Raw genomic sequence first — 1,093,818 nt, forward strand, 5'->3', positions numbered from 1 at the left:
GGAGTGATGAAGGTGAGAAGGGTGAGGAGGAGGAGGAGGTGTGATGAATAATGCGAGCATGGCCTGGGATTGAGGGTTCTTCTAATCCTTCAGAGCCTTCTTTATCCGCATGCCTTCACACAACTACAACACACCAATCATTCTACACAGCTGCCTATTTTCCAGGGACAATCCCAAAGTAAATTGGACGGGCTGATGAGAAGATGGCTGCTCTTAATTTGCACTACAGCTCATTACACTGCACAAGAGTCAAGACGCTTTCATTTGTGCTCTCGTCATTGCAGATGTAGATATTTGTAAGAATAAAAAAGTCATAGAGACCCAATCACTGGATTTGATTCTTGTTATACACAGAAGCAGTTGCGGCATTCTTTTAAGCCATCATATAAATGTATTTAAAAGAAAATATATAATTCTCTAAATGATTAAATCCAGAGATCAACTGAACATGGTAATCAGTACCACACTGAGGTGAGTGTGGCCGAATGTGTAGAATGTTCTGTATGATGAGCGGCTCTGTAGCACAGTTACACACTGTTGCTAAGTTAACTACCAGCGTACAGAGAGGTGAGTGGGCTTGATCTCGTCTTAAAGCGAAGATCTCCTAATGAGAGAGTGGTAATGAGCAAGAAAAAACCCCCACACACTATCATATCAGTCAAAAAAAGTGTTGAAAGGGTCGCTATCTTTTTCTTTTATCTTGCGTGCCAAGTGGAAAATGTCCATCTTTTGCTGGGAGATTTTTATGTCCGTCTTGGCTCACGGTAATGCCCCCAGGGGATCCTCTTTCTTGGCATGTTCATAGTGGTCACCATTTGCTGGAGACGGTGCGGTGGAGGTCAAAGCCATTTGAGAAGGACATAAAACCCAGAGAATGATTTTTGATCACACTACGAAACCGTCCCAGTGTGGTTAAATGATACTCCATGCCACTTAACATCTCTGTGCAGGTTATTGTTATGACAAGTAATTAAAAGTTGGTCTCAGGAAATGAGCCATAGGTGAATATTGAGGATGTTATAATAATGATAATAATAAGTCTATAAGGAGTGAGTTTTGATAACACAACCAAATACTAATAACACAACCAAATACTAATAACACAACCAAATACTCGTAATTGTCTCTTTTAAATAAAGTTGTAAAAAAGAATTCAAATAACAAACAACTGAGTATCCATGCAATTTACAACATGAAGAAGAAAAAATAGGTTAACTAAGCAATAAGACAACTACAGTTTCAACATCACTAACAGACCTTCCATTACAAATGACACACAGGTTGTATATAAACACAGGTAGACTAATCCAGACAGGCACACAGGGGAAACCTTATCAAACATACATTAACATTAACTACCCAAATAAACTATCAACATACACAAATATACAACAAACCAATAGGAAAAAACTTTAAACAATAATAACAAAGTCAAACATAAAGGTTTCATTCTAAATCTACCCCCCCCCCCCTCCACTTCCTGTGGGCAGGGCTTAAAAGGCCACTTCCTGCTGGTTTTGGGCCTTTTGCCAGGGGAGCTCAGCACAAAGTGGTGAGTGTTATTGTAAATTAAGAAAGACAGAATAATTTATAAAAAGACAGGATGTTAGACAGTAGACACCCAACTCAGATAATAAACCGTCAATTAAGTTAAGATGTCCTATGAACAAAGGACTAGTGTTTTTCATGAAATGAAATGTAGCTAGCATGTTATATAGCTAGCTAACATGTCACAACATGTTAGCTAGCTATATAACATGCTAACTTTGTCTTTGCCAGATTAACATTCTCTTTACTTGGGCGTTATTTATCTGAAAAAGTTAGCATGTTTTATAGCTAGCTAATATAAAAGCCTGTTTCTCAGTGAAGTGCATTTCCTCCGAGTGAATTGACAGGCTAATAATAAACACAAGGCTAATGAGGCATGTTGGCCTATTAGAAAATATCAGAATCATTCAATTACAATGTTGAAGTAAGTCAAAACTTTGAGAGAAACTTTAACTTCTAACTTCACGGGTCAACAAACAAGCAGCGTGTTTCCCCTGTATTCATCTTTTTAGTGTCCCTGGGAAATACTCTTCCATTGCACTGTGGGTATTTGGTTGTGTGATTTTGATGTGTTGTGAGTACTTTCAGCAAGTTGTTCATTTACACGTGTGCTGTGTTTATTTGCATACATGTGTTCTCTTAAGTTCTAAGCCTCATGGCCACTGTAGAATTGGCTTCCATGGAGCATCCAGTGGTGCAGGTGATAACATTGTCACCAAAGCTATGACAACATCCTACAGCTCGGGTCGCGGTGTTGCAAGCGGAGGCTATGTGAGTCGAACATCTTGTGACCTTAGCTTTATGATGGAGTAAGTAAGGGGAAAACTGCCAGGACCTTCTCCTCATGAAGACCCAGAGCAAGGGCACTGTCTCCCCAGCCCCATAGATCAGCCAGCCCTGAATGTCAAACCGCACAGCAGCCACTGCAGTGCCAGGAGTCCCCCTCTCGCTCCCTCTCTGGCCCGTGATCTGCTGTCTGGTGACACCACTGTGCTAATGACCCGGTTTGGGAGTTGCTCCGTGGGGCTCCTTGGCTTGGGAAGATGGAAGTTGTGGATATCCAGCTGGAAGGTCACTGTTGATGAGGACCAGTCACTCCGCATTCCCTGTACTTTGTTGACATGCCTTTAGTTTGTCAGGATGTTGAAACAAGATGCCTGCCACTTTCTGTTTTATTTTAACATGCATGTTTTTTACTGACCGGCCTATCAGGGAATACTCCAAGAGTTTTTGTAAATATGTACATGCACTGTTTCTTGGTAGAGAAATAATCAGTGTTTATGCGATCTGCATACATATGAGAGTTTTGTGCTCCAGTGTTTAATTGCTCAACAATTTGGATAACAGTGAAGCTGGAAAGCAGCACTCACGCCTCGCTTGCCAACTCTGAAGCTGTCTGATTGTGAGCTCTCCATGTTGTTTTTGTTCTTTTTTTAATCAGTTTACTGTGAGCGTGCCTCAGTGCTCAGCGAGGGCAATGTTTTCAGTCACTCGCTTTCTTGACTTTTTTTTCTCTCTCTCTCTCAGCCTCAGGAGTTTGGCATGGTGGAGCAGAGTGTAAAGTCCCCGGGGAGCACTCCTCTGGTGATGGGGGCACTGCCTCGACCTCAGTCCTGCCTGGTGTGGGTGGCATCCAACTAGGGAGACGCACGATGGAGAGCAAGACGGAAGACGGTGATGCTTGTGGTGGACTCTCACAGGACTGAGCCTTATTCTCAGGGTCATGCATTCCAGCAATCTCTGTAATTATAAGCAAGTAAGAAAAAAGTTGAATCTTCTGCCTTTCTCAAAATGATCGTGCCCCACTCCTCAAGGGAGACATTCACATCTCTGAGTTCTAGTAGCTGGATGGGTTTTAATGAGGCAAGTCAAGAGTGTGTGCGTGCGTGTGTTTGTGTGTGTGTGGCCGGTGCACATGCATGTCTGCATATCTGCCCTCTTCTAACGAGTGTAATTGACCGACTGTGCTTTTAAGCCGCCATTTTTCACCATTTGTGAGAGCATTCAACTAAATAGCCTTCAGTGATTATTATTTCTACAGGAGACATTGGGATTAAAACTTTCTGAGTTTTAAAGTTCAGTCTCTACTTGTGGTGTGTGTGTCTGTGTGTGTGTGTTTTTATTATTTTATTGTTTGACATTGTGCTGTCGGAGCCAAACAGACAGAGGCCGAGAGGGCCACAGGTCAGGAGGAACATGCCGAAGGATCCCACCACCCAAGGGCCGTCGATTTCACTGGGGAACGGTTCATCCTGCAGAGGAGCAGAGTGAAATCTCTGATGCCGCGGCACACACATACGTGGAAGCATCTAGCTGTCTAAACTAAAAGCTATGGGTGGTGGAAGAAAAATCTCCACACAGCTGCTCAGTTTTACTACAAATACTGAAGTAAGAAGGTGATCTGAAAACAGACTGTGCCTTTCTACCCTTTAAAGCTTTCAAACAGCTTATCTGCTGAATGGAGCAACACGGTTAGAGAGTTGAATAACAAAATAATTAAGTGGCTTAAGTCTGCAATATCATAAAGGTACACGTTGGATAAGAATTTCCAGGCTGGCAGCAATATTTCTGACAAACATGTCACTTTTTTTATTTATTTATCTTTGTTTGATTCCCTTCCCCCCCTCCCCCCTCAGGTGGGACTTGAAACAAAAACCCTTTTTGCTGATTTTCATTGAGCCTATTTGCTCCCCAAAATTTATATTTGATTCTCCTTTCCATATTTATAAGTTTACCCCTGAGGGACAAGCCATGTCAGGCAGTTTTTTTTTCCAGAGCAACATGAGCATCCCTCCTCAGATGAGGCTTCTTCCACTTGAAGAGGGGAGAAAAAAACAACAACTTCTGAGCGAGAGAGTATTGTAACTTAGAGACTGAACTGTGCAAGCACTGAGTCAAGTCAAACCTTTTCCCAGTTACTTTGTCACTAATGAAAGTAGCAGCAAAGAGCCCTGGAGGACTGAAGAGCACTGTTTGTTTGTGTTTGAGAGAGCATTCGAGAGGTGCAGGGGGGGAAGGCGGGTGAGCGAGGTGGTGAAACTTTGGGAGAGCCGTCTGACAGAGTGCTGAGACTGAGAGGGGGAACTTTGGAGCATTGTTAAGATTGAAGTTTTAAGGCAGCTGAGACCTCCTGACAGATTCCAGGCACCGACAAATAGATGTTTCATATGTGTGTGTTTACTAACTTTACTGTAGTTTGAGGGGGGCTTTGAATCTATCAAAGCACATCACGTCAGTCTGTGTCACTCGGCTTCATTGATCTACTTCCACAGGTTTTTATGGCAGCTGGTGGGTGGGAGAAATTATTTGAAAAGCTATGGGCGAAGATTAAATTACAAAGATTGAGCAAACAGAAGTGAATCCTTAACATCAAATGTGAGGTCACATGTCCCCACTTATTATTATTATCACTATTATTATTATTGTTATGTGTAATTCTCACATATGATGCAAAATAACAAAGCATTTTTATGAGAGTCAATAATTGTAGCTCTGAATTTTCTATTATGTCTCTACTACTTTGTGGTAGGTGATTACCTCGGATGTTTCTAACAGAATAAGGCCTCATTATGAACTCCAAAGTAAAATGTACACCCTATAGAATAAGTGCAGCATCGTTATGTACTCACATCATTAACTTTTATGTTTATACTTAACTTTTATAGTGAATTTTCTTTAACAAAGTTAGATTCCGCCACAGTAAAAGGCTATCAAAGGTTGTTGTTAATTTTCTCTTCTCTTGCACCAGCCGGTGTTTGGGAGTTGCCCTATCGTCAGTTTCTCTCCTTCCCTGTAGGTTTGCAGTAGAAATCTCCGTTTCCTCTCCCTTTTGTCTGTGTGAAACAGTCAGAATAGAAATGCATCAAAAATTGGGAAAAGTGGTTTTCGTGACTGTGATTTTTTCTTTCTTTCTTTCTTTCTTTTTTTAAAGGTGGGGGGGCCCTGGCATGAGGCTGTGGAGGAGGGAGAGTGCAGAGTGAGAAGCCCGCTGCAGGGCTCCTCTCTGGATCTCATTTTCACGTAGCAAGGGGTAGGGTCCTGGACATCCGCATGCAGGTGAGGGTGCAAACCAAAGAAGAGAGACAGAAAAAAGGAAAAAAGCGATAGACGGACAGAGGGACACACGGAGATGTGGGTGGGTAGAGAGATGGAGAGATAGGGATAGTGGGATTGATAGATTATGATAGAATAACACTGCATTAAAGGGCTGTGACTATATTTCTTAACACAACCAGGATTACTATTAAAACAGAGAAATAGAGAAATTAATTTTCCTCTGAGTGTGTAGAAAAAGAAGGAAAGAAAGAAAAAGACAATACCATAAATACATAATTTTAAAGATTGGTAAAGGAGCATTTTATGATAAATATGAAATAATGAAGAATAAATCCTTCATAATACCATAAAAGGGTGCAAACTTTGTGTCTTGACACAACCAAAAACTGTATTTGAAACATAGAAAAAAAAAAGAAATCTGCAGGTGATGTTTAAAGAAAAAAAGATAGAAAGAAAGAATATCATACAAACCAAGTTAATAACTTTAAAGATTGGCAAAGCTGCATTTAATGATGCATATGAAATAAGAAAGAATAAATCCATGATAATATCAAAGGGTGCAAGACTTTACTTCTTGACACAACCAAAAATATCATTTAAAACCCCCAGAAATAAAGAAATATCTTTACAAACAGCAACAAAAACCTTGGGATGCATTAGACTGTGCATACAAATACATATATTACAATCACAGTGTATAAATGCAGTGATCCAGTGCCATTGTCGTGACATGTACGTCCCCAGCCCCGCTTCAGAAAAATGGTTCTCTGCTGAACCCTTTCCACCAGAAGGGGGACCAGTCCGTCTGCCGTAGACGGAGAGTGGCCGACGGGCGAGCTGAGGCGGAGGAGACGCCAGGGTGAGCGAGCCGACTCTGGGCGTAGAGTTCGACTCCGGATCCGGGGAAGCAGGCGATCCAGCGCTCCGCATCTTGCCGCGCTCCCTCGGATTTTAATCATGCCTCTCTGTCTGTGTGTGAGTGCAGGCAGGCTGACAATGATTTCCTCAGTGATTACGTACAGAGCGAGTCCCTGCGGGGTAGGGGCCCCCTCTGGAGCCATCCTGATGGCTTTGGGGGCCTTGCTTCCATTTTCCATTATTATGTGGACTACCGGAGCGACAGCGCAGTCCAAGACCTTGCAGGTTTGTGATGAGGAGGGAGCTTCCATCTTCTCTCTGCTTCTTCATCCTCTTTTAAGAGCAATTTAGACGTAGACTTAGATCAGATTCCCGAACCTAATTCATGATTAGCTGACTGGAGTGAGGAAAGGGCTGGAGTCTGTCATAGTTTTCATGCTGTTAGGTGGATATGAAGTGAAAAGTGTATTTATCATTTTTTTTCCTCCTTTTTTTGCTTTTGTTGCCTTTTTGCCTGCACGCTCACAGGACGCGTTCGGCCGGTGTCTTTCTCACTCGGATGCATTTTGAGGCGAGAAAAAGCGAAACATATTCCACTTTTATTTCTGCTCCAACACCATGCCCGCTGCACGCGTGCGTCTGTGCCCGGAGAATGGAAGCGCATGACGGGATATTCTCGCACTTTTCCCCGCCGATACCCGGCTCCACTAAACGGTCTGATTGGATTTTATAACACGGTGCACCTACTCATCACAACCGCAATAATAATAATTCACAGTAACAACTCGTAGCGCGGCGAGAGTTGCATCTGTTTTTCTGTTTTTTTCCTGGTGTGATGGTAAAGACGCAGCCGCGGCTTCGCTCCGTGAAATTTAGACAGACTGCTGCACCTTTACACTGTCCCGTGTGTTCCCCCGCAAATTGTCACACACGCAAACTGAGCAACTTCAGCGGGTTTTTCTCTGTAGGATGTCGCGCCGCAAGCAAGCTAAGCCAAGATCACTGAAAGGTAAGTACGGCTGTGTGTGCTGGCTCTCTCCTCTCTCTCTCTTTCAGAATAATTTCATTTTGAAAGGATGGACAAGTCTCCAGACGGAACTCGTGGCTCCATCGCTCCTTGTTTTATTATCTTTACACATTGCGCATGCATGAGATCCACATGCATCGGCTGCAGCTCATTGTGTTGTGCATCTAGTGATAGTTAAAGTGCAAAAAGGCAAGCAAGTGGAGGGTGTGGGGGGCTTATGTGCATGATTTAAGCGCAAACATCTGGATGTGTTATGGTGGGGGGTGGGGGGGGGGGACAGAAAAAAGACGCTCCTGGTCCTGGAACTTGTCTGATGGAATGGGGTGCAGAGTCACGTGACTCACACCCCCCACCCACCACCCCCTGTCTGAGAAAACTAAGGAGGAAACATTTTATATGTTTGGGGGGGAAAGGGAGGGCACTGGTGTGTGTGTGTGTGTGGAGAGGTGGGATAAGTGTTGAGTGGTAATTGTATATGTTCATTAATAAGTTGGAAACATCTGGATTTAACAGTCATCAGCTGGAAGCCTGGACACTACACAACTTTATGGTGTTTGTTTTTTTGAGTGCAACACAGTTCACAGGAGATTGTGTGTGATTTGTACGTATTTTCTTACCTTTTGGAGAAGTGGTGGTGTATTTGATCGTGAGTGTGCATGTGTGTGTGCGAGCGGGTGAGAGGAGGAGGAGGAGGGAGGGAGAGAAGAAATAGAGACAGAATGAGAGAGCAACATGCATGCACGCATACTCTCTTTCTCCCTTACACACACACACACACACACTCTTATTCATGCACTACTTTCCTCTGTAGCCTTTTGCTTGTAGTGGGGGGAGCTGCTGGGTTTTCGAAGGTTGAGCTCCAGTTCATCTGGCAGGCATTGTATTTTGCTCAGCAAATAATTGTCCACAATTTCACATTCCCAGCTTGTGGTCTGTGGACCCCCTCTCACCCTCTCCCCCTCTCGTTCTCGGAAGTCTTCATCTCAAAGGAAGATTACATGGTCTGCGGTAGTACATTCATGCAGCCACCATTTTAAATCAATACCCGGGAGAGGGTGGAAATGTGAGTGCATGCACATCTTAAAATTGTCACATTCTGTCTCCAGACCTGCAGCGCTCCACTCACAGTAAACAGCTCTATACATAGATTCCCTATTTTCTCGGAGCAGATTGGCATTGACTGTTTTTTTGTTAGTTGGTGTGACATTTGCTATTCTCAAAAGACACATCACTTACATGTAATCGTCTCCTGCCAGCGTGCCTACATGCTACAAGTGTGTGTGGTGCGTGTGCGCGTGCGTGCGTGGGTGCATTCAGGAGAACATCTGTTAAGACGTGTGTAAATCTGCGCGCGGCAGAGAGGCAGCGACAGTGAGCGCATCGCGATGCAAATGAAGTCGGAGTGATGACATTGTTTGTTTTGTTATTGTCACTAAAATTTAAATTGGAAAATTGGAGCTCACAAAACACGCCGACTTTTATGTCTTCATTCCGAGTGCTGGAGCTGGGCTGAAACGCAGATACGTCACAGATATTTCCCTGCTTTGGATCAGACCCAGGGAAGGCCAGGCAGATGTTATTTATTGTTCATTGTCTCTCTCTTCCCTCAGGGACAGAGATACACTTATACAGATGTCCACAATAACTTCACTTGTCATTTCTTTTTAATAGTTGCTCGACACTGCTTCATTCCTGCACTCTTGTTTACAGGAGACAGGAATTGTCTCTGTGACTGTTCAATATTTTTTAACCCCAAAGTGCCTTTTTTTTAAAATGTGTGTCCCTCTGCTGATGTGCGAGTCCGTGTGCGCGTGCACAGTGTGTTTCCGCGAGCTCACCCGGGTTGCAAAGTTCAGGTTTCACTTTTATAGGTTGTCTTGTGCTGACTTGAAGCAGTGGCCAATGTGGACGGGTCGTCTTTTTTTTTTTTTTTTTTGAATGCACAGAAAGAACACTTTGTTCTGCGGACGGGAAAATAAACAGAGGTGCAGATGGAAGAAAGAGGGAAGGTGGAGCGGGCATCATGTGCGGTGTTAGTATGGATACTGTGGACATGGAGTGTGCAGAGATGAGAAAATAACGCTGTGACAGTTGGCACTCCTTTTTTTTTTTTCTTCCTTCTTTCCCCTGTGTACCCCCAACACACACACCCACCTCCTCAGTATTGCCTGCTTGTGGGAGTCAGAGGTTATGTTTTTGGTCCCATCGAGGAAAAGGGCAACATTACAAGTCCCGTTTCAATTAAGTCTGAGAGACAGATCCGGCTACGTTATTGCTTGGGGGAATAAATGGCACAGGACAAGACCATACATCATTCGCTTATATGCAAACACTTCACCCCAGCCACTGACATTTACTCAATCCTGAGCCTTCCACATCTCTCAACTGTAGGCACATTGTAATTTTGTTTTGATGTGCAGATGCTTCTGGGTCAGCACATTGACTCAGTCTGTGGCGAGCAGCAAGGAGGGAGGATCTCGGTCCAGATCCTGCCTGTAGTGTGTGTGTGAGCGTGTGTGTGTGTGTGTGAGTGTGATGACTGCCACGTTGCCTGTCCTCCCAGCACTTCCTGGCTGGGTTGATATTTTCATTTGGAGCACAAATGACACTCTGAAGCTTCGGTCCTGACGTGTTAATTGGCTGAGTTGGAAGTTTCCAGGTCCGTCGTCGTCGGCATATAAAAATACATTTCTTTTCTGAGCCATTTGCTTTCAGCCCAGCGGTTGTGATGGAGTCGTTGCTGTGTCACATATACCTTAAATATTGTATGTTATTTGAAGAGTGGCAATGTGTCGCCTCATGAATGAACTGTGGAGTGTTGTTTTGCTATACATGAAATAACATATTATTTTTACACTTTATCTATTAGCCTCACCGATCAGGTTGATTTATGAAGTGCATATTAAAAACAAAGTTAGTATAATTGTTGGTTTTGCAGTAAAATTCCTGTGCATATTTGACCTGAAATGTTGATCCCCTTAATGTCAGGGACTCAAATTTGACCTGTCATGGAAAACTGAAACAGATATTTATAATTTTTCAATTCTGCAGTTCTTAATTTAAAGCTTTTTGTTTTTTAAGAAAAGAAACTTGACTATGTACTTAATGCCAATAGATGTATAACCACTCCCCTTTCAGTCCCAAGCATAGGCCGGTGTAAGAAAAAAAAATATGGCAGCACCTTTAAGCTTATTTCTCAGAAAGAAAAAACTACTTTCAAAACTCACTCAGCACTTTAAAAAAATGTATACACTGTACATAGGAGGTTTAATGTTGAATGAAAAATACTGAAACATACGATTCATGCACTTGATTTTTCCTCCCCTGTTAAAACGTCTATTAACAGTTGTGTCATTTCAGTTTGTAAGAGGCTGCAGTATTCCAGTCTGTTCACAATTAATGATCTGTGGCATAACACCCATTAACACTTTTCTAATGTGACACAAAAATATGGTTAGTATTATCATTAAGGAAATTATGATGGAGCCGTAGAAAAATCCCATTAGCGCGGCTGTCAGTGCTCTTGACATGCGGCTCAGTGTGTTGGACTGGGGTGTCGCGGGAGCTGGCCGATATCTCTTCTTATTCCAGTGGCATGTGTCTCTCCTGTTGTCATGGATCGTCTGCCACATGGAGGAAGAGTTTTGATTCACAGACAATGATTGATTCCCACCACTGCTGCAAATGAAATCATTACGTCGCCGGGCTTATTTGCATCTGTCTCGTTTGCCTGTATAAATAGCAGATTATTTTTTTTGAGAAGCTAAATTTGCAAATGATTGCTTAACAGAATTATCGCCTCATGACAGTGTTTATACTGCTGCTATGGTGGAACGTAGTTTTTAATAATAGCAATGCAGTTATGATTTGCTTACAGTACTCGGCAATATATGGAGGATTACAAATATTATACAACCTGATTAACATGCTCCTCTATTGCAAATTATTTATGACACTAATCACCAGTTCAAATAATGCTCATTAAGAAAGTTATTCATGTGCAGTGTGTGTCCTCCTCCCTCCCTTCACAGCCCTAATTGAGGAGGGTTGACCTCTTGACCCAAGCTAAATTGAGTTGTAGTCCCTGTGGCGAGCGTCTCCTTCCCGGTCAGTCAGGGCGGATTACACAGCCATTGTGTTCGGCACTGTATCGTCCAAGCTGGCTGTAACCAAGCAGATGAGTCACGCATATCCAGGAACACACTCAGGGTTTTTTTTTTCTTCTTTCTTTCCTTATGCATGAGAAGTGCTGTGAAATACTCTCACACACACACAAGCAGACGCACACAAGTAAGAAGCAATCCTCTTATAAAAAGCACAAAACACACACCTCACACTATTCTCAAATTCATTTGATGCAGTCGGAAAGGGCCAGGCTGCTGAGTCTGTCATGTTTTGCATATTCACGTCTTATAAATCATTAGTTATTGTGATATTTCATTGTCTGCACATTGTCTGTTTTATACCTTTTGCTTTGTTTAGTGTATTTTTGGTTTTTGCTTTGTTTTGTATTTGCTTCTCGTGCAGCTCTCTTATCTGTAGACAATTAATTCATCCTGAAAAACGAAACGTCCTATCTTGGGGATTGTCACTCACAATACAATGACAGTTACTATGTTCATTTTGTGAGTGTGTGTGGCCCGTGTGTTAATTAGTGGCTTTTAATGCTGTGTCACTTGTTGTGGGATTATGGTTTTCCTGCTCTGCATTTTAAAAATCAAAGGAGCACCGCCGAAACGGTCCCATGTGTGTTTGGTATTATATTAACAAAACCTAGCAGCATGATTACAGTTTGTCACCGACTGAGTGATACACTGTACCTTGTCAAACATTAATTAACTGATAGCGGTGACGCATTAACAACAGTCCGGACTGAGTCGCATTCAGTGGAAGTTAAAGTCATTATGAGGTGATCATGAGCTTTAGAGTATGTTAATTAAAAACTCTCCGGCTATTTGTGTTTGGACCGACTGTCGATCAAATGTCGGGCCGGTATGAAAACATCACACACAGTTTGCCCTCACTTGACAGCTCAACCTCCCATGATCACTCCTAGCGAGCTAATTAATTATCTTGTGCGCAAACGAGATAGCGTTTTGCGCTGTGATGGAGGTTGTTTACTTTAAACGACGCAACTTTTAATAAATTCACCGTGGTGAGAAATCATCACAATCCCGCCGTTATGTTTAGGTTCTTATAGGCATTGTGAAATAGAATTTTCTGCCTGAACTCCCTCGTCTCACCAACAGGGATGGTAATCAAAACAAAAACTCCAGCTCCCCACCACTGATCTCTGATAGAACCATGGGGGATTTATTAGGACCCCCTGTCCCTATAGCCCATTTAAGTGATCCTGGATGCAAGGCGCTCCAACAGTGCTGCAGAAACTCATTAAAGTCTCAAGGCGTCAGTCACTGAGGCCTCCTTCTCAGGACGAGGTTTAACGTGTTGGCTGATACACTCTTCGGTGGCTCCGAGGGATATACCTCCATGGTGTCCAACTATGTCTATTCCATCACTTTTAATTGATTTCGCTAATTAATTGGCAGACCCTTGACCATTTGTTTAGCATATTTCCTGCATACATCAATTATAAATGTTACTAAAGGATCATTTTTCCAAGCAGAGAAATACTTATGGATGTTTCTTCTTTCCTCCAGTCAGAATTCCTTTCGGCTGGACAAGGCCCTGACAGCAACACACAGCAGCTCCGTCGTTTTCCATCTTCATAAGAAACACTTTGTCACTTTCCTCTTCATTTTTTCACCGAGGTTTGACACCACGCTTGACACCAACTCTTGCTCCCCCGAGGAAACGGCTTCTGCCACCATAGGATCCTGCCTTAATTATGCAAAGTACAGGATATTTTGTGCGATTTTAAAAGTGCGCCAGTTTCTGCTTTGGCAATCACTGCCACACTCTCCTGCTGGGAGGTCCTGTCAGACTCCCACCTTCCTCTTTGCCCAGAAAATGAAAGGCTAGACAGAAAAGACACAATAGAGAATGCATTTCAACTGCAGGGGTGGAACGCAGAGGCGTAAGAAGTCCTTAGTGAGACCCTCATTTTACATGGAACAGGTGGGAGACTCTTTTGTTTTCGTCCTGCTGTTAAAATCCATTTCAAATTTGGTACTTGACATATCACACGGAATTCTCACAAGTTCGAAAAAGGCTCAGATGTAAGAGGTTCATACCTTTTTCTATACAGAAAATTGTGTTTTTCAAGGCCAGGGCCGTTTACAAAAAAGTCTAAAGTGGACCTAATGAGGGAATGTGAGTGCTGATCGTGCCGTCACTATTTTGTCGACCACTCAAAAATCCAAAATCACTTTGAAACAGCTGTTGCTGTGACACATATGAAATATTTATATCTGTATTTTTTTTGCATATACGTTTTTATAACAGATCTGTTTTCTGAAGGTTCATGTGTGTACCGGCATCTACAAATCGTCTTTTTGATCTTTACCTACCCGAGGCTCTGTACTAATGCAGTCATCAAGGTGTTTTTCACTTGGTCACTGTTGATGTTGGGAGGACGTTTCATGGGAGACGTTCATAATTCATCACGTCATTACCCAGTCCAATATGTTATTTACGTGGGTGTCTGTTTGCCTTGTTGCCAAAACTCATACATATGAAAGGCTTGCGTGGATTCCCAAACCACAGGTTGAGCTGTCGAAAGCTGTTGAAATCTCTTGGAGTTTCCATACAGAAAATCTCAATAGTAAATAATAAAAAAGAGGGAAATCTCAACGTGTCGAACTTGTTTTTCACTGTTAACTGTTTCTCTCCCTCTTTTTCTCCCCCTTCTCTTTTTTTCTGGCAGTAGAAGACAATGTGACAGAGGACCAGCACAGTCCCGGGCAGACTGCCATTCCAAGCGGTAATGCTCCATTTCATATTTCATCATTTTCGGCTGGAAAGTGGATCATGTGTCTGCGTGCTTGCTTGAGTGTGTGTGTGCGCGCCTGTAAAATCTTTGTTGGGCTCAGAATGATATTAAGTCTGTTTTTACTTTTTTTTTTATTTTCATACTGTAAACCGCATGCTTGGTTGCATGCGTCTTTATAAGACAGGGGCCGAGCGTTGCATCTCCTGTTTGCGCGTCTGTGTGCATGCATACGTGCAGCTGAGCTTATATAGCTGTCCTTGTGTTTCGGTGTGTTCCTGACGTTTTTTTTTTGGACTCTTTGTTTCCCAACCTCCTGTATGATGTAGAATAGCGCTACCCAGATGAATGTGTCCTGTCTCCACGTGTGCCATTCACAGTGGCCCTCCAGGAAAATAGCAGTAATTCAGGTCAGGCTAGCAGAGAGCCCCCTATGAATGAAACCTGCTCCTGATGCACCACACTGTATATTTTCATTTCATTTGTCTCTGGTAAAGGTTAAGTCTCAGGTGTGGTTATTTTAAACCCGATATGGATGGTTTTGCCCAGCAGGCTGGGGACCCTGGGTGCTCCTAGGCTGCCACATTAGTCCAGCATTTACCCACAGCTTTCAGAGCTGCATGCACCACTACAATAGAGTCCGGCGTTATGACTAAAAAAGTATGTTTTCATTTATTTGCTGTTATTGTCTTCTTTTTCATGCAGAAGATATTTAGAGCTAGATTTGAGTTTTTTGATCCAGAAAGTGTCATTTCTGACATTCGGTATTCTCAGTTATTTCTCTCCTTTGTTTCCAAATTGTCCGTTATGATATAAATGATCAGAAATGTCAGTGATATAGTTATTTGTTCCATCCCTGGAAAAAGCAGAGCAGCATCTATCTGTCGCTGTGTTAATGCGTATCGACAGGTATTGGTGGGTGGTTCTGTGGAAAGCAACTGCCTCCTTAGCCCATCTAACCCCAGCTCGAGGGATGAAGGACTGGGCATAAGAGGCAGACTTGCCTCGGAGGCCTCCTGTCATCCAGAGCCAAAGCAGAGCTAATGAGTGTGCCTGATTACAACGACCCCCTCAGACACACGAATACCCACCCTCCTCTCCCCGGGCAGCCACCACCTCCATCTCTAGAGTGAGGGGAGACAGCCGCCACATGATCGATGTCTGCCTGTGGAGAAATCAGGAGGGCGCACAAATTAATTTCTCACTTTCCTCATTTGACTATGTCTGACTGATTTATTTTTTAACCCCCGTCTCAGGGATGCAGCTTGACAAATGGTCATTGCAGGATTAGAGTCGTTTGTGGCGGCAAACTTGAGATTTTCGCTCGCTACTTTCCAACTTTTTAAAAACATCTCATCATGGCTTGTGATTTACGTACGTCGCAGCAGTCTTCCATCTATCCATCCTCACGGTTAAACCAATTCCCCCCAACAAGCCCCCTTTATTAACGACGAGCAGCGGAAAAGCTCACCTGCTATAGTTCATGCCTTTGCCACTTTGATGGACACGGCCACAATGGCCTTTACTCCCCTGACAAGCTCAAGGCTTAATCAGACATGGTGTCAAGATCTGCCTTATAAGTAGACCCCCAATCGTGCTCTTCTGTGACTCTGTGAGCGTTCTGCAGGCCCTGCATCCTGCCCCTCATTCATGTTTGATACGTAGCAAAGGCAAAGGAGAAATACTAACAAAAGAGGCATTCTGAAAGATAGACAGTATTATGCATAGTATAGAGAGGCAGGAACAGTGTGATATCTGAGATTTAATGAGGCTGTGCGCTTTTTTACCCAGAGAGTGTCGAGCAGGCTTAAGATCTGCAGCTTGGCTTTACCACTGTGCTGCCTGTGTGTAATTATAACCACATGCCCCTTGCTTTTTATTCTCTCTTATATATACATCCATTTCTCTTTTTTTTCTCTCTTTCTTTTGCTCATGGCTACGTCAGATCGAGGCATTTTTTTCTTTTTGTAAAGAGGGTGTCAGCACGGAGTGGACAGAGGCAAAAGGGAGGCCTACGGAGATCTGAAGGGGCGTCTGGATGGCAAGGTGCCGTAGTGTAGTGTAGTAGTGTATAGCATTGTGGCGCAACGCATGAGATGCCGGCTGAGGTTGAGGCTGCCCACAGATCAATGTACTGCGGGGCTTGCTACAGCAGGAAGAGGAAAGGACTCTTTCACTCCAGCACTTCAGAAAATCATATTCTCTATTATTCATTTCCTTTGATGTTTTACTGCACTAATGGCATAGCAAGGCGCTCAATATTATCACTCCCTGTGAGAGAGCGAGGCAGACAGGCAGAGAGAAGGAGAGAGAGAGGGAGCATTTGGTATGTTCAAATGCTGTTTCTCATTTAACCGCTTTGATTTCAATTCTTCCTTGTAAGCTCACATCTTCTTTTTATTTTTTGTTTTAATGGCGGATGATGGCGTCTGCATACCTGTGATTATATGTGCTACTTCCTTCATGTTCTGTTCTCTGTGTTGTCTCCACTGTTTGTTCTTCCTCCTGTAATTGTTTGGCACGTTTTCTCCGTCTGTGCGACTCTCTTTTTTTTTTTTTTAATCTCAGCATGCATCATAAAATTTTCATAAATTCACTGCATGTTTATTTGTAACATATAACAAGGTGGGAAACGTTTTCTGTCAGCATGTCACTTTAAGAGTTTAAGGGAGATGGTTTTCTACAAACACCCTCTGCCATGTTCGAATTTCAAATACATCATAATTATTAAACAGCAGTTAATCCTTCAATATGAATCTGTGGGGCTTGAAGCAGATAAATCAAATTGCATGTATCCACCATATGAACACAGACGACCCCCCCCACACGCACACACACACACACATGTGCGCCTCCTCCTCCTTACAAATCCTTGACAATCATTAACAATCTGGCAAGTGTCAAACCTGCAGCCGCGTCGTCGGATCATGACGTTCTTTAATGATGGGGGATCAGTGGATGTGACGGCCTAAGTGGATAGCCCCCAAATCCCATCCATACAGAGGAGGATACACTCGGAGGCACATGTGGCATTAGAATGTAGTGTGACCTATATATGGAGGGTGCTCCGCAAAAGTTTTAGATTTTTAAATAATGAGGTGCCGGCAACCGTGTGAAGGTTATTCAATCTTAATGTCCTCCTATTTCTGACAGCCTCCCTCACTCTGATAAAGGAGCGTGCTCACCTTTGATCAAGCCCGCCGACATGTGTCGACAGAAGCTGCTCGCTGGTTAAAATAAATTCTTAATTTGAACTTGGGGGTGGGTGGTTGTAGGGTGGGTTTGCCAGGGAGGGGGCATCATAGGATCAGGGTCTCTGGGAATGATGGGGGGGTAATAATGTTTTCAACACCAAGGTCTTTCATTGCACAAAGAAAGGCTCAGGCTAAACCCTGATGGAGCTTGACGTACTGTATCCACAGGCAAGTAGCAGCATATAGCCCTCAGTTGTTTCATTGCTTTTCGTGCTCCAGTGATTTGGGGCTGGATTTGAATGAATCTTACTTCCACTGACATCCATCACATGTTGCATTTCAGAAATTGCTCAGAACCCAACAACAGCTTTTCTGAGTCTCTTTTCCTTGTCCTCTGCATTCAATATCATTTTTTAATCTTAACGCTTTGGGTTAGACAGTAAGTCTCAAGTGAGGCTAAAGGGTTCATGGAGAGAGTTAACTTTTTAGGAGGAAATTATGAGGAATTCAGACTTTGCAGCATGGCCAGATCCTTTGCTGTGTTCCTCCTTTTTCCATTTCTGTTCTCTTATACCCTTCTTCCTCCTCCTCCTCCTCCTCCTCCTCCTCTTCCTCCTCCTCCTCCTCAACATGGTCAACGTCCCCACCTGTCTCAGTGGGTGGGCCAGACAGTGGGGGGACAAGTGTAGGCTTCCCTGCTAGGGACCACGCGTCCCTGGTGGGGCTAATGGAGCAGAGAAGAGAATATCAATTAAAATGTTATAAATATTTAAGAGCAGAAATATTCAATAATATAAGGGTGGTGGGTCCAGGGGACTCCTCAACTTACAAGATGAAAGTGGCGGCATGATAAATGTCATGCGTTACCAGAGGAGAGCGGAGTGTGTATGATGGATGGACTCAGACTCAGACGGATATTACACGGCTCTAAAGGTGTCAATCACCATTCAGATTTCCACATTTTACTAGTATTGTACTAATGCACTGTTGCCGCCACAAAGACAGAAAAATTCGTCCCTAAAAATCCTTCAGTCAGATCTTCATTATATTCCCCTCATGAATAATTTCTCACACTGAGCTGCGATCGTCTTACTTTGAGCTGACCTTATCACAGTATGGATAAGCTGCGGTCAATGTAGCCTCCCTCTCGTCATCCAAGCCAACATCGTCAAAACTCATTAACAAAATGAAGCAGGGCCATAGTCATGAGGAAGAATTCTTAATATGCCACACATCCTGCCTCCATATTCCACATGTGATTGTCAGCCATTCCAAGCATGTTGCTATCGATCTGCTGTCCAGCCTGTAGAGAGACTGGTAGAAGAAGATGTCCTGATCTGATGGATTACTGTATGAGGCCCAGAGGCGCAGGAACCTCAGTATTGACGTGGTTCTTTAATCCCAGGGTTGGACGTGACCTTGCCATGTCAAGCCCCCATCCCCTCCTTACTCCCGCATCCCCCAACCCGCATCCAAACGTGTAGCAGAATGCACTACCTCAATGTATTGCAGCGGTGCACTGGAGGTCACCCTCGCTCGACCGAGAGCATCGAACCCAACCTGAGTTCACTGGAAGCTGCAGCCAAAACTTGTCACTGGAAACAAGAGCTTGCAAGAGACTGGAAATCAAACTTCATGCATAACGCTTGTCGGGTTTTGCGGTCATAAATTTTCCCAGTTTCTCTGAATCGTTATTTTTTTGTCAGTCGGCCGTTATCATAGATCTATTACCCATGAAACATTGGGAGAAAATCAACTTAACTTGAAAAACAGCATGAAACGCACCACAATTCTGTATTTTTATATCAGATAAAACATAAAATACTTAAATGTAGCTGTAAGTTGTTTCCCTGACAGGACCGAGTTGTAATATTAGAGAAATTAATGATTCATAAAGGAGTCTTAACCTCCTCCACAGGCACCCCGTAAAAAAAGACACGAAGTGTTCACATTTCAGTGCATATTGTGAATTCTGTGTCTCAGTGTGTGTGTGTGTGTGTGTGTGGATGAATCATAAGTCTATATTGTGTGGCTTTTGGCCCCAGTCAGAAGTGTTTCCCCCCAGAGCAAGAAAGGCCTGCATCTGTGAGGATTGGGTTGGGATTTTCATTTTCTTGAAACACCTTCTGTTCTGTTCTGCATGGTCCCACTGGGGACCACGGTGCTGATATTTTTAGAGGGCATGTTCCGAGAGCCTCAGTCGCCAAGAGGGAAGGACAATGGAGGGTGTGATGTTACATCAATACTTGGCGCAAGTGGGGGGAAAGGAAAAATCCTGGGTGGCCTTGATGAGTTCTGGAACGCCTTTCCTCAAGGAATTTCACAGTTTGAGAGCACCCTAAAGAAGGAGGACTTAAAATGGCCGTCTGCGTGTATACACACCCGATATATAAATATATATGTATACACCCACACCTGCACACATCAGTACCCCACGCTTAGTCCTCGGGCCCTGTTAACTGTGTGCTAGGCGAAAAAAAAACAGGCTTCCTCCTGACATCCCCTCTGGAGTTTCAGGACAAGCTGAGGAACACTTGCATCAGTGGGGCTTAAAATGGCTGCCAGTGAAGTGCAAGGGCTCCTCTCCCCCACAAAGCCTTAAACAGGGTGACATGATTGTTTTATTTGAAGAATGGCTTTTTAATCAGTCATATTGTGAAGTGTAATGGTCACAGCGGGGGAGCAAGAGGGCTGCAGGCCACACTGCCTATTCACATGATGCTGTCATGAGCCGGACTCGCTATGCCCCTGAATTAAGATTTTTATTGTACATTGTGAGTCAAGGTCTGATTTGTTGTTGGGATATTTTTTAATCACAGTGTTTACAGTATTTTTTTAAAATCCTAGTCCTGGTCCAGATTAGTCAAGCGCCCACCCCTGGCACTGCTGCAGCACAAAGCCAACAAGAGACAAAACTGCAGATGGATTGAAGAATATTGATGTGCGCGACCCGCGGCTGCCTGCGAGCAAGGCTGAATAATTTAGGGAAGTGTGTGTCGTGACGACAGCCTAACACACACCAATCTCAGTTTTGTATGTTACGCTCCATACATCCACAGTCCTGGCTCGGATGTCTCGATGAAATGGCAACGTCTGTCTCTGTTGATAGACGCTGACTGATGCAATTCAGCACGCACCGGCAGAATTTCATATTTCTTTGGTCCAGCCAAAACTGCAATCCAGGATTTATTGACTACACATATTCCCATCAGTCTAGTTTCATATACTGAAGTTTTGCTTGGGTGAAGCAGGGCAAACACAACGTAAAACCATTTCTAATAACAGAGCTGTGTGTGTGCGCGCGAATGTGTGTTAGATTTGTGTGTGTGTGCGCAGTGTGCCACCCTGTCTGTGTGTGCCTGTATATCTCTCACCCTCACCTGCCCAACGGTTCTGTTATGGCATGAGTGGTTGAGTTACAGAGGCCCAAATTGAACCTGCATTTTTATTACAGCTTTTATTATTGTTTTTATTAAATCCAGAGTCTAGAAATCCATTTTATTGTCACCCAGAGGAAGCCGTGGTACTTCACTGTGCGGGTCACCCCTCTGACTATGTGGTGCTGTCATTTCCTGTGGCTCGACAGATCCAGAGTGCGCCCTCGAGAGGGCGGCGGAGGATGGTGAGACTGGGCGTCTGAGGAAGAGGCTGCTTTCTCCAGAGGAAGGAGAAGAGGGAGAGGAGGAGGACGAGGAGCCGGCGCTGCACAGCTGCGACAGCTGCCGGCAGGTGTTCGAGTCGCTGAGCGATCTCACCGAACACAAGATTAATCAATGCCAGCTGACAGGTAAACAACGTTCAGCCCACCGAGCCTCCCCTCCACTCTGCCACTCAGCTCTTCTCCCACTCCCACACTCACTCTGTGCCTTCACCAGAGAATATGCCACACTATGTGTGTTAGTACACTGCGCCAAGGAGAGCACAACACCAGACTACCAGTTTCCTTGGTGCATATCCAAAAACATAGACACGCACAGGCCTCGCACACATAACACATTATTTATATGTGCTGTACATCAATATCTGCAGACATGACACACAAATAGGCCTCCATGTGTCCTTATAATAGATCACTGTAGGCTACAGTATGTGTATTTATAGTTTGTGCATTGTGTCCTTCCCTGTTTCAGAGTAACACTTTATACAGCACTATACTAATTCTAACATTTCACCAGAGTGTAACGTGCTGCTACGAGGTCCCACAGTAACCAGACCACCAACTGGAAACAGATCCTTGCTCCAGGAAAGTCCCTCAGCTGGTCCCAGTACTCGTGAGCAGCAGTAGTCATACCTAGTGGGACTGAAAGAGAAGGATGCCATTGGCAGACTGTGTCATTGACCTGTTGATGGATGAATAGAGCTATAAATACCCTGACAAGGTGGCAGACAGAACTAATGATGTGAACTGAAGGTTTCCATGTGCTTCTCCTGGACTTGCTGTCCTCCTTTACATGTCCGGATGGGCCCACATTGAGAGAAACGCCATCTGACACACATTTCCCAATGTTCGGGCCCAGACCTCGTCTCTTTCCATTATGTTCAGTAACAGAACACAAACATGCTAAAATGCAATGATGCTGTTTCTGATTTTGCACTGGCGCTACTGTTTATAAATTTCTGAGGGAATTGGATAGAAAGCTTGGGTAATCTATATTTACATTCAAGCACAGTTTAATGTCATATTTTGCAACCGGCAGTCAGCAAACCACAAATTATAGGGTCAGTGTCCCAAGAGTTTTACAAAGATTTTCCATAAACTGTAAGACTCACAAACCTGGTCTTGTGCATGTGTGTGTGCATGTGAGTGTGTGTGTTACAAACTATATAGCACACTTTATAGTGACACGCTATGTGACAGTTAATGAAAACAGGGTTGAGCAATATGACCAAAATCTCACATCCCAATGGACGTGTTTCCAGATTAGTATTGTTACTTTTTAATTGCATGATTGTGTGCGTGTGTGTTTAAACATGAACATGAGGCTATTCTCATGCCCTCATTGGTTTTAATTTAAGCAGAAACACATGCATGTTCCCTGTAGGAGTGACTTTGTATGTGCAGGCGTGCTTGTTTACTTGTATGTGTGCCACAGATGTGCAGGCGTGTGTGCAAATTCAAAAACACCGATGCTCAGTCAACTAAAGGTGTGAAAATCAATGTACTGTTCCCTTTCACATGACTGTCATCCAACAAATGCATTCAGCGCTTCGAGGGAAAAAAAGTTCAGATCCTCCTGTCACCCTTTTTTCAATGTGACACCCAATTCCATCAAGCCAACACAGATTTGTGGTTATTACTGTTTTGGAAACCCGGGAAACAAAAAACTGACATAGGGGGAATGCACTAACCCAGTTTGAATTAAAAATCTTTTTTTAATTGTACTTATGTGAGCTACTGTCACACACGCACTTCAAATATGAACTTTTTTAGACATCACCAGAAAGAACTGAACCCGGAGGAGATGGACACAAAAGTCTGAATCTGTTGAATCGGACATCAAACTGACTTTAGCCTGCCAGCTCTGAGTATAAAGTCTGTGTAATGTCCGATTGAGTCCATGTGTGAGTAGAGCAGGTAACTCTGCGGAGAAGTCATAGCAAGCAGGTGGGAGTGTTGATCTTATTTCTGTCCTGCATCCTCTACCCACCATCCCTCACCTAAAACAAAACAAGCCAACATCCACACAACTATGTTTTAGTTTAAAAATGGCAATTTTAATGTATAATTACTTTTGTCCACTGTAGCTTTTAGCTCAGTTTCAGTTTTAGTCCCTGTACATACCAATGTGCTCCACCAATCCAAAATAGTGTGAAGGCCATATTTATCCAGAGTTGATGTGTTTTCAAATCAAAATGTAGTAAAATGGATGTGGCCTGAGTATTTCCACCTCTCATGTTTGCATCTCCAGTTGTACAGGGCAACTCCTGACAATGTCCAGACCTGATTGTCCAGACAGTAGTCCAGCTCAGTTCATATGTGAAAACAGCTTTGGGAGTGTAATACCCAGGAAACAGTTAGAAATGTTAATAAAAGAGTTGTGTATGGGATTCAGGGGCAGAGCTTTTATGTTCTTACTATTGTAATGTGGTCATGGCTGACTCAGCAATATTTTTCCTATAATTAAGCCCAGCTTTTATAAATGTCAATCTTACGGACAAATAACTCTTAATTGCTCAATGATGAAAAAAACACCGTTTGGATAAGCGCCCCCTTGGAAACCAAACAAAAGAATCTAATTGCCATTAGGGTATTGTGATTGTGCAGAAACACTCTATTAGTATTCAAACACAGTGGGAGAAAAGAAACTTCTAGATGGCATACTAAGTACTTTGAGTGTGTGTGTGTGTGTGTGTGTTTGTGTATTCTCTGGAATATGGGAGGAGATTTCCTATGTGGCATTATGTAGACATCCATGACCAATTAATCTGCCTTACATCAAGTCTCTACTCACAGATGGATCCTTTATTAGAGCCATTTTCTAATCAGCCACCAGCACCTGCTAAACCCTCCATTTTTACAATTTCAAATGTCTTATTTTTGGTAAACAAATTGCATTGCTTGACTGGAACCAATCCACATATGGAGATTTGCTTGCTGTTCCCTAACAGCTCGGCTTTTTCCCCCAGCTGATATCTCATAAGGGTATTACTGTGTAATACCAGAACCAGATATGCACATATACACTCAGCACCTCACATGTTTATTCTGGGCCTTATTATATCATAAGCATCCCTGTTCTGTAGTAAAAAGTTCACAAAAGGAGTGAGATAAAACAGACTAAAATAAGTCGAAACAGATTCGTGCAGCATGTCGACCACGCCCGATGGACAGAGAGAAAGAGAAAGATGTTACATGTCACCGCGATCAATGGCGGCCATTGTCTCCCTCCCGTCTGGCAGAGGTATAACACCTTTCCATGCACTTAAGCCGTAACCACTGCAGTGCGCTAAGGGAGCGCATGGGTATGGATTGCCTCGTGTCCCTGATGCGATCGGTGCTATTGATCGCGCTAATGCTGGACTGCGGAGGAAGGCGAGAGCCTGAGAAAGGGAGCAAGGGAGAAGGAGGGAGATGGGGAGAGAGAAAAAGAGAGAGTGCTGCAGGAATGCATCCCCAGGGAGTCCGTCTTGGGCTGGGGCAGGGCTTCAGGAATGCTCCCCAGGAGATCCCAGTGAAGGCTAGGGCAGGGCTGGAAGAATGCTTCTCTGGAGAGTTAAGCGTGGAGGCTGGCTGGGGCAGGGCTGGAGGAATGTTCTCCCAGAGCACCCCTTTAACTCTGGGGCAGAAGTGGAGGGGCTCCGTGGGGGGAGAGAGAGCGCTCCCCCGTCCCCCCTCCGGCTCCAGGATGGCTGCGGATCAGGTTTCCGTGTGGGGATCAGCATCCTGCCGACAGGGCTTTAGGCTGCCCTGGGGAGGAGACAGGAGGCTGGAGGCATTGCTATTCCACAGGCCTTTCCAAAAACACTTCACAAATGCTTTGTCTCACTGTCTCACTGTACTGTCTATACACCCTTGCATTGTTACTGATCCTTCACAGGGAAGGAGAAACAGTATCTGTAGTTGGATGTTTGTTCTCAGTTGGCACAAGACATGTTCATATGCTCGATATGAGATTGCAGTGGTAGGCAGGGAAACGTGCCTTTAGACCTACTCACCAAAAGAAATACCTCGCTCCTCAGCTCATTTCCTCTTGTGTTTACCAGCCTGCCCACACTGTAAATAAAAATAACACCTCTCGCTCAGAATTTAATTCAAAAGATTGCATTTTCACAAAAGCCTCTCACCGTCAGTTCTCCAATCCTGTCTCTCTGAAGATATTTGAATAGTCTAGTGCACACACGGGCTGTCAGCCTGGTGGCCATTCTTTCATTACGGGTCCAGCTCCCTTGAGCAACACCTTTTCTTGTGTCCTTCACTAGAGGAGGGGCATGGCTGCTCCCCCCAGAGAGATCTGTGCCCTGCTATTTTAACCCTCTGTGAGATGACCTTTTTAATAAGTGTCTTTCTCTGTTTTCCTGCCGGCCACTGTGCGAGCAAACAGAGCATGTCTTCTGCTTCCCTCAGATAAAGGAATCAATCAGAGAGGGTGCAACAGTGAAAGAGAGAGAGATAACTGGGCCATATATGGATTTATATTATGTAGATTTCCTCCTTTACTTCTTCCCTGTAGATATTGCAAAATGCACTCGGCTTCAATAAAATACATTTCAGATTTATGAGAAAAATACAAATGAAATACGAATACTGAGTGAAAAACAATAAGACCCCCCCACATGCACGCACACACAAAGCAGAGGAATGGTAATATAGTAAATAGTTTAGACAAATTTCTAATATGAAATCACTCTTTGCACCGGGTAACCAGGCAAATCTTTAAAACCTGCTGATACATGTTTTCCCCCGCTTCGTTTCTAACCACGACATGTTTGTTTGAAGTGTTTGAATTCATTTACATCAAGTCTTTGGGTCAGCAGCATGGAAACATTCAGTAATACCCTCAAGTACGAACAGGCTCCTGGCAGTGCATGTTTTCTACTAACTGTTTCCAACAGGCTCCGATTGGTTGCACTGTTTCTTTCTGTCTTTTTTTAATTTTTTTTTTCAACTAACTTTGTGTATTGATCCAACAGCTGCTTTGTGGCTGCCAAGAAGAATGTGCCAAACTGCAAAGACTTTATTTGCTTCAAAAGGGCTCACATAAGAGGAAAGCGACATGAGCAAGACCTGATTAGCCGAACTCTGAGCCACTGCCGTTCATCAGAAGTTCTGCTGTGTTTTCGCCCGGGCGTCTTGCGACATCCTGGTACAAAGAGCAGCACACTGATTACAAGCCTTTGAAAGGGAGAGAGGCGGTCAGGGGAGAATAGCTACTTCTGGCACAACGCAGCCACTGAAAAGAGACCTCATGCTAGAGTGAGCTCTCAGAATTGGGCTTGAGTCTTTCCTGTGTGTATGTGTTTGTGTGTGTGTGGGGGGGGGTGCTCTATGTGATTGTCTATGGGAGAGAGAGAAATAGGTAGGGGGAGAAAATGAGATGGAGAAAGAAAGGAAGCATTAAAGTCGATGTTTGACTCCACGGCATAGCGTCCCTGTGCATTTCCTCTTGGTGCGACAGTGCCAGTAACGTTAACAGTAGTGTCATTAGGAATTCAAAGCATATGCCCTCGTGAGGACGCCCTCTCTCTCTCTCCCCTGTGCTTCACACCGCACACATTATGCACTATATAAAGTATTTATTGGTCTTTGTAAGACGACAGTTTTTTTTCTGCAGAGAAACTATCATAATATGAAAGGAAAGGGCTTCGTTTGTGGCCTGAGTTTGTGCGATCAAAGCAGAAATTATAGTGACCAGCACTGCAACTCCTTCACATCCACCCCCCCCCCATCTAACACGCTGTCTCTGATGTATTCGCCTGCTCTATCAGTCATCCGCCTTGGCATGCAAACACACACAGACATATTAGCACGCACATGCGCACACGTGCTCCCTCGTAGCACCTGTGTGCTTGCACTTTGCATTCCAGACGGCACATAATTCATCGGCCAAGACACAAAACACATGCTGTGATCTTATCCAGTTGACCTCTTTCTTAAGTAGGTAGCCACAATAGCAGGGGCTGACGTGTGGACTAACCAGAGATAATCCCACGTACTCACCCAGAGTTCAGCGCACTGAGCGAAAACACCATCTCAACAACACTGTTATTTCCCCCCCTTCACTTTGTAGCATCCCTTTGAAATGACCAACTTCAGTCATGTGACAAGACCTGGCCGTGGAGATGTTGTACTCGGCTTCTCTTACTCTCTTCATCTCTCCCTGGCCTCGGCTCTGCCTGCTCTTTGTTCGCTCCCTTCCTCAGCCTGCAAGTCTTTTTCAGCGGCACAAGCAGAAGAATGGCACATTAAATCTTAATAGGACTGCGTCTGGCCGTGTTGAATTGCAGAGCGTGTTAAGCCGGCGCTTTCCTCCCCCTTGGCACACGCTCGTGGAAGTGGAAAACAATTGAATAAAAGAAACCGCTCCCTCCCTCTGTAGCGCAAGTGACTTCGGCTGATCTGCTGAAGCTATGAGACTGAACTTACGTCGGCTCACAAATGGCTTAAGCCCTTACTGAGAAGCTGTAGCATAAATTACATTAGTGCTTTTTGAAATGCAGGGACATACATGGAAGGTAGACACAGGATTTACCTGACCACCCACGAGGAAGCTGTTGCATAGTCTGCTCTCAGTGACAGTTGGAAAATCCTGCCATAAAACTCACTATTACATATATTCTTCAACTGCAACAAATGACAGAGTAGAGGACAAACTTGCCGGTAAAGACATGTGAAATGTATGCAGGCCAGAGGAAGAAGAGGGAAGTTTAGTGGGAGAAAGGGATAGGTAGAGAACGACGAAGAGACACAAGCAAGGTAGGGGAGAGCCAATCTTAGCAGCAGCAGCAGCGATGTGAGTCCAGGCCTGCTTTGTCAGGCAGTCAGAGGTGGTAATTAGCCAGTGATGAGTTGACTGGTTGTGTGTCCAGTGCACAGCACTGCTGGGTGGGGCTGTGGGAGGTAGATAAGGCCAGCAGTGGGCTTATCTCTGAGAAGGACAGGCACCAGGCCTGCCAGGCAAATCCACCCACAGACCAGCCGCATTTTATTAACACCATCATTAATGCCAGACAGGTTATGTGCGGTGGCTCGGAAGAGAGAGACTGGAAAAAAGTAAAAAAAAACAAATAAAGTCTCAATTCCTGCTTGGACGGCCGGTCTAAAGTACATAGCCATCGGTTGACGTGTTTTGAAAGCAAGGAGCTTGTGGAGATGTTTACCAGGTAGGCAGTCAACGGAAGGGCACAGAGAGCGAGCTTGGATCTTACCTCTGGGTTTTGCTCACTTTCCTCTGGGTCCCCAGAATTCAAATGATTTTCTTTTTTTCTCTTTCAAACGTGTGACTGCTCACTGGAATAGTGATGAGGCAGATACAGAGAAACATAACTAGACACAAAGAAAAGGCAAAAATGTATTTTAAAAACTTTATGGACATCTTGTTTGCCCAGTTTCCCCACAAATGCTTTGTGAAATGTTGATATTTTTTTTATTAGCTTTCTCTGCATAGTATGAACAAGTGGGTAATGTTTGAGTTATTCATAGTATTTGTATTTAAAGAATAATGATAAAGAACATATTCATCATAATATTTAATTAACCGAAGAAATTGTTTTTTTTTTTACTTTTCTTGTTGCCAATTTATTACTTTTGATCAGATGTTACCTAAACAGGTGTTTTATGTGGCAAGTGAGCATTTGCACACTCTGGTTTGATTTTAGAAACAATCGTGTGACGTGCCTTTCAAGAACAAACACTTGGTTTGTAATTAACACTGTGTATTAGCATATCAAATGCCAAAGCACCTCTCAGTGGCATGTTTCTCTGTGATAATTTACACCAGCAGTCGACTGGATGTAACATGGCATTGAGACAAAAACAAGTTCGCCAATCTACATACACCTCATTCAGAGACACCCAAAAAAACATGCATAGCCTTTTTGATTAATGTTAATACTCCCTAATGAAAAGGTCATAGGATTTTGCTTATGTCTGCATGGAAATGTACTGAGCATTGATCCCCAAAGGGCTTTTTCCTTGGATGGCTTTTGCCAAACTCCCCAGTAATGGGAGGAAGGGAAGGAGGGAGATGGAGGGCGGTGGAAAGAGTGACCAGTCCGACAGGTTTATGTCTCCCTGCAGGCTGAGCTCTGTGGAGCGGGCCCACAGGAAGGCGTGGAGCCAGCTGTGACGGCATCCTGCTAGCCACGGCTATGTAGGAACTTTAGGGTTACACTATCACCGACTCAACATTTCCCCCCTCTCCTCTACCCCTCCCAGGGGTTGTTTTTGTTGGCCAGGGGGTAGTGTTTGGGTGGGAGCTGCTATGGGGCTCTGTGGAACAGCCACTCCTATACTTCAGGATATGAGGAGTTCGGTCACCCAAGAGGACAGGGATTCTCAAATATCATATGAAGTAACACATTTGTTCCTTAGTGCTAATTGCCATTTTCGAACTGGAAGGTGGGTTCATAAATTTTGTTTTATGGGCAGGATGGGTGTCGTTTAAGGTCTCCAAGGCCACCAGCTGGACTGTGCTTTGGCAGAGGGAACAGTGTGTGTCGTGACAGAATGTAATGGTTCGACTGTAAAGCCATGCTATCAGGTAATACAAGGATGTCATCTTAACGTTAAGAACAGTGAACATCGGGGGGGGGGTCCAGCGCCACTGAGAAATGTAAAGGTCATCTAATCTATTCCACCTCCAACCTGCCTGGCTGATCAATCATCCTTGAGGAGTCAATCGATTTGATCAGAGAGCCTCTCCTAAGAGATGGCTTTCCAACAAGTCGCCGGGAGTCTGTGGAAGGCTGCAGAGTGCCAGCTTGGGTCGTGTCTCTGCGATAAACCAAGACATTAAAAATCTTAATTAAATAGTTACCCGCCAACTGTGGTGGCCATTCTCTAAATAAGCCACTGATTTAAAGAAGCAAAGAACATCTACTGTTGCTATCACTACATCATTTTATCACCTCATTCTATATGCAATGCATGTGCTCTGAAATCAGATCAACAAAATCCTGCAGGACTGACTGACAGCCAAGAGAGATTGGGCTGTAGTAAACAGAGTGGTAATCTTTATATTAGGACATTATGTGCCCCCAGTCAAAGCATGATGCATCTTTCTCATCATGAACTTGGTTTGTAGAACATACCCCACAAACAAAGTCAACAGACAAAAACCATTGTGTGATTGGATTTTAATCCAGTTGCATTATTATTCAGGCCTCCCATTGGCCATTCATTACTCTCACATGGCGCCTGTGTGGGATGTTATCACCCAATCAGGCTCAAGACTGCATTCTGGAGAGCATGCTTTCGTTTGCATCCTTTAAACCCTGTGAGCCTTCCCTCTCTCCGGGCCCGCCAACGGAATACCTAATTCCAAAGTAAACTGATTGCTCTCTCCAACAAGATTATGCTGTGATGATGTTAGCCAAATGAGACCGCTATTCGGATGCAACCGGGGCAGGCAAGGATGCTTACCCCAAGATGACTGATCAGCATGTTAAGAGAAACGAGTTTGGGAAAAAAAGGAGGAGAAAACGAGGGATAGAAATCAAAAATGTGAGAGAGTTGTGCGCGTGGGGGTAAGCAGAAATGTAATTTGCTTCTCACCTCAGGCGACTGGGCTCTGAGGCCAGTAAATATGCAAACAAGCTGAGCCTGGCCATCAATATGAAGACCCTAGATGATTACTAATCTCCACTGCAGAAGTAGATTGAGGTCTGTACAGCAGCGCCATGCAACATGAGGGAGGGAGGTTAGAGTCCAAATGAGATCTCCATATTGGCCCCTAATACCAGTCTCAACTCGGAGTTACGGATATACTTGACCTTCAGTTGTAGAAGAAATACAATATTTATGATGCATACAAATCAGTAATAGAGCAGAATTACAAATATATGTGTTTTAAATATATATTGCAAACATTTTGAACGGCTTCATTAATCTTACATCACATGTGAATATGATTCAGAAACTAATGCCTTAACTTCTCAGTAACTTTGAACCTTGTTCTCAACTCACCCCGGTCTTTTCATCATGGTGAGCTCCTTGTCTGATATGAGCTCTTAGACGTGAGGCACAGTAGTTTACCAGCCCATTGTCATTCCCCATCCGTAATCCGGGATAAAAAAAACCTATGGGACACGGACCAGGCTGGAGTCATTAGGTGTGTGCGTGGCTTACCCAGACAGCCAGATAAACCAGATGCCTCGGGATGGCCAGGGGTCATCTCTCTGTGAGAATACGTTGTTGATGTCCTTGTTTCTATCTGCCTCTTCTTCGCTCCCTCTCTCGCTCCTCTTCATCATCCCTTTCTTTCTCTCTCTCTTCCTTGATTGCTGTGCACAGTCATCACAAACACAGAGGTCCGCGTTGGCGCTTAGCAGTCGAAGAACCTGTCAGCTAAAGGGAAGAAGGGAAGACAAACAGGGAGTAGTCTGTGGCCCTAGGTTGAATGCCTGAGGGTGTACTACGTGTGGAGGATAGTTAGTGCAGGAGGATGCACTGCAGTCTGCAGGTGAATCCTCTCATTTTGGGGGGACTTAATGCATTTGAATCATCACCTCTGGGGGGTGTGTTATGACTTTCGGATACAGAGGGAACCTTGATATAAAATGCAGCAAAAGTTGTGTCTCTCTATTTTTTATGTCTAAATACAGCAGGAGGGCCATGTAACAGGAATATATATTCAAAAACTATCTTCCCAGTCTTAAACATAATTGAGTATTCCTTGTATTTTAGAGTGTGTTTCCAGCATTGAGCTTTACCCTCTGCAGTGAGTGCACAAGGCTTGAGGATGTTTACCTGGCATGGTGCCTGTTGTAGCTGCCCTCCTGTTGAGGAATTGCAGGTCAGGCTATATCTTTGTGTTTGCTTGTTTGTTTGTGCATGTGAGCGGGTTTTGGGGGTGTGTATGGGTTTGTGAACATGCATGTGTATGGATATGAGTGTGGTATGTGGATACGGAGGAGGATGAGGAGATCACACCGGTGGGTAGGGTCAGAGAGCGCACTATATTCAGCCAGGAAAACCGCAAGACACATCTACCGTGTAAGCATTTATTTTTCAGGAATGGATAGGATGTGCAGGTATGGGGGTGGTGGGTGTTCTCTCAATCCGACTGAACCACCCATCTGCTCAGCCATCAATCTTCCCCCCCTCTCCATCCCTCTGTTCATTTACTCATCCAGCCATTTATCCATCCCCATGACCAAAGGGCCATGTCTTTTTGTGGCCCTGATAATCTGGACCAATTTCCTCTGCAATTTATTTCCCAGCCAACCACCCACCTGGTCAAGCAGCATCAGGCTTCTCAAGGTAGAGCCACTCATCCCAGCAAGCCCCTTCCTACCAATCACATCCTGTTTTTTTTCCTGCTTGAGCCTAAAATCTTTTGGCTTTTGTGTTTTTGTTTTTTTTAAGTTTTAGTTCCACACTGGAGCAATGCAACCTTTCCGTCCTTCCCTTACTGTCATCTCTGACACCACTCAGCAGCTATTGTTTACCCCTAATGCTCTACCACCTCTCCGTCTTTGTGTTCTGTTACCATCTTCCATTTCTATCCATAGATCTCTCTGCTCTATCCCCTCTTTCTCTTTCTTTCTTCCTCCCTCCCTCCCTCCCTCCCTCCATCCTGTCATGGCTCCTCAGTATTCTGCTGCTGTCTTGTGTGGAGTGATTTTGCCCAGACACGTCTGGCTCTGGGTAAAGTGTGGTCCCCAGAGAGTGCGCTCTGCAGCCCCCAGGTCGCCGGCACCATGAATACATTATGATCCCCATTTCCATCCTGTTGCCACGGCAGCACTTTTGGAGCCGCAGGGCGATTAAGACGTGTGCTGTCGATATCCTGATAGGAGCAGAAGTTGGATCTGGATGCTGGCCTTTGATCAGATTCCATCCTCGCGCCTGCTATTGGTGGCTTCGGCACAGGAAGACGAACAGGAGGTCTTGTGGGCTTTTTATTGGTTTGACAGGCTCACCTGCTGTACATAAGCATACCATGCATCTATCCTCCAGCTCTTTTTTCTCACCTCTCTGCTTTATCTCTGTCTTTCCTGCCTGAAACCATTTCCCTCCCTTATTCTCACTTCCGTTGCTCCTCCCCATCGCTGCAGTTCAGCTAAGGCAGCATTATACGCAGTCTCTCTCCACTCTCTGATATTCTGCTTTCCTCACAAAGGAAGCAACTCCCTTACCTTTTATTGTTTCCTTTTTTTCTTTGGGGGATGATGTATAAAACATGGTGCCTCAGGTAGAGGATGTTGGGTAGGAAGCCATGTCCCCCTAAATGGCCAGCCGTGTGCATGCGCCTAACACTTCACTGAGCAATCTGTCAACATGTCAGCAACACATGTTTTGTAAAAAGCCTCTGGTGGGAGCCAGGGGAAAAAAGGCACTCCTGCCAGACCAGAGAGGAAATGTTTTTTTCTCCTCTATGCAGTGGATTTTCTATTGCTGGTGCTCAGTCCCACGGGCCCCCCACCACCATCCTCCCCTCCCCCACGCATACACCCGTTGTCTGCACTTCAGAAATTTGAACTGGGGACCCTCAAGGGGGTTTACTGGGAGGGTGGGGGTAGGCTGAGAGGGAGGGGCTCCCTCTTTTTCAGAGCGTATGAAATTGTGAAGGTATATTGTGGCAGGTCCCCAAGCGGTCTTTTCTAATACCTGAGTTTCTGGCGAAGCTGGAAATTACCAGCGGCTCCCCCGAGGGACGGCTTTATCCACACCAGGAAGGGGAGCAGAACTCAGTGGGGAGGTTACTTAATGCATGGCTGAAATAAAAGAATTTCTGAGAGACAGGCTGAAAAGCTAGCTTTTTTTCTTTTTCAAACCCCCCCTTCCATTCCCTTTGCCTCTCTCTTTTTCTCCCCAGTAGTATAGTTTACTACTCTCTGCCTTCTCTTGAAGGGTTCTAGTTTAATAAACTTTCAGAGGATCCTGCTGGTGCAGACAGCTAGACAAATACCCTTGTGTGTTCTCTTTTGTCGGAGATACAGCTTTTTGTTATGTTCTTGCAAATTTGATTTCTCCCTCTGTCTTTCGTTCTCTCTGCCGCCCTCTGTCTCTCTCCCTTTCTGCATTTGTCTTCATCTCCCTCGTCCTCCTCTCGCTTTCTGTCTTGCTCTTCGATGCACACACGCGCGCACACAACACAGACACACACACAAAGTCAAACTCTGTCTCTTGTGGTTGAGTTTATTGTTTGGTCTGTCTCTCCGTTCTCCCCCTCTGTGCTCCCTTTTGTTTTCTGTATGTTTTGTTGTATTGTGCGGAGAGGCTGAGATGCAGATAGAATGTAGACAGTTTGCCCTGGGTGAAGAGTGCGCAGAAGCACCCTCGGTGTCTATTTAACAAAACACATTCATCTATTTACACATGGCCTAATGTTTAAAACTCTACTTTGTAAGTGCATCTTATAAGATGTTTTTCATCAAAGAGATTTAATGCATAATGTTTTGGGGGCAATTCACTCATCCGTCTGTATGGCCTTATTTTCTGCTTACTGTACGCCCGGATGCCCTTTTCCTTGGTAATCAGCACCTGTATCTAATGTCCATGGATCATTAATCTTGCCTTGTTCATAACCCCCCAAAAAAACAACATAAAAATATCTTCCCTGTAAGAAATGCCTCTCTCTGTGCTCCTTTCTTCCTCTCTCTTCCTCCCCTCTGCTGTTGGTAAATAATTCAACCTTTTCCCTGTAACAAGTGCTGGCCTTAATAGGGAGCAGTACCTGTAGTTGGGATAAACAAGGCAGTCGGCCTCACCAGTGAAACAGAGGGATTTGGGCTTCATGAGGGCAGAGGAATAAGTCGTTTCCTTCAGAAAGGCAGAGTAGACTGACATTAATTAAACCCTATAGGATAAAGGTTATCTGAGGCCTAGCAAAGCGGAGACCGTGCATACATGCGGGATGTTATGTCTGCCGAATTCTAATCAAGACCTCTTATTAAAGCGACACGTGTGGGCTCAGGCATGTAGAATGTGCGTGGCATGTTTTCCACTGTTACAATCTGTGTGTCTGAGGGAGATGCTGATGTAAAGCAGTAACAAGATTTCAGGAAAAAGACAAAGACCTCTTTGGCCCTTCACCTTCAGAAGCAAATAGTCGTCAAAAATATGGAAAACAGTTTAGCGCTCACTTATTCTACATTCAACACGTTCTCGAAACTACAGACTGAAGACTTTCATGTTCCGAAGACATTGCTTTGCCCACCACACTCTGTGCCGATCTTCCCATGGTGCACCTGTGACTTAGTCACCTCACCCGGGCATCAGCGTGGTCGCTCGGGTGCCATGGCTCATGTTTAACAAATTACCCAGGGGGCTTTCCACCACCTCTGTGCCCACATTTCCTCCCTGCTGTATGCATAGTGCGTGGGATTATATTCCCCAACGCCAACTTCTCCCTCAGACAATGAACAGGCGCGGAGATGACAGTCACCTCACTAACCCAAGAAAGCCAAGGAAAATACAAATTAAGAAAGAGAGAGCGCCGCGCCGACCTATTGACTCCCTCTGCTTTTGCTAGATGTACAGTTAGCTAGTGTAAGAAAAAAACAGCATGGATCCTGTGTAGCGTGTAGGACTCTATCTTTATGAGTATGTTGCCATGACTCCAACCATACTATCAGTATATATCTGTTTCTCGCTCTCGACCTGACTCGTCAAATTATTTGCATTTAGAATTTAATTAAAGGTCACCTTATTAGTCATATTCTCTTGATATTTAAAGAAGCTCAGTGAGGTAGCCAGTAGAGCTGTGACACAGGTTTCATTGTATGCTGTTTCTATATTAGTGGTACAGTAATGCTGATAGCATTAATAATAATGTCTTCTCTTTCATAGGCCGATAAAGGCTGATGTCCTCTCGTCTACAACAGTCCAGTGGAAAGTAATTAGCTGATATGGATGTTACTGTCAGTGATAACTGATATTGGGGGACTATTACATTTACTCTCCTGATCATGATCCTTGAAATGGGTTCATCACAGTAAGCTCTGCACTAAGATGGACGTGATATTATCACATATAGGAAGCAAGACTCCTTATTGTTGCATCAGATATGTATATTCCAAGATACTTTTACCACTTTCTTAAAACTGTTGCAGTGTCCTGACTAAACCTGCCTGTTTGGAACAGGCTGTTAGCTCGACCTGTGGTGATGCTGGTTGCAGCTTTGTCTCTGAAACTGTAAATGTGAATTGCAGCTGCGCTGCAGCTGCTGCACAAAGATCTGTTCACCTGTTTATTCAAAGTACGCTCAAGCTCGACTTGACTTTGTCATGAAGGTGCACAATCAGCAACGTCACTTCCATTGATGAGTCCCAGAATCCTCTGCTACAGATCGCTGGTTGTTTATTCAAATTATATTATTAGTATTGAACGTATCATGTGTCTAAATTGCACCAAATTCAACTCTGCACTTAACAATACACATGCCATGTGTGAAGCTGATGAACTGTTCTCAAGATAATGTCAGATAAAGATTTCTGGAATTATTAGACGGATGGATGGATTGATGGATAAATGGATAGATTCTTCTCTTTCTATTGTAACACTTGATTCATTTCTAATATTTGCTTGATTTCCCTCATGTGATTTTCAGATGAAGTCACAATGAGCAATTGAGATTTTCCTTAAATGTACTTTTATTGAAGGGATGATAATTCATGTGGGGCTGTTGGTTGGCAGACATACTGAGTTCCTCTCCTGAGAGAGACACAAATAGCCTCCCAGGTGGTGGTGTGTAACTAAGTAAATGGTTACTAAGCCAAGGAGTGCTGTGCCTATGTAAATAGGGCAAGAAGAAGTATCCAGTGAGGTGGCAGAGTGAGAGGAGGGTATTCAAGGGTAAGATGAACCTCAATAATCTCTTTTAGGGATTTTTCTACAATGACCCTGAAAGTTTTCCAGCCAAATATGTCAGCCTGAAAACTTTTTTGCAAAAACAATCCATTGGCAAAGGTTTTTTCTTTCTTTTCGCCTGATAAATAGATAAACAGGAATAAATCAATGTGAAGTGAGGGATGAATAAATAAAATGCCCCGTAGTCATTTGTCTGGTTGTATTCAGGCCTCATAGTTCAGCCCTGTATTGAAAATGAAGATGAGGTGGAGGGAAGTGAAGGAACTGATTCATCCGTTGAGGCGTTAGCATGTTTGCGAGTGTGTATTTTCTGTGTGTGTGTGTGTGTGTGTTTGTTTATAATGCTTAGTAGTATTAGGATATGATGATGAGCTACTTGGATACCAGCAGAAAACAATAGACAGGGGAAACAAAGCAAACCCCTAAATCTGTCTGCCATTTGTGCTCACATACTGCACTCACATGTCATGAGTATTCTGGCACAGTTACTGGGCCAAAGAAGTGCTGGTCTGGGGCCTGGCCCATTCTCCAGAGACCACCCCCCTGCCTCCTCCCCCTCCGCCCCCTTCCCCCTTCCTGTGCAGTCTGTGGACACAGTCTGAGGCGACAAGGTTGCACAACAGCTCACAAAACCTCCACTTTACAAACATTTTAAAAAACACACACACAGGCTGCCATCAGGAATTTGTTTAAGAAGAAATAATTAGGAGGACTGTGATAATTGTGTCAAGGGGGAAATAGATCAGACGAATTATGTGGAGAACCAGGAAATCTTGCCGTGGCTTTGTTACTTTGCTGTTGGTTCATTTTTCGACATTGATCCACCCTCCCATCTGTCATCTCTTCCCTGCTCCTCTTCTTCAACTCTCCATTTCATTCTCTCTTTCTTTCTTTCTGCCTTTCTTGGATTCGAGAGTGAAGGAGCCTTCTGGCTTGAGCAGAGAGGGGATGAAGATGTTTATTCATCTGGAGGGTATTAGAGCCATGATTAAGGAGAGGAGGGAGTAGTAAGGCTGATGCGACGTCTGCATTGCTCGTTCGTGGGCCGCCTGTGGGATTCTGGCCAACACACCAGGAAAACAAGAATTGAAGGAGAATGGAGAAGAAGAAAAAAAAAAACTTGTAGTGAAATCTGATTCTCTGGGGAAAGGACAGAAGTTGGAATTTTAGCCGTCTCACTCTCGCTCTTATTCTCTGTCTCCCTCTCCCTGTCCTCACTGCTAAGCTAATTATTAATGAATGCGGTTTCTGTTGAACCTTGGAGAGGTGTCAGTGCTGCAGCCACTGAGGGTTAAGAAATCTTGACATTTAAGACAGGGATGCATGAAAATACATCGTCTTGCTTGAGTTGATGCTTGTTTTTCTTCCCCTCCCACTCTCCTCTCCGAGATGCATGTTTTCTTCTCCCTCCTGGGCTGTCTGCAGTTGTTTTACCACTGACAAGCTGGGATGGCGTTGAAGAGGTATCAAATAGAGCCACAGCGTATTAATCAGGGGAACTAAAGGTCATGGGTCGAGAGGCAGGGTCAGGTTTTTTTAGATAAATGCTAAGGCTAAAGCTAACACAGGAGTCCATTGCTTTGGGTTGTTTGTGCATATGCATGTAGTTTTTTGCAGTGAGAAAAAAGAAGATATGACTTTTTATGGGTATTTGGCAGACAAATTACCCCATTCTAAAAAATGCTCCCAATTTTGGAACATAGATCCAAGTTTTTGAAGTTATCCTAAAAAAGTAAAATAATTCTTCTTTGGAAGTCTCACCCAAGTTTTGTGGGTCACCATGAGGTGGTTTGATTAAAAAGAATTTGCCCCCTTTTTCTGAATTCACTGAGTGCTGTGCTTGGTTTTAGGTAATGGATGGCACCCCCTGAAACTTGCAGAGCAAACCCTATTTTAATGAAGCAACCATACAGTAACTCAGCATATTTCTATACACGCAACAATTTTTTTCTTTTCCGGAGATGATCACATAAATCACATTTCCACTAGTAACTAAGAGCCGGGGAAAATAAAAGAGCATCCGAATAAACTCTTGCGCAGTGTGGAAATATTTAGTGGAGTGGTAGCACAGCACAGAGCGCTGCAGCATCTCTCACTGTGGCTGACTGGCTGACTGACTGTCCGCTGGGTCCTGCGCCTGGGCCTGCCGCAGTGTTGAGGGAACAGCACACACACACATGCACGCGGAGGCTCCCCTGCCTATTGAAGCCCAGCCCAGTCCGGTCCCGCCTGGCCCAGCACTCCCCTAGCGCCGGAGCAGTGAGGCAGGCGGTGAAGGGGGCATGCTGGGGGACAGATTGTCATCCTCCTTCCTTCCCCCTGGGAGGCTCACTGTGGCTGCTGGTCCAGCCAAGACCTGGGGAACAGGATCCTTCCTGTTTGTGCTGTAGTCCACCTGAAGTGGTCAACTGTCCTTCCTCTCCACACCACCAGCCGTTCCACAGGAGGTGACACCACCGCCACCAACCTTCTCCCACACACAAACCACTCTACCTGCATTCATACACACACTTCTGACCATCATGCTTTGCAGCACCTTTAGGTCTTATTTCTGACAAGGCTATTTAAAAAAATAAATAGCAGAAAATGCTATTGTAAGCCTCTTTTCCTCTTATACGTAACTATAACTGTTGGACTGTGGGAAAAGCAAAAAGATGAGAACTGCTTCATCCGTATAACTCCATACACGTTTAATGTCAGAATCCAACAATGTGAGACACGTGAACTGTCATCTCACATCATATCACTCCACTGTTTAAACACATTACATGCATTTAAGGTACATAATGTAGTTCAGGATCAGAGGTAAATTAGGGAGCAGAATATAATATGTCTATCTATCTATAATTACCATTAATTAAATTATGTAAACATAAAACATAAATAATACAAAATAATCTCATTTTACAGTATATTTGACTTATTGCCATGATTACATTACCTATGCAATTGTGTGCGATTCATGTTTGATCATTTTAAACAATTCAAATCCAGTAGTGTACTCCCTGTATTCTTCTCCACTCATTAATTACTTTTCAGAATTATTGTATTTTTTAAATCTTTTGAAAAAGGAAGCACAGTTAAATTTCTTATTAATCCCAACTCTGTCACTTTTCCCCTGATGCAACACTTGATCCTGTCACACACAAATAAACAGCAGAACACAGTGTATTTGCCAAATATCACAATGTTAATGAAAGTAAATTAAAAAAAAAAAAATGATCCGGCCCCCTGATCCAGATCCACAGCAAAATCCTTCCACCAGGTTTTGTGGTAATCTGTCCCTGCAATTTTGTGTGTAAGCCTGCTAACAGACGAACAAACAAATCTAACAGAAAACATAACCTCCTTGGCAGAAGTAACAAGACAAACCCCCTGTGCATTGTTTAAAGGTCAATTTATTATAAAGCTTTTTTTCAAATGAAATATTAATAATAGTTAAACTGTTAGATTAATAATTTATAACTCCTTTACAGGCCTGCGTGTGAAAGTGTTGCTGACCTTAGTGACCTCAGTGTGACAGTATACAGTTGTTATGAAGGATAATGTTGTTCCCAGCATTAAGTCATCTCTGACAGGCTTTCACAGTTCAAATTCTGTGGTTATGGATTGTTACGCGATGCTAATTTTCACAGGAAACACAATAAAGCAGATTCTGCACACAGCACAAACATCCTCCTTCATTTTAGAGGCCTGACATTATTTTAAGGAATATTATTGATCGATTATTATCATTAGTGTAGATTTCAGTTTGTCCGTGTTGGTGTAACAGACATCATAGTCGTATGGGACACGTGTTGACGCCCACATAAATAATGGAATTCCACTTCTCATCGTGTCTCACATATTATGGAAACAAAAAGCCCAGTAAAGGATGACTGGCCGCCCTACTTTTTTCTCCCCTCGCCTTCCATTTGTCTAACTTTCCTGGGACACCGCTGGGGCGCTGTGATTTCTGGGACAGTGACCAAGTGCTCCTGTCTAAGCTGGGGGACGTGGGTAATGTGGACAAAGTAGTTGACAGTTTGCCGCTTCCCCATGGTTGAGAGACAGAACTGTGAGGGCCAGAATAATGGACACAGAGTCAGGACAGTGCTTGATGTCCCAGCTCTTTGTGTCAGGCTCTGTGTGTGTGTGTGTGTGCATGTGTGAAAAAAACAAAATCCCCATGGACGGTTGCAGTTTGGTGGTTTGTGCCCTCCGCCTCCGAGTGTAGCTCACTGATGAAACCCCTGGAAGTGAATCCTCATTTCATTCGCCTCGTCCAGTAAGAGATGGCGCCCTCGTTCGCTGCTCCTCTGGTCGTCTTGCCCCTCCCTCTCCCCCTGTAGCGCAGGGAATTTGATTGATCCGTAGCGAGGGGGGGAGAGGGACCTGACATTTCTCGGCGATGTGTAAAAAAAATATTGTGTTTGCTTTGAGAAAAAAAGAGACGAGCTAAGTTTACGCACAAAGCACACAAATAGACAACACTACATTTGAGGCTGAGAACGTAATGATGAATAGCAGCTATTTTAAATACTTCTACCCGTGCTTGTGTGTATTTGCGTCTGCGTGTGTGTTAATCAGCTGGATGCTGCCATGTCTAGCCACCTGGCACTTTTGTTGACAGCCACTGGGAATTATCAGTGTTTCATTTTGACTGGATTTGATGTCTTAAAACAGGGATGTAGCAGGACTATGTGAGTAAAGCCCGGCACCAGGCCTCATCCAACAGTGTCCTCTGAGCTCTGTGTCCCAAAAACCGACTGACTGATTCGCTCATCTGACTGGAATCAGTCCCAGAAATTCAGCATCACCCCCCCCCCCCCCCCCCCTCCACTCTCTCTCTCTTTCTCTCTCTCTGTTGGAGAGTCTTTGCTAATGTAAAAATTTCTCTCGCCACCTCCTCTATTAGATCTTAAATGGTTGTGTCACAAACAGGGCCGTACATGATAGCGCGTTGTTCAGACACACATCGCTATTTGGGCATCAGAACAGGAAAAAGCGTTGAGATGACACATGCGTCGTCTCTCGGGAAGGACTCACTACTTTTCCCAGTAACTGTAAAAAGATCCCCCTTCTCTGAATATGAAGTGGGGTCACGGTGTTACATCAGACAAGTTGTCAGCTTTTTGTTTATTCAATGAATCCCTAATCCCCAATGTGCCACAAACACACTCGCACAAACACATCTCTTATGACAACCACTACGTGCAGATGTCTGGTACAACACACAGGAAGGTTTGGCGGCTGAAAGCGCGGGCATGCATTGCTTCACTGGAATGGCTTTTGTACAAAGTCTAGCTTCACTATAGAGGTGGCAGATGAGTGATAGCAAAAAACACTTTTCTGATGAGATAAGGTCCTGGACATGGATAAGAGTTTGGCTTCCTAAATAGAAGAGGTGTACTATGCTGTCAGGCAGTGATAAGCCATATTGAAGTGCTTCCAGGACCTCGACAAGAAACAGCGAGTTATTCCCAAACCACGGCACCTGAAAGGTTTCAGGAGGTGGAATAACTGGGAAAAAAACAATAGAATCACATATGTCCATTGGCCAAGCATTATTTTAATGAGAGCTTTGGGCAAACAGATCCAATGTCAAATTCTATAATAAATAAGTAAGTAGGAATGTAATTACCTGAATAAAAATTTTTTTTATTAGTCATTAGTGTTTTTTTGCACTTTTCTAAATATGGTTTACAAAGTGTTTCACAATAAAAAAAAAAGTCTATGGATGATCAATAATTAGCTTTACTCTAAAAAACTACAATGCAATTATTATTCATACAATTATACTTGTAGTTTGTGGCAAATAGAAATCTCTGTGTTGCTGATAGTGTTAAATGATATTTCGCAACTCTTTAATAAGGAGGCAGATGTGTCGGGGTTTTGTGTGTGATATATATACAAAATGCAAAAACCCAATTTACGTTTCAATGGCTCCTTACAGTATTTACACCATCAAATGTCTTAGCTATATCCCCTACACATTTGAGTTGAGAATTGTTTTATAATTTTTTTATTATTAATTATTTTGTATATATATTTTGGACACTTTGACCATTGGATTATTTGAAGGAATTCCCTCTGATTTTGCATCACCTCAAACTACGACAAAGCAGTATGTGTTAAAAAAAAGAATTCAGCTGTAGTAATTCTAAGTTTTGATTAACCTTGTAGCATATTGAAAAAAACATTTTTTGCATATATGTATCATACAGTCTAAAGGGAAACAATGTCATCAGAAAAATTAATGACCTGCTCTTTTGCATATTTTGCTAATTCGTTGCTAATTTTATGAATCCAAAAATTGCACAAATAAAAAGCAAACCTCCTTGGAGATTTTGAAAGCTGTACGTCGCCTGCACAGAAAAACCTGTTCCCAGCTTTAAGGATCTTACTTGAACTGAAGTATTTTCTCTGGAAAAGGCTTCTATAAATGAACACAGAGGAAGTGGTGCACAAAGAGTAGATCAGACTGGTTTAGAGGAAACTGAGACCTGCGTGTGAGGGGGATTTTTTTTTTGCGGTTACCTATTCAGTACAAGAAAAAAAAGAAAAACTTAATTATATGGAGCTGTTTCAAATGTCTCTATTAACCTTACAGAAATGTATTCATTGAACTTGACAGGCAACGCTTTTTTTATTTTAAAAAAAGTTTTCGAGTACTGTAGCTCAGAGTTGAGTTTATATCTTAGTAGTAAATGTGGCTATGACACATTTTGCTGCCATTCCCTATAGAAGCACTGCAAATGAGGTTGTTTTGTTCCGTATAGGAGACATTTAAAAGCGATGGAAAGGGGGTAGGGACAGAACTCCCAGAGAGGGACAGGCCTTAAGATGGAGGTCTTCCTCCCAGGACGTGACAGGCTGTTGGCTGGAGGATGCTCAGGAAGGCCTTGGCAGACCAACAAAGACAGCCCTTCAGCTGCAGGGTGTAGTTTTTCAGGCCCCAGCATCCCCTTTGGCAGCAGCACAGAGAGTGCTGGCGTGCACAGGCCCCCGGCCCGAGAGACAGGGAAGTAAGGCCCGTTCTTTTATTTACTCAGGCTGCTGCTGCGGCCTGGGCATTTCTTGTCTGGGTGAAGGAAGGAAAAAAAACAAGTCTCTCTCTCGCTTTCCTCTTGTGGTCTCCTGAGGAAGATTGCTCTTTCATGTACAGTTATTCACACACTTGTTTCGGCCATTGGGTTTGAATCTGTATTTGTGTGTACATGCTCACATGTGTGTGTCACTATGTGGGTCTTGTGAGACAACTGTAATGTACAGTTTCAATGCAGAATGCCCTCTAATATGGTGGGACAAACGGCATTATGACATTATTTAATAAAAGCAGCACTGTGGGTTTTTGCTTCCGCACATACGGAACATATTGCCATCAGGCTGATATGATGATATCTTGACTGCAAGTAATGTTCATGTCAAATGAATTGTATTACTGCGATACGTAATATAATATAACATAATATAAATATCATGGCATTATTTAAATCATATAGCAACTTCTGTAATATTTCACAATGCTAATACTAATACAGCGATTAGATCGTCCAAACATCTATTCTGCCAGTCGAGCAGTGTTGCGACTCCCACATGTCCCCCACAGATACGACTTTATGCATGTGTGGTATTGGAGTGAGGCACTAAATAAATAATATACATCAAGTAAGCAACAACAAAACAAAACATGGGATGAGGTTGTCCTGACAGCTTGGTAGTGTCTCAAGGCAAAGACATCCTCATTTAAGACAGTAGAATTTCATTTAGCCTTGTATACGGGTCCATTTATTTGTTTGTTTTATACGATTGTCTCAAAGCCAATATGTATGACTGTAAGGCATTGGCTGGGGTCATTCTTCTTGCACTGTGTTCTTCTCCTATACCCTGGGAGGCAGCATGAGAGAGGGCAGATCCGCCCCCATCTGTGGAGGAGGGCATAGCACTGAGTCACCCATCCTCCCTCAAACCAGAGAGGGAGAGATAGAGAAAGAAAACACTGAGACACGTATGAGAGATGAAGCAAGTAAATCAGGCAAGGTTTTCTCCTTGAGTGAGATGTGTGTGCAGAGTGGGCGCCTTGCCAGGGGTGGGAGGTTTCCGGGAGGGCCGCGGTGTGGAGGTGGGCTCTCAATGTGCCGCTTTCAGCAGTTTGGAGGGGCAAGGGAATGGCCTCCGACCCCATCTGTTTCCTGAAGATAGGCCCTGATGGGGGTAAGTGCTCCGAGAGGGCATGATATCCTGACAAAGGGCAGATCTCCCAGCAAAAACAACAGAACGGGAGAGAGACTTAGATTTGTCAGCTGAAGGAGAGCACAGAGGTTGGATCCTGGAAAGAGCTTGTGCTTTTCCTTCGTCCCTCTCATAAATCTTAGCAGTTTCCTCTTGTTTTTCCCATTCCAAGTTTTGGCCTTTTGACTCAGTTTTTTTTTTTCTGAAGAGGTTGGGATTACGTTGTTTTATTTAGGTAAGGAAGTCCACAGCACTTAGAATTCAGCAGCGGAAGAAGTGGTCTGTAACCTTTTGAACTTGTGGAAAGTGGTGTGCCGTGTTTTCCATTCATATCACTGTACAGTGAACCAATGGAAAGGAATGTTGGCAACAAAGTGTTTTGAATAGGGACACATTAAAGTATTTGTAAAACCACTGGGCTGTATGGGTGAAAGCTGTATTGTCAGTTGACTGGTGTTCCCTGGTCATTCTCTGCACCTGTTTGTCCTTGAGTGAGATTGTTGGCCACTTGGTTTGTTCTCCCTCTATCTGTTTCCCTTACCCACACTGAACACACAAACACACACACACACACACGCATCAGCACATCCATCTATTCAGTATCAGTTGTCTCACGGCTTATACGACTTAACACAAAGCACATTGACAATTATGATAATAATGCATATTCTATAATTTGATATCTATTGATGTGATGTTCTGAAAGGCCCATATTTCACAAAATCATTTGTTTTGCAATATAAAGGATTCTAAAGGCTGTGCGGTCTAAATTGCACATTTAATCTCCTCTTTAACTCTTATCTGCCCTTATTTCTCTTGTCTTAAGGTCATTTCAAGGACTCTTGTTTTTCACAAATATTCTCGTCATTGTTCGAGAATAATAGAAATGTTCTAATTTACCTCATGCTAGGCTTACAATCTAAAGTACAGCCATTGTCTTGTGTCGGCTTTAAATGTCAGAGAGATTGTATTTTGAGTCACAGTGGGCTAAGCCATTACATGGCCACATACAAGGTTAATTGTAGTAAAAGTATTTCCACTTAGTCTCTCCTCTAATTATACTTAAAATTGCATATTTAAATGTAACTTTTCAGATAACACAAAAGGCAAGGTATTGTTTCAACTGAAGAAAAAATGGACGACGCTGCACAGAATTCTAAATTCATACACGACAACCCTATAATTACTATGACAAATAACACCGTGGTGGCCCACCTTTTTATTTCAAAGAGTGAGACAGATGAGTTTCTAATACACACACATCTCTTACACACTTTTCTTATTCTCTTCTTTGTCTTTCTTCTCCAGACGGTGCTGATCTTGAGGATGACCCATCGTGTTCTTGGCCAGCATCATCTCCCTCCAGTAAGGATCAGACTTCTCCAGGACACTGCGAGGACTATGATTTTGGCGAGGAGGAAGGGGGCCCTGGCCTGCCATACCCGTGTCAGTTCTGTGACAAGTCCTTCAGTCGCCTAAGTTTCCTCAAACGTCACGAACAGAGTCACGGTGATAAACTCCCTTTCAGTTGTACCTTTTGCAGCCGACTGTTCAAGCACAAACGCAGCCGGGATAGACACGTGAAGCTCCACACCGGCGATAAGAAGTATCACTGTGGAGAGTGTGACTCTGCCTTCTCCCGCAGTGATCACCTCAAAATCCACATGAAAACTCACGCCTCCAACAAACCCCACAAGTGCCCTGTGTGCCGCCGAGGCTTCCTTTCCTCCAGCTCTCTCCATGGCCACATGCAAGTACACGAAAGGGGCAAAGACGGCAGCAGCTCCAGCCTTTCTAGAGCTGATGAATGGAAGTTGAAAGAAACACGCAAATGCAGCCGTTGTGAGGAGGGCTTTGATGTCCCAGAAGAACTCCAGAGACACATTGCTGAGTGCCACCCAGAGTGCTCGCCATCAGAGGATGGAGGCCTAGGTGCCACCCTGCAGTGCATCTACTGCCATGAGCCCTTCAGTGATGAGGGCACCTTGCTGACACACATCGATCAGGCCCACAGTCGAGACAGGAAGGGCCACACCTGTGCTATTTGCTCTGACCACTTTCTGTCTGTTGAGGACCTCTATGCTCACATGGACATTCACCAGCTCCCTGAGTCAAGTAACCACAGTAACAGCCCTTCCTTGCTAACAGTGGGTTATACCTCTGTTTCAAGCACTACTCCTGACTCTAACCTCTCTGTCGACAGCTCCACAATGGTGGAGACAGCACCACCCGTACCCAAGACAAGGGGTAGGAGAAAGAGGGCTGCTCAAAATACATCAGACATACGAGGACGTTCCTCCAAACAGCCGAAAGTCTCCTACAGTTGCATCTACTGCAACAGGCAAGTATTCTCCAGTTTGGCTGTGCTTCAAATTCACCTGCGAACCATGCACCTGGACAAGCCAGAGCAGGCTCATACCTGCCAGTTTTGTTTGGAAGTTCTGCCTTCTTTACTAAATCTAAATGAACATCTTAAGCAGGTCCACAATGCAGAAGACCATGCTGCTCTATTAGCCAGCTTACCTGATGCCCTTCTTCAGTGCAACTTCTGCCCTGAGGTGTTGAGTGACCTCAATGCGCTCCAGGAACACATCCGCTGCTCTCATGGCTTTCCTAGTCCTGTGGCCAAAGAGAGCAATGCCTTCTTTTGCCCCCAATGCTTCATGGGGTTCTTGACAGAGGCTACCTTGGAGGAACATGTTCGTCAGACTCACTGTGATGGGGGAAGCTTACGTTTTGACTCCCCCCTGGCTGTAACTCCCAAGGAGCCTATAGTAGAAGTGTACTCTTGTTCTTACTGCACCAATTCCCCCATATTCAACAGTGTTCTGAAGCTCAACAAGCACATCAAGGAGAATCACAAGAACATTCCACTGGCACTGAACTACATCAACAACGGAAAGAAATCTCTGCGAACTCTCAGCCCTTCTTCTCCAATATCTGTGGAAGCTACCATGTTTAAACAAGGCAGCTCGGCCTCACGTACTTCCAGTGAGTTCATATGTAACCAGTGTGGAGCCAAGTATACCAACTTAGACCTTTTCCAGACTCACCTAAAAACTCACCTGGATGTCCTACAGCCTCAGCTGACCTGCCCACAGTGCAACAAAGAGTTCCCAAACCAAGAGTCCCTGCTAAAGCATGTGACGATTCACTTCACTATTACCTCCACTTATTATATCTGTGAGAGCTGTGACAAGCAATTCACTTCAGTGGATGACCTGCAGAAGCACCTACTTGACATGCATACCTTTGTGTTCTTTCGTTGCACTCTATGCCAAGAAGTGTTTGACTCAAAGGTGTCTACCCAGCTCCACCTGGCTGTAAAGCACAGCAATGAGAAGAAGGTGTATCGCTGCACCTCCTGCAACTGGGACTTCAGGCATGAGACTGACCTACAGTTGCATGTAAAACACAGCCATCTGGAAAACCAGGGCCGTGCGCATCGCTGTATTTTTTGTGGCGAATCCTTTGGCACAGAGGTGGAGCTGCAGTGCCACATCACCACGCACAGCAAGAAGTATAACTGTCGCTTCTGCAGCAAGGCCTTCCATGCTATCGTCCTTTTGGAAAAGCATTTGAGAGAGAAACACTGTGTGTTTGAGGGAAAGACACAGAATTGTGGTGCTAATGGCTCTGCTATAAGTGGTGGAGATGGCCAACCTAAAGAGGATGCTGACCTACAAGGTCTCTTAACTAACAGCCATGGCCCAGGGACAGTAGGAGGATCTGTTGTGGAGTCCCATAACAGCCATGATGGGAGTGAGGAAGAGGTGGAAACTGCAGAGCCCATGTATGGCTGTGACATCTGTGGGGCATCTTACACCATGGAGTCACTCCTCACTAACCACCAGTTGAGAGACCACAATATACGCCCTGGTGAGAGTGCCATGGTAAAAAGGAAAGCTGAAATGATCAAGGGCAACCATAAGTGCAATGTCTGCTCCCGCACCTTCTTCTCTGAGCCTGGGCTGAGGGAACATATGCAGACCCATCTTGGGCCTGTCAAACACTACATGTGTCCCATCTGTGGGGAGCGCTTCCCTTCCCTCCTCACCCTGACTGAGCACAAGGTCACCCATAGCAAGAGTCTGGACACAGGAAGCTGCCGCATTTGTAAGATGCCACTGCAAAGTGAGGAGGACTTCCTGGAGCATTGCCAGATGCACCCTGACCTGAGGAACTCCCTGACAGGTTTCCGCTGTGTGGTCTGCATGCAGACAGTCACCTCCACATTGGAGCTCAAGATCCATGGTACATTTCACATGCAAAAAACTGGCACCATGTCCTCCAACCAACCCATGGTCCGAAACAATGCCATCATTCACAACCAGCAGATACACCATCCCCAGAAAATTTTCAAGTGCGCCTCTTGTCTGAAAGATTTCCGGTCCAAGCAAGACCTTGTGAAGTTGGACATCAACGGCCTGCCTTACGGACTCTGTGCGTCGTGTGTGGTAGCAGCTGGTTCTAAAAGCTCCAGCCCAACAGTGAATGGAGGAAGACAACAACAGCAAGGCGGGGCCACCACTCCAGCACCAACTACAGGTGCATGGGTCCAGGGGGAGAGTCTCAGCCCTGGGGACGGGAAAGGCAAAATCGTTTCATCGTCGTCTTCATCCTCTTCCACATCCTCCTCATCTGCTGCCAAGACAAGATGCTCCAGCTGTAATGTGAAGTTTGAGTCAGAAGCAGAGTTGCAAAACCACATCCAGACGGTGCATCGAGAGCAGGCAGGGGACAGCAACAGTGGGCAACTCAAGACCCCTCAGGTGTCCCCCATGCCTAGAGCCAGTCCCTCACAAACTGAAGAGGTATTGTTAATCAGTGTTTTATTGAATACGATTGAATAGCATATAAGATCATGCTGAGGTTCTCAAATACTTTTATATTATGTTAAATCAGTAAAACTAAAAAGTGTTTTCTGTTTTGTAATATTATCTTTTATTTAGAATTGATAATCCCTTTCCTCTCTGTCTTATTTACAGAAGAAGACATACCAGTGCATCAAATGTCAGATGGTCTTCTACAGTGAATGGGACATCCAAGTTCATGTGGCCAATCACATGCTGGGTAGGAGAGATTTTTTTGGTTTCGCTCATTATTGTCTTTGTTGTGCTCCTGCAACAAAAACACAGTGCCTCTGTAGAATGTTTGTAAATGTGTTTTTCTACATTTCCCAAAGTATTTCTACTATAGCGTAAATTTAATCAATGTTAGAGGGAAAGATTTTGTGTTATCGTCATCGATGTAACCTACAAATAATTAAGAAAAAAAATCACCCAAATTCACCACAACTATTTGATCATTTTAAATAAATTTCAGTCTTTTTATACTTAAAAAATGAATCACATGATATATGTAATGAAATATTTGACCCTGTCTCATTCAGGCTTACTTTCTGGATCACATCACCAAATAGGTGGAATTATTTTAATATTTTGACCATCAACTGCATCCCCATTGTTGTGAATTTATAAACCATCCTCTTCATTTCCCCATGCATGTGAATGGTACTGTATACAATAGTACGTGTGCATGTTTGTGGAGCATCTCTCCACTTCAAACCACTCTGTCATGACAGTAGTTTGAAGCAGTGGAAACATACCGTACAGATTATTGAAATATTGAAAAACCCAAACTAATTGTATTCAAACTGGTAAATTTTCGAATCATTTTCCACAGGTTTCAGAAAAACTTCCCATTGCAGGTGTATTTTTTCTTTTCTTTATTTTTTGCTTGTTTATTGTGCCTTTATTGTTTCACTGAAATACCCTGTTCAGATAACTGAGATCTGAATACAACATTTGGTAACATGCTCTCATGCTTTCAGCATCTAAGGACGTCAAATCAACTGAAAAAATGGATGTTTGATTTTATTACTTGGTGTATGACAAAATTATTCAAAATTTCCTTTCATAAGATTCTTAAACAAAGAGTGCTGGTATATCACTAACCTCCACATTTTCAAAATGTCTTTACTTTTGGTTGTCATTTGTATGCAGGCAGAATAATTTGTAGAGAACAGACAATTGGAAAACAGGTTTTCTTGCCTGCAGTAAGTAGGCGTCTGAATTCCGGTCTCACGTTCCTTTATTCATTCATTTATTCAGCTCGTTTGGTGGCTCTTTCATTACACTGCATTATCTGTTGTCTTCAGTGGGGGAGAGACTCATTGATCTGGAACCAAACCGCCTCTCTGTTTGGGACACGCTTCTAGGCGCAGGTGAATTTAAACACGGTGGGCAATTCTATCAGGACCGGTAGGCAATTCTATCAGGGACCCACTGTTTGTGCATAAACAATCAGAAGCATGTGATTTGTGATTTTGATGCTGCAGTGTATTTGCAAAGGAGAGAGACGAGATGAGAGTGTGTAGGTGTGTATTTGGTATTCATCTTTGCGATCTGCTCACCCACTATTCTACTGGGGGTGCCTAATACAGTACCATGCCAGCATTAGTCCTTTCTCTCACGAAGCCAGGCACGGAGCACACTGGGAGGGTAGAAAACAGACCCCCCTACTGGTTATTTTATGTCTTTCAGTGGCACAAGCGCACAGTTCCCTCATCATAGTGGAATTCAGACAGCTTAAGATAACAGGAGGATAGGTGATTGGGTTATTGTTTGATGTTTTACTTCTCTGATATGCCATCGCTTTGTATTCAACACGATAGTGGTTTTCATCAGACTCTTTAAAAGAGTTTCTGTTAGCTGCATTTGTTGATCTGTAAAATATGGAGAACGCAAAACACGTCTTAATGAAAATGCAGTCGAAAAATGAACTTGTCGAGACGTGACTGCATTTTTTTCTAAAGAAACAAAATGGATCAAATAGAAGAAACATAAATAAAATAAAATATGTTTTCTCGAAAAGCTATTAATAAAACACATGCATCAGGTTAGTAATCTAGTGGTTTATGAATGGCTTCTGATGAATCCTTCTTTAATGTAGAATGGGGTTGAATTCAATCCAGACAGTAATAACTGCAAAGCCAATTTGGGCCAAAAACAGAAAAAAAAAATACTAATTTGGAAAAGGTCTAAATACCGTCTCTACTGAAAAAAGGGACACTTTCTCCTTTTAATGGCCATCTGCACAGGAGAGGGGAAACAGGGGGCTGGGGTCATCTCCGCTCAGCTGTCAGCGTTATTAGCGTAGGTAATGGAGCAGACGCTGGATTCATAGGGGTGTTGTTTTCATCCATGCCCCGCTCCATGGTGTCAGTTCACACTGATAACTCTATATATAGTGGTGTGCCATGACATAACCATAGTGCTAAGTGTATGGAACAACAAAACCTGAGCCTGTCTCACCCAGACAAGTCCATATTAGCTGCCTTTGTAATACAATAGTCTCCCTAAACTGCAGTGCACTCAGCCTCCACCCTCGTCTTCCTCCCGTTGGGCCAAAGTGCTCGTGGCTGCCTCTTCTGTACGACTGCCAGCACATTTTGATGCATGGACATTACACTCAGATGATGACGTCCTAGTTCAGACATAAAGCGCGGCTCTGGTGCCCAGCTACTTGACATTTACTGTGATAATGGAGGTAAATGAAAGGGAAGGAGGTGGCCATGGATGCAGAAGGGTTTGTAGCCGGCCAGCCCCAGCCCCAGCCTGTGAACGGCCCCACGTGTCTTAAGATGGAGGCCGCAGCCTGCTAGGGCCCAGATGGATCAGTACACATTTGCTGTACAGCTGGTCGCTCTGTTTGGGGACCTGGTGCGATACTCCTATGGAGAAAAAAATGATATCGCCACCATCCAAGGAGCAATTTAATAGCAGGCCAGAAGACAGCTGGCCACTCTTTAGTTTAGAGTTTTTTTGGCATGGCACACTTACAGAATTGAGGGTGTCCGATTTTTCTCCAGAGACCCACAGATTTATACAGCTTTCAGCTGCTGCAGTCACTATCAAACCTTTTACTGCTATTTTTCTTTGAGATTAGAAAACAAATCTGGCCATCAGTTTGTTTTGCCATCTTGATCTATAGCTACTGCCTCGGAAAAAAAGATTTAAAATCACTGCGCTTTCACAAAGTTCTCTGTTGTTTTGAGAGGATCTTTGAAGGTCTTTCATTGACACAAAAGCCTGTTTGGTTTTATCAGCGTGCTGTCGTGCCACCCCATTGCTTCACTTTGACCCCACTATAAACTATGACATTTGGAGCCTCACGGGGGGGCAAGTTTGGCCTATTTATCGCACTGTTTCAAATGTCTCCATGTGGATTTTCAGAGCTCTGACATGTTTTGAAACATGGGCTCTGTCTTAAAGGGTTTTAAAGGTGAAAAGGGTTTTTGCTTTTCTGTTATATCTGCTTTCGATCCAAATTCTCATCTCACTCCGTCCATTCCAAGCAGCTGCTGCCAAGGTGGCAGTGCTCAGAAGGACAACTGTAAACAAGCAAACCAAACCACATCCCAGAAAAGTGTTTTTGGGGTCACCTCTATGGATTTTTTTGGGCTGGTGACAACACTGAGCTCGAAGCCAAGTCAGGGAGGAGCCTTCTCTCACAGAGAGGAGCCGGTGGCCTGGTCGGCCCAGGCAGAGGGGGGCACAGGAGGGGTGGAAAGGTTCGGGGGCGGAGAGGGAAAGGCACATTTGCTGTACAGCTGGCCGCTCTGTGTGAAGCAGGCACTGTGGGCCGTTACAGAGCTGGAGAGGAGAGCGAGTGAGAGGCCTTTAGCTCTCCCAGAGTTTCTCCTCCTCCTCTCCGCCTCTCTGTCCCCCCTCCTCTGTCCACTATCTCTCCATTTTCACTATTGAGCACTCAAATGTTCATATGAAGCAGGCTCCAAAAGACATACTGTTTGTGGGGGGACAGACAGGAGGCACACTGCAACACTATTTGAAGCTGAAAGCCTTGTTTTGTTTCCGCAAAGGGCCACAAATTATCCTTGACACATATCCTCTTGTCTTTGGCCCCAAGAGCAACTTGGCCAGTGTATGTTGATTACATGGTCTCCATCACTGTCTCTGCCCTGGTGGCAACACATTCACTACTCCATTAAGCATTTTTTCCCCCTGTGCACAAACAGAATATGGTATTTTTATTCTTTGTTTCATTTCCTATAATCCTCTTTGATTAGGTACGTCTGATGGTGTTCCCTCTGTTTCTGGGACTCATTCATAGAGCACATACACATGTAATCTGCTAACAAACATGGCCAAACACTCCTCATTTGACTCCTGGGGGGGGCTGGATCAGAGTCAGAACTCAATAGACAACACGGAACAGGAACAGGATCAATCTTATGAAATAAATAAGAGAACAGGCTTGGACCAGCCAGTGGAAACAAAGGAAACCATGCGTGCCATATACTGAGTGTGATATCTGCCTGCTTTTATTAATTGGTGATTAATAACACCTTTCTGTTCGTTAGCGCAGTCACCTCCCGTGCAGCCAAGTGTGTTGCTGCTAATATGCAATTATGCGCACCTTACTGCTCGTTACATTATACCTCTCCCTGACTAATGTGGCGTCCATGAGGAGAATAGAAAACAGAGTGAGCTGCAAAAAAGAGCTATCAATAAGACTCTCACATTCACTGTGTTAGCTACCTGTCTGGACTGGGGGAGAAAAAAAACAAAGTTTCTTATAAATTCCTCAATGTAACCAGGAGACTGCATTAAAAGTTTTACAGCATTGCAGAGACTGTTTTGCTCTTCCTGGTGTTTTTGTTGTAAAGCAGGGGTAATTGACATCACCATGGGGATGCTCTGTTGCTAGGCCAGACAAGCTCGGTCTGATGTGGTCCTTATCTATTGATTTTCCTGACATTTCCCCACACCTCACAGACTAGGCCAACATGTGAGAAAATATCTGATGCTCTCAGTTCATACAGCCTGTTTGTACAAACTCCGAGTGAGCACTCGCTGCCCCTCACTGCATTGCAATTGGTAGGTTGGTGTCACCATAGTGAAATGGGGCGAATTCTTTTCAGCAACTGGTTAAGCTTTTGCATTTGTCCAGCTAATCACTCTAGAGCATAAGTTACAAACTATATAGAATTGTATAAAGGCTATTTTTTCTAATTTGAAGCAGCAAAGGATTCACTGGTGCACTTTTTTCGAATTCTCCTATGCAAGTCTAGTTGGGAACTTGGGGCGATCTGAATAAAAGTAGGCTCTTCCTGTGCATGTGGCTATGTTTTATTGATATACAGGAGGGATGTCTCCTTTAGAGTGTTAATGCCAACCCTTGTTCTGAAGTGAAGTCCATAAATACTGGATGATCAGAATTAACCTCTGCATTACTCCACCTCCCCATGGTCTCTGAGATGTCACCAAGGCCGTAGGTGCTTGCGCACCCCTGGTCTGATGGGGTTGCTTAGCAGTCTGACTGGAGGGGGGCTTATGGGAGAAGTGCAAACAGACAGTCCTGCCTTACTAAAGGTCAGAGCTGCAACCTACACCTCTCAAATCCCAGTCGGGCCCTGATGGGACTAGGGTTCCAAGCATGCCTAGAGATGCTTGTAGTAAGAGAGAATTACAGTGAGAGTGAAGTGGCACGCTACTGCGGAACTGCGCCACTTTTAGAGGTTGTCAGCACCAATAGTAGTGTGACAGATCTGATCTAACTTTGTGTAGTGGCTTTTACTTGGTGTGTTTTTGGAATGACGGGCATGCTGGGACACCAGTAGCTATCATACGCTACTGGATAGCGGATAATGTTGTGTGTGTGTAGAGAGGTGTGTGTTAGAACACAAGCAGACTCCAGCTACCACGAAAAAGTTTTAGCTCTCTTCACGGAGCACTACGGTGGTTTTCCAAAGTACCATGTAACGAATGACTATCCTCATCGAACTTTGGCTGTGGCAGACAGGGGAGGAGAGGGGAGGGGGGATAGGGTCCTGAAAGGCCCCCCAGCGTCAAAGCCTTAATAATCATGTGAGCAGCGCTGGACTTCATTACCCTCCTGTTCGACAGGCCGAGTGCCAGCCTGGATTGCTGGCTGGCTGTGGCAAGGTCAACGGCGGAGGAAAAACCAGTTACTGTGTTACTCTGGAGCGGAATGGAGAGGGGCGGCCATCTGTCAGCTTAGGCCTGCCATACCCGCAGAGCAAATGGACACGGGCGGCCAGAGGAGAGGCCACAGACACCCATAGAGCTAAACCCAGTGAGCATAACACCGAGGCATGGACACGGATCCAGCCAAAGAGATGGGCCTTGGTACCACTAAAACACATATATACACACACACACACATTGCAGAGAGGATACGGCAATCTCAAAGAAAATTTGGCAGCAGGTTGTGTGTGTTTATGCATGTTTTGCTTTTAGTGTCAGTGCGCTATTGGGCCCCCACTGTTTTAAGTCCAGATGGCAAACCATTTGATAAAAAGTTGATAAAAGTTTTGCTTGGCTTGCCAACAGTAAATGTTTTAATCATAGTGTTCCTTTATGAAGACAAGCTCCTTGTGACTCTTTTCCTGCAGAAAATGTGATCTTTGCCTTTAGACCATATTTTCATGGCGAGTCAAGGATCTGGAAGCAACATGTTTTCTTCCAGAGAACAACACAAGCAACACCACGCATTTTGCGGTATACTCAGGTGTCTCGCTCTTTCATATCCTTACTCTAGTTTTAGTGTTTCACCTTGCTGGCTTTTTGTCTGCGACTGTGCACCAGCCCTCTCTGTGAGGACCTTTACGATGCCCTCTGGCCAAAATGGAAGAACCCCATGGAATGTTCCAAAGCTCTCTAATAGGTTTCAGGTGCTGCGGGCCGCTGGCCAGCCCCCCACCATCACCTCACTCTGTGTCTTGTGTGATAGGACTCCCTGCTTCACAGTCAAAGCGTTGCCATTTCTCCTCTTAAAGAAAGAGGGCAGGTCTTCGAAATGGATCCTCGTCGTTGACTGTAAAACCTTTGCCTGTCTTAGAAATACTTTTTTTTAATCTTTCTTTGGTTTACACTGACACTTTGTGCGTCACCTTTCACTGACATTTAGGAATCCTCTACAGTACTGTGGGGATTAAACAAATTTCCCCTCAATTGTTCAAAAAATCTCACACATACACGTTTTACAAAATATCTAAAATAAGAATAGGCCAGGCCAGTAGGTGGTGATAAAATCAGGTAAAATGTCTGAGACAGACACCTCTGAATGCCTACAATGTATTGCAGTAATGATAAATTTAGCAAACTTCTTATTAGCAGTGGCAATTGATAAAAGAGAAACCATTATACATCCAATTATCGTTGTTTGTGTCTGGTGCATGCTTATTACACAAAGCAACAGTAAGCTGTGATGTCATCACTTCCCAAACAAGCAGGTATATAATAAACACGCAGACAGGCATTAAACGTTGTGTGCGTGTGGACGAGAGGCCAAAACACAGAGGAGAACGTTGTTTTTGCTAAATATCAGTTTGGACAGAGTTAATTAATAGGCAATTTAACAGGTCACATATAATGCTGCGGTTTCTCTCTCACATAACGTCTCTTCCCGTTCCACAACTCAGCACAGAAAAAGCTCTTCCTTGTTTTCCCTCCTCTGCCTGGAGTACCGACCCCCTGGCTTGAGCGTCAACACGCTCCGGAAAACAGGGAGATGGTCCTGGGCGCTTCCACCCCCCCACCCCTCACATTAATGGAAATCACACAGGAACTCCCTGGATGAAAGCTTTATTAGTTATTAAGGTTTAATGTTGATATCAGTGCTTATATGTTTACTGGAGTGCACGGTACTGCTGATGTGGAATTGTCAGAGAGGTGCAGATTTAGTAAGGAATTAGTGTACACCCAGGATTTAATTAAGGGGATCTATTTCCATCTTGTTAGAAAGAGATAATGTGAGTGCTGCATGCATCGTAGGTTACCATATTAAATGTTGCTTCCTGTTACAGCATTAAATCCACTACAGTAGAGCTTGTAGATTACAATATGGAAATAACATCCTACTATATTTAGCTGTAAGAATTGCAATTAAATGTAGATTGAAGCACACAAGCTCTCAAGGTACATGTGTATTTTTCTCTTTTATAATTTGAGAATACATTAGTAAGTGGAAAAAAAACAAGTGACAGTCATTAGAGGTAAAACGGTCACACTTCCACTCTTTTCATATGTCTTGTTCCATTTCCAGCGTGACGGTGGAGTGTGAACAATGAAGCGACATGGCCTCTTTGTCTCTCCATTTGTCCCAACTTCGCCTAGAGACGCAAACCTTAAGCCACTCACTCTCTGATTAATCTTTAACATTTATAATTACTAATTAAGTTAGTAAGAGACTTTTAATGTAGTCCTCCTTCAATGGGGAGCGGAGAGGACAACAGATCATTAGCTTCAATAATGAACGCGGATGAGACAGATAATGGCCTGTGATAGGTGAATACTGACAGTTATATTAAATGAGGCGAGTATATGGGAAATGCTGGAGCACTTTGCAGAACCAAAGGCGTGGGGAGACAAGGTGGTGAAGTATTCGGCTAACTTCAGCCTAAAAGCATGAAAGAGAGTCTGTACTAATTAACACACATTACTGTGATGCAGGCAAGTCTATATTAGCATATGTATCATAGGATGTATATCTGTGGTGGTAACTGTGTCAACCCCAAGTACAGATTTTATTTATTCATTCACACTGGTTTCATTGAGTTTTTTGGTCTCCCTAATGTCTTATCTCTTATCTTGTGTATCTCATTATCACATTATTACATTAGTGTCTGCATTATCCTGGTGGCTGTAAGTTTCTGCCCATTAAAGGAGTCATTTCGTCTTCGTTTTTTTTTTTTGTACCTTAACGACGACGACGCTACCCTGGCACATTCCGCGAGCCTTCCCACTTTGGGGGAAGGTGCTTATGCCATAATGATTATTATCATTAAGAAGATATTAATGTGCTTAGTGTTTGCGACCCAGCTGCTCATCATGGCCTGAGTTCCCTGCCGGGGGGAGGGAAGCAAGCCGCTGCCAAAACGGACAGTGTGCGTCTACGCAACCGCCCACCTGTCCAGAGGTTTCAGGGTCGGTGGAGGTCACACCTACCTGCCTCCGTGCCCTCTGCCGAGCTGGAGGAGGAAATTGGAGGAGATGAATGTGGACTGAAGTTATAAAATCACGACTTGTTTGAATTCAAGGGATTGGAAGTATCTCCCTCTAATGTTAGAGTAGTTTATAATAATTATAGTTATGTTAGCGTGTGGTGAGGGGATGTATGTTTTCCCAGCAGAGATACAGGCCACATAATTATTTCAATGTCATACGAACATGAGCACTCACACTAGTTTTCTGTTTAGTTGTTTTAGGGGGGTTGCATTAAAGTAGAATTAGGTTTTTTTTTAGAATGTTTTTTTTTAGCTTCTATAATTGTGTTATAAATTAATTTGTGACTTTTTGCACCATCCACATATTTTATCTGTCATGGCAGAGGAGGCAGCGGCAGGATACTGTGTGACGACTCCATGTTTTGAAGCATCATATACACAGAGAGACGGCGTGGGGCTGGAGGCTGCCTGGCTCAGCATCCTCCAGTCTCTCAGTTTCAAATTGCTGCTTCATTAGGGCCTGGAAAAGAAACCCATGGTTACATTTAATCAAAATCAGTATGGCAGACCCACATAATCAATCACAATCCTTATCCAATATGCTACATTCTGTAACTACCAAGCTGGCTTGGAGAAAAGTCAATTATGGCCCCTCTCCCTGCTCCTCTGCCGGGCTTGCTGTGATATTATACAGTTTCTGCAGTTGTTTTCATTATGAAAACATGGAGTGTGTGCATCTCACACTTGCAGCTTTTTCCTATTCATACAGTCATTTCCTTTTTTTTTTCCTTTTTATACTGCAAGTTCTTGTATGATACATGGACTAGGGCTTTTGTCTGGGAGAATGACGCGCCATTTCTGGAATAATCAAATTAACTATTAATGATTTTTGCTCTCAAACTAACAACACAAACTTGTGTTACACAGTGGGCTGCAGTCAGTGATGCTGTTCATATTTCATATAACTCGTGTCCATATGGAGCTGTTTTCACTGTCTCTCTCTGCATGATTTCTATGGATGCTCTACTTTCTCATCCCATATCCCTGAGAACATTTATGCGAATGCAAACATGCACACACACTGCAAGCTATGGGCACACGCACACAAACACTGCAAACATGCTCACATACTGTACACACACTCATCACTCAATCCATCAATCATTGTTTTCCTCTTTTCCTCGTCTTGTGTGTTCTCTCTCTCTACCTTTTTCACTTCAGCACTCAGCCTCGCACACAAATCAACGAGCTCCACACAACACACACAAGCTGGGAAATGCACACAGACACAAACACACAAGGTAGCTAGGTTGGTGGGGGCCATGGCTGCAGCTCTTCTGCGCAGTCCCAGAGTGGCTCCCGGGGCTCGGCTGCCAGTTGTTTGCCAGCGTCTCCGGGTGGAATTCATTCAAATTAAAGCGGTGGAATGAGGCCCGAGTCCCAGAATGCCTCGTCCCTCTCCTTCATCAGCATTCCGCCGATGAGAGTAATTAAAGCAGAAATTAATTCTGCTGTAAGCAGAGGAGCCACAGAATAACTGATATTAGAGGCTGGATGATGAATGCTTGGCATCAAGGGAGGTCTCAGGGGAAGAAGGGGAAATTCACAGATCTCTTTTTCTTTCTTTCTTTCTTTCTTTTTTTCCATTCTTTCTTGTTGTCTTTATTTTTCTATCGTTCCACTTTCCCCCTCTTTTGCTCATTTTGCCCACTCCTGTGTTTTTTATTACCTCATGTCTCATGTATGTGCCTGCTCACTACTCGCCCCTCATCTTTACGTTCCTTTCATCCTTCGTGGCAACATTCGTCCTTCCGTGTGCCACCTTGTGATTGCCACCGAGAGCTGAAGCCATTGGCTTTAAGCATGACTGAAGACATCACGGCTAAGCCTCCCCTCTCAGTAACAGTATTTCACATTCTGCACTGGCGCTCTCATTTCAAGTCAACAGGCATATTAGAGTGAACTGATGCTGCAAATGTTAGCACTTTGTTGTTTGTCAACAGAAGCCAAAATGGAGAGTGCTTCCAGGTTAATCTGATAATACCAGGGGCTTACTATTAAGTGCCACAGAATCAAATATATATAATTCAGTGTTATTGTCAGCACTGGTATGAATTAATAATTATTAATTAATAATGATAAATAGCACATTCTGTATATAAAGTAGTTTGAGCTAAACGCTGTGTATTATTTTCACAACAAGCTGCGTTTTTTTTCTCAGGCATAGTTTGAGACTGAACCTTGAAGCTCGCCAGATGATGTGATATTCTACCCAGGATGATTCAATGATCCCCCACGTCCCCTGACGCTTTATTTTTGGAATAGCACATCTTTAGCAAGAGCAGTCACAAGACTGAAAGACAAACACCTGAACTCTTGAAAGACTGAGGCTTCATGAGATTGTCAGTGAGGCTGTTTTCCTCGCTCAGAATCAAATGGAATTGAACAAAGGTTAGCTCTTTGGGGCTTTATGGTAATGTGATATACGATGCTGCCATGGAATTTGCCAATGCATGTCTTAGCACTGTCTGACTCTAAGGAAGGAGTGAATGGTAATTACGCTGACCTCTGCCTCTCCCTCTCTTATTCCGCCCTCTGGGTAAAAAGCCTGAGGAGGTAATAAACAATAGATAGATTTGTCTTGTTTGTCTTGCGGCTGCTGCACTCATAATGACACATGAGATCGGTGTCTATTTTAAAAATTATACTTGCCAAGTTTTTCCAGGTAGTTTTGTTGCATTTTTAATTGGCCTCTGCAAGAATATCTCAATCAGATGTAAATGAATGGAGTCTCAACCTGAGAGTTACTGACTGGTATTAAGAATTTAGCGCGTTGGCACGGAGTCGAAACACGGACCGAATGATTTGAAACCAGAAAGGGCCTAAATGCAGAGGAGATGTAAAACTGTGGACAGAACCAGCCACAGACCTGTTGATGAGGCCATGTTGTGAAGTTAAAAGGTTTGAGGGATAACGTCACTGGCAGCGCCAAATAATCCCTGTTGTTTTATACCCTGGATTTTAACTGCAGATACAAGTGCATGCCACATGTAAAGGAAAGACAAAAGCTTTGTCCCCTTTCATGTGCCACGTTAAATGCAAAGAATCCTAATAAGATGGTCTGGTCTAAGGAAGATTTCCATGATTTGCACTTGTCGCCTAGCAACAGTGCTGCATTTGGACATTGGACTGTAGTTGCTCTTTGGTTTTTAACATGTAAACCTTTAGCAGTAAACCTTGTGCTTACATCTCACATGTTTCGGGTCTCGTCACTTGCCGCCACCATTATCTCTTGGAAGACGGTTGGTCGTGTGAAAAAAGAAGCAGCCTTCGAATTGGGAGGGGTATAGCTACGTCGCTGTGAAGCAATTTGCTACCATTGGGGCAGGGCTGACGTCTCAACATATCTCTAATGTAATTAACTTACATTATACACCAATTAGCCAAAACATTAAAATAGGTAACTGGTTTTAAATGGCTGATGGTGTATAGGGAAAGTGACACAACAATTGAAAAATATAGAAAACATAAATAATAATAAAGTATTTTATACACAACCATGTTATAATATATAAACTAAATAGTAATATATGATGTGCTACATCTTAATGTCAGTGTTAAGTACTGGAGAGAAATGGGTGTGCTCTTACTCTACCCTACAGAGTAAAAGCACAATATTATTCTGTGTCATTTGGCTGTTTCTGTTTCCAGTCTCCCTTTTTCTGTATTCTGTCTTTTGGAAAGATGATATGAAGCGTGAAACAGAAATAGTAATCATAAAGCACAGGCATTTCCTCTAAATTATTTAGTAATAGTGTCTTTTTATAGACACAAGGTTTACCTATGGCCCTTACTAAAAGCTTGGTACTTAGCAGCAGTTTTCAGAGTGTATCTCTGCAGTGGATCATATTGCTGTGGCGCATGATATTTCCCTCCATCATTCAGAGTGGCAATACTGTTATGAACAGGGGGGGCATATCTTGATGTCTGCCGTCCTGGAAATGGTGGCGGCATTGTTTGTTTGTCTGCTTTCATCCCGCACACCAATAAAAATACACTTAAAATGAAGCCTCGGTGTAACAATGACCTTAAACGCAATGACACTCTTTCCCATAACGTTGTCCTGTCCAATAGTCCAGAACTCCCCTAAGAGGCCTTACAGCAGGTCTAGGAGGAACCAAATGAGAGAGAAATCGATTACTTTCCTCTCTCCACTGTCTCTGCCCTGGCTGAATTACTGAAACAAGATGCTGCACTTAGAGGAGTCTTTGGAGAGGCAGAGGGAGAACGAGAGAGAGAGGTGGGGAGAGAGACGCACACTTTTAGGGACATGGGTGCCATTTAGACGAGGACCATCCTCTCTCAGAAAGCCACTAAAAGCAGCGAATGATCCTCTTCCTGTCCCTGGCTGGGAGGTGGTTAGCCTCCTGTGGTTAACTGAATACAGAGCATAAACTCAGGTTTGAGGTCAAAGCAAGATCATTAAAAAGAATATTAATTCCCTGAGTGCAAGCATGACAGTTACACACACACACATACATGATCTGCACCAAAGCTAAGAGTGTCACTGTGACAGCACCTGAGCGGCACCAACTGTATCTGACACCGTTTCCAGACTTCTTCATGTCAAATGGGTTTTGTTTAACATCCGCACCAGAGTTTATTGTCTGAACTATGAGGATGAAAATGAATCCCGCTCGTTTAGTAGACAGAACGTGGTGCTTAAGGGAACCAATTCCTGTAAGTGCCATTAAGTGGAAATTGCCATTCACATATTCCAGTGGTTTGATTAATTACACTCTCTCATGTGTTTTCATAAAGGACCAATGAAATATGGGGAGCAAATTGCATTGTGTTCCTGTATCCTGTTATGTAAAAGCAGTTTAATTATTGACACATGTTTTGCCACCTGGCCGGGGGAAAGGATGGTTGGACATGAATAGAAATCATACAATAGAATATTATGGATGGGTAGTGCTAGCACTTGAGATGCCATGTGTTTCTGTATCTGCAACTCAATTAGTGTCCCCGTCTTCACCTCGCCTCAGATCTCCTGCTGGATCGGAGCGCCGAGCAGTCGAGATCAGCTGGATATGACATAGTTGTGAGGGAAGCGTTTTGTGAAAGCGGCTGCACTTTAGAACCTGTTTGACTTTGTGCGGCAGGACTGCTCTCTGAAAGGTCTCCTCTAATAAATATGTAGTTAAGGAGATATTTTGTGAAGGCTCCGCAGTCTCTCTGGGGGATTTTAAAGATCACTACTGGCTTTGTGTGATATCTTAACATAGCTCCTTTTGATCAGAGCACAGGCTTAGACGCTGCTTAGTTACTCACACACTGCTACTTTGAACCCAAGGAAGCAGCAGACAACAAGCAAATTTGCAGCTTGAGCAGATATGTGATTATTCCTTTTTTCCTCCCCTGGTCTTTGTTCCTGGGCTTCCAGTGCTTTTCAAGAGCAGTGCCCTCTACTGCCACGGAGATTGAATAACATCTCAGTTTCAGGGCAGTGCTCTCCTTCTGCTTTAGCCAGTAGCGCTTAGGCTTTACTCTATTCTGTATTCTACACTGTATGTGGAGGTATTAGCTCGTAAAACCCTCCTACTGTCATATGAACCCACTGCAGTCCCTGAGTTCTATATGAACAGCAGGGCTCTGATACTTAGTCCCAAGCTGTTCCTGTTTGCCCAAAACGATCAGGCCTGGCCTCATGCTCTCTACCTGATCTAGTTGACTGGGCTGTGTAAGTTAGGTAGGCAGTCCCTGTCTCCATCCCCCTCCTCCCTCCCAATATGCACTTGGACCCAGGCTCAGGCTGCACCTTTTGTGTTCCACAGGGATAGGGGGCCAGATGGAGGAATTTGATTAACCAGCAGTGGAGGACCAAATGTTCAATTGGATACAGAACCAGTTGGAAGGTGGGAGGGAGCGAGGGATGAGGAGGGGTAGAGGGAGAAATCTAAAATGGCTGGTCATGTGCGCCGGCCAACACTTTCCAAAGGGGAGCCCAAACAGACACTGAGGTGTAGTAATGCAGAAGCCCTTTCCAAGTACCAGCTGGGCCTTTTAGGAGCCTCTATCCCCACAGCAGACACTCGGCAGCCTCCGAGCAGCTTGACTTTACCATATGTGGAACTTTTTTATGCTCCACCTGGTTTCCCCAGGGGACCCGTGCCGCTGGGACGCCGGAGGCAGGTGAATTGCTCTTAATGCAAGGCATTGAATCACTGGGCCAACAACATGAGGGAAGTGCCTAGGGAGAGGAAATGGATCTGCAGAAAGACTGGCGCGGACTGGCGCGACCTTGGAACTAGTGCCTGCTGAGGAACAGAAAACGAGGCCGCATGACGTGTCATTGTGCCTGTGCTCACAATACGCCTCGACTTCAATAATATCCACACTCGTATTCCTTACACATTGACAAAGATATTTAATGGAACTAAATCAATTTGCAAACTGGGTGCTGACTCTCAGCTCACATTAAGAGCATCTGTGCTATGAGTTTTTCCCTCTCTCTACAATTTTCCTGTAGCTGTTCCTTTCAGTTTCATATAAAATTATTGATATAGATTTTGTAGTATTGGTTTTGTGAATGCAGCGTGACTTTATTCTGAAGTGCAGCACTTTTGTACCAAACTAATATTTCTGATCCCTACCATGCAAATAGTTATTTTCTCAGTAACAGCAGCAGTTGTGCCTCTGGCTGGCAAAATATGTTTTTCTTACATAGTTTGAGTCCACACCATCAGGACAGGTAGGTCAGATGAGGGGGATTTTGGCCTGGGCAGTGGAGGTGTGGTCACTTTCCCGTCTGCACCTGTCTCACTGTGTCTGTGGCACAAAGCCAGAGGTCAGGGGTCACCGCGGGGGGCTGTCAAGGTCAAAGGTTTATCACTCTCCGAGGGGTCCTGGAGCCATCACTCAGACCCTACAGTACACACGATCTGCCCAGGCCAGTTTTTTTTTTTTTTTCTTCTTCCCCCACTTTTTCTAATCCTTCCAAATGGCTCAGGCGAAACTCCTGACAGCAGCAAGAGAAACAAACTGTGGGGTGTGGAGCTCTAAGCCATCAGCTGGAGATTTCACTTTGAAAAGATTCCCTTTTACTCACTGCCCTTTCCACCAATCACAGGGCCCGCCAGAGTCCAGGCACCCAGAGCAGCTGCCCTCTGACCCTGCCAGCGGTTGTTGGTTTATTTTGTTTGGGCATTTTAGAGAGGATGGTGCTGCTTTTGACAGGTCAGGCAGCAGGACTTGGATGAGGTCTTTAGTAAAGACAGCCAGAGAGGGAGAGGGAGAATTTCACAGCTAAAAAAAAAGACTCTACCTTGAACTGTTTCAGTTCCACCGTTTCACTCATATTGCTTGAGAGTTTGTCATATTCATTGGGACATGTGGAAAATGGCCCATTTTGGGGGGAAAAGAGGGGCCATTCATGCAAAGTCAATTCCATCAAGCAGACAGAAATTCCTCGATACCCCTGTTTATGCAGCTGTGCCCTCCGATCAAATTACACCAACCCTTTTACAACACCCACACCTCCTTCTGCCCCTCATGCTGGTCCAATCCAACTTCGTCTGCATGTGCCAGGAGCCTCAGATGGGTATCCGGCTCACTGGGGAGAATGGGAGAAGTAAAGATGCATGAGGGGGCACGTAACCTAGAGTTCCACCTACCCGCAGCAGTAATTGGGGTAATGCCAAAGAGCTTCCAGGGGTCAGTGGAGGGGTCTGTCATGTGAGGGGCACGTACAGGGGTAGGCAAAGGAGGCACATCCCCAGAGAAGAAGTACTAACCGTCATGCTGTAGCACCAACTCTGACAGACCGCAGGGAATGGACCCGCCGCATCGAGCCTGTCAGCTGTTCCAGCAGCGCCGAGCGATCGTGTAGCCCTCCACTGGGACTGTATTACTGAAGGCTTTTCTTCTCCGCCTGTTTTATTTTTTTGGGTGGGGAGGGCAGGACTGTGGGTCTGTATGCGGGGGGGTGTTGAGGGGTATAATTGAGAGCACAGGGGGAGCATCGTCTCTCCATCTTATGATTTGGAGGTGAAGACAAGCGCCCTCGGGGGCCCCCTGTCAGAGCTTTTGGGCGCGTTCAGTGCAGACTTCAATAAAAACACAAAAAAAGAATTCCCCCACAAGGGCGCCCAGCTGAATCGCTGACGCCAATGTAAAAGATTCCGTTTTCTGTGAATCATTTAGTACACGACCCTGAGCTCTCTGCACAACATGACAATAACAGGAAACCCCCCTCTGTCCCCCTTAACGTGAAGAAATGAGAATTGCAACAAACCCGGGGAACGGCAAATTATTTTTTTCACACGTACAATTTCACACATTGATCACCCTCTGCCACTCCTCCATTTTCCTGCTCCCCTCCCACCTCTCACTCCTCCTTTCTTCTCCTTCTCTCACTGTATTTCTGTCATGACAAATGTCAAACAGTCAGTTAGGAGGGTGTTTTGTCTTTTTGGTAACCAAGAGCGTGCCAAGTCGAATGTGCGCTGGGACAAGACTGCTGCGGAAGCATCACGTTGGAGCATCAGCATCAGATATTTCTGTGAAAGTAACAGAAATGTTTGAAGGTGTTGTCACAAGCTCACAGGTTCCTGCTGTTTGTGTGCACCAGAGGGAAATGGCGCCTTCTCAGCCCCTTTGTCTCCTCCCTCCCTATTGTTGTTTTTAAACTTATTCCTCTGTTTAGTTGTTATCACTTTTATTGTGGTTAAGAATCTCAGCATGGCTGTTTTTTGTGGGTTTTGACAGAGGGGCTCAGCGTTGTAGTCAGAGTTAAAATTAGAGGAGTTGCGTTTCTGTGTGACTTGGAGACATGTCATCTTCCAGAAGCGGTGGGGAGTCTGTCAGTCACAGCCGTGGTGTGTTTTAATCATCTCTGTCCCACTTGGAGAAGCGCTGACGGTTAGAGTGAGGGTTCCCTCCCCTGGACAATACCAGTATGCTAGAATCTCATACACTCTGATGTCAGACACAGCAACCAGTTAAGAAATATGAGACGTTTTCTTCCTCAAGTTAATCCTGCAAATTCAATAGGGGAATCAAGCGATGTCTGGTGAATTTGAAGACGTATCACAAGTGTGTTTGAAGGGGTTTTGTGATCTTTCAAACGATATGACAGCTGGAAGGAGATTGGCAACAAAATAGCAGGAGTTTGTCACTATAATAAGAGAATGAAGCTGATAGAATAATCAAAACCCACAACGTCTTAGAAGCTTAATGAGCGAGGGCTCCCCCCAAGCGAGCAATATTAATAGTGTTTTGTAATTCTATAGCCCTTTTAATAATACTCCAAGGGATTTTAAATAGACATTTCTTTGTAAAGCAAAGTAGGTTAGACTGCAAATTATATTTTCCATAATGTTGCAGTGAATCGTCTTTACAGTACGTCGCTGAGACTGAATCTTGGCTGCAGATTCTCTTAACCCTGTGCAGAACTGGCCAGCACACTTCAAGTTCCCTTTAACCCCAGCCCACCCATCTGAGCATGCTCCTCACGGGCCTCTCCAGAGATACAGCCTCTCATTTCTGAGAGCATCTTCTGACAGTCTTAATGGACAAGTGGTCTCCCCGCAAGGCCAGGAGAGCTCTCGCCCCAAAAAGACCACTCTGTGCATGTCTGGAATAAGTACCGCTTCCTCCTCTCATGTCTAAGGTTGTGTTTATGGGCAGAAATTAAACTGAGCTGTCAGGTGGAAACAAACATGGAGGAAGAGGAGGGAGAGGAGAATATTAATCACGATATGGTCCACTATTTAAAGTTCTTTTTTTTTGGTGCTCTCCAGATGTTTTTATACCCTAGATCGTGGACTCATTGCATCCCACAGTGCATTGTGAAAATTTGTTTACAACCGATGCACAGACCGGGCAGGAAGAAAAATGGCGTGGAGACGAGAGAAGAGATTGCAGCACATCTCAGCCTGCTCTCTCTGGTCGATCCCATTTATTTGTTTTTTTTTTAAACTTGAATTTAGCCAAAGTGCTCTACAATCATGTTCAGAGTTATGACATGTGAAAGTAGGAATCTAAGTTATTCTACTAATTGCTCTAATTCCAGTTGGAGTTTGGAGATTTACACACGAGTGAAATATGCCACTAAATTGAGCTTTAAACAGAAGTACTTAGAAAAAATATCCCTACAAGCCCCCAAGCAATTAATCCAGCCGCCTGCCTTTGTCCACCTACCCATTGTGTTCTTTGTGAAAACCGCGCTCTTATACCTCCACTTACTCCATCCTTCGAGACGCCATTGGAAATCCAGGGCTCTGACTTGAACCCACAGTTGGTTTAAGTGTAATGAAATGTATGTCATGTCTCCGGCTCTCTCCCTCTGGCTCCCCCTCACCCCTGGCCCCCTGAAAGCACTGCCTTTGACAGGAAGGCCTCTGTGGCTTCTTCTGCAGTGATCTTTAGCCCCTTCAGGTCCCATTGACTATTTCAGGACGTCCCTGCGATTTGAGGGTGGACTCAACCGTTCACGCGTGCTTCAGAGCATTGACTGAGGAGAGAAATAGACAGAGCGATGGAGTGGAAGCCTTGGACAGCTAAACCGGCCCTCTGGGAAATCCTACCCTGATGCCTGGCCGCATAAAAAAAAAAAGAAGAAAAACAGATAACCTCCTCTCTGTTAGTATTTATTCATGTTGTACAGTATGATTATTGAAAAACAGAAAGTTGGCAGTGCTTATTATGCGACTCATTCTCATTTAATTTCCACTGTTTTCACTGTTAGACTGTAATGTGTGTTCTGTCCTATAGTAATGATAATAGAAACAAACTATGGAAACAGACATCAGGTACCGTTTCTGTAAAAGGACCCAAGCTGAGCCACTGTAGATGATGCACATTTAAATCTGAGCATATATTGACTCAGTTCCTAGTACCTGCTTATTTATCATAGATTCAATCTTTATGCAGATGAAGGTGAACAGATCATGCATGGAACACTTACCTTGCATGTGTGCTCATGAGGCTGTGTATGCGACTCACCTCGAGCTTTTTCTGTCCATGTGCGACTGTATAAGTACGTGTGTTTGTTCCCTTGTGTACATCTGTGCGTGGACATGTGTCTGTGCATGGATATTGCAGCTTGGAGGGAGTGTGCATGTCCACTATATTAGATGGAGCGTACGAGGGGCGCCTCAGCATGTGTGTGTGCTGCTGTCTGTTCAGAGCTCTCTGCACCAGCAGGGTGCGCCATTCCAATTTACCCATCAGCCACAGAGGTAGGGGGTAAAAGTGCGGAGCATCGCTGTCGGAGATTTCACATTCGAGGGACGAGATTACCAGTCAGGAGACCCCTGTGTGGAAGTGATGAGGGAGGGAGTCGGCGGGGGCACAGTGTGGGGGAGTCGGGACTGTTGGGGGACGGTGGAGTGGTGTGAGGGGGGGGAGAACAGCACGACTCAACGCCACCCTGGAATCTGTGGACTCTCTGTTTTCTGGGGAGCTTAGCTGCCAAGCTGCACATCTGTTTGACACCAGGCGCTGTGGTATGGCAGTCAGGGGCTGTCTGTCCTGATTCACATCTCTCCGTTTGTCTAGTTTGTTCTAGGAATCTTAGCGACTGCTGAAGCTCTGTCTCTTCAGAGAAACTGCGTGTTGTAGGTTTCAGCAAAAGACAACAAAAGGGTGCAGCATTCTTACTTTCAGTAGTCTGTTTTTTTTCATGCTACCGGCTCTAACCACATGTAGAGGAAAGATTTGTGGATTCTAAACATCACAACATAATCAATGGCGTAAAAATAATCTTTAATAGTTACCTCACACCCAGAGAGCCAGCCTCATCCTCTGCCGTGTTCACTCAGCCTGTGTTTGAGTGTCGGCCAAGTTAACTATGGCTGCTCCAGAGGCCCTGAAGCCTGTTGGGGAGTCGGGACATTCCAAACAGCATAACTCATTCTTTACACCCTCTCCGCTGCCATTAGTTAATTATATGCAGGTGTTTTTCTTTCTCAGGTTTCTCGCTGTAGATCTTATAAAAAATGTAACCGTAAATACATGAAGCCGGAGAGATGGAGAAAAGGAAGGAGAAACAGTGTGGAGGAAGTGGCTGAATGTGCTGTGTGAAGCAAATTATTGCCCCCATGTAGATTCATCAGTTCTCCCTGCTGGATTAAGGAAGGGCCTTTCTAATGAAGTTCGCCCCGTCAAAATGAAGGGACTAATTCTGATTTAGCTGAGGTAATGAACTTCCCCTCTCCTAGTGAGAGCAGCACCATGGGGCGCGGAGAGAGGGGTGGTTGAGGGCGGGGGCAAAGGAGAGTGGCAGCAGGAGAGAGAGGGAGAGGACGGAGACAAGACAGGAGAGAGACACACGGAGCGAGGACAGGGAGAGATAGAAAAGAGAGAGAGAGAGCTAGGTGGAGAATGAAAAAAAAATTATGCAAAACGCCTGTCTCGTATTTGCTGAGATATATTAAATTTCCAGTGCGGGTGCCTGTGTTATATAAAATTATGCTAATGTCTCGTGGCCCGCTGCGAATGGCGGCTTGCTGGTCCTGAGCATGCGTGGCTGGCCGCTACACAGAGCGCACTCAGTGGGACTCAGCTTTTCTATTAAGGAAAACCTCTAGACACCTGATGATGAATTCTCTCTCACCAAATGTTCCCCCTTTTTTGTGTCGAAAATATGAGCGCTTTTCTAAATGACTTTGGAGAGCCCGGCGTGGCGCTCGGTGGCCTGCGTCGAGCGGGGGGGGCAGGGGGGCGCAGGGCTGTCCCTCTGCAGCAGGCTAAGGGAGTCAATTAAGGCAAGCACTGATAATTATAAGCCAGCAGAACGCAGGGGCTGGCTAATTGTACCGTGTTCCATGCCGCGAGCCCAGCCAAGGGGCCTCTCTGCAATGCTCTCTTTCCCTGTTCCTTTGTGTGGACCACAGACCCCATAGAGCCACATACCTCAGCCTGACAATGCCACAGTGAGGCTAGCAAAAAAAAAAAAAAAAAAGCAAAGCATGTGCCCATAATTAACTTTTTATATTCAGGCCACTCACTCTTTTGAGCCCTGAAAGAGATTCTGGTCCGATTCACACCTCACGTCTTCTCTCCTCTTTGCTAACAAAACCCCTTCTTCCATCTTTGCTGTTTCTTTGCTTTGTTTTGTAATTTTTGCCAAGCATCTTCGAGGTCAGGGCGTAGCCACTTGACCTTTTACTTCCTTCTAACAAGAAAAAGCCCAGCAGTTTAGAATAGGCAAGTGTAGAGTAAATTAGAGCATTTCAGCGTAGAGTGGAGTTTGTGTGGCTGCAGGGGGTCCGGCGCTCCCATGCAATCCATCTCAGCAGCCTGCACTGTTTGTCCCCACCGGACCTCCATACCTGCCTGCAGCTGCGGCGCCTACACATCATTCGTTAACAAGTATTCGACTCTCGCCTTTTGTTGTTGTGGATTTCTCCCTCTGCTATTTTTTTTCTTTTCCTGTTTCTGTGACCTATACACTGCTCATTTGACCGAGTTTTAGCCATTGTGGATTTCAGATGTAAGAATGGGAGGTGAAGTGGTCCAGGCGAAACACAAAATGGCAGAATATCCTTCAAAGTGTACAGCAGATCTTGCTGAAACACATCAGGTTGTACTAGCTTTTTTTCCCTCGTGGCCAACTGGAGGATAATGCATTCAATTCAGTGAATTTTCAAATCTGAAACATTAAATTTCAGAGTACATATCTCGCTTGTGAGGGGCTAACTTCTTATGCACATCTTCTTCATCTTTTACCACAGACTTGAGTCACACTGCCTGTATTCACCTGCTCTAGAGAAATACCACCATTGTAGAATAAGAAACTCAAATACATTATCTAGAAGTATATTATTCAGTGACATGTAACAGGCTACAGCAAAGCCAAAGTTAAAATGTAGAAAGGAAACGATGCCTCTTGCTGCCATGAGACAATAGAGTAAATAAACGTGCTTATACCTAACGCAAGCCATGCATAGATAAACACAAAGCACAGCAGGTTCTTAATAAATACCAGGCTCCATGTAGGAAGTGGCACATGCATTAGTTTAGTGCAACCTATCATTTATACATCTGCCTTCAAAACTTCTATATAAAATGTTTCAAAATAATTTAACCATGATGCAGAGTAAAACTCTCTTTGATGCTGCAATAACAACTACAGGCTTTAGAGTCTGCATCTTCTGCCACACAGTAAAAAAAAAAGCATTGAGGACTGCAAATGCCCGTGCAGTGTGTTTATCTTATGCAGAAGGAGACAGTGTGCTTATGTTTTTTTTGTCCACCACGTTTTTCTGAACTCAAAAGGTGTTCTAGTCGACTAAACCTTTTGTAACCTCCATTCAGGCGTTACGCATGTTTATCTCGACACAAAAACCTGTCAGCTCTGTGTTTTTACCTCTGGCCCAGCAGCCGAGGGAGCTGTGAGGCGGTTAATGTAGGCGCAGAGTGGCTGATCTTAGCAGGAGCCTAGCCCTGCTCTGATTAGCACCTCCAACGAGCTGCCATGCATCAGAGCTGACATTCTCCCAGAGACATGTTCCCCCAGAATCCTTTGCTCTAGCTGTGCGAAGGCGTCGCCAAACCACTGACATGTCACAGCCAACAATCTCACCTCCCCTGTCCTTCTCCCTACGGAGGCTGGAAAGCAGCGTCAGGCGAGCGCTGAACCTGGGACCATGACACAGGGCTGTGGTACCTCACTCAGCTTATCGCTTCCTGTTCTCCTGCACACACAGTATATACGTCTCAGACATGCCCACTCCCCTACAGGCAAACTGGGCTCAAGCTTCTCCTTTCATGCTGAGGTAGTTTTCCAATCTCTTTGATTTTATATGCTCACACTCAAATACATTTCCATCACTGTTCATGTAATACATTAACTCTTTGATAGAATGGGGTGAGTTTTCAAGGTGCTATGATTAAATCTTGTACTTTAATTTCGACATTTTGCACTTGATTCACTCTGTCCTTCTCAAACTGTGGAGGCAGGAAATAGATATTAGTAATGTTCCCCCCGGGCGCCAGTTCTCCAATCAGCTTTGGTCCAGGGGGAGTCCATCCCTTTGCGCGCCCACCTACCACCTCACTTCCCCCATCCGCTGCATTCTCCAAGCCTTAATGGGCCTTGTAGTTGTTCTGAAATGAGTTTGTTTCTCATGAGCAGGGCTTCTACCTCAAGAGAGCACACCACACGGAGGTGGAGTCAATTTGTATTCACCCATAATTCCCTGGGCCTTAATCACTCTGATTTTCCCCCCATTATCTGTTAATGGATAGTTCCCGCGGAGAGAAGAGAGAAGTAAACCCACCTACTGTTTACAGGCCTGAAGCTGTCTACTCTGCTACCATCCACAATCCCGTAGTGGGTTGTATATACAGCAGCGAGTCCGCTGAAAACCAAATCTTCTTGGTTTATTAACATACGACTCCGACATCATGCTGAATAGTGCGAGACAGATGGTAGAACAGTGAGCAAACTCTCGCTAAAGGTGAAATTCATCATAAACAGGATCACTTAAAGCAGCTATCTCCATTTTTATGGAAAGCTTTGGCGGGTCAGAAACACAGTATTTCATCGACCTGATCGTTTGACTGGACCTGCTTTGATAAATTTCACCACTGCGTCTGTGGCTTTGTCGAAAACAGCCCGTTCCTGCCTTTTAAATATTCTCAATTTGTTCTCCCACTTGTTTACTCATTACTTTCAGCAAAGAAGTGCCTTGATTGATGTCCTTAATATCATTTGCTAGAGTGTGCCGCTTTGGCGACACAATCAGCACCGCTCTCTGTAAGAGTCAGCTTCAGAGAGCCATTCGAAATACTCCGGAGGCAAGTGTATATCCAAAAATCAGATTTTTTTTCTCTTCCACAGAAAAATACTAAGATTTAACCTGAGTTCTCTGATTCGAGCCGCTCCTCATCAGAATTGTTAAAATAGAGGAAGGGGCAGCAGCGGTGGGGGTGGTGGAGGGGGGACTAGCGCTGGTGTTGGAACGAATAAGCTGAGGGAGAGTTTTTAATTAAGCAATCGCCTGCGTTATTCTTAACTACACACTATGATCTGAAAGTTAGACTGTCTGGAGTTAGTTTTAGTTTTTTACTCACTGTCAGTCGATGGCTGTGCATTTACACTCTGAAGCCAAGTAAGACATCTCTGTCAAAATCGCAGACACCTTTGCCGCCACCTCAAACTCCCAGAATTTAATATGCTGCAGCTGTGGTGTTGTTACATAAAGAGTTCACTAAACTATGCAAGCCCAAGCTGCAAGCCCCAGCGTCCCAAACAACCTTCAGCAGCATATGAACTTCAGCCCGGATGAAGAAGTAAACAGTGAAAAGAAATAAAGACCATTCTTTCTGAGAGTAGTTTTTCCTCTCTCCCTCTCCTGTCCTCCACATGGGAGAGATATTAAGCGTTTGTGTTTTAAGGAGCTGTGAAATACATAAACCATGAGCCACAGGAACGCGAGGCCCTGTGGATATGCAGATGGGCTTACTTTGCTGGTGTCAGGGATGCTTAGAGGGAGCAGGCACAGGAGCAGTTCTCATCTAAAGGATTTTCTTAGGAGTGCAGAGGGACAGGGTGGTGGCAGCGGAGAACACTCGGGAGACTCAGAAACAGGGAGTGGGAGGAGGATGAGGATAGAGAAAGAGAGCTGACAGTCCCCTGTGGCCCTGTAACTATATCCAGAGTCTGCTCGCTGCATAGAGAGGGGGTGGGGGCTCGCGTAGGGCCCTGCTGATTGGGCAGCCCCAGAGAAGGGCTAGGGGAGCGACAGGAAGTGACCTCAGCCCAATGAGGCAGCTATAGGGGCGAGCGAGCTGACTTCCTCCCCTGGCTCTCACTAAGAAACAGACTGCCAGCCTGATTCAGCCCCTGTTACACTGCTGAAAATTAACGCAGCACTGCACAGGCTGCTCATAACAGAGTCACAGTCAGATCCTCCGCTCTCTCAGTCTGTTTATCTAACTGTATTGATTTGTATGTTGTCTTTCAGTGATGGGTTGTATGTCAACATATGAAACGTATAGTTGAGTATTTTAATGTATATATAATCCAAAATCAACACTGGATTTATCCAACCAGAGGTCAATGATGACCTGGCCTTCTCTGTTGGGATGCTCTTGCTATGGAACAAACTTCCTGAGGAGTTCAGACATGGCTGATTATTTATCCTGTTTGTAATTGCTCTTTTGTTTTTGTGAAAGTGCTTTAAGTTTGTTATTATTTATTAAGACACATTAAAAGTCAGATTTAATTTTACTTATATTTATCTTTTTTTATTATTAACTTTTTGCATTTAAATAAAGTTAAGTTTACATTAGTGTATTGTTTTTAGTGTAACCACAGCCTGGCATAGCTAACGCAAATCAGTAAAATGTTATTTAAAATCAAAGAAAACAAATGATACAATACAAAATATAAAATCAAACTCAACAAATAAAATACAATGAGCCACAACTGGATTAATGGTCCTTATATTATTGTATTAGTCCATGATAAATATACTTTACATCAACTGCGCAATTTACAGCTGTTTTAATAACATTTAGTAAAAGACTTTCCAGCTGTTTCAGGAAATGGCTGAACCTTCTCTCTGACTTGACTTTAAATGTTTGCCTCTTCAATAGGAGTGAGTGGGCTTCCACAGCAGGGCCGAGAAGTAGAGACAGACCCAGCACAGTGGAGGCGCTAATGGATGACATAAAAAAAATGTTTTTTAACAACATCACCCTTATTCTTTATATTTGAAGTATATTTATATCGTTTTGCCATTTTGCTGATGCACCTGCTCACAGACATAAACACACACATGCACACACACGCACAAGGTCAGTCAGGCAGGTGCAGAGTTATCTGCATAATGAAGCAGGCCAGGTCTCCGAAGAGACAATGTTGTGCACCGGGGTCAAATGAGGGCTGCGCATATGGCAGAGTAACAGATCTGTGAACCCTGCAGCAAGCTTGACCTCCGTGTACACCCTCACACAGATAAGCAAACTGAACAGTGATCAAAGAGGGCAGTGATCCTCCTGCACGGCTGCCTGGATGCGCTCGTGCCACCCTCCTCCCCCCCCCCTCTTTTCGCTGACGCCTGCTGCTCACACTCAGTCGCACATGTAGGCTGCGGAATATCTCATCTGTCGAACGCATGATTGCAGAACCCACCATCAACTTTTTCCCCCTTTCAAGCAACGACGAGGTGCTTTGATCAGCCTTTACCTTTTTGCCAGACAGTCGCAGGGGGAACATAGTCTGTGAGTCTGACAACTTATGGTTTGTTTTTAATGCTCCAGACTCCAGCTTATGAAATACACCACCCCATATTTGTATGCTATCAAGAAAAGCTTGAAAGAGAACATGTGTTTATATGTTACAGTAAAAAGTTCAATATATTTACACTTTCTCTAGGTTCACAAGAGATGTTTCCATTCCCTTCTCTTTCTAAAATATCAGAGGTCACTTGGTTTCTTTTATCTCAGTGTCAATCTATTGGTGTAGAAAGTGAGATATAAAAAAAATTCCCCACGTTGCAAGATGTTTTTCAATAATTTCATTGTTTTGAAGTATGATGAAATAAAAATCTGGACTAAGTGAATTTGAATGTTCTTTTATAAGGGGACTGCTGGGCCTTGGAGGAGGTGTACACTCTCCTGAGTTAGTCATGAAATTTCCAAAAATCTTTATCATTACCTTTATTAAGTAATATTTAAACTTAGTTAAACAGCTCCTTTTGCACCAGGTGAACATTTTAATATTCCCAAGAAAAAAAATAGTGTTATTGAGTGAGCAGGGAGGATTCACAAACCACTAGGCAGGTGTCTTATTCACTGAATTGAAGGTTATTGCACCGCACAGTTTCTCAGGACACTTGTTTTGCTGGATTTGCCAGGCACAGCTGGTTGGGTGAATTGTGTATTTGTGATTTTTTTGGGGGGTGTACCCAGAGCCTATGTGGTGGGCGCTGGGCTGCAGAGATCTGGGGATAAACTCCCAAAGAGTCCCCAGTGTATGCACCCCACCTCCCCTCTGCAGTAGCCGGCCATGTCGGGCTTGGCAGGAGTTTGATAAAGCACTAGTCGGGGCCCCGTGGCAGATCGTATGGGCCGTTTATTGATGCGCTGGAGATGGGCAGCTCTCTGGAAGTCTGAGTCAGCAGATCGTTGTGTTGCAAATGAGTTGGGTTCACAGTCTGAACAACTTTCTTTTTTTCACGCTATGTCTGGCCCAGGCTGAGGTAGTCTAATGTCAAGATATATGTGGGGGGAATTCTAATGCCAAGCAGATAAACTGGGACTCTGTCTTGCTATTGAAATACTTGTCGTATCACTGTATTAAAAATGTTGACACGTGAGGTTGTTGTGAGGGAGAGTTGTTTTGGCAGCCATGACAATCGATGAGATGATTCCTTGATATAAAATGGAGGTTTTAGAATATATAATCTGTCCTTGTAAAATAGCAATGCACTGTTTTAAATGAGGCAATTTGCCTGTTTCTGATTTAACGATTTCCAGTTTCCTTCATTTGGGCTTTCTTCAAATCTGCTTTAATTTGAAGACGCTAAAATTTAAATTATTTTCCATGTAACTTAATCAAAAGGGTGACGCTCGCCATGTTCACATATTGCAAGACCTCGTCTGAATGATTAGCACCCTGGCCGGTCATCCAATTTATGCCTGATGGGAGACGATCACCACGTTACATTATTTTTTGTCATTGTCATGAAAATCACAGGCAGGAGTCTTTGCCACAAAATTTGTTGAATTTTAATTTCATGTGTGAGAATAAAGTAGAAAAGAAAAAAAAAAGACAAAGGCAGAGTGAGACCTCTGCTATTCACACTCTTCTTATTTTCATTCTTATGATTGTTTTCTCTGTGTTTTTGTGTTTTCTTCTCTGCAGAGGAAGGATTGAACCATGAATGCAAGCTCTGTAGTCAGTCGTTCGACTCACCAGCGAAGCTTCAGTGCCACCTGATCGAGCACAGCTTTGAGGGCATGGGAGGGACGTTCAAGTGTCCTGTCTGCTTTACAGGTGTGTATTATTATTATGCATGTATTAATGTGTGTGTGTGTGTGTGTGTGTGTGTGTGTGTGTGTGTGTGTGTGTGTCAACCCAGTGAACTGATAGATGCATTAGAAAGTCATGAGTTAGTTTTTGTGTTAACTTTTCAGAGACGTTTACATCCCCACTCTGCAAAGCTTTGCGTTCCAAGCATCTTTTCCTTTTCTTTTTTTCTTTTTGTGAAGTGTGAAAAGGCAAATGGGCTCTAAATGAGTTGGTTAAGGTCAAGCAAGTGGGTCGGCGAAAAGCTGAGAGCAGTTTGCTGCATGTGGCTTTTTTATTTCGTCAAATTGCCTCCAAATCAAGGCCAAAGAAGTGTCATGAGGTGGGGGGTGAGCTGAGGGGAGGTGGGTGGAGGAGTGGGGGTGGGGGGGGTGTGGTGGGGGAGAAGGAGATGTGCTAATTGTGGATGGCAGTGGTGCTGATAGCTGTAATGATCTCATCTGTCTCCGTGCGTGGAGGTGGAAGGACCGGACTCCTCCTGAGAGGATGGTGCCCTCCTTCAGTGTCAACAGGGTTAACTATCTCTATAATGAAATCTGCAAAGTCGTTAACTTCGGCTCTTCACTCTTTCTCCCTCCTCAGCTCTTTACTCTTCCTCACACTTTTTGGTTCCTCAGCTCATTTCCCTTTCTTGGTGCTTCCTGCCCACCCCACCCCCCCTCCTCACGCGTCGCCCAAAAAACTAATTTGTGTCTCCTCCACTTGTTATATCAATTAACATCCTTACCTCGCATTTAACTCGAATAGCTTCTTTTCTCACATTTTTACCTCTTCATACACCTCGCTACTAAAGCTCTTTATTCATCTCCCTCATCTCTTATTTCTCTCCACATACTCCCTCTACTCCGTCCTGCTTCCCCGTCACTGTTTGGGCCTTATCTCTCTTTTAGGAAAAAGCCTATTGATATATCCCCTCCCTCTACCCCTCACAGGGGTCCGAGCATTTAATATACAGAGCATGCCTCCTTCATCTGAGCCTTCATTTTCCACTGCCTGCTTTGACAGACAGGTCCCCCCTCTCCCTCCGCGTCCATATCGATCACAGCACATGAGAGAGAGAGGGATGCTGGGAGGGGAGAGGGGAGGAGGGAGAGACAGAGTGTACCCTCAGGACAGTGGTCTCAGAGCCGACAGACAGATGGGCGAAAGCCTTTGGTAGTGCAGGGAGGCCGGGTACGGACCGAAAGGCCTCCCTCTGTTGGGGATGCAGGGGACAGACAGACTGAAGTCAGTGCACACGGAGGAAGAGGAGGAATTGAGAGATTTGCTGACAGCTGTCCTTAAATATATTTGTTCAAGATCAGTCTGGTGTAAATTAGAGAAAAGGCACTAGTTTTACACCCTAACAGAAACTGACTGACAGCATATTGTTTTAATTAATGTAGTGTTAGAAGTCTCTAATATATACAGTAGGCTTTATCAGTGGCGGGAAAATTATTCTGATCTTTTACTCAAATATCAGGAACAATAAAAGACTCCATATCAAGCCCTTCATTCACATATATAAGTATCTAATGTTAGGTAGTTAAATTAATAACAATGCAGCATATAGACATCTTATAGTTTTCATGTATTTTCTCGTGATACAAAGTAATTAATTAAGACAGTAACAACTATATTAAAGCAACCCATGGGAGCGCTCTTATTTTCTGTATCCAACATGTGTGCAAGGTTGTAGAAACGTCACTGTTTGGTTTTATTTATGCACAAACTTCATCATTAGGTTTAGGAAAATATTTAACGTCCTTTAGGTTAAAGGACCTTTGTTACCTCCACCAAGGAGGTTATGTTTTCACACCCGTATGTTTGTTGCTTTATTTGTTTGTGGACGGACTTACAAATGATGCAGTATGGGTCTGGGAAGAACCCATTCAATTTTGGGATGGATCCAAGAATTGTTTTTGCTTGCTTTCCTGGATTTCTTAGAGAATAAGTCATGGATCTTTAAAAAAAACATCAGTTTAGTGAAGTTAAATTTATGAGTGTGTTTGGTGCTGATCCAAATCCAAATCTGAATTGAGTGACTTTGAATGTGATTTCACAAGGGGACTGTAGGTCCTTGGCGGAGATCTACTATGTGCCATTCAACATGCGGTTTAGATTGTGGATCAGTTTCACGTAGGAAACAGTGTTCTCCTGTGTAGAAAGTGTTTTGCCAACTCTTCCATTCACCACAACCTCCTCTTCACTCTGACTTTGTCGCTCTCCACTACTTCACCTCGCTTCTTCCTTTGCCCCTCTACAGCCGCTAGCTAACAATAAAACTCTGGGTCATAATAAGTTGCTCGGAGGTCGTTTCATCCAGGAGGAACATCATTATTCACAAGGAGGTTCCTTTTGTTTAGCTGGTGTGGATGAGTCATTATGTGCACTATTTCAAAAACTTAATTTACGGTTAAAAGGATCCCTGTTGGTGACATCATGAGTCTGAACGTAAAAAGCAAAACTTTGATCAAACTAGGTGGTGGCAGTGATAGAGGCTGGGTCATTGAGTTCACCAGATTAACAAGGTTACTCTGTGTTTAAAAGATCATCCCCCCTCTCGATGCCCGTGTTTTAGTTTGATCTACCCAGCCATGACCCACAACTCAGTGGGAGGCAGGAAGCGATTTTCATTCTTTGACATACCTGATTATGCTCAATCCACTCCGAAGGGGAACAGAGGGAGGACGAATCATACCATAGAAACCAAACCGGAGGGGGAGGGAGGGGAGGAAAAGTAAGTCATACACAGTATAGATGAGGGAGGGAGACAAAATAGAGGAGAAAAGGAGACAAAACTTGGAGGAAGCTGAGAGAAGGTTGCAACTGGCAAGTTTGGATGAGAGATGAAAGTGGGGGAAGAGGAGGAGGAAAAGAGAGCAGCGTAGGGGAGGGGGGGGGGTAAATGGAGAGAGGTCCATAAGCCCCAGGATGATGAGAGGGAGGCTGACTCTCTCAGGACAGATTTGACAGGTTTCAGAAGTGGGGGAGCCTGCAGCTAGAAGTGTCTGCCTGCACCCTTAGGAGCAGTAGTGAGGGCTGGTGTGGAAATTGTGATTGGGAATATGTGCTTAAGACAAACAAAACAGAAGAAAGTGTGTCTGATGAAAGTCGCAAATGTTTGTGTGAGTGTGTGTGTACGTGTGTGTGTGTGTCTGTGTGTGTGTGTCTGTGTGCACTTTACTTATGTCACAGTACAAACTCGAAAAAACTACAGGATTCACTTGCTTTAAAATCCGCCAGAGTCTGACAAACGCAGTCGCTTAATTAGTTTACTGTTTAGCTGCTGCACACACTCATGCTTGTGCAACGTCCAAATCATAACAGCTTACGTCCCAAAACTTTGACAAAGCTTGGACTCAATATTAGCTGTCATCAGCTTACAGCGGCGAATCATCTCCCACAGCCGACGTGTTTGTGTTGCCTCAGAACGCCTGCATCAGCCTCTGCATTGTGAACCCTTAGATTAAGCAGCAGCCAACACATGTAGGCTAGACAAATAAATAAATGAAAAGGCGAAAGGGGGAAAAAAAAAAGGATAAACTTTTTTTCTCCTCTTCCTCCCTGCACAAACAGCTTAGTATTGGTGCAGTGCAGCCTGCAGAGAGCACCACCCTGCCAAAATAAAGATGAGCTGGGGCCTGTAGTAAAGGAGACGTCTGCCATGGGCGGCCCCTGAGATCTAATCAGAGGGCTTAATATCCCCCACAGCGAGGAGACCTTGGCCCCTCAGCCCCCTCAGCCCTGACACCCCTGACGCCCAACCCGGCTCAGCGCTCTGCTCAGCTCCACTCTGCCTCCACGGCCAACAAACTCCACAAAGTTTTCTTTCTCTCTCTCTCTCCCTCTCTTTCTCTCTCGCCTATTCTCTCTATTCTCAGCAGGGAGAGACACAATGGCCAGCCACTGATCCTGTTTGGATGTGGTTTTGGATTATTTCTTCCCTGTCTCTGTATGTCCTCATTTTAACCCGCGAGGAAGGAGAGCTTCTGTTCCTCGTCTAAATGGGCAGTGCAACAGCATTTTTCACATATGACTCATGCTGCCAAATGCCAATACAGTGTCCCTCCGTTGCCCTATATCCGCTTATCCCTTCATTACAAGTTGCATGCTAATTTGAAGAACAGAGATGCAGACAAAGCATCTGAATTGTAAACTCTCACAAATTATTAAACTGTAACTGGTTAATTTTACAAATGCTGAATTTATGCATTTATCTTATAATGCAAGCCTTTAAATATATATCAGAGCTGAGCCAAAATTAGCAAAAAAATCAGTTGTTCAGCTCTGATTTACAAATTGGTTAATAATCTTGTAGGTGCCATGATCTTATTTTACGCTCGGACACTCATGGCTTTGAATACCAAGCTATAATTTGGCTCATGGTTCTGAATACAGAGGTTTGATCCCAGTCTCCCCCGTGTGTGCCGAAGTGTCCTTGGGCAAGATACTGACCCCATGTTGCTCCTGACAGTAGTGATAGAGAAAGTGCTGCACATAGATGCACTGTATGAATGTGTGGGTGAATCGCTGAACTTTTGACTTTAAAGTGCTTCGACTGGTCATCAAAATGGTAAAAGTGCTGTATTAACAAACCTTTTACCACTTTAAATGCACACAACACACCATGTGTCTCTTACTGGACCTGGACCAGATACACATGTAAACAGGGAGAAACAGCGAACTTGACGTCTCAGTTGTGTTTAGCCCCATTGTACAGTATTTGAAGGCCCCCCAAGTCTCTAATCCATTTTTATTTTTGCTGTATTGACTTTTTCCTCCTCGAGCCAAAGACATAATGAAGGCTTCCTGCAGCTGCTGTGACCTGCTTCTGTTCAGCATATGCAGATAAAACACAGCTAAATAAACAACCTATTGTTCATCATTTATTACCCCACAAACAAAATTGTCATCTCTTTTTTCAGAGCATTACAAACACGCGTTCTGGCCAAGTCCTTAACCTTGAGCTCAAACGTTTTGTAACAGGCTGCGAAACCAGCCGTCGATCTGCAATTATGTTTGTCTTCATATCGCTGTGGTCGTTAGTTTCAGAAATGGACCATGGAGTTGTTGTTTGTTCATTAGAGGAGGTTTGTTCATTTCTGGTTAACACGCTGCCATGTTGCAGAGACAGCTGTCACCCAGGCATTAGCAGTCTGAAGGCGTCACCTCGGTGTGTCTGCCGCTTTGGATCTAAACTTTTCATTTCCCAGGTCAGGAGTGTGACATTCAATGAAGCCGAGTGCGTCTCAAGTGTACGTGGCTCAATAATTAATAACCACTCTCCCAGGTGAGCTCAAATTGGGACACGTTAATGTTGCAGAGCCCCCCCGCCATGGGGCTGCTGCGACCCCAAAGCCATCTCCGACAGACACCTCACCTTTTGAGGCGATGCTTTTTTCCCCTCCTTCTCCTTGTGGCCCCACGGTGCATGCATTAGAAGAAAAGTTATTTTGAGCTGTAAGAAATTCAAATGAAGCCCCCGCATGCTAACTTTTCCAGAGCATCCAGACCTTTGAGATTAGACAGCCATCCTTAAAGCACAAGGGTCTGGGATAACAAACGGCATGTTTGAAGTGCTCCTTGGAGAGTGCAGACACACACACACACACACACACACAGACACACACACAAACACACACACACAGCGCAGACACCCACACATGCAAGACACATGCTCTCAAGACACACACAATCGCATCCCCTTAGCTTTACAGCGTGGACTATGGCTTAAATGTATGGTATATGTTTTAAGTGCCAACGAGTTGTTTGTTTATATGATGGTGAATGTAGCCTGAGTCTGCATGAATAAATAGTGCAACACCATGAATATTTATATTGTCAATATAATTAGCGATGTAGACTAATGGAGGCCATGTTTTCCACTTGAAGCCATGCCAATTTTTTTGTGGTTGTTGTTTATTTTCTGGCTTGTTGTCCCCACAGTAGTGCTAAATAAAGAGCATCATTATTCCCAAAACAGTTCGCTGCCACTCGCTGGGTCTAGTACCATGAATATGACCACTCTAGTTTTACTGTTAACACCTTAATCGTTCTCCTTTGTTTCAATTATACATCTCATAACAATGTTTTTTTCGTTCTGGATCGTGTGTTTATGTGTTTGTAATTAAGTAGTTTAACTTGCCATCTGACATAGTCCTCAGTTTTTATTCAGGCAGATGTGGCTCTTCTCTAATCTTACTGTGCCGTTTGTTGAAACAGAATCTGTACAAGACTCTGAAAGATTTGTACTAACACTTACCCAATTTCTTTTCTGTCCCCGTGTCTCCCTTACACCTGTATGTGAGCAGTGTTTGTCCAGGCCAATAAGCTCCAGCAGCACATCTTCTCTGCCCACGGCCAGGAGGATAAGATCTACGACTGCTCGCAGTGCCCACAGAAGTTCTTCTTCCAGACAGAGTTACAGGTGAGCCTCGGGCTTGGCGGAGCAAAAGGGGCCACCAGCACAAACCGCGACTACTAATCACACATGACAGCTTAACAAACACTAAACACCGTGCTAAAGCTATCCCCTCCATCCCGGGCCGGGGTGAGAGACTCAGAAGGAATTATTTCAGTCCGTTTCCAAAACTCATTTGTGATGTGCAGATATGATTTGATTTGCTTATTAGACCAGCAGAGCACTAAAATATCTGGAATTAGAGGATTAGTGGAATGTTCATTTTTGAAGAGGTAATTACAGACAGTGCAGAGGCAAAAACACAGTTGAGTCAATACGCCTGCATCTCCCTTTCTAATCACAGAGGAGGCCTCATGGCTAAATATGAGCTCCTTCCTCTGGGAGACCGTATCTGCCCTTCAACAAAGTTAGTGGTTGGACTTATGAACTCGCAATGTTAGAGAGATAATCCATTTTCTAGCAATCTCTTTCTCTGGTCCTTGGAGAAGCAGGAAAAAAATTAAACAGACCTTATTATATTATTTCACTGTGGTGGTGTTTTCAAGCAGCACTGTTTTGTTTGGGGGATTCTCCACCGTACACATGGCACACTTCTCATATCCAGATCTTTTTCTATTACCTTCTGAAGCTAAATCATTAAAACATGAGCCGTATATAAGCATCATGTTCAATCCAATCACAGAATATATTCTTAATTTGCCTTAAGCGCAGGATGAAAAACCAGCAGCTCCTGACCACATCCTCTAAGTGCACCTCCCTGAAAGTTGGATTAGCAGTGCTATGTATTAGCAGGTAGCCAGAGGAAGTATCCAGGGCTCGGCTGCCTATTGATCGGCAACGATTTTCATATTGAGATTCAGGTTGTAAACACAGAGGCGTGTGCATGCCAGGAGGAAGGTGAATGTGATCATTATCCGCTGGTCATTTGAGCACCAACTATGAATAAAACACGCCCTGATCCAGCAACATGCAACTCCACCACACAGAAGGTTATTTAACAAGCGTCGTTCTCCTGCAGACAACATGGAGTCTTTTCATTCATGCCAAGGCCTCCTATTTATCACATTTTCATCCCTTATTGGTACGAGCACTCTCTGTATATAGCCAGGGTTGTTGCAGGTACCTGTAAACAATCTCAAATAACCTGGGGATGTTCTCTGAGTTTTTCTTTTCTTTTTTTTTTTACATTTTTTGGAATAAAGTGATCTCCGCCTCCCGGAGGTGTTGTTTCATGCATGATTATATTGTTTTACACTCTGTGTGAAGAGACAAGAGCAGAACATGAAAGACCTATGGCACTTTGTTGTGAAACAGGGGGTTATGAAAGGAGAGCAGGAATGAGCTTGGGGGATAAGACAATCATTATGCTCAACCTTTGCCATGCTGCAGAGGTAGTCCCATGTGAGTGCATGCTCACACTCTCTTAAAGTACTTATAGACACAAGTACATATATTGTTTCCTATCACATGCATATGGAAATAAACAGTGTCAGTTTTCAATTGTGACCAGCTCAAGGCTCTTTATTTATTTTTTTTTTCCATCTTTATTTTAGGATGCAACTTCTAAAGTTTGCAATCTTAGATTTGCCTTTTTCATTGTCTATAGTTAAAGCCTTTGACAAACAGTGTGGGTTGGAGTCTTGTTTTTAGTTGTTGTTTTTTGCGCAGTTGCCATTTCCCATGCATCACACTTCAAAATGTCTCACTGACATGGGGCAGTCGTTTGTCAGTCCGTCTGAAGTGGAGCTGTCTTCCAGCAGCGAGAGGAGAGCAGGCTTTCTCTCTTTGCCGGGTCTTGAGTTTGGAGTTTCTCCCTATTTCTCCCTGACACTCTTGTCCGCTCGACGGCTGCCTGGGCTCCTCATCTCTCACAGTAGTCGGAGGGGTCAAAGGGCCAGTGCAAGCTGGGAGAAGGAGCGGCGAGAGGGAGAGCTGCCACGGCAGGTAAAGGGAAGCAGGAACGATATTTTATTAATTTGCTGCTGAGATCCTGAAACAGACCAAAGGCTGTGACAGGTATCCAGTGCACCGCTCCACTCTCTCCCCCACCGCCTCCCCCCGTGAACTCTACCCTGCGAGGGGCTAGCCAATTTTCGCCAGCCTGTCGAGATGGATGATGGGAGAGCATCCGTCTAATCAGCCCTCCCAGGACCCCCCGCCCAGCCGCCCCCCTCAGACCGGCCAGATTGACTGACTCCTGGGCCTGTGTGCCCCAGAATCCAGATTCCAAAGGAGAATAATCTCTCTCTCTCTCCCTCCATTTCTCTCTTTCCTCTTTCTTCCGCAGACAAAAAAAAATAAGCACTGAGATGCATAGACCACCGTTCCCCTCAAAACTCTCCAGAGGTCTCTTCTCCACCATCACACACTCACACAGCCTCCACCCTGCATACCCCTCTCCCTCACCCCATTAAAATATGGAGCAAGTCTAGATATTTCATGAGGTGCTGATGGGGAGGGCAAGTGGGCTGGCTGTGCGGCGCTCTCTCTGACCCTCAACTGCTGGCCACCCCTTGAGCAACGGCGAGGCAAACCTTCACTATTCACTCTCACCAAATATAAAATCCACCGTCCTCTCGTTTTAACGGCAGCTGTCTCCTTATGAGAAAAGAAAATGTCCCAGGGTTCCAGCAGAGGCCACGTTGCAATGTGAAACTTGATAATAAACTTCCTTCTCCCTCTGCGTTGGCTTCAGATACAGTAGCTTTTCACACTGCGGAGAGAACTGAGCCACTGACAATGCTGCTAGGCTGGATTAATTAACCAGATTCATTAACTGATGAATGCACAGTATTAGCCACAGCTTTAATCTGACATTTCTCTGAGTGCAGTTCATTTGTGAGGAAACGCACAAGTTTGTCTCCTCCGGCGAGGCGGTGCACCGGAGAGCTTCGATCGGAGACGTCTCTCCCACCGATGCCGCAATTCCTCCACAGACGAGACAATGAGATTGAAGTTACACAACAGCAAAGATGACATTATTTTTCCTGCGCGTGATTCCCTCGTCCCTTTTAAGCTGGGCTGTCTTTTATTCCCCTCCATCCACCAATTTCATTATCATTCGTCGGAAGTGACACGAGAATGTAAGTCATGTGTTAAGTCGTGCCGCGATCGACGGAGGAGTGGAGGGACCGGGGTACTCTGTATGACTTCTCCCTCCTCTCAGACGCCCGCAGGACATGTACCTTAATTGGAGTGTCTTTTAAAAGGATTCCTTCAAAGACAATCCAGAGCTGCGCGGCCTTAATGAGTGCTGAAAGTGACAAGAGCACATCTGCATCATGTTCTACTTCCCCACACAAATGAGATTCTCCTCTCCCCGTGTGATAGCCATTATTGCCAAGCTGTGACCAATTCCACTGTTTTAATTAAGCATATTTATAGGCTTCATGGTCACCGGGTCAGAGTAAACAGCTATGTGTGTCATAACGTCTGCCTGAGACGGAGAGAAGGGGAGAGATGGACAGTCTGAGGGAGAGGAGGCAGCGGGAGAGAGAGCAACATAGGAAACAAGGATATGGGTTACGAAATCAGCGTAGTGTCTTTAGTGATGTTATTATAGGCTAATACACTAATTTGCTTTGTTTATTCTATGAAGGATGACTACTCTATATTGTAGGCATTTATTTACCCCAAATAAACAATGTCACTGTTCAGTATGAAGCACAGAGACTTAATTCCCAAGAAGTTTTCCTTTCTCATCTTTTTATTTTTTATTTTTGTGAATTTTAAAACATGCCCCCAAAAACCGCCCCAACTGCCCTGCGCCCCAAACACGTGGTACGCTAAGCAAAGCAAAGCGTGTTTGTCCCTAAGTGGCTCTCAAACGCCCCGTTTCCTCTGAATATCTTGATCTGCCAAGTGTGACAGCTCCTCACGCTTTTGAAAGTCGTATATATATTTATTTCCTTTTATTTGACAACTTGTTTTTTTCTTCATCACCCCAGGTGCTCGCATTTCTGTCACCATTTCAAAAAAGTTGCACTACAAAATAAAAGAACAGTGAATTAGAGAAGAAGAGGAAGAAGAAAAAAAGAGAGGCGCTGTTTGTGAGGCGCCATCATTAATATTTTAGCTTATTTATAATTATGTACAACACTGTACACACACTGCACCGCACTGTAAACGGGGACATAAACACTCTTAGATGACTAGTGATGTTTCACAATAGTAGTGTTCTAGTTTTGTAGGTGGATCAGAATTAGACAGCATGACAGACCTAATGATCCTGGGAGGATATCCTTTTTCTCAGCATGTGTGTGTGTGTGTGTCTGTGTGCACTTCTGTGTGTGTTCTCTATGTATTTGTCTTTGTCTCTGTCTCTCCCGGGGTCTGATATGTGCATGCAAACATATTGTCTGGAGGGAGACATGACAAAAACTCCCAGAAGCCTTTGAGCTGTTCCCTTTTTTTTTTTCTTTTTCCTCTGTTGCACCACTGGGGAAAGTTAAATCCAAACAAAGAGGAGACGCTTGGTTGTACTGTGCTAGAATCCATCACCGGATCTCTCCCTCAAACATGTCTCCTTTACTTTTTGTTAGTTGACTTTTTCAGCAACTTTGATAAAACAAAAACAAACAAAAAAAAACCATTTAAGACGCTTCTTAGGAAATTCACCACAGGTTTAATTTACCGTCTGCAGTGATTTGATTTTTGAAGTGTGTCTTATGCTGCTGTTGTTGTTGTTGTTGAACAGAAAAAGCAGCAGAGGCCAAAATAAACAAGCATTAGAACAATTATTCCCTCTTGAATTTAATATTCACAAACACCATAAGTAATTTAACTCTTCGGTTTTGGGGAAAGGATGAACGACAGCGATTGTCGGTCCATTAAAAGCTCATTTTACGATTGCGCTCCTCCGTTTCAGTGGGATAACATGAGAGTGCAGATCGGCTCTCACTTTCTCACAGAAGCATGGAGGAAATATAGTCCTCAAAAAATATCCACATCCAGCAGCACACGAGAGGGAGGTGGTGGTGTTGGTGGCGGCAGTGGTGGGGCGGGGGGGTTGGGGCTGTAGGATGCTCTGTAGCATCCCTAGTCAAAGTCTGTGCCCGACTGAAGTGGTTAAATGTGAGAGTAATTGTGTTTTGTTTCTGGGACTGACATGTGGAACCCCATGGACCCCATCTCCCTCCCAGTGACAGGCAGAGATCCTCCCCCCTCGCTCTGTCTAATTAGAGGATGTAGCCCAGGGCTCGTGTCCCAGGAAGACCCATCCCCCTCCCAAGATGGCTCCCCAAAGAAAGCCCTTAATTGGGTTCTTTAGTCATAGTCTTCATTTCGGCTGGAAAGGCATCTGTGTGTTGCTATCACCTCAGAATACAGTTTGTATCGCTCTCTTGTGTTTTTTTTTTTCTCTCCTCTTCCTCTCCTTTCTCTCCTCTCCCTCTCGCTGGTCCGCTCTCTATTGCTTTCCCGTCGCTCCCTCTCCCCGTCTCCCACTCTCTCCTCACTTAATGAGGCCCCATAATAACACAGCAGTTGTGCAGTTGTTTTGCTACCTCAGTCAAACAGCAGGATCACTGCATAGTGTGTTTCTAGTACCATTCACTTGTCTACTTAGACAAGGTAATGAGTATCATTTGGAGCTACAAAGCACCAGCCCACAAAAAGGGTGGTCCGTCATCTCCGGTTACACCTCACAAGTACTTGGTCGGGGTAGTTAGACATCTAATCAAAGCGTTTGAAGACTTATGGATTTATGATGTCTTTAACAAGCGTTCAGTGTGGACACACAACAACACACACGCGGAAGACATCGAAATCTATCGCTGTTGTCACCGTATGGCCTGGCGCTGTTACTGTATATGACCACGGCTCCCCTGGTACCTCACTTCAAACAAGACAGTCTGTTACCAAGGAGACGGGGGCCAGTTGTGGCACAACAGTGTTTGGGGTCAACCCTCCCCACGGCCTGATAAGTGATGACTGTGGAGAATGCCAACCACCGTATTATTTATTTATTTGATTGTGTTCCTTCATTGGCTAAACCAGGCAGCAGTAAGCCTGGCCTGAGGTCAGAGCAGGAAAGGATTACTCCCTCAGTGGACCGGTCAACGGTAGGAAATGCACAAAGGGAGGGACTGAGTCAATACCGGGCCGAGTTCAACACACCATTAAAGATCAAGGCAGGATGCGGCGTGCTTCGTCTCTCCTCCGCGGCGGGTTCGAGCGATAAGAAAACACTTTTCACAGTTTTCACTAAAATAACCCAGAGAAGTCCATCATTCCGTCTTTCAATCATCACACAAACATAAATGTAATTTCCTTGCTCGGAGTCACCCGGCAGCTTGGCGCCTCGGAGACAGACCACAGGTTCTTTGTTTTAGCATCATTAGGTGACGTTGTCTTATGCGTTAATTAAATTCCTGAGTGATGACTACGGCTACGCGCAGGTCTCAGTGGTTTTGTGCACACTCCCTCTGCTCCAGATGCAGCTCTCCACACTTATACTGCACATGTCAGGCAGAGAAACTGGGGTCTGACTGATAAAGGCTTTTAATCAGAGCTTAGAGGGGGATGTTTACGATATTCTGACTCCTCTTTTAAATTTTGATTATAGATAAACCAAATCAGACACTTTAGCTGCAGGGGTTAAAATGAGTGTGCTTAACTCTTCTAATTAAATAGTTTCATTAATGACTAATCCTCACTGTAAGTAACACTTACTTGACTCACTTACAGACCTTCATTACAGAATATGACTTTCAACATTTAGTTTGAATTTCTTCTTTTGGCAGCACTAAATAATTGATCATTTCAGTATTTACAGAGAATATCCTAACTTTGTCTTTATGTGTGGTGTTTCCAGTGTTGTTGCTGTTTTACATATTGCATATTACAAACAGAACAAATGTTCTGTTTTGAGTTGTGAAAACGTATAAAATTACAAAATGATGCATTATAACTCCATCATTATCAGTTCTATAGTTGTAGTGATTGTGTCTTACTGGCTTTTTGTAATGCATTAATTACACTTTAGGATAAAGGCAGTGTGTGAAACAACTATTACATTTTGAGTTGTATAGTTTTTTTCTTTGCACTAGCATCCCTTCTTAGTATTCATGGCTTTATTAAGTGTACCAATTTAAATTGTTCTGATAATATACATAATTAGCAGTAGTTTGTTATGATTTTAGGATGCAGCATTAGTACCTGAGGTCCACATAATGCGACACATTCCCACTGGTCGGCTCTAAACTCGTGTAAAAACACACTGTTTGTCTGAGAAACCTTGAAGAGGCCCTGGCCTAAAAAGCTGTTATTGCCCACTCAGCGCTCTAACCGCTCGATAAAGGCTGGGTTTAATGTTACATGCTGGAAAGCACCAGGTGGAGGCGCAGACACGATGTACTTAACATGTGCTCTGCAGGTATTAACATTATGCTAATCAAACATTGTTAGCGTTGCGATTAAGCTTTACATCCTCTCTCTGTTATGTTGGACAATGTGAAGACTGTCTTTAATGCAGCAAGATCAGATGAAAGAGGGGATGTGTCTGCTAGTTCACCAGTATCGCTCTGTGGAGCTGATGTAAGAGGTGCACCTCTGTTGCCTCACTGGAGACCGGGTGCTATCGATGGAGACCGGAGCAATGGGGAACGACATAAAGAATGATTAGTTAATAAATCAACTCCCCAGCCTACTTGCACTTTCCCGCTCTCTGCTCTTCCCCAATCGCTCCCCATTTTTTCCCTCTCGCTGTCTGCGGCGGCGTTAAATTCCTAAGACATATTGCACCTGTTTGCATGGGTACACAAGACCCCTGCTGGGTGTTCTCCCTCCTCTTCCACTACCCCTGAGGGCGTTGCAGTAGGGTGATGTAATCAGATGAAAGTGGTGGTTTAACGGTGGCACAGAGCCGGTGAGAGAACAGGAGAGGAGAGGAAGAGGCTCGCTCCGAGCCAATGCAGCCAGTCTTCATAAGGGAGAAGCGGGTGCGCATTATTGATCAGAGCAAAATTTAATTTAGTGGAGAATTGACTGCTGTGGTTTACCTGAATGCTGCTGGTAACTGGGCCCTGCAGCAGGCCTGTGTGGCCAGCAGGTGGTTGAAAGGATTGAGGAGGAGATTAAGGGTTGGAGAGAAGGGAAGGAAATGGATGACATGGGGAATGGTAGAGTTTCTGGGGGAATTGGATGGCATTGAAGGAGGGAGTTAGGACGAGAGCTAAAAGGCTTAATGGAGGGCATCTAATCCTAAATTGCGGTGATTCTGGTGTGACACCATTAGTGACATCCTTCTAATGGAGAGCCAGACATTTCGGACAATTTCTTGCATTAGGTCTTTCACATCTAATTTGACACTTTTGGTTGTCGGTATTAGACTTATGAAGAGGTGCTTAAAGAATTAAGGACAAAGATCGGAGAGTGAATTTGCACCCCCTCTTTCACACTCGGTACCCACACACAGAACAGTTTATAACCGCTCTGTGGAGTTCACTATCCACAGAGATAAAGGTATCTCTTTCATTTTATTTTAACGTTTTATTCCCCCCCTTCTTTTCCTCTATTTCCCTTTAGTCTGCATGGCTGCCACAGCCACTGAAGTCGTTTAACACCGTCCTTGAGAAAGCCCTCAGTGAGAAAACTCCTGGCATGTTTAAGGAAAAGGTAGAATGCAGTGTGTGTCAGACAGAGCTGGGACATGCAGGCGGGGGGGGGGGCATTCCCCAGAGGGGTTATTTTCCCCTCTAATAGCTGTTACGAGCCCTACATTATATCCAAGGAGCTACGTTCCTTTGGGGTCCACACACACACACACACACACCTCGACGCACTGGCACACTCACACAAAGGCATGCACACTCAGTTGAGAACAAATTTTCTCTCTCTGTTTCTCTCTCTTTCACATACACACATATACAAAGACACACACACGGGCACACACACACTGAGTCCTAGCCGCTTTGCTCTCCCCGTGTCAATATCCTGCCATTTGAAGTCACGTACTGCAGGGGCTTCTGGGAGTCGCCGAGGAGCCAGGCTGACGGGTAATGGGCCGCATTCATTAATAAGGTTGCCGTGCTCCTGTCCCTCCTCAGCAACGCCAAGGATGTCTTCACCGGGGGGTAGGGGGAGGTTGGTGGAGTGCGAGGAGTGGGGAGGAGGTGAGGTGAAGAGAGAGAGAAAGGGAGAGAGAGAGAGAGCGTGCCCCGTGGGGAGTTTCCTCCCAGACTCACTTAAAGGAGCTTTATTTCAGCAAGAGAGGAGAGTGAGGCGGAGGAGCTGTCTGGGGCCGCCTCTTTAAAAAAAAAAAAAAAAAGGGAGAGCAGGGCCCAGGCGAGCCACGCTAACCCTTACAGGGGTCACACTCCTGCTCCCCGTCAAACAGCTTATTACCCCACCTGTCGGGAAGTAATCGCCCTAGCTGAAAGGAAAGCCGTCAAGGTGTTTAAATGCTTTATATGGAAGCAGCTGAAAGGCTAAAGAGGGAAGGAAGGAATGCAAAAAGGGCTAATAGTTATCTCGCTGCACTGCCTGAGGGACCCCGCACCAACACGACTGAAGGTGACTGCTTTGGTAAACCCTCCCACAGAGGTTGCAGTAATCATTTTAGATCGCATCTCTCTCCCAGTTCCATTTTAAAAAACTAGTAAAGCAGTTGAATTTATTTTTTTTCTCGTTCCCTTCATTCTTGCACCTATTTTCAGGACAAAGTGAATGCGTGCACCGAGGTGTGTGTGTATGTGCTCATGCATGCGTGCTGATGACTCTGTGACAGGTGTGTCTAGTCCATGCCAGTTTAGAGAGTCCAAGGCCGTGTTTTAAACAGAGCGCAGCAAGTGGGGCATGTAGTTTGCATTAAAGGGATTAGCAGTCACTTCAAAAGATGACCTGGATTCAGCCCACCAGGGACACCAGTTACACACCCCCTGGTCCACACTCCCTTTAAAGAACCTGGCACAGCTGCCCCACTACAAACACTCTCAATGGTCTGTGTGTGTGCCTGCATAAATTTGGGAGATGCAGCAAAACAGAGCGATGCTGTCAGCTTGTTATCCTGTCAGAGTGAATTTTGCACCTTTACATATTTGCAGACGTGTGGGGGATCAAATCGTCAACAGCCCTGCACCTGCGCCTGAACAACTTTTCTGTTTAGCGCTGTACGTCTGCAGCAGCACGTTCAATACGTTTAAGAGTCAAAGGAAGATGTTTCATCAGGCGTGTCAGTGCCATGTTATGGATTTGTTTCCATGGACACAGGCTTTGATCAGACGGCAGACTGTCTGAGGAGTGGGATGTTATCTATCAGTGGTCTTGTGCTATCCATAATCCCAATGCGAGCAGCCATTGATCCACATGCAGGTCTGATACCTGTGTAATTTAATTGGTTGTGGATAATGAAAACTTAATAATGACGATGTACAAATGTCAAGATAATCAAAAGACATTCCCTGTCAATCGCAGCAACAGCACCGGCGCTGGTACGGAGCGGGAACACTGTCTGCTTTATGAAAGGAAAGAAAAGTGAAGAATGCTCTTGTTATATGTGATCATAATGTTTTCCCCTTTTCTCTTTGTGTCCTCGCAGAACCACACGTTGACTCAGCACAGCAGCTAACATGGCAGAGATCAGCGGCCGGAGAAAAAGGATCACGTGATGCAGAGAATGTCTGACCGCCAATTACCGTCAGTGCAGTTTTCCACAGACTGTCTTGCACTGAACTTTCAATTCAGTTTCACCACAAGGAACCACGCCACAGCAAGAGAAAAAAAAGAAGCAAAGAAAATAAAAGAAAGAGGGGGTAAGAACATAAAAGAGCCCTCTCCGTTCTTTACTGACCATTATTTCAAAAATAAAGAAAAAGCCAACTTGTTTGTACATAGAATTCTTCATGTGTTGCTTAACTACAGCTATATTGCAATCTTATACAGTATTTGCCAATGTACAGTTCAAAATGTTTGTCCAAAAAAGAGAATGGGGGGGGGAGAAAAAAAAAAATATCAATAACATTGTTAATCAGACCAGATGTGACTCAACCAGTTGTTTAAAGGAGAAACAGGGAGCCGCTGAGAGTGTAGGGAACTGTAGGAACCGGACTCTTTTCATCAGCGCCGCTCCTATTGGGCAGTATGTCACTCTGTATCCAGACATGGTCAATCATTACGGGGTAGAAAAACTTGATTCACCAGCAGAGGCTGAGATCTTGTCTGTGTGTCTGTCGTAACACGGCTATACCAGAGGACCAGCTGAGAACGGCGGTGCGACTAATCTGCGCTGCCTGTGCTGGCGTTCAGATGAAAAAGAAGAAGAAAAAAACAAACAGCCAACACAGAGAAGAGAAAAACAGGACAGGATGCTGATATATGCAAACGCAGTGACACAGATTTGGAAAAGGCTAGTTCCTCTGGTTGGCTCGTGAACAGAAGCTCCCATGTGGCTCTCAGAGCATGGGGGAAATCTTCAGCCCACTGACTCAACCTGTACATTTCTGTTGTTAATGTTTACTGCTCTTTGAAGCCTGGAGATTACTGGATTTTTTTTTTCTTTTTGGTTATCTCTACATATTTTTCACAATGGGGGAGTAAATCCATTCGGATTCGGGGTCATGAAGATTGAACGCAATTTCAGTCTGTCTCGGGGATAAACCGTAGTTACAGAACTCGGTCCCTGGCTCTCCTGGAGAGTGCCCGAGTGCTCTTCTCCCCTTTTTTGTTGCAGTATCCCATCATTCTCCACTCAAGCTGGAAGCCACTGTGGCGTTGTGGCACCACACAAAACTTTAAACCATTCTGTTATGTAAATGTTTTGCATTCATTGAACCTGAGATGCACTTTTGTATGAAACTTTAATGTTTTGACATTTTGACTGAGAAATGTTCGTACACAGTTTACAGGAAATCACCATCTCCTGCAGCTAAAGGACAGTTATCTCCGATGTTATTAAAATGTATTGTACAAATATGGAGTTCTGTATTTGGCAGACCTCGTTTTTTTTTTGTGTTGCACATGTGATGGAAATATTAAAAACTGTATGAGGACATGGCTCAGACGTCCCTTTATTATCGATTTAAAAGTGTGCACCAGTCAGTGTGTGTGTGTGTGTGTGTGTGTGTGTGTGTGTGTGTGTGTTTGCGCACAATTAACAGACAAGACCTATGACAGCATAAAAGCGATCATCATCAAAAGCTTACACTGCTTTTTTTTCATTGTCTCAAATTGCATCCTATTTTTCCTCGCTCCCTCGTGGCTCTCGCTAACGAACATCTGAGCATCTTAAGGGAGGTCTGTGTTATTAATGACTCCATTACCCATCACCCTGTGCGGTCCCATTCTACACACCCTTGCGCTAGGTCTATTTAGGGAGCCTCCAGCACTCCGGGGGACCGAGGGAAAGATTCTTCTGCCTTTGCCGGATGGGACAAAACCCATGCAGCAACATCTGTCTGTCTCAGCGAATGATTCATCAGCGGTGACACACGCGCAGCATAACATTTGTTGAAGCTTTCGGTTTTGTTTTGAAAAGGCCCTGCTGCCGCCCGCAGCACTGTAACGTTATACTGTGCGTAACAAATGATTGTAAAAAAAAAAAGCAGATTTTTATTTGGAGTTTTATATGGGAAATACTTTATGTTGTATGCATATTCTAACATAAAAAACAAGTAATATTGTTATATAGCCAATACTGGTGGGATCATATTATAGAGTAAAACATAGCTTTGCTCCCTCTGGATGAGGGATAATATTAAAGCTCATTTATCACTGATCACAGTGTTTTATCAAACATCAGGCGCTCTGAAGTTTGTCTTTCTGAATATTTCAAATGAGCACGTTGCCTGTCATCTGTTAGCTTTTTATTACATTACTATAATGAGGATCAGATGAGGAATGGACCAGGCCCTCGAGCGGCGACAGACTTCCACACTGGAGACGCAACCCCCTCGTCCAAAAGCAGAGATGGTACGGTCCAACATTAACTGTCATACTGAATGCAAGCTGGGCATCCATTAAACAACTTTGCTAGCATCTACCCGTGCCAGGCACTTTTAATAAGCTTCAAGGGCATTTGAACGGGTCCAGAACTTTGCTTTGCCAGAGATGGACTGGCCCACATCATCCATTACATTAAATTGGGTGGCGGCCTCCAGCTCATATTTATGATTTAATTAAATTCACTTGTGAGGCGTATCAGAACCACTGCGGCCTCCCTTTTAAAGCCAGCCTAGGCAGCAAAACACACACACACACACAAGTGCATATACCAGCGTTGTGTTTCTGACACTCGCCCAAGTGTGAGACTTTGTGGGCGCTTTGGCAGGGGCGTTCTCAGGGGCTCATTTAAAGCGATATAATTACTCAGCCCCCAAGTATTCTTCCATCAGAAAGCAGCAGAATAGATGGCTTGTTCGGAGATAACTTAGCCCGGCCGATCCTCTGCGGTGTCGTCGCCTGAGCGTAACCTCGATGCAATTGGCACTGAACGCTGCTGAGAGCCCGGCCAGTCCTCTGTGAAGCTGGACAGCCGGGCCAGATGTTTGGGAGTAACGGAAATGCCATTGTTCTCGTCCAGGTTGTGCGTAAAATGGGATTTTGGTTTTTTTTATTTGGCCGTCTAATACCCATAGTCCTCTGGAGGGAAAGTGGCAGCCTCGTGTTAAGACTTTATTAAAGAATTATGAGATCCCACTGAACCTGCGCAGTATGTTGAAAGCTTAGTGCCACTTTATCCAGTGCGAACATTCAGCCCAAGTATAAGTCTGCGTTCAGTGCTTGTCCCATTGTGTTTGAGTGTCCTTGCTCTTCTTTGGTTGCAAAAATTTAGTTTGGTGAAAACTCCACATTGTTAGGCTGTGCATTCCTCCCACAGAAGGAGACCTCTGAGACCTCTTATGGCATTCAATATGTGCGCCCAAGCATGAGATCCAGATCCATTTGGCCGGGAGATCCGCTGGGAGTGTCTGGGGTAACCCAATCTCTCACACCGGCAATTCACATCCAGAGAGCCATCTTTTCATTTCAGAACTGTGTCAGCAAAATGGACGTCCTAAACATCAGTATGTAGCCCTGCCATTGTGTTTGTAGACAGAGCTCAAGAGTCTTTCTTATTGTCGTTTGTGTATTTTCTGTGTAGTTTTGTGCACATCCCGTTTCTAGGTTTTTAAAGTGTAATTGCAGGAATAATAATAATGAAAAAGTTTTGAAAGTTATGCATCGTCGTCCTCAGAGATAAGTTACTTTAACGATTTTTTTTCTGCCACTGTATCGATGGCAAAGACAGTAATAATTACCGCCTTCTCTGTGTTTGTTAGTTAACAAGAGAACGCAAAAACTCCTGGATTGCATTGTGGGTCAGGGAAGAACCCATTACATATTGGTGCAAGTCCAGATCAGGGGACAGATTTTTCACTTTCAGGGAATAATTAATGCATCTGGATGAAAAAATCAGGCATATAGTTGAAATTGATATATTTTTTAAATGTAATTTATAATAATTTAATGCTGGTTGTTTGAAGTCTGTTGGGCCTCGGTGCCATTATCATTAGAAAAGTGGGCCTGGAGATGTGAATAGCACCATCAGGTCTTTCTCAGAATATCCACCCTCTCCCAAACTTCAAAGTTCATGTACAAAACTAGAACATGTGAATAAATGTATTTTTAAAAATAGAATATTGATTCAGTGCTGACTTGTTTCAGGGTGATGCATTTTTAATTTCCAGCATCCATTTTATAAACTATTTGTCCCTTTCAGGGTCACATGGGGACTAGAGCCAATCCCAGCTCACGATGGATAAGAACCAACCTGGACGAGTTGCCAGTCTATCAGCAAGTTCGCACACATATAGACAAACAAAACGCAATCACACTTTCCCCTCCTCTGCAGCCCCTCCTAATGATCCCCCCTGTCTCCTGAACTGGGAGAGCTGAAGGTGAGTATCCCCCTCCAGTCATCTCCCTCTGCCTCACCAAGACAGACACTTGAAATAGACAAGGCACTATATCTTTTTTTTTTTTTTTTTTGGGGGGACGTGATGGGGGAGGATTTTCAAAAATGTATTAAACACAAAGCAATAAAATATAGACCAGGTGGGGTCAAATTCACTGCAACTCTCCAGGCTCCATAGCCAGTGTGGCTGGTGTGATGAGATGAGGACAAAGGAGGAGAGTCTAACAAGAGGAGAGAAAAAGGGAAAGAAAGTATCAATAATGCAGCGTACACTGTATACAGCTGACAGAGAAATGGAAAACACACTGCCTGAGAGAGGGAGAGAGAGAGAGACAGAGGAGGAGGAGGAGGAGGGTGCTCTGAAATTCTGGACCGAGTCATTTTATATCATAAGTGCCAGAACATGAAATTCATTGGTTAAATAAATTGATTTCATTGTCTGCAGTTCAGGTGGGTCAGTGCGTTGTGTGTGTGTGTGGAAACACGTGCAGGAATTTCAGGGCAGATTTCTGCACTTTAGTCTGTTTAATGTATTTTGCCATATTTTTATAATACCGTTATTTTAATGCTGACATGCAGTTATCTTTACGGACAGACACCTGAGACGAAAAGTCGTCTTCATCTCCTTTTTGATCGTCAGTTTGTTGGCGTTTATTACCTCTGGTTTCATCTGTGTTTGTGTTTTTGTCTGATTGTCTGGACGGATTTCCTCCAAACTTGGTCCAAAGATGCAGTATGGGTCAGGAATAGGACGGATACAGTAATTTATTTTCACCATATTTTTAAAACATTTTCACTGATTTCTCAGAGAAGAATCAAGCATGTTTAGGGGACTGATATTTATGACTGTGCAATTTGTTGCTGATCCAAATAAAGCTCCAGATGTAGTGAATTTAAATGTGGTCTCATAAGGGGACTGTTGGGCCTTGATGGAAAAATTTGCTCTAAGCTCAAAATCATCTGAAACCTTTTTATAAAATGTTATTTGGTTGAGGTTTAAACGTGTGTTAGTTATTTTCAATGTTATTTAAGTCGACAATGCAGCAAATAATCACCGTCCGTGTATGTGAGCGCCCTTTTATTTTTAACAATCTGAGATGTCAGTTAAACGTTGCTTCATGTTTAAAGTTTGTGTTTTCCTCCTTTTTTTGATTATTGGTGACAAACTATAAAATGTTTCAATCTCGCAGTAATCCCCTCGCTCTCTCTTCACTGTCGCCCTCTTTATCTTTTCTTATAATTTCATCTCCTTTATTTATTTTTTTAAATCTGGGGCTTCCCGTTCACTCTCATCTTCCCTCACCCACGTCGGTCCTCGTCGCTCTTGCTCCCCTCCCCTTCTCCCCCCTTTGCATCTCTTGTATTGTAAACAGCTCACAAAAGCATGACAAGGTCTCTGCTCATGTTCCCCCAGCCTCCCTCTCTGTTCTCCCAGCTATTTGTTATTGTCTCCCCGCTATCGAGCGTGTTTGTCTCCATCACGCTTTCTTTAGTCTGTTTTTCCTCTGCGTCAGAAAAGCAAAAGTTAATTAAATATGGAACGAGATGGAGCAGCATCTCTTTAAACCATCATGTCATTAAAATGGCATCCCTGGGAGATCAGCTTAAAAGGAGTCTGAGAACAATGTCTTCCCAGTCAGATATTTATGGGCCTGGTTATGTAAACATGCTCCCTTTATTCTCTATGTATATTTCATGTAATTATCACTTTTTGTAGCGCATCCCCCTTGAGATTCGTAGAGGCAAGAAGTTACTAGGGGAATGTCATTAGAAGAGACTATTGTTACTGCGCTGCTATGATACTGCACGGCTACATTCTCGTCCTGGTGAAACCTTTTATCTATATTTGACTTCATCATATAAAAATCATCAATGTCTTGTTGCAGCTGCAGCTGCGACTCAGAGCTCATGGCCCCACTCGTGCACTCTGCAGCTGCCCGTCATTATTATAACCAAGAAAAACACTGACTGAGGCATTCGACAGTATTTTACCTTGCACTCGCAGTGTGCATGTGATCTGGATGCAAGGAAAATTCAAGGATGATTTACAGGTTATGCAAAGAAAACCTTGACGCCCAGTTGATGCATGAGCTAGAGGAGCTGAAGATGTGGCGTGAACCTGATTCAATGGGCAGCGGCAGAGGCCGGCGACTTGTGCTGGAAGGCCTGGGTGCCAGCTGACGGAAGCTGCTAATTAAGAGGGCTGGAGAGCCAGTGGGGGGGCCTTATGAAACAGGGGCACCTGGGTTTCACAAGAGGGGGCTGGGTATCCATCACAACTCATCTGCGTTGCACGGGAGAAGACGATAGTTTGCTGCAGCCCTGTGCCACGTTGCACTCTTTCACTCAGGCATGATGTCAAATACGGCTCACACAAAAGCCCCCTCCCCTCTCCGCATGTGCCGTCACAGAGGGAGACGTTATTGCATGGCATGATGAAATTGTACATGTCAAGGTGCATTTCATTCAAGCTAAATGCGGCGAAATGCAGATGCAAACAGAAACAGCTGTGTACAGACGCGGTCGAATACACATAACGTAATGTAAAAGAAAAACTCACTGACACTATATCTATACTCCCACGTGCATAAGGTAATGCCCCGCTCATTTCCATTGTTCCCTGAGTCTTCTTCGCTGTCGGGTCAAAATGTCTCCAAGTAATCTAACTAGCTCCGACTTAAGGGACAATACAGGGTCTGCCATGAGTTCTGTCATTACTGTCTTACCCACCAGAGGCAGATACAGCTCTCGACCACCACTGAACCTGCCATATTGCTATCCAACCTGACCCCACAGATGCAGTAAACCTAAGTGAACCATAGTTTCCAAAGTCGACAGCAATAACCACTGCAGAATTGCTTTTAATCAACGTCTGAAATGAGGGTGACTTGAAGCGTCGCCCCATGCTGATTAAATGTAATTGTTTAATTGCCAAGTGCTGGGAACCCATCCTAAGAGGATTCCAATGGAATTATTTAATCTCTAGTCAGGAAGTACACTGCAGGAAAAAAGCAGAGGGGGGAAAAAAAGATGGAGGAACGGAAAAGGCAAAAATTAAGCAGAAAATCTGTTTTTCTATTTCTTTTTGAGTTCGTCCCTCATGAAATATTAACGGTGGTTTACTGCTTGGGAAGTGAAAAACAGCCTATGATGGATACAGAGTATTTTCAAAAGGGAGGTCACAGTTTTAACCTGTATCTGCAGACTGAAGTGGTTTGTTCTTGACTGCAGATTCACTTTTATGTTGCAGTTTTACTCCAGAATACCACAAGTGTAGCATATTGCATACTAAATATTTAAGTCAGACATTCAGTGGCTTCATTACACATCTGTCACCTTTTATCTATTGTGAGGATCAGATCTCTTGCCAGGTTTGAAAACAAGAACCTCCCAGACTGAGTCTCTGCTAATGGGGCTCTTTAAACTTCAGGGGCACAGGTGAGCTCTATTTAGGGTCAGAGCTTTTAGACACTTTGCTTGGGGGTCACAGACATCCAAACCTCCCATGAGCACTTTCACTCAGACACTAAGAGAGGGGGGGCTAGTAGGAGAAGGATTTAAAAGACACAAATTATTATTTCTCATCTGTATTTTTGATGCTGCAACTCCTCCTGGACCAATTTAAGCTGCCATGATCCCCAATACACCCTCAGCTGGTGGCCAATTGCTTTGGCACACCCGCCACGACATTTCAAATCTATCAAGAAAATCAACAGCAGTCGTCCTGATGTAACTGCACAAGGTGCGAGCGCTCCTCACAGTGATAAAGCTCTCGCTGTCGCATTTAGATACATAGGGAGTAAACCCAGGGATTGCCATTCTGCTGATAAATGCAGTTCTGTCATCCCAAGGGAAATGTGCCTGCATCCCTCTGGTCACAAAGTGCCGCTTCTGTCCCCCCACCATGCCACGGGCGGAGAGGGAGCGGGGGGGGGGCCTGCTCCCTGCAGCTGTGCCCTTATTCCCAGCACCTGACCAGGAGCCCAGATGTGCACGCAGGCAGCAGCAACAATTTGAGCAATGTAAGTCCCCTGTGGGACCCAGGCACCTGCAAACGTAACCCTACTATCTAACATGATGGCATAATTACAGGTTTAATAAGTCTGCATCTGGTAAAAGCTCATTTAATCTATCACGTCACACCTATACCCAGACTGGAGAACAATACAAAATACAAAAATGATATTGCACTCTCAGCATTTCATCTGCACATCAACCTACAGCCTCTCTGCACTTGGCTTTGACCCAATTAGCCATCAAGTAGACAGCAAGTACACAGCTTAACGCTACCATTTGTGTGCTACAATAATACATAGATAAAAAATAAAAGTATCACACTATAATAATTTCATATCAATCTAGGCATATCGAGTAAAGGGATGTGTTTATTTTCCAAAGATAAACAGAACAATGAATAATGCATATTTACCAAGTATTCACACAATAAAAGAAAGAGACAACGTTCATGCTATCACTCTAATATTTCATTCACACAAATAGTTACAAAATAGTATAACAAGGCTTAAAGAGTATATAAAACGACTGCTTAAGCATTGGACATATTGAAACCATTGTTTTTTAATTGTATGGGTTACGTACAGTGAAATGATTCACTGTTAGAGAGCAGCATCCAATTTTATAGACCTTTAATTAAAATGTTACATTCTTCTATTACAATTTTGGATCGGTCAACATCTGGGTGCAGCAGCATTTAACTGACAAGTCAAACACAAACTGTAAAGTAAAACAGTTTATGGAAACCCTATTTCTAATAGAGTGTGTTCACTCCATGATGAATCCTCAGTCACTGCACACACTGTGAAGGTTAACGGTGACATCTAGTGGCACAAAGATGCAGTACACATACCCGCTCCTCAATAAAATGGTGTTTTTCATACCGTTGATAAATAAGTCGCTTCTCTCTCTCTAAACGCTTTCTGTACAACAAACGTCTTATTTGATTATATTAAATTGTATTGAATATTCTACACTATGTTGATCAGGGCATAACATTGAAAATGTTATATAAAAATAAGAGATGGTGGTAATGGTATTGCTCCAATAACAATGTGATATAGTTAAATGATACACATTTAAAATATATATATATATATATATATATATATATATTCATGTTTTGTTTGTACTGCTTTTTCTATATTACTGTAAAAAGATCTATGTTTTCAAACATGGGTGTGAAGAATGATCAAAAATGGTTTACTAATGTCATGTAAATAGCCTATTGTTAGGCTTCGGTAAGACGTTTCATTTCACTTACAATGGCACTTGCATTATTAACACTGTATTTCTGTAATAGCAGAAGGAAGATGTCACAGTGAGATCAATATAATGAGTGTAAATTCTAAATAAAAGTAGTTTAACCTTTAATGTTTGATAACATAGCCACAAAATTTCTTATTAGCCTGCAACAGTTATCTTTCATTTCCTAGAGAATATCTGTGGACAATTTATGAGCTAAATAATGAAGAAGTCAGTCAAGGAAATGCATTTCATTTCTATCGACATACACGGTACAGTACATACAACATAACTGACTGATTTCATTGTTAAATTGTCTGCGTGATATTTATCAATAGGCCTTGAACAATGTTTCCGGTTCCATTTTGCTGTTTCTTTGCTCCAATCCAAAGCCAACATAGCACTGATACAGTTCTGACAGTAAGTGAAAACCTGTGGTAATCAGTATCAGTAAATATGTATTAAACTTTTGTAGGCATCATAAGTATTTTTCGCTCTATGAAGAATGCTTGACACATACTTTATATATGAACACAATGACTCAATAACATCATACGGTGCAGCACCAACATTATACATCCAAACACAATGGAGGACCGTTCATTATGGTCTGAATGACACACTGTGTTGCACAGTTTGTAGCTTTGCCACATTATTAGTTCCTGCGCTCGTCATTGGCCAGCACGAGGGACAGAAGATGACTGAGTATTGTGCCGCTTTGCACACAGGATCTTACTGAAGGCCCTGCGGAAGCTGCTGTGGCAGAGCGGGTACAGGAAGGGGTTAATAGCAGAGTTGAGCCACAGGAGCCAGAAGGTGACCTCGTACCAGTGATGCTGGATGCATCGCCCTCTGCAGGCAGCGCGGATGATCATCAGCAGAGTGTATGGTGCCCAGCAGATGGCAAACACGCACACTATGATGGCAAGGGACTTAGCTATTTTCTTATCCCTGGACAGACGGCTAGGCATGGCCACCCTGCTGGTGGAGGGATCCAGTTTACCCAAATTGGGAGAGGAGGTCTGGGAGTGGAAAGAGCCTCTTACAGCCAGTTTCATCCCAAACCCCCAGTTGTGGGAGATGGGGATACCTTCCCCCTGGGTAGAGGCAGGTTCGCTCATTTGAAGGTGTAGCTGCACCTGCCTGCTCTGGAACCTCCTCCTGCGTATGCTGAGGTAAATGCTGAGGTTGAAGAAAGCCACAGAGATGAAGGGAGAGAAAAATTCCAGCATTGAGGCGCTCAGCAGGAAATACCAAGAGTAATAGAACTCCGCGAAGCACTCGTCCTTTGGCACACGGCTTCTGCCCACAGCCAGCTCCCAAAATATGATGGCTGGGCCGTACAGGACAAAGGCCAGGACCCAGACAGCAGTCATCTTGATTATGGCTTGATGAGTCATGCTCTGTCTGGCACGATAACTGACCTGTAGTAAACATAAGCACAAATCATACAGTATATCTGAGTACCATCGCCAGGGTTGAGTCACTCCATTGCTGAATTCTCTATTGTTGCAGAAATACATTCAGGACAAAATAACAACTGAATAAACAATTGCCTGATCAAGCAAGAGGGCAGTCAAAAATAAACACAAGTAAAGTTATATACCATGCAGTACTTAGAATGTAAGGAGATATAAAACATATAAATGGAGTGAAAACTAATATGTACAGTGTGAACATATGTACAGTGTAATAGATTGCACATAAGCCATTGAATTTCACAGACAGAAGTGAATATTGCTCAGTTAAAAAGTGAAGTTAAAGTGCATTAGTCCGTTAAAGTAAACAGCTGCAGGAAGGAACAATCTAGAGATACCTCTCGCTCAGACCCTTAGGGTGGGTCAGTTTGTCACTGAAGGAGCTGCCCAGTGCTGTGATGGTGTCCTGCAGGGGGTGGGACTGGTTGTCCATAAGAGATGACAGCCCAGCCATCATCCCTCTCTGTCCCACCACCTCCACTGCTCCCAGGACCAAGCTGGCCCTCCTCATCAGTCCATCCAGTCCCTTCCTGTCAGCGGTTGAAATGCTGCTGCCCTTGCAAACCACTTCAAAGAAGATGGCTGCTGCCACAACAGAGTCATAAAGGGTCTTCAGGAGCGCCCCCTGTACTCCAAAAGACCGAAGTCTCCAGAGCAGATACAGTCGACTCTGGCCTTTCTTATAAAGTGCAGTGCACGATCAGTCTAGTCCTGTGTACTGCTCAGGTGAACACCCAGCTGCTAATAAAAAAGTCCCTGTCTCAAAGAAAACATGTGGAAGGTTTGATAAAGTTCTGTTACCCTACGTCCTCGAGAGACGCACACGTGACATTTCGGTTGTCCAAATTTCTGTATCTTAGCCTTCCTGTTATTATGCTTGTAAGTTTAGAGTTAAAGACATTGGCTTATTTGTGTTGTTTAATTAGTGTAAGGACTCCACATATCTAAAAATGTTTTGTAAGGTAAGTTTTATGTGTTTTAATGTAATTTCTCATGTGCTCTTTATTTTGTTGTACACATGGGCAGATCCACGGGCAGGGCCAGAGGGGGCACTGGCCCCAGCTGAGATCAGATTCACCTCTGAAGTGCCCCTGTCCTGTCAGTAATATTCAAACTCTTTTACTGACAACACTAACAATATATATGACTAGTTGTTTTTGAAGAACAAAATGTGCTTGAACAAGAAACTATTTTCAAAATGTATTCACTGATTTGTGGTTTTGCTCAAAGCCCTCCAAAGATACTCATGGTCCTATCCTTTCCATTGAATTAATCACAACACAAACATTGCTCGATGCCACCGGTTACATCAGCGTCACATCCTGTGTCCACGTTCTTGTTCAGCGGACACCAGACTTGACGACCTCTGCAGCTGCTTTAAAGATATGACACTGTTCTGAATTAAGATGATGATGACTCGAAATTTCACATTATCTTTTAAAATTTCTCCATTCCTCTCGAGGCCTTGCAGGATGAATCTTAGCGTCATAATCAAACCTATTGACATGATGTGATATTTTCTCTCTATTACTGTGCAGTCAGTGTTTAGCCTACATGATTTGATCTAACTGCCGTGTGTACAAATCTAATCTGAATCCATATTTTCTTTTGGAAAACAAACTTTGTCCTGTGACTGTTGATGATATTCTTTGTCTTTCGATGTTCAGAGAGAGAGATGCTCTTAGGAAAATACTGCTTGGCTGCCGGTGGCCTGCTTCTGCTGATGATTGATCTCTCCAGGTTGGAAGGACCATGGCACGGAGGAGGATCTCTATGATCAAAGCTAGCTAATTAAAGAAGAGGCTCTCTCTCTCTGGTGTTATTTGTATTCATTGCTCTGATGTTAAGTGTTTGCTTGTGAAAGGAAACAGAACACTCTCTTTGTCTTCTAATGCCAAGCCTCATCCCACCTCTGAGTTAATACGAGGCGGATGGGATACAGTCAGCCGGCTAATGCACACACAAGCCTCAACAAAAGAGTCAATGGGGCTAACAGCTGTAAAGGTTTGGAGATACACGCTAAATACCAGATTTGTGCAAACACAGCCAGAAAAAAGGAAATCAACATCAATAACTATGAATCTCAGAGAAATAAATCAGTTGCATGGATGAAGTCTGAATTATTTAAACCTGCTTAAGTATAAATTAAAAAAATATTTGATTAATTCAAGTGTAGTCATAAAATCCTTTCAATTATTGACAGTCGTGAGTTTTTTTCCACTTATTTTCTGAGACCCAAAGTCAAAATGTGGCTTTTTTTTCTCTTCATCATGGGGGAGGACTATAATTAGGGGTGGCACTGTGCCTGAGAGGGTCAGGAATGATTAACCTCTGCAGATGGGCACATTTTGGAGAGTGAGGTGGCACTGCCCCTATCAATGACCTGAGAGACTCACCAGTCAGAAAATGAAGCCACGGACCACAAGCAGTGAGCATTTGACAGTTTGACATTATTCTTCAAGTGCTTCATTCAAATGTGAAAAAGGTTTTTTTTTTTCTCAGAGTACTCTGGCACACCTTAATTTGACAATCTCATTTCTGTTTGTGCCACAATCCCACATTCACATTGATGTCCCTGTGTATTGTTTAGTGGGTGTGAGGTACAGGATGTTCCACTCACTGCTCTGGTGACTGACAGGAAACGGTCGTAGCTGATGAGGACGATGTTGAAGGCAGAGGCAGAACAAAGCAGGTAGTCCATGACCAGCCACAGTTTACACAGCCCTCGGCCCAGCGTCCACCGGCCTGTGAGGATGTACGGGATGTAGACTGGGATGCAGAATGCTCCTGCAGAGACACATATACAGGAGAAAGATCAAAAAGTAAGGTTGGGACTATTATCAATTATCATAATATAATAGCACCAATATCAAAATAACAAATGTTCTATACCTATATATCGCTATATTATTTATACATTGTGTAAGCACGGTGAGAAGGTGTAAACCATAATTTATCTATCACAGAAAGAATAGTTTAAAACCATAACCTTTACCAAGGAGCAAAAAATCGGTGCATAAACTTGAGAGAAATTATAATTTGACATTTATCGCGATAATCATCAATATCAACTGATTAATTATCTTATGTCATCTCATCTTTATCTGCACATTTTCAGCAATGTGACGTAATACACACTTCAGACATGTCCTCCTGTCTGCTCCATTGTGTGTTATAAACTTTTTATTAAATCAGGTTTGTCATCACTAAATAAGGAGGTTGTATGCAAAGTTAACTTTAAAGGAAGGAAGGTGAGTGGAAAAGAAGATCAAGGAAGGTTTACCTGTTGCAAAAGTTAAGCATTAACATTGCAAAGAAAGAAATGCTGCTTAATGTGGTACTGTTGAATTCGGTGGTGCACATCTGGCACAAGCAGAGCAGCATCGGATATCTTTCAGATTTCAGCATCATACAAGATTTAAGACAGAGACAGCACATCCATCATTTGAAATCCACTCTCCATCCACTCTTATTTCAGCGTCTGTAAAAAAAAAAAAGAATCATGTCTGGACTTACCTACGAGGAAATCTGATATTGCCAAATTGAGGAAGTAGTAGTTGCACTGTCTTCTCAAACTCTTATCCACTTTAAAGGCAAATATGACCAGCGCGTTCCCCAAAACTATCACAAGCACCAGAGTCACCATCATCACCATCAAGACGACAAACGTGGCTCCTGAAAACACGAAGCTGCCCTGGAATCTAGTTGAGGCGCCGTCAAAGTGGTGCCAGCTGGAGTTGAGGTCTGTTTGCTCCTCCGACATGGTCCTGGTGGTGAGGCGAGGGGGGGACGAAGCGCTCCGCTCGACCTGCAGCGAGGATTAAAAGCCAGCAACAGGTGCCAGGCGCATGAACGTTACATCCAACAAACAGAAACTGAGCTCAGTGGCCGAGAAAATCCACGAGAGAGCGCACGACACCTCTCACAGAACTGCTGCACACGGTGGATTACGCATTTTACGCACCGTTGAATGAGGATCAATGCTCTAAACCAACGTGGAAGAGAAGCCTATATTTTATTACACATATTAAAGTAAGAGTCAGTGTGATATAAGACTTTTATACTTTACAAAAGTTTGTTTTATTGGTAAGAAATGTGCGTTAACACACATTGGGGATAGGAGATATGATATCCCCACACTTTGGTTAATGCTAAGAGACACAACACACTTTATAATTGTCTGTAAATTGCACTGCAAACTCAAACACGGGGTTAATTCATTTGATTTCGCTTTAACGTAGACTCCACTCATGTCTTATTGTCACTGATGAAATTCATTTATAGAAACTGTATGTTTGATTCACAGGTAGACACAGGCACCCACATCAAGATGCATTTCGTATCTGTATAATATACATAGACACCCATGCATGAATGGAACAGATAATTTATCCAGACAAATATCACCTTTCAGCAATGAACAATAGGGTTAACCCTAACCCCATCCCAAAATACACATGATAACACCTAGAAATAAGATGTGCTTTTTGAATTTTGAGATTAACTGCCCTACAAAAACTAAAAATGTATTTTTACATATTCATATATCTGCTACACACTACCAGTGTAGCATCATATCATATTATTCCACATGTTTTTGCCTATCTCAATAGAACCTTATGCTAATGCACAAATACAGTTTTACACTCTCGTACAATCATACAACTGCACTTGACTTAAATAATGTTTTTTTTATACAAACAATATTTTCCTGTAGTGAAAGGTGTATATAATGTATATATTCTGTTGGGATTTTTTTATGGAATTTTTTATTCTTTTGACTTCTTTTATTTTTAGTCTCTTGTCCATCTCATTCTGACCAAAATTTCCCCAGTGTGGGATCGATTAAGTTTGATCTTATCTAATCTTATCTTATCAATCAAATTTAATTATATATATTTTATAAAGGCAGTTTACCGAGACCTTGAAGAGAAACCCAACTGAGAAAATAAACTGTGGAGAGAAAGGAAACCTCGAGCAGAAGCAGACCCGTGTTTCTCTTGACAGTTTTGACATTTACCATTTTCCCCAAACAACATTTGTATGTTGGGTTACAGACGTATTTTCCAAAAATAATCAGATTTTTTCAACTCTCTCTGTTTTCACCTCCCATCCTGCCAACAGCCAGTGCCTTTTATTGGGACATACTGGAGTTCTCCTACTGAATACCACTGAACAGTTTTACCAGCAGTGATGAAATATGTTTTAGTATTCTCATCTGTGGCTCTTCAAGGTCTAGCATGAACTTGGAATTTGTATATTTCATGTTCCTGGTTTGTGAGTGTGTGTGTGTGTGTACAACCCCCTATAGACACAGACAGTGGGAGAAGCTTCAGGCCTTATTTGCATTCTGACACTATCCTGTCAGTCCCCCAGCTGTGGTCCGAGAGAAATGAGAAAGGCTGCAGAACAGTAGAAGTGACTGAAGGAGCCCAGCTTGAATTACTGTTATTTTCTCACAAATGGGACTCACCACCATCTCTCGGAAGTATAGTCACAGCACAGTTGCAACACAAGAATCCACTGCAGACAGCAGCACATGGCAAGTGTGGGAGTTTTAATGCAGCTTCATTCAGACTCCTGAATAGCATTGTTCACAATAAGCTCAATTAAAGTGAAACGTCTGTCCAAATCATTGTTTTCTAGAAATTTGATCATGGCAGCTTTTGCAGCTTTTCTCAAATTCATTCCTTTGTAATTTATTTGCACCATCATATGTCCCCGTTTCCACTGTCTGGGTGTCAGTTTTGACAAAAGAAGAAGAATTGAGCACTTGGCACTTATGTGAGGAAAGCAATTTGTGCTTGTGTTTTTCACATCGGTGTGACGACTCGGATACATCTTTTTGAATAAAACATAAAACAACAAAAATAAAAGGTGCACACGGTAGGATTTCCGGATTTTTGTGGAATTTGAATTATATACTGAATATGAACATAAAGTATGTATGTGATACGTCTGCCCTCCTTTTACTGTATAGGATGACTGGCAATATAACAAATGACAAGTAAGAATATTCCATATTTCAAATGTCTCAAATCCTGTAAAATTGCAAGTCCTCATATTCATCAAATTATCCCGATAGGACCAAACTAAAATTCAACATTCAGGTCGTTTCTGGCTGCCTGTAAACAAGGCTAATGCTATAGTGAAACACCCGTTAGTTGCAAATGTCAGTTATTCAAATATGCAACAAAAGCACAGAGACATCATGGGAACTGGCATCGTGCCGTCATGGAAACTAATGCACATGTTTTGACACCAGCGCTGCACTATTACTGCACTGTTACACTTTTCACCCCAAAAATTTTTTTCCGTCTGCCATCGTGAAGAGCAAAGCACAAATTGTAACTGAAAAGCTCTCCAGGACAGATAAAACGTTGGCATCGGTTTTGCTCTTGTTTTAGATTTAATCTTATACTGGAAAGGACATCAAATTGAATAAGTGTGTTACATAATGCAGAGATCATACAGGTGAATCAACCCAGCATTGATATTAACTCATCAAAGGTCAGTTGTTCCTGGTAATAAGAGAAAAAATCGAATATTTCAAAAATCATCCCCAAAGCCTGAGGTGTATTTGTTAAATATAATATTATTTTCTCTAAATAAAATCTGTAAAGAGAAAAAAAACTGCACACATTGAGCCAGCAAGGTAAGTGTGTCAGGGAAGCAATCAGTTCAGCAGGTGCACTGTGGCTGGATTTGGAAATTCAAGTGCAGTGACTCATCTGAATATGGAGGGTACTCAGACACAAAGCAGTGTCACAGAGGGTACACACAGGCTGTAGTGTTACCGATTATACTGTGCCCTGCTGTGGCTCTCCATTACTCCAGGACTCAAGTGTTTGTGTTTGGATGCTGGGCTGGAGTACTGATGATGCCATACTGTAACAGTGCATCGATCTAAAGTAATCGCGGCTAAAATTAAACGATAACGATAATCTTTTTGAGGCAATATTCATAATAAAGTGAGTTATGATTTACAAATTAGTACATATCAGCATGCACATTGCAATTCATCATAATTATATTGGAGAATTCCCCACAGTGTATGGTTGATTAGGTTTTATTGTTAGATTTATGTGAAAAAAATAAATAAAGCTAAATGCAACACTGCAAACATGCAAATAAAATTGAGATTTAAAAAAATGCAATGACGGAGTTTTTTTCTATTTCTGACCCTGTAAGAAATTATAAGCTTTCACGTCAAAGTTTAGAAGACGCAGACAAGCCTCTAAAACAGACTTGATTATTTAGGATTTGAAATGAAGGATTCATTGGCACTGGACAAGAATGTGTTATGCTCATGAAATTCATTTGAAATTGAGCAATAATTTCTAGGTTTAGTTGAGATCTAAGTTGAACTTCTTGAATATTTTTTAAATGAAATAAATGACAAAGTGAGCATTTTAAGACCTAACTCGACTGATGGCTGATGGTGACAAGAATGGGCACAAAACAAGATGGACAACCTTTAGGTCAGAGTTTACATTTTTGATCTAAATCCTGTTTATGAGCTATTTTTAAAAATTTTAATAAATATAATTGGGCAGACCTCTACAAAGGAAGTTCCCTTAAATTAAATCAAGCTGCACGAGGTTGCACAAACCCATAGATATCAGACGTTTAAATATGACTGATTCTTTTCATCAAGATCCCTGGGAAATCTGAGAAAATGTCAAAAAAATGTGTCTATATCCCAATGTTAAAGAAAGTCATCAGAAAAATTCAGTTTTTGATCTGGATTTTTAATTAACAAAAACAAGTTGTACAGTTTTAGTATTTGGTCCATCGAGTCCCTTAGATTCTCAGTAACACAAAAAGTTTTGAGATGGATTTATTGCTTTGGGGAAATGGCACAGTCTTGAAGTATCTCTGGCCATTTTGTTAAGTGATGTTTTTGCTTTTGTTAAACAGCAGTATGAATAAAAACATTTTTGGGGGTGAGATTTGCTGCTTAGCAACATTTGAGTTGCGTTGAGTAAAACCTTTTACAGTAATGGACATTCAAACAAAAAGCGGCCTATAATTAACCTATCGGAAAAGTGTCTTTAATTGCTTTGAATGGTATTTTGAATATTTCATTTTCAGCAAAACCTCTACCAACAGCATCTCACTGGAATTGCACCTATGATGTCAGAAGAACAGGATCACGACTTCTCTGCTAACGCTGCATCAATGTGTTGGCGAAGGATAAAATACTGATGAAACATAATGGAAATATCCCCTGGTAGCTTCAGTCTTCACATCACATATGAGCTGCCACATAGTAAATGCTAATCATTAATGAGAGAGCTGAACTCGTAGTTGGATGGCTTCACAGTCTTCACAGTCTGTTTGGCAGAGCCGCCCGTGAGATGAAGGGTGCTGGCATTTACGTTTTCACTCCAGATCCACAGAGGCTCATTGAAATGCTGAGGGTGTGCCTCACCACGACAGTGTTTTTGAATCGTTAAATTTTTCATCTCATTTTCAAAAGTTCCAAGCTGGTTAATCCACGTCTAACTGTGCCCCACCCCCGTAGCAACATTTACTGAGTGAGTCGTCGTTGTAAACATCACCGTGTGGTATAATTATCCCTGTAGAAATTATGCAAGTGTTGAGAAAGAAATCTTGTGTTTTGGTGTGGTCATGTTAGGGATGAGGGAAGGAGGATGAAGGTTTGAGGGTAAAGGGATAAGGGCCTTTGAGTAGCTTCTGTAATTGTGATGTAAATCTGCATTAAAAGGTCACAAAATTAGATTCTCCTGCTAAAGGTGAAAAAGAAATAACTGGAGGTAATCTGTCCTTTAACAATGTCTCATCTGCAGTATTAAAGCAATTATCTTAGAATTATATTCCTCACATGAATCTTAATGCTTCACTGTCTCACACCGTCTTCTCCCATGTGATAATAATAAGACGAACCTGATGATCCACTAAGTTTGATGTCCAAGAGACAATGCTGATGAGACCATTTTATACATGATACAATGAATGTGTGTGGTTGATGAGTCATATCTCAAGTAAGAATGACTTCATAAAGCATTGTACACTCATGGCACCTGGGATCATTTCCATATAAAAAGCAATAACACAGAAAAGAGACGGCAGAAAATAACAAATTACAGTCCCATAAAGCCCCCCCACCGCACCCAGGGTCCACCCACACTGTGAACACTTATGTTGGCTGCCAGACCTCATGAGGAAAGTGAGCGTGTTCACAGCGTGCTTGATGGACAGCTGTTTGACCCTCTTAAACTACAGTCAGAGCAAAATCTGCCAGGAGAAATGTACTTGCACGATGTAGCCAAAAGCAAAGTGGGACAGGAAATAGCGCAGGAGGGTTTTGGGGTTGTAAATATAAACTGAAGGATCCAGTATCGCTGGTGTGCTATTAAAGCACTCCACAAAGATGATGGTTTTACTTTAACACAAGCATCAAGTCATCCTCTGTCACTTGAGCAAAACAGCATTGATCCATCTCTGTTGCTTGTTTTATATTCACTGTGCAATTGTGCCGTTGTCAAATAAAACTCTAAATCACATTTCTCTCAGACTAGAGCCTTTTACATGATTTCATGTGATTTCAAGTTCAGATTTCCACTTTTGTCTGTGTATAAACATTGTGTATAAAGATGGACAGCTTGACGGCTCCCCTAAAGTGAAGCCAAAGTGTCTTAATCACCACCTGGTCCAACCCTCTCCATATTAATGGATGGGATATGGACTAAACTAAAAAGTGAATGTACATGTCAAATACATTTTTCTCAAAGATGGTTTCTGATCATCCATCTTCATATGCAGGCTATGGTCCCTAGATCGAACCTTAACCCTAAACCTGTCGTGTCATAATCTGCCCCTTATCAGACTCGGTTGGGACTTCCTGAGTTTTACATGTCTTCATTTATTCTAAACTTATTTTACCTTGTGGGTCTGTTGTTGCTTTACCTTCTGCCTCTGTCTATCTCCACACTTAATGATAGTCGTCCCTGTGTCCAGTTGTCCCTGCCTCACTCATGCATCCAGCCTCTGTGCTCCCAGTCCTCTTTGTCCGTCCTCTCTGCTTCAGCTTCCTGTTGTTACCTCATGCTGCTATTAAGCCTCCTCATGTTTTTGAGTCAAATTTCCTTTTTCCATCTAACTGCCCGTTCACAAACTGGATCCAATGTAAACCTGATTATTTCACATTAAATCATCTGCATCCATCATGTGATTGCATTTGGGGCTATCAATCTTAATCTGTGACGCAGTTGTGTTGCACCTTTTATTTTTCTTATTGCTTGTTGCAGATAATTCCTCTTCCACGATTTCTGTTTCACTGAATTATAATTGGTCGATCCCGGATGACATGAGCTCATGAAATTGTACTTTGCACCACAGGTAAGCATGCGTGAGGCCACATGTACTCAAGAAGACAGGACTATTGATCTGTGACTATAGCTGAAGGATCTGCCTGAGCTCATGCTGCACATCATGAAATAAACATAAGGGTTTTATTATTGAATATTACCATGTGACAGTTTTTAAAACATTAGAAAATGTGTCAATAGATGAACATCTCCTCAGACCTGTGTTCTTTGCAGCCAATCACTCCACTAAGCATTCAAATTCTGCTCTAAGTGAGGGGAATACGTGCTGTACTTCTCTCTCCCACCTTTCACTGTCTCTCTCTCTTGCTGCCTGTCCCTAAAATGTCCCTGCTGGGGATTCTATCTCTCGGTTCCTTTTGAAGCAGTGGCCTCTTTTTGCCTCCATTATCTTGTAATTTGTGAGGGATTACGCACTGGAGCACACACAGTCCACCCCATTGCTTAAGAACTGTGACAGCTTACAATAATTGCCATGCTAATTAGCAGGAACTAGCCCAGTGTGCTCCTTTCCCTCTCCAGACCTGATTTGATGAATATGCTTTGATTAACGTCTTCAGCCGTGTCTCCATAACTTGGGATGCATTATAATTAACACCGTCACCAATAATGACTGACTGATATGTGTTAACTATTCAAATGTAGTGGGCAATGCTTTTTGAAGGACAAACAGAGAGTCTACATTAAACGGAAAACTGTAATTATTACAATGATCAGAACAAACCGTATTGGACTGTGAAGCCCCCCCAAAAAGATATATTTCCTCTAACAAGTGGCTCAGTAACTCATCTTCATTACAGCATGACCTCACCACCATGTCTGATATTCACATATCTCAGGGGAGATGACTGCTTGAAGTAAGCAGGGCCTTTAAAGCCACACAGAGAACTGACCAATACCTCAAAAAATTTCACTAGCTTTTAGAATAAAAGACACTCAAATGTATTGGATGAATGACACGTAAAGATACAATTAAGGGTAGAGGTTTAATGTGCAGAGTTGTGTGAATGTAACTCATGCATTGTAACTGTCACTCACACAGAAACTTAGAAAATAACCACAGCTCAACTTGCAGACATCACCTGGTGCAGTAAATGCTTCCATCTAGTGTACAAATACAGAATTAGACACTGGTGAGTAATTTGCAGCTCATTAGCACTGGTAAAGTCAGGATAAGGATAATTCAAAGGAACAGCCATTTGGAAATATTGTATGCTGTATGTAGAGATTATTTATTTAATAATCTATTTATAATGTAACTGGCAGACATAATTATTTTAATGTGCCCATGAGGGCAGAGAGGCATACTTGAAAATATTATGACAGTTATATCACACCAGCGTTGAGATCTTAATTCACAAAGACAACAATGTAACCTGGTATAAAGTACATGAAGACAGCTTATGAACAAATCATGTTAACTTGATTATGTAAATAAATGATTTGGAAGTAACTAAAAAGAAATGCACCAGTATTGCCAAAGTATCTATTGCACACGATATGTATAAGAAGAAGTGGAACCAGGAAGTGCAATATATAATAAATAACTATTTATTATTTAACTATTTCATTGTAATCATTGTTTTCACTTCCAAATACTTGACATTAATTTGACAAATGTAGTGATTTGATTTCCACCTTATGATGACTTTTGGGGGGGTTGGATGGGTGGTGTCTGGATTCCATAGCTCCGGCCCTGCTCAGGTCACATGATGGCTGCCAACAGCTGTCAGCTGATTGAGGTGCTCAGATTTCTGCAGTGAGGTTGTGTCACTTCACTCTGAAGCAGAACTGGAAGAAAGTCTGTGTAACACAAGTTTAAAATCCACGTGGACGAGTTACTCAACACTTACAGTTGCGTCAAAGACTCAATTTACGGCAGAAACAGAATTAAACGTCGGGTTAAACGTGTCCTCTGGATTCTCTGGGCCCGCAGGAGAAGTCAGGTACAATGGCGGCGGACTCACCTGAGGAGCAGCTTCTCCTCTTCTCCAAAGAGGGGAGTTGTTCTCACATTCAGAGGCTCCTCCAGTCCAGGATCGAACACAGATCTTCTCTCAACCTCAACTGCAGATGTACGTAGAGGAAATAAACAGATGCCATGACTCAGCAGTGACTTCAGACGGCTCATGTTCTCCATGTGTGTCACTGCAGCTTCAGGTAAAAGCAGCTCAGGGTGGACCCCCCTGCACATGGCCTCTTACTTTGGACACAGAGATGTTGTGGAGGAGCTGCTCAAGGTGAGAGATGATGCACATATTGTTCTGTATGATATATACATGCACTGTGAGGTTTATACTTTATAACATGCAATCCAGTGGCTCATGTACAATCCATTACTCTGTGAATATTATCTTCTATTTTTATATTCCCTTGCGTGTTTACTTATTTATTGCTGAAGTCTATTTTTTTACTGTCCTCTTTTCTGCTGCAAGTTTCCCCTTGGTGGGACTAATAAAGGATTATCTTATTGTATCTTATCTTGTCTGCAGGCAGGTGCTGATGTGAATTTGCAGAATAACATGGGGGACACACCTCTGCACAAAGCGGCCTACACTGGAAGAAAGGTAAACGAATGAAACCCTGCCACTTCATATATTTTATTATAATAATACATGTTTTGTATTTTAACTGGAGATATACTTCACCTTCTTTCTCGTCAGTGGGGACAGATGCAACACTTTGCTATTCTTGCAGTTATTCAAACACTATTTGGATCAGACCAACCAAATCTTTATGTTCAATCTCCACCCACACCATTCAAAGATACATATGTAAGATCATTTGCACTATTTATTTGAATGGAAGAAGTCAGATGTTGCACTCCATCCTTTTGTGTCATCAATTTATTATCACACACACATATTATTTATTTAGTAATATTTATCAGATAACAGTTGTGGACTTTTGTTTATATGTAAAACCTACCCCTCACATGCAAATGTCACAGATGCTATACAATCTCCATATTTCAGTGTGAAACAGAATGAATGGAACAATACACAGTGCAACACATTTTCATAGCAAAACATATTTATTGTATAATATCCAGGTTTAAAAACAGTTTTAAAAGCTTTTTCACTGTACATATCCATGTAGGTTGTTTTGATATTGCTGCTCAGCCATGATAAACAAATGTGTGCTAGCCTGAAACACTGACCTTGATAACCATGTCAGTTAGAAGTCAACCAAACATCAAACTAAGTTTTGATCAATTCATATAAAGGATCATATGACAAAAATGCTGCTCATAAAAAAAATTACATGTCTGACTTGAGTAAGAAATGTGTTGTGTTGTAATGTCCCCAGTCTCCTCTGCTTTTCTACCATCGAAGCTTATGAGTGATGACAAGTTGTGGTCAGATTTTTTTTTTGGTTGTTGTTGTTTTTCACTTTGGACCCTGAAGGAGATTGTTCTGTTGTTGCTGCGGTTCGATGCCTGTGCCGACATAATCAATGGAACAGCTCAAATCCCTCAAGATGTCACAGTGGATGATGAAATCATTACAATGCTGGAGGGTATGAAATGACTGGAATATTCGCTGATGGCTTCTCATTTCTCTAGATAAGCTGTCCTTTCTCTCAAATGGGGATTTTTGTGTGCAGCTGCAGAGAGGAGGGAGACGAGGCGGCGAGAGTCGAGGCTCCTGGAAGCAGCCAGAGAGGGGGATGTCTCAACTCTGTCTAAATTGGTTTGAGCCTTTTCCTGAGCCATGGCAAAATACCTGTATTAGCTAAAGCATCCTTTTCACTTCCCGTTCCCCATTCACTTGATTAATTACAAATGCAACATTATACTTTGCATCATTCTCTGTCCACATCACCAAAGATGACAAGCACAATTTACAGAATTGGTCCAGTACACTATTTGATAAGTAATTTGTGGCTATGAATTGCCTTTATTCCTTATAATCTGTTCCTGACTTTGTGAAACTGTTTTCTCTGGTTTAACTCTCTTTTACTCAGCTCAGTGGAAAGGAAGCACTGAATATTCACTGCAGGGATTCAGTGGGTAACACCCCCTTACACTGTGCAGCCTACAGGGGGCAGAAGCTGTGCATTATAAAGCTGCTCAAGTCTGGAGCCAGCCCCAGTATGAAGAACAACAATGGTACATTATTTACTGTGTTAGCATCACACATCGTCTTTCATTAGTTCAGTACAGTTTAGGATAGTTTTACTAGAATCATCAATTTATTTTATTATTTTTTTTAAATATCCATGTTCCTGGTAAATATTCTGTTTTGCTTATTTCATTGGCACTGTCTAAATGTGCATAGTAATTTGCCTTTATGTAAATGTTACAGAGCAGACAGTGTTGGACCTGGTCCGCAGTGATGAACTGAAACACATAGTAGCAGCCTATCAAGACAAGGTGAGGGCAGATAAGTCATTTTAAAATCTTCCACTCCCTTTGATTGCACATGTCCACAACTGAGTCATCCCACTATGAGCTGTCCTATTGAGACCAGATTTGATTCATGGTCCACAAAGGAAAACTCTTTCCTTTGATTGCTGTGGTGATTCTCTGGCCTTTCCTCCAGTGCCACCATCAGGTTAGAAATTTTATATAAACATTTTAAAATCTGATGAACTGATGTCTTTGAATTTTGCTGACCTTGTGCATTAAACACTCCAATCTCAGCCACTCCCTCCATTCAGGCCCTTAATCACAGATTTGATGTAATTTGCATTTTTCTCTGAATAAAATGGTCTTTGCATTCATGCACCAGGACTAAATATACGTGCACATGATTATGTCCCCTCCATTTTCTCTTTACACATATCTCTGTTCATTTAGGATCAGGCTACTGTGGAAAAGAAGCCTTGCAATTCAGCACTTCTTGCTGGTGTCAGACGCTTGATAAACCTTGTATAGTCATGGTGTAAATTACAGTAAGGTCTAGGCACTAAGCTGTTAAATTAATTAAAAATGTTTACCCTCGGAAATATGCCGCGTTTAGTGTAACACAACATAACTGAGTCAAGTGGTTCTGGTCTCACTCAAAAATCTCTGCACTGTCAATCAGACTCTGTCCACACACAGCCTAAGAATGATTATTTTTCTCCCATAAAGGAGGTGAACAGTGGGGTGCAGAAGATTGAAGGCCCTCTTTGGAAGGTACCCAGATGTTCAAGTGTATTGTTGTTTACTCTTGATAAGTCAGGCAATGTTTTTGTTCAGACTCCTGCACATTTGATGATGTAGACTTTACTTTTTTCCTGTCAGTCAACACACAATAATACTTTTTTTTATTTACAAAATTCCTTTACAACCATATATTTCATTGCATTTAAATGGAATTTCACTATTACAAAATGAGATGAGAATGATGGAGTATTTGGGAAACTTGAAGGGAAAAGACATCAGAGATGACAATAATAAATATTCTAGAATAAAGTCGTTGGCTAATATGACGAGAAAAAGAGCTGCAATATTACGATGAGCATCTTGTGACGTTATGCTTCAGTATAAGTTTCACATGTAAGAAAATACTTCACCTTTTTGGCGCAACATTATCATTGTGTAAGATGCTGTCTATTCAGAAGAAAGAACCACACAGACGGAGAAAATTGCCTCTTTTGTGGAGGAGAAACAGTTTGGTAGTGGTCGCCTGCAGCCACTGGTTATATCTGTGTGTTATCTTGTGGGTTTTTGTGGGGTTTCACAGAAACTATGAGATTGGTAAAGAAGATTTTGGATCTAGAAGTAGTCATTTACATAGTGTTATCTGTTGACTTCATGTTTCTCTGACAGAGTTCGCGGTTTCTTGGATGGCGATCCCACTGGGTGGTAATTGAGAATGGAACTCTCTCCTGGTACCCCAGACAGTGAGATAAATTCATCTGTATACTGTCATCCCAAACTAAGAAATGTAGCATGACATGTATCCTGTATATAATGTCTATACTGTGAGGTCTCTCTTATTCAGTCCTTCTTGGTCACTGTGTGTAAAAATGCCTCGTGTCTGGTAATATTTCTTTTTCTAGGGCTGACGCAGTGGCTGGTGTCAGAAAGCAGGGATGTACATCTCTAACACAAGCCTACTGCATGGTGGGTAGAGAAGGTTAAAGGCTCATTGTAATTGATTTTCCTTCAAGGATGCTCAGTTCTAGATATTTCAACTTCGATCACGTTGCACTAATGACACTGTGATATTTGACATGAAGAGCAGCGAGTGCAGCCATGACTTCATGTTTGTCATTGCAGGTCAAACCATGGGATCATTGCTTCTTCATGCTCCGATGCTTTGACGACACCGTGCATTCTTTTAAGGTCCCCTCAAAGACGGACTCGATGGCAACGAGAAAAGTGAGATGAGATACTTCTACCCCTTCTGACTGATTTGAGTGTTTTCTGCATGGGTCAGAAGATAAATATGTAAATGTTACTGGTATTTTCCCCACTTAGAAATGGTTGGATGCTTTTGAGGCACATTCATCCTATAGCACTCGTCACTGCACGCAAGAACAGATCGTCAGTAATGATGAGGATGGTGACGTGGCAGTGCGGAACCTGACACAAGCAGTTCAGGTAAGACCAAGTATGTTTTTTAAAAGGTCTTATGTCATGTAGGGCAGCGGTTCCATTCAGGGCTTTTTAAAAGAGGTCACCATTTGTTGAGCGGTGAGTTTTCCACTGTAAAAGTGCCTCTGTCCTGTTCTCCTGCAGGTAGCCAGCACTTACCAGCAGAAATTGGAGAGTGAAGTGTCAACATTTCTATCCATGGTGAAGAATGAGGAGAATTTTTGTAAGTGTCCCAGACTTTGTCTCATACCAGTGCAGTTTATACATGTTTTATATTTTGGGACACTGCATCAACTGTATTAATATACTTACACTATTATGAATTATCGCCAGTAATTTTGATTATACATTAGTTATTTGAGTTGTATCTCTTGGAAAAAACGGAACATTTATGGTTAACCACCTCTCAAATGCGAGGATATGTCGCTTTACTCTGCTGCATATCATTGTAAATTGCAAATCTTTTGGTTTTGGACTGTGGATGTGTCATGAGCAGTTTAAGTTTCATATAGTATAGTAAACAATCATTATAAATCAATAATGAAAGAATCACAAAGGATTTTGTGCATTTAAGTTAATCATACATCTGCAATTAAATGTTCTTCCTTTTTAAAGCATTAGCTGCTCCTCTCCTACTAAAAGCCAAAGAGACCAGTGAGCTCTCCAGTGAAACCTGTGCCGCCCTCCAGCTGTGCCTCGAACTGTTGTCAAAACAAGAAGAGGTAGGGATCCACCCTCTCAGGCAAACTAAAACACACAGTACAGTCCAGTTATAATGTCTAAATTCACAACACTTTTCACACTTAATTACATGCGATCAAAACCATAAACATCTGCGAGGGTCCGTCTAATATCCTGATGTGATGTGTGTTATGAAAGTGAAACAGAGTTTGTCATGTGATACAAAATCCTTTCACAGAAAACTGTCTAATTTCATTTAGTAACTGAGAATCTTGATGTAACTGTTTGTGAAGCTACTTTTCCTTTTATATTAGCCTCAGCTCATCGAGCTTCTGTGAATCTACATCTCAGTGATTCTTGTACACTCAACCACATGCTGCGCTCCTATTAGTGGAATAAATCATACTGAATGATTACAAGATCCTCAAGCCCCTCCCCCTTACGTTCACTCCTTCATTGCAATCAGTGTTAAAGTTTGTGTGTGAGTATGTGTGTGTCTGTCCACGTCTGTCCACCTGTCTCAGTGGTTGTGCTGTGCCCTAGGTGGGGAGGAGCAATTGAATAGTGTGGTAATCACTGGCATGTCTGTAGGAAGGACACAGGCCAGATCCTCTTTTATGCTTAGGTCTGCATTCAGCTTGCAGATCAGTGTAAGACACACACACACACACACACACACACACACACACACACACACACACAGTTGGACTTGCAGCCACACTCTCCTGCTCTAGGGAAAGGCTGTGCATTGAGCGAGAGAACTCAAGTGCATGCATATTCACAGGCTCAGCTGGCGATACATGCTTTCAGCCTCGCACAGTGAAAAAACACGCTCGCAGGCACACTTCCACATGCCAGATCATCAGAGCATTTGTCCACAGGACGGAAGACGAGACAGTGACGGCACTTCCATCCAGCATCTGCACAGGTACAAAAATCTGATGTTTTTCTATATTCCCGGCTTTCCGCTCATTGTTTCGTTTTTTTCTGTCGTCAGCTGAATATCTGGCTTTGTTTGCAGTGGGCTGGTCCCAGATGACTTAATGTGAGGTGTTTGAAGTTTGGCATCAACTGGATTCATTCTGATTTTTTTTAGTGTTGATTGGAGGGTAGGACCCGAGCACTGGCATTAACGAGAGAGGTTTATCAATATGTGCAGAATACTGTGGATTTAATTATGTGAAATGTAGTGGTTTGTTTGAACTCTACACTCCTCAGTGATTATTTTAATGAGGTCATCGTATAATGTTATGAATTCAGAGTATGGAGAGGATAGATTCATTTGCATTGAGGATCTATTTGATGTGGTGATACTCAAAGTTAATATTTGAAGATAAAGTTTCCAGGGTACTGTAGCGCATAAATGAAGAATTTAGAGATGCTCCATCGGTCTCCAACCTTGCAGGTAAGAGACTGTGGGGAATGATTGTTGGATATGTACTACTACTCTTATTGCAAAATCACATGTAAAGCAGGATTACAATTCTTCATATAGAAATGCAACTATGCACAACTGTGTTTTTTTGTGTGTGTGTGAATTTGTAGATATCTGAAACGTTTTTGCATCAGATACAATAAAACTCAGCTTTACAAGTCACCTAGCTCACTAACCAGTAGGTCGCTGGTTCAATCCCAGTGTTGAAGTGTCCTTAGGCAAGATACTGAACTGACTTTAGAGTGGTCATCAAGCCGAGAATGGTACTCTATAAATACAGACCTACACATGATATTGCAATGCCCCAGTGTAGCATGTAAACATGTTTGTGCTGAATCTCATTTTTTTTAGTGTGCCTTAGCAACAGCTGCCGTCTTGTGACAAGGAAATAAAAGGGCTGTTGAGGACGTTCATCAGTCTCATCACCCAAGCAGCTCTGGAAACGTCACAACAGTGGACAAGGAATTTATTTCTGAATGAAGATAATTTGCTTATCGTATGTTATAACACCCATGTACAGCTGCTGGTCTCACGCTAAGCTCCTGCTACTACATGCACTAACTGGATTATATTTTCTACAGTGCTGAGGCTGGCTGTATTAATCAGTATTAACTTTAATCCCACATTCCCATTGTCCTGCTACAGATGCCTCTGTTGATGCCACTTACACATTCACCCTCCACAGGACACAACACAAAGTGGCCACTTGTTGTAATTGTGGTTTGACTTCCAGGCAGATGTGTAACAGAGAAACACAATTTATCATCAGAGGGGTTTTGCAGCAGTTACAGTAGATGTGGTCTGACCCATTTCAGCAGCTGCTGCAGAACTAATGAATGCTGATGGGAGTAGCCACATTGACACGGTACATATAGGAGCACACTATATGACTGGTTTTCTTTTACAAGATGTCGTAATGGTGAGTGAGCTGCAAAATAGACAGAAAGTCATGTATAAACCCAGCCTTTCTGGGTGTTTCCCAGGCAGCAGGCGTCCACAACTGTTGGGAAAACAAGCAGAGGCTTATAGCATGAAACCACAGAGAAGCAGATCTTGTATTGTTCTGAGGGCTGGAGATTATTCGTGAAATTTGATGGACGTAGTTTGAGAAAGAAGATCACGTTCAAAACCTTAAAAGTGCAGCTTGTCACGTGTTACCCAGGAGAGAGGCAGCTTTCCTGAGTAATGGTTTAATTTCCGTGGTCTCTGCACTGTCCTTTTTCAGGTGTGTGTATATGCAGCCTAGTCTTTTGAGACTCCAGTGGGTATGTATGGAAAAATACCCAGAACTCTTTCTGTGCGATGGTTACCACACCTCTTGGCAGTTCTCACGTCACGCTCAAGTAAAATATTTTTGAGAGTCTCGGCTCCCTGCCATAACGATTCACGTACAGTTTGATATACAGTTATTACAGACTCCTGTATGGACTTATCATAAATTTCCCTCTGAGATTTGCTCCCTCTTCAGCAGTGAAAGCAAATTTGTGAACAAAGTACAAAGCTGTACCCTTTGGGGTGGTGGCCAAGGAGAAGCATCCCTCCCAGGATCCAGCAACAGCTCCAGCACACACAGCCTCAGCAGGGCTTAAAATAGCGCTGTTTGTGCTCAGGCGAGAGGATGCAGCAGGAGCGAGAGAGCTGCCCAGGATTGTTACACAACAAAGTGTTCTGTTCGTGGATGGGCTCTTTAGCCAAGTGCCTGGTGCAGGGAGTGTTAAAACTGGCGTCCTCACATTGAGCTCAATTACTGTGTGAACAATTAATCTAAAAATATGGTTAATTAATTGAGTCTTTCCAGGTAAATGCTCTTATCGACATGTATTTGATAAGTGTAATTGTTCTTATTAGCTTGTGTCATTATGTGACTTTGCTGCTGTTGACTTGGATGCATGTTGTAGGTCATGTTTGGGAAGATTAACAGATAGTACAGAGAACAAGAAAATGTTTTATCAGTCATTTTAATCTTGATAAGATTTCCTACGTTTATTGAGGAACATGTCTCGAATTCTTGCCAGAAACTATAAAGATTTGCGTTTATCAAATATGAATTTAACAGAAATGGCAAATCGGAAGAAGCAGCTAAGTTCATACTGTGATGACAGCTTAACTGAAAGTGTTTAGTTTGTCCCGGACTGCAGGTGCCAGACGGCTTCTGAACCTCATGTGAAAGAAGCTGTATCGGTCGATATCGAAGTGTGAGTGTGGCTTTTTGGTTACAGAAAATGTGTGTCTTAGAGATGTGTGTGTAGAAATGGGGTAATGTCACAAATCCGATAAACGGTCAAGAAAGTTAATGTAGCGTGGCGTGTTTTGATCGTAGGGTGTGATTGCACTGTCACAGAGTTGGGATCTGCACATTGTTCCACATTAGTCATCCTCGCCTTTTGTAAAAAAAATTAATCTTGCAGAGTCAAATCTGAGGAAACACCGTCTCCATGATGGCTATAGGCACATCTGAGATGGAAACTGTGAGAAGCCCATTAGATGACAGGGTTTTCTGTGTGTTTTTCTGACAGCATTGAATATTTCAGGCAGGAGAAAGAAGAAAAGATATGAATAAGAACTTTTTGTCTTTTGGAGAAGACAGTGGCTTTACTTTGCATCCTCAGATTTATCGTGTGAATTATCAAGCTCCTGTCTATGTGAACAATTAAAGGCAATTCATTTGTAAATTTAGTTTTATTAGGTCATAATCGCTGTCTTTATGATTTCTGGTACCGACTGTCTTCTGTTCAATTAGAAAAAGATGCACAACAGCAGTTTGAGACAATAGGAAACACTGATCTAGTGTATCCCACAGTGCCCTGGCTCAGGTTGCTTAGGGACACAGTCCCGGGCTGCAGAGCTTTTAGAGACCGGGGTGTTTGGTTCCGACTGGAGGAAACTAGATCTTTGGGCAGCGATAGAACAATGAGCTGCCATCAGAAATACTAAGACAGTGAAACCATCAGTCAACCATATTACTTCCCAGTTACACTGTCTATACTGTATCTGCTGTCGCTGTGTTTGCAGGTGTGGAGCCTGAAGTTGGAGCAGGAGGTGGAGAAGAATAAAGCTCTGACAGAAGCTCTGCAAACTTTGGCAACTGAGCACCACGAACTCAAGCAGTCCCTGAGCAAGAGCAGGAGGTGGTCCACCCTCAGTACACTGACTGAAGATGACTTCTATGATGCTGAATCAGGTCAGCAGCCATTACTGTAGATGCTCAGTTAGTCAAGAAGCAAGTGTCTCACTGGGTTTGGCCAAGACCAATAATCCATGTATAGTTCATCTTGTTTTATATTATCAAACGTTAGTTTGAAGTTATAAACTAAACAAATGAAGGCTGCATTATAAAAGGACAGTAGATGCACCAACAAGAAATAAAAGGAGTGCAAGTCTGCTATTATGTGACATTGTCCTCTTCTCTCATACTCAAGGGTAATAGGATAGTGATCAGGTTTACAATTCAAATGATTGATAATAGAGAGGAATTAGACGGTGGTTTCTTAGCAGAATGTTTGCCATGGACTTTATCAGCAAACACTGTGTGTGGTAAAGTATTGTACAAAGTTTGCTTCTCTGTTCACCCAAAAGTGTCACCATGGTGATTATAAACAGAAGACTTCCGTCGACAACATGTTTGTGCACCATGGAGAGATCCTCCTTGGAATCATTGCATTATTCATAGATAGTCCTGAGTTATCTACAGGCCAGAGACACTCTATACACCAAGATTCATTGTATATAAGAGAATAATACCGTGTGTGTTTGTGCTGCATTGTTGTATCTGCTACCTCCGGGTACATGCACGCAGCTGCTGTCAAAACAAATAATATACAGGTACGTGGACTAGCATTCAGTCGTCCATCATAGTGTACAAATACCATGCCATTCTCCTCTCCCTGTAATGTCACTGACGGTGCTGGCTGGGGGAGGAGTAGCGTGCAGCAAACAACGTTGCAGGAAATGAAAGGTGTGCGTTGCCGCTCACTGGAACACAATCCTCAGGTGGGGTTTGGCTGGCTGCATGGCAGGGAGGGGGAGTTTGGGGAGGAACTTGAGCGCAGGCAGTTTTTTTTTCGGACAGTTTACTTTTGCGACGGCAGCTTCCTGGGCCCGGTCGCTCTGAACCTGTGTTTGTTTGTGTGTGTGTGTGTGTGTGTATATGTCTGTGGCATGACCCGGCATCTGCCCCCTGTCATCGTCCCGCAGACTCCGAGTCGGAGCTCTCAGTGAGCGGTTTCCTGTCCGTGGCCAGTTACTCCTGTGAAGAGGACGAAGGGAGAGACGCCCCCCTTCTCAGCAGCCTCCGCCATCCCAGCGCGCTCAGGGGGCCTACCGGAATGTCAGGGGAGTGTAACCACGGCAACCAACCAGCCCAGCACAATGGAGTCAAGAAGCACAGGTGGGACATGCTCCAGTTATGATGTCATGCTTGTTTACTGGCATAACCCATGGTAATGAGACGGGTGGAAATTCAAAGATGTGCATGCTGAGTGTTCACCAGACAATCTTTGCTAAAAGACAATTATCACAGCTGGTTGCAGAGTTAAGCAAATGTTCTTCGTGTGATTGTTAGTGCACACGTCTCATGACAGGTTGCAGACATCCACCAGATAGCGAACAGGCCAGAGTTGGTGTAATGAGATACCACCTTTCCAGTGTGCTCTGTTTTTGTCATAGTGTTTTTGTTTGAGCACCCAACCCCCAGAGAATAGCCTGTTGTGTTTTTTCCGACGGATCCAACTCTCCAAGTGAAGAGTCAGCCTGTCATGGTGCTCTGTGTCTGATGCTTTGTGTCACGGAGGATTTTTCATCTCTTTTATTTCTGCCAATGCTGATTCTGCCTCAGCGTCACTTGTTTAATCCAACAAGTGATCCATGAATAATTAAAGCATGTGCTGGCTCAAAGTAGGAGTTGGAGGAAAGGGGCACTGGCTGGCTTACTGGTTGGCTCTGTCTGCGTGTGTTGTGTATTAAAGATTTATGAGGTGTCTGTTTATTTGAAATTTCTGTCATTTAAAGACACTGGTTGCCTGTAGAAGTTTTTAAATCTAGTTGTTTTCCATTTCCCTCATGTTTTTACTAATTTGATCCAGTATCCTGCATCACATTATTGTAATAAAACCCTTCTATATATAATCTTCTAATAAGTATATTTATTATATAATAATAAATTGTACAACCGCAAAAACAATGCTTTTGCTTAAAACTATATTTTTTCTGAATAGCTGAGTGATTTGACCATAATCAAAGCGAAATAAGTCAAACTGGTAAAAGTAATTGTAAAAGCTCTTGGTGTCAGTACAGTAAAGTACAGTTTACCTCAGAAAACGTAAAACCTCATGTTTCAGTTCAGTCTAATGAAAGAAATCCTCAATTCTGAAATACATTTTGGAGCAGCAGCTACCCCCCACTACTCTCTACCGCTGTTTATTTAGATGAAGTAATGGCTTTTATTTGTGTGGCTGCTTCTGCACTCATTTCCAAACAAGGACACCATCTGCCTCCAGCCAGCATACCTGTAAATCACCCCCCACAACAGCTGTCAGCAAGACTGGAAGATAAACGCTGCTGTGCTGTGACTTAAGATTTAGCGATATTAGAAAAGTGTCTGTGTTTCATATATCACACTTCAATTAACTTTAAAGTTCAGATATTAATTATTAGAAAAGAAAACTTCATTATGTGAGTAGTTTTTCTGTACCAGATTTTATAAGTAGAAAAAAAAAAACATTTAAGGAGCACTTCTCACCACCAGGCTTGAAAACCAACACACATGCAGTTGTAGATCCAGTCATGGATATTACATGAGGCGGGAGCAGCTCATTAGCTTAAAGGTGTCAGATGACTTTGTTTCCAAATGGGGGGTCAAGATCTGTTTCCTGTTCTGCTACTTTTAAATAGAATAAAACTCTCAGCAACAAAATATTGATTAATCAACATAAAAAATAAATGTTTTGTCCAGATCACATGACACAGTGGCAGATTTAAAATCGTTCTAAATCAGGGGCCACAATTTACACAGAGGGGCCAGTTATCTGTCCAACATCCACATGGACAATTCCTGATTCAGTAAGGTGCACATTTCAGCCATTCCTTTTTACTGTTAGAGCTGTAGCTTTGAGAATATACCCTGCAAATTTTTCAGCACATTGTTCACTTCGAAAATAACAATTCTTTGTGAGTGACTAGTAAAAAAAAAACAGAGATTACTGACAGGAAAGTGATTCTTCAAGGGCAAATCAGATCTCAGCTGGGCCCCTGGATCCATCCCTGACAATATCCATCCCTAAAAAAAGATGATTTCCTATGAACAGATGGATGTTGTGGCACATGATTTGGACACAGAGGAAATTCTCATTAATGTTATCCTGTCTTTTTTACTGCTGCCCCACAGAACATGTCTACCGGCTCCCATGTTCTCCAGGAATGACGTCAGCATCTGGAGCATCCTGAAAAAATGCATCGGCATGGTGAGAAGAGAGAGGCTTCAGCAAATTAAACCTTTTGTTTTTTTTAAGTCACTTACTGAAGAAGTGAACTGAAAAGTTTAGTTATAGTGCTTCCTCATTACCTTTTTTAACATTAGTTGTGTTAGTTTTTCTGGAGACCTCGGGGGGTCCAAGTCTTCCTTCCAGACCATATCTGGATTTAATTACATTTAATAATTCCCTAATTAAACATAGATGTACAATACACTGGACAGCCAGATAAACAGTCAATATACAGGCACAGAAGAGATTCTAAAGTCGATGTTTAAAGCTTGTTGAAAGAGCGTGCGCACAGTTGCTGTCTCTAACCACATTTATCAAACTTAAATGTTTCATATGTAGAAGCTTGCAGCTACTCTATGCTGAAAGTCTGTTCCCTCACTGTTTCTTTAATCTTCTCCAACTCTTCTTTCAGGAGCTGTCGAAGATCGCCATGCCCGTGGTATTTAATGAGCCTCTGAGCTTTCTCCAGCGGCTAACGGAGTACATGGAGCACACCTACCTCATCCACCAGGCCAACGTCACAACAGACTCTGTTGAGAGGATGAAGGTATCTGCATCCCATGTTCACCTTCTTCAACAAAAATAATAGAAAATCAAATAAACATACATTTTAACAGTTAATCTTCAAGATAACTTGTCATTATTTATTTGAATCAAGTGCCACCAGTAGCCTTTTGAATCAAATATGTATAAGCTATTGTGGGACTTCATAACATATAGTACATATACACCATCTTGATAAATAATTGAATTAGTCCCTGCTGTATAGTGTGTTGCAGCGTTTGCTGTGTCGGCTGTAGCATCACAGTGGGAGAGAACTGGGAAGCCTTTCAATCCACTACTGGGGGAGACCTTTGAGCTCATCAGGTAAGACCACCTTAAATTCACAGAGTGTGTCATGAGCCTACATTTACATTTAGAGAAGAGTTGCTCTTGTAGTGGGACTCCCTGCAGTCGCAGACATGTCTGTCTCTTCCACCAGAGACGACCTGGGCTTTCGGTGGGTATCAGAGCAAGTGAGCCATCACCCTCCAGTCAGTGCCTTTCATGCTGAGGGCCTCAAAGAGGATTTCGTCTTTCACGGTTCCATTTACCCCAAACTCAAATTTTGGGGAAAGAGCATAGAAGCAGAGCCAAAGGGAATCATCACACTGGAGCTCCCTAAGTGAGTTCATAGTCGAAGGTTGTTCTTTGTGTGTCTGAATTCATTCATTTAGTGGTAGCATCATCTCACATTATTTTTCTCTTTCCCTCTGCAGGTATAATGAAGCCTACACCTGGACAAACCCCACATGCTGCGTCCACAACATCATTGTCGGTCAGCTTTGGATTGAGCAGTACGGCAACGTGGAAGTGATCAATCACAAGTAAAAAAACAAATCTCTTTATGGTCTTCTCTGTTTGTTTTCCTGCAAACGAGCTTGTGTCGTGTATTTGCATGCACAGAGACTTGGGTGCAGGAATATCTTTCTCTGTGCACTGGAGTGTTGATCTACTTTCAGATTCAGCGTATTGATCATGGGAGCAGAACTGGGACAGTTGCCATTAGAATAGAAGAGCGTGAGCAGGATAATTAATGTTTGAAAGTCTCGGCTCGCAGAAGGAGAATAGTGAAAGGGAATCTGTAAGCAGTGTGTCATTCTGTGGCAGGACTGGAGAGAGATGCAGCATGACGTTCAAGCCCTGTGGCCTCTTTGGAAAAGAGCTCCATAAAGTGGAGGGATACATCCTCGATAAAAGGTATCGTCTTTGTTAAGTTAACACTGATTTTATAATTTATGAGATGCCTGACACTATGAGCCAATATGTTATAAATTGCTCCATTTTTGATTTGTCACATGTAAAGTACCAGGACATAGATTTTATAATGGTATTGTCATTGCTCCAATATCAAAGGCATCGAAAACTATTATTTGTCATTTATTGTTATTTATAATTTATGTGCAGCAAAAAGAAGCTCTGTGCGATATACGGCAAATGGACTGAATGCCTGTACACCGTTGACCCCACTACCTTCGATGCCCACAAAAAGTCTGACAAAAAGAATTCAGAAGATAAAAAGGGCAGTAAACGGGTAAAGAAAATTCAAAAGTCACCTTTGTTTTGTGTCCGTTTGGTTTGAGTTAAACTTACTTGTGAGTGTGTCTGTGGGCCTCAGAGCAGTGTGGATGAGGAGCCAGAAGAGATGCCTCTACCTGATGCAGAGACGGTTCAGGTCATCCCAGGCAGCGAGCTCATCTGGAAGATAACGCCTCGACCAGAGAACTCAGCTCAGGTACGATGGAAGAAGAGCAAGAACCATCTTGAAGTTAAAGTAAAATTTTGCAAAATGGCTGTAAACAAGGCAGTTGTGTTTTTTTGCTGCATCTCATGCTTGCTCGTTGTACGGTAGTTGAAAATGCATGATCTTTTTTTTGTGTGTCTGTGGCAGTTCTACGCATTCTCCACATTCGCCATGCAGCTAAACGAGCTGGAGAAAAGCATGGAGGGGGTCGTTCCTCCCACCGACAGTCGCCTCAGACCAGACATCAGCGCCATGGAGAATGGAGATATAGGTGCAGTATACGACCTCAGATGAGTCTGTTTAATGCAACACCAGCCAAGTTCCGTGTTTCTTATTACATTACAGATTTGGCGAGCGCTGAGAAGAAGAGGCTTGAGGAAAAACAGAGGATGGCCCGGAAAAATCGCACCAAGTCAACAGAGGAGTGGAAAACGAGGTTAGTCCCTGAGAAAATGTCGTGTGATGTCATTGCACAGTTGCTGATTATTGGTCTGTTTTGACTAAATGCCTCCTTATTGTTTTGTGTTGTCCACTGTGCCTTCCCCTTTACTATAACTGAGAAGGAACGCTGCACTCGGCCCAAGGTTTGGTTCAAAGCTTTGCTCTTTTCACTGTCTTTGTTTGGGTGTGAAGTGCTGCAGCTCCCTCCTCAGGACAAAATGCACAACTACAACTGTGTGTTTTTTTTAATTTTTATTGAAACACTGGTAAATACACTGGCATTGGAGTTTTCCCAAGAAGACTTGGGACATTTCCCACTTATACACAGTGACACTTTTTCATGAACTAGTGTTGTGCTGTTTGTGTGTTTTGATAATTTCCACACATCTATTTATATTAGACCATTTTGTCTTTATTAAATCTCTGCAGGTGGTTTCAACAAGGACCCAACCCTCACAACAAAGCTCAGGACTGGATCTACTTGAAAGGCTACTGGGACAGAAACTACACTTCGCTGCCTGAGATCTACTAACAAGTAGACACACACATTTAACTACACATGGATATCTACTGTTACTACCTTTTGACTTGATCTGCTGTATTTGGGTTTGTGCTCTGGCTCCCAAAGAAAATATGCTAAAATTATCTTTTTAAAAAAGGCAGCGAAACATCGAATGAACCCAGAGGTGTATATTCTTCAATGTGAGTGTGAATAACAAAGCACAAACTCTTTCTTGCTAATTTATTGTGGTTGTGGACCACTCGAGTAAGGTTTAAGCATATATGGGAAAAACTAGAATGTATATTAGAAATATTTCATGTTAGATGGAGTGTTTGAACAGCAACCTCAGTTTTACTGTTTGTAGTTTGTGCAGAGTTGCGATCGGTTATGAAAACATTTTACTCAACGCAGAGGCAAGAACACGACAATAGTAGCATGATGCGTCCTGATCACTCTCATTAGATGAAGTCTGGTTCTACCAGCAAACTATAATGCAATTCAAAGTATTAAATCTTGCCTGTTTTTTACTCCATATAATGAGTGGTGCAGATGATTAGTGTTTGAAATCTGTCTCTGTGCTTGTTTGCAACGCCCCCTGTAGGCGGTTGTAAATCTGTTTGCAAGTAAAATGTTTCCATATCTAGCCCGTACAGTAGCAGTAAGATTTTACTAATGAAATACTTGTATAAAATATTACTAAGCCCTGAAATGTGTAACTGTATAGATGTGACTACCAGTCGTTGCACACACGTCTACCTGGTTCTGTGGCCACAGTGGCACCTTTTTTTTCTAACTACACTTAAAGCAGGGACACTGGCTCTGCACCTATAGACTTGTGTGTTATATAAAATCTTGCCATAGTTGAGCATAATTATATTCCTAGTGCTACTTGCATTCAAACTCAACTGGAACAATAAATGCATGTGCATCACTGTAACTATGCAAGCCTTACCTCCTTCACAATCAAGCACTGGATATTTGTTCTGTTATGTTGTTGTAGCTGATATTAGTTTAAGTTTTCTTTTGCCACTCTTTGGTTATGAAACTGAATTTCTATTGTTGCTAAATAAAAGCTTAATGTTAATTGAACATCCACTAATTTGTGCTTTTTGTTTTAATGTAAAGAAAACCTGGCAGTTTCCAAAAATGAAAACATTGGTCTGTGCTGTTACTGTACCATGCTGCTGTCTACCCAAACCTGTCTGTGCTCTCCTAGTTTTGTGATTTACCATTTTCCTTTGTTGACGGTTGCGTTTCGTCCACAGAACCCTAAGGGATCAGATAAAATCCTGAATCTAGATGAATTGGTGGATGTATATTTGGAATGCAAATTAATTTGGCATGTTATCTTGGCTTCATTTCTGAATAGAGATGATAAAAGGATAGAAACCTAGAAAGATAAAAACCTTGAAAGCATCAATATCCCCTGATGACTTTGTTGCAACGACCAGTGATATTAGGTAGGTGCATGTGTAAATAACTTCAAATCAAACTAAATTCTAAACTCCAAATACAAAAATGGGAACATGTGCAGCTTGTCCCACATAAACACAACACCTCATTAAATGTACTGGATAAAACAATATTCATTTTATTATCTTAAAACAAACAAGATATAAAGTGGGAACCAGTTTACAGCAGAAAGTGCCACATGATGTTGGCACATTATTAAAACTTGTGAGCAAGACGTATATACATCAAGAATAATTCTGCAAAAAAAAAAAAGGGGGAATATGTTAAAATAATAAAAATAGTCAGTGCTTAGTGGTCATCCCAGTGGAGTAGCAAAGTCTTAACAGCACAAATGTCAACAACAAACACTGTGATGGTAAGAATAGGAGTTTCTCAAAGTCATTAGCTGAGTCATTCATTTTCATTTCTTTGTCAGTTAATACTTTATGTGCCATTTACATGATTGACCTGACTTTTTTTGGTTTTTTAAATGAACAAAATAAACAATAAAAAGATTAAATGTATTGTGCAGGACAGTAACAGATCAGTAAAACTCCTCTTGCAACTGTTCTTCTGTAAAACATCTACATGTACATATTGCACACATTTTAAAATAGATTTGGCTCATATGAAAAATAAATTAAAACAAGTCAAACAGTAGAACCTTAGTGCCCAGATTGGTATTGTGGCTTTTTCAAAGAGACATTCTTCCAGTTCTTTCTGAGGTGCAGGGGTCAAGGCTGAGCTGCAGTTCTCATAGAGGCCAGAGCTGAGTGAATACGGACATGGAGCCTGTTCTCAAAGTCATAGCCAGCATAGTCCTCCTGCACAGACAAGATGAGTGAAATCTGTTATTTAGTATGTGCAATCTATCATGTATGCACTCGTTGCTCAGTGAGCTAGAACCAGCTTAAGCTTGAATCTGTTTAAACTGCATTTGATGAGCTACGCAGAGACGAGCGGTACAGCCACAGCAGGGAGAGCCAGAACTGTACTCTGTCAACGTCAGCTGCACATCCACCAACAAAGTCAATGCTACTGCACCAAACCAGACATCTGCACTGCAACTTAAAGAGGCTACACCCAGTGAACAGCAGGTACTGCAGATACTATTCACTGTGTTAGTGTTGCCTGCTGGAACTAGTTTTGATCTTTGCCAGGATTTGTTGTAACAAAACACATTTCTGCAACTACTTGAAACAGTCGTTCAGCAAACGAAATGGTTTGCTCAAATCTTTAGAGAGCGTAAAACAAAGAAACCTACTGTACCTTGGCCTGAAGCATGAGCATGCGGCCCCTCCCTGCAGACTGGAGAAGGAAAAAAAGAACATCATATTTAGATAACGTGACTTCTCCACCATCTCAGATAAATTAAACCCTGTCACGCACACACAACTTGCCTCTGGGCTGTTCAGCAGCACACAGCCCAGTTCATAGCAGGAGTAGGGCTGAACATAAGAGTTGGTTAGACGACCGACCTCATCCCTCACGGCCAGATGGAAATACTGCAAATAAAAGAACAATTCAGCCAAAACACACCGAACAAAAACAATTGTAGCTGTAATCACCTCAGTATTGATGACTAAATGATGATGAGTATCTGGTTTATCAATAACAAATCATGCAGTGCGTCAGGTGTCCAAGCTCCATACATTGTATTAGAGCCCGACTGATATCAGTTGGCTGATATGAACCTTTGACTGGCAAATCGGATTCAGCGCCTATTTAGTAAAACTTTATTTTACAGAATAAACAAAGCAGAAAAGAAGAATGAAAGACCGTCTGTGGCGGATTAACAACCTCACTGGTGGATTTCTTACCACATTACGTTGGATTGACCAATTTATCGGTATCAGCTCCTAAAGCATTTCATTCAGACTCTAGATTGTATCATTAAGTCGACATTAGCTTACCTGAATAGCATCCTTGGTATTCTGAAGACATTTGTTTATGGCGCCAAGAAGCAGGTTTTTCAGGCCTGTGCACGAGGCCTCATCAATGCCCTGCAGGACTACAACATGGAAACAAAATTTAAAACAAACCTTACACCTTTATCCACGATACCACGAAGTGAGACCTTCTGTTTGTACATGCAAAACACAAAAGGTACTTTTATGTACCCACATAGAAATGACCATTAAAGGAATCTCTTTTACAGTTCAGTACCTTGTGACATTGTCTGCAGCTTAGCAGTGGAGCAGTTGGGCAGAGCCTTCCACAGATAAAGTATCTCAATCACAGACAGGATGCAGAGTTCTTTGGACAGACAGGGACACCTCAGCTTCTCAGCCTGATAGGACACATAACACATGCATGCACATTGACACACTGTATTTTAGGAAAGGTTTGCACTGCACAATCAGCTGGAAACATACTCACCCTCTTCATGGAGAATAACTCTATCTGATTATTCTTGCGCTTAAAAAGTCTTTGAACATCACTGAAAACCTTTATAGCTCCCTCCAGATCGCCCGTGGCTCCTTGGCATACTACGCAACACAGAATAGGATTCAGAAGCAAATACTAAATGCATGTAAAGCCCAAGTCAGCTGCTGTGTCATCACCTCCAGTTAAATAGGCGTAGTAGCACTGTGACCAGCGAGACTCAGTCTTCAGCCGCTCAAAGGCCTTGTAGGCATCTCTGTAGTTCAGCTCGATCATGCTGCACCAACCTAAAACGTTCAACCACCAGAAGTTATGATGCAGACCAGTGCAGAGTAAGGTGGTTTAAAATCTGATGGTGGGGAGGGGGGGGATTGTACCTATTTCATATAAACACACATGTTGAATCTCCCTCTGGTCAGAAGCCAGATCCAAGGCGTTGCTGAAGGACGTCAAGGCGCTACTGATCTGGCACTGGAAAGGGGAACTTTGTGGTGTGAGTTACAGTGAAAACAATATTGAGTTTTGTCATCTTAGCAGAACAATCAGCATCAGATAAAAAAAGGGCAGATTCTTAACATGGATTCACCTCAAGACGTTGGACTCTGCCTTTGAAAAAAGTGAAGAGGGAGGAGTTTGGATAGGTGGCCTCCCGCTGCTGGAGAATGGACTTGGCCTCTGTTAGACCAGCCTGTGTGTCTGTGCCATCCAGAGCGAAGAAGGGCTGCACTACTGTGTGGTACCACAAGAGGGCCAAGCTGTAAGGGGAAGCACAGACAATGTAAAGAGAGCAAATAATATACTGCACTGGAAATATGACACCATCCTGTGCAAACTCAGAACAATATTAATGCTATAAGTAATTGTTTGATGAAAACAGATTAGCCATATTTTAAAAATCTGATTTATTAGATAAAAAAATACAGCAGAGTGTTATCATTAAAAATTGATTTATTGATTTGCCTCTGTGGAAACGTACACTGATGATTTTAAAAACAATCATAGTTGTCCATGTATTGCAGATATAAAGAGGATTTAAAATTAAATATTATGCAGGCAAGGTTGAGCAGCTACAATTATTAAAGCTTTCTACAGCTGAGAGGACCTAATTTATTATTTACTGCTTTTCATTGAGTTACTCAAGACTGAAAATGAGTTAATCATCTTACATTAAAGGAGACACTATTATTAACTAATAACTTGAAAAGGTTTACTTGCTCTAATGTTCAGAAAACATCACTGTCCTCACACTGTCCGTTGCTGCAGCTCCTCTTTTCAACCTCTGACAAACAGTAGCTTTTAGCTCCTGTCTCTTTAAGGCCAAGTCTGCTCTGATTGGCCAGCTCGACCACCTAGGTATGTTTTCTCTTAACTGGTTGGTGTGTCAGAGGTGTTGCCCAATCAGCATCCGCATGGAAATATAAACCCCACCCTATTTGACTACTCATTCACGTACTCACGTAGCTAAGGGCGCCTTCATGTCCTTACTTTCACTGGCATACGTGAGCGCTGACAGGCCCTGGAGACGGTCGCCCGGGAAGCCCAGCAGGTTGACGATCTTGAGCAGGTGCGGCGGCACCATCGAGATACAGAGGTGGAAGAGGCCGTAACCAAAGCTGACCGAACCTTTTAGCCGGTCCAGAGCCTCTGCGGTGATGCCGTCAAGTCTCTGGGAAGGGCTCGGCCCGGGTGAAGATGAGCGTCTGTGCACCGACGGCTCAGAGGACGACGACAGAGAAGGAGACATTTTGTGTTCCGACTCTTTTTTTCTGCTGCTGCCCTCCTGCAGGTGTGTGATGTCACTGTAGCATTTGTTGTACATCTTCCAGGCTTTACGGAGGATCCAGCCTCCTTTAATGTACGCTGTCAGGAGAATTGAAGTCAAGTCATTGAAACAGCGAATGATGTCAATGCGATCACATACTGAATTTGGAAAACAAACATGTTTCTTATTTTCATCTCACACCAGGTAAACGAGCAGTCACTGCAGCTCCTGTACCTGACAGCTCCTGTTTGATGAACGACAGCACTGCAAGGTAAACCTGACAGTCTGCAATGATGATCTGCCTCTGGAGTCTGTCCACCGCAGCAACCCCTGACCTCTGGGAGTCCATCTGCCAACACAAACACCTCACACTTACACAACAATGTGACAAGCAGACATGTTGGCGAGCTAACAAATACCTGGACATTATGGTTTTAAAATGCTCCTTTTCCGGTTAAATAAACTCGATCTATACACATTCGCTTATTAAAGTTGAGACCCGTTCACTCTATTGTGCACAGTTGTGTGTAGATTAAACTTTTCATGGATTGAATACATTTCCATTTTCAAACAATCTACATATCAATAGATATGATGATAAATAAGTATTTTAGTAGGACTATACTTCTATAAAGACTATACATTTCTATATAAGTTAGATTTTTATGTTTAATCAATTTTTTAAAACATATTTTCAATTTGTCAATAGAAATCTACAACAGAATAAACTGCAAAAGTGAAGGGGTCTGAATACTATCTGTTTATAATATAATGAGGTTACTCACACTTCTCTTGATCTTGTTTTTAATTGTTTCAATGACACCGGTGTTTTCGCTCTCACACATTCTCTCTGTCGCTTTCAAGTCCTCGAACGCCATCTGCATTTTTTCCTCTTCAAACGTCATCATGGCGTTCTACAAGAGGTGGCCAGAAGAACAACAACTGTTTAACATTGATATTGAACTAAAGCCACGCTGGAAAGAAAAAAATCGTTATCCTGGGATTAATATCAGATTAACCCCGAAGACCAGAGAGCAAGAAAACAAAACCAAACTGAACTGATCAGTTCCCAAACTGATTTCAAACTATTTACAGTAGGACTCCTGTTTTCCCTCTAACATATTTAAGATCAGCTTGTCACAGCTGAAGAGAACATGCAGCCACCTACATGCAACAACAAACTTAGAAACTGCAAAAATAAACACTTCCAGCCACAGTGAGATAAGTGTGTTTGTTTAACAATGTACATCAATGGCTGACACAGAACTTGATGCTGTCAAAAGGTGAGTGACAAGTGATTTTTAATGACATGACTTGTTTCTGTTATATGTGAATGCACCAGTAATTATAAGTTGCTTTGGACAGAATTTCTAAATGTAATAATTTAAACCGAATCTGGGTGAAATGTGATTAATACAAAATAACATCTCAATGCAAACTGTACTTCAGCAGTTAGTCTCGCTTCTGTTTTTTTTTTTGAGGAATTGCGTCCAGAAAGAAACAAGGGAAATTCTTGAATGTCATTATTTAACAGAACTGGTCTTTTAAAAGAGGAATTCATCCATCATTTTAGTCAGCAGCATGTTGAGGATCCTGCTTCTCCACTCACCAGAAAACTCACGAAACTGGCCCCGAAACTCATCAGCGGACTGTGGTTCCTGAAACAGATGATATCGGAGAAGTGATAAAATAAGTGACATGTTGGTGACGGATTGAGGCGGAGTGACAAAAATGTGTCATGACCGCTCCAGGGATCAAACACTGGACTGATGTACAGACAGCATAGAGTCACAGAGAGAGATGCTCCAATACAAGCATTAGAAATTCTTCTGTCAGCAATCAGGGAGTACAGGAATCTTCGTACTAAATTACACCACATCTTTAAAGTATATTGCAGATAAAACTGCAATTTTCTTTTTGCAGAAATCAATTCTTCTTCAAAAGAGCAGTCGTGCTTGTACTGCCACTGGCAGCTATTATTAGTAGAAGTGAGAAGTGATTTCCGGTTGTGTTTCCATTTTGGAAACATCTCTAGTCATAGTGATATACAGATAAACTGAACCTCCTTGTAACTAATCTCCTTCACCCATAATGCAACACGCTGTTTAACAGTATCAGTAGGAAGTTGGTCAATAAAGTCAACCACATGGCCTATCTCATTCACTGTGTAGGCGTTTTTTTTTTTTTTTTACTTCCCTTCATCTATTTTTTTGTTGCTGATGCAACCAAAACAGGATGACACCAAGGGCTTAACGCAATTAGTGAGAGGTGACATTTCAAGTTTTACTACAGGGGGCCAGGACACATGGGGGCTGCCCTTCTGTGGCATCAATGTTCAAGGTGAGAGCCAATAACAGCACAGCATGAGGAATCCCTGCAACCTGCAAGTGGACTCTGGTTGGTCAGAGTGAGAGAGTTAGAGCTGGGGTTCCCCATGTTATGTTTTCACCCCTGTCTGTTTTTTGGTTGATATTATCTTTAGGGGCTGTATGTGAAAATGTAAATGTCTGTAAATTAATTAATTAATTATTTATCCAGACATTTGGGCACGAAATTACAGCCCCACAACTGCAACATTGAACAAGCTTAAAGGGATAGTTCAGCCAAAAATGAAAATGCACTCATTACCTACTCACCACTATGCCGATGGAGGGGTGGGCCAAGTGTTTGTTTCTGGAGTTTCAGGGGTAAATATTGTTGCAGGCAAATCCAATACAATTGAAGTAAATGGCGACATTCAAATTCAACCGCAAACAGCGTAATTTACACCAACGTTTTTAGCCTAAATGTCTGCTAGTGGAACTAGCGAGGCTACCACACACCCCAGGTGCATCCTTGGGCGAGAGCTTGTGTGTGAACACGGCTCCAGAGAATAAAAGAGGACTTTTAGGCTAAAATGGTGTAAATGACGCCATTTTGAGTGGAACATGAATGTCTGGGCTTACTGACACTTGGATGACACCACAGGAGCAGTATGGAGGCTGTTATGCTTTTTTTTCTGTCGTTTGAAGAACTGGTCACCAGTTACTTCAAATGTATTGGATCTGGTTACAACATTATTTACCCCTGAAACTCCAGAAGTGTTTTGTGGACTCAAACACTTCGCCCACCCTTCCTTCAGCATAGTGGTGAGCAGATAATGAGTGAATGTAGATTTTAGGGTGAACTATCAGGTGCAGGCATCCAAACAGCCTCCAGCTGAGCCAGGATTGGAATTTCGAACCTGTGCAATGCATCTGGAGACGAGAACTGGCCTGACAGGAAGGATCAGCTGCTCAGGGATGTTTTGAACATGTACAGTGAAGGTGGCCATCGTGATCCTGCAGGAGCATCACAGGTCACAGTCAGGATGTGGGTATTTGCTCAGGGAGTTCAAACTAGATCCATGGTGTACTTGTGATCTCATCATAAAGTGCTGCACTAGACAAGCGTGACAGGGATGTTGTTTCCTTCACTGAGATGCGTTAAACACAGAAGCAGAAACACGGTGATGTGTGTGTCTGACACAAACACGGGGGGAGACAGACCTGTATTTTCTGAAGAGCTCGTCACTCTCCTTGAAGCCATTGTTGAGCAGCATGTTGATCCCCTTCAGAGCCAGCTCCGCGTCGTTTATTCGCTCCGTCTTCTCCTTCGACACGCTCCCCGGGGCGGCTTCCGCAGGGTCCGCCATGGAGGCACCGGAGCGCCGGAGTGAACGCGGCCTGAGAGCAGAGCAGGACGGGCGCAAGGTGGGAGGGAGGTCCGGTGAGTTCACTTCCAGGCGGGAGAGTCTCCGCCGGTGGAGCCCGTCAGAGAAACCGCGGTTAAAACCACATTCTTCGCACTAAACAGCGAGCGGGTGCACGGAGCTAACATGACAACATGAACGTAGTGGGTCTCTGTCGGTTGTCACAGCGGTGAAGTCGCTGTTCGATTCCTCCTCGCCCGCCTCTGTCCGCCCGGTGTGTTTGTGCGTTCACACCGGAAACGTGATGCCTTCAAGGAGCCACCGGAATTATCGCGGTGTGTACGGTGGCCCTAAAGTGCACAACACAACCCGCAAATCACCAAACACATCAGCGAGGAAGAAAACACAGCAACTAGTTATACAAATGACAAGAAACAAGTAAGAAAGCACAACAACAAATTATACAAATGACAAGAAACAAGAAGGAAAACACAGCAACACATTAAAAAACACAACAGCAGGTAAGAGAACAGAGTAAGACATTAAAAAACATAGCATTAAATAAGAAAACACAACAAAACAGAGTCTATACCTCTGCCAAAGGCTGCACAATCGCCTTATTTAAACACATTTCACTCCACAAGATATTTGGATCTGCAAATTGCACAAAATGTGATTAGTTGTTTGTCTGATTAGATGAAAAGAAACGACACCGCAGGGGCAATAATCACAGAGATGAGATTATAAAGAGGATGAACGAGTTGCAACCGGTTGCAACACGTGTATTTGCAATTTTCATTTCAGGAGGTCCCAACAAGTCAGTGAAGGCATCACGGGAGTGGGCGTGGTGTTTTTATCTTGTCAGCCAATGAGGTGCGAGGGACACATGTCCGGAGGAGCCTGCTGCATGTGTCAACAGGTTTCTGTAACAACAATAAGAATGGTATGATTCCCTGAGGGACATTAAACCGAGAGACCAACTCCACTTCATCTACAATCATTCTACTTCAGACGTTTACGCAAAAAAAACCCTCCTGCAAAGTAGGCATACGGACAAAAATCAGAGGTAGTTTTCTAAATCAAATATAAGACCCATTCAAATATATTTTAAGTTATATTTATCTATATCTTACAATCACAAGGAAACACACATCGGAACATAGAATAAAGTTTTGTCAAAAGATCTTTTTACTTATGGCACAAAAAAAGTATTTATAACGAATAGATTACAAAATCAGTGGTCACAACAAAGGAATGCACGTACAGTATTACCAATCATCATGCATATTTTTTTTCTCATATCACAAATTTTGGTGTAAATGTACAAGGCAGGTAAGTAAACACTTGATGGAGAATTTACGTATATAAAAATACATATCTAAAATAGCAATATGTATGGTGGCCCATAGACTCAGAAAAGTGCATTAACTGAAAACACAAAAGCGACAACACAACTACAAAAGCCACGCAACATAACATAAACACACAGTGACTACGGCTAAGTGAGATTTTGTTTGTCTGAGCTTGTCAAGCCAGTCACAAACATCCATCGCTGCTCACTTCTGTTGTACTTGTGTTTCTGTTGTGTGACTGTGTTGTGGCTCTTGCAGTTGTGTTGTCACTTTTGTATTTGTGTTGTAGCTTTTGCAGTTGTGTTGTCACTTTAACATTCATTAATGTCCTTGTGTGAGAGAACATGCACCACTAATAAGGGATAAATGGTCCCAAACATTACAGACCAGATTTATGCTACAGTAAATTTGATTTTCAACATAAAGACAAAAACGCTCCACAAAATTCACTAAATGCTTTTTCTGGTGTAACTGACGTAAACAGCAGCACATTGTCATGCTTGCAAAAGGAATGAAAATGAGCTCAAAACAGCAGTAATATGGGAACAAAATGTGTGAAGACAGTGTTCCTACTGAACCTGTTGAAATGCAGAATCCTATCCCTGAAATGTTTCTGAGTTGTGTAAATTTGATTTGAAGTAGGATATAAACAATTGAGTCAAAAAACCAAGCATGACTGTATAAAACACCATCACAAAAGGCATCATTTGTTTGATTTTTCTTAAAGTGCTGGGTTGCTGTCTCTGCAGCCTCGACCTGTCACCAGCATTTACAATAACATTTGATTGTCCACAGAGAATTAATGGACCAACACACCAGAATGTAAAACAAGCTGCTGTGAGGATATGCATTCATGATTTGGAGCCACAAAATAAATACAGACATGTTGAATAAAGAGGCAGTTACTATGAAACTGCTGCTCATATCTCTATTTTACACACACACACACACACATTCACACTCACACTCACAGACACAGACTCCTCATAATATGTACATTCTTACATACAAACACATTCTCTGTCTTGGTTACAGATTGCACATGGTTGACGGTGGATCATGTGGTCCCAAGGTTTGTGTAGTGATGACGCAGTGAGACGCTTGTGTTCAGCCTGGACACTCTTTGAGGTTGATGGGACCGAACGCAGCGGGGAGCCTCTCGAAAGAGACAGAGTCGTCGTTGATCCTCATGTCCTGGATGCATCCGACGAAGGACGACGTGACGGGGAGCACCTGCTGCTTTAACGTCTCTGCAAGAGAACACAGAGTGAACACGTGAGTGATTTTACAAGTTTGTCAAGTATTTATATGATATCAAATCAGAGAACATGTCAACATTTTGCTGTGGTTTTATCATTTGTTTTAGAATCGGAGATTAAGAGATTAACACTGAGATTACAACACTCACCAGGAATGCCACCCACATACAGGGGTTCTTTGGTCGATGGGATAGTGGGGAACGGTGGTCCAATCTTGTAACTGTCCACCGTGTCTACGTGCAGTTGCACAACGTTTTTCCTCTTGATTACTACAAGATACGTGGACAGTGACTAAATGACTTAATTACCATTTAAAACATCCCGCTAATGAGTCCTTAATGCAGGATTTGTTCATCTTGAATGTGAGCGTGTGTATTTTACCTGAAACTTTATGAAACATTCCATCACATAAAGAAGCTTTTGGCTTAACAGACACCATGAAGTTCCCATTTCCATTGTTAACTTGTGCCACCACCTGTGAATTTCAATGGCACAGCAGTTTCTGTTTATTCTTATACATTTAGCAACTTTTATAACATAAAATAGCAGCTTCAAAATCAGTTTGACTTAAGGTTTGATCTCTTGTGAGAAGTGTGTAACTGACTGATGGTTGCAGTTTAAGATGACAGAATCAGGCCCAGCCATTCAACAGTAATCCTGTTAAAAATACTTGAAGAAAAAAGAAATAGTTCAAAACCAAAGTTTATCTCTAATCTTAGGCGAGGAAACTTTTAAAATATGAGTATAGAGTTTGGTGTATTTGTTTGAGCTGCAGCTCTTCTGGATCGGGAAGCCAGGGATCATGGAGAATATCCACCCTTCAGTTGTGTTTCAGTTCTGTGAATGGGACTATAGTCGGAGCTCTGGTCAACAGATTGATTGGCCAGAATTTATCATGATGTGTGGCTGCAGAGGGCGCTGTTGCTCATTCAAAGTTACATAGTGTTACTTTAATATTATGTCGGAGTGAAGACTCTTATTTAACACATTTGTCCTTGGTGTAAGAGCAGACACAAAAATATGTTCTTAATCAAATTTTTATGCTGAGGATTTTTGGAAAATCCATGGCAGCAATATACAGAGGTAGTGCAGTGGAGTCTCACCTCTCCTCTGAGAAGGTAGATACTGAGATAGTGACTCATCGTGGCTCCACTTTGTGTCCTGGTCAAATCACCAACATGTAGCAGGAGTCCAGTCGGACTCCGTGGACGCATGTTAAACAGCAGTTCAAAGCTGGAGCCCACGACAAAGGAGTCATCTTTAAAACAGAAAATATCATGGCTGTCATTGTCACAGATTTAGTTTAGACTTTTAACACAAATTGGAAATCTGAGAAATTGGTTGAAAAAGTGGTTCAAAATGAAATACAGAATTCGTCTTACTGTGTATAGGTGCATATTACTATAATACAAGAAAATAAACATCCACATTGTCTGGGTTAAATAGGTTTCTTTCAGTTACTAAGATTTCTGAGAAATTCCTGTAGATTTATTGACAAAAGTGATTTAACTGTGTTCTTCACAGTTAAATCACTTTTCTGTTTCCATAATCTTAAATAATCCACACACAATCCTTTAAATGAACAATTCCTTAACCTGAACTTTAATCACCTCTTAAAGCTTTGTCTTTAATTGTTTACAGTGTTTGTGTCATGTCTAGGGAGAAACACATTTTGTGGCTTTGTATAATTGCTCCTGATGGAGAATATTTTAGAAATCATTATGATCAAAAGAAATGCTTCTGTGTGCAACTATTATCTGTCCTATTGGTATTGTGGTTAATACTCACTGATTATAACATGTGCTCCGTTCCCTGAGAAATAAGCCCCTCTTTGTGTCAGTCCCTCAAAGCAAGGGCCAGCACCGAGGTTTGTGGCTGGACTGGACATCAGCGCTTCGTTCATTTTAAAACTACGGATGCAGCCAGACACACTCTGTTTTGGAAGGGCCTTCGACTGGAAAAATAAAAACATAAAAACATATAGATTGATAGATAATCTGTAAATCAAGTTGTGTTTACTGGGCTCATAAGTGTGTGTGTGTTGTTTTCTATACCTTTAGATGTTTGTGAAGGGACTCAGGGACACTGCCCAGGTACACAGGAGACACAAATTGTTGTATGGACGTCAGCTCATTGTTTGTCAGCTGACCATCCTGAGCTCTGATCCCATCCACAACCAATCTGAATTTCTTCTTCTCCAAACTGAATATGACCTACAAACAGCATCAACCACAGACATGAAGAATAATAAAGTGTGTAGTTTCATTTACTCATGTGGGTTCAATGGTTCTATGCTATCACTTATGAAATTGTAATGAGTTTGGTTCTGTGTTGAAACACAAAGTGATGAAGTTCACTGACCGAGTGCCACTTTCCATCATTGTACTTCTCCCTGTTGAAGATCTCCTTCTCTTTGCCTGCAGACAGTCTGATCCTGCCCTTGGACATGTATAAAGCAAGATGAGAGCGCCCTCCTCTGGTAGCAGCAAAGAAAAGCAGACCCTCAGGAGATCTTGTCCTGACATCTAGAGAGAAGTGAGGTCTGGGGGTGAAGATAAAGAGAATCATCATCATCGTCGGTGTGTGTGTGTGTGTGTGTTGGCTCTGAGAGACTCTGCACAGCTTCCACTTGGTGTTTCATGTGTGTTGGCTGCTCTCTGACCTGGGCAGCAGCACCTGCAGTGGAAGACTGTAGCTCAGGCTGCTGACAGGGCCTCCCATACGATAAGCATGTTGAACCAGGGCTGGCAGTGCACACGCTGATTCGCTGTCGTTTATGGGCTGCATTGCACCATCCTGAAACAGCATACACAACACACAAGGTGCAGGGTTGGAGCATAAATCTGTGCTTCATCACAGCTTTTTGATGATCTGCGTCGGATGATAACAAGTCACTGACAACTCTGCAAATAAAAGACATTAGAACCTTATTTTTTTCTAATTATAAGGACGTATATGAAGGGATGTTAGGTTTTAACCAAGGATTATTTTCATTATTTGCAAATTCTTATTTTGATTGGCCAATTCTTTTCTAGGTTGTCTAGATTCTATCCTTAGATTAATTTCTTAATTTCTAGATAAAAGTAAAAGTTGACTTTTGACAATTATCAAAATTACTGCAGATACATTTTCTATTTATTGACGGCTATGAGAATTGACTGCTGCTGCCACGCATACCACACAAACACTAGATGTCTCCAACTCCCAGAAATTGTCGAAGAAAATCCTGTAGTCCTAAATTCAACACTTGGTGTTAGAATTGATGACAGGTTGATGACAGGTTGCTCAGTTTGATGTAGGAACCAGTCGATATTTTATTATGAGTTCATTCAGGATTTCAATATCACTGTTTCTGGAGTTAGCACAACCCCCCATAAACTTTTTAAATTGTTGGTTAACTATGAGCAAGAGAATAGTTCCTTATATGATTTGTTTGGTGTCAACTTCATGATTAAAGAGATGAACTTCTAAAACTCTAAAGAGCAGCTGAGGGGCTTAAACCACAAGGTCAACACATCATTTGCTTCTTCACACACTTCATCATGAGAAGTCTGTTTCCCTGCTGGTGATATACACATCTCGACCTTAGTGAACCAGGGTAGTGCACTTCTCTGAACTCATGCAACACTTGTTAATCTATTGTTTAGATCGACTGATGTTGGTCAGAGGTTGATGGAGAACAGACTGTGATTGTGTTATGGCCTCTTTCAATCAGATGATCAGAATCACACAGGGTCAACACAGGGTTTAGTAAATGATGGTGAGCATGCAAGATCCACAATGACTTGTAAAAATACACTGGTAATACTTTTGAAAAGATACAATGAGAGTGATACTTATATGTTTAAGTTCTAGAAGAACTTCCATGTTAACTGTGAGGTCTAAATTTGTTGTATTTCATCACATGAAATTCTTCCATTTCCTATTAATGTTATATCATAAACAGTATTCCTTAGTCTTAATGCCTGGACCCCATTCAAATTTAATATCTAGTAATTTAGTTTTCAGTCCAACAGAGACAAATGTATATATATACACCTTAGTGTTACATTTCTTCATCAGGCTTTTCTGACCCAACAGCAACTAAAAAAGATTTAAAGATTAAGTTTGAACACAAATTTGAGGTCTATCTGGGTTTTTAAAAGCAGAATAACTAACATTCATGTTCAAATGATTGAATTCACATTAATCCTTTGATTGATATTAACTGTCTTCAAAGTCAAAGTTACTGATATCGAGCATCGTGAGTATGAGTTATTTAATGTGATGGTTGAAGTTATTGTTTCTACAATATGATAATGATGATAATCAGGCGTGTTGGTTGATGATTGTGATGCATTAGCTCTGAGATGAGTGGTGAGTTAGAGGGTACGTGCTTGTCATTGACTGTTAGAAAGTGGCTAATGGAAGAAAGAGAAGAGACGTGAAATGATTTCAAGCTTGTTATTCACAAGTCTTTGTCGTTATTGGATTTTTAAATAGAAGAGACAAAGGATACAATACAATTCATAATTCTTATGATGATTACTGGAACATTCATGCAAGTTGCTGTTTCTTTATTAAATTACACTGCAAATGAATGAGCTTGTGCAAAAGCAAATGAACATCGTGGTGCAAATGGCCAGTTTTTCATGTCAGTGTTAGATTCTTGTCAGCGTCAGCAGCTCTTTAGGGCTCCTCCTTCTTCATCTCTGGAAACAAGGCAGCAAAATATAATGTAAACAATGTCAACAACACACAAACATTGAATTTTTCAATTCAAGTGTATGAAAGTTAAAGAAGGGAGAAATAAAGCCGGGTATGACTTACTGCTGATACAATCATCATCAAGTCGCTATGTTCATATGGTACATATTAGTTTTTCAGGTCTACAAATAAAATTCCCCAGTAAAGCTGCATTTCAACAGAAAGTTCCTGGGAATAAAAGTTCCAGGAACCTTTATTCAAGGAATTAAAGGCTCCTGCAGAGCAATATCGGCTTTTTTTCCACCACTGTCTAAAGACCAGGGCAGATTTGGCAAAATACAATGGCATAATGACATAAACAGTAAATATGGAGGAGATTCAAATCTTGCTACAATTGATTGGAAATGACAACCACTGGTAAAGCACATTCAAAACACAAGAAATTAGTTCTCGACCAATCAGTGCAAGCCCCACCCCAAAGGTTTCTGTACCTTTGTCAGTGGTGGATCAAGGATTTCTGTAAATCAGGGGCCAATCATATGTTCTTATTGTTCTTATTGTTAGTAAGTGACTAGATGTTTTTAAGACCTCTGACATGACAGGGGCACTTCAGAGGCCCCGCCCCCTTGGATACGTCCCTGACCTTTGTTAAGTATTACCATGTCTCGAGTTCCTATAAAGATTTATAGTTTCTAAGGAAATGTCCTGCAGTGGAAACATCTTAATTAATTCATTAATTACTAAAGTGGATCACAGAATGTGGGACCCTGTAACTCACCTTCTTAGAAATGCGGTTCAGCATCATTTGAGCGGGTGTGTCAGAGTTACAAACATCAACCAGGACCTCTCCAGAAGCCTTGAAGGTGCTCAAGTCCTCAGCCTTGTACAGATTATCTGGGCTGCAAACAGAATGATAATAAACAGAAACAATTCAACAACGATAATAATTTGGGCAAGATTTTATTTTAAAAATCAAGCATGGGGAGGAAAATATTACCGTCTTGTGTAGAGGTTGGAAATGCAGCCTTTGAACTGTTTATTTCCCAGGATTAGGGAGCCCGCTGTGTCAGGAATGGAAGTGCTGCCGCTCTGCATCTGACCCTTATCGGCATCGTCAATAACAAGTTCGATCCTGTTTGAAAAAGTCAGGTAAATTCCCTTTAGCAAGAGCTGAGTGTTTGCCAGAGTTTGAATTTTTTATTGCATTTAATTTGACAAAAGTTAGATTTCATCCACAGGTATGTCAGTTTATTTTTTCATTCCATCAATATACATATGTCTGAGCATCGGCCCTCACATTAACATATCATATTTAAATGTAGAATCATACCTTTCACCACTTCTCTTCGCAGTCAGGTAATGCCACTGGCCATCATGGTACTGTTTGTTTGATTTCCACATGTTGTTGCTGAAACTGTAAACAATGTACCCATTGTCCAGTGCGAGATTAATCCCATTAGGCTGGAGAGTAAAAAAAACATGTTTTCAAAAGCTGAGTTCTACCTGTGGTCTTGCAGAGATCAGTCACAGATACAAACCCATCCATTACACTGCAAACCTCCCTACACCGCTTAGTCTTTGAGGGTTGTTAGCTGACACTGGGTGAGAGGTGGGGTCTCTAGCTTATCACAGCACCAACATAAACAGACAAACAACTATTCACACCTACGGTCAATTTAGAGTCTAACGAAACCACACTCTTTTGACTGTCGGAGTCAAAGTGGAAGTGCAAACTCCACACGGAGAGAAGCGGGATTCAAACCAACAACCTAATTGTTGTGAAGCGATACAAACATTACATTTTAAAACACACGCAAAGACTTACCAGCTGTTTGTCCTGTAGAATGAGACCCTGATTCTCTGTGCTCTTGAATCCCAGGGACACAGTGACATCGTTGGCCAGGCTAAAGCCTGTGAGGTCAGAGGACAGGGAGCTCCCCATGCTGAACTCTGCCTTACGAGAAATCTAGATGGAAACGTGGACATTATGCATCAGTTAATTCATTCACCGTGGTTCAGGCTGTGATGCGAAACGACAAGTTTTGGATACAAAGGTGTGATGTATTACCAGGGAATCCTTGGGGCAACCACTGCTGATGCCCACTTCCTCATCAATACGTTTAAAGTCTTTATTTAGCTTCAGATTAGACAGGCATCCTTTAAAAGGTTGCATGGTGATGTTGTGTCTGTGAGGAAGGAACAAAAAAAATAAAGTTATTCTCTCAAGTGAGGAAACGCTGTTGGCACATAAAGACGGAAAACCACGTACTTTTCCCTCAGGTCTTGTGGCACACCACCGATATAGAATTCTTTAAATTTGCTGATGGTGAAGACAGCGTTGGCCTTAGCTACTTCTTTATTTTGGGCACGGATTAGCAACCCATCTTTTTTGATAACGATGAGGATATCCACCCAATCGTTGTGCTGTAGAAGGTGAGAGGAGCAAAATGTGGTTTAATAATTGACTTTATTCATCTGTATCATTTGAGTAATCATAAAAAAAAGTTTCTTACCGGGAATAATTTCCCATTGTTTGTTGCTGGTTCTTGAATTGAATTGCTATTTATAAAAATGACGCCTTTCTCAATTGTTATGGTGACGTATTCTTCCTGTGTGGAAGAGAAAACAAATAATAACAATGATTCCAATTCAAAACCATAAAGAAATCAGATTTAAACAGTACCCATTCGATAAATAACTTACCTCGCTTCCTATATATAACAGGAGACCGTTTTCTGACCGCGAGAAGAGGGACATACCGATGATGAGGACTGTTGCTGTCTTACTTATGGCCACTTTGCCATATCCAGTGCCTTCGAAGAAGTTGGATTTCTTCGGTTGTTTATACCTAGACATAGTGGAGAATCAGAATTCATGTTTTCTTTAACTCTGGTTATTTAGACTTGGTAAATACAGAGAGAGCAGCCCGCTCACTGACAGATTTTAACAGAGGCCCAAATGTTCACTGGGACACTGTCATTGTCTCTGAGGGTGCATGTAGCTGTTCCCACTTGCATGTACATGTGTGTATGCAATGGAATATAGTCAAATACATGTATTGTGCATGTATCTGTGGATTTGGGAATTTGTTTGTATTTTCTGCTAGCACGATGCATCTAATGTTGGATGCTTTGTGCTTGTATCCACACAGGCTCTATGTTCATTCTACGTATCTGTGCATCACTTGTAATTACACAAGATGTACTGTGTGTAATATATCATGTAACCCCCCCCCATCACTCACACATTCTGTATCTCAAATTTGAGTTTCTATAAATGCAAATCATGTCAGGAAGTACCTCTTGCACGGAGTCTCCTCACTTTTGTCAATGTTTTGGAAATTGTAGAGACTGATGACTTTGTCGTTGGAGGAGAGGAACTCGATGCAGCCCGAGTATTTGGGTAATTTCAGAGAAGCTGGTGGCTGAGGAGAAGCCAAACAGAGAAGAGTATTCATAAATCTCACTCTAGTGAAATATAAATATATTGTTTTACAATATATGGAATTGCTGTTGCTATCTAATTGTTGCTTACAGTGAAGTTAGCAGGGTAGCCTCCAACATAGAAAACAATGTCACTCGGGCTGAGGTCCAGCAGGTTCTTGCTCGCCTCTCCTTGCCTGCCGGTGAGTATCGGATCACTGGGAGTAGCCGTGATGGCTTTGGTGAGGACGATCTGTGCATCTTGGTAAATCCTGAATCATAAGTTTAAAGTTAAAGTTATTACAGGCAGATCATTTAGTTAAGTCACAGTGGATAAGAGTGGTTAAATATGTGCATTGAACTTCTACGTTAAGTTGTTCAGTTGAAGATGTTAGTTCACCTGTTTAGTTCCACTTTATCAAACGTGGCCGGCTCGGGTGCAGACTTGGTGATGTAGCCGGACTTAATCTGGTACTCGATGTCGTTGAGCTTGTAGACACCGTGCAGTATGTTGTCCTTCAGAAACATACCTATGTAGTTCTTCGAAGACTGCAAAAAAAGAGTTTCGTTGATGCCTTATGTGCAAAATACAAAATAAGTCCTCATGTCATATTCACTTGCTGTTTTGGGATTCACTTACATCTCTATTGCCGAGATACAACACAAACATGTCATCTTTTTCTCTGGTCTGTCTGCGCCTACGCCTGCGGGATCCGTCTCCTCTGCCTTCAGGCCTCTGCAGCATCAGAGACAGCGATGTGTAGGCCTTCAGATCCTCCAGATTGCTGGGTGGACGCAGCTCCACGTGGCCATTGCCTGAGAACTTCATAGGGATCGAAATCTAAAGAGAGGATGTAGAGAATTAGAGCCAATAGAGAGAGATACCACACGGGTGTACTGGTTGGTAAAACTTAGCCTTGGAGGTGTAAACGGGACGTGAGCAGATGTGGGACCTCACCTTGTTGGCTGCGTCCCGCGCCTGTTCGATGAGATCTTTGATTTTCTTGATGTTATCAGATATGTTGCCAATGGTTGAGAGGTCTGACGTCAGCTTCTCAACCTCTGAGATATTACTGGTCAGATATGGGATGGTGTTCAATAAGTCCTTCACTGCAAGAGTCAGAAAAAAACAATGAGTCTAAATACCTGTTCTCTTTATTCTACATATTTCTAATGTAAAAAAATCTATTCTGTATTGTATAAAAGTAAATTTTTTCAAATCTCACCAGATTTGTCCACATTTTCCAACACATTGTTGAGGTTGGAATCCACAGGAGTGACATTGATCTTTTCAATTTCCTTTTTGATGGCGTTCAGTTTGTCCATAGTGTTTCTCGCCGTGTCGTTCGCTGAAGCTGCCTTCTTCTTGGCTTCTTCAATCATACCACCGATGTCATCTGATCGAAAAAACAAAAGGAGGAATAATGAATGAATTCTGGCAACACATTCAGTTTAGCGCTCATCCTTGGATGCCTTGTCTTGTGCTACCTCTCTTGATGTCATCTAATTCGTTTTGTGCATCCAGCAGTTCTGTCTCGAGAGTTTTCTTCTTCTTGTCAGCATTTTTCAGGCGCTCCTTCAGGTCAGTGAGGTCGTCGGTTGCTCCTGTTTGGGAAAAAAGTTAAATTAGTGACTGAGTTTTGGGTGGTGCATTTAAAAGTAAAAAAAGAAAATAAAGAACAGTTTAAAAAAGAGAGCTGAGTACCCTGAAGGTTTTCCTTTGCCTCACGAGCGTCCTGCACCAGGTCTTCACCAGTCTTTTTCAGGCCTTTTGCTTTTTCAGTGAGTTTCTGGTTCTTCACGCTCTAAATTAAGGAAAACAAATTGGTTAAACAGACTCAATATTAAGTGTTTGATTTAAGAGCTTAATGATATTTTATATCATGCCAAAAAGAAGTTACTGTTTCTTACATTCAAGGCTTTGTTCGCTGCATCTTTGGCTTCTTCAGCTGCCGCCTCAGCAGCGTTAATGGCATCTGTTATCTTCTTGTAGGCGCCAATGGCTTTTTTGGCATCCTGTACCTCAGTTTGTCCACTTGCGTTCTTCACAGAACTATCAAACAATATACCAAGGGAAGATAAGAAACCATAGACACACAGAGAATACCAAAACCATACAAATCTCATGTAGTGATGTTAATGCTTGAATAGCACTGAAACCAGGAGGGAAATCTCAGCACAAGCAACAGACAAGGTGGTTTCTGATTAAACCTCAGGTTAAAGTGAGTTATTGTGTCTTTGTTACTTTCACAATAAACTTACTCAACAAGGTCGTTTGCCAGCTTGTTGAGGTACTTGGCGTGGTCCTCCGCAGCCACCACGATGTCCTCCTTGGCTGCTGCTTTGGAAATATCATTCACCCTCTTGGTCAGATCGGTCTTGGCACCGTCCAGCTGTGCAGCCAGCTGTTCGTACTCCTGATGTGAAGAAGGACAGGGATGCAAGTTATTAATAACAGCAGAAAAATTCAGTTTTCCTCACTTCGGTGAACAGTGAGGAAAACAGCGATGGTTATCTGAGGGGAAGGCGTGTTAGGACCTGAGAGCCCACTGGTGCGGGATCGGAGATGAGGTCATTTATTGTAACAAAGCCAAACTGCATCAAAAATGTTTTAGCTTTCATTCAGATGCAATAAAACAGAGGTTATGTGTGTGTTTGATTCTGAGTACAGAGACTTTTTGAGGTGAAGGTAAATGTTTACCGTTTTACTGTCAGTGAGCTCCTTCACCAAATCCTCCGTTTTCTGGAGCTCATCCTCTGCCATGGCCATTTGGTCCTCAACAGTCTTCCGCTCCTTTTTTAGGTTTTCAACACGTTTCTGTAGGAAGCATAGAGAATAAAAAAGGTAAGATATTTATATATCTTTCTCTCATAATAATATTCCGCATTTACTCTTGTAATATTATAACTTTATCTCAATACCTCAGAATTTCTTTCTTTAATGTGGCCCTAATACTAATACATCTTACATTTCAATCACTATGGTATATTTATTTAGACATGATAGAAATCATCATCATCTATATATTTAAAACCCCTGGCAAATTAAGTATTACGTTTTATTTTCACTGTCACATTTATAAAAACTTGCTAACTATCAACCAAGAAACAAACATATTCCTTAAAACTGATTAACTGCCTAACTTGTGAGTTACCTGCAGCTCCTCCATTGCCTGAGCACTGAGTCCATTCTCAGCACTAGCTTTTTTCACCAAGTCCGTCGCCTCCTTCAGAGCCCTGTCCAGGTCCTTCAGCTTCGCATTGTAATCCTCCAGCAGGCCGCGGATTTTCTCTGCCGCAGCCTCGTTCTTATCACACTGCTTACTTACATTGGTCTTGATGTGGTCAAGCACTGGACAAGAGAAGAAAATCAACATCAGGGACAACCTCTTACATTTTTTGGTTTTGGGACAATTCACAGAATGTTCTCCAGTGTCGTACATTTCTTGGCCTCATCCAGCTCTTTCTCGGCAGCCGTCTTCTCAGGGGTGAAGTTCCTGTTCTCCATCTGCTTAACCATGCTCTGCGCATCTTTCAGCATTTTACCCAGGCTTTCATTGGGCACTTTATCGCCGCTGGTGCCCGACTCCTTCAGCTGATCGAGCAGAGCTGCAAACAAAATTTGGACAATTATTATCATGTAAAGTATTTTGAGACAACAAGACGAATAACAAGAGAAGTTGTTCTGCCACTGAATTAAACTTTCTCTTCACCTTGGATTTTCTTGAGCATGCTTTTAATCTCTGTGTCCAGTTCCTTGGCCCTCTTGTGGGTTTTCTCAACGTCTGCCACTGCCTTGTCAGCATCAGCAAACCTTTTATCTGCCTGAATAAAAACACACACACAAAATGTACATTTATACACATGTCCCCACAGTTGTTGTTGAATGGGAATCCTAAGTATTGGCTCCAGCACTCTACCTTTCCTTTGAGGCCTGTGACGTCATCTACCAGAGAGCTTGTGTCTTCCTCCAGCTGGTTGATCCTGGACTTTTGGGTGCTGATGGCAGAGTTGAATTTGTTGACAAGAATCTGTAAAAAAGCACAGCGGCAGAGATGAAACAACAGCTTTATAACAGCAGATTCATCCTTGGTATTTGGTGTACTGAAGCATGAGACTTAGACATCATAACAATACAAAGAATACACAGTCAAATGAAGTGGATCCAACACTGAGATTTTGAGGGGATGAGAAACAACAAGTTCCTGCGATAGACGCTGGCATTCAGTGGTGCAGTCTCTAACTCGTGTTGACACATGGGATGGGGGACAAAATTCCCTGAGATTGCTTATCACCGGGGATTTCATATGTTTGAACAAACACGCCCATCCTGTGCCATACTGTTTGTGTGTATGCGTGAGTGTGTGCATGTGTAAAAAATGGTCCAATGCACTGTGCAAAGATCTCAGAGCTCATGACTGTGGCTCTGATTGTTAGCGTTCGGCATGTGACAACCTGCCTGAGGTTATCAGCCCTGTCTGTGGCTGTCACAGCAAGTGAGCGTGGTTTCAGGAGAATGGCATGTTACCTTGGTGTCGGACACAGCCTTCTCCAGGTTCTTCAGCTGGTCCTGAGAGGAGGCGCTGGCACTGGCGTTGTCCAGCTGACCTTTGATACGTCCCAGCTCGTCGTCCAGCTTCTCCAGGTCTTGTAGTAATGTCTGGGCACAACTGTCACACTCTGAAACACAAAGGACAATTGACAAATAAATACATTGTAAAATGCATGTTGCAGAGTCAAAGGTAACAGCTCTTTAGTTACCTTGGCAGTGCTCATCTGTGTTTGTGTCTCCAGGCTCCAGTGTGTTCTTGCAAACTGTGGAGCAAAAAAATCACCATATTAAACTAAACAAAATGTGGAAAAATTTTATTTTGAATTCATGCAAGGCTGTCTATGATCTAACCTCCAGTCTGAGGATCACAGTTGTTTCCGTTGCCTTGGCAGTTACAGGGTTTACAACTTCCTCCTGGTGTCAGTGGTTCACCATAGTAACCAGGAGCACATCTGTAGATAAAGAGGAATAAGTCAGAACAGGAATTGACAGTATTTCCATTAATCGTCCTTGGAGACGCTCACCTCTCACACTTGTCTCCTGTGTAGCCTGATCTGCAGATACACATGATGTCTCCAAAAACCTCTTTGCACCCTACAGCAAAACTGTGGAGTGACAGCAAAATTACGATTTAATCCATTTCCCCATTCAATTATTACACAGCTGTTTTAAGGAGTGTTCCATTTTTTCTCCCCCACCTGTTTGTGGCCACGCTGAACGGGCACGGGCACACTCTGCATGTCCTCTGAACCGCGTTTCCATAGTAACCTTCTTTGCAGCGTTCACATTGGTCCCCGGCTGTGTTGTACTGACACTTCTGAAAATGATGTTATGTGTTAATTAAAACCGCTCGCAAACAACGTGAAGAGCGAAGGATGTCGCATGGCAAGATATTAGACACTGAATTTTAAAAAAACTAAACTTATGTGTGCACTGCTGCTTATCAACCAGTTTGTCACATTGATGCACAAATGCAAAAAGACATAGGGGCAAAGAGCAGGTTCATTTTCAAACAGTGTGTCTGATGCACTCTGCACAGAGTCTTTTTAGCCACTGCTGTAAGGGTGTTGATCCATGCGTGTGTTGCACACACAGGCCCAGTCATGAGAATCTTGCATAACAATAACACAACAGAGATGGTGGAGATTTAGAAATGCTTAAAGGCTCATCCACCCAACAGGGAGGATAATTAGCGAGTGGGGCTCCATGACAGGAAATCAGGAGGCCATGATAAATAATGTCTCTGATATGGTGATAAAAAATTTCAATTTCTGCCAAAAATCCTTTTCACCTGAATTTTACACACTGGACCTTTAAAGTTACTTGTTTATATTAGAACCGCTACCTAGTAGATTTTATCTGTTATTGTGAAATATTTTAAGTCCTAATTATTCCCTAATTATTATATTTGAAAGTGCTATATAAATAGACTTTGACTTGATTTACACTGGAGTCAGTTGAACTAAAATAATCCCTCTTGGTTGTAGGTATGTGTGGTCGTCTGCACTGTAAACCTGCGGTCACTGACGAGAGATAAAGTTTATCACTTACCAGGCACTTCCCTGTTCGCTCCTCACACTCTTCAGCCAGACCGTTGCACTTACAGGGCACACAGCGGCCCAGGTAAGACCCACTGCCGTCTCTGTAGAAACCAGGAGCACATTTCTGAAAAGAAAAACACAGATATAAAGACACAGTTACAGATTATAAACAGGATAACCCATAAACCCTGGCATACGACTGTGTATTTGACTCAACAATTATGATACTTGGAGTTGATACTACATTTATCGCGTTATATACGTAATGTTAAATGATGATGCTGATGTACAGGATGTTATTAAAAAATATTTTACAGATTCAATTCAAATCCTTTAAATTCTATAAGAGTAAAAACAGTCCTACATTTCAATGTGAACATTGCTCTGTAAATAATTCTCATGAATCTAGTTTCTATCTATCATCTTACCTCACCCTGAGAAATATCCTGTACACATGAATAATAAGGAGACTAAACTTTTTCCTAACATTTTGAGAGCACACAGCCATAAACTTGACCTGAATTGTCATTAAATGCTAACACTGAAGAGCCAAAGTGTGGCCTTTGCCCTCAGAGATAACAGCCTTCAATCACCACCAAACCACAGCTGAAACCCTGCGAGCTGTAGAAAAAAAGAAACAAGATCAGCTCTCCATGGGGTTTTACCTGAATCTGAGAACTGGCATCATCATTAATAGAGGGATACTGAACTCTCTGTCCTCTGTTATGTTCTGAGGGGTAGCGTCCCCCTTCGTCATTTAGGGATGGATACTCCGTCCACTGAGCCCATCTGCCATTATGCCTGGTGTGGCGAGTTCGCTCTCCTCTCTCGTAGGGCCTGTGGCTGCCGCAGCACAGTCCGATCAAAGTCCAACATATCAGTGTCGGCAAAAGAACGTTTGCACGGCGCCGTCTATCCATACAAGTATCTGACATTCCTGGTGTGTAGTCTGTGTGAAATAATGCTCGACTCTGCCCTGCCTCAGCCTCTTAAGCACACACACAGAGGACACACCCCATCTCTCACCTGAGTCAGACTCACAGATCACTATGAGTATATGCAGGCACACAAGCACACACATGCAAGTGTTTACATGCTCTCTCCTTCTCCTTTTCCTGCTGGCATATTGTGTTGCTTGAAAAAAATATCAAGATAGTCAAATGTGCACAAGCACACAACTGACAACACACAGGGGATCCACTATGAGCATTTCTGAATAGAGAAAAGGAAAATTACAGTTTTGAGGGATATAAAATGAAATTGTAAAAAGATAAATCCTCAACCTCAACACTGTATATCCATATTGTCTAATATTCTGTATGTAAACGTGTGTGTGTCTGTGTGGCCCAGGTATTACTCATGCTGTGGGGACCTAAATCACAGTCACATTCCAGGGACATTCATTTTAAGATGAAGACATGTTTAGGTTAGGTTAATTAGTTAGTTTTAGATTAGGTTTAGGTTAAGTTTAGGTTAGGGTTAGGCAAGAGGTAACTAGTATTAGTAAGGTTAGATTAAGTTCCCAGGAAATCAATGTACGTCAATATAATTTCTCTGAAGTCATGGAGACACAACTCACACACAACTGTGTGTGTGTGTGTGTGTGTGTGTGTGTGGTAAGTGACTGAGAGGAAAAGTCAGACATCCTCAGACAACGCAGACAAACTCATCACACTGCTCATACACATAAGAGACAAAACTGGGTGTGTCAGACACACACACACAGTTTTATGAGCAACACAGTGTTGCCAACTGCCCCACCCCATGCGTAAGGGTGAGGTACTTGTCATATCACCTCAGGACACACATAACAGACTTCCTTCAAACACCCCCGAACATACAATGGCTCATGCACACTCAGATTGGAAACCACAATGGCACTCCCATAAATTAAGATCATTTAATTTACTGTTTTTCTCTGCTGATACATGCTCGGCAAAATGTTTCATTAATAGTCTTATTGTGGTTCTGTGAGCCAAACTGCAGCAATCATGTGCACACAATCCAGATCTGAGAAGCACAAACACACTGGGTCCAGTCCGCATTATATAAGGATAAAAAGAATTTGGGTACATTTTTATCCTTAGCAACTACATCATGCCTGTTTGTAAAACGTTCCTGTGAGCTGCAGCCACGCCAGTGATTATATCTGTACAATCACTAACATTATGCCTGCGTGATTGTGCATCATATCCCAGCCCGGGGCTACTCAGTTTTGGCTGCACAGCTCATCGGCCGGTATTTTCCAGTACATTCCACCTAAGGTTCCTCAGCTGACAAACTTTTCCTCTAGGTGAAGGGTGTGGTGCTCGGTTCAGGCGTGTCAGGACAATTAAAAATATGAGGATGAGGTGCTGCTCCTCCATCATTGCTCCACCCTGCTCCTGCTTCAACGTTCAAATAATGCCAAACACCGTCAGACCTGACAAAATGATCCATGGCGCTCCTCACAATATTTTTGTTTTCAGCATTTTCCCTCAGACTGAACAACGAATGCCATGTAGAGATTTTAGCTGTAGGGTTTTTTTCAGTACGGAAGTCAAGTGTCAATGAAACAGCATACCCTCTCAGGCTTTGTCTCCAAAGTTTGGTTGTTGCCTTATAATCATAAACTCTTCTTACATTTATTTAGACTCCTTCAATTATATAAAAAATGAAGACTAGCAATACCAAGTGATAGTTTATGGCCTTTTTAGTGCCTCACCTCACAGGAATCTCCGGTGTACTGAGGTGGACAGGAGCAATGCTCAACAGTGTTTCCAGGACTCCCCGTCCCTGTGTTGGTCGCCTCCTCAAAGCCCACCTCCCCCAGGCTTAGACGCTGGCTCTGGGTGAAGTACAAGGCTCGGATCCTCAGGCCTGCCAGACCAGCTAGGACCATCATGAGGTCCTCTCTGGACACGGGCCTGTTGGTGATAGCATGACGCCAGTTTCCCTGCAGGCGACAGATTTGTTATGTGGGGACTGAGAAATCTGAAGGTGGAGACTCTTCAGTTTTTTCACATTTGATATGATGAAGAAAAAACCTTCTATTTGTCTATTTGTCCAACACTTGTATGTATTAAATTATGGTTTTCTAGTTCATTCCTGCTAAAGCTTTTATTTAATGTGTTTGAATTATTCTTTACCTCCACAAGATGGACCCTGCCCTGATACAGCCTGTCTGGAAGTGGGGCCTGAGGAGCCATGTGGATCAGGGTCATGTCCTGACCCTACAGGGAGAAATAGTGACTTGGGTTAATAAACCGAAAAAAAGAGGAATCAGAGTGAAGAAATGATATGACAATATGGTGAGAATATACACACAGTCAGCACGACATCAGGTCGTCTGTCCATCAGAATCATCCCCTCACTGGGGATCCCGAAGGATTTGGACTGGTAGGTGAGGAAACCGCCATAAGATGTAACCTAAGAGAAAGAGAAATCCATCAAAATGTCAGTTAATCTGTAAAAACTGCATAAACAAATATAATACAGGAAATAGGTTTAAGGAAAACTCTATATCTATACAACCTTTGTTTTATTTCTCAACTAGGATAGTTAGGACCATCATTTCTATCAGTGACTACAATTTACTAGTAGTTCATATAAATTCAGGGACTTTACAGCATTACACAAGGAATAAGTTAAACTCAATTATCTAAACCCAGTGATTCAGATGTGAAAACACACCTTGGAGATGTGAGGCACATTAAACTGTAATTTGTCAGCGTAATAACTAATAACAACATTCAATTCTAGATGAGTCGTTTAAACAAAAGTCAGTGTTTCCTCAGATTTCAACTATTCGTTTTGAAAAAAATCAGAAAAAATACTAAATTTTCTTCAAATATTGACTTTTACTTAACCTTTCTATCAATCCATCTCTCTAATTTATTTTAATCTCTCACTCTGGAGATACCATACAGCATCTATTTACATATTTAATTATTAGAAAACAGTTATTGACAGCAGATCTTGTTGCCTTGATGTTCTTTCCCTCCACTGACTTACTCTGTCTCCCAGGTAGGACTGTGGTGCCACCCAGAGTAGAGTCTGCACTGTAGGAGGAAGCTCCTGGATATCTGCCACCACTGTGTTGCTGGCTGTGTTCAGGACCGAGGGAACCTCCCCCTGGTCGGGTCTTTCCAAACGCCAGCCCCGCATCTCCACAAACTGATCACGGGGAGTATGAGGAGTAACAAGTGAAACATCCATCCTCAAACTGTGTTGAACTGTGTTATTCCAAATATCTGTGACTACATTTTGAACTAGTGTTAGTTAAATACAGTCAGGCAAGCACCTCCAGAGCAGCAAGGTTTGACATGATGACGTCATGATATAATCTTTGAAGTTATGAATATTCATGAGTTAACGTGCCATCGCCATGGCAACGTATGCTGTCTATCATGCCAGTGTATGTCCTTTTCCAGAACAACACCTGTATGAGCCTCTTTCATTAAACACACAACATTTCACCACATACATTAGCTAGCAGAGGGTTTTGTCTGCATTAAATTTGCATTCACAGAAATGCAGGAGCACGAAAAGCAAACACACACCTTCCCCCTGCGTTTGCTGGAGCTCTGACACTGGTCAGTGGCTCCGAAGCAGAAGCAGCTGCTGCAGCCGTGAGGGTTGGAGAGGTCAAAATAGAAGGAACCTTCCCGACAGGTATCGCACCTGACACCGGCTACATTCCTCTACAAACACAGCAGCCATAAGAGAAAGAAGAGGTCAGAGCAAGGAAAGAGAAATAGACAAAAATGAGAAACTAGAAGATTTAATGAAGTGAACTCACCCTGCAGAGGCACCTCCCTGTGTCTGGGTGGCACACGTCAGGGGTGACGGCACCTTGATTACAGTTACAAGGCACACAGTCGGGGAAGCGATAGTAACCTGTAGCGCAGCGGTCACACTTCCGGCCTGCAATCCGAGGCTTGCAACTGCGCAAAATGCAGAATTGTTATCTTCAGTCAAATTTTAAATCCACAAAACAGTCACATGTGCTTAGTTATGTGGATGTCATTACTGTGAAATGTAAGTACTAAACAAATTTTTATTTCATTTTTTAAAATATGAAAATACAGTTTAACCGCATTGGTATATGTTCTGCTCAGTATATAGTAACATATATGTTGCTGCTACTTGTTCATGCATTCCATTGTTTTGTTTTTCAGCAACTGAGTGATGTAAAACCTGCAGGACAGAAAAAGACAACCTATATATCAGCCTGACTGTAAACTAATCACTTTGAGGGGGTTTGGTGTCACGTTTCACTTTCAAGGTAAAAAGCTGCAGGCCGCACATTCCATTTGATATCCCTGAAAAGTTAGTACATGGGAAAGAACATTTATTTAATAAATGCTCTATGTTACACTGAAGGATAAAAGAAAGATAAGTTATAGCAAAAATCTATCAAATCATGTACAATCTATTCATTAAAAACAAACTCTGAGTTCGGAACATTAGATGAAGGTAAATAATTAATAAATTCAAGTTATAAAAAGAGTGTCCCATTGAAATTATATTTAGACAGTCTTCTAGTCTAAGTTACTAAATGTTGTTTTACTTTTTTGTGAAAAACTTTTACTCCAGGTAAAAAGGAAACGTGGCAACATTCCTGGTCGTTAGTATGATACACAATAAATAGCTATATGCATTTTCATTTATCCATCTTGCTAATAAATGCTATAGTCCATACTTTCCCCTCACCTGCACTGTCCCGTGGTGCGTTCACACTCCGGTCCTGCGTTGGCCTTGATGCCATTTGGGGAACACTCGCAGCCCTCGCAGCCCAGCAGAGGGTGATAGTTGAAAGTCTGACTCTGACACACTTCGCAACTCGGTTTAACCGTCTGAGGAGGGCAGATGCAGCGTCCCGTCACCTCGTCACACAGGCGGGATCGACCACACTCACAGGCTGTGACATAACAACAAGTCTGTCAGAGCTGAAACCTGAAGGTACACAACTGCTCCTGGTCTCTCCCCCCCTTTTCTCTCTCATTCCTCTCCCCTCTTTTCCCCATTTTTCTCTGCTTCCAGTTCATGAGGGAGTATATTCTCTCCACAGTTGTCAAAGTGCTGCTCATTGTGGGAACTGTTGGTTTCTCCATCTTATGTGTAAAGTGCCTTGAGATAATGTATATTGTGATTTGGCGCGATACAAATAAATGTTTCCTCACGTCTGCAGTAGGGGAAGCCATAGTATCCGGTGGCACATTTTGTGCACCGTCGACCAATGATGTGCTGCCTGCAGGGACACTGTCCTCCAACTGGATCACAGGCAGCTCCTGTCGAGCCAGACATCTCGCAGTCGCAGGCCAGAGCTCCGTCGTTATAGGCAGCGACGAGTGAGCGGGCTGAGTCACTGCAGAATTTGGAGGAGGTTCTCGGGCTGAAGAAAAAGAGAAATACTTCCTTATGATGCAGATGTGGTTTAATACCAGATAATTACAGCTAGAGGGCACAATTTACAAAAACATGCACTGTACTCTTTTATTTTTTTAAACTGCTACTGCAGGATAAACAGATTACTGCCCTTAAAACAAAGATATTTACTAGATTTGTGTCCAGTTTGTTTTTAATGACATGGTGGATACCTACTCAATATAAAACCCTTTTCCTCGACATTGCTGTACGAAATCTGCAGAGTTATCCTGCGGCTTCTCTTTCAGCAGATCTGGGCTGTAACTGTTGTCAGGAACCAGCAAGATATAATCCTACACAAATTATACAAAGCATAAGAAAAAGACACAATCTCAGCAAAAACATCCACTTCGGTTTGATTTTTTCTTCAAATATATTTATCACTAACATTGAGAAAGAGCTAAATGGATAATCTCTGGGTTTTTAAGTGTTTTAGATTGTTTTTTGTGCTTGATTTAATCTAGAGAAGCAAAAGAAAGCTAGCAAACAACAACAAAAAAGCAAGACCTGCCCCAGAGGTTGGAAGCTTAGCTTTCATAAAGCTGTGTGGGGGCTGCCAGGGTGAACACAGGCCCTTCATTGTGGTTGTTAGGGGTTTGGCATAACACTGAGGAGAGAGGATCTCAGCATGCCAAGTCCTCAACTCAAACACTCAGACTTTACAAAGAAGAAACACTCATCAATGCTTTTTATTATTTTTCTCAATTATTCTTAGAAATGAAGTGGACAAAGATCATCAAAACCCTGCCCGACTTCTCGCATCAACCACTGACCAGAGTAAGGGTCTTCCTAGGTGGCACGATGACAGAAATGGTGGGTGGCCGCCAAACATTTTGGTCCAAGTCGAGGGTAATGCGTCCGTCAGCGATGACAACCTCCCTGCAGCCAGACACCGCAGGGCAGAAGGATGCGTTTATTGAACCTGCAAGAGAAAAGCAGGGTTGAGGCTGAGTGACAGAGGGAGAATACAATATTCAGATTCTCCATTGAAGCCTTATAGGGAAGTGTGTAGAAGTCTTTTAAACATCTTGTCATGAGTCCAGGGATTTAATCTAATCTCAAGGAGGAATCACCCCCCTGACTGAATAAACATGCTTCTAGCCAACAGGAGCGAATGAACTCCTTAATGCTATTTGACCACATGTTAGTCAGCCAGACTTCCTCAAACATACTCACCCCTCCAGTCACGCCCTGCATCCACCCGGACCTCCACAGGGAAGGAGGTATGTTCAGGCTGGCGATAATGTACCACAACCACATACCTGCCCGGGAGGGGCACCCTGGGAGAGAAACTGATCTCCGTCTGGAAAAGAAAAAAAGGCAAGGAAAAATTAAAGCTAGGGTTGGTAATCCTGGAAATATCCTCCCATCAGCCCTCTTGTCTAAGCCACACCCCCAAACACACACGAACGTGAACTGACTGACAACTGCTAGATGCTGACTTTCAGTGCCAAGGTTGCAATAGAAAATAATGTCACTGCAGATGTTGCTTAATAAACATCTTAAACTCACTGCAGCAAATATATTTAAAAGGGTTGGAAAAATGACATGTTGTTTCTTTTTTAATTAATACCTGAGGGAATTTGAGCAGCACCCCAACACCTTGCGGTTCCTGGACAGGGAAAACCGCCGTCTGTCGTCTCCTTCTCAAGTCCTCGTCGTCTTCTTGCTGGGGTGCAACGACTGACAGCAGTCCGTCACGGGCAGCGGAGAAAATCCAGGCTGACGTTGGCTTGTCAAACTGCCTCAGAACACAGTGCCGACTGGAGACAATAAACAGCAACAAGCTTTTGTCAGTTGATTGTGGTGCAAGTGTTTGCACAGGCCGACTGCAGCAGAAAAACGTGACCTGTTAGGAGACCAGTCAGTCACACCTAAAATATCAGTCGTGACATCCTCTGGTTATCAGTCTTTTCTCATCTATACACATAAATTCTGGTATTACACATCAGACTCAAACTGTACCATCAGGTTGCAAAAGAAAATGCAGTTTTATCTTGGTGAAACTAATATACTCTAACGACGTAGTATTGGATCAGTACGTAGATTTGCATACTCGCTGATGCCCGACTCTGCATTTTGGGCAGTATCAGAGGTATTTCTGATGCTCGTATTGGAACTTGGTCAAATGTGCACGTCTCTTTCCAGATTTTGAAACTAAACTGATACAGAAACATTTTCTTGATTCCATGCTTCTTTTTTGTTTTTACACATGTGTAACTGTAACATCTAACCTGCTCATTAGGTTCAGAGAGAGAGTAAATTTAGTGTGAGAGAGAAAGTTTGACCTGAAGTTGAGCCTCAGGTTAATGACCTTGCACAGCAGTAGGAATTTAAACACCTGGAAAACAGATGTGTCTCCACACAACAACGAAAGGACCAGTCTTATATTATTATCTCCAAAATTGCAGCTTCCATTCATGGGTCATGTAGAAGTGTGTTTTTGAAAACATGCAATGAGGTGTATTCTAGGTGACCTACCTGTCTTCACTGAAGCGGCCATGAGTGGAGACACAAAGCACCTTGGGGTCGACATAATCAATGGAGAACTCTTCCACAGGCACTGCATACACTTTGTACTGTCAAGAGAAACGTGTTTATTTAAAAATTGCATTGTTGCCATCTAATTTATGAGCAGCGATGATTTCTTTGGGGAAACATTTCTCTCACCAGCAGGAATGAGGTTGTGGAAGTTTGCAGGAGAAGTTCTGTCTTATGAGAGAGCTGCAACGCTGCCACCTGATTACTGCTGTCCACTGCCACACTCCGGCACAAAAAGCTACAGGGGTTTAAAAGATACTACAGCTACAAACATGTATATTCTACAACTGCGATTCTGAACTTTTCTCACACACTGAAAAGACCAAGACAACATTCTTTTGGAAGCTGGAGCAACAAGTGGAGGACTTACCTGTAGGCACAATTGTAAATATTAGCCCTGGCCGGGATCTGGCCTTCTAGCTGACCATCGATGAGTATGTTGACATTCTGGACAGCATCCACCTCACTGGCGTACTCCAGCACCAGAGCGTATGGGCCAGAGCGAGGCACGCGCAAACTGAGCTGAAGCTGAGACTATAGAACACATGAACAGAACATAAAGTGGACGATTTTGAGAGAATGGAAATTATGAGCAAAGGTCAAAAAGGAAGTTCAGGAAGTTACTTAAAAGATGACAGGTATAGTTTTAGAAAAATCCAATCATCAGCTTTGCGGAACCTTCCTAGTGACATATAGTTTAGTGTTGAACCCTTTTATACTTACATTATACATTGTATAAATACATTGTGTCTGTATTAAGTCATGGCTTCCCACCTGTCTGCCATTGAGATGAGCCATCTCAGGGTGATCTGGGGTGGGACGTCGCACACGAGCCTGCCGCCTCCTGCGCCCACTGCGGCTGGAGAGTCTTCCCTGTGAGCCCAGTGCAGAGCTAAAGCCGTCCATGGCCACATGCTTATACAATAGACAGCTGTGACAGACACGCACAGACATAGTCAGATTCAGCACGAATGATAAGAGATTACTACATCATCATCCTGCTTTAGCTGCTATTTGATGGTTATCAGGTTTTGATTGTCTGCTCAGAGCATTGTGGGATTTCATCTGTAGGCATGATCGATTACTGATGATTGCATATTTAAGATACACAATAGAATTGCTGCCCTGTGGTTGTAAGATTTAGCAAACCAGTGTAGTTTTACTTTAAACACAGGTCAAGTCATCCTTAACAAATGTTTGTGCCAGATGTTATGAAATTCCCTGGGTGTTCCTGATGTATCATGTTTATAAGAAAATGAGTTCCCTGTGATCTTGACCCTTGACTACCAAATTCTATCAATTCAATCATTTGCACCAAATTTGAAGGAATTCCCTAAAGGTGAAATAGACGGACAGACGGACACCATAAACATAATCCGGCCACTAACTGTCATTGACAGAGGCATAATAAACCCTCAACTTCATTATGATTATAATATCTTATGACTTCTGTAGGACCATATTAAATTAAAGATAAATTAATCTAAGATTTAAAAAAAAAAAGGAGAAATAGCTCTGAAAATAAAACCCTCCTATGTCATACATGAGTGGTGAGTATGAATGGACTGAACAGAATCATTAAATGATTACTTTGTGTTCCTGTTTGCAGTGGGCAGGTAAGTGCAGGGCTCGGTGATCGTCTCCTGCAGCAGAGGTGCTTCATAATAATCCCTGGGCAGCAGCACTAAATAGTCCTGAGAAGTGAGAGTGTTAGTGTTTATATTAGGATTTTAGTCTTTCATATATTTGCTATTTTTAATCAAAAGAAAATTGCACAAAATGCACTTTTACACAATAACTTCTACATCAAGGTCCTCCTCACCAGCAGTATCCCCTCGGCCTTTATATGAATGATCCATTTCCCAGGAGTCAAAGCAAAGGGCTCGGCAAAGCCCTCTCCTGGGACGGTGAGGAAGGATGGCGAGCGACTCTCTGGGAATATGACTTCCTTACTCTGGTCTGACCCTGCTGTAAACGAGCAGAAATGTACAGCATTTTACACACTTAACAGAAAATACCACTGCTGGGTGAAAGCTTATATATATCACTGTCAGTAAGGGAATGATATACACTTTTAATGATGGGTTAGATTTGGCAGCTCGTGGAATGAAAAAGCTGATTCACCTGCAGTGCCTCTGTTATTGGTAGCCCTGACACTACCAGTCACACTGGTGCTGCTCGGGTTAATGAATCGCAGAACCACACGGAACAAGTGTTGACTCCCTTCTCTTGGGTCAACATGAACTGTTACTCTGACGTCACTCTGCAGGGGCGAGAGCGACACACAGCTGACTGCTAACGCGCACACAGGTTTGAGTTGACGATGAGGGTATAACAGAAAAGGTTAAAAATCATGTCCGGTGAGCAGAGAAGTTAAACAAACAAGGGGCGGGTTAATCAACAGACAGCAAGCAAGATGACGAGAGGGAAATACGTCCAAAAAGGAAGGCAGGCCCTTCACTTACAGTCACAGCAAGACTGAAAGCCAGCTTCATCCACCACCAAGATCCTTGCTCGCACTCGTTTTCTCCCCCTTTGTTTGGGGGTGGCGTAGCGCATTACAATATGGAAAGGGCCAGGAAAGCCAAGCGTAAGTGTTAGGATCACGTCCGGCTGAAGAGAGATAGGGTTAGTTATAGTGGTAGCTGGTATCCATATTCTTACATCAGCCCTGATAGAAACAGAGGCTTGAGTGTTTAAAGCAGAAATATCAGTGCAGAGGTAAAAGCAAAGAGAATCACAGTGGTATCAAAACAGACCGAAAAACGATAAAATAAGGAAGATACAAAGTTGTTGAAGTGGCAGATCACAAAAGACTTTCCAAGCCATAATGTAGTTTATTACAATAATCACAACTTATTCAAGGCGTTGAGGTACTCATTTGAATGCGTACTCACCTGTGCAGGGGACATTATAGCATAACCTCGCCAGCTGAAATCTGGGAACTCTTGTGGATTATAACCGAAGCGTACCGGTCTGGCATTTGAAGAGGTGCCATCCTCAACTTCAAACTTCAGCTGGTGCAAAGTAGGGAAGTAGTAGCTCGGTGCTGGCCTATTACAAGAGACATGAGAATATTAATCAAAAAAAGTTACGTTATCACAACAGCACAAAATGTAGTTTTGTCCAATTGTAAATTAATTAAAATCTGCTTTGTCTTACTCGGCGCATTTCGGGCCAACTATGTTCTTCCGACATTGACACTTTCCTGATGTCTCATCGCACACCATCCCAATGGCCCCTCCTACATCACACTCACAACCTATCAGGCAAAGAAAAAGGAAATGAAAAATGGTCGACAGTTGATGTTAGTGGGGTGGGATGTGGGGAAAGGTAGGATATCTTTCTTACCCTGACATCCAAAATAATTCTTTTTCTGCTGCATGAAGTATCCGTCCTTACAGGTGTCACAAGAATGTCCACACGAGTAAGGCTTACAGCGACACTGTCCACTTTTCTAGACAAACAGAGCATCAGGAGAAAATGTTATTGTGGCAAAGCAGATCAGTCAGAAGAGCAGCATGTAACTGTGAACTTTAATGTAACTCAATTTGATTAATACCTCTGTATCAGTCACAGGCGGCAGTATTATTGTCACTGCTTGTGTAGTAATACTCACCTGTTCACACTCTCCAACACCACTCAGCGTCCCTTTCAAATCACACCGACACTCTGGTATGAGAGAGGGAGACAGAGCGAGAGGGGTGAAGGATAATGAAAACGTGAAAGGGGGGGGGGGGGTCAACAGTGAATAGACTCCTGATTACAGGATTTTGTCACTTTCATGGGTGAAACGCAACAGCACAAAACCCTCCAATCTGCAGAGATCATACATCAAAAGGTCCAGAGGAGCTTTACTGCCAGGGCTCGCTTTCAACCCAGCAGAAAAATGTCCGGCCACGGTCAAACAGAGGCATTCTTAGGATATTAAAAGCTCCTTCTTTTCTTGAGTCTTCAGGCAGCGTGGTAGTGATAACATTCTTGCTGGCGAGCACAACTGTAACATTAGACAGGTATCCAGACAAAGTCTGAAACTCTTTCCTCAGAGGCTAAACAATTTAGTGGAGTATTTTTTATGTGGTCAAAGGACAAAGCACCACTCCAGAGGTATTACATTTTTTTTAATCTGCCACCAGAAAGTCATTACGGCTCTGTCACAGTTTGAATCCCAGCAGCTCCACACTGGAAGTACACAGCAGGAATTTGCCTGTATTAACGTGTTATTCCTCAGTTCCCCTCTGTGGGACAGGAAGGCAGATCCGGATTGCTGACAGGGGTGTGTTGACATATCCTCTGGGTGAGTCGGGTCGAGACCCATATCAGTACCTTGACAGATTGCTACTGGCGATTTAATACAATGGGAAAAAATGGGGTCAGTGACCAGAACTAATGCGCCTTAATTCTAAGTCAGGTTCAGTTGTCCGTTTTATTTCCAGTCACTTACCTATGCAGCCACGAGGGTTGACGGTAGCCAGATTCCAATAGAGGGGTTTACACTTGTCGCACAGGGTTCCTTTTACGTTTGGTAGGCACAGGCAGGAGCCCTGAATCAACAGATAAGGAGCATAAAGATTACTGGCAGCCACTTGAATGCTAAGTTATATTTGCTTATAAGTTAATTTGAAATCAGAGTATCTGCATATTGTACGATAATGAAAGAAATTGGCTGCTTTTCTTTCTTTCAAACAAGTATATAATATGTGCCGAAAATAAAAGGAAGAATGCAACCAAGGAAGTATCTTTTCCTTGTTTACATTTAAGGGAGAAAAAACACGTCCTTGTTAAATCAGCAGCACAGTTTTCTTTTCAACTAGGACTGTTGGTTATCCACACCCAAAAGGCCAGTGCTGATGTTAGGCTGTAACCTCTTTAGTTTGTTAAAGGTTGGGAAGTGGTAAAAAAAAAAAAAAAAGTTTATTGAGAGTGGCATACCGTTTGAGGATTGGCGACCTCGGTCCCTGCAACATTGCAATGGCTAATGGGGGCTGAAAGTACAAAATGAGACAGAATTAAAGAAAAACATGGGAATCAGTATGTTACATGCTTTTTTTCTGAAGTGCACGGGTTAAATATAGCACAAGGTTGGTCAAATATTTTAAAACACATGCAACAACTTCAAAAAATTAACAAATATAAAATATTTGCTTAAATAATAAATACTGCCCTGCTTCATTGCAAAAAAGACTACAAGTATGGATCCGTGTGGTTACCTGCACATTGAGGGAACCTGAGTCCAGACGCACAGCGGTCACACTGCTGCCCCACCACCCCTGACAAACACAGACACTGACCCGACACTGGGTTGCATGTGTTGCCATGGGAACCTTCGGGTGAACATCGGCAGGCTGGTGACAGGAAACAAATTCGCTAAGAACGTTAGATAATAATAGCTATACTGTAATCAAATTTATTTCCATAAAAGGAAGGAATCCAAATATATCTCGTGTTTAAGTTCATTTAAGTGCCATGCAGATTACATGAATTTGGATGACGCAGTGGGATTTTGTGGGATACTGTGGGAGAGTGAGGACGTTTGCTCCACAGAGTCATGAGAAGAGGCCACATTTAAGTCCAGTGAAACCAGCATCCACATTTTTTCCACCACCGCTCAGATCAGCGGCACCCAGTTGTTTTGTCGATCATAATTAAACTGGTGGGGTATTGAGGGACCTGGACCCCACTCACCAGCACAGTCCGGGTATCCGTAGTAGCCTGGTGCACACTCGTCACACTCCTGCCCCCCGTAATTAAGCAGACAAACACACTGACCCCCGGGACTGCAAACACTGTCTGCCACGCCGGCCCCATCACAGAGACACGCTGAAAGATGAGGAAAAGGACGTCAGCTTTTGCCATTTTGCATTGCATCACAAAAACCAAAATGATCAATATAAGGACCGGTATTGCACACAACTAATTGATTGGTTGATTGATTGATACTTAATCCAGAAGCTAGTGCACATAGTCTCATGCAGTCGAAAATTTTATTGAATACAAAGTTGCTGAATAAACTTATTACTTATAACTTTCCACATTAACTCTTCCGGTCTGCTGCCTTTGTTTAAGTGCACATTATCATTTTTGAAAATAAAGGTCATGTTTCAGACTGACAAGTAACTGATATGAGGTTGTGCTTGTGCGTTTTGTGAAGGCTAATGGGCATGATTCTTCCTCACCCTGGCAGTTGGGGAAAACGTGGTATCCAGGTTGACAGCGGTCGCATCGCTCCCCCTCCACACCCTCACGGCATAGGCAGCGCCCCGAAGCGTTGCACACTGTATGCACAGTCCCTCTGTAGTCACATATACACTCTGTGCACAAACACATTAATAAAGGTTAAAACAAATTTAATCGTGATAAAAATTAAAAGTGATTTTTAGTCCTGAAGCCTGCTTATAAATGAGCCTGAGCTTTTTTCTTTAATGCAGAAGGAATGAAAAATACTTTCAGCACGTGAACTATTCCCATGTTGTGGCACACAATGGTACAGCCACACTGGTGCCTACGTCTTGCCAAGCTTCGCCTGGTATTGGTATGTGAATAGTCTTGGCGCTCATACTGGACAGCCACCAGCCCAGAGATGGCTGGTTTCTCTGTCCCTAAGCTGCTCCAATAAAATTAAAACCAGCTTTTTCAAAGGCTGCGGATAAAGTTCCTTCTCAACCAGCTCTCAGTTACACAGACAGGTTTAAAGACATTGCTTACATTGCTTTACAAATAATAAGCCAGAAAAAGTTTAGAGCCAAAGGTCTTTGTTTTGATAGAGATGCCATATTAATAACAATGAGTTTCCCAGCTTGGAGGAAACCAGAAAAGGGAATTTAGCAGGGGAGTCATAACTAATAATAGCGTGGTCAGCTCTCACTGCAGTCCCAACTGACTAACGCTAACACAGGAACACTTGAACTTAAATCCCCACTGATGGACAACAAAATTTAGGACCGTCGGACTGTTATGTGTAACAACTGCGAGGGCTCATCTGTCAGTGAGCAGAAGATTTAATGAGTCTGACAATGTTGTACCAGTATCTTAACCCTCCCATCAAACCCAGTCATAAAACAGAATACTGATAGTTCTGTTGTCATAAGAGTCTTTCATGACTGACCCCTGTCACATGTTCTTAACATTTAACTCAGTCAGACTCAGTGGTGCCTTAAATGGTCCTCTGAAGTCTTTCTAACAACCTGAGCCAAATGTGACTTTTTAGATACAGGATATACAAATAAAGTTAGCAATAAAAGTAGTAAACACAGCATAACCTTATAAACAACTCTACAGCAGCACAACATATCAGATCTACATATCAGACTCACGCTGACAGGGGGGTGGGCCGAAATAACCCAGAGGACAAACTGTTGGCAAAGAGAATAAAAAGGATGGAAAAAATAAATCAACAAAGAATTTCAACTGAGCATTTTAAATGATTATTATTTTAGAAATTACAAAACCTACTTACCCACAATAGGACCAGCAGGGGATTTGGTGGTCACTGGGTATATGGGATATCCTGATTTCAGGGACAAGTACAAAGTTAAGTTCTCCGCAGATAATAAACTGAGATTCCTTAAAAAACCTTTAGTACTTATCACAGTGAATAATTGCTTTTACTTTAAATACTAAAAAGCACAAAAACCAAGTTGAAGGATTTTCACAAAACTTGAATGCATCAATTTTTGGTGCAGATCCAGATCAGCAGATTCAGGACTATTTTCTTCACTTTCTTTAATATTGTGAGATAATGCTTTTTTCCTCACTATCACCAAATTCCCAAATCAGGCATAATTTGGGGGCTGATATTACATTACCTGTCATTTGGCGGACGACCACTCTACCCCTCAGCCACAGCCGCCCCATATGATATCTGTGAGTGTGTGAAATTTGCTGCAGCTCGACTGAATTTGACGTCTCCTAGCATTTAACATTTCCCATAATTTAGTGGCCATTTACAGCAAAAGTGACAAAATCTTGGTTTAAATGCTAAAATAAACAAGTTGAAGAAATTCTGTACAGCTACAAAAGCAGCAGTGAAGCATCTCCTTAAACACAGACAGCCTCCTAATGACTATCTACATGTTTAGACTAGTCTGTCAGTACAACAGGCTGGAGAAGAGACCCACCGTCTATAAAAACCTCTAGTAATAAATCTACAGCTCATAAAATGTCTGGATTAGTCTGCAACTAATTTCAAGTTTGTATGACAGAAGAAAGGGTACACCTTGGTGCAGATTGCAGATCTGTTAATGTTTATAATGATGCTATAAAACTAATATTAAAGCAAAAAAATGTGAAAAAGAAATGTGATCTTTATTTGGACTATTTTAACTAATTCAGTGAGATTACAGTTAAATTACGATGTAAATCACATCTCTGAGAAAAACAATGAATGTCAGTTAGATGTTTATTCAAAGTCCAGGAACACAGAAGTGGGATGCTGCAAGTTCATGGAGAGAAATCCCAAAAGGCTTAGTCAAAGCCAGGGAGGTAAAAAAAATACTCGAAAATATAACATGAAATACTGGCCATCTTATCTCTATACATCTGGAAGCCTCCTGAGTCAGATCACAATGAGATAAGATTGGGAAACTCTATATGTGTCTAAAATCTTCATGCTCTATATTTGTTTAGATGGAGGTATGGTATGTGGAATGTGCAGTAATGGTTAGTCAGTCCTGCAACATGTATAGACAACCTTCTGCATGAAGCCCTGCAGCATTAAAGGCATACCTCTTTCAAAAAGGCTTTGTCAAAAAAAAAAACTCCCCTCAAGGAGAAAACTGACAACCTGAAACATAAAAGGCTAAAAAAAAAATAAAAAAAACGTAATGAAACTGATTCCACTCATCAGAGGGTGGGTATAGTCTCTCCTGACCCCATATATCTCCACCCTCCGAGCTCCCACACACAGACACAGGATTTTAATAAACATTGAAGTTGTCACTCATCCAAGATTCAGAGGTACAAGGGTAAGACCACCTGCCCCTTTCAGTTTGACAGTGTATTTTACTTGCAGCTACTACAGATGTGATTCTTGCCATATGACTTTCGGGATTTGCACAATAAAATTAAATTTTTAGCACATTCACTCCTATGCTTCCCCCTCAATTTCTCTATATACCAAGTAAGATTAATATTCTAATTCGAAAGATTACTTACGAATGCACTGTGGGTAGTAATAGTGTCCATCAGCACAGCGATCACAGTTTTCTCCAGCAAACTGTGGCTGGCAGATACACCTTCCAGACCCCATTTCACAGCCGGCTGTTGTCCTTTCATCACACCTACAGGCTGGTGGAGATCATGTTTGTATGATGAAATAATACTGCTCAGTTTTGCACAATCCTCACCTTATTCACCTCATTCACCTTGTTTCTGCCTTACTTTTAACATGTTCATATCCTTATTGTATTTTATGTAAATATTGTATTCTAATGTAAATTTTGGTCGGCTGGCATTCCAGAAAGGACAGCACAAGAATTTTATTCCACAGGGAAACGTGTGTTCTCTTGTGAATTTGACAATACAAATCTTTGAATCTTGAATCTTTAAATATGACCACATATTAACAAGTGCATCAGTGTAGACAAATATATACATGTACGCCATACAGAGATTTGTAGGGGGATGAGGGGGATGCCATTCCCTTTAAACCATATGACCAACACATAACCTCTCACAACTGTTATTCCCTCTCAGCCATCCCCCTATCCCCTATGAGAGAGAGTGCTGCATGTGAAGATAGAGAATCCATATGTGCAGGTGAACATTCTACAGTTACACAGGCCTTCAGCAGCACCCGCAGAAATCCTACCTACTTTGCCGGCCGTCAAAACATCCATAAAGATGTTAACGTCTTCAGCAGGAAGCACTAATTCAGCTATTCAACTATTTAACCATGCAGAATCTCAAACTGAAAGATCTCAATAGCAAACAATGATTACTGAACCTTTACTCACTGTTTTTTGCCGAAACTAACACCTTCCGCTGCTGAGCTCACTTAATTCAGTTTTTGGATTCTGAGGTTTACTTAACAAAGTGCTCAGGGCAACAGGTTTAAATCCACTACTTTCTAATGTCTAAACACAACTGGCAGCTATTTATATGGTGAGGAACAGGCATGGGCCATTAAAGTAATGTAAACAAGAGCAGAGCCTGGTTTAGCAATAATACAAGCGGCGGTGCCAGTGGTTGTTCAGTGGTGCCATTTGTGTCTGTCTAGAAAAAGACACTGATGCCTCCCCTTTGAATTGAACACTGTTTTGGCTTCACTAGTTAGTCATGCATTGTAGGTCAAATACCTGCATGGTGAGATATTACTTAGTTCGCAAACAATCTGGTGCTTTTTTATTCTAACAGACAGATTTAAAGGTTCAAGACTTACAAGAAAGTTGAGACAGCATTAAACAATAGATGAAGAAAAAGAAGTGGGAGCAGCTTGTAAGACTACTTACTTTGCCTCCAGTAACATAATCTTTGAGAGACGCTGATTTGCTGCATCCAAACTAGTGTTCAAAACTGTATCTGACATAGATAAGGCTCATAGTAATCTCTTAATAATATAACAGTGGCAACAAAATGATCTAAATGAACAGGTTCATATATTTAGAACAGAGTAGAATTTTGGTTTGGACCTTAGTCTCGACTTTTCAGTGTGAAAGCACTATTATATTCATACAAGACATTTTCTTGAACAAAAAACTCTGAAGATCTGAACTGAAAAATTTATATTTCAGTGTTATGGTTTCAAAGCCACAAACACTAAGGGAGAAAATGACTCACGTATGCATCCACTGGGAGACTCAGGAGGTACTGCATAAGGTCTGTAGAAGCCTTCAATGCATTGCTCACAATTCACTCCAGCAGTGTTGTGCTAAAGAAGAAAACAAAATAATGTGTGAGGCATCAGCCACAAAAAACTGAGAAAGCTGAGGATCATGAGAGTCACTTTTTCACTGCGCATAAGAATCTCTAGTTTATCGTTGCACATCGATCTATTTGCATTCTTGCATGACCTGCATTTGACAGAACATTTTGAAATATGTACTCCACATTTTACTTACAAGACTGAACATAACTTTATTTTGACACAACATTAAATTCTTGGAGTGAATGGAGGAAAGTGTGTAAATGGAAAAAGTATGTTTTGACCTCACAATCCCATGAGACACAGGCAACATGGATTATTTAATTGTTGTGCCTGTTCCACCCCTTCAACCACAAATATGCACACACACAGGAATCAGTTTAGACTTGATATGCATTTCATACCTGGCAGTGGATACACACTCCTCCTCCGTCGTACCTGCCGAAGGTGTCTAAACTTGCTCCCCTCTTTTCCACCTCTGGGTCATAATAACAGTCAAATGCATGGGAGAAACACTGGCAGGCTGAGGAGGAAAACCCCGAGACCCACACACACACACACACACACACACACACACACACACATATAATTATTCTATATGCCTCAGCAAATTAACCCCGACATCCTTGTCTGTGTTTAAGCACCTTAAGCTACTCATTTTCCCAAAAAATACTTAGAAGTGTAGTTGTAAAGAATAAGAGAAACTATAAAATCCAAACCAAACAAGACAGCACATCCTCTTCCTGTATCCCACCCTCTTTATATACAGTCTATGATCCCACCCATGTCTCATTAATGTTTATCAATGGGGCGGATGTCTTTCCACTTCATGGGTGCACTGATTGGATTGCAAGTCTTCTTCATCTTACGCTCTTTTGTGGGGTTGCTACAAGGTCATATGTATTTCACAAAGGGAAAGTAGTCCAAAGCCATTTAATCCCAGCTGATACATGGTCTGCTGGCTAAATGCATGGATCACAGATAAGCTGGCATGGGGGAGGATCTTGTAGGCTGTTGCAGGCCTGGTTAGCTAGCTCACTAGCTGCCCAAGAATACACAAAGCAGTTATCCTGCAGAGCTAGTTGTGCACTGTGCTGTTCATTACACGTGCCATTTTAGGACTGTCTTCTCAACACTACTGAGGCTCTCTACAACACCATATCAGGACATCCACAACAGGGCTTAAATATCATGAGGACAATTCAGTCCACTTGTGTGGGTTGTAATTCAAAGAGCCGGCAACATTAGGTGCAGCAGAGTGTGGTTGTGTTTACACATCAACTGAAGCACTGCACATGCATACTTACGCTGACACTCATTCGGGCTACTGACAGTTGCGGCACGCCATGGTTTCTGGTTAAAACCTGGGCAGCAGCGGTCACATGAATCGCCGCAGGTGTTGTGTTGGCACTCACACTGGAGTCTAAAGGCAGGAGATAAGATTCATGGATTGAGTGTTTAGATTCTCATTTGCGTTGAGTACACACAGATATAAACCTGCATCAATTGATTTTTTAAAACAACTGAGGGGCAGAAAGCTGTAATACAACACAATACTAATGTTGTCACTATATCGTTGAGCAATTCCATACAAAAATATAAAAAATCCATACATCTTTAAAAACTGTTTACTTCAAAAGAGCTTGGAAAATAAACATTCTTTATAAATTGTCATATGTGTTGTTTGGAGTGTTAGTGAGGTGCCCTGATTTATTCTTAAGGACAGGACAAGGAAAATTCAGGGACCAATCAGATTTCCTCTGGGACCCATCCCCCCTCTGATACCACCACTGGGAGAAATCATTCAGATTTCCCAAGTTACCACAAAACCTTTCACTAGAGTGCATATCTCTACCAATGCCCAACAATCCCCATAAATTCAATTAAGCTGCACCTAATTGCACACACTCATAAAAATCTGTCCCCTGAACTGAAATGAAAAGCGAAAATGTTGAAAAACACTCGCAATCTTGGCGTAGGTGAAAAAAAACTTCCTGGAATCACGACAAAATGTTGTAGGTTCTTCCTTGGTTTATGCCTCACCCCTCCACAAAATTCAAATTAGTGTTTGCACAATCCTGCTAACTAACAAACAAATAGATGAAAACATAACCTCCTTGGTGGAGGTAATAAACACAATGAGGGATTCATGAATCTGACATTGCTTTGTTGCTCCAAAACAGAATGTTATCCCTCATCGTTTTGTCTCTGCCGCTGTTAACAAAGTCTGAGTCTGTAATCAGAGTGAGTAAAATAATCTGCTGCTTTTTACAATGGTGATTGATATCAGCGTACAAACATATGAGGGCCTCATTCCTCAGAAACAATTCATTCCCCATCTCTCAATTCAGTGGTAATCTGTGTGGTCTTTGTGGAGCTCACTGCGAACAGCAACTCTGTTAATGAATACATACAAATTAAATGATTATCCAGCTCAAGTCTGACTTAATGATTTACATTTTGAAACACCCATAACAAACCAGTTCAGGAAAGTTTACTAGTTAAAACTTTCCACATGAAAGTTTTGATGTGATGATAAAAACAAAGAAACCTGGAGTGAGGATGATGATGATGATGATAATTAGCATTTCTTACCTGTTTGGGTTGTCAGGGTTACGCTCCCCGCCACACACCTGTGCGTGGCCATGACAAACGCAGCGTCCACCGATGCTGATGTCTTTGACGCTATAGTAGTACTGTCAACAACAAAAAACGTTATCATCACCACGCCATTTTAAAATAGCGGCAGTGTCATCGGCAGCCCAGCAGCATCACCCACAGCTTGTCATTGTGAGGAGAATCGTGCAGGTTGACAAGTACAGACATAAATCATTACCCAAGAGCAGAGGCTAGCTTCCTTGTGGTGAATCAGTGCATGATAAGAACAGAAAAAAATAAGATAATAATCAACAGCTGACATCACTTCACTGATTAAATAAAAATAATCTATCAAGAAAATGACACTCAGTGGAGCACATACCTACGCAAAGGTCCAAAAGTCCCCTTGAATTCAATCAAGCTGCACCAACACACTTATAGATATCAGTATCCTAAATGTGCCAGATTTTTTTTCACCAAGATCCATGCATTATAGGAAAACAGCCACAACAAAATTCAATTCCTTGATGCCCATACTGCATCCTTACACACAAGTTTCATTGAAATCCATTCACCGGTTTTTGTTTAATCTTACAAACAAAAAAACACAGGAGTGAAAATACAACCTCCTGGTTTAGCCAAAACTTTTGTATACAATAAGGACCATAGTCTTCAGTTTCATTCGCTCTGTCACTGCTGGTTTTTACTAACATACAGTTTGTGCTCCTGCTTTAAGGAAAGGTGCCATATTCTGCACCTGCAGCCTATGTGAGCTGTCCAAACCAGTAATCTCAGAGGAATGACTGCGATGATTGGACAGATCTGGCATCGGGCCTCATCGAGGATGAATGTGTGAGCAGAGGAGGGCAGGCCACTGTGTTTGTGTCAGCAGAAAGAAGGCTGGAAGCTGGCTGGTGCAGAGCTGTAAAATGGGCTCCCCAAATGGGAAAATAGCAACTGCCAGAATGACACCTTTTTGTGAAGTCGTGGAGTGTGTGCTCTCACCCTGCGTGTTACAGTGGGGTCTCTCTGGGCCTTGGAGATGAGGTGGCCCAGCAGGGTGCTGGTGCGGAGGAAGTGTAGGCGGATGTTGGTGGCCTTCGTGAAATCTCGCAGCACTGGTGAGTAGGTGAAGTTTTTGGACCCAGGTCGACCATTGACCAGAGACACCACAATCTGGATAAAATGGAATTTATTTCACACAGGTCTTTTTATTTACCGAATAAAATATAACAAATGGGGTTTGATGTGATGTTTAACCTCTCCGTTCTCCAAAGGCACGGTCCGTGAGTACTCTGTGGTGCACAGCTGGTCGTCATCATTTAATACACGAGCATTGGGCTGCTTTCGGAACTTTTCAATACACTCACGTTTGGAATCTGCAAAAACAGAAAATAACAAGGATCACCTCAACTCATTTTCTAACCTTTTGTCATTTTAACATATACTGACATTAATATCAGACAGTTACCCTGAATCCCCAATATACTTGCATGTCCTGGGCATAGTGGACAGTATGATGTGAGTAATAGTCAGGCTAAGAAATATTTGAAGAGCAACTGATATAATGTCTTGTACCCCTTCACCAGTAATTAAAATAGATAAATCTAAAATGGAAAATGATAAATGAGGAAACAAATCCATCAAAAGCAAAACCTAAGGCTAAATATGAATTAACCAAGTCGTCTATGAAGTTAAGTAATGTGTGTGCACAGGTGTCTCCCAGATATTAGACATAACTCAGACATGTTCATTCAAATGTAGAATATTCTACACAGACACACACACAGACAGACACACACACACACACACACACACACACACACTTCATAATTGGCCTTTTTTCACTGCAGACATTTTGACTTGTCTTGGCAGGAGAGGCAGTGTGTAATTAATAATAGTTGGAAACCTAAACAGATCTGAGCCATCATAATTTGTTAAATCCGCGTGGGCAAAAAGTCAAAATGTCTATGAAGAAGGTATATTGTACATGAGTGTGATGATTCTAACAAGAGCAGCTAATAATGATTCAACAGCTACTCATCACTACTTCAATCAATCAATAAATGCAATAAGATTAGATCATTTGTACTATAAGTACAGAATATTTATATATATATATATATATATATTGTTTCAACATTTGATTCATAGCACAAGTAAACAAAGTTTGTTGTGTAAGAGGCGTGGTTTTGTTTTGTTTTTCAGAACATGATAAAAATGAAGGCATTGCCAAATAGAAAAACTACCACAGTGACTTACGTGCAAAATACTGCCAGGGGGTGAAGGTTCTCCCATAGTCCACTGAGCGCTCTAGCACCCACAGGTCAGGACGAGGTGAATTAGCAAACTTGATGAGGATGTACGCCACATGGAAGAGCTGAAAAAAGAACAACACAAAGAACAAGCTAAACAAAAGGCAGTGAATGCTCTGAACGGATTTGGCAAAACGTTGTCGTTTCCTTGCTCTATTAAGTAAGGTCCCAATCTTGGCCAGCAACACTTATTTCCTTCCTTGCAAAAGCCTGGGAACTAATTCAGCTCAGATGCATCTCTGGGAATTTAAACATTACAATTAAATCAAGGTAAGGGCTTCCGGTTTTGAGCTTTTTCATTTATGATGCTTGACAACAGCGGTACGTGCGTTGCTGTACGGCAAAGTACAAACAATAGTTTTCAGCAATAAAAGTGGTGCAGGTGCAGCCAGGTTGGTGAAAAGACATCAGCTAAGCCCACATGATCCACGTCCGTTCTCTGAACTCCCTGTGTCCTACTTCCGTCAGAGTATACAGGGAATATAGTGCATTATTGTTTCGACCAACAGTGAGCTTTCTGTGAGGCTCTGAAGTTCAGAGCAGTTTTCTTTGCAGATCATTAACATCCTCATCAAGCCCTGGACGCGGGCGACTTCAGCTTGATTGAACATTGTTCAATGGAAAGGTAATTTGTGAAAGTCAAAGGTCTCTTTGTTACACCCTGTATGGACATTGTATGGCTTGGAATTCAAACCCTGCACATAACACCTACAGTGTCAACAAAAGGCCTCAACCACAAACCTGACCACCACACCCTGTCTACAACCACAGTTTATTTTATGCAATATCAGAACTGGCATGCACGATGAACTCGCACATGTTGAACTTATTTAACTGTGCAATACATAATTATATTGTTTTGCTTTGTCTAACTTTTTGACTGTCCTCTTTGCTGCTGCAACACATGAAATGTACCCATTGTGGGATTAACAAAGGATTATTTTATTTGATCTTGAGTAACATTAAAAAACATGGCACTAAAGGCATTTTTGCTAAACTTGTGCTAATGCCTCCTGAATACTATTGATTAGATGAGTATTCTTTTTAATTTAAATAAGATATAGAAATAGACATTTTCAGGCCCACACCTGCCTCTCATCCCTTAGAACCTCAATGAAAACCCCAGCGGGCATTCAAGGCATTTTATATTTCTGTCTCTCTTTACATGAGGCAGGGAGCTATGCAAACATATCAAAGCAAAGCAAAGCCTTTGCTGTTAAGTCATGGACTGTGTCAAGAAGAATCCACAAGGATTGGGCCCCTCTCCATCCATCAAGAAGTAATGGCCCCAGGTTCAAGTAGTTCTTAGGTTGACAGATTGTGAGAGAGGTCAGAGGTCAGTTTGGGACTGTCTGGCCTTGTTCACTGAAAACTGTAAACAATCCCTAACTGCAAAACAGCAAAATCATCAGGAACAGTCTTTGACTTGACTGGAGTTTGTGGTCATTGAGCCATACAGTCGGTCTGTGATTTACAGAATAGCTTGAAACACCTCCTCCTGACCTAGTCTTTGAAAAGGGTGTGTTTTGAAATTAATCAGAGTACACTTCCACCCATGGAACAGGATGCTCAAAGAACAATAAAAAAGAGACTAACGGCACACACACACAAACAAGGCGTAGGCTGTTCCGGCTAAAAATAGAAGACACAGGTTTTGCAGTGGCACTGCCTACTATCAATATGCCGGTTCTGCTACAAGACCAGAAGGAAGTTTAGTTCACATGGTTTGCTATGATGTCAAAGGAGGGCCAGGGATTAGGAGGCAGGAGGGTGGTGAGATGGAAGTAGGGGGGGTCTGGCGAGCTAGAGACGTGCTGGCTGGCATGTGGACCCATCTCAGATTCCAAACATAGCGCCACATTCCCCTTCGCTCCGAATACCCCCAAAGCAGAGCATGCGACTGCTTTCAGGAACCTGTCGCTGACAGCAACACACAGTAGTGAAAATCCTCTCCACCACTTGTCATGGACACAGATGAATTTTTTATAGTTTCAAAGAATAGGTATCCTTCATTATCCTTTAAAAAAAACTGCTTATGCTCTGATCTTTAGTGCAGTCGGACACAAAATGTGTGTTCTAAGTTTTTGGGTTTGAGTTTTGGCATTTCTCTACCTTTAGTCTTTCCAAACATGAAAAATAACACAACACTATAAACAGAGGAGGCTGCAAGTCACATGTTCAAGAACATACTCTGTATAAATTGTACTTAAGCTCCTGGTAAACAAGTGAAAAAAGCTGGTTCTGGTGTGCAAATACAATGACTTTGAATCTGACAACAGCATCTCATGACAACCTTAATAGACATTTCAGTATTGAAATACACTAATTTGCAGGTGTAGGACCAATAACTCTATATTCCAGTATTTTGTGTAATGTAGTTATTTAGTTGTTAAAGAGATTCTATCTGAAAGGCTGTGCAATGTTGTGATCAGGATATGAATACAACTAAATTCAAACTTGATTGTTGCTATTTGTAGTTTTAAAATATTCATGCACTGACACAGGCACATACTGTATGTTAAAAAAAGGGGGGGGGGGTTCAACTTTCATAAAAACTGGAATTACCGTCCTGCAGATGTGTTCCTCTGATAACCAGTGCAGTTTTAGTCTACGTAAAAAACATTCTGACTAATTTGAGGTCACTGTGACCTTTGACCACTGCAATCTCAGCAATGAATCTTTGAGTTTAAGTAAGTGAAAATATTTGCATATTCCCTGAACACAGACTTGAGATAACATGTTAAAGAGGAGAAAAACAGGTGAGGTGAATGTCACTTTTACCTTTGACCCTTGAACACCCAAATCTGATCAGTGAATCCATGAGTCTAAGTGAACATCAGCATTCCCTCAAGGATCACAAAAAAAACTTGAAATAATGCCTCTGGCTGTCACTGGCTCGCAGGCATAAAAAACACATCTATCCTAAACAATGTGATGTCATGTGATACTAACTTGATGCCAATAACTAATCCTCTGGAAACAAAAAGCCAGTCAGAGACAGACAGGAGTACAGGGAGGGCCTGTCCTGACATGGCATTATTTAATGTAAGACGTGTCCCTCCAACTGCTGCCCTGCCAGTATAAACACACACTTTTGAAATATGTCAGCTACATATTGTTTGGACAAAGCATAAATTAATATGGCGATGGCATGCTAAGCGTAGCAGCAGAAGATTCCGGTGGTGTAGAAAGACATGAAACAGATTGACAGGCTCGTGGCATAAAGAAGAAAAACACCTGAGCAGAGCCATCATCTGCCCCTCCCTGCAACTGCAGCCTCAGGCTTAAGACAAGGGTGGCATGACACATGAGAGGATGCTGCTGAGTACAGGAGGATGCTGCATGGTGGGTGTAAAAAAGGTCAGGGGTCAAGCTGTGATATGGAGTGTTTGACAACCACCCTCGACACCCCCTCCTCAAATTCCTGACCTTGACCCCCTACAATAGTGTCACATATACAAGGTATAAAGTATCCAGTCCTCCTCTAACCTACCACTTAACACAGCGTGGCAACGGAGCCAAACCACGTCCCTCATGACCAAACACCATTTTAACAGCAACATATTAACATATTTTACACTTGCAGCAACATGACAAATTATTTTGACAAACACACGTGTCAGTCACATCACTTTTAATCTGTTGACACTTTATATGTCATGCTCAAAGTGTGTTTCTGTTTTATTGATAAGTTAATTCCTAGTTTGGGTGTGACGACTAAAGTATGATAAATGTGCACCCTCGAGGGGACAGATTTCAACGAAACTTGGTGGGAGGATGTGGTATGAGTCAGGGAAGAACCTTTTAAAATTTTAATGTGAAGCCGTATTAGGGGGCACATTCTTTTTCCACTTTCATTATATGCAACATAGATCTTTAGAATTTCGAGAACAAAGTCATAATAGTACGAGAATTAAGTTTAATTAGTTTTTTATCTTCAACATGGCCATGATACAAAGTCCTATCAAGGGAATAATTCATGAATCTTGATTTTTTTTTTAATCAGGCAAATTCAGGGGACAGATATATATAAATATATATGAGGGTGGGTAGTTTGGTGCAGATTCAGATTAAAATGTGGATCTAGTGAATTTAAATGTGGTTTCATAGGGGACTGGTTGACATGGGACAGGGATTCACTTTCCTCTACATTTTTATTGATTTCCCAGGCAATAATTCATGGATCTTGATTAAAAACACATTTTGGGAATTGATACTTATGAGTGAGGGAAATTTAGTGCACCTTGATTGAATTTAAGGGGACTACTGGGCCTTTATTTCACCTATTTGATTATTGTGTAGCTCTGATAGGAGATACTATATGCTACCATAATAAAGTATAAACAAATGTGACATGAGAAGCAAGCTAGAAATCTAGCATAATGTATATATGTACATTTTCAAGAGTCAGATAGTGAATATCCTCCTCCCAAAGGGCACAGGAGAGCCGGGCATCTACAGTGAGATCAGAGCACTGACAGATAGAAGCCCTCTGAGTGAGCTCCTGAGAGTTTGACGTGAGATCAGAAGAATGAAACTCAAAGGAGACGAGGCATCTCCTCCTGTTGGAGCGGATCATCCAGACAGACAGTGCATGCTGCTGCCCTGTGGGGTGAAACAGTTGCCCTGTGCTTTGTAACAATGCAATGTACAACTGTTTGTCTGTGCACGACAGGTGGGCGGTGGAAGGGGAGAGGGCTATTCTGGTGTATTTTTCTCTGTCTCCATGACAGAATTAGTTATATGGTATCAAAGCACAGTTGGCTTAAAGTCACAAGAGAATAGTAGTTGTAACAGAAAACATATACAGTACATGCATGTTGCTACTTGTTAGCAATGTTCTCAGTGTAAAAGCCGGAGGTGCAGCAGCACAATATGTAATTTTTTCACTGCCTTCAAGTAGGTTTGCTTCTTTATGAAAGGTTGATATCATAATATAATAAGTTTTATGGTTATATTGTGAAATAGCAAGCCTTTGATAATGACATCTTAAAAATCGTTAATACTTTTTTAATTTGTATCAGAAATTCTTTACTCCCTCATATCGGTATTGGCATTTGCCCGCAAGTTCGAGTGAAAGGTTTATATCGGGCAATGAAAGTATTTTTAGGAAACAGTATTTTTTACTGCATTTAGTTTTATTACAACGTAGATGATGCCATGAAATCGATAAACGAGTGAGAAGTTTTATATTTTGCTATTTCAATTTTTTTAGAGTTAGGTTTTTCACTGCAGGACAAAAAAAATCATCTTTCCCTAAAAACTTTTTAATGCAAGTAAAAGAAACTGTAAGAATGACTGTATGAATGTATATGAAAATATTAAATCTATATAGCCTTTGTTTCCATGTAAATTATGGCCCGCTGTTGAATGTGTGTCAATGGAAGTATGGCTATTCGTGAAACAGCTGTATTTAATGTCTAGGAAAACTCCATTGCATCAAAGCCTGCGTCAGTAAACCTGAAGCCACTAATTACCTTTTCCATGTACGAATTAACGACATGGGCCTTGAAAAGGTGAATAAATCCCATGTTAAACCCCACAATCTTTTCCTCATCGCTGCTCCAGATTTAGGAGATGTGTGATGCACTCGCCAAGCCAGACAGCTACTGCTGCCACACGAGGTGGCTGTGAGTGGAGTAGTAAATATCTGCTGGGTTGGCCTGGCGCCTTAGGCAGTGTGGCTAAAGACAGGCACTTACATCACCTCCGTCGTCACTACAGCAATAGGGATGTGTCTAACAGCCAGTCCTGTCTCTGGGGTCGGCTGCATGTGAGCAAATCTTCATTAACAAACTCAATTATGTAGATAACAGTCATTTCCTTCCATCTTGTTTTTCTGTTGATTTATATAGAAATCACATGGAATATAGGTTCTATTTATAGCCTGCATGATTTTATAGGATGAAGTCCAGCCATGAACACTGGATCTGTACCCACAGGGTCCTCCATGCATTCATTGTTTCGAGCATCATGCTTGGTTGTGTCTGAATGTTTATTCAGTTAGAGAGCTGATGCCGGGGGAAAGTGGAATATCAAGACGTCTGTGTTTGTGTGTGTGTGTGTGTGTGTGTTTTCTGTTTGAGTATTTTCTCACCACCAAATTACACCACCTCTCCATTTCTATATCCATTTATCCAGTGAAAAGAGAAGACCGGGTCATTTTCAGCAAGGTTTAAAGAGAGCTAAACCTTTGTGAGAGTCCGAGAGCACAGAAAGGATGTCACACAATACCGCCTAGAAGGATTCCAACACAAAAGGAGGCGACGGCTGCAAATAAAACATTCAACCCCACTTTGGTGGGAGGTGGACCCCTGAGAGAGGGGATTAGGTTCCAGGGAAATGTCTCTAAAATTGAGTTCTTGGAAGCTTTGTCTGTCGTTGATTGCAAAACTGAGAGCAGAGCCAAAGCCACTGCACTAACCCGAACCAGATCGTTTCTGTCTTCCAGCTTTAGCATTCGAGTTATAGAATCTCGCACTCATTCACAGCCCCCAGGAGAAAAGCATGTACAGTATATGCAACGGCATAGCCTCCTGGGTAAATACACCTATTAATCATAGATAAACAACAAGATGTTCTGCAATCTGAGTCCAGTTAAAGCGACAAAACCACTGCACAAAGCTCCACCATCAACACAACAAACACCTGTCGCCCACAGGAATAATCCACAGCCTTAACATTCGTATAAAAATACCATTCAAGTCCGCTGAACATCTAATCAGAATAATAATGCGCGATGTTTATTTGGTGCCCGACACCCACCAATCAGATGTGGCAATGTCTCATCAGATGGGAGACAGACGGCAGTAAGCTCTCAAACCATGTTTGGCTCACATGGTCCACACTGAGCTCACTCAGGCAGATAAGCACATGTGGTCGGGGCTCCTAAAATACATTCCCCCACAGAAAAGAAGTGACTGGCAGTGTGATAGATGGTGTAAATGTTTACCGGAACAATGGCTTGCCTACTGTGTCCTGTAAATAGTTTCACAGGGGCAAAGGTTCCTGGAAATGTAGCTAGTGTTTTGGGGGAGACGATTAAATAATAACTTTTTTCACCAAGGTACATCAAACGATTATTCATCTGTAAAAAATAATAATTTAAGATTTACCACAGTATTTGACCATGCCATTTGACTTCAACCCCCAAAGTTCAACCCAAGGTTACAGTTGATGATCCCCCTTAAATATCTACTTACAGTTAAAATTATTTTGGAGCAATATCTCTAAAAGCAAACAAGCTGGCTTTATCTGTCAGACAGGAGCCAACTGAAAATCATGGGTCATAGGGCAAAAACAAGGAGTAGCTGGTCTGCTCATGTCAGCAGGTCTAAGACAGAGAGATTATCCATAGGAGGTTTTGATCTGGAGGAGTAAAACAAAAGTGATCATGTCACTGGTGCACTCAGCCTGAAGACTGTTTGATAAAAGTAGCACCAGGATTTGGAAACAGGTTGCTTGAATGAAAACTGGAGTCTCCAACCCTGCTAGGGCCTCTGTACTAAGGCACAGCAGTGCGGCAAATGGTAATATCAGCTTTTTAACCTGCCCACAATGACAATGATGTTTATCAGGGCCCTGTTTCAGAAGATAACTCTGAACCTCAGAGTTTCAGGTTCCAGAGCAGCTGATCTGAGAAACTTCCATCTCAACTCTGAGAATATTAACTCTGAGTTAATTAACCACATGCAGTAAAAAAAGAAAGAAAATTGTCAATGAAGCGTGTCTCTGGCAATTCACCATAGCAACGGGTAAGTAAAGAGAGGAGCTTCCATTTAAAATCCAGTGGAGGTGGGACGAGCTGCTGCAGTGCACTCATTCACCCTGAACAAAAAACAGTGGCAAACAATGTAATTACTTCTAAGTCATAAACCAACGTGTTGGTCAAACCAAACTTAGGACCTGATGATAATGCAATATGAAAAGTCATAAAAATTCTGATTGGGGCATAAATGTCTCTACCAAATAAAATATTAATGACGATCCCTCGTTCGCCTGTCAGGACAAAAACTCAAATCTGTCAACCTCATGGTAGTGAGACCTACTGTAGTATAGGGTAAATGAATGTTAACACTTTAATGTAACTTTTTAAATACAAAATATAATTTACGCTCCTTTTTATGGTGGTTTACTCACATGTTATTTATAGGTGACTGAAGTTTATCCACAGCGTGAGAGAGCTGCCCAAAAATGATTGTTTCTCCACCTTTTTTACCACTACAGCCCTGCACGTAAGTACAACCTGTGGATCATGGATGTAAAAGATTTCCGCACTGTCGATTTATCAGTTTGTGAAACATTGCGGAGCAAAAGAGTTTCCGAGACTAAAAGCCTGAGTTCACTTGTAGTCCGATTATTCTTTATAGTTGTTTAAACAATCTCTCTTTACAGAAAAAGCGGAAGAGGCTGTCAGAAAAAAACCCCTCTCTTTGAACCTCATCGTTTTAACATAAACATCAACTATGCCGCTATCTTATATATCTACTGAGAGCTAACAGCAGACCAGCCACCTGCGTCAGCCTTGAAAGAAACCACAGAAACCATTCAGCTGAGTCTAGCCCACATATTGCATTGAATGCTAGCTTTGTGGATTAAAAGAATAAAATAAAAGAAAAAATCCCCAAAGCTATTAAAGCCTCACATGGAACAGTCAAACAATCTAACAGCTCTGTCTTGGATAAAGCATGAGCGTGCATTTGCAGGGTGGAGGAGAGCAGTAAAGCACAGTGGTGGGGGAAAAAAAACACTTACTTCAACTCAGGGAGACACCTAAAGAAAAAAGACATTTAAATCCAAATGATAATATGGTAAATGCACATATAAGCAGCCATTAAATAATATTTCATTTTGAGAAATCTATTGTCTGTTGGCAGTAAGTGAGAATGCTGAGTTTGCTTGTTTGATACAACAGAGGTTAGGTAAAAGAGTAAATTACAAATCTGTCCCAAACACACCACAATCTCCCATTATCCTTCACAGAACAGGTTAACAAGATTTGAGTTATAACAACCATGCGGCTTAAAATGCAGTGGTGGCAGGTGAGCATTGTTTACAACAGATGCCATCGAAAGAAAATTTGATAAATGGCAAGTGTGTGTTTGAGGGGGGACAGGGTGTTGTGTGGTTGGTCGTCAGATATCCAGCCGGGCTCTTTTTAGCACACCATAACGCAAACCCTGCTCCCAAATAAATTGAGCATTACCACGTATTAAAGCCAGACTTCCCCAAAGGCTGTGCATGTGTCCATCCTCTTGTGAGCTATATTTAGCCATGTAGGATCTCTGCTCAGCTCAGCCCGTCTAAAAACAGAGACAGAAAAGCCCATACCCATTGTCTGACGCAGTGCCCACTGGGAGCCAGAGATGCAAACAGAGAAGCTCTTCACTTGCTCTCGTATTTAAATCTAGCACTAGACATAGTCGAATCCCTGCTCAGACAAGAGGTCGAGGCCTCCACCTGCACTCCTCGAATCTGATTTCACATCCTCCTGATCCCTAGTCCATAGCCAGAATTCCTCTCTTTCCTCACAGTGTATAATTGAGCATGAGGTACGGTTTCATGGGGCCGCGAGCCAAACTCCTGCCAGAGACACAGGTCAAGATGGAAGCATATTCACCAGCCAAAAAGGCGTGAATCTGATTCCTGGAAAGCAGCCAACTGTAGGACAGGATTCACATGATCACTGCCGGCTGAGGTGATGAACTGAAAAACCTTGTCATGTAACACCATTGTCATATTTGTGAATGAAGTGGAATGAAGGACCATGAGTAAGAGAAACTTTCTTCCAAGCATATGTCCAAAAAAAAGCAGCAGCAAAGTACTAAAGAAGAATATGATGTAAAAATGGATTTTCAGCTTCCTCACACACTTGTCAACTCATCTCACAACAGCAGAGTAAGAGGCAGAACACTTTCTTTCTCTCGCCTCTGCAACACCCAGGTGCTCTATTTTACTGAAACCACAGAACAATCATTATACACAGTGCAGGTTGCAGCAGGTTACCAGCTGTTCGTAGCAGATCACGGAAGTATTTCAATCTCACCTGCCCAAGGTCCAGGGTAACGTTCACCTCATTGTACCCCAGCCCCCTGGAGAGAGGAGGGCTCTGCCACCACCGCTCTGTCCCGTCGATGGCGTTGGTCACCGGGTGGGCTTTGTTTGGATCAATGGAGTTGCAGGAATCACAGAACTGACCCTGAATGGTGTCAAATTAATCGAGATTTAGAAACACACACACACACACACTCAAATAACCACAGCAAACTCATGTTTTATAAAGGAGCAATGTCTCAGCAAATTCCTGATGTACACTGAAAAAAAGAAAAATGTTGGACCAACTTAAAATTTTACTTCAGTTGGCAAAACAGCATTAAGTAAGTTTGTTCAAAGTAAAGTTATCGATTTTTTTTTTTACACAACTGATAACTTTCAGTTGAAAAACCAAAACCAATTGAAGTGTTTTTAAGCCAGTAAACCATTTTATTGTGTCAGTGTAGCTTCCTGCAAAACATTGCAAACACAACTAAATATAGAGTTCAGAAAGGCATGTCATTGTCAAACTGTTCTTATACTAAGGTAGCGCCCAACATTAAAACAACTACTGAGGGTACAAGACCACTGTTGAAAGACATTTCCTTCAGAAAACTTGGGACTTCACAATCAATTGTGTACAACTATTTCTGGCACTTGTACAACTTGGTCATGTGGGCAGAATTGTCGAGGTTCCTCTACAGCAGTGGCACAACATGGAACCGGAGGACCGGGTTAATAAAATTAAAATAAAATAGAATTTTACACAACGGTTAAACTTCCTGTTGTGTACCAGTTCAGAATTTGCCCATTACAGGATATATAATGCTGCAATTTCCCTTTTACGCAAGAAGCTGTCCACATTTTTACCTGTATATTTTGAGTAGGAAGTCCAAAGTTTGGTCCTCCGACGAGCTTACAGTATAAATCATGTCTCGGTCTCCCAGCCTCATCCTCGCCGCAGGTTGCTGTGGCAGAGATCCGTGAGCTCTGAGCGAGGTTGAAATACGGAGGACTCAAACTAAAACCTGTCACTGCGTTAACAGACTCTTGACCATTCGCGTCCCCGAAAAGCGCCACCGTCCAAGTAAAGACTGCGGCGAGGAGAAGGTGAGCTCCTCTCATGCTGCTCGCCATGTTCCACGTTTTTCAGAGTTCCCTGTAGATGCTGAGAACGACCCGCAGAGCACAGGTCTTGTCATTTGGAGATCTCCATCAACGGCGCGTAATGGGTGCGCGGCTACAAACGCGCGGGGGCTCTTCCAGTGGGACCACACATCCGCTTGTGCAGAACAAAAGTTTTAGGTTGATGTTCTCTGCTCTCCTGCTGGAGGTGCGCTCTCTTTCTGCCGCATGTTGACAGCAGCGCCAGCTCTGCGTCTTCCTGCACACAAACTGTGCGCCAAGCTTTGGAGCTATCAGGTGTCAGGCTCAGCTCCACGTCTGTCCACATGAGGCCGAAGGTCTCTGCACTTTACACTCATGCAGTCAGCAACACGTCCTCTTAACTTTCAACTTTATATTAAGAAAAGAAACAAACAAACAATCTACCTACAAGATTAAAAGTCTCAACCCACAAGATTGTGTGTACATATAGAAACTTATGTAAAACTATTCTGCCATATTTATGGTATTCTAACAAAACAGAAACCAAAAATATGCAAATGGTTTACAAATGAAAATGTTATATTTTTGTTATATTTTTATAGTTTTAAAAGTATAATGTTTGCTCTTTGGATCACAGGAGCACTTAACATGTTGGTATCCACAAGGAAATCTAACAATGGTCTTGGGGCGACCTCTCGTGGCACAGACCGATATCGCATTACCCAGAGTTGGAGTGGATTTTACTGTCCCACATGATTCCCATTAAAAGTGACTAATTGTGAAATTCTGAATGGGCCACGTTCATCCACACAGGCCAAAACTCTCCTATCACTGTTTATACTGTGTCCAACCGGCAAAACGTTCTCTTTCGTTTAAGTTTTACGATAAAAAATATTTTAAAAATATTTATTTAGTCACTGTGAAAAGTTTGGGGGGATTTCTAAAGCATTTCAACAAAACAAAAAATGATGTTAATAAAAATGGAACCGTATTCAAAGGTTGTTGAAACAGATTGTATTCAAATATATTTTATATTTTTCATAAACTTAATATCCTTCTTCATATATCTATAGTTTTGGTATGACAGTAGAATGTTAGCTCTTGGGATCAAAGGAACCCTACGCCTGTTGACGTCCCACAAGGAAATCTAACACCGATCTTGTGGCGACCTCTAGTGGCACAAACTGACATCACATGACTCAGTGGTGAAGTGGACTTTTGTGTTGTCCCGTCACAAGACTTTCCAGGCACGGACAACACAAACGACTCGTTTTCTGTCTTTTTGTCTTAAATGTCTTCATGTCTTGTATTTCTTGTGTTGTTGAACATGTCCACTGTCCCAGATGATTTCCCATGAACTCATTGTGGAATTCTGGCGGTTCTGTCTCTATTTAGGTCATCACGACTCAGGAAAACCAGTGTTGCCCTCGCAACTTGCTCCACAACATCGTGACTCAGACATTTAGAGACAGACTGGGTTTCATTCCTGAGACTGGGCAGGCAGCTTTCTTGAACGCATGTCAGTGCTGAGGGGAGTGACAATAAACAACCAGGAACTGGCTGTGTGTCGACGGGATAGATGAAACAAGACTGGTGGGGATCCCAGGTCGAGTGTGAGAGTGTTTTTAATCCGCTGCCACATGGATCCAACGAACCTACAGGTAGGATGATGTGTAACTCTCCTTGAAAGTGCAAATATCCAAGTTTGTAACGAGTGTGTTAACTGTGTAGGAACGAAAGTGCGTTCTGACAGGTTTCGTTTTGTCAGAAACTTCAAGTATTTCTAAAGATGGCCCACAGTGTGCTTAAGTTAAACAGTTTACCATACTTGTGTCAATATGTCTGTTCTGCAAGAGCCAACTGAACTTCATCACAGAGTAAAAATACTCACTCACATCGAGTCTGTGGATTCAGCTGAGCTCTGTGAAATTATTCATTAACAGGTTTTATGAAATCACCTACTTATAGTACACACATGCTATGTGATCGTTCTCTTCTTGATAAAAATAGAAGGAACTCGCCTGATGTGTTGATGGAAATGTGGGGGGATTTCATGGTCAGGTAGACTGCACATAAAATAATGTATTAATATTCTGCTGTTTGTGGCTTTTTGGAAAGACAGTTGCCTTACTGTTGAAACTCCAATTCTGAAGCAATTTTTTCTACACTTAAATCCTTTTGGGAACATCAAAAATGTTCACTGAATGTGATTTCTTTTCAAAAAGTTAAATGTAAGCAGCTTAAAAGATGCAATGTGTATGATTTAGGTGAAAGTGAAATTCTTATTAGTGTGTAATAATGTCTGAACTGTTGTTTTCTTTACTCTTGGTCCTTTTATATAGAAATGCTTTATATTTACATCAGGAGCGGGTCCTCTCTACGTAGGCCGCCATGTTTTTTACAGTACTGGACAAACTAACACCTTTATTTTGTAACTTCACCACTGGATAACACTAGATTCTACACACTGAAGCTTTAAGAACTTCCTGAGATCACAGTGAATGGAATTTAAAACCTATATGTCAAGTAGAACAGATACGATGGAACACAAGATTCCCAGAATTGCACTTCCATAGGGGAAGTAGCCAGAATAAACCTTGAAATGTCATATTACCCTGCAGTTACAGGCAGAGACAATCGACAATCAGTTATCAGTTGCACATTGATTTAGGATTTGTTTGTAAGATTTATTTCAGCATGCTAGTTTTAATATTAACATAATTAAAATGTTTGAATTTTAAAGATCCTGCAGAGACCCTGATGTCTGATGTAAAAAGTCCAAACTAACAGTGTTCATGAACAACTATATTGCATTTATGTTGGCTGAACAAGGTATATGCCGTTTATGTGAACTCACTAGTTTGAGGTTCATACACAATTTCACAGAAGTGCAAGATATGAACTAATTCCATTCTCTTTCAGAAAGCTATTGCCATGGCACAGAAGGCCTCAGAAGAGGACGAGGCTGGGAACTACGAGGAGGCCATCCGCTCCTATCAACACGCTGTCAAGTACTTTCTGCACATTTTGAAACGTGCGTCAAAATGATTCTAAACAATGCATCTAATGTCACAACACCATAACTGATGTTTATCAAGTCCTCCTATCTGATCTACCAATTAGCTTCTGCAAGGGAAGTTATGTCAATGCAGAGTCTGTGCATGCAAACCGTTGTATGGTTGTTTGTGTGTGTGCCAATTTAAAATGTAGCCACCCCTATGATGTGTTCACTAGATAGTTTATTGAATGTTATCGCTACAAACGTTAATTACAATATGGGACGGCATCAAATCAATGTTCTCCTTCCCATCATCAGGTGAACCTCAGGGTAAAGATGGCAACCAGAAGATCAGAGATCGGTGCAAACTGTACCTGGACAGAGTGGAGGAACTGCAGAAGTACCTTGAGAATAAAGAGGTTGTTGTTTTAGAGATCTCCACAACAGTAACACTGAAAAACTGTCACAACAAGGTGGATTTGCTGCAGCACAAATAGACTTACTGATGCTGTGTGATATATTATTCAATGTCAGAAACACTATGAATCTGGTAGTGTTTAATTTTGGTAAACCCACCTCATAACAAGCCACATCAACCACAACTCTTATAAATCCTAAATAAAGGTAATGATGGATAGATAGATAAAGTAGCACATGCAAGATTATATTTGTTTACAGGTTTTTAAATCCAAAATGATAACTTGAATTCTTTTTATATACAGTTTATACTTGTATTAAAGCCGTGACTCAGAGGCAACGTCTTGACGTCATCACATTCCGTGTACGCCAGTATCGACTGTTCAATGCGGAAGTTTCCTCCTCGATCAGACTCGGGAGCGATCTGGGGAAACGAAAACAACCTTCGTGAAAACCTCGATTGTCAAAATAACAGAGTATTTGTGAGTTCAACTTGTGGAGCGGAGTGTCCAAGAGTTGCTTAGTGACGGCGTAGTGATATTCGTTTCGGTTACCGGACAAAGTGATCGGCCCCGATGGCTACCAACAATAATTTACAGGTAAGTTGACGACCGACCCGCAGCGGAATAAAACATGTACATGCGAGAACAAAGTTGTCCACGTGTAGAAACAAACATTGAGAGACAATCTAGCTGTTGCTGAGCTAAGAGAGAGGCTGTGGTGTTCGCTGTAAATGCTTCCGAGGGGGTACAACGACGTTTGTGACATTAGCTGCTAAGTAGCATGCTCAGCTAACTTAGCTAACCTGAGCATGAGTGAGGTTTTCCACTTGTCAACAACATTCAGACCACAAACATCGAATGCTGCGACGTGTATGTTTAAAGAAGGTTGTTTCTGTCTTTTGTTGCAGTTTATGCGGGTGTTCGTTTTGCTGGTTAATAGCAGTTAGCTTCTGCTGACCAACATTAACACCGCTAATGAGATTAGCGTTGCTAACCGACTGGTTTTATTGGGCCTCTAAAAAGAATACTCACACCAGAAAGCGAAATTTGTTGACGTTATATCTCCAATTTGTGTTCAGAGTGTGTTGTCGCGATAAGCTTAACTTAGATCTTGTGCATTCCTACCTCACTCTGTTCCATGACATCACGCTGAACAGGTGTAGCTTTGAATCTGCTCATTATATAATGCATTACGGTAAATGTGCACCAATCACAACATTGCACACGGCTGACACGGCTGTCTCTCAAGAACAGTTTTACTTAGTCATTTAAGTTAATTGTACTTTATGTACTTACAGTCATCATTTTGCTCTGATGTCCTGATTGTCTGACAGTTATTGGCTTTCTCCTTCATCTGTTGTCTCTGTCAATGCCAGCATCTATAACTATAACTTGAGTTTCCTGTGTCTCTCTTAATTCTAGAAAGCCATCGATCTTGCCAGCAAGGCGGCTCAGGAGGACAAAGCTCAGAACTATGAGGAGGCTCTGCGTCTCTACCAGGCTGCCGTTCAGTACTTTCTTCATGTGGTGAAATGTAAGACATGAGTACACTGTGAATGCAACCTGATATACACATTGACACTTGTAAAGTTTACGTGGGTGTAGTTAATTGTGGCCAAGGTTATACAGTCTTTATGTTCCTCACTGAATTACATGCAAGAATTGCTTAAAAAAAAAAAAGTAGAAATCATTCTTGTGTAACTTTGTGTAATGCTTTTCTTTCCAACAGATGAAGCACAAGGTGATAAAGCTAAACATAGCATCCGGGCGAAGTGTGCTGAATACCTGGACAGAGCAGAGAAGTTGAAGGAGTATCTAAAGAAGAAAGAGAAAGCTCCTCCTGCTAAGCCTGTCAAAGAATCACAGTCTGATGACAAAGGGTGTGTTTATGGGTGGGGCAGTGGGCCTGCTCATGTGATGCCTCTTAGATATGGGTTACAAAAATCAGTTGTTCTATAATGCTAATATAACTTATATTCTTGACATTTTGCCAATTGAATTCATTTTTTAATATGTTCTGTTTGTGTGTGTAGGAATGAAAGTGATGAAGGTGATGATCCAGAGAAAAAAAAGTTCCAAAATCAGCTCTCAGGTTTGTAATTTGTTAATTTCAAGGACTATCACGCCCTCTGCAGACTTATTGTTGATTTATTTTAAGTTTGTTCCTTGCAATCGTGTCATTAGGGAAGTAATGTTTTTTTACAGGTGCAATTGTTATGGAGAAACCAAACATCCAATGGAGTGACGTTGCTGGTTTAGAAGGAGCCAAGGAAGCACTGAAAGAAGCCGTTATTCTTCCAATCAAATTCCCCCATCTTTTCACTGGTATTTAATGTTACTTAATTGAAAGACCACCTCTTAACTTTGCTCCAAATGAAAACATTTGTGTATATAATATGAGTACTTGTGCCAGATACTGCATAACCTCTGTGTTTGAATAACAGGAAAGAGAACTCCATGGAAGGGGATCTTGCTCTTTGGACCTCCAGGCACAGGAAAGTCCTATCTGGCTAAAGCTGTTGCCACAGAGGCCAACAACTCAACGTTCTTCTCCATCTCCTCGTCCGACCTTGTTTCTAAATGGCTGGGAGAGAGTGAAAAGTGAGTTTATATCAGCAATCCACAGAAGTATGGGTCAACCTTAAGAATATGCTGCATCTCAGACCATGTGCTCCTATTTCATATCCTGAAAGCTTCCATTCTACTTCACAGATTGGTGAAGAATCTTTTTTCCCTTGCGAGGGAGCACAAGCCTTCCATCATCTTCATCGATGAGATTGACTCGCTGTGTGGCTCAAGAAGTGAGAACGAGAGTGAGGCTGCTCGGCGTATTAAGACAGAATTTCTGGTTCAGATGCAGGGTAAGTCTGCTGAGATAAAAAACAACAATTTGTAATTACTGAATGTTGTGATAAAGGGGTTCTTTCGGGCAACCTGCAAGTTTTTTGGGTTGTTGGTTCACATCCCAAATTCAGATTAATGTCTTCTGGTCACCATAGGATTTCACTGTATTCACTTATTACTAACTGAAGTGTGAACAGTTTAAATGACTGACCCTAACCCATTGGGCAGGGAAGTGATAGATACACTCCAGATAGATTCAAACTGTACAGCATGCTGATTCTGGTCATATGTGTTCAACAATTCTCCAAGACCTATTTTTTGCATGTGCAAACTCAATGCATAATAACCATGTGTTCAAAAATCTATTTTGAATCAATGACATTGTAATATAAATACAGACTTGTCTAAAAGCATTAAATATTACATTTTTGTTATGATCCAAATTCACTCTAAAGTATGTCCTACCCTGCATTTGTTATTTTGCAGGTGTGGGGAATAACAACGAGGGAGTGCTAGTACTCGGGGCAACAAACATCCCATGGACCCTAGACTCAGCCATCAGAAGAAGGTTATTGTCATTAGTCTGTAAAAAGTTGTTTTTGAACATGTTGTCATTCGCCTGTGCTGATTTAGCATAAATTCACCTCTCTCAGATTTGAGAAAAGGATCTACATCCCGCTGCCTGAAGAGCACGCCCGATCTTTCATGTTCAAGCTCCACCTGGGATCGACTCCCAACAGCCTCACTGAATCTGACTTTTTCACTGTGGGCAAGAAGACAGATGGGTACTCTGGAGCAGATATAAGTGTCATCGTCAGAGATGCTCTAATGCAGCCAGTTCGTAAGGTCCAGTCAGCAACCCACTTCAAACGGGTATGTCTTCTATTTCACACACTATTCTGTTCTTCACTGTGATGTATTAGAGTTATATTTGTTAAAGTTCCCTTTCTTTTTTCTGATGTTAATTAGGTACGAGGCCCATCCAGGACAGACCCCAACACTATTGTGGACGACCTCTTGACTCCTTGTTCACCTGGTGATCCCAACGCAATTGAAATGTCATGGATGGATGTTCCCGGGGAGAAGCTATTGGAACCTACAGTATGCATGGTATGTAAATAAAAGTGATACATTGTGATATAAACAAATATTAGAGCCACTACTTCATTACAATATAATGTCTTCCTCTTTTCAGTCTGACATGCTGAGGTCTCTGACCAACACAAAGCCAACAGTCAACGAGCAAGATCTGGACAAACTGAAAAAATTCACAGAAGACTTTGGACAGGAAGGCTAGGCGGGATAAATCGGCCAAGTCAAACCAAAGCAAAGGAATTGTGATTGTCTCTCTTTACTGTCCCTGTCCATTCTTTTTGTCTCTCTCTGTATCATCTTAAATATTCACCAGACCGGGTGGTTTCTCATGAATGGCCAAGATTACTCCTCTGTTCTGCCAATCTGATAACCATACAAAAGGCCCTAGTGGCCAAAAAGACCACTTACATCTCCAGCTAATCCGATATAAAAGATAAAAGAATCAATACCTCACTGGGGAATTTAGAGGGTTGTTTGACTTACACACTAAAGGCTAAAGGTATTGATGAGCAGAACACCCAAGCAACTTATGGAAGCCAACAGATGTACACAATGCAATATCCTCTATTTTCAGTTAGGACCATATCCTGCATCTTTGTTTTCTACTCAGTGCATCACACCAGATAAATAAATACTCCTTATATATATATATATCCTCTTTTGTATTAAAATAACAAGCATTTTATAATATATACTGTATTTTTTCGATTATATAAATCTTGGACTGGGAATGTGAAGCTGGGGGCATGAGTTCACAGAATTTGTGTTGGTGAAATACATCATTCTCGTCTCAAGGTGGCAGAGATTACAATGTTTGAAACAGAGATACTCAAGATGACAACTGCATGAGGTTCTGTGGCAGTTTTGGATTGTTAATCAAGTTTCCAAACAAATGACAATTGTATTTGTTAACTCCTTTTGTCATTTGAATCCAACACAGCTATTGGCGTGAATCACCAGTGGTGCCGTACCAAAATTGTTGTACCCTTTTATTCCTTACAGACTCGATAGCTTTGAATTACTTTGTCACTCAGCTCATATGTTTGGTTTTTTTCACTGTCCACAGGCTTTGCTAATTATCCATAATACAAACAGCAAAAAACGAAGCCTTAAAATAGAATCATGTCACATTGCAAATTTCGAGATGTTGAAGCTGGACACTGGTGGCTCAGGTGAAAACGTCATTATCTTGTACACTTAAAAACAGGAGTGCATCTCCAAGCATGGAGTATGTGTAGCCATAAGTGGCAGTGTGCACCACGTGCCTTCCAAAAAAGCTGCGAAAAGGTTTTTTTTTTTTTTTTTAAATTTAGGTTTATTTCTAAATTGGTCATAGTGCTTATGAGTCCTTCATCACTACAACTAAGAAATGTTCAATACTTGCACATTTCATGTAAGCTCTTTTAGAGATTGTACACAGCTGTACTCTTTAGCTCATAAGGTGTGCAAACTTGATGGGAAACATCTCTTATTTTACTGTATATGTCTGAATTTATTGCCAACTCTTCAGTCTTTTCTTTGTGAAGAGGTGCATACGATTTTCTCTTTTTCATTTCCATCATGTAAATAAAGGTTATAGTTATGTCAAGAAAAACAGAGTGGTCATTTGATAAAGGTTTCACACTTAGGTAAAATAGATATTTCCTGTACTAATTATACCAGTTTACTCAACTGGTTACTGGTTTTGCTGGTTTGGAGTTTTTTACTTTATTTGCCAATGTACAAACTTGGCAAATAAAGTGTGTGGACAATACAACCTAATTTTATTTTCAATGCAAGATTAATCAAATGTAATATCAGTCAATTGAAATTAAATATCAGATAAATGAAAACATTTGAAATGAATTATCAAAAAATGAATAAATAAATGAAATATCTAAATATGATGAATATTAACAGGTCAATAACTTTAATCCAGGGTCATAGAAAAGTCACTCTCCGAAGTGTAACGATGAACTCACTATTTTGTTATTGTTTGATGAGTCCATGTTGAAATTGTACAGATTAATTTGAATTACAAATAAAATATTTATTTAGTAAAAAACGAGAGTGGAGCTCAGGCGCGAGCTGCTGACGACGAATAATAAGGAAGCGGAACGTTGCATTGTGGGAGTTGTCGTCAACGTGCTTTAGAGCGCCGCTTTGATCCGGGAGATTCTCCTGGCGTGAGGACTACAAGTCCCGGTGCGCGCCTGAAGCGTCCGTTGACTGTGCACGGTTGGATTTGTTTTGGTTTGTGCAGACTGCGTCTTGTCACGGGGAGCCAAGGTCCGCCACGGAGCTCTCACCTGACCGCCACACACCTCCGAGCCGCCGCCGGGGCCTCCGACAACAACTCCTCCTCCCAGCTCCGTGCTCCTCCGCCCTCTCGGATCCAGGACCGTCGCGCAGCAACGTTATCGGACCTCAGAGGCTGGCCCGCTAGTTAGCAAACAAGCTATCGTTCGTTTGCCAGAGTCCACCCATGTCCTCTGAGGAAGGATTGAGCTCCTCTATCGCGGACTGGCTCTTCGTCAACTCCTGGTGGCTCCTCCTGCCGTTCGTCATGCTTCTTGTGGTCGCTGCCTTCATCGTCGCCTTCGTGTTGCTGTTGTACATGATATCTCCTCTTATTAGCCCCAAACCTCTGAAACTGAACGGGGCCCACGTCGTGGTAAGTGCCCCGGGGCGCTAACGTTTCTTCGCTGGTTACAGGCGGCTAACGTCCACTCAGTCCTGGAGCTATGTAGCTAGCTTCAGTTCTGTTAGAAGTAACAACAACGTCAATAACTAGTCGTAACTGTAAAGATAATAAATGATCGTGTGTCATTTATAAGGAGTGACATGACTTCTTATGAGTCAAGTTACCTTAGAGAACAGTTCATAATATACACTCAGATAAAACTGCTGTTGTTGAGAGGTTTTAATTGAACTGAGTTCATTTTCAGCTTCATTGTAACCTTGCTGAGACCAGATTATATATCAGAAACACCCTCAGTATAATTAGCTGCATCACTACAAACTACTGCCATTACATTCACCTAAAATCCCAAACCTCTCTATATAAGAATTTGAGTCAAAAGTTTTTATTGGATTGTTTTATCAGACTACATTAGTTTTCGTTGAGTTCATCCACCTGTTATCTGTGTGCAGCTATCAGAGATGTTCTGATACCATTTTCACTTCCCAGTACCCATTATGTTGTATTTAGCGTCATCCCTCCGACACTGACGTTTTCCATAGGGTGCACGTCTCTGTTTTACTCATGGGGCTAACACTACTCTCCCAAAAATCACTTCCCCAAAAGAGCTGCAGATCAGTTACCTTATATTTGACCTTTTGATGAATGAACCGCTTAACCTTTGTATTTCCAGGTGACAGGAGGCTCAAGTGGGATTGGGAAATCCATTGCAATCGAGTGCTACAGGCAAGGAGCATTCATCACTTTGGTGGCACGAGACGAGGTCAGCACACACCACAGTCAAACAATCATCCTGCTGTGCCTAGACTAGCTAGAAGTTTTTGTTTGTTGTCATAGTCAGCTTGTGAAACTAATTCAGATGAATTTGCTCTGTATCAGGCCATGGATGTGCTCCACTCACATGTTAAATGTGCTCCACTCACATGTTAAATGTGCTTTGTTTTCCAGTAGACTATTTGCCTTCATATGAGCATTCCTGTTCAGAAGATCTGCCATTTTTACATTTGGTTATTAAAGCTTGGTGATATTTTAAGTGCTTAAACAAGTACATGCTTTTTTTTTTTCTTCAGGCTAAACTCCTTCAAGCAAAAAAAGAGGTGGAGAAATTTGCCATCAATGACAAGCAGGTATGGATTAAGTATTAATTCCAATGGAAAATGCTAATCCTTCGTAGATGGAGTATCACATACAATTTCTGTATTCAGGTTGTGCTCTGCACATCAGTGGATGTCTCCAGTGATTATAGCCAGGTGGAAAGCGTTTTAAAACAGGTACTGTTACCTTTTCCATCTCAGACTCCTTTAATAATTCAGTGCTGAATTACTAAAGTGGTGTTTTCTTATCATCCAGGCACAAGAGAAGCTGGGGCCTGTTGATATGCTTGTGAACTGTGCTGGCACATCCGTCTCTGGAAAGTTTGAGGAAGTGGAAGTGGACCGTTTTAAGGTAAGTACCTGCGAGTGAAACCAAGACTGTTTTGAGACGGGTCATAAGTCAGTAAGCTGGTAACAATATTAAAGCAGTGTTAATGTCATATTCGGTTAAATATGCACTCCTCGTATTTACTCTAGTGTCATAAAAAAGGAGACAGTTTTATATGAGATTTGAAGCAAAGTAGATTTCATTTATTTATATTTCCTACAATAGGAACTTTAAAGCTTTTTCGGAATTTACACAAATGTTATAAAACTAAATGACTTGTGTCCAAGTTACAAAAACAAATCTTGCACAATACTGATATTTGTCTAACTTAAAAAAAATAAGTTATATGCATTAAATATTTAGCAGGAAAAGGCTTTAATTTCTATTTTATTTTGTAGGATGGTTTTGTTGCAGTCAGAGATTCAGGAATTGCATAATGTAGTCCACTGTATCTTTAAGTTGTGAAACTTCTGCAGCTGCATTTATGCAACACATGAATGGACTATCCTATTCTATGTGAACCTTGGCCACATTTCCAACAGAAACTGATGGAGGTGAACTACCTAGGTAGCGTTTACCCAACACGGGCCGTCATAACAACCATGAAGGAGAGAAGAATGGGCCGCATCATGTTTGTGTCCTCCCAGGCGGGCCAGATCGGCCTGTTCGGATACACTGCCTACTCCCCCTCCAAGTTTGCCCTGCGTGGCTTAGCTGAGTCGCTGCAGATGGAGGTGAGTGTTGCCTTCTCGTAAGTGAACACCACTTGCATGGGTTTCCACTGCACACCAAGAAAAGACATTGCAGCCATTTAAAATTGTTTATCATGTATATGATATATTTTACTGTGCTTTTAAATTTTCACAAAGCCATTTTATCTTAAAAAAAGGTGATTAATGCTGCTGTTCTTCTCCAGATAAAGCCGTACAATATCTATGTGACTGTGGCCTTCCCCCCTGACACTGACACTCCGGGATATGCTGAGGAAAATAAGACAAAGGTAAACTTAATAACAATTAACAATAACATAATTTGATATTAATTTCCCACCCATCTAACACAATTTCCTCCTCTATTGTTTTCCCTCCCAGCCTCTAGAAACTAAATTAATCTCTGAAACAGCAGGAGTGTGTCAACCAGACCAGGTGGCCAAAATCATTGTTCGCGATGCAGTTGTAAGCCACAACCACGCTTCTACAGTTATACAGTCAAAACAACTACTTACTGGGGAAACATGGATACTGTGGTGTTAACATATCTCCCTTTTTTCTTTGCTTTTGCAGCAGGGGAACTTCAACAGCTCCGTGGGACCAGACGGTTACATGCTATCAGCCCTCACCTGTGGAATGTCACCCGTCACCTCCATCACAGAAGGTCTTCAACAGGTACGAGCACATTTAGGAAACCGGTCAATGTGTAGCTCCTCCAGGCTGCCATTAATATTGTGAGATTTACAGTTTCTGACCTGTTTGTCTTCTGTACAGATTGTTACCATGGGATTATTTCGGACCATCGCCCTCTTCTACTTGGGGAGCTTCGACAGCATCGTGCGCCGCTGCATGATTCAGAGAGAGCAGTTAAAAGCAGCTGACAAGAGGGAGTAACAGCAGCCATACCTGCTTCACAGCTCATTGCTCCTCTTCTTCCTCCTCCTCTTCCTCTACACCCCCCATCCCTTCATCCAGCTGTTCAAGTGCCCAACCGTAGGTGGGAAATAGGCCAAGCATTTCTGAAAACATAACAGACAAGATGAAAGAAAATGGCAGATGTTTACTCTCTGCTTGTCCTCCATTGACTTCACGGCCATTTTTTTCTATCCTTTCAGAGCATTCCAGTGACTTTTCAGTTTAATGTGTCAGCCTGCTTTTTTTTGTCGGAGCAGCCGTACTTTGTGGGGGGGTGAGGGCAGACTAAACATCCCACAGCCTGGTTTTAAAATACAAATGGGTTTTGTGAGCAACTGTCATTTTACACATCAGGCCTCCCTGCCTCTACTCGCACAGTGTTTATATTTCCCCTCGCAGAGAGGAAAAAACAGCAGATAGCTTGTCTGACCAGTTGTGCCAAATATGGCTTGAAATTCCTTCCCACCGTGGGGCTATAGTAAAAAACCGAATGGTTGCTCTCACCTTTTTGCCATATAGTTGCATGTATTACAAACTGGGCCCACCCCGTAAGAATTGTACTATCTTCAATGAAACAGTTCCTCAATCACAACCTTTGTTGTACCACAAGTCTTTGCAGGCAAAGCACTTTCCCTCTTCAACCAGCGACCGTTGCTGTGGGGTGTTTTTGTGCTCTGCATCTGAACTAAACAAAGATGTGATGACAACAGTACACTTCAGAGAAAGTGAGCAAGAGAGAAAGTGAAAGCATTTGTTGTGTTTGATTGTTTTTAAATATTACTAATGCAAGAACATAATTCCCATTTTAGACGAGGTGTTGGGGCAGAATTCTGGGTAATTTTTTTTGTGTGCGTGTTTGTGTGTTCATGTTTGCTGTGACTGAGCCAACCCCTAGGGAGCGAAAAGCCATTCGATTTTAATGTCTCTGGATTAAATGCACCAAATTATTTGCTGGTCCTCCCATCTTATTTCATTGAGAAAGGAGAGCAGGTACTAGTTGTTGAAGCCATGACGTTAAAAATGGGGGGAAGACATCAGCTCAGGTGATTTAAATTTTCATCTGTGCGTTTGATAGAATTCAGCCCACCTTTTTTTCTTCTTTAATGTGTAAAAGAAAGCGTATCATTTTACATGCAGTCTGGTGTGTCTGTGCACATATTCAGCCGCCACAGTCAAAGATCCGAGTGGGATCCATAAACTGTCGGGTGGTGTAAGTCAGGGCAGGGCACTGAGGGCATGACTCGCTGGTTTGAGTCATGTCCCTTTGAGTCTACTGAGGGCGATAGAGATTTGTTTTACATGAAGGTCAAAATAGTAAAGGGACTAGCATGAAAAGTGTTATCCTCGTCCTTCTGATTTTTGACCCTCCGTCACTCTGTCATGCACAGTTGGGAATTTGTAACTCCCTGAATAACAATATCGATTCCCTCCTGGTTTCTGTCAAACCTTTGGAAAAATCATGTACTTATCACACGACCTTCTTACTATTTTGAAGTAGAGCGTCAACTCTTGCAAGTCTCAATTTGGTCCATCACAAACAGGGAGAATGTACTTTAATACAAACAATACAAATCAGGTTAGGAATATTATTTTTAAATGCACCACTATCTGAATGCCAAAATGTGTTAAGACAATTTTTGTAGATGCAATGCATTTATTTGAGATTTATTTCCATGTTGCTGCTCTGTTGATCTAAGAGTTAGTTTGTGAAAGACGTGGAGCAGTGTGGGGACCCATTCTAAGCCTTAAAGACGTGACTACTGATGAAGCTAAAGCTATAAGGATGGACCTGTCCACAGAACAATGTGGCTTAACCCACATGTGGTGTACCAGTTCATTTAATGACTTTTCAGTGTTTTTTGTGAATATTTTTGTCAACTTCCAGTCTTTGTACGACAAAAAGAAGCCTTGGTGAAATCCAAGATATGAAAGTGAGAATGGATGACCCATGTTTGATGATGTTCTCATTTGACATTGGTTTAAAGGCATACTGTCCTGCACTCAAGAGGTTTTCATAATCTTACATTTATTTTCTTTCAGAAGTTCTCTTTTTCCTTGAGGTAGCAGCACATAGTTGATGGAACATGTAGCCCACGTAAAAGCAGTTTTGTTTAACACCTTTTTAAGCTATGCAAATGAAGCTTATGCTTACGAAATGTTAAAACATTTAGTCCAGATTTCAGTTCTCTAACAGCCTCTCTGTTGTCTCAGTGTCATCATTAGATCATTACTGAGTATTGAACATGAAAGTCATGATGCACTCTTGTTTCATTCTTCTTTCTTACATTTTTTTTTGTTTCTGCCAAAAAAATACCTAACACCTTCACCTTGTGTGCCATTGAAAGAAAATGGGAGAAGTGAACGTGTCTCTGTCTTATTTTCTTACATGATAAACAAAATAAATACCTGTGAAAAAAACCAAAATCTAATTCCTATGTTTTCATCCATGGTTTCGGGTTTGAAATTGATAAATGACAAGAGAGACATCTTCTTAAATTGCATCCAAGCCGTTTGATGCAGCTTCGCTTTAGCTGATTTCAAGTTGAGAACATTTCTGCTGAAAGTCCCAGTTCATTGCGAGTGAGTTGTGTCTTTCAGAAGTTTGATTCAGGGGCTGTTCAGGGAGTGTTGTGGGAATTTAAGTATTCTGTTTGATGTGATGAGATTTTAATCTTCCATGAAGGGACTTTCCAGAGCCGCAGCAACCCTCTCTTAAATTTGCAGCATGCAGGATTTTTTGATGCTTTGTTTGTCCCATTTGAGAATAAGAAGTAGACATGTGGTATAAAAAAAATGGTAAAGGACACTAGAAAGGGCATCAAAGGACGGAGGGAAATCGTATACAGGTACATCAGTTTTGTGCTGCAACACTGGATCCCCTTCCACAAGGGGGTGGCTGGACCACATCAAAGCAGCCCTTCATCAGAACGGGATGGTCCTGTGCTGCTCATGAATCAACCAATATCTTCTAAAGAGCTTTCCTTGGTCTTGTCTGGGTGAGCAGGCGAATGAAGGCTGTCTGGGTGATGTCTTAAAAAATAAATAATATGGTTAAAACATGCATTAATAAGAATATACGCTGTTAATTGTCCTTGGTGCATTTCTTCATCGTGTACTCGGAGTCTCCGAGCTCAGCCAAAGGAATTACTTTGCGTGGCTGACGTCAGGAATACCTCACCAGCGAGAGTGGGCAGGGTGCTGCTGTAGAGGATATGAGGAGAAGCCGTGGAGGAAGAGGACTCCAGTCCGACCTTGTCTGGCTCGCGGTCCCGCGCACGGTTTGTGCGTAAAAACGCTGCTAAAACAGTTGGCGGCGTTTTTATGCCCCTTCAGGCGCGCACAACTCCGGCCTTCATTCATGTCCTTCTGGTTTTTTTATCCACTTCTGGGTAACATCCACTCGAGATCAACACTATACTCCAACCCTCTTCCGCATATTGGATTTCTATGCAAAGAGAAGGTCGCCCATGTCTCTCCAAGGAATCGGGAAATGAATGTTGCTGCTTTCACGGACTCAGTACATTTTTGACTTTTTAAAACGTTTGCTGTACAGTTTTAATCAAAGGATTTTCTCAACTCTTGAAGCGTTATTCGCCTGCTGGCTGGGATTACTCGTTGCATCGCTTACATTTGAATTAACAGAACCGGATTTCGGGACAAGCTTGTGCGTAAGGAGCAGTGTACGGTCCGCACATTCGATCATAATGCATTTGATTTAGGACACCATCTGTCTACACAAAGTGCCAAAATTAAGCTGGGATGGCGAGCGAGAGCAATCGTTATATTGTAGAAAAGTATATCTGCCATAAACTCTCTAAGAGGGGCTACGAGTGGGGGTTCGATGATGTCCGGGACGAGGATGAAGCAGATAACGGGTCGATAGTTGCCCCTCCGCCGACTTTGGTGCGCCGGTGCCGAGAAGCCAGCACCGGGCCCGACAACGAGAGCATCCCCAGCTTGTGCAGACGGCTCCCGCAGTCCGAGCCACACGATGCCATCCACAGGGTCCTGCGAGAGGCTGGGGACGAACTTGAGAGACTGTACCAGCCGGACTTCACGGAGATGTCGCGGCAGCTGTACCTCACTTCCAACACGGCGCAGAGTCGGTTCGCCGAGGTGATAGACGAGCTGTTCCGGGACGGGGTGAACTGGGGCCGGATTATCGCCTTCTTCGAGTTCGGGGGCACGGTGTGCGTAGAGTGCGCGGCCCGGGAGGAGATGACATCGCAGGTGGAGAACATCGCGGAGTGGATGACAGAGTATTTGAATGGACCTCTAAACATCTGGATTAAAGACAACGGGGGATGGGTAGGTGTGATTCCCGTGTAGCTGCAGTTCTGGTGCCACGGTGGCGCAAAAGTGCTCCTTCGCTCTTTTTGCTTTTAATCAGTGAATTTTAGCTGCGTACATGTGTTTGTGTGAGATCAACATGCGCTTGCTGTTTGGGTTAAATGTCACAAAACATTAAAACCACGTCCGATAGTGATCATTAATAAAACCCAGCTCTAGATGTGTCCATTACGCACGACAAGCGCTAGGGAGCGATCGAGATTGACGGCCTCACTCAGACGGCTGCTCCGATTGGACCTTTGTGTGGCTGTTTAAGTCGTTTGACCAATCAGGAAGCATGCTGTGTCACACCTCCCGACGCTGTATCAGGAAAGCCCGCCTTGTCAAGTGGATCGCCAGCAGCAGCCACGCAGACGTCAGACAGAGTGCAGGGTAAAGATCCAGGAGATAATCGAGTTCACAAAATCAGTATTTTCACCGTAGAAAAGGCACGGCACGGCTGCTTCATTCATTTTCATCCTCTGAGGCCTCGTGCTGAGGAGCTCTGGTGCAGCAGTGTGGATGTGACGCAATGAGTCATAATCCCAGCAGAAGGGAGGAGGCCAGACACATGTCAGCAAAGAGAAAACTATTGAATTAATGTGCTCAGGCCTCTGGGCATGGCCGGTTGGGTTGAGCTGACACATGAGCTTCAGGTACGAACGAGGGCAGGCATCTAGAACACACTTCCTGCACAGATGCACAGAGAGAAATTCATTTCTGTTTCACAATTCTCCTGCAGCCTCCTCGTCTGTCTTCTGTGCTCCAGCTATTAATCCAATCTGCCATGAATTAGCCTTTAATTAGCAGCGGTGCCCTTAATGAGAGCATAACATTTGTGCTGCTTGGTTATTTTAGCTGGAAGGTATCAGATTTGGAGATGTGGGGATGTGGGGGGGCGGTCATCAATGATTCATATTGAACATATCTTCTCAAAGGGAAGGACCGTTTAACATTCCCCTTGAGTGTGCCTTGCCCCTGGAGGTGGCAGGTTGTGGCACATATCAAAGGCAGCCACAGAGGGGGGGGGGCCTCCAGGCCTCCAGGAACACAGGGTGCTCATCCCCACAGCCGCATGTGTTTAACATGCACTCCTCTGTGCATTCAGGTTGGAACTCTTTTGTCTGCTTTCTTTTTTCCAGACCTGTGCCTTGAAGCTGGCACAGGCCGGCCTGCTCCATGTCTCTGGAGCCTGTGCCCGCTGCACGATAATGTAGGTCATCATCATCGTCTGTGTTTTCCATCCGGGTGGAGAGGGTTGTATCTCTGCTGCTCTGCATCCGCTGGAGAGTGAAAGCACAGTCTTTTTTTAATCCAAAGGATTATTTAGGATTATTTGGAAGCATATGTCTCCAGTTTGGGTCACTTTGGTGGATTTCTGCTCTCAACAGATCAAAAACCACATCCAAGTGAAGTGGGCTCAAACAAGGCTCTAAAACAATTTAATTCAGTGCACTCTAATCACCCTAAATGTTTTAGAGCTTCAGCATCAGACACTGGTGTTGATTTAGATGTTCATTTGAATGCCATCATCATAGTGGGGAATTTCCTAACGTGTGTGTTTTTGTTGTTACCTGACCTTTAACCGACACTGCAGGCACACACTTTCGTCTGCACTCTGGACTCGGTTTGTGAAATTCAGCTTCTCCTTTTTTCATGGACTTGTTGGCTGGATTTTGAAATATAATGAAGTCATTCAGCTTGTGCCAAATAGGGGTTGTTTTCTCCTTATTCATAGCTGCCCTTGGACAGAAAGGTTCTGTTTTCTACTGACGGTTTGGGATGGTTTTTATGATGTAGTTGGTTGATTCGTCTGACTTCTTCCTCAGTTCTGAATCCACATAACTGGCATGTTGGAGATATTTCCCTTGAGTGATCTCTGAGCTGTGGGCAGAGAAACTTTGATTAACAGTGAATCATTTTTATTCACCCATTCTTTAATTCTTGGTTTAATACACAAAATTATTAGAATCAAACTATTCTTGTGTAATAGTGTTTGGAGTAGAAAAAAACTGAGGACACAACCTCAGTGTCGTCAGTTGTAGCCTGGTTTGGACTGAACAATGGCTGCCACTGCTTGGAAATAATGTTGCAAACATGCTGTTTTATTGTGAAAGCCTCAAGTGGATTGCAATGAAGCACATGCTACATTTCTAAACCCAAGCTGCTCATCATGGACTTCTCCATCCATTTTGGGGTCACACTTATAATGGGTTGTTTCCTTCATTTCATCCATTATCTGCAAGGTAAATGTGAGAAAAGGAATCAGAATAAAGCACATTTCATGTTTCTGTCCCTGAACTGCTGACCAAAACAAGAGACACTATTATTTTTTGGTGGAGTTGACGCAGCTTCCCAACGTTGATGACGCTGAACAAACATGGTTGTGTTCAGACAGGTTGTGTTTATGGTCGCTTATGGTGTCCGCTGTGTTATTGCTCAGGGGTGAATCTTATGTTTTCCACTACTCTATAACAAAGGTGGAAGCTAGTCAACCCATTACTGACATTTTGACACCTAAGAGTGATGTGGAAACAGCCTTCTATCAGCCACCCTCTGTTTCCTGTTGTTTTTGAGACAATTTGTGACGGAAATAGTAGTGCCCACTAATCATTGTTGAGTCTAGGCATCACCAGTGAGTCAAATATAGTTTTAGTTAAATACAGCTATCTGCACATTAGAAATAACAATGCACTTACTGTATTTGCAAAATCCGAAGCTCAGGGTACAATTGCTGCCATTCTGCACTGATTACTTCCCTCGCTCCCGGGTGTGAAACCCTGTTTTTAAACTCAACCTTTGTGGTGAGAGAAATTGCTCTCATCAGGGGACGATTGCATCGAGACCACAGTCTCACCCACAAATGTTTCACCTGTGTTTATTTACTGGTGCTTGCAGTAAATACTAAATGATTGAACAAAGTGACAGAGGTGTTCCACTCCTGAAATGACATTCTTGACCTCTGACATTTAACTGCCTGAGGGGGCAGCACGGAGCAAAATGTGTTGCTGATAAAAGCTTCAGAAAGTGATTGCTGTTTTTTCATCTCCGTACATTTTTAGTCGTGCTCTAGAGAGAGCAATCCACCTCAGTGGTTCTGGACCATCTCAATAACTATAGGATCTGAAATTTTGATGGTCCCCAGAGGATGAACCCTAGTGTGGTTATCCAATGACATTTCCCCTACAGTCATAATGAGGTTAAAAATCATAGTTTTCAGTTCATCTCAACAACTATTGGATATGGAATTTTGTTCAGACAATGATAGTCCCCAGAGGATGAATCTTTTTGAGTTTGGTGATCCCATGACTTTTCCTCTAGCGTCACAATGAGATTACATGTGTTTTATTTTGAAATATCTCAATTATTGGCTGAATTGCCATGAAATCTTCTTCAGACATTGACAGTCCGTTCAGGAGGAACTGTAATAACTTTGGAGAACACCTGGGTTTTCATTTAGTGCCAGCATCAGGTCAAAATATCTAATTCGTCAGTTCATGAATAACGATTAAAAAAAATTCAACTGTCTTAGCTGTTATATGTGACGCGTGCCAAAAGGCAAGTGCTAACATGCAAAACTTTGGGTGGTGAACACTCATTGTACCTGCTTAACACCAGGATGTTAGCATTGTCATTTTGAGCATGTAATCACACAGACGCAAACTTTTAGCTCTGTCGTCTTGGTTTCATGTTGGAGCTGAGGGGCGTAAACCCCTTTTTTGAAGCCTCAAACAGTAGGATTAGGTGTCTGAGGAATGCTGCTAACCAGGTGCCCTATTTCTCTATGTCACAGGTGTGTGTGTGTGTGTGTGAGGACAGGACAATGTAAGTTGGCTTGGTTTGGGTCCAACCTGTGGGGGATTCCCCGAGCACAATCTGCCCATCAACGGGTGGGACCTGCATGTTGCTACGGTGTTGCGGGCATCTGGCTGCACCCCACTACTCCCTTGTTGCGGCTGAGTGGATCTAGTACAGCGAGGAAGTCATTAATCTCCATATAGTTGACATGTCTGTGGGGAGAAGACGAAAGAAAACAACAAACAAAATGAATCATAAAGGAAAGCGCATGCAGCCCATCATGGAAGAGTCTCACTTACATTCAGTATGTATCCTCTTGATTCTAATTCGACAACATACAAAAACAAGCCTCTATTGGTAATGGTGGGAATGCTACATTTGAGGAGACGTGCTTTGTAATAAGCTCTATAAGTCATGGTCGATCCAAGTAGAAATCTTCTCTTTTCACTCTGCACGTTACAGTCAGTTGTTTCCTTTTCCATCTCTTAATTTGATGTTGTTTATCAGTCCGACCTCACAAACTAGAGTGTGGGACCAACTCTGATTTCTTGTTCCCAGCAATCACACAGAGGAACGATTACTCATGCAAATGGCATTCAGGGGTTTTCACTCCCACCCATAATTTCAAAATGGAGAAATAACGACATCATTTCCCCGCTGCAAGAGTAGAACATTCTGCAGCTGAGGCCGAGTTTGGAGATTTCAACGACAATGTTATCTCTTGATGTGGACTCTCGGCTCTGTAATAGAGACAAAAGAGCTTAGTGTGGCGAGAAGCAGCCAAGATTTCCCCCCTGTACTGTACCCCTTTGCTGCGCAGGCCCCAGTCGCTCACCATCTGCCACTGTGTTTACACCCATCAGCCCGGCAACTGTAATCGTAGAAACATTTCCTACAGTCGCAGGCAGCTCTGGGCTGTAACTTTCTGAATCAATCTGACATTTATGCTTTCTTTAAGGAGCAGCCCAGGAGAGATCTCGAGTCTCACTGCTATCTGGGTCTCGGAGTGTTTGGAATACTTAAGGAAGAACGTCTAAACCCTCTTTAGGTGGTGCGGGGAGAATAACAATAAAAAGGCTCCTTCAGTCAGTTCTACTGCTGAGAATTAACTGCCTAAAAGAAAGCAATGGTTGACTGTTTGGTACATATAATGATCTCATTATACTTTTATCTGAACTTATACACTGAAAATGATTTAAATCATTTGTATTTTTATATCTGGCTCTGATATATACAGGAAACTTGGGGTACAATTTACTGAAAAACTGCTACATGTAATGTTACCACCAGGGGCGTTGCAACAGGCAGGCAAAGACCTGAGGCCCTGAGTGGGGCCCCCAAAAACATCTGGTGGTCACAATTTACATCTGATTATGTTCGTCCTCAATAACGAATTTTGTTGGAGCATCTTTTATATTCTATGATTGCTATATACAGGAAACTACAACGACACCATGGTCACATACCCCCTCACAAAACTAAAAGCTTCGTAATTTCAGAGGTTTGGTTAAAGATTAGAACGTCCAAATGGGTAAATAGGTCCCTTCTGCCCAGGGCCCCTATATTCCCTTGAAGCACACCTGGTTACCGCACCTTTTTGTTCCCATTCTCACCAAAAATCATTTTCTTTGTGAAAAAGCAAGACAGGCTTTGCACCATTACTTTACAGACTTTTACTACATACAACAACAAACCAAAGCTTTTGTGGCAGCTGGATACTGTGCCATAAATTATTAATTCAGCTATTTATTCGAAATTTGGGTCGCGATTCTTTTATTTTCTGAAAATAAAATCAAGTTGATCTTCAAACTGCAGTAATGCTGTCGTCCTTAATAACAGAAATACGACATCTGTTCAAAACTAAATTCACCCAAATGAAGATGATTTTTTTCTCTTTCTCTTCACTTGAACGTGAGGTCAGACCTGCACTTTCAGATCTTTTCAGCTTGACATGACACTTGCCTCTATGTTTGCCATTCCATGCATGCCATGAACGTGCCAGAAAATTAGCACCTTTGCTGTGTATGGGAAACAGTCATTTAAAGGAATAGTTCACCCAAAATAAAAAGTTCACTCATTATCTACTCACCACTATGCCGATGGAGAGGTTGTTGAAGTGTTTGAGTCCAATAAATACTTTTGGAGTTTCAGGGGTTGCAGCCAAACCAAATACAATTGAAGAAACTTCTTCAACCATAGAAAAACAAAAGAAAAAATACTCTAAGTCTGTGTTTGCATGTGGATCACAGAGGACATTTAGGCTAAAAACATGGTGTAAATGAAGTAGGTAGAGTAGAATTTGAATATCGGGGCTTACGGACACTTGGACGGCACCACAGGAGCAGTATGGAGGCATTTGATGTTGTTTTTTATGTTTAAAGAAGTCAACATTTACTTTAACGTGATTAGCAGAGAAATACAGTTCTCTTTCAGTTTCTGGAATGTAATTCTGGGGCTTTGAAGCGCTCTGGCGGTTTTGCATGGCCTTGCTTCTCCCTCGAGATGCTCCACCCCGTCCTGTGTGCTTATTTCTGGGCCTCCTCAGGAGAGCCAGAGGAATGTCTGCTAGGGGAACTGCGACTGTAAATAAATAATGGAGATGACCTGGGTGTTTCTTTCCTTAGCGGAGGGCGTGTGCGATTTTGTTCTTTTGTTGGACAGGCTATCATATCAGCTGAGTGCACTCCATTCAGGAACTGAACTGTGTCGGCTGGTGTGCTGATGTGTGCGTGTGGTTTTTGTTTTGTTTATTATGACTCTCTCTTCAGGCTGCAGGAACCCATGTGAGGAGCCTGCAGACTGGTATTTGTGGATTCAGCCATATGATTGCGTTTCCTTTTATTATTTTTGCTTAAATCAGCAATCACACAACCTGCTGTCTTCCTGTTTCATAAGGGACACCGAGCTGTTTAAAAGCACCACTATCCCAGTCAGAACACTCACTGATGAATAATAAATGGAAGAGATAAACTCGGACACTCAATGGATGCTCCTCAAGAAGAATCTCAAAGGCTGTCTGAGCTGCCGTCAGGAGCTTACCTCTTCTAGTTCCCTTTTTTATTCTCATCTCCTTCTGTCTACTTACCCCAGTGCCATAAACACTCATTTATAAACATGCACGTGCCGGGCCTCTCCACAAACAACACGTTAATACCCAGAGACAAGGCTTCCAGTGTCAGGTAACACCTCGGATCCCTGAAAAATGCAGGGACACGTGAGAGGCATCTAAATATAGAAGTGTTACCATCACTGCCCCGGTGTGGTCCATTTATTGTCATGTTACTCGTAAATCCTCGGCCTGTTCGCTTCTGTGCGATCACGACGCTCATCATAAACCCGCTGCCTCTCTGCATGGAAAAAAATGAAGCGTTTGAGATGGCAGATAAAAGTGTTTTCCACCTTTCCTGTCATGGTGGGAGCTGGATAATGAGGAGCCCACTGAGACACCAGTTGACTTTGCCATAGGGCCCACCCTTGCAAGCAGCGCTATATCAATATAGGGCAAGGTTAAATGGTTCCTCCCATTGTCTAGCTTCTGTAGATATTTTTGGGACAAATCCCCCCAAAAGGTTTCTTTTTATTTTATTATTTAACATTCTCAATTAATTTCCAGAGCAACAATAGCTACTGCTATTTAAAAACACAGCTGCAACTATTATGTCTAACTATTGCCTTGTTCATGAAGGGAAAGCATTGTTCATGGAAAGTATAATCTAAATACTAAATCCTACAAACAAGATAATTTTTAATGCTGATAACAAATATATTTCTGTGTTATAGCCTATTAGGATTCTGGTACAAGACTCTGCAGTAGCTAGAGATTACATTTCTTGTTGACACTTGTTTAGCAGAGAGGGGGCAACATGACCATTCATTGGTTCTCATGTGTCCAGCATCCTGTCTAATATTCACTCTCTTTTTAGCTCTGCTTTGGTCTCCACTGAGGAAAAATATCTTGATCTAGAGCCGTTAAATCAGTCCGGTTTGTTCACTGTGTGTTCAAGGTGGTTGTCTGTCAGCTGCTTGATGCTAACGAGGCAGCATAGATGGTTTGGGTTTGGGGCATTTTTGCTTTGTTGCTTGATACAACTAAAATGATACCTGTGACAGTGAAGCAAAACCAAAATAATGAGCTCAAAAAAGGTTCAAATACTCTGTACTGCTGAGGAAACCTGCATCAGATTAAAGTGTTAACTCTCTATTATCATTGCTACAAGCTTCAGCTTCAGCATTACACTGTTAGTCCATTAACTTAATGACTTATTTGGGTGAACTGTCGCTTTTCAAGGTTTTGAAAGTTTATGAATGTACGCACACAGGCGAGCAAACACAAAAGCGGATGTCCTGGTGCAAATCAATTATTTGCAGTCCACAAAATGGCTGTGTACACACTCACGCACATGAATACACACACATACACTGTGGCACAACAGTGTGTACACACAGAAGTGGATGTGGTAGTGTGAATCAATAATGCTGTGTTGTCACAGGGTGACATGTGAGCCATGGCAGGCAGCAGATGGCCCCGGGGTCCCAAGCTTCCTGTTAGCATTGCGCACACACTTGAACACATGCACACACACACACACACACACACACACACACACACACACAGTAGAACCATCTCCACTGGGATTTCCCATTGCAACTAGCCACAGCACTGGCCATTAACAAACAGCATGCCATTATTGGCTCTTCTCTGAAATGCTGAGTACATGCCCTCCCAAAAAATGACAACAGCCAGATAATGGTAAATAGATTTCTCTGCCTCGTCCGTGGAGGTCTGGGGTAAATAACTCTCTGCACCCCCCACCCCCCACAACCAATGTGATTTTTTGGCAGCGCAGCAAACGTCCCACAGGAAATCTGATCTGTTTCAGTGGACGCTGTGAGTGAGGTCAGCCGTTGCTCAGATATCACTTTGACTATGTTGTATTGATTGAGCGTTTCCGATGGGGCTGTGTCGGTATCTCCGAGCAAAGACTCAATTAATTCAGTGAACCGGTGGCTGAGTGTGCAGGTGACCACGGTGAGAAATATTCTCACACTGACAACTGTCACCTGATTGCAGGAAAAAAGCAATACACTCCTAATGTGAGATGAAAGCTTTGCACTGGAACGTTGATGCTGCTGTGTCGTAGGAAGTCGTGGCAGTGAGGATGAGCGTGCCTCTGTGGTGAAGACATTTTGTCACTGTAACAGATAACCCCTATTGCTTTCTGGGTAATACTACTGCTACACTGACCTACCTCCGACAGGAATATCCCAGCAGCACTGTCTGTGACGCTGTTATACGAGTCTACTCCGAACGCAGCCTTAAATTGGTTGTTTCAACTCAAATAATGACAGATACTTCAAAGGCAATAGAGGGAATTGGAAACAGGAGAACTGACAGTGATTCCTTTTCTTCTTTGGTGTTTTGTTGACAGTACAGTGATTTATGTCTGTGTATGTTCTCAGGATGCATCAGATTTAGATTTTTTCTCTTTTCGTTTTTACGATGCCTGGATTCAGTTATGTCAGGCGCCCCTTTCGCTTTATAGAGAAGCATTAATGCTGTGACCTGTCTAGACGAGGCTCGTGTCTGCAAATGTAACCGCAAGTAGTTTAATCAACTCTGCTAATTGACCTGTAAAGTGCTTCATTTATCTTTTACACTTTATGACCACTTGTGGTTTTAAAAAAGAAGAAGGAGTCCAATAACTATCCATTTTCTCTCCATTTAATCTACAGAATTACATTATACCATTTAAAAAAAAAAAAAAAAGGGCTGTGATTGTCACTGTGTCAAATTATCAGCTGGCTGGTTCAAACTCATCTTCTGATGCCACCCAGTCTATCAGGGTGAGGCGCCCAGACTCTTTGACCTTCAATATTCTCATTAATACGAGTCCACATTCCTGCACTCCAGGGAGGCGATGGGCTAGAAAAATATTCCTGGATGAAATGGCTGAACTTCACAAGGAGTCTTTGATCAGTAGGTGAGGCTAACAGGGTTGTAAAGGAGGAGAGCAGGGAGAGGAGGCTTGGAAAGCCATAAACACACAGTCCATACCCTCTGACCGCCACATGTACTGCAGCCAGGTCCAGGCTGACAAGGTGATAGTCGAAAAAAGTAATTGTGGCCTCCACCGCCAAGGTTGAAATACCAAAGCAAAACCAATGTAGCTAGAAGATAAAGCGGGTTTGATCTCATTGGAATGGGCGTGGAAATTTACAGAGCAAACTAAAAACAAGTCTCCTGTTTAAAGTCATCTGACTCAACAATCAGCTGATTCTCAGCTGATCTACCTCCTGACTAGAAAGCACAGGAATGACCACACCGGCGTTAAACAGCACACAATATAAATACAGAAGGAACATTTCAAACTCGTATTTCATATATGTGCAAATTTTCTCCTGTATACAGATAAGATAAACCCACGCCCAGATCCCACGCCAGGAAGATTCATTCGTTACAGCAGCAGAAAGTCAGAATGAGGTAGAGAAGAAAACAAGTATAACACAGAATAGAATGGGCAATAAAATAGATGCCTCTTCAGTCTCTGAATGTAACTAATGACTATTCCAGAGAGACAATGCTATAAAACAACTCCATCATGAACTGACATGTTCCTTATTAGCTTTCTGCACATTTCACACCTCGATGTCACAATAGGCAACTTATTATAATTCATCATGTAGGCTGTTTCTCTTTGGTCTGTGTGTGCAGACTGGGAAGGTCACACAGCTTAGCGTGAGCCAACCTGCACAGATAATTCAAACAATCCTTTTTTTTTAAAAAGCATACAGCTCAGTGCAGCTTCTCCAAGGTCCCTGTGAGTCACACTGAACTCAGTCGAAAGGCAAAGTACAGGACAGGAAGTAAAAGTAAGCTCTTAGCCACCGAATGAAGCTTCATTTACATTCATCTATGTTTGAGAAGGGTGCAGTTCTAGTTATTTTATTACATAATGTAAGTGTTCCTTATGCAGTTGACTTATCTCAGGGCGCATTCCTTCTCATATCAGGCCTCTCGGGTGCACACAGTGCAGTTGTTTGTTTCCACACATCAATGCATTCCTCTCATTCCTTTCCCCCTCAGCCTGGATGAAAATCAGCTGGTTGCCTGAGAGAGGTCATTGAACTTTCCCCCAGTATTCCCAGTCTGAAAGGAGGGGGAAGGAGATGGGGGGAGAACGTCTTGTGCTCATTCTGAGATTTGGAGAGATTTCGTGGCGAAGTTGAAATGTGCGAAGAATAATTATCTCTTCCGCTCCCTCGCCGCTCCTGTTTATAAATGACCTCACTCTCTATGCAGGATATGGGATGTTTGTCACGCATTTCACAATTTTCAGCCCTCAGCCTGTGGTTTAAGCCGCTTTTCTTCCCATATCGAGTTTTGCTCTATCTTCCCACATGTTTTTTAATCGTCTGATGCAAATATGAAAACAGATACCGGTAGAAGTTTTCAGATCTTTTTGCTTTAGTAAAAGTACCATTTATTGTTAATATTATTATTATTTGTATTAGTAGTAGAAGTATTAGCTAGTCTATTTAACCAGTTCAGTCCCATTGTCACACACATAGTTGATGTGGACTCTAACATGAGCTTTAAACTGATTTAATTGTATTATTGTATATCAGAAACTACCTAATAACGTTATCCGCATTGGCCTCCAAGAATCAATAACATTCAGGCTCTATTAAAAAGTACAATATTTGTCTCTACAGTGTTGTAGAGTAGAAGAATAAAGTACATAACTGTGCCGTATTTAGGTAATGCACTTTCCACCACTGGCAGCAGATGCCTTCTCTGACATTATCGGACATCTGAGATCCTTGATCTGCTCTGTTCGCTCACTGTGGCCTCTCACATTTACATGGACACATGGAGAACACAGCTCAACCTGAGAGGCCATGTGTAAACCGCTCTGAAAGCGTCTAAAGTGACAAGCTTTCATTTATCTGCAGAATTTACAAGATGTCTCCGTATGAACAAGGAGACTACGAGCGGCTCTGGCCTGTCAAGCTTTGATGTCCTAATACGTTCTCCTCCGCTAACATGTTTAATTCTCTGTCGGATGATGTTACACTCGACTTGTTTGGCACACTTCCTGAATTACAGGGGTAACTTGGGATGTCATCAAAAGCAAAATCACAACATTGCCGCTTTTTTTTGTGGAAATAAAACCTGGCCTTTTGTCACGGTTTCTCTTTGTTTCACTGGAGGCGAAGATTTAGGAGTCGCTTAATGGTTCAAAACAAATACAAATCTCTTGGTTACAGTGCCTAACCCCCCCACCCCACCCCACCCTTCCTTTCTCCACAGCAGCATTTGTATGACTACATGTTTGGCTGGCTTCATTCTTTCCCTAGTTACCCACACAGAGTGATTCAACCATACTTGGCTCTACCACAGAGAAGCCATAGTCTCAACCTAGACAGTGATGTCATCCCCACAGTGTCCGACACAGAAAGTGACTTCACACAAACTGAACTGTTGAGGTCTTCAACAAAGACTTGGCCAATCGCTGCAGTCTGAGAAGCCCCTCTTTTTGAACATCAGGGTTGTGTAATTCTGTTACATAAGAGCTTGAAAGAGGGAAAAAGCTCAGATTCAAGCGCACAAAACCACAACGGCAGCGACCCTGAATGCTTCATTTGAAGAAAATCCCAAAGCAAATGACATCATGAGTTCAGGGCAATTAGTACGCTGCACATGGCGTTCCCACACATGCCACTCTTTACGCTATATACAGTAGTCCTTCAGATAACGCGGCCTATTATCAGCTTCATTGCGGCTCAGAGAGTGGTTGTGTGGTCTCGAGGTCTGAGGGGGTCAGCGGGCCGGACTTTTAAGAGGCACCGTGCCGCCCCTGTCACAGGAAATGAACCTCTCCCATGGGCTGTGCCTGTCACAGGAGAAGCAACAGGCCACTCGGGAACCCGCTGGTTCCCACGCTCTTTATCAGACGTTTTTTTTATGTGAACCAATCAACCAGAGCAGTCCAGCGACGCAGGCCTCACATGATCCTTTGTTTCACCACAAATAAGTGATGCTTTAGTTCCTGTCCACAGCAGTATACCGCTGATTTAAAGCTGATAAAAAAGCAGTTTAGAATGTGATAGTTTAATGATTAACCTAAAATGTAGTGAATGGGAAACGTGGCCTTGCCTCTTTGTCCGTGGAATTCTTCTGCATGTTTTAAATGCCACGGATAGTTTCCTCCACCAAGTGGCTCTTTATATGACAGCAGCAAAACAACCCAGGATGGACGGTTTCTCACAACCATCTCAGAGGAAAGCACCACAGCTTACTGGCTCTCATGATGCTTACATGGATTTTCGAAGCCACAAATACACGTCACCGGAGCAGCCGATGTTCAGCACGTGGTTTCCTTGGAGACAAAAGATAGATTGATTAGACACCAACATTGCAGACTTCCTGTGCTTTTTTCAAAAAAACACTCAAGCCAGGTTTAATGCACTCCAAACACACCGGCCTCCACAAGTGTGCACAGTGACTCAGCGGCCCTTTTCCATTCTCTGCTCTCGCACGTCATCAGTGGCCTTTTAAACAGGAGAGAGTTGCTTTATTAAAGTGGGCGGCCCTGAAGCAGAGGCAGAGATGAAAACTCTTGATATTTAGTTGTATCACAGCAGCTGCAGCGCCGCTTCTGCCCGGCTCCACTCGTCACTTCCTCCCCCGGATGGGCTCGGTGCAGACGTCCTCAGACGAGGCAAAAATCCCCTTTTTAGCTGCATTGTATCTATTTCAGGAAGCCATTGTGCCAAGTTGTGGTAATTGTAAAGGATCTGTGATGAATGGTTGAGGTTAAAATGAGTTTCAGGGTCAAAACCATAGGAGAGGATTGTTTTAAAGAATAAAAGAGGTTGTCTGATTTATTGTGAGAGAGTCGGAGTGTCCCTCTGTAGCTTTCCCTTTGCTTTGATGTCTCTTCTCTCTGCACAGAGAAGTGACCTATTGTAAATGACTCCCTCTGAGCGTTGGGAAGGTGCAGAGGTGCTGATACACCCAGGAGAGCTGGAGGAGAGGGAGGTGACAGGAGAGCAAAACCCCACTCTGCATCCATCCACTCACCCTCGCTCCTCTGAGCCCGCAATGTCACCTCGTCCTTCATTGCACGTTGGATCAAAGCTGGTCAATAAAAATCAGCGGGCTTGACGAGAACAAACGGCCTGTGAGGATCACACAAGTGCTCAGTCAAGGTTAGGCGAATAGATCGGGGGATGTTTGCCAGTTTGAAATCTCTGCACTCCAAGAAAAACCTCAGAAAACTAGATGCCACTGCACAAATTGGACGGTTTAACTCCAGTGGTTCACCTCCTTCTGCTGCCTCCTTAATGGGATGAAAGAGAAAACAAGTTTACTGAAGCATTATTCATCTCCTAAGAAACCAAAGTCTCATGTGTAAAGATATAGTCCTCATTTATCTGGTGGTTTAGACAATAAATAATGGAGACAATAATAAAAAAAAAAAAACAGAGTCATGAGGAGTGTGGCTGATTTACTGGAGATCACGTTTCATGTTCCAGCGGAGCAGACCCACTCCCACAGGAGAGCGTGCTGTTTTGTAAACACACAAACGCGGCCGCTGACGCAAATTTGAATATTTATGAGGCTTTGGGGTATAGCATCCGACGTCAAGATTGTTTCTCCCTTTACTCTGGAGTCCGATGTAATGACTGTTGAAAGCACACAAGTATGAAACCTGAGTCTTCAATGAAATTCTTGAGGAGGAAAATGAAAAAGGTTTCTCTGTTTCCTTTGTTTGATGTCGGGACACTCTCTTTGATTCTTTTTATTTCCAGACAGACTAAGGTTTCTTCATCTTGTCTGGCTGTTAATGTGCGGGTAGTTGTGAGGCTACTTGTGGAACCAGAGATAAAAAGCCTTTTGTGCTTAATTCCATAACTTTTACCTGCTGATAATCGTGCTTTTTAATGAAAAATTGTTGGGTTTAAAAATTTAAGAAAATCGTCAAACATGTTCATAAGAAGTTCTAAAATAACTTGACACATAGCTTTAAAAATAAGCTAAATAGTAGTTAGACAGACTTATTTGCTTTCGATTGACCGTGTTTAATCATTTAAAAAAAGAAAATGTGTTTATCTGCTCAGCTTCAGAGAGAGCCATGCTAGCTATTCCCTCCTGTTTCCAGGCTGGATGCTAAGCTAATGCTTAGCTGGTCACTTTGTTTTCAACAGATGAGTGAGGTGTCGATTCTCTCCTCTATCTCCGCACTGGAGAAATTTAAATGCAGAATGTCGATAATGCAAAACCGCACATTAATAATTTTCTATTGATCGACAAATCAATAAATTGACTAATTGTTTGACCTCTGTGAGCATGTCTTCAGCCGACAATGCTACATAAACAGTTATTATATCTTTGTTCATCTGAGCTACTAAAGGTTTGTGTAGTGATCGGGAGTCATTTCCAGATTTTAACAAATTCCCCGTCCCTGCTCGTCATCCCTTGGCTGAGGGCGTTTTTTCAAGGTGTTGCAGTATTGTCGCAGATTTGTGAAGGGCTCAGGGTCCTGAGTTCCAAGCTGCTTGCTGGTGCTGACGCAGGGGGATTCACGGGGTAATGAGTATTGCAACAAACTCCCCCGTCATCTCATTTTTGCCAGTCCGGTCGATGGATGACAGTCTCAGTCCGCTGACTTGATCGAAACTGATCTTGCTGCCAGACGAGCGCTCGCCCTCCTGTCACCTTTTGTGTGTGGAGAGAGTTATTATATATTTTCTTTTTGCATGTGTGTGCATTGGTTCATAAAATAACCATATGCACACATGAAAGAGGGGAATATAAGTGTGGTCTATTCTACGATCAAAACAGATAAATTACAAAGGACATTCATGCCTTTCTTGCGTTTTTTTAAAATCTCACATTACTTCCCTGTGGCTCCTGAAATGGGAGTTTAGTTTGACTTTAATTAGCTGCAGAGAAGTCTGCGAGAGGCTCATTAGAAAATCAAAGAGCAGCAGCGTATGCAATATTGTAAGTGTGTTACTGTTTGAATGCTTAGGAAATAAACAGAGCGTGGGGAGCAGCTCGGTTCAGAGGTGGATTTAGCAGCAAAGCCACAACAGGCACTTTAATTACAAGTTGAACTTTAACCCACATCCCCTTTCTCTCGGTCCCGCAATTACCCGTGGAAACGTCCCACAGCAGAGATGACTGCCTAATCAATTTTCTGTTTTGGCAAAGCGCTGCTCTGGGTTTTAACGGAGCTATAGCCAAGTGCACAAGATGACTCATTATCTTGCACACAAGCCGAGGGTTTACCCAACGGAACCTGCAAATGGTTGCTAGGCCCATTTCCTGTTCACATAAGGCCATTGAAGGAAGACGACGTGTCCATGAGAAAGACACAGAGCAAAAACCCAGAGGTCTAAATCATGTGAAAAACAAATCAGAGGTCGAGGACAGGCTGTCTCCTGCTGGTGGGAAAAGCAAATCATGTGTGAAGCTTCCAGCCTGGGTAACAATGACGCTCGGGCAGCAAAGTTGCCACCCCATGGCTGAGTATAGGATCCTCTCAAGTCTTCGCTGCTCAGTCTGAACCTTTACTCCTGTCTGTTTCTCTCCCAGGGATTTATTGTGTGTAGTAAAATAAAAAGAACGAAGGGAAAGGAGTTTGTAAACCTGGCTGGGCCCTTTCCCGCTGGATTCATGGCTTCTGTGGGGCAGCTGTGACCTTTTAAAAGCCATTGATCCAAAAAGTGAATACTGTAGAGAGCTGCAGCCCGGACTTTACTTCCCAGATGCACACCTGCTGCTGGCGGCAGATGGTTTGCTGCAGGGCAAAGATTTTTTTTTGAGGATTATAGTTGTCTTTTGTTGATGTGATGAATGCAGATGTTTTGTCCTTTACTGTCCCGGTCATCCTTCTGTGTCCTCCTGTGCCAGCTGCTTATTATTATTGTCATTATTTTCTTAAAATGCTTCCATTTTCATGATGGTAGTCAACAGAGACGAGAGAGGAGACAGGAATGTGAAAACAGAAAGTGTCAGGGTTTGTTTTTCACACTGCTCACATGGTTGCGGCAGCACCGCTCGCTAACGTGTGGGTGAAAAAGTTCCAGGAGCTGAAATGGAGCATGCCTCAGTCTCATGATATCCACCTGACACCCCTCCTCCCCTCCCGCCTTCCTCTATCCACTTCCCAGCCCCCCCCTGAGTCAGTCTGGAGTTATTACCATCCGTGTCCTTGTGGGAACCTTTCAAACATCCATCACCGCTCTTACGAACCTCTTACTGTAATTGGCCCACTTTTTTTTGTTTCAGACTTAAATAGATGATAATCTATGCCGACTGTCTGGGACATTCCGAGGACACGCATCATGAGTTTGTCATTTAGCCGAGCATGTGCCGGAAGTAGTCGGTCACATGAATTCGATGCAGGATCTGGTGGCTGTTTTATGTAACTGCCTCAATAAACAGTTAATTTTCCAGACTTAGTCAGATAAAGTCAAGAGGTCTCAGCTGGAGGTCTGACTAAAGAGCTTGTTCTATCATAAGTACTTGAATCCAGGAGGCGAGAGAGGGGAGGCAATCATCAGTGATAGGCAGGGCTTGTTCAGCGTCAGTCCACTCTTCTGAAATATCTCACAAACCACTGGATGGACTGGGTGAAATTTTGTCCAGAAATCTGTAGTTCCCAGACAATGAATCCGACTGATTTTGTGTGGATGATCGAGAAATTTGGGACTATAATGAATATTAAGTAGCTCTACATGGAGGTTATGTTTTTGCCCCTGTCCATTGGTTGGTTGGATGGATGATTGGTCAGTTAGTTGATTTGTTTATCAGTCGGTTGGTTGGTTGGTTTAAGTAAAAACTAATGAGGAGGGGGCATGAGCCAAGAAAGAGCCATGAATACCATCTTGACAGGGATTTCTGGAACTATTTGATAGATTATTAGATATACTTTCCCTGCCCTGTTTTCATTGTCTCCAAGAACATATCAGCATTTAGCTCTGGTACAGTCTCACAGAGCTGCTAGCTCTGTCTCTTGTCTTAGCCCTTGATAATTAAAATCGCTCAGCTGCAACAAAGGAAATGCCATGTGGTTCAAGCTATTTCCAGCTGATTTAAGAGAGTAGTGTGTTTTGACACCAGAGGGTCTAAAGCGGGAAGAAACTGCTGATCCTTCCTCCTCTGTGTCACCGACTGGCCCCCAACCTCAAGAATGCCACAGGACGGGAAGGGAGGCGAGGGGGAAACAGGAAATACTTTTGTCTCCCTCACTGCACTTCAGAATGGATGTCTCCTTTTTTAGTCCTGTGTGGGCTTTTTGTTTGATAAAAGGAAACCATACGTTAAAATGTGAAGGAGGGTAAAATGACCCAGTTTTGTTTTGATCAAGGTCGAATGAAATGTGTGTATTCTAATTCGACTTACACAAAACATAATTACAGAAGGTAACCTGAGTTAAAGCAAATGCTTAAAATAGAATAATATATTAACACGTTCCCATGGAGACTGACACAGTAATGTTGTAGGGAAATAAACTCAACTATTCACCATTGTTCACAGATCAGGTTACAAGGAAAAACTCAGCTACAGCTTCAACACGCTGTTATTGATATTCCATTGGAAGCTGTTGTCTCTGAATGACACTCTGTAGTTAGATTTGAGATAATCTACTTTTGTGCATGCACGCATGTGTTAGGTTGGATGGGGGGGGGCTGGCGGCTTAACACCACCACTTCCTGTCCAGCTGTTCCTGCTGTCACCTCTTAAGAGCGGATGTCTGTATTTCCTCGTCTAAGACACACAGCTAAATGCGGCCCAGGCCTCGCTCGTTCTTTCTCAGTGTGTAACAGGCCTCTTAAAAAAAAAAAACCCTGTGAGCAGCAGAAATCATTCATGTTACTCAGAGGGTCCGGGTTACATTAATATATTTATGCTTGAGTACTGCGGCACTCGTGCACTCGCAAAAAAAAGAAAAAGAATATCTGTTGATGTACAATTGCCAATGGGCTCTTTGTGATTCCCATGTTTGTTTACTGTGTGTTGCTGGGCGTGTAGCGTCTGAGGTTGTGCGTAGGAGCGCGTGAGAGAGACGATAAACTGAGGATGGATGGATGGATATTGCAGCCTGGGTGTAATAACTCTATTTACATCTTAATGGATCAGTTGGACCGGGGCCTTTCTGAGTTTCTCCACGTGTCTGCGTGGGTTTTCTCCGGGTGCTCCAGCTTCCTCCCACTCATACAGACTGGGGACTGGAAAACTGGAGACTCTAAACTGATTGTAGGTGTGAATGGGAGAGTGAATGGGTTTGTTTCTGCAATACGCTGGTGACCCGTTCAGGGTGTACCGCAACTCTCGCTGTTGTTAAGCACTTTGTAACATTGTTAAGAAAAGTGTTGTGTAAATAAAGTTTATCAATAATGGCTGGGTGTATAGATCAGATTGGAAAACAACAGATTTAGTTTCCTCTGGTGGTATTTGGTCAGGCAGAGAGTTTGTTGTGTTTTTTAAATCCATACATTTTGACTTTCGAGAAATAATGTTTCTGTTACGCCAAATTATGTACAGGCCTGACTTTCTATTGAAACCTCCCCCGTCTCCATAAAACGACTCCCCGTGAGGTCTGTGAATTATCCTGAGTAAAGAGGACACCGCCTCTGGAAAGAGTTGCTGCTGTTGAATATTTTAAACATAATTCTTAAACATCATTTTTCAGTGCTATGGGCAAGACAAACTAAACTCTATTCACCCCGACTCTGCTGGGAGTGGAGGCAGAAATCTGAAATATTTCATTGGACCGACCCTTACCATCTTCCTTGCACCGATAATAATGAAGTCAAGTCAAATTATTCTTATAATTTGTGTATTCCGAATTATTATCCGAGCAGGGTTTGTCTGTGTAGCCAAGTCCAGATACGTTATCGTACAACATGACGGATCAGCTACTAACCAGAAGATCGGTGGTTCAATTCCCAGAGCTGTGTGAATGTGTGTCTTTTACTGTAATGCACTCTGAGCCACACATTTGCACAGACATGTTGTGTAGACTTTTCTGTGAATATCAATCAGCTGCTGAAAATAATCTACGCAAATGTACTATTTGCTCCTGTTTGAAATAACATTCACCAAAAACTACAGTGGCCACATCAAAACCTCAAGAATGTTCTAGAAAATTCTTGATATTAACTCCATCACATTGAATCAACCGTGCATTTAGATGTATTGTGTCTTCAGTATGAGCGATAGACGTGCCAGCCTTATCTGGTCGTGGTGTTTTCTAGTAGACTGCACCCATCAGATAACCGCCTAATGCAAGAACACAAACGCAGGTAAACACATTTTCTTTTGCAGCCTAATTAACTGTCCCTCCTCTGTTTCCCAGGATGCCTTCGTGGAGCTGTACGACCGACACGGAGAGTCGGTCTTCAGCTGCTCCTGGCCCTCCATCAAGACGGTCTTCGGCCTGGCGGCGCTCGGGGCAGCCAGCCTCACCATCGGAGCATACCTGACGCAGAAGTGAACGAGACCCGTACTCGACTTTATTCCTTGGCATCCTGCTCCTCTTCCTCGTGCCTCTCCTACTTTTTAAAATCCTTTTTTTAAAAGACTCCTCCTGACCCCTCAGAGACAACCTTCAGACTCTACCCAATCTGGCTCTCTTCAAAGGCCTTCGCTCAGAGAACTCCCTCTTCCTCAGACCCCTTCACGTCAAAACAGACACGCATCAAAACAACTGAAAGAGGCCGATGCACGGCCCATACAGAGCGAAGGACGTCTAGAAAAGAGGCAGCTTAGATGTTATCACACTAAGCTGGGCTACAACTAAGGAGAGAGGAGGGATCAGTCGTACGTGTCTAGTTTTTTCTGTTTTTGTTTTGTTCTGCCTGCTTCTGTACTAGTTATAGCATGAACGTCGAGTGTTAGTGTAGCCGCTGCATGTGTCAGAGAGCTCTATTTGAAGGCCTTGATGATGGGCGTGCAGGGACGACCGCGATGATAATGATGACACCCCCCCCCCCCCTAATCGCCGGAGAGGAACGCGGCCTCAGAACCGCCCCCTGCTTGTTAGGACGAAGAACCATGTTTGAACTGTGGACTCCAGTTTGCCCCCTACAGCCGTCCTTCAAAGGACTTCCTCCACAGAACAGCTGCTCAGAATCTATAATGGAAACATCTCGCTAGAACCAGCACGGTGTGTGTGCATGTGTGTGAGTGTGTGTGTGTGTGTTTGTGTGATGTTTTGGCTCCTCGGACGGCTCCAGTGAACACTGTACACACTGCACCATTATACTCTCCCTGGGCGGGACAGTGGAGGACTTGAGCTCTGCTTTTTTTTTTTTTTTTTTTTTTCCAAAGCTCCTTGTTTGCTATTTTTATGTTAATTTGACTTCTTGCATCACACTAAACCCAGCAGAGAAAGAGGGTTTCATTTAAGGAGAGGAAAAACATGCCAGAGAAGCCTGTCAGTGCTGAAAAAATGACACATACTGCAAGAAATGATGAGCACAGCAAAAAAACAGCGAGGTAGACGTGAAATAAACATTGCATTTCGGATTTTAATACGGGAAGAGTGCACTCCTCAAGAGAAGTCAGTGTCAACACTCTACTAAAACATTCCCCCTCAAAACCCCCCAAAACCCCCTCACTGTCGGCACTAAGCGGACCCTGAAAAAGCCGTTAGTTCTTTTGTATTTTCTACCTCTGTTGCAGTTTTCTTCCTCCTTTCACTCAGTCCACCCAGGTTTCAGAGACACGACCCAGCCAACATGTGTCCTGCAGCTGCCGAGGCCCCACAGAAACTCTGTCATCACGCTAAAGAATCCACTCAGACGTTGATGTGGACTGAGAAAACCTCTCTCAGCCACAGGAGACTGTGGGTTCGGGTTTAGCTCGAAGGCGGTGAGTCCCGAGCAGCTGGAACCTGAGATGTCCCTTCTCTGCAGATGCATCCACTCATTGATTTGTTCCTCTCAGCCTAATATTTTATTTCATCGATGTTTGTCTTGTGTTACAGTTGGATAGAAAAGTTTTTTTTGGCTCACACAGAATGTTTTATTGTGAACAATCGTCGGTTATGGAAAAGTGATTTCAAATTTTTTTCTGTCATTAAAAAATCGCCAACTTCTTTGTTGCATGGTTGAAAGATACTGTCGTCACACAATGAATATTATGTGTAACCATATTTATAACAGAGTAGGTTAGAGGATAACAAATAACAACAAAGAAGTTGCGTTTTTCTATTTATTGAGGTACCAGATCACAGATTTTTAACTGTTTTTGTTTATTTTCACTTGTTTTTTTTCTATTCTATGGAATCACACTGTAACTACATTATTTCCTGGCTGCTATTATAACAAGAAAAAGTTTAAAAAGTGAATTTCTGTGTCGTATTAATATCGGCTTAAGGCTGCTATACTGTTGATTTAAACCTTTATTTACAGCTTAAACTGCCACAAATTAACAGTATAGTTCTAGAGAGCTGGAAACCAAAGTTAACTTGTATTAATCTTTAATTGGAAAACGAAACAAAAAAAAAATAATTAAGACAGAAAACAAAAGTAGCTTAACGAGATTTGCGTCGCTTCGCTGGGTTCAGTGAGGCCTTGTGATCTCTCTCTGTGGAGGGTTTGTCTAGTGTTACTGTTCTATATCAGCTAAACCTTTTGTCAACTTTGTGTTCCGACGATAACTCAGTGCTTATCTGTAAAAATGTTCTCCTGCCAGACCGAGAAGACTTCTCTCAGTTATCACTCCAAAACCACCTCCAGCTCCCAGTGTGAGATATTCCAGTGACGTGTCTGTGAGAGGAACAGAGGGTGATCTATGAGCAGGAATAGGAACAGTTTAACAGCAATATACTGTAAGTTTTTTTTATATTCTCTGTGCATATATGAATGTAGGCACTATGGTTGCTGTACTGTTTTATGTCTATAATCGCAAAACCTGTAGCACTTAAAAAAAAGTGAATTGTGTTTCTGTTGTTTACTGCTATATCCACAATAAGCTAGTTGGATCACATTGTTCCTAATAAACCAGATTTCTCAAGCAGCTGCAGTTCATGTTGTTTCTGTTGCTGGAATCTGATTGGCCCCTGAAGTGCCTGTGTCCTGTGACTTCAGAACAAATATGAGACTTGTTGATATGAGAAAGGTTTTTCTCTAAGCTCTATGTCCACAATGTGATTCGACAAGGAACAATTTCCAATGATGTGTGGCTTTTTAGAGCTAATGGTAAACCAGGAAAGACTTAAATATTCACCTTACTGAATCAGTAGTTGTGCCTGGCGTGTAATTGTGGCCTCAAAATTTGGAAATATCAGTTTTTTGTTCTTTTGCTGGTTTGTGAACAAGATCATACAAAAACTACACAATTGATTTGCATCAAACTTGGTGGAAGGATGTAGGATGGATGAGGGAAAGCCCGATTCAATTTTGGTACAGATCCAGATCAGGGGGGTGATCCAGGATTTTTTTTCTTTTCACTTTCTTTAACAGTTTTTCAGTGTTTTCATTCTTAGGGAGAAATCTTTTGGGGACTGATTGAGACTGAGTGTAAACCCATATAAAAATCTGGATCTAGTAAATGAAATGTGGTTTCATCAGGGGCCTGTCGATCCCTGACAGAGGTATGGGCTCTACTGAATGCCCTTCTAGTTTCTATTTCATGGATGTTAATGAAACAGATCAGGCACATTTAGGGCCAATATTTATTTGGCTATTTGGCCTTGGCGATGGTGGTGTGTGCTCTAGAGTCTAGATTTTGTGTTTTAATCAAATCTCAGTTTTATCTCTGCAGAGAGTGTCATCGAGTTAGAAAGAGAAGAAGACACGATTAGGTGGCAGCGGTGTATCAGCACAGCTCTTTTGATTATCTCTTATCCATCCAGAGCTGTGAACTGTGGGTGTATAAAGCCAGCTTGTGTCAACGTGACAGTCTCCTTGTGAAGGACTGTGCAGAAGCAGCCACCGCTGCCGCCGCACCCCGTCAGACATCAAAGCTGTCCCCAAACACTGCACTTGTCAGCCTCCCTCTTCTGCTCCATACGCTGCTAAACACGAGTGCAAAAACCCAAATGCCCTGCGGCCAGGTTTTTTTTTTTTTACACTCCCTGCCTCTGTTCTGATCACACTTGTCTTCAAAGGCTACGGCCCTCGCACTGCTTGGTGGAATTTGTGAAAAGCATGATGCAGTAAAACTAATGTTGAAAGAGTTGAGTGGGTGAAGGAAAATGAGGGAAGAGGAGTAAAGAGAAAAGAGGTGGTGCGTATGTGTGGGGATATATCCCTGAGGAGACCAACAGCGTAGGGAAGTTCATTTGGGCTGGAGCCCCCCCACGCAATCCCTGCTCTCCCTCCCCTGCTCGCCATGCATATAAAATGCATGACACGGTCTGAAGAGGAATTTTAAATCAAGCCCTCCACTTTCAAAAGAGAGTCCAGTGTGGGTGTGGATGTGTGAAGAAAGAGGGCGAGATGGGCAGCAAGGAGAGGGGGAGAGGAGGAGGGTGAGGCCCTCCTGCCTTTTCTGCTTTAGGGCTACAAGGTGTAGAGGAGGCTTTCCCAGCCGTGGCTATCACAGGGGAGATTGTCTGATCAAAGCGGATTGTCTGGGGGTAAGTCTGGTCCACTTTTCTCCCTCATTTGGAAGTCCATCAGATCCATGCACGGTGCGCTTCTGCCTCATTTAGCAGCTTTACCACATTAAAAACTTCCCTCTGAAATCTGCCCATTTCCTTGAAAGAGGTCAAGAAAAGCACAGCATTAATCTCTTATTGGGATTTAAATTTTCAGTGAAGAAGTGGTTAGTACTAATCACCACAAGATGGAGAAAAAAAAAACTGATTGGAAACTGATTTTGGTTTTTAAAGAGTCTGTGGTTCAATGCTCTCCCTGCTTCAACTGTGTGCTACAGTGACACCTTGTGGCTGCTTTGCACAACACAAATGATCCAACAAGAACCAAAAACACCAGCAACCGAGTCTGACAAGCAGCAAGAGTCTCGACAGCTGATTTGCACCAAGCACGTTCATCTTAATATATATAGAGAGGATGAACTTTCAGCTGCTGCAGCGCTTGTTTGAATAAAAAAAAAAAAAACAGCCTTTTCCCCCAGCACGCACTCTGGCACATGGTTGCCTATCCCTGCTCGAAAATATCCTCAGGGCAGGATGCCAGGAGGAGAAAAGGCTCCAGGGCCTAAAGCTCAACAGCTCCCAGCTTTGGTGATAATAACTGCACTGCATGGCCATCTGTGGTCTGATGAGGCATTCAACAGAAATGTTTAAAGAACTGTGCAAGACGTGCATCCAAATCTCCACATCCTCTGGTAATCAGCAGGAGAGCAGGCGTGGGGAGAGAAAAACTACAAATCATGTCTGTGATCCATTGATCAGCATCAAACAGATACAGATTATTTGTTTGAAGCTCCACTGAGGAAATTAAAACAATTTAATGTCAAATACAAACTGACAGTCCAGACATTTAGCACACATACAAACATGAAAAGGCCGGTGTTCATTCTAAACATGGTCAGATTCTAATCTAAATTACAATCATACATCAATGAATGTCTGATGATTTGTTTAAAAGGAAAATTATTGTTTCAGCTCAATTTTAAGATGCATATATCAAGTCAGAACACAAGCGCGCAAGGTTTCTCTTCTGCACTTAGCATGAAAAAATTGTAGAGTACTTAAGTACTCTGTGCCCACTGACATATACTACCATTATTGGCAATACTTCGATCATCATTACAGTTCTTTACTGCTCCCTTCCTCTCTATCAGACATTTTCTTTTTGTTGATGTGCTCTGTTACAGGTGACATCTATTGCTTTTTGTTGCCTCAGTTTCCCACCATGAGTCGTGAGTGGTTGAAAATGAGTCAACAAGAGACAAATAAATCACAAGAGATTCTTAATAGTAATAAATAAATAGCCCACACATAAATGACTGACTGGATCTCCAGGAAAATAACTGAATGTTTGTACCAGATTTGAAGAAATTCCGTCAAGGCGTTCTTTAAATATCACTTCAACAAGAACAGTGGAGAAGCACAAGCCGAAAAACAAAGAGCCTGGCTGTCGTTGAGACATAAGGAAGAGAGAGATGAAACTTCAAACTCCAGGATCATGAATTCTTCCCTTGAAACACACCTCACATCTCCACAGGATGATGTGTCTCTGAAAGAACTGCTGGGTTTGTGTCCACGGTGAAGAAACAGAATGAACGCAGCTTTAAAGTACATTCAGTGTCCATTTATTTTTCTGCAGGCAGAAAAATAGAAAAAGTAAAACAAGGAACATTCATACTGCTGAAGTGTAGGTTTCTCATGCTTGTACATTTACAGTACATGTTGATCAGATACAAATTCTCTTAGAACTGGACATATTGCCACAATATATTTACAAAAATAACATTAAAACTGCAGTCTCTTTAAACATGTTGACACGTTCATAAAAATAAAGCTTTCTGTGACATGTTTCCCCCCCAAAAAAACCAAACAAAACAAAAATCCTATTTACAGTCGTATATGGAGATGAGTCCTGTCGAGCTACAGCTGAGAACACCCGGTCGCTTCGAGTAAAAGATTATCTGAAGCAACAAAACCACGGAAAAGAAATGTTTTAAACATCTAAACAGCACGTTTTCAGTCTCGTCATTTTCAAATATGAACCTTTAAGTCTCAGTGACTCTTAATCGCTACTGATGTGAAAAGAATGAGATGAACTCACTCATCGTTAGCGTACAGCTGAATTTGCCTCTGAACGCTGCATCTGTGTCACAATGACGTAGATTTTATTCCGGATTATTTTCAGAGTAAGGTCTTCGGACATGGTTTTGCGTTTTAGTTTGAAAATGGAAACTTATACAGGAGAGTTTTACTTTGAAAAAGAAGAAGAAGGTATATTTTGCCAACTACTCCTAATATTACACATCTGTACTGCAACCGCTTCTTCTAAATGACAAATCATTGCACCGTTCCGACAACATTAATTGAACCTGTGGGCAGGGCAACCAAAAGGCACAAATAAAGACTGGGCTTCGAGCGCTCCATGTTGGCACGGGCAAATCACTTTCGACCACACTAAAAGCTGCACCTGTGACTGTTAACCTTTCAGCAGTGAAAACACAAAGGGAGAAGAGTGTTTTCCTGCAGAGACGTGTGATTCTGCGTACGAAGCCCTATTTCATGTGAACCTGTCTCGACGTTACCCCGGTAGGAAACCACAATGTATCTCTCTATGTGTAAATGTGTGTGTGTGTGTGTGTGTGTGTGTGTGTGTGTGTGCATCTGATCAGTGTTCAAACCACAAAACTCTGAAAATCAATCGTCAGTGCAGGGAGTCCACTTCACTCAGCTGTCTAGCTCTTTGGTTTCCAAGCCTCTATAGTGCAACAGCTGCAGCAGGCGTCTTTCTCTCTCTCTCACTTTCTCTTTGGGACCTTCAGACCGGCTCCGCTCGGCCACACGCTTCCTCAACCTTCAGACTTATTTACTTCCACCATGTCTCCGCTCCTGCTGACGCTTCCTCCCTCATACACGGTCAGGCTCTCCTCCTTACAGGCATCTGGCAAGATGGAGGGAAGAGCACAAAGTTAGGAAATGACAGAGAAAAAGCAAACTGTGGAATAAGCAGAATTACTTAGTTTATATCTTTTCATCGTTGATGATGCGTATTTCGACCTCTGCTGCAGGATCTCACTGCGGCGTCTCAAACCATCATGTGTCTATTTAGACCTAAGCTGCTTCCAGACATGCACTGAACTCCAGATAACCTCCTGACATTTTCCAGAGTGGTTGTATGTGAGAACGCAAGTATCAGAGTGAGAGGCTTCTCCAGGCCAGACCCCTAGTAAGATCTCTGGAGAATCTCTGGATGAAGAAACAATACTAAAACAAATATCTCAGGATGAAACATCTGTGCCATACATGTAGAAGACACCGGCGAAGATGTCAAGAGAGCTTTTTGGGATTAGGGCCAACAAACACACGTGATTGTACGTCCTGCCTCCTGGATGCTGAGCCACCCCTCACCTGAACGTTCTGGAGATTTCTGTGTTGTGCATGCATCTGAGTGAAGAATCTCCTGCTGCATTGTTCTTGTGTGAAAGGCAAACCCAGGCGAAAGTCTGGACCCAATTCTGCAGACATCCTCCTCTGAAAACGTTTTCATACGTCGTACATTTATTTTCACAAATCTGTTTCTATTAAGTTTTGACGACTTTATTTAACACCTCATCTCTGAGGGGGTACAAGCAGCAGTATCTTAGTCCATGAAAGCAGAAGGAGGCATAATTTTGCCAGCTTTTAATCTGGACGACATGTCAGACATGTAGACGTTTAAATGGAGCTTCCTGCTTTCAAAAACAAGATTTCTCATTCTATTTGAAGCTTTTAACTGCTGCCCCACTGGACTTGGTTTAGAGCCAGTGAGAAGCTGCAGCAGATTCTTTTCCAGAGGTTGTGTTAATGCAAAAATATATAAATCAGGATATAAACATACCATGATAAAAACATGCCAGTGAAAACAGTGTGGACGGTTAACACTTGTGCGTCATGTTTTATTTAGGGCTCTGATGGAGTTACAGTTTGAACACAGCAGCCTCCAACGCTAAAATTCACCAAAATTATGCAAGCATCTGTTTTTTTCTTTTAAATGTTGCTTTCAAGCATATCAACACAAAACATTCACATCAAAGTGAAGCTTGCTACTGGCGAAACAGAGCAGAATGTATAATATGTAAAGCCTCTGCACTTCAGTGCACATTCAAACCTCACATTTATGATTCAAACCACTGTGCAAATATTCTCTATTTTGCAGTTGGTTTAAAGAGCATGATTGTAAGTGAACCTCAAGTGTATTGTGGTAACCATGGACTCATCCTGTGTCATGAACAGAGGTAGGTAACAGGTCATCCCACCATGTCAACAGCTTTTGGGGGCAAATCTAAAGCAAACTAAATTCTCGCTGTTTAAACTTCATCTGACACAATATTCTTTAATTTACCCTCTGATGTTAAAGGATTGCTGAATATGATCTGCACTAACCAGAAGAGGAAATATCCGAGAGCAGACGTTTCACTTGCGCAGAGAAGGAGTGTGAGCTGAGGGGAGCTGAAGCTGGAGCTGAAGCTGGAGCTGAAGCTGGAGCTGAAGCTGGAGCTCAGGAAATCTAAGCGCAAACGGGGGTATGAACGGGGTTCGAGTAAAAGCATTACAAAATCTGAATGTGAAATCTAGTCCTGCTGTCAAATTGAAAGGCTGCAGTTTTAAATAAAGATAAGGAGAATAGCATAGCAAGTGCATGTATCAGCAGGACATCACTACTGTGGCTCCATCCCCTGATCGCTCCTGCCTACCTGACTCTGGTTCCGAATTCACAAAATGGCGGCGTTCAGATCTAGAGAATTAAAAATGTATATTTCTGCACTATATGTGAAAATCTGTTTCTCTCAATCTCATACCAAACTAATCCATTCTATTCTAAGCCACCGTACATTGGAAAAACAACTACCGTGTCCACTTTAAAGTATTTTTCAATGCATCAGGTGGAGATAAATTCGTGACTTTGTTTATAAACTAGCAGCGGATTTCGGTCAGTTAGCCCCGACTCTTCATCTCAAAAAATCCCCACACAGAGGCATCCAGCAGGACGGACACCGTGCCTCCTCACAGGCAGCCGCCAGCAAAACAAGTGCGTTTCCTACCTGGGGCAAAGTTAGAGGGCAGGTTGGGGGGGAGAGAGCTCAGGGTCCAGGACAGAAGGGGGAGGTGGTGCTAGCAATGCTGAGCATCTATACCTGCAGGGCTGAGCACTAGGGCCTGGAGGATGTCCGACAGGGAGACGATGCCCTCGATGCTGGAACGCTCGTCCACCACCACCAACCGATGCACCTAAAAAATACAGATTCAATAAATATTAGTTGTAAAGCGATGGTTGTGTGCCAAAGCAATCCCTCATTCACTCCTCCCTCCTCACTGTGCAGAGGGTTCTATGAAGAGGACTATATAATGAGCTCAGAAATGTTTCTGTGCCATATCAACGTTGGTTGGTTCATAGTAAAGTAAACAAATTTCCCCACATGAATAAATAGAAAGTATTAAATGTCTGCTACAACTGTAAGGCTTCTCTGTACCGCTGCCTTTCTTCTGAGTGACAGCTGAGGCTTTTCATTCAGATTAGAAGCCTTCGCAGGTCCAAAGGTTGATATGACTCATGTACAGGTTTGGATCCATGTTTTATTCACTCAGTCAGGTCTGGGTAGGGTCCCGTTCTATTAACGCAGGTCCTGGGTCTGTTTAACATGTGAAATAACTGAGTGGACCCAGAATAAAAGAGAAAGTCTGGACGTACAGTGTTTTGCAAACTTTCTTGGAGGATGGATTATATGCATCAAGGCACAGGGAAGCAAGCTGCTAATGTTACATTACATAAAACACAAAGTTTGAACTTGTTAAAGGAATCAGATGTGAAATCAGGGCTTAAATCACACGCCCATTTTTCTTTAATCCAGCGCAAAGCATGATGGTAGGTATTGCTCGGTTAGTGATAAGTTGTACACTACTTTTCACAATGCATTGTGGGATACTGTGAATCTACAAATTCTCATTATACAGCTGGAGTGCACTACAAAATGGGTTCTGTAGTGAGTTATTTCAGCCAATTTCCTAATGCATGTACTGCGAGTGTGTCTCACTTCAGCTTTGACTATTCTATCCACAATGGTCTCCAATGTTTCCATTTTATGGCATTTCATGACTCCTTCGAAGTACTGAGAGCGATGTTTCAGAGCCTGCGTCACTGTGATGTCCAGGTTGTTGTACGCCTTCTCAGCAGCCAAGTTCTAAAAACATGAATAAGCATAAGAATAAATAAAAGTAAGACAGTGAATCACAGAGCAGCCTCTAATATTTGGTATTTTGTCTCTAATTGAAAAATGGGAAAATTCAACTCACAATCACATCAAACTTGGAGTAAATATCCACAACTTTGCCTGAAAGAAAACAAAGAATATGAACGTTCATTCAGTATTTATTAATAGAGTATATAGTGTCAGTACATGTGTTTTTGATCTTACCAGAATCATCCACCACAGGCAAAGCAGACACTCGTTTCTCCACGAAGATGTTGAGTGCTTTGATTATGGGCGTGTCCGGGTGGATGAACGCGATTTCATGGTACGTACCGATGCCGAGCTCACCGAGAGTCTGCTTCATGAAAGCTGGCTTTGGCATTTCACACATCTGGGACACGCACAGAAACACAAGGGGACATTGAATGAGATCGCTGTTCTGGTTCATCAGGGTAAAAGGATATTTGAGCAATTCCCACATTGACCACATGGGGGCAAACAGGCATCGAAAGCAGGAAGAGAAATGATGTTTCCTTCAGGAAGTAAAGCATTTTTTTTAAAACAGGCAGAACAGTCCTACTTAGGTGTAACTTCACTGTGATGTTTGTTTGTGGAGGCTTCACACTATTGAACTGCGACTGAGATGAACTCACAAAGAGCTGGAGGAACTTGAGGATCCTCTTGTGTGTGAGAATATAAAGTGCGTTCCCTGTGACGGGGTCGATGACAGGCAGGCGGTGAATTTTGTTTTTGATGAGGGTGTACACTGCATCGAAAAGGCTGCGAACACAACAAAGACAACGGCCGGTTAGAGGCGGCACAATAACAATAAAATCAGCTGACGAAGACAAACCAAAGGCAGATTCCATCATCCGCAGTCAGACACGTACCTTGCATCAGGCGATATGTTGACCAGAGGTTTGAACGTTGCTTGAAGGTAAACCTCTGTGTCACAAGAAAGAAACTTTAGTTTTCTTTTTGTATTTTAAATTCGGTTTTAAAAACACTGATAAAAGACACTTACCTCTCCACGTCTCCAGCTTGTGTTCCTCTAATTCATAAATTTGCACCTGACACACAAAACCAAAACGTTTAAAAAAAAAAACGGAGAAATCCTCGATGTGACAAGAGGCAAATGTGTGAAGAGGACGTACCATTGGTGACTTATAGTATCTGTGTAGTATGATGATGAAATCTGTGATGGTCAGCATTCCTGCAATGGAAACGAGCAGTGAAACACACTTAATCTATACACAACACACACACACAGCGCCATCGTGCCCGCAGGCGTTGTGCAATTGCGTAGAAGAGACAGCGCTTACAAGGGTGTGGTTCAAACAACACATCACTGACCCCCCCCCTCTGCTTTAGCCTCTCGCTGACTGGACATTCATTATTCATCACAGGCCCGACTTGCAATAAACTCCACACAGCACAACAAAGCTAATCCACCGTTGGTTTGGATTTTGACACTAACAGGAGGTTTACTTTTCTGAGAAGCTGCAGAGCTTTTTTTTTTTCCCTCCAACCTGTCTGAGCGAGGGTCAATACAGAGGAGTCATTGCTGTGCCTAATGGTTTATGACAGCTCTAATGACTTCTGCTCAATATAGCATCATGCTCCACTAGCCCATGACCAGCGCCGTTAATACACAGCACTGCCTGTGTTGATTTAGCGATAGTGCGCCTCCACAGCCAGGATATTTTCCATCTCTCAACTAGAGTATTAACCCAGTAATTCTGCCTTTATTAGACTTTAATGGATCAAAATGATGTTGACTGAATTCTGAGATCTAATTATCGTGGAATCTATAGAACAAATAAGAAAACATATAAACATATTCTTGCTTGTAAATTTCCCATTGAATTTTAAACATAAGACATGTAACTTCGGCTGGTAGGGGTCTCTCAATCAAAATAATAAAATAACTAGTTTGATGATGTCGTGAAGCAGCGTGGGATCATGGGAGTTGTTGTCTTAACCACCATTGCTGATGAAAATCTACCTGACGTGACTTGGGTGAAAATCATGTTTATGGAGAAGAGGTAATGGATCATAGTTGTATACACGTTACAAACAACAGAAGGAAAAAACTGCAGACTGGCAAACAGGTTAGCAAAGTGTTTTTCCTTTGTCATGCGTTGTTTGCGTCTGATGTCACAGCAGAGACGGACAAAGTGGATAAGACGAATTTAAAAAGGCGACGAAACTGAAATGAGGATTTCTCTGGGTGTGAACATTGTTGGAAACATTGTAAATATACACAAGTAAACTATATACATAACAAAGGTCTAGTTGTTCGTAGATATTTTAATGAAGAATTGTTACATATTATATCTAATTTGGCCCAAATACTAGTAGTACAAATTTAATTAAGCTAGAAAACTGTTAACCAGGGAAGCATTCCATCCCCACGCTTAAAAATATAGAAACTTCTATAAAACAGTATATTTCCTGTCAGTGTGTGATAGGAAAAGACCTAAAGATCATAAAGTACATTTTCTGGCATTTTTCATGGTTCTTACCCACAAAGCTTTGCTTCTCTGTGTCCCATAGCGGGGCAGCTCGCACACCGTTTGCTACCAAGGCGAAGAACGCTTTCTTAACCTGTCAAGCAACATTTGAAAGGAAACAAAGCTGGATTATACAAAAAACTTGCCCATGTGAGATATTTTAAGATACTCACTGAACAAACAAATTAATGTCTACTCAAAAATAATCTTTAATTGCAGCCATCAACTTTCAATGACGTTCTCTGTTCCCGACTCATTCCCAAGGGTAGAAAATGATCTTTTCTTGAAGTGCAGAGTAAAGTCTGGATGGCTTCACGCTGGTTTTAGTATTTCTTTTACTCTCGACTGTCCAGTGGATTTAGTGGTTGAAGATCTACACATCAAAGCCTTCAGACCACTAATGGATTACTGTTTAACAGATTTATGACAAACTGCTCCCAGGCTGAACAATCCTGCTTATTTTATTTGAGTGTAACATTAACTCAGGTTCTTTCAGTTCTCAAGACAAGCTGCAAACTCAACATCATGTAAGCTTGTTTTTACATTCTTACTTTTAGTCCTTGTTTTCACTGTAAAGGTGAAGGGATCTATTGGCACAAATTGGATATAAAATAATCCTCAAGATGTTTTCACTAGTGTGTTTCATCAAAATTGTATGAATTGTTGTTTTCTTTACCCCAGAAGGGGCCGTTTACATTTAAATAATTTATATTTACATGGGGGGCCATGTTTTTAACAGTAGTTCAGACCGGACAGAGTTTTTATGGAAACTGAAGGTTTACACTGGTTCTCTTTCATAAGAAGGGGAGGGTGAGGTGAGGGGTATTCAGCCACAACACGCACCTTCACCCCTAGATGTCACTAAGTTCTACACACTGTACCTTTAAAGAAAGTGATACAAAATTCCTGGATCTGCCCCCTGATCCAGATCCGCACCAAAGTTATATGACTTCTTCCCTGACCCACACCACATCCTTCCACCGAGTTCTGTTTTAAATCCGTCAAGCAGTTTTTGCATAATCCTGCTTACAATCAAACGGACAATTGCAATTACAAAGACATCAGAACTTACTTGCAGTGCAGTGTCAAACACAACCAGCTTGGAGCTCGTGGGGACAATGTCATAGCACTTGTGGGATTTCATAAAGCGCATGTAAATATCACTCTCAGGTTCAGCAGCTGGGAGAAAGAAAGAAAAGAGGCAGGAAAATACTTTTAGAGGAAGGTGAAATCTCACAAGGAAAATATAATGAGCCGGGAAACAAAACACACTCTCAGAGGCTAAACAACCATTATTGCTCTGAACCACTTACTGCCACTTCACTGTTCCATCTCACTGATAATTATACTCCTCTCTGAGCAACAACAAGCACGGAAACAGTGGAAAAACATGGATGGAAGAAGAAGAACACAGCACTTTGAAGATTACAATCATTTTTCCCACGACGAACGCTGAGCAGATTGATGATTTGTAGAAAGTGAAATGATGATTTAGTTAGTAAATAAAGTAAAAAGAGGAAACTGCTTGTCCAAGGTCAGTGAATGTTAAGATGTGCCACTCTCATTGATTCACATTATAGTAAAAATTCATGATTTGAGAGGCCAGATGCAGGAAAGAAAATAAAAGTTGTTTCACATCTTCGCATCTTATTAAATAACAAGACAGGACATTGTGTTTTTATATTTTACAGACAAATGATGGGTCAAATAATAATTTCATAGGCAAACTGCAATATGTTGATGACCAGGATAAAATGATATCAAGATAAAACATTTTCATAATGATCACGATAGCTATCACAATAAACACCACATTTCAAGTATTTTTAACTCTTGGCAAACAGCAAAACATTTTATAAATCAAATAAATTAAGAAATGTATACACTAACAGCATCGCACATATATAAAACTGAATTATAAATCAATTATGTGTCATACCTGTATCACTGTGCTTGCTAAAGGAATGTATCAATATATTTTTAACTTTGATTAAAATTAAATAGCAATAATTATTGATATTCCATGACTGCCCTGCCAAAACTTTCATTCTCAGTCTCTCCAGCATTACACAGGTTTCTGACCTCATCTTCAACAGGTGTATTATAAGTTCTCATAAGCTTCATGCAACTCATTTCTGTCTCGTGTCACATCTTGAACAGTCCCTTGTCTTTTCACCTGATACAGTACTTTCCTGTACAATTTTAGAAAACGCAGTAGAGGATCACTCACTCACACAGAATGAATCGTTCCATCACACGGTCTTTAAATCTAGATATTTGTCATTTGGATTAAACTGCTGACATCACGCCCATGACACCCTGATCACCCTTTCAAAGCATTTTACAAAGAATTGGAGAAAATGCACGACCCTCATCCACATCTTTATATTGATTTAGAACATATTTCAACTTTTAATCATATATAGTATTATTATTTCCATTCTTACTACACCAGTGGAGGACCAATCTTCTTCTGAAGCCTGTGTCGGTGGAGGCAGTGACAACAAAGAGCAGCAGATGATCGCACTCACCTTCATCATCCAGTTCAAGTTTCTCCAGCATGCCTTCGAATAACCCGGACACCTGAGACAGAGACACAGAGCAGAAGTTTGCGGTGAATCCTCTCGACAACACGCGACTAAAACAAACTTTGCTGTAAATTGTGAGTGAGCACGAGCGTGAGGAGACTTTCCCCCGGCGGCACCGATCACACGGACCGAGGAGGCGAACAACGCAGAGAGTAACCACGGGGACACGCGCACACGTCCCGCGCCCGCAGAGTTTAGCGTGTCACGGAAAAGCGCATCGAGATCGGACACGTGCGAACGAGCGACGAGCCAAAAACACGGAGCTGCAACTTCAGCGACAGGTTGTCGTCAGAGCACACACCCCTTCAAACTGGGAGTGGAACAGTCCTGATCCATTTGCTGCAGTAGAGGGAGATCTGACGCGTGCACGCTGCTCAAACAACCACCACACGCACGTCACCCACTCCAATAAACCACCAACACTCACTGTTTAAACAACAATCCACCGAACAACACTCAGCTGCAGGTAAATAAAGTGTCACATGCAGAACAGGGGCTGGTTTAAACACAAGCAGGAAGCTCCACGCGCTGTGGACACGCCCCTCCATGCAGAGGGGTGCTTCGCCATATTAGGAAATCCCTCTGGTTGCTAAGCAGCAAGAAGCTGGGGATGCCTTGTCACATCTTCACACTTTGTTTCATCTGACAAAACCAGCAACATGGCTGACATCAACACCAGAGTCCCAGCAGCAGCACGAAGAAATGTCGAATGTGCGAGTGTTTTATTTGCATCGCTCAGGCTGCACAGCGTGAAATGTGCTGTGTCATGTTGAGAGATTTGAATACTCAAAGTGCATTTGTTGATATATGATTTTCCTCAGTTCCCACTTTGCTGGTGTGTTCACAACAAAGCCACTGCAGCAGTGTGAGAAAGCCTGCGTACCTGCTCTGGGATGTGAAACAGTCCCTGCGACGGTGACGCAGCACTTCTTTTGCCAAAGAACTACTCCTGCACTTTCATAAATCTCACCGTGCTGCAGCACAGCAGGCGACGCAGTCTGCCGAGGTCCCACAGCAAACTCCAGGGAAGCAGACGTTCACAAATCCATTAAATGGATTGCTTTTGAATTTTAAGATTCGGTATAGAGTAAACCACACGATCAACTTTCTTTATGTGTATGATAAAGGAGGAGGGGGCAGTGACAGGCTGACGTGCGCCGACCTGTCCTAAACCACAATCACAAGTCCTGTGGTGTTAATATCAACAGTATACACTGCTGGTGATGAAATATTGATTTACCTTCTGAGGCTAGAACCCACAATCCCTCAGCAGACAGGTCGAGACAGTGCTGCAGATAATTATTCATTAAATCTGCACGGTCAGTCATGAAGTCATTCCTCACCAACTGCAGGATACCTGCTATCACATCCTGACTCAGATCGCTGAATCCTAATAAACTGTCTTGTGACAAAGACTAGATTTGTTATCAGCTGTGATTTGCAGCTGACTGTGCGGCTGCTTTGCCGACATTTCGCTAGTTGAGATTTTTCCTTGTTGCCGAAACAATATTTACACCTTCGGTCTTGCCGCTGAAGCTCAGAGCAAATGGTGCAAACACAAATCTCTTGACATGACCTCATGCTGAAGTATAGCTTGAATAAAAGAGATTTGCATCATCCATACTTTCTGCTCCTGTGAAATAAACCCTTCTGACTCAGCACTGTAAAACAGCACATGACTCATAGACACATGTTAGGCCACTTTTATGTAGCCACAAAGGAAAAATCCTTTTTTAGCTTCAACATCCCATGACCCAAGTCTGATCATATGTTCAGAAAATGTGCAAAGATTTTTTTTCTTTTTTCAGTAAAAGCTACAAATATTAAAATACTTGGATACATAAGTTATTTCTGAGCTCCAGGACAGTAAAGTCATTACTTGTGAACTCTCCTAAGTGATCTTGTGATGGGGAATCTGGCTACATCATAAACATCGAAAGAAAACTGTGTGAAGCCATGAAGGATGCAATCTAACCTAATCTATCTCTAACCCGAGCAAGAAGTCACATCTTATTAAGACTATGTCACAGCCACAGAGATCACATGCAGCGAATGAGCTGTCCTCACACAAATTCTTAAAATAGAGAGGCGTTGCAATTTAAACAACTTCTTAAAAACAGTGACTTTCTCTTTCGTCATGACTTACTTGTTGTGAGGTAGAGTAAGCTGGCACAGGGCTTGAGGAAGGGATCGGGGGTTTAGCGGAAGGGAGGAAGAGACGCTGTCCTGTGTCTGCAGGTGTGGAGTGGGAGCGGGATCTGGACCTCGGCTCCAGGCGCTCGGGGCTGGGCCCGCTCGCCTGGGCCTCCTGGGTGAACACAGGCTGGCTGGCCACCTGGGTTGGGGTGGTGGGTGGTGTTGAGAGTCCAGAGGCTGTGGACAGAGATAAAAAGATGGAACATGAACACCTCAACTGTTGTTTCTCTCTGGCGCTGGACAGCAGGTACATTTCTTCACAACTGGAATTAAAATGCGTCCTGATTGTGTCCCCTGCGACCACTAGTGATCGGAACTCACTTCCCTGCTGTTTATACAAATAAAGATATCTGATTTGTGTTTGTGAGGACCAAATGATCTCTTCGTTGACGAATGTGTAGTATGACAAAGTGTGAGTGGTCATGAGAGAGGGAGATAGAGAAAGAGAGCGAGCGGAGTCCGGAGAGGTTGAATGAACTGATGCATGCACTCATGAAGGAAGATTTTTACCAATTTAAGAAAAATAATGACATCGACACTGAGAAGTGTAAAAAAATAACAGTGGATCGACCTTGTTAATAGGTGTAGCTGGTGAGGCTGAGGTGCTGAAGTTGTGGCTGCTGCAGATAGCATCAGTGCTGTCACATGCTATAACAGAGAAGGAATGCATATCTGATCCATCAGGGCCTGACGGTCGAAAAACACAGATACCACAGATAAACCCACAGCCTGTCGCTGTGATGCAGTCTGTTAACTGCTAAATTAGCTAACGAATCACATCAGCAGTATGAGTCGCCTTTGAGAGATGTATTAAAGGCATCATATTTAAGTTTTCAAAAGAAAAACATACCCGATACTTCTGTCATTAGTATGAGGCTGTACTACAATAAGCAGTTTCTGTTATTACTTCCTACCCGTGTGTTTGAAAGGCAATCAAAACTTTATCTCAATTGCAAATCTCCACGCGAACAACTTATACACAGGCTGGATTGTGCTGTCGAAGGAATTACAGACTGGTACTTAATAGCAGAGCCTGGATGATGTGGGCTGTCGGGGGCTGATGCAGATATTAGAATTTAAACACTTCTCATATTGACCCATTGGCCGATATATTGCCAGTGATTCCTATAATGATGTTATTATAAATGGTCTGTGTTTATACAGTGCTGTTCTCTTCCTGATGACCACTCAAAGTGCTTTGATACAGTGCATCTATGTGCATCTACTATTATTAATAGTTTAACCATCAGCTTTTCATAACTAAGTATGAATAAAAGAAAATCCAATCAAATATATAAAACTTTAATTAAGATAATAAATAAAATATAAACATAAATGCACATCTTTTCTTGCATTGTTTATTCTGTAAAATAAAAGTTTTTATATCAGCTATCATAGATGCTGTAGTGAAAGACGGGTATCGGTTGATTTTAATCAAAGTCGTTCAGGCTCGAAGTAAAATTTAGATGAAACGTAATGAAGTTCACATATAATCAATGAATATTACATTTAAGTAAGAGGCAAAGTCATTTTAAGTAGTTAAAACACAAAAGTTCAATTAAAAAAGCCCTAAACATCCATGATTCAGTCACACTTATGTTTCCTGTTACCTGACGACTGTGTAGGAATGTAATCACAGCACAGATTCCCCCCTCATCCTGAGCTGAGGTCTAATGAGCCATAAGTGAAATAACTGTGTGGGTGTGCAGAGCCTTTCATTGTTGTTAATCCACTTTTGATTTCCACATTTGCTCTTAGACATTTCGTGCTACGTGATCCTGCAGCCGTTAAGGAAGAGGTGGGTTTATTCCTGTGTGGGATCAGGAGGCAAAGGCCGACCGGTGACAGCTCCTGTTACGTCTCTGCGGGTGGGACCTCATTAAATTTTTAGTGCGACAAATTGGCTGCGTGTTCTGAAAATAAAATATGGATGATAAAGAAGTAGTACATTTTAAAACCCTTGAAAGAAATCACAAGATTACAAAATAGCAAACAGATTCAACAGAAGTTTCCCTATTTTTAAGAAATGCATTAATTAGGTGAGTGATTATATTTAATTGCGAACTCAAGGCTTTAATTTTCCCTGTGGCAGGTTGACATCTGCATCCCTCTGACTGCTTAAATGAAAAATCTATGGAATATTGTCTAAAAATGTGGAAACAGAAAAACGGTTCATCATGCAGTTTATCTTTCCCTCCACAATGAATAGTCCGATTACATCGTGAGCACCATGGTAGCAGTCAGCTGTCTGTGACGCAGCTCGTCCTGTGACATTGTACCAGTGAAGGTGTCGTTCACATGACAGCCACACACACACATACTCTTTCACATCAGATGCCACAATCTTACCCATGATGACTTGACATGCGACACTCACGCTGCCCCTGGCTCCACCTCACTGACATATTTCTAAGGCTGCAGGCAACGAGGGACATGGATGATGTGGAGCAAACGGTTCACATTACAAATCCTCCACCGTCAGAGTTTACTTTTGTCGTATTTAAATGTCCAACACAGTAAAGTCAAAAGTATGTAAATGTCACATGAAGCGTCCTGAATGAAAATACCTCAGACAGTTTCAGTGAATCATCCCACTTGCCTCAGTCATATGTACCAAACTGAGATCATGACTCCTCAGTCCCCATGTCAGTCAGTGCAGTAACATCACCTAATGTCTAGAAATAAACTTTCATAATATAAGTTGTTTTCTTTTTAAATGAAGCCCTGTGTGTTGTGAGACCATGTTCCTTGGCCTGTCCAAGTGCACTCCATATTATCTCTTGACATTTAGTTGGCGTGCACTGGCCCTCTTTGGTGCGCCCCGCTTCCGCCGCGTAGCCTTCTTATTTTAGCCACGCTGTTGTGGCACATTCCACAGGAGGAGATAACAGCAGGACTGGGAGCCCTCTCCTGAGCCTGTTTGATAGGGGGCAGCTATAGACACCACAGAGGAAACAGGAAATGGATGCCTTGCTTTAAGCAGTGCGTCAAACTTTACATGCATTACATTAAAAAAAACCTTTACAGGACCTGATATAACATTTCGGAGTAGAGATGTAACTGCAGTTTCCATACATGCAATGACTCATGTGTCATCAAACTAGCCACAGCAGTAGAGAGGCACACACAGGCCCAAGGAAAGTGTCACCTCTGGTCAGTAGCACAAGATATATTATGATCTGCTTAGAACTTGTGTGTAGATAATGAAGCAATGTGTGATATAGAAACCAGTCAGTGACCCTGAGTAGCAACTAGAATAGCACTGAGAGAGCTCAGAGAGCTCTGCCAAGGCCCAACAGCCCCCTTCTGACATCATGCTAAAATTCACTGGATCCAGATTTTTATTTTGGATCGGCACCAAATTGCACACACTTACACACATAAATAAATATCAGGCCCTAAAACACACCTGATATTTTTCATTGAGACACATAAAATATTCTCTGAGAAATTGAGGAAGATGTTGAAAATCTCACAATGTTCAAAAACATTTTTAAATCCTGGATCTGCACCAAATTTCAAAAGGTTCTTCCTTGATCCACATCCTTACACCAAGTTTCATGGTAATCCATGGCGGAGATAACAAGGGTTTCAGACTGTTGTGCTAGGTGCGCCATAATACAGGCTCTCAGTAAAAACTGGTGACGGTTTAGCACCTCAGGTTCACAAAATCACATACGTGTGCAAACTGGATCGTAGCAAAACATTTGAACGAGCAGTCACAATTCAAAGTGACTTACAGTGTTGCTAAGAAACACACGTGTCCTCTAATTGGCTGAAATACCACATGTGAATGTCAACAACAAAATACAGGGGGGCGTGTCTGTATTTGAAGGGACAGTGAAGACAGATTGGAAATGCAGGGAAGGAGAGCAGAGGAATGACAAGCAGTAAATGGTTCGGGAGTCAAACCAGGGTCTTGTTGCCTAATATCAGCTTCTCTAAAAGTGTGGGAGCAGTATAAGCAACATGGCTGCAGCCTTCGTGGTATACAGAGGCTCTGGATCAGAGGACTGATGATTTAAGCGAAGGTGTCACCTGGCCGTATATTGCTTTACAATAAACCATACATCTTATACAGCCACATATAGACGTGCATCACTATGACAGGACCCTGCTCCTCTCATCTACTCCACCGAGGTCAGAGCAGCTCTAAATCAGGAGCTGTGAAGACTGTGATAAAGTGCCACTTGAACGCCTCACACCGCGTCCCAGCGCTTCACCCATCAAGCCAACACTTTACAATAACCAGTTATTCTGGTGGTTGGGACTTTTCTGTTAGAATCTGTGTTTTCTGTCACTGTTCCTGATAACAGTAATAATAACTTTAAACGACACAAAGTGCTACACAACAGGAAACAAATGGTTAAAATACACAAGGAACTTCATAAATAATAATGGTAATAATAATAGTAGAACAATAATAACCTGGCACCCCAGGTAAATTTAGGAATACACCAGAAAAAGTTTTTAACCTAGACCATATCAGACAGTCTTAATTCCAGGCAGTTCATTCCAGAGCCTTGGGGCCGTGCAAAAGTAAATATGGAATTAAAAGATAAGAGGTATAGTCTTAGGCCAGGCCATGAAGAGCCTTAAAAGTAAATTTAAAAATCAATCCTGAAATAAACAGGGAGGAAATGTAAAAACGATAAAACAAGTGTGATGTAATCATATATCTTAGTTGTAGTGAAAAGCTGAGCTGCTGAATTTTGTACAGACTGCTATCATTTCAGGGTTTTCTGATTAAGACCAGAGAAAAATCTATTGTAATAATCAAGGTGTTAGTGGTTGATCTGGAACGCTTCCTGTCTATTTTAATAAAGTTTTTTTTTTTTTTAAATGGAGCAGCTATTCTGAACAGACTCCCTTTGGATATGGGACAGAATAATGACACTGAACTCACATGTACCAAATCTTGTGGCTATAAATTACTCCAACGTGAGTATTACTACAAAATAAACTAAATGACATGTTCATTCAGATTCTGTATAATGTAACAAGACTAGAATAATACTTTAACTTTGCAGCTACAGCATTTAAATAACTGCAATATTTTATTTTTAAGTGCGATGCATGAAGCACATTGCTTGATATATGCAGTGATTTGAATGCATCTATAGTTATTCATTTAGCAAAGTGATGGCAAACCTCTCATGCAGAGTTTTACCACTTGGCCAGCTGCCTGTCGCCTGTCACTTTACACCAGCCACGTAACCAACACCTAAACTATATGGAGCAGCCGAGGCTACAACAAACATTGATTAACAACAATGAAAGGCTCTGCACGCCCACACAGTTATTTCACTTATGGCTCATTAGACCTCAGCTCAATGTTCAAGATGCCATCCCTTTGTTTGTTGATGAAACCTTTTAAACATAATGTTGTTAAAAAGCTGCACTATCAGACTGCAGAGGGAAAACTGCAGACGTTGCTGTTAAAAGATCTGAACCCCAGATTAACAGGTGATGAATGAAGCAAACTGTCAAGATAAAGGCTAAAAGCACAGCAGGTTACCCGACAGACAAGATGCCTCGGACTGATGCCTCCCTCCTAACCCATCTTGCTCCTTGCGCTTCTTGCTCCTCCTCAGGCTGCCAAACCTCTTCATGGAACACAGCGGGTTGTGCACTCAAAACTGAATCTGACCATCACGAGAAGGGGCACAGAGACGGCTCGAAGGGAGAGTCACTCCATTTCCGAGCGGAGGAAGTTGTTCAGAAATGGCGGTGTGCAGTAAATCCAAAAACTGATGGCTCTTAAGATGAGTCACAAGAATGACAGAGTGGTTTGTCTTTGGCTGTTTGGTCCTTTCAAGAAAGTTGGAAGCTGGCATGTGATTGTCCTTAATTTCACATAAATCCTCAGGAGAAAAAATGATTCGGCTATTCCGTAAACCTTCACTTTTTCTTTGAAACAGCAGTTTTGGTTAGGAACAGAATATGACAACCACTAAGCTTGCATGTTCAGGAAAAAAACCTCCTGCCGGGCCAGAGAGTGCAGAGGCAGCAGGAAGCAGTGTACTGTATGAAAAGACTCTGAGAGAGAATGAAAGCTGTAAATTCCACACAGCCGCAGCAGAGAAATGTCCCGCTCGTGAGTGATCCAAATAACAACTGGGGCAGAGCAGAGCATTTCTTCCCCCCCCCACCCTCTCTCGCTCAGCAGTGTCAGTGCTTTAGACTGTCAGGTGCAGCTGTGGGTGGCATCTCTTTAATATAGCACCCGTGTCAGCAGCCTGTAAAAGGAGGCCAGTCTGTGAAGGTTACGCCAGCGATTGGCTGGGGCTGCACGATTCCCCACCCCCATGTCTTCTGCTGTCCACCCTCTTTTCCCTCCCCCAGAGTAAAAACAGCACAAGCACATCCGTCTCTCTCCGTCTTCACACAATGTAAAATTCAAAGTTTCCCCTGAAAGAATTAATAATTGAAAAAAAAACTCCTCTACTTTCAATTCTTCTTATATTCAGAGCCAAGCCATTATCACGGATTACAAATAAATTGCTGAGGGGTTTTGGCAGTCGTGGCAGGTAATCCTGCAGCTCCGTCATTTGTACAGTCAGCTGTCCGTGACTTTTGGGGGCCTGACCTTTAAGACTGCAGAGGCCAGCCCCCCCCATCAGATGACAGCGAGGGGACATCCCATGTTCTGTCAGCTGATCAGAGAGCTTCCATTCAATACCGCTAGCCTCCCCTGCCCTCAACAGATGGCCCTCTCTGCACTTTGCTGCTCACATTAGCTACAGCATGTCCAGCACAGATCTCAATTAACATGTTATGCAAGTGTTCCCGTCTGCTCAGTGGGTCAATGGCCCAATATGAGTTAGGGGAGTTGAGATATCAGTGACGAAACCGCTCACCTCAAATATCCTGTGATACTCGCCGTGCTTCCATTTGCATTGGTGGTTGCTAGGTTTCAGATCTAAGAGGATTTCAGATACTGTTTAGGGTTACAAAAACACATCCATGTCTTCAAGGTGCGTTTTGTTAAGCTCTGCCCCAGCTTAGACAAAAAATATATATAAAATCACCCTGGCCTTGTATGGACTGCGTCAAAACTGCCCAGTTCCTTTATTTACTGACAACATACAGAACACAGTAGCAACAGAGAGAGGGGGGAAAAAAAAAAAAAACTTGCACGGTTGTGTGAGGAGCTCCTGAGAGTCCGGTCACTTCCAGATAAGGATATGAGAGCTCTACATTCAGCAGAGAGAGACTGACAATGTCCAGGGGATAGGAAAACTCATATTTAGAACAGCTAAACAGCATCCTTATCATATTTGTAGCAAATATAAAGACAAAGAGCCTTTTGTGTCAGGGCTCTTTGGTGTCTCTTTCCCTGAGGAGATCCATCTGGGAAACTCCTTATGCTCTTTTAAATCTCTCTTTAACACACATTTTTGTAGGTGTGCTTTCTCCTAGGACTGATCTCACCGTATAATTCAATCACTTTATAATGTTTTATTTGATCTTGTTTTTAATCTGTTCTCATCTATAACATTTTTCACTTCTGCACATGTGCCCTGTAGCAGTGTTTTAAAAGGTTAGAAATGTAGAATTTAAGTGTATTATTATTTTTGTTATCATGATAGTTATTTATTATTTAATTAGTATAATAATTTGTATTATTGTTGTTGTTGTGAATGCACCTGAGTGAAAATCAATAATCCATGAATAATATGCAAAAGTCAGCTAAAACTCCCCTGTTTACATTAAAAAAGTGAAAATGTAGTTTGTAAAAATATTGAAACCAATTTATTAATCAAGATTATGGTTTCAGCACACCCTTGTGGTGAAACTGGGGTGTCTACAAAAACACCCCACTAATAAAAAATAGAAGGGCTGTTCTCTGTTTCTGTGTGATATTCATTTATAGATTGTTGATGTGATCATTGGCCACCATTCACTTCAGAGCTACATCATTAGTCAGTGAACCACTGGAGAAGACGTTTGGTCCAAAACCACATCAGTCACTAGTAATCCTGAGCAGCTGGCAGCAGAAGGCCGTACACACATTGGTGTGCGTCGGTGTGTTTTACTTTGGTTTCCATCATCTCCAGAGTAGACAGAGTGTGCTGACGCTTGAGGCCTGGCCCTCACAGAGCTATTCCACTAAATACTGCCAAACCGACACTCCACGAGGAAACAGTGAAGAATGAGTGCGTGTACGAGGCCAAAAACATATGACTCATCCTGGTGGAGGCCGGACGGGGCTGTTGCCATGTGGAACAGGCTGGTTTTTGTTGTGTAATGATCATCCACCCAACAATACACGGAGAGCTGAAAATCTGCCTGATTGGCCTGTTCCTGAGAAAACAAGGCCCCTTTTTCTTCCTTGTTTCATTTCCACTTCCTAAAACACAACATTTCTCCTATTATTTTGGAACTGAGTTTTAATAGTGATACGTACTATGGCTGTATGCCCATCTGAGGGACATCGAATCTGTAACTCAATCTATCAAACTGGATCTGCAGTGCAGTGCTCGATGCGAGGAAATGAGCAATGAAAAAAAACCCTCTTCGATTTTTAAAATAAACAAAACCAATCATTTCCTTGTCTCGGATAAAGTTACTCACATCAATAAGTTAAATGATAATGAAGGAACATCTGTCTGCACTCAGCAATCGTCCATCTGTCTGACGTGGATCTAAACCATGTTGGCTTGTAGGAAACCAAAAAATAAAGCAGTGGGTTTACAACGATCAATGTGATCAACTGTAAAAGTTCAACATGATGTGTTGGTATGTGAGCTCTATCAAACGCAGCCATTTATCTGATCTCATAAGCTCAGTCAGGTTTTATACACGTTCCAAATTATTCTTTTTCTAACTAGAATGTGTAAATTGTCAGACAATTGAAGCAGATTCCCTAAATGCTGTTACAGCAGTTTCTCTCTGTTTCCATCGAGCTGAGAGTTCATCATGATTGGGCAGTCAATGCAATGTGATCTTCCACTCACCTCTTCTGGTTCTAGAGAAGATCTTGATGCTTGTAGGTGTTGAGCCGGACGACGAGCGGAAGATACCACTGAAGCTTAAGCGGCGGGGAGACTTGGGCGGGGAGCTCTGGTGGCTGGGGTAGGGGAAGATGGTTCTGGGTGAACCGGAGCTCATCTTCGATTGCACTGGAGCAGACTGAGGGCATGGTGGCAGCGGGGTGCTGGCCGGGCTCCTGGCAGACACTCCTGTGTTGGGGCTCGCTGAGCGAATGAGACGCTCTCCCTGATGGAAAGAGTGAGGAGGCAGATTTAGGCAAACAGATCTATAATGATTCCAAAACATACGGCCTCGCTGAATGAGCAGTTGTTAAGAGATTTATTATGAAATGAAAGCAACTAATTGCACTTTTCATGGATGTGGCTCCTATTCTGTTCACTTCTCCTTTTTCACACGTTTTTTTTTACATTCAGCTACATTGCAACAGAACTGGGAGCAAAGTCAGAGGAGGTTTGTTTATGATCTAGTTTCTAAACAACGAAAGGAGATAAAAGTTACTGAAAAACCAACGATATTGATTCGCTGTCTTTCTTAACCAAAGACGTTTGTGACACAAGAGTTTCCACCTGGGTCATTTCGAGTGAAATCGTCAAATCTTTGTGCTGCACCGCCGCAGGACTCAATGAATCTTAATGACCTTAAAATGATCTTAAAATCTTAATGATCTTAAAGAGCTTTGAAATGATAAGATAACCATTTCTCTACGACCCATATTAAAGGAGATATGATCAAACAAAATCCCAGAATCTTCCCAAAAAGTTCATCCTTCATTGGCCCATATCTCCCTTAACTGTGATCCGAGAGACATGACATTTCAGTTCCACATGTTGCTCATGAGAAATGTGAATTTCATTAAGATCTGTGATAGTGCAGCCAGAAGGTGTGATGATCTGACCCGTTTGGTTTGAAAAAAAAAATATATATATCAACAATTTGTGATGAATTCAGCGTTGAAATGATTCTTTACACAAATTACAAAAACACAAATCCAGCATTTTCCCCTTTCCCTGTAAATAGGATTTCCTCCTATGTTTGTGTGGTGCGTTCATGGGCCACCACGGTGAACAACATCACCTTCAACACAGGTTTTTAACAGTGTACCTAACAGGCAATCAGTGACATTATTTTCTATTATGTCTTTCTGTCTTTTCGAGGTCTGTATCGTGTAAACATGCAGATAAATCCTCCTTTATTGACTGTGCAGATACCAAGAGAGAAAAAACAAAAAAAGTCAGACAATTGAGCTGGAGACACTGAGAGCCTCCTCCCACCACAGCCTGCTCTGATATGCCATCAACAAATCTATTAACTATTTGTGCGCTCTGACACAGTGAAGCATTGTAAATGTCCCCGATCCGTAGCTCAGGGTTCATATTTACCACAAACAGTAAAATGTAACACAAGTGTTTCGGTAACAGTGTCGGCAGGTAAAAGTCTGTATACAGTAATAACTACTCAGCTAAACGCATCAGCTGCAAGTGCAAAAAGAACCATTGTACCTCTAGGAAGGGAAACACATTAATAAATAAATCATCAATGTTACAAAAACAAATGGGAGCATCGTTATGGGTCTTTTTGAATCACTCAGTTTTCCTTTCAGAAACTGGTATTAAAATACGAAACCATTGGCTATTTGATTTTCATTATAAAATCTAGAAATACAAGGTATTTTTTCTTTTCCATTTTCAATACAGGATGAAAATAATTTTAAAAGTTGTTTGATACACTGATGAGGCCCCTATTCCACCCAGGCAGTTCCAGGGCCGATTCGGACCCAGAGCCTAAACTAAAACAAGTTCTTTGTGTTTCACCAGCCACAGAACTGGCTCTCGGGCATAAAAAAACCTGGTTCCAGGGAGGAACCAAGTCTTCGCTGGTTTTGAAGAAAGAGCCGTCTACGTCAGAGGCTGGGAGGAGGATAAACGGGACCAACAACACCAACCATAACCTTGTTGTGACCAAAAACAGTGTGTGTGTGTGATTTTTATAGGTTAGAGGCTGATAAGTTTGGGAACCCCTGATCTAGTAGACAATCATTCTGTTGGTTGCAGCTTATTACCTCATAAAATACCATTTTAACTACAATTAGCTGAGAATTAGGTTGCGGTCGTCTTCTTCATTGATCACAGAGTGAAATCATGACATCGCCCCAGGATGGTATTTGTTTAAGGGCTGGTCCTCCTCCACACGCACATTTTTAAACCAATCCTGTGACAGATCTAAGGGAGTGTGCACACACCCATCTCCTCTGTTTGCCAACAACTCTCACTCTGTCATTGTGCAAGAGCTTGTCAAGGCAAGTGAAGCAACAAGCAGATTTTTGTCTGGATGTCAATCAGCTCTTAAAAAACAAACGTCACAATTGAGTGACCGACTGTCGCCGAGTAAAAGGCGAAGGGTTAATCCTATTTATATGAATTAGAGTAGACAGAAGGAAGAGGCTACTTTCTTTTAGAAAAATCAATTTCCTGTATTCCTGCATGTGATCTCGCTATGTCTGGACACAGTGGGCGTAATGTTACTGCAAGCAACTGAGGCCTGGCAGGAGACGGCCTTGTGTAATATTTTGCTCTCTTAAATCCAAGTCTAAGTGTGCTGAAAGACAAACAGACGAGGTAAATCATGTGTGGGGAGGAAGACAGTATGAGGAAAACAAACAATTAGCAAGTAAATGATGACACAAAAATAATTTCTGTACCGTCTGAGCGCCACTTTTTGTCGAGCTGCTCATCTCCACTTGTGGTGAAGTAAATGCACCAAAGTCCTGCACAGAAAAACAAAGAGCTGGGTGTCAAGGATGAAGATGGCTTCCAGGAAATAGAGCAGAGAAACAAAACGGCAAGCCATAACAGGTAACATGAATGCCAGCTAGCCAAAACACCCCCGAAGACAAAACTGACAATAGTGCTCTTTTTAATCACTTTGAGGGAAAGTTCTGATTGTAATAGTGCTTCTAGTGCTGCCTGCAGATAAACATGTTTCGCCACAGCAGGAACTTTTGAAAGACAATGCAACACACTCCTTCCCCATACCAAGGCTTAGGTGTCTGCAGTCCACTTTAAACACATAGCCGAGAGCGAATCTTGCATTGTGACACTTCAACACAGCTGCTTTAGTGATTCCACCAGGTTGAGGTCGGGGAGGATCACACCCTGGAGGAACACTCCCAACATCCAACATGGGAGGGTTGGCCACAAAATCAGTGTTGCATTCCCAAGCAAGGAAGTCAATACACATTTCAAACAAAAATCTTAGATATTATAATGAACAATGTGAGATCGAATATGAAAGACAGTTCATATGAAGTCAATGTGAGATTAAGCTTCCATAGGTGGATCTGATGTATGCTATCCATAATACACATTACACACACATACAATATATACGAGGGCTGCTATCATGCTACTAGCTGCCACCAAACTGTGCTCACAATACCCATGAGATGTTTTAACCTTGAAAAGCAGGGTGTTTAATAGAGCTTCTTCTGTGCAGTAATACCATTCAGTTCACAAGGCTCGGAGGCTTGTGGAGCAAAGACAAACACAATCCCAGACACAAATTGCCCACATTGATGAATAGAGTCCATTGTAAATCAGAGCTGCAGACTGAAATGAAGTCAAATAAACCAAGATCCTAAGTATAGTGACGGTGATGAATCATGACTCATTGGTTTGGACGAGGTCGTCCCTCTGAAATGTTTTCTTTGGGTCATGTTGTTTGCTTTTTCCTTACAATACGTCAATACATATATATATAAAGAGAGAGAGAACCTTATTTGTTTACTAAAGCTGCAGGGATCTTACTGATTAGTTGGTTAATAATAATTGATAATGTTATGGCAGAAAATGATTTCCTGCTGCTCAAATCAATGAATATCTTGAGGTTTCTGACTGAACAGGTCATATACACAGACTGAGGTGGATAAGTTATGTGTTATACGTCCTCACTGTGCTTGTATAATTAGCATTACATTGATATACAGAGCCTTTTGTTATATTGCTACTGATGAAAATCACATTGCAATAATTAAAATTTTAAAGCCCAGCCCTATTAAGAGCTCACAATGAGAAAATTAGTAAAGTAATGAATAATTATGTCAGTTTCAGCCTCAACAGTCGGGTCAACGATATTGACAATCGCCAACACTACAATGACGTCACATTCAAGGGTTAATGTCGGACATATTGACAATGTTTACAGAAGCTTAGTGTCCACACATACAATTAAACTGGACAGGGTGATAACACTATATCAATAATTATTTGAATCAGTAACAATAGAACAAAAGTCAACAACATATTTTGTGATACTCAACAAACAATTGCTCGACCTCAGATTTATAAAATGTTTTGCTGTTGGTCAAGTGCTTCTCATTCTCTGCTCATAGGAAGAGTTTCAAACCACAACTGAAATAGTAATATCACAACTATCGCGATACTTACCGATATCAACTTATACGAACATTTTTAATCGCGATATTTTCCAGGCCAGAAATACAGTTGACTGTTTTTAGCTTTGTGTTTATTTCCCACAAACATTCTTGTGGGAAATAAACATTTATTGAAGAGACACCTGTCAATCACACACGCCTCTAGTGCGTCACGTGCGAGCACAGGCTACAAACAGCTAAAAGTCGCGGGTCTGATTCCACAAAAAGTTCAACCACAAATCAAGCTTTTTTTTTTTTTTTTTCCGCTTGTTTGTTTTTTAAAACCCAGAAACAGCGAGAAGCTCAACCAGTCGCTACTCCACCTACTCACTGGCATGTTGATCCGCAGACTCCTCCGCTTCTTCTGCGTCTTCTTGGCGCTCTGCTTGTTGGACTCCATCACGGTGCTGCCCATGTTTACTCCAGCCGAGGCTGAACCTTCACACGCCGCGTTAAACTAGCGCCGCTTCTCTCCGCTGAGGCCGCCTGCAGCTTCCCCTCAGCCGCCTGCAGCTTCTGCTCGGCCGCCTTCACTTACTACGACACCACGGAGCAGCGGCCCCGTCCACCAGGAAGTACTGCGCGTTCACGTGGTGTCGGGGTAATCGTAATTTAACTTTTTTTTTTTTTTTTTTTTTAACCAACACAGACTGTATTATTATTAGTGATCATACGTTTAAAATCATTTATATGTTCGTCACGACTGATGCTTTTTTATTTTTTTTAAACTCTAAATAATCACGTAAATATTAAAAAAAGGTGTGACGGTGTTTTTTAAATGCAACAAACGCATAAATAATAATACAATAACATTAACGCGATAGTGCACGAGCACGCGTCTCCAACACGCGCTGTTTACAGTCGCGCCGGAGTCTGTACCCCCTGAGAAATGTGTGTCCCCTCCACCTGATGCAGCGGAACTGCCTCCGTCCTCATCTGTCCTGGTTAAACACCATCAATACTTAAACACGTGTTTGTTCTACGAGGAAGCTGCGTCGTTAATAAAACGTAAGCTACTCGTTTCTTCTGCGTCTTCTCTGTCCCTTCATTTCCGTGTGTGGAGACAGAACCACAGCAGGCAAAGCCGAGGGCACACATCCAGAAAAACACGTTTCTGCAGGGGAAGCCAATTATGCCACAACACCGGGCAGGTCTGACGTTCACAGAGGCTTCACCGACAGATGTCAGTACCACACAGATTTTAACTGGAACAAATACAACGTAAACACAGCAACATTATTATTATTGCTATTGTTATTCTTCTTCTTCTTCTTCTTAGTATTAGTAGTAGTAGTAGCAGGAAAGAAGGAAGGAAGAGCAACTAGGCATTACTTATAAAATAACATAAATACTTAAAATGTAACACTTATATTAAAGGTCCAGTGTGTAAGATTTAGGTGAAAGGGAATTATTGGCAGAAATTTAATGTAGAATAATCCTCATGATGTTTTCACTAGGTTGTTTCATCTGTTTTCTTTAACCCAGAAAAGGCCCTTTATATTTAAATACTGTATATTTACATCGAGGGGGTTCTTTCTATGGAGGCCGCTATATTTTTTATAGTAGTCCAGACTGGACACTGCTACCACAGTTTCTTTTTCATGTTTGGAAGGAGAGGGTGAGTTGAGGGGTGTTCAGCTGCAACATGCAACTTCAACACTAGATATCACTACATTTTACACACTGTACCTGGAAAAGAAGTATATATGACATTTTGTGAAGATTATATATTTTCTAAGCTTTTTTGAAGAACACAATGTGCTCAAACAAGGAAAAATGTTGTGTGACTTTGCTCAAAGCTATAGAGCAAACAGTAAACTGTAATGACTTAAATATGCACCTTACTGAATCAGGTGCTGTGCCTGGACGCTGGACATGTAATTGGCCCCTCTGTGTAGATTGTGATCCCTTTATAGCGTCTGATTTAGAAAAATCCTAGATCTGCCTAACTTAGGTTAGTTTATCATTAGTCGGGAAAAGTGAAGAGGCCCAACTGTATCTTTCCATATATACACATGTATATCTAATGTTTTTCTCCTATGGAATAAAGAATCTAAATGCCAGTTCTGAAAAATAATTTCATTTCATTTTCACTATCATCAGACATTTTGTGGAGCAAATTCAACTGCAACTTGCACCAAGGAGGTTAAGTTTTTATGTGCCACGTGAATGTTAATGTTTTGGTGTGGTTAGATTATGTGGCCTTGGCGGAGGTATGTGCTATTCTATTTACTAACGAAAACAATTTTTAGTTGTAGCTTTATAAAGAGGCCAAAATCAGTAGAAGACACTAAAGCATTTGCTTACACTCCTTAACAATAACATTTACTTTTAAAAACGCTCTGTTAAACATACCTGTTATAAATGTATATATCATTTGTCCTGTAAATAAGTGTCCTTGCCTTGCTTGGCTGTTTCTGTAAGTTATTGATGGATAGATATGTGAGCCATACACACAACATGGTAACATGTAAAATAGTTTATTTTTGTAAATGTTTCTAAATTCAATTCCACAAACTCCATACTCTGTACACTTCAAAAGGCATTTTCAAAAAAAGAAAGAAGGAAAGGAAGAGAGGAAAGAAGGAAGGCAGAAAAAAAAAATCTGACTACTTTACACGACCAAGAAAATGTAGCACAAACACACTGGCAGGATGATGTAATATCATACAAGAGAAGAAAAATATCAAGAAACAATTTTGTTACAACCATTCATTGAGAAAATATATACAATTGAGTCTTCGGAAAGTTAAAAAAATACATGCCATATACATTACAAGTTCTAAGACTGTCTCCAAAATTTTACAGTCGACTTGATATTGTGCACGCAAAAACTCTTCCGTTTCTAAGCATGTGACTTGTGAAGTGTCGGTATAAGAAATATTTCTGATTGAGGAGAATGCCATTTCTGTCCAAAAAAGGCAGAACAAGCCATGGTTCCAAATAAGAGTTCCCCCATTCTTTCTGTCACACACCAATCTCGTCTAATTCAAAACATCATCAGACGTTTGCACCTTGTTTTAAAAGTAAAGTAAAAACAGAAACAGATAAATACATGTTTGTGTTCCTATTCGTGTTAAAAAGTTAAAAAGTTTGCCTTTTTGGGTTTCAAAACCTAATTCACAGTTCTTTAAAATCAAACCTGATTAACAGCAAACAGACCACAATGATCTCTCACTATTTGAAGTCATTTTTTTCTTCTTTGATTCTGTAACTGATAACTTGTTACGTTAGTCAACAAAAATATTTCTTTTTTTGAGTGGTCAAAGTATGTGTAAGTCACAAAACAATACGCTACAATACCTTACTTTTAATACAACAAAAATACTTTGTGAATTATTGTGGTTATATTACAAATTCTGTACAGAATAATCATAATATATACTCTCAAACGGAAATAACGTCCATCTTAAATAAATTTCAATGACAAACAGAAACAATTCAAAAACACCCAAACATCGAGAAGGTTAAGGTAGTATTTGGTCGGTTATTCCTATAGTTTTCTTTATGTACATTTATACAAAAGTAACAGCATGTCTTCTTCAGTCTTCAAAAACAATAGCAATCTAGCCTTCTTCAACTCAATCTCATCATGTTGAGAATAAAATTCATTCACTCAGTAATAAATACAAAACCTCTCATATTCCACACAAATCACATGACAGAGACCTATGATAAAACTGACTCATGGAATCAAGTATTTTAAAAGTTTGTGTGTGTGTGTGTGTTGTTTTTTTGTTTATTTTCTTTTTTTAGTGCAAGTTAATATTCCCTTCGCATTATTCATTGCTGTACATTCCTCATTCAGTGATGTCTACATTTAGTCATACGGTATACATTAACAGTATGAAACAAAAGGGCCTGCCCTTAGTAAGCAATAAGGCCGCACCCTGCACAGTGCTTTCTCATTCGCTGGTGGATTCCGCACCCCATGTACACCGAGCAAACACACAGATACATACAGACAGACAGAGGCCTCTCATACAACAGAGCCCCTCACATATGGCACGAGTCACATCCTGCTACTGTGTTTACGTTTTCCCTTCCTCCACCAATGTTTCCCCCCCATGATCTTAATGAACCGATGTGTAAATTCATTCGTCTCCTCCGAGGGTTCAGGCCTTCTGCTCGTTCATAAAATGATTTCAATGTGAAGCCTTTTCTCTCTCTGTGCAGAGATCACAGCATCCACACACTTTAGTAAGGAATGCATTTAGGTTTTGTCAGTTGTTTTTCTCAGTTAATCCACTTCCTGCATTCAGGAGCTCCACAGTGGCAGGCGATCTTGTGCTGAACCTCCGCGGTGTCAAACTGGTAGTCGAAACAAAGCTGGCGGACACAGAGAGAGACGTCAGTTTTCAGCATCACAGTCACACACTTTATCTTCTATTTAGAAAAGTGACACTCACCTCCTCGCCTTTTTCAACCCTGCGAACGCAGCTGATGATTATTTTGTAACCCCTTTCAAATGTCACCACCTCAGCAACACAGTTCGGAGCACAAGAGTGGTTGATGTATCTGATAGGGAAAAATTTAAGAGATTTATTTAAAAAATATAGAGTTTGCAAAGTATCTGAGCATGAAATAAGCAGATATATTTCATTGTACAGTAAAACTTCTATTTGGTGAACTTCAATCAAGATGTAAATAATTTGTCCATTACATGTGCTGTTTACATTACAATTGAAAACAGCTTCAAAATTCATGCATGCACCACAGATGAGGAATATGGAATCCCACTGTACCTTGCCAGCCCCCCGTTTCGAGTGGCATCAACGATATGTTCACTGTCGATGCGGAACATGAACACTTCTCGGTTCTATAAAAGATAATTTATTTGGTGTTAAAAGTCACTTTAAACAAAAAGGAATTTCAGCATTTGTTTCAGCACAGATAAGATGTATACCTGAGATCTATAGAGCTTCTCCTTCCTGATGGCAACCTCATTACGGAGGATGGTTCCATTGTACTCGATCATCATAGTTTGTTTTTCAATGTCTCTGGCAGCAAACAGCCCCAGACCCTGTGAAAACATGACATGTTCAGCCGTTCATGTTGTCCACCAGAGTTCAGGGGCATTAGTTTCACTCCATCATAGCAAAAACATTAAACTTTATATTTATCATTATTTTGAGACTCACCTGGATGCGGGAGCGGGCAAGATAGACATTGGCTCTCCACTCACTCTTCATCCAGCGGTACTGAGAGGACCTGGGGTGCACTACTGGAGGCTTGCTATGGGGGGCGCCACCTTCTCCTTGGGCCACATTCTGGTTAGACCTGGCGTTGCTGGTGGATACAGCCTGTGCTTGTGGCCTACATTTATTAAAGAGGGAAATCATGAAAACAGCAATGAAAAATGAAATATCACAATATCTTTTTGTAAAAATTATGATTCGGGGAAATGCTGCAAGAGCCTGTGATGACAAATGATTTCAACTTCAACCGAAGGTACCTTATGACCAGAGAAGAGTAGGTGGCGTTTGTCCTTGGCTGGACGCGGGCGCTGCCAGCTGGATTGAACACGAGAGGCAACTCCAGGAGAGGGTTACGTCCGTAACGGAACGAGTACCTGTCACATGCCTCTACTCCTGGGAGCTGATATAAATGAGTAATGAACAAACAATTGGTTATATGCTGCAGTTTCTACAAAATATGGTCTGAACAATTGTTTGAATGTAATTTTTTGAGAATCATAAAAAGCAGCTACGAACCGATTCGGTGATCTTGGTGACTGCAGGGACTGTGAGGCCAAACAGGTCCTCTCCTTTCAGGTAAATAGGGAACAGCTTCAAAGTACCTGATTCAGTTCTTTTCTCAGCAACAGGACCCAGAACCTTGTCCCACACTCCTATTTACAGTGAGACAAGCACACTTGAGGGTTAGAGACGATGCTCTGGAAGCTGAACACACATAAATTTGTGTCAGTGAGAACAAACCTTTAGCAGAGGTGTCAGTCAGGACCAGGTCTTGGTAGCCCTGTTCAATGACTCTGATGGTAAACTCTGGCAGTCCCTGGCTGTCTTCAACAGAGCAGATGTAACGGCAACGGTGGCTGCCATGGCGCATACTCCAATAAATGCGGCAAGCCTCATAGCCGTTTGGAAAGATGGCTGTTGTGGAATGGAAAGCTGCCATTTGTAGAGGAGTAAGTTGACCCATTGCCTGCAACACCAGGCTGCCAACTCTAAAGGTGTAGCCTAACTCGGGATGCTGCACCGCAGTGGCAATCTGACGCACTTCATCTCTTTGGACGTAGACACGTCGAAAGACAGCGAAGCAACGCAGCTCGTGCTCAAGTGCTTGTCCTGCTGTTCCCCGGGGCCTGTGGGCGTGACATAGCATGGTCTTGTCCTTGAAGAAGGTGCACTGAGCTTGCAGGGCACATGTAAAATGGTAGACATTGGTGCAGCGTAGGCGGTGGCAGCCACTAGTGGCTCCTGTCTGCTGGCAGTAAGCGCAGCGGACCGCTTGACCTCGACGCAGTGCAAGCTCCACGTTGATGAGGGCGCCAGCCTGGGTTTCATACACCTCAGTTGACCACAGTGCACAGTTAAGGTGAACCCATACATCGAGATCAAGATTAAGCAGCCTAGCAGGGCCATCGGTGTTCCCATCTCCAAACTGGTGGCAGAAACAGCAACGTCTGTGGTCCTGCAGAGAAGCAGGGGGACGCAGGGAGGCCCCGAGTTTCTTGAGGAGTTCATCAATCTTATCCTCATCTGGGAGTTGGGAATTCCCTCTCGGTATCACTACTTGGACAGTCCACTTCCTCCAGCGGAGTCCTTTCTGTCTTTTTCCCTGGTTCCAGCAGTCATTGGACCTTGGCCGGGCCTTCAGCTTCACTGTCACTTTGATGGCGTCAGACTTAGTCTCCATCTTTGGTGTCTCACCTGCTGTGGGGAAAGGGATAGGGGTAGAAGGGGGAGACTGTTTGGGCTGAAGCTGGGCCAGGCAATGCACGTCCAGCGATGACATTTTATTACTGTACTGGTGCTGAGCTTTAGAAAGGCTCTCGATTTGCTCTGAGGCAGGGAGAAGGGACACAGATTCCTGAAGAAAAGGGGAATGACAACAAGCAAAACAAAGTCAGTCATCATAACTTCATCTTGGATTCCCTGTGGTGCTTGTGTGTGTGTTACACTGATACAAACCTTTGTTTCTGTGGCTGATCTAGACTGCAGTGGTGATGAGGAACAGTAGAGAAGGAAGCAGCTGTGGCTGCAGAACACCAGGTCTTCTTCAGATTTCAAACGGCCTTCAGATTCCTAGTGAGACAAATCCATCTGAGTTTTAACAGGCTGAATAAGGAATGAGGTGTTAAATCAAAGCCTGACCAACGTGAACTTCTTAAGCTCAACTGACGTTAAAGCAAGTTTTGAAATAAACATCAAAAGCATACAAAATTTAAATAACCAAAATATTCTCAAGACTGGCGTCATGGGATATGCTGTTAAATCCATTTCATATCAATTAGTGGGTTAAACTCTGGCAGGCAGAATTTACATAATCAGCGTAGGCTACACGGCAGTATTACTGGTACAGTGTGTGTGTGTGTGTGTGTGTGTAAGAATATATACTGATGTGTCTGTGGCCCTCCAGGCTGAAAGGAGATAATATATCCTTTAGGATAAAGGTCTGGACATGTCATCATAGCTCATGTAGTCCACCCCCACTGGGAAATCAATAATAAAATGATCCATAGCTCTTTGGCAGAGATTAGTTTTTATGAACTTGGACGAGATATATATGTATTGCATCAGCATGTTGCAATTTATACAATCCCAGTTTTGTTGTAAAGCTTATGATATAAGAGCAAATATTGTTGACTGTCTATTTACTGCTACTGTGATCTTTCGGTAGGAAACCGAGGAGTTGATTTCCATCACTACGTTTAACTATCATGGTCTCAATTTCACACTTTCAGCATCCAAGTGCTCTAGTTAAGGGATAGTCTGCCAAATTATTATACCACCCAGCTACACTAATGAGTACTTTGTTTTGTTACCTTCATGTGAGCAGGCATATCTTTGTTAGATTTCTGTACTCCATTTCCCAGAACCACAACCTTACAGTGGCAGCACCACTGGGGTTTACAGCTTGGGCTGGCAGGGGTCCTCTGGTCAGGTCCTCGAGCTACAGCAGCCCCTGATGTAACAGAAAGTGTTTGTTATAACTATATACATTTCAAAAATACATTCTGTGGTTGTAAATCTGCAGAGGCATCACACTTGACGTTAGGCAAAAAAATAAATACTAGCTTAGAAAATAAAAAAATAAAAAAACCTTTCTTATCCACAGTGTTCTATGCCGACATTAACAGTTATTAGACCTGTTACTAGAATTTTGACAGGAATAAGCAGGAGTTTTGTTTTCTAACCAACTTAATTTCATTACCAGAGAATCTATGAAATCCATTATGATGCCTCTCAGCCATATGCAAAACAATAAGCAATTTGTAAAAACTATGAAGAAAGATAATCACTCCTGTGGATGTTTACAGGGAAACAATTACATTTGGAGATTGCGTTGGTGAAGTTGTTATTTTAGGTTTAAATCAGACATGACATTTCTAATTAAAGGCTGTATTGCATGTGAATCACAGATGCTCCTGTTTAATTTAAATTTAATCCCTCACCTGGGCTGTTGGGATGGAAGCGGAAATGGTGAGCATGCTGCTGTTGCATCATCCCCTGCGCTCCACCGGATCTTATCATCTGCCCTGGCCGCCCGTGAAGCCCTCCATTGTCTCCCTGTCCATGGTAGAGCATAGGGGGCCGCTGCTCCATACCATGGGGCCCTCCCCTTGCACCGCTGAACATAGATAGCGGCCCCCTGTCTGGGGTGCTGCTGACCTCATAGCTGCTGGGAATCTTCACACACAGTAGGTCTGAAATGGCTGCCACTACACCTGTGATGTTCTGAGAAAACACACAAACACACAAAAACAGTTATAAGATATTTTATTAACCCTACCCTGAAAATGGACGTCCCGCAGGTGGCGCCCTAACCCCCTACGAAAGACTTGATTGCACGGGTCAGTATAAACGAACCTATAGTTAGAACTTTCATTTGCAGCAGAAAGTCAAGGCCTGTTTTTTACCTCATCACATTGTATGCCTGTGATGATGTCATTACGTTTCATTACAGGCGGTGGAAAATGTGGCACCAGAGTGTGTCAGGAGAGAAGGCCAGATTTTGGCCACTGTTTCAAACTTATAGGACTAGAAAGAAAAACTAAAATAATGTGAGATCATAGTAAACTTTTCTTACCTCAGCTGCAGCTGGTCTCAAAGTGATAGCAACAGACACCAGTCTTTGTTTGGAATCATTAGACACCGAGCCAAAGGGGGAGCCGAAGAACATTGCAGATGGCTCAGTCTTGATATCTTGCAGTTTGACCTCTGACCCTTGAAGACAGAAAAGAATGAAATTCATAAAAAAAAATGCCACACTAACAACCAATGAACTACGATTTGGTTTTTAAATATGGTGGAGTTGTGTATATTTACCTTTCCCATCAGGTGCAGGAAGCATGGGGAGGACAGGAGACAGGCAGGGGGATGGTGGCTCTTCCTTCACCAGAGAGAGGTCTGGGTAGCGACTGATCTCCATGCCAAACACGCTCTCAGGAGATGAGGATGGAACAAAACTGTCAGGCGTGTCCCGGTCCTTACAAGGCTCCTGTCCTCTGTTACTATTAATATTTGGGGAGGAAGACAAAACAGTTAACCACGATGCAGCCAAAATCGATCGCAACATTATCATACAGGTCTAAAAATTGATAAAATTATATTGGAGCTTTAGTTCTTTGAAATAATGAATTTGTTTTTTTCGTTACCTGAGCTCCTCCTGGTTGTTGTGTGGAGGGGTGGGGAGTGAGGCTGGAACATCCACCGTTTTGGGTCCCTGGGCAATGGCCCTGGCTAGTAGATCTTCTTCAGTCTTAAATGGGACATGGAGCGGCTTTGGGACCAGGCCTTTGGACACTAAATGAAACAGGAGCATGATGCAATTTTGAATGTGCACACACACGGCTTCCCTGTTAAGATGGAGATACATCTGCATTCTGTTTTTCTGAACCAATTGTATAATGTGTGACAGTGAAAAAAGGTCACCTTGTCACATAAAAACAAAATGTTGAAAATGTATCCTTACTTGTCATCAGAAATGTGACATTAACAACACCCTCATGTTTTCTTACCCATGGCAGCAGCTTTGCTCGCCAGTTCTTCTGTTGTGGCAAATCCGTTGATCATTTTCTGTCGATTTACGGGAGGAGGGGTGGGAGGAAGAGATGCCGGTGGTGTTGGTGGATTACTCAGGTTACTCTGCGGTGGGAATCAAAACCAGCACAATGTCAGCTGGAATCAACTTCACACAAACCACTCTGTTTAAACCTAGCAAAGTAAGCAGGTACGCACCTTGTAGGCCAGTTGGGAGTAATAGTCAGAGACACCATCAAGTGAAGCGCTGCCAAAAGTACCAGATAAGAGGTTCTCTCCATTGAGCTGGCCGCTGCCATAGGGAGCGAAGTGGGCAAAGTTGACCCCAATCAAGGGCTCCATGAGGGGCAGCAGGGAGAGCTGCTGTGTCAGGAGAAAAAAATACAACAAGAGAGAGAGATAAGTGTAAAATCAGAAAAGAGTGCCACAAATGTTCTAGAACCAAGGAGACACCAAACAATATAACAGAATAGAAAATAAAAACAAAAGTAACAAAAGTAAGATATAGCATCTACTTTATTTCTGATCAACCCGGTAGTCTTGGAAAATAACTTTTTTCAGGTTAACCCCTTTTTGTTTGTTGCCAAAGCTGAACCCAGGACTGACTGACTTTAGTTTGGATTAAAGAGAGGAAAAAAGAATCATCAAAGTCTGATGTAAGATATGGTCCAGTTATCTTCTCCTCTTCAGACTTCAGATCCAGGCAAGTGAATGTGGGTGTTATCTCTCCTTCATCAAAACCAATCTTCATATCACATTTAACTGACAGTGTCTGTGGTGTCCCATGTGACAGTTTCTATATTGTCACATGTGACAGTGTTTATGATTTCATATTTGACCTTGATTGTTAAATTTCATTTATCTGGACTTCAAAGCCATCTACACCAGGTTCAGTGCCTATAAGAGTTCGGGAAGAGACCTTGGGAGGACAACAGCTCCAAAACTAGACCACAGATCCACAAGTCTTCAATACACGCAACCGTCAGAAGACAGATTATACTTCAGTACACCTACACTGTTCCTGTATTTAGCCAACATGCCGAAGAACAAGTCAAAAAGGGTAAGGTTTCTAAGCAGGAAACATGTTTTTTAGTGTTACACTTTACATGATTTCACACTCGTCTCTGTCTTTTCAGGAACTGGCCTTGATGACCGACAAGGACAAGGCAAAGATAGAAAAGGAGCAAAAGAAAGCAAAGAAAGAGGCAGAAAAGAGGCTAAAGAAGGAGCTGAAAGAGAAGAAGAAGCAAGAGAAGAGATAGAAACTAGACAGAGAGAAGGAGGAGAAGAGGCAAAGGAAATGAAAAAAAAAATATGTACCTCTTTTAAAAAATAAATAAAGTTGAAATTTAATCAACATCTCTTGTTTCTTCCTCAATACACCCTGGTGTTCATTTTGTAAGTCATGGTTCCATATACAGTCAAATAAATGATGTGTATATGATATATACTGTATATATAATGTGATTGACAGCTAGTAATGTTCAATGGGTGCAGGTTGCAGGTGGAGGAGGGTGTGCAGTGTCCTCGAGCTCTCAGTCAGGCTCCACTCCTAGCTCCTACTAATGTGGTCACTTCCGATTTAAAAAAACAAGATGGTGCCGGACCAAATAGACGAGAGGCTACAAAGCAGCAGCTCACAAACCGAGCAGGCTCCGTTTCATTGTTGCAATGCTGCATCATCAGATTTGTTCCATCTCGACTGTTCACAAATGATCTGACACAGATTGCAGCCATCAGGAAAAATTAAACAAGCAATCGGTATTTGATGAGTCAGAACTAGTTAAGTTAAATAATCTCATTGTTCAACGTGACTCCTGACTGGACAGATGTTACAGAGATGAAATCAGGAGCTTAGACGATCATGTGAGGATTTCTATAAGTTGTGAAAAAAGGTGAAAAGTGTGTTTGTAACAACTCCGCAGGTTTCCAACACACACACACACAAATAATGTGTATAGATATGAAAACAGACCAAACCTCTGCTGCGTCCATTTATATGGCGAAATCTTAGTGCCCCTTGTGCAAAAAGTCCATTAAAATAGCACTAGTGTGTAGAAGGTGAAGAGAAATGACAGTTTAATATTGTTTGAAAAAGACTTGAAGTGATTATAACATATGTTGGGTAAATAAAGTATATTTGTGCTTTTTGTACTGTTCCAATAGAAATCACACAGTTTGTGGTACTGTGTTTCCAAACTGATCGATCAATCAATAAATACATTTTTTATATACTCCATATTCACTTATAATTTGCTTCATAGGGCTTATATCATGGAAAACTGTTTGTTTATAGTGTGAGAATATACTAAGTATAGTACATGCTCATTAAATTGTTGCTTGTGTTCAATGTGATGATGAGATTATACCAATGTATACTTCTAATAAGCAATTTAGCTTCATAAATTCGGAGTCATAATTAAATTACTGAGGAATGTGCAAGATAAGTTGAAAAATATATGCTAATATGCGAATGTATAATTGAAACAAGTAGCCTACCTTAAAAAAGTCAGGGGCGGGTATGTTGATAGACAGTTTCCACTGAGGCAATAATTAATACTGTAAATGTCAGCATAAGTAAGTGTATGAGAGGGTGATCAAATTAGTCTTACTTGTTTGATTTGGGTTATTACAGAGTCTGGGCCAGAGTGCATCAGTTGCCTCTCATCTCCATCCTTCTTCCTCTTCTTATAGCGAGAGGCAGGTTTCTCTCCTCCTTTTGGTGCCCTCTTGTTCCTCCCTTTCTTTTTCTCCTGTTCAGGGAGCAGAGGTCCAGGAAAGTCAGGGGTGCCGTCTGAGTACGCCTAGGGACGATAAAAAGATGACTTCAAATGACTTGAGAGGCTTTATGGCTTTGAGTTAGGTGTTTTCACACATTACTATGACTCATTCAAGAACTAATGCCAATTTAACTATAATGTGCCACCCATCTGAATCCCAGCCCTTCTATAACTCGATGTTTGTCATCCTCTTAGCACTCTTTAATGGTATGACTAACAACACTGACCCCATTGCTGTCCATGGAGCATTGTCTCAACAGCGCTTTGCAGTCTGCAGGGTCTTCCTCCTCTGACCTCTGCTGGGGCAATCCAGGTGGAGGTGTGCTCTTGTTCTTCAGAAGGTGTTTCAGCAGTTCATTTCCAGCCTCACCCTTGTTTGGACTTTGCCCTGCAGGGAAGGGAGATGTGTTCCCTTTACTACCCTCCTCCTTCACAGAGCTCATTTCTGAGCCGATGGGCCCGTGACAGTCAGTGGCATCAGTCTGCTCCAGCTTTATGTTGTTAAGGATCCGATCATGCTCCAGTGCCTGTGTCCTTGCTGCATCTGATGAGAGACCAGGTTGTCCAGACTGTCCTCCAGAAAGCTGTCTTTCCAGCTCTGAGTGACTGGGAGTGGAAGATCCCAGTAATGGGGACCTTGACAAGTCCTGGTCTCCAAAGAGATGGGTGTTTCTGGTTGGAGTTGAGGAGGTGTCTGAGACACATGGTGTGAGAGGGGCTGTTAGGTCAGAGTGTGGAGTTGAAGGTGTCTTGACTGAATCTGCGTCATCGTCTTTCTTCTTTTTGCGGCTCCTCTTCTTTTTCCCTTTCTCATCTGGGATGATGTTGGAGTAGAGCTGGATAAGAGACTGACCTGAGCCTGGGAAGTTAGATGGTAGAGGTGTAGCAGAGTCAAATGGCAGACTCTCACCTGGCATCTGAAGCATCATTCCTGGTCCACTGAACTGACGAGGCCTTAGCTGACCCTGGGGGAAGTTAGGAGCTTGTAGGGCAATATTATCAGGCCCAAAACCAGGTCCCATATCCCCAGGCATCATACCATTGCCCATCATGGCCCTTCTTTCACCTTGCATGAACGTTCCAGGTGGTGAGCCCATTCCAGGCTGAGTGCCCTGCTGCTGGGGAAACACTGGTCCGAGAGGCTGTTGTTGTAGAGGGGGCCTCTGAGGCTGCATGAAGTCTTGTGGCAGCTCTGCATTAAAAAATGGCATCTGAGCAAGCGGTGCCATGTTTCCATCTGGCCCCATCATCCCTTGTTGCTCCATTTCCATACGATGTTTCAGGGCCCTCTGTCGTTCAACTTCCTGCATGAGCTGCACCCGCTGTCTCTCCTGCTGCTCCCTAAGCCTCTCTCTCCTTTCCCGCTCCTGGAAGCCTTCGCTGAATGGGTTGTTGTCATCAAACTTCACACCGCCCCCCTGCATGGGTTTTACACCACCTGGTGGAGCTGGTGCAGCTTGGGGCTCCACAGGCATTTGTGAGTGCTGAGGCATGTTACCCATTGGCATCTGATGAGGCTGACCTGGATTTCCTACAGGTACCTGGGGGGGTATTATTGGGGGCATGCCTGGTCCGCCCATGGGCATGGGAGCACCTGGATGCCAGCCAGGCGGTGGGTTGGGCATACGTGGAGGTGCATTTCCCTGGCTGGGATGATGTGCCATCTGCATCATGGGGTTCATAGGAGGCTGAACTATGGGTGGTACACTAGCGACCATGCCTGCAGGACCTGGCATTGGGTGCATCCCAGGCATTATGGGTGTCATATTGTTTTGCTGGTGTTTCACTCTGTACTCCTCGATAAGTTCAGCATGCTCCTTCTGCTGCTTGCGGATCTGGAATAAAACACATAGCACATTAACATAATCTGTGACCAAGGTTCTTAAATTATGTTTTGCTTGCAAGTGGTTTTATCACATTTACAAGACTCAAGGGAGAAATGAGTAAATAATTTTGCCTTCAAATAGAAACTGAAGAATTTAACTTTATGCCCACATCAAGAAAATACTATTGTCTAAAAGCTTTTGTATTCCACCACTGTTCTTTTTGCGAGTCAAAGCGGGCTGACAGGTGCAATAGAGTCTATGCTTTAAAATCTGTTGGTTTGGAGCATGAATAAGTAAAAAAGATATTTTCAAAAGCAATAAAAAAAAAAAAGCAAGCTTCCCAATTCATTTTGTATGTTAATCTAGCTTTGGCTTAAAACCTATTGCCTAATTAGGCTTTAACAGTACAGTGTTTTGCTAATATAAAATGGACAATTTCCCTAAAACTCTTTAGTTTGCTCTAAAAGAGGATTTTGGAAAAGGATATTGTATGACTATTGAGATGATACCTTTTACATTTTTGATCATATACAAATATTGATGTTTTCCTCTGCTACACCTCATTGAAACACCACACAGCCCATACTGTGGTTAGAAGAAGCCTGGTGTTTGCTCATATGTTAGGAGAACTAGATCTTGCAGAAAGCCATATTTGATTTACAGACTGCAATTTTCTAATCCTTACTTTAAAGATGAACTCTCAACATAGGAGGAAATAGGGACTATGTTAGGGTGGCCATTGCATGGAAAAGTTAACGCTGTGACAGAATTCAATGGAGGAGCTTGACAGGCTGAGCATTTACCTGCTCCAGTTGCTTCTGCACTACACCCTGTTGCTCTGTGACGTGTTTGAGCTGCTCAGCATCCTCCTCAGGGAATTCCCTCCCTGCCTTCTTAGCTGTTCTCTGCTTAGCAGACAGGGCTTTCTTAGACTTTCTGTGAGCACCGATCTTCTCTTCTAGAAACTTCTGCTGCATTTGAAGTAGTTGCTGCGTCTCCTGGAGCCACTCCTCGTACTGAGCCCTCTGAGCATTGTCTGAAAGGAAAAAAAGTCTCTTTTGTTAGCAATCTGGAAAGCACACAAAAACAAATATATATACTTTTCTGTTCCTGACAAGCCTTCAAACTAAAAAGTTGAAAAGGCACATAAATCTTTACAGAACTTACTGACAAATCCTGGTCCAAAGTTTGGAGGAGTTGGTCTTACTACTTGTGTCAATTTCCCATCCTGAAAGCGAAGTTGACAAGTATGTTGTTATATAATTGCAACTTTAATATTTTACATCACATAACATTAAGTACGATCTAAGAAAAACAAATTCATTACCTGTCCAACAGGTTGTGGAGGAGGTGGTGCACTTTCAGGAGAAGGTGGAACAGGAACGGGAGGGAATCTGTAATACAGCAATACCACAATAACACTATTTAATTAAATCTACCACAGCATACATTGGTATTGCCATTGCTTAAGACCAGTATTGCATTTAAATCATTGAAAAAGTGATCTCTTTACCTGTTCATGACCATCGGGGTCATCCCCATGTTGTTTTGAACCATGACTTTGTTGATGCCTTTTAGGGCAACCATTTTGGCTTTCATGATGGGATCAGTGATGGCATCAAAATCTGTAATAATGATTAGAAATAATCACAAAAAGAGCAATAATCTCAAAAATGAAACTGTGCTGACATACTGAAGTTCTGGTCTAAACCATTTACCAATGTTAGGGAAGAAGGAGTCACTGGAACGCTGTCGTATCATGGCTTGCATCTGCCTTTGCTGCTGCTGCTCCTGCCTCTCCTGGTCTAGGAGGTCCTGCAACAGGAGTGGCTGCTCCTCCAGCAGAAGAGGACGATGTAACTGGCCATGCTGATCCAATTCCTGGCTCAAAATTGCCTGCTGAGTCAGACTGCTCTGGTCCACTCCAGGGGTTAGCCCCACCTGGTGGTCTGCTCCAAAGCCAGTCATAGAAGCTTCTCCTGCAGTGGTGTCGTCGGATATTGTTTGACTCATTGCAAGTCCTGAGGTATGCTGAGTGTCAGTGACTTGGTTCTGCTGGGGTATGAGGTTACCTCCATGACTGACAGATTCAACAATTGGATTTAATGACTGCTCCTCAGGCTGCTGCTTAATGAGTAAACTAGAAAGGACTGGGGCGGAGTCAGAGAGCACTCCCTGCTGATTCGAGGTTAAGGTGTTTCCAGCAGATTGCTGGTCTACCACCTCAGGTGCTTTCTGACAGTCTTTGACCTCTGTTTTAATTTCTTTCCCAGGTGCTAAAGAACCAGAGTCCTGATTCCCTGGGGCTTCCAGTTTGATGTTGGCTGAGGATTGCTCACACAAGGTCTCTGACTTTGCCATTCCAGATGCTGAACTGGACGAAGCCTCAGTTTCACTGCTCGAGCTTTTGTTGAGGTCTGCGGTGTCATCCATAGGATCGCTGAGATCCAGTTCATCATTAAACATGTCCTTCTTGATGTCATCTAGGTCAGGGTCTGTATAAGCAATGATGTCAAATTTCCCAGATGTTAGGAAGTCATCAAGGTGTAGGTCATTAGTCTCCAGATCGAGGTCTTTCCCATCTTCAGGATCCAAATTTAGGTTTTCTAAGTCTGCATCCACTAAATCTTTCACCTCTACGTCCTCAAGATCTTTGACTGCAGATTCCTCTGTATCCAGTTTCTCCTCCACAGCTTCACTGCCGGCCACATGGACAGTCTCAGTCTGACCAGCAGGGGGTGCACTCAGGGTCATTGACGTAGCCATGTTCTGGGTCTCATTTGAAGCAGGCTGGCTCATGGATCTCATCAAAAGAGACTGTTTGATTGCGTTATTTCCTGCCATTTGTGTATGCTGATGAAGATTGTCCATGCTGGCAGACATCTGTACATGGCCAGTCTGACAGGTCATGGGGTCTAACATCCTGGACCCCTGATTTAAGGGGAACCTGGAATCAGGGGCTCCTGGAAAGCCCACTGGCCTTAGAACCTGCATGCTGGGATCGATGTTGCTGCCTTGCATGGCACCTGTTGGAAATGGCATGCGTGACCTGTTGTCTGCAGCTCTGTGTCGCAATTCAATGAAAGGCTGGCCCATTATATTGTGCTGTTGCACTGGCATACCCCGTGGTGGGAAGTGTTGGGGTAGCCCCATGTGGTTGCCTCCCATGCTGTTTGCCATTTCTGCAGATATGGAGCGTCTCATTTGAGGAGGGACATCCTGCATTGGGTGTTGTCCCCGGGGAAAGTACTCTTGAGGTCCATGTGGTCCAATAACCCCAGGTGGAAATGCAAACCTGGATCAGCATAAAAAAACAAAAAGGAAAGATTTTTTGATTGGTGCAGTACTGAGTTCAATAATCAATAAGAGAGCATTCATGCACAAAGTGAAATAAAAACAACAACATTGTAACACAAACCTGGGTCCCTGGTGTCTCAAATTAGGAGGATGTGGGCCCCGAGGCATTTGTCCCTCATTAGGGAAAGAGACACGCTGATCCCCTGGAAAATGTCCAGGAAATCTCATTGGCCCTCTCATGGGTCCTTGTCCAGGATAAGGTGGAGGAGGTCGGTTGAACATTTCCCCCTGCTGCCCAGGGCCCTCCTGAGGCCAGGGTCGTGGCGTTCCTGGAGTTATGCTTCCAGCAGGGTCCTGAGGGCCCCTCTCCTGTCGAATTGCACTCCTCTGTTGCTGCTGCTTTAGGATTAGTTCTCGAATTCGTTGTCTCTGCAAAACATTACAAGTGGAGAGATATTTAAACCTTTTTTAACACAGTCAATTGGCAATGTACACATTATTTTATTTTAACTATGTATTTAACTATATTTTAACTGCTCATTCTACACAGTTAATGTGGAGCAATGCAATTCAACCAAGTCCCTTTTTCCATTAAATGCCTATTTTGAATTCTCCAAACAAAAACTTCTGACCTGCTGTTCAAAATAGATACTGATGTAAAGGTTACAAATCCAACAATTTAGAGCAATGTAAAGGTAAGATAGTTAAGTACAGTAAGCATATTCCTATTCTTAACAGGCACTATATGTAATTATATGAAATAAATTATATTTTATTTCTTGTTTAAACTAGTGACAAGTCTCACTGCATACTCAAAGTTAGCATTTGTTGTTCTGCATTAATATGATTTAATTTCCCAAATTCTTCTGAAGCTGTATCTGAATTGTATGTTTTTTTGGTTTTACTACCAAAACCAACACTTCAGACTTAATGACAAAATTAATAATAATGATAATTGAAAGACATTGTTAAGAAATTATTCAAAATAAATGAAAGACCAGTGGAAAATAACATTTCAACAGACATGTATGGATAAAAAAAAGATTTAGAATAGCATACTGACAACTGTATTCATGTACCTGTCTGAGTCTTTCCTCGCTCTCAGCAAGAGCAACACCCTGAGCCTCAGAAGACACACCAGGCATGTGTGGGTTGTTAGACAGTTGGCCTGGGTCTTGAGGGATAGCTCCATTGTTACCCACACCTGACTGATCTTTCATTTCCATTTTCTCTATTGACTGTGGATGAGGGGTCATGGGGGCTTGTTCAAATGGGTCATGGACAGGTGTCTGATTGAGTCTTCTTGAAGGTGACTGAGTAAATCCATCTTCAGACACACTCAGGTGTTTTGGTGTTAGTGAGCCTGGATGAACAAAGGGCTCTTGAAGCCTGCCTTGGGGTGGTTGAAAAGGGTCCTGGCTTCCCATTGGTCCTGGCCTGGGCCCTTGTCTGCCGAGGCCATCAGGACCAGGCCGCGGGGTACCTGGAGGCTGCGCATAAGGGTCATTCAGCATTGTTCTTGGGACCCCAGGCTGAGGAAACATGTCACTACTTCCTGGTCGTGACGTCCCAGGTGTGCTAGTAAATGGCTCAATTGGCCCCCTTTGGCTGCCTGGTGATTTGGAAAACCTCTCCCCCACTGAGGGCCGTGGAGTACCTGGTGGCTGAGCATAAGGGTCTACTGAGTGGGAAGGTGACATCCTCTGTCCAGGGTGCGACTGGTGAGTGAACTGGTTCATCCCAATGGGTCGTGGGGTAGCAGGAGCCTGTGAATAAGGGTCTGAAGATGGGCTAGAGGTGTTTGATGGCTGACCGTAGTTGTCATGTGGACGTGGGGTGCCGGGGGGCCGGGCATATGGCTCAAAAAATGGACGCGGTTGACCACTGAGGTCATTGATGGATCGTTGGTTAACTGTAGACTGAGAGAAAGGGTCAGCAGCTTGCTTGCTGGGACCAGAGGGTTGGGCAAAGGGGTCATACGTAAAATGGTCAGGCCTTGGAGTGGAAGGTGCATGAGCATAGGGATTTCTAGACATTTGAGTCATTGGTCCTGGCTGAGAAAATGAGTGCCCCTGAGAGTGATGCTGGACCATTCTAGGAGGACTGGTGAAGTTGTCATTCCCAGATGGTCTTGGCGTATTGGTAGGCTGAGAAAAGGGGTCATTCAGCTGATTCTGGGAGAACCTGTCAGAAGGATGAGGACCTGAACGACTGAAGTGATCCTGAGCCTGAGGAGGAGGCATAGGTGTTTTGAATAGAGGGACAGAGCCAGACTCATTACTTCCGGGGATTGGTGTTAGTAATGGTCTTGAATAAGGGTCAGACAAAATCATCCTATTCTGGGCCATGCGCTGATAAGCCTCATTTCTTATCATGGGCCTTGAGTAGGATTCTCTGCCCGGAGAACCCATTGGGGGTCTTCCCTGAGCAGCCTGACTTGCCCTTGGCGGACCCATGGGCTTCAAAAAAGGGTCCATATCCCCAGTTGGCCTTGGGGTGTCAGGAGGTTTGGCATAAGGATCATTGCTCATGGATGTTGGAGAGCCAAAAGATTCATGAGCAGGAGAGGGCCGACCTCTGTCTTGTTGCTCCATCAAGGCAGTGGGGGATTTACCAGATTCCACTGCCATTCTGCGACATGCATTTGGCCCAAGAGTTGGTGGTCTTGGGGTTCCAACCATCTTGGCATATGGGTCCCATGGAGAAGAGGGTCTGGAACCCGAGGAGCTTGGTGAGAATACCTGTGGGGACTGAGGTTGGGAAGAAGGGCCAGATGGAGGGGGAGGAGGGGGTCTTAAGAACACATCTTCCGGAGGGCCTGAAGTAGGTGTCCCTGGTAGCTGTGGCCTGGCAAAGGCATCTTTAGAGTTGAGCTGCTGCATGGGGGACATGCTGCCATTGCTGGGCTGTGAGGCTGGGCTCTGGTTCCCACTGTTGTTGCCGTCTTCCTCTGACTGACTGTTGGTCTGCTGCTGTTGCTGCTGTTGTTGCTGGAGTTGCTCATTCTTAACTTGCTCCAGTTTCTGAGTGGCTTCAATTTTGGCTTGCTGTTTGCTTTTCTGCCTCATTTGCTGTTGGAAGGGCACATGAAAACTGGAATTAGACATCAGAAGGGATGAGAAAAATATCAGTCTTATGCCAAAAATGAACTGGACCTACTAACCACCAATGTCATCAGGGTTAATGTGGAGGATAGTGAAGTTGTTTAGGGAGCTTTACTAAACCAGCACTTCTTAGCTGTCTTAATATAAAGTGGACCTGCCGCTGCATTCCCTGACTTCATTGCATACACTCTTACCTGTCTAAACTTCCACTCTTGTTCATGCTCTGACTCTTTTGGTTTCAAAGGGTCTTTAAACAGCAGTTCTGTGTCTAGTGGTATGTTGGGATCAAACACCTCAGGGGGCTGTTGCTGTGGATGTTGCCTCTTCACCGTCTCATTCGACATCTGGACTTTGTTGATGCGCAGGGCAGCTCGGTTATCTCTTGCCTTTTGCTAAACAGCAAATCAATCACAGTTGCAATAAAAACACATCAGACAAAAATAAAACAAAATATGTAAAAACAAAATATTGCAGAAAAAAGTTACCTGTGTAAGTCTGATTCTTTTACATGTGTGGTAATGGGGCAATCAAATGCATACTACTGCATGAAATACAGTGTATGTAATATTCAATTCACCTTTACAGCATTTGTTTCATCATCTCACTATGATAAGTAGGAACTTAAATATTGTCAGGCAAGGATATATAAAATGATTACAGCAACAGAAGTTATCTCAGATTAAAGCATATCTCAAATGTCAAACTGTTGAAACTTGGTGTGACTTGTAGGTTTTCTAACCTACAACAGGAGCATGCCCATGACCCTTTTTATGGTGTAGAAAAAGGAGCTCATCCTGTTACTCTAAATAAAGTACCTCAATAGTTGCTTGATAATAACTGGGATGTTTTAAGAGAACAAAATTCTACCATGTGAGTTAATGTAAAATATACAAAAAAAAAGACATCTAGTGAACTTAATAACATCATAGTGAGTTCTAACACTGAGCAGGGCTTCCAATGTTAATTGCTTCATCTGTGAATGGCCGGATTTCAAATTGCATTGGCGAGTGGCAATAGGTCAGATGCAATACAGGCGTCTGCTTTATGCATACAAATTTGTCAATACAAATAGCAGTGACAGTTTGATGTCTGGTGTAATTCAAGGTTTTTAGGCTTTTAGACAGCTGAAGAAAATTGGAAAAGTCAACAGTATGATTGATCTTACCACATATGGGGCCCTATCTTGTGAACTAGCTTTCCTCCAAAGTTTTGCAATTTGCTTTACTCTTGTAGACCAATCTGTTGAAAGAGTGAGAAGAGGAGTTGTCATGTCAACAGTCTCAAAGAGCATAGAAGGTAGTTTTTTTTAACAGTCCGAGGCAATGCAGTGGGTGCACCCAAAAAATACAAATGACACAAACACAAAAAAATAAAATAATACGATAATTTCACAATAGAAAAACATAGGGGAGGAATGCACTAAAAATTCAGATCCATGTACAAACCTGGGTATTCCTCTTTGAGGTTGGGGAAATTGACATTGGTATAAAGGACAGGTGCGACAGTGGCTAGCTCTCCAAGTGTTTCCTCCTTCTCCCACTTGAGTGTACTCCTTTGGGCATTTGACATGGCTTCAGTCTCCCCCTCAGGCAGAGGTCCAGGGGTTGTAGGGCCAGGGCAATGGGCAGGGGAGGGCCATTGACTAACTGCCTCTCTAGGCATCTGATTAAATTTTCTATCCCTGTTATAAAAAAGGAAAAGAGGTCATGAGGTCACAATGGTCTTCAAAAAACCCCCAAAAGGCTTGTAATCGTTTAGACAAAAGAAGTGTTACCTTGGATTGTCAGTGAAAGGCATACGGTTAAGGGGAGAGAAATTTTCTGGGATGCAGGGACCTACTCCTGGATTTGCTGGGAAACGTTGGTTTGGTCCCATCATACCATTTATCATTGGCATCCTTGGAAACATTTGATTCCCTACAAACATTTTTTAGAGCTGAATTAGACACATACATTTTCAAAAACAAAAAAAAAACAAAGAAAGAGTTCAGCGCAACATAGTTGACCATGACAAGGGGATTAATAATGATGTACCTGTATTGGGGTGAGGCATGCTAGTGCCAGGGAGGGGCCCTGGACCCTGGGGGTGAGGCACCTGTGGTGGTGGAGGAGGTTGGCTGGTGCTTGGGCTAAGGACTGCAGTGAAGAGATCCTCTACATCCTTACCTTCCAGCTCTGTAACAGAATATGACATCACAATGTTGTGTGTGTTAATATCAGGTTATTATCCATCAATATCCAATGCCAGAATCTTATGCTTCCATGTGCTACAGATAATTAGATGCAAAAAACTGTCATTTTAAATTACATTGGTAAATGGACATATAAGGGTGGTGACTAAAAATGTAAACAAAAAAAACATCAAGCCAAAATCTGGCAAGAATTTAAAGAAGAATGAAACAGCTTCAAAAAGGCAATATATCAATTCAATAATTGATTTTGGCAATTCAATAAATGATAAAGCAAAATCCTAAACCGTGGTCCAAGAGCTGTGCAACATTGCATAGAGTTTGCAGGCAAGTCAGATGAATCATTGTGGGACAAGACTGGATCCAAGTTAAGTTCTACAAAAAATTACAAACCTGGAATTTTGTAAAGTTTGCTGAGAATTGATTCTGAAACAAAGAAAGATACAGAAATGACCATTATTCCTCTTATGTTAAGTTTTAAAAAAACAGTGTTAAATGACTTTTTGGATGTCTGGGCTCCTTCACTGACCATCAGTGACCATCTTGTCTAGTTCTGGGCTGAGAATGCCGTCCAGGGGTTCCTCTGGGAGGGTGCGAGGTGTCCTCCGGCCAGCCTGAGACTGGGTCGCCACTGGGGAACTGTCTGTCAGGGGCCCGATGTCCAGACCAGCTGTGGAAACACACACGCACACAGACATACAAAAACTAATTATAGCACTCGTGCACACACACATTGGCAAATACACGCACGCACAAAGCATACCCAACAAAGAATGTGATCATAATATAGGTGAGGACATGTATGTTAACATTTCAACCAAAACTGAGCAGTATAGGATTACAGCTATTTGGGGTGCCTGAGTTGATTAAAAGGAGTGATTTTAGAAATGTGAGGAGACAGACAGGTCAAAATAATTCTCAGTGAAAATTGAATGTTTTGTAAAGGAAAATATTGCTCTAAATAAAGTAAAGTAAAATCCATTAATCTCTTTTGGAAAAAAGAGAACAAAATTTTTTAAAAGACAGATCCAGTTCATAGAGAGGCTGTTTAAATAATATCAAGTTTGCTGCATTAAACAGTATGACTACCAATGAAAACAACTGTTCCTATACTTTGTCTTTTCTATATGTTCTTCAACTCAAATCAACCAACTTCCGGATGGATGCAACCATTAGTTGGTAAAAATTTATATTAGAATTAATTTTATCAGCCCATGGAGTGTTTAAACTGAACAAATTTGTTTTTACAAAAAAAAAATAAAGGACACGAACGGTAGAACCCCTTTTTCATCCAGCTACAGGCCCATGAATAGAAGACCTTCACCATCTTGAAGAAGTGGAAGAACATTTACCAAGGCCTATGATTCTCTAATTTTCTTGGTTCTAAACTGCTCACTTCTTGAATAACAGAATGTCCTTGTCGGTTTGTTTCTTTGCTATCTTGAAGACATATTCAATTAGGCAGCTGTTAATATGTTCCCCTATTTATTAAAAAAAGTCACAACTGTGAAAGCGTTTAGGAGGCTCATGGACAAAGACAGACACATCTGAGTGCATACTGTGCACTTGGTTAGGTAAAGCACTAAGCAGTTTATGGGTGTTAAAACAATTTGAAATGGTCGAGAAAGGCCAAGTACGAAGCAGCTTGAACACATGCACACTCAAATAGAGAGACAAACACTGTAAGGGAGAAAGGATGCACTAAAGCGAGGGATTAGTAGGCCAGAGCACCCTTACCAAAAGGAGTAGGTGAGCTGTCAACCTGGAAGGAGCAAAAATCAAGACCTACAAGGACCCAAAACCAGATAAAATGGGTGAAAAAATAGTGAAGACAGAACAAGCACAACACGGTTCAGACAATGCAAACAAACAAAAAATGATAAAAACCAAAGATAAACTGAAAAGTATTATTAAAGAATGTGACATTTAAAAAAAATCAGTAAGTGGTGTCTGAGGAAATCTCTGAACCGGCAGGAAAAGAGTTTGTGTACCCATGACTAGGTGCCTATTAATAAATTCTTAGTGCCTGTGAGATATATGACGCACCAGAGTCATTGCTTGGCTTTCCGAGCATTCCCAAGATGTCTGCATCAGTGTTCAGAACATCAGATAGATCAACTAATGGTTCCTCAGACGTCTCTGTAGATGGGAAAAAGGAAGAAACAAAAAAGAAAGAAAACCAAACTGTCACTGAACAAAATCAAAATTGATGGTGATGTTGAATGGATTGGAGTGTTTGATTTGGAACCATTCCTTTTGATGCCATGCTTTGACTCCAGTCTAGATTACACAAAAGAAGAAACTGCACAGTATGTGACACTGAAGTAACCGAAATGTACTTCATTCAATTGATCTTTCCTAAACATTATTCAACTAATTACAGTGACTCCCAGAAAGTTTCTGAAAAAGATATGAACTGTAATATCTGGACAGCACTAGACTAAAACCTGTTGAAGATGCACAACAACAAACTATCTTGAACATCATAGATTCATTCAATGTTGCCGTTCTAGCCTTTGCTTTAGATAACTTTGGGTCATGTGGCCTCAAACTTTGAATCAATAAATACAATAAATGTCCCTATTGCCAAGAGCACAGCTTTTTATTTGTAAACCTAAAAAAAAACATTTTTCAGGGGAGTTTGAGAATTGAAAATTCTGGCCGCTTTCCATTTTCCTTTCCGTAAATTCAGATATTCTGCTTTGAGTGGGAGCACTGACTATTTAAACGCTTTCCCCATCTGTCATTATGAAGAAAAGCTCATAACCTAACCATATTAATTCAGTGTTTCACACTGCTTCGGTTTATCCTACAACAATTTAAAATGTCCATAAAAGAACTCAAAATCAAGTGTTGTCCAAAATGTGTCCCTACTACAACTACTTGAATGTGTGGTACATGGGTTTTCCCTAATAAAAGTTTCATATTAGACTGCACTTTTTGACATTCATGTTGTTTGAGTAATTTTTTTAACACGAAAAGAATTGAAGGGATAAATGTGATTAGGTTTGTTGGAAGGGTTTGGGTATTTTGGCAACTTGAAACAAAAATAGTACCTGCTATTGGACCCTGATTTGATATATACCACACTTTGTGATGCAATACCGTGAATGGGAGGCAATCTAAAAACAAGATATTCCCAGTTTACTATACTTTAGCCAGTTGCAGCATCAAACAATCGTGAAGCAAAAATCTAAACCATTGGTTTGCTGCACAACATCTGTGCTTGATTCAATACAGATGGCAGGTACACTATAGAATCCCATCATAATCACCTGCAGACCACTGTGAAGAGAGGTGTGGATGAAAGTAAGCATTGAGTTCAGCTTTATAAAAAGGTTAAAAAATAGAATCTTTTTACATTACAAAAACAGTTTCCATTTGGTTTCCATGACAGGTAATGTCAAATATGTGTTCACCATTTAGTATTGTTGTTCTGTTTCAGGCATGTGGCATTTTATTGTCCTGCCGCACAACCGCTTATTCAGGTCGGCACTAGGGACATGTGACAATTAATGTAAAATTGAGAGACATCTTGCAAGAGAAAGAGATGGAGTGAGTGGGCAGGCAAGATGGGGCCAGCTTACAAAGAAACTTCACTTTCTTCACAACTTATGAAATGAAACTGTGCGATTGTTTCAGCAGTGATTTTGAATAAAACTGTAGTTGCAGACTCTAATGAGTCAGACCACAGAACAACCTTTGACCTTTGTCTGAAGGGAGAAATGTGTCAGTGGTCTTTCATCACACCCATTTACTACTGTAAGAAAGAGGTAATTTTTCTCATTGGGCGATAACACTTACAGAGACGAGGAAGAAAAAGTAATAGAAAGAAGACACTGTTATGAACCAAAATAAAGATAAACATAAACAATGCTTTTGTGTCAGAGTTTTCACTACTAATATCGATTCCTTTCCACCACTGGTCTAATTCAAGCAATTCTCAGTTATTTGGTCATATTTAATATTTAGCCCAAGGCATGGATTTGAATCAAAATGAGTCATTACATGCCTTGTGATAATGTACCAAAGTAATGTGTATACGTACGTGTTGCTGTGGGTCTGGCAGGAAGGGATGTTGCTGATGCACTGTGCACAGTGTATGATGAAGGGTCCAGGAAGCCGGTGGCGGGGTGCTTCCTCTCCACATGGCTTTGCCCTTCTTCCAGTAAACCTGACTCGACCCCCTGCTGCCTGCTCTGCTTGCTTTTGTCCAGCAGGTCCTTTCCAAAGAATGCCTCCTGAACATGATGACACAAAGCGCTGGTCACTACTTCAGAAACTTCCACTATACAATTTCCGACAGTCACAGAAATCTTCACCATGTCACATAGAACTGACCAAACATAATCTGTTTTTAGACATGAACTGATGTTCACATGCAGCCCTTCTAGATAATGTCAGGAGAAGGTTCAGAGAAGGACCTAACACCAACTAACACTTGCATTCTCACAAACAGACCCTCTGGATAATTTTTTTTTCCAGAGAATTTCCTGTTCAGTGCAAGTCTGAAAGCTTCACCACACAAGTCATCTATCCTCCACAACATGTAACTGCAGCTCCCTGCTGCACCAAGACATTAAAAGCCCAACATGTTGCTATTTCAATAATTAATGAAATGTGCTTCATTGTGTCGGACCTTTAGAAAAGACTGAACCCCCCCTCCCCCCAATGCGTTGGGATAAAGAGCTGCACTGACAGCTGTCAGTGGTTTAATGCACATCACATATCTATGTTTTAGCCAACACAAGGTGACACTGAGACACTGGCTCGAGCCGAGGAGCCTTGTAGTCATCTCCGGTTAGGCTTTCATATGTCAATTCGCAACTCAGACAGGAGCCATTTAAAAAGCATGATCGGAGAGGAATATCCTCTTCTGTGACTTCCTTTAGGCAGTTCCTCTTTCAAAAAAGCCCACAGAAGGGGCACCGCGCACCCAAGTTCTCTAAGTGGTTTCCAGGCAATGTACTTTGAATTCCCCAACTTTCCCAAGGGTGAGATAAAACCCATTTTAGGAAGAAAGGGCATGACAAAACCCGACAATCTGTGCATGTGAATGCCAGGCTTGCCTAACGATAAAATCTGCTAAGATGTTTTTGTGATGAAGGCACCTTTTAGATCATGCAATTTTTAAAATGAAACCATTCGAAAAAATGTGGCATTTATGTTGAGAAAAAAAATAAAATGTATACACGGACATTCTTTTGTACCATCCACCACGGTGTTTATAAAAATTGTTAATAAATCCAAAGTGACAGACCTGCAGATAGGTGGGAAAGGCTTCCTCCAGTTTGGTTTTCTTCTTTCTGTAACGTTTCTTTATTTTTTCTTGGACCTCCGGTCCAGGGGGGATCTCTTCCACAGGAGTGTCAGGCATTGCTTCTGTCCAACCTGAAATACAAAATTATCAGAATAAGCTCCTCTGCTTGTGCGATATACATCTAAACTGTAATTCAGAAAATAAGACAGACAAAAATGTCTATAATGACTGATGTGCAGATACATTATTGGTGTACAAACCCTCGTCCTTTCCAACAGGATTCTCTGACACTGAGCCAGAGGAATCTTTTCTGCAGAGGGAGCGTTTGGCCTTGCCTGGACCTTGGCCTGGACGGCTCCTTTGGCGGACCATGAAACCACCAATGCCTTTTGAGAAGAAATTAAAATTTTTAATATCAATAAATTCTAATATCACAGAGGTGACATGATTTTAAATATATTAAGTTTTGACTGGTTCTATTAGTTGTCCATTGCATTCAGCATGAAAGCTTAGAAACACTAGGTAGAGCCCTCTGTACATCAGAGGCCCAAAGCAAGATGGCAGTGCTTTGCCGGAGCCACGTCGGGCATGCACTGCACCATTTTACGCTTCAGAGGAGCTGTCTCCTTTAATCAGGTGCCCTACCCGGCCGGTACGGTTTCCTCTTCCTCTTCTTGCCGCCGTCGCCCCCCTTGGAGTCATCTTCTGCTGGCTCTCGCTCGGGGCTCGAGTCAGACTTCCCCTCGCAATCTATGAGCTCCGCCTCTGTAAGAGGGAGAGAGCACTGATGATGAGTGACAGCCCTGCAGCAGAGAACACCCTGGCCAGGCCCCTCAACACAGCACCAGGGTCAGTTCTATCTGAACTCCACTCAGTGGCAGGACATTAGACTGATTGAAATTAAGTTGACCAGTTCCATTAAAAAGGACCTTCTATTCCAGAGGGTTTTTCCTGCTCATTACTTTTTTAAATGAAAAGATATGTTTAAATCTTACCTAACTTTGAGAAAGAATTTTAAATGACGTAAATAACGAGTACGCAAGTTCTGTTATTACTAATTAGTAGCATTCCAGAAAAAACTGTCCGCATGTTACAATAACTGTTTCAGGCATTCTGAGGATTATAGTCTATGAAACCGTTTATTAGACTGCATTGCTTTTATTTAGGTTGACCTTTCAAACTGCAAAAAATATATATACTTTCTCATTAAAAGAAATGTGTGATGCAGACTAAAGCAAATTGTTGATATGCAGCAACTCTTTAACATTGAAAAATATAAAAATGGAAAAAAGAAAAGAAAAAAATCCAGCCAAAATGTTTTAAAAAGCCTGTATTAATCTTCAATGTCAGCACTATACTGAAGGTCTCTGATAAATAGTCTTGAGATGAAAGAAGCAGCTTGTGAGAGGAGACAAGTACCTCTGTTGTCCTCCATGTCTTCATCACGAGAATGTTCTGAGAGGGGATCTACAGGAGCTTGAAGCACTGCAACACTGTTTTGGTTTATGATTTTTAGCTTCAGCTTCGGCTTGGGTTTCCTGCGCCGTGAAGCTGTGGCAGACAAGCTCTGCAGCTGACACAGCCCCGACTCTGTCAGGCAAACGCCGTCCTGGGTGTAGGTCCTTGACAGATCTGAAAAGACCCGAAAAGCTACAATGAGTATTCACTTTATGAATTCAAGCAAAAAAAAAAAAACAAGATTCTGTTTTTACTTATAATCGGTCATTTTTAAAGCTGCGAACATACCAATTTCTTTTGCCTTTGTGACAATCTGCGTCATCACTACAGGCTCAATGGCATCTCTGGCCTTGGTCACAACTGCAGCAGCGCAGGGCACATAGAAGCCATTTAACAACAGACAGCAGAAAAAGGAGGATTAAATGTCATGGCTGAGGTTATTCACCCTACTGCAGACAAATACTACCAAAGCATTGTGTAAAAAACACATTTAGAAGAATCACTCCCACCTTTAGTGGTCTTAAAAGTTCGGCACATTGTGCAGTCAAAGCTGCTGTCTGCAGCTTTTTCCACATCGTCCTCTGAATGGAGACCCTGACAAGAGGCGTGAAACCATCTATGGGTTGAGAGAAAAGAGGAAGTTTAGATAAAAGCAAATTACGTTAAAATAATCCATCAAGTTTAGCCATTTTGAACCGACAGGTTTTGTGGAAACGCTGCCCACCTGTCACATTGGCGGCACTGCACGATGACAGTGCCTTCATTGTAGTCCACTAGGCAAATGGGACATGTTAGAAGGCTGGCACAGGGGGCACACCGAGTGTAATTATTCTGCCAGTCACACCTTAGGCCCGGTGTTGTGGCACCACACTGGGTACAGGACACACACCTGCAGGAGACACAAAGGACAGAGGTCATTCTATACAAGTTTTTTAGAGGATAAGAAAGATTAACTGAGCAGCAAAAATCCTGGCTGCTCACTTCACTGTCAACATGCTTCAAAGATGGAATTATTTCCCGTTCATTTGTGATTTTAAATTCACTTAATCCCCTCTACATAAAACAGTTAAGACATGAACTTGAACTGCTTTTATAGAGTTGGCAATATTTTCTCTCATTGCAAATTGAGATGGGTAAGACTTTGTACTATTCTTATTCTTATAAAGAGCAATATTTCTTCATTTGGAAGAAGAGGACTGTCACATAACATTACACAAAGTTAAATAACATGCAACTGTTTCAATCTTTTTGTGAATTTACCACAAATTTAATTCGAAATTAATTTGGTTGAGATTATGACCAAGTTCACCATTTGCACTTCCAGCTCTCCTTGGGTACGTTCTGCAGTGGAGGGTCCAGGCAATAGGTGTGATAGCTGATGTCACAGTCATCACATAGCAACAAGCGGCCAGGATCTGTGGCCTGACCACAGGCCTCGCACACTGTGCACTCCAGACAACGCCAGCCTTTACTCAGCACCACCTTATTGATCTGTAAGAGTAACAATGAGACAGTTTTATGTCAGTCTGTGTTTGATAGGATGATATTTATATTATGTTCTCTAGCATACTCAATGCGTGGAGTACAAAAGAGGGATTGTACCTTTATGCCGACACAGAATGGATGGTAGCACTGGCCACACTGAGCACAGGCAAGAAGACGGCCTTCTGCACCAAGGCCAAAACTCCCACACACCACACACATATCCTAAAATTAAGAAAAAAGATTAGTTTTCATCTCACTGAGGCAGTGAATCCCCTCATATTCTGACTTTTCAGTTAAAAATATTATTTTCGTAATGTGCTTAAAACATTTAATAATTTGTTGCATATGCGTTACCAATGGCATTATAATGTAAAGGTCAGTGTCTATGTTGCTGCTACCCTGAACACTAAGGACAGGAAACTGCTTACTTTAATGTAGACATGCTTGAAGTCATCCTTTACTCTCAAATTTCAATGTAAATAAAGCACCATGAAATGCAAACTAATAGGACCACAGAATTCCTATGGAAACATTGGCCTTTTAAGATGTTTTTTTTCCAACAAGGATAAGTGAAAAAGCACCTTCAGGGCTGAATCACGCTCACATTTGCAGAGAACAGCCCTTTGAACACCAAGTGGTTTCAAGTGAGCCATTCACCTACACGCGTTGACAAGCAGCACCTCAGCTTTATTGATTACCTGCCTAGTTACTTTATATTAACCGTAATAACTACTAACTTTGTTTAACTTAACTTAATTTCTGTCTCTAAAACTTGTGTTTTAGTTCAGGATCAATATACTGAATTTTGAAAGAATTAAGAAACAATAAATTGTATTTCCTGTAGTTGGAAAGGTCTTTAAACACAGATTTAATTTCAGGAGACATATTTAAAATTAAATATATCAACAGCAAACTCATAGGAATTAAAGAAAGAAAGAAAAAAACAAGCAAATACCTGTTTCAGTGTGAAACTGTCATTGCTGGAGAATATGACCACTGTGTTATGCATGGCATTCTCTTCCTCCTCTTTCATTGGGTATGGTGTTTCTATTGTGGTGATCTGCATAACAGAACAAAACAGACAAACTTAATAGTGTGATGGAATAAGCAGTATGATTTAAAATGACTTATCAAGCCAAACATGCTATGAAATATTACTAAATATTATTCACAACTGCTGAGTCATGTTTTGGAGATATTGATGAACCAGCCCCCAGGAAAAGTGCAACCTTCAAAATAAAATGCAACTAGTAGTTTTCTCTTTCATTAACATTAATTAATACATTGTGCATTATCCATGTCATTAGCTGGAGGGAAAGCAAACACTGATTTGAATACAGTTTGATATTTGCTAAAGACGTCAAGATGCCATCCAGCTAAAAGCACATACCCCGGGATTGATGCTGGGACTCACTCCATTCTTGCCTCTGGCCCTGCCGCGTCCAGGTCTACCTGATAGACCAGCCCCTCTGGGCCTCCTCCTCCCTGGGAAGCCCGAACCTCGACCCTGTAAGGAAGAAAACGCATTTGATTAGACAGTGACCAATCCTCATCTAACAAACTAAAACGAGGAGATGCAAGCTTTGGTTGTTTATAAAAGTTTGTTTGCACTTGCACTCTTAAATCGTTCAAGGCAGAGTTTGTTTAGTGGACTTGAAAGATTTGTTCACCACTCCCTGTTCAGTTTTAGAAACGTACTATCATTTTGTGGGGATGTTTGCACAGGGCTGCAGACTAACGTTTTCATTTAGGTGCACCAGCACATAATTTAAGTGCACCCAAAATGTTTCACTGCATCTTTCTGCACCACAATAATGCACCTATTATACCTTTTCTTGTCAGTTCCCATATATATTGGTAATTTCTTAACTATGGCTGGTTATCGCTGCTGATTTCCAAAATCAGCAGGAGTGAGGTAACCCAGACAGGAGACTCTGGCATGGTATAAACCAACCGCTGCTTCTGCTCTGATCCTGAAGCAACGGCACTAATCGAATTACAGTGTTGGTCAATAGTGGAAACCCTGTATTCACACTTTTTGTCACCACTGTTCGACATTTATTGCCTTATTCACAGCCTCTTCTGTCTCCTGTGTGTGTCAGTGTAAACTTTGCAGAGGTGATGTGACGAGGAAGTGACACGACTCACTAAAACACAGAGACTGAATGTAAGGCACACTGGTGCGGTATAGTTCATTAAATTACTCTTATTTGAGATATACATTGCAATTTCTGCCAGATGGCTGGCAAGAGTTGAGAAGAAGCCTCTGGGCAGTTGTTCGAGCTTAGCAAGTTCCACTGTGGCTATGGCAAATTTCTGACAGGAGGTGTTTGCCTAATCATGACTGTGAAACTAAAGTCTAACTGAACCTTCAGCACCTGCCCAAAGATCACTTCCTCTTTTACCCCAAATCTGGCCCTGATCCTAACCTGAGGCCAGACCACGTATTGCACCTCCCCACAGACTCTGTATGATGCTGTTTGGCCGGGGCTTGACCCCTGCAAACAGCATACAAATTAACCCTCACCCAGTTACCATGGCAACTAACTTCTTAAGACTTTTTGCTATGTCAATATCAAGTATGAAGAAAAAAAATCAAATACTTGTTTAAGTAAAACAGACACAAAAGCGCACAGCAGAGCATGGTTGAAAGGAGAACGGGTCACATACATTATTTACAATTACTGCCCTACGGTTGTATACCTTCGCCAACCAGTGCGGTTGCAGTCCCTCCAGGTGTTCTTGACAACTTGCATTTACCATAACATGAGGTCACCATGACTTTTAACCAATGAAATCCAAACAGCTAATCTTTGAATCTAAGTTTGAAGAAACTCCCCAAAAGCAATGTCCAAGAGGCAAAAAATGTGTTTTGTGAGGCCACCGTGATCTTTGACCACCCAAATGAAATCACTTAATCTGTGAGTCTAAGTAAACATTTGTACTAAATTTGAAAGGTTTCCCAAAAGGGTCTTGTGAGGTCACAGTGATCTTTGACGACCAAATTCTAATTTGGTCATCCTTAAGTCCAACTCAACGTTTGAACCAAATTTGATGAATTCCCCCAAGGTGTTCTTGAGGCATCGCGTTCACAAGGAGAGGTACAGCCAGACGGGCCAGGGTACAGATGGACACATGTGAAACATAATGTCTCTGGCGACTGGCTATCACCAACCTGGGAAATACCCAAACGTTGTTGTGGATTATGGAATATCTTACCAAGTTTCCTTGATCTCTAAATTAACCTGCAAAGCCAGCACAACCCATCATCATCAAAGCCACATCTTTAAGTTCCACTTAATAAAGTTAGTAGCTCAACCACTCTCCTTTCACTGTAAGGTGTTGGTAATTGTTAGTGCAGACTACAACACAGATCACAGTGACATTCAGGAACACTCAGGGAGTGTGTGTGTCACTAGGGTAAACAGAGGGCTAACAGAGGGCAGCGGCTGCCCTGCCATCTCTGGTGAGCCACAGTATTTACCACTCTGATGCTCCAGCCGGGGCTGCCAGAGGAATGCCTGGTCTTTAGGACGTCCCACCCCTCTGGCTGGTCTGGCGACCAGGACAAGGGGGAGCTCACACTGCTATGGGGACTCCATGCACCCTAAGGTAAGGGGGGGTGAGAGAGTGAGAGAGAGGGAGGGAGGAGGGCGACAAAATGCAGCAACTTAAAAATAAAGCCAGCGAAAAACAAAACATACAAAGAAAGATGTTAAGAGAGATGTAGTGAGCTTCTAATGGAGCTATTTGGGAACAATTCAATACACATCCATCTATGGAGCGCTACGGTATGAGAGAGCATCATATATGTCTAACTATGAATAGTTAAAGTTATTAGGTCACATTCGATGTTAAAGCCAATCATTACAATTTCATGCAAATTAGTTAGACAGGCACGTTTCTAATAGACTCTCTGTAAAGGCAAAATTACAGAGCACAGTTGTGTTAGTTGCATTTCACATGGCAGAATCTGCCAGGGCATCATGGCACCCTACAGCAGAAAAAGAGGCCCCGTCACCTCTCGCCACGAAAACAGTGTATGTCTGGCATGTTGACAAAACAAGGGGAATTGCATCAGCACAGCAGCACATAAACCCATAAGTCAAAAGCATACTGGACTAAAGAGGAGCAACATTCAAATCTTGTGGAATAGATATCCTAGGGCCTTGTGTAACAAATTAGTTAGAGACATATAATGTTTATTTAAGTGATGGGATAAAAAATACATTTTGCGTACTAAATTAGTCTACCCTCACCAGCATCATTCATAATATATTATAGCCATGGGTGTGATTCACTTCCCCTTATTATTTGTCTGAGAGAGTCTGCAATCGTTGCAAGTGAGAGTCTTATAATAATTCATTTGTTTTACTGATGCTGGAGTTATTTTCACACCACTGCAGTTGAAACGTGGAAATGACTGGGATATGGTCATGATAATGGTCACTTTAATTTGTGACTTGATGAAAGTCCATGCATAATGGGACAATTAAAAGGCACATATTTGTAACATGGATATGAGATGAACATACTGATGGCAATACCACTGAAGTGAAATATGGTGAGGACTGTCAGTAAAATGTGTTTTAGCCATAAAAAGATAACAATTCCAAAGGGAATTAATTAATACCTCAGCTGAATACAGTATGAACCCTGTGACTAACAAATAATGTGGTGCACAAACAACTGAAGACAGCACAGGGAGCTGGGAGGGAGCACCAGTCGCCATGCTGTTCTCCTGCTGTGCTTGGAAAGAGTACTGCAAAGTGCACCTAGACTGAAAAATAAAAACTGAAAAACATCCTAAAAACCGTACAAGCTGTTTCAACCACAGAGAGAAAAACAACAAAAAAATCCACGTTCGTAGCATGGCCCATAGGACATCATTAAAAGGAATTTGCACAAATTATTGGCCTACACGCTATTATCCTCGCTATAATATTTGGGCAGGGACAGTTAAAAAGGATGAGTGATTCTTTTTGATGTGATGTCCTGGTTCCTACCTGTTTAACTCTTGGCCTCCCAGGAGAAAACTTCCTCTTGGTGATAGCTGGCTTTCCCATTCCAATCTTTGGGGTGAGTGGTATGAGTGTGGTGGTGGACATCACGCTGCCGTGGTCACCCAGCGAAGGTAGGATCGGGTCCTGCTGTGGTTCTCTGGGAGAAATCCCGCGAAGCAGAGGGGAGGAGTGGGAGGGAGAGGAAACCATTTCAGCCAACCTCTCCACAGATGTCTTGAGAGGTTTCTCCTCTGAAGACATGCTGGGAAATGAGAGATCAGGCTTGCTTTCTGGTGTGGTGTCCATCTCCTCTGATGTACTAGAGGCTGAGGGCGTAACAGTTTCTGCCAGGTTTCTGTGAAAAATACCCTCCCTCGTCTCCTTATTAATGTCTTTTGGAGCGATTTCCAGAAAAGAAGTCCTGACAACATCCATACTTGAAGGCTGGGGTAGAGAGACTTCCACTGGTTGGTCCGTGAAAGGTACTGATGCAGTACTTGGTTCTTTGGTGGCTGAGATGATGGCCTTAAAATCCTTTGTGCTGGGGTTGGCCATGTCCTGTTCAGGACAGGCCTCTGTCTTTGCTGGTTTGATTTGTAACGTGGTATCCTGTGTTTGTAGTGCCTCCTGAGAGAGCTGGGTGGGAAAAGACTCCGACTCCTGGCAGGGAGAAGATGAAGATGCAGGACTCTCTGGAGATGTGAGCTGGGTTCTTGCTGCTGGTTTTGTTTCTGTTTGAGGAGATACAGAGTAGTCAGAAAAACATGTTAAGTTCAAATTCTACATCATTAAAGGACAAAAGAGAAAACATGGGTAGATGTGTGAACCAATATAATGTTTAAGAGATTTCAAATGATCTAGCATCACTATAGAAAGTGAATGTAATTGACTCCATGTCAATGTCCTTGTTAAACAGTATCCATCAACAGTTCACAGAGCAGTTAAGCAGTGTGAATAAACTGTGAGAATTACATATAATATTAGTTTTACAACAGCAATAATTTACATTAATGCAAATCAATGTGGGTGTTGACAATTCAGATTAAGTACTAAATAAAAAAGCTGTGTGTACAAACCTGGTTTGAATTCTGTGAGGATTTTGTTGACAGAGGGTTCAGTAACCTGCTTTTCAGCTTCTGCTTCCGCTGAGACTTCTAAAGGAAAGAAGATTAATTTAAAAAGAGATAATATATTAAAAACAGAATGTTTGTATGTAAAGAATCTGGAGAAATTGTGAACACATGGTAAGGTAACGTAATCACAAATGGGATGGAATTAATGATTTACTGGCTGATGTTTTCCAAATGTTGTGTTGATTAGACCAAAAAAATCAAATGTCTTAATTTGCAGGAAACCTGCTAATTTGTCAAACCCTTTCCCCATTTCTGCTTGAAAATGAAAACACGATTAATCATAAAGTATTAGTAGTTTACTAGATTATTTGTCTTTTTATTCACTAATTGATTTATAGACTAGTCATTTCATTTCAGTTCAGCCCATTGGTTCCATAAAGGTAAAAAGAGACAAGTTCTGATTTACATTTTAAGTAATGGAAATAATGTGAGCATATTCTCCTTCTAGTTAAAACCACAAAGCATTTTCTGCAAAAAGGCTGAAACATCAAACAATTTGTTGCAGAACAACATTATATTCAGAGCCAATAAATTGACACAAGCATTTTATATATATATATGTAGACTATATTAGTGCCAGGAGAAATATCCCTTTATATCTCCTCCCACGAAATCTTGTATGGGGATGTAACATTAATTTTGATGTACTGACTTAATGAGCTATTGCATGAGCCTTGAAACTGAAGTGACAGAAGTGTTACTAGAGGGGGTGGCTTTCGAGTTACAAGCAGTCACAATGCTGAATAAAAAAAACGAGACAAGCTTGTATCAGGCAACATTTGATATTAATCTAATGACGCCCACCCTCTCTCTCTCTCTTTCCCTTTGTTTTTGTAGTGTCTCCTATCCTCTCTCTCTCCATTTGGTTTTGTATCAAAAGGCATCACTGCATTTGACTAGTCTGGTATGAATAGAAGTAGTCATTCCTGGCTATCAGGCCCCCACACTTCGAGCCAATATTCTGCCAGACTGCCTCTGACAGTACAGATAGCCTAGTATTAACGAGGCACCCTCCATTTCAATCCACAAGTTCCCATGTCACAGTGATCCTGACACACACATGCACCTGCTATGCATCTCTGCCAGGGAAGGGAGTAACCATGACAACCAACATCCCAGGGTCTGTGTGCTCGAAGCTCATGACTGTGCAGCTTGCAGGTGCTCATCCGGTGCCGATGCCAGAAAGTCAATTAGGAGATGGGCTTCCAACTATGTCCTGCCTTCAACTATTGACCAAGCTGAACACACGTTCTCATTCATATTAACACCCCGCTTCCTATACATGTATCTCCTACAGTGAATACAGTGATGGTTTAGATAAATACTCGTTTTTGATTTATACAGCAGAGGTCTTAAGTCAAGTCTAAGCCTGCGCTATATGAGGAAAGGTTAATTGTGCATATATTTCCTGTTTCTTCACAGTCATTATCAAATTGACACTAATTTATCTGAGGGCTGATGATGGCTAACTGAGGTTTAATCTGATTGGTCTATTGGTGTAAATGCATGGCCCATGGATCCAGCGTTGAGGTTGCAGCGGTGAGGCAGCAGTGGTTCTGTGAGGGTGTTAACATAGGTTCTATTAACCATCTTATCAAACAGTACACCTTATCCAGATATGTATTTATTATTATTAGTAGGGAGAGGGTTAGAATAAATTGCTGCGTCACGCTCTAGCTATAAGTTTACAAAACATATCAAGCTAGCAGCTTACAAAAATCTTCAGTTAAGCTTGTTCACTGTAAGATTAATGGTGTAGCTGTGGATGGAAGTAGTTGGAATTCTTGCTTATCTATGTGTTTAAAGCTTGTGGAAGAGGTTATGTGATAATTATGGCCTTTTTTATGCTCTGCTTCAAGTTTAGTTCAAATGTGGATGCGTGTTGTGTGTAAATATATATATTTTTTCTAATGAGTTTCAAGCTGTAGTCTAAGGCTACAACCCACAGAAACTTATTTTGCAAAGCTCCTCTTAAAATCAATACACTGAGGACATGTACACTCTCCTAACAAACAAAACAACATTCCCCCTACAAGTTACATCAGATGATGAGGCGGTTAATGGCCACAAGACAGAGCTAGTAAAATGAGAACACATGTGTATTGTGAGTGGAGCAGGCAAGCTGTGTGAGCAGTCATGAATGAGCCAGTGTAGCTCCAAGGCAGGTTTGCAGACAGGAGATCTGATATCATCACCATCATGCTACTCCAACCTATTTTCTCCTGCCACTGGAGTCTGCTGGCTAGACGAGAGTGGGCAGCCAAGCTTCCACTGGCATCCCTAGCTCACTTTTTATTTCCCTGATACTTCATTCCGCTGCTGGCAGACTTCACATGAACCAGAGTGGAGGTGCAGCCCTGAACTCCAGACAAGCAAGTAGCAGCATCATGTGACTCAATGTGCTGGTAAGGCTTGCAACACGCAGAAACCCAGTGACAGGCAGAAACAGAACTAGATCTGGTGAAGGATGAGTTTACCATGGGGATGGTGTTTCTGCCATATTGCACAGATTTTGACTCAAATTGTTGGGTCTAAGACTAAGTGCGCCAGCAAGCCAAATAGCTGGATAGGTGCATCCTTGCCAAATACTCTCAATCTAGAAATGCTCATACGACAAAAAAAAGAAAAGAAATGACATTCTCAGATTTTACAATCGAGACAATTCTGATTTGAAAACTCCCCAGTTACTTCTAGAAACTTCACTGAAGGCGAGGTTACTTTTAACAACATGTTTCTAGTGTTCAGCCCAGGGTGTTGTCACTGAATCAAAACGGACTGAATCCACTTCAGTCTGAATCTTGCTTTACGCCACTTGTTATGTCTTGATTTACTAAAACACATGTTAAAGGTACACAGCTCTGCAAGATGATTATGATTTTTTTTTTTAAACAGAGCCTTCTCTCCTTAATATCTTATCGTGTCTTATTATGTTTTATTTGTCTGGCCTAATCTCAGAGTCCTCAAATGTTATGTTGAATTAGCGTAGTATGAGCAGCCGACTCGAGTGCCCATTTCTGACCTCAAGATGAACTGTTAAGATTCAATTCAAAACTCAATCATCACATACTACCTTCCCCTGGAGAAAGGAGGGACTAACAAATTACTTTCAGTTTTCAATACACAGAACTACAAAGACAATAGAGTCGCTTTAATCTGTCGCTCGTTGAACACCATCTGCTTATTGGGGAGTCCTCCGAAAAAGGCTTCAAAAAAAAAAAAAAAAAAACGTTCCTCTGGCCCTCCTCCAAACAACTCTCTTCATAATCCTTTCATCAGCAACAACTGCGACTTTCAGAACTTCATCAAAGCCGACACTTCAGCCCAGTTTAGTCTTGTGTAGCCAAAACTTTAAACTGCTTCTGAATGCCTAGAGGCTGAGTCAATGAACCCTCAGCTACAAAGATTGTCTTTCATTTTCAGTCATATCACCTGGTGTTTCTGTGGTTGGTTTCGTATGTATTGAGAAAATTTGATTGCTTGAAATAACGAGACAGATTAAAATGCTGATGAAATGTTTTTGAGCACCAGGTGGGATAAAGAAAAACAAACAAGTCAAGGAAAAATGACAGCAGTTATTTTCCTGTGTATAATCTAACCCTCTTTTGGAACAAAGACCTACCAGGCTTCTGGGCTGACGTAGCCTGCTTCTCCTCCTGGACAGTAGCCTGAGCAGGCTCTGGATCTGAGTGCAATGGAACAGCAAGTAATTCCGGTTTGGGGTCATTGTGCATTTCAGGAGGCTGCTGAGTGCCAGGTTCTAGGTCCGTGTGCTTTTGAGACAGTTGTAGGCTAGTCTCAGAGTCTGTGTGCATGGAGGCAGGCTGGGGACTGAGCTCTGGGCCGGTATCCATATCCTCTGCCTGTAGCGCCTGCTCTGCAGCAGGGGACCTGCAGTTGGAACAGACATAGTCCTCTCTTGGGTGGATATCTGCTTGGCCTGAGTTCTGACGCTCACACTCTAGGTGTAGCCATCTGAAAGAAGTGCAGAGGAATATAACGGATTGTTTGACAGAGATCACTGTACAATCCTGTAATGTCATATTTATTGTTGTGGCTTTCCTAGTGTTGTCCTTAGAGTTACCAGGGAACAGCATAGAAAAATAAACAAATGTTTGTTACCTTTTACAAGTGTGGCAGAACAGTAAGTCTTTGTGATGCTCAGGGTCCAGGATGCAGGTACACGTCGGACAGCACAAAGCAGGGTCCTGGTTTTGGACGCAGTTCTCACACAGCAGGCTGGTGTGGTGCCATTGCCCGCTGGTACGTGTTCCACATTGGATGCAAACTCTGCAGTTCTGAGGAGCAAAGTCAGTCTTCTCAGTACCATGACATTCAAAGTTATCAGATCCAATGCGATATGAACAACAGTGTTTCTGCCATACAGATTTGGCAATTTAGAAACCAAATGGGAAATAAGCATGAAACTGGTCCAGGCCAACAGCGAGTGTGTGCAAATATTTCAGACCATGACTCAATCCAACTAAATTTGAGTCCGAGCAGAGTAGTAACTCTAAAGCAGAATTCTGCCAATCTAAGTTGCAGAAAATATGGTTGCCATCTCCCCTTCTGTTCATGACATATGGTATTAAATAATGAACAGAAAAGTTTTTTCCAAATATTAACATCAAAGTAAATTTTATTTTTAACCTTGTGGATAACAAGTCACCACTTTATCATTTTATCCTGTTTACATTTATGTGCAATTTTGTCATAATTGACATAATAATTCTTTATAACCTTTATTTCTCTTCCACGTCTTCAACATTTTTGGCGCATTTCATTTTCTACCACACTAACAGTGAGCGGCAGCAATCAAAATTTGGCTTTCATCTCAGCAGCATCACTGTTACTTGCAATAACAAATTTACACTTGATCTTCAGTACTTTGCTCAATAAAAAGAGGCTGTTCATTGCTCAAATAAAAAAAAAGTTTCATTCATACCTTTTCAGCTATAAACTGTTTTATCCTTTTTGTATTCTTAAAGTACGGCTACTTTTGAAAAAACATACTCTAAGCAGCTGGAAATCATGCAGGATATAATGAAAACTATGTTATATGTTTACAATTTTTTTGTAAATACTGTATGAGTTTGACATCTCAAATCTCAAATATTCCTTTAATTCCACTGGAAATAAACCTTGTCAATGAAAAGTGTTCCAGCACCATGTATTTCCTTGCAGCAATATATAAACTTAGCTTCTTCTTTTTTTCAGACTGCTATTCTGGAGCTCATACATGACTGTGCAATGACAGCGTAGTGAAACTGGAAAAATGACTAATTTTTCTCTGATCTCCATTTCAGTAAGTTCTCAGAACAAAAACACCACACCGACTCTAAGTGGGGACAGAGGTTGGTAGCGGCTGCTCAGGAAGACGCAAGTACCATGTCTGTATGTGGGACCGTGGGTTGTGTTTCTCCTGTGCTGAGTCAGATATAGAAGCAAAGTGTGGAGACCTTTCATCACCTGCTTCCTCTATTTGCTGTGGCTTCCTGTGACCACTGCAGAAAATTGGGTGGTGGGTTAACCAGCTGCCTAAGTGACAAGCTCGCCATTTACGCTGCTGGAGGGTGAAGGGTGGGGCTGCGCGGAGGGATGTGGGTGATTAATGTGCACACGCATGTACACATGCATACGAACTATGTTATCTTAGGGCACTGAGGCTAAACCGAGGCCTTTAAAGATCAGGCTGTATGAATCACTTCTTGACCACAGGAAGCGTATATATAAACCAACAACTCATATTTATATGGATGGCAAACATACATGTATTACTCATTCAGAGCAAAGATTCATATCTTGAATACTTTAACTTAATTTCATTGTTTATAATTCTCTAACCTATTCTCATGTTTCAAGAACTGCAAATGGAAATTAGCTCGTAGCTAAATTTGGTACAAAGCATTTTACTTTTTGTTCAAGATTAGTGTATATGTATCTAATCATTTGTACATTACCCCAAACATCTTCAGCACTATGTTACAGTTACTGATAGACCAATATCCTATATTTCTAAATTTCTAAATACCAACCAGAGCAACCCTTTTCAATTCAGCATCAGCATGAGGTCTGTCCTACCTTACACCTCCATCCATTGGTGGGAAGAGAGTCCATGGCAGGTTGCAGACAGAAGGTATGGTAGCCTTTGTCACACATGTCACACACCAGCATTTTAGTGTCCTCTCCTGGGTTGCTGCAAAGAGAGAGAGAGAAGGTTGTATTTAAAGAGCCAGCGAAGGACTTAAAGGCACAAAGATATGCAGGATTTAATTTACAATGGTCATAGTTGTGTTGTTTCTCAATTTAGAATTGTCATCGTTGGGTTTCCTTAACATTTTTTCAGTGTATACTCTTTCCTTTGATTTTCCAACCCAGGCTTAAGAACACTGTATATTCTATGAGACGTTATATTGAATAGATCTGTTGTGAAGGCGAGGACATGTAACATGTTTGCTCTGGGGACATCACAGAGGCTCATTTAATTAGTTACGTTCTGTTTATTTGTCACTAATTGTGACAATAATTTTATACATAATGCCTATTCCTAATTACAGAGAAAAGTTGTTATTTAGTAACCTGAGGCTCAGAAGCATTAGTGGGATTTACCTCTAAACCGTGAATGAGTCTATTCTTCAGTTCTGCTGTTTTATGTATGCACCAGTTGAACGTTTTTGTTGGTAAACACAGCTTGTTAGCAGAGTTAATAATGGGTTAATGTCACTTTAATTGTTCTTTATAAGAAAGGGGGGATGGGAAATTGTGGTGCCATGCTTTTAACACAAACAAAGTAATGCTTGCTCCTGCAGAAATGTTAGTATGATAAAATATTAGCCTTGCTGTCATACAGAAGCTCAGGGCATGTAGCTGTGCGTCATGCTGTGTGGGGGTGCTGCTTCTCTAATTGCAGAGTTGGGAATGAGTAATGCTGAGGAATTGGAGGAAATAAAAAGAGAACTTGACGGTAAACACACAAATGGCATTTTCCTGGCCAACACTGGCTGTATCATATTTACCTTTTTCAGATTATTTTTTCACTGCCTATTAATACAGATAATAATTAATATTGGTTTAACCACAATATAAGTTATGTTATGCACAGACAAATATAAAATAATTATGTTATTTATATAATGTTGTTCAGTAATTAGTGTGTTTGAATGAATCTGACAATTTGGAGACAGTCTCTCAATTTCCATCCCATCCATTATAATTTGAGACAATATATAATGAACCACAACTCAATCTTATAAAACACCATCTAGTAATAACATGATGAAACAACAATTACTAGAGTTTCTATGTAAATATGAAACTGAGAGCTCAATAGACAGTCTACCTGAAACAAATTTAAACAAGTTAAGAGGTTATAAGAATGAGCTTCAGGTTGCAACATGAAGTTAGTTCTTCACAAACCTCAGACATTCACAATCTAACAGTGGTAACCATGCCTAGTAGCTATTGAGAAAATTAGTGGAGAGAAAAGAAAGATAGAGAAGGACAAAAATGTTCAGTGCAGGAGGTAATACCGAGTGATGGAGGGTGACTTACTTGCAGGTCTGGCAGATCTTGCACTCGGGACACTGCCAACCTGCCCTCCTTAGAGGGGTCACAGCCATGTCCAGGCACATTCCATGGTAATGCTGACCACAACTGGTGCAGAAGAGCTGGTCCAGTAAGTCCCCTGGACTATCGCAAAGTGCACAATTTACATCATCTACAACTATGGGGAAGAAAATTTAAGAAACACCTTTGAGTCAGGAAAATAAGGGAGGCAAACTTGATAGAGACAGAACAGTTGAGAAAATTACACAAATTAAAATCTCCAAGATACATTAAGCATAATTTTTGAACACAATTTACCCAACTTACATTTGTCAAGGGCCAATTCAATGTGTTCTGGGCAGAGGAGAGAGAGACTCCCGATATCCTGAAATGTCCCAGCTGCCCCTGCACAGGGGTAATGGTAAAGTTGAGCACATCCTTCAGCACAGCACTTAATGGATGCTCCAAGGCGCTTACAGTATGCACAGTGCTGCAGGAACAGAGAAATCACAAAATAAGTCAAACATGTCTGCTCTCAATTCAGATAAATATTTTCCTAATACACCCAAGGATGCCTTGATTGACCCAATCAGGAGTCAATCCAAGTATACCGCGTAGGAAATACACTGAGTTCAAACACTTTGCCGCAGAAGAATAGCGGTCATTGTTCCTTCAGTCTCAGCACAGAGAGGCAGAAATTTGTTAACAGCAACTATGTGCACACAAAGTTTATTAAGCTGCACAGACCTATGATTCTGTTTTAGAGTTATTGTGGAAATGAGTGCATGTGCACAGCTTTCCTTTTGACTCCCACAATTGTGCATACATAGATGTAGATGCTGTCATGTGACTGTTAGGCACAGTTATGGCTATTAAGAGTGCCTGTACCATTAATTCATCACATGCACCTCATTGCAGTTATATCTCAATCATCATTATCAAATATGAATGATCAATTATTAATTATACAGCTCATATCGAAAAATATTTTACAAAATACTTTGCAATTCAGGATCAAATGAAGAGGTGATTAACAGGAAAGTAATGGCTCGAATGTAAATGAATATAACAATAAGGTTTATAATATTACAGAACAGACAAACTGGAGCCACTTAAAAAAAATTCAAAAATAAAAGTATTTACTGTAAATGTTAACACAGTTTGGATGCATTCAACCATTTGTTTGTCTCAATTGCGTATTTGGCGTTTGCAAACAAAATGGGAAAAAAAAATTATTGTTGATTTTACCTGGATAATTAACTTTTGATCATAAACATGTGAAACCTGCCTTAAAAAGTTAACATCAAGCTCCTGTCACACAGTTTTTCAAGTGTGCACAAACAGCCACTCATGAGTTCAAGTGGAAGACTTGCTGATGGGCTACATGACCACTGGGCTGCAAACGCAATTGGAGAGCTGTGAGCTGTGCCACTGCTAACGCTAGGAGCTAAGCTGCCATGAGAGCTCAGCCCTGTTGAGTGGCATGACCTTTTCCATTTCACAGCTGAAAGATCCACGCTGCCGGGCCGACCTTTACCAGCCAGTCTGATCCATCAGCTTTGCTGTGCCTTACTGACGCAGACCCTCCCCTGCCGCCCCAACACATTAAGATGGTGTTAACACCTATTAGTCCATGGATGTTCTTCCCTGACTCACCTTTGTGCTCCCTGAGTCAATGGCTCTGTCCACATTAAGCAGAGATTGTCCCTCGCCCTCACAAACACCTTCGGACCACAAGGCACAACTCTGATGTGCCCAGCATTGCCCTGAAATTTTGATAAAATATGTATTAATTCAAATTAACATATTGAGCACTTTAAGATGACAGATTAATATCTAAATATTAACTCTCCAATAAAAGTGTCACTGTCTTACCTGACTCAAAGACAGACTGGACTTTAAGATCTTGTGGAAGGCCAACATGAGACAATTCATCCCAAAATCGACTGGTTGGGTCTGGTTCTTCCTCACAGCTTTCAGACACACTGGAACAAAGGAAAAAGTTAGCAAGGAAAGCATGCCAGCACAGGTTTTTTTTTAAAAGAGAACAGCTAAAAGATGTGCTATGCAAGATAGAGAGACAGCCTGAATCAACTTAAAAATGAATCGAAAACAGAGACATAAAAGCTAGAGGACGATGTGTTTTTAAAAAGCAAGGAGATGTAGACAGAGAGAATGAGCTGGGGGAAAATGTTAGAGAGCAAATAAAAAGCTGTGGGGGAGGAGGGAGAGGAGGAGGAGGAGGAGGAGGAAGAGGGCCTTCTTGTTTGGTGTGCGCACAAGAGGCTGGCTGTTCTGTCTCATAAAATCTGTTCAAAAGGATGTGTTTCTCTGAGTCCCTGGCTTGAACTAGTGAGCCACATAGCATGCGGAAAATGTGGAGAGGGAGCATTAGCATTTAAAAAGAACCTAAGTTCCAGTAAACAAACCAATGGCCAAAATCAAGACACTGGTTTCTGGAAGCATGATGGTGCAGACATGACAAACAGCCTTGTCAGATTATTGTTTAGAGTCAAACTTTTAACACAGGTTACGAAATGATCTTCTCCCACCTCCTCACATTTCCACAGTTCCCCTCCACCAACGCTGCTACCTGACAAATCAATATACAATTTATCCTCCTGCCCTGGGCTCCCTACTCCCCTGCCTCTGCGTGGCACAACTGAGGGCTGGCCCCAATGACCAATCACACAACTACAACACACACAACAGCTACTGGTTGGGTTTGGCATTGTGCCAGACCCATACCGCTCACACTGTCCATTACATTATTTCACAGGGAACCCAGAGAGCCTCCCAATTGGTTCCAAAGGACCAAAACAAATTAGGCAGCTGACCAAAAAGTGTCCAGGGAGGGTCCTTTGGTGGCATGGCATGCACGCATGTGAATGCTCTCACTCTCACACACGCGCACACGCACGCACGCACACACACACACACGCACACACCTGATGTGGCATCCCTCAGCCTCAGGGCACGGACGGATAATATGGCTTCTAGGCAAATTGATTTAGCCTTCAAAAGACAAATGACAACAATACCTGCTAACTGAGGGGTGCCCTTTGGCTTGTGAGGTCTGTGTATGTGTTTGTGTGCATGGTTCTTTGAGTGTATGGTCGAATGTGTATGTAAAATGTATTGAGTTAATTTTACCCAACACAGAAGTCCAAAGTAAGTTTGACCTACAACAGCATCTATTACTTCCCCACCTACGTTTATCATGTAAAAAGGGTGAGGCCAATGAAATGAGGCAGATTCTTTTTCTATGCAGCTCATTAGCTTTGTACAGCAAATTATCACAGATGAAATTGCAGCTTTGACCAACACTGACATCCAAGCCATTTGTTATAACACTGTCAGCCAGGCCTACTTACTTCGTCTTTTCCCTCTGTCCTGAGGTGGTCTCTCCAGCCATTTTTGGCTGAGTGGTTTTATCACCATCACTGCTATCACTTGTCAAGCCACCTCCACCCTTTTGGCTGAATAGTGCTTCAAGCTGAGGCGTGGTACTGAATACTTGCAGATCCCCCTGACCCAGCAGGCTATGGCCACCGCAGTAACAGAAGGCACAGAGACGCTCACTGAAACAAAGAAAATGGGTGGTAGGGGGGTTTTAATTATATATAAGTACTGTGAGTTAAGACAGTGCCACGTGTGTCACCATTAATTAAGGCCTTCTTTTTCTGGCAATGGGACTGTCTGGGAGCAACATAAATACAAACACATGATGCCTTTGTTCTGAGAAAGGTTCTTAATTTAAACCACAGTAGGTGTTTAATTCAGCATTATTTTTTGCGCAAGACTTATGAGTTGAAAACAAAAAACTGAAGTTGTTATAGAAATGGTTTAGAGTCCATTTTAGAAAGGCATTTTGGAGGACGATAAATAGAAAAAACAAGATAATAGTAGCCAAGAGATTGAAAGTTAAGAAATAAAAAATACGGTAAATATTTATCACATTGTTAAGCAATGAGATGGCCCCGTTAATAAGATCCCTGGAGATGCTGCTGCTCTACCCTCCATCACTAACATCAATAGCAGAGACAGGTCAGAAGATGGATTATAACCTTTAACAGAGTGACGCCTGGGAGGAGAGTGCAGCCTTAACCAGCAGACTTGATCCATCCATGCATGTGCACACAGCAAGGCAAACACAATTGGCACATTGCAGAATACAAATGCACAATTGCACTCAAGTGCATTTACATGTTGACCAGGGCTGTGCCTTAAAACTAATTTCCCCATCAATTCATATTTCAAATTTATATTTGGACTAGGTTAGTAGTATAAATTATAACACTTGGAAAATTATCAAATGCAAATAGGAACACAGCATTTACAGGTGAATTATGTCATATTGGTTTACAGAGTGTTGTTGACATTAGCAGCGTTAGCACAAGTAGCCTTCCTTCCTTGCAGGTTAACCTCTAAATGCCTAAATTTTGTCATGCATCACTCTGGTTGAGGTTATGTGCCATTTTTACAAACCTAGCTTTAAAATGTACAACCATATTTACATTTTCTAGCTCAAAACACTGTCAAACCACATTAGTTTTCTGAGGTGTCATCTGTCCCACTTTTTAAAAACAAGTAAACTAAAAACACAGGATTCTTTATTTCTTACACAACGATGATCCAGGAGAAGTTTAGTGTTTCTAACCTGCTTTTGACTTCTCTACTTCCTGGGACAGATGGTCCTGCTGAATTCTCAGCTGGAGGGCTCTGGGCCAGAGGGCAAGAGGGATCGTCCTTCTCTGGCACCTCACTGGTCACAACTTCCACGGCCTCCACTGGCAGGATTTGTGTTTCTGATGATGACAAACAAATGAAATAATCGGTAACTCATTAAAAAATAAACATACAATATGATACTTGAGTTGGTAGGGGTCTCTCACTCAAAATATTGACAAAAGACCTAGTTTGATGACATAGTAAAGCAACGTGGGATCAAGGAAGCGGTTGTCTTCACCATCATTGCTGGTGAAAAATTACCTAACAATCCATTATGGGTGAATAATACAAACAGGGTAAGGAACTTAATTTAAACTCTCTGTCGTCATACACTGTTTTCCTGGGGAGTTATAACACTTTCTATTGCATTTGTGGGTATTGCTGCCCATGTAACACTCAATTGCTCATTAATTCATTGCCAATTATTACTGTAAAACCAGCATGCACTGTCGGACTAATACAAGCTGTCATGGGGAAACTGACTGCATTCTAGTCAGTTTGCTCCAGGTCAAAAACACAGCCTTTATTGGTGAAATGGATCTTAAAATATGAGGACCATATGCTCAAGCACTGATTACAGTAAACCCACTGGGAACATCAAGCTCCTGTACAGAATACCAACAACAACAGAGGCAGGCAAAAAACAAGAATAATGGCCAAAATGTATCAAGAAGTGGGGTTTAATATTAATAGGGAAAATAGTGCATGAATTACAACCTAGTCCAATTTCGTTGCTATCATGAGGGCTTTTGATCTAAATTACAAAAAAAAGACAAAGTTCACTGTGTCTGTATCACACAAAACGACTCCCAGAAGTACATCTCACTGGGACTTTGGGCCATGGAAATGTTTTATTAACGTAATGTAATTAGGCTAATACCACAATACTTCTGTGTCATCCAATGGAATAACACAAGGACAAATTCAAGCTCATTACCTCCTAACCAAATATAACTGTGAAAGACTTGAGATATGAGTGCATTTAATGATAACTTCTTATTCTGATCAACATTAATGTGTCGTAATGCTACAATTTCAAAGGTAAATGTTTCAGAATGTGGTGAGGAAAGGTGTCAAATATATTTAAAATCTTTATGTTGTCCAAGTGACACAAATCAGAGGTTACAGAATGAAAGAGGATTTTTTAGCTCAGGTCTTGACCTTTTCAGAAAACAGTTGTACCTTGCTTCCCCTCAGCTGCACTCTTATCACTTTACCGTGATGGTATAGAATTGTAGATTTAGTTTTGCCAAAAGCCTAAAGGCACAGAAAGCCACTGAGGTAACCACCAGTCTATAAGTTGAGCAGGGAGGAGACAGGGAGCAAAAACCCAAGAGCATCCTCTGTCCTTTTATTTTAGATTTTAAAATAAAAATTATGTGTTGTTGGTGTAAGGTAAACTACAGCTTATAAAAGAAAGAGTAGCCACTGGCAGAATTAGACCCCCCCAATATCTCCAGCACAGCAACAGAGCAAGCACTGAGATGTATAAGAATGGTAGGCATAGTCACATGATGTGATGTACACACATAGAAATGCACATAAATGGGTCTAGAGAGACTGATGGGATTTTAAAAAGCTTTTAGAGGGCATTAGCCTTGGGCTCTTTCCCACTGCACCTCAATGCCAATCTCGGAGCAGGAGGAGAGATGGAAGCAGTAAGGGGAGAAAAAAATACACACCCACTGCAGCTTCACAGCTCAAGCTAAACCCTTTCAATTATAGCACTGAAGTAGAAGCATGAGGTGCCAAGAAAAAGCTCTCATCCATCCTTCTCCAGGAGAGGTAGAACCCTCTGCCTTTGCTGAAATATGCTCTGAAGCATTCTGCTTGAGGCAGCCTGGATGTTCTAGTCCTACGTCAATACCAACCAACGTGTGTATGATGTATCTGCAAAGTCTCACCTGTGTCCTGAGTGCCTATGGACTCCGTTATCTCAGTCCCGTCCATACTGTCTTCCTCATCTACGGCAAGCCTTCCTCTGGTGCGACCCCTAAGGTGAGGAAAAGACACAAACAAATTAACAAAGGCTGTGAAAAAGCATAAGATAGGAGTGTTCGTGTTCGCCTCAAGAGAGGGGGTGGCGGTATTGTGGTAATGAATTAGTTAAATATAGTCACAGTTATCAATGATTTTCAATGGAGGGACACAAACCGCTGGGCAGGGTAGGATGGGCTGTAGCTTGGGGGTTTTGGGGGGGTGGCTTAACTGGATAACTTTGCTCTGTTAAATTTAGATCAAGAGTGAATCAGAATTAATAAGGAATGTTGGCATTCCCATTCACAAACCAATCTAAATGTACCACTGCTCATACACCAGCATTGTGTGTGTAGGTCTTCAGTGCAACTTTGTCATGTCCCTTGAGGGATGACAACTCATTAGTGTCTAGCTGAACATACTGAAACTGAATTTCAAATTAGAATGCAGACATCATGTATTATGTAATAATTGCTCTGTTATTTAAGACACCACAAATAATCTAATAATGGATGTGCATGAGTCATGTTTGGGATTTTCTACAATCATATCCTTGGGGATATTTGAGCCATTATTAGTGGCTTTGTGTATATATCACATCCAAATACACTGCCATTATTCAGCGAAGCTTTGGACAAAACCAATAATACAGAATAAGCATCAAATAATTAATTCTATACCATTGTTACCTCTGTTGTTTTTGCCCCCGTCCATTTTGTTTCAAGCAGGTTTATGTAAAATATACAGGAATTGCCACGAAACTTAGTGGAGGTTTTTTTTATTTTGACATGATCAGGACAATGGAATGATCCAGAATTTTTTTAATTTCTTTAACATTGCAAGATGGCATTTTTTGACATTTTCACTCATTTCCTAGGGAATAATTGATGAATCATGAAAAACTGATATCTGAGTGTGTAGCAGCCAATTTATCTAAACACTTGAAACCCTGAAAATAAGGCTAGTTTTGTATTCACTTAGTATAAGATATCAAAGCTGGGTATGTATGTACACTAGTGATGAGGTCCCCCGCCTCACCACTATTGTTTTATAGACTATTTCATTCTGGTGGAGCTGATTTAGGTTCAAATCATATAACTTTTTAAAGGAACTTTGGTTTTCTTGTGATAAAAATTTGAAGAAAAACATTTTATTTGAATTTATGCATTGGCAGATGCTGATTATTAAAGAACAAGGAGTAAAGGCCCAAGCAATAAAAACCAATTGGGATAGCCCTTCTCATGTGTCATTAATACTTATTTTCAAGATCCACTCTGTTGAGTGCCGAATTAAATGTCACGTTGGCTCTCCCCTCCCCACTTCCCTCTCATCTCTTTAGAAGATGTCACCACTGCCTTAAAGCAAGATTTTAAAAAAGCCATTATCTTACTGAATATGCTCCGTCAGACATCTAACATATTCAACCATGTACCTGTGTGTCAATATACACACACACCAGCAATTACATTTCTCTTCCACAGAATGGAGAACTCAGGGGGTTGGGCTAAATTTTCATGCCACTTGAGAGAAAAAAATCACAAATGGCTGGATGCCAAATCAACTCCTCCCTCTAAATGACTTCCATGTAAAGATAAGGAGAAACCAAAAAACCACAACAAACTAAAATGACAGTAGAGGCCTCTGAAAACATAAAATTACATGTAAGCTTGAGTCAAACATTAACATCTTAGTAAATTTGGAGCAACCACGTTTTAACAGAGACCTATTTTCATGTTGTTAAGGTCCACATAGTAACTGATGAGCCAGATACAGGCTGTCATACTATACTTTCAAATAACACTGGCATTAGTATCTCACAAAATCTAAACTCACACAAAATCCTCATGAAGAACAGGATTTTGTCCCACAATTAAAAATTATAAATGATGACTGAATGTTTATTAGAGGAACAAACCAAGAGACACAACTACAACAACTAAGATGTTTGTAGCACCTGCACTAACAAGCTAGAGAATCAAAAAACAGCAGTTTCATAATAGTAAATAGTGCATCCAAAATACAATTAGCTTTCTTTGTGCAATGTATGACTGCTTATGAGAGAAGGAGCTGGAACATTCCACAGAAAGAAAGAAAAATACAAGATGGCAATTATATACATTTCCACACTATACTTCATCTGACATGCACAACAAGGTCAGAGACGAGGTCCCGCACAGCTATGTACCAGGAGCAAGCTAAATGTGTAGAATAACAAGCCATTTACATCTTTCAGCCATATGTCGTGCCCAACACCTTCTCTAGCAGTCTTTCACATACACGTTCAGCTCACACTCAACGCAGAAATGAGCTGTGTGGGACATTTTTATCATTGACCACAATCTAGTGTGTACAGACAAACTAGTTGGTGGTGACCTCTTTACATTGCCTACTACACAGGACTAATCTGTAATTATACATAACTGAGCTAAAGGAATCAAATTTCAGCACAAAGGCAGTCAGTTATTTTACTGTCAAATGCTCAAGACTAAAATTCAACCCCATACCATGCACAACTTATCCCCCCCACAGTCCCACCATAGGGAGAGAGAAAAAAAGAGAAAAGGTGAAAATAATGCCATGGCAAGTAGTCCCAGCTAGCAAACTGCTGCCTGGAAAACCAGACACGGATCACTGTCATTCTTACGTGGACTGACTAGCAGATGGAGCGTGGGCAAATCAAGTAAATACTAACAACCGGGTCTACAAGAGTGATTTCTGACATGTCCTCTTTTGTCACAAGGAACCTGGATTTTCCACACTTAACATTTGTAATTGTATTATTTATTTATACATATTGCTTGTATTTGTTAGAAGAGGCAGCCAGTTGGTCTGACCACAAGATTGAGAGAAAATGTGTGGTTGAGCATAGTGGGTCGCTAAAATAGTAGTTTGGTCCCTAATCTTTTAAGACAGGGGCTTTCATTAACCTATTGCTTTTACAAACAATAGTGAGATTACTAATTAGGGTGTTTCAACATGAGGTCCATCCACAAAGCTCTGTCAATTGTTGAGTGAGTTATGGGACTATTGAGTTTTCAGGAGGTTCAGTGTTACAAATTCAGTAAAATCAGATGGATCAATAATGATCTCACAAAAACAACTAAAGTCTAAAATGTGACAGTGACAACAATAAAGACAAGAGCAGAACATTAAGTGCTGATGGTGCGATCTTGACATGTTCATCAACATGAAACAATTCAAGTCTGTCCCAGGTCATCCTTCCAATGTGGCATTAACGCATCATCTGGATGCTTGCAGATTAAACGATCCATTGGGAGCAGGGTATTAAGATTGATTGAGAGGACAGAGTAGGGAGAGAGTTAAGAACCTTGCAGGCATTTTATTACAGAGCAGCTCTAAGCTGCATTATATGTTGCTATGGGAGTAACAAAGAAGACAGACATGTTGTACAATACCTCACTACAAATTTCTCTGGATGTGTTACTCAAAAATGTATGAATATCTTTCATTACGACAGTCATTTTTCTGTTTTCCTCTGCTCGCAGGATTAATTTCCTCATTTCAACACGTTATAACGTGATATCCATTGATTTAAATGATAATGCATATTTATTAGAAAAACACACTACAAATGAGCGATAAGACATGTGGGGGTGTTGTAATTTATTATGAATGTATTTTTTTAAGATTATAGAATTTGTAATGTTTGTATTTCATTTAACCCATCAGACGGTTTAATTCCATAAGAGTTACAAGGGTAACAAAGCCTCTTTGCAATATTGTTGCTTTTAATTAAAATTAAATGTGATGCCTTATGCTGTGGAAAGTGTAACTGGCTTGACACCGGCATGTAGACAAAATAATATTTTAGGAATAATATTGGCCACGCCTCTCACCCAATGTGAGCTGAGATTGGCTCCAGCTGCCCCCCTGTGAGCCTCATAGGATAAGAGGAATACATAATGGATGGATGGATAATGATGTATTAATTCCATATTTTGATCATATCCAATTCAAGTAATCAGAAAAAAACACTACTGTATAAAATGACGAAATTATTAATGGTATGTTGAGGAAAAAACCTACTTCTTTCTGTTCTTCGGTGTGGATGAGGGTGGCGCCTGGGGTAGGATGGCAGCAGCATCCTTGCGTGGCCTGCCACGTGGTCGCTTGTCTGAGTGGGCAGGACTTTCTGTGGACGTGGCCCCTACACTGCTGGAGGGCGGTGAGGGTCCCTGGTCAGAGGGCTCCACAGTCTTATCCTCTGATGACATTCTGAAAAGGATTTTTTTTTTTGAAAAAAGGTAAAAAAAAAAGAAAAAAAAAGATGAGACTATGATGTTTAACAGCAGGTCATCCAAGCTTGGATAACACAACTTTTCACAACTGATGAGTGCCAATTTTCACCTCATTTTAATTCATATTCTCAACAGGCTTTTAAAGAATTAATAGGAAACAGGAGATGACATGAAATAGGAAAATTAAAGCCAGAATGTTAGATGAAGGAACGTGGGAGACTTTCAGATGTCCATATATTTTTAAGCATATTTGATACAGCTATATCTATCCCTCAGACAAACAGGGCTGCAGTGTTGAGTGTGTAGAGAAAGTTCAATAGCTTGTGATGCAATCACGTCTACTCCACTCACTTCTGATAAATATTCACTAAACTTCATCCATTTCTCAGATCTGTTTGATCCTGCACCAATACTTTTTGTCCTTGGGCATCCACTTTGTAATGATACAAACCTACTTCAGACCATATTCTATGGGTTTGAAGTATTCTGCTTGTGGTTTATGTGCCTAAGGTGCATTACCTTTACTCTATCTAAATATTCCTGCATTTTTTGCCAAAACACCCTCTGTATCTAAAACTGAAAAATGATTATCTCTGGGCAAAGACATATTCATCAACTTAGCTTCCATCCTATGTAAGTGGACTGGAGCGGCAGCAATTTCCACATCTTTCTCCAAGCATTCTGCAGTCACTCCACATGCAGCAGCTCCAGGTTTTCTATTTCACTGCAACCCGCCCCCAACAAACCACTCAATGGTAAATATGGTGAATGCTACCTGGTAGTTGCATTCTACAATATGAAGTGAAATTAAGGTGGCTCAAAGTATACTAAAAAACAAAACAAAGGTAAACTGATTTAGATTCCTCTTGGGTTATGTAAACCATGTTTGGACAACAGAAACATGTTGCCTGCCAAAGATATTTCTATTCCACTTATATTGTATATTTCAGTGAGTTAAGAGCATTGTGGGTAATGTTGCAAAATCATTAAATAGGATTGCTTAATGTCGGAATAACACAAAGGCAGAAAATAAATGTCTTGGTGTATTATTTTGTGTAGATACAACTTATTCATGGGATGATGTACAAACTTTCCATTACAGAAAACCGTGCTTCTATGCATCCCTCACATGCTCTTGTATAGGGATGTCACGAGAAGAGATACTGCCAAAATTCTAACGTTACGGTACTCCTTCTAACTGTACCGGAGGTACCGGACAATACCCGCCCACCACTGCAGGATGATTGCCGCACATTGCATGCCCGGTGTCCTTGTACCATGCCGTATTACCCTGCTGCATGTCCTCCCTCTTCACCCTCTCTGCTGACCTGCACTTACTTTGCAGTGCTTGGGGTTTGCTTTGTAAATAACGAGACGTAACATGCTGAGCACAGCCAACACATCAGGGTGAAAATGACCAGAACAATCTGGATTCATGATTTGACATCATTGATTAATAATGGACTAATTAGCGACAGAGATGAGCAGGCAGACACACACATGCACTCTTGCGGGCGGGAGAGAGGTTCTTCCCACAGATTGTGACACAACACGCTTCGTTATTGTAGAAAAAGCAATGCCCCAGTTATCCAGGAACACGGATGTGACATCAGTGGGTTATTGTGGAGAGTAGTAGTAATAATAATAATATTAAGGAAAAGCTTGTACTTTTCAATCCTTCCTGGGTTGACAATGTGACTGTCATGTCTTGCAAATGACATTTAGCATCCAATTGTGTGGCTCAATGATTTACAGAGCTTGAAGTGTTGCTGTTGACCAAATGAGGGATTTCTTTGGTTCAGAAATCAAACACTTATTAAAATCTTATCCTGCATCTCTCATATTTTACCAGTCACTGATTCAATACATGTTGGGGTAATTTAGCTTTCTTTTCAAGACTGGTTTTTCACACTGTACAAACATGGATAATCTCCAACAGTACTAAAACCATACCTTAATGATGACCATTGGCCATTTCCAATTGAAATTAAAAGGAAAAATACATTAACTGTGTTAATAAGGTGTTGGGCCACCAAACGCTGCCATAACAGTTGGCAAAGATTCTAAAAGTCTCTTGAACTTTTATCGCAGACTCATCAAAAAGATGTTCCTTTATTTGGTATTTCTATGAAGTTGCTATGAAATGTGGTTACTGCAAAGGGCACATCGTTTGGAGCTCAAACCATTTGATGACCTCCTTGCCCTGTATGAATGCATCTGTGCAATTTATTTTATATCCTCTATATTTCTTGAGGTTTTTTCCTTTAATATGTCATTTGTTTGAGTTGTGCCAGTATCTTGTTGAATCGTGTTAAGATCCAGCCTCTCTCTCAACAAAGTAGTACAGCTAAGATTTTGACTGTGATGCAGCACAGATAATATTTTGCTCACCACTTAGAGCTTAACTGCTACATAATAAAAAAGTGCATACAGATTCAGATTAGAGCATATTTTTCGTTTTTGGTTGGGATGTACTCCTAAATTGTAAATGGATGTTTCCAGTCAACCAGTACAGAAGACTATGTGCCCAGCCCATCACTTTACGACAAAGGACCAACACTGTGTCTACAGTAGATGCATTTCAACCGTTTTTTTAGTTGACCATCTTATGTGCATCTCTCAGTACAGATTGTTAGCATAGCAGGTCATGAATTGTGCACCACTGTGAGGTGAATCATTTCTCTCTTCTTCTGACTTACATGCATCACAGCTGATCAAATATTTCACTGCCAGTAATGTTAAAACGCCTATTTCACATCAGAACTGCATCTGTACCCGATCTGGACAGTGACAATTGACTACAGATGTAACCATTGGGCTGCTTTCACTACAAGAAATGTAAACAAATATACTCTGATAAATTACTCGTTGGTTAGATGTTTATAACACAGGTATTTTTCACTCATTTGGCTAGCATCTGACGAAGACAGAAAGTAGCCATTTCTCCAAAACATCTCTTTTTGGAAAGCAGACTACCTCTGAACAGCAGAGGAACAATGCCTTCCACATAGATTAAATAATAAAATCCACACATAGAACCTCTTGCTAGATTGTTTTTCTGCGCCAACATGCAACTACATCAGACTACATTATGACTAATATTTTGAATGAGTCATGAGAACGTCAACTTTTTCATTTTCGGTAAAGCAAAACAAATAATGGTTTCGGAACCATGGTCGACCAGATTTGCATTATTTTGCTGTATCCTGTAAAATGTAGCTAATGACACATCTGTATACTTGTTTGTAATTTGTTGATTGGTCCCACATTACATAGACTTGCTCTGTTTTTAAACTGAACTGTTATTTAGAATCAGTGCTATTGTGGGTAGTAATGTGCTGTGGTTTGGGAGGACATAGTATGGCCTTGGCTGATTTCAACATTGTGCATCACTGAGCCAGGAGAGGTCTCATGTTTTTTGCTGTTCGATATTGTGGAACTAATACCATCTTCTGCTGCTGATCTGTGGCCATTCTCCCTTGCTCTTATGTCTATATTGGCCTCCAACAGCCTCCGGGCTCTGGACAGATGGCGGTCGAACAACACCAAACTCCACAAGAAATAGTCATTATAGCAGTTGAATTGTCAGTGCAATTATCCAGACGATATGAGAGTCAGAGCTAACATCTTAAAATCAGGAACAAGGACAGGGGCTAAAGCTGCTCCCAAATCACCACACGGGATAAAATACAGTTGAATAAGGACCATTTGAGAAGCAGGTAAGCCTCACTAGAAAGTGATGAAAAGAGCCACTCGAGGCAGGGAGCTGGTGACTCCCCGGCAGTCACGACCACCGTGGACACAATTGCTAACGTTAGCTTTTGTTAACTCAAGCTTGGGCACAAAGCAGCTGCACACAGCTAACGATAGCTAGCCTGTTGTGTTGAACTCTGTCGCCTTTTCTTTGGCGACCACAGACAAAACAAAGTGCAGTTGACATCGATGGGGCAGAAAAAAAGCACAAAGGAGCAAATCGATCTTTTACAAGACTGTGATCGTGATTTAAACTGGATTCGGGTTTGAGGGACATTTCCCGGTGAACTTTGAAAGAGGCTCCCTCAGCAAACAGGTTACCTATGGATGCAGTTAGTTGGCCAACTCATCGCACTAGCTCGTAACGCCTCCACCAGAAAAAACACCAAACCTTTCTGCTTCTGCCTTCTATTGTCCCGCAGCGGACACTACAGTCCTGTGGGTGATGGTAAACTTTACTTGTAACAATGTCCGTGAGCCCACCTCCCCACTGGATACAAGGCGATGATGGGCATTCGTGCCCAACACACACACACAAAGGCTCGGTCTATTCAACGGAACGGAACTGTTCTGGTGGAACTACAATGCTAGGCTTAAAGTGAAAATGACATGCTATACAATGACGTAAGCTTTATTTCTGCTTTCTGTTTCAAACAAAGGGTGGTTCTGCGGGACTCCTGAGCTCAAATTGTGTTTTAAGCGATTTAAAAAAGTGGCTAGCAGCCCTCTGTTTCTGGCTATACAGCGCCCATGGACCCCTCTATTGAACGTTCCCTTCCATTGAATAGTCTGAGTCATGAGAGCCAAGGCGGCGACAAACCCCCAACATCAGACTGGAGGTGGATAACGTCGGCTCAGCTTCACTTCAAAAAATAAAAGGTGAATCCCACACGAATGTAGCCTGCGTGGGAAGAAATTCAACTCCTCAGCGGGTCTTACCTTCCAGCCCTATGAGTAGCGAATTATCCTCTTCATGTCCAAAATACTGGGAGATGAAACGTCGCACTTATATCACCCCAGCTAGCTAGCAAGCTAACCGCGCTAGCTAGCCTCTCTCCAATGAAGCAACACCGCAGTTCTCAGAAATGCATCACGCATATCATTATATTCCAACGCTGCGATGTTATTCCCAACTTTGCCCATTTGATGGAAGGGCGGCTCATGTAAATCCAACAGAATGGCGCTTCCCTTGCATTCGGAGGTGGTGGGGAGAGATCACTTTCCTTTCTCCAATGACAGCTGTCGTCGCACGAGTTGGGGTTATGTAGCTAGTTGGTGTTAGCCACCCAAGTGTACGGCCAACAATTCTACCATTAACGTGCGGAGGAAACGAAGCCAGGAAAATCCAAGCGGCTGCAACAGTCAGTGAAACGCAACTTTAAACGCGAATCCCCGGTGACCGCGCAGTCAACGCTGGGTTCCGACCGCTTGGTTGGCAACTGGTTCTATTTTCTTCAGCTGCGACCGACGAGCTGCGGGACCAAGCGGCCAGTTAGGAGACTCTCGCGGCCAGCCTGCCACGCAGCACCCGCCGCCCCCCGAGGCATGTAGCAACAAACATTAGCTCGCCAGAAATACCACCCCGCCTGCCACAGGGGCCGAGCCGCGAATTTACCCCGAAAACAAACCACAAAATTAAGTTGAAGATGACGCTCCGGCGGACTCTGTAACGGTGGCCATATCTAATGATAAGTGGCACCGCAGCACAGCCCCTCTAGGCTCCTCAGAAAAGTAGACCCACCTACCTCTGCCAAACACTACCGCACGCGAATCTTTCCCAGCATCGACGCGACTCGTCGACGGAGCGATGTTCGGTGAATCTATCAGCTGATCGATACCGTCGATAACAGCACGTGGGGGAAATAATCCCACGTAAAAAGCGTTTGGCAATTTCTTCAAAATACTCTCTGACCCTGCGGAGGGATACGGGCATTTAGTAAATAAAATAATGGCTGCGGAGAGCTGGAAGAGACGGAGCCTGGAGTCTCAGTGAGGCTGGAGGAGGATTGTGGATCCTCTTGGTTGCTCATGCAAATGTTCGCAGCGACAGCAGCGGCTGGAGTGAGTCCTGCCTCCATCAGCCTCCTCCAGAGAGAAGGGAACACAACACTGGATCAACTTCAACACGCAGGGGTTGGTCCGGAGCCCCCGGGTCACTCCCAGTGTGGAGGACCGACCAAATGCATCCGATCACCTCCCTGCCTCTCCTCTGTCATCCACACTCACCACAGGCCCGAGTGTTCAGCAGCCTGCAAACAGGCAGACATACTGTACATGCAGGGGTTAAATTTCGGAAAAGCCCCCAGGGGTCGGCTTCCAGTGGCTGTGCATAATATGTGGTAGAGCCAGTGAGCAATCGTGTTTGCGTGCATTCTCCTTTCCCCTCTTTTTTGTTGTTGTTGAGCGTTTTACTTTTCAACTTGCTGAGTTCATTCGAGTGAAGCTCAGAGAAAATGAACGTGGAATAAACACAGGCCTGTCCCTTTAAATGCTAAACCATGCTACACCATGGTACCACTTTCCTAGACTGTGAGCTCCCCCTGCTGGACAACACACCACAAGCCACACTACGTGTTTACATTTTTTTTAATCAACATGATTAAAGGGATAGTTCACCCAAAAATGAAAATCCACTCATTATCTACTCACTACTATGCTGAGCGGTGGGTGAAAAGTGTTTGACTCCACAAAACCCTTTTGGAGATTCAGGGGTAAACAGCGTTGCAGCCAAATCAGATACGACTGAAGTAAATCGTGACCACTTCTTCAAATGTAAAACAACAACAAAAAAAGGTAACTTTGGTTTGGATTGTTCATCACAAACTCATCAGCATTGGTTCCTGTTATGGAAAGAGTGTCTATTTGTTTACTATTCAGTTGCATCTGAGTCACTCATCAAAAGAAAGAAGTAGAATGGGACTCATTAAACTCTGACAAGGCCCAACAGTCCCCGTATGAAATCATATCTAAAGTCCCTATATCTGAATTTAGTGTCCTAAGCATAAATATTGAAAAACACCCTTCATCACAGTGTCAAAGAAAGTAAAAAATCTTCACGGGTAAACACAGATGTAATGGGAGCACCGACGTGTGTTTCCATGCACTGAGTCATCTAAAGTCGTAATTTTGGGTCAGTGGTGTTGCCTGATGTCAGTGAAGTGGGAGACGCAGCACTTTCTAAATGATGACCTTTGAGCTGGTGTTTGTTTACACCTCTAACCACCATTGACCTAATTACCTATAGAACCACACCAAGCCGCTGTTAAGTGATGCATCACTGATACTGTTGAGGACCTAGTGTAGACAGTGTAGCTACTAGTCTCCCAAGTCAAGTCACTGCGCTCTTGTCTGATGCAATAAATCCTCTTTATACCAGAACTGATTTTTTTCACTTCGACAAATAAATAAAAGGCATTATTTGTGTTTCCTTTTTGTATTTATTCTTGGATGTAGATTTAAACATCAGTCCTTCCATTCAAAATCACTTTTGACACAACATGATACATATACACTTCACTGTAAGATTTAACAGTATATTTGTATACATGTAAAACAAAGAATAAAGCTGCAGGTTTCTTTTTAAACGACATCAAACATGTTCGTTTGTTCAGGGGTAGGGATGTACTTTGATAAATTTCAGACAGAGGGCAGCATGCCTCTGTTTTATTTAGCACTGGCAATCATAATATGATCAAACTGCCAATTATAATTCAACTTGATAAAATGAGGTCTGACTGTTTTCTGTCTTTTCTGCCAGCGTCCATCTATTTATTCGAGTTATTAAAAGTATTAGTACCTGGTTTGTCGTGAGTTTCTTTTCCTCACTCGAGAGACATTGTCTTAAACCTTCTTTATTGTGAGATATCTGTGTGTCGGAGATGAAATGAGCAGACCAGAGCAGGAGGAGCAACAACAAGCCATGTGTAACGTTACAATAATGTGTCTCATGAAAACACCAAGTTTCACATTTGGTGAATGATTTCCCACCTGAAATCATATATATATTGTATGAAACCTTTTCATGCTCATCCACACCTCCATGTAAATTCATAATGTAGATTTATATAATTATCAGCTGGCAAATGTGCATTAATACACTAAGTCATCCCAGGGAAAATAATACATAATTACATGCTGAATGGATACATGCTCAAGGAGCACTTTCTGGTTGTTAAACTTAATTGATGCCCTTTGGCTATCAGCATTAAGGACTAATTTTTAGGAGAATGCTAAAGCTCTATGACTGGGAGATAAAGTAATCTTCTTTTAAAACTAATGACCTGCGCTTTTCTGGCCATGCAAGTCACAAGTGGGTTAAAGTCTTAAAAAAAAAGCATATACTGTGTGAAAAAATGACTGCTTTCTGTTTGTTCCTTTTTTCCCTCATGGTGATTTGAAATCATGCAACACAAGGATTTTACTGATTGTTGTAAACAAAGTCTGACATTGTATGTGTTGCAAGGCATGCAAAATATATAATTACTGAAACATGATGTTTAACAGAGAGACTCAAAATGGTCTGAAGAAATATCATTATCAATGTAGAGAGAGGAGGCTTTATAGAGGCAAAGCACGATGTTGTTCAGGGTAGGCAAACGGCAGCTGCAGAATAAAAGGACAGACAGCTACCAGGTGAGCAGATGGATCATATTCATATAATGGGAGAGACGAGAAATATGATACCAGATGCTGGGCTCTTTGTCTGCAGAACAGGTATTGCACAATCCAAGCTCATATGAATTCATTGCAGAGCGAGATAATTATTTTTTCCAATAATTACATGCAGCACACATCTCTCTAATATGTTGTAAAAAATTAGGCTCAGTGTGAGGGCTGAAGACCATCGAGAGTACACAAACTTCAAAAGGCTCCGGGATAGGGAATCTGTTTTAATCTTTCATTTCAAAGAGATAAAATGTTTAAATATTTCAGAGACAAATTTGCATCATAATTTCTTCTGACAATGGGGAGTTTAAACTCAGTGTGGGGCGACTGTTGCTTACCTTTAAGAAGAGAGGGGCTGTTCATCACGTCTAATTAAAGAACAAAACTGTGAACTTTTACAAACTAAACTTTGGGTGTTTTGTTTGAATGGGGTTTATTAAGCAGACAGAACCGGATGTGTAGGTGGATGTAAGAGAAAGAGACGGAAGGGGAGAGAGAAAATGTTTCTTCTGGCCGCATCTCAGAAGTCTTTGTAATTTCACTGGTGCCTGAACTGTTAAATTTCCACTGCTTTTAACTCGTCAACACCAAAGACATTGTGCATCAAATGTGCTCAGATGTTATGAAGAAATATTAGTCAGCTGTACGGACATTGGTCTGCTGTGTAGAGCGGGTGCAACCTCCATCTTGAAGGAGTGGTTTCTCAGGTTCCATACAAAACACAACTTCACGTTGAATATTTTATTTCATTAATTTATATCATAACAATGTCTTTTGTATTTTTCTTTTTTGCGATTTGTGTGACTTTGAGGTTGACCTTTCTTAGTTCTTATGAACCATGAGGGAAATTGATTGCGCCCCTGAATAATTTTTGAACCGATAAAATACAGGAAAATGAATCCCAGCTTTGTTGGAAAGATAAAATTTAAATTGAAGCAGAGGAGGTTTTCTATTCTTCTGGCTTTTGCACAAGCTTTAATGTATAAAGGCTTCTGAATGCAGTCCCTACTTGATGAACAATTCTATTGCCCATGGCTGGAGGAGCTAATTAGAATCTATTTATAATCAGAGGGGAATATATATCCAAAGAGCTGAGAGAGGGAGGACAGAGAAAGAGAGAGGGGGCTAAAGGGGAGTGGGTGTCAAGAAATCAGTCTGCATGCTGTGATATCTGAAACCAAGAAGTTCACGTCCAAGGCGCCAGACAAAACCAAATTAACAGGTTCACACGGATAAGACCAGAGTTTCTTTCTTTTCCTCTGGACTGGAGCAGCAGTTTACATTCTTGAGTAACATGAGGACATAATTGTGCTGATGAAGAAGAATCACTTTAAAGTTTCAGAAACTTTCTGACTGCAGCTCATATTGGAGTCATGTGTGAAGCTCTCGTGGGGGACAGCTACAGTCAGAGAGGCCCTTCAGAGAAAGGGAGGGTGCAGAATGTGTTTGCACTCATTATCAAACTATCAGAACTCATTTGCCAAGATGGTATTAAGATACTTCTGCATATCAAATAAGAAAATTGCTATTCCGGTCTCTGCATCTCTTTGACTATAACCTTCATTTGCAATCAGCAGTTTCATCATCAAAGATTCAGACCAGGAACAGGCCGTGCTTCGCTGAGCATGCTGTCGTCTAACTGCAGCCAGCCACTTGTGTTAATGCAGTGATGTGACCCAGAGCCGACATGAAAACCAATGGGTTCAGTGGCCCACCCATCATCCACATACACGAGGCATTAATGGTCGACTTGTGAATCACTAAAACACCCAGTCACATGTGCACAGGCAAAGTGGGACACAAGCATGACAGGTCAATACCCTATGAGCTTATGTCACACTGACAGTGAAGGAAAAAGCCATTGTTTATTTAAGCCTCTGGAATCCATCTATTCATCACCGGACATTTACAGTAACATAACTCTATTAATATATCATCCATATATCAAGTATGTCATTTATATCTATAGACAATAAAACCCTTGAGTGAAATAAATCTTTCATCAATTAGTGTTCTAAGTTATTTACAGGCATACATTCAGGACTATCATTCACCAATACGAGTTGGTATCTAAATAAACAGTATAGTAGTTTTATGTCTTACATATTTATGATTGATTATGGCTAAAGATTTGTTTGTTTCACAGTTGTCTGTGTCATCTTTCTTGTATTCTGGGTTTTTGGCAGCGTTATGCTTCAATGAATTGAAAAAAGAGGTCAGACTAAGTTTAAGCTGAAAAGATGCATGAAAACTTATTTAAAGGTAAGGGTGCAAAAATAGTACGAACTTAACAGAAGCCTCTGATCCACTTTTAATATCCTGGTTTGCTAAAGAAACAATTCACTGATGTAACAGAGTTGAAATATACCAGCACATAAAATGTGAGGTTTTTGTTTGTTGAACAGGTTCTCTAACATACTAAGTCCTCCTCCAATTATTTACAATCTTTATTTTTAAAGCCCTTTTCATAGCATGACATGCAGCTCATTATGTAAAATGCTTTACATAAAACTGAACACCAGTTTAAAAACAGAACATATGGAAAATGGTTCAAATGAGGTCAGATTACAATAAAAGGAAATCTATGATGGAATTAATGAAAAGCAAGATCACTACAATACATTTTGAGCATTTTTTTTTTAAATGTATCGACAGAGGATGCATTTCTAGTTTGTAGGTAGAGTTTATTAGAAATCTTTGGTGCACAGTTACAGAAAGCTGCTTCACAGTATTTTATTTTGCAGTTTGAATATGGAGCGTTCAAGTGACCCCAGCGAGCAGATAGAGATAAGTAAATAAGTGATGCCACTGGTGTGCTATCTTCTCTTTTCCTAGTTTTGGTTCAGATTGTGATTGCAAAATTTTAAAGTTGCACCCAATCAATGTGTTTTTTTAGGGTGTAGCATCCTTGTATGGTCTGACACTTGCAATGTTTCTTAATGACAAAAGGCTCTTTTTGTAATGTTGCAGATAAAACCAAATTCAGAGTCTGAGATGACATCTTTTCTCTTTTCTCTTATTTGAAATGTCCTTCTGCTCTATTGAGGAGTGACTTAGGCCCTGTCCACTTTCACCACCAAAGAGCTGGAAGGCATAGGGATTTCTAGCAGACGCACCCAAGAGGCCTTATTAAAGCCAAGGTTAAACCCCACTCTGCTCTGTCACGCACTTCATACTCGTACCCTCCCCAAGAGTTCTCTAATATCCTGGAATCTCTGCTGCACTTGAAGTCCCCAGAGACGCAGGGGGCAGTGTACAGGATGGTACAGTAATCCTAACGGTGTTACAGTGAGCCGAGGTGAGAAGCTCCTCTGAAAACAATCGGTCATCTCTGGCTTGGGTCAGAGATTATTTCACCAAAATGTCCATTGTCAAAAGTAAAATGAATATGGTGATGACCTTGTAATCCCAGGTGAGCCATCAGCATTGCCACCAATATCTGCATGGAAGAGTAGAACAGAAATCTTCCATGTGGAACTCTTTACTGTAGCATCATTATCTCATATGTCCCAGAAAGTCTCATTTGGTCATATGGCTCCATAAAGCAGCCGCCTCTGACTGCGATAAGGCCTTATGTAATGCCATATGGAATTCTTCAAGCCTGCTGCAGGGTAGAAGAGACAAATTCATAGGGCTCATGTTCCCACATATAAGCCCCAGAGAAAGTCTGTGAGACGCCAGAACTGATGCTCTGTCCTCGAGGTGTATGAGGGAAGTGAATCTGTCGGACAATATTGAGGTGGGCTTTGCCATTAGATCCCAGGCCAATTAATGGCACAGGGCCCTCACTCTCTTGCGTGAGGAGGGGTGATGGTGGGTGTTTTGATGGACAACGTAGAATCCCACCCCATCACCCTTTTAGATGCATAATTGTCATGCATCAATATGTAATAGCCATAGACTGTAAATAAAGATGGCTGACACGACCGCTCCCCAAAAGTGAAGCGGGGATCAATCTCATCTTGCTCTTGGCAAGAAAGTGAAAAAGACTAAAATATGTCCCAGAATGTTGATGAGCGATAGATCAGGAGGTGATCTGTACAGATCAGTAAGAACTTATTTCTTCATTACAATGATTTAATGACCTGAGCTTTACTTTTTGTCTTTGGAGATATTTTCTTGTAGAACATGTCAAGAGTTTGCATCCACAGTAACATACTATTCTGCAGAATGGTAAAATAAATGAAATAGAATATCTGTTATTCTTCTAATAGTGATGGCAGGTTTACACACTGAATCTTTCACAGTTTATGATCATTGATGAAGAACTTCATTATATTCCTAAATTGATTTATTGTTTTTTGGAATTAAACATTTATGTTCACAGACAGTTGATGTGTATAAATAGAAGACACTTGGCTGATCCACTCAATCCACTTTCTGTCTCTTTTAATCCATCTGTTTGTCTTCCATTCTCTTGAGTGAAAGTCTGCACTATTCATGACTACTTGTTCAAAAATGTACATTCCAAACACATTTTTGATAATTTCATTCCATCTAGCCTATTATGACAACCCGAGATGTTTTACTAAATAATCAACATAAATAAGAGGGAAAAAATTGATTTGCTTGTGTTTACGGTGTCTGTTCTCCATGATGATGAGAATCCAAATGCATTGAATATTCTCTACATAGATCTTTGATAAACCCATTGGTACGATGATCACAGCACATTTTACATTTAAGTCAGTGTCAGTGTGCCAAAAAAATGTCTAATCATCCCTCAATTTTCCCGTCCTATTTATTTATTTTCTCTCTCATATGAATCCTGGTAATAAGCTTGTCCTGAAGGGAGAAATCTATGACAGCTTGTCTCATATTGAATACTTGACAGGAAATACAGCTCATACCTTGCGTTATCATGCCGTCTTGGTTATTAAGCTGTTGTTTGTTTACATGGCAATGATGGAGTGTGGGTAATCTTTTGGAAGTGATTTACCGACATTCATATTTGTCCTCGTTGCTTGTCTGAACTGGAGACAGTGTCAGACATAATAGAGAAAAAGATTAATCACTCTTTAAAAAAAAATTATAGGACAAAGAAAAACTGAGGCTTTTAACATAAGTTATTATAAGTTTTACTGATTTCAGTGGAGGAAGTTGAAATATGTCTTTGAAGGACAAGTATCCTGAAAGAACATCCCACATCCATCCAGCCATCTGCTTATGGAGCCTGTCCCAGAACACACTGGGTGAGAGATGGGGTACATGCTGGGCAGGTTGCCAGTCCACCACAGGGCTAACATAGGCCCCAGTAGAGCCAATTAAAGGCTTTGTGTTTCAGTGGTTCACCAAATCTCCACTGAGAGCTTTATAGTCGCTGTATTAAATTTTCCTTCTGGCATTTGAATAATCTGCAATTGTCCACAAAGCTTTAGATTCATTCTGTTACTCAACTAACAGTAAGTTTGGTTGATGCTGAAAAAACAAAAACATGAGCGTATGTATCTGCGGGACCTCGATACCACTGCTCAATCCCTCGATCGCTACTGTGCAGACTCCAGACATCATTGATTCAAGATGGCAGCATTTGTATCCAGGATGTTGCGTCTTCATTTCAGGTTCATCGGAGGAAGTGGAGACGAGTCGACCATCAATATATACAGTCTGTGACTGAGTTACATAAAACAAAGTCACAAAGGAATGCAACGTTTTATGTATGGCTGTTTTCAGACATGAACAAATGACATGTTCGGAAAATTTGTTCCTGACATTTCCTGGAGTTGTAACTTTCACATTTGAAGAATTGCCCGGGTTAGACACGTTCACAACATTCAGAAAATGTCCAGAATATTCAGGTGAGGGTAATCGTTAGAGCATCCAGGACAGGGGCAGGACATGATGCTATGAATTCTGTTTTCGTGCATTGCAAGTCAGCTGTCGATCACGACGTTTCCTGCTGTCAGGACTTTCAAAAGAGGCAATTTGTTTAAATGTATCTGTCATTAATCTCTCTCATAGGAAATTAAGCTTGCAAGTAATTTTTACACTACTCAAGTGTGTGCCCTTCTTGTTCCTGTAGTTGAGCACGTCCTTCAATTCATTCATGATCAAAAATAACTCAACAAGTTTAGTGAATTCCCAGCCAACTATTCTGCAACAGGGAGTAGGTGCTAACCAACCCAGGAATAAGTTTTACTGTTCCTGCACGGTACTACATATAAATCATACATAAGAGTCTGTCTGCTATTTTTTAAGATTAATACCAACATACATCTGTGACAGAAACTGGGAATTATCAGAGAGACTAACTAGGATAACATATAAACTGCCTAAATTAGGTAATTTGGGTCATTTACACAACTGCTACAAAAAACTGACAGAGGTCCAAACACAAAACCCTCGTGTTTTCATGTATTTTTAGAACATTTCTTTGAAAGTCCAGGGGAAGATTCAGTGAAATAACACGAAATGGGTGAAAACTATTCCAAATTCAGGTGCTGGGTCGACTGTGAGGCTGCTGAATAAGTCATGGTGTCCAAGTCCATTAGGGAATTGCCAGAATTTGCTTTGGCACTACCAAGGGATCACTTCAAAGTTTGATGAGGCAGACTGCACGCATCGCAGACCCGACAAGTTTTTTTCGTGTAATTTGAACTTAAGTATCTGAGATGGCAAGTAAATGGTGTAATGATTGTTTTCAGTTCTTTATTTATTGACATATTTACACCTTGCTCTGACTGACAAAGCTGGAGCTTGATCAAAACAGTTTGGGACCTGCGTGCGGCTGTAACACACAGACAGACAGAGATAGACAGAGGAAGAGAAAGGGCTTCTCAGATTTTGCTGCTCAGGTTCTTCATGTTGTCTGGAAAAAAGAGAGGAAAAAAAACTGCCCTGTAGTTTTGCAGATCACGGGCTCTTTGAGATGTTAAATATAATCGCAGACATAAAACAATAAAGGTTTTCTCTAATCCTCAGACAGACAGTGTGGTTATCAGACCAAAAATAGTGCCGGAGCAGTGCAGAAAATAAAGGCTCTGTGGGTGAGATATGTGAAAAACCTCAGGCAGCTGATTCAGATAAAACTTCCTTCAAAAAGGCACAGTTCTACGTTTGAACAGTAGAACAGTGGTTTTCAAACTTTTCCCACTGCATAAAACTAAAATATGTCTGCGGAAATAAAACCCCATACAATTCTCATGATTTTTTGGATATATGTCCGGGTCCAGGTGAGATGGCATCTGGGCCTGGACCTGGATTAGAAGTAATATTAACCTTCCAGCTCTAGCCCCACCATGATGTTCATATTAGAGGTTTGGGATAAAATGTCAATTATTAAGTATTGAATGGACTGTTGTTTCCCTCTAAGGTTAAAGTGTAAGTACTTACTTTGGTTATTGACCAAGTACTTCCAAAGGTAATAGTTCTCATTAGTAAATGTAAGAGATAAGAAACATATCTGCTAAACATCATAATGTTAAAATTATTATGTCTTCCAACCTGAACAACCAAATCACATCTCCTGAAATAATGCTTCTATGGAGGTAGGGCTGTTGGGTGTTTGTTGTCATGGCTACGATAAGAGCTTACGGTTTAGCAAGGTCATGATTTTTAGAAACGTTGGGTTTTGGTTAAACTTAGTAATTGGTTAAGGTTTGAGGATATTTTTTCATCAAAGGTAGCAAAGAAACTATACATACATGAAATATAGGATATTATCCAGGGTGACATACAAATGCAAATAAAAATAAATGATCAGCAGAATAGAAATACTGGCTGCATAGAAATACTGGCATCATACTAGAGTGATTTCAAGACCTCTCCGATTTATCTTGCAAACTCCTCCTGGTAGTTTGATCATGATGGATTTATTGTAACCGGATAAAAGTGAAAAGCCACAGACCTGGTGTGGTGTCAGTGTGGAGTTACAGAGGACCAACCTTTTGAAGAGTGAAACAATTACACATTCAGGTTGGGTTTCTTTTTCAGAGTACAAAGAATCATAAATCATAAACACTGATCACCACCGTCTCAAAGCTAAAGAACTGGCAGCGAAGACTGTGGCTGAATATGCTGAAGTACAGTAGGGGTAAAAAAAAAGAAAAAGAAAATGATGAATGGTCCCCCCTCTTTTTGTCAAAACAACAAAGCCCACAGTAACAAAAGGTTTTGATGATGACTAAGTGTATTTGAGCTGGAATATGACCTTTTTTGTGTGCAGAGTGTTTCTGTTGTTGTGAGATGATTGGCCCACTTTTCCCTTTATAATCCAGCTTCATGGAAACGTATATATAGCTGCCAAGGTGATGCATGAACGTGCATTTCCACAGATTAATGTGATGGAGCTACAGTTTCAGTAGTGGTTTCCTTTCTTGCGTGCAGATCTGTGAGTGTAGCAAACATCTTGGCCCTTCTCGCTCTTATTGAGAGCATTTTAGAGGCATTGTTGCTTCCTCAAATGCTGCACGGTCCTTCCATGACAGCCACTCACTGGGGGGTGCGCGCACATAATGTTTTTGTTTACCTCTTCGGCACAAACCATAATACCACGATCCCACACAAATGTGTCCAAATCAAATCTCTTGCAGGCTTATCTTGTGCACTGTCTGTCTCCTCTCGTCCTCATGTTGACAAATTCGATAATAAAATATGACAGTTTGCACATAGGCCGTGGCGCTTATTGAATTGTTGGCTCATTTTGAAGATTAATCTGGGACAACATATTCCTCGTGGCGTTATGTAACAGCATAACCCCTAATGGCATGATTTGTCCTTCTAATGCAGCCACAACACCGGGTCTGGGTTGGGAATTTCTCGAACCCATGTAAGATTGTCATATTACAAAGTATTTGATGGATGTTTACCACACAGGGCACCCATGAAAGCTCTGGCATAAGCCCATAAATAAATCGTACAAATGGTCACAGTGCATGCAATTGAGCATTCCTAATATCCCCTGGTGGCACAGACACACTTTCACATATGGTTTGTTTTTTCCTGTTTCTTGCATAGATGACAAGTGATTATTTTAACACAGACAGATACACTTTCTCCCAATGGCTCATCTTCTCATCATCTTTGCGACAAACTGCTCAAGAGAAGAGATTTCAATATGTCCATTGAAAGAGAAACATGAAAATGCCCATTTTCAAATTCAATTTACAAACAGCTCCTGTTTACAATATGGGGTCAGTTGTAATCACTCTGTGGATTTTAGTGGAGTGGTAAATAGGAGCTGTGTGGAACGGTGTGGCTGAAACGCAATACGACAAGAAGTCTACATGTTGCTTTTGACCACAACCTGAGATACAGCTGTTGCAACGCTGAGACCTGCCCCTGAAAGACGATGCAGGTCATAGCTCTGTGTAATGCCTTTCCTGTGTGTGCGTGTGTTTGAGAGTTTTAGGGTTAGAGTTACATTGAGAATAAGCATAGAGTAGGAGTTGGTCATTTAAATGTGAAGGTTAAGGTTAGAGGTCGGAGGTTAATTATGTCAATGACTAGTTTCTTTAGTTCTTCATGGGGATTTTGGAAAATACGACCACTTGGTTTCTTGACTGGGAGGAGGTCAGGTTGCATCATCCCCACTGACCAAAGGATTTTGTTATTTGTCTCATTTTGAAAGAGTATTTTGCCTTTAACTTGAACTCCTGACAGTGGTGCAGATCTCTTGTCTTTCTTGTTGTTCTGCTTCTCTTGGAAAGTGACTCACCTAAATTTGCTCACACTATCAGGTGCCACAAATTCATGTTGGAGGCACCACCTGATGTTTGTGGTGTCTGAAATGCTATGTGTAGTCTTCCCTATAAAATAAATGTATCTTTGGGTTCGAGGCCCACAGGTCTTGAGGAATTTGAAGAAAGTCGGAATATATGTTAGGGCATTAGGTCACAGTTTTAAGGGTTACACTAAATTTGAGCTAGTGCCTTCTCTCCCTGTCACTGGACCGATGAGAAGAGCTGGATGAAAACCAGATGTGTTTTCTTTAGATTAACGAAAACAACCCTCCTATATAAATGAGGAGTTGAAGTTGCCCCCTTAGAAGAGATTCACATTGGCCCCGAATCTCTCTCCAAGCAGACTGCAGTGCTTGTATTGATGCTGAACTTTTTTGTAATAAACCTTTTAAACAATCAAGATGGTGTCATCGGAGAGATTCTTTCATCATCTTCACATCATCGCAACCCCAATATACGACACGTTCCTGTGGGCAAATGTGCTAAAATAATTTCAGGCAAAGTGCAGGAGTGAAAATGAATGTCAAAGTCAGAGGTATTGCTACTGCTGCTGTGTGCATTTATTCCAAAGTCAGTCCAACTCATGTCAGCCCTTCAGCAGACCACACGTCATTAAGTGGAGGAGTTTTTTAAGCTGATGCCGCTGCTGAGGTCATTATCACTACAGGGCTTGGCTTTCTACATGCCACCACTGATAATCCCCAAATATTAGACTTCCACACCCTGAGTTCCTCAGGTTCATTAAATCAGTGGTGCTCAGAGCGGAAAGTTATACGTCACCCCACAGCTCATGTGGTCAACCTGTTGATATTCTAAAGAGGACAGGGGAAGGTTCCCTGGGAGGAAAATGGTTTTCCAGCAAGAAGACTATGAATTACTCGGTGTCTAGATCGCTGTTTCAGAAATGACAAGTGAATAATTAAGTCATATTCAAACACATTGATGACTGATTTTGGAAAGCCTAAATGTCTTGAAACTCCACAGGATTAAATCCCCGAATATTGTTAGAGTGTGTTAAAGATTTAGAACTTTTTTCGAGCAGATATGTGATGCATTTGTCACTGCATATTGTTTTTAAACGAATCATCAGAACGACCTAAGTCCTTCTGTGCTATAAGTGTTTCTTTTTCCTAATGTCCGAAGCATATTTAGCTTCACCACAATAAAGAGCTTGTAGACCACAGGGACTGAAACCAGATCTGAAAATGCAGCACAGGATTCACAGCGCTGTCTGACGGGAAATGTCTTTTATTGATAACAGGACCTTGGGAACACTGATACTTTACAATAGTCAGCTGGTTTTCTTTCTTGTAATTCAGTCCAGATAAACATTGAGCTGACATGACGGCACAGGAAGCAAAGAATATGCGGTAATCACTGCCACCAAGGGAGTTATGTTTTCACCCCTGTCCGTTTGTTTGTTAACTAAATGGATTACCATAAAACTTGGTGGAAGGATGCAGTATGGGTCAGGAAAGAAAACTATACATTTTGGTGCCGGTCCAGGGGACCATTAAAGGGTCTTTGGTCGAGGTATGCTCTAGTTATAAATATATCCTAGGGGATATTGGGATTATTATAACTATGGCTTGAAGAACATAACTATAGTTTTTGAAAATTAATCATCAAAATGAATTTGCCAGAGTTTAGAATACTACATTAATGCTGGGCTTTGGTGAATGTGCTCTGAGAGCCGTCTATTATGATAAAACATCACAAAGCTGCTCCATAAAGACAAAGAACAGAGAAGCAACATGTGCCATGATTCTTATGCAGATTTCCTTCATTTAGCCTTCCCCCCTCTATTCCACCTGCTGGATTTCCAATTCGTCTGAGTTCAGGGTATAACTCAGTTCTGAGTCTAAAACCACTCCACTTGAACATTTCCTCTGCGGCATAACAACTGTAATTGGTCTCATGTGGCTTTGGAGTCCCTCGCCTATTCTTCCATTAACACCACCACAGAGCTGGCTGCTGTCCACGGTGGTGATCTGTAAATGATGGCTCTGTGATGGAGGGTGCCTCCATGCTGCTCAGCCCTCTGTCGCACCCACACTTCTTTATACTTTCTCTCATTTCATGCATGACAGGTTTTTTTTTCTGGAATACAAAACCGTGTTATAATAGCATCATGGGATGTCATCCCTTTCTTTTTTAAAACAGATTAAGTGGTATGGTTTTGTGGTGGTAGTGTTTCCAAGTTTGAATAAAACGATACTGTGAAATTTGATTGGCGTTTGGAGGTAACCATTAACATAACGACTGCCGAAAGACAATATCCATCTGTTTCTTTGTTCCCCTTTATTATCTGCCTTAAAGGGGAGGAGATATGAATGTGTTCAGTGTTGCCTTGTTCATATTTTGCCAACACAGGCCAATTGGGAATTGTCATACGTAAATGTGTCTTTGGGCATTATATACTACTGTTCAATTATTAATGTTCCAACACCAGTGCAATGCGGCAAAAATAACTGCAAGAAAGAAAGTTGGGGAATTAAAGCACAGACTTTTTCTCTCGACACTTCCTCAACAGAGAGCAATGCTATGGTCTTTACCAACCACTTGTAATCACTGATGCACCTCAGCTCTGATCTGTGATGGCAACGTCCAACAAGTCTGGGGAAAAATAAAGATTCACATATTTCTCCCTAGATAGATATCAATCATATTTTTCTTGATAATGTAAGAAAACTATCCTTTGTTCCTTCTAATTAGCTGCAGCTGAAGTTGGAGAGAAATTCCCCAGCCCTGGATCATTAGTATTTGCAGAATGCTCCACCTCTTAGCTCCCTGTGGTTTCACTAAATTCACACTTTACTCTCTGTAATGAACTCTTTTGCATCCCACTTCCTCATTAGGCCTATGGAAAAATATTAACCACTGAGGGGCTGCAGGGTGACACATTTCCACCTTTGATCACCCCCCAACCGCTTAAAGCTTCTAATCACATGGCTCGCCATGGAAGTTTCTGCCCTGAAAAGCGGCATACAAAAGATGTGGTGTACAAAAAATACTGGTCTCATTTAGAACATGGTAGGTAGAAAAAAAAATCGGAAAACTGTGCACCCCAGATGTGCCCCTGTCCTGTGAGTAGTCTTATACATTTATATATATGAATTCTTTTTTCGTAAGCGTCTCGTTACACAATGTGCTTGAACAAGGAACATTTTGGATAGATTCAATGATGTGTGACTTTGCTCAAAGCTTTAGAGCTAACAGTACACAAGGAATGATTTCAGTGTGCACCATACTGAATCAGGAGTTGTGTGTGGATGTTGGACATATAATTGGCCCCTCTGTGTAAATTTTGGCCACTTTCTGGCCCCCAGTTTTAAAAAATCCCGGTTTAAATATCTATCCATATTGCCATGATCGCTCAAATAATTAGCCAGTTTCAGTGTTCATAATCAGCCCTCCTTGTGTTTCCTGTCTGGAGTACCACAATGTTATGTTTGTTACTGTGTGCCTCTGTCTGAGTTCCCAGTGCTGTGCCTGCTCACCTCGGTTCTTTGTCTTTTGGACCATTATTGGTGGATTTTGTTTTTAGCCTGCTCCTTTGGATGTGTTTGCTTGTTTGGACTCTTGGTTGTTTGACTCTTGGCTGCCTCAACCCTCCGTAAGCCTCGTCCCTTGTTGTTTTATTGAATCACTAAAAACTGAATAAGTTCTGCCTGGATTTCTGCTTTTGGGTCCTTCCCTTGTGTCAGTTTGTTTTTTGGTTGCCATGCTGTGTGTAAAAAGCAGAGTATGTGTATGTTGTGCCGATGCCTATGGGCATGTATTACTATCTTGATAATGCACTGAGAATAGTGAAATATTGTGCCATTGACTTAAGATCTCAGCTGTCGCAAATCAGATAGTAAGTGCACTCACATGTAGTGTAGTGTGTACACAGCATACTAAATGGCATTGTGGGAATTCCAGACAACAATTTTAGTCTAGAAAGACATCATCCTTCAACATAGTGCCCTAAACCTCTCAAGAAAATCAGAAGCCATACATTCTTGTCTGAAACGTTGGACCTTGCGCCCCACAAAAGTACTCTTAACATGTCACAACCTCATCCTTGAGATGCCCTGACAGACTCGATGTGGAGTGAACATTTCAAAAAGGTGGCCATGAGACTGCCATTCAGCTAAGTGGATTCAGACGGCACAGTTAAATGTGGATTTACTTTTGTGGCTCCACCGGATAGAAGTATTATTAGAAGTGCTCATTGTGAGCAACACAGCTCCACAAAACAACAGAGGAAACTTCAGATGCTATGTTTAAATTGCAGTGATATGTCCTTGTGTGGGGATTTTCTGCTATATCTGTCTACCAAATCCACAAACATTGGTCCGTCTGTCTCTCTGTATTTAGAACGCACATCTCTAATCCATTTCATCGATTTCACAGCTGGTGTGTTTTCCCTTAATGGTCAGAGGAAGTGCAGTGTTGAATTTGGGCTGATTTGAACGGATGGTACACCCAATATTAATAAAATGATAATAAACAGAAAACCAGGGTTCAATACATCATATCAAACTGACACAGATATTCACTGGTGTTGCGGGTGCTGATCTCCATCATGGCAGCCCCATTCACAGACTCACTTCCTCTTGAGCAATTCATCTACAAAGTTTTACACTTTTACAGTTTCAGAAAGTTGCAACTAGCATTACCACAGTTCAAGAAAATAACCCTTTCCAAACAGGCACTTCACCAGTGTGTGTGTGTATATATACTTTCGTCTCACTGCTGCTGCAGGCAGAAAGCTGCAGCCCATATACAGTAGCTATATCTTTGGAGAGAGTCTCACCTATGGCAGTTTTGGACAACTCTTAGAAATTGCTTTACTGCCGAACCTTACTACAGGACTTTACTACAGCAGTATTTTACAACAGTACTTTACCACAGCAGTATTTTACAACAGGACATTACTACAGCAGGACTCAAGGACCTCTCCACAGGACTTTATTTCAGAACGTTTCTTTACATTACTTGTCATTTAGCTGATTCTTTTATCTAACGTCCCTTAGAATTAGCATTCAACATCTATGAGGGACCCTTTTTTGGGGGGGGGGGGGTTTCGGCATGTTGCCCAATGAGCTTCTGACCTTTTGGTTGGAGGACAACTGCTCTACCCCCTCAGCCACAGTAGATTTCACTACAGGACATAACTACAGGTGGAAGAAGTTTCATCTTGCTTCTGGGTGGAAGAGATGGAGCTCCAGCGCGTGGAGTGTTCAGATCTTCGCGCGTGCCAAGCCCCGTGCGTGCATGCGCGTGAGTTAGGGAGAGAGAGAGAGACTGAGGGAGGGAGAGAGGGAGAGCTGAAAGTTGTCTGTTCCGGCGGCTCCAGGTGAACATTGTTCTGCTGCTGCAGACTGTGGCTGTGTGTGGGACCATGAACTCATCAGCAGGTGCAGGAAACTACCGCAGGGGATCCGCCAAGGCAGAGAAGGTAATTCATATTTCTGAATCTGCTATTTTCCACATCCTGTTCACGTTCAGCCGCTGTTAGTTATTTTCTCAGCTTTAAATCAACAAGGTGGCACAGCGTTGCCGGACTACTTTTCCATGCGCACTGATGCGCAGTGAGACGGGTTTATTTCCATTTCTCTGTGGAAAACGATCCGTCATGCTGCGTGTTGTTGAGATGTCAAGTCGCGTCTGTCCTCCGGGTCTATTGTCTTCACATTAACATCATCCACTTTTTTCACATCAGATTAAGAGTTTGTCAAAGTGTCCGTGCCTCATGTTGCACAACCGTTTTCAAGAGCCATCACAACAACATAATTGGCACATTTATTTCCCAGTGTTGTTGGATTTCTATGTGAATGAGTTTCCACCCTCTGTAGGCGAAGACATTCAATTGCAGAAAGTGTCAGGGAATCATTTGAAAGAAGACGGTCTAAAGGGAGTGAGATGTGTTGATCTTTTTTTATTCAGCTCTGACTTATGCTCTGTAGCCCACATCTGCCAGAGTCTGTGCTTGGGTCTGCTCCTTTTTGATGTGCTTCAAGGAAAACATCACAGATCCACAAACACACACACACACAAACACACACACACAAACAAACAGGAAGGGGAAACATATTTTCTTATGTATCTTGTCTGCTCATCCCAGTAACAGCATCCCCAGAATGTCATTTCCCAGAGCAACACACACTCACACAGAAGTTAACTTGAATTACACAGGGGAATGTATTGATTGTGATTTTCAATAAGGGACAAAAATACGTCGAGGCATGAGTCATGTTTCATTTCATGTGTTTGCTTCACAAAGGAGCTGCGAAAATTAGAAATTGTGACAAATCCATCTGCCTCTGGGGGGCACGTCATTCCCAAGAATAATGTTTTCAGATCACAGGCTGTGTTAGATGTTTTCTTGAAGGTGAGTCAAACCTGTAGTAACACATTTTCATTCATTGAACCTGTTTATTTTGGTCCAGGTTTTCACTTTCCACAAGACGTTTATTACAAAACAATAAAGCAACAGGCGACAAAAAAAACCTAATAGAGCAAAACAAACACATGCATGTAAACCAAAAGATGACACAATACCTCATTACACTTCCCATTTATACACAGTTCTTTTGTTTGAGAATATTATTTAAGTTTTCAGACCATAATACAACATTTCACCCGAGTCCCATTGAGTTTCATTTAAACAAAAGGTCTGCATATTGTGTTTTATAATAATGAGGTGTAATTGTGTGCTTTTAAAAAGGGGTTGTTGTTTTGGTGGCCATTCTCCTCTGTCAGTGGTAGATTACATTGACACTCTTTGACTTGACATCCGCTGTGTTCACATCAGCATCAGGCTGGAGTGAGTTTGCCCTCTGCTGGAGACACAAAGTCACACACACACCCCCCCCCACCCCCTCACACACAGACAAGCTTTCCCACTTGCTCGGTGTCTCTGCTGATTTCTCTCTTATTGCATTTCATCACCTTTGTGTGTGTATTGTGTGTGACATTTCTGACCATACCAGATACTGGAGTGCTGGTTATTAGAAACTGCTGATGGAGTTTTAAGTTTCTGAGGCCAAATTCTGACTCTCTAAGGACTCCCAGACACAGCCTATTAAATTCTACCATATTCTGTGGTCAATTTGCATATGAAATCAGTGAAAATATGAGCTTCCTGTACTCTTCCATGAGACGAGAGCAAATACCCCCCCCCCCGAAAAAAGGGAAACTCAGACATTTCTTCATCAAAAAACTAATCACATCTTTGACAAGTGTCAAACGTCTCTGGTGCGTTTCAAGATTTTTAATCTCTTTTAAATCTCTTATTTTATTACATATCACTTGTAATTAAGCCTTTTCAAATAACGACATCTGAAGTTTTCATTTAAATGAAGTTTTTTTCAAATGTATTTATCTGTGACTGACGATGGAGCTGTTGGTGGTGAATGGACAAAGCAGAATATAATAATATAATGATTTCATTTAATATAACATTGTGATTAATGGCTGGTGATCGTGTGGTTGTTGTATAGCTGCCCCAAAGATTTGAAACAGTCTGCTGTTTACAATCAAGCGCTCCCCATCTGTTGACATATTTATAACTAGACTGAAGACTTTTGTTGTCCCAGTCTTTTGAGTATCCTTACATTTTACTTATAATCCACATCATAGCTTTTCTTTTAAATGTTATGTTCTTTTTATTTTATTTTATGCTAGTCTGCTAGTCTATTTAATCACATTTTATTTTCTTGAATTTTGCATCGTTTTTTCTTTTGTTGAACAACACTTTGGTTAACTGCTGTTGTTTTTAGGTGCTATATCAATGAACTTAACTTGACTATCACAACAGGTACGCATGTGCACTGAAAAGCTTGTGTTGAACATGCAAATCACAGCACACTACTGTTGCTTATAAACCACATTGCATTAAGCCTTGTGCAAAGTTTGTCACTGGTTTGGAAGCTGCCCCTGCAGCTGCTGCAGTGCTGAAGTGTTTGTGATGTTGTCTGTGGAGATGGCCATGACTGCTTTCATAATGAAAAGCCTCCCACAAGGACACACACATCCAAACATCCAAAAAAATAAAAAACACTCTGTGGAAACTCGGCTGTCACTTAAACCTGTGTATCGGTGGATTCTGGCACCTTGTCGTATTTTAAGAACAGAAACACATTGTGGTCAGGGCCAACAAGCTGTCACTCACAATTTCAACACAGAATTCAATGTAAATTCTAGACACAAATGCATTTAAATCAAGTAGAAAGGTTACTCTGCATCATTTAATCATATTGAACTGTGGGCCTGATTGAATCATTGGCCTTCATTTGGACTTCAGATGCCACAGAGCTGACATTACACTTCATATTTTGCGTTACGGTGTCTTGTCTGATCTGTGGTGCTGGCTGCCTCTGGTGCTCCCTGACGCCTGACGTTTTCGAGGCCAGACTCTTCCTCCAAAGTCTAGACTTCCATCATTTCCATTTACTGAGGGGCAGTCAGCTGACAGCATTCTTTCTTTGCAGCATGGTTGCTTTTTGTGGTCATGTTGCATGTTGTTCCTCAAGTGTATTTGGTTTTTTGGCAGAGAACATGAACATAACTCTAATCTGTTTGATCAGGTTGGTTTTGAGTGAACTTTTATCAGAACAGTTTGAAAGTGAGCGTCAAAGATTTGCTGGCACCTTGAGCTGAATTTTAACGTTCCCCGGAGTGGGAATCATACAGGCAAACTTTCCCTGGAACAATTTGTATGCAGCAGGAATGTGTACAGATGAAATGCCTTTCAAAAGCATTCTGTATTCATCTAGTGAGCCCTCTGTATTTCTGCATTGAACCATTGCGCTTTGAATTGCCTGCTTAAAATGTTTGTATTGCTGCCCACAGCCACTATTAGCTGTAACAAAATGACTTTCATTTTCTGCACATACACACTCATGCTACGTGCAAGTTTGGATGCTATCTGTTTATTTTATCCAATGACCGTATTGAGAGTGATAATGCAGAGGCAGACAATAGCATATTGTTTGACGAAATGAAATTCGGAGATTGAGAAACAACCAGGGACACTCGGCATCCAGGGACAACACCATTCAACAGCAGTCATTTGTCACCGCTAACTGCTGTGCTGCGGTTTGGCTCTCAGGGGATGGTTTGTTGTAGATGAGAGCCATGTTAATGAAAGCTGCACAGCTTTTTGTGGCTCCTCGCCACCATTGAGCACCTACACCTTCCTCATCCTGGACCCAATCATGCTCTTGCATTGGTCCCTGGGGTGCAGGGTTCATCTGTACCTGTCTCCTGTAACAGATGACCTGATGGAGCTCTGTCCGCTGCAAACCGGCGTGCATAGCGCTGATAAAGACACTCTGTCGGCCCCATATGCACGTATTCTTGGACTCATTCCTATTCTGACAAACAGTGTTGTGTTCTCTATTCATATGCTTGCACCACTGCCCTTCCCTGAGCTCAAAGAAGAGCTGGTCTGAGGAGCATACCAAATACTGCCGTATGCATCTATGGGATCCACAGGGAGGCGTGCTGCTGGAGGATGCTGGGGGCCTTTGAGTCACTTAGCCAGGGATAGGTAGTGTGGTCTGGCTCAAGGTCAAGATCAGAGCGGGGCTAAGGACATAAAGGTTTGGCAGCATCATGGGACACAAAGTTGTTTATACATGCCCGTGTTGCACAGAATCAGATACAAAAACACATCATGAACAGCAGTAATCATTGAAACAAGTTATAAAAAAACAGCACAAAGAGTAAAATGTGTCCAACGGATGAGAAGACAAATTCTGCTCTTCTGCATGAAGAGGGTGTTGAGTGTCTGCTATGATGACCTTTGCCCTCTGAGTGGCTCCAACTTGATAAAATGGTTGAGATCATTCAAATTAGTGCCAATAGGCTTTTGACAAAGTGTATCAGTCTTGACCAGCCTGTTTTTGTTCAGCATGCTAAGGTTGCCAAACCAACAGATCACTGCGAAAGTTAAAATCGACTCAATATAAGATGAATAATTATTTCACCTGCAGATTATCACATAAATCATGTAGAAGTGTCCATTCGGGTTCAAACCTCGGTTCTATAAAGTTTGGGAAAAGCAATAGGAACATGCTCTTAAGGATGATTTGCTCCTTGCAATTCACATTGAGTTGTTTGGAATTTACAAGCATTATTTATTGATCGGTTTATGATTGATCAATTTAATTTAGCAGATACAGACACCATTTAGGCATGACACTCTTAGATAGGCCAAACCTAAACTGATGCTTTCATTATCCCCACAGTATTGAATAATAAATCCAGCTGTCTCTGTGGACATAGACAGCCATGTGTGCTGTAGGCCTTTACTGCTATGACTGAGTTAAAAAGACCAAAATGTACCCTGTTATTTCTGCTATAAGCTAAAACGTCCATTCAATTTGTCCGTGCTCTATCACAGACTTTATTACAGGTTTGGTTTTGACACCAGCTCTTATAATAATTTGACGGCAGCTCACATTCTGCCAAACCAGCGGGTGACAGGTGACAAATGGAGGAAATTAGCAAATGAGTGTAAATGTTGCAGAACAGGAAAGTAAATAAGTAAAGAAACTCAAGCCGTGCATTGTTAATCTGCTGTCAGCACGATGAAACACAGCATCACCTCTGTGCTCCGCAGCAATAACTGCTCTGACCTTTTACACTAATTGCAATTACATTGACTTACTGCGAGCCACAATGTCCATAATCATAGGAGTGTATGTCATGGCTGTAAATGTGACAAAAATGAACGTGGAAGATGACCAATCAGGGACCTGTTTAACGGACCCCTGGGAAATGTCATGGCACAAAATCAGCTTGTTAACAGCAGCGGCTATAACCGCAAGCAGCATGTCTCGCATTAGCTCAAAAGACTTTATTATTCCCGGGTACCGTCACCGGTACAATTATTCTGCCAGATGAAACCTTATCTCCTGTGGTGTGCATGCAAATATGAACTTTACTTCGTCTTTTATCCTGGCATGTATTTAACATGTTGAACACAAAAGAGGCTGACATGTGCAGCTGTTCTTTTATCTCCTTGTGTTGCTCGGGTGGATCTTGTTTTTACCACCTCATGTTTTGTGATTATATTACCCACCTTTAACAAAGTGTTGTTATCAGCGTGGTTTTGTCGCCCGATGTGCAAATCAAAAATGTGAAATATGAGCTGAAGCCCGATGACAAACTGCTGCAGCTGCAAGGAGGAGGTGAAGACTCTTTCTTCAAATGGGTCCATGAGTCATGACTGAAAAAGAAATTCAGCTGACTTTAAATATAAGTATTTATGAAGTGCTGTGAAACCTCAAACCAGCTCCTACCACAGGGTATAAAACACACCGCTGTCCGTGAAATAAGGGGTATAGGCATCTCAACTTTATTTTATTCACTTTCCCCATGAATAATTGGCAAGGTCATATTGAAATCGTGCACATTTTTCCTCATGAATGTTAAATTAAATCCCAGCTTCCAGAGCTGTGAAGTGTAAAACTTGAGGCACTGTTCTGCAATATGATACGATATCATGTGTCTTCCTTACTCACACCATGCGCACGATCTTGATTTCGCACAAACGAAAGCAAAGTGCAGAACAGCAGCTTCTACACCAGCCGTGATTCAGCGCCTGAGTTCATATCTTACTGTGGGTATGTTTGTGCACCGCTTTTAATGATTGAGATTTGAATGCTTGCTGTCTGTGCTGGTCTTCTTAAGTTGTGATGCATCTTTTGTCGTGTTCCCTAGAGCAGATTGGATTAAGCGAGGAGGAATATCACATCTCTGACTTTTCTAAAAGCCATTTCATTGCCCCTTTTCCCGAGACTCTGTGTTGTGCTTCGGTTTAACAGACCGGTTACTCAGTTGTAGCCTTGGGATTCAATACACAAGTCACAAACTCTATAAATAAAGCAGCAGTGTTTGCCCGTGCCAGGCTTCTGTCCCATTAGCCTGGCTTGACGTGTGTGTGAGGAGAGTGGGGGTTGTATTTTATGATGTGGACGACAGGCAGAATAAATATTACTTGTGCTTAATCACAACCGAGCTGCAAAGGCGACTTGAGCTGATCAATTTCTCTGTAATATGTGGGGAAAACACATCTACTTACACACTCACACTGGAAGGGTTGGAAAAAAACGCCTAACGGGCAGTATTGGAACTAATATGCTGAGGAGCAATTTGTTTGTTTGCATTCTTGAACTCCTGTCGAAGAGTTTTAAGAGTGTGTGTTAGAGAGGGAGTATGTGAGCGAGGAAGCAAGCCAGGGAGGGAGGTGGTGCGGACAGGAGAGATAAGTAGTGTTTGGAGCAGCCTGAGTGGAGAAGAGGCAACCCCCCCCCCCCTCCTCTGTCCCTCCCTTCCATCCCACCCTGTCTCCCCCCTGTGGAGGCAATGCCAGTGTCTGTGTGATTGATTCACCCTGCGAGGAGGAGAGAGCGAGTCTCCTGGAGCCCTGGGTCATCCTCTCCCTCAGCCATAGGGGGTGGAGAGGGAGGAGGAGGAGGAGGAAGAGGGCTGGGGGGAGAACTTCTTCAGACACCTCCAGTCGCCCAACTTCACTTGCACAAAGGTGCGAGCACGGCAAAGGGGGGGGAGAAAAGACAAGTGGAGATTTTTCAACCATGTCTGTCCTAATAGCCACCCAGCTGAAGATAGACACCAGCACGCCTTCCAGAAGGGTAAGGGGGCCCCCTGTTTAGCATGCGTGGCGCACTGTGGCGTGGGTGTGTGTGTGTCTGTGTTTATGGGTGAGTCTCCTGCTCCTGACAGAAAAGGCTGCTGGCTGTGTCTGATAGCAGCTGGACAGGCAGGAAGGGAGCGGCGGGTCCCGATATCCTCTCCAAGGATCTTGATGGACAAATATTTTTTTCCATTTAATTTCCTCTCTTAAGTGCTGACTTCCGATGCATGGATGGTAACATATGCTGCGAAGAAGGCTCAGTGGCTCAATGTAATTCTTTGTAATGTGCATTCTAAGGACTTGGCTGTTTGGTGGAAAAAGTTGGAAGTGCGTGTGCATACTTACATGCAGATATTAGAATATTATTTAGAAAATATTTGTTTAGTTTTTAGTTTATTCATATGTGAAGATTCATTGTGTGGCTTTGAGGTCAGCTGACTTAATGCTGATTGCTTGGGTTTGACAAAATGAGCACGACTGTTGACTAACAGAAGTTGTGGAGAACTTTTTCTTTGCTATCGATCAATTAAAGTGATGTAAGATGTAACAACAGGATATTATTATTATTATTGGTATTTGTTTGGATAAAATATGGACCGAATCTATTTTACAGCAGAAAAACAAAAGGTATACAAATGATTTGACATATCTGTAGGACTGGGAGGGTCGATGCTGCATTCCACCTCACATGCATGCGTGTGAATAATGTGTGCAGAGCAGTAAGGAATACCAAATGCCAAAAGGGAGGAGTAGCAGACAAAGCTGTGTACAATAATAAAATAGCGGGACAGGCAGAGTTGGTTTAGAATACTCCTCATGTGATAAACTCCTTCATTTCATTTACTGCAACCACCTTTACAGCCCTTATTTTTCCACACACACTTTCCATTTCCACACATCCGACAGTAATTTTTTGGTGATGCGCTCCCTTGTTCGGTATCTCCCCTCCTTCCTTCCCTCCTTCTCCTCATCATCTGCTGCTGCCGCAATTGTAGTCTGCAGCCACAGTCTTTTCTATCACATCAGCCTGCATCAAACTCCATTTCCTCAGTGAGTTATCCGCTGCCATTTCAATTTCGGATCACTACATAACTTGCCTTCATAATGTAGTAGAAGATTCTGCACTTATTCTCTGTAGAAGGAACAACGTGCTCAGCTAGCTTCAATCACGGGAGCAGTTAAGACCCTTGATTTTACTTCTGTTTCAAAGTGAGTTAAAATTAGAGGGATTTTATAAAAGAAGAATGCACAGAATGTGTTGTCTACATGAGAAACGGTGTGTTTATGCGTCTTGTATTAGCATATTATCTTTTTAATATGACCTGAACTAAATGTGTCTGCCTTGGTGATTTGTGCATCGGGCCCAATTGTAATAAAGCTGGACACAGTAATTGAATTCAACTCTGTTACACAAGTGTTGTAATGTAGTGTAGGTGGAAGTCCATTATAGGGAAGGTATTACTCTGCAGACTCCTTTTGACTCTGGCCCACAGTGAAGAATAATTAAATTTTGATTAACACTGACAGAAGAACATATTTCCTCCCTGTCTGTCTGTCCATCTCTCTGTCCCTCTGTCTGTCTCTCTGTCCATCTCTCTGTCCCTCTGTCTGTCTGTCTGTCTGTCTGTCCAGTAAACAAGTCTAATGTTAATATTATTGTATTTTGTCACTCCACTCCATGTGTGTGTGGTGTCCAGGTATTATTCACGTCGTGGGGACCTCAATCTGTTTACACAGCCACATTATGGGGACTTGTCTTCCTTATTGGCACAAAGATCAATATCCCCATAATGTAAAACATTAAATATTAAGGTGAAGACATGTTTCAAGGTTATGGTTAAGGTTATGGTTAGGTAAGTAGCAACTGTGGTTAGGGTTAGAGTCTCCCAGAAATCGCTTTCAGTCACTCTCTTTCTCAGTCATGTTTTTGGGTTAATGGTTTGGGTTATAAGGAGCCTATTTTTCTATGACTTTATTCTTCTATGACTTTTAAGCACATTTCTTTGCACAATAGGAGATGTTGCCAGACAGTGTGAGTCACACCAAATGCGAAAGTATGTGTATCGTTATTGTGCGTTCTGATTTGACTTAGTTGCGACAGAGAAGAAGTAAGAGTTTGACAAAAAGCGTGGGGAGTCAGACGCTACTGCTTTGAACCAACACCTCCATGAGGTGTGTGTGTCACAGATGCTGGTGCTGGTAATTGAACTGGTAGGTGGGACAAATCAAACTAAAACAATCAACTTCCTTCTGTGTGTCTCTTTCACCTCATGCGGTATCTTTGTCTCACAACTCCTCCCTCTATGTCCCCAATTCAACCCCTTCAACCTCTGTCCTCTGGGGAGAAGGACTTCACAGTTTGAAACCCTCTGATCTACATTGTGTAATTGTGTTATTCCTGCTGAAAGAGCAGTTCTCATAATTGGACAAATTTAATGTAAACAGCTAATTTTAAGTGGATTTATGACGATTTTATTCAATATGAGAGGAAACTACTTACGGCCCAGTAATAAACTGTCTTGAGCTTTGAGATAAAATACACGTCCAGTCAACAGCAAAGCCGGGCGTGTAATCCGGCACAGGCAGCGGGATGATAAAGAAACTTGTTGCCGTGGTCGGCTTGGCACAGCATCAGGGGAAATCATTAGTGCCGGGCTAATACCAAATGGAAAATGGTGCGAAAATGGGATTATGTTGGTCTGTGACTAAATCCATTCAGTTACATGCATGTAGAGAGGTGCAGTCATCGCCTTATTCAGCCGAGTGATGTTTGGAGGAGATCACTGCGCTCCCTCTACACATTGATTGATCTGTTTGCTCTTCCATCCAATTAATGTGTGTGTCATCGGGTTGCAGTGTGTGTAGCGTGTTGATGGAAACAAGTTGACCCGTGGTGGCGTTTCTGTCATTTCAAATCCATAATTCAAGCTACATTTGAGGTCATGAATCATGCAAAGGTATGAATGTAGTGACACTGAACTGCACCTCAAGCTGTTTTACACAAACAACAAAATAACATACAAAGGCTCAACCTGGCTTGTTTCTATAACATCTTGGTTCCAGTTCAGTCTTTGCTGCTAAATGATGATACAAAGTTGCTGTTTCTTTCTACGCAGTCCTCAGAGCCGCTCACATGATCACTGGTATTTTGACATTTTTTTTGTTTCAGCATGGCGAGGGACACGTTAATTGCGCCCACTCGCCTTTATATAATGAAAAAACATCTGTGCATTGTTAGGTTGTAACTCTTCCAGTAACGTGTCTGTGCACACATATCGTGAGAATCAAAAGTAAACTCACCCGATCAAATCACGTCATTCAGATAAAAATGCATTCATTATAATGGCAATGTCCAGTGTTACACCTGAGGTAAGTTTTAGCTTGTGTATGCTCCAGCTCTTCCATTAGCCACACGCAGAGTTATTATGTATGCTCCAACTACCATCATCATTATAGCTGTTATAACAGCCTACAAATTCTTACCACCTATAATGCTTAGCTTGAGTGCTGCAATGTTTGTGAGAGGCGTAGCTCTGCTCGCCTGGTGTATCTGTTAGGGGGCGATATGGGGAGTCAAGCTGAGCCCAGGCTCCCCGGCACAGTCCTGAGGGGAGCGTTAAAGCAGCCAGGCAGTTCACAATGGCTCCCCAACAAGGTGAGAGAGATTGCAAGACATATATCAGAGACGACGGGATGGATGTCAAGCGACTCGGACCTATTTCCCTGGGGGTGCGCAGACCCAGGAAGAGGCATTTATGAATTACAGAAACAAATGATGACAGGGACCAGAGTGAGCCACTGTGGAAGAGGACGCTGCTAGACGCCCAGATGTTCAGCTCCCAACATAAATCTCTGCTGAGACTCCAATTAAAAAACACGCAAATGCATCAAACAAAGTTGTGATTCAATTAATTTATGAGTGATATATTCACAGTCAAAGGAAATTGATTTTAAAATGAAAAGGAAAGAAGAAATAACTTTAATTAGGCAGAGGCAGTAATGCCTTATGTCCTTGTTTTTAAATGAATGGCCAAACCTTTGAAATCAATATTGTGTATTCCAGATACATATCCTATTATAAAGGTTACAAGCCATGAATCAATGAGCCTTAAGGGGTTCTTTCAGAGATGGAGACGACTCACTACTTGGATAAGAAAATTATTAAACTGGCTCTTTGCTCAGCATTGCATTTAGAATGTTTACATTTCTTTTGTTGTTGTCTTTGTGTCCTGATTACTCTTTGCAGTTCATCTTGAATTGGACTTGATTTCACTAAACGGGAGATGCAGAGCGGCGGTACTCGACAGAATATTTAGGGGCTGAATTGAGCCGAGCTTTGGCGCCGCTGCTTTGAAGTTGTTCCCCTGTGAAGATGACCTATTTCCCAGAAATACTGCTTGGGCCCGCTGGAGTGATAGTTTGAGCTGACACGGTGGGAGGCTGAGGGCTGTTCGCCTGTGGCAGTCATGACAGGGGGATGGCAGAAATTTGAACAGTTTGACTCAAGACCCTTACCCCCGCTCTCCACCCCACATAAGCCTATATTCTGCATTTACCAGGGAGCTGCATGGCCGTGGCCTTTATGAGCACTTCAACCATTAAATCACTTGCAATGTAGTGCATGAGCTGAATACCACTATTGTGGGAGCCGACTCAAAGTATACGATAAAGTGAGGGATAGTTGATAAATCTTGGGGAGGAACAGACACAGGGATGGTTTGAATTATTACTGTTAGATGAGATTTAAAGAAAAAGTATTTATGAGTCTTATGATTCAGGAGAGATGAACACCAAAAATGTATGTATTTTATTCTGGTGCGGGGTGGATCTAGGGCGGGACTGTGGGGGATACTTGCCCCATCTGATTGCCATCTGAAGTGCCACCGTTCTGTCCATAAAAAATAAATTAATGAACTAAACTAGTCACTGAAGCCATTTTCAGGCATGGACCCTGGGGAATGTCTGCACATTGGGTTGGACTTTATCTGGAGTTTGCTTTCCACACATGAACAATGCAGCTGAAAATTCTCCGCACAGACATGTTCACAACCACATAGAAATCTCTGTGGTGCTCAGGTGAGGGGTGGTGCAGCAGGTGGAGGCAGAACGTGACGTATCATTTCTTCATGTTTTTGTTTACAGCACATTGTCACTGGTGTCCGGCCTTATTACCAAAAACCCTCTTGACATCTTCATTGGTGACTTTACGCATGTGGTACAGCTTTTTCCTTCTGGGATATTTGTATTGTTGTTGTATTTTTCATATTTCTGTCTGTCACATGTTAGAAACGTCATCAACATTCCCCACTCTCTCACAGTGAATATTTCATCATCTCCTTCAGACATTATATCTGGAGTTTTTTACAATAGGGAGCTGGCCGGAGAAACTCTGGAGAATGTCTCTTACTTGGACATTTGCCCTCTCAGATTCAGCCACTCTGGAGAGTGTGAGGAGATTATAAGGAGTTCAGGGCATGTCTGAAAGCTTTGTGTAAATTGTGGCCCCTTTATGGACCCTTATGTAGAGAAATCAGATATGGCGTTTTGCTGTAGGATTTTGCTGTAATTGTCTCCGGGTGTTTGAGACATATAAGAAGAATTGAAGCTTTGCTGTTGTGTTTCAGGTGTTTATTTGGTTTAATAAACACGAATGTTTGTTGTTGTACAGGAGGAGAGTAGATATGTCTGAAGACCTGCGGTCAGCCTGCTCTAATGCAGCGCGCCACAGAGAGGCACTCGAGATCCGTCCTGGGACCATGTGAGATGATTGGGGAGAAAAATTAATGACTCCATTCATGATAAAAAAAGGAGCAACCTTACATTATAAGAGGTTTTAATTGAAGGCGAATCGAGGTGAAACGCGTCTGGTTGAGGCGAATGTTTGTGCGTAAACGCTACATAAGACAGCGGTGCTCCAGGAGAAGCTGCTCAGTGTTGGTCACTTCTCATGCAGAGCGCGTCTGCGGAGAGTAGCCGGGATCTCTGCGTCTTTCACAATCCTCATGCGTGAGGGCTGTGCGCCAAAAAGCAGAGCCGAAAGTGTGGCAACATTCTCTTTTTTGCCCTTTCTACTGGTTTGCGCACCATCAGCGGGAGTTCGGTGGGGGATCGATCATCTGGCCGGAAACTCGGCGCATCCGCCCGCTGTTCTCGCTGTAAGGAGGCATCTGAAGAGGGGGAGACAACGTGCTGTGAATACAGAAGAGAGCAACTATTGACACCTACAGCCCACCAGTCTGCCGTGCGCCTGGATAAAGCTAAACGGACATCTGATCCAGGATTCGGCTTCACATCAAGCAGTGAGTCACCCACAATCTATAGATGCGTATTTTACAGCTGAGTGTCTTCTCCTCATCTTTTTTTTTTGGCTCCATCCCGGAGGTGAAAACTGGCTGTCTGCCATCGGGTCTCCTCGAAGCGCACAGAAAACCAACAGATCTGCCCAAATAATAACAAAACAAGAAAAGAAATAAATCAGACCGAGCTCCGTCCGTGGCTCTGATATGCTCTAAGTTGTTTTTTTTTATTTTGGACTGGACCTGTATCATGGCTTCGCTGTACCAGAGATTCACCGGGAAGATCAATACCGCCAATTCCTTCCCGCACCCACCTGAGGCCAGCCATCTCCTCGGTGGACAGGTCGCAGACGAGGAGAACGCCGTGAAGAGCCCGCAGCAGCAAGCCGTCGACGGCAGGGCTCACGTGCCGTACCGCAAGAAATGCGTGCGAGAGGATGAGGATGTAAGACACTTCTGTTTTACTTGCCCCCCCCCCCAATTTTCAAAGACACATGCACACAAATACAAACATCTGCACACACGTACAGGCCCACACATGAAGATATAGAAGCTCTCTGGGTGGTTTCACTCTCACAGGCTGTCCCAGAAAGTTTTGAAAGCATGAATGTGTTCCTCCAGAAGCTTGTTGTTGATGTTGTGTTGAAGTGAACTGATTTGCTTCTTTTCTTCTGAAACACCTGAGTGTCTGTCACTGGAGCTGTCTGTGGTGCTGAAATGTTTCTGGTCGCACACTGATGACAGAAACACTGACACTGGCGTCTGCCACATCACTGAGGCTTCACAAACAGATCTCTGGCAGCTCTGACGTGGGTTTGATGCTGGTCACCAGCTTGGCTGTAACTATGCTGGAGCCAGAAGATTTGGTTGAAAAGCTTTTAGTTCAGATTAGAAGTGTGAACATCTTTGAGAACATTTTTTTTTTTAACTCAGAAGCCTTTGTCTTAATACTTCAGGTCACCTTTTATACAAATGAGCTAGATTGGGATAAAATGTTGTAGAAAGCAGCAAAGTGCTGAAGTTTAGGGTTGGAAATCCTGGAAAAGCTAGCACATGAATGTGCACTGCCTGACAACTGCTAGAAGCAGACTTTTCCATTTGCTAGTCGCTAACTTCTGGCTAAATTTGTTGCTATTATGATCACCAGTTATTTCTTAGGCCTGTTTTAAACTAGACGACAAGATTGACAGAAAACAAAGAGACTTCTACCCGAAGGTCTAGGAGACCCAACTACTCTGTGTGTGTCTCACTTCTCTTCCACCTTCTCCAACAAATAACCAACAAAATCACAAAATCAGTTGCTATTTGTGTTTTGGTTTCACTCTTCAAGCTTCAGCCTCCTGTCTCTGTGCCGACCCGCTGCAAAGACTTGTTAATATACGTGTTGCTTGTTGCTGTTGACACCGGTTCAAACCTACAGCGAAAACAAACACACTTCACTGGCCTCTCATCTGTAAATGGCTGCCAACACTGGGATGTTCCCTTGAATTATTGATGCCTGTCACATCGAGCACCAACAGATAAGGTTGGCAACAGGCTGAACGCTGACACTGCACGGGCTGTCAACAGCAGCAACACCAGGGTAAACAGAAGCTTCTCCGTTTCCCCTTATTTCATCCAAAAGCCTCCATGTTGACTATAAGATGTACTTATAGCATATGAAGTACTAAGATGAAAATTCAAATAAATGACTTTCCCTCTCAATTAAACCTCGAGATATTGTGACCAGGGGCGGTTTTGTTCTGCCAGTTTTCCAACATGTGTATTATGTTTGCACCGTTAACCTTGAAGTCACCTTTAGTCCTGATGTCCCCCTGAGCCGTGCTGAAGCATGAAATTGCCTTTTGCCTCAGAAGAAGGGCGGACCACTTCAAGGAGCGATTTCCAACCCCGCCGCCTCCAGTGAAAGTTTGAATGAGCTATTGTTGTTTCCATTTACTTTGCAGAGAGACAGGGTGAGAACTGACTTTGAAATGCCCATGAATTTATTTTCCTTTATCCAGATATTTGCTATTGTTCAGCCTGTTTTTATAAAATGCAGGTTGGATTGTTTGAAGAAGCATTTTGCTCAGAGCTGGTAAAAAAAAGAAGATTTTTGTTTGTTTACTGCGGCTTTCATCTAAGTGCCTGAGCCGACACAATGCAGCCCCTGCATCTTTGTAGGAGAGATGTGTGTGTCGTAGGATTGATTAATTGTTGCTGTGCTCTCCATGCAAGCATCTGTATTTCGTGCTGTAGTTTGAGTCACCTAGGGAGATATCAGCAGTCGTTCTTTCTCCTCCTAGCAAATAGAAACTCCAGTCCAAAATGAATTATTGTTTTTATGTAAAGGTGAAATATGGTGGCATTTTACTTTCAGACTGGCATCTGGGGGCTCCAGCATGACCTCCCCTCTACTGAGTCTTTCTTTAAGAATAGTTTGTTTCGGTTTCTCATTGTAATAATGAAAGATAACACACAGCTCTGCAGGGGTGGTAATCAACACACTGTGCTGTATGTCGAGTGGCAAAATAACATGACAAACATGGCAGCTTCCTCGTGAATATCTGCCAACTTACCACTGAAAGAGTTTGATTCATTACCTCTGCTGATTAAGGAGGTTATGCTATCATCAGCATTTGCTAACTGGCACGACTACCAGAAAACTACTGGGCAGATTTCCACAATTCTTGGTGGAAGGAAACGGTATGGATCAGGAAAGCATCCATTAAATTGTGGTGGAGATCTGGATCTGGGGTAGAATCCAGGAATTTTGGATGTTGATGAAAAAACCTGGCATGTTTAAAGGACTGAAATCTGAGTATTTGGTGCATATCTAATGAAAAATCTCAATTTAGTGAATTTAAATCTGTTTCATAAGGGGTGTGGGCTATTTCAGCAGCTGTATGGGAACAAATAGGGTTAGAAACCAGCAACTTTCACCAATCTGTAGCTGAGAGACATAAAATGGCATTACGGCTTGTTTGATCATTTTACTAATTATAATTCAGAGAAATCACAGATTCCTCCCTCAAGCTATATCTCGAAACTTTTTCAAATCTTCTACACTGTTATTAAACAAATGAAAACAGCGAAATGTTGCTGTGTGTTGTGACGTTTAACTGTAAATTCATTCTGAACGTATAGTCACCAGTGATGAACTCATTTCTCACAGGTCCCCGTAATCTGAGACATGCATGCTGCGCTACAATGCAGTCGTAATTTCCCCCCCTTCCCAGGCTAAAGATTTGTGATTAAAGTGCACTGGAAACGAATCCTAATTTCACCTATGATCAGCTGCTCCGTAAAAAATATATCTCAGCCTGTACAACAAAGCTCTTATAATATAAAGACAGTGTGATATTCTCCCTGAGGAGGCTGGTGGCAAAGAAGGGGTTTTCAAATAGCGAGGTTACACTGCAGGCTTCATCTCTGTGGACGAGCGAGATCTATGAACTCGATGATTTATTTTTGGAGATTACTGCAGTGTTTTTTTTATACTTCAAACATTGATTTTCAGGGTTTATGTCCAGCTGTAAAGTGCCATTATGCCTGCATGTTTGCCATCTATTGATTACTTTAATGTTCATGTTGAAAAACGTGTTAATTCCCATGTCCTTGTCCTGCTTTGGATCACAGGAAAATTTTAAAGGAGTAAATCATAAATCACCCTGGCAGGAGTGTAAAATTCAATTCTTATTGGTCATAGTCTTGCCCAGGGCTGGTACACGCACACACACAGAGAAACAGACACACACACACACACACACACACACACACACACACACACACACACACAACACACACACACACTATCTGTCCTAATATGCACTTAACTGTGCCTTCAACTTTGAGATATTCCAGATGTGAGTGAGACAGTTTGGCCTTTCGTATTAGTTTAGCTCTGAGTTTCCTTCGAGGTCCGTAGCTCAGATAAATCAGGCACACAAAGCTCAACGAGAACCGCCATTAAAGAGGAACAGAGCAGCGAGATGTGATAGGCTGCCCTCATTCTCTGTGCCGCTGCGCTAACTGAATCCTTCTGGTGACGACTGCTCACTGAAGACTTTGTCACCTGCTGCATTCATCCAAAAATGATGATGACGTGTCCCGAGGTGACCCTCTTACACAACACCTGTGGTGTTACAAAAAGCCAGATGTGCGTTTTCGGTGTGTGTGTATGTGACTACTCAGTTATCTGGCTCTGTTATTATCCGTTGTTAGAGTTAGAAGTGGAAAGATTACAGTGGAAAGATTACAGGAAACGAGGAGAGATGGAGAGGGATGAAAATGAACTTGGTAGAAGGATGCAGTAGATATCAGGGAGGAACCTGCTACATTTCAGTGCAGGTCCTGATCAGGGGGTGGATTTCTTACATTATATAATTCATAGAACTCTTTAAAAAAAATCTGGCACATTTTTAACTTATATGTGAGGGTGTGACATTTGGTGCAGCTTGAATTCAAAAGGACTATTGGGCCTTGGTGTACAAAACCACATATAGCAGTGAAAACAAGGCTCAAACTCAACATTGATGTATCAATGAAACTTAGTTTATTAAGAGCCAGTCATCTATTTACATATTCAGCAATTACAAATGTGTATCACTTATTTAGTGTGATTTGTGACCATATATGCTGATAAATCAGTTAATTACTTTTACACTGAGGGAAGTATTTCACTCTTTAGCTTCTAAATGTTGCACATGTTCATCAGCTCATCTCCACCAGTCTGTATACTGACAGTAGATACATTTGTTCATACCATCTGTTTCTGGGCAGGCCGTGTGTAACAGCCTGCTTTGGCTCATGAGTTCTGAGACTTGAGCAAAACAGTAAAACTGAAGGATGGAGACCTGCTTCACTGAGCCACAGGGGACTGCTGAGTCAAGTGATAATTCTCGGTGCTTTCCACGAGGGATTTCTTTCCCATAGTCGTCTGATCCTTAAACGTATTGAACCAAATCTCAAAGCTAATCCCAAAATTTACCGAGTTGGCATGAAATGCAGGATGCAATTGATCCAAGTGCTTCACACAAGGCAAAAAAGCAAAAGAAAAGCAAATATTGAAAAGCTATCTAAAGCCAAATAAAGGACAACTGGATTACACTGAACATAGAATGAGCTGAAAACAAAGATTAAAATTGTAAAATAAGAAATACAGGCAATGTAACGTTGCTGACCAATTAGACCAGTCTGCTGCAAAAGGCACAGGAGGCGAATGTGCTGTCACCCAGTGCCGCCCCTCCCCTCAGGACAGCACAGCATCCTCAGTAGGACCTTTAGCTCACCGTTGCCATGGTTGCAAAGGTGGAGAGAGTGAAGATGTATAAGCTCTGGGAACACACACACACACACACACACACACACACACACACACACACACACTGCTGCTCGTTGGTGGCTCTGACAACCATCTGGAGATGACGCAGGTCTCACATTGCACACTGTGTGTCCTCCCCTTGTGTCATGCAAAATGTTCCGTCCACCATAACCGTTTTGTTTTGTTTTTCACCTCAATCTGAAAGCAGTCGATTCCTCTCTGCCCTAATGAACACGAGTCTCTCCTCCTGTTTCAGTGTCTTGGTCTCTGCTGACTGACGTATTCACTATCGACCAGTGTCCCCCCCCCCCCCCCATTTGTTCCTCTGTTCCCAGCGGGCATCTCAACAGGTCACTCACCCACCCAGCATCTCACTGCTCTGTTCCACACCATCGATCATCCACCCTCTCACCACCTCCCCACCCCCAACAGACCTGTCAACAGCACGTCAGCAGGCCGTCCTGCCTCCGCCGCCTCGCTGTGAGACTGTCCCTCTTCCTCTTGGTGATTTACTGTATTATTACACAAGCTGACAGTGCTATCAGTCAGTGTTTAAATACAGACGGCCCTTATTACCCCGTGATGAGACCAGGATCGGTTGATGCTGCCGGCCTCTGTCATGATAGATTCTAGATCACAAGAAGAAATAAACACATCATCAGCTGTCATTAAATTTTTTATGTTTTATTTCGGGCGGGGAAAAAAATATTCTCAATAATTATTTGTAATATGTTTTTAATCAATAACAATATAACAAAGGTTCAGTATAACACAATGTAACACAGAAATCTTCTTCACTCTGGAGCAAAAATCTGTTCTTATCTTAATTATCATGACAATTATCATTATCGCGATCGAAGATTTATCTTGTTATCATTTTTTGCCATACGGTCCATCCCTGGTTTTATTCAAATTGATCTTTTAAACCTTTTCATTTTTCAATTCAACACATTAAATGTAGTCAATTACATGCAGCATAAAAAGGATGATCAACCCAGTCCTAGATTGTTGATCGTCAGCTCACTACAGAGACATAACTTCACTGTTGATATATAAAAGGTTTCTGCTGCTTTTAAGCGTGAGCAGCTAAATATAATCGTCTTTTAACCCGTCTCTCGTTCCTTTTCTCCTCATGTTTTTTAACTTTTTAACAGGTATTGTTTTCAGTGTTTTCCTTTTCAAAGATTAGCTTCAGTAGTTGGGTGGTAAATAATGAATGCTGCTCCTTTGAAGAGAGCAGGAAAGAGCAAATAGTTGACTTCATTGTCTACTACTTGTTAAAATGACAGTTTTTTATTACTCAGTGCCATCTCATTGAAATAACAATAATATTTTTTTTCATAGCTTTTCCATGCACTGTGTCTATTTAGCCACTAGAGACTGATGTCTTACAATCATTGCACCAACTCTGTACATTGAACTGTACAGATGAATCTGCAGTTCTGTAGGTGAGGCTTTGGTTCTTATGAACCCAGACTCAGACACAGTATTCACAATCAAACAATCAATTAATCAAACAAACACGTTTAATTTGTACAGCCCTCATAGAGCTTAACAAGGTGAAACTCACTGAACATATTCGACAATAGTGGGGAAAAAATACCAAAAAAACCTTTTAGCAGGGAAAAAACCACAGAAACCTCAAGAGAGTTTGGGGTCCCTCTCCTGGGATGGACAGAAAAGCAACAGATGTCATGTGTAGGAGAGCACATGAACAAAATACAAGGATTTACAACATACATGAGTAAAGATAGTGTCTATAAATGCAGAGGCGTATCAATGTTTTTATTTATCCTAAAGAAAATGTCTGACAGAGATGAAAGGAACAGTTATGACTGTCATGGCAATCTAGTTACTGCAACATAACCTAGGATCATATTATTTTATTATTGCAGTAACTACAGTACGATAAGGCCAACAATTCATCACGTGTACAGAAAAAATCAAGTTACTTTCCTACACTGCTTCTAGCCACTCAGCTCCCTCAGCTCAACATGTCTCATTTAGGTCCAAGAAGAAGATAATGTCACCTCTCATTAGGACTGGAAAGGTTTTGTGGTCACCGAGCTGCCGCACCGAGGGATTGCTCTGACGCAAAGACCTTTTACTGACAGAGACATTGCTTGATTGCAATTTAGCTCAAGAAGGGTTACAGATCAAATTCTCATTGGCGGATCCATATCAGCTGTTTGTAACGTGTCCAGGTAAAGGAGCCTTGTCCTCTTTAAACTGTCATCTATGCAGCAGCACTTCATGCTTACAAATGTTAGTTTTTCTTATAAGAGAAGATAAGTACTTGAAATAGATCATCAATAATGAAGACAGAGCTTTAAAGCCAGTAAAGGATATCTCTCCTACAACGTTTCTGTCAGCTGGAGTTAGAGCAGCCGAGTGAAGATACGTTTCTCCCGGGTCCTCTCACAGACGTTTCACGGGCTGAGCTCAGGCAGCAGTAATCTGTTGTGTCACGCCAGCAGATTCTCTTATCGACCCCGCCATGATACAGCAGTGGCACACACAAGCGCACCATTTAACAGGTACAAAAACACATGCAGAATTAGAAAGGAAAGTCTCAATGCAAAGTCAATAGGTCATATTACAGTGGAGCAAATCCTGTAGGGAGCGACAACAGGAAGTTCACCTTTGTACATTTGTTGCAGAGAAAGTCTTGATGCTGCAAATTAGCTTATCGATCATATCACATTGTGTTTTTCTAACATTCATGATCCCAAGAAGTCTAGATGTAGCACTGCTTTATCAGATGATGGGAACAAATCAGAATATTCAAAGGGGAAGTTACACAGTTTTGGAGTTATCTTTGAGAAAGTGAGAAAATCAACTTGCTAGTTCCTCTAAATCTCAGAAGTTAAACATTGTGCAGACGCTCAGAAGCAAAGGCCTCTGAAAGTGCAACTTGTTGTTGTTACACTTAGGTCCTGAATGTCCAGTCCATTTTACAGCAGACAAAAGACATCAATCACCTGGAAAGAATGAGGGACAGACGGTGGTGCAGTGTTTCCCACTGACGCCTCACAGAGGGTTCCATTCACTGCAGTTGTGATGATGAGGGTGAATGGTTGTTTGTCTCTATATGTTGACCCGGTGTTATGCTGGAAACCTGTCCAGGATGTACTCTGCCTTTTGCCCAATGTCAACTGTGATTAGCTCAAACACTTGAATGAACATCAGTGTGATTAGAACCGCCGTAAATGGCAGAAACCATCTTCGAGAAAGATTTATTTGATGTCCCATTCACTAACATGGAGGAGGTTTGTAACCTTTGCTGAAGCCAGCTACCTTAACTTTCAGGGAGCAGTCGTGTCATCCATCTTTATCTTTGACACTCTGACTTTACACTGGATGAAGAGTGGAGCTGTAGCTGAATAACATCTGCGACGGCCATGTTACATTTCATCGTGGCAGTCATCTGTGCCATTAAGACAATTAAAGCAAAGGCAGTCATTGTGAATTGAGTTTGTTGCACCTGCGTTGGAAAAGCCAAAGCGTCTGTGCTGTATCAAAGCTCTGCTGGCGTTGGTCCTCTCCCAAAATGATGCCACGGCTAAGCAGGCCCAGTCCTACCTCCGGGCTCTGGTATAGTCTTCTGTTGAATAACACATGAGGTAGGTTTTCATGTTGCATCCTCGCCAGACCTCGTGTGCATTCCGGTCTGCACATCGGTGACAGGAGAGAAAAGTTCCGTCCCTGCAGCCATGAAGGTGGGTTTGAAGCTTGTTATTTCTCATATAGGAATAAGCTCAGCATGAGTAATAAGAGTAATAAGCTGTTTGCTGCATCTTATCCCTGGATTAGTGGTGTGTTGTGTGCGTTAGTGTGTATATCTGCTCACTTGCCTTTTGTGTGCAGGTGCATGTGGGTCATTGTCACTGTAGAGGGCTTTTTCTGTCGGGCACATTCGATTTGTATGTACTCCAGTCGATATTTCTTTCCTCTTCCTCTTCCTCTGAATGAGACCCAGAGCTCACGGGGGAGGAAGAACAGGTACAGTCTGCCTTTCCCTGAGCTCGGAGTCGAGCGCTGACTTTTGAGATGATGTTCACTGTGGTGCTCGCATGGAGCTGAGAAGAAATTGTGGGGGGGGGGGGAAATGATTGTTTGGTGTGGTGGAGGTGGAGAGAACAGGGAGCGCTATTGAGTGATTCACTATTCTGAAGCTGGCAGCCAGTCAAAATCGTACCTCCACCAAAGATAGGAAAGCCAAACCGTGATGATTGATGTTTCTCTGTTCACTGTATTGGCTGATGCATCATGGGAATACAGAGACTTTATGGCTGGTGGTGTATGAGAGGGCATCCTGCTGTGCTCACATTATGGTTTATGTGCTGAGACGGACAAACAAATGTTGTTAGTTTAGCTGATTCAGACCTGGATGTGAAGATGCTGTTATATTTCTGTTCTCGGGATCTTTAAATTAACATGGGAGGGTTTTTTTTAATCCCAGTTCCTACATGTATGTTCTCTACAGTGAAGAGATTTGGTGTTTGAATGATTGTGAACTGAATTTTTGTCCTTTTGGGGGCAGCACAGGCTATAAAAACAGTGGAATTGTATCACTTTATAAAGTTACATGTAAGCAAACGTTGGCCTATTTGTAAGTTTATCTTTTTAGCTGTTTTGTTCTCCACCAGCTCCTTAAGTGCAGCTTTAAGTTATAACCCTGAAATCTGTAAGTTGGTGCTTACACAGTGTTGCCTGCATTCACAAGTAAAAGAAGCTCAGCAAGGTGGTGAATTCAGCAGCTGTCACACCTGACACTTCATTTGGTATTCGTGCAAAGCCTTGAGGGCACAGATACTAGGTACTGACGCCCTTACAGGTATTAGCTTCACTGGGTCACGGCCTTCGTCCACCCGACCTCCAGAGATTTAAAAGAAATTCGAGCCTGCGTCGGCCTATAGCTGTGTGAGCGGCACTTTTATCAGTCCAGAAATGTAGTGTTGTGTGGGTAAATTGCTCCGGGGAGAGAAAAGTAGAGGAGAGACAGGATAAACAACCCTGGTTAAAAAGCACCATAAAGTGGGCCAGCTCTGCGTGTGGTGTGTAATGCTGATCTGTGCTGAACAGCCAGATGCAGCTAATGGCCCAGGTAAGTGGTTCAGTGCTGATTGTTGTGTGAGGGGCCAATCGTTCCAGCTTCATCCCTCCTCAATCTCCTCCAGGGCTGTTGTGTTTCAGGGATTAATGTCAGACCCCACGTCCTCCGGGATTCTCTCTCAGTGATGTGACCACTGGTGCGATGTAACAATTTACCTAAGTACTGCACTAAAGTACATTTTTCATGTATTTGTACAGTCACTTTTACTTCACTGCATAAAACAGCTTCTGATCCTTCTTTACTTTGTACTTCACTACTTTTGAAAAGTAATAAATAACGTAAAGAGAATAAATCCACTAATTCAATCAGAGCAGGCAGGTCATATTAGACCCCGCCTCCTTCACTGAGACTGCGGAGAGTCAGCCATAAGGATGTAGTAGACTGTTGCTTTTACTTGTAATACTGTAAGTATACTAAAAAGCAAGTAATTATTTAATTTTACTCAAATAGAAAAGTTAATGTGGTAGTTTTACTTTTGATACTTTATCTATATTTAAAGGCAAGCACTTATTTACCTTTACTCAAATAAAAAAAATGTGTGTGGTACTTTACTTAACTTGGGTCTATTTATACTTTTACTTAGGTTAAGTATTTGAGTACTTCCTCTGTCATCTTATCTGATGTGACCTCCTTTGGTTTGACCACAGTGGATATTCTGGGGTCTCCTTGATGACATGCTTTTTTCCTGAGACAACACACACACACACACACACACACAGACACAGACACAGTCACACACACACACACACACACACACACACACACACACACACACACACACACACACACACACACACACACACACACAGACACAGACACAGTCACACACACACACACACAAAAACACACACACCACAGACCCACACTTTGTCTTAATGTGAAGAACTTAGTGCTGAGATGCTGACAGTGGGGTTATTCTTACTGAGCGCTGAGGTGTGTCTCTGTGTTTATGACAGGGTCATCATTCTCTCCATCTCTCTCTCTCTCTCGCTCTCTCTGAGTCCACATCACTCCTCGCTCACTCTCTAACACCGACACTCACATGCAGCTGCTCCGTCCATCCCAATGAAAACACGCAAGTTGTCCCGGGTGGAGAGACTGTGGAAGGTGAGTGTGAGAGATCTTCTCAGATGGACACGTGCGACTCTTGTTTGTTAAATGTGCCACGTGAAACATGTTAGCATCTCTCTCTGTCTTAATTATGACTTTTAATTTGTGGGTTACTGAGCACTTGAAGAACAAGCTGTCTTTTTTTATGGTTGAGGAAGTGTCAGCGTTGGTTATTTATTTATTTAGCTCTCAAACTGTCTGATGATATAATGAGCACTTCAGCTGACACCCACTGTTGTAAATTGTAGTTAGTTTGCTGCAAAAATAACAGTCTTATGTATGAAGTTGACATCTGGTAAACTTCATCACCAGGACGCCTCTAGGGACACGCTGGAGGGCAATTTGGTGTTATCAACATATATTACGCAGAACTGTTACAGTTTTATAGAGTGAATCGAGTGATTTAGTGTCACTATCATTGCTTTTTACTCTGCCTGCACCTCGACCTACGTACAAATAAAATGTAAAATGTTTTTGATATTTTTTCCTGACAAGTAAAATCTAAAACCAGACGAGCAGGATCCAGCGGAGAAATACTTTAATGCACTCTACTCTGAGGCATTAACTGTGGTTAAGCAAAGGTAGCAGTGTAATGCACAGAGTGCTTCCTCATCCCTATCATGCATTATCAGCTGGTTTTTTTAGATACATATTTAATATACAGCCCATTAGACAGAGATGGAGCTCAACAGTACAAACATTTAGTCTGGACCAACTGCTGATAGGATGAAATAATTAGTCTCACTGCAGTTTCTATTAATAATAAACTTTCCTCACTCATTTTGCTGAATGCTAAAGATTCAGTTTCTTACTCTGACCTTTGCTTCTTGTTTAAATACATTTAAGGGAGACCTGCTTTACAAGAAGTTACCTAGTTAACTATAGCTAGTTAGCAGAGGGATGCCTCAACCACACAAGCCTCCAAACTCTCTGTTTGTTCCAGATTTCTCAACCCGGCCTTTCCCTTCATCCATTCACCCTTCTACCTCATCCCTCGCTCTGCTAGTCCATATCTGCATCCATTCATCCTCCTTCCATCATCCGTTCATTCTTCTTTTCTTTATCTCATCTCCCCTCATCCTCCTTCCCTCATTCCTACCCGCATACCTTTATCTTCCTTTCCTCATCCCTACCCATGTCCATTCATCCTTCTCCCCTCGTCCCTTTACCCCCCGCCCCTCATCCTATCCTCATCCCTTCATCCTTCTTTTCCCCAACCTTCTTCCCTCCTTCTTCTTTCGCCCCCGGTCACCAGTTCATCCTCCCAGATCAGCCTATGAGATGCATCTTCACCCCTACACTAAACATGAATTCAATTTACCTCAACATCCAACATATCAATTTCCATTCAAACATTTAATCACGTATTGTTGGGGCGAGGTTCTTGGTTTAAAACGATGACGTGTAATCACAATGTTCCTGGTTTGGACATTGATTCCCCTCCCTTGTCGTTTACTGCCACCACCACCACTTATAATAAAAAAAATGTCACCTTACCTTAAGCTGTTTTTTACGCAGTGTATTTCTGCATTTGTGGAGCATTAAGAAATGTCATCAGGGACATCGTAATTCTCAGCAGGGCAAGATGTTTTCACTTGATGGTATCGGCGTCACACGAGTAGCGGGAGGCAATGAAACAGTGCCTGGCTTCGATAGACTCTGGCAGCAGCTTAGCCGCTGACACTGATCTCACTCAGCGTCCTGGGATTTTGTCCTTGTGGCTGCCGTGATGCCTGAAATATGCATTTGCTTTGACGTGACGCAAGTTTGACACAAACCTCTCAAAACGGGATCCAACTCCCCGGAGACGCTGTGGCAGAGACCTGACAGTGTACAAGCTGTCACAATATTTTCATATTCTATATGTCAATGCTACTGCTAGCCTGTTACTATCACTACTGTTGCTACTACGAATACAACTACTTCTGTGAGGAATACTATAATCTGCATATTTACAGGTCTAGTGGGCCATAGAGATGTTGATGTGATGACGTTTCCTATAACAACTTTAAATGTTTCTGTAAATAGCAATGCAAACTTGTTTATATTTGATTTGGGGTATGTACGAGTTTTTATAATATAAAAATATATATAGCCTTATTATTAGTTATATTTTATTAAAAAACTGGATTCCTTTCGAGATAAATGAGATTATCTTTATTTGGCCCTTTTAAGCAGAGTTGATGACAGCTGAATGACAGTAACAGCTCTAGAGAAGCTTGTGTATTGCTTATTCTGTGTGGGAAGCTTATTCAATTTCTGTCTTTGTCTCTGTGCTTACGTGTGTGTGGGAGAGCGATACAGGCTTGTGTGTGTGTGTGCGTGTAAAACGCCTCATTTAAAGCCTGAGGTAATAATAAAGAGAGACAGAGAAAATAATTAAATGTAAAGTTGATTGGAAATTTTTGCATTGGTCCTTGGAGAAAATGCTGCAGCCTGATAATGAAACCCTTTTAAACGTGCAGTGAATGATGCACCTTTCATTCAGATGCTTTTAATGTGCCTTTAATCACTCCCCTCAGTATCTCTCCTGCATCCTTAAGAAGAATAGAGGAACTGCAGTGAGTTATGAATCATCCTAGTATTCAGAGAATGACACTTTTTACATTTGTGACTTTTCTTTGTGTGAAGATTTATAGCGCCCTGATCTGTATGTGCTGCACGCATCGCTGCTAATTCCTCATTTATTGCCCTTGTGACCGAGCTTTATCTCCAACAAATTTACAGAACTACTGTACTTGCCAAAAGGCAGTGTTGACTTTTTTTCCCTCCCTCTGTTCATTTTATAACCCTCTTGTAAGTCCTTGATGAGCACACATAAAGTTCATGAGGCTCGTAAGTCTGCTTTACAGGGACTGGATCAGCAGATGGGTTAATGCCCTGTGAATGCATTGCTGACTCACCCCGCTCACGTCTACGTCTACACGCCAGCTGCCCATGTGCTGCGCTTTATGAACAACTTTACCGTCTCCTTGTTGACATAACTTTTGCTGCTGTTGTGTTTTTATCATCTGATTTTCAGAACCAGCTCTGAACTTTAGTCCGCTTCTCTTTCAGCTCAGAATCCATGAAGGTGCCTCTGGGTGTTTTTGGTAAATTACTGCGATCTTCAAAAGTTGCTTTGATGAAATGAACTCATGTAAAACATTGGGATGTTTTCTCAGAGTTGCTGTTTACTCTCCACACATTGGTTTTATGATTTGCAGATAAGATGCTGGAGGGTTGTTCTACATTTATTTGTTGAAGTTTGTCTGTGCTAACTTTAAATCTAACACGTACATAAGATTTTACAACATCAAAACCAGTCACGGTTTAACATACAATCTAGAAATGCATTCAGTACAGTGCCTACCTTTACCAAGGCCCAACAGGCTCCTAATGACACTACATTAAAATTCACCAGAATAAGATTTTTTGGATCTGCACCAAATTTCATACAGTCATAAATATCTGTCTCTTTAATAAACCTAATTGTTTTTCATATAACCACAGATTATTCTTTGAGAAATCAAGGAAAATGTTAAAGAAAGGAAAACAAATCTGATCTGGCTCTGCACCAAAATGTATTGGGTTCTCTTCTGACACACATACCAAATCCTTTGACAAAACAAAGCAGCAGATTCAAAGTGCAATACACATTGAGTGCAGTCAAGTGCCCGACTTAAAATGATGTTTGAATGATTTAAAAAACATAGTAGGCATAATAAATGCGATGGTTTTTAAATGTTTAAAAGCAAAGGTGAAGGCTCCAATGCACAAACACACCTCTTGAAGCCAAATAGGTTTTTTGTGGACAACAAACAGAGGTATTTTTCTTCAGTGCATTATGGATAATTAATACCAGCTAGGTATGTTGGTATGTGTGAAATCAGTGATGATGTGTGAGCACTGGCTTCTTTGAGAACATCATCAAAAATGCGGGTGCAGTGAAAAAATATATATTTTCAGAAAAAGTATTTCAAGATCTCTCCCCTCTGAGCCCAAAGACAAATAATTGGTTATCGCATGCGTCCCCATGGTCTCTCACTCTGAGCTCAGAGGCTTGTCTGTCTTCTTTGTTTGATGTTTCTGAGCAGACTCTTGTTCCCCCGAGACATCGAAGTTTGCAGTTTCAAGGAGCCTGCTTTTGTGTGTGGTAAATTAAAATTGGAGCAGATGAGCTTTTAAGTGCACAGGAGCCTAATCTTGAAGTAAATGAAAGGTTGGGACTGAGATCTACGAGACCAAACTGGGATCACAGTGTAAGCCTCCATTATCAGCGACTGTTATACTGTTTCCCACTTATTTTCTCCAGGGGTATATTTTCCCCCTGCTGCTCTTGTCAGATGCTGACCTGTGTGGATCTTTTATTTCTGCTTGAGTTCAATTTCATTCACTGAAAATCTGTCTGGGGGACGAGCTGCATCTTTGTTCTCAGGGGATCGAGAGTCTCGGGTTAAATTGTGTGACATTTTGTGCAGGTGATAGAAACTGGTGGGATCGTGTTGTTCAGGGGAGAAAATGGTTTTGGTGACTGCACATTATGGTGATTATTTTACAGGGACACACAACAACACAGTGTGGAGCATAAAGAAAACTATGAGTCAGTCAGAGAAGGTGGGGGAGAACTGCTGTAATCTAAAGGCAAAAAGGTTTTGTGATGTCTAAAAGAAGTTGTAAATTGAATCTTAAATACATCAAAATATTACGAACTAGGTTTAAATATGTTTTGGTAAGTCTTAAATATTTAAATCTTTTAGAGGATAAATATTTTGTTGGCATGCATAGTTTATAATATCTCTGTGTGTTGCAGTTCTTTCTCAATGACACAGAAACTAACTGATGGTCTAAAAACACCTTGATCAGAATTGATCCCTACACTCAGCTTGTCTCTGGGAAAGACTATGTATACCTTCTGTCTCTGCCTGTAGTTTGTGACGTAATGTGGCGTTTGGAGGATCATTTTCTAATAAGCTACTTCCCCTTCAACTCAATTATGGAGAAGTATAAGTAAGTAAGTAATTCTGAAACTAAAGAATTCCTTCATATCTGACTTACTCGACACAGATCTTATTTCATTTATTATGGTCTTCACAAGTCTTGAATTTAAGCTGCACAAACTCACAAAAAGGAAACAGACAAAGGAAAGTTCTCGAAAACAGGAATCCCCTCACCTGCCACGTAACTCCCTGCAGCCTTGTAAGAGTTGGATGTAGTTTTTTTATCAGGAAGTTGGTGGGAGGAGGAAGTTGCTTCATTCACACTAAACAGAATTCAGTATAAATGTCGGAAATCAACTGGGGAAGAGGAACATGTGTCGGCCTGTGGAGGAAAACAGAGTTGGAGGCGAAAAACAAATAAACAACATAGAAAAGAAATACATCATTAACACATTTAGCAGTGCACTTTCTTTCAATAACAATATCGATTTGATGCTTGTGAACTTGAAATTTGACTGATAGAATGCACATTAATGTAATATAAAAACCCACATTGACTAATGTGAACCAATTGGTGCTGTTGTTATTACTTAACGAGTAAGTCGGCGAGCGGGGCAGCCTTCCCAGAAAAACAGTTAAGTATTGATGATGGTCAAGGAGGGAGGCTCGGAGGATAACGAGTGATACAAAGTTAATGTCATTTTTTATAGCGTGTGTGTGTGTGTGTGTGTACTTATATCTTACTGAGGACCATTTTAAACATAGACCCTACAAAGCGACGACATTTTCACTTTTCAAAGGGCTGTTTGAGGGTTAAGACTTAGGTTAGGGTTAGAATTAGGTTTAGGTTAGGGTTAGGCATTTAGTTTGGAAGGTTAGGGGCTAGGGAATGCAGTATGCTAATGAGTGTCCTCACTAAGACAGAAGTACAAACATGTGTGTGTGTTTGTGCGTGTGTGTGTGTCAACAAGAGAATGGTAGATTAATTGTTTCCCCTGAAAAGTCCTCTCTTGGTAAAAGACCAATAATGAGTCTGATTAAAGTTTTGTGGACTTGTTAATTACCGCTGTGTAATGTCCAGACAGTGAAGAACTGCCTCCGCCTGCTGCAGTCTGGAAAACGTATCTGCCGCTCATCAGGCCGATTCTTTTCCTCTGGGCCACACTGATGACCTTTAAGTACAGTAATGATCGGTGATGAACCGTGGAGTGCACGGCGGCCTCGATACTTCGCCCTACCTCGGATTTATGGCTGCAGCTCAGCTCGAGGAGTGGAGCTGTAAACAGCAGTATTTACAGTGGGTGAGGCAGGTGTGCTTCCAGCTGGGAGGCTGAAGGAGTCACTGCGGGTTGGAGGGCGAAGGGGAGGTGACCGATGATAGAGTTGGCCTGAGGCTGACAGCTGGCAGCACGGCTGAGTGGAAACAGCTTGTTCCTAAATCAGCAGCTTTTGTTGATTGATAGGATTGTATTGGCATTGGAGAACAGTTTGAATTTACAGCCATGATTCTCTATTTTTTATTCTAACAGATGACGAGGGTCACCCCGCATGTGTCAGAGTCAGGTGACCCTCAAAAGAGCTTCATTACTTCAGTGGTGCAAACAGGTCTGCTGTATATTAGACGCCTTTATTTCTCTTCTCACTTGTTTCTGTAACGCTTCTCACTCCGACCTCAGCCACAAGTCAACTGCTCGCCTCCGGCTCATCTGAACTGCTGCAGCACGGCTTTGAACTAGTTCTTGCATCTTCACACTGACTCCCTGTGAAACAAATTTTAAGATCTTTGCATCGTCAGGCTCCATGTTATATTCCTGATTTGTCTATAAATAATGAAACAGTGCAGCCTGAGATCCTCGGGCAGGGGTCTTCTTGCTTTGTGTCCTGAGGTGTTCAGTCCATGCCCCTCCCTTTCTGTTTTATCTCAGGCCACCCACTTCTGTCGCATCTTTTGAAAGCTGATGTTTTCTCCTAGAATTCACTGTTTTATTTTGTATGCTCCTCATTGTTTTACTGTTTTATGACCTCAGCCAAAGAGGTTGTCTGAGGATGTTTCTGTCTGTGTTTTGCAACATTTTTGTTTGTTTTTCTCAGAATTATGTGTGAATGTGAAAGAAATTCATATCAGACATATTTAGGGAGTTGACATCAAAGTAGGTGTTGATAATATCATATGCATCCCTATTCCCCACAGCAGTATGTTGGTCAGAAACCAAAAATAGCCTTTCATTAATGTGGTACAAAGAAAAACCTGGTGGATAAATGGTTTGTTGCCTGGCATTATTTGTTTTAAGAGGCTGTGGCTGTGTGAGGCTTTCTGCTTTCAGCAGATAATGATCAGTCATCAAAAACATCTCTCCTGGCCTTTGTCAGGTGTTCTCTCCTTCTTCCCGCTCTCTCTGAAATGACAGACTGATGAACATGAGTGCAGGTTGTGAGCATCACACTTCTATAATCTGCAAGTTAATGTCTGTATATTAAAACCTGCTGTAAATTGCTGCCTATTTATTTATTCCTGAACAACATACAGATGTCTGACAACCAATGATCACTGGGGGGAGCTAGCATGCAGTTCAAGACTTCCACACTGTTTATTGACAGATGAATAAATGGCTGTTTGTTGGTCCCCAAGACGGAAGAAAAGAAAAAAAAACCCACTGCCAATAACTTCAACAACACTACACCTTTATTGCTCGGTGCAAAGTACTTGTTTAAGAACTCCAGGAGCCAGGATTTATTTGACAGCTGCCGCCTAGAGATGCTGTCTCAGGCAGCACATAAACCATTGAATGATTAAACGGAATATAAATGAAAATTACTGTCAATTAGCTGATAAAAGTGTGGTTTGAAGGAGAGCGTGTGTTGTAAACACGAAGCCCCTGCTGGCATGCTCTGACACACTGCTTCATTTGTGCTCCTCCAATTAAGCCCGGTTGTCCCGTGTAAGGTATTCACTGCCAGAACCTACGTGTAATGTGTAGTGATAATCAGTCGTTGTACTCCTCGCTGTGTTTGGACCTCCCTATGTTTGCCTTTCGTTTAATGCAGCTTTCCTCTTGTAAATACTGTCCTGTTGGCTTTCACCTCTCTCAGGAAACTCATAGTTCTGTGCAGCTAATTGTCAGGAGCTTTCATCCCGTGACAGCAAAATACATTTCATGCTGAGCATCAGTGGAAAGCACATGAGTACGAGTGAAAACAGATAAAAAGGTGAGGAGAGAGAGGCCGTCACACATTCAAAGGATTCCAAAAATCTTCACTTGTGAAATGCAGATTCCTGACACGGTTACACTCGTTTTGTATCTGGATGAGAGGATGTGGGTTTTTTGGCTGTAAGGTAACAAAGGTTCTATGTTCTCGTCTCGGTGGAGCTGTCCACAGCCGTGGTGCTGAAATCAGTCCCGGCAGTGAGCTGGTAATGCTGCTCCCTCAGGCTACATGTGGAACTGCACAACGACTCCTGCTACGCTTTTGTTATTGCTGACATTTTTCATCCTTTGTGGATTACATATATAAAGCAATGCCATGATCCCACATTTTTTCCCCCTGATTCTGATATCTGGACTCTGACTGCAGATCTGAGACCACCGTTCTCTTTCCACAAAATCTGTAAACCTCACTGCAGTGACAAGTGACTTGTATAAGTTTCATGCAATATACCTTACTGTGTGATCAAGATGGTGGAGATCAGCAGCTCTTTGCTGATAACATGAGGAAAGAGGTTGTTAATTATGAAAAAATAATGAGGGTAGCTGATGGGAAACTCAAATTTATTAAAAAACATGAGGCAGTAACTTTATTTAATGTAGATCATCCACAGTGATTCCAGTTTCATTGAATGAGACAGCACTGGTCAGATAAATGTAACTGAGGCCAGACAGGTCTCTGTAGGTGTGACTCTTGAAATGTCACAAATTTGAATTTAATTGGAAATTGGACAACTCTACTTTATGTAAGATTTAAGAGTTATGTGGCCGGAGGATTTTTAAACCTCATGCCAGGTACACGCTACGACCCTAACTGTGATGATGATGATGAACCTTTGACGATTTTCACATTCTCACATTCATTTTCCAAATGATGAGAAACACTTAAAAACTTTAATAAACCTTTTTTTCCCAAGTGTGACCTCAGGTGATGACAGTTACTGGCAGCACCTCATATCCTCATGATGAAAGTAATGAACAAGGATGTAATCTTAGGAAAAGATAGATTTCACAGTTTAATTTCCTGGAGCAATCAAAACTTTTCATGACTCAGTCTACTATTTATTACTATTGCTTGGCACACAATTGAAAATAAATGGACGAATCCTCTTACCTTTTCAATTTGCTCTATTTATTTTTATCAATTTATATATATAGCTCCACAAATGGTGAGAGAATGCAGTCTCATATTGCTCGTCTTTCATAAACAATAATCACCTAGTATATATGATAATAAAGACATTATACACTGAAGACATTATTGCAACAAGACCATCTTTCCTTCATTTTTGCATGCTAAACATATCCTCCTCTCTGCCTGTGACTCACATCACGGACTCTCTGTCGCTCTATCTTTACTCGAAATCTTTCTGTTGCTTTCCCTCCAACAGATGATCGGTTCAAAAGGCCAGGAGTTGTGCAGAAACTGTGCACGACTTCCGACAAAAAATTCTCCTTCCTGCATAGGAGCACTGTGTGTGTGTGTGTGTGAGTGTGTGCGTGCACGCGTGTGTGTGTTTCTGTGCTGCACAAATAGGCAGACAAGCTGTGCTAACAAGAATGTGGATTGTGTGCGCACAGAGATGTGACACGCGGCAAGAGAGGAGCAGCGCAAACAATGTTTTGTTCAGAGCTGGAACTATTTCTGCTCTATGTGGGAGGACGGTAGCACTGCCTCTCAACAGCCAGGCCAGCAGAAAGCTTTTGTTTTATTGGCAGACAATGCAGCCATACTGGCAGACGAGTGCAATGAATGTGATTTTTATGGGTATAGACACACCATGCAAATGTCTTTTTACTGTGAAACCCGCAGTGCACAGAACATTGTCAATCGTTATGATAAAAACTAAGAATCCCTTCTCAGAAGAACTCATATCTGGAAGAATATTTCCATTTCTTGTTTAATGGACTTGCCAGTAATGTGTGCCCACAGTGATCTGATCCAAACTGACAGGTCTCCATATCATCAGCTGCTGCTGCTGCTGCTGTGGGTTGAGCGGTGAAGCCAGCTAAATATAGTTCCAGGTGGAAGGACAAAACCTTGAGCTGTCTTTATGTGGAAAAGGGGAAATAGGTGTGGTAATGAAATAGTGAAGCCTTGCAGTTTCAGACTTTTACACTTCTTGGAGCTTCTAAGTTTTGTTGCCTCTGCTAAGGAGGTTATGATTTCACCCTGTCTGTTAGTTAGCAAGATTACACAAAAACAACATAACATATTTCCATGAAACTTGGTGGAAGGATGCAGTATAGGTCAGGGAGGAAGTAATTGGCTTAGAAGTAGACCTGTCAGTCAAATACTAACAATTAATATGACAAACAATTATTTCTAATCTTTTTTTTTACGGACAAGGAAAATTTTGAAAATATATTCACTGACATGTGGCCTTGAATCAAATAAGGAATGACTTAAATGTGTGAAACGTGTGGCCCCCATGCAGAAAAATTCACAGATGCTGAGAAAAATAACTTCTGACATTTATTCTATAGTTTCCTCTGACATTTATTTTCTCCGCTCAGAGGATATCTCCATTACTTCAAAAGACAATTTCTCTGAATAAATGTGCATAAATAATACAAATAGATAAAATCCTGAGAAGGAATCAGTTGAAGGGAGGTATAGAGTTGAGGTATGGGAGCTGTGTGATGACTGACTCTGTGCGCATCAGCTGCTGAACTGAACTCTGCGCTGTCTGGTCTGACTGCACCCACAGTCTCTTCTTCATTTCTGCAAATAACCGGATACTCTTCAACACTCTGTACATCTCTCTCTCTTGCTCTTTCTCTCTCTCTCTCTCTCTCTCTCTCTGCTCCCCTCTCTCTCTCTCTCTGCCTCGTTATTATTGTGCACCTGTCAGCAGCAGCGGACGCCGGTGCGCGCTCTCTCTCTCTCTCTCTCTCTCTTTCTCTCTCTCCTCTCTCCTCTCCTCTCCTCTCCCTCCTCCTCATCATTCACCATCATGACATCTGCTAAAGACGTAAACGGGCCGGTGAAAGCGGCTCAGCAGCAGGACCAGGTAGGAACTTTACGTTATACGTTGATTCTCGATATCTCTCATGATAACAATAACTGTGCTAGGATGCTCGGCTGCTTGGTACCTGGTACAGCCAGGTTAGATCACCCACACGCATTGTGCTTTCTAGAATGTTTCACTTTTGGGGCCACAGTGTGCAGGATGATGAGCTTTATAAATCAACAGGCTGGTCACCAAAAGTCATTTGTTCTATTATTTGCTATGATGCTACTTGTATTTTTTGCTGCAGCCCAAAACTCTACCAATCTTTATTTTTAACTCAGCCAAGGACCCCCCCAGATATTCCAGGGGTCCCCTCATGTATGTCTCTTGAAATAATTTGACAAAAGCCTTTTGTTCTTATTCTAATTATCATTATTTAACACTTTTGCTTAGTTATGTGAATGAGCATGTGAGAACCACTGGGCTACAGCAGGACATGATAAAGGTGTTTCAATCAAAATTAAAAGCAATTATTAGCAATGTAATAAACACCACAAGTTAATTGAAGCAGCAGAAAACAGGAGCAATCTATCCACAGGTTAACAGAAGCAGAGTATATATAGTCCACACCGTAGACTATATATACTCTCTCCCTATAAAGAGTCTATATATACAGTCTGGCTCTGGGTCCAGCCCTGCAGCTCCCTGTCGCTCTCATTGGCACGGCTCAGCGTACAGGTGAAGGTGCTGTGTGTGCTCAGTGGAAGTGTTGTGTGAAGTGAGTGTGTATCTGCTGGTATCAGCTGAGTCCAGGTTGTGAGGGTTTCAGCTGCTGCGATAAACCTCGAGGGGAGAACATGTCAGTCACCACCTGCACTGCTTAAAGCCAGCTCAACCGTGTCCTACGGCACTGAGGTGCCATTTTAACACGGTTTGAGGTTGTAATGCTTTGGTTTTTACAGGGGGCTGTTTAGTGACGTATAGAATTGGAGAAGGTGAGAGTTTGTCAGTGTTGAAGTTAAAGGCCAATTTATATTTCTTTATGTAAAGGTGGACGACATGACAGCTGCCCAAAAAGTGAATCCAAAGCCTCTTGATCGCCACCAGCTGGCTGGTTGCGGCATATGTCATAAATCCTCATCCTTCATGTTAGTAGAAGGAACATGACCCACACAACATTGTGTGGCGTTGACGCTGTGTCAGTCTTATGCAGAATTATTGTGTGGATATAAGTATTTGCAGAGGCAGTGTGTGCCAGTGTGAACTTCATTCCTGTCAAACTCACAAAAATACAGTAGACAATACTGCTCATTCTTTGCCTGAACTAATCTCTCATAAACAACCCTGTGTAGGAGTAGTTGCATAAACAGTAGACTTTAACAAGATAAACCAGAATACTAGACACAACTGTGCTTTTCCATTTGAGCATTTAATTGCTTTTTAATGCTTTTTGAATCTTTCTGGCTTGAAATGGTGTGGAGTGCTGCTGTGTGCACAAGAACAAACAACTTCTACACCTCCGCCTAAATGTTTAATGAACTCCCACTGTAACCTCAGCCCACAGGTGTAGCCTCTGTGCCGCAACAGCTGGTGCGGTGTCCTGTTTTCATCAACAACTCCACTTGACTTTTGGTTGGGAACCAAAGTCAGGAGTTCGCAGAGCTGTGGTCGTGCCACAAAGGGATTTTCCGCTTAAAAGTGATTATCATTCAGTGGAAAATAGACTTTAATAAGTTGTATGTTGCCACTGAAAGAGATCTAAAATGGTAAAACGGACTGGGTTGATCACAGCGGGGGGCATGAGGTACGATAATGCAGTCATAAAGTTAACTGCAAAAAAAATATTGTTCTACTTTGATGTAAATATAATCTGTAAAATATCATTATATTACCTAACCCCAGTCTGCTTGTATGCAGTCTGTGGGAGGAAGTTGGAGTACCCAGAGAACACGCATGCAGACAGGGGAAGAATATTCCAACTTGTAACAGAGATTTCAACCAGGAACCATTTTGCTGTGAGGCGACACCACTGAACCACCATGCCGCCCTTTAAAAGCTATAAAAGCATCTGTACACATATGAACTGGGCAATACAGCTTTTAAGAGGCTGTACAATCACTTCAATCTGTGTGCGTGTGTGTGTAGAGTGGGTGTTAATTGCTCTGCACTTTTCTGCCATTGTGCTCAGTATAAGGCCGAAGCGAACCGAACACTGTCAGGTGATGTAACGACATAGAAACCCAGTCCACTCCTGAGTTTACATAACTGAGCTCCATGGCACTGATATCATCATTTCAATTGAAATATGCTACAATGAAATAAACTCCTGTTGACAAGACATTTAGTTGCATAACAATTGTTGATATTTGAGGATTTCTTGAGACTTTTCAGAGGCATTTCTGAAAATGTCAGCATTTAAAAAAAAGGTTCCAGCAGTTGAGATAAAGGCTCTCCGCTGAGCATAATCGTTGCAGAGGAAGGATATAATTAACTTTGATATTCGTCAAAGTGGGAGAGTTTTACCTGAAGAACCTGTAGAGCCTCACTTGCATTTGACTGTTTCTCATGTCTTGAAAGCAGCCAGAACCTTTGAATATTTTAAGTGTAAAGTGTTTATTTTTTGTTTCCTGTTCATACATTCATGAAAGCAGGAATGCAGCGCCGACAGCAGCACAGCGGATCTTTAACCGAGTTCAGATCAAGAAAAAGGGGGGGAAGTGTTAAGCTCTTGGGAGGAAATGGGATGTCAGACTTGAAACAGGGGTGAAACACACATCTGATCTGTGCTTCAGTGCAGCACAACACATATTTGTTGAAATGAACATGCACCTTTTGTTTCATCTTTGTCGGTGAACAACAGGATACATTTTTCATTTCGCTCCGAGGGATTTTCAGTCGTGACCGACCTCAACCTCCTTTTGCTCAGTTTGCATAGACAACACAGTTTCCTGTTGGATGAGGAGCGAGGTAAATATATACAACCCTGTCTCTGAATGTCTCTGACCTCGCTCGCTGATAATATTAGTTTGAAATGCATAAGCCGGTGCTTTCACTCTTTACTGATGCAGAGAGAGAGAGGAAGACAAATGAAGATATCATAGCACCGGAAAACACTGTGCAGCTGAGAAGCACATCTGAGATTTGAACTCCAGCCCTCTGGACTGCAACATCACCACTGCTGCTGCCGCTGGAGGGTTTTAATATGTTTGGCCACAGTCATGCAGCTGCTGTATCAAGCTTGAATCTGAACAGAAAGTAAATAAGTGGATGGGAAATTCAAGCTGTCTTATCTTCTTTTCCTTTTGAAACGGAGTCCGTCTTCATTAGTGAAATCATTACAGGCTCAGGAAATGCATCTCCATAGTCTTTATCTGCTGTGCCATCACTGCTGCACATTTCTGTTGAGCACTGTATCAAACAGCACTGTTTACTGATCACGATGCTTTAACGCACCACACGATGCCGTGTTGATCTCGGTTTGCTGTTTATTATCGTAACGTCAACATCGCTGCCCTCGCTGCTTTTCAACCTCTAGTTTTAAATCCAGTTTTTTACTTTATCCCGTTTCCAGCAGCAGGTCGGTTATAGCACTGTCGTTAAAAAACTAAATCCAGATGGAGGGGAACAAAGGTGACTGAGGCAGTAAAGTTAGAAAATGGATGAGATGAGTGCAACTACAGGACACCCGCATTCTTACATTTTCAGCCATGATTAAATCCAGTAGTGGTGTTTGGGGTATTTTTCTTCCAGTGAACTTTCAATCATGCTAGATCTATTCGAGCTGCATGTAATTATTCTGTTAAGATAATAGTTCTCTTTTCTAAAATCCAAAATGGATTTCACTTTTAGGACTATTTTGAGGGTAAAAAATAAGAAAGCATAGAGGTTCACTTTGAACTAATTCATTCTTCAGTTATCCAACTTCAGTCATGTTGTTGTGCGCTTCGGTTCCTCTAATGATTAAAAGATACTGTGCCAGTTTTGTCCAGAGGCAAGCGGTAATTCATATCCTCAGAGAGAAGAGTTCTTTCCTTTTTCCTGTAAATAGTCTGCAGGAGTTAACACCACCTCGTTTTTTCTCTCTTCATTTCCATCCCAGCTTCACACGCTCGGTACGACGTCTAATTTTCACTAAGATGAATGAAGAGCCAAACAAATCCCAGAGAATATCTACACACATTTTCATGTTCCATCTTTTTTTTTTTTACTGTCACAATAACTCACATTGTGAAAGTGGGAAACTTTCATGGATCTCGTCCTTCATATTCTCATGTCTAATCTCTGAAGCCTTCGTGCAAATATTTATTTCCACTGATTGGGTTTGGCTTCTCTACCCATCTGTTTGGTGGATTCTCTCTAACAATTAACTTCAGGAAGGGTCACAGAGGAAATCTACACACTTTCAATTATAGCAACACACTAAGCCTCTGTATAGATACTCTTCAGCAAATACACTTTGCCATGGTTTTTATTGTTATCACAGATGGAGAGTATGTGTCTGTGTGTATGTGTGTGTGTGTGTGTGTGTGTGTGTGTGTGTGTGTGTGTGTGTGTGTTCCTTCCACTCAATATCTTTGGTTTGGAGGTACTTAGCAAACACTAATCACCCTAAACTCAAATTCAAAATAATGATTTGCCCTTTCAAATCACTAGTTTAAACATTTAGGAACTGATTTTCCAACGTACGTGCCCCAGTCTTCACTGCAAGGTTTTAAACTTGTAGAAGAAACTGAAGCACTGGGAGAACAGTGACAAATTTGAAAGCCTGAAAAAATTGTAAATAAGATGCTGCAGGTTTAAGGAATGAAAACTCAAATAGAAAATAATGTTTGCAGAGATTTTAAATCGCCTTTCAAAACATTATGCAAGGCTTCAAAACTCAATTTCAATCATGCAAAACCTTTTAAATTAGATTTCAAGCTTTTAAACTCCTACTCTCAACCTCTCACCATATTTTTAGTTTCAGAATTTAACACGATCTATATCCCACCTGCAAAACATCAACATTAGCCACACAGAGCTTCTGGACTGACTCTGAATCATAAGTTAATAATGACGTTCACGCTGCTGTTTGTTCTGTATGTTGCACTGCACATTGTTATACACACACACACATACACAGATAGAGATGCTTCATAGATCCCTTGGAGTGCCTCCCACTCCGGGCTATAATACATCCATACTGACGATGCGACTCGGGTGCTGCACTTATGCTATTTTTAAATGAGACACGCTGACTGGGTGTAATTTAATGTAAGATTGTCAATATAGAGAATACCGCAGCTAACTGGAAGAATTGAAGTGTCTGAGCCAAGCAATATAAAAAAGCACCTCATGAGATGTTGAATAATTTATTCCCAGGTGAAATAGGATAATGGCATAAAAGGCAGAGGTCTAAATCATTTAATATTATTTTTTGACTCGTTATGAAAGAACAACACAATGCACTTGTCTTCTTTTCACTTACCTCATGGGCCACCACCATCACAACCACTAGAACCATTTATAAAATAACCATGTCCATCAGTAGAGAATACGTATCCGACTTTTAGTGATTGTCGCTTGGCTGTGGTTTCAGGTTCATAGTCAGGTTCTGACAGCTACATTAAGAATCCATAACTTTCCAGTTCCTGTATTCCACCAAGTCAGGTTGTGTTTTCATCTGTTTGTTTGTTGTTTGCAGTATTACACAAAAAGATCCCCACAGATTTTGGTGCAGATCGGGATCAGTTGCTGTCTTTTCTTTTTTTTTTGTCACTTTCTTTATTAAATGCGAAATAGGGCATTTTTTTTCACTTATTTAAATTAAATCTTGATTAAAATAAGAGGCATATTTTAGGGTCTGACTTTTATTTATGTGTGAAATTTGATGCAATTGTTTGGCCTTGCTGCTCTGCTGAGTGTCATACAAATTCTTTCACTGAATCATCATTTATTTTTTTCAGTCTGTCTGTCATGTAATATCTGGTAAGGAAGAGGACACAGCTCAGTGCCTTTGTGCTGAAACTATCTCAAAACCTGTTAAAGCTGAATTATAAAAGATAATTGCATGACTGGTTTTTATCGCAGATTCACTCTTTTAGATTCAAGCACTGCGGGAGGAGTTTATGATTACGTGTCTTAGAGTTTCAAGTTACAATAACATGTTACCAGAAGAGCTCAGTGTGGAGTCACAGCTTCTCTGTAAAGACGACACTGTCTCTTCTCTTCTTAGTCATTTTTCTTCCGTTTCACCATCACAACGACAGACACACGCTCCAAAATCATATTTCACATCTATGCTTTACAGTTCTCTCCCTGTGATTTTGAGATTATGGCTCCTCATCAGAGCTCATCCCAGCCAATATGCCTCCAGGTTAGAATATCTCATCTAAAGAACATGTTTTGTTTTCTGCCTCAGTTGAGTGTAGCCCACACACTCCACATTTTCACAAGTGGACAAAAACAGGCTGGATGGACAGAGACAGGCTGAAGCTCTGTTATCTATGAACCAAAAGCCAGTTGGCATGAATTCTTAATCTCACTCATGAATGCCCATGATTTATTGATGCCGATCCAGAGGAAAAGTTTCCCCCCACATCCGAGGCTTCTGCTTCACTCGAGTTTGACTGCTCTCGGACAGCGACTACATTACAGTTGAGTGATATATCGTATGTCAAGTGTCCGGTGTCTTTAGTGCAGCTGAAGTTTGCTTTCGTTTCAAATGTCTATATGTCTTGTTTTTTGCCGCTCTGAGTTAATATCTTTGGACTCCCACATGGCACACAGCAGTAATAATAGCCCCTGCTGTACTGTACAGCAGCCTGCAACCATTTTCATTGCAAATTCAACTCAAACAGCACTCTTGGTTCCCTTGGAAACCAGGTGCTCTGAGATCAGAAAAGATCCATTTCACACTTCAGCAGCGAGGGGAGAGACAAAGAGATAGTTAGACAAAGGGAAAGTGGGAGGAAGAGCGGATTAGAGAAAGAGAGTTGGAGGGTGGGGGGGGCTTTGCCATCTTCGCCATGTTCAGAGCTCCTCAGGAATCGAGAGAACGCACATGCAGATTTACAGCCACACAAAAACACTCTGAACGACAGGGAAATCAAACCAGAGGTTCCATTTTATGCATACATGTCTCTTCTGGGCTTTCATTTGCCAGAAAGAAGCAGGAGCTGATTATTTTCACAAACTTGAGAGAGAATCCAGCCTGAGTTTGGAGTCACTTTAATCACAGTGGATTGTGCGAGAGAGCAGTTTTGAATTGATTATATTATTTTTACTGAGACAATTAATTTGTCAGTAAGCCCCTACATGAATCTTTATGCTTGGTAGATTGTATAAGAAGAAGATATAACCAGATGAGCTTCCGACTTACTGCACATAAAACCTAAAATGAGGCTTTCATATTCTGTTGTGGCCAAATGATTAAGTATGTGTGAATAAAGACAGCTCCCTGCTTGGATTGAATGTGTTCTACACCACTATTAGACATGTTGACACGTGTTCACAGCAAGAACATTTTCGGAACATGGGTAGTCCATGCAGGAGGCGGTACATGAGGTTTAAATCCTGCTGCGAGAATCATGTCTTTGTTTACAGCACATCAACACTGGTGTTGACCCGTATCAACAAAAGCTCTCTAATCTTGTCTCAAATGACATCTTTGTTGGCGTCTTCTACACGTGGCACCTCTATTTTGTGATGAGATATTTGTATTCTTTTCCAGGTTTACTTCTGCCACACGTTAGAAACATCCAAACATTCTCCAGCTGTATGCTCACACGGGCTCACGCACTCATTTTCTGGACATTTTTATCAGGGGAGCTGCCAAGAGAAGTTCCAAAAAAATGTCTTTCTGGAAAAGGCCGTGGTCGTCCTGAACCTGAACCACCAGCACAGGCAGCCGGCGCTGTGACAGGTGGAGCTGAGCCGTGTCTGAGGAGAGCGATGGTCTGGAGCCGTTTCAACCACTGGTACAGTGGCAGAGGGCCAGGAGAGGATGGCGGACGATGTGATGGTTTAGGGGTTTCATTTCAGCATAGAATTAAAAATTAGAAATAAACGTGATTTTTAAACAGCAGCATTAACGTATTCCATCAAAGAACCCTCAATATTTTTGTTTACAGCTCAATACTAACACATTTAAATGTGTTGAATCTCTTTAATGTGCAGTAGCTTTTATTAATTGTGGTTTGAATTGTCATGTTGAGATGTTCTTCAGGTCTGTTCGCTTAATTTGTCACAGGAAGTACGAGGTGCTTTCTCAAGTCGATGTTTTGTAACCAGGCATGTTGACGGGGAAGGTTAATGGTTGTATCCATTTCAAACTGCATGCTCCTCTGTTGAGGACCTTACAGCGAGAAAAGTCAAACCTCCGACAGTATTTGACTGTCTATTGATCTGAATTTGGAAACGCTCCCTGACCTCTGGTTGAATTACTGGGTGTCTGTTTACAGAAATGCTAAACGCAGGAGAGGGAGCATGTTGTGTTTTCTTCATCCTACATTTCCACAGCCTGAATTAACCCACGAGATTTTAAAAAAGGATGCTGTCGGAAATAACGTTTCCTTCTGCCTCTGGAGCTTCCCATAGAATCCTGGATTTGTCACGGGTGGAGAAAAAAAAAAGACTAGATCTAAATATTTACTGTCTTGCCTCCCAGGCTGGTATCAAAGTGTGGAGAGACACAGTTTCCCTCTGTGATGTGGCACGAATCACATTTATAGATCTGTATCTGTCAAGTCAGGTACAGACCGCACTGAGCCGGATACTGGACAGAGAAGCATTTATCCCCACACTAAATGGTTCACCATTTTCAGCCCAGATATACAGAGGAAAAAAGAACAAGGCTGTTATCTGCATCCCTGTCACAGCGTCTGATTATTTTATTTCTGCCTCGGTCAGACGTCTGAAGGTATCGCTGATATCACAGGCAACTTCCTCATGTCTTTCCTATTAGAGTGTGATAACAGCCAGAGATTAATATCTTATGAATCCAGAACACGGGTCTGTACACCTTTTTTGTGAAAATCCTTACCTCTGCAGCAATAAATCAGCTTATTGATGGACCTGTTGTTTTTCTATGTGTACTCACTGCCTTCAGTATTGATCTGCTTTGTTGTGAGACAAACTGCAGAGGCTCTAAGTGCACAGGTAACATAAATATGCACACACAGCCTCTCTCCAAACATTTAAATGGAAAGTAACTCATGACAGAGCAATTCAAAGTCTTATGCGGTGTAAAAAGGATGAAGATATGAGTCGTCCATTTCTCACATGGACGCACACACGCACACACACACACACACACACACACACACACACCTTCATTACAGTAACTTGTAGCTGGTTCACTGAGCTGCTGCATACTGTGTAGTCCAGGTCTAATTGGTTACAAGGATATCAACAGCTGGACTGATACGGGTGGTTGGAGCTACTCAGTGTCCTCACTGACTGTGACCAGAGAGATTAATGTGGATGCAGCTGTGTGTGTGTGCGCGTGTGTGTGTGTGTGTGCGTCTGTCTGTGTGTGTGTGTGTGTATGTGTGTGTGTGTGTGGATTAATTAGATAGGAATGACATATGACAAGTAAACACTGAATTTTGCCCTCAACCCCATCAACCTTCTTCCAGAGTGCAGTGATTCCTGTCTAGTGGTACACAGTGGTACACAGTTGTAGGGGGTAAACAGTGGTACATAGGGGGTACTCCTGCAGTTACCAGGAAATATGTGGAAAGACTATTTATGGGTTTTTCAACTACTTTTAAAAAGGGAGAAATTATGATTTAGAAAAAACTACGTCCACATACTGAGTAGGTTGTAATACCAGGACTCTAAGTTTGAACTAGAGAAATGATGGCTATCTTAACTAATGAATTAAAGTTCAAATTAGATGTAAATGTAATAGTTGGTGTAGATATTGAATCAAAGGAATGAAATAACCAACAATAATGAATAAACAGTTGAGATAGCTCAGTAAAAGTAATGGATGAACACTTACAGGTAGTGTGAGGTGGAATCGTTAGCTCCCCAGAGGAGCGTATGTTTTCATTAGCATTTCTTTCTTTGTTTATTTCTTTTTTCAAGTGCCAAGTGGAGGCATATCTGAACAGAGCTGAAGGTTTTCAACCTCCATCTACGTTATAGATTCTGTTGCACAATAAAACGCCTCAAGAGCTTTTAGATAAAAAGACATACAAGTGATGTTTTCCAGTAGTAGCAGCTGATTGCGGCCTCCCACACGCCTGTATTCTATGTCCCATGGGTTGTTTTTTGCAGTGTGTGTTTCCGAACAGTGCAGATTAACCATCTACCATCTGCTGGGTTGTGTGTGTGAAGAGCTCATTATTCTGCCTGTTGAATCCGGATTGAAGCTGTCGCTGCACTCCGGCTATCAGACGGAGCTGTGGGAACTCTTCTATACGAGCAGCGGGGTGGCTGCCGGAGGATGCAGCGTTGCTCGCACACGAGTGGCTGAGTTGTCGACATCTGCCTGACAGAGAATGAGCTGTCCTGCAGCCAGTCTCTGCCTCCGACTGTGATAGTACAACATACATCTATCTTATGTGTAATGAGAGGAACTGTAAAACGCTGTGTATCCATTTTGAGATCAAGACTGCAGGAGAGGACATTATGTAATCTGTTACTGCCTCAGACCTGAAACCTTTGATGTGTGTGTGTGTTTGTTTGTACAGCTATCTTTGTGAGGACCAGTTTTACCATTTAACAGGACATTTTTGCCAGTCCTCACTTTGTGACCCCCTTTAATGGACTGTTTGGGGTCGTGACTTGGTTTTAGGGTTAGGGTTAGAATTAGGTTTAGGTTAGGTTATGGGTTAGGTGTGTGTGTGTGTGTGTGTGTGTGCATCAAGTGTAATGTATGCAATGTGTTTGCTCCTCAGGACCTTGTGGGCAGCGCTCCACCTCAGAGGAACTGGAAGGGGATCGCCATCGCCCTGCTCGTCATCCTCATCATTTGTTCCCTGATCGTCACCTCCGTCATCCTGCTGACGCCTCGTATGTACAGCACACACACACACACACACACACACACACACACACACACACACACACACACACACACACACACACACACACACACACACACACACACAGTAAGGGGTTCGAGGTGGTGCATAGGCACCTGATGCAGGCTCTTAACTTGAATGACACCCAAGGCCAAACAATCCTTTGATGAAACCCCTTTTAAATCAGCTCAGTCTGTTTTTTCTTTGAATCTGCACCAAACTACACACACTCACCTGAACACGCCTGATTGTTTCCATTCAGATCAATCTCGCAATGTTAAAGAAACATTTGTCTGGATCCATGCCAAGTTTTTTTTTGGTCCATGTCATAGTTTTTGTGTAAACCTGCTGACAAACAAACAAACCAACGGGTGAAAACCTTGTTGCTCACCATCATATTAAACTAGTGCAGTGCCTGTTTTAAACCTGCCTATTTGAAATGGGCTGTTATACTTGGTCTATGCCAAAGCTTGCTGCAGTTTTTTCTTGAAAATCTGAGTCAAGTGAATTTAAGTCTGGTTTCATAAGGGGACTGGAGGTGTGCACTCCATTGAGAGTCTTTTTTTACAGTGTGAACTCTCTGCTCAGACTTTTTGGCCTCGCCCTCTGCTCAGCGCTCTGGTTATGTTTGTCGAGCCTTAGCTTTCGTAATGATTTCTGATGTTTGGAGCCCAGTTTTTGTCTCCTGTGATTTTGAGTCCTCGCCTTTTAGTTTTCAGACGTGTTTATGTGATTATGCACTAATAGCTGCAGCCATTTGTCAGGATTGGAACAGCATCAGAGATACCATTTGCCTCAGGTGGGGAATTATCCTTTTCTCTCCCCCCTCACTCTGCAGCTTCATGCCTGACAAATACATTTCTCCAATTTTTCATGTCGATAAACACTTCTCGATGTCTGACATGGTATTTATTCACTCAGATCCTTCAACTCAGTCACAGTGTGAAGCCGGCTGAAAAACCTGTCAATGCACTGTTTTGTAGAGTAAGACCCACGCTGTCAGCCGTCGTGACAACTTGTGTGTGACGGTTGTTTACCAAGCACCGTTGCGGTAGATCACACACTCGCTGCGTCATTCCTCACGTGCACACACACACACACTCACACTGACACATTTGCGTTCCCCTGTTGTCTGCTCAACCCGCGGTTCAGCTGTCAGCTTCAGATCTCATCCTGAGTTTTTGGGGATGGCAGGGCCCGCCCCCTGCTAAAAAACGAAAGGGTGGTAGTTGTGATCTGATGCTCTCAGATCAATAAGGGCAGCACCAGGGGTCGCTTTCTTGTTAGCGCCTTGTTCTAAATTTCTCTACCTATGGAGGGTGGGGTGGGGGGTAGCTGTTGGAGGCGATGGAGAAGGAGTCTGCTTTGGTAAGACGGTGTCACTCTCAGGTATGAGGCTGCACCGTCCTTAGCAACTTACTGACAGAAAGGTTAAAAGACTTTCTTCATTTTCTTTTCTCAGAACTTTCTGAAGGACAGCTTCTCAACGTTTTCTGCAAATAGACAGATGTGAGTCTCTGTTCAATCATAAGCAGGTTTTCTGTGTGTGCTCTCCACAGGGGAAGATGACAGCCTTGCCCTTAAAAAGAAAGTGACGATCGAGGATGTTTTCGGTCCGGACCTTCACATCCATGACCCCGAGGCCAAGTGGCTCAGCGGTGAGTGAGCAGATTGCTGTTGTCAGTAACTCATTATATACAGTTGTTTTGATTCATATAAGAAGAAAACACAACCCCTGCAGTGAACAGAGTACAGACAGAAGAGTGAGATTTTTTTTTAAATGTTGATGCCGTTGTCGTGGACGTTGTCGATCCATTGCAACTAAGGAGCGATGATCGGTAGTTTATTGAAAGTTAAATCATATTGCATCGCGTGCCTTAATCACACCAAATACGACGCTGCACTTTCTTGGGTACTTAACAATACACACGCCAAGTGTGAAGCCAATAAGAGGAATGCTTTACCAGATATTCTGGTTCCCACAGTGAGCAAGCTCTTCAGTGACTGTGGAGAGAAGTGGGCGGCCATCTGCTTCCACCAGTTGGGGTGAGCGGAGAAAAATGAAATTGTAGGTAGATGATAACTTCTGTTTCCTCTAGACACCTTATGGTGATGATTGTCCAAGCAACTGACTCAGGATCTGGATTGAAGCCAATTGATTCAAGCTTGAAATGTCCTCTCTCTGAAAATTTAAATGAAGTTGAGATGAGATCTGGTAGAAAACTTTCAGATAAAACTCCACGTTGTCTGCATGGGCTGAAGAAAAAACCCTCTCATGGTGGCAGAGGAGCTGAAACAGAATTTATGGTGATGCGCCGTGTAACTGGGATTACATGGAACCATATGTGCAAAAATAAATCAACATCCGAAATATGCAAAGCAACATCTGGACAATTTGGAAATATTTGCAGAGGACAGATGAAGTTAAAATTTGGCTCTTTGGCCACAGTCAGCAGAGGCGTCTGTTGGAGTTGATGAAAACAACATGTTGGCAGTTGAAGGGTGCGGCTGGTTATTGCACCTGCCTCTTTCTACAGCTAATGATGATGCTGTGCCTGAACTGATATGTTTGACTTAAACCTAATTTTGACAGTGACCTTGGTTTTCTTACTAAAACACACAGTTGTTATGCAGCATGATGTGGATACACATGAGTTGTAGTTTTTCAAATAAATTTACATTTTATTTCTGTCTACACAGACAAAAAATTCCACAGGCTTCCAGCTCATTTGGTTTGTTCTGTTTATTCGTCCTGTCTCTAGTGTTTGGGGTAAGATGGTCTAAATTAAACAGACGTGCAGAGGAGTGAGTTACTGTGTCCTCTGTATCTTTGACATGGACGCTAGTGAGGAAGCTCCTTGGATCAGCTCAGTCAGCGCCCTCTGGTGTTCCACAGGAAAACTACTTCTAATCATTTTCAGGGTCTGCATGAAAAACTCTCTCATTATTAGTTGGATAAGAAGATTTTACTTACTGGTCGTCACCGGATCCAGAGCTGAGGATCTCTGAAGATCGGAACGTTATAAATGAGTTGATTAGATTTTTCTTTGTCAGTCTCACTGGGAACTTTCTCATGAATCACACAACTAGCGGAGGATGGTTTCAATCCATTGACTTCTCGGTTATAGGCCCAACACGCTTCCACTGCATCACTCAGCTCAGTCTATTTTACTTTACAGCTGATATACAACTGTGTGAAGAGTGTGAAGAGTTTGTGTCTAAAGTCCTGTCCATCCCCTGTCTGGGATTTTTACAATAGTGTGTAAAATGGTGTATACAACTCTTAACATCTGGGTTTGACCTTCTCACAACATGCATGATTCACCAAGTATGTTTAATAGCTTCTTCTGGAAATGTAAGAAAACCTTATCTTAAGAATTTGTTTTTGTGTTTCCAAGGTTAAAAATGAAATTAGTTTTTCTTATTAACAACCTGGAAATGTAGTTGTAAAAATGGAATCTAGCAATGAAAACTTCAGGAAAGATAATGTATTAAATACAATGTAACAAATAGTAATATGAATTTATTTGAATAATTCAGTCCCGTCCACAGGAATCGAATCTGCTCAGTGTCAAGATTATTAATAAACTTGAGTTGATTTAAGTTATTTCTTCACACCTGATTTTATAGTTTTTTCATGCTGTAAAAATAAAATATCATGTGGTACCACTGGAGGAGAAAAGTATCCACACATACATCGATATGTGAGTGTGCAGTAATTATGATTATCAATTTATTATGAGAAAATTCTAATATATTTATTAAAATGGACAAAAAAAATGAAATCACTTAGTTCAGCACACATTCAAATGCAAAGAGCTCATGCACTTTCCCACCTGCTGTCTTGAATTTATACTGAACCTGGGTTAATCATATATATAGTGCATATATACTGAAATATTATAGAATTTGAATAGCGCTGGAATACAATATAATTCATATAATATGATATGTCCTCCACATTTTGAAAACTCATCTCCTGCCTGCGCTGACAGACACATCCCGACCTTACATCTGTCCTTTTTGTTCACGCTGCCGACTGCTCCCCTGATTACTCACACTACCGGCTTATTAATGAACGATTAGTGAACTTCCTGTGTGTGCCCTTCATTGACGGCCATGATGAAATCTTCCTCGCCGCCTGACGAAACTCCCGCAATCAATCGTGTGACATTGCATCTCGTAAATTAAGTTAATGCAATCAACTCCCATTTCGTGCTAATGACCTTCTGATAAGACGTCCGTTGGGACGACTTCACACTTCAGCGGTGCTCATCAATATTTCGTGGGCTTCGTTCCCAGCGCTGTGTAATTGATCCCTGTTGCTCTTTGATCACCGCTCGCCTCTGCAGTCTTTGGACTCACCTCTCACACACTTTCCTACTCAGGTCCAAAGACAGAGGAGTCGACCTTCAGACTAATCTTTCACATTCATATTACAGAATATAATATTAACTCCAACAGTGAAAACAAGCCATCAACTGGGAACGTCTGACGCTAAAACTACTCATGAAGCTATGATGTCCCTCATCATCCCTTATACCAACAGTTCCCTATTAAACCACATTTAAATTCACATCATCTAAATTTTCATGTGGATCTGCACCAAGATCTCCTCAGGAAATAGATTAATTGATTCAACTGTTCCTAAGGGTGGCATGGTGGTACAGTGGTTAGCACCGTCACCTCACAGCAACAAGCTTCCCAGTTCCAAATCCGGTTTGGCCAGTGCCTTTTAATGTGGAGTGTTTGCAGGGGTTTTCTCCAGGTACTCTTAGTTTGACCATAGGTGTGAATGTGACAGTAAATGTTTGTCTCCTTATGTTTATCCTGTTATGGGGATCTGCACCCTGTCTCTGACCCAACGTCTGCTAGGATTGCCCCCCCCCCCCCTATGACTTTGATGGTCTCTTTAGTTGTTTTACCATTTCTTTGTTTGGGTGCCTTTGTTTCATCACAAGGCAACAAACTTTTTTTTTTAAAAGCAGAAATCGTGTTCCAGAAAGTTTCGTTTAAAACCCCTGAGGCAAGTTTTAAATTACAGAAAAATCATGCACAACAGAGTTAAATCCTGTGCCTTGATTTTCAAAAACAGTCTTTCTGGTGCTAAGGAAACCAGAGGAAGGAAATCAAGTGTTCAAGATTAGACTCTTTTGGACAGGATGACAAGAAAACCTGCACGGCAAAAAACAGCAGACAAGTGTAGCAGGTCAACAAAGAGCTGCATGTTAGACAAATTTGTGGGAGTCGAAACTGCTCGTTAATGCTGCTTTTGTCCATCTCGATCTCTGGTGGTGGTTTGCCATTTACAGACAATGAGCTGCTGTATCGTACGAGGGACGGGGACGTTGTCAAGATCAACGTTGACACAAAGGAGAGAACAGTTGTTGTGCCCAACCAGTTGTTTGTGAGTATCATCTCATCAGGTGGGAAGAATCTTTCTGTGCTTTACTTTTCTGATAAATTATTACTTTTACTTGCTTCACAAATATCTGTACTTTCTACTCCTTACATTTCCAAAAACATCTTTTTATTTATTTATTTTGCATTATCGAGCGTTGCCTTCCTGACACCAAGACAGATTTCTACCTAAATGGATGGGAGAGTAACTCAGAAAAGAGGATTCCTTGCTTTATATCAATCCGTGCATATCCTGCACAACGAATGTAACGCAACGTAAAAGACGTATCAAGACGAAACAGGCAAGAGGAAGACTCCACCGCAGAGAAGAGGCGTAGTCTTGACAGGAGTAACAATATGGACAAAAGTGAAAAGTCAGCCAACATCACTGATAAAGTATTGTTATTGAAATCAACAACACTAGTTCAAGACATTGTGCATATTTGTTCCAGAAAAGATACATAATGTTAAAGCAAATCTTTTCTTGCTTTAACATCTGTTTTTAATTTATTGTTTTTCATTTAAATGGTTAAAGTTTAACTCAAATTCAGTGAGTTTTAATTTGAAGTCTTCGACATGAGTCTGTTTGCTTTGCACAGATACAGTCGGTAGAGATGGCCTTCAGTCGGGTACTTTTTACTTTTCTACTTTCTATCGTTTCAGAGCCAGTACTTTTATACTTTTATTCAATTAAATAGGTTCAGTCAGTACTTATACTTTTACTTGAGTTGTTTCTAATATAAGTTTCTGTACTAAAGTAAAGAACGTGTGTACGTTTGCCACCTCTTCACCTTGTCCACAAGTATCATTGCTACTGCTCCCGGGTGTGTTACGTCTTTGAGTGTGTTTTGTGTTGTTTTGTTTTATCTCATCCAGGACAGATCCAAAGCTGCCAAGTACCAAGTATCTCCCGACATGCAACACGTGCTGTTTGCCTTTGACGTGAAACCGGTGAGAAAACTCTGAGTGCTCGCTTGCACCAAATCGTTTTTCTAGACGTCGTCCTAATTTGATGCATTTTGTTTTATTTCCACAGATCTACCAACACTCCTACGTGGCCAAGTACATTATTTACAGCCTCGTGACGCAGTAAGAACCACGTCCTGTGTCCATTGTTGGGTTTTTTGTGTGTGTCCTCATCCTCTCACAGATCTCTGACTGGACATTCTACCCTCAGCCTGACCTCACGTCGACAGTCCACTGACGTCAGCCCCCATTTTCCTGCTTTGTCCGCCACTTTGCGGGGGTGCATTTAAGTTCATCTGCTGGGCTGTATTCACCCTGGCCTGTTTTTAGCCTTCCATCCATCTGTGTCTGCTTATTTCCCCCACTGCTCTGTGTTTGTGCCGAGCCAGAGCAAAGTCAGTGCTAAAAAAGTATGCGTATGATTGATGAAGTGAGGGAGCAGGAAGAAACATCTTTGCTCTTACTCTCCATTTGTATTCAGTCACACAGCATTCATTGTGCATGCAGCGTACAGACAGACTAATGCTGAATTTATTCCTTTAACGTGCCGTCTCCACAGGGAAACTTGGCCTCTGAATCCTCCTGAGGTGCATGAGGCCGCCCTGCAGTTTGCCGGATGGGGACCCCGGGGCCAGCAGTTGGTAAGGAGGCCACACCCTTGAGATTACACTCAGTGAATACTGGAAACGCTGGTGGACGTCTCTCAGAAGTAGCTCTCTGTGGTGGAGGAGACTCAGTAGTGATGAATGTAGTGATGAGAGATTTATGTAGGATGTGATGATCACAGCATTAAGGGGTCTTGGGAAAACTTTCATCATTTTCTTTTCTCAGAACTTTCTGAAGGACAGCTTCTCAACGTTTTCTGCAAATAGACAGATGTGAGTCTCTGTTCAATCATAAGCAGGTTAAGCAGGTCAACCTGTGTTTTTTCTAAATGGAGCAAAAAAAACCTCAGGAGCTGTCAGCTGTAAGCGTCACAGTGGCACAACCCGTGGCCTGGACAGTCTGGGGTTTCTGCAGGGGAGCAAACACACAGCCCTGTATGTGTGTGCATGGACATGGCTTCAGGTTTTGAACAGCTGGATTGGACTCAAAGAAGATACTGATTTGACTTCAGTGGTGAAAAGATGCTGAGAGGATGATCTCATGTTACTGTGAATGCAATATGTCAGCCAATGCTGGAGGGACTGAAGCTGCTCTGGTTGGAAGAGGTGTTGATGGTGATTGTAGTTTACAGATAACACTGTACAACCATTTTACAAGAGTTACATCTTCAGCAGATGTCAGTGGGTTTCAGGGCTTTAAGTATTAGACAAAGACAGAATTACGAGACGACTGACACGTTGTTAGTTTTGGTCTTTTCATGGGATTTGCTGACAGGAAGAAAAATCATAATAAGCCTCATCCCTTAATGAGCTTAAAAGCGCCATTGATTGAAACACCCGATAATCTTTTGGTTTATTCTCTCGCATTATCCAAACTGCTGGTTCTTTTTCTACCTCATTGACGTTGAATTCATTTCGGCTTTGATTGCAGTCCTGTGTTTCCACAGTTATTGCTTTAAAGCTTTCTCCACCGCCACAGTTCCTCTTATCGTATCTTTGATTCAATTACAGATGCGTTGCTGTGAGAAAATATGAACATTTCAATTGGCTGACGGGAGTGAAGGGAACAGATGAATGTGCACATGGTGATGCTGTATCAGATCGTTGCTTCTGTGGCTCCACTTTTGATTTGATGACCAGCAGAGGTTAAGCGGGAAAAATGACTCGAGCTCTCGTATTTTGCATCTGACTGACCTGATGATGTTGGACCCGCTTTTTTCCTCCCTCACGGTTTGTGAATACAATGATTTCCCATTAAGTTTATCTGAATTAGTGCGATTTATCATCAAGCGTTTCATTAGTGTGTAAAAATGAGAGGCGTGTGTGAGTGTTTGTGGCAGTGTGGCCCTGTGTGCATCCAAGCATCAGATGTATAGTGAGAGGAGCAGGGAGATGAATCCTGCAGCGCTCCCCTCATTAAACCACAAGCAATTACTCTACCATGACAGAGCAATCAGTCCGGCTGGGTCAACACACACACGCACACACACCTGAGAAAGAGGTGATAGTCACACGAAGGAGGAGAGGAGAGGAAGGTAGATTTACAACAAAATGACACCAACTGAAAGTATTGTTTGACAAAATTGGAAACTATTCAACTAAAAGCACAGACACACTCGAAGATGATGTTACAGTCACACAACAGAAGAGTGGAGAAGAGATTTAAGAGAAAAATGAAACATAATGAAAGTAGTGTTTGGAAACTATTCAACAACCAAACACACACACACAAATACACACACATCACACACAGACAAATACACACACATCACACACAGACAAATACACACACATCACACACACTCGAATACAGTTCTGAAACTCTGCTGTTGGAGCTCCACAGATTTTCAGAGACTTTCATCTCATCACATTTTTCAAATAGCCCTTTTCTTTGCATTTTGCTCATTCCCTCTTTGCCCTCATCTTAATCATTTGAATTCAGTTTAAAAGTAAGAAGAACTTCACGTGCTCTACAGAGGATCCCAGTTTTCTGGGGCCATTCATGACCCTGCAGAGTCACTCATGACTAAACGATGGTTTTCTCTGCTGACAGTGAACGTTTGAGCCTGGAGACTTTCTGTATCTTTGAATTGTTTGGTGTTGATATTGTGAAGCTCAATCAAGGTTCTTAAGGTTGAGTTGTGGGGCAACTTTTTTCTGAGGTGTGAGTGATAATAATTAAAATTCTGAGTTTTTTTATGGAACTCTTTGAAAGCTGCCTGCGAATTTCTTTATGTCCCACGGTGATTTTGAAGCATTCGCCAACCACCACTGGCTTCCTCTGCCCTGCATTGATCTGCTTCCCTCAGATGTTGATCCCACAATATACAACTTTTCAGCAGCAGCCATATATCAGGGTGAAAGGAGCCATGTTTTTCTCGCTTTTTCTTATTCTTTGGTGGCGATTTGGAGGCTTAGATTTAACTGAAGATGTTTCAGCTGACAGCTCAGTCACACCAAACACAGCGAGAGCATCAGATTACCAATCAACACACATCCATCTCCCGTATCCTGGCACCAGCGAAAAACACCAAAGTGAATTGACAGAGGGTTTTAAGTGTCACATCTGCTAGTGGTGGGTTTCAACTCCTGCAGGCGACGCCCTAAATCAACAGCCTGACTCTCAGTTTAGCACAGCCATTGTCCACAACAGAAGACGACTTAATGTCTCAGTAAATACTGGAGGAAAAATGTACTTGTGCTTGTGTGTGTCCTTAATAATGTGCGTGTGTTTGTGTGTGTGTGTGTGTGTGTGTGTGTTTCTGCAGGGCCCCAGTCAGCTCCAACGCTTGATTAGCAACAGAAATGTTTTCATATGCTTTGGAGAGGAACCATAATGAGACAAATTCCCATTAATACAGGGCTCAAGGCAGGTGTTGACTGAGACCATATTAATTTGTAAATGCTATTGAGTCGGGCGCTCAGCTTCAATCTGGATTAAGATTAATTTTGACGGAAAGGTCTCGTTTACAGCAGATAAAGAAAAGCGAGATGCAGAGGACGAGGGAATAAAAATAGACCTTGCTGTGTTCTGCAGGAAATTAAAGTTTAGCTTCAAATCAATGCATCAATACACTCAGTTGGATTATTAAACCCACACTCTACACTTCTCTTTCCAGATCTTCATATTTGAAAACAACATCTACTACAAAACAACAATCGAGAGCCGAGCGCTCCGCCTGGTTTCCACCGGTCAGGAGGGAGTCGTCTTCAATGGCCTCGCTGACTGGCTGTATGAGGGTGAGACAACAACTTACAGTCACACGAAAACAAAACCAAGCCCAGGGTAACATCAAAAAAATGTATATATCCATGTATAATGGATATTCCTCAAAGTGCAAAGATAGGAGGTATAGATTCCTGTCGGATTCAGAATACAACCAAAATGAAGGAAGTTAATGAAGCTGAGAAAATATTGGTCAGAGGTATTTGGGTGTCAGAATTCAGAATTCAGAATGTGATCATTTTACATCTCATTTCATTAATATGCTGCTAACAAAACAGACTCCAAAGAGAATTTGGTCTTCACAACAGTGTTGGAGACGAATGATGTGGCGGACAAGACTCAGAGTCTGCACTTAAATCCATCTCAAAGTTGTGTGGATGAGGTTTGGACCAGTAGAGTTCTTACACACTAGGGAAACTTTGCTTTTTGCACTGGAGCATTATCATGTTTCTTTGAGTTAAAGCAGACAATATAAAACACTGTAGCATCAAAGTTGTAAACACAAAATTAATATGGAGAAGATATTGTCGAACACTCAAGTCACATACCCCAAAGACACTGAACAAGATTTATTTAAATATTGTATTACCAATAAAAATGATTTTGTTCTCCACCCACCCACCATAAATATTAACATGTGGCTTTACTCTGTTCTCTAGTTAGCTTTGCTTGTCTGCCGTTTGGTGCTTAACAGGTCATCGACAACTTGAGCCCTTTTGCAGCAGGAATGAAATTAAAACTAGAAAGACTCTGTAGAGCGCGTATCGATATATAATATCAGTCCTCTAAATATACTGGATTTTTTTAACATCAAGATCTATTAATTATTCATTAGGAAATAAGTGAAAATATAAAAGGAATTATAATAATTTCGAAACGTTAAAGAAGTTACAAAAGAATTTCTGGATCTGCACCAAAATGTGATTGTATTTCTCATTAGTCAGAGGTGTCCACAAACTTTTGGACATGTCAGTATTAGAATGACACCTCCCTGAGGAGCAGTGGGGGTGTTTTCGTACACGCTTCAGTTTGAGAGAGCACATCTGGCTGCGTTTCAGTGCCCCTCCCTCACCAGACTTCCATAGCTCGTCTTCGGGTTCATGCACTTTTAATTAATTCATGTCTGCACTGCTGCATTCTCACCGAGCAGATGTTCAAAATATGCTTGTAACATATTCTGATTATGAGATTACATATTAATTGGAGACGTCTCAGTTAATGGACGCTCCGGATTATTTGAGACCAGTTTTTCCACCGTTCATGCACTTATTATAAAGTTTATAGGCGTCTTGTTATTAAGTGAAGAAAATAAAATTTAAAGATTTTTTTAGTTCTGGATTCTTTCAGAGAGAAGTTTGGGGACAATAATTGCAGAGTGAGTGGATTATATAATTGTGTATTGTCAGTTATTATGAGAGAAATTCTGAGCAGCTTCAGGGTCACTTCTAAAAGCTTTTCCATTAATGGGATTATTTCTTTGTTGTAGGCACAGGACATGATGGCACAAGAAACCCATTTTGTCTCCCACACACACAGCTCATGGAGCATCCTGTATTAACACACTTTACTCACAAGGTTAAGGGAAGATAAACTCTAGTGTGAGCAGCGGGTGACAAAAAACAAAAAAACACTGTCGTTACCAAAATTGAATGGGTTCTTCCTTGGGTCACTCCCCACCCCTCCACAAATTTTGTGGAGACCGGTGAAGTTTTTGTGTAAACCTGCTGATAACAGTACAGCACACAAAAACCTAACCTCCTCGGTGGAAGTAATTTCTTTATCATTTTTAAAAATGATTTATCTCATAATTTACTGTCTTTTATTTCTGTTTCTGTAAAGTTTCCGCTGACAAATCTTTTGGAAAAAAACCCCCTTCATAATCACATTTTAATTGTTGCACCATTGTCTCATTAGGTGATTCATATTTTTCTGAAATAATTTTTTTAATGCTTTGAAGTTGATCAGCGTTAATAATTACTCCTCAGTTGTCAGAATAAAGCAACTTTGATCGAGAGATTAACGACGGCAGAGACGTTCACAAAGTTTCCTTCAGATCCCACTAGATGTGAGGCCTCTGACAACAATAGGTGGAGAGGTGTAGTCCCCAACGTGAAGCTGTCTGGAGCTCTGTTGGGTGTTTTCTGTCTGTGCGTGGGGTCCCTCTCCTGCTGAGGCTGTATGTTCGCCTCTGACAGCTCAGGAGATGGCTTCAAATTTCTGGAGTTGTTACAGGAAACACGAGAGCTTTAGTTTGGTAGGAGCAACAAATTCAATGTGTATCCTGTGGTTACAAGGCAAAAAAAAAACTCTGACCTTCAGAAAATGATGAACAAAATAATTGTTGTCCTCCTAGAATACAACGAATCGTTATTAAAGACACAGCGAAGACTCTTTGTTCTGTGGGCACAGGCCTTGAACATCCTGCAGCAAACTAGTCACAGTTTTTAACTGAAAGCTCCTCGTCTCGTTTGCCCGCTCTGATCCTCTAATAACAAACTCCTCCGTCTGAATGCACCTTGAATAAAACCAAATAATTGAAGCCTTGCATCATCAATGATAACAGAATCTCAACGTCCTTATCAAGGTTGTGCTGATGGTTTTTTGCCTGGAGAAGGCTGCTGTTTGGATCCTCACATGAAGCTGCAGTGAAGTGCTTTTCAATAGAGCTCTTCTGCCCCCTGCAGGATGAACGTCACTCATCAGGAAACCGCAGGAAAAAGAAGACTCATACGTGAATGTCTTTACAATGAAAGACAAAACATTTTTTGGGATTATCTAAAAGTTTTCTTAAACCTCTGGTGACAGTGACAGCAAATGGCCAGAGGCTTTATATTTCTGCTTTGTCTGTCAGTTTCCATTTTTGTCAACGTGATATCTCAAGAACACCTTAAGGGAGTTTCCTCAAATTTGGTGCGAACATTCATTTAAACTCACAGAGGGTCAAAGGGTCAAAGGTCGCAGTCTGCTCAAAAATCCCTGTTTTACCTTATGAACTCGTTATCCGAAGAACGCCTTGGAAAAAATACTTTAAAATTTGGAACAAATGTTCACTTAGAAATTACGGATTATCTGATTAGATCAGGGTGTCAAAGGTCAAGTAATGGTGGCCTCAGTTAAGATGATTTTGGCCTCTTGAACATGATATCTCAAGTCTGTATCTAGAGAATGTACTTGCACTCAAAGTTTAAGTGATTAGATTTCAATGGTTAAAGCAAAAAACACATCTGAATTTCCAGAAATATCTAAAGCTTAAGCTGATGAGAAGAGGAAAGGAAAGGAGAGGGAGAGAGAATTTTGTCTAGTCTGTGTCCCCTACCTGAAAAATAGAAAGGACAATGAAATCCATCAGTTTCATACATTTTTCACAACGTTTGCATTATCCGGTTGTATTTCAGAGGAGATCCTACAGACCCATATCGCCCACTGGTGGTCTCCAGACGGGCTGCGACTGGCCTACATGACCATCAACGACTCACTGGTGCCGAAGATGGAAGTCCCATTTTTCACAGGAATGCCATACCCTGCCAACCTGGAGTATCACTATCCAAAGGCAAGTTGAATCCGACCACAGGAAAGTGGAGGGAGAAGTACTGAGATATTTTATTAAATAAAAGTAGTAACACCGCAAATGGAAAAATGACTGATTACAAGCAAAAGTTCAAAATTCACATGAAATTCAGTCTGAAATATCAAATGTCCTCTTGGCCCCCTGCAGGCCGGGGAAGAAAACCCTGTAGTGCACTTGTCTGTGGTGAGCCTCAACGGACCCCTGCACACGGTGGTGATGAAGAAACCTGACGACCCTCGAATAGGGTGAGTGGCAGCCCGATGGTGCCAAAAAAAAAAAGCGCCTGAGCAATTTCTCAAGAAAGTCGAGCCCGAGGTCATTAGAGATGTTTGGTGACGTTTTCCCACTGTCTGGTTTTTCCAGGAGGGAATATTACATCACCATGGTGAAATGGGCAACCAGCACCAAACTGGCCGTCAACTGGCTGAACAGAGCGCAGAACAACTCGATCCTGACGCTGTGCGAGGCCACAACTGGAGTCTGCATTAAGGTGAAACACGAGGCACATTTTAAAGTGTTGCTTTAAATGTGTCAGAAAAGTCAAGAAGAACCAACGCACTCGTTTTGTGTCTTTTCCTATGATTTGTTGACATGAGTAAAAATAATGAAAACTGACAGATTTATTGTTTTATTTATGCGTTCTGTTCGACTCGGAGACGCTTTGAACTCATCCTCTCTGCTTTGTTTCAGAAACACGAGGATGAGAGTGAGAGCTGGTTGCACAGACAGGTAGGTGATCAAAACAAAAAGCTGTCCTGTTGCTGTGCAGCAGTCGGTTTCCTCTGTGTGTCTGAGCCTGAACAAATAAATAACAGAAGATGGAAAAAGCCCTGCAGGCCTGATGTGGACTCAGACTTCAGATACACTGGCAGCTGATATTGTTCCCTCTCTCCTCACTGCAGAATGAAGCGCCACTCTTTTCCCACGGCGGACACAAGTTCTTCTTCACCCGAGCGATACCTCAGGGTGGGAGAGGAAAGTTTTTCCACATCTCCATGTCTACCTCCTTGGTAGGTAAAGCAAAGGTATCAGGAAAGTTTTATTTGAACAGTACGATGGAGTATCAGGGCTAAAACTACTTTATTCTTTATTCATAAATAAAAGACTAACTGCTACTTTATTATGATTTTATGTATATAGTTGTACAACATTTGTAATAAGCCTATTACATATTTAGTCAAAAAATAACAACTTTACTCTTGTAAAAAATATTGTAATATCAAGCCTTTATTTTCATAAAATTACAACAATATTTTTAATATTAAGACTATTAATACTACAAATTTATTCTTGAAATCTTGTTTTTTCTCATAATATTAGGCCACCTCATAAATCAAAATAGAGCAGATCTAGACTCTACTCATTAATAGTGATATTTACCTTATAATATTTGTCCTGTGCGGCTTGGTACAGAGTATTTACTGGTCCCCTGTGTTATTGCTGCGCAGGCTAACACAAGCACAGACTGGAGTATCCAGTCCCTGACCTCTGGAGACTGGGACATCACCAGAATCTTGGCCTACAATCATGAAAGAAACCTCATGTGAGATGTTTTAATCATTTCTACCACATTTGTAACAGCCAGTGCTGCAGAGTTTATTATTTAATGATGATTTCATTTTTTTCAGATACTTTCTGAGCACAGAGGATGACCCCAAACGACGACACCTTTATAGGTAGGATATCACTGGATGTTTAAAGTGCCTCTTTATTTTCTAAAGTGCTGTTTAAAAGTGATTACTCTCTGCGTCGTCCCACAGCGCTGACACAATCCCCCCATTCAACCGCTGCTGCCTGTCTTGTGAGTTCAAGTGTGGCTACGTGGACGTTTCATTCAGCCACAACATGCAGTACTTCTTACTCAACTGTAAAGGTGAGCGACCTCCAATCTCTCGATTCAAGGCTCTTTTTTTTTTTTTTTAAAGCGGAAAGAGGGTTTCATAGCCCGGTGTTCCTGAGAGAGAAAGGATCTAAATGTTCTGTGGAAACTGAATTAGTGCTTCAAGTCAGGCTGAGAGCTAATATGATAAATATCGACCTGGATATTAGCAGATAACCTCAAACCACTGCTGGATCAGCCACAAGAATAAATGTCTTTGTCCTGAGCTGCCGGCTGTGGTTTCTGATTTTACTGTCTGATAAATGGAAAAGAGATGGAGCCCGGTGGTTTGCATTGTGTTGTTTAGTAGATGTTCTCCTTATGTCCCTCAGAGACATTTCTCTTCTCTTTTTCTTCCAACACTGGGCCACAACAATGGAGTTATAAGGAAGTTGATTTGTTTAGGGGGCTCACTCAGGGGATGAAAAGTGCCAGTGGCTTTCTTCATTAATTGGATCTTTGGAGAGTAACTCCATTGTGAAATGATAAGCTTCTTCCTCATGTGACCAAAGGGGATTATTAACTGTAGCGCTGGCTCAGAGGCCTGTTTCTAAAATGTGTTTTAGATGAGACACAGACGACTCTTTCGCAGAGAATAGTTTTAGTTTCAGGCTCGATCACTGGTGGCTTCTTACAGGATGTTTTATCAACTTTATCACATGTACTTTTATCATTACATTCTTAATTATTTCTCCCTGAATTGCTCTTTACAGGCCCAGATATACCGAGTGTGGCAATCTACAGCACAGAGGACAAAGAGAGTGAGTTTCGTCCCTCTGGTGTTGACCTGTATTCACAGAAAACACATTTTCATTGATGGAATCTAACATAAGAGCTTTTTTTCCTCTTTCGCTGCAGAGGTGTTCGACGTGGAGACAAACGCAAGAGTAAACAACACGTACAACAACATGCAGATGCCCAAGGTGGAGTACAAGACCCTCACCATAGACGACTACAGTACGTGTCCACTTTCACAAGAGAAACCTGCCAGCTTCCCCTCCAGTTATAAGATGTAACATTAACGTCGTCCTGTGTGTTGCAGCCCTGACGATGCAGATCCTGAAGCCAGCTGGATTCGTAGATACCGCCCACTACCCCTTACTGCTGTTGGTGTACGTATTAACACATATGACAGAAACTAAATGCACAGTTATGCTGAGATACAAATCAGTTTCAAAAGATGCTCCTCCATGCAGCCATGTTGGCATCGTTGTTAAGCAATGCATCCACTAGAGGGCTAGAGGTTCTGACAATTACAAACACGATAACGCTGGAGGAGGTTGTGATGATGTTCCTCTGAAGAAAATGTCATGAGCAGCAGTTTTTCCTTTTGCTTGGGTGAAATAGCATCATAGAGATGCCTGTAGTCACTTGCCTACGCTAAAGGTTTTCGAATCTTAACGTCACCTTCCTTGAACTATTGTCTGCACAGCGCTTCTCTTATCCGAAAGCTTTCAGAAGTCGTGCACAAATACAGAAATGAACAAAGAGTACGGAGAGTCCGTTTTCGTATATGTATCTAACGTTTTGCATAAATGATCCTTTAGTTACTTTGATCATAGTTAAAAGTATTTAAAGTCTGTACATAAAGATGGACGACAGAACAGCTCCCCAAAGTGAAGCCAAAGTAGCTGCGCCAAGGGGGCGGGTGCACAAGACGGTGGCGTTTGTATCCGGGATAATTTGGCTTCAATTCTGGATAGAGGGAGGAGGTGCAGATTCTCTCAAAGTTTATCATCCTGCCAATATTTTCCACAGGGACGGTACGCCTGGAGGACAGATGGTGACGGAGCAGTTCCAAGTGGACTGGGACACAGTTCTGGTCAGCAGCTTCAGCACCATCGTCATCCGCTTTGACGGCCACGGCAGCGGCTTTCAGGGCACCAACCTCCTCCACAAAGTGAGGAGGAGGCTGGGGAAGTTAGAGGAGAGGGACCAGCTGGAGGCCCTCAGGTCGGAACCTCCACCAGAACCGTGAGCACGGCTGTAAAAGTGGTTTCTGAGTTTCACTGATTTTCTGTCATTTCCAGGTTCATTTCTAAAGAGCCCTACATCGATAAGAACCGAATTGGAGTTTATGGAAAGGTAAGAACACGTGCTGAAAGAGTGTCCTATCATTTTGACTTCAGTGATCTGCATGCCTTCATTGACATATTTCCACAGAGTAATTAACTTGATGGTGGGTTTCTGTGTCTTTCTTCAGGCGTATGGAGGATATTTAGCCACAATGCTCTTGAGCTCTGAAGAGTTTACCCAACTCAAATGTGGAACGGCAGTCTCGCCCATCACAGATTTTGAGCTTTATGGTATATTCTTCTTCTCCAGACGTCTTGAAGAGATATTGGGACAGTGTGTGAAGACAACTAATCTTTCTAAACCTGTTTTTCTTTTCTTTTTTGAAGCATCTGCATTTTCTGAAAGATACCTCGGCTTAAAGACAGATTCTCGAGTATACACGGTAACTCCTGTGTTTCTTTATCCAAATCGTGCAACAAGATTTTTTGCTAAATTAGACGGAGGTTGGAGCAGAGGGTCATTATTCTGCTTCCTCTTTTCTTCAGATGGCAAATTTAGCACACAGAGCGGGTCAGCTGATGGAAAAACAGTACCTGATAATTCACCCAACTGCCGACGGTAACAGAGACAGTCTCCTTTTATTTTTATAAAACGAATTAAACTGAAATACTAAGTCTCTCCGATCTTGTCCTCACAGAAAAGGTTCACTTTCAGCACACCGCCAAATTCATCAACCATCTAATCAGCGAGAAAGCCAACTACACTCTACAGGTGAGCTGCCGACTGAAGTCACTGCTGCAATGATCATTATTTTTGGTTGCTCTTACAGCCTTTCCTCAGGGTCTAAAAGATTTGAGTCTGAAATATGTTAAAATACTTTGTTCAGGTCCTGCTTATGTTAACTTTCATTTAACACTACAACTGTTGGGCTTTGCAATTAGTTGTTTCAGAGAAAGATTTGGCTTTTTTTGGTCAAATGCATAGTGTGTGTAGTTCTTTCTCAACGATGCATACATTAGTACGATGTAATTAAAAACCACACAACGTGGAACTTACAACCGATGGTCTCTACAAACCCCTTGAGGAGGAAGCTTTTTTATTGTCAACAGTGGCAGAAAACAATGTACTCATCCCTCTAAGACTGAACCAATAAAATGAAAGATGGTAAAAAAGCTCCACTGAGCCAAAGTCAACTGGTTTGATAGACAAGAAGACAAGTTATAGTTATAACCACATGGAGCCAGTTGCACCAGCTGCTCTCTACTAAAGCAGATCTCAGAATGGACTGAACCAAAGTAAAACAGGCCCTTTTTCTAAAAGATGATGATTCTGGTGCTGGTGAGATCAGTCGCTGACAGTATCAATATCAACAGGATGAATAAAAACACAATATTATATTTATTTCTGTTGACAGTTCCCCAGTAAATCCTATAAACTGCTCCTTTTAACAGAATAATATGAACTTCTGCTTCAGGTTGGTCAAATGCGTTTTGTGTTATTATATATTTTATACTTTGGGGTTTCTCATATTACATGACTGGAGTCAAAATTGCGTTTCTCAGGACCCTTGTGTACAAAGTATTAAAGACGAGAGCAGGGCTGATCAAGTGCCTGAGTTAAAATGATTTATAATAATAATAAAAAGACTATCATATCTTAACTAAGCTCCGAGACAATTGTGCAGTTTTATGGCCTGTGAGAAGAAGCTGTTGCCATCTTTTTGCTTTTAACAGCTTGTAAAAGATGAGTTGATCATGAAAGAATTGTAAGTTGCAGCTCTCTCACGTATGAATCCATTTGTGCAGATCTACCCAGACGAAGGACACTTTCTGAACAGTGACGGGACGCAGCAGCACCTGAGCCAGTCTCTGGTCAACTTCTTCGAGGAGTGTTTCCGGGTGCCGGAGGTGCTGACGGAGGACCAGCAGGAGGAGGAAGAAGACGACAGTTAAGCCTGAACCCTCTGAGCACCCACCTTCACCCCAACCCCCACCTCACCCCCTCCCACCCAGACGAGCTACTCCAGCACAATATGCAACATTTCTCTCTCTTGACCCGGTCGACCCTCAACCCCCTGTCCAATTAGACTTTAGCTCGCAGACGCAAGACACAAGCATGTGCAACCCTGGGGGGGGGGGGCTCTCCTCACCTGAGCTGGAAACCAGTCAGACATTGAAATAAATCTCAGATGTGGAAAAAAGATTGGAATAAATGGACTAGTGCTCCCTCTAGTGGACAAACAGAGGATCAACATGATGCCCATGTTTTTTGACATTGATGTGTCTTCAAGTGAGCGCTTTGCAGCACAGAATATTCCCCTCAATGAAAATCCATTTATTATGTTGAGATTTAACTTTTGAGAGGCTGTCACTTTCTCATAACCTTTTGCCAACTGACTTACTGATTCTTGCGTTCATGGGTATGATCACTGCTACTTGTTTCTCAGAATCTCTGTTCAGTGTCTTACAGTAGTACCGTGGATGTCTGGCTGCATCGGTTTTTTAGTTGCTTCACAAAACGAGGGCACGTTTAACGTTAAAAAAAAATGTCCATACAAAAATCTCCCTCACCCTGTACATGTGGATCGAACTCTTGTTTTAGTCACTGTGCCTTAATGTGGGTGAAATGTTCATGATAGGAGCCCACGCGATGCAGAGAATGAGTAAACATGGGCAGGCCTTCATCCAACCTGTGCGTCCTCTCGACAACTCGAACACAGATGGAATATAGCTTGTTGGAAAATGTCAAGTATGATGCATTTTTATCTTAGAACAGGGAAAAAAAGTGAATATGAAATATTGTGTCTGCTTGAAAGATGGAGTTATACCGAAACTATATTTAGTTTGCAGATCTTTACCTCCCAAACTTGCATTCTGGTGAGGTAACTATGCTGAACCTTCATTATTTTGTGAATTTCTTTGACTTGTGTGTTAAATGGCTTGACTCTCTCTCCTCCATGTCTCTTCTGTCAGTATTGTCAGTGGTTTCTAGTCAGCTGATGTACAAAGTGTATAAATCTTATATTGTTTAAGTCTTCATGTTGTATGTGCAACTTGTATATAAAGCATTTTGAAATGTTTGCTGACATCACTCTGGTGTTTCGACAGTTTATCTTAAGATCTTTTTGAGGAAACAAAAACGCATGAACATTTGCCATTGACAAAATTTATTTCCAGTGTCTCAGGACCTCTCGCAGTCAGAGGAACACAGCATTGGTACAAATGGTCCAGCTCAATCAAATGCTTCCTCTCGCTCAACAGAGAAGTACCAAACCGCCCGCAACACCCACACAGGCCTCATGAGTGTCATCTCTCAATACTGTACTTAATCCTGCAATCTGATGGAAATGTCAAGTAAAGCAGCTAGAACATGGCATTTATATGTACATTTAAGTTACTTATTTTACAAGGAATTATTTAAAATTCAAGTTCTGTTAAAATCAAAAAATGAAAAAACAGGAGGAGAAAAAAAAAAAAGTACAAAACATGTTAAGACCAGAGTGGAATGCCTCAGGAATGGAAGCTCGGCATATTGTTTCCTAACCTGTAGAATGACAGTCGACAATAAAAATGTCATTCACAGTAACATCTTCGTGTTTGTCAACAAAGACAGTATGGCACCCTTAACATTTCATTGTGAGGCACTTCCTATTGTGAAGATACATTATTTTATTTTCTGATTCGTTCACCCAGATTCTTTTTCTTCCTCTTTGCAATCTCCTGCCAGTCACCGGCAGATGAGTGAGCCACAGACACTGGAACACAGCAGAACATTTGCATCAGAGGGACGTTGTTCACTGCTCCTAAAACCTCACGACCGGGGTGAAAAACATCTGGCTCCATTTGCATAACTCCAGTGTCTCCTCGTGACCTTTGTACCTTTGGAAAGGCCCCTTTGACAGCAGAGAGCTTGTACGCAGTCCACACACAGGCTGTACCAAAAACAATTCAAGTACACAGAAAAATAGGGATATGTACACTTTAAGAATGAAACAAGCATCTAAAGCTTTTAGTCAGTATTACAGCAAGCATGTCTGTACATTCTTCATTTGGTTACTGAGAGACTCACTGACTTTAAACATAACTTTCTTTACACAAAAATAGCTCCTCTGCAATACTAAAAATCTGTTTTTCACTACTTCCTATTCATCCTAGAAGTCAGGTCATCCTTAAAGCCACTTAGCTAAAACCTTTAAAACAATCTTAACTCTGAGTGTTCACACTTACTCGCACATGCTTCACAGGCTTGTCATTACAAGAGCAACAGGTCCTCTCAATCTTCAGCGTAACAGGGATTTGAATTAGGAGGGAGGGGGGTCCTCCTGCTGACCCATCCCAAAGTCATTTGTCATTAAAAAAAAAAAGAAATTAAGAAGGTATAAACAGTATTTTGTTCCATGCCTTATATATGAGCAAGATCAACAATCCCTGTGTACAGTAATTCTCTTTTCACGAGCACACACACCACGTACAGACGCACACTCCTGACAAGTTTTGTACAACATGCTCATTCACAAACATTGGTCATACAGACATTATATCGACAGACTCCCAAGTAAGTACACATCTCACAGACATAGAACATACACAGTCACACGTGTCCGTCACATCACAGGTACTGATAGAATCGTGAATGAACCACCTGGGAACTGGTGAGTTTATGTGGGTGGGCGGTGGCCGAGAGGCTCAGGTTTTTACTCTGGGGAACGTCCCCGTTCAACACTTCAGCCGGACGATGTGGGAGTTCAGAAGAGGAAGAGGCTCTGAGGTGTTGGCAGTTTGAGCTGCACAAGCCCCCCTGCTGTTCAGAGAAGTCGAGGCTGACCTCGGGATTGCTGGTGCGGTGGCGCTCTCTGGCAATCCAGTCGCCGATGGAGAAGTCTTGAGAGGTGCACTTGGGCTTGAGCCGGTCCACGGCTGACAGCTCCGACCGAGAGCCCGAACAAATGCCAATGTGCTGCGGCCAGTCACCCAAAACGGACAGCTCTGCAAAGTCCCTCTGACCGCCCATGGTGTGTCTGCGTCTGATGTTCTTCTTCTTACTGCGACCCTCTGGGGACCGGCTCCTCTGACTGCCCACGCCAAACATGTCATCCACAGACGTTCGCAGGCGCACCTTCAGTCGGTCAGTGATCTTCAGCTTCCACGCAGGCTCCGTCTTATCCAGCTCACTACGAGACGAGGAGCTGAGGCTGCCGGTTGAACGGCCTTTAGCTGACCCCAAAACACGGGACAGTCTGTTGGAATCTTTATCGCTCCGAGCTCCGTCCAGCGACGACTCACTGTCTGTTTTCTGTTGGGCGGCTTTCTTTCTGGAGAGTGTATCACATTCGATGAGTCTGTGGGAGGCGAGAGGTCGCGGAGCTTCTTGCAGTTCTCTCTGGTCGGTTTTCCCGACAGTAAACACAGACAGGTCGCTCTCGCTGTCCGTCTCCATTGGCCTTCCCTCACTGATGAGCTCACTTCTCTCATCATCTGCATCATCTCCACCCCGGCTTTCGGCCACAGACTGCACCTCAGGACTGAGGGTGCTGAGCTCGGCTCCAGTCAGGAACGTCATGGAGGAGGTGGTGGAGTAGTCGGAGGTGATGGAGCAAACCTCAGCCCCCAGCCCGCTGGGGCCCGCTTCTTGACTCAGTGCCACCGTCCTGCAGCGCCTCACTCTGGGCACCGAGGCCTGAGAGCTGGTGCTGTTCATCGTACCAAGGTCGGACACTGTGTCATCGTAGTTGGAGGGCGGGTCTGACAGAGAGGACTGGTGGGCCATTGGCATCCGGTAGCTGAGGTTTGGGGAATGAGAGGGTGAGGTGTAGGGGGAGCCAGAGCGAATGGTGGAGGAAATGTGCTCTGGATGCAGAGAGAGGGAGGTCTGTGACATCAGGCTGCTGGAGAGAGACTCCTTCCTACTGGTTTTGTCCAGCTGTTCCTCTGAGCTGTGTTTCTCTTTCTCGCTTGTTTCATCCGTCTCCCCCTCCTCCTCGGTCCGGCTGTCTGGGGACCACAGGGGCTGCTGCTGGCTCTCCTCTGGGAGCTCCTTCTTGGGGAACACACCATCCAGGTCGTCGTCTGAGCTGCTAGGATGAATTTTGTCCTTGGGCTTCTTACGTTTACGGCTGGCAAAGAAGGAGGAGCGCAGCATCTCTTTGCTACACTGATCCTTCCCTGACCCCCACAAACCCTGCAAAGACAGAACCGAAAACAGATTTTAAATTATCGTCAATGCACAGATACAATAAAAACAAGGACAAAAAAATGAGGACTTTATGAGAATAAACATGATGAGGACATTACCTTAGCTTTAGAGGAGTCACTACATGCTGAATCTGCATTAAAGAGAAGAGGGTCATTAGTAAACGTTTGTCACCTCTGTGACTTCCTCTAAACAGCCAACGACACAACAGAAGAGAAGAGGCAGGTTAAAGGTTTGCTCAGAGTGACTCTAACAGACATGATGAGAGTAATGAGAGCAGCTTGATGAAAGCAGATGACTTTCTTTTTTTCACTCAGAGAAAAGTGAGAGGACAAATGTCCACACTAAGCAATATATGGAAGAGTGGACAAAGCAGCAGAGGCCTGAGATGAAGGATGAGAGGAAAGGAGGTGAAACCCGGCAGTAGACCAAGACACAAACAGCAGCTCATGCTCATGTATCAATGGGACGACGGCACATCACGGACAAACACGCCAGTCACAGAGCATCACATGTAGCCACCAACCAGCTGTGGGCATTCTTTCCCAACTCAAAGATGTCACAGAGGAGAGGGAGTGATGACTGACTGAGAGGGGCCTGAGCTGAACAGATCAGTAAGTGTGTCGTGGTAGATACAGCTGGCGCAGGCAAGCTTTAGCATAACAGAGATTGCTCTTACTCTGAGCTAGATTAACTCCTCCTTTAACATGTAGCCCGACATTCTCAGCAACATAAAAAGGCAAAACAAAGAGTTAACCAAACGTTCTTTTCTCGCTGTTCAAAAGAAGAAAACATGCAAACTGAAGCTATTCAAAATAAAAGAAATAGTTCCAGGAATTATGGAACTACAGGAACTAAAGTCAGGAACTCAAAGAGCACCTGTGTTTGCATTTTCAAGGCATCCAAAGAAACTATGATGGATTATGACAGCAGTGTTTGATGAAATAAAAAAGGGTTATGTTGTTCATAGTATTTACTGTGCTATGTTTAAATGCTTGTTATGAAGGGAGGAGACTGTTTAATCCACAGAATTTAGTTCCACAGAATTAAATAATCTATGGACGATGGCGTGAGTGCACGAGCAAATGTGACAAATAACGCTGCTCACAGCTAAACAGTGCAGCAGTGAAGAAAAACAACAAGTAAGAGATCTCTCTCTTATCAGGAAATGGACAAAATGTCCAACTAATACTGTTGAGAGTGACATCCAGAGCTTCCTTATCGAGGGGGTTGAAGCTGTCAGCACTGGAAACTTGCTCTGGTTGTTGAAGGGCCATCAGAAAGTACTACTCTTGCCACAGGGACTTTCTTGGTGAAAACAAACTAAATTTAGTTGGTGGCTCCTCTGGTTGACTCGCAGGTAAAATCCCTGCAGTTCCTGAAATAGTTCCTGTGGTGGGAACAATCTAATTTAGGTTCAATATGTGTGTATCTGTGTACAGGCGTGGGCTGTGTAGGGAGACTGTGAATGTTGGTGATTGATGTGGGTGTTTTACATTATGTAACGTATGAGATGAGGAGGTGTCGTATGTGTTTGTGTGTCGATGTGATGTCTTAAATGATGAATAACGACAAAGATTTTGACATTACAGAGAACAACAACAAAAGACACAAGAGGAGGTAGTTGAAATGAAAAAAAGGCAAAAACGATTGTCGCAGGAAATACTAGCACCAAGTTCTCTGCTATGCTGTGGGCATCTGCGTCTCTACATACTTATCGGTCTGAGACGTGTTTGCATGTGTGGCTTTGCTGTTGTGTAAACGCATGTGTGCTGGGGGGAAACATCCAGCTCAGTCCCACCACTACGACCCCACCCTCAGACATCATGACACATTATGCCACATGACCGAGACAGAACCTGAGGTTGACCGTACCATGCTACTTGTCCTTGCGATCAGCTTAAGAAACAACAAGAGACAGCAGAAGGGCTTTCAGAAAAAGTACAGCAGGATCGCTCTGTATCCCCTCAATTTAGGGTATTGGTTTAAATATGAGACGTGCACACCACAGGAAAAATGACAAACATCGACTTCTCTTTCTTTCTTTTTTATCTTTTTTCCTCCTTTCGCCCAAATTTAAAAGAGCTGCGGGTTTCTGCAGACTAGGCAGCTACACTGGGCGCAACACTCGTCCTTCTTCCTACAGTCCCAGCTGTCCATCACTGACAAAACAGAGTCCATCAGTGACATCATCGAGTGATAGACGCCGCCCACTTGGCCTGTGTCAAGATTGGGTAATGTGTGAGTGCTGGACAAGGATAAGGGAGAAAAACAACACACTACACACAGAAGGGCAGAGGTCAGAAGGGTTAAAACTTCCATCGTTTCTTTTAGTTTGTTAGATTTTCTTTGGGAAACATGCCGGGATTATGTGAGAGACGAGGAGGAGGGGAAGAAAAGAACTGAAAGAAAAGGAGTCGTCGTCTCAACACAGGTAAAGCACAGGGAGAAAAAATGACTTGAGCAAGAGAAAACATAAAAAAGTGTAAAGCAAAGAAATTGACAAAAATAAAACTTTTATATTTTGAAGAAAAAAAAGCCAACATCAAAACATAACAGACTTTTATCCAAACATAAATTAATTAATAGAAAAGGCTCGACAAATTGCAAGTATTTTTCAACAATTTTCCAATTGTCAAAAGTGTACTGATTGAAAAAATATTGAAAAAGCTTGTTTTAAAAGAAGCACAAATGAAATTTGGCAGGCTTGGTTATGCTCAAAGAATTTAAAATTAAGGAAAACAGGCACGATGCTCCTCATCTAAGCATAAATGACATAGCTGACATTGTAACATTCCATCTCATAAGTAAATAAGTCTATACAACACATTACAATATAATCTACTTTAAAATTATCAATGAAATACAGAATTTACTATCATGGTAACATATATTTGCTGTGGTGACGGTAGCGCAGTGAGTCCTGAGAAAAAAGTCCCGGTGGGTTACCTGAGACTTCGCCCGGTGATGCTGTGGTTCGTCCAATGTTGGAGAGCAGGTGGTCGATGTTGGGCACAGGCTGAGACTGCACTGTGCTCTCCTGCTCTGCTGTGGTCTGGAGCCACACATGGAGGGAATAACAGAGAGAGCAGAAAGAAGAGAATGACTGAGCGTACGTATATGAGGGGAACATCTGCCAGTTCAGGTTTAGATGCTAAAACAATGAGCTCAGTTGCTCCGTACAGTCTGAGGAGATGGTGGCAGTTCTCTGTGAGTTCATAATTACGACATGGTTTCTTGCATGTTTAAAACATTGTAATTTAAGACTTTGTCAGACATGTTTAATTTAAGACCCTGCCTGTATTAGCATCATTTAAGCTATTGTTTATTACAAAAATTTTGATGAGAGCAAATGTTTGTATATCAAACAGGCAAAGATAGTGTGTGTGTGTATGATAAGTATAATAAAAGATCTGCCACATACAACTGGGTCCTCGTCCCCGTCCTCAGTGAAGAACCAGTCATATTGCTGGATAAGGTTCTCCACTATCTTGCACTGGTCCGGCATGTGATTGACCATGTTGGTCATGTTGTCCTCAGAGGTTCGCACCAGCGTTGGACCAAACACGATGGCCAAGTTACGAGGCTCCATCTAAACAGATTAAGTTCAAGTAAATCAGGTGTAATGAAATAATCCTCAAAGGGCTACGGGATTCACGCAGGAAGAGAAGGTGTTGTGTAATGACATTAACACTGCCAGGCCCTGTTAACTGTCTTACCTTATTCTTTTCACAGTTGTCGGAAACCTTCTTGAGGTGAGCACAGAGGAATCTCAGAGTTTCAAAATGATGATCCGGTAATTCATAGATCTGCAAGAATTGAGAATAACAACCAGTGTTTCATGAGTTAGCGTCTAATTGTCATTAGGGGTGTGAATCTCTAGGCACCTCGTGTTTCGTTTTCCGATTCTGACGGCTACGATTCAATATTGATTCTCGATGCATCAGAGATTTTTGTTTCTATACATGATTTATTTTTTAATGACTGTGTGACTGGAGTTGTGCATCTTAACCAGCCTCCTGCTTTGTGCTTTAAAGACTATATAAGACTTACTATTATTACAAGCGTGCTGTAATTTACTTCAACAGTGAGTCTTTAACAGTGGTCAGTGATCTCCACATTGATTTGACATTCATTCAGTTTAACTTGTGTGCTGCATCTTTAGCCTTTACTGTATCAGGGTGGACCCGCCTCGTCCCCCTTGGCAGCATCGAGGCGCATTACTTCACTTACATCCCACTTTTCTGATCACTCACACCTAGAGCCTCTTTATATGAACTAATAAAAGTTGCATCTAAGAATCAACAAATTCCCCCACCTCCTAATTGTAGTGCTGATCATATAAATACCACAATAGATTTTCACTCACCAGCCTCTTGAGCTCCTTTAACCTCTCCACCGAGTCTTCTGTTCTGTTGGCTTCGATAAAATCACCATATTTCTCTGTCGATCAGAACAGATCATAAGAAATCATTATCCAGGGATTTGTTGGGAATTTTGTTATTATAAATGTTGCAAGGTTATTGTTACATCTACCTACCATTTGTAAACAGAGGTTCTGGAAGTTTTCGGAAAAAGGACTTTAGCAAACTACTGATGACATTGAGGTCCCGCCATTTCTGTCAAGATATAAAAGATGGAGTTGCTGTTATGTTGAAGCAGTCCTTACAGCACACATCAATCACTGCTAAGAGGTCGTTGTCAGTCGAGAAAGTGGAACTCTGTACTGGAACAACCCGACTGTCAGTCACTCACATCTTCCTGGATGTCGATGTCAGTCATGCCTTTGCTGTTGAGCTCCTCCTGCATGCTGGAGATGGCAGCGTTGTTCCCAGGGACCCTGTAGATCCCCGTATACTCCAGACCTCGCTCCTCCACCACGTTACAGCACACCTCCACGATCAGAGGAACGAACTGCACACAGCACAGCAGGAGATATCACAACTTGTTCTCTGTGTCAAATCTAAACAGAAACCTACATACAGTGTGAATAAGAGCTGAAGTGAAGCGTGTGACCTTATGTGTCCTACACGTCAATGTCTCCTACAGTGATTTGGACATTTAAATTAATGTGAATGTAGCAGCAGCATGAATTTGTTGATCATGACAAGGCTTTACCGAACTTTGAATAAACAGGTGCATTCCAGCAGCAGGTCTTTTGTTGCTGTGGCTCAATTACTGCAGGTCATGTTTACAGTTTCAGAAAGCTACAACCAGCATTACCACAGGACAAGCAAAAAGCCAATTCAAAACAGGCAGGTTTACAACGGACACTGCACTAGTAAATAGAGACCGAGACTCACCCTGTTAGTCTGTGCAGGTGGACAGTCGTCCAGCCGCACCCCGAACGTCACCCCAGCAGGAGTCTTTTTTTCAAAGGGCTTCCTCATGATTCCAGCGATACCGATTTTCCAAGCAGCTCTGTCCCTCGGTGGACTGGAGTCATCTACACATTTATATAATATATAAATTAGCCAGATGTGATTAAAAATGTTCTCTCGCTACACCAAAAGGAGTTGTTTACCTTTCAGCGCCCTCCGTTCCTCTCCTGTTTTAGGTGAATGGGGGCTGTGGCTCTTGCCCTCTGTTTTACCTCCCATGAAAGCTTGTTTGATGCTGAGGGACTGGCGGGAGGTTTTGGGGGAAGGTTCAGATCTGCTGCTGGGCGCACTGAACAACACAAATGGCAAAATAATCATATAGATAAAGTCAACATTCAAGTTTTCATATAAATTTCCATGAGCTAGGGGTGGGGGTGGGGGGACATGGATACCTGCTTACCTCATCAAGTTGTATTCTTTGATCTTTCGACTGATCAAGTCCTGGCTTGTGACAGCAGCATTCTGTAATATCATAGAAATGCAGTTAGGAAAGCCTGATACATTAAATATGCAGAAAATAAAACTGTTTCTTCAAACTGAATTTAGTTTATTTTGTCTATTAAATAATAACTTATTGTGCTTGGGGAGATATTAAATATTCACAGATAAAACACAAAAAATGGACAATGATATATTTGGTAACTTGGATCTGAAATGTTTATACTGTTTCATTACTACTACTACTACTCACAGCAGTACCTGATGTTAAGTCTCATTTTCTTCCACATATTAAACTGGCATTCAGATATCCTGCGAAGCACCTTTTATTACCTCTGCCAAGGAGGTTATGTTTTTATCTGCATACATTTGTCTGTCTGTCATAGCAGACTTTCTCATTTGTCCATTTCTTAGAATAATTCATAGATCTTGGCGAAAAACACATTTAGGGACTGATAAATAAAAATTTGGATTGAATGAATTTGAATTTGATTTCCTAAGGCAACTGTTGGGTCTTGGTGGAGGTATGCAACTCTAGTTCAATTCTAGTTTAAATAGACCACAGCTTGGTGGATTTAATGTTTTTAAACCAGCCAACATGGCTTCTGTTGGCAGTTGCATATAACCATTTAACTACATCCGATCCTCCCTGAACATGTGCTGCCAGGCCTCCATCTCAGATACCAGAATACATTTTTGCCAGATGATGTCAGTTAATGGGGTCTGGCTGAAATGCAGCTTTCGTATTGGCTCTCTAAGTAACACAACAATAAGTGCCACCTGTTTTTTGTTCTCCTGGAGTAGAACAAGTTTCCAGTTACACCTTATTTCAGCTTTTGTCATTTTATAAATCAAGGCTGTAATCCTCTCCACCTCACTCTCACATTCATTGTATTTCATTCCCTTTATTGTTAACCTGATGGGTGTGCCTGTTTTTTCTTTCAAATCTATATTGAAATCTGGTTTAAAGTTGCTTGTTTTTCCTGTAACTGACTGCAAGTGCTAAGCTCGGCCCTGACGACCATGATGACATTTTACTGGTTGGAATGATGAAGAATTTAGGACTGTGGTGCAGTGTGGCCATCTTTTCATGGCTGAACAGCACACAAACTTAGGCTTAGTAGAACTCACCTCTTCATCCGGGTTGCTATTTTCCTGAATGACTCTGATCCAGGACAGCATGTCGTCCCTCCCTTCAGCCTGGAACAAATACTCGCAGTCTGAGGTGGTTAGTCGCAGCACGTTCTTACGTCTCGTATCGCTATAGGAGATGTCAATCAGACAGGCCTTGATGCTGATTCGTAGCGGGTCCTCGTCAGATTGTGTCGACATATGAGAGAGCGCATCCTTCCTGTCTTTGTAGAGGGTCAAGTTGTGACCTTGTAAAACAGCATACATCTGCTTCCATGATCTCATTCCTCCACTGACACGCTACAGAGACGAGAGACAGGGGAATATATAAATACTTTCACATCAAAAGAGTAGTGACATGTGTGGCTGTTAAAAAGAAGGTGTGACTGTAAATGCATACCTTGTTTTTATCAGTACTAAACTGCCTTAAGTTAAGCAACCCTTCTTTGGAGGAATCAGCAAAGATATCTGATGAGGAATCCCTTCGAGATCCTGAATCCCCAGATGATTTATGTCCATCCAGAGCCTGTAAATATGAATACATGATGATTTGTCTCTTTAGCTAACAGAAGAAGGTGCCACGAAAAGTGGGGAGGAGAAACAAAGCCGAGTATCACCTAGGGATGTCACGGTTACATGGGCATCAATAGCTATTTATATTGTCTCAAAACGCTTCCCAAGAGGGTAAATTGAGAAAGGTTTAATAAAATTTAGATTGTTTGTAAAATATGAAGAAATATTTGTTTTAGCTGTCTTGTTGTTTGTATATTCACAACCTAGATGCATTTCAATGCCAGGTAAAATAGAGACGCCATCATCACGAACACAAAATAAAACAAAAGGCTAAATAAACATGAATACAGAACTCTATAATGGAATAAGAAAAAGTTGGCATGTTGTGTACAATCTGTTAGTTTCTCACCTTTCTCAGGCCCCTGAAACTGGGCATGTGCTTACTGGAAGATCTCCTAAAGATGTGGAAGAACAACAGAGAGAAGTGATTTCAAGTCAGAGATTGGGCCAGAATGATTAATAACCAAATGACTAATTATTTAAGGTTCAAAAAATATGAGAGAGGGAGCAGAGATTTAATAAAGTATGCCCTCACCCTCTACCCTCCTCTTGGTAGTTATCTAGACCCTCATCGTAGGATTTGGACCGCTCCGTTTTGCTGGCTGTTTCAGATTCCTGCAAAGCACTTCTCAGGGACTCTGTAAAAGAAATTGTAGGGAAAAAAACATATATATAAATGCATAACCCAGGTTATGAGGGTAAATGTGGGTCACAATTAGATATGGTCTACAGGAAAATGTAAGCATTTACTGAGTTTGTGAAGGTCGGCATGCCTCAATAAATGAATTTCAAAATTACATAACAGTTATGTAAGCTACAGCTAAAATTATTAGCTGATTAATTGAGCAATTGTGAAGGTAATCTCAAGGGTGAAAAATAAAACAAACTTCTGCAATTTATCCTGTTTTCTCTCTGCCAAGCCTTTACTCACACCTCTTTCACCCAGCCAAACTAACACTTATTTTTACCTTGGTCATGTGATAGTTGACGTCGAATGGTAGGACAAGGCGAGCCTGGACTGGAGGGACCTGTAGTTATGGATGCTGCGACAGATATCACAGCGGAGGGTGGGATAGGAGTGGCCTCTCGGTCGACACTGGGGCTGACAGGCTCATCTGGTGAAAAGAAAACATTCAGTGTGAGCACAGAGATGATCACCAGCTTGTGTCAAATATGTAACTAGCTGCTTTCAGACATGCACTGAACTCCAGGGATCCTCCGGACATTCTCCGGAGGGGCTGTTCGTGTGAACCCAAATGTCTGAGTGAAAGCCTCCGGATATTCTGCGACCTTTCTACAGCTAATTCCTGAGTATAATAATCTCTGGTAAGGAATCACTACGATGCAAAAATGAAAACACAAACAAACAAAAAGAAAACAAATATGTCAGGATGAAAAAGCAGTCATATACGTGAAAAAAACTCTGACAGGTCAAGAGGACTTTTGGTGATAATGCCAACGCCTTTGTCTATTTGCTATAAACAAAAACATTTGATCTCCTCAGCAGACTTTATGTTGTATCCTGCCTCTGCATGCAGTACCACCCCTCACCTAAACTCACTACAGATTTCTGTGTTGTTCTAAATGCGTCTAAGAGGAGAGTCTCCTGCTGCATTGTACATGTGTGAAAGGCAAACGTCAGCCAAAGTCCGGTCCCAATTCTCCAGACTTCCTCCAGAGGTCCTGTCTCACAACGGCTTAGATTACATTTGTGTGCGGTGGCTTATGGATATGCTGTTTTATCCATCATCATCATCAGTATCGCATTAGGAGAAAGAAACACAGGCCTGTTGGACTAGGACATCGCTATATTAAAAAAAACAACTTCCTCATCTATCCACAATGGGAGAATTTTTAAAACAGCCTTTCTGTGACTCCCATGCCAAAAACAACTGAGAGTGGGAACAAATTATCTTCTGACATGATTCTTTTTTGAGAGAGAAGGAAGTTCTTCACTCTTGAGTACCACCCACTCCTGGCACTTCCAAGTCTGAAAGAACTCAAGAGTATAAAGCTGCTCTCTGCAGCCAAGGGGCTTGTGGAGCTAAATTTAAAAGTAACTGTCCTAGTTGCAGCCTGTACCCAACTTTGAAACGGGGCAAAGAAAAAGGATGTCACCAAATTCCTAAAAGGTCTGATACTAAGTTCTGCTTGTCACTAACTGTTACTTAGTTTTAATGTCTTCCATCTTTATCTATTCTCACCAAAATATAACATGCTCTGTGACTGTAGTCTTCATACATCATAGTCAGTATCACACCCAAAGGATCTGAACTCAAATACTTTTGGACTTCTACATAAATGGAAAAATAGAACAAAAAGAGTGAATCCATCACTACATCAGATATGATCATCTGACTGTATATAGACTGTACAACATTTAATATTCTCATTAAAAAAGAGCTACTATAAGGTTTCACAAAATGAATCTGAACAGTTTTAAAAGTCTGCTCTCACTAATGAGGAACCAAATTCAAGGTGCAGAGTGAAAAATACAACTCATTGCAATCTAAGATGCAAGACAAACGATGTGTGCAAATAAGCTAAATAAAATGATAATTTGGTTTGTATGACCAAATGACCTCACTCAACTAACACCGCAGTGTCCTTTCAAACAGGTCATTGATGGAGGTCCAGCGAACTGCTCAATAAGGGCACTGTTCTCCTGAGCCAGGGCACCAGTCCCAGAATGGTGGTGTTGTGAAGCTGCCACTGTCTGCTTTGTCTGCACCTGGACTATCTTCTACACAGCCAACATTAGACAGACCTCTACCGAACAGCGGAAACACTGTTGGTCACCTCACTGAAACTGGAAGGACTATCCATCCAACTTGAAATCTGTCAAAATGTAAGACCACAAACTTGACCACAAATTTAGCGGTGTTAAGTGGAGGCATCTTTATATGATTTGAGTGAGTATCTCAGTAACTACAGCTATGGCGAGAACTCTTGGGTATCGCAAGAACTTGCGTTTAACTGCAGTTACTGCAGCAGTATCGAAATGATACAACATATGTAAAGATTATCTTACACCGGAACGCTTCAAAGTAGACCTACATTTAATTTACTTCTCTCCCATACTAAAAACTTCCTGTGCTGTCACTGCTTGTGACCTAGTTTCTCCATAAGTCTACCTGCAAATTACAAAATGTTTCCTTTGTCCTTTCCAAAACAAAAGTAGATCAGCTATCAGAGGCAGTTGACTTATTATGAAGAATCAGCCTTATTGTACAGAAGTTACACAGAGACATAAAACAAAAAATAACCAAGAACAGGATATCCATTCTTACAGAGCCCTTGTTTTATGACTGACAGGCACCTAAATGTACCTAATACATATATGAGGAGATGCAGATAGAGAGCGAAAGACACAGAAGATTCAAAAGACATTTTAAGAAATCTAAACGCGCCCATTTATATACCAGTCTAGCCTCCAGCAATGCAACTATAGCAATGTTCTCATCAAGGCACGCCAGTAAACACAGAGTAGCTATAAATTTTAAATATTTTCTCACTGCTGATCTGATTACAACCGATTCTCTAAAACAGGTCTAAAAACAGGACTAAATACTAGGCAGTAAATATTTAAAGCACACTAAGAAATGTGTTTGGTGCCACTTACAAAACCTGATAGTGAACTAAAACATTCTGAAACCCTCTCAAAGTCCACAAGTTAAAGATTTCTTTATATCTGCAAACACTTTTTAACACATGTTAACACGTTAATGGTAAGACAGTAGTTGTTGAGAACAGTTTAATCACCAGGAAATGCATTTCTGCTGAAGTATAATGCAACCGAAGGAAAGAACATACAAGAAAACAAGGTATTAAGAGGAAAAATTTAATTATTGAAAAAAAGGCTTAAGCCATCCTCTCCACCCCAGTTAAGCCAAATATCCTGCCCCTCTCTGAATGCAACAAAAACCTGATTAATATCATCTTCCCAGGAAGATTAATTCATTTGTGAACATCTCCCCAGCTGTATATACATAGAACAATGATACGCTGAATCAGATTATCAATTCAACTACAAAGGTCTGCAGGCTCTGTCATCCTTCTATTTTAAACTGATTTCTATAAGCATCTATGGTTAAAGCCCTTTAATTAGCTACAGTATTAGCTCTGCCTGTCTGCCTCATGTTACTACTGCCTGTGGTCGTCACCATGACAACATGGGCTGCCAAGGCTTACAACTGACAATTCTCTTACCAATGAATGGAATGGAGTCCAGAGACTTGTCCAGGTTGCTGGAACAGGAGGTGTGACATTGTTCCCCAAGGCGACGTATGTGTATTTCTCGGCGTGCATCATTGGGAAGCCAGCATGCCGCCACATCTGCTGTGGAATCTGCTCCTTCATCATTTACAGCCAGAATGTATGAAGGGTGTCGAAGAGGACTGGGGTTCTTTCCAGAGGGGGGCTTCTCCCTCAGAACCACTTCGGCCTCTGTTGGGTTTCGCCCATTGACCTGACTCTGGTGGTCTGGGTGGGGAGGTTTGAGGATGCTAGCCCTCACAGGCATCTGTTTTGGGGTAGAGCATGAAGAAGACCTTATTCCTACCAATGTTGCGTCTCTGCCTCCCTCAACAGGCTGCATGCTTTCAGCCCGTATCCTGCTCGGCCCTTGTTGCGTAGTGTGGCCTGAATGGTTTCCTTTGACTGAAACTCTTTGCTCAGCAAAAGAATGTTCAGCACTTGTACTCTTTCCAAAATGAGAATGTCTGTCTGAGAGCATGGGTGAGGAGCGGGTCTGAAGAGAGTCTGGTCCTTTAGAGTAGAGAGCAGGGTTGGGTGCCCCCCTCATGCCACCACTGTATCCAACAGAAGGCCTGTGGAGCATGGCATGTCTAGGGATTGACTGCCTGCTGGGCCTTGTACCTTGGTCTGCCATTTCATACCCTCCTCTCCTCTCACTGAGTCGAACCAGCTCAGCAGGGTCAACATAGTCTGTGGAGTGTGCACGAGCTTTGTGCACAAGGCCATCTTGGGATACACTTCGAGGGGGCCAGTTCCTGGCATGGCCCATCCTCTCTACACTGCTCACGCGGTCCTGCGAGGCACTGCGTGGGGCAATCTGAAAGTGGGGTGGAGGTCCTTGGTATGACCGTTCATGTGAGGTACTCCTTCTTCTTATCCCCTTAGGGCCCCAGTTTTCTCGGGGAATGTGATGAATAGCACCAAAGCTGGTCTGATTGGCAGCTCGCAAACTGTCAAGTCTCTCCTGGATAGTCCGGCTACCATGGGAATGGATTCCTTTGTTGTCAATGTACTCCCTGTATGTCTGGTAAGTGCGCCAGTCAATGTTTTGATGGTTGCCTGGGTAGTGAGGTACCTGACCTCCATACGGAACCATTCCTGGACCACTGGGATAGACATCAGCCTTTCGGTGTTGAGGATACTGTGCCAGTGACCCGGGCCTCCCTCTGACAAAGACAGGATCCATGAAATCTATCCTGTGAGTTGGACCCTTGCGCCCCATGTGGGCTGCATCAGGAGGAACCACCACGGTCCTCACGCCGTCGTTGCGCATGCAAACGGCCATCTGGCTTTTTGGATAAGATTGAGGAGGAGGAGATGGGGGCACGGTTATCTCCTTGCGGTAACCATGGTCAGGAGGTGCTGTTGGCCCTCGGCAGACCTGCCCCACTGAGTCTGTCGCCTGGGCCATGCCCGTAGGCTTACAGTCTACTCTGGGGTAGCATACTGGGGGTGGGTCAGGAATGTGACAGGCATTTCCGCTGTAGTTGCTTTGGCCGCGGATGTAGGCATCCTGGGAGTAGGCCTAAAGACAGAGCAACAAAGCAGTGTTACAATATAGTACAAACTACATTTGCAAGTGAGTTTAAAATTCAACATTGTGCTACTAGACTTTTGCAGAGAAGCCAAGCGAGATATTACAAATGTTACTGGATGCATGTGTGTGGGCAGTGCGTGTTGCATTATGAGTGTGTGGAGGCGTTAGCAGTTCAGGGGTGTCAGTGGACTTCATCTGCTCCTTATTTAGAGTTCTTATGGTAATGTTCACAGCTGCATGGCAGATGATAGTACACTATATAAACCAAAGTAGAACATATTTTTCACTCAGAGACTTAACATGGTGCTTCATACAAATGTTTGGGTCCAGGCAGTCTTTCTCCCATATTACTACATTTGATCTCCAAACAATTATGTGCTGCAAATCAACAATTGTGATTTTCAATATAAAACATAATTTATAATTAACATTATTTATAAATTTACAATCTATATAAGGTAAATTATATAAGGTTATCAAGTAGTCAGCTATCTAAATATTTTTAAAAACGTGATTAAATAAAACAGTATGTAAAAATGGACCAATGTGGACAGATAATTTGCCCACCTCAGCCCTAATTTAGCCTATCATGGCTAAATACACAACTTGTGTCTTACAACACATAACAGGTGTGTTTGGAGGACACGTTACATTGACCTGCATTACTCATAACATATTGTACCTGTGAGGAAGCGTGAGCCGTGTAAAGGTATGAGGACTTTGATCCTACTACAAGCTGGTGTCAAATTACTAACTCACATAAAACTATGTGTACACCAGCAATCAGTACCAGTTGCTGTTCCTCCCTTTGTAAGCATGAGTGTGCAGGAGAGTTCAGAGGTCACTGGCCTTTATCACACAAATGAAATATGGCGAGGAGGATAAAGAAGGCGAGGTTTTACTGAGATGCCAGCTGGATGCCAGCTCGAGTGCTCAATCTAACAGGTACTGCAGGCACAGTACATCGGCCATTTCTACAGTGTGCACATTTGATTCAGCAACACAGAGATGACAATTAAACATCATCCAAGGAAACTAAAAAGCAATAATGCAAAATCTGAAGACCACATCCTATAATGACGATGCTGTCATGCATGACATATGGAAAATGAGAGCACGACATGTCAACGTGAAGTGGCAGCCCAGTCAGCTGTACGCTTACCAGATTAGTAGAATCCCAAGAAAAAAGGCTACCGATACAGCATGTGAAAACAAGAGCATTAAGAAATCAAGGGAAAGAGGGTGGATGAGAAAAAGATGCCAACAGAGCAAAATGCGCTCAATACATAAGACATGACAGATTTGTAGAGGAGAGAGCGTTGACCAGCCACAGCAATGCCTGTGCTTGACATGCTAAAAATATACTAGAGCTGCAGCAGGAGAGGAGGGATGAAGAAGCAAAGATGTAACAGGGGTTGCCACGTTACGACCTGCCTGTGCCAGTCAGTCCTGGGTGAGGTGGCAGGAGCAGAAGCTCGCCTTTCCTTCTGCTGTTATATCTCCATGGTTCAATCCATCTTCAGCCACACTGTTACGTTAACTGAACAAGGTGCCTCCAGTCTATGTCTCTCTCCCTCCCTCTGCTATTGCTCACATGACAGAAGCAGCAGCTGCTGATTATACATTCAGCTGTGATGGTACAGCTCCCCCTCCCTCCTCCTCTCTTTTTTTTCTCCTCAGCATCAACCTGTTCAAAACACAGGGCGGTCAGCTAATTTTATCTACTGGTTTTATTTCATCCTTCATGCTGTTCCCTCCTCTTTCCCTGCTCAGTATTTTCTCCGCTTTCCTTGTGCACAGTTACCTCCCTTTTCTGCTCCCTGAATGCAGACGCTCTCCGTCTCTTTGCTAAGCAACAGCAGCCTGTCTCCAAGCAGTCGGCGTTTGCTGCCTCCTACAGTGAAAAGTCATCCTGCTTGCATCTTTGATAATCCTGTTGTTCTTACAGCCTTCATTATTCTGCCTGCCTACATTAATAGATATTTTTACGCAGCCTCTGGCCATTTACTGTATCACAATACAATTGTAAGATAAAAATGGATTGGTACAGAGGGGGGAAACTGAGTCACAGAGAGGGTGGACCTAATGGGGAGGAGAGGTGGAGCAACAGTCAATTGGTTATGAGAAAATGATCTCGTATTAGATGTGGAAGTGAATGTTAAAAATATTTGTATTAAAATCTTTATTTAAATTGGCTCATAGCAGAAGGATATATCTAAATAGTGTATAATAATCATTGACACCATGTTTTAAATAACATGCTTGCATATTTTAGATGGAAATGTTTCTAAAACAGAGATTGAAATTACAATTCTGCAGGCCATACTGAATATTTAATTGAATTACCTTTCAAGTTAATTATGAAGATTCAGTGCAGCCATAAAGAGTCCACAAGGGAATGTTTTATGTGAAGCAAACATCTCAGGTCTTTTATTACACAATTCATAAACAGGCCATCAGATAACAAGAAGCCCATGGGAGCAGATTCCTGAGCATCATGCCGAAGCACTTACTGTGATTTACTATATATATGGAAACAGATGAGTGCACCTTCACTTAGTCCTGAATGTGCTGCCAGCTGCCAAAACCTGCCTACAGCATGCATTAATGGTTAATGATTAGCTCTACAGTGACGACAGGTATGAAGACTTATAAGAAATAGTTTTGGGGACATGTTTTATTCACAACATTTTTTTTAGAAGAGGTTTGGATAAGAGAAGACAAAGCTAATATAACAAGCTAATTTAGACTGGGGATATCTGAATTTTCATAATCAGGGATAAAACTAGCTATTTGTAGAAAGTGTTTAATTGTAACATAACTGCGCTAAAATATTTAAGCTTGACTTTATTTCTTACTTTTGTCTTTTTTATTATTTATTTTTCTGATAAATAATCTACAGTCCTTATCTTAATAATTTAACTTCATGTATTATATGTGCACATCTTAAGCTATTTTTAAACTATCTGGGATTTCTATTAAACAATCTACTCAGGTCTAATTCAAACAACAAATGTATTAGCCGACTGCTTCCTTGAACCCAGTCATAGAGCCATAGCATCTCATTCTCGGGATATTTGCAATGCGATTTGATTGGTTGATGCCTGTGCCGTCGCTTTAGAAGTCAAACTTGCTGTATAACTGAGTGCTGCAACAGGAAATGAAGCATCACTAAAAAACGACAAACATTTGTCGAAAGAAAAGAAATCTTTCATCCACTTAATTTCCTGGTTGAGTTTCCATTTGTTTCCTTTTCTGGGATTTCCCCTTTCCTTTAGTATGTCATAAATATTACAAAGGCCTAAGCCAAGGGAGATAATCTCTCCCACTCCAGTTCCTGAAATGCCCAAAACATATTGTCTGCATTGCTGGCATTTTTTTGCATAAAACATCTAAAATATCGAGCAACATAAAAATCTAACTGCTAGTTTGGCTCAAACTGGTGTAAAGCGGATATTGCATCTTGCATTGCAACCAGCTAAACAATCAGAGCAGACTGGGCTGGAACAGCGCGTTTTGGTCAGAGGATGAAAAGAGCAATGTGCTGTATAAGATTTTTTTAAATGCATATTTTGAGCATTACAACGTGTAAAACTATTTGAGTAGAACTCCAAACTAAAATCATGAACTTTTACATGTCTAAAACATGGGCACTTTAACTACACATGTTAAAGGAGGTCAATTTAGGCTGGTTGATCATCCAAACTTATTGTACATCTCTGAAAACACATCAAACACATGCAAATATAGTTGACCGCACAAATCTGACTTCCTTCAAACTGTTTTGCTTCTTTTGATCGTAGTAATCTGCTGCATGTAAAAACCACAGAGCCTCACACATGTTCATCAGCATTTATGGCAGTTATCCATGTTGTCTCAGATGTCATTAAGGACTTGAAAGTACAGCCAAAATAAAGAGCACAAAAACGTTTCTAATATTCAGCTATTAAATGCAGGTCTATTCCACACAGAATTGACTTAGGAGAAAGACTTTTTTTGCATAATACAATACCTTTGTCCCTTTTGCTAGTCATAACATATAACCTTTAAGGATGCGGTTGTGTATATTACATTATGATAGTATGTCTGTGTAATGAAATACAAGAAGTTCTTTCTCCACCGCTCCAGCTAGTCCATTTCAGCAGCAGTGTCAGAATTGGCGGACAGAAACACTTCTCTGGCCTGATTAGGAGGCCTAGATAGTGAGCTCTGATGGGATGACTGCCTGCATCATATGACTACTGTCCTAATATGAACACCCTAAAGTAGAGCAGCTCTCTGAGATAAGACAATTGGGGGCTTGAGAAACAAATCAATTTCAGTTATTTGTTAAAGGACAAACATTTAAAAATGTGGGAGAAAAGACAAATTGAATGGTAAAGAAAAACTCACCAGCTGAAGTATATCCTCATCTTTTGGCATCACGCAAAGTTCAAGAAAGTCACCACTGTTGGGGAATAAAAAGATCAGCTTACCCTCTGGAAAACACATCAACTAATCAAAATTCAAATAAAAAAATGTATATTATATCTCACCTGTCTTGGATTAAGGATATAACCTCACAATAGGCTTTCCCAATTATGCTTGCCCCGTTCACCTTCACTAAACGATCACCTAACAGGCAATAAAAACAAAAGGAGTGACAACAGTGTTATCACAGTTATCTTTACATGCATGTGTAGATTTTCATATATAGAGAGAGATTCTATACTATTAATTGTTAGTTAAATTGTACACTATAATTAATTAATAAAGTCCCCTGCTCTGTTTATCCATTAGAGGATCTACAGGACCTTTATTTTTCAAATGTCATGACCAAGTAATTGCACTCCCAATCAATCTCTCGGACGTCTCGGTGAGTAGAGCAGACTGATTATATCAATCATTGATTATTACCTGTGCAAAGCCCAGCTCCGTGAGCAGGACCACCCTCCTTGACCTGCTTGACGAAAATGGTGTCCATCGGTTCGAGCCTATTCCGCGGTCTCCCTGAGGATAGTAGAGAAAAGTAGAAATGAGTGGACACATAACAGCATATAAATGTGCTTTTTCATCAGGTTTTTCTACTGAGATACAAGCGGTGCTCCACTCTAGGTTCATTTACAAACTCTCGCTCGCATCAAGGCTGAATTTGAAAGGTAAAAAACAACAACTCCCAGAGCCACCACTGAGTAACAGACTGGGCAGTAAATTGCTTCATGACATTTATGTGAGAGAGGAGAATGACTGTGTTTGAGAGTGAGACAGAAAGTGGGCGGTTTCTCTTAAAATTTGGAGGCATGTGAATCAACATTACGAGAGCACAACAGGCTGTGTTCTGACCAGCGTATGCCCACATTTCATGAGCTTTCGAATAGTCGTGATCATTAATTGGTTCAGTGAAAAAAAACACATCTCTAAGGGGGACTTGTGTGGTTTTAGAGAAGTGGATAAAAGCAGCTAAATAGAGGAAAACCTGTTTGCTCATGCTGCTCCAGTCTCCTAGCAGCTGCACGGCTGCAGAAAAGAAGGAGGAGAGAAAAGAACGAGGGAGGGTGTGAGAGAAAGAGAGGCAAAGAGAAGGTAAAGTGACAGTGTGCTCAGCTGCACAACTCCCACCCTTTCCTTATAAAGTGAGAAATAGCTCTGGGTGCAGCCAAAGAGCAGCTGAACTTCTTTCCCGTGTAGTTAACATTCTGGTAGTGAGTCAGTGCACGAACGCTTACAAACTACAATGGCCAGTATGAAAACAGGAGTGACACATCTTGTACAGGTTGTTTTAGCTTGGTCCATAAGAGGTTAAATATTATTTTTGTCACCAAAACGTTTTTTTGCCTAAAAGTGTTGTGTTCGTAATGTGTTGGGACAATAGAAACACGAATGCAGGTGAATTAAATTAATCAAAATGCAAATGATCTCTTCAGCCAATAACTTTGAATTCATTTAACTCAGATACTTCAGCTTTCATTTGTTTCTCTTTCACATTTGAGATTACTCATGCAGAATCACCTTCTGGGGACTCACATTATATAACACTGCAACAGGAGTCCCCAAGATAGACTCCCTCTGGTGGTATACAGTGGGGCTACATCTCCCTTTTCACAATGGAGCTATTTATGAAGTAGTTTGAGCCACCATGAACATTTAAAAGTGTGGTAGACTAAGGCTGGGCAATACAACATTTCAATAATTATCTCAGTATTGATTTCATTAATAGCAATATAACAACGATTAAACATATATTGCTTCAATGCTTATGCATCTGCAAGCGCAGTTAGGAGGAAAACAATAATAATTATTATTATTAATAATAATTTATTAATTGCCCTAAAATGTAAAAAATGCTTTTTATCAAGTGTTTGTCATTCTCTGCTCATAAAGCAAAGCTTAAAACCACAACCTTTACTCAGGAGCAAAAATCTTCAAACTTTAAAGAATTAATGATGTGGTCACTATCGATATCGACTAATGTAGAGTTTATTTTATCTTTGCTTTACATAACTGCTTTAGGCAACAAAAAATATCTTAATTCTTAATACTTTTAAGCACCAAGCAAACAGTAAATCAGCAATAGTATTGTTGACACCCAAGAATTTTTGAACACTCACTAAATTTTAGAAAATGCTTTTTGTTTGCTGTATTACCAAAAGTTTAATGTGTGGATCAATATCAATTTAAACTTTGTTTCTTTAGAACATGTACACACACACGAAAAACATTGCAAGGTTTCATTTGCACTATTTTTAACTACTTGGGAAAAGGAGGAAAAATGCTTGGTAAAGAATGAGAGCTACCTGAAATTTTTTGTTTTAAAGGATATCAAGTCAAAACTACACTTGAAAACAATTCATGTAAACAATGAGCACTTGCACCAAAAGACACACTAAACGAAAGCTGTGATTGAGGGAGGGAACATTAGATCATAATTGGATCCAAACTTGACCCCAGACTTGTGACAGAGGAGCTTTGTCTCAAGAAGCAGCAGACTGTAATAGAATAAGGCAAATGATTGTGGTGTGGCACTATGGAGGGAGAAGAGCAGCACACCCACTGCTGTGATGCAATGTTCAATGCTTTAACTCATGTTTTATCACATATTGCCCTTTTCAAATAAAACCACACCTCATCCGTACGTTTAGTTGTGTCAGTGGGCAATCCTCATAGTGTCGTCATTGATTATTCCAGCAACCAAAGGTCTAAATTTGTTCCCATGACTAAGACTAAAGATTGTTAAATACAGATAGAGCACGGTTGTACAGAGGATAGTGGAAGTTTTTTTTTTTTTTTTTTTTTAAATATCTCAACTATATTTCCAAATTCTTTAAATTGCTTCTAATTTTAGTTATTCCCATACCCAGCTATGAATTTAAAAGAATCCCAACAGTCCGCCTGTGCATAGTATAGGTGCTGCTACTGACTGAATAACCACCTTCACCAACAGATAAAAAACGTTAAGATTACATTTTCAATGTCCTCAATGGCATAAATAATAAATGTCAGTGAATACAGATGTTACTTGAAGCGTATTTTTATTCTGAAAATATTGTATTTGTGTGTCGCACAGCCAGCCTGGACTGAAGTCATCAAGCTCCTACATAGTCCTGTCATATTATTTCTTTGATATGATAGTTATCCTTAATATCTCAATACCAATACTGACACAATACCACCTCACTAACCAAACACACTGGGAAAAGCAATGAAATACTAATGACAGAACATGGAACATAACAAAGAGAAATCTAGTTTGACTCAAAAGAAAACTAGTAAATGCACTCAGCCCTCTGTCAAGGAGGTGTATTGAGTCATTTGTCTTAAGTTTGCTTAAGTGTAAAAAACTGTTGGCTGTAAAATGAGGTGTGGTAGGTTCATTGTTGGCCTATTGCCTTTTTAAGGCAGCATTAAGAGATTGAGCTTTTGACCAACAAAACCCTTGTCTGAAGTTAGTACTGCAGTATTTTAACTATAATACTTTATCAAGATAGTAATATACACAGAATGTGTCCACTAAGCTTGAAACAAATCGAATGATTTGTTCATGCACAACTGAAGCCATATTGTTTTCCCTTTCTATGAGACAAATCTACAAAAATAACAGGAACCTGTCGAGGTGCAAGAACACCTGGCTTTTACAGCGACTGGAAGACAACACTTTTGATTTGCTTACTACATGTCGTGTACAACCCTTTAGAACCACAGGCTTGGCACAGCAACATTTTTGTCTCTGTTGAACTGGCATAAGTGGATTTGGACGCACCCTTAATGCACCTGCCGATCAACACTTGTTTTCATGTTCAATAAAATTGGATTGTTGAAAATTTTTAGATCATGGTGTTATTTAAGCTTTTACATGGTATACACAGTATTCCCAGTCTCCTATAGCTGAGTTTATATGATCATTCAGCTCTAAATGGAAGAGTATTGCAATACTTTGAGTATCAATATATTGTACAACACTGTTCATGCAACTCCCAGGATTCTTTAATATTCTCTTTGCCAACTCAGTCCAAAGCTCCACACTTGAGCTTGAGGTCTCCTACAGTGTTTTTTGGTTGAAGCATAAATCATGACTGGGAGCAGGCTCTTCTATAATTTCATTTGATGTTTGAACATTAAGGAGCAAACTGAGTATGCTTTCCAGCACTTCCCTGTTAGTGCAGATATCACAAAAGGGTTCATAGAAACTGTTCAAATCTGGAACAGAGACTTGATAATATCATATTATATTGTGGTTATGAACAAATGCTGTATAAAACACTAGTCATCTGATTTTTGGAGAAGACTCTATACAGAACAACATCTATGCAGTCATTTTTAACTGCCTGTTTGTGTGTGTCTGTGCAGGTCTACATGATTCATTGTGTAAATACATCACATACAGGCCATTCAGGATTTTAATTGAATGAGAACAACAATTATCATTAGTGCAGGACTGCAAGTTAATTCATGCACATGTCGAGGATATGTGCAGATGCCCACGTGACTATGTATTCTGCCTTCTAATGAATGCTGTCTCCTCGTCACAATACATGATCAGTAACAATAGTCAGATGCCTCTATATGAACATTATATCTGTATATGCTTGCTCATTTTTCTTCCTTGTCAAACTTGTGACTAAGAGATCCTTCCCTTCATAGGTCATCCCACGTTCAGCTGCAGTGGCGGGCCAGTAAGACAAGGAGGCAATTAAAAAGCAAAACTTAGGTTATGTTTCTTTTCTTGTTGTGTTTTGTGGGAATATCAACTAGTGTGCAGACATTTCCTGTCTTCTGGTTATTCGTCTGTCTGGCCACTACTTTTTTTCAAGTTTGTGAACAAAATTCAAAGAGTCAAATTATGATGTTTTGGCATAAGACATGAGACTACAGAGCAGCTCTCTCCATTAAGGGCAAAGCTCTCTGAGGTTCACTCTTGTTTTACCTTTGTTTCTCACGCTCCGTTTTAACCTACTTTGCCTCCTCCAACAACGGGGCCTTTTTCTTTTGCCAAATAGTTTCCAAACTTCCTTTGGTTGTTCCATCGTCCACCATATTCACTGGCTTGCGGAATCTACTGAGTTACTGGGGAAAACAAAAGCACAAGCCTCTTTCTGTTTTGGCTGTGCGGCGGGGGACACATCCTTTATGCTGTAAATCGAACCTTAAATCTCTTTTCTGCAAATGTTATGCCCTGTGGCAGATCAAAATTGCCTATTGAAATCAATGTTGTCATTATTTAAAAGCCATCACAGTGTGCACTCAACATCTACCTCATAATGATAAATCAACTTACTTTACTTCTACCTACAGGATCTTTAAAATATTTTAAGAAACACAACTTTGCTTGTGTTTTTATAAAAAAAAGAGCTAATGATAAAAACATTACTTAATGTCACAGTATGTTAAACAAGTCACAAGAAGCAATGCAATACATTACCATCACTTTGTTTTTAAACAAATCAGCATTAACTTTATGTGGTGTCTACCTTATTAAGTGAGAAAAACAGAACAGCAAGAGTTGAGGCTAACAAGGGGAAATAGGGTCAGACCCACACAACCCAGTAAAACGTTGAGGCCATCTCTTTCTGACAGCCTTTCTATGATGAGACTGAAAACCAGCATGAGCAACAAAGTGAAACAATATGGAGAGGAGGGTCAGTGCAGGACAGAAACAGGTGGTGCTAACCAAACCTTTCATGCCTCCACAAAGGTCAGTGACACACAGGCACTACATTGTTCTCATTGCATAAGGAAGCAAAAAGAACCAAAAGAGTGGCTGGATTAAGAGTCATTAGAAGTCAGAGGCACCGTTCTCACTCAGCAGCATTGAAGGGCAGGCATGAAGAAGAAATGTTTTTCTGCTTACCTCTGCAGCCATAATCTTCTTCCTGTTAACAAAAAACAAAACACAAACACTCAGTTGACTTTGCTGCTTGTGGTCACAGAAATTAGGCATGAGGCTCTTTGTGGACTTAGTGTTATCTTACACGACAGGCAAACAATAGGTCAGGTGTATGAAACTCAAATGCAAACAAATGCAATCCTGAAATTTACCGGGAAGCAGTGCATGGTCGACTCTGGAGGGTAAACAATGAAGTGCCGCAGGGTGAAGCCGAAGCCATGGGAGGTGCGACGTAAACGCACAGTTTTAGGTCTCGGCCATGAGAATGGCTCCTCCTCGGTTGGGTTTTGTGCTGCAGGAGAATCTGCCATGCTTCTCCACTCTGGACCGTCATTCTGCAAATACAAGAAAGATGGTGGATTCATTTTAATTTATTTGACTTGAATACACAGCACAACAATGTCAAGCTGGAGCGTGACCTTTGACAATGTCATCAGTGACATCATCTATGCTGTTCCGTCAGTGTATGAGTATATATATATATATATATATATATATATATATATATATATATATATATATATATATATATATATATATGAGTCATACAGAAGCACTAAATATAAAGAAGTATAGAAGCACTGTATAAATGTGAGTGTGTATGGTTCAATTTGACTCATAGTGTAAAAGACTTTGAGTTGTCATTATGGACAGAGAAGAGCTATATAAGTTGATTATCTATTGGATCAGCAAAGGTTTGTATCTGAAACATGGCCCGGTTATTTTCTCAACATTTCATCCATGAATTTTGAAGTATATCAGCTGATTGTTGTCAAGAAAATCGAAATATGGACAAAAAAGACAGACTCCTTCATTTAAAGATGAAGACATCACACAGATTCCTGCTTAAAAAAAAAAGAAAAGCAGAAAATGTAGCATGAAATAACTAAATGTAAAAAACAGGTGCGGAACACCAAAAACAATGTCACTAACAAAGTACACCAATTTATAAATACCAAAAAAGGAACTTCTAAGAGGAGTAACAGCACATAGAGAGTGTTAATGATTCCTTAAAGCTTGCTTTAGAGGAAAATGACCTTTTAAAAAAAAACACAAGTGGCTGTCCACTGTTTGCATTTGAGTTGTGGTATCTCATTTTCACAGCTGGAGAATAGAGCATGTCGGGCTACAGGGCTTTGGAAACCCGCTGTTGTGTTTACTGGCTATTTATAGCCTCACACCTTTGTGGTGTCATGTGTGCAGCAACATCTTACTCAGACCTCACTGTATCATATTCCCTGTTCCAGTACAAACTTCAGGAAGACCTCTTTTATCCAGTCTTGTATTTCCGCACTAAAAAATGTTTTTTTCCTTCCCGTCTCAAACAACCAACCCCCACCTCCAGCCCCTCCCCCGAAGCATAGACTTTCCCCCCCACAATGTGAGGAATTTGATGAGCATGCATTTGTGCTATCTCTGCCCGGGCACATGTTGAGTAAAATGTCCAAAAATCTGATTTAATTAACTGCACCATGTCACAACCACTAATAAACTATGATGACAAGGTTTTTCCAGGAAAGGGAGTGAAGATAACTCTGACTTATCTGACCAACTTTCATATAAAAAAAGAAACAAATCGGAACACCCCGCTCACCTGATCCAGCTGTTGCAGGGAGTTGTGAATCAGCTAAACCATATTTTAAAAAAACAATCCTGGACAGCATTTTGCTTCAGAGACTGTAAAACCACCACCCTATTCGGTTGTTCAGAGCATTTCACAGTATGAACAGTCAGCCTTTTAGTCATTACCTTTTTGGAAATATATTGCGTGCCCTGGGGTATGTACCAAGTTAAAGCATGTTTCACTGAGCTGTTTGCTGAATATTCTGCTGTTTTTTTAGCAACATGGTTTCTTTGCTTTTCAGCCATATATTTTTGAAATAAACAGTAACATAACCAACTTGATCTAAGCATATTTTAAGTGGCAATCTAAGCTGAGGAACACGTAAGGAGTTTTCGTTGGCTTGGTGTAGAGAATATGGACCCACAGTCCTACTTTGGCTGGCTGGGAAACTGAGCTACAGGTGCAGCTGACACGCATGTATTTTGATGAAACTAGCAAAACAGGTTTTAGCGTGTATAACCAAGCTTCGGCTGTTCTCTGACAGCAGCACTTCCATGTTGAAGTCTGCATCAGTATGAGCCCTCTGTGCCTTCAAGTAAACATGTAAATCTATACCCGGAGAAGCACTTGTGGTGATATGACAATAGATCAACTGGATGTTTGAGATGCCTGCATTGCTCTCCTCATGGCTCCAGGGAAAGCCAATCCCAGTCTACTGGATCTGATTTAGCAGCCAGTGCACGGAGCAGTTTCCCAGCCTCTGATCTTTAGATCTGGACAACAAACGGGGGTGTGGGCCTCCTGACAGACGCATGCCAAGAAATGTTATCATTGCCACATGCATAGTTAATACTGCAGTGACATTCCAGGACAATGAATTCCAGACCCACATTTGCCCTCATGGTTTTTTCTCCTCTTAATAAAATAGCTTCTGAGATCAGACTAAATTGGTGGTGCTCAGGGTGGCATGGCCGTGAGTCATACCATACATACTGAGCCTCAGTGTTGAAATGTCTCTTAATCATGGTGAACACATGCATCGTAGTGTATTTTAAGATGTTCCCTCAAACATCATCCTGCTTCCATAAATATCCACAAGAGCACCAAATATGTGTTAATCCACAGCAGAATATTTATTAAATAAAATTCATTCCCATCAGTTGTTTACATAATCCCAAAGTAAGTGAAATCACATATTCTGCATGAGCATAAAATCAGCACAGAAAGCCGGTCAGTTGTTTCCTTGCTTAACAAATGAAACATTGTTTGTATCAGTGTACATTTGGTCATTTTCTGAAACATTGTGAAGAAAAGCTGCATCATTGATTCCATGACCACAGAGATTAGAGGGGAGGGCAACCATTGCCAGCCACTAACATCAGAAATTTTAGGGGAAGCACTGTACGTACACAGCTGTTTACACACCACAATGCCTAGTGTCTACAGTCTGGCAAAACACCGAAAAAGAAACTGGGATTTCCACCTTGCTCATTTAACTACTATGAAACCACACTGCACGGCATGTACGTTTAAAAACTCTGCTGACATCACCAAATGACACATTACAAGCACCACATGACATCAGCTCTAAGAACGTCAGACAAATACATGGCCTGAAAATGTGAAGAAACCTAATTCTCTGTGGGCTGCCAAATTCTACACCACATCCCATTCAAACCAAGCACTTAACTGTGAAAAGCCTAAGATAATGATACAGATGGCCACTGGTGAGCCATGGGCGTTTCAGCCTTGTAGTGCACGACGAGGTTAGGATTATCATTACTCTATGTAGACACACTGTGTTTTGTGCATGCCACACTTCTGAGTAGTAACATACAGATGGGACACAGTACAGTCTTTTGTTGGATGCATCGACACATTTCAATGTCTGGTTTATGTTCATACACAATAATGACGGCTCCCACTCATACTGAAGACGAGACTTCATTCTGGAAAACCCAAACCATCAAATGTGTGGGAATTCTTTAAACAGAGACCTAATAAAGTCACATGTGTTCATTTTCTCCATAGAAATTGTCTTTCTCTTGCTCTCTCGGGAAGTGGGGGGAGGGAGTATGTAGAAACAGGTGTTTTATGGGTTGCAGTGCTCTTTCGTTCCCTCTCTCGTTGACTGTTCATTTGTGTGGACTCAGAAAAAGACAGTTTTTTTTGCAACCATGAAAAGAGAAAAGAAAGCAGACCAAGACATCAACAAATTAAGTCTGTTATCATCTCTGTGCATCCATGAGTATATAAACATTAAACTATTAAATGTAATATTCATGTTATAGAACAAATAATAATAATGATTATATAATAATACTAACCTTAACTTTATTAATTAATTGAAAAACAAGACAAATATTGTCTTGACTTTGGGTTATTGTTATTTGCTTTGACCATCCTCGCTCACTGAGATCATCGTGTATCAGCACAACCCTATTCTGAACTCCAGGAATTTGGGTGAAGACATTTTCCAATGTTCAGGATTAGACACATTCACAACAAAAAGGAAAATGTCTGGAACGTTCAGGTTAGGGGTTCGACACATCAACACGTGGCCCACTTTGATGTGAATAAGACATTTTGGAGCTGGCAGGAAAAGTTTAGGAAAATGTCAGGAGCAACCTTTGCTTTCTCACAAACAGCCACAAGTTTAGGAAAATGTCCGGTGCATGTCTGAAAGAGCAGATGCTCGTGGCTAGTATGGAAACAGCTTTCCAGAGCATTTGCGAGTATTTAAATGTTTGTTTCAGTCATCGGTAATTAATTTGGTTATTTCTCTCACAAAGCTTTGCCGAAAGGTGAGCAAAATACACACAAAATGTCACAGGCTTCTCCACCTTGGGTGACATGGATCTCTCTACTAAGTACTGCACAGAAACAAGGACAAACGGAATCACATCTCTTTCCCATCTCATGTTCTCCCATGAGTAACTGCAGACATGACCATAAGGCAACAGGAAGCAACAGGCTTCTTCTATCCAATTGAATGTCAATTTTCCCTTCCGATTGCCATCAGTTAGCCATATGATGCCTGTTCGTAGGGTTCTGTAGAAGACAGCCCATTCTAAATGAGATAAACGCTGAGCATTAATGAAGACAGTGGGAACAGGGCGGATCTGTTTGTCAATAGCCCACCTACAGTGCATAGTATGGGTAATGCTTCATCATCAATAATACATTCATAACATTCTAATTTCTGCTTTTCTACTGGGGTATAAATGCAGATATTGTGATTCTTAATCAAAAAAGTGTACTCATAAGAGTTTCAGATCAAACATGTTATAGTTTGATAGAACAAAGACCCTAGGTTTTACAAAATTCCTGCAACAAACAAGATCTAAAATCTCTATGCTATGAAGTCAATATCTAAACAGAGGAATCCAAGTAGAGGAGGGAGACATGAGCCAAGTCTGTTATTGGGATTCAGCTGCAGTGTTTGAATACCATGCTCTATTCAGTTGATAAAGCAGAAAAACACTTCAGTGTGCAAAACCCAAAGACACAAATCTTGATGGAGGAAAAATATTATTTAAATCAAATTATCACCAGCACAATATAAACAAGCATGATCTACTGGACCGTGTGATTCATCAGAAGACAGATAAGAACCATATTCAAAAATAGTATTTTCTGTGATACAGCAAAAGTTGTGAATATTTTAGGATCTCAGTTTATATTAGTAAAGTTTAGGGTAAAGGGTCTTTTAAAGTGCTCCACCCTGCCTGACTGGGACAGTAATCCGTCCTCTTTTTATAATCCCTACTGATTGTTTACAGCAGCAACAGGGGTCACATAATCTGAATAACAATAAAGGCACACCCATTCATCATCGGCATCTCTTTAACCAATCTACATCAACGGAGACCATCTCAAGTTGTTTTAGTGCATATGACACGTTTACAAAAAGATTTTATAATATCCACACAGGGAAAAATTCTGAAGTCACTAAATCTACAGTGTCATCACTTCCAGAAACTCCCAGGACCAGAGACTCCAGGGGGTTTCCGGCTCAAAATTAGCACATGAATTGGTTTGTGTGGAAGCCTTGTGAGGAGCGCTGCTAAAAGAAGGACTTCCACTGACTGCACTTTACCGAGGCTTTTACTCACCCCATACTAACACTATTATCACAATTCTTGAACACAGTGCTAACGCATTATATTAAAAGACTTCTTTTTTGTGTCAGATATAAAAAGTCTTTCAGCAACATTTAACAATAAATACTGAGACCTGTTGAGTTTATTTACAACTGTGAAATTCTGCAACAATATAATTTAAACATGTGTAGACAGTGTATCCTCAAATGACACCAATTAGATTAATGAGAAATCATGTAACATTGTGCCTGTAAAAGGTTAACTGCTCTAATATCTTGTTGTTTTCCAAGGGGTCCTTTACTGCCCAGTGCTTTGTCTTGTGATCTAAAATCTAATGAAATTCTGTACATGCAGCCTGCTAGAGGTGACAGCTTAAGGAGCTTTACAGTCCTCATTCAAAGAGTATTCACACAGAGGCAGGGAAGCTTGAGTAAGGAACAATTATTACATTGAAGATCACAGAGGAAATGAAAGAGAAAAAAAAAAATACACATTCTATACATGAGTGCACCTCAATTTCAAATAGTACATTAATATGAAGGTCTTCGTTCAGGCTACATCCACACTAATTTGTTTAGTTTTAAAATACATCACCTTTGCTAGTTCAGTTTGAAAACTCAAGCAGAAACTGAGTCAAGATTTTTGGAAAATGTGATACAGACTTCCATGTTTGCTTCCAGATTGAATCAGTCATGACTCCACAGAGATGAATGAAACGTGGATAACAATATAACTTTCAGTAATAGTTCCACCTCATTGTCCAAAACAGAAATCCCTGCTCTTTGTTTTTTCCATTGCTGCTCCTTTGTAGAATTTCCTGCAACTAAGCAACCAACAGCAGAGTAGACGGTCAGCTCCATGTTTACATCAGCATGTGCATGACCAGTGTACACAAATGATCATGTGATCTGTATTTTCAGGTGTGTTAGTATGGACAGAGACCATTTCTGATACACACACAAGAGACTGTTTTGGATTTTAAGCATTGCTTGAAAATAAAAATATGTTATTGAGGATGCAGCCTCAGGCACCAAGCTTTCATAGGAGCAGATGGTGCCCAGTCTGGTAATACAGGGGTCACAGCTTGAAAACTAAAAGACTGATCTTGAATAAACTACTTTAATACCATTGTATCATCCCACTTCCACCAGTGAAGAGTTTGATTAAAATTTCAAATCTAATTAAATGCTTCTCTACGACCATCTTCTGAACTACAATATTCAAACCTAGCTCGTAGAAATAAAAGCCCTCTTAGGCAAACTTGTGACATTAATCTAATGGTGGTAATTATCAAAACAACCAAAATAATAAAGCACAGAGTGAGATGAAGGGCAAAACAATTCAGTGAGAGCTGTTACAAGCACAAACAGCTGGGTCAAGGTGTCAAACACATTACTCCCCCGACACCAAACTGAAAGAAGGCAGACACTGAAACCAGAGACAATTGCCAGAGTTTGAAGTAGTTGTGTTTACCTCACAGAAAGAAGCTCTCGCATGTTGTCTCTCCTCATCTTCAAAAGAATTAACCCAACGTGATGCCATCATTCAACTTCACTTAAAATCCTGTTGTCCGTGAACGACCACATCGAAAAAAAAATGCAGCTCCAGCAGGATGCGAGAAAATGTATTAATGTTCCTCGACGTCCAATTTACATCTCCATTTCTGCTTGTCGTCTTACTCCATCTGTTCAAGAGAAGAGGGGGAGATGCAATTACAACATGTCACTATGCTTAATTAGTCACATTTGTGAATGAACAGCTCGGATCTGACGTCTCTCACTGTTCAGAGGTCAGCCAAAAAACATGACTCAATACTTCAGTTGTTGAGGGCTCATAATGGTGGACCATCCGTGTTTAATTTTGGACAGCATTATGCAACAAGTCTCAATCTAATGCTATTTTCTACCTGGTGTTGTTGTGCCTCGTCGTGGCAAAACTCAGATGCTGGAAAAACAAGCTGACTCTGAGCAATAGTACAAGTTAGTAAACAAAGTTTCTATATCATCATGGCCATTTCAGTATTACAATGCCCTACCTTGTGTCCTTCTGAAAAAACAGTGCTCTTCCAAATCTATTTAGATTCTCAATGAGAAATGTTTTGCATTTCACATGAGGGGGTGGTTTAAAAAAAAAAAAAAAAAAAAAGGGATCACAATCTTTACGTGTAATTCTTGTGCACCCTACTGTAGATAACTAATGTGTACACATGACCGAGTAGGTTTCGGGACACGTTGATGTGACACGCCGCATCAACACCGCATTATTCACGCAACAACAATTTGGGCTTGTTGTCATCGGCTCGGAGGACAACATCGTGGCGAGTCAACACACTGCATAATGAATGACCGGCAACAAGTGGACCACAGAGGGGAGGCAGGGCGACATAAATGCCCGTCACATTTGAAATTAAGCTGCAACGACCCCGCAGAACCTGTGTGAGCTCCACGGGATGTGTTTTACTCACAGCCCGCTGGTGGTGCGAGGAGGTCGGAGAGGGTGGAATTAAATGCCCCTTGTTTGAGATCGATGGTCAGCGGAGGCACGAACCGAGCGTGTCGAGCTGTTGTTCTCCAGCCGACCGAGAAAAGTGTCTTTCCCCGCAATTATTCTAAACGCAAAGGTGTCAAAATGGCGATGCGACGCGCTTCGGTCGTGTGTACTTCGCGAAAGCCGCGTGTGAAGCCAGCAAAGTGGGAAAAAGCCTGGGACCGAACTGCGGCAACAGGCTGCTAGCGCCGCGGTTAGCATCCATGCTAACGGAGTTGAAACAAAGTTACCTGTGTAGTTGAGGAGAGTCACTTCGGGCGAGCGGCGGCGGAGACGGTCGTCCATAAAAGTTAGAAGTGAAGACGTGAAGCGGGAGCGGCGATAAACCCGGGTGGAGACATGTTGGAGGAGCTCAGAGTAGTTCCCGGTGGTGGCTCCCGTCGCTCACGGTTGGCGCATGGTGCAGTTTGGTAGCTGGATTTTTTTTTTTTGCTTCCAGCGTCCCGACTGTCTCTGGGAGTCCACCTTCGGAAAACAGGGCCCCCGACAGCCAATCAGAAGCGGCGTTGTATTTGACGGGGCCAATCAGGTGCGGGTTTACAAAAAAAACCCTCCTCCGCTCTGATAAAAGGTGGCGTTGTTTGAACCGTTCCAGCGGAGTTTAAAAAAAAAAAAAAGAGGAGTTTCTCCGGAGGTGAAAACACGCAGATGAACCAGGAGGAGGATTTGAAACTGTGCTCCTGCGCTGGTTTTACGCACTTGAGTTTTACGCACACACACAAAGCTGGAGCTGTGGGGGCGTCACATGTCCCTGGTTCAAATGGAGGTCGGGCAGAGCTGGCATGTGGATGGCAGCGGAGGAGGAATGTGAGTCCACACATTCCAGCCAGCATCTAATCTCTGCTCTCATCGGGCTGCCACCCTCAGAAGATCGTTCAAATGAAGACGCATTAAAGCAACTGAACATTGAAATTCATGTTCATATTCTCAGCCCCCCCTCGCCACCACATGTCCCCTTTATTCCTCCCCAACATAAAGGGACACCTGTTCTTGGGATCGGCAGCTTTTTGTTGCAGAGGTCAGTTCAGGGAGGAGACTTTCACAAAGCTTGGCCCCTCCAGCCACTTCTACTTCCAGTGACTCCACTGTGGCTTTAGAGCTGGGGAAATAAACACAAGTACATTTAACCACTGTACTTATTATTTGTCTGTTTAAAGTTGTGCTACTTAACAGCTTTCCCTGGCTGGAAATAACACAAATGAAATAAAAACACACGATCAGCTCGTGAAATATGATGTAATGTTTAAAATCAAACTACCCAATATTGTTAAAAGTAACTAAAAAGAATCAAATTGAACCAGCTACTACAGTAAACAAGTACAGACAGTGTTAGTTCAGCTTGATAGATAGTGTATATAGATACATAGATAGATGTACTTTACTTATCCAAAACGGGGTAAATTCCTGTATTACAGCTGCATGGCCTCAAGCACATAACACACTAAGCAAGATGTAAATATAGAAGATAAAAGCTTTTCAATATTTAAAGAGTAAATAAACTGTGCATAATATCTACAAACATGAGACAGTAATTGCAATGTACATACTATATGTGTATAATTATAATAGATACTATGGAATTCAGTTTACAGTTCACATATTTCTTTATTTTCCTTTAAGTAATTTTTTTGCAATGTTATAATAGTAACAGCATTCTAGATTTGATAATGTCTTGTCCACTGGCAAAGCATTTTGACCCAAATGCTAATACAACCTTTCAGAGGACTTCATCAAGACATTATTATGTGAGCTAACTTCTGTCAAAAGGTCACAGAGTCAGGTCACTGGGATCCCCAGCAGAGACAAAAATGTTTTTTTGTGGAGCAAATGACTGCAGTCATTTGTCAGGTGTGTACAAAGAGCTCAAGACAGCAAACTTCCCGTTGTTCCTTTTTACTGTTTCATTTTCAGTCACTTCATTTTCTTTCAACCTGACCCTGGTTGGATCCATTTCACGATGTGCGTTAAAATCAGAAAGATGCAATGACAAACCAGTAAACAAAAAGTCAAGTTTCTGAGGGGCAATGAAGGTGTATGAAGAAGCCAGTGCTCTGTACAACATGATCATCAATCTAAAATCCAAACAGCACAATACAATACAATAACCTTTTCTCTTTTGTTTACCACCACTTTAATTTATAAAGATGTGAAGATGCCTTTTGTGAGGGGATAGAGGATGTGAGAGAGAAAAACAATCGCGGAAGAACTTATAGAACCCCCAAATGTTAAAAACACTTTATTTTATGTTAAACCTCAAATACTGAAAGGAGGTAGTTGAGGCACATAATGTACAAGTGAAGAAAAATGTCAATTCTACCACTGATTTCCTTATAAAAAAAAACAACAACTCCCTTTTGTTTTGAAAGAAGACAACACTCAGTTTGCTCTAGTACCTCATCACACACTGACCTAAAAAAGCTTTCACATTCATTCTCACCAAAATGATCAAACTCTTAAAATTGCATCAAAATGAAGTAAGACTAAGACAGTAACAGTGCCGCGGAATGTCCAATGTGAATCAGAGTTGTAAACAAAAAAGATGCTAAAGATAAATCTTGTTTATGTTAAAACTGTTAAACATTAAGAGAAGGAATGTAAAAAAACAAACAAACAGGGATGTTCAAGATCAGATGTCACAGTAGCAGCTGTCAGTGCATGGCATCCCAAGAAAAATGTTCCGGCTTGCTGTGAGATGACATCTGTGTAACAGTCGCCTCCTTTACGGCCCCGCTTCAAACCTTATATTTCACCTTCGCACTTTCGCTGATCACGCAGATATGCTAAAAAATTGAGGAAAAAAACAAAAGGAAAAATGGAGAATGAGAGAAAATTCTACAACATTCAATACAAAACACATATTAATTTAGTGCATGTAATGACATTCAGTGCTCTCAGAAACTCATTTTGAGCTCTTCCTCTAAAAAACTGCTATCAGACATGCACTTTCCTGAATTTTATTATAGGGGCTATATGTGAGAACAAAAACGTCTCAGCCAGTTGCTGCAGATATTTTCCGGAACCTTTCTCATCAACCCCTAAGTAAAATGTCAGTTTAATTCACAACGAGTGAGTGGATGTGTTGAAGACATTTCTATCAAATATCTTAGGATTAAAAAGAGGTGCCATACATGTAGAAAACACTGACAAAGATTAAAGATTGGGGGGAAAAAACGGAATGTCCTGAACATCTTCCCCTTGATGCAAATGTGTATGACGCGGATAATCTCCTGCTGAGTTTTTTATATGTGAAAGACAAAGTCTGGACCCAATTTGTCCTAGTTCAAATCTGAAAGCAGCTTCACAGAGTCACTGGTGTCTTGAGTCGAAAAGGCACAGACTTACATTGAGGTCTCTAAAATACTCATTGTAGTCTAAGGCATAGCCGACCACAAAACGATTGGGGATCTCGAAGCCGACATCTGAAATCAGACAAAGACTGACATTAATTGCAAGTACTTGCACAGCTGACTGACTCATTGACCGACAAACTGCGACAATCATTTTTCGATGTGAAAGAAGAACTGACTCATAAACACATGAAAGGGTTGGTAAAGTACATACAGTCAGGAAGACATGCTGAGTTGAATGGCACTCTCTTCACAAGCAATCTGGGGGAAATAAAAGCAGACATTATCATATGATAACCTCCCCTGCCTGTTGTGCTTTGTGTCAAAAGCCTGTATTAATTTTAAAACAGTGGCACCTAAGACCTGCATTCTCCTCTCTTTGTCTCTCTTTCTCTGTCTAGGCCAGAGGGCGAATTCAAGTGATTCACATAGCAGGAAACTTTTTTTTTTTTTATATGTCTTCCCGGCCTCAACCTTACCCTGCTACTTTGATCAATTTGGGCCTGAAGGCTTCAACGTGCTCCAGGAGAGTTTTCATTGTCTTTCCAGTGCCTACAATGGCCTGTGAGGGAGAGATAGAGAAATTGGATTGAGAAAGCAAGTTGACAAGAAACAGACTTACCTCACACTGAACCACAAAAAAAGAGGAAGATGATCACACTGTACTCATTAAATAACTATTTATGAGAATTCTAAAAAAAAATGTAACCTGCGTCAAAAAAAGGGAAGTAATACTAATACTAAGAGCCTCTGACTTCTTGCAGAGGGAAGAAGTGATGTTGTGGTGGAATGAAACCACAGAGGTATGCTTTGTCAGCCTTTGATGTGTAGATGTAGGTCAACTTGCCCGACATGGAGAGTGGATGGCCCTTAACATTTTTCAATGGGGAATGGATACAGCGTTAAATTAGGTTTAATTTGCCTTTGAGTTTCAGTGTTGTTCGAAATCATTTTTTAGACTTATGTATGGAGCTTTACCATTTTGTTATAGATTTGATATTCTCAACAAGAATGTGGCCACATGCGTCCAGACAGTGATTTGAGTGATCAGATCTCATGTCTGCATTTGCGTTTAAACGTTTACTTAGCGTTGACCCAGTGTGATTAAATCAATGAAGATGGACGTAAAGTAATAAGCTCCACTTATGACTTTATGTTTAAATGACCATTGTTACCAGGATAACGCAAAAACGATTGAACTGATTTTCTTGAACCTTGGAGGAAGAACTACCTAACTTTTGGAGTGGATTGCTTTAACATTGTGACATAGGATGTGCTAATCTTAGCTGAGGCTCCTGCTCTCCAAGGGTCATTGTAGTTATTCATTTGCTTGAAATTGCCAGAAATTTCCATTTGTCATAGTGACAGCAAGAACATTCTCACAAATGTTTGAGCGCTGACTAATGCCACTTTTCCTCTGAGCACCTCTTCCCACTACAGGACTAAATGATTGCACTAACCAGGAAGGTTCATGAAAAACAGCGCTACCATTTCTCAAATATAGGTCAGTCAATTAAAAATGTCCTCATGTTGAACTCAGGTCCAGAGGAAGAAGAAGCAACAACAAACTTTAAATTGCTCCCCTTGACCTGGATGAGCAACCTCGCCATGAAATACACTAGGCCCATTTGGTTGAATAGGAAAACTAGAGAAGCAAAAAAATATGTTTGACTCACCTCCACAATCAGTACGTTCTTATGAGAGTGTGTTGGGGAGGGAAGGGGGGAGAAGAAAGCAGTTATTCTTGGTTGGAAACAGATAACAAAGCTTCAGTGTTGTCTGTTAGACTTCAAATACATATTATAGATTGTGCACAGATGAATGTAAAAAATAAAAGCTCGTCCATGATGTCAATAGAAACAGACTATACACTTTAAGTAAAGACAAAAGTGCAGAATACTTTTTTTTAAATACAGATCAACATATCCTGCGAGAAGAAAATCGAAAAATAATTTTGGAGGTATGTTAAGGGAGGAAGAGGAAACATGCTATCAACTGAGCCATATTTATTATAGCAAGAGCTTTATCAGCAAGGCTTTTATTACATTCAGTTATATCAGTGATTACGCAGGGAAGTGAACAAAGCAGATAAAAACATCAACCTCATCCAGACTAGAAATCTGTGTTCCTTCATTCCTGCATAGAATGTCACACTGGAATAGCTGAGATTCTGCAAATGTTTGTGAAATCAACAGGAGACAACTGGGCACTATTTATATGAGGAGTCGTAATCTGCCCTCCACTTCAGAGTAGACGGGTAGTGTAAAACTTACTGCTCTGTAACTGTATGGAGTTTACTCTACTTTTCAAACAATGGACTCATCCAAGCGTGTGGTCATGCTTTTGTTTAGTCCCAATTATTCATACACATTTATTTAGAGGGCAGGAAACCCAGGAGAAATGTGAAGGTCTGTCTGTGTCTTTATTTCCTTGACAACCACTCAACTTCAAACTTCCTGTGTGTATTTCTGAGAAGTTTCTTTGGATAAGCTAATTTCCAGAAAATACACAGACATAAGTTCCTCCGCTTAATTTCCTCACCCAACAAGGTTTTGTTTTCCCATTTGTTTGTTTGTTAATGCCATTACACAAAAAGATAGATGGAAGGATGCATATGGGTCAGGGAAAACCCTATTCAGTTTTGGTGTGGATTTGGATCAGCGATGATCCAGGAATTTTCAAAAACCTTTTTAAAGGTCCAGTGTGTAAGATTTAGGTGAAAGGGTACTATTGGCAGAAATTTAATGTAGAGGAATCCTCATGATGTTTTCACTAGTTCGTTTCATCTAAATTGTATGAATTGTAGTTTTCCTTACACCAGAAAAGGCCCTTTATATTCAAATACTTTATATTTACATCGAGGGCACCCTCTCTACGGAGGCCGCCATGTTTTTCACATTAGTCCAGACTGGACAAACTAAACACCTTTTGAGTTTTTATGACAATAAAAGGCTACCACAGGTTCTTTTTCATGTTTAGAAGGAGAGGGTGAGGGGTGTTCAACATGTAATTTTAACACTAGATATCATGAAATTCTACACACTGTACCTTTAACATCGCGCGACAGGGCGTTACACTCAAGCCTGACAGGTGCTGTGCTAGTAAATTAAAGTCCTTGAAAGAGAAAGCCACTGTCTGTTGACTGCACAGCAGCGAAGCAAATGCATTACATGAACCAAATATATTCCTTGTCACACAATAATTCACTTCTTCCAGCAAAACATTGAAACATTCAGTTACTAACAGGGAGCTAAATTTAGATGTACATCACAGGGAGCTCGGAGATTTCACACAAACATGTGAAATACTGAGTGGAAAAGCAGCCAACAATGACTCAAGCTCCCTGCCTCATATCCTATTCATGTTTCAGGCATCTATGCCACGCCTGGCTACAGGGCGTATGACTGCGTGAATGTGAGTGTGTTTGACTCAGCACTTTGTGTGTGTATGTGATTGTATCTTCTGCTGATTTATATGACCTGGAAATACACTCACTGACTTATGGCTCCTGTAGTAGCAGAGTAATTCATTCCAGTGTGCACACATAAACACACACATAAATGCACATACACACAGATGTGTGGAGAGAAAAAAATCCGCACTTGGCAAACAGGCTGCAAATAGACACACTCTCACTGATGCAGTTTTGCATAATATCTCTTCACTCGATTAAGACACATCTAATGCTAGCCCAGTTGTATGTGACAGTCATACTCAGAAGAATGTGTACTATGTGCAAAGGCTGCTTTTGTTTACACTTCATTTTTTTTAGTTATTATATTATTTGCTTGGTAGTTTGCAGGACGAAATTTTGTTCAAGGAAGAACACATGTTGGTCCAAATCTGAATCAGGGGGCGGAGCTCAGATTAATTTTTCCCACTTTCTTTAACATTGTGAGATAGGTTTTTCTGTTTTTCAACATTTTGTTGTTTTGTGGATCCTGATAAAAAAATAAATAATCAGGCATGTTTAGGGGACTGATATTTACAGATCTTGGTAATTTGGTGCATATCCAAATAACAATTACATCTAAAATACATTTTTATTGTGACTCCTTAAAACAAAAAGTCTCCTCTCTACTCCACCTTGTCACAGGGTATATATCCAGCTCATATGCACAAACGTTTCAGTTCAGTGAGGCACTGATGTTGATTTGATGATACCAAGACAGGCTGTTGAGCAGTGAGCCTGTAACAACGACAGTCACTCAGTATATCCTACCATTTAAACAGATTTTACAATTTGCCTCCACTTTGATAAAGTTGGGAAGTTATTAACAATCAAATGAGGACGTTTGGTATCTGATCACCGCTGCGTTCGTCTTTGAGCTCCACTGAGGAAGCATGTCATCAGCGTTGAGAGGGGGGCTGGCAGATGAGAGGGAAGGCTGCCCTCTTGAGGTTGCCATCTATCTGTACCCTCCATCTCTGAGCTATTTGTGTGTGATAGTTTTAATGTAAAGAAACTCATGATGAGGTTTTATTGGACTACATGTAGCAGTTTCCAGTGATGCAGATAAGAAGATTATTACCTTTCCAGCCAAAAAAGACAAGTCCTCTGCTCCGACTATGTGAAGATCCTCTGTCGACTGGTCGTTCTGTGAAAACAATGATCCAAGAGAAACGTTTTAATTTTCTCCTTAATGTTTAAAAAAGGATTTGACACAGTTGCAATAATTCAAACTACAGAAACACATTCCAGATTTAAAACAAGTGTTTCCTTCTTTAAAACATCATCTCCTATAGATTATTATTTGATGAGACCACATTATTTTACTTTTCAAAAAGGTCAAAACTTTTATGTGAATCTTCCGTTAATATGAAAGAAACTATGCATTTCAGGTCAAAGGGTATTTTACAGGCACATGATAATCAGATACTATCGTCAGCGTGCTCATTTCAAAGTCTGTGGTATTTTTCTCCTTTGCTGTGGCAACACCATGACTGCACATGTGGGCCAAAGTAACACAAAGACAGTGCTATCATTATGTTGTATAAAATATAAGTCACACATCTTCTGACTAAGTCTTGGGACTCATGAGCCATTTTCAGAAGTGATCTTTTTCCACTGAAGAAATCCTATCTTGTTTACAGCAAATTGACACCAGCATCAGGCCTCATCATCAAATGACCTTAAATCTTATCTTTCCATGTTGACATCCTCGTCTGTCTTCTATGTGTGTGGCACCTCTTTTTCATATATTTATATTCTTTTAGTTTTTCCAATGGGCCCACTCACTCATGATGCATTCCCCGGACATTATCCTGCTGTACTCTCATACTGGCTCTCAGACATTATCAGGAGTTACATTCTCACAAAAAGCCACTCAAGATAATTTCAGGAGATTATCCAGAGTTCAGTGCATGTACGAAAGCAGCTGTAGTGACCGAGTACTTAAGAAAACAGAGGCTCACCAGGTAGCTCTTGAGTCGGATGAAGTGGACCCTCATTGGGATTGTTCGACTGGAGTTGCGGCTGAGAGCCTTGATCCTTTCCACCAGGTCAGCGCAGAACTGGTATCCTCCTTTGAGCACGCACAGCACCACGATGTCATGGTCTCCCAGGTCGTCCATGATGTTTCGAGCGAGGCGTTCTGTCCTGTGAACAATAGGAAATAATAAATTTCATCTTTTAACTGTACTCGGTCCGTCCAGGACAAAAAATGATGTCTACATCTAAAATAAAGTAAACAATGATAGTTTCTACTATTTTTCATTTCATTTTTAGTTTACTACAAATAGCTGAAGAATTACTTGTTACCACTGCCGCATGGCAAAATTCCACTTTCAATAAAATAATATTATCATGTGAATGTTCTGTGTTGTTTTACACAGTAATGTAGGGAATGATTCTGAGTAGACCTGCAAAAAAAAGTTAAATAAGCAACTTTTCTGACTCCTTGATCATCATTTTGTCTTTCAACATAATATGAATCCTATTATTTCATCAATTGTAATATAACAAAGGTTCAATTCATATCAATAACATTCTCGTGCATTGTGTAAGCTGAGTGAGGAGGCATTACACATAATTAATTTGTAAAATGTTTTGCTGTTTATCAAGTGTTTTTATCTTGATGTAGTTTTTTACCACATCACCCTGCCTTGAAATGCATTATGGGAAAACAGCTCACTGCATTGGATCATGTGTGATTTTGCAAACGTCTGTCAGATCGTGACAGGTCACTATAGTATTAATATTAACAGTATTATATATTCCAGTGTTGACACCAAGCCCTTTACTGCACTTGATTGAATTTCAATATTGTCTTTCACTGAGTAATTTGATAGAGATCATGATTAAATCTAATTTACATGATCATTTCTACGACTGTTCTACTATCATAATTACATTCATTACAAGGGACAGTGTGTCAGAACAGTCATAATGTTTTATAATCATCTGTTTGTGAGATGTTGTTTATATTGTGGGGTTGTTAAAGCTTTGCAGTGATGGTTTTTATAGTTTTACAGAGGAAAACCACAGTTATGAGGGTTTAAACCACACCATTGAGTCTGGAACACTTAACATCCCATAAATCTGCTCACAATCTCTCAGATGTGCCAAAAAACAAAACGCAGAAACAACTGGAAAGCACAGGCAGGGTTTCTTTTGGATGGTAAAGAGTCTTTATCAGTTTAGTGTGGGTTATACCTGTCCATTATGACGCCATGTGGAATGATGACACAGTCTAAATCTCCAGAGTAGTGAGCCGGATAACTGAAGAGGTCTAAACTGTAGCCTGGCCAGTCATCGCTAATCTGAGGGGAGGGAAGAGATGCAAACGTTACTTTAAACTGTGTTCTTTGAATGCGTAAAAGCGGGAAAACAGCAGGTTCGACTTTTAAAAAAAACTAATTGCAGGATTATTCTCCAAATCCATCGCATCGAGGCGGTGCGTAAAGTTGCGCAGCCAAAAAAGTAAAACTCCTGCGCCTCCACCAACAAGTAAACTTCTGTCTGCGCAGTTGGACACATGTGCAGCAAATTTCTCTGCCTAATGAATTGAATTACCACGATCCCGTCGCTTCCTCCGTCGGATTGGCCAGAGAGGTCTGCCATGTTGTTTTCCACCGACACGACAGAAAGGCTCTTACCAAAGGAAAAGTGGTGGAAGGAGAAGAAGGGGTTGGTTAGCACAGTGCAAAGAGAGGAGGAGCATCGTATCCATGAGACTTTCATGCTGCTGGCATTCAATGCAACTTCTGCGTCCACTGGGGGCGCTCTAACACAGCAATAAACCATCCCTTTTACTTTTTTTAAATCAACTACAAGTGTGCCATAAACAATAAAAGCACGTCCCAACTGAAATGATGCATGCAACAAGACGGAGCTAGGAAGGCACAGAAAAGAAAAACAACAAGAAGTTCAGTAGAGTACATAGGCCCAACAGTCCTCTTATGAAACCACATTTAAATTCACAACATCCAGATTTTAAATTGGATCTGCACCAAATTGCATCTGTTCTCTAAATATGTCAGATTTGTTTGCATCAAGATCCATGAATTATTTGGTGAAATTGGTGAAAATGTTAGAAAAAAATAAAAATGCCCAATTTTGCTATGTTATTTTTAACAAGAGAAACAAATGCATACGAAACATAAGCAGAGGTAACAATAAAGGCATTAATAATCAAAATGTTAGATAAAAAATATCACCAAGACTGGGCGACTGGTAACAATAGGAAGATTCAAGGTATATAATGCAACACACACAAAACATAAAGAAAAAGCAAATGGACAAAGTGGTCTGGAACTAAAGCGCAAAGATAATCGTGACAATTTTAATAAGTATGATTTGTTTCATACATATTTTCATAAGATAATTAAATTACTTTTCCCATGCTCATCCCTCTGCACCTATATGCTCTGCACAAAGCCGCCCCCATCTTAACTTAATGGATACCTGGGGCACACTAAGGATAATTGATCCTATCTCTATAACAACACATCTTATTTGAGAACAGGATATTTGTTCTTGCGTAATTTGTTTTTACAGACGTCAGTCAGTCATCTTGTTCAGCTGTGTTTTTGAAAGATACGAACTTGTACCAAATTGTGAGAATCAGATGTATCATCATTATCATGAACTCAAACACATGGAAAGAAACAGGAAAGTAAAGCAGAGTGATTATGCTTTGATTGAAAAAGCAGAACAAAACCAGACTAGTTTTCCTTCTGTGCCAATGAAAGTTTGCTTTGCTGCAATCACAGAATTCCCTTTAGCCAATAATTTCCTCTTTAATTTAAATTCCACCTTTAACCATGTGGGTAAACTGAAGGTTTTCAACAAATATGTTAACATCGCCATCTAGTGGAGAGAGGCAAACACTTCTGGCCTGTGCACTGCTTTTGTTCTTGTGAAATCATTGTGTTTGCATCCTTATTTATATATTTTCTTGGACTCTCTCAAATGTTGTCGTGCTGTTCAAAACTGGAGACAAATAGACTTGCAGGCCTTTCATTTAAGAGATGACACACCCAGTTTCACATGCACATTAAAATCTGTGTTTGAGTGACAGTGTGTGAACAAGTGAATTCTAGATGAACCACCCAGGGACTGGTGTGGTCAGTCCGGCCGGCAGCAGCAGCAGCAGCAGCAGGGTCTGGGCTGTCGTGTCACTGCACATTAGAGCAGTCTGCCGGGCTCTGTTGAGAGGGGGAGACAAGGTGTCTGGGCCTCCCACCCCTGCTCCTCCACGGCAGCTGTAATTACAAACAGTGGTACAATGACAGCTGGGGAGGCAGATGTCAACAGCAACATTAGATTTCAATAAGCCTGCACAGTGCCATCACCTCAGAGGAACGAGGAGGTGTCATAACCACACTCTGTGATTTTTTTTCTTTCTCGCTGAAAGCAGCTATCATGGCCATCATTCCCGGTACAACTTATTTCAAAAGCTGTTTTTGTTTCGCATGATAGTGCAGCAGGCTTGATGATCACCGAGCAGTGCCGCTCAGGCCAGAAGATGTTTTCAGATGAAGTCCTGTCAGATTCTTTTTGATGCCGTCTCTGCTGGCGAGAGCAGACTGGCTCTTTCGCTGCCCTCGGGGTGCAGAGGGAAGCAGTCTAGCTTTGGCATTTCACACTCGCTCAACAGTCAAGGCCTGTGAACGTCCACAGACTTTACCGCCAACTGCTTCCTTACACCCTCGTCCCTGTTGTTTGGCCAATTATGAATATTCAGTTGCCATGAAAGTAATTCTGTCAGACATGCAACTGTCCGGCCAGATAATGTCAGCGGTGTTGTTTGCAGTATTTGAGGGGAGAAACTGGCAAGGACATGACCATTCGTCTCCTTCTGTATATTTGGGAGGAAAAATGCTTGAGAAATATGGAAAAAAACCAAAATAAATTGTTTTATCTTTCTTTCTTTTCTCCTCTTTGTATCTTGAATTATTCCTCTGTGTTGGATGGACATCCATTGTGGACTTAAAATTAAAAACACAACACCAAGCCACACTGTCACATTGGGTGACATGTTCCTTCATTACCAAAAATATGCATCATCTTGCTGCCACCAAAACTCACAGACTGTTAGTGCGTTTGAGTAATAGTTAAGAACTTGGTGGAAAGAGGAGGTACAGGTCTGGAAAAAAAACATACATTTTGGTGCAGATTGATTGAATTTAAGCTTTTGGGCCTTGGAGGAGGCATGTGTGCTCTACTGAATGTCAGTCTAGCTGAAATTATTAAGTGTGGGTATTCTGTAAAACTAAAATTATTAAGTGTGGGTATTCTGTAAAACTAAAATTATTAAGTGTGGGTATTCTGTAAAACTGGTCTTGCATTGTGGCATGTTTTGCTAAATTAAATTATTAAGAATATGTAAAGAAACGGCCTCCATTTCAGACAGAGGTCTTTTTTTCTCTTCAAGTGATGGTGATGTTGTTGAAAAGCCATGTCCTGTTTACTGAACATGATTTTAACATGGTGTGCATCAGGGGCAGAACCAGGGGTGGGGACAGGGGGCCACAGTCCCTGACTGAAATCTGACTGGCCCCTGAACTGTCCCTGTCCCTCAAGTTCACAATGTGCTTGAACAAGGAACGATTTTTTAAATGTATTCAATGATATGTGGCTTTGCTCAAAGCTATGGAGCTAACAGTAAACAGGGAATGACTTAAATGTGCACTTTACTGAATCAAGTGTTGAGCATGGATGTTGGACTTAATATTGGCCCCTCTATTGTGGCCCCTTTATGGCCCCTGACCTTGAAAAATCCTAGACTGGTGTGCATGGACATGTCCTTGTACATATACACTGGTTCGCTGGACAGGAGCCAGTATGGAAGGGGCGGACTTGTAAAAGAAGGGATGTCTGTTGGCAGCCACTGACCTTTGTTGACTTTCAGTTATCACTACAGTGACGCTGAGTCTTTGCTCTCTCGTAAACCCCCACAATAAAAAACTGCTGATGTGTGGTCTCGCTGTATGACATATTGTTTTTAATGTGTTGAAAACCCTTTCCAACAAAGCAAGTCAAGCACAATGGTGCACATAAACACATGTTGAAAGTTCATGAGCTAATTCACGAGAGTAGGAAAGCAAAAAGTAATAGCCAACATTAAGCATAACAATAAAAAAAACAACAAAATACAAAAACAAGTAGGCCACACAACATAAAAAAGTGTCTATAAACAATGTTAGACTGCTCAGAAAACACATCATCCGACATTATGACTCGCCCCTTCTTTAGTGCTAAATGGTTAACATTTACAATCTTCATAAATGTCTGATACTGAAACAAAATCAGCCTGATAGTAGCGAGACAAGCAGCATGTCTACATTTGTTTTGGCGTCAGTTCTCGGGTTTCTAAAGTAGTACCAGCAGAGTAATATACTGATTCATGTGTAAATTAGCGCCAAGAAGAGGACACAATCCAAATTGTGTGAAAAAAAGGTGAAACACAACAAAATCTTTTCATCAGCGCCTCCTCAGCTGAGCTGCAGAACAGGTGTATCCAGATGTTTCTTGCAGGACGATGATCAGTGGCTCCAGACCTGCGCTGCGGATTCAGGAGCGAGGAATCACAGAGTAAGCGCGTATAACATAATCTCAAACTCTTATAACATAATGGCTTTGTGCTGAAACACAAACTCGGTTACAGACGTCCGTGACAGACTCTCTTCAGTGCAGGAAGCGATATATTTCTCTCAGGGGGACAGTATTGTTCACTCGATCGTAGCACCAAAGGTAAATTGAAGAAGATGGAGATTTGAATGAGAAGATAAAGAAATGAAGGTGTATACATGTGAGTAAATTATATATTCACACTGGCTTTATGTTGACAAACTTCTCTTGACGGTTTTGTTTTGGTTACGTCAGCAGTTTGGCATCATCAGAAACTTTTTTACTGCAGCGGTGATTTTGGAAAACAATGATGGATTCAAGTAAAAAAAAAATCCTCTTTTTCTAATTGCGTCAGAGAATTTGGCAACTGCCAAGATGCTGCAGAACCAAAAGCAACAGTGCCTAAATGAATGATGTCAAGCTTGTCCGATTTGATGACAAGTATTTCTTTATTGTTTTACAGATAACATACTTCACAGGGTTACCTTAGAGGTAAGATCTCTGCTTTGACTCGTCGGAGACAGAGGGGAAGATGAACATACTTTTTTTATCAAGCACACATTGTAAACAACTGAGCAATATTTAAGTCTAAATGGCGTACCATAGAATAGGTGAGAGACAACAAAATGTAAGTAAGAAGATGTGCCCCTTGCTTGCAAAGACAAAAGTTTCTTTTTACAAAACAAATAATGGTCACTGACAATTTTTTCTACTTTTTTTAAGTGGCTGAGAGGTAGAATGAAGTATTTTCAGTTAAAATCAATGATTTGATTTTCATTACTTAATCATATCATTTCATCATAATGAGTGAAAACATTACGAGTGAAGACGTAACCCCAGCCCTCTGAATATAATGTGAAATCTGTACAAATGTCTCCGTTGTCTGTGGCATTGTTTTCATTTTTATTGTGAAACGTTTGTCTGTATCCCAAATGTCCAACTTTATAAGCAGAGGAAATATTATTTGTTTGTTTTTTTGTCAGGTTTTCACAGTAACTCTCCAAACATTGAGATGTGAATTCCTTTGTTTAACACTGTGAATAGCAAGGTCAGTCCATGTTTGTTTTTTCTTGTGGATGAGGTGTAGAGATGGACATATTCAGTTGGAAGTATCCGAATGAACACTCCCGGGTCCTTCTGTGGGCGATGTCACTGACGAAGGAGTCGGAGCATCTTGCCAGCCACCATTTGTCTGTAGAAATAAGACGGGAAATAGAAATACAGTCAACAGTCTGATACAAAATGCACATATAAGTATCTTTAATGATAACACATTACGAAAAAAACGTACTGGAAAAAATAGCATTCTACTTAGAAGTACATCAGTGTGAGAAGAATTATGTAAAATGACAGAAACCATCTTTGAAAAAAATGTATTCAACGTGTACTTTGACTTTTTAGTTTGGCCCATCTTCCACACACTAGCATACAGTCTATGGTTATGACCAGTGGGCAATCACTTTATCTAACTTTATCTACAGTCTGTGCCTGAATGCAGACATACACACACATATAAAATATATAGATATATATTTTAGAAATTAAGATTAAGTGAGTCCTAAATTGAAAAGCAGTTATGTCCAACAGCTAATCTAAAACTCAACTGTAAAAACTGGCAACTCTTTTCTATGAGGCTCTCCATTCAAAAAAATCTGCTTGCGCCACTTCCCTCATTTCTACCTCCAAACAGCTGAAATAATAATAATGGGAGATAAAAAGAAGAGATGAGACACAGACTACAGGGACCTTTCATATATCTCAGAATATACCCCCTGAGATGCTTGACAAAAGAATAAATTATCACAATAAAAAGTAGCTCTTTAAAATGGAAGCCCTCTCAAATCATGATAAAAGCTCGACTAAAGACCATTACGGACATTAATTGCAATTTCCACGCTATTAGTGAGAGCTGGGAATGTGCTCTGGCAGCCCCTTATTTCCAAACCCTGTTATTTTGCGTAAAGACTGTCTGTCATCTTATTCTTATTCAAACATTTCTCGTCTCCGAGAGAGGCAACACCCACCAGCAATTTGAGGGGTGTAATTGCTGTTCGGTGATCAAGAACGAGAGGTGAATCATGAGAGTTCAGACAGTAGTTCTTAGAAAGAAAAAAAATATCAACGGCACTCAGTGAATGCAACACTAAATTCACAACTCTTTGCAATTTGTGTTTTAAGTGTGCTATTATTATGAAAGCACTATAAGAGCCTCACATCATCAACAACATGCTCTATACTGCTGTTTCTATATTACTTCTTTTATCGTTTATATCAAATTTAATGTAAAATGAAATAAAAGCTATTTATTATTTAGTGGACTGCTGTTCATGAGTCGGCTTTTTCGGAGTTATGATGACCTCCAGGTGTATTTTTGTCTGGATATCCAAAGCAATTCGTAATTGATTCGTAATTCAATAAATAAACACTTAGTTTGGAGCTTAGTGTTTCTTGCTCACTGATAATATTTTATCTGCTTCCGTTATCCCTAATATCCAACGCAGCGATACAAAGCAACCAACACCTATCTCCAGTGGAGCCTGTTGCATGTTTTAACTGGCTTGATGTGTCCGTTCTTATTTTAGCACAGGGGGGTGTTGCAGGCTTGGCTGTCAGTGTCGCTGTTCCTGTGGATGAATGATCTGACCAATGTGCTTGGACTGTTAGCCCAAAGCCGCGCTCTTTCTGTCCCTGTGACTGTCGTATTGATTCTGTTAAGCCCACCGCCGCCTGTCGCTGTGGATCTACATGCGAGCACACCGCCTCCAGTGTCGCCTGTCCCGCCCTGCCCAGCCCAGCAAGGAGACCTAGAAAACTGTGCCCGGCCTCTGACAAGCTAAAGAGTTATTTTAAGAATTAGAAACTGGAAACTTTTTCTTTATTGTGAAGCCATTTTTTGCGGAGGAGGGTATGACCACGTCCTATGGCGCCAATGTGAGAGCAGCATCGGGAGGGAGGCTGACACCTGTGCCCTTGTTCCTGTCGACTGCAGGTGCCTCGCAAACACTAATATCCTCCGACAGACTCGGAGCGAGTCCAGCTACTCAGCCTGGTAGCTGCCTCGCTGCTTGCCACCTAGGGCAACGCTGGAGCAGAGGGAGGGGGAGACAACTGGACAACAGCCCAACCCCGACAAACTCCGCTAAGTGGCATCCCAAAGTACAGACACAGAATGACACAATATAATACACATCCCGCAACAGGGGAATCATCGCAAAGTGAGACGGCGAAGAAGAAGAAGACAGAATGAGATTGTTTACAGGTCTTACGTTGATGCCCTGTGGACTGTACATCTGGCTGGCTGCGAGGCTGTCACTGTATCCGCCGGTCTGGCTGATAACATGGCGAAGGGTATCCACCTGGAACAGTGGGGACACACAGACAAAAGGCCCGGTCAAACAAAAAGCTCTGGATAACAAAGACAGCCATGCACAAAGGAAAGGTCAGTCTGATAGTGAAAGGGTACCATAAACAAGAAAAGGTTACAAACAGTGAATCAGAAGGGTTTGGCTGCTACTACAAGCACGATAACAGACATCACAAAAGGACACAAATATGAAAGGCATGACAAGAACTAACAACTGACAATATGACACTGGAGCAAACGCTTTACATAGAAACACGTTTACCCAACATGGCTGCCAATAAAAATACTTATCAATCAATCTATCAATCTATCAATCTATCTATCTATCTATCTATCTATCTATCTATACATCAATCTATCTATCTATCTCTCTCTCTATCTATCTATCTATCTATACATCAATCTATCTATACATCTATAGATCAATCTACACTTCTAACTATCTATCTATGTATACATCTATAAACCTATCTATCTATCTATTTTTCTATCTATCTATCTATCTATGTATCTATCTATCTATCCATCTATCTATGTATACATCTATAAACCTATCTATCTATCTATCCATCTATCTATGTATACACCTATGAACCTATCTATCTTTCTATCTATCTATCTATCTATGTATCTATCTATCCATCTATCTATGTATACACCTATGAACCTGTCTATGTATCTCTCTATCTATCTATCGATACATCTTGAATTAATTCGTAATAAATGTTATTTTATTGGAATGCAGCCACTATGACGTTCACTGTGGAGGAAGCTGGAGGAGCAGCATGAAAACACACTGTACTGCTGTATGCATTATAACAACCAATCAGACGACTCTACTCACGAGGCTAATTTAGTCAAAGATGTACTTTCTCTTTTCTTTTTTCCCTCTTTTAATTGTTCTCCTCTGGGAGTGCGGCCATGATTGGAAAAATAATCCTTTTAATCTAACATGAGATTCAATAATTTAAAGCCAACCCCGAAGACCTCTTTACCCCCTGTAGTCTTCGTCATTGTCTCTCTTGCATATTCATGAGCGACCTAAAGCATGGAGAGAGCTGATCTGAATGGAAAAGGGGGGATGGCGGGATAAAAGAAATGATGCCAGCAGCATTAAAACTAAATGAAAACATAACTTCGGGTGGTGATTCCTTCATCTACGACGAGAGTTATAATGCTCAGGAACACTGGATTTGGTCAGCGCTGTCTACTGGGGCAAGGTCAGGGAGCGACAGTGCACCAGTGGCTATGTGAACTCTTGTCAGGAGCATTGATGAGTGTTGCACTGTTTCCAAAACTGTCTGCAGTCGTCTGTGGGTTGACAATGGCTTCGACATTAATGCAAAGCTCCGGGCTAAGAGTAACCTCTGTTTGACTGCGTAGGGCAAGTTAGTGCGTGGATCCACACTTACAGACTGGTCAGTGGAGGAAGAAAGTAAGAAGTGAGCTTTCAGTCACTAAACTCACAGAGGCGCCTACCTGGGATTGTATGTTGGCCCCAACCTGCCCCCCTTGGTACGAGTCCCCATTGAGGGACTGCACACTCATGAACAAGTCTCCGGAGTTTGACATGTTAAAAGAGCCAGCAGAACCTGAGAATAGACAGAGGCAGAGGAGGACAAGAAAGAGGGGAGAAGCAGGGAAGAAAATAGAGGGACAGAAAAGGAGTTAAAATGATCATGCATCAGCAAAAGTGCATTAAGTGGGTTAGTTTGGGAGGGCGGCAGGCATCATTCCTAAAACCTGCACGCTACAAGTGCAGTCGGTGCACATTCAAATATCACTGAACCATAATTCAAAAGAAAAAATCAGCCAACAAGAACCACGAGACAGAAAATCATCGTAAAACTGTTTAAGTCCAGTTAAAACCAGGCTTATTGATTGTATGGTTGTTAAATGTCCATGCTGCGAGTGTTTCATTAAGGAAGTAATAATTGATCTGCAGGAAGACCCAAAGAATAGTTGTCGTCCTTTAATGGACCCCAGCTCCCCAGATGTAAAGAGACCATCGCGTAACTTGATTTCAACACCCGGTCCTAATCCAATACAGTTGCGAAAGTCACTATATGACAAAAGACTGCGCTTGCCCTCCGAGCAGCTTAATGGCATGCACGAGGTCAACCGGACAAGAGGCAGGAAAAATTAGCGTCCGCAAGAGCGAGAGGTCAATAACAGAGGGAGGGAGAAAAGGAAAGAAAGAGAGAGAGAAAGAAACAGGCAGACAGCAAAGGCGGAGAAGAAAAAAAAAACATGGAATAAGACGAAGCGAGAGAGCTGTATCATATTACTGGGTTAGTTAGGGAGAAAAGGGGCCTTCTGTTAGTCTGACAGCACCAGAGACTGAATTCTTGAGTTGTTCCTCAAATATGAGACGATTGCTGTGCTCCACATTCTGCTTCTAAAAATAAATCTTCACTGATTCTTCGATCTATAATGGTTCTGGTGATGTAACCGGATGTTTGACGCTCACCTGCTGAGTTGGGAGTTGATGGTGAGTTTGCCTGGCTGCCGTGGGCAGACACACTGGTTGCGTTGACCGCGGTTCTGGCTGCGTACATATTGGCCTCTTCCTGGAATTTGCCGATGTTTTTCTTGTATCGGATTCTCTTGTTACCGAACCAGTTCGATACCTGTCGAGAAATCAGGGACATGATGAAGCAGCTGAATTAGAATAAAGTTTTATCTGTGCAACGGAAACAAACAAAAGACAGACTGTTTTAATAACTTTTCTTGGTGTAATAAATACACAACAGCCAGCATCTGGACTGTTATTCCTATTTTCAGTCCCAATTTATGTGACTATGTTAAATTTGTTCTTTCAAGTAGACATGTGCTTGTCAAACTTTGAATCATTGCTCACTACTGTAGATGAGTAATTATTATAATTATTTGGTATGTACTATAAAAAACTTTGGCTCATTAAAAATGCATTAGTTGACCTGTTGCGTCACGTCCCTGTCATGTTGTTTATATGTGGATAATACGCAGTGATGCTTTTACGCGAATGAAGCTCCTGACAGTGGTTTTAATTTGGATTTTTTTTTTTAACCATCCAAATCAAATGATGACTATCAGAATTTAAGATTATTTTTTTTCCCTAAATGGTCATCAATCTATGTGGAGATCACCCAAATGTGCCTTTTGTCGGTTTTTATCCATTTCCTCTCTGGTTCTCTGATCATACACGCAAAAAAAAGAGTAGGGATTCAAACTAAATAAATAATAATAATAACAGACCAAGCTGAAAAATGCAGATAAAGCACCATGGTTCTGTATCAAGTTAGTTGTTTGCATAATGTTAACTTGTTCATTACTAATAACCCTTAGCATCCGCTGACTCTCACAAGATACTGTAGAGCACAGTGGCCAGATCATCACAACCACAGCATTACTTAGCTATCATATTTAATAAGATTAACTCATTGCATGTTCTTATAATACATAATATCAACCACTGTGAAAAAAACCAAAGATTTTCAAAGTCCAGTTACAGGCACATCTACATAGAGAGATACTGAGACTTAGTTTTCAAAGCTGCTCATACACAGGGTAGACAAATTAACAAAGACACAGGAAGTAATGAACGAAGGACCCTAACCCTCCTTTCAACCAAAATGTATCATTCTGTATTCCGCCACTTACTTATAGGGTGTACGGGTGGTGATATATTTTCTAATTAAACTGGATGTATTGTTATTATGTCCATAAGAAAAATAAATGCATGAGAAACAAATGAGAGATAACTGTAAAATCCTGACGGCCTTCGTTCAGAGAGAAGGTTTCTAATTCATTTTAATTTTGAGATTGTATTTATTCCTGTTACCTGTGACACTGTGATGCTGCATTTCTTGGCCAGTTCCTCTTTGGCCTCCTCGCTGGGGTAGGGATTACTGAGATGGGAGTAGAAGTACTCATTCAGGATCTCTGTCGCCTGTTTGTTGAAGTTCCTCCTCTTTCGTCTGGAAAAGGATTGAAAGGAAATCATTGAAATATACTTCAAAATCAAATGAATGTAATTAAACTTCATTTAAACATGATGGCTTAGCAGTGCTTAATCTGAAATAAGAACAAAAACTCAAAGGTAGGGACACAACTGGAGCTGTTCTTCTAGTATGAGGACAATTTGAAAAGAAAAGAACAAAGCAGAATGCAATAAAACAGAGGGATGAGTTCTGCTGCACGCGGTCGCACAGAGACACACAGACCTGGCATCGAGGAAGCGTGAGCGCAGGATCATGACAGCCTCGCAGGTGCTCTGCTTCAGCTGCATCTGGATGGAGCTGAACTTGCGGTGAATGATGCTGACCATGCGCTCGATCTCTTTGGGCGAGATGGGTCGTGTTCGAGACTGCTCCCTCAGCAGGTTCATCACATGGGTGGTGAACTCATTGCACGCCTGGATGCACAGACAGACAGGATTCATAAAAAGAATAACTATCACCGACGCTCAGCAGCTTCAGACAGAACAAAAGGGTGAAATTGGATTCTGGAGAGGCTGCAACTTTGCCGCTATGGGCCTTGTAGGAGCTGACAGTACAGCATCAGTGTTAGGGGTAATAAGAGCAGTCTGGATTAAAGCAGCAGACGCCACACACTGTTTCACGTCAAACAAACGTGGCAGCGCAGTCTTACAGCGGCAGCAGCAGGACTCGCAGTACTGTGAATATTAAAAAGGCTTCTCTTCAATGGGAGAGAAAATGTGACAAGTGAAGAGAAATTTTAAATGACAGCAAGCTTTCAGTCCCGTTCACATTCAAGAGGTTTAAACCGTCTCACCCTCTGTTCACTCCATCTTTCAGTCTACCTCGTTCCCCCTCTGTCTGAATCAGTCACTGGATATGACTGCATTCAGAGTCAAGGTGTCTGTTGCTTGTCAACACCGAGGTTACGTCAGTCAAAGTGATGCACCGTGCCGCCGTTCTGCTTGCGCACACACGCCAGACACCACTCACTCACACGTGCGCGAGGTGTACGTAGCGCGGTGACACAAAAATGCTCAGGTGTATATTGACTGTGACAGTTAGCGATGACTCGCCTTCCTCGGAGAAGATGACAAACCCACGACGCTTTGACTTCTGAGGGAATGACAAGGAGTTACAGTTTTTGGAAGTGAGTTGGGGTGTGACTGATATAACGGCTGCTTGGCTGCTGAAGATAACATCTCTGAAAGCTCGGATTGTCATGAGTTGGCCTGTGAGAGCTGATTGCAAGAGCATTATACTTATATCTCATCCATCCTTTATGCCATCGTGCTCCTATTAATGTGCACGAGCGCAGATTATTTCAGGATGAATTGACCAAAAGAGAAAAAGAGAAGAGGTGCTGAAAAGAGGCCAGAAACACAACATTCTTCAATTCACCTTAGTTTAAATCATTATTCTGACATTAAACCCAACACACTGGTGCTTTAAGACAGAATTAAATCTTATGTCTTAAAGGACAGTCAAGATAATGATCAGTGCTCTCATCTGCTTTGACCCCGTAAACAAACTAGTTGCAATTGGCTCGATTTGGCTCCTGACCAGACTCAGCGAGAGGCCGCGGAGCAGCGAGAGCACCGATAAGAATTTTCTAGTGGTGTAACGGACCATGGTAGCTCCATACAGATTGACCCCCACTGTTCAGAACACAATGTGATTAAAAGTGTAAAGTGTTGGATTTACTCTCGTTTTAAACTGTTAATTGTGTATTTAGGGATGCAGTTAAATCAGAGCAGTTGTGTTGTGTTTACATGAACTGTTCAGTGTTAAAAGCCTTTGACGGTGAGAAGAAGGAATAATTAAACCTCCCACATCATTTAAGTCACAGTCAGGTAAATATTAAATATTTTAGTTTGAACCTTTATTTAAACATTGAACACCTGGAATGTTAGTAGTTGATGTGGTTTGCATTTGGCCCAAGACCTTTGTTGCACAATTTAATTTACACTCTACTGTTATCTTTGAAATAAAGGCATTAAAATGACTTGGAGTTTTTCACCTTGTTGGCCGAAAAGTGCAACACGCTGTAATTTTACCATAAAATAAATATGTTTATTTATTTATTAAATATATTTATTTCTTTTATATCTGATACAAAAGAAGTGTTCATGGTCCCACCTGTTCGTACTTCTCCAGCTCTGTGTGGTAAATTTGTCGGATCTGTGACAGCTTGGCCCGATAGTCGGAGTGTTCTGCTGAGTTGTCTGCGCCCACGCCGCCAGTGGCCGCTGCGGCAGCTGCTGCGGCTGCCGACCCGCCACCTTTCTCCGGGCCGGCCACGCCCTCTGCCAGCAACATGTTGTCCAATCGCATCAGCTGTGGATCTGGAGGCTCCTCCTCCTGGGCACCTCGGATACTGAGCACTGTGGAGGACAAGAGGTGATGACGTCAACATCACGCCACTGAACAGTCTAATTCGTGTTTTTGATGATTTACATTTAAGGTGAACAAAGTGACTGAATAACAAGGCAGATTAATTTTTACGCTGACTGAAACGCAGGAGAGTTTTTTCTCACTCTGGTCCAGCCGACCAAAGTGAACTTCCTGAAATATGGCCGTCGTTTTAATAGTTCAAGTCTGTGCCATAAAAACCTGCAGCCTCACAGAGGCTGGCAGCTAAGGAAGGTCGTAAAACTATCATTTCATCGATTCTGAATATCATTTCATGTAAAAAATTAACACAGCCTTCCACCACAGTTCATCTTTCATTGCTCTCCTTATGCTCAGACTATGTTCAGTTTCTGGCTTTATTTTATATTCGCCTGATGGCTTTATTATCTCGTCAGATGTTGCCTACAAAGCAAAAAACAAACTAATGACACAAAGTGTGACACAGAGCATTAATGTGAATACAAAGATACGTGTCTCAAATAAATCAGTGCAGAAAATTACAGAGCAGGAGCTAAATCAAGAAACACAAAGATGACGATGCACAAATTAAAAATATAACACTTAGATAGCAAATAATAGAAAAGGTTAAACTTTCATAATTCACTATCCCGTGATTTATAATCATAAGAATTCATTATTTCAGCACATTTTGATGAGAATAAAACACAGAATAAATATAAAGGAGGTTACGTTTTCATCCCTCTCCGTTGGTTGGTAGTTGTTTGAAAGCAAGATTACGACAAAACTACGGGACGGATTTCCACACACCTTGGTGGAAGGATGGGTCAAGGAAGAATTTGGTGCAGATCCCAAAAAAATCTGCTTCTAATTAATTTAAATGTGGTTTTATAAGGGGACTGCTGGGCCTTGGCGGAGTCGTGTGCTCTGAGTGCCATTCTAGTTGGCAAATGAATTACACACAAGATAAAACACAGATAATTCTGAGGTGTGAAGCCGGAAACAGACATCATTTAAGGCCCTAGATTATTTCCATATTAGATATCACTATTCATCTTTTAAATATCACAGTTATCATTAATGCTGCTGCATAGTGACCCCCCTGCCTCATATTCTACCACTATACCTGCAGTCCCAGTATTGCAGTATTCAGTGTCTGGGGTCTTTATTAAAAATGTTAAAGGACTTTTCACAACTGATTCTTTTGTACATTAGTTTTGGGGATTTGAACCAAAACGGGGAGTCTTCAAACACCTACAGGTGATCACTTCTCAGCAGCATGACCAGAGCAAAGACAAACTAATATATATATATATATATATATATATATATATATATATATATACACAGACTCCACTCACACAAAAATAAAACCCTTTATACTGCTGACTCAATAACACTACATTCTGGAGAATAACACTCACAGGTGTTTCAGCATGTTGTTATATTTAGTCTCGGCTGGACTGCCCTGCCTCCCTCTGCCACTAGAAGGCTCCCTCGGTAAAGCAGCAGAGTGGCCTGCTTTTCTCGGAGGTGCTGAAAACAGCCGACCAGGTGCAGCCCTCCATTCCATCCACTGTCTTCAAGGACAAAGACAAAGCTGCCACCACATTTTTCATATAACAAATTTAATCCTTGCATCCATCAAAACCTTTCAGGAGGACGACCCAACGCGACTGTCTCCTCCATGACGACTGTAGACAGTGACGCTAAATGACAGGTTGTGTGACAGAGCAGTAAAAGCCATATTGCAGCCCCGCGCACAGTCTTCAGCCACGGCGACGGCTCCTTTGTAATGAGGATGTAAGGTTGAGTCGCCCTGTGACCTTTCTGGTGAGCGGGGGTCCAGATGGATTCCTGGGGCAGCTTGTGGAGCTTGTCGTCTATCCTCCTGTTTTCAACCCCCCTGCTGCCCTTCCCTTCTTTCCTTCCCTTTTCTTCCTCCAGCAACAACATCATCCATTCCCATCAGCTCCAACACGTGAGCAAGCACAGCTCAAGAGGCAAATGTCAATGGCTATCAGACGGCTGGAAAAGGTCAAGAGTTCAGGTGGGGAGCAGATGCATGGATGTGTGCGCATGTGTGTGTGTGTAGGCGGAGGTGCACATGTGCAGGTAGATGAATCTGTGGATATTTTTCATGTGAATCACACCGGCGGGAAATTACAACACTCGCCAATTTGATTCTGACAAAATAGTGGCACATCCCAACCAGAGGGGGAATCTAATGAGCCTGAGAGTGATTTATTCATTCGCTCCAAGTCCCCGAGTGCACAACTAAAAGCATGAAATGGATTAAATAAATACAATTAATAAGGAAAATCAAACAATTCACTGTGCTGTGGCATAATTACCCTAACCACAGCCATCAGCTTTATTTATTTCTGTTCAGTAATAGCAATGAAATCGATTAGTCCTCAATGCCAGTCAGGCTGCTTGTTGTGAACTCTGCAGCCGTGGACTATGCATTAACATAATCACCTGACAGAGGGAATTGCCCTCTATTACAATACATCACATGCTCCCAACACTTGAACACCAAGATCCTTTTACACACACGTTCAAGTCCATTGTAGCAACAAAGGTATGGAGTCCATACATGCTCCGCCATTCTCTCATTCCACGGACGGCCTCAGATTAGTATCTATAAAAGGAAGATGGCCATCATCTCATCTTGATCATTACCGACAGACTTAATTGAACAATGAGAGGACACAATTCCCCCTCTCCGTCGCCTCCTCCCTCCCTCCCTCCCTCCCTCCCTCCCTCCCTCCCTCCCTCCTTTCCTCTCCTCTTCTCTTCTTTCCTTCCCTTTGTGCACACTCTTGTATAATTCCCTCCCTGAGATGTGGGCCACTAAACCCAAAAAGGCAAGGCATAAAAAATGAATACGTATCATAAACAATTCTCGAGCCGCTTCCTGAATAATAAATGGGACTCTAAGAATAAGCCTTTGTTTTGGTTATTGACAAAATTAATTTCTGCTGCTTTACTTCCTTAAGAGCTGGCTCATGCCCATCGCCAAACTGCCTGTTGTTTGCAGACAACTGCAGTGTAAATAAACATGACGATTAAGCCACCCACTCATACAGGCAGGATAAAGGTGCACACACACACACACACAGGAAAAATACACAGCCGTGCACATTGGCAGTCTACCCTGAGCACCCAGCCTGGCGCCCTGCGAGTGCTTTTAAATGAAAACATGTTTAATTAATGATGTTGAAGTATTCTGTCACAATTAGGGAGATTTACGGTCAAACAAGGCAGCAGTGATGTCCCTGACAGCCATGATGAAAGTTTACCCTCCTTGCCTCTGACTGGCAGCTAGCAGCCAGCAATGGACTGGATCCATTTCCCATCAATACAGTAATGCAATACACTCCGCAGCACTGTGGCGTATATATGAGTGTGTGTGTGTGTGTGTGTGTGTGTGTGTACGTGTGCATCCTAGCTCTCTTCCACATCACATGACCCCAGAGAGAGTCAGGCAGTGGCTGCTCTGTCTATCGATTGTGTGGGCACACGTCATCTAGGGTTTCAGCAGTTAATAAATCAGGCCTGCTCGTGACACAACCGTGGGTGTGTGTGTGTGTGTGTGTGTGTGTGTGTGTGTGTGTGTGTGGGCCTGTCACAGAACAGTCAGCAGGAGTGAAAGCGACAGCCACATGATAATGTAACATCACCACCATTCATCCCTGCCACACAGCATTCTGAGACAAAACAACAACAACCAGGAACCTGAAAAAAAAAAGCAGCGTGATTTACAGCAGACATGACAAGTATCACTAATACAAACCCTCCCCTCGCTGCTCCTTCAAGGAGTTCAGCATCTCGCTCTCATCTGTGTGCGATACGAGTCCAATAAAGCCGTCTCCATAAGACCCGGCGCTGTTCCATATTTCACACTGACCCACACTGCAGGGGTAAAGTACACTACTATAAGCAATGCTATTATCATTACTGAGAACACGGAAGGAAGCATTGCATTATATGCGATTTAGTCAATATGTGGTCATTTCTCCTGAACTGTGTCGGGGCTGTAATAAAGAAAGCACCATCATACTAAGATAGCTAATTGCAGCTCATTTCCAAGTCTTATCCATGAAAACAAATGCACTAGTCTAGATTTTGTATTATTTAAAATTGTCTTGAAATAGTCTTGACTGTCTTTCTACCTAACTCACCGAGGCCAAAAACCCTCTGTCTCCAAATAATGAGAGTACTACATTACCCACAATACAACTTGACCACCATCACAGGCAGAGGCTGGTGAGGTCTCTTTTTTCTAACTCTACAACCTTAAGATTTTCCTTCATTCAAACGCCACCAATCAATGTGGAATATAACCAAACCTTTCTCCATACACATTTCACAAAAATAAATAAATCAAATAAATACAACTTAGATGAGTGCCTATACTGTCAAGGCCCAACAGTCCCCGTAAATTCAATCAAGTCACACACACTCCTAGATATCAATCCTCTTAAATATTCCTGATTTCTTTCATCAAGATCCATGAATTATTCCCTGGTTTCCTGGTCATCCAGACAGTAGGTTTTGTTTAACACTATCAGACACAGATGAAAACCTCCTATGTTGAGGTAACCACTCAGATTTCCATGGTTTCTGTGTTCATAGCTATGATCAGTATTTTAGTCAATACCAAAAACGTACTGGGGTTCAGACCACAGCTTTACCAATGAAACAATCCTCATCATGCAGCACTGTGCCATATTTAATGCTGACCCACACAGAAGGGATAATCTACACTGCTAAACAACACTATTATCATTACACCAAATGAGCATTATGCTGCGTTATATCCAATTCACAGCATATATGGTCATTTCTACTGAATTGATTCTGGGCTTTAATAAAGGAAGCACAATAATTATGAGATTGCTAATCATAGCTCACGATGAAATCTATGCAGCGGAAACTATTATTCTACTTTCGACATTGCGTTGTTTAAATTGTTCTAAAAAACGCTCTGCGCCGTGAGCCGAGAGCTTAGATTTGTGGTCTCGCCGTGAACTCATGGGAAACTTTCTCAGGCCCAAAATGTTCTCTCCATCACCAGATAATAGGAAGCTGTACAGCCTCAGTACACAAGGGCATAGTCATAAAGTAGCTCTAAAACAGCTTTATGTTTTATCAGCCATCTCAAGTATCATGCGCAGAAAAGGGGGCAGGAGCTGGAGTGTTGTATCTGACACTGGGCGGGGGGGCGACGGAGAGTAGTGGGGTGGGGTATGCCAAGGACGAGGAAAAAACACCAAAGAAACACTGGGGGGACAGGCAGAGACGAGGAGATGTGGATCGCACCGCCGAGGAGGGAAGAGAGTGATGGAGGGAGAATGAAAGGCGAAAAATAGAAATGGAATAGGAAAGCGAGGTGTCAATTAAAAAAATGAACCCAAGTGCATTTGGGAGGTGACAGCTGGTGGGAGACGAGCTGACAGGCGTCACATTAGGCGGATTTGGTGGCCGCTCCCCTCATCCCCTCCTCTTTTTTTTTTCCTCCTCTCCCTCTGTCTCTCTCCCTCTCTGGCTTTCTCCACCGGCGATCGGTAGTTTCTCATGCGGTAGCAGCGGCGGCAGCAAGCGAGGCAAGAACTCAGCTTGGTGTTTTTCAGAACAAGTTCCCCCTGCAGCTACTCCTAATAACGGTAATTATCGTCATCATCGGAGGCTTAAGCAGGCCAGTTTGAGGCCTGAGGGGCTGGCCTGATAATGAGGCAGCGAGCGCCAGAGGAGAAGACCATTCAGAGCACCGCCCCGCCACCAATGCAGAGCACTCCCATTTAAAAACCCTTCATTAAAATAATTCATTATTCAAAATAGACAATACAGTAGCCCCCGCAGCTGTCAGTCTTTCTCAAGGTGTCTTAAAATATATATCCTCTTGACTGAATCAAACTCATGCTCAGTCCGTGCAGTTCTAACAGCTCCAGGCTGCAGCGGCTGAATAGCTGAAGAGAAGTCACAAGCTTGTGGAGCAGAGAGCTGCACAGTCTGCAAAGAGACAAAGACATCTCTATTGGGAGAACACTAAGTAAACAAATCACTGATCACACTAACTTTTAGATAAAGTATGAACAAAATACATGAAGGAATCTTTGTCTGTGTGTCTTTTAGTTTCACTGACAACATCCCTTCAGCTTCAAACTTTCCGGGCGTATTCCTGATTGTCGAGGAGCCGCAGAAGTTTAGTTTCAACTGTGAGGAAGCCTCGGACATCGTTTTACTGCCTGTTACTTGACGTGATGAAAAATTATAAAGGGTCATAAATTGCAGTGTCTTATAAACTGTCACATAAACCTGAATGTAAATACAACTCATTTGAACAGGCACCAGTTGCCTCATTGTTCGCTTTAAGTGATGATTTTAACCTTTATTTAGCAGTGGGCAGGTGATCACAAGGATCCCTGGGATTTGAACTGAGGACATGCATTTACATGGTCAGCATATTCAGCAGCTAGAATTCCTCAACAGAACATCAGCGTAAGAGGGGCAGCATCCGACAATGTCAGCAACTGTCTGACCCACTTCTTCACCCATTTTATTTTATTCATTAGTGATGTCAACACTTTTGGTTTATGGCACCACACATCAAATGAACTACTTCTCTTCAAGAATAACCAGAGTGCCAAACTCACAGCTGCTGAATTTTGCACAAGTAGCCAAATAATTTAACAAACAGTAGCCGTGTATTACCACAGCAAAGATATGAGTTAGATCAGAAGATATTTGATGAAAGCATGTGTAACTAAGCATGACGCTCACTCGAGCTCACTTATGAAACCGTATTTTAACTCACTATATTCTGTTTTCATTTGATCTGCACCAACTTGCATACCTCATCAATACCAACCCCCTAAATATGTCTGAATTCAAGATTCATGAATTATTTTCTGAGAAAACAATGAAAATGTGGACACCCCCCCGACAGTAAACAAAGATTCCCCCTCCACACCATAATGTATTGGTTTAAGGGGTTACAATAGAATTTAGTTACGAAATGTAATATATACATACACTGACTTCCTTGATGTGTCTAAACGGTCTAATACTTTCCCTCAAATAAACCCCTGCCTCTAATGAAACAACAGTGTAGTGATGGCGTCCCTGGCAACAGTTGCTGAGGAGATGCCGTGTAAAGCCTCCGGAGTCAGGGAGGAGATGGTGCGTGACAGTTAGCGTCCTGCCCCAAACTGTTAACCTACAAGCCCTCCCAAAGCACCAGGACAAGACAAGAAACAAGAGGTCCAGCAACACAATCCTCCTCAAGTCCCTGCGGTGTGCATTCCTGTGCATGGCACATTTCATAAGGCTCCGCTCTTTGACTGGTGATGAGTTTATGCGAAGGTAATTAACAGTAATTAATCCTTAATTACAGCAATTAGCAGAGTCGCAGTAAATTAAGCCACATCTGGAGGCAGGGAGCAGGGCTCGACAAGTAGGGGTGGGCTCTTTGACAAAGGAGGGGGGTACGCAGAGGACGTGTAATTGTTTAGGTCTACCTGGGTTGTCCATCGGTTCTGTTGGGACCTGTGCAATCTCAGAGGTGGGTGATGGGGCAGGTTCTGACGAAGGCACATGCCTGAGAGAGAGAGGACGTTTGCATCCAAACAAAACTGTCTCATCTCTGGGAGAAAGAGTCCCTTAAGCTACCGCGCAAGGACACCCACCATATGGTCTCTCTTAGACAATAGCGCTTGTGGTTCTGCTTCGCTGTGCTCGTCTTTAACTTGACAACATGTGAACATGCATTTTACACAGCGCTGCTATGAGGAGAGCCCGGCTTGTGTAGTTTGCCTCTCTGGAAGAATAAACCTCCACCCACAACATCCAGAGAACAGAAACACACACGATCATTATCCTGTACAGAGTCACATGCTGGAGTCTGCACTATCCTCTCTACCTTTAAAAAAAGACCCAGAGTGCTTACTTAGATTATCTTGTGATGCATATCGTCTACACTGGGACCAATATCTTCCTTGATGACAATGCTCCTCTTCATAAAGCACAAGTGGTCACTTTGAACGGCATGATAATAATGTTAGCCATATGCCTGTGCCTCCTCTTTAAATAGATATGATCCCATTGTCTCTTCTATGTTTAGATACAATGCGAACTCAGGTCAGGGGAAGGGTTGCATCAGAAAGTACAAACGAGGAATCAGCAGGCAACTTGAACCGTGATAAATGCTGATGCTGGAAGGTTTTATGGGTTAAAATCGTCATCAGCTTTTAGATCTTCTCTCCTGTTTAGTTTTAGTATTCAGTTTCAGAAGCCCTGAAGCTCCCCACAAGTTCAGATCACACTTTCATAAGACTACAGAGGACACTACTGTTGTCTCATGACAAACCGTGGATAAACTAAGACCATCCCGTACATTGTCAGTGCGGCGGGTCTCGAGAATGACATTACACGCCAATAAGAGGGCTGCAAATGCTGACAACTTGGATTATTGATTCATCCAGGACGGCACCTCTCAGACGTCCATTATCCATCAAGCGGCAGATTATTTCCTCAATTGGATAATTGTTACCTCGACCTGTGTTTGTTTGTTTGTTAGCAGGATTACACAGAGTCTATTACCAGATTACCATGGAAATCTGGATCTCTTTAATTTAAATGTTGTGTAAAGGAGGTGTAGGCTTTTTTCAGCTCTACTATATTGTAACAAATAGAGGTAGAAATCTGTAACTACCACCAATGCGCAGCTGAGAAACATAATGTGGCCTTAGCTATACAGCTTTCTTAAATTTAAATTGACTGTTGGGTCCTGGCAGAGATATTCACTCTACTGTAGTGAACTTTAGTTTTGTCTTTAAAATAAAAACATTGATAGAAATACTAGTTTGTACGTATAAAAACCTCTGGGAAATTGTAACCAGGGAATAATTACTCCTTGACAAATCACCAAAACAATGGATTCATCATTTATTAAAATATATGCAGATTAATTTTTATTCCAACAACTCAATGATCAATTGATTTCAGTTTTATGTCTGAGAAAATAGTGAGAAAATAGAAAAATGTCCGCCACAATTTCTCAGAGTTAAAAACATCTGTAAATTGAGTGTTTTGTCTAAACAGAAGTCAAAAGCCCAACGATATTAATTGGATAATATTACATGAGTATACAACAATACATTTACACAAAGTAGCAAAGCAACTAATACCCCATTACCATTTTTATTTGATTAATAACCCAAACTATTAAAAGCTCTACACGCAGTTTTGAACAAGTGATTCTTTATAGTCATTAAAACACAACTCCAGCACAAAGTTGCAGTGCAGAATCTGGCAGGTGGACTGCTGCCATCCAAATGCTTGATGGGCTTCAAGGTGCAATTAACATTGCAACACTTCAGAGATTTGTTCCAGGAATGAAATATACAGTCGTCTCCTGCTGCATTTATCAGGGAACTTCCCATCAAGGCAGAATAAGTCAAAGCGACTTTGTTTTGCTGCGTGTGCACTTTGTTTGGGCGCTGTCATAACTATGGAAATCCCTGGGAGGTTTACTGTTTTGCCAGGCCTAGTGTTCAAAAGACTAGTGATGCTTGGTCTGCCCCCGGCTGTCAGGAGAGAAAAACAATGTGAGGGATCACTGTCCATTAGAGAGTGAGAGAGCAGCTGCGTCTCATACAGAGATATTTCTCTTCATATCTTTGTTAACATCCACTAACAACCTGTTTGTAGCTTCACATATGTGACGTAACAGTGCCAGAATTACAGACACCAGGAATGTCCCAATGCAGAAATGATGCAAATAAAATTTGACTAATGTTTGTGTTGAGAAGCTGCAGCTTCTTGCTCAGAGAGGGCAAGAGCGAAAGCGCGTGAGTTCATGGTGATGCTGCGAGTGTGTGTGCATGTGTGTGTGTGCTGGAGGGGGTCAACTTAGGACAAAGGTTTACAGCTATAACAATGATTATTACGATGCAAGCAGAAAAGGCAGGCAGAAAAGCGAGAGAGTGAGAGTGAGAGTGAGAGTGAGAGAGAGAGAGAGAGAGAGAGAGAGAGAGAGAGAGAGAGAGAGAGTGTGTGTGTGTGTGTGTGTGCGCGTGTTTACAGCAGAGGTAGTGGTCCAGGCAGTCTAAGTGGCCTGGCAGCCAGGACTACCACAACACCAGCGTATAAGTCCTGGTCATTAATCACAAGCCTGTGGGATTGTCCCACTGTAGCAGAATAGTGGGTCAGTGGGAGCTCCTGCTGTCAATCAGCGCTGAAATGTGGAGTGGGACTGTGAGCGGGGGAGTGAGTGCGTTTTTGATGAGAATGTGTCATTTTGCCTCCAGCTACAAAAAGCATATAGCACTGAGGAATTAATGAATTAATGCAAACACCAGCGTGTAAGTGCTAGACGTCGTTTACATGAAAAGCATATCGAGTCATCCTTCGGGAATGAAAGCAACGTTTTCTGCCCTAAAAGCCGAGGCTTGATTTTAAAAACTAAAGACAACACTGCTTCCTGTGAAAGGAGCAACGCGATGTAAAATGCAGACAGCCCTGTGGCGTCAGCAGCACGCGCCAGCAACACTAATATACCATTCAAATGAGAGATAAATGTGCGACATGGGTCTACTGCTGAATGCACGTTGACCTAGTTCTTTTCACAGGTTCATGCATTGACGCCACTGTTCACAAATGCATTGGTCTTTTAGTTGTGGTTCTACTGACTTACTGTAACTTCACATGTTTTAAGGGAAGCAGATCAGAAACTACAGTGGATTTAAACTGGGTCCCTGTGTCTCCTCTGCCAAAGCAAACTACACAAAATACAGAAAATCTTTGAATGGAGAAGTCAGAGGTTGCATACTAGTACGTGTTCATTTAATAATGGCATTTTAAAACAAAAATTATCCCAGTCCACAAATACATTTTAGTTCCATATCAGATTTGATCCCTGTCCATGCTGACACAGCTGAAAACACATTACATGACCCCCTGCTGCAATTCCAATTGAAAGCGCAGTCGTACGGATCCCAGAGAAGGTGCGAAAACTATGAAAAACACAATAACCGCAGCTGCTGAAAACATCTGTCACCACACATGAGAAATACTGGGAACTTCTTCTTCTGCAGCTTGATGTCATTTTCTGCTCTTGTGCAGCACTTGCATTGATGCTGTGGTGAGCTCTGTCAAAATAGTAAAGTGTAGAATCAATGAATGAAAAAGTCAATGAAATGTAAAACCTATAAAACTGCAGCATCGATTGAATTCACCTTAAATCTACTGCTCTATTGTTTTGTAGTCTATTGAATATGTTGTGTTATATTGTCACAATTACCCATTTCCAAACCGTTGCACACTGATGTGAACACAGACTTTAATAGAGCTCAAGAGAGCTCAGACCTCCACCAAGGACAAACCCTTCTAGACTCTTATAATAGAAAAACAAAGAAAAAGGAAGTTGTCTGACAATCACCTACTGAGCCAGAGATGATACGGATCGCAGGTTAAATGAGTCGTCCACTAACAAGAAGGATGGTGGTTCGATCCCTGACTCCTCCAGTCTGCATACCTAACTGTCCTTGGGCAAAATAGTGGACCTTGAATTGCCCGTGACGGCTGTGCAGTGTGTGTGTATGGGGTGTGATAGAAAAAGTGCTAAACAGTAGAACTGTATGACGAGAAAAACTGCAACTTAAATACAGCTCAATTGCTGGTTACCAAATTGAACAATCTGATGCAAGATTACATTATTTTCTCAGAAATATACAAAAACTCACTAACTCACAACAGTATTGAACGCTTTTGTGTGGCCCGCACAAAATGCTCGCCCATGTCCCATCCTGTCACCATCTTTGGAGCAAATTGGTTCAGTGCCTTAATTTTTTCTTGTAATCCTGTTGAAAAATAAACAAACTGGAAACAAACAAACACTGGTGGAAATATGGCCTCCTTGGCAGAGGTAAATATTTGGCACATTTTCATTGAATTTGTTCGAGCTGAAACTCCAAATGATGCCTTCAGTGGCTGAACGTGTGCAGATGGCACAGAGATACTGAAGAGAAGGAGAAGGACTGTTTACTGTTGGAGCCACAGTCAGCAGCTCGGCATCCAACAGTCAGACAGCTGTAACCATGGAAACAGCATCAAACTTTATCTCTGCCACCCATTCAGTTCATTTCAGCCAGTTCAGCCGGCATAACACAAAACTAAAGACTGCAGCGTTATTACAGAAAATATCAAATGTCCCTCTTTGCTACTTATCTTTTTTTTTTACATTTTACATGAGAGTCTACAGAGACAAGAAATGCTCATGGTCATTTTAAAAACATTGTAACACTGTGTTTTAAATAGTGCAAATAAAAAAATTCCTGGCTCAAAAATATCACCTATAAATAGTTTGGAAGTCTTAATTCAACTGTTTTGCAAACTGGGGTGAGAATAAAGTTTTCCTTAGAAATGCTGCCACAGAAATATTTACACATCGCAACACACTATTGTTTTGTCTTTTTCGAGTTTTTCAGTATTATTTTCAGTAGTTCTCCTCTCGTCTGCATCGAGCTGCAACCCCACAGCGTCTCCTGCCTCCGGGCCCCCTGGGTAAGACGGCAGTCGTATTCTGGCGGTCAGCCTCCACACACCTGCATCCCCAGCTGGACCTCTAATCCCCCCCTCCTTCTCTCCCCCCCCCGCTGCCTCCCCCCCCCCCCCCCCCCCCCCCCCCCCCCCCCCCTGCTTTACAATGCTCTCCTCCCAGCTGCCCCGCGCTATTTATAGGCCCCGTTTCATTTCCACACCTGCAGGGAGGCAGAGTTGTCACAGTGGACCCACCGAGCCTCTCTGGAATACTGCATGGGAATGAAAATGCACCTTGCTGATGCAGGAACTTATTCTTGTCACTCACTCCCCGCGGACCCGTATGATACTGTTTTGTTGCGAATGTGCAGTGCCGTGCAAAGATAACGGAGGAAAAAGAGTCTGTGCAGAGAGGATTCCTGTATGAGGAGTGTGAGGTGTAGTGACATGGATAACACTTTTTGATTAACCATGAACACACACACCAGCTGGATATGATGCATTTCCTCACAACAGACCACACGGACATTATTCCTCTATAAACTTCATTAACTGGAGCCAGAGATGTAACGTTAAGTAAGTGCAACAACACATAAAAGTTCCTATTTTCCTCCTACATTCTCGCTTTTTTCCTGTCATGCTTTTCTCTCTGGATTTAGTGGGCTGAGGATCCAGTCAGCGGATTACATTATCAGTCTGACCTAGTTGCCAGCTATCTCCTGAGACCTGAGGAGCCAGGCTTTCTGCACAGCCTTCCGCTGCTACAACACGCACACTGTGTAACTTTAATTTATCAGGGGGAAGAGGAGGGAGAAATGTGACAGGTTGACAGTTCTCTTTGCCTGCCACTCCGAGCACTCCCTCTCCCCGCAGTGTGCCGGTTAAGGGTCCTCACTATAGAACAGTGCATTACCGAGAGTGACTTTTATTCAGCGTGCTGGAAACTCATCAGCGAAGGTTGGAACTGTCTTATTAACGTGAGCGTTTAAGGCAGCAAAGTGCGGAGAATTGTGTGATTCAGGATGTGGGCAAGGAGTTGAATAGCCGTATTTCCCCTTCCTCTGATTTATACATAAATAAAGTGTTATTCATACTATCATCATTCATTCGACTCCAGTGATGGAAAAAGTATTCACATATTTTTCATAAGTGGCAATACCACATTTACAAGCAGCAATTCAAAATTTCACTTTATAAAAGTGAACAAATGTAAGCAACTACTCTTAGTTTGCTTAGAATATCATAAAGCTCTTATTTTGAATTAAATTATTGAATATTTATCATTGTTGCATTACAATATAAACCATACTTAAATGTTGTTTGTCGATATTTGAAATGTAGTAATAAGTACAATATTTGGGTATTAAATTAATAAAGTAGAATAAAAAGGAGGTAAAACAGTACTTTGAAAAAGGCTTCAATACCTGATATCATATTGATCCTAAATATACAACAGTGGGAGTTTTTCATAATTTCCTAAGAATACGACGTCTATCCTGCGCAACTAGTGTTCAGTTAGTTCATAAAATCAATCATGTAGCAATTAGAGGAAAAGCATAATTTCGGCATTCAAAAGGAACAATTCAGGGCTGCTGTTGGAAAAAATCACAAAGCCGTTTTCAGGGGCAGAATTAAAATGAAAGGCAGTACAGTGGCAATACACTCAGAGAACAAAGAACTAATCAACCCACATATTCAAAAAAAAGAAAAACAAAATGGAGTTCACAACTGAGAGGGAGCACTGACGTCCAGAAAAGAACATTTTGAGAAGTGTCGCGCTGATTCTGTACAGGTTGAAAAAATAAAACCTGGACGTAAAAACGAAGACTATCTTCATTTCTGTGTGCGGTGATAGGTGATCAGCCAAAATTAGCTAAACAAAGGCAGAATGAATATTACACCTGTTAACATTCACAATCTCAACCACGTCTTAAATCTGATGTTTTAGGTTCAACGCCAACATTTCACACAATATTCGTGCCGATCGGAAACGTCCACGTGAACGAGAGATGCAGGTGAAGCGCTGAAGTCTTTCTGGGTCAAAAAAGAAAAAGCCAATATGGTTTTTCTGTGGAAATTTCGGGAGGTGGTGGTGGGTGATGGTGGGGAGGCGGGGGCAGAGATGTGCTGCTGCCAGATTAGGCTCCAGCCTGTGCCAAGGTTATAAACAGGCTGTTATCAGGCTTCCAAACAGAATAATCCTCCCTGTATCAGTGCCCAAACATATGGGGCCACACAAAGCAGCAGCAGCCCCTGACAGACACCCCCTTTTAATTACACAGAGGAGGGGGGCAGGACCTTTCTCCCCGCGCCTTTTTCCCCCTTTTCCTGTCGTAGCTTCTCTGCGTCTGGCGGCGTCAGAGAAACACGTTTATTTTCTGAGAAGGAAGCTCATCTGTCACGACACATAAAGCTTAGAGACGAACCTTATAGCGACCTTGTACCAGATTAATATTTCAGATGTTGTAGATCAGAGCTGGAACGACAGGCTAATTCATCTATTGGTTGATTGACAGAAAATATCTGAAGTACTTAATTGTCATTCTTAAGCACAAATGGTCAAATTGATCTGATTCAAGCCCCTAAAATATGGAGATCTGTAGCTTTTGCTTTTATTCACAAAATGAAAATATTATTTTTTCAGACAAAATATAACATTTTAAGTTTGGGCTATTTGTGATGGGTATTTTAACTATTTACTGAAATTTTATGGAGTAAATCATTTAATATCGTTGATAAAAATCCAGACATTTTCCTTTTTCCTTTTATGGCCTCGATTAACAGATCTAAATGTTCAAGCTAAATTATTTTTAGTATACATTGCCATGGTATTAACATTTCGCTATAGGATACAGACAAAGTGTTTTTATATACTTTCTCCACTCCTTTTTACAATTCTTCACATTCAAACAAATTAAAAAAGCACTACATTAATCAGTAATAAAATAAGTTGTCCACTGCAGCTCTAACTTTAATCCTGGGGTGTCATAATGTAAAACCCATTAAACTGACAGTGTTAATGGGAACTTCATTGAAAATTATGATGCACACTTTTCACCATTTTGCACATTTTATTGCCAAAACTGAAAAAAATAAAAACGTTAATCAAGATGAAAATAATTACTAATTTCGAAAATTAAATCTGCAATACAAGGTTTTTAATTTCATTTTACAAAAAAAGATTGTTTCTTTTGTCATTTTTTGAAGTCTCAAAACAGGAAGTGTGATAAGGTCTCAACTGTTGGGGGACTCTCCTCCCATCTGAAAGAAATAAATTCCTCAATCTTTTATATACTGCCTACAGATTTTAAAGTCTTGTTCAATAAAGTTTAAATGTCACAGAGGTGTAATAACAGGGATCATATAAACGCCGGGCTTGGAAAAGCTATGCAAAAATGACGCCGTCCCTTTCCGCTCGTGCCATAAAGTTTTATTTGGCTGAATCGGCCAATAAAAGTGGGCTTTGAAGGTTGTCAATGGGGAGTAATTGGTCCATTTTACAGGAGCGATCATATTTCTCCGAAGCATTTTTTTTCCTTACGCTGAGAACGAGCCCTGACAGCAGCACGAGTGGAATCTTCTTGTTAGAGATGTGACTTCCACACCAACCTTCAGCTGAAACACAAGGGCATGTGAAGACTGCGAGAAAAAAAAAAACACATCTGGAAAACCAAATACAGAGCAGGTAAACAACACGACAAGATGAATATGCAGCTGTGGTCTTATGTACCGCAAACCCCTCTTTGAGACTTCACATGAGCGATGGAGATACACAATAACAGGCCGCGCTGTTGGCAGCAGCAGAGCCCATTTCACAGACCCTCAGACAGCGGAAAGAGTGTGGAGCTTAATGACGTCCAATCTTCTCTGTCACGCCGGGCTGGAGGCTCACCGGGGCAAAAATCGACCGACAGCTCAAAGTGCTGTTAACCGGTTTTGAGGACTCCTCTCTGATGCACAAAGCGCACCTTTATTTCAGGTGGCAAAAAGCATGCCATCACTGTCTTTCCCCACAATTAAAGTTTAGACATTCATGCAGCCATATAGAGAAGCAAACACACGTTCCAAAAATATTCGTGTGGCGTGAAGCCTGAAACAATGGCTTTTCAAAATAAGATGGTTCGTCTGAAGTCACTGTCGCTCTTTTGATAAAAGCTCACAAATGTAATTTGCTGCTGAAAGACTTACATGTAATGATTAACAGAGACCAAACACAATGGTAACCTCGAGGAAAAAATAAAAGGAGGTATCTTTATTTTATTAGACATTCGCTTTGAGAGCTGAAGGCCGTTTTGTCAACACGCTTTTCAAACTCTGCGTCTGAAGAGAATTTCTCTTTTGATTAAGATTTGAGTTTTGAACTATAAAGATATGTGTTGGCGCTGTAGCTTGTAACACATACAATTTAAGAAGACTACTGTGATCTTCCCTAATTGATCAAAGTCAGACATCGCCTTGATGAAACAAAGCAGCTTTCAACCGCATTAACGGTTTTTAATTATTATTTCTTAAAAGCGAAACAACACTTTTGTGCCCAGTAACTGAATTGCTTTTGGTAACGAGAACATCTAGATTCACTAGATCCTGATTCTGCACCAAATTTCACACACTCATAATATCACTTCCTTAAACATGTCTGATTCCTAAATTATTCTCTGAGAAATTAATGCAAATGTCTAATGATTGTAAAGAAAGTGAAACAATTCCTGCATCTGCCCCCTGATGCAGATCAGTACCAAAATCCAATGTGTTCTTTCCTGACCCATATTGCATCCTTCCACCAAGTTTTGTAGAAATCAATCATAATCCTGCTAACAAACAGACAAATGCAGCAATAACTTAACCTTTTTGGCGGAGGTAATTATCAGTTGTATGTCGCAAAGACGAAGACGTTATTTTGTTATTTGACTTGTTTTCGCAGCTTGAGCTTTAGTGAGGAGATATCAGAGTACAGCTGTATGCCACAGTGCCAGCGTCCATCCATCCCAATAAGAAAGGCTCAGAAATAATCAAACATTCTCTCCTCTTTGAAGCAAAGGAACTCCAAAGAAAAACAGACGGACAAACACAATGAGCGTCTCCATATCTATATCCCAGAGTCAGGGTAAACGGACAGCGCGGTGCGGCACGGTGCGGCACGACGGCCCCTAATGATCTCTCCTCTGTTTCAGTGGACTGAGAAAAGCCATTACCTCCTGCCACATTACCCTGCCATCCCTCACATGGTGGATGGCCCCCTCTCTCCCATGAGCACCTTGCTCCAGTCATGGCTGGGAGTGCTCACCTCTTTACCGCCTCCTCCTCAACCCTGTCCACCCTCCTCCCTCTGAAACCCACAGCTCTATACATCACATTTAACACTTTGACACTAACAGTCTATAATGTTTCTATTCTACAAAATCACTCTGCCAAGTCCAGGATCGCAGAGGAGAGTCTGAGGAAAATAAATACCACTCTCAGCCACTGGCAGTAAATTCTAAAAGGAAAAAAGAAAAGTACAAAAAAGAAGCCTCTTATACGCTCTGCCTCTGCGCCCTGCATCTGAGAGGTCCTCTGGCCGATGTGAGGGATAATTTCAATCGATACGCATTACGGCTCCTACTGACAGCGACTGCTCACGAGGATTGTCCGAGCTGCACACACGACCATATTTTCGCAGACGCTCCTTGTGAGCACTTTACAGTTGTATAAAAGAAACATTTCACTGCGTTAAATTATTAAAATCAAAAAGTGGCATGAATAAATAAAAGCGCCCTGAATAAGTGATGTGACAAGACAGACTTGAGGCCTGACCTTTGAAAGTGTCTCAATGTGTCAGCAGACGAAAAGGGAGGGACGTACTTAAAGTATGTGGCAAAAAAAGGAAGGAGGTGTGAAATCATAGAAAAAGAGCAAGGAGCGGAGAATCTTTCAAAAAAAAACATAAATGAAAGATGTCAGGACAGATTAGTGGACTCAAAAACAAAGACGGAACAATAACCATAGAGAGCGCCCTCATTGCATTACAATTTGTTTCTTTTTGTCTCTCTCTTTAATATACGTGTTTACTTGGGCAAAATCCAATCATTTCATTCCCTCGCAGTGTTTTCTCGTGTATATAAACAAACATTTGCTCGACCTCACTGGAGTATTAGCTTTAATGTATCGTCAGCAAGCTTGGCTTTGAGAGGGCATTAATTTCAATTCGCCGATTTAAACACTCCAGTTTGTCGCAATCCTTCATCGCAGTACGCCACCAAGTCAACACACACAATGGGCCTATTTTTCAATCTAATGGCGGAGCTTACTTGCCATTAGTGGGGGGGTGGAAAACTGCTTTTGCCTCAGAACAAGCCACTCAAAACGTAACCCTGCATTTCAAAATGAATTTGAATAATTAATTGCAAGTTAAAACAGATGTGAACCCCAAGAAAGAAATGGGCTGGGGACAGGGAGCTGGGAATTTTTATATTTTTTTGCCCCAAGGCCAGAAGATCTCTCATCTTAGAAAGCTGGAAAATCTAGTCTTTGAGGATGGAGTGTGTAATCTCCAGTGAATCTAATGAAACAAAGTAAAAGATAACGCCACATTTCATCACATCGGAGACGGAGCACTTCCTCTGGCTCGCCCTTGAGGTGGCAGGAATCCATAATCTGAAGAAATCAGTCTTTTTATGTAGTTGAGGTATCACAAGCCCCTGTTTGACCCGACTCTCAAGACAACTGATTTATGAGCAGATCTGAGACTTGAAGCCAAAAAGTCTACACCTCTCCCTGAAATGATTTATTTTTAAAAATAGGGCTTTCTGGGAAAAAGAAAATATTACTGTCAGGAAGCAATTTAAATGGAGTATGGCTGTTCTTTTAATAGATAGTATAAAAATAGTGACACAACAAACCACATATACATAGTATGTTAACCACCGATGTATATTTGATGATAGAATAGACATTTTGGTCGTCAAATTTTACTGCAATATTGCATGTTTACAGCCCTGCTTTCTCATATATGTGAATACGAGACATTTAGAGAAGCTACCTCTCCTCCAGACTTGTCCTTGGACCCATTCCTTTGCAGTGAGCTTGTCTTTATTATTTAATTAAGCCACTACGGCCGTTACATTAATAATTGAGTGTGAGAGGAGACCCAGGGCAGCCGCAGGCTCTGGTGCATTGGGCTTCCTGGTGAGGAGTGTATTAAAAATGTGTGTGTTTATGTCTCCAGGGCGTCTGTCCTGGCTGCATAAAATTGAATTGGTTATATCTAATATATCATCCCCTAAGGGTGGCTGGGTGGGTGGGGAGGAGCAGGTGGGGGGGGAGCTGAGATGGTTGCATCCTGCCAGCAGGGAATGAGTCCGGTCTTAGAGATTCAGAGGGAGACGCATGAGGCTGTGACGTTAATGTCCCTCAGAATCAAATCGATGGCTGTCCGAATCCTCAATGTGCATGGCCTTAAGCTACGAGCACAAGACAAGCCCAGAACCAGATTAAACCCACTCGTTACCGCAGTCTTTGTTCACTTCTGGTGTCTGCTGATGCATTCAGTGCATCAGTGAGGAAGGGTGGAGGATTTCTTATGAAAACGGATTACAACCAGATACCAAACACAGGGAGGAAAAAAGCTTATGGCATTCATATAGATACTAAGAGGATGAATGTTGGTGACAATGTGAGTGTCTGAATGTAGAAGCGGCAAAAAACATCACTCATGATCCCTCCTTTCACAGACCGAGGGGCTGACTGCAAAATACACTCTCCTTCTCTCTGTCTTTCTCCACCTCTCCTCTTATCTGCTTCTCCCACCATCCCCCACTCCACCTCCACATCCAAGCCGTGGCTTTATCCAACCCTGCACCTTTAAGGCCTCCAGACTCCAGAGGAATGAGCGTTTTAACACCACCATTAAGGTCAGGGCCTAAATTATTGATCTGCCACCTCTATCAGCATAACGGTCACGTAGCCAGTATCACAATCTAACCCTGCCGCCCTCGGCCAGCTCGCTGCAGCTCCCTCAATTAGAGAGAGATTCTCATTACAAAGAGAGACAGCGAGAGCGAGAGCGGGAGAGAGAGCAAGGTGGAGGGAGGGAAAGAGAGAGAGAGAGAGAGAGAGAGAGAGAGAGTCCGTTTCAGATGGGAAAATAGGGGGACAGCAGGCATTCTTTACACCCACCCTCCTCCCTCCCGTCCACCTCCTCCTCCCCCATTGAAGTCTCCCATCATCTCTCCAGACAAGACCCAAAGATGACAGGTCTTATCCTCACCAAAATGCGGGTGATAAGGCAGCTGTAAGAGAATAATAAAAGAATAATGCATGGAGGATGAAAGAGGGAGGCAGACAGGGAGCGAGGCAGGGAGAGAGGGGCAGGCCAGGGAGGGGGCAGCAACATAAATAAAGATGCGGCACAGTTGGGCTGGATCTCCTAATGAATTCGGAAGGTCCTGGATCAATAACATCAGCGCACTGACGACACATCACAAATGCCAAAGGAGCCCTCCGCTTTGAGCCCGAGCAGCCAGGAGAAAAAAAAACAGATTCGTGTCCTACGAAAAATGACCGAAGAATGAACGAATGCTTAAAAAAAATCGCCTTTGCGGATTGAGTGGAAAAGGACGAGGAGTGTGCTTGTGTGTGATGCTGCAGCGAGGAGCATCAGGAAGCAGGAAGCAGCCTTGATCCTTGGTAATAGGGATGATTTCCACCTAAGAGATGCCATGATAGTGGCCGTGCTATCAGTGCCATTAGCGATGCTGATGACAGATGGCTTCTTTGTCTCTATTCAGATTTATTTTCACAGCTGTCAGAGGAAAAAAACACACTGAGTACATCATTACCCTGTGCAAATAGCCTGAAACGATACAACCCCTGACATGATGGTCAAACTGTTTGCTGTGCTGAAGATCCACGGGTGAAAAAACTGGAGTCTATGTCTCCGAGAGGTGGATCAAAACAGACATTGACTTGGGTCTCTGAAAACGTGCCCTCTCTCCCCACTCGCTCATACACAATCATGGCCTAATGGCATTCCATTAGCATAATTGCCAACATAACTAGTGTTCCGTGTCTGAGAGCCATTCCCCAACTACACGTAAAAAAACAGAGAGATGAGAGGAGATGAAATTGAGCCAAACTGGGACCATCCCCAAAAACATATTGTGGGTGTTCGAGCTGGCTCCCCCCTCTCCTCCTCCTCCTCCTCCTCGCACGCTTTTCAAAGCTACAGCGATTTGTGGAGACCCCCTGGGAAGGCTCTGGCATCTCAAGGAATGTGATGCCAGAGTGTGTGTGTCTACGTGTGTGTATGTGTGCGCGTGTGAGGGGGAATGTTTGTATGCAGCAGAGATAGCGGATGGAAGAGCAGAGCTTCCTTCACATGTTGGTCGCTGCCTCGCCGCTCAAAGTCTGGGCCTCGACGCACGCTTCACACCAAACACAACCTGCCAGGCAAAATGAAATTCCCATTATTTTTAATTAATCCCTAATTAAAATATATTACTGCGCAGATTCCACAAATCTCTCTTAATATGCAAATGTGGCCAATTCAAGGATATTTACATATCATTAATTAAGGCAGCCACATTCTCTTACTCTAATGAGCTGTGGCCCGGGTCTGCCAGGGAAAACTAAACGCCGGGCTCAGGAGTGAGTAAGCACAACCATGGGGGGGATGCTGGCTCTCTGTTGAGTCAGGACCGTCAAGCGTTGGTGTCAGGGTGAAGTAGACAAGTAGGTGAAGTAGACAAAAACAACTCTGCTGGGCTCACAGTGAAAATCCACCCGGAAACACTTAAACCTAAAAACAAATGGTCACTAGATCTTGCATCTTTGTACTTATTATGGTGTTTTTTTTTATAATTCCTGAGGATGTGACCTCATGCAGAAGTGTTCCTGCAGAGCTCTGGAGGAGTCCGATACGTTATCACTCTCACTGTCACTATCACTCTGTCTGAATGCATGCAGGGAATGCAACAAGTTCATGGCCTCCTCTCCGCAGTCTGTCGCCAGGGTTTGAGGGGACAGACGGAGTGCAAACAAAGTTAGACGAGGTGAGCTGAGGTTAAGCCATATATCTCCCCAAGAACCATTTAATTTCGAAAAGTCACATAAGTCATATGATGTTTTCCTAATAAGAATAAAAACATGGCCGCATCACACCAGTCAAATTGAAATACTCTACTTTTCCTCTACTTTTTCATTTTCCTTTCTCCAAACACTGCCCCTGACACATTTGGTCTCTTTGGAAAGTTTGGGCTCTCCACTGGAATTTAAAATGAAGTTCTCTGGGTTTGAATGATGTCTGGCTTTTTTTTTCTTGTTCGAGATGTTTAGACAAGGAAATAACTCACAACTCATTGAAAGATGCAACACATGTGAAATGGTTCCAGGGATAAACACTGCTCCCCAAAAGTGAAGCCAGAGCGACCTGGTGGCTGGCTGGTCATACATCCTGCCTCCTCCACGTTACTGGATGGGACACGAGCCACCGTAAACAATAACATGTCGAATACATTTTCCTTAAAGATGGTTTCTGACATTGAAAGTAGGTCTTAACACACTGATGCTGTAAAAACTGGGTGAAACGTCATGATTGACAGCTGAATCTGGCTCACAATTGGTCCACGGCTCCATCCCCTGATTGCTACTATGCTGAATCTGGCTCCAAATGTGCAAGATGGCGGCGTTCATATCCATTATATTTTGGCTTCATTTATGATAGTGGTAGGAAGCGGAGACGTGTCGTCCATCTTTATATTCGGTCTATAATATAACCTTTAGTTGCTTTTTCAGCGTGCTCTGTACGAGTTATTAACTGCACTCCCCCCTCCTTAATCATTTAAGTGGACACATGAAGTGCATCCAATTTTTGGCATGGATATAACATGGATACTATTCATGAATATCTTGTTGTAATAGGTTATTTGAAGGAGAGTGAAGAAATGAGGTGGGGTGAGATGTATCTTGCCCACCTCCTTGTTCTCCCCTTTTCCAGCTGCTCTAATTTGACACCTTGAGCATTGGAATGGGGGGGTAGGGTTAACTAGGTGGGGGAGTGCAAAGACACAGTGGAATTCATTAAGAATAGCAGCCCCTCTCTCCCCTCAACCTCCCTCCAACGCTAATGACATCAGAGGTTAGCAGAGAGCAGACTTTAGCTGAGAGATGGGAGGAGAGGAGTGAGAGGGAGAAACCAAGAGAGAGGGGAGATGCATGAAATTATAAATATTTAAAATAACTATATTTTCAGTGGAAGCAAGAAGAGAATGATGAGGTGCAGGTTAATACAGGAGCCGCTCTGACTGAACACACTCACTGAGGCCTTGTCTGGCTGGCTCAGTCCCAGTGTATCTCTGCATCCTTTTAACATTCACTCAAAATGAAAATGGTTTCGAAAACTGCCATTTTGCCTCTGACAGTCTTAATGCACTATGATGACATGCCAGCAACCAACTGCATACCTTCGAAGAACCCATTTATGCCACACTTTGTAGGTTGGATGGACTGCAATCAGACCTTTTTCAACATTGTGATTACCACGTACCGGCACAGTAATCTGTGGCTGAGGAATTGGCTGGCTAATGGCAGTTTCACATCAGCGATCTATAGGGACCTTGAAGACAAGTAAAGTGGTAGTTGCAAGATATTGAAATGGCCAGTGCTGCCTGGGATGAAAGGTCTTTAAAAAAAAAGTATTAAGAACTTTTTTCTCCAGCGGCAGCAGCACTGTGTGTACGCTGAACAGCTTTATCTTTTCAGTCACTTAAAGCATCAAACACCTCGCTTTCCTTCACAGCCACTTGGAAGATGCCACTTGATTTTAGAGCTGGAGGGGAAAAAAAAAAACGATGGAGGGACGAGAGGAAGAAATGTTTTCCAGCTGAGCTGAAATCCTTGCTGAAGCTGTGTCCCGAGACCTTTCAAACGCTCGTTTCCATTCATCTACCGCTGACACTTTTCATGACGTTCCCTCTCTGGCAAACTGTCTGACTCATAAATCCAATTCAAGCCTATTATTGAAGAACCTTTAAAGCTATCCTTCATTAATGTTAATGAGTTTTTTTAGTGGAGGCCAGTGGTGGTTAGGACTACATGGCTGCTTTCCCAAGCTTGTTTAACAGGCCACAGACAGAGATGGATGCTCCTCGAGGTCCGATAGGCTCTCGGAGCCATCTATCACCCACAGGACCCACCCACAGAGCTTGGGCTCCATAACAAAGGCCAGCGAGGAAAGCTCCTGATTGACAGCTTTATGTGTGTGGTGGCTAGTCAGACAGCGGAGAGGAGAAGCGGTATCTGTTTGTGTCCTCCGTGCTGGCCCCCTCTCTGAAAATGAGTTGTGAAGAACAGAACAAAATAATGAGTGAGCGGGGGAATCAATCAATATGCCGACACACGAGATAAATGAGAGAATCAAATACACACAAAAAAAAACCTAATGCTGCTGAGTAGGTACAAAACTAATCAGGCAAATGAAGCTGCCCAAGCAACGTAAACCGTGGTGAGCAGTGTTAAGCATAAACAGTTATTATCATAAAGATTATTACCCTTACACCTCCAGACTTACTAATTAGTGCAATAAACAGCCATATTCCAAAATGTATGGCTGGAGCACGCAATAAAACACGCCGCAACATGTAAATACAGATACTGCGCGTGCAGAGACGCTAATAAAGGGATAACACACTGTTCTGCAGGCACTACATTCCAAAACATTAAAAACATTAAAATCCATAATGATATAAAACTCGCACAAGCATAAACTGCTTTGCTGGTGCCACGACTGTAATCATTTTACGAGAGGCCACAGTTCCTCTCTGGGCCCGTATATATTCTTGAAATGCAGACAAAAAGGAACGAAGGGGGGGGGGGCGGCGGTGTTTCAGAAGAGACACACTAAATTTGGACAGTAAGTAGTATCACCCCGTCGGCGCGGTACACCGCACATTCGCGACACTCTATTTAACCGCACACGGCGCTTCCCTCTACTGCCTTCATTTGCATACTTCAGCGGGGCCCTGACAGATGAAGACGGATGGGGCAAAATCAGCCTCACTGAAACAACTGTTTTATCAAGGTTAAACTATCCAAGAAGCTCTTAACCCCCGCGCCTTTATCACACTACAGCTCTCCCAATATCAATCTATCAATATGATCTTATCAGCAGGGACGGTGGGGGGGGTGAAGACGCTCTTCATAAACTCAAGTAATAGGAACATAAAGGAATTTTATGTGTTTAGGGGAGGAGACTGCTAAACATGGTGCTGAAGGACATGTCTAATAAAAACTGGCTACAAGGTGGTGCCAGCAAGCCAAATAAAATATAATAGAAGAGGAGTCGCTGGTCTCGAGGCATGAGCAGTCGCAGTTCAAATCTTGTGAGAGCATGAATAAACACTAAAACCAGCCAACACGGTGAACTTGAACATGGTCCTGACACACGCTGAGGAAGCATGTGAAGTATCTCATTATCAGCTCGAGGGTCCCATATCTTCACTTTTACAGTGAAAGTTTTAATATCCATGAGAAGATATAAGTGTGTGTGTGTGTGTGTGTGTGTGTGTGTGTGTGTGTGTGTGTGTTTGTGTGAGAAGGGCCCTGAGTCTTTCTTCTGATTGATCTTCTGCCGTTTCTTGGGGAAGGTAAAACATCTGATTATAAATGAAGCATCAGAAATGACCCAGCCTACAAATCAGAGTTTCTTGATATAAAGGGAATTTGCTTGTTTGCTAAAGACCCCAGCAGAAATCTCCTCCTCATCATTTTTATATTTCTTTCTTTGAACATTAAATGTCAAAATTACCATTTCCAGAAATACCTAAAATTGTAAATGCAATACCCGTCACTGTGGTTTTCTTTTAAGAAAAGAATAATCGCTCTTGTTTTTATGTGTTGTTACAATAACACTATACATGCATCTGCCCAACACTTCCGAAACTTTATATGACGCACTTACACAAAACAACAAATAGCTCACACCACACATAAACCCTCATGTATACACAAATCATTAGAGCAAACTACCTCCTAAACTTTTGGTTTTTGAAGGGTAAAAGCTCCGTTAGAAGAAGTAGCTGGGTAATAAATGAACAGAAGTATATAATTTGCTGATAATGCTCGAGTAGAAAAAAAAGAAAATGACAGCAATTAACATAATTTCAGCAGGAGTTAACTGTCCAGAACTAACACCGCCAAAGGCAAGCTGGCAGACAGACGGCACGGTGGAGACCCACAGCTTTCACTCTTTGAGTTGGAATATGGATATCTACAGTACAGTGAAGCAGCAAGGAGGCATCGCTGTCTTATCAATCCTCATCGCTGTTACTGAGGATAACATTGTTTACATTTTGTACCTCGAGTAGACATTTTAAGGTTTGGCTTTTTTCCACGCTAAAATGTCCAGAAATTTATACATTAAGTACACAACAACTAGTTGAACCAGCTGCTTGAAAAAACCTCCATTGTTTCTGATGCAATTTCAGATTCATGAGATTTCTTTACTTTTCACTATTTGATCTGAAATTTGGAATAAGTGAAACCTTCTCATACTAATGTCAGTTTTGACTTTTTAATCATTATACTCTTTGCGTGCACCACTTATATCATTTTTTTAAAATATTTTCTTAATTTAAGCTTTTTCTGCTAATTTTTTTTTTACTTTATACTCTCAATGTATTCCTGTAACAAATTAGTCATCTACAGGCTTCACATAAGATTTCATTGTAATTGTCCAATAAGAAAAAAGATTCCTTGAATCTCTTGAATATTTCTCCTGCATGCAGAGTTTTCTCTTTTTCTTTTTGCGCCTGAAAGAGCCGACACTATTCCAGCAGTCGACTGTAAGTGCCCTTATCTGCCGCACTGAGATGGCCTTTCCACTGCCAGGCAGTCAGGCCGAGTGCTGACCTCGGCTAACACTCGTGCTCTCGCCCACTGTGCTAAATGCTACCTGTGGTGTCACATCTGCCCCGGGAAGTGATCCAAAACTGCAGCACCCCGTGTCTCTTATAGGTCCCACAGAATTAGCAGCAATGATCCCAGGAGACTGCCTGCCTGCTTCCCTGCCTATTTCTGCCCTCCCAACACACACACACACACACACACACAGACACACACACACACAAACACACACACACACACACGCTCACACTCACACAGCAGATACCACACACCACACTGAAGATTGCCAGCATGAGGCTGTTTGATTTTGCAGCCACAAAAAACAACTCTTTGTGTGGCTAAATTTATCATCGCTCCTCACGACAGTATTTGTGTCTTTCTCTACAGTTCAATATCTCTTCTCTCTTTTTCTCTCCCAGTGTGTGTGTGTGTGTGTGTGTGTGTGTGTGTGTGTGTGTGCATTGTTCTTTGTCTGTGCCTCTTCCTTCCTTCCAGTGAAGGTGCCGAGGTTACCAAGGCTCATCTGTGGCCCCTTTGTCTCTCATAGAAACGGCAAGGTTTATTAACATAAATTAGAATAGCTCACCAAGAGAGTACCTTGTCGCTACGCGTTACCCACGGCAACCTCTCCTCCACTCTAAATCCACCTGATCGTGTGTGTGTTTGTGTGTGAAATAAAGAAAAGAGATAGAGCAAAAGAGTGAGAGAGAGTGAGTGAGTGTGTGAGTGAGTGAGAGGGAGACGGAGGGAGAGAGAGAGAGCACTCCCTTGCATCTAAATGTGAAACTACTCTGAGACGGGGGAGACACATCCACACCCATCTCTCCCCTGTCCTGATTAAAATAAATGGTGCTATCTGCACTGCATGACTCACTACACCATGGCATTACTATCAGTAATTGAAACATCCAATCACTACTGAGCCATCAGCCTCGCTGCTCTTCTCCATCTGACTTTGTGGCACCTGATTGAACATCCCACTGTATGGGAAGTAATACAGGATATGGCTATGAGTTTGTATGGAGGAGGAGAGAAGAAGAAAAAATACTGCGTCAACGAGGCTGCAATTTTGTGACAAAGTCTGAACATGTACAGTACATACAGTATGTATTTGTGTGTGTGTGTGTGTGTGTGTGTGTGTGTGTGTGTGTGTGTGTGTGTGTGTTCCACCACCATCTCCAGGGAGAAAGAGGCAGCCTCATTGATTGGTGTTGATTCCATCTGGGCAGCGAGCAGCGACTGACAGTGGATCTAAGCTGCTGCGAAAGGCAACCATTAATCTTGGTCCTGTTTAAGCAGCATGTATTAATTTATGTCATTTTTACTAAGTCAGCCAGGGAAGAGCGCTTGCCATTTTATGTTTGACTGTTCATCGAAGTCAGAGGTTGAAGTGGCGATGGTGGTGGTATGTGTGTGTGTGTGTAAGGGGGGGGGGGCTTTTTTTTGTACAACCACAGCACTCTGCCAACACGCCACTTACATCATAGTGGCGGGGTTCCAAAAAAAAACGAGATCCCACACCTCGAATTAAAGGCTATCAGCCAACCATTGCCATCATGGACCAAAAGCAAGTATGAATGTATATATCTCTGATATAATAAAGGGTGGAGGGGAGATTTAACACCATGAAAAACTAGAAAAACATCCAGTATACCTCCACCAAGGCCCAATACTGCCACATTTAAATTCTCTAAATCCAGATTTTTATTTGGATCTGCATCAAATTACTCACATCCATAAATATCACTCCCCTAAACATGTCTGATTCATTTTCAACAAGATCCATGAATTAGTCTCAGAGAAATCAAGAAAATGTTGAAAACATCCTGTCTCAAAATTTCCTGGAGCCACCTCCTGATCCGGATCCACACCAAAATTTAAGAACACAAACGCAGACAGACACATCACCTGCTTGGCGGGGGGTGATGATACACTAGAACTAAACAGCAGTAATATTCAGACGTATACAGTCGAAGCCCTGTGAACGATTCAGTAATAAGATCTGCAGGTGTTTCAATCCAACAATATGAGGATATACGCGTCCACCGCTCCATACTGCGTGAGGCAATTCCACAAGACTGTGGAAAATCCAATCAAATCCAAACAGCTCCAATAAGAAAAACAATGGCCGGGGCAATTGCAACAGCAATAATGTCACCGGAGCTGTTTTGTAGACAGTAAAAGCTGCTCCAGAGACAAACATCTGATAAAAAGAAACTCCACTCTGCCATAGAGCAAATTTCCTCTCTAAAGCAATTTTATATTTGATAAGTGGGAAGGCATTCTTAGTGTAATGGATCTGAATATGATCTCTGTCAGAAAACTAAGAACACAGCCTTGTATAAAAGCCCCGTGCGCAGAATGGCCAGTGCTGCTGCATCAGATAACTAAATTGAGACGTGCAGGACAGAAACTATAGATAGAGACACAATGCATTCATGTTTCATTTGAATAGATGAACTGATAGATCTCTGATTCTCCATCCTTTCTTTTTTTATCTTTTACCTTCCTGCAGTTACCTTTCACCTTCACGGAAATGTGAAAATGTGTTTATGTGCATTTCATTTCATTAAAGGCAACAAACAGACAAACCTAGCGACCTGTCTGTGCTTTCAAACACACACACTCGTATGCACACACACACTCCCTCGCCATACGTCGTCACACAGAATATGACCATTCTACAGCCAGATATGTTATCACGGCTAATTACTACTCCCACCTCAGATATACAGGGCTGTAATTAGCCTCTTAAAACATGATTAACATGTCTCAATTAAGCCAGTCAACATTTGCATAATATATTAGCTGTCCTAATTGCAAGTGAGTTTATATCAGAGGACAGGGAACAGCAAAAAAAACCTTGCTGTTGCTTCTGAAGTACGCTGATAATGCACTGAATATAAATATGAGTAGAGAGGAAACACCAGTGAATAAAAAGGGAACCTGGTCTATTTACGTAAGATATAACTCACTTGACAAGCAAAGATCAGCGCATGCCGAGCCAGACTACTTATAAAAAAACATATTACAAGTTTATTATTTTTATTATTCACTTAGATGAACATTTCTGGTCAGTGGGGGAACGGCCTCCCATAAACTCGGAAATCAAAGCCTGGCGGCGTTTTTCTCAGGAAAAACTTCGCTCATTTCAAAGTTATTTATCTGAAGTTATTTATGAGCGAACAGACACGGTCCTGTTCAGCCTTATTTCCGTGGAAACTAAAACATGGGGGGGGATAAACTGCTGCTTCGGCACTTCCAAGCCGGGGACAGATATACAGTCTCCCAGCTAGCGCGGGGAAAACCAAGGACATAGCCATTAGTTTCAGGACAGCGCCACATTGGAGACTAATGCCTCCATCTGTCACCGGAGATGAGAGGAGGGTAACAAAGAGAGGCAACACTAACCCCTGAACTCATCATGGACAGCCATGTCAATTAAATACTGAAAAACAGCAGCACTGGGAGCCATTGGGACCAGTCTATACACTGCTTCATGGGAACCTGACCAGTACCTACATGAACGTTTAATGGTAATGGTACGGGAAATAAAACACACCCTTACATTTACTCCAAGCGCACTCAGTAGAGCTGAAATTATTATTTGATCATTTTGATAATACATACATTTTTTCAGATATTTTTATATAAAAATATTCTTATAAAATTCCTCTGCTTCTCAGATATTAGGATTTGCTGCTTTTCTGTGTGTTATATGATTGTAAATTAAATATCTTTTGGTTTTGGATGGTTGGTCGGAGACAAAAAAAGACATTTGAAGAAACTATACTATACTATAGAATTAAGAGTATGCATTTAATGATTTAAAGAAGAAATAAGCAGAGCAGTGAATAATGAAAGGAAGAGTTAGTTGTGTAGCACTGCTTTAAATGCTTTGTGCCGATAAAAACGATACTTTACGAGTCCTGACAGGAAGCTTTAAAGTGACCAGAACAAAACTGTGAAAATGTAAAATACGTGTATATGTCTAATTAGCAGCAGACGGAGGATGGTGTGTGTGTGTGTGTGTGTGTGTGTGTGTGCGTGCAAGGTGGTGCAGTTAGCAGGACCAACTGATTCAGCAGGTCTCCGGCTTTGATGAAGTTCAATACATTATCCGTCTGATCACATTAGTCATGCAGGAGCTCTCCATCTGACCCGAGCCTGCATGGGGGTAATGTGAGGCTGTTGACACAGAGTGGCCTGATGAAAAAACAGTCCCAGGCCCGCCGAGAGAGAGAGAGAGAGAGAGAGAGAGAGAGAGAGAGAGAGTAGGCCTGAAATTTGACACCCAGAAACACTGACTTGGTGTCTGGCTTCTCTTACTTAGTCAACCGGTACGTGCCAGCTTCCCTCGTCGTAATGGTTCCACACAAACAAAGACAGCGTCCAGCTCTCTTAACAGGATGTGAAGCTCGCACAGGAAAACTAATTCTAAGTGCTCTCAGGAACTGTAGAAACAATGATGATAGTTTACAAAAAAAAGTAGCGAGGGGGGCCGGTTGACAGAGAGACACTGGCGGCCAAAAGGAACGTCTGCAAGTGGTAACACAAACCTCCGTCCCTGGTTTTCCATAAGCCGGTGTGCGAACCTGAGCCTGTTTAAGCTTGCTAAATACTCTCCCGCCGTGACACCGGCCCGACCCCGGCGCAAATATACAGGGAGTGGGGTGGGGTGGGGTCATCAGTTAAGGCCTGCTCTCTCCGCTTTTGGCATGCACTCTCGGCTTGTTTGTCGGCTGCTTATCAAATGGACACCTTGGCGTCCCGTATTGCCGCTGTCAACACTCACACGCCACCAACATACCACGAGGAGGGGGCACATGCAACACACACACATGAACAGCCACATGCAACAAATGATATACGATGTAAAGACATGTTTCCTCTGCTCAGTAAGAGGTTGAGAAGAAGCAGTCGAGCTGATCTCCTCCTGCTCCTCGCTCTTCCTCTCAGACACTCAGGCTGCAACAATGTAGGAAAAGCAGGGAGAAGCTGACTCTTTGTAAAGAATATAAAAAAAGACCTGACAAATTACAGGCTGTACTCCACTCGCATACACTGCACTCAGCACATTTGGCTGTAAATGCCATGGTGAAGGTTTGAGTCATTTTCTCTGTCACTGCAGTGAAAGGATTTTCAGTTTCATCTGCACAAACCTCCGATGGGCGAAGATGAGCCGCAGCTCAGCTCTTCAGACGCAGACAGAGAGGACAGAGCCATTAAGTCCTCTCTCACAAATAGTTTGGGTTATTCTTAACTTTTAAACGCTTCTCTGTCTTCATAGAAACACTGCCGTCATTTGCAGCTTGCTGGAGAAACGCTCAATATGCTTTTTAGTAAAAATAATAAGCTGGTTCAATACATTACAAAGAGAAACTGTGTTGAAATATGTTTATTTCCCAACTTGGTACTCAGCAGAGAGGAGGGGAGTTTGCAGGCTGAGGGGAGGCTCTCTCTCGTCAGACGCACTCTGAAACCCTGGTTGCCAAGAACGGTGGGAAGAGAGGAGAGGCAGGGGGAAAAGCCAGGAAAAGGTCCAAGTCACTTTGTTCTTCTTTTTGGAAACGAACTCTAGTTGAACCCAGGGAGACGTCAGACAGTTTACAAAGAGCCAGGCATTACTCTTCCACTTTTCACTTTCCAAGCCTTGCAATTTAGAAACAGGGCCCCAACCTACTATACAGCTTCCTCCTTTCAGAACACACTCTTTAACCTTTATGAATCTGGTGAAAATCCCAAAGTATCTGTTTACTTCTCTTCTTTTTTTTTCTCTTCTTTTTTTCTTCAGGAAAATCCTGTGCCAATATCTGACTCACGAGAGCGAAATGTCAAAGAAAAACATTTCACGTTGCATTAAGGAAAATGGTGTTGCCTCGATACAAGCCCGTGTTTATTTCCAACTGTCTACATGGCTGCAACACGAGCAGACAAAGTGACAAGGCTCTCTCAGTAATCTCAGCCCCCTGCTTCAAAGTTGTGTTCACAGATAAGGTTATATTGGATATTTTGTTTTATTTCCTCCCTTCAAAAAGCGGCGCTCTGCCACATCCCTCAGAGAACATCTGCAGGCTTTCATCATGTGAGCCACTGTTCTTTTAATCTGCCGTTAACTGAGTAATAATTCACACATTCCTTTTCACGACTTTGACCCTTGTTGCAAACATAAACAGAAAATCCCTCTGACCTGCCTCTGCATGTAAAACAGCTCACTTAGCAAACACCATCCAACTCGGCCAAGGAAAACAGACTGAGAGAAGGGGGGGTGGACAGCCCCAGCCCTGCGAAAGGCCCAAATGTCGGCATGAAAACACTCCTGTCCAATGACAGCACCTCGTCTGGGGCCGGAGCTGCTCACATGCATGCTGTGTGACTTCTTGTCAAGAAAAACGTGTCGTAAATCAAAGGGGTAAAAAAATTACATTTATATTTCCAGTGACTCGGGAAAGAAAGGTCTAGATGGCCATGACCTGTTTTGGCTTTGCACATTTTTGTTCCCATAAAAACCATTCAATCATTAAATGAAGCTTTTAGATATTCTCATCAGGATCAGTAGTAAGTGTAAAAAGCGAATACAGATAAAGGATAAAACACAACGTACCTGTTTTCTCTTTTATTTCACACAAGACGTTGAAGAGGGCAGGTTTCATTCTGTGGCAGTTCAGTGCATGTTTCCTACAGAGACGACAGGACATCACTTTCCACATCAATACTCAAACAAGTGGCAACGGCAATAATAAACAAAAGGGGCACCCTGAAATCCCACAAACCCTCATGAAGATTCTGTTTAATTTTCCAGATTTCCCCATGCTGTCAGAGGCAGGTTATTTCCCCAAGAGCCAAGGCTCAGACAAACTGATGTTAATGTTCAGATTGAATCTTTAAATTCAGTGATTGTACACAATGTGAGACTTTTTCTGACAACAAAATACACCTGCATGCCTTTAATGAACTTTGCATCATATTCTGGGTTAGTATTAATAGTGCAGACGGTTACAACTGTACAGAAGAGGATCTGCAACATGTTCCTGTGGTATAAGATTACAATGTAAGCTCCTCTGTGAGAGGGAATGAAACTGAGGTGCCAACTGCTCCAAAGAGAACCTCTACATGGATCATCTTCAATTTAAATCGGCATGCATCAATTATTACTTTTGATTAAACATATTAAAGTTGTTTCTAATAATGAAATCTGAAGTTTTATTCATTTTCAATTTCATTTGGAGGCAGATTGTGTTTTTATCTCCCCTCTCTCTCCATCCCCAACAACACTGCCTGACATTTCCTCTCTTATTGACAAGTGTTTGTCATATATATATATATGTGTGTGTGTGTGTGTGTGTGTGTGTGTGTGTGTGTGTGTGTGTGTGTGTGTGTGTGTGTGTGTGTGTGATGTGTGTGTAGCCTCACCTCGCCTGCGCTTCGTCTAAGCTTTGGTCTGTGATAGTCATGATTTGCTGTAATATGTCTCCGATGTCCTGCTTCCTTCCGTCCCCGTCCGTCCCCGCCGTGCCATCCTGCATATGCTGCGCCAGGCCAGGGTGTCCGGCCATGCCTACCCCGTGGGAGTGCATCAACCGCGGCTGCTCGTCCATCCTTGATCGCGGTCCCTGCTGCCTTTGCCTCCAACTTTTTTTTTTTACGATTATTATTATTTAATTTAAATATCAAGAAGGGTTAAAAAAAATTAAAAAAATATCCTCGGAAATTCCTGTGGATTCCTCTGCGTCTCTCTCAGCCCCGGCACTCCTCCTTCTTCCTTGGTAAGCTTTTCTGGATTTGGGAGGAGGGAGACTGACAATCCCTCTCCCAGCTCTCTCTCTCTCTCTCTCTCTCGGTGTCTCTCCCAGCTGGTTGAGGTGAAATCTGATCTGAATCGCTGCTTTTGGCTGTGGCCACTCCTGCGCCGCTACTGTAGGCAAGACAAGCAGAAGAGCAGGGTTTGAAAATTAAAGGCTCCTAATCTGATTAAAAGTGGAGCGCGTTGTGTTCCCCCCGATGTACGCGGATCGCTTTTACGCGCTAAAATACGCGCCCGGAGGCTCAAGTTGCCGGTGAAGGTTTTGGATAGAAAGTCACCAGCAACTGTTATTGTTTCGCTTATGTCTGGTAACTGACTCATAATCAGAGTATGGATGGGGGGAAAAGCCTCCGCCCCTCGAGCCACGATTGGAGAAGAAGGAGCGCGCAAGTCCCACCTCGGTCCTCTCCGCAAACGTCAATCATCCTGCTCGGGAAGGTGGGACACTATAATAAACATAAAGAGATGGTGACCGGGCCGGGTGGCAATGCAGTGATGGATAGAGACTGAATATGTAGCCTAATAAATAATTGTGAGTGGCAGCGGAACTCTAACCCTACAGGACAGCGTGGTGGTGCTTGGAAAAAGACACTCTGTCACCCACACCATATATTTCCCTGCTGAATATTTACATCCATGTAATCAGTCAAAGGAATAAATAAATCAAGATGAATTTATTAGAACATGCAGGGGTTTGTGGGAAGATTTTTTTTTAGAAGCCTTGTGTTGTACAGCACAACCACAGCAGTCATACATGCTCTAGTGCCTCAGCCTTGTATTTAAATCATTAATTTTCTATTAGGTTTGGATTGATTAAAGGGGAATCACACCAATTTTACACTCGTCTGGTCACAGGTCTTGGGAAGCATGACTGCAAACATTAAAAATGCTGGGAAAAGCGTTTTTTGGCACCAGAGGAGCCAAGGGTTGGTTTGGTGTGGATACCCTACCTGAGCCCGTCGGCACCTGCTGGTTCAGACAAAGATTTTCAGATGATATAAAGGTTTGGGTCAGTTTCAGTCACGTTGGCTGAGCTGTATTTGACAATTTACACTGCACGCCCCTGAAATCAGGGGAAATTTAAGGCTCGGTCAGGTTAAAAAAATAAATGGTTTGGTTTGTTTTCTCTCGAGCTCTGTCCGATTCAGACAAAAAATTGTGGCCTGAGCTGAACTCTATTTGAGTTTGACGGAGAAATGGGTTTAGGACCTGGTCACACATACAGGATGTGAATGCTTCAGTGGCGAACTTCTCGCCTTGCATTCACTTCAAGTCTATGAGAGCGAGGGGGGAATAAAACATTCACTTTGACATGCAAAACTTCTTTTCACATTTACATATGTGCAACAGAGCCCATAGAAAAAAGTGTTTAACAGACCTCTGTAGCCTGATCCTCATCTCCACTTCAGGCACAGAATGTATCTTTTGCTATGTTGCATGGACTCTGATCCTTTTTTAATATAATTATTTGTTGCAGGTGGGGAAAAGTGTAGATTATCTTTCCATTGTTGAGTAATTCTTTAAGCAAAAAGCTAAGATGTACCTGTTCTACTATTTCAAAAGTAAATATTTTTGAGGTTTTCTTGGTCTTTGAAGGAATTAGAATGAATATCTGAGTGTCACTTGGGCTTCTGGGAATTTTTATATGTATTTTTTTTTTTTCTATCATTTGGACCAAATGACTAATCATTTAATCAAAAACTAATCAGCAGATTAATTGATATTGAAAACATTATTTATTTGTAGCACTATATAATGATAATCTACCATAAACATTTAACACTTGTAAAAAAAACAAGTAACATAATGGATGTGCTGCAGTTCTGTCTCTTTGAGTCTGCTCTGTGCTAAATCCAAACGCTTCCTTCCCTCCTTTTACTGGCCGGACAGAAATCGATCAGTCAGTTTTCTCATTATGTGCTGAATAGGGAGGTAGGGCAGTAATTGTCATGAGGGGCAGGGTGAGGTTGAGGGTAGTGGCTGTGATAATGTCTGAAACTCAGGAGCTGCAAGACTGCACAGCACAGCCCTGAAATGAAAGTCTGCAGTCCGACAGCCATCCTGCTTTATTTTATTCCCCTTTTAACTGGGAGATAATGACGGAGGATTATCTTTGTGTTGTAGACCTGACAAAGAAGGTGACGATTCAGCTGTAAACATGCCTGAGTAAAAAACATCAGCAGACATGACATTTTCCCTTTCTTTTGTTATCCAATCGTTTGTCTCCTGAACAGTGAGAATAAAACTACATTCTAATTTGAGGTTGACTCTTCTAGATCTAAACCTCCCACACATCGATCTTCTTATTGTCTGATTTAAAAAGAGCATGTCCTATTTGCTCCAAGTTCAAATGTATTTAACTGTTAACCAATAGACAGGAATGACCTTATTGCTTGGGTATTTTAGGGAAAGTGAACTCTGACTAGAATAAACGAGACCTTGTTTGTGGCACTGATTGCTGCAGAAAAAGCAACATTTGCAGTCTCAATGAAAGAGAGGGGGAAATAATGTAAAATCATATTTTCCCTCTTCTACAAGTTGTTGCAGCATAAATAAACTCACAAAAAGAATAAGTGGGATTTGATTATAATTGCAAATTAAAAATATTCTTATAAATAGCCCATGTTTTTCTCCCGAAGTTGCAGAGTTGTTTTTCAGAGATTTGAAATGTTAATGCCAAACACGTCAGTATATTCCCAACAGAAATGTGAACTAGTTGAATTTGTTGAGTTGAGATGTGTTTACCATCATCCAGTGAGGCTGCTCTGAAAAATATGGAAGTAGACCTTAATCACAGCAGTGTAAGCTCTCATGCAAGGTGAGATAGACTGTAACAGACTGTAAACTTAATATTACAAGCAGAATATACACATCTGATAAATGGTTTATAAGACACTATAACGTTCTTTAATGAAGCTGTGAGGTAATAATATTTTATGTTTAGATTATTTTGTGTTCTTCATAATTGTCGGAGATATTGATTGGCGTTCGCAACAGCCATTGGTGCAGAATGTGCGTCACATGCCAACACCACAGTTGACAGTAACTAGCAGCTCAACATAGAAAGTCACGCTGTCTGTTGTCGCCGACTTCTCACCACCACCGCCGCCTACGCCTGCGGATTCATCGGATGAATTGGTCAGCGTAACTGGCAGAATTTATGGTCGTTCCTTGGTTGAGAAAGCATTATCGCTGGTAGCAAAATTAGTTAATGCCCCTGAGTGCAGGGCGAGTCATCAAACATGTGAAACTGTTGTACAGGGACAGGGATTTTTCTGTAAAATCACCAAGATGGTTGTTTAGAATAAAAGTGTGACCTGATATCTTATAAATAAAACCATGCAAAAAGAAACCTCAGTATTTCAAGCTTCATAACACGCTGACTCCACAGTATAAATGTTCTTCCAGCTGGACCAGGGTCAAACAAGTCCTCCCAGCGAGAGCAGCAGGTCAGAGCAGGGTAAGTTATGTATGAGCTAGGAACACACCAAGGGAGAGAGCGGTAGCTGCATGGCACATCTCTCCAGGAAGTAACCTTGATGAAAAATTCAGTTGTTTGCAGCTCCTGGCGTCCCTCAGGCATGAATAAAGTGAGGCCCAGACTGAGAGAAAAGACCTGGGCTCAGCTTGAAACTACTCACTGGCCCACTGCTGAGGAACACACACACACACACACACACACACACACACAGAGACAGACACTAGCATTAGGAGATGGGCACGAATTAAACTTTAATCACGCCTCAAATAGATTAAGCGACAGGAGCCGAGTCAGCATTTCCAAGCCCTTGCTCTGCCTCAGTTGACCATCCTCCTTTAAACTCCTGCTAAATTAAATACCCACAAGTTACAGTTACCTTGCACCTTTAGATTAGCTCGTAGGCAAGAGAGCTACTTCAAGTAAACCTGAGTTGGAAAACAACACCTGCACAGGAGCTCAGTCAGCAACGAGATATTACACATAAATCATCTCATTATGCGGTTGCTCCAGTGGTTTGTTATTGCATTATCATAAAACTGAGGGACTGAGGAGAGAGAGATATATTTTTAAAAGAATTGTCAAAATCAGCTCAGTAGAATTATCTGGTAAAATTACTTTTTAAACCCCACACGCTATGATATGAATATTGCTTAGATCACTACAAAATGAATGTTAGACCATTACACAGACTCCGACAGTGTTTTTGTAACAAAACATGTGACTATATAGTATATTTCCCTTTAAACACAATCTTATTTTATTTGCCTTCCAGCACAGACTAGGTCATTCAAACAACACATTTTAACTCTTGGAATATCCACTCCACAGATATTGACACAGGAACATCACAGCCCAGCAAATACACAATAATAATGGCAACACCAAGTGAGACTTGAGCGAAATAAATCATTTAACTGGTGTCACAGTCCTACCACAGACCTTCCTGGTCTTGTCATACATTGAGAGCTAAGTCAAACACAGTTTTGTTTGGATAAAGGTTTAGCCTCCTAGCTGAGGTGATAATGTTAGTCAGCTTAAAAATAGTTGTCACGAGCAACATGGCAGACATAATTTAGTCAGTCCTCATTTTCCAAAGGTAAACTATGGAGGTGGAAACTGTAATCATCATAAGGTCCATCAGCAAACAAGTCATGAAGATTTACTCAGCCAGTTTGAGTACTATGTCATTTTTATTTCTAATTCGGTAGTAGGTACCTAATCTGATGCTCAGACATTCAAGTGGTTGGAATGTTCAAATGCCAATCATATGGTAAGTCAAATCCAAATCCTCCCTTCTTTTTCACATTTCTAAAAAAATGCAGGAAGATAGAAATGATGTACCATGTTTAAAAAGACTTTTAGTGGAGAAGAATGTAGGCCCAGCCCAGCCAACGCCCCTGTGTAACGCTCCTTTAATTTAGAGCTGGCAGTGAGCATGATGACAGTTGTCATACTAAACACTTGTTCCCAGCACATTTTCCCTTGTTCCAGTCTCCTATTTTTTTTTTTTTAGAAATGACAGCCAGCCTTTAAGCCAGCCTGAAACTTGATTCCAAGAATCTTGGTAACATTTCTTTCCTGTGCCTTTGTTAAAGAAAATAAGGCTTTAAGGCTCTAGAATAGGAGAGATTTCATTCAGTATTTCCTTGTTACTTGGAATAAACAGATCCACATCTTTTTGGCTGTATCTTGTGGCTAATGATCATTTAGTGTGGAGGAGCTGGATGGGTCTTTGTGCAGCAGAGACTGGGTCAGGGTGAAGGATGACTGATATGAAGGGGTTGACCTGTCACATAGCATTTGACTTACTATCTTTGGAACAGGATAAAAGGGGAGCCAAATGTCAAGTGATACAAGTGACGCATCCTCACATACACATATCCACACAGAGAGGGAAGGGGAGATTAATGTTTTATAATAAAACCTCAAACCCACCAGCTATTCTGTGGATGGCAGGTAAAAACAGTAAGCTTATCATTTTCATAAAAATAATAGTCATTGGTGGCACTCAGGGTGCGTGTCAGCCACAGGATTTCCATGCCCTTTTCCATGAGTGTGTCTGTTCTTGCTGTAGGGCCCCTGTAAGCCCCTAGACCTCTTGGCAAAGCGTGGGTTGTGCCTGGTAGGGGGAGATGTGACGGATGCCTCGAAGCCCACTAGCTGCTCTGTGAATTTTCACAGACTCATTTGCATTCATAAAGAGCCTACTCCTTGTCACAGAGTGTTTTCTTTTTTAGTCTGCCTCCAAAAATCCTGTGCGACTCCTGGTGGGAGTGCGCCGGGAAAATCCAACTGTCAAAGACGACAAGATGAATGAATCCCTGTGTCAGACGTGTGTGGCTTCAACGATGACAGATGGAGGAGAGCTGTCCCTCCGTCGATCGGCAGGCTTCATTTTGGAATAAATAAATCTGAATTTCACCCCCTCCCATAATTACAAGTGGTGCTTTATTTGACAGCTCTCTCTGTTTGTTGATGGGAGTTTGTATGTTTGGTGGGTGGTGGCGCTGACCAGGTGACAGCTTGATTTAATTCGACATGGACATGACTGCATTGTGGTGCAGTGGTTTTCAATTCTTACTTTCATCCCTGCTTTCTAATGAAGCACCAGTGTCCACCTGGAATAGCAAGTGGATGTAAACCTGCAATTAAATATAATTAATTTCCAAATTGTCCTATCTACTCACTCATCTGCTCTGCTGACATGTCCTCGAGCAAATTATTGCCTTCTCCTCAGCATTAGGGATGTTTTTCTGTATTTAACCCTGAACAATGACTTCTGGTGGAAGATGGACAGGGATGTCACAAAGAATTCTGGGGCCCCTGATGGAATATTACCTTAGGTCTCCACTTCCTCAATAAATTCATCCTCAGTAAATCAGAAAAAAGGAACATTATCATCATAAATTTCAAAAGATGCATCACAATTATTTTGAAAGGCTGCTGCATGACGTCTCCTTGCCACTTCTTGAGAGCAGGTTTTGGTCGGTTGTTGTGAGTTTCTGGTCAGCAATGGAGCTCATGGCTCCAAAAACAAACCTATGGCTTCTAATCCAGAGGTGCTGCTTCAGAGTGCTGCCAAAACTGCTTTTATCCTGATAAGGTCAGCGGTATCCAAGACACATGGAACTAATTTTCCACCTTTAAAACATTACTCAATCCTCCACCAGCTCAACCAGACACTCAGACCTCACAGCTGATATCCTTCCCTCCTTATTTACTGAAAAGTTGGCAGCCATCAGTAGCCAATTCTCTTAACTCACAGACAAACAATCTCCCACAGTTAAGCCTCCATGATCAGCCCTCTCACCAAGGTTAGCGCACCAGCAAGCCAAACATGTAGCAATCCTCCGGTCATTAGCATACAACCTCTCTCACTCAGCCATCTAGGGAAGTGCGCTCCAAAAAGCCTAATATGGAGCAATCCTACTACACGCACTATTCTGTTTCCACAGCACAATGGCACATATTGTCTCTCTTTACAATATACATCACTACTATTTATCTAATTACCCAATCACTTGGCTCCTTATATCACTGCCATGCAGACGACATCCAGCTGTACCTGTCACTCCCACCAGATAACTCCATGGTCTCGGTATGGATCTCTAGCCCCATCCAAGTTCACTTGAAATGTTTGATGAGCAGCTTTCCTTTTCTGACCATGTCTCATCTGTCTGCCGGCTGTGCTGCTTTGAACTTTAAGACATGAGAAAAAAAACTACTTACCTGACTCAATATTACACCAGACGTTTAGCACAGGCCACGAATTTTGCTCACCTTGACCACTGCAAAGCCTTACTTGCAGGCCTCTCTTTGTGCACAGTGAAACACTTCTGATAATTCACAATACAGGGACGTGTCTAGTCTTTAACAAGCCTAAAAGGACAGATGTTGCTCATCACCATTCACTGTCGCTGGCTTATGCTCCTTCTCAGCCTCAAGAAACATCCAGTCCAGACGGTGGTGTCCCTATCTATTTCAAGTTCCTCTTGAAGACCCCTCTCTTCCAAGAGCACCTCCTCCCCTAACACCTTCAGTAGTTGCACTTGCCGTGGACTTTTGGTGCACGTTTTAATCTGAGCTCCTGCATTTTGTCTTTTTGAACAGATTTAACTCTGTACTTTCAAGGCTTTAGTCTGTTGTCTCTCATGTGTGAGGAGCTTTGGATAAGAGCTTTTGCCAAATTCACGAATGTCAAAGTAAATATTGTGTAAATGGGAAGGAGATAATTTGTGGATTGTATCCAAAGAAGAGCACTGAAAGAATACAGGCATGGCTGTTTTTGCAATTTTGTAACAAACAAAATACCCCAAATTGTAAATGTTTCATAGCTTTCTTTTCCAACCAATGGTAAAAAGAGAGAAAACTGCTGCTCCTGTATAACCTGAAACATTAATTTCCCTGATTTTTAGTGTAAACATTTTTTTAATCTTGTCGTTTTATGACAAAACAGTAGTAAACAACAAAGTGAGTTCAATGTGAGCGACTTAGATTCTTTAAACCTCAAAGAACAGGGTGCAAGTGTTTGGATGATAAAAAAAGGAGAACATCTGGTGAGCTGAGCTCAGTGCCAGAACAAGACAAAGCCATGTGTCTGGCAAACACTTACCTACACACGTACCTCAACACACACACACACACACACACACACACACACACACACACACACACACACACACACACACACACACACACACACACACACACACATATTTATGCATGCATGCACACTCAAACCTGCCTGCCCCCCAACTTGCAAACAAGCAAAAAAATCCCCCCTACACACACACTTAAAATCACACATGTACATCACATTCATTGTGCCCACACTCACACACAGCAGGGTGCAGTTAGAGAGAGAAAGAAAATGCAAAAGTAGGATGTGATTGGAGAGTCCACTGTGCAGACAAGACTAATCTGCATACACGGAGGCTTAGAAGGGAATATGCATGAGGGAATAAAGCGATATGCCTTGAAGCAGACCACCCGCTCCTTTTGGATTACTGTACCCACCTCCGAGCCTTTTATCTTCTTGTTGGCATGCAATCAAGCTGATTCTGAGTGCGCTGGCTGATGGTTTCACACAATGAATCAGACTTAAGAGATGCTAACCTGTTGAGATTGAAAATAAAAAAAATTCCGTCTGGAAAATCTTGAAAAGGGTCATTTATGTTGTAAATTTCACCAAAATATGAATCCAAATTCGATGATGGAGAAAACAGAGAGAATGAATATTTGGAAGTGCAGTATTAGACACATGAGCTCTGATGACCCATCAAATATTGAAGAAATCACATTTCAGACAGACTTCCTCCAAGTCTGTCCTCACCGATGAATTAATATTTCATTTTCGGAAAATAGAGTGGCCCTAAAAGGCACCATTACCAAACCCTAATGTCAGAAAGAAAACATTCTCCACATTCAGGTGAAAGTTAGGGTGGAATGATAACAGCCGTCCATGCGTAACACAGTCTGATGGGGTGATTAGCATGACTGTATTCGACTGTATGGAGGGTCTGTGTGGGCGGTGGGGTTGGAGCACAAAGGTTTACAATTCATCATCTTGCTCATCTTGTGAAAATAAACAAAAATCAATGACTTCTATTAATTAATCCCTAGAAAATGAAATTCATAACAACCATTTGTAAATTTAGATCTACACTGCTTAAACTAAAATGTTGTTGTCCATCTTACATTTCTTAAAACTGGGGTTTTATTTCAGACTTGTTGGACATGGATCCTTTTTCAATTTGCTTCCCTGTGTTTTTGTCAGTGTGAATTTATAGCTAAGATTTCTCTGCTGTTGAACGTGATTTCTTCCTCAGAGCACATGGTGGTTGCCAAGAGCTTCAGCCATCATTGCGTTTTACAAGACAAGAGGTCAAAGTGCTCCCTGTGCGCAGTCCTAATTCTTCAGGGCAGACCGGATGCTACAGTGTTTTCGAAAAGTTTCGAAGCTGGTCAGCCAGGCCTCGGCTAACTGGTAAGCATCCTGACCTCAGTGAAAGAATGGAAGTGAGAGAGCAACAACATTGGCTATGTTTTCTACCACTAAAGACATTTTTTGGCAAGTAATGAAGTTTGATACTGAATTTCCAGCACTTCTGTGAGATTGGCGAGTTAACAGCTGTTTGCTGGCCACGTAGCTATAACTACAATTCACAAATACCACCTTTAAACAGCCACTGACTCACATACTGCACAGAGTATACCAAGGTGAGTCGATGAGGTCATCACTGAGTCACAACACCTGCAAAAAACCTCTGCTTCTCCTCCACCCTTTAGTTTTCTCTGCAAAGGAGGAAAGACAAAGAAAGCACATGAGCCACAGACAGAGATGTCCGTGGTGTGGAAATAGTTAAAGCCATAAAGACGTACAGTACCTCAGCCCTGACCCCATGCCCCCCCTAGGTATCCCCCTGCGCAGAATTCTTATTCCCTACCAAACTGACAAAGTGTTTTTAATCTTTTCTTTCCCTCTCTCCTGGAGATTGGGGAAACAAAAATCAATAGCTCCTGGCAGGCGATCTAGCAGGCTGGTGAATTACAGGGTCTGCACTGCAACCGGAGCGCTGCATCACAGGGGCCTTGGAATGAGAGACCTTGGAAAAGGCATCAGAGACACGGAGGTTGCAGGGTCACTCTTGGTCCACAGTCTGAGGAGCGGGGTATTTACTGCCTCGGCCAGCTCGCCGCGATGAAAAATAACTGCCACACGGCACAAAGAGAAGGATGGCCGGGGCGAGAAAGATGGTGGCGAGAGAGGCAGACGGTGAGATAAGACAGACACAGAGGCAGAGAGACAGCCAGGTTGGGGGGTGTACACGTGCCGCCAAAGTCTTCGGAGAGTTTGCTGTGATTTGTGTGTACTCCCGCCATGTGCTATGTGCAGTACAGGTATGATGTCAAGCAGAAGACTAATGTTTTTTTTTCCCTCCTCACTCCCAAATGGGAAATGATTCATTAGCGTTTGGTGATTTAGAACGTGGCAGTGCTGACCGATCAATATGCATGGGCCCATCTGTCAATACGTGATTTCTGCTGGTAATTAGCTGATGTGGGCCAGTGGTTGTGAATATTGCCTGGCAACTGACAGCCTGGTTGTTTCTGTCATCACTGGGGGGTGCACAGGTGGTAGTAGCTCACTGCTGATCGATAGAATACATGCGCTTCAAGGCCCAAACCTGGTTGAAGACATTCTCCGTGATAGAATATGCAGTAAAGAGGCAAATATTAAATTTCCATTTGTGAAAGGTTCAGATTTAAGTGAACAAAATCATTCCATCATGAATCATAAACGATAACAATGAAACAGGCATTTCTGTGAACATACATTTGCTTTGTAGAGGTGGAGGCTGCGTGCGTCTCAGGCACCTTTGAGAAAATGTGTCAGATCACTCAATTATAAATGTGGAGACAGCTGGCAGTGAGACAATTAGGAGAGTGGAAATGATAATGATGATTAGGATGAACAAAATGTTTTAATTGCTTCGTTTTCAAAGCAAGCAGATAGCAAGCTTGTGTGCAACCTCTAAGGCTAACGCAAATTTCAGCAATGTTATCTATCTATCTAGTTACTAATTCCAGAAATCACTGTCTGTATGTACGTGGAAGGTATATGGAGAAAACCGATCATCTTAACGGCTTCACACTTGGCATTCATATTTTTTGTGTATTTGCGATTTTAGACACGTGATACGTTCAGAACCTCTTTAGCAGTGGCGGCTGGGACTTATCAAGGCAAGTGTCGATCATTACAACAGTGCATTCACAACAACAGTTGGGTTCACGATAAAGACTACTGATTCATCCATTTCAGGGTTCTGCATACTGAATCAAGCTTCACAAAACTTTGAATAAACAAGTGCAGCAGCAGTGGTGCAGCTTCAGGGTTCTGTGGAATCATGCAGCCGATCTTTACGTGCTAAGAAAGAAAGCTGCAACCAGCATTAGGTCAAGCAAACAGCCCGTTACAAACAGACAGGTTTATAACTGGCACTGGACTTGTTTTAACGATCGTCACTGTCCAAAGAATACATATTAAAAGGTTAAGTATTCCTTCATGGGTTAAGGAGATTATTAATTCTTAAACAAAGCAAACAATTTAAGATGAGAAAAAGTATATGAGCAGGTCTACTAGGAAGATTCTAACGCTTTTATTTCAGAAACTACAGAAACCACAATTATACCAGAAATAATTGAGTTTTTTTGTAGCTCCCTCCCTTTAATCAACTAAATCCTGCTGCCAGTTTATATATATTGACTTTGTTTTGGCTTCTGTTTTCTAGAAGCAGCACTGGGGGTTTTCTTAACTGCACTGTTTCTTGTCAATAAAACATTGCCGTTCATTGATCTCCTGACATTAAATCTGGTTGCCTTTACTCCTAAACTAAATGTCGTCAGTGATACATCTGAGCTGTTTATTAAATATAAACACGTCTTTATATATTCATCAACGTTATCCTCATAATATATGTGTATAGTTCATAAGTTTACTCAGAGAGAGAAGCCAGCGAGCAGAGGTGGTGTAAACCCCTGCAGAAGGATGCCTCACTGTCTCTCATTGGCATTTGCATATTAGAGTGTTTTCTGGGGAAAATGAGCTGTAGAAATTAATTCAGGATTAATTGGTGCCTTTATCTCGTTAGGACAATCTAATTTAGGGGATGATGGAATTGTTTAGACTCCCTTTTGCATAATTGGATTGCGGTGAATGGCTGTCATTACCGTCTTTTTAGCATCGTCTGTGGGCCCCCTCTCTCTCACGCAGGCCCCAGCCTCATAAAGAGCGATCATGTGTTACGCCAGTGTTTTGCTAACCCCTGGAACACACCAGCCATGCTGCAAGAGGCGAGCATGTGGCTAACCGCACAGCAGTGATTAACTCTCTTTTCAGAGCCATTAGCATTAGAGCGAGCAGCACGCCGTTGAGGAGATTCCAAATGAACACATGAGCATGTGGCTAACAACACGGCAATCATCGGCGGGCAGAGACAGCCATTCGTTTTTAGCCTGTCATGCTTTGTGGTTCGTGGTTCTGAGAGCATTACCTGACCCCCTAGAGGGGCTGGACATGACATCTCAAAATCTCTAAGCTCTGTTCCGAGAGGCTTCTCTTTTCTTGTCCAGCACATTTCCGACAAATTTTGCCCCTTTCATTATTTCCACAATATCTCTGAGACAGTTTGCAGCGGGCTGTTTTTTTTTCACTGTGGGATAAAAATCAATAGAAGAGAAGCAAAGCTCATGTTAAAGATCACTCACTGGAATACCTGATCTTCTCACTTCAACAACATTGATGTAACTATGGAAACAAGTTCCCAGGATGAACAGGGATATGCCTATCTCCTGACAAAAGGCTTTTTTATATCTCTTGCAGCCAGTTACCCTACACCACAATGCAGGAGAAGCTTATATCTGCTGCTCCCTCCTATGATACCATCATCATTTTTCTGAAAGCACAAATTGTATAGATATTATTCTGTGGGCCGCTCACTGGTAAACAAGGCAGAGTGAAATCTAATCTATGGTGCTGATACTCAGGCTGTGCCAGGCTAATTGAGTTGATGTAGTCTGTCCCTGGAGGAGCTGGACATACAGTAAAGACAGACTCTATCAAGGCATATAGCTTGTGTACTGTACTTAATGGAAGTGACTCGTGTTTATGGCATTGCAGTTGTCTACAATTGCCATGCACATGAAACTGCTGCTTTTCTATTGAAGTACAATCTGATTATTTGTATGATGTTATGGTGAATAAACTGCAGGAAAGAAACAACATGCTACTCTGTCTTTCCTTGTGTTGGCCGTCATTCTCCACCCTCCCACCCCACCCCACCCTCCCTCCTCCTCTGTGTTAGCGATGCATACTGTGTCATGCTTTTGATGCATTTTAGCCCCCCTCTCCTCGTCTAGTGCCATTTCCATTCTTTGCATAAATGCAGTCTAACAGTATTAAGTATTCATGCATGTTGGGGAAGGTGGTGCCTGTCCTTCAGGGTAAGTGTCAGGCCTGCGTGCGGCACAAGAAAAGCCCCGGGGAGAGGAGAACATTAGGATCCATCAGCCTGACAGACAAATCATTCTCTCATGTAAACATAAATATGAGGGTATGTTTCCACTGCCATCCCACTATCTGTTGCTAGGCTACCTTGCATTAAGCAGTGTAGCTGTCCCTGTTCATTTTGCTCCAGGGATTCCAGCAATACCATCATATAACCTGCTGAGTCTTAATGAGAAGGCCTGCTCATATGAGTGGATATGAACATGGTGAGATGTGAAATTTATTCAAGACAGAAACTCAGCTGTCTGTCAGCGCAGGAGCGGCACAGGAATGTTTATGAATTTGAAGTGTTTTGGAAAAAGAAGCTTTGAGAGGAATATTTCTCCACACAAACACACCTGAGACAGGAAAAGGTCACGATGGATCAAAATGTGCATGCCTGCACGAAAGCAACACACACACACGAACACACACACACAGTAAACAATATGTGATGCTGAGCTCTATAAAGGTCATTTGGTGTTGAGAAATCACTGATCCCCAAATGCATTAACAAAGTCAATTAACCATTCTCCGACAAAGAAGAAAGGAACCTATCTCCAATAAAAATAGAGCGCTGAGCAGCGTCCAAGCACCCCCACAATTACAACGACTACGCGTCCCCAGATAATTATGTGAGCCATACATGGGGAGAGAAAGACAGTGGAAGGCAATGGTCACTGAGAAGAAAGAGTGGGGAGATGAGGGAAAGGAGCGCCAACAGCTGGTTTGAATAGATTGTGTGTGGGATGAATTAAAAAGTTGAACCTTTCCCTGGCCGTATTCAGATGTCTGCCTCTGGGTGATTAATCATGGCCGTCAGAACCTGTAATCCTTTTCAATGGGAAACAAATGCAGCCACTGTCCTCTCTCCTCTCCTCTAAAGCGCCCAGGGCCCAGGGCCACCAGCCCGGCTGCCTGGTCACAATACCTGAACCATAGAGGAGGCACCCTGGGGAGCAAGGATGTGTGGACACACTGTAATCTGCTCCAAACATGATGGGATGAACAAAAAAAGCTGGATTTCAACAAAATTGTATGGCACCCTTTATTGGTTTTGTGCATCCTTTTTGTATTCTGCAGTCAATAGTTGAGGCAAGTGGCCCAGCTGCAGGTCCAACACACACACACACACACACACACTGTGACTGTATTTCAGATGAGTTTCAGAGACTTTTTCTCTCTGGCTGCTATCTGTCCTTTATGCTTGCAGCGGCTTTAGTCAGTGAACTTCATGTCACGTTCTTACACGGTGGTAAACAGCTGATCTAGTTTAGAGAAGACAGTGAGAAAGTCAAGAGCCAGCAACATTCAGAGCCCGGGAGAAGAAAGTGTGTCATCAGCATGAAAATAGAAGCCCGCTAACGAATTCCTAATCATATCCCCCATTTCCTCGAGGGGCCGCGCTAAAGAGGTTAAAACACCAGTCGGTAGATGAGAATATGTGGCGCATTAGCTCTGGAGATGATTTGTTGGCATTCCAAAGGATTTCAGTGTTACTGATTGTTAAATTTGCTGCTGTCTCCCGAGAACTACGGCACATGACGGCTCTCTGTGCAGCCGTGTATCCTTTCTGCAAATGTTAAAAGCTCAACAGAGAGTAATTCCTCCTCTATGTCTCCCTCTATATCAGGGCTGCTTAGCACCTACTCTGTCAGTCAATCGAGTGAAATATCTTAAAAGCAAAATGCACCACTTACACATCAAAACCATCAATCCTGACTTAAGCTTGACTGAATCAAGAACATGTCTGTGTGGTGTTTGGAATGTCCTTGAGAAGAGTGCTTCCATACTGATTCTAATGGTGTATATGACCTCAGACTAATCATCTAAAAAAAGCTTAGTATTAAAAAAATCCTCCGTATCCAACAAAAGACAAATGTCAGTGTTCCCGCTGAGTGAAAGAGCGTAAATGTGTGAAAGGTTATGAGGGTAGTAATTCAGCGCGGCTGCAGGAGAAGGTTGGTGTGTGTTGGCAGCATGGCAGACTGTGGAGAATGGGCCATGGCCAGCCGTTTCCAGAGCCTTTGTGTGTCTCTGTTTGACCAGGCGTCTCCCGGTCCACAGGAGCACAGCTTCGACACATATAGCCAAAGGAACAAAGCGGCCATTATCAGCCCTATCTCATCTCCACCCTGCCTCGACTCTCTGACACGCCGGGACAAACAGTGGCAAGGCCCAGCCGCTGCGCTTTGCTGAGGGACTCTGAAGCGGACACTGAAGCGGACTGGGAGGTCCATTAAACACATAGGCGACACCTTAGCTGTGGACAAACATCAACACAATAGCATGCAGCGCTGGTTGCCACGGAGATGGGGGAAAACACAGTACGCTGCCAGCGGTGACAAAGAAAGGGAGGGGTCAGGCATCATGGGCCACTGGCAAGTGAAAAGCCTCCTCAAACTGCCCTGAGACACACAACACCCTCTGCGTCACACACACTGTATACTTAACGCATCCATTCAGTGACATGGAGAGAATAACATTAGGAGCAAGTCATGCACAGGATCTTAATTATTCTCCAGTAATGTGAGCTGTTAGCTAATAAAAGCAGAGTTGTTTTTTTTTTTTTTAAAGGAACGTAACAAGCATATATGCAGTTCATTAAAAAAAAAAGTTTACTTCTACAATCATCATCGTGGGGAGGTGAAATAAAACCAAAAGATTTCAATTGTAAACGTGTCAGTCTATTTTTCTTGTACTTCAAATATCTATGGTCCCGTATTTGTTAATAAAAATTCCCTCAGTGAATTGAGATCATGCAGACCTGTTGTAAAACTTTGTTTGAATAATAAATCATTCAAGTTAGCTGCAAAACACTAGATGTATATTAATTTATCCTGCAGAGACTATGACCCTCAGTTCTCTTCTGTCTCTACTGATCACAGAAAACCAAGTATCCTCTTATTTATTTCATTAATTTGTTGTTTTGGACAAATTAATGAAATAAATAAGAGGATACTTTTTGTTTTTTTCAGAGCTGATGGCTCTGCTCTCCACATGATGAAAAACTTTGACATCGATGTAAGTTTATTCAGAGGAGGTTAATAGTTTAGATGCTTTAAATATTTTCTCCTTTGTGTGTTGTGAAAATTCTCCCTCTCTCCAGGCTGTTAGACCGTTTCTATCTAAAGAAATGTAATGTTGTCAAAAAACATAAAACAAGGTTGTTTTATCACGAAAAGCTGGCATTCTGGAAATACACAGAACCTGTGACTGAGACTGTATATAGATGGATGACACATATCCACTTCCTCCCACTATTCAGAAATGAAGCCAAAATATCCCTGACACAAATGCCATCTTGCATATTTGGAGCCGGAGTCTGTGCAGTAGCAATAGGGGGATGGAGCCGCAGTTGCTAGGCACTCGACCAATCACGAGTCCATCACAGCTGTCAGTCACAATGTCTGACCTAATTTTAATGGCATCAGATAATTAATTAAAACCAAACTTACAGAGGAAATAAGCACTTGAACCAACATCAGCATAATAAAATGGTCCTTGTCCCATCTGCTAACATGGGAGAGGTGGCGATCAAGACAATTTGCCTTCACTTTCCATCATGTCTGTTTTTAACATGTGTACCATTAGCTGTTGGGTTACGGTAAAGACTGATAGCTGAGGATCAGACGTCTTGTTGCTTGCAAAGAATCTTGGGATAGGTTGACCAAAGAGATCCCACCCATTGGAGCCTTTTGTTTCTCTTGGTTTGAAGGACACGTTGGTTGGCCATGTTTGGAGGAGCCATCAAAATGGGACGGCAAAGTTGCGCCACTTGTGCTGAGGTTTTGCTATCAATCTGTTAACAAGTGTTGGTTTTGTTTATTAATGATGAATGTCTCACTTTGACACAACCGCAAATGGTGTTCAGTCTGTGATGGTGTTTGTGCTTTTATGCGTAAACTGTGAGGGTACAAATGAGTGCGGTGGTGAGAGGGAGGTGAGTGAAACAGTCAAAGTGTGTGCAATCAAGCACACAGTGTAGAGTTTCAGTGTTACCATCAGGGAATTTAGAGGATGTTGATACTCAGATCAATGAATTTTCACAAATTTTGATAGTTAAGAGTTTACATCTCTCCGGTTTTAATTCGGGCAGTGGTGGATCTTGGATTTTTCTACATCAGTGGACATAAAGGGGCCACAGTTTACATAGAGGGGCCAAATATATGACCAACATCCAGGCACAACTCCTGATTTAGTAAGGTGCACATTGAAGTCCTTCCTTGTTTACTGGTTGCTCTATAGCCACACATCATTTCATTTATTTTGACAATTGTTACTTGCTCGAACAAATTGTGTTTTTCAAAAAAGCTTAGAAATTATTTGTTTTAACAAATGTTTTTAACAATTGTTAATGTTGTAAGTAAATTAGTAATTTAATAATTAAAAAAAGACAACAAGGTCAATTCAGTGGCCAATCAGATTTCCGCCCCTGGATCCACCCCTCACTTGGGGTATCTCGTGTCCCATTTCAAATGAATGGAGTTTGAATTTTGCCTTTAGATAATGATTCCAAGTGTAAATCCAGTTTAAACCAGGGTGTGCCAAATTCAATTGGACATATTAGCTGAGAGCACAAATACACTTGAATTTATTGAGGGGATTATGGAAATCAGCCGCACATTCAACAGCTCTTCTTGCTTTGATTCAGTTTTCATTTGGCACAAAACAGAAAGTGGTGATTTATGGCTCTTTTCTGCATCACAGGCTTTCGCTGCTCAAGCCTGCTTTCTGTCTCTTTCTCAGTTATGATTGGCGAATAAAACCTGTCGATACAATCATCCCCTCTGACCTCTGAATCTGACAGCACGTCTGCTAAACACTTCAAATATAAGACTAGGAGAACCAAGTCAGTTTTACCCTCCCTCCCTCTTTCTCCCGGTCTCCTCTCCTCCTGTAGAGCTCGTGTGCACAGCTCTCCCTTCTCTCCACCTGCCTGAGCTGCTGTGGCCTTGTCTGAATCCTCTGAATTCCCAGTCCACTGCAGTGTATCCGCCTGGAAACACCACAGATGCCAGCACGTGGTAAGTTGCAGAAAAAACAAGCAAAGTGATGGGATGAAGATGTCAGTTATGGCAAATAGAACTCTGTCACACTCCCATAACATCTCTGTCACTGATTATCAGACCGGAGAATCAAACACACACACACACAAACAATGTCTGTGTGATAAAGAGAAGCACAAGAAGAGCTGAAGGCCCCAGACAAAACTGATTTAGAAATGAAATGGATGGTTTTACTGAAGAGACAAGGGTGTGGTTGTGAAAGAGAACTGAGGAAATAAGGATTGAACAGCAACAATTAAATGTCCTTGTTTATATACATTTTAAAAACCTAAATGATAAGTAGATGTATGCAGCCATGTGTGGCCCGTGATCCAGACCCCAGGGCAATTCATGAGTGGCAAATCAACAACAGCAATTCCTATTTTAAAAGAAAAGTAGCATTCAGTAGAAGACCAACATCCTTCAGGGTGGTTCTTTCCATGGTTGAATGGTCACGGTGAACCTAACACGCCCTTTTCTGCCATGTATCATGGAGACTGTCGAGAAACTTCCAGCTTAACTAGATGAGCCCCACAGATGTGCTTGGATAAATGCTCTTTGTCAGAGTTTGAGTGCCCAACATGCAGGAGAGTTAACAGCTACGACAACTAAAAGTCATTCAGCAGGAGAATTTGTTGCTCTGACCAAACAAAAGAATATAAAGTATTCAAAAGTGTCTGTCACCACTGCAGAGTGACAAATGAAAAAAACACGCCACAAAAAACATATAATTTCTCCTCCAGACTGGGCCAAACCTGAAAAAAGCAGCTGCTATAGTAGCATCATCATCATTACCATCTGACATCAGTAATTAGAAGAAAAGAAGATTGTGAATCAGGTACAATACTAAACAATACAAAACAACTTCTTTCTGAAGGCAATTTGGTTTAGGGTAATGAAGTGACATCATTTAAGTTTTTTGTGCAGAACTCCCACAACCTGAGATATGTGTTAGCATATTATTTTTCGATACAATGACTTTGAACTTTAAAGTCAACAAAATATTTAATTACATTGTCACAAATAGTTTGACCTTATTTCCAAATGCAGTTCAGTGTCACTTGTTAAGCAGTTCCAGGTCCGATTTCACGCTGCTTAATCACTGCAGCTTTCATTGCACTGTGAATAACTTCATTTAAACATGATTCAGTGCCTTTACGTTTGTGGCTGAAATGTGTTAGAAAACAAAGACCCAGCACTGATTTCATATCTAATTTATTTCGGTCCAGACAGCCGTCTGAGTAAAGGGAGGGTCTCGAGCACTTGGGTTGTTTTTCTTGAGTCCTTTGGGGTGGGAGAGAAGGATCACGGGGTGAGGAGTCAAGGGGAGGACAAGGTGACGGATGGAGCCGAGGCATTAGGTCAGCGTCGGAGAGCTGAATCAAGCCGCACCAAGACCCTTCTCCCAACTAACTATGATCAAATACATCATCCGGCTCTGTCAACATGTGTCCAGCTGGACGCTATATCACTTCCACATGTGCACACGGGCCCGGCTATACAGCAACACACATTAACAGGCTTATCAGCACACAGCTCATAGAGGAGCGCTGACAAAAGCAGCATTACAGCAAAAAAAAATTGATGCTTGAAATCAATCTGCGAGTTTCAAAAGGTCATAATGCGCAAAGGAAAACCATATCATGTGTAGAAGGATCCACAAAAAGATATCCAACAAGAGGACATTAATTGAAAACGGGTGAACACGAGTTAAGTTGTTTTAAAATTCAAAACATGTGTGCTTTACACATTACCCAGATAATTAATGCGGCAATCATCACTAGTCGCCATTGGGGTGAGAATTAATCTACAGCAATTTCAAAGAAATGTATCGCAAAGTACAAGATTCTTTTCAGTATTCATCCAACATTCATCCCCAGTATTTCCAATACAGAATTCAATTATGCAGAACACCTGAACAAACAATATCTCACAGCCAATTATTCAGCGCCTTGGAAACCATTGGCAAACAAATTAGCAATGTTAATGTGAGAGAGTCTTGATATTTTTTGGCTTTGTGTGCTAACAAAGGCAGCAAACCCCCCCATTCCCCACTCTTTAACAGATTGGACTTGATTAGCGAATAAAAAGGAACATTGTAGGTGTCAGTCTGGCTGCTCTCCCTCAGACGAGAGGCGTCTTCAGACTGTGATTGGCGAATCTTCTGCATTGTAAAAAATGATGTTTTTCAGCTTCCGTTTGATCAGCGCCATTCTGGTTGACATTTCAGCTTCCACGCAGAACAATGAAAAGCAACCACGAGATATCTTGGCAAGGCTACTGCCCTGTGTATTGATTGGGCAAAGGCCCAACATCCCCTCACTAAAAAGAGATTAAAATATCAGACTTGTCTAAGACATTTATAGAGTCTGTGACCTCAGCCAATGCTAAAGTGGAGTACATACATCATAGTCCATCTCTGTGAGCTGCACTGAGTCTTGAGCTGCACTGACAGAGAGAGGAAAGAGGCTGAACATGCGACTGCACCTTCACAGGCAGTTGCTGAAGGGATTCAGCTACAAGTCGTGGGTGTAAATCAACTTAGTCGCTGTTTCATTAAAAATTCACACCACGTTGTTGCATGTAAATGTTTAACACTGTGAGTGTTGTCTGGGATGCTTCTCTTACACCTTCCTCTTTTTTTTTGGTTAAAATGGATGAGGTGGATTCTGTGGGAACGGCAGGGAGACAAAAGCGTGAAAGATGTGTGTATCCATTCACAGCTCCAGAGGACCTTCATTACAGAGCGAGCAGGTCCTGTCAACATCTTTTCATTACATGGTCCCATATATCCACCCCTGGTGTCCAAATGGTCCGCTCTGTCGCCTGTCAAGAAAAGGCACTCTCGGGGAAAGTCCTCCTATCTCCCCGATCCCCCTCACCACGCCTGATTCCAGACTGCGAGGCGGGAGAGGCCAGGCAGAAAGGGAGGAATCGTGTTTGCCATCAACAGCTCAAGAGAGTAGCATGGCAGCAAGATTGATGACACTCTCCCTGAAAGTAACAAAAGAACTCCTGTGCACGAGGGCCCGCTTATGGGGCTTGATAGAGTTGTCATCCTCTTAATAAACAGCTCTGATATGTCAGTGGCAGTAGCAGCAGGGACGGCATCAAACTCGCCCACCAAGCCATGGGCAGGACCACCTACTGGCATCACAGCACACGCACCCCGTGGGCGATCTCTCCACACACGCGTGTAGGGTTATTGCCGGAGAAGAATAAAGAAAGACAAAAAGATTTCTTTATAGTTGTGCAAGAATGTAAAAGTGAATTATGCAGCAACATCTGTGGGAAAAAATTCAAATTCAACCTGGTTTTGTTGTGATGGGGTTTTTTGCACTTTATGATTTGAAGCTTTACTCAGGAGGAAGATGTTTTCATTGAAGGGCTGATGTGTGTTTGTGTGTGTGACAATAAAACCCACACATTTTACATTATGTTCATGTAGGAGTGCAAATACTTCATACCTGACAAGAGCAAACTGGAGACTAGAACAACACAGTAGAGCATATACCTCCCCCACAGTCCACTTAGATTTTAGTCCCCTAAATATGCCTGATTTGTTTTTTCATTAAGATCAATGAATCATTCTCTGAGAAAAATCTCACAATGTAAAAAATTCTGCATCGTCTCCCTGTAATGGATCCACACCAAAGTTTAATGGGTTCTTCCCTGACCCATATCACATCCTTCCACTAAGTTTCATGAAAATCTGTCACGCAATTCTTGCAAAATCTTGCTCACAAACACACAAATCACCACCAAACAAACTTCTGCAAGTCCGTTGCAGTTGATTAACTTACAGAGACAAGGATGACGTATGTTATGTTGAAAAGTTTGTGCTAAAGAAACAGAGATAATTCATCTGGGGGAATAATTCCACACTGAGAGAAATACACTTTTTCACTTTCTTGTCAAGAATTAAGAAAATATCAGTATAGATAGGGTTAGCATTAGTGTGATTAGCTAAGCTTAGAATAAAGACCAATAAGAACAGGAGGAATCAAAAAAATCTAGTAAGTTAACAAAAAACAAACAACTTCAGTATATCTACATATTAAACAAACAAAGATATGCGCTAAGCTAACATCTCCTGACTGTTTTGTTCTTCAGTTTTAACCAGCTCATCACGATGGAGTAGTAGGACCATGTTGAATAGTCTAGGATAAAGTCATAGCATTACAAGGATACATTTGAAATTGAGAAAAAACTCACAATATTATGAGAATATTATGAGAAAAAACAAATAATTTAATAAAATAAAAGACTGAATCTAAACTTTCCTGCCATATATTAATATACAAAGTCTTCATATAGGAAAACGAAAAACATTGTTTCCTTCAATTCTTTTCAACATGTTAAGTTAAAAACTATAATAAACCTGACAGAGTATACGGAAAATATCAACTATTGTAAAAATAAAAACTACCATTTCCATTCAAAATTGTGGCTTTTAGGGGCATGGATTGTGTGTTCACAGTTTAATTCAAAAACTGAAAAACAAAACAAAGCGACCAAATTTTATCAGGTGTAAACAGCCCACATAAACCGGAGAGACCTGGATGACAGACACACAAATTCATGCCAAGAAAATGGAGCAAAAGAAATCATTTTATACAGTCCGCCACTTACAATATTCACTTATTTTTCACCAGAAACGTTGTTGTCTCTGTCACGATTCAATCTGCAGCACACTCCCCGCACGCTGTATAATACCTAGTTAAAGCCAGCAGGGTGTGAAATGGTATTTGGAAATAAATGAAACTGACTATGAAACAGTGGAGTTGGGAGATATTGCCATGTCAAGATGACAGACAAGTCCTGGAATGAAGCAAAAAAGTTATTATCCCAAAGAAGAGCATGGCTGGATTAAATATAACCCATGATGCCTCACGCTGCTCTGCCTTCATCCTCACTGGAGAGAGAGAGAGTGTAGACAAAAATCACACAGAGGCCACAATCCCAGCAGCAGCTCGTGCTCCTGCTGATTTTCATTTGAACAATCAATAGTATTTCATACAACTGTGCCAATATGTGTTATTGCAAAGTGTTTGGTTATTGATGCTCCATATAAAGTGTTTTGAAGGAGCTTTAGAGGAAGCCGCTCCCTCGGGGCTCCTACTGGCCTGATTTACAGCTGAACTGATGAGTCACAGAGGACACGCTGGGCATTGAAATAGCGACAAGTATGTTGTCGGCCTTATTAATTTTTAAGGTAGTGTGTGTGTCCTGTGGTTTGCAGAGGACGTGCTGATATATGATGTACGAGGGATTGTGGAGGTTATGGGGCCTAATTGTTAAAAGGTTGAATGGGGTGAAGGCGTAGGATGTGCGGAGGGTTATTCATCAACCTGAATCTGCAAATCAGGAGGTGGGTTTTAAAGTTTGACGTGCAATTTACGCAAAAGCTCTTTTTGAAAATATAGCCCTGTAGAATACAGAGTTGCATATTCAAAAATATCTTTAATTTGTGGGTCTGACTCAAAAGAAATGTCTCAATTCACTATGGTGCAATCGCTACAAAGAAAAAATAGCACCACTGTTCCCTGTGTGTTCAATCGTCTCTGCAGATTCCTCCATTAATTATATTTTGACAACCTGCTCACATTACATCACGTGAGATCTAATTTCCATCAAAGTAAATGTTGGATATTTTGTTTTAAATGAACTGCGGTAAATTGTAAAGATTGTTTTTGTATTTAGTTTCACTGTTGAATGTTGTCCACTAAAGAAATATCTACAGGTTTAGGTTTAAATATCACTCATGTTGCTCTGTGACTGGAAATAGAAACAACAGTTCTGCTGGAGGAAGTCCTGTGTTGGTAGCTGCTGCCCTCTGCTGGAAAATCAAAGACATCTCAGCGCTCTCACTCCCAATGTATGTGTATTGACTGTCATTTGCAAGTCTGATCAAATATTAAGCTGATTTAAAGAATCATGGAGCACAAACTGCAGAACAGATCAACCCTGATACAATTCTGGAGAGACTCATTGTGACATATGTTGTGTTTAATTATTGATCCTCTGTTTTATGAACGGATTATACTCTTGTTTCAATTTCCTAATCTCTATGTTGAGCAATTTGCACCTAAGAGAAAGTAGTATGTGGTATGAATAAAACAATTCTCATTATTATTACTATTATCAGTATATATATATGCTTTGCTCACACGATAATTTATCTAGTACAGTAATATGGATACTGCATAAAATCTAAAACTGTAAACTAGCGGTAAAAACATAATAGTAAATGGCCAGTCTATAAATTGTTTAGTTTCATGTGTTTTCTTTATTTACAAATTCAGATGTTTTCATTTTAAAATCTTAATATAATTTCATTAATGTGTCTTGCTTGAATTCTGTTCCTTTGGGTTTAGACTCCATTTGTCTCTGGCCTTAAACACGCTGCTAATTAAACAAGCTCCCACCTCTGAAGGAAATATGAGCTCCATCACTGTCCAGTCCATCAGTCTCCATCTGAAGAGGCAGGATAGTGTCGCATCATCGTTGGTTTTAAAAAGGAGACATCTGTGCTCTTTGCCTCTGGTAGAGTTACTCATGTGTTTAATCTGTAAGAAAATTATCAGTATGATAAAATGAGAAGAGGACGTGAAATATTAAAGCAGGAAAACTTTGAGTCACTTCAGTTCTATGTTGAAATGTGCAACACTTTATCAAAGTTAGTGATAAAACTTGTGGTCTCTTCTGCATCATCCAGTTGCTGCACTGACGTATTCTTGTTCCAGAATATATAAAATAGATAGTGATGAATATAGAGCCTGGTTATTCATAATGATTTGTCCTGTTGATGTCATGTTTTTACCATTCAGTCTTACAATGGAAGAAAGCATCAGTTTAACTGAGGCACAAGAGAGACTCAAAATACATCAAATTAATCCACAAATAATTCTAATTTATACGTTGTGAAAAAATTGCTTTTCTGTAAGATTTCTTGGACTTTGGAGATTCCTTCTAACTTCTTGAAAAAGTATACTTTGACATTGCTTAAGTAGTATGTGTGGTATTCTGCCTTCATTTTGTTTAAATTTACAATATGGTAATACTGGAGAAATATTCTAATCAAATCAATATATTGAAATTACTCAGCCTTAAGCAGAATACATATATTTTGTTTTAGTACTTTCCTAATGTAAGGAAATCCAGGTCTGTCAGGGGATTCAGGGTTAATATAAGCAGAGTTATCTATTATGATATCAACATATTCTCCCTTATTGTCCTCGAGTCCATCAGATCTTTCACTAAACTGCAAAACTGCAAAGAAACAAACAGAATTGATGATTATGTGATGGAGAAAATATGAGATTTCGAGGCCAAAAACTGTTCGAGCAAAGAACAGGAGATTGAAGGAGATAGGAAATTCACTGTGGACGTTAAAGGACGGAAATATAATCCATGTCAACAAACATTCATACATGAAAGAGCTTGTTAATATTAATACTGTTTATTTCTAAATTTAGTTGACGTGCATCATGCTCACCAGTTTGAATCCGGGGCATCGTTTTGCCGGAGGACCACAGGCTGGTAAGATACATGTTTATGGACGAGGAGCATTTCCGCATGAGCTTCAGTGGGGAAATCTGCCCTCTGCGTTCAGGAGCAGGTTCAAAGAAGTGTCTAGCTGCCATCACAGAACCAGGTGGTGCAGCGTGGAATTTTCACTTTGGGCCCACAACTCCTAATGACAACCTTGAGCCACTGTGTGCAGAGACCACAGCCTGGAGGAGACATGTCCATCATGTACCAGGACAAAGTCTGGTCCTGGGAAAAAGTTGAAGAAGGGGAAAGTAATAATTGACAAAAGATGATACTGTGTAGAGGGATTCAGGGACATTCAGCAGCAGGGGCCATGTTTTTAATGTCCAGTTAATTCATGGGATGTTCACGCCAGTGTCAGTGTTTTCCTATTCAGAGCTGCTCTTGTAATTAGGAGGTTCCATTTGTCAACTGTGTTTGTTTTGTCCATCTGTCTGTTTATTAGCAGGATTATGCAAAAAGCTACAGGACTGTACGAAAAATGTAACCTTGATCATGCACAATGTATTCATGTTCATTTTCCCCATTTTGGTGCAGTTTCAGATAAAAATCTGGATCTACTGAATTTGAATGCGGTTTCATGAGGGGACCTTTGGGCTCTCTGACTGCCTGTCTAGTTACTTTTGTTTTCATATATAACTTCCTCCTGGTTTCATTTAAATATCTGTTTTAGGCTGTTACATTCACATCCCTGTACGATTACTTTGAACTCCAACTAATTCCTGTTTTACTTTGAGATTGTGTCCTAATATTTCATTTGGTAGTTTAACTTCCTGTCTTTCTCTTCCTCTGTTCCCTGGTGTGTTTCATCTGTTCCTAATCACTTCTGTCTCCTGTGTGTATTTAACTCTTTGTTTTTCCCGTCACTCACGTCAGTTTGTGTGTGTGTGTTTCCAGTGTTCTCGCAGTGTGTCTGTTTCCTGTGTTTTTCTTCATTCTCACTTCATGATTTTGTTTTTATTGTGTTTTCCCTTGTGCCAACCTTTGGATTTAGTACCTGCTGTCCTGCCCGCTTGAAATCCAACCTGCCAGTGAGAGTTTTCATTTATTAAAAACCACCTCGCTGCTACAAACCTGTTTTTGTGTCTGCATTTGGGTCCAAAAAACCTCCAAACCTCATCAATATAAACATAGACTCACCAGACATTCCCTTGTTTGATTTGCTGGACTCTCTTGACTTCTTCTCAACTTCCAGCTTGTCTTGTCTAACTTCCAGCTTGTCTTGTCTAACTTCCAGCTTGTCTTGTCTAACTTCCAGCTTGTCTGTCTAACTTCCAGCTTGTCTTCGGCCTGCTAGCTTCAGCGTTAGCCTGTTATTTTGAGCGTCCCAGCTGCGCCACCTTGGTTGTCAGTCCTCACCTCTGGCCTCCTGCCTGACCTCTTGAGCAGTCCAGCCTTTGCTGACACCCACAGTGGTAAGGCCTTTCTTCTTGACCTCGGGGTTGTCGCCTGAGATCTTCTCCCCGTCCATGTTTTGCCCCTGGGACGTCTGCTCAGGGTCTCTTGCCCTGCCCCTCACACAGCACTCTGACCCTCTTGCATTTATTGAAGGCAACCATTTCAACCTATTTTCGCATTTGGGTCAAAAAAACAAAACATTGATAAAAATCCCGACATTTAAATGCAGCAAAGATTGGAGGAAGGGTTGAAAATAATAGATATATTTTTTCTCTTCATTCTCATCCAACTACTCGTTTCCCATTAATCTGGTGACCCTATGTCGGGGCCTAACCCCCAGAGTGGTAACAACTGGACTGACCTAAGTGTGTGGTTAAAACCAGCTTTACTCATTCTAGATTTTCTTTAGAGGGAGGTTATGTTCTCACCTTGTCCGTTAGTTTATTACTTGGTTAGTATGTTTGCTCTTAAGCACTATTACACAAAAACAACTGAAGTGACTTCAATGAACCTTGGTGGAAGGATGTGGGTTCGGGGAAGAACCGATCAGGAGATATCAGATCAGAGAACTTTGGTGCAGCTTGATTGAATTTAGGGACTGCTGGGCCTTGGTCATGTGCTGTTGAGTCCCATTCTGGTTTATTTAACGTCATTGCACAGTTTTATACTTTATGCCTTGCCTGTTAATCTGCTTTGTTATGCACCAAACACCAAAGCAAATATACAATGAAAACATATTTGGTAATCAATCTGATTTAAAAGATAACATGTTTTTTTTCATGCATCACTATAGATGCATTTTACACATAATTTTCTCACTTGGGCATCCAGTGCAAAACCAGTTTGAACCAACACCAGACGATTACTCTTCTTGGGGATTACGTAATTTCCCCCCTGCACAATCTTGCAGTGACTTATTTGCACCACGAGGTGGCGTCGCAGACAAAGAACTACACGTGGGCAGAGTTGTACATTTTGCTCCACGTTGCTGGGTCATGGAAGCACGTTTTATCTTCATATATATTAACAGCAGCTCTGGGTCTGAGGCCAGTCCACACTTTTAATTCCTCATGGATTGATGTTAGGATGAGGAGCACGCACGCGCTCAGAAGAAGGAGTCACGTTACGCATCGTAACACGCACGCGGTCGGTCTCCTGCTCGGGGGGCGTTGCGGCTCCGGGTTTGTCCAACAACTCCGACCAATCAGCGAGCAGCCCCTGTTCTTATAAAAAGGGCCGGACCCGGCTTCACGGTACCGGAGAATGAGAGAAACACTGGCGAGACAACACACGACGAGACACTGGACCCGTCTGTCCTTTAGTTTTTATTTCGACTTCCTCGTTTCTCCAGGTAATTCTTTCACTTTCTCTCTCTCTTCCTCCTTCGGTCTCTCAGACTTTCACAGACTTTCAGACTCTGATCCGTGTGATCCAGCGTGTGTTTGTAGTGTTCTCGTGTTGATCCTGGTGTTAGTTGTGATATTTTCTGTGTGTTGGTGATGGATTACAACCAGGAAGCTTTTGATGTAATGTTGCATCATCGGTCGTTACCCGTGGCAACAGCAAACAACCGCGTGATCCTCACCCTGTTTCCTCCTTATCGTTTATTATTGGAGGTGGAATTGGAATCCGCAGTGTGTTTGTTTTAATTCAGTCTTAATATTCATGCACAAGAGGTGTGGAAGTGTCTTTGTTTTCCAAGTGGAAAGTGAGGAAAATGCCGGAAGAAAGAGACAATGGTGTTTTACGCAACGTGTGATCCAGAACGCAGCAATGGGTCCCATCCTCATCTCGTTTACCAGTATCCCTCCTTCTCCTCCTCAGGTGTGTTATAGTAGGAGAGAAGATGGCCACGTCCGAAAGCGCCAGCTTGAGTAAAGCTGTCAAACAGCAGTACATGGAGCTCCCTCAGGGGGACAAAGTCCAAGCCATGTACATTTGGGTGGATGGGACCGGAGAGGGCCTCCGCTGCAAAACCAGGACCCTGGATTTTGAGCCTAAGAGCATTGAAGGTAAGAAACCTCCTGACTTTTGAAAAACTCATAAAGAGGATGCCCTGAATGTATATAAAATTGCCTCCATCCTCCTCCTCCTGCTGCTGCAGATCTCCCTGAGTGGAACTTTGATGGCTCCAGCACCTACCAGGCCGAGGGCTCCAACAGCGACATGTACCTGGCTCCTGCTGCCATTTTCCGAGACCCATTTCGTAAAGACCCCAACAAGCTTGTCCTGTGTGAAGTGCTGAAGTACAACCACACACCTGCAGGTAACAAACAAGCTCAGATCATGTAAAGTAATATTATAAAGACTCCCAGTGAAATCCTGCTGCTCTCCATTGAATAACATGAGAGTAATATATCGTAACTGAAATAGTAGTTGACGTGAAGCAATGACTCAAGTAATTTGACAGTGTGTGTATGTGTTTGTGTGTGTGGCATTACTTTATAAGGAGAATTATGATGTCCAGCACTTGTTTGGAAAATGTCTTATCATTTCTAGATTTTATCTTGGATAAACAAGCATGTAATGTAATTATGTCATTAGTGTACCTGCTGCTATGACAACTTAATTCTGCCCATGGGGGATTAATAAAGTCATCTATCTATATATGTAATGAGGGACAACTTTGCCAAATGTTCATAATTTGGAATATTTCAGTCCTGGTATGTTGTCTTCAAATGAGGGACACACACACAGTAGCATGCTCACACACACACACACACACACACTCACATTTCATTGACCCTACACAAATGCACACATTTGCACTTGCAGACATCCATTCATTCTTATGCATGAGGTTTGTAGCCCTTCAAAGCAGATTTAGGAAAAATGAGAAACTGAAATGATTCTATAAATGACGAATTGTTTTACAGCTTACATTTGTAACCCTGGTACCCTAAATCTATTTTTTTTTATTGTTGCCTTTTCTGCAGAAACCAACCTTAGAATCACATGTAAGAAAGTGATGGAGATGGTGGAGGAGCAGCATCCTTGGTTTGGCATGGAGCAGGAGTACACCATCCTGGGCACAGACGGACACCCATTTGGCTGGCCATCTAACGGTTTCCCAGGACCACAAGGTCAGAAGAAAGTGTTTCTCTGCATTTCTCCGTTGGGAACATGTCTCAATGGGTGGTTGGTTTAACAATCGTCATATTTGCAGGTCCATATTACTGTGGTGTGGGAGCTGACAAAGCCTATGGTAGAGATATAGTGGAGGCACATTATAGAGCTTGTCTCTATGCTGGAGTTGACATCTGTGGCACAAATGCAGAAGTGATGCCTGCTCAGGTAATGACAGTAAAAATATGCTTTTATGGTTTTAGAATGTCAGTTTGACCTGTAATTTATAATGACATATGATGTGTGTGTGTATTCAGTGGGAGTTCCAGGTTGGCCCTTGTGAAGGGATCAACATGGGTGATCATCTCTGGGTGGCACGTTTCATCCTGCACCGTGTCTGTGAAGATTTTGGCGTTGTTGCCTCATTTGACCCAAAGCCAATCCCTGGTAACTGGAACGGTGCTGGCTGCCATACAAACTTCAGCACAAAGGAGATGAGGGAAGAAGGTGGATTAAAGTGAGTGTCCAAAGCTTTTTTTGTTCTTGCTAATTTTGCATGAATAATTAAATGTTTCTGATGGAGAATCTTGTGATTTCTGCTTTCAGAGCCATTGAAGAGTCCATCGAGAAGCTTGGGAAGAGGCACAGCTATCACATCCGTGCCTATGACCCCAAAGGGGGGCTCGACAATGCCCGTCGTCTCACCGGCCACCATGAAACCTCAAACATCGACGAATTCTCCGCCGGTGTGGCTAACCGCGGAGCCAGCATCCGCATTCCTCGTAACGTCGGCCAGGAGAAGAAAGGCTACTTTGAGGACCGCCGCCCATCTGCCAACTGCGACCCGTACAGTGTGATCGAGGCCCTCATCCGCACCTGTTTGCTGAATGAGGAGGGAGACGAACCTGCGGATTACTAAATCCACATCTCATTGACTGACTACCACTGCCCTCCTGACTTTATCTTTTCTTTTAAGCTAGTACTGTATTTTTTATTTTTTCCTCTCCCTCTGAGATGATTTTAATGCATTTTAATGGCTTAAAGTTGGCTGGTCAACTTAAAATTTGACAAGGTAATAGCAGGGTATGTCTTTCCCCTCCACTTTTGAAGGGATTGGCTTTTGTAACACTGTTTTATAACCCATGTCATTTCCCGTATGTCTGTAACTGAAAGAACTAAAGCACATGAACACTGAAGAGTAGAGCTGCTAAGGCTGGACAGCATGTCGAACTTAATAAATCTGACTAGTTCATGTACTGTTAATGTAAGTTGACCTGCCTTTTCGAGTATCCAGTCTTCGATGTTACTAATTCTTTGATTTTTATGAAGTGTCTATTTTTAAATGGCAACGTTCGATGTCGTCAGATTTTGGCACACTTGATTTTGACAACTTGTAGGTACACTTTGTAGATGTCTATACCCAGACGTATGTTGTTGAAATGTGGTGGATCTGTCTATAATGCCATTTGTAGATTTCCTTAAGGAGTTTTATCCTTTTGTTAACTGCGATATTGTAATGCACCTGATTTGGTAAAACATCAACTTTACTGAAGCTGGTGTTTTTTATTGATACATTTAAAACTTTTATTTTTATCACAACATGGCTGTGTGACTCATGACTTAAAAAAGGAAAAAGATTAAAAGAATAGGTCAACACTTTGGGAAATATGCTTTTTTTTGTTTATCTTACCAAGGTTTGGATGAGAATATTAATGCTGCTCTCATATATGGACAAACAAAGGCCTTTGAAGCTTCGCAGACTTACTTTAACTCTGAATCAAGCCAGGCTAGCTAAGCTAAAGCTAGCAACCTGTTAAAAATGCACCCCTGAATCTGCACTAAGGCCTCTGAAGCTCACTAATTCTTTGGTTGATTAATTTAGTTAACTTGGAATAGAGCCTGGCTAGCTGTTTCTTGTCTTTGCAAATGCTAAACGGTTATTTAAGAAGGCGTGGAGGCATCTAAAGCTCACTAATCAATACTCATGTAGATTAATCTTGTAATGTTGTTTCGAGCCAGGCTAGCTGATTTTATGTTAAGCTAACTGACTGCAGCCAGTGGTGGTATTGATCTTCTCATTTAACTCTTTTACATAACAAAGCTTATTTCTCAGAAGAAAACTAAAACATTAGCTTGTCATTGTTTTTGGTTTGGCGCAGATTGGATCATTCATAAAACTTAAACCAACACTTGACTAATTAAGTGCTAAACTCTCGCAACTGAAAGTTTGATCAACTTGCGAGCACAAATTAATTCAAAATAACTTAACATCTAGTTGACTGAAGGAGCAGCTGAAATTGAACCGTGGCCTGAAATGTGTCTCATATTCAAAAGCTGTTTAAACAGGTGGTGACACAGAAATTCAACAGAAGCAGTAAACAGCTAAAAGTAAAGCAACGTGTACATGAAGGTAAAACTCATAAAAGCCCTACGGCCACTGCTGCTTGTGCCATATGTTGTGATGTTTCAGTCAGGCTGGTGTCTTGGCAGGGGCTGAACAGCTGCTTTGTTCTGGACAGTGTTTTTTTAGGGCCGTGTGGGAAGTAACCGGACACTTGTTCACTCACAAGACAGTTATTAAACTCCACTGCTACAGCCCGAGGCCAGTATACCCAGAAGTGTTGAGTCATAAACAATACAGCAGTACCACAGATTGTTGTGGCTGAGCACTACACTTGCTTTGTCTTGATCCTGTTATTGACAGAGAAAACACAAGCTGGACGAGCATCAGGTCAGAGCTTGGCGGCAGAAAGCACCAAACATAAGTGAAGGATTACTGCTAAGAGTTCATCTAAAGATATCTTTAATACTCCAGCATATTTAAAGTTCCCGCATATGACCAGCTCATAAAGGGCTCATGGCATCAATGAAGTTTCCGAGAGTTTGGAGTCATAACTTCACGGGGGTAAACACAGTGAAGCAATTCTTTGTTTTTGTGTCGACAGAATCAGGAGACATTTCGACCACACTTCACGCGGAATAAACATTTACTTCTGGTGTCCTCTCTCTACAAAGGGGGGAAGGGCAACAGAGTTTGCTTGGAGACCTTTCCCCTACATCCCAGCTGCCCCCACAACAGAACATTAGTCAGGTCATTGATTGGCTTTGCCAGGAACAAGTTGACCAATCGTAAAAGCTGAGGGCAGGTTCAATCCTGCTTCAGAGGGTGTCCTTTGGCCCAAAGCCAACATGTGTACTCTAACTTTGTTTTGGTTAGTCTGAAACTTCTCCGTCCTTTCAAACTCCCTCTCGGTGTTTGAGAGTCATAGATTTGGGGGAAAACTGCTTAAATTGTTTCCTGTAACATCAACACTATGCTACTTTTTATGGTACAAACGTAATTCCAGTGCAGTTGGGGATAATCTGGCACAAAAATATGTCTGCTTCTGTCTGCATTCATGTTGTAGCTGCTGTGCAGAGTAACTAGAAAATAGTGGAGGAATAACAGGGGATAAGTCCCACATGTGCTTTCATTTCTCACCAAGATGACCTTGACCACAAAAAACATCCACCAACTGCCACACAATTACAGGGGAACTAAACTGCATCAAAGCGGAGAATTCCCAGTAACTCCTCGTATTCCCAGTAAAACCTCCATTCCCAGACACAAACAAGAACACTGTGTTCTTTTCCCCAACACATCCCCTAACCCCACCTGTGCCAATATTTTTATAACCCTGTAGACATATGGATAGACAGAACATGGCAAAAAGCTTATGTAGTCACAGAAAACTCAATGGATTTTTTTGAATCCAGCTCGTCACTGGGTATTAACTTCCTCTCATTTATCACTTGAAATGTATCATGGCGTCTCAGGATGTTTACCACCTCGCTACAACGTCTGAAAGCCATCTCCTGCTTTTGTCGTTTCAAAGCTTAATTGCGGGGTTCCATTTGCAAAAACGAATCCAAGCCACCTTCTGCCTGGGAAGCTCACACGGCGGGGGAGACGCTGGACAAAAGATGGAGAGGGATGCTGCCTTGTTGCTATGACAACCACCGGAATGCACAGGCTGGATCGTGGTGGTTCTTGTGTGGCGAGAGGGAGGGGAAACATCCATGTTATGTAAGGAGGGGGGAAAAAAACATGAAATGGGGTCTCATAAATGGGGACGCACAATAGCCCCCTGGCCAAATACGGCTTTAAGATGCTGGTTAGTGAGCTCTCACACATATTAATAAAACTGTGGCTCACATTTTGGTGATCTAACATTTAATAGCACATGGAGGTGCAATAAAAGTAGCATGTGCACTGTGCAACCATCATTTTTAATGGTTGCAGCTTTGCTGTCAGTGTGTGTTCTGTAAGATTGTCCTCACTTTTGCAGTGTTGTTGTGTAACACATCATACTGGCTCAAACCAGTATGAGCTCTTCCTTCCACAATGTGCAACAGAAGAAGGGAAGTCTGCATTAAAGCCACAACTTAGGACCAGAGAGAACTGTGACATTGTCAGAACAACTTGGGAATAAACTGTAGCTTTGTGGTTTTTGTGCAGATTAATGCACAAGACATCTGCAGCAGATGAAGAGGAAATTTCAGTGGAGGACAATATCGGCTCATGGCTCTTTTCTTGGCTTGCAGAAAAAAGAAGGAGGAAAAGAAGCAATATGATGCGTATCAGAACATCTGCAGGGGTTTTGGGTTTTTGGTTTAGATAGAAACACTGACCAACATATAGATGTTTGTATGAACGTAGTTTCATCAGGAGCTAAATCTAGTTTTCTCAGAATAGCTTTAACCGCTCTTGCAGATCCCTCTCTCCTACACATGCACACACATTATTTCCCCTCCCATGCATCTGAACAACCGACTGCACGTGCTCACATGCATTCTCAGAAACACATGTGCGAACACAACCCTGTCTGCAGGGGCAGAGAGTAACAACCCCCTGCATATTTGCTTCCACGGCACATGCACACACATTCACATGGTTTGGTATTTTCACACAGACAGATGCAATGTTCAAGACAAGCAGCATCCTGACTGGCTGAGTGCTGCCATGTGATTGGGCTGTCGCTAGATCTGATGCAGCCCCTCTAGCTTACCTGCACCCTGATTGGTCACGCCGTTATGTATGACACAGTGACACAGTTTTGTACAGCTGCAGCACAGACACTTAGGTCAGTCTTCCTTTAGTTATTGGAAGAAGATTCTGTAGATGTCAACGATCAGCGTTCATCCAGGTGAAATGATGTAAAAAACTTGAGAGGAACATTTCAGTGTGTTAAATCTATTTCCTGCTGAGTTACAATGCTGTAAATGTGGAATAAAGTGCAGATGTCTGCTCACCTATCATGATCCAAAGGAATTTCCACTTTTAAAGCATTTAAGATTATAACTCCCTGTAGCTGTACACTTTGTACGTGGATGTGAACTACTTGGACTGCTGGGCAAAATCCACATTTAAATAGTTTGCACTACAGCAATTTTTCCCCACAATCCCCCTGCTATCCTTTAAAATGCCCCTTTGTTCTACATTGTTGCAAAAAGTGTCGGCCATCAAGTCCTGCTACTTGGACAAACAAGTGATGAACTTATAGTTCAAATGTAGCTTTTAGTTCACAGACTGTCCGTGCAGTCACAGGGAGTTGTACTCAGTGTCCCTGTGGTTCAAACAGTCCACACTTTCATGACTGAATAGCTGGCCGGACTCCAGTACTTTTCCATCTCCAAATACATAAGAAGTTCCTCCCTCCCCCGAAAAATGTCCAACTGATTTATCTGTCCCTTCTTTAACACACACACAATGGCTGACCCCCATACCCCACCTCGAGTCCGCCTTCTGTTTTCCATATTGTGGTGAGAGGTCAAGGAAAAACCCCAAAGGTCCAACAAAAAACTGTAGAGTTATAGGATAGTAGCAAGAGATTCTAAATGTACATTTTCTTTATGTTTTTCCAGAAAATCACGTCATTTTTAAAAACTGACATAGCATGAAATTATATTGGTTTATGAGCCAGACTCCTCCATTGCAGCAGCTGACAGTTCATAAAATGGTCCATTAAAATGAGGAGGTGCAGGATACCTAAAGCTGCAAGGTATGAAAATTGCACATTCACATAATTATACAAATATACATACAAACTAAAAAGGCACTCAGTAGAACTCATACCATCACCAAAGGCCCAACATTCCCCTTACATCCAATCAAGCTGCACCAAAATTCACACACTCACAGATATCAGTTCCCTACCAGTTTCCCTGTTTTCAATGTATTTGTCCCATCTATCAATGCTGCCATAAGAAATGTATTCACCCCCTTGAAAAACCGGCTCTCTGGTGTTTTCTACCCTCCCATCTTTCCACCATAATGCTATCATCCAAATCCAGTCACATGCACCACAGTGGGCCACTTGTAGAGGGCCAAACATATTCTAGTGATCCAGTCTTGTGCAAGAAGGAACCTTGAAAATCTGTGTGGTCATCTTTTTTTTTTTTTAAATGACTCTGTTGGAAAAAGCAATAAAGAAATAAACAATAAAAAAATCCCTTGATCATCCACACTTTGAACCATAAGAATCAGCATTTGGCTTTCAACTCTATCGATGTTTTTGTCAACTTAAACTGACCCAGGTCCATATTTTTGGTCTGTTTCCAGGTTACTATCTGATCAAATGGGATGTGAAGCATGTTTTCTTGTATGCTACACACCCTCTTGGTCTATGTCAGCAAAATGTTCTCAAGAAGCAACTAGTGGTTTTTTTGTGTGACAATGAAATTTGCTTTAGCACTCCCTTGTTTGCTTTCTGCTGTCTGGCGGATCCTGTCTGTCAGCTGCTGAGTAAGTAATAAAAACAACCAGGACCTGACTAATATACTGAAATAGAAATACATGCAGGAGAGAGTGTAGCTTGTTTTGCAGGATGAGGAAATAGTGGATTATGTGGAATATTATACAAGTTGTTTTGTATGAAGGAAAACAGGGTTCGTTTCAGAAACAGCACGAACCACAAATGTAGCATTTGTTTGTTTATTGCTGACTCAATATATCTGCATTTCTCCAGCTATATTTGGCTTCTTTTGTAGAATGACCAAACACGTGCCTGCTCAGCCACAGACTTCTCTCTCTTCGTGTTTAAAGGCGGCCTCATAGACAAGAACTGTCTGAACACACAGAGCAATCTATTGTAAATGTTAGCATTTGTTAATAAGCTGCTAATATATTGACTCTCTCTGGCCCTCCTCGGAACATGTTGCTTCTTCACTATTTTCGCTTTCTCCAAAACTGATTTGTTCTACACAGCTTTTTAATTCATTAAAAACCAAAGCAATGAAAAGAAAGAAGAATTTGGGTCAGTGCAGCAATTAAGAGCAAGATATAAATAACAGAGAGCACATGCACATGTACACGCACACACACACAGGTTTGCGCAGCTTATTAGGACTTGACTCCATTGACTCTATTCATTGTGGACAGCCTCATAGAAACCTTAACCCTTACCCAGGTATTCAAAGAAGTGATGCTTTATTTGGACAGGGCTTTGGGTTTTGGTGGAGCAGTGATTATTTATGCTGAATAAGGTCTTACAGAGCAGATAATACTAATTCATAACACATTACATTATGTTACAATACAGTATAATTTTGAAATGTATTTCAATGCTTTTCAAAATCAGGGGTTACAAGGTGCAATAACAAAAAATGAAAAAATATCGGATTATAAAAAGCTAGATCATAAAAGAAAATCAATAAAACAACTACTTTAAATAATATATGGTCTATTCAGCATATTTTACCACCTTGCCTTCACCACCACCTCATTCGCTCATTCAGTATTTCCTATAAGATTGATAGTTAGTCTATTCCATATTTTACACACCCAGGATGGAGACACTGATAGAACTGCAGACAGGACATGTAGAGTGTGATTTCAGTCTGTGGTCTATAAAAAATGTAGATAATATCACATTCTGTTGTAGTGGTCAGAAACAGTATTTACAAAATGTGCAAATGTAACTTCAGGCAGAAAACAACAGAGCTTCACTGATACTTCCTGAAATGTGACAGTTCTGCTCTTGGCTCATACTTGTGTGATTCCAGCTCCTCCTCATGACTTTTAATGAGGCTGATTGAAGCTTTATGAGGACATAAAACATTACTGTCATTTATAGATACTTCCTAAAAAATAGGTACTTTTTCTTTATGAAGCATTACGTTAGTTCATGCAGGACACGAAGTCATGTGCTCAGCTGTCTTAAGCTGTCAGCTACTGGGTGCTCGTCAGCCACCCACCAATCGTAGCCCATTCTCTCAGCAAAGCAGTCCCTTTGAATACGACCTCAACCTCACTGATCCCTGCTCAGCTACACTGCCACTCACACCTGCAAACCGACAGTTTATCAAGCCACATATGTTAACAGATTGAGTGAAGTTATTATACCTGAAACAGAAGCTATTTACATTCATATCATATTATGAAGATTACACTACATGAAAGCAGAACTATGGAATTCTCTGGACAATGATTTCAAACTTTTCTTACTCAAATTCTATTCAGTTCAAGACAATTAAATATAATTGTACAAAAACTGGAATGAACAAAATAAACTAAATTATACGGTGAAACCAAACTAGAGTATTGTTTCTTTCTTTATGTTCTTTCTGTCTTGAATCATTACTGCTTAAAAAGTTACTACAATCTCTTTTAGTCTGATCATTCTCATGGATTCAGGGTTAGGGTCAGCACTTCTTTCTTGCAGCTTTACAGCATCCACTCCAGTTCGCCCTACACAAACAGACACACACTGCATGTGCTGAGGACATTAAGACAGGCCTGAACTCGATACAAGGCAAACAACCTGGCTAAAGTCCATTGTTGGTGGTGGTGAGCAGGCACTTCCTAATGTCCAGATAATGGCAGTGGTGGGTGAGAGAGTTAAAAACATCCCTGCTTTGTCTTTCTTTGTTCGTAAATCCACGTGGTTCTAGTCCTGACCAGCTAAGACAGGAGAAGCCTGTCTGTCACTCTCCCTATTGAACACCTCTCACTATTGTTTACAGGCATAACAAAGGGAATGCTTATTCTTCCAGGATTCCTGTTGACCTGTTTTTCACCCCCCCCCCCTTTCAGCGCACGCACAAGCATAAACTGCTGCTTCAGTGCTCTCACATATCTCTGTGTTTTGGAAGTCAGCTCATGGGAACAGTAGGGAAACGCCAAAATGTCAAACTGCTTCTTCATTGTTAAGAAAACAAGTAACGTTATCCAACACGTCTGACCGGTGTCTGCATAAGGCACATAGCAGTGATTACACATTGTATCAGTTAAATCTTGATGCTGTTTGTTCTGGCTTTAAGACGTAGATATGACAAAGCGATGACGAGGCAACTGGGCGAGGCAGGGGCGAGTGACATGACTGTAATATTCAGAAGATTAAATGTTCCTCGAGGTAGCAGGTCAAAAAAATGAGCCAGACTGTCGCTTGATGCTTTTTTGGGAACATTTTGTTTGGTTTGTTTTGAAGATGTGTTTTGAAGATGTGAACTATCCTGCATTAAAATGTTTGAAAACAACTGGACTTATGTTATATATGTTGTCAGCTTGTATAGTTACATTATCCAAAATGTTTCCAACAATGTTCATACCAAGGTAACGGCACATTTCATTTGGGTCGACTTTTAATTTCGTCATATCCGGAACAAACCACGTATGACAGGAAAAGAAAACTATGCTAGCCAGTTAGCCAGTTAGCTACAGTTATGTACTAATTGTATTTTCGAAGTTGTTTTCCTCCAAATCTTCTTACCTTTCTTTTAATCAGCTTCTTCACCTTTTTAATGTGCTACGGATTTTTGTTTTTTTCTACTCAGGAGACCATGTTTATTATTTTAAATCTCTTATCCACAGTGGAATTACTCAGTGTTCAGATTTTCATACAGATGGTCAGTTTACCTGATTTGAGAAAGAACTGAACATGTACTTAATAACGTTATGCAGAGGATGTCAGTTCAGTATTTTCTCCTCAACCTGGCATAGAACATATCAGTGTACACACACTGAAAGAATGTGGTTATGTGTGGTGTGAGTGAATCAGATCTCTGTGATCCCCAGTGCATCTTGGATCACAACTGTAGTGCCAGGATTTAGGCCTCAGGAAGGAAAAATACCCCAGTTCAAGTACCTCAAACTCGTACTTAAATATTGCACTTGGTTGTGAATGTACCTCTGCTCCAGAGACACACCCCTAAGGTAAGTGTTTTTCTGTGTAATACACACCTCATTCCCTTGAACACATGACTGACATGGTGGGTTATGAGGGGGTGGAAGTCCTGAGTCATTTCAACCAGCTCAACAAGCTTTACCTTCACAGGTGATCTGAGGATGGACTGCGGAGAGAACAGTTAAAAAACCACAGCTCTCACCTCACATGACCCTGTGGTGTAAACAGGTGATAAAATGATATATGTAACAGTTAGATTAGCAATAATTACAGAAATAACCAGAGCTATTTTGAAACATGTTCTGCTTTACTTTTTGTTGCCCTCCAACAGTGATGTGACCTACCCTGGGATTACATAAGATCCAGGATGTATGCACATGATTGGACATGTAAAACACCCTGACTCTGTGTGTAAAGCTGATTTAAACACAGAAAGACAAAGCTCACATCATGATGGACGATTGCATAATAATTATACTGTGACATAATTAGTTCCTCAGTTATTGTCAAAGTATTTTGAAAACAAGTTAATGATTCACGAAACAAAGCCTCAGTCTGAGACAGTTGGAAGCTTCACCTTTAAAGGGCCATTCCACTAATTTTAAACATAAGCTATTTTGTGACTATAAGGGATGAAATGCTGTGATTGAAAGCTTTGACTGACTCACGATCGGTCGAGGGTCCATCCCCTGATCTCTGCTCTGCAAACTCTGGCTCCACATGCGCAAGATGGAGGCTATTGACTTCAGGATATTTTGGCTTCATTTCTGGATAGTGGCACGAAGCAGAGAGGCATGTTTAAATAATGTCTGTGATTTCACTGGGGGGGGGGGGGGGGGGGGGGTTGTCTTCTGTTATTACTTAAATGTGTATTTTTGCTTATCTTAAGGTTGTTGTTTTTCTTTATTCTATGTATATATTCTTATTCTGCAGTTATACATTGTAGTTGGTGTACAGATACACCAGGCTCAGATTTTAATCTGTCAGATCACAGAAGCAGACTGTTGTTGCATAATTGCCATCAGCATGTCAGGTTTAGCAAGCCATCACAGACTGACAAAATCTCTACACACACACACACAAGTGCAAGTGCTGTATTCATGCCTGTCTCTACATCTCTTGTTGGTTTCTTGTAATCTGAAAAAAATCAATACTGTCTGAAAATGTAAGGATGACGACAATAGCGGCAGATAAATCGCCCGCTGAACACTTAAGGCCTCCTTCTAACCCAGAGATTTAAAAAATAATCACACAAAAGCAGTGCCCTTTCCAACCCCCACACCCCTTTGAGCTCCAGTCAGATTAAAGGCTGATCATGTATCTGATGGTGCCACAGCAAGTTTCTTACTGCTATTAGTCTGCTGTGAAGGCCTAATCCCAGCAAATCCGTTATTTTCCTCAGTACATCCAACACACACTACGGCCAGCCTTAACGGAGCCTTAACAACAAGTCAAGTAAATGAGTGAAGCGGCGAAGAATAAAAAACAGTTGCGTTGCTACTGAAAGGTCTGTCATCACAGCGAATCAGTCTTCTCCTAATCCACGGCCAGTAATCAAAATACAAAATACAGGAATGACGCATTTGGCTGATTTCTTGGTGTCTGTCTGCAACCTGTTCAGACTAACAGGATCACTGCAGCAGAGGGCCAGAGGTTTCAGGGAGGTCATGAAGCAGTGGGGGGGGGGGGGCAGCAGGCTGCTGAGACACTAGTGATTGGTTGGATGCAAGTCCGGTCCTCTTTGAAGACAAAAACAAATGTCCAAGCACACGTGTAAAGAAAGGTGTGGAGAAGGCCACATTCTGCCAAGGTGCGCCGTAACATGGCTGCTTTTTAGCACTGATACATTATCTGTAATCAACAGAGGTGTCATTGATCGCGAGTCAGTCTCAGCCCCCCAGTCAGTAACCAAAATATTAATTAAAACCAAACTTTAACAGAGGAAACATCGGTGGGGTAGTCTGTCTACCTACAAAGACAGAAAGACAATTTATTTATTTAAAAAGAAATTGCAGCGAGACACCAGGGGGCTGATATACATGCAAGATACGAATGTTGTTCTGCTATTTAACAACCGTAGTAAACATCTATTAAATAGGTTTTTGTAGGTTTTATTCATATTTTGATCAGAACTTGGCGACTTTGTGCAGTTAAATAAACATCTATAAAGAATCTGTCGTAATCCTCTTCCTCAGTAGGGCTGTCTTCATTCCTCTTCTTCACGCCGCTCGCTTTGCCTTCAAGTATCACACCGACCTTGAAGGCTCCTCTGGTCGTGTTGTCTTTGCCAACTAAATAAAGAACATTGATATCACATTGATAATCAGCCTCATGGAAAGCCAGGCGGTGCAGCTGTCTCTGTGACACAACTTACATCAGCAGCAAGGTGAAACGGAGATTACAGGCTGCATAGGCAGACTGTAATCTTTCCCACAGATGTTTGACTTTTACCAGCTCAAACACACACGGTCATGCAACTCTACCTTTTGGATTAAAAACATTGTATTTGTTGTGATGTGTTTTGAAGTTATTCTTTGTTAAAGACAAAATGGAGTGCTCATTTTCAATCAGGAGGGACAAAAATGAAGAGTGACGACTTGAATCTTCCCCTTTCTTCCCCAGAGGTGGTTTTGTTTTTGCACCCATTAGCTTATTGCTCTGTCACCATGTCCCCTCAGAAACTTTCCACAACATGTGCAGGACAGATGCTCCTGGTTCTGGGAAACAAAGGCTCATATTTTGGAAGTGATTTGCATTTCCAATATGACTTAAAAGTTTTTTTTTTCCCAGACTGTAAAATGAAATAAACTGAGGAAGACATGAAATAAAACCCATGAAGGCCTGTTTGAATGAATAGAAGGCCTTGCAGATACTGTGATCAATTCACTCACAGTCAGGGTTGTACAACTGCGATAAGTTATCACAATAGTCACATGGAAACACTAGAAATATGTCATTGATGTTACAACGTAATACAACACAAATATGGGTGTATTTTATTGGCTAATGCAGAAACTTGCCAAATTACTTAACAGCAAAAAAACTGAGCTTGTGTCATTTTCTTTCCTGGATGATGGTTGAGCTCCCATAATGCCCCTCCAGACTGGCCTCATCCACATGAATGAGTCAGCGTCATCAATTTGCTCACTTACTGGATATTTTCTTGCTCTGTTCTCACATGGACTCACTATGACATTTTACGGATATTTTACCGGGGACAGGTAGGAGTTCCAGAAAAGCAATTCACTCCAACATTTAAGTTTTCACCTACAGACCCTTTGGAAATCTTCAGGAACAAGTCAGTGCAGTGACTGAGAGCAGCTTTAAATCGAATGTCTGGCTGATAATCTGCGAAATAAAATGTGTCTCAACCCATTTTAGGTCAGAAATGGTTATTTGATGTGCCTATTTGAATGAGAAGTTACTTGTTGGTCAGGAGAAGAGAGTTTGGTTAAAATCGAACACGTGGAATTAATATAAATGACAGCTGCATCAGAGTTTCAGTTTTATTGTACTGTGTGATGCTGTAAACAGCTGTTTGCCACAGCATGCATGAAAAAGCATACCTTGCATGTTTTTTTTTTAATTTAATGATAGCATATTAGTAAAAAAGTTGGTCATCAAATCCTAATTTCTCCCAGTTATTGTCCTGATCAGCGCTCATTGTCATGCAGCAGCGCGAGGTTTAAACACTAAAAACCCAGTGAAAACACTTTAAACTGTTCAGACAAGGATTGCCCTCCAGTGGCCAGAGGAGAAGGGAATATACAGAAAGTGGGGACGACCCCTAAGGCAGCAGTGCTCAGGAATATTATTCATACAGCCCTGCATTTTCATACATCTTCAAATGGAAGCATAATTGATTACATAAGTTCTGACTTTAGCAACAGTTGCAGTTATGTTTGGCATCATTAAGACAGTGATGTACAGTATCTGTTCTGAACCAGATTAGAAATGCACATACAGTGCATTTCTGAAAAAAGAATGTCGGAGAAAGCTTGGAAATGTGTAAATTCTCTCATACAAGAAAACTCCAGCAGTTGTTTGTAAAACTTACACATCGGAATTGTTTCTGTCTAAATTCTCCTTATATCTCCTTTTTGTTCTATTTAATCAAATCATTTTAAAACTCTGGATTAACCAGTCCTGGCTTGATGAAAAATTATGAGATGAAACAAGAGACTGTCTGATTCAGCATGAATAGATTTTCAGATCCTTCCAAAGTTGTGGGAAATTCTTTTGTTGTAAAATACAAAATGCCTGGAGGCATGTGTGGAGAAACACTCCTTCTCTCTTTTTTTCCATGTCTGAGCCAACTTCCCTTGAAGTACTTTCACATCTTCTGCGTCATTTGGCTTCCCCAAAAAAAGTCTTCACTAAAGCACACCAACAGGTCCATTCCAGTCTTTTGAACTACTGACATTTGAGAAAAAGGCTGAATTGTCTCCTCTTCTCTTTTAATCGTGCAGTTTCCAACTTTCTAGGCTGTAAAACAGACACTCAGGTAAAAACAGTGGTGCTGTCTTACACCACTACCCACACAGCCCTGTCCCAGGTTGCTCACCGCATCGTGGGAACCGTTTCTGTGGAGAGCGGAGCATTGTGGCACAGGAGCCGTCATCAGGGACAGTGGGATAAAACAGGGATTGTCCTTCAGCATGGACCCAATTCATCCAGTTTGGCACACAGCAGCCTGTTCGTGTAACAGTGTAACATCACCCGACTCGACCTGAACGGAGTCAGGTCAGAGGCATCTGATTGTTCCTCTCTGGGGTGCAACAGAGACACAGAGTGAAGGCCTTGTTATTCAAGTGCCCTGCTCCATGTGCAGCGCAAGGACGGAGACATTTAGCTGAGCCATCTCAAGGAGGTGATTCTTTTATCTGTGAGTTAACAGCATTACACAAAACTACTGCACAGTTTATCACAAACCTTGGTGGAAGGATGTGGTAAAGGTCAGGGAGGCACTCATTAAATTTTGGTGCTAATTCAAATAAATGGGCAGATCCAGCAACGTTTATCAATTTCTTTATCAATTAACATTTTTTTCAGACATTCTCATTTCTGTTTGCAGTTGAATGCCTCCACCATCCAGTGCAGTTTCATTCTGCATACATTACTTTCCAGACTCATGTGAGCTCACTCTGACTTTTGAAAATCGAATCAGTAAATCTTTGAGTTCAGGTGACAACTGCTTAAACTGTGAAGAAATTATTGATCGGTATTGCAGAAATTTCACATTCACAAGAAAATGAGCTCACTGTGACCTTGACCTTTGACCACCAAATTCTAATGAGTTCATCTTTGAGTCTAAATAAACATTTTTAGTAAAAATGTTTATTTAGACTCAAAGAAGTAAAAAAAATTTTTTTACCAAGTTTAAAGAAATTCTCTCAAGGCGTTCTTAAAATATTGTGTTCACAATGATGGGATGGACAGACAATCTGAAAACATAAGACCTCTAGCCACTGGCAGAACAAATATTTGCGTGTCTCTTGTCTTCTTTCGCAGGGTTTTCTTAAATAAAGTGTTTTAGTGTACTAAGAATTTAACTGCTGCAGTCTCCACAGAATAAAACAGTTTATTATAGGTCGTGCTGGATTTATGTGTATGAAAGCAGCCATGTTTTAGTGTCCTCTTTTTACAGTGACCTCACTTTTCTCAGCACGTTATGGTGATGATAAGATTTATGGAAATGACTTTGAACTTTACGACTGAGAGATCAGTTGCAAAATGTCAGGTTGAAGCCTGGTGATGCAATGAGATCATTCTGTATGTGTGATGGGTGTCATGCAGCGCTGAATAAAACATGGGATATATGAGAGGAGAATTTGGGAATGTGACAAATTGATCATCAAAAATTGTTGTTGACAAACTGATCTACAGTATTAATAAAACCTTAATTTCATTTATATGGTGTTCTTTTTGTTTTCTTTGCTCAATCCAAGTGTTTGAACAACTTGGTTAAATATCTATGTAGAATACCTCAGCCCACCTCAGCCTGTGGTCTAATTCTGGAGCTACCTTTGTACTTAGCCGATCGAGTGCACGCGTGTTGGTGTGTGACAATGTCAAGGAGAGGTTGGGGCTACCCATTAAAAAAAACAACCTAATCAATAACCTCTCTCTTGGACTTCTGGCCTCAGTGCTACCTGCAGAAGCCGGATGAATAACAACCACGTGGTCGTACTGTACGACAGAGCAGGGAGGTGCAGGTACGTGCTGTAAAACCCCTGCGGAAATCGAAAGTGCTTTGAAATCAGATCAATACTTTATAATCCTATTACAGTTGCTTTTTAACACTGAATGAATGAGTGTGCATTCCTCCTTACGGAGCAAATACATTTCCAACTGTGCTGCCAGGATTTGTATCACGCTGCAATTAAAAGAAGGGGAGATGTCACCAAACGTCCATACCCATCATAAGACAAAGTCCAAACCAATTCTGACACCATGAAATTTAACTCGAGAGCCTATTGTTCGTGGCTGTATGATAATTGGAGCTGGCCTTGCTGGCTGTTTATGTAAGAGGGGCTTGTTTATTCATAGCGAGCTCAGTTTGTGCGAAAGCCCGTTCGGATCTCAATGGCTCCATTATTAGAAGAGTGGTTAAAGCCTCTTTCAAACTTCAAACATAAGAAGCCTCCCTCTCAGTGCTCACTGGCTCAGTGATCTGCAAGAACTAAAATGTAATCACTGTGCAAATGCAGCGATGTGCAGAAGAGTGAGAGAATATGTGAAGCCTCTGCTGTCTTGTCCGCAAATGTTATGCAAGTTCTCCTCTGAACGGCCTGGGAAACACCTGAGAACGCCTTGTTCCTGACGTCGTCCGTGAAGTTAATACAAACAGTTTAATCTGTGGCCACGGATGAACGTAAACAGCTGAGGATGCTGCACATTTCCACTGACCTGTTAACAAGAGCTACTTCCCATATGTTCCGCGGCACCAAGCGGGAAAAGGCCCGCACACAGCTGGGTCATTGTTCTTTACAGTGGGTGTGCAGTGTGCAAAGCCTCATTAGGAGCGGATGGCCGTAAGCCTCTTTGACTGTACCCTCTGCACCGGCAGACACTGAACCAGGTAGAGCGCATGCAGCAAGCACAAGCTGCACTGTAAAATCTGAAAATTGCGTGTTTAAATCCCGGTTTAAGGGGAAAATAACAGCTCTGTAAGGACACGACTGAAATCTGTATACAGCGTGAGCTTATGCAAATAGAGAGGTCAACACCTATACACGTCCGTCACTGCAGTGAGGGATTGGGGGATTGGCTCGCTGAGGGAGTTTGGAAATAGAACAAGTGCTCTTCTTCTACCTCAGCTCCTTGTACATCCCTCACTCCCATCCTGCTTCCCTGTGCGCTGCTAGTTCCCAGTAGCGTCAACCACACGAAAAAACAGGACATAATCCTCAGACACTGATCCGCTCAAAAAATCTGTTTCATTTATTTTGCACACAACAACAAGGATAAAGCTTTGTAGTAGCAGATGTATTAACATCTTTCTCATCATGGCTGGTAGAGGTGGGACGTAACAAAGTACATTTACTTCGTTACTCAGCCTTAGTACATTTTTCATGGATATGAGTAGTTTTATTTTCTGGTACTTTTCACTTTTAATTCACTACAAATATCAATAAATATCTGTACTTTATAATCCTCAAATGTTCTGTGTTCACATATATTTTCAAATGTAATCAGTAAGGAGAGGGGATTCAATCTACTGATCCAATCAGAGTGGGCAGGTCACATCAGACACCTCCCCCTTCATTGATGAAGAAGAAACAGGCAAGTACTTACTTTTACTCAAGTAGAGAACTTAATATGGTACTTTTACTTTAACTTGACTACATTTTTGTCTATGTATATATTCTTTTACTGAAGTAAACACTGATGCCTTGTGTAATAAAATCTAATTCTATGATATTGTCAAGTTGTTTGTCAGATCTGGAGAAGCAATAACAGCAGCCACTCATTGGCTGGCCTGTGTGAAAGCAGTGTCTCTTTACTTGTCTCCTGATTACGCTGATCTCACCGTCATGCTGCCTGTGTCACATGGCAAACCGTATGCCAACCACTGGGCGAGCGTCACTGACACTGTGCACAGTTACCACTGCATCTCACAAAGCCTCTGAGCTCAGCAGGGAGGGAACCTTGACTCTAAACAACATGATAGGTGCAGATGAGATTTAAAATGAATTAGAAAAAATGTTTGTGCTTTTTAAACAATGGCATTTACTGACAGAGGGGGTTTTTACATTTACCAAATATGAAATAAAACTTCCTCATACTCATTGTTTCATTTGCGTCCAGCTCTGTGTATGACACGAAATCCAAAATTTAGTACATATATTTGAAGCAGTTTCATATGTCAATCAATCTATACCGTGGTGTGGATTAAAAACTTATGGTATACAGTCCACGACTCATGTCATATTCATCTCACAATTTAATACTTTAAAGTATGCTTTTTCCATTTCAGTTACTTGAATCCCACAATTAAATGCACAATTATAGAGAATACATTGCAAAAAGTGTCATTTTCACAGTCACATTCTCCAGCGTCCACACAGGTGATGTTTAAGATGTTAGAAGTCAAAGAACAAGAGACTTTTAGCTTAAGTAAGTCATTTCTCAATTTCTTCCTTTCGTCCTTTAGGTTTTGGTAGACTTCTTTGCACACTAAACATTTCCACACTCCTACTCCCTTTCTCTTCCTCCTTCGATTACATCTGCATTGCTGTGACACCCACAAACGCATAAGGGTAAAAACCACCTCCTGCAGCGTCTCCACTGTGTCAGACTACAAAGTAAGCGGTATGCGAGCATTATGCAAGGGCGGTGACTTTGCTCTTCATGAGTCAGCTTGTGTCGAGTCTAGTGTCAGTAAAAGTTGAGGAAACAGCTGCTTCCTTGTGACGCCAGACTTTTTTATTTTCCACTGTGAGCCAGTAAACCTGATTGTCCTTTAGTGTGGCTGCAAAACTGAGCAAGCAATTCCTGCCCAATACAGACGTGCCATATACTCTTCCAATAAAACCATGCATCATATTCTTAATTAGTTGGGGGCAGTTGGGTCAACCTAGTGTTACAATGAGTCTTTCAGTCGCCAGCCTCTTAGTCACTCGTTTTATTTTAACACGTCCTTATGTCTGGTTTTTAGTTTCATTTGATTCTTTTTTTTCTTCTTTCTCTCAGTCTTTCTACTGCTCAGACACCAACAGGTGAATACATGTAATCAGATCAGAAGGAGAGGAGGGGTTGTTCAGTTTCAGGTCGGTTAGTGCCAACTGCAGACACCCATTCAAGACGTATCTGAAAAAGAAGGGCAAAATATCTGGTCTTGATTTCACAGCCTGTTGTTCCAGGATAAACGTATCAACTCTCAAGTCCATTGCTTCTTTTAGTCTGTATTGTTTGTGCTTCCTTCGCTTGTTGATGAGAATGAGATAATCATCACTGTCGTAGAAAAACACCCACAAATGATTAAAATGCACATTTGATTGAATGAGTGAGACACATTTCTTTGCACTAAATCAGAAAAGTATTTTTTTTTCCTTCAATATTTAATGTAATGACGCATGACTTGCACACGCTCTATGTATAACTCAGTCATGGAAAAACGTCATTATATTGTAATGATGACACTATATAATGACGTTGTTATGAAGTGGCAGGAGGTTGTCATTATCCTACCCTATGATTGTTGATTACTTTTTCAAGCTTTAGGTTGTTTGTGTACTGTGCATTAGGTAATACCTGACTTCTTTGTGACGTCACTTATCATAAGACATTACATGATGGGAAATAATTTTCTAAATAAACTTCAGATTCTCTCTCTAGCCCTATTATTTGCTTATATATTATATTATACATATTATATTATATAATAATAAATATATAAATAATTAAATATTTCCGATATCTCAGAAAATGTGATTTTTCGGATCATATTTGTATTGTACCATATACCCTGACTGATCAGCTCCAAAGGTTAATTATCTGAAGATACCCTCCCGTGTAATATTTCCACAGAGTTTGGTGCAATAATGTCAATGGGTTGTTGACTTACATTGTACATAAACACACAGATAGGGATGATAACAATATCTTTCAAACACAATTATGTGCAGAGTAATAAACTACGACTAGATGCTTCAAGAGCCTGTATCCAGACATAGCTGAGTATCATGCTCGCAATAACAATTCTAGCGTACTGATGTTTTGTCAGTGTCATGTTTAACATCTGGATTTGACATGCTAGCATCAAACACAGGTACATTTGAGGACTGTCAATAGAGTGAGTAGGTTTTACAAGTACTTAATCATAATGTAAAAGTACAGTACATACGACATAGAGTCCGAGTGCAGGGTGGTGCTATGTGAACTATTTCAAAAGATGTTGCGATATCACTGAGTCACAATTACAGTAAACTGATGTTTTTAATAGCAAAATGAACACATACTCCCATGACTGCTTATAATACACACACCCACAAACACACTCATGTCCCAGTAGGGAGTCACAGCAACTACAGGGACTACATTTTATTACACATGCCATTATTTAATGTAATCCACTTTAACAGGCCGTGTTTTCCGACACACTGATGACAGGACATACAGCACTATTCACTCAGTCATGGCTAAAAATAGCATTGTTATTAATGATAATGTGCCTTTTTATCCTAAATCACTACATGAGCAATTGGAGGAACTGTCAAATCTCAAACCAGGATTTTAACTACGGCAAACACAAAGTATGAGACCCATGAAAGTATTTGATGAATGTATGTACAGTAAATTCTTTTCCTGCTCTTTAAGAGACAAGTTACACAGTCTGAAGGACTGGAAATGTTCTTATTGAAGAATCAAAACCCAGAACATATGTAAACAATATGTACATTTCTCGTTAAAATGGACCATTTAATTCAATGGATTAGATTTGATGAAAACACTGAATTAAGTGGTTTCACTTTTAAAATCTGTGCTTCTCCAACAAAGGATGTCTCGAAGGGCCCTATCATACAAGGCTGCTATGTGTTCAAATGTTCATTTTTCTGGTAAGTTTAGTTTTAATAAGTTATTTGATGCTATTTAAATGAGATACAACTGACTGATTCATAATTGGTCGATCCAAACCTCTGGAAAAAGTTCCTGATGTCATTTTATGATTAAGTTGTTGTGTTAAGCTTTGAAGAATGAATAAATGCTTCTAAATAATGAATGAATGGAGAAATGAATAAGTTTGTTTTACATATAGAGCAACATTTGAATAAAGATCAGAGCAGACACTGACCACAGGCTGCAACATGATAATCGTTTTTCATAAAGTCTCTGGAGATTAAAGTTGGAGAAAGAAACCAACCATGCACAGTTCTCTGCTTCATACAATTCATTGGTTACATAACTGGCTTTAATCAACATTTCTTTGCAGAGCTAGCATGAGGACTTTTGGGTTTCCATTTTGTAAAATTATACTTTATATATGAGGGGGTTTCGCAGCATTACGCTGACAGAGTTAGACTGTGGTGAAACATCAAAATAAACCATGATATGCACTTTTAGAAACTTGTCAACAGAAGATCTAAACAAGAACAAGTACCTGGAAAAGATTGTTATTGAACTGCATGTGACAGAGCACATTGCCTCATCTGTTTGCTTTAAACTGGATCCCCACTGGCTGCTGGGTCAGAGTCTGTTGGGGGAAGTTGATGCACAATCCCTAATTTGGGTTGTGGGGTTGTCTCAACGTGACCATGTGTTGGATGCTGAGGAACAATCAAACCACCAGGATAAGGGTGAGGGGGGTGGTGGTGGTCTGGAGACAATACAGAGGCTGTCCGCTGTAGGCCCCACGCCACATAAAGACCTAATTATTCCCCCCCGTTGGCTGGCTTTGCCGAGTGGACAGACAGTGGACTCAGTATTTCCCTTCCTCTGTTGAGCAGTGGGGACTCTCCTCCAGTCTCGGCCAAGGCAAAGCAATTTAAGGGGAGCTGTTGTTTTGGAGAGGCACTGTGGGAAAGTCATTAAAGTGTAAAGCATCTCTCTTTTATTTCGTTGGAAAGGACTCCTGGAAGAGGCATCCACTCAGGCACTGGATGGTAATGAGCGCTGACACAGGCCGGCCACCCCCGTAGTGTTGTGCTCCGATAGCCGCTACCATGGCAAACTGGTTGTCGGCTAAAAAAACGTCCTGTGGACGTACAGTGAGAAGAGCTTCCTCTCTTCCACAGGTGGCCCGTGTCTACAAGCAAACTACTCAATCAGGTCTTTTCTCTCTGCAGGAAATAGACTTTAACTCACTTTAATGGCTGCTGGTGGTGCGTTTGTGTGGTGGGTTCTCCGTCATCTGCTCTGAACATTATTTATGCAAAGGAGACTTGGTGAATACCTGACATGCAACACGTGGCTCTTAGGGATGCTGAGATCAGGCCTTAAATTTAATCAGTCATTCCTCAACTGTCTCCTCTGACTGATCATATCATTATTATTCCATGCACTGTATATTTAAGTGGTGAACTGCACAGTGTACAGGTGAGTACAAAACTACCTATCATTCTTTCTCCCCTGACATGAGCCATACAGCAAGCTATGATCATGGCATTACAAAACCACAAAAGCAGACATAACAGCAGACTGGGTTAAAGGTGCAATAAGTGGCTATCTGCGCTGCATTGTAATGACTGAAGATTGCCTTTTCTGCAAAAACACATCATGGGAGTTCCCTTTATGTGAGTGAACAAGACAAGTTATAAAGCAATCTGTAAGTTATTCGGTTGCAAATTCATCAGTGATCATCACTGCAGTGCAGTAAGATCATGGCAAACAGAAACAGCTGACATTGCTGTAATGGTGGTTTCCAGTGCGTGACAATCTCCCTTAAATGTGGAGCACAGAAACCAGTCTGAGGCAGCCTGCTGTGGAGAAGAGCTTCTCGTCCATTGTCCCAGAGTTTTTTTCTGAGTAAGGGGGGCCTCTGTTGGAATCCAGTGGTACCACACGTTGTTTACCAAGCCTTATGCACCCCAGGACATCCCAATACAGTATTCATTTTGTTTTGTAAGCACAGCCTGAGCTTAGCATGCAGCTGTCTCATTGAACATAATCTTTAAAAACACTGACTGTACATAACGTCCTGATATGACACCAGGGCCACATATTGTGTAAAGTGAATATTACATCCCTGAAATCAAGTTCTTTGGAGACAGTTCACTACACGTTCTTCTCATAACAAAATGTTGGCTTGCTGGACTTAAATATTTGACCAGTTGTCCCCGTCAAATACCACTGTTCTATTTTGGGCCTGTGTATTGATTAGTTTGCATGTGCATGTGGGTCCACATGCAACAGGATAATATTCCCAGAGCGGGTCAAAGACCCTCAGTCGAGGTGAAGAGAAACAAGTGTAACTGTAAACACTGTGAGTTTGGAAGCGTCACTGAAGCAACCGAAAGCAGCATTGATCGTCTTGGTTAATGGCTGGATATGGGAAAGAGTGAGTGATTGATTTGACCGCTACTGAATTAAAGCCATTCAAACTATGCTGGGCCACTGTTGCAAAGCGTTCTTGCATTTTATATTTCTCTCTCCATGAGGGACTGTGTATGTTTCCTCCTCGCAGGGCCCACATATGGACTTGTGAAAGGCGAGGTTATGCAACAGCCCCAGCCACTTGAAAAAACTGCCATTTACTGTTGGTGAATGGAGGAGTTAAGAATGGCTAGGCTCCCATTGTCGATGCTCATTGGTATGCAGAGCTCCGTGGCATTGCCACCAGGATCCTCGATGAAATCCGATGTATCTTCACCACTGATCTGTGAGGAGCTTTCTTCTCTGTGTCACCCTCAGACTGCTGCTGTCAGAAACAGCAGCAGTCAGAAACAGCACGGCGATCGAAGGTCCCACCCATGCACGGTACATAGAGAACCAAAACACCGCCGTCAACCCTTTGCCAACTTTGATATGTTCCCTGATAAGAAAATCATGTGATCAAACGTCCTCAGAGGCCAATCTTGTGTAAACGCTTCACTGGCAAGGCTATCAAATGGGGATTGAATAATTCTAGTACTATGACATAACAACCAGAGGTGATAAGAAACAAGCATATCTCAAACTTGTTCTCCTGCACAAAATATGTCAGTGCTTTTAATCTGACAAAACCCTCTGCAACCTTCTTGTTAACCTGGAGAGACGATGTTTGAAGGAGAATTTGACTCCCATTGTTCTATGAACCATCCGTACACGCAGATAACCAATGGCCTGGTTCATTTCAGTCTAAACACAAGGATTCACCCCAGTTCAGTAAATCCTCCTCCTTCCCCTCCCTCCCAGTCTGTCTTTGTGAGCTGAGGGAAGTGGGTTAGAGTTATATAACCAGTGCCCGCTCTCATAGATCCTCAGCAGCTCGTCTTCCCCTAATCTTTTCAGCTTGATTATACCCTCCATCCCCCTCCTCCTCTGCCAACTCACTCAACTGAGAGCATTCTCACACACAAACCCATCTAACACTGGAGCACAGGAACCCAGCATCTAGATCCGCCATGCACCGGTTTAGAGCGGATGGAATGGTTGCAGGTGTGTGTGTTTGTGTGTAGAGCTGCAGCAGTGTTTTGTCAGTGTGTATGCGACATCCCGACATTGCTGCACATTGCATCCGATGGTTAGCTGTGCACATTGCGCCTGAAATTTCCAGACCATTCCAGTTGTTCACAGCCCGTCTCAGCATCAGGAACAATCAGTCTCAGTGGGTGCTGCAGCCTGGTAATCTGTGCGAATGACGTGAGAAAGTGCAAAGTTACAATCTGCTCAAAGATGTCAACAGAAAGAAACTGTACTGTGATAATATTTGACATATCGACTGCCTTGTCAGTGGTTTTGTAACATGCGGTGATGCTGAAAGGGGTAGACTGCTGATACTGGTGTGTATATAAGTGTTCCTGCAATTCATCAATATGGATGCAACATGCAAACAGATTTTATGACAGAGTGTCAGCATTTACCGCCGCTTGTTTACAGTGCATCTGTGCCTCTTTGGGTGGTTTTCTTGTTTGCTGCACAACATTCTGGAATCACAGGGTTGATTTGATTGGTGTCGAGGGGAAAAATGGAAAATCAAGTCAAAGGATGAGACAATGTGGCTGAAAGCATTTATCATTACTCACCATCTGGCACGGAGCAGTCACATCAAACAAGAATTTCGATTGAGGCCACTTCCATGTACAGATACTTTACAGAAAAACCTGGTGTCCGCGCTACTTCGATGTTTTATTGCCACTAAAACGCAGAAGTTTGGAAATGCTGTCAGCGCTGGGGTTGCGTTTTAGTCTGGACGGGTAGAAATGGAGATGCTTGGAAACGATGACGCGGCACCCCATGAGACAAATTTGTGAATATAGGCTATACAAATCAAATATGATTGATTCTTTAATAAAACTGATGCCGAGCCAAAGTTAACCTTGATTTTAGTCATAAGGATTTGTGCATGCTCACACTGTGGAACTGCTTTGCTCAAAAGCGAATGGAAAGGCCATGAGAAAATATTATTTTAACACCTAAAGTGCTCATAAAAAAAGATTTTAAAGCCACATGAGGACACAGACAGACACGCAGGTTCAAAGGTCCAGAGATTGATTTCCATTTTGGCCTTTTTTATATCACCAGTAAGTGGAATGCCATGATGTGTCTCCTTTTACCTTTGCTCACCGAAGAGCATAAACGTAGAAATATTCTCCTCGGGCTACAGCTTACCTACAAACCTGCTCACCTCCATCAGGCAGTAAATATCGCTGCCTCCAGCTGACTAAACATTTATTGTGTTTTATGAGCCTCTTCACACAAGGCCAATAGGCAGAAGCAACAGGAAGTTGGCATGTTTGACTAACGCCCCATGGGAAATGTATCATGTACCTCGAAGCTGTTGAAATATGTTTTTGTGTTGTTTCCCCACAATACTAACTGTTCTGGTACAGGCTTGATCACAGAAAATCCCATTATATGCTGCTGATCTATGACAGCGTCAGTGTCTTGGCTGAGTCTCTTCTCTTATCTTTATCCAGCAACAACCTGGACAACCCACCATCTGCTGCTTCAGACTCTTTTGGAAAAAAAAACCTTGATTACTGTAAACTCATGTAAAAATCCATCAGCAAACAGGTCAGACACAATCTTGTGTTTTTATATAATCATTTTATTTATACCGTCAACCAAGACTTGGTGGATTTAAAACTCAGTGCAACACCAAACCTAATATTTAATGAAAAATGTATTAATTGTTGTTGCCTCGAATAGAAAAAAAAAGTTCCTGAGTCCATTTTGTCATCTGTGATCCATCTCAGAAAGTAGGACACCCCAGATCTGTGCGTTCATCATTTCATGAGCACAGCAGACACACAAGGGGGAGCTTTATCACCACTGTGGATAGAGAACGATTTTCTCATAACATGGATGCAATTAGTGCTATCAGCTGAGATTGCCAAACACAACCAAGTGTCGTGTTTTCACCCTGTGATAATAAATCTCTCAGATGTAGGAGAGATAAAAATGAACATTTTAACGTTGCAGACTTCTCAAAACAAAGCTTTGTGACGGGAGCAGACAACGTCAAATATGGGTCTAATTTACACCAACATTTTTTTATGCAGTTTGCAATGTCATCAGAGGCACTTGAGAATAATCTCCTACATGATTCCTTCTGTGACAGGCTGCAAGGGCCATCAGAGAACTTGTTATGATCGACTGACATCTACTGGTTTGATTTGAAATGACATTTTATGTAACTTTATTTAAGGTCATACATGAGGCTCTAGGGCCCTCCAGTGGCAGAGGCTTTAAACTCAAGTAGAAACAGAGCACAGAGCCAGATGGAGCTCATTCCTCACTCAAGGCCATCTTGATAAAATGGGACAACATTTTCTGTTCTTTACACAACGGCCTTTACAAACAGTACATTTTAACCGAAGCGCGACCGTAACTGGGGCTGAAGCGAATCTGTTCAAATGACTAAAAGTATTCATCATTTTTTAAAGGGCGGGGGTTTTTAGTATTTAGAATATTTTCAAGCCAAAATGAAAACAGCTGCTAGTTCTTTTCCACCCACCTCTCCTCTCTCCCCCATTTTTCTCAGCTCATCCCAACCAGTCAAGGCAGATGTCCATCTGCTCTGAGAGAACTTTGAGGTTTCTCTATCATATTGTTCGGTCACACCTACTGTATATAAACAGCCCTGAGATACTGTATGTTGTGAGTTGAACTGAATTTAGCTTCTGTTGGGTTTTAGATAATTTGAAATCACATTATTTGCATTATTATGTGGGTTTGAATGAGTTTTTCAACATGTGTCCACACTGGTATGGCAAAAAGGATATTATACTCAAATATAAACTGTTTATCTGGGATATCATTTACAATGTCATTTTCCTGCAAACTGCCCTGATCTGATCTTTATAGACCAAATGAATTGATTTAAAAACTATTTCATCCCAGAATAAACCTACAAGATCCCACTGAACCTGCTTGATATTATAATATACTACAAATCCAGTCAGACATGTTTTATTCATTTCACTTCATGGTGACACAAAATGCAATGTAGCAAGTACATGGTGTCATGCCACACATACATAATGAGAAAAGTTCACATTGTACTAAAAGGCCCTTTTTATTTATTTATATATAGATATTTTGAGGATTCACATTTGGATTGGGTACTTTCAAAATTAACAAAATGATAGTCTTCACAAAAATACTCTTTCCTTTACATTTTTCAAATGTTTGTATAAGTGCTACATAAACTTTTACACAGAAAACACAAATAGTTCACAACAGGGTGTTTGCGTTTTCCATAATTCAGTTCTCTGAACACAAATGTCACAAATAATGGAGGATAACATTTTATGCTCAGGTCAGTGGCTTTATGTCCAGATAGACATTTCAGAGTTTGAACACTTAGGAGCCATTTGCATGCATTTATTACATCCACAAAAACAAGCTGGTGAGGCTTTTCCAAACAACGTGGAATAGAAATCCAGAGCCAAACAAAGGCTTTTCTGAAGAAAACTGCTGTTGTGCATTTTTATATAGCCCTCATTAGTTTGATCCTGATGTGTCAGTCTAAGGCAACGTTCCTTTCAAAGGAAATCAGGGTTTGAATGTCTTTTTTCTACCAGTCAGGTTTATAACTGACAAAGACATCACAGTGATGGGGAACAAATACTTTTTATGCATTCTGAATATTTAAATTCACGCTTGGCTTTACCATGTATGCTGTGTATGCTCGGTCCAGTGGAACTAAATGTTACACATGGAAAAATGAGAATTAACATGTTGTAATTTGGGTAAGAATGTCGCATTATAATCTTTCTGTGTACAATCACACTATAAATTTATTTTCTTAACTAACTCATCCACATGACACATTACAGTGAGGTTAGTCTCTGTTCCAAATGGCTCATGATCCAAACTGCACTACACTGTATCGAAATCACTGAAAGAATAATGATTAGGTCTCGGCAATCAAACAATATCATCAATATAATCAATGGCAATATAACTCAAAACAGCAAAGGTACAAGACTGTGTAGGAAAAAACTACATCTCCCATAAACCAATGTGAATGGTCCCTTTCCAAGGACGTCCAGGACATAATCATGGTTTCTCTGTGGTAAACATAATGTAACACTGAACCATCCAATCATAGACAACAAGATTTTGGAAGGTGTGGCAAACATTACCATGGTAACAACAGTCTCGACCAATTACAGATGTCACTATTACACCCAGGGATTTTGGTTTGTCTTGTAGCAAATAAAACATGTTTTTCTTAAATCCAAAGTCTACCTTGGATGGGTAAAATATTATGGCTGATAATCAAATTCTCTATTCGGAAAATGAATGGGATTTTTACTTCTAGAACCCCGATGTTGAGCTCTGTTAATCTACCTCAGATTAGTTTCTCTGTCCACAAAGACGAGTTCAAAACCACAACATTCAAAAATCAGACTTTAAGGTAAAAAGAAATAATAATGTGAGATTTATCGTGATAATTCTCAATATCGACTGATGTGAAGGATTTCACCTTGATTACAGTCCTACCTTGAAACTGAGATTTAAGTTACAGTTACCTTCAATAAAAATACAGGTGTGAAATCAGAGGCTGCCAAGATTTTGGTGAGAAACATTATAATCACAGTGTTCTTGTATGTCAAATTACAAGAATGATGCTTTCACAAGCCAACATTGCACACACTTGTAAAAACACTATATGCACTTTGTCTATTTCAAATGTGTTGGTCATGTTGCGCAATCACTTACTGGTGAAAAAGACTGTAAATGCCTAGAATTTGATGGGAGGTGGGACTATATTGCTTTGGGACCCCTGTGACCTGCAATATTTCGTGCCCCAAAAACAAGCTCAGCACTGAGAATGGCATATAAAAATGTCAAAAGTCATCACATACCTGCACAGTTCAACTCTACGGCTTTCACTGCCGACCTTTTTGTTTCAGACCAAATGCACAATCACATTTTTTTTCTCAAATCACAGCTGAGGTTTCCACTAGTAAAAGTATGGTTTCAGACACAACTGTTCATAATGCCCAACGTTAGAAAAACAGAAACAAACACTTGCAGGAAAACAGCACAGGAGAGGTAGGAATTTAAATTCCAAAACCTCTGTTCCACGAATACTTAGGTGTTAATCAACTTTGCATGCTAATCACCAGTGGGCTGCACAGCAAGAGAAATGAAAAGCATACTTTTAAGAAGTTGTCACAACCAGAAATATGGCACGACGTTAACTGGAGGACACAATATCACTCAGCGAGCCCTCGACCCAGAAGGATATTTACACTGCCAGCACTCTGGCCTTGGAACAGTGTCCTCTCTGCTAGGTGACCACTTCTTCACGCGGCAGGTTGAGCCGCACCTCCCCTCCTGCTGCTGTGGAGGCTGAGTAGACTGCAGTGGCGGAAATAGAAGAAGAGCCGTTGGTCTCCATGGTGAAGACCTTGCAGAAGCTTGGCGGGGCTGCATCGGGAGCCTCCCTGTCTGGGCTGGACGCCCGGGACGACCCAGGAGATGATGTGGGGCTGAGCTGCACAGCTGTAGTGTCCTGCAGCGTGTGCTCGCTGGTCTCAATTTCAAAAGCTGCCCCGCCAGTCAGCCCGCCGTGTCCCATCAGTCCCGTGCCTCTGCCGCCCACCTTTGACCTCCGTGAGCTGTTGGGAGGTGGGAGGCGGCTGCAGACACAACAGGCCCCAAAAAAGGAGAAGGCCACCAGCAGTAGGATAGGTCCAATGATGATCGGGGGATTGGCAGAAGGCACCAGTGTACTGAAGGCGAACGCTCCCACCAGAGTGATGTTGAGTCCAGCCAGCATGATGCATAGGCCACAGGCACAGCAGAGGGCCGGAGAGGGCAGGCCATGAGGGCGAGACTTCCTCCTCTTCGTCTTCTTCTGGGACTCCTTTTTAGGTACAGGGGTGCCGTTGGTTCTATCAGTGATGACCATGATTTCTCCCCTGCTCTCGCTTTCTTCCTCTCTTCCTTGGTGTCACTCTATCTCCCAGTGTTTCAGTCCGAACACTGCCCCATGGCAACGTTTAAATGAACTTCTAATCTTTGTCTGCAAATGACAGCACATGATAAATTAGAGCTATTTCTTTCATTAGATGCAAACAGATCCTCACACCACTGTTGTTATGTGCACAAGTATCAGAGGACAACTACCTGATGATCATTGTGGGCAGTGAAGTGTTTATGTGACCCATCAATGAGCTCTGAACATTCATCACTCTGCCATGTTACTCTAAATCTGGAGAGTCCGACATATGACAGTAAAAATCTGATACTTCTACATTACTTAATTTCCCTCCGGGGATGAATAAAGTAATCTATCTTAATAATATCATGCTGTATACTTATGTGAAATCATATATATTTTTGTATTCGTATCATATAGTAACTATACTCAATCAACCATACATATATTTTACATTAATGTCTCATTGTCCACACATATATATATATATATATATATACCCTGACATGTTATGTTGCTCACTGTGACTGTGGCAGGGGAAAAATTAAATAAATGAAAGTAAAGAAGGAGATAATTGAACGACAGGTTAGAGACACTGGTCGGAGCATTAATGGTCACATCTAATCATGAAAGCTAAGCCTGGGTATAGATGAGAAAAAAACTCCTCTTAGACACGATTGATCAGATCCCTTATTTTCTGCCATTTTACTGTAAAATATGTGCTACACCACTGCAGCTGCTTCAGTGCCAGCTACAGGCCACCAGGGACTCATTATCTATTTTTACTATTTTTTATTATTGTGATATGGAATCACATCTGCATTTTCAATGCAGCTCATTCAATTGCAGCTGTAGAAAGAGGATGAGGAGGTTAAATGTGATTTTTCTGTAACTGTAGAAATCTGTGACCCTGGTACAAATAATAACACATTTAGTTGCTCTCTGCACTGACGTGTTGCATTCTTGTAAAAATGTAAATCATCTTACCCTGTGTATCGATACACTCAAGGTCTTCCCATCGTTTAATCAATAGATCGATCGGCCTAATCGCCGCGCGTAATTACGGAGAGGTTGAAAGGACGCGCACGCACCAAAACGAAGGGTTTTCATCCTGACGCGTTCGTGGCTTCACGCTCCTGAGGGCACAAGTCATGACGGTCAGTCAATCACGAGGGGATGAGACCTGCGGGGGAAGGTGAAAGAAAAATAATCCGAGCGGAGGGTGAAGATCACTCAGGTGATTTCTTCTGAGTTGACACCGCTCAGACGCGACATAACCAGGCTGTGCCGCTGCTGCCGCTGTGGAGCGAGACGCAGCACGCAGCACCTGACAGGTCATCATCCTGCTGCGGACCTACGTGGAGGGGGAGCCGCTCATGAAGGCTGCCCGTGAGGAGCGACTGTCCGCCGGCCAGAGAGTGGAGTCTTCACGTCCCTTTACTCCATCCTCCATCAGCCACGTAGATCATCTGGATGTGACTCTGCTGCCTCCTCCTCCTCCTCCTCACTGATCCCTCCTGTAACCACCGTCTCCAACCTGTTCTGTGTGTGTGTGTGAGTGTGTGTTACGTTGTGAGGACATTTTGGTTGGTCCCCACAAATTCACAGGCTTGTTTGAGGGTTAAGACTTGGTTTAAGGGTTAGAATTAGAATTGGGTTAGGGTCAGGCATTTAGTTGGGATGGTTAAGGTTAGGGTAAGGGGCTAGGGAATGCATTATGCCAATGAGTGTCCTCACAACCTGTGTGTGTAGGTTACGGTTTACAATTTCTGTCTGGATAAGCCTAAGACTGTGATGTATATCTTAATGTTATGGTGCTTTTCCAGTCTTGACGATCTCTGTGTGGCTCAGGGGCAACTGGGATAATGTATTTCTGTGATTTTTGTGAACTGACCATTTAAATATCAGTATACAGGCTATTGAAGCTTTTAACAAGTGCATTCTGGTTCATGAATGGATGCTTGGAATATTAAAATTTGGTTATTCTCTCTTGTTCTCACTCTGGCTTTGATTCAGGTCATCTTAATAGAAATATTATGCATAGGCCCATTAATCTGTGTCCTATCACATCAACCCATGCTGGCTGGTGTTCAGTTAATCATGATGTGTCCCTCCAGTATTTAACGTCATGCAGGCACAGATGGGTTGTGATGGGACATTGTGATATAGGGCCTGACAATCAAACTGATTGTCGTCATCAAGGCACCGCAGACTCATCGTGCTCCTGTTGCTGAGGCCCATCGCCATTATTCAGCCTCACAGCGCTTCACACTTTTTGTCGGAGCGCAGCGTTCTTCCCCATGCAGCAACCATTCTGCCTGTGCTCTCCTGAATATCAATGCATTATGTTTCACTGCAGGGGTGCAGCTCACTGTGTGCGTGCAATGGACGTTTGCTATTTGCGTGTATGTGTGTGTGTGTGTGTATACACACTTTAGGGTACTCCCATTTGTTTTGCTCATGTCAAGTACAAGCCAGGGAACTTGAGCCAAATTATGTACGAGTCTCATCATCACATAATGACCATAATAATTTCATAATTGGGGGCTGAGAACATCGTGTGATGATGAGACGAGCAAGTGGGACTAATTTGCTTCCATGAGTCTCAAGAGTGATGGAAAGGCTACAGCAACAATCACTTTGTAATCTTTTAATATGTTTATCAGACCACGTCAGGACAATACCATGAGGTGATCTTAACAAACAGAACAGTTAATTCAAAATATTGTAATCAACATCTCTTGTATTACACTTGGAAGAAATGAAGAAGATGAACAGGGAAGGTTAGTGAGATCATGTGAGGACATCAAGGCAGGTCTTGATCAGAGGGGGATTGTTTCTGTTTCCGCCTAGATAAGACGTCTGGCAGGTCTGAAGACGTCCTGCAACAGAAGACACAAAAGTAATGTGTCCTTCCATTTGTATGTGGGGTAAACATGTCTTCACTTTGCATCAGTCAGTTTACAGAGCGATAAAAAGACTTGGACTCACAGACTTAAACTATCACATGACTGTGAGAATTCGATGCAGTATGTAAACCATGACTGAAACTGGGCCCAGTGTTGACCCCTGGGGGATCCCAAACAGCATTAAAATGGAACATTTGCTGTCAGCTAGACCTACACTAAACCTGCCAGAGAGGCAGGACTGTAATCCATAAAAAACTTCATGCTGGCCTATTCTTTGAGCTCAATACACAGAGTCGGGATCTGTACTGTACCACCATCCACCTCACCACCCTGCTCATCTAAACCTTTTTGGTGCTATATAAGTGTCTGCCTACTTCTTGTTCTTGTATGTAAATCACTATTCCACAACTGCACATGAGCAAGATTCAACAGAGAGAGCCAGGGTTGGTTTCAATCTCATACCCCTCATCTGGGTTGGCCTCTGCCATCGGTCCACCTTCCACAAAGGTTCCCATACGACTCTTACAACGTTCCAGATTTAGTTGACTCTGAGTCCCTGCGAGACCACGAGGGAACACACGGCAAGACACATGAACTGTCAGTATGACGTAACAGCAGTTTGTCAGCAGAAATACACAGAAACTACTCAACAGTAACTTGGTGGAAGGATGAGACATTGGCAAAGTGGAGGGTAGATAATGAGTGCATCTAAATTTTTCAGTGAAATATCCCTTTAAGATTGTGAACTAGGGCCCTTGTCTGAGCTATGAGCTCTACTGAGTGCCATTCAAGTTTATTTATTACGCATAAAGTATTGAATGGATTTCCACAAAACTTGGCCAAGAAGAAAACAGGAGTGGATCCGATCATTTGTTATGAGTTATGTTCGAGTTTTTTTAATTTCACACCAATTTCCCAGGGTAAAACCCGTGGATCTTGATTTTAAAAAATATCATTCTTCAGATACGGAGATTACGTTTTCATGATCTGCATTGCTTTGTTAGTTTAGATTGAATTAAGGGGACAGTTTGGCCTCAGCAGAGGGATGCGTTCTACTGAGTGGCATTCTAGTCTTTTTTCCTTTTCATTAGAGCCCACACATGTAAGTCACATGGACGGCAGATTAGCACTTTGACTTTTAATTATGTTCCATTGCTGTGTGATGCTGACAGACAGAGTGATCAGACACAGACTTGAATGCTCAGTATCAATGTTAGTTGAAAACTATCCCTTTAGATGTTATGTGATAGCTGTGTCGATTAGTGGCTTTTCAGTTTAGGGAAAGACTGACTCCAACACTCACCTTCTCGTCTGAGCGTTTCTATGGGTTGCTCCGGAGCAGGATTGGCAGCCGTGGGGTGCACTCTGAAGTTTCCTGAGAATTTAAAAAAATGTTCTGAACCAAAATTGTTTCTTAGATATGACAAATGTAATTCTGTAATTTTCATCATGAACAAATTGTTGCCATCATAGCTTCTGTAATAAGTAAGACTAAAAAAGCCTTTAAATTTTTATTTTCCAATATTGAATATAAATGTGACAACTTACCAAAGGAAGGAAGAATATGGTTGATGTTCAACCAGGCTTTTACGAAGGGGTATATCGATATGAGAAGGCCTGGAAAACAGATGCCATTTAATAAAGTTGGTAAAGATTTGGTAATGTGCACTTTATGAGACTGGAACCAGGGGTGGAGGAAAATATTGTGTACTGCAGGCTGAGTAAAAGAAAAAGACTATTATAGCATAAATCTAATCACAGTCTAATCACATGTAAATTCTAATTAATGGAAATTTAATATGTGAAATTTTAACAGCCTGTGAGCCATACCTGGGGTTTAAAATAAGAAACTCTTCCAACCTGCTCCATTCGAAGACAGTTATTGATTTCCCCTGTAAGTCAGAAGAGCTGGCATTAAACCCTGGCAGGTCCTGAGGGTGGCTGTGATGCATGTCTGTGTCTAAAATGTCATGAAAGTGCAGGAGTGAAAAGAATCTGCCGGGAACACTCTGTTCATGCTAATTAGTCATGTGTTGGAGGAGGCCTCATGGCACATTAGCCCCAAAACACATAATTAGATGCTACTTAGCAGCACAAGTGCTGCCACGGCTAACATCTCTGTCAAGCTGCCGGCACAGTTATAATTTGCCAAATTCTTGCACACATTAGAAAAATAAATAAATGATTGAGCGCTGATCGAATCATCGGCGAGAGTGTGTTTCACATTAACTATGCATGTTGATGTTGTCTCCCTCGGATCAAAAGCCCTGTCCTTTACTCTCTCTCTCTCCAGGAAAGCCGTTAAGGCAAGTCCTCTGGCTGTCAGCTGGTTCCAGTTACACTGTTGTTTCAGATGGTGATGAGAGATGGTGTGTTTTTCAAGAACAGTGGACGAATAATGTCACAGGCCACAGATTTTGACATTGGTTCGACACACACAATCAGTTTTTTCTTCAAATACAGTTATACAGTTTAAAAGCCAAATATGTAGAAAAGTCATGAAGCAGTCATCTCTTCTTCTGTGACGAACTGTGGGTGCAAATTTGATGACGACACAATATATGAATAATCAATTGTTATTGCACCAAATCAGGAAACAGTTGCTATTTTTCTTTATTGTATGGTCTGTACATTTTGTTTGACCTCTTATGAACAAGAAGAAATTAAAATGAATGAAATTTTAACTGTTTAAAAACTTTTATCAACACCAATTGCAGGATCAGAGCAAAACAGAATATACTTTGTTTAACCAGAATTTACAGCTGGGGTCTTGAAACCAATCTGACAGTTTCTGTAGCAGCTTCCTGAAAACATCGGTCCAAAATCCTGTATAAAGGCAGGTATCAGGAAATGGGATTAGAGCTCAAAGAAGATTATGTGAGAAAACCTGTAATTTAAGCTTAATCAATTAAATGCATTTTCCACAATTCCCCCCCCACAAAAAATCAACAGTCTCTAACATCTACTCACCGAGGCCCCCTGCTCCCAGGAAGATGCCTCCCACAGCATCAGCATCACACTCCCTGGACACACCAATGATGATGCAGCCTGCCACAATGCCGAGCAGGGCCGAGCCCACCCGTAGCCCATGGTACTGCCCAACGCTAACAGGGTTCATTCAGCAGGTGGAGGCCCCCCAACCTGCCCCACACACACACAAACACACAGTCCTGACTCTGTACTCTGCCTCAACTTGGGGCCCCTCACTGCCACTGACAAACTTCCCTGTGAAGTGCATGAGCCGCACCCCTCCCTTGTTATACTGTCACTGACACAGAAACACTTTCTCTGGCTGAGCTTCCACCTCTAGTCTCTGTTGCTCAAGACGTCTCATGCATCTTTAAAGATGGAGCTCTAGTTTCCACTGCCACTGAAAATTAGAAAAGCTCGGGGCGCGGACTCTTATGACAACGATACGTGTGCTACAAATCTGATCACAGCCCTCTCGCTGCCAGCACTGGCATCCAGTATCAGTGCATGCCTGGGGTGAAATTCACAAAGACAGAAAGAACCCTCGCAGGACGAACAGCACAACCTAAAAGGGAGACAATGGTAAGGCTACAAACACGGAGGGGAGGGAGAGGAAGACAGACAGAGTCGGAGTATGTGCTACTTGTGTGATTTGTCTGCGAGCTTGAGGGGAATGTATAATGAAAGGTTCAGAGAGTCCTCTACGGTGGGGGCCTGAGGCCATCCATAAAGGCCCGCAGTTGCCATAGGAATAGCATATCCATGGCAACAAGGGGAAAATGTGGGTAAGCAGGATTAACACCGGTGAAAAGGATAACCAATGAACTTACTGCATTGAGGAGAAACACTGACATATGTTCTGCTCAACTAGTGAACTCCTTCCTTCTTTCTCTAGAGGCACATCTCCATTATTTATAAGTGCTGGTCATGAGGGGCGGGTGTGTGTGTGTGTGTGTGTGTGTGTGTGTGTGTGTGTGTGTGTGTGTGTGTGTGTGTGTGTGTGTGTGTGTGTGTGAGAGTGTGTGTGTGTGTGTGTGTGTGTGTGTGTGTGTGTGTGTGTGTGTCACATACAGTATGCAGCTGCAACTGACTTACAGCCTTTACATATAGTACACATCATACATATAGCAAAGTTAACACACATCCCACAGGTTTTATATTTGTATGAATGTGTCAACATGTTGAATTTCCAGGTTGTGGAAACTCTTCTGTCTTTTTAGCTAATTTAATTAGTTGTGATAAAGTTGTTTTATTATTGGCTTGAAATTGATCATCCAAGGCTTTATGTCATGTTATCATCATCAATGACTTGAATAGATAGATAGATAGCTAGATAGATAGAAAGTTGTGCATGAGACAAACATAGCCTGTAAAATGATGGTATAGCAGATGTTAAAACAGTGTACAAAATAAAACCTAAAAAATAAAGCTAGATTATACATATAGATCTGTGAAGCATTCATAAACAATATTAACCACTAAAAGTGACATTATTTACATCTCACAGAGTTTTTACAAATAGTAAGTGTTAAAGTTAAAAAATTATTTCAAAGCTAAGTTCTGATTTGCACAAAGAAGATGTAATTCTACAGGGAAAAATAAAAAAGACTGCGTTGGCCGGGAATCGAACCCGGGTCAACTGCTTGGAAGGCAGCTATGCTAACCACTATACCACCAACGCTGGGTATTACTGCGGAAAACGACGCTGGATTTTGTTGGAAGAGGGAGTATCATGGAAGACCAGAAGTATAGGAGCGGTGGGAACACATTAACTTATTTCCACATTTATTTATTTCTGTATTTCTGTGTCATATGCAAATGAGTAAGGGCGGTCCTAACCTCAGTCTCATGCAGGTCAATTGAGCAATCCAGACAGAAGCAATCTGTTCCTAGCGAATCTTCGCTCAGAGCTCGTTCATGAAGCAGCAGGTCAGAGACTTAGCTGAAGAACAGTAGAAACAGTGAAACACAGAGTTTCTCTCTGGTCAAAGCTGCTCAGTGATCAGCTGCTTCATGACCAGAGCTGAAGCTGCAGTTGGTTTGTATCGAGCTGGAGTTTCTGATTCCTCCTCCTCTCTAGTAAGCCTTAACTCTCTTAACTTTCCCCATTCATTCTCTATGGTAGTGCTTAACACTACGGATGTAATATATTTTTGGCCACTGAGTGTAATTTGGGGGCGCTGTTGCCTCGTACCGGAAACCGGAACCGGAAATCCTGCTCCTTAACTTTTCTCATTCATTCTCTATGGTAGTCTCTTAACGCTACGGATGTAATATATTTTTGGCCACTGAGTGTAATTTGGGGGCGCTGTTTCCCCGTTTTCGACAGCGGAACCGGAAATCCCTGCTCCTTAACTTTTCTCATTCATTCTCTATGGTAGTCTCTTAACACTACGGATGTAATATATTTTTGGCCACTTGTGTACCAAGCATAGACTGTATATAAAGAGGTACCAAGTGTATTTTATTGGCGCTGTTTCCCCGTTTTCACATCTCTGTATTCAAAGAAGAGCATCGGCGGCAACAGTAAAGTACAGTATCAAGTTTTTTTTTTAGACGTTATCATCAAGTTTGATCAACACAACTCAATTGTAAGTCAAGCTATTTTCTTCAAGTTGTCATTCCATGTTTCTCAGTGGTATTGGTGGAGGTGTCTTAGTACAGTGGTGTTACATACTGTATGTGGGTTTTTACATCCTGACCTCTTGCAGTCTGTACATATCTGGAGGCCTTTTTAGTCTCTCACTGACACTTATCCAGAACCTTTCACTCTTTTCTCTAGATTCACAACTTTTCTTACTGTGTTTTACTGAAGCTGTCAATTGTTTATACCATCATTGTGTGAATTCTTTGCATGAAAGATTTAGGTGGAAATATTTCTGTTTCTTTTGGCAGTGATAGAATATAAGTTATTAAACTGTACTGACTTGTATTGCTGATAGATGGATGGATGTTTACCCAAGTATAAGAATTATTATTTAAAATACCTCAGAATGTATCCTTTGAATTTACATTAGGAGTCTCCTCTCTCGATGCCGGCTACATTTTACAAACACATGTTTTTACAGTAGCCCAAAATGAAAAAAAAAATCATATTTTGAGTTTTTTAAAGCAAACATAGGTTCTTCTACATGTTTAGAAGAGGAGGCTGAGGTGATGGGTATCCAGCTGCACTTTCTGTGCATGTAAATATTTCTTTCAGATTCTTCTCAGATTTCAGATTTTGTCATTACAAAAGTTCAGGTACAGGTAATTCAAATTACTCATCTGCGATGCCTCATATCCCACTTTGTTTCACAGATTTCATTTAATGATGCAGTTGCATAACAATTTTATTGTTACCAGCCTCTAAAGCAGGGCCCTAACAGCCCTCACGTCCACACCTGCTTCCCTGGAGTACAAGGGAAATATATCTACTGCCCCTCCAGAGTTTTCTCTTTCTTCAAGGCACAGGGCATGGTCAAGGAGATGACCTGGAGCGAGTTCCAAGCTTCCCAATGGTTTGAGGCTGAACGAAATAGATGGATGGTGCAAAAAAAATGACAATGACAGTTGTTTATGTTTATGTTTATTTTAATTGTCAATTCTGTATAAAGAATAAAAACTATAAAAGCCAGAACACATTTGACTTTGTGTTTTATTTCAATTTCATTCCAAACTGAGCAATTGATAACTGTTATGTTTAACATTACGCTGCCATTTATATATATTTAGTTTGTGTTTTATTTGTGTTATTATTTTTGTGAGCATGTTAGCCTTGCTTCAGAACTGTATTAAGTATTTAATGAATTAAACAAGTGTACCATAGAATGGAAATGAGCCCAACAAACAGATGAAATAGAATTAAATACCATTTTAATTGTATAAAGTTCAAAACATTTGATCAAATCAAGAAAACATAAACTATATTTGCTTCTAGTGGGAATCAAACCCACTCCCCTGTCTCACAAAGCTTCTGCAGCGCGTTCAGCAGCACCGGAGAGACGGGACACAGCATGCTGCAATCTGATTGGCTGTCAGTCCTCTACGGCTATACGCGACTGGCCCCTCTCTGAGCTGCTCTCACTGTAACTAATAAACTCTCATCACTAGTTATCAGGACCTGATCAGTACATGAAGTAACGTAGTGCTTGTTTGATTCCAGACTTTATTAAACTCATTTAAACATCATGAAAAATGACTCGTCACCATGTTGTGCTCAGTTCAACATGAGAGGAGAGGCTCACAGTCAGGACACTGATAAAATGACCGGAGCGACACGCAGACATGATCAGACACCATGGAATAATAGCTCAACGCATGGTCGTAAATCTGTTTCTAAATCATCCCAATAAAAGATGAACTATGAACTCGAGATTTATTTATTTATTTATACATGTATAAATACTTAAGTCAGTACTGGTCCTGCATTCTTTCTATTATTTAGTGGTCTATACATGATTTCGTTTCATTTTAACAGTGAGGCAATAAAAATAAAAAAAGTTTGACCCCGACGTGATTTGAACACGCAACCTTCTGATCTGGAGTCAGACGCGCTACCGTTGCGCCACGAGGTCTGTCCGTAAGCAGTGAATCATATAATATATAGACCTACAAATATATAGAAATACAGAAATGGTATATTATATGCATTGATACATTGATACATTGATACATTTATAAATTGATACATGTATACATGTATACATTTATACATTTATACATTTATACTTAATTCATGTTGGTCCGCCATACCTCCATACATTTCATCATATCAAATAAAACAAAATCTAAAAATCGCAGTGATGTAATGATGTAGTGATCTCAGGATCGATTATTTTGAAGAATAAGAATATAAATGATAATACTCCTGGAGTAAAAAGAATCACAGAGGGCTCGTCCGGGATTTGAACCCGGGACCTCTCGCACCCTAAGCGAGAATCATACCCCTAGACCAACGAGCCGTTGAGCGCTCAGCGTCAATAATTCTTCACATAGTTGAAACGGCACAAGAGCACGATGTAAATTTATTATGCATAACTACACCAGTGAACAGTGCGTTTTTGAAGCTTTTATACCCATTCAAACCGGGTATAAAGATCTAACTTGATCAGATCTCACTTCACTGCCCTATATGCAAAAATAACACAAAGACTTTTCTGTTCACAAAGACCGAATGATAGTTTTTGGTCAAGTTAAGGAGTTATATGGATCTTGATTTTTTTTTTTAAGAAATCAGCCATGTTTAGGAGACGGATATTTATGAGTTTGTACAATTTGAAATATAGAACAGTTTACAATTGGTCCAGACCCAAATAAAAATCCAGATCTAGTGAATGTCACTGTGGTTTTATAGGGGACTGTTGGGCCTCAGGTATGCACTCTGCTGAGTGCCATTCTAGGTTGCTGGTTGGTGTCGTATTTCCAAGAAACCTGGTAGAAGGATCGGACATGTGCCAAGACACAAAAACTTTTTCACTTTCTTTAACTGTGACACAGGGAGTTTTGTTGACATTTTCACCAATTTTCTTGGGAATAATTCCTGAATGTTAATAATCAAATTTAGCATGTTTAGGAGACTGACATTTATGAGTTTGTGCAACTTGCAGATACAAATACAAAGCTTGTGAATTTAAATGCGGTGTTATAAAGCGGACTGTTGGACTTTGGCGGAGGCGTGTGCTCTACTGAGTGCCATTCTGGTTCATATATGACAACACATTGCAATAAAGAAAACACAAAAGATTGTCAAAGTTCTAAAATTAGTAAAAAGAAAAGAGTATTAACTTAAAAATAGTGGGGTTTATTTGGTTGTATTTCATTCTATTATTCTGAGAGGCATATTCACAGTGTGTAAAGGTGTATTAGAAGCTTACTGTGTACGCTGCAAGCACATTTTTCTTGATTTTTCATAGAATATATTGATACAAAAAAGAAACCAGGCATATTTAGGGGGCTGATATTTCTGAGTGTGTACAATTTGATGCAGATCCAAATAAAAATCCACATCTAGTGAACTCAAGTACATGTGTACATTGTGTTTTTCTCAGGGGGAGGGGGTCCTATATGCAGCCCCTTCTGAATACTTTGGATCATGTGTAAAAACAAAGTAGCACCCGCTTCATTTAGAAAACTTGCCTGACACATCTGACCGCACTGTGCACAGCAGACAGACAGAACGTGACAACGCTCCACTTCTCTCACTCACCTCGCTCTCTGCGAACACGCAGTCAGCAAATCCCACCACGGCAAACTGGTTTTATCAGGAGTCATGTGACCCGCACTCAGCCATCTTGTGGAAAACGGTGAGCGAGGAAGAGTGAGTGAGAGAGATAGAGAGAGAGAGACCAGTGAGAGAGAGAGCCACACAACTCGAATACAAACCTTGTGCTGTCAGAACAAGCAGAGGTAAGACAGCCAAAGTTTAATACACTGCGATAGGTCGGATCGTACAGTTAATTGAGGTGTCATGTCAGAGAGCCATACTCCGATGAGCTCGGCTGCTTAGGACTGTTGTTGCACCACCATGTTTACGTGGCCTCGCAGCACCGGGCTCCAGTGCCCGTGTGTGCTCGTCTGGGTCGCGTGAAGTGTGGGACGGCCCGACGAGGAAATTTTGTTGTGGATCCAGGCTGCTCAGAAGGCCGCGTGTAGCTAGGTAGCTAACCCGTGCTAGCTGCAAGTGTTTGGGGGGGATATGATTAACTCGCATCGGGGGGGGCAGCGTTTGGTTTGTTTGGTAGAATACGTGGCGAGACCTCTGCTCTCGTGGGAAACTTGATTATTGTCAACACGCCTGCGAACATTCGCGTCCCACAGCGGTGCACTGGGAAGAAAGCGCTGCTAGCCAGCATGCTAGTTAGCCTTTGAGCTAACGCGCTGGCAAACCCACACAGTTGGCTGGTCGTTTCGGTGGATGGTGAAAACACCCTGCTGAGGCACCGGCATGTAGCGAATAGCTCCCTAACTACACGTAGGTCGCCACCTTTCAACACAACCGCACATCTGCTGTCAACTTTCCACCGTTGACAAGACAAGTCAAACATGATTCGTGTTTATTTGACGTGTTAGCTTGCCGCGCTAGCTTAACGTAATGCTTCTAACCGTGGATCTTTTCCACCTTAACCTTCCCGAGTGACCATCGCGGATCACAGGCAGCATTGTGAGCAGGGTTTTAGCATGTTTCAGGGATGTAGCCGATGTTAGCTTCGGGCTGTGTCGGCCCGATCACCGTGCTGAGTGCTCCAAAACTCCCCCTGACTACTTTTTACTGAAGCCAACCATCCGGACAACTTCACGAGAACTCAGCGATCGGTCAATTTCTTTTTCTGCCGACCTCAGCTGTAAACCCGCTATCGCGATTTGAATGTTGACATAAGTAAACAGATGGAAGTGGACGTGAACATGTTGTACAGCAAACAACTCAACGTTATGTAAAGTCCACCAGGCGTTTGGCTTCCACCGTATTTTAAAACGTGAGCAGCAGAGGTGTCAGTCATGTCGCTCTCTGTGGTTGCTCTGTGTACCTACACGTGGCTCACTGACTTCCATATGGTCAGTGCTGCTGTGGGTCTGCTGTCGCTTCAGTGCCTGATATGACAAAGTGTCGCTGTTTGAATAGATATTTGCTTTTAGGCCTACATTTCAATAAGTGTCGACAGTTGGGGGCATGTAACAATCGACTGATCTTCTTGACATCCTATTATTAGTTTTGATTTCTTATTTGTGGCTGTAAATACCATCTCCGTTGTCAATTACAGGTGTCTGACAAACCCTCCCTGCAGGAAGGGGGCCTTCCTAAAATAGCCACAGCACAGTGAAACTGTACACTGGTGGTGTGTGCTGGTGGGATAGGTTGTGTATCCAGAGAGGTTTCACCACATTAAAGCCAGTAACAAAACTTTAAAAGGAGTTTAAAAAACCTCTGACCAGCAGAACTGTGTTGTGGTAGTTGTTGCGTCTCTGTGGAATGGAAATAAAATCTTATCTTGTATGATAAATAACTACCTGTCCGGATATAAGTTGATTTCAGATGTTTGAGGCTGTTCAGTCAGACTTTTTGAATGGTTTCATTTAACACAACTGTTTTGTCATCACGATCTGACCTGGAGTTGAAATAACGAATCTGCAACATTTTTGATGTCTTGTTTTAATCCATGCCGTCACTGAAGATGACAAATGTCTCTGGTTCCAGCAAGTGCGATGACTTGCTGTTTCTCCATGTATTACTGTTGATTAAAAAAAATATTTTAACTGGTCATTGTGGTTCAAATTAGAAAAAAAGCCAATAATTGACAATTAAAAGAAAGAGATTAGTAAACATTTCATACACTAAATGGCCCTCATTAGTATTGAGGCTTTCTAAATTGTTCTAATCCCCTTCCTCCCTTTTCATATTTGCAGAACTTCAAGGAAGAATGGCCGAAACCCAGACACTCAACTTTGGACCAGAATGGTAATTGAACAATCATTAATTCACAAGCAATCCGATGATTGATCTGGGGGGAGTAGGTTAAGAAACTGGTTTCCCTTTGAGTCTTGTTCCAGCTTTTTCCATACCTGTTGAGACATGCCAGCTGCCACTTCAGCATCAGTGCTTTCTCCCCCTTGTCTGTCCCTTCCACATTTACAACCCTTTCTCTGTCTGCAGGCTCCGTGCCCTGTCTGGAGGTGGTGGCAGTGGTGGTGGTGCTGGTGGTGGAAGCAGCAACCCTGTTGCCTCTCCACCCCTCTCACCTGTGTTGCCAAAGTATAAACTTGCAGACTATCGCTACGGGAGAGAAGAAATGTTAGCACTTTATGTAAAGGATAACAAGGTGGGTAAATACATTTTTGCTGAATTCTTGCAATCGACATGATATGCATACAAGTTATGGAACTGCTGATTTACATCTCCTTTATTTAGGTTTCATAACAAATTCTGTTAAAGCCTTTCATTGCCTGTGATTGTTAATTCCTCTCCTCCAGATCCCTATAGACCTACACGATAAGGAGTTCCTCCCCATATTGCAAGAGGAGCCCCTGCCGCCTCTGGCACTCGTGTCTTTTACAGAGGAGGAACAGGTAGGAGAACATGTCATATTGCCAGGTTAGAGAGAAATGGTAAAAACAGTTTCTGAATTATGAGGCCAATTGGCTTCCTTTTCTTTATATTTCTTGGAATATACATTACTGTTGGTAAAATAATGAATGGGTGCCAAGAAGAGAGCTGAGAGTTGGCTGTCCGCCCCCTTGCTCCCCTCCCCGTTTGTATTTGCAGAGAAATTTTTCCATGTCTGTAAACAGTGCAGCAGTACTTCGGCTGACAGGCCGAGGGAATGGTCCAATAGTGGGGGCACCAAGAGGCCGAAGTACCTCAAGGGGTAGAGGTAAGAAATAACGCATTGATATACATGGATGTGTCAAGTTTCCTTTCTCAATTTAAGTGGCTGCAGGCATAGTTTACACTGTGGAAGCAAAATAGTGTTTATTTTTTCTAATTAGTTTCTTTTAGCTATTTATATATTCTGTCTGTGCAGAGTCACAACAACTGTAGATAGTTAAGATGCCTTTGGAGAATCCCACCAATATGGGCACAGCTTGAGACAAGGGAGGTAATATTAGCTCTTTGTAAGTGTTGCGCTTACTCAACATACTTTGACCGCAGTTGTCTGAACTCATAATTTAATTTAAGAGAAGGATGTTTTTTTAGGTGTCGTAGGTACAAGAAATCCAATGTTTAAAACAGAGCACAATATTGTTCTTCAAAATCAAGGAGATGGCACATGATGAGGTAAAAAAAACAAAAAAAAACCAAAGGTTTGCACATCTACCAGATGAAAAAAGGTAGGCTACAGCATCATGATTCAGCAGATTATTTGCAGTGGTCGTTTGGTCATTTAAAGTGCTAAGCATTTGAGCTGCCAAATATTAATAAGTCATATTGGGTACCTTCAACCTGCCATTGCTTTCAGGCCGAGGAAGAGGAGATGGAGGGTTTTACCAAAGAAGTTTTGATGATGTGGAAGGTTTTGGTCGCGGAGCGAGGGAGATGCATCGCTCCCAGAGCTGGGAGGAAAGGTATTAAAAGACAATTTAGCATGGTGTTGACCCTGTACAGATATTCAATATGAGCTTTTGCTACACAGCAGTCAAACATTTGACTTTATGTAATGTTTCTTTTGTCACCAGGGGAGATAGAAGGTTTGAAAAGCCAGTTCGAAAAGAGCCAGGTTGGTTTTAAATCTTGTTGCGTAAATAATCAATACATGACATACTCTCTGAGAAATGCACCAGCTCACCTACTGCCACTTGTTCCTCCCTGTGAACCCCACAGATGCTGCTCCTGGACATTTTCAATTGAATCACAGTAAGTTTGTTTAATTATTGATTAAGTGAGTTTTTAATCTGGACTAAACACCACTTATACTAATGTAATGATCATGCATGCACTTTTAATCATACCTCTACCCACTTCTCTTTTTCAGTCCGGGCAAACTACGAGGACGGTGTCACTGGCCTACCGAGGAAGCATGACTTCACGCGTGCAGAGTGTGGGAACTGGCGTTCTTCTCGTGATGATCAGAATGGTGAGGATGATGAGTGGGGCTGGCGACTAGCAGGTTCTCGACGGGACAGTGACTGGTGGTGCCCCCCGAGCCCAGGTGGGCACTGCACTGACCAAATTAAGGATACATTTGTCTTTGATAAATGTATTTGTGGTGAACTGCCGTGTCTGTTGTGGGATAAGTTGTATTTGTTTGTTACAGCCTATAAATGTTTGTGGGGTTTATTTTTTCATTGTAATTCATCGGGCAACAGAATTTGATCATACACCTTGAATTCAGAGTTACATCTGTGAAGATTCCCAGTCATCCAGGCCATGGTATCTTACCAGAGGGACAATTTAGTGATACACTGGTGACTTCATTTCTTAACTTCGCTGTGTTTTTGCCTGGCTCATGTCCAAATATCATTGGCATCTATGGATGTACTTTGTTCAGTTGCAGCCAAAAGATGAGTGTCCATCTTAATAAAGCCAAGTTATATCAGGAGTTAAAGTTTAGTTGGTTAAACCTAACTATTTTCCCTTTTTGTTCAGATGCCCCTCGGTCAGCAGGGTGGCGGGAACACCCAGACCAGCGTCGCCGTTTCCCGTTTGATGCGAGAGAAGAGGAGCGTGGATACAGGAGGCCACGTTCAGGCAGCGGCAGCCTGGAAGACGAGAGAGACAGCCTGCCAGAGTGGTGTCTGGAGGACGCAGATGAGGAGGCAGGCACCTTCGACTCATCAGGCGCCTTTCTCTCACTCAAGGTAAGATGAGACCTGAGGAGAGTTTTGAATAAATCAATGTAATGAAGTATTGGTGTGCCATTTATTTATAAAAATGACTTAATCTCATTAGATAAGGAGCAGATAATTTCTATGGCCTGTTCATTTGGAAACCTTCATAAGATGAGATCATTTTCAAATTTTCTTTAAATCTGTTATCAGAAAGCCTCAAAGGAGCCGATCCTGGAAGAGGCAGAGCTCGACTTTAAGCCCCTGGAAGAGTGCGAAGAGGGCCTGGAGGAGGACGGTCAGCACAAGGAGACCAAAGAAACAGCACTGGAGGCTGATCGAAAAGGTCAGTTACTTCAAGTGACATTGGAAAGAATTTTATTTATATAACAAAGAATTTGAAAGAAGTTTTTTACTGCCACTGGGATTTCAACCATAGTCTCTTAGCTGAATGCTAATGTGTTTTCACTGTGGAATGTGTCAAGTATAAGATTTGTAAGACACATACATTTCTCTTTTGAGAAAAATAAATAATTTGGATATAATCCTGTCTCATTTCTTCAATATTGTGTTGTTTTTTTTGTTTTCCAGAGTTTTCCAGAGTGTCAGAGGACGCTCCACCTGTTGCACCTCCAGTCTCAGAGACTCAAGTCTGTGGCAAGTCTTTGTCCCCAAGCCAGCAGAGCAGAACAGAAGAGGCTGAGAGGCCAGCCGAGCGGCAGCCACCCCTGGAGCTCCCTCCAGAGCCCTGCAAAGTCCCCCTGCACATCCCAATGTCCAACAGCATGCTGGAGTCCCTACCCATGACCCACATTTCTACCACCCTTACAGGTGGGCTTTGGTTCTTGAATGACTCTGGCACTTCGCTCTATCTACCAGGAAATCCTGTTAACATCCGCTTTTTCATTTTCCTGTTGAATGCAGATGTATCTGTTCCATCGCCCAGTGTCCAGCTACCACAGAAAATGACCATGGAGGTTCCTGTGGCCATGAACAATCCTTTGCCTTTCCCTTCGAGTATAATGGCACATATAGGCCGGCCTACTGCTGTGACACACGACACAGATGAAGATGAGGGACTAAAACACTTTGAACAGGTGAGTTATTTGACCTGTGACAGGAAACTCTGCCAGTAGAGTGTAAGGCTGCTGTCCTCAACCACAATTCCTAAAAGATTTCTTCAATGTAAAATCTTTTACTCATTGAATAGAAAAGCATATTGTTAATAGTATGATTCCAGGGCAATGACTACCCTTTTCCTTAAAGGTCACGAAGTCAAAGGATGTCTGTCCACTATCATTCTCGGAGTCCATCAGGTATCACCTGACGATTAATCAGCCTCTAGGGGCAACTGCCAACATTTTAGGCTTCTGGTGTAGACAGCAGATATCCGGGCCAAGATTTTGTCTTCTCTTAACCCGACACTGCTTACAGTCCGACTAGTTTCTGTTATTACAAGAGTGGAAGTTTCTGCACACAAAACACAAACACTGATACGTTTTTGTAGGTATTTTAGGTCCAGGCAACATTTTGGCTAATTCTCTATCAACAGCTTTCTGCATATGAATACTGATGAATTTTGATCAATGTGTTACTCCTCCTTTTCTCTCCAAAATCTTGTCCTTCACCTACAGATTCTGCACATTCACATGCAGAATCTGTTTATTGAAATCCATCTTTAAACCCAAACAATCAGTTGACTATTCAAACCTGTTCTGTTAGGTCATATTGATTTACATTGGGCAGAAATGCATAATATTTCAAAATTCCTCTCCAGGAGGCAGAAAAGATGGTGGCGTACCTACAAGATAGTGATGACAGGCTCGCAGCAAAGACTTCAGAGAAGCCCAAGTCTGCAGGCCTGCCGCTCACCCATGAAGCTGCTCTCAAGTGGTTCTACAAAGATCCCCAGGGGGAGATACAGGGTGAGACTTTAGCATTTTAGGGGCTCAAAATGTGACTTAAATACAAAAATATGTTTTTTAAACTGTTCCTGTTTCCAATGCTGTTTTTGTGCTCACTCAGGTCCATTCAATAACCAGGAGATGACTGAGTGGTTTCAAGCTGGTTACTTCACAGTGTCTCTGTTGGTCAAAAGAGGGTGTGATGAAGTTTTTCAAGCACTGGGAGAGATCATGAAGATTTGGGGGAGGGTACCGTTCACTCCAGGCCCTGCACCTCCACCTTTACAGGCATGTGTTTGCAAAATGGGGCATTTTCTTTCATTTCTTGAAGTTGAGACTGTTTTTTTTAATCTGACATCAGAGCAGCGGATTGTTTGTTTGAATGTTATTTATTGTGACTGTATCTCTGGATGTGATGCAGGGGGAAGGTGACCAAGAGAGGTTGAAGAGGCAGCAGGAGCTCACTGCTCTCAATCTCTACCAGTTACAGCAGCTCCAATATCAATACCTCCTCAGGTATGACATTAACCTCAGAGGCTGAAGAGAGAATTTTTGTAAACATGGGTTGTTCTGTCAGCCCTTTAGAAAAACCTTCATTGAGTTTTGAAACAATTTATTTGGTGCCTTAGGTCTTAGTTGTTAGACAGTGATAGACAGTGATAGACAGTAGACAGTAAAACATTAAATTACATGTTTGTATGATACATGATCTATTCATTCAACCCTAACTTTCCCTCGCCTCTTTTTCTCTTGTTTCTCTTTCTCCCACATGTCTTCTCACTTTCAGGCAGCAGTATGCTCAGGCTCTGGCCCAGCAGAAGGCCGCAGCTCTTAGCTCTGCTCCTGTTCAACAACAGCAGCAACACCAACAGCAGATCAACCTGCTACTACAGCAATACCAGGCACTCAAGATAAGGTTGATAACACCCACATTACTGTTTAGACATGTCAGCTCTACCTAAGATAACACTGTGTTTATGACTCATTTATTTGCTCTTTGTCATTGTAGAGCGTCTGAGAGCCCCCTACCTCCTGTGACTCGGTCCTTGTCAGTAACAGACTCTGGTTCTGTGTGGGAAATGCAGAACCCGTCCTCTCAGGCTTCCTGTACACCAAACCTCCAACAAGCTGCTCCGAGTAGTGAGTGTCAAATTTCAGTTCAGAAAAAAATAACTTCACGTTAAAGCAAGTTTAATTCATTATATTCCATCATTCTCAACAGCATGGGATGGCAGCAGTGTTTGGGATTTACCCATAGACTCCATGGCACAGGCTCCAACCATCGAGCAGATGCAACAGTTAGAAAAGTCAAAGGCTGCAAAGGTAAACATTATTTCTTCCTATTTTTCTGTTTTCTTTATCTTAATGAGAATACTCCCAGCTTACTATAACAAATACATTTACCATGCATTGGCATTGATTTCAGAAAACATTGAATATCCTTAAAATTTAGACCAAGTTTTAGAAATGAGCTTTATCTTTTTCAAACTCAACAGATAATAACATGATTGTATCTTATATGCCTATCATCCACCAGTTGGAGCTAGAGCGGCGTGAGGCAGAGATGAGAGCCAAAAGGGAGGAAGAGGAGAGGAAACGGCTGGAGGAGGCCCTGAGGGCCCGACAGGAGGAGGAACGCAAACGTTTGGCAGAAGAGGAGCTGGCACGGCAAAAACAGGTCAAACATCTGAACTTTACAATCTGAAGCACTTACAACCTTTTGTTGTGAATCACTTTTCTATGATGACACTGAAACTCACCCAGTGTCATAAATCTTTAGGAGGAGGCTTTGAGGCGGCAGCGAGAGCAAGAAGAGGCACAGCGCCGGCAAAAAGAAGACGAGGAGAGACTGGCACAGGAGGAAGCTCTCAGAAGACTAGAGGAGAGGCGGAGAGAAGAAGAGGAGAGAAAGAAACGAGAAGAGTTCCTTCGCAAACAGGCAAGTTTCCTTAGAAAACATGTTCTATGCCTTATAGCAACATTATGCAAAGCTTCAAATTCAATTTAATGGCACTCTGGCTTGTAATCGGTAGATTGGTGCTGCTTTCACCCGCATTCACTCAGAAAACCTGCGTACTTGGGTGAGTGGGTATCTCCCGTGAAAAGTAATGGTCAACTGCTTCCAGATTCAGAATCAGTCCCAAGTTAAAGAATAATGCTCAACTGTAGTAAAAACCAGTTTCAATCTCTGATGTTTTGTAAGGACAAAAGCATCAAGGGAATGTTGGTGTGTTTGTTAAAACAACAGCAGGTTGGAGAGCTGGGAATCATGAAAACTATGTTGTTAAGCTTTGTGGAGAGAAGGGGGCTGCAGGGTGGAAGCTCTGGTGAAGTAATTTTTTTAGAGGGGGGGAGTGTACATGAAAACCACCTAACTTCAGAATGAATCTCCACTTGTGGCTGCAGAGGGCGCCATTGCTCAGCAAAGGTTTAAAAAAGTTGTTTTAACATCCCCTCTGAACTTGTCTTCTTAATTTGCAATGTTCCCCAGGAAGAGGAGCGCAGAAAGCAGGAAGAACTCGAAGCATTGCGAAGGCGAGAGGACGAGAAGCGAGCGGAGGAGGAGGCGGCGGCCGCTGCGGCGGCGGCTGTTCTCGCCCAGCAGCAACAGGAGGAGCAGAAAAGACGAGAGCAGGAGGCGCAAAGACAGCAGGAGCTGCAGAGACAGAGGCAGCAGCAACAAGAGGCCCTCAGGAGACTTCAACAACAGCAACAGCAGCAGCAGCTCGCACAAATGAAGGTCAGGACGATTGTGGCCATAAGAATTCATGATGATAATTATATCACTACATAGAACATTTTTCAAATTCTCTATTAATAATAGGAATAGTGATAATAATGATACTTTTAGTCAAATTTTTCTTCAGGTTCATTTTGTTGTCTTTTTTGGGGGGGACAAAAATTAACAATATATACATCTGAAACTGACAAAACTCTTCACCCTGTTTTGTAGCTTCCATCCTCTTCGAAGTGGGGCCACCAGTCAGCCAACGCCTTAAACCAGACTCAGAACGCCCTGTCACTGGCTGAGATCCAGAAACTGGAAGAGGAGCGCGAACGACAGGCACGGGAGGAGGTAAGGACAAACCATGGTGCCCAAATGGCTTCACACCGATTCATTCCCATCATGCCTTCACTCTTCTTTTTTCTCCTCGACCTGCAGCAGCGACGTCAGCAACAGGAGCTCCTGAAGCTACAGCAGCAACAAGTCCTGCAACAGGCTCAGCAGCCTCAGGCCAAGCTGTCCGGTTGGGGTACTGTGGCCAAACAGCCAGTTGCTACCAAGTCCTTGCTGGAGATTCAGAGGGAGGAAGCCCAGCAGATGAGACAGCGAAAGGATCAGCAGCAGCAGCAGCAGCAGCAGCAGCCGCCGCCGCCACAACAACCACAACCACACCCTGTTGTCACCCAGCAGAGTCGCACGCAAAACAGAACCGTAAGTGACGATGCAAAGTTTTTTACTGGCTGAAAGCTGCGAGGTGCTGCACAGTCGGACATGGATTAAAGCGTTCCAAAGGTTTTGTCATGGAAATAATCCATGTCAATATTATGAAAACATTGTTTCATTGAGATTTCATTTGTGTGAAATATTGTTTTTCATGTTACCTTGTTTTTATCACATTTATCACAAAGATGAACTGAAACAATAAATACATAGTAGAAGTAGTCATTCAAAAGAAAATTAATCAGGAACTGTTCAGACAATCAATTTTAAGTGCAAAAGAGAAAAAGGATTTTCTCTGTATGAAGTGATAATTAACTGATCATCTTCAGGTTTAGAATCGTTCCCTTGGGTTAGTTAGTTTAGGAAATGGTGTTAAGCATTTGTCTCTATTTTCTGACGCTTAATCAACCAAACATCTTCCGAAGGCAACAAAATTAAAGGTAAGTTAATAAATCCTGATGAATTCCATGTCGCTCTCTTCACAGACATCTCTGAGTAACTCAGTGTGGGGGTCTGTCAACACTAGCACCTGCACTAACTGGGGCTCGGACTCCAGCAGCATCTGGGGAGACACCCACAACTCTAACATGGGCTTCTGGGACGAGGCCGTGAAGGAGGCTGTTCAGCAACCTCCTCCAACCAAGAAAGGAAGCACGCAGAAGAATAATAAAGGCAACGCCAACCTCAGGTATTTATTAAATACATCTTTGTCCTCTTATGACGGATGTGATTAATTCACAGCTTTTAATGACTTTTGTCTTCCTCCTGCGTTTGTTTGTGCACATACAGTAACTCTTTGAGTGGGCGAGTCAACAAGAAGGTAGAAGAGGAGGAGAAGCTGCTTAAGTTGTTCCAAGGGGTCAACAAGAGCCAGCAGGACACCTTCATGCAATGGTGTGAGCAAACCCTGCACACCCTCAACACAGCCAACAATCTGGATGGTAGGTCTTTTAAAAATAATGTTCATGTGCAGTGCACCCACAACTATTGATGGAACATTTCCGGAAGCCGAAACTGAGAAATATTCTCCATCTGTTTCCCTGCCAGTTCCTACGTTTGCTTCCTTCCTGAAAGAAGTGGACTCTCCATATGAGGTGCACGACTACGTCAGGGCATATCTGGGGGACACTTCTGAGGCCAAGGACTTTGCCAAGCAGTTCCTGGAACGTCGTGCCAAACAGAACGCGAATCAACAGAAGCAGGCGCCGCAAAACCAACAGCAGGCCCACAAACAGCAGCAGGTGAGTGAGACTGAAGTGGTGCTAGTTATTTAAAGGATCAACATATGGGCACTAAATGCTCTGCTCCTACGTTGCCTTGTGATACATTCCAGAAGAGAGACAGCTGTCCTTTTTTGTTCCACAGGAATAGTTTTCATTGAGGTATTTCTGTCTGGCATGAGTGAACATGGCCGTTAAACTTATTCCACCTTCAGTTGGGAATCTAGCCTGCGTCAGCCTGTATATCACATGACTATTAACTTTATATGGTCATGTGTGTGCTGGTGTAAACAGGAAGCAGATCATCTCCTTTGCAGTTGGTTGGTTGCTTAGTTACAGAAAATACTACGAACAAAAATCAGTGATGGTGAAAAGTAAGAGCGGGGATGAGCAACTGTTACTGACAGCAAGTGTTAGGAACACTTTGCATTGAACACTGGAAGTCGAGTCGTGACAAATAGAAACCAATACGGGACAAATGAGAGCGACTCCCCCAGAGTTTTTTTGATCTATAACGATGTAACCATAGCAACGGTGCCAAAACCCTGACCTGTGGATCTAGTCGCTATCTTCAGCAGTGACCCCGAGCTGCTACTTTTCTTCTCTTCAACCATCAACACTTTCCTTTAGTTTGACACAAAAGAGAAAGAATAGAAATTCTTCCAAGCGTCATTTTATTGGCAAAATAGCTGAACAGTGATGTATTCTTGAAATTTTGCACAAAGACACAGTACAAAGTACTTAAAACTCATAAAAATACAGGTTTTGAGAAATGGATTGTAAGAGCTTCAGTTTTAGTCAAAAAATACTTTGAATCTGATTTGATAATCAATTCATCTTAAAGTTATTTCTTTCCACACATTCTCTGTTTTGATCTACTCGGCTTTAATGAAATTGAAATATTAGGTTTTGGATTTTCGTTTGAACAAACTTATGTGAAGGCATCTTCTCCGTCTCTGGGAACTTGTTATGTTTCACTGTTGACCTGCTCTGTTGTAAAAGACATTCAGTGAAGAAATCCTCACAAGAGTAATCGATCATGATTTTCACCCATATTTTGTAAATATGAGCTAACACGTTGTTACATTATCACTGCTTATAATTGTGAACTAAGCTGCAGATGTGTGTTTGGAAAATAAACCACAACTTCAAATCCACATTTCTCTCTCGCCAAGGATTCTGTATGGGGTGGAACAGGATCGTCGTCGCTCTACCAGTCGTCCAATCATACGAGTGGCCAGCAGCAGCAGCGCTTTGAGACCGTCACCTCAGGGAAGAAGAAAAAGAAGCAGAAGATGGTCCGTGCAGACCCCAGCCTTCTAGGTAAGAGCAAACCCCCTTCAGCCACAACATGTCCCCGCTTCATGAAATCCCATCCACTAATTGTATCTTTGTGCCTCTTTCAATTCTCAGGTTTTTCTGTGAACGCGTCATCTGAGAGATTGAATATGGGAGAGATAGAGACTTTGGAGGAGTTTTAAGGGACTGCAGCCAAGCAAGCGCCACTGACTGTATCCGATTTGAACAGCAGCTGTTTTACCCCAAACTCCTTCCCTGGCCTCCGACTGCTGCCACGACTTTCACCTTTTTATTTACAGTTTCCCATTTATCACACATTCTCTGGTGTTTTCCCCCCATAAATTCTAAATTGTGAACAAACCGGGGATCTCTGAGGCACAGTGTGCGTTTTCCTGTTAGTAACGGACGTGTAATCTGACGAAAAGAGAGAACTGGACTGGAGCAGACTGGCCAGTGGAACATCCCTGTCACCTTGAACTCGTTTGTGGAGAGAATCTGTTTGGCTGCTTCACCTCAAAGCATGTACCTGTTTTAGAAATCCACAGTGATAACATTTCAGATTTGGTCTCAAACAAATGGGATTGTTTCTTTTTAAAGTGGGGAAATATGAACGGGGTTGTGTGGATATTCTGGAAAGGTTAGAGAGATTATATCCATAGTTTTGTTTTATTTATTGAAATTTCCCCCCCTTACAAATTAACCCCCCCCTTCCTCCTTCTCTTTCCCCTCCCCGTTTTCTGCTGGGTGTTCATGGATATAAATGGCAAAGTAGAGCCCAAGGATTCGTACCCACTTATGTCCTGTTTTAAGGGCATGTTCAAAAGTTCCAAGTAGTTATCTATTTCTTGTAAAATACTAGGCTGTTTAAAGAATAAACTTTCAACTCTGCATCTGTATTATAATATATGAAAATGATCTGCTGGACTCATACTTTTTTTATTGCGGTATGGAATAATAAAACAGTCTGATGTGTGGGGCTGTTTACACCCGTGTCTGAACCAACAGTTAATCACATCTGCCAGAGATTCTACGTAGAGTTTTACGATGTATTAATGAAAAAGTATTAAAGGTTCAGTGTGTAAGATTTAGGTGAAAGGGATCTATTGGCAGAAATGAATATAGAATAATCCTGTGAACCCTATATAATAATATGAATAATCAACTAGATTCTACACACTGAGCCTTTAAGAGAACATGAGTGAAACCAGAAATCAGGATTGGTAATATAAATAAACTATTTGTTCGTACAGTAAAACATACTAACTTTGGATCACATGAGCCGGATCATTATCCAGATACACAAGAAGTCACCTCTTCATATATATAAGCACTATACACACTGATTTTATGGTTGAAGTGGCCAATCCTCCTTGGCCCTCTGGTTTGTTTTTGTGAGCAGGATTAAACAAAAACTTTTGGGTTGAGCGGATACAGGGATTTTTTTTTTTTTCAAGATTTTCTGTCATTTAGAGATTCATTCATGGATCTTGATGGACGAAATCAGGCACATTTAGGGGACTGATATTTATGACTGTGTCCAATGCCGAAGGATGATCTGAATCTAGTGAATTTAAATGTGGTTTCATGAGGGGACTGTTGATCCTTGATAGAGATATGTGCTCTACCGAGTCCCACCCTACTTTTCCCTCACTGAAAAATGACAGTACTCCTCCACCAGTGTCATCGTTTCATAGTGAAAATCAATGTTTCTCCAGTTTTTTCTTCCAGGAGTAAAATATCCTGCAGGACCTTTGTGATTCAACCTGGTCAGTGAGGTCAGTGGCTCCTGATTGTTTACACCTCCTCTCCAACTCTGTTGCTGGAGGAATCTGGAGAGGGGTGGTCCCTGTGATGATGTGCTCACAAAGTCCACAGTGTCCAGACCATCCTGTGCACACACCTACAGTCCCACCCCTTCTCTCACCCCTCAGATGCCAACCCCCCCCCCCCCCCTGCTCTCCCCTATACTCTTCTCCTGCTCCTCTGCCGGGCGAGTCATTCGTTTGAAGTCACTGCTCAAGGAGTTTTCAGAGACGTTTTTATTTTACCTGTCGGACAGTCACCACCACAGCCACCATGGTACGCAGCATCAGCTTGTGCAAAGTGTTCCTGCTGATGATCCTCGGCCTCCTGGTCGCCTTCGTTCACACAGGTAAACCTCTGGAGTCTCACTGGTGTGTTTTTTTTATTTTATCTGTGTGTTAGGGTGAAAGATGTGCAGCTTTTTCTGTTTGTACAACAGGATACATGTTACAGATGATGCAAAACCATAGTCTGATTTTTATAAAACACTTAGCTGTCACTCTTAAAATGTAATTGTGAGAGAAAGAGTTGTGTTTTTTTAACAAATACAAACTGGAGCGCTTCTAAATCAAGTTTCTTACATTCTTTTAGGAAAAAGAACAGTTTTTAATTAGTTCGTTTTCAATTTAGCCTACTTCAGTTTGTGGATCGTTAAGGTTTAGCTTTTTACTTTCCAAGAGCTTATAGTTATAGCTGCAGATAATCAGGCAGCTGTTAAGGTATCAAATCTAAGGTGTGTGTGTGTATACGTGTCATTTTCTCACACACAGAACTGGGATTTGTGCAGCCTGATGTAAATGATGCAGTTGTTGGAGCTCAGAGGGCCGTGAAAGCTGCTCTTTGACAAACAGGATGACTCAGTTGCTTTCATGATGTCTGATGTTTGTGCGAAACTGAAAACCGCCTCTCGGACTCTGGCTGAGCTGAAGCGATTCTGTGTCGTCTGGGTATTTGGATTTGAGGCAGTGCACCCGTCCACAGGTGCTGGGTTTGTTTTGTGCACGTGAAGAGAGAGTTTTGGTGCTGGTGGTGGTTTAGTGAGGTGCAGGATGAGATGATAACCCAGAATGGCAACAAACTCACTGGTTCTTATTATACTTTCATCTACTTCTATGTGCATTTATCGGTTCCTCTTCTTCACCCTCTGAAATCATCTCAGGAGCAGCTCTCATGATCAGATGTCAGAGCGGAGGTCCAGATGTGTAATGGGGATAAAACTAGTAAAAAGGCCCTAAAAGCTGCTTCATAATGTCAAACACAGTGTTGCTCTGGTTTCCTAAAAATGCCTATTTCTTCCTCTTCTTGCTCTGGGCGGTACAATTCTAAAGAGGAAACATTTTTTCTGGGCTTTATTTTAGGATTTACAGCTTCCAGAACAGAAACCGAAACAATGAAGTCGTACAGAACCTCCAAACTGGGAAAAAGAAAATACATTTAGAGAGACAAAGGAAAATACATGTAAATAAGTTACTGATTTATACACTGAGTAGTGGTTCTGAATATATGTTATTGACATCATGCATCATCAGATCCAACCAGCTCAAGAACATATTCGATAAAGGCCATTTTTTTAATATTAGAATAGAATAGGCCTTAATTGTGATTGCAAATTGTACCTTGAAATGTGCTGTGCATCTCTGAAACATTCACAGGAAAAGTAATAGCAACAAAGAAACAAATAAAAAGATATAGATTATATTTACACATAAAAAGTAAAAGCTGATAAAACAGTGCTGCATAGTAAAATATGTAGAAACAGTATTGCACCTTAAAATTGTCAGTTTTCAAGTTTATCCAGATGTGTAAACATCATCATGTACAGTTCATGATGTTTAATCAAACTCCCACTTCCCAGTGACAGCGTGACAGGCAGCAACGTCGTGTGACTCATCACAGGGAAACAAACCCAAAGTTGTCAGATAAGTTTTAAGCAACAGCAGTGTGACAATTACTCACATTTGATCTTCTTCAAAATGAAAACATAAACGGGATTCTTCACTGTTTTTTGACCAAGTGTCCACCTCTAAAAATCTTGTAAAAAAAGTTTTCTCCTCTGGCAAATGTGGTCACGACCTGTGGACGTTCAGGGGAGTGAAGCGAGGGAAGGCGACACGACCGATGTCGTGTTAGGGCTGCATCAATTCGTGGTTTCTCTGTGCCTGGCCTGGTTGTTTTTCACATGCACCCGTCTACGCACTTTGTCATCTCTCTAGCTGGTGTGAAATCCTGACCAAAGAGGTCCGAGGAGCAAATAAATGTGTCTTTCAGCGTCTGAAATCGTTCCAGTCTGCCAGGCTATGAATCTGGACTTGTGTTGTGTCAAAGAAGCAGAGGCCTTGATTGACTTCTTGTGCAATGATTCCCAACCACGGCTACATGGAAATGAATAGATATTTAAATAAAACATGCAGAATATATATTTACATATCTGTGTTTAGGACAATAAACAGTCCAACTAAGGAACTAATAGTTTCAAATACAGTGGTGGATCGGGGATTTTTCTGAATGGAGGGTCACAGTTTAGTTTACACAGAGGGGCTGATTATACATCTAATACCCATGAACAATTCCTGATTCAGTAAGGTGCATATTAAAGTCGTTCCTTGTTTACTATAAAATCTACAGCTTTGAGCAGAGCTGAACATCACTAAGAACATTTGGGAAATTGTTTTTTTGTTCAAGCACATTGTTTACTGAGGAGGACACCAGAGCTCATCTCAAAGGCCTGTGAAGCTGCATCACTCACAAGAGGCTTCAGTCACATTAATTCCATTTAACCTGAATTACAAGCTTGAGTAAACCCCTCTTTGTGGAAACAAACACCGTCGGAAAACATGGTGTTATTATTTTTTGCCCTCTTATTAAATCAAGCCGTCCGTAGAGGCACAGCCCTTTACACACAGTGACGATTAAATAAACATGTTTGTTTGACATCCAGTGCCGGGGCCGATGCCTGGTTTGGGCCTGGCCGGTTGCTACTGGTTGCAGCCCGCCGCCCAGCATGACCGCACAAGCTGCCTTTTGTGCCCTCGGCTGAAGGCCTCATTGATGGCTTAGCTGGCCGCAGGCCCGGGCCTCCAGACCTTCAGCGAGCTGCTGGACAGGAAGCGCAGAGTCAACGCTGAAGCATCAGAATACATCAGCAGCACAAAGACTTGAGATTATATCACATAAACTTGATTATTATTAATCCTGTTTTCTACTTGATTTGAGACCCTTGATTTGAGGCCCATTTGATCAGAGACAGGGTGAAGGAGTTCACCGAGGGCGTCAGAGGCTACAAAGTAAATATGTCGCATTAAATATGCAGAGTGTAAATATGTTTGGATTACGGTTTTGTTGGTATGAGCACAGTCAAGGGCAGGAGAAGTGAATCAGTGAGCGTGTGAATGGGTGGGCTTGTTTTATTTCAAGGGGAAGATGAAGTTCAATTTTTTCCCCCGTTCCTCTGGATTTAAAATGAAAAGTTTAGTCACCAGAGAAACGACAGCCACCGCAGTCGCAGAGGCGTTTTTGGTTGTTTCAACCGAGCGTTTTCCAAAGGTTCGTGTCAGGAGACAGAATTGTGGCTTTGTGGAGAGACTCATGTTCTTCTGGCTCCTGCAGAGGTGTGAAAAGTCTCAGGATAACTTCGTGCTCAGATGGGAGAAATGTCAGAGGACAATTTGGGATGGAAGGAGAACAGACGACAGACGAGAGTGCAAAGTGTTGTACAGAAACTCAACAAATCACTGTCCCCCCTAAAGCTGTTTGTACTGCACTGGATTAATCAACCAAACCCGGGTTGAAAGAGTTTTTTTTGGTTGAACTTGTGGAAAAGAGGAGCATGAGGAGAGGCTACCTGTAGCTCAAACGGACAAAATGTCCATCCTCCACAAAGACATCCTTATGCCTCGCTCTGAGCCGTTACCCAGTGAGACAAGAGCGAGGCTGTTGGAGTCACTACAGACAGAACCATGTGTGCAGCCATGCACTGCAGAGCCATTAGCAAAGTCACAAACCTCCATCAGTGAAATTACGGCCTTGAGAAAACATACATACTGCACAGCAGCCAATCATCATCAGTGCAGGGAAAAAGGGATTTTATGTCCATGTGAATCATCAGTACAAGTGGTGAGTCGTTGTTTTTTTTTCTTCTCACTGTGCAGAGACAGTCGCAGACCCGGCCTCAACGACCAGGGACAACCAGGACACCATGTCAGGGGAGCCACCCAGCGACGTCACCACCAGAGACCCCTTCCAGGACATGACAGAGCAGTCCATCACTAACGACTACGAGGACACCACACATCCCCAGGCCATGGACGAGGAGGAGGGTAAAACTGACACAAACAACACAACAACCACTAAATGTTTTCATGTATTCATATGTGTGTATTCATGTGTGTGTGTGTGTGTGTGTGTGTGTGTGTGTGTGTGTGTGTGTGCAGGGGTGCTGGGGCCGGGCGCCATAACCGCCATCGTCATAGCAGTCTTCCTGGGAGCGTCCGTCCTCCTCGCCCTCATCGTCATCACACTGAGGAAGTTCACCGCATCCTAGAGTGAACGCGTCCCATCTTTTGTGTTTGCGTGTGTGTGCATGCATGTGTGTGCATGTGTGTGTGTGTATGGACGTGTGGGTGTTTGTGTGTCTTCTGCCTCTCATCTCAATCTTTAACCTCCTCTCTCTCCTCTGAGCTGCTTCTTTCACTTCACTGTAGATGCTGAACACTGTGGCAGGTCCCTCGACTGAATATTTTAAAGATTTACTCCTGTAAACACTCATACACACACACACACACACACACACACACACACTAACTGTTGCTCAACATGTTCACTTATTCCTGAAGGTATGATGTTAGAAACTGGCTGGCTCTTCCAGTGGAAACTGTAGCACGTCCATGTCATTTTTATTTTTTACGCTCTATAGGCCTTTTAATGTTGAGCATTTAGTTTGTCTTGAGAGTTTGCATGCGTTTGCTTTTGTTTGTACATGAAGTGTGTGTGTGCGCGCGTGTGTGTGTGTGCGTATGTGTGCGTGTGTGTATTTGTGTGTTGCTCGGGTTATTAGTCTTTCAAAGATTTTACCTTCCGCTAAATATCCTTTCTGAAATATTCCCCTTGGTTTCAGCCATGTACACGTTTTGAAGTTTGTGTTGAACCTTGTACAAACATTTGTTGAGTCAGAATAAGAAGAGGGCAGTTTTTAAAAGGCTCCTTCACTGGATGTAAACAGGGTCGTCTGTTTTACCTGCAGAGCAAACATGAAGTCACAGTGAGGGTGAATGTGTGTTGTGCTCTCAAGTGACTGTACTTTTTTGTTGTTATTGTTTTAGTAAAGTAATTTGGACTTTTTCTATTCGCCTCCTACCCTCGGCGGTACAGCTTGATGTTGCCATGGTAATTTCACCACCCGAAGTTTGTTTGTTTTATTTTTTAAATTTAAACAGAATAAGTGAATCCAATAAACCACGTGCCAAATGTCTGGGACTGCTGTGTGCTTCTCTCAACTCTGAGATCACCATATTTTTGTACATTTTCTTTATTATTATATCTCTTTATTCATAGTATTCAATCAATAGTTTGATGCTGTTCAAAGTGCTTCAAGATTTACCTATAAGCAGAGAATAAGATGGAAAAATGTAAATACTGGCAATGAAATACCATAACATTGATTTTAAAAGCTATAATAACTAAAAAAAAGATAAGATACAAAGATACAATGTTTCATTAATGAGCAAATAAATCAACAAATATATGTAAAAGGATCAATGTATCGCAAATAACTACACAACTGAAACGTGCAACCAAACTCACAGAGCAACATATTTGCATTTATCCACAGGGACAGTTTGCCCTGTGCCTCAGTGTACAACAGTAGGTGGCACTGTGGCTTCCAACTTGACTTACCTGCAGAAAAGGCTCCTTTGGTAACATGACATTATTCTACACTTAACCCTTGTAGTTTATTCCAGTTCAGATGTGCAGCTGACCGCAGAGGGTTTATTCAAATGTTGCAGAAAAAACTTTATCTTCGACACATCTTGTTTGTTTGAAAAAGGTAACAAAAGTGTCTTTTTAAGATGAGGTTTAGTCATCATCTGAAACCAGGAAACCACCATCATATCAGTCGATATCTCTCAGCAGCGTCAGACAGAAGTAAAAGAACAAACACTTGAATCGCTTTGGTTTTCAGTCTCTGGAATGGGAAGAGTGATTTCCTTAATCACTGCAGCAGAACTGATTCTGAGTCATCCGCTTCATCAGCACATTTATACTTTGAAGAAGAATTATCTTCTCTGAGTCTTCTTCTTCTTTGAGTCTTTGAAATGAAAGTGTGTTTGTTTTTTATCAAAGTACGTAGTGATGAGCAAAGCCGTGTAATCGTCCCAACATTTCAACACTAACTTTAGTAAACACCAACATTCACAAGATGCAGTGAAGACTCAGACCTGCGTGACTTCATTTCTTTTTTAATACTTCTATGGAAATTCCAGTCAGGAAACCACAATCTAACAAAAACACTCATGAGAGACCTGTGGTGTTAGCCAACGCTGCAGTTTCCTCAATTGCATGTCATTTTACCTTGGTGATTTTTGTGTGTTCAGTCTTTCAAGGGTTGGTGTGTTTTTTGTTGCCATGTTAGCAACATGACGCTACATGTTGGTCAGTGGAGGATCGGTTGGTTTCGCTCTCACCACTCACACGTGAGATGATATTTAAGGTTTTAGAAGAAAGGACAGCGGCTAATAGAGATCCCTTCATTTTTCATCAAGTGTCATTTTTAGGCTTTTAGCTATTTATGCATTTTACTGCTCCAGTACTTTGGTTTATGACAAAATACCTGAAGCCTCTGCTGTCATTAGTTCTAACATAAAATACTAAACAAAAATGTTGAACATAGAAAACATTGCACCTGCTAAACAAACAAGTGAGCTGGGTCACTGTTAGCATGTAGCTCAAAGCACTGCTGTGCAGTACTCAAGTTGAGTCCACATTCTTGATAGAATGGACTTTGTGAGACTTTTCTATTATTATTATTATATTATTATTATTATTAGTTTGCCAATTACAAGATACCATCACAATTTCTCACAACACAGGTGTCTTTCAGTGTCTCCATTTACAATAACATAAGACAGAGGAAAGGAGCAAATCATTTCATTTTGAAACTATGAGTTACTCACTAGAGCGCATACCTCCACCAGGGACGAACAATCCTACACATGACTGTTTCATTCTTATAGTAGAAATATGAAATAAAAAGGTGTGGTTTGATTTTATTTATTTGTCATAAAACATAGGTAATGACAGTGGGGGGAAAAAATCCTGAATCTGTCCTTTAATTTGCATCTACACCAACATTTAATGGGTTCTTCTCAGGCCCAGACTCCATGATCCCATTGGAATCAGTAGTTTTAATGTAATGCAACTCACAACTAAACCAACTGACACGAATGAAAATCTCATTGGCTCACGTAATCAACTGATCATTTAAGCTTGACTGTAGCCTATTTATTATGGTGTGACACAAACAATGCATATGTTTTTTAATTTCCAGCAGCGAACGTCCGTTCAGTTAACTTTAGAAAGCACATAAGATGGATAATAGATCAAACTGCCTGGACAGGTTCACCTCTGCCCTGATCTCAAACGGCTGTGATGCACATCTGAATTCATATGCATGATGTGTGGCATGACTCAGGAAGTGGTGATGAAACAAACGTAGAGAAAGCAGAAGTGCGTCTGGCACAGGGACTGTGCTAGACATTCTCAGCGCTCAGTGGAGAGTCTGGCATCTGTGAGGTAGAGACACAGCTTGATTTCATCATTTTCCCTGCACAGGATTCCTGATATTACGCAGCACCAGGTTAGACTTTTAAAGTGTTTCATTTGAATATTGGTAACAAGGTGAACAGTAGTGTAGATTTTTTGTTATGAGCAAAACCTTTGAAAATATTTAAAACATTTAAATTTCACTGGAGGCGTAAGGAGGCCCCTCTACAGACAGCATGATGTGCAGTATGTCATTTGCAAGCAGTGGATATTAATTTTAACATGCAGCATATTCTGTAGCCTATTTCTAATAATGTAGAACACGGAACTCAAGATATATGTTACTTGATTTTGATTTTACTCTATGAGCGTTAAAATAAATACAGCTGCATTGATATCATGTCAAAATGTATTTTAACATGTGCAGATAATGAAACATGTTGCTGCAGGTGCTTCCTTTCAAGGCTTATTAAATCTTATCAGATTAAAGTCAGAATCATTGACCTATTACTTCTAATTTAAACATGCACTGAGCACAAAGAGCACATCCTTTTTGTCTTTACAGCTCTTAATTGTACCCACACCAATTTTGTTCTGTGGTGGACCGTACATGAGTTTATTTGTAGGAACAAAATGAATAATGACTTTATTTCACAGACATTTTCAAAACTTCAAACTCCGTCTTACTGGAGTGAAACAATGACAGACAACTGCTCCTTCGAAGCGGTGGACAGCCTGATGAGCAAATTGGAGCTGGTCATCTACATTCCCATATTCATCTCTGGTCTGATCCTGAATGTCGTGGCGCTGTTAGTGTTCTGCATCTTTCTGCGAAAATGGACCGAGTCCATGATTTACATGACCAGCTTGGCTCTCATGGACCTGCTGCTCCTCTTTCCTCTTCCCTTCAAAATGCATGCAACTAACAACAAGTGGCCTGGCTCCCTCCAGCCTCTCTGCTCAATCTTGGAGAGCCTGTACTTTGTCGGGATATACGGCAGCATCTACACCATCATGTGTATAGCCGTGGACCGGTGGGTGGCTATCTGTCACCCATTCAAAGCCAAGCAGCTGCGCTCGCCCAAAGCAGCTCTGGGGACCTGCGTGGGGGTTTGGGTGCTGGTGCTGTCAGTGCTCTCTCCAACGATCCATGGCTTCAGGGTGGTTGGGCAGAATGACTTTCACTGCTTCCACGAGTTTTCAACAAATGGCTGGAGCCCTTTGGTGATCATCTGCCTGCTGGTGTTTGGGTTCCTGGGGCCTGCAATGGTGGTGATCTTCTGTTCGGTGCAGACCATCTGCGCTCTTCAGAGATCTGGTCAGAACAGCCCTAAGAGCCGGGCCTGTGTGAAGATCATCTACAGCAGCCTTAGCGCCTTCCTGGTGCCTTTCACCCCGAGCCACCTCGGCATCCTCCTGCAGTTCCTGGTGAGAGAAGCTACAAGTAAACTCAACTCTGAAGCTTAAAGTGAAACAAGTTAAAGTAGGGAACAAACAAAGTTGACACAACTATCCCACCTCAAGGTCCATTTAGTAGCTGTTCAGGAGCTTTTGGTCCTATCATCATATCACATCGTATCGTATCATATATCATAACAGATAGGGTTTTTGTACAGATGTTGGGGAATTGTGAATGTTTAAATTGCCATTTTCCTTTGTGTACTCGAGAGGGAGGCAAGTATAACACAGTTTAATTCCCTATATTATAATGTTAGAGAAATTGAAAGGGCTCTTCCCTGACCCATACCGCATCCTTCCATTAATTTCCATGGTCATCTGTCCAGTAGCTTTTTGTGTAATCCTGCTAACTAACAAAAAAAAAAGGCAGGGGTGAAAACACAATGTCCTTGGCAGAGGAAGTAACTACAACACCGTCTGCTGCGTTATCTCATCTCACTTCCATAAAATTTGAAGAACCATTCTCCTCATACATGCAAAGAGCAGAGTTTACTAAATGCTCCTCTCATCCTTCACTAATCACAGGTGCACCAACAATTCATTCAGGACTGCGACAACAAGATCAGGATCAGCCTGTTCATACAGGTAGCCATGTGTCTGTCCAACATCACCTGCTGCCTGGACGCTCTCTGCTACTACTTCATTGCCCACGAGGTGAGAAACACCAAATACACCTTCAGCATTTCAATGACCAACCTGAGAAGAGCCACGTTCAGCACGTCAGAGGTCTGAACAGGGACAGTTTGAGTTAGAACATAATGGCGTCCTCAGGAGGACAGTGAACACGAGTTCTGGCTTCTTAGGTTTTAGCAGGGCAATGAAAGGAACGAAGAGCCAGTACTTCAAGAGGCTGAAGAAATGGCTGGCAGTGAGTGCAACCTCGATTAAACACAGAGCTGAGAATAATTTTAAGGCTGTCGTGTTAAGAAAAGATCAGATAAAGGACTGTTTTTGCGATTTGGTCCAATGACAGGAAGGGGATAGACTCTTCTGTAACCTCATTGAGCTCTGAAACCTGAAACAGAGAAAACCACAGCACGAGAAATGGCTCAAAACATCATCAGGCTGTTCACACTTACAGTGAGAAACTTTGTGTGGGATAGGATTCATTTAAAGCTGCAAGATATTAAGGAGCATTGTCATTTTATTTTCTCAAGAAGGAAAGTCAGACATACAGGACAGAAAACGCGCTTTTCAAATCGACCACTAAAGAACAGGGTCGATAAAATTTGGATCAATCTGGAATAAAAGATATTAAAACTTCTAAAAAGCGACAGGTAAAAAAATCATCATTTAATGATGTGATTTATTTATATATTTGTAAAAATGCAGATTTACATAAAAATTCTACTTGAAACAAGTAAATAAATTAGACTGAAGCTATTAAATACATTCTTATTAGTAATATTCATTCAAATATTAATTTCCAGATTCATTTATTTAGTATATGAATAACACCATGTTAGTTGTGATCTTGAAACTGAATTGAATGAATAATTATTTATGTTTCATTATTACATAACAACAGATTTTATCAAACTGAAATGATCATTTGTTGACTTTTATAATAAATATAAATAATATAAATAAAATCTAATATAAGTATAATTTCAATTTGTGACAGTTATCAGGGCGTTTACTGTACATGAATGCTTTTTTATGATGGAGTATAATTTGAATTGTTTTCTAAGACATGATCATCATGTTTTTGTTTACATACTTGTTTTCTTACATTATTTTGTGTATTTATATTTGTCCTTTTGCACCTGCCTCCTTTCTGCTCCAGTTTTTGTTTCTTAAATTTCTGTGAATTAAGTGCAAGTGTTGATAATGAATAATGCTTTTTTCATGAAGTCGAGGACTTTATTCAGCTCGACCTGCAGATTTACCTGTGTGCTCTGTAAAATTGAATAATCCAAGATGAAAACCCAATAATGTAAATATGTATTTATCAGAGCTTGACAGGAAGATACTGTAGATGTTTTTGTATTAATCCAAAATAAGCTTCAATTAAAGGTTCAGCGTGTAGTATTTAGTGGTGAAGTTGCATGACGCAGCTGAATGCTTACCTCAGTGTACTCCGATCACTTTCATTGTTTAGTATTTATCTGTGTTCTTACAATCAGTTTTCACAGCCGTTACTTTATCATTTTAGTACATTGCACTTACGCTTGTGCCTTAGAATTAGAAATAAAGTTGTTTTGAATTTGAATTAGATTTAAATACCCCTCACCTCACCCTCCTCTTCCAAACTGAAAGAGAACCTGTGGTAGCCTTCAGTTGTCATAACTAGTTTGTCCAGTTTGTAAAAAAGAAAAACATGGCAACCTCCGTAGAGAGGACCCACTCGAGTTGTATTTAAATGTAAAGGGTCCATTCTAGGGTATAGAAAACAACAATTCTTACGATTATATAGATGAAACAAACTCGTGAAAACAACTCAAGCATTATTTTCTATTCAGTTTCTGTCAATAGATCCCTTTCACCTAAATCTTACACACAGAACCTTTAAATGACTTAACAATCATGTTATGACATGACAGGTGGATCTGTTTGGCCTTTGAAGACAATTACAGAAATGATAACTTAACTTTGAAATCCTCACGGCTTTAATGTAGAAACCAATTTGTCATTTACCATTTTGTACTGACATATAACTAACCACAAAGTATGAATGATGCGTTATTTTTTTACCATGATGAAGCTGCAGGTTTCTGTTCTGTAAAAACGGGGGAGGACAGCAACTGTTTTAAAGCTGATAGGAAGTTCACAAATGAAGATTAAAAACTTGATTTCCCTGTATGAACAATTACTTCCTTTCATATTATTATTCTATTCATGTTGTGTGGAAAGGTTTATGCCTATTTTGTCAATTTGGTTTTATTGTATTTCACTTAGAATGCATTGTCTCTAACCCAGAATGACAGTAAGAGGAAAACTATCGAAATTCATTATCCCATTCATTTGTGATAAAATATGATGTAATAAAAAATATATATATAATAAAAAAATAATAATAATAAAAAATATATATATATATATATATATATATATATATATATATCTGTGAGAGGGCACTGACTTTCTTGAATAGACCATTACTTGGCAAGATGATCCAGATACATTTGTATTGCGACTAGTTCTAATTATTTCTAATTGTCTTGCTATGCTACTTATCCATTCACACAGTGCATCTATATGTGCAGCACTGTCTTTATCACACATCACTCATGTACAGTCATCAGGGGTGATTTGGGGCTCAGTATCTTGCAGTGATTCAGTGAGATTATAATCTGCCTCTTGACAATACATCTGTTAACTTGTTCTTGTCTCAGTGACTTGTCCCTGATGTATTGAGAATAAATACTTCTGCTAAAGAAACCATCATTCCTTCCCCCTGCCAGATTTCCCTCACATTGTATATGTTTTAATGAGTCTGTTGCAGATTATAACGTAAAAGACAAAACTCAAGTTTGATTATTTATTCTTAAAGCAGGAAGATATTACAAGAAAAAACTGTACAGCGAAATCCAAGTTGATGACCTGTGAGCACTTTATCACAGGTCTCAACAGAGACTGATTTGCTCCATGATGCACATTAGAAAGACTCCCCAAATCTTAAATTTTTTCAAACTTGGGACAAATCAAAATTGTGGTGATAATAATGGCAAAATAGGAAGGATTGGGAGCTGGCAAGAGCTGAAAACAACATACAATTCAAATGAAGAGGAGGAAGAGAATTTTAGCCTTTGATATCATCAACAGTAAGTGATCTAGACTATAAAGCATTCTCTCTAAATGTCCTATATAGAACACGAAGCACAGGATCGCTGACTGCAGACTTTGGTTCCTTTTGTCCCTCTGAAGCACTGCTACTAATTACAGTCTAAAGCTTGTAGCCCAGGAGTAGGACGGTGTGACACCAAAGGAAATACAGAGATAAACCATAAAGAAATGAACATTCACAAAACAATCTCAGATAAAAATCTATGCATATGCAACAATATGAAATCCAGAAGAAAAGTCAATTTACAGTAGATATTGCTTAGGAACAATCAAAATTATATACACCATTCATTAATGATAAAAACCAGCAAAGAAACATTTTAACTACATGAGGTATGTTTTGCCGTTTTTCTGACGTTCAAACTAAATAAAAAGACGATAACAGGAAACAGATATTCACAGGAGTGCACGGGGTAAACAGCTTCCAAGCGTCATTACCATTACCCACAGTGCACTGGGTTACTAAATATCGACAAGTCGAAAATGAAAATTTAATCAAATGTCATAAACTGACAACACATGAACTTGTATTGCACAACATGACGAGCTACAGATATATCCAAACACATTTATATTGTCAAATATACAGACTAAACTGACTGAATAAAAAAAAGGACTTAAACATTGTACATGAACAATAAGAGTATTCCAAGTTCAGACAATAGAACAAACATTGAAATTAAAACTGAAACTGTTAGACAAACACTTGCTCTTAAAGTGCAGTTCAAAGACAAAATAATTCAAGAGGTATGATTTGAAATTGCCTTCAGTGTAGGATGGCTTTGATTTCTGCCTCAGATTTACATCCTGCTGCAGATGACTGTCTCGACCACAAACGTATTCTCGAAGTGACGAATGCTGTGGCACTTCTTTGCCTCGCGCCTTTCGATACCTAGAAGAGAAGACGCGTGGAGGAAATCTGATCAGTTCCAAGAATTGAATTACTTGTACAACCATCATGCCCACATTGTCCATTATGCATCAGTGATTCCCTAAAACCACATCCATATATGTCCTCAGGGGAAGAGAAAGAGATATCGCTCACACGCATCACTACCACCTCCACAGTGTGTGGATGTGTCCACGGCAAATACAAGTGAGTCACAGAGCAGGAAGTTCCCAGGCTGTGCCCACACACACACACAGAGAAATGATAATCAGGCTGCAACGCCTTTAAAGGACTGTGAGTGAAGCATTCATTAGGAAGTCCCTTTTTGGTCATTATAGTATTTTTCTGCATGGTCACTCGTTCTCACCTCACTCCCACACGCTTAAACTAAACGCTGGATTCCCTGCACACGTCACATTACTCCACATCTCACACGAGTGGTGTGAAAGAGGCTGATAAATTAACAGTAGTTTACCAGCACTCGTTATTTAGCATCTCATCTCGCAAAGAAAAAGAAATGAATGTGTGTACTCACGTCTGTGCTGGTTGCGGCGTTTGAGGCGGTAGGTTTCTTTGCCGTAGCAGAGTCTGTGGATGAAAGGGCCCAGCTGCCTCATGCTCCTCACCCTCCCCGTCACCACCATCTCCTCCTGGATGATGTAAGTCTGAGGAAGGTACGTCCCCCTCTGTGGCAAAGAGACACACATGAATCACTCAATTGATCTGTCTGTGGGAGGAACGCTGCACCCAGGGAGAGAGCAAGATGCCTTCTCTCTCTCTCTCTCTCTCACTCTCTCACTCTCTCTCTCTCTCTCTCTCTCTCTCTCTCTCTCTCTCTCTCTCTCTCTCTCAACATCCATTAACAGTGAATGTAGCGGTCGAGTGCCTCACCTTCACATTGACAAGCAGCTCCCACAGGTTACGTGGAGGCATCACCAAGGTTGTGTTCAGCTCGGTGATGTAGCATTTGTCCAAAGCAATGTCATGATAAGCTGTGAGTCCCTGGAACAAATAAAAACAGGGTTAAAATCTGTTTAAACACTTAAAAAATGTAACAAGAGGAAACCAGTGAACAAACAGATGCCTAAACCTACCCTCTGAAAGTCGTGGATGATATCGGCGGGATCACTGCCTCCAAAGTGTGGCACGGGTACGCTGATCTGTTCATAGTTGTCGTCAAGGTAGATGCCGACGTTCTCCTCGAGCTCATGCCGGCCCCTCAGAGGAGCGTACACCGAGTCCTCGTAGACAACCCGACAGTGGAACAAGCTGTCCTCTGGGATCTGCTAATGGGATGCGACGGTGATGAGTTAGCATGGGTAAACAGCTTTTTATATATTCTGTGCTGTCGGTGAAAAGAAAGGAGAGGGAGGCAGAGTGAACTGACCTGAGGTATGAAGTAGTAGCGATAGACGTAGACGGAGGCCAGCACCAGTCCTGACATGAAAACCACCAGGCCGAAGGTGAGGCAGCATAGGCCGGTCGGAAACGGCTTCTTGGACCTGACAGGAAGAACCAGCTGCTCCTGTAAAGAAAAGAAAAAGACTGGTTAGAGGACAGATCCGCGTTACCAATGGGAAGTCAGCTAGTTATCCAGGAACTCAACCTGGATATCATTCCAATTATTAATTCTAGAAAAGATCCCAAGTTTTAAAATTAAGAAAAGGATTTGTAGAGTTTTCTATTCGATATAATGATACAGCCACAAAAGACATGTGGCTTAGATTTCTGTGCCATGTCTTAGTGTAAGTGTGATGTAATGAAGCGCTGCCAGAGCACACTGTGAAAATGTGATGTAGTCAACGGAGCACACGCTTTTTCATCCAACTTTAGGAGAAATATTGGCAGCATGAAATGAATCATGTCCACTTCTATGATGGAGCGTCAGCAGAGTTTTACGTCCAGCCGTGCTTTCCTGTACAAGGTCCAAAATTGTAACAGAGTTAATTCTGACGACAGGAGGTTGCCAAGTTGTTAGTCAAGCACGGGGATCTGTTAGACGTAGGAAGGAGTGGAATGAGACATGCCAGATGCCCACCCACAGTCTCTCAGTCAATCTGCCTCTCCCTACTACTGTTGCTATGGAGAGCAGAAGCGGGGAGAGCAGATTGTGCCAGGCACTGACGGAAATGCTGGCACGTGTTCGTCTGGGTCTATTCTTAGAGGCCTACTTCCACACTCCATATTTGCAGTTTTTTCTCTGCTACCCAAAGAGAAAGTCGAAATGGGAGCATCTACGTGGAGCGGGAGTCCCTAAGCAGAGGCGGACGTATTAATAGAGCGACACACGCTGGCTCTGACGCCGGACCTACTGTCGCAGCCAATCAGAACACACGTAGCCTTTGACATCATGCGTGTTGTATTAATGTGGACGTAAGAGGTTAGGAAATAGGTTCGCAGAAGAGATGGATGCGTCATCAAGTGATCTTGGCTCACAGGAAAAGGCTTAGACAGGCGTCCATTGTGTGCCAGATATCTAATTATGTATAATTTCTGGGAGGTAGCCAAGAGGGGAGGATAAGAAAAGGTAGAAAAGGTTACCTGACTTCCTCTATTCAGTCTGTCTATCCCTCTATCTCTCTATCTATCTATCTATCTATCTATCTATCTATCTATCTATCTATCTATCCATCAATCACTGATCTGAAACTAAGGACCTAGAAACGGCCATGTTGCAGATTATGTTCAGGGTATCAGAAGCTCAGTTTCTCTGAAACCTCTGGTCCTTTAACTGATTACAGATCTACTCAATTGGTTTTGTGTGGTAAATGAAGAGTTGGTAAAACTAGTAAAACTGATGCATGAGTCAGTTTTTTTCATGTGGACCTCTGTCTTTTTATGAATGCCAATCCAGAGACAGAATTAAAAAGCTTATCTGTCTTTAGACCACGTTTGCATACAACAGACAGCACAGACAGTAATCCTGGATTTACCATCCTCTCTCATTGGCCCTCTCCAGCGCAACCTGCAGGATTCACGTGATATAACACCCTGTGACGTCACTTGACTGCTGCTGCAGTGGCATCTGACAGCTCTGTTGTTTTCTCATTTCAACAAAGGACAGGGGGGACAAACACTGAGACTAGTCCCACACATGATAAAGAGGACAGGAGAGCGTCTTCCTGTCTATGTGAAAACTGTATAAACCATAGTATAAACCCATTAAAACGATGGTGTCACTTTGTGCTGAGGGCTCACACAGGACTGCACATCTGCTGTGTGCACCTTACAGAGGCGAACAAGGTGACGTAATGTCAACATCCCCAGGCTGAGATGACCCCTTGTTATTGTGATATCACTGCACAGTGACATTTTAAAGATGCACCAAGAGAAAGCAAACAACAACTTGTCTGTGATTTGATTCCCATCTTTTCCCATACATGCAGCTGCATCAAGGTTATAGAAAAAATAAATAAGGTGTTTTTTTTTGCACAAATAAAAGACATGAAGCGATCAAGCGATTATCGGTAAAGATACAAATCAAACATCCCAGGAGAGAGTAAACAGTTAAGCTTTAGCAGAGGCTGCTACACACAAACCAGACACACACAACACGAGATAAAGAAAGACCAAATAAAGTGTGCAAACTCACGTGAGCCTGAGGGACAATGATCTTGTCTTCGTCTGTCTCTTTGTCGGGCTTCTGCGCCGCAACAGTCTGGAAAGTGATCTTCACCATGTCTGATTGTTCGGTGTGTGTGTGTGTGAGTGTAAATGTGTTGTTCTTTTTTTGTTGTTGTTGCTTTGTCTCGTTTGTGGTTCGCTGCGCTGCTTCCCTCTCCACCGGACAGGGCTGGTTCTTATAGCGGCGGAGCAGCGTCGCCCCCGGGACTCAGTGACCTCAGCAGCGCGTCTCCTCTGACGAACGAGCGCTGTGTGGGTCTGGAGGAAAAACCGCCTCGCCGCTGTCAAAATAAGAGTCCTCATCCGGTTGACACGCTTCTATGTAACACGTAACACGGTCCGTTTCCTTTTTGGTAAACGGTCAAATATCCACGTTTGATGTAAAGTTATCTGGAGGGAGAAGTTCGCATTTTATTTCCAGTTTTACGTCTGGTGACATGCCGCACGCTCTTATTGTGAAGGCTAGTGCCAGATATGGTAGTGCTTTCCGTATTTATTTAAAGCTGCATCGCCTTTTTTCTCAACCATGTCAGAGTTCTCAACACTATCATCCGGAAACGTAGGGATGTTCCAACTCTCAGATAACTGCTGCACTGCAACAAAGTTAGCACCAGGTTACTACTACTGACACTAGTGAAGTAATTCATGACTCCGGTACTGACAATAATGTGTCTCAGTTTGAGTGTTTACTGTGTAATATAGCGTTGCAATGACATTTTGTGTGAATAATTTAAAGAAAAAAAAATTCAAATGTATTCATTATCTGCTCACCGCTGTGCTGATGGAGGGGTGGGTGAAAGTGTTTGAGTCCACAAAACACTTCTGGAGTTTCAGGGGTAAACGGGGTTGCAGCCAAATCAAATACAATTGAACTAAATGGTGACCAAATCTTCAAACGTGAAAAAAAACAACAGAAATAGTAGATAAAATGTCTCCATACTGATCCTGTGGTGTCCAATGTCCAAGTGTCCATTCAAATTCGACTTGAAACAAGGTCATTTAAGCCTAAATGTCCTCTCTGATCCACGAACGAATGCGGCTCCAGAAGACGACTATTGAGGAAATTTAGGCCAAAAACATGGTGTAAATTATGCCATTTTGTTTTTATACAACGCTGTTTACCCTGTATTTCCAAAAGTGTATTGTGGACTCAAACACTTCACCCACCCTTCCATCAAAACAGTGGTGAGAAAATATTGAGTGAATGTTAATTTTAGGGTGAACTATCCCTTTAAGTGGTTGTTAAAACTAATACTCTTGTCACTGGCTGTGGTTTGAACGTGGAGTTTCATTTTTATTTTTCTGTAGCTATACTCATTAAAACCGCCTTCCCTCAGGCCCTAACATTCATATGGTAACAGAGAAATAACCACAAACCAACCTACATGTACTCCTGCACATTTCCCTTCCACATGCAAATTGCACAACACATGCAAATTTGCACAGGGATACACACATGCAGCCCTCGTCACCATATGAGAACAGTCATGACAGTGTGTCTGTGTGAATCAGTACGGATATAGCTCACAATGTGTTGAACTTGGACAATACATGTTATTGGAGTTGATGATACAACAATGAAAATAGCTGAAAAGCGCCACTTATAAAGATACTGTAGACAGACAAAATGTGTGAGCGGGGATTATTTGTCTTTTTTGCCACTGCACCAGACTCAGCAGTGTTTTCAGGCCACTTGGGTTCAGACCATTACACACATGAGAGTGAGGTACTTTACAAATAGCTCTCAGTTTCCTTACAAAAGTGGAGCATTAGCCTGGTATTCATTGGAGGACTGATGGCTCACAATCAAGTATGAAACAGGCCTGGCTGACTAATGATGCAATGTGAGAATTGGCAGATACATGGCCCATAGTGGTGAGCACTCTGAGAGGCGTAAGTGCCACTTTGCTGTGTTCAACTATGTTCTCTTCTCAAATTCTGTCTGTAGTGAAAGCAGCACATTGTGTACATAGTTCTATATGTTTAATATTTTATTCCCTATTGTACTTTCAATTGCTATTTTGTCTATAGCTCTTTTTCTGCTGCTGTAACACTTCATTTTTAAATGTTGTTTCGTTTTCACTTTTTTTATTTGTCCTTTTAGTGGAGTACTTTGTATCGGCTGTTTTGAAAGGGGCAACATAAATAAAGTTTGTATTATCTTATCTGGGCATAAAAGGGCAAATACTGACATCTTAGTGTTATTATTTATTCATACTTCATTTGAAAATAGCTGAAATCAATTAAAACACATTTGGACCCTGACATTTTTTGTTTGTTACTGTTATTGTTAAGGTAAGATTAGATCAGATAAAATCTTATTGATCCACAGCCCGGGGACATTCAGTTGTTACAACAGCATATTTTCTGCAAATAGTGCAAACAGTATGAGGAGAGTGACATGAGAAAAAAAACAGTGCAGTATTTTATTCTTAATTTCAGATTGGGGTTGTAGAGTCTGACAGGAGTGGGAATGAAGGACCTGCAGAAGCGTTTTCCTTCTTGTTATTGTTGTGGGTTTTGTATTATTTCCTGTTGTTGTTTATGTTGTTATTGTTGTGGATTTTGTTTAGTTCCTGTTGTTTGTGTTGTTATTGTTGTGGGTTTTGTATCATTTCCTGTTGTTTGTGTTATTGTTGTGGATTTTGTTTATTTCCTGCTGTTGTTTATGTTGTTATTGATGTGGGTTTTGTATTATTTCCTGTTGTATGTGTTATTGATGTGGGTTTTGTATTATTTCCTGTTGTTTGTATTATTGTTGTGGGTTTTGTATTATTTCCTGTTGTATGTGTTATTGTTGTGGGTTTTGTATTATTTCCTGTTGTTTGTGTTGTTATTGTTGTGGGTTTTGTATTATTTCCTGTTGTTTGTGTTGTTATTGTTGTGGGTTTTGTATTATTTCCTGTTGTTTGTGTTGTTATTGTTGTAGGTTTTGTATTATTTCCTGTTGTTTGTGTTGTCATTGTTGTGGATTTTGTATTATTTCCTGTTTGTGTTCTCATTGTTGTGGATTTTGTATTATTTCCTGTTGTTGTTTCATGTGTTGTCTATTTGTTTGTAAATGCAAGAAACAGAAAAATGACTGGGGGTGAAAGGAGCTTTATTACATGTGAACAGTCTGTGTGTCTCAGGGAGATGAGCAGCAGACTTTCATGTGCACGTGCGGATCTTCACACTGGGACAAAAGCTAACATGACCACTGGCGAGTACGAGCGTTGCGCGTCCTCGATGCGTGTCCATCTCGGCCATTCACATGTAAATGAGCGGTGGTATAAACCCAGCTCTCGCCCCCTCGGAGCCGCATTGACGAGCCCAGACTCCCTGCAAGCCCGCGGCCATCTGTCCCCCCACCAACGGGCAGTAACGGCTCTCTGGATTAAACTCCCACCTCCGGTCCTCTGCGGGCTCCTGTGCAGCAGCGTCCGGGTCAAACTCCCCCAACAAACATGGCCCCCATCCGGAGCAACACACACGGTGATGACTGCGGCAGGTCCGACAGGAAGGTAAGGACTCCCGAGGACGCTTTGTAGTGAACTTCTCTGTGTGAACTAAAGTGCTCACTCCTTGTCTCGTGCCGGCAGATGAGGAAGCCTCTGGTGGAGAAGAAGAGGAGAGCGCGCATCAATGAAAGTTTGCAGGAACTCCGAGTTCTCGTCGCGGACACAGACGTAAGACAACGTGGATGTGTTTGGATCACAAGGCGGTGTCCTTGCTGGGACGTCAGCTGAGCTGGTGTGTGGTGGTTCTGTTCGGCTTGTGTTGCTTACTTTGTTTTGTGTTGGCTTCCCGGTGCAGTTGCAATCAAAGATGGAGAACGCGGAGGTGCTGGAGATGACAGTGAAACGGGTGGAGAACATTCTGAAGAACAGGGCTCAAGGTACAAACTTTTTATAGGATCAATTAAAGTTACACTTCACTTAAACCTTAAACTTTTAAATTCAGCATATTTCGAAGAATAATTTGGCTTAAACCTGTGACTTTTAAAATCAGCATACTTCTAATGTATGATTCCTGCACCAAGCATTATAGTTATTTAGTTTGATAAAGTAGTTCTTAACAGTAACAGAGTAATAATATTCTTATGCTACTCCAGCCACAGGTGCTCTTGTGCATCTTCAGCTCAGCCAATCAGAACAAAGACGGAAGTTTGTAACATTTCATTGAATGTTTTTAAGCTTAAATTAAAATTAGAAAATAAAAATACATCTCAGATGCATCATGGTAACTTTTGTTTGAATGGTGGATGTTCTGTGTCTCCTCAGAAGTGGATGCAGTGAACAGGGAGGCCTGCGAGCGGTTTTCAGCGGGCTACATCCAGTGTATGCACGACGTGCACGCCTTCATGTCCAGCTGCCCTGGGATTGACCCAGCAGAGGCTGCAGAGCTGCTGAACCACCTCCTGGAGAGCATGCCCCTGAACGACGAAGACTACCTCCGGGGGATGCTGCCCGACGGCGGCCTGGCGGACTGCCCCCCCGGCAGCAACAGCACTTGGTCCCTGTCCGAGAGCATGTACGCGGCCCTGGTGTCTCCGGCCCCGTCCACCACCTCCACCGACGACCTCTGCTCCGACCTGGATGACACGGATTCCGAGCAAAGCCACATCTCTTCGTCAGAGGAGGCCGACGGCCAGGATGTGTCTTTCACTTACTCCAAGTCAATGTGGAGACCCTGGTAGACCGAGTTTTTAAAAAGGAGCAGCAAAGTGTACTAGATGTTTTTTTTATTGTTTGTGGTAGGATGTGAGTTAGACCTCAGTAGGTAACAAAACACTGCTGACATCTGTGAAACTTGATGGAAGGTATTTTAGAAGCTCTTTGTAAAGTTATTCTACAATTTAACTAAAATGTATTTAAAGTATGTAAGTAAATGTGTTGTAGAGGTCAGGGTCTTCATTTGGAAATGTATAGGCCTTGCCTTCTGTGAAGGGGGTAAATGCATATGTAAATATTTACTTGTTGAATATGAATGGCTGTATAGAAGATAGCTGTCCCATTAGAAATGGATTGTTAGTTGTGTGTAAATAATTCCATATTTAGTATATTTTAAAGGTTTCTATTGTGTCTGTTATTAGGCTACTTCATCTTGATTTTGATTTTCATTAAACATCTTTTTGACAAATCACTTGTTCCCAATCGCATTGGTGCAGCAGCAGCTTTATGAAAGAAAGACACATTTCACACAAAAGGATCCCACCAACCACCCACCCGCAGCTGTTTTCAAGATATTAGTTATTACTCTGCGACTGTAGGCCATTTGTGTGCAGCATCTCTCCAAGACCCCTTAGCACATCGTAGACATTTGTGAGGTGTGAAATGAGTCATCCGCTCGCTCCTTATATAGGCCGCGCCGAGGACTCGACACGTGGGTTTTATAACTTCGGCTTCTCGAGTTTTAAAAATAACTGAGCACAAATAACTTGCTCAGTCATGATTCTGACCACTTTCTTCCTATAAAATATGTAGTATTTTGTCAAAGAGCATTGAATTTATGAAATTTATTAAAAAACTATATATAGAAGTCTGTGTTTATTACCTTATACTAGCTGGAGAAGGCGGCCAAAACAGCCATGCAAATCACAGAGACGCTTTCAAAACCTGCATCTGTAGCTTCTTAGACGTAACCTGTGTGGATGGTTTCAACCACAGACACTGTTCTGCCTCTGCACAATCAGCTCCTACAGCTACAAATGAATAAGAAAAGACACCAATCCGTCTGTAGTGAAATGTCTCGTCTGGTGTTCCTGTGATGTTCACGCCGAGTGTCGTTTCTCTCACCGTCAACAGTCTTAAAACACCCGCAGTGAGAGGGATCTGTGGTGAAACGACAAGAGAGAGAGAAAAGATTAATACAATGAGCCTTGAGGTATTAGACACGACATGTTCCCAGAGACTATACTAAGTACTCTAGTGTTGTATTTAAGCACAATTCCTTAAATGATTGTAGTTAACATATGTTCATTCATTTGTATCCAAAACACAAATATATAGGACATCAAGTAAAGAGGTTCAGCATGTTGTGGTAGTACTTATACTTTATATGTGTATTATATCTTTCTTGACACTAACACCCCACTACAGGAATACTTTCTTCTCTACTCTATTTATCTGTCAGCTACAGTTACAACTTGTTTTTTCCAAACAAGCCTGCTTACAACAAAACAAATATATGACCAGCTTATAAGTTATGATGAGATCTGCCTTGATATTTTACTGTTTTTGTTTTCCATATATTTCTTTATCGCTTATGTGGCCTTTTAGTCAACTGCCCTGTTGGGTTTTTATTCATTAATTTTTTTTATTTTTTTGGGGGGGGGTTACTTCTACCTCTAACATTGTTAAAAGAGTGCGATATAGATAAAGTTTATTATTACTATATACGATCAGCTACAGCATCCTGATACTGGGAAATTCAGTTGCTTCAGCAGCAGATAGTCAAAAAGAGGTAGAAAATAAAAGAGGTAATAAGAAAAATAGCAATTAAAGAAAATTCAGAGAATATGAATAATATAGATATATTGTTTGTAAAGAATTATAAAAAAAAGTATAAGCCATTATCTTTCCTGTTTTTTATACTGTATAGCTTTTATTCAATTCATATTTTTCTATACTTTTTAAATTACTTACACTTATGTATTGAATCTTACTTATTATTTCTTTACTGATATAAATATGATCAAGTATGATGTTATATTTTACTCATTACTTCTCCCTTGATACTTCAGCTAACTTAATGATAAGTGCAATACTTTTAACAGTTCAGTTCCCATTAAGGATTATTATTATCATGATTATTGAAGATATTTAAGAAAGATGTTTCACCAGGGATGATGAACTTGTGTCTTGAATGAGTGTATGCGTGTGTGCGGTGACACCGGATTTGCGGGGTCCCTGGAGGTGTGAAGGGCCGCTGCGGGGGGGGCAGGTTGTAAATGTTCACACATGGAAGGTGTGAACAGGGGCCGCTTTGATCAGGTACTGAGCGTCTGTCTGCCGGGACACACTCATTTACATGGGGAAGGTGAATGTCATGACTTCAGGACAGAGGAGGAGAAAGTCTGCGGACATGGCAGCGACTGTTACTTTGATTCGTGTGTCTCAATCTCGTGGTAGAATTGTGCAAACGTGAAGACGCAGTTTGACCCAGTTCAAGATGTCAAGCATCGATCTGCTGCAAACAGACGATAGTTTCTTGGGTCGTTGACACTTAATAATTGATCATCGACCGGCGATCAGTTTTATTAGCAGTCCATTTTAACCCGTGCGATGTCACATGTCAACAATATGAGCGAAATGAACACATCTACCACTTCACTTCAAACTAGGCAACATTTGATTTATTTATTTTTTAAAAAAAAGGAGAAACAAATAAAGGAAATGCATTTAAAAATAAAAGGTGTATTTGCCGTCAGTGTCTGTTCACATAACAGAAAAGACAAAAGACAAATGAAAAGAGATAAGAGCACTGTTTCTTCTTCTTCCTTTAGTTTAAAGTGACACGGCATCAAAGTGAAGAAGTCTCCACACAGTCACCTGGCATCTGTCTGAGCTGCTTTACACCCGTGCAATAACCCTAAAGTCTGACTTCTGAGGCCACCACACGTTTGTTCTGGCTCCTGGTCGCTCCCACAGGATGCTCCTCTCCATATTTATGAGGGGGCGACATCAGACCAGCTCTCAAGTGTCATGTGGCACACTTTTAAAACTGGGCAGAGCCTCCATATTCCCTCTTTACATTCAACACCCACCATAAACTGCGGCAGTCCAGGCTGGGAAGTGTCCTAATTGCACAAAAAAAAAAGTTGTTACGGTGAATATTCTATTTGTGGCCCTGTCCTCCATCATAACTTAAAAACACATAAATATAACAGAAATGATTTTATGTAAAAATATATATGCATATATATGAGTCATGGAGTGTTACAAACATTTCCATGAGCACTGGAGTAACAGTATAGAACCTGAATGTCAGAGATAGTGAATGCCTCACAGCTGAACACGAATGCCAAATCAGCTGGTAGACTGAAAAGAAAGAACTCCTATAGCCGCACTGCAGGCTGCTCCAAATACCAGAGAGGGAGAGTTTCAATATTAAATGTTGTCATTCAATATTATAAGAAATGATATAACTTACAGAGCTTACAATGCAACATCCTGACCAAGACATTTCTGCACAAATAGTAGTTTTTAAATGTTTTGAATCCATAATTTTTAATAGATTGTCTTTGCATTGTGATTTTACTCCTGTCTGAGCACGTCTCCCACCCCTGCTGAGGATGGAGGTAGTGAAAATCTTCAGAAACTCGTGGATGAGTCCGTGCCTGCGCTCTGTAAGTAAGGAACTGTCATCACAAAATACTGAAATCACACATGATCAGAGCGGCTAATTCACCCCTTCATTTGAGTAAAGCAGCCTTTCACTCAGTGTTTGTTTGACCTCTTCACATTGTCTTCTATCTGCGCATCTGTGCCAAAGTGCTGCGCAGAAACAAATGGAAAAGAACACGCTCTGTCATAGAGCCCAGCAACCCTCGCTAGCACCAACAAAATCCTGCCTGCTGTGGCTTGTAAATATATTAAAATAAAATGTTATTTATTTTCTCTGATATTTTAACAGGTACGACTCTTGAAACAGCAAGACAGAGACAGGAATGAAGATTTTTATGTGAAGTCCATCTTCAAAGTCAATCAAAGTCACTCTGAAAATCTTGAGCAGTTCATTGTCTGGCTGATGTGCGTCTGAGAGCTGGAGACAAGCGACGGGCAGTGGCAGGAAGCAACATCCGTGTTTAACAGCTTTTCTCTGGGCCTCTGCTGGCTGCCGACCTCCCCCGTCTCCGTGTCACTGATGTCCAGGTCTGGCTGATACTCCGACATCGCTGCTGCTGCTGCTGCTGATGATGATGATGATACTGCAGCTGCCTCTGAGGTGCCGTCACAGCAGGAGCACACCTGGAAAACACACACACAGGTTTGCATGAGTAATTAAAGCAAGAGGGTGTCTCACATGTTCATTTGAGAAAAATAAGCTGTTTTCAGACATGAACTTTGGAGAATGACCAGAAAATTGCGTCTGGACATTTTGTCTTTCACGTATAAAGAAGACAGCAGGAGATTGTATGACTCAGGACAACAGGAACATTTCTGGAACATTCAGGTGAAGGGTGGCGTCTTGGTAGAGCAGCAGGAGTCGGTACATAATTTATGAATTACTTTGCTGTTATCACCAAAACAAATTGTCGAATCTTGTCTTTCCGACATTCTTAAAAAATCTAAATTATCCGAAAAACTGCTGAATGTTAAATGAAAATTTAATAGAAATATCAACCAATAAATATATTCATCACATCTATAATTCTCATTCCAATAATGGACTATAAATATTCTACCTTGATGTCTATGGCCTTGGGTAGACTTCCATTCTTTATCCAGGGGTGGACCTCCATCAGCTCCTTCTTCTGCTCCTCTGAGAAGCACGGCTGGTTCTTGTGCATCAGCCGCAGCTTCTCTCTGTCCTCTCTGAGCACTTGCTGGATGTTACTGCACATACAAGCAAACCCACAAACAGCCATTCAGCACACCAGCCAACAGTTGTATCTGACAGCACTTTATGTGGGTCAGGGTGAACTCTGAACACTAGAGGATCACTTCTTCTGACAACAACAAAGAAAAGGTTGGTTTCAAGCTATTTGTCTCCGCCACTTCCTGCAACACTTGAGAAAAATCAGATTCTGCTGCTAATCATCTGCTGAGTCCCATTCACTGTCTGGCTTCTCTTATCTATCAATTGTGCTGATGTAAGGGTGCCATCTGGTGGTTATAACTATCACTACATCCATAGAGGTCCAATGTGAGAAGCTGATTCTTGTTCATCTTTTTGGGCCTTTGTTTTGCCTGTCATGCACAAAGGCACAGAGACAGTAAACCCTGAGGGAAATACAAACAGTTGAAAAAAAAAACAAGCTATAATAGTATGGAGGAGTTATGAAATTGGAGTTAAGACATATTTCTGTATTTAATTCTATTACCTGAAGACAGTAAAATGCAAACAGAGAAACTTAGAAAAAGTTCCAAAGAATTAATTATTAACAATACCACCATCTACTGAATTTCAGCTCTCAGCTCCCAGTGATAAAACTTTGAGATGTGAGCCAAGCCAGGGTGCAGATATGTTATGGTGTAATAACATAAGAGACCTCTAACTTGATTGTATAGCTGTGTGCAGCGCTATTTGTTTGTGCACTCGTGCAGTCGTCCGTAACGCTTTTCTCGTCCACGCAGACAGTGGGACCTCATCGTTTCAGCTGCAGTTTTGCTCCAAGTAGCATACAATGCAGTTCTCTCGCTCATGCAAGAGCCACTAGCCCGTGCCATGAGCAGCCACAGCGGGTCCAACAGTACATACCTAATAAAGTGTTCGCTCTGCTCCATGTCTACGGGCCTTGCGTCGCTGCCGCTCAGATGACCTTTGACCTTCTGGCTGTTCTGGGACGAGTCCACGCTGCCAAAGTATTTACTGCTGTTGTTGCTTCCTGAAAACCAACAGGGGAGTGTCACACGATTTTATTTATCACAAAAACACAGTAACTTTGTCACACCTGAGGAGTCGAGATTGACTTGACTTTACACATAACAGAGCAACACAACAGCAAAAAACTCAAATTACAACAAAGCTGATGTGACTTGTTGTAACTTTGTTCTGCTGATTTCCCCTGAGGTTGTGTTCTTTTTATCTAATGCTGTCCATGAGATGTAGAAAGTTAAGTTCGTACCTGTTCCACTGGCGGAGGTCCCACTAGCCGACACTCCACTGCCTGATGTCCTGCTCTTAGATGTACCGCTGTTGGACGTCCCGCTGGCCGAAGTTCCACAACCGTTGGACCCTGAGCCCATGGACCCTGAGGTGGCCGAACCTGTGCCTGAATAAGAGTCCTCTTGGAGCATAATGTCCAACATGTCACTGGATAAGGAGTTGGCATCGCTGGTGTTCCCGTCGCCATGTGAGCTTGCCTGAAAAAAACCACAAACAGGAAAACAATAGCATTAAAGAGCAGCCTGACTTCAGAGATGGACTGCAGCGCTCTTTGTGATACAGGCAGGCCCAGTGTCATGAGTTGTGTTGGGTCTTGCCTCTGCAAATGAAGACTCCATTGTCAGTAAATATCTTTAAGGAGCATGGAAATGAGTCTGCCTCACCGATAACCAGGTGCACCATAGCACACCATTAAAGGTTGAGCTCAGTTAGCAACATGACAGTGATCTCGATCCATCTCCTGCTGATTTAAAGGAGAATGTAAAATATATTTATGTTCAAGTGAAAAGATCAATTTGTAACAGTGATAGCTGCAAACATACTTTGTGTGTTCCTGGTCATGTCTTAGCACAAAACAACACAGAGAAAACAACAGCATGTCCCCACTGATGCTAAAAATGGTGTTATTAATGTGGTTCAAGCCTCGGATGCCCTGCATGCAAAATCAAAGAGTGGATGAACAATATGTGCATAAAATCATACAGTACTAATGTGATAAACAAAGATGTTCTATTACCGATACCAGCAAAGGAAATGCCTCTGATACAGCTGAAAATGTCGAGTCGGGCATCGGTGAGTACTGATCCGATACCACTTCTTTAAAGTGTGTTAGTTTCACCCAGATAAAACTGCAATTTTCTTTTCCTGGAGAAAACATCTTGATGAAGAAGGGATTTCCGGTAGTGTGTCAGTTAGAGCTACTTAAAATATCAGTAATTTGGCAATATTTCATGAAACGTAGCAACATGAACTGTATGCAGGACTTCAGGTTTAAGGTATTTAAAGGAAGTAATTGTTGTGGTTTCCCCAAGTTTGTTTTCTTTTTCAGTTTTTACTGTCAAACTAGATAATTAAAGGAGTTCTATGGCATTTATGTATGTATTTCTTTTTTGAAGGGTTTAACCTGAGCCAGACCGTACAACAATAACAGCAGCCATCACTTCTGTACAGGGTTAGTAGCATACTACTGTTATAACATATTATATATCTTGTTATATTTTCAAATGTACTGGTACTGGATCAGTACACGAGATCAGAAGATACACAAAGTCCAGGTTTCAGAATCAGCATTGTGAAGGTAAAAATGGTATCGGAACATCTCTAGCTATGATGTTTTGTTTGTTTTAACTTGTTAGACATTTTTTAGCAATTCTGTGAATTCTCGTTTTCTTACGTTTCTCAGTCTCATGCGTTATAATGCTACGTAATATATTTTCTGGAACAGACAAGGGTAGTGCAAATCATAAGTCATGAAGAGGAATACTAAGAGAAACTTTTACAGACATATTTGACATATGGATTCGGGGAGAAATGGGATTTGTGTATAGGTTTTCTGATGAGTCTCCTACCTCATTGCTGTAAGCCCTCAGCCTAGAGAACACTTTATCCCAAGACAAACGCTCACAGGCACAGCACGTGCACTCGCAAAACAACGGTCCAGGTGGACCAAGGAGACTGAGAGACGGCTAAAGGGATAATAACATCAAGTGTTAATACCCTTGGCCACATTTCATCGGAGTAGTCGAGATGGATTTGACTTTACATATGGCAGAGCAATACAACATTAAAATACTGGCACTTTAACTGAGGAATCACTGTGAGGATGGCATTACATCACAGAGGGCTAAGAGATAAAAGATTATTGGGGGACCATGCCACAGCCTCCCTATGGGGGTCCACACAAGCCTCAATGAAAAAGTTCAGTGAGACATTTACATTTTATCCTGACAGTTTAAGGAGAATATCAGTAACACGCTTCGGAAGACATGGGGAGGAAAGCAGAGAGAAAGAAGACAGCAACAGAAAGAGGGTTATTTCCTTGTTTACTGGCTTCGGCTCCCTCACCTTGGCTTGAGTGCCACTTGCTCCCTTGTCCCTTTCAGCGGGGTTCCCTTGTCCTCCAGGTGGCAGCACTGTGTTGTCCAGGAGGTCAACAGACAGCTCCAGCTCCAGCAGATTGAGGGGTGAGCTGCAGCCAGACTGGAACAGAGGTGGGGATGCCTGTCCTCCTCCCAATCCAGACTGGGGCGTCGAGGGGCGAGACTGGGCCTCCACCAGGCCCTTTGGGATTTCCGAGGATAGAGGGAGGTGGTACGATTGGGTAAGGTAACCTGCCTGAGGAGCAAAAAGGTTCTGGGGGCTGAAGGGATTCTGGACACCAAAGGAGGGTTGAACCATGAAGGTGCCCTGGCCTGGAAAGGCAGCCTGACAAAAAGGCTGTGTTTGGGTGGTGAAGCCTCCAGTCTCTGCATGGTACACTGGCTGTGGTGGTTGAGGCCCGGGGGGCATTGCAGAGTACATGTAGTTCGGCAGCATCAAAGCCACAATGGGGGTGACCATGGGGGCAGCGAAGGGAACAGGATGGATGGATGGCTGGCAGGGAGGGGCTTGGGTAGCCTGGTTGTCCCCAAAATTTGCTAGAGGGGGATCTGTGCTAGTCACTATGGAAGCAGGTGTGGGGTAACCCTGGAGTGGGTAGCCTGGCATCATGGCAGGGTAGGCCATGGAATACGGGGACTGCGAGGTGTCAGAGGAGGACCAAGACGTGGGGTTAAGACCATGGATTAGACGAGGTGGCCGCAGATGCTGTTGACTGTGATGGGACACCGTACTGTCCGAGGACACAACCTGCCTCGCTCGCTTCGACTTGGTCTTCTTATTTCGTGTTCCTCGGCGTGTGACGGGCTCTGCAGCCAGTCCAGGCTGTTTGAACGGTCGAGCAGCGGGCACAGCTGGAGGGTAGACAAGAACAAAAGCTGTTGAGTGATTAGTGATTTTGAGATTTTCATTTTTCGTTTGTTCCAAATCATCAACTACTTCTGCCTCTTGCCCCATATGACTTCTCTTAAGTGACGTTGCCACACTCCCAGTTCTTACAAATGACATTGCTGAGCCCAAAATATTAATGCAGATTAAAGTTATAACCATAAATTGTGATGTATGATCGTGATGATATGTCAGTGTGGTGTTCAGTGGTACCATCGCTGGAGGTCTGCTCTCGCTGGCGTTCCAGGTACTCAGAGCAGTTTGCTTTCAGCGTTGTGAGTCTACGGAGCTCTTTGAAGTGATGAAGGAAGGCCTGCTCCTCCTTCTGCGTGTGGGCCGCCAAAACCTGCTTGGTCAGCCCCAGTTTCTTGTAGGACTCCCTCTCCTGACTGGGAGGTGAAACAGCACGAGCAGGAGTCCTAGAGTTCTGGCAGGATTCTGCCATTTCCCCCGCTCCTGGTACATCCTCTATGATCTCTGCGAGGATGACAGAGGGGAAACTACTTTAAACACACAGTCCAGTAATGACAGGTGAAACGTTTGCAGTGAAAATGATAAAAAGCATTGAACAGGCACGGTAGTGGCCTGTAAAATAATGGCTCATTGTAACTGTAGGTGTAGTATTTACTACATCATCAGGTACTCATTGGTTAGTGCCTTCAGAAAGTACTTCTGTTTCATATTTGCCCCAAATTAGAGAGAGATTTCCTCGTTTTCCATTTATCGTTGTCATTAGAGTGGCCATTGAGCAATCTCTACAAACTCAACCTTTAAATCTGGATCCTTTTTTCTTCTGATCTGATATAATAAATATGCAGTAACAGATGACAGTATTTTGAAGATAAAATACTTTTCACTGCACTGTACCTGACTCTGGCTGAGGTTTCTTGTCTCCAACATGCACTATGGTGCTACTGTAGCTACACTGGCTGGTGATGGACACCACACTCTCCGGTTTGTTAGGTACAGGCAGGGGCAGCGAAGTGCCAACTACTGCAGTGGCGGCATCACTGGACTTTTTGTCTCGACCATCCAAAGTAGAAACACCAGACTGATCCTTTAACAAAGCTGGTTCTGCCAAAGAGAACAGAGAAGAAGACATACTGACACTGCATTCTTAATGTAGAGCCTGAGAGAGTTTAAAGAGCAAAGTGTGAAGGGATTAGAAGCTTTATGTGATGATGATGTGACTATAAGTTTCCTTTCAAGTTGTAAACAGAAGCAGTGCCACACCTTCAGACAACTGTATGTCGTTGGCCCCTTTCTGTTTGTCCTCATTTGAGTTAGAGGACGTGGTGTTGGAAGAAGAGTGACACTTCCTCTTCATGTTGATGGGAACATTACAGCTCTCCAAATACCTGCAAGAATCACAACAACACACTGATCAGTTTACCATCTGTCACTGTCAAGTAGTTTTCAGCAAGAATAATGAAACCAGCGGAGAAATATTCGATGTTGGAGTTTTCTGTCAAAACATTTGCTATTTCACTGAAATAGTCCCATACATATAAGGAAGACTGTATATTCAGTGAAGTTCTAAGCAGATGACCTTCTTATTTTTGTCAGAAGACCATTTTTATCATACATATAACATTAAAGTGTACAAGGCTGGATATAAAATCTGTCTTTATATTATATATAGGATATTCAGGGATGACGGATACTAGTCCTCAAAATCATGTCAACTTTGTACCTGACGACGCTGTCCAAACAGCTGATCTGCTGGTAGGAGTAGACAGTCTGGTCGTTGAATGCCAGCTCCTCCTGGAAAGATGTCCGATTCTCCTCCATAGACCACGGCTCCTTCCAGTTGAGAGGGGTGGCCGGTTCTTTGGGCCGCACCACAGCTGAGCTCTTCTGAACAGACTCTACTGGGGAGAGGCCAGTGTTTAGGGGACAGCAGGGCTTACACGGCATATATCATTATTTGCTTACATTTTACACACAAATATGCATCTGCAGCTTATCAGCTGGACTTACTGCTGATGCTTTTCTTGTTGTCTTGTTTGGTTGTCTGCTGCTCCTGACACTTCTGAAGGTGAACGCCTTTGCAGATTTCCTGAAAAGTTCGCTGTGAGATAGAGACAAGACGCTGCGGTCAGAAAAAATCCAATTTATAATATTTTTTTCAATGTTTTGTGTTTTATATTTTATTTAAATTTGGTTGTGGTTCTCATATAAGCATGTATTTTGCATTTATGCGGTGTGGAATAAACTAAACAGAACTATAATATGATTATTGATATCGGCATTTGATTTATCCCAAATGATGATGATCAAATAGATACATTATAAATAGATAAACTATACAACTAACTAAATCAAATCTGTTGTATCAATAATTCTGATAATGTGAATAAGTTAAACTCTGAACACAAAGTGAAAAAATCAGCCTCAACAATCAAGAGTTATGCTTAAGTCAGGACTATGGACCATTATTGTATGATCTTGTCCAGGTATGGCCACCTTGTATATTATTGGTACTCACAGGTCTGGCTTTGCTGCTCAGTTCCTCCTCCTCCCACAGCATCTTGCCCTTGTTAATGCTCTCACTTGACGAGGACATTCCCAGAAGGTGGTCATTGCTGTTCAGACTTCCGTGGCCACTGGACCCACTGTTATGAACCGGCTAATCAGAGACAAAGAGAGGGAAGATTAAAAATGAGAAGATGATGTAGAACTGCCTAAAATAATCTGTCTCTTCGACTCCTCCTGGATTTTATTTAATTTGATTTGTCTTTTGAAAGGATGATGTAGCTCTAATCCCTCAGCTCTGCCTTCGCCACAACGAGCTTCTAGGATTTATCACGGCTAAAAGATTCTGCCTTCTTTCATAATCAATACTTAACATCCTACATTTCCTTTATTTCTCATCCTCCCTCACCTGTAGCAGGAGGCGGTGGATCTGCTCGGTAATCTCCTGGATGTCAGGGTCCATGGTCTTTGTCCCCCCGACAGACAAGGCCGGGGCCACGAAAACATCTTCATTCACGGGGCCCCTGTTGGACAACGATGAACATCAATCGATGAAGATCAGAAACATTCAGACTACCTATCTGTTTAGATATTCACAAGACTGATACTCACATGCGGACTTTGTGTCTCCCGATGACAAAAGAGACCTTGCGGCTCCAGGGGTTGACAAAACTGGACCAGCTGGTGTCGAGGATGATGTACTCTCCGTTCCGTGCACAGAAGCGGATTGATGAGTGGTCAAACGGCTGCCCTGCGTACTGAAGGACTATACACAGAACCCAAAAAACACAAGTTAGAACAGCTTGTGGATAGATTTGCAGAAATTCTTTCTTGATCTTTTCAATTCTGCAGACTCACTCTTTCTGTGGATGGCCATCATGATGGGTCGGTCGTTGGGATGCAGGTGGAGGAGGAATGGTGTGCCAATCAAGTCCTGAGGGAGGTACCCGAGGAGAGGAACAGCCCTGATACAAATAAAAAATGTATCATCTCAGTTAGTTAGTATCGCACTGTCCTTGTGTGACTTGATGCAAATACTCAAAACTATTTTTTAAAAGCATTTCTGTCGTTTCTTACCGCTCATCGACATCCTGGAACACGCAACTGGGAGTGTGTGTGGTGGTGAAGATCCGCTTGTCTGTTGGAATTCTGGGTGCTTTAAAGAAAGAAAATTGGTAACATTGTGAAAAGTGCCTTGTCTAAAATAAAATATAGGAGAAATGGTAAAAATATAATTGATAGAAGGAAGTGTGCCTGGAAAACAAATAGAAATGTGATATTAAATAGTGTTCTTCCCCAAAACCTGCAGTCAGGTACTTACCATCATAACCAGAGTGAACCCTCTCAGCCAGGAGGAGGCAGCAGAACTGGTCCTCAGCGTGGACGGTGTCCTGAACCTTCATCCGATATGGCGTCATGCGGAATGGATAGTACTGTATGTTGCCCTCACGCTCTTTACCACCGCTGTAATTTAAAATGTAGAAGAAGAGCTAAGTTAAACAGGGATGGTCTATTCATAAATACTCTCAATTAAGGTTTATGGATTTCAATTTCCCAAACACATGGGGGCGCTGTGTGGTTATTTTCCATCCATCAACCCAACCATCTCTGTGTACAGTCAATGAGTAAATTAATGTTGTGTGGTTGTGCATGTGTGTTTTAAATGGGCGTGTGCAGAGCGATCTTTAGGCCAAATGGTTAGAGTGAAAGCCAAGTGACTACAACGTTCGATGTTCTACTGTGGCCGTGGACCATGGTTCCCCCCCTCTCTCTCTTCCCCCATGTTTCCTGTTTGCCTCTGTGTACGTGTGTACGTGTGTGTGTGTGTGTGTGTATCTATATGTATGTGGCAATTGCCTGGAAAAAGCATTCAATTACGCTTTACCCGCTTATGATGTCACAAAATAATTGAAAGGCATGTGAAGAACGGAAGCATGAATTAATAACACAGGTCTGAGCAGCAGATGGACCAACGCCCACTCACCTGATACGACAGAAGAAGGATTTCTCCTGCATGCAGTCAGGTGGGGATGACTCTGAAAGGGGTAAAGAAAAATGTTTTAATTCAGAGGTAACATTATCCAGACCGTATGCTGGTGGGGGTCTCGGCTCCTGCAGGCAATCAAGCTTTAATTAGCTCTATAAAAACTAAAACACAATTTAGGAGAACAGCTCTGCACTCAATGCAAAGAATTTACTCCAAATTGAGTTCTTTATTCATTTCCAGGCATACAGGGTTCAAAGCGAAACAGAAAAAGTGCAGCTCTGGGTCTGATGTTTATCAAGTTGTGTTGTTTTTGTACCTGCTCCGGTGCACATGCTCCATGACGGCAGGCGGTACGGCGTTGTGAAGCTGTAAAACACGCTAACATCCTGCGGTGTCAGGAACTCCACAAATTTGGTGTTTTTGAACACGTCTCTTTTGCAGTTGAGGATGGAGGCAGCCTGATCAGAAATGTAGACGATGCGTCCTGTGATCAGAGACACTGCGACTGCAAAAATGTCCTGCGGAACACAAAATACAAATTTGTGGAATGAATAAAAAAAATGCTTGAATGCAGTAACATAACATTTTTTGGGTTCAAACCTTATTCAAGCAAAGTTGACAAAATCATGAATTGTTAGTGTTGTCAAAGCATTTATTGATTTAAGCATCTATAAAGAACATAGATATCAGTATTGTGGTGAAAATAATTACCATAGACTGTTTATACAGATGGATGACAGTATAGATTGTACATCCCACCTCCTTCAAGTAAGTGGAGGGAACCAAGCAAAAAAGTCGAAGTACACGTCAAATAGTAGTTCATCAACAATAACACTTATGTCGGTTCAAGTGTAAACTTTTCTGCTAATTTTAATTCATTTTATATATATATATATATATATATATATATATATGGCCTATGAACTCAGTGATCATTTACTCAGTTACTCACGTTGTTCTTGAGGGTGTACTCAGATGTAATGCTGTCTATTTCCTCTATTGTGTAAGAAGATACATCCAGGTCTGAAGGTTGACCGTCATTGATCATCAGAAGCTGGTAATACTCCTCATTGGCTGCAGAAACAAAGTCAATGTCTGATGAATACATACGTACCGTGAACAGCAGATAATCTACACACTGTAGTCATGTTTTAATGATGACATATTTCTCTGTGTTGCATTAAAATACATACAACTGAATCTGTTCAACTGAACCTCTACCTGCTCATCTCTCTCCACAAAAAAACATCCTTACTGTTCAAACTGTGTCTTTAGTGCTTTCATTGCATTACCATTAGCTGCTTACACGTTCTGATAACCAGCAGCTTTATTTATGCATTGAGTTTTCAAAAAGCGCAGCCTTACCTTGCACCTGTTTGACACAGCGCAGCGCGTACTTCAGCATGTTTAACGTGGAGGACTTGTTATTGCGTCTCTTTTCAGCAGGCAGGTGAAGCTTCAGCTCTTTCAGGGTTTTAATCACCTCCTTCTGCGTCTTGGCTTTGGCGGACTCCTGACTACTGTGGGTTGCACAAAGACACAGTAGCCAATCAGATTTGTAACAAGGAAAAATGTCCCACAAAAGAGATTAAACAATGAAAGTAGAAGATAATTCACAATGCACGATAATTAGAGCCTGTTTGATTAGGGTTAGGCTGATGCCTTTCACAGACACATCAGTATCTGTGCTTATGCCGATATGAAAACTTTTAGGATTCAGTGCCATTTTTTTCTTGAGATATTTAATCAAATATATCAGTATGCTCATTTTTTTACCTCCTAATATCTGTATCGGCATTGCCCCCAAAAATCGGTCGACCTCCAATGATTTTATAAGTCTGATCTAAAAATGAGACTTTAAGGTGATGTGTGTTTTCAGCCTCGGTTACTGAACTTACCTGCAGCCGCTGGTCGAAGGGTTGTCCTGCTCTGAGCTCAGCAGACTGAAGGCGTTTGAACTGCTGGGAGGAGATGGACTGTGGGAGTTGGAGCTGTGGGGGAGATGAGGACAAGTGAACATTAGACAGAAAAATAGAGGAAAACTAAAATGTCACTCAGTGAAGCCCACCCCTCCGCCAAGGCTCCAACAGTCCTCGAGGATATTAAAAAGTACCCCCAGCTTTACAACGTGGGGTGTTGATAAGGTGTGCCAAAAAAAGCTCTGCAGATTTCTGTCTTTGTGGGCGTGAGTGGGGGGGAACAGCCTGTATGCTTGACTTCTCATTTAGGAGCCAGGTAACAGAAGAAATCACACTTTAAATCTGAGGTCAGTCTCACCCCCCTGAGGACCGTAAGTGCATCTAGCACCCGCTGTGCTGCACAGCACTAAAATAGTAAGAGCTGCAGACTGAATACATCTGACAGCAGGGTTGCTGCTGGAAATTCTGGTTCCACTGGAACAGTGAAGGTCTAAAATCCCTTCTTGACTCCAGGTCTCCTACTATGAAAAAGGTCTATTATTATTATTATTGTTATTAATTGCAATTCAAAATGTGAGACATATATAGGACATATAATGGCCCAATTAAGAGGATTCTCGAACATCAAGCAAAATATATTATTATAGATACTATATATTTCATGTGACCGGGACATTACAGGTTGGTTACGAGCAGAAGAGGGAGGGACAGGCTGTATTATAGGTAATGGAGTTCAGTATCAGTGTTTATGGTGGGAGCCAGCTGCCAAGTGTAGGAAGAAGTGTAGTGTAGAAGTAAAGAAGAAGATGAATTACTATCATCATCATTTTGACCACAGTCCGTTTTGCTAATTTTTAAAAAAATAAAAATAAAGTGGAGCTAGTTTAATTCAAGGCCATGAACTGTGAATGTGTGGGAACTGGACTCTTCCACTGAAATGTGTGGGTACGTAGTCCACTGCATTAGCAAGCAAGATTAACCAAAGTCTATTAACTGATTCGTCCATTTGCTGCTATGAATAACCTGCTTACCTGGCTAAGAAAAGAAAAAACCTTCACAAATAGCCTCCCTCAGGCAGGTAAAGCCTCCGGGACCCAAGAATACAACAGCTGGTTTTAGACCGGACATGTATTAGTGTTAGAGGAAGAGGAAGTTCTGTTTTAGATTCGGCTCTCTGCCGCGTGTCTCCTCTCAAGGTGAAGATCAGGGCAAGGTGGCTCCGTTAGAGTCAAAAACTTTCCACTGACAGAAAGAGTGAACGTTTGACGTTCATCCCGTCTCCAGAGGAGACATGAATAACACAGTGACACAGCTGCATGTGAATAAAACAAAGAGGAGCAGCAGAGGGCTAAACGTCTGATGCGTTTTTCCATTCTGTACAACAGCTACAAATGAACTATATGCCTATAAATAATAAAATAAATTTCTGGTTGAGCATTTACAATATGAGGTTTCCAATAGTTTAAATGATAATTGGTGCCGTAGAGAGAGCATGGACATGAAGATTTCTCACCTGACAAAAAAAGAAACCTGTACAATGAGTGTGAAGAGCAGGTTTAAGCAGAGATATGTTTTAGAGTTGGATCAACAGTCTCTTGAGTTGAAAAATGATGATACAAATTCAGCAAGTCTTTGGTCGCTTTGCTCAGGTTTGTGTGTGTGTGTTTTTGTGACCTACTGCATTAGCCTACAAGCTTATCAGCGCACTAATACACTAAAACCAGCAGCTCTCAACAGACTCGGACTGACCTCTCAGATTGTTGGTATAAATAACAGGATTAAGTGACTATGTAAAGACACAGCATTTGCAAATAGCCTCTCCAAGCACAACCAGGTACCTAATTAAACTTGTCTTGTAAATAAAGTTTGTCTGATACATCTGTACAATGACATGTTTAGCTTCTGTTGAGCCGATAAAAACCTGTGTCTACTTCAAAGTCATTTGATGCAGGAGTCAATGCAGAAAAAAAAGTTAGCGGGTGTTAGTGGATATAACTCAGAAAGATTTATTGATATTCTATTATATATAGCATCAACACGTATATGGGTGTGAATGAACTCAAAGTTTCCTTGAACCTTGAGGCTACATTGCCGTTGCAGGAGTGGTTTATAAAAGACAAAGTTTAAATTAGAAGTTTACTGCAGAGAGGGAGTGGTGGGAGACAGTGAAGAGGGTGAGGTAGGAGAGGCAGGGTAGGGAATGAGAGAAAAACGCAGATCTGCTCGTTCCACCCAGTAATAAACAGAGACAAATACCACGTTGCCGTGGCAATACCAAGGAGATGAAAAGTGTGACTCAACCAATCTGGTATTAAGAGGAATCCAGCAAACCAGATGACATCAATCCAATCCTCCGGAAACTAGTTTTTATTAATTTTATATCCACTCTGCACTCCCACTGCATTGTTTTTGTCAAGCTGTATCCATGTCCACACAATTCTTAGTGCGTCATGGAAATATTTTGTCCTAGTGATTAAAGTTAATTCCTACTTCTGTAGTAGAGTATGCTGTAAAGAGAAAACTTAGAGAGCTAGAGCAAATGAGGGGCTACACACGTGGAAAACCCTTTTAGAATGAGAATTCCTGTTGCTGGCCATCACTGATGCCTTGGCTCACTGAGACATTAGTCAACTCAGACAGACACGTTTGGAGATTTTATGAATATGTGAAGATTAACCATGAGGGCAAAAGGAAGAAAAAATGAAGCACTCCGCTCCACGGCCCAATTATCATTAAATCAAACATCACTGACCTTTTGTTGCTTTCAGAAGATTCCAGCAGTGCAGAGTCTTTGCTGTTTCCATTTGAACTGCCCATTGACCCGTGGCCGTGGCTGTCGTTGCCTTGACTCTCGTTGCCGTGACTCTCATTGCTGTGCGATTCGGTCCCGCTCCCACTTGACCCGCTGCTCTTCATCTCCACGTCTTCCACAGGAAGCAAGCGAGAGCGGGTGTTCTTGCGATGGGTGTGCAGCGAGGCGGGAGGGTCCTGGCCGCTGCTGTCGCTGCCCTCTGAGGGGAGGCCGAGGTCGGGCCCACCTTGGTTGTAACCTCCAATCCTGTGCAGCTGTGCCATCGAGCTGCACCCGGACGCCCCTCTCGGCATGGAGCTGCAGGACGTGGATGCTCGGCACAGTGAGGCGACATCCTGGTCCTCCAGAATTGGGAAGTGGTAGGGCTTGGAATCTGAATCTTCAGACATCAGGAAATGTGCTGCCCTGGGCTTGTTCCAGGTCAATTAGTTGGATGAAGAGAGAACAACAATCACCCCATTTTCACAAGGGTCTTGCTGCAAGGAATAGGGGAGGAAGTGGATAGATCTGTTGAGAGAGAGGTGTTTCACATGTCAGTACCCATCATGCACTGCAATTCATTCATAATTTAGATATTGGGAAAACATTAAATACATATATACTTTGGTTTTTAAATGAAAATGTTCTGCTAATTACAAATACAGGCATCCTTTTTACTTTGATAATATAATACAAGGATGTAGTCGTTCATTTGCACGTGCATACAACCAAGAGTGTGGCTCAGGCTGCGATTTTCTGTCTGAACCCGACCAATGAAGAGAGATAACGAACCAAGCTCAACCCAAACCTCACAGACTTTCTGTTTTTTGGGTCCAAACCTGATATTTTCCACGATTACAGGCTCGTGCAGTTTAAAAATTCAATTAGATAGCCAAGCCATTGGGACTGAGCCCGACCCGAACATACATATCAATTCCATGGGCTTGGGTCAGGTATCCACATTCTACACATACATTTAAACACACACAGTTCAAACTGATTCAAAGAGACAAATCAATGCCGCACCAATCCTCCTTCAAGTGTCTTTTTGTCTGGTACAGTACAGAGAACAGAGCAGGGTTTGATCCCTGACCTCTGCAGGTGTTCCTCTGATGTACAAAGTTTGCTGGTCGACAGTTTGGCCTTTGAGAACAGTAGGTCAATCCCATCTGAACCTTCCAACCCTTTCAAATGATCATCCATCGTGGAACACATAAAACACTAGACAGCATGCATCTGAATAACACCACAGGTTAATAAAGGCAAACCTTTACATATATCTAAAAATATCTGTGGCCTTATGGTGCTGGGTTTTACACACCCTGTCTGAACGCCCAATTTCCTTGCAGCATCAACAGGGACGTGTTTAAAATGGAAAGTAACCACGAGCAGAGTACAACTTTGAATAAAAAATATAAATACAACATCGACTGACAATTCAATGATAAACCTAAATTGAAGAACAGAAGACATTTTGAGCAAATATAATCACATAATGTGAAGTTATATGTACTAAAATGGCCAAATGGTTGAGGTAAAAAGTTTGTATGCATTTAGCCTATAATGATACAGAACTATGGAAAAGACACCATAGTGACGTAGTCTAACCCAGTGTTTGTTTTACTCTGTGTGAAGCTCTATTTTATTGTAGTAAACATTGTAACTAAGTGAAAAACTGATCTGGCCTGATAATTAAGCTCAGATCTGAGATTAAGAGAACAAAGAAACTGTAAACACATAATCCTCTTTCTGGGCAACAGGGTACAGTCACATAAAAGCCACGCAGCGTGCAAGTATAACCTCTCTGTCCTGGTTGAGAACTTGACTAAGCGCTGGCATATCTTTCTCTCTGCCCTGCAATGGAAAGAATTGTTCTACCCTACGCTGCTCTGTGTTGTGATAACTTTACCTGCGCTCTACAAAGCTGGAGATGTTTATTGTGTTTATTTAGTTGCCTCACCATGTCAAGCCCTGAGTGTCAAATTCAGGCAAGCACAAAGATATGTTACGTAGGTTGTACAGACTGTGACGCTCACGTTGTCTTTTGTTTTGCTTGTGACCCATTGAAAGACTGTGTACAGCATGTGAAAGGCAGAGAATGCTTCCAAATTATAGGGCTCCAATGGCCACTTTCATTTTGGACTTGCTACCAAGTTCCATGTGTGACAAGTCAAACATTAGAAAGTCAACAAAACAACTGCAAGATGCAATATATACAGGAGGGAAACTCCTGCATGTATGAGTTGAAAAACATAGACTTCTGTATGTAAAGATCAATGACGTGACAGATCCAAGCCAAATGATGTGCATCCTAAATCGCATTGCAATCGTCAACTTTCACGACACCGACAACTGATTCTTCAGTTCAGGGTTCTGTGTACTGAGTCGAGCTTCACTGACCGACAGGTTTATAGGCACTGCACATCTCAAACAGCTGGTCACTCGAAAGAATAGTCACACTTTTGCCAAACCTTTATCGCAAGGTGACTACAGTCAAACATGTCCCTCACTGATCCACTCATACTGTAGGGGGTTTTCGTCTCTGCTGCTGTCTGAATTGGGTCAGTGTGTGCTGACAACATAAGCCCCCCCTCTTGGGAGTGAGCGCGGTACAATAGACAGAGCTGTGAGTTTGGGAATTACCTGCCTTCTGCGCAAAATGCAGCACTTAAGATCAGCTTGGTGATTAAGGCTGTTTTCTGGAGAATCAAATAATCATAACAGGCCTTTGATTACACATAGTGGAAAATCTAACTGGGAGATATTACTCACCATCTGAACTGTTCTGCACAGACTGCTGACCAGGGTCAGTTATTCTTTTTGGCAAGTGCTGCAGCAGAAGTGACTACAACTCAAAGAGTTCATACAAGTTACAACCACTACTGTGCTAAAATCCATTAATTATTCCCTAGGAAATCAATGAAATGTGCATCCACCAGATTTTTACGTAACACTGCAGAAAAACCAACCAACCACAGAAGGACAGGGTGAAAACATGTTCTCCTTGGTGGAGGTAATTAGTATTTAGCGCAGGGCAAATATAGACCTCCTCCATCAATGACATGGTGAGAGTAAGTCAATAATACTTTGTTGTTAAACAAACTCCACATCTCTTAAATGTAGGTCACAAGACTCCAATACATAACTGTCTCAAATCCACTGTGCAGACTGTATAATGGATTTGTTTCTGTTTGCCTGTCCCTAACACTCTTCTGTAGCTTTTGTATAAACACAGGCCTTGACACACATAAATCTCAGGTATGATGCTTTTCCTACCAAAGTGCACAGCGGCCGGCAGCAGGTGAAAGAGGCAGTTACATCAGTAAAGTGGAGGAAAATCGTGGAGCAGTTGGCTAACAAGGTAGATGAGAGAAACACAATCACAGGTTGCGTACATTTTGCTCTACTCGGGCACTGACACCCTTTTTAATGCAATCAAAGAGTCATTCTGGGCCCTTGGGAACATGTTGCTTTGGAAAAAGGAACAGTCCATTCAGACAGGACTTTTAACCATTAAAGCTAAAGTTGTCATCAAGGTTGGAACATTTAAATTTGATCAGGGTTGTTGCTGGCACAAGTGATTACGACAAGAAATGTCCACATATATGTCAAGTGATTCATTCTTTCAAGTATGGGGTTTAATCAGATTTTGCAGTGAAGGTCGTGGTAAACCAATTATATACCTCCTCATTGTGCTTGCACAATGGAAAAGAAGTATCGATATAGTATATATATTGAACAAAAGGAAAAAGAGAAAACATTTTGTTCTTCTGCCAAATTAATTTTAACTTTTGCTTAAGGCAGCATATTGTTAGTACTGACTTAAGAGGCTTTCATTACTGCCAGTAATGGAAAATTCAATACTGAAACATAAACTTAGATCTCATTACACAGACCTGCAGCTTATAACATGTTAGTTTAACAATCATGTGTTCAAGAGGATTGTGATGTTTAAAACAGCTCCGTTTCTGGAGGAGACTCATCACACAAACCAAAGACCTTCACAGAATGCATTCATGCTTTAAGCTGCTACCTCATCATCATCATCTCATGTATTAAACTCTGCACTGTGCTCTGATCAGATTGTGTCATCAGAAGTTATCTTATACAACCACGTGCAGCGGTGCCTGCAGTTTTATAACAGTGGGGAGGCATTCATTCACTTATGTAAGTTTACAACGAGTGAGTCCAGAACGTGCAACACTGCACTGATTTATTCATGGGTGGTGCATGACCCCAAAACAGCAGTCTACAGGGCCAGGGCCACTTTAAGATATTTATGACGTCAAAGCTATGTTAACCTTTAACTGCGCAAACTGCAGCAATGGCTTTTAATCTCTGACTGCAGCAGGATATTAAATCTCAACACCACAAGTAAGCTCTGATACACATTTCATCTGGATTCATTGTGTAACAGGCCATTGTTTGGGAGAAGATAGGACAGCTTGGTTTAATGCAGCTGATCAAAGTGCAGCAGAATCGTCATCAATAAGAAATGAGACTACAGTTTTTATAGGATAAATTACGCAGCCCTGCATGATATTAGACTAAACCAAGTCTCTGAATGGATTCTTAGGTAACTACTCAGACGTAGCTGTTAGTATCTAACCCCTTACAGCAGCAGCAGTAAACTTTCATGTGAAGACATGACTGAACGTTGGTTTACAGCTTGTTTCTGCTTGACCTACATCTATCTTCAGTGACATCTTAGAAAGCTGTGATGGATCTGTTGCACACTACACTCTATGCACTGTACTAAACCCTCCAACACCACCTAAGGCTTTATCAAATTTTCCTCGTGGCTCAGTAAAAAATGTTTAAAGGCGTCCTCTGTGACATGATCTGCTCTGAAGTAGAAAAAAGTGGGCAGGGAAATATGTACCAGAACTCTCAAACAGGTCTACATGACTTCTCCCTCAACAGCTTTACATGTGTCAGTCCAATTTCCTCCTCCCTCTTCTGAGCACAAAGCGAAAGCTGAACATGTTTCTCAACATGTCATAAACAGCACAGTGCTGCACTATAATTCACACAGAGAAACACTGTTGGGTTCTATGTTTCAAATGCTGACATCCTGAATGGTTTTTTTTCTCCATGAGCAGAGAATACAAACAACTGATAAACAGCAAATCTGAGGTTTATCAATTAGGTATTATACCTCCTCCCTGTGCTTGAACAATTTACAGCCCATTCTTATCAAAAGCCCATCAATAAAAAAAAACAAGTATTCCAATGCAGACTAGGATATCAGAAGTAAAAGTGTAATTATCAAAATAAAGTTATTTCATTTGAGTTTAAACTCCAGCAATGCTTACAGTGAGTGAAGGTTGTGATCTTCAACTCCTCCAAACTTGAGAAACAGCAAAAACATTTTATAAATCTGAGGTAAAACATCAAAACCAATTACGTGTTATCCTATGAACTGTGTTGCATAAATATAATATCATTGTATATTGGACTTTTGCTGTATTACTACTGGTGAAAATCAAACAGCATGAATTATTGATATTGATAAAAGGGCTCGTGTCATGAGAACAGCCTCAGATATTCAACATTACAAACATAATCCGATTTTTTTTTACGTGCACTTGATTCTCTTGCCAATTCTCCTGCATTTAAATAGCGATGGAAATGAATTTCATAACCAGACCTGCAAGGAAATACTCGCAACTCACTTGAAGCCACAAACATCAATATTGTGAATGGACGCTTCCATGAGGCAGCGGGTCCTTTATGTAAGTGGTGGTCTTCTTCCGTGGCCGAGACAATAACGCAAACTGGCCTGAAGCAGCATGACAGTCTCATATCTGTGTCTGCTGCTGCTGCTGCACAGGGAGGTTTATGTAAGGAGTCATTTTCATGTGACACACACTGACACCACACGTCCACACACCACACAGAAGCAGCGTTCGCGGTCCACTCCTCAGCACCGTCACCTCAACTACGTGACGCCTTCACTGCCCTTACATAAAAGTGGGCGGGAGTGTGCTGTAGTCTACTGACCGAGTCTGACCCACAAACTGACACAGTTATGCAACTTTCACGCTTCGTCCATTCAAACCGACTCTTCGCACATTCTCACTGCGGCTCGTTCACAGTGTTGTCATCTCCATTAAAGACGTTTTTAAAAAAACAACAACAACGACGCTGAACGCCAGAGCTCGAGCGAACAAATTAAAAACCCACCAACCTCTCAGGAACAGCTGCCGTGTGGCTCCCGGTGCGTCCGTGGGATAAACCCGTGTTCAAATGGAGGTTGTGTGTTGTCGGTTCCGGCTCACGGATGCCTCTGGTTCTGAGTCAGTCAGACACGCCGCGTTCTGCCGCTGAAGTTTCCGCTCAAGCCGGGACTGAGATCTGAATCTCCAGCGGAGCTAGTGACCTCATTCCGTGCTCCGCTCCGAGCTCCGCCTGCCTCCGTACGGCCTATTGGTCCAGAAAGCTGCTCGTCACTACGTCACGGCGCTCTGGACCAATCGGCGCCTCGCGCCTCCACGGGCGCGGTCGAGGCAGTCGCCGGTCCGCGCTGCGATTGGTCAGCGGTGCAGCCACGCCCTTTACATAAGGATGTCACCGCTTTCACGTGGTAACCCACGGCCACCGCCGGCGCGAGGGAGGCGAGAGCAAATCACCGGGAAGCAGCTGCCGGTGAACGGAGCGATGCCGATGGTTGGCTCCGCGCGGCTCCACGCTGTTATCTAAACGGTTATACAAGTGTGGTCGTGGCCGCTGTGGCTCAACTGATTGGTGCGCAGTCATTCAGGCTGCAGAGAAGTCTCTCCTCGACTCTCGTAAAGAAATGTGATATGACATAAGGGGCTTTATATCCTCACTGTTATTTCATATGCGGAGAATTCAGCCTTATATAAAAATGAAGTGGTGTTAGTGCTGATTCTGCAGCTGCACTGCGTCGTATGACGTTCAGAACAACAACAACGCTGAGTGTGTCCCGATGCACAGATGTGTTGTTTATGTCTATACAGCCTATAAATATTACCTATAAATACATCACATTGATTGTACATAGCCTATGTATACATATATTTTTTAACTTTCAGATATCAAAATGTCATATATATGGATGGATAATGTCTATACGTCATACATTTATATAAATATATACATTTAATTAACACACACACACATACATAAATATATATATATATATATACACATATATATGTATGAGCGATAGAATTTGATAATTGACAACTGCATTGGGTCTAACAGAGTCACATTAAATAACAGAAAAACTAGATTTTTATATATTACAAATATATAGCATATTTTTTACATTATATTTAATACATTTGTATATATATATTAACATAATAGTGGTTTTAATTGTATGACACAAACATATATGTATAAATGTGTATATTTATTTATGATAAATAAAGTCAGATGAAATATATCACACACACACACACACACAGACACAGACACACACACAGACAGACACACACACACACACTCCTTGGGTTGTGGATTCTGTTCTTTAAAGTTAGTGACATCTCCCCCTAGTGGCTGGGTCTGGTTTGGACCTCCGCCAGATGCAGGTCAAATCACTTGCCAGTGGTGAATTTACTGACTTTGGCAGTAATGGTTTGTTAACTGATACCAACAATGCAAACAGTTTGTATCTTTAATTACACTGTCTAATAGTATGTGATGGAATTTATGAACTTGATATCCCTCTGATCATCGTTATGTGTGGTTGTATTTATTGACTGCCTGCATTTTGACATTTCTCTCTGACTTTCTGTTTATGTCACGATGAGGGGCTGGAGCATTTTCCAACTCATTTTCCAAGTGGCAGGACCCTGGACAGGTTGCTAGAGTCTATCATAAGTCTAAACTATGTCGACTTCCACGTTACGCCCACCTTTAGGATATTTGGAATCTCCACGTCAGGACTGTGTGAGGAGACAGAGCACGTGGAGGAAACAAACGCAGGGAGACGCTTCCACACCAGTTTAGTCACAGAGAGAATTTTGAATAGCTTATCACCGATCGATTATGCACCACAATAAAATAACAGAAACAGAAAGATGAGACTGTGCACTATAAACAATGAGGTGTAGAGCTAAAGTAAAAGTGTCTCTTGCTTTTATAATATTTATTTCCATCCTGGCACAATAGTGAGGAACTAACCTGCCACACTTATTGACATCCATTCACACATTTAGACGGATGCTGTGTCACTGTCTTGCCATCTGCTCTGGGCAGAGATGCCACAAATAGAGAAGAATAAGTAGTAAGAAGTTATTTCTTGTTTGCATTGATCCGTAAATGGGATTTACCATGTTGTTATAGTTGAAAAAAATCATGACTGTATGGTTAGTGCTTTCAAAATGTATAAAACGTAACAAATGGAAGTAAAAAAAATCCTGATAACATATTGATTATATACAATATAATAACATAGAGAGCAGGTAATAGTCTAATGCTGTGAGTCTTTGTCACTAAAACAAAACAGTGTTCACAAAAAAAGTCGTGCAAAATTGTTGATGTCTTGATTTCTTCATCATCTAATTCCATGCGCAGGTTTACAGATGGAGCATAGTCTGTAGTGTGATTTATACCCATATAGAAAAACAAGTTTCCACATAAGGAACAGATCACCAGATGGCAGGAAGCACTCGCCAGTTCTGACTGGTGCTGGTTGCCTCGTGCTCTGTGGTGGGCTGAGCCATTGCAATAGGAAAAAGGTGAGAGGGCGCATGAAAGTGCCAAGCATGTGTGACCCCAGAAACAACCCCAGCTGCATCCTCCTCCACTCACACGTTCATGTGGGATGAATGTTGTACATGAACAAAATTAGTCAAAATCATACATGCTGCTGTAACACAGGAATTTCCCAGTTATGGATCAGCAAAGTCCATCCATCCATCCATCCCGCTCTCCCTGCCTCCATCGCTCCATCCATCTAAAGCATTTTCACTTTCAAATAGATCCTATAGAAATGATTTGAAGCAGATCTAATATGGAGCTACGTTTGGGGCAGCTACTGCAAAGGCTTGATCGCCTCTGGTTATGAGCACAGTTTTAAGCACATCCAGGAGCAGCTGACTTCAGCCCTCTAACTGGAGAGCTAAGCCTGGCTCCCAACATTTGAAAAACCCACCAACACAACATATTATAGAATGAAGAAGAAATTTACAAACATCCCAATTCACAGTGAAAGAAAAGGAACTGACATTAATTATATGGTAGGTGGCCCAATCTGTGTGTAATCATTAGGCCATGAATAAGTTGATACATAGACGTTGTGAGTACAATAGAACAAAGAACAGTATACTCCCACAGGATAAGACAGTCTGCAGTCATCCTCCCTCCCTGACACGCGCAGGGCAATTTCCACAGTAACAGTAGTTTGAACCACGTCACTGGTACAGATCCAGAGAGGATAAGAGAGGCAGATAATGAGGGATAGTTTCCCACCAGGCAACAGATAATAGCAGCACTGCCCACGCTCCATTATTTTACATTTGAGTGCTTCTCGCACGTGAGGAAAGACGTAGCTGACGGAAACTGTAGATTTGGGACTTGGGTAGTGACTGAAGAAAGAAAAACGACAGATAAGGTGATTTAAGGAATTAAATATATTGCTGGATGTTTTGATGACACTGACATTAATTGATTGATTGTTTATAGGAAAATACAGTATAACAAACCTCCAGTATATTAACAATAGGGAATGTACAGTATAATATACCTTAAGTACATTAATTATAGAGAAAATACAGTTTAACAAAATATTAATTACAGGGAAAATACAGTATACCATATAACCAGTACATTAACAATCAGGAACAGTTCAACACAGAGCTGCTGAAGTCTGTTTGATGTGTTAATACAGGTGAGAATATTCAATAAATCTGTGTTTGTATTGAAGGTGAAACACTCAGTGACGTCCACTCTTTGTGTAGGGGGCCCTTCTGCCCCATTCAACAAGACACCTCAGTGCTTTTGTTTCTGTTTTGTTCATAATTGCCAGCCTAATAAAGGCTTTTAACACTTTTCACACATCATCAAATTTCCATCCCACATTCAATCAGCCGGAAGTGATTCAGTCCCTTCCTCCTGGCTGTGAGAACGGGGCAATCACCCTCACACTGACAGAGCTGTGGAAAAAAGGCCTGAATTAGCTTTTTTCACTGCATTTTTTGCATGTAGGACAGTGATACATGCTGTGCTCCATTATATTTAAGCAGGCATCTGGGTAACTTGCATGACGGGGATTCCATTTATAGGCCCCAGAGCCCATGCAGGCTGCCTATGTCTGTGAACCTGCTCCCCCTCACATGCAGTTTGTCTGACGCGTGGGCGGGTGTCAGTGCTCCTATATGAGAACTCACTCTGCCGCAAACGTGACGTACGCCGCAGATGGCGTTCTCACTTCCTCAGAAGTTATTCTAGCTGTTGCTCATCGCCACCAAACGGCAGTGAGCCAGTGAGAAAATGCACGTGCCAGGTTAGTTTTTCATGCCCAGGTGACAGCATTAGACTATGCAAAGAGGATTATGGAAGTATGAAGCCCAGAATTTACACAGCAGCAAATTACAGCGTAAACACAAACATTAGGGGGTGTTAAACTACTTAGGAGATTAGAAGAACTTTATCTTTACATTTCTGTAGTTTACTACCACCACTCCTGAGCCTGTAAAGTCATACATCTTCACACAAGACATTACTCCAAAGTGATTTTAAAAGGTTATTATATTTGTGATACTTGTTCCCGGTCATTCTTGTAATATCAATCCATTTACATCACATTTCCAGCAAGACCTCGATTCACATATGGTTGATCTGGGGGTCAGGTGACAGGATGTTCCTGATCCTTTTACAGCTCTAGGCAGAAACTAGATATTAGCAGGCTACAAGCACCGTCGCATTACTGGCAACGATGTTTGGCCACTTTTACAAATTAAGTGGATAAGGTGCATTAATGCCATTAAGATTAAATACCATCTCTTCAGCAATAGAATTGAGCTAATTTATTGGCCCATGATAAATATTTATTAGAGATTCTATTAGCAGTCAGTAAAAAAAGCTGGAACATGTCACGGATATAGTCCAACAAAGACAACCTGACTAGGTATTATGACTCAGGTTCAAACCATGGAGAGAATGACATTTTTTGCTAAATCTGCAGTTTAAAAAGGTTTTGCAGTAAAGAGAAAAATGGATTCAGTATGAGTCAGACCGTGACAATTACTGATTCATCAACGTATGAACGGACAAGCAGCAGTTTTCTAAAGAACTAAAACACCAGGTACATTTACCTCATTCACTCCTCTTTCTTCAAACACAAGCCTAGCAGAACACCTCCGTGTCTTTAATATTCATTATGTCTTTCCTCCATCAATAAATCTCCTCCTCTCAGTCCCTCACCAGTCGGAAGTGATTCAGTCCTTCCATCTTTCTACTTGTTGGCTTGGGCGGAAGACGAGCATGGTGCTGAATCTGATGCCAAAAATGGCCCTGACAATTTGAGCAGATCTACCTGCGCGTCATTTTCAAATAATTAGTGTTTGTAAATGAGTAGGGATGAAAATGTTAAACTCCATTTTGTCTGAAATGCCCATATTTCCTCCACAGCCTGTGAACGCAAGATCCCATAATAGTTCTTGGAGCCCAATCTGCCTCCATCTGTGAGCACACTCCCTCCCACATGCAATTTGATTGTGATGTGTAAGTGGGTGTCGTTATTCCTCCGGCACAAGCAGCATTTTTTTCAAATCAAACGTGACATATGCTGCAGATGACGTCGGCTCTTTCAGTAGGAGCAGTCTCACAATTGCCCACCATACACAGTTCCTGTGCCAAATAAAATGTGCGTCATTCAGGTAGTTTTCAGAGCATGATGACCAATACTCCTTCAGGATTATGTCCAAGCTTTTAATATTTACATTCTCACTTTTTCCTTTTTCTTTCAGTCAAAACCCTTCAGATTGTGAGGCCTATGCCAGACAATCATCTTTAAAATACCACATCCAGTTTTCATAAGCTTCTATGTCCTTGGGCCCCTCAACTGAACTCCTCTGGGGTCCCGCTAAACATCACATCAATTTAGATCTTCTGCCATGTCTTTGAACCCTTTCACCACCAGCCTTGTCTGGTCTCCATATAAGGATTTCCTATACAGCTAATGGAATAACTGCTGCTAAATGATTAAACATCTTTTTCATTGTTCACACAAACAAAAATTGTCATTTCTTTTCAAGCATCTCTCTGTAAGCTTCTCTTGCTTAAAATAATTTGTCAAATGAAAAACCAAACGACAGGGGTTATGGTTAGAATATTGTATTTCAATTATGTGCCTAATTGGTGACTTACTTTATTAGTGTGGAGTATCAATAAGTATTTTTTTTATCTCCTTTTGTTAGTGCTTTCTCTTTACTGTGGTCTACCTTACCTTGATAATTGATTGAATGCATGTTACTCACGTGGAACAGTGCGTGCAAGGAACATGCATCATGTGTGAGGAATGAATTGAATTAATGAATTTGTCATTGCCAGAAATGTCATTCTGGTCAGGTATATTAAGACAATCCCACAATTTCTGCTCCTCTGGGGAATAAACAGGAAGCAGCCTCACATCTTTTTGTCTTTTTTTTTTTACACTGTTTACATTCCATTCATATGTTTCCATATTTATTATCCATACACTTAAGTATTGCATGTTACTAATTACTTACTGATGCCTATACTATTGTAAAACAACACATTCCCCCATTGTGGGACTAGTAAATGATCATCTGATCAAGTCTCATTTATTATGGTTACTTTTGTTAAGTTGTGTATTTTAACTTATTATTGCCTCTGCCGAGTGTGTATTTCACTATTCTCTTTTTGATCCTAGGCCGGGCGTTACACAGTAAACTTCACTACAGTGGGACTAATAAAGAACTAATCTTATACTCAACAAATGTTATAGTTCTTTTAAATAATTTTGTACCATTCACGACACACCCTTAAGAGACAACATCTTGTAAACATTACAATCCAAGATTTACATATAAACCTTCAACAGAAAACCTGGGAGTAAAGTACATAATCATCAACTGGCTTAAGCACTGATAATACAGTATACCAGCAGCCCAGTCAAGTAAAGACAGACTTGCTACAACAATAATCCCCATAAAACTAAGCATATATCGCCCTCTGCTGGTAACCAACAGACAAGTCCTGGGTATGACTGCTGAGCAAACTGAATAAATGGATTGAAAGTTTCCTGTTGAATACAGGCGATGAATAAAGAGATGATTACTTACAACTGACTTTAACACTGCTAATTTGTAAATTAAACAGTTGTAAAGAAAAACAAGTAATACAACAATTCAGTCAATTTATTTTTCTAATAAACAAACATACAACACAACAAACAAAGCTCAGTCCCCATGTTTAAACTGTACTTTACAAAATGCAATGGAAAGAAACTAGAGCACAGGACTAATTCTTCAGGAAGGGAAGGAATCGCAAAAACCTTTCCTCCTTTCGCTCCACAAAAAGTGCAAATATTTTATGCAGAGTAATCGCAGAAGTAATCTAATGAAATCCATTTTGTATTGAGTTATTGAATTAAAGGAAAACATATGTGGTTGACGGCTTGAATATCAGGTGAATTAATTGGTGGCAAAAGGCAGTTCCATGGAGGAACGGTGCAGATTTGATGGAGTTGGTAGTAAAAATCTAGAGATCGGTAGTGACCACAGGAGTGACTCCATGAATGAGCAATGTTGGGCCGAGGTCTCGACTCAACAGTTCCACCTGGTGCAGGTAGGCACGGTAACGGTTTATGTCTGCAGGTGGGCGAGGCAAATACAGGAAACGCACAGCAGGTTTAGGGGCTCCGTGTCGGAGAATTAGATTGTTGACGGCACAGATGTATTCATCCGTGAGCTGAGCAGCATTATTGGGGAACATTTCATTGCCATCTTCCTTTTGAGCTCTTTCTTCTTGCTCCATCTTCTCCTCACTCTGCGCAGACTCTGCCAGATTCCCTTTCTCCCGCTCTCCTTGTCTCTGCCAGTGAAGCGCTACCACCTCGTCCCAAGCCACCATCTGCACGTGAGCTGAGATTCTTAGCTTCTTAAGCATCACCCTGAGCTTCGTCTCCTCCTCTACCTGCAGACTGCAACCAGCCTCCACGCACAGGAAGAGGCGGAGTCTTGCCTGGTTCCAGGCACGAGTCTCTTGCAGAACGCAGGCCAGCTGCAGGAGGAACAGTGAGCAGATGTCAACGTAGCCATGGCTGTCTGGTTGAAGCAGATTCAGAGGCCACACATCGACGAAGGGCCCCATCATGCTTTGGTGGCCTGCAATCTTTCTTCCAGAACCCAAGACCTCCTCCCGGTTGAACTGATCAAAGTAACGAGCCAGTGTCACATTCTTCCCCATTTTAACAGCGTCGGCAATCACCGACACGTATTCCTCTTCCTGAAAATCTTTGGTTTGCTCCACGCCCCGCACACTGGGGAAGAAAGGGGACCGCTGCTCCCTGGGGTCTTTGGTTAGACAGACAGTATCCAAACCGTAGCCTGTAGACAGAATAATTTTACCTTGGAGGTTGTCTTGTGGGGTGCAGTCATCATAGAAACCCAGGATAATGGTGTTTGGCCGCATTCCACCTTGACACAGACATAAGTATCAAATTTGCATCTTTGATAATAACTGTAAGGCTTCTTCGTGTGATACATTATCAAAATTCTATCGAAATCAACATTGTACAGCAATAAGGTAAACCTGCCTACCAAATCCTGTAATGAAAAGCAGGTTCTGAACTCCGTGTCGGACAGAGTCAGCTAGGGTGAGGTTGACAAATGCCTTGATGTTTAGATGATCTACTAGAGACAGCCAGGATTCATAACAGCTTTGCAATGGATCAGAGGGCAGCCCGTCTGCAGAGAGAAAAGACAATCATCTCATTCCCTCAAGGGCAACATGTGTTTGTTGTGACAAGCAGGTGTGTGTGCGTGTGTGTGTGTGTGTGTGTGTGGCCCCGCTCAGACCTTGTATTAAAATAAAACAAAAACAAACAAATCAACATATGGACACAGAAGCATAAAAATATGTTTGAATGATTGTAAAACTGTGGCGGGTTAGAAGACATTAGATGAGTAGGCCGTCCTTCATATTTGGATGCATTTGTGGTCACACAGAAAAGAGTGTGACCACATGTCCCGTACCACCTGTGAATGTGGTTTGAGTGTTCAGATCACAGGATGCATTTGGGTGCATTCAGACCTGTTTTACCAATTTGTGATCAGATTACTCAGGACAGATGTTAATACCAGGTCTGAATTATTTCAAATTGTGCGTGTGTGTGACACTTTAACCAGACTATGAAAACTAAAAAATAAGTCATTGAAATTGATACCTCAGTCCTACATTGTTCATATTTAGAGTTACTACCACCTTTAAAAAAAAAAAAAAAAAAAAAGTCAATAGTAAAACCTACAGAACTACTACAATTCTAAAAATATAAATTTTGGAATCAAATGATGTATATTTGCTTCTTACCTAGTAAACCCAGCTTCACATGTCCCAATACATAGAGGCCACTCTTCTTCAAGTCATTAATGAAAGTAATGAGACCCGTACAGCTGCGAGGGTTCGCCACCATCAGCAGGACCTGGGGCCTCCAGAACTTCACGTGGTCTTTACGTACATCCAACATCAACAGGTACTTACGCACCTGAGCCAATCAAAGATGAGAAAGAGAGAAGTGCTGTTGAAGTAGATAATGGAAACTCTAATTAATATTGTTGATGCAGGACAGATGGTTGGTTTGTGACTTTGGACCTGGTGGAAGATGAGAGCCTGGCTGATGTATCCCCAGTTGCTGATGGGGCCAAAGTAGTGGATCAGCATCAAGAGCAGCAGCATAAAGGCAATGCTGGCAAAGGCATAAATGGCACTGATCAGAAACATCATGACCAAGCAGCCAAGGATGCCCAGTGTGCAGGTGTGCCAGGTAAAACAGCGGAATGAGGGTCTAAATCAAAAGAAAAGAGAATGACTGAGTAGGACAATAACCTCTGATCATGTTTTTGAAAATGAAATCCAGAACCGGAAGCTTAGTTCACAACAATATCCTACACTTTACCTGAAGTTTGGTGCAGAAGCCCATTCAAGAGCCAAACAGGCCAGGTTCACAGCAGCATAGACCAACAGGAAGAAGATGGTTACAATACCAGCTATGGTGTTCAATTTACCTGCAAACAGCACCACCTAGTGGCAGAAATAAAGAACATAATTTGCCTTACACTAAATTCAAAGCATCAGTAAAGAAATAGACAGATATGCCACAATGCCAACCTAAATGTTGTTGTTGTGAATTCAGCTTTATTTCATAAATGTGAAAAATGTCTCATCAATAGTTTTGAATAACTTGTTTGTTTTAGTATTTTTTTCCTATTTTGTATATTTACTCTGGATATTTTTGATCTGATTGTATTTGATATAATACCAGTTTTATAAAATACACGATTACTAAAATGATTGATAGCTGCAGCTCTTCACTTACAAATGTTCAGCCAATACAAAGTAGATCAGAGGACCAAAATCTGGTATCTACTTAGATGGTCCACTTTCTAAAGCTTAAAGCTCTGAATATATAATAGAATTTTTAAGAGCTTGTATAAAACCCTGAATGAAATAATTCTGACCTGGCATCACTAATATTTCTTAATGCATAATGGTACAAATTAATTATTACATTATATTTAAATGGTGACTAATTAATTTCACAAGCCAAACTTTTACAACTGGGTCATCAATCAAACAAATGATAAGAGCTACATAAAACAGGAAGTGGTTCCAGATGAGGGCAAGGGAAGTGACATCAGTGTAATAATCTCACCTGTACCAGCAACCAGGAGACAAGCACCGAGGCCCAGGGGTTCCCACTCCGAGATGTTTTCCTGGCCAGAGCCAGAACACCACCTGTACAGATATACAACATTAACAAAATCACAAAAGTCACCCGGTCTGTTATTGCTCATCATCAAATAAACGGCTGAGTCATCCTGTCTTAAGCAAAACCCACAATGAGGGAATTTTTCTTCTGAGAAATCAACACTGCGAGCCATCTGCTGTCAAACGATACTTTCTAAGCTAACATACAGTAGAAAAATGAGACATGATGAAATTAATAACAAGGGTCAGTTTGTCACATTTTAGATGGAAGCCTCTTCAACAGATGGCTGATGATTAAAAAGAGTGACTCAGCTTCGTAGAAGACCAGCTGGAGTTGGATTCGCTGTCATGTACACTGGATCAACCATTTAGTCCTGATCATAACCTGAACAAGCAAGATTAAAATGTAATGCCTCTCACTACAGAAAGGGGCGGAATAATTTCACTTGTCAAAACTACACCTGGCATTCTACTGTTTGAGGAATTTTGACTTCCAAACAAATCCAAGCGCAAAGGTTTTTCCTGCATGCACAGAAACAGCGCGAGGACAAGAGCCGAAGCTGGAACACAAAGCTTGAGCACAAGGAGAGCAAACCTAAGCACAAGTAGGGGCCATTTGAGTTTGAGCGTAGGGTTTTGTGTGAAGCATTTCAAAATCTGAATGTGAAATCTGCAAGTCCTGCTTTCAATCTTAAAGACTGCACTCTTAAATAAAGATTAGAAAAACAACCATTAGACAGCTGGCATTCCGAATATTGTGCAGCTAGACACATGAGCAAGAGTCTCACCAAACAGGTTGTCTTTGGACAATGCATAAAGGATCCTGGAAGCTCCAATCAGATTACTCATGGCAGCAGATATAGTGGAGGAGTAAACACCGACTGTCACCATGGGCGGCCATACATTGATGTCTCCCAGGAAACTGTAGTCTTTTTGGAGCAGGCGACTACGAATGGCAGAAAAAAATAATAAAAGATTCTGAAGATTATCGTGTGTGTGTGTTAATAACAAATTTATTTTAAATAAATATTGATTGTGATCACATTCAAGGTACTTGAACCATTGAGCATAATCTCAAACATCAACTACAATCATCCATCTCTTAAAAAAGTATATTGCAAATATTTAGTTAACACGAAGGTAAATTTAATTACAGATCAGTCTCTGATGCACATTATCAGACACTATTGCACCAATAGAAAGCTTTGAGTTACATTTGATCTTATTTGTGCTCATTCAATTCAAGTATCTTTGACAATGTGTGACTTACCGGTCACAGGACCAAGCAGCCAGAAGACTCAGCACATTGTATGTGATGAAAGTTATAAGGACAGCTGCAAGGGTTCCTCTTGGGATAGAATAGCTGGGGTTTTTCAAGTCACCTGCAAATCACATGACAGGAACGCATCTTTAGTTTTGGCCTCTATACTACCACCATCCCAGCACTAGCACTCAGTTCACTTTGGTGGAAAAGGACTATAGGAGGGTAGATCAGCTGATTGGAAGAGGAGGTACAGATACCAACACAGGCTTTGCTGAATTAAAGAAAAGTTGCAGTCTATTGCAGATATTAACACTCTTACCCGACATGTTGGAGCCTGCCATTATTCCAGTGCAACCATTGAACATGACAGCAAACACTGTGGTAAAACTCATCATGGCACCGGTGGTGTAGTCCACTGTATAATTGGCTGGAGGGAGTGACAGGAGACTTGATCATTTATACATGTCAGAGTTCAGCTGTGCAAATAGGAAGCTACGGCACATTAGATAACAGATGAATGTTGTGAACCAACTAACCCGGGCTGATATTGCATATTTTTTATAAATGTCCAACATTGTTGTAAAATATGCAGCCATTACTTTTGAAACAATAACAGCAACATATTCAACACTTACGCAAGAGGTTACTCTGCAAGGTGTGGAGTTGGAATCCAGTAAAATTGGCTATTGTCAGGCTGGTGCTGTTAACAGAGGTATCAGGCAAAATCACTCCAACAGGCCCAACGATGAAGAAACTGATGAAAATGGACACAAGGACTGTTGTGACTATGATGAAAATTATAAAGGCAGCCTTGGCATAGATGTGGGCTCCCACCTGTGATGACAAACACAATGCATTGAGGTATTAGTGGCAAATATGTAAATATACTTATGACAAAAATGTATCTGCATTTACAAAGATTGAGTATAATGAAAATAATGACAGCTCACCAAGCAGACAAGGAAACACAAAAAGAGCAGGCCAGTGCCATAAAGCACAGACCACAAGTATCCTGAAGGCAGCACCTGATGTGGCCCTGCAGAAGCTGCAGCACCCTCTGAGGGAGGACAAGAAACCAGGGTTATCTAATACATCAATATACTTACATGCCTGACTGTCTCACTACGTCTGATGGACCTCACCTTCTGGGATGCCAAAGACCGACATGATAGCCTCAACCAGACCCAAAACATAGAGAGCACTGCCACACACGTTGGCAAAGAAAAACATGATCCCGATGCTGCCACCAAACTCTGGACCCAGGGCTCGGCTTATCATGTCTGGGGAGCCAAGTTTAGGAGTTTCCCCAGAATCCAGATTCATAAATGTGGAAAAAAAGACTGGACGCCACATCTCACTTAATAAATGGACGAAGATCAACCCCAAGCCAGATTCACAGATATACACACAAGTGAGGCTTTTAAGATTCAGGCAAAGTCTCAACAAAGGATACAGTAGGCACCTCCAGCATCTAAAGCCCCATTGGTGGAGATGGCACACACAGAGAGCACAGTCATGGTGATAATGAAGTAGGCCACCAGGAACATGGCAATAGACTGATAGAGCCCTGCTTGTCCCACAACAAATCCTGTAAGCAGAGGGAGGAAATCTTACATTTATAATGCGATTTATGCATTTAGTACATGTTTTTATAATTTGTAATGAAGCATGTAGCTTTACCATTGTTTAGAAAAGAGTCTGGATTTATTTTTAACTCTAATTGATGATTTAATAAATGTATAACTTCAGTCATTTCGCGAAGAAATAGTTAAAGTATTTGCTTACAACTTTTAGAAATCACATTTGTATCTTATCCAATCAGCTGCAACCATTAGTTGAATGACTAATCATAACCTCCGCTCTAAGAAAGCTAATTTTTTACAAAAACTACAGAAGATATTTGATATTTGATTCACTTCTCAGATATGAATCATGGATCTAGAAAACAAATCATGCATTCATAGAGGATTGATATTTATGAGTGTGTGCAATTTAGCGTAGATCCAATTAAAAATCTGGATCTCGTGAATTTAAATGTGATTTAAACAGAACATCTTCGGGTTGTCAATGTGAGCCGGGATTTTAAGAGTTAACAGATTAAATGATGAACTTATACAGGAAACAACATGCGCATTAAGCTTTAGATGCAGCTCTAAATTCACTGGCTCACCTTTGGCACTACATGAATTGAGTTAATAGCAAACTCTTGTATCTGCTTTGTTTACCTGAGGTAAATTAAGCGAAAGGTTTTTTTTTTAAACTGGACTTAGATTTTTTTTATTCCCGTTAAAATGTTTTGAAGTAGTCGCCTCCTCGTTCTCACCTATTCGCAGAAACACGACGACGCTGAACATGGACAGCAGAGTCGGTGTGACCACTCCGAACAGCACACCGAGCTTTCGGGCGGGCTTCTCCCCGGACCCTCTGCCGTCCCTGCCCACCTTGGCTCTGCCGTGTTTGGAGACGTCTGTCGGCTCATGGCCACTGGCGGTGAGTCGGTAATGTAGCAGGGGAGCCTTCTCTGACATGGCGGCTTTAACGGTGACGCTTCCAGCTAAAACTCTTTCAGCTAGTGGCTACTGTCTGGGAGCTACGGTGCTCAAGCTAGCGTTAGCTTCCCGAGCTACCGCCATTCACCTCCGTCCGACTCACCTGTACAGCTGATGACGTTTAATGAGCTGCAAAATGACGCCACTTCCTGCAATTGGCTGGTGTCGTCACTCACTACTTGATTAGTATCCGCCTCAAGCTAAAAGCCCACCTGTTAGCATTAGCATAACAACAGCACATGCTGAAACCTAACAGGCTAGCAATAAAAGAAGCAAAGAGCTAGCTCACCTTGAATCAAAACACTGTTCTATCTAACTTATCACCCAACACACTAAATAGGTGTGATTACATAATTGGTGTAACACATAATTGTTTATTGCATATTACATCATAAAGGTTTTTGTCATAATAAACAACATTGATATTGATATAGGGTTGCACACGTATTTTTTACATGCAGACATTCACAAAGAAACTATGGTGGATTTGCTGAATCGGAAAAATATACATAGGAACATATACATATATATACAGCAAATCATCACGTTTAAAATAAAAATATAAACAGTTCTATAAGTGCAATAAGGGCAAAAACCAACAGCTTATTAAATTCATACCAGTAGAGTATAGCATTATTTCCCAGTCTTCATTATTCTTAAGTATTAAGTGTTGTTGATAAGTATGATGTGATGTTTTTTCTTTATGTATATTAATTGAAGTGCAATGAAGCAATGTAACCACATTGTATCACTAATTTTATAAGGAGTAAAACAACTCTTTCGTGAAAACATGAACTAAAAATACCAAGAGACTTTCTTTGTTCTGGCCATGTGATAATCCATAAGATTGCTCTCTTAACATTGAACAATCATTTGGATTTCAATACATTTGCAAACAGTGCAGACAAGGGAAAGCTGCCTCCAAGCTACATGTAAAAAGAAAAGCTACTTGCCTTTCAGCAGATTGTAGGCTTGTATTGGTCGTATATGCCTAAAATTCTATTCAACACATCCTTAGCTTTATATAGAATGATACAACAATACCTCCCTCAGATAAGTCCACAATGCTCATCATCGCAGATACATTTCTGCTTTTTGCCCTTAAAATGTGAGTCTGTCAATAACAAGATTTAATAGTATCAGGGTGAGGAGGAAGTCCAGATCAATCCTGCTGTTTTGCGCTGGTGGAATTTATTGACTTGGGGCTCCCAAGTTTAATCCATCCCATCATTTGTGAAGAATAATGGGTCCACCAAAGTTGTTAGTGTGTCACTTGTGAGTGCATCTGTCTTCCAGATTAATCATGAGCTTCTCCAGTTTGCCTGAGATCAGCTGGTTGTATCTCAGGAGGACTGTGCTCAGACTCTGCGACCTCTGAGGAACACAAGACAATGATGGAGTCACCACTGGCCCCTGTTGGTCCAAAAAGAAATCAGAACGATGAAGAATGTTTTAAAATGAACAGACAGAGTGTGGTCAAAATTGTGAAAAGGTGGCTTGACATCAAATCATAACCATAAAAAGTTCAAACTTTAATGCTGTAAAAACTAATTTTTGACAATAGAAAGCAATCAATCAATACAATTTTATTTGTATAGCCTATATTCACAAATCACATCCTCTGCCCTTAACCCTCAACAAAAGTAAGGAAAAACAAAAAAAAAATGTAGAAACCTCAGAGAGAGCAACGTGAGGGATCCCTCGGCTATGACAGACAAAAGTACATAGATGCCACGTGATCCGCAAAATAAGTTTTCAAATTGGAGGTTATTATGTAAAACATTGATTGCAGGACATCCATCTTGCCCATGTAAGACTTTTGGGAATACTGTCTCACTGGGAAAGTATGCGTTGCTATCTTTTTCTTGTCCTGAGGAAGGAAGTGTCGAGGTCAAACAACATAACATCATCAGTCCCATGGCACAGATATTCCAGTGCCATAGTTTATGAGGAATCAGGACAATACTGACTCAGGAAACTGACAATACCTCTGAATCAAATAAAAAACAGTTTTCAGTCACTTTGCACAACATTTTCCTCAACCGCAATGTTTGTTGTAATTTGTTTGAGTGTTAGTGACAATAACATATACAGAACAGTTAGCTTTGATTTGGTCTGACACCTAAACGTTTCATTGATCCTGAAATGTTATTTTAATCTTGTCATGTACTGTACATTTATTTTTTGACCTGTAAATCACCACATCCATGCTTAATAAGAACGCTTTTCTCTTGTCTGCTGATTATGACCATGACAGCTTCTTACACTCAGCTGAAGGTTTGTGAGAATGACCAGGTAGTTGTTGATGTTGTTCTCCAATCTCTGCAGCAGTGAATTGCCACATCCTGGCTGACTCAGGGCCCTCATGACCTTCACACCTTCAATAAGAAGCCTCAAGGATGCAATGATGTCTCCTCTCCTCTCCTGGTACTGCAGTAACACATGCACAGAAAAAGACGACAAAACAGTTTTCAGAGCAAATAATTAAAACAAGAGTAACCACTAGAATCAATAGTAAACATGTAATAAATCCACTATGGTAGAGGATTTTGGATGCAAACATGTGCTAACGTACTGATTTGTTTTCCCAAGATGCTACATGAAGCTCCGTGCAGGGCAGCTGAACCGGTGTGGGAAGGGTCATGATGGCATTGCAGTCACTCTGCCAAGGAGGAGACATGGAAAAGAGGTGACAGTCGCCAGACAAGCGGGTGAGAGACCGACTGATGGGAGACTTCAGGTAACAACAGATAAACAGAACAATACATCAGCCCAGCAGGGCGGAAGAGCCACAGAGGACCGTTGGAAAAGCGTATCTGTCAACTGTAAAAAAGAAAAGAAAAACTCACCAGTGCTCTCTCCATTTCTGCCACAATATTCAAAACCCTTCTGGCGGTTCGATTACACACAAAGTCTATGGGTTTAGTATCAGCATCCCACACCTCAGAGGCTACCATACAGAGCAGCAGGAGTCCTGCACCAACACAGAAACACACGTTGAAGTAGTGGCACCACCTGCAAGCTTATTTAGTTTATAGCACTAATGTCTTCATGAGTAAAACCTCGATTAGTTTAGGCTCACTACTCACTGCTTAAAGCCATGCCCTGCTCAGCCTCTCCCGATGAGTCCACATTTGTTCCATCAAGAGATTTGCCAGGTGGAAAAATGCGTTGGTCCACTGTAGTGTAGGTGCAGTGTGTCCTTTTCGTGTTCGCTTTTGATTTCCCACCTTCTCATTCAGTGCTGGGAAGTGCGAGTGTTATCTGGCCTGAGAGCAGGATGCGCTCCAACTTCCCTGCTGCGCAGCATAACAAAACTATATAGGCTGAGAATGGCATTTCATTGGTATTAGCCCGGATGATTTTGCTTCTCGTCTGGCCAGAGTTGGCTTTCGGAACGTTACGGGGACAGCGTGCTTGCTGACTAAAAGGTTAATGATTTATTATTGTGAAAGACTCAATTTGCTCAGCTGAAACAAAATCCAGTCACTAGCTGGAGGGTATTTACTTTTTGTCAAGGTTTGCCCTGGCCAATAGTGGTTGCATGGGTTAATATAACTCACAAAACTGATGTCAGAGGGAGCCACCCGGCCCACACAACATGTGGGTGTGTGTGTGGCAGGGCTGTGCTTGTGGTGACTAATGCACGTATACAAGTGTATGTGTAATTTGTTTTAGACACTCACAAACCTGTCCTGAAGGTTGTTGGCAAGCTAGATTGTTTCACTTTTTGTTTTTATAAAATCTTAATCTTAACAATAGTTCCATCCTGGATATTTATTTTGGAACCTTTTGTTTTAATAATTAGACTCAAATTTTGAGCAAGCTGTATTGTCTATTTGTCTGGTATAATCCATTAGTGTAATAGCCTTACTGCTTTACCTTATACTATTTATCAACCAGGAGGAGAAGTGAGGATCCATACCCGGATACATGAAATCATCCACGAGGGTGTAATGCCAGGGGGCCGCAGCTGGAGGACGTGGTGACGCACCAATTCAATTGGCATGAGGGGGGGGTTTCAAAGACAAGGAAAAGAGAAAACATAGGGGAATGCAGCATCCATCATCATTTAAGACACACGTGCTCACCTCCATCCCCCAGCCTGGACATGACTGAGCCGCTGCTCTCCTCAATTTGCGCCAAAGCTGTTTACGTGTGCCATGCATGATCAAGACGCATGGCGCCCAATAATAGACCTTAAAGGGTGTGAGTGTGTGTGTCTGTCACATTCAAGGAGAGGGAGAGAAGGGGAGAGATGCAGAGAAACGAGGAGAGCATGAACACTAAACACGTGTTCTGTTTTCTTCCCTCAAAGCCTGCACCTATCTCTGCAGACAATCCCGACCGCCGGTAATTAAGACGAATGCGCGCCGCGGCTCCGCAGATAATGACCGGAGCGCCTGGATTTCTGCACACAAGGAGAAAACTGCGGGCCATGGCACTGACACCATACCCGCATTGCATCACGGACACGACACCCGGTACCCCGCTGTTTCCCTCCCACTTCATCTGGAGCCGATGAGGAGACCGTAGCTTCTCATCTTAGAGTTTCTTCGACTCACAGCCCCATGCAGCTGCGGCAGCTCCCGGTCTCCAACGCTGCCTGCTCCGCTGTGCGCAGCTCCGGAGGCGCGACGCCGGTAATCACGCGCCGTGTTGACAACTTTGGCGCGGTGCTATATGGATTGCGCACCAGCAACAGGCCAGTCTCTGGGATCTACTGAGATTTTCTCTCCCGTAAAGTGAAGTGTTATCTCCGGGAGTCTTCCGTAGCCTGATCACATCATCGTTCAAGAGTGCGAAGCAACCTGTAGCTGCGTGCATCTTTATGTCTGGCATTATCCCGCGAAGGCGCAATGAAGGGACACAGCTGACGGTTTTGAATCTGCAGCCCGAGGAAAAGAGAGGAAATAGAAGATCAGGAAAGTAACCCCAGTGGGAAACGTAAGTATTCTGCGACCTGACAGGATGGTTCACTGTCTCTTTTCTCTATATGAAGTGCCAAATCCATGCGTATCTCCAGAACTTTGTCCAGACCAAGCTCAAGGGCAAACATTAATTGAAGGTCTGATTGGGTTGAGGTTTATTTTGCTTATTATTTTGCTTATTTCCCATAATGTCGAAGTATTTTCTAATGACTTACAATTGAGAAACTTGCCACACAAAACAGGTGGTTGTACATCTTAGGACTCATCAAGGACTCAAGGTCCTTGTAGTTGGCTTATGTGTATAAAGGTATTGTAAAATAGATGTGTGATGAAATGCACACATTTATGTCGATGTCAGATTAAATCATTTGATTATTTATTACTTTTAGGCCCATTATAAAAAGAACTTTCCCAATGATAGAACATTATTGTCTTAAATTATACTCCCCTAATCCAAACCCCTTATAATCACATATTAAGGTCTGGCAAATACATGTGATAATTTTCTCATGCTTTCTTATCCTGCGGACAATGAGCCTTCATAAGACAAACAAACAAATGATCTTTCTCCTCACTGTCCTAACAGGCACATGGAGACATGTTATTTTTCCTCTTGCATGCTGGTACCACACTGACCTCCATACAGATGTGGATGGTGTATGTGAATCCTGTGGAGATGGAGAGATGTGGGTCAGTGGGCTGGTGCTTGGGGCTGCAGAGCACCCAGTTCCTTTGCTGCCGGGGCCACGATACCTCTGTCTGTCTCTCTGTGGCTGCCAGCTATACCTATTCAAATGAAGGTGCACTGTGACATTTTTATTTGGCCCTTACAGGAGAGCGATATGATGTGAGGACAGGTTGTTTCCCCTAGGTGTATATGAACCTGTGGTGCATAATTAATGACCTCTGTGATGGAAAGTGTGTGTTTGCTCCTGCAGTGGTCCCAGAGGTCCCCGTTCACTCTGGTGCCTGGGGTCCAGCACTTTGAACTGGTTGCTGACAGCCAATCAGCTTTGGTCTGTCACAGGACTGTTTTATCTATGAGCCAGTCATGGCGTTGTCTCCTAGAGGAATTGAGTGTTTTATCTGTAAAAGATCAGTTAGTTTGATATTCAAATTTGCTCTGGCCTGTGACCAGTTAAATCCTTCAATGTGATAACATCAGTTTGAATTCATTAGTGACCCACTGTTTAGGTACAGTTCCATAACAGTGCAATAAATCAATCGTTTTGGCCTAAGCAAATCCTGAACACCTGAAAATTTAAACAATCTGAATTTTCCATCCAACTGAAGGTCCATTGGTGGACATGACGGATGTTTGGCTCCTGAAGAAGCAGCAGCGAATCCTTGGAATAGAGTTATCTTTCAGGTGTGAGGCTCACTTGGCAATGCATCTTTCAGTGAAACAGATTTCACTGCCAGTGGATAGCACATCCAAAAAGCCTTTAGTGAAGGCCCAGAGAGGTGAACACACAGTTAAAAGGTATTATTTGAGGAAAGGAAATTATCTGAAAGTGCAACAAACCTTGATGTCGCAACTTTAAAAATAACATTCATTGTCTTAAACTACTTTTTGACATGCAATGAACTCTGTACACTCTCCTGAATTTTCCAGAGGGGCTGTGTATGAGAACGTTTTTCCTGCCAGCCCCCAAGTAAAGAATCTTAAAAAATTGCAGAATGAGACCCTGTGAGAATACAGTAGGAAAATATCTGGAAAATTCACAGTGAACGAGTGGGCATGTCGATTAAGTTTGTAACACACGATGAGCATGAGAGCAGAAGAATACAAATATCTCAGGATGAAATATGCACGTAGATGATGTCGAAGATTATATCAACTTGGAAATACAACTGGATTCAAGAGCTGTTTTGCAGATGAGGGCCAACGCCAGTGTTGATGTGTTGCAAACAAAATGAATGTGAATTACGCAGCGGAATTTGTACATCATGTCTTGCCTCCTGCTGCTCTACCCAGACGCCAACCTTCATCTGAACGCACCAGAGATTTTCCCTGTTGTTGTGACTGTGTCTGACTCAGACAATCCCCTGCTGCGTTCTTCATATGTGAAAGACAAAGCCCGGATCGTGTCTGCAACCAATTATCCAGACATTTTGTGGAGTCCATGTCTGAAAACAGCGTTAGTGAGGTGTTGGACCAGTGAGATGTCCTCTAGATGTTGTCTTCTGCATGGGAGAGGCAAAGAAATTTGTGAAGGTAAAATAGGGGACCTTTGAAGCCTTTACATTTTCTTTAGCTATCCCTCAGCCAAACAGTTCATCACTCAAAAATCACTTATATTTTCCCCTCAAGGCCAGGGTGCGTATTGCCTTCACGCTGGAAAGAATCACAGTGTCACTGTCATTCTTGTTCAGTTTGCATAATTAGGTAAATTCAAGGAGTAAAGGAAGAAAACATTTGTACATTTAGAGGGGTATTGCATATTTTACACTTGAAGTTTAGTCTATTTGTCATGGGGGTGTGTATCCTACATAACCTGTGTCAACAGTTGCATGAACTCCGACTGGAATCTACTTATCCTGTAAAAATAAGTAGTAATGAGCCATTGAATCCACACAATCCAGGCATCTCAACTTCCACTCTCCAGAAATGAAGCTCAGATACCCTTGATATGAACGCTGCCATTTTGCACAATGGCGATCAGGGAATGGAGTCGCTGTAGCAAGGTCATACACTCGTCCAATCACTAGTCAGTCTCAGCTTTCAGTCCAGCTTTTTAACCCTTGTTTTTATAGCAACAAAAAATGAATTAAAGCCTAGTTTACCAGAAAAAGAAATTCCTAGAATGACAGAAACCATCTTTGGGAAAAATGTATCTGATGCACACTCAATTTGTTGTTTGGTCCATGTCCAATCCATTAACATGGAGCAGGTGGGATTTCTGACCTAAACTGCCATCAGCCACCAGGTGGTGATTGAGTTGATTTGACTTTACTTTTGGGAGCTGTAACGTTTAGACACAGACTGTGTAATTGTCATATATGTGCGGAATTATAGATCAATTCTCTTGTACTGTGTTAAAAATCTGAAAAACTTTAAATTAAATTAAATTAATTACAAATAATAATGATAAATATTGTAATATAAGAATAGATTTTGTCTGGACAGTCCTTTCTGCGTGTCTGCACAGGGAACATCAGCAGGTCCAGTACGACTCCAGAGAGACACAGCAGCTCAGTGATTGTGCAGGAGGGAGGCGGTGTTTTGTAGTCAAACTGCAGCAGAGCTGCTGTGAGAGCAACATCCAGCTGTACCTGCTCTCATCTTGCACACACACTCTCACAGAGGCAGCAGCATGCGCTTTGCATCACTCAGGAGAGCTCATGTTAAGGAACCTGTTACTCATGTGATGGCAGCCTGCAGCCATGCTGCATCCTCCTCCACGGATTAATTGGCGAGGCGAGTCTCACATCGGGCAACTTAAATGAGGATATTGCAGCAATGGTGAAGGACAAAGCAGAGAACCGGACGCTCCAGTATCAGCAAACTTTGGTGAGTTTGGTCGTGGATGAGGTTTTCAGTCATGTATGGGGCTGTCATGGATTCCTGCCCGGCCGTAGGATGGAGCTGCAGCTGCTGCTTGCTCAACTGTGTCCTGTATGAGGACAGCAGGAGATTGTGTGTCTGTGCAGCTTGTTAAAGGATATATATAGATCAGTGTAGTGTTTAATGGCTGATTCTCCTGCTCCCTTATAGTTACTGCTATTGAGCATCCCTCCCACCCTTGATCCACAGGTGTTGCATCACTCTAAGCCTCCCATCCCTCATATTTAATTTAGATTTCAGATTTTAAACCATGTCAGATTAATTTGTTCAGCTTGAAAATAAAATGCATGTATCTGCCTATCTGCTGATCAAATTAAGTGGAGTCATTATTAAGACGTTAATATCCTCACCCTGCTTTCTGAGCTCTGTGTATTTTGCTCACGTCCTGTCTTCCTTATCTCCTCTATTTCTCTCGTAGATCTTGTTCCTCCTTATGCCTCCTCATGTATTCCTCTGTCATCCTCCCCTCAGCCCATCCTGTTTTCCAGAGCGGCCTTTACTGAACTTAAAGTGGATCGTTTCTGAACACACATGCTTTGTGCACCAGTTTTCCCCCACTCATGTCATTGCAGAAGTGACAGTGATATCCTGGGGTACTTCACACAGGGATATCTATAGTCAGATATGGACAGGCAGGCAGATAGGCAGGCAGACGGTCAGTCAATGGATTAAAGTGTCCTTCCACCATGATTTGTGTGTGTTTGTGTCTGCACTCTCATCCCCTGTCCTCCGTTCATGTCTTTTTGTGTCCAGGAAAACATGTAGGATGACATGCGCGGTCCGTCACTCAGCTGTGCACATGCAACCGTGTTGGGCCTGTGCGATACAGAGGTGTCTCTCTGCTCATAGTGGTGTGTGACAATCAATGCCGTGCTGTGTGTCTCAGTGTAAAGATCAATAGTAATGTAAAATGGCAGTCGGAGTCTCTGGGGATTGTAACTCCCTGTCTGCCTCCTCCCTCTCCTCTGATCCACTGACCAAAGCTCTCAGATCAATGGCTTTTTCATTCACTCCCTGTGTATCACAGTCCATTACCCAAAAATAGATGCAGTTGTGTATGTGTGTTGAAATGCACATGCAAGAATTAGCAGTGGCAGTGCGATTCATCAAACCCCCCCTCAGGTGAAACAGTACTCCCCTTTCAGAAAACTGAATGACATGAAAAGATTCAGCAGATATCAAACCACAACTTTCTAAAATGAGATAAATGATGGCTTGTGGGGGTTGCAGGTGCATTGCTACAGTCTAAAATTAGATTCCATTGTTGACAAAAAGATCCTCTGTGTTTTGTTTCCCATCAGTAAGATTCAGAGGCTTTTCAGTCAATCGTTTGCTGGGTATTCTTTTGGCAGCGCAGAAACATAGCAGGACCAAGCAGATGACACGGAGTTGATAGAGGAAAAAGTAGAGATCTGTCTGATACCTTCTCCAGGAAGGAGTAACGCAGAAATGATCGTCTCAGCTGTTAAAAATGCAGTGTCCCTCCAGTCTTTGTTCTTTTCTGGCAGCAAGCCTTTTACAGAATCAGCAGCTGATAGACCGTCTCGTTTACTGAGAAAATGGAACAGAAATAACCTGAAAATTTATGGCTGCTTGAGTTTTATAATCAGCTAGCATTGCTGTGAGAATCCATAAACTGAAATGTGGTTGGTATCATAAACGTATCAAACTTAACATCATAAAAGAGCTAACAACTGAATAATTGATATAATTACTTTGCAAATGAAATGATTACATTTCCTACTGTGGAAAATCTCCCCTAAAGAATACAATTCAACGTGCAGATGAGATCCATTCATGTATTGTGTAATGAATGTTTCAAACAGATCTATTGGAGATTTCATAGAAAGCATTTCACAGTGACCTCAGTGAAACAGGGAATAAACAAGCTATTTATAGCCATTGAGACTTTCATGGACAAAGGAGTGTGTATGAACTCAGGACTTAATTATCTCCAGCATGAGGTTATGTTTTCACCTGTCTGTCTGTTTGTTGGTTGTTTGGTTTGTTTGTAACCAGGATTATGCAAAAACAACCAAATAGATTTCCAAGAAACTTGGTGGAAGGATTTTATATGGGCCAGGGTAGAACCCATTCAAATTTGGTCTGTATCCAGATCAAAGGGCAGATGAGGAATGTTTTTTCCCTGAGAATACATGGAACTGGATGTAAGGATGGGGCAGGTAAAGCTTGGATAAGGAGTTTGTCATTGACTGAAAAAAAAAAAAGAGATCGAGGCTGACAGTGTTCGTGGTGACTTGGTGTCAAAGTGCTGCAGCCCTCCATCTGAAGCCTTTCAAAAGCTTTCAGAAGGTGTGGGAGGTCTGGATGTGTCACAGCGTTTGTGTGTGTGCACGTGTTTTCTCTTCTCAGAAGCGTGGGCAAGTTTGCTCCATGGGTCTTGAAAGTGCATTTACATTACTGGTGTGTGTATAATTTCTCATTCAAGTGATCTCAGACTTTTGAACCCCTCTGTATGTGCGTGTAGGAGGGTTTGTACCATACCCACACGTACGTATTGTATCTGCCTACGTGTTAATTGAATGTGTGGAAAGTCTCTGTTAGAGCAGATGTTAGACACAGCATGTTCATGTCCCTCCAGCAGCAGGAGGTTTGAGGGTTTTTTTCTGCCGCTGCTGCAGGGATCGAAGTCACCTGAAGAGGAAAAGCCGCCACCCAACATCTTCCCTCAGCCCACCTTCCACTCCCCCACCATTGGGCACTGCAGCACCGCAGAAACGATCCACAGCACACAACATGCTGCTGGTCTTTCTGGATGAATGCATCTGTGTGTTTTGTTTCTGAGCAACCTGCTGCACTGACGACTAAGACACACCACTGACAAGATCCAATTCTCACTCTTCTGCATCTGTTTCCATATGTCAGCGGTCGATAAATATTTAAAGTCACACCACCGCACCATTTTTATGTAAAGCACAGATACATAAAGTGGTGCAGGGCAAGACAAGGTGTTATATTCATGCAGTGAGATAGTATCTGCTGCTTTGCCCAATTCAAATTTCTCGTATCGATTATAGATTTGCCAGACAACTGAAAAATTGAAGGTAAAAAGACAAAATATCTGCATTTGATTCATTTCTAATTCTGCATTATGAACAAAAGCGGATGCATATTAGTATGTATGATAGAATCAGAGTTGTAAAGCAACATGGAGTGTGCTGTGCAGAATTCAGACAGATTGTCTCCTGAACAACAGTGAACAAGCACCCTGTCCACAGAAACTGGACTCAGCAATGTGAGATCTGCTGCCTCTCTCTTCTCTTTTCTATTGTTTGGTGTATCGTGCCACAGACCAGTTGGGATGGTAAATATGAGCATGCTGTTCGCAGTTTACTTCCACCATGCTTCAGGATTTCTGGAGCTTAAAATTAGACAATGTTATCGTTGCCTCTCGTTGGCATTTGGTGCAGCAGAACCTAGGCTTTAATTCATTGCCTCTACTCCAGGAAGAAAACTCCGATATTTGAATAGAAATTCAATAGCATACATATATATATATCTAGTATCTCAGCATCTTTTATTCCCTCTGTCACTGTTGCGCACACACACACACACACATAAAAGTGCTGTCTCTTCAGGGGGGTCTAGTTCCTCATTGTCAGCAATCTGTCCGTTCCCTGACACAGAGGCTGGCTCGAGTCCATTTCAGATCCTGTCACTTCCAAACACTGCTGTTACCTGCACACCACAGAACAGACCACTGCAGTGATGGCATACAGAAGAATTCTATCTCAATTCATTTGACTCTTAAAATAGACTCTGCTCTCTGTGATGTACAGGGTTCTTTCACAAACTACAGTTGCATTGGTCAAAATGGCAATACACATACATGTAGGGTACCAAATACTTCCAAATTAAATGTCAGTAAAAGCATCACTTTTGCACAGGTCTTCTTGAGAGCATCAAAGGTTTTCAGGTTTGTTTCGCTTTGTGTGTGTGCTTGTGTGTATGTGCACATGTAAGTTCTGAATCATGGAAAAGCTGAAGTGGGATGAGTCAAATTTGTCACTTTCTCCTCTAATTCAATGTTCAACCTTGGATTAGCCCAAATGCGTTAGTCCTTTTGTTATTTCCCCAGTCTCATCAACACACACACTGCATTCACTGCAATAATCACACTGCCACATTAGTACATCCATCATTCTCTCTGCATCAATCAGTCCCTTAACTCTCACACACTTCAGAAAAAGGGGGAGATTAAAATCATTTTATGAATATGCATTAATAAAAATCAGCAAGGATGAAAGTTTTGGATGTTCAAGCCTTCTTCATTATAGCGTCAAATATTTGTCCTTGCTGTCTCTTTACAATGAATAAATTATCCTGCAGTGCCTTGGGAATTGCTGAATAATAGAGAACTTTTTATCTCATCTGTGGTGTTAGGCTTGCACATGGTCTGACTTAGAAAGGTGACAGAGTGAGTGACGAAGCAGTAAAGGGGGGGAGTCGTACGCAGAAGAAAGTTGGTGGACATGTGGCAGTCTCTTCTTGTGAAAAAGTCAGTGGGTGATCCTGCGCAGTAAATACTGCTGTACAGTCAGATATAATTTGTGGTAGAGTAGCTGGTGAATTAAATGTGCTTGTGTTGAAAAAGATGATATGAAATGCAGGATTAAAATTATACATTTGAGCAACATAAGAAAAATGTTTTTACAGAACATTAATTGTAGTCATTTACTGTACATATAATAAAGAGTCTTGAATCTCCAATCTGTTGGACGATTTATCAATATCGGATTTTATTTCACTCCAATTGCCTCCAAAAAAACATTATCTTTTGGCTCAAGGGTTGAAATATCTCTGTGACACAAATGGACTTCAGTAAATACACTTTATTCCATCCGAAAAACTATTTTGCGCTGAGGTGGAACACTGCTCTTTACGGTCTATGAAAAACCAGTCAATAGCAACCAGTGGGAGGCAGGAGTGGAACTGGTTTAAAGGGCGGTGATGTGGGAGGTAAACTGACTAATGCAGATACAGAAGTTGGTCATGTGGGAGGTAAACTGGTTACAGATAATAACATTTAACACATAGGGTCCCACCTGCTGCTCTCGCAGGGGGCCGTGCTCCAGATGGCCAGTGATTGCTTTCACACAGGCCCAAGAAAGAAACACTAACAGGTCCCGTTTGTGCTCCTAGTGGGAGTTTGTCTGGTGCTGGTTGTGGGTTTGCATGAGTATATACTGTATGTGTGGGTGCATGAAAGTTCCTCTGCCAACACATACAGATTCAGGAAAGTTTAGTTATAGTTTCCTTTACCAGTCTTGTGATGATAAAAATGTAGTCCAGTTACCATCATTGCAGTATTTCACTAGTTTGAAATCAGAAGTCCACATATATGGGTCATTTAATGTAGGAAATACTAACATGACCATAATGATTCTCTTTTGATGCAGATGAAGCAGAACTCTCTCCTTCAGTGTTTTCAGATTAAGTTACATTAATGGCAACGCAAATGAACAACACAAAATAGCAAATATTTCAGAGGCACCTGACTTTTGGGGCGATGGAGCAGATAAATTATAAGCAGAAAAAAAAGAAAAGATGGGATCAGCCTCAAGGAATGACGATCTGGTCCTTGTGCTTTTCAAAAAGAAAAAAAAGGATGAAAAATTGTAGAATTGAGAACTTGGTGAGTGTCACTGCTTGGCTCAGGAGCTTAAATTGTACCACAGCCATCTCAGGACATATTTCAGAATGTTTAATGGACAGTTTGATGAACTGCAGCAACAGCTGGCGCAAAGATAATAGGTTTTTCTTGAGCACTTAATATGACGAAGGTCCCATTTGATAGCTCTGCACATTTGGCTCATTCCTTTTCTTCGACAGCTGTGTCACCAGTTTCTTGATCCTACAATCAAATCAGCTACATTACATTATTTAAAAAAAAAAATAACTGAGTGAAAGACAAATGTTTTAAATAAAATACAAATAAACTTTCTATCAGCCTGGACTGAGGGAGAAGTTGCTCTATTACTATTGCTTCAACATGGGATTAAGATTGTAGGCCTTTGTCCCACAAATAAAAGCAGCAATATCACTCAGTGAAATTCCGTCATTGATGTTAAAGCTTGCATTGAGTGGAGACAGGTTCAAAAATAATGTGCAAATTATTTGCACAGTATAAACGTGTGGTGTGCAAATGCGATTAATCTTTATTCAAAGATGATTGAATCTGTAAAATCATTTGTTGCTTGCAATCAAGATTCTGCATGCTCTAGCTCTTTTTCCTTTCCATTAAATAACCTTAAAATCAAGAATTCATTAGGAGTATATTCCACTCTGTTATTGCACATTTGAATGCCCTGCTGACTTTCAGTAATTAGACCGATCATCCTGTTGTGAAGGTCGTGTTGTCTTTGCATCGCACAGTTAAACACTGAAATACTACTTTTTTTTGTCAATACCTTTGATTTTCATAGCCATCTTAAGAATGTAACATACATACACAGAGCAATGGTTCATAACTGCTGTGAAAAGACTTACTTGGAGACGTGGGACAAAGATCTAGTCTCGTAATTGCTGTAGTTGCAGATCACTTCAGTATGAAGGAGAAACAACTTCAGCAAACAAAGTTCAGTGAATTTGCATACTATTGTTTTAATCTATGTGAACCAGCAGAGCACACTTAAACAAAAAGAGGGAAGCTTGTAAAGACCTATCATAAAGTAAAATCTGAATTTTCTGATTTGATACAGAATGTGGTCAAATAACAGATTTGAGGGCTTAGATCAACGTGATTGGTCCAGTTTTATTTTCTGAAACTTTTGTATTACACACATGCAAAATGTCAACTCTGCATCTGTCAGTTTGCTTTGACAGCATTAAATCTGTTTACTTTCCACTCCTGACGTGTTTACCAGTGTCCACACAGCCGCAGCTGTTATGTCCTCACATCTCCTGACAGATCCGGTGTTGCTCAGACTGAGGTAGTGCTGCCTCTTGAATGTGATTATGATCACATCTCTCTTAAAATGCTTCCCTACAGGTTGTAAGTGAAAGGAGACCAGAAAACCTGACTCTTTTTTTTTTTGTTTAAACTGTCTATGAGAACCAAACCCTATATAGCTGCTCCACGCTTCGTCTGCCCTCCTGTTCATGCGAGCAGAAAGAGCGAGTCTGGAGGAGTCGTGATGCCCATCTCAATGAACACGAGGGGGTGGGGGGGTGGACAAAAAGGGAGGTGATGCACAAAGCAGAGGAGAGATATTGCAAGTTGTAGCATCCACAGGGAAACCTAGAGGGACATTTATCAAAAAAGTGAGGGTGAACAGGAAGGAGCCGAGTCTCGAGGAATCGTGACGCTCATCTTAATGTGGCGTGCTAGAAAGATTTCAAGGAGGAAAACTACAGTTTGAATCATGCCCCTGCCACAGCAGTGCTGTAAAGCTGTTGTTGAAGTCATCTCTCAAGAAGCAGGTTTCCTTTTCTCAGCCAATAACCAGGATTAACAAATGTCCTTTTTTTTTTTTTCCCCTTATACATTTCCGCAGAGTACAAACGTAAAGCAGTGCATCCAATTATAATGAAACCGTGGTACTTCTCAAAGTCAAGTGGTTGTGCTGCCTCAGCAGAAAAAAAAATAAAATAAAAGTATAGTGACCTTCAAGTACCATTTCAGATACGAGCCAGTTGTACGTGTGAGCTTCAAACAAGCTTTTATTAAAACTCATGGACACTAGTGGACAGTCATCTTAGATTTGGTACTGGAGCAGATTTTGCCTCCTCAGTCAGAATCACTTCTCTGCTCGAGACGACAGCCCTCTGGTCTGAGGAAACTCTGCTCCCCACAGCTCTCCCTGCAAGAGTAGAAAGGAAATTGCAACCGTCACTTTGGATTTGTGTATCTTTTCAATCATGCTTAAAGATACATTTTATAAAACATTCTGGTTTCAAGGATTTGCTTTCCACTCACTGCCACTATAATCATCTTTACTCACGTTGTCGGTGGCATGGCTGTTCACAAGACTGGGTGCTGCTGGGATAACACACTACCGATGCACAGTGGATAAACACCTAAAAAGCATGAATGTGGCATATTTAAAGCAATAAACCAGGGTTTACAGTGAAGTTACTGATTGATGTTAATGAGTTCAACTGTACCGTTTCTTTCTGTGGGGTATAGGTGTCCTGAGCCACAAATGCAAACATCTGAATAATGAAACGTTTGTAGTGTGATGGGTATTGAAGCCCAGAGGAGCTGTCCACAGGCACCATTGTGGTCAAGTAACGGTCATCATGGTAGGGACACCTGGAGCAAAGAAGATCTCATGTTACAAAACCAAGTTGCTGAAAGGTTTATTAAAATACTAATTTGTTGGAGTTTTAATATACCCATTATTCAGAAGGTCCCATCGTGGCAGACTGTTGGGATTAGGAGTGGAGGTGGCCCAGCAGTGCTCCAGGTTCAAGATGATGTTTGGGTCAGACCGCTCCAGGATGTGCACTTCGACGTACACAGGTTCCCTCAGCACTTTAGTGACAGGATAGTCAGCTGCAGTGTAGAATGAAGTATACGCCACCTTATCTGGAAACAAGCTCAGTTTTAATATAAACAGACAAAAAATTGTATCTGTGTCGCAGGTGTTCTAAAGCTCTACCACTCACCCTCCACACACCCCTTTGAGTAACACTGTCCGTTACCCAGCCTGAGCTCCACTCTTAGGAGTCCAGCAGCAGCCACTGGCACAGGTGGAGGAAGATCATTCACCTCCATGACAAGAGCCTCCACAGCTGAGTCGGAGTAGCGACACTGGAACAACAACCTGTTGGACAGTGTGAGCAATTACCCAACATCTCACACAACCTCACCGCATATATATAATTTATATGAACTCACTCGAAGTGACTGTCCCTGGTGATTGAGCCTCTGGGGCCAACTCCCACTTCATATGAAGATGACATGTGGTTTTCATACACCACGTAACCATCTTCTTCCTGCAGTGGAAAGATAAGTGTAGCAAGGTAGGCAACTAAAACAACTGAGATGTCTTTTGGGTCATTTATCAAGTAAAAATGCCTCTTTTTTCTGCTTTTTGCATTTAATGGAACATGTTTGCGAGGAAGGTTCCACTCCAGTTTTTGTATCTTTAGGTTGTTTGCACCCTTTGGCTGGTTGGTCAGTAGGATTATGCAAAAACTCAGATTTCCACAAAACACTGGTTAAGAAAGAAGCTTAATTTCCTTACTTTAATGGCATCCAATTTTCACAAATTTCTCAGAGAATAATTCATGGATTTTTGATATCTTCTGGGTCTTTGAGCTGCAATCTGAAGCAGCTAAATTCATTTAATGTGACTGTTGGGACTTGGCAGCAGTATGCACTTTACTGAGTAGTTTCATTTGTGCAGGATCTTATACGTAGAACCACCACTGAGAGTCCTAAGGAACTAATCATCTGTTGCATCCCTAAAACATTAGGCCACGGCATCAAATCAATAACCCAACTTCTTCTCCACACACACCATAATTGTAGTACCACATGCAGTCATAGGGAACTGGAAGATGGCAAAGGCAGCAGTGAAGTCTACAGGGTTACAGGATGGGTCGTTATTTTCCAATAGGCTGATTGAATCCACATCTATGTGAGGCAAGGTGGCATCTCGAGCCACCACCACCACAAACTGGCCATCCCTGGTGCACTGCACGGTCACTGGGAAAGAGGAAAATAAGATCCACGTTTATCTTTTAGTGTTTGTTTTTATCTCTCACCATGCCGTGGTTGTATGAGTAACAGAAACTGCACATACCTGCTTTCCCATAGTAGCACTGCCGCCCATTAAAGCAACAGTTTATGTGCTCACACTGCACGGCTTCAATGTCTGGATTCCCACACTGAATCTTCTTACTATCCTCCACCTGGCACTTGTCAGAGGGAGCAGTGTTTGGAGGAACCTTTTGCTGCTGAGGCAGCAGAGACAGAAAATGAGACTGATGCTGCTGCTGAAGTGGTGTCCAGTAACCCTGGGCAGTAACATCCCAAACCAACACAACAACCACACCAAACAGACTCTTGAAAAGCTCCATGTTGGTGTTGACCAGAACTGCAGCAACACGTTCAGACACAGGCTTTTGTACCCGACTGATGAGTGAGGCTTGCTGCCTCTCGTCATTAGGAGCCAATCGTGTGGCAGCCCTGTAGAGCTAATCAGCTGTGGGCTGACAGGTGGAACTCATTGTCTGCTCATCTATCTGAGAAAAGACTGTTGAGTCAAAGCTGTGTTTACAGAAGCTGATTGTCTTTACCTTGACCCAAAACAAACCTGCTGCATTATGTCTTTTGCTGCCTCCCATTCACTGTACCTGTATAGAATCATTCCTTAAATTCTGCTTTTCATTTACACAGATGTATGGGCGGTACACCCAGGAGCTGGGTGTGTATGCCAAGGAGGAAGCTGCCCGCCTGCGGGATGGAGGAGGAGTGCGGGATGGCGGAGGACTGCGGAGGAACACCAGTGTTCGTAGTCGTGCTGCAGATCTGCTGGAGTATGAGAAACACCCCTGTGCTAAGTGCCATTGTAAGTGATGCTCGTGTAACAACCCCTCATCTTTAGTGTACTTGCAGGGTGCAGGTTGTGTGGTGCAGAGACGTGTCCTGAAGGTGAGACCAAAGCTGTGAACAAATCTGGTGTGAGTGTAGTCCTGTAGCAGCAGACTGCAGCGCTCCGGCAAGTGTTAAAGTTGTGTGAAAACACAGCGTCTCTGAAGTACAGCAGACACACGGGAGCAGGAGGGGATGTGAGCAGGATTAAATGTGACTGATGTGAGCAATGACCTCCAGCCAACAGGGCTGTCTCAATGTCAGGCCAAGACAGCCCCCTCTGCTGGCTGCCAGTGGCTCATTGTTTGCATGCCTGTGTGTGTGCAGAGATGTTTGCTTTGCTCTGAGTGCATTTTTGTTTGTGTGAGCAGAACTCTGATCTGAACTGTCAGATTATTTTATGTCTAGTCTTCCCAGATGACGACTGCAGATAAGGGAGTAGCACCAGAAAACAGAGTCCCACTTGAGACTGATGCACTCGACATTAATGGAGTGTAGGATTGTGTGTGTGAGTGTGTGTGTGCACATCCACCATTACTTTATTTTATTCACACTTTGACCTTCATAACCTTCATTAATGCACATTTGAGAAATAAAAACAATTCACAGTGAGCTCTGGGGATGAGTTACAACAATGGTAAAAACAGACATTATTTTTTTATATTTTTGTCAATGTCAATTTTCAAAGCTGTTAGTTCTGCATATTAAGTCCCCCTCACTTCCACTGTATTGATGTGGAAGAAACTTATAAATGGAAATGAAAACCTGATTAATTAAACCCAAATTACTGCCTGGTTATAGAAGACTAGAGAAGAGGAAGAAAATGTGTTGGATTTTGGTTTGAGCTGAATCGTGTTATCCATTTAAGTTTAACAGTTTAACAAAAGTACCAAAAAAAAAGTCTTTCTTTCAGATTTAAGATGATAAATCTGCTTAAAAATCCCAAAAATTATTAAGTTTTTCAATCCTCTCCTCCATCAAAGTAATCCTGTTAGGTTGTCGGTAGGATACATCAGTGGGTACACAGCGCAGACAAGTACTGCTGATAAGTACTTCAGCATACTTCTAAAGGTATAAAGAAATTGAGGCTCAAGTTTTAGCCAAAGTGGCAACAAACCATACAAACACGTTGGTTTGTGAGCTGCTATTTTAAAGCCTCGACTTTGGCATTTTGTCCAGTGCCAACAAGTAACTATATTTGGAGGAGTGGGTGGTGGGGCCTGATTGAGAGCTCGGGGACACTGCACACCCACCTACACCTGCCGTCTGCACCCGGTGGATGGCACAGACGCGATCAGAGCATCCAGGCCCTAATGCACATGGTGCCTCATCTGTCTGACTCTAAATGAGACCATCACTTACAAAATAAAAATCATGCTGTATTGATGAAGACTTGAAACTAAATGTTTACTGACGTTTTCAATCAAGTGAGAAGTATCGGGTCCATTTCTCCTATAAAAATGCTTTTCTTCATCATTGGAGTCGCCAATATATATGTGTATCATGACGTAGAGACACCTCAAACAGTTGACTCTGAAAGTTTGCATTAATGTATCTAAGAACAGTCTAATCCTAATATAATTTAGTTTAGAGTTTAAAAAAACACATTTAAGTGTGTAGTTTCTTTTTAAATACAAAAATCAATACATTACATTAAGAAATGTGACGAGGAGAGAGAAAGACTCTGCCTTTACTTGTTTGTTTTCACACAAGTGAGTAAGCGTGGCGGTTTTCCATTTCTGCCTCCCTGCCCTTGTTAGTAGTGATCTGATTAAAGCTCGATTGCACCACAGGTGAAAGCTACACTATATCAGGTCAGCCTCGCTCGCTGGCGGGCTGTAATGGCAGCCATTTAAAACAATCACTCTCAGATCAGGAGCCAGCCAGAGTGATGTGTTTGCTGCTCGCTGTCTGCCTGCTGCGTGTGCTCGTAGATCAAGAGGTGTTTGTATTTTTAGGCCCGTCTTCAGATTGACGCTCTGGCCGGACAGGTTCTGCTTTTTGTTGTTTGTGTTAGGTAATGTGTGAGGACAGAACCTTTTAGGTTTGGTGGAAGTGGGAGTTTTAGTGTTTTCCTTTCGTGTATCAGTGTGTGGGAACAGCATCTCTGTGGGTGATGGACTACAAGTATGTGCCTCACTTCACGTCAGCAGTTGAAGCTGCAGCGTTCAAACACGGCAGCCTACACATGCAGCTAAAGGCTGTGCTGCCGGTCGTGACTGAGATCTGCGAACTTAAAAACCTGCCGCTGCCTCACTCGTGCTTATTTTGGCTCATGAAGAGAGTCTCTCTGGGATCTCATTACTGACGTTCTCTTGTGTACTCGCACCATCACATGTTATGTTTGTCAGGTGATGCAATGCAGGGCGAGCAGAGGTGAAGAAAATGCCTGGCATTGAAAGTGATTTCATTACGGGATCATGAGGAGACATCTGCGAAAGCCACTGAGCCTGCGGATGTGAACTCGAGCCAAAATGCACACAGAAGTATGCAAGATGCCAGACAAAAAGTGTGTGTGTGTGTGTGTGAAGGATACAATGGGACTTTTCCCAACCTCTCTCACATGGGAATGTCCAGTGAACTTTGAAATAATCATGAAGGCTTTTGGTCTAATTTGAACAGATTTACTTCTAAAAAATAAATCTGTGTCCACTGTGTGAGTGGTTTGTCGGCACGTGCATGTTCTCTGGTGGCAACTTGCCATTCAGCAGGTGGCTTGGCAATTGTGCCCCACTTCTCTCTAGAGACCCAGCATTCTCCCGGACCCTGAATCCTGCAGAAAAACTGCACTGTCTGTCCTTCACACCTCTGCTCCGGCGATAGCCAGTGACAGGAGGCTTTACATTTGTGTGTTGTCCGTTCCTTTTCTTGTGAACATGCTATCTCAAGAACACCTGGAGGCGATTCAACCTTGACCTCTATGTGTCTCACTTTGTATGTATTGGAGGTCTGTTGCACAAGATAATCTATATATGGATTTGGCTACTATGGTAAAACTTACAGTGCTTATGGAATAGTTGACAGGCAGCAGAGTCCGCCTGATGCGTAGTCCTGTCTCTCTCTCTTTCCTGTCCCCTTACCCAGTTGACAGTTTTCTCCATGACGAACGTAAATGAGTTCCAAGCAGGACTATCAAAAAATGATATTCCTATGAAATATGAATCTAGCAAATGTGTTAGTAGCACATTTTTAGCTTCTCTGGGGACTGACACATCTATGACTGCTCTGGATATTGAAGTGAATTCCAGGCAGTTTGGCAGTGTCCGCAGACAGGAGGGAGGAAATGAGTCCAGCGATGCTTCTTTTAGCTGACCCAACTCAGAGTTATGGATTGTAATGTAAGAGTATCATTTATAACTGTGACCCAGCTATGTTTTGTCTCCATATTCTCATATTTGAGGTGGATGATGATAAAGTGATGCTTCTCTCATCATACTCACCACATAATAACCTCCTCTGGCCTCTGCCTGGTAAATACATAATATATCTCTGTGCACGCTGCTCATTGTGTTAATCAACCCCTGATTTACAAAGCAAGAGGATGATTGATTGTTTCCCCGTCTTAATTTGTCCTCATAAATAATTGGGAGGATTCATGCACAATCATGGTGCGGTGGAACAGTGGTTTGCACTGTCTTGGGTTTGAACCGTCCAACTAAGGCCTCTCTGTGTGATGTTTGTATGTTCTCCCCATTTCTTTCCTGGGTTTTCTCTGGTAACTTTGTTTTTCAGTTTGAAGCCATACAAAAAGCTATATATACGTAATAATGAAGAAGATATAATGACTATACTGTTATAATATAATTGAGAAAATATTAATAGATAAAAAGAATTCAGTTTAATATTGATGTAAAAATCATTTGAATCCGGTGTGAAATAAATCGGTCCTGCTCACTGATCTGTGACATTCTGCAATGGTGTAATTAAAGTGAGAGCTATCACAGAATGGTGATTTTATATATATAAATATGAAATGTATTATTAATATACATCAGACAATTTACTCTATATGGTCATATTGCCCCTATCTTGTCTGTCTACATTTTTAATTAAATGTACCATATGTGTTCTCAGATTATGTTTGTGATTGATGTAGTCAATGCATAGCAGTGTGCACATAAAGCACTTTGAATTGCTTATGTGTGTAGTATACTTCTTTGGCCTAAATACTTATGCCCTTCTCCTTCCTCTCTGACACTGCTCGTTCTCTAACGTTTATCTGCCGGCCCATCACATGTTCATGTTTAATTTCTGAAAGTTTTCTCTTTGTTTCCTTCTTCTCCTCTTTCTTGTCTCCATGCCCTCAGTGTGTGCGTCTCGCTGCCAGAAGTTCCTGATCTCCCGGGTGGGGGAGGACTGGATCTTCCTCATTCTGCTGGGGCTGCTCATGGCTCTGGTCAGCTGGGTCATGGACTATGCCATTGCCTTCTGCCAAGAAGGTAAGAGAGAGACAGAGAGCCAGAATGAGAGAACGAGAGCAAGCGAAGGAGGCATTAGTGAGACAGATGGTCTGGATTTCAGACTGTTCTCAAAGAGGCAATGAAGTTGTGAAAGAACAAAGTATTTATCCATGAGAGGCCATGTTCTAAAATGAACATCTAAGAGGCACTGACATGCATTGTATGACTGGCATGCTGCATCAGGATCTTGAATAATAATAATGCAATCAATCAATTCAATTCATAACAGTTTTTATACATGTACCAATTTCAGCAGTGATAATCAATTATCTCTATGCTGAGATTTTGGGTTTTAAAAGCAAATTGTACCTACCTACATTTTTATATTTAAGTTTCAAGTTGTTTTTTTCATCATGGTTATTTGTCTATTTAAAAACAATATTGAGTAATTTCCACTTTTTTCCTAATTCCCAATTTTCTTCACCTTTCTTTCTCCTCTTCCTCTCTTTGATAAAAACGAGTGAACTGCTCGTTATAAACAGGCCTGTTTTGAATGGGCTGTTGTTTCGCCTGTGGTAATGCTGGTTTCAGCTTTCTTTCTGAAACAGTAAAAGTGACCTGCAGTATCTGAGCGGCAAGTACAGGCGACACTTGCACTGATGAATCCCAACCGGTGCTGCTACAGAGTGCTGGTCACCTGTTTATTCTAATTTCATTAACATTGAATGTTTCACGTGTCCAAATCTCAACAATACACATGCACAAGTGTGAAGCACATAAAATGAATGGTACTCAAAGTATGCAAGCCACATACAGACAGACAGACATTTCTGGAATTGACCAAATACTGAATGAGGATAGAGCAGTATGAATAAAGCAGAGAGTACAAAGAAGTGATGGAGAAAATCACGTGAATCTGGCAAATGTGGGAACTGGGAATTAAACTGTAACTGTGTGATGAAGTGACTTAAATGTGTGTATGTGCAGCACAGAAGTGGATGTATGGTGGACTGGACAGTAACATGCTTCTGCAATACATCGCCTGGGTCACCTACCCTGTAGTGCTCATCACTTTCTCCGCGGGGTTCACACAGATCCTCGCGCCTCAGGCTGTGGGTAAGACACACACACACACACACACACACACACAAAATTTATCTGCACAAACATATGTATTCATATCTCTAATTCCTGGTCATATATCTGTGTTTGAATAATGTAATTGGTCCTACATTGCACCATAAGGCTTCCAAGGACATGTGCTGTACGTTTCTTCGGGGTCACGTCTGCAGCAAATCCATAAAATATACCTCTGATGAGATGTGCATACAGACAGCTGCATGAATATCAATCAGCTTTTCCCCTCACACCCCCTCCTGCTCTTCATTTATTCTACTCATCCCTCTCTCTCTTTGTAATTGGTCTTTTTCATCTCTTCTTTTCTCCCCACTCCATCATCGCGCCTGGCATCTCCTTTGTTTCTTCCTCTCGCAGGTTCAGGCATTCCTGAGATGAAGACAATACTGAGGGGGGTGGTCCTGAAGGAGTATCTGACCTTTAAAACGTTTGTGGCCAAAGTCATCGGCCTGACCTGCGCCCTGGGCAGCGGGATGCCCCTGGGGAAGGAGGTAGACTGTTTTTGTCTTTAATCTCCTCCAATATCTCCACAGTCCTCTTGGCTGCACAAATTACATAAGACAGATAGCTTGACAGTTTTGGAAGTTTCCCATCAGGAGGTAATAAAAATCTTCTTGCAACGTTAAAGTCGTAGCGGCAAAAATAAAAAAGTGATTTACTGCTTGCATTTGCCATTTGGGAGCATAGTAAAGTTGTTGGAACTGACTGAGCGGGGTTTAATCTTGCATAGTTTTAGAATAGTGCCGCTGAACTTGAGGTTCACGTAGCACTAAATGTACCTTCAGTCATATCCTGTTAACACTCCGTCCTCCCTCTCAGGGACCCTTCGTTCACGTCGCCAGCCTGTGTGCCGCTCTCCTCAGCAAATTCATGGCCGCTCTTTTCGGAGGGATTTACATGATGAAAATGGTAACCACATTTAAAGGACTCTCAGACACACATGCACAAATTCCAACTTGTTTGAGTTACTGAGCTTTGAGGATATTCACTGATGCACCTGAATGTTCTCTCTCAGATAAATGATGAAATCTTTCTTTTCTTAATGTAAACCGCATTGATTTTTACTATGAATATTGTGCCTCATTTACTTGTGTATTATACTTGTGCCCCTCACATGGCAGAGGTTGTTTTCAGGACCAGTGCTCCCTCTTTCACAAACATCCTCAGTTCATGAGGACGGCCGCAGTTGGATCTGTTGGTCACTGACCAACTGCTCCACTGGACCAGCTGATGGTTAGGGACCACCTCATTAACCATCATTAATGTGAGGATCAACCTGGAGACCTTTCTAATGCTTAGCGCGTCTTTGATCATCAGGCCTTTAATGCATCATGTGCCAAATGATGGTTTTCTAACGATGATTTTACTTGAAGGACTGGAAATCTTAGTGTTAATGAATGGAGATGAGAACATTTCTAAGATCTATGTCAGGTCTGTGTTTTAGAAAAAATAAATCAATAAACAACTAGAATGGCTCTCATTAGAGCACATACCTCTGCCAAGGCCCAACGGTCCCATTAAATTCAAACAAGCCTTACACCTAAGGCCACATTATGTTATCTCAGTATAAGCTGGTGGTAGATACAGGTTTCTAGTCCTATTGATTACCATACAACGACAGAAGGAAAAAAAACTCCCATGAAAACACACTAAAATCCGCTTGATCTGGACTTTTAATTGGTTGTTTCATAAAATCTCTCCAGGACACACTCTCGCCTCCACTCATGTGAAACCCCTCACCGTGGCCTCCTGTCTCTTCCTGCACTGGACTGCGAGCTGCACGTCTCTTAGTTCTCCTTCTCTCCACCATCAGTAACGGAGGCAGACACACTTCAGAGACTTGGAGGAGGAAAAAAAATGTCAGCACAGATAGAAAGACTCTTAATCGTCCAGGGGTCGACAACAGCCATTAAATATGATCAGTCTGGGAGCATGTTAATTTAGTGCACTGTGGAATTAAGACACTGTGTTTGCCTACGCTCATTCGCTGCTTGTTTGATTTTGTGCAGTTTGAATAATGAGCTGGATGGCTTCCAGGAGGAGGATGAATGGGAAAAAAAAAAAAGGTAACCTCTCCACTCGCACAGATGGCACTCACACATATTTCTCTTTTTTTGTGTTTCAATTTTACTGCTAAAGGAAGAGCCCTTTGGGGGAAGCAAGGTACGACTGCATGAATCAGATAGTTTCTTTATTGTCAATTCCATCAGCATTAATAATCCACGCTGCCCATTTCAGATCAGCTGAGAGAAACCGATGCCTTTCCATTTGTCCGCGCTGTGTTTGATCCTGTTCAGTGAACCGCCGCAGCGAGGCATCGATCTGTGTTGCCTTCACTTCAGTGCAAACATCTCATTCCATGATTCTCAATCAGTGTTTTCAATCACGGCCTCCCGTTTTACACCGTTCACGTGTTCACATGTGTGATCTCATCGAAGGTGAAAGGATCTGTGACTTTGACTCTGTTGTATATTTGTCTGTGGCGTTTGCACATGCATACCTGTCGGGATGCATTTGTGTGTATGTGTGCACTTGTACTTATACATTTCTGAGGACCATTTTGAGACTAGACCTTACAGAGTGAGGACATTTTTGGAATTTCAGGACATTTTAGCCTGTGTTAACCTTTAGTTTGCTGCGAGGGGCACGGGAAAATGGGCACCATACGTGACCTTAAAATAAGTTCTGTTGTGTCTGTTCATATCAAGATTAAAACAAACACTCTGGGGTGTTTATAATTTATTACATTAGGCTATGGTCTAGGTTTAGACATTTAGTCGTGATGGTTAAGGTTAGAGGAAAGGGCAGGCTGAGTGTCCTCACTAAGATAGAAGTACAAGAGTGTGTGCACGAACGTGTGTGTGTGTGTGTGTGTGGCTTTTGTTATGCACAGCTCTATTCTGTCTGTATGTGTGTGTGTGTTTGTCTGTGTTTGGACAGAACGAGTTGAGGAACACGGAGATGCTCTCGGCTGCCTGTGCAGTGGGCGTGGGCTGCTGCTTTGCTGCCCCTATTGGAGGTAAGACAACATGGCCAGTGCCACTGATTGAATGGTATCTGATTATGGTAGATAATTATGGGAGCTAATTAGATGAGGAGAATATTTACCCTACCAGCACCAGATGGTGCCAGTCTTCATCAGTGCCTCAGTCTAACGCTGATTCAGAGCAACATACTGTGTAACTATTGGTAAGATTGAAGTAACATTGCACATGAATATTGAGGTCAAAGGATGATTCCCATAGATTTTAGATGATCAGAGTCCACATCAAGGTATCTTAAATCAAATCAATGGTTTTATAAAGACAATGAATCAAATGACAGTGTGAAAATAATGTGTAAGGGGTCCCTGTGGTGTTCAGACACTTTATATATTTTTAACCGTTATGCTCTACAGGGATGTTTTTTAAGATATGTGATCGAATTGTTCTTAAGAAATACTTGTGATTTATGTGTTACAGGGGTGCTGTTCAGTATTGAGGTAACATCAACGTTTTTCGCCGTGAGGAACTACTGGAGGGGCTTCTTCGCTGCCACCTTCAGTGCCTTCATATTCAGAGTGCTGGCCGTGTGGAATCAGGAGGAAGGTAAAACATGGGGAAATACCAGCTGCGTTTATTCAACTTTTTAATGATGTATTGTTGTGTTTGTGACTTTACCTCTGTCACTGTGTGTTTTCTGTTGTTTAAAACAATGACAGTAAAGATCTCATGTTTAGATCCAATACAATTTAGGAAATATTGCATGAAGGAAAATTGTAGTTTCATCACATTTTATATCATCAATTCCTTAAATGGAACAAGAGTCAATATCATATAGTCAATATCACTTCCGTATTATGGCCCCGACAGCGCTCACTGGAACATTCAGAAGCTTAGAAATGCGCCTGTAACCAATGCCATCGTTATGTTTTGCAACAATTAGGTTGTGAAGGTCTTGAGACAGCTCTTTGCTTTTACCCATCATTAGATGTGTCTTGTGTGACACCTTGGCAATGAGACCTTTTTGTAGGCCATCAGTTGGGACTGAACCATCTGATATTAATTTGCACTGACAAGGGGCTGGATTGCTTTTTAATCACTGATAGATTTCAGCTGTTGTCTTGGCTGTCCATGCCTTTTTGAACCCCCCTTTCTTCATGTGTTCAATACTTTTTCCCTGTGTCATTTCACATTATTACACATAACTTGATTCCTGAGCTCATTTGTCTGGGTTTCTTTGTTTGTATGGATTACTTGGGTTGTTACCAACATCTGGTGAAAATGTCAGGTCAATAGCACCAACAGCAATATATTTAGTGAGAAAAATGGTGACATGTTCAATACGTACTTCACCCCCTGTATGTAGAACCACATACCAGAAAAATATAGTAAATGACAAAATATTGTAGAAATTTAAATCCTATTATTATTCAAGAAAACACAATAGGTGATAATTTTGCATGAGCAGGAATGGTTGGTGAATGAGGCCTAATCTTCCTTTTCCTCAGAGACCATCACTGCTCTCTTTAAGACCCGCTTCCGTCTGGACTTCCCGTTCGACCTTCAGGAGCTGCCAGCGTTCGCCATCCTCGGGTGAGTGTGTTTTTCCTATCTGACACAATGTTAAACTGATCCCAGAGCAGTTGGAGCCTCAGTAAACGAGGGAATCTGAGCTCTCACCCGTACCTATTGAGAGACTGAAGGGGGATTTTTGTTCAATGATGTTTTTTCTCTACTGATTATAGGTGGAGCCTGTATACAGATCACCATGTGGCAGATTTGATGTGTGTTATGCCAAAATGCTTTAATAGATTGAACAAGTAAACATCTGTTGGCTTCCTGTCTCAGATGAGTCAAAGCTGAATCTGTGTTTCAGCCCAGGATTCTCTGCGTCTGCTTCACGCTAAACAGACCCAACAGGAGTGTCTTTGTCTGTTTGTAGGATTGCCTGTGGTTTTGGTGGTGCTCTGTTTGTCTACCTGAACCGGCTGATTGTAGAGTGCATGAGGAAACAGAAGACAATTAACAAGTTCTTGCTGAGGAAGTGAGTATCTGATCCCTCACGTTATAATCCTTTACACTTCACTACCAAAACACTTGGCTGAAACTCCTCCACATCACAGGGAGCTGTATTTCGCCTCTTCATCCTCACCAACCAGAAATCAAACATGCACATACAGAGTGACAAGCGCACCCATTAATGACCCTGCAGTCCCTCTCTTCCTGTCAGGCGTCTGGTGTATCCTGCACTTGTCACCCTGCTCATCTCCACACTCACGTTCCCTCCAGGCTTCGGGCAGTTCATGGCTGGACAGGTGAGAATATACTTTCACACTCCTGAGACTATGTCTCTATTGTTGCTGAACGATCGATGTTATCTTTAAATGAAGTGAGTCAGTGTCAGGCTGTGGGTCAGTTTTTTGTTCCTGCTTCCAAAGCTTTCATGTTTTATGATGGGTTATTATAATTAAGACGAAGTTCTCTGCAGAGTGTGTGCAGATCCTGGAGATTCACATGTTTAAAACAAGTTAAAATAAAATGTATCTTAATAGTTTTAACCATAGACTGTATAAGAAGACGTTTCGACTTTCTCCCACAATCCTGAAATTTAAGCTTAAATATTCTGGATTCGAATGCCGCCATCTTGCACATTTGGAGCGAGAGTCTGCGCAGTAGCCGCAGTAACGAGGTCCCATCGATACACATCCTAAACCAATCATGAGTCAGCCTCAGCTTTCAATCGTCACACGTTTCGCCCCATTTTTATAGCATTGAATAACTAACCAAAACTAAAAAAATGAGCAATTGAACCAACACCAGTGTGATAAGAAGTACCCAAAGTGACAGAAACCATCTTTGGAAAAATGTATTTGATGGGCACTTTGACTTTTTGGTATGGCCCATGTCCCATCCCAGGATTTATGACCTGCCACCAGGGGGCGATTGAGATTCTTGGGCATCCATACATGCTTTATATCATGTTAACAATGTGACTGGGATCATGTTAGCACAACAGTGTTAGAATTAAGCTCAGACAAATGCCAGCAGACTGCTAGCATGATTAGCTTTTTTTTTTGCCTGCAAGAGGAAATTACAAATATAAAACCCAACATTATACCAAAGTGATTAGTTAGTAAGTTAGTTTGTTGGTTGAAAATGACAAAGGTCATTCTTACTCATTAAATTCAAGCCATCATATTTTATTCCTCCACAATATTCCACCCAGTATCATAAATACCTTTTCAAGTAAAGAACATTGAGTCAATTTATAAAATGTAAACAATATAAATAACTAGAACTTATTACCAAGTATCAAACATATCAGGTGCACAAGACATTTTTGGCATCAGGGATTTCCAGGAAGATGTGGATCCCACCAGACCAACCAATGTGTGACCAACGGAGCCTCCTACATATGTCAGGTGTGAGGATGTGAGAAACAAACATTTTTCCTCATTGTTGATCGGTCAGCTGACGCAGCACGAGTCTCTGGTGGCACTGTTCGACAACCGCACGTGGTGCCGTCAGGGTGTGGCCGAAGAGTTCGACTACATCAGCCACCACCACGCCTGGAAACACCCACAGGTCAACGTCTTCATCACACTCATCCTCTTCATCATCATGAAGGTAGGCTGTCTGGAACATGTAGCAGTCTGATGATGACGATTTGATTTAGATGGTTTCTCAAACAAACTTTCTTCTCTGTCTGTCTCAGTTCTGGATGTCAGCCGTGGCCACCACCATGCCTGTTCCATGTGGGGCCTTCATGCCCGTTTTTCTTATTGGTGAATAAAGATCTATGATTTCTTCTGCGGCTGTTAGAACCCCTGAAAACTCACTCATTCATTTTTGCTGTGCAATACTCATTCCTATAAGTGAAATTCAATGGTAAATAGTCTAGTACATTATGCTCACACTGTATATATTCTGTTTATATTATATTTATACTATTCATCATGTTATATTTCCTAGTGTTTATATTGCATGTTTACTTATTTATTACTTTTGACATGTTTTATTACTGATGTCTAATTATTGGACAGTCCTCTTTGCTGCTGCAACAAAGCCAATTTCCCTAGACTAATAAAGGATAATTTTATCTTATCTTAAATAATAATGAACTCTATTGATGTAGCACATTTCAAAACACACAAAGCGCTTTCCCAAATATTAATTTAAGAATTGAAGGCAAACAATAGGAAACAAGTAAAAGCAGTTTGAAGATCACACAAAATTAGGGCAGTAATATAGCAACTGATAGACTATAGAAGTGATCAGAGCCTTTGCTGTGTCAATGTGTGACGGACAGGTGCAGCGTTTGGCAGACTTGTTGGAGAGATCATGGCAACCATGTTTCCTGATGGCATACATGCTGACGGCAGCGTGTATCCTATAGTTCCTGGCGGTTATGCTGTAGTTGGTGAGTTGCTTTATAACAGCTTTCTTTGCACACTGTACTTTAGTCCATTTCATGCCTAATTTACCTTCATAACTAATTTTCCCACCACTTTTCACTCTTCCTCTCTTCGGTGTGATTGATATCGCTGCAGCCATTTTTATCACTTCATACCAGCTTATAGAATGTGACTGATGAAAATTGATTCCACTTAGATTGAACATTACATTTTTGACTGAAGTAAAACAGAAAATCGTTTAGAACAAAATGCCGCAGTCGTGACTCGCTGGCTAGTGTGATAGAATGGAGTTAAATGTTATGAATGAGAACGACATCCTGCAGAAAAAAGAGACAAGATGCAAAAAATGATTTTTCTTTGATTCACTTCCCTCCTACACAGGTGCTGCAGCACTGTCTGGAGCAGTCACCCACACTGTATCCACAGCGGTCATAGTGTTTGAGCTGACCGGTCAGATCTCCCACATCCTGCCTGTGATGATCGCCGTCATTCTGGCCAACGCCGTTGCCCAGTCGCTCCAACCATCTCTGTACGACTCCATCATCCGCATCAAAAAACTTCCTTATCTGCCTGAGCTGGGCATGGGACATCACGAGTGAGTCAGCGTGTCCAGCGTGTGTCTTGTTTGAATGCTCAGGGCAGGTTTATTCTTTTCCCAGTGATTTGGTGCCCTTCTTTCTACCTGTCTGGCCTTTCATTTTCTTCCCTCTCTTGTTTCCACTTGCTCCTCCTTCTCATCGCTTGACCTCCATATCCTCCCCCTGCAACTATGTCTCAGGAAATATAATATCCGCGTGGAGGACATCATGGTCAGGGACGTGCGCTTCATCACTTTGAACTCCTGCTATCGGGACCTGCAGGAGATGCTGCTGACAGGTCAACTCAAAACACTGGCCCTGGTTGAAGGCAGAGGTAAGTGCATAAACAATATTTCAACAAGGCAAAAATAAAACCAGGTCAATAAAGAAATAGTTTTCTGAGTTTCTGAGTGTGGACGGACGTGACACTGCCCTGCACAGAATTTGATTTCATATACTCACCTCGTATGAGTCTGGAAAACAATATGTAGACAGAAACTGTACTGGTTGGTAAAGGCATACAACTGCAGGGCAGTCATTTCAGTTGAACTTTTATCTTAACATAATTGATATCACTCTCTCCCTCTCTCTGTCTTTCTCCTTCAGACTCCATGATCCTGCTGGGCTCCATAGAGCGACTACAGCTCCAGTCTCTGCTCTCGCTTCAGCTGGGACGCCAGCGGAGGCTGGAGTACCTCCACCAGCTGGCCCAGGACAACGGCACACACGATCACCTGCCCAGCCTGACAACTGACAGCACCCCCAGCTCACCCTGCGCCCACACTCACGTCAACTCGTCAGGCAGCGCTCGCCAAGGGGTCCGCTTCCTGGTGAGCACCCAACAGGTGTGAGGCGTCCGGGGGCGCCAGGGCTGGGCTGTGGCCAAGTCTGGCTTGGGTTGGGTTGTAGTGATAGAGAAAAAGTGGATGATCAGACACAGCATGTGTGAAGCATGTAGCAGTAGGTAAAGGCACAGATGGAGTTTTTGGACAGCTGTTGTGGTAAGTGTTTATAAACTGAATAAACTTCCCTCATTTCTACTTTTACATTAACACATGTCTTCTGTGTCTCTGTCGTCTGTGCCCTTACCTGTGCTGTCCTGTTTGTTTACGTGCATGTGCTCGTATTTGTCTTTTCAATGTTATCTGTATTGTTTCTATGTGTGTGCACGCTTGTGTCTGGCTTCTTCTGTTAATATTTATTCCATGTAGATCTCCACAGAGGAGTCTTCCTCCTTCAGCCCAGTGGCTTCCAATATTCAGCTTCCTCTGAAATCTGCCTTGAAAACTGTGTCTGCCATCAGTGACACAGAGACGCCAAATAGTACGTACTTTACACACAGTAGGACGCATAGAGGAACAGACTTATTTAAGACTGATTGTTGATTTCTCTCCAAGGTTCTCAGACGCTCTCCTGTGCGGACCAAGAAAAGGAGCTGCTGGAGGTGAGCACATGACAGGATATAAAAAATGCATGTGTGCAAGTGTGCTGTAAGAGTGTGACATGTATATTCAAGGGTGTGCGTGTGCTGTCGGGCAGGATCCACCCACAGGCGGCAGGGCTTCCCGTGCTGGAGTTGTAGCTTTTCCTATAAACCTTGTATGAGTCACTGTACAATACATTCAAGAAAGAGTCTATCCGTAATTTAATGGGAAAAATTTAAGAATATTTCAGAAATAAAGAAAAATGTATTTAAAACACCAAGGTGAACCTGTGCTCACCGGAGTTCCACAAAGAACACTGACACTGTTAATTAAAATAAGCCCATAAGAGACATTTAAGGGGAAACATAGGGGTTAAAACTACTTAACAACAATCCTTAAATATTTGATTCTTAAAAGCCTTTCTTCTGGCAGTTTATCTATCAGCCATTGTTGCATTAACATTTTGCTTTCTCGCTCTTGGCAACATTGTGCTCATGCTCTCAGACTGGGATCCAGTGTTGTGGTGGCACCAAGTTAAAGGTGTAAAACTGTCCAGTGTCACTGATGTTGTGTTAATGTGCTGTGTTGATGCCTTTTCTCCCCGACCCGAAAGAGCCCGGCTGGGCCGGCTCCCCCTGAAAAGAGGAAGCCCAAACGAGTGAGGATCTCCATGGCGGTAAGATTGTCAGCCGTTTTGTGTTTTGTGTTTTATTTTAAGCTGGTTGATTCTCAAAGTTTTTGGTGCTGTCACCAATTTCTGCTCCTTAGAAATTCTACATAAGATATAAATTAAATGTTAGATACAGTTAAATGTTTCATTAGTTTACAGTTGCGTATTCTACCTTCTGCACAAACACAAACACACAGATCATCCCCTTAGACTATATAAACATAAACAACATGACAGCCATCAGTTGCTGGCTGCAGTGTAGGCCATAAATCCTGCCTCCTCCATGTTAGTGGATAGGACCTGGACTGAACCACAAAGTCAAAATCAATTAATTTCAATTCAGTATTTGATTCTATATACTGACAGACGAGATTGGCCCATGATTGGTTGACCGTGCATGTATCATGAGACTTTGATACTGTGGCTACATCCCCGATCCCTGCTGCGTAGATTCTGGATATTTGGAGGCAGTGGAAACGTGTCATCCATCTTTATATACAGTCTGTAGTTGATACTGTTATTGAAAATAAAGGTATGTTCTTTTAGGACTCAACTGAAGTAGACGATTGTATGACTCAATCAGAGGTGAGACTTAACACACACACACATAATTGAGTTTTCAAAAGAACAGTGTTGAAGTTTCAGTGTCTCGTCGTCGTCTTTGTCTCAGATAGCAGAGTGGGAGGAGCAGCAGCTTGATGAACCGGTGGATTTCAAAAACTGCAAGATCGATCCTGCTCCCTTCCAGCTGGTGGAGCAAACATCTCTGCATAAGGTAACATGAAAACAAAGAGCACTGACATCACTGGGAAATTAAATCAACCTTTCAAAGATCTTTTGATGTAATTTTTCTCAACATAAAAGGTCGATTTTTTTATTTATTTTTAACACCAAAAAATAAAATGTCAGGAGATTATCTGGAGTTCAGTCTGAAAGCGACTTTTCCGTCCAATCAGAGCGAGCCGCTCACCAATCGCCAGTGATTGCCACGTCTCACAAGAGCAAGAATTTCAGATGCTACAATCGCCTGGTCTGACACAGTGACCATATCCAGGGGCTAGAATATCATGCTGATCCCAGCGCTACAGTTTTCATAGCACTGATCTGAAACGAAATGAAGCCCCTCTGTATTTGAGTCTGTAACCAGGTAACGACCCATCATCTCTCCTCCTCAGACTCACACCATCTTCTCTCTGCTGGGTCTGGATCACGCCTATGTGACCAGCATGGGACGTCTGGTTGGAGTGGTCTCTCTCAAAGAGGTGTGCATGTGTATTTCCTTCAGTTGTTGAGATCTTATTTTCTGTAAATGATGATTAAAGCTCACCCTCTCTCTCCCTCTTCCCTTTCTTTGCCAACACTCGTTGCGCTCCAGCTGCGTAAGGCCATCGAGGGCTCGGTGACAGTGACTGGAGTAAAAGTGCGCCCTCCGCTGGCCAGTTTCCGTGACAGCGGGAACAGCGCAAACGTATCTGAAGTAACTGAACTACACAAGCTGTGCATCCGCCACAGGGGGCTCTCGTTGCCCCGGGAACCCAACCCCCCTGACGCAGAGGACCAACCAGATCTCCAGTACAAAGAGATCCCCGTCAACTTCTCAGACCAAACCAGTCTGCAGTTTGAAACCAGCCCCGGCGACGTCACAAATCAGTCGTCAGATTTGGTCCTCCAGGAGAGTCCCTCATTCACAGAGGACCAATCAGAGTTCACTTTTGACTGCAGCCCCTCCCACACTGAGGAATCAGAGCTTGCCTGTGACTATGACCCGCCCACCCACACTCCTGAGCCGGATGAAACAGAGCAACAACATGACCCGCCATCTCTGAACATGGACCAATCAGAACTTGAGGGAGAGAGTAGCCCCGCCCACACGGAGGATCAGTCAGAATGATCCGATCCGTCCTGTCGTCTCATGAATGTTGATGTTTCTTACGTTTGTAGAGGTCACACTCTCCGACAAGTCCAGCCTTGATACCCGAGTTTCTAACGTTGTGGTGTGAGTGAGTGTTGTGTTTGTGCAGACGCCTGTTTAAATGATAAATCTGGTTTTATTCTATATTTCTTTACCGTCAACAGATCCTGTGAGAAGACCAAAATCAACAATGCTTTTGTAGGCCTGCTCTGATTTTACATGACATGAGTCGGCGTTGCTTGGATCGGCAGACAACACGTTTGAAAGAGGGATCCTACCAGACCTCTGTTGCCTTTACCCTCTCAGACCAAACTGTAGACTGTAAATACAGGTGGACGAAGTGACTGCCTCCCAAAAGTGAAACCAAATTATCTTCATCGCCACTGCAGGCTGACCATATCCTGTTCCATATTAGAATGGCCCTTAGTAGAGCGCATACTTCCACTGAGGCCCATTACATTGAGACCGTTACATTCAATCAAGCTGCATCAAATTTCACAAACTCATAGAAATTATTTCCCCCAATTTTTTTTTATTTTTTTTGAAGGATTCACAAATTTGTCTATGAGAAATAAACACAAATGTATCCCACAATGTAAAGTGATAAAAAAGAAAATCCTGGACCTGCCCCTTTGTCTGGATGAGCACAAAACTTGAATCAGTTCTGTCTCAGCATATTTTCCATCCCTGATCAAGACACTTTGGCTTCACTTTAGAGGAGGAGCTTTCACGTCGTCCATCTTTATATCCAGTCTGTAATGATGGATCATGTCAACGCTGTAATGTTGTGTTTATGTGTTTTTAATCATCAACAACAACAAAACTCTATTGTTCTGTGGAATAAACTATATTATATATATATATATATATATTAGTATTTATAGAAGTATAGTATATATATGTTATATACTACATAAACTATATTTGGTTACACAGAAAAATACTAGTTGTTGTTTAATACTGGTCTTTTCGTGGGAGTGAGGACAATAAGAAATATTTAATGTTCCCAGGTTTATGTTTTTAATCTTTCTTTTTTCTGTGTGTGTGTGTGAGTGTGAGTGAGAGAGAGAGACACCTTCCTTGCCATGCTCAAATCTGGTCCAGACACGTAATTGGAGCTTCGCCAAACAAAGTTCCTTTAACACATGACATAAGTCACATGCAAATATCGGCGGGCAATGAACGACAGGGGCAACTAACAAGAGGAGAAAGCACAGAAGAACAAAGACGTGGAAAACGATCTTAATGAGCACATGATGGTATGAATATAAACGTCTGCCTATTCACAGCACTGGACTGGTTAACCAAAGGGTTGTTGACCAATAATGTTAATATATATACAGTAATAATGCTGTAAAAGCAAGTGTCATTGTTAGTTTGTTTGCAACAATCTGCAGTCACAACGTCACAGCATTTACTATCTAGTCGTTTTCAGACATGAACTCCGGAGAACGTCCACACAATTGGGTCCAGAGTTTCTCCATTCAGGCGAGGGGGTGGAAGAAGTAGGACGTAACGTTTTAATTCTGCTGCGGAGCTCATGTGTTTTTGTTTACAGCACATCGACTCCGCTCTCTTGACATCTTTGTCGGTGTCCTCTAAGTGTAAGACACCGCTTTTTCATCCTGAGATATTTGTATTTTTTTCATTATGTGACATTTGGTGACATGTTTCCAGAGTTCTGGCCGGGGAAAAGTCTGGAGCCGCTCACTCTGACTTTTGCGTTCTCTCATTCAGCCCCTCCGGAGAATGTGAGGAGATTATCCGGAGTTCAGTGCATGTCTGAAAGCAGCTTAAGATATCAGCCCCAAAAATCCACCATTGGTATCTGTTCACATGACGACAAAGGCAGCTGCTTTCAAAGGTCCACCTCTTTTCATTCAGGGCTCCGATTAAAGCTGAAGCACATTGTAATTATCATGAATATAATTTACTGCACATGTAGCCTTGTCTGTCTCTATAGGGGCTGGTTTGCTAAGGGCACATGTAGACCGTCAGTCAGCTGAACTGTCCATACATGTAATCGCTACATGAATTTAACGTGTTTCTAGCATGATAAAGGAACATCTGTTGAGCTCCATGTGACAGGAAGCTACTGGCTGTTGTACAGAGCACACACACACACACACACTTATATGCACACATGTACTGTATGCGGCCTGTAGATATTTCCCACCATGATATGGTACACATATCTTTATGACAAATTGAATTCAGCCTGGCCTCTAAAGCAGTGATGAGAAACTTAACTGCTGTACGAAGCACAAGTCCAAAAACTGTTGTACGTGTGTGAGTCTGTGTCACGACCTTCAAATGGGTTTTAGCTTCGCACGATGATTTCGAGCCATATTTAAAATGTTACGTGGCAACATCCCGACTCGGGCTCATATTTCCTTTGTCTTGTGTTTGTGCTACGATTCTATTAACGTCTTAACTCTTTAGTTTGCATATGGAATGTGAAGTAGTGCTCGTCATATAAGACAACGTATAAGGATTTAAATGTAGAGAGTGTATAAGCTCATTTGCAGCGTATCTAGTTAAGCAATAAGTCTGTAGTATCTCCCTTTATATGGCACTGGCCTGTATATGCTTTGTACATATGAAAATACACGGATGAGAGCTACATACACGCTCTGTACAGAAGAGAATTATGCATTTGAAATTCCAACAGCCATTGTTACTTTTCAGAGAACATGAAATTGTTTTTTGTACATGAGTGAATGATTAAATTGAAAGAAAAAACACCTTTAAGAGATTAAAGTGTTTGTGTGGGGGGGGGCAAGAATTTTCTGTCAAAAAGAATCATATTTATATTTATTTATATATATATATGTGTACGCAGGACATTCAGACATTCAGTATCAAACATAGCCCGACCCACATGATAGAGCGTGACCCAGAATAAAACAACACTACAAAATATCCATAGAAAATGCAAATAGCAACACATGACTCTTCACAATAAAATGTACAAAACTCATTTTGAACAACAGCTTTACATTCTGGTTCGACCTCTCAGATATACTTTGATGATCACAGCAGTGGTAAACAGTGGAGTGAGATCAGTACATGAGAGGCCCGAAGGCCAAGACAGAAGGCAGTGAGTGGAGGAGGAGGAGGAAGAGGAGGAGGTGGTGAGAGGTTTACAGTGAAAGCAGAATAGATTATGTCATATCCAGAATCAACACGGACTCAAAGAGACATAAAGATGGACAACACATCACATAAAATACTCTTTTTCTTCTTTTTTCTCCTCCACGTCCTCCCTCTCCTCCTCCTCCTCGTCGAACGAGGCCACCCCAGAGGAGGCGCGGTCCGAGAAGAAGCTCCTTGGGCTGCAGTGCCATACCCTCGCCTCGTGGAACACGCTTCCCTCCTCGTCCTCGTCCTCTTCATCCTCCTCTCCAGGAGACTCAGAGTGCGAGGTGGAGTAGCAGGAGTCGAACCTGCCACTCCGGCCCCGAGGCCTCCACTCTGGCTTGTGGTGGATGCAGACCTCACTGCACTGCTCCTGCGAAGGAGTCGGCTGCTCCCCGTGACCACCCATCCTCTCCTCTTCCTCCTGGAACGGACTCATGCGGTCGCTGGGTAAAGTGGGTGAGGTGGTCTGGGATGAATGTGGGTCACTGTGAGATGCAGGCCGATCACAGAGCAGGCTGCTGCTGCTGCTGCTGGAGCCCAGGGGACTGTCGGAGGGTGGCGCCTCACTGCCGCCCCCCTCAGGCTGGCAAGGGGGTGCGGTAATAGGATTGGATGTGGCGGCGTCTGAGAGAGGAGCAAAGAGTCAGAACACCTGGAGGATGGATGGATGATGGGGGGGGAGGGGTGGGAAGATGAGGTGTTTGGTCAGTGATGGCTCACAAAATGAGTGAAATGAGAGGAAATGAGAAAAAACGTATTAGACGGCAGATACCTGAGCTCTGGAAGAAGAAGGAGTGAGTCTGTCCACCGCTGGGGGAATCTTCATCATTGGAGTCTTCCTCGTCGTCGTCATCCATAGACGCCCAAGCTCGCAGCTTAGCCTCAGCGATGGCAAACTGCTCCGCCACCCCTAAAGGAAACACACATCCAATTAATGCAGATGTGTCTACCTGATTTTTACACAACTCTATTTAATGCATTATAACTGAAACACTATCACAGAAACACAATTTAACACATTCAATTAAAACAATTATTCCTCAAAAGAAAATCTAATTTTGCTTCGAAGCTACAACAATGTGGATAAAACAACTCTTCATTTTATATTTCCTGGTTCCTTCACTTCTTGTTGATAAGTCGACTAAGTTTCAGGTCGATATGAAAACATTCAATGAGTCCAAAACAATATGAAGCAGTTTTATTTACTCGTCGAGTCGACATGGCTGTGTGTGACGGCTCTTGTCTTATAGGAACTTGCACGTCAAACTTTTAATAATATCAAACCAGGCTGCAGTTAATGCTGCCAAACGGATTTATATTGCAGAACATTATTATTATTAATATCATTATTATGCATCATGATTTTTCCTCTTGTATGATTTTATGATTCTAACCATAAAAAGTAACAATCTGCCTATGATTTGATGAAATCAGGAAATTGAGAATAATCTATGATTATCTCTAACATCTTCAAGTTGCTGTTTTTGTCCTTGTTCTTTTTCTTTTGCTTTTGAAAAGTGACTCAGACTGAGCGAAAAAAAAAAAAAAAAAAAAAATTCCCGTCAATGTTCTGATGTATGACTCATTGTGTCGGCTCGAGTCCTAAGCTTTTATGAAATCTAGAAAGCAAGAAAACATGTCTTCATTTCAGAGTCGATAAGGGTTTGAGAATAAAAAGATACAGACGTCACAATGTACCCTGCCCCCCCCCCCCACTCTCCCTCCCTCTCCCTTGATCAAACCACGCCGATGTCACTGGCGCCAGAGACGATGAGTCACACCAGAACAACAGGAGCTGCAACCATTGGTGGGCAGTGAAGTGTTTTGGGAGATTGTCTAATAGGCCACCATCTGCTGCCAAGACCAGCCGTCACCCAGGAGACAGCGCAGAGGGCGGGGCGTTGACGGACAGGGGTTTTAGGGGATTAGGTGCATGACAGAAGGTGGGAGCTGAAGATGATGCTGGGGCTAACCCAAGCTTAGTACGACACACATGCCCACACATGTACGTCCTGCGCAGACACCAGCTGTATCTTGCCACATGAAGAGAACGAGGAACATATCCTGAGGGACGGTAGAGGTCACTTGAGTAAATACCTGCAGCAAAGCGGGCCTCCTTCTCTCCTTCAGTCAGATGGCAATAGGAGCTGAACTGGGAGTGGGCGGCCGGCAGGGGGTCCGCGGGTCTGGGCCAACCTTTCCACTCTATGAGGTGGGCAACCCGGCCCTGAGCCAGGGAGGTGGGCTTCGTCACATGGTCCCTCACTGCCTGCGAGATGCCTGGAGGCGACAGAGAGACGCAGAGGCGGACGACAGAAGTTGGAAAGTCAAGATGATAAAAGATTTGTGTTAGAGAATTTTTTTTTTTTAAAAAGGTTGTCACCATTTAAGGAGGATCTGGCGAGAGCTGCAAACTCATGGATGCCGACACTTTTCCGTGAGTCTGCTGGAGATTTTCCGGACTTTGGGATCATTTCACTCTCCTCAAATTTCACCTGCAAGAAAGATTCGATTTTATGCTTTTGCACCAGTGCATGAAAGAAGAAAATAAGCTTTGTTTAATGTCTGTCTGTGATTGTGTCAGAACCACCCGGTCATTTCAGTTTTGCCAATATTCACTGTTTCCCATTTTTCGCAAAAATTCTAATAGCCTTCCGTCTAAATAAAAATCTCAAACTCATATTTACAGTATCTAACTGCTAACTCCACAAATGTCTGTTCGTCTTTATGTCGAATGTATATCTTGGAAATTTTCTCAGATTCACACTTGATCATTTGTTTTCTCTTTTGTTTCACCATATCATACTGTTGCTGCCATGCGACAGTATGATGTCGAGCTGAACTACAAGCTTTTATTTTGAAAGGTTGTGAACTTGGGTCTAAAGATTGTGTGCCTGCTTAGCAGACCTCGGACATAGCTGACATCCAATGTATGAAAAATATCACCAGCTCAGTAAATAATTTAAACTGACATATAAGCCACACACATGAACAGTAATTAAGACAAACATTTGACTATAAAATCTCCACTGCAGATAAACCAGGTAGGATGAACACAAAGTTTTCTAACTTCACTCTGCACCATAGACTGTTTATAAAAAGCTCTGCACACAAACCAAAAAAAAGTGACAGTATGTTGTAGAACTGTTCGAGGAGGACTTATTAATGACAAGGAATCATTCTGAAGTAGCTCCAGAGCTTTAACACGGGCCAAGAGAACAGATCATTCAAGACAGACTCTGTCCTACCTCGTCCTCCCTCGGTCTCTCCCTTCTTTCTCTACTCCTGGACCTCGGCCTCATCGTGGAAGACGCAGAACACTGCACCAACACAACTGACAGTCCCAGCTTCGGTTTACCGGTTTAAACCACCGGGCAGACGGGCAGACAAGCAAACAGCCATGCCCTAAATTTACCGCACAGATGCTAAAGCCACGGTAAGCCGGTGAAACCAGTTAAAATGATCCGGGTGGTTGAAGGTGAGGAGGGCAGTGGTGTGATTCTCAATGCAACCGGGCAAACACATGGCAGGTGACCAGCTCCTGCTAAGCGGCTCGAGCCCGAACTGCCTCAACCCCAAAGCTGCTGATCCTTTATCGGCCAATGTGACACAGATATCGGTATCAGCGTCCATGTTTGCTGACATGAGGCGATATGAAAAGTTTGAATTTACAGAATAAACACTGCAGAAATTATGCACATTTATATGTTTGTATTCTACATAGAATTAGTGTTTTCTTTTTCTTTATAAGTATTTATGATACATATTATGGTTAAACTGTGAAATATCGAGCCTCAATTAAGTTTCTGTCTCATAGAAAGTTAATGTAGGTTTGATAACAACATCTTACCAATGAATGGCTTTTTTAAAATCTATATTTTGATAGTGAAAATGTTTTTAGTAGCCCCAGAAAATCCATATTGATCTGGCTCTATTAAAGGTACAGTGTGTAGAATGTTGTGATATCTAGTGGTGAAGTTGCATGTTGCAGCTGAACAGCCCTCACCTCACCCTCTCCTTCCAAACATGAAAAAGAACCTGTGGTAGCTTCAGTTGTTACAAAAACTCAAAAGGTGTTTAATTTGTCCAGTCTGCACTAATGTAAAAAACATGGCGGCCTCCGTAGAGAGGGTCCCCTCCATGTAAACATAAAGTATTTAAATATAAAGCAACTTTTCTGGGGTAAAGAAAACTACAATTCATACAATTTAGATGAAATGAACGAGTGAAAACATCATAAGGATTATTCTACATTAAATTTCTGCCAATAGTTCCCTTTCACCTAAATCTTACACACTGGACCTTTAAAACATCTTTTGTTTTCAGGGCAGGAGAGTCTTACAACAAGGACGAACTCTGAGCGTGTGCATTACTTGACGATATCCTTAAGCAGATTTGCTCCTAAAGCAGCTAAGAGAGAAGAGGCTCCTGTGATGGAAGGCTTATGATGAAAGTCAAAAACTACAGTGTATGTGTGTCAGAGGCAGAAAGCTGCAGGTAGACGACCAGGGAGGCTGCGATATGAAGGAGTGAACCGAATTTTTGATGCTCTGTCGAGGAGGAGAGCTTCAGGGCTGCACGACACGGGCACGAACAGATGTCACTCATGCTAAACACATGAGTGCAACACGTGTCGAGCATGTGGAGCTCTGCACTCTGCCACACTGACCGCAGCACCACAGATGGTCGCCTTTTAAATTTCTCAGTCACAACCAGGTGAAGGAGACAAGAGTTCTGACTCCTCACAACTGCAACAAATGTGGCCAGAATCAGGTCATAGGTCAGTCAGCAGCAGCAGCGTGGACTCGCCTAACTTTATCTGTCTGTGTCCTCTTTTCTGTAGCAGGAATGTGCTACAGGGCCCCCGCCAGGGTGAGAACCACTGTTCAGAACACAGTATACACAGTAAGCCACAAGTGATTAAAATAATGTTCTGCAAAAAAAAGTGACATGGAAACAGATTAACTCCAAGAAACAAATATATAAAGTATAAAGTCAGGTCGTCAGTCAGATCCAGGGCCGGACCAGGGACCCTGAAGTGCCCCTGTTCTGTCAGTCATTTAAAAAAAAAAATTATAAACATGGTCTCTTATTAAAACACTGATAATAAATAGCAGTAAACAATGTGTTTGAACAAGAATCAATTTTCTAAATACATATTCACTGATGTGTGTCTTTGTTCAAAGCTGCAGATCTAACAGTAAACAATGAAGGACTTAAATGGGAACCTCACTGAATCAGGAACTGTACATGTGGATGTTGGACTAATTGGCCCCTCTGTGTGAATTGTGGCCCCATGATGTTACTGAACATGTCTGACTGGAGTGATGCCTGCTCCTATGACTTCCCCAGAGCTGCAGCTGGGAGGAGGAGACCTTCACCATGCAGGACCAACAAGTGGGAGCGAGTTGAGCCAGTGTGTCGGCAGCCTGAGCCTCATGCATCGGTGTATGGATGTGTGTGAATGGATGGATGGACGTAAAGGTGGATGTTTGGATAGAGAGATGGATGAATGGATGGATGGAGCTTCATCGTTGTTGCGATGAGTTGCTGTTGTTATTTTGGAAATGATGCACTGAAGCAACAGAAGCGGTGGAATGACACATCATCCGGTCATCCAATGGTGAAGGCCTGTGGGCTGCAGTCATTACTGAGGGGAGAATAACGCACGATGCAGCAGCGCGTCTCCTGGCAACCTGTGAAGTCTGCATCTGCATCCCAGCATCGGCTCAACCTCACGCACGACACAACCGTGCACGGCCCCCGTCCTCCCCCCACCACATGCACCCGCGGCTGTAGCCCGATTACGCGCGGCACCTACCTGTAAGCGGGACCGCGGCGGCTCATGATAATGCGCTTAATTCTTTCTCCAATCCGATCAACAGATGACAGCGCGCGGCTCGTGCTCCTGCTGCGGGCTCTGCGGTGCAGCCTCAGCGCCTCTCGTCCATCACATCCTCCGGACTCCAGCATCACATCCACGGCACAGACGCACCATTTGTTGCTTGGTGTATGCGGGTTGTGCACAGACTCGATCCAAATGTCTCCCGATGGCGCGCGTCATCAACGTGAGGCGGTCTCACATCCTCACATCTCCTCCTCCTGCAGTCAACATCTAGATCTCACTGCTGCTCTGAGGAAACACTGCAGCTCCTACACGTCATGTTGGATTTTATTCCACTCATCCCCATCCGCAGATATTTGGAAACACATTTAACAGGACACATGCAGGGCGGCTCATCATCTGCTGTGGTCTGGGGAAAGAGGATAAATCAGAAACAAATCTGAATGTCTGATTCAAAACCTGCAGTCGGTGGCTAATCCAGTTTTTTCTATCAGGGTCCACAATTTACAAAGAGGGGTCAATTATATGTCCCACATCCATCCAACCATCAACCCTGGGTCCCCGGACCTATATGGGGGCCGCTGACGCCACCAAATCCACTGTGTGTGTGGTTCGAGTGTGTGACACTGAGAAAACAGGCACCTGTGCAAAGCGAAATGACGAGGGTATATTTTCTCAAACCGATTCTTCTTTGATATTTCGGTCACTTCGGCATATTTCTATATAAATGACAATAGATGGTAGAGAGCCCTTTGTTTTCTAGGTCAGCACCAAATTGCACACTTGTCAGTCCCCTACACATGCCTGATTTTTATTTATTTTGTGACAAAGGTCCATGAATTATTCTGAGAAATTCGCAAAAAAGGTTGTAGAAAAGAGTTAGTAGAGAAAGTGAAATTTTTTGAGCTGCCACTTTGTCCGGTTCTATTTAAATTTGAAGGGTTCATTCTAGGCCCATGTCACATCCTTCCTAGTTTTTGCGTAATTCTGCAACAAAAAGGTAAATAACTGGGACACATAACATGTTTCAAAAAGACTTGTACAAAACTCTGCTCTGCAACTTAATAAGTCCTTTATTTGCAATGTCCGTTACCTCATCTTTCCAGTTTCAGATGCAAAAGAAGCAATAATTTCTTAAATAAAGAAAGCAAAAAAATATTTACAAAATTCGAATAAAACTAATAATCAATGGATTATCTAAAGCACCTCTGCATCTGGACAACTGCTGTTGGAAAAGAGATACACTGCAATTATATCAGCAATTTATTGTTTCTGAAAAATAAAACTGGAAAAAAAAAAAAAGGTTTATTATTATATATTTACAGAACGCTCCTGAAATTAATTTCCACTTAAAGTAGAAAAGGCTTTCGGATCGTTTCTGTGTTGTTTTTTTTTTCCTTTTAACTTTATATATTTCGTCAAGTCAATTTTCTGTAGATTTCAAGTTTTAATGGTGATTGGGGTCATTAAGTGTCCTTTACGACAGCTCAGGTTTAAGTAGAGAAGAGGTAAAGATGAGGAGTCAGTCAGTGTGGTTCACTACTGGGGATGGGTGAGGATGGCTTAGAGGAAGCATTAAGACCACCCCCTAGTAGTCAAGGTCAAAGGTCAACATCAGTCCTCCATCATTCTGTCCTCTAAGTTCTAGGAAGCAGGAAGAGAAAATAGACAACCTTTGCTTTAAAAACTCCATCCATTAAAGTAAGATTAGTTCAATGTACATTTCGTCTCCTGTATAATTAATAGAAACACACTTCAGTCATGCTGCACACTCCAGTAAGGGACAAAGAGATAGAAGAGCTGTGTTTGGATTGAACACACGTTATGGCAAGATGATACCCATGTATCAGGGAAACCCACTACACCACATGCCCTGCTGTTTATTCTCGAAGATCAGATAGGATGTTAGGCATCAGTATTATCTAGAACCATAGAAAAGCAGCCTGTCTGTTTGTATTATTGTGCCTAAAAAGGTTCGCAGTGATGTGGAATAGTTCACACCGTGTTAACAACCAATCCTGATGAATCAGTTTTCAAGTTTATTTGATTAGGACACTTGCTGTGACAAGCAGGTGAGGAAATAATGAGGAAGCAAGAAGTGGAGGGTAGAGTGAAATGATTGTTTTCCAAGTCCACCCTCCATGAAAAGAAACAAAAATAATAATAAAGATTTATCCTCACTGAGGATTGATTTGAGTCTGCCTCTCTGGCAATATTGTCCACAACTTTCCAGAGCCGCCTGCAGAGCCACCACCTAGCCAAAGGGGGGCGTGGCAGCATTCAGTTCACTCTTTTTTTTATTTTTTTTTTATTCCTTGTCGGACTCCTCCTCCTCTGCCTCGCGGAGCCAGGTGAAGAAGGCGGTGACAGACTTCAAGGCCACACCTTTGCCCGTCTGCTCCGCAGGGTCTTTGCTTGATTCCCACTTATAGAAGGCCTCTTCTTTAATGACGTCCTCATCGTACAAGGCGTCGAAGAACATCCGCAGCAGGTCTGCAGACACACAACACACAGGTCAGTACTGATCACTAGGTCCTTTCACTGTTTCTAAACAAATACATCCCAGTAAGTGTCTTCCTGTCAGAGCAATCACAAGTCATTTTCACTAATGCAGTTTTCAGATGTTTGGCACATTTGTACTTTTCCAGAGAAAGAGACAAGATACACTGGTCAGATAAGAATTAGCCCAAAGCATCAGAAACCAGAGAGGTTGCATGAAATTAATTCTGAGACTAAATCCACATGAAGCTGCTGAAATCTATTAAAAAAAATACAGCTCACCCACTCATACAACTCACACACTGAACTATCACACAACTGTTGCAACAATATTCTGTCTGCTGCCTCCCAACTCCCAGGAAGAAAAGAATGTTGAGTTGTTAAATGAATGAGTGTCCACACACTTTTTAGCATGTGTGTAATAATCTTTGTAATATCAAGGGCGCAGCTTGACATGCAGACTTATCTGCAGCTAGCTACAGCTGGACACCGGTCAGAGATCTTCAATACACAGAGGCCCAAAATATATTTCTCTCCCCTCCACTTGACAAGCCCCACACATCATCAACAGGAAATGGTCACATCCATTGAGAATAACAAACTATAAGCAGCATCAACATCAAGTTAGCTTCCAGAGACAATAGCCTGCTGCGGCCACAGGTGGGCGGTGAAATACTAAATGAATGCAAACAGGAACACTGACACGCCACTGACAGAGAGTAAAGTCAGTGCATTGTGTAGTAGACACAGAACGATTCCCTCTATTAAAAAAACACATTTTAAGTAATGAAACAAATTTAACTTTAAAACTGTAAAGTCACAAACAAGTTTTCAATAATCAATAATAATCAATCAATAATGAGCATTGGATTGAATGATCAGTGACAATAAAAACCATGATCTTCACCAGTTTCTACCTTTTCCGACAAGGCTCATTGAATTGTAAGGTATTGATTATTTTGTGTGCTCGAACACAGACTAAGAGCTGGACACTCACTCGCAGGCTGCTCCATATGCACCATCAGTGCCTGGAGGGCGTAAAGGGCCTGGAGCTCTTTCTGCTCGTCAGACATGTATTTCTGCAGAAGTCTGGCTCTCTCTTTGATCTGATTTGGATCCACCCTGTACGGGTTGTCACCTGAAACGAGGAGGAACAAACAAAAATCAATCCCGATATTGTGATTTGTGTTTCGTCAAGTCGGTTGGGCAGCAGGAGAATTTGCGCTGCTGCCGTTACGTGCTGTTGTCAATCATACTTACATATGATGGCGGACTGGCACACTGCTGTCATCAATGCTCTTACGAACTGGTTGGAAGTCATCTGCTGCTCCTCTAAGTTAGCCTGAAAAACAAAACAAAACTGCTGAACTGGGGGACCTCAATGAACAATATGTTACTTCCGCCACTAGGGGTCTCAATCAAAAACATTGATGAACATTTAAAAGATCACTGCTGGTAATGTATTAAAGTTTTATTCACGTTATGGGGCAGCGAGTAATCACGCATTACGAGAGACCTATACACAGAGTGGAAGTATAACACCTGGTCACCTTGAATAAAATTGTGGATTTCTCTTGTTTGAACATTGTTGGAAACATTTTGGATGATGTAAGTAACCGGTAACTAAATGCTGATTTTAAAAGAATTGTTAAACATTGCGTGATAAAGTTCCTCTTTCTACTTTTATATCTGTGAAAAACCCTGCATGGAAATATTCAAGCATGTAATAAAACCTGCATGGAAAAACATGAGCAGTCACACACCTCAACCCAGTCTTCGATGCGCTGGTTGTTGGCCTTATCCTCGAGGAGTCTGTCCAGCTGTTGACTGAGCTCTTCTCCACTCAGGGCTTTCTTAAGAACCACTTCCAGTGACTCCGTCGTTTCTCCTGTGGTGAAATCCACCTGCTGAAATGCAAAACCAAAAAAGAAAGCTTAAAGATAGATCAAGTTATTGACACAATGACAAACCAGAAGAAATCAGCACCATGAACAAATAAAATCCCTTCATGTATTTTCTTATTTATTTCAACTATAAAGTTAGTTATAGGGAATAAAGCTGTACCTTTTCAAAATGTAAAAAAAAGAAAACAACCAAATTCTCAAAAGGTTCCTGATCAGTATAAATTCCAAGACAATTGTCTTTAAGCATTACAGGCCATTGGAAGTAGTTCATCTTGTAGTCCAGCAGAGGGCCTGGCCTATAGATATCATACTGACCAGTGAGCTGATGAATAAAAAACAGAACAAAAACCTGCATCTATATAAAGTGCATCTCTATTCGTCAAAAAAAGCTTCATCCTCAAACCTTTAACTCAGCATGTAGTGGTTTACAGTCATTCATATTATTCTCTTTATTACACACACTCCTACAAACCTGTTCAGTGACAAACTTGTTGACGTCCTCGTCCTTGGGTAAGAAGTCACTCCAGCTCAGCCCGTCCTCTGTCCACATGGCCCCGACCTTCTTAGGGGTCTAATGAGGAAAAGAGACATTAAATTAATGGGACGAAAGATTTTTATGTGAATTGTTAAAGCAACAGCCGTCTGCGTATTAGTGTGGATGTGAAAATGTCCACGATTTGATTTTTTAGACATGTTGGACTTACCATTCCGTTGCAGAGCAGCTTAAGGATCTGGACCAGCAGCACAGCGGCCTTCCCCAGAGGCAGGAGAGGCTTTGAGATCTCCCTAAAGACACAATTAAAAACTAACTTTTCACTTTCTTTTAAATAACGTGTAAAGCTCCTCTTTTCAACATCTGTAATTTTTTTGAACTTTTGCATCCGCCATGTTAGAAATGTCATCAATCAATGTGGAGCTCACCTGAAGAGCTGTCCCATAGGGATGCCTCCCTCATGGAGCATGGGGGTAATGAGTTCAGCCAGGTAGAGCCATATGTGAGGTATATCTATGGCCATGTCTTCGGCTACCTCCAGGATCTCCTCTAGCCTGCAACCCCAAAAACCACAAAGCACTTAGTGTCACGTTCGACACACACCATAGATCTAAAACAAGGCACTTGCAGTTAAAAAAGAAAAATTCAACAGGTTTTTCCTGTTAGGTGCTCACCCTTTGTAGTACTGCAGTGTGGGCAATGTCCCTGCCTTTATAAGTTGGTGCAGCAAGTGGCCCATGCGCTCTCTAGCGATTGTGCTGCGCTCCAGCGTCGACTCCAAGCCGTTCCGCACAAACACGTACAGCAGCGAGGCACTGTTGAGCTCTGTCACACACTGCAGCGCCTCCTACAGAGTGTGGAGGAGAGACGCAGGCTGTCAGAGCGGAACTTTAAAGCATTTCCTGCTTAACATGCATGTGTTTCAGTTGAATTCAGTGTTGGATGCTGGTGTATATTGTGTCATGGTTGTACCTTCAAGTCATTGATGTGGAGGTATTCTTCAATGATGGCGCTTGACTTCTTCTCCACCTCCTCCTCAGTCAGAGCAGGTTTAGAGAGAGAAGGAGGAGGAGTGGGGGTGCTCTCACGCTTAGCTGCAGAAAAAGGAATCAAGTTGCAGCTCAGTCCTGCGTCCTCTTTCATGGTCATTTCATCAGTATGCATAATTACACTTAAATTCTATTGTATCCTCTTTACCTGTGAGATCTTTGCTCGGAACCCTGTCCCGACTTCCTCTGTCTCTGCTACCTTGGTCTCTGCTTCCCCTGTCCCGGCTTTCTCGGTCTCTGCTTCCTTGGTCTCTGCCTCCCCTGTCCCGACTTCCTCTATCCCGACTTCCTCTGTCCCTGTCGTCAGTCATGCTGGCGACGCGACGCACAGGCTCAGTCGGGGTCCGGGTGTCTCCAACCCTCCCTCCGCGCTCCTGCGACTCTCTGCTGAAGCTTCTCTTCGTGATTTGGTTGCGGGTGCTCCTGTCGTCACGACCTTCCCGTCCCTCATTGCGATCAAATCGGTCAAAGCGATCCTTCTCGCGGTCGCCCCTGTCTCCACCGCGCTCGCGACTGGAGCTTGACCTTAATCGTTGTAAGTAAACAGTTAACTATGCAGTGAAACAGTAAAGAAGGATAGATTTAACAAGGTAAGAATTTTTTTTTATTTTTATTTTTTACACAACTTCACATTACCTCTGAGGAGCTCTGCGATCGGAGTCTGATGAAGACAGAGAACCAGACTGCAGGGCAGAGAATCGGTTGAGGGTGCTAGTAGCTGGACGACCAGCATCTAAAAGAAGCAAAAGGAGAGATTAACAACTAAACAGCTAAAGCTTCGTAAACCATACAATCTTTACGAGGAACGTGTTTTACCTTGCTCTCCACTGGCGGGTTTAGCTCCAGTTCCTCCACTGCTGCCTTTGCCCCAGCTGCCCCACATGCCTTTGCCACCTGGAGCCAACAGTTGGTTGCTGAAGTCCAGAGCACCGGGCTGCAGAGAAAACCCATTCCAACCTTTATAATCCATTTGTGTCCCAAATCACCAGGGTACACTTGAGACAATTTTATTCTTATTGGCTCTTGACTCAACATAAAGAGTGTGGTAGACAGATCAATTTCTTACTGCGTACACAAAACAAAAATGTAGGTAATTGAATAAAAAGCTCAAAGCTGCAGAGACCAAGATTTCAGACATGAATGAAAATGTCCCATACCTTGGTGATCTTGCTAAGGCGGGTGGTGTCGATGGGTCTGTTCTTGGAGATGGGCACCGTGTTCCATCCCTCATCCTGAGGCGGGTTATTCCGGCCACCTCCTGGTGTGTGAGACCCTCGGCCCCCCATGCCCCCTCCTCCTCCTCCCATCCTACCTCCACCTGCCTCTTTCTTGGACATGAGCTGCTGCACTTTGATGTGCTCCCTGTGCTCCTCCATCTCTGCCTCCTTGTGGATTTGGTCAATTGTTTTAGGACCCTGGTCTCCTCTGCGAGGCACCCAGTTGCACTGTGGATCAGAGATGGACGATGGTTATAAAGCAGTCTTGAAATGTTTAACACAGAATAAAAACTAAGGATTGTTTGAAAACAACCACCGAAAACCTGAGGGTTTTCTGAAGAGCTAACACAATTACCAATATTTACAAAAAGTTAAGTTTCTCAGCCTGTGAAGCAGATAGAAAAAATAATAATCATAAGGCTTTCCTTTTAAATCAGTCACTCTGGAGAACTCCCCGAGATCCCCACTTCCTCCTCCTTAAACATGTTTCCTACCCACTTAACTGCTCAACACAGGCTCTTTATTTACAAATTCACCTTTCTGAGGTCCAGGACGTCTTGAAGCATGAAGCGGATTCTGGATGAAGTCTTTCTCTCTTTGATGATCTTGTCCATCTGGTTAAAATACTGATCCATACGAGGCTGAAAGGGACACAGAAGTGGATTTTGAGTCATGGCTGTCAACCATAACCATGTATAGGAAAACAAGACTGAATATTTTCATCCATCTACTCAGTTCCTCAATCCCATCACTAAATCAGTGGCCCAGACATGTGGCACAAAAATAAAAGTCATCACTAAAAACTAAATTTTAAATTCACCCTTCATCCATCTGAGTTCATGCTTTACTTACCTTGGCCTTTTCAAAGTCCAGATCTTTTCCAATAGTGGAGAACAGCCTGCAGAGACACTCCAGAGACTCTTCATCATGATTCTTTAGTAGTTTCACTACGCAGTCGTGCATGATGGCCTCAGTCAGCATCTTCAGCTTGAAGAGCTCGCCTATGAACTTTATGTTTCCCAGTGAGCGCCGGCGGGCCTGGTCTCTGGAATCATTCAGCTCCACCCTCAAGCGTTCACGTTCTTCATCCTGAGTGCAGACACAAGCAAGCATTTGTGTTCAGTGTTGGGGGGGGGTAAAAATGATCAGTTTAGTCTACATAAATATCTGTGGTAGCTGTGATAGTGAGCACGACACATTGCATCTTACATCTTTGGAAGCCTCCAACTCTTTTTGCTTCTTCTCAAAGATCTCATCATCATCCTGGTCCTTCTCAAACTCTTTCTGACAGCGGTTAAGCAGCAGTTTACGGAAGTTGGCAGAAACTCCTGGCTTGTCCGTAGTGGGGACTTTCAGCTGGGGGAGGAAAACATGAGGTACAGTAAGTATTCTTTCATGGATTTACATTTTTCATTTTGAATGACATGCCATAAGCAAAAGCATCATTTAAATGTATAGTGATTTAAGTATGCTCCTTCAGTTCCTCAATACCATCATGAACATTCAGTGGCCCAGACACGTGGCACAAAACAGAAATTATCATTGGAGCAATTAAGACAAGCACAAGATTCAGACACAATCACATGACTTACTCCCATAAGGCAGCGGCACATATTGGCGTAGGCCACAGAGAAGTTGGGCTCTGAGATGGCCTTCTCAAAGATGAGGTCAATGGCTCCCTTCAGCCTCTCCTCCGTATCTATCGCCAGATCTGTCACCTGCTTCATCAGCTCCTGAAACTTCTGAGGAGTCAACTTGTTGAGGATACTGCGCAGACGCTTGAACAGCTCTTTAGTCTTGCCCTGTTCACTGTCATCTGTATCGGTTTCCTCAGCACAGCGGCTGCGAGTGGACTTCTTCACTGAGGGCTTCCAGGCCTTCTCAGCCTTGTTGAGTTGCACGTCATCATTGAGGGACATGCTGCTGATGATGATTTTCCTAGGTTCTTTACGCTGACCCTGCTGGGAGCGACGTGGCCCCGGAGGCTGAAAGGAGGGGAAGGAATAAATATTTGCAAACTTGAGTAAATTTAAACCTTATTCAACAAATTAAATACAAAAAAAGGGACAAGAAGGAACAAATTCACTCACTGGGCCTCTTGGTCCTCCCACTGATCTGCTCCCAAGATTACCCAAATAGGAGGGAGTAAAATCAGGACCAACGTTAATTAGTCGAGCTGGGTCAGCAGGTCGCAGAGGAGTCTTGTTCACCTGGAGATTCAGCAAGGAAACAAATGAGGTGTGGTTACAAACAAATACAAAACACTGTCTGGACAAATTATAATGAGCTGTTTTCTTCTATATTTAGCACAATATACTATAAAATTAATCGTGCAAAAGTCATGAATTCAGTTGAGGGAGATATATATAGTTTATGCCCTTTTCAGCATCAGCCTAATCAATCTCAAGCATTTAAAGCATTCCACATAATGGATGTAAACTTTTTCAGACTGCAGTTAGAAATACAACTGAAGCAGAATTTGTTAGCTTAGCTACCTTGTCCAGGACCACATCACTGATAGTGGGCAGACCCTCAGGTTTGTTCATACTGGCGCTGATGAACTGGAAGCCCAGGAGGAAATCCCTGTCGTACTGCTTCTTCTCCTCTGGGTTTATCGGCTTCCATTGTTCTGAGGGATGTGTGAATGCAGAGGATTAACAGTGATGTGGAAAACATTCTTGATTACATATTACTTATTTTACAGGATCTTGGGAGTTAGATACAGCTTTGTAGCACTATGGACAGGAGGAAGAATTTGTCTGGAGCCTTAACGAGGACACTTGAAGAGGCATGAACCTGTTGCACATTGAGCCAGCCTCTCCATATCTCGCCACTGGTGTTTCACAATGCCAGTGAAAATTTGTATTTTAACCCATTCTGTTAAAAATACAGTTACCTCTACCAAGGAGATTGTCTTTGCTCCTGTCCATTTGTTTGTCAGCCAGATTACACAAAACTGTGCAAGGATGACACATGAGCCAAGACAGAACCCATTATGTTTTTGAGTGGATCAAAGAGGCAGAGAGAGAACATTGTGACATACTGCATTTTTTGACATTTTCACAATTACCCCGGGAATAATTAGCGGATCTTGATGAAAGACCTTGAGCATATTTTGGGGACTGATATCTATGAGTTTGTGAAATTTGGTCCAGCAAGACTGAATGTAAGGAGACTGTTTGGCCTTGGCCGAGGTATGTGCATGCAAATCTATAATTCATAATCACAATCAGTAGCTGTTTTGTTTAAATATACAGAAAATGTAATTCCCTCAGACTCTTATTAATAACTCACCTTCTTTGTACTGGTATTTCTGCTCAGTTGGCTCAGGCGAGGCTTTGGGCCTGTCAGGTTCTGCGTTCTGCTTGTCCTCTTTCTCTTCCCAAGTCTCATCTGCGGCCTCAGCAGGAGGTTCAGCTGGAGCAACAGGGACAGGGTCGGCCGGAGTGGGCAAAGGTTCAGAAGCCGGCTTGGCCTCCTGCTCCTGCAGCAAACATAACAGAAAAGACAGAATGTCATACTTAAAAACTTAATACCCTTGTTCTTTATGGATACAGCCGAAATTAAAATGACTTTAAACAACATCAGGATTGGTACACACATCTGTGAATGCATCCAGGAGGTCTCCAATGGCCTCCTTTTTGTTGAGCTCCTTCATGTTCCTCCTCTTCTTTGGCAGAGACGTAGCAGCTTCAAAGAAAGGACAAAGAGTTGACATTTAAATCAGAATTATAAACTAACGATCTATATGATCTAACTCATAGATGCAAGTGAAAGTCAACTCCACCTTACCTTGCGTAGTAGATTCCTCTGTGGGGCAGCTGATAGGGGTAGGAGGGACATCCTCAATTTTCTCCTTCTCTTCCCCTTTAATCTCCTCCTTCTCCACCTCAATCTCCTCCTCTTCCTCCTCTTCCTGGGTTAGTGCTGCCATTTTAGCTACAGGTGTGGATTCCTGAGATTGAGAGGCATCTGGCTTGTCAAGGGATGTAGTGTCTGAAAGCGTAACATCCTCAGAAAGTTCCTCAATGTTCTGAGGAAGACCGTTGGAGAGGAGAGGCTCTGCTGTTTCAGCCAGAGTGGGTTCGGGTTCAGGGCCAGAGTTCGGAGCAGGGCTCTGGGTCTGTGGAGCAACAAGTTCCTGTTTGGAGGGTGGAGGATGAGACATTTCAGTTGACGTCTTAGTCACTGCTTCTTCTTCTGCCACTTCAACAGGGGTAACTATTGGTGCATCTTCAACTACAGGCTCCAACTTGGAACTAGCCACCTGCTCTTCTTTTTCAACTGTCTTCACTTCTTCTGTTATCTTTTCTTCCTGTTCTGGTGCCTTCTCAGGTGGAGCTGGGGCAGCCTGTGGTTCCTCTATTTTAACAGGTGCCTCTTGTGTTGCTATTGATGCCGAAGGGCCGACAGGAGCATCTACTGTGTCACTGACTTTAGTAACGTCATTATTTTCTGCCTCGGCAGGAGTAGTAGTAGTAGTAGTAGTAGCTGCTACTGCAGGAGGGAGGGAAGAGGGAGACTGCTCATCATTTATCAATGGGGATGGATCCTCAGTAGCAGCTGTGGGGGCTACAGATGGTACATCTGATTCAGCACACACCAACATCTGGCTGTCCACTTCCTGTTTGGCCTCCAGCACAGGCTCTGTGTCTGCTGTGGCAGGAGGCGGCGGGGTTTCAGCGCTTACAGCAGGCTCCATGTTATCATCTGGGCAATGGAAAATATGGAATAAGACTCAGTCAGTCATAAAGGAAAATGTGGAATTAAAGTCGAGAAGCTTGTATTTGTATTTCACCCAAAATGAGACAATGTACTCACCTTGTCTCGTCACTGTAGCGACAGGCTGTACAACTTCACCGTTGGTCTGTGCAGGACTTAAATCTGCTATGGAGGCCTACAATTGCAAAAGTGTCCACTTATTGACCTCCATTTTTCAGATTTTACCTGATTTTTCCCAACTGAGTTTGGGTTAAACATTTATGTTCACAGTTAACTCCATATAAGCAGAGTATATATATACCAATACAAAATCATCACCTGCCATTTCATCCAGTTTTTATTCCAAAACCTGCTAGTTGCAACTAAGCCCAAAAATACAACCACAGCTCTAAACAGCACATATTTGCGTGGAGTTCCTTTCTATTATGTTCAGGGAAACTCTATGCTAGAGTTGAGCTGTGCTGATTTTGACATGGCCTCATAGTGAAGGGAAAACATGCAACTGCTATTGTGAAATACTGGAAAACTGGATGCTTCATACAAACCAACTCAAATATCCATAAATACAAATAAGGAATTATCTCCTAAACTAAATTATTAAATCTTTTTGTCTTTAAATTTTTTTGCTTCAAATTTATGAAAAAAAATGCTGCATTGTCAGATAACAAAAAAAAGCATTTTCCAAAGTAGTAATCTCTAAATGTCGTCAAGCTGAAGTTTCATTTGATAAAAAGTTACATTTTTCCTTTTGTTCATTTAATTTCCAAAACAACAGTGTAGTGCAGAATGGAATAAGCAATTTTCATTTAAAAAATACTTAACATTTAATCTGTGATAAAAAAGTAAGAAACATACATAACCCTATTTACTTAAGAACAGATTCAATAGAGAATGGTATTCCATGATAGCTCTTACCTGTGGGGGAGTCGGTGTGGTGGTGGATCTTCCACCTGACATTATCTCTTCTGTGATATCACGCCCGCCCTGGTTGGGGTCTCGTATTCTTATCTATCAGGAGAAATAGCAAATATTGGTTAAGTATCGAACAATAAATTACAAACAGTTTATAATCATCCTGCCAGCACTCATCTATAGCTGCCACCCATCATAATAATTACTGCTGTTATTTCGAAGTAAAAGGGAAAGTTCCACACGGAACAGACAATACAAACAGTCTCGCTATTCAATTTTTTTTTGAACTCAGACAAGAGATGTGCTGCCCCTTTGTTGTAACACACTACCGGTTTGCGTTCTCTCTTTAGTGGGCCTTGTGCCTGTGCCGGTGGTTGCTGAGGAGGCGGGGCTTGTGGCTGTTGCTGGGTGGGGTTGATCATGACCGGTGCAGGCTGGACCGATGGAGGGTACTGTGGCTGTGCTGGATAATATGCTCCTGCTGGAAGGTTAGAATGAAACAAAAAAGCATAACTGAAAAAAAAATAAAACTCAAGTGCAGTTTCACATTAAAATGATCAGTCACATTATCCTTTGATACCGTGGTTACGAAAAACAATTCTTTGTCTTTTTACTGTTCCAGAAATCATGTGTCTTGTTATTAAACAGGACTTCAAGGTGCAATCACACAAACACTTTTGCTTGTTGTTTGATTTGTCTATAGTTGGAGGTCTTTATAATATTTTGACGTTAACACCCGCACACAATAAAACGCCACATTTTACACCTACAGAGTGGAGAATCCTGTCCGAACACAAAAACTACAGTCTACACCTAGAGCCTATGAGATGTGTGGATTAAGAGGCAAACAAATATAAAAAAACATTTAGACTATTAGGCTGCTTTAGTTGTTGATCACCCCTTCAGATGATGGAAGCCTGCGTGACTGTTATTCAGAGTGAATGACACAAGCTAGTGGAATAATGACCTTCCAGACTGTAGTTCAGATAGAAGATGTATCAATGACAAGGTTATGAATATAAATACAAAAGAAATGCATCGTCATTATACAAGATACATTACTCAATAACAATCTACAACACATGAAATTGCATCGATGGAATTCAGCTAACAAGAGATCTGCCGGTTGGTGCCGGTACTCTCCAGCTTCCAGTTCAGCCTCAGCTCTGTGTAGGCAGGCTGCTCGTAAACAGCAGAAAAAGGAAGTACAAAGATTTCATTGATCAGGGGACGGTAAATTGTGTTTTACACATTTTCTTTATCTTAAAGCTGTACTGTCATTGTTAATTACCCCCACCATGGACATTATTGCATGTTTTCCTCTGCAATTGTCTGTAAGCAGAATTATGCAAAAAACTACTAGGCGCATTACAACAAAACTTGCAAGGATGCTGTATGGGTCAGAACCCATTACATTTTGTAAGTATCCAAATCAAGGGGTGGATTGAGGATTTTTCTTAAATTTTATATTTAACATTACAAGATAGGGTGTTTTACTGAAGGTATGCACTCTCTGAATCACATTCAAGTTTAGCTTTTCACTCAAAATGTTTTTCCTTGTGCTTACAATTTTTATTACAATAATTGTGTGTATGTTGCCTACTCTTACTGCGTTTCACTCACAAGAAAATGCACATTAATATCACTACTAGAGACAGGAAGTGCCACAGAAGCCGGCTGACCAACACACAAGCACACACACTACTCACCGGGGTAGCGCTGGGAGGTGAGAGGAGCACCGTGGAGAGAGAGACGGCCGTTCTCTCGCCCGCCCCCTCTCCCCCCACCACCCCGCCTCTCCCTCGCAGCAAGAGAGGGCTCTGAACCAACGCAGCAAAGGAGAGGAAGAGAGAGGGAGGTAAGGAGAGAGGGCAGGAGGAGACAGATGCAGAATGAGTTAATGAGAGGATCCAGAGGAAGCAGGGTGTTAAGAGGTCCCTTGAAATGAACGATGACTTTGCTGTACTCTTTCTTTGTGTTCCTGGCTACATCTAATTCGTTTAGGCCACAAAAATATCAGATTTTTTTGCATAACATTAAATCCAAATCATACTTTTGAGTTTAAAGTATTTGGGGAGACACAATTATACAAAAGTGCAGTGGTTCCAATCCTGCTTTTTAAGTCTTTTAAACGCAAATTAACTCCCTGTCAATATTAAATTCCACATTCAGTTTTGTGTGGACTGAATATTTAGTACAAGATAAGAAAGGTAGCAGAGGCAACAGTAAAAGTCATTTCATGGAACCTATGAGGCAGTGTCAGGTGAGACTGCAGATAGAAAGAACAGAGACCAAAGCAGAACTAAGCCAGACCACATGCAACTGGCAGATCACCATATACAGCAGGGTTTTGACCCCGAAAAGACATTAAAACACACCAACCAGCCAGGCAAAACCATGACACACCCAACAAAACATTGTGGGCAGAGACAGGTGCACAAATGAATATGGACCAAAAGCAGATGCTTCTCAATCAACACAAATTTCCGTTTTCTGATGCTTACGAAAGATTTGAACTAATTGGAAAAGAGAACCAATTTGTTTTTCGTGTTCATGGTTGTGCTTGGTAGTTGGTTTTGGGCAAAAACCCCTTACCATAAGCGGGGTATTCAGCAGGGCTGGTTCCCGGATAGAAGGCAGCTGTACCGCTGGTCACAGGATACTGCTGAGTTGGAGGCATGTATGGGGCCCGGTACTGAAAATATAAAATAAAAAGTCAGAAACAAACACAAAAGAGTGCTAGAGATATTTTGTCCATTTACACATTTTGATTGGGGGGGGTCTATGTGTGTAGTTGTACATCCTCTGATGTTTGAAAGGTAATGTTTAAAAAATTGTATTTGTCTCATATTGTACTTTGCTGCATCAACTCTTTCACTCATTCTCTGAGGTGCTCGCATTTAGCTCTTGGCCCACTTCCCAAACAGCCCAGTTTGCTGTGACTGGTCAGCCGTCCCGCTCTTTTGTGACTGGTCAACCACTTAGAGCATGTGTTGGAAATGTCTCGCCCCCTACCCAGAGGCTTGATCATGTTAACAATGGCGTCTGTTCTGCCAACTCAATTTGAGCCAATCTAGCCTGAGGGCGTGCAGGTTACTTGGTAACACAGATGCTTTAAGGGAGGAAAAAAAGCCAGGAATGCAAGGCCCTTCAGAGGTGTTTTCTGTGAGAGTGAGGACTGTTATCCACAGATGTTGGCCTTTGTAACTTAGCACATCTCCCACATGCACAACAAGCTATGAAACACTGAAGGAAAGAGAAAAACTCCCACAGTAACCTGCCATACCAACACAAATACAAGATGAACCACCTTGTGCAACACCTGTTTTGGGAAGAAGTGCATCTTTTGTATTTGTGTAGTTTGCCCAAATATGCTTTGTAATGTAGCCAATTCTTCACAATGCCTTTTTAGTCACATGCTCACACACTCCTGTCACACTCTTAACATTTTTCAGACGTTTCTTTAAGCTTCCCATCATGACACGCTTTGCCACCAGTAATTCTGAGCTGCTGGAAAGATGATTTAGTCTTTCTGTTTCACTGAGTAAAGAAATGAAGTCCTTTGTGGCAACAAAACTCATTACATGAGTCATCAGCAAATACAGTTGTTTAAACAGGGATTCTTAATAAATATAGACCTGATGAAGACTAAAAGACACCATGATGAAAAACTCAAGCATGAAGGCTGAAGGCCATAATGCAACACTGCAGTTGTTGAAATGTCTGTGTAATTCCGTGACATCCATTTTTTTTTAAATGTTACCTAAAAAAGTTATATTTGGGCTTATACAGTTATTATAAAGAGCATAGAGAGAGAATTATGTGAGCAGGTTGTTGGACAGGGAAGTTAATATGCATTATATTTTAGCTATTGATGATTATAATGTGAACAAACCTGTCCAGGAGGGGGGATGAAGTAGCCCTGAGGGGATCCAGCAAAAGACAGCTGCTGCTGGGAAATCATCATCATCTGGGAGCTGGGCGGGTAGACATGGGTAGGTCCAACAGGTCTGGGCCCACTACTTGTCTGTACTCTTGGAGCATTGGTTGCCATGGCTGGTCGGTTTGGATAGTAAGTCTGGACAAAAAAGGAAGGGAAAGGAGGATGAAGAAAGTATCTTAGCATGAGCAAACATGTTGCTCGGCATGTGCTTTTAATGTCTTTGCTATGGTAACCCAGGTTTTAGAAATATAGCAGCACCAGGCTGGAGGCAATGCACACACCAACTGCCAATGTGTACAGCAAGTTCAGTTCCTGGGTTACACTGCACCTAAATTGTACTGGATGTCAGTTGTCCCTGTCACACTGGTTAGCCAAAGTTAAAGGGGGGGGGGGGGAAAGAGAAAAGCTGTTACCTGTAATGCTCTGTATCCACCCTTCAGCCGCGCAACACATAAGCAGAGAGCAAGAGAGGGAGTGAGAATAAGGTGAAAATGAGAACAACAGACTATGTGGAGGGTTGAGGTTAAAAGGTGTAAGGGGAAGAGGATGAAATGCAGCATTGCATCTCGCAGTTATGAACAGTAAGCTCCAACAATCCTAGCTGGGCATGCAACTCTGTACAGGTCTGCATATAAACGGGATTCCCTGAAGTCTCGTGGCTTTAAGTTGTCAGACATTTGTTTTAAGGGCCGCTGGCACAAGCCATAATTGATGTTTGAATGCTGCAGGTACTGAATTAGATGTATGTTGGAAAGCAAAAAGCTTCTTAAAACCAAATTCTTGTTATGATTTGAACATAACCATGAAAAGATTTCAATAATTTACACTACACTATACAGTAAGTTATTTTGTCATTGTAATGGCAGGTTTGGAACATTGTAATTTACAGAGAAACATAGGGATTGAAAAATATGCAGTCATGTGCATATAACTTATATAACGAACTCTGCTTTGAAAAGATGATTGCAAAGTGAAACGCCACAGCCCCGGTGTGGGAATGTTTTGGCTCCAAACCGAATGAGCAAGGTGAGGCCATCAACACGGACGAGCCAGTTCAAAAGTGGTGGCAACGAAAAAAGGCAACACAACAAACTTGCATGCCAACCTAAAGCATCACCACCTGACCCAGTGTTCCCAGCTGGGGAAACAAAGTGCCCCTCGAGATGCAGAGCCTTCGTCCCGACAGTCAACACTCACTCGTTTGGTCGACAAAGTAAATATAAACGGAACAGCGCAAAATGGTGTGCGCTCATTGAAAGTGAAGTTTGCAAAAGGTAAAAAACACTGAGAAATAAAAGTTTATTGTCTTTGAAAGGGTGTGTATTATTATGATATATTATCATGTTGACAATATCGTTTATCGGCAATAATTCGTGTGACAATATATCGTCCAGCAAAATTTGTTATCATCCCAGGCCTAGGCTGGGCCGCTAGCATTGGCTACACACACAGAGTGCAGTAAGTGAGCCTCGTGCGGAGCAACGCGAGGACAAAAGATGATTGCAAAGTCAAATGCCACAGCCCCGGTGTGGGAAAATTTCGGCTTCAAACCGAATGAGCAAGGTGAGCCCATCAACACGGATGAGCCAGTATGCCGAATTTGTTCAAAAGGTGTGGCAACAAAAAAAGGCAACACAACAAACTTGCATGCCCACCTAAAGCATAACCACCTGACCCAGTTTTCCCAGTTGGGGAAAAAAACTACACCTTGAGATGCAGAGCCTTCGTCTTGACAGTCAACACTCACTGAGGAGATTGGTCGACAAAGTAAACTGATTAAAGGTGAACTCTCTCTCCAGGACCCGATGACACTGCACTGACAGCCAATGTTAAACGTAACATGTGCAGGGTACTGACTGAAAATACAGTTCACTTGCAATCCAAGTCCTCCTGAGAAAGGCCACTATCTTGGATCCAAGATATCGTGGCACCATGGAGGAGGCAGAGGCATTGGATGATGTCAAACATCAGTTTGTGCAAGAGCTGCTGGACTTAAAATAGCCAGAAGGAAATGGAGAAGGTACCAGTGGTGAGAGCTGCAGCACAGCTGCTGCTAGAGGAAATGAGGATGAACCTCCCGCACCCACAAAGAAGAAGAGGCTGAGTGACCTTCTTCAAAACAGAAGAGCTCACCTCACAAGTCATTACCAGGCTGCAGTTCCAAAAAGAGTGCAGGCTGATGCAGAGTTGACCAAGTTCCTCCAGGAAGATACACTTGATGCATCTTCTGATCCCTTAATGTGGTGGCGTGACAATCAAAGAAGATACCCTTTGATGGCCAAGTTGGCACAAAAATACATGTGCATATGTGCAATGAGCACCAGCTCGGAGAGAATGATTAGCACAGCTGGCAACATTGCTACCCCAGAGAGATCCTGCCTTAAGCCACACAAGGTCAACATGTTGGTTTTCCTTGCTCGGAATCTGCCAAACTAAAGTAGCTACAGATTTGCATATGGCCTGTTAAGACATCTGCTTATATGAAGTGTTTGTGTTGTTACTCTGCACTTTTTGTTTACAAAGGTCATAACTGGATTGGCAGTGTTACCTGTTAAGGAATGTACAACTCTATACCTCTGTGCCTAAATGTTCAATATTTATTGAAGTTCAATTTTGTTTGTCGAGACTTGATAAGCCATTTTATTTATTGTTTTGGTTGTGTGTGGTTTTATATTTGAGTGCTGTTTTTCTTAACAGACACGGGGTCTATTTTTATTGTTTTCAGTTGTGATTTTTATTCAAGTGCAATTTTTGCTAACAGAGACTGAGAGTCCATTTTATTTTTTGTTTATTGTTTGTTTTATTTATTTAGGATATTTAAACGTTCTTGAAATTACAATTACAATGGTAAAAAACACTGAGAAATAAAAGTTTATTGTATTTGAAAGGGTGTGCATTATTATGATATATTATCATGTTGACAATAATATCGTTTATCAGCAATAATTTGTGGGACAATATATCGTCCAGCAAAATTTGTTATCGTCCAAGGCCTAGTCCTACAGACAAATATGCATTTCTAAAAGTAGGTATGGAAGCGTTACTGGATCTCGGGAAAAATTAAGGTTATCTCACAAACAGTACAGCATTCTCATCTAATTCTCCTACGTGTGAAACTGAAAGCATGCATTTCAAAAAGGAGACGGAGCGAATGTAGGGAAAAGAGAGGGGTGTTAGTACCTGTTGGTGTAAAGTACGGGGCCCTGCGGCAAACTGGGAGGACAGCAGAAGAGAGGAAAGAAGTCAAGATTGACATTCAAGGTGAGAGATGGCAAATAGACTATAACAAGCACAGATAAACAGGTTTAGCAAAAGCCTTCAAGCAGGAGAAGCCGTGTCAGAGATCTTCATGAAAAAGCAGCAGCGGGAGGGTTCTCATTCAAGGAAAAACATACCACCATGACTATGAATGCTAAAACCAAGGGACAAATAAAGAAAACATGTGTTGAACAATACCTGTCTTGTCTGGGGTGCAGAGTTCATTTGTGGAGGTGGAGGGGTGGCAAAAACAAGAGAAGGGGGCTGTCCTGGGCCGTAGGCAGCCTTGAGAGGAGAGAATAGAGGATAAATAGATGTTATCAAACTTATCTCAAAACAAAGAAAACTTGAAGTCTATGAGGTCAGTGGCTCTCACCTGTGTCAATCCAGGGGAAGGGGCAGGGTTTGGGACAGAGGTGGGTCCCGTTATAGGCTGTGGTGGCTTGTTCATTTCACGCTCTTTTATGGTTCTGCATTAGGGTGGCGTTGTGTTGCCAGCCTTTCTGATGGATAGAAGAGCAAGAAAGAAAAAAAAAAAGAAAGAAGAAAGAGGTGAGCATCAGAAGTTTCAAAAAGCAATTCAAATGCTTTCAGTTCAAAATGGATTTTAATGATGTTTACACAGGCAGAGGGGTAACACATCTCTTTGACACATAACTGGAGCCATACAGGTCAGATGTCAGAACAGCACAGTGTGAAGACATGAACCATTAGTGTGGTGCCTGCTAACCAAGCAACGAGGGTGTGGTCTGAGGGTTTCGCCTACGATAAGAGCAACTCTTGCAATCTTGTTGCAGGGTTCATACATCTCGTCTTTTGAGCAGTTCAGTTTTCAAATCCATTGTGGATTACTCACTCAAATCAGACTGCAACAGACCAAAAACTGCCTTTTTTGAACAGAAAAAGGTCATGCTATTCAATCTCTATGAAAAAGGGGGGATTTGACATACAGTCCTTAGCAGTCGTTTAAGACTCAGCCACTGAACAGATGGAGCATTGCAAACACATTTCTAAATGATCATGACTTGGCCAGAGAGTGAAAAGCAATAAAAAAAAGGCTGGGGCGGGGGGTGACTTATAGTGGTGAGGATATGTACTCCAAGCTCAAGTGACTGCCAACACACCCCTTGGACTACTCCGATTTGGGGTGAGTTTGAGAAAATGGATACCTAGGGTCAAAGTTCATTTACTGTGTTAACAGTGGCTACTGCCCCCTGGTTGTGCTAGCTACATGTGCAAATCATCAATTCATATAACACCTTTTTAAAAATAAAAAACTGCCAACAGCTGTCTCATCTGGATCGATTGTTATTACACATGCCCGGGGATAATACACACATGCTGGAATAAACGTATGACTAGTACTGGCAGACGTGTCATGCTCCATCCACCTGCTGACACAGGGTACTGTCGTTAGCTGCTAGCTAATGCCATGCCTCTTTGAGACAGGGGCATCGATGTACAAAGATACCATATGGTTCTGAGGAGTAGTGAAGGCTAACAGCCTGAAGAGCCGACATTAAATACGACAGATACACGGGGGAAATATTTCAACTGGGTTTTAGCCAAGTTATAGCACGAAAAGGCGTTTTACCGGCCCGCTAGCGAGGGGAGCGTCCCGACCAGAGCAAGTTAAATCGTTAGCTAGCAGCCGGCTAACGTTACGTGTCCCACTACACCAGACATTTCGCTTAGCTACGCTACGTGGCTTAGCGCTGAGTTCATATTAACCTTTACGTACACAAAGAGCAGAAATGTTTATTACACCAAATTGACGATGTGTCTACGGACAAAACACAGACCACAACAAAAAGCCACGATGGACAAAACAACACTTGGCATCGATTATGTTACACTTGGGCTATTGTTGCTCAACGTTAGCGCTTTAGCCCAGCCCTGTCCTCCGAGGTGTATTTAATTACAGGCCCAACAACCTCATCGGACACGAACCCACCGACCTGACACATCACCGGAGCCAATTTCCCACGAAAAAAACAAACAAGAATTAGATCGGTGCTTATATCAAGTTGTCGCCATGTGTCTGAAACACGGTGGAAATCGCTTTTAGACCACGAATGTGCTATCGTTGGAGCTAGCACACCACTACCTCACGAAGCCTGAGGTGACGACAGTGACCATTAGCCACGAGAGCGAGTAACCCCGGCTGTCACTTCAGCTCACGTTAGCTTAACTTTAGCAAAGCGCCCGTCTCAAAAGATAAAACACAAACCGGATCGACGCTTCGACATCCAGCTTACATCGGCTTGAGCTTTCCTCTGATTCTTGCCACCATTAGCCGGCCAGCCAGCCCAGTGTGCCAAGTGCCAGTCTGACAGCCGCCGGGGCCTGCTAACACTTACTAGCCTGTGTGCCTTTGACAAAATGAAGCCAGGCTCCGGCGCAGCTAGTTTTCACTCTTACCGGGAATCAGTAGTGAATGTGGTGTACGATTTGAAGTCGGGGGATCTGCCTCTGATCAGTCTTCTGTTAGTGAAAGTAGTTGTGTTGTAGTTTCCGTGTCCTTTACTCCAACAGAAAAGTGATGCCCTTTTCTTGGCTACTGACTTAGCGTGCTAGTTAGCTAACCGGCAGCCGGGGTGAGCGCTGCTGCTGTCACTTCGGTTTAAATCCCCGGGCGTGCAAAAGTGCCAGTGCACAAAATCAAACAATATAGTACTTTGGGAGTACTACTGACAACTCCGATGGCCCCGAAAAAAGCCTCTGGACCGTGGGTCCATGATCAGGGCGTCGATGGTGACGGATTGCCGGTTCGTTACGTACACCACTGTCGTGTGTATCGGCTCAGAGCGAGGCCATGGTGCGGTGTTTCTCGTTTGTGGAGCCGGTGCGCCTCCAAGTCGCATGGGTAACTTCCGGGAAAATTAAAATTTAATGCAGTTTCCTTAGTCATGTGACACAGGAGCTTCTGTCACTTCATCCACACAGATCTGATCCAAATCCCTCCATTAACACGAAGAGTGGCTTTATTTTTATTCTTTATTATTGTTTCTGCACACATTTTTTGCACAATGATGTTGTGTTCTGTGTCGTGTGATGTAAAGAATAAAATATGTAGTAATGCACTTTGAAACTGGTAATAAAATGTGTGATTCAAAGGAATACATTTCCACATTACATTTTATAATATAAGATTTACCAAACAAGAGTAAGTGAGTAAATAATCATTCCACAGTGCTGGAGGTGATATTGCAGTAAAATAAGAACCACTCAACTAAACACTGAAAAGCAAAGGGTTTAAAATTATTCAACAAATAAGCTAAAAAAACAAAAAACAGAAGGAGAGTACAAAAGAGCAAAGTACAACATATTAAAAGAGCAGTACAAGGTTCTGCATGGAGACATTGAAGGACACAGTACTGCCATTCCAATCAATATTTTCCCAGAATAATCACCTTCAACAAAGATTGAAATTTAATGCTACATAATTGTTGCCTTTGACTTTGGGTCTGAATTCACCTTTGAACTATTTTTATATCAATTTATTTTCGATCATGTTTTGCTGCATTTAATTGTTTTAATTGTTTGTTTTCAATTCTTCAGTTTTAAATTACACAAAACCTTGTTCATAAGCAAAATGTTAAATAAAGTGAATTAATAATAATGATAATAATATCCAAAAAGATGCATGATTGGCTGAGCTCCAAATACATAAATGGATAAAATATTTATTTTCTACCAGTTAGTTGTGATCTGAAAGATGATTAAGAAAATATATTTTCAGTAAATAATGTCATTATAACAAAATACTGTCACCCTAAACACACAGACAGATACACAAATATAAATTTTGTCTCTAGCTAATGTGTATAAAAAGCCAAAAGTGTCTTTAATAGGAAACTCTATATACTTAAATGTCTGAATATAATTTATCATAGCCGCTTAATAATTTCCTTATTTGTATTAATTATTGTTTTAATGGCTAACATTTCTCTTGTTGTATATTTCAGTTTTTATTATTTTCTTGTTCTTTCCAATAAGTATAATGAGGATTGATGTTCTTCATTGTGCCCAGTGGATAAGTAATTACCTTCTCTGGAGGTATGGTCTTGTTTTAGATATGACTTTACTTACTTAGCACTGGGTTTGTCACTGTATTTATCTTCTGTGTGAAATGGAGTTGCTTTGAAATTAAAAAGTAAAGGTGAAAAGAAAAATGGAAATTATAATTTCATCTGTTTCTGTGACAAATGGGCAAAAACTGCCAGTGCAGAAGTAAGTTCTCTGTGGTGATCTGATACCAAGTAACACCATAAAAAAAATGTCATGTATAGCTGCAATGATTCAAAGAAAATTGCTCTCATCATCGATTGTCTCAAATGTGAGAATTGTAAGTATTGTATATATTAATCAATAAATTAAATATAATTTGTAGATAAGTATATAAATACATAGACTTCGTAATGAAAAAGGCTTTTTCTGTATTTTTAATCTATTTATATATTTATTTCTACATTTATGACATGAAAAGCAGCAAATTACTTCATTTGAGAAGCTGTATCAATAATATGTTTTACAATTTTTTACTTGATAAATGAATTGATTATCAAAAGTTGCTGATTCATCTTCTAGAGATCAGCCCATTGATTGATTTGATCCAGCATCAATTCATCATGATAAATAAGATAAATAAGAAACACCTCAGACACAATACACCAACCAATCGGTTGTTATATAAATAACATATCAATAATTTGTGATAACTTATTTAACTGTGACTATTAACTGATTATTATGTGGGTGATTATTTAGTTTAATCACATGATTTATCTTTTACACTATCAGTTATCATGTCTGTTTTGCTTTGTCACGTTGTTACGGCAAATACACAATGGCTCGTTCTAGTCTGCTATTATTTTCTCTTTCATTTAAAATAGCTATGGGCATTTTTCGAAACACAATCATAAAAAAAACACAGTGTCTCAAAATCAGAATTCAAAAAGGCTTTATTTGAGAAAAGTGAGGCATGGATCAACAAAAGATAATTGATTTAATAATCTTCAATAACATTCTGCTCAAACAGCATGATAATGGCTGCACATAGACATGATTTTTCTGGTCGCTCTTCTCAAAGCAGGTCTACATTTGAAGTCAGTAAGAATATACTCAAAGCATGTTTTGGGTCAAGTATGGGAAGGTGCTTGAATCACTGAGTCCATGATCACCACTAGGTCTGACACATATTGTAAGTGCAAAGCTGTTCCAGATCTGTCAGAAACAGAAAAACACAAAAAAGTCACATGTGAATGCAGAGCATAAATTACATTTTTACAGTTTTAAGTGTCTAGGCTGTTGTTTATCTGTCAAATTACTGTCCCATTAATCTTTAATCAACCTCCAGCAGTACAAACCTGAGGTGGATTCTTTGCAAGTTCTAAGTGAACTCATGACTGTCATGTACTCTTGTCCCAAAAACCCTTTATAGTCCAAATGAGCTGGAATCTCCTGGAGACATTTAGTGGAGTACTTGAAGAGGAGGTTCTCTCCATCTGGCGACGTGAACATTTTGAACGATTCTTCGCTGGCACTGTTTCCAAAATGGCTCTAAAAATACACAGCAAAATTTAGATGTTATCATATCTTTTTAAATTAAGTCATTTATACATGCATACCAGAGTCGAAAATCAAAAGGCAATAAAGTACTGTTGAAAGTTAAAGTGAATTTCAAAACAAATCAATTCACTCATTTCCTGCCACAGTGAAAAAAAACTGTCACTGTCGACATATTAAAGTATTTGACAATATGATTTATTCTGGGTGCAAACAAGGACAAAATTTGACCAAAGAAATAAATAAAACATTAACAAATAAATAGATAAATAAAGCAGCCATTACAGTAAAAAAAAAGAAGAGATAGATTGTGGTATGGTTAAGGACAGAGGATAGTTTTACAGAAGCCAAATTATGATGATCCAACATCGGTTGCTAAAAAAAAATTCTTAACACTAACAATGAAGTGATAAAATGGAAATGTTCTACCTTATAGTCCCAACGAACTTGTCTCTAAACATCTCTAAAGCTAGTCCATACAGTGCAAACAACCAAAAACTAGAAGAAACCTGAAAATGAATCACTGACCTGCTGATTGTTCAGGAAGGTGACCACCTTGGTGCGGATCTCAGGACGGGTCACCACAGCGTGTGCGTTCACTTTAGCCAAGTTGCAGGACATGAAATTCTCGACTGACACTGGGCCTTTGCTAGGGCAGATCAGCTCATAGTCATTGGACAGGAAAGCTTTGGCCCACTCTGGTCCCTGACCTTTGACAAGAGGAGGAGGGATGGAAGAGAAGAAGAAAAGGAAATAGAGGGATGGAAGAACTTGCAGCTTTATCGGAAACAACACTGTCGTAGATGCAAGAGTTGGTCAGCATTAGTTGCTTACCATCTGTGTTTTCTTTGACGATCGAGTGTTTGACAAAGGCTACATCGCCTTTACCTTCTGCAAGACATCTGTAATAACAGGCACAACATATATGGAGAGGATGTTCCCAGGGAGCGGTGGAAGAATAATCAAAGGAAGAGAGAAACATACAGAGTGCCGTACATGATGACGTGGATTAAGGGTAATTTAAGGGATTAGAGAACGTCTACATTCAGGCCAAATTCAAACCCAAACTGCTGCAGTAAGGACTCAGCATTCCTACATGGTATGTGCACTCACCTCCAGTGTTATTCCCCCAGTATCAGGATGATAATTGATACAACAAGACCACACTCCAGTGCTGACTAAATTCTGCCAATCTATGCTTGCAACATTAGTAGTAATACTAGTAAGTATAATCTGTGGTATCAAGTATTCAAACTATTACTTTAATATACAGTACATGTACAGTCGCTGAGAATAACTGCAGTAATGCTTCTTACCTAAAAGCTCCAGCGTAGCCGTAGTACCTCTCTTCATTACTGGCTTTGCACTTGTTTATAGATTCGGCATTGCCAGCACACTGAGCACAGAGCTGAGAGCTGGGGTCGGCTCCAGGGGCACAGCTACTACTGAAAAAAGCAGCTGAGAGTTGTGTTGGTGTTAAATTTAGAGGTCTGCAAAAAAAAACAGCTCAACAATTACATTCATGCACAATAGTTTTTGCCAAATACATTTTGGCTACATCAACAGTTTTGCTTAGTTTTGTGAAAGATGTTTCTTTTTAGACTTAACCAAGTGTTATTAGAATTAGAACTTAAACATAGTTCTTAGCAGTAGAGTCAGCCTAATGGTCTAAGCGGGTGCTTTGCTTGAATAAACCAATGGTTACTCACAGAAGTTGCAGTTTTTAGTTTGTTCATAGATGAGACCCATTGGGATGTTCCAGCCAGCGTTTCTTCCTATGCCTGTGTGGCAGGACCTCTTGTTTCTCAGGTTTTCCCAGGTCACCCCTGAACCTTTCTTTATCACAGCGACAGCATAGTAATAGGAGCCTGCGGCTACAAGAGTGGAGGGATAGAAAGACCTTGATCAGAAAACTACCATAATTAATTAACTAATTTCACCTAAAGCTCACCTTCAGTAAATAGTGCAGTCAACATTTTACCACAGGCAGGTTAAATTAAAAGATCTATGGAGAATAACTTTCTTTGAATTAATATTCACATGGAGATTCACAGGAAATGATTAGGAAATAGATACATTGATTAAAAACCCAATAGTGTTAATAGTTGGATATTTCCTCATGTCTTTGTTTCATTTCAAGTACCGGATGTGTAGAAAGAAGAGAAAGAAACTGGTTTATTACCTCCAGGAGCACTGCACTGTCCTGCGTAGAGACAGACATGCAAATATTACTCAGGTCAATAAATGTGGAGTAAAAACACAGTGTATAAGTTTATTTTCAGTGCGGCCATCTGACCTTGATCATACTGCTCCACCATAGCAGGAACCAGACCACACTTTCCAGCTGTGTACACCTGACCTCCATCCACTGCCATTGCATCGGCCTCTTTATGCTGCGGGCGATTTAGGCAGAACAGAAATTCACTCATGACACAATATGAAGCAAAAATATTGTCAAGTTTTGAAAAGATTTGTATGTTTCAGCCAGGATGGTTTTACCATAATCTTTTTCAGGCAATCATCAACTGTGTTGCCTTTGATGCAATCAATCGTGGTGCCATCTTGAACCAAACTGGCAACGCTCCAACTGTCACACTTGTCGGACTCACTGCGGCCCACAGCACACCATTTCATGGCGTCTGACGTGGTGCTTGGGATATTAACTGGGAAGTGAAGTAAGATGTAATCATAAACCAGTGGCTGCAGTCAATATATGTGCTTCTCTGGTTGTTATGAATGTCAGTCAGTGTGTTTTATCTGCTCGTGTTTAACGTACCTTTCTTAAGGGCTTTGACGCTTTCTAAGTAGTGAGGACCCAGATACATGGTGTGATCTACGTTCAGGGGCAGCTGCACTAATGTTGTTGTTGAGTCCTTGAACATCAGGTTCTTTCCACCGTAGGGTGTCGACGAGAAAAGGTTAAAGTTCTGAAAAAACGCAAACAAACATATGTTCAGGCGTATACCTCACAGTCTTCTTATGATATTCAGTCAAGCTGCAGCAAGTTGCACAAACTTAAACATCAGTTCCCTTAATGTGCCAGATCCATGAATTTTTCTATCGAGAATCGCTGAAAATGTCAAAACAAACAAACAAAAATCCTGGATCCGACCCTTTGTCTCGATCCTCATCAAATTCAATGGTTTCTTTCTTGGCTCATGCCTCATCTTTTCAACGTCCTTGGTGGAGGTAATGAATCACTATCCCGTGAACTTTACAGCTCAGTGTTGGTGCTACGTTACCTTTACTGAGCTGAGGCTTTGCCAGATGAATTGCGCCAGCTCTTCGTTGTCCTTGCGAGTGACAACGGCATGACTTGGAACCTTGGCAAGGTTGCAGTTCTCAAACTGGTCTATGGGCTTCCTGGTGTTATCCTTGCACAACAGCTCATAGTCGTTCTTTTCTTCCTCTGAAAGATTTTAAAAACATTTTTAAATGTTTTTTAATGTCTGTTTAAATCTTACAGTTCCAAATAAACCACAAAACTATCCTCACACTGAGAAGTTTTACTTAGCAAAGGAGTAGTTTGCTCATGTGGATATCAGTTAGGGAGTGAGAATCTTATTTGTGTTTTTGAATCTAAATGTAAATTGAGTTTTTTGCAAAAAGACATTTGACTGTAATAGAACAATTCTTAAATCGTATAATTCAATAATTCATGAAATGTTAGGATGGATGATTGTGTCACACTGACCAGGGACAGTGAGATGCTTCACAAAAGCTACATCTCCTTTTCCGTCTTTCAGACACCTGTTAAACAATAGACATGCATCAGAGTCATCCCAGTAGTGTTGTGTATTTCCACAGAGAGGATAGGGCAGTAAAAGTCAAGTTAACTGGGACAGATCAAAGAAAGAAACTCATACTGACTGGAATGCCCCGTGGTAATTATAATAAGGCTCAGTCTCTGAGGACTTGCTGCAGTCTCCTATGCACAGCTTGCACAGATTTGCGCTGTCTGTTGCCCCTGGAGCACAGCTGGAGTGGAAGAACTCGCCCACCACTGCAAAACAAAATTTTATTAAAACACAGAGTCCCAGCAACTCACCTCCGCCCCTACCCCAAAATAACAGTGTCAGTGTGTCAACATTCTTCTATTATTTGGTATTTACACGACAGCCTTTTCAGTTTTTTTCCTTCTCAAATGAATAACTAAAAATCTGATGGAGGCATATTGCACCTGTAACCGTGTTGTGGTTGTAAAGTGTCTGGGAAACTTTACTGTTTTCTGAGCATTGTGTGAAAACATCAAACTCACCCTCCTCCAACTTTTTGTCATCACTGCCTTTCCACTTAATGAAGTCCATGGACAGCAGAGTTCCTATGGGAATGTTCCAGCCGGCAGATTTCCCCACCCCAGTATGGCAAGATTTCTTCCCCATTAGTTGATGTAAGCCAAATCCTGTGTTTTTCTTCGCCACGGCAACAGCGTAGTAACAGGTGTCTGTAGCTAGAAGCACACCCAACGATTGTGCACAAAAAGTTAAAACACATAGTGCAGACAAAATACAAAACATCCTTGGAATCCTGCTTATTTTGACAGTTAAGAGAGCTGATTGGTAAACATACAGGTGCCGTACTGCTCAGCAATAATGGGATGCAGTTTGTACTCATCCAGTCCAGCAGTGTAGATTTCCCCTCCATCTAAAGTGATGGCATCTGCCTCACCAGCCTATTACAAAAAAAAAGATCTTTACCACCCATGACTGTTTCATTGGTATTCAGTCACTGATCTTTTGTATAATGTTGCATGTATCTTTGCTTGAAAACTCTAATTCGATGTCAATTTACATGTCTCAACTACATTCCAGGAGAAAATATATTTTACAGTTGTTCATAGTTATTTTGCAAAGATTTTAAATCAGTATGAAGTAAAGCAATATCTCCAATTTAACTAATTTTACAGTAGAAATCAAAATGATAATAATAATCGTCATCATCTTTAATAATCATAATAATAACAATAAAACAAATATCAGCCTATATCAGATTTTACATCATCGGGTTACTTTGGTGTCGACTCTTTTACTTAAGGATCTGAATCCTCCATTCACCACTTATTCAGTGAAATGAAATCTGAATTTGGTTGACTGAAATACAATGAAACAGATCATTCACAGTGTGCTGAAGGAAGCAGTGGAGAAATGCTCCGGGCAGCTGCAGTGATGTTGCGGGTGATTTGTGAGTGTTGGCACCTTGATGGCGGTCAGACAGTCCGTGATGCTGGCCCTCGCCACACAGGAGAAGACCGGGGCCGCAGCAGCCAGGTCATTACACTTCAGATTCTCTTTCGTCGACGTGACGCACCACTTCACGGTGTCGATGCAGGAGGCGATGGTGGCTGTCAATGCAGATGATTGAATGAATAAATCAGCAAAAGATGCAATGATGAAAGAGGCGTGTGCACAATAAAAAAAAAAGAAGTCTTTACCGAGGCATCCGAGCAGCGGCAGGAGCAGGAGGGGCTTCATGTCTGGCGGCTGGGTCTCCTGCGGGTCAGCAAAGAGTAGAGCAACAGAGAGGAGGCTCAGGCTTTTTATAGCAAACCTCACTGCAAAAAAAACAAAAAAAAAACACAGTTTGCTCAGGTTTCCTAATGTGTGCACGCGCCTGTGTACTGATGGCAGAAAAAAGAAGTGTCCGAAATGTCCTCACACTGGAAAGGCACTGACGCAAACTGTCAAACAAGCGAGGTTGTATGAACTCATCCAGCAGGACAATAATACACCACGAAGTAAAGCATTTCAACAGATCTATATGCCTATGTGCAGGATCCAAACATTCACGATTTTTCTGATCAAGCATTTGCTGTCAAAGTTGTATTTTAAACCTGCTGTCACACATTTTAGATTTTTATTTTATTTTTACAGTGTTTCCATGTGCTTTGTCTTTTATTCCTTTCTCCTTTCTCCCTCTCTTTTTTTTCCAAATGCTACCTACTCTTCATCTAATGTGCAAGACCCTTATCTTAAAATTACATGATTTCATTATTGTGCTGTCACCAGCTTATTAAAACAGAATAATGCACTTTAGAGGGGATGATGTTTTATCAAAAGTATTTAGAATACTGTATCACTTTTTAAAATCAATTTCGTAAAACCAGTCATGTTTACAGAGTCAATATTGACCAACACAAGAGCTTAAGTTCATGTTGATTTATGAATAGAACCAATTACTCCTACTCTTTTGTTGCCACCTGCTAAATACTGAAATGTTACTATAACTGTATGTTACTGTAACTTTTATGATTGATTTTGTATTTTTCAGCAGACTTTGATCTAAGATGATACTGGAAGACTGGGTGGATTTCACTTCTAGGACAATGGTCCTGTATTTTTACCAAAGAAAGAATAAATACCGATCCACGCTTAAGATAACTGAAATGATTAGTCAGATGTTTTAATTAATTACAGCCCTTAATAAGGACAGCACGATACTGCATCCTAAACCTTTGTGAGTCATAACGGTGATGGCGATGTTCTCCGTGCCAGTAGTTTTCTCTGTGCCCATCTCTTTAACCCTGTTCACTGCACTGTGTTGTACTCTTAGTGCTCATTACCTTGCATTACCCCAGTCTGTGTGCGTGTGTTGCTGGAAATATTCTCCGAGGGTAGTTCAAGGTGGAGCTGATCAGTCAAAGGTCAGTGTCTGGATCAACTCGAGGTGTTGGGTTGATGACACTTCTAACATGGGACAATGTTGCTGCATTGTGCATGTGTGAAAGGCAAATTCTAGGTAAACTCCTGGTTTTACCTGGAGGTCATGTCTGAAAACGGCTTAAGATCCAGACTATCAGAATTAAAAATGTTTAACTCCTAGTAGCTTGAATGTGTTTGCTGCAATGGTAAAAATTAAAAGTTTGCCAACGCAAATCACACAGTCTGGTAATAGCAGCACATTTTTGGGGCTGTATTCAAACATTACAGGTTAGTTGTCTGAAATCGTTTGATCCAATATGATATGACTGGATTTCTTAATCGAGATAACATTATGGCAACAGAGCCTGCTATTCCTCACCCGTCCACCAATTCCTCAATAGCTCATCACCTGACCAGGTCTCCTCGCCTCACATCTGTTTACAATTAGATTCCTCGCACCCATTATTCAAACTCATCAGTCGGCATTTCCTTCTTTATTCGATTTTCCTTTTTGATTGAAATTTTGAAATGAATGACTATGAATTGGGATTGACTGTTTTCTCTGACCATCTGCTTTGTGAATCTATATTTCTGAACAGTCAGAGATTACTGTGCCTTTGTCCATCTGCTGACACTTCAATCAACAGTGTTGGTGTTAGAGACACCGCCTGCTAACACAGTAGGCAATATCATTATCCCGTGTTCATTGCACAAGTTGACATTCACTACATACATTATTTATTCAAATAAAATAATGCTGTTTTCTTTTCTTACAGTGTCATTTAAAAAAAAAAACCCATCTTTCCAGAATAAAACGATTTGTACAACAATTCTGGTTTTGGATTCAAGTTTCTAGTTAATAAGTAAATGAGAATATTTCGCTCATCAATAATTTGAAATAATCTAAACTTTCTTATCAAGCTGTCTGACACAGGTCCATAAGGCCATCCTGACTGGGCTTTATCAAGTAAGCTTATCATCAGTGATTGTTGGCCTGTGACACGCAGAGCAGGGGGTTAAACAAGGCATTATGGATTGGATATACGCATATTCTCAGTCCGTTTTTTCATGAGCTTGTTCTGATTACGTCAGTGTACGTATTTTACATTTGGAAGAAGAAGAAGTCAAATGTACCTCTGGGAGTCTACTGTGACATAATCCTCAGATGGTGATGATCACCTAACATCCATCTATGTCCATCACATCATAATATACATGACCAGGGCCTTTAAAACACACACACATCTGGCTTATGTATGTGCAGCATTTGAGTAATGTTACTTTCTACCACAGCACCTGTCAGGTTCGAGGTGTGTGGAGGGAGGCATGTCCTCAGACTAGACTTTACCAGCCAGACTGATGATTCAACACATTCTCCTTCCACAACCATGCTTCTCTATGGCTCTTGTCATCTGTGTACAGAGGTCTCTAGTGTGGGCAGAAAAGTACAATTCCTACATTTCCCATAGCTAAACTAAATAGCGTCCTGTATTAGACCCTACCCTCAATCGTAAATGCTCCCTTCTTCCAAACACCACACCATATCCAAGCTTCCTATTGCCGCACATTGAGCTCAAAACAAATGAACGAAATAAACATTTTAAATGATTAAATCAACTCAAATGACATGATTAGGGTCCAGATGTTACACAACTGCTTTTAGAGGCTGAGCAAAATTCAGTGGTGTGATGGTGGCTCACTGATCACTCATTAACATCCATTGACTTATTTCTGAGAACTTGCTGCAAAGGACTGACATCCTTCTTATGCAACACACAACCCATCAAACAAACCAGGTCTGAGGCTACTGCCCCAGTTCCCTCATTAACCTTTCAGCACTGGCGAGGAAAAGCAGGATTTAAAAGAGCTCTGAAAATCAGTTGGGTGTATATTATCCATAACTATTGTGAATAATCCACTGAGTTGATATTTTGTTCCTCTGATTTTCTACTAGAACCTGAATTCCAGATGCTACAGTGTAAAAAAAAAAAAAAAACTAGAATGACACTCAGCAGAGTTCAAACTTTGGTCAAGGCCCAACAGTCCACTTATGAAATCACATTTAAATTCATTAGATCCAGTTTTTCATTTGGATCTTCACCAAATTGCAAACACTCAGTTTTTCATCAAGATCCATGAATTATTCTGAGAAATCAATGAAAATGTTGAGGAGGCCTAGCTCACAATGATAATAAAGAAAGTGAAAAGAAATCCTGGATCCGCCCCCTGATCCATATCCATACCAAAGGTTTATGGCTTCTGTCCTGACCTGTACTGCATCCCTTCACCAAGTTTCATGGTAATCCGTCTAGTTGTTTTTGCATTACCCTGCTAATAAACACACACAAAACAATGGCAATGCACCTATTAGTTACATCTCACGTTTAAAGTGTAAATCTTTAAATCACCTAATCAGGGCAAAAGAAGGATGTTATGGGTTAAATGGATGGAAAGGGTTCTGTACTCATTTATTCTTCACTGTCCTTTGCCAGCACATTTACCCACCTTTAGTCTGTTACGCACAAACATACAAAAAAAAAAAAAACTGGTGATGAAGCAATCTGCAGTATCCTCACAGCGAGGGGAGTAGAACAGAGTCAGTGTCCTCATCTGTTTGTTCAGTTGCGTGACTTCTTCTTTCACCTCTGACCGTTGCCCTGTACACACACTGTGACTATTATTAGTAGAGGCCCTCATCTTGAAAAGGGAACACAAAACATGAATTTAATTCCTGTAATCAAACATGTATTTGAATAGCTGACATTTTACCCCATAGCTTATTCTGGCACCAGCAAACTAATGTGGGAGTGCACATCACAGAGAGCTTGAAAATAAACTTTGAAACAGAAAAATATCAGGAGAGGACCCAGCTTCTCAGCAGAGGTGACAACAACTTAGACTTGAGGTTCACTGTGAAAGATGTTGTTGATCAGTACAGTTTGCAGAACAAACTGTACCTGCAGCATTTCCTACCCTGTTTAACATTTAAAAAGCTTATTGAAACATTTTGGAACCTGCATAAGACAGACTCCATATTTGTCACCTTCGAGGCACATTGTCACCACCAACTGTCCATGTGAAGAACTGAGTGTAACTGCGACAGGTTTGAAAAGGTTGATACCTGCAATTCATTACACAACTGAAATCATAACTATGTGCTTCGGACCTTGTCATGGGACCAGATAAAACTAGTTGGCTGATGTGTGGAAATCTCTCCTCCTTATACAGCTATTGTCCTGTTTCATTGAGGAGACACTGGTTATTTTCCTGTGAGATCATGCTCGAAGGTGTTATGAGCAGATCAAATTTTGTTCTGCTGGGATCCATGTTTATAAGTCATATCAACACAGAGAATAATTTTCATTTTACTGCCTCCTAAATCAACAACAACTGAAAAGACAATGGAAAGTTAAAATCTGTGGGGGACAAGACACCTTGTTGAACGATATATTTAATAGCTCTATAGCTAACATGAGACAACAGCTAATGTTAGCATTCAACCGCTACTGGCCAGTACTGAAAATAATGCATGAAAAAATTTGCCATATCAGTGTTTTTACAACATTTCGCAGCTCTTTATAAAAATCTGGATCTTGTGAATATAGATGTGGTTTCATCGGGGGCTTTTTCAGCTGCAGTATGGAAATGAATAGGGCTAGAAACCTGTAACCGTCACCAGTGTGTGGCTTTAAGACGTTTCAGTTTAAGGGGACTGTTGGGCCTTGGTGGAGGTACACGCTCTACTGAACGCCATAGTTTTATTAATGCTTTGGTTTTTTAACGTAAGTGACACTGAAGGTGAGGTTTCTTTCAATAACCAGTTAATTAGAGTAAAGTAAATTAACAAAAGACCAAGCAGAATCTCCCTTTGTTTTGGTGGTTATATTTCAACATCAGCATATTTTCTTGGCAGCATATAAAAAAACAGAAAAGAAACAAAGACTACAGCTAAATACCAGTCTCTCTAAGCCATCTCTGTACAGTGTAGGTCCGACTGATGAGACCACCCTTCATTGATTCCTTTCTGTATCAAAAGTTGAAATCCAAAAAACAATCTACTAGTCTCTAATAGAAACTTGAATAAAAATGTGTAGATCAGCCCGAATCCTCTCAGACCTACACAAGTGTGTCACTGATGGTGGAAAAATGTCTTGGTTTGTAGTTTGTAGACATTTTTTCTGAGTGCCCCTGCTGTCCAAATAATTATAATTGTTCAAACAATGTCCGAGTCAGAGACCAAATTTAGGGACAGAATGAACAACAAATCTCCAGGTACAGGAAATAACAAGCAGAAAATAAACTCTTGACATTTTTTACAAGTCCCTGGTGCCTCATCATAAATTTGAGATCCATTGTTTGGTTTTTTTAAGTTGAATATGAGCTATATTATATATATTCTATCCTGATGTGCCTGAGTGATCATAAAGAACTGCAGCCTGCTTCAGAACAGAATATATCACATTTAAATGCCGGAGTCTGCAACACTTTACTGGCCAGTGGTAGAGCACTACAAAGGGATTAGGCTGTCAGTAGAGATGTCATTATTCAGACTAGTAGAGTGGCGGGGAAAGAAGTCCATCCACTACGAGTTGTCTTGGCAAAAAAAAACAAAAAATAAAAAACAGGGCCTAATTCCAGGAGAACAGAAGGTTACGGGATCAAGGCCAATAACATCGTCCCAGATGATTGGTGAAAGGGTGAGATCTACCAGAGAGATACAGAGGAGCAAAAAGTGAGTGTGTCTGATTAAAGGCTAGTTCCTCTCCTGCACAAATACAGTCTCCTGTGGACAAAGTCCCGCCTCCTGCAGCGTGATGTCATAGTCCAAGTGGGCAAGCTTCCTTCTAGGAAAGTTGGTGACGAGTTCGAAGCGTTCATTAGGGTATCCTTTGGACTGGACGTGTCTTACCAGCGCCTTGAAAAGAGAGTGATAAACCAGGAGTCAAAATCATTTATCATGTGATATACAGAATGATCCCATTTATTTGACTACAATAAATATGAAGCTGAGACAAGCTGTTGTTTACTTAGCTTAGCATAAAGACTGGAAACAGGAGGAACAGCTAGCCTGGTTAAAATAAAGCCCTCTACCAGCAACTCTATGGTACCTTGCTATGGAGGACTGTTTCGTATCTTTATTCAAGAGCATGGTGGTTCAGTTTGAGAGCATGCTCAGGTTTTTTTAATGCTTTCACTCTCAACCTGTGATCTCACTCAAATATACCCTTTCTTGTGCTCCAGCTTCAGCTCTTCTCCATTTTTACTTTTGCTCTTAGATTTTTAAAGCAACATGTCTGTCACATTTCCCCAACCACAGAATGCCAGGTGAAGTGATGATGAATGAAATTGCCAGGGTGTGTTCTCACCAAAAGTTTTGCTTTAGAAGACAAGGAAATTTGCTCTCTCTGTCCATCTGGGTAACGGAGCATCAACCTGGCTTTGGGACCTATGCAGGGAAAAGAGGAGAAAAAAACAAATGACATGAAAAACAACCAAAATTAAGTCTGGAAATTCTAAATTGGAAATTCTAAAAAGGGCATGCTCCAGTTCTTACTGAGTGCTGCTGAATACTTTAGCAGAGGCTGACAGAGCCAAATGCTCTTCTGCACAGAGGATTATCGAGTCCTAGTACGTGTTCGATATTTAAGATGTGCATTTAAAGGGACTCGTATAGTATGAAAAGAACAGTGATGGGGCAAACAAGCAGAGGCCCACAGTAAGCAATGAGAGCGAGCTGACCAGTAGGCGTCATCAACTTGATTGCGCGCATGAGTGTTTTGAACTAAGACTTTTATTTCCTGTACTAGGTGAACGGTAGAACAGGACAACAAACTTGGAGAATTGTAGCAACGGTACGAGTGTTTGTGAAATGTTTCATACAAACAGGATAAAAAACAAACTGGCACAACCAGATGACCATGACAGCCATGTTTGTTTTTATTCTTAAATCACGTCTGATGAAGGAATAGTGTGTGTGTGTGTGTTTGTAACGTATCTGGATTTGAGTCTCAGAATTCCTTTGTTTACATGTGTTAGTGTGAGGTCCTGCATCGTCTAGTGTGTGTGTGTGTGTGTGTTTTCATTATCAAGGGATAAACCATTGGTTAGACTTGTCAGTACGTCTGTGGTCTCCCATATTTTTATTTTTATGAGATGTGATAATCCTCTAGTATGCAGCAGGCTTTAGAAGTTGAGTTCTCATTAATTAACTGTTGACACACATTTTGAGAGGAGTCTGTCTGCAAGCTAAAGACACAGACTGACTTTTTCCACTCTGATACAAACCCACCCTCATACTCATCACAGCTGTATCAGGTTAAGATTTTAGACACTCGTACCATTGTCATCAGGACAGTCCACGTCAGAGGCGTTGGTGGTGCTGGTCTTCGCCACTCCAGCGTTTTCTGCTGCCGAGGGACAGTGGTTGTCCCCTGAATCTGGGCCAGGTTGAGGATGACGAGGACCAGCAGCCGAGGGCTCCAGGTGGTTCTTTTTGCTCTCCTCTTTCTTGTGACTGTGGTTGTTTTCTTTGTATGGAGACTTTCTGTGGGAGGAAGTCGAACTGTCGGGATGTAGACGCTGCTGTGCCACTGTGGCTGAAGGGACCGTAGCATGCTTGCTGGTAGAACTTTTCTCTTCATGGGGTGCTGGCGTTTCACTGTCTGAGCCATCAACAGAGATAGGACCCTCGCTGTCAGAGAAAGGTTCTGCATCCGATTCGTCATCTGATCGAGGGGAATCAGGAACTTCTGGGACATTTGAAGACTCGTAGTGGGTCTCCTGTAGGGAGGCTCGGATTGCTGCCTCCAGCTGACTGTCTTCACTGGCATCTATCAGACTCTCCTAGAAACAAAAAGATAGTGCAGCTGTAGAAAACAAGCTGGGTAATATAAAAGGGGGTGATAAGATGGATGCGAATTCATAGAAATATTAATGACTAAGCAGGTAGACCATGCTGTTAATCTATCCATCTTCTACATGTCATGCATCCATTACTGCCAGCAGGAGAAAATGACAACATATTGATGACCCAAGTCTCAGATGATGGCTCTACAACTGCTAAGAGTTGCCACAGAAGAAGAAACTGTGAAGAAGAAATAAAATGAGGATTAGAGGGGACACAAAGGACGAGAGACCCACAGAGCGAGCCCGTTTGGCAGGAGGTGCGTGGCAGGATGGCCCGTCAAGCTGCCCGTGCTCTGCCAGGAAGCCGGTCACTTGCTCCAAGAACGATGCCACATCTAGCTGGTTCCACTCCACCATTTTTTGTCCTAGAAAGGTCAGTAAATAAATTAATTTAGAGAACATTATACAGGCAAAGAATGAAACTGACAGGTCATGTTTCAAATGCATTAAAATGGAACTAGTTTCCCTATGCTCTGACTTGGCTGCGCGAGCAAGGTATGTTTTCACTCCAGAGTTTGAGTAAGCTGATTGGTCAAAGGTCAAGGTCAACAAAAATATACAGTCAGAGAAAGACTTTTTCCAAGATAAATCCACCAACAATAGGACTAGAAAGACAATAAAGCTTATATTGATCATAGTCAAAATACATTTTTGAGGGTATTTTGCATCCCAAGAACTATGGACACAATCTGAAGCTTAAAAAATCTGGGAATATACTGCTCATGTAGGTTTATGCAGTTCCCCTCAAATATTTTCCATTTGCAGATTAAAACATTCTCAGGTTTAGCATTAGCTGTTTAACTAAGTTTTATTCTGTTTGTACTGTCACACAGATGATAGCAGAGTTTTAAAAAAGTCCTAGCTATTGAGAATAATGATACAAGGATCAAGGACACACATTACTATTGTTACAATGGTGTTGCATCCCACAATTAAATTACTTCCCCATAATGCAACATCTCATCTTCTCAGTTATACAAGCAAGAAATATATGTTGTCAAATTAGAAAAATATACCTGAGAGATCTATCAGAGCAGAGTGTGTGACACTTGTTCTTTAAGCTTTCTAATCAGTCTTCTGTGCATTTACTGACTTCTAAATACCAGGTAGCCCAAATGCAATATCACTGCCTCAATTCACATGAACTCTCTGCTCACCAGTCCGGGGGTCGAGGATGGAAATGTAGGGAAACTTGTTCAGCTTATAAAACTGAATGTATCTTTGTCCCTCTTCACTATCGTGATAAACCTGTAATGACAGAAATAGAAAATTTAATGAAGATACAGAGTAAAAACACAGAGAGACTCACATCTTCTTTTCTGTGATTTACCAACTTTGTCGCCTCATCTTGCAGCACGTAGGATATACTGTCTCTGGGTGATGCACTGTTTCTAATATTCAATGTACCTTTGCTTAAAAGGGCCATATGAAAGTTTTAGTGTATGTTGTTCCGTATCAAACTAGCAATGCAAGCAACTATAGTGAAGAAGTAGTTTTGCTCCAAGGGCCTATTAGATGACCTCTCGTCTTGTTGTGTTTCTATTTGTACTGCTGATTATCCACTTTTTGTGCATGGATCATTAACTTCAATTTGTTTTTATATCACATCGGTTAAATCTTGGAAACCCTGGAGCAAAAAAATGAAAATTAAGAGTTTTAAAACCACATACCTGCCAGAAAATGAAGTGCTCTCTGATTATGGTCTTCACTGCATCGTTACTCCAAACATCTCTGTTCAGGCACTGACAGGCGAAGTCCTGAACATTTTGAATGTTGATCATTAGCCACTTGTTCTCCAGCTGCCCACAGTCTTTTGCCTGTAAACACAAAAGAGAAAATACAGAATGAACAAAACAACACATTTAATTAATTTGATTTTATAAATAGCAAATGGTGAGATTACTAAAGCTGGTCATTTTAAGAACCAAACTGATTTGGAAATTGGGTTGTATCATAAGGTGAAGTTTTTCCTTTGTGGAGAACGGTCATAACCATCGACATCAGTGATCAGTATGTGCTCATTTATCATGGGGGACCATGTCTCTAACAGCTGATTTAACAAATACCAGTGAGTGAATTACACTGTCATTACAAAATTGACAACCTGCATACTCCTGACCTTTCTCCCTGTGATCCTTGTGAAATATCATGAAAAGTTCACACAAGATGAAGAAAGACCTGCAGTGTAATGTGTCCAGTTAGCGACTTCTTACCGTCTCAAAGCTGCCTTTGTGCATGAGCTCAATGGGAGGACGGAAAAGGTCTGCCAGGGTGCTAAGTTTCTTATCCACTGTCCCACCGTTACGCAGCTCCTGTTCCTGGCGGACTAGGAAGAGAAAAACATGCACAGTCATCACAGAAGGTAAAGGCACAGCCATAGAAAGCTTCAGTGAGAAAATACGGATTTTGTCAATTGGTTGTTGTAGGTTGTTATTATGCAACATTCATTTATACCCTGTTCATTACCAATCAGATTCATTAACCTTTTAAAATGGACACTTACTGTTGGCTGTGTTTTGGTTTAATGTACAATATGCAACTTTGGCTGCTAGGGGTACAAACAGTGGAGGGAAAAATAATGGCTTTTTCCTTCATCATGTGTCATTTGCCCTAGAGGTTATAGCAGAGATGGACAAAGCCACGTAATTAAAAGGCGACCAAAATGAAATGTCCTGTTTGCTTGAATAAAATTGTAAGTGAGTCAAGTCCACTTAATATATATCACAAGTCCAGTTGGTTTTAGACATTGTAATGAATTGTTTCATTTCATAAGCTCGGAAAACTGTAATATTACTCACTTGTTTCTGTTTGGAAGTCTCTGAAACCATCAAATATTGATCGAGCAGGTCGTCTTCGCTTTGGCACTGCACATATAACAGACACATCAAAAGTCACACTCATCGGATGATTGAAATAGCAGAGCCAGTAAAAAGAGCAGTTTAGATTCAGATCTATTAACATGAGATGGAATAAGGCAAAGAGCAGTACAATACCTCCAAACAGTGGTTCCGGTTCCACCAATATGTCCTGCTTCTGTGGAATGGGTGCTCGTACTTCACTATGGCAACAAATATGAATCAAAAAAAAGATTAACAATCTAGACCAAACGTTGATGTTAACCTATAATGATACAGTCTCTGATTTGATTTAACCACCCAGCATTATCCAAATCACCCAGTGCCTTGAATGCCAAATTTCCCTCCAACTCTGAAGTAGCAGAGACATTTATGGAGCACTATAAAAAAAGACAGTGTATCTTAAAACTGAAATAAGTTTATGAAGAAAGGTATGAACTTACTCTTCAGGTGGAGCTCTGCTGCTTGAAGCTGCTGAACTGGAGCTGGTGCTGGGCTCCTCTGCTATTGCGCCTCCATCCAGGAACATGGTCACCGCCATCTCCAGGTTGTTGTTGCATGCTTCCAACATATGCTTCCCGACACTCTCTGTGGCTCCTAGAGGAGGACACAGACATGCTGATATTCAGAAACACATGCCCATAAAACTTCACAAGTAAATGTGTCAACATTCACAAGATCCATGTAATTCATTCAGTGCCAGAGTTTAAACATGCAGAACAATGTAGCCCATTGACTACTTTTACTTCTTTATCAAGATGTAAGACTTAAATGTCCAGTGTGTAAGATTTAGGTGAAAGGGACCTATTTAATATAGAATAATCCTCATGATGTTTTCACTACTTTGTTTCATCTAAACTGTATCAATTGTAGTTTTCTTTAGCCCAGAAAAGGCCTTTTATATTTAAATACTTAAATATTTACATCGAGGGGGTCCTCTCTATGATGGCCACTATGTTTTTTACATTAGTCCAGACTGGACAAACTAAACACCCTTTGAGTTATTATGACAACTGAAGGCTAATACAGGTTCTTTTCCATGTTTGGGAGGGGAGGGGAGGGTGAGGGGTGTTCAGCTGCAACATGCAACTTCAACACTAAATATCACACAATTCTACACTCTGTACCTTTAAAATCTACACTGATACAATCACGCTGTGTAAAACAATCAATTGAGAAACTGATTATGGATAAATTCACATAACTGACATCCCCTTACAACCTTGCTTGCACTTTGAGATCCTCTGTCAGGAACAGATTCTCAGCTAAAGACTATGGATAAAATTCCCTGATTTGTCCAAAGTCTATTTTTATTACTGCACACACTGGCACACATTCACTGTTTTTCTGTGTATTTCTACTTATGTGTTTTTCATTTGTGAAGTGCTATATAAATAGAGATAATATTATCACTGTGTTATACAGCAATCCTGTGATAATACATTATTTGCACCACTGCTTCCAACAATCAAACACACTGTAAGTAATAAAAGAAACTGATACAGGTCAGTATAAAAGGTATTAAAAACATCTCTGCCAGCTGACAAATATAAATCATTCCTTGTATTGTTGTTCCCTATTATTATTTGCTTGGTTCTGCATAAGTTTCTAATTCTGAATGTGTTCTCATTATAATTCATTGTTACCTGTCAAGCACACTGAATAGACACAGCCATGACGAATTACACCATTTTCGCCTCAAACCTTTTTCAGCATTCCTCCTACGCATTCTGACTTGTATTGTATTTGACTTTTTTATAGTAAGTTCTTTGTACCATGCTTTTATTTTAATTTAACTATTGCACAGCTGAGCTGACTTGTTTCTTCTTGTCCAACACCTTTCATTGTACTACTGAACTTGTGTAAACTTGAACATGACAGATAAAAACTTGAAACTTGATTTTTAGGTTGTGAAAACTGCCCTTCAATAAAAGGTCCAGGGTCATAACTGTGATCATTTTTGGGTGATTGTTTTTGAGCTGTGAAGCACTCTGAATTGAATTTGATTTGTTTGAAATGTGCTACTTAAATACAGTTTGATTGATGTAAAACTTCTACCAAAACTAAAATGAAAGCAAAACCACTTCCACAAGTGAACACCACGTTAAAAAGGACTACGGTGGGATTTGGTACAAAGAAGGCAAAGTACAGGTCACACGATCTGGAGCGAATAAGAGAAAACATGCTGAAAACAAAAAACAGAATGGCCGTGTAATATATTCAGATTATTAATGCACACAATGGCGGCACAAATGATAAAGTTAAGCAATTGAGAGAACACGATCAGAGGTTGAACTTTCGTTGTGTTTTAACTGAGGAACTGCACAGTCTGACTACAGCGATCCCTCCACTGGCACTGCGCATGTCCGTTACACTTCCCGAGTCTAGTAGCAGCCCCCGACCTGAGGCTCCTGTTTCCTCCGATAAATAACTTCAACCTGAAAATATAAAACCAGACCCGTCCTTTCGAACAGCGTCCACACACACACACAAAAACACACACCAGGTCGTGCGAGCGAGCCGTGAAAGGCGGAGAAACGTGTCCAGTGTGGCTGGCAGCACGGCGAGAGTGGAGGTGACAGTGAAGGCAACGCGAAGCCTGGCTGCCGATGAAGAAGGGAAACGTTCTGAGCCGACGTCCATTCCACATTTATCGAGCAGCCAGAGCGGAAACCCCCACAGAAAAGCAGCTCAGTGCGGGCGAGATAGCGTCTTCAACCACCACCACGCAGGTCATCAGACATTTCTAAGTGACTGTGGTGGATATGATCCCGAGCTCGTGGGTTTCTGCTCCATTTCCCGAGTGTTTCCCCGGAGTTAAGCAGATCGGTGGCTCTGCTTTCCCCCTGTGTGTGGAGCATTGACAGCGCAGCGGCCAGACACTCAACGTGCCTTCTCTCCCCTGCTCGCTGGTTTCCTGTGTTTTCGGGACTCGGGAGCTGCTCCTGCTGCTCAACTCAAAGCTCCTGAGCAGCACCAACCTGAAATGAAATGTTGTTCTCACCTGTTATTGCTGTGAATTGTTGTATTAACCCATTCATCCCCGGAGCTGAGGCGTCTCCGAGCGCCGCCATCTTACCGCCACAAACAACAACATAAATGTGGCGCATGCGCGGCGCCGTCCTTTTCCCCACTTCGCCTGGCGCGGCGCGAGGCCCACGCGTCACCGCGCAGGTCTGCGATGCATTGTGGGTCGCGTAGTTCAAGGGGTCGCTTGACTGTGAAAATGTTATTACATGTTTTAAAGGTCCAGTGTGTGAGATTCACGTGAAAGGAAATTATTGGCAGAAATTTAATTTAGAATAATCCTCATGATGTTTTCACCAGTTTGTTTCATCTAAATTGTATCAATTGTAGTTTTCTTTACCCCAGAAAAGGTCCTTTATATTTAAATACTTTATATTTACATCAAGGGGACCCTCTCTACGGAGGCTGCCATGTTTTTTACATTAGTGCAGACTGGACAAACTAAACACCTTTTGAGTTTTTGTAACAACTGAAGCTACCACAGGTTCTTTTTCATGTTTGGAAGGAGAGGGTGAGGTGAGGGCTGTTCAGCTGCAACATGCAACTTCAACACTAGATATCACAACATTCTACACTCTGAACCTTTAGAGCAGAATCACTGACTTCATTATAAACCTTCTGATTTTGTACAGTACGTTTTTCACACCCATAAATTAGTATTGCAAATAAAAAAAACCTGTCCAAATTCATGATGACATATTTTAATTAATAATTAGCTTTTACCTCTTTCTTTTCCCCCCGTATATTATGTTATATCTCCTTTTTTGACAGAATTTATGTATGTACTGTTTAATTTATTGTATCTTATATTTATCTATATTTATTTAACTGTCCTGTCACTTTAGCTGACTATTTTCTGTGTTGAGTAGATATCTGTGATAGACACTGACATAAATTGGTGGGGTAAATTTCTACATGAATCATGTTGTTAATCATTTTAGGTTAATTTTACATATACAAATGAGAATGGACTGGCACCAAAATAAAAGACATTAAAAAAAACAAATAATCAATTATTTTGAATTCATTTTAAAGTGACTTTTAATGAATCGACTAACCTTTATTGAAATCCCCTGCCTTGTACAAACATGCATTTTCTGTTTCTGAATAATTATGTTTTGATCTCTTTGTTGCAAATGAAGAACGTTAGAAAATGAGTTGATAGTGTCATCTTAAACAATATTTCATCCAGATTGGCTTCGATCAGTCATGACAAATATAACAGTTTATACATTAAAGCTACATAGACTTAAGTTGTGTAATTTTATTATTATTTGCATAATACATTCAGTTTGAAAACAGCATCAACCAAGTCCAAACACTGAAACTCAGTTCTAACAACAGAGAGCTAATAGCAGTTGCTCATTCAATGGCCCCTTAAGGTCAAGTTATTTTTATTACCGTATCTCACACCAATCTGTTGTGCTGCCTGGCGTAAACAAGAAAGAAAAAAGATAACACTTTACAAAGGGAAGGTGATAATGGCACAGACTTTCTACATAACTTGTCCAAACTATATTTACAAATACACAAAGTGACAGCTCCAATCCCACTGGTCAATTGTAAAGTAATTTAAACCCAAATATAAAATGACAGTACATCCATATCGGAGATAATCAGTAAACCATAATGTCCCTTCGTTTTGAATATAATTAATATTTTCAAGGTGAGCTATGGTCCAATTTGCTAACCGTGAAGAATTGGATTTAAAAGGTTTGTAACTGCAATTTCTATTCCATTGAAAAAAGATCTGTTAGCTACTGATATCTCTATAATACCAAGCATTGTTACTTTGATTGAGTATTCACTCAGGCCACTATAAGCTCATTTGCAGGTAATTTAAATTTTTGACCCAGTGCTGTGCTGAAATCAGAGGTTTCTGTATCACTGTTACATGTGACCTTTTTCAACCTGAGATGGGAAATTACTTTCATATAAAAGATGCCTTTTAATTTTAAATAGGAATAAATCAAGTGCACTCAAGCGTTATATACAAGAGAGAATAAATCATTCACTATTGGTTCAACATGGCAAAATGGCCAATCAATATACGTACATCAGTATTCTGTACTTAAGCAACACTGAACACCAACGGAGAATTAATACTGAACATGTCAATGTGGTGTCTAAAGTAAATTTCGAAAAAATTGGATCTGCACACATCATGAAGTTTATCAAACATTGGGAAACATCACTCGTTAGTGTCAACTTCTGCCCTTCACCAGTGAATATACTTCAAAAACAGTCGATATTTTCCTGTGATCACTTCAGATAAAATGTATGACCAAAAGAGAACCAAGGTTGTTATCAGTGATGTATTTAAGGTTACAAAAAACAATACCACTCAGAGCACAAAGGTGAATAAAAATTACTAGATTCACCCCTCTTACATGAACTGCATCAGAATTTCACGGGTTCTTCCCTGGCCTATGACCAATCCCACTACCAAGTGGTAGAAGAATTGCTTCTGCACTTTTTGCATAAACCTGATGACAAACAATCAAAGCAAACCAATGGACACGGGTGAAAAACAAAATGTGGGCAGTGACGTACAGAAGTGGGGCGGGGGTGATGTACCACTGATTACAAACAATCTTTATGAACACATTAAAATGATCTTACATTCTCATGAGCTTTATTTTACTGCACAAGTCCCTCTTGTTGAACAGAAAATCGGCCTCTGAGCTGTTTTGAAGGAATAGACTTCTTCATTAAAATGACTCTTCAGTTTATGCTGATATGTTTGCCTTAGAAAACATGGACGTTACTGAACTGCGTCGGGTTCATTTTAGATGATTCCGTGACAAACATGTTTGTAAATAAGACAATAAGTATGTATTCCGAAGATTAAAATACATAAATTATGTTTTGTCATGGAATCTCCTATTAATGTGTTTAATTGTTGTACGGGGTGAGAACAGTCTCATCCTGTTCAACCAGAAGGAATAAAGTCACAATAAAGTCCTTCAACTATTAACAATGCCACCCTTTTCCTGTCTTATGTTCGCAGTGCAACTTCAACAATGCAGTAAATGAGACTGGTTTCTTATTTTGCTAATGGGCACTGTATGAATGAGGAGGGAGATGTCTCCATACAGTGTCCTACACATGCAAAATAATAAAATAAAAACAAGTGCAGAGGAAATGTGGGGGTGCGATGGGCTTCAGGTACTTTCACAGCTCATATCCAGCTTAATAATTAACTTAGCCTCCTAACAATAGTATAGATCAAGGTGTGAATGAGTGCATACATGCATGCATGCATGTATGTTGAGTGGGCCTGGGGGAGTTTATTGTTGGAATGTATATTTGTGTATGAAGTGACTATAATGATTCAGTGAGGCCAATGTGTTTCTATAGGCAGGGGAGGCAGGGGAGTGAGGTGAGAGGTGAGAGGGGTGAGGGAGGTGAGGGAGGTGAGAGAGGTGAGGGAGAACACTGTGAAGTTGGCAGGTTTGTCGTATACAGCAGTTTAGAAGCGGATGAAGGTTGCATCAATCTGGCGTACACTGGGTAGCGCCAGCATGATCTTTCGTCGATACTGTGGGTCCTTCTGTAGCGGGTTTCTTTCGAGATAGACCGTCTCCAGAGACTTGGCGTTCTTCAGCTCATCGAGGTCTGACCAGTTGTCAATTTGATTATCGTTCATCTGGGGAGAGAATGGGAGAAAATGTAGCCAATGAGAAGACACGGTTAGCATTGTCCTGCATGGCAGAGGACTTTTACAACAAATTCATTTTTGGGAGAGTGTTAAATAATCAACTGTTGTTTAATCAGTCAAAAGGTACGATTAGTAAGACTTTAAATTCTGATCAGGATGTTTATAGACTTAATTATCAGTTCCATGTTTGTAGTTTTATTATCCAGACGATTAACTTTAAAAGACCCTGTGGAAACCCCGTGAAAAAGTCTTAACATTGACAGATTATTTTTGCCACAGGCATCTGGGTCCTGTATAAATAGTGTTGATAAATAGGAAGTGTCAACAAGTAACTGATGGATGACTTATTACATACATATTAATTGATAAGTTGCATTTTAGATGTTATAGCAGAATATGCACTATATATTTAAATGATTAATACCAACTCACTGCTGTTGTGCATACAGTCTAATTGGCATTACTTATTGAGACTTTAAATTAAACAGATATATAAATTACAGATTAAAATCCATAAGTATATAATAAAAAAAGAGTTTAATATTTTTTGTATAATTTCACAAATAATCCATACCCAGAATTCCTGCAGCTCCGTCAGATGACTGATGTTCTCAATGTTTCTTACACGATTGGCTGCAATGTCCAGGGTTGTGAGCTTTTTCTATGCAGGTAAACAAACAATGTGTTACAAAGTACAGAATTAACTTTCTGTATATGTTCTCACATTTAGCAAAACGCATGATGGACAGTTTGTCATCAAGTCCTTTTAGAAATAGTGCAATTAAGATTCTATAACTCACATTGTTCTCCAAGCCCTCGATGACCTCAATGCCATTGTGGCTCAGATAGAGCTCTCTCAGGTTGACAAGGTTCTGCATACCCTCAATTTTAGTAATCCGATTACTCTGAAAATAAATGTACGCAACGTTGTTAACCAACATGTCCATATGCATACATAACTTACATTTTCGGAAACACTCATGAAGTGCTGAAAAACATTTGCATTACCTGAATACTTAAGACAGTCAGGTTGTGCAAACCCTCCAAATTCTGAAACTTAGTTATTTTATTGGTGCCAAGAAACAAACTTTGCAATGATCCGAGAGTATCCAGGTTCTCTATAACCTGTGAACACAACAAGTTAAACAGAAAGAAAATAAGCATGTTAAAATTGAGTCATGATTACTTCACTACTGACCTATGAAGTATTTTTAACACTAACATCACAGCAACACGTTAAGATGTACACAACATCTATAAAAAGGTTTAACCATCTTCAAACATCTCACCCTGATTCGATTGGAACCCAGCTCCAGCATCTCCAGGCCTGTCAAGTGTTCCAAGTTGGAAATGCTGCTAATTTTGTTGTGAAGTAGAAAAAGCTTCTTCAGCTGGGTCAACTGCTCCAAACCCTCCACTTTCCTCAAAACGTTGAAGGACACATCGAGCTGCCTGTTGGTCCATCAAACAAATGTCTCCATTAGAAGTCATTGTAATTAAAATCTGGGTTCTTTGTTCTGTAATATCTGCCATATCAAAAAATATTATACAACTTTATATCTACATTTACCACTTCAGCCCTCTATGGATGCATCATATGTGGAGATAACGGAGAGTTTTTCCAGACTTACTCCAACTGTGTGAGGGTGTGCAGGTTCTCCAGTTTGCGGATCTGATTGTCGTAGAGATCTAGTTCCTGCAGTGACGTCAAACTGTCAAGGTTTTCTAACTTTTTAATGAGGTTTTGTCGTAAGGAGAGTGTCTGTGTGGAGATGAAGAGAACGTGAAGTTACAGAAATATGACTTGATTTTTATCATAGAATGTAAATTAAAGAATGTAAACAGGAGGAAAATAATTGGAACTAAGATAAAAGACCATTCTCAGTAACTGAAGTTACTTACTTTGGCCTTTTGTAGCACCTCCAATCCTTCAATCTTTCCAATACGACAATGAACAAGATCAACATCCTAGAAAGAAGATGGATAACTATAGATTGTCTTTTAGAGAAAAGATACAGCTGCAGTGGTGAAACATTTGGGAAATATATTTATATATTTTCAAAATTAAACATTTTGTGATTTGTATCCCAAGCAACAATAAGTGAACATTCTAAAATACATAAAAGTGTTTAATGATCATCCAACCAAAAGCAGTCATTATAAATATAGGACATTGATATGGATATGGTTAATATCTGCATTTCCCCCCAGGGCCAAATTACTCTACAGTGGTTTCTACAGGTTTTTATCTGTTACAATGGGCAGTGATAGAAATGAGACACCTGGCTGAAGAAATACATTTGGCAAGACAGAGAGGTGAGAGCTTCTCAGCTTTCGTTGCGTTCATGACATCGAATATGATGCACCGGGGGGGGAAAAACAGAAAGGCAAATTCTTCTACTGGCAATCGTTAATGAATCAATCACCTTTTTTGGAAGGTTTACCAGTGTTTAGAAAATCTGTGTATACCCTCTGATTTTGGTGTAAAAGAGGTATACACTGTTAGTGTGAATGATTGTTTGTCTTTGTATGTTTGCCCTGTGGGTGGAATGTCCAGTGTGTACCCTCAATGGATAAGTGGTATAGAGGATGGATAGATCGATGGATGAGTACATCTGAACAGCAGTAGTGTTTTTAGACCCTGTTCTAACCTCTTCCTCAGGGTCCAACGTTATGGTGTCCATGTCAACAGGAGACTCTTCTTTACCTTCAACAAGAAGGAAATTACATCAGATAAAATAACAAAGCTGCATCAAGGAAGGGTATTAATAAAAAGATACAGCCACAAAAAGCTTCTTAAAACAGTCGAGGAGACTGATTGGTGGTTATTTAACACTGCCATGATAGATGGCTAGTTCTTGGTCGTGTCAAATTGATATCAGCTGACAGGCTGGTTTAGAAAACATCTTCCTTTCAACGTGGCAGAGCTGCAGATGTATTGATTTACTTGTGGCAGCGGGCTGATTGGGGTCCACGTCTCCATTGATACTCTTCCTCCTGGTCTCATCATCCCCGGACTCCTCGGACTCACCCCTCCGGTCCACTGCAGTCAGCAGACGAGCACAAGAGAAGCTCATTAGATGAAGATCTAGATTGTCTGGTTGCTATCGATGTAAAATCACGTTCGTGCACCCTGACACACGCGTGGCCCCATCGGGACTACAACTCCCAGTGGACACATCTGACCGTGACTTGCTGTTATTCAGTTTTTAGAGGCAGCTTGCAGGCTAAGGTTAGCTCACTCCCATTAAGACACACGCTGAGCACTGCTAACTATGTTAGCGAGCTAGTTAGCAGACTGGACCACGTTTAAAGCTGAAATTTGCACATGTCACCACGGCGGACATGTCTATGTTAAACATAACATCCACTCTTTATATATTATACGTTTTTTTAAAGGTCAGAGAAAGTGAACTTGTTAATATGTGGATTAGCAAGGCGGGGTGAGTTGACTGAATAGCGTTTCACTAGCGAGTCTTGTTGTTAGCCTGTTAGCTCGCTAGCTAGCCAAGGATGGAGATCTGCTTAGTAACAAGGAGAACGAGTCGCCGGATGTGTTCACATGAAGCCGCCGCTGTTCATCCGCACGAGCACCGGCGCACCCACACGATACAAACATGTCGCGGCTGCATCGTCCCACATTTACCCACCTTCCATTTCTTGAAGCTCTCCAGCAGAAGCCATGTTTCCTGTAAACACTACTGACAACCGCTCAGCCAATCCGGTGGAGGCTCATCCCGCGGCCACACACAAGGGGGCGCTGTGGCACACAGAGAAGGACTGGCTCGTGTCAACGATTGAGTTTACACCTTAAAACCACAGACTGTATATAAAGAGCTTAAGATCTAAATAATACATAATGTGATAATAATCCTGATCATATTTACTGGTATTTTGCTTTGCCACTGTTTCATATGTTTAATGTTTTGTTTCTTTTATTCTTTCTATTTGTGTTTACTTGTATGTAATGCCATCTCCTTTCTGTTATTTATTTGTAATACCTTCTTTCACTTGATGTACATCGAATATAAAACACACATCAGTAGAACTCTCAAGTATTCCGCGTGAAGAAAACATTCATAATATATTTAAATATTATTCTTTTTGCTGTCTATTTAAATTTGTTTTAATATTTACACATATCTGTTAATATAATAATATAATCCCTCTTTCTTTTTTCTTGAATTATTTTTGAATCCTTATAGCTCCTATGTATGTGTGTCTTTGTCTTTTTATTCTCATGTGTTTCTTATTGTTGAAAGTTGCCTTACTTTACCTTGCCTCATGCATTGTGATTTTTCAAATGTATTCTTTTTGTTCACCCCTGTTTACTATTTCATTGGTACGGATCATTGTCCAACAAAAAACTTAGGTCCCTGTTGAAAATTCCCATTGCAGGCTTATGTGGCCTTGCTGCCTTTAATTCTAGGAACTAGAGCATGAAATGAAAGGGAAAGAAATATACTTAAAAAAACAAACAAACAAACCCCCACCCCATGAAAAACGCATCACTTAGAGTGGGCAGGGTCACAAGATTTTAAAACCAAGGTCTAAAAAAAGTGTAATTTGACCATGTATCACTGCACAGCACAGAACCTGGCTCCCTCACAGCCCACTGTTTATACAATCTTTTCCTGTGTGTCCTGCATACCTTCCATTTTAGGATGATGCCTGTAGAAGACTGAGGAACGAGTACTTGAGATCTGGTCAAAACATAACATGTCACATTTTAAACATTCCACATACGCAGCAGATAAACAGAGCTGAAAACATCTTATGCTCCCCATGTCATTTGTTTCTGATACGTTTTTATAAGAACCATCACATGTGATTAAAAAAAATAGGACTGTACAGTAGAGATAATGCTTGACCTTTTATTTAGATAGACAGACGAAGAGACAGAGATGAACAATATGTTCCTTATTATCACACTAATAAAAACAACAGACCGCGTCAGTCAGGATAACGATACATTTAAAACTATAAGGCTTTGCTCCCAAAGATGAAGAGTAATTGTCAAGAAGCAGGGTCATGTTTAACTGGACCTCTGGCTAAATATTTTTGGAAGCTGCATGTCACAGAATCATTGACAAGCCGGGCAGCCGTTAAATGTACTTATTAACATTCCTTTACCATGGGTAATGTGTGGATAGACTCTGACTTTAACCACAGTGAAGCCTATAGATTTGTAAAGTTTCAGGAGAGTTTCAGCAAAGTTGTATTATTGTTTTCTCTCTAAAGTATGAGTTTGATGGTGTATTCACTTAGTCCAGCACTGTCATCTCACAGGTTCCTGATTTGAATCCCTGTTTGGGTCTTATTTTGTGGAGTTCACAAAACAGTGTGTCTGCATGTTTTTTTCTCCACAAACTCCCACCGTCTAAAGACATGCAGATTGGGGTTCGGTTGATTGGAGACTTTAAAGAAAGGTACAGAGTGTAGAATGTTGTGATATCTAGTGTTGAAGTTGCATGTTGCAGCTGAACAGCCCTCACCTCACCCTCTCCTTCCAAACATAAAAAAGAACCTGTGGTAGCTTCAGTTGTCATAAAAACTCAAAAGGTGTTTAGTTTGTTCAGTCTGGACTAATGTAAAAAACATGGCGGCCTCCGTAGAGAGGGTCCCCTCGATGTAAATATAAAGTATTTAAATATAAAGGGCCTTTTCTGGGGTAAAGAAAACTACAATTGATACAATTTAGGTGAAACAAACTGGTGAAAACATCATGAGGATTATTCTACATAAGATTTCTGCCAATAGTTCCCTTTCACCTGAATCTCACACACTGGACCTTAAAATTGTGACTGTGAGAGTGTCTCTGTAAGTTCCCTCTGTGATACGCTGGCGACCTGTCCAAAGTGTACCCACAACTCAGCCAGCCTGGATGGGTTTCTCATGCTTTTAACTGTCCTGCATTCTAATTCAGTTTTTAACTTCTTTCAGTTTCTGTTTTATCAAAATCTAATTTTAGACTCATACACCTTAGTTTTTATTCTTAGGCACTGTAGACTTGCTGTTTAAAATGTGCTTTTTAAATAAACTTGACTTGATTTAATACCCATAAAATCATATCTCATCATGTAAACATGTGCGAGCTGGGCGTGTGTGTTTTTGGAGCACAGCAGATTCAGGCAAAACAGGATCTGATCTTCTGTGCATCAGAGCTCAGCCAATCACAGATCAGACATGCACATTTAAAGAACAGTCGGTAGAGGTTGCAGACGCAGTGAGCAACCGTGACGGGGTGTGCTCGAGTCCTCGGTCAAGCCGCCGGTGTGGATGTCTCACTCGTGCACTGGTCACACTTAAATGGCTTAAACCAATCCGGGCTATTTCCAACCGTGGAGATTTCTTGTGAGCACGAGCTGGAAATGAAGTTTCTTGGCTTTCTCGCGCTAGTGCTGTGCCGCTCGTCTCGGGCTTTTCCTGTTCCAGTGGGTGAGAAGCTTGTTTGTGCTGCATGTCATCGTTTCCTCTGTGAACCAGCAGATTTACAACAGCCACAATTTAAAGAAACTGACTGTGTAGATGTGTGTTGTAGGAGGAAAGTAACGCAGCCTACTACTACTGCAAAACTTCCTACCATTGTGAAACTTCGTGTTCACTTTTTTTCCTCACACCAAACCAACTGTGTTTATTTCAAATGGAAATCATATTGAAACTTTGGTGTTTAATCCACTTGATTTTCAGAAAATCTCCCCAACGCGATCGAAACTAGGGCAGCAGCGAAAGAGTTAAAGAGAGTTAAACCCACTCAGCTTTGTCTGACAGTGTCAACAAATACTGTACTGGGGGGAAACAATTCCTGGATGTCTGCTGTGTAGATTGCTCAAAGCTGGCAGCCCTTTTTATTCCACTATATGCATTTAATAATCAAGCAGAAGACATTAAATGTTTGCATGGCATGAGAGAAAAAACACCAGACGTCTAATGTAGTTGCACCGAGCACAACCTTAAAATCATATATGAGTGGTTTTATTTTTGCATTCACAGTTGTGTCTTGATGTGTGTTGAGAATGGGGCTATTTTATGCATGAGCAATTTGGAGTATTTGCAGCACAAGTTACTTTCTGTTTAACACCTGTTTTGCATGACCTGTTGTGTAACTTTGTGCATGTGTAAACCGAAGTAAGAGAAGATATACCATTTAGGCAATTCACAACGATGAGGACATAGGTTGAATAATTGTGCAATTTGTCCAATTCAGTTCTGATAAACAATATATGCATTTGTGTGCATTTTTTGTTTTTCCTCCATCAGATACTGTCATAGTTCAGGCCCAGCAGTGGGGAGTGGTGGGTGCTCAGAGCGTTGAGGAACAAGTTCTTCTCAATGGAGTCTCTCTCTCTGGCACAAGCCATGAATTCAACAATATAAAGGAAACCATTTCGACTGATCCCCTCCTCCTGGATCTCATCAGTGTCAACCAGACTTCAGTGCTCAGTAAGCAGGTCACCGTGTGCTCGAGATGAATGTAAGTGATGTTGTTACTTGTGACATTTAACTCTTGTTTTGCCCCCCCCCCCCCAGGGAACCACACTGTTCTGCGCTCTCGTGAATGCATACTGGAGGGGTCTGAGCTGCACTGGACGGACCGTGTGTTCTTTGATGGGAAGGTCTGTCTCACTCTGGACCACACCGACACGTGGAAGGCACATGCACCAGAAGCGCTGGCCATCAAAATGTTGTGGGACCAGGAAGAGCAGCACACGAGGGAAGAGAGGATCCGCCTTCAGAGTGGATGCATCAAGCTCATGAGGGAGCTGAAGCTTTCGGGGGAACAGTCAGGTGTGTATTTGTGGCTTTTTCTTTTTTTTTTATTATAAATCTTTTTATTGGTTTTTTTCATTTACATATACCAGCAGCTCACATATACAGTGTGTGCAAAATAAGCTGTCGAACAGTGGTAGTTGGCTGCTTTATCTAATGCTCTATCGAACTAGAACTGAGCCTTCTGCGAACCCAATTAACCCTTATCCCTTCCCACCCACTGCTAGGCAGACATACAAAAATAAATAAAAATAAAATAAGGTGAGGGGAGGGGCAGGGCATCTAGTCACTTTCTGGGTGAATAGTAACTCTGTTTAAGTACTCTAAAAAGGGTTGCCATGTTTTGATGAAAGCGTTATCAGAACCCGCCAGTGAGAGTCTAATCTTCTCAAGTTTGATATGAGTTAAGATCTCTTTAAGCCAGCTGTTATGTGAGAACATGTTTCCACTTAAATAAGATAAGGTGTCTGGCCAATAGGGTTGTAAAGGCCAATACGCTGTTGCAAGTGTTTAATATGTTAAACATGTGTGTGTGATTAGCAGGAGACTGTTTACATATTACAACTGTCACTGGTGCCTGGGTAAATCTTTGCCAGCCGGACGTTTGTGTAGTGTACCCTGAAAAGAACTTTACATTGTAATAAGCTGTGCCTGGAACATATAGAGGACGTATAAACTAGCTTAAGGATTTTGTCCCAGTGATTATCTGAAATTGGAGCTCCTATTTCCTGTTCCCAAGTCTGGTGCAGACGAGCAGTTTGGACGGGGTTAAGCGAGTCAATGGAGTTGTAAATCACAGAGATGGAGCACTTTTGTGTAGGATCGAGGGTGAGCAAGGAATCAATCAGAGATCCGGAAGGGTGGTTGGGGAAGTGAGGGTAGGTGGTTTGGACAAAGTGCCTGGCTTGGAGAAAACGAAAAAAGTGAGAGTGGGGTAATTCAAAAATCAGTAAATGTGTTTTCTTTGTAAAGGTCTTTGATATACAATAAACCTTTGTTTCACCAGGCAGTAAAAGTGGGGTCTGATAAAGAGGGTGGGAATAGATGTTTTTTAACAAATGGGGCTACAGTTGAGTGCTCATTCAAGCCATAGTCTTATGAAATTGATTCCGAATTTTCAGTGAATTAGTAACAACAGCGCGGGAGACCTGTGTGGCATTTGTGGGATTTTGAGATGAATTTTTTTCAAGTTTGCGACTAGAACTCAAGCAAAACCAGTGGTGTAATATTTAGATTTGAACACCAGCTATAAAAGACTTAAATATCAGTATTGGAAATGTTATTCTCCCTAATATTTGCATTAGCATTGGGCCAAAAAATTCCACATTGGCCCGGCTCTAATTTTACATGAAAAACTCTAATGCTTCTACACCCGGATTAGTTGCAACTTAATTATAAGGGAGTACCTATCCATTCTACATGATTCATTTGTTCTGTATTCTCAATACAGTATTGGTCATAACAGATAGAATAGACCACAGTGTCCTGGGTCCTGTCTGGAGGTTATTACTCTGCAGAAACTGCTTGAATGTTGCTGGTGGCTGTGAACTGTGAAGGCAGCTGATGGCATTTCACTGTTAGTCATATGACTGAATGTGTGCCAAGAAAAATAAAGGTTCAAGTAAAGTAGTCCCCATGATTTGTCCCATCTCCACATAAAAACCCACATGTTTTACAGTAACCAATTATTTGTTATTTTAGGTGCAGGGATTCCCTTGCCTCAGGTTCTGATCCCGATCATGGCACTCCTTGCATTTACCGGCTTTATCCTAATAAGCCTCCTCCTCTCCAAAAACGGGGGTGAGTAAATGAGATTGTTTTTTCCATGTGGATACTAATAATCTTGAACCTTTTTTAATTCACAGTTTATAATCTTAACAACCCAGCAAAACAATTCCTTTTCAAGTCCGGTACACTGTAATGTTAATGTTTAATCTCTGAATATATCACCTGAGTTCACAGAGTGCAGCATCATTTGTCTTGTCATGTGATTTTTGGTATGGACCCTCATACTCTCTAAATCTAAAGCATGGTCATGTGATTTGTCTTTCTCACACTGTGCTTAGGTTTGAGGCACCCTGGAGGTAAGAGAACAACAACCCTTTTGTTTTCATTTTAACTTTCAGTAAACTGTAGGTTAAATATAAAGTGAACTGAGAGCAACATACCCTATTTTCAAGTAGTTAATGTGCCAGTCATGGGATTGTATCTATCCTGATTCGCTGAACAGTGAACAGCATCAACTCACTTTTATTGTGACTGAATATGCAGCAGGTCCTCCCAGGTCATGCATGTATTTATAAATATGATTTCTTTGCAGGGGTTATCGGCTCACTCATACATTACCCCAAGGACATGACTGAAATGGATCCAGAGGAAAAAGGCAATGGTTACCATACCTTGTGATTCAAAGCTCCAGCTAAATGTCAGACTTGGGTTTGAGCTCTCTCCGCTGTGTCCGCTGTTGAATGTCCACTTCCTGATTTACCATTAAATATGTTTCTTCTGTCTGTGATGACTGTAAACATACCTTTGCTATACTGAACCAACATTGTGTAACGAACCAGTCTACATTTCAGACCACATTAGTATATGCACTTTATCATGCATGTATTACACTTTACACTGGTGATTTTAAAACCTTTTAGCTTACAAATGAATGTATTTACCCACACACACAGAATGTAGGTATGTTCACTGTCTGCAACAATGTACAAGCTTCTATTTGCACAGTTAATAAGGGCCGAAGTTTGAGATATTAAAATATGCGGAAATATACATGGGTAGGATTCTGTTTGAAGCCTGCACAGTATTTAATGAAAGTTACGACAAAGAATGTATCAGAATTAGAAATACTTTATTAATCTCCGGAGGGAAATTCAAACGTCACAATGTTACTGAGCAAGCGATGTAGTAAATAGTCATAGTGTGTACATAAAGCTCTGCTCAAATCAAAAATGCAGCCTTGCCCTGAGATTAATAATAGTGAAACTCTGCCAAACACTGGATGGACTGTAGTTTTCCAAAGAGGCTGACTGTGCCGAGGTGTTGTTTTTCTAAAAAACGTCCTAATTGTTATTTGTCTTTGTGATTATGTGTGCTGTTGCAATTGTCAATATTTTGTTTCCTATTACATGTGTAAACAATTCCTTGTTCATTTTATATGGTCACATTTTTTTGTTTGGTTCCAGGTCACCTTAATCTGCAGATTTGAGAATGAAATGAATAAATTCCATAATTCACATTGTTTTTGTCAATTATTATTTTCGCAGATTTTGTCTGAGGAGTGTTATCTTTTCACACAGCTATGAATTTAATGTGTCCACATTGATGTGAGATCATGTTGAAAAATCCACCTTTAATCCAATATCAAACAACTGATATAAACTTTAGTGTGCGCTTAGATGCATCTTTTTGTATTTGTACACTGGTTTCATGATGGATTTGAAGTTAAAAACATTTGTATGTTGTTTTTGAGATTTTTGTATAATTCATAGTATTCCGTAAGGTTTTGACTGCAGTCATTAAAATAGTATAACAAAATGGTCATCTTGTATTACTTTGTTTTCTTTTTTTAAAGACTTTTCAGCACCTAACCTAAAACACCTTGAATCCCATTAATCTTGTTCACACATATACATCTAATCACGTGATCACTCTTGGGTCACAAATCAAAGACAAAAAAACGATTAATTTGATGTGTTTAAATCTGTGGTTTAAAGCCATACATAACCAAAAGAGAAATTTTACAGGTGCTAACTAGTTTTCAATGGGTAAATAAATATGTAAATGTCTCGTCAACATGCTCTCCTGTAGGTTGTGAGAAGTCTCTGATATTCTTTATCCAATCAAACTATCCTACAGTCGTACTTTGACAATTGATCATTGAGTAATCTTCATATGTTTCTTTTAAATAACTAAATCCAAGCACCACCAATTTAGAAATATAGATGAAGAAATAAAGTGCCCTGCTGGAATCTACACATTGTTCATACATTACCTTGGACTGTTTTCTATTATTGTATGGCCTGCAGATACATGCATCACGTGCTATGTTCAAATAAACATTAATAATATAATTTTTTTATTTAGGCATTCATTATTATCATTTATTATCATTGCCCAGTAGGCGGCGGTAGATTTTTCTTGGATAAGTAGGGTTGTTTTCAGACGTTGATACGTCATGAAGTCTCCTCCACCAATCAAATGGACGCATTCGTAAGCGTTGCCGTGGCGATAGCGGCAGCTCCTTGAACGAGCCAATCACAGGAGAGCTTTCAGGCATTTAAACCGTGTGGCGTCATATCCCCAGAATTCAAACTGTGGGAGCGGAGGAGAGAGAGAGAGGCCGCGGATCCTCCACGTTTTCTGAAAAAGGTGAATTTCATGTGTTGTTCAAAAAGTTTCCTTTTCTTTCAGGAAGTCAGCGGAGTTGTCTTTTTCGCAGTAGAGTAAATAAACACTGGTTCTCGCTGCGGAAGCTAATGCTAACTTTCGTTTGTTTAACCCACTGTAACAACAGCAATAGCGTAAATGGGCAAATGGGCTGAAGCTAGTTAGCATCGTTTTCTTAAAAAGCTCGCACCAGCCGCTAACGTGGTGCTAACTCACCGAGCTAACAAAACACAACCTGGATTAGCTTCTGCTGTTTATTGTGAATGCGTGTAAAACGCTTTTTCTTCCTTGGCTCCGGTTTCCAGCTCGTGTGAAAACTTGGAATTAAATAAAGATGGCGCAGTTCGGGTTTGAGAACGACATCCACAGTATCCTGAAGCTGGACATGCCCATCACCAACGCTCCCATGGCGAGGTGGCAGAGGAAGGCCAGCTCCTCCAACACGTCCGCCCTGAGCGGCCTGTCGCCCGGCAAATCTACCAATGTGTCGCAGAGCTCATCGAAGACACCGAGCAAAACACCAGGTAACGCCACAGCCATTCACACCCTGAGACCTGGCAACGCCGTCATCTCCTCAAACACCAACAGCTGTTTCCTCCATGTTTTGTGTTCATAGGTAAAAATAAAAAGCAAACGCCCTCCAAAATGGGGGGTGACCGCTTCATCCCCACCAGAAACAGCAACCAAATGGATGTGGCGAGTTTCCTGCTCACAAAGGAGAACGAGCCCATGGACACAAACAACACAGCAGGGACATCAGTGAGTTATAATCTGTTCTGGTGCATTTCTCCTCTTGTACGTGAAGAAGTGTATTGATCAACGCTGTGTGTGTGTTTTTAGGACAACCAGAAAGCCTGGTCTGTGTCACTGAATGGATACAATATTGAAGATGCAAAGATCCTGCACCTTGGAGGGAAACCACTGAATGCACCTGAAGGTAAGGAAGGAAGGAAGGGAGTTAAACCAGTTCTGGCCTGTCTTCACTGGCTTCCTGACAAATTCAGGATTGATTTTAATTTGCGGTTGAACCGTTAATCCATCCCGGACGCTGAGGTCGACCATTCTGATGCTTCAGTGGTTGTTTTGAAATTAACCTTGACTTGACACCTTGCTTAGCAAGAACATTGAATGCATGATATAGATGGTGATGATTTCTTTTTTTGTCTTATTTGCAGGTTATCAAAACAACTTGAAAGTCCTCTATAGCCAGGTTGCAACTCCTGCCTCGGCCAAAAAGACGAGATACATATCTTTAACTCCTGACAGAATCCTGGATGCTCCTGCTCTTCGCAATGATTTCTGTGGGTTCAGCATTTAAGCGTTTCCTAATGGCATTCATTCATTCATTAGATTCCTGACAAGCTTGACGCAGATCAATGCACTTGATACTGTATGTTAAGGTTTTCATTCATAAATATTTTGATGACTCATTTGTGCCTTTTCTTTTTTTTCTTTCACAGATTTGAATCTGCTTGACTGGAGCAGTCGAAACGTTCTTGCTGTGGCTCTTCATAACACTGCTTACCTGTGGGACGCCACTCAAGGAGACATCATTCAGCTCATGAAGTTGGACCGTGAGGAGGACTACATCTGCTCATTGTCCTGGACCAAGGAGGGAAGCTACCTGGCCATCGGCACAAGTGACTGCAAAGTTCAGGTCAGTTTTGTGACACACAGACATGCACCATCTTAGTTCTTAAAAATCCTTGAACTATAATTGGTTTAATAACTGATTGTTGTATTTTGAATTTGTTTTTGTAGCTATGGGATGTTGAAAACCAGAAGCGTTTGCGCAGCATGGCCAGCCACACAGCCAGAGTTGGTAGCCTGAGCTGGAATGACCATATTCTTTCCAGGTAAATAATTTTTTCGTCTAATTTAAAAATCAATTTTCCAGTGGTTTCCATTTTTATTCGGACTCGGAGTGTGACGTTTTCTTTCTTGTCCTCCAGTGGCTCCAGGTCAGGGCACATCCACCATCATGATGTGAGGGTGGCAGACCATCACATCTTCACACTCAGCGGTCACTCTCAGGAGGTGTGTGGACTGACGTGGTCCCCCGATGGGCGATACCTGGCCAGTGGGGGCAACGACAACTTGGTGAGCGTATGGCCCCGTGTGAATGGGGGCAGCGTCAGCAATGAAAGCCAATCAGTCCGCTGCTGGAGCGAACATCAAGGAGCTGTCAAGGTGAGCAGCGTTGTATTCATACGCCCAGAATTTGGGATGACATGGAAATACTTTGTCATAAATATTCTCTGCTATAAATATGACATTAAGTTTTGGATGTGTTGTAGGCTTTGGCTTGGTGTCCATGGCAGCCAAACATCCTGGCATCTGGAGGTGGTACCAGTGATCGTCACATCCGAATCTGGAACGTAAACAGTGGCGCCTGCATCAGTTCACTCGACACTCAGTCCCAGGTACTGCACACTTAAACTGTTTTCAGACATAAACTGGGTCCAGACATGAACATGAGTGGGACATTGTCTGGAACTTTTAGGTGAGGGCTGGCTCCTGGGTAGAGCAGCAAGGATGCAGAATATATGGACAAAATCCACAGCAGAAATCTAGTGTTTTTGTTTAAAGCGTCATCTTTTGTTCGCATCTCCTTTGTATGTCACCCTTTTTCATCCAGAGATGTTTGTCTTTTTTTGCATCTGTTGTGTTTTTATAAATGTGCCACACCCACTGGGCTCACCAAGATTTTTAAGATTTCAGGAGCAGCTGACATTTGGACACTTGTTTTGCCCTCTAGAGTTTGGTAAATGTCTGACTGCTGCTTCAGACTCCTGGTCCTCTGTTAGAAATATCTGATTATTTACTTGTTTTCAGTTTTAAGAATTTAATTAAAATTTTACTCAAATTACACTAACTTTGCCTTTCAGATCTCCTCACTGTCATTTGCACCAAACTATAAGGAGCTGGTCTCTGCTCATGGATATGCTCACAACAACGTCGTTATCTGGAAGTATCCGTCTCTCACCAGAGTCGCAGAGCTCAACGGTGAGTAACTGTTTTAACGAGACTGTTTCTGCACGTGTTCACTCACTTTATGTTGAAAGAGATACACTCTAACATAAATTCTGTGTCTTTAGGTCATGAGGACAGAGTTCTGAGTTTGACTATGAGCCCAGACTGCTCTACAGTTGCGACTGTCGCTGGGGATGAAACAATACGTATGTGGAAGAGCTTTGAAGTGGATCCTGTGAAGAAGAAGGCCAAAGAAAGGATGGTGAAGTCAACCAGCAGTGTCATTCATCAATCAATCAGATAACTTTCTTTTTTCTTGAATTGGGGTTTTTTAGTCTGTATAACAAATGTGCAAATGTTTTATTTAATCAACAATAAAGTTGTCCACTGGTGTTTTGGCCATTAATGGCTTCTTGCTGCTCTACCTATGGGTTAATTGTTTATATAGGTCCGCTAGTGTGGTAAAGTTCAAGTGTTGGCTTTCAAGCAGCTCACTCATAAAGTTTTATTGTAATCATGATGCATTGTATACAATGGACTGGATTATAAATAAATGGTTTTACTGTTAAAGTGCCTCTGTCAGCATTTCTTCGGTGTTAAAGGTGCAGTGTGTAGCAGTTAGTGGTCAAGTTGAATGTTGCAGCTGAACACCCCATCACCTCAACCTCCCCTTCTAAACTTGAAAGAGAACCCGTGGTAGTTGTCATAAAAACTCAAAGGTGTTAAGTTCGGAATACTGTAAAACATGGCGGCCTCGGTACAGAGGACCCCTGGACCTTAAACTGTAGGGCTAGGACAATATCGGTATGTAATGCATCTTGACTTAATCTTCAACTGTGACATTTATACTGCAAAACAAATAAACCTGGACACAAGGCTTGTTTTTTAACCCTCGGTATTTGTTAGGTTAACAAAAACTTTTATTGATGCACTTGACAGTGTCCTTAACTGCCTGAGACAGACTCCAGGTTTGTTCTTTGGCAAAATCAAATCATACATTCATGCACATCCTACCAGACAACTATCTGAACTACAGAGACCTCATATCTCCAGCAAGGCCCAACCGTCTGCCAATGAGGCCACATGTAAATTCACTGGGTACAGATTTTTATTTGGATTTGCACCAATTATTGATATCAGCCCCTTAAACAAGTAATTTTTTTTTTCATCTAGGTCTTTTCCTACTTCTGTGTTGAGTATTTTTATTGCTTAATCCTGCCAACTAACAAGCACAGATGAAAAAACATGCAGAGGAATTTTCCATGCAATGTCTGGCTGGAACAGCTAAATCCCTATAAACAGTTGGATACATTTGCTTAAGAAACAATCGTGCTGCACATGCTCGTGTTCCTGTTCATTCTTTTATTCTACATCAATTCTTACATCTAACTTCTGAGATTCTTATGGATTCAGAAAATTATTTTATTATGGTGAAAAGTAAAAATTACAACGTCCATTGAGCTTTCAAGTCAGAAACAGGCAACGTTTTAAACATGAGTCAATTACATCATACAACATATTTATCTTGATTTCGTGGCAGATGTCGGACCCACTTAAAAGCTTGCACTTCACAACAAGATCGTCAACCACTCCGTAACGATTTCTTTTATTCAGATGTATTTGAACGCACCGGTTAGCTTCACTCTCAGTTTGCTGGGAGAATAGACCATACAAAGTTGCAAAACTCAGACATGCATGATCACACAAAGCAGTGTACGCGTCACTGCCTCATTATGCAAAAAAACGTATCAATACTGTAATATACAGTTTAACATTTCTTTTCCACAATTCTTACAATTGAAAAATTGTGTAGTGTAGTATATTTCTTACAAAAGTGCACACCACACAACTGCTTTCCAAATGACACAGACCTTCATCTAATTGTTTTTTATTTCAAATGATAAATAAGAAGAGAAGGAGAGAAAAAAAAAAAAGAATTTGACATTTAGAATTAAAACCTTTGTTTTGGCATAAGCTTTGTAGCAGTTATTTACACGTGCAAGTCTTTCAGTGGGAATGGTGCAATGTTTCCAAACAACCAGGGTCATGTCAGCCAAGCTGGAATTGAAAAACCCTATCAGTGACAAAATGAGCACCAATCTTCATGTAGCGTGTGTCACAGTCAATAGTTTTCACAAGAACCAAAAGTGTCACGTTAGATAACCACCAAAATACAATATGGCATTCATATCCCAATACATGTGCATACGTTTAAAAGACTAGACTAATTTAGATATTATAAACAGAAGCAGTATATTGGAATTTGTGCCATCCCAATATGCTATATGAACAATGAAGGACAGCTATAGGCCCTATTGAGCCACCTGCTGTTTTTCCTTCTCATTCCAGTCACTTAAGTTAGATTTCCTTTACTTTGCCCATCAAGATTTTGCCGTTGGTGTAGTGGGACACGTTTCCATTCTCCTTGTGCTTGCCGTTGGCCACCACAGGGATGGGTTCGCTAGCCGAGCCGTTCGACTTCAGCTGGTCATTTGTGACGGGCAGCCGCTTGCCCTTTATATAGGCCTGCACCCAGAAGTTGGAGAACAGCAGGAAGAAGAACATTCCATAAATCCAGATCAAGTGGATCCACATCTTTACCTGGTAGTCACATTTCTCCATGAAGTAGTACTGGCTGATGTGGACGGAGACAAGGATAAACTGCGTCTGCAAAAACAGAGAGCATATGGTTACAAATTGGTTACCGATTAAAACTATATTCGATTTTTTATTTTTGGGGGAAATGGGGACGTACAAGCTGGATGGCAGTCATGTACTTCTTCCACCACAGATATTTCTGGAATCGAGGCCCTGCAGCAGAGAGTCCATAGTAGAAATACATGATAACGTGGATGGCTGCATTCACCATGGCGTGGAAGGTGCCCATTCCTCCAGCTTGAGAAGAAAGACACAGGGAATTATCTCAACTGTCACACATGGCTAGGAGAATTTTTTTAATATATAGATTATCCACGTTTAAGCCACAACAAACATGGACACAGTGTCAACGTGATGAAGTACGTTGCATTGATATTGAGTGAATCTCACCAGGAGTCAGGGTGATGCCCCACCACCATGTCCACGGCATGAAGGAGTGATGGAACACGTGGAGAAATGTGATCTGGCTTTGTTTCTTCCTCAGCACAAAGAATGCCTGAAATATGAAAATCCAGTTAAGCTCAAGTTGATATGCACATGAGGTATACGAATATTCTGATGAGTCACTAGAAAAAGTGAAAAGAGAAGAGATGGAAGTGTCCTTACTGTGTCGAGGAGTTCAATGTATTTTGAAAAATAAAACATCCAACAAGCTCGAATCATCTGGGGGGAAGGTAGAAGATAGAAAGATAGAAAATAGTTGTGATCTCAAATATTGAACAGGAATTGAATATTCACCAAAAGGAGACAAATACCGATTTATTTATTAATGATAATAAACAGCTGAACTAAAATGCTTTTCAGGGCCCAACAATAAGAAAAAATATCACTTTTATTTTATAAAAGTTATAAAAGTGAAAGAAATAATAATTCTGGATCTGCTCCCTGATCTGGATACAAACCAAACTTTTATGGAAATACTTTCAGATGTTTTTATGTAATCCTGCTCCCAAAATAAAATGAACTTCAAAATACTGAAAAACTATAGGCACGGTCAACTTGATTGATTTATTTTGTTGACCACGTGAAATAATAAAACTTAGTAAATTCAACAAAACATAAAATGAATCAGACAGAGACGAGATGATGAACCTGACTTACTCTGAAAGTCTCCGGTCTGCTGGAGGTGTCGACTAGGTCACATCTCCATGTATAGGTGGTGCCCCATCCAGACATCAGGAACTAAGTAAAAAAACAAAACAAATCAACATTTAATGTCAAAAATGATATGCAATTCATTTAGCTCATTCAACCATGAGGGTATAAACCCAGAACAGCAAGAATCATGTAGGTATATTAGCTTCAAAAAAGCCAAAATACAAAAGTACTTCATGTAGGTGCAATATATAAGTGCAACTAGACTTTATTTTTATTGTTTTGAGAGTTGACGATAGTTATTAGACCATCATCTTCTTAACCAAGGTGTAGTCTGAAGAGATGCTTCATGTTTGGAAGGAGAGGGTGACGTGAGGGGTGTTCAGCTGCAACATGCAATTTCAACACAAGATATCACAACATTCTACACACTGTACCTTTAAATCTCCACAAGAGATGAGAAGAGGTGAGTCAGCTCTATTCCTCACTTTTTTTTTTCTTACCTCAAACACTATGTAGGCGTTCAGTAAAACCATGCTGAGGTTGTAGACGATCATGGCTACTTTTAAATTGAAAGGTTTGCGGTGTGCCATCAGGCGGGGTCCGGCGTACACAGAGAGGAAGACGTAGGCCAACAGGATGGTGGTCATCTCTACGGGACTCTTCATCAGAGGGTAGTCTCTGACTCTGGCATCTGGGGAGGACCAACACACACACACACTCAGCAATTTATATCTCTCAAAAAATGTGGTGAGGAATGAATCACTGAAGGAGACAAAGACACTTACCGGTTCTTGATTTTAGATAATTGTGTAACTTTAAAACGTTTGACAAAGCTTCCCCCAGCATGGTGACGACTTTTGCTTTTTCTTTTGTTCCTATTAAAGTCCTGAAAGATATGAAAAAGACGAGAGATTGTGAAACCAGGAGACAAAGAGCGGAGATGAAAATGAGGTGAGCCACTGAAAGACCCATCCACCTGGTTTCCCACCAACTGAACAAACAAGGAGACAGCTGCTGGCTCGTCAAACACCTCCGAGAGCCATAATGTACATAATGTTAAAAATAACCTGTACAATGAGATCCTCTCATAGTCATATAAGTTCTCTCTGTTTAGAACAAACTCGAGCTTCATTCAAAAGCTTTATTTCAATTAGTAAGTTAAAAAAATGAATTGACAATAACAAAATACAGTTAGTTTGACTGTTTTTATGAACTATCTGATTCTAGCTGTAAAAAAAATGAAATGTTCCTTTGCTGACTAACAGAGCAAGTCAAACAGGTGAGGCAAAGAACTTGGCCCATATTTCCAAACTAGCCGGCCAACTGTGCAACTGAGGTATGAGCTGATCTGGGATTTCCAGGGAGTTTCAGTACAGAACATCCCGAACAAAAAACACAAGGTTAAAGTGGAAGACCTGATGATTAACGACAGTTTTTTTTGTCTGAAAGTAAACCAAAGTTAAACACTGAACTGATTGAGTGTGTGACAAACAAAAAGACACCAATGCTCCCCAAAACACAAAGAAACTTACTCACAATCAAAGCATAAGAAGTCTTTTACAGGAGCAGCACAAACACAAAAGGATCCTCGAGGTTAACACATCTCGAATTGTAAAAAAAAACCTCTGCTGCTACATTCATACAAAGTGACTCACCTGCTGAGAACAGGTCCTCAGCTCTCAACTCCTGCTCAGCCGGAGCAGGCAGCACACCCAACCCGGAGAATCCCAGGCCTCAGCAGCACCAGTGATAGGGATCAGGTGGAGGCCTGACACATGAAAAGAGCTACTGTGTGGGTAGCGGAGGCCTCCAGCTGCCTGTAAAAGGTTTCTTTTGGTAAAAATCCAGAGGCTGAAACTCTCATAGGTTCAAGGAAATTGTGGGAGACAGACAGAAAGCAAGAGAGGTGAGTAAACGTGTGAGGACAGCTATGATAACTATGAGAGTGTGATCACTCAACTCAATTTAAACTCCAGGGCACTACTACAGACCTTGCTGGTTTCAGGACCACACCCTGTTTCAGTGCTCGGCTCCACCTCTCTATGTGCACTTGGCCTGTTTGTGATTGGTTGGCTTCGTCACTGATGATATGGGGGATGAGGTCAGAGCGATGGAGGATGGTTGAACAAACCAAGATCAATTCAATTAATGGGAACATGAGCTCAAAGAAATGAGGCTTTAGCTTCACGTGAAATATTTTGTTGGTTGAATTTTCAAAATGTCTGACCTGAGTGGAAGAACAGGTTTGACAGGGACGCTCCAAAACAGATAAGATTATGTCTCTTAAATAAAACTCCAACTTTATTTAGGCTAAAGGTAAACTGTCACATTGTGTTGCCCATCCCTTCCTGTGTGGTGGCCCAGAGGCTTGGTTCCCGTTCAACTCCTGCTGGTTTTACCTGTTCCCCGAGCACTGGCACTAAAGGGTGTGATGGCGCTTGAAAATGTCCCCCCCTCCACACGTATGTTAGACTGAACTGTCAGCTGGAACGCTAGGAATCTGTGCACGAAAGACAGAGAGACACAGAGAGAAGGAGAAGAAAGAATCTCTGTTTACGTACTATTTGACAATTGAACTCTTGGCAGCTCAGAGATGATGCAAAAATCAATGCCACTTGAATATTCAAAATATGACGTTTGTTTGTTTGTTTGTAAGCAAGATTGCACAAAAACAACTGCACAGTTTTCCCTGAAACTTGATGCAAGGATGTGGTATGGGCCACGGAATAACCTTTTCCATTATGGTGCATCCAGCAATCTTCTTTAACATTGTGAGATATGGTATTTTTAATTTTCAGCCTTGGCGGACATATTCACCATGTTTGTATTATATTTGTATAATTATGTTGATGTGTAATTTAACATTTTCAAAACTTTTTAGTGTTTAGTATTCTGCACGTCCTCATTTTACTTGAGAATTGTCCACAAGAGAGTTCCCACATAGATCAAAAAATTATTTTTTATGTCAATTTTTGCAGATGGCTTGATGCAATCTTACTGGATAAACAAAAAAGTTCATAATAAATCTTTTGTCAATATACTATAGTTTATGTTGGAAAATTGTCGTCTTTCTGGTTGTTGGGCCTTGGTGGAGGTATGTGGTCTGTTGAGTTCCATTTGAGTATTGCACATAGCTGTAGGTGCAAATATGTTGAATTTTAATTTGAAGAAAGGGAGAAGTGACGAAGCTTGGTTCACATAAAGATGCTTCATGAATGCACCCCCTCGCTGTGCTTTTAACTTTCAAGTTTAATAAGTCAGAACCAATTACATGATGTGGACGATTGCAACAAAAAGAATTCTGGGGAAAAAATGTCCGAAAATGGGGTTTAGTGTATATCTCATGTGGACGACGACAGTTTGTGAGATAAGTTGATTCAAGTTTATTTATGCCACTCCAGCCTTGTCTGTAAATCATACAGTGGAACAAATTTGTGTTCCCCAGGTCCCGTGGGCACAAAAACACAGTTAAATGACAACAACAAAGGAACAGTTTACACAGTATGTGACTGAAAAGAAGGGATCAGAAGCTACCGACTGGTCACTTAAAGGTGTGGCACTCTCACTCGCCTTGGGTCGTTGAAACGAGAAACTGAGCTTGTTATCACATTTAACAGTTAAGTTTCAGTGGAAGATCTCTAGAGAAGATAATGAGGGGACTGCAGATAATATCTTTGCCAAGAAGATTAAGTTTCATCCCTGTCCATTTGTTGGTTTATTTTTTTTTCAGCAGGATTAACACATCTCCACAAAACTTGCTGTATGGATGGAACATGGACCAAGAGGAAACCATACAATTTTGACGTGGACTAAGAGACAAACTTGAGAATTATTTTTCACTTTCATTGCGGGAAGTGGCTTTTGTTAATAATAGGGAATAATTCATGGAGCTCAGTGGAAAAAATAATGTAGGCAACTGATGTGTGTGTGAATTTTGGTGAATCTTTGTTTCAAGAGACCTTAGCAAGTGTTTCTGCATTGGAAAAAAAAATGCATTGTGCATTTCTTCCAAAGCTGCTGCATTTACAAGCTTGTCTCTCATCAGCCAGGACACAGTCAAGTTAATAGCATGTTATCTCCATAAGCAGTTGGCAAAATGACAAAACGACACTATAACAAATTTAAACCTTTATTATAAAATGATATCTTAGCCACAGAAAGATGCAGACAAGCAGCATGACCAATAGATAGTGGTATTTTGCTGCACTAGCCGACTTGTTGTTTGGCCCAGATGACTGATGGAAGATCATGTCATTAACTGGACATGAATATGAGAGTCAGTGTCATTATCTCCAACAACAGTGACCCGCTGTTTGTCAGAGCTGCTGTGTTATTGAACACAACAACAAACTCCCTGTTCCTCTTGGTCTTGTGACCGTTGAGCATTGACCAGATTTTGCAGAATGTATCACATAGAAACTAACAAACAACAGCACAACACGGTGTTGTCTGTGGCCCACGGTTCTCTGTCAAACAGCAAAACCAGGGAATAGTCCCAGCCCTTGTGACATACCGGGCATCTTCAATTAGCCAATTGTGACAAAGTGGACAGGATGGATGCCTCCGGATGTGAAAGGCTGTTCAAAACATATGAATGGACCCACTTAAATGTCGACATGCATTTCTCAGTATGGTAGTTCATATAACAGCAGGTACGACTGCCTAAAAAATGAGTCACACAGTCAATAAGGTTAGCCTGTTTTCCGTCACACTTGTCTTTCAGGAATGAGACAAAACTAGATTCCATAAGCGGTTAGTAATGGTGTCTGAGTATGGCTTAGTATGTTTCCTGATGCAGTTTGCATCATTGCAATATTACATTTTTTTGGCAAGTTTACGCTCCTTCCTCAATCAAGTGTGTAAAACACGTTGGCACTTTTCCCTTTCACAAAATTTCACCCATTAAAATGCTGATCATTGCAACAGTAGCCTCTCCAGTACGGAAACATACAGGAGACAGACAGTTGCAGTGACATCACACTGTTGTGAGTTTTCATGTTTTGTTATTTAATTGTGTTTGTAAAAAAGTTACAAGTTTATTCGTATAGAAATTGATGGCCTACATGTGTCAGTCAAATTATTATGCACAAACTGTATCCTCATCTTTATTATATTATATTATATTATATTATATTATATTATATTATATTATATTATATTATACTATATAAGGTATCACTCTTTTAAGAAGTTGATTCAGCCTCAACTTTGTCCTGGACTGAATTGCATTATATATTGTGGACCTTTCATCCTTTGTTTTACGTCCAGATAAAAATGTCGGTGTGGTGCTGTTAGCAGTAAGTGTTTGAGCTTTAGTAATGTAACAGTATTAACTGGTTGAGAAAAGCTAATATCACATTTGCAGCTTTAATCCTCTTGATGTTCCCAGGGATGAAGTGTTGGGAGTGAGTAACAGTGACACCAAGCGGCAAAGCAGTTGATGCAACATTTTAAATAAATAAAAAGTATTCATACAAACAATAGAAATGGGTAATAATAGGTTAACACAACTGGAATCAGTTTATATATATATATATATAAACTCTATTCTGTTGAATTTTGACATACTGAAATAAAATAAAATAAAATAAGAGCCATGGAAGGTCCATTGAATGCAACTTTATTAAATTGCATCTTAAAATTATACAATAAATCAAGAGCCAACTTTTCCAAATTGTATTTTAAAAATGAAACCTGAGGAACTTCAATTAATTTAATTTGACCATATTGTGTTTTTACATAATAGAAAAAAGTTAAACTAAATAAACCTATGGAACTTCCAATGACTTGAACTTGACCATATTTTTCACATAGTAAAATAGAATTGCCTCACATATGGAACATATATTCATATAATCAGACTGAGTGGTCAGTGCAGAGTAGGACATCTATATTTATCTGTCCTGCATGGGATTAAAAGTGCGCCTCTTTTGGCCTGAGCAGGAACACTTACATAAACTGTGTCAGGAGATCAGCTGCAGGTAACTGACCCACCTGAACCACCAGGAAAACCCAATGAGTGGCACCTCTTCAGTTTGATTCACACCTCTAATCACAGACTCCAAGCTTACAGGTAAAAGTTTGAGGCTTTTACGCACAAGACTGGAAACAGATTAATGGCATATTTTTAAAAGGACATAACAGAAAGCTACATCCTGGCAGAGAATCACAGCAGAGGCGTAATAATCTGCCCCGAATTTACGAATGAAAACGAGGTTGCAGTTGATTTGGGTCCCTCTGTGCGCGGTGCGTTTTCCTCGTCGACTTGCATGGAGCCGTGCGTCAAACCCCTCCCCTCTCGGGCTCTCCCTGTGCTGTGAAACCAACGCGTCCTCTGAGCGCCAATGGGAAGGTGGAACAACAGGTAGGCGTCCACTAACTGAGTCTCTCGGATCAGTCAATCGGTGCTTTTCGGCTAAATAAGTGGACCGAGCAGCACACGAGCCCTGAGGCCTGAGGCCCAACTTTACGCAGTGGTTTCCCCAAAGTGCCTGGAGCGGTAGCTGTCGGAGACGAGACGGACCACAGAGAACCGGTGTGACATGTTTCCTGACTAGTCAAGTGGAGATCAATCACTGGAAGATTCGCATATTTGTGACATCAGGCGCGCGGGCATCTTTCTGTGGATACAGTGTTAAAGGTAAGCGTCTTTTTCTCATTATGCTCAAACACATTGATCAAGAATTCAAATGTTCCACTCGGGGTTTTAAAGACTAAGCACTGACAACAAGTCTAGAAAATCAGTGTTGGTCTGTTGGTGCTTTAGCAACACAAACATTTCTCTTATCACCTTGTGGTATCAGTGCTTGTTGCATAATCCAAAGAAGTGTAGCAATATCTTGTCTATCCCATCATGTGACTCACAACAATAACGCCTCCATTATATTATTATATAAGTTTCTGCTCTGTTTTAGATGCTGGGGTCTACATGTCTTTATGCGCCCACACCAAGCTGCTTGATTTTATTGTTTCTCTTCCTCTTCTAGGAAAAACAAATCAAGATAAAATGGTATAAATCACAACCAGCTCTCTGTAAATAAGCCTTTTCTCTCCTGCAGCTGCAACATCGTCTCCACCACTAAACTTCCTGGGGATAAAGACACTGAGACACAGCTAATCCAAAGAGGTCAGACATCCCTCTGACCCTGATCCTCTGCAGCAGGACATGGAGGTCCTGCGGAGGTCTTCTGTGTTTGCCGCAGAGGTCCTGGATGTGTTTGACCGCTCGCTGACTGAGAAGGAGCTGGTGTCTCAGTCCAAAGCCCTGTGCAGGGACTACATCTTGTCCAGGCTCAACCACAACGGCCTGGGATGGTCGGAGTCTGAGCTCAACCTCTCTCCCTCGAATGCGGCGCTCGCTGAGGTTTCTCTGGTCCTGCTCTGTCTTGGTAAGAGAAACCTGACGGCCTCTCAACTCTCAAATAACTAGTGAATGTCAAAACTGTCACAGCAACATGTTTATGCATTCAAGGCCGTGGTTGTCATCTTCTGATCTTGACTTATAGTCCAAGTAACACAAAAATGGCAAAATCATTTATACTTAGCTTTCTTTCATTTTTGATAATTTGAAAATATATAATAATGTCAATATTCTTCTTTTAACTAGTAAGAAATTCAAAAGTTTGCAATAAGGCTGCAGAATCCATAAGGTTTTAGAGACATGTGGCTTTTCCTCTAGATTCTGATCTGCATTAAATTGGATAAATGGTGAATCTAGAGTTGCATGAAAAAATAGGCCATTTCACACCATGAATACATGGCGGTCCCCATCATGATGCAAACAAAATGCAAACGATGAACATGGTGGGAGCTTTTAAAATGTCCGCTTAAAAAGTAAACATACAAATAAACAGACCTGAAACACATCCCTCTATGTGGATTAATAAAATAATATGAGCAGTTGATAATAAGAACAATCTTGTATTTGACATTAAGACACAATTTTCAAGGCAAAATGTTAAAGAATTGATATTTTAGAGTTTAACCTTAAACTTTATCCTAAAAACTTTCAATAAAAGAAAATACAACCAAATACAGAGAACTTGAATTGTTTGAATTGTTTATTCTGTTAAATTAAAGTTTTCATATCTGTTAAAATAAATGCAGATACTGATATGTCTGTGAAAAGCTCAGATCGGCTGATAAAACCGATCAAATTGATGAATGACACACTGCAACTTAACATTGATCAATTCCGAGCTTTCAAAGTAATCAACATTATCTTGTTTGTCTTCAGCTGAAAGCCAACGTGAGGTCACTGTTGTCACGGCGATATGATTGAGATGCTGCGTTCTAATCGACTTTCAGATAACAGTATGTGCGGAAGAATTCGATCATTGATAATTGATTTATAAAAATAAAGGACCTGGACCCGACTGACGTCCACATAATGTAGGCCTACTGGTGTGTGCTGTTTATTTCAAGCTGTGATAAGCCTGAAGCAAATGATGAGAGAGGGATTACGTCGGTGTGTGTGAGAACAGTGTGAACCAGGTGATTACATCTGGATGACATGACACATTTCAGACGGCAGCTAAACTCCTCGGTGTCTCTCTAAAGACGGAGATGTTTAAATAATTGGTTTGAACTGAATCTGTGTGTTTGCTTTCTGTCTCGTTCATTCAGAGTAACTGAGTGTTCCTTTCTCCCTCTGTGCTCTCCCTCTGTTACCTAGGCGACGAGCTGGAGTGCATACAGCCCTCTTTGTACAGGAACGTGGCTCGGCAGCTCAGCATCTCTGTTGCCATGGAGAGCATGGTTTCGGATGCCTTTATCGGCGTGACAACGGAGGTCTTCGCCACAGGTACATGGCTGTTCTGAGCCGAAAGTGTTGATGATGACGTTGCAAGTTGCAAACGTGGGCATGTGGGTCAGCCAGTGTGGTGCTGTGTTCATCAGGGCGTTGGCTTAGAGGCAAGAGTTAAAAATGAGTCCTACACCCATAAAGAGTGTCTAATGAACAGATGGTATCGATTATGATTGAAGGTCTGTATTTTGAAGTCCAAATACACATCAAAAGGTTTTCTCTCATTTTAGTTCTTATCACACTGATGAAGTTCTTCTTTATTTAGCTTAATTAATGCTGTAACAGACTCGAGCATTACCCCTCCTCATTCCCCTTATCGTTACTGAGCAGGCTCCCACTGGTGTCACTGGCGTAAGATGGCAGTGTTCGTATCTGGGATAGTATGACTCCATTTCTGGATAGTGGGAGGAAGTGGAGACACGTCTTCCATCTTTATATTCAGTGTATGGTCATTACTTATTCGCTCACTCACTACTCTTGGCACTCGAGAGTTTACTGTACAGTGAGCAGTAAAGTCAGATTCTTGATACTTAGGGCTCACCATCATTTTTTTTGTCATCACTGCAAGATTGTAAAGTTTACATGTATGAACTAGAATGGCACTCAGTAGAGCGCATACCACTGCCAAGGGCTCTTTCTCATAAGGTTAAAGAAAGTGATATATGTGGATCAGAAATGTTCATCTAATATCAGGATTTGATTTGGCCTCCAAAGAATTCATATAATTTCCGGCTCTAGTTTAAAGTTTACCCCACTTTAATGTCATGGACTGTCCTTAATATATTTTGCTCTTAACAAAACATTCTTGTTTGAGTGCCAGTTGGTCTCAGGAGAGGCTTCGGAGCTGGGTGTCTTCGGTTGTCTTGACAAATGATCTGCTCAGAGCAGCAAAGACATTTTAAAATTGTAGATTGGTCTGTTTGCAGTGCAATGAACCACACAAATCTGTCTCTATTCTAGGAAGGATCAAAACGGGCTGGTTTAAATGTAAATTTCATGCCTGTGTTCTGACTAAACTTGTGGCTATTTCGACGTCACCCTGGTGTAATTTTGGGAAACGGCGTGGGATTCCTTCTGAAGAATAACAAACCGGTGAACCCAGGCTGCCCCTGCCTTTTTTAACCAGTGGAAACCTGGATATAAATAGAATAAGTTATGAAAGTGTGTTTTTCCTGCTCTTCTTTTTTTCAGCTTTGTGGTATTTGCCATCATGGATATGGAGTCTGACTGCATATCATCACCACAGCCATCTGCACTGTTCTTACTTGCCGCCTCTCCATCCATCTTCGCCCACCTCCCACCTCTGTTCTCTCTCTTTCCGCCCTCCCCTCCTCCAGCTTTATCCTTGACAATCTTGTCTCTATTCCTGGCCTGCTTCTCCGTAGGGAGCGAGACATGACGTGCTCTGAGAGCTTTAAGCTCGCCCAGGGCTCTATCCCCTTATAGCCCTGGTCAGACGCTGTTGCCCAGCTCGGAGTTACAACCATGACAAACTAAGCACAACCTATAGGAGGCTTATGCCATTACACCTTGGTCAGGGATAACAATCCCTGATGCCCTGGAAACTGTATATACAAGTGGCTGGAAGTCCATAATTATCAGACTCGTTGTTTCAGAGGGTGTAAAAATGTCCCTCTTTAGCTTTATGAATCTCATTTGCCCCTGAGAGATAAAAAATCCTATTCTGATCCTGTCAACCTCCCCACGCCTGAAATCTCGTCAGTGCTTCACCCACCACAATTCAAACGCAGCAGAGTCTGGTCCTGTTTAATTTACAGGTGGTATGTGACGCAGTTAGACCTGTTATCAGCCATGTTAACTCAAATGTGTTTGTTGACTTACACCTCATGTTTACAGTTTATTTCAGTGCAAGGTCCACCAACTGCCCCACAGGCCTCCTGTCCGGTCACAGAATATGTAACAGACGATGAGCAAACCTTGGAGGAGATGGACGTTAATGTTTGCCGTTGCCTCGAAAAGGAATGTCTAGGAATAAATATAGCGATTTATCGTTTCCAGTCATTAAACTCCCAGTGGAGGCTTGAAGCTGAGGTTTTATGGGCTAAACAAATAAAATTGGATTGCTCGTTGATATAAAGATGGACGACACAACAGCTCCCAAAATGTGAAGCATCTCGATGGCCCCCTGGTGGCTGGCTGCAGTATAAGCCATAACTCCATACTGATACTGACAAAGTATATTTGTTTCATCCAGATAAAACTACATATATTTGTCATGGAAATCATTTCAAAACAGCAGCTATGCTGCACTGCCAAGTGCTGTTTTTAGAGTGGCGATGAAGAAGAAGGGATTTCTTCATCATTCTGCACAGTCAAGCTCAAACAAAATTAAGCGTGATATGAATGACGAGCCAGTCAGTGAAATCAATTCTAATCCATCACTGTCAATTTTTCTCCCTGAAGGTATAACATGGGGGAAGGTGGTAGCCATGTATGCAGTGGCTGGAGCCCTGGCAGTGGACTGTGTCAGACAAGGACGTGCGACCAACGTTCACATCATAGTTGACAGTCTGGGACAGTTTGTCCGCAAGTTCCTGGTTCCTTGGTTGAAGAGACGGGGAGGATGGGTAAGTGGCGGTTGCTGGACATGGTGACAATAATGAGCTGTGTTTTGGAGGAGGGTGTTTTCCTTTCCCCTTTAGAACTTAGAGAATTATCACATTTGAGTCAAGGAGAGATGGTTTCCCAGGTGCAGTATATTATCTCTTTCAATGCTGCATTATCCTTGTTTTTGAGAGACATTGTGGACAAACACTGAATGAAAAATAGATTTTGACTTTTTAGAGAACAAGGGGAAAAGCACTGCTTGTCTGTGGTTTCTGACTGCATTATGAATAATTATGAGTAATTGATGTTTATCCAATTTGTGCATCAGAGCTCAGTTTGCTTTCAGAAGCGTTAGAGGATTTCTGCCAAATCTGATTTTATCCATCTTAGAAAGGTTCAGTTATCCTCTTCTCAACATACTGTCTCTTCCTGTTAGTTGATCTGCTACAATGAGAAGAGTGTACATATATATTTATATTGTATAGTTGTGTGTATATAAATATAAATGTGAGTTTGTAATTTAATCAGATTCATATATAGCCTTATTCTTAATTTATTTCAATCCATAATTAAGTTTAAATGCAATCAAATTATTAAAATATCACTTAATTTCCTTTTTTTTCAGGCAGAGCTTACAAAATGTGTAGTAAAGAAAGAACTCATCCCTGAACAGCCGTGGCTGTCGTCTGTCGTCGAGTCCCTGAAGTACTTCCTCACCACGATATACGTCTACATCATGAAGGAGTCATGAACAGTCGAGAGGGAGCGCTCGGGAGACACAGCGTGATTGTTTGATTGGAGAAATAAATCTCGGACTTATCAAAAGCTGGAGCGGAGATGGTGATTGAGCCCTATGGGGACTCGGCCTGCCCGCAGACATCAGTCTGTTGCTGACGGGCCACCAGCAAATGTTTCATCAGCATCATGTTTGTTGTCTCAGGGGTCCGATGGGTGTGCAGGTGATTACCCTTCATCCAAAGAGTAGTCACCATTATATTTAAGGGCATAAATGGAAAGGAACAAGTGTGTCTCACTTCGCCTCCTCTGTATATTTTCCCTCTGCTTACGCCAGTGCAGTAAAAAACAGGCTTCTCCCATGTTGTGAGTGTGATGTGTGATGATGTTCAGTGAGCTGTTGGGGGCTGTTAATACTCAGTCGGATGTTGTGATTTCACGTTTGTCTCAGGATATTACACGTAGATGAAAGAGCGATGAAAAAGGTGGACGCTTTGTTCGCAGTGAAAATTGATCTTCAGCTGGCTGGGTCTCTGAGAATTCTGAGTCTGGGAACAACTCTCAGGGTGTTTTCACTCAGAAGAGCAATATCAGGTGGTATCAACGGCTGGCACTTCATGGGTTTGCACTTTTGTACTCAATCAAAGCACAGCGTGTCTCTTTCCTGCTATGACCCAAAATGTTGTAACCTATTAAACCTTCTGGTGCCGCTTTTACTGAGAAATGTCAGGTCTCGCTGTGCCCATTTCTGGCCAAAGAGCAGAGGCGTGATATGTACTGACTGCACATGTTTTGGCGGGTATTCATTTCCTTTTTAATTTGTAAATAGGTTATTTATGATTTTATATTTTTATTATGACAGTATGAAGAGAATGATTGTGTGATATGCCTTAAGGTTGTTACTCTCACAGTGTTAATTTATAAATGTGTGTCTGGAAGTTTTTTATTTTAATCCACAATAAACTTAAATCTTCAGACCTTGACTTACTGATGATTATTTTTTATTGATAGCTTATCCATTTGAATTTTCCCTTTTGGGGATTTGACTATATATAAAGATGGACCTCATAAGTGAGGCCTAGTGGCTGGTTGGGGTATAAGTCATAAACTCCCAAGTTAATGGATGGGATGTGGACCGACTAAAAAGTCAAAGTATACGTCAAATAAATTTTTCTCCAAGACACTTTGTTGAAGTTTTATTTTTTCCAGTCAGGTTTTAATTAGTCATTACATGCATCGATACCTAGAATGGCTCCATCGCTACCACACAGACTCTGGCTCCAAATGCACAAGATGGCTGTTTTCATATCTGGTATATTTTAGTTTAATTTTTTTGGATAGTGGAGACGCATTCAAATATTAATAAGTATGGTAGAAAGTCAAAAGGAGCTTTAGATGATTCTGACCTGTGATGTAAAAATGAAAAAATACAGGGAATTTCAACTATAACATAATTTTACAGGAAGACTATTGAAAATGACATTCACATGCTGAACTATAAGGACAGAAGAAGAAGTACACAGGAAGTAAAAGAAAAACAATTTGATCTGAAGGTCCTGTGCATTCAAAGACATAAACCAAACACAATGAAACACATGGGGAGAATCTCTTACAGGATCAAATTAAATAGCTGAAAACAAACTTTAAATTCAGTGCCACCCAGTCTACAAAATAAATCTCCTGATGTAAAAAAAAAAATAAGACAGTTGAATGACCCCAGAGGTACAGCAGTTACTCTAGCTGTCAAACTTATAATAGTGCAACATGTAAAAATGATACTGTACTCAATATCATCCCTCCTTTATAACCCAAAGATCAAACATCTGGACAGAAATAGCAACATAACCTTATCAAGCAAAAGGTATAGTTTCACAAATGAGGCCATTAAGAAAAACGTACATGTGTCCCACTGTCGTGCCTTAACCATTACCCGTTATGACTGAATGTACCATTAATGGTAAATGTACAACATTCCATGTACCATAGTATAGACAATCTGTAATTGTAGAGATGTTTATGTTTATCTGACACATCACCGATTGTTGATCAAGCCTTTTTTAGCAACATTTGTCATTCATGACGAAGGTTTTTTTTTTATAAGTATGAGAAGCCTGCCTGTGTGATGGATCAAGATGACCGATGGTAGATGATGTGCAAGTGCTGCATCAGAGGCTGGTTGTCTGTTGCCATGGAAACTGTCTGCTCCAGCCTTCCATCTGGACGGAGTTGAAACACTCTGGATATCTAGAAGAAATGAAAAAGGCGGGTGAGGACACATGACTCCTATGAGGTCAGTTTGACCTATGACCATGGAAATCTAGTCAGTTAATGTTTAAGTTGGTGGAAGAAATCCCCTAAAGCAGAATTGAGATGAGGTCGAGAACATTTTTTGTGAGGCCACTGTGTCCTTGACCTTTGACAACCCAAATCAAACCAGTTCATCCTTGAGTCCAATTGAATGTTTGTACCACATTTGAAGAAATTCCGCCATGGCGTTCTTGGGATTTTGTTCACAAGAAAAAGTTCTGTTGCTGTTTTGTGATGAAATATGACGCAGATTTCAATATAGTGAACAAGTGGAGTAAATACTGAAGAGTGCTGCACGGTCATAAAGAGTTAGAGAATCAGATTTTTACCTGCTGGACATGTGGCTCCTTGGCAAAAGAGATTCTGGCCAGAGTGTGGGACTGCAGGTTCAGCTGCTTCCCAGTCAGCTCCCCCTCCTCAATCTCCACCAGACCTTCACAACACGTCACTCTGCAGTCAATACATGTGAGGCGCGTGTGCGTGTGTGTGTGTTTGCTTGAGACAACAAAGTAAGTTAACCATTTAAAAACGTCCCATAATGTAGGCAACTCTGTGCCAGATAAATCTTAATCTAGCAACAATTGAAATTCTATTTATCAAAGCACCAAGGTTTCAAAATGTAAGATTGACTTAATTATTAAAACACTACATCTTAACACTTTAACAATAGAGAGACTAAACAAACAGTAACACATTACTGCATAATGTTCCCATCTTTATGTGGAACATTGCATCATGGGCCTGATGTTGAAGAAAGTAAATTCTGTATGGTCGATGATTCTCTTGGATATGAGTCAGAATGCCTAACTTTTAATAGATTACTGGAAATTCAATGATTTGTAAATAAAAAGGATACAACCAGGGGCAAAAACTGTAAATTGTAGCTTTACCTGAGTTTTGTGCGGCGATGAACGCCACTCTGTTGGTTCCTGGCTGCATTCGAATGAAGCCACACTCCCGGTGCAGAGGCTTTTTAGACTCTGCATGGAAGGCATTGAACCTGTAAACACAGCGTCAGTGTGGAACAAGCTGAAGAAGTCTGTAGAAATATCATTTTCTCTCTTTTATATCAGTTCCAACGATATATTCTTACTATAGATGTGCTAGCTGTTTTCTTTGGCTCCTGTATGCAAGAAGTCAAATTAGTCCATAAGTCTTATCATTGTATTATTTGTCGATCAGGTGGGTACTTTGTGTCTGTGATGTCTTAGAAGCGTCATTAACTGCGGAGGAGCTCCTGCCCACGTTGAATATTGGAGATAAACGCAGGTTTTTGATGACTTCTAGGTCCTATTAACTGATTTACATTTCAGCATTACTCTTCAACTTGCTGTGCCTGATTCTGGCAATTTAAGCTTTGATTCTCAGGCAGTTACACATTTCAAGCAGGAGGTGGTACCCACTCACCAAAGTTACATAGAACAACAGATGTTCAGGGTCAAGAGTGAGAATGAAGGCGGCACTGCTCTGCCTATTCCAAGTCACTGTACCAACAATGTGTTGCACGGTGTTGCTTTTAAAGTGCGATTGCTCCCATGTTAACTTACATGAAGTTCATCATTGGTTGTCCCACATGGCTGAAGTGCAGAGTCTCTGTGTAGCGGAAAGGATTTATGGTTGGAAAGCAGCCCTCTCCAGGCTCCTCTGACTCCCAGGCCCCCAGAAGCCAGTCTATGGGGAGGAGGGCAGGGTTCAACTCGGCTGCTGGTAAATCACAAAACAAACACAGCTCATGAAAACACAGACAGAAAATGTTGATGACGATGTTGATTGAAAAAAAAAACCAAAAAGGGAACATACAATAGAAAGACACCGGCTAAGATGTCTAGAGGATTTGTGCCGATAACATCCGACACTGAAGTTTGTGAAGAAAGTCAGGTGATCTACACAGCGGTATTGATACGTTTCTTTCTGTCCCTGTTTGCAGCACCCGGCTACTCCATCTCTCCTCTAGGTCTGAAGAGGAGACATGTGCAGCTGCCAGCCACCAGGTGGCGATCGAGAGGCTTTGGCTTCACTTTAAGAAACCTGTCTTTGACCTCACGAGCGCCCCCAACCCGGAAGTTAAGCATGACGGTGGGAATAACAATGATCCTTACTACTCTTTGGTGAAACATGTTTGAAACAGGTTTATACACAGAGGTGACTTCAGGACAACAGCCGCTTGTTTACTGTCACTGAAGCTGAAGTTCACTACGGTCATAATCAAAGCAGGGTGGACCATAAACGCACCACGGTGAGTTCGAGATGTACGTACAAATAACGACACACAGACTTCAGCTAAATCTGTGACGTTAATTAAAGTGTGCACGACTTCGTAGCTGGTGACACTCCGAACAAGCTGCTTATGAAGATTCAAACGGAACAACCTACCCGTGTGATTCACAGGACACGCCATTACTGACGTAAACAGGAAGATATAAACAACTACACTGAACACAACACAAGGTTTAATGTCCTTAGATCAGACTGCGACAGAGGCGGTGTGACGTGTTTATATAGACGCAAAGCAGGGGATCATGGGAAATGTAGTTAGGGCAGTCGTGATCCACACAAGAGTAAAAAAGCCAAGAGTAACATTCAAGTAACATTTTTATATTTCTGCGGGTATTATCTTAGTATTCAGATAGTTTAGTCGAATTAAAGTCATAATGTTAACTTTATTTCACCTTTTTAAAAAAACTGTTACAAGGGGCTTGAAATGTTAGAAAAGAAAACTGAAGGCAAATAATAGGAAACTGTTGCAATATGAAGCCATTTAAAATGAATATGAAGAGCACACAGCATTAGAACACAGAAACAGAAACTAGAAAAGAAAAAAAGAATTAAAATAGATGGCATGGTCAGAACTAGGAGGAGAGTTTGTCTTTAGCAGAGATTTAAAAGAGAGTGGACGGTTGGGTCTTCACTCAGGACGACTGGTCAAATGATCCGCTGGGTAGTGTGATGTATTCTAGATTTTACTGAAAGCCAGTGATGAGAAACTAAAGTCAGAGTAATATGCTCTCTTTGAGCAGATTTGATGAGAAGTCTGGCTGCTGCATTTTGGATGAGCTATAATTTATGTAGACCGTCAGCTCAGGCAGGTGAAGAGAGGAAAAGTTCTATCTCTACATTTAAAAAATACTCCACTACAAGTAAAAGTCATGCATTCAAAACCTTGAGCAAAATTATAAGCAAATTGTACTTAAAGTAAGAAAAGTAAAAATAAAATCTATCTGATGTCACTGCTGCATTATTGTGTTTGTGGCATTTTACTGCTGTAGGTGTTTCTCCAGATGTTTAATGTTGAGCTCATTTGAACTAATTGGTTTTGTAGTTTAATCTACAGCAATGCATCATATTATTAAGGTCAACATGTCTGTGAGAGCCATGAAAATTAAACTGTTTATAAGCCCAGAAAAATTGTGATGGTGCATTTTCCAGTTATTGCAAGAGTGTTTTTATTTTGAAAGATTTGATTTAGAATAACAAATAAAAGAACAGTTCTTCAGAAAAATGTCATCTGAAAAGTGCTAAAGCTTTCCGACAATTTTCATTGAGTATAATATTTCCTGACATGTAGTGGAGTGGAAATATGAAAGTTGCATAAATGTCAATACTAATGTAAAGCACACAAGCAGGACATGTCTGATAAAATAAAGCACACTTTATTGAAATTTTACAGTGTACTCAGTATGGACTACTACATATCTGCCTTTTTTTTTTTACTACCAACTACTTATACAAGAAAGGCACATTTACGTTGCCTGTGCTTTTTTATTTATATATGTATAAAATCTCTGCAGGCGAAAGCACACACATTACTAAAATACATGCACTGCCCCAGGTGTTAAGCTCTGTTAAGCTTTGCTCTTTTTACAGTTCTTGAGAGCGTCTGCCAGGGCGTGCAGTGCCATGTCAGCGTTGGTCTTCTCACAGTTGTATCCCATCAATCCAATCCGCATCACCTAATGAAAGAGCGGTGGAGAGAAGAGTGAGTCCACAGTGACTCAGCAGCATGATTCAGGAAGCTATTAAAACACCTGACTTAAGATATTGCTCTCGTTATAATTGTTTATGGTAAAATTCGCCCCATTTTTAATTCCAAAAATATAATTAAAAAAAATAGTCTTTACTGTTCAGGGATAAAATACCAGCAGCGTCTCACCATGCCAATGGAAGGACCCAGGCCTCCAGTCATCTCCATCTGGTGGTGTTTCATAATGTACATCAACAACTCCCTCCAGTCGTAACCGTCAGGGATTGCAATGGTGGTGACGGACGGAAGCCTTAAATCCTGCAGGACATGTCACACCATTAAAACAACAATCTGGAGTCTGCAATCTTACAGCGCAAACTAGCTAAAGGGATGCACAATGTTATATTTATATTTGTAATGCTTATGTTCCAGTCCAGAGCTGTTATCTCTTTTCTTTTGGCACAATATATTTGCTGTTCTTCAGCATCAGGTTTTTTGTTGCACCGTAATACAGTAGTTAACCCGACTCACCCTTTCAGGGACAAAGAGCTTGAGGCCCAGGTCTTCCAGTCCTCTGTACAGATAGGCTGCCACCTCCTTGTGTTTCTTCCAGGACTCCTCCAGCCCCTAGAGGGAGACAAAGGACAACGCAGTTCAAGGGCTGGCAGTGGCCGGTGAATGCAAGAGTTAATGAATTGTGTGGTAAATGTGTAAAGTGGTGAAACGTACCACTGTCCCTGATTCAAAGTAAAGCCTGTGAGTAGATAGATAGAAAATGCTGATTTACCCTCTCAACAAGAATTGCCAGACCCTCTCTCAGAGCGAAGAATCCAGACACAGGACCAGTGTGGTGGTAACTGAAACCCAGAGCACACTGGATCAAACATTGTTCTCATACCAAACAATTATATGAACATTGCCCAGTTCAAAAATAAGAATATAGTTTAATGTCATTCTGATGATCTGCAATTCCAATTTAAGTAAAGTTTATGTGAGTAGAACAAGGAGGCATGCAGCAATTATGCTTGGTTGCAGCAGACTTACATTCTGGCTGGTTTGCCGTCACAGCCCCAGTAGTTGGATAAATGTGTCATGTCAAAGAGGTAGGACACGGGTTTTGTTTTCCTGTTAAACATCTTGTGGCTGTGAGAAGAATCAGAGACAAAGAGATTACTTTTTTTGTTTGTTTTCAGTTCTTTGTATACAGTTGTGGCAATTTGGGGAACTGTATGCACAGCTCCACACACCACACCACAGAGTCCTTTCTTACCATGCTCTGTCATTAAAAGAGATGGGGGCTGTGCCAGGAGGTGCATTCAGGGCCTTCTGAGAACCAGTGTACAAGATGTCAATGTCTGGGAGCACAAGAGGCAGATGTAAGTGCACAGTCACAGGCAGATTTGCTCTCAATTCAGTCTTTTATCATTTCCTTACTTTGCTTGTCCATACAAATTGGTGCTGCTCCAAGTGAAGCAACTGTGTCGACCAGGAAGAGGCAGTTATGTCTGCGGGAGTGAGGGGTTGGAAATTTGACATTATGCTTTGTAATTAGCCAACAGGATTTTTAATGTTCGGTTTCAGAGAGATGCAGAGTGAGTCTCACTTTCTGCAGATGTCACCAATGCCGTCTACTGGGTGACAGAGGCCAGCGGAGGACTCTCCATGTGTGAGGAAAAACAGGACGGGCTTGTGTTTTTCTATGGCCTACAGACAGGAAGTAAGAGAAGTTAATTATCTAGTATGTAACATGTGTTAAGTTAGTGTTTGTCAAGTTTCTTAGTTATGTATTGGTTCTGATAAATGAGCCTGAATAGGACACTAAGCCTACCTGTTGAATTTCCTTATTAGTAAAATATCCTCCTGGTGTTTTAACCATTCTATGTACATTGGCACCTAAAGATAAAAACATTAATGATTAAATACTGATAGATGTATTGATAGATACATATATAGATAGATAGATATGTGGTGTGCGTAAAATCGTGCGTAAAATTGTGCGTAAAGATGTACCCATTCTTTCTGCAATTTCTGCAACGCGTTCTCCCCAGATTCCGTTGATGGCGACGAGCACGCTCTCTCCGGGCTCCACCGTGTTGAACACCGCACACTCCATAGCCGCGTGCCCGGAGCCGCTCATGGCTATCGTCATGTTGTTCTCTGTCTGAAAGGCGTACTGGATCCCTCTCTTGATGTCATTCATGATCTTGGACAAACAGTGAAAACAACTTTTTTCAGCTACAATTGTCAAATGGGTTTAACTGAGTGAATTGTGTGGGTGCGTAAATCCTGTAGCCTGTATGCGTTTTTACGCACTGCTATTGATTTGATTTGAATGTGACTTTGGCCACATTCCATAAATATTTGGTTCTGTTATGTTTAACTGAGAAAAAGCAGATGCGTCGTGTTGCAGAATGGTGGTATGACTGTTAACACGTGTACCCCAACAAACCTGTAAGTTGGATGTAATCAAATAAAACCAAATCTCAGTGGAGAACCAAATATTCAACCATTTTTTGTAAACGAATTTTTAATGCAGTATTAATGTTTAAATAAAACAAGAATCGGGTTAAATTTGCCTCAGTCATAGTTTCCAACAAAAAATTTACCTCATACATTTCCGGGTGCATGTGACCAATTATTGGCTTCGACCCTGCTGCCAAAATACGCGGAGGCACGTTTGAGGGTCCCGGTCCGAATAGGTAACGCATCGGGGCCTCTAGCGGGCGTAGCATGCACGCTGGCGGGGGAATGGTGACGGAGGACATGGAGCGATCCATGCGCTGCAGGAGCGGCGCGCTCCTGGCGGCAAGGGGACCATCGAGGGCCGCTGCAGTCTGCTGGGCGAGCAGCGCGCTCCGGCTGAAGAAAGACCGCTGCATTAGAGCTGGTGTCCTGGTTACAGAGAGACTCGCACTGAGTGAGGTCAACACTGACAGACAGAGAGACTCAGTCTGACTGTGAGCTTTAGGTAAAGATTTAACAGGTCTTTGACCTGCTGGGCGAAGGGCGGTTTGTGTCCCTTGACATCAAGATTGGCAATAAGGGGTACACTGGCATATAAGGCCATAATAGAGAATGGAGGGGGGAGCATTATGTTGTATGCCTAACTTCACTGTTAAAAACTTCTTTTTCCAAGATTATAAAACTCACACAATCTGTAGACATGTGGTTATCAGGGCCCTTCTCCCATGAGTCCATATAAGGAAATGAAAAATACAAACCCTGGCAATTGATGTTATTTAATTAAGTTTAACAATATGACTTTAATTCGAGTAAATTATCTGAAAATTTCTTCCACTGCAGGGAAATACAGTGTTCACTCTGTAAATATGTGATACTTTTATAATTCAATATTTGACACAACCTATTTGTCAGCAGTGCTTTGTTCTTTTGCCGGTTTTGATCTAGCAGAACTGTTTTTTTATGACTCATTTCTGTTCTGTATCCACAGCAGCTGACTCTTAAACCAGAAAAATCTGGACTTGCACTTTGCAGCTTGGATCCGGTTCAGGTTAGTTTGCAGGTGGTTTGTTGATTTTGTTTGCCCCTCCACTTACTTCAGCATTGGGTTTGTAAAGAGGAGCCTCCTCTCAGCCGAGCCAATCTGCTCTCTCCAAGGAGGAAGGATGGGCAGGCAACACACACACACACACACACACACACACACACACACACACACACACACACACACACACACACACACACACACACACACACACACAGAGAGCTCAATTTTACTGCCTACAGTAGGGAAGAAGTTCTCCTCCACCAATTATTGTGGCTCATCAAATGTTCCATGATCAAAGTGATATTGATCATTGTCATGGTCAAAGGAGCTGTAACATTTCAAGTTGCAGTTGTAAAAATAAAAATGTTAAAACCACTGAAATCATGTTTTCTAATAGGGTTGACAAAAGTTAGTTTCCTTAACAATAGAAAACATCTTAGAACTCCAAACTTCAAACTGGTCAGCTGGAACGTTTCCACTCACAAAGATATAATATTTTATAGGTTAAAAATCTGATTTATTGTTTAACTAGCATTTTTATACAAATTGGAAATCTGTTGTTGTTGCCTTTTCTTACAGCTGTTATGTCACAGCAGGATCAGCAGATGGGGGCCTCTCTGAGCCTGGCTTGGTCAATAATTACACCACTTGTAAATAAATGGGACTCAGAATGACGTCCTCGCCGGCCTTTGCACTGAACTGAAAACTCAAAATCGACCAAAACAGAGTGGGAGGAGGAGCCGAGACAGGGACAGGGAGAGACAGAAGGTGAGAGGAGCACACAGGTTTGTCCACAGGGGTTGTCACTGGTGTTTTGTAAACATTTAGTGATATCTGAAGGTTCTGATACTAATTACTTATCTTTTCACCCAGTAGTGACCCTTACACATGATGGTGCGATGCAGTGTAGACACCATACTGACTGTATGTAAAGATCATATGTATGGTAAAGATGGACGATATATCGGCTCCAAAGCCAAATCATCTTGATCATCACCTGGTGGCGGGCTGCAGTGTACACCCCATCTCCACCATGTTAGCTGATGGGACAATGACCAAACGTTAAAAGTCAAAGGGCACGTCAGATTCATTTTTCTCAGTGACGGTTTCCCATTAAATGTTGCTCTTGTGTTATACATGTTCATTTTTTCCCATTAGTATTGTATTTTAATTAATGATTTGATGCTGTACAAACTGGGTGAAATGACATGATTGACACCTGAGACTGGCTCGTGATTGGTCAAGTGTCTGTATCTGTGGGACCGGATATTGCAGCACCTTGATTGCTTTATTGTGCAAACTCTGGCTCTGACTGACTTTCTCAACACAAGATGGCGGCCTTCATATCCAGAATAATTTGGGCCTAATTTCTTTATATGGAGTCAATGATGTGTGATAACTCTTATCAACAAGAACTTGGAACTGGGAAAAGTAGATAATGTAATTTTACTTTGCATATAAGTACATCCTGCTGATGATACTTAGCCTACATACTTTCACCCAAGGTTTTGAATGCAGGACTTTTACTTGCAATTAAGTATTTTCAGGGTGGCATTACTTTTACTTCAGTAAATTTGAGTACTTCTTCCACCAATGGTAATCCACCCATGTTTAGCCTTAAATCCCCCCAGGTCCTGTCTCCTCTCCTCCTCTGTGCTGCATGGGCTCTGCCATCATGGCTCCTTGCTGCGGATGATGCTGGTGATGCTGATGATGCTGATGCTGATGTCACCACCGCCTCCCAGCCTTCTCTGCCACAGCAGCACCGCCATTTTCCTCACTCTCATACCGACTTCACGCACAGAGCATCCCTCATCCATCCGGCCCTCGCCCCTCCCTCCCACCCTCCCTGCCTGCCAGCCAGTCTCCCACTCGGGTTGTGACTGACGCACCGCTGTGTTCCACACTTGCTGCTGAAGCTGAGGCTCTTTCCCCGGCGGATCCTCTCCATGTATGGACGCGCTCAGAGGAGGGATGCTGTAGACGCTCCAGCTCAGACGCCCAAAGACAGAAACACGGGCTGCTGAGGAGATCAGGATCCTGGCGCTGGTTTGAATGGGCGGAGGATTCGCCCTCTGAGCTCGAGTCTAGTTGTTGAGGTAAGAGACGGATCAAGTGCGATGCTTTTCATGGCACAGCGTCGGCACCAAAGGGTGTTACTAGGTGAGGGCAGCGGATGCGTGCGTGTTTGTGTTTGTGCGATTTCGTGTGCGCATCAGAGGCGATGAAAGGACTGAGTGAGGATTTTTAATGATCAATTCCTCTTTCATATTCCCACACGACCGAACATCTGCTCTCAAAATGATGCGTAAATGTCATTTAAATCGTTTTAATGTGAGCTGACCTCCTTTCTGACGCAGTGGTGGATGAGCAGGCGTCTGTGCCGTTTCTGTTTACGCGGCCTGTGTTTGAGGTGCGGCAGGCGAGGCAAGATGGAGGAGACAATATTTACACGGGTTATGAATATTTACAGTCACCATAGAACGGATGTCTCCTCGGATTCTGCGATTGCACTGTCGATAATGTCTTTTCCTTAAGATGCTTAGGAGGGATGTTGTTATTCATGGGTGGAGGTTGGATGATGCATGTGCTGAGAAAAACGCCACAGATTTACCTCCAGACAATTGTGTAATTTTCTGTGAAGCAGTGAGGAGACAGTTCCAGTGCAGGGCCTGTGAGGTGAGGGGATGATGCCCGGAGAATAAGCAGCCATCTTACTGTCGAATATCAGGGATGCTGGTGATCTTCCTGACAAATACTGGCCCAGCCTTTTAGTCCGAGTGTGAATCTGCCTCAGGCCAGACTCACAGATGCAAGGCCCAAAAATGGAGGATCATGTTATTCTCAGCTGTTTGTTTAGGCCTACATGGCACTGTCCTCCATATTACAGAATAATGACAACAAGCCTTGAAAGGTGCAAGTGAAATCTATATTTCTAATGTCTCTATCCCATACATGTCCACTTCTGTTGCTAATAAATCCAGTAAATAAACTTCTTGACATCCACCCCTGCAGGTGCCAGGCGTGTGTCTGTGTAGCCACACGGATCTCCAGCTGTACCGCTCGCTCGCGCACCCACCTGCATCATGGCGGGGGCGTCGGTGAAGGTGGCGGTGAGGGTTCGACCCTTCAACTCCAGAGAGATCGGGAAGGAGAGTAAATGCATCATTCAGATGACAGGGAACACCACAAGTGAGTATCCCTTCAAGTCGTTTTTTTTAAGTGTGTTGGCAGTTGATGGGAGAACTGTTGAGAGGATATGGCTGTAACATGATGATGTGGCTGTAAAACATTATTTCAACAGTATCAGGAGTAAAAGAAATGCACTGTAATCATTGAGACAATAACTTTCTGCAATTAAATTTGGAATGTTTATAAATGTGGAAGTGTAAATGAATGACACTTACAAAATGGGACTCTAACATTTCAAGTCGCAGTCGCATTTACCCCCAAAACCTTTGGAATTGATCCAGTAGATCGCATCTGCCAGCAGTGCTGACCCTGCAGCAGTGACTACAATGTAATCATATGGGGCAACTGCGACAGTCCATGAAATGTCCACTATAGGGGCTTTTTCGTCACCAATGAAAGGCCTGTATTGTTTTACTTTGGTTGTTTGGTCCATGTTCCATCTGCTAACATGGAGTAGACAGTGTTTATGAGCTATATTGGTGCCAGCCAGATTAATTTGCTTCAATTTTGTGAAGCTGTCATGACGTTCAACGTTTCGTACACTCTGCTTGCGGATCCCGTCATGATTATGTTCCTGTGACCTACTCTGAGCTGAGTTTCACCTCAGATATTTGTCTCGTCTGCAATTTTGACCGGCAGAAACATGAGAGTGGGCAGGGAGACACACACGCACCATCTTGGCAGCCAGGGAGGGAAACAAAAGCTTCAGTCAGGTCTGAAGCCTGTCAGTGTGTCGGATGCAGCGACGCCACAGCTCTGCGCTCTCATCATACGAGCCACAGGGGCCAAATAGACCCCATTGTTCTGGTTGAGCCCTGACAGGGTCAGCTGATGCAAGCTAGTGTGTGTTTGTGCCCGTTGTGCTGGTCAGTGTTTTTAATGACCTCACTAGAGCCAAAGATTTAAACTTTGATTATTTCAGCTCATTAACTTCACCGACTGTGAATGTGCTCACAGCTCTCACTGCTCTTTTATTTTTTCCTGCTTTCTAGCCTCGCCGTTGATTCCGGCTGAGTGCACGTTTCACCCAAACAGTTCTGCTGTAATGTTAAACTTGTCTGCAGGGGGCGTTAGAGAGGATTCAGTGTGCTGCAAACAGAGAATCTGCTCCTGCTCATTTCTTGTTTCATATTCTACAAACCTAGCACCCCTCCCCTCGTTATCAGACAGTGGATTTGAAACCTCTTTTACTGACACAAAGTGAAGTCTGATGAATCCAGTTGTATCCAGTCCAGTGGTCTGTCCCTGACCAGTTATAATCAATTCAATCCCCACATAAGGGCTTAGTGTTTATTCTGTCATAAATAATGACAAAGACAGTGGCGGATGTAGGATTTCTCTAAATCGGGGGCTATAAAAGGGCCACAATTTACACAGGTCCAATTATACATATACATTATCAAGTCTTTCCTTGTTTACTATTAGCTCTATAGCTTTGAGCAAATCCACAGATCATTAAATATATTTTGACATTTGCATCAAGCTGATTGTGTACTTTCATATATATTAGTATGTGAATAATTCATTAAAAAAAGACTACTGACAGGACAGGGGCACTTCAGGGTGAGGATTACCAGTTACCCCTAACAAGCAAAAATATTGAGATAGAAGATCATAGCAGTGAAAATGGTGAAACTGAATAATAACTGATCTGTTTTGCTTCGTTTCAGCGATCCTGAACCCCAAACAGCCGAAAGAAAACAAGAGCTTTAACTTTGACTTCTCTTACTGGTCACACACTACGGTGAGTTTTCATGAAATCATTATTTTACTGCTTGGATAAGAATATTAATGACTCTCCCTGAAACGAACCACTGGAGACTGATGGAAAATATTGATTTGATTTTTCAAATACTTTAATGGAAAAAAACAAGCAATAAGAAGCAGGCGTGTTCTTGATGTCGTATCATGCTGTTAAAAACAGTGGGTGTTGGTCTGTCTCATCTTTTTGTCTTTGTTTCCACTCCTCTCCCTCCATGTCTGTAGCCTGAGGACATCAACTATGCGTCTCAGATGCAGGTGTACAAGGACATCGGAGAGGAGATGCTGCTTCATGCCTTCGAAGGCTACAACGTCTGCATATTTGCATATGGCCAGACGGGAGCTGGCAAAAGCTACACCATGATGGGACGACCAACAGAGAAAGACCAACAAGGGATCATACCTCTGGTAGAGCAGCGTACAGTTCTGATTGATAATTGGAAATATTCCTCGCAAATGTATTTACTAAAAACGGTAATAATTGTCTTTTGATGAATGTTTTTCCTGTTAAAATACCTGCTTTGCTTTTTAGCTGTGCGAGGACCTGTTCACCAAGATCAATGACAGCAATAATGACAACAGCATGTCTTACTCTGTAGAGGTGAGTCATCAAATGCTGGTTTCCACATGTGCAGCAGGTGGAATCTCAGTATTAAAATAGTCTTGAACATTTAAAAACTGTGAATATCAAAGTTTCTTCTCTTTTTTTTCTCATAGTTTTTAAAATCTATTTTATTGTGTTTCATTGATTTTATTTGATTTTCTGCTCATCAGTCGATTGTGAAGCACTTTGACCTGAATCGCTGTCTGACCAACCAGTCATAACTAAATCGAGTTAACTCGTAGAACCGGTTTCTGACATGACTCCCTGTTTGCCGTCTCCAGGTGAGTTACATGGAGATTTACTGTGAGCGTGTACGCGACCTGCTGAACCCCAAAAACAAAGGAAACCTGCGTGTCAGAGAGCACCCGCTGATGGGTCCTTACGTGGAAGATTTATCCAAACTGGCCGTCACCTCCTACAATGACATCCAGGACCTGATGGACTCTGGAAACAAAGCCAGGTGACAGCCTGAATGTCAACCAGGGATTAACCAGTTGATTGGTGGATGTAGTAATGGATGGCAAAGATGGGCGATGTGGTTGGGATGAATTCATTAATCAGTGAATGGAACAACTGTTGGATCCCAGGAGCAAAAATAACCGATAGACAAGATCAAGATTTACTATTTTTATGTTTCTGTAACGGCGACAGCCAGTGGCCGGAGGTGGTTGTGAACACAATAGAAAGGTTTACCAAGCCTCTCAGATTAACTGATTAGATTTGGTGGTCAAATGTTACAGTGGCCTCACAAACATGTTTTTGGCCTCTTGAAAATGATATCTCTAATCTGTCTGGATGGAATTTCTTCAGATTTTTACCAGGATTACCTGATTTCAGTGGTCAAAGGCCTCATATGAGTTCTGGACAAAAAAACTGAAACAGCAGTGGTTGGTGGAGTCATGCAACCACAGGTGGGTAACTCTATTTATTTTCTGTTTTTCAGGACTGTGGCTGCTACCAACATGAATGAGACCAGCAGTCGCTCCCACGCTGTCTTCAACATCATCTTCACACAGAAGAAACACGACATGGAGACAGAAAACCCTTTAGAAAAGGTTCTGACACCGAGCTCAGCTCTCGCTCACGTCTATATGTTCTATCCGACAGGAGGATGTTATTTTTTCTTATTAAAAAAAAACCAATAAGCTGTCCCAGCCTCAGCAGAGGAGCTGTGAGGCAGAAGATATTTTACTGCCTTTTATGACCTCATGTCTCATCAGCAGTGTTGTTAACTGATTAATGAGTTGCTGTATTGATTTATAACCACAGATAAACTTAAACGGCCTGTTCCCCTATTGTAGGTTCAGGCGAAATGTGCTCATTGTTGTTGGTGTCGTTTTTAATTTGAAATGATCTCCCACCATCACACAGGTCAGCAAGATCAGTCTGGTGGACTTGGCTGGCAGCGAGAGAGCCGACTCAACCGGAGCTAAAGGAACCAGACTGAAGGTGAGAGGGAGGTTGTTGTTGTGGCCGGAGACATTTGGAGCCATTCTTGTTAACATCTCTAGAAGTGAATCCCTTCAAATTATGTGCAAACATTGGACTCAAAGATGAACTGGTTAGATTTGGACAGTCAAAGGTCAAGGTCAGAGTGACTTCACATAACAAGTTTTCCTCTTGAACATGATATCTCAAATCTGCCTTGAGGGCACTTCTTCGACTCGGGACTAGTTGTCACTTGGACGCAATGAGTAATTGTTTAGATGTTAGTGGTAAAAGGTCAAAGGTCACGGCGACCTGAGATAACTGTTTTTATTGCTTTGTATTTGCAGGAAGGAGCAAATATCAACAAGTCTTTAACCACACTGGGGAAAGTTATTTCTGCTCTGGCTGAACTGGTATGTTTTTATATGTGACGTCAAAGATTCTCAGCTGCTGAACATTTTTTTCTCCTTATTACCATTATTGGAATAACACATATTTCTCTCTCAACTGTCAGGCCTCGGCACCAAACAAGGTGAGCAACAGCAACTATCACAACTTTGAAAAGGCCAATAGGATGTACAGTTTCTTCCCTGTATCTTTTTCAGGGTCAATAGAAAATATACATGTGTTTATTTTTGTGCAGAACAAGAAAAAGAAGAAGGTGGAAAGTTTTATTCCCTACAGAGATTCCGTTCTGACATGGCTACTGAGGGAGAACTTAGGTATGCAAAATACTGTATATATTACTACTACTAATATTACTATTACAATGAATAATAACTGTAATAATAATAATAACTTCTTCTGTTGATTAAAACATTCTTACAGTCTTATTCTCTGTCTTTTAGGAGGTAACTCTCGTACTGCTATGGTGGCTGCCCTGAGCCCTGCTGACATTAACTATGATGAAACCCTCAGTACCCTCCGGTGAGAAAGATCTCAATAAAACATCTTCTCATATCTAATTAAATCAGTAGTTTTCTGCTAAGTGAATTAGAATGATACCGTCACCACAGATTCAACATGTAGAGTAAAGGATTTTGGAGATCTGTGCTGCTTATATTCGAGGATGCTGGAAGTAGGGTTGCTGAGGGGGCTGCAGCGCCTCTACTGACAAGGAAACTTCAAGAATACCTGCTTATATTTGCATTTTCCTGAGGAAAATAGACTTAATAATATGTCACTCGGTAGTGTTGCATCATAAATGGACCCCCCGTCTTAACAAATGCATACACTGTAATCGCTGCAGTGTTTAATTTCGTTAACTCCTGAAGTTGCACTCTCATTTTAGAGGCATCACGCTTTATACCTCACTGGTTTCTTGACCTCGGTGACCTTTGCTCCTCCAGGTATGCTGACCGTGCCAAACAGATCCGCTGCAATGCCGTGATCAACGAGGACCCCAGCAACCGTCTGGTGCGTGAGCTGAAGGAGGAGGTGGCTCGCCTCAAGGACCTGCTGTATGCACAGGGCCTGGGAGACATCATAGAGAGTGAGTGTGCGTCAAAGAACACACACACACACACACACACACACACACACACACACACACACGTGCACAAACACACACGTGCACAAACACACACACATGCACACACACAACACACACACACACACACAATTAAGACAACAGCTCTCACCCTCAGTCTCTTCTCTCCTGTGTCCTATCAGCGTATCGCTGTCCCGGCCCTGTCATCGATGGTTTGAAATGTGTGTATAACTCATTTAGCGAGCCTGCGCTTTGCAACTAATAGAAAATTGAATCACAAGCCGGCCTTCTTCCTCCACCACACCAGAGACCTGATTAACAGCCCCTTGAGATCATATGTAAAGTCAGATGAGACATACATTTGCTAAAAAAATGATCTATTAGGTTAAACCTTGTTTTAATCCAAAAATATTTTTCTCAACATTTCTGCAAAATGGCCTCCTTAGTTCTCATTTCCATGGTAACACATGTTTCCTTGCTTTCCTTTTAACATTGAAAGCTCTACTTTTATTCTTAAAAGTAAAGTTGCATTGTGATCCCATCAGGACTTAAAATAAATAAAAAAAGAATGCAGATAGCATCGGAGCCTGAGGTGGCATGAATCATGATGTTTGATGCATTTTCTTAAACAATTATTATAAATCATGGAAGACAAGACTGACTGGGAGGACGCCATTTTAAATAACTAAGGAGCAAATGTTGCATCCTGGTTCTCTGTGTGTGGAGCTAATTGAAGCTATGAGTCAGGAGCTTTGAGGCCTGGAGCTATGCTTCCTCAGGCATCAGGACATGCATTACATTATTAGAAAAAGAAAACCGTGGCTGTATTTGGTCTTTATGCATCTTAATGACACATATTCTTTCTTTTCTTTCTCATAACATTCTCTTGCCTGCAAGCTTGTTGAATCTGTTTTGTATTTGAGGGCCAGAGAATAGAAAAATGCATCTGATCTCTTTTCCTGTCTATTTTGCATTTTGGGTGATTGGCGTTGTTCTTTTCTCTCTGTGATGGCTTTGGTGAGCAAATTACTGCTGCTTCTTCGATCCATTATTTGAGCTCTCTCTTCTTTTCTTTGTACTCCTCTCTGTCGTTCCCCCTATTTTTTATTCTTTTATCCATTTTGTTCCTCTCAATCCCCGATGTCTCTCCTTAATTACCCGGAGTCTGCTTCTACCTTCCCTCCTTCTGTCCTTCCTTCTGTCCTTCTGTCCTACCTTGCTTTCTTCCATGCAACGCCTCTCTCTCTGGCAGACCTGTGCGATTACAAGAACTTTGTGAATAATCGCCAGGCTGTCAATCAAAGGGGTGATCTCTCCACAGTGAACCACGCCATGACAGGAATGAGCCCGTCTCCCTCGCTCTCAGCGCTGTCCAGTCGCGCCGGTTCCATCAGCAATCTTCACGACCGCATCTTCAGTCCGGCCAGCGAAGAGACCATTGAGAGGCTCAAGGTAGGAGAGAGGACAGCGAAATTATTTACAAAAATCCAGAGAAGCAGCAATGAAATCTGGTGTGAAGGCAAATTTGTTAGTCTGGATACATTTCATCTGTCTCAATTTTACCACCAGGAAACAGAGAAAATTATTGCTGAGCTCAACGAGACGTGGGAGGAGAAGCTGCGTCGCACTGAGGCCATCCGCATGGAGAGGTCAGTCCAAAATATTCATGCAGTGTTTTACAGCTTTTTCAAATGTCAGCACTCATACATTCATCCTGCTCATGACCATTGCATTCGGAACAGTCCCATCACCCACCCGCATTTAGGTCTGCTCCATCTTCGCTAAAATAAATGTACTAAATGGGATAGTTTGACCCCTGAGCTGAAATTGGACGTAGCGTTTTCAAAAGTTATCTTTGATTTTTCGATTGCTGGGCTGCTTGAACAACACCATATGCCATATTTGCAGTCGTGCAAGCGACAAGAATCTATAGGCATATTATTGTTTTTCAGCTATTAGATGGGTAGCAATGCTCAACAGAAGGAATTCTGAAAATGTCTGAAAGAGTGAGCAACATGATAAAATCCAACAGATGAAGTCCGACATTTATTTGAAAGGGCTGCCCCCTGCTGTTCATATTTAGTAACAGCAACAATTCTTCCTTTAACAAAACAGTCACTGTATTGATAAAATACAGGCTTACATTTAATCTGATAAGACATTTAACCTGCATGAAACAGTATCAAGAATCATCAGATGTTTAATCTAAACAATATTGCAAATTTGCAAATTCTTTTCAACTAAAAACATATTGTCCTAAATAAAATCGCTCCCTGTAGAGAGGCCCTGCTGGCTGAGATGGGTGTTGCCATGAGAGAAGACGGAGGCACTGTGGGTGTCTTCTCCCCAAAAAAGGTGAGGTGCTCATCACTTTTCAATATAATAGTTTGTCTGATCTCAAACAAACATTTAAAAATAATGATCATGACTTCCACCTTCAGACCCCTCATCTGGTGAACCTGAACGAGGACCCGCTGATGTCCGAGTGTCTGCTCTATTACATCAAAGACGGCATCACCAAGTAAGGTTTTTACATATTTTCAGTCCAAACCATAGACTGTATATAAAGATGGACAACATGACTGCTACCCAAAACAGAAGCCAAAGCGTCTCAATCGCCATCTGGTGGCTGGCTGCAGTATAGGTTGAACCCCATTTTTCTACATTATCTGTCATTGTAGATAATTCTTATCACACTGAAGGGTTCATTCGTCTGGTAGTTTTTTGGCTCTGATTAGTTATTTAATGACATAAAAAGAAAGTGAAACAAGCTGAGACTGACTCCTGATTGGTCGAGCGCAGACCCTTTGTAAGAAGGCGCCATTTGCAACCGTGGTGTTTTGTGATCCAGATGTGGTGCTGTGTTTTTCGGGGATTAGTCTAAATTTTATCATCGTGTCTTCTCGCAGGGTTGGTCGAGAAAATGCCAAAGCTCGTCAAGACATCGTTCTCAGTGGCCATTTCATCAGAGACGAACACTGCACCTTCAGCAGCACCACAAGCCCTCAGGGTGAAGGTAAACAACTCGCTCCTTTCTCTGCCATTATCAAATTACAATGTTCTAGTGTGTGTCGCATGTATTTGAGATATAATTTATTTTTCTAGGATGTGTTATCCTTGAGCCATGTGAGGGGACGGAGACGTATGTCAACGGGAAGAGAGTGTCCTCCCCCATCGTTCTGCGATCTGGTGAGTGTCTATTTTTCTAAATGAGGTGGAAAATGAAGTAATTGCCCAGAGAACAATACATATAGAAAAGTATGTAAAGTGAGGACAAGAGAAGTCTGAGTTTCTTTGACTTAAAATTATTTTTTTAATGGCAAAGCAGAAATGCCAGCTTTCTAATTACTGTGTAACATCATCATAGAGTAGACCACTTAGACTTTTTTTTTTCTTTAACTTTTTAGGAAATCGCATCATCATGGGGAAGAGCCATGTGTTTCGCTTCAACGACCCGGAGCAGGCTCGTCTGGAGCGAGAGAGGACGCCGTGTGCTGAGACGCCAGTGGAGCCCGTCGACTGGGCCTTCGCTCAGAGAGAGCTGCTGGAGAAACAAGGCATCGACATGAAGCAAGAGATGGAGCAGAGGTGGGTGTGAAGAACTGTGAATTATGTTCACAACAATGAATGTTTTCAAGTTCCACTATTCTTTGCTTACATGTGATTGTATATCTTTGCTTTTAGGCTTCAGGAACTTGAGGACCAGTATCGTAAAGAAAGGGAGGAGGCCAGTAACCTACTGGAACAGCAAAGACTGGTGAGAAAAAAGCTTTAAAGTTTAATTTACACTTGCCCTTAAATTCATCCTGTTCCTGATCTGCAACATGCGTTTTCTTTCAGGACTATGAGAGTAAACTGGAGGCTCTTCAGAAACAGGTGGATTCTCGGTGCCTGGAGTCACCTGAGGAAGAGGAGGAGCCTGAAGAGGAAGGTGATACCGTCACTTTCAATTCTGACATCCAACACAAGTCAGGCTTTTGTTTGGTCACATCTGATTCTTATATCAACTCCCTTGCCTCCCCAGTGCCGTGGACGAAGCGTGAGACGGAGCTGGCTCTGTGGGCGTTCAGAAAGTGGCGTTTCTACCAGTTCACCTCTCTCAGGGATCTGCTGTGGGGCAATGCCATCTTCCTCAAGGAGGCCAATGCGATCAGTGTGGAACTGAAGAAGAAGGTGCGACATTAGAAAACATTACTCAGTGCTGTGACACAGATGTGTGATTTTTTTCAACATTCTCCTTTTTCATTGATCTTGATGAAAAAAACAAGCGTGTTTGAGAGAGTTGAGACCCAGTTGGATGTAAACAAGCGGGCACTCATGTTTGACATCCTTGTGTCCACAGGTGCAGTTCCAGTTTGTCCTGTTGACGGACACTCTCTACTCTCCGCTACCGCCTGACCTGCTGCCCCCCTGTGTGGCCAAGGAAAGAGAAAGACGACCTTTCCCCCAGACCATCGTAGCCGTGGAAGTCCAGGATCAGAAGAACGGAGCCACGCATTACTGGACTCTGGAGAAACTCAGGTAAATGCTCAAAGCTGATCACACCCTCAATATTTTATTGATCCATAATAATAAATGTTATCTAGTAAAGAATGTGCTTTTGGTTTGGTTTGAACTCAGCAGAGCCATTCATTCATATCAGCTGCTGTTGTTGTGTCCTGGTTTGTTTATGTGTTTTTGTTTATTTCACCCTCTGCAGGCAGAGACTGGACCTGATGAGAGAAATGTACGACCGTGCTGCAGAGCTCCCCAGCAGTGCTGTGGAGGACTGCGACCACACCCTGACCGGAGGCGATCCGTTCTACGACCGCTTCCCCTGGTTCCGTCTTGTCGGCAGGTCAGAACTGAAGAGAGACAATATTAATCGCATTTCATGTACACTAAACATCTTGGTAAATGTGAAATCTCATCCCCTCCCTCGCTTCTTCTCCTCAGGGCTTTTGTGTACCTGAGTAACCTGCTGTACCCGGTGCCCCTGGTACACCGCGTGGCCATCGTCAGCGAGAAAGGAGAAGTGAAAGGCTTCCTCCGAGTGGCTGTGCAGGCAATATCAGGTACAAACATCAAGGTCGAGTGTTTATAGCTGTTTTTGTTCTAGACGCTTTCTTTCATTTGAAATGACTGTACATCGCTGTGTTATAACACTGTGTCCTCTGCTTTGTCTTTCTTCAGCCGATGAGGAGGCCCCTGATTACGGCTCTGGTGTGAGGCAGTCAGGCACTGCCAAGATCTCCTTCGAAGATAAACATTTTGAGAAGGTACATGCAGGTCACTCCTAATGGTTTTTAGGTGTCCTATGAGCCCAAAAGGAAAGATTTGGGAAAATAAAGTGGTTTGCCTGTGTTTTAGTTCCAGACTGAGTCGTGTCCTGGTACTCTGTCGCACTCCAACACCTCCCAAGAGGAGCTGAGAATCGTGGAGGGAGAAGGACAAAGCGCTGAGATTGGATTCTCTGCAGATGAAGTTAACAACAACACATGTGCAGGTGAGAGTAGATCTGTGCACGGACTGTAAGTTAAGTCAGTCCGTCGAACTGCGGTTTGGATTTGAGCAGATGAGAAATACTGTACTTGTAAATTTGTGGTGAAAAAAAGAAAATTATCTGACACAGCTCCAGAGTGAAACTGTCTGTCTGTCCCTGTCTCATGTAGCCATTGTGGAGCCTCCCAGCAGCCCAGCGAAGAGTTTAAGTCTAGATCTCCCCCTGGACCTCTCCCCAGAGATTGCTCTGTCCCACTTGAAGATCGGCAGCACATTCACCTTCAGAGTCACCGTCTTACAGGCCTCCAGCATCTCAGCCGAGTATGCTGACATCTTCTGCCAGTTCAAGTGAGTGAACAGCAGCACTTCAGACTGCCAGTCATGACCAAAGAGAATCACACTGTTGGTCCCATGAAGTTTTAACAGTTGTTGATCAATAAAGAATCAATAGTACACATCCTTATCAAATATTAAAAATGGTCTCCACATTTCAATTCACTAGATCCAGACTTTTATGAGGATCTGCACCACATTTCACACACTGATCAATATCTTTCCCCTTAACATCCCCTGATTTGACAAGATCCAAATATTCTCATAGAAAATATCTTATCTCACAATGTTAAAGAAAGTGAAAAGAAAGTTGCTGGGTCAGTGCCCTTATCTGGAGCTGCTCCAAAATGCAATGGCTTCTTTCTTGACTCATGCCACCAAGTTTCATGGTAATCCATTAAGTAGAGTTGTTATAAAGTCGTCTCTTGTTTCAGTTTCATCCACCGTCATGATGAAGCTTTCTCCACTGAACCGTTGAAGAACACCGGCAGAGGACCTCCGCTGGGCTTCTACCATGTCCAAAATGTGAGCACTACTTCAATTATTACCAAATATTAGTGGATACAACTACTGCAATATGTTTTTCTTATCCTGTATTTACTGTCATAGCTGTCTGAAGCGTTGTAGTGACGTTTCATTTCTTCTTTCCTCTGTCAGATCACAGTGGAGGTGACTAAGTCCTTTGTGGAGTATATTAAGACTCAGCCCATCGTCTTCGAGGTGTTTGGTCACTACCAGAAACAACCCTTCCCTCCGCTCTGCAAAGACTTGATCAGGTCAGGGTGAAATCTGAACTGTCATTTCTGACAGCTGATGGCTGGTGTGTGTTAGTCGATCTCTTTGAGATGGGACCCTCAAGTTTCCTCACGTTTCTGTTTCCTTGTCTTTTCTCTTAGTCCGCTCAGACCCTCCAGGAGGCAGTTCCCCAGGGTGATGCCCTTATCCAAACCAGGTTAGTTTATCAAACATCATTTATTTGTGATGTGTCATTTATTTCACTTATGTTGAAATTCCTTCCCCTTGAACTATTGGCAGTATCGGCTCAGTGTGGTTTGAACCGTCACACATTAATCTGTTCTCTGTTCACTCGTCAGTTCCGGCCACCAAGCTCAGCACTTTGACTCGCTCCACTGCGGGACCGTGTCACGCCAAATACGACCTCATGGCCTTCTTTGAGATCTGTGAGCTGGAGGCCAACGGAGAGTGAGTCTTCTTTTGTATCTGTTTAACCACTAAAACCAAGGGACATAGGATAGCAGTTGAGTTGAATACTTATACGTATATAAGACGTATTAATACATATATCTCACTTAAAGTTTTGACTATCAACATGTGTTTGATGTCTATGATCTTTCCTTGTCTCCAGCTACATACCCGCAGTTGTTGACCACAGAGCTGGGATGCCCTGTCACGGCACGTTCCTCTTACATCAGGTCGGACAACCTTTCTCTAAATAATGATCATGTTTCCGTAAAGAGACTTCAGAGTGAAAAATGTCAGCAGCCAATATACTTTGAGTAGCTTGGGATCAGTCACTTCAGCTAATTGAGTTCGGTTTGCTTCCTGTCCTCTCTGGACTGCACAGGGCATTCAGAGGAGGATCACAGTCACCATCGCTCACGAAACAGGAAATGATGTCGAGTGGAAAGAGGTGAAAGAGCTGGTCATTGGTGAGTAATGAGGAAAAATTTAAAGTCATTCTTTTTTTTAAATATCGTCACTGAACTAATGTCATTGTGACTTACATGATTTCAGGTCGCATTCGGAACACACCAGAGGCTGATGAGACCATCATCGACCCCAACATCCTGTCTCTCAACATCCTGTCGTCCGGATACTTCTGGCCCAAACATGACGACAAGTATGCTATCTATCCATCCATCCATCCATTCATCCATCCATCCATCAATCCATCAGTATCATTTTATACACTGCTTCAGGACTTTTCATACTTTTATTTTGTATTAATACATGCTCATATTTTGCATTGATACATAGTTATATTTGCATGGATCAATATTGTTTTTCTGAGTTTGAACTTTCAACAGTTGCAGATGAAAGTTTCTAACTCCGGCTTTTTCTTCTTATTCTTTGTTAACGGCAGCGTCTCCTTGGGAGTTGATCATAGGTATAATGACGATCATTTTTATCTTTTCAATTTAATGATAACAGGATATCCCTTTGCTCACATGTTTTTTTTTGTTAGCTTGAATCTTTCTGCTTCAAAAACCATGTAGATCAATGACGACGTTTTTTTTTTCTTTCAGGACGTTTTACCGATTTGAGGCAGCATGGGACAGTTCCATGCACAACTCTCTGCTCCTGAACAGAGTCACTCCGTATGGAGAGAAGATCTACATCACCCTGTCTGCTTATCTGGAGGTAAGGAAATTGCTTTTAACATCAGATGCGTAATGGACCTTGTTACTCACTGGCCCATCCAGCCAACTTGGATCAAAATATATTTTGGGACAAAAAAATATGTAAGAAAATAAATCTAAATCATTCAGATTGAAAAAAGCTATAGGAAGCTTGACCATCAGTACCACCGGCTGAAATCCTGGGGTTTACACTGATTTGAATACATTGATTATTCCTTGTCTCACATAAGTATTGATTCAAACCAAGAGCAGTCAGCAATCAGACACATTTGCCGTATATTTTGACTAGATGGAGAACTGCACTCAGCCGACAGTGATCACCAAAGACTTCTGCATGGTGTTTTACTCCCGCGACGCAAAGCTGCCAGCCTCTCGCTCCATCAGGAACCTCTTCAGCACCGGCTGCCTTCGGCCCTCAGAGAGGTTTGTGCAGTCTGAATCTATAAATATATATTTCATGTTTAAAAAGTTTGATTTTATATTTAAAAATGTATGTTGAAGTTTATCTGGCTATTATCTTTTTTATACACTGTTGAAATGTTTTCCTCCCTCTCCATCCCAGTAACCGTGTCACAGGAGTCTATGAAGTCACTCTGTGCCATGTGGCTGACAATGGAAGTCCAGGTGAGACGGAACTAAAACTAATAACAAAATCTTTCAAATAATCAGGAAATCTCCAATATGACAGATTGTGTTTTGTCGTACTTAAGGTGTTTGTCTTTTCCTTCTCTTCACCAGGCATGCAGCGTCGTCGCAGGCGTGTGCTGGACACCTCGGTGGCGTACGTGCGAGGAGAGGAGAACCTGGCTGGATGGAGGCCTCGGAGCGACAGCCTCATCCTCGATCACCAGTGGGAGCTGGAGAAACTCAGCTTACTGCAGGAGGTGAGTCTACAGACAGAAAAGTAACGAATAGATCAGCAGGGAAATGTTTTTAGTGGAATGGATGCAGTTTATTATATTATTTGCCTCAAAACAAAACTATTAACTACTAAAATCCTCAAGGAAGACAAAATCTGTGAGACCTTGAGATACAGTGTTTTTCGCTCGACATTGATGAAAAGATGTATTGCTTGTTGCTTGTGTTTATAGGTGGAGAAGACCAGGCACTATCTGCTGCTGAGGGAGAAGCTGGAGGCCACTCTGCAGGCGGGACAGGATGCGCTGTACAAGAGCAGTGACATCAGCGACTTCGCAAAGAGTCCTGTCCTCAGCCACAGTCCCAGCAGCAGCCCCGCCCTCGATAGCCCCAACCAGAGGCAGAGGGAGCTGGCTGCCAAGGTGACTGCTGCTCATTTTAGCTCATCTGTTGTTTCAATGACTACGTTCAACATCATCTAAAACTAAAAATCTGTTGTTGTTTTCTTCTTCTCAGTGTTTGCGTCTGCTGATGCACACCTTCAACAGGGAGTACAGCCAGGTGAGCAGCAGTGCCAGTGAGAGCAAGGTGAGCCCCAGCTTAGGCCCCGTAACCCGGCCCGATAATCCCTCTGAACCTCAACGTTTACACTTTATTATTAAAGCCCCGCACTTGACCCATTCTCTGCCACTGCATTAAATCATTCAATCATTTGTTCAGCACAGACTTTTAGCTCTTTTTAATTTTCTCTTCCCATCTAATTTCATTTGCCTCAGTTCTTTTAAGCATATGATTTCGGTCTTTATAGCCATGCAGTAGACATGCATCAAATATTATTCACTAATATTATCTGTAGGATCCAGCTGAATGAGAATTGTCAGATATGATTATCATACAAGAAACTTTTATATCTCAGCGTCGGTGACATCTAGTGGCCAGAGGCATTATCAGTTGTCCGTCGGTCCCTCCCTCTCATGTGAACACAATATCTCCCAAAAACGTCTTTCGGGAAATTCTTCAAATTTGTTACAGATGTTCAGTTAGGCTCAGGTATGAACTGATAAGATCATGGTGCTCTAGGCTCAAAGTTCAAGGTCACTGTAACTTCACACTACACATTGTTAACCTGTTATCCCAGGACTCCAAGGAATCCATTGAAATTTGGTACAAACATTCACTTACACTCACACATGTAGAGATTAGAATTTGGAGGTCAAGGGTCAAAGGTCAAGATCACTGTTACCTTACAAACCCCTTTTTATGCTTTGTGAAACCATTTTCTCAAGAATTCACTTAGACCCAATGATGAACTGATCAGATTTGGTTGGTCAAGGTGACAGTTGTCCGACACAACTAGTTTTTGGCCTCTTGAACATATTAAATCTGCCTCTTGGTGTCTACTGTTTAGACAGAAAGTGCACTGGTTCTCGGAGGCTTACAACCGCAAGGCGATAATTCTAGTTTTCAGGATAATATTGACCGTGGTCGCCTGCTTAATTCTTTCCTCTAAAACCCATTTGTATCTTTTAATCATCCCTGAGAATGGTTTAGTTTCATCTTCTTTTTCACCTGACCTCATTTGTAAATGTCTCTCCTCCTCTGAGACTGCGAGGCTCCCGCTAACCTGATCTTACTCCTGCATGTCATCTTTAATATGTTAATCAATGAGGGGCTCTTAGACATAATGAGGATTTGTGTTACAGTGGTACAGAGATTCTACAATACATTGCCAAAACAGGACAATTTGTCTGATTGAGTTGTTTTCTGAATGCATGTCTATGTTGTTTGTGCTTAATTGTTTGCCTGTATGTTTTGTCTGTGTCTGTATTTGTCCCTCTTGTCTTGTGTGTGTTTCGCCATGCTTGTTGTGTGTGTACATGTGTGCGCGTGCTTTAGCTCTCTGAGATGTCTGCATCACTAATGAGGGAGTCGTCATCTGGACTGAGCACGCTCACTCCATCCTCTACCTGCCCGTCACTGGTCGAGGGACACTATGACATTAGGTATGTAACTATATATTCTTACTGTCAGTATGATTTTAATTCAATGTGTTGGTAAATATTTGATCCATAACTCTAAAGGTTCCCGAGTGAATTTCATGGTTGACGTCGACTGAGTTGTTCATTAAGATGGACATGTCTCCACTTCCTCCCACTATTTGGAAATGAAGCTAAAATATCCAAATTCATACATTTGTGTAAAGAATTTGTGGTCTGAAACTTTGTTTGAACCCTAATTTCTTGTTTGTCAAACTACAAATTTGTTTTTTGAAGACATACTGAACCAGGTTCAGGAGCATCCACTCCAGATCTGGACCCGTACAGCCCAGTGGACAGAAAGAAAGCTCTCAGAGGATACAGCTTTGTGCCTGACATACAGGAGATTCGCGTCAGGTCTGACAACACATATCATACTGAACTGTTTTCACTTGGGGAATAAACATGATGAAGAAGAGTTGTGATCAATATTTATTCAGTTTGTTTCAAAGTTTGTTTTTCTTTCATACTATGTAGCCCCATCGTGTCAAAGAAGGGCTACCTGCACTTCCTGGAGCCCCACACCAGTGGCTGGGTGAAGCGCTACGTGGTGGTGCGCCGGCCCTACGTCTACCTGTACCGCAGCGAGAGGGACAGTGTTGAGAGAGCTGTCATCAACCTGTCGTCTGCAAAGGTGGAATACAGCGAAGACAAACAAACTTTACTGCGGGTACGACCCAGCTTAAATTAAACCCTAACACAGATTTATCTTTAAGATAATAAACAGCTAACTAGCTAACCTGAATACATTTTAGTAACCCCTGCGTGTTCAATATCTCTAGACTCCCAACACGTTTGCTGTGTGCACCGAGCATCGTGGGATACTGCTGCAGGCCACCAATGACAAAGAGATGCATGACTGGCTGTATGCTTTCAACCCTCTGTTAGCTGGCACCATCAGGTGGGTGGAGAAGTAACTGTCGAGGAGAAATCCAACAGAAGAGCAACATAGATGAGCTGTTTGCTGTTGGTTAAACACGTTTGGAATAAGTGCTTCATGCTTTAACAGGTCCCATGTTTAGAGAGAAACAGATGTACACAATGTAGCTGTTTTCAGACATGCACAGAACTACAAACATTTTCCTGATATTTCCAGAGGGGCTGACATTTTCCAGAACTTTTTTTGCCAGCCCCCCAGTAAAATGTCTGGAAAATGTCCCAGTGAGTTCAAATGAGAATACAGCAGGAAAATACCCTGAAAATTCAGTGAGTCGCCATGTTGATGACGTTTCTAAAAGGCGACGGTTGCAAAAAAAAAAAGAATTCTAAATTTTTTCCAAGAAACTTCTGAGGAAATAATTAAAAAATAATACAGCTTATTATTAACTTTTATCTTACTCTCCTATTTGCACTTTTTTGTTGATCTCCTCTCCTCAGGTCAAAGCTCTCCCGGAGAAAGTCGGTCCAGTCGGTCCCATCTGCACAGAGGATGTGAGAGGTGAACCAGCCTGGTGGAAACCTACACAAAAAAAAGAATACAATCTATAAGCTCCGCTCTACATCCTGCTCCAATGAACATTGACCATATAAACAAACTTATACATAAACCAATTACATTGCTCTCTATGTGACATCACTGTCGCTCATCTCGAACCCCAGCGAAACACCTCTTCCCTCTTTTTGCAGTCGACACCTCAGACCCTGCATGGTGTGCTCCCTCCTGACCGTTAGAAATATACATAACAAACACTAATCACCCAAACGTGTCAGTTATCTTACCCCTGCTGGGCTTTTGGACAAGTTCTGATTAGTTTTCATATACATTTAGAAATCAGTCTCCTGCGAGGCCACCCAGTCCCTGTTGAAAGTTACTATGTGGTCTGAACATAAGTCCCAGTTGTAAAAACCAGCCATTCATGTATTTCTACTTAACGACATTAGGTGAGGGGGGGTAAATAATAATAATAGAAAAAAACACCAAACTGGATGTTACTCTGTGTAGATGTGTGTCAAGTGCAGGGAACATCAGCTCCACATCCATCATTCAAATACTGCACATTACCTCAGCTTGGTGCTCTATGATGTAGAGTATTTGTTTCAAAAAACAGATGAGTCATTTAAACACTGAAGTAGCATGAGGAGGGATTTGTTAGGACAAAGGGGTAAGCTGTATCTGTTGTTTTTTTTCTTTTTAAACTAGTTCAACTGAGCTTGGCCAGATTGAGGCAGAAAATAACCCAGGAGAGATAACTCATGTCCTCGCCTTGTTCTTGATATTTTCTTCTCATTTAACATAACCCCCTTGTTCATATATTTATATATATATATAGCTACAGCAGAATATTATTTATTGTTGCTATCATAGGTTCTCTGCACTGTTATTTATTTGTGACAGGATCACTGACCAGTTTTGTTTCATGGCACTTTATTATCGTTATAATGTCTTGTATCATTCACTCACTTGTTTTAACCAAAGTATTTTTTTTCTTTTTCTACTTGTTCCAAATGTTGTTGACTTTGCAGTTGTGTCAGCAAAAACTGTTTATGAGAATAACTTCGAAATTTTGAGAAATATTTTTATTTGCTTTCTTGCTGAGAAAGATAAGAAGATCGATGCTACTCTGTGGTCTGCATGCTTAAAATGAGGCTAGCCACCAGCAGTCAGTTAGCCTAGCTTAGCTTAGCCAAGACTGGAAGTAATATGTAACATCTGCCTGCCAATAGGCTACTTCTAAAACAATAATTCACATGTTCTCAAGTTAGTTTGATACATAAACTGATCTGTAAACTTGACAAATTGAGTTGAGTTGAAATTTTGAGAAATATTCGCATTTGCTATTTTGCTGGAAATCTAATAAGATCGATGCAACTCTGTGGTCTGAAAGCTAAAAATGTAACTAGCCCAAGCAGTCTGTTAGTTCAGCTTATCTCATCTTGACTTATTTTATCTTAGCAAAGACTGGAAGCAATATATAACAATATCTATCTGCTGGTACTTCTGAACTCGCCGATTCACTGTTTCTTGTCAGTTTCACACATAAACAGATTTATTTCCTGGATTATTTCTTAGCCGTGTGCAAAAGAAGGGACAACGTACCAAGTGTCCTTCCCTCATGGAACACTGGTTATGCACGTAACCTCTAGATTTTCTTATTTAGCCTCTCGCAATAAAGCAAATGAGCGTATTCTTCTGAAAGCTGAACTTTTTTCTTTAAACTAATCAGTTATATCCAAATTGAACAACTGTATTGTATGTGTGTGGTTACATTTTTATCTCATGAGCACTTATTCAGTCCGCTATGGGCCGGCAGAGTTGTTACGTTAAATACGTTTACTATTTACGTCTACTCTAGTAGCTAAATGGAAAGTTTGAAATGATCCTGGACCTGTAATCTGTTGAGGACAGTTGCTTTGAGTGGGCAAGAGCTTTGCCCATCCACCAGATAGTGCCTCCCTTTCTTCACCTCTTTTTATTCTCTCCCTTCCTCATCACTGTCTTTGACATCAACACTGAAGTTAGTTACATGTGGCTGGGAGTGAGCTTTAAGGTTGAGTTATAGTAGATGCTATGGATCTTTTTTTACATCGGTGTCAATGTTTTGGAGAGTGAATATTATCAATGATGCTTTATAGTTTGTTGGTACAGTGACAGTACAGCATATGTCTCATTATCATTGACTATAAATGTTGCATTTAAAAGGAAATCCCCTCTTAGCTTAAGTACTGTAGGCGCTATATATATATGAGAGCCTGGTGTTGTGTCAGAAACCAGTACAGTATGATTAGCTTTGGTGTTGCTATGACTTTTGTTTCAGTTTTTTTGCACTGTACCAAGATGACCCCGAATGTTGGTCTATCTATTTATTCTGTTGCTAGAAAGATTATTTACATTACGTTATACTGTGTATATTTTTGTATTATTTGCATTTAAAGGAATATTATCCATATCTGCTCACGCTGGAGAGGAACATCTTATATGTTGGTAAATATTACACCAAAGACATGGTCAGCCAACCAATTGGTCTCATTTTCCTGTGATCCGTTTAATGTCAGAAGAATCAACAGAAAGTATTTAGGACTCTTTATGCCACAGGCCAGACAACCTGTTGAGCAAGAGAACCTAATACTTTATGAATCTGCTCAAAATCTGACAACGCAAAAGTTGTACATCACATTTCACTTTATATTTGTTGCTACTTGTACTTCATATTCTTTCTTTGAGCTGATTTCAGTGTGTTGGGTCACCTTGGTATAATCAACTCGTTTGCTAACATGCTTACTAATTTATCATGTATGCTGTCTGCTGGAACAGAAGACAAATGGAAAGTTTTATTTATAAAGTTTTAAAGGATAGAAGATGTTTTTATGATATATTGCACTTCATGCACAAAGCATCTTTATTTAATATGATTTCATATGATGATGTTTTAAGAATGTATAGAAAAAACTGGGTTTGGCTGAAAAATATTATGGCCTGTATTGAAAGGAGAAGAGTAGATGAAACTGTAACGGTGCCATTTTCGCCTCAACGGGTAAACAACCAACAACACTGCACCAAATTGCATTGATTTTTTTTGTTGTTTACGACTGGCAGATGATGCAGTGGTTCCAGCACTTAATAGTTTAAAGGTATCATGTTAAGGAATAACACTTTATATGACAGTTTTAGTACACTGGCCAATAATTGTTCAAAGTTAAATTAATAGATTATTTCATATTTGGCTGCTTTTTGAGTATCATCTGGATCGAAGCATGCAGGTCCACTTATCTCCTGCTGTACTCTGTCCCTCTCTCCTGCCTTACTGCTTGCTAATGACAACAGCCCCCCCCCCCTCCCTGAAGTGCTGCTTGTAAAGTATTGTCATTCATGATCCCTGTAATGACTAACTGGAAACCTTCCTCTTGGCTCTGTCTTGTATATAAATCGAGAATTTCTGTGTTGGGTCTCATCGCACAGATGATATTAACTCTCTCTCTTCCTCTGTATACCATGATGAATAAGAATAACTGGCCTGATGCTTCGTCTTTGTCACCCTAGAGTAGAGTGCCGATCAGGGATCTGTTTTTTGCACATGCAGCTTGGTGTGGATGAGATGGTCATTGTGGAGCGGGTAGATGATCCCAGGTCTGCACTCTCTGTGCTCTGAGCTGATTGACAGAAGCAATAGCAGGTCCCAGCCTGTGATGAAGTCTTAATCTCAGTGCTCACGTTTATCTTTTGAGTGTTCTAGAGTTTTTTCTCATGTCTGTGGACACGTAACAAAAGTTGTGAAGATTAAAAAAAAAGGTGAAATAAATAAATGAGTGTTGAAACTTATGCATCATTTTAATGTCATGTGTCTCATTGTTACCCACTTATATAGAGATCCATCACAGTAAACCTCATACAACAGAATGGATGGAAAAGTAAATGATGCCCATGTCAATCGTTGATTACCTTGATTAAACATTTAAATCATCTTTTAGATGTGACTTACAATGATATTGCCTGATACGACCGACCAAACTACACATATTCTGAGCCTGAACATGTACAAAAAATAAAATCTATAAAATTATAAAATCAAAATTTACTGCCCAAATCCGGCTGCAATCTTTAGTGATTTTTCATAACAATATCAACTGAATATTTGTTTTTTTTAGGCCTATGCAGTTAAGTAAACGACTGATGATAATGTCTTCATCTTGAATTTGAATGACATCACATTATATTTCCTGATGGAAACATGTAAATAAAGCTTGTCTTTCCTGCCCAAACTCATCACGTTTAACAGGAGAAAAACGGTTATTAAACATAACCCCAACAAAACAGAAGGAATGTGTAATGCAATGTTCTTTTCATGTCTGCTGTGCTCAGACATGAGCACAGTAGACGTGTGTGTGTGTGTGTGTGTGTGTGTGTGTGTGTGTGTGAGTGATGCGTCTGTACAGCCTTCCATTATTGATTATGTACTCACATGTACTCTGCTGCAGCAGGGGCCAGTCCAACTAATCCTTGAAGAACAGAGGCAGAAATACTGGGCTTGACACAAAAGGCCCCTGACTGAGTGAGTTGCAGCTGCCACCTCCCATCAGGCCCTGGGGTACAGTCTATGGTTACACCAGACCACTGACGAACAATAAGTTTGGTCAGATACTGTCTGCCTTTTCTTTGGAATGTTTAACTGATTCACAGAAATATAGAAATCAGTCACATTGTCCCCTAAGCAGGAGTTTGGACTCTAGAAATGTCACACACACACACACACACACACACACACACATACACACAACCCTGTAATTCTAATTGGCTTACTTACCCAAACCTTAGCAATCACAACTAAATGCCTCACCCTAATCCTTACCTTAACCCTAACCTAAACCTAGTTATAACCCTAACCCCAAAATCAAGTCCTAACCCTCAAACACCCCAATGGAAGTGGGTCAGGAAATGAAGACTGACATCACTTTCCCAGAAAGTCCTCACCTCGTAAGTAGTAGGCTCAAAGTGATCTTCACAAAGATATCTGTATTCAGCTGAATAGGACGGAGTTCTCAACACCACAATGTGATGCAGAAGTCTGACAAAGAGGAGTTCACTCACCATTTATGATACACTAGTCTTACAACTATTGTCAGACAGAGGAAACACTTTGATTCTTCCATTAACGCAACAGGTACTCCTATTTGTGCAGTCAGTACTGGATCATCGCCAGCTTTGTTGGTTGCAAGGTTCATGGAGTAGAAAGATATTACATAAAAGGTATAGCAGACAGTTAAACATTTCGTTACAATAAGGACACTGCAATGACTTCCATTTATTGTCTAACCAAAACCTTAACCCCTAACCTTAACCATTGCCAATCCATACTTAACCAGGATTCTGCAGTGTGCCGCTCTCTGCCCTTTTGTCTATTGTCTGTGTGGCTGTAAACCAGGGCTTGTCTTCATGTCTCTCGACTTCCTGGAGCTCTGGAGCCTTCCCAACTCTTGATCATTGAACCTGCTTCCAATCATCTCCACAATATAAAGACCCTGGCTCTACACGCCATCTTTGGCAGATCGTGCGATTATTCACTTCTGCCCTGGTTCAATCTCCTTTCCTGGGATCCGCCCTGAAGACAACCTTGCTCTGATCCCTCCGGTTCAGCTCATTCATTTTTGTAACCTTTTGGAGTTTTATGTGTTAACAGACACAATATCATTTTTGGAACTGCTACTTCTGCCTCTGTGTTTTGTGTCCTTAGACCGGGTCCAGTTTCTTGTTGCACTCACAACGGCTTTTGTCCCCATGAAGTGCACTGGTCCTGAGTAGCTCAATACTGGAAAAGGTTCAAAGAGGTAACAAAAACGAGAACACACACACACATGTCCTCTCCTCCATATGTTCACTGTGCTATAGTTCTATACTTCCCGGTGCAGGTCACCCTATCCAACATGTTTAATTATGCACACTAAGAAGGACCCCCATCCGAGGTTTGGGTCCTGGTAGTGCTGCTCCTTGGTCTTACTGTTTATTTGCTGCTCCACAGTGAAGAGGCAGACAACACCTTCTGTATCGTTTACCTCTTTATATGAACCTTTTTCAGCATCAAGTATTATTTTGGCAAACCATACTGTAAGTACTGTGTTTAGCTTGGTTTAAACATGTCGAATCTATTGAAAGATATATTGTATAGATGATAATAACAATTACAATAAGACAAAGATTTTGACTTGATGTTACAACCTTTTCCTACTTTTAAAAAAAGGATATACACCTAATTCTGACATTTGTATTTTGGACTGGTGACATTTGACACTTACCATCTTGCTAAGTTTAATTGAGATCAAATAAAATTAAATTTTTGAGGGTCGGGGCAGAGATAGGGAGCAGAAATTAGTTACAGACAAAAAACATACAAACCACAGCCAGTAACAGACAAGGCAGTTTAATTTATAAAGCACATTTTATTCACAGAGGTGATTCAACAGTTAAAAACATGCACTAAATACAATACACAATTCAGCTTTCCTCAGTGATTGATTAGATGAAATATATTGTTTTTCATGATAATAGAAGTGGGTATAATGCACTTACAGATTTAATTTAATCAGAACACCGTAAATGTCAGCGTAGTATTTTAGCTATTGGCACTGAGCTTGTGAAAAAATACATCCAGCGAATCAGTCAGGTTACCTGAAGCAGGATATCAAGTCTCTCTGAACTGTACCACACTTTCTCCTGCTCTCTGTGGGGGCTACGCTACATTCATTGATGTTCACTGACATTCACCAACATCCACTGACGAGGGTCCAGTTTCACCACCTCTTGTTTGTGCTCCAAGTACTATAAGCTGTGGCCTCTGTTATTTATATTAACCCTGTGTGTGTGTGTGTGTGTGTGTGTGTGTGTGTGTGTGTGTGTGTGTGTGTGTGTGTGTGTGTGTGCGCACTGCATTTGGGGCTCTCAGTCACTTAGATGATTACCTTGGAGCGGTTTAATGCAGTGTGAGCTGTGTCACATTTCTCAGTCATGAACAGTTGTCTGGTTGTCTGGTTTGTCTGGTCTCTGTTCATGTTGCTCTTTGTTGTCGTTGTTTTGTGTCATTTTCAGAAAGTGGAGCTCCTGCTGCTGTGAATTAGCTGAGTCGACATGGAGAACAGCAAGGTGACCAGTCATCAGTGAAAGGAATCAAATTATAGACTTCCTTAGGCAACTTAGGAAAATGGGTGTTTGACTCCCATTATTAAAACGGTTTTCATTTTGTTCAGTGCTGAGAAAAGTTTACTTTTTGAATTATAATAATTACTGAAAATGAGCCATGGTTGATATTATTAGCTACAGCTTATTATTTTATGTAAGGTCAAAATCTTTGTTGTGACAAAGGTCTATGGCTAAAAATTAAATACCATCTCTGTGGAGGGTGAAGCCGCCTTTGATTTCATGTTCAAGAGGCCAAAACATGTTTTGTGGGGCCACCTTGACCTTTGACCCCCCAACATCTAATCAGTTAATCCAAGGGAACAATGATGGCAAATTTAAAAGGATTCTCTCAAGGCATTCCTGAGACGTTGCGTTCACAAAGGTCACAGTGACCTTGAACTTCTACCCCCGAGCTTTGACCACTATCTTCTAATGAGTTCCTCTGTGGGTCTAAGTGAACGTTTGCACCAAATTTGAAAGGAATCCCTGGAGGTCTGGAGATATCGTGTTCACAAGGCAACAAATGATTTGTGAGGCCACAGCGACCTTGACCTTTGACAGTAGATCACAAACGTCGAATCAGTTCATCCTTTGTGTCCCAAATTTCAAGAAATTCGTGTGCTCTTGAGATATCATGTCAAATAATTGGTACTGATGAATAAAAAAATAATGGTTGCCAGCAAGAATAACAAACAAATTAAAAACAAAATTGAACATTTTCATCAAAGATAACAGCAAATTATATTTAAGATGGTTTTCTAATAGGAGCACCGTCACACCAGGTTTCCCCATATTGGCATATACCTTTTGGGTAAGTGCTCCTTTAAGTGTGACTCATGCCTGTGTGTGTGTGTGTGTATGTGTGTGTGTCCAGCAGCCAGTGAAAGAGGTGCTGCCCCTCCCTCGTCACCCCTCCTCCCCCCTTGCTCCCTCTTCCAAACACCCCACCATAGGCTCCATCCAGCATGTACAGCTGGCCTCCTCAGGTGATTTCACTTATGTGCCTTTCACAAGTACATTTAAACAGGTTTCAGCAATGTGGTTTAAACTATTACATATTAATACACTACTCATTTATTTAGAAATGGTATCCTTAAATTTATACTGGAAACCAATGTCTGTCATGTTGTATGTTTTTATTATTATTATTATTATTATCAAGCTACATTGACTGCCTGAATTAAATTAACTGGAAGTAAACCAGCACAAACCTAATATTTGTGTATATTTGACACACAACTGGTACCATTTTGTTGCAAAGTAACAAAAAAGAATTGAACTTTGACCTTTGTTTACAGTGGTGACGTCGTTCAACCACCTGAAGCCTCCAGAGAGGGATCTGACCCTCATGTCTCATATGAAGTCTATCAAGTCTCTGAAGCACGCTGGCTTCACTGCGGTCTTCACTGGACCAATGGTAATAAAAATAAGAACATAATAATAATTATTACTGAAATGGTCTCCGAACTGGATGTAGACTTATAACAAAGTTGAATGCACTTTTACACAATACACAATTTACTGTACATCCCTTGGCTTTGTAATCTAGTTCATATTTGCAGCTTATATTAAACTTTATTTCTTTTAAAAAACAAGCAAACAGAAAAAGCACAGGAATATGTAATGACATTTTGTCTCAACCTTTAGCCTACTGGCGTTTGATGTTAAGCTGTATATACTCTCGAATGTGGCTCCAGACGCAGCTCGCTCTCTGACTGTGTCTCACGTTGTTGAACGCCGACAGAGGCTTGAAAGTGAGGAGGTTTTAGAGGTGCCAAGCGTTGATGTGATCCTGGCTGACATCGACTCTCTGGTGCCCACGTACGACGAAGCCGGCCGCCCCATAGCAGAGTGGAAGCGACAGGTGATGGTGCGGCAGCTGCAGGTCAGGCTGCAGGATGATGAGGAACAAAGAAGACAGGTACTCTTCATCTGTACTTTTGTACTGTGTGCAGGGGCGGATCTAAAGAAAATTGCATGGGGACTTTAAGGGGTGGCACAAAATTCAACTTCTTTTTCTTGGACAAAAACATCATGTGCAGTGTGGCAAAGTCAGGTTGTGTCAGATAATTGGATTGTAAAGTGTGAGCACATAAACGTTAGTTTTAGCTTTACATCTCTGACGACTTACTCTTACAACGTGAGGTGGAATTTAACACATTTCTAAAGTCGCACCGTGTATGCCCACTTTAATACATGCAAAAAATAAATAAAATGTTGAACTATTCCTTTAGCTAAACCCCTTTTAAAATGTCTTCATCCCTCTAAACAGGACACAACTAATGGCTTCACAACAGTGGACGGCTGGAAGTATTCAGAGACCCACAATGCAGTCCTGGGGCCTTTCGGGGAGCTCCTGACTGAGGATGACCTGGTGTACCTGCAGCAGCAGATCGAGACTGTGTCCCTGCAGAAACACTGCCGGGCCTACGAGCTGGAGCTGACCCGGCTGACGGAGGAGCTGAGGGCCATTTTACCCGACCCCACTGTCAACATCTCTCTTAACAAAGAGGTTCTACAACAGGTGGACGCAGAGAACAAAATGCACCTGACTTTGCCCTTGTGGTGCAGTCGTGTTTCAGAGATTGTCAAGAGTATGTCTCTGCTGGTGGCCAACCTGAGCCAAACCACAGAATACAGTGGTGAGAAAAGAATAATGGAAGGGATGATGGAAGGGCTGCAGGGCGTAAAAGATGGTTCAGAGATTGATTTGGGCCAGGAATTCCTGCAGCAAGGCCAAGAGATGGTGCCAGCACATGTGGAGACCTCTGGTGGATGCAGGATACCTCAGATAGGTATGGCGTCTGCTTTTAGTCATCGTTTGGAGGCCAACAGCTACAGCAGAGCGCGGAGAGAGAGGGTGGAGAGGGAGATCCAACAGTCCGGGGTGTCTGTAAGAAACCTCCGATCCAACTTTGAAGGTCAGATAGGTAGTATTTATCCCTTTGCTGGCGTTGCGAGTGGAAGCCACGGTGTGAAAAAACAGGCAGAGGTTGGGGCTTCTGGAGGAAATGACAGAGCAGATGGCAGCAGGGGAATCAGCTGTGATGTGAGCTATAGTGACGCTCCTAAAAAAGTCATACCTGTGATGGAGACTAGCAGCTTGAGGAAAGAACGCATAGTGGTGCTGTTCCTGAGCCACTGGAAAAAATCTGCATACGCTATTTCAGTGAGGGCGGCGAGGCGGAGACACGAGCAGGAGGTGGAATCAGGGAGAGGGATGGCAGCACCGCCTTTAAAGAAAATCACGTCCATGTTTCAGTTCTGCCAACAGCGAGGAGCCGTGGACAAGATACTGAACACCTGGAGGAGTAAACCAGGACTCAAAGAGCGACCAAAGTCCTGTTCCTCCTCCTCTCAAATAACCTACTCCCCAGAGCAATTCCTGCCAGATGTGGACGGCACTGCAGTGAGCCACGACAGCTTGACCCTTGACCTTTTCATGTTGGGATACTTCCGCATCTTAGAGCAAGAACTGTTGCCCGAGGAGAGGAAGATGAGGCACCTCCTCTGCTTCGAAGTCTTCGACCATGTCGGCGGGTTCCCCTGGGAGACGGTGAGGGACTTCCACAAGGCAGTCCTTCAGGAAATCCAGGCAGGGAGGCGGCAATGGAGCGACGGCTTCGAAGACATCAAAGTTTGCTTCTTTGGGGAATCAAGAGCATGTTACCGTGCATCATCTCCACCATCATCATTGTTGCCAGATTCCAGACTAGTACCCAAAGTTATAGTTCAATCTGCTTCTCCAGATGAGTGCAGCAGTGACACAGACGCTTCTTGTTTCAACAATGAAGACATTTGTAAATACATCGACCGCAGCTTTGCTTTCTGGAAGGAGAAGGAGGCCGAGCTGTTTGATTTTGAACATCAGTCTTGATGTTTTTTCACTAAATTCACTGATATTTAGCTGTGCTTCTTTTTGGGAAACTGGTGGAATCTGAATAAAGTGAAGTTGATCGATGTACTATTACTTAAAACAAACAATTTAATTCTACTGTAATCACAAACTGCTTTATACGATTTTAGAAAAATACAATATTCTCAGACACTATTTAGCTATGCTTTGAATAGAAACATTGCTTTTTGAAAGAGCCTTTTCTAAAACCAAACAATATTCAGTTTACAATTTTATGACAAAGAAAGCTAGAGTCTTTAGATTCATTTTCTTTCATTTGATGAATTAAATTACCATTTTAGTTCTTTTTTACCATGTTAGACATTCCATCTCTAAGATATATATTAAGAGAGAGTTTTTATTACAATAGCAAATCAAAAATTTTGTAAAATATCAGTTATTACTGAAGGGTGGTGAGGAAGTGGAAAATGCAAATAACCCAGAATGCCCACCAACCTTTATTTGCCTTAATATGAGTCTTTATTAGCTCATATCCCATCTTTGAAACTCATATGGTTTGCGGTCCAATAGAAAGGTGAGGGACAGAAATAGGTGAGGTCGCGCAGGCGCACAAGCGACCAGGGGCTGACAGGAGGATGCTGAGCTGCATTCCCATCATTCTGCGAGGAGAGGAGGATCCCAGCAGCGGAGGAGACGCGAAGCCACAAGAACACACTCACCTAAAGAATAATCCGAGTCGAGCTCTCTCATCTGCCACCATGTCAGCCGGAGGAGATCTAGGGAACCCCCTGAGGAAATTTAAACTGGTGTTTCTGGGCGAGCAGAGCGGTGAGTCAGTGGCTTGGGGATGGTTTCGGTTTTTGGGTGGTCCGTCCTCCTCTATAACGCCAAACATGCGCATCTTATATGTTTGCAGGCCGTGCATGCGATCGAGTTGATTTCTGAAAGTTTCTGGCTGGATCCAGAGGAGGTGCAGGCCGGCTCCTGGTGCTCCTGACGCCCATGTTGTCGCTCCTGGCACAAGATGTGACTGGAGAAAATTTGATTAACCAAGGAAGGGGGGAAAAAACCCCCAGCAAAGAATTAAAAAAACACCTCACTAGATTGCAGATGGAATAAATACAACGCAATGATTCAAAATACAAAAACCGTGCGTGAAATCCTTGAGGAATATGTCGCAAATTGTGATGTTTCGCATCATAGCAGGGCGATGTGGTGTTTTGATGGTGCTGCAGTGACCGACAAATACGCACAGCCTGTCTCCACATAACAGCTTTATTCCACTTCCATCGCTTATTCCTCACACCGACAATCCCTCATCGCGTCTCACGCTGCAGTGTGTGGTGTTTTTATTCCAGCATTAGTGTTGTTTTTTTAGAGAGAAGATCATAAACAGTCCCCATGTGTCAGTTCGGGACACACCCAAAGCTGCCGGGCGATGTCGGTAGCATCTCCAAACCTCAGCCTCCACTTCGCTCCCATGAATAATCGAACAGGCTAAAAACGAGGTTTGACAGCACCACAGCTGTATTTGCTTTATATTCTATATAATCCATCTATTCTGGCTGGATGTGTGTGTGTGGGGTTTGGTGTGATGGCACAGATTAGGAGACGCTGATCGATAGTGGTTGAATACGTGTTCAGACATCAGATATCCAGAGTGGCAGCACAGGGGCTGGTGTCTCAATAAAATACAGCAGAATGAACATGACCAGGCCTTAATGTGACAGCAGCTTCACTGAGGTGTCTCACATTGGGGATGCTTCAGTGTGTGTGTGTGTGTGTGTGTGTGTGTGTGTGTGTGTGTGTGTGTGTGTGTCGACTGAAAGCCTCCATGTGTGTTTGTGTGGCCTGTATGCTGCAATGTTTCTGTCCATGGTGCTGAATCGTGGCCTGGCCACTGCCCCATCCCTGGCTGGCTTTAAAACTACATGTATGTACTGCTGTCTGCATACATAGAGGATCCTGCGTTAGGAGAAGTGCTGTCCACACTCATCATGTAGACCTGATGTAAAATGGTGCTAAAGACGGTGCTGGGTGGGATGTAAATAAAAATGGAGCCGAGTATGGGCTCACCTTGATCCTCGGAGGAGGCCCTGTCTGGCTTTGATAGAAATGAATGTCTGAAATCTTCATGTGTTTTGTATCCGTCTAGTCATTTTCTCCTCCATTCCAACTCATGCGTACTGTTCTTTTCCCAGTAACACCATTATCGTCACAATTAATTTATTCCATATTGGATTAATAGTTAGGGCCATTTATGGATATTTTTTGACATTGTGAAAATCTTAAGGGCTGCAGCTTGCATTTCTTTTCATTATTGATGAGGCCGATGAATATTCTTGTGATTAAATTGATTGTTTTTGCCCCACAGGATATCTGAAAATGAAATGCCTATAAGGTGACATCTTTAAATTGCTTGTTCTGTCAGATGAGCAGTGTAAAACCTCCAAGATCTCACATATAAGAAAAGAAAACAGGAAAATGCTCACATTTGAGAAGCTGGAACAAGGGGGGTGTTTGGCATTCGTGTTTTAGAAATGACATTAATGATTCATCGATTAACAAAAGAATTGCAGATTAAGTTAATTTAATTCCAAATTTCCATCTTTCTTTACCTGGGATGCTTTTCAATCACAATTTATCTTTTTCACCCCTGGAGAAACCGTTTCACATTATTCTGTTGAATTTGTTTATCAGCGTTTACACCCTTGACTGAAATACAAATCATGTTTGCTCTGTTCTAGTGGGGAAAACATCTCTCATCACTAGATTCATGTACGACAGTTTCGACAACACATATCAGGTAAGATTCGGACCAGATCCAGAATTAAAAATGTATTTAGAAGAACTGAATGCATCATACGATGATAAATGTGGATAATTACTTGCATTTATCGTTTCTAAATATTTTATAAAGTGTAATTTTTCTGTTCTCAAATGTTCCATTTGAATAAAGGTGATTGAGGCGACTGACAGTACAGGTCTAAATTATGTGAAGCTTTTTATATCATAATGGTGACTACTGATCAATGCTTCACTGATACACAAATTATAATCTGGGTCCATGTGAAATATGTTTTCATGCCCCAGTTTGAATGCTGTCAATGCATTCATCCAAATGAAGTAGTATTTCAGCAATATTAGATAGATAAGTCTGAATGATTGAGCACCAAGGACAATGCAAATGAAATCCATTTTTCCGTCTAATTTGATTTCAGAGCTTATTTGCTTCTTATATTTTTGTTTTTATTTAACAACCTTCCCCAAGTGTTATTTTTTACTGATGATGATTCTTTTCTCCACCACAGGCGACCATCGGAATTGACTTCCTATCAAAGACGATGTACCTGGAGGACCGAACAGTAGGAAGCCTTTATTAAAATTCACATAAAGTTACACACACACACACACACACACACATATATATATATATATATATATATATATATATATATATATATATATATATACACACACACACACACATATATATATATATATATATATATATATTTATATATATAAGGATCAATGGAGTTGTACTTCTAATCAGTGGGTATGCTAAGTAAGAAATGGCCCAGTTTCCACTCTGTTTTGACTAATCCTTGATTTGATTTGCTTAATCACTGCTTTCCTCACACACTAACATGATTATGCTAAAGTTATTTATGGTAGTAATAGCTAGAAATAACCTTTGGTGCTGCTTTGGCTTTTCTAGCCCTAAGAAGTCAAAGCCTTTTCCATGGATCATCCAGGCTGGTATTAATACGTTCTCTTTGTCAGGATATTATGTTCCGTCAGCCTGCACACAAGCTGATACTGGCTTATCCCTTTAGATGTGTACTTACCAGGCTTTGACATCTGTATAGTATACGCAGTATACGTAGTATGATATTGAATCAGCTGCTGAAGGTGTGTGTTTCCATGTGTGTGTGTGTGGATGCAGGTAAGGCTCCAACTGTGGGATACAGCTGGACAGGAGCGTTTCAGGAGCCTCATCCCGAGCTACATACGAGACTCTACAGTAGCTGTGGTCGTCTATGACATCACAAGTGAGCAGAAACCTACCTGCCTTGTGTTTACATGCATTGTACTGTAATGTCTGTTTATAATTGATCTAATATTTACAGAAGATCTCTCTCTGTCTGTATGTGGAACTTTTATCTGGAGAGCCGTTCATTTTATCACCTTCACACTTGGCATGTGTATTGAATTTGGTGCGATTTGAACTCGTGATAAGTTCAATAATAATGAACTCATCAGAATAAGTGACGTCGATCATGACAACAACACGTTCATGACAACAGACAAAAACTGATTCTCCAGTTCAGTGTTCTGTGTACTGAGGCGAGCTTTACTGAACTTTGAATAAATGGGTGAACAGCTCTTTATGCAGTGGCGGTGGTGCAGCTTCAGGGTTCTGAGTCCAGAGTCCTGCTGCCGGTCTTTACTTGCAGCAATTCCTGCAGGTCACTTTTACAATTTTTGAACGGGCACTGTTCAAAACAAATCAATGGATAAGCACCATTTGTTTAAGGCATTTTAATAATGCAAAGAAAATAATAAACTGAATATAAATTGAACTTCTGGTGTCCACAGATGTGAACTCCTTCCAGCAGACCTGCAAATGGATCGATGATGTCAGGACAGAGAGAGGAAGTGATGTCATTATCATGCTTGTCGGCAACAAAACAGATCTGGAAGAGAAGAGGTGAACATGACATTTAGTTACAGTAAATCTACTCTGTGATGTGGCGATGTTTGGTTTTAACCTGAGAAGAAAGCGTGTTGTTAAAAGCAACTTGTCAGTCTTGAATAATTAGCCTTCATTATCTTGATGCTGAGTCTGGTCTGATTTTTCTTTACTGCAGGCAAATCACCATCGAGGAAGGCGAGCAGAGAGCCAAAGAGCTGAACGTCATGTTCATCGAGACCAGTGCCAAAACAGGCTGCAATGTCAAACAGGTGACGCCTGCAGTTTCGCCATATTTCACAGCATTTTGGGCTTCAGTTGCTCTCAGATCAGCTGCTATCTCTCTGTGCGCCTCCAAGGTGACTGAGGCAACGTGGATTAATAAAGTGCATCAAATGTAAATATTCAACTCCGGGTCTGACCAAGCAATGCAAGCTCCCCAAAACAGTGCTGGGATCTAAATACATACATTTCCTTAAGTAGCTGTACTTATATTATATAAGTATATAAGTAATTCTTTTTCATGCTGCTTTATACTTTTGCTCCACACTTCTGATTAAAAATATGGCTACTATAGTTATGTCACCACTGGCCAGAAGTGAACTCCATCCATGTCAACATAAATATACATAAATTGCTAAATCATACAGTTTTAATTAAAATAAAGAGAAATCAACCAACGTCCCACAATAACATTTTTAAACTTGCTGTCCTCGTGCTTGTTCGCTCTCTCTTTCTCTTCTTTCTTCTTCTTTCTTTTTCTTCCCCCCTTCCCTCTCACTAGCTGTTTCGCCGGGTCGCAGCAGCCCTACCTGGAATGGAAAGCTTGGACGACGCAAATCCTGAAGGCAGTATCCTTTAAAGCGGCTGTGAGCCCGACGCTGTTTGGAGCCAAACAGCTGATTTTTAATCTCTTAGTGGTTGCTGGCACAATAACAGACAGAACGGCCCAGCCTACTGTCTACAGAGGCACGGGCCATTAAATCTTTTTTCATGCTTGATAGAGAAGAAATGCACCGTGCCAGGAAGACAGTGTGGATGCACAGGTGTAGCACCACATCGTGGTTGGATAGAAAAATGACATATTCTTTGGATATGTGATGGAGGATGGACAGGGACTGACTGAAAAGACACATACTGATCAATACATTTAATTTAATTCATGACAAATAAGAAGTCTAAATGTGTGTTGTCAACTTTTGTCAGATAATGCCAAATGGGAATTTCTGACACCAATGATATTTCTCACATTTTTTTACCTGGTTTCTGCCTCATATACATCATCCAATACACAATATACTCTGCCAGTATTACCTGCATGCAGTACATCCATTTCATTGTGACGTTTTCTCACCACCTGACTTTTCTTTAACCGGACAATTCCCAGTGATCGACATCAAGCTGGACAAACCGGCAGAGCCCAGCGTCCCAGAGGGCGGGTGCTCATGTTAATGCAGAGCTGCTATCGGACAGCTCCCTTCACACCATAGGCTTGTTGTGTTGCTTACTACTGGTTAGCTTCCAGTTGACTTCTCTAATTGGATATAGGATCCGGGCCTTGTATCTGATTGGACAAATCAAATGTTATCTCTCAGTCTTGTTCAGTTGTAAAATATTGTATACTTTGTCAATATGTAAGTGACTGGCGGAGAAAAGGGAAGGAAAAAAAAAACATTGACATGAAAATGAACAAAAAACTGTTTTGGAAAAATGAAAAAAGGGAGAAAAATGGAACAACCAACGGAGTTCTTTTCGCTGTTATGTTTTGTATTTTTTATATATAAAAGGGAAAGCACCAAAAATGATGCCTAAACATAGGAGGAGAAATGGTGGGGGCCGAACACGTCTGAATGTCTGCAGCACGCATGCACGCTGATCTGATCTTTGACCTTTGGCCTGCCCTCCAGGGTCTCTGCACTCTGGATGGAGGTTGACTATCTTAGAATGTTTTATAGCATCTCTCTATAGCATCTCATGACAAAAACGTATCTCATTTGATATTCCCACAAGAGTCAACTTCACCTGACCGTTCACCTAACAGTAGCTGTGAAAATGTGGCACTCTATCTCTCTATGGGTTTAACTTTTATAGAACAAACTGTACCGTGGTTTAAAAAAAAAAAAAGAAGTAATAAAAAGACAACTTACTATCACAACTCCCCCTCCCTCAAACCACTTCTCTCCTTCGCCTCCTTCTCCTCCTTTTATCCCTTTATCTCTCCCTCCAGCCTCCCCATCCCTCCACCCTGGTAATACACATATAACGATCCACTGTAATGCACTGCACTGTATATAATAATGTAATATGTATGTTGTGAACGTCCCTCTGTAGAAGTGGTCCTTGTTCACCAGTATGAATAATGTAATAATGTTTAACGATTAATAAATTACAAATTAAAGGGCTTCACTCTCCTAACCATCAACATTTACCTGGTAGCAACATGGTCTGCTCTATTGGTCCTATCCTGATGCTATATATGGATAATACAGGGATTATATCATTTTTATTATCTACAGAATGTGATTAAAGAGGTCAGGGTTTGGTAAGGTTGTATCAGGGTTACATGTCTTTTTAATAAGACATTAATAGAACATCTCTGTAGTAAGCATTAAAAGATTTAGCAGATTCTATGTGCATTCTACAGAGCATATCTCCGCTTGAAAGAGCTCAATCCTAATCTAAAAATGTACATGTTAGAGAAATATTAGAAGTGAAATAGAAAGAAAAGACACGTGAAGGCTTTAACTGAGCAGCATATATACAAACATTTTCCAATTGCTTTATTTAATCAAGAATAAGAAGATGAGTTGATCTCAAACTATTGAATTCCTAACTAGTGTTAGAATTCAAACTGATTAAGTGATGTGGTATCTAATTAAGAGCAGAGTGATGTTCATGTATGTGTCTTATTTCAACGCTTATAGAAATGGAGCTGGTTAAATTGCAAAACTAATTTCGAAAGCTTAGCTTTGCAGAAGTCGCGTTACTTCGGATTTCCTTGGCAAAATTCTAACTTTTCATCTTCTTTGTTGTTCTTTTTGATGAGCAGAAGTTCCTTAATGAAGCCCTTAATGAGGGAACATTGCAAAGTCAGAATGATACTAGTCTAGAACTCCATGTGGTGAGTCAGTGTCTGAGAATCTGACAGTTCAGGGGAAGTTGCGGTGGAAAGAACCTTTTAAGAAGAGAACTGTCACTGATGCGTCAGGTGACTTACAAATAGCTCTCATGATGAAAGACGACAGGTATTCCCCTCAACTGATCGCACCTCGTCTGATCCCCTGAGGGTCCAACAGGCAGACAGAGGCAGTTAGTGCTGTTGGCTGACAGATTAATTCCACAGAGACAAGCAGTCGAGGAGGTGAAACATTCTTTGTGGAGTATCTGGAAGTCTCAGCCAGTCAGTAAACAACACTGTACTATACTGGTAATGTCATTTGTGTGGATATGAATGTGTTGGTACGCATTAAATGAAAAAAGAAGAAAGTTGATATGAAAAAAGACATGAAAGATTGTCTTGAACACAGAGAATTCAGCATATCCCACTAATGGAGACATCATGAACTAACGCACCCGTAGAGTGTTTCCTTCCCTGACAAAGACACACCCCCTAATAGCCAATCTACGACTTGTACGGTCTCTCTGCTTGGGGTCACTTTGCATCTCATTGAAACTCAAAGCGGATCATGTCCAGAGTGGAGGCTTTAAGGGACACAAACCTTCGCTCATTACTGAGGGAGTCGCGCACTGACATTGCCATGGCTGTGGACGACCCTTTCCCTCTTGTTTATGGTTTGGCAGACAAAAACATCATCACTGACCAAATGCTCAAGGTGAGGCATAGAAAAATTAGAAATTGTATTGGTATATGTAAGTGACAAATCTATTTACAAGCCTAGAATGTCTTCCAAGATTACAGCATGTGTGTGTAGAAATATTTGATTTTACTCACAGTATCTCTTTCTGTTTGTGCGGATCTGCAGGACACGCTAGAGAAGGAAAGGAAGGAAGGGATCCACAAGGCCATGTACTCGCTCCTGTCCTGGGTCCTGGAACAGAAACGATCTATCATCCAGGCCTTCTGGAGCAATATGACCAAGGACTACAACCTGGACAGCTACAGCAAGCTGAAGACACTGCTCTCCAACCTGCACTCCAGTATGTGGAGTTCAGAGAAGCTCACTAATGAAAATGCTTGTCATAAAAATGCTGGTGAAATTTGTTTATCTCTCTATGTTATTTGTTCTAATGGAGATTTACCCATTATATAATTCATCAATAATATATTTCTGTGCATACTCTCATATTTAAATACATTTTCAAGTGGATTATGGACAAACCAGGGTCTGTTATTCTGAATGGTATTTTCGAAAGTAAAGTAATGAACATTTGATTCTGAAACCTTTAAGGTTGTTGTGTTTTCATCGCTGATTATGTCTGACAGAACGAGACACTGCAGGTTCCAGAGGTGAGAAGAGATCCCAGAGATGTGACAAAACTCCTCACGTGAAGAAGAGGAGCCACGAGGATAGAGAGACCAGCTCCAGCAAGATTTCACACTATCACGCAAAGACAAGCAATGGTCCAGGTTATTTCCCATCATACACCTGTTCTGTCTCTCTTTTCCAACAATATTTCACTGCAGCCCGTACTTTAAGATTAGGACATGGAGAGAAAAGAAAGAAACTTTTCAGGATGAATTGTTCTTTCTGTTAGTCAGTAAGAATGAATTCTAACATTCAGTAAAAATATCTCTTGTGTTTTCCTGTTTCTTTCTCCAGGGGGTAAAGTGAAGTTATACAGAGTGAAGAGTGAAGCTCCAGCACCTCAGCTAACATCTGGAAATAGTAATTACCTCCAACGAGGACGTTATGTTTTCATCTGAGTTTGTTTGTTAGTTCGCAGGATTATGAAAAAACCACTCAACTGATTTCCATGAAATGTTATGGAGGGGTGGGGCTTGACTCAAGGAAGAACCAATAGAAGTTCAGCGGGCTCAGGATTCACTTTCTTTAATATCACGAGATAGGGACTTTTTTTTCTTTTGACATTTTCATTAATTCAGGATAATTTGTGGATCTTTGTGTAAAAAAATCTGCCATATTTAGAGGTGATGTAGATGTGGTTTCATAAGGGGACTGTTGGAGGTATGAGCTCTACTGAGTGCCATTCTAGTTTAAAATGAATTGTAGTGAAAGCAAAAATACTTAGAAACATTTATTTCATAGTACAGATATATTTAACCAAACTTGTGCCACAGGTGTGCAGGTAGTGTCCTCCTCAGTCCAAGGAGGAGTCCCCCTCTCCTCCTCCTCCTCCTCCTCCTCCTCTACAGAGCTGCCAGTCAGCCATGAAGCCAGAGAAAAGATCCACATCAAGCAGGTGTTTGGTTCCGACGGTAAGCCATGAGTTGAAAATCATTATTTTAATCTTTTCCAAATATTGATATAACTGTTCTGCATCATCGGGACTGCAAACATACACATCTTTGTTAAAAAGCATTAAAAAAAATAGACTAATATGAAATTTTCCCTAAAATATGCAGAACTGAATTCATGGCTGTCATTCAACAGGGACCAGAAAGTGCATTAAAGAGGAGACCAGTGCAGCGCTCAAGTCCCAGGCTGCTGAGAGCACATTTCACCACAAGGGGGAGACAACCACAGGCATGGTAAAGGGCCTCGCTCCCTCACCTGGCTTCTCATCGGTCTGTATATATGTGTCTCGTATGTTCTGTATGTGTGTGTCTTTAGGTCCATTACAATGATGATGAGTGTGCAGTGTGTAAGGACGGAGGGGAGCTGCTCTGTTGTGACGGTTGTCCTCGAGCGTTACATCTGACCTGCCTCGACCCCCCACTCACGTCCATACCGAGGTTCAAACCCCTTAAACCTGTCTGTGTCTTTTATTTCAACATATCAGCATGTGACTGTATTTTTCAAAGATGCCTTTTATTCTTAAGTGCTTGCTCTGAAAAAGTTGCATGTTTTAATCTGCAGTGGCACCTGGCAGTGTGAGCGGTGCCGTGCAGTGAAAAGAGAGAAAGGCCAGCTTCCTTTACAAGTAAGGTCCCGACCGACAAATACTAGTTTACATGGGCTGTAAGTAAGTGTTTAGTCAAAGTGTTTGGTCAAAAAGCCCAGAGCTAAGAGTGTGTAGTTTGGAGTTCCAAGAAGTTTAGACAGGTTGAAGGAATCTGAGGCACTAAAGGAGGTGTAAAGTTAAAGAGCCTCTAATATATCATTGAAACTTTGATCATTTCAACAGTAGAAACATGCCAACGCGTTTCAGGCCTAGAGAAGGGCCGGCACAAAATGGCCGTCCTTGGGCTGAGGTAATTATTCCGACTTTGGTATGTTGGTGTTATTTGAAGCCAGAATGTGTAAAAACCTGGTTGCAGTAAAGAAAATGTTTTTATTTATGTGTTTTAGCATTTAAAATAAACCTTGACACCTCTTTTTACAATATTTGCGTGTTAACGCTCGGCAAAGAAAAAGGATCAGTGACAAAAAGCTTCTGTTTAGAGCTGAATGTAAAATGATACTAATCGATTTATACTTTAAGTGATGACATCAGCCACTCGGGCACTCATGTATCAAAACATTTGCCAACTTTCTGAATTGTTGTTCCAATTTAAAGGCGGCGTCCAGGCGGGAACTGATATTTCTGGTTAGTCTGACAAAGGCAAAACCAATCATTCCATGCACAACTTCTCAGAGCATCTGAGTATCAAGATAAAAAAAAACTGTAGCAAAAGGATCTGATGCCTGAATAAACAATTATAGAAAAGAGAAGAAATCAATTTCCCATTTTAAACCTGGGCATTGTGCAGCTTTCAATGTTCATGTACAGAATGATTCCCTGAGTCTTTCTCCTTTTATTGAGGCTTCTACAAAGTTTCTGCCTGACATCTTTGGTGTCATCACCATGGTTAGCGTCTCCTTTTCACTTTAACCAGTTTTATTCAACTCTGTTTTATTTTGCCACAAATTACAAAGTTGCCTCGAGGGGCAAAATCCCATGACATGATATTACAAACGAATCTCTTTATTAGGAAACGATAATACTCAGCATTTTCTAACACTGACAAATCTATAAATAATTTGTATCACAGGCTCTCACGGCTCAGCCACAGCAAACAAACACCAACTCCTCCATAGACGTCTCCTTCTTCTCCTCTCTGTCGTCCTCCTCCCTCACAAGTGTCACAGCTTCTGTGAACGGACCCGCTGCCAGAAACCAGGTACAAACCTGATGATGCTCTGCTTGTTGCAGTCTTTTTTTTTTTTTTTTACTTTCACAATTTCTTTAGAACTCATTCAGCATTCTGTCTCGTTGTCTTCAGTGCTCAGGTCTGGACAGTGTGAGGGAGGTGTGTGGCGTGTGTCACCTCATGGGAGGAGACCTGACTCAGTGCCTCCAGTGTTTTGGGCGTTTCCATGCGCACTGTCTCTTCTCCAAGTGAGACATCCACTCATCTGTTATTTAGACATTTTTGAGGATTATAGAGGATGACAGAAACAAATACTAATCCCAGCATCATTGTGCTCATCCTAACCCTGTGAATGTCCTGTCGGTTCCTGTTTGTGCATTAAGGGTGTGTTCTGCAGCAGCCTATTACACAGTGTGTATATATGTGTTCATTTGAAAAATATCTTACAAAGGGAAAGCTGAATCCATTTAATGCCACCATTTATTTCACTTTTTTATGTCTCTGTGTGGCATATTTTGTTCTTTTATTTGTGATCAAATGTTCTTTTCAGCTCTGTGTGATCTACAAATTGAAATCATTGGACAGTATTAGTATATTAAAGATATAATATTGCATGAAGAGCCTGTTTAATCAGTTTAAGTTGCCATATGAAAGGGTTCCTCTGTTATCCTCCTGTGTGTTTGAAATTACATATCGATTGACAGTAACATTATACACCACAGAGAACAGTCTGAGTCACTCCCTGTGTGTGTATGTGTGTGTTTGTGCGCGTGTTTGCCAGAGGGAGATCCATCTGCTCGTCCTGCTCCAGACCCTGGGGCAGCTCTGCAGAAAAAGAAGCTGAATCCAGAGGCTTACAGGTGGGTCTGCACATGTGGACACAAAGGGCGAGCTTGAAGAGTCTGGTGTCTGTGCACAAAATATATATAAACCTTCTCAGCAACATTTGAATATGTCCGAGTGTAATCTGGGTAATCTCTCCTGTGTGTGTGTGTGTGTGTGTGTGTGTGTGTGTGTGTGTGTGTCCAGCCCACCCCAGCGGTCCAACTCAGTTATGATCAGATCACCTCTGCCCCGGAGCCCATCCTCCATAAGGATGAACTGGACTCCATCCTGGGAGATGTGAGTGGGGGCTCAGTTACACGTGGTCTCAACACACGTAGACGACATACAAAGTGATCATGCATGTCAGACACGAGAAGGCTGCTGCACTTCTTACCACCCGCAGCCCTGAGGACCAAACAATAACTGGCAGGGGGTGTTGTCATTAAATTGTTTGTGTTGATCCGAAACATGTGTTGCACAGATGTTAGATGTTAAGTGTATTACTTTTTTACATTATGTGTTGGGTTTCTTAGCCCAGATGAACTGACTCTTAAGACAAACGTTAAGGATGGTAAAGATCATTGCTGTATGATGTCATTGTTTTCAATGACATCACTCACACACACACACACACACACACACACACACACACACACACACACACACACACATTAACCATATGATGGATTTATGTGCTGGGACTGATCCTGCTGTCTCCCCCCTCACCCCTGATCTTTGTGTCTCAGCAGGGATCCATGGACGGCATCTTGCAGTGGGCTTTTCACAACATCTCCCGGCCTCTTCCAGACTCACAAGGGTGTTACCAGTGACGGGCAGACATGCGATCACAGGTGCAGCTATGAGCTCTCACCGTCTGAAGTAACAGTGTAAATCAACATTGATGGAGCAAAAATAACTGATTTAAAATAAGGCTGCACAATGTAAATCAAGCCAAAAGATCAGTATCAAATAACTGTTTAAACTCTACATCTGTAGAGTAAGAGTAAGTACTCAGATTATTGTAATTGTAGTCATTATTCATAATTCACAGTGTTTTCCTCTAAACCATTGTCTCTTGGCGTGTGTGACGACTGGATTAACCAGTTTCAGGACCAATCGCATCCATTGGAACATTTGACTTAGTGAAACCAGCTTTGCTAAAATAACACTTAATTTATGTGACTGTGGAAAATGATTTATTAGGAATATTCACCTTGTCAGATATTGATAAACTGAAGCTCTGAAAACTACATTTTGACAAGTATTGTAGTGAAGTAATACAAATTTGTATTTAATCAAAAACCCGTGAACCCGGAGCTTCCAAGGATCTGTCTGTTTCACCTGATTCATAATCCTTGATGTAAACCTTGTATCTGCTTTTTGGCTTAAACCTATTCATGGAATAGAAATAAATTGCAAAAGTCAACTGACTGTGGAATAAATACACTTTTAATTTGTCATTGCTCCACGAGTGTGACTGTGCATTGGTTGTTTTTCATCTGTTTTCATGTGAGTGAGACTTTGTGTATACCTTCATGGAAAAACAACCACACATATGTACAGTGTTTGGGGAAAAAAGGACAATGCAAACTTCCACATGTGCACAAAGACAGTTTGTCTCTCTGTGTGGGTCTGCAGAAGAATTCAAATTCACACGTTCCACCAGATGGTTTCAATACAATGAAGTATGCACAAGGAGAAATGCCTCCGTTTAACAGGAATTCCTTGAAAACTATCACTTAGATGAGGAATGTTGTTTTTGTCATGGGATTCAAAAGTTTCAGCAGAGCTGCCAAAGGGATGGAGCTCGGCCAGGCAGTGTGCACATTTTTCTCCCCTCGGTATTTGGTTGCCATGGCTCCCGGCTCCTACAGGCCCAAAACAGAGGGATGAGAAACATGCTCGTTCCAGTGTGTGTGTGTGTATCTGTTTATTTACCAGTCCACTTTTCTTTAATCATTAAGGAATTGTCCTGCATGCTTGACTGCTCTGGGTCTGTTCAATGAAACATGACCAGCATCATCAGAGACAACAGTTTACTGTGCACCTACAGAGAAGACAAATCCGAGACAGTTTAATGCGATGAGATTAACAGATCATTAACAGAGCAGGTGTACATAGCAGCAAATTGGCACGTTAATCTCAGATTATAAACCGTAATTATTCTACATCCTGGCTGAGGGGGAAGATTTCTCATATTGTTTCCTCAACTGTGCAGGCTTCTCAACTCCTGCATCACTCTCACAAAAACAGACATTTCTTCTGTTTCTTGCTGCATACCACACGAGAGACCACATGGAAAAGATGATAAATGACCCCAAGATCCCACTCTGCTTTAAAAAGAGAGACAGAAAATAAAAAACACTTCTCACCACTAGGTGGCTCTGATCTGCGAATGATGCAATAGTTAAGCATTGTATTGAAGCATGAGTCTCAAGAAGTATTGCAGAAATAATAAGAGGAAGTATAGATGGGAATAACCAAGATTGCATCAGAGCAAGAAAAAGTGTCACAACTGTTTCCATCACAAATAACTTGTGTGACAAAGATGAGGAAATTATGTTTGTGCTGGTAAAATAGTTAAATATTTTTACTCAAGTACTACTACTGCTACAGTTTTAGGTACATGCACTTGTGTATTTCCATTTAAACTACTCTATACATCTATGTCCTTGCATTGCAGATTAAAATGTACATTATATTAACAGTATATAATTGACTTTAATCAGATACAGTATCAAAATGCTGCTTACATGTTAATTGATCCATACAAAAACCCAGACCAAATTTGAATGTGGCTACTGGTGGAGAAATGAGCGAAGAAAATGAAAACATGAACATACTTGAACATCACTGCGAGCTAAGAAAAAAAAAGTACTTCATGTGTACTTTGAGTTTTCTGTTTGCTCCATATCCCATTCATCAACATGTAGGAGGTGGAATTTATGACCGCAGCCAGTCACCAGGTGCAGATGCTTTGGCTTCACTTTTAGGAAGCAGTCATGTCATCCATCTTTATATGCAGTCTGTGTTCTTGACCTGTACAATTTTTGCAGTTTCTGTTATTTTAATTTATTTTGAAAGGGTGAATATTTCTAAGATAACAGTTAAATGTTTGGTCAGTGCATGAGACTTAACAATAATAACAGTAAAACGCTGTATATGTGTAGTTTTCTGCGTCAGTTAGTCATTGTGAAATCACAAGGTCAAATTCCTCAAACACTCACACACATCCTGTTCTGTAACGATTGGTCACATGCCTGTAATTCTTGTAAAAATATGATAGGTGAAATTCCCACGCTTTGGGCATCCTCTCCTTGCATTTCTTGGCACTTCATATCCGTAGGCAGTTTTCCACTTTGTCTTCCAACTGGGCTTCTGATGGGCTGAGGGTTTCCAGAAGAGGTGAAGCCAGCATGACTTCCAGTCAGGACCACTCACTCTCTCTTTAGACTTTTGTTGTAGGCAGGAAATTGCGAGGGGCCCTGTGTTGTTTGGGGTGAAGTTCCAGAGCAGAAAGTTTAATTTATTTAAACCGCTAAGTAATGACAGTGCTTGGCTCTGACACAAAGTTCGGACATTGTTTCCAGTGATAAAGCAAGATTTGTATGATCCTCTCTTGAAGCTCTACTTACTGATTTAATTACTAAAGTGTATTTTGCTGATGATACTTTTGTGGGACTTTACTCTGAATATTTATTTATTCATCACTACTGCAGATGACAAGGTGACATGGCTTTGATGACAATATTGGAAGGTATTTGAGAAGAATTTTCCCAACAGCTCTGAGAGTGTAACCTCTGCCACTTTGATTTAGTGAGATGGTCCAGCTCCAACATTCCTGTGTTACATAAGAGAAGTCTGAGGTCAATAAAGTCTGAGATCATATTTGTGTTTCTGATCTCGCTGAAGTAGATCAGAACATACTGTTAGCTGGAGGTGCACACACACACACACACACACACACACACACACACACACACACACACACACACACACACACACGCACACACACACACACACACACACACACACACACACACACACACACACATACACAGAGCTGTGTCGCAAGCTTTCTACCAAGAACCGTTCATTCTACGTCTGTAACTTGACACCAGGCTCAAGTCAAAAACAATGGTCACTTTGCTTCCCACTGACTCACACAGCTGAGACGCAGCACACACACAGAGTAACCGCAACACAATTTAATCTGACAAGACAGTGGCAGCTCCCCAGCATCCAACAATTTGTCTGGACATCTCCCTAATTTGAAGTGTTTTACAGCAGTTTATCAAAACTCATGAAGTCACGGGGCTGTGGTTTCCTCTTGTCTCTGTCTTGCTCTGGCCGTTAAGAGTAATTTGGTCAGAAGACAAAAATCTAAACGTCTGGTAGAGGAGAAGAAAACTCCTCTAAATCTCGCTGTTCCTCTGTGTGTCCCTAGAAGAGGCCGGATAATGATACGCTGGCAGGGCAGATTGCAGGGTTGCCATCCGTCTCAAACTGTAAACACAGCGGAGGAGGCTCATTAGGACATTCCAGAAAAGTCCTCAACTGGGAATTCTTGGAAGAGCTTCTCGCTGTTTGCATTCTTGCTTTGGGACGGCAGCGCGAACAGCGTCTCCTGTGATCACTGCCCTGTCCCCAGCGAGAATTATATGAGGGGGAATGAAGGCGAGCAGATGTTGAGCATTCCCCTGCACACAGGGAACTGCTCAGAGGGTTCAGACTATCATTTCAGATGTTATATGACCATCTGAGCTGTGCTACTTGTCCATCTTTTTTGTCTAGAAATCAGATTTCCTCACATAGTTTCACAGGGTTCACAGAATTTCAATGACATATTTACATTATTGCTACTGGAGCGTCATTCATTAATGCACACTATGAACCATAAATTAGCTAATATTATCCACTTCCTCCCGTGGTCATGGAGTGGAGTTGCAGAATCATGGTCCTGCCGGTACATGCACTCAACGACTCGCGAGTCAATCTCAGCTGTCGATCCTGACAATCCCTAAAACCAAAACAGAAACATCTTTCAGAAAAATATATATTTGATGTGTACTTTGTAACTTAAGTTTGGTCCCCTCCCATTCAATAACATGGAGGAGGCAGGGTTTATGACACTGATACTGCAGACAGCCACAAGGGGGCGATCAAAATGATGTGGCTTCAGTGTTTTGCACATTTACAGCTGACTTCAGCGCCCCCAAGTGCCCACATAAAAGAAATCAAATTAAAATATCATTATATTATTTATCTGGCTGTTAAACAATGTTGGATTTTACATTACAGAGGTGCATTCTGAAAACTGAATATGTTCAAGCAAACGAAGTGAGCCATGTCACTGATAAAGAGTAGCTAAGATAACTCTGACGTGGATTATAACAATCTTCTCCAGAGTCACTCTGAATGAAAGATAATCAGTTGTTACAGCTGTTCGCTTAGTTTTGCGATAGAGGGCTGAATGAAATCTTGACACTTTCACGACATCAGAACAAAGTTTGGGTCGGTTGTGTTCAGACGTCATTTAGGTGAAGATAAAGAATAATGTTTGGTCAAATGATAACACCGATCAGTGGCAGACATTAGGAACAATGAGATAATAGAGAGATATGTAATGATATTTAGTCAGCATCAAAAACATGCAACTGATTTTGTTTTCTACAAATATGAACGACACAGCTGATCCACTGACAGTTTTATTTATTTGGGTCAGTGCACAATGTGACTTTTCAATAACTTTAAAGTGATTTTTTTTGATTTTGTATAATTGGCCATTTCAATTCATCTCAGACAAGAATAGATGTTTATCCCCTGCCCCCCCCCCCCCCTCCTTAAAAATAGACCGTCTGTGTATAATAAGACAATGATCTTCTTTAACGCAACACAATAGAGTCTTTGTGTGTCAGCGCGGGCCTTGAGTTGCAACCATTAACATATCTTGCAGCTGAATCATCACCACTTACGGGTAGTAACACCAAAGCTGAAAGTCATCTGTAAGATAATGGATTTTTCCAGTTGACACTTTAAGAAATTGTTTGATTTGCACAATAGACGTACAGCAAGCCAAGCAGAAAAACAAGCTGCCGCAGAGAGAGTTAGCTATTCAAAAACAAAACTGTCATGCTATGTGATCTTGTGAAAAGTAAAATGTTGCTATTTATTTTTTCAATTTCCTTATCTAGAAATTGTGGCAATTTCTTTTTAATCAATGAAATAAAGTTCCAGTATTTAAAAGAACAATTCATGCATCATCAATCATCATCTTCATCATCAATCATCATCATCATCAATAATAATAAAAAAGTAACCAGAAACAACTTAAATGAGTCAGGTCAGGTACTATCTGCAATGGTGGTGCTTCACGATGTCACCAAACTAGGTCTTTTGTTGTTGTTATTTTGATAGAGAGACCCCTAGTGGCCAAAGTTACAGTTATTGCATTTAAGTAATGAAATACAACTACTAAAGTTTTAAAATATTTTTACTTTAACAATTTAAACGTCCAAGGGTAACAGAGGGAATATGACTTCTTCTGGAAATTCATGGAGAATCTTTGGTTTAAGTTTCATAACACAACATAATCACATTTTCTGCGTAGTTTACTTTAGAGCTGAGGATCGAATCCAACTCCAACCTCCACCTCTCATCACATTCTCCTTCCAGTCTACTATGTCCGTCACCTACCTGCTCACCCTCTCTTCCCACCCCTCACTGGACCCCCTATACGCACACACCCCTACCACACCCCCCACTCACCATCCCAGCCCACATTCCCCTCATTGCTTCTGGACCATGGAAAGCCCCTGGTTCATTTTTCAGTGGCACAGGGCCTTCTCCCTCTGTCTCTCTCTTTCCACGGTGCCGTCGGCCAAAGCCAGCCATCAGATCACATGCTATGTGCAGCCTCAGCAGCAGACGAGCACAGCTATTTGCTGGGGGGCACACATGCTGGGGCCCCGAATGAATGACTGGCATTCTGGTGACCTCCCAGGATGCCAGCAGACTGCTGGGTTGGAAGGCACTTTTAGGACAGGGTGTCATGGCTTGTTGCTGTGTCATTCATCTGGGGTAGGCATGTTGTCTCCGGGGCAGAATATTGCAAAAATGTTTTCACACCTCTTAAGGGCAACTTGGATTGGTGTCTATAAAGGGCCTCAGGGCTGAATCTCAGACTAACGATGTTCAGTTTGGTTCAGTTTAACCCTGAAGATGGGGGTGATGATGGAAAAAAGCTGTGTGATTCAAAACCACATTTTCTATTCTGAGACACTGATACGTGAAGCCCATTCGCTAAGGCTCGCTATTAAGCTGAAATATTAGTCACTCTACAAAGTGATCAAGCGTCTGGGCTGAGCAGACTGTGGCAGGTAGTTTATGTTTTACAATTTTATGACTTGTTTTCTGTCCTGACACTTGACCTGTCAAGTTAACTTCAGAGAAGCTGAACATGCAGTTTACAGTCGACTCAAAGAGAGTTGAGAGAAAAGAGGCAGCAGAAACGAGGGGACGAGAAGAAAATGGAAAAGGAAACATCATTACAGTGACACTCAGCTATTTGCCTTAAGCGCTGTGTGAGTAATATGTCTGAGAGCACAGGCCAAGTATTCACAGTGTTTTGAGACAAAAAAAAAAACAGTAAAGTTGCCATGGTGACATCAACATGTTAATCTCATGTGTAAAGGATGCAAACTGTAAGTGTTTTATAACCTGACAGCATAAAATTCCCATTAAATCTCCACCAAAGTCCAAAAGTCCCCTTATGAAACCACATTTAAATTCACTAGATCAACATTTTTATTTGGATCTGCACCAAATGGCACAAAGTCCCTTTTTTTTTATATCAACAACCATTCAACATTCCCTGGGAAATTGATAAAAACATTCCAAAAACGTTTATATCTCACATTGATAAAGAAAGTGGAAATAAACTGTGGATCCTCCAACTGATCTGGATCCGCACAAAGTTTGTAACAGGTTCTACTCTGACTCATTCTAATTTCATGGCAACCAATCCAGTAGTTTTTGTATAATCCAGCTAACTAAGGCTACTACCATACTCTCTGTATCAGTTTTTTATTCCATTACATTTCATTTAGCTGATGCTTTTATCCAAAGCGACTTACAATAAGTGCATCAACCATGAGGGAACAAACCCAGAACAACAAGAATCAAGTACATTTTAATCCCCATCCATAGTAACACACCTGAAAACGCATATTACACAACTACTCTAATACACTATGCATGAGTGTGTCGGTGTAAACAATGTGACGGCCTCAGGGACTCTGCCAGGGCTGGTGTGTGTTGTGTTGTTTGTTGTGTGTGTGTGTCCTGTCCTGTGTTGCAGGTTTGGGTGGAGCTGGGGGCCGTCAGTGAAGTGGAGGCAGCTGGCCATTGCCTCTCAGATAGATTATAAAAGTTGTGCTCATCCTGATTTACCGATGAGCCCCCTCCCCTGCACCACATGGAGTTTTGAATTTGAATTTTTGTATTATTCATTTGGTCTTCTTTTTTGTCTTGCATTTAGCTCCTGCCAGCCTTATTAGCTGAACTTGGTATTGTTGTAATCTTAATTAAATGAAATTACTTTTGTTAAATAAAATATCTTTCTATTAGTTAAAACATTGCGTGTCTTCCCCTATTTGCGAATGTAGTTGCATATAATTGATTATTTAAGTGCGTTCTATACTGGTAGAAGGGGGGTCATGTAATAGGAGGCTGACAAATCTGCGAAGGCTACATCGTGACTGAAAAGACAGAATCAGTAAGCGGTTGTGAGTGTCTATGTCTTTGTTTCCAAACATTTCCGTTTCTGCTTGTCCAGACTAATACGCAGCCTCGTTTTCCAACTAAAACAGGGCTGTGTCCAATCTTCTAAAACTATGGAGTAGTCTGGACATCAGGCGTATCTGTAGAAGAGTTGATGCATTTTCAACAGATGGACAAATGCAAACACAACCTCTTTGGTGGAATAAGTTCACGGTTGCATGGGTAGATTTCTGGCCTAGTAATCTTCATTCTTTGTTTTGACCATTGATCATCAAAACCTGACATTTACAACAACTACCACTGGATAATAGGCTAAGGGAGCGAGTCGCCAGTATCACAGAACTTTTTGAAAAAGCAGAACATGCCTTGTGCAGTATCTGACATCCGGGCTGTTATATCTGCTCTAATTAGCTTGCTTGCCTGTGGTACATGTCACTTCTGATTCTCATTGACAAAGTGATGTCGCACTCGTCAATGTAAAGGCCCTTCACACGCTGCCAACAGAGGTCAATGAAATCATTGTACTATTTAAGCTTTCAGTTAATGAGAGCACATCACTGCTTTTTCTTTTGCTTTAGGCTTCCTTTCACTTTTGAATGCAGGCTAACAGGACAATACACCTCTCAGATATCATTACTGTGGAGAAAAATGAGGATTTTCCAGTTCTCCAGACAGGCGGGGTTTGGATCATGGGGTCTCTTTTTTTGAGAACTGAAAACTGAACATAATGATTGGAGTCGATTGAAGCAACTGAAAACTTGAATCATGTTTTCCTTTTGCTACAACATCTGGGTGAGATGTTCTCAGTGCTATATTGTGATTACAAATGAGTCAACTAAAAGATTAGTTTGGAAAAATCACTTATTCTTGATGAGAGTTAGTTGAGAAGATTAAGACTCCATTCATACGGAAAAAGATCATAGACTTCATTTAAAGATGGATGACGTGTCTCAGGTTCCTCCTACTGTCCAGAAACTCAGCTAAAATATCCCGGATAGGAATGCTGCCATCTTGGGCATCAAAATAATTGAAACTACCTGTAAAACTATAACTAATTAAAACCAAAAATAAAATAGAGAAAATGTCAGAAACCATTTTTGAGAAATCTTTATTTGCTTCAAATCCCACTCACTAACATGGATGAGGTGGGATTTATAACTTATACTGCAGCCAGCCACCAAGACACTTCTGCTTCACAGAGTTGTCACGTTGTCTTCAGTTTAAATGCCAATTTAAGATAAAAGCAGTTTTATATTTACTGTACAGACATCAGTGGTGTGAAAGTTCTCCTCAAACTCATTGTAAAAAAATTACTCCACTCGCCAATATTTTAGGTTTCAGTTTGCGTCCAGGTCACACAATAATAACTATCATCTCACTTAGTGAAGGCAACAGAAGAAAACCTGTCCCAGATGCGAGTGCCCCACTCAGCGGATTCAGCGCTTGTGACTCATGTCTGAAGTCTGTTTGCTGCGAATGATCGGAAATTCCCTTGAATGCTGCTCGACTTGCTGCAACATGCAGAGGTTTTTCACACTTCACTTTAAACACAGGTTATTTATTAGCTTTCACTCTCAACAGGTGTCATAGAGAAATTAGGTTAGATCATAACATAATTGACTCTGGAAACCAACCCTGGCATCAGGAGTGAATCTGTAGTGAAATGTGAATACATGGGAAGCCTGTCGTCAGTGTTTCCCTGTGAACAGGATACCACTTGAGAGCAGCGCACCTTGTCCTCTTCTATTGTGTATTGTGTGAACGAGGAAGCCATCCGTGGATGTGAGAGCCAAGGACAGGAATCCATCTCGCTCCTTCCAACACTATCAGTTACATTCCTCGCCAATCCCGTCGTATCACATGACCCCGTCTGCTATTCTGTCTCGTTCTTTCCCACACGGTCCAACACTGTAACACGCATCCTGTCACTATCCAAGTTTAACGCTATCTCAAGATAGATACCATCATGGAGCTCCGGAGTCATGCAGAGATTTTAAAGGAAGAAGAGATAGAAAAAGAAAGACTGACAAAGCCAAACATCTTGTTGTTTGGTCTTCAGTTTAACACATCACATCTCTCCTCATATAATTACTTCTCAACTACGGTAAATCAAACAGCCTTCAGCAGATATGATGAGAAGTCGTCTCTGATGATATGGTTAAACAAGAGTTTCTTTTCAATGACAGAAAAGTAAAAAGTCTGCTCAGCAAACAATGCTCAGTTAAGAAGAGAAGAATGGGAAAGCTGTTTAAATTTTCAAATATATAAAGTTACTTTAGGTGAGTCTAAATCTGTGGTTTCCAACTGTTCTAGGCCAATAGCCCATCTTCTTGTCACCAACTGCATTTGTTTGAGCTATTTGTAAAGTTTCTGGGGTCTGAAGATGAGAAATTACCAAGAACAAGAGCTGAGACTGAAAAAATAGTATAGTATTATATTATTAATAGTAGTAATACTAAATAGCATTTACCAAAGGATCAGAGCCTCAGTTTGGTTTGACTGTTAACTTTTCTCAATGGAATTTGAAGGATACACACAAAACTACAAACGGCCTCCTTCGGGCCTTTCACACCATTGTATCATAATTCACTCCATACAGGAGGCTTTTCCATTCATTGTAAATCATTACAGAATTTTCTACCTTTAAGGATTCCCCCTCTCACAACACACACACACACACACGTTGTCTTCCTGTGTCCCTCCCTTCGACAAAAACATTTTCATACTGACTTTAACACACAGAATAAATTTAGAGTCTGTTTCTAATTGTGTAACTGGTAGTTTGTATACTGTCACTGTTTCCTTGTTTGTGCACATGTTTCCACCAAAACCTCAGAGGCAATCATGTATATAGCAACAACACAGTTGTGTTTTATTTAGTGTGTCCTTTAATATTCCTCAGTCTCGCTCCACACAAACAAGGAACAGTTCTCGAAATCTTCAGCACCTTCAGACTTGTGGCACGCCATTTTAGATGTTCATCTCCTGTAATGACTGTTTGAAAGCGTCCATAATTTTCAAAGGGTCGGCCCTGCATTCCTCTGGAAGTTCACAGGAAGTGTGATACAATGGAGGACAAAATGGCCAGAGGCGTTGTCCACCAACAGACACACACACACATGGAGGGAGTGGAGGAAGTTGTGAGGTGGTGTTAAATGACATGAGCAGACTTTTAAAAAGGTGGAGACTGAGCTGCTCCACAGTGTGAATGTGACCAGTCACCTCCGTGTGAGGGCCGCCCACGGAGACGCAGTGTCTGCATATGTTTTAAAAAGAGCCAGTTTAAGAATACGCAGCATTCGAAACATGACGGGAATGCGTACCAATGTGTGTGAGCTTAATTAAGGAGGGTAAAAGAGCCAGGGAGATGATTGTGGACACATATCAATACCATCTCATCGGGCTTATAGATTTTTGAGCCGAATGAGAGCATCAGCTTGAGGCCATTGGACAGATACTGTATAACAATCAATGACTGTGGCCTGTCCTGCTGTGATCGCATCCATTTCTTTATTCTAATGAAGTTTGACCTACTCTGTGGTTTTGGATTTAAAATTCAGTCAATGCAAAAGCAGAAAATAATCGTTCCTCCTTTCTTTCTTTTCTCTCCCTCCACTGCCATATGATATGACATGATCAGACTAAAATCTCTGCTATTTAAGGGCCCACAGTAAAATTCATTGTCCCTGTCTAAAGTCCTCAATATATCAGTAGTTAGATCTGAGCAGGTAATGAATAGCATAGTCTTGTCTTTTGGCTCAGACAGAAATAGAGTGTGTCATAAATATTTGTGTTCTACCTTGAGGCAGGAAATGTATTGGTCTATTATTTGGAGAAGGTGCATAAACCAAAAGGAATTGAGTAACTAATTAAATGATGTTGTTCATGAGTGGAATGACAGTTAATTATGTTTCTGGCTGGCTCCCCATCCATCCATCCATCCATGCTGTGATTCTGTGTGTAACCTTGTCTCAGCGGGAGGACGTACTGCATGTTTGAGGTTTGAACCAGCAACTCAATGGGAGGGAGTGCCCATGTGTGGCGTTCTCCAGGCACTGTTCTGACCCATGTAGTGCGATGATGGGTACAAAGAGCCACTGTGTTTGTAGTAATAGGGCGAGCACCGACCTCAGATTCCAGGGGACAGCTGCCACACACACACACACACACCACATGGACACACACAAGTAAGGCGTTCACTGCCTTCACACACTTGCACAGATATATTTTACTCACCCCTACCAACCTACAGTGGAGGCCAAGGGGTTGCATTTGTAATATGCCACAAAATAACATGTAAGCAGATTTTAGGAGAGCAGAGATATCTGCACTTCCTGTTTCTGCACATACAACATGTGGACTTCTAAAGGTTTGAAATGAATCCAGTCGAAACAAGTTCATTTTTAGGATCCTTGAATTATTAAATTTTACACTTTATGCTACATCTCCATTTAGGTTTTAAATTAAGTGCCTCAGATATTTATTGGATAGAACAATGAAACCTGCTCTTAATTACTGGTAAAATACTTGAAATACTTTGTTCTACACACACACCCAGTCGACTAATTCACATTAATTGTGGGTGCACCTACGAGAATCTCAGTGAGTGCACAGCAGGTCAGCTGAACATGCCCCAAAATGAGACATTTGTCTGGAGGTAAGCATGGAAGTCAGTATTTACTTTAAATGAAATTTTAAATCAACAAATAGGACTAAATATTAACTAAAGGAGCCTTCTCTCATTTCCCCTATGCTACTGAAATACATAATATTTATAAAAAGCACTACTTCATTCCAGTGAGGCAAAGTCAGGTACTCAAGCTCAAAAGACAAAACTGTGCCTTCAAGAGAGATTTGATGTTTTATGCCACATTTTAAAGGGACGTTAGTTTTCACTGCACAGAAAACATGATTACTTTATAATAATAATAATAATGCAATTTAAAATACAGATGGATTGATTATATTCATCGATTAATCCGTTAATATCAAGGTGGACATTTAGCACATATTACTAGTTTTTAACTTAACAAACACTCTTACAAAAATGTTTTAAAAATGAGGCGATAAACATACAAATCACAAAACATGTTCCTTCTTGTCAGACAGTGCATTAATGCATCTGTTTTTCCATTTCTTGCTTTTTCTTTTTACTCTTTTGTTTCTTTCTCTTTATTCCTCATTCCATTTTATATTTGCTGCTCATTCTTTCATCGTGTTTTCTTATTTTACCACTGCTTTATCAATTTGACTTCAAGGCCACCGTACAAAACCCTATTTTTTTTCGCATCTCCCCTTTATTTGTTTCCCAAACACATTATAATGATCCCGCTGCTTCCTCAAACAAACACCCTTCATCATACACATCTTTATTCTACTGAACCTCCTCGTTGTTGGTGATCGGACACACTGCAGCCTCCTCCTCCTCCTCCTCTCGTGTGGTTTTACTCCTCTGATCCCTGAGGGACCTCGCGTTTGACATTCCTCACATTCCGACCTCAGTCCCTCCTCGGTTACTTATTATCGCCGCCTGCTCTCTCCACAATCATTTCACAGCGAGACACGGGGAGAGAGAGAAGTGGGGGAGGAGGATGAGACTCGTCTGACTCCGACAAACTAAAAACAACGAGAGGAGGAGGAACAAGAAGAACAAGCGGGATTACTGCGACTTTTCTACTTCGACGCCGAGCAGAGGGTTTTGTTATGATGAGAGCGTGAGCTGGTAAGAGACTCTGCTGCTTTTTATCTCAGAAACCCGAGCGACAAACTGCACTCAAGTTGCTGCAGTCTGACTTTCAAGTGTTGTGTGTTTGCATCGGGATGTAATGTCGGAATTAAAAGTGATATCACCGGAGACTAAGTTGTTTAAAACGCGGGGTTTTGTGCGCTATTGCTCCCCCGTGAGATCGGAATTTCTGGCGCATGCACTTTCTTCCTGCTGTGGAAAATCTCTCCGCATCGATGTGTTGTCGCTGTTGGCAAAGCCTCACTAGGTTCATATGATACTTCTGCCGTAAAGAAATAATCAATCATATACTATAGAATGTTGCATTCAAGAAAATGTGTGTGCTTGGTATTGAAGTCCATGTGAAGTCCCACATGTTTCACAGCCTCTCTTCTGTGTGTGACTTTATTTTTAGTCTAGTATGAGTTTAATCACTTCATATGTTCATCATCAGACTGATTTATTCTCTTCTCCTGTTGTGTTCTAGGTTCACAGCTGGTTTATTTCTATACTTTCATACTGAGGAAGAGCCCAACCAATCGTTCCAGAGAATAAAAACCCACACAAAGCAGCATGTCGTCCACTGAAGAGCCATCTGGCACGGTACTGCACCGACTCATCCAGGAGCAGCTCCGCTATGGAAACCCTACAGACACCCGCACCTTGTTAGCCATCCAGCAGCAGGCCCTGCGTGGAGGCAGCGGGAGCAACAGTGGACCCAGCAGCGGAGGTGACATGGGCAGGAGCCCACGATCCTCCCTGGAGAGTCTCACCCAGGAGGACCCTCCTTTCCCTCAGCTCTCTGCGAGGCAGGAGCCTCAGGGCCAGGAGCACCAGGGAGACCACCACTCAGAAAGTGGTTATCAGCTCTATCAGCTGCACGGCGAGGAGTTGCCGACCTACGAGCAGGCCAAGGTGCACTCGCAGTATCTGGCCTCGCACTGGGCCCCTGCGGGCCCGATCAGGCAGCTCCATGAAGGGAAGCTCCTGCATGAGGGGGCCTTCCACGAGGAGGCAGATTTGGCAGAACTGAAGTGCAGCCATGTGCGGTCACTCAGTGAGCATCATATGCAGATATCTCTGGAGAGGAATGCTGCAGCTTCTAAGGCAGAGGCCACCAAGAGCACCTCTCACAGCTACCCAGAGCTGCCTTACTACACCCCACAAGCCCTGCAAAGCACCGGGTTGAGCCTGGGCAAACACAATCCTCCTCCAGAGTACTCAGCCCCCATTCAGAGCCAAGGATTTATCCCTCACCAGGTCCAGGAGCCCCTGCAGCAACACAGGTACAGAGGAGTTCAGTGGACATGGCCTGATGAGTGATTGCGTGCGCATGTTTTTAAAACGACTGTTAAATGACATCATGCTCAGCACTGTAGTGTTTTTCTATGAGACTGCTGTGTAATCACCTCCCAGGAATCGTCATTGTGTTTCACATGCGTAAACACATACTTTTCAGTGTGAATCACACCGGAGCCTGTGTACCAATTCACATTTCCTTCTTGAAATACTTAGAGGAGAACAAGTCCAGCCCTGTAGGTGTTTGCAATGCTTGGCATACTGTCACAGGATAGTTTCACATGCTTGGATTCTTTTATAAAAGTATGTTCCTCTTATAGACTTTTGCATTCTTCACTGCCACCGTAGTCAGCCCGGCTGCTTGGTGATAAGACAGGAATAGAGTGATATTTCAGAAGCTTTGCTCCAAAAATCCCAATAGGCCCTTTTTATATCGACTCCAGCTTGTTGCTCCAACTATGTATTTCTTCAGCTAGAGTGGCTACAAGTTCAGATTCATCACTGAGCTATGGGCTTGTTTTAACTTAATAATGTTTCTCTCATGTAAGGTATGTCCAGTCTGGTCAGCCCGCCGAACTCCCCTGCTACAACACTTTCAGCAGCCTGCCACCTGCTGGCCTGGAGGAGCCCAGTCAGGTGGAGCTGCTGCTGATGGAAAATGAGAGGCTGAGACAAGAGCTGGAGGGGCACAGGGAGAAGACCAGCCGTATTCAGAAGGTAAAACCCTGAGAGAACATCTTATTGTAACACAGCTGACATGTCTATCAAGGCGAATACTCGCTAAACACTCATCTTCCTTTCAAATAACACAAAAGACGGTCTTCAAATATAGGAATATAAGTTAAAAAGATGGCAAGAACTGAATTCAGATGAAAGGACGCCAATGTTATTTATTAGCTTAATGGCCAGATGAAATCCTCCATCCCAGCCACCTGTCAGTGAAACCCAACCCCAGTGTACAGTTGTCTCCCTGACATCCAACTCCAGGCACACTCCCTCATCTGGACTGGACAGATGAGATCAGCAGCTGCTACCTCCATAACATAGAGGCACAAACAAGAGGTCGCAGCCTTGCTACTGTGTTTACACACTCCTCTCATTGTGTTAGCTGACCCAGTGGAGGCCACAGAGAGTGTGTGCGCTTTAGTTCCAGCGGGCCATAGATTTTCTAGGGCTTGTGCGACAGCAGTCGATGCGGTTGTGAGCCGCGCACAGCTGATGGGGGGTGGGGTGGTGGGTCCATGGCAGGTGGTGGGCTGCTGTGTAAAAAGTGAAAGGTCCCTTTTGTTTTTACCGTTTCCCCCTTTTCACTTTTTTCTGTTCCTGCTCTTTTAATTTGCCTTTAACGTGTGATGCTCCAACTAAACAGGCTATAAGACAGAATAAGACATTTTCTTGTTTAATGTAGAGGAAACTGCTTCAGAGACACCAGACACCTTCACAAATGTTGGTAAAATCCACTCCACTCTCTGCTGGAGTTATGTCACATGGCCCATGCCTTGTCTCAGCCTTGAAGAATGATAATTGCCAGGGTTGGAAAGTTTTCTCCGTCAGGCCGCAGCCCTGAGTAAACATGCCTGTGTGACTGCTGTAATGGTGGGTGTCTCTTTGCCGTTTCCACAACCCAGGCACAGGCATGCACACCTTCCCTCCGCTGGCATCCTTCCCAGACCTCTGTGCGTGTGTGAGTCTTTGTGTGCGTTTTAACCTTGAGGTGTGTTGTGTATGTGCACGCTCTTGTGCGCTCACACACCTGGAACTAGAGCTATCAGCCCTCAGGAATGTAGATATAAATCAGTCTCACAGGGAGTGGTGTGGGCTTGAATTCCTTCTCAGAATTATACCACACACACACACACACACATACACACACACACAGACTGAGTGTACAGTATACACACAGTCACAAATGCAGCCATACGTAAAGTGTATTTATGTACTCAACAACATGAATCAACATTCCAGCTCCTCCCTGATATGTAAAGTAGGTTAACCCAAAAAATCCTCTTCTCTACCTTCCCTATTTCCACACTCCTTTCTCCCCTCTCCCATAATCCTCCTCTATCCTTCCCCTCCGCCTGTGTCTCTTTTCTTCCTCCTTTCAGTTGGAGCAGGAGATCCAGCGTATTTCTGAGGCCTACGAGACGCTGATGCAGGGCAGCACGAAGAGAGAGAACCTGGAGCAGACGCTGAGGAGGAGGCTGGTGGCTGAGATCAGGAAGCTGCAGGATTTCAACAGAGACCTCAGAGGTACAGCCACAGAAAAAACATCCACCAAAATAGTCTGCCATAAAACCAGCTCCAACATGTAAATGGTTTTCAATTTACATTTCAAAATTGTGTTGCTTTGCAGAAAACTTGGACAATGCCAGAACGCATGTCGCAAAAGAAGTTCAAGCAGCTGACCACAACCAGCACATCGTGGCCAAACTCCTCGAGCAAAGTGAGTATGTCACTTTGTTTGGGTAGACACCCCCCCCCCCCAGTCGCCCAGTCACATCCATGTAATCAACATGCTTGACCGGACTGGATTCAAATGCAGCATTGGGCCCTTTTTTTTCTTGTAGCTTCCTGCATGCAGGAATTTCACTTGCATAACCTCAGCTTATTGGTAAGAAGGCTTTATTAATGGGGAGTTTGATCCACGCACCTCTTTATGAACTGGCTCTAAATTACAAAGCTGCAGTGCAAGTGGTAAATGAGTGCCCCCCCCCACCTGTTGTTAGTTTGATTTATGTTTGTCTGTTTGAGGAACTGGGCTCGAGCAGAGTGATGGTGTTTGTATGGCCTTGATGAGGAATGCTCTGTGCTATGTGGGTCAAAGGGATAGGGGGGCTTTCTCCCCCCTTCCTCCCCCTCTTTCCTCTCAGCATTCCAGAAGTGCTTCGCTAAATGAAGAACACTGGCCACCATGTAGCAACCCTGGTACTTATTACTGGGGTCAGACTCAAGCAGGAGAAATTATTTTATTTAATTTTGTAACATAACATCTCATAGCAATGCTATTAAAATCAAATCCACATGAATCAAACATGCATCCTTATATATGTGTATCTTTTGTTTCAGATGAGGAGCAGAACTTTGAGCGGGAGCGCGTCGAGCGAGAAGTGCAGCGGTTGCGAACCACGGCGGAGGAGCAGAGCGCCCGGACGAAAGGGCTGGAGGAGGCCCTGGAGGCTGCCCGAGGACGAGGCCGCCAGCTCGAGGAGGCGTTGAGGAGGAAGAGGGCTTATGTGGATAAGGTGGAGAGGCTTCAGAGTGCACTGGCTCAGCTGCAGTCCACCTGCGAGAAGAGGGAGAGCCTGGAGATGAAGCTGAGGACGCGGCTAGAGCAGGAGCTGAGGAGTCTGAGGGCACAGCAGGTACATTTAGCGAATTGCTGTATGATTCGATCTGTAACACAGGAGCTTCAGTTTCTCTTCTTTCTTCTTTTCGCCTAACTTGTGTCTGTTTCACTTCCCACCTCAGCGGCAATCCCAGCCACCAGGAGTGACCATGGGCTCCCTCCAAGAGCGTCTGCGGGAGCGTGAGGAGCAAATCCTGGCTCTTGAGGCCGACATGGTGCGCTGGGAGCAGAAGTACCTGGAGGAGAGCACCATGAGGCAGTTCGCCATGGAGGTGGCTGCCACTGCCGCTGCCCAGAGGTAAAGATGGGGCTGGATAATTGCTGGAATGTACATGCACGCATGAATTTTTCAGCTGAATCTAAGCTTCAATCTCAACCTTCACAGAGACACCACCATCATTAACCACTCGCCCTGCCACTCCTCAAACAACAGTTTCAACGAAGACCTGCCAGTTGACTACAGGAATCAGGAGATGGAAAACAGGTGCCTACTAGTGTTTAATCTCCTTTTACTTTTACAAATCACAACAGCACTAAGTGTTTGTGTCACCATTGGGTTTCCTGCTTTCTGATTTGTGTTTCTATGTTTCTGTTTTGCATCAGGATCCGTGCTCTTTACGCTCAGATCCTGGAAAAGGACGCTGTGATCAAGATCCTCAACCAGCGGCTGCACCAGGACCAGGGGCGTAAGGATGAGCAGTGTCCCCGAGCAAACTACCTGAACGCAGCGGGGGGCCCTCTCCGACCTGCCTCCTCCACCCCTTCCATCAGCACCATAAAGAGCAACACGAAGAGTAGAGGTGAGGAGAATGACAAAAGCAGCCGACTTTTCTTCCTCTATTACATCCTCAGACAGACACCTTTTACTTATATATCTGATGTAGAATAGATTAGTTAGTAATTAGATTAAACTATCATTATGATGAGAAAATAGTGAAGATGTTATAAAACGCTGTTTCTAGCAATGTTAAAAAATTAAATGAGTTCTTCCCTGACCATTATTAAGTTTCGTGGAAATCACTTTAGTTGTTTTTGTGTAGTGCTGGGGTGAAAACATAACAACCTCTGTGAGACCGGTGTTGACAGATACTGATGTTTTCATTTAGGTAAGAGTCTTTCTGATGATCAGACTTTGCCAAACCGCCCCTTCTCTGCTCAGTCTGAATCTGGAACGCTAGAGCGGCACACGGAGGGAACCAACGAGGCTGCCAGCACAACTAAGCTCCACAGTGGTGAGTGATCTATCAAATATGCACGAGTGTGTTTGTTTGCAAGGGCCAATAATCCAGCACTGCTCTCACTATAAAAGTTGGAATGATAAATGATTTCCACGCATGTGGAGCCCAGCATGAAAAAAACCCTGCACACATACACACACTGCATGTAAGCAGACTTTTGTGTTTGTATGAGAGGAGCTTTGGACCTCAACTTCATGGACGTCCACATTGATTAACCATGCCGCTGCTTAACCAGCCGATCAGATAGCATCTGTGCAGGTCATGGTTCATAATGTGGGCCTTGAGGAATGTGCATGGTTAGGAAATAATGTGGATCTGTTGACTGAGCACATTTACCAGAGCGCTCTGTTTGACTGTGGAAAATCTCTGTTAACCTTTACTCACTGATAGCTGAGCTGTATCTAGGACATTTTTTTCCACTGTTTTAGCCTTAAAGCATGTATCCACTTATTTATTCTCTCCTCCTTGTTTTTTTGTTTCTCCAGAAAAGGAAGCTCCTAAGAAGCTGCTGTTTAACCCTTTCAGAGGCCTGGAAGAGTTGGAGTCTGAGGCGGTGGAAATCTTCATTTAAAGAACTGAGAAGTGGATTTTAAATGAGGAAGAACGGAGGGAAAAAAAGCAATTCTGAGAATCTGTGAAGTGTTTTTTAAAATAACTGAATGGAAGAAATATATTTGGATGCGAGAATGTTGTGGAAAGAGGCCAAAGCACGAAAAAAGACTGTTTTCAGGTTTTAGAGTCAGAGCTGTGCTTCGACTCACTCTCACTAAGCTGGACAGCTGCAGGCGGTCGGTCCTGGCTGTGTGAGAAGAGATTAATCTTCTGAGGTACTTGGACAGTATTGTGGATTGTTACAGAGCAAAATGTTCTCACAGAGTGTATGCCAAAATATTTATATAAATATATATATGTGTATATATATATATATATATATTATTGCTGCTCCCCCGTTTATTCCCCCTTTTATCTCTTTTCCCAATCCGGTGAAATAAGAAGCTATATATTTATCTTATCTGGTTTCCACAGATATTAAGCCTTGTGTTCTCATGAAAAATATTCAGTAGAAGGTTATCTGTGCGACCTGCATTCCCCTCCTTTTCAGAAAAGTTTTTATCTGAAAAACCTCATTCCCCTCACATGGATGTTATCTGTTCGGCAGACTTCCCCCTCGCTCGATAATTTAAACTGATAACACATGAAAAACACTGCTGATTTAAAACGCTTGCTCGCTGTCCATGTCCATCGAGCCCGAGTAGCCGGATCTACCAAGGCTTCTGTGTGTGTGTGTGTGTGTGTGTGTGTGTGTGTGTGTGTGTGTGTGTGTGTGTGTGTGTGTGTGTGTGTGTGTGTGTGTGTGTGTGTGTGTGTGTGTACAGTGAGATGCATAATATATATAAAAGACTATTTGGTATGTTGTTGCCAAACTGACAGAACTGGTGTTTGTAATTTTGGGAGGGTGTTGATTTCGTCATCTTTTTTTTAAATTTACCTTTTTTCCTTCTTGGTGTATGTTTGCATGTGTGGTTACAGTATGTGAGTGTGTTTCCCGACGTGGCGATTCTGCTGGTTTGGTCGCCACCGTGGGATAAAAGTCGAAAACGACACCCGTGTTGGTTTTGTGTTTACTGTTAGTTTCGAACTAACAAACAGGTTAATTATTATTATTAATATTATTACTGTTATTATATATTTTATACAGATGTTTGTATTGTTATTTTAGATAAAATAGTGCTTTGAGAAAGACGCCAAAGAGTTTTATGTTTGTACGTATGTTGTAAGTTATGTGCCGACAATCATGGTCATGTTAAGCTGTACACAACCAACCAAGTGTTGACTTCAAACAGGCATTTCTGTGAACTTCAAACAGTATGAAGGTTTTTACAGTTGAATTCATGCAACATTTCATAAAGCAATAAAATATTCTAATGTAAACTGGCTCTGTGATCTTCCTCTTTGGTAAAAAGGGATTTTCTGTTACTGCTTTAAACAAATAACTGCAGGAAAGTGTTTCTGGTAAATGTCCTGAACCTTTTGTCCCACATTTGTCTCACATTGTCACTGGATCTCCTCGTTCCTGTCCTCTCGCTGCACCACAGAGAAGAGTGCTCTTCATTAATGAATACCAGAGCTGCATTCTTTTGGGTTCAACTTTCTCGGATGGCCTGCTCTCTTGTTCTCCTCTTGCCATGAAGAGCATGCTTGACATAGATCACATTCTCATAGGGACACGTAACCGTATATGTGACAAAGACAGGTTTCTCCGAGATTAAGCGCTAATGCCTTTTCAAAAATGTCTCTGTGCTGCCGCATCCACCTTGGCCAACATGTGCTGCATTCCTAAACCCCTTTATTGCCTCCCGTTTGACTCACGCCCAGAGGTGTTTATGAACTATTTCAGGACATGCCGCTGGATGTGAAGACGAGAGAGCTCGGTTATGTGGGATCTGTTTCAGGATAGGTTTCACTCACACACACTTGTGTATGAACTCACACATGCAGCTGTAAATGTCGCACTCGAGCAGCATTGACAATGAGACTTAGCAACGCAGTGGAACAATGAGAATGAATGTTCTCGTGTCACATGGTTCACCGGCCATCTCTCCACATGCAACGTGTGTGAAATCTCAAATATGGCTGCGGCAGGGAAGCTTTCACTTGTGACTGCCAAATGAAGCAAGGTTGAGGATGTAGTTTGCTTTGATTTATGACAATTGAAACATACAACACGTACTCGCTTGCTTTATCATCTCCAAACAGAGGTCATGTTTTCACCTCAGTTTGTTTGTGCAGGTTTACTCAAACTAATGAATGGATTTCCACAAAACTTGGCAGAATAATGGGCCAAGTAAGAAACCATTACATTTTTTGTCATTGTGTATTTTGTTTCATGGAGTAAATGCTACTTGTGATAAGAACAACCTAAGATGACAGACATTCATTTGACTTCATTCATTTTTCCTTTGGTCCACATCTCATCCATTAACATGGAGGTGGTGGGAATTATGACCTATACTTCAGCTAACCACCAGATGGCGATTGATACACTTTGGCTTCACTTCTGAGGAGCAGTCAAGTCGTCCATCTTTATCAAAAACATATCTCTTAAAACGCCCTAAACAAACAATCGGCAAAGATTTTGAAACATCATCCTCCTCCACAACTTAGCAAGTGGAGGATAAATCCTGCAGCAGCTGAGTTTGCTGGCCGGATGGGGGAATATGTTAAAACACCTGAGCGTGCCCGGACTTGGACACAGAGGATACGGGCTGGTGAGATCACACGGATGCTTTTGACAGAGAGGCTTGTATGGGAAAACACAGAGCAGGATCTGGTGGTATGCAACACCATCAATCTTATTTATGAATTGAGTGCTCTTATCTGGCTCACTGATGGGCAACATTGTGAAGACTTGCCAACATTCTTCTGTGAATTTGAAAGGCGGTCGACATGTTTCAACTGCAGCTCTCTCTCTTTCTCTCTCTCTCTCTCTTTCCCAGAATTTACATGATGAGGGAAAAGAGAATGTAAACACAAGTCTGGGGTCAAATTCCTTTGTGCTCAAAGCTCCAAGAGAATTAAAATTTTCTACACTTTTTGGATCCCACCCCACCCCTCCTTTTTCTGGCTCAGTCACATGGGAACTTTCATGACTGAATCTTCAAACGCGATGAGGGGAAGGGGTTTGTTGTTGTGTCAACACTGTTGTGTGCACTGCCGTGTTTTGTTGCCCCCATCTTGATGTTGACAGTTCAACAGCACTTTTCCTCAGAAGATTTACTCACTGGAGGATCAGCACAATCAGCAAATCCACTGATGGAGGAGACTAAAGAGGTGGTTATTGGAAATTGTCCTCGCTTCACATTGGTATTTGACCTTGTCTGTATGAGGCCAAACACTCAATGAGGAAACTCATCTAATGCAGTCAAATTATAAACAATAGCTGCTGCACGCACGTCACAATCATGCAGAAATAAACACAAGAATCAAGTGACTTTTGTGACAGTGTGAAGATAGATTGATTGACCGGCCTCCTCAGGGGAGATACAGAATAACTTGTCAGATACTCAGCAAGAAAACTCCCAGCAACAACGTAAATCCACAAAGTCATGTGTTCCACGAGTTAAAAAAAGGGGTATATTTTGGGGCATTGCTATAATACATGAGCTGTGCCCAGAGTGAAGCAGTACAGTCCTGATGTTCTGGAACTTGTCAACACCTGCAACATGAGCTACACTGTCAAGACTACTGTTGAAGATGGTATTCCTGTTTGTTCAGGAGCCATATATTTACCCAGAGATTAATAAAATCAATTGAACGAGGTAAATATAATTTTCCCAGGGAGATTTACGATAACCTTCTTTTTCTATAATCTTTTATGGAAAGTAATAAAGCATTTTAGGTTTGTCGATAAGTTAATCATCATGTGAAAGATCTTCTGCAAGGAAACATTTGAGAGTTTGACCTGGACAGGGATGCACTCTGACAAAGAGGACAGGTGTGAAGCAGTTGGAGCCAGAATCCAATGACTGATATAAAAATTATTTGTAGCTGAACAGTGACACCTGCTGAGCTTCCCAGGCCTGTACAGCAGTACACATCTGCACTTGCCCACATTGAAACTTATATGGAACTCAACATTAAAAGCCATGGATGTACTAATAAACACGTGATTATAAAATAATATGATACATGTTTAAGATGCACTACATGTTTTTTCTGTTTTTATGTCCGCGAAGGACCTTGGAAAGGTGTTTCTTGAAAAGGGCAATTTCAATAAAAAGTGTAATAATAATAACTATTATTATTATAATTGCTGTTTTGGTTGTTGCTATTATTAAGTCTATTGTTATTAAAATCATTATTAAGTATTGATTGCACAGTAAAATAGAAGATCACTCCACATGGAATATGTGTGCAGAACCCTATCTTTCCAATATTTAGTTAGTATAGTTATTTAAAACCATACAATGCAGAATGGCTTTTAATGGTGAATTTTCTGTATTGATTAATTCATTTTTTTCCCCAATATATTTTTATATTTAAACTTTTTTTTACTTTGCAGATGAAGACTGCATCTTATTTCTCAGTTATTAGTGTTTGTGCTTTTATTCCTTTTACCAGTTTTAAGGATTATAGTTTTGCAGGATTAGAGTGCAGCTTTCAGAGTGAGCACACGCTTCAATCACACAAAAACAAGAAAGAAAGAAGATTTATAGTGGGACCATGTCAGACTGAGGACAAATCCTTTTTTCATGCCTACTTCTTTGCCATACTTCTATCCACCGTTCCACATGCCAGTCCTGTAGGTGGCGGTAATGCACTTTTAACCGCCGATCAAATCTAAAGAAGAAGGAGAAGTTGCACCGCCGGTGACACCACACTGAGCGAACCCATCCACACTGCCACGCCCATTCAGCCATCACGGCTACTATAGCAACAGCGACAGTCGAAGTTGAGGCTGTGTCAGAGAAAACAGCCGAAACCCTGCACGTGCCTCCAGTAACAAACACTCACAACCACCCAAAGACCCAGACTGATACCCGGGATGTGCTCCGTCCTCGGCTGTGACTCGTCGCGTCGCTGTGCGAAGCGGTTCAAGTTACCGGAGGACCCAGAGAAGAGGCTGGAGTGGGTCCAGTTCCTCGCTGCAGCCAACAAGCAGCGTTTTAAAGAGTCGTCCTGGACCGACATCACCATATGTAGCGAGCATTTTAAATACGACTGCCTGGTGTATGTGGCCCCCACCGGCTCCGTCCAGCTGACGCCCGGTGCGGCTCCGTCTGTGTGTCTTCCGCCGAAGTCAGTCACACGTGCGCCGGACTTGGAGAGCCCGACACGTTCGGTGATTCTGCGCATTACACCCGATGCGTGTTCACCGTGCGTGACGAGGGACCACGGAGTAGCTCCTCCAAAAAGTGATGCCAAAGTGTCTCGACCGCCCCCTGGTGGGTGGCTGCAGTATGAAGCGGCTTTAAGACGCACACTGAAGTCCGGAGGACTGGTAAGTTTGGTAATGATGAGTTATGAGTGAAACATCTTAGTTTTTGGCCGAGACTTCCTTGTGGTTGGTCGAGCTTGTAGATCAGTGGGATGTCACTGCGCAGAATCTGGCTCCAAATGGGCAAAAAAGATGGCAGCGCTCATACCTGGTATATTTTGGCTTCAGTTTTGGACAGCGGGAGTAAGTGGAGATGAGTTGACCATCTTTAGCTACAGTCCATGGTTTGACTCAAGTCGTGGATATTTTAAAGCAGCACAATGTAACCCCCTCCCTTATTACCTTGTGTAGGAGCCTGAGGAAACCACAGAAGTTACTTCTCAGTGTAATCAACTTTCAAAAAGCACCTACTCTGAAAAATCAAGACTGACTTCAATAGGTACAAAAATGAAATAAATTTTAGTATAATAACAAAAAAATGACATGAAGCATTTTCTCATGTGTTCTTCAAATGTAACTTTCAGGAGTCCTCGTCCCAAGAGGTGTCTCATGTCCAGCGGATACCTCAGATACTCAGGCGCAACCAAAGTATGTGAATGTTGATTTGATACGAGAAAAGTATGTTGTCTTGTTTAATTTGTGCATTTTACATACCGTTTTACAGCTTCATTTTTTATCATTCATTTCCAATTGATCAGAGCCACACTTCCAAAGATGAAGGATAACTTTGCTGTGAAGTTCAGTGCCAGTGTCCCCATAGCTGAAGTTCAACACCGTACAAAGGTAAGGAGGTATAGCAACAGCAGTCAGATATACTATAATAATAAATAAGATTAATTAAGTACAACATGCCAATCTGCAATGTCCACTTATATATACTATATGCTGTTGTATGCATCATTAGTTCAATTCACAAATCAAAACACATCATCTCCTTGCACCTTGTTGTATTTCAACCGTCTGTTTTACTGACTTAAAAAAGTTTATTTTAAATTGTGTCACAGGCAGCCCCGACAGATCACTCAGGATTCTCTGAGATTGTTGCTGTCATTGACCAGGGGGAGAATGAGGCCATGAATGAAACAGCAACATCGAGTGATCAGGGCGACGTGGATTCAGATGAGGACTGGAAAACAAATGATGAGGACACCGAAGATGATGATTTTGAGGAAATTATTAGTTATGGTTTCAGCCCCATAAACCATATCCTCTGCACAGAGTGCGGGAGGTTTTTCGGTAATCGTTGGCCTCACATGTGCGAGCACAAAAGGAAGCCCTATTCGTGCAATATTTGTGGCAAGAGATGTGTCAGTGAGAATGCCCTAAACAGACATAACCGAGTCCACAGTGAAAAATATGAGCACCGGTGCAAATACTGCCACATCACGTTCAAAACAAAGGTGGACAAAATCACTCACGAGCAGATCCACGTAACTGAAGGAAAGCCCTATAAATGTTCTGAATGTTCAGAGAGGTTTGCCTCAAATAAGGATCGCCAAATCCACCTGGACAGTCACAGAGACCCCAAGGATTTAAAATGCCACATCTGTGGGATTGAGTTCCTCTGGTCCCGCTCGGTTGAAAGACACTTGGCTGTGCACACAGGTCTAAAGCCGCATAAGTGCACAGAGTGCGAGCGCAGCTTCAGTCAGGCAAGTCACCTCAAATCTCACATGCGCCTGCACACGGGGGAGAGGCCTTTCAAGTGTCAGCATTGCAGCAAGTGCTTCAATCACAATGTGAGCTTAAAGAGTCACGTCCTGCGCTATCACACATCAAGCTCTGGGTTTGACAAGAATAATGAAAAGAAAAAAGGAAGAGCAAGGGACAGTAGAGTTGCTCGTGGTAAATTAAAAAAAAGAGGTGAAGACTCAGAGTGTGACCATGTAGAGGAAGAACAGGATACAGAAGAGGAAGTGAAGGATAGAATGTATAGACCGAAAAAGAGAAGTACAGGCAGACCCATTGGAAGGCCTAAGAGCAGTGCAGCAGCTAATTTAGTTGTGGCAACTCAATTGGAACGTACACGTTCAAACAACAAGGCTCGAAAACTGCAGGCGACGAAGTCACAGAGAACACAATGCAGCAACGAGGAAAGTGAGAACGAGCCGACTGACAGCGACATGAACACCATGGATTCAGCTGGGGAGGGAGGGAAGAAGAGCAGGGTTGAAAAGAACACAACAAATAATTCTGACAATAACTCTGATTTCGAGCCAGAAGGTCGAAGGAAATAAAAATACAGCAGCCAGACGGGAGGTGACAAGTCAGGGAAGCACAGGGGGTGGTCTGAATGAAGTGGTTGATATGAACAGAATAGAGAATTGTGTTTCAATAACTGTCAACAGAGAGAATCAATATAAAGAAGGTGTCCATACAGAAATTGACTTATTTCCTAAAAAATGACAAACTATGACATATGAGTCGTGTTCAGAGAATCTGATGCTTTCATATCAAAACCTGTTTTAATCTTAATCACTGATGTGTGTTCCATCGAATCTGACTGGATAAAAGTATATTAACCTGGACTGTTGTTAAATGTCTGTGTCTTTCTGCTGTAAAGTTCCGATTCTATCATAACATGTGTAAACTGCTTGAAAGGTTGTCAAGTATATATTCATAGATAATATATATATATATATTTTCAAAATAATCTGTATTATTTATGTGTTTTGTTTAGTCATTTATTCAGAGCTGTATGTTAAGGTAATCTTATGAGACCTATATTATTTATATATATAATTGTTTTTTAATTATAATCTAATGAGAGCTATATGATTGATGTATTTTTACTTTTGGTATTTGATTATTATAAAGATTCTGCTCTGATCCTCCGGTACGCCAGGGGGAGTCCCAAACTTAGAAGTTAACATTGTCAGCGACAAAAGAAGAACCGTATAGCCCCGCCCCCTCCCTCATCACTAGCAATAATGGCTGCCGTGTAGCTCCTCTCTGTGGACCCTGGTCAGAGACTCAGTCCGACCACCACCTTCCAGTCCCCGTGAACCTCCAACATAACCCGGTGTGACCTCTTCGATCAGCGGGGTAGGGTCTGGACCTGTCGCCGGGATGTGCTCCGTCCTCCGCTGCGGTTCGTCGCGTCGCGGTGCGCAGCGGTTCAAGTTGCCGGCGGATCCAGAGAAGAGGCTGGAGTGGGTCCAGTTCGTGTTCGAGGCGAACGGACAGCGGCTCAAAGAGTCGTCCTGGACCGACATCACCATCTGCAGAGAACACTTCACTGATGACTGCTTCGGTAAAACTAAGAGCGGCTCTGTTCAGCTGAGGAGCAGCGCTGTACCATCACTGTGCATCAAGACAGAGCCCGAGGAGGAGGAGGAGGAGGAGCAGGTGGAGGTGAAGCCTGAGTCTGAGGTGAGTCTCAACCAGAGCTGAGCAAGAAAACAATATCAATAATCATCTGTTGCAATATAATCAACAATAGTTATGTGACAAAAGTACATGTTGACATACTGGTTCTCCATTGTCCTGCACAGTTAGGAGGCAAACACATGATTGATCTACATCAGATAAAATGTTTTCTCTGCTCATAAAGAAAAGTTTAAACCCACAATCATCTCTCAGGAGCATCTGTCTTTAAAGGTTCAGTGTGTAGAGTTCAGTGACATCTAGTGGTGAGGATGCACGTTGCAGCTGAATACCCCTCTCCTTACCCTCCCCTTCCCAACATGAAGGAGAACCTCAGTTGTCATATGTAAAAAAACACGGTGGCCTCCGTAGAGAGGACCCAAGTATTCAAATATAATCTTGATATCGTTTTTGGCCACATGGTGCAGCCTTATAGTCTCTACACACCGTATCAACAAAAATACTAGAGACAGCAGCAGTTGACACTGTAGGGTTTGTTCCTGCATCAATTCCATTTCAATTTCAATAAGCTTTATTGGCATGACATCCACATGTGCTGCCAAAGCACAACTTTATTAGATTTAAAGAAGCTTATTAACAATTACAATGTTAGATAATGGGATAAAAACAGATTGAACAAAATATGCAGTCTAAGTAATAGAATTACTCAAGCTTGAACTACATAGAAAAAGAAATGAAAATGGTGAGACTCAGTTGATCGTGTTGTAATACCTGTTTTATTATTATAACATCTATATTATAAATATCTCATGATGTATTTCAGTAGAAATGTTTGTATTGACTTGCCTCTTCGGTACAACCGGCTCTATAATGAGCACTTAACGTAACTCGAGCACTTTGATCTACTTATGTTCCAGTAAGAGCTTCTACTTTTGTTCACGTGCAGGAGCCTGTGGAAATCTCAGAATTTGATTCCCAGTGTGATCAACAACAATCCGACAGTTCTGAAGAATCAATATCACCAGACCATACCACTACTCTTCGTAAGAAAATTCAAATTGTTGTGTTAACAAAAAATTAGTTAGATATATACTCAAATAATATCATATGAGGTATTGACTCTAAATTACATTTACAGATGTGCCAGTTAGCCCGGTGCCAAGCCAAACTCCAGAAGAAGATTATGTTCAGATGCTGAAAAAGGTTAAGAATGTTGATATAATCAGGGAAAAGTAAGTACTTACATGGATTACAACAGGTTACGGTTTTAAAACCTGGATCTTGTTTTAACTATTTCATTGAACTCTTTATTTTTCAGAGCTTCACTTCTCCAGATGAAGGGAAAGTATGTTGTGAATGAAAACCGTCTCCTCCAGTTGTTTGGCAGTAAGTGCCCTTTATGTGATTGTAATGTTAAGATGGAGAAGACTATCCATGGCGGACTCATCGTTGTGAAACGGGAGTGCCTCCAGTGTAAATACAGACACCAGTGGAAAAGCCTGATCGGTGTCGGTGTCCAAGGAGTTGAAGGTCAACACCTGACATACGACACAAAACTAATTTCAGAGGTAAGACATCAGTGATCGATATCGATGTCTATGTAATAAATAATAAATAAAACTGCAATTTTAGTTATGTATATAGTTAATTGCTCTGGTGGCTCTAACAAGATGAATACTTTGTTTTTGCACCCATGCATTGTTTGGCTGTAATATTCAAAACTTCCAACTGTGCTGCACAGACTAAAAGGTTTGATTTACCCACAGTCTGAGGAGAGCGATCATATGAACCATACGGAGGAATCGAGTGATCCGGGTGCTGTGGATTCAGATGAGGACTGGAAGCCGGCAGAGGAGCATTCACTGCCTGCTGAGCTTCATAGTGGATCTGATGAGACTGAAGATGACAATGATGATGTAAGCAATTGTTACGTATTCGCGCCCAACCACAGCGAGCTCTGCACGGAGTGTGGAAAGTTTTTCAGTAAACGTTGGCCTCACACGTGTGAACACAAAGCAAAGCCCTATTCTTGCAATATTTGTGGCAAGAGATGTGTCAGTGTGGTTGCTCTAAACCGACATAGCAGAGTCCACAACGAAAACTATGAGCATCGGTGCAAATACTGCCACAGAACGTTCAAAACAAAGGTGGACAAAATCACTCACCAGCAGATTCACGTAACCGAAGGAAAGCCCTATAAATGCCCTGACTGTTCTGAGACCTTTGCCTCGAACAAGGATCGTGAAATCCACCTGGAGGATCACAGAGGCCCCAAGCAGTTAACATGTCCCTTTTGTGGGATTGAATTTAACCGTACCCTGTCTATTCAGAGACACTTAATGGTTCACACAGGTCAAAAGCCGTTCAAGTGTTCTGAGTGTCAACGCGGCTTCAACCAGGCAAGTCATCTCAAATCTCACATGCGCCTGCACACGGGGGAGAGGCCTTTCAAGTGTCAGCATTGCGACAAGTGCTTTAATCACAATGTGAGCTTAAAGAGTCATATCCAGCGTTATCACACTTCCAATCCTGTGCATGAACGAAAGAGGGGCAGAAAGAGCAAAACTGTGAACACTGAAGCAACTGATTCTCAGGAGAAAGCGGAGGAGAGATGGGCAGAGCCAGAGCCGGAGGAAGAGCTTGATGAAAAAGAGCCGTTACAGAAGAAGAGAAAATTAAAGCCAAGAAGCAAAAGGAGCACAGGTAGACCCATAGGAAGGCCTAAGAGAAATTCGGAAGAGAATTTGTCCCTGGAAGGGGAAAATCAAGACCTGGGTTCAAACACTGAGACCGGAAAATCAAAGGCATGGACGTCAAAGACAACAGAGGGCAGTGATGAAGAGAGCGATGACGAGCCGCCTGAAAGCAACATGTCTTTTGACTCAAATGAGGAGGAGGATTTTAGGAGTGAGAAAGTAACATCAAGCCCAAGCAGATCAAGAGGAAGCCCCAGAATGTCTGACCCAGACACTGACTTTGACCCAGAAGAATCAAAGGAAGAGGAAGAGCAGATGGAGCAGACGCTTGAACATTAAACTGCACTAAACTATTTCCCCTTTTGTGAAAGCAACACTGTGCAACTTTTTTACCTTCAAATAGCAGCTTTAAAATGACTTTGATGGTTCACTGACTTAGATTAGGAACGGTGCTTTCTTTCCCACTCCTCTCCCTGAACGCTGTTTTCATGTCACTTTGATGAATGGGTACTGTGAGAAGTCTGTTGACTGATTCATTCAGTCACAGTTTAAATTGTCTGAATCAAGCCCAGCAATTTAAAGAGTAATGCTGAACTTGAGATCAGTTAAAAAGATGCAGACATTATTAAATACTTGTGTTTAAACTCCAGTTTTCAGCAAGGAACCTTAAAATATCAAACATTTAAACAAAGTTTGTTTTATTTGTTACATCGCCAGCTCTTCTGGTTCAGGAAGCTGGGGATGATGGGTAATATCCACAGTGCAGTGCTCAGGTCAAGTGATTATCTCTGTTTTTATCTGAGCCCAACACAAGTAATCACGATGTGTGGCTGCAGGGGTCGCTGTTGCTCATCAACAATTACCATGCGTTGTTTTAGGAGAAATATAATTTAGTGAGTGTCATACAGAACTGGACTGTTTCCATTATAGATCTATGGTCTCACAATCAGGTATGATGACAAACTAAACTTTTTGTTTGCTAGGGGATAATCTCTTGTCACTTTCCAGATTCTTTGAATCCTGTTAACTGATCAGACTGAATATAAGTATAGATTAAACTGAACTGATGTGAGGTGCCTGTGTTCTTTTGTTTCTTTTATTTCCATGACAAGGACATATACTGTCCATGAAAATGATCTGTGTTAACTGGACACAGGAGCCACATCCAGAGTGATTATTTCTGAAGTGGTCACCAGTTCCTTCCATTATATCCATGTTAAGCCCATTGCTAGAAACCTAAAAAGAACACCAACACCCAAAATGCACTGGGCTCCTAGCCTTCCTAGGCCACGCCCAGGTCGTTCCTATTGGTTGATCTCGACAAGACCTCCGGGTGTGTTTGTAAATGTTGGCGGCGGGTGGGTAGTTGGCGGGTGGGATGCGGGGCTCAGGTGTCGTAGGACCGAGAGGTTCTGGGTCAACATCTCGGGCAAGTATGGTCTCGACCTGCATTGTTCCTGAGTGTAAGGACTCGAAGAGGAAGCGTCTTGCCGGGGTGAGGTATCACCGGTTTCGAGTGAGCTGTCCCAGCCTCTGCAGGCGGTGGCTGAAGGCGGCGAATAACCCGAAGTATGGCGGGAACACCGCGATGGCAGCTCTTAGAAACCTGCGGGTGTGTAGCCTCCATTTCAGACCGGAGGACTACGAGCGGAACGTGTTGGACCAAACCGTCAAGAACCTGAAGGAATGCGCCGTCCCGTCCATTAACCTGGGTGGGGGGGGGGGCCGGGACCACCTGTCAAACCAGTCCGCACAGGTGGGTCTGCTGCCGGGGTGGTTCATGTCCCAATAATATGACTCTGATGTCCTCTGAGTTAAAGAAGCATCACTGATGAACTGATGAACCCATTCACGGGACTGAAGCCAGGCCCGTCCTGCACAGCCCAGACCCCGCCCACCCGCCACAGACACGAACACAGAGGTATGACTGAGGAGCATGTAACTGTTTTTATACTTCACACCAACCACACCAACCCGAGTTCGTCCTGGTTGTCTCAGAAAGGTGCTAATGGTGGCGAAGGGACTGTTTGAACGTGAACACACACTGAGGCTACAGCCGGGATACGCTCGGCTTAAAAAACAAGCGAACCCGCCCTTATGTCCCCGCCCATTCCGTTTGCCGTCTGCTAATGAAGGCTAACTGTTAGCTAGCGTGTTCACACTGCCGTCTGCACTTCAACTCAGTCCAGATACTGTTTTTACACACACAGGGACCAGGCTAATATCCGGGATGTGCTCCGTCCTCCGCTGCGGCTCGTCGCGTCGCGGTGCGCAGCGGTTCAAGTTGCCGGAGGATCCAGAGAAGAGGCTGGAGTGGGTCCAGTTTGTGTTCGAGGTGAACGGACAGCGGCTCAAAGAGTCGTCCTGGACCGACATCACCATCTGCAGAGAACACTTCACTGATGACTGCTTCGGTAAAACTAAGAGCGGCTCTGTTCAGCTGAGGAGCAGCGCTGTGCCATCACTGCGCGGGACATCTGAGCCAGGCGACCGTGTGGAGAACCCCCGGTCTGTGGTGAGTGCTGCTGGGACATCTGTGGTCCACATCTGCTACCGTCCATGTCCTGCTCATTCACACACACACACACACACACACACACACACACACACACACACACACACACACACACACACACACACACACACGTCTCTCTATAGTTGCAAAGACACTCCTAGACATAATGCATTCCCTAGCCCCTTACCGTAACTTTAACCATCACAACTGAATGCCTAATCCCCCACCCCCCCCAAAAAAAATGCTCACCCTAAAATCAAGTCTTAATCCTCAAACAAGCCTTTGCAATTGTGAGGACCGGCCAAAATGATCTTGCAGTGTTTGTATTGAACCAGAATCGGCCCTCATAACTATAGAAAGACATGCACACACACTACACACACGAGAGAGGACTTTACATTAACTTACTCTAACTTTAACCATTGTTACTTCTTGCATAAAATATGTCTTCACCTTTTAAGTTAAACGATTCACATTATAGGGACAGATCTACAGACAACATAAGTTATACCTGGACCACACACACACACACACACACACACACACTGCAGGTTTGCACAGCTCTACTTATTAGTAAAATGCAAAGTCCAAACTTTGCATTGACTTCTATTCAGTTTGGAACTTTATCCCTAACCTCAATCCAACCACATTTCATGTCTTCGAGTCGTGCGTCTCCATGACTTCAGAGGACATGCCATTGACTTGCATTCATATCCTGGAGACTAAACCTCAACCCGAATCTTAAAAGGGGTCTTTTTATGGTAACTTGCTTTTTGTTCCAGTCCTCATGATGTGACCGTGCAGAGTTAGATGTATTTACTTATTACATAAGGAATACATTGACACCACACACACACACACACACACACACACACACACAGAGCTGTCATATATTTATATATAAAGTCACTTAAAGCTGCTGTGTGTGGTCATTCAAATAAATGTGTGTTGTACTCTCCACTCCCTGTGTTTAACTTAAGTTTTTCCTCCTGTGATTTTGTGCAGGAGCCTGTGGAGACCACAAAAGTCTCTTCCTCCTCTGAAAAATCAAAACACACCTCAACTGGTAAGAAACTTAATCCACACAGTGGAATTAGAAGATTAAGTGGGTATGTATGTTTGAAGTGGCGTGGTGGTTCAGCGGTTAGTTAACATCATCACCTCACAGGATTTTGTCTGGCTGGGGCCTTGATGTGTGGAGTTTGTGTGTTCTCTGAAGTTGGGAACTTTGTTTTGAGTGGTAGAGTCTCAGTGTCATGTTTGCCTGATGTTTCAGATGTGGTCACCACCGGATGTGGACCACAAGAACAAAAGGTTTTGAACAAGGACAAGTAAGTTACAATTTCTCAGCATTTGTCTTTGCTTTTTAAACATGCAGCTCAAAAAGCTTGATTTTGATTGTTCATTTTTTTCAGAGCTGCAGCTGTACAGATGAAAAAATATGATGTGAGTGAAACCCACCTGGTCCAGTTGCTTCATCACAAATGTCTGTCATGTTGCTGTAAGCTTGACATGGAGAAGGTCACCTGTGGGGTAGTGATCGCCTTGAAGCAGCAGCGTCGTTGGTGTGAATACAGAAACCAGTGGAAAGGCCACGTCAATGCCAGGTTACCAGCAGATGGATTAAAGGGATAGTTCACCCAAAAATTAATATGTACTCAATACTCATTATCTACTTCTGGAGTATCAGGGGTAAACAGTGAAGCAGCCGAATCCAATACAACTGAAGAAATGAGTGACCTATCTTCGTAAAGAAACAAAACATGCCTCCATACTGCTCATGTGGTGTCATACAAGTGTCCGGAAGCCCTGACATTCAAATTTGACTTGAAACAAAAATTATTTTTGAGTTAATCGGGATTAAGGCCTGTTCTTCAGTAACAACAGACACCGAGGAGCCGATGTCTCCAGTTGTTCGGTGAGTAAACTTTTAACATCTTCACATGTTCTCTGTGCTCCACAAACATTTGAAAACTGTGTTTCTATGTGTTCTTACTAGAGAAGAGGAAACTGTTAGCATGCTAGTTAATGTCCCAGTGAATGTAAATTACGATGCTTGCTAGCTAGTTAGCTGATAGCTTTGCAATGCTGGAGGGCTGCTAACATGTGTTAACCAGGTGTTAAAGTTAAGAGTTTTGTTGTGATTACTGCTGTATGCATGTCTAAAGTGAATCAGGTGAAAAGTTGTGTGTAAGTCTAAGTAGTTATGTAGTGAAGCTTTCAGATGATACTCACTGTAGGATAAACAGACAGTAAGTTAACTACATTGGATTTTCATGATTGCATCAGTTTTGTGATTTCTCCTGGGCTGTGGATGTTGGATTTCTTGGTGCCAGTGTCTTCATGTCTAATTCAATCTGATTCTTTAATTCTGAAGTGATAATGTCTGATTGTTACCAACTAATTCATGAATTAATTACATTTCTCTCTGCTGACAGGCTTTTGTATGGTTTTACTTTTTAATCATCCACGAATCTACCAGAGGCCGAAGGACTGAAGCTTTAGTTGATGATGATGATGATGTGAAACCAATGGACCTTATCCAAGGATCAAATGACTGATGTCAACAGAAGGAAGACGTCATGTGTGGGGCAGAATAGTTGGTGCCATTCTCGATAACAACATCCTTAATTATTCGACATGTGATGATGTCGATAAACCACCTTCAGTTTCCTCTGAGATGACAGAACAGAACTTTGTGTTTGATTCTCTTTATTCTCAGATTCAGTTTCTTACCTTTTACTTAATTTCTGCAGTTTTTAGAGGTGGTAGTAACATTTCGAAAACATAACTTATTTACCTAGAATTAGTAAATGGATCAACTTCAGCAGTCACAACCTTCACAGGTAAGTGTGCACCGATGTGACATGAAGAGTCCTCAGTCGTAAGCAGCTGGAACTGTACAACCAGACTTCTATAACAAATGTTTTCTGCTGTTAACACTTTAAAAGTATGTATCAGAATACAAACTATGTTTACTTAACCTCTGATATTTGTGATTAAACTGTACTGAGTACATTTTCCATTGACTACAGATGACTTGCCTGGTTTTTGCACATTTACCTTAACTTTGCTTATAATAAATCAAACAGGACACTTTGGTGAATTCATGTTTTCAGTCATTAAATGTTGTCTCAACTTAGATCTTAACTATCAATGATTGATTTGATTAAAACCAAAATGTAAAAGGCCTGTAATTAATTTCACATTTCAAAAACACATCCATCAAAGTATTTTTGTATGATTACGATACCGTGCATGTTGCTGCTGTGAATTTTTACCAGATGCTTCTTAGAACCGTGAATAATAAAATAGTTTCATAAATAACTTTATTGCAGATTAAACTGAATTTATTTATAATCCAACAAAAATGAAATACAGTTGTCACAGTAGGATCAAGATAAACATGATCTTCACTGTAGGATGATTACTCTCGTGCTTGATATTTAGTGAGTATAATTTACAGTAGAAGAGTTAGAATTGAGAGCTGCTCTTACATTTAAAATGTTTAACAGAGTCTGAGAAGCCAAAAGAATTCTGACACAAATCTGCCTCACGTCTCTTCCTCCAGGCAGGTGCACCTCACAATTTGAAATGTCTGATTAAGAACAATCTTTAAATAGTTCCTTGCTTGTGCTTCCTTTTTTGTTATCTGGCTGTAGTATTCAGCACTGTTAAGACTTTAAAAAGTTAAAGGTTGTCATTCTTGTCATTGTCTTGTTCACAGGCAATGCCAACAGATAACATCCCCTGCAGTGCAGACGCCTTTGCGATTATCACTTTGAGCGATGAAGAGACCGTTAAAGACAGCAATCCCTCGGATGAAGAGGAGAGTGGTGATGAAGGTGGGCGGAATTCAGACAGTGAGTGGAATCCATTGGATGTGATTTTTCTGGAAGAGGCGTTCCTTCAGGACTCTGAGGAGGAAACCGAAGATGAAGGCGAAGAGGACGAAGATTCCCTCAAAATTAACGAGCTCTGCAATGAGTGTGGATGTTTTTTCAACTCTCTGAAGCCTCACACATGCGAACACAAAATCAAGCCCTTTTCCTGCAATATTTGCGGCAAAAGATGTGTTTCTGAAGGTGCTCTAAAAATTCACAGCAGAGTCCACTGTGAAACCTATGAAATTCCTTGCAAATACTGCCACGTTACATTCAAAAGAAAGGTGGACAAACTTAAACACGAGCAGATTCACGTGGACAGAAACGATCCCTACAAATGTCCTGACTGTCCAAAGATATTTCCCACCAGTAAAGCGCGCAGGATCCACCTGTCATACCACAGAACGTCAAGGGAGTTCAAATGTGGAGTTTGTGGGTTTGAATTTAAGGATATACATCATCTTCGGAGACATTCTGTCGTGCACACAGGTTTGAAACCATACAAATGTTCGGTGTGCGAACGTGGGTTCAACCAGGCGAGCAACCTCAAATCCCACATGCGTGTGCACACGGGGGAGAAGCCATACAAGTGTCCGCATTGTGACAAATCCTTCAATCACAATGTGAGCTTGAAGAGTCATGTCCAGCGTTGCCACTCGTCCAGGTCTGGGCATGAGCATAATATGTGTAAGATCAGTGAAAAGGTGAGCAGCGCTAGTGACGCAGAGGACAATGAGAATAAGAGAGGTGCTGGTTCTGAGTCTGACAATGCAGACAAACAAGACCCAGGAGAGACGAGGCAGAAGGACACGACAGGTTTGCCAAAACGTTGTAGGAGCCGCACAGGGAGATCCAGAGGAAGGCCTAATTCAAACCCAGATTTTAACTCTGTTCTTTCAGGGCAAAATGAAGACCAGTGTTCGAAGACTTCAAAATCAAAGGGAAAGAAGCTAAAGAAAGGTGTTGCCAGCGATGAGGAACGTGAGGGGATGCAATCGGACAGCGACACATCCGTCCACTCAGAAGAGGAGCAGGAGCAGAAAGCAGAGAGGACCACGGGGACAGCGAGAAGACGACCAAAAAAGGACGATGACGGTGATTTTCACCCAGAAGAAGAAAATGAAAATAAAAAGTGTAAGAGTAGCGATAAGAGGAGGGGTAGATGAAGGAAGAAGATAGTGGGCTGAAATTTCTGTAAATACACAGAATCAATTAATTAATTTGATGTTAGGAGTTCTGAAAAGCAAGGAGACAAGAAGGCCACACAGAACTTGATCGATATATAGTAGATATATGAAAACAAAACATCAGATGAGGGTCATTCATTTACACTGTTATCACTTTACAACAATATAAATACTTTTAGTGGTGCTAAAAGTAGAAGAAAGATGTATTAAGTATTAAGCTCGTCATGGCAGCTTTTAGCAATGACACAAACCCTCCTGGGCTCTGGGTGTACGTCAGTTTAAGTTAAAATAATTACAAACTCCCTTTGGGAAATCTGAGTCAGACAATAAACAAAATAAAGAATTTTGTTTTTTTTAAAGCATACTCTTCGTTCATAGTCAGCATTGTGAAATGAATACTGACAGATCAAACTCAAATAGTTTTAAGGTACAGGCACTGTAATAAAGTTGGTTGCTATTTCTTTTTTGTCAGTATGAAGCTGAAAAACTAAATGTCAAGATTTTTCAACCAGTAGTGGAAGGAGAAAAATGTTTTAGTTCACAAATCAATAGTACAGAATTTTAATCGCTGGCCTTTGAATTGGTAGACACAAAAGGAAGGTTTGGTATTTTCGCTGGATTGTAAGTTCTGGCACCAAATTGTATCCCATTAAAAAAAGAATATCATACATTTTGGATTGATCTGCTTTTTTCCCAGGATTCACGTCAGCATCTTATCAAAATCAACTGAGACACTGACCAAGTCGTAGATGAACCGTTTATCCATCACAGTGATGTAAAATAAAGAGAGCGATGGTTTTGAAACTCCCTTTGACATTTCATGGCGTTCTGACATTTGAGAGTTCTATGATTTTTATGATGCCAGTGCTGGATCACAGATTGTCTTCGGACTTGAATCCCCCACTATCCTTTTTACCCTGACAGATCAGATTTAAACCTCAGCGCTCCCACTGGAGAGGGCTGAGCAGCAGCCCCTGCTTGCAATGGTGTTTAATGAGAATGTGAAAAACAAATTCATAAATAAGCTAGAATGGCACTCAGTAGAACACACAGCTCTGCCAAGGTCCAACTGCTCCTTTAAATTAAATCAAACTGCATCAAATTGCACAAGCTCAAACCTTTTAATATGAAGACCCGGGAATAATTCATGGTCTGTTCTATCGTGACCCCATGGAGTCGTCTCATCCTTTCATTCAAATTTAATGAAAATGTGTCCAGTAGTTTTTGCGCTGTCCTGCTGACAAATAAAACAAGCAACAGATGGGCAAAAACATAACCAGAGTAATGAATAAATATAATGCTGAAGGGATCATTACTGTTTTGAATCAACTAGCCTATGTCTCTGCTTGTTAATTGCACACTTAGAAACTCTCCCTAAAATAGCTGCAAGTATATTAAATATGTGCAGTTTTTTTATGCTGAATAAATGGTGTTGGCCTTCAAGGGTTTGCAGATTTGCAGAAATTTGTCGATGAGGTTATTCACATTTCTACCTGAAGAACTGAATCATACGAAACTATGTGGCCAACTCCAGCAGAGCTGTTGTGGGTTGAGTCTTCTGCCAAAGGAGTAATAACAACAGAACTGTCTTTGGATTTAAGCATCTGGGGGATTTATCTGGTTTCACAGTTCCCACTTTGATCCGAACCCCTGAACAACTCCACACCCCCTGCTTACATGTTTATAGTTGCTCTCTTTGCCATTTGTTAAGCTTGCTTCAAGGCTCATCAAGTTTTTCCTAAGTGTCATCGGATTTGTGACTTCCTGTTGCTGGTTAAGCCCACGGCTGCTTCCTGGATTAGACATGCTGATAGTTGGCCTAACTATGAGAGAAGAGAAATCAAAATAAGGTCTTTGACTTTTAATGAGCTACGGGTCTCGGCACTGCTGGGATGTTCTGGTGCGTAAAAAGCTGTCAGTTTATTTATGGATGAGTTTGAGCATACAAGTAGATTTCAGTGGTGCATCTGTAAATATCTACTGCTCAGATGCATTAGCTTTAGATGGAAGTGACAAAAGAACAAGACAGAATGCCAAATGAAATTCTGATTAAATCCAGATCCAATTTGTCGTGACGCTGAGAAAACATGTTTTTGTCTGATTGGACTTTTACCCATAGTAATCATTTTCCATATGATGTTTATAAATCAGTGAACATTTCACAGTGCAATTTGGTAAAAACAAATGAAATGCATGTGCTGTGATGGCAAAAATGAAAACAAATGTATTAAAATATCTGATGTAGGTATTCAATTAATCGGATTCATCATATTAATCATTTGAGAAGATCAGCAAAGAGAAAGTCATTGTGGATTTTCCAGTTTACAGCACAGAATGTTGTGATTAATATTTAAGAGTTGAAGTGTTTCATTTATAGCTGAGTCAATTAATCGAATGTCAGCGAATCATAATAATAATATATGATAATCTTAAAAACTTGTATCTCTTTTCGTAGCATAAACAGCAGCTCAGGGTTTTTTACATGAACACAGGAGTGAAAACAGCAGAAGCTTGAAAACTTTTCTTTCACATTTAGCTTCAAACATTCAAAGATTTGTTTCTTTGTCATGTTCAAAAGAGACATTTACAAATTGAGGACTGAGGGTTGAATGAAAGAAGAAGTTCACTTTGAGCTTTTGGAACAAAAAGGACATTTTTCACTGCTTCATTTCATCCCAAACCTCTGATTTGAGATAATTGTCACATTAATAAACTATGGCCTCTTAGTCCACGAGGACAGTTCTATTATTTTAATGGTAAATTAAAAGTGTCCTGCTATTCACAGGAAAACCACTAGATGGCCTCCCTCTGCCAGAAATACAGACTGGTTTCCCTAAAACATTAGTTGGGATCAGAGCCCTCCTTCCTACAGCACACACTCAGCTACTGTGGTAAGTTTCATGTCTCTCACAGTACTCGAGCTGGTCTGGGTTGCGGTTGTCTCCGTCCTCTTATCGTTTCCTCTGCTCTTGCTCTCTCCTCCTGTAGGAGAACACATTATTATCTCTCTCTCTCATTGTCTCTCCCACTCCTCTGGATGGTTATGCAGATATCCCAGGGGGGAGTTAAGATGTATTTTGTAGCTTATATGACACCTGCTGGGGATTGCAAAAAAGATGCATTTGCTAACATCACAACATCATAGTACAAATATAACGTCTGTTCGATCATGGCTGTATTACTTTCCTCCTCTGTTTTCTCTTTTCGCTCTGTCCTCTTGTCTCTCTCCCTCTCTGGGCGTGATGATGTGGTGAACCAATCTGAGCTGCTCTCTGTTGACAGAGGAGTAGATTGATGCTTTGAGGCAGACTTGACATGAGCAGTGCATCATGGAGAATATACAGTGACTGTTCTGGCACGAGCTGCAGCCATCGGGGTGAGGATCATATTTATTTGGCTCAGTATAAATTCACTCATGAGGATTCACAATATTTAGAGATGCAGAGTTAGTTAGACAGGAAAATTATGGGAGAGAAATGTGGTAAAATAAACTGAGCAGAGATTAGAAAGTAAAGAGAATAGGAACAAGTAGCCAAACAAACAGTGCTCCTTTGCTTTTTAGTTTCTGTGTGTGTTAAAGAAATCAGATTTGAGAAGGTTTCCCATATGGGAACTCCAATGTTTGCTAAATGTCATAAGCCAAACCGATACTATCCCGTCTGGGCCACCTGACATTTTCTTCCTCATCATTTCCCAGAAAACATTACCTGGTTGTTTATTGAAATGCACTTGGCTTGCCACATTGTTTATCCACTGCTCTCCTTGCTTTAGTATCACATCTGCAAGTGAGCTCAAATAATTGTCACCTTTTAGGGACATATGCTCAATCACCCTTTGTCTCAAAGGTTAGATGCATGGACTGCATATAATGATGGATGGATCTTGATGAAAAAAGAGGACTGTTGGGCCTTTTGTTTTTCACCTGTTTGTTTGATAGTTGGCAGGATTCAATCCCCGAAACGGATTACCATGAAATGTTGTGGAAGGATGCGATATGGATCAGGGATTGGGTCAAGTAATCTTTCCGTAATCCTGCTAACTAAGAAAGAAAGAAACAAACAAAAGCAGAAAAAAAAATATCCTCCTTGGCGAAAGAATTGAATACATGGCTCTGCTTGCTATCTGTGCAGGTTGTTGCAAAGATATTCCTTGTTGCGTCTCTTCCTCTGTAAAGTTTCACTGCGGTACTGTCACTGTCATGAGGTGTTTATCAATCACACAGCATTTATATTCCGTTATTTATCATAACCCCAATCCTCCCTCCGCCCCCTATCTGTGCAGAACTTCCCCATCAACAGTGCAATCACTTGTCTCCTGCTATATCCAGCCTAGTTGAGTGGCAGGTATTAGTTCCCCCCCACACCCCTAGTCTCAGTGCAGCATCGTCAATCAAAAACAGCAGGTACGTCAAGGGTGTCAGCAAGTTTTCTCCCTGAGTTGTGTTAAGTGTTAGATCTTTGTCAGAGATGAGCATAAATTTAATGCGAGAGCGCCTCTCAAAATCCATACTGTTGTCAGTTTTGGATTTAAATCCAAACTTGATACCAACACTCAACTTTTTCATCCTATCTGTGCTTGTCAGATCATCAGCTCTGCCTCTGATGTATCTACCTTTAATGATATAAACCATCTTTGACAGACGTTTACTTAGATTTTTTAATTTAGTGCTATCCAATAACATGGAGGAGGCAGGGTTTACTGCACCCGGCCACCAGGTGATGATAAGATTCTTTCTCCATCTTTATATAATGTCTATGGTTTGCTCTAAAATGTAAGACATGCCAAGCAAGGCAACACACATTTAAACTTTAAATTATTCCTCTGACTCTCCTTCACACTTTCACGGTTTTCTCACTGGAGGGACATTTGCCTGGAAATGAGAACAGAGACAGACAAGAGGAGAGAGTAAATATGTTTTCTATTTGAGATTTGACATTTACTTGTTGTTCCCTCCCATCAGATGTCATTTAAATCTAAAAACGTTTATCAACCCCTGTATGTTAATCTCTCCATGACACACAAACATACACATGCAGAGCAGCAGCCTGAAGAAAATCTGAGGTGACAGAACCCCCCCCAAGGGGCTGTGACAGTGCTAAACGCAGACAGAGACATTTATCTCGTCAAGACGACTGTGTTCCTCCAAATCAATGCAGACATGTTACATTTCCACAAGTAACACATCCCTTTAGGATCCATATCCATACATATGATTACACTTGGCTGTTTGCATCTTTGGTTTGGAATATAAATAAACCCGTGATGGTTCGGATACTAATACACATATTTACAAATGTGTAAATATTACACACTCTATGTGCCATAGAGTGTGGCTCTAGGGTTGCCAGTGTTTGTTTCACTAGTTCAAATAATTGGATTTCCATGAAGTTTAGTGGAAAATATTCATGGTGTGCAGAGGATGAATCCAGCTGATTTAACCTCAGGTCTGTGGGGGGGCCCTGAACGCTCAATGCATCGCTAAAAAAACATGCAATCGAACAAAAGGCAAACAAATACAGAAAACATTGTCATATTTCTATTCATATCCATGTATTTGCAGCTCATGTATTTTCTCTGCGTGTGTTTTCTGTTTGCATGTGAGCTATCGGGCTGTAGCCTTGTCATCTTGTTACTCTAACACCTGTACTCTGGACATTGAAACTTGTGATAACTTTATAGACTGGAGCAGCTCCTTGAATGAGCTTTCACTCTGTGGTAGCTCTGATACTCTAATTGTCTCGGCGCTGCACGGTGCTGCTGCGGCCACTGCATTTACATGTTTCACCTGACGTCAGCTGATCAAAACAGGCAGCCAATTCTACAATCTGCAAGAAGTAGTGTCATCCTTTCTTCTGTCGTGCCCTGTGATATATATTGATGTCAACCCCAATTCCCTCTCTAATATGTCCATCAATTTTCCTCTCCAGTCATCTGCGTTATTCTGGGTTTCAGATTGCAGTTGAATGATGCTTTGATTCGACTTTACAGAAATGAAATAGTATATGCTCTTATTATTCCACACCCTTCTGTCTGTTTTACTCTTTGCTCATCCATTACTCAGTCTCTCTGTACATCGATCCCTTGTTCCCTTCCTCTCTCATTACCCAATTTCTCCTGTCTCCTTTTGTTGCTTTTTTTCTCATTACCTACTTTTCCAGTTTCCCTTTCCACCTCCATTTTGCCAGTTCCCCATCTCTCTCTCTCTCTCTCTCTCTCTCTCTCTCTCTCTCTCTGGGTATGCACATCTATCCATCATACCCTGTCTCATGCTTTACCAGCCACGCAATAAGTAATTGGATTTGATTGAAAAAATATACCTATGTTTGCTCCAGTGCTCTGAGGCGGCCGAATGTTATTCAGATGAGCGTGTGTGTGTGTGTGTGTGTGTGTGTTATTCAGAGAGGTTATGAGAAGGATATACCCTGGGAATCATGAATATGTATTTAAAAAATCATTTGCTTTCAAAGAGGGGGTTGTCAGGCTAAATACCACCGCTGAGTGCAGATAACGGTAAAGAAAGTGGCAGGGTTATCTTTCCATCTCATTGCATTCGCTCAAACGCACACTGTGCACGCTGACTTCAAAAAAAAAAGAAAAAAAGAAAAATAAATCCTACTGCTGTTGTTACTGGTAGTACTACTACATTATGAAACTCTATACTATATTATAAAATGCGGTACGGCACTCTTCACATTTTGGCATCTTTATTATTCCCATTATTTTATTTCTTCTATTTATTCCAATAACAGAGGTCAACAACCTTAACAAACAAATCTTTGATGCAACTTTCAGATGAAATGCTGACAGAATGATGATGCTGTCTGTAAGAATGAGGCCTCTAATATTGACAATGCCGAACACATACGATGAAAATACTGTCGGCTGTTACAAGTGCCCATTTCCATTGTCCCCTGATGTCTTGAAGGTTTGTAGAAGCTGTGAGTGATATAATGAGCTTGAATATTATTTACTCTAGAGTGGCACCCCCTCAAGGTTCATGGGTAGTTTCTTTGCAATGAGCCCTCAGTGAAGTCGCCATGACGACCTTTACAGCGTACATACTGCTATTCCGCCCGGAGAACGAGCGAGAGGAATATGATGCATCTGGCACATTACAGCATCTGTAGCAGAGACTCTATCAACTTACAGTGCCATAAAACTAAGGACGAAGGGGACATCCTTCACAGTGAAGTCCATTCACAGATCATATAAAAGGATATATAGAGTGTCCACTGGTGTTTGATAAGCCCTTTAAAATGATTATGACTGGCCTTGCCTGACCATGTTGGCACATCACTGGTTTCCAATGCATTGTAATCGTAACTGTATGTTGCATTGTGGTTTAAAAAGTAAACTAAGAAAGTTAAGTTGGAAAATAATTTATGATGTACCGCCACCCCATGTGAAAACAAGGCCAGAGGTTATGGAGTAAATATATACCAGTGCTGTACTTTCCAACTGAATGGTTTGCTTGGATTCTATAACGTAAAAATCCTTGTTTTATTCTCCCAGTTCTGTGTCCTGTACTGAGGCAGGCAATGTTTTGCTTGAGTGTGTTACATAAACAACACAGTGGAAGAAAATTTACCAAAACCCACAACGGCTCTACTGTAAACAACTTGTCAACAAAAACCGTCTTCAGTTAAGATTCCTTTAGTGGCTCGTAAATGGACTTTGTTTTTACATGATTAACTCTTTTAAAAAATATAATTTCCATGCACAAAAAGGTACTTTCCTGCCAAGTATTTTTAATCATTCTTAAATATTATATTTGAGTTATTGTCAGTTCATGATCCAGTGTCTTCTATAATCTAAGAATCTAAATTTTGTAGCTTTTCTTCATGTTGTTGCAGTGAAAAGTCAATTATGTTAAAACTGCATTATGATTCAGTTGCTGAAGCCAGGTTTTACGGGATGAATTGGGTTTTGTACAGATGTTCAGGGTGCTTAGACGATGTGCCTGAAATAATATGGTGATCTTGTGTACATATTACTGTCAATAGCATAGATTACTTTGTGTTTGATCACTGTTGGCCCTGTTTTAATTGGAAAACTCTGGACATGCACAACTCGACAACCAGCGGTGAATGCAAAATGTTGTTAATATTTACCATCAGTAACAGTTCCTCCTAATTGTTGGTTCGTTAAAATCTTATACTTTTCACCTTTGTTGTTCTCATTCTTAGTATTTTTGGCCACTACGCAACGAACTGCACTGTAGATAATCTGCTTCCTGTTTACACCGACACGCACATGCATAGTGTGGATTATTACTGTGGTTGAAGTTTGTCCTAATTTCTTAAAAAACAGTATCAGTATGGATGTGTCCTGACTGAAATGGGGTGAGCATTTCTGAGCTTATTGCCTCCACACCTCATCACTAATGATTTAAATATGTATATGTATCAGAAATTCAATCATTAATGTGCTTTTATTCTGATTGAGTAAACGTTTGAAACATTGATTGGATGGCTTGTGCTGACTGATGAAATACATTGCAACACCCTGATTCTTTGAAATGCTCTTACACATTCAGTCACTCAGTTTGCTTTGCATGTGTAGATAACGAGCCCTGTACATCAGTTCATTTTAATATGCAAAATATTTAACCACATTTTCACATCACATGTCCTTTGGTGACAAATCAATAGTGCCATTGTACATCACAACATAACAGAACTCAAACAAGCTGTTGTATGCACAGAGTCATATTATTAGAAATCGACGCTGCTTGAAAATGACGCTCCGTGCATTAGGCTGTCCCGTTCCTGCAGCGTCAGATCTCATCTCTGCCACGGAACAAAGAGTCCGACTTCAAACTGCAGAGGTGAGAGTCGAGGAGGGACCATGTTTAAGAATAACTGACAGGGAGGAGGGGGAGAGACAAGAAGGCCATGTTTGAAATTATAATCTAGCTCCCCCACACACACATCGCTCATTCTTGCCTGGAGCTCAGCTCTCACTTTACTATTTGTTACTGTCTCTCTTATCACAGGGCTCTTACAATAAATCCTAAAGGTAAATCCCTGTCAATTAAAGCAGCCTCCATGAAGCCCTGTGTGTGTCTGTGAGTCACACCGGATGGGAATGCTTGTGTTTGCATTGTGTTTATATATACAGTATGTGTGTGCATGGCAGGTTTATGATACATCTCTATACAAGCCTTTTTAGTTTTTATTGTTTACTTTCTCCACATGAACTTAGGAGGGTTGACATTTTTGATAGGTCTAGATTATGTACATTTTTAGAGGAGGAGTAAATGAAGTTGAAAACTACTGCTGGGGCTTTTTTAACTGACATAAAAAAAGCTAAGTGGATTAGGAGCTTGTTATTGTGAACTAGGACGAAGCTGATGGGCAGAATTAAAACATTTTGAAGATTCAGCTCAGATTCAACTTCCTCGAGAAGTCAGCTCATAAAATAAAGTTCATCCTTGCTCTCTCACTTTTAAAACCTGTCTGATTGCAGCGTGTCCTACAGGAATATCTAAGATTTATACTCAGCTGCTGCCCAAGGTGAGGAAGTATTAACTATATAGACTGTTGCCTGTCAGTCAGGTGAAACACTGGCTTTCCTGCAGAGGGAGGATGAGAAGAAAGTTTAAGAGAGGAAGACGGAAGGAAGAATAGATACAGTAAAAGAGAACAGAAAATAGAGTATAAACCTCATCTCCATTACATCCAATTATCTTCCCTTTAGCAGGAGGTCCCACCAGGACAGGCACACACAGGTTTGTGCAGCTATCCTTGTCAGGACATTGCATAGACTTCCATTCATTGTGGACAGCCTAACCAAAATGTTTTCCCTAACCTTAACCTAACCGCAATTCAAATCTTATTGCTGAACTTAACCATAGTTACTCCATGTCTAACCCTACCCTTAAGCTAAACCTATCTCTATCCTAAACATAACCTCTACCTAGCTCTAAAACATGTCTGCATTTCAAAATTCAATGAATTACATTATAGATACTTAGTTTTTGTCCCTGTAAGGAGGATAATGCCCCATACAAAGACTGTGTAAAGAGATGTAGGTCTCCACAACATGAGTAATACCTGGACTACACACACACACACACACACACACACACACACACACACATAGACACACACAAGTACAGTCTCCGTTCCGTGGTGTCAGTGGCACTGGATGGGCAGTCGGACACCAAGATTGATGGGCTCCTTTCTAAATTCAAGGGAGATACCGGGGGCGTTCAGGGCACACATACACTCTCTGTACCTCTGTTGCAAGCACTCTCAGACTTTCCTCCAGCGGCTCCATTACCTTAATGGCAATACAGCTCTGAGGAGAGGGGAGAACGGGGGCGGGGGACGTACAGTGAGAGACAGGATGAAGAGAGGTACTTCTTTGCCATGTTAAGAGAGGACATGCAAGGTCAGTCCTTATCATGTTATTTCATGATCATTTGGTCTCCTTTAGCGAGTGTAATGGAGCCGATCAGCCCTTCGGGTCATCCATGTAAGTGCCTGACAAGTACATGGAGCCAACGTGACAATCACAGTGGTCTCCATCCTCATGTGGCCAGGGTGAGTGAGTCTGTGCATTAACTTTGCTGCAGCCTACAGATTTCCACATCTGTCTGTGAGACTCAGAATTTTTCCCTCGGTTGGTTCAACTCGATGGTTTCGAATTGCTTGTGACCCCTTAATAAATAACCATGTCTATGTGCAGCTACAATTTCAATTTTCTCTATTTCTGACTCTGGGGTCTATTACCGGTATCACATTACACTATACGTAAGTGAAATCAACACGCATATAAAAATATACAGTTTTTATTTAAAAAGGTGAAAATAACAGACTCATTACTTCTCAGTGGTTCCCAACCTATTTGATTAAAGACATTTGAAGGTGAAGCAATCTCTTCCTGTGACCCTTCATCTATATGTTTGTTGATAAGCATTAAACGTCCAGGTGTTGGCATGTAAATCGACATAAACGTTTGTGTATCTATTGTTTTTTACATCTTGGGTACAACATGCAATTGCAATTTCTTTTCTTTGTATCGTTCAAGATGCAACACTGACAGTGAGGTAAGAGAGCTTTTCAGTTTCTGGATCATCCATGATATCGAACAAGTCTTGGGATTATGATCACGGTGGTCTTGAGAGTTAAAGATTCATAAAAAATGTTTTGCTGAATACAAAATATGTGGATCTTTGTATATTTTTTGTATAATCTTTGAAAGATGGTGATTAATAAGCCAGTGAGAGATACAGAAATACCTCCTGGTGTGTACAAACGTCTAATTGGGAGATACTGACATAAAAAAGCTGTTCATCAGCTCTTATGGTTTGTACACAAATAAACCATCATTTTGGGGAGAGAAAGAAAAAAAGTGGTTAAACATATCTCCATCTGTTTTGTCCTTGGTGAAGACACTCATCATCAAAATGCCATTTCAGCTATGATGCCACAAAAATCATCCAGAGTGCTACAGATTTATGAGCTCGGCAAGCCACACGCTCTCAAACAATGTCGGCAATAAAAAACTTCAGATAAAATCATCAGTCAGGAATCTTTGATGTGTCGGGGACATTTTGGAGCAGACGTCTTTTCTACGGGAGGCCATTTGTTCTACAGGAAGTTCATTACTGTCCTATCAGCGATATAGCAGATCAATAGTATATCTGTCTGTTGGAGAGAACGGCGGATAGAGAGGGTACTTCAACTATCACACCACTCACAGCTGGCTCAGGATGTGTGGGAATAGAGGGATAAGGGCTGGGCTGATGGTAGGATGAATGACAGGAGGGAGGAGGGGGATTTGCTTTTGTGATCAGAGCTTTGACATCTATAAATTTAATTAGAGCTACGTGTGTGTGTGTGTGTGTGTGTGTGTGTGTGTGTGTGTGTGTGTGTGTGTGTGTGTGTGTGTGTGTATGTTTTTTTTATGTTGGTGTGCATTCCTCTCTGATTGCCTGAGGGCACAGTGTTGCCTGTGTCGATGGTTTGTCCTTCATCATTCGGCCCAAGGTTGACTAATCAGGAGTGTCTGGCACATGCACATTTCCTCTTTTCTTCTGTACTTCATGTGCACAGTTTTTATAAATTTGCTGCAGATATACAATTTTTTTATGATATACTGTGTAACGATAGCACTCCCTCTTGATTACAGCTTGTCATAATCCCAGCTGGACCATTAGAGGGCACTCTGGATATCTGTAATAAAAACCTGCTGGCCATAGTCAGAGCCTGGCCTGTTATCTAATATTTGGTATAGTATAAGGAAGGATTTGAAGTTTGAATTGAGTCCAAAGCAGCCATTTGTAGAGTCTGTATGTAGGAGCGAGTGAAAATTATTTTAAACCAGCATGAGTCATGCCAAGGTCCCTCTGTGGGGTCCCTAAGTGGACAAGTCTAATGGAGTGAACATACACTCACATATTACTCACATATCGGTTAATGGAAGTGAATGGAAAAAAGGCCCTTTCGTGGCTAATGGTTTAAATAACCTATAAAAGTCTTTTAAAGTCATCATGAAGGTTGGAAACATGCAATTAGGGCTTCATCTCATGCTGGGACTAAGTAAGGTAACAGTCATTTCCCTGACTATCATCAGGGTTGTTCATGGTTTGGGTTTGAGACTTGAGAAACTATACCATAGACTGTATGTAGACATCGTTTTAGTCCAGCGTTTTGATTTATTTTCAGTTCATATGTGACACGTGGTAGAAAGTCAGAAGGAGCAGAGCTTTATCATTTTGTCCTGGTCTCCCAAACTGCCATGGTGGACACCTAGTATATGGAAATCCTCAAGTTGGGTTACGTGATCCCTATTCAACATCATAACCTTGATGACAGTCTCCCCACGGGGGTAGAGGTAAGACGTTCTGCATGACTTTCCTGCTCTTTGATGGGCTGCTTGAAAGAAACTTCAAGCTCCAGGTAACTGCAAAGAAAATGTGTGAAATTCTTCTGTGAGTTGGTGGCGAGCGTGTTCCACCTCCTGAAACATCCACCTCAGTGGCCAACAGTGGGAAAAGGTTTTAAAGATGGAAAACAGAGTTTGGCTTATTGGACACAACTTGGGTGTGTTTAGTTTTGTTACCAAGATACCCACCACTGGTTTACTACTATGTGTCATTCTCATATACTGGATATAAAGATGCATGAGGTGACTCCCCTTCCACCCATGATCCATAAATGATGCCAAAGTGTCATCATGGGCGTCATTTTGTCTGCATGGTGCGATCAGGGGATGGGCCTGTGGTGGCAAGGCATTTGTTTGACTAATCGTGAGTCAGTCACAGCTGTCAATCACACCCATTGTTTTTGGTTCATGTCCCATCCGCTGACATGGAGGTGAAAGGGTTCATTATCTATACTGCAAGAAGCCACCTGAGGGCAATCAAGACACTTCTAAGATGCACCTCAGGACCTTTTCTACTGTAATAACTGACTTTGTCAAAACAAAAACGTCATTTCTGAGGTCCTCCTTAAGGTTAGGGGCAAGGTTTGGGTTAGGTTGTCCCCAATGAATGGAAGTCAATGCAATGTCCTAATAAGGTTAGTTGTGTGTGTGTGTGTGTGTGTGTGTGTGTGTGTGTGTGTGTGTGTTTGAGTGCTAGCTTATGTGCCCTGTTCAGACACTAATGCAAATAGCCACCTCAAGGGCAAAATACAGTAGGAGGGCAGGGATATGTCATCACTGATAAAAGGCCTGTGCACACATGCACACGCGCACACACGCACACACACACACATGCAAACACACATTATTGCTGATGCCACCCAACAGCCAAGAGTCCAAATTAATTACAGTCATCCCATGTGAGAACAGAGCGGCTGGCACAGGGCTTGACTGCTGCTCCTCCCCTCCACTCAACTGTTCCCCTCTCTTCTCTCTCTGCTGGCTAACAACTGACTTCTAGACCGAGCGTTGAACAAACTTTTAATCAGCACATCTCTTCTGCTCTTTGCGAAAAATGACAGTTCTTCAGAGCTACTCCCAGTTTCAGACTGTCACCTCCCACGATGTGTGCAGACACAATCCTTTTGATGTTCGTTATGTTGATTTGATTCTCAACTCTCATTCTTCCTTTCTCCATTTTGTCAGCCAGCCATTGTGACAGCTATGACACATGTTCACACATATCTAATAACAAGGCCCACAGAAAGACAGTAATGGTGATTCTTAATTTAGTGGATTTTGATTAAAGAGCTCCCAGGGTTGTTTTAGTATGTTGCACATAAGAGACTCTCATTTCATGGAGGAGAATAAACATGACCTGTTTTCTTAGGTTTAAAATTAATTACCTGTTCAACTGCTCTCTTACTACAGTAGCCTGGAATGGACAAACCAAACACTGGCTGTGGAGATGACCTCTGACAGCATTATTAAACTCTTTTATGGTTTTGTTTATTACTTAATAAAGGTTTGTTTTTACAAAAAAAAATCTACAGTAACTTGAGATACAATATGTTATTATATTATAAATGTGTGTTTGTTAATAATGTGTTAATATATGTTTATAAATCTGGGTGTGTATTGTTGACCTTTGTAATGCTACTCTTAGCAAAGACACATTCACATTTATAAACATAGGGCCCAGGTTGAAAAATACTGGAATACCCAGTCAACATTTAATCAGAACTGCGATCTTTCCTTTACATGAACCAAAGTGCTTTTCTTGTATAAATCTAATCTAAGAAGTTGGTGGAAACCCCAGAATCTGAAGTCACTTTTTACACATGTATCCGAAACACCACTGTCTGACCTGTTTAAACATGTACAGCTGGAATCAACCTGGTTAAAAACAGAAATGATAACTAACTGTTGTCAATTAAATAAAAGATTGTATATTTCTGTATATGCCTTAGTTTATTGAACAGGGAACATAGTTACAAGGGACAGACAATGCAACACATGTACTTAGGAGGGTCTAGGTGGAAATATTTTGCAGCCACCAAAATTAAATGAAATTGATTTAAGAAATAATGTTTTCAAGGCCCCTTCCATTCTCAGATCATGTTCTTTTCAGGACTTCAGAAGGGTAAAAAAATAATCCAGTCTGTCTTGTCCTGTCAAGAGTGTTCCTGTACATTTTGCATTGAGAATGCATGAGGCCAACAGGAGAGCTCACATATCCACACAGGCAGCCACTGCTGAGTGGAAACAGCCCTCTAGCTTTACACAATGCAGCAGCTGAAATCCCTCCTGCTCCCTCCAACGCTGAGAGGCAACACAATACCACTGGAATCAGACTGACTATTAGAAGGTTTCAGTTCACTTGCTGTGAGAGTAATGACTGACAAAAAAACAATATGTCCAACTGTGTTGAAATGTGTTATTATATTCCCCCCCCCCAAAAAACAAACATCTAACAATGACTACTCATTTCATTCAGCATGTACTTGTATAAATAATTTGTTCATAAGATATTCCAAACATAACGTACCCAGGTAATCTGCCCATTTGCATTTGGTAGTTTTATATTACTGCTCACCATCTGTTACAGCCAGTTACCTCACTCTGACTCCTACTTACTTAACTGATTCCTGTAACAAGCAATAAAACCAGGTTCTCAATCAGGTCTGCTCACCCTTGTGTGTATCTCCACTAATTACAGATGCAGACCTATTACTGCATTCTCAGGAGAGGAATCTTCATTCACTTCAGCAGAGATGCAAATTATGTCAAGTCAGCTCAGTTCTGCTGTGTGTGTGTGTGTGTGTGTGTGTCTGTGCACTCAAGTTCACATTAAATCAAGCATTTCTCTTTTAGCTGCTTGCAAATTATGTCTCTGCCAGAAAAATGTTTCCTCCTTCAAAAAGTGCAGTTCTGATAATCAGGTGAGCTAAAAAATTCTTTCTCATTTCTCATTATCCTCAGGCTTAAATAAAATGTTCAGTGTTTCAGGGAATATGCTGATTTGCTTTATTGCTAAGAGCTAGATGAGAGGATTGATACCACTCTCGTAGATTTACCAGTGGCTGCGTATATTGATGGACGAGTCCTCTCTGACTCTTATTTTACAAAAGTGAAAAATACAAAGCTCAAATTTCCTGGATATGGGCGACGTCCTTTGTTTGGATTCAAGGTCATTCAGGTACCTGCAGATTCAACAAGTCAACGTCAGCTGTTAATCATTCCCACTTTCTCTGTTGTTGTGGCATCAAATAATTAGTGGGACTCAATACAGTGCAGTCTCCTTAAATCCAATAAGCTGCACCTAATTTCCCATACAAAGTGATATCAGTTCCCACAATATGTCAGATTTGTTTTTCTTCAGGATCACTGAATAATTCCATTGGGAAATTGTGAAAATGTTGAAAAACACCCTGTCCCACTAGTTAAAAAAATCTCAAGTCCTGATCCGTACCAAGATTTAATGATATTTTTCCTAACCCATACTGTGCATCCCTCAAACATTTTTCAGAGAAAATCGTTTCATTGTTTTGCTGTCATTTCATTTCACAAACCAGCTATACTCCAGCCAGTCCCAAGGGGGCAATCAAGATATTTTAGCTTCGTTATAGGGAGCTAGCATGCCATCCATCTAACCCTAACAGCTCATTGTTTTCTCTGTTTTCCAGTTCTTACATCCAGAAGCTAAACTAGCTTCAAATAGCCTACACATGTGGGAGTGGTATCAATTTATACCTCTCGCCATAAGGCAGCTTTCCCAAAAAGTTGAACTAGTCGTTCTAAGGGTTGAAACTCACCAAATCAAAAATGCTTTCATAATCATACTCTCCTCATTGTATCACTAGTCAGTTTTTAATATCTCCAAAATGTCCTTCAAATGATTCTGACAACTTGAAATGTTCACTTCCGCATTCACTTGAATAAGCAGTGGGAGCATAGTGCGAAAAAAAAATACTGCACATAAACATTAGGGGGCGATGTTGTATTTACCAAACCAGAATCTATAGGCTGGAGGAAATGAAGAAGTAACCACAGACAAAAAAACTCTTGTTGAAGTTGCCTGTCTAGGAAATAAATAAAATATTCTCCCTGTGTGCTTTTGCTGCTACCCTTATTAATTCATAGTTGGGTGGTGGTCCGACCCCCAGTGCTCCTGGACTTCCTTCTCTACTCAACCAACCATCATCACAGACTTAATGTGGAGTTGGGATTTTACAGACATGCTCACTTGGTCTCCTGTGAGTCTGTTTGAGCTGCATTTACCATAAAGGGCAGCATGTAGGCAAATATAATCATATAGATCAATCTCTAAAATGTATTGTATTCCTTTGTTTGTGAACTGTTGACCTACCTATCTTTCTGAAATTTCTCACAAAATTGATCATTATTTGACACAATGGCAGATATTTTAATGACAGAGACACCTTTTAACATCTGAACAAATTATTGCAAGTATCTTTCCTAGCAGATCTCACATATTCATGAATGTGTCTAATCTTCAGAGACCTGCTGCTCTGTCCTCACTGTCAGTAATGATATGCTAATCCTGTTGGAAAAGAGGTGGGCTATGATGAAATTGTGTGTGTATCTGTGTGGGTGTGCGTGCCTCCATGTTGACACTGCAACATGTATGCTTGTGGTGAGAGAGATGTGGGTCTGAGTTGGTTTAAATGTGACACTGAGTTAAATAAACTTGGGATATCAGGTTAAAGTAACTGTATTTGCTTTTCTCTAAAAAAATATGGTTCTTTATTTGGCGCAATTGCCAAAAAAAAGCCTTATTGTACCAGAGTTAGTGCAAAGACGATCTGTGAGAGTGCTCTGAGTAACTCAACTAACACAATAATAAGGGTTTTTTTTTTTTGAAAACTAAGTTTAAAGAGTCAAGGGAACTGTCATTCTTTCAACTCATCCTGTCAAGACCTTAAGTTAGAACATGTTTAAAAGTGGTCTGAGAATTAAAAGTTGTATTCATAGATGCTACATTATTATAGTGATATAATAGGATCAAATTGTTAATGTTTAATTAATTTTTTTATTCTGACATTCTTATTCAGGAATTCGTGTCTGAAAATTAAATTATGAAAACACCTTTTTATGTCTAATCTAATCTGAAATATCAAAGCCATTTATTGACATTTGGCATTACCTGCAATGATCTTATACCATTTAAGAGATACCTCTGTATCAATGATATAGAATTTATTGTAAATGGTTTAGTTATATCATCTTACAGAACATTATTTTATCACCCATTCCCATTGAAAGGTTTATCTGTTATTAAATCTAAGATTATTCTAAAGCATATCTGAGAGAGTTTCCTTTGATTTAATATAGTCACTTAAGAATGAGAAGAACCAGCCTAGTGAATCCAGCTCTGAGATGCCAGGCTCCCTTTGTCCACTCATTTAAAGCCTTGCAGAGAATCCACAAGTATAAAGGAGACTAACTGGACTTGAATTTCTAGAATTATCTAATGTCTCTATGGATGAAAGCCGAAATACACATTTATTGTTTACTGTCACACATTTCATGAAATCATCTCATTTAGACTCTTTATTTTGAAACAAATCAATCACCTGCCTCCAGCTCATCTAAAATTCTGCAGTGAGGCTTTCTATCTAATTACAGGGTACAGCAGGATTACTACACCCACAGTTGCCTTTCATCATTAAATAGTTTTAGAAATTATTTGTAAAAATGTAATTCTTTGCTGTTAACATTGAAGGCACTGGAGATTCTTTCATTTTTTTTTATCTCCCCTCAGATAAGGCTTATCTTATAAAATCCTATTTTAAACAGAATTCCAACCCTTTTGGGGATGCTTAGGTCAGTAGGTGTCCTGGGATTGTCAACATGCTGTAGTCAGAGAGGAGCTTTTGACAATAAAAGTGGCCCCTCCTGGGCCCTCAAAGGGACTTGTTCTCTTTTTGAAATTGGAAGAACTACAAAACACTACAGGACAGATTACTGAGAAACTTAGTAGATAGATATGGTATGGGTCAGTGAAGAAGCCATTAAACATTGGACCAGGGCTGGATAAAAATACTGACACCTACCTTAATGTCTGTTCAGGCTATTTCAGGTAGCAGTATTTCATGAATGCCACATTTACTCTGTCTTACAAACAATTATAATGTAAGGGAATGTGGAAATAGTCCAAAGTATTCAAGAAACGTTACTCAGTTTGAGTAATTAACAGGATATTTTACAACTGACATTTAAGGGAGTGTAGTGAAATATATATTGTAAAGTAACCCTCCCAACACTATTTGTAAGACACTTGGCTCTGGCAGTGACAGGCTCTGTATCCATCTCTGTTTGCCTGATGGGCCTTGAGGAGATTGGAAACTATTTGTTTTTATCATGTGAACGTAGAAGCACTTGTTTACTGTCACCAGTGCTGCAAGCCAGCATCTGAAATCTCAAAGCAACCCGAGCTGTTGTTTGGACAACGCTTCACTGCTCAGAAAAGTGAGGAGAAGAAATCGGCGTATCATCAATCCTGCTGCAATCTGATTGTGACAGAATAATGACAAATGATTTCAATACTTTCCTGTGTAAAAATGATGAAAGATCTCTTTTCCAGTAGTAACTGAGAACTACTCATATCTTGATTTTTAGAAATAAAAATAACAAGTGAAAGGAATTTGAATTTGAAGATTTTTGTCACTTAGCAATATCAATATGAGTATCACTCCCTCTTTTTGACCTATTTTGTTGGTGTGTTTGTAAAACGTAGTGCAGGTGATTATTTTTTCTGTGCCAGAGCCTCCTGATAATAGAGACTGAAATGTGCTGTACTTGGACACCACTAAACAAGTTACTGTATTGAAAGACAAAGTGCTGTAATCTCCTTTGGGGTTACTGAGAGCCTTTAATTATTCATAGATTAATAGACTGTAAAAATGTGTGTGTCCCTAGATGGCCACTTTATGTCCTATAACTCTACCAAGCTATTTTTCGTCAGCTGTGCACTGGAAAACAGTTCCCTGAAGAGAGTGGATATTTTCATCAGCAGGACTTATTTACTTTCCCTGTTAATGTTAATCAAACATTTACATTAAGATTTATGACTGAGCATTTATATTGACAGTGGCAGTTTATTGAAGATGGAGTTCTGAAAAAACCCGGTAGAAACACTGAGAGGTTGAAAAGCAGAGACGTCTGAGGGTGTTGCTGGTTTATTGATTGCCGGACCTAAATGCAGAGTTCCACAAGAAAAAGATTTGTGCAGAGAAGATGTAAGAAACAAGCAGGAGCTAAACAAACTTACCAAGAGGATTGTGAGCAGAGTAACAATATGCTCAAGGGAGGCAGCGATAATTGGACACAGGTAAAACATCAGGGCGATGTAGGCACATGGTCTTCGAATGGAATGTGTGAGCTTAAAATGTGTGAAGTCATGTACACAGTATGCTTCAAGTGGTAATGCTGTTAGAACACTGATGCTACGCAACATGGCCACAGATGCTAACAATCTAGCAAGCTAGCAGGCATGTAACAATTCAAAGGCCTGATAGAGGTTAAAGATGAGACTGTTGGGGATATCAACGTTTTTGTTGTATTTCTCATAAAAATCAGAAGAAAAACTCCGCGTGACAAAAAAATTTGGTCTTTCCACTCAACAAAAAAAATGACTTTCCATCGCGACTTTTGAAATGTTAACAATCACACCTCCTGAACTTTCAGAAAATTCTGAAGGAAAAGGTCATTAATACCACAAGAGGGGGGTTTTCATATACGTCTTCTCGTGAACATGGTAAAGTACCACATATGAAGGCAGCAACAATCACCAAAGTGGTAAAATGGCACGAAGTAAAACAGCCAAAACACTTAAGACACACTTAAGCTAAGTTATATAAAATACACTGCTAACAAAGACTGATTACTGTTAAATCCCACTTAGTTTCCCTCTCATTCCCAACAAATGACACCAAATATTGCAGAAATAAAAGCAACCACTGAATGATACTTTGAAAAGCAATGGTCGTTTTCCTCATGCAGATGTTTTAGTTCTGAGAATCTTGTCATCATTACAGGTATCATTATGGTATGCCAGCTAATGCAGAATTCCATGATGCATACTAATGCAGTGCATTGTCACACGGCCTGGAGCCGGCTCTTAAAGCAAACAACAGGTGCTGATGAGCAAATAACAGCTTATTGTGATGAATTAGGGACCATGTTTGAGGACCTGTGGATTTCACAGTAATATCACATTTTTAAAAAAGAACAGGGATGTGTGGAGTTGCCAGCTTCTATTTTACTTTTAGACATTTCTGTAGCATCACTATCCAAACCCCATGTAGAGCACTGTTTCTATAGGGTAGGAAGAGACATTGTTTATGAAGCAGTCAAATAGTACCTCATTCTATTCTCCCGGCTGGACTTTGTGTATCCTGAATTCTTAGCAGGACTCTGTCATTTCTGGATCTTTATGATACCTGTAGCAGGAGCTCCAAGGAGACAGCATGCATCTTCTTTTTTCTCTCTGTGACCAAAATGAAATCCAATTATCTTCTTTGAGCTCTCTCCTTTGGCACATCACTAAGCTGCTCAGACAAGCATTCTTGTTGCTCGTTTCCTCTCCAATATGTTTTTTTTTTCTAACTCTCACCACTTTCACACAAACACCCACCCACACACACACACACACATAAAATACACGTCTCCATACCCTGGGGATGTGACCAACAGACTTGACTGATCAAATCACTGCTACACCAAGGAAGGAAGTTATCAGTTTCAGTGCAAAGGGAAAGGACATTTTGGAAATGATTTTCTTTTTGCATTTGCAACCACATGTTCTAGTATGCACAAAATGCACTTCTGAGGTGCACAGCGTGTCCATGTTGTAACCGCACTGTGATTTATGTCGGCCTTTTACTGCACATGCTTACCTCCTGCATTCACCTCTTGCATCTTCCTCTGTTACCCCAAAGCCTCCAACCGTTTTGCTCAGTTAATAACAGCTAAGCTAATGTGATAGATTTGTATTTACAGCTTGGGTAATGCTTGAGAAATATCACATTAAGCCTATGTAAATTATTTTATGACTCATCACGGGGGGAAATTACCTATCAGCTTTTAGTGAAATGTGTCTATTAATATTGGATGAACAGTGACATTTGGTGCAGATATCCCTGGTGCCCGAAGGATTGATCTGATTGGCACACGGGAACCTCTGACTCCCTCTCCGGTGTTGCAAATGTCACTTTTCCAGTGAAATATCTGATCATCTACCCGATAGATTGACTTTTACATGCATGTGTGTTACACACACAGGTGAATCTCATTTTCATTGTACAGTCTACAAAAGAAAGTGGTTGACAAGCCTGAATTAGGGTTGGCATGGATTTTCATCGTTGAAGCAAGCTGAATAATGAGAATGGGCAAAGTGCAGACACGGATGTGGCCTTACTGCACTCTGATACATTGACATTTGCAAAATGTTTGTGGTAGGCTATCTAGCTGTTGCATTCACTAAATAACAAATTAAACTTGGAAACTTTCTCTTGATAGCTGCTTTCAGACATGCACCAAACTCCAGACACAAATGACATTCTCTGGAGGGGCTGTATGTCAGAACATAAATGTCAGAGACAGTTGCTGCAGGTATTCTCCAGAGTTTCTCCTGCAAGACCTCTAATAAAAACTCTGGATAAAGTCCAAGAAGCCCATGTGAGAATGAAGCAAGAGATTTTCCATTGGATTCTAACCCACGATGAATGCAAATCTGAAATAAACAAAAATATTACAAATATCTCAGGATAAAAATGAGGCGTCATACAAATATTTCAAGATTTGAGAGTTTTTGGTGACACCATGTCTGTGTTGATGTGCTGAGATTTCAGTGCTGTTGTGAACACATCTGACTGGAGAATCTCCTGCTGTGTTCTCAATGTGTGAAAGCCAAACTCCGGAGAAAGTCCGGACCCAATTGCCCGGACTTCCTCTAGAGATCATGTCTGAAAACCACCTAATTGACAATGTTTGTGTGATCACTCTCACTAACAGAAGAGTGAGAGAAATGTTCCACACTGCAGGTTTAACATGGTAACCTGCTAACTTTACATCTAGGACCATCATTATAAGATACTAACACATTTAATGACAATCTCATCAGTCTCAGCTGTATTTTGTGTTTTGCTTCTGCTTGGTTATGGATTCCCTATTAGCCTGCCTGTGCCCAAATTGACACTCAATTCATTTGCAAAGGGAGTTCAGTCAGCGGTTTAACATGTGGAAGATTTTTAACAGAGTCCATCTTTTCAATAGACCATGAAGGTGCTGCATCTCCGCTCACTGACTCGTCTCTTTCCACAGAGAGCAGAAAGGCACCAGCAGTACCATCCACACTGCCCACACAGGACAGGTTACATAATTCACTCTGCATAATCTGACTTCAAGGGACAATATGCAAGAATTGGCCAATTCTGATTTGGAATAGGAGGGCAGCGTATTACCAGAAAGAGGTGGTAAGGGATGTGCACTCTGTGGTCCCTCCTAGACCCAACGTTACCCCTTTGCCTTAATCTGTGACCCAATTCAGGGGCTGCATCCTTGTGAGGCTTTATTTGAATACTGATTGCTTCACGGCGGTATGACTATAGTCGGTGCTGTTTCAAAGGGTCTTTCAAATGTGGCTGACAAATGCGTCCTTCCATACCCAAGCAACAGAGGATCCAAGCAATGGATTCCTCAAGCTAATGACCTAGGTATGCAGCCCACAAGCAGCAGTACATGCTCGTTAGGGGAGACAAGCTTGCGATGTAAATATGAACTTCTGTGAAGACTAATTTCAGTTCTGACATAATGTAGAAAAAATAATTTTTTTTTCTGAAAACTCATATTTGATTTTTTCAGAAACTCGCATGCACTCAGGACCATCCACCCTAAGAGCAATATTTTTCAACAATTCTACCTCCTCTGCACGTCGGGCACGGCTCAGAGCTCAGAGCTGAATGTCAACAGGTCGTACTGCACGCCTACCCCGCTTCTGAAATGTAAAGCCTCATATTGATCTCCAGAGATGCTACAGGGAATAAAATGTTTTATGGTCTCATGATGATATTCACATTTCTTCTTCTCACCAAAACTATCTGTGCTGCTGAAAAAATAATGTGAGGTTAAAACTGTGAGTGAGGCACAGCTGAAGTGCACAGCCTGCGGGGGGAGAATAAAATAACAGATCAGGAAGTTACCATTTCCTTTTTTTATGTGAGTTTTTTAATGCTTCAGTATTAGTTTGAGTTCACTTTTAGGCCTTTTTAACTGTGCTTCTGAATAAGCAGTTATCATAAACTAATTTTTTTCTAATTAAATCACCAACAAATATGAACCACTGATGTTGACAAAGTTTTGCCTTAAGCACTGAATGAAAGCTGGGCTGAACGTAAGTGCCCCTGGGTCTCTGAGATATTCAGGGATCCAAAATTCCCAAGATTCATTGTGTATTAATCTTGAATTAGTTCTTACCACAAAAACACAGTACTAGAATTAAATGCTAAGGGCCTGAAGGCAGAATCGGCATTATTTCACGTTACTTCTTGTGTAGTAAAGGGTTCCCTACTCAAAATGTAGATCACATGCAAATTTTTGTTTGATTCACCAAATGACAGTTCCTTAATAAGGGCCTATTTCTGCCCCACAGCATGCCTGAAGGTAAAATGGGAGCTTTCACACCTTTTATTTTACATTAACATAACTTACTATAAGTTGAAGAATAATTATTGATTTGAATAAATCACTATTTTCATAGTGTGACAAGATTTGGTGGTCTTTAGTGCATATTGTGTAACTGTTACCATTAGGAACCATTGTGTCATGTTGCATTCTCTCATTTTATTCCTGCGTGTCATGCACTGCATGTCTAGAGACTTTACTGACAGCATAATAAACGTCCTTGCAAGCGATCGGCGTCTTTCAATGGTTCCGTTTGATCCAGAGCGACACCATTTTGGCCCTTTGGTCTGAGGCACCTTCCACACCCATTATTTAGGCTCAGACTAAACTGAGGATTCTGAGCACGGTTGGTGTGATAGCGCCTTTATCACTAAAGTACCTCAAAGATTCCACTTCATGTACTTACATAGTGTTACTTTCACAGGATAAATTATCAATTGGATTAGAATTAGCTAAAAATAATGAAAAAGATTGCTACCCGAACAACATGATTTTACAAACAGGAGTACAATGATATAAATTAGGCAAATTTGAGGGTCAAATAAACTTAGAATAAACATGACAAACTGAAGAATATGTCATTGACGCAGCTGAGCTAATGCCTCTGTGTCCACCACTCCTCATATATCTGTCTGGTGAAACTGAATACTGTGTGGCCTCAGACCAAGAAACACACAGCGTCTCTGTAATTTCAACTGCCTTCTCACTTCCACACTGGTTTGTCTTCCTCTCACTCTTTCTTTGCATCTCTATTTGTGTCTGTCTCTTCTTTCCCCTCGATCCGTTGAAATACAAACCTGGAAAAGTGTGCGAAAGCTTGTATCTATTTGTGTTTTTGCGGTTGGTTGTCTACGCGTATTGGTGGCTCTGAGGACGCTGACGTTGCCATCTCGACAAAAGAGGAAAAACTTCAAAAAGCATCTTCCAGCAAACTGTGAGAGCCATTGTGTGTGAGAGAGAGCTCCTCCACTGCCGCCGCTGCTGCTGTCAACATCGCAAACTTCAACAGAAACACAGCAGGAGCGCAGAGAGGGAGAACTTTAATTGGACAAAGTCTGAGATTTCCAATTTGCACAGAAACATGTTTAGACAGGTACACGCATATACACACAATGACACATCTGTATTCAAGCAAATGCAGACACACACACACTGAATGTTGTCACTTTATTCCTCAGTCCTCGTGTTATCTGATTACTGTCGACGTACAGATGAAAAACATTCACTTCAACAAACCTCCTGAAGGTTTCTGTTGTCTCACATTTTAAGTGGAGCATTTGATTTTGTTCTCAAAGTAAACATTTTTCAAGTCATCGCGATTACTTCTCCAGCAGCTGCATAAGCTGCAACATGTCACAAACTTATTTTCACTCGCGATAACGATGCACAGTTTGACAGTTTTGGGAAATTACAGCTGCGGTTTTTAATGTACTTCATAGAAGCCGAATTTAATTGTAATCTCCAGACGCACGATTTAAGAGTTGGATGTGGACTTTGAGGGGAGAAGAAGGGAAACAGCTCAAGAGGGGGATGAAATCTACAGGCCACAAGAAAGAAATGACAGACGTACCTCCGGATATAACACACTGAGCCGAAAGCAGGCAGATAAAACATTCAGGAGGGGGCAGTGCCTTCTGACAGTCAGTGACAGTCGCTGGCAGCCCAGAAGACCGGTGTGTGTCCTTCACTCTGAGTGGAGGCTGAGAACAGACTGATCCAATTTCATTCCCTCTGCTCCAAGACCTCTCAACAATTGAGGATATTCATCATTTTTATTTAGCCAGCACTTTTCTTATGACGGTAACAAAGTGCTTTACCAAGGAGGAAATGAACACAATAAATAATAATGGTGATATAAGCAAAGAGCTATGAAAGCATAACAAGAAACAACAAAAGAAAACAAATAAAAGGTCATTATATAAAAGCAACTCTGGAGTTTGAAGAGTTTACTGTGTTCAATCGCTTTACGCTGATTTTGCAGCTTCTGTGGAACCGATTAAAAATCCTGTTTAATTTCGAGTCATATGACCCGGGAGAGAATATCGATTAAAGTCCCATTGCAGATACTAAACCGTATTAATGTTGGATGACCAAGTGTCAGTTGTTTGTTGTACTCGTAATATTGTTCGGGTCTGATGTCTGTCATTTATTTTCTATGACTGTATTGTGACATCAATACAGAAATCAATCCAGTCAATAAAACCACCCTGGCTGGTGCATGTTTGACTTCCATCACTCTTCCTGTTCTCGAGGCAGCGCTCAGACAGTTCGAACCCACTCACCTGAGTGAAACACACTGTAAACAAGCGAAACACCCACACACAGTCCAGCTGCTGGAGGTGCCTCTCCTGAGCTTTTAATATTCTCGAAATGTTTTTTTTCTGATACACGCATTTCTTTGTACTTATGTGGGCCTTCCTTTATTTTATTGTGAATAAAAAAAGTGTAATTAAAGAGAAACCAGTCGTCTGTGGAAAAGACCTTGGCTGTAAAGTGCTCCGCCGGTCACCTAATCTGTTTTTTTTGTCTCTTGCAGATGGTGAATATGAGAAAAGGTGTTGAAACAGAAAGAAGTTGCACAATTATTAATCGTATTTTCTGCTGTAGTTGAACATTGACCCTTTGGCCTGCTCTCAAAAAGGATTTTAAATTAACACCAGGAACAAATCACACGGTTTCTCTATGTTCTTTTTAGCACTGAAAACAGATGACCTTTAACAGAGGTGGACCACACACACACACAGGTTTGCGCAGCGGCAATATTAGGACTTTTCATTTGACTTCCATTAACTGTGGACTAATGAAACAAAACCTCATCCCAAACCTTAACTATTACAAATTCTAACCCTAACCTTACCACAATTAACATCTCAGCACTAACCTGAACCAGAACCTATGAAATTGTGGTTTGCCTCATTAGGGCCGAGCTGTGGTCCCCATAAGGCCTACTGGTCCTGGCAAGGTCTGTTTATACCATAGACTCTATCTTAAGAGGTTTATACATTAAAGAAGCAGTGATTGATTACCTTCATTATATTTTTACACACTTTAATATTTATTTTATTATTGTCATCATTAAATGTCTTGATGGAGTTATGCATTAATCTACATACAAATAGTCTTCACTCCCCATGACAACTTGATAAACAGACAGAGAGATGCAGCACAAATCAGTACGAGTAGAATAATGTGACATTTTAATATTCAAATGTGATGCTTTAATATGACTTTAGCTGTGTTGTCAGTTATGAGGTTAATTGTGTAACCAAGGAGGAAGCTATAACTGGTGACATATGATATTAAATTACACTTTTTAATTTGAACTTGAAGTGAATAACACATAGTTATTCCTCTATAGAACTGTATATCTTTTCAAAAGAAATCACGATGTGTGGAACAAGTAAAGAACACATATATATTTGAAAAAATAAAGAACACATATAATACTTCTATTATAACTGATTGTAGTTGGATTATAGTGCTTTTTAAACATTTGAATCTATATTTTTCTCATAAATGTTAGCTTTGTGAATATCTGTATCTGTATATTTTGTACACAGATTTAATTATAAACTATATACATACAGTTGGATCCAAAGACTATATACGTATGTACAAATATCTGTTCTCTGTTACAGTTCCACCTGCTCCTTGTTTTCTCTTCTCCTTATATTTCCATATTTGCTTCTGTGTTCCTTTTTTAACAAAAAGCACCAAAATACCTGGGTTGAGCTTCACACCCCCTCCTTGTTTCGGGCTGACAAATTGTCAGTGACAGTCCCCGCTCCTGATGCCGGCGCGGCTCTATAAAGAAGTGAAATGAAGTGTGGAGAGACGCTCAGACACCTGAGATTACTTCAGTTGGCCAGCTCAGTGGATCTTTAATTAGAAGAAACAAAGAACATTTTCATGTTTAATTAAGTAAATAAATGAATGTTTCCTCTTTCATTTAGAAAAAAGCTGGATGTTTTCCCTCGGCAATTAGACTCTTGAGTGATCGTGACAGATGTTCACACCATGTTCCAATTTCTAAATTTTCTTCTGAGGACACTTTGATCCTTAACAATCAGTTTTTTGTAAAATTTTTTTGCTTAGCTGAACTGATGTCCACCCGTCCGACTGTCCTGATCATCGGTCCTGCAGCTGGAGGTCGTCCAAACCGTCTAAGTCAGTCCTGACCTCCCTCAACTTCAGTCAAATCTTCCCCTCATTGCCCCGTCAGTCATCCAGATGATAGCATTTAATATTAGATCATAACAAAAAAAACTATTAAATATTAAACATTTCAGATCATTAATATGGTAACATTGCTGATAAGGTTCAGGATTAAACATCAATAAATTAATTACTCTTTGTGTATTTTTGTAACACTCTCTGCTAGAAATATCTTTTGTAAAGAGTCAGAGTTTTGGAATCGTTTTTTTTTCTCATTCATGGTGAGTGATAACCATAGGTCAGAAGCCCTGCCTCCTCAATGTTAGCAGATGGGACATGGACAAAACTAAAAAGTCAAATCAACTTGCATCAGGACTATTTCTATCATTTTAGGTATTTAGTTTGAATTTAAGCAGCTGAGACTGAAAAGTGGGCCTAGGTGTATCAGCGGGACCTTGATTGACATTGCACCACTGCACAGATATTGGCTCCAAATCACATCAGAGTGCAAGATGATGGCACCAGTACCTGAAATAGTTTCAAATATGTACAGCGGGAGGAAGACTCTGGAGATGGGCAGGTGTAGTTTCTTCCTTTCTTTCTTTCTTGTAATTGACTCAATATCTGCAAAACCTTTATGCTTCTTATGTCTGTGACCTCTGTGTATGATAATCCATCCATCCATTATCTAAACCTCTTATCCTTTGAGGGTCGTGGGTTTGAGGCTGACATTGGGCTTGAGGCTGGTACACCCTGGACGGGTCGCCAGCGATTCGCAAGGCTTATCTACAGAGCAAACAAAACATTCACTCTAACATTCACTAACCCCAATCTGCTTGTCTTTGGGCTGTGGGAGGAAGCTGGAGTACCCAGAGAAAACCCGTGCAGACACAGCAGAGGCTGTGTACGATAATGAGCTATCTTTACAGTCAGGATATGTACAGACAAGATATACTTTGATTGGATTATTGGCACATTCAAGTACTAATGTTGAACAATGGAAATTGATTAGTGTGGCAGGCAGAACCACCCGTTCCACACACACACACACACACACACACACACACACACACACACACACACACACACACACACACACACACACACACACACACACACACACACACAAACAGATGGACAGTACTGAACAGCATTTCTTTTTTTTGATGCCTTTGTCTCTGTTTTATAATAAACCAAGGTCCTCAGTAAGTATTACAGGCTGACTGCTTTTGCTGTGTTTCCTAGGAGGCATAGCACCGTCTTGAATCCTACTGTGTTTTGAAATGGAATCGGTGTCCCAGACATCAGCTTTGTGCTGTTCTTCATTCTCCTTATAGGCTACATGCTGACTTTTCCTCAGCACAGCATACGAGGGCTTACAGTAATAAGGGCAATCAAGTTGTTTATAAAAAAACAACAGGGATTAAAAGCTTTCTTTAGTTCGTCATCGCATTCAATCTCAAGTAAATACAGCCAGCATTGCCTGGGGCTCTGCTCTAAAAGATATGCAGTGGCTTCAATAAAGAAAAAGACTTGTTTAGCCTTGTTTTATGACACAGGAGGAGCATTGGAGAGGGAACAAGGTTATCTACATGTGACTTAAATCATTTCTTACCATCAAATTTTCATGAAGCAGTCACCTTTTCCTAGCCCATAAATGACAATGATGCAATGAATGGCTGCACAATATGGAATATGTCACCCGGCGTCGCATTTATTCCTCCGTAAACGCTTCTCGCAAGAGGTAAATAAATTGAAAAGCCACTGAAGCAGCAGTGAGTGCTGAGTTCTGCACAGCACAGCTTGTTTTATTGTGTTCTGCATGGAAATAGCTGTTGAAAAATAATCAACATTGCCTTTGCTATTTTGGAAATCATGGCCATCATCTGCGACCCCGGGAAGAAAACACACTATATTACAATGTCAATTTGTTTGAAAGTGTTCTATGGGAATCTTATCCTCTGTGTTTATATATGCCCTGGTTTTTAAAGGCTCTAACACACTATTAAAGAACATTACAATGACATTAGAGAGAAGACATGTGATCCACAGCTGAGCATGATGTATGGATTGAGCTGCTGACTGTCTTTCCAAACATCATTAGGCAAACTGTTTACATCTTCACACAGTATCCAGCTGCAACATTCAACTTCCAATCAATACACTTGTTTGCCCACGTTAGTCAGAGGAATATTTGCGTAATCAATAGAATGTCAAACTTTCGGAGCGTCAGTGCAGCAGAACCTTTTTGTTTATTATGTTCACATGATATTCTGAAAAATGGATGTTGAAGTTTGTGCTGACCGCTCACAATGCGAAACTAAGATTGCAGACAGATCTTCTAATTCTACATCTATCAGTGATCTGATCCGTTATCATCTAACCGCAAAGCTTTTCTGGAATAAACTGAATAAATGAACTGAATTCTGCAGTGTTTTCACAAACTCCTGTTGTGACAGCTGAGGGGCATTTAGGGGCATTGTGAGCGAGACCCTGGCTGCTCCTGTACAGTCCAGTCACATTTGGACAAAGGTGCCTGCAGGATGTTTACAAGAGACATTTCCCGATCGTACACCAAACTTAAAATATAGGTGTCCATGGATCAGTGTGGTTAAGTGTGTGTGTGTGTGTGTGTGTGTGTGTGTACTGCTGGTAAAGTGTGTGTTCATCACCAACCTCATGAGCCTGTTGTATTGAACATACAAGATTTTAAATTTATAGTTTCTCAAACACAAACACACACACACACACACACACACACACACACACACACACACACACACACTCACTCACACACACATTATATCATATATAAAGATCTCTGGTAAGGCTATGGTTTCTATATTCACCTGGATATAGTCAAACTGACCACAGTTTTTGATGAGATGACATTTTCTCCAACTTTACCTCAAACCCTGGAGGTCTGAACGTGAAAGCACATGTTGTTACAACAACTGAAAACCCTCTTTTCTCACACAGTCTGGGGGTGTGATGTTTATAACTGTGTTTATCTGTTCACAGGCATTTCTTGCTGAGCATTTCTCATTAGCCCACCGTGATGATCCCTACGTAAGCCGGCGACTGATCTCCTCCAAAGTCTGTTCATCAGCTGCGACAGCTCGCATCAGGTTCTCATTGTATACCTGGATAATGGAACCCTATGGATCTCTATCTAGGCCAGCGTCTAACCATTCTGCCCACACTTTATTCTTCCCACGCAGACTCATAATTATCATCCATCCTGTTTGTTGGAAAGGCTGGGGTATTTTTGGTTCATCTCCTGTGGTGTGGATACTCTTTGACTCCTGTGTCGTTTTGATGATGGTAAGCACAAGGTGAGGTGTGTGCTTGTATACACATAGGTATGACTAACTAAGAATAAAACATCAGCGTTCCTCCTGGGTCCTCTCTTTATCATACCATGACAAACACACAAACAAATGAAACAATATTCATGTTATTTTTCTGCACTTCAGCTGCTCTGCTTGAGTTGATTCTTCTGAACCTCAGTTTCTCTGCAAATATCCCTGACTGATGCAAAGTCTCTTTGGTTTCCACACACCCTCCCAAAAAAGTTTTTCTTTTGCAGTCCAGCAGTTGATCACTGCACACTGTGTTTGTGGTGTCTTCTATAGGTCAGTGTGCCATTTTTCAATTGCAACAGAAATAAAATCGTCAAACATTAACTCAATATTACCAAATACTGCTTTTCAGTGAAGACATGCACATGTGAGTCTGTTAAAAGAATGCTGCAGTGTATTGTGACACATGATTCATCCTCCGAACCTCTCAAACAAACACTGGTGAAGAGGAAGTTGCTCTGAGAACAACACAGATCTGTGGTTGTCATTCAGTCAAAAACAGCATTAAAAACAATCTCCATAGGTGAAGAAATGCTCAGCTCTGTCAAGACGGGCTCAAAAGACTTTATCATGGTAAGACAAGTGAGAGATAGGTTGAGATTGGGATAAAAGATTTAGTTTTTAACCTTGAAATCATATATGCATTTTACATTTTTGGCCTTTTACATTTAAGTGTTAACTTGACATGGAAGTAATAAATTGCAAAACACTAAAATGTAATTCAATGGAAGACTTAATTTTGGTTAAAAAAATAATTAAATAAGTAAGTAACATGTAAATTATGTTTAAGACTTACGGGAATTAGTTAAAATTCCTCACTATGTTAGGCATAGCATCTTATTCAACACTTAAAACAGTGTTAAATCGGTTTAGCACTCATGAAGAGTAGTATGAAGATAAGAATGAATTAATTCTGATTACCGTTTGACCTAAAATGAAAATAACACCATGTTATGAATGACTTTGCTTCTCAGTGTAGTGTCATGTAAAATATGAACTCTTAATAGAGTTGAAAATTAAATATGTTCAGTGTATATTTACACTCTGTAAATAAGGACCATATGTTCACGACTTGCTCTTAAAATTCCCAGGGTAGGATCCTTAGTTTTACTAAATAGAAACAAGGAATTGTAGTTGTGGTTAAGTTTATTAACATAATCATGTTTTGAAAAACTTCGTAATGACCTCGTTCATAAGCAGTCTGCAGCCTGAGGACTTTAGTGAAAAACATTGATCCAGAAAGACGTGCCGGGCTTTGCAGGATCTGATGCTTTAGTCTCTGAGTGAAAAAGCAAATATTATAGATGCCACAAATCAGAGCGCTGACAGTAAACAACAGAGTTAATTAGCAAAGTGAATCAGGTCATCACACGTTCTTCACTTACATCAGTTAATGCAATTATAATCTTGGCAGCTGGTATTTCTTCTGTGCTGACTAAACAAAGGATATCATACAGATGGAATATAACACCCAACTTAATTATGAATAATATAAATAAAAGAAAATAGAATTATATAATTCTTAAGTCCTTATGACTTATTACTATTTTTATTACTGTTTACATTAGAAACCTTTTTGGTTTATCACTCAAACACTGTTTGTGGACAGGCTGAAAGGGTCTAAATAGCTTTATATAGATTTACATAGCATAAGACAATAGCAAACTGCATACAGTAAAGAATCATTGCTGCCACAAATCAGCCAAAAGGGGTGACTCATAAAACAGTGAGTGTGAGTGAATCACCAGATATAACCGGGCATAATCGTCAGGCATAAGTATACGATATACATCTGAATATCAAAGTACATATATACATATAGTGACAGCTTCATTAATAACAAGAACAATCCATTTCTACATAAGACGACAGGGTATGATTAAACATAACAAGTGAGGAAATGGCTCTAATATCAGCAAGTACATTATTCTAATGGAGAAGATTATCTTATCTTATCTCATCTCATCTTATCGTTCATTGAACAGAACAGTGGATTCAAGTAAAACTGTTAAAAGCAGTTTCTTTGATTGAATGAACTTGCTGATGCATTGACATCATTTAAAATGCAGTACTGAGTTCATCCATCTGACCTCGTCCAGCTGATCCAGGACCAGTACTTTGCATGTTGTTGCAATGCAGCTTCCGGCCACAAGTGGCAGCACTGAGAGTAAGGAGGCTGAAGCACGCTTAGAAAAAAGGGATAACGCAAAAAAAGAAAAAGAAAACGTCAAAGATGACGCTTCTCGGAGGAAGTAGTGTTTCTTCCGGCTTCTCCACCTGTGCAGCCTCCTGTTAGTGTTTCCTCTCCAGTTCAATGGCTGACATGTCCCGTTCTCCTCAGGTGAGTTTCCTGTGAATCATCTGAAGACATGTGGAGATGACGTGGACACTAAACAAACCGTGTTGGGTTTGAACGTCACCTTGCAGCCTCTTTGACATATTTACACAGTACATTATAGAAACAATCACAAACATGTTTAAAGTCTGGTGTTCGACACTTTTATCCATAAAAATGTAACATTTGACAAGATGTCATGAGAAGCTACTATTCAGAGCTGATGTAAAGTTATGTTAGTGGGTTTTAAGTGATGATGTCTTGTGTGAGTGTGTGTACCAAACTCTTACACCACTTTTCAAAATTTTAGGTGGAATTAATGTGAATATTCCCAATGGGGAACTCATTTTCAGATTATTCCAACACCTCATGAATGGTCTAATGGGGTTTTAAAGTCAGCATGGGGAAGAAACACCGAGGCTGTTAATCAAATCCTTCGTATTTTCGCGTTTGAATGATGCCTCCCTCCAGTATTTTGCATTTTAACAGAGAGCAAACAAAAGGGATCAGGTGTGACAGACTTATAGATTATTTAAAATCATAGAAACATCTGTAATGGAACAAACCTTGTGAGAGAAAGACAGTTTGCAGGTGACAAAAGTGTCATTTGACGAGACATTAAGAGCTACAATTTAAAGCTGATTTTAAAATAATTGGATTATAAGTGATGATTTCAGTCACTCCCATACCAACATTTTTTACCAAAGAGTCTTTTTTCACATTCATGGCGCCTTTTGTGTGAACTTTCTCAGCATACCAGTTTTTTGGGATTATTCCGACACCACATGAGCTCAGAGTGAGAGCTAATTCTGGTTTGGTTTATATGTGATGACATCACACAAATGCACAATAATGGTGCTTTCATGTGCTGTTTGAATAAACGTAAAAAAAACGTTACTGACTGAATAAATTACATGAACACTGCCTCATCAGCCAAAGTCAGTAAGAATCAAATATAAATGATTACCTGTGACTGTATTTGATATAACTGAGTGAAAATTCAGTGTGCTGAAAGTTCTTTTTTTAACAATTTAAATTTTCTTTAGGATACTTTGCTCAAATGCACCAAGATGATTTAAAGTTTGTCATATTTTTCCGATACTTTAATCACTTGTAGGGCTGAAACCATTTTCATTTAGGTTCAATCTGCAGACTATTGTTCTTAATGAAGTGATTTTTATCATTTGTTGAATAATTCCAGCTGTAATTAGAGAGTTATTTCAAGATAGGGAGATACTCTGAGTTTATATGACCCTAATAATGAATCAGTTTATCAAAGAGTCAAGAAGTATTTTATATATTTCTTGAGATGAGGTTGGTGCCTTGAGCTCCAACCCAGGAGCAAATTCACAGCACAGCTTCATGTTGCCTGTGAGTAAAATTGGATTCTGCCTCTCTGAGCAGCACGGAGACAAGACAACCACTAGAGGCTGCACAAGCAAAGACACTGATACGTAGATCAATAATGAGAGAGACAGAAAGCCGGAGGAATCTGTAGAGAAATGGCAGAAAAAGAGAGACAGAGAGAGAGAGAGAGGTGGTGAGACAAATGCAGTGCAGTTCAATAAGAAGGAGTAACAGAGTGAAGAGAAAGTAGGGTTGTGCATTGTGCTTCACCAGCTGACAGAGAGAGAGAGAGAGAGAGAGAGAGAGAGAAAGAGAGAGCGAGAGAGAGGAGGGAGAGCGAGAGAGAGAGAGAGAGAGGAGCAGCAGCAGCACTCAAACACGTTGCCCATCCTCATATATCCCTCTGCAGCTGCGTGAGGCAGAGCGAGCAGTGGAGAGGAGACGGCACACCAGCGTCTCGTGGAAGCAGCGGGATCAGCGTACCACTTGCCTGAGAGATCGATGCAGTTTTGCCGAGCCACACAAGAAGGGTGAGTGGCCCCTGTGCACCGCCGCACAGAGAGAGAGAACCAGAGAGAGAGAAAAGCCAAAGGGACGGAAAGAAGATTACACCGAGGCCAATTTGAAAGCTCTCAGCTGTTCACTCAGAGCAGGTGAGTTAACTTGTGCTTGTGTGGAGGAGGAATGGCTGTTCGTCAGGTTCAGCCTGAGACGAGAGTGTATAGGTGTGTTTGTCCAGTTCCTTCACTCATGCACTGTTTTTGTAATTGTTTGAGCTGTAGTTTGTGCATCACCTCCTATGTGGTGTGAATTTCCAGTCATCTTTCCAGGTGACTAATTGGGGAAACCTCGGGATCAATCATGCTGTTATCACACTGAGCAGAGAGGGACGCAACAAAAGCCACTTAACAACCCCCTCCTGCTGGTTTGTGTGTTATATGTGCGGGTTTGCATGCGACGTGTGAGTAAGTGCGTGTGTGTGTGTGTGTGTTGCAGAAGGTGTTTGTAGTAGCTGGTGAATTAAATGGCCTGGGGCATAGTAAAAGCTTGCTTTGAGTAAATCACTTGAAGTGGTTGATGGCCGACGGTCGAGATGAAATCATCTCATCCAACTGAAACAGACTCTGGTTGTAAAGTGTCATTTTGTACTCTTGAATCTCAAACTGTGGCATGATGCTCAGTAATATGCTCAGCTCAGTATCACTGCAGTTTCCAAAGTTGTCCCAGTCTAATGGGTCGATATATGAGTGGAAAACATGGCAGGTTTAGTTTTTTCAGTTCCTGTCGTCATCTACGGTGCAGTCGTTGAAGGGGCCACTGCTTCCTCAGCCCAATTAGCTGCTTTCCCTCCACAGACACTTCAGTGTGTTTTCTATTGTGAAGCATGGTGACATTTAGAAAGTCTGTGTATATGTGCACCATCTCTCCGTGCGTTTTCTAACAGTACCCCGCTTTGGAAATACCACGCTGTGGTCGATATGTCCCATCATCCTTCTGTACACGTTTCCCTTTCAGTCTCTGCTCCTTTCTCTTTCCCCAAAACCCCCCCACTGCTTCCTCCCCCCTTCTCCATGTCATCCAGTGAAGGTTATTGCCATATATCGAGTTGGTTTAATTTGTCAAAGTCAGCCCCACGTATTGTTTTATTGTCCGTGGTTACAGCTGGGGGAACGGGTTCAGGGTATTGAGGGAAGCAGTGGCGAAGCATAAAGTCTTGGACCTGAGATGAGAGTGAAGATGATTGACGGGCAGAAAACGGCAGAGGCAGTGAAAACACAAGCAGAGAAAAAAGCGAATGCAGTTTCCGAGTTAACAGAGGAGCTAAGCAGTTAATTTCAGGGCTAGTTTTTTCTTCTTTCATCCGTGTGCAGGCTGTGAGTGCGGAGGCTTGAGGTTATCAGTCTTTGGATTCATCATATCTCGCACAGAGCCTCCCAGCTCCTCCGTCTCCCATGTGGTTCCAGTGTCATTAAGCTGAGACACCGAATCTGAGCGATTACTTTCTCTTTCCATACCTTCTTTTTTACTCTTCGCTGTGTCTCTCTGTCATTGTCTTTACCTCTTTCACTCTCTCTCTTCTCGTTCGTTCCTCGCTCTCTCTCTTTCTTATGCAGAAACACACACACTCTAGTAGAAGACGTCCATATATTTATATATATCTGTGTTTGTGGAAACTGCTGCTCATAAAACACGCATCCCTCATTGAACATAAAATGGTGTGTGTGTGTGAATGAAATTGAAGATAAACACAGATTACTGTGCAGTGGTGCTAATATCATAATTCAACCATCTGTAGTGCAGAAGACAGACTCACTGTCCTTTCTGGGTAACTGTGTGTGGATTTGAAAGATTTCTCCAGGATACACATTTAACTGAATACAGCAGATTTATGGAGACTCAATAATTTAACGTCTTAAAAAGGGGAAAATATGTAAAAATATTCAAATGCATACTCTCATTGTACATACTTATTGTGAGTCAGTCTGGATAATAGCCTGTGTTCACTAGTTAAATTGCAAATGCAAATTGTTTCCATGAACCGCTCAAGGAGCAGGTGGTATTTGTTCATTTTTTTTCTCACGTTCTCCCACTGTGTCAGAATTATCTCAACTACTTTTCCCTCTCCCTCTCTCTCTTTCCGTCTCCAAATCATTCACATTAATTTTAGTGCCAGTGGGCAGCTGAACAAGATTGCAATCGTCTGCGTGGTAATTAATTATTTACATAATACTTCATTCTGGAGGAATTTTATTTTCCTGCTCGCCTGTGTTAATTGTGTTAGCTAAGCTACCGTCATTACTAATGGTTAGGAAGACAGTTAAATGTGGACATATCCAGTTCTCATTAGCGACCGCATCATCCATCAGATGCACAGATTTACACACAGAAGAAAGTGAATGAAGAAGAGGAATGAAATGTTGCTGTTTGCTGATGTGATTTCTGTCTCAGACTGACTCTGTTTCATATTTTGTTTGATAATCAGAAGAAAGGCTGCATGGTTCAGATACAGGAGCATGACAATTCTGCTTTTTTATTAATGTGAAACCAGTACAGTTTGACTTTTTTTACACAACACAGAAACCTCAAACAGTGTTTTCCTGTCCTTCGACCCACGGTTCATCTTTTCAGGAAGCAACTCAGTGGCCTCTGAGCTCTCACCTCCTGTGTGATGAATCCTGACTCTCAGACTCCTCTGATTTATGTTTTCAAGGCAGAGCCAGACATCAGCATTAGTCTGAACAAATGTGGGAACTCGTCTTCACTTCTTCCTTGTTTTCTGTCTATAAGTCTTTTTTCTTCTTTGCCTTTGATCCCTTCTTTCCTCCCCTCCTCTCCACTCTTATGGTAACTCAGATGCTCAATTGTCCAGACATGCACTATGATAAGGTGTTGTGTAAGGTGTTTTTCATGTCATCACAAATATTAAAAATTTTTCCTGAAATGTTAACTTCTCTTTAAAAGATACATCCTGGATAGTAGAGCACGGAGGAATATCGATGAGCCGATATGACTCTTTCACAGACACTTTGATATCGGTGCCTATGTTTTCATTTACGCACCAACATGGATACTTTTATTTTACAGAATAAACGATGCAGACAAGTTGTGCATCTATTTTCACCTTTTACAAAAGTTCTTTATATTTGGTTGTATTTGTTCTGTTTTTATTTAAGTTCAGGTTTAGGGTTAAACTGTAAAATATCAAGCCTCAAAACCTTTTGGGGATTCTGGAAATAGTATTCGAAAAACAATTCTTATATTAATTCAAAAATAACCCTAATTTATTATTTAGGCATTTAAGATAGTTGATTGGGAGTCAGATCCATCCTTCTGTGTTTTTATACATTGTACAAAAGATATTTAACTTAATAAATGCAGCTCATCTTAATTTCTCTACTGCAAAGCACTTTATCTACAGACGAAGGATGAATGTGCCAATTATGCTGATCTAATCATGACGCTGTCTGTTTGGCTGCTGTGGGTCTCACACAGTGCTGTGGGTCTCTTTTCTATTAAAGAAATTATAGCAGGTTATTTAGTATTTGCTGGTTGGGAGAAGCTGGTACTGTGAGATGTTGTAAATGTTTTCCATACGTTTCCCCCCCGCGGGTGCAGAGTGACAGTGCTGAGAATGGGGAAAAACAGGAATCGATAACAGGATGTCCAAGAATGCAGCTGTCTGCATTATCCCTGACCACTGACGAAGGACATTTGTTTTTGCAAACTGTTTTGATGCTGTCTGATTTAAATCACTCAATTGATTGCGCTGCAAAAGTGGTCGAAGGTGATTATAAAAGTATATGTACAAATATATATACACGTATATACGTATCACAAACGGTTTGCAGAAGCGGGACAGGAGCTTGGATTGGTCTTTAAGTCTCTCTGGACCATGGTATGAGGGTGTTAAACAGTGAGTGAAAAGAGGGAAAATGACAAAACTGATTGGATCATAACAAGTGGGCAGAAATGTGAACGGCTCACTTGAAATAAAGTGTTTAAGATATGAGGGCGGTACAACTGTTTGATTGGAGCTTCAGCTCTTTCTTCTCTCTTCCATCCTGCACCTCTGAGACAGATTTCTTCATGGGATGACATAAGTTGAACTGATCTAAACCTGATTCACATCATTACAGGGATTGCTGTTGGAGACATATTCCCCTTGTTCTTTTGTTTAACCCAAGAAATCACAGACATCTAAATTGGTTCTTTTGCCACTGCGTTTCAAACACAGTTCAGAGTTCAACCGAGTGGTAAGTGTCCCTGTTTCCAAGAGCCAGAGCATGTGGAGTAGAATTAAGAAGTACCTTCCCGTAGCCGGCATGCGCTATATCCTTTTTACAAGCGCCCGCCTCATGAATCTTGTGGGGATATGCTTGAGAGGCTTTATTTTTATCCCCCGTCTTCCAGTCCTCCCCAGCGTTTAGAGGAGCTGGGCAGGCCATGTTAATGATCCTCATTAGGCAAGGAGCTCGAATCCAAACTGGAATTCTTCCACATCAACTGCTACTTATAACATTTGGTGTTCTTCTCCCGTCTGTTTCTTTCACTCTCTTTCACTGCTTCTCACTTTCTTTCTGCACATCCATCTCCCTCTCCAACCATCAATTTTTTTCCCCCTCCTCCTCCTCCTTCATCTCCCTCTTCCTCTCTCGTGTTCTCCTCCCACCTGAGTGTCTGCTCTGGGAAATACTGTGTAAAGGTCTTCCATCTCTTTCATCCTCTTCTACGGATGTGTTTTTTTTTTTTTTTTCAAGATATTTACTGCACAGTGCAGGTCCCATGGTGCTGCTGTGTACCTGTGTGTTTGAATGGGTGCATGTGTGTGTGTGTGATCATGAATGAGCACATTGCTGCTTGTCTGTTGTACGAGGATGAAGTGTTTCAGATGACCTCTGATACAAGTTGCTTTTTCTCCCCTGCCGTGAAGTAAAAAGCTTAAAGTTCAGGCGTGAGCCCCCTCCTGGCAGCCTGTGAAGGATGTTCAGATATACAAACATGTCGGCTCGAGAGACACCTTTAGCTGAAGGGTAAATATGCTCTGGATGTGTTTATACAACAACTGTGCTGCAGTGAGGGGCAGACGTTGTTTGATACCTGGCTGACTGGGGATTATCTGAATTTGTACAGTCCAGGCTACTACACAGAATCATTTTAATACTTATCTTAATGCTCTGTCTTTATGTTACCTTTATTTAGGATGGGGGAGTTGCACAGAGGTAAAATATGCCCTCAAAACTGCCCCTAATACATGAATTATCCTGAAGAACAGGTTCTGCTAAAGCAAGACTTTGTAACTTTTACAGCAGCTCCCCCTGCAGCTACATGTGGTGACTGAATCTGTTGTGCTCCATGTCTGAGCGATTCAGTTTGAGTTGTTTAAATGTAGAGAAAAAACAGTGTCTATTAATCTGTTGACTGGAGCGCTGACTGTGGATATTACCTATGATCTCTGCCGCTTTAACAAATACACCAAAGTCAGTTTTAATTTCTTCAGAAAAAAGTTTCCTTGCTGAACATTGGAGAAAAACTTTGTTTTAAAAAAAAGCATTACTCTTGAACTCGCTGGTTCTGGCAATTCTCAGCTGCTACTAACAGACAGTTTACAGACTTCTCACAGGAGATCGTGCCCACTCACCACAGTTCCATAGAGCGAGAGAAGGAGTTCAGGGTGAGGAGTGGGATTAAAAGCAGTGCCATTCTTCATATTCCAAGTCAGTAAACAATCAAAATAAATGCGAAGCTGCTTTTTTAGGGTAAACAATTTGCATAGTGATGCTTTGTAATGTGTAAAATTTGCTTAAGTAAAGTTTCTTTTTATGTATTAAATAGGTCCTGAGTCCCTTTAAACTTGACATTTGGGATTCTTGGAACAAATCTACTTTTACTGTAAATATTCTACAGATTGAGTTGAGTATGCATCACATAGATTTGCAGCTAAGAGCCACATAGTCAGGACTTGAAAGCATTACTCAAGAGGAAACAGGCTCCACAAATGCTCAAAGACTTTACTTGCAGGAAGGTTCAGAGCACAGGCAAACTAATAAAGGGTGAGGCAAACCTCACCCAATCTCATGAAACTAAAACTAGTAGGATCACGATGTGGGGATCTGAAATGAGAGGAGGAAATCAGAGACTAAAATAAAACAGAAAATAGTGCAATAAAAAGGCAGAAAACATAAAGTTGTGATGCAGAGCGGGGCATGATAATCAGGAATACAGATGATGGATGTAAAGATTTATTCCCTTCATCAAGCTGCTTCCAAATAGATTCCTGTCCTCGCCTCTGCTCCTCTCTTCCCTTTGCTTGTTCTGCTCAGTAAAAGACAAATGGCTGACAAGGGCGAAATAATAGTTTATTACTTCAGCAACCAAGTGATCTGATTGGACCATTAATCAATGCAAGACTTCCGATAATTATATGAAAAATAAATAGTTAATTTTAGAAGAGAGGCCTGCTGCCTGCTCGTCTTAATTAATCGATTTAACTGCAAACCTTTAAACAGACAAAGTGTACTAATAAACGGTCCACTCAGTACTAATGTCTTTCAAGTGAAGTTGACAGAAGTGTATAAATACGTCTTTCAAAGTTTAAAATTCTGGTATTTTTTTTTCCCCGTGTGTTGGGGAGAGGCCAAATCTGCTGTGAGAAAACCTTCTTTTTGATGCTTCAAGTACATCATCGTGTGTGTGTGTCTCTCTGTGGAGAAATTGGTGTGGAGAGCCTTGCGGCCAAAGCTTTTAAATCTTTTGGCACAAGTTCAACTCAAGTCTCAAAGTCATTTGAGACAAGTGTAAGTATCGAGTCTTGTCCAGCAGAGTAAAGTATTCACGATAGCATGGATCACAATTATTAAGGTATAATGATTTTTTTCCCCCTTTCTTTTCTTTGTTAATCTCGTTGGCTGGCTAGTTCACTGACATGACAGCTCCTAAACAGTGGCACCAAAATATATGGATCGCCCCCTGGTGGCTGGTGTAGTTCATCCATTTTAGAAGATGGGTCTTCTCGATTTCTTATCAGAATGTTTAATATTTGAAACTATTGATGCTAATGGGGGTGAAAGTGTCATGATTGAAAGCGGAGACTGACTCAGGATTGTTCGGGTTCCACAGCTGGCTCCAAATGACGTCACCAGTGCAAGATGGCCGCCCCTGTATCCAGGAAATTTGGCTTCATTTTTGTTCAGTGAGAGGAAGTGGAGACATGTCGTCTGTCTTTATTTGATTCTGATATCTGATTATGACTGCGAGAATATCGTCAAAGCCTCGATTTGAGGCGTTAAATCTCTGCATAGTAAGGATCAGGTGCATTATTATAGAAAGCGAACTATATAATATTCATTATTAATAGCTTAGTGCTTGAATATTGAAAGCTTTAGTCCACAGACAGTTTCATCCAGTAAGTTCATTCTGTAGTTCTTCTTAGGCTCAGCTGGAATGCTATTCTGTAGCTGCCTGACTTTTCCTCCCACTGTGCATTTCCACTCTCATTGACAACACAGTGTGCTGCATTTCTGTATTCCACTTTCATTTTGGTCCTTATAATAAGAATATGTACCTGCAGCTCTCGCTCCACGATAAGGTTAATTTGAATCTAAAAAACACTTAACTGAAACATCTACCACATACCAACACAGTCAGACATCAGTTATTGGCACATGTGATTAAGAACTAAGACAGGTCTTTGTTTCTGTGAACTTTCCATCTGTCTGCCATTTATTTGAATGGTGTCATTAACTTGATATGTTCTTAGCTCATACAAAAAGCAATTTTCATTCCCAGCACACACACTGAGCAATTATTGCTGCTTCACTTGATCCATTTGCATATTACCATAGAATATACATTCTGATGGATTAGATTTTCTAATTAATATGCAAAACAGTGCTCTTATTGGCTGGTTTGGACAAGATATTCCTGATAATGGCTCAATGGTCCAACAGGATTTTGCTTAATACAACAGGGCACTGTACCAATTTTAGTTAAACAATCTTAGATCAATGCATAAAAGTGTTACCTGATCTAACAGGTTGTATTAATGTCGTCTGGTCACATTGCACCTCTTTTATCATTAGGTTTTACTATACACCAAGGGGACTGTTAGTTCTAGAAATTGAATTTATTGCCTCTGCCAAGGAGATTATGTTTTTGCCCCTGTGTGTTTCTTTGTTTCTTTGTCAGCAGAGTTACATAAAAACTACCAAACAAATTTCCAATTGGAATTGGGCCAAGAAAGAACCAATTTATTTTGGATAGATTGGGGCAAAGGTGCAGATTCAGACATTTGTTTTCAGTTTCTTTAACATTGCGAGATCTCACATTTTCTTTTGACAAATTTCCCAGTGAATAATTCATAATTCAATCTTAAAATGATGCAGGACGGATTGAAAGTTAACATGCATAACAGTTACAGTCGAGGATATTCTGTAATGCTTTTTACTAATACAAGCAGCTGACCTTTATATCGATTGAACTATTGAACTTTTATTGTTGACTCTCAATTTCTTCCTTATTAGATTGACAGTGATTTTCACAAACTTCATGATTACTGCCTGAACTTCAAACTGAGTACTGATCTGTTTGGTATCTGCTGCCAAGATGTCTTGCTGTCTATTATACAGATCAACATTGTAAAAGTGCAAGTTTGTTTTGAAGTTCATAGTCATATTTTCAACTTGAACTTCAACTTTGAATTCCTTTTCCACAAATTGCTTTGGACATGGAAGAAATGTAATTTGTATGATTCGTAAATCTAACATGAGGTACCGCCAATAGCCACAGATACTTATCCAACAGATCTTAGGTAACTGAATAATATTGTGCCCTTTGACTTGGCTGTTATACAACTACTGCTTTGTATTTTTGGATCAGAAAATGTCCTATTCTTTAAAGTGGAATCCACAAATTTACATGACAACAATCAATACAGCATCTCTGAAAAAACGATTTAGTTTGTTGTTTTGCTGCAACACAAATCCTAGACAATACTACTCATAGTGTACAGACTTTCATTGATTTCTCCCAGTCAACATCAGTCCCTTTGGAGAGCGATGAGGCATTTTTTAAGCTTACTTTCAAAAGATTTTGCTTCCATTTTAAAAACCAATAAGCTGCCCTGCGGCCAATGGCATGGTTAAAGTGTGGTACATCATTTGGATGCAGTTTTCTTTCAACAGCACACTGTTTGCCTAATTGTTTTATGTTAAAAGTTTGGTGACATGGAGGCTCCATGCTGAAATATGTCAGATAAAAAAACATGCTAAGTGGATCACTGTGCAAAGCTCAATATGCTTCAGTGCTTGTATTTCATATATTAACTGTACATTTTTCCTCCTGACTCAGATTTTTAAATAAGAGGCTCCAAAGTAGATCAGCTCCTACCTGCCATGATGCTTAGTTTGTTGCTTTTTCTGGCTTTTATTTACAACCACAGAAGACAAAAAGCAACTAGACCAAGAAATCAACATATTCTGCCTGTGTATGATTTCCTTGGTTTCACTGTCAACAGAGCACCAGCACGGAACAACAAATACAATCAGAGCGTGTTTGTCTGTGTCAGGGAAATGCTGGAGAATCCGATGTGAAACTAAAGCAGCGTAAATCTTTTTTATACATTTATTTACAATGATTTATTTTATTTAATACAATTATTTATTTTATTTATAATTAAATTAATGTATTTAATACAATGACTATGGATGATAATATTTATTTATTACACAAAAAGGAAAACAAATCATCGATCACTGAGATCATCTATTGGCACAACCTAATGCAGGTAAACCTGCAGTAGAAGTCATACATTGGTGAGGGACCAAGGAAACAAAATCGCCTTAAATTCAGTCAAGCTACGTCTTTGTAATTGTACTCACTCATAAATTTAAATTTCCTAAACATGCTTAATTTCTTTCATGAAGAGTCGTTAATTATTCTTTGGGAAATCTATGAAAATGCTGTGATAGGCATGATTTTAACCCATGTTATTTTAAAAAGTAGAGAAAAATTACTGGATCCACTTCTGTGGCCGAATCTTTGCCAAAATGTAATGGTTTCTTTCTTGACCCATGTCTCATCCTTCCCCCAGGTTTCAAGAAAATCTGTATTTTGGTGTTTGTAATCTTTTTTATAATCCAGCCAACCTGGAAGGAAGTGGCCAGAAGTGAAAACATAATCACCTTATTGGAGATAATAAACAAGATGCAACATGATAATTTGTGAGCCTTAGAGTTGCTGGTTGGTGGGAGAGCTTCACTCTCTTTCACTCTGCTTCCAGCCTTTATGCTAAGCTAAGCTAGATGCCTCCAAGCTGCATTCTTAACAAACAGACAAAATTTGGACTTCTGAAATGAAACACTGTGTTTCAGTTTTTCCTTCTAAGCTTTAATAAAAATTAATCAAACTACTAATAGAAGCTGTCTGAAGTGAGCTCGACTTGAAGTTGGATGAGCACATTTTCCATGGATTGATGTTTTTCTTCAGGTTGGACTGAGTGTTCCCTCTCTCCCCTCTGTCTGAAGCACTAGAAATGAAACCATCATTGAAAACGGAGCCAAGACTCTCACTGCTCCCCGCTGGAGTGAGTTGAGGCCGGATGAATGCATCATAAAGAAACTACTGTAGTTTGGTGAAGCCGCTTTTCTAGTTCAGACGCTTTGACTGATCTGCAGTGGATTTCAGCTGCTAATTTTTCCTCAAATCTTGGTTAAACTAAAAATTCACAGCAAAGGTAAATGTACTATAGTCATTTGTAAGAGCACTATGCCTATTCAATAACATTTGTTTGGTTCTGACATAAATTTTTGATTTTAGTTTCAAATGGGGAGATGCATACTTTAAAGAATTTTATTCTTGTGCAAATATAAACCTGTCTATGCACAGATATGTTACAGTTGTGGTGCATAAAGTCAAAGCTGCAAAATGAAGAATAAAAAGAAGAATAAAATACAGGAAACAAATTAGGAATTGACTAATAATCGCTACAGTTATTGTTTACAACAACACACAGAATCTAAAACACCATTCTGCAGTCTAGACATGTTTATTAACTGATTTGAGACCTTAATCTAGACATTGTGCTTCAGTAATTAGTACTCTGCTGTCTAGGTCAGTGAGATTTGTGGCACCATTTTACCGTAAACAATTGCAAAAATAATTAACTATGTGATCAAAATACATGTAGATGAGTAGCTGAGCACAGAACCACCACAATGCAGTTTGTCTGTTACCTCAACACCTCTGCAACAATTACATTGTTGTACTCTTAATTATTGCGGCGGTATTCGAGCACTAACTGTTGGAAACCAAATGACTTAATGACAGCTGCTGGGTCACAAGGCAGTAAGTACTGCTGTGCTGCTGATTAAATTCACCCAATAATTAAGCAGACATCGATTCCTTGCAGAGAAATGGAGAGAGTGTGTGTGAGAGAGACACTCCATGTCCCTGTGCTTCCTGTAGCCCCTGCAGCGGTGGGCCAGTCAGATATGCGTAATTTGGGGAATGAGCAGAAGTCAATTCCACTTTAACAGACAGTGGTGGTTGGGCACATCAATGTTGCATGCATTGTTGACTCCCGTCATTTTCTGCCTCTCTGATTTCCTCTGTGTAATTGACAAGAGCGATCGAAGGGAACGAGAACGCGTGTCCTAGATTATCATCGTGTGTGAGCGTAATGTGGTTCGTGAAAAAGTTGAAACTCAGCAATCACTTATTACTTAAAAAATTTGGGACATGTGTGTGTGTAAGTATGGGGTTGTGAATTACTAGTGCATGCTAATGAGAGTAAGGTAATGGCTAAGTTAAAAAAAGTCTGAATTAAATTAATTGTGTGTTTAGGATTGCAAATGTATTATTGTTTAGGTGCCCGTCTGTCTCCACTGGTGGTTTTCCCTACCTTACCTCTTACCACCACGCAAACTAAAAGGCTAAAGAAGCAGGAAGCTGTTTTACTTTGAATGTTGGCACCTTTGTCAGGTATAGTTCTGCGACCACAGCTTGGCTACCAGAGCCACCGCAGCCAGCGAATGTGTCAGCTCATTCTGTTCCCCTGTTAAGAACCAATGTAAAATCAATATAAGAAAAATTCACTTACGCTGCTGTTTTTCTTGTTCATAGCATAAAATCTACAATAACTGTTATTCTGGTCCTCAAACTGTTTCAAAATGGAAGGAGTCATTTTTTCCAGGATCCAGGGCGACACGGGTGCTCTGCATTTCCTGCATAAACAGTGACTCACGCCACATCAGTTACAGTAGCACATTCTGGACTTGTAGGCGTATGAAACTTTGTTTTATCACAAGGACAGAAGATTGAAAAGCGTGTTACAAAATATCTGATTCCTGGAAAAAAAGGCAAACGTAGCAGTAGTAGAAGTTGGCTACCACTCTCATGGTGCATTCATTTAAAAAGTTTGTGAAAGGCTGATAAGATATTCAGCAATTCAAATCACTTCTCTTTCTGGGTAAATTTGGCAGTGATGTAGTGTTTTGTTCCCGAATGCATCGACTAAGCATTTTTGAAATTGGGGGGTTAAAACAGTGGCTCCTCCTTTTTGACAGCTCTATTCTTTGCGTTAAGAGATTTTTTTCATAAAGTGTATTGCCCTCAATAACTTGAAGAAGCAGACTGTCTCGGCCTCTGTGCAAATCCAAGATCGAAGAAAACAGTCCCACCAGGCTGTCAACAGAATATCAATCTGCAGAAAAAAACCAGCATCCAAACCTGAGTAGTTTCACAGTAGCATAACTATGAAAGTGAATCTGTGTCCACTGTCACGGTTTATTTTTCTTATTTATGCTAGCCTTCAGTGATAATCATAGACTGTATATAAAGATTGACGACATGACATTTCCCAAAAAGTGATGCTAAGTGATTGCCCCTTGGTTGTTTGGTGCAGTATATGTCATAAACCAGCCTCTTCCAAGGTAATATATGGGACATGGAGTAAACAAAAAAGTCAAAGTACTCATTAAATTAAGGTTTTTGTCGGTTTATGTATAGTTTGGTTTGAACTAGGTTTTTGATGCTGCAGAAACAGTGTGAAACCTCACTGGCAGCTGGGACTGACTTGTGATTTGTTGAGCGTATGTGTCGGCAGGACATATGATATCGTGGCTCCATGTCACGACAACTATTCCACACGTTGGCTCCAAATTATGTTGCAAGATGGCGGCGTCTGTTTCTAGGATATTGTAGTTTTATTTTTATACAACGGAATCAATCTTTATAAACAGTCCTTGGTGACAACAGGATGTTTTTGGTATCGCACAAACAGCTCATGTTTGATTTCTCTAAAATGATCAAACCTAAATGTATCTGATGAATTTATTATAAAAAGAAAAAACCTTCTGTAAACGATTGAAACACTTTGGAAAAGTCTTTTGTTTCGACCTTTACCCAGCGTTGCTCAGTGTTTGTATTCAATATCCACTTCATTTCAAAAAAGTTTTATTGTCTGTAACTCAATGAAAAATAACGACTTCAGCAATACTCTTCCACCCTACAATGTTTCACTCCTCAGCGACTGAAGTAGATGCAGCAGACGCTAATATACATTTAAATGCAACGGAAATGAAATGAAACAGAAATGTTTCTTTGTTTGGGTTTTGGTGTGCAAATGTCAGCCTCACTGAAAGCAAAGTTGTTTATGTGATTTCTGTTTAATATTTTCAAGCAGACTGTAAAAAACAGTTACATATGAGGCAGCTACGAGGAAGTCAAAGCATTTACACACAGTTCATAGACGAGTTACAGACAAGTTGCTGTTCTATCTAACAAATGCAGTTTGACAAGAAATATTCTGTCAATGGTCTGTCTCTCTGTCTCTTTGTGGATGCTCCAAGGTCCTTAAACATGCATAACTTTTAAGTGGCAACTGGCTGGACACTTTTACATTTGTGTTGCAGCTTTTTTATTTGTATTTTCCGTTAATGTTCTTGTGTGACAGTATATTTTGTGTGATTCTGTCACTTTGGGCTAATAACAGATATCCGTCCACTGGATTGAATTGTGCAATTAAGAGTATTGTTTCAAATGAAATTACCTTATAGAATAGAGAGAAGCAAAAATGGCCACAACCCCATGCAGTTCCATTATAAAAATGCTGCTTACATGTTGAAGCATGAGTAATAGTCATTCAATAATAGAATGAATAATGATGTGACAGTAGCAGAAGCCTTTCTGTCTGCATAGTGAACATTAAGAGTACAGTGATTAAATGTATTCTCATAAAGTAACATTGTGATTGCAGGACATGTACTTTCCAGTGTGGTTTTGTGACTATTACCTTAGTAAATGAGCAAAATAAAACAGAGCATAGTCGGCCATAAAAAAATGAATGGAAAAATAACTAAATAAAAAGAAATGGGTCATTCCATTTGTTCTGAATGGGTTGTGCATGTGAACAATACTCCCTGTGCACTGGCTTCCTTATGAAGGCCATTCATTGGTTGGATGGATTTTAGGGCCACTCTTTTATGTGAGCATGATGATTTTCACAAACAAGACCCACAGACTGTTTACCCAGAGACATCACAATGAACTTTCTCTCATTCTCGCTGTCTGTTTGACCCTCACTCCTCCTCCTGTTTCTCCCTGTTTCTCTTTCTTTGTCACACTTTGCAGTCAGTTTTCCAGGTCTTTTATTCTTCAGTTCCAAACTGGCAGAGAACATTGTTCTAATCAAGCTTGTTGGACACGGATCAGAACAGCTCATTGAAAAGTCTTTCACTGGCTTGTTACTGTTTGGATGAAAAGCAAAGAGGACATATTTTCTTCATCTTATTAGAAACCTTTATCACTATTAACCTTATTGTGTATGGCATAATTGGAATTATTACAGCTTAAGATTGTGTTATTGCTCCATTTAGAAAGTTTAACCTGTTCATTTAACAACCCACAACAATGAGCCCTCCAAACTTAAAGACAAAAAATATAAAATCTGTCACCCCCTTAAGAGACCAATATATTAAAAAAAAAACAAGTCAGAATGCACATCAAATTCATTTTTCTCAAAGATTTATTTATTTATTAGAGGCTATAAAAAGGAGGGGAAGCATTATTATTGACAGCTGAGACTGAGTGCGTGTTTGAGCTTGACCTCGTAGCCACAGTTCCATCCCCCGGTCACTACTGCACAGACTCTGGCTCCATCATTAACCCAAGATTTGGTTTCCCAAGATTATTTTGACCACTTCTTCCAAAGTGAGGCCAAACTGTCCTTTGGCCTAAAATGATTATAATAATTCACAGATCTTTCATTACTTAATTTCTGATACATTCCTCATTCAGACTAACCCTGTTATTAGCAGACGTTATCTCTAAATTTGAATGCAGGCAAAGAAATCAGTACTTTTCATAAGATTAAACTTTGAGTAAAAACACTTGGCTTCTTGCCTTCTTGAAGCACAGGGCACATAATGTTAAAAGCCTGCTCTCCTCTTTCAACAAGAAGACATGTAGGTTTCTTGTCTTACCGAACCACAAGGTAGTTTTGATCTCCAGTGTTTTTGTAGTTGTAAAATATGACGGCTGACATTTTATATACCTAAAGGTTATGTTATGATCATGTCATTTCCCCAGCACTCCATGCTCCTATGCTGAGAAACCTTGCTGCGGAGTGCAGCAGTTTCAAAAGGCACTGAATGACCTTTATTGAAAACAGCACTTATCACTTAAATATGCATTAAATCAAATCTTTGTATCAAATCAGACCTTTGTAGAAAGTATTTTGTAAAGCGCAGAAAGAAAGGCCAAAAGTTTTTTTTCTAGAAACTTTTAACTTTCCAGAGGCTGAATTTGGTAATGGTTAGTGCTGCGGCTGAATAAATGACCTGCACATTTATGCCATGAATGCCAAGTGCACTCAACAAATTTGTCCGCACAGCGTTACATTTGTTGTTTTGTAGATTTTCTTACGCGTTAAGTAAAAATGCCGCAGTGACTACTGATGGGTAGTCGTGTCAAAAAGGAAATCTGTGCTCTGCGATAAGGCAAAAAACCATCACAGACAAAGAGCTGCCTCATCTTCATCCATTCCAAGTTTGAGATGGTTTGGAATATCGTCTCTTCCCAGCTGATGCTAAGTCGATTTGGAATTGGAGTGAGGGATGCACACAGAATCAAACAAAAAAATGAAGTCATTGTAACTTGACAACAAAAGCATTGAATGGCGGGAGAGAGAAATATTCCATCTCGAGCAATGAGACAAGGTGGTTAATTACCCAGTTCGTTTCTAATTAGCAACATGAGCAGTGCAGGGAATGTAGCAGAATAGGGAGGCTTGCTGTTGTTAGCTGGATGGATTCTCTGTTTCACCGCGTGTTGCTGCTGAGATAGGCTCCGTGCCTGGAAACGGTGGTGGTTTTCACATCCAGCAGCCGCATCCGTGGTCACTCAGAGGGAAGCAGTGACAGGAAAAAATGCTGAATAAAAGGTGTTTGGCACAGAATATAGTTGATCTCAGTTTGGGATGAACACCAGGTCAAAGGAGATGAAAAATGTGAGCATAATTACCTGGTATCACCTAAAGAAAACCCAGTCACGCTGGTATTAGATATACACAACACACAACTGAGTGTGACAAATTGTTAGTAAAACATTTCATTTCCAGTCTATATAAATCCACAAATATCACACTTACTATGTTATCTTGGCATGTCATGCTGGATTACCTTACAAATGTTTCCCAAAGAGGACCAAGTATTCCCTTTCTTCAGCGCCCGGCTTTACTTTTGACAACGCAAACTACTCCAGCTGGCTGCCACAGGCATGTGTAAGATGGGAGCATGGAAGCGGGAAGCCATGAAACAAATTGGATAAATGTTATTTCTGGAGGAACGTTTAAATGGGATGCAGGAATCTTATTGAGCCAGCCATGCTTGAAATTGGGTGAAATCACACATTAACAGAACATGGGAGATTCTGCATTCACCTTTTCCTAACTCCCTGCCATTGTCTCACTTACAGTGCATATACGACCTATTTTGAGTCGGCTTACATCATGCATAATATGCCCAGATTGTTTACACATATGTATATGCACATAAATGTGAATGTGCATGAGTGCATGCCGGGGGATTCGCAGTTTTCTCCTCTCCATCATTTGCCCTTCACTCGACTTCACGTCAAACTAATTCAAAGGTCACTGGCTTCAGCCCAAACTGACTGTAATTTTCAATACAACAGCGCAAAGGTGCAATCAGGGAGTATTGAAACCTACTGGGGCATGGCTGTGTGGAGACAAATGAAATCAGATCCTGGAGGCAAGAGTGTGTGTGAGTGTGTACGTGCAACCTGTGTGTTTTCAGGATCGCACAACCTCTCCTCTGCAAATCACCTGTCAGGGAGCGCTTTGTTTGACTTCCTCTTCTGGGACACTTTGACTGCATTTGATTTCCTGCAGCTGATGCAATGAGTAAAGTGCAGCGTGCAACAAGAGACCATCCATTGAAGAGTCCCCCCACGAGGTTGTCAAAGGTTAAGGTCGCTGTGGCCTCATATCTGTGGAAAGCCTCGAGGAGATTTTCTCAAAGGGTGAATTGATTAGAATCTGGTCGTCTAAGGTTAAAGGTCACTGTGACCTCATAATACATGTTTTTGAGCATAACTCAAGAATTGTTACAGTTATTATATCATAATACGTTCACTATTAGTCTATTGAATTCCCTGTTAGACCATACTCTCTATTTAAAGATGGATGATATGGCTGCTCCCCAAAAGTGAAGCCGAAGTGTCTTAATTGCCACCTGGTGGTCCTGCTGGTATATGATAATGGATGGAGCATCGACCAAGCAAAGTCAAAGTAGTAAAGAATTAAATCCAATTCTGCCACTTTTTATGACTGTATGTTTGGTTTTAATTTGTTATATGATGCTTTATAAACAGGGTGAAATAACGGCTGAGACTGAGTGTGATTGGTTGAACATGTGTATCGACGGAACCTTGCAGCTGCAGCTCAATCCCTCGAGCGGTGTACAGCACAGGCTCCTGCTTCGAACGCCATGGCAGCGTTCTTCTCTCAGGGGTATAGGTTCATTTCTGGACGGTTGAAGGAAATAGACGTGTGTCGTCCACCTTTATTTACAGTCTTTCACACATGGATGTGAAGGACAACTTAACTGGTTGGCAGAATTTGTTTTCCAACATAACAGTTTAGATAATTGTCCCATTACCCTGCTGATGCACAAACCATTGGGTGTTAAGTGATAACTAGTGTTAGTCACAGTAACAGCATCTGTCTTTATTCTCTCTGTCACATGCTCTTTTCCTCATTGAATCTTTAACTCCTTGCCTTCCCATTTGGCTTTCCACTTCTCTGGCGCCTCCTTTCCACACTGAGTGTCACTGTTACTTCTGTGCCCAGACAGGAAGGCGGGCTCATCCAGCTCCTGTCCAAAAAAACTTGAGATGCCTCGTCCAGACAACTGAAGTTGTTTGGTTCCGCTCTGGCTGTGACCAGTCGCACAATTCACTGTCTGTGTGTTCGTACTTTATGGCTTTGTCCGACCGATGTGGCTCTTGTGTGCCACAATGGAGACCCGGGGCGGCTGTTGTAAGGTTCACCCAGTTTGCTCCTCTCCGCCTGAATGTTTTCTAGTTGCCCTGCTTAATTCTTTCTTTTCTCCATCGTTCTCTCTCAGACACCCATGTTGTCTTCTCTGCCAGAGACTTGTCCAGCATTGTCCAGTGCCAGACATAATTCAAAACCAGACAAGAACTCCTTGTTCACTGTTCCATATCAGTCAATTACTGTGTCTGTGTGTTTGATGAAGTGAGTTCGGGGGGTATTGGTGATGGTCTCTGAATGTGTGCAAGTGTGGGACTGTGCGGTGAATGTGTGTGCGGGTTGGTGTCTGCCCTGACTGTGCCAACTAACAAATCATCAGTGTCCTAATTTTTCTGTTGCTTAGAGGCTTGTTTCCAGTCTATAGACAAATCTGACAGTGATCAATAAGCTGCTGTCTCTGTGTGGGTTAGAGTGTGTGCGCGCCTCACTGCGTTTGCATGCGTAGATGAGTGTGTGTGTGTTTGTGGATCATTAAGCTCCTCTGGGGATGGCACTGTTCTGTTGTCATTTGGCAGACATCAGGGAGCGGGGCAGTCATGTCATTGAAACAACTGAGTCTTCACACTGATAGATAATCAAAATGTACTGGAGAGCCGGATAGATAGCATGACACGACATGGCGGCCCTCTGAAGTGAGCTGACGAGCTTGTTACTTGTTCCAGTAAGAGCCTTCAAAGCCTGATGCATCATTAATTAGCACAGTTCTTTTATTAAGAGCGTTAATCGACTGGATGTAAGGAAGCCAAAAGAAATATAATTATTTTCCTCTTTTTAGTTTGTGTGAGTCACTTTGGAAGAAAGCCCATTGTTTCCAGAATTAATATGAAACAATAAAAAGCAGTAGCATGTCACATTTGAAAAAACTGTAACTAGACGATAATTATAATTTTTGATGAATAAAGTGAAATAATTATATTTCTAATGATAGTTTGTTTGTGAGGTTTGCAACCTAGATACAGATTGACACACATGTGATAAACGGCGGACTGCCCCTTTTACTTTTAATTAGAATAAATGAGATTATTACACAGAACAAAACCCTCTAAACTAAGAATTTTAATTATAACTAGAATTATTTTGTTCAACCAATTGTCAATCCATTAAATAAATTATAATATTTTTGGTTTATAGAGTGAATCCTGCCTCGAACGCCAACACAGATATATGATATATTTCAAGTGTTGACAAAAAAAAAGCAGTTGTGTTTACAGTCCTGTCACCCCATTTCAGAAATGTAACCTTATTAGTCTTTTGTCAGGAGGACAGTTAGATCAGGGACACATACAAATAAGAGATCAGTCTCCTCTCTTTCTTTTTTAAAAAGTAAAATTGTGTTGGAGAGGAGAGAAAATCAGGTTCAAATAATCAATGGGGTTTTCGGCTGGCAGCCCCTCCCCCACACAGCCATGCATGGGCAGGTGGCTGTCTGACAGCTACAGGGTTTGTCTCCAACAAAGTGTGACCCAGATCAACTGTGCAGTTTGCCGCTGGGAGTGGGATTAAACTGGATTAGTTAAACCCAAAGCACCAGTTTCTTATTGAGAAGAAATGACACTGCTATTGACTCATCTATAATCATCAGTAGACTCATAGCATGCACTAAATGTATGTATGTCACATGAGGAGTGGGCCCTCCTGTCCTGATTTGTCATTGGTGGATGGGCATTGATTTACTCTACTCTCGTTGTGGCCAATGACCCCAACTCCAGTGTTATCCATCTGCACTTTTCCCATGAAATCATCAATCAATCATTATATATATATTATATATTCACAAATCACAATTTGTCACATAGGGTTTAACAAGGTGGGGCATCCTCTGTCCTTAACCGTCAACAGGAGCAAGGAAAACTACCAAAACATCAACAGGGGAAAAAAAACATAGAAACCTCAGAGAGAGCCACATGTGAGGGATCACTCTCCCAGGAAGTACAATAGATGCTGCGTGTAGCTGAACACATCAACAAAATAACAATATTTACAGCATTGATTAGAAGAAACATTTTTTAGCATAATGGAAAGGTGTGTCAAAGTATTTATACATACGAAATGTGTGATAAATGAATGTTCATTTAATCCCGTCGTCCCCAAACTGAAAGGCATCAGTTTGTACCAGACACAGCTGTTTGTAAAACTGAATGCACTCTAAAAAATATGTAACTTGTTTGTAATTATAATGTTAATTAAAAAAAGTAGCAGCACCATCACGCTACCAATTCTATAACCTTGACTATAGTCGCAAAGCTATGTATTGTTAAAGAAACCAAAGCCTATTATGCAGTTGCATTCATTTCATAATTATGCACATCTCTGCTAATCCACTAAGTAATTTCAATAAGTCGAGTTCCAGTTGAATAAATCCCTGAATTTCCCTCTTAATTCATTACGCATGGCTTAGTTGACATTTAGTAAATTCGTGGTATATGGGTATGGATTGATGCCATTAGGAAATTGCTAAGTGATTGCGGGTAATAAATAGTTTTGGAACCTAAGGTTTATTTATTGTGCAAATAGCTCAAATGTGCAGAACACATGCTTCAGAACAAACATGATTTAAGTTGTTTTTACGGACACATGGGACAGTGTGTGTGAGTGTGTGCAGATTTGTTTGAATGTGTGTATGTTTGAGACAGACCTGATTCAAAGAGAGACAATAAGAGACGGAGCAAGAGAAATCGACAAAATGAGAAAATATCCAACTAGTAAAAATTGTTCAGGGGTGAACGTGTACACAGCGAGACAGAGCTACAAATGTCAGGACCTGTGCTCAGAGGAGAGAGAGAGGCAGGGAGAGAAAGACTTGCCGTCCCTGGTCAGTCTCATATTGATAGTGTTGCCATGGTAACAGGTGTCAGAGCCCAGATGAAGGGCACTGGAGGTTGGAAATTGTGTGTGTGTGTGTGTGTGTGTTTGTGTGTGTGTCTCATAGGCAGAGTGTGAGTAACAGTCAGGTCATTATCCTTCAGCAATGCGACCAGCGGTGTTTGGGCTCAGAACTTACACAAACACACCTTCAGTGTTCAACTAACTGGATGAAGTTCCAGCTACTGCTGAGGAAAAGCAAGAAACTTTTCTTCATCTTGCATGTTGTGTCTCACCGAGACATGACGGTGCTGATTCAACCTGCCTACTCCACCGGCCTCACACTACAGCGAGTTTCCTCCAAACCTCTCCCCTCCCCCACTGAGTTTGTTCTATTCCTTCTAGTTGTTGAACATGGGCAATTTGCAGGAGGTGCATGATAGCCGACCAGATATTGTTTGTGGACAGGACAAACCCTTCAATCACTGTTGATCATTGGTCTGATTCCTGCATACAGGCAGAAGTTAAAGCTACAGGATGTAAACCGGTTCAATGCTATATGAGATCAATGCAGTGAAACAGTCAAGCTGTGGAGGCTGAGCTTGGACTGTGCTATACCAAACTGAACCACATTTATCTGAATAAGTTATACATTTCTCTACCAACCAACTACTTCATAAAAACCGGCAGCAACTGGATCCAGAAAAGCACGACTCATCCTAAGCATCCAGGGAGTGAGTGGAAACCAGTGTCTGAACTTTACTCCAGACAAGGATTAAAAAAACCCACATGAATTTAAATAAGGCAGTGTTTCAGCCATTGCAGCCAAATCATGTAACAAATCAGACTCTGCCAAGTCATCTCGGCAAGTCCAACTGGCCGTGTCCTAAAGCTCAGCCCTGTCGCACCAACAGTGTGCCGAGAGCTCTCTCTGCCTTCCTGTCTTTCCTCAGGCTGTGACAGGACCTGGGGAAGGAGTCCACCACCTACTAGTGCTGTTACTGCACGGTCAAAAACCAAAGACAATTTGGGCTGCCCAGTGTTCGTAAACCAAGCGCACACTGGGGGGGCTAAGTGGAGAGACAGGGTCAGGGACAGACTGGAGAGTTGAATGCAGTTCAGTGTCCAAGATCACAGATCGCTGGAAACAGGGTAACGCTGACGAACGCAGTTACAGAAAAAAGGAAAACTTCAGAGACAGTTTGATGTTTTGCATATGAAATCAGGGGGGTGCTGCTAATGGACATTATTAGAAGTTGTTTACCAAGTTAGAGTATGATATAGCCTTGAAAAAAGTGTGTAACAACTTAAAACCTCATCTAAACACTGTGCTTTAGCTCAATTTGCTTGGGGCTCAGTATATGTGTGTAGTTGTACTCTAATTGGAGCTTTTGAGATTAAAAGCTAATCATATACATTTTTTAATTCCCCTTTTGTTATCGCAGCATGAATTAGGCCCATTAGCTACGGTTTAGATAAGAGTTCAATAAAAAGATACATTTTCAACTTCTTGTCCCAAACCATGCAAATGATCAAATTAGGGATGGCGTGTATGATTAATTGTCGCTTTGGGTAAAGATTTGTTTTATAGGTGTATAAATGTCTTGACAAGTTTTACTAAATGTTTTACATGTTCAACCGATACATTTTAAGATTAACTCTAGGTGATACTGGGGGCTCCCCCTACAGGTGGATGCATAATTCACTGTCATAAATATGAGTCATGGGCTGAGCCTCCGCATGCACACAGCTGTAAACATCTGCATTTGTTGACAATCTGACGGAAAAGAAGCCTGCCACCTCAGACGACAAAGAACCATATCGACTGGCCGAGATTTTACACAAATAGTTTTATTTGTTTTGACATTTGAGGTTAAAACGGACATAACATAATGACTTATTTGTCCAACAACAACAACAACGTTGTTCTAATCTGTCCTGCATCCTTTGGTCTCTTTTAGCTATTGCCATCGAATGAAATATACTCTGATATTCACTCAAGTTCAGTTTCTTTCTCTTCGTTTCCGTTGGCAGTTGGTGTGTGACATCTGTCGTAAAGCAGGGAGTAATGTTCCAGCACGATACACCAGAGTTACACAGCGCAGTTCCAAGTCTCCAGGAGCACTGTGGCAATGACAGACATGGCATTCTCCCTGTTATAAGTTCATGTACCATGAAAATGATTTTGAAGCTCTTGATTTAAGCTGCTTTAACTAAAGGCGAGAGGTTATACAAGTTAAAATAAGTTAATTCTAATTCTAGTTCTAATTTCTAGTTTTAAGTGTCATTTGGACCATGTGTATTTCTTGGAAATATCCAAGCAAATAAAAAGTTATCTCCATGAGCACAGCTTACATCCAAATGGTGCCAGCATCACAAATTTACAAATGATTGCAGTTAATCCTTTATTACTTATCCTAAAGTACTGATGGTTTGGATGCATGTGTGCTGTTCATTTTGATTTGTGAGTGTCACTATACGTAAGAGGAAATTATTTCATGTTTAAATCTGTAGCTTGTTTTTTTTTTGTCAGGTCGTAATATCCTAAGGAAAAGGCTGAGTCTGAGCCGCGACATCTGATGTAATGTCGATAAAGGTGATAAAGGCCTGTTGCTTTCTCAGAGAGTGATGTGATCATAGAAGGGTTCATCAACCACAGACGCAGCTCCATTAGGACATCAAGACATCAGAGAAAATCTTAATTGAATAGGTGTGTAACTGTTTTGTTTCCCCGCCTTATTTACGACGATGTTCAGCAAGCATTACACATGTATTAATGGGAGACATTTTATTTTAGCTGCGTTAGAAAAAACATCGTAAAGTGAAGCTGGACGTAGTCGTAGAAATGAGCTATGCCTGCTATTTGGATGGTGCCCTGTCTCTTTATGACTTTTTGGGAGATGGTGTCAACTCCCGGTGAAAAATGGTGGCTCTCAAAAACTGCATCCTCCTGTTCCACAGTTAAATCATTCAACCTGAGCTGCTCCATTTAGTCTCTCTGCCTGAGGGAGGTGTTCAACGTGAGGAAGACAGTGGGGGGAAAAAAAGTGTGTGTGCATGTGTAAGTTAAAGGATGTGTGTGTTTGACAGTTTGTGAGGGGGAGATAGATTATGTTTCATTTCTTTTAAGCATAGGAAATCAAGAGCAAATATTTAAACCTTTATCAGTGTGTGCACGTGTGTTTGGTTTTGCTAAGGCAGTTTGGAAAGGAAGAGGTCTATTTTAATGACGGTAACGTCTAGTTAACTGATGGTGCCACCTGGCTATTTTTGTCAGCTGCTGAACTCCTGATGTGAGAAATGAGATGCATATTCTCTATCATCCAAGTTTATTGAGCTCTGTATCCTCGAATTTGTCCACACTCCCCTAAAAATGCAGAGATAACTTATGCTGTGAAAAAGACATTTTTAATCATCATTGGGGAACTGTCATGATTATTTATTCCTCCCCCTGCTTTATAGGATCTGTCCAGTAAAAAAATAAATGTATGAATATGATGAATATTTTAATGAATATTATGAGGAGAAAATGTATATATTTTTTGCTGAAAAGTTGGATATCTCTGTGTTGGAGTGTACATCACAGCGCCCCATTGTGCCAATGCAGATGAGACCGTGCGAGTGAGCAGAAAATGATGCTCATTCATTGGGCTACAGTCCTCATTTTGCAAAGCCACAATTAGTTTCTTTTGTAGCCCGCCAGTCCCCCCCTGCTGCCAAGCAGCTGAATGTTTTGCGCAGTCATGGGCAGCATGGCAGTGCTATGTCAGAGGGAGAAGCTAAATTGATCAGTCTTTTCAACTGCGGCCAAAGGCTGCCACCATAATAAAGTTAGGCCTTGATCATGTTGTCGTGATCCACAAAGCACACAACAGAGAGAAAGAGGCAAGTACGGGCAAACGAACCCTGTTAACACGTCCCTCCTCCTTCTCTTACTTTGTCATTCATTCATTTGGCTGTCACCATCTCCAACTTTTTCTCCATTCAGTTGCTCTCTTATGTGCCACTCTATACCGCTCTCTCTGGACCATCAGGGAAGCAGGTGCAGCCTCTCCTCCTGGTTGACCACTCGCCTCTGTCTCTCGTTCAAATGCACTTACTCACACACTCGTTTGTACTTCTATCTTAGTGAGGACACTCATAAGCATAATGCATTCCCTAGCCCCTTACTTTAGCCCTAACCACCCAAACTAAATACCTAACCCTTAAAACCAAGACTTTACCCCCGAACAGTCCATTAAAGGTGGGACAGAAAATGAGGACCGGCCAAATTGTCCTCACTTTGCAGGTTGTAGGCTGAAACTGGTCCTCACACACACACACACACACACACACACACACACACACACACACACACACACACACACACACACACACACACACACACATGGAGCACCATCTCAGAGCACATTTATCTCCTGACAGGTCGAACAGTCTGGCCCATGTGTTAGGTCCAGATGGGGCTGCTCCATTACTCTGGCTGGCTGGAGTGGACAACAAATGGCCACCAACACATTTAGACTTGAATGGGTGCATGAACACACTCACACACAACAGGAGCGTGCACATGTGGATGCTTGAACTTGCACAAACCTCTCAGGATGGACTTCATTCAAGGCAAGTGGTGGTTTAATTAATGTGATGACTGGCAGAAGCACACTCTGGTAGTTTGGCACCGCAGACTCTAAATAAAAGTGCACACTTGAAGAGACGTAAGACGTTCAGGCTGTGCAACAAACAGTGCGTCTTTGACACTGCTTCTCTCGGACTTCAACTCACTGAAACGTTGAACTGTGAATTGCCTGATCGCAGTGCAAGAGTTGACAGTTTGTCAATATTTTAAGTTTTTATTGTAAACATATTAGAAAACTTTTTTATTATTACTGCTGCATGTTTCAACATGTATGCCCAGAAAATAAAGAACTTAAACTGAATGCCTTTGTACTGTAAATAGGCAAACACAAAGACTTGGCCAAATCCTTCATGGCTGCTAACAATTGAACTTTTCCTGATTCCAGCTTAAACACATTTTAGATTATGGGTATTATAATTACAGATAACATAGTTGTGGTAGTTGTGTTTAGATTTTCTATTTTATTAAAGTGCTTTGACAACCTAAAAATTACCAAGGAGTTGAACAATGAAAATCAGATATGCACTTAAATATGAAGTGTAATTGTCTTTTTGGTAAATTTTCTTTTTAAAATTGGAATCAGTGTTCTTATTGAAAACTCTTGAACAATAAGTCCCAGTCCCAGTTGTTTAGTGGGTTGAAAATGAGGGGTGATAATTAGATAAAAGTGATGTATTCAAAAGTGTAGTTCTGTAAAGACCAGACTCTTGATAGATGCATCTAATAGATGTATTAGAGGCTTTTGAATTCTGCTTTACAAAGAGTAATGTAAGTGTATTGAATGGAGGTGTGGATAATGTGTGAGGATTTTTCCTGTGCATAGATGCTGCTGTTTGTCTCATAGATGAGAGAACTGTATTCATCAAATGCACTGAAGTTAATCAGCAGATGACATTTTGCTTTAACCGCCCAAGCACAATAACTCAGCTTCACAAGCTTTATACTGTTTATCAAATCTCTCTGTTGAAATACACACTGCACCCAGAGAACTACATATTTATCAGTGGCCAGTGTTGCACAACTGATTATAAATCCCTGTAATGCATCAGATTGTGCGTGAATTTTTTTCTCCTGGCTGAATTATAGCTCTCACATAAAGTTCTGCCATACTTCTGTTTTTTGTTGAGCTGAAATAAATCTCTTGCATTTGCTAAATAAATGTGCATCTCTCCCTCTGTTCAATGCCCCATTGGATAATGGGAGCTGCTATACAGCTAATTGGCTTAAAAGCTATAATAAGTTGGTTTGTATTTTTAATTATTTTTTGTGTTTGTTTTTCTTCTGAGGCTAATAGTGGTTCTGGCGGTCACAGCATAACAGCCCGTTATTTTTTATGATGGCAAAAACAAATCAAATAATTTCACATGCAAATGATCAACAGCTAAGTTTTAATGCTTAACCTTGTTGGTTAATACATTTTTAAAGTGGTCATTCAAAATAAACAAGCCTTGGGGTTTGTTTTGCATACGAGTGCATTTATCAATGTTTATTATTTTGATAGTATTGAACATGTATAAGCCTACAGTATACAGAGCTATATTACAGTATAACTATATATAGTATGTTTTCTGAGTCACATATCTAAGTCTTATTGGGAGTCTTACATCATGAGCTGTTTTTCCTCAAGGCTCTTTGGCAATAGAGCTCTATTGAGATAGTGGGCCAACTGCAGAGGATTCAATTACACAACAGAAGAAACTCACCCTTTATATATTTAGCAGTAAGTACAGAGGTCTGAGAAGTACAGGCTGATGAAAGGGGATGTTGTACAGAGGTGCACATGTTTGAATGATGTCAGGCTGCTGTAATAGGGATAGAAAGTCAGTTCAATGAGCAAGGAAGGAATAACATCTACCGACCCCGAGCAGAGCACTCGACTCCTTGGAACTAAGAATCCCAGGCGTCAGATTATTAGTATTCAGTGCAATCGGGTCGCGCAGGGTTTCACCTGGATTGCAGAAGGTCTTGTGAGGTTTGTTTGACTGTGACAATACATCTGCCTGAGTGGATATGAGAGGACTACCACCTTGAGGTTGGAAGGTGTTCCATAGTCATCACAGTAGAAAATGTATTTTTGATATAAAACGGATTATTTGAACATTCAAGTGCACAGAGCAATGACATGTATCACAAATGTCTATCTGCTTATGAATTTATGGTGTTTCCATTCTGCTCAGGTCCAGGTACTCATGGGTCTTTTTAGACCAGGTCTGAATGTGCATGTTTCTGAACAGGCTCCATGAAGACTGTGTGCTTTGTTGTAGGCTTCGATCAAATACTGTAACAACTTAAGAAACACCGTTAATTATTCAATTCACTAAACACTCATCTTTGGTAAATACAGTACAAACTACAAGGGATCTCAGTTGAGCACATACTCTCGCCAAGGCCAAACGGTTCCTTAAATTCAATCAAACTGCACACACTCTTAGAAATCATTACCTTAAATATACCTGATGTTTTTCATCAAGATCCTTGCTAACATTTGATGGGATCATACTTGGCCTCTGTCCCATCTTTCCACCAAGTTTCATGTAAATCCATTCTGTAGTTTTTGCATAATCCTGCTGAAAAACCAACCAACAACCTACCGACAAACGTACAAAGATCAAGAACAAAACCTCCATGGTGGCGGAGTTAGGCTCACTTAAAACATATGAGTACCTGCTGTTAATAATGATTTGCTTTTTCACAGTTCTAATAGCTTCCTCGTTTGAATCAAATAATTAACTATTTGAATTATTAGTATGTGCTTAAAAGATATCCAATTCTGCGTCAATTATTTTTTAAAAGCTTAAAGGTTTCAGCTAGTGTATACCTCGGCGTCATCCCAGAACCTGACAGCCCTGTGTTAAGCAATAAGCTCGAAAAGTTCCCACCTGTGAAAACAAACAAATGCAAGCTAAATTCCCAAGTCGCAAAGCATCCCCAGTATAAAGTGACAAACCCTTGATCCCTGTGATATTACATTTCTTTATCAACATTGTTTTAGAAGCACCATGGTCAACGCTGGTGTTTGCTCAGTTCCTTCCTGTGTAGTCTTTACTTAGGGAGCTTAAGTTCCACTCGTCCATGTCACCCACCCCCTCCTCCTCCCTGTCTCCTGCACATTTTCCTCCATCCCTGCTCTGTCTGATTAATTGCAAGGTCAGCACAAACAAAAGGGAGCAGTTGTTCACATGTTCAGCTATGTCACTGGCCAAGGCTATATTCATACTCCAGCCTTTCATTTATCACAACTCGACCCTAGTGAGATTGGAGCCACTGCCTGCCATGGCGAGGGCGATTCTAATTAATATAATGGACTTGCGGGTTGATGTTTTTCTTAGCACTCTCAATAACGCAGTCATTTATATGCTGATTTGCCATTTTTCAGTGTTGCAGGCAGCTGGACGGGACCCATAAATCCAAAGGGTGCCTCTGCGGGGCTTAACTCATCAAGGACATGTTTTGTCCCAAATCAAAACAACACCTAGGGCATTTGACATTGAAGATTCAGCCGATGTGAACTGTGGTGGCCTTGTTCATAATGACAGGGTGCAGCATCACTCTGCCGAGATTGCTTGTCTCAGCAGTATCATTAGACAAATCCTAAAATTATCATTATTGTGAATCATCAGCTGCAGACAGTGGCAGTAGATAAAATAGGGACACAGTGGATGAGTGATACCCTGTATTCATAAACTAGTCACAGTATTCTTGCCAAAGCAACGCATCATTGCCATTATTGGTCCTGTATTAGAAATAATCAGGGAAGATCTATGTGTGAGGTGACTGAAAAGTGAGCATATGTGGCTTTTAATTTCACAGAAAATAGTTTTCTAAAGCACTGTTTGTACCTTTATTGATTGGTGCCTGTCATTTGACAACTGCATTGAAACTACCGACAGGCACATCTCTTTTTTTACAAGACGTATAGTAGATGCATAGAAATATAATGTACACATGTACAAAGATTCAGACATCCTGGAAATACTCAGTATAAAGACTCTGTTCTTTATCCTCTTCTTGACCTTGCTAAAAAATACAGAGTACAGGTACAAGGTGTAAAGCTATTATTTTTTGTAAAATACATCTTATTCCGCTGTGTTTTGCAGTAATTGCAGTTATACGCCACATAGACAGTATATCAGTCACCAAGACCACTCAGTCAAGCATTCGACTTTTGGTCACTGTTGATAGAGAGGATCCATTACTGATACCAGTATCAGAAATGTTGGGTCAGACACTAGCAGCAGTTGGCAACATTTCACTCCATAAGGTCCAACAAGTAAAAAGTGACGTAACTGTATGCAATACTTCCATTTCGGGAAGGGAAAAATGGCACTGCACGAATATCTCGAAATGTCGATGTGATGCAGAGGCAGCTTCCAGGTCAGGCTCAGAAGAGCTGAATTTACAGCTCACGGAAACTTCATAGTGTCTGGCTTTTTGATTTCTAGTCTATGCAAAGAGTGCTGCTGCACATTTCTGATCAGTCCCTTAGTTAGCATGCTTTAAGTTGAAGGGTTACCTTTGCTTGTTTACTTGTGAGTTACGTGAACGTAGCTCTCATCTTGAATGTCCAATCGAACCTTGTTCAAAGATCTGGCAGTACATGAAGTCTACACAAAAAAAAGATTGAATCATGAAATATAAGTGTTGAACAGTCAAGTGTGATTTCACTGCTCGGGATAGAATAGTATTGATTAGTGTACAGTAGTCAAGCAAATTTGATAAATGTTTCTTTGTCTTTTGTGAACTCTTTTTGTAAGGATCCAAAATGTTTAGTTTACTTGTAAATGATCAGGAGTAACAACAAAAATACACTGTGGATCTCTCAGAGGATTTATAAATGAGGTCTGTTCCTCCAGGACCGTTGTTATTCTAGACCAAGGTCATCCTCCATGTTGTTAGTGTGTTTGTGTGTGTGTGTGTGTGTGTGTGTGTGTGTGTGTGTTTACTTCCACTGCAACTACAGATCAACATGTTTGTGTGAACCTGCAGCATGTAAGTGTGTAGAGAAAATGAAGACCCATACACTCAGAGTTATTGACAGATGGAGGGACCCGGAGCTTGTGCAAGGTCAGTGCCACTGAGCCATGACAGAGATCCAGTGTTGTAAATAATGAGAGCTCTGACCTTTCACAGGAGCAAGAAGAGCCATTTATCACCTCCATCAAACCATCGTCCACTTCTTAACTGGTGCTTTTCATAGACAATGCCAGCGGTGAATGGACATTAATGGTTACATTTATTTACATTATGAAATTGTCTTGGATTCTAATACCGATTATTGAGGTAGCAAATCATTTGTATTTAGACGTTAATTAATCAGTAGCTATTTCATGTGTATGCATGTCTGTCATTCTGCCTTGGAACTGAAATTACCTACAAGTGATTCATAAAAAAACTCCATGCTTCTATGTCAGCGTTAATGTCTGTAATTTTATCTCACTGATTAATAGCTTTTCTAAAGACATGCTAATTCAAAGTGTTCTGGTATTTTGACAGCAACACAAATTCACACTTTTATTCAAACAAAGGCGAAAAATGTTGAAGTTTGAACTGTACAGACTTATTCCAGTTCAAACGTGACAGTCTGTAAGTACAACAGGCTGTTGGAAGTTTACCTTGATGTCTTAGAACTCACTATTAGCTTGACATGCCATATTATCCTGTTGATAAAATAAGCTAATGCAAAAAAAACAAGAACATTGCAGAGTAAAGACACGGTGACACCGAATATTAGATTGTAAAAATTGCCAACAAAGATTAAGGATTTTTTTCTGACTGTGTAGCAGCACAGGATTTCTGTTGGTTCTCGAATTGCGCTCAAAAAAAGTGCAATGTCACCTTACTGTTTTAATTCTAAACTTTTTAAATCACTATGACTCAAGGTAGTTCATCTTTTCTTTCTTTTCTGCTTTTCATACATTTTAAATGCATTAATCAACATTTTTATAACCCGAGTCCATATCTAAGTGTCTATAGATGACCAATTTATTTCAGAGCCTGAAGGGAAGTTTGAGTATTTATCAACCTGGGCTCTGTGTTAATAAACGTTGGAATGCAGTGCAAAAGTCCAAGTTGAAATTCTTTTATTATATATAATATTCGCATCACTTTTCCATTATGTAAAGCAACTAAAGCATACGTCTGATTATGTAGACAATATTGACATTTTCACTATTGTCTGTTTGTTGGTCTGTTAGTCAGCAGGATTATTCTAAAACTACTGAGTGGATTACATGAAATCTGGTGAAAGGATGGAACACAGGCCAAGACAGAACCCATTTCAATGTAGTGTGGATTTCTTTGGAGAACATTGTGAGGCAGAGTTGACATTTTCACTGATTTCCCAGGGAATAATTCATGGATCTCAATTTAAAAAAGTTACAATGTTACTACGGCCTCCATTAATTTGAGTAATTCTCTTTAAAAGTGCATGCTTACTCAACTCTTGGCCTTGATTCACCTTATTTTGGTTGTTTGTCTTGCGTTACTTTCCCTGCATGGTTTTTAACCATTTATGACCTGATTTCATCGTTGTCTTTAGCAAAAGGTTGGATTTCTCATAAAGCTTTCAACCTCCAGAAGCAGCACGTTGTCATGACAAATGTAAACAGAAAAAAACATCTTCAAAGACGTATTTACGTTCTCTGAGGCTTTGTTAAAAGACTAATGGGAACTCACAACAGTTAAACATGCATGAATATCCTGTGTTCTGGCTCTTTTCAAAGGCCTGACTGTGTCTCTACACTTGCTCTTAGAGCCATTTCAGAGATGTAAGCTGCACTCTTCAGACCCGAGCACATGAAACCTAGCCGTGGATGCTTTGTTGTTGTGCTCTATTTATTGGTGAATGAAAGCGAGGTAGAAGAGAGAGAAAAGATGGATGGAGAGACAGAGATGTTGGATATGACAGAGCTGGGACCTGCACTCAATTTCACGACACCAGAAATATTATGGAGCGTGTCCGTGGCGACCGAGCAGACCAGTAAGTCCCAGGCTTACTATTTTATTGAAGGTTAAGAAATGTCACTCCCCTATTGCTCGTAAATAAAGACGATGACCTCTGGGGGATTGGATGAGAGAAAAGCTTTGCAAAAATACACTTCAAATAAAATTATAGAGCCGTGTTTGTGAGGTTTTGTATTTAGTATTTCTGTCGAAAAACATCCTTTTTTAACAGCAATCAGCTGTTTAGAGTTATTCTTTCTTTTTTTATATAGATATGAATTTGGCATCCATTTAAATACCTCTTTCTTTATTTTGCAAGTTTAATATTATTAATCCAATTGAATGAAAATCATCTGTTGCAGCATATTTTAATGCAAAAATAAACTAAATTTATTTTATTGGTTTTTACCAAACCATCAACAAATTAACACTTCCTAAAAGTCCATTTCAGTTTTTCAGATTTCTGTGAATCAAGCTCCAGGAAGAATAAAATAAAACCCACTGACTGCCTGGAAAGAGGGAAATAATTCTAAAAATCTCCTCAGGAAATGTGTTAACAATAATGTTGTGAACTCAATTTGCAGTTAAAGGTCTAAAGCATTCCACCAGGTTGGTTCTTTAAAAGGATAAATTGATGAACCCACTCTCTCATTGTGTATTCAGTTGTCAAAGAGTGATAGATTGAATATAATAAATAGATTTTGTACATACACATTGTCATCAGGATTATATCTTAAGAGTTATTCAAATTCTTTTTAAATATATTAAAATAGATAAGCTTTTAGAGGAGCAGAGGCTGCTTTTCATCCCCGTCCTTCATTCAGTGTATTATGAATTGTTATTAACTGAGGTGGAGCAATGTTTCAATCCGAACCCTTGATATATTCTGCTTGTCCAAAACCATGTCCCTGTAACCTTGACATTTCCTCTCTTGCTAAGTGCTGCTGCATGATCACAGGCTCTGCATGAAAGTTTTAGTTTGCACAAATGACTAAATATTAATGAAGTTGAGGCTTCGAACAGGTCACACTAATATGCAGAAACAGTCCTTTAGATTCAGCAGCATCTTGACATTAAACCTTGGTGACTTGTAATATTGGGTTTTTCCCCAAAATGATTTTATATGAAATGTAAATGAAAACATTGAATTAATATTCAACAGAACAGGAACATTTTCCACTGAAAGAGACTTTCTGCTTTGTAAATTCTTTGTGTGCGTTATTTGCACTTCGACTTGTTGAAAGTACTTTAGGCGCCTTGTTTGGAGAAAGTCAAATTACAGACCCTGGTGCTCTCCAGTTGAGCTGACAAGTGAGGATGTTGAGAGTGAACTAGATGAATTGTGTTGCAGCTCGCCCGATCGATTATGATCAGGACTGCCTCTGGAGTCAGATGAAGTGGATAGGTAAGCATGGGCCTAAGGCACAATGCAAACATCTGTGTCAGTTCAAACCAATTAATCACGAGGGCTTGTAACAGCGCCAATCGTTGAATGTTCCCACCCCCCACTCCTCCTTCATTAATGCTCCTCAACATTTCCTCATCTTTGCTGGTCTTTCAGCCCCTTTATGTGCCATCTGTCTTTCTCCTCCCCTCCATGCCTACCATTCTCCTCCGCTCTCTTTTAATCCCTTTCTCTTTCACCTCCCTCTCCGCAGCTTCCTTATACCTTCTCCCCCTCTTGGAGTCTTTCATTATCCCCTCCTCACTCCTTCTGGCCCTTTTGTATAATTTCATACTGTACATAATGGAAATACATATTGTCTTCCTTTGCTCCCTCCTCACTCACCTCTCCTCCTTTCTTTTCTTTTTGATTTCTTATCTACATCGCCTGCCTGCACTTCACTGTCTCCACCCCCCCACACACACACGCATGCTAATATAGAATTAATTCCTTCAGCGGTTCTGCACACCGTCGGTGGTCCTTTATCTCTTGGGGTTGTGGAAAGGTGACTGGATGGCTCCCCATCATTAAAACCTCATCATCTGAGATGACACTATCTGCCATTATTGACTTTCACTTTTGTTCCACACAAAGGATGTGTCCCTAAACTGCAATTGGCAGATAGGTATTCAACCATGCTTTCATTAAAAGTGAATTTAACACTTAACACCACACTGTGGACTGAACAATACTGACAGAATACTGTAAAAAGCACAGTAATAATAATAATAATAGCTAAAATACGGAAAATAACCAGGGCAAACAATAATGTGTTATATGTTTCCTGGACTGCTCACAAGACACAAAGAGAGAGAGAGGGAGAGGGAAGGAGGCACAAGAAAAGATGGAAATGTCAAAGTGGATCGTTTCAGTAGAGGACGGGGATCTGTTCACTTCTGAATAGAAACGTCCCTAAAGGTCACGTCAATAATTCTCCTGATTCTCCTGCTGGTCATTAATCATCTGGTCGTATGTCTGTCATCATAGGGGGCTAATGAGATCTACGTAGATCATTTCTTTCTCTGGCTGGAGGACAAACCTGCTGTTTAAAAAAGAAAAAAAAGAAAAAAAAGAGCACTCTCATTGATCTTGTGTTCTACATGTGGTCACAGTCCTTGCTGCTCTGTTGGTGCTCATTAAGGGGGGGGGGGGGGGCAGCTTTGAACCCATTACATGTGGTGTGATTTGAGGGAGCTGTTGAATTAATGTTGCGTGTGTCATATGAACTTGGTCCAATTTTGTGACCTTGTAGCAAAACTAAAATAGTCAACGAGATATTTCCGGCATCTGGCGATCTCCGTTGATGGAGCAGTTACAGGATTTAACTCTTGGTATTTAGAGAGTCGATGATATGAGGTGTATGGTTCCAAAAGTAAACATCCAACTTTTTTTTTTTTAAACTTTAAACAAAATTTTTCAGATATGAGGCAACGTATAAGATTTCCTTTCACACTGAACATTTCCTTCATCAAGGCTAGGGATGAATCTTAACCTGATTAAAGCCTCTTGCTCATTAATCATCCTGTCAATCAATAAATTAACAGTTCAGATCAATGGAACTGTAGTTTAACAATGTCAAAAGGGCCATTCATCAAGCTTTTGTAAATTCAAAGCGGATATACATCAGGGACACTTTCTCAAACAGCGGACTGGATGACAGATTGCTGGTCAGTGATGACTCAACCGTTGCAGAGGGGAACACTAAAATCTCTAAACATACGCCTGACAAATTGCTTGTCTCTCAATGAGAATATGTAGTTCAAGGAAAATAATTAGTCAGTGTCATTGTCACCTTACTGTTTTAATTCCAAACTTTTTAAATCATTATGACTCAAGGTAGTTCATATTTTCTTTCTTTTTCTGATTTTCATACATTTTAAATGCATGAATCAACATTTTTCTCACCCGAGTCCATATCTATGTGTCTATAGATGACCAATGTATTTCACAGCTTAAAGGGAAATTCCAGTATTTATCAACCTGGGCTCTGTGTTAATAAATGTGGGAATGTAAGTGAATGGTACTTACATACACTTTGGGAATCGGTTCTGTAGAATGCCTGTACTGGCAGCCACGACCCAGCGGCAGTGGAAGTGCGTGGTTTAAAATGGATTGTACAGTGATGGAGCACAGTTGTATCTGTCAAAAGAAAAAAAAAATCCTGTTCAGTTATTAAGAGGAAAGCCAGGTGAGAAAAAACGTAAAACTGGACTAAGACTGAAAACCTGAGGACCACTCTGACAGAAGACGTGACTGGGCTGCTGGGCTGTGATGGAAGATCTCAGTAGGGGGAGATCAGCGCAACGCTTCAATGTGGCAGAGAGGTTAAGAGAGTCGAGAAAAAAAGGCTCAGGTGGACCTAACAGAAAGACCTGAAACAAATACAAAGCATGAAACACAATATTTTGTCTTCCTATTAAACATAAATGAGCTCCTGAATTGCTCCTGTATTTCTGGCAGAGATGATAAAAAACCTGTCCAGTATTCAGGTGATGTTCCCTGGTCCCCACCAACTGTGCTGTGCTTCCTCTTGACATCAGGGCTGTGTTTCATCTTTGAGTTGATAAGCGAGCAAGCACCTGTGTGCTCATGCAGGCTCAGTGGGACAGTGTGCATTGCATTTGCATCAAAGTGTGTGTGTGTGCTTATGTTAGATATGCATTTAAGCCACGGAAAGGGTTGTTGGAGGGTGGATGGAAGATATTTATTATGCATTTCAGTTGAATTCAAATACCTGCCCCCTTAACTGTGATTACCAAACTGCCAACACTGACAGCACTGTGAAAATACACATTCTCTTGACACAAAGCATTAACTTGATGGTTATTTGTCCTTGTTTGTGTGCAGTTTCCCATATTTTGTTGTGACAAGTGAGGCATACATCCACTTTCTGACTTGAATATTTGTATTCAGCTTGTGTGCCTTATAATAAAAGATAATGCATCACATATTCAGAACCATTCAATTACAGGACTGTGCCCTGCACCCTGCAAAAGCCTTTCAGATTTTCCATTTCAACCATAAAACAATCACCACTGTGGGTACGTCCTTCGTTGTCCAGGCCTGATCTTTACTTTTATATCAGAGAGCAGAAGCTTATTATATGAGTCGTGAGAGATCCTCTCTGTGCAGGAGAACTATCAATTGGTTTTGAGTCTTGAGTGTGTGATGTTCAGGCTCATTGCTTGCCTTCATCACAGTAAAATTAATAATCAGGAAAGTCTGTCTCACTCCCACCCAAAATAATACATTATAATAAATTTGAAACACTAAAACAAAAGGAAAGTCTTACAACAATACAACTGGCACTCTTAAGCTGTTCTCTGGTCCACCGTTCATGTATTTCACCATTTCTTAAAGTGAAATGTAGTCGGACCACCAGAAGAATCCTAGTGTGCTGGTCGATCTGTGGGCAGCTTTAGCAACTTTTCCCTTCTGCAGCCCACCGATGCTTCGTCAGCCCTTTTCTTTGATTATACAGCAGCCCTCACCCCGATACAGTGACGCTTCTCATACCCTGATATGTGAGTCTGAACTGGGGTAGGCTACCCTGGCCAGTCTCTGGAGCTGCCTTTGGTTTTTCTGATTTTACTTAGCCCTTAGGTGCATTGTCAGCCCACTTTTATTTATGCACCAGGTGGGAGCTGGGGCTGCTCAGGTTGAGAAAATCCAGGGACATATTTTTTAATCCCAGTCCGTCCCTAGTTTAAGTGTTTCATTTCATTTAAAAAAAAAAATGGTGTCTGTTTCGTCTAAATCTAATGATCAGGTGTGATCAGATCAGATATTGTAAAATTTAGGGTTAACCTTGTCTATGTTTAACAGTTAATGAGAAAATCAAATTAAAATGACATGCAAATCCTGCTGTCTTTGTATTTCAATTTGCAATTCGCCAATTAGTCAAAGTTAATAAATCAAGATGGATAACTACTGACTGATACGGTGTGCAATAAAAAATAACATTGGTTTCAAAACCTCGGCTCTGTTATCTAGTGATTTAATTGATAATCAAAATTATTGCGCTGCTGGACTGTAGCAGCCCTTCGAGTCGGCCGTGTATTTTTCGCTGAGTTTTACAGAAATATTATTAAAGAAACACAATGGTGGCTTTGCATATTTGACACCACGGAATACTAATTGCTTACAGTACATCACTGCCCACCACTTTCCCAAAGAAAGCTACTTTTTATTCAACTCTTTCATGATGACGACCTTACTCAGAATCCAAAAATGATGTAATGATAAAATAAGTGTTTTTATGGTACATTCACTGTCTGAAAGCACAGAGAGTGATGGACAGAGAGAGCTTGGGAAGTACAACAGGGTCTTTCAGGCCTCCAGAAGCAGTAATGGACACTGACATCTATTTATAGTGGGAACAGCTAAATACGGTGAATATAAAAGCTGAACAAAGAGGGAGAGAACAGAGCCACTGGCAGTGTTTTTATGATGCTTTCATGAAGCACAGATAACCTTAAGAAAAGTGACCTTATAATGAGAGAATGCTCTGTTTTTACATTTATTTTACTTTTTATATTTGAATTCTTAGATTCTATATTTATTTAATTAGAGAAAATTAACAAAGTTTTACTCAGAATTACTGCAAATTTGAGCTAAATTGATAGGAAATGTTCTGGGGATTAAAGAAATAAGTCTGTGGTCTGAAAGCAGAAACATTGTGTAACGCTGTTATGCTTTTCAGCAGAACCCTAGATGATTGAGATGCTGACCAGCAATTCAACATCACAATTTTAGTGTGAAAAGTCCCATCGACCCAAGTTACATATTTGTTGTTGTTAGCAGGGGAGAGAATGTAAAGAACAGATGAGACATATTCGCTTTTTAGCGTTTGTAGTCGGCCAAGTCCATCGTCTAATCACTATTTTGACCACAGTCTCTTATGCAGTTTGGGAGAGTGACGAAAACATGTTTTTGACATTCATCTTCTTCAGCTCTCTGGGCGACACCATAAAGTCACACCATGATTTATTCCCCTTTCTTAAGACATATCCAAGAATTATGCCCCATTTTAAGAAATCCCTGAAGGTACTAATTCATATCTCCATATGATTGGACCATCAATACTCAGGGTAAGTGAAGGTCGCTCTGACAGTTTTACGGGTTGCCCGGTTTGCCTTGCCTTACCGCTGTTGCTCCACAAAGCTCTGTTTATGTTGCTTTTCTTGCATCGCTGATTGCATTGAGTCGTGACGGACGACCACTTCAAAAGATGGCAAATACAATCAAAGCTGCATCAGCAGCACCCCCCTCCTCAATACTTTGTTGATAATACCCTGCCTTTTCTTAATGTTCGTATTTATCAAACATTCCTTCTCATATAAAATGCTTTTTTTATTCACGTTGCCGTAACTGTGATGACCAAGGTGACCTGTTTATCACTGATCATGGATCAATAAACAAGCTCTGTGAACGTTCAATAAAAACCAGGCACTGGCCTCACAATGCATCACGCTTTTAGCTGAGAGATCTCTTCACTGTCAGAGACGATAACAATAAAAAAAGATCAGAGACTTTACAAATGGTCTCAAACGATGGAAACATCCACTGACTTATTCATAGCTCGAAAAACAAAAGAGCCCATGTCTGCTTCATGCTATGTGAGGTATTGGATGAATATTTTATCGTTTCCCAGACCTGCATTTGATATTAATGAACTTTCTGTCTGAGCCTTTCAGGTTGCTTGCTTGCTTAAGATGACATATCTGCCTGCCCACCGGTTATGAATAATTATAACATGCTAGTGGACAAAGGTTAAAGAGGCACATTTTGATTTTGGCTTACTGGCTCCACTTCTCCTCTGTGATTGGTAGTCAAGGCACGTCGCTGTCCGTGGTGCTGAACCAGCGATCCACTTATACTGAGAGTATAAGTGGATTCTCTCTCACTCTCTTTCTCTTTTCTTTGTCCCACTCTTCCATCCTTCTCCGCATTGGTCCTGGAACGGTTGACATCGTCAACTACTCAGGATGGCTGAAGTGCCGTCAGGAAAATAAAATGTTTGATTACTATTGTGAGTGATTAAATGGCTCGTTCAACTGCAGCATGACACCCCACCTTCCAAGCATGGAGAACAAGAAGGAATTAGATTGGAAAGAAAGAGAAAATTTGAAAGCCTGACTGACCTTGACCTGCAAAATGGTGCTGAAAAGATTTGAAAAAATGCAGTCTGTGATTAAATGTGCTGGTTCCTCAAGTGCTGCCATACCTGACCTGTGTTTTATTTATATATATAAAACCACAGCTCAGACTAAACAGAAAGCCCTCAAGGAGTGTGAGTGTCATAAGTATGGTTGTGCATGGCAAAACAATTGCAGCCTGTCCACTGCATAATAGACGGGTGGAAGTGTAAGCACTGTGTGCCATCCATGAAATCAATGGGCCACTGCTTGGTGGCTGGCTGACTCCCCTCAAAACACACCCAGGCGGGTGCCATAAAGGATGTTTATTAGGCTGACAAGTCGACACTGCGGCTCCTTGTCATGCTCTGATAATAGGGGCCAGGCACAGACCAGTGGACGCCTTGCTTCAGCTGGTTAGGAGACAGACATCCCCTTCAGGGGTGCAGATAAGAAAGGAGAGGAAATAAGAAAGGAGCAGTAGAGAAAGACGGATGAGGGAGGGCGGTGTATTAGTGCAGCTTCTATCTGTTTTATGAGAAGTAAGAGAGCACAGAAAATATGAGAGGAGAGGGAGAGAAGCAAGGAAAAGCCAGGTGTAGAAAGAAGAGATTCAGAGAGGAAGCAGAGTAGTAGAAGGGATTGCACAATCAGTGCTTCAGAGTGTGGTATTTGATGTGGTCCCACAATATAAAAGAAACATTTTCTTTCTCAGGTTTCTACATATTCCGGCCCACAGAGCATCACACACTTTTCATAAACTCATTAATTCCTGTCGATAGGTTCGACATCTCCTTATAATGGTCGGTTAGGGTTAATGCTTTTTGAACTGCATGGGATTTTTATTCTGAACACTGGGTGAAATTAGCAGCAATGCTGAGTGGCAGTGACAGTAAATACATCCACAGAATTCCTGCAGAGATAAATTATATGAAAATAATTTATGAGTTTTCTAAAACAATTACTGTAATAAACAATTTGCGAATCAGCAGGTGGCTATTTTCATTATAATTGTAATTAATTAAAGGTCAATCTTGACATATTTTTTGTTTCCTGCTCTCCGTTGTCTCTTGTGATAGTAAACTGAATATTAATAATTTCTCCTTCAGGAAATTGTGATGGGCATTCATCAAAGTTTCTGAATATTCGAAAATAATTGTGAGTTGCGTCCTAATTAACCTTTAAAGCTCTCCAAGTCTTTACAATTTTAATTGCATCAAATTTTTATGACACATAGAGTACATTTGTTAAATAGCCATCAAAAATGAATTCATAAGATCACTACCCTTCTGTCTGTAATTGTATGTGGGAAGGGATTTTGAGTCAGTCAGTGTCACATTACCCACAATTCCAGCTGTGACTATTCTGCTAAAATGTCCCCAAGGCCTAGTGTGGTTCCCTGGTTAAAGACAAAGGTTTTGCTGTTGTCATAGATCTGAATATAGTAAAAATTGCTGCATTAAGCTTTATAAGCACATTTAGCGCGTTAGATACATTGTAGAAATCTGCTTAAGTCTCTCCTCTCCTCCCCTCTCATCTCATCTCCTCTCCATCGCTCTCCTGTAACGAGCGGCCCTGAGCAGATGCAAGCTATAAATCAGCTAATCAATGGCACCAAAGTTAGTCCCTGAACAATATTGTAGGAAAACGGCTTGAATGAGCCTCATTGATTCGTCTTCACAATCGTTATTTGCCTGAGAAAGCCTGACCTTCAAACACAACAAGGTTGCTACTTGTCACTCCACTATTGCAATTTAAAATTGCCCCGTGCACAGTTTTTCTGTTGCGTATTTCAAATCTAAATCCTACAGAGTAATTTGTTACTAGTGGAACCTCTCCCAGCGATCTCTGTAATTATCATTTCACTCAGGAAACCGGGTCAGAGCAAGAAGATGAGGAGATAGGATGAGGTGTGACTTTTTTTTGCTAGTTCATCATAAAATAGTGCAATACACCTCCATTATATATTTCCAAGGGTCAGTCCTTTTGAGTCAGCTCTGAAGAGGGAGCTTCCCAGCGCTGTTATGCCATCAAGGACAAGAGGATAGCGAGCGAGTAAGCTCGACAAAATAAGCAGTTTTAATTAAAGCTGGCAGATTTACTCGCCTAGCTGAAGCAGCCCAGGCCGATGGGGGGCAAAGTGGTGGTTCTTAAAGTGACTCATGCCAGGCAGGGGTAGGAGAGAGCTCAAGGTGGGCAGTCGCAGGCTTGTCTGTAATGAGGACAAATAGCTGAGAAGTTTGTCGTCTGACACAAGGTCTCGAGCAGGCCAGGGAAATATGCATAATACAATACTTTAAGTTCCGGTGACATTTTGGCTGCACCATGTTATCTTAGCGAGAGAGAAAGGGGGACGGAGTATGTGTGACCTAACAACTAAGGGAGGTCAAAGGTTAACATAACAGCAACTAAATAAAAGTCAAAGTTATGGCATTGTGTGACACTTTTTAGATGGTTTCGATAATCTGTGAATACATTAGTATTAAAAGTAATTCAAATGCTACATAGTTTAAATTCATGTGCAAAAAAAAACACGTTACTGATCCTTGGAAGGCGTAAAGCGGCTGATCTGCAGCATAATCAGCATCTTATCGTCTAATACTTCAGACTACATCAGACAATAAGCTGTAATATACCTCGCTGAGCTCAGTGAACATCTTCACACATGATCAGTGTCTGGATTATTGTATGATTTCTCACAAAATGTAATGATACTTGTTACTTCCCATTGGATTAAACTGATCTGACTGTATCATTAACTGACAGTTACCTCTCAAATTTGGCAATTACCTGTGTGTGCCAGTGCACTTCTGTGTGAACAATCAGGGTAACAACAATAATTAGAATGGCACTCAGGTGAGAGCACAAACCCCTGCCAAGGCCCAACAGTCTTTTTGTGAAACCACATTTAATTTCACTAGACCTGGATTTGTATTTGGTTCTATAGTAAATTACACACACTTATAAATATCAGTCCCCCAAACATGCCGGATTTCTTTTTTTCATAAAGATCCGACCGTCAGTCTGAGCTGTCAATCATGATATTTCACCTAATTTTTATATTGTCTAAGAAGTAACCAAATATTTGCATCAGTACCTACAATTACCACAAATGACAGAAACCATTTTAGGGAAAAATGAGTTTGTCGTGTATTTTGACTTTGTAGTTTGGTCCATGTCCCACACATTTACATGGAAAAGGCAGGGTTTATGACATGTACTGCAGGCCACCACTAGGGGGCGATCAGGATGATGTGGGGGGCTGTCATGTCGTCCATCTTTATATGCAGTCTATGATCTGAGCCTGTACGAGTACAGAGATCTCACCGTGCTTTTTTTCCTTGCAGTTCTTGTTAAATTTTATATTTGTTAATGTGGAGGCTGTGGCTGAGGGGATAGAGCGGGTGGTCCTCTAGACAGAAGGCTGGTGGTTCGCTGATTCCAGTCTTATCCATTTTGCATGCCTTGGGCAAGATATTGAACCCTGGATTACCCCTGACGGCTGTGTCAGCACAGTATGCAGTATACACAGGTACTGTGTGAATGGCAAAAAACTGCACATATAAATACAGACCATTTACCATTACCTATCTTTGGTTGGAGCCCAGAGCATCTTTTTCTCTCATATTTTGCGTCATGATTTCTTATTTGTGTAAATTACCTAAACTACGTGAAAATAAATAACTGTATGTAACCACACACATAGTTTTATGTTTCTTCCCCCACGCCCTGACAAGAGGTAACAATCTGGGTGAGCTTCGCAGCGATCCTGGCAGCTATCAAACACACAGAGTACATGTGTAAAGTGTATAAAGTGTGTTCTGTGCAGCAGCAGCTGTCTGACTCCCAGTGCCAGATTTTAATGATTGTGGGGAGCCAAATGAGGCCTGTGTTATGGTTCTCAGTGCAGACGTGTCACTGTGGTCGTTCTGTTTTCAGGAATCTGCAAAGATGGTGTGAAAATCAACTCGCCATCTTTTTCTTTTTGATTATTGTCTTTGTCTCACCTCCCACTCTCCCGTGCTTATCTCTCTCTTGCTCTGTCACTTCCTCCACCAAGCTGGTGGATTTTCCCTGCAATGAATGACATGATGAATTGAAAGCTGTAAAAATAAGAATCCCCCCAAGCACACACTTATGCACACACACACACACACACACACACACACACACACACTTATACACACACACAGACATGCAGACCACCTCACTCGCTCACCAATTGCACCGTCTGCTGTGACAGCAGATGTGACTAAAAGCATGTCAGCACTGTCAGATCTTCCCTCTCTTTCTCTGTATGTAATGGAATTTATAATTTATTATCACCATCTGTAAATTCTTGTATTTATGGCTCCGTCTCTCCATTCAAAGGCTGTTCTTGATCTTCAAATGCGAGAGACAGGATCAAACTGATTTGCAGGGCACCATACCATCTTAAAAGCAGGAAAACAATAGACAGGCCTCCCCATCTCTTCTCTTCTTTTTTCTCCATCCATTTCTCCCCTCTCCCCCATTTTTCTCCACTCACCCCAACCAGCGGAGGCAGATGGCTGCATGGAGTCTGGTTCTGCTGGAAGTTTCTTTCTAGTAAAAAAAGGAGATGTTTGTCTCCACAGTTGCCAAAGTTGTTGTTGGAATCTATAGTATTGTAAGGTCTCGTCTTTTCTATTTAAGGATAGTTGTATGTTGTGATTCGGTGTTATAAAAATAAAACTGACTTGATCTTAGTTCGATAAATACTTCGAAAAAAACTGTAAAATCTTAATTTCATGACCTTCATAATGGATTATGATGAATATATTGATTAGATTCATAATATTGTTGTAATATAATAAATTACTTATTATTTTTTAGAAGAAGAGATTCACAATTTGGACAGACTCTGTGGATTCATGCCTCTGACTGATTTGGTTGTTGTCTCATTATCCGAAGGCTCATTCTCAGCAGATTAAACTGGCTGACTTTGTAAACCGTCAGAATGTCAGCTGTCACTCAACCTGCTCTCTTACTGCCGCAAAAACTGAATGTACTTTTTAGAAGCAATCAGAGACTGTGTCCTCAACTTTGGCTTCTTTTCAGCATTCTAAGTTTTATTTTTTCTCGGATATATTCGCCTACCCATCTTCTGGGGAGACTTTTGCGCCGGGTAAATCAGATGTGCTCAATATGGAGCTCCCTCTGTGCCGCCTTGATATTCTTTGTTTTCTAATCTAGAGTTGGTCATCTGGCACAGACATGAGCTAAAATCTATCCCATCTCTCTGACCGAGATGTTGAATTAGTGTATTTGTTTATATTTGTTTTAATGTGAAATCAAACATTCCTAAAGCCCCACAGAGTGTAGAGGATGTGGTCTCTCTCTCTCTCTCTCTCTCTCTCTCTCTCTCTCTGTGTCCTTGTGAATATTCATTTCACTTGCAGCTTGTTTGTGTGTGTTTGCTTCTACAGCTGAGTTTTTACATTTGAAAATAGATAAATGTTTAATTCAGAAGTCTGATGCTGTAAACACACTGGGGCAAAAAATACATTTATAAACACATAAATTACTAACATCTAACATTAAAACTGAATACTGGATCTCAATTTGAGGAGCTTGAACTTGACCAGAGACTTATTGTTAAATCCAAGTGCTGCAACAATATGGCAGCCTAATTAGGATGATGAGAGAAGCTCATAAGACAAGTGTCTTATGTAACAGGAAAGGTCATGTTCTGTTATCTAGATCACACACACACACACACATGCACACACACACACCATGCCTACATTCTTTGCCACTATCAAGAGTGTGTATCAAATGCTGACCCATGTCTCAAGTGTAAAATGAGCTTCATTTCTGCGTCCTTCCAAAGCATTATGAATGCTAATTATCTCAGGTGCATTGCACATTAACAAAAACATTTTAATTAAGAGGGATAAAAATGCACAGGATGTTTAGTTAGCAATGTAAAATAGGTTTCAAATTGATCATCATGCCCAACTTTTTCTTAATTGCTCTTACAGAGCGTCTTAATTAATACAAAATATAGTGAGTAAGATTATTTGAATGGAACAGATGCCGCTACTGCAACTTTATAATTGCCTGACTTGACATAAAGTCCACCAGAGATGAGTCACTGGGGCAGAACATTGCAACATAAAGTCAAGACTACATGATTTAATCAGTTGATTTTTAATGTTGTATTTAATACATCTTTTCCAAATGCAAAATAGTTTGTGCTCAATAAATTGTAAGTTTTGTTTTTGTGCAGTTTCATTCAGTAGGGGTATTGGTTAATAAAATATACTGAAGCCCCCTGTGATTAATATGCACAGTATTTCCTCTGTATTTTAGGCACTTCCTACCTTATTAATCACTTTTATGAGAAATGTATTGTGCTTTGATTCGTTCTAAGCAGGAACAAAAGACTGAACCATCTCCCGCCTCTTTCCTCTCTGTTCACAGCTGCTGCCCAGACAACCAAGACAAACGGGATCGGCTGTGGTTGGTGCTCTCGAGGTAAGCTGCAATTTCACATGCAGGCTTCAGCATACGATTATCTTGTTCCTATAGCTTTGTGAGGACCGGTTTGACCACTAGACCTTATGAGGTCAGGAAATTTTTGCTGGTAACTTGAGCTGATTAATATACTCTATTATAAAGATGGACAATGCATCTCACCTACTCCCAGTATTGAGAAATTAAGCCAAAATAACCAAGACAAAACATCGCCCTCATGCACATTTGGAGTGGGAATGTGTGTGGTAAGGATTGGGCCTGGGGCAGCAGTCACAAGGTTGTGCAGATACACTTGCTCCACCAATCACAAGTCAGTCTAAGGTGTCAATAATGTTGTCTCTTATTTGTCTAGCATCAAATAAGTAATTAAAATAATATAAAGAGGGATGATTAATAACTGGACATACATCATTGTGATAATAACCAATTTAAATGACACAAACTATCTTTAAAGACATAAACCTTTACTTTTTTGTCTGTTCTTATCCCATCAACTTACATGGAGGAGGTGGGATTTAAGGGGCCTCAATGTTGAGGAGCTGTCATGGCTTCCATGTTTATATACAGGCTATGGTTAAGACTCTGTATGGTTAAGACATTTACTTTAGTTGTGTTGGGTAAGAGTTAGTGTGAGGGGCTGGGGAATACATTATGTGAGTGAGTGTCCTCATCAAGATAGAAGTGCGTGTGTGTGTGTGAGAGAGAGAGAGTGTGCGTGCATAGTGTTTACAGCTTTCCTCAATAAAGTGCAAAATTGCAAAAATATATTCATGCAGCACACAATGAAAATCAACTCAGCGTAGTACCTGACGTGACTGCAAAGCCAGAAACAAGCACTCCCTCTGTTTGTTTTTCAATGCACAAAATAATGATTATTTGATTGAGGCCGCTGTACACATTCTGTCTGTCTGTCTTTAAAGTCTCCAGTTATATTATCACAGTGTGGGATTCCTGTGGAAAACATGACTACACATTTTTTAAGATAAGCCGAGTCCCATTTGCTGTCAGCATGTGTCCCTGGATACCCCCTTTAGCCACGTTAGCATCGGAGCAACACTGGAGCTACTTTAAGGACAGCCCACATCACCCTTGTCCTTAAATCTACCCTTGCTGCTAGTGAGCCACATGATTGATTTTAAAGTTTAAATGCTTAACAGACATGATGGTGCAATATAACTGTGTAAGACCTCTGAGATCACTAGGGAGTGGTCAGCGAGTGGTAGCCAGGCTAAAGTCTAAACAAGGAGGAGTAGCCTAAAGTCATTATGCAGCACCAGATTTGTCTGTCCGTCAGAGTAAACCTTAAAAAGTAACAAAATGTCTATTTCTAAAGCCTAAAAGCTTTGACATAAACATGAATGCCTTCATTTTTTGGAATGTTTAAGAGACGCGTCGAAGACTGATGGTTGCATTCATGAAGTCACCGGCCTTGTGATAATATTATATATATAATGAGTATTGAATGACATACTGGGAGACAGACCGAGTAATGAAGTAATCATGTCTCATAAATTACTAGTCAAGAATAACGATTTTGAGCCATAGCATAGTTCCTCTTTTATACGCATCCATCCCTCTATTCATTTTTATGTTCTGTCAACAACTATTTATTAGACATAAACTTGTGTATGTATTTATTTCTTACTGACACGTCTCTGCTGTATTAGACTTTGTTTTCACCCTGCGGTGAGGTAGCTCTTAGTTCGGGACTCAGGCAGAGAGAAGGGAAGAGGCAGCGCTGCATGTTTGCCTTTCTAATTACTTCTCATGGGAACCCGGCCATTGATTCTTGCAAATGCCCATTGATTTTTTTGCAGGCCTCTACACTATTTGACTTTTGTGCTAAATACCATGGGACGAATGACGTCTGCGTGTCTGTGATGTCTGTGACATCAGTATGTATTTTTGCATTTAAGTGCGTGTGTCTGCAAGTGTGTTTGCACATATTCATGTGTGCGTGTATTAAATTAGAATAGGTTCTGGGAGTTGACGAATAGGAAAGTCACTGCACTCCTTTTGGCCAGAGCAACCTAATCGAGACACATCGATCGGGCCAGGGAAACACTGTGCTTATTTGCACATGGAGATAGCCGGGAGCTATTGGCAAACTGTTTGTTCTCATTGGATAAAATCACAAGACCTTCCTTCTGTGGTCTGAACAGATCACTATGTCAGAAGGTCAGAATCAGTGCCGCAATTAATCAGCTAGAGTCCTTCGATATTTTTGTAACAAAATGTTCAGTGATGCCACAGTTCTGTACAATTCAAGCCTCTTGCAGAATTAAAATTTCAGTACAAAATAATCCATGTCATGAAGTCAGAACACGGTGTGGGCAGTTTAGAAAAAAAAAGTGATTTCATTTGAATTGGCAAACAGCTCCTCTCTCCCCGTACATTTGATCTCCCATGTATGACATTGGCATTTTTCACTAACAAATTGCAGGATACTGATCATGTGAATCACAAACAGTGTTTGATCTGTTTTGATCCCGAGGGCTCCATTAGAGCATGTTCCACACCAGCTTGACAGTATTCAGGTTATTGGTTCCAGTCACTTGATTTTCCACATTAACTTTGTGATGTGACGGGTTCAGTATTTCCACTGAGGTTCACAGCAGGCTCAGTGCTTGCCAGCTCACTGGCCATTGAGTTTAGTGTTGTGATCCCACAGGACATTTCAGCCTACACTAACTGGGCAGTGGGTGTTAGAAACGCAAAGGTGTCAATCTTGGCCATTTGATATACTCTGCCTGTTGTGGTGGGGTTTAAAATGTGTCAGTTCCCTGTGGACAAAATGGTTCAGAGGTTTTTTTGTCCAATCATTTCTTTGTCCTTGAGTGAAATATCTAACTGAGAATGAACACGACAAAAAAGCTTCAGTCTTTTTCTGTCACATGTGTGAATGTGTTAACTCCTCTCCTGCGTGCTGGCCTTGCTTTACTGTGGTCTTAGGATCTGTTGTCTCAGCAAGCGGTCTGCTTTAATGGGAATTGAACTGTCATCGTTCTTAACTCTTGCTCCCTTATGATCCAATGCTTTGTCCTCGACTATTATTTGAATATATCTGCCTGGTCAGCAGAATGAAAAGCACAGAAAAAAGACAGCGGCTCAGTCAGAGACAGACACCTTTTATTTACACCTGCCTTCATAATGTGTTTTTTAACCTGATCACATTTACACCAGATGTAGATATGTGTCTCCAGTGTCCACATTGAGATTCGTACGAGGAATAGAAGATGACAATGAGGAATCTGTGATTCTGCAATATAACGTTTGCTTTCTTTTCATCTTGTCTTCACTCCATGCTCATGTGTCTTGAACAACGTGATGACTGTTTTTCTTCTTCACTGGCTAACGGCTGCTAGTTACAGAGCTGCTACTACCTTGCTGGTTTTGTCCCTTGCTATTGTAATTCCGCCCACGTAGTTGTTGTGAATGAGTTGACTACAACTGCATTTACAGTTGAGTTCACTGTGGTCACAATGTGTGCCTCACCACCTCAAGAGGTGACTGGCCAACTGGATCACTATCTCATTCTCGGTGTGACTTTGGTGCATTTGCACCTGCAGTACGGGATTGCAGTCCGAAACCAATTTAATGTCGGGCGTAAATGTGATAATTGGGACAGAAGTGCAGAAAGGCAAAATGACAAAAAGCAAAAGAAGAGAGAACGGTTGAAACGGCAGAGAAAGAGGGTGATGGGCAAATAAAGAGACAGAGACAAAGATGTATAGAAAGACTGATTATAAGAGAGAGGGCCAGTGCAGCGCGGCATCTATGTAAAACTCTGGTTAATCTAAACTGATTTGCTTGCAAATGAGACAGGCAGCCATTTGTAAATTTCAATGTGTCACTGCTAGCCTTCCTGTTTCTATGCTGCCTACTTACATCCCCGTCCTAAATACTGAGAAGTTGGAGATTTTTTGTTGTCTGGAGCGGACAAAGACAGACTCTGATGAATGGAAGTAGTTCAACATTGTGGCAGCAACAGCAAGAGCAGAATTCACTGTAGCTTTGGCAATAATGCCGTCACTTAATCACACAGAGTTAACCAGAACTTTTTTTTTCTTAAAGTTGGAGTCAGGGACTTTTGCATTAAAAAAAAAAAAGTCTGTTACATTGAAGTACTTCTTTAAAAGAGGGGAGCAACAGAGACAGTTGGCTACATAAACTAGGGAGTATGGTGGAGTCTATTGTGGAAATATCTAGGAGGAGTCCAAGAAAAGTTTCTGATCCTCCAGATAAATACGAAGCATGATATTCAGAGGAAGGATTGGTCTAAAAAAAATTGAGGAATTGATGGCAAAGACAAGCACGGATAATCGTTGAACAACGGTGAAAGAGGAGAAAGGTGTGTGTGTAGACATAGATGCCAGGTTGGCATTTGTTAAATATTTTGAGTAGGTTGATTAGCTATTGCATTTACACTATTCAAATAATTACTTATTGTCTTGTAACTATGGTAATTACTGTAATTACCAGAAGGGAGAAGTAAAAGGTCTGACTAAATTCTAAATGTTAAAATTTGCTGGTTAGTGGGTGGTGTGCTGCTGCCTCACAGCAAAGAATTAAAGAATGAAGTGTTGCTATATTACATTTAGATTTCTCTTGTCTTCGTGCATTTGCATAGCTGCGACGTAAAAATGTGTAATGGACTAACTAGTTCAGATTAATTTATTATTATTTATATATGCATGAAGTGGGTCCAAAATATATCCATTAGGTTATATTTCCTTTGTTGAAATTGTTGTGTTGACTGCAGAGCACTGATTAGTGGCACAGTTGACTGTGTGGTTAGTAGGACAGAGACAAAGACAGAGATACAACATGGCGGATCAATAAAGTATATTGACAGTATCCAGGAAGTTCAATAGAGCATATTTGGAGCCATGAGCTTTCTAAGCTCACTTTACTGGTGAGGAAAATCATGTCTGAAACATTGAATGAAGCAGAAATTCCCCACAGGAGCCTCACAAGTAGCTGGCCAACATTCATTTTAATCCGTGTTGACAGCCAGTATCATATTATTTTTGTTTTTGTTTCAGTTCCTCTGTGGCCTCTGGAGATTACAAATATATCACTAAAAGTAAATACCACACACATCATACAGAGATGGCCAGAAAATGAGTTGTACATCCGGGACTGTGTCTGCACTGGCTGACCGTCTTAAGCATTTTTATTCAGTTTTGCAAAATAGATTTGAAAAGCCATAACTCAAAAAGTGATTCTCACTCGAGCCGTCTGAAGAGCACAAAATATGATTCCAGCTTCCTTCTGGAGGGCAGAACAACAATGCAGCTGTGGCTGAACCATTTGAACTATAAATCTGTTTAAAAGTGGAGACCTCGCTGTAACTCCCACACAGTCTGCTTTGACTCTCCATTGTACTTCAGTTAAACAGCTTCCTCATGTCCCTTCGAGAACAGTATTGAAATGTATTTCATCAGCTCTGATTTCACAGCTACTTTCACAGTCTTTAAATCCTCTGTCTTCATTTCAAACTACTGACGTAGATCTTTCTCTCTGTTAAGCAGCATCAGTTGAGGTCTCTCTTTCCCCTTTGCCTTCACACTCACTCTCTGTCCCTTTCTTCTCTCATTCACTCCACCTTTTTTTCCTCTTAAGAAGACAAAGTCGAATGGCCCGATAGCATTTAATTGCTGTGGTTTTTATGTGGTCTGCTGAGAAGTAATAGCCACTCAGCACTTCTGTCCACAAGATAGATGCTGCCGATGCTTGTCTGGGAGTTGGTTGCGGCGTGGTAGCGCACCCAGCGGCTCGAGGAAGTGCAGGGGAAGTAATAAAAGAAAATGGTTCGCTGAGGGAGGAAAAAAAAAATCTCACAATGGCTTTCATTTCCTTATTGGAAACAAGTCACTCTGGGTCACGCACACAGACACAACACACATGCACAGATCCACACACACACTCAGAGACAGGGGTCAGAGAGGAGCAACAACTTGTTAGCAGCAACCATTCGCTGTGACCAGACCAGTAATGCAATCTGCTCCTGCTGTTGGACAGGCCACCTTATGGAATCAGTTTCAGGGTGACTGACTCAGAAATGGAAACAGCAGGAACTCAAAAGGATTGCTTGGATCTCTCCTGTATTTGAACATGCTGTGATAACAGTCTGGACACAAACCTCTTATTTTTTATTTTGGCTTAAAACCTTGAAAAACACATCTATGTCCATCACTGGGATTAGGTTTCTAATACAGTACATCACACAGAGACATAATATGGTTTTAATAAACTTTAAATCATTATTGAACATGCAGATAATAAATATAGTTCTGAATCTTGGACTGTAGCCTATGCTGTGGATGGACATTTCCTCTTGTTGTCCTGGTTATGGTGCAGCCATCTTGTGCTTCTGACGTCATTTGGAGCCAGAGCCGCTCAACCAGTCACTCACACACGCTCAGCTCTCAATCATGTAGTTTCACCCCGTTTTTATAGCATCAAATAACTGATTAACACCACTTGAACAAGCTACAACAAATATCACTGTGATAGGAACTAACTAAAAGGACCTATACCGCAGCCACGTACCAAGGGACGATCAAGATGAATTGGCTTCAGTTTTGGGGAGCCGCCCGGTCGTCCATCTTTATATTCAGTTCTCAAATCTTGATTTGAGCAAATCTTCAAGAAAGGAGGTGTGGGTGAAAGAAAATAAACCAAAATGGAAAACCAAGGATTCTTATTACGTACAGAGAGTTAATCTGTCTGTATGCACACTGACCTGTATCACTTTACTTTAAGTGTGTCGCTATTGAAAACTGTGAACAGATCCGTCTTGTTCACGTTGTACTGCGGCCATCACACATGTCAGCAGAACATGGCTTTATTCAAACTTTAGCTACCCTACATATGGAAAACATCATTAACGCCCTGATAGGTAATAAAGTATGGATCACAGCAAGTTATGTGATTACCTTAGAACTGAACCATGTCAGAAGTTCACCCAAGAGTTTAATTGCTATCTGTTTTGATTGGATTTTTTTTTTTGTCTCACCACATGATAGAAATTCAAAATCTGAGTCCATGAAAAAGCAATTACTTGCTTAACTGCTTAACTGTTAAGAGATTCTCATTATCTAGTTAGAACCATTCACGATTTCACCTCAAAGGACGCATTAATTTGCTTTATTTACTGTCGCACTGTGCAGTTTATTCCTCCTTAGAATATGAAACACTGAAAGGATTGGCATTTTTGATATTAGTCACAAACACATAACTCAAATCTGTCTTTTTGATAATAGCTAATGCCTGAAGCCACATTGTAAATCACTGCATCAAACAGTTAATAATACAATTCCAGGGAATGAAAAAGTAGACTCAGAACAGAAATGTGATGTTTGTCAAGCTAAATGTGACGTTTAGTACAACCTGACTGTTTAAAAATATACGTAAACCATTCATTTATCATTTCAAATCAATATTCTCACTGTGGTGTTAATGCATCACTGTCAATGCTGTCATCATCATTTGTGAGATACAAGAAAACCTATTACAGTTGTGTCACCCAAACAATCTTCAAATTACTAAAACTACTGTTCAACTGTTTCATCGTCAAAACTCTGTTGTTTACTAATGATACAGTTTGGGTTTTACGTTGACCGTACTCTGAGATTAATTATAGCTTTGCTCAAAGTAAAATCTACGTGGCATGGATGCTTAGATACACACAGGAGGAGATTAAATTATCCCAGTCAGCTTTTCAGTTATTCTCTCTCTCCCATAGTCAATCATTCACTCAATTAACAGCCAGCAGGCGGCTACTTTATCCAAGGCTACATTCAGACCCACTTCAGCCTTGCAGTAAAAATGCTGCCTCAAAACACAATCAAATGCATTCAAGCGCTCATTACTGGTGGATTAAATTGAATCAAGGATGCCACATTAATGCTGTTTACATTGCTAACTTTACTAGGAAAGATAAACCAACATCAACATTAAACCTGTCTCGCTTCATGAGGAGTCTCACTCTCAAATCTTGTGAGTTGGATTTTTGCAGGAGGATGAAGGTGGAAATGCGTGTGAGTTAGAGAGATGAGTATGAATTTCACTGAGAGAAAGTGTTGTGCCTAAATCTTTCTGATGTCGATAAAGCATTTTACTTTGATTACCGTCCCAACATTTAAGCCATAAACTGCAATGTTTTCTTAATTTAACTGTGTATTTATTTTAAGTTTCTGGCTGAACTACACCCACATCCACACAATAGAGTTATAAAAGTCAGATATTCACATCTTGCAAATGTGCCTTGTAATCCACACTCTGGTTTTTCACATGCTGGTGTTGCTATGGTCAGGGGAACAATTTAAGCATCCAAAGCCCTCAGTTGGGCCTACTTATCTATTTAGTGTAGGGTTACCGTAGTGACTTGGGGAGGAGGCAGCCATTTGTCCTGAGCTGGCAGCACAGCATCTATCCTACATGGAAAACAGCCCCTGGTGAAAATGACTTTCCATTACTCCTGACTCCATCGGTGAATTACGTTCCCTGCTGATAGGATAATTTGCTGCCTTACATATCCACCATTCTCCTTTTTTGGTGTGCAAGATAATGGAGGCATATAGTGTAACCTTGCAATGTAGAAATACCTCCCTAAAAATAGAATAATGTATTCATCCTTTTCTTAGATGTTTGGATGATGGATGGTATCCAGGGGAGCGGTGTGCTTCCACGGCCTCCATCTCAGGAACCTCACATATGAAACAATGCCATTTCACAGTAGTGTTCATGTCTTATTTGTCATGTTTTCTGTTTTTTTTCTCTGGATAATGGCAAAGCATTTCTGCGTAGTCAGCATCATGGAAGATATATTGACCATACCATTAGAATGCAATAAATGGGGGAGCGTGTTAGAGTGCTGTAGGGGAGAAGAGACTTGTGTCATTGCGTAACTCTCAAATCAATAGTCTCAAAACAAAGAATCATCTCTTATCAAGTTGAGCGCTCATAGCTATCTGTCATATGGTGTGTCAGTGTGTGTGTGTGTGCAGGGGCGTATGCGTGGCTTGTTCATTTAGCAGAGCACTGAGGCAGAATTTAGTGTCATAACAAAGCAAAGGAATCAATGCAGAAGCCCTCTTGTTCTCTGTTCTTACAAATATCGTTGAGGCAAGATGACAGCACAGAAACAGACAAGTTGAGCGAGTGAGTGTGAGCGAAGGAGAAGACAAAGAAAGACTCCACATTTTTCATCTGTTTGGATATTTTGAGTCTGAGTTCACTGTTAAATTGTTGGGTCAGTTTCATGCACAGAGATGTCTGGCTGACTGGGCCGGGTTGACATCACTTCCTGAGAAGGAAAACATCTGGAGACACACTGCAGAGGTTGTGTGCTACCCTCTGGGGTGTAATCGCATTTTCAAAATTTTTGCATCTTAGATTTGCCTTAGACAAAAAATTACATTTTGTGTGGTACCCATGTTTTTTCTAGGTACAATCCCAGATTTGTCTGTGATGAGGCTCAAGTTTGACCTAGAGATTAAGATTAAATTAAAAATTCTTTGTTATCCCACAATCATGCACACACAGCACTACATGCAAATGGGGAAATTTAACCTGTGCTTTTAACCCATCTCTGTGAACACAGCACATGGAACACAATACACACAGTGACCACAGCACCTGCGGAGCAGCTGTTGGGGCAGCAAGGTGCCTTGCTCAGGAGCACTTAAACAGTGGGGTAGGGAGAGTCCATGGATTTGCACCAGTGACCTTCCAGTCTGATCTGCCTCTTTTCAAACCACTAGTCCACTCCATAAGGAACAGGTCCCACCGAGATTTGAACTCGGATCGCTGGATTCTAACCATTACACCATGGAACCTTCATAGAGCACAATGGAATGGGTTAACAAACAAAGTGCTAGGTTCACAAATAGAGTGGATTATATGTATAGAAAAGTGCTGTCTGTTACTCCAGCTTCTTTCCTCTGTTCATAGACTTGTAACTCCTGTTCAGAGTGATGTAAGATCTTGTAGAATCTACGGATTCTGACAATGTCTGAACTGTGTATGTCGGTTGTAGATTTTAATAGAAAGATCTAGAAACATTTATTTTGATGCAGCCTCAGACCACAAGGGTTTAACTACCTGGCTCACTATATGGCAGTACTGTTTGCCAAAGTAAAACATGTATACCCGTGGTATTTAATATCATTAAAATACTCCTAATGTTATTTTAAGATTCACCACATCACAAAATCCTTTTCATACAAAGCATGCACTGTGATACTACAGCGAGCTCACACATTTGCCTCGTTCCTCACATTTCCTATAGACAGACAGATTGGCTGGAGAATACGAACCTGTATTCAAGCAGATGACTGTAAAAGGAATGAAAAGGTTCCTGGGAATCAATGAAACGTGCAAAGTTGAGTCACCGGTTTTGCTTGAATAACTGAGGTAATAGAAAAACTTTTATCAAAGCCCTCTCTCACTTTCCCGAATGCGGTGTTGCTCATCGGCAAGCAAGAGCCATCTCCTGAGATTATTGGAAAGTCTGCTGCTCAAAAGAAACATATATCATTTATATGCAGCACTCATACAGTCGAACATGCAACTTTTCTTTCTGTGGTACTTTGCAATCAGTTTAGGGATCAATCTATTTTACGCAGCGTTATGGGACTAATTCTGTTGTAGAAAAAAGCTTGAAACCACAAAATAAATAATTCACTACAGGTGTTACCGCGTGTAGATTTATTTGAGACCTTAAACTTGGTTATGGTCAGATGTAGATAAGAACATCAAACTGCAGCACAGAGATTTTACTAATTTCTCTCTCAGTTCTTCCACTACTATTTAGCTACTGTCTTCCCACCATCCTCTTTTCTTGTTTTCGTTTCTTTCTAGTGTAGCCACGGGAACATGTGTTTCTTTTTTACAATTATTTTCGTTAACAGAGAAATATGACTATTAATGTTAACTGTTGGGATATAAACTCTATTTTTTGTTTTTACAAATTGAAATTGAAAGCCACATATTGGCACTGACCTTGAAGCCAAAATTATTTTTGGTAATGAGTAAGAAATTCACCAGGAATAGCTTTATATGAGGTTTTTAGTTTAATGATCCTAATTTTAAATTCTGAGGCTCAAAACAGAAGAGTCAGTGCGATGTGAATCAGATAAAGGTACAATATCAGAAACAAGTATTCCGATACTGATGTTTAAAATATTAAATGCTGTATTATGTGTTGATAGGGGTGTTCACAGACACTGATACTTTCAATGCAGCTGTGTTTCATGATTGAGTCACACCTGGGTGACCACGAATTGAATTTTAGCCTGCCTACGAATTAATTTGGTATATTTATTAGTTTCTATTTGGATTTTTGCTGCCCAGATTCAAAAACATCCCAACGTTGGTTCCAATCTTGACAACAAAAATTATTTTATGTGAATTCTGATTTTACAAAAAAAGCAGTCACAGTATTAGCAATCATTATTTATACCCTCTTTTAAAATACCTTTTTTGAAAAGCATGGCCATTAAACAACACTTACAGCTTGAGCTTTTTTAATAAACCTTCCTGGGACCTAATTTATGAATGTCATGCCAGGATTTTGGTGGGTTTTAACATTTATACCTGCTCAACATGCAGAGTGCCTCCATCATTAAACCTGCATTCACATAGCTCTCAGCAAATATGACGCTTTTAATGCCTGCTCAGCTTCTTTTGCTTTTCTTGTTTTCTTTGCACCCCGGAATATTCTCTGATGTGTTACCACAGAGCCTCTAATGCTGAGAATCAGTGTGTTTCGGTGAGATGTGTTCTTCACATTGTTGTGTCTGCTCCAAGTGCTCTTTGCAAAAATGTCTCGAAATAGAGCAATGTCTTTGTGTCCACATGTAATCTGTGTGTCATTAAAAATAGAGCAATTATGTGGACTACTTAATACATCTATTTCACTTTTTGAACTCACATTCCAGTGCAGTTTTTGAGTTTTTACATTAATCTAATTATTATTATTATTATCAGCGAATAAAATAATCTTAGTTTGTTAATATTTAAAATATTTGTTTAATCCAATGCTCCAACTGTTATATATTTCAAGATTCCCTGTATGTGCCCAGTCAGGTTGTTTCCCTTGAGACATAAAGTGCTAACATAAATAAACATAAATGCACTGGCTTGTTATATCCTTTAGGTCCGTTTCGCTTATCATGTTCCCACTGGAGTGAGATTCAATAGAAATTGACTGAGCGGTGCTCTCCACCTCTCTCTCACGCTCCCTTCTCATCCTCCAGGATATGCATGGCGTGAGTGTGTGAGTGTGTGTGTGTGTGTGTGTGTGAGTAATATTTTCTGTGTAATTATGTGCATGAGTGGAGGAGATGGAGTGTATTACTGTGCTTGTGCAGCTTATGGTATCTTTTAACATTTAGGTATGTTTTATTCTATACATTTATATATCAACCCACAGCAACCACTGTGGATTGTCTTTTGCAACATGGCAGAAACGATGAAAGATTTAGTAATTTGAGCTTTTATGGTGAAATGTATTTTTCCAAGGCCTGTTTAAAGTTGTTTTATAAAATCTTCATTATGTGGCCACATGTGGCTGCCATTTATGAAAGTGATTAAAAGTAAAAAAAAAAAAAAAATTATAGAGCTGTCTTTAACTGTTGTTTTGTGTGTCACTGTGGTACGTTGTATTTATGTGTGGTTTCATTTGTTCACAATTGATCCATCTTGACAACATGTAGTCAACATGTCATTGCAGAGCTGCAGAACGAAGAGTTGACTGTTATGAAGTGTACAATAAAAGACTTGTGCAGCATATGAAGCACACATTAGCGACTGTAATGTTTCTGAGCAGGTCAGAGGATAGTAGACTCAGGACAAAAGGTTAATTTCAAAAAGGCGACAGAAAAAGACAGAAAGTCGTTCAGGTAATCAGTTGAAATCAAATAAACTGAGGAAAGGAGCAAGCAAAAGGAAAAAAAGAAAAAACAACAAGTCTGAGACTTGGAAAGCAATGAACAAATGAGGAAACAGGGGAATGTGTATATTTATTATACGACCTTGGCTGATAACAAATCCAGCGGCAGGTAAGTAATTGGAAGCTTGTGTGGATGAGGAAGCGAACGGGAGAGAAATGAGGGCAGCGACTGTAACAAGTAAAAATAAGACAACACTCACAACAGACGATGATTAACAGCATCTTATAGTTATATCATAACCAACAAGCTAACCCTGACCCCAACGTCGGCTGAGTGAATTCTGTTTTAAAAGGGTAGCTGGTATTTTTCATAGTGTGTTCAGAATGAGGGAGGTTCTTAAGTTGTGAGTAGTTTGACGTAGTTTGAAGGATGAAGCCGTCATATAAAGCTAATTTTTTCAGCCGTTAAATCTTCTCCAAGGCTCTTTGATCCTGATACAAACCCAAACTGAGGAACAAAGCCTATTAAATGTCACATTTGCACATCAAGCCCTACATTTTTATAATGTTGTGACTGTGAAAAGTAAATGTGGCATCTGGCAACTGAAATGACCAATACATCGACCTCAGTCTGCCATTTATACGTCATATCACATATTGAAGCCCTTTAGAGCAGAGACCCAAGAGCTTGAGAAGAAACACAAACATGAGAAGTTATTTCTTGAGTCCACTCAATGCCAAGACACATCATAGCCCTATGATACTCTGTAATTTGACAAATTGCTGACCTTTAGGTTTTAGTTGTTTTTTTGTATCATTTTAGCAGCTGGGTTTGTCTTGGTTACTTTAATAGGACCAAACATTTTGCCGGAGAGTTAATCTCCAGCTTCAGTGAAAAGGTTTAGTGCCATATATATATTCTCTGCCTGCATGGAAATGTGTCTTTCCCTACAGAGCACTTGTTGTGATTAAAAAGGGTTAAAGGCCCATGACAAAGACGGCTCATTTATGAGTAGATTCATACATGAATAGTGAATTACACATAAAATAAAATAAGCCTGAAATTATTATTTTTATGTATTTCTCCAGTAAAATGACAGACACTGAAATAAAAGATTGATTTAAAATATTTTTCTTTGCGCCATCTGTTTCAAATTCAGGGTGTGAAGGACATTTAAGTATTGATGTAGTTTTCCACCTGATCTGTGTCATGTTCACTTCAAACAATTGTCTCTTATAATCTTCCTGGCTACGTCAACTAATTTCACGAGTTTACTTTTACGTCTAGCACCTAAACTTCCATAGCAACTTTAGGACTATGGGGGTGACTGCAGTGTTAAGGGGTGGATTTTGCTTAATTTAAATAATTTCATGCTTAATCTACCAGAACTCTTTTAATTTAACAATATAATTGGATGAAGATATGTCTCCAACAAGCCTCATAAAGGATAACTCAGAATCATTGAAGATGTTGCCTTGGGTATTTTTACAGTTTCCAATAATGATATTGTAAATAAGCACCAAGGGATTTATTCAATAAATTAATTCAAGATGAGAGACATTTGGTACCTTGTGTAAATTTAATGGCAGTGCTACTTAATATGATTCAATAAATTGCTTATGCGACAGTTTTAAATGTATAATTATGAAGGTTGTTGCTTCATAGATTAATTTGAATCTTCCATTACCTCTGCACCTGTGTGCTTTCATATATTTATCTCCTCTCCAGGGCTTTTACTTTGTAACCTGCCACGCTAAAAGATTGATTAACGCTGTTTTAATTTGTGTTTATTTGTTTGACACGCAGATTCATCAGGTAGTCGATCTGCAGGCGATCTCTCCCACTCGTTCACTTGTTCAGCGTGTTCCATGTTGACTCTCTCTTATGCTGCCTGTCACCTCGTCTCCGATCCTGCGCCCGTCTCTCTCTTTCTGTCGCTGTGGGATCGATTACTGTCATAATTACCAGTCTAACACGAAGGCCCTGTGGTTCAGAGGGTTTACCCTACCACTGTGGGTATTTCTCTGGGTTTGTGTTGCATCCTTGTCGTGGAAGCAACATTTAGCATACTGACTTAAAGAAAAGATACAACAATTCTGGAGGAATCCCCAGTTTCATTCAAGGACGTTTCATTTCAGTTGCATTTTAGTTGCATGGTATCACTTCACCTGTGGCTCTGCCCTACAAATGATGAAGGAAAAAGACACTGCTAGCTAGTTTAAGCCAGTTTTTTCCTTCTACTGTTTGTACTGGTCACTCATAATGGATCGTGAATCTTCATCACCCTTTGCTTGTTTACGTAACCTGTAACTTCAACGTAACTTAAATACGTAACCTAACTTGTGAAAATAATATGCACCTTAATCGCATCAGGTAGATTTTTATCTGCAATAGTGATAACAACAACAACTCCCATGATCCCATGCTGTATCACAACATCATCAAACTAGGTCTTTTGTTATTGTTTTGATAGAGGGACCCCTAGTGGCCGATGACAGATCATTCAAATATGCACAAACGAATTATTCGTTTGTTGTCACAGTTTTACTGCAGGCACATTATAACTAAAGGTGTTCCTATGTCATCATGCCCATGCTTTATAGTTGTGTGGTATGACTGAACAATCATTACTTTCCAAAACCTTCCTGAACCCAGGCTTTTGTTAATCCAGACACTGCAACATTCCTCTCTGATTAATTCTCTGATTAATTAACTAAGGGTGTTTGCAGTGTGACCAATCAATGTGTCTTCTCCTGAGCTTAGTCACATTGATCCTGATCGATTTAGGTATTAGTTGGTGGTCTAACCTCATTAAGTACGTGACCTATAATGTGTGATGTAACGTCTCTGCTGTCGCTGAAACTTGATGGACGTGTATATCAAAATATTCAAATTTTCCTTGTGACTGAATGTGTCACACACGGTTGTAGTATTTCCATAGAAACTCATTTTTAAAACTGAATTTACTACAGTTTTACCTAATGCCTTTGAAACCTTCAAGCACCAGCAGTTGCCCTCTTGTAAATGTAGTTACCTCTGAATTTCATTTCTTGCTCTACAAAGATAACAAATGTCTAATTTTCAGCTGCCCTCACTCTCACTCACAGTGTCACTGGGGCTTCATTATTTTCCCTGACACAGTGGAGTTCTGGCTAAATAAAATCCTGTCTTTGAAACGCATTTATGTAAATACAACTGTTGAGTAATTATCTCAGTAAAAAGCAAAATTTGGTTTGTCCTGTTTTTCCCATCACTGTCATTATGGGTTATGGACACAACCCTTTTTATCATGTGAATAATTATTCATTGAATTTAATAATAATAAACATGAGGCATTCAAAGGTATTGAAGTCTCAAAGTAATTTCAGTGTCAAGACAATAAAACAAATGATTTTGCATTGCTTGTATTACTTCAGTTAATGTTTTTATAAAGATGTAAAGGTCAATGATACAATAGATTTTTGTCTGGAAAATTTATGAAAACAAATTCACTTTTAATTAGGCCCAAGATCTATGTTGTAATGTTTCTTTAAGGCAAGGTCATGCTGAAATTGAAAGTGTTTACACACAATGTCACCCATGTTTTTCTCTATTTCTCCTCTGAGATGAGGATAAGAGCAATTTTAAGTTTCATCTTTGCCCTATGACATTTTTTCCCTTTCATTATGTTCTGTGAGTAACGATATAAAATACTAACTTTTTCTTTTCCAGAGCCATATGTTGAAACCTGTTTGACGACACATTAACCGACTTTTCTCTTCTTGAGGAAAATTGTGGCTCAAAACCCATTTTTCATCGGCGTAAGGGGGACAAAGGGTTTTGGTGTGGCAGGTGATGAATGGTTAGTGGGAGAGAATCCATCTGCTGCATCAACACAACGGAAATGGGATCGTCCACTGATAAAAAGTAAAAAAGAAAAAGCACACTGAGACACAAACCTGATTCATACACCAGACCAACACACACTGTCGGGTACAATGGTCCTGTGAGTATGTGTGTGTGTGTGTGTACACGTATGTGAGAGAGGATGTATTTCAATCTGTGTCTCTGTCTCTTGATTTGTTTTTTGGGTTTGTCTCTTACACACACACACACACACACACTCACAAAACACAGGTATTCACAAATGGCTGTGTGCCATCCTGACTAAATACCAACAATCTATCATCTGAGATATTTCATACTTCCTCAATTCAATAAGCCAATGTGATTTATGTAGTGGCTCCAGCAGCTTTGGTATAGAATTATGTAGAGGTTTAGGAGTAGTGACAATAATATGCATTAAGTTTTTAGTTCTTCTTTAGATTTATGTGCCCGCTAACAAAAACAAAAAGTTCAGACTTTTAAACAACTCTCTTTCTAAGTGTAAGGTTTGGGAGTTGCATTACCATATACACAATTAAACTATTTCAAATTGAAAATGGTTCTGGGACTGCACTGTTAAGCTTTACTCCCTCCACTCAACAATGGTTTGCTAACTTAAAGTTCACAGAACTTCACATTTACCTGATGGAGGATGACACCGTAAATCACATGACCTTAAATCTTAGTTTAGTACAGTTACACACATGCACCAATATCTCACATTACAATTAGGTTGTTATGTTTCGGTATTCAACTAACAACTTGTCAGCTCCAGTACAACCATATTTCAGTTGGGGTATCTTGTGTGCAGCAGGTAGAAATGAAAAATAAAAAACTGGATGTGGCACTTGACGATGACACCGGGGTCTCCCACACACAGCCAGAGATGAACAGATTGCTTTTAAGTATTTTTTACTTTACTTAAACCGAGAGCAAACATAAATTCCAAACCAACTTCAACTTGTCCAGCCGTTTCTGCTGGTGCTGATTAATCCTCTGGTCCAGATCGAGGTGCCCCCACACTGGAGACAAAAGGGGAAAGAACAATGATAAGGTTGCCTTGAGCCACGGAGCATATTTTTCTGTGTGATAAAACTTTTCTGAATGGTTGAATTTTAATGGACTTCAATACAACAAAGGAATAAATTGCTGTTAACTTTCACTCTAACCCTTAACATGATAATGAAACAGCTTTTGATTCAGTGTCATGGTTCTTCCTATTCGTTATTGCCACAGATGTCTGCTCTGTGTATGAACCCCTTAACCAAAAGCATTCAGAAAAACAGGTGGGTTAAAGTTTTTATAATAAAATAATACGAACATAAACTTGCACTATATGCAGATGTATAGACATATGTAATTCATTATATGCAACATTAGACAGAATCACAAATGATGTTTTCCTTTACTTTAATTGGCACAAAAATGAAGTGAGAATGGAAAATATGTTACATGCAGTATTATAATTTAATGCACATTTTGGAATAGTTGGGCATCTGGAAGGACATAAATTACCTTTGAGAATATCTTTCAAATACCTACAAAAGGAAGGCCATATCTTTTTGTGGATTCTGAGAATTACAGCTCTCAAGCAAACGAGAAGCTAGAGAAAAATTGGAACCACTTCAGACAAACAAGAAGGAGAATGTTCAATGTCGGCATTAATGAAAAGTTCTTAAAAATGATGGGCTCTCTTTAAATTAAGCTGAAATATTTAACGGATCATGCTTGAAGAAGACGGTCCAATGTAAAAATAGACTTTCATAGCAATTGCGGTTCTCCTTTTAGAATAAAATATCAAAGCATAACCATTTATTCTGTCTTTTCTTTATTTAAAATCAGCACCTTCCACCTTCCACATCTACTGGTTGGAACCCCTTGTCTATTATAACAAGACTGGACATCGAATGATAGCAATAGGGACTGTGAAACAAGTTAGCAACAGGGGACCATAAATCCCTGTGGCCTACTCCTCCACAACATAATGTGTAATTTGTCAGAATTGAAAGACTTCAGAACAACTGTTTGCCAAAACTATGATTTCCATGCCCATATTTATTTTATAAGAACACTAAAGTTCCATCTGTAATGCATCATCTCCAACTGTCTTTCTTCAGTTATCGTTTGGTTAGGCTCCAAGATGGAGGAATGCAGATTATTTATGATACACATTTATTTCTGTCTTACGTCTTTTATTTATGCACAGGGTTTTTTGTGATAACAGCATTCTTCAATGCCTGCTGGGCAGGGTCTGAACAGAGGGAACATGATATGATATGATGAAAAGCTTGCCTTGGTTCTGGTCTCACAACTATAAACCAGCGTGAGTAATCAGGATCATCTATAACTTTCTCCTCACTCAGTGGAACAGTGCACAGGACTAATACAAAACGTCTGTGGACTTTTGTTTGTGTGCATAGTAATGCCAACCATTTTTAATTGTCTAATCTGTTGTCCGTGAGATAATTCCTGTCTGTGAATACTATAATATAATTTTTAAACGCACACACTTACAGATTTTAAAAGTGTTTTCCCACTATAGGACTAATAAAGATTTCTTGAGATTTTCAAAGTAAAATTGTGTGATGTAAAAAATGATGCGACTATTCTTGTGGAATAGCAATTGTTCATTCAGACGAGATATCATGGTCAAGGTTTGCTGATTTCATTGCAACATGATTTAACACAGGACTGTCCTTGCATATTCTTTTTATTTCAATTCTTGGTATCACGCTACAAGAAACTCTACCTGTTGGTGATTTATGAGAGTTGAGATTTTGGCTACCACCTAGGTGGAAAAATAACAACTTGTATGTTGGAGATGACCAGTCCAGATCCTCTAATATCATTGTACTGCCTTCAAATATTTCCTTTTCAAGTATACTGGAGAGAAAAATAGAGCTTCAAAGGCAATGGGTTTTGGAAATAAATTCCCTGTGTGGATGGGAACTCAACTTCAAGTACATGCTAATGTTGCCCTGGGTCTGCTGGTGGGTTTGTTTTATCAATAACTTGTTATACATAGATTATCTTCTTGTGGTAAAAAGATTTAATTTATTTAGGAGAAGTCATTGTCAAACAGTTTACCTTGGATTTATAATGGGCTTAATTGAGTCTACAATTTAAATAATAATAGGCCTCCTACTCGTTACAAATCATAGTATGGAATTATACAAAATGCAAAAATAAATACATTTAAATGTTCAATATGTCAACAGTCTATATTAACATTTTGGTTTCCTGTAAAAAGAGCACAAACAGAGAAGACTGGCCCTCCTGCTATGTTTAAATAACTAACAGCGAAGACCAGTTCCATTGTTTATTTAATCACCCTTCTTCGCTGGACGACTTTCATTTTTATAGAATTTGCGATTCCTCTGAGCGGAAAACAACCCAGTCAGCAAAGCATGTCATTTTATTACTCAGAGGGTGAGCGAGACACCCTCAAGAGCAAACACGGCTCGGTTTTGGGTTTGAGTGAGTGTGCCTCAGGAGGTGTGCTGTAACACAACTCCCTTTTCTCCGTGTTGATAGAAGAGCCTCGATATGTTCCCGTTCTTTCACAGCAGGGGGGATGTGTATGTACTTCTGTCTGTGTGTGTGTGTGCCTCTAGTTTCCCTGCAGTGCCCCGTTGTTCCCCAGTGAGCCTCTGGCAGCAGCGCTACTTTGCTCTGTGACTATAAGCACAAATTTACATTGCTAATTTACAACAACATCCTCATGCTTAAGGATAAGCACGCTGCCCGACCATAAGGGATGGAGACGACTTGAGAAGGACCAAATGTGTGTTTCTACCTGTGTGTTTGTGTTATGCTGTGTGTGGGAGTAAATAAACACTTCTGCTATATTAGATGTGCTACAGAATGTGTGTCTCTACAACCAAAAGATTTGCATTTCAAATTATTTCGAGGCAATGCTAAACTCTTAAGTCAGTGAGAAGGCTATTCAAATGTGTAATTGGTGTAATGCTAATTCAATCCCTCTCTCTCTCATGGACAGGTGCAGAGTCACAGAGAGCCTGGCAACACGAGAACAAAGTACTCACAGAAAAAGGTACTAGCCCCGCACACACAAACGCAGACACTCTGCTACATGTAGAGACACATTAATGAACATCCATGTTCTTCCCTCTGGCTATTGTGTAATGTTCAATTTAATGCTCTAATGTTTCATAATGACTGCTTTATGTGCACAAGCTTATTGTGCATCTATCAACCTGAAGCACATCTAATCAGACAATTAGCCCTCATCTTGGGCCTAATATCCATGTTTGTATTCATCACCTTATCTGGTTTTCTAAAAGGAACACAAATAGATTGTCACTTCTCTAACACACACACTCCTTAAACTGCCTTTCACTTACAAACTGGAGATTCTCCTGGTCAGACACGTTCACAAGATCAGGAACATTCAGTGGAGGGGTGGTGTCTGGGTAGAGCATGAAAGAGGCAAGAAAAGATGCGTTAAATCTGCTGCGGGAAGCAAAGTGATATTGTTTACAATGCATCAACACTGGCGTCAGCGCTTATCACCCAAACCCTCTCAAATCTCAATGCCTTTTAATGTTGAAGTCTTCATCTGCATTTTCTACGTGTGTGCCTCCTCTTTTCCTCCCTGAAATATTTGTATTCCTCCAGTTTCATGTCCGACGTGTGTTATAAACATCATCAACACGCCCACTCGCCCGTTGTGAAAAAGATTTTTTTAGTTTCCCATGCAACCAATTGATAATTTTAATCAACTAACATACTCTGCTTGATTACAGCCCTGTTTTAAATTGCAGGAAGTTTGGAGTAAATGTTTCGTGCTGGGTGTTAATAGCTGCGTGTCACTGTTTGTATAATGTGGTGTGTGGGAGTAGTAAACATTGCTACCCTGTTAGAGCTGCTCTGAAAGCATGTGAGTCATCAAAATTAACACTGGCACAAAATAAAGGAACCATTTCCACCTGCTCAGACCACCTGCTATCAGAATCACGCATGCAAAGAAGAAGAACACTAAACCCTCTGTCATCTTGATATACATTTTACATTCACTGTACGTTCACTCTATCGCACATAAAATAAAATAAAACTGCTGTAATTAGGAGAGACTGTCCTGGGTTCGATAACTTTAATGGGTTATTCATGTTCCAGCATTAGCATCGATACGTGCATTTCATCTGCACTCACTGATTTGGGAATATGCAGCACTGCTCTGCCTAATTACACATGGGTTAAACAGATTGGGTATCTTCATCTGTTAATTAAATTTTCAGCCCTGGGATCTGAAAAAATAGGTGCATGACCCCGCTGTGCTTATTTACACCCCAGACTGGTGAGATATCTGTCACAGATTTCAGTATAGAGTGTATATTGAGGTGTCCTCAATATCCCAAACCCCCCAAACATCATTTTCTCTGGATAATGAAAGTAAAGCTTTTAGTTGTATCAACAGGATTATTGTGAGGAGCTCTCAGTTAATGCTCCATGACCACTGCTTTTTACAGCCTTTGCAGAGGGGACATTATTGTATGCATATTAATGACTACATTTAATGCAACCTTCACCAAGTTCAAAAAATGTCCACAGATAATACAAAAAAAAAAAAATGCAGGTTATTGCAGTGTATTGTAATATTGTAATTGTAATAGTGAAATGAATTGATGATGTGAGATGCTCTACATTATTCATTTTTATGAGCTGTTTCATTGCATCCAACCCACGATCCTCTGTACTCGTGAATCATTAGATGTGAGTTGTACGTGGACATTTGAGCTGGTTTGTCTGCTTCATATCGTATGGTTTTCTCTTGAATATGAGGTCAACACCAGAAACGACATCGTCATTCTGTGCTGTGGTGTCTCTGCAAAAATATGGCACATTTATTATCCGCAGAGGAGACTTTAGTCTTGGAGCGAACAAAGGATGCTGTTGTGGGACAAAGTATCTTCATCATCTTAATGGAATACTCAGAGCCTGTTGATAGCAGCAGCAGAGCAAGAGAGAGAGAGAGAGAGAGAGAAAGGGGAATTGCAAAGACGTAGAGTAATAATTGAGATAAACAGAGAAAACAAAATTGAGGAAGTGATATTGACTGCCAGTTTGTCACTGTTGTTGTTCTAATTCCATTGCTTCCACTGATTCAATTGTTGTGTTGCCCCTGCAGTCATTAAAAATGAGAAGGCCAGCCCTCTGCAGCACTAGTCACAGTTTGGCATCTATCAACCTACTTAACATTATGTGGTCAAGCATGTAAAAGATGTTGTGTTGAACTAGCCCGCATTAATGACATGAGAATATGGCTCCAGATGAAACACCACCTCACGTCTCTCGTGTGACATCATGAGGAAGCAGGTGCAAATGTTTAAAAATTAAACATGTTTGATACTTATTGGAGTGGCCCCAATGATTCTGCTGTGGTTAAAGAGTGGCCCCTCAGATAATCTGGGCTCAACACCGGTACCGACCAAGGTTCTAGAAGAGATTTATTTAAATCTGTGTTAAATCAGCCTGAAGTTCGTGTAGTCTGAGGGCCAGCCTAAGCTTTTCTGATTGATCTTAGCTTCTGGCTAATAGCAGAATGAACGCATCTGTAGTAAAATAACAAAAATATTGTAACAGGTTATTGGATAAGAAGCTGAATGTCAGGAGCATAAGAAGGCAAAACACAAATACTGAGTGAGTACCAAAAGCAGGGCAGAGGAAGAATCAGCTTTTAGGTGCAGGTGAGTGACAACAGTAGAAGCCTTCAAGCTTATGTTTCTAATGGGGATTATGGTCCGTTTGCCTGTGTCAATTCTGATTATAGCAGCGGTGCCAGTAGACAGTGTTGCATCCAGAAGGAGAGCAGACACACACGCACACACACACACACACACACACACACACACTGCTTATTCCAAAGAGGAGTGTTCAACACATGCAGTGTTCTCACATCAATGCATCTGGTCAGACATCAGAAGTATGTAAATCCAACACAGAGATGGATTCAGTGCTTAGAGAAGAGTGCAGCTACAATGTCAGTGTGTAAATCTGACAGAGACTTTACTGTCACACATAGTCAATCAAACTGCTACGTTGTGGCAGCAGTGTTAGAGTGTAGTGTGGTGCTTCGTCACTACAGGGAGAAAACATTGTGAATAACACAGAAAATGATATGCAACACAACTCCACAGAAGACTATAAACTTCAATACAAGGACAGACGCACCCTGGAGAGCTACTTAAAAATCTCTAATCTAAAAGAATTTCACATTCCACTGAAAACAGTTGTATCAACCTCGTTCATCTGAGGAGTTAGAGTAGAAGGATGTTTCTGATGTTTGCGTTTGAGACAGCTTTTGGGATATGATGGATCATGAATCTTGTTTCGACTGTTTTGTTTTGATTTTTAAATCTTATTCGTTATTACACATTTTTTCTGTTCAGATGAGCTAAAAGATAATCTGTGAATTATCCTGAAAAATCTTATCCTGTTGCATTCCGTTTTAACAGATTTTGATTGATCCTGTGGCAGCAAAATAACCTGCTATGTACAAATTAAACACTGAAAAATAATATGCACCTTTAAGTATTTCCTTATACATGCAAACAGTCGAGGGAAAAAAAAAATCAAAGATGAGATTAGGTGGCTGCATGTGAAAGGATATTTACTGGCTATGGGAGTTTAAAGAGACTTTTAAAAGCTCCAACTGAAAATACAGACATGAGCAAATATAAGTTAGACAGTATACATTAGTTTAGGAGATACTAAATGATCCCTTAATGAAGCAGACCTGTTGTCCGATATAAATCAGGATTACTCAGAAACTACTCAACAGATATCCATGAAATACCAGTTTTGCAGGAAGGCGATCGGGTGGACCTAGTTTTCTTCTCGTTTTTTAAACTTTAAAAATGTGTCTGGAAGTGTAGCAAAAAAAACATAGCAGCACCTGCATTGGAGTCTCCCTGTCCACTTAAGCTTTGTTACCCAGGTGACAATACAACCAAACCATCCACTTTTTCTACAAACAAGTTCCACTCCAAGAGCTGTCTTATAATCACTTGGAAAAAATAACTTTTTCAATAGACATTGCTTTTTATTTATAGCTGTTCCCTTACTGTTGAGATTTAATTCCATCTCTACTTTTGCTCGGTTCAGACGTTAGCTCCAGAAAACTGTCAGAGTAGTCTGTCACTGTGACAGGCTCTCTGCTAATGAACTGGACCTTTGTATCTCCACCTCACCAGGCTATTCCTGGAGCTGATAGCATCGCAGCCTGATGTCTCGGTACAGAGATGCAACTGAGATAACCCATTCAATCTGACCTCACCTCCCTCTGTACTAGAATCTTTGTCAATTCGCCCCTGTGCTAGCTCCATCAATACTGGATGTTTAACAGTACGACCCAACCTCTTAAACATGAGCTTTCCTCTAAAATATTTATTGTGCTGCCTGAGTTATTTTCTCTAGTGTGTTTATGTCCAGGTTTCATGAATACTGTCTTTACTAGTATTGTAGCTTTCAGTATATGTGAACAAACTGGTACTACTCTTTTTCAGTGTCTTTAAAATTAGAAACAATATACTTGTACAGAATAAGTTCTGGAAAAGTCTGAAAATAAATTTAGAAAGTTTACAAAAACCTCAGAAAAGTAAAAGTCAGATTGAACAATGCAGAGATGACGATGAACACAGATGACAAGAACACTTCCCTTTGTATAGGTTGTACAATTCTCATCGCAGGGAACATGTAGCTTTTAAACACAACCAAAAGAAAACATCTAAATTACATTGCAATCACAACCACAATAAACCCATCACAGACATCACATCATCATTCACTACCTTCAACTAACTTTTTATAAGAGTTTGACTTGATCTCATTAGACAAGTGTTTCAAAGAGCCCTGATGGAGAAAGCTTAATAGTCCGTAGTCGTCTGTCTGGACTCTAAAATGACCAGAGCAGTGCTGCCTGGGGATTTCTCACTGTGCTTGAGCTCATAGGGGCTTAAAAGCTCAAATACAGCTCGGCGTTAGTCCAAAATGAGTCTTAAAGGTAATGAATAACATTTCTAGATGAGTCCATCATTGCACCAGGTGCCAGTGAAGTCACGGCAACAGCCAGTCGTCAATGAGAGCAAGCTTTCTGACAATCTCGGGTTAAATCCACTCTCCAAGATGGATGAATCCTCCATATATGTGATGATAAGTAGAAATGCATTAAATCCAACAGATTCTTCAAACACTGGAACCCACAGACTAAACCTGAAGAAAGTCAATAGTGTATTTGATTGACAAAGGTCTTGATCAATCACATTACTTATCTACGTTTCATGACTAAAACTCTTCATATCATCCCAGTTATTAAGGCCTGACCAAATCTCAGTTTGATACTTATTCAGTAATAAGTCTTTCCAATTGTAGCTTGATCAATAATTAGCATTTTCATTGTGACACTTGCATCTTTGGTTGCAATATTGTGGCAGCTCCAGGGAAAATATGTTGAGATAAAAATAATTATTCTAGCAAAATAAACTGTAAGCAACATATTTCATCCATCATTCATCAACTAATTCTTCACTTTATGTTACAGACAGGTAATATTTGTGTCATTCCAGTGAAAATATTCACCATTAGTCCCATTACAGCCAGTAAGTGGTTTAAATGTTGTTTCTGATCAGTGTATGGTACCTACATAAAACACATCAAACAGCCTGTCAGGTTGTGACGCTCTTTTTGTCCTCTGCCACCCTATCCCTCTTCTTTCACTGACATCTCCGCCCCTGTCTTTTTACTCAGGCGTGACCGGAAACAAAAGAGAAAAGGACAAAAAAAAATCAAAAACCTGCCATTTGTCACCTCATGAACTGCTGTTTTCTGCTGCTCCCTCTCCCTCCCTGTCGAGGAGGCCGCTTCCCTCGTTTCATCTTCCCCTTTCAAAGGCTTCTGTTTGTTGAGGGACAGAAGTGACAACACAGCCTCCTGTACCTTTCATACACAGTAAACAAGTGAAAAAACGTCACCGTCCTCCCACCTGTGCTATCTGTTTCTTCTCCCTCCTCTATGATGTGGATGTGGGTTGAAATGACACACAAAATGTAGAACTGTAACAGTCCAATACCATAAGCTGTGCGGAGACGATAAAGCCAACTCAGAGGGATCAGAAGGATTGACACGTTCCTCTGTTGGTGCTGTCTGTCTGATGCCACCGTTGCAACGGAAGAAGTGCTCCCGGCGCTCAGCGGGCATTGTATTCAATTACTAAATAAACAGCTCAATAGCATAGAAACACAATGTGCTGTTATTTTAAAGCCTGTGCAGCATTATTTTTATTGACAGGAATAATTACATTTATCGCTTCTGTTTGTCGTGACATTTTGTCACGCTGATGGAAACCTGTTTCTAAATCTGGTGTTAAAATAGGGGAATATAAATAATACAGTACAGATATAATAATGTTTAACCTTTTACACATGTTTGGACAATATTATTAATGATTTTTGTGAATGCTACCAGCCATTAAAGATTTTATTTGAATTAATTTCCTCTAAAATTTGCCATCAGCCAGCCAATCTTCTTGTACTTGGCATGCCTCTTCTTATCTTTTTCATGAGAATTTTTGGTGTTTGTCAACATTAAGTCAAACTCAAACCACAAAAAGAAAAAGAAGCAGCGCTGAGGGAAAATTTAGGGTAGGTAACCTGTTTTGAATATAAATTTTCACATCTGAAAGTCTGACACCAAGGTCCCAACAAGAGTTGTCTTTGTTACATTATTTATATTTGATACAGTTAGTTTTCGTTTCACATTTCACTTTATAGGGAGCGCACTAAACTGCTCCATACGAAGGTCCAGGTACCTGTGAAAGTCCCCTGAGAAAACCTAGGTCTCTGCAAATCGTCCAGGCATCATTTCGAGACTTGGGGAAATCTGGCCCATGAATTTGACCAATCACAGGGCAGTTCAGAGAAAGGATGCTCTTATTGGCTATTCTATTAAGCATCCATGCAAGACTTACCCGTGCAAGACTTACCCATGAATAAATGGTGGAAAATCCTGCAGGAAAGGTCCCTATTACAGCGATGGCCACAACTGCCGAAGCAACCCAAAAAAGATCCCTGAATAATCGGAAAATAAAAGTGGACATTAAACACTATAAAAAAGGCATGATCATGCCACGTGTGCATATAAGGCTTATGCTTGTGGCTCAGGACAGGCTCTATCTAAAACGCACTATGGGAGACTCAATAATCAAACATTTTTCTAGCTATCTGACCTACCCCAGCTTTAAGGCTTCAAATATGAACATGTATATAAAAATATAAACATATACCTCAGTTTGTTTTGCTCTGAGCTGAATGTAATTGAAAATCAAGCAACTTAAGGTTTACTTAACTTGCACTTTCTGGCTTTATGTTTTTTATTTAAATATTCTTTTGTCCACTCTTAAAATGACCAGCAGGCATCTCTGAAATAGAAAATGAGTTCGCTAAAAGCCATGCATTGTGTCAGAATAGAATAGAGGAGCGGTGGGTATTCAGCTGCAGCAGACAGTGAGAGAGAGAGAGAGAGAGAAAAACTATTCAATTCCTCCTGACTCATAGCTGGCTGAATTCAAAAAGGACTTAAGCATTTTCCTCCACTCTCGACATTTTTACTGTCCTCTCACGCTCTTTCATCCGTCTGTTCTGTCCTCTGTGCTCTTTTTCTAGATCTCTCTCGTCTTTTCTGTCTTTTCCCTCTGGTCGCCTTTCATCTCATTTAGTCTCTCCCACTTTTGACTCAGTCCTTTTCTTCCCATGCTGTCTCTTTGACTGTCTGTCATTCTGAATGCTGCTTTTTGTATCCGGTCCCTTTTTCCCCCGTCATCATTCCTCATTTTAACTTTAATAAGCAAATTGAAGAAGTGTTGTGTAGCCTCTGCTGAGGCTAAACAAACAAAGTGAGTGAAGAAGTTGTTCAAATTATTATGAGCCCTAGATCATTTGAGTTTAAGCTAGAGAAATTTGAATACTCTCTCAAGATCAGCCTTGGACATGTTTTGTTGTTATGTTGTTTTTTGATTGTCACCTATGGTACAAACCTTAAGAGAATTAATCAGCAAACCAACAGTTGTTTACTCTTTACTACCAAAAAAGCACCCAGACCGCAAATTGCAATTGAAAAAGGCAGGAAACCTCAAACTTCTTTTAATTGGTTTAATTGGTTGCCCTTGTCATTTTTTTTGTCGTCTCTCACAGATCGAGGCCAGAGGCTCAATGTGTAAGATTCTCTTCTAACACCTTTACTTTAGGATGGTTGTCAAGCATTACATTCACTAGAGGGCCACGCAGAAACAAGAGAAGCTGACAACATAAAGTTGTCGATGCTGGAGGAGGTTGTGATAATGTAGCTCTAAGAAAGAGGCAAAAGCAGCTGTTTGTGTCCTGGCTGAGTAAGGTAATATAGGTAACTGTAGTGTCTCTCAACTCTCCATTGTTGAAATTTCTTCCTTGTGGTATATGTTTGTCTTGCTTATACTATTGGCTACACTGCCCCCCCTGATTTTCATTGGTACTTCTCCTTTTTGTATATTTCTGTATCCGTATAGGTTTTTAGAGGAGGTGCAGAAATACGGACGAAATGAATGCATAGTACAGACAGAAGGCTACGTGCCTTTTTCGTATACGTATCTTACATTGAACATAATGAGCCTAATGTCTGTTGTACTCACGAAAGATTACAGAACTTCAGCTGTAAAACATGGTTGATCAACAGGTTGTTCTTGTAACCTTTCTACAAAAACATGCAGATTAATGAGGGGAGATTCATTTCCCAGAAGTTGATGTAACTCAATAACACTTAAAGCTAAGAATTTCAAATCAAGTTTATGTAAAATATAAAATCATCATTCAGCTAGTTGGCTTAAAATCTTTCATGTACACACAATAACAATCCATAGTAGAGATGACTTACTTACATCACAGAGTTGATGATCAGATTTAGTTGTCTTTTGCTGCATAAATGTGCATATAAATCAGATAAAACTTGTTTTTTGTGACTGTTTGCTTTCTTGATGACACCAGCAGAACTGTTAGCATATGTCTTCTTGTTGTCAGGGAGCTTATGGAGGGACATAAGGCAAGCCAAGTGCCTCTTGTTAGTTTTTATAGGAGCATGGAGCTCTATGGCTCAGAGCTATTTCAGGCTGGAGCTACATAGAGGATATTTAGAAACATAAATCATTGTGCTTTTTGGTCTCTTGAGGGTATTTGCAAAGTACAAAATACTAAGATGAAAATACCAGCGATACCTGTAGTGATCAGTAAAAGATGCAAGTAGACATGTTTTTCCTGGACGATCACAAGGGATTTTTCCTTTATTTAATTTTACCTTCATTTCTTCTTTGCCTTTTTTTGGCATCTGGCGTTGTAAAATACGTCTTAGAATCAAAATGCAAACATCAGTGTTTTGGATTAAAAGGGAAACACCTGTAATCAAAACACCTGTAATCAAAGTCAAATACAGTCTAGCACTTCTTTACTGCGCATCAAGAGCATTTGTTTACATCTTCCCTGATAACTTGATCACAGTATGCAGCCATCAGCAGCCTGAGGTTGTATTATTTGCTTGAGAATTGAATTCATTTCTTGGTCCCATCATTGCTCTGAAACAGCCCCGAGACACAGGAAAATACTTGTGCAGCCCTCTGGTTTGGAGGAGCAGCTCATGAACAGAGCCCAATGGTCCTGAAAGACAAGGCAATTTGGCCAGAGTGATGGGGATAATGAGAAAAGCATCATCATGTTACCAGAGTCCAATTTACAAGGTGGAGGGGGGGAGGGGGGAGGGGGAGAGAGAGAGAGGGAGAGAGAGAGAGAGAGAGAGAAAAGCAGGGACAGAAAAGGAATAGAGGAATGCAAGAGACGGGAGAGTGAGTGAACGATCACCCACGCAGAAAGACCTGGTATTGGTTTTGTGTTCATGTTGAGGTGGCTGCACATTAACTTGTGCAAATGGAGGTTATGGCTTTACTTCCATAGGGTGAGCAAGGAGGGGATAACAGGGCTGCTGCCAGAGAAAGAGAGAGAGAAAGAAATGAAAGTAGCAGAGAGAAAATTCAACCCTTTCTAACTCTACAGTAGACTATGGGACTTTCAGCCGGAGAATCAACCACAAATACGTTATTAGACAACACATTACCCAGCACAGTGGAAAGATATGTAGTGTTTTAGGAATAAAGAAAATCCTAAGAGAAAGTCAGAAAATGAAAACCCTGTCAGATAGATAAAAGGAGATGGTGAATATGACAAAAAAGAGATAATGAATTAATGAGAGTGGGGAATAAGAGAAGACAGACCACCAGAGAGCAAGGTGAATAAAGTCATGACTGAGAAAAAGTGCGAGGACGGTAGAACATCCTCCTTTCTTCAGCCTCCACGTTGTGACACAGCGGCAAGATGCTGCAGAGCAGGGACAAGATTTCAGCAGGTGGATGTTTTTGACCCCAGGCCTGAGAGCGACATAAAGCCTACAGCATCTTACACCAGCACTTGATGCCTCCCTTCGCAGTGATAACTATCATCTCAGCGTCTCTCTGACCGACTGTGTGACTCTTGTGTCTCAGCAGCTGGATGCAGCTGGAGATAACCGTCGTAGCTGGATTACAGGATACAAATGCTTCATAAATGTTTCCTCCTCTCGTCTCGTGAAAACATATCTACTTCGGCTAGGAGCCCCTCCCCTGGGGGCAGCAGCGAGGAAAGAGACGGCATACACAGATTGAGATGTATGTGTACAGGGAAGACAGCGAGTACTTAGTTGGGAGGCAACAGTTTAAAAAGCCCTGTGGCAATGGAGAGTCGAGGGAGACACATACACAGTGAGAGTTAATGAAGCTTTTCAGTGCATATCCCTCCATAATCTAATGGGCATGTTAATCTCTTGTGGGTCCCTAACTAATAAAACACACACACACATGCCTACGCACACATTTTTACGCCGAGACTGTGATCACAAGCTGTGTGTAGGAAGAGGCATTCAGTGTCTGCTTCTCGTTTCATGATTCAGCCGACTGGATGAGAGATATATATTTAGCTGTTTATTCTATTTCTTCAACTTTTCTTTTTGTGTGTCTTAGACTTTTTGTCAGCACTTGTTCTTTATAGTAAATCTCAAAAGTCATTTCCCTTTCTGTAATTATTTAGTGTATAATATATATATATTATATTTTTTAGCATTGAATTTCTCTCTGTAAATATGTTCACATGGATTTTTCGATTAATTGCTTTATTCTTTCCATGCTAAACTCTCCTGTGTCTTTTACACTTTCCATGAAATATAGTTAGTGCATCAATTACTCATCTGTGGGGGATCATTATGGATTTTGGGGAAAGGGTGGGTTGAGCTCACAGCAGCTGTTAATGCTCTTGTGGTAGTAACAACCTGTCGTCTTTTTTGTTGTTGTTGCTTCCTGCAGCAGAGCCATTAAAGACAGCTCTTTACACCTTCAATGAAAACTTAGAACGAGGCGTACAGCATCATGATGAGCTGATGCGTGGTTCTGTTGACATTTGCGTGGCCCTTTTTTCCAGTACAAGTACGACAGGTTTCTCAGAAAATGGCTTGTCATTTGGTAACATAATGTCTCTTTTAAACTACAGTAATAGCAGCATGTGTGAAAAGGGCAACAAAATGTACTTGTTTGCTGTGTTTAGTGACAGGATCGATTTTCATGTAATGAATTATGTGACATAGTTTAACATGCTTTTAGTTAAAGGTAGTCCTCACATAATAGAAGCTGGAGCTAACAAATGTTTGGCATTTTTGTTTTGAGAATTACAACTGCTTATCAAATATTGATTGGCTAATCAATTACTGGACTAAATGTTTCTAGTGTTGACTTTGTCGTCTTGGTCCTCCATTTTTAAAAAGCTGTTAAAGCCACGTCCATCCATCCATTCATCCATCCATCCATCTATTCATCCATCCATCAATCCATCTATTCGTCCATCCATTCATCCATCCAGTGGGCTTGAGTTTTACAGCCACAGACAAATTGAAGCCATCAGTAATAAGATCATGCTGCCAACTCTGTGCTCGACAAATATCACCCACACTTTGTTGAGTGACAATTACAACGTATAGCCACACTGTAACAATGTAAGGGGAACAAAACTGAATCAGCTATTCTCCTACTTGAGGGACATACAGTCAATGGCTATTGTTAAACCTGCTTGATGAGTAACAGGATTATGGCTCAATGCATCAATTCTGCAGACGGGGGTCAAGAGGTTCAGTTAATGCTTCAGTCACTTCGTTGTGAGATCTGAGGAGAGTTGCGGTTGTTGCCAGACAAAAGTTGCATTGATTGAGGGAACAGAAATAATGCTGTCATTTATAGGGGAAAAAAGATAGAGAAAATAAGATATCAATTTAAGAGATCAAAAGAAAACCAGGGAGGAGAAACAACAGGAAAGACGTATGAGCTCAGTGAATCTAGACTCAAGAAAAAATAATAATTTCAACGCCAGGTAATTCAGCAAAAGCATTTCTGTGCAAAGAGAAGAAACAACTAATTTTAAAGCAGAGGGATGCGCAGTGTTTGACTGATTGGGTGACCCTGTGCCAGTGTGACAGTGTGGCCATCCCCTGCCCCGGCAGCCTCATACATCACCCCACCCTAGTATCCACAGCATAATACTAATGTCATGTGAAACCACCCACTGCTAGGTAGGTAGATTAAAGTGTTCAAAGTGTGTATATCAAGGTTAAACAGGCCAACATATAATCCACAATGTGGGGTCAATAAGTGTTTAAATCACGATCTGTTTGTAAGCATGAAGCTTGCTTGATAAATCCATAGAGCAGCGTAAACCCTACTGCAGAGTGAGCTTTTGACCTGGTGTGTGCAAATACAAAATCCGTTAATCCCTAAAGGGAGATCTGCATTGGACTGCCTGATTGTTATAGGCACTGTTCCTTCTCTACCTCTCCACACACTTCACTGCTTTAAAAGTTCGTAGCGAGTTACCGAAATGCCAAAAGGACCCAGTTAGGACAATTATGCCTCTATTTGTTGAGGAAGTTTGCACAATGTCTACAGAGCAAACTGTGAACTGCACCATGGTAGAGTTCTTGGAATGACATTTTGTTGAGGGGTGAGGCATGACCAAAGAAAGAAATGATGGAGCAGATCTGGTTAAATTGGAGATGCTAGATAGGGCATTAGATAAGGTATACACTTTCTGAGTACTGTTCTAGCTATTAAGAATGTATAATGAATTTTTTTGTGTTTCTCTGTTTATTTGTATTATTGTATTCTTTAAATTGAATTGACTTCATCAACCACAACAATAGCGTCCATGTTAATGTCAAAATCAAAGCAATCTGTGTTTAACTACACACAGTAAATGCAGTGCCAAACAAACTCAACTAAACTTATTTGTCTTCCTCAAGTGTGATATGTTTGTCATCCATAGCATGTTTCAGTTTCCTCATTCAGATACACTTCTTGGGCCCTGATGACTGCATGCATAATTTGTCATCTGCACCTCTGGGGGGATGTATGTGAGAGATGAGAAACCATTTTAATAGTATTAGTCTGCAAGAGTTTAATTGACTCTGAGAAGGAAACAAGTTCAGTGGTTTGATGTAGCAAGATTTTTTCAGATTATTTTTCTTGTCTGGGTTCATATTTGTTCTAATATTTGCCACTGATTTGTTTCAACCAGGATTTGTAGAGATACTGAACATGCTCCTCAGTAACTGCATTAAGACTTAAAGAATAACGTTCATGTTATATCATGTTCATGTTCAGCATTTTATTATAAAGGTATAATGTAATAAAAATTACAATGCTAATTATATATATTAACATTGTAAAAAAAATTCACATTCTAGCTTTATAATAAAATGTTCTTAACTATATAGCCAATATACAGTACTGTAGCTGATGAAATGACTTTGATTAGTAATTTTCTGTTCATGTATCATCTCACCTGCCCATAAAAAAACTCATTGTGGATGAAAGAGAGAGATATTGTCAAATATTCAAGACAAAAAAAATCTAAAACTCCCTTTAGAGAGAGAGGTGTAATCTAACAAAGATGAAACAAGTTAGGAAGACGAGATCAAAGTACTTTTTTTTTTTTGGGTACATCAAACTTTTAAGCATATGGGTTCTTTTGTGAATCTTTTTTACAGCTGGGATATTCTACAGAGTGGCCTTCTTTGTGTAGGCTGAATATTTTAGCTTTTTCCTTTGTGACATGGCATAAAGTGCGTTGATGGTTTTAATTATAACTGGAACAGGCAGTTTCATTTTTGCCTGGCAGGGGGTGAACTCATATAAATTCTGCCAAGAAAATCACCAGGAAATACACAAAGTGACAGAACTGTTTCAGAGCTTTCTCAAAGTCATTAAATTTATATTTTTCTACGTGCCCAGAATATTTAGCTTGTACACTCTATTTGCCATGCAGCTAAATTACTCCACAAAGGTTTTTTTTACAGCTTTAAAAAGCTTCTCTAGATTGAGAAGTGACATGTTGACAGATCTAATTACCATGAAGGCAGGTGGACTGTTATCAAAATGAAAGGCAGGAACCACTTAATCCATGACACTCGGTTTGTTTTTCAATGTCGGTACACACATATTGGTGCATATTCGCGGTAATGATGATGTCTTTGGATGTGCATTCAAGTGTATTTGAAATCTAAAGACGTGTCAGTGCACTTGGTCTTGTGTTTGCTCATGTGTTCATTTAAGTGTGTGTGAGTGAATTAAGCCAGTGTGGAGTGCCTAAAGCATGTCATCTATTTCACTCTGAGCGAGAAGGTCTGTCCGTAATTGAGCCTCAATGAAAACCCACCTCTCGCTGTGTGTGGGAATGCTTGGCCTGCACCATGACCCGATGACTAAAGCTCAATCTAATGTGACTTTGAAAGTGTTTATTGCTGCTAGTATAAAACTATATATAGACTTGTCTTTATGTGCAGGTCTGTATTTGGGAGAGCATGGCTTAAAGAAAGACACTGTGCATGCATACTGAAGACCTTTACCTCCTCTGTCTATAGTGAGATAAAAAGTGTGCGTGACACTTTTCTCACATGATGCATCTATTTTTACCTTCATGCAGTTGCTGTAGAAAAGAAATCTCAGAAACTGGAATAGAAAAGCATGACTGATTTACCTCCATGTCTGTTATAGCCAATCTTTGCTAATAGCATATACACTGCACAAAAAAATTAAAGGAACACTTTTTATCAGGGTATGGCATGAATTCAATTGCACTTTTTTGATAATTATCTGGTCAGTTAAGTAGCAGAGGGGGTTGTTAATCAGTTTCAGCTGCATTGGTGTTGATGGAATTAACAACAGGTGCACTAGAGGGGCAACAATGAGACGACCCCCAAAATAGGAGTGGTTTTGCATGTGGAGGCCATTTCAAGTTTCTCCCTCTTGATCACTTCGACTGGTTTTCCATTAGTGTTGGCTTTAGCTAGAGTCATTATCTCTACTGGGAGCATGAGGCGATTTCTTAACCCTACAGAAGTTGCACAGATTGTCCAACTCCTCCAGGATGGCACATCCATGCGTGCCGTTGCAGGGAGATTTGATGTGTCTCCCAGCATAATCTCCAGAACATGGAGGAGATTCCAGGAGACAGTTACTCTAGGAGAGCTGGACAGGGCCGTAGAAGGTCCTCAACCCATCAGCAGGACTGATATCTGCTGCTTTGTGCAAGGAGGAACAGGTTGAGCACTGCCCGAGCGCTACAGAATGACCTCCAGCAGGCCACTGGTGTGAATGTCTCTGCCCAAACAGTCAGAAACAGACTTCATGAGGGTGGCCTCAGGGCGCGACGTCCTGTAGTGAGCCCTGTGCTCACTGCCCAGCACCGTGGAGCTCGATTGGCATTTGCTATAGAACACCAGAATTGGCATGTCCACCACTGGCGCCCTGTGCTTTCACAGATATATATATATATATATATATATATATATATATACACACACACACATATTATGCATATGCACACTATGAATATAAATGTATTATTTGCTTAGTTATTAAATTGATCATTTTGGATGGATCAATAAATAAATACTATCAAAATACCTTTTAAAGATAAACTTCTTAAAACAACAATAAAACACATGTAACATGTAAAATCGCAACAGAATAAAACAAAGAAAGAAGTGAAACTGATCACAAATCAGAAATAACTAACAATATATTTTGGCTCTTACATAATAAGAAATTTTATCCAAGAAATATATTGCTGACGATTAAATTCTCTTCCGTAGCTGTGCGAGAGCTTTTGATCATATCACTCAAAATGTTCTCACATTATATATTTAGAACAAGTTTTACCATTAAATACTTCAGTTGGTCCACCAGAGAGCACTGATGATTTATTTACCTGCATATCTTGAACACAGATGTTTAACAAGCAGGTCTGTTTTGAGGCTGTGTGATTCTGTAATTGAATCCATCCATCTATTATCGTTACTACTTTTCCATAAAGGGTCACAAGGGTACTGGAAACGATCCCAGCTGACACCTTCACGCGATTTCAAATCTCCAATCAAACTAAACTGCATATGCTTGGAGTGTTGGAGGAAGCCAGAGTACTCAGAGTGCTCACTCACACCGACCTTCAGGTTCAAATTCGGAACCCTGTGTGACGTGCACCACTGTGCCGCACATGTCATCAGATACATTTCCTGGAAAGAACAGCATAATTTACTACTCAAGATAGTGAGTCTTCACTTGGCACACTACAATACATAAATCCAGTTAATTGCTAGTTTCCTATAGAGTGTTGTAGTCAGTGTAGAGAACGTCGGATGAGAAAAGGGCCCTGCAGGTATATACAATAGATATGGCTGCACAAATAGCTGCTTCCCTGTTTATTCAGTACGTAGAGAAGTCGTTGTTTTCGCAGGTGTCCATAATGTAATCAACAATGTCTTTTACATTAAACCACTGATGCTACATGTCACCTGTTTGCGTGTCCAAATCCCATTTAATTCAACATGGCACTTCCTTGGATGCGTGAAGACAATAAATTCTCAAGATACGTGAGCCACATACAGACAGAGAGACAGAGATTTCTGGAATTATTGAGTATAGACAGATTACTGGATAGTTTGTCTTAAAATTGTTTGTCCAAGTTGACAAAGTGTTTTTAAATGTATAATGCAATGGCTTGTTGCAGGAAGTGAAACAGACATGTTGCCAAAGGGACACTCTATGGCTAATGGCTTTGAACATGGTGGTTCCAGTTGGTTTTGTCCGTCTCACTGCGGCACCATCTGCACATTCTCATTTGTTGGTGAATTCTGCAGTTAAACGGCTTGTGTCGCGTCGGGCAGCAGCTGCATGCTTGAGGTGAGGTTTCACAGCAGAACACTTTCTATCTCTTTAGCTGTGGGGCGGGTGGCATTGGTTGGCAGTTGAATCCAGCAAGGCCAAAGTCATTTTTAAAAACATTAGCCACACTGGCTGAAGCGAGGCGTGCAGTAGATAACATATGACTGACTATCTTTCCCCAATGGCTCTTTCATGATATACTGCCTGTGTCAACACTCTTTGTGTTTGTATTTACCACACATACTGTACAACACACACACACACACACACATGCACATACACAGGTTGTTTGACTTTGTCTCAAAGTGAAGGGTGTTGCTCAGGTGGGAGCAGAAAGATCTTTTGAAAAGTGCGGCAGTGTGAGAAATCTTCATTGAATATGCATCAAAACATTTTGTTTTGAATGAGAGCAGAACACACACTGGGATTCTCTTTCTCTCTCAGTTTCTCATTTATGTGCAAATACACTGATGTTTCAACATTTTCTCCATAAATGATCAAAACAGCCCGAGCCAGTTAGGTGTGATAAGAGGACTTCCATCTGGCTCTCACAAAAGGCGCCATCTGAGTGCAATAGCCCTCATTCACCAACATGAGATGCATTGTTGTGATAAAAGGAGCCGGTGAATACAGACTACACAGGCTCATCTGTGAGATGTTTTTTTCTCTTCTACTTTTTGTCTCGTACTAAATCTTCTGCCCACACAGTCTCCGACATGAACATGTTGAAACTCAAGGGAGTTGTGCTTTAAATGACTGCAAAACACACATGAACTCACACGCCCATTGTACTGATATAATTGCGTTAGCTCCTGTTGTGTGATAACTCACCTTCTTAGCTTGATTAGGATGTGTGATATGTCAGCTGCATTAAAGCATAGCTGCTTTAAAAGCTCTGCACGCTCCTGTCTGTTCTGACATGTGGCAGTCTGCTTGAAGCATCCACATCACTTTTTCCTCTGTGCAGCTTTTTATTTCAGTGAGTCCCTGTTCTCACTTCCCCCACTCAATGGAGAGGGGATTACAGCGGCATCACTCAAACCACGTCTCTGCTGAAATCCATCTATCAACTCTCCCTAAGCTACATTTTTATATTCCTCCAGAGTGGAAAGATCAAATATTTGGTATTGAGCAGTGAAATACATTCAGAGGTTCCAAGTCGGCTCCATAATCCATAATCGGATCAGAGGAATTTATTTACCGTTTACAGGGGATAAGCTGACTTCCCATGTGCACAGAAACACACATTCAATAGACACACATGCATGAAAGTTCCCGTGTTGGCACACTAAAAACTACCCTGGAACGGCCACAGTCTGTATTCAGAAAACACATTTTCATGCAACACAGACACCACCACTGACTGTTTTTTTCATTTAACTCTTAACGCCTCTCTCTCTTTCTCTTCTTCCTCCACCTTTCTGCTACGTCTCCCTCCTCCACAGGTGTGTGTGGAAAGGAGTGGTGAGGTTTCGTCGCAGCATGCCACTTACACCGCAGCACCGTGGGGCCACAGCACCCGTAACAAGCTGGATCCTGGTTTTGGCTCTGTCTCTTGCTCTACAGGTAAAATGAGTTCAGACAAAATGGCCCTGTCCATTTTTTCCCCTCTCACTGAGTGCAGCTGCCCAGGGCCTTTTTCATATTCATTATTTATTTGCAATCCACCATTTTTGGCAGCCGCGTTAATCACTTGACTCTGGGCACAAATCCACTCCAATTCTGTCCTGGCTGGTTAGAGTATCAAAGAGGAGTGATGTCTCAGACTAACTGCGTGCTTTCTGTGTGTTTTTTTATATTTCATATTTGTCATTTTCCTCCACAACTGTTCTAGAAACTAGACCATCATTATATATAATCACTTCTCTAAACCTGTAAGTGAAACAACATGTTTTCTATTTCAGACAGAAGCTTCTCATTTCCATCCAGTGACAATTTTATAAAAGCATCAATTACTCACATCACTTTTCAGGCTGAACCATTTTAATACAGGAATCTTGTAATAATAATAAAACAATATTGAGTGTGCTCTGAAAGGTGAATTGCAGCATTTATTTGTATGTACCTTGTTTGATTTTATATATGTTTATAAATGTGGGTATGCAATGAATGGTACTTACTAAAACTCCAGTAGATCACCTCTATCGGCTACAGTGGTTACACTGTAATCTTATGCGACATCTCATAAAATAGACACTTAAAGTGCTATTTTCCACCAATAACAGGCTCAAAGGCTGTGTTATTCTGGGTCTTTGCTACGAGTCTGGCAATATTACACGTCTCACTCAACAAGAAGTCTCACTCGCAACCCTGCAGCAGCTTGTTGTCCCTTCTCTGCTTGTTGCCCCTCACTCTACTTATTCAAGCTTCAAGACTCTCATTTCTACCTGCTTATTGCAACAATACAAGTCTTACAAAACGTGAGACTTCTCATTGAACACCACATGTGTAATGCAGCCCGACTCTTTGCAAACACCCAAAATGGTGGAGTTGCAGTTGCCCGTTTTACAGTTTGTTGCTTTTGGATTTGAAAGAGAAAATAAAACAAGACACACCCTCCAAACCTTGGTGGTATCACTGCATCCCTACACATATTGTTTCAACATCTATTTGGGAAATGGTTATAACAAATGGTCTGTTTCATGCAGGTCGTGCTAGAAATCCCCATATAGTAACTTTCTTTATCAGATATTTTTAAAAACTACACATTTTCATGTTAATATTTTCATTGTATATACATAATATAATCTATATAATTCTGCTATTGAAATATCTTAATATTAGAAATTGTCTGAGTTCTCAGCCAGCCACAGAGAAAGACCATCTCACTGAATTGATGGCTCAGTCCTTTGAAAATGACCCACATTTTTATTGTGAAAATTGTAATGTCAGCACTGCAGCCAGTGAGAGAATCCTTCATAGACTTTATATTAGTGTCATCTTGTTTTGTGTCCCCTGGGCTCTTTTCTCAGTCTTCACTCTATCATTCTGTGAACACGAGTTTGAGTGCACAAAAACAGCTTCAAACCTTTGAGACTACATTCCCTCCTATTTTCCCTCTCTCTCTCTCTCTCTCTCCAGGAGGCCACTCACGCTGCTCCATCAGGAGACAACAAGCTGGTTCGTACCACCAGAGTGAGGAGACAGACTCCCGGGGGGGATCAGCCCGCTTCCTCCACCAACCAGACACTGCTGGAGCAACCAGTGGTCTTTAACCATGTATACAATATAAATGTCCCCTTAGAGTCTCTGTGCTCTGTCGACCTGGACGCCTCAGCACCACCTGTCCCGGGTGATGGTGAGCTCCCCTGATTCATTGAGTGTTTTAGGTTTAAACTCACTGTAGCTATGTCATCTGCTGTCCAGCAAGTTTTCAAGACACATTCTCCTCATTTAAAAGATTCACGTGCTGAGCTGGGGTCCAGACCTTCTGTTGAGGGTCCAATAGATCCAGCTGGACCATCAGAATACATGGAGCAGACACTGGATGCTGACAGCCAGGTAGATGGGGTTTTTTTAACTGAGAAATATTCATGCGGATGACTAGTTGCACTTGTTTTGACTCTTGAAACAGGAGCACACCTGTTTTCTGCTGAACGATGTAAATCACTTCAGATAATTAGGGAATAGGCCAATCGTCGCTGCCACCGACAGCCAGCTGCCAGTGTCAAATAACTTGAGCGAGCTCCCAGGATTTGAAAAAGAAAATAGTGTGGAAATGCATCACACAGAAAGTGAACTCTTTTGTTGTGTGCCAGTTTCACGGCCACAGAAGAACACAACTGTCCAACTAAAGCTGAGTATGTAAATGACATGCTCAATGTTAGACACCTCTAAAAGCTTTACGCCTGTGAGAGGCAAGAGGTAGTCAGCTACTTTGAGTGTATATGTGACAAGACAAAATAAAAATAATATTAATAATAATAATACACTTTATTTGTGTCACACTTTTCCTTAAAAGGTGCTTTACACTTTGAATAAAACCACAATAAAATTCAGTGAAATTCAAACCGAGACAAAAGCTCGAGGGATGAAAGCTCAAGAGAATTGAACTGAGTCTCATGCGGCACAGAAACATTTCTGAAGGACAACATCTGTTTCATCACACACAGTGATTTACATTTAGAAGTTTATGATGAAGAGCTATTTTAGTCACCCCCTCTGGAGATGCCTGCACAAACTACGTTGTTCATCCTTCAGCAAGCAGGTAACATTGATTCCAAAAGCAATCAAAGAACACATACAGCAAATTGTCAAACCACTCACTCAGGACCCAGTCTAGCTGGATGGTAGGTGCCCACCTTTTGCCCCTGGCAGGTTTGAGAGGTTTCTTTAGACGATTAGTTGATTAGTTGCTTTATGAGTCGATAAGGCTTCGGTCGAGTGTTTGAACTGGTGGTTTATGTTGTCTGGTGATTAGAGAACCAGAAGGTGGTCCCAGATGCAGAGGGTCTAGTTCAATGCATATTTCTTCTCCTCAAAATAAACTAAACTGGTGCTTTGTCTGTTCAATCGACACAATCGTCAGACCCAAGTTCACAATTTTTTTAAATAAAAGCAAGAGGATTACATCAACAAAATGAACGTTGTGCTTTTACTTTGTAGATAAACAGCTAAAGAGGAAGGGATTATTTAAATGCTGCTGTTGTGATGGAGATCAGCACCCGGGACACCCATGAATGTCTGTGTCAGTCTGATATGGTGAAATAAAACATGTATCCGAATAATCTCAAAGTGTCTGGTCATCCAAGGATGTAGAAGAAGAGATGTTTAGGACTGTATGTTCACACTGCTTAACTTGTTCAGGTCACGTTCACTCACCGCATCAACATCCCCAAAGCTGCGTGTGGTTGTGCAGTGACAACCACGATCCAGCAGCTCGCCACCAGGGTGGAGATGCTAGAGAGAGAAGTTTCCATGCTCCGAGCTCAGTGTGGGTCCGGATGCTGTGGGGAGAGCTCAGCCATGGGTGAGTTATGTTAGGAAGAAGAAAACATGTATATTCTTGTAATTTTTGTTAATACTGCACAGAACAGAATAATATTCGTTAGAGCACATACCTCCGCTAAAGCCCAACTGTCCCCTCAAATTCATCAAAACGTTTTTTGGTAAAATGTCAAAAAAAAATCTAAGATTTAATATACAAATATATAATCATTAAGACAGTAATCTTAATTTTAAGTCTTTAAAACATGTAATATGTTAAAATATAGTATTCTAAGTTGGTCTTGATAATGTTAATATTCAGTTAATGCTACTTCCATCATGCTCTAAAATTCTCACTTGAAGTTACAGTGTGTAGAATTTAGTGCTGTCGAGTGTTAAAGTTGCATGTTGCAGCTGAACACCCCTCACCTCAGCCTCCCCTTCCAAACATGAAAAAGAACCTGTGGCAGCTTCAGTTGTCATAAAAACTCAAAAGATGTTTAGTTTGTCCAGTCTGGACTAATGTAAAAAAACATGGCGGCCTCCGTAGATGTTAAAGACGTGATTAAAATAATTTGTAGGTGAGCATCTTTGTCCAGATCTCCACAAAACTTTAATGGGCTATTTCTAGGCTCATCCTTGGTGGTAGGTAGAAATATAACAATACTATCTCGTATCTGGCTATTGGAGGCAAAGACAAAACTCTCATATATGCGTCAAGAAAAAAAACGGCTCTATAGGTAAAATTGTCACAAAAGCAATGTGTTGACACATTGAATGAAGACATCAGCAGAATCCAGATGCTGCAGGGCGACATCTTTGTGCAGCTGCACAGTCTCAGACTCAGAGCAGAGGAACCTTCTGAAATCTTTGTTCACTATTCAGAAGATGCTGACATTGTACAATGAGTGAACTGGGATGGATAGAGTTATAGGATATAATGTGGTTAAAGGACCTGCTCATTTGACACCATCACCCCATTTAAATATGTTCTGAAAACGCTCCGTCTCTGCGGTGAGAATATGATTATCTCTAGCAGTCACAATCTGAATCAGAATGAGGAGGAAGTGCTCAGCTGTGGAGGACGGTGGCAGGATGGAAATGAGACAGGTTTTCATTGATGTCTTGATACTTTGTCTAAAATCCAGGCTGGTAGACATGAAGCAGATTAAATATTTGATATTAAATTCTTGAGTGATTTAAATGATGAGCTTATTGAAGTGTAGATTACTCCTAATGTATTATTATTGTCTTCTTAAAAAAGGCCCAATAGGCTGGAATATTATTTTAAGGGATGATTGTGCTGGAGCTTTGTTTGTCTTTGAATCAAAGCATTATTTTGTTGAATGATAGATATAAACATGTACTTTTCTCCCAGGTCATTTGGACTTTGTCCCAGGCTGCAGTGGCCACGGCAGCTTCAGCTTCGACTTATGCGGCTGCATCTGTGAAGAAGGTTGGAGCGGCAAAAACTGCTCCGAGCCCCGCTGCCCCGATGACTGCTCCGGCCAGGGCGTGTGCATCGAAGGGGAGTGCGTGTGCGACCGCGACTTTGGGGGCGACAACTGCTCAGAGCCACGGTGCCCCTCGGACTGCTCAGGCCGTGGTTTGTGTATAGACGGGGAGTGCGTGTGTGAAGAGTCCTTCACTGGCAAGGATTGCATGGTCGGGAGGTGTCTCAACGACTGCTCGGACCAGGGGCTGTGCATCAACGGGACGTGTCAGTGCCGGCCCGGGTACGTGGGAGAGGACTGCTCGCTGGTGTACTGCGCCAACAACTGCAGCAAGAAGGGAGTCTGCAAGGAGGGCTTCTGCGTCTGCCAGGATGGCTTCGCTGGGGATGACTGCAACTCTGGTAGGCCACTACTTTCTCTTCTTCACATCAGTTTAATCCTCTGACTGTTGTCAAGCACAAAATGTAGTTTGTCCGACATTTGCGGTTCAGGTCCCTGAAGCAGAAACTCTGGGCAAAGAAGTTGTCCTCCCTGAACACTGGCTGTCAGTCTGAGTACGACCAAGTAACTCAGAGCAGCCATCCGACCTAAACAGGTTTCACAGTGACACTGTGTGACCCTCTGAAGAGTATAGGCAGAATTCTGGAGAGTTACAGGTCTCTTTCAAAATAAGAGCTGCACCATTAGATGAAGTGCATCCATTACCAAGAATGATGATCTGTAGCCGTGGGTGTTCTGATCATGAGTGGCTGGCACTGTCACTTGAATGTCCAGATTACAGTCCAGAATAATCTTCTTTACTTACAGTGTTGGAGTACCAGACATAAAGTAAAAAAAAAATTCACTTGATTAACAACACCAACAAACAGTTTGAGCTGCTCTTATTAAATGTTGCTTTGGATGTTCTCACATTGTTAGATAAATATGATGCTTGGACTGGATTTTTTTATAGATTTACAATCTAACAGTGTGGTGCAGCATCTTTGTGTAAACACCATCTGTCAAGTACATACAGTTATGGCTCTAACACTACTCAGCTAATGAAATAGGTTTAGTTTATAAAATGTCTATGTCCACCACAAGTCCCTAACGCCCAAACAGACATCCTTATATTATCTGACCATCACTCCAAAAACGATATTATTTTAACAATAAGGCAAAAAGGACCAAAACAGAAAATACTCACAATTTAGAGCAAAAAAAGGAATGTTTGCCATTTTTTGCATTTACTTGCTGATTTAATCGACTAATCAATTCACCACTAATTGCATTACGAAATAAAACGTACTAAATTAAAGTTACCTGTTGGTACAAGTAATGTCGAACTCAGGGATAACACAAGTTTTGGTACTTTCATGTGTGATGGAGCGCTAAATAAGACTTACAGAGGCTTGAGCACTCAGACAATGGTTGCTGGTTCTGGTCTGACCCAGTCCTTTTGCTGCGTGTCTTGCTTTATAGGCCGCTGTGGCTCAGGGTGGAGAGTGGGTCGTCCACTAGCCAGAATGTTGGTGGTTTGATCCCAGTCACCCCCATTCAAGATACTGTAGGTGAAAGTGCTCCTGACAGCTGTGCCATCAGTATGTGATTGATGAGCGACAGAGAAAGTGTTACACACAGATGCACTTGATGAATGGGTGAAAAACAGTGAAGTGCTTTAAGTGGCCTTTAAGGCTAGATCATTTTAATACCGAACATTTTGCCACTCTCTTTCCCTATTTCATGCTTGCTGTCCTTTGGATAAAGGTTAAAAGCCAACAAAATATATTTTAAAAACAGAATAAAGTTTTGTTTTAGAAAGTAAATCTCATGTATTTTGCTCCATCGCTGATAGCTGCTTCTGGCCACGCATTTTTTTTGTTTGGACTTCTAAATGCAAGGCTTGTGTCTGTGTGTGCAGTAGTAAGTGAGGTCCACACATCTGTAAACACAACTCACAGCTCCACCTTCTGTGAGCGGCCTTGAAAAAACTAAACCCGTCTGTGCTTCAAATGAAAGTGGCGGGCCGCGCGACCTGTCGGACAGCAGAAGCTGTAACAGCCTCCATTTGTCAAAAGTCACAATCGTGCAGGTGTGGAGAAGAGCCACATTAGCCGCTGCAGCTGAGACGGCTTCTGAGCCCGCACCCTCCTTTGTTTGGTGGCAGCTCTCCACGCCCAAATATCAGATCCTCCTCTTCCATTTTAAAGCAGCTGTCAACAAGGAGACAAATGAGGCAGACAGAGGAGCGTGTGATCGAAAGACAGGGACTGCAAATCATATTACCAAGGCTGGTTCCTCAGTGCTGCCCCCCGATTTAATATCCACACCGAGTGAGGGAGTGTGAATTGCTTATTTCTTTGGAATTAGAGGCTAAATAGCCAATACTTGTAGAGGGCAACTTGCTGAATACAAAACAAAGCAGTTCAGATACCAGAGTCCTGTAGGGTGACTGGCTTAAGTGTTTTATCTTTAAGAAATGGGATTTTATTTATTTAAATGATGGCGCCTATAGAGGAAATTATTGTCAGGGATGGAGGAAAATATTACAATCCATGTATTTTTCACATGAAAATATATCCACACTATAGTGGCATTTAATCTTGACAGCAGAGGGATTCCACGATCACATCCATGAGTGCTGATGTCGCATCGGGCAAATATCAGCGCCATTCTCCCTTTGTTGACATCCACCGAACGCAGCTGTGGTGACAACTGACATTTACATTTGTCTGTGGACGTTAGCGTTGTGAAGCGGCTCTGAAAGTCCTACTTGATTGCCATTTTTTATTGCCCTACTCTGCTGCATAGCATCAATCAAGTTTATCTGAACAGAGTGGCTTTTTATTTTCAGCAAATCTCACAGTGGAAAAGCAGTTTAGAAGCCTAACTGTAATAAATATAGACAAATAATGGAGGAGCTTTGTTTACATCAATTGTGCCATTAGATGATTAAACTACTACAAATGCACAATCACACACACACACACACACACACACACACACACCTAAACACAGGTGAGTATTCATCATCAGCATCGTGAGCAACCCACTCTTTTGACTAAAATTGTGTTGAAGCTTGTGACAGAGGTTTTTTTTTACCGAATAGAAACTGTGACAATACATCTTTGCAAACAACTACTTCACTTTTTCTTTTTCGTCTTAGCAGTAAAGAAATAGATTATCTGTAACAGGTGGTGTGGAGGGACATCTTTTTTTCTGATATTTACAGGCAACAAACAAGCAACGATGCTCGCAAAGGAGCAGAAGCACTTTGACTGTAACTATGGAGGAGACAAGACAACTTATATCATATATCAACTCAAAACCGATTTAATTTAGAGCGATAGTTAAAATTTAGCCGGTTGAGCAGATGAACTAGAGCAACGCCATCACACGAAGTAGCCTGCAGGTAAGTTAGCCCTCTAATGATGCTCTGACCTCTGTTGTCAGCTGGCGTTTTGCTCAAGGTTTTAGTTGAGTCGATTTTTGCTGCGTCTGCCTATGATGGCATACTGATGAAACTTAATGAGACTTTAAGACTCCCGGCGAGATTCTTGAATAACCTTCAGCGAGTCGGACGAATACAAGAAGACAAAGACATTGAGCAGCAGGAATTAGTTTGCAAGTTATATCAGCAGTGTGCAGTGGTGTAGGTGTTATGCCCAGAAAACAGGTGAGGAGCAAAATGCAGAAGACTGATCAAACAAAAACAGATGATTTAGTTAGAAAGACGCTGGTATCCAAAAACTCAAAAGGCAATGCGCCACATGAGGATGAATCTTTATAGACAAACACTGGAACTATCTGGAGAAACTGATTTACTGCCAACAATGTCAGAGAAATACAGGAATTACACTCAAGAGCTAATTCCACCAGAGGATTGTGGGTAATGTCGTATTTTTCCTTGACATTGTAGATAAAACATGTTTTGTTTGAAAACACAGTTGGTATCACAGACTTGTGGCTTCTACATGAACATATAGCATCATTTCACAATATCGTGGCTTGTGGTTTGTGTCTACCTGGGATGGTTAAAAGACTATGGCTGATAAGCAAAATCTCTATTCAGAAAATGAATTTTAACTCGAAACCATGTTGTTTAACTCAAAATTTGGCAGAATTTAAGATTTTCTTTTGTTTTTATTTTCTACCTGGGTGGGAGAAGTTGGTGGATCCGTCCTTTAAACTCATCCTTACATGCTTTTAGCTTGATGAACAAAATGTGTTAAAACTGAAAATAAAAGAGGTCACACGAGAAACTGGGGGATTGAAAAGTTTTCCAGCCGCAAAGGTCAGGGACTCTCTTGATTTTCTGCAATCAAATATTGTTGATAGGATGTTATGTTGTTCCTCTCTCATGGGCCATGATTTTAATTGAGTAAACAAGTATTTGCATTCAGATTAACTGGCCGTCTGTGACCTTTCACATAGCAACAAACAGTGAGATGATAAAACAAGTCGTTGCTGTATCTAGTGTAAAGTCACAGATTTCAGTTTCAACGGTCTCGACTGGCTTTTCAGGGCAACCTTTTCCAGAGAGCTCACTTGAGAGTGTGCCCTTCGCTCTCTATCTGAGTTAATGTCTTTACTTTCAAGAAGCTCATCTCCTCAGCCTCCTGCATGACCTCATTCAATCACTCCTCTCCCACCCCGCGGATTAATACTCCTTCTTTTCTCTCGTTATTTACTTCACATACTTGACGAAGCCGAGTCCAGTTGATGAAATGAAAGTGAATGCTGCAGGAGTTGTCCCCAGTGCAGGTTCACTGTTTTGAAACGAGCCAGCTATAGTAAAGGATGCAGCCATCTGTCGAGTGTGTGTGGAAGGAGCTGAAACGGCTACTTAAGTGTCCAAATGTTCCCCAGGGAGTCATCTGTGCCGCTGTGAAGTCTGTATCCCAGGATGTACGTAGAGATGATGATAGAGTGAGAGGTCGTTAATCACATCATCACACTCGCTCTTCTTTTTCTCCTCTCTTTGTCTCTCCTTTCTTCTGTTTTCCACTTTCTCTCGCTCTCTCTCTCTTTGAACTGGCATTCTGCATCAGTTGTTTATTCTCTTCATCTCATCTAGACTTCTTTTTCTCTCTCCTCTCCTGTTCACTTCTGTCCTCTGTGCATCCATCTCGTCATTTCTTCAGCTGAAAACTGTTTGCACCTTCTGTCTCGTCCTCCCCTCCTTATGTCCTTCACCTGTCTGCTCCTCCTCTTCCTCCTCATTGTTTTTGGCAGAGGGAGCTCTAAACACTTGTTTATCCCTCTGAATTTAAATTCCACACCACCTCTCAGGTTTACGGCTCGACAATATTCTCTTCAGCCTGAAAGAGTGACAGTGGTTCTCACCATTCATGTTAACACTTAAGACTAATGTTACCTCAAGCACTGGCTTTTTTACTGGCAGGAATGCACAGTCTGGCATATACTGTATATACCAAAGAATACAGATTGCAGAGGGCAATGTGCGATTATCTTAAAGTGAACAGGCACAGGAGTGGGTAAATGCCTGAAGGACCATCTCAGAGGTTTTTTATTTCTAATCTAAGTTTATTTTCATACCTTTGCCCTGCTCTCAGTCATTTCCCAAAGCATGCAACTATGTTTTAGCTTTTGCAGGAGTTTTGCAGAGTTTCCTATTTGAGAATGAAATGAGATTTTGAGTTGATGCTGCAAATTTAAAATATACAGCCCGATGGCTAAAACACACATCCACATTTGTGAGTCCTGAGTTTCCAGTAGTTTTTTTAAACAGTGTTGTAGTTTTCTCCCATGTACCCTCATGTGGGATCAGTTTGATGGATAGACTGGATCTGACTGGACAGACTCTGCCATATCTGGTACACCAAAACACTGCAGCTACAGAGTTACCGAAGTCAATCGCCTGTACTTTGGAACACAAGTACTTTTTCACATGTTTCAGCTAAGTAAGGCCAGCTGTAAACTTTAGGACTTGTGTAAAACACATTAACAAGTTAATACAAAGTTGACACGGGGGTACATTTACTGATACAATAACACACACACACACAAACACACACACACACACACACAATGTAATATATGATGATACATATTTAAAGCCAGATTGTTTTTATTTTTTATTTCAACAGTGGCGCCTGTCATGAACTTGATGGTCCGAGGGGTGACTGATCGCACTATCGACCTGGAGTGGGAGGGCTCAGTCGTACTCACAGATTTCCTGGTGACTTATACACCAAGCAGCCCTGGAGGTAAGTACAGTGACAATGCTCTTTAAAAGCCTGGAACGTAACAGTTGAATTAATATATGTAAAAATACACCCTTTTATACAGTATATATATATATACATATAGTACATATTAATGATGTATTCCTGTGTCTGTGTATCTTATTACCTGCCTCTCTCTCAGGTGTGCAACTAGAGTTAAGGATCCCAGGCAACACCACCACCTGTACCATCTCAGGCCTGGAGGCAGGCCTGGAGTACAACATCAACGTGTTCTCCGTCATTAACAACAGCATCAGTGTCCCTGACAGCATTTCTGTTTGGACGTGTAAGTGCAGTCCTTAACTTAACAAAATGCTTCCACAGAGGCCTAAATATAAGTATAAATGTAATACCTCACTTTACTTTCTCGTTATCCTTACGAGCAATCAGTCCTTCATGTGGATGCACACCCACCCTGTCTCTCACTTGTCTTTTCTTCGGTTGAATCATCCCAAAGATGTTTTTCAATGTCAACAATGTGAGAGCAGCACCTGCCCCTCTATGCAACTGGTTGTGATTCCTGCCTCTAACATCTGCTTTGTTTCCAATTTTCACTCACACGCATATTTATGAATACCATCTGACACCCTATGAGTTACAACTTTCCTTGGTGGGGTTCATGCCCAGTCAACAGACCTGACATGGAGACATAAACCAGATGCTTCTCATCACAAAAAGGCAAACTCACCTATATGAGAGCTGGACGGAACCAAGACTCATTAATAGAAATGCAGGTCATAAAAGTGCACATAGATTGAAAAATGGATCAGTAAAAAGGGATGTATAGTGAAAAATGTAGCGAAGATGTATCTTCAGGTCCTATCCACAGGTCCTTTGTTTTATCATTTATCTGATAAAAAATATCATTGATCATTTCAGGAAAGTGGCATCAAGGATGGAAGTAAAAAAAATAAAATAAGGGAACTGGAGGCGAATAATGACAGTGATGAAATATTTATGTTTATTTTACATTTGCACAGGAGCATCACTGTTGTCTTCTCAGTCAAGCAGCAACAAAGACAATATTTACAATCTGAAACCAAACTTGTCCAAAATGTATTTTATCATTAAAATAGATAATAAATTCATAATAATATCAAAAAGCTAGAAACAACAGGGTCAAGGGTAAATTAATAAACAGCTTGCAGAGATTAACACAAATGGGTTTATTGTCATATGCACAACAATTACATTTAGCAGTTGCTGGCAATGAAATGCTTGAGTCCCAGGCTCCCCTTTAGCCATGCTCAGAAATTACATAAGGAAAAAAAATATATAACATTTTTTATAAAGAATAGATAAAATAATGATGAACCTAAAGTATTCAAGTAAAGCATGATAAATATACATCTAAAAAAAGTAGTGGGAATATTATAAGGTGCAGTCGGCCAGAAGGGCATAACATGGTTGATTTGACCACATATTCAACATTTAAATAGTTACTTTCCTGCCTGGAAAATTCAGTGAAGTGTGATAATAAAAGTCCAAGGATGAAAATCTCAGCATTGCTGCTGGTCATCAGTTCAATGAGTGGGTGTTTCAGTTTGTAAGCACCAATTCAGATAAAATGATCATGAAAATGATGAGTGATGCATAAAGGACAGATTCTCTTTCAATCAGATCATCTTAAAATGAATCACATCACTGGATCATTTATCAGCTCATTATCATGGCCATTTCTATTGCTTCATTTTCATCACCTCCATTTATATCATTTAAGTTTATTCCAGTCCACAAATAAGTAATAGTCTATTTTCATTGGCAACAGAAAACTGTATTACCTCGCATACAGCTGGCAGATACACAGCTGATACAATTTGATAGTGCAGTCTCTGCTGGTAATATTATCCCCCCCTTTCACAGATAAGTGAATTTAATTCCAGTGATAGAAATTGACGTAGTAAAAGACAATTTGAAGCATTTAAACCCTATGCAACCATTTATCAGTGATGATATGAATTGTTGGGTTGACTTTGCAAAACTTCATTATAAAATGTTGTATTTGATCATCCGGGGAGATTCATAGGGACCCATCTGCCTGTGGAAAAAGTCATTTTAGCAATTTGCAATATCAAAGTCTGAGTTATGGAATCAGTGGTGCAAGTTTTATATGTACGCTGGCTCGGAAAGTATTCAGATGCCACTTTCATCCATTTAAAATTAAATCTTCAACATAGAAAACTGTGCAAAAAGTGAGTGGGTCTTATATGTTCTGAACTGACATAATCCTCAAGGTTTTCTAAACCATTGCATATCTGAGCAAAAAGAAAGTTTTTGTGTGAGTTATGAAACCTGTGTTCATGCTTGAAATATTTTTTAATAGATAAAAATGCAAAAAAAACCTGTTGAGTCCGAGCAGCATCACTCATGATCAAAATCAAGAAAATTAACAAAGACATGACAACAGAACACAAACAGGAATTTAAAAGCGAAATGTCCAGTGTCGGACACAGACAGCATTAGATTGAGAAGTGATTCATGGGCTGTGTGGGTTGCTGAAGAACAATAATTTGTCTGTTGCTAACTCTCCAGATCTCTCCAATCCGGACGGCTTAGTCTTCAAATCCATCACAGAGACGTCGGTGGAGGTCCACTGGCAACCCTTCTACTATTCCTTTGATGGATGGGAGATCAGCTTCATTCCCAAGGTAGAGAAAAGCTGTGTGAGAATTTGGTGAACGTGTTCATCCTAATGTAAATGCTGCCTGCCCCCCACACCCACCCACACACACACACACACACACACACACTCAAAAAAGTTGAGTTTTACTTGTAGAGAGGACAAAATATTCTTTATGGCAGGGGTGGATCCAGTTGCCAAGAGGGCGCTAGCCCCAGATGAAATCTGATTGGCCCCTGAACTGCCCCTGTAGTCTTTAACAACAATAACAATTTATTAACAATAAATATGGCAATTTGTTAAGAATTTTTATACTCTAAGCTTTTTTTAAAGTAGCAAAAGGAAGAGGATATCTGGATAGACTTTCCTACGTTTTCTTGGGGCCCCAAACCAAATTAGACAAGCAGATTGTCTTAAGCTTATTGGCTGTTAGATGGATGAGCCATTAAACCCTTTTCCAGAATAACCCTTTCGTAAAAACCGTAGCGGTGCCAGGTTGAAAGGCAGAAAGAAAAAAGATTTCTCTTTCCAATTCACTGCTGTAAACTCAGGTCGTCTCAGCACTCTAATCTCATGCCCTCTCACAGTAATTGGTTTTCTCCTTTAAGGTGTTCTCAGGGGGAGATATCCTTTGGTCCGGCCAGACTCCAAGCACTAAATCTGATGTGAAGATGTTTTTTAATGTATTTATTTCAAGCCCTTGTAAGGAAAGAGCGTTTCTAGAAGAAAACAAGCTGTGGTTCTCCTAATTTCATTTAATTGCCTCCTTTTCTCCTCTACCAGCTCTTCCTCTATCGATCTTTCATCATCTCACCCTTTCCCATTTATCTCTTGTTTACCATCCACCACTTCTTGGTGGAGATCTCCAGACCTCCACTCCCATTCTTTCTCCATCACCTCTCTCCTCCTCCTCCTCCTCTCTGTCCCTCTATCGCCCCTTGTTTTTCCCCCTCCTCACTGTAGCCATGGGGGAAATCATATTATGAGTTGGCAGCCCTGCCACCTGTGGATCTCATCCAGCAACAGGGATTTAGAATTTTGACAATCTTGTAATGGAAGTAGGCATGAAAGCTTTTGCCAATGTGAACAAACACTGAACTCACTGCTCTGTAAGAAGGAAACAGAGATAGTGAAAGAAGGAGGTAGGGTGAGCGTCAATACCCAAAGTTAACACCTACAGTAGATACCTGACATCAGAATGCTGCCATGCAGCCAGCGTTTGCAGCACCAGAACCAAAATGTCTTCCAATATATCATATTTGGGGATTCTTGCAATAGATATCATTACTTTTTTAATTACCTTAAAAAGTCAACAGTGATGTATTTTCCCACAAACATTGTCCCCATTGCTCTGAATAATCCACAGACGTTCTCTGCACAGTTAATGTTTTTGTCCGCTGGGGAACACTTTGATCTTCCCCATTACTTTTTCAAAATGTTCTCTTTCACATTTTCACACATAAAATGATGTGCTCATTATTTATTCATTTAATATTTCTGTAAATACAAAGTAATTATAAGAAATGTGCTGCATTTCCTTATTTCAGTTATAAAGAGACCATTGCAACAACACATTTTAAATCAAATAATATTATAAGAATTATTCAGATCACCTCTCACCCCTTTTTGATACACTTGGAAAAACTTAATTAACCAGTGACCAATATATGCTGATATATACCGGTCAAAAAATTCTTCATTTATCCTCAGGCACAATGAAATCAAAGTAATAGAAATACCTCCACAAGATGATTTGTAATTGCTTATCTAAGGGAGCTGTCAGTGGCGAGACTGATGAACAATTATGAGCAAACCGACACAGGAGATGTGAGTAGGATGTACAGTCATGGTGATTCATTTTATTATAATTTAGCATTACCTTCATTTAGCGGTATTGTTATTGAGATTGAAAACCACTTGTTATTGGATCATTAGCGTTGTGTGTTGCTGCCCAGCCTGGTAATTTAGTTGAGCTGATTAAACGGTACATCTCTAATCACAGATCTGAATCAGGGAAGTAGCAAGCTGCTATATATTCTCTTTTAATATGAGCCTTGGTGGCGCAGGCCTTTGGGGACCTCGGAGCAGCAGTGGGTGTAACATCTGTCTGTTGGCAGGAAGTGCATGTGCAACACTGGCTCTCTGAGAACAGCTGGGAATAGCGAGGGCTCCATATGGATGAGTGACAGGTCTTTGGAAGTGTACAGAGTGCTGCCTCTGCAGAAGAGACAAATATCACTGTGGTGCACATAACTCTTTTTCGCCAAGTAACATGGTTTGGGAAGTTAATGTGCTAAACCATCCACAAGCTCACAAATAAATGAAAAGAAAAGATCTCAGTATAGTGATAACAAAATTGACTGCACGGAAATCATTCACATAAGTCAATATTTAAAGGTAGGATTGGTAATTTGTTTTATTTTGTTTATTGAAATCCTCCTCACATCCAAATAGTCATGAATAAGCAAAGTTGTCTGAAAAATACAAAGCTGGTGTATGTTGCCAATTATTTAATTAGGGTTTAAATGACGTGTACCTGTCTGTCAGTAAATAACCTGCCCCTGCTCTTGCTAAGGATTTAGGATTACCAACCCTATCTTTAAGTCTTACTGGTTAGGATGTTTTTTTAATTTTCTGCCAGATTCTCATCACATCGCCTCTGTTTGTCTGTTTCCCAGGACAATGATGGAGGGATGACGGCACAGCTGCCCAGCACCATCACTTCCTTGGTGCAGACTGGTCTGAGACCGGGGGAGGAGTATACCATCAACTTGGTGGCGCTCCGAGATCAGGGTCGAAGTCAGCCAGTCACTGCTACCATCACAACATGTATGTATGAATAAACATCTGCTGATTCTGAAATGATCAACATAAATATGGAGGATTTGATGCCATGATTCAATCCTGCGTAGCTGTTGTAAATAGAGAGTAAACAAGACCTCATATTGAAAAAGCTGGAAACATGTTTGAATTGATAATCAATTTACATGAGTAATTGATTAGAACTGTTGAAGATCAGGATGTGACTCACACCTCCATTAAAAAACCCAGGCAGTGAGTGTCACCTTGACATATTTGTTGCCCTGCCACCATTTATGTGCCTGATGTAAACCTCACGGCAGTATCGCCCCCACTCCTCACCCTGCTGACACAGGTCAGACAGATGTAATAGATCCAATTCAAACCTCGTCCATAACAATTCCAACTCTTGATGTCCGCAGTCAAAACACCATCAATATCCTGTCAGGTCTTTGTTCATTTCGGGGGGTTGTAATTAAGTATCGATTAATAATTCATGGAACTCCCTCATTAATTTTTCATGGTGGCCCACTGCAGGTCACCTTATTGGATAAAGAAAGAGAAAAGGACAAATTTGAAGTTACTCAATTATTTAGAACGAAGATTTATCCTTCCCTGGGGGACAGAGGAAGAATGTGATGAAGAGTCGCAGATAAAACCTGAGGGAGAGGACAGCTGATGAGAAAACCGCTTCTCTGCGACCATCTTCCGCAGGATGTTTTCTAGGACGAGACCCAGGGGGCCAATTTCTAATACATCAAGGTTCAGGGTGGACCTGCGATATGTCAAGCCTGAGTGTGGGACTCATTTAGATCTCAAGCACCGAAAGAAAGACGTTAAAGGAGAACATTGGTCCTGTAACGCTCTTTATGTGAAATGTTCCATTAACATGAGTTCCCCCCCGGGGCCTGCAGCAACAGAATGGTAATGCTATCCGAGAACAGTGTGGCTCTTTCAATTTAAAACACTCATGTCAAACATTTCATATTATATGTCTATTTTTTCAAACTTAATTGGATAATTATTGTTATTAACTATTGTCAACTATGTATGAATGCCATTTAAAAGAAGCTTTGAGCCCCATTCATTAAGAAAGTTTGAAAATGCAAAGCACCTGCATGTACCCAGACATCTGCTAAAGCAACAGATGTCACACCATAGCTTTTGTGGTAAGAGGTAATTAAGAGGTTAATGAAACAGAGTTCTAATTATCACATTCTCTAACAACCCATTACTCTGACTGAAATTCCTCTATATTGGCAGTGATACTCTAACAATGAAAGCTTGTAGAGAAAATGTTAAGTGTCAAAGTGGAAGGTGTGTTTTCAGCTCTTCACACCAGAGAATGTTGTTTTTTCAGCAATTCCCTTTCGGAGAAACTTAAATCACGGCTTATGGTTTACACCTTGCATAGATAAAGCCCATTGCCTCAGTGTGCGTCAGCTCTGATAAGTTTTTACATGCCAGTTGGGTTTCGGATAAGAAATCCACATCTACAGCTCTGCTGCAAAAGCTTGAAGCACTGACATGAACTTTCTTCTTTTTTTTTTAAGATCTCCATTTTTGCTTCCCTGAAAGTTGACTGAAATTAGTCCAAAGCAGAATTTGGCATCAAACTTACTCTTTGATTCTGTTTTATAATTTGGCCAAGAACGTGCTTTATCTAGGCCAAGGCTGTTTATAGCTACTTGGAGTTGGACAAGATGTAATTTTTAAGAAGTTTATTGTTTTGTATACTAATGTATTTAAATTAATCAGAGGAGAGCTGAAACTTTTTTTTGATGAAGCAATTATTGATTGGTCTGTTTTTGATTAGCCGTTTTTAAAAGGATCATAGATCCAGCTTCACACATTTCACTTATTTTTAAATCTTATATCACTTAGTCATCATCACATCATTGATTATTTCAAATCTTTCTAATGAGAGTTTTAAGCCAGAACTTGTTACTTGTATAAGTCTGAAACCTGGGATATGGGTTATATGTATAAATTACTTTATTTTAGATGTCAACCAATGAAAAGAGACCAAAACATGGTCTTCTGTGAACTAAGCTGCCAAAGTCTGGTCTGACAAAACAAAAATTCAAATTCAAAAGACTTTTTCAGTAATTGTAACTGAAATAAGACCAAACTGAGAGCATGAATAAATTTAAAATGTCAAATAATACCCAGCTCTGGTCAAGAAGTATTTTGATGGAAAGGTTAACAACTTGATAATACCCCAGTGGTTCTGCCTTGATCATAACACAAAGGCTCTCAATACTTTTTCCTCTCTCAGTGATTGATGGCCCCACTCAGCTGATTGTGCGAGATGTGTCAGACACGGTGGCGTTCGTGGAGTGGACACCGCCAAAAGCGAAGATCGATCAGATCATATTGCGTTATGGCCTCATGGGAGGTGAGGGGCCACGGACCACCTTCCGCCTCCAGCCCACACTCAGCCAGTATTCACTCCAGGTGAGTGTGTGTGTGTGTGTGTGTGTGTGTGTGTGTGTGTTTGTGTGTGTGTGTGTGTGTGTGTGTGTGTGTGTGTGTGTGTGTGTGTGTGTGTGTGTGTTTTTGCGCATGTTTTCATGTCTTGAGGTTACAGAGATCTGATCATACGTACATGGACTCACCTGTGCTCACAAATTAAATGTTTTTCTGTGGGTTGTGAGTTGACTTTGAGGTTATTAATTTGTATTCACGACACGTGTGTGTGTGTGTGTGTGTGTGTGTGTGTGTGTGTGTGTGTGTGTGTGTGTGTACGCGTGCGCACGTGTGTTTGCACATTTGTCATGTTTATTAAATTATCTAATCTCACAGTCCCCTTGCCTTCTGTGTCTAGAGATAAAACAAAAACAAAGGGGAAAATCCATGAAAAAGATTAGGTGGACTAAACCTCCTCTGTTTTTTTTGCCGCCTCAGGTTCTGCGCCCTGGCTCTCGTTACGAAGTGTCTGTCAGAGGTCTGAGGAAAGGAAACGAGAGCGGATCCATTTCCACTGAGTTCACTACGGGTGAGGTCTGACAGCGAGCAGATGTGGTGATAGCTTTGTGTGTGTGTGTTTGTGTGAGAAAAAGAATGCTAAATGACATATGGCCCAATGCAAACCTTACAGTATGTGATATGGTAGGTACCATCTGTTCAATGGGATTGTTTTTACTCCCATGAAGTTTGTGCATAAGAAAGTATTTGTGAAAACATCATCCTCATTTGTTTTGAGTGCAAACAACTTAATCAAAATGACATTGTTTTCAACTGCGTCTACGATTTAAATGCACTAATTTGTCCTCTTCAACATTATCTAAATGAAGTAAGATCTAGTGAAAATTGTTTACGGGATATATAATATTACAAATGGACATTTGTAGCGCGTGATGATAGTCTGTTGTAGTTTTAATCATCTCAGATACAGATTCAGTCAAGTAAAGGACAGGTTGACACCAACTGTATCTGAATCTGTTTAAACTGCTGAAGTTTTCTTGTTCACAATCCCTGAGAATTGGTCTCAGTGTCCCCAACATTGTCAGCTTTATCGTTCTTCTCAGAAATTGATGCCCCCAAGAACCTGCGGCTCGTGTCCAAGACCTCCACCGCCCTCGAGCTCGAATGGGATAACAGTGAAGCAGAGGTAATTAGACATGAGCTGAATATTCATTCTCTTTATTTACTTCATTTGGACGTCGGTTTGTATCCTAATTGGAATCCCTGTTTACAAAACATTTTGTATTAGGTATCAGGTCAAAATTGTACTTGATTAATTTAGGTTGAGTTTATATTTCACCACTCAACTACACCTCACAGAAAAATGTTTAGTTGTTTTACTGTAATGTATTTTTGTAGCTTTAGTTACTGTGCAAATTAGGATATAACACAATGCTTTATTAAATTGAATAGATTAAAACTTGACTACTGTATATGATCCTATATATAGTAGGTAGCTAAAGTCCTCTTCCACCACTGGAAGCTACTCATGCTAATCCTCTCAAAGAAGGACTCTCCTTAGAGATTTTGGTTTTACATGTTGTGGAAAATACTGAAAAACCTTGTTTGTTTCTCATATCACCAAGCATGTGCCAATTTTGTCATTTTTGTAAAATTACTTTGATAATTAATCGTCGGTCCCCTGACCTATCCACCCTCTATCAACCTTTCCTCAACACTTCAGCCCTGAGACAGGTTTTAAGTCTTGTTTTTGTTCTGTTGTCACAAACAGATGGGTCTCCATCCGTCTGCGGAGTCAATGTCAATAATGAAAAAGATAAAAAGACCCCAAGTGCAAGTGATCACTGAATGTTTCACTCTGAATTTAAATGTAGTAAATCATGATGTTTCACTCAGTAGTTACAGTGATATTTGCAGGGCTCACTAACCACACACCCAGACTTATGAAGCCAGTCCGCCTTGATGCCTTTTAGCACTGCAAATTTATTCAGCCTCATGATTCTGCAAAGTGTTGACAGAGAGCCAAATATCATCCTGGGCCAATAGTTAGAGTTAACCATTAATTCTCTCAGCCATCAGCAAAGCAGGATAAAGAAAGCTGTTAAAGAGATACTGCATATTTAAAAAGTGTTTTAACTGTTAACTAAATTACATGACCGTTCTTTGATGAAACACACTGATGCATAATAAATCACAATCATTACTATGGGTTAAACATGGCTAATAACACCACCTAGTGTTTGAAACTGTCTCTATAGGACCAATGCGTACGTATGCTAACTGTTTGGGAAGTCTCTATGTAAAGACATTTTTATATATATAAAGGTAAATGCTCTCTAATCAACTTAACCCCTAAACCAAACAATGCCCCCATCCTCTGTGGCCCCTTGGTTGTCTCTTTCTCACATAAAAACACAGACCATTTAAATCACTGGCTGGGGGGACCACCAGGCTCCTAAGATAGGGTTTAGCCCCAGCTGCACCGGCCACTTGTGCCAGCACTTCAAAGTTCTCGGGACGAATATTTTCTTGGCCACCAGGAAGCACAAAGCCTCTGCCTCTTCTTCTTCTATATTACATTTCTGATGAAAGAGAGTGTATGCTGCTACTAGAGTCCTAAACAGCCCGGATACACACCTGGTATTTACATCTATCCGATCCTAAGTGGCCAGCGCTAAGTACGTGGGTTCACACCTGGCATTAAAATGCTTCCTGAATGTGTCTCCTGTGACTACATTTGATCGGATCTCACTTCCCCCGCTCTACATGCAAATTAACGCATATATGTCAACAATGTTGTTTTGACCAAGTCTGAGTTTACAGATGTGTCAATCTTTGTGTGTCAGCATGAGAGAGAGAGAGAGAGAGAGACTCAGGAGGCGCTGAATGAATCTGATGCAGCTGCAGTGAAGAAAGAATTCACCAATTTAAGAAACACATAAGTCATGATGTCGCGGTCGGTGTTGATATTTTGGTGATGGTCACAAACAAGTCGTATGGGCACAGATAAGAGTAGAAATAGATTCAGTTCAAACTGCAGTGGGTCAGAGGACGTGAGTTAGAGCGGTCCACTTGAGATCGGATCACAAAAACTACATGAGAAAACCAGGTGTGTATGTAGCCTTAGCAAACTAACTTGAAGAGACGTGTGTTAATGATGCCTGTGTGTGTTTTTTTGATTTTTCTAATACTTGAAGTTTCACTTTAAACTGTGTTTTTCTGTAACTGTTTATATGCACATGTTTGAATGTAGGTGGAGGGCTACCAGGTGGTGTACAGCACATTAGCAGGAGAACAATATGATAAAGTGATTGTGCCACGAAATGAGGGAGCCACCTCTAAGACCACTCTCACAGGTGAGTTGGTCTTTCTTTCAGTTACTTTGTTTTGCCTTCACTTTTCCATGAGTCATATTATCACATTAATTAATAATATATGTTGTAATGTGTTGTTAAAGGCTGCGAGGCACCAGCTTTACATAGCAGGATTATCTCTAAGACTAACACATGTCTGGTGCTACAGATTGTATCTTTAGAAATTCTTGTTGCCCTGTGGGTGTATTGAAAGGCTGTCAGCGAGGAAGGGTCAGCCCGGATGTTTTTCCTGAAAGGCCACGGTGCTGGAAAGGGCATGGCCGGCATGAGAATAGAAGCTAAAGGTCCTCGTGTCATTCTTTTCAGCCACTGCAATCAATGTTCTCTCTCCCCTCATTCCTTCTATGTGGCTCTCACTGACTTTCTCCTCTAATAATCTTTGTCACTCTTGCTTATTTCTCATCGCTCATGTCTTCATCTCCATTCCTGATTTGAAACTGATCAATTATGCAGTGGGCAAAAAAACCCACAAATCATACTGATGTACATCTAAATTTGCCAAGAAATCATCTCCGATGTAGAGCTAATTGGGCTGTTATGAAAAAAAAAACGAATTGACATGCAGCTTGTGAGAGGAGGAGAGCGTGAAACGAGGCAGTGTGATGTTGCTTCTTGCTTTAATGTGCACTTAATGAGTTACTGCTTCTCTCTTTGTGCCTCAGACCTGCTGCCAGGCACCGAATACGGCATCGGCATATCCGCCATGAAAAGCAGCAACCAGAGTACACCGGCAACAATGAATGCCAGGACCAGTGAGTGAAATGCTGTCTATGCTACACTGTAAAAATCCACTCATGCATGTAAGCCACAGTAAGTGAAACACAGCAGTGTTGTACTGGAAGGCTCAGCATCACAGCAGGCTAGTTTTCAGGCCCATTTGTCACTGCGTGTAATTCACAGCTTGTGTTGTGGGTCAACGCTCCTGTTCCAGCCATTAAAAGCCGTTTTAGTGGAATTAAGCTAAACTTTGGCCAGGCTTGTACTATTTTAGGGCGGTGTCTGACTGGTTTATGTGTCCGGCTCTGGTCAAAGTTCCCATTACAGCATTTTAAAGCAGAAATAATGCATACTATCTTGCTAATGGCCCCCTCTTTACCTCAGTGCTTGATCTTCAATTTGAATTTTTATTGTGTTTTGAGTTGTTCGGCTGTAAGAAAAAAAAGACCCATTTTGCCCCTCTGTTAAAAATGTTAGCGTAAGGAGGTGCTTCACTGCTCTCACCCATCACATTGACTGCAAAGCACATCTTTCCTCCGGTTGCAGTTATTTTAATGGCATGAAGGTATTTTGCACTTTGCAAAATTACACCTCCATTTGCCTGACGAGCAAACTCTCTCAACGTCACCATTCTCTGCACTTTATATGAACTTTTGCAATGCACTAGATCTATCACACTTTTCTCAAATAGCTTTAAATAAAACCATAACACCTGTCGGCCCGGCGCACAGTTGTGCTGATGTTACAATAAGCGTCAGTTGTTGAAAGCTGAAGGTATTACATGCATTAACAATAACTTTACTTGAAGTCTCTCTTTTCCTTGAAACTTAATTTGATACAGCTGGAATTTCTGGCAAACATTGCAGCTAAAGATTAGATGAGAATTAAACAAATGGTGATTCAGTGGGCAAACAGCTGCAGGAAGGAAATTGACAAACACAACACAACAAATACAAAAAGAGGGAAATAGAGATGGTCAGATCAAGTTATGATTTGACATATAATAGATAAGATTACAACAGAAGCCACAAATTACATTTGATAGTAGATGCATGAATGTAATAGTTATGTTCCTTTTAACAATGTTATTAGAAGATTTATTACAGCAAAATCACATGTGAATAAATGAATGTTACCATCAACATATATATCAACATATGATTTGTGTGCACAGAACAGTATGTGCGAATGCAAAACCATACTCTGCGTGCACAACTAGTGCTGCGAGACCGAAAGTGAGAACTCGCCCTTCCCTACATGCTCACAACTGCTCAACAGTGCCCGGCAGTTGCTTGATCGTCAAGTTGAATTTAGAGACTGTGCAGGCGGGAGCAGTGCCTGGTGCTCCCCTCCTTTGATTGGTCACTCTATCGTAAACTTGTGCAAGCTGATGTTTGAGATTTTCTGACATCAAATACTTTGATGGCTACAGAGTCACTTTTTCAGAGTTAAAACATACTAACATCCCTGGAGCTCTGAAAGATGTTAGTGTAAGATTGACTTGCTCCGACATGATGGGGCCATGAAAATGGTTCTTTTCTCTTTCTTCCAGTTACTGTATCTCTTCTACGAGTTTCCCCTCCACAGACTTGTCTTCTTCTTAAAAGAGAAGCATGTCAGTGATTAAACCAAACAGCCAATGAAAGTATTCAAAGTGACCAATGACGCCATAGAAATTACATGAAAAGACTGACTTGTTGTAGATTTGAACCGATGGTACATTCTGATATTTCTGTCGCTGTATATTTTTGTGGAGGAAGGCTAAAAAATTATGTTTTGTGTAGAGCAGTACTGCAACATGAAGATTTGTTAAAATAATCCAGTTCAACTACCTTTATTTAATCTTTTCTTCTTCAATATGCTACTCTTTCTATTTCTGTGCATTATTTCATTATCATATCATCATTATCATCGTAAATGTTAAAATGTCCTACATATTTAATCCTCACATGACATTTGACGTGTTAGGCTGTGTAAACTGTCGTCACAAAAGTGCCCTGTTGGAGTGTAAAAACTCCTTCTCCATTCCTACAGTTAATGTGCTAGTGCAGTCATCTGATTTAATGCTGATATATTGCTTAACAAACATTTCATACCACCTCCACCTGTAGGTCTGGACGTGCCCTTGGACTTGACTGTGACGGCGTCTACAGACAACACCATCACTCTGGTGTGGGGTGTGGTTCAGGGTCCCATCGACCACTACAAAGTCACCTTCACTTCCTCCTCTGGCGTCACCACAGAGGTAAAGAAGGGATGAACATTAAATGGATAGTAGGATATAAAACACAGCACATATCAGCCGCCTCGCAGGGGTCTACTGCACACTCACAGCATCACGTACTCGTCCTCAAAGGAGCCGACGAGGCTGTGACCTTGTGTTGTGAAGTTGTCTTAAAGTTAAATGTTTGTTTGACTGCCCCGTCTCGTTCCAGATGACGGTGCCTAAAGATGTGACCACCACTACCCTGACAGACCTTGAGCCTGGGACGGAGTACACCATCACTGTCGCCGCGAGAAGAGGCCGACAGCAGAGCACTGCAGCGACCATAGACGCCTTCACAGGTGAAGACAACGCTCACGTTTTATGTCACAGAACAACTAATAGTGACACTTTTGTGCAAATTCGATTATTGGAAGCATCAATACAAGATCAAGTTAGTTCACCCATTAAGATTTAAGGCATCAAATAAAAACACACTTCAAAACATATAGGTTGAAAACAGCCTCCTTAAATCAGAGGGTTTTCTGAAGAGCTGACAGAATTGCAGACGTTTACAAAAAATGTAATTTCTCAGCCTCTGAAGCAGATAGACATGGATATAAACGTTTTATAACTTCAACATTTTTGCTATAATTGTAAATCATTGCCTTTCTCTTTAATCTTACCAAACACTCACAAATGAAGCTGTGATTTGCAGAGATCCGCCACATCTTCCTCAGTTGTTTTTGCCAATGACACACTACTCTGCTTCAATGTCGCTCTCCTCGCTTACATCTGTCAGCCATTGTCAGTCACATGTCTTGAAAGCGATGACAACTTCTCATCTGGCTCTGAAGGGAGAAGCACGGTCTTTATAAACACTTGTGTTGCATCATCTCTAAATGGGTTAAGATTCATTATGGAGGATATATTGAGACAAGAGTGAGATCATTTTCTTTCAAATACCAACAATCCTCAGTTTATTCCTCTGTTACATCTGAAATAACATTTTCTAAGTGGCAGTACAGTTTTATAGATAGAATTCACCTCTGAGTGTTTCAGATAAAGACAGGAAAGGCCAGTTACTGCAGAAGGCTCGAGAACTGTTTGAACAACACAGGCATTTGAATGGAGTTAAATGGTGAATATAATGAGCAGCAGGTAAGGCCAGTGAGGAAATGAATAACCTCAAAAGACTTTCTAGAATCAATTAGCGTCTGCAAATTAGTGAAGTCGGCTAATGAGGTTGTTACAAACGTTGGCTAATTCCACCTCTGGTTTGCATCGAGGTGTGTTTGTGTTTCTGTAGCAACAACAGTTTTCCTGTCACACTTGAAAATGTCTCAATCACAACTTGGCTCTCGTCTCTCCAGACTTGTGTCTACCGGGCGATATGTCAGATCGCTTGTCAGTCCGCTCAGCTCTGTTGGTCCTCTGTTATTCTCACAGAAAACTTGATGTGATTTTCAGTCACACAAACAGCGGATGTCAGAATGATGGGCAAGCGCTTACCTGCTGCCAGATTTGTCTCTTTTCTTCATCCCCTCTCATCATCATCAACTCCTCTCCTCTTCGCCATGACTGGGAGGCAGTTGTCACCGCTTCAACCATCGCGGTCATCATCAGTGCATTCATCTTCGCTTGTTATCTATAGTTTCCTTCAGTAACATCACTCGAACCATCTGGAAAGGAGAGATGGTGAAATGATAAGAGTGATAAAATGACAGATCAAGAGAATCAGAGGGGAAAATAATTAATTACCTGTCATCTTCTCATCCACTGTTCACTTGGCCGCATTGGCAACATCTGTCTTCCTGTGCTCAAGTGAACTCACCATATGCAGATTTTTTTTTTTTTTGAATAATCCAAAGTTTGATCCCAAGCTATAAATCCCAGAATGACCTTGGAGCTCTGCTGTCTGAACTACATGCTGTGTGGAGTTACAGTATCTGATATTTTCATTTATTTGCTATTGTGGTTGTTTACATCACTCAAATAACAACAGAGGACTGTTTATTTATTATATTTTTAATTCACACATTATTTATTTATTGATTTATTTATTCATTCATATAAATGTTTTTTTTCCTAGGCTTTATAGACGCTAATTGAACAGAAAAGAAAAACATTTAATAAGTGGAAATGTTTTCATTATTATCATTATCTTAAGTGAATCATTTTTGTCACATCCAGACCATCAACATGATTTAGATTTAGAAAAAGAAACTTTTGGAAATCTCTTCATTTCCCACAATGCAACCTGTATGAAATAGCACTGCAAGGTTAACAGCAGATATCTGGAATAATATCTGAATCATGCAGAGAAAAAAGCCTAACATGGTAAGCTGTCCTCAGTGCCATGAAACCCAAATGTGACATCACAGCCTTTGGAACACGATTCTCTGAAGTTCTCCTCACACCTCACCTACGTCGCCCCCTCATGGTCATGTTTGCTGCATCTTACCAGCTTTCAGATCACTCTACTAATTCCAGAAATCTCCATCTCTGTAACAATGGCAGCTGGGACTCATCAGCCTAAATGACGTTGTAGATCAAGACATGTGTTTCTCTCCAGTCTGGGGTTCTCAGTCAAGCTTTAGCCAAACTATAGAATAAAGGAGTGGACAGCAATCGCACATCTTCAGAGTTCTGTGGACTGAGTCCCACAGCAGGTCTTTACTTGCTGCAGCTCTATTACTGCAGGTCACTTGTACTGTTTCAGAAAGAAAGCTGCAACCAGCATCACCACAGATCAGTCCATTTCAAACAGACAGGTTTAGAACGAGCGTTGCAAATAATAACTCTGCAGATGACTTGTCATAATCATGATGAACAACCATGACAGCATCATCATAACCATTATCACAATCACATGACACCAACAATTACTCTTCCCTCCCTCCTCTGCCACATTTAATCCATATATATCATATCTCTCTATGGCTCCATCGGTGCAGCTGTGGTGCAGTGTTTGGATTAGTGTCTTCTCCTTTTGCGTATGTAACACATCTTCTACCAGCTCTCTGCACAAGGACGCACACGTACTCCACCAGCATGGGGTTTATGAGATACGGTTTTCTGCTGACTGCACAGGTCGGTAAAACACTAAATTGATGAGAGAATAATAAAAGGTAGTAAAGAACCTAAGAACAGGTCAGAGAAAACAATCCAGGTTTCAAGTGCATGACTCCAGGGGACGACTTTAATCTGAACAAGAAGTCCGTGATACATCAGCACATGACTAATTATACTGACGTCCTGCTGCGTCAGCTGCTGCTCTGGTTCATATTCATCATCTTCATCATCATCGTCTTCTGTCCAAGTCAACACCATCTACTTATCATCATTTCTCCATTTTCTTACATCTTCATCTTTATGGCGGACTCATTAGTTTCCCTTCTTTTTTTTCTTCTATTGTGGTCTGTTCTGCCCCTCACCTGCTCCATCAAGATCACACCCCAGGCTAATCTCGACTGTATTTTTAATGATCTATTAAACCATCCAGAGCTGCTTCCATCTATCACCAACTCGCTTGTTTGTCATTTCCATAAAGATGGCAGGTGTTTTTTCTTCTTTTCCTGACTTTGAACCCGTCCTTGAAAACTCTGACGACCACTGGACCCTCTGTCCCTCCAGGAATCAGACCCGTAACCCACCTCTACCTGTCAGAGGTGACTTCCGACTCTGTATCCGTGGCGTGGAGTGCCCCGGCGCCGCCTGCCGACTTTTTCATCCTGAGTTACAGCTCTGCCGATGGGACTGACACCTCTAAGGTGACGCTGGATGGCTCCAAGACAAGGTCGCTGGTCCAGGGGCTGCTGCCGTCCACTCCGTACACCATCAGTCTGATCACGATTCAGGGGGACGTTACCTCTGAGCCTATTACAGCGTCACTCACTACAGGTGAGCTACTTGAAGTCATGGAGGAGTGGCGTCTAAGGTTTGACACTGATGAAGACAGATAAACACGAGCAGCATAAAGGAGTTTGTGTGAACGCTGTGCAAGCCGTTATGCATCCTCGCTTCATATTCCTCAATGCAACCCAGGCATGCATGGTGTTGTCTTTAAATGCAAACGTATTATGAGATCAAGTATGTGAAGATTTATTAATTGGCTAATTGTTTGTTCTACGTGTATATCAGAAAATAGCAAATTCATCACAGTTTTCAAAGTCATTTTCTTTGGCTGTAATTATATTATCTTTGGTATTTTGTGCTTGTATAATAACTTTTAACAATACCTCACTTATCGATATTAGTAGTTGATTATTTTTCCATTAAACAACAAACAAATAAGTTGACCGATTTATCATTTATGAAAGGGTTAAACTTTTAACAGGTGGCACAGAACCACAAACCCAGGATTGTTTTTCGTTTTTCAATGAAAGTAGTGAATTAGCATATGTTAGCGAGAAGGTGGAAGATGAGGAGAAATCTGTGTAAGAAATGGAAATACAGAGTGACTTTAAATCAAATATGTCTTTGCAAAATGCTGTTTGAGCCTTTCATTTGCATAGAGCCACAGCAGAATGAGTTTCGCAATTAGACGTCTGCCTCCAATGTTTTTATTTTGTGCTTGTTTTTTTTTTGCCAGATATAGAGACACAGCACCAAAACTCCCAGCTGGTTTTCTTCTTTTTTTCACACATACAGTATATGAAACTCAACAGCCAGTCTGAATAATGATCTAGTGTTTAGTTTAAACTCAAATCAGCTGTTTTACCTGTGGAGAATGTTGGTCTACCAAAGAGAAGGATGTAGAGAGGGAGAAAACAGAGCGAGGGAAAGGACGGATTCAAGGCTTAAACTGTTTCTGTAAAAGTTAGTGTAGGAGTCGGCCTCCAGGTCCCATACTTTGTTCTTAGCTGCGTTTCCATCTATACAGTTGAATCAAATCTTTTAAGCCCCTTTCTTTCCTATTCTCTCGATTTTAATTTGTCCTTTTCCCTCCAACTGCAAAAATCCTTCACATCCTTCACAATATGTAATACAACATGACTGTTTACTCTTTTTCATCAACTGACTGATGAAAAGGAGCCTCAGAAACGTTTCTTTCTACGAGCGTGCTGTTCTCATCTGGGAGGAGGGAGAATGAGGAGAAGGTCAGTTTTTTTAACCTGCCAGAGAAATAGACAATGGGCAAGAAAGAAGAGACGTTCTGTTTTTTTTCTTTCTTTTCCTAGAAAAGGGACCAAAATATATGTTGAAGACAAACAAAAGAGGGAAGTCAGCGTTGAACAATAGAGAGGTTAACTTTGCATCAGTGCCAGAGACACCTGCATGCTGTCATCTGATTTTTGTGCCAGACTCATATTAAAGCTTGGCAGCATCTCTCTCTCTCTCTCTCTCTTTCTCTCTCTCTCTCTATCTCTCTCCCTCTCCCTCCCTCTCCCTCTCCCTCTTTACATTAACCCACACATGCCGATAAGCAGATTTGCAGGGTGAAATTGGATGGGGATTTTGAGACAGATGTACAGTGTTTCAGGCACCTGTCTGTAGGCTGTGGTAATTTTGGTCGTCCCACTTTGATCCTACGTGTTTGAACGTAAGCGATGATGAGACACTGTGCTTTGGCTTTCCTTGTTAAATTGGGAGCTTTTTAGAATTACATTTGCTATGTCTGCAACATTGGAAGCATGTTGCTTATACAGGTTTTAACCATAGTGACACACTGCCAAGGAGGTTGCGTTTTCATCTGAGTCTGTTTGTTAGTAGGATTACACAAAAACTAAAGGACAGATTATCACAGAACTTGGTGCGAGGATGCAGTATGGGTTTTGAAGAACCCATTACCTTTTGTTGCAGATCTAGATATCGGGTTGTTTTTCAGCATTTTCATTGATTTCTCAGAGAATGATTTGTGTATCTTGACAAAAAAATCAGGCATGTTTATGGGACTGATGTTTTTGAGTGTTTGCAATTTTGTACACAACCAAATCAAAAAGGCAGATTTTATGAATTTAAACGGTGACAATTGGGTTTTGGTGGAGGTATATGTGATACAACGTTCAAGTTTCAGCCATATCTGCAAAGCCTACAATGGAATAAGGGACGTCTCCGGGACGTTGTGCACATACAAACAGTTAAAAGACTAATATATATTTTTTTGAGTTTTAGTTCTAAGAGGGAGACAATTGCAATAGCCAGTGAACTTGGGACTCATTACTTTACATTATAAATATTTTTCTGGTTAACCCTGAAAGGATACTGACTGACTCGTTGGTGTATTACATAAGCTTGGTGCAGATCCAAATAATAATGGATCAAGTGAATGTAAATGTGGTTTCGTAAGGAAACTCTCTTGCCTTGGTGGAAGTATGGGCTCTATTCAGTGCCTTTCTAGTTTTATATTTGTCTGAATATTCAGTGTAAACAAAGTCGGATTCGTGAGGGCCACATTTATATATTGGCGTACACAGAGGAAAGTGAATAGTGATCTCCTACAAAGACACAGTAACAGTAGTAGAAGGCTCTGACAGCATTATTCTATATCCTACATGAAACCTCATGAGCAAATAATATTTCAGCTATTACTCTTTGGTGCCAACGCAGTTAGATATGCACGAATGAATAATCACAACTTATTAAAAGGCTGTGTTTCATTCAGGTGAAATTGAAATGAGTTCAAACTCAAGAGTTATAAATTGAACCCTGAACTTGTGAATAACAGTCATTATTCCTTTCAAAGTGGGAAAGACAAAGTGTGGTAGATTTACAAGTTACTCCCATTGTCCTGAACAAAAGATCTCTTACTCTCCTCTATTTTCCACTTTTGTATTTGCTCTTCTGATAACTAAGGACCTAATTTGCTCATGTTGAATTCGCCAATACCTGTGCAAACCCTGCTCCGTTTCAACGCTAATGCCACCCACTGTGTTCTTTTCGCGTCATGCATCTGTATTTCCTCTGGAATATCTTTTGATCGTTGCTGTATAATTCACATTTGTGTTAAATTGCAGGTTCTTCAACAGACCATGGACAGGTTTGAGGATGAGATTAAAAAATTATCCTTACAAGGATTAATGAAGTTCCGTGGCTGTCAAGGGCACCGTTTTGCTTTTAAAGTTTATGTAAATTCCTGGACTTAATTCAATTGTGCACCACAAAATACACTTGTTGTATCAGAGACCATATTGACCACACAATAACACGCCTGTACCCATCACTCAGGACTAGACCCACCAAAGGAGGTGGCGGTGTCGGATGTGACCGAAGACGCTGTGACCATCTCCTGGATCAAACCAATGGCTTCATTTGAATACTACAAGCTGTCTTACCAGTCAGCCAAAGGTAGCGCATATTTTACCATGATAATTCTCTTAGCTGCATATTATTAAAAAAGGTTTTATTATACAAACATATACGTGGCACACAGTTTTTCCTTGTTACAGCTAAATGAACATGACATTTGCTGTTGCCAGTCTCTCTGATGCAATTAATTCTAACATTTTATCAGTGAAATTTAATTAAAATTATAATTAAAAATGTGGCTTTGATTAAATATTTACCCTGTGTACAACAATTGACTGAGCAGTGTAACTCTGTACATGAAGAAATGTGATGTTCTGATGTCGCTCTCTCGCTCTCTGGTGTCTCCTGCAGGTCGAGTGGACAGCGTGGTGATTGACAGTGATGTGACCAACTACACATTGTCCAGTCTGTTCCCTGCAACAGAATATGAGATCAGTCTCAACGCTGTCGGAGGGAGTCAGGAGAGCAAAGTGGTCAGCACCTCTGTCTTTACAGGTGGGAGCTAATAATGAAACATTATTAGAACTTCATGATGGATGGTTTCATGGGAGAGGAGTGTTTTTAGTTTAACCAATCAGTTGCAGCTTCCCACCATCATATTCAGTTGGCACAGGGACTCCAATCCATATGCTAGGTTCAATTATTAGATTTTTGTACTATTGAGGGGCAAATGTTTGCCATGTCAAACGAATGAAGAATTAATCTCCCTCCAAACAGGGATTAAATGTCTCTGTTGCTTTGATGGATTTGCATCAATTAGATCTCTGAGAGGTGTTTGAGCACATGAGTCATCTCTTCACTGTGATTTGTTGCTCACGACAGGTTCTGTCTCATGTCGTGTTATGTGCCTCCAGTGTCAGTAGGTGGCGGGTATTAATTGCAAATATTGCAAAATTAGTAAACTCCAAGTAAGGCTCATGAAAGAATTTATGCTGAAACAGAACTGTCCATCTCACCGTTTACTTTTGTTCGGTTCATCGTGTTCACCAGCAGTGGGAGGTGATTATGCTAATCTATTTGTGCAGAATCTCTGCTGTAGAGCTGACAAATGTTTGTAAAGAGCAAGCAGTGATGGTGAGTGAGATCAGCAATGCAGTGCCGGACAGTGTGCACACGCAACGGTTGCACAATGTTTCAGTCTAAACTAAGTGGGATTTGTCCTGGTGGGCCGGAGGATGGTCCGCATGAAAAATTAGCACATCCAGGAGCAAAAGTAATCAAACCCCCAACACCACCTTTCTATTTTGCTTTAATCCCTGTCTACTACACTTTCAGGCCAATTGTTCTTCTCACAACAACAACTCCACATCGAGAGGTTTGTGCTAAAAAGAGCAACAGACTCATCTACACACACACACACACACACACTCAAACAGACAGACATGAGACAAAATCTAAGTGTACAGCTGGCATTGCAGGAGGTGCAATCTTTGCTGCTGCAATAGATGAAACTGTCCAGTCCATGACCCAGTAATTGGTAACCTACTCCCAACTCCATCTCACTCTCCTCCATCTCTCTCAGCTTCCCTCCCTTTGCTTATCTCCTTATCCCTTTTTCTCACATATTGTTATGGCTCTCCATATCCCTCCTACTCTTTCTCTCCCTTCTCTTCTCTATCCTCCATCTTTCTGTCCACTGTCTATTTCCTCTTATTTTTTTCTATAATCTACTGTTCCCTGCGTTTCACTCCCCCTGTCTTCCCCCATTGCATCATTATAATTGAAAAGTCTCCGGCTCTCTTGCTTTCAGACGCTAAACTTAGCACTGAATCTGAAGTTAAGCAAAACATAAAACATCACTTGCACACACACACACACACACACACGCACACACGCACACACACGCACACACACGCATGTTAATATGAGACACTGTTCTTCTCTGTAAAAGAAGTGTGTGCGTGCGTGTGTGCGTGAGAGGGAACTGAGGAGAGCACAGAACAGGGAGATGAGAGCAGGTGGTGCGTTTGCATGCCAATGAGACCTGATTCACCAGGAGCCAGCAGGTTCAAGAATCCAGTGAGAATGAAGAAGCTCAGAGAGTTTCTTCGCCTCAGTTTCGCTCTCGTCTCTGTCTCGCTCTCTCTTTATTATCAGCTCCCTTTTCTAACAGTCCCAGTGTACTTACAATGAGCAGAGCCGTCAGGGCTGTAATAGCCTGAAAAGAACATAACTCCAGAGTCAAGCTTGTTAGGAACAGTAAATAACATTTTCCTCACGTCACACAATGCCCCACCAGGGACATTTTAATATCACTTTGAACAACAATACACAAACAAGGGATTGGAGGAATAATCCAACATGCCTGGTTAAGTATGTAATGACTTGAGTTGCTACTGACTTCACTTCTTCTTTAATTAATTACTGCAGATGAAAAATCGTGATGCCATATTTGTATTTTGCCAACACAGCAGGTACTGCTAATCTCAGAGGAAAATATGAGGGCTGATACTAAATGGACCAGTGAAGGCCTGTTTAAGGGCTAATGACGGTGCTCATTAGCAAAAAGTCAGGACCCTCAGTAAAGTATAAATCTTCCCAAAACTTCAAGTGTGAGAAAGACTGTTTAGGTCCATGCTTGTCCCATTATTATACACAGACATGTGAACAGAAGATAGATACTTTACTTTGTTAAAATATACCTTAAAAACCACAATTAACAGTCAGTTAGTTAAGATCTAGTTTAATGATGTCACAAAGCAGCGTGGGATCATGGAATTTGTTGTCTTCACCACAATTACCAGAAATGAATAACTGTGACATATTGTCAGGGAAAGGCTCAGGAGAAGATGTAAAATAGAGAGGAGGTTAATGTGAGACTCAAAGAAAAAACAGAAACCGGTGAGGCTTGTTCAGACACTCGTCATTTAAAGGAAGTAGACTCTTATTTTTGTGCCCTTGCACTTAAAAGCATGATGTTGATGCTGTTTGATAATGTTAAATGTGTAGTTAATTCTTTCTCCCTATGAGTCTGCATAATGAACATTTATTTAATCAGGTTCAGGTGCTGAAATTACCTGCTGGTTATAGATAATTATTGGTCATGTCTCACTTTTCAAATAAATGTATTGGAAAGCTTATCTACCTCCACATAGTGTTTATTCAGTATCTACAGTAAATCCAGCATTCAAACCTCTTCCTGCAGCTTTACACCAGCACCTCTCACATTTAGCAGACACAGTAATTCCTATGGCCGTGGTCCGCCTCTCATGAGCTCTGGTATTGTGCCACAAACTCATCCAGTGCAGCTCTGGGGTTAATATGGAGGACATCCTTACACACTGATATTTTGTACAGTGAGGCAGTGCAGCTTCTGCAGTAATGAGAGCAGATGCAGTGAGCGACTGGCGAGTGAAACAGCCTTGTATGTCTGACTAACTGGACCGTCTACTAGTCTTCATAATGACAGCAGATATGACACAAACCAGTCTGACCTCTTAGTGAACCAACATCGCTGCCTCTGAAGGACCATACTCAACAATGCACACACAGTCAGCATGAAGCATTTCTTCCTGTGGTATTATTCGGACCGTCCATCACTGCAACATTTCTCTGCGCAATCGTCCCCAGTAAAATCAAGCGCAGATTTAAAGCTGTCAGCAGGCTGATAAACCCTATCAAGATTACATTTTCATGAGTTAATCAAACTACAACACCCGAATGGCTCTCAGTAGAGTGCATACCTCCACCAAGGCCCAACAGTTTAATCAAGCTGCTCTAAATCGTACACACTCATAGACACCAGTCCCCTTAATATGCCTGGTTTTTATTAAGATCGATGAATTATCCCGTGGGAAATCTGTGAAATTAAGAAAAGCCATGTTTGCAATGCTAAAGACAAGGTTGGTAAACTAACAAGAGCAAGCTGCACTTTGAAAAGATGCAATCGATACATGCCATCACTAGCTAAGCCCTCAAAACATATGGACGTGCACTGCCGACTTTTCCGAGACTCACTCGCTAACTTCTGTCGTCTCTCAATCAGTACCAGCCCGCTGTGTTGTAGATAGTTAAGATGTGGTACAGACAGACAACCTGTAGGCAATTGGAGAAGGGTAGCCATCCTCCTTAACAGCAAAAGGACCAAAATACATCTCCCTTGTTATTCTCTCCATCCCCTCATAGCAGAACAGTGTACTGTTGGAGCTATGGTCGAAAGTTTGTGTTTAATTTGCAACCAAGCTAAAAAAAAACTAACGCATTATTTGTGTGTGTCCATTGATCTCCTCGGCTCAGCTCCTACGCACAACAAACAATGCTGTCGTTCTGAAACAACAGCTAAGCAGTAGCCGGTTATTATCTCAGCTAATCATTTGTTTTTGCTATTTTTCCATAGATAAACAAGGCTCAAGCAAAGGGAGCAAAAAATAACAAGTGACAGCCGAGCCCAGAGAAAATGTGCAAACTCCTTGACGCTTCAGGCATCACTGCATTGCCTGAGTGATTGACATCTCTCTAAAAACACAAACTGACAAACAACAAACTGATTTACGTGTAACTTCCACAGTAAACAAAGGAAAGACAGAAGAGATGATATTAACTATTAAACAGTGAGTGTATTACAGGTTTTAATTGTGACAAATGAGGTGCCGGATCGGTCAAACACATGCCGATTCCAATCTGGCAGGATCAGGATCCTGTTCCAGTGGCCTTCTGCACGAATGAAGCCCTGGTTCTGTTGAATCAAAATGATAACCACAGCTATATTATGGTGGAATACGTTAGAGGTCTATATGATAATCCTGATTTTTAATTATCCATACTGAAGCAGAGCCCATGTAAGAAATTAACAGAGCTTGGAGCAGATCTAGCCTTTTTTTGTGATGCAAATGTATTTATTTCACATTTAAAGTAATAGTTTAGTAAATGCTCTTACAATCATTTCAGGCTACAAAAAAATTGAGAACACAACAAAAGGCACACAGAGGTGTTCTTTTTTTCCAGGTACACAGGATTACTTTTGTAGAAAATGAACAGAATCATACAGCAGCAGGAGCTTCTGTGGAGAAAAGAGCGCAGGAGCAGAACAACAGCAACAAGGCCAGGAAGATGATGAATCAGGAAGTGTAGGCAGTCTGGATCTGAAAAACGATTGAAGAAAAGAGCGAATGATGATATCCCAGAATGCTGGAAAGAAAAGCAAGCAAAGTAGAAGAAGGAGCTGATATCCATGACTCATATACAATGGTAAAGCACTTGGTTGTTTAAACTGCAACTGTGAATGCTGCCGGACCAAACAGGGTTGGTAAAAACATGAGCATGTTGCAGAGGAGTGGATCAGGGTGGAGGAGGTTGCGTCTCAGATAACAAGAGGTGCACAACAACAGTCTCCTTGTACCAAATACGCAGGACTTCAGACTTTCATAAGGCAGCAGAGAAAACAGTGGAGACCCTTCCTGCTGTTTATAATATTTCAAGACCTGTAAAGCCACAAACATCCAGGTCCTGATGTTGCAGAGCCCCCCCAACACCACTGCCCCTCACAATAACCAGCCTCCTTGTGGCTTCTAAGAAAACATTTTTAAATGAGCGTCTTTTATTCTTTTGGATGTGACGGTTCCTCAATCGTGCTCAGTATTCCGTCACTTTTTAAATCACAGTCGTCAACCAGTTTCCCAGCATTTTCATCTGCCGCTTGTATAAACAGGCGCTCGGAGCTGCGCGTGGGAGGTGCAGAGGTCTTGAGGAGGCTGCAGGTCGCAATCAATTTCTGTCTTTGATAAACCGTACAGCGTCCATCATGTGGAAAAACCAAAGAGAGTCGACTGCCTGTTGCAAGACTCTTTATATGCAGTTTCAAATTACAGGACAGAGTTTTAGCGCAAGATGGGAAGCTTCCAGCAACAGAACCGTGGAAGCTCTCTGGCAACAGTACCCTGCCCTGAGCAAGCACTTTTCATAAGTGCTGTATCCGTGCAACAAGCTGGACAAAGCTCCACAGAAAGGGTTGTGGTTTTTTGTAAATGCCATCAGCTCTGGAGTCTAACCTTGGTGCTCAACATGGGACTCATGTTTGATGCCTAGCAAGAAGAGTCAGATCTCTCCATCTCTCCATCTCCCATCGTCTCATGTCTCTCCATCGTGCACAAGAAGAAACAAAAGTCAGACATGACCAATTAACCAGGGGTTGTTTTTTTTCATACCATGTAACGAATGAGGTTTCTACCAGGGACAGTGATGCCAACTCTCAGGAGTCGGATGAGAAACCTAAAACAAAAAGTCCAAAACAAGCCAAGTATTGAAAATATGAATATATAAATATTAAAATGCTACGGCTGCACGACCCCAGAGACAAAAGTTCCTTGCGAGTATCAAAACCCTGCATCCCTCCGTTTGGCCGTTGGACTGTGTGGTGAGATGCACTGAAGCAGAAGTGCCGGAACCCTGCACTTTCTGTACAGCTCCAGAGTCAAGATGCTCTGAGAGTCATGAGGGAAAACACAGACACGATGCCGGGAAGAGTATATCTTCCAAAGGAGCTAAGCCCTCGGCTCCAAGCAGTCGACACACTTGCAGTTTTCACCGCAAAACGGCAACATGCTCCAGCCAAATTAATATTACAAGTGGAATGGGGGGGTCGCCCTGGGACTGGAAAGCTTATCAGCTTAGATTTTCATTTCTAATGTTGGTTCTCCTCCTCCTGAGAAATGTTTTTTGCCCCAAGACACATGAAGTCTCAGCTTCAGAAAAAACCACATGTTCAGTAAAGATCTTCAGGCACGAGCAGGAGAAAACAAACACGATCAGCCAATGTGGAGTCTTTTATAAGCAGCTGTTAAATGAGAGTCATGATAATGAAGATGAGTCCGAATCTTGTGTTATGCTCATATTTAAAAGAAAGTAAATGTTAATGTGATCCAGTCAGTTCTACTCAGGGTTATGATATATTGAAATACTCTGTGATACTTAATGACAGAACTCATTAGATTTTACAGCCTTTAGATCAGGGTTGAAGGATCAGAGCAGTATTTGTATATACAGTACTATTTGTATATATTTGTCAGGGAGGAACCCATACAATTTGTGTGCAGATCCAGATGAAAGAGTAGAAACATTTTACAATGTTTTGTAATCAGACTACTCCTTTATTCCTTTTACATTTCCTCTAAGAACTAGAAATCATGTGAAGGATTGTTCGATTTGATTGTTACTCACTTAACTGAGTACATGTCTTATTGACGCTTCATTTTGTGAGTTGCTCTGTAGTCACTGCTGTATTGTGCTACCTCAGCAGGTTTTTACTGGAGGAGGCTGCACACTGTACACAATCTTCATCTCAATGCTCACGCTCTTCTGAATTCTGTGGCAGGGTTGTACATGTACTGGCTGGTCTTTTTGTGCAGAGGTTCCCACCATCATGTAACTGCATCACATCCTTTGTTGTATTTAAACATGGCGGTGAGCACCGGAGCCTGACTTTCAGATACTGATCCGAGTGCGAGCGTGACGTAGTTGGCTGGAGCCTGTGCTTCACCAGTGCAATCAGGAGATGGAGAGTAATGATTGGATTATCACAGGCTCTGATGACAGAGGATAACCTGTTTATTTTTATTTTTTTGGGGGGCCATCCCCACTCTATCTCCATTGCCAATCTAATTGACTTGGCAAGCCTCCATTAAATTCACTTAAACCTTTTTTGCAATTAAAGTAATGATTTGAATTAGGTTAGTTCATCTATTTCAGTGACAGGAAAGACTAACTCATTTTGATGAGCTAATGAGCACCTTTTTTTTTTATTCCGACGAGGGCAGGGCGATATTAATTAGCTCATCCGGGCAGAGCTTTGGAGCACACGCTTGTGTGTATGCAGTGTTGTGTGTTCTCCTGCCACTTTCTAGCTGTGCCAAAATAACAGGCCTGCGAAGAAATGGAGGTCGAAACACTGAGGTTAAAGGTATAATTAAATCCAAACTCAATTTTGACATGTCCAGCAGTCTGAGAGTGAAATTAGGGACGAGGGTGGGGAAACGTCAAGCTCAGGAGAATATGTGAGACTTTCTACTGCCTGTTCTGATGCATCCTTATACTTTGATGTGACAGAACCGGGGAAACTGATCAAAATGGCAGAGATGTCCTAAGTTTAAATCAGATGCAGGTTAAATAATTGTGATATGTTCAAAATGGTTTAGGTGTAATTAACATATCATTTTAGTATAGTCTTTGAGATAGTGCCTTAGGATAATGTATTTTGTGATTTGACATTATACAAATGAAATTGATGTAAATAAAATAAAATCCAAAATGTACGAAATTACTTTCTATTTTCTGGTTCCACCTTTTTTAATGTGACATTTTGCTCCTTTTCCCAATTTCACATAATGTAATGTGAATGTTTTTAGCGCTGCTTAGTTAACAGATATTTAGAATTTTCCTTGAAGTTTTTTCTCAAATTTCAACCATAAAACAATTTATTGACTCAGGCGAGTGGATCCTTGTGTTGGGTGAAATCTATATCTGTATGTAAATGAAAATCTTTCTTAAAGAAGCCAGTCGATATGGGGCCAGTCCTGTAAATGGGAAATGTGGCTGACTAAGGGATAAAATTATATAGTCTGACTGATCACATACACATTTGTTTCCGTGTTTATCTTAACTGATGTGCGACAATATGAAAACGTTTATTTAACAGAATGAACGATGCAGAAAAGAAGTATATTTATATGTAAATTTTACATTTGAGATTTCGTATGTTTTCTTAATTCAAATTATTTCGTTGTATTTGTGTTTTAATTATTAATTATTTGTAGTTAAAATAATGTTTAGCTTTAATCAAGCTGCAAATACATTTCTGTGTTATGAGGGTTTTATAATAATATATATTTTGTAATATTAGTATTTGCATCAACCCGCAAAAATACATATCCATCCGGTTGGAGTCCAAAACTTAAACCATTGGTCGGCTGGCCGAGCGTTGGTGTTTACTCATTGGCTCCTTCAGAATTAATTGGTGGAACATTTTTTTTTCATCATTAGGATGACTGTCACTTTTCAGACCTTTAGCAAAAAAAAGTTGCAACTTCTTGGTAACTATTTGGGCTCAGCTACTTTTCCATAGAATAGTCGGAGTATTCCCCTGTGAGCACATTGTTTTGGCTTTTTCTCCACAGGCCCACCTCTGTGCGACTGTACATTATCCAGACATATACCACACACTGGCCCAGTCTCATTTGAAAACCATGGGCTTATATATTTTTGTTTAACTGTCATCCTAGCGATGGACATGCCAGCTGAGTTGACAGCCCTCAACATCACTCCACAAGGAGCCCTGCTGCGGTGGAATCCTCCTCTGTCCAGTGTTGACAACTACGTGCTGACTCTCACGCACAACCAAGGTATGTTTTCAAAACATAAAAAAAAAAAACCCACTTAATTATGTGTTGTTGATTAGACAATAAAAATTAGGATGTATTCAGAAAATAGAATGAGAATTGAACAACCATTTACTATTATTAGGAAATCAGCTGACCTCGGAAGGTGCAAATAATGAAACAAGGTGTTCTCTTTACACGGGCTTCCAGGACCCTGAATCACATTGTTTACACATCAGGTTTTTTTTGCACTGCCAGTGTTTTATGCCGCTGTTGCATGATGCACTCTGCTATGAAAGGTGCAGTAAAATTTACATATTTTATTACTGCGAAAAAAAACGGCGCATTCGCTGAGTGGAATCACACCATCGACTGCAGTAACATCAGCCCGCAGAGTCAGAGCACAATGAGCGATATTTGTTGTAGGTCATTCAGGTGCGACGTGCTGAGATGTGACAGGTACCATCAAGGTTTCCCCATCAAGAAGTGAGATCAGCGCAATGGGTCCTTTGAGGCAATATAGGCCTATTTGTCTCGTTTTCATTTCATTAAGCTCAGCGAAACTACTAAGCCTTGGCATGAATATCTCAGTTAGTACACATGCAGCATACGATTCTGATGCAGCCTGTGTCCTCACTGTCTGACAGCCTTATCCAGATAGGTACAAAAGATACCCACACTGCTCAGCCCCTCAGAGCCTGTTTATAATTTACTCTCTGAACTGTGGATGACTTCCAAGTTGCACAAGGTTGGTGAATGTGTAAAAACTGACAGAAGAATGCTTTTCTTTGCAAAGATATTTTTTTTAAACTCACCAGTCAAGATTTTAGTAATCTCTGCCTTTATTTAGGCTCCCAGACAGCAAACGGAAGTGGACCACTTTGGGTAATGATGCAGCACTTCTGGCCTTCTTGTGGCCCGGACAAAATAGATGTGAGCCTGAAGTGGTCCACTTGTAATAAAGCAAATGTGGCCTAAATATAACATAACAAATGTGGGCCTTTTTTTGGCAAACATGTGGTTCTCTTGGCAAGGTGTAATCTGAACATGAACCTAAAGTGGCCCGAGTAGAAAATAGTGAATATGACTGAAATAGCGCAAAACATAATTGGGCCACCTTTGGTTGGCATGCAATGCTGCTTTGGCTTACTTGTGGCCCATTTCTGGCAAACAGGGGTGGACGCCTAAATGTCTTGACAAGATGACAGTATGGGCCAAATCTGGGACAGAACCATTCTGCTATGTGGATGTGTGACGTAATTAGCTGGTACAAAATGTTCTGGGAAGCATATTCCTCTGTGGCACGTGACCCTCACTAACTAAGCCAAGCCTGGAGTTATCTGCAGAATCGATATTGCTCAACTGTCAGAATCAATGTGTAAATTACACCCTGACTGACTGGATCGCAGCCAGATCATATCAGATACAGAGACAGTATCTATATGCTGGATGCATATTAGAAAACCAGCCCAGCCTGGGTTTGCAGAACTGCATTATAAGTTGTTGACAAATTCCCTTGAGCATAAATGTTGTAAACCAAGGTCAATATAGCTCATATTTTTGCTTCGTGTTTTCCTGCATTTTTATTGGCAACCCAGAACACCATTTTTAAAATCCTGAGCAGAAAAAGAAAAAAATATGATTCACTCATATCCTCAATTAGTATCAGTTTCTCAGCTCTCCTCATTATTATTAGAAATTACAATGATTCTGTCACAGTAGACCAGTTACATTAAATGTCTTTTCTACATCTCGTGTGAATGAAAGTGCAGATTGGTAATTGAACGGTGATTTATTTGAATTCACCCTGTTTAAATTGATCAGAAAGATTATCTCAGCCATGAAAATACCTGCAAGTAGTAGTTGGAATATACAGTACAAGATCACCACTGAGGAAAGTTTTCTGACGATTGTGTTTCAGGTTTATTACACCATACTCATATTTTTGTGCATTTATAGTCATTTTTGCAGAGAGGTCCACAAAAGCTTATTTTACGGAAAGCATTATTATAAGCTTTGAATTAAAAAAAGGACCTCAACAGTTTTGTCGTTGAGATTCAAATCAGCCACTTTTCAAGCTGGGGTGCATTTTAAAAGAGATTTATTGTAATCTTTTTAGTGGAAAGTGAAAACAGAAGGTGTGTGGGATGGTGTAAATGTAGTAAACGTATAAACCCTGTGTTTTTACTTCTGTTATCCAGTGACGGCTGATACTCTTCTTGTGGAAGGCAACAAGCAGGAGCACCAGCTGTCCAACCTTAAGCCAAGCACCACCTACTCTGTGGCCCTCTACGCCACCAAAGGACCCCTCACCAGCGGCACGGTCATCACCAACCTCCAGACACGTATGTGTTCATTTTATTCAGCTGTTAATGGTTATGGTGGGGGACACGGCGACTCAGCAGGTACGCCTCACAGCAGGACGCTGCTCCAGGTCTGTCTGGAGCCGTTCAGTGTGGAATTTAAACGCTCTCACCTTGTTTGTCTAGGTTTCCACCGGATGTTCGGTTTAATTCACACCTAAAAATATGCACGTTAATTAGGAGTTATCCTGCCATTATTATTAACCAAGGGCAACGGCTGCACACTGTTTCTGAAGCAGTTAGAATGAGTCAGATTAATGGGTTGCATTCCTCTTAGGTGATTGATAAAGGGTAGTACAGGGGGGTGCTCTGCCCACTCACTGATTCCTTCTTGCTATTGCTGATCCGACGATGACAGTTGGGTCCGTTGTCAAAGTGTTTGTGTGCATGTGCTTCTTCAACGTTGTGAGAAATATGAAAAAGGTTACTTATGAAACTTTAGCAGCTCACCATATAGTGTAGGTGATTAATGGGGAACAATGAAGAGTAATAACCATCATCTGTGTCGTGTTAATATATTAACCCAAATGAAGTGACAACATCTGCTGCACAGCTTTCAGGCCAGGGGTTTCCACAAGCATCCAGGGTATGATGGGAGCTTTGTCTCTCTGATGTGATTGGTTGTTAGTGTTACTGAGCAATGTAACTACAGGATGTTTCTGTATTGAGAGGATTCATTCGGACAAAAAATGTTGTAAAGTTAACTTTTCACATTAATGGATTTTCATAACTATCACCCCCAGGTGACCAGACAGTCTAATTGTATTCACCTTTATCAGCAGCTGCAATGAGAGGAATGTTAAGGCTGAAGGAATTGTTCCAGTTTTGTCGAGTTGCAGCTCTGCAAACTTTGTGTTTTCTAGAGCTCTTGCGAGGTGAAGAGAAAAAAAACTTTTCAGTCAGCAGAGGAGTTCATATCCCCGAGGAGTAGCACTGCTACCTGTCCTGCACTGCAGCAGAGTGAAACAGAAACAAACACTGACAACAGTATGAGAGCAGAGGCTTCAAAACATAAATGGGTCTCGGAGAAAATTAAGTGTACCTGCAACCATGTCGATGCTGTACGTGCATATAGTGACTCATACATAAACAGCTATTCCTGGCAGTTTAAGGTGACTCTAATTTGGAAACAGATGCTCTGCCTGGTGCATGATGTACCTCGACTTCTCAGGAGAACAAGAGGAAGGAAAGAAAAACAAGAAACATGCTATTCTGCCCTGGTTAGACTCTGAGCAAAGAGGACAGGGATTTTGTTTTGTTTTGAACACCATGTCTTATTAAATCAAGTAAACAGTTGGGTGCTTGCCTTTGTTGCTCTCTTCCTCTGAGTGGAATAAACAAAATTTATTCGTGCCTTTCCATTTGGGAAGGCATGTTATTATGTAGAAAAGGCATGTAGACAAGACCTATTTGGAAATCCTCCAAATACGTCCTTCTTCCATTCAAGAGGAAAGACATGCAGGATTTTTCCTTAGAGAATAAACATCAAAAGTGTCACACACATATTAACAGAGCTGAATGCATTTGTTCATTTGTTTCGCTTCTGGTGTCTTAGTCTTGACCATATATCTATTTCCTATAATATATTTATGTTGTCCTTAAGAAGGCCTTCATAAAAGATAAATATTCTTATTGTATAATTAAATTTAACATATTGCTCTTAAGTTTTACCTCCTTTCACAGAATAACTGAATTCAATAAAAGGAACAAAGAATAATAACCCTCACTTAATCAAGTGCCAGCCTCGGGCTGAAGTGTTATTTATTAAAACTGTTTTTTTGAGAGAACTTTTCTTCGACATTGACTTATATTAACAAATGTGCACAAAGAAACGCACACACCAATGTTTTCCCCTTCCAGGACTAATGATAACATGTCTCACCAGGGGGCGCCTTAGTCAGCGCCAACTTCAGAGGGATCTTCCAGTGTTGTTAATTAAACTTCCTAATTGAAATCTTAAAGCCTGGTACTGTTGCGCTCCCACAGTGTGTTTTCTCAGGCTGTTCCGCTCCAGTGGATAATGTCACATTGGGAACGTGCTGTGGGAGAGGACATTGATTGGTTCAATCAACTATCCAGGCTCTTCCCTGGTCATCCTCCCTCCATGTCTTGCTGCTCTCTTTCCGTCTGCTTCTGTCTGACCTGCTCTGTTAGTTTCAGTTTGCTCCTGTGTCTGACTCCTGTGCCATTGTTACTGCAAGATGCTTTCAGACATGCACTGGACTCCTTGTTTTCTCTGGAGGAGGTGCATGTGTAAACATAAATGTCAGAGTGAGACGCCTTGCAGTTTCTACGGGCCTTATCCGCCTGACCTCCCAGTATAATGTCAGTGGAAATCCAGGAGAAGCTGATGTGTGAACACAGCAGAGAATCCCCCTCTGGGGATGCCACGGTCTTTCTGTAGGGAATTAGCATGTTCTCCCTGTGTCTGAGTGGGTTTTCTCCAGCTTCTTCCCACAGTCTAAAGACATACAGATTGGGATTGGATTAATTTGACTTCAAAATGTCTGTAGCTGTGAGTGTGAATGGTTGTTTGTCTCTGTATGGCAGCTCTGTGATATGCTGGGGACCTGTCCAGGGTGTTTCCCACCTCTCGCCCAATGCCAGATGGGACAGGCTGCAGCTTCTCTGCGACCATAGGCGGTATAGATGATGGATGGATAGAGACACAAAATATAAGCCCAGTGAACCACAAAACACACACACACACACACACACACACACAATTACACACACACACACACCTCTATCTATCCATCGCATCACCCCATATGTTTTACATAAGCACGGTGTGCTTGTTAAGCTAATGGTGGCATGTTGGGAGCGAGCTAAAACAAAAGTTTTCCCGCTGTATAGACTGTTTGCTTGATTCTCCACATATCTTCACATTTGTCAGGATGTTTGTAAACCTGTAGCTCCAGGCGGATGCAGCAGCCTCCCCCTCTCGAGCAGCATTACCTGCAGGCGATGAATCCACATGAGCAGCAGAGGGAGGAGGAGATGACTGATAGTGACTGATGTCTGTGTTCTTCATTCAACTTCAATCACTGTTTTCATGTCAGGAATAGTTTTATTTTGACATTTTACATTTGTTTCCAGACCGATATGGTTGAGTTTATATGCTGCAGAGACTCTGCTGCTGTAAACAATTCATGTTGCTTCTTTGGAAACAAATTTTATTTATTATAACCGTGTTGCAAATGTATTACCAAAGAAAAAACCGGTAACGGTATCAGTAAAGAACAGGGTTAGATGTTCTGTATTATACATACATATACACAGTATGTCATTTATTCAACCAGATAAATGTCTTATTGAGATTAAATCTTTTTTACAAAGATGACTTGGCCAAGACGGTAGCAATACCTTGTTACAACAACAAACACAATACAAACAGACAAATGCAGCCGTCATACACATCATATAGAATTCATGTACAATGTTCCAAGAGGATTTCAATAAACATTTTAAGAGCATTAATGGACCACAACAAAATGTTTCTCTTCTCTGGACTTAAATAACCAACCTGTTACCTGCAACTATCTCCAAGTCAAATACTCATTCACTAACCCCTATAATAATATATAGGGTCTTCTATATAGAGAACTATAAAGAGAGCCCATCAGAAAAAGAAAAAATCAATTTGGTACACTACTATTCTTTTCTGACAGTAACCCTGGCCTGTGTAAAATCCAACTATACATTTCAAATGTTTATTTTATACTTTGTATTAATACCTTTAGGTAAAAAACATGTTGAATGACAATCTTTAAATGTTGAAATAAACATTTAAACAATTTGCGTCTGACTCGGCTTCATATAAGCTGATTCAAATGTTGAAAATCATTCTAATTAATAAACCTGAGTTCGCACCTGCTGCCTTTAGTTATGTTTATGGGCTCCAAAGGAATAAATCTGGAAAGATGTTGTTAAATATGCGTGCACTTTATGGTCCATGTGCTGTACATCAGTAAAGGTTCTTCAGGTTTCTGTTCTCACTCATTTTTGGGAAAGGTGGTTCCTCCATACGTATATACTGAACACCTGGGGGGGTTCTTTTGTCGATTCCCAAGCCTCTTAACCACGGCTAAGAGTTGTTTTGTTGTCTGGCCTCCATGGCTCAAGAGTTCAACACAGTAAGACAGCTTGGTTTCCCAAAGGCTGATATTTAAGCTATATGACTGGAAAATAAGGGATTTTGCTACGGGTGTCTCTATAAGCCTGTCGGCTGCAGCACCGGGACTTTTCCCCCTCAGATGTGTCTGAGCCCACTCGCTGAGAAGTGCTTGGCAAGTTTGTGAAGCTGCAGAGATCCTTGCTGCGGGCGGCTTCATTGAGCTCTGGCTGATATTCTTCAAGTGCTCCGAGAGCTGCAATTATAGACAGATGATCTACATTCTTCAGGCAACTGAGGCTTTTTTGACAGATTAATGTACTTTAAAGAACTGGTGTCCCCATTAAATCTGTACCATAAATCTTTTAGATAGATAGATATCTGAATTATCTCATAGTTTTTTGAATTATAAACTACGTTCGCTGCTTTTAAGCTTTTGATTTATCATGAGATGTAAAAAATGTATTTATATTTGCCTTGAAATGCCACTCAGTGATCCACTTAAGAAAAAGATTCTTGAATCAATAAATCTCAAATAAATCTCAAATAGCCAAAAAACATATTTTTAATATTTGAATTATGAGATCAAGATGCAGCCTGTCAATCATCAGCCTCTAATAACAAATGTACAGTTTTAATTGTGAACAACGTAAAATACACGTTCACTGAGTTGTGCTTAGTCTCGTCATACAATAAAAAAATGTATACAGTGATTTCATATGTGAGGCATAGTTGCTATGGACATCTGTTTGCATTTATTTATGGGATTAGATTCAGAATTTTACAAGAAACAACAAACAAGCGATAACATATGCTCAATTATTTTCTTGTGTGTGTAAATATAAATATATGTAAAGCATTTGGCTCAGAATTAGATTCAATCTGTGGTGGTAGCTGCTTCGTGTCCCATACGCAACATGTGAACTGCAACCTCACTCTGCACAAGCTTTTATGTGTGGCTCTTAACAAAAGTTAAGTAAGGTCATTTGATTTGACTTTTTTTACTGCCAAAGCAGAGAGGGGAGAGGTAGGCAATGTCTAATGATGTCAGTCTGACTGAATGCTTCATTTCTAATCCTGGGGAACAGTGTGTGGATAAATAAAAGACATCAGAGGGTTTGGTTCTTATATTTTCAGTCTCCCCGTGTTGTTCTGAGCTGCAGGGATAGAATAACAAAGTAAAAGCACCAACACTGTCAGGATTCCTGTCGGGGTTCAATGAATATTTTTTTCAATAAAAACAAAACTTCAATAATTATTGTGTTTTTTTTCTGTGTGTGATAAACTCTACTTTTGTAGAGACCAGAGTCGACACATGGAAGAAAAGCTGATTTATATGATCTCTTAAAATATCTATTGCTTTTCCTCTCTATATGATAAACTCTTTTGTGCCTGTCAAGATCTTGTAGGAGTAATGACTCTTCATTTCGAACGGATCTGATTGGTTACTACTTCAGCAGGTTTGGATCTGATGCTCTGCTTGGTTAGAGGTGCCGTTACCATTATTTATCCCAGTAAGAACCAAACCAGTCTTCAAACAGTTAATGCATGGTCACACATCTGCAAATGCACAATGAATATCTCGTAATAAAGTTCACCAAATTTGAACTCCATGCAAAGCCATGCTGTGGATTTACTGTGCAACAGGAAGCATTTTTTATCCGCCCCCTCGCTTACATGTTCAATTATGTTCAGTCACTGGGCCCTGAACCTGAAGTTTCCTCAACGACTTCAAATCCTGAATCATTGTACAGGCCCCAATAACAAGATGTTTGCTTGAACATTTCATAACAACCGAGGAGTCACCTATAGATGTGATATCCACTCCAAAAGGAAAACGTCCTCCCTCTTCACTTCCTACAACAAATTGCTGCTGCCCGTGTTGCCCTCCCCATCTGCTTCTCTGTGGGGTTTTTTTCTTCTTGCATTGTTGACTCTGTGTTAATGAGACATTAGCTGTAGCCAATCCCATTCATCTCAACCCCGCTGTTCTGAGCCAAGAGGAAAACCTGCTCACCTGCTCAGGTGCTCTTCATGAAAGGGTTTAATTGGAGGGAGAGCATGAGAGAGAAAAGGACGAGGAGACAGATTTAATGGGCGAGTGAAGAGGAGGATAGAATAAAGACAGGTAAAATGAGGGCGGCTGGGGGGGCCCTACATTTCTAACAACCGAAAACTCCCCTCTGCCTCTCTGTTCTCTCATCTATACCCTGCACACACATTTATCGCCTATGCACACACACAAACAATGCAGTGCCAGTGTTCATCAAGACGAGGGGATGACAAGAACAAAAGATAAACTCCATTCACTCTCAGGCACATTGAGTTGGAGTGGCAGCCTGTCAGATAAGGAGGAAAGGAGGAGGTGGACAAAGGATGGAAGGACGGAGAGAAACACAATTATTCAAGGAGATAAGGAAAAGACTGAAGGGGAGGAAAACCCCAGGTTGATGTCGGAATGGAGGGAAAAGGACAAAGGGCAGGGACGAGGAATAGCAGGAATGAGATGCAGTGGAGGTCAGTGCAGACGAGAAGGTTACACAGGGGGAGATTGGCACATCACCACAGACTTGGCACAATCCGCAATATGCTGCCTTTATCTCAAAGTGCACTTGTACTCTTAAACACTCTTAGTTCCCCCCTTTTTCTGTCCTCCCCCAGCCCCCCCGTCACACAGTGTGAATCTGTCCATCACTGTCTCCGAGAGCAGGCACCCTGCATCTTTCAGGAAGCTATCAAGGCGGGTTTGCACTGTTAATTACCGAGCTGTCATTTCATATGTGCGCACACGCAAGGATTTAAATGAGAAGAGAGCGCAGGGAGTTAGTGTTGCAAATTTCTTTGTATGTGGTGAGTGGTTCCGCTGCATGGGTTCAACTTCAGGACTTGAGCTAAAAGTTAAGCCTTTGGCCTCTCAAGTTAAATGTTGAAGCTGTAACCAGAAAAAAAGACAATGGGAATCGGAGGAAGAGACAGCTCAGTAGGGGATGTCTTTAATTCATATTTACAGCCGTGGTGTTGGACTGCAGAGCATGCAAAGAACACTTCATTTATTTTAGCACCCCCGCCTCCCTTACACCGAGCGCCTGATGGGAAACGTGACCCAGAGTCATGATGTAACTGCAGGAATCTGATTTTTCAAATGAGAGGTCATTTATTTTTCCACCATGCTCTAAATGAGGTGAGCCCCCGCTATAGTACATCGGATGATCAGATACCGGCTCAGGAAGGATGATATAAGGTGGTGAAAAATATAAAGCCCTGTAATCAAGCTTTGTTACAAACCATGCAGCGACCAGAAGTAAAATTGGATGGTGTGATGTAACTTGAGGTAAAACTTTGGTGGGCTCGTGGATCAAGGCCTTAAACGCTGATGCGCTGTGAGTGAGCATGGAAGTGTCTCAGTGCTCTTCTCACTGAGGCCTGTTGGGATTTGGGATCAGTGTAAAGATGTCATCCACCTTGTTGATTACATGTCCTGTACAATGTGTCATTATCACCTCTTTTTTTTTTTCTTTAAATTTATTATAAACTCACACAGAGTTCTAAATCTGTCTGTTTGGAATGGGCTGTTCGTTTGGCCTGTGGTAACGCTGGTTGATTCTTTTTGAAACTGTAAATGGGACCTGTAGTGATTGAGCCGTGTGAGTAAAGACAGACTGCAGGACTCCACAACACCATGAACCATGTAGAAACATCACTGACAACACAACACTGTGTTTCTCCAGCATGAGTCTATTTATCATTACATAAACAGTCATCACTTATTTTGCAGCCAACTAAACTTGAGAGTTAAAGTTTTTTTTCCCTGTCTCTCCTGCAGCCATGGATGCTCCGCTGAACCTGACAGCCAGTGAAGTGAATCACCGCAGCGCTCTCATCTCCTGGCAACCGCCAATCGCAGAAATTGACAACTACATGCTTACCTACAAGTCCACTGACGGCAACCGAAAAGTATGTGCCACACACGCAGTCTCAAATCAGTCACTCATACTCATACACACATTGTTACATTGTTGTCTGTTAGCAGGATTACGCAAAAACTACTAAACCAATTTCCATGAATTTTTGTAGAGGGATGAGGCATGACCAGAGGGTTTTTAGGGGACTCATGTTTGTGTGTGTGCAATTTGGTGAAGATCCAAATCAAAATCTGGATTTATTTAATTCAAATGTGGTTTCATGATGGGACTGTGAGGACTTCTACTGAATTCCATTCTACTTAGTATAATTCCATGTATGTCAACGTATCTTGTATCACTTGATGTGGAGTCTGTAAGCATCCAGGCACACACACTCACACACACTCACACACACTCACACACACTCATACACACACTCATACACACACACATACACACACACATACACGGAGCGACACAGTCAAATTGCCCTCCAATAGAGTTATTATTTTAATGTGCCTCTGTAGAGACATTGTTTATTTTGATTAAACCTTTTTATGTGGCTGAGTAATGATAATAAAGCACTTTAGTGAGATCTGTGTGGAACACTTCAAGCCTGTTAACGAACTGACTGTAACCATTTCCCATGATGCTTTGCAAAGGAATCTTTTATAAGCAATTAACTCACACGTCGGGTCTGTCTGTAGTTGGTAGGACACCCACTGACACACTGCGCTCACTCGCCCCTCACAGTAACTTTAACCACCACAAATAAACCAAGTGTTAACCAGCAAACAGCAACAATGTTTCAAACCAAATGTTAGGAAGACGTCACACACACACATACACACACACACACACACATACACACACACACACACACACACACACACACACACGCACACACACGCACACACACTCACAAACCTGTCGCCTTCAATGTTCACTGTAGACACAATAAAATCACTCTTCCGTTCTCTCTCTTTCACTACCTCTCGCTGTCTCTGACCTCGTGAGTGTGGCAGCGCAGCATGGTCGACCATTGGGTGTCACTCACGCACAATAATGCAACTGTAACTCCTCACATGATTCCTTTCATAAGGTTTTACTGAATAAGCAAAGAGATGTTTAAATAATAGTTTTAAAGAATAAACTTTATTAGTATATATTTAAGCATTTACAAATGGCTCAGATTAAATGCATAGAAACTTTCATGTGTGCGTGTGAAGACTCAGTTTGGATCATGTTTTATTATTATACACTATAAACTGATCTGAAACAACATTGAAACAGGTCATTTTTCTATGTTGTGTTCAATCAGTGTATATTTATTTTGAAAGCGTTCATCCTGAACCATCTGCAATGACACTGATTCACAATTTCTGCCCCAAAAAAATATTTTCAATGGATATCTGTTAAAAATGCCATTATCAAGTTCCAGATAACTTTAATGTTAAAGTTGTTGAGACTGATTCATAGTTATACTATGAATCAGTCTCCGTAAAATAAGACTTTTCATTTAATTTTCACATGCCTCACTCTCTACAATCCTCTATCATACACACCCTCCCAATGTGGCGGTTTATTAAATCTGTGGCAGTCACTGCCTGTCGATTCAGCCCCTCCACCACCCCAGCATCCACATAGGCTCCGACACGGGGGTTTACACTATCTGCCCATCACTCCCCATTATATCTAGCTAATCCTTTCTGGGGAAGTGATGAAGTCAAGACGCAAAACATTGTTCTACTGCTGCATTGAACATTTCAAATCCGAGTTGTCGCACTCTTTTTAATTCTCAATTTTGATCCAACACAAGGTTTATTTCCCTTTTGTCAGAAAAGAGGATTTTTGACATTCTTAAATACTTTTCAAAATCACTTTGAGATCAGTGGATGCAGTTCCTGGTTCATTACTAAAGGTGACCGCGCCTTTGCAGTTCAAGCCCCCAGACTGTGGAACAACTTATCTATTGAAATAATCACACATAAGCATCATTTAAAACTTTCCTTAATTTGCCAAGCACTTACTTACTTCACACGTTGCTGGATTTTATCGTCTCACTCTTGACATTTTATTATTCTAACTTTACTTCACCTCCGAGTGTTTATGTTGATCCTTCTGTTGTTAGTATCGTGGTTTGTATTGCTGTTTTGGTTCTTCTTCTCTGTAAAACCCTTTGTAACCTTGTTAAGAAAAGATACAAATTCTATTATTATTATGTTATTATTTACATATAAATCCAATGATTTCAGTTGACTATAGGTCTAGGGTTGTTTTTATCTTCTTATAAAACAGGTTTCTTGTTGCATGAAAGCATTTGTTTCACAGAAGATTCGTCTTTTCACACTGCATGTTCTTTTAGATGTGATGCAAACCCTCATTCGCCACAGTGAGCTGCCTCAACAAGTGCCGCATTTTGAATTCATATCATACAAACAACAAATGAGTCACCAATCATGCTCTGAGCAAAATACGCTTATCGCCGCCTGAGACTGAAGTGCTCCTTGTGAGGTTTCTCCTCGGATCGTCTCTACTTGACGTCTGGCTTGGCTTAAAAACCGCAGTGTTACCTCAGCTGTAATCTAATGTTATAAAACTGAGCCTTACAGCTGTTCAGCCAGCTTCTCCCTCTCACTGAGATAATGGACTTGAATAATTCACACGCGATCGTGCGCGATTAATTTCTTGTCTGATTAACATTTACTTAATGGTTTGTAATTACGTGTATCCTTGGAGTGTACAGATCTGCATGTTCACACACGTTCACCAGGACAAATGTGTATCCACCCAAGATCCAAACACTCCACCACAATCTGTAGTGAGTGTATGAAGGTGTATGTTATTATCCTTGATAAGACAGAGCTGTTTCACTTGCAATAAAAATCTTATCTGACCCTGAAAACCCAGTGGGAAAATGTCAGCTCCTCGGAGACAGAGAGACACCGTTTACCAGCTGCTTCCCTGCATAATTCACACGGACACATTGCCTGAAAATGTGTGATTTTTCTCTTCTTTTTTTTTTTTCAAACTGGCTGAATATTTCATTTTTACTTGTTCATATTTAATGTGTATCCAGGCCAAACTGTAACACACATGCACCAAAAGCTCACACACAAACAGGAGAAGAGACATGTTTGGGTTTTGAGCTTCCTGTGTCATCTAAGAAACGTGTCAAAAAACAGTCAAACAGTTTGGCTCCATTAAAATCGGCTCAGTGAAGAAGGATTTGTGAAAAACAATGGAAGTAGAGACACTGTACCTTCGTGACTTTTTCACCAAAAATAGAAGTGTTTGTTTCCTGGATGTCCCATTAGAGTCTTTTTACTTGTTCTTGTCTAATTGCCCCCCCACTCCTCCCAGCCTGCACCCCTCCAATCTTTTCATCTTCTCCTCGCTTTTCCTTTTTTTAAATTTTCCATGGCTGAGTCAGCTTTCACATTAAACGGAGGCAGGCTGCCTCTGACCTGTTCTGCAGCTGTGGAATGGCAACACTTATACAATCAACTCATACAATATCTTAACTGACTTAATAGAATTTTTTGCCGCTGGAACAAAAAGGAAGTTGTTTCCTTGACAAAAAAAGCTCTGATTTCTTTGTTGCTGTAGGTTTTTATAAACCTCACAAGCAGGATTCATATTTTTTAGCACCTCATTGGGATTGTAATACGATTTATTTTTACTTAAGTGTTTGTGCTTTACACACATTAATTTATTACTGTAAAGAGGCAATTTCCTCATCTACCATCTGCTCACTCCCTGGATATGTGTTATGTGAATGAATTTACTTACGTGTGTGTGTGTGTGTGTGTGTGTGTGTGTGTGTGTGTGTGTATACTAGGAGCTAATACTGGATGCAGAGGACACTTGGATTCGACTGGAGGGACTGGCTGAGACCACAGAGTACACTGTCAAGCTGCAGGCAGCCAGAGGACTTGACACCAGTGCTGTTGTCTCCACTACCTTCACTACAGGTAAAGTACAATACAAACATATATATATATATATATATGTATGTATACATATGTCCGACCTGCTCCGACTGGTATTAATAAAAATGTGACGTGATCAGGGTTTTGGAAAAGTGAAAATGCATCATAGACAAATGCTTTGATTAAAAACTGTTGGTGAGATAAAATGTGAATGACAGCTTTTATAAAGCAATAATAAATAGAAAATCATTCTTTCAGTTTAATTTCTCCAGAATCAAGAGTGGAACAAATAACCTCAGAGCCTGTTGACACAATAGGCCTTTGATCATTTAGCCCTGGGGCCTATTTAACGCCGGGATTGGTACCTATCCCTAACACACACATACACACTAAATGTGTTCGTATTTTTGGATTTAAGCTCTGAAAGTGATTCTGATGGAGAGGGTTTTCTTGGTCTCACAGATTAATTTCCCCTTTTGCACCACATTTCACATCACAGTAACCATAATAATGGGTCCCCAAAGTCAGGCACAGTTTTCATCTCCACTCTCTGTAGCATTGTGAGGGAAACTTCCCATAAGGCTGCACCTGCACGATGGTAATTTACAATCACAGAGCTGAACAGTCTGCTCTAATCTCCAGTGTCCTCGGTCTGTAATTGGATGTCGGTCAAGTGAGGGTTATGGAACGTCATAAAGCTGCTAATCACCTGGAAATAATGGCAACATGCCAAAAGTAAATATCAATATCCATTATTTCAACCAAGCAGCGGACATCTGGATGAGATGATGCACTTCAGTAAAAGAATAACAGTGTCTGCATCATTACATTCAAGTCTAACATTAATAACTTTAATTTCCTTCACATAGGAGGTTATGTTGTCACTGAATTTGTCTGTTTGTTAGCAGAATTATGCAAAAACTACAGGATGGATTTCCATGAAATTGTGTGGGAGGATACGATATGGGTCAGGGAAGAACCCATTCAATATTTTGCAGATGTGGATCCAAAGACGGATCAGGGATTTACTTTCTTTAACATTTTTCAACATTTTCATTGAATAATTAAAATTATATTTTGAACATGCGCAATTTGATGCAGAAAAATCTGGATGTAGTGAATTTAGATTTGAAGAGCCCTCTACTTCCAAATGGATTATCAAGATATCCCTGAAGAATTACCAGCTCTTGGCTTCTCTCAAGAAAAAAAATAAAGCCTTAAAATTTTAAATATTTGCTCAAAGACATAAAAATGTTTTGTAGAGCTCAGAAGTTGTGTTTCGGTTTCTCTTTAATTGTGTAAGGCCTCGACCTTACTGTGTAACACTCCTTTAAGATTATGTGTTGTGATTTGGTTCTATACAAATAAAACTGAACTGAATCTTTAAAGAAAGCAAAGACTCCTAATGCATGGGGTATAAATACTGATTTGTCCCGACTCCTCCTCTGCTACTCTCCAGGGAGTCGTCTATTTGCAACACCTCAGAATTGTGCCCAACACCTGCTGAATGGAGAGATGCTGAGTGGCGTCTACACAATTTACATCAACAGAGACCCGAGCCAGGGAGTGCAGGTGTACTGCGACATGACTACTGATGAAGGAGGGTGGATTGTAAGTCACTGTTAAAATAACACTTTCTCTTTTAATAGAACCTTTGTCCAATGTACGAATGTGGGTCACTGTGGCATTTTGGGTAAAAAATGAGGTGGAGAGTAGGAGGAAACTGGATTCAATTACTTCTGTCTGTTGAGCATCATAGTGTTGTGTCATCTATTTCAGTGTAGACAACTGGTTCATATTTTTTTTACCTGTTTCCAGGTGTTTCAGCGTCGTCAGAATGGCCTGACAGACTTTTCCAGGAAGTGGAGTGACTACAGGGTTGGCTTTGGAAACTTGGAGGATGAGTTCTGGCTTGGTAAGACTCGCACATTGAGAAAATTGATCTGGATGGTGAAAAAAAATATGTGCAGAGTGCAGTTTCATCTACCAGGAAAGACCATGTCTGGTCAATTATCTGGAAATTTCTGTTGAGCTTTTTACATTTTGGTAAATACACATCTGCCTGCCTCTGCAGTATCACTCATATCTGTTCAGTGTGAAGCTGGAACCACCAGCTGGGTATCTTAGATTAGCGAGGCCTCACATTAGCTGCTCCATGCATCAGCAGCAGTGAAAGCTGTAGTCATTTACTGTGGATTAGTACATCTGTCTTATTCATGTCTCATTCAATTTGCTGCATTCACATAGAACTTTCCAATTTTTATCCATGTTGCTATGGTGTTTGTTTGCGTAATGCATGGTAACCTCCGCCAAGCAGGTTATGCTTTTGTCTCTTTGTTTGTTAGCCAGCAGGATTACACAAAAATCAACAGATCGTAGTGGTAGTGGTTTTATAATGGGTCTGTTGGGTCTTGGCAGAGGTATGCACTCTATTCAGTGCCATTCTACTCAGACACTGTTATCACTGACATTAGCCAACCTGGCTTTAGCAAACCCACACACACTGTGAAATACAACTTCAGACTTTTTCTATTCGCGCCATGAATAGTAAGAATATGAAACTATTAATTTAAAGAGGGTGAGGGAAAATAAACTGCAAACTCTTACTTTACTTTTCTTGACAACCTTAATAAAATACTGACTGACTCATTAGTGTATTACATAAATTAAATTTAAGCTTAGATTTGCTGCTGCCCTCCGTCAGCTTACTGTCACCCTGCACTTTATGGTATAGGCTCATATTGAGCAGCAACCAACCACCCATCTAGTTTAATCTATGTTCCAGTTTTCTGAAGGCTGTTTTACCCTCTTCATCTGCACGTCGTCTCCATGACTGTGGAATTTAATAGGTTCAGTCAATAGAGGTTCATAGCTTTCACTTGGTTTCTATTGACACATCTATTTTAGGGTAAAGATTTTTCAAATATCTTGTGGAGAACCGCGCTGCTCAACCTTTTATTTTACGTGGCTTATCTTTTGGCACTCGACTTCACAAAGTCTGTGTGATTCATTCCTGGATTCTGGGAACGTTCGTCTCTCCCTGAAATTAATTGCTAATTGTTTCAAGTGTCGCTCTGATTCAAAGACGAAACAGAACATCCTCATTGTTTTGATGGACCACAAAATATTTTTTTTCTCTCCCCCTCTCCAAATCTCATTATGAAACAATAATTATATTCATTAGAAAATGTGCAAATGAGTCATGGTTCTTCCTCGGACAGTTTTTGTGTTATTATTTTGGTGCAGATGATTAAAGCAAAATATTACATGAATATTTCATCAAGTGAATCGGGAATTCGAGAAGAATGTTTTTTTAACTTTTTGATTAGAGAAATGAAATAACACTGAGGGGAGATTTTATGGCATTACATTATTACCATATTGTAACTGAGGGACTAGGGATATACATAATTAAGTCTTTAACTATTAACTGACAATACGTTTTTTGACTGAGTAATGCTCATTTACAAACATTTAAAAACATTTTTTATCAGATACGTCTCCCCGAGGCTGGCCGCTCGAGTGTGGCCCCCGTCTCTTCCTTCTAGTGACATCATCGGAGCTGCTATTCATCCCTTTAGCTCTCATTCTTAACAGACTGTTCCCACTGTATGTGGACATGTTGCTGTTTCTGAGTAACGACCAGCAAACAAGCTTTCCGCTCTGCCGGGGACTTAGGTAGACCTCTCCTGTTTATGAGGCTTGATTATTGAGATTGGCCTCCGAACATGAACACAATTGACACTAGTGAGCACAGGAGTGACGATTAGAGCAGGTGTTACATGAGATCTGCCTGCCAAGGATGCTAAAAGCTTTATGAACATTTTGATGGTCCACCAACGCAGCTTGATCTTTCTCTGTGCTGCAGATGGTCCGACCAACTGTGACGGGTCAATGAGAGAGAGAGCTCTGCTCTGCAGCAACGAGAGCACAAGATACTAAGTGATAGCTCTTTTAGATTACATGAGAAGTGTAAACATTTTCAGCTGAAAGCCTCTGCAAAGGAGGTTATGTTTTTACCCCTGTCTATTTGTTTGTTGTTGGTTTGTTTATTTATTTGTTACCAAGATTACAAAAAAAACAACTGCATGGTTTTCTAATATATTTTGTGGAAGGATGGAACATCGGTCAAGGAAGAATCATTTCAGTGTTTTTTGCTGATCTTAATCAAGAAGCCAATCCAGAATGTTTCTATCACTTTATTTTAACATTTCAAAATAGGGTATTTTTTATTACATTCACAAAACAAAGCACTAAAAAATCTGACAGGTTAAGGGAACTGATATTCTTGAGTGTGTTCAGGTAGATGATGATGGGCGGCCACAGTAAATAATGGGAAACACCATGTAGGCCTATTGATCTGTTTTATCCTGTTTCACTCACAGCAGCTGCAGGAGTGTGATAAATTGTGAATCCTCATGTTCTATTGTTTATGCTGCTGTTTGCATGTAAAAATGAACCCCCTGTTGTAGAACAAATGATGTATTGGTATTTTGCTAATGTGCCGCTGACACAGAACATTTCATTCTTGCCATTTAACAGTGAGTGGTTGTTAACAAATGTCAGCTATTGGCAAGAAGAAAATCAAATGTACATCTCTGTGAGGAAACACGGTTACGTTACAGCTGACACATATTCGATTATAACACAAGATAGCTGTGGTGCGTTCTAGTCCATTAGTGACTAAAGCACTCTAATAGGTAAATGCAGGAGTTTATATACAGTTTTTTAAAGCTGTAGTTTGTGTTATTAAGTTGAATGATATTGTACACAACCACAGAGAGGTTACATTCACAAGCAGCTCTTAAGCTAAGAGTAAATGTGCTTAAAGCGTTAATTTATCTATTTTAGTATTTATAAAAACAAAATTGAAAACGCTGATAAAAATGTTGGACATATCTTTGTCACATCAAGCATCACACACCATCTTAAAGAGTGTCTTATGTAAACAGTGATGGGACCATTGACAGACACCTGAAGGCATCGTGCAGTATGGCTGGGCCTTTACAATATGATCTAAAAGACGTGCATATGTAGGTCAGTGAGTACAACACTTCATCCGACCTGTTTCTACTTCAGCTGAATCAGCAACAATCTACCCCCTCACAAGCTCTGACTATATACCAGTCCAGGGCACCTTGGTCTCCAGGGTTTTACTTGGACCATCCCCTCTTGTCCTGTGCTCCTTTCAGTGCATTAAAGCAGCTTAATGTAACCTCAGGGTGGGAAGCATTAAAAGCTGCTACTGAGAAAGCTTCTGCCCATGATGCTGGATTAAAGATAACATGCCAGCAGGGAACACTTTGAAGCCTTAGTGTGCAATACGATATCACTACTGTGCAAAAGTGACCCATTAATCTAATGATTTATTTGACTTCATCAATTCATTTATTTATTAAACTATCTGAGTTGTTAACAGCACTCAGTGGCCTCTTTAATTACAACATTAATATCCACTACAAGCCAAATGTGAGTGAAAATATACAAAGATGAAATAAATGAGGTCACAACTGGCAGTTTCCTGAGATAAATGCACCCCAACTCTACAACACACACCGGTAAAGTTGGTTGACCGTGTCCGTTCCCAAAATTAAACTTGATGAGCAAGCGACTGTCGGGCGGTGTCGAGCAGTTGCAAGCGCATATGGGAAGGGCGGGTTTGCACTGGTCTCGGCCCCGTGCTCAAGGAACCGTAGTTGTGCACAAATGCTTGTTGGCCTGTATGCTTTTCCACTCATGGATAAGGTTCTATGAATTTGCAGAGTAGAAATACTCTCTTGCGAGTATGGTTTTGCAGTAACACATTTTGAGACTAAATAAACGCCATAACCTGGTTCCAAATTACATTAATAGCCCAAGATGGCACCACTCATGTCTGGGATATTTTGACGACAGGAGGAAGTGGAGAAGTGTCGTCCATCTTTATTTACAGTCTATGAATGTGAGGTTTAATACAACAACATGCTGTCCTGTCCCACCATGCTCGGCTCTCTGCTGCTGGCATGAATGCAAAGACAATGCCCCCATTCTTTGTTCATACCTTTTGTACAGAACGATATTCAGGTCAATGCACAATCCTGTCTCTCCAGAGGAATAGTGAACTATAGTTTTTTTTATTCTGTTCATTCAGCTCACTAGATGATGTGCAAATATGCTTAGGCACCCAAGCTCCAGTCTCTTAGTGGTAGGGAAATCCCTTGACGTGCATTTGAACTGTTCACACAGTAAAATTGTATCTTCCTTATAGTAAATGGTATCGTCGTATGAATGGTCATTACAATATCAAACCATTTGACCTTCACTCTTGTTTCCACAGATTTGTTCACTGCTGCAGCACTGAAAGACCATTACATCAAACACTTAGCTAATCACTGCCTCTACACACAGAACAGCAATATACTGGACAGTATGGAGCCATAAACATCGGTATTAAATCCAGTCAGACTAAAAAGAAGAGGCACTTCACTGGCCAGCAGTAAAGAATATGGAAATTAAGCTTTCATTATTAACTGTTACAACTTGAGAACGGCCGTTTTTATTGCTGCTTGAGGGCAATCTATTCTTCATCCTTACTGACCTCCGCCAGTCATGCTGAACACAATGTCAGTTTGATGATGTAGTAACAGAGAAACCAGGGCGGCTGTGTGCCATTTGTGATCATTATCCTATTCCTTTTTCTTTTTTTAACACCGGTATTAAAATATGACAAGATGGTAAATACTGGTAGTATAATAGGACAAGACTGAAATAATGTGTCAGACTGCATTTTTTAATTACTGCAGTTTGGAATAAATCAGTCTGATCCCATAAAACTGTTTAAAAAGGGGTGTTATATTAATTGCTGATTATATGCTGCTATTATACAATAGGATTTTAAGATGAGGTTGATTTTCCCATGTTGTTTGGTTATTAAATATATGTATCTGTTTTCAATTGGAATATTACTGCAGACTTATAGTTTCCTCTGCTCTCTTGGATTTCTAATTCTCTTTTCTTATCAGTGAAGGTGGAGGATTTTTTTCTCTTTTCTTCAGAGTTTCTCCGGGTTCAGAAAAAGTGCACATGTGACGTTTCTGCCGGAGGTTAAGCGGGAAAAGAGGCACTTTTCCAAATGGGTGCTTGTTGTAATCTGATAGCAAACGTGGTTCCGATAGCTCAGGTCTGTGTGGGGTCTTATTGCCTGCCTGAGTTCAAAGCAGCCACGTATCTGCTGCTGAGGAGATAGAGAGCAAGGCCACATATCTCAGAGAGCTGTGGCAATTGCAGGCGACTGGTGGTGACAGTTTCCACCTCTCCTGACGATGACGATCATCCACGTCCACACAACCGCCTGACAGACTTAGTGCTTATCAGGACTCATTTTTAGGTGGGGCACAAAATGTTTTTCACTCCGCCAAAACATTAAAATCATGGTATGAGTGTGGATGTGATTATCATTAAGTCACACAAATACACTAATTTTAAGTAACTTTTACTTTTTTTCTCTTTCTCCTTATCAAAATATGAAAAATAGAGTTCGGTCTGCACAGTATACACTATCTTTTTCTATCCAAGCATATTAGTACATGAAATACTGAAAATATTTTAAAGGCAAAGTAGAGTTCAAACTAAATGCAGAAATTGATGTTGTTTTTTATTTAAGCTACACTGTCTTAAAGATGATGTTTGAGCTTCTCTTGTAAAGAAAATTTTGTTTTAAATTAATTCTCCATTCTGTGAATATTTATCATAACATACCTTTTCCTATGCGTTTGAGTCTCTCATCCACACGCAAACAGTGTTTTTATGTAAAATTGAGTGTTTGGGAAGCAATGATGTCACAGCATACATGATCCTCTACCAGAAACATGGCTATATACCTGGTTTTCTACGTTTAGTTAACACTGCTAGGTCTATTCACAAGTTTGCAGCTAAATTTAGCTTTACTGCACCACATTACCAGCATTCACAGGCGTCCGCCTGGCCCCATATTAATAATAATATTATTAGTATATATTATTTGACAGATGGTTGAGGTAGACTCTGTCGTCACCTGCTGGCCTGGCATGTTTGTCTCATCTTTAAGAGTCTTTTATGTGTTCTCGTCTGGACAGAGTTGTTTTCCTCACATCAGCAACATAAGATTTATCCTTGAGTTGTTAGAAAATTGTAAATACACTTTTTTGCCTCCACTCAGTGACACATCATTATCCATTTTTTGTTTGTAAATGTGATGTCTGGAACACAGAGAGGGATTTTCTTGCAAAGGTTCATTTGGACTCAAAGATGAAGTGATGGTCGTCAAAGGTTAAAGTCACTGTGACCTCACAGAACAGGTTTTTGACCTTTTGAACATGATATCTCAGGAAAACCTTGAAGAAATCTCTTTAAATTTGGCTAAAATGTTTGCGTGGCCTCAAGGTTGAACTGATTCAAAGGTTGTGTTTAGACAGCAGATGTTACAAATCAAAGAAATGTTTCCTGTTTCTCTACAGGTCTAGACAACATCCAGAAGATCGCTGCTCAGGGCCGCTATGAGCTAAGGATCGACATGAGGGATGGACAGGAGTCGGTTTACGCCAATTACGACAAGTTCTCCATTGGAGATGCGAGAAACCTCTACAAGCTCAGGATAGGAGAGTACAATGGCACCGCTGGTATGTGGTTGACTACATTTGTTATTTTCAATGCACGATTCATGAATGTGCATTTCATAACCCTTATAACCATCCCACTTATTTTGTAGAAACAGCCAGTGTGCCATTCATCCATCCCTGTAGCAAACTATTTGCTTTTCTAGCCTTTAAGTGAAAATCACCCTTCCCTCCTCTGCCATCTGCATTTTTGTCTCCTGTATTCGTTCCCCTCCATCTTTTTTTCTCCCTTTTCTAAAACCTGCCTCAGCACTCCTCGACATTTCCACTCCCATCGCTCTCCCATGTATCTCTCAGTCTGTCAACAAGACCATATGGCAGCATTACCTGTCATCTCCTCATGTTTATAATTATAATTCTCTCTGCCTAAATAAATTCATGGAGCCCGCGGCAGGACCCCTTTTCAGCTTCCACCCCCTCATTCCTCTCCATCTCCCTCCCGCCTGCCTGGATCATTTATTGCCCCTCATCACGCCATTAGCCATACGCCAGTGATGCTAGGCATACATTGATGTTTGTTCCTCTCCACCGCTCTCTCTCTCTCTCTGTCTCTCTGTCTTTCTGTCTTTCTCTGTCTCTCTCTGTCTCTTTCCTCTGATCACAGGTGACTCTCTGAGCTACCACCAGGGCCGGCCCTTCTCTACAAAAGACAGAGACAATGACATCGCTGTCACTAACTGTGCCTTGTCTTACAAAGGAGCCTGGTGGTACAAGAACTGCCACCGGGCCAACCTCAATGGAAAATACGGCGAGTCCAGACATAGTCAGGTCAGTCATCTGGTGAATACACTGATCAGAAAGTGAACATGGTAATTCATCTTCTTAGCTTTAAGCCAAGCATCTCTTTCTGTCTAAGTCTGAAAGGTGGATTTACTCAAAATACTAAACCTTTTTCTTGTGGTTCTGTATCTGGGATAGATATAAAACTCGCAGGGCTCCAATAGCTCCAGACTTTGGGCCTGAAGTGATTTGTGATAATTTAGTTAAAATATTTGTTTTAGAGTTATTAATATTCAGCCTTAGTATTAACTAGGTCTGCAACTAACAGTTATTTTCATCGAGGGTTAAAAGGGGCCCAGCAGCACATTTTTCACCTCTTGTTGGTCTCTTAGATTTCAGCGTGCGCACCAACACAGTGGGGATGGAATTTGTCAAACTTAGACTTTTGTAAAACAGCTCTTTAATCCAATGCCTCATCAAAATGGTGGCCTTTTGGTGCGGTAGTCTGGCATTTACGCAACTCCCATAAATTAGCTCGATTGCAGACGCAGTGATTAAAGTTTAAAAAAATGCCATCTTGAAATATTTGTAAATGAAGTGACTCCAAACCTCCTACAGACATCAGGGTTCATACTCATCACACTGATTGGTCTGACGGAGGAGCTACTGTTAACTGAAAGGTCAAAATTTCATGGAGCCCAACAGCTGCACCACATGTCCAACTTTAGAGAAACTGAGGAGGGTGATGCATCTTAAAAGAGTCGAGAGTGCCTGTGTCAAAATATTTTAAATAAAAAGGACACAGATTTTGTATGCATATATTTGATGAAGAAGAATAGTACAGTGGTGAAATGGACATCTTTTTGTGAGGTGGGAACGAGTGTTGGTTGCTTGTCTGGAATGTGATGTGTTTCCCCTCAGCTCAACACTGAGGGGGGAAAAGAAAGACGGTGTAAGTGAGGTGTTGTGTGAAGCTGTGATCTGGTCCAACTACAAAGGGTTTGCAGCATTGCCGCTTCTCTTGCTGCACTCTGTACTTTCCTCTCTGTCTTTTGATAACACGAAATGAAACCAAGTGGGAGCAGCAACGGATGGGCTTGAAAAAGGCACGCAGAGAAAAATAGCCTCTTGGTATAAACCTGGATTTGATGGCGACAGGGATTAAAGCGCTTGGATGCCACTATAATCACAGCAAGTTCACATTGGTGCTAGCTCTTAAGTGGGTTTTTTTTTACACCCCACTTGCTTTTACTTCTTTCAGTCGAAATCAAAATTCACAGTCGTCAAAATAAAATAAAATTTTCGGTCATTTCCACAAATGGTTTGTATAGCCTTATATATATATATATATATGCTATTTTTCATCGTATCTGTTGCAATCCTCTTCATGTCCAAATAGCCATCAATAAATAAAGTTGTACAAAAAAAAAAAAGCCAATGTCTGTGACCCTCACAGATCAGTTTAAAACACGTCAAATCATTGTATTCGTCATGTGAAAGTTTACTCTGCGAGCTGCTGCAAAGGTCTGCTAGCTTTTCCAGAATTACCAACGAGAGCCTTGTTGATTCTGAATTTGTACTTTTTACACTTACAGGGTATCAACTGGTACCACTGGAAAGGCCACGAGTTTTCCATTCCCTCTGTGGAGATGAAGATGAGGCCGTTCAACTTCCGTAGCATCAGCAGCAAGAGGAGGCGGTCTGCCCCTGTTTAAACAAACCACCTCCGCCCACCCCGCAGTCTGGATAAATGGAGTTCGGACAGTGTTCGGTATTGAGTCCCTGCTATCTGTGCGCCTCACTGACAGAACAGGCACGTCGTGATGTTACTGTGCCAAGGCTCTTTCATGAGGCTGCAAAGAAGAAAACGGTTATGAAGGGAAAAAGGCTACTAATACTTATTAATATTCATTTGTATAATAACACATCACATTATTAATACACTACCAACAATCGGAAGCTGTCATGAACATGGGTGTGATCGTATGAGAAGCAGAGAAGGTGAAGCAATGTCCGAACTCTGTTTATCTCTACTCCTGCCCAGCTTTAGCTGTCTCGCCCTGCTGTACTTCTACCCAGATGATAGAAGACACTGTATGTAATTTATTATTGAATACTTTGAATGACAATGGTTTTATTTGCTGTAAAAATGGGAAGGCAATCCAACATTCTTTTTCCCCCCTTTCGCTCTGCGATTTGCCTTTCCCCTGGGGTGCAAGGAAATGTGCTCAGAAGGGTCCTGAAGAGTGCTCTAGAGTTAGTGTTATTTTAACCTTTATGAATAACAACACTTTTAATGAAAGATATACTGTATATGCCATTAAAACCCTTAACTGTAAGATATATATATATTTTTATAACTGATATTGTGACTGAAGTCCCATCTATTTAATATGATTTGATGCCTTGGTTTTGTTTAGCCTATTTTAAGTTGATGTAATCATTCAACATGATGATAAATACTGAACATGAGAGGGAAGAAAATTGTGAAAAATCAAAATCAATGCACCAGCAACAGCTTCATCACCATCTCTTTCATTTTACATGTTTGTCTGTTAATTTTTAATGTTATTTGTGTTAATTATTTAAGCAGAATGAAGATAAACATTAATATTCTAGTTTATTAAATATTGGTAGTCACACTGAGACAGTATTTGCACTACGAGTGGGAACACAGCAAAGCTATTGTTCATTCAATTCAGCCGATATATTGAATCGTTTGTGGGCGTTTGATATCACTCTCAAGCAAATTACAAACACTTAAAAAGTCTTTCACCCCCTCATGTAGATGCTGTGATTGCTTGCAGAGATGGTGCTGATAGATGTAACATTTAACCAAAGATCTGCATAATTAACAGTCAGTCTGCTGTTTGGAAAGACGCCAGTCAAACTGTCACCAAAGCCACAGAAGCAGCTTTTTCTGTCCTGTGTTAATAGATTCTCACTTTTCAGAGAGTTTTATGGTAATCGTGTCCCCGAGCGTTACTTTATGCAACACGAACACTAAATTCTATGCAAAAGAAAGCCAGGGTGGGCACGCTGCAGATTTTAGCCTCGCCTCTCCCCCACTGCTAGCTGAGATGAACTTAACAAAGAGAGCAGAACAGTAGGTGGAGTGGAGCCAAGCCTTCTCCTTTGTGCCCTTCTTTTACTTGCTTCGCTGTTTAAGCTCCCCGGTGGAACAACACAATCAGCAAACATGGCAGAGAATGTATTCTTTTAGTCGGGCGGACGTAATCTGCAATGCCCACCAAGAACTTTGTTTTAGTCAGTGTCCTCACTGTTGCACAAAGTGTTCAGTGCTAACTAGTTAACAGGAGTTTTCTGGGAACAGTTTCTACTTAAATTTCCTGTCGAAAATGATTACTATGGATCCTCCTCTCTGGCCTCACACTATTAACTAGAAAGGGACTCAGTAGAGTTCGTATTTGGATCTGCACCAAATTGCACACACTCATAAATATTAGTTCCCTAAACATACCAGATTTTTGTTCATCAAGATCTATGAATCATTCTCTGCTAAATTAAGGAAAATGTTGAATAATGTCCCTTCTCACAATGTTCACGAAACAAAACACCCTCTGATCTGGATCCAAGTTTATTTGGTTCGTCCCTGACTCATGCCACATCCTTCTACTACGTTTTGTGGTAAGGTTGTCTTGTAGTTTTTGCGTAGTATTGTTTACAAACAAATATACAAACCAACCGAAAACTAGGGCACATTCCTGCACCGCTCACTGCACCAAGTTGCATTCTTTCATGGATATCATTTCCCTAAACATGCCAGATTATTTTATTCTGAATAATCCCTCCTAAAATCCTGCAATGTTATCCTGGATCCAACCCCTGATCTGGATCTACTCAAATTAAATGGGTTCTTCCCTGACCCATACGGCATCCATCCACCAAATTCTGTGGTAATCCATTAAGCATCTTTGGGGTATTCTTTCTTACAAACAGACTGACAGCGGTGAAAACATAACCTCCTTGGCGGAGATAACAAAAAACAAAATTGATTGTCCAATACATGACTTGGAATTCAATGTCACCATCGCTTCAAGCAATGTTTGTATTACTATATAATATATATAATACTTTAAACAGCTGTTAATGTCATTCTTCTATAATTCAGTTATATTATTATATATTTCAGTCAGTTTCTTCAATTCTCATTGAAGTCAACCAGCAGATCTGGCTTGTATCATACGTCTGTGGATATTTTTCATTTGCAATTTTTTCTGTCCTTTTTAGAAACAATAACAATAGTGACTCTCCCCTCTATAAACTACTACTAATATACTTGTGTAGATATAGAGTTGACGATACTGTGTCATTTGATGTGTTCCCCCTTAAACTGCAAACTAATTAATGAAGCCCACTGAATCATTTCCCCTCAACCACTTTGTTTGTAGACATTGTGTTCAGGGGTGGGTGGAGCCTGCTGCATGTCTTGAGCCTGATAGAAAATGTCATTAGAACATGTTTTCATTTAGATTGTATAGTGTCAGATGACTTTGTTGCTGTGGGTCAAAGGTGCTCTTGAAACGGTTTGTGAGATAGAAGATGTAGAAAACGTGTTTACATCATCAGGTCCCCCGGCCGTTGTGGAAACAGTGGAACTGTCCTCGAAGGCAAAATACAACCATCATAACCCAAAATATAATTTATAACAAACACGTGACCCCTCCCCAGGTCTGATTTATGTTTGGGTGTCAAAGTGACTGTTCCATAGCCTCTCATGCAATCCATCTCCCATAGTGATTTATGGTAGGGTAGGAAATTCTCCATGTACTTATTTCATTAACTACTTAGATAAAGTTCGCCTCTGTGTATTTTTGTACAAGGAATCAAAGGTCCTGGGGCTTTGCAGAAAAGGAACAGAATGTTATTTGTATTATGAGAGATTTCTCTCATGGCAAATTTTGAGGTGCTCTTTCACTAAACTTTTAGGAAGAAAGCTCATTCAATATTCACGTTTATTTTACATATTTGTTTTTCAACCATCCTCCATCAGTTTTCATTAAATCAATGAGAAAATCAATCGTGTCAAGAAGAAAACCTCTCTCTAACCTTTTATTTTAGGCTAATAATCTATATATGAATGTTATTTTCTTTAAATAATTCATCTATTGCTTGAGATTCATTAGTGTAATTAAAAAGCAATATTACTTTTCATTGAGAGCTTTCAGAAAAAGATGTTGAAACCCTCTCAGCATGGATTTACACATATGAAAAGAGCCTGAATTATTTTATTTGTATTATGAACATCTGTATTCCCTTTATAAACACATACACCAAAGTAGATTCTTTTTCTCAATACAAACCAACTGATTGAGTTTTTTTTTTTTAACATTTTATCTCAATGTTTGTCATTATGTAAAATTTCACCCCCTCAGTCTACTGTTTGAAAAGAGCATCTCCCCCATCATTAAAGCCTAAACCTCAGTCTCAGTCACTGGAGAAAAAAAAAACTCAAACAGCATCAGATCGTTTCTACTGAGGAAGCTCGTTCCCCTTATTTATTTCACTGCTGTTCATTTTCCAATCACTCTGTGACTGATGCGACATTGTAAAAAGAAATCAGTTAATCACCATACCAGGTCCTGTTTGGTATCAAAATGAAAACTTATTTATTTCACGGGTTTACTTATACAAGCTGATGAACTGATATGACCACGAAGTTAAGTGGGATTTGTTACAGACGCCAGGTACCGTCAATGATTGGAGATCTCGCCACGAGAATGTAAATGTTAACGGAATGTGATCTTGACTGTTTGAAAAGCTCATATGTACTGAAACTGTGGATTTGTTGTTGGATAACCTTGGATATTACTGTCAAATTTAGCTCTAGTTTGAACATGTACTATATAGTTCCTTTTTTATTACATTTTCTACATATTAATAAAATAGTAAAATAGTCTCATCTGGTGTCTTTAGTTTCTACTTTAGTTTATTGTGTGTTTAATACATGCTGTTACATATTCAGTAAAGATCATGGTTAACTGTTTCCTTAAACAACCATGTTTGTTTGATTTTTGTATGTACTGTCCGTCTATCTACGTCCCACAGATTTAACGATGAACTGGTTCAATTTCATGGCCAAAGGACATGGTAACTATGACCCTATGAACATTGTTGTGATTGTGAACATGATGCTCATAAAGTACCTGGAGGGAATTTCCTCAAATTTGGTGCAAGTCTTCACTTTGGCACACGGATGAACTGATTCGATTTTTGTAAGTTAAAGGTCAAAGGACACGTGGCCTAGTGTTTTTGTAAAACTGATACATCAGGAACACCCATGAGGAATTTCATTACATCTGGCACAAACATTCACTTGGACTAGAGCATCACCTGATAATAATTCAGTGTTCAAAGCTCAAGGTAACTTACAAAGTAATTTTTTTCATGTGAATTAGTTGTGAATCATTTCAAATTTGGCACAGAAGTTCATGTTGACTCACAAATGAACTGATCAGATTTGTGATATCAAAAGTTTTTGGCCTCTTGAACATCATATCTTAAGTCTGCCTTTATTGAATGTCTTGTGTTTGGCAAAGGCATATAAGAGCAATGAAATTTCTAGTTTTTATGTCAAATAAGCCGAGCTGCTCTTCAGAATAAATTAATGAAGTACTTGTCATAAACTTATAAGTATCTTCACCTCTTATTTGAGGTCATTAAAAACTGAAGTGAATCCCTCAGCAGTTACAAGTGAACAGTGAGAAGATCCGTGATAAAGGTCTGTGGTTTGGCTCCAGGAGCTAATTTATTCTCTTACGCAGAGACATACAGACGCAGACCTGCATGTATCTGTTAGAGTCTTGAAGCAGGACACGGACTAAACATTCATTCTACGTCAAAACTTTAATCAACTTCAAAGACATGACTGTAGAGGAGCAGCTGACGGCAAGAGCTCTGTTAGAATCAAAGTTCTTATAACGCCCACTCTATTCACCCAAAACATTCACTCATGGAGGACCCTTTGGAGTAGATCAGTATATTTGGAATCATGTCTATTCAGTTCATTACAGAGAATGTCTCTTTCAGTACCCCCTCATGGAAAATCACATTTTTAAACATGTTAACATCTGACCTGTTGCATTTATATAGTAACAAAAAAGCATGTTAGCAAAGCAGTCAAAGGAATGGCTCAGTATTTCCACCTTGATACTACAGTAAAGGTTTAAATTGGTTGGCTACTGATGACGTAGCAAGTGATGTCCCAATTCCTAGCCCTTTCTCTCTGTTTGAAGGACACTCCCAGCGAAGAGCACTTCAAATCTAGGGGTAGGGCCAGGAAAGAGGAATTTGGACAGGTTAGAGGAGAGGGAATTTAAATATGAAGCTACTGCTAGATTAGCTTTGCATAGAGATCGGAGTTAAAGGTCGGTAAGTTGTTTCTAAATAACTTTCTTTCTTCATTTCTTGAAATCCTCTTCATCTCCCAATAGCCATAAGTAAATAAAGTGGTCTGAAATAAAAGTGCCCCAGGTCTGTATCGCAGGACTGTAATAACCACAACACTGAACCGACCTGCATGCACCCTGCCCGTGCTCTCACTGTGCATGGGTGGACTCCTGACAAGTCGGAAAGGTAAACACTGCTGATGCAGAGATGGTAGCATGTTTAAAACTTAAAAACTATAAATCCAGACTTGGTAATTTTGTATATCATCTGCTCTTATTAAAATAAGGCTTGATCATGTTTCCTGATGCAGAAAGAAACTATGTAAAACTACAGATGCACACACATTCATGAAAGCAGCCACAGATTTTATCGCAATAACCAATACAAATGCTTATTTCAGCAGTTTTAAGATTCATTGGTTAATTACTGAATGTTCTCTTATTATCCATTAATTATCCATTCAAGTGTCTGGTCAGCACAAACAACTTGGTAAATAATGAGGTGCATGAAGTTTGTGAATAAATTAGAGTCAGGCAAATAAATGAGCTACACAGTGTTAGTGGTGTAGTAAAGGTCGGAGAGATAAGCGCTTGTTCAGTCTTTATCCAAACAAAACACCTCACTTGCTAAGCTGGGTCTTTAAAACAGTTTGCCACTGACACATGAAAATATTGTTTTAATCACTAACAAATGCAGAACTGATTGAGCAGAATCTAAGTAACTTGAGTAACCTGTTGTACAAGAGCTGCTTTATTGGGTTTATTTGTTTCCTATATATATCAGTAATTTAATCAGATTTATTCTATAATTTACTGTTAATCACACATCTCATTTACAGTTGGAAACTGGTGGATGATTGTGTTTTAATGCAACCAACAGGGGGCATAATCTGTTACTTTCCTTATTACTCTGACTTGTACCCTGTACCTGACCATATTTGATCCATTTATGTTGTTTGTTTGATTATATCAATTACTTCATGACCCATGGTACCTGAAAGTCTGAATGTCGATTGATATAATTACTATATTTCTGTTCATGTAGTTTTGTAGTAGTGGTAATTAAGCAGGCGTGCACTGTGGTGATGTTACACATTACAGCTGTCAGCAGAGAACGACATTTCAAAATCAAACCATACAGTCAGCAGAAGCAGCCGGGGCCACGGAATAGATAGATTTGACCTTGATTACAGTTTGTTATCGTGCAGTAGTCTCTCACACTTTACCTCGTGCACATTTATTTTCATTCATTACATTATACTTCACTCTTTTTGTGCGATTGCTCTGCATAACGAACTGCCGTACACTTTAAAGTATATTTGTAGTTGTAAACAATTCTATGTTATTATTGTTCTGGTTATTACAGTAGTTATTTAATCATCACTTGATGGACTAAATTTCTTAAATTGCAAAATAGAGGCAACCCAGCTCTGTTGCACCCCATCGCCATTATTCAATGAAATGTCAATGAAGATCAAACTATTTTGATGATCAAATAATAGCTTCAGTCACTTAAATATCAGACATAATATCAGACATTTTCTGCTTCTAGCCTCTCATGTATGAACATGTTTTGCTTTTCGTTGCAGCCTGACACACAACAGCAGGTGAACACATCACTGTCCACGCAGTCTGTTGTTAGTCCGAGCTGTCATGTTCAGTTCAGTAAGAAAATAGACAACACATGTCCGGCTGTCTATTATTTCGACTGAGCTATTCATTTATTGTTTCTGTGGCTCTCGTGGTCTTTTCTAGGCTTTTACAGACAAAGTAAGTCATTGTCGCTCACAGCCGAGCCGACACGAGGGCTCTCAGGCTGCTCAAATAATCGTTTTTGCTCTGGAAGCTTCCTAACTGAGTGAAATGAACCAGAAGTATCTAAGTGGCAGCTGTGATAAGAGCTGGTCTAATTCACAAAGTGCTAAGGATTAATGCTCCGATGCTTCCATTCTTATCTCCTTTAGCATATATACACTGGACTATCCTTTATTAATTCTTATGGCTGCAAAATGCAGAGCAGTTGAAATCTAGTTTCACCACAGCAGAGCCATGGGCAGAAACAACAGAGAACTGAATTAAGTTTGAAACATGATCCAAAACATTTGTTTTAGTTTCTCAAGAAAACACTGAGTGAGTGAGATGACAGTCTTGTAATATTATGACTTGCTTCTTGATCATGACTTTATTCTCAAAAGCTCTGGTGAGTTAAACAGTGTTTGTAACAGATTTCACAATTTTAGTCAATTGTTCTTGACTTCATGATGAATTTTCCCATGCAGCATTGGGGCAGAAAACATTTCCACAACATCATAAGAGCTCATCATTTTCACTATTTGGAAATAAAGCGTCAAGTGGAAACCTGTGAAATCGCTAGAGGTGAGTTTTTATTCATGCGTTCTTTCATTTGGAACCTTTAATGAGCAATGGTGGCGGCTAGCATGATAAATTCAGTTTGAAACAGCAGCTTGTAGAAGTTAGGATGCTACACGAGGCTATTCACACAGTTAGCTCCACAGGTAAAGGACTTGATCACGTTTAGACACAAGCAGGGGTGTTTTTAGGGGTGGGGTCACGGGGGCATTGGTCCCAGTTGAAATCTGATTCGCCCCTGAAGTGCCACTCTCCTGTCTGCAGCCTCTGGAAGAGTTAGACTTCTGATCCACTGTAGCTGCATCACCTGTCCCCAACCAGAGAGGGTTTGTTGACTCTGTTTACTTGTTAATGGAAGTCTTTTTCTCTGCAAACTTACCAGAATCACTTGGAAAAAGTGCTTGAGGGCTTTAAATCAAACTTTACTGTGGACTTTTAATGAGTCCGCAAAGCTGCCAAGTTTTACAGAATTTTCCTAATTGCAGCATGTTTTGCTGAGTAATGTAGACACAAGAGTTCATTAATATAATTATTGTTGTTGTGACCTATAGGTACGTCCAAAACGACTCCAAAACCCTTTCTTTCCCTTTAAGGCTTAATAAAGTTGTCTGGACAAAGTCTAGAGCAGCTCAACAGAACATTAATCTGAGGCATAGAAATATAATTTCATAATTAATGTTTCCTCTCTCTGTACATTTCAATAATAAGATGAAATGTGCTGCACAAATGTCAGCAAATTCGTTTTGTGCAGCTGGATGCGTTAATGAGTTGACTACTGCTTTATCAAGGGAACAGGAGGCATTCATTACTTTTTGTAAACCTCCATCCTCTCCGCTCTCTCTTTCCCTCTGTCTACCCTTCCCCTCCGTTTTTCCCCCACCCCACCCATCTACTAATGTCTCCACATCTCTCTACAGGATTGAGCATGGAGCCGATGACGGGGTGAAGTTGATGAAAAGCGGCGTTGTGAGCCATCCCCAGTCTCCCGTGTGCTCTGAGCGTCTCTTTACAACTCACTGAATCCAGAAAGTTAACAGGCCCTGGCAGGCATCTGAATAAGAGGGAGGTGCAACTCAGATTTTCCAGTTAGACTCTCTCTGTGATAGCGTTGTAAACACTGAGGCTTAATTGGGCGACCGGCCAGTGAACAGCGTGATTTTCATCAGACAGTTCATGATGCTCAAAACTCCGAGCCTCCATTCACTGGTCCTCATAAATCAGCGGTGCGAGGAAGGCATGAAGATTTGACCACCTCAGTGGAATTGAACGGGAGGTGAGTCGGGGGGCACTGGTCGAGCATCATGTTCTACTACTTGAGCTGTGTCTTTTGTATTTGTTTGTTCTAATTAGAGGTTCACAAGCAAAGATGAGGAAAAACACCTATTACTGGACGGATCAATCCAACCATTCATTAAGTCTTTTAACAGTCTTGAACACTGCAGTTAATGAACTAATGCATGAATGGACGCTCTGAGGCTGGACACTGCTTAATGAGACTGTTTTTCTTTTTCAGAGCTAATAATGACAGAGCAATTATTCCCTGTTCTTATTTGTTGTGGAGTTAAAGGCTCAGGTTTTTATTGGAGCACAAACTGAACCACAGACTACACTCTGGAATGGACTGGCCTGTAAATGTGGACGTGAGTTGACGTTTTTGATCTGATTTCAGATTTCGGATGACACACCTCCTTTCCGATGGTTGTGATTTTATTCATATAATTAGTTTTCCTCTCGTCTCCTGATGTATCTGATGTATACACTGATCATGTTGTGGCTGATCCAAAAGGAAACTCCTCCATACACACTACTGCGCAACAATGTAATTTAAATTACACGTGACCTTTTTATATTATATAATATAATAATGCCGTATAAACCAATCCCAGGGACGATATCCTGCATATATGTCATATTACGTTTAGCTGATAAATCTTTTTTACTTAGTGGTATTTTAAATGAAAGACGTATTTGTCCAGTGGTCCAGTGTGTAAGATTTAGGTGAAAGAGAACTATTGGCAGAAATTTAGTGTAGAATAATCCTCATGATGTTTCCACTAATTCATTTCATTTAAATTGTATGAATTGTAGTTTTCCTTACACCAGAAAAGACCCTTTATATTAAAATACTTTATATTTACATTGAGGGGACCCTCTCTACAGACAATTAAAGACTACCACATGTTCTTTTTCCTGTTTGGAAGGAGAAGGTGAGGTGAGGGGTGTTCAGCTGCAAAATGCAATTTCAACATCAGATATCACAAAATTCTGCACACTGCACCTTTAAGTAAACAATAACTATACTTCTTCCACCCAAAGATATGCTGCAGTTTCTTCTTCCCACTCCAAGTAGATGCTGTGCTATTTTCTATTCATGATTTAAGGCCACATAGGAAACAGAGTTGATTTTTGCCATGTGCCAGCAGGGCTGTTTAATGCTTGCTGCATCTGCTGAAGTACAGAGAAGTCCTCAGGAGCCTTTCAGATATGAGAGTTGACATATATATATAAAAGTGTCTCTCAGGTCTACAGTGACCCGAGGGAGCAGCTCAGCAGAGAAGTGCTTCTGTACTTTTTATCACATCACTTACAGGAAGAGCAGTGTCACATGTTCAAGATTTTGTTAGAGAGTCTGTTCTACAGATGATTTCCATGATCAGCTTCACCAGCTTGTTCAGCCCTTGTTGCTGTCACCTAGCAACAGAGTTGCAGTTGGACTTGACAAGAAAGTTTTCATGCCCCTTTGGTTTTTAAATATGAGCATTGTTTTGAGTTAAAGCCTGATAATCGAGCATCAGACATCTCCTCACTTACCAACATCATTAGAAATCTGTTTGTCACCAAAGCACATTGAATCCTCGGATAGATTAATAGTCCAGAAGGGATCTTCCTGTTGGAGTCTTCGTTTATTGAGGATGGAAAGGACACATTTGTTGGCCACATTTGAAGGAGCCTTGGAAATGGGACAGTCTAGCCCTGCTTCTGTGGTCGGTCTTGAAATGCAGCGTCCTGAATTGAGACAGACCTAAAGTGTCACGTGGTTTGTGTTGAGAAATGTCCACCTCAAGTTGTTGAGTTAATGCAAGAAGAAGACGGTCAACACAAGCACATTTCTCCAGAGCGGTTTTCTTCCTCTGGGGCCTCTCATATAAACCAATGCTCACTTGCTGTTTTGAATGAAGTTAGCCACCGAGCTGAGACATTTATTAACAGAGATGAAAAAATGATAGACATGCAGTGAGCAGATTAAAGCAAGTAAAGATTCAATTACCGTCATGTGGATTCAAATTGAGGTTGAATAGTATTTTAAAGAGAAGGTAGTTTTTCCTCACTGTTCAAATTTTCTAATTGAACTTGAACTTGAGAAATCTGTACTTTAGATCTGTTGGTGTAGGTAGATTTGTTTGGATCTGAACTGAGCCATGCTAACTGTTTCCTCCTGTTTGCAGTTTTTGTGCTAAGCTAATGTGAGCAATTTTTATCAATTGGCTTGCAGCAACCAATCTTATTGGCTGAACACCTGGAAAGAAATACTAGTATTTCCCCAAAATATCACACAAAGGTACAATTTTTCCTTTAATACATATCAATCTCTCTATTTCCACATTTTTCATTTGGTCACATGATTTTTTTTTCTTTGTCCATGTTAGCAAACATTAGTTGGTGAGTCCCACATTTCTCATGTCTCATTTTGTTCTTTCTGTATTTGGACATACTGGGAAGCAAAGAGGAACTTAGAAATCCCCCAGTAGATACAATTAAATAGAAGTAATTTTTTTTACTGCAAACTGTCAGCATCACTTGTATCTATTCATGCTGATCAAACATTTGTTGAAAGAAATGTTTAAAACATGTCATGTGACAACTATGCTGAGACTATTACATGATTAAATGATGAAATAGCACAGACTAACATCATCGCTGGCATGAGCACATCTGTGTCCTCGTAAAGGCCTGAACGTTTACATGCCAACCAATAGTTCTTCAAGAAGCCCTTTTTTCAGAGCAACATGAAATTCCTTATATAGACAAATGTCTTTCTCCATGTTGCCTGTTTTCACTGTGCCGGGCCCAAACACGTTACAGGACTGAATCACAGCTAAGGTTTTTCCCTGGGGGGGACTGGTTGTATTACCAGGCTATTCCTGGATACTGTAGATTCCACTACAGCAACCCTTTAGTCACTTTTTATTAGCACTCACGTTCAAAATCTCACAGGGTGCACAGACACACTCACATATTTCAGGATGTGTTGGTATAGAACCAGTGGCTCATATTGATTTTTACTGCCCTTTCAGACAACCCAGTGATTCCATTAAGCTAATGCTACTGAGAATGTCACCTCCACTTTTTTTTTTGTGCTATCATGGTTGTATGATCAGAGATTCAGTGTGAGCTCAATCGTCTTTCCTGCAATTTGTTCAGCTGTAGACTTGTGCTGGATAAAGGGATATATTGTCTGAGCCTTTTTCCATATAGGTGAGCTCAAGTGAGAATGAAGTTTCTAAATACCAGATGGGAGTTACACCTATTATAGCCCAGGGTCAGCACCATATCAATTGAGAAAAAGGTTTCCATGGAGGAAATGAGACACATATGAGGGTCACTGCAGTGTTAGTTGAACATAAGTTACCTTTGGAAAGAAGGGAAGGAATAATGGAGTCCTTATGATGTGACAACAAATCACAGTGTCCATCAAGGAAATGGTAAAAAAGAAAGGAAAAAAATCACCATGATGCTTTTATCCAGGAGCTATTGGTCGTATTTTCTGAGCAGCATTTGCCTGATGTAGAATCACAAAGATCTGAAAAGAGCTCATTGTTGAAAAACCTTTACAGATTATTCCTCATTTTCATGGCTGAAAAACAAGATTTTTTCCCCAATTTTTCACATGAAACCTGCAGGTTGGATCTGTGCTTGAAGCAGATTTACACAAGGTAAAGATGATGTCTGCATGTGCTGCAACCAATGAAGTATATAGTGGAATTGTTTTCATGTGAAGTACTGCAAAGAAGTATTTGCATCAAGGACAGTGCTGCTACACTGAGGTCATTAATCAACACTTGCTCCAGGTGACTGGACAGTGCCTCAAGAACAGCTGGGATATACTGTAGTTTCACTAAGGAGCACTACACGCCCTGCCTGTCATACAGCACCCTCTGTGCTCGCTCAGTGTGTGTGTGTACGTGTGTGTGGGCGGCCGGTTGCTATGTGTCTAAGATGGCTAAGACACACCTGCAGAATGGGCAAGGCTGATCTCTTCATTGTAACCGTGCCCCTACAAAGTGTGTTTTGGTGATTATAACAGAACATGTTTCCATCACTACTGCAGCTGCAGTGGATGATTGTGAAATAGCGCTAGTCATTTGATCATATTTCACAGGAAATGCCTTTTTTCACCCAATATTCTTGTTTAACTTTTTGATATTCTCACCACCATGAACTACAGACGTGAAAAACCGTAAGTCATTATTATGAGAAAAAAACAAGACAAACATTTTATTTTCTACATTACTACTAAAATTAAACATGTTTTAAATAAAATTTAACCTGTTTTTTTAACTCAACACTGCAGACCCACTTTTTGAGTTCATGCATCCGGCCTCTTGTATGTTCTGAAGCCCATATCACACTGTATGTGAGTACACGACTTCCTTCTTTCAGGAGAGATTACATCAAGTGCAATTTAATACCAGCAGAAATGCTTTTTTCTTCTTTATTCCTCCTTGAAAAAAAAATCCTCTTTTGCTTGACTGAACTGAAAGGGTATTGACCACACTGCCACAGGCACAGTAAATGTGTGTGTGCACACTTTGCATGACATCACTTTTTCATATCTCGCCTGCATGGGACTCTTTCACCTGGTGGTACTTTCCACACACACACACACACACACAGACAGTTTACATCTCCCCTTTTTACTCCCACCTTGTGGGGCTCTGAGATGGGTGGAGTGGTGTTTGGTTTAAGATGTAATTTAGTGTTGTTACGCAAACTGTTGCAGCGTACGCCTGCAACTTATTCTGGTGTTGCAATTCTTTCAGGGCATGGACGGTAGCTTTGGTTTCAATATCCCTCATGTGGACATTATTGTGAGAAACCTTTAGTCATCTAATGGCTTTATTTCCTCATATTCACTTTGCACAACTATATTGCTCTGCCTGACATCACTCAAATGCTTGTGTGAGCAAAGTAAACCAACCGCAAGAATCCAGCATGTCGTACAGGAAGCGTATAAGCACAGACAGAGGGCCCATTCTTACACTAAGTAGGCAGGGAGCGATGACGTCGTGACCAAAACACACACACTCAACTAGGGGAGGAGGGGGGAGGAGGGGGAGGGGAAGGAGGAGTGGGAGGAGGACGGGAAATGAGGGTAAAGAGGGAAACAGGAACAGAAAGTGAAGACTTGTCAAGATGTCTGGGTGAGGGGGACCAGAGCAGAGCAAGAGCCAGTCGTCAAAACACAGAAAAAACTACAGAAGCCTGAGCAGCTGAGTGGATTAGACAGGAGAGGAGACCTGACCTGCCACTTCACAAGTGCCTGTGGGGTAAGGTGCCACTTTCAAAGAGATCTTTAGCGCCAGCTAACTTTAAATACCTTGAAATTGCACTGAGTGGTTTATATAAGTCGGTGATGCTTTTTTGTTGTTGTGTGACTTGAGGAAATTAGATAGAGTTGCTGCTGTGCTGTGGCAGACTCAGAACACGTTCTTTTGGCTGTGGTCACATTTGACAAGATGTTTGACATTTGAAGCTATAAGCTGATAAGTTTCTTCCTGCTTTTGAGTCAGTATTACCCAGTATACTTCACTGAGTTTAAATAGGACTGCATGAAATGAAACATTATGCATTGACATTTGTGACAGAATCTGAAGAATAACTTCCTGGTGCTTTGCTCTATGAAACTTTGCAAAAATTAAATAAAGGTCTTTGACTCAAACAGTTTTGAGTTTTTCCAGTTTCATGATTGTCCTCCTCCTGCTCTTTAAGTAAGAATGTCCTCCACTTTGCTGTTCCCACTCAGTCATGATCGAGTTGATGCAAGTCTGAACTGTAATGGGCTTGCACACTTGCACACTGTGCAGTGCTGCACTCCTCCAGATGATCCAAAAGCATGTATTCGACCAAGTGTAACAGCTGCACTTAGTCAGGTAACTCCATCTTTCTGTAAAAAGATAAAACAAATGGTGATGGTTCGCTGGTGGCTGACTCAAGTAGAACTGAAATGTGTACAAGTTCAGTGTGTTAATGCTGCCTAATGAGGGATCTGCTGTGAACGTGTGCTGGGGGCGAGTCATTAAAGATTCCTGCCATGCCTTCTGTCACAACTTTGTCTTTTAGGTCACAAATGTCCCTGAAAAAGCAGCAGGGGCTAACTGAGTGCAATCACAACATTTTTCTCAGCCCCTTCCTGGCTTTGTGTGCCCCAGAAATGGCCTTTCCTGCATATGAATGGTTCCAGGAGAGCACAATGTCATGAGAAAGTAACGTACCCGTGCAGTGAGAGTCTTGGAAATGCATCTCAGTGAGAAAATGTGAAGCAAGGAAATATTTCAAGCCTAGAGCCCTGTTTTAAAACGTATACAAGCACAACTATTTTAAAAACAGGACCATGTTCTGGTATCTGCTGCTCTGTGGCTTTGCTAAATGGTTAAACTAAACTCAATTCATCAGCAGTTATCATGTGAACCCCTGTAGTAACTGTCAATGCCGCAAATAGCCTGCTGAGGAAATATTAATGGCAATCACTGAGGCATGTGACAATACAATATTATAATAACTAGCAAGGCTGCTGTATGTATGTGAGCCTATATATATATATATATATATAGGCTCACATACATATATATATATATATATATGAAGGTGTATAATATCTTTTGTATTTCCACTGTTGGTTAAAGTGCCTATACCCCAGTTTGCAAAAATAACTCACAGTGATCTCATTGTGTCTGGCAGAGACTGGAGATTATCACTACACCTACTGACTTATCCATTCCATTTAATGATACATTGTGAGTCATGTCTTTTATATAACTACCTCTCACCTCTGTGCTGCTATTTTTTAATAAACTCCTTGTTTGGTGACTTGGTGTTTGTCACGTTGACAGTGTTTTCATAATGTGAGGGGGATCAGACTGTACACAAGGGCACCACAGCTCAGACAAGCTCATCACAGCAACACGTACCTACACTGTGGCAAAGTGGCTCCTGACAATGTGCACAGAAATGAGGGAAAGTCCAATATCTTAAGAATTTTCCATAAAAAATTGTCAAAACAAAATGTGAATGAACACCTTCCTTGTTTGTTCCGAATCTTCAGACTTTTCAGTTTTGTTTGAACCAAAGCAACAGGTGTGAAAGGTGCCTGGAATCACAGGCTGGAGCAATGCACCAAGATTCAGAGCAACTGAAAAGAGGTTGTCACATTCCAGATTAAACTGAAGCATGGTTTGGATCATTTGACGTGGGGAAACAGGCTAATTACAGGAAGTTGGAACAGCATTTAACAATAGAAGAAGAAAAAGAAGTGCCTTGCAGGATTGCTTGCCGTTTTTCTATTATAGTGTTTGAATAATGATGACTTTTATTTTGCTGATTGTAAATTGACAAAACTTTTTTTTCTATCCACTTTATCCAAACATACAAACAAACAAATGCAAGTATAGGTAGACCCAACCCATAGATGATGACATCAGGACATACATATGTCATTCAAAAGTCTTAAGCGCGCTCAAGTAAACTTTCTGCTATGTTGATGTTTATATTTACAATGCATACGCCTACAGTTACTAGTAATGAAGTTCCCTTCGTTACAAATATTTAATGATAAATATTAATAATAATATTAATTAATATTTCAATTTCATTGTTATATGCAAATTGTAAATTCACATTAAGCACAATAGATTAAAATATTTTCAGACTTTGTGGGATAAATCATTTTCATTGTGCATTCAGTTTGATTGCTTCTACACAGAGTGTGTGTTTCCTGTTCAACTTCCTTCTATACATTGCAAAACAATATAGAGTCGAATTGTGTGTATGGTATATAGAGTATACAATAAAGATGTAGCATGGATGTGGGACATAGCAAATGTATTTTTCTTTTCTTGGTTTTCATTTTACGAGATCGATCTAGTGGACTTACCCTAACTCTAATGGAAGCAATTTTATCTCATCCCAAATCAGGACATCTGTACATGTATGACGCACATTCACCTGAAATCCAAAAAACAAACATTGTTTTTCAAGCTTCATGCCTCAGCTGTCGCAGGCTCACAGCTGCATATATGCCCTTGTTTTTAACTCTTGATATGAAAATAAGCTCAGCTTCAAATGCAGTAATTTATTTTGGATCTGTTCTGTTTTTAACGACGTGCCGGATCAGCTCTCACTCTGAAGTTTCAACTGACTCTTGCTGCTTAACTCTGAGCACTCAGCTTCCTGCAAACAGGGGAGAAGTTAGCCGGCCGTTTGTGGTTAAACCAATTTCACACATGAACCCCAACACACAGTGACAGCCATGGCAAATCGGTTTGCTCTCCTCTCGCAGGTGCGTCTGTCCCCTATCTCGTCCTCAGACGCAGTCAGACGAGAGATGAAAACGCTCCTGCAACTAGAATCTAAAGAAGCACTGCGGCCGTGAGCTACAGAGACACAAAGGGACTGTCTTTGGAAAAACTATGGTTGTTTAACACTGTTTAAATGAAGCTGCTGCTTCAAGGCCTCACATTCAATCAAACCGTCTATACACTCAGAGAAAAAGGAACATCTGCTTTTATTTTTCAGACTAACTTTCAGAACTACTTCACTAGCTTAAATGCCTCACCTCGTGTTTTCTTCTCCAGGTCAGCCGCTAAGAGAAGTTTTCATCCGAGGTCTGAGGAAAATGTTGCAGTCGGACAATTCTGAAAACACAGGTAAAAAGAAGAGTCTCTCTCCTCCAATGGGAACCATTCGCTGCATTCAAATAAAGCAGGTCTCTCTCCCTCTCTCGTTTTCTGCCTGACACTGTCGCACTCTTCGTCTCAGCGAGACTCTTAGAGAGATTGGTTATCTCCATCTCTGTCTCTTCTACCCTCAGACACAATCTTCCTCCATTTCTCCATTTCTCCCTCCCCTCACCCCCGTCCTCCACAGTGGGACTCTTAAAGAGATCTGCACTGAATCCTGAATGACTCCTCTGCAGTATTAATGAGGGGAGAGCAGAAGAAAAAAAAAATCTAAAGCTGACATTGACGAGAAGGAGAAGAGCAGGAGTAGAGACGTTAAAGACAGAGAAAGATGGATGGAGTGGAGTCAGGGAAGGGAAAGATGGAGGTTGAAGAGCAGCGGTCTGCTGGAAACTGAATTTCTGTCCACGTTCACTCTGTCTCTTTTCTTCTTTTTTTTTGTTCCAGAGATGCGACCAAATTGAAGCACCTCTTCACAACTGGATTAAACTAAACTGAGAGCAAGAGGACAAGAGATGACTTGAGAGGACAAAGACCAAGAGAACAATCCGCGGAATGTCAAGTGGCAATGAAATAAACAAACAAACCTGGCTGCAGATTTTGGCTTTTTCCTCTTGATCAAAATCATCAGATTTCAAAGAGGACCTCCTATAAACAATTGAGCTTTTGGTCTTTTGGATTTGTTTAAAAAAAACAAAATACTCAGGCCCTCATTGACGGAGGCATCTACAAATAATTGTTCCTCATGTACGGGCCTCATCAGATACTGCTGCGTCTCAGGGCAACTATCTGAAAGCATATCTCTATGAGAGGATGAGAAGTACATGAAAGTTCAGAGTCGAGCCACCAGAGATATCTGACCCAACAGCTGTTAGACTGCTGAACAGTGAGACGTCACATCTCACCACTCTAAAACTGGAGTCACATCACATGAAAGGACTTTTAACACAAATTAACACCATATCTTAATTATTTTTGGTATCTCCAGAAGCCTTTTTATGCTTGTTTACTATCTTGTAAACTTCAAAACTCTCCAGAGGATCCATTAAAAACTTTAAAACTGCCACAGACTCAATTAAAAAGCTGTCACAGTTCTGTATCCTGAAGCCATGGATGACAAAATTGACAGCATTCAGGATTTGTTCAACCAAATCTGGAGGTTCACCACTGACAAACACAACCAGGGGGTTTACAACACAGTCTGTCTGGTGGTCCTCCTCACGCTTCCCCTGCTGGTCCTCCTCATTACTTTTGTGGTGTGCTGCCACTGCTGCTGCTGTCGCCATGCCAACGGCTGTTGCTGCTGCAGAGACGCCATGGCAACCGCAAGGTCGGAGCAGAAGAAGAAAAAAAATTCAGCCAATACAGAGGACTTGTGGATTTCTGTTAAGACGGGGCCGATGACACCTGACAGGGTTGCACTGGACATGGTGTAGGGATACATTTTTCCATTTCTTTAAAAATTGCTGATTCTGGGCCAGCCGGTGCAGCAGAGCCAAGTGTCTCAAAAGTGCAAAACTCATCGAAGACTTGCAAATGAGGCTGGGGATGCTGTTTAAACTGATGGAAGGCACTTCACATTGTAATGGGCACAGATTTGGTTGAAATATGTAAACAGTACAAAATGTTTTCAGATGATGTTGTTTGTGGAGATTTGATTACATTGTTTACAGCTTTTAGTTTAAGCTTTTTGGCAACAATATACAGACAGGCCTATATATATATAGATATATGTAAATGTAAAAGTGTGTGTGTGAGAGAGAAAGAGGGAGATTGCGTGTGTGTGTGTGTAGAGTGTTATTGAGAGCACTTTGTTCTTTGAGCTCCCATGTGAAATTCATTGCATCTGTATTTGAGAGAGAGCCAATTTAAGGTCTGCCCAGCATTCAAATGGCTATAATACTGCTTACTCTTCACAGTGAGGCTGCGATGTAGAGCGGTGATTCACTCGCACTTTCAAAATGAAAATGCACTGATGTCCAAACTGTTAAACTCACAGGGTGCACAAAGAAAAATATACTTCGATTTGTGTCCTGTTTTTTGCTTTATTTTCTTGATATGATACAATTTGATCCAAGGAGAAAGCACTTCTCCAATTTTGTTTTGTTTTGTTTCTGAGAATGTTCCAGTATTCAGGTCAAGTCTATCTTAAAGAAACAATTTTTATCAAAAGATTAAAAAAAGAAAAAATGTCAAAAGAAGCAAAAAATATAATTAGAATCATTTGGCTCCTTCCCAAAGTGTCTGACAGATCTTTCAGGGCACTGATCTACACTCGGTAACATCTACGTCTGCATCAGAGACAGGAATGTTTTCTCCTTTATTTATTCAAAGTTCTCTGCTGAAGTGAAATATAGTCAAAGTTGCTGGGAAAAGTAATAATAAAAGTAATATAAATATATATATGTATATATATATATATATATATGATTATAGTAATAATAATAGGATGGATAAAAATTTGAATTTGTAGAAATGTTTAATAGGAAGCCTCAGTCAGTGGAGAGCAGCAAGGATTGATGTGATGTGGTCAGGGTTAGTCTTAGGGTTAGTACGTGTTAAAAGCCTGGCAGTATTAATGCTACAATGATTAAAAATTTTAAATGCTTAAAAATCCTGTATGAATTTAACCACATTTTACAAATTGCAAATATTCTGTTTCCTCACTTGAAGACAGCATAATTCCACTGCACCTCTGATGGAGGAGGAGCAAGCTGCTGCACAAAAATGTCTTATTGGGTGCCCTGAGCAGAAGTTTGAGTTCTGAAGTCGTCTCTTCAGAGCATTGTTAAGTGTTAAGTTAATAAATCCAGGCCAAGGTCTGCATCCATGTATGAACATTGTAAACACAGCAGCAGTAAAATGACATTCAGCCGAGAAACAAACAAATGTGAATGTATTTCATCAGTCAGTCAAACTCTTCAATTATGCATGTAAAAATAACTCAAGAGTTATGTGGACTGGAAGAAGCATTCAAAGTCTATTTCTGAACTGAATTAACTCAACATTTTCTTGGAATATTCAAGAAGAAGCAAAACTCAGAATCAATCAAACGTTCTGATTTGAGTGGATGATGCCCGAAGGCTCATTTTATTTCGTTAAGGCGCGTGATATCTCAAAACCCAATTAGGCAGAAGCGTCTCGGTAGCATCATCATCTTTACGAATGAGTTTACACTTGCGCTTAGTGGATTTTCCTGCTCAAGTACTGCTGGGAAATCAGGACCCTGCTCAAACAGACACACGTTCCTATGTGGAGAGTGAGGTTCTGCTCCATGTGCACACCGAGTTTTAATTTGCAGCCTTGGCCTGTATAACAAAAAAAAGCCTCAGTAGCAATGCATGGTGACTAATCAGTGTTTCCTCCCACACTGAGGGGATAGCCAGGAGATCATCATTGAAATGTTTAGCCAACACCTGAACATGTCACTGTGGTTTGTAATTAGTTTACAGAGTCTCTTATTATTATTAGCTGTGGCAGACGTTCTTAACACCAAAACAATCATAATAACAAATGAGCAGGAAAAGACAGATTTATGTCAAACTAGATGAAAAGAAAGTAGCTGTGGCCTCTGCACAAAGACTGGAAATAGTTAATGTTCCTTTGTGTAATTATTTAACCTGCAAAAACAGAATAGACCTGTTTCGCGAACGGTTATATTATTTCCTGTAAAACAACAAATTGTTACTTTTACTCTTTTAAGAGCATTTTTGCAGATTAAACAAAGACTACAAATGTTAATTGGTGAGTTTTAGAAGTGCCGGTAATTGTGAGCTACATCCAGAGCCATAAACACTTTTCCTCTTCTGTTTCCACTTTCTGTACAGTCTGACTGCAGGCTCCGAATTTATATCTAACTCACAAGACCTAAGAGCAGTTCCAATCTTCTTATCTAATTCTCGACAAGCGAGGGAATCGTATTTCCCCAAAATGTCAAACAATTCCTTTTAAACCACAAGAAGAAGAGATTTATGAGAGATTTACAAGATTGATCCGATTCTCCAACCTGAGATGCTGAAGCATGGAGTCGCAGCAGGGAGTCTCATGCTGGAGGATCTTAAACCAAACTTATCATTGATTCCAACATAGCGGGAATTGTTATTATTAACATCTCATTTGATTGTTAATTTATTTTTGGGGCTTCCACATTATATTAGAATCTCTTCCTCTCAGTTTTTATTTCAGTCAGAAAAGTTTTCTGTTCCGCTCAACAATTCACACACGAATGCTAATAGTTATTTTTAATTTATTCCATCTCAGTCGCCTCCCAGCAGCAGTCGGTTATTAGTGGACCATGAGTCACTGATCCTCATTATCACTCATTTCACATCCATCAAACTGTGTTGTGGGGTATTGTATTTTTCCCCTCTTTGTTTTGACATGTTCACACACCATTCACACTTTCCTTGTCGACACCTGTTAAACAGCATTTTGTAACATTGAGCTTCAGTGTGTTTTGATTTCCCTCGCTTTGAACATTTATTTCCCAGGGACTTTGTATCAGCTGTAACCAGCGGCAGGAGTCAGCAGGTATGAAATATAAAATATATATGTTTTTTTTCTGGTGTCAGTTCACTGCGATCAGAGAGAGAGGAGGTTGTCTGCTGTTTGAACAGCAAATCAGCCGGATTGTTTTATTTATATGATCCCTTCATTATGCATGACATTTAATACTTAGGACATGTTTTTGTTGTTTCCACAGTTGAAAAAAAATTGCTGAGGTGATTCTTTTTTTTTTTATTTCTTTTTTTTTTATTTTGTGCCTGGCTGGGCTTTGTGTGTAGCTCTGCATGCATAATTTATCCTGACATATAGAGATACAATGATAAAGGAGAGCAAATGTGGGCGATGACGGCAAATAAAGTATTTTTCTATGTTCTTGGAATCTCATCTTTCTGTTTTTAATGTAAACGGAAGTCAGTGGAATCTTTCAGTTTTGACATGAGTCACGAGAACATATTTCACAGGCCTCAGACGAAATGCTCAGCAAAATGGGAACCGAGGCCCATGATCATTTTCTGGACTGTTGACACACTTTGCTTTTAGAGACCGAGGGAACTGTGACTGCTGTGAGAAAAAAACAAAAACAGCAAAGAACTACACGAGTTTGTGTTTGTTCACATGCAGCGTGAAATCTGCTGTGAACGGTTCTGAACAACAATTCCTTTATTACCATAACATCCGTTTTTATGACAGTGAATACAGGAGGAAGTAACTAAATCAAAGGGGCAGAGAAAGGTCTCTGTGTATTAATTGTATGAACAAACAAGGCTGAAGAGATAATGTAATTAATAAGCGCTGCTGCCTCAAGTGATCTTCATGAACATCTAATTTCCGTCATTGTTTTGAAAGCCGTATCCGAACGATCTTTGATGCAAGTAATCACTTTGGCCTGAGGAGCAGTTCATCTTTGACGAAATTTACACTCTGACGTGCACTTTGGGAAATTTGTTCCATCTCATGGATCCTGATTTTCAACCTGCATGAGACGCTCAGTGTATTAGCATAACTTTAATCCCAGCATGTAAACAACTGTTTGTGTAATTCATTCTCTAAGGCCTGAGGATGTGAGGTTCTACAACTTATTGGTTCACTGTACTGGCAGCCATCTTATACTTGATCCAAAAGTGTGTAAAACTCATTGACAACTTCTGTTTCATTGATGTGTTTGAGGTAAACTGATACCAATAACTAAAGTAATGACGGGAGTTTTAATACTCAAGCTCAGTTGATGTCCAACATGTGTGATCCCATTGTGTTTCTATGGTAAAATAGAAAATAACATCTTCAGCAAAACTTTTATATAACTTAGCCTGCTGACTGTCTGGACCACTGACCGTTTATTAAGATGGACGACATGATGGCTTCCCAAATGTGAAGCTAAAGGGCTTTGATCACCACCGGCTGACTGGTTGCAGCCTGTAGGTCATAAACCCACTTCATCCATGTTAACAGATGGGACATCCACCAAACTAAAAGTCTACATCAAATACATTTTGATGATCATTATCTTACTGACATATTTTCAAGTTTTCATTTGTCTAGTAAGTTTTGTTTTTATAGCAATGTGATGTGACTGTGCGTCCAAATGTTTGAGATGGTGTTTATATCAGGGATATTGTATCTCCATTTCTAGATAGTGGGAGAATGTGGAGACGCATTGTCCATCTTGATATAACTTCAATGGCCTGGACTATAAACAGGTCATATATGGGTCTCAGAAAATCCTAAATATATATATATTTAATTGTTTTCAGGAGTCTCCTAGACGTCTTCTCCTCCCTTACTTTGTTGCTATTTCTGTCTTTCCACGAACTGCTCACTCTCCACCCCTTTAAACAAACACTCCCTTGTTGCCACATTACCAAGTTGTGTCATGGAAAAAGGGCATCACACTTAGGTCGATGTGTACTTGACACCCCAGTGACACAGGCATACAGTACATACAGTATCTGCATATCGTCAAGCTTATGCTGTACCCTATACTGTATATACAGACACACACACACACACACACACAGGGAGAGAGAGAAAGAGAGGGAAAAGGGCAAACTTATTCTCCTCTCTCTGTTTATCCTGGCACCAAGCAAACCACTCTGCCTTGCAGAGCAACGGCAGGAACCAATCTCCTTAAAGTAATTCGCAATCACTGTGGCTGAAAAGGCCGTTCGCATCAATGAGCTTTTGTGAGACATTTCATTTCAAAGTTGAAATGAAAATGCTATGCTAGAAATATGTGCTGCCAAATTTTAGGCAGCAGGCTTCTCACGCTCTTATTTGATTTGGATGAATAAACACTCAAAAATAGTTTCTGTGTATTTCTTTATTGGGTCTGTGGAAGGACTTTGTATAGAAGAGTTTCCAGAAGATTATAGATTGTATCTTATATCTTTATCTTTTTGTGTTGAAATAGTGTAATGTGCAGCTCTTATTCTCTCCATACTTTTCTTTGGCAGCTGTGTAGAAATGGCTCCATCCAGACAGCCATGTGAGCTGTTACCATCTACATCTTCAGATCTGGGAAACTGGCATCAAACAATCAGCACTTCCTGCAAGTGCCATTGCTCAACTCCAGTATGACAAAACTGAGGAGGTTTTCAGCAACCTTTACAATTCAGTGCTTAATGTTATCAAAACAATTGCATGAGCAGCTTAACTATAAGACCTCATCCGAGCTGAATATTGAACGGTGACAAACCTCTGTCTTGTTAAGAAACTGAGGTGCTGTAGAAAGTTGACCTTGGGTTGTGGATGATTTTGTTAAATGAATAATGCAGCTCAGCTCTGTCAGGAAACCTTGAAATAGATCATGAAACTAATTTGTGGTTAAAGTCAGGAAATCTTGTTCTTTATCCGTGGTAGCAGACACTGTGAGGATGTCTGTCAGTGGTCCAGTGCTGTGGTCAAAACTAAAATACCTGGACAGCCATTGGAGGGATTGTAATGAAAATTGTCCAATTTCTTGCTCCTCAGAGGATGAACCCTAATGATGGGTGATCCCCTGATTTATGGTTGGTATTTTGACTTAGGTAGGCATGGTCTTATGGTGCAGTACTGTTGCATCACAGCAAGAGAATCCTGGTTAGCATGCTCTACCAGTGTCGCAATGGAATTTCTATGGTATTAAGACTTCCTCCCACAGTCCAGACATGCAGAATGAGCTAAGATTGATTAGAGACTCTAAATCGACCTCAGGTGTAAATAGTTGTTTGTGTCTATGTTGCTGGGATACACTGGCGACCTGTCCAGGGTGCGGCCTGCCTATCACCCAATGTCGGCTGGGATTGACTCCAGCTCTGCCCAACTACCCTAAGCGCTATATAATAATGGATGAATGGCTCTTAGTGTTGTTGTATTTGGAGACACAAAACAATTCCCTCTATTGTCACCATGGGGAAGTTTTTCCTGAATCCAAATACAGCAACATATTGTATGGAAAACAACATTCACCATACTG

The 1,093,818-nt window shown here is 41.5% G+C and overlaps 48 protein-coding genes, 6 long non-coding RNA genes and 5 other non-coding genes across 139 annotated transcripts; 27 read left to right on the forward strand and 32 right to left on the reverse strand.

Moving 5' to 3' along the window:
• The first annotated feature begins 1,498 nt into the window (after window positions 1–1,498).
• LOC109640369 (uncharacterized) lies at window positions 1,499–3,626 on the forward strand. Its single transcript, XR_002203495.2, has 2 exons — window positions 1,499–1,552; window positions 3,076–3,626. It is a non-coding gene; the product is annotated as an uncharacterized lncRNA (long non-coding RNA).
• A 2,882-nt stretch (window positions 3,627–6,508) lies between these two features.
• On the forward strand, window positions 6,509–97,690 carry znf521 (zinc finger protein 521). Of its 6 annotated transcripts, none has more exons than XM_020103719.2 (9): window positions 6,509–6,747; window positions 14,316–14,372; window positions 21,159–21,359; window positions 46,569–50,074; window positions 50,249–50,333; window positions 50,653–50,682; window positions 79,136–79,267; window positions 85,594–85,709; window positions 96,241–97,690. In XM_020103719.2, the coding sequence occupies exons 4-9, from the start codon at window positions 46,925–46,927 to the stop codon at window positions 96,268–96,270; spliced, it is 3,543 nt and encodes a 1,180-aa protein (XP_019959278.1). In that variant the 5' UTR covers window positions 6,509–6,747; window positions 14,316–14,372; window positions 21,159–21,359; window positions 46,569–46,924; the 3' UTR covers window positions 96,271–97,690. The 6 variants fall into 6 exon arrangements, with proteins under 6 accessions (XP_019959278.1, XP_019959286.1, XP_069367084.1 ...); XM_020103727.2 differs by having other exon boundaries at window positions 14,319–14,372; XM_020103680.2 differs by having other exon boundaries at window positions 6,725–7,471.
• On the reverse strand, window positions 21,751–38,359 carry LOC138405061 (uncharacterized). Its single transcript, XR_011238721.1, has 3 exons — window positions 25,358–38,359; window positions 25,229–25,286; window positions 21,751–24,980 (listed from the first exon to the last, which is right to left on the reverse strand). It is a non-coding gene; the product is annotated as an uncharacterized lncRNA (long non-coding RNA).
• Window positions 97,691–106,179: 8,489 nt separating the features above from the next.
• LOC109638818 (histamine H3 receptor-like) lies at window positions 106,180–111,175 on the reverse strand. The gene is made up of 3 exons (XM_020101967.2): window positions 110,847–111,175; window positions 109,951–110,117; window positions 106,180–107,276 (listed from the first exon to the last, which is right to left on the reverse strand). The coding sequence occupies exons 1-3, from the start codon at window positions 111,091–111,093 to the stop codon at window positions 106,524–106,526; spliced, it is 1,167 nt and encodes a 388-aa protein (XP_019957526.1). The 5' UTR covers window positions 111,094–111,175; the 3' UTR covers window positions 106,180–106,523.
• An 8,284-nt stretch (window positions 111,176–119,459) lies between these two features.
• Window positions 119,460–137,122, forward strand: LOC109640009 (oxysterol-binding protein-related protein 1-like). 3 transcript variants are annotated; one of them, XM_020103794.2, is made up of 28 exons: window positions 119,460–119,757; window positions 119,837–119,922; window positions 120,175–120,249; window positions 121,090–121,201; window positions 121,289–121,374; window positions 121,649–121,793; window positions 121,990–122,057; window positions 122,760–122,804; window positions 123,441–123,514; window positions 123,674–123,737; window positions 123,894–123,995; window positions 124,095–124,217; window positions 124,356–124,434; window positions 124,827–124,933; window positions 129,340–129,508; window positions 130,522–130,714; window positions 132,710–132,785; window positions 133,219–133,353; window positions 133,576–133,673; window positions 133,789–133,971; window positions 134,066–134,173; window positions 134,457–134,546; window positions 134,754–134,880; window positions 134,965–135,081; window positions 135,238–135,361; window positions 135,436–135,526; window positions 135,654–135,674; window positions 135,961–136,204. In XM_020103794.2, the coding sequence occupies exons 1-28, from the start codon at window positions 119,634–119,636 to the stop codon at window positions 136,061–136,063; spliced, it is 2,925 nt and encodes a 974-aa protein (XP_019959353.2). In that variant the 5' UTR covers window positions 119,460–119,633; the 3' UTR covers window positions 136,064–136,204. The 3 variants fall into 3 exon arrangements, with proteins under 3 accessions (XP_019959353.2, XP_019959361.2, XP_069367251.1); XM_020103802.2 differs by lacking the exon at window positions 135,654–135,674 and having other exon boundaries at window positions 135,961–137,122; XM_069511150.1 differs by lacking the exons at window positions 119,460–119,757; window positions 119,837–119,922; window positions 121,090–121,201 and having other exon boundaries at window positions 120,184–120,249; window positions 121,248–121,374.
• Window positions 137,123–137,599: 477 nt separating this feature from the next.
• Window positions 137,600–146,103, reverse strand: LOC109640072 (tetratricopeptide repeat protein 39C-like). Of its 3 annotated transcripts, none has more exons than XM_020103876.2 (15): window positions 145,895–146,103; window positions 145,160–145,652; window positions 143,242–143,290; window positions 142,418–142,546; window positions 141,867–141,981; window positions 141,328–141,730; window positions 140,457–140,625; window positions 140,248–140,341; window positions 140,050–140,157; window positions 139,865–139,974; window positions 139,652–139,775; window positions 139,399–139,496; window positions 138,886–138,990; window positions 138,755–138,793; window positions 137,600–138,309 (listed from the first exon to the last, which is right to left on the reverse strand). In XM_020103876.2, exons 2-15 carry the CDS (start codon window positions 145,303–145,305, stop codon window positions 138,220–138,222), a joined length of 1,779 nt encoding a protein of 592 aa, XP_019959435.1. In that variant the 5' UTR covers window positions 145,306–145,652; window positions 145,895–146,103; the 3' UTR covers window positions 137,600–138,219. The 3 variants fall into 3 exon arrangements, with proteins under 3 accessions (XP_019959435.1, XP_019959427.1, XP_069367252.1); XM_020103868.2 differs by having other exon boundaries at window positions 141,834–141,981; window positions 145,895–146,090; XM_069511151.1 differs by lacking the exon at window positions 145,895–146,103 and having other exon boundaries at window positions 141,834–141,981; window positions 145,160–145,736.
• Window positions 146,104–146,467: 364 nt separating this feature from the next.
• On the reverse strand, window positions 146,468–198,147 carry LOC109640356 (laminin subunit alpha-3-like). Of its 5 annotated transcripts, none has more exons than XM_020104318.2 (77): window positions 197,740–198,147; window positions 196,883–197,035; window positions 186,785–186,902; window positions 185,783–185,901; window positions 185,528–185,698; window positions 184,520–184,620; window positions 183,232–183,347; window positions 182,329–182,447; window positions 181,840–181,930; window positions 180,217–180,348; window positions 178,520–178,570; window positions 178,377–178,415; window positions 177,240–177,374; window positions 176,749–176,883; window positions 176,274–176,408; window positions 175,996–176,048; window positions 175,508–175,607; window positions 174,683–174,735; window positions 174,415–174,520; window positions 174,226–174,325; window positions 173,961–174,117; window positions 173,188–173,326; window positions 172,886–173,031; window positions 172,654–172,757; window positions 171,838–171,994; window positions 171,434–171,597; window positions 171,193–171,301; window positions 171,004–171,101; window positions 170,096–170,285; window positions 169,699–169,825; window positions 169,296–169,444; window positions 168,700–168,815; window positions 168,279–168,490; window positions 167,809–168,016; window positions 166,895–167,039; window positions 166,656–166,796; window positions 166,108–166,269; window positions 165,421–165,522; window positions 165,243–165,326; window positions 164,819–165,049; window positions 162,125–162,238; window positions 161,272–161,390; window positions 161,098–161,178; window positions 160,925–161,025; window positions 160,783–160,836; window positions 160,550–160,701; window positions 159,942–160,052; window positions 159,735–159,846; window positions 159,463–159,630; window positions 159,177–159,373; window positions 158,723–158,839; window positions 158,284–158,438; window positions 157,933–158,074; window positions 157,727–157,826; window positions 157,510–157,626; window positions 157,248–157,418; window positions 156,980–157,131; window positions 156,662–156,862; window positions 156,422–156,570; window positions 156,134–156,293; window positions 155,899–156,023; window positions 155,303–155,447; window positions 155,113–155,208; window positions 154,869–155,023; window positions 154,668–154,785; window positions 154,425–154,565; window positions 153,930–154,060; window positions 153,597–153,731; window positions 153,378–153,498; window positions 150,576–150,709; window positions 150,275–150,455; window positions 149,968–150,126; window positions 149,702–149,867; window positions 149,017–149,171; window positions 148,295–148,388; window positions 148,063–148,182; window positions 146,468–147,904 (listed from the first exon to the last, which is right to left on the reverse strand). In XM_020104318.2, exons 1-77 carry the CDS (start codon window positions 198,004–198,006, stop codon window positions 147,762–147,764), a joined length of 10,227 nt encoding a protein of 3,408 aa, XP_019959877.2. In that variant the 5' UTR covers window positions 198,007–198,147; the 3' UTR covers window positions 146,468–147,761. The 5 variants fall into 5 exon arrangements, with proteins under 5 accessions (XP_019959877.2, XP_069367259.1, XP_069367260.1 ...); XM_069511158.1 differs by lacking the exon at window positions 173,188–173,326 and adding an exon at window positions 173,529–173,676; XM_069511159.1 differs by lacking the exons at window positions 166,656–166,796; window positions 173,188–173,326 and adding an exon at window positions 173,529–173,676.
• Window positions 198,148–199,176: 1,029 nt separating this feature from the next.
• On the forward strand, window positions 199,177–206,926 carry vps4b (vacuolar protein sorting 4 homolog B). Of its 3 annotated transcripts, XM_020103903.2 has the most exons (14): window positions 199,177–199,223; window positions 199,372–199,637; window positions 200,899–201,010; window positions 201,293–201,393; window positions 202,816–202,927; window positions 203,123–203,273; window positions 203,427–203,485; window positions 203,599–203,718; window positions 203,838–203,994; window positions 204,106–204,254; window positions 204,724–204,805; window positions 204,891–205,110; window positions 205,207–205,347; window positions 205,433–206,926. In XM_020103903.2, the coding sequence occupies exons 2-14, from the start codon at window positions 199,617–199,619 to the stop codon at window positions 205,532–205,534; spliced, it is 1,527 nt and encodes a 508-aa protein (XP_019959462.1). In that variant the 5' UTR covers window positions 199,177–199,223; window positions 199,372–199,616; the 3' UTR covers window positions 205,535–206,926. The 3 variants fall into 3 exon arrangements, with proteins under 3 accessions (XP_019959462.1, XP_069367271.1, XP_019959471.1); XM_069511170.1 differs by lacking the exon at window positions 199,177–199,223 and having other exon boundaries at window positions 199,428–199,637; window positions 200,903–201,010; XM_020103912.2 differs by lacking the exons at window positions 199,177–199,223; window positions 199,372–199,637; window positions 200,899–201,010; window positions 201,293–201,393 and adding an exon at window positions 201,656–201,990.
• Window positions 206,927–207,444: 518 nt separating this feature from the next.
• kdsr (3-ketodihydrosphingosine reductase) lies at window positions 207,445–212,006 on the forward strand. The gene is made up of 10 exons (XM_020104030.2): window positions 207,445–207,985; window positions 208,686–208,775; window positions 209,083–209,139; window positions 209,218–209,283; window positions 209,363–209,458; window positions 209,977–210,168; window positions 210,351–210,434; window positions 210,526–210,609; window positions 210,718–210,819; window positions 210,919–212,006. The coding sequence occupies exons 1-10, from the start codon at window positions 207,797–207,799 to the stop codon at window positions 211,036–211,038; spliced, it is 1,080 nt and encodes a 359-aa protein (XP_019959589.1). The 5' UTR covers window positions 207,445–207,796; the 3' UTR covers window positions 211,039–212,006.
• Window positions 212,007–213,482: 1,476 nt separating this feature from the next.
• On the forward strand, window positions 213,483–238,225 carry bcl2b (BCL2 apoptosis regulator b). The gene is made up of 2 exons (XM_020104180.2): window positions 213,483–215,367; window positions 235,560–238,225. Exons 1-2 carry the CDS (start codon window positions 214,819–214,821, stop codon window positions 235,695–235,697), a joined length of 687 nt encoding a protein of 228 aa, XP_019959739.1. The 5' UTR covers window positions 213,483–214,818; the 3' UTR covers window positions 235,698–238,225.
• Window positions 238,226–241,409: 3,184 nt separating this feature from the next.
• LOC109640188 (5'-AMP-activated protein kinase subunit gamma-1-like) lies at window positions 241,410–267,336 on the reverse strand. 9 transcript variants are annotated; one of them, XM_069511162.1, is made up of 17 exons: window positions 267,086–267,336; window positions 265,024–265,089; window positions 262,289–262,550; window positions 253,279–253,505; window positions 251,076–251,127; window positions 249,617–249,723; window positions 248,557–248,638; window positions 247,186–247,244; window positions 247,056–247,101; window positions 246,922–246,976; window positions 246,685–246,811; window positions 246,257–246,422; window positions 246,135–246,172; window positions 245,876–246,022; window positions 244,979–245,072; window positions 243,213–243,335; window positions 241,410–242,745 (listed from the first exon to the last, which is right to left on the reverse strand). In XM_069511162.1, the coding sequence occupies exons 1-17, from the start codon at window positions 267,167–267,169 to the stop codon at window positions 242,654–242,656; spliced, it is 1,827 nt and encodes a 608-aa protein (XP_069367263.1). In that variant the 5' UTR covers window positions 267,170–267,336; the 3' UTR covers window positions 241,410–242,653. The 9 variants fall into 9 exon arrangements, 7 of the variants coding, with proteins under 7 accessions (XP_069367263.1, XP_069367265.1, XP_069367266.1 ...); XM_069511164.1 differs by having other exon boundaries at window positions 267,082–267,306; XR_011238759.1 differs by having other exon boundaries at window positions 242,664–242,745; window positions 244,886–245,072; window positions 267,086–267,326.
• A 1,882-nt stretch (window positions 267,337–269,218) lies between these two features.
• On the reverse strand, window positions 269,219–328,724 carry kmt2cb (lysine (K)-specific methyltransferase 2Cb). Of its 9 annotated transcripts, none has more exons than XM_020103491.2 (61): window positions 328,522–328,724; window positions 322,812–323,000; window positions 318,692–318,780; window positions 316,717–316,864; window positions 315,431–315,637; window positions 313,932–314,041; window positions 313,713–313,822; window positions 312,384–312,546; window positions 312,063–312,234; window positions 310,593–310,707; window positions 308,634–308,809; window positions 308,134–308,486; window positions 304,458–304,535; window positions 303,385–304,112; window positions 301,863–301,985; window positions 299,769–299,885; window positions 299,334–299,438; window positions 298,496–298,600; window positions 298,203–298,384; window positions 297,618–297,782; window positions 297,403–297,509; window positions 297,182–297,253; window positions 296,855–297,067; window positions 296,081–296,200; window positions 295,696–295,821; window positions 295,436–295,566; window positions 294,224–294,416; window positions 292,222–292,314; window positions 291,913–291,960; window positions 290,705–290,845; window positions 290,569–290,601; window positions 290,021–290,161; window positions 289,762–289,903; window positions 289,433–289,668; window positions 289,153–289,226; window positions 288,281–288,379; window positions 285,963–287,954; window positions 285,005–285,312; window positions 283,305–284,881; window positions 283,100–283,211; window positions 282,914–282,980; window positions 282,754–282,814; window positions 282,390–282,622; window positions 279,988–281,595; window positions 279,593–279,784; window positions 277,179–277,343; window positions 276,959–277,085; window positions 276,596–276,743; window positions 276,267–276,451; window positions 276,028–276,164; window positions 275,393–275,675; window positions 274,763–274,902; window positions 273,909–274,022; window positions 272,694–273,807; window positions 272,469–272,605; window positions 272,210–272,352; window positions 271,896–272,070; window positions 271,661–271,777; window positions 271,500–271,573; window positions 271,164–271,272; window positions 269,219–271,083 (listed from the first exon to the last, which is right to left on the reverse strand). In XM_020103491.2, the coding sequence occupies exons 1-61, from the start codon at window positions 328,707–328,709 to the stop codon at window positions 270,991–270,993; spliced, it is 15,003 nt and encodes a 5,000-aa protein (XP_019959050.2). In that variant the 5' UTR covers window positions 328,710–328,724; the 3' UTR covers window positions 269,219–270,990. The 9 variants fall into 9 exon arrangements, with proteins under 9 accessions (XP_019959050.2, XP_069367254.1, XP_019959032.2 ...); XM_069511153.1 differs by having other exon boundaries at window positions 277,179–277,340; window positions 288,182–288,379; XM_020103473.2 differs by having other exon boundaries at window positions 288,182–288,379.
• A 17,694-nt stretch (window positions 328,725–346,418) lies between these two features.
• On the forward strand, window positions 346,419–414,424 carry LOC109640026 (A-type potassium channel modulatory protein DPP6-like). Of its 5 annotated transcripts, none has more exons than XM_069510641.1 (26): window positions 346,419–346,567; window positions 393,560–393,674; window positions 395,245–395,343; window positions 398,998–399,092; window positions 399,962–400,036; window positions 400,122–400,174; window positions 400,611–400,692; window positions 403,776–403,896; window positions 407,278–407,432; window positions 407,598–407,695; window positions 407,814–407,940; window positions 408,141–408,179; window positions 408,353–408,475; window positions 408,899–408,993; window positions 409,079–409,126; window positions 409,211–409,323; window positions 410,043–410,090; window positions 410,188–410,286; window positions 410,372–410,441; window positions 411,088–411,282; window positions 411,360–411,414; window positions 411,533–411,635; window positions 411,732–411,787; window positions 411,891–411,963; window positions 412,043–412,116; window positions 413,151–414,082. In XM_069510641.1, the coding sequence occupies exons 1-26, from the start codon at window positions 346,511–346,513 to the stop codon at window positions 413,295–413,297; spliced, it is 2,415 nt and encodes an 804-aa protein (XP_069366742.1). In that variant the 5' UTR covers window positions 346,419–346,510; the 3' UTR covers window positions 413,298–414,082. The 5 variants fall into 5 exon arrangements, with proteins under 5 accessions (XP_069366742.1, XP_069366743.1, XP_019959382.2 ...); XM_069510642.1 differs by lacking the exon at window positions 346,419–346,567 and adding an exon at window positions 353,599–353,771; XM_020103823.2 differs by lacking the exon at window positions 346,419–346,567 and adding an exon at window positions 360,180–360,514 and having other exon boundaries at window positions 408,353–408,460; window positions 413,151–414,424.
• Window positions 414,425–414,494: 70 nt separating this feature from the next.
• Window positions 414,495–449,854, reverse strand: arhgap21b (Rho GTPase activating protein 21b). Of its 3 annotated transcripts, XM_069510639.1 has the most exons (25): window positions 449,656–449,851; window positions 448,352–448,562; window positions 441,364–441,546; window positions 441,176–441,197; window positions 435,748–435,840; window positions 435,387–435,465; window positions 435,244–435,298; window positions 432,014–432,041; window positions 429,267–430,839; window positions 426,026–426,172; window positions 425,593–425,695; window positions 425,407–425,452; window positions 424,885–425,010; window positions 424,485–424,784; window positions 423,316–423,377; window positions 423,059–423,204; window positions 422,838–422,980; window positions 422,290–422,448; window positions 422,075–422,153; window positions 421,904–421,977; window positions 421,254–421,343; window positions 420,959–421,126; window positions 420,484–420,589; window positions 417,636–417,667; window positions 414,495–417,522 (listed from the first exon to the last, which is right to left on the reverse strand). In XM_069510639.1, the coding sequence occupies exons 7-25, from the start codon at window positions 435,261–435,263 to the stop codon at window positions 415,954–415,956; spliced, it is 4,971 nt and encodes a 1,656-aa protein (XP_069366740.1). In that variant the 5' UTR covers window positions 435,264–435,298; window positions 435,387–435,465; window positions 435,748–435,840; window positions 441,176–441,197; window positions 441,364–441,546; window positions 448,352–448,562; window positions 449,656–449,851; the 3' UTR covers window positions 414,495–415,953. The 3 variants fall into 3 exon arrangements, with proteins under 3 accessions (XP_069366740.1, XP_019959077.2, XP_069366741.1); XM_020103518.2 differs by lacking the exon at window positions 432,014–432,041 and having other exon boundaries at window positions 449,656–449,854; XM_069510640.1 differs by lacking the exons at window positions 432,014–432,041; window positions 435,244–435,298; window positions 435,387–435,465; ... (3 more) ...; window positions 448,352–448,562; window positions 449,656–449,851 and adding an exon at window positions 432,282–432,411.
• A 1,791-nt stretch (window positions 449,855–451,645) lies between these two features.
• Window positions 451,646–459,959, reverse strand: LOC109640237 (hypoxanthine-guanine phosphoribosyltransferase-like). The gene is made up of 9 exons (XM_020104129.2): window positions 459,788–459,959; window positions 459,428–459,534; window positions 458,188–458,371; window positions 457,305–457,370; window positions 454,449–454,466; window positions 453,252–453,334; window positions 452,987–453,033; window positions 452,768–452,844; window positions 451,646–452,205 (listed from the first exon to the last, which is right to left on the reverse strand). The coding sequence occupies exons 1-9, from the start codon at window positions 459,953–459,955 to the stop codon at window positions 452,158–452,160; spliced, it is 798 nt and encodes a 265-aa protein (XP_019959688.2). The 5' UTR covers window positions 459,956–459,959; the 3' UTR covers window positions 451,646–452,157.
• A 4,316-nt stretch (window positions 459,960–464,275) lies between these two features.
• pbx1a (pre-B-cell leukemia homeobox 1a) lies at window positions 464,276–508,815 on the reverse strand. Of its 4 annotated transcripts, XM_020103970.2 has the most exons (9): window positions 508,376–508,815; window positions 507,567–507,640; window positions 473,309–473,553; window positions 471,416–471,606; window positions 471,034–471,169; window positions 469,681–469,840; window positions 468,690–468,802; window positions 467,113–467,202; window positions 464,854–465,038 (listed from the first exon to the last, which is right to left on the reverse strand). In XM_020103970.2, the coding sequence occupies exons 1-9, from the start codon at window positions 508,558–508,560 to the stop codon at window positions 464,946–464,948; spliced, it is 1,287 nt and encodes a 428-aa protein (XP_019959529.1). In that variant the 5' UTR covers window positions 508,561–508,815; the 3' UTR covers window positions 464,854–464,945. The 4 variants fall into 4 exon arrangements, with proteins under 4 accessions (XP_019959546.1, XP_019959529.1, XP_019959552.1 ...); XM_020103987.2 differs by lacking the exon at window positions 468,690–468,802 and having other exon boundaries at window positions 464,276–465,038; XM_020103993.2 differs by lacking the exons at window positions 507,567–507,640; window positions 508,376–508,815 and adding an exon at window positions 505,292–505,430.
• Window positions 508,816–533,612: 24,797 nt separating this feature from the next.
• On the reverse strand, window positions 533,613–536,444 carry LOC109640363 (uncharacterized). Its single transcript, XR_002203494.2, has 3 exons — window positions 536,035–536,444; window positions 534,839–535,119; window positions 533,613–533,909 (listed from the first exon to the last, which is right to left on the reverse strand). It is a non-coding gene; the product is annotated as an uncharacterized lncRNA (long non-coding RNA).
• A 791-nt stretch (window positions 536,445–537,235) lies between these two features.
• Window positions 537,236–541,014, forward strand: glula (glutamate-ammonia ligase (glutamine synthase) a). Its single transcript, XM_020104017.2, has 7 exons — window positions 537,236–537,643; window positions 538,117–538,304; window positions 538,397–538,558; window positions 539,229–539,375; window positions 539,459–539,586; window positions 539,676–539,875; window positions 539,965–541,014. The coding sequence occupies exons 2-7, from the start codon at window positions 538,139–538,141 to the stop codon at window positions 540,275–540,277; spliced, it is 1,116 nt and encodes a 371-aa protein (XP_019959576.1). The 5' UTR covers window positions 537,236–537,643; window positions 538,117–538,138; the 3' UTR covers window positions 540,278–541,014.
• A 25,955-nt stretch (window positions 541,015–566,969) lies between these two features.
• On the reverse strand, window positions 566,970–571,570 carry tmem275a (transmembrane protein 275a). Of its 2 annotated transcripts, none has more exons than XM_020104226.2 (2): window positions 571,152–571,570; window positions 566,970–570,144 (listed from the first exon to the last, which is right to left on the reverse strand). In XM_020104226.2, exon 2 carries the CDS (start codon window positions 570,028–570,030, stop codon window positions 569,407–569,409), a length of 624 nt encoding a protein of 207 aa, XP_019959785.1. In that variant the 5' UTR covers window positions 570,031–570,144; window positions 571,152–571,570; the 3' UTR covers window positions 566,970–569,406. The 2 variants fall into 2 exon arrangements, with proteins under 2 accessions (XP_019959785.1, XP_019959778.1); XM_020104219.2 differs by having other exon boundaries at window positions 566,972–570,144; window positions 571,048–571,570.
• A 244-nt stretch (window positions 571,571–571,814) lies between these two features.
• kncn (kinocilin) lies at window positions 571,815–578,354 on the reverse strand. 5 transcript variants are annotated; one of them, XM_069511645.1, is made up of 7 exons: window positions 577,779–578,354; window positions 575,940–576,110; window positions 575,730–575,795; window positions 574,518–574,586; window positions 574,273–574,344; window positions 573,432–573,525; window positions 571,815–572,942 (listed from the first exon to the last, which is right to left on the reverse strand). In XM_069511645.1, the coding sequence occupies exons 2-7, from the start codon at window positions 576,085–576,087 to the stop codon at window positions 572,867–572,869; spliced, it is 525 nt and encodes a 174-aa protein (XP_069367746.1). In that variant the 5' UTR covers window positions 576,088–576,110; window positions 577,779–578,354; the 3' UTR covers window positions 571,815–572,866. The 5 variants fall into 5 exon arrangements, with proteins under 5 accessions (XP_069367746.1, XP_069367747.1, XP_069367745.1 ...); XM_069511646.1 differs by lacking the exon at window positions 573,432–573,525 and adding an exon at window positions 574,800–574,861; XM_069511644.1 differs by lacking the exon at window positions 577,779–578,354 and having other exon boundaries at window positions 575,940–577,517.
• Window positions 577,549–577,620, reverse strand: trnag-ucc (transfer RNA glycine (anticodon UCC)). The gene has a single exon. It is a non-coding gene; the product is annotated as a tRNA-Gly (tRNA).
• A 2,069-nt stretch (window positions 578,355–580,423) lies between the features above and the next one.
• Window positions 580,424–580,495, reverse strand: trnaw-cca (transfer RNA tryptophan (anticodon CCA)). Its single transcript has one exon. It is a non-coding gene; the product is annotated as a tRNA-Trp (tRNA).
• Window positions 580,496–580,810: 315 nt separating this feature from the next.
• Window positions 580,811–580,882, reverse strand: trnap-agg (transfer RNA proline (anticodon AGG)). Its single transcript has one exon. It is a non-coding gene; the product is annotated as a tRNA-Pro (tRNA).
• Window positions 580,883–582,186: 1,304 nt separating this feature from the next.
• gigyf2 (GRB10 interacting GYF protein 2) lies at window positions 582,187–596,029 on the forward strand. Of its 5 annotated transcripts, none has more exons than XM_069510769.1 (29): window positions 582,187–582,326; window positions 584,322–584,373; window positions 584,569–584,734; window positions 584,886–584,981; window positions 585,178–585,286; window positions 585,872–585,977; window positions 586,089–586,129; window positions 586,234–586,266; window positions 586,385–586,561; window positions 586,999–587,210; window positions 587,391–587,523; window positions 587,769–588,008; window positions 588,102–588,274; window positions 588,955–589,102; window positions 589,203–589,369; window positions 589,503–589,597; window positions 589,869–589,997; window positions 590,091–590,221; window positions 590,304–590,404; window positions 590,619–590,759; window positions 590,862–591,024; window positions 591,577–591,821; window positions 592,035–592,157; window positions 592,245–592,517; window positions 593,012–593,214; window positions 593,316–593,467; window positions 593,574–593,767; window positions 594,922–595,069; window positions 595,160–596,029. In XM_069510769.1, the coding sequence occupies exons 2-29, from the start codon at window positions 584,336–584,338 to the stop codon at window positions 595,225–595,227; spliced, it is 4,005 nt and encodes a 1,334-aa protein (XP_069366870.1). In that variant the 5' UTR covers window positions 582,187–582,326; window positions 584,322–584,335; the 3' UTR covers window positions 595,228–596,029. The 5 variants fall into 5 exon arrangements, with proteins under 5 accessions (XP_069366870.1, XP_019959307.2, XP_069366872.1 ...); XM_020103748.2 differs by having other exon boundaries at window positions 590,862–591,020; window positions 591,573–591,821; XM_069510771.1 differs by having other exon boundaries at window positions 586,385–586,486.
• Window positions 596,030–597,010: 981 nt separating this feature from the next.
• snorc (secondary ossification center associated regulator of chondrocyte maturation) lies at window positions 597,011–602,313 on the forward strand. The gene is made up of 3 exons (XM_020104303.2): window positions 597,011–597,197; window positions 600,997–601,164; window positions 601,279–602,313. Exons 1-3 carry the CDS (start codon window positions 597,122–597,124, stop codon window positions 601,386–601,388), a joined length of 354 nt encoding a protein of 117 aa, XP_019959862.2. The 5' UTR covers window positions 597,011–597,121; the 3' UTR covers window positions 601,389–602,313.
• Window positions 602,314–604,574: 2,261 nt separating this feature from the next.
• LOC109640228 (G-protein coupled receptor 55) lies at window positions 604,575–608,436 on the forward strand. Its single transcript, XM_020104117.2, has 3 exons — window positions 604,575–604,700; window positions 605,264–606,034; window positions 606,590–608,436. The coding sequence occupies exons 2-3, from the start codon at window positions 605,306–605,308 to the stop codon at window positions 606,794–606,796; spliced, it is 936 nt and encodes a 311-aa protein (XP_019959676.1). The 5' UTR covers window positions 604,575–604,700; window positions 605,264–605,305; the 3' UTR covers window positions 606,797–608,436.
• Window positions 608,437–609,531: 1,095 nt separating this feature from the next.
• Window positions 609,532–614,617, reverse strand: itm2cb (integral membrane protein 2Cb). 2 transcript variants are annotated; one of them, XM_020104143.2, is made up of 6 exons: window positions 614,332–614,617; window positions 612,127–612,264; window positions 611,834–612,025; window positions 611,631–611,741; window positions 611,275–611,425; window positions 609,532–610,742 (listed from the first exon to the last, which is right to left on the reverse strand). In XM_020104143.2, the coding sequence occupies exons 1-6, from the start codon at window positions 614,416–614,418 to the stop codon at window positions 610,651–610,653; spliced, it is 771 nt and encodes a 256-aa protein (XP_019959702.1). In that variant the 5' UTR covers window positions 614,419–614,617; the 3' UTR covers window positions 609,532–610,650. The 2 variants fall into 2 exon arrangements, with proteins under 2 accessions (XP_019959702.1, XP_019959709.1); XM_020104150.2 differs by having other exon boundaries at window positions 611,834–612,022; window positions 614,332–614,602.
• A 1,960-nt stretch (window positions 614,618–616,577) lies between these two features.
• Window positions 616,578–619,484, forward strand: hes6 (hes family bHLH transcription factor 6). Its single transcript, XM_020104192.2, has 4 exons — window positions 616,578–617,866; window positions 617,945–618,031; window positions 618,159–618,240; window positions 618,626–619,484. Exons 1-4 carry the CDS (start codon window positions 617,810–617,812, stop codon window positions 619,039–619,041), a joined length of 642 nt encoding a protein of 213 aa, XP_019959751.1. The 5' UTR covers window positions 616,578–617,809; the 3' UTR covers window positions 619,042–619,484.
• A 2,193-nt stretch (window positions 619,485–621,677) lies between these two features.
• Window positions 621,678–643,744, reverse strand: per2 (period circadian clock 2). 7 transcript variants are annotated; one of them, XM_020103653.2, is made up of 24 exons: window positions 643,523–643,690; window positions 637,294–637,860; window positions 634,521–634,613; window positions 633,988–634,142; window positions 633,575–633,696; window positions 632,939–633,140; window positions 632,620–632,671; window positions 631,957–632,099; window positions 631,713–631,791; window positions 631,494–631,600; window positions 631,248–631,401; window positions 631,045–631,159; window positions 630,649–630,789; window positions 630,141–630,231; window positions 629,854–630,028; window positions 629,394–629,518; window positions 629,028–629,234; window positions 628,374–628,637; window positions 627,240–628,126; window positions 626,744–626,860; window positions 625,135–625,372; window positions 624,768–624,894; window positions 623,752–623,902; window positions 621,678–623,314 (listed from the first exon to the last, which is right to left on the reverse strand). In XM_020103653.2, exons 2-24 carry the CDS (start codon window positions 637,740–637,742, stop codon window positions 623,057–623,059), a joined length of 4,452 nt encoding a protein of 1,483 aa, XP_019959212.2. In that variant the 5' UTR covers window positions 637,743–637,860; window positions 643,523–643,690; the 3' UTR covers window positions 621,678–623,056. The 7 variants fall into 7 exon arrangements, with proteins under 7 accessions (XP_019959212.2, XP_019959203.2, XP_069367405.1 ...); XM_020103644.2 differs by having other exon boundaries at window positions 629,854–630,031; XM_069511304.1 differs by lacking the exon at window positions 643,523–643,690 and adding an exon at window positions 643,008–643,144 and having other exon boundaries at window positions 629,854–630,031.
• A 6,928-nt stretch (window positions 643,745–650,672) lies between these two features.
• LOC109638810 (solute carrier family 12 member 9-like) lies at window positions 650,673–658,230 on the reverse strand. Of its 2 annotated transcripts, none has more exons than XM_069511762.1 (14): window positions 657,846–658,228; window positions 656,976–657,110; window positions 656,665–656,802; window positions 656,473–656,579; window positions 656,158–656,356; window positions 655,842–655,949; window positions 655,529–655,640; window positions 655,047–655,204; window positions 654,203–654,285; window positions 653,447–653,571; window positions 653,143–653,335; window positions 652,861–653,035; window positions 652,092–652,238; window positions 650,673–651,968 (listed from the first exon to the last, which is right to left on the reverse strand). In XM_069511762.1, the coding sequence occupies exons 1-14, from the start codon at window positions 658,048–658,050 to the stop codon at window positions 651,031–651,033; spliced, it is 2,823 nt and encodes a 940-aa protein (XP_069367863.1). In that variant the 5' UTR covers window positions 658,051–658,228; the 3' UTR covers window positions 650,673–651,030. The 2 variants fall into 2 exon arrangements, with proteins under 2 accessions (XP_069367863.1, XP_069367864.1); XM_069511763.1 differs by having other exon boundaries at window positions 651,794–651,968; window positions 652,088–652,238; window positions 657,846–658,230.
• A 195-nt stretch (window positions 658,231–658,425) lies between these two features.
• thpo (thrombopoietin) lies at window positions 658,426–662,133 on the reverse strand. The gene is made up of 5 exons (XM_020104237.2): window positions 661,161–662,133; window positions 660,921–661,045; window positions 660,647–660,733; window positions 660,337–660,501; window positions 658,426–659,484 (listed from the first exon to the last, which is right to left on the reverse strand). Exons 1-5 carry the CDS (start codon window positions 661,171–661,173, stop codon window positions 659,341–659,343), a joined length of 534 nt encoding a protein of 177 aa, XP_019959796.1. The 5' UTR covers window positions 661,174–662,133; the 3' UTR covers window positions 658,426–659,340.
• A 54-nt stretch (window positions 662,134–662,187) lies between these two features.
• On the forward strand, window positions 662,188–697,395 carry clcn2a (chloride channel, voltage-sensitive 2a). Of its 6 annotated transcripts, none has more exons than XM_069511760.1 (25): window positions 662,188–663,018; window positions 676,940–677,111; window positions 681,442–681,573; window positions 682,522–682,650; window positions 683,029–683,162; window positions 683,491–683,580; window positions 684,811–684,834; window positions 685,612–685,690; window positions 686,133–686,258; window positions 687,161–687,245; window positions 687,595–687,696; window positions 687,865–687,967; window positions 689,124–689,279; window positions 689,368–689,437; window positions 689,962–690,072; window positions 690,449–690,662; window positions 690,846–690,979; window positions 691,252–691,490; window positions 691,857–691,968; window positions 692,043–692,089; window positions 692,683–692,745; window positions 693,286–693,324; window positions 693,410–693,514; window positions 693,915–694,001; window positions 694,115–697,395. In XM_069511760.1, the coding sequence occupies exons 2-25, from the start codon at window positions 676,940–676,942 to the stop codon at window positions 694,628–694,630; spliced, it is 3,069 nt and encodes a 1,022-aa protein (XP_069367861.1). In that variant the 5' UTR covers window positions 662,188–663,018; the 3' UTR covers window positions 694,631–697,395. The 6 variants fall into 6 exon arrangements, with proteins under 6 accessions (XP_069367861.1, XP_069367859.1, XP_069367856.1 ...); XM_069511758.1 differs by lacking the exon at window positions 662,188–663,018 and adding an exon at window positions 665,847–666,516 and having other exon boundaries at window positions 687,883–687,967; XM_069511755.1 differs by lacking the exon at window positions 662,188–663,018 and adding an exon at window positions 665,848–666,516.
• Window positions 674,236–676,656, reverse strand: LOC109640155 (zona pellucida sperm-binding protein 4-like). The gene is made up of 8 exons (XM_069511764.1): window positions 676,344–676,656; window positions 676,059–676,246; window positions 675,434–675,531; window positions 675,202–675,359; window positions 674,929–675,121; window positions 674,698–674,845; window positions 674,535–674,610; window positions 674,236–674,393 (listed from the first exon to the last, which is right to left on the reverse strand). The coding sequence occupies exons 1-8, from the start codon at window positions 676,618–676,620 to the stop codon at window positions 674,284–674,286; spliced, it is 1,248 nt and encodes a 415-aa protein (XP_069367865.1). The 5' UTR covers window positions 676,621–676,656; the 3' UTR covers window positions 674,236–674,283.
• Window positions 697,396–697,448: 53 nt separating the features above from the next.
• On the reverse strand, window positions 697,449–703,904 carry fam131aa (family with sequence similarity 131 member Aa). 2 transcript variants are annotated; one of them, XM_020104068.2, is made up of 5 exons: window positions 703,614–703,904; window positions 700,176–700,287; window positions 699,890–700,072; window positions 698,565–698,702; window positions 697,449–698,416 (listed from the first exon to the last, which is right to left on the reverse strand). In XM_020104068.2, the coding sequence occupies exons 2-5, from the start codon at window positions 700,264–700,266 to the stop codon at window positions 697,872–697,874; spliced, it is 957 nt and encodes a 318-aa protein (XP_019959627.2). In that variant the 5' UTR covers window positions 700,267–700,287; window positions 703,614–703,904; the 3' UTR covers window positions 697,449–697,871. The 2 variants fall into 2 exon arrangements, with proteins under 2 accessions (XP_019959627.2, XP_019959634.2); XM_020104075.2 differs by lacking the exon at window positions 703,614–703,904 and adding an exon at window positions 701,041–701,464.
• Window positions 703,905–704,692: 788 nt separating this feature from the next.
• On the reverse strand, window positions 704,693–726,525 carry eif4g1a (eukaryotic translation initiation factor 4 gamma, 1a). Of its 3 annotated transcripts, XM_069511754.1 has the most exons (33): window positions 726,056–726,498; window positions 724,011–724,137; window positions 723,833–723,919; window positions 723,557–723,589; window positions 720,790–720,810; window positions 720,329–720,511; window positions 719,029–719,128; window positions 718,143–718,253; window positions 716,763–716,914; window positions 716,437–716,529; window positions 715,621–715,696; window positions 714,592–715,509; window positions 714,401–714,489; window positions 714,094–714,283; window positions 713,295–713,428; window positions 712,890–713,009; window positions 712,392–712,784; window positions 712,009–712,155; window positions 711,652–711,888; window positions 711,336–711,440; window positions 710,740–711,027; window positions 710,399–710,516; window positions 710,219–710,315; window positions 709,731–710,107; window positions 709,506–709,627; window positions 709,208–709,380; window positions 708,962–709,087; window positions 708,745–708,826; window positions 708,513–708,611; window positions 707,900–708,043; window positions 707,397–707,478; window positions 707,134–707,274; window positions 704,693–706,130 (listed from the first exon to the last, which is right to left on the reverse strand). In XM_069511754.1, exons 2-33 carry the CDS (start codon window positions 724,083–724,085, stop codon window positions 705,946–705,948), a joined length of 5,298 nt encoding a protein of 1,765 aa, XP_069367855.1. In that variant the 5' UTR covers window positions 724,086–724,137; window positions 726,056–726,498; the 3' UTR covers window positions 704,693–705,945. The 3 variants fall into 3 exon arrangements, with proteins under 3 accessions (XP_069367855.1, XP_019959157.2, XP_019959166.2); XM_020103598.2 differs by lacking the exon at window positions 718,143–718,253 and having other exon boundaries at window positions 726,056–726,497; XM_020103607.2 differs by lacking the exons at window positions 718,143–718,253; window positions 720,790–720,810; window positions 723,557–723,589 and having other exon boundaries at window positions 726,056–726,525.
• Window positions 711,527–711,601, reverse strand: LOC138405196 (small nucleolar RNA SNORD66). The gene has a single exon (XR_011238880.1). It is a non-coding gene; the product is annotated as a small nucleolar RNA SNORD66 (small nucleolar RNA).
• On the reverse strand, window positions 712,271–712,347 carry LOC138405204 (small nucleolar RNA SNORD66). Its single transcript, XR_011238888.1, has one exon. It is a non-coding gene; the product is annotated as a small nucleolar RNA SNORD66 (small nucleolar RNA).
• Window positions 726,526–728,580: 2,055 nt separating the features above from the next.
• Window positions 728,581–734,871, reverse strand: tfa (transferrin-a). Its single transcript, XM_020103859.2, has 17 exons — window positions 734,634–734,871; window positions 734,398–734,543; window positions 733,772–733,874; window positions 733,461–733,652; window positions 733,073–733,205; window positions 732,897–732,952; window positions 732,445–732,611; window positions 731,979–732,129; window positions 731,702–731,865; window positions 731,499–731,595; window positions 731,385–731,405; window positions 730,912–731,076; window positions 730,519–730,660; window positions 730,037–730,104; window positions 729,731–729,912; window positions 729,004–729,196; window positions 728,581–728,860 (listed from the first exon to the last, which is right to left on the reverse strand). The coding sequence occupies exons 1-17, from the start codon at window positions 734,671–734,673 to the stop codon at window positions 728,820–728,822; spliced, it is 2,061 nt and encodes a 686-aa protein (XP_019959418.1). The 5' UTR covers window positions 734,674–734,871; the 3' UTR covers window positions 728,581–728,819.
• A 4,836-nt stretch (window positions 734,872–739,707) lies between these two features.
• On the reverse strand, window positions 739,708–748,773 carry ubxn7 (UBX domain protein 7). Its single transcript, XM_020103888.2, has 11 exons — window positions 748,606–748,773; window positions 746,045–746,198; window positions 745,740–745,804; window positions 745,545–745,610; window positions 744,960–745,072; window positions 744,417–744,563; window positions 743,904–743,994; window positions 742,981–743,111; window positions 742,179–742,683; window positions 741,207–741,286; window positions 739,708–740,755 (listed from the first exon to the last, which is right to left on the reverse strand). Exons 1-11 carry the CDS (start codon window positions 748,709–748,711, stop codon window positions 740,594–740,596), a joined length of 1,620 nt encoding a protein of 539 aa, XP_019959447.1. The 5' UTR covers window positions 748,712–748,773; the 3' UTR covers window positions 739,708–740,593.
• A 1,104-nt stretch (window positions 748,774–749,877) lies between these two features.
• Window positions 749,878–756,092, reverse strand: ppp1r7 (protein phosphatase 1, regulatory (inhibitor) subunit 7). The gene is made up of 10 exons (XM_020104041.2): window positions 755,940–756,092; window positions 755,237–755,332; window positions 754,941–754,996; window positions 754,192–754,257; window positions 753,921–754,051; window positions 753,579–753,741; window positions 753,298–753,414; window positions 753,090–753,194; window positions 752,864–752,950; window positions 749,878–752,277 (listed from the first exon to the last, which is right to left on the reverse strand). Exons 1-10 carry the CDS (start codon window positions 755,971–755,973, stop codon window positions 752,101–752,103), a joined length of 1,032 nt encoding a protein of 343 aa, XP_019959600.1. The 5' UTR covers window positions 755,974–756,092; the 3' UTR covers window positions 749,878–752,100.
• Window positions 756,093–758,438: 2,346 nt separating this feature from the next.
• On the forward strand, window positions 758,439–763,606 carry LOC109640269 (uncharacterized). The gene is made up of 6 exons (XM_020104171.2): window positions 758,439–758,727; window positions 759,550–759,732; window positions 759,820–760,077; window positions 761,761–761,859; window positions 762,126–762,143; window positions 762,380–763,606. The coding sequence occupies exons 1-6, from the start codon at window positions 758,661–758,663 to the stop codon at window positions 762,463–762,465; spliced, it is 711 nt and encodes a 236-aa protein (XP_019959730.1). The 5' UTR covers window positions 758,439–758,660; the 3' UTR covers window positions 762,466–763,606.
• Window positions 763,607–764,317: 711 nt separating this feature from the next.
• Window positions 764,318–767,997, forward strand: cdc20 (cell division cycle 20 homolog). Its single transcript, XM_020103924.2, has 11 exons — window positions 764,318–764,436; window positions 764,760–764,978; window positions 765,071–765,213; window positions 765,295–765,391; window positions 765,630–765,755; window positions 765,915–766,111; window positions 766,216–766,310; window positions 766,407–766,644; window positions 766,752–766,877; window positions 767,343–767,460; window positions 767,553–767,997. The coding sequence occupies exons 2-11, from the start codon at window positions 764,789–764,791 to the stop codon at window positions 767,729–767,731; spliced, it is 1,509 nt and encodes a 502-aa protein (XP_019959483.1). The 5' UTR covers window positions 764,318–764,436; window positions 764,760–764,788; the 3' UTR covers window positions 767,732–767,997.
• A 308-nt stretch (window positions 767,998–768,305) lies between these two features.
• elovl1a (ELOVL fatty acid elongase 1a) lies at window positions 768,306–773,127 on the reverse strand. The gene is made up of 8 exons (XM_020104086.2): window positions 772,839–773,127; window positions 771,969–772,069; window positions 771,684–771,874; window positions 771,187–771,267; window positions 770,692–770,748; window positions 770,476–770,581; window positions 770,183–770,322; window positions 768,306–770,094 (listed from the first exon to the last, which is right to left on the reverse strand). Exons 2-8 carry the CDS (start codon window positions 772,027–772,029, stop codon window positions 769,786–769,788), a joined length of 945 nt encoding a protein of 314 aa, XP_019959645.1. The 5' UTR covers window positions 772,030–772,069; window positions 772,839–773,127; the 3' UTR covers window positions 768,306–769,785.
• A 4,116-nt stretch (window positions 773,128–777,243) lies between these two features.
• bokb (BCL2 family apoptosis regulator BOK b) lies at window positions 777,244–784,275 on the forward strand. Its single transcript, XM_020104205.2, has 5 exons — window positions 777,244–777,823; window positions 778,242–778,571; window positions 779,858–779,986; window positions 782,414–782,577; window positions 783,183–784,275. Exons 2-5 carry the CDS (start codon window positions 778,349–778,351, stop codon window positions 783,306–783,308), a joined length of 642 nt encoding a protein of 213 aa, XP_019959764.1. The 5' UTR covers window positions 777,244–777,823; window positions 778,242–778,348; the 3' UTR covers window positions 783,309–784,275.
• Window positions 784,276–784,475: 200 nt separating this feature from the next.
• On the reverse strand, window positions 784,476–788,128 carry thap4 (THAP domain containing 4). Its single transcript, XM_020104258.2, has 5 exons — window positions 787,973–788,128; window positions 787,147–787,303; window positions 786,490–786,599; window positions 785,929–786,032; window positions 784,476–785,536 (listed from the first exon to the last, which is right to left on the reverse strand). The coding sequence occupies exons 1-5, from the start codon at window positions 787,995–787,997 to the stop codon at window positions 785,420–785,422; spliced, it is 513 nt and encodes a 170-aa protein (XP_019959817.1). The 5' UTR covers window positions 787,998–788,128; the 3' UTR covers window positions 784,476–785,419.
• Window positions 787,374–791,748, forward strand: LOC138405048 (uncharacterized). 2 transcript variants are annotated; one of them, XR_011238705.1, is made up of 3 exons: window positions 787,374–787,835; window positions 791,142–791,277; window positions 791,609–791,748. It is a non-coding gene; the product is annotated as an uncharacterized lncRNA (long non-coding RNA). The 2 variants fall into 2 exon arrangements; XR_011238706.1 differs by lacking the exon at window positions 787,374–787,835 and adding an exon at window positions 790,714–790,936.
• On the reverse strand, window positions 789,231–793,103 carry agxtb (alanine--glyoxylate and serine--pyruvate aminotransferase b). Its single transcript, XM_020103956.2, has 11 exons — window positions 792,167–793,103; window positions 791,571–791,763; window positions 791,389–791,453; window positions 791,164–791,264; window positions 790,995–791,065; window positions 790,831–790,915; window positions 790,605–790,703; window positions 790,348–790,417; window positions 790,092–790,187; window positions 789,750–789,878; window positions 789,231–789,549 (listed from the first exon to the last, which is right to left on the reverse strand). Exons 1-11 carry the CDS (start codon window positions 792,437–792,439, stop codon window positions 789,442–789,444), a joined length of 1,290 nt encoding a protein of 429 aa, XP_019959515.1. The 5' UTR covers window positions 792,440–793,103; the 3' UTR covers window positions 789,231–789,441.
• Window positions 793,104–794,892: 1,789 nt separating this feature from the next.
• On the forward strand, window positions 794,893–817,888 carry kif1ab (kinesin family member 1Ab). 8 transcript variants are annotated; one of them, XM_020103545.2, is made up of 49 exons: window positions 794,893–795,167; window positions 796,084–796,260; window positions 797,931–798,004; window positions 798,247–798,429; window positions 798,554–798,622; window positions 798,907–799,085; window positions 799,569–799,680; window positions 799,997–800,074; window positions 800,401–800,466; window positions 800,568–800,585; window positions 800,697–800,775; window positions 800,902–800,980; window positions 801,403–801,545; window positions 801,725–801,763; window positions 802,795–802,994; window positions 803,112–803,191; window positions 803,822–803,897; window positions 803,984–804,063; window positions 804,452–804,558; window positions 804,648–804,731; window positions 804,950–805,130; window positions 805,227–805,299; window positions 805,383–805,473; window positions 805,567–805,715; window positions 805,885–806,063; window positions 806,242–806,379; window positions 806,478–806,596; window positions 806,715–806,800; window positions 806,892–807,027; window positions 807,194–807,371; window positions 807,791–807,881; window positions 808,014–808,132; window positions 808,253–808,308; window positions 808,451–808,559; window positions 808,723–808,789; window positions 808,942–809,026; window positions 809,112–809,217; window positions 809,461–809,484; window positions 809,624–809,738; window positions 810,027–810,160; window positions 810,300–810,361; window positions 810,476–810,621; window positions 810,829–811,017; window positions 811,112–811,183; window positions 812,492–812,598; window positions 812,869–812,988; window positions 813,109–813,301; window positions 813,414–813,532; window positions 814,009–817,888. In XM_020103545.2, exons 2-49 carry the CDS (start codon window positions 796,155–796,157, stop codon window positions 814,064–814,066), a joined length of 5,154 nt encoding a protein of 1,717 aa, XP_019959104.1. In that variant the 5' UTR covers window positions 794,893–795,167; window positions 796,084–796,154; the 3' UTR covers window positions 814,067–817,888. The 8 variants fall into 8 exon arrangements, with proteins under 8 accessions (XP_019959104.1, XP_019959136.1, XP_019959111.1 ...); XM_020103577.2 differs by having other exon boundaries at window positions 802,864–802,994; XM_020103552.2 differs by lacking the exon at window positions 809,461–809,484.
• A 3,297-nt stretch (window positions 817,889–821,185) lies between these two features.
• Window positions 821,186–825,247, forward strand: espnlb (espin like b). The gene is made up of 5 exons (XM_069511663.1): window positions 821,186–821,200; window positions 822,111–822,222; window positions 822,535–822,653; window positions 822,981–823,170; window positions 823,471–825,247. Exons 1-5 carry the CDS (start codon window positions 821,186–821,188, stop codon window positions 825,111–825,113), a joined length of 2,079 nt encoding a protein of 692 aa, XP_069367764.1. The 3' UTR covers window positions 825,114–825,247.
• A 466-nt stretch (window positions 825,248–825,713) lies between these two features.
• On the forward strand, window positions 825,714–831,930 carry LOC109640261 (ras-related protein Rab-6B-like). The gene is made up of 8 exons (XM_020104161.2): window positions 825,714–825,920; window positions 827,840–827,898; window positions 828,404–828,457; window positions 829,042–829,147; window positions 829,695–829,806; window positions 829,967–830,060; window positions 830,573–830,639; window positions 831,176–831,930. The coding sequence occupies exons 1-8, from the start codon at window positions 825,728–825,730 to the stop codon at window positions 831,238–831,240; spliced, it is 750 nt and encodes a 249-aa protein (XP_019959720.1). The 5' UTR covers window positions 825,714–825,727; the 3' UTR covers window positions 831,241–831,930.
• Window positions 831,931–833,362: 1,432 nt separating this feature from the next.
• aire (autoimmune regulator) lies at window positions 833,363–839,284 on the forward strand. 2 transcript variants are annotated; one of them, XM_020103937.2, is made up of 13 exons: window positions 833,363–833,621; window positions 833,772–833,946; window positions 834,233–834,376; window positions 834,570–834,635; window positions 835,049–835,186; window positions 835,362–835,459; window positions 835,542–835,663; window positions 835,788–835,851; window positions 836,903–837,031; window positions 837,134–837,249; window positions 837,783–837,861; window positions 838,031–838,123; window positions 838,573–839,284. In XM_020103937.2, exons 1-13 carry the CDS (start codon window positions 833,475–833,477, stop codon window positions 838,654–838,656), a joined length of 1,455 nt encoding a protein of 484 aa, XP_019959496.2. In that variant the 5' UTR covers window positions 833,363–833,474; the 3' UTR covers window positions 838,657–839,284. The 2 variants fall into 2 exon arrangements, with proteins under 2 accessions (XP_019959496.2, XP_019959504.2); XM_020103945.2 differs by having other exon boundaries at window positions 833,364–833,621; window positions 838,576–839,284.
• On the reverse strand, window positions 839,254–839,875 carry LOC138405068 (uncharacterized). The gene is made up of 2 exons (XR_011238728.1): window positions 839,765–839,875; window positions 839,254–839,694 (listed from the first exon to the last, which is right to left on the reverse strand). It is a non-coding gene; the product is annotated as an uncharacterized lncRNA (long non-coding RNA).
• Window positions 839,876–842,019: 2,144 nt separating this feature from the next.
• Window positions 842,020–852,150, reverse strand: LOC138405067 (uncharacterized). Its single transcript, XR_011238727.1, has 2 exons — window positions 851,991–852,150; window positions 842,020–842,846 (listed from the first exon to the last, which is right to left on the reverse strand). It is a non-coding gene; the product is annotated as an uncharacterized lncRNA (long non-coding RNA).
• amotl2b (angiomotin like 2b) lies at window positions 852,150–860,147 on the forward strand. Its single transcript, XM_020103849.2, has 11 exons — window positions 852,150–852,329; window positions 852,820–853,618; window positions 854,180–854,348; window positions 855,737–855,881; window positions 855,985–856,074; window positions 856,698–856,993; window positions 857,100–857,275; window positions 857,363–857,461; window positions 857,581–857,777; window positions 858,084–858,209; window positions 858,701–860,147. The coding sequence occupies exons 2-11, from the start codon at window positions 852,906–852,908 to the stop codon at window positions 858,784–858,786; spliced, it is 2,097 nt and encodes a 698-aa protein (XP_019959408.2). The 5' UTR covers window positions 852,150–852,329; window positions 852,820–852,905; the 3' UTR covers window positions 858,787–860,147.
• A 3,400-nt stretch (window positions 860,148–863,547) lies between these two features.
• LOC138405071 (uncharacterized) lies at window positions 863,548–866,686 on the forward strand. The gene is made up of 5 exons (XM_069511067.1): window positions 863,548–864,216; window positions 864,505–864,592; window positions 864,678–864,741; window positions 864,852–864,936; window positions 865,158–866,686. The coding sequence occupies exons 1-5, from the start codon at window positions 863,761–863,763 to the stop codon at window positions 866,388–866,390; spliced, it is 1,926 nt and encodes a 641-aa protein (XP_069367168.1). The 5' UTR covers window positions 863,548–863,760; the 3' UTR covers window positions 866,391–866,686.
• Window positions 866,687–867,045: 359 nt separating this feature from the next.
• LOC138405070 (zinc finger protein 568-like) lies at window positions 867,046–871,248 on the forward strand. Its single transcript, XM_069511066.1, has 5 exons — window positions 867,046–867,525; window positions 868,427–868,523; window positions 868,619–868,712; window positions 868,799–869,048; window positions 869,247–871,248. Exons 1-5 carry the CDS (start codon window positions 867,223–867,225, stop codon window positions 870,513–870,515), a joined length of 2,013 nt encoding a protein of 670 aa, XP_069367167.1. The 5' UTR covers window positions 867,046–867,222; the 3' UTR covers window positions 870,516–871,248.
• Window positions 871,249–871,895: 647 nt separating this feature from the next.
• Window positions 871,896–878,430, forward strand: LOC109638785 (uncharacterized). 2 transcript variants are annotated; one of them, XM_069511069.1, is made up of 7 exons: window positions 871,896–872,097; window positions 872,387–872,691; window positions 873,697–873,757; window positions 873,968–874,022; window positions 874,107–874,137; window positions 876,419–877,391; window positions 877,476–878,118. In XM_069511069.1, exons 1-7 carry the CDS (start codon window positions 872,016–872,018, stop codon window positions 877,739–877,741), a joined length of 1,773 nt encoding a protein of 590 aa, XP_069367170.1. In that variant the 5' UTR covers window positions 871,896–872,015; the 3' UTR covers window positions 877,742–878,118. The 2 variants fall into 2 exon arrangements, with proteins under 2 accessions (XP_069367170.1, XP_069367169.1); XM_069511068.1 differs by having other exon boundaries at window positions 876,419–878,430.
• Window positions 878,431–912,067: 33,637 nt separating this feature from the next.
• tnr (tenascin R (restrictin, janusin)) lies at window positions 912,068–1,072,049 on the forward strand. Of its 5 annotated transcripts, none has more exons than XM_069511223.1 (32): window positions 912,068–912,199; window positions 913,950–914,070; window positions 961,012–961,065; window positions 981,832–981,885; window positions 1,000,602–1,000,722; window positions 1,002,238–1,002,454; window positions 1,002,557–1,002,657; window positions 1,003,963–1,004,125; window positions 1,005,461–1,005,937; window positions 1,011,626–1,011,745; window positions 1,011,906–1,012,049; window positions 1,014,296–1,014,411; window positions 1,017,062–1,017,212; window positions 1,019,461–1,019,639; window positions 1,020,090–1,020,180; window positions 1,020,695–1,020,795; window positions 1,022,863–1,022,965; window positions 1,023,646–1,023,735; window positions 1,025,812–1,025,945; window positions 1,026,136–1,026,265; window positions 1,029,540–1,029,806; window positions 1,033,074–1,033,193; window positions 1,033,506–1,033,649; window positions 1,042,367–1,042,486; window positions 1,044,664–1,044,807; window positions 1,052,763–1,052,893; window positions 1,056,683–1,056,815; window positions 1,058,233–1,058,384; window positions 1,058,592–1,058,688; window positions 1,065,248–1,065,409; window positions 1,066,011–1,066,174; window positions 1,067,722–1,072,049. In XM_069511223.1, exons 2-32 carry the CDS (start codon window positions 914,042–914,044, stop codon window positions 1,067,839–1,067,841), a joined length of 4,329 nt encoding a protein of 1,442 aa, XP_069367324.1. In that variant the 5' UTR covers window positions 912,068–912,199; window positions 913,950–914,041; the 3' UTR covers window positions 1,067,842–1,072,049. The 5 variants fall into 5 exon arrangements, with proteins under 5 accessions (XP_069367324.1, XP_069367327.1, XP_069367325.1 ...); XM_069511226.1 differs by having other exon boundaries at window positions 912,184–912,199; window positions 913,950–914,193; XM_069511224.1 differs by lacking the exon at window positions 912,068–912,199 and having other exon boundaries at window positions 913,745–914,070; window positions 1,020,713–1,020,795.
• Window positions 1,072,050–1,082,144: 10,095 nt separating this feature from the next.
• LOC109641796 (uncharacterized protein KIAA0040 homolog) lies at window positions 1,082,145–1,087,899 on the forward strand. Of its 2 annotated transcripts, none has more exons than XM_069511878.1 (3): window positions 1,082,145–1,082,453; window positions 1,085,462–1,085,828; window positions 1,086,309–1,087,899. In XM_069511878.1, exon 3 carries the CDS (start codon window positions 1,086,971–1,086,973, stop codon window positions 1,087,295–1,087,297), a length of 327 nt encoding a protein of 108 aa, XP_069367979.1. In that variant the 5' UTR covers window positions 1,082,145–1,082,453; window positions 1,085,462–1,085,828; window positions 1,086,309–1,086,970; the 3' UTR covers window positions 1,087,298–1,087,899. The 2 variants fall into 2 exon arrangements, with proteins under 2 accessions (XP_069367979.1, XP_019961920.1); XM_020106361.2 differs by having other exon boundaries at window positions 1,082,208–1,082,453; window positions 1,085,757–1,085,828.
• Window positions 1,087,900–1,093,818: the final 5,919 nt, after the last annotated feature.

The sequence above is a fragment of the Paralichthys olivaceus genome, chromosome 16 (assembly GCF_024713975.1).
Source record: "Paralichthys olivaceus isolate ysfri-2021 chromosome 16, ASM2471397v2, whole genome shotgun sequence".
Classification (NCBI taxonomy): domain Eukaryota; kingdom Metazoa; phylum Chordata; class Actinopteri; order Pleuronectiformes; family Paralichthyidae; genus Paralichthys; species Paralichthys olivaceus.

Excerpts from the sequence above, each read along its gene's own strand:
- znf521 (XM_020103680.2), top strand. The coding sequence starts at position 7,432 with ATGTCGCGCCGCAAGCAAGCTAAGCCAAGATCACTGAAAG. Across the intron at positions 14,373-21,158 it reads GCAGACTGCCATTCCAAGCG|ATCCAGAGTGCGCCCTCGAG; the intron begins GTAATGCTCCAT and ends GTGGCTCGACAG. Across the intron at positions 50,683-79,135 it reads TGGATCACATCACCAAATAG|AGGAAGGATTGAACCATGAA; the intron begins GTGGAATTATTT and ends TCTTCTCTGCAG.
- LOC109638818 (XM_020101967.2), bottom strand. The coding sequence starts at position 111,093 with ATGTCGGAGGAGCAAACAGACCTCAACTCCAGCTGGCACCACTTTGAC. Across the intron at positions 110,118-110,846 it reads AATATCAGATTTCCTCGTAG|GAGCATTCTGCATCCCAGTC; the intron begins GTAAGTCCAGAC and ends GTGTCTCTGCAG. Across the intron at positions 107,277-109,950 it reads TCCTGTCAGTCACCAGAGCA|GTCAGTTATCGTGCCAGACA; the intron begins GTGAGTGGAACA and ends TGTTTACTACAG.
- LOC109640009 (XM_020103794.2), top strand. The coding sequence starts at position 119,634 with ATGGCGGCGGACTCACCTGAGGAGCAGCTTCTCCTCTTCTCCAAAGAG. Across the intron at positions 133,674-133,788 it reads GAGACCTTTGAGCTCATCAG|AGACGACCTGGGCTTTCGGT; the intron begins GTAAGACCACCT and ends CTCTTCCACCAG. Across the intron at positions 135,675-135,960 it reads AACGCTGCACTCGGCCCAAG|GTGGTTTCAACAAGGACCCA; the intron begins GTTTGGTTCAAA and ends AAATCTCTGCAG.
- LOC109640072 (XM_020103868.2), bottom strand. The coding sequence starts at position 145,305 with ATGGCGGACCCTGCGGAAGCCGCCCCGGGGAGCGTGTCGAAGGAGAAG. Across the intron at positions 140,626-141,327 it reads ATGAAGGCGCCCTTAGCTAC|CTTGGCCCTCTTGTGGTACC; the intron begins GTGAGTACGTGA and ends TTCCCCTTACAG. Across the intron at positions 140,342-140,456 it reads GCAGAGTCCAACGTCTTGAG|TGCCAGATCAGTAGCGCCTT; the intron begins GTGAATCCATGT and ends TCCCCTTTCCAG.
- LOC109640356 (XM_069511158.1), bottom strand. The coding sequence starts at position 198,006 with ATGGCGAGCAGCATGAGAGGAGCTCACCTTCTCCTCGCCGCAGTCTTT. Across the intron at positions 183,348-184,519 it reads AACCCTGACAACCCAAACAG|ACTCCAGTGTGAGTGCCAAC; the intron begins GTAAGAAATGCT and ends TCCTGCCTTTAG. Across the intron at positions 155,448-155,898 it reads GAGGAGACTCCGTGCAAGAG|GTATAAACAACCGAAGAAAT; the intron begins GTACTTCCTGAC and ends CACTATGTCTAG.
- vps4b (XM_069511170.1), top strand. The coding sequence starts at position 199,556 with ATGAAACAAGACTGGTGGGGATCCCAGGTCGAGTGTGAGAGTGTTTTT. Across the intron at positions 199,638-200,902 it reads TGGATCCAACGAACCTACAG|CTATTGCCATGGCACAGAAG; the intron begins GTAGGATGATGT and ends TCTTTCAGAAAG. Across the intron at positions 205,348-205,432 it reads TGGAACCTACAGTATGCATG|TCTGACATGCTGAGGTCTCT; the intron begins GTATGTAAATAA and ends TCCTCTTTTCAG.
- kdsr (XM_020104030.2), top strand. The coding sequence starts at position 207,797 with ATGTCCTCTGAGGAAGGATTGAGCTCCTCTATCGCGGACTGGCTCTTC. Across the intron at positions 209,459-209,976 it reads TGGAAGTGGACCGTTTTAAG|AAACTGATGGAGGTGAACTA; the intron begins GTAAGTACCTGC and ends CATTTCCAACAG. Across the intron at positions 210,610-210,717 it reads TCATTGTTCGCGATGCAGTT|CAGGGGAACTTCAACAGCTC; the intron begins GTAAGCCACAAC and ends TTGCTTTTGCAG.
- bcl2b (XM_020104180.2), top strand. The coding sequence starts at position 214,819 with ATGGCGAGCGAGAGCAATCGTTATATTGTAGAAAAGTATATCTGCCAT. Across the intron at positions 215,368-235,559 it reads TTAAAGACAACGGGGGATGG|GATGCCTTCGTGGAGCTGTA; the intron begins GTAGGTGTGATT and ends TCTGTTTCCCAG.
- LOC109640188 (XM_069511162.1), bottom strand. The coding sequence starts at position 267,169 with ATGGGCAGCACCGTGATGGAGTCCAACAAGCAGAGCGCCAAGAAGACG. Across the intron at positions 262,551-265,023 it reads CAAAAAGTGGCGCTCAGACG|GGAGAGCGTCTCATTCGCTC; the intron begins GTACAGAAATTA and ends TCTTTCCATCAG. Across the intron at positions 247,102-247,185 it reads GATACTATAAGTCACCAATG|GTGCAAATTTATGAATTAGA; the intron begins GTACGTCCTCTT and ends TTTGTGTGTCAG.
- kmt2cb (XM_020103473.2), bottom strand. The coding sequence starts at position 328,709 with ATGCCCGTATCCCTCCGCAGGGTCAGAGAGTATTTTGAAGAAATTGCC. Across the intron at positions 291,961-292,221 it reads AAAGCCAAGCAATGACTCTG|GTCTTGATTTTTGCTCCTTC; the intron begins GTGCGTCATATA and ends GGGTCCTTGTAG. Across the intron at positions 272,606-272,693 it reads GACTGACACCTCTGCTAAAG|GAGTGTGGGACAAGGTTCTG; the intron begins GTTTGTTCTCAC and ends CACTGTAAATAG.
- LOC109640026 (XM_020103814.2), top strand. The coding sequence starts at position 360,320 with ATGGCTTCGCTGTACCAGAGATTCACCGGGAAGATCAATACCGCCAAT. Across the intron at positions 400,693-403,775 it reads GACCCCGGGGCCAGCAGTTG|ATCTTCATATTTGAAAACAA; the intron begins GTAAGGAGGCCA and ends TTCTCTTTCCAG. Across the intron at positions 411,788-411,890 it reads CAGATTCTCGAGTATACACG|ATGGCAAATTTAGCACACAG; the intron begins GTAACTCCTGTG and ends TCTTTTCTTCAG.
- arhgap21b (XM_020103518.2), bottom strand. The coding sequence starts at position 448,423 with ATGATGGCATCACGTTGGGTTAATTCTTTTGAAGATGAGGAGAGACAA. Across the intron at positions 425,453-425,592 it reads TACCAAGAGGAGGGTAGAGG|GAGATCTTCCAGTAAGCACA; the intron begins GTGAGGGCATAC and ends CCACATCTTTAG. Across the intron at positions 421,978-422,074 it reads AGAACCTCTGTTTACAAATG|AGAAATATGGTGATTTTATC; the intron begins GTAGGTAGATGT and ends TCTGATCGACAG.
- LOC109640237 (XM_020104129.2), bottom strand. The coding sequence starts at position 459,955 with ATGAAAGTCTCATGGATACGATGCTCCTCCTCTCTTTGCACTGTGCTA. Across the intron at positions 458,372-459,427 it reads CATGGCGTCATAATGGACAG|GACAGAACGCCTCGCTCGAA; the intron begins GTATAACCCACA and ends TATTGTTCACAG. Across the intron at positions 452,845-452,986 it reads CTCAGCATGTCTTCCTGACT|ATGTCGGCTTCGAGATCCCC; the intron begins GTATGTACTTTA and ends GTCTGATTTCAG.
- pbx1a (XM_020103970.2), bottom strand. The coding sequence starts at position 508,560 with ATGGACGAGCAGCCGCGGTTGATGCACTCCCACGGGGTAGGCATGGCC. Across the intron at positions 471,607-473,308 it reads AGCTGGAGAAGTACGAACAG|GCGTGCAATGAGTTCACCAC; the intron begins GTGGGACCATGA and ends CTGTGCATCCAG. Across the intron at positions 469,841-471,033 it reads GCAGCATCACAGTGTCACAG|GTATCGAACTGGTTCGGTAA; the intron begins GTAACAGGAATA and ends ATTTCTCGACAG.
- glula (XM_020104017.2), top strand. The coding sequence starts at position 538,139 with ATGGCCACGTCCGAAAGCGCCAGCTTGAGTAAAGCTGTCAAACAGCAG. Across the intron at positions 538,305-538,396 it reads TGAGCCTAAGAGCATTGAAG|ATCTCCCTGAGTGGAACTTT; the intron begins GTAAGAAACCTC and ends CTGCTGCTGCAG. Across the intron at positions 539,376-539,458 it reads CGGTTTCCCAGGACCACAAG|GTCCATATTACTGTGGTGTG; the intron begins GTCAGAAGAAAG and ends TCATATTTGCAG.
- tmem275a (XM_020104226.2), bottom strand. The coding sequence starts at position 570,030 with ATGGTCATCACTGATAGAACCAACGGCACCCCTGTACCTAAAAAGGAG.
- kncn (XM_069511645.1), bottom strand. The coding sequence starts at position 576,087 with ATGAACCCTGTTAGCGTTGGGCAGTACCATGGGCTACGGGTGGGCTCG. Across the intron at positions 574,587-575,729 it reads TTGGTTTCAAGACCCCAGCT|GCCTTCTCATATCGATATAC; the intron begins GTAAATTCTGGT and ends TCTGTTTTCCAG. Across the intron at positions 574,345-574,517 it reads CCATATTCTTCCTTCCTTTG|GAAACTTCAGAGTGCACCCC; the intron begins GTAAGTTGTCAC and ends TTAAATTCTCAG.
- gigyf2 (XM_069510769.1), top strand. The coding sequence starts at position 584,336 with ATGGCCGAAACCCAGACACTCAACTTTGGACCAGAATG. Across the intron at positions 586,267-586,384 it reads ACATTTTCAATTGAATCACA|TCCGGGCAAACTACGAGGAC; the intron begins GTAAGTTTGTTT and ends TCTCTTTTTCAG. Across the intron at positions 591,822-592,034 it reads AGCAGCTCGCACAAATGAAG|CTTCCATCCTCTTCGAAGTG; the intron begins GTCAGGACGATT and ends CCTGTTTTGTAG.
- snorc (XM_020104303.2), top strand. The coding sequence starts at position 597,122 with ATGGTACGCAGCATCAGCTTGTGCAAAGTGTTCCTGCTGATGATCCTC. Across the intron at positions 597,198-600,996 it reads GGTCGCCTTCGTTCACACAG|AGACAGTCGCAGACCCGGCC; the intron begins GTAAACCTCTGG and ends CTCACTGTGCAG. Across the intron at positions 601,165-601,278 it reads GGCCATGGACGAGGAGGAGG|GGGTGCTGGGGCCGGGCGCC; the intron begins GTAAAACTGACA and ends GTGTGTGTGCAG.
- LOC109640228 (XM_020104117.2), top strand. The coding sequence starts at position 605,306 with ATGACAGACAACTGCTCCTTCGAAGCGGTGGACAGCCTGATGAGCAAA. Across the intron at positions 606,035-606,589 it reads GCATCCTCCTGCAGTTCCTG|GTGCACCAACAATTCATTCA; the intron begins GTGAGAGAAGCT and ends CACTAATCACAG.
- itm2cb (XM_020104143.2), bottom strand. The coding sequence starts at position 614,418 with ATGGTGAAGATCACTTTCCAGACTGTTGCGGCGCAGAAGCCCGACAAA. Across the intron at positions 611,426-611,630 it reads AGCTGCTTGTCAATGTGAAG|AGGGGGACGTACCTTCCTCA; the intron begins GTGAGGCACTCG and ends TCTTTGCCACAG. Across the intron at positions 610,743-611,274 it reads ACGCCGCAACCAGCACAGAC|GTATCGAAAGGCGCGAGGCA; the intron begins GTGAGTACACAC and ends CTTCTCTTCTAG.
- hes6 (XM_020104192.2), top strand. The coding sequence starts at position 617,810 with ATGGCCCCCATCCGGAGCAACACACACGGTGATGACTGCGGCAGGTCC. Across the intron at positions 618,032-618,158 it reads TTCTCGTCGCGGACACAGAC|TTGCAATCAAAGATGGAGAA; the intron begins GTAAGACAACGT and ends TTCCCGGTGCAG. Across the intron at positions 618,241-618,625 it reads TCTGAAGAACAGGGCTCAAG|AAGTGGATGCAGTGAACAGG; the intron begins GTACAAACTTTT and ends GTGTCTCCTCAG.
- per2 (XM_020103644.2), bottom strand. The coding sequence starts at position 637,742 with ATGTCTGAAGATTCAGATTCCAAGCCCTACCACTTCCCAATTCTGGAG. Across the intron at positions 625,373-626,743 it reads TGAGGGCTTACAGCAATGAG|GCAAGCTCACATGGCGACGG; the intron begins GTAGGAGACTCA and ends GGTTTTTTTCAG. Across the intron at positions 623,315-623,751 it reads CCAAGGCCATAGACATCAAG|GTGTGCTCCTGCTGTGACGG; the intron begins GTAGAATATTTA and ends TGTGTTTTCCAG.
- LOC109638810 (XM_069511762.1), bottom strand. The coding sequence starts at position 658,050 with ATGTCAGAGAAGGCTCCCCTGCTACATTACCGACTCACCGCCAGTGGC. Across the intron at positions 653,036-653,142 it reads AGGCTCTCATCTTCCACCAG|GTGCGTAAGTACCTGTTGAT; the intron begins GTCCAAAGTCAC and ends TGATTGGCTCAG. Across the intron at positions 651,969-652,091 it reads GCTTTTCATTACAGGATTTG|GTGGAATGCGGCCAAACACC; the intron begins GTAGGCAGGTTT and ends GTCTGTGTCAAG.
- thpo (XM_020104237.2), bottom strand. Across the intron at positions 660,734-660,920 it reads CAGAAATGGAGAGAGCACTG|AGTGACTGCAATGCCATCAT; the intron begins GTGAGTTTTTCT and ends CCTCCTTGGCAG. Across the intron at positions 660,502-660,646 it reads CATCTTGGGAAAACAAATCA|TACCAGGAGAGGAGAGGAGA; the intron begins GTACGTTAGCAC and ends GTGTTACTGCAG.
- clcn2a (XM_069511755.1), top strand. The coding sequence starts at position 666,466 with ATGGTGAAGGACAAAGCAGAGAACCGGACGCTCCAGTATCAGCAAACT. Across the intron at positions 689,438-689,961 it reads CATGCCCGTTTTTCTTATTG|GTGCAGCGTTTGGCAGACTT; the intron begins GTGAATAAAGAT and ends TGTGACGGACAG. Across the intron at positions 690,663-690,845 it reads CTGGGCATGGGACATCACGA|GAAATATAATATCCGCGTGG; the intron begins GTGAGTCAGCGT and ends ACTATGTCTCAG.
- LOC109640155 (XM_069511764.1), bottom strand. The coding sequence starts at position 676,620 with ATGGAGCTTTTCAAGAGTCTGTTTGGTGTGGTTGTTGTGTTGGTTTGG. Across the intron at positions 675,532-676,058 it reads CATGTGGTACTACAATTATG|GAAGAAGATGGTTACGTGGT; the intron begins GTGTGTGTGGAG and ends TTTCCACTGCAG. Across the intron at positions 675,360-675,433 it reads ACCAGGGACAGTCACTTCGA|GTTGTTGTTCCAGTGTCGCT; the intron begins GTGAGTTCATAT and ends ACTGTCCAACAG.
- fam131aa (XM_020104075.2), bottom strand. The coding sequence starts at position 701,094 with ATGAGGCCGAGGTCCAGGAGTAGAGAAAGAAGGGAGAGACCGAGGGAG. Across the intron at positions 700,073-700,175 it reads CGCCAGATCCTCCTTAAATG|GCATCTCGCAGGCAGTGAGG; the intron begins GTGACAACCTTT and ends TGTCGCCTCCAG. Across the intron at positions 698,417-698,564 it reads CTTCTTCTTCCAGAGCTCAG|ACGCCGCCACATCCAATCCT; the intron begins GTATCTGCCGTC and ends CTCCTCTCTCAG.
- eif4g1a (XM_069511754.1), bottom strand. The coding sequence starts at position 724,085 with ATGAACAAGCCACCACAGCCTATAACGGGACCCACCTCTGTCCCAAAC. Across the intron at positions 711,889-712,008 it reads AGTTGGAGGCTTCCAAAGAT|GATGAAGAACGTGAACGCTT; the intron begins GTAAGATGCAAT and ends GTCTGCACTCAG. Across the intron at positions 708,612-708,744 it reads AGCTGCTCTGCAACGGAATG|ACCCCTAAGAAGGTCGGGGC; the intron begins GTAAGTCCAACA and ends TTTCCTCATTAG.
- tfa (XM_020103859.2), bottom strand. The coding sequence starts at position 734,673 with ATGAAGCCCCTCCTGCTCCTGCCGCTGCTCGGATGCCTCG. Across the intron at positions 734,544-734,633 it reads GCCGCTGCTCGGATGCCTCG|CCACCATCGCCTCCTGCATC; the intron begins GTAAAGACTTCT and ends CTGCATTGACAG. Across the intron at positions 730,105-730,518 it reads GGCTACGCTGGAGCTTTTAG|ATGTCTTGCAGAAGGTAAAG; the intron begins GTAAGAAGCATT and ends CTGTTATTACAG.
- ubxn7 (XM_020103888.2), bottom strand. The coding sequence starts at position 748,711 with ATGCGCCACATTTATGTTGTTGTTTGTGGCGGTAAGATGGCGGCGCTC. Across the intron at positions 743,112-743,903 it reads CATCCTCGACCCCCGGACTG|GACAAAAAATGGTGGAGTGG; the intron begins GTGAGCAGAGAG and ends TGACCTTTCTAG. Across the intron at positions 742,684-742,980 it reads CTGCCAAACGGGCTCGCTCT|GAGAGTCTGATAGATGCCAG; the intron begins GTGGGTCTCTCG and ends TTTTGTTTCTAG.
- ppp1r7 (XM_020104041.2), bottom strand. The coding sequence starts at position 755,973 with ATGGCTTCTGCTGGAGAGCTTCAAGAAATGGAAG. Across the intron at positions 754,997-755,236 it reads CAATCAGCCCGCTGCCACAA|GTAAAGAAGAGTCTCCTGTT; the intron begins GTAAATCAATAC and ends TTCTTGTTGAAG. Across the intron at positions 754,052-754,191 it reads AGGTGCTACAAAAGGCCAAA|ACACTCTCCTTACGACAAAA; the intron begins GTAAGTAACTTC and ends ATCTCCACACAG.
- LOC109640269 (XM_020104171.2), top strand. The coding sequence starts at position 758,661 with ATGAAGTTTCTTGGCTTTCTCGCGCTAGTGCTGTGCCGCTCGTCTCGG. Across the intron at positions 759,733-759,819 it reads CAACCAGACTTCAGTGCTCA|GGAACCACACTGTTCTGCGC; the intron begins GTAAGCAGGTCA and ends CCCCCCCCCCAG. Across the intron at positions 760,078-761,760 it reads GCTTTCGGGGGAACAGTCAG|GTGCAGGGATTCCCTTGCCT; the intron begins GTGTGTATTTGT and ends TTGTTATTTTAG.
- cdc20 (XM_020103924.2), top strand. The coding sequence starts at position 764,789 with ATGGCGCAGTTCGGGTTTGAGAACGACATCCACAGTATCCTGAAGCTG. Across the intron at positions 765,756-765,914 it reads TGCTCTTCGCAATGATTTCT|ATTTGAATCTGCTTGACTGG; the intron begins GTGGGTTCAGCA and ends TTTCTTTCACAG. Across the intron at positions 766,645-766,751 it reads AACATCAAGGAGCTGTCAAG|GCTTTGGCTTGGTGTCCATG; the intron begins GTGAGCAGCGTT and ends GATGTGTTGTAG.
- elovl1a (XM_020104086.2), bottom strand. The coding sequence starts at position 772,029 with ATGCTGGGGGAAGCTTTGTCAAACGTTTTAAAGTTACACAATTATCTA. Across the intron at positions 770,323-770,475 it reads GGGCATCACCCTGACTCCTG|CTGGAGGAATGGGCACCTTC; the intron begins GTGAGATTCACT and ends TTTCTTCTCAAG. Across the intron at positions 770,095-770,182 it reads ACATGACTGCCATCCAGCTT|ACGCAGTTTATCCTTGTCTC; the intron begins GTACGTCCCCAT and ends CTGTTTTTGCAG.
- bokb (XM_020104205.2), top strand. The coding sequence starts at position 778,349 with ATGGAGGTCCTGCGGAGGTCTTCTGTGTTTGCCGCAGAGGTCCTGGAT. Across the intron at positions 778,572-779,857 it reads TCTGGTCCTGCTCTGTCTTG|GCGACGAGCTGGAGTGCATA; the intron begins GTAAGAGAAACC and ends TCTGTTACCTAG. Across the intron at positions 779,987-782,413 it reads AACGGAGGTCTTCGCCACAG|GTATAACATGGGGGAAGGTG; the intron begins GTACATGGCTGT and ends TTCTCCCTGAAG.
- thap4 (XM_020104258.2), bottom strand. The coding sequence starts at position 787,997 with ATGGCGTGTCCTGTGAATCACACGG. Across the intron at positions 786,600-787,146 it reads CAACCAATGATGAACTTCAT|GTTCAATGCCTTCCATGCAG; the intron begins GTAAGTTAACAT and ends CTGTGTTTACAG. Across the intron at positions 785,537-785,928 it reads AGGAGCCACATGTCCAGCAG|ATATCCAGAGTGTTTCAACT; the intron begins GTAAAAATCTGA and ends CATTTCTTCTAG.
- agxtb (XM_020103956.2), bottom strand. The coding sequence starts at position 792,439 with ATGCAGCGGTCTTTCTTCAGCCGGAGCGCGCTGCTCGCCCAGCAGACT. Across the intron at positions 791,764-792,166 it reads TGCACCCGGAAATGTATGAG|ATCATGAATGACATCAAGAG; the intron begins GTAAATTTTTTG and ends TGTTTGTCCAAG. Across the intron at positions 790,418-790,604 it reads GACGGCAAACCAGCCAGAAT|TTACCACCACACTGGTCCTG; the intron begins GTAAGTCTGCTG and ends TCTGGGTTTCAG.
- kif1ab (XM_020103545.2), top strand. The coding sequence starts at position 796,155 with ATGGCGGGGGCGTCGGTGAAGGTGGCGGTGAGGGTTCGACCCTTCAAC. Across the intron at positions 800,075-800,400 it reads CTAAAGGAACCAGACTGAAG|GAAGGAGCAAATATCAACAA; the intron begins GTGAGAGGGAGG and ends TTGTATTTGCAG. Across the intron at positions 804,559-804,647 it reads CACAAGCCCTCAGGGTGAAG|GATGTGTTATCCTTGAGCCA; the intron begins GTAAACAACTCG and ends TTATTTTTCTAG.
- espnlb (XM_069511663.1), top strand. Across the intron at positions 822,654-822,980 it reads CGGTCTTCACTGGACCAATG|AGGCTTGAAAGTGAGGAGGT; the intron begins GTAATAAAAATA and ends GAACGCCGACAG. Across the intron at positions 823,171-823,470 it reads AAGACAGGTACTCTTCATCT|CTAAACCCCTTTTAAAATGT; the intron begins GTACTTTTGTAC and ends CTATTCCTTTAG.
- LOC109640261 (XM_020104161.2), top strand. The coding sequence starts at position 825,728 with ATGCTGAGCTGCATTCCCATCATTCTGCGAGGAGAGGAGGATCCCAGC. Across the intron at positions 825,921-827,839 it reads GTTTCTGGGCGAGCAGAGCG|TGGGGAAAACATCTCTCATC; the intron begins GTGAGTCAGTGG and ends GCTCTGTTCTAG. Across the intron at positions 827,899-828,403 it reads GTTTCGACAACACATATCAG|GCGACCATCGGAATTGACTT; the intron begins GTAAGATTCGGA and ends TCTCCACCACAG.
- aire (XM_020103937.2), top strand. The coding sequence starts at position 833,475 with ATGTCCAGAGTGGAGGCTTTAAGGGACACAAACCTTCGCTCATTACTG. Across the intron at positions 837,250-837,782 it reads GCGCACTGTCTCTTCTCCAA|AGGGAGATCCATCTGCTCGT; the intron begins GTGAGACATCCA and ends CGTGTTTGCCAG. Across the intron at positions 838,124-838,572 it reads TGGACTCCATCCTGGGAGAT|CAGGGATCCATGGACGGCAT; the intron begins GTGAGTGGGGGC and ends TTTGTGTCTCAG.
- amotl2b (XM_020103849.2), top strand. The coding sequence starts at position 852,906 with ATGTCGTCCACTGAAGAGCCATCTGGCACGGTACTGCACCGACTCATC. Across the intron at positions 854,349-855,736 it reads AGACCAGCCGTATTCAGAAG|TTGGAGCAGGAGATCCAGCG; the intron begins GTAAAACCCTGA and ends TCCTCCTTTCAG. Across the intron at positions 856,994-857,099 it reads GGAGTCTGAGGGCACAGCAG|CGGCAATCCCAGCCACCAGG; the intron begins GTACATTTAGCG and ends TTCCCACCTCAG.
- LOC138405071 (XM_069511067.1), top strand. The coding sequence starts at position 863,761 with ATGTGCTCCGTCCTCGGCTGTGACTCGTCGCGTCGCTGTGCGAAGCGG. Across the intron at positions 864,593-864,677 it reads ATCAAGACTGACTTCAATAG|GAGTCCTCGTCCCAAGAGGT; the intron begins GTACAAAAATGA and ends TGTAACTTTCAG. Across the intron at positions 864,937-865,157 it reads AAGTTCAACACCGTACAAAG|GCAGCCCCGACAGATCACTC; the intron begins GTAAGGAGGTAT and ends ATTGTGTCACAG.
- LOC138405070 (XM_069511066.1), top strand. The coding sequence starts at position 867,223 with ATGTGCTCCGTCCTCCGCTGCGGTTCGTCGCGTCGCGGTGCGCAGCGG. Across the intron at positions 867,526-868,426 it reads AGGTGAAGCCTGAGTCTGAG|GAGCCTGTGGAAATCTCAGA; the intron begins GTGAGTCTCAAC and ends GTTCACGTGCAG. Across the intron at positions 868,713-868,798 it reads GTTGATATAATCAGGGAAAA|AGCTTCACTTCTCCAGATGA; the intron begins GTAAGTACTTAC and ends TTTATTTTTCAG.
- LOC109638785 (XM_069511068.1), top strand. The coding sequence starts at position 872,016 with ATGAACCCATTCACGGGACTGAAGCCAGGCCCGTCCTGCACAGCCCAG. Across the intron at positions 872,692-873,696 it reads TGGAGAACCCCCGGTCTGTG|GAGCCTGTGGAGACCACAAA; the intron begins GTGAGTGCTGCT and ends GATTTTGTGCAG. Across the intron at positions 874,023-874,106 it reads AAGGTTTTGAACAAGGACAA|AGCTGCAGCTGTACAGATGA; the intron begins GTAAGTTACAAT and ends CATTTTTTTCAG.
- tnr (XM_069511223.1), top strand. The coding sequence starts at position 914,042 with ATGCAGTTTTGCCGAGCCACACAAGAAGG. Across the intron at positions 1,000,723-1,002,237 it reads CTCTGTCTCTTGCTCTACAG|GAGGCCACTCACGCTGCTCC; the intron begins GTAAAATGAGTT and ends CTCTCTCTCCAG. Across the intron at positions 1,066,175-1,067,721 it reads GCGAGTCCAGACATAGTCAG|GGTATCAACTGGTACCACTG; the intron begins GTCAGTCATCTG and ends TTACACTTACAG.
- LOC109641796 (XM_069511878.1), top strand. The coding sequence starts at position 1,086,971 with ATGGATGACAAAATTGACAGCATTCAGGATTTGTTCAACCAAATCTGG.